Source organism: Rhinatrema bivittatum, chromosome 2 (assembly GCF_901001135.1).
Source record: "Rhinatrema bivittatum chromosome 2, aRhiBiv1.1, whole genome shotgun sequence".
In the NCBI taxonomy this organism is placed as follows: Eukaryota; Metazoa; Chordata; class Amphibia; order Gymnophiona; family Rhinatrematidae; genus Rhinatrema; species Rhinatrema bivittatum.
The window spans coordinates 641,297,610-642,451,042 of record NC_042616.1 but is presented as its reverse complement, the minus strand read 5'-3'; the positions used below and the strand labels follow the sequence as shown (position 1 = coordinate 642,451,042).

At 43.8% G+C, this 1,153,433-nt stretch overlaps 1 protein-coding gene and 1 long non-coding RNA gene across 16 annotated transcripts; one reads left to right on the top strand and one right to left on the bottom strand.

Annotated features, from left to right (window-relative positions):
• Positions 1–350,890: 350,890 nt before the first annotated feature.
• FAM110B (family with sequence similarity 110 member B) lies at positions 350,891–845,829 on the bottom strand. Of its 15 annotated transcripts, none has more exons than XM_029591320.1 (8): positions 843,872–844,095; positions 818,222–818,332; positions 703,579–703,713; positions 579,000–579,085; positions 536,879–537,070; positions 443,316–443,372; positions 437,196–437,260; positions 350,891–353,778 (listed from the first exon to the last, which is right to left on the bottom strand). In XM_029591320.1, the coding sequence occupies exon 8, from the start codon at positions 353,460–353,462 to the stop codon at positions 352,350–352,352; it is 1,113 nt and encodes a 370-aa protein (XP_029447180.1). In that variant the 5' UTR covers positions 353,463–353,778; positions 437,196–437,260; positions 443,316–443,372; positions 536,879–537,070; positions 579,000–579,085; positions 703,579–703,713; positions 818,222–818,332; positions 843,872–844,095; the 3' UTR covers positions 350,891–352,349. The 15 variants fall into 15 exon arrangements, 14 of the variants coding, with proteins under 14 accessions (XP_029447180.1, XP_029447183.1, XP_029447182.1 ...); XM_029591323.1 differs by having other exon boundaries at positions 843,975–844,082; XM_029591322.1 differs by lacking the exons at positions 818,222–818,332; positions 843,872–844,095 and adding an exon at positions 845,689–845,829.
• Positions 845,830–1,104,837: 259,008 nt separating this feature from the next.
• On the top strand, positions 1,104,838–1,141,495 carry LOC115085378. The gene is made up of 3 exons (XR_003854816.1): positions 1,104,838–1,104,972; positions 1,105,544–1,105,693; positions 1,141,365–1,141,495. It is a non-coding gene; the product is annotated as an uncharacterized LOC115085378 (long non-coding RNA).
• Positions 1,141,496–1,153,433: the final 11,938 nt, after the last annotated feature.

Below are 1,153,433 nucleotides of genomic sequence, written 5' to 3'. Positions count from 1 at the left end.
AAGTAAGAAGAATCCCAAACATAAAATGTAATTAAATACACATATGGTTTTAAAAGACTTCAGAGGGACAGCCATGTTAGTCTGGTATAGCAAAAATGACAGGAATCGAGTGGCACCTTATAGACTAACCAATTTATTAAAGCATGAGCTTTCAAGGACAGAGTTCCACTTTATCAATTGCATCATATATGGTTTCAAATATAGATTAATAAATATAGAAAGAGGCTCTAATACTGAACCCAAACCCGAGACAATTGGTCTCCCAGAAGGAGAAATTAAACTTTTGTGTATTTTAGGCAATACATAAAAGCAAGGGACCTGAAGACTATCCTCAGTCAAAAAAAACAACAGCTTCCTTATTTGTAATAAAAACTTTGTGCCAATGCTGTTAATACTAACATAGAAATTCTGGCTCTTAAAGTTGGTGTGAGATCTTCATCCAACTTAACATAAAGATCTCATTGTCTAACTGCCGATGTATATCTTGCAAGTAGTTACTCCTATCCATAATAACTATACAGCCCCCTTTGTCCGCCAGCTTGATTACAATGGAGTCATCATTGGCCAGACTCCGTAAAGCCAAGCATTCATCATGAGATAAATTCATGGACCAATGTTTTCAGAAGACTCCAAAATACCCACTTCCTTTTCAGCTAGGTGCTCAAATTTATTTTATTTATTTATTTATTTATTTATTTAGAGTTTCTTCTATACCGATAGCCGTTTGCACATCGTATCGGTTTACATACAACTAAGAACTTTTGGGCATGGCCCTTACATAGAACAATAATAATTGCATGAGAAAATGAAACAGTAAAAATATCAAAAATGTTGAAAACGAGGGACTATATAAAACTGGGTATCTTAGGCAGATACAAGTAAAATAACTCTATGTTAATACGATGAATTATATAGTACGGGGTATCATGCTAAAATACTGGATTACAATATACAAGAGACTATAATACAAGGTACAGAGAGTCATGGTTATTCCAAAGCAGCGCTAGCGGTCAGTTGCAATGAGATAAAAGAGGAAGTCTGAGCTGACATTCTGGTTACGTACAGTTCATGGGTGGTGAATTGCAAAGAGATAATAGAAAACAGTCTGAGTTGACATGCTGGTTACTTAAAAGATTATGATGAGAGGATCCAGGAGAACACAATGGGGATAATAGCAAACACGATAGAGTGAGAAAGCTACGCGAGCATAAGGGTTCCTAGGGGGAAGGAGGGTAGAAAATAGTGGGAAGAAGCGGCAAAGTGTTGAATGCGGTAAGACGTATTTAGGGGAAGAACAGAGGTCAGTGGTGGGAGAGAGAATCAGTTGCAAGCATTCATAAAATGATTGCCAGCTGTTAGGTATTCTTCGTGGAGAGGGAAGAGAGTGAGGGGTAGGCCTGAAGGAACAACCATGTTTTTAATTTTTTTTTTAATTTAGGAGTGGAGGTCTCTGTGCGTAAATCAGGAGGTAGGGAATTCTATAGGGTAGGGCCAGCAAGGGAAAAGGCTCTGTTCATAGTAGAGGTAAGTTTGACGGATTTGATTGAGGGTGTGTGGAGAGTTCCTTGGAGGGTAGGGCGAGTAGGTCTTATGGTTGTGCGAGGAAGGAGCGGAGGGTTGATCCAGTGGAGGTTTTCATTTGTAAGGCTTTTATGGATGAGGGAAAGTGCTTTGTAAAGTATTCGTGATTGTAATGGAAGCCAGTGAAGTTCGATAAGTATTGGTGTGATGTGGTCTCTTTTTTTGAAGCTTGAAAGAGTACGTGCCACGGCGTTTTGTAATATAGGAGTAATGAAGAGGCCCATCAGACAGCTTTCATGGCAGGCAGGAAGAGAGAAGGCAAAGAGGCAAAAAGGGTTTGTCCTCCCGAGCCTCTTCCTTTTATTGTACATTCATACAAAGGTAGATGATGTATCATTACATGATTGGCTACTTTCCCATAGCAACAGAAGAGTCATTACACCATTGGCTTTGGCTCAGGGGGTGTGCACGGATCATATCATTGGCTGCTGAAATCTATACCTCCTGACTTTGTCCTGCCTCTGACTAGGGAAAACCCAGCCCCTCCCCCAGGAATTCAGGGCCAACAGGTATCCTTTCCCAGGCAGAGACTTAAGCACAAGTGATGCTTTTATTCAGGCAAAGGTCAGGGAGAAGGGAAGTTAGTGTTTAAACCCTGAAATGGCTTGCTGGCAAGCGCATATTTCCCACATCTCACCCTTTCTGTTTTTGTTTAGGCAGCTCAGTAAAGCTTTAGACCCTTACTGAAATCTGTTATGTCTTGGTATGGGCTGGAAATAGGGGAAGAGGGATTATGGAGAGAAGAAAGCTATAATTCGACGTGGTGTGCCAGCTGTCGATGAGCTTCTGAATCTCCATATCACCCAGAGCTGGTGCAGGTGGTGTGCCAACTCTGCAGGGCTCGTGATTCCCTATTAGGCATCTTACAAGACATCTTTGTATCCGGGCTGAGAGCAAGGTTTCAATATGGATATGAGGGTTGGGTATGCACTGAATACAGCATCACAGGCAGATAGTTAAGATAATCACAGTAATTATAATAGAAATCACCCTTTTGAGACCAGAAATATCAGGGAGCCAGGACCATAGCCAGTCCCAAGGAGAAGTTGGTATTCTGTCTGAAAGTGGTGCATCAGCAACCATGGTTTCTATCTGCTCTGTGGTATGTGTGAGGTTTGCTTTATAAACTGATATGTACACACAGCAATGAGATCCAATTAATGCACAAACACCACCCTTTAAGGCTAAAATGGTTTCTAAGGTATAGCTGTTCTGTAATGCTACTTCTCTAATCTGAGAGACTTTTGTTGTGAGTAGTTTTAATGCATGGACTGTCTGATTAAATATGGCAGTCGTCCAGTTAGCTAGGATGTGTAAGTCTCTGTAATTCATAGCTGTTCCCATTGGGGGAAACAGGCTTCTAGCTATCTGAGTTTCTGTATACTTTTCTATGGGATTATTTATCGCCTCCATTTTGTAACAGAGCCTTGCTTTAGGTAAATTTTTGACTGCATAGTATGAGGGGAGGATGTAGCCTAAAGTGCATCTGTCTCTCCATCTTGGGGAAATGTACATATATGCTCTACGCCCACATAACATCCATATGTTTCCTAACAGATTAGTGGACATGTCATTGGTTATCATTTGGGCTATATAACTACAAAAGGTAAATCCTTCATCCCCTCTATACTTTCTGCACTTGCTTGGGTCTCCCACTGCACATCCTGAAATCTGCCAATTGCATACATATATATGGTATAACTATGCAAGTGTTCAGTGATTAATACAAAGGTTCGGTTACAATATGGATATTTCCCACCTGAATTCTCTTTCCCATCCCCTGTATCATAGTCCCAACAAAGAGCGGCAGTCTCTTGAATACAGCTACCAATGTGTAGTATGGTATTATTAACTGGAGAGTTAATGAAAACCTCTCTGTAAAGGATAATTAGTCCATACTGTAAGGTTAAATGGTACAGCATGCATCAGTCGTTCTCCGCAGGCTTGGGTTGGCATATGTGTGCAGATCTAACAGTCTGTTCGATTCAACAGGTGTGAAAAGTTCTGTGCATCGAGAATGTACATGTTGTCCTGTCAGAGTCCTTGTTCTGAAATCGCCATAGCTGGAGAAATAAGGCAAAGGAGGAGGATGCAGAACACAATTGTTAATGAGTTGGCATTCAGGCAAGAAAAAGCGGCTAATAAGTTCTCTGGAGTTTTCTCAAGGCCTTGCTGTTCTAAGAGTTGTGCAGATTGGTTGGATAGGGCCTTGATCTGTCCCCAGGTCATGTGGTGCTGCTTTTTGCAAGGAGTCCGATCTCTGTCCTTCTGAGGGCTGTGGAGGCTCAGGGAGAAGTTGGGGATCGGGTCCTGTAGACCTGGACACCTTTCCATCTTTCCACGGCTTGATACACCTGTGGAAGCAAGCAGAGAAACATATCCTCGTTCCCCATTTTAAGGGAACGGGACCGTACCAGACATTAAATATTCTATACAAAACTGATGGCTGTGGGTGACTAACCCTAGTCCCATAATGATTACTCATGGCTGTGGTCTTAAATTTGATATATTAGATGATTTAAAGTAAACAATACTTTGTTCAGAGGGAAAATCCAGGGGCAATCCCCCTTTTTTCTTTTTGTTTGGTCCAGAGCTCTTAAGCGTATGGTTGGCTCTCTCCACAATGGCTTGCCCTGTGGTGTTGTAGGGGATGCCAAATAAGTATTTAATGTTCAATTATTGACAAAATTCATGCAAAGGAATGGCTGCAGTAAGCAGAGCCATTTTTAGTTTTCAGAACGTAACCCCATTATCAAGAATTTTTTATGCAGTGATCAATTTTCATTCAGTAAAATAGCAATAAATGTAAATTAATCGTTTAAAGGAAAAGTCATTTGCAGTAAGCAGGATCAAATGACAAGTATATTAGACATCACATTAAACATATGTTACACAAGACTGACATATATTCATTCATCTTGCAAATATTCATTTACACCAAACTGACACATATTCATATTCATTCATAGTCTTCTTGGCATCAAGACAGACAACAGATAACACATAATATGAGCTAAAAATCTTATCAAAAAGTTATCAAAAACAAAATTAGATCAAGGATCAAAAATCAAAAGTGAAAAGGTGTTAGAAAAATGTTAAAATAAACTGCAAAGTGTTCATCTTCACATCTCCTCATGGCAGGAAGGCTGTAAATCTGGAAAATATTAAAAACTGGCATACAGCAAAAAATTACTAAGGTAAGGATTAAAGTGAAATTCTTACTTTTTTAACCTTGGAGAATCAATTCTATTATTCAATTTAATAAAATCAATTTGGATTTGCAAGAAAAGGCTTGGGAGGGATTGCTTTAGATGTAGCAACCTCTGTCAGTAAAAATTATAAGGTTCAGAATTCTGTATAAATTTTGTGAAAAAGAAAATAAAACTGAAATGTCCTTAATACAGAAGGTCTGTAGGCCTGAAAAATAAAAACTATTATACAACAGAATTATTAAAACAATAATATAATATAACTTGTAGAATAACATAGCGCCTCCTAGTGGAGACACCATCATTACTTTATAGATTGCAACTATTGTTCCAGGTTGCAATCAATAATACTCTGAGCTTACTTTCAATGTGGAGTATCAGAATAGAATTTCTTCTTATAATTATTAGAATAGGAAATTAAACACGCTGTTTGCTCAGCTCTGTCTGCTGCATGCTAAAGTGACTGTAACTACTATTAATCTGTCTGAGTTATAACATATATAAACTAGAGAGAGAAACTGCAGTACTAAGTCCAGTTTTTTTTTCTTTCAAAAGTTCTCCCTCCCTCCCTCCCCCATGAGTGGCTAGCAAGAGTTACAGAAAAAAGGGGGGGAGGAGCAGTGTTTCTCAAAAGAAAAGAACTGCACCCAAGCAGTTAATCCTTCAGTCAATAGGAACTTAAAGATAGCTTTGTTTAACAATTGATCACAGACAATGGCTGGCTGATTCTTTGCAGACAAACACTATTTTTTTAAAAATCTGTGCGCTGGCAATTCAAGCAATTGCTTATAAACTTAAATCTCAGAGAAATGGAGTCATTTTAAATGTGAGCCAAATAAACTTTGCAAAAGGGAAATTTTCACATGTAATTTATACAGTATATTATTCAAATCTCAGTACAGTTTTAAACATAAGGCTATGCATTCACTTTGTGGGGGAAAATACTCTCAAAGTATGCAGATTTTTTGTAACTGAATTCAAATACTAATAGAAACCATTTTTTCCAAATTTGTACTGTTTGTTAATAGAAACCATTTTTTTTTTTCATAGTGATATTTTCTTTGCTTGTAACGCAGGAGTCTAATTAAATCCTTTTTTTCATATTGATATTTTCTTTGCTTGTAACACAGGAGTGCAGCTGCCTGGCCCAAGGTCTTACACGCTGATTTCTTTGAAGACCTGGGGGCAAAGCCACTGCTCATGGCATTCCGGGCTGCACTCAACTCTATTGCTGCCACACCTAGTTCTTTGTTTCTTTCTGTAATGGGAAAGGCTTGAATCCCTTTCAATAATTCCTCCCTTGTGAGATTTCCATGTTCTAGGTGGAATCTCATGCTGACCGCTGCACATAAATTGTTACCGGGAGCAGTGGTTTGAGATAGTAATTTACCTGCACAAATTGGTGATGCAGAATTAATGACTGTCTCAGGCAATGGCAAATGAATGTTCAGGGAGTGGTTAGTGGGGGAAGGGGGTTGCAGGCAAGATGGAGGAAGGCTAGTTTTTCTGACCTCAGTGTTTTCTATTTCCTGGGGTCTTTTCTCTGAGGTGGATGCAGAGGAAGCCTCAGGAGCCATGTGATTGTGTGTCCCCAGATGTTCTATTTCATTTTCTGTCCCCCTTTGTTCATGGTTCTTTTCTGTGATGGGGAAGGCTTGAAGTCCTTCTAATAATTCTGTTTCTGTAAGGTTTTCTTTCTGCAGTTTCTGCTGAAATTCAATGCTAATCGCCCCACCCAGGCCAGGTGGTGGCTCTATTGTTCTCAAGGGTTGCTTTTCTGAAGAGATGGGGAAGGTGTGAATTGCTTGTGCTTTGGGTGTAGGTATGGGGAGCTGAGGATACAAAGAATTTGCTGTCTCTGAGGAAGACTGAGAAGATGGGGGAAGGGTATGTCTGCCTGCTTCTAAAAGCACATGGTTTGAAACTGCTGTTTTTAAACCTTTTTTTTCTGTGCGTTCGATGGCTTCTGTACATTTTTGCCAGATTAATCTTAGCTTTATGGGAGCTCTGGGAGCCGTATGAAGATAATTGCCGATTGAAATCCAATTCTGGGTATTTAGAGTTCCAGCCTCCATCGAATACCAAGGGCAACGGCAAGCTATTTCACTTATTAATTTTTCTAAGTCCCCCAGGCTGACTTGCGCTATTTTTCTTCTGGTGATGAAATAATGATTATTGATGATTTGCTGCAGCTTTCTGGCATGTAGCTGCTGCTGTACAGTCAAATCATTACCCATTCTTACGAGTGTGGGGAACAAACTTGCTAAAAATTACTTAAATATACTAAAAAGTACTTTAATATACTTACGATTAGCAGATCTGTTGAACGGTACGTACCTTTAAGCTATGACCAGCCGAAATAAGCATGGAGTTTATCATCACTGTCGCGGGTCACCAGATATAGCAGTAATGAAGAGGCCCATCAGACAGCTTTCATGGCAGGCAGGAAGAGAGAAGGCAAAGAAGCAAAAAGGGTTTGTCCTCCCGAGCCTCTTCCTTTTATTGTACATTCATACAAAGGTAGATGATGTATCATTACATGATTGGCTACTTTCCCATAGCAACAGAAGAGTCATTACACCATTGGCTTTGGCTCAGGGGGTGTGCACGGATCATATCATTGGCTGCTGAAATCTATACCTCCTGACTTTGTCCTGCCTCTGACTAGGGAAAACCCAGCCCCTCCCCCAGGAATTCAGGGCCAACAGGTATCCTTTCCCAGGCAGAGACTTAAGCACAAGTGATGCTTTTATTCAGGCAAAGGTCAGGGAGAAGGGAAGTTAGTGTTTAAACCCTGAAATGGCTTGCTGGCAAGCGCATATTTCCCACATGTAAGAGTTGTAATGGTTTGGTATACGTTGAAGGGAGGCCAAGGAGGAGAGCGTTACAGTAGTCTATTTTAGGGATGTGAATCGTTTTTTGACGATTTAAAATATCGTCCGATATATTTTAAATCGTCAAAAATCGTTAGGGCCACGATACAATACCAATTTCCCCGATTTATCGTCAAAAAATCGTAAATCGGGGGAAGGGGGAGGGCAGGAAAACCGGCACACTAAAACACCCTAAAACCCACCCCCGACCCTTTAAATTAAATCCCCCCACCCTCCCGAACCCCCCCCCCCCCCTAAATACCTTAAATTACCTGGGGGTCCAGCGGCGGTCCGGAACGGTCTCCTGCAATTGAATCGTGTTGTCTTCAGCTGGTGCCATTCTGCGCCGCCATTTTGCAAAATGGCGGCGCAAAATGGCGGCGGCCATAGACCAACACGTTCAGCCGGGTCGAACCCCGGCTGAACGACCTCCTGCAGTCGATCTCCTGCCAGCGCCATTTTCCGTACGGAAAACGATTCGCGGCAGGAAATCGCTCCCGGACCCCCGATGGACCCCCAGGGACTTTTGGCCAGCTTGGGGGGGCCTCCTGACCCCCACAAGACTTGCCAAAAGTCCAGCGGGGGTCCGGAACGACCTCCTGCAGTCGAGTCATGTTGGTGTATGGCCGCCGCCATTTTGCGCCGCCATTTTGCAAAATGGCGGCGCAGAATGGCGCCGGCTGAAGACAACACGATTCAATTGCAGGAGATCGTTCCGGACCGCCGCTGGACCCCCAGGTAATTTAAGGCATTGGGGGGGGGGGGTTCGGGAGGGTGGGGGATTTAATTTAAAGGGTCGGGGGTGGGTTTTAGGGTGGTTTAGTGTGCCGGTTTTCCTGCCCTCCCCTTCCCCCGATTTAGCTACGGACCGCCGCTGGACCCCCAGGTAATTTAAGGCATTTGGGGGGGTTCAGGAGGGTGGGGGATTTAATTTAAAGGGTCGGGGGTGGGTTTTAGGGTGTTTTAGTGTGCCAGTTTTCCTGCCCTCCCCCTTCCCCCGATTTAGCTACGGACCGCCACTGGACCCCCAGGTAATTTAAGGCATTTGGGAGGGGTTCGGGAGGGTGGGGGATTTAATTTAAAGGGTCGGGGATGGGGTTTTAGGGGGTTTTAGTGTGCCGGTTCACGATTTTAACGATTTTCACGATACTCTAAACACCAAACGGCGACGATACGATTCCCTCCCCCTCCCAGCCGAAATCGATCGTTAAGACGATCGAGGACACGATTCACATCTCTAGTCTATTTTAGAAAAAATAATAGCCTGAAGAACTGTGCGAAAATCAGAGAAGTGTAGTAAAGGTCTGAGTTTTTTAATCGTTTGTAGCTTGAAATAGCAGTCTCTTATGATAGAGTTAATAAAGGGTTTAAAAGTGAGTTGGGTTGTCAATGAGAACACCCAGGTTGCGAGTTTGTGAGGGGAAGGAAGTAGAGGAGTGAGAGAGGGGGATAGGGGGAGAAGGATGTTTGTTGGAAATGATGAGGAGTTCAGTTTTTTGGGGGTTGAGAGCAAGGTGCATGTCTGTGAGGAGTTGGTTGATGGATAAAAGGCAGGATTCCCAGTTTTGGAGGGCAGTTTGGAGGGAGTCAGAAAAGGGGAAGAGAATTTGCACGTCATCTGCGTAGATGAAGTGTTTGATACCAAGATTGGTGAGAAGAGTGGTACGGGGAAGCATGTAAATGTTAAAGAGGGTAGAGGAGAGAGAGGAGCCCTGGGGGACGCCCTGATGAAGACTGTGTTATTAGTTAGGACCGTGAAATAGTGATTTTGAAGATAGGATTGTATCCAGGAGAGTGCAGTTCCAGAAATCCCAATACTTCTGATGATGTTGATGAGGATAGAGTGATTGACAGTGTCAAATGCAGCAGAGATGTCCAACAAGGCAATCAGATAAGAGGAACCCAAATTGATTCCTTTGATTAAGGTGTCAGTAAGCAAGAGTAGTAAGGTTTCAGTACTAATATGCTTCCTGAAACCATATTGCGTTGAGGGAAGAATGTTGTATTGTTCAAGATAGAGAGAAAGGCGAGAGTTGACTAGTTTTTCAAGGATTTTAGCTAGGAGGGGTAGGTTGGAAACAGGTCTGAAATTGGAAAGAGTGGAGGGATCAAGATTAGGTTTTTTGAGGATGGGTTTAACCACTGCTTGTTTGAGAAAATTGGGGACTGTGCCTTGCTCCAAGGAGCAGTTGCAGATGTTCAACAGGGTTTTGGCAATTTCTTTGGGAATGGATAGGAGAAGTTTAGAGGGGATGGTTTCAGAGGGATGTGAGGATGGTTTCATCTTTCTTAGGATGTTCTCTATTTCCAACGAGGAAGATGAATCAAACGTGGATAGGGTAGCTGAGAAGTTGAGGATAGGAAGAATCACTTTATTGGTGTTATGAGAGAATTGTGCAGTGAGGGAGGAAACTTTATCTTTAAAGAAGTGTGCTAATTCATTGCAGCGATTCTTGGAGGTAGTTGTTAGAAGTTGCGTAGGGGAGGAGCTGGTAAGGTCAGCAATCATAGAAAAAAGGGCCTTGGGATTGTATTGTAGACCATGTATCTTTCTAGCATAGTATTCTCGTTTAGTAAGGAGGATGGTGTTTCTGTATTCGTGCATGCGTTGATAATAGGTCGTTTTGGTTGCAGGGGAGGGGTGCTTGCGCCAGTACCTTTCTGCAGCTCTAAGATGTGTTTTGAGAATTCTGAGTTCAGGTGTGAACCAGGGTTTTCTATTTAGATGGGTCGGATTGATAGTTTTAGTTGTTACGGGGCAGAGCTTGTTGGCAATGTTGCGGGTGAGGTCGACCCAGGAGGAAAAGGCGTTGTCTGGTGATGAGAGGTCAAGTTGATTAGCTATGTCAGAGCATGCTTGTGTGAGGGTGTCCAAGGTGCAGGTTTTGTGGTATTTAAAGGAAAGAGGTTGTGATTGAAGGGTAGGGGATGACTGCGGTAGTGCCAGGGTGGTTTGGATAATGGAGTGATCAGACCATGGAACTGTCAGACATGATGGGGAATTGATTATATTGATAGTGGAGTTGGTGAAGATAAGATCCAAGGTGTGACCAGCTTTATGGGTCGGGGAGTGTACGATTGGTTGAATCCCATTGCTTCAGGGAGGAAATGAAGGCTTCACAAGCAGAGGATTGTGGGAAAGTATCAACGTGTAGGTTGAAATCTCCAAGGAGAATCGTGGGTAAGTCAGGGGAGAGGGAGTTGGCGAAGAATTCAATGAGAGGGGAAGAGTCTCTCTCTAGAAGACCCAGAGGGGTGTAAATGAGACAAATTTGTAGCGATTTAGATTTGAAGAAGCCAATTTCATACTGGTTGGGGAGATAGCATTTCTGGGATGTGAGCTTGAGATCCTTTTTTACAGCCAAGAGTATTCCACCGCCTCTTTTCTTTTTGCGTGGAATTGAGAAAACGTATATGTCGATAGGGAGCTGGTTGCTGAGGGGAGTGTTATGATGTTTAAACCAAGTTTCAGTTATGGCGCAGATTTCTGGTTTGAAGTCAGTTAGAAAGTCATGTAGGAGATGTGTTTTCTTCTGAAGGGATTGGGCATTGAACAGGATTAGGGAAATAAGCGAGAGACTGATGGCTTGGGTAAGGGGGGAGATGGGAATATGAAGGAGCCTTCTTTTGAGGAGTGTGGGTTGGTGGGATATTAAGGGGGGTAGTTTTGAGTGGTATCCGCACTGAATGGATACAGGGCAGTTGAAAATGAAGGGAGGCTTTGTTGTCAGGCTTAGGGTAAGAGTAAAAGCAAAAATCTCACTGAAAGAGGTAAGAAATGGAAAGAGAGGGAGAGGGGATCAGGAGGGAGTTGTAGAAGCAGAAAGGTGCAAGGTAAGGTTTCAACGCATAAGGGATAGTGCTGGGCAATTGCAGGGGCGCATGAAGGGGCGAACAAAGGGGCAGGCCCCTTTGTCACCGTCGGCGTGCGACGCCCGGCACGCGACGCCGAGAGGATCAGGGAATTTAATATAGGCGGGGACGCCCTCGGATGACATTGGATCGGGGCTCTGTGTGAAGATTGGCTGCAGACTTCAAGATCGCCGTGGATGAGGAGGGCCCTGAAGACCGGCGGGCTGAGCAGACGAACCTCGTGGTCGGTGGTGGAGCCCATGGGGGGTAGGTGCGAATTTAAAGGCCTTACCCCGACGAGCTTCAGCGCCAACTGCGCAGGCCTTCGCTATCCTTCCCTGCCATCTTCAGAAGAGAGAGCCGCCGAGAGGATCAGGGACTTTAATCTCGGTGGGGACGCCCTTGGATGATGTCGGATCGGGGCTCTGTGTGAAGATTGGCTGCCGACTCGAAGATCGCCGCAGATGAGGAGGGCCCTGAAGACCGGCGGGCTGAGCAGACGAACCTCGTGGTCGACGGTGGAGCCCGTGGGGGATAAGTGCGAATTTAAAGGCCTTACCCCGACGGGCTTTAGCACCGACTGCGCAGTCCTTCACTATCCTTCCCTGCCATCTTCAGAACAGAGAGCCACTGAGAGGATCAGGGACTTTAATCTCACTGACTGCGCAGGCCTTCGCTATCCAAATGCCAAAAGCATATCTTTCATATCTTCACTATCAAATGCCAAAAGCAAGGAATCATCTGGTCTGGGAGGACACCATGTGGATCTCTTAATAATCACAGATGGATTAGCTTTGCCACCAGAAACAGATTTATCATGAAAAAAAAAATTTAATTGGAAAGACCTCATAAAATGAAACAAGAATATACACAAGGAAAAGGGATCAAAGCAGTAGGATAAAGGACTCAAAAGCAGAAATAGAATTGGAAGACAAGTTAATAAAGGAACTATGATTCCATATATCCATATATGAGTCCATAGATGCACAGAACTCTGAGTTTCTGGATGCTGTCCATATCCCTGTCGATTCCATATCCCTCTCTGAACCTTTATCATGCTTAAAAAAGGAGCATAAACCCAATCCTCTCCAGAGGAATAATTTGAAGATGGTAAAGAATAAAAAATGACGAGTTTTCTTTGCTTAGAGTGACGATTCCCTGACATCCAAGGATAGACATAACCTTGACAGTAAGTGTCCTCATCCCTCTTAAATCTTTTTAACTTTACTTGTTTTAGTTCATTACGAAAGATATCCGTTCTGGATTTGTAGTCTGTTCGTCTTATGTTCTTTGGTTTCTCAGGGGTGTACAAAGGGGCGTACAAAGGGGCATGCCCATTTGTTGCGCTCTTTCAGCGTGCGACGCCAGTGCGCAGGACCTCTGGGTCCTGATCCAATTTAAATCCCCCCTCTTGGCGCGCTTTTCCGACGTCTGTGATGTCATCATCAGCCAAGGGGGAGGGTCACGGGTCGGCTTCTGGGGCTAAGGGTAACAGCGCCTGTGGGGAGAGAGAAGAGAAAAAAAAACCACGGAGAGAGAGAGAGAGAATGGAGAGAGAGAACCAAGTTAGTAGGTCCTTGATCGTGCAGTTAGGCAGGGCGGCAGTCACACTTCTTCCTCCGGGTCTTGATCCGATTTAAATCCCCCCTCTTGGCGCACTTTTCCGATGTCAGTGACGTCAGCGTCAGTGTCAGTCAAGGGGGAGGGGCATGGGTCGGCTTCCAGGGCCAAGGGTAACAGTGCCTGTGGGGAGAGAGAAGAGAAAAAAAATCACGGAGAGAGAGAGCGAGAGAGAGAGAGAATGGAGAGAGAGAACCAGGTTAGTAGGGCCTTGATCGTGCAGTTAGGCAGGGTGGCAGTCGCACTTCTTCCTCCGGGTCTCGATCCGATTTAAATCCCCCCTCTTGGCATGCTTTTCCGACGTCAGTGATGTCAGCGTCAGCCAAGGGGGAGTGGCACAGGTCGGCTGCCGAGGGTAACAGTGCCTGTGGGGAGAGAGAAAAGAAAAAAAAACAGAGAGAGAGAGAGAGAGAGAACCAGGTTAGTAGGGCCTTGATCATACAGTTAGGCAGGGCGGCAGAAACAGAGAGTAGGGAAACAGATAGTAGGATTAAATGGTCAATTTTCTCAGTGGAAAAGGGTAAACAGTGGAGTGCCTCAGGGATATGTACTTGGACCAGTGCTTTTCAATGTATTTATAAATTATCTAGAAAGGAATATGACAAGTGAGTTAATCAAATTTGCAGATTATACTTCAAGGTGTGCTGCCTAATTTGTTTGTTTGGCTGATTCCTTCATATGACTTTTGTCAAGAAAGTATGTTTATAAAATTAATAAACTCTTATCTCATTATTATTAAATTTAGCTGCTTATTTTCACTAGGCAACTAAATTTAGCTGCTTAAAAAGTGGGTATCAGCAGGAGTGGGGTTAAATTGGGGGGGGGACGGGACGATAAAGTGGCAAATGCTAAAAATCAGCGCTAGTTTCCTAAATTGGCAGGTCAACCCATGCATAGGCATATCTGACTTTAAATCTAGACAGTTATCCTTGAGCATGGAGCCAGTCATCCACCTCACACTCTCACCAAATGTGAAAAAAACAAACAAACAAAAAAAACAAAACCTCTTTTAGTGGACAGGCACTCTGATCTTCCCTTGTACCAACCTGATCTTCAGTTTACAAAAGTTAACTCTGACAACTGCCTCAATGCTCCCCACTACCCAAACATACACATACAAAAGATTTCAAAGATAAGCTAGCATGAGAATACAATCTTACCACCTATCAACCTGGAGTTGCCAAATTAACATTGGACACTATGGACCTGATTTTAAAAAGCATTTATATGCTTAAAACTGGGTTTTACATATGTAAATGCATTTTACTTGTGTAAATGGGCTTTGAAAATTGTTACATTATATGCCATTGAATTGTCCCATAGGATATTCATATGTAAGTGCACTTTACATGTGTAAATGGCTTTTTTAAAAAATTGCTACAGGAGTATGTTACATTTACATGTGTAACTCCTTTGAAATTTACCTCCTAAGGAAGTAATTTTCAAAGGATTTACGTGCATAAAACTGTTTTATATACACAAATGGACTTTTGAAAATTGCTACAATATATACTACTTTTATGCTTGTAACTCCTTTGAAAATTACCTCCTGCCAACTTGGCTTTGAGAGATTTCAGAGAGAGTAGGGGTTGTGCAATTGAAATGAAAAACATTAGAAAAAAACCTTGCATTTCTTTTTATTTGAAAACAAAAAAATCTGCCAAAATTATTTTTTTGATGTTCATTTTTGGAAAGCCATGGAAAAAACCTCTTAAAAGATGCCATAATATTTTAGTTTACATCCCATCCTCAGCTTACCCTTCTCCCTACAGGCGCTAGCTTCTGCTATCCTCCCAAAAATGAACCGAAAATGAAAATGAATGTTTTTCTCCTGCACATCCCTAGAAGTCAATAATAAGAGACATCAGAATGACCTTTTACATTCAATATCTTAACAGAAATGCCCTAGCATTCACAATGTATATTTAACATGAACAAAATCTATATGCATCATGTATACATGTTACCAACTTGTAACCATGTTAATTACTTAGATAATTTTAAAAAGCCATATTTGAGACAGAGAAATGGGCATAGTAAATATCTAAAAATGTGATTGTGCAGAATATGCAATTTTATTATTTGGTTGAAGCCGAGTATGAAGCCAAGTAGTTAATGAAGTAATAAATATAGGACACTAAAATGCCAAAATGTTCTTTTATTTCAGCAAGATGACAAAGGGGACATCAGGAGACCACATCCAGATGCCAACAGGAACAGAATTACTGCAGCTCTGCTTCCTTGGTGTGGCCAGTTAACTTTAATGTCTCAGCAAAGTCAAGTTACTATAGAGAAGATGTACTGTAAGAAATTTGAGAAGCAGAGGAATAAAGTAAAAGATCATATTAATGAAAATATATAAGTAATATTTCATCTTGATAAGGTATATGCAACACAGAAGGAAACTACAGGAAAACAGAAGTTTAATACTACTCATCAGGGTTGCAGAAACTGCTAGGGATGTGAATCGTTTTAGGACGATTAAAATTATCGTCCGATAATTTTAATATCGTCTTAAACCGTTATGGAACACAATACAATAGAGATTCTAACGATTTATCGTTATAAATCGTTAGAATCGTGAGCCGGCACACTAAAACCCCCTAAAACCCACCCCCGACCCTTTAAATTAAATCCCCCACCCTCCCGAACCCCCCCCCCCAAATGACTTAAATAACCTGCGGGTCCAGCGGCGGTCCGGAACGGCAGCAGTCCGGAACGGGCTCCTGCTACTGAATCTTGTTGTCTTCAGCCGGCGCCATTTTCCAAAATGGCGCCGAAAAATGGCGGCGGCCATAGATGAACACGATTGGACGGCAGGAGGTCCTTCCGGACCCCCGCTGGACTTTTGGCAAGTCTTGTGGGGGTCAGGAGGCCCCCCCCCCAAGCTGACCAAAAGTTCCTGGAGGTCCAGCGGGGGTCAGGGAGCGATTTCCCGCCGCGAATCGTTTTCGTACGGAAAATGGCGCCGGCAGGAGATCGACTGCAGGAGGTCGTTCAGCGAGGCGCCGGAACCCTCGCTGAACGACCTCCTGCAGTCGATCTCCTGCCGGCGCCATTTTCCGTGCGAAAACGATTCGCGGCGGGAAATCGCTCCCTGACCCCCGCTGGACCTCCAGGAACTTTTGGCCAGCTTGGGGGGGGCCTCCTGACCCCCACAAGACTTGCCAAAAGTCCAGCGGGGGTCCGGAAGGACCTCCTGCCGTCCAATCGTGTTCGTCTATGGCCGCCGCCATTTTTCGGCGCCATTTTGGAAAAATGGCGCCGGCTGAAGACAACAAGATTCAGTAGCAGGAGCCCGTTCCGGACCGCTGCCGTTCCGGACCGCCACTGGACCCGAAGGTTATTTAAGTCATTTGGGGGGGGATTTAATTTAAAGGGTCGGGGGTGGGTTTTAGGGGGTTTTAATGTGCCGGTTTTGCGATTTTACGTTTTTTCGATTTTTCACGATTTTTCACGATATTTTACCCCCCCAAACGGCAACAATACGATTCCCTCCCCCTCCCAGCCGAAATCGATCGTTAAGACGATCGAGGACACGATTCACATCTCTATCAGGCAAGTCTTAGCAAGGGGAAGTTCAAACAGACTAAAGAGTGCTGAAACTTCAGACCAGCAGCTAAATGGATCCCTGGGGCAGAGTTCTAGGAAGAGGGAAAGTGTGGCAAAACAAGGATTTTATGTGCATTGTTTTCTTCTTGCTTTGCCCTAGGTCTTGTGTTTCCCCCAGAGAAAGCTTATTTCCTTTGAGCTGGCATAGAGTATATATATATATATATATGTATATTCCAGTATCCTTGGGAAGTTGTAACACTAACATCCTGCAGTGCTACTGGTCCAAAAGCTATTACTGGTGAGAAAGCCATTTGTCAGAAAGATATTGCTAATACTTTGTGCCCTGATTGGCCCTTCAGACACAGCTCAGAAAGAATGAGCTCTGAAGTTGCTAGAACTCTCTAGTCTTGGCTGGGATAATAGAAAGATTACATCTGTGTCAAGCCTCTGTTCCAACTTGTGTAGACACAGCCCTTTCCTGACCTCCCAGACAATGTTAAGATCAGTGAAATTTGTCTATTTAACATTTACTGTATAAATCCTTGTTATTTATTATACCTTTATCTTCATTAAAATTTGTTAATTGCTTAAACGCTAAGGGGCGGATTTTCAGAGCCCTGCTCGCGTAAATCCGCCCAAAACCGGGCGGATTTACGCGAGCAGGGCCCTGCGCGCCGGGAAGCCTATTTTACATAGGCCTACCGGCGTGCGCAGAGCCCCGGGACTCGCGTAAGTCCCGGGGTTTTCGGAGGGGGGCGTGTCGGGGGCGGGCTCAGTCGTCGCGGCGTTTCGGGGGCGTGTCGGCAGCGTTTTGGGGGCGGGTACGGGGGCGTGGCTACGGCCCGGGGCGGTCCGGGGGCGTGGCCGCGCCCTCCGTACCCGCCCCCAGGTCGCGGCCCGGCGCGCAGGAGGCCCGCTGGCGCGCGGGGATTTACGTCTCCCTCCGGGAGGCGTAAATCCCCCGACAAAGGTAAGGGGGGGGTTTAGACAGGGCCTGGCGGGTGGGTTAGGTAGGGGAAGGGAGGGGAAGGTGAGGGGAGGGCAAAGGAAAGTTCCCTCCGAGGCCGCTCCGATTTCGGAGCGGCCTTGGAGGGAACGGGGTAGGCAGCGCGGCTCGGTGCGCGCCGGCTATACAAAATCAATAGCCTTGCGCGCGCCGATCCAGGAATTTTAGTGGATATGCGCGGCTCCACGCGTATCTACTAAAATCAGGCGTACTTTTGCTTGAGTCTGATGCGCAAGCAAAAGTAGGCCTATTCGCGCTTTTTGAAAATCTACCCCAAAGGGGCGGATTTTCAGAGCCCTGCTCGCGTAAATCCGCCCGGTTTTGGGCGGATTTACGCGAGCAGGGCCCTGCGCGCCGGGAAGCCTATTTTACATAGGCCTACCGGCGCGCGCAGAGCCCCGGGACTCGCGTAAGTCCCGGGGTTTTCGGAGGGGGCGTGTCGGGGGGCGGGCCCGAACCACGCGGCGTTTTCGGGGCATGTCGGGAGCGTTCCGGGGGCATGGCTACGGCCCGGGGCGGCCCGGGGGCGTGGCCGCACCCTCCAGACCCGCCCCCAGGTCGCGTCCCGGCGCACAGGAGGCCCGCTGACGCGCGGGGATTTACGCCTCCCTCCGGGAGGCGTAAATCCCCCGACAAAGGTAAGGGGGGGGTTTAGACAGGGCCGGGCGGGTGGGTTAGGTAGGGGAAGGGAGGGGAAGGTGAGGGGAGGGCAAAGGAAAGTTCCCTCCGAGGCCGCTCCGATTTCGGAGCGGCCTTGGAGGGAACGGGGTAGGCTGCGCGGCTCGGTGCGCGCCGGCTATACAAAATCAATAGCCTTGCGCGCGCCGATCCAGGGATTTTAGTGGATACGCGCGGCTCCACGCGTATCTACTAAAATCAGGCGTACTTTTGCTTGAGTCTGATGCGCAAGCAAAAGTAGGCCTATTCGCGCTTTTTGAAAATCTACCCCTAAGGGGCGGATTTTCAGAGCCCTGCTCGCGTAAATCCGCCCGGTTTTGGGCGGATTTACGCGAGCAGGGCCCTGCGCGCCGGGAAGCCTATTTTACATAGGCCTACCGGCGCGCGCAGAGCCCCGGGACTCGCGTAAGTCCCGGGGTTTTCGGAGGGGGCGTGTCGGAGGGCGGGCCCGAACCGCGCGGCGTTTTCGGGGCGTGTCGGGAGCGTTCCTGGGGTGTGGCTACGGCCCGGGGCGGCCCGGGGGCGTGGCCGCGCCCTCCAGACCCGCCCCCAGGTCGCGTCCCGGCGCGCAGGAGGCCTGCTGATGCGTGGGGATTTACGCCTCCCTCTGGGAGGCGTAAATCCCCCGACAAAGGTAAGGGGGGGGTTTAGACAGGGCCGGGCGGGTGGGTTAGGTAGGGGAAGGGAGGGGAAGGTGAGGGGAGGGCAAAGGAAAGTTCCCTCCGAGGCCGCTCCGATTTCGGAGCGGCCTTGGAGGGAACGGGGTAGGCAGCGCGGCTCGGTGCGCGCCGGCTATACAAAATCAATAGCCTTGCGCGCGCCGATCCAGGGATTTTAGTGGATACGCGCGGCTCCACGCGTATCTACTAAAATCAGGCGTACTTTTGCTTGAGTCTGATGCGCAAGCAAAAGTAGGCCTATTCGCGCTTTTTGAAAATCTACCCCTAAGGGGCGGATTTTCAGAGCCCTGCTCGCGTAAATCCGCCCGGTTTTGGGCGGATTTACGCGAGCAGGGCCCTGCGCGCCGGGAAGCCTAGTTTACATAGGCCTACCGGCGCGCGCAGAGCCCCGGGACTCGCGTAAGTCCCGGGGTTTTAGGAGGGGGCGTGTCGGAGGGCGGGCCCGAACCGCGCGGCGTTTTCGGGGCGTGTCGGGAGCGTTCCTGGGGTGTGGCTACGGCCCGGGGCGGCCCGGGGGCGTGGCCGCGCCCTCCAGACCCGCCCCCAGGTCGCGTCCCGGCGCGCAGGAGGCCCGCTGACGCGTGGGGATTTACGCCTCCCTCCGGGAGGCGTAAATCCCCCGACAAAGGTAAGGGGGGGGGTTTAGACAGGGCCGGGCGGGTGGGTTAGGTAGGGGAAGGGAGGGGAAGGTGAGGGGAGGGCAAAGGAAAGTTCCCTCCCAGGCCGCTCCGATTTCGGAGCGGCCTGGGAGGGAACGGGGGTAGGCTGCGCGGCTCGGCGCGCGCCGGCTATACGAAATCGATAGCCTTGCGCGCGCCGATCCAGGATTTTAGCGGATACGCGCGGCTCCGCGCGTATCTACTAAAATCCAGCGTACTTTTGTTTGCGCCTGGAGCGCAAACAAAAGTAGGCTATTCGCGCTCGTTTTAAAATCCGCCCCTATATGCACTAAGCAATGTACATGACATACATAATTCAAAACATTCATAAACAATTAAAATAAGTGATATTTGCAAGTTAATTTTGTTTCCATTCACTGTTCCTGCTTTTTGTTAATAAATTCTTTAGCATGTTAACTTTGTCTGTCCTAGACTGATTCATGAATCCAGTATTTCCTGAATTTGGTTTGTAAATGCACTTCTAGGAACTGTGTGACCTTTGGGTTGTATGGGTCTCAGTGACCATGTGATAACTCGAGCAATAGCAGCTTGGAAACAGCCAGAGGAGAAAGAAGCAGACTCTGGTTGTTCCTTATTTACAGTGAAAACAAAGCTCTGAGCAGGTCTAAAGTTATCCAGCTGACTTAGCTGGATAGAACTGAAATTCAACTAAGTTAGTCAGATATCTTAACTCCTCCCTGGAAGGCATTTTTTTTTAATCTAGCTAGATTTTACCAGATAATGACTCATATGGCTAAAATCTAGCTGGATAAGTGGCTCAATATTCAGAGACTTGCCATTTAGGGAGATAACTTGTGAGTGATCTATTTAAATGGCTTTGAATATTGATCCCCTAAAATAATATAACTGGTTTTCAGCCCTTTACTAAAAGAGAAACTATTAGGCTCCATTATCAAATCATGGGGGAGATGGTTTCAAAATACTAGAGCTGCCAAAGTAAAAGCAGGCTTGAATTTGTTAATAAAGGAACACTTAGGGGCAGATTTTCAAAGCCCTACACGCGTAAATCCAGGAGGATTTACGCGCGTGTGGGGGGTTACGCTCGCCGGGCCTATTTTCAAAAGGCCCGGCGGCACACATAAAGCCCTGGGACGTCGTATGTCCCGGGGCTTGAAAAAACAGGCAGGGCATGGGCGGGGCATGGGCGGGGCAGGACTGAGGCCTCCAGCACAGCAGTTTTTGCTACTGTGACTTGTGCGCGGCTACGCATGTTATAAAATAGGGCTTACATTTGTGCCGCGCGTAGATTTTAAAATCTGCCCCTAAGCCTGTGTTTAGGGAGGCAAAAATCTGGGGGCAGCAGGCTGGTGAAGATTTGCTGTCTTGCAGCTGTGCTGAATCTCACTTAGCAGAGAACAGCTTCCGCTCTCTTTTCCAGCATTCCCCTCTCACACAGCATGCAGGGAACATAAGAAGAAGGGGTAAGCCCATAGTAGATGTAACAGAGCAAAGAAGAGCTACTCTGCTCCCTAATCCAGCCCCTTTCCTCCTGTCATTCAGGGACAGGAGGGAAGGGCATGTGCCTGGAGCAGACAGCACAAAGGGGATCATTTTGAAGAGGTTAGAAGGGCTAGTAGGGGGGGGGGGGGATCATTGGAGGGGGTCAGGAGACAGGCTGGGAAATGAGAGGGGATTAGCTGGAGGGGATAATGTGTCTGAGTTGTGAGACAGAGCAGAATGAGGAAGGTGAGGGAGCTCTGTGTGTATGTATATGAAAGAGAAGGGATTGGTGCCATTGTTGTGAGTTTGTTAAGTAGCAAGGGTTCTGGTATGCCAGATTGTGTGGGAGATTAGAGAGGGGATGCAAGAGGGAACAGAACTTAAACATGCAGGGATACTTGTCGCTCCCCTCCCATATCCACTGAAAGTTTGATCCATTTCTCTTGATCTTGAAATCTATTCCCCAGAACCTGGAACCTCTCTTCCTTCCTACTTCTCCCTAGGGGTGTGCATTTACTTTTTTTTTCTTACTGTTTCATTTGGGGTTTATTTCATTTCATTGTATTAGAAATTAAATAAACACAAAAGAAAACAAACAATCAAAAAAAGAAATAAAACAGCTAGTCCAGGGTCCCTTCTTCTCATGCTGAAAAACTCTAGTGCTGCAAAATGTTTACAATTCCTGCCCCCTCCAAGGGCCTCGTGTCCATCCATAGAGGTCACCAAAGTCCAAATGGGGCAGAAGTGATCCTCAGTTGTTCTTGTCCTGCTGAGTCCCTATGTCAAAATGGCGCTGGTTGGCCCTGAGACAAGCACTATTTTATTGTATGACTGTACAACATATGTTTGGCCAGCACCATTTTGAAATAAAGATCCAGAGCTGCAAAAGTAACTGGGGATCACTTATGTCCCATTCAAACTTTGGCAACAACCATGGAAAGAGTAAGAGGCCTCTGGGGAGGGGGTGGTTGAAGTTTTGAACTTATTTGTGTGCTGCAGTATTCTTTTGGCAGGTGGGGGGGGGGGGGAGGGGGTAAGGACTGGTAGCTGCAGCCTCTTACTAGGGGAAATGATACAAAATATCAACAAAATTGAATTTGCTTTTCTTACATTTCATTTTCCAAAGAAAAGGAAAGCATATCCCTATCTCTCCCTTCTCTCCAGATCCTGGAACCAATCCCCCCAGCCCCTCCTCCCTTTCTTCAAACCCAGAACTTCACTCCCATTCCCTCCATCCTAGATTCCTTATCTTCCCCCTTCCTCAATCTTCCCATCTCTCATCCTCCCAGTTCCCGGTCCTCTCTCGCTCTTCCTCCCATCCCCAGTCCACTTTCCTTCTCAGATTGCTCCCCCTATCCCTAGACCTTTCACCATCTCCTCAACCCATTTCTCTATCCATCCCTGGTTCTCTCGCCCTCTCCTCCTACATTCCCTATTCCTAAGATTTCCTCACTGTACTGATACTCGAAATCCCTTTTTCCTCATCAAATGAAAAGAAAATATATTATACAGACACAAGCAATGTTAGAAAACTTCTTTATTTTTACAACGTAAAATAAAAGATGGAAATGTTTGTCAATGTACTTCAGAAGTTTCTAATTTTTGCTATTGAATCTACCTTGAGCTGCCACAGGAAACTGTGGGATTTATTTTTAGTTATGCATTGGACTTTATATTCCACTTGTAAAAGAAAATTACCCAAGTGGTTTGCACAATAGCATACATATTGGGTGGATTTTCAAAGCTCTACATGCGTAAATCCAGTGGATTTACACGCGTAGAGGGGGTTATGTGCACCGGGCCTATTTTAAAAAGGCCCGGCGACACGCGTAAAGTCCCAGGATGCGTGTAAGTCCTGGAGCTTTACTAAAGGAGCGATTCTGGGGCAGGGCGGTCTGGGGCAGGGCGGTCTGGGGCGGGGTGGGGGCGTGGCAAGAGGCCTCCCACATAGCGGCCATTGCCACTATGTCGGAGGATTGCATGCCGCAAGGCTGCCGGCGAGTGCAACTGGCACCTGCCCAGAGGCAGGCGCAAAAGGTAAAACAAAAGTCAGGAGGGGGTTAGAGTAGGGCTAGGGGGGAAAGGTTAGGGGAAGGGGTGGGAAGGTCAGGCTAGGGGGAAGGGAATGGGGGAAGGCAACACGGCTCAGTGCGCACAAGGTGCACAATTGTGCACTCCCTTGCGCGCGCGCCGACCCCTGATTTTATAACTTGCGCTAGCAAGTTACAAAATTGTGTGTACATGTGTGCACACCAGGTAGCGCGCGTACCCTTTTAAAATCTACCCTATTATGAGCAATAATAAAAAAACCCCATAAAACTATCTGCATACAATATCATACAAAACAGAACATTTGTGACAAATAGAGCCAAACTTTTCCTATGTTAATAAGTTCATCTTGCATTTGTTCAATTATCAAAAGCCCGTGAAAATAACCAAGCCTTTATAGCCTTCCAGAATTTCAAATTGTTGGTTTCTGCTCTTATAGCATTTTTCAGGGCATTGCATAACAATCATTCGCAGTTTAATATAAACTTTTCTTCCCAGCTCAAACACATGGGTTTCAAGGTTAAAGGTGTTGTCCCAAGTTACCCCTAAATCTTTCAACGTTTTAAATTTTTGGCAGGTTGAGCCATCTATGGAAATGTAAGAAATAGGTAGTTGGTTGAACTGAACTAATTCATAGAATTTTGGTTATCTCATCTTTAATTTTAACTTACTAATAACTAATTTATGATTTTAATCAAACAAATGTGTGGCAAAGGTCACACATCTGGTTCTTGCCACTAGAAATTTGCCCTTTACCTAATCTAGAAATGTGTCACTTAACCTATACCTTTGGTTAATGTGTATATTTTCCTATTAGAGAAGAGATGGCCTTGTTTATCAGGGGTTTCTTTATGTAAATGTGTGAGAGTGGATCTCAAGGAAGAGTGAGCCCTGGTTCAATATAAAGTTGTGCCCAAAAAGGGAATGTTGATTTTGGTGATTCTGAACTAGGATTTTCAGCAGTAAAACTTGGAACAGTGGGGTTCTGTTGAGTCTGTTGGATGCCTCCAGCCCAGAAAGGCCCTGCAACTCTGAAATCTGGAATAACAGTTCTCTGCTCCTAGGCTACTCCTGGGAAAGCCAAGGAGGATTTATGGAGCACAGTTTCCTTATGAGAACTGCTAAGACCATGCTGAAATGAACTGCTGGGAGAGGATCCTATGAAAAGATGTGAGTACTGCTGCGGATTTACCTGAAGAAGTGACTAAAGCCACTAATGATTTTAAGTAATTTGATTAAGATCTGGAACTTGTAACAGAGGAAGCAGAAATGTAAAACTATATTTGTTTGTGCTCTGCTGCTTATCTCTGCTGTGTGATTCCTGTGATTCATCATTGTCGATTATTTGTAGCATTGTGCTATTTGACTGCTGGTAACCCCAGAAGACAAAATAAAATAAGAACATGCCATACTGGGTCAGACCAAGGGTCCATCAAGCCCAGCATCCTGTTTCCAACAGTGGCCAATCCAGGCTATAAATACCTGGCAAGTATCCAAAACTAAGTCTATCCCATGTTACTGTTGCTAGTAATAGCAGTGGCTATTTTCTAAGTCAACTTAATTAATAGCAGGTAATGGACTTCTCCTCCATGAACTTATCCAAACCTTTTTTAAACCCAGCTACACTAACTGCACTAACCACATTCCCTGGTAACAAATTCCATAGCTTAATTATGCATTGAGTGAAAAAGAACTTTCTCCGATTAGTTTTAAATGTGCCACATGCTAACTTCATGGAGTACCCCTTAGTCCCACTATTATCCAAAAGAGTAAATAACTGATTCACATTTACTTGTTCTAGACCTCCCATGATTTTAAACACCTCTATCATATCCCCCCTCAGCCGTCTCTTCTCCAAGCTGAACAGTCCTAACCTTTTTAGTCTTTCCTCATAGGGGAGCTGTTCTATCCCCTTTATCATTTTGGTAGCCCTTCTCTGTACCTTCTCCATCACAACTATATCTTTTCTATATCTTTTTTGAGATGCGGCGACCAGAATTGTACACAGTATTCAAGGTATAGTCTCACCATGGAGCGATACAGAGGCATTATGACATTTTCCGTTTTATTCACCATTCCCTTTTTATTAATTCCTAACATTATGTTTGCTTATTTGACTGCCGCAGCACACTGAGCCAACAATTTCAATGTATTATCCACCATGATGCCTAGATCTCTTTCCTGGGTTGTATCACCTAATATGGAACCTAACATTGTGTAACTATAGCATGGGTTATTTTTCCCTATATGCATCAGCTTGCACTTATCCACATTAAATTTCATCTGCTATTTGGATGCCCAATTTTCTAGTCTCACAAGGTCCTCCTGCAATTTATCACAATCCGCTTGTGATTTAATTACTCTGAATAATTTTGTATCATCTACAAATTTGATTACTTCACTCGTCATATTCCTTTCCAGATCATTTATAAATGTATTGAAAAACACGGGTCCCAGATTAGATCCCTGAGGCACTCCACTGCCCACCCCCCTCCACTGAGAAAATTGTCCATTTAATCCTACTCTCTGTTTCCTGTCCTTTAACCAGTCCACGCCTCTTGCACAATTTTTACCTTTGTAGCTATTCCTTTCAGTTTTTTTTCTAACTATTTTTCTCATTTTCTCAGATTCCCTTTTGAAAGTTTAGCACTAGAGCTGTGGATTTACTTACTGTCTCCCTTCTAATCATTAATTCAAATTTGATAATATTATGATCACTATTGCCAAGCGGCCCCAAATCCTGTGCTCCATTGTGAATTAGATCTAAAATTGCTCCCTCCGTCTTTGGTTCCTGAACCAATTGCTCCATAAAACTGTCATTTATTCCATCCAGGAACTTTATCTCTCCAGGATGCCCTGATGTTACATTTGCCCAGTCAATATTGAGGTAATTGAAATCTCCCACTATTACTGCACTACCAATTTGGTTAGCTTCCTCAATTTCTCTTGGCCAAGTGGATGGTAGTATCCTCCTATCACTATAGTCTTCCCTAATACACAAGGGATTCCCTAATACACAAGGGATTTCTACCTATAAAGATTCAATTGTGCATTTCTTCTCATGCAGGATTTTTATCCTGTTGGACTCTATGCCATTTCGGACATAAAACACCACCCCGCCTCCCAGTTGATCCTCTCTGTCATTGCGATATAATTTGTACCCCGGTATAGCACTGTCCCATTGGTTATCCTCTTTTCACCATGTCTCTGAGATGCCAATTAAGTCTATTTCATCATTCACTGCTATACACTCTAATTCTTCCATCTTACTTCTTAGACTTCTGGCATTAGCATACAAATATTTCAAAGTGTGTTTTTTGTTTGTATTTTCATTCTGCTTTTTAATTAATAGGGATAAATTGGAATTTTTTTTAGCTCAGGTGAGTTTTTAGTTACAGGCACTTGGACTACTTTTCTTATTATTGGAACCTCACTGTTGGATTGCCCTAATTCTAATGCATCATTAGTATCCTTTGAAGATACCTCTCTCCAAACCATGCGCTGCTGAGTGACTGTCGGCTTTCCCCTTTGTTCTAGTTTAAAAGCTGCTCTATCTCCTTTTTAAAGGTTAGCGCCAGCAGTCTGGTTCCACCCTGGTTAAGGTGGAGCCCATCCCTTCGGAAGAGACTCCCCCTTCCCCAAAAGGTTCTCCAGTTCTTTACAAAACTGAATCCCTCTTCCTTGCACCATCGTCTCATCCACGCATTGAGACTCCGGAGCTCTGCCTGCCTCTGGGGACCTGCGCATGGAACAGGGAGCATTTCAGAGAATGCTACCCTGGAGGTTCTGGATTTCAGCTTTCTATCTAAGAGCCTAAATTTGGCTTCCAGAACCTCCCTCCCATGTTTTCCTATGTCATTGGTGCCCACATGTCCCACGACAGCCGGCTCCTCCCCAGCACTATCTAAAATTCCTTTTGAGTGAGGCTGTTCACTTAATCCCAGGGTAAAGGTTCATGTGAGTCTGCCAATCACAGTGGTGTTTAAAGTTTAGAGTTTATTGTTTTTTATATACCGTCACATTACCTATAGCCTTCACAACGGTTTACAATTTAAATACAGTAAAAGAAATACAATAAAACATTCAATAATTAGTAATCAGCTAAAATTTTAAAAAGGACATCAATAGAAAAGTTTAGCTGTGTAGTGACATTTATAGCAGGGGATTCAGTCTCACTCCCTCACTCCCCTCTCCCCTCCCACACGCGATAGCTGTCCACCCTCCCTCCCCTCTACCTCTGGTCTCGCTACTTCAACCCCCCCTCCCCGCTCCACTAGATTCAAAAGACACATGGAGCCCATATGGCATTAGATCTGTTGTGTGGTGCAATGAGCAAACACACTATAAATCAACCAGTGCAACAGGTGTGTTGCAAAATAGATTACAAAAGTCCATACAGAGAAACCCAGAACAAGCAATTAAACAAGAGAAGTTCAATAATTCCAAGATGCCAAATCTTTATTGAGATGTCAGTCCCCCGATACAGAACTGTGTTTCGCTAGGGCTGCATCGGGAGGGATGAATTACATGTGGTATAATATCAATGGCATTACACTCTTGAAGTGTGAAAACAGAATTATTTAACAAGTGTCAGGTCCATAGGAAGGGTGGCAGGGTACCAGAGGCAACTGTTAAACAAATATAAAAGACAAAAAAAAAAGAAAAACATACCCCAATAAATACAACAAAAGAAATGTTTGAAGGATAATATTTGAAGGTCTATCCTTGGAAAGGAGGTGAAACCAATTAACTGAAATTAAAAACCACTTAAGTTGAAATAAAATCACTAGAGTTATAACAGTTGAAAAATGGAGCAAATTGAAACTGGAATGAACTTACTATTAGTAGAACTCCATTCTGTTATGTACTATTAAGGTTACTGAATCAGAAAACACGATGACAGTGAGAGAAATACAAACGAAATCGCTGCAGCTCCTACAAAGAGAGAAATAAAATTAAGGGGCACACTTTTATTTCTCCACTCTTACATTCCCTGGATTTTTCCCTAACACATTCATAGAACTCAGTACCTCAGTACCTCTTAGATTTTCTGTTTATTTTGTCATTTTTTATACACACACTACCAACATTTAAAAAGTTTTTTTGTGTCATTCAAAAATGTTTTTTTAGTTTTACCCGGTGCCTGCACTCTAATTCAGTCTCTGGGTTATTCCTCTAGCCTACATGGGTCCTGATGTCAGCAACTTAGCCACACCCCCTTCTTTTGCGTTCTTTTTTCTGTTGTGCTTCCTGGTTGCGAACGCTCCGCAGCCGGTCCTGCTCACCTCTCCCGTCCGTCTACCAGATCCAAGCTCACTCCCTGTGCTGCTGCAGCTAGTTCGCAGTGTCCCCGACTCCCCCGCTCACCGTCTCCGACGCCGGCCTCACAGCGAAGCTCCTGCAGGGGCTCCGCATCTTTCTGCTCCTCGGCCCCGCCCCTAGAGATAGTACCACCCACAGTGAGGAGCCCTGTGAGCCTCACCATCAGGAGGCGTGGTCTCAGCAGACGTCAGACACAGCTGTGGAATAGAATCTTTATTAGAGAGGTAGAAAGGCACAGCCCGCGGAGTGGGAGGTGCAGGAAAAGTAACAAGGTCAGAGCAGAGGGGTATACCCAGAGGGAATACCTCAGACATGGAGATCCAGTAGTGGCCCGCAAAACAGGGTACGCCGAAGAAGTCTCTCCATAGTGGTGATGCAGTAGTGGCCTGCAGCGCAGGGTACACAGAGGGATTCCTCACTCAGAGATGGTATGGTAGTGGCCCGAGGTACGGGAACACGGGTGAGGGTCCTGTAGCGATGATGCAGTAATGGCCTGCAGCGCAGGGTACACAGGAGTGGTTCCTCACTTAGAGGTGACATGGTAGTGGCCCAAGGCATGGGGTACACTGGAGAGGATCCCACAATAAGGCTGGTATAGTAGTGGTCTGTGGAGTCAAGGTACTAACAGAGTGGTAGTTCCAGGAGAGGTCTCAGGGAATGGGAACAGACAGCAGTCCAAGGCAGAAGGCCATCCGAGGAGCGGATAGCCAGAGACGAGGAAGGGCCCCCGAGGAGCGGGTACCCAGATTATCTCACGCCGAAGTGCAGAAACTGGAACAGGAAGTCCGTAAGAGTGAAGCGGATTCAGCAATGAGGGAACTCTTTGCTAACTCATCAATAGGCAGGACCAGTCAGCTTAAGTATAGCAGAGCCAAGGCGTCATCCGGAGGGGACGCCCCTGAGGTTCCCGCCATGATGTGATTAAGACTGGCCTGTGCATGCGCGCATGTGCCTAAGTGATCCCAAAGGCAAGATGGCAGTCAGCAGCACCCACGCTGTCCCGGGAATGCCAGGAAGGTTGGCAGTAGCTGGCGGAGGCCGCCACTCTCCCCAGTGATGACAAGGCAGCAAAGAAAGAGGTGAGCATTAGTGGTCTTAGCTGTCTGTGACCGACGGGCGTAACAATATCATATTGCATCTGTATTAAATTCACGGTGCAATCATAACTTGAGCATTGTATATAGTTCTGGTCACCTCATCTCAAAAAAGATAAACAGGAACTAGAAAAAGTGCAGAGAAGACAACAAAAATAATTAAAGAAATGGAGCGACTCCTTATGAAAAAGGCTAAACAGGTTAGGACTCCAGGTTGAAGAAGAAAAAACTGAGAGGAGATATGGTAGAGTTTATAAAATTATGAATGTTATGGAACAAGTTAATAGGGAATTGTCATTTACTCTTTCAAGTAGCATTAGTTCAAGTAGGGGACACTAATTAGTACTAGTATAAAACATATTTATTTATCTGTTTTATTTATTTATTTATTCTTTTATTAGTCGCCTGGTGACAAACTCTAGTCGATTACAAAAGATACGTATATAATCCAAACAATAAAATCAGAAATAAAATTACCATATATATAATAATCCAAATACATAAAACTAACAATGCCAATTAAAACAAAACTTGATAAAACAATAACTAAAAACATCAGCAAACACAAAACAATCCCCAATGAACTTAAACAACAATTAAGTAAAGGCAAGTTGGAACAGGTATGTTTTCAGCTGAGACTTGAATGTTTTGGTGCAAGTGATAAGACCCAATTCAGCAGACAATCAAAAGGCTCCAGAGACTGGGGCGGCAATTGAAAAGGCTCATTCCCATGTCTCCACAAGACACATACATATTTGAGAGATTTTCTTCAGTCATTGCACAATTAAACTATGAAATTTTCCTCCAGAGAATATAATCAAGGCTGGTAGTATAGTTGAGTTTATAACGGATTTGGACCTGTTCCTGGTGAACAGGTCCATCAATAATTATTAGCCTGTTAGATTTGGGCATTTCCACTCCTTATGGCTGAGAGTGAACAACATAAAACTTACCTTTTTTATTAGGATCTGCTGATGGACTGGCCTCTGTTGTAGGCATGATGGTGGGCTTGATGGACTATTAGTCTGAGCCAGCATGGCACCTTTTATGTCCTTAGTGTCTTATTTGAAACTTTGAACATTGACTTGTTTAAGTCTTATACAATATATACCTTTTCTAACAATATTGATAACAGATTTGGGGATTTCTGGTGTGGATATGGAATGGTAAGGAAAGGGCTGAAAAGGTCAGATTAAAGATGTGGGAAGAGAGGGTTATTGCATTGCATGTGGGAACTCGTGGACATCTACCCAAAGGGCACAAATTTCCAACTAGGCAGACTAGAAGGGCAATTTTGGTCATCTGCCATCTTTCACTATGTTACTGTGTTCCTATCCTATTTCCTGTGCACATGATATTTATATGTGATTTCCTTCATTTACAAACAGGTTAATATCTTAACATATTATTTTTAATGAATGCTAAATGACCTTAGTATGAACACTAAGGGGTGAACTTTAAAAATGTTGTTCGCGCTAAAAGACCCATGTACATGAGTATCTGAGCTGCGCACAAGCAATGCATATTTTAAAAGCCGCAAATTACACATGTATATAAGCAGGCACGAGTAAAAAAAAAAAACAAAAAACCAATGGGCGGAGCTAGGGCTTGTCGTGGTGTTCCAGGGTGAGCCAACAGTTATGTGTGTAAATCCGTATTTTAAATCCGGCGGCCATAGTGTGTGGCAGCTTTATAGCCGCATATATTTACTGGTGCTCCTGATGAGGTGTAAGTCTGTAGAAATCACTTTTTAGGCCTAACAAAACAGGATGAGGAGTCCGGATCAACTGTGGGGAGTGCATGCTGAAGAACCAGAGGGGCCTGGATGACCTTGAGATAGGCTGGGCAAACTGGTGGACTAATTGGTAAAACCGGGTATATCCTTCATGCAAGAATGTTTTAAAATCCTCTTACCTGTGTGCATTAAAACTGACAAAGTCCTAAGGAAGATGCATGAAGTATATTTATTTGAATAATGGCTTAAAATTCTGAGCAACTTATATGCGTGAGAGGTGTATTTTTAATCATGTGCGTGCAACTGTGCACATGATTTAAAATTCCATCATATGCGTGTGCCAATACGCATGTGTATGGGCCCCGAATGCTTATTTTAAAGTTACCTTCTAAGCTTTGTTGCATAGGCCTCTTAGTATCTCCTTCATTAATAGAGTTATTGAGAAAAAGTTAAATAAGGGTGATTGATATTTAAATTATTGTTCAGCTTAGCACTCACATGCAGATAATATTTATTGAGCAACTTGAGACCTAAACTAGGATTGGGTTCATTAATAAAAGCAAATTAAACCTTAAATCAGACCTTCTACTTGGCAATATGACCATCAATATAAGATGTATTACTCAGAGCAGGCCAAATGAAACAAATTAGTAAAACTAGCCTTTTCCAGTCAATAAACTCACCAGACATATGGATTGTGTCATGTGTTTGAATCAGGTCCTCAGTACTGTGTTAAATTATTTATTTACTGTCAAACATATACTTAGGTAAACTCTTATAATAATGACAAATTAATTCTGATGAAGGAAGAGGATTTGCTAACACTTTGATTATCCATGCAGCTTCACAAATCTCTAGTGTTTCCAGTCTTGAGGATATATGTGTAGCAACAATACTGATTTTATTTTTTTAGCCCTGATGTCTTCCAGTTAGCCTCCTGAGAGAGATAATATCTCTTTCCTGTCACTGTGACAAGGAAAACTGTCTAATCAAATACCCCTTTGGGTAATCACAGCACATAATAACATGAACTTTGATAGCTTTATCAGATATGCATCAGAAGGTTCATTTGCAAAAGAAGAGCAAGTAATTACTCTAATGTGAAGCTTTAAAATATTAGGTATTCTGGAATTCAGAAAATAAAATGAAAGGACAAATAATATTAGCATGCCTCAGGCTGCAATCAGACATCATAAAGTGCTCAATGCTTCATATATCATTTGTGCTTAAATGTTCTCATCAGGAATAACTAAATTTTTGTCAATGTTTTAAAAGGCTCAGTGAGAGTGAATTTTATGTTTACATTGCCAAATTGCATTATGTCAGCTGGAGGCTTCAAATTTAGGAAAATTAGTAGGTTTGAAATCCATTTAAATTCCCAAAATACAGTTATCAAACAAAAGTGCCCAAAGAACAGATACGAATCAAAGCCTGAAAACCATCTGTTACAGATTTTCTAAAGATCAGGCAAGTGCACGAGAAAGAATCTAGAAATTGACTTTTCAATATTCATGAGATACTTTACAAAATAGTTAAGCAGACATGGATAGATAGAGCAAACTGCAAAGTGAACCCTGTAGAATTTCCAGAAAGCAAGATGGCTTTTAGGAGCTTGGGCTGTGAAAAGTTGCAGTTCTAAAAGGAATTCTATGTAGATTGCAATATCTAAAGGATGAACCATAAAGATGTTGTAGTACATTCGTTTTTGAAACTTTACAGGCCTCTTCGATGCCTGTGAGATTTCAAAACTTTGCATATTACCACATGGTTTTTATTGGCCCTGTGTATGTGAGGGATGCGGGGGGGGGGGGGGGGGGAGTGTATGTGAGGGATGTTGGGGGGGGGGGGAGGGGGGAGAGGCAATTCTTCACAGCTAAAAGGAAAACAGTACATACTTGGCATTTTCAAAAGTAGATGCATTATCTTCTCCCCCACCATGACCCTTACAAATATCAGGTGCCAAGAACACAGGAACATTTAGTTCACCTACTTTATGCTAGCCAATCATCAAAGATAAATGACACGGGTAGTTTCTCTTTGAAAATTATCTGTAATGGTGGAAGGGAAAAGTAACCCTGCACTTTGCAACTATGCGGATTCTTTATTCATACCTTTCAAGGGGGCAATTTTCAGTCTATAAAGATTTCAGTTTTCTCCCAGACCAATCTAATTACCAGCACCAGGCCTGGGTTTGTCAATAGGCACACTAGGCCTGTGCCTAGGGCAGCACAAATTGAGGTCAGTCAAGGTTGGGGAGGGGGGGGGGGGGGGCGCAACAGGCTGGTTTAACATTTATTGCTTTCCAGCTTTGCTGAATTTCACTTAAGAACATAAGAACATAAGAAATTGCCATACTGGGTCAGACCAAGGGTCCATCAAACCCAGCATCCTGTTTCCAACAGAGGCCAAACCAGACCACAAGAACCTGGCAATTACCTGGCAATTACCCAAACACTAAGAAGATCCCATGCCACTTAGCCAGAGAATAGCCCTCTGCTTCCTGATCCAGACCCTCCCTTCCCAGGCAGCATGCAGGGAACAAAATGGGAGGGTGGGGAGCCTGGAGCACAAACAGCAAAGAGGGGTAATTTTGGTAAGATTAGGAGGGGCTGAAAGGGATCATTGGGGGTGAGAAGAGAAGCCGAGGGATGAGAGTGGATCAGATGACAGCAAGTGGGCAGAGTTTGTGTGTGTGTGTGTGTGTGTGTCTGTGTCTGTGTGTGTGTGAGAGAGAGAGAGAGAGAGAGAGAGAAAGAGAGAAAGCAAGAGAGAAAGAGTCAGACAAGTGATTTATGCTGGTATGTGTGTTGCCAGATTAAGAGGTTAGAGAGGACTTATAGGGGGAACAGGACCAGAGCATAGTTCGGATACCTCCCTCCTCCACTTCCCTCCAAAGACAGATTTAGGATTTTGCCACCCCTAGGCACTGTTGCTGCTGTTACGCCCCCTCTTCCACCTCCCCCCTTACCACCCAACTTCCAGGTAAGATTAGACAACAGGGAGCAGGAGGTGTAAGGCACAGTCCCACAGTTTGCTGTGGCAGCTCAGGCATAGATTATGTAGCAAAAACTGGAAAAATATGAAGCACGGTAGCAAACATTTCCATCTTTCATATTATAAAAATTAAGAAATTTTCCAACCTAGATGGGGGTGGAGTAGATGAAACTCTATTTATAAAAGAGAATGCATGGCAAGAGTAAGGAAAACTGAAAGTGGACAAGGCCATGGGGCCGGATGAGGTACATCCCAGGATCTTGATGGTGCTCAGAGATGTGCTGGTGGATCCGCTGAAAGACCTGTTCAATAGATTCCTGAAAATAGGAGTGGTGCCATATGACTGGAGAAGAGCAGTGTTGGTCTTGTTTCACAAGAGTGATAGCAGAGAGGAGGCTGGAAACTACAGGCCAGTTATCCTAACTTCGGTGGTGGGAAAATTAATGAACATAAGAACATAAGAAATTGCCATGCTGGGTCAGACCAAGGGTCCATCAAGCCCAGCATCCTGTTTCCAACAGAGGCCAAAACCAGGCCACAAGAACCTGGCAATTACCCAAACACTAAGAAGATCCCATGCTACTGATGCAATTAATAGCAGTGGCTATTCCCTAAGTAAAATTGATTAATAGCCATTAATGGACTTCTCCTCCAAGAACGTATCCAAACCTTTTTTGAACCCAGCTACACTAACTGCACTAACCACTAGGGATGTGAATCGTTTTTTCACGATTTAAAATATCGTCCGATATATTTTAAATCGTCAAAAATCGTTAGGGCCACGATACAATACCAATTCCCCCGATTTATCGTCAAAAAATCGTAAATCGGGGGAAGGGTAGGGCAGGAAAACCGGCACACTAAAACACCCTAAAACCCACCCCCGACCCTTTAAATTAAATCCCCCACCCTCCCGAACCCCCCCAAATGCCTTAAATTACCTGGGGGTCCAGCGGCGGTCCGGAACGGTCTCCTGCAATTGAATCGTGTTGTCTTCAGCCGGCGCCATTCTGCGCCGCCATTTTGCAAAATGGCGGCGCAAAATGGCGGCGGCCATAGACCAACACGATTCGACTGCAGGAGGTCGTTCCGGACCCCTGCTGGACTTTTGGCAAGTCTTGTGGGGGTCAGGAGGCCCCCCAAGCTGGCCAAAAGTCCCTGGGGGTCCAGCGGGGGTCCGGGAGCGATTTCCTGCCGCGAATCGTTTTCCGTACGGAAAATGGCGCCGGCAGGAGATCGACTGCAGGAGGTCGTTCAGCGGGGGTTCGACTGCAGGAGGTCGTTCAGTGGGGATTCCGGACCCCGGCTGAACGACCTCCTGCAGTCGATCTCCTGCCGGCGCCATTTTCCGTACGGAAAACGATTCGCGGCAGGAGATCGCTCCCGGACCCCCGCTGGACCCCCAGGGACTTTTGGCCAGCTTGGGGGGGCCTCCTGACCCCCACAAGACTTGCCAAAAGTCCAGCGGGGGTCCGGAACGACCTCCTGCAGTCGAATCGTGTTGGTCTATGGCCGCCGCCATTTTGCGCCGCCATTTTGCAAAATGGCGGCGCAGAATGGCGCCGGCTGAAGACAACACGATTCAATTGCAGGAGGCCATTCCGGACCGCCGCTGGACCCCCAGGTAATTTAAGGCATTTGGGGGGGGGTTCGGGAGGGTGGTGGATTTAATTTAAAGGGTCGGGGGTGGGTTTTAGGGGGTTTTAGTGTGCCGGTTTTCCTGCCCTCCCCCTTCCCCCGATTTAGCTACGGACCGCCGCTGGACCCCCAGGTAATTTAAGGCATTTGGGGGGGGGGGGTTCGGGAGGGGGGATTTAATTTAAAGGGTCGGGGTGGGTTTTAGGGGGTTTTAGTGTGCTGGTTCACGATTTTAACGATTTTCACGATACTCTAAACACCCAAACGGCGACGATACGATTCCCTCCCCCTCCCAGCTGAAATCGATCGTTAAGACGATCGAGGACACGATTCATATCTCTACTAACCACATCCTCTGGCAACAAATTCCAGAGCTTTATTGTGCGTTATGAAGATACTGTTGAAGGAAAGGATAGTGTATTAACTACAAATTGGTGGGTTGCTGAACCCAATGTAGCATGAATTCACTAGGGGAAGCTCCTGTCAGATAAATCTATTTGACTTTTTTTTATTGTGTGACTAGAGATTTGGATCAAGGAAGAGCTCTAAATGTGATTTACTTGGATTTCAGAAAAGCTTTTGATATGGTCCCACCCAGGTGGCTCGTGAATAAAATGAGAAGCTTGGGAGGTGCCAAGGTGGCAGAGTGGACTACAAACTGGTTGAATGACAGGAGACAGCATGTAATGGTAAATGGAACCTACTCTGAAGAGAGAATGGTGTTACATGGTGTGCCACAGGGATCTGTTTTTGGACTGGTTCACTTCAATATCTTTGTGAGCAACATTGTGGAAGGGATAGAAGTTAAAGTTTGTCTATTTGCAGATGATAGTAAGATCTGCAACAGAGTGGACATGCCTGAAGTGGTAAAAAGAATGAAAAGTGATTTAAGAAAGCTTAATGAGTGGTTGAAGACTTGGAAGCTGTGATTCAATGCCAAGAAGTTCAGAGTCATGCATCTGGGATGTGGTAATCCGAAAGAGCTATATATGATGGAGAGTGAAACACTGTTGTGCACGGACCAAGAAAGAGACCTCTGGGTAAACGTATCTGGTAATCTAAAGTCGGTGAAACAATGTGACAAAGTGATAGCTAAAGCCAGAAGAATGCTGAACTGCATAGAGAGAAGAATAACCAGCAGGAAAAAGGAGGTGATAATGCCCTTGTACAGGTGAGGCCTCACCTGGAGTACTGTATTCAGTTCTGGAGCACATTTCTCAAAAAGGATAGAGAAACGATGGAGGCGGTACAAGGAAGGGCCACCAAAATAGTATGGGATTTTATCAGAAAACTTATGAATAGAAGCTGAAAGATCTGAATATGTATACCCTATGTTATGGTTAATGGTGTTTGGGTGGATCCTTGGACACTGTGGCAGCTGACCACGCCCATGAGGGGCAGTCCCGTGAGGGACCACGGGGTCAGGCTAGACTCTGGACACACAAACACAGATTTGAATCTTTTATTAAACAGTTTGAGTGACCACCAGAGGTGGTCACTCAAACTGTTCCAGCATTCTGTGTGAGACGTGCCTAGCTGGGCACATCTCGCACAGAATGCTGGAACAGCAGATCCTCTGCAGGGCAGTGCTGTAGTGGAGAGAGACTGATAGTTATGAGCACACAATAAGAATAGCATTCAGAGTAGGGATGTGAATCGTGTCCTCGATCGTCTTAACGATCGATTTCGGCTGGGAGGGGGAGGGAATCGTATTGTTGCCGTTTGGGGGGGTAAAATATCGTGAAAAATCGTGAAAAATCGAAAAATCGAAAAATCACAAAACCGGCACATTAAAACCCCCTAAAACCCACCCCCGACCCTTTAAATTAAATCCCCCACCCTCCCGAACCCCCCCCCAAATGACTTAAATAACCTGCGGGTCCAGCGGCGGTCCGGAACGGGCTCCTGCTCCTGAATCTTGTTGTCTTCAGCCGGCGCCATTTTCCAAAATGGCGCCGAAAAATGGCGGCGGCCATAGACGAACACGATTGGACGGCAGGAGGTCCTTCCGGACCCCCGCTGGACTTTTGGCAAGTCTTGTGGGGGTCAGGAGGCCCCCCACAAGCTGGCCAAAAGTTCCTGGAGGTCCAGCGGGGGTCAGGGAGCGATTTCCCGCCGCGAATCGTTTTCGTACGGAAAATGGCGCCGGCAGGAGATCGACTGCAGGAGGTCGTTCAGCGAGGGTTCCGGCGCCTCGCTGAACAACCTCCTGGGCCTTGCCTTCTTATCCAAGGCTGCAAGGATCTTCCCTGGCCAGAATTCTTTGTTGGGTTGGCTCTTAAGGAAGATCAGGTCAGATAGCTATGGCTGGTTCTTTAACATGCTCTGTGGGAGTTTCTTATATACTCCCTTGCATTCCTTCACCCTCAGCTCAGCTTTGTCAGGTCAAGCCTCTAGCCATGCCCATGCTAATTCTGGCTCCTCCTCAAGGATGTCCCACATCCTGGTGGGCTGCCCTGACTACCTGGGGCAGTCCACAGGATTGCAAACTTGGGACAATTGCATTCTAAAATGATAGAGTACAGGAGCTTGGGGCATTGCTGGGGTCCTTCATTCTCAGTGTTGTACCCAGGAAGTCACATGGGCTGTCTTTCAAGCCTCCATACTGTTGTGTTTGGCCAGTTGTGGGTCAGTCCCACAACTGGCTGCTCTTACCTCCAGCCCTGGGTCACAGGGAGTCCAAGGGAGTTCTGAATCTGAACTGGGGGCCCAGTTCAGATTCAGAAAGGACCAATGAGGAGCAGGATTGGGAAAAGAAGTTTGAAGTAAGCAGTCTCTCCCAAAGTCTGAAAGGGGGGAAGAGTCAGACCAGTGGCAACATAATTTCTAGCTCTCTGTAGGCCAGATGAAATCTTCCTGTATGCCTTATGTAGCCCATGAGCTGTCCACCTCTGACTTACACAAATGAAAATAGATTAGACCATCAGTTCTGGTGGACTACATGATAGGCTAGAGAAAGAGCTCACAAATGTGTTGTTTGCACCTCTCACAGCTTTGGTCTTAGGGGAGGTTCCAAGACAGTGGAGGAGAGTAAATGCAGTCTCTCACACACATGCACTGAAACCTCTACATATTTACAGGTTCCTTTCATATCCTCCTTTTCCTTCTTGGTCCAGAGGGAACATTTTGGATTGTTTAAGTCTATCTATGAATGACTTGTATTACAGGCTCTCTCGTAGTTTGTTTCTTGCCTACATGTCTTTCTAAGGAGTCTGTTTACTAAAGATTGTCTCCCATTGTGTGTTTCTTGAAAAAAAGTAAATAGGCCCCCTAACATTACAATTGTTCAGAATGATAGGTAATTAATTTATTTTTATATTTTCATTTAATTTGTTCTTTTTTTAACACTCTGTGGCTCATTGTTCATTCTTTTCCTTAGTTAATTCACCGAGTAGTAATTTACCTGATGTATCACTTACTTGTATGCTAATTTATTCCCTCTCTGAAAGAAGGTTCTGTAATGGTCTCAGCTGACTTTCCAGCCCTCATCATTAATTTTCTGCACTGTGGCTCCTATTTAAATGGTTTTTAAGATACAACTTTATTAAGCTATCCAATCACATTCTTTGCTGTCTTTATTTCCAATCCATTTCTAAAGAATCCTAATACATATTTCTTCACAATTTGTTTATAACATCAACTTTATTAGATACTTTATTTTCAATTTCACTAAAACATGGAACATGACTAAATATATAGACCATGTAATCCATCTAGTCTGCCCATATACATCTCCATCTCAACTTTATAGTACCTTCTTCTCCCTCAGAAATCCTCTGTGCTTGTCTCTTGAATTCATGCACTGTTCCTGTCTCCACTGCCTCCATGGAGAGTTTTGTCCATTTTTCCACTACCCTTTCTGTAAATAAATGTTTATTTAGAATACTCCTAAGTCTGCCCCCTCTCACCCTCATCCCATGAACCCTTGTTCTAAAACCTACTTTCTTTGAAAAAGGCTCACCTCCTGTGCATTTATTTCTTGGAGATATTTAATTATATCTATCTACAGTGCCGGGAAAAATAGTGGAAACTATTCTTAAGATCAAAATCGTAGAGCATATAGAAAGATAATGGTTTAATGGAACATAGTCAACATGGATTTGCCCAAGGGAAGTCTTGCCTAACAAATCTGCTTCATTTTTTTGAAGGGGATAATAAACATGTGGATAAAGGTGAACCGGTAGATGTAGTGTATTTGGATTTTCAGAAGGCATTTGACAAAGTCCCTCATGAGAGGCTTCTAAGAAAACTAAAAAGTCATGGGATAAGAGGCGATGTCCTTTCATGGATTACAAACTGGTAAAAGACAGGAAATGGAGAGTAGGATTAAATGGCCAATTTTCTCAGTGGAAAAGGGTAAACAGTGGAGTGCCTCAGGGATCTGTACTTGGACTGGTACTTTTCAATATATATATAAATGATCTGGAAAGGAATATGACGAGTGAGGTTATGAAATTTGCGGATGATACAAAATTATTCAGAGTAGTTAAATCACAAGCGGATTGTGCTACATTACAGGAGGACCTTACAAGACTGGAAGATTGGGCATCCAAATGGCAGATGAAATTTAATGTGGACAAGTGCAAGATGTTGCATATAGGGAAAAATAATCCTTGCTATAGTTACACGATGTTAAGTTCCATATTAGGAGCTACCACCCAGGAAAAAGATCTAGGCATCATAGGGGATAATACTTTAAAATCGTCGGCTCAGTGTGCTGCAGCAGTCAAAAAAGCAAATAGAATGTTAGGAATTATTGGAAAGGAATGGTTAATAAAACGGAAAATGTCATAATGCCTCTATATTGCTCCATGGTGAGACCGCACCTTGAATACTATGTACAATTCTGGTCACCACATCTCAAAAAAGATATAGTTGCGATGAAGAAGTTACAGAGAAGAGCAACCAAAATGATAAAGGGGATGGAACAGCTGCCCTATGAGGAAAGGCTGAAGAGGTTAGGGCTGTTCAGCTTGGAGAAGAGACGGCTGAGGGGGGATATGATAAATGTCTTTAAGATCATGAGAGGTCTTGAACGAGTAGATGTGAATCGGTTATTTACACTTTTGAATAATAGAAGGACTAGGGGGCATTCCATGAAGTTAGCAAGTAGCACTTTTAAGACTAATCGGAGAAAATTCTTTTTCACTCAACGCACAATAAAGCTCTGGAATTTGTTGCCAGAGGATGTGGTCAGTGCAGTTAGTGTAGCTGGGCTCGAAAAAGGTTTGGTTAAGTTCTTGGAGAAGTCCATTATCGACTATTAATCAAGTTTACTTAGGGAATAGCCACTGCTATTAATTAGGGATGTGAATCGTTTATCTGACGATTGAAAATATTGTCCGATATTTTCAATATCGTCAGCTATCGGGGGGTCCCCGATAGCGATAGGAAACCCTACGATTAATTTAGTGGGTTTTCTTATCGTTATGGGTGGGGCGGGAAAAAAGGACACTACCTAAAAACACAACCTGACCCTTTAAAATGAGTTTGTTAGTATCCCCCCACCCTCCGGATCCCCCCAAATTTTTTTTTAAATACCTGGTGGTCCAGCGGGGGTCCCTGGAGCATTCTCCCATGCTCGGGCTGTCGGCTGCCACTAATCAAAATGCCGATGGCCCTTTGCTCTTCCCATGTGACAGGGGCTATCGGTGCCATTGTTCAGCCCCTGTCACATGGTAGGTGCACTGGATGGCCCGCGCCATTTTTAAAGATGGCGCCGGCCGTCCATTGCTCCTACCATGTGATAGGGACCAGCTAATGGCACGGATACCCTGTCACATGCTAAGGGCAAAGGGCCATCGGCACCATTTTGTTTACTGGCAGCCGACGGCCCGAGTGCAGGAGAATGCTCCCGGGACCCCCGCTGGATCACCAGGTATTTAAAAATTTTGGGGGGGGGGGTCCGGAGGGTGGGGGGATACTAACAAACTCATTTTAAAGAGTCCGCTGTATTTTTTGGTTATCGGTTCGGGCGCAGCCAATAAAAATAACCCGATCGGACTGCAAAATAAAAATTTCATGATGTGAATCCGAACCGGAATCCGAACCGATACCGGTTCCGATTCACATCTCTACTATTAATTGTATCAGTAGCATGAGATCTTCTTAGTGTTTGGGTAATTGCCAGGTTCTTGTGGCCTGGTTTGGCCTCTGTTGGAAACAGGATGCTGGGCTTGATGGACCCTTGGTCTGACCCAGCATGGCAATTTCTTATGTTCTTATATCTCTTGTTTTACTGCTTTCCTCCAGAATATACATATTTAGATCTTTAAGGCTCTCCCCTTATGTTTTACAATGAAGACCACTGACCATTTTAGTAGCAACCCTCTGGAACGACTTCTGAGGGAGTATAAGAGAGTATAAGAGAAATTAGGGAAGCTAACCAAACTGGCAGTGCAGTAATAATTAAATAATGGGAGATTTAAATTATCCCAATATTGATCGAGTAAGTGAAACATCAGGGCATGCTAGAGCGATAAAATTCCTGGATGGAATAAATGACAGTTTTATGGAGCAATTGGTTCATGAACTGATGAGAGAGGGAGCAATATTAGATCTAATTCTCAGTAAAGCACATGATTTGGTGAAAGAGGGTAATGGTGGTGGGGGACAGTATGTATATCCACAGCTCTAGCGCTAAATTTTCAAAAGGGAAATTTTGATAAAATGAGAAAAATAGAAAAAACTGAAAGGAGCAGCTACAAAGGTAAAAGGTGTGCAACAGGTATGGACATTGTTAAAAAATGCCATCCTAGAAGCATAGACCAGATATATTCCATGCATTAATAAAGGTAGAAGGAAGGCAAAATGATTACTGGCATGGTTAAAAAGTGAGGTAAAAGAGGCTATTTTAGCCAAAAGATCTTCATTCAAAAATTGGAAGAAGGATCCTTCAGAAGAAAATAGGATAAAGCATAAGCATTGGCAAGTTAAATATAAGACATTGATAAGATAAGCCAAGAGAAAATTTGAAAAGAAGTTGGCCATAGAGGCAAAAACTCACAATAAAAACTTTTTAAAACATATCTGAAGCAGAAAGCCTGCAAGGGAGTCAGTTGGACTGTTGGATGATCAAGGAGTTAAAGAGGCACTTAGAGGGAGCTGCAACAGAGAGGAGTGGGATACCATTGCCCTACCGGGAGAGACTCTTTTTTGACATCGTTACCCTTGGAACAGCTGCAGGTCTCGGCGGCTGCCCCGACCCGGAAGGAGGTCCCTCGGTCACGTGAGCAGTTCGTGTCTGCTGCTATAAAATCAAGCGGCAGACACTGGAAGTTGGGAGCTGCAACAGAGAGGAGTGGGATACCATTGCCCTACCGGGAGAGACTCTTTTTTGACATCCTTACCCTTGGAACAGCTGCAGGTCTCGGCGGCTGCCCCGACCCGGAAGGAGGTCCCTCGGTCACGTGAGCAGTTCGTGTCTGCTGCTATAAAATCAAGAGGCAGACGGCGCACGCTGCCTAAGCCGCGCGCTCCGTAAGGGGCGCGCGGCTTGGTCCGGCTTAGGCCGGCGAAGGCATACAAGGCGCCAGGAACTTTGCACTAGTGTAGTGGTTACCAGTCCTTACATCTTATTCCGACACCTGAGGATTAACAGAACTGTGAGTAGATCCCCGGCTCATTGATAAAGCTTATTTGAAACGATGCCTCACATGAAACGTAAGGGAAAGGTCAGGCAGGAGTCCTCAGTACCTGCCAGACCGAATCCCATACAAGCAATGATTACAGGTTTCTACTCACCGTCGGGAGTTATAACTCCGGAGAGGCCTATTATGGAGGTAGAAAAAGAGCAAATTTCTCCTTCATCAGGCGAAGTGACTCTTAGTCCCGGGGCACCAACAGTACTGATTCCCCCTCGGTCTACCGGCTGTGCCACTGAACCAGACTTTTCAGACATACGGAAGTCGATGTTACTGGAAAGTCCTATTGAGGAGGTACAGGGTATAAAGCCAGTGTGTGTGAGTGTGCTCGAAGGAGCAGCGGGTCCATCATCAGAGGGAGAATATATTGTCGGGGGAAATAAGAAACCCGACGGGAGAACAAAAATTGCTGGAGAACTTAATTCCTCTCCCGATAATGGGAACTTTGACAGACAAGGAACTATTGTTCAAAATGTTCTTTCCTCAACCCCTACTTATGTAGTGTCTCCTCCCAAACAGGTTTCCCTAGAAATGCTATGGCAAGCAATAACGGCTTTACAGACTAATATTACAAATTTAAATGTAAATATTAAGGAGATGCAAAATGTGATATTAAATATAAATCCATTGGTTACTAGTAACAGCTCAACATTAGTAAGAGTAGAAGAAGAATTAAATTTGGTAAAAAATGTGCAGGCTAGTATTATCAAAGGTGAAAACATCATAGCTAAAAAAGTGGAGTCTTTGGAAAATGAAGTTCGATATTTAAACCTTAGGATAATTAATTTTCCTAAGTGTAAATTAATTTCAGTAAGAGAACAATTAAAAAATTATTTTTTGAATATCCTCTCATTATCATCTGAAGAGTTACCTTCTATAGCTAAAGCTTATTTTATTGCACAGAATAGCCAAAATGGAAATATAAATCAAGATCAGCAGGAGTTAACTTTAAATGTCACAGAATTAATTGAGACATCTCTTAGTGCCCAAGTGGAGAATAGGGGTACCCTCGTGGTAAAATTTTCTCGGTCCGAGGACAGAGATAAAATTCTTAAGGTCTATATGTCAAATAGGACCTCGCTCTACTTGGGCCAGAGAATCTGGATCTATCCAGACATAGCAAGGGACACCCAAGTTAGGCGGAAAAAATTTATTACCTTAGCAAACATAGCTAAAACTTATGGGATACGAACTGTAATAAGATTTCCCTGTAAATGTCTGATGTGGGTGAGGGGGAAAAAATATATATACTATGAACCTTCTGATTTGGAAAAATTCTTAGAAGGCCAAAGGGCCCGAGGTGATGAGGAAAGCAATGTTAGCCAGCAATAACTGTTTGGTTTGGTAAATTGGCCTGACCAGTTTCTGTTATTATATGATTGTATTAATTTTTTCCTTAGAATTATGCTCATTAGCAGCTCCCCCATATTGTTTGGTAAATGGGAAGGGGAGATTTGTTTTATGTAATGCTAATTTGAACTGTTGGGAAGTAATTAGAACTATGTTAATCCCCTTTCCTTGAAAATAATTTCATTGTATGGAATTATAATAGATGTTTTGATTTTTGTTTTGTGAATTAAAATCAGAAATAAAGAATTAAAAAAAAAAAAAAAAAAAAAAAAGAGGCACTTAGAGAAGATAAGGCCATTGCAGAATGATTAAATGGTTTCTTTGCTTCAGTGTTTACTGAATAGGATGTTGGAGAGATACCTGTTCCAGAGAAGGTTTTCATGGGTGATGATTTTGATCAACTGAACCTATTCATGGTGAAACTGGAAAATGTGGTAAGCCTGATTGACAAAATGAAGTGTAGTAAATCACCTGGACCAGATGGTATACACCCCAGGGTTCTAAAAGAACTAAAAAATGAAATTTCAGAACTATTAGTAAAAATTTATAACCTATCATTAAAATCTTCCAGTGTACCTAAAGGTTGGAAGATGGCCAATGTAACCCCTATATTTATAAAGGGATCCAGGGGTGATCCGGGAAACTATAGACCGGTTAGCCTGACTTTAGTGCTGGGAAAAATCATGGAAACTGTTATAAAGAATAATATTACATAACATTTAATTAGACATGGATTGATGGGACACAGCCAACATGGATTCACCCAAGGGAAGTCTTGCCTCACAAATCTCCTACATTTTTTTGAAGGGGTGAACAAACATGTGGACAAAGGTTAACCAGTAGATGTGGTATATTTGGATTTCTAGAAGGCATTTGACAAAGTCCTGCATGAGAGACTTCTAAGAAAACTAAAAAGTCATGGGATAGGAGGAGATGTATTTTTGTGGATTGCAAGTTGGTTAAAAGAAAGGAAACAGAGAGTAGGATTAAATGTTTTCACAGTGGAAAAAGGTAAACCGTGGGGAGCCTTATGGATCTGTACTTGAACCGGGGCCTTTTAATATATTTATAAATGATCTGGAAAGGTGTACGATGAATGAGGTGATCAAATTTGTGGGCGACATAAAATTATGCAGAGCAGTTAAATCTCAAGCAGACTGTAATGAATTGCAGGAGGACCTTGTGAGACTGAAAGATTGGGTTTCCAAATGTCAGATTAAATTTAATGTGGACAAGTGCAAAGTGATGCATATAGGAAAAAATAACCCTTGCTGTAGTTACACAATGTTAGGTTCTAACTTAGGAGTTTCCACCCAGGAAAGAGATCTAGGCGTCATACTGGATAATACATTGAAATCATCGACCCAGTATGCTGTGGTGATCAAAAAAGCAGACAGAATGTTAGGAATTATTAGGAAGTGAATGGCAAATAAAACGGAGGATGTCATAATGCCTCTGTATCGTTCCTTGGTGAGACCGCACCTTGAATACTGGGGTAGATTTTATAAAAGTACGTCCGCGTGTACTTTTGTTTGTGCATCAGGCGCAAACAAAAGTACGCCGGATTTTAATAGTTATGCGCATAGCTACGCATATCCTTTAAAATCCGGGGTCGGCGCGTGCAAGTCTGCCCAAAATCGGTAGCCTGCACGCGCCGAACCGCGCAGCCTGCCTCCATTCCCTCCATGGCCCCTCTGAAATCAGTGCGGCCTCGGAGGGAACTTTCCTTCCACCCCCCCCCCGCACCTTCCCCTCCCTTCCCCTACCTAACCCACCTCCCCAGCCCTATCTAAACCCACCTACCTTTGTTTTAAAAGTTACGCCTGCCAGAGGCAGGTGTAACTTGCGCACGCCGGTTAGCTGGCTGGCACGCGATTCCCCGAACCGGGAGCTGTTTCGGGGGCCTCGGCCATGCCCCCGGGCCAGAACCACACCCGTGGCCCCGCCCCAGAATGACGCGCCGCCATGACACGCCCCCCCGACAGCCCCCCCCCCCCCAGGAAAGTCCTGGGACTTACGTGCATCACGGGGCTTGCGCGTGCCGAGCCTATTCAATATAGGCTCGGCACGCGCAGGGGGAACTTGGGGCAGGTTTTCGGAGGGAACGCGCGTATCTTACATGTGTACCCCTTTGAAAATCTGCTCCACTTTGTGCAATTCTGGTCACCACATCTCAAAAAGGATATAGCTGCATTGGAGAAAGTGCAGAGAAGGCGACCAAAATGATATGGGGCATGGAACGGCTGCCCTATGAGGAAAGGCTAAAGAAGTTGGAGCTGATTAGTTTGGAGAAGAGACTACTGAGGGGGATATGATAGAAGTCTACAAAATCATGAACGAACTTGAACAGGTTAATGTAAATTGGCAATCTACTCTCTTAGATAATAGAAGCACCCAGGGGCACTCCATGAAGTTAGCAAGTAACTTATTTAAAATAAATCAAAGAAAATTCTTTTTCACTCAGCGCATAGTTAAATTCTGGAATTCATTGCCAGGGGAAGTGGTTTCAGCAGTTAGTGTTACTGGGCTTAAAAAAGGTTTGGATAAGTTCCTAGAGGTTAAATCCATAAACTGCTATTACGGTAATTAATAAGCAATAGCAGCTTGTGATCTATCTAATGTTTGGGTACTTGCCAGGTAAATGGGATTTGGATTGGCCACTGTTAGAAACAGGATACTGGGCTTGATGGACCCTTAGTCTGACCCAATACGGCATTTCTTATGTTTTTATGTTCTTATGGAAGCACAGATAGGAGCCCACAGTGATAGAATTAAAAAAAAGAGAGAGAATTTTTGTTTTTAGGTCTTGACCACAGGTTGGCATGGGACCTTGTTATATCATGCCAAGGGGGTAGCCCCACCTGAAGCAGCCTAGTAAAATAACCAGTTAATAAGAGCCAGATAGGCCAGAAAGTTTTTTTTGTTTTTCTGTAATTTACCTTCCCCGGAAACTCATCAAGCTTGCAGATTGCATAGGTGAAAAAGCAGATGGTACATGTCCTGACAGAGCGCCAACAGAAGCTACAGAAAGCTATAAGTTTACATGAACAGATCACCCAACAGGGGATGCTAGCACAAATTGCTCAAGCCATGCAAGCTACTATAACGCAGGTGAAACCGTTACCTCACATCCTGTTTATGATGAAGGCAGGCGTGGACCCAGACATCTTCCTGAAAAACTTTAAAAGGACCGCCCGCCTGTCGGGTTATCCAGAAGTCAATTGGAACACATTCCTGGCAAATTTGCTCATGGTAAAAGCCAAGCAGCCTTTCGAGCGGCCAACCAGGATAGAAGGGTCACCTATGAAGAAGACCTGCCTGCCATCCTGGAAAGAACTGGGTATAACTCAGAAACATCGGCAGCAGTTCCAGTGGAGAACCCTACAGCCTGGTGAAAGCCCCCAAAACCTATTCAATTGCCTGAAAGATGCTGGCTGGAAGTGACTGCAGCTGTAGGCAAAGACTGGCCTTGAGGTAGCCAAGCAGGTACTTCTAGAACAGTTCCTGGATGAGCTTGAAAGGGCCATGTGGAATTGGGTCTGCCAACACCCAAGGGCTCACTTTGGAAAAAGCAATAGAAGTGGCAGATGCCTTTCACTAGGTACAATTAATGCCAGACATGGTATGTGTTATGGAAGTGGACCCTTGGACCAAGGTGAGGTTGACGCTACCCACAGGGAGTAGCCCTGCAGTTCCTCACTTTCAGCAGGTGAGGCTGGCTGGAGCAAAGGCCCAACAAGAACTTCGCCAATACCAGTCCTCATTCCCCTTAGGTTGAGCCCTCAGATGCCAGGGCCGGCCGGACTTTGGTACAAGCCTCTGTGAAGGGATGAATTTGTCACAGGAGAGATAGTTGGCCAGTAGGAAGAGAACAAAGTCAATCCAAGCAGAAGTCAGGGCAGGCAGCAGACAGCAGAGATGAGAGCAGGCCGAGGTCAGGGCAGGCTGCATTCAACAAGATGAGGAGTGAGCAGTAGTCACAAGGCAGGTGGAAGTCCATGTGGTTGAGAAGAGATCCAAAGTCAAGCCAGGAATCCAAATAAAGACAAAGCTGGGGGTCCAAGCCGAGCTCAAGCCAAGGAGTCAATCCGTGCGAAAGAAGGCAAGGTGGAACATCAGGAAGACACCAAAGTCAGAAAAGGGACCACAAGATGAGTACACAGAAACTCTGAAGAAGCAGAAAGGAACCAGGAACACAAACACAAGGCACTGGAACAGAAGCAGGATCAGGAACCAGGTGCGATGTGGCAAACCGCTACTCCGAGGAGTTTGACCTATTGCCGAGGTGTCTGAGGCAGGGCAGAGCAGGCCTTATATAGGAAGAGGCCTTTGATGTCATTCAGGGATGCCACGAAGGATTTCCCTCCGCAGAACCTTTAAAAGTGCCCAAGAGATGAGCACGCGCCTACGGATGCCCTGCTCAACTGAGCGGCATTCCTAGTGTGACACGTCGGGCCTGCATGATAGCCAGCTGTGTCTTTACCCACCCCCTGCTGTAAGTACTTCAAATACTTCCACATTTGTTAATCATTTCATAATCATTTATGCTCCCATTTTCTGCTTTAGGTAGCTCATCCAGACACAATGGTATAAGGGACTCTGAGAATATATTTAGTACAAACAAAGGAGTGCATTTACTTATGCTGACAATGAAAAGAAAAAGAATAGATAAAAAAAAGTTATGTAAAATGAGAAATCTGTGAATTGCAGATTGGAGTGCAATCCTCCTTCAAACAGCTTACTTGTTTTATTCACTTAGGGGTAGATTTTAAAAGGTTGCGCGCGGGCGTACATGTGCGAGCACATTACCCGGTGCGCGCACATGTACACCCGATTTTATAACTTGCGCGTGCCTGTGCCACGCTGCCTTTCCCCGTTCTCTTCCCCCTAGCCTAACCTTCCCACCCCTTCCCCTAACCTTTCCCCCCCAGCCCTACTCTAACCCCTCAAAAATTATCTTACCTTTTGCGCCTGCCTCCGGGCCTCTGGCCTCGCCCACATCCTGCTCCCGGACCGCCCCACTCCACCCCCTGGACCGCCCCTTTAGTAAAGCCCTGGGACTTTCATGCGTCCCGGGGCTTTACGCGCTTCGCCGGGCTTTTTTAAAATAGGCCTGGCACATGTAACCCTTTTAAAATCTGGTCCTTAATTGCTAATCCTATATTTTTTTTTTTATTAGTTCTGCCTAGATCTGCAGTGATGATAAACTCTCCTTATGTGACTCATAGATATTTAAAAGTGCATAAGAAAAGTTGCTTTCTAAAATGATTTGTTTCCAACTCATTGTTTACTCTTTATTAAACATCAATGTTATGCAAAATCCCTTATCTGTGTTTTTTTTTTTTAGGTGTAAACATATCAAAAATTTGCTCAGGTTGTATTTCAGAGCATCTAAAACTTTAAGGCTTCTGGAAACCTATGCGACTCCAACCATGAATTTTTCTATCTGGACCATTCTAGAAGCTTCTTACCACTCTTGCCTTAAAGTGTGTAATGTCTTTATTGAGTGCTGCATACTGCATAATCTGACTATCCAGCATCTTTGGCCTTTGCCAGAAGTTGCAGATTTGCAAGTGAAGACAGCTGGTGCCGAGGAGGCAAGCGAAGGAGAGAGAGCAGTTGGTACGGTTACATTCCAGAGATTCCATGTTGTGACTCAGTACTTTAGCTGATCTGTGGAAGGAAAGTATGAAGATATAAGAGAGATAATGTGGTTTTGGATGGCACGGTTGTGTATGAGAATGTGTGTGTCTCTGTATATGTTAGAATAGTACTATTCCCAAAGTATATGTATTATATGTATGCCTTGTATTCTGAGGTATTTATACATTGTAAATTTAGGTGTTTATTTCCAGCTAATTAGGGGCTCTTTGAGAATACAAAATATCAGTGTTTATTGGTGTTTTCATGGCACAGAAAATATTGCTGGGTATCTTTCCTGGGTGAACTAAATGCACCCAGATGAGGCATCATCAGTGCAGAAAAGGCACAAAAACTGTGGAGGATCCAAGGCAGGCAAGGGAAAAGGTGAGAGACCACTAGGAGAAGTCTTGTTGTTCTATTTTTTTGCATTGGGGTATTTATTGGTTAAAACCTAAATTCAGAAGCCCTAATTATGTGCAAGACCCTTGGATCCCTGTGGTAGACTGTTCAAAATTGGCAGCACAGTTCTCGAGATTCTGCGAATCTGCAGTGATTCTGTTAGCATTATGTAAACCAGCATAAAATTGAGCATTTCTTAATATGAAAAAAACCCTAAAATCTTTTATTGAAAGATTTTTAAATATAGAATATTTTCAATTTATAAAAAAATTTCTTACGAAAAAAAGAGCTAGCCACCTTATATTTATTTCAAAAAGCAAAACAAAAAGGTGTTAGCCATTCCAAATTATTCCTTAGAAAAATTATTTTGGGAATGGTATCAGATTTTTATGTTCCTCAAACTCTTAATCCACAGGCTCTTGCCCGCAATGGGCTGCAACCTGTATCATTGGTAAAGCACCCTAGATCACCTCATTTACCTTCTACCAACTACAAAAATAGTGCAAAATCTATTTTAAAAATCTTGTATTATTTATATATTTAATTAATACAGTTTTAACCTCTCTATAATTCCTTATTTTTATACATGAATCCGCCTTTAATCTAACATCCTTAAAGGCAAAGAAACTCAAAATGTGTAAAAAACATTTTACTTATCTTCTACATTTTAGCTGTTTTGTATCACTTCATGGCCCAAAAGCTCAAAGATTGAGCGACTGCAGTTAAAAAAACAACAACAACATTGCTAATGTTTCGGCGCCCCCATGTGCTTTCTTCAAGGGACCAAATCACACAATCTCTGTGTTACCCTCTGTGGGCCCTGCTCAGCTTCCAACAAAACAACTAAAAATATAGTAGATAAGTAAAATGTTTTTCTTACTTAATGAACTTCTTTGCCTTTAAGGATGTTAGGTTAAAGACAGATTCATGTATAAAAAGAAGGAATAGTAGTAGAGAGGTAAAACTGTATTAATTAGATATATAAATAATAAAATAGTTTTAAAATAGTTTTTGCAGTAGTTTTGTAGTTGGAAAAAGGTAAATGAGGTGATCTAGAGTGCTATACCAGTGATACAGGTTGCAGCCCAATGCGGGCAAAAGCCTGTGGATTAAGATTTTGAGATTAAAAAAAATGTTTCTTGACATTTGTGATCATTTTGTTCTTCTTTTCGATTTTCTTACCTCCTTTCACTTCTTTCATCCTCTACTTTTGCTTTTATGGCTATCTCTCCTTTTACTCTCTTTTGTCTGTTTCTCTTATTCTCTCTTTCATCAGTTTGAATCCCACCTGTCCCCCTTTCTCCTCCTCTCACAACCAGTTTGGCTGAAGATCTTCAGCTTAGGAAGGATCCAATTAGAGTTTTCTGAAATTACCTCCTAGGAATTCAAACATGCTCTATAGGGATCTAGATGCATTAGGCCTACATGATATTTAAATAACATGTATAGTCCACTAATCAGAATGGCTTGAACTCGGCAGGTTACAATATATACAATAAGTAAGAACAAATAGGGATGTGCCTTCATTTTAAATGAAATAGACAACGGCAACAAAATTATCTATTTTGTCTTGTTTCTGGAGCAACCCGAAATGAAAAAAAATTGGCAAAATTTCATGGAATTTCAAATTTCGTGTTAGTGAGCACTAACGAGATTTAGGGGCCAATTTTAAATGTTATGTGCATGGGGTACATTTGTGCACGCTACCCGGCTACCCCCGAACCGCCGCCCCGCCCCGGCCCACCCTCGAATCACCACCTTGCCCCAGGCCCTGTCCCCGGACCGCCCATTTTTGGAAGCCCTGGGACATACGCACGTCCCAGGATTTGCTCGCACCGCCGAGCCTATGCAAAATAGGTTTGACGCACGCAGGGGTAGGTTTTCAGGGGTTATGCACATATCTTACGCGTGTAACCCTTTGAAAATCTACCCCTTAGTGCTCTCTAATCTCATGTTAACTAAAGTTAGTGCGCATTAACAAAAAATGTTACCAATAAGTTAAAAATTGTTCCCAGTGCACGGACATGGACGTGCCAATTTTATAACATGCGCGCCTGGTGCATGCATGTTATAAAATCCGTTGGCCATGAGAACATGTGCACTGGATTTTAAATTCCGTGCACACATGTACGGGCAGCATTTGCTGGGGCGCCGAATTTTGCATTGATACGCGTGGCAAGGCAATTGGGCCTCCCCCAGTTCTCGCTCAGTCTGCTCCAATTAAGGAGCGGACTGGGAGGGAACTTCCCTATCCTTCCCCCTCTCCACCCTGACCCTTAATTCTAGCCTAATTAGCCCTTTTTTTTTGTTTTGAAACTTACCTGCTCTGATGAGCAGAAGTAAGTTACGTGTGCCGGCCAGCTGCCAGCGTGTACTTCCCTGGGACAGTGGCTAATGGCTGCTGTCCCGCCCAGACTACACACCCCAGCCCTTTTTTTAGGGCCTGGCACTTGTGCGCATATGGGCACTTACGCACGTGACTGAGCCCTTTTGAAAATGCACGCGGCGTGTGCGGGGCCGGGCCATGCATTTAAGTGCTCATTTTTACACGCGTGGCCATTTGAAAATTCAGCCTTAAGTCTACTTGGTAAATAATAGTTTATTTACTTCTTCAGGAATTTGTCCAAAACTTTTTTTTTTTTATTTATGAATTTTCAAATTACATTTGAAGAAGTACCCTAGAAAATACAAGCAGAGATAAAGGAAATAGTCAACTAACAATAACAAAGAACCTAGAATTCTAACAATTATCTCTGTATACCAAGTCCTCAATGCGTGGATCCATTCTCTCCCACTGGAATATTTTATAGATAATAAGGAAAATGTAATCTGACAAACAGGAAGCTACAAATAAATGATCGAGTTTAGCTACAGACATGTATGCGCTCATTCAGGAGCTATAGGAGAAGAACTGGATAAAGATGGCACTTTATCCTTCTGAAAATTGGAGAGCTATAAAGGAGAAAAGAAAACAGGTGGAATTCTGATATTTGATTACACATTTGCATGGATATTTTAATAGAAAAAGGGCACCCAAATGTAAAACCTGGGGCCTCAATCAAAGAAATTGTTTTCTCTTCTTTTGGGTACTCCTTGCTAAATCTGGAAAAAGTCTCTAAACAATGTCGGAAAAACATCCGTAAAATCCATTCTTTGTCTGACTTTTGCAGAAAGGAAACAATTAATGTAGATGGTTTAACTTGTTCTTTTTGAGTCATTTTCAGAATATTAGTAATATCTAATTCAGGTAATATAGGTGTAAGAACCTGAAATCCTTTTTGAGGAGCTGAATCCTTCTTGAATGGAAGAATATAGTAGATTCTAGGCACCAAAGGAAGTGCTTGTTCAGAAATTTTCAAAATCTGAGTAAGATATTTTTTCCACATGTCTCTAGGTGGAGCCAGAGGATCCTTAGGAAAATTTATAAATCTAAGATTCTTCCCCTTTATTGATTTTCTAGTTGCTCCATCTTATTAGTTAACATCTGATTTTCTTTAATAATATTTTGCTGTAAATTAGAAAAGTCTTTAAACTCTTCTTCTAAAGATGCACGAGAAATTTTATTTTCTACCACTGATTTTTCCACTGTTTTAAAATGAGAGTCCATATGACTGAGAAAAACAGCAATTGGACTCAACTGTTGGAACAAATTACCATTCAAAGTTTGAATCACGTCCCATATTATATCTAGGGAAATTATTTCAGGTCTGACCAACCCTTTCTTAGGTAGAGAAGAAATTCCCTCTCTGGCTGCTGAAAATCTGTGCTGCCAGCGGCCTTCCCATGAATGGCAGGGAATCCAGGAGGCCCTGGTGAACCACCCAGAGCACTCCTGCTCTCCAGGCTCAAGATGCGTTCTTCTTCTTCTTCACTTTATAGTGAAGTACAGAGCCGGCTGGAGAGTCGTGCCTCCACCGGATTTTCTGGGACCTCTGATCTTCTGGGGACAAAGTTGTTTGCAGCTCCTGCGGGGCAGTAGGTTCTCCTTCCTCCCGTACACCCTGCTGTGAGCCAACTACCGGAACTAAAGCTTCCCGGACCACATGAGCGTCCATTGGTCCCTGGAAAGGTAAAGCCGGGGAAACGGGTAGAGCCTCACACTCTCTGGTCCGCCGTTTCCTGGCTGAATGCGGCATAATAGAGTAGGTTAAATATAGGGCTAGTAGGAGCGACCTCGGGCGCATCTAGTCAGATCTGCCATTTTGGATCCCCCCAAAACTTTTAAAAACTTAAAAAAAACTTTTTAAAACTCAGCAACATTAATTGCCTTAACCACATTCTCTGGTAAATAATTGCAGAGCTTAACTGAGTGAAAAAGAATTTTCTCTGATTTTGTTTTGAATGTGCTACTTACTAATTCATGGAGTGTCTCCTAGACTTTGTGAAAGAATAAATAACTGATTTACATTTACCCATTCATTTCCAGTCATGATCTTAAAGACCTCTATCATATCCCCCCATAGCTGTCTCTTCTCCAAGCTGACCAGACCCAACCTCTTTAGCCTTTCCTCATATGGGAGGAGCCATGCCATCTCCTTTATCAGTTTGGTCACCCTTCTCTGTACAATGCAACTATATTTTATTTTTAGATGCGGACACCATAGAAACTATTCCACCAAAACTTTATATCTAATAGTTACTATTCTTCCAATTATTATAATCACATTGAATAACAATATATTGAACAGAATTACCATAGTCACATGGTAATCGATATTTAAATGCATGACTTTAAAATCGCAATCAGAAAAGTTATGTCACAATCCCAGTGTAAAATAGGCAGTTATTTTCCATACTTTTTCTAGAAGGGCAGAATATTGATATAGAAAAAAAGAAAATGTACCTATATCCATATTACAGGACCAGTATTTGTTGTAATTAACAATATTTGCTTTAAATAATTTATAAAATTAATTTCCATTTTCTGTCACTGCCTGTCAGCTAACAGGGGTGCCTCCTCTCTGCCTTTCTTTTGTAGCCATATGACTCAATGTGTCACATAAAACATTAATTGACTGACAATGACATTATAATAAAGTGCAAACCTATTTCACTGGATTAAAACCGTTTCTCTGGTAATCCAGGCCAGGTTTTTCACTGAATAGCCAGGAGTTTAGAAAAGCTGCTATGGAAAGCCCTGAAACAAAAAGATTGATAAGGTGAAGAATGCTACTGTAGGCCTCTTCTATTGCCTAGCATCTAGCTATGGCCAGGTACAGTGACTCCCTTACCTAGGGAGTAAGATGGGCAGTTAGAAAAGGTTTGATGCTGCTCAAATTGATAAAAATAGAGCAAAGGGAGATTTCTATACATTTTCTGCAACAGCTCTGAGACTCTTAAGTCAGAGTCTATCCTGAGAAGGACACTGAGGGAGTTTGACTAGTACTCAAACTTTCTGCCAGAACATTTAATCTTCCAGCCTGAGAGAGATTACTGAGAACTATAGCTCCTAAATATGTCAGACTGACATGAAACTACAGGGGTAGATTTTTTAAAAAAGCGCGTTCGCGTACTTTTGTTTGCGCACCAGGCGCAAACAAAAGTACGCTGGATTTTATAAGATACGCGCGTAGCCGCGCGTATCTTCTAAAATCCTGGATCGGCGCGCGCAGGCTGCCAATTTTGGGCAGCCGGTGTGCGCCGAGCTGCGCAGCCTGTCTCCGTTCCCTCCGAGGCCGCTCCGATGCTGTCTATCTTTTGCCCCAAAATATTTATTTATTTATTTGTCGAGTTTTATATACCATCATTTGGATTCATCATAAAGCCATCATAACGGTTTACAAAAATACGAAGGTTACAAGGTTAAGGGGATTAAAAGGGTTTCAAAAAAGGTTCAAACAGTTGTTAAACATAGGGGAATCATATGCTAGCTAGTTACTGTTCTGTTTTACGTTTCATTTCTTGGTTATAATCTAAAACGATTCGCGGTAGGAGATCGCTCCCGGACCCCCGCTGGACCCCAAGGGACTTTTGGCCAGCTTGGGGGGCCCTCCTGACCCCCACAAGAATTGCCAAAAGTCCAGCGGGGGTCCGGAACAACCTCCTGCAGTCGAATCGTGTTGCCGTACGGCCGGCACCAAAATGGGTCAGGAGGCCCCCCCAAGCTGGCCAAAAGTCCTGAGGGTCCAGCGGGGGTCCGGGAGCGATCTCCTACCGCGAATCGTTTTTCCGTATGGCAGGCGCCATTTTCTGTATGGAAAAACGATTCGCGTGCAGGAAGTCGTTCCCAGACCCCCGCTGGACTTTTGGCAAGTCTTGTGGGGTCAGGAGGCCCCCCCAAGCTGGCCAAAAGTCCCTGGGGGTCCAGCGGGGGTCCGGGAGCGATCTCCTACGCTCCTGACGTCGGGAGACAAAAAAACAAAATGGCGCCGGCGCTACCTTTGACCTGGACAGGTCAAAGGTAGCGCCGGCACCATTTCTACAACGCACGGAGGTCCGAGAGTAAAAGATCACACCGGGACCCTTCCTCTGGACCCCAGGTAATTTAAGGCATTTTGGGGGGGTTCGGGAGGGTGGGGGATTTATTTTAAAGGGTCGGGGTGGGTTTTAGGGTTGTTTTAGTATGCCGGTTTTCCCGCCCTCCCCCTTCCCCTCCCCCTTTCCCCGATTTACGATTTTTTGATGATAAATCGGGGGAATTGTTATTGTATCGCGGCTCTAACGATTTTTGACGATTTAAAATATATCGGACGATATTTTAAATCGTCAAAAAACGATTCACATCCCTAATGCTGACACCCTCATAGAGAACTGTTGGGAACACAGAATTCCCCATAGGTAATGAGTGTTAAAGAACCTCAACTCTAAGTAGAAAATGAAGATTTTCTTACACAATGGAATGCTATCCTTAACAAATGTAGTTTAGACCTTATGGTTCTAGATATTAAAATGGCACAACATTGTGTTGAGATTTTGAAATCTGAAATCACAACGGTGTCTTCTGCTCTTCAGACGAATATGACTGATGACTGTTTTTCAGCACAATTTCAGTCATTGCAGGAGAAACTAGACATTTTCAAATCGGATCTAAAGAAATCCAAATGGGACATATTACAGAGAGATGAAAGTGATTACCATAAAGATTCAATTTATCTCTGGATTCATTCAGCTGTGAATAAAACTATACAAAGACAGATAAAAACAACGACAATTCTTCAGGAGAGGAGGACTCCTGAAACAAAGGAAATACATTTTCTACATCTTGATTTTTAGCATAAGGCAAGCACTCGAGCAACAGGGGTCCTCATTATTATGGAATGGACAGATATCCCAGTGCACCAAATCCTTTGGATCTAACAATGTACAGAACAATGTAATCTCAAGCCAACTTGAATCTACAATAATTCATTTATCTTCCATTCCCTTTCAGTTGCACAACATACAGTATTAGCGAAGGGTTTATCATATCTACCAACACCTACATTAACAGTTTTGATATTAAAGTAAGTTTATAGCAGTTTAATTGGACCTTAAAGATTAAACCTTTTTTTTCTCCTCAACAAATTTATATGGGATATGATGATTCTATTCTGAGCAATCCTTCAACTTGGGTACCACCAGGTCCAGAAGATTCAGTTATTAAAACATTTCAACTTTGAGTTTCTGAAGATATTAAGAAGATCAGTATGACAGATTTGAGGAGTTTTTATAATTTGACCAAATACAATTTCCAGGTTCTTAGGGAACTACAGTTCTCTTTGCAGATTATTATCAAATTCACAGATAAAAGGGGAAAGATAGTGATTATGGATGGCAATACTTATAAAGCAGAAGTGGAACATCAGCCTGTCAAAACCACATATTATTGTCTTCATTCAGGAGTTCCAAATATCAGAATTACAGGAGATTATTAGTTTAGTACTACACACAGTACTAACTTCTGGATTCCTCACAGCAAAAGAGGTGGCTTTTTTGAAATTGAAGCACCCATGCATTCTGGTATTTTACATTATGCCAAAAATTCATGAAACACCCCCTCCCAAGGGAGAGGGAGGTAAATAACATGCTATCATTTAAGTGAACTGCAGCAGAACAAAAGAGGGCAATGCAATTATGTAACATGAGCCACCAGCCCAGGAAAACCAGAGTGAGATTGAAAAGGTTGCCAGATTCCTCACTGTGAAAGTGCTTAAATGATCATTGAATAGATGATTCAGAGACTAAGGTATGAGATTTGCATGTCCCAGCCCCCTTGACTATGCTGGTAACTTTCAGTGAAATATCACTTTAAAAACAAAGATAGCAAAATCCTAATTTATAAAACTTTGATTGAAAAAGACTGAGAGAGGGATTTGTGAGAGAAATGTACTGAAAAACAATTTTAGGAAGCAAACAGATTCTCACCCTGTCTAACAAGGGACATCAGAGCCCTTGGGTACCTAGTTCGCAGACAACAACATAAAAAAAAAAAAAGGCTAAGCAGGATGGAAGGGTTTGTACATATGCTCTTTTCATAGTCCTGCCTGGATCTTAGCCTTTTTGCTGAAAGGAGGTAATCTCTCCAGGATGGGTAACAGCAAATGACTGGAATTGAGGTTATCTGGGCTGAAATCACTGAAGCTGAGACTGCTAAGTGCCTAAATTACAGACAGGCCAATGCACCGTTAGCCCCCATTTGGACACACAATTTTGTTGTGCTATTATTACCCCTTGTACAGTAAGGGGTAGTAATAGTGTGTGGAAAATGCGCGGCCAGTGCCCCTGAAACTAATAGTGCTCATCACATGCGAATGCATGTTGATGAGCCTATTACGTATTCACCTGCAATACAGAAAGCAAAATGTGTGGCCAAGCTGCATATTTTGCTCTCAGGAGTTAATTTCAGATGGCACCGGGCAAGTGTTCAGAAAAGCAGAAAAATAGCGATATTAAGTCGGAGGCCCCAAATTAAAAAAAATAAAAATCTTCTTAAAAAAAAAATCTGCCTGCGGCCCGCGGGTTGGAAAACAGATGCTCAGTTTTGCCAGTGTCCGTGTTCTGAACCCGTGGCTGTCAGTGGGTTCATGAACCGACGCCGGTAAAATTAAGTGTCGGCTGTTAGACCCGCTGACAGCCGCTGCTTCAGCCAATAAGGAGGCGCTAGGGACGCGATAGTGTCCTTAGCGCCTCCTTATTAGCGCGAGCCCTAATTTAAATACTGAATCATGTGCCCAGGAGAGGTGCCTGGTGTGCGTTGGGGGAGCGGGTGCTCGCCTTGGAGCGCCGGCTCTCCCGCGCAGTTTACTGTGTGGGCCTGAGAGGGAGAAAAGCTAAAGTACAGTAGCAAATCTGTAGGTAGAGTTGGGCCCCCCATGAGGAAGGGGACCCCAGTAGCAGATCCAGAGGTGGATTTGGGTCTCACATGAGGAAAGGGACCTTAACAGCAGATTGGGAGATGACCTTGGATCCCTCAGGAGTAAAGGGACCCTGGCAGTGGATTAGGTGGATTAGGTGGTGACCCTTTGCCTTTGGACTGTTCTGTCAACAAATACAGGGTACCATAATGGAGGCCACGATGGACTCCAACTCAGCTAACTTGTATATGGGCCATTTTGAGGAGACATGGCAAGATGATCATCCCTTTCAAAACCAGTTCATTATATGAAAATGCTACATAGATGATATTTTCATCTTATGGCAAGTTTCTATATGTTCTTTGCAACAATTTGGAATTTGGCTGAACAGTTTAGATGGTAATGTGAGATTTACTATGGAGATCCTTTTTTGGATTTGTTGATCATGAAAATACATGAAGGTTTTGCTATCACATTGTTCTAAAAGTCCACCAATTGCAATAATGTTTTGGGGTATGATAACACATACCCAAGAACATTAAAAAATAGCCTCCAGGTAAGTCAGTTCTTAAAATTACGCTGTAAGGGGTAGATTTTCAAAGGGGTACTCGCGTACGATACGCGCGTACCCCCCCCCCCCGAAAACCTACCCCAAACCCCCCCTGCGCGCTGCCGAGCCTATTTTGCATAGGCTCGGCAGCGCACGCAAGCCCCGGGACGCGCGTAAGTCCCGGGGCTTGCATGGAGGGGCATGTCGGGGGCGTGTTGGGGGGGCGTGCCGCGAGTGACGCGGCGTTTCGGGGGCGGACCACGAGTGATGCGGCGTTTCGGGGGCGGGCCCGGGGGCGTGGTCGAGGCCTCCGGACCAGCCCCCGGGTAGGGTGATGGCGCGCCAGCAGCCCGCTGGTGCGCGCAGATTTACACCTGCTTTCCTCAGGCGTAAATCTGCCAACAAAGGTAGGGGGGGTTTAGATAGGGCTGCCCCTTGCACATCTAAACCCCTTGGTTTAGATGTGCACCCCCTTGCGCGCGCCGACCCTGGATTTTATAGGCTACGCGCGTATCTTATAAAATCCAGTGTACTTTTGTTCGCGCCTGGTGCACGAACAAAAGTTCGCCCGCACGTACATTTAGAAAATCTACCCCTATTTGTACATCAGAAGAGGATTTCTGGGGCTTAGAATGAGATATGGCTGGATGATTTGCAGCTAGATGTTATCCTAAAAAGATAATCAGAAAAGCCTATGTACATGCAAAATTCTGCATCAGGAATGGTTATTTCTACCAAAATTGATTAATAAGGAAGATAAATTGATGTGTTTTATCATCTTCATCCAGAATAAATGAAATATGAGCAGCCTTTTTCCAGTAGTGGCATCTGTAAAAAGTCTATTCTGAATTCAAGGAATTCCCAAGGATTGCCTATGTACTCATGGTACTAATTTCCAAGATAAATTGTTTGCGCCAAACGCCCATGCAAAGTATACTGATCCAACATTAAGGGGTCAGCATCAACCACGTCAGAACTGTACTGTGTTGTGTCTCCTTAGATACTGACACATTATTGATACGCCGGATGAATTATACCATTATACTGCTCCAAAACACTGACTGCAAAACGAGAGGGTTAGTATATATCATTTTTTGCCGCTGTTTGAATGCATACATTGGCAAAACAATACAGAGTGCGAGGATGATTGAACTCAGCCGCTGTACAGTTCCATTAGTGACTCATTGTAAGGATTTTGAAGATTTTCAATTCTCTGTGATAGAGACATTATGCCCAGGGTGGCGTGGGGGAGACTTTGCGTTGTGATTATTACAAAGAAAACAATTGTGGATTCATCATCTAAAGACATTAGTTACCATAAGTTTACATATAGATATAGATCTCTTGCTTTTTGTAATTAACCTTCATTTTTTGAAAATGTCTTTAGGCAGTTTTTTTCATAAATTTATCTGAGGGTAAGTTTGGATTTAGTGCATTATTAAGTCAGCTTTGACTGATGTTATGTCCTGCTGAGTTTCTCAAGGATCCCCGCTGTCTCCTTTACATTTTAGCATTTTTATGCAGCCATTGGGACAGCTAATTCATAATTTAGGTTTTAGAGGCTATATTTATACAGATGATCTGCAATTAGTTTGTACATTAGGAAAGGATTTATTATTATCTTTGGACAAGGTTCAAGAAAGTTTAAAGATGCTGATAGATTGGATGTTAGAAAACAAATAAGTTTTAAATGAGGGAAAGACAGAATGTTACAGAGTTAGATAGTCCTTTATGGTTGGAGGTGGGTAAGATTGCTTGTGTCAGTACACCATTTGCCTAAACCTAGGGGTGCAGTATAATGAAAAATTATCTTTTGAGGTTCAGATTTCTTTTATGGTGTGGAGGAAATTGAGACAAAGAGAATTTTATGGGTGAATTTTAAGGCATTGTGGATAATAATACAGGCCTTAGTTATGCCAATTTTTTATTATTGCAATGGAGTTTTGATGAGAGTAACAATGAAGAACATGCAACAGTTTCAGGTAATGCAGAATAAGGCAGCCAGATTGATTTTTGGCTGCCCAAGAAGTTTCAATGCTAGACCACTTCTGAATGAATTACATTGGCTTACCATTAAGGAAATTTAAGATCATGACCATGATGTATAAGGTGATCCAGGATGAGGGAGATAGTTATTTATCTAGACAATAGCAGATGTACTGTTACAATTTCTCCCGTAGCTGGAGCTATGGGAGGCCTCTCACCTTTCTCCAGAGGCCACTCCGAAGCCGGGGCCTCGCCTGATCTGGTTGCCCAGGTTTTGCTCCATGGCCTGGGAGGCCTTCGACATCCTTGGGGCCTGCCTGAGGCCTGCTTCAGTCTTTGCCTGGACTTTCTGGTTTGGGCCACGTCCTTCTCCCTAGGGGTAGGCCCGCAGCTTTTCTCTCCAGTTATAGGGCCAGCCAGGTGTGGCCCATCTGAAACAGGAAATGATGTAAAGTCAGCTGTCAAGACTAAACTTGGCGAATGCATCTAACAATCAAGTCAGGGAATACCAATTAATGATTTCATGTAGACTCCAAGGAGCCACTGAGTCCCAATAAAAAATACAAAATTGTTCCCTTTTATTAAGAAGCACTTTTATGTCACCTCCTCTGTGAGGCAAATGTAGTTGTTCCAATACAGTCTTAAGTCCCGAAAACAAGGGGAGCCGTGATTTTGGCGGTGTTAATACAACTTCTATTCTTGATTAATCTAACCTTTTTGCTCCTTTTGGTCCATCCTATGTAGCTCAAATTACATGGACACTGTATCAAATAGATGACTGGCTGAGAAAAAAAGTTTGTACTGGAGCGAAGTGTCACTTTATGGTGTGACACAGGATGTTGCCACCAAGTGCCAGAAAAAGACAAAAAACACATGTCGCAAGTGCTGTAAGGAAAATGTCCCTGTACCAAAGACTCAGCATCCACCTGATGAACTGGCCTTGGGCTCGAATTTACCACCATGTTGCGGATATTATGTCCGCATGTAAAATAAATTCTTGGAAATGCTTGGAAGGTCTCATGCAAAGCCAGTACTGACCAGTGTGTCCATAAAATACCCACAATGTCCTTTGCATAATCCAAAACCCATAGTACACACATGAATTTATGGTCAGAGGATCTAGCTTTGTAAGATAATAGCAGCAAATGATTGGCAAATAAGGCTCTTTGATAAGCTTTTTTGACCATTGAGTGAGGATAACCCTTCTGTAAAAATCGTGAATACATATCACTTGATTGTAATTTAAATTAATCTGTAGACATACAGATCCATCTTAACCAGAGAAACTGACTAATCAGAAGGATGTCTTTCAATTTCTTAGGATGATAGCTGGAATAAGTAAGAAATTGGTTGCAATCTGTACTTTTTCTAAATAATGACATTACCAATTGATCTTTGTCTTTAGTAACAGTAATATCAAAAAATGAAATAGTAGTGCAATGAAAATCAATAGTAAATTTATGATGTTTAATATTTACTTTGTAAATTGTTATTTTCTTGTTATGATTTCTTGTTTTTTAATCTATTCTTCCCTACTGCCTTTGGTTAACCCCCCGCCCAGTTCTCCTTCCCTGTTGATATGTATTTTCCAAGCCTTCTGTTAATATGTGAACCGGTATGATGTCCCCACTAATACCGGTATATAAAAGTTTCTAAATAAAATAAATAAATAAATAAATGATGTTGATATGATTATCTAGCCATTCAAAAAAAGTATGTAATTGCTTCACTTAAGATATCCAAATAAAAAAGGCATCATCTATGTAACTCCACCAAAGAAGAATAGCTCAAAACCATACTGAATGGTATAGAAATCTTTCTTCAAAAGCTGATACATATAAATTGGCTACGTCTGGAGTTACTGTAGCCCCCATAGCAACACCCTGGACTTGGAGGTAATATGTGACCTCAAACAGAAAATAATTGTAAATATTACACGTTCTCATAAAGTAACCATAAATTCAGTGGGAACTCGGTGGGGTCTAGGATGAGTATCCAAAACTTCTCTATTAAAGTCCCTGCTTCAATTTGATGAATGTTGGTATACAAAGCCTTGATATCAAGAGTGACCAGTATACAATCACTAGGAAAATCGGACAAATCATATAATAAAGACAGCATATGAGATGTATCTTGCACAAATGATGTAGATTGTTGTACAAATGGTTTCAGAAAGACATCTAAAAAATTTGCAAAGGTTCCAAAATTGAACCATAGCTTGCCATGATGGGATGGCCGGGCGGACAATCAAGTCTCTTACGGATTTTGGGAACAGTGTGGAACATAGGAATAACTAGATTTGTAACTTTCAGTGCATGGGCTTCCCTAGAAGTGAGGAAGCCACTAAGTATTCCCTGCTCGACTAGATCAGCTATATGTGCCTGTAGTCTAGCAGTAGGTTCTTCATTGAGAGGGTGCTAGTATGTGGCATCTTGTAATTGTGCTTCTTATACATACTGAGATTTACTTAATTGTGCTTCTTATACATACTGAGATTTACTTTGTAACACTATAGCCGGCCCTTTATCTGCTGGTTTTACTACTACATCAGAATTGGCAGAAAGGGATACAAGTGCTTGATGTTGGGAGACTGTCCAATCATGGTTAACCTCCTTACGGTGTTTAAAAGCTGTACTTTCCATGTGTGCCAAATCTCAACGTTTTTATAGTTTTAACATTTTTTAAGTGTAAGAAATTCCTGGTTTCCTTACCAGAAGGAGTGTAATAACTAGCTGGGGAGGTTCAGAGAGTAGGTTGGATTTTGCTCCCCTATGTTGGAGAATGAGATAGTATAGCCTTATGGGCTGATTTTAAATGGCCGGCGTGCTTAAAAAAATGGTACATTTGCCGCTGTACCAGGGAAGGGAATCCTGGCGAGCGCAAGTTGCTACTGCTCTGTTGGAGCAGGAAACAACAAAATAAGAAAAAAAAAAGGTATGCAATAGGGTTTAGGGGGCGGGGAGGAGAGGGAAAGGGGACGGGAAGTTAGGGTAGGGGTAGGGAAGTTCCCGCCCTGCCCCTCCCCACCCAGACCATGCCCCCGGCCCACCCCCTTTTCAAGCCCTGGCAATTATGCATGTATCATCACTTACGCGTGTGGCCGGACCCTTTGGAAAATGCGCGCGGCACACACAGGGCCCAGCCACACACATATGTGACGATATTTGCACGTGTGACTGATTTAAAATTCGGCTGTATGTTTTAAGGAATTGGCTTCCAGAGAGAATCCGAGACTTTACTAGAAGAGTGGTTGCTCTAATGCTTGTGATGTGGTTTTCCTGGAAGGTGATGAGAGTTAGTTATTTATAAACCGTAACCCGTATTATTTAGCTGACCTCAGACTGTTCCATTTCTTGATTTTCTGTTTTGCATGAAATATCTCACACTACTCTGTTAACAAATTCAGAACATCAAAATTGTTAGTCTTGAGCATATTTTACTTATGCTTCTATTTTGTCCTTCAGAATGAGGGTGTTTTTGGACAAAAACCACCCTAGTATAATCAATCATCCTCAAGGAGGTAGGAGAGCCTGGCTGAGATTTTAGGAGGAAAAGAAGAACTATGGAAGTTACAAGTGCCACTGTGCCCTGGTAGTAAAACCAATGGGGCAGATTTTCAAAGAGTTACGTGTGTAACCCCGAAAACCTGTCCCTGCACGCGCCGAGCCTATTTTGCATAGGCTCAGCAACGCGCGCAAGCCCTGGGAAACGTGTATGTCCTGGGGCTTGAAAAAATGGGCGGGGAGTGGGCAGGCCGGGGTCGGAACTGAGACCTTTGGCACAGCGGTTGTGCCGGGGGCTTGCGCGCAGGCACTTGGCCGGCACGCGCAAACTACGCCTGCCCCAAGGCAGGCACAACTTCGTGAACAAAGGTAAGGGGGGGGGGGTGTAGATAGGGCTGGGGGCGGGTTAGGTAGGGGAAGGGAGGGAAAAGTGGAGGGGCAGAAGGAAGGTTCCCTCCGAGGCTGCTCCGATTTCATAGCGGCCTTGGAGGGAACAGGGAAAGACATTGGGGCTCCCATAGGGCTTGGTGCGTGCAAGGTGCACAGGTGTGCATCCCCTTGCGCACGCTGACACCGGATTTTCTAACATGCGCGCGGCTGCGTGCGCATGTTATAAAATCAGGCATAGATTTGTGCGCACCACGTTGCGCGCACAAATCTACGCCCGCATGTAAGTTTTAAAATCTGGCCCATAGTCTTTTGTTGATGTTTTTTAAATTTTTGTTCTGGGTTCAAAAGACACCAGTATAACAAACCAAGAAGAAAGCAAGTATGGGAAGAATACCTCAAGGCTCCAAAAGAGGACACTAGCAAAAGTGACATGAACCCTCGATGGCATCTCAAGTGTCAAGTTGGCACCGAAAATGGCAATAGCATCCTGTCAGCACTACTTTTTGTCTTCTTGCTGCTTTGCCTTTCCCTATTCCTGAGAGGATTGATTCTGTCACTGGGATGTGAGGATTAAAATAATTTAATATTTTGCAGTTGTATTGTAATGCCCACTGACTGTGCCATTTTTATGCTGATGTGTATGTGTGGGCAACACAGAAACACTGCTGTACTGTGTGTCATGCTGCTGGTACTTGCTCTCTAACACTGACAGGCTTTACAACACAGCTGATATGAGTCAGTCTCTACCCTGTCCTCTGTGCTCCACTTATGCCCACTGCTTACAATGTCTACTGCTCAAGCAGAGACAAGATCAGTACCAGCTCTGCAAGCAACTCAACAGTCTGATCCAATCACCATAAAGCAAAAAAACCCAAAACAAAACAAAATAAAAAACAGCAATCAATACAAGTCTGATCCGAAAATACAGAGCTTAGATACAGCGCTGACTGGCACAGTGACAGACTGTAAAATGGGCAGCAGCAAAAATGTTGATTGGGATAAGTAAACCTTGTACTCAGAGAGAACTCAAATAGCAGATGCTTCTAGATAATGTCTTCAGAATTCATGAAAAGCAAAACTCTGACATGTTCAATCTTCAAGATCAGCATCACTGTACCATGTACACTGCAATAGGTCTAATTGGCAAATTGCTTTCCTGTGATACGTCATCTCTGTTGTCTCCTTGACAACACATCCATCCTACCAGGTCTCCTGACTGCCTTCTCTAAACTTTGTATCAATTTCTAACTGTACACCTGTTGTTCTCCCAATGATTTTTATGAGTCTGATTATAACGGCTTATAGAAATCACTGAATTTCAAACAGAGCTCTCTTCTCCTATGTCGCATCCCTCACCTCACCCCCCCCCACCCCCGCAACCACAGATGTAGAAACAAGCTCAAAATGTGAAGAACTTGCCCACTTCTTCCACAACAAAATAACCAACCTTCTCCTCACCCTCCCACAAGCAACCACCCCGCTACTCTGCTCCCCACAGTCCAAACACAACCCACCCCCCTCCTCCCTAAAAAATTTATTTAACACCCTGGAGCTCACATCCTCATAGGAAATCAAGACAATTCTTAGGAAATCTAAACCAGCATCCCACCCATCTGATACCATACCTACGAAATCCCTTCTCTCCATCCCCAACATCATTGCCCCTCCTCTAGCAGAGATTATTAACTGCTCCCTTTCCTCCGGCTCAGTTCCTGATCCCCTTAAACATGCAATAGTCAAACCCCTTCTCAAGAAGCCCTCTCTCGACCCAAACAATCCAGCCAACTACTGTCCTATATCCAATCTCCCATTCATCTCTAAAGTCATGGAGAAAGTTGTAAACACCCAACTTTCCGAATACCTTGATGACAACGACATTCTCCACCCATCACAGTTCAGCTTTCACAAGAACCTAAGTACTGAAACCCTCCTCCTCTCTCTTACCGATTTTCTCCTTATCGGCCTTGATCAAGGGCAAAATTTCCCCATCGCTTTCCGTGACATCTCCGCGGCTTTTGACACTATTAGCTATGATTTGCTGATCTCGCGCCTTGCCGATATCGGCATCGCAGGCACCGCTCTCCTATGGTTCAGATCCTACCTTTCCAACAGACGCTTTTCTATGAAACTAGGTACCTTTGAATCCTCCCATTTCACCCTCTCACAAGGGGTTCTCCAAGGTTCTTCCCTCTCTTCTACTCTATTTAACATTTACCTCCTCCCCCTCTGCCATCACCTGTCTGAACTCGGCCTCAAATTCTACATTTACGCAGATGATGTCCAAATCATCATCCCTATCCAGGACTCACTATCTGTGACCCTAGATTTCTGGAAAAAAATGCCTCTCCTCCATCAACACTTTTCTGGCCTCCTCTCAGCTTGCCCTCAATGCCTCTAAAACCAAACTGCTCTTCATTCATAACCAACAGTCTCTCAAGATCTCCCCCTCCAATGACCCATGTTCGCCACATTCACCTCTCAACAACCTGTACGCAACCTTGGCGTCCTAGTTGACACCCAACTGAATCTGAAAAACCATATTACCTCTGTCATAAAAGGTGGTTTTTACAAACTCATGGTCATAAAAAAACTCAAGCCCCTTCTCCACACACATGATCTTAAAACTGTCATTCAAGCTATTTTATTTTCAAAAATTGATTACTGCTTTGCCCTCTACCTTGGCCTCCCCCAATCCACCATTAGTCCACTACAGATACTCCAAAACTCAACAGCAAGGATTATTAGCAATGCTCGTAAATCTGACCATATAACCCCTATCCTGAAGGCACTACACTGGCTCCCCATTTCATACCATATACTTTTCAAAACCCATACCATCTTACACAAAGCCATTTACAATCAAAAATTTCCGTGGCTCAGCGAACCCCTTAAACTTACCCAGTCCTCCCGTCCTACTAGAACGATCCGTAAATGCACATTACAAATCCCCACACTTAAGAAAGCCCAACTTACAGACACAAGAGATCGTGCCTTCTCGATCGCTGGCCCCACTCACTGGAATGCCCTACCCCTCCATCTCCGCCTTGAGCCATGACCCCTAAAATTCCGAAAAATGCTAAAAACGTGGCTTTTTCACCAAGCCTTCCCAGACTAACTGCTCTCCTACTCTTGCCCTCCCGCTTCACACAGTTGTAACCCTCATTACTCCGACGAAATGTGTTGAATACTGTAATTTTGTACATATACTACCCCGCTCCTTTTTGTAATTACTTTTTGTTCCATTATTTATATCTCTAATGGTTTTGCACTGTTAATCCTGTTTTCTTCCCTACCTTCTCTATTTCTCATTTTGGTTTGCCCTGTTTTCCCCATCCCCTGTTCATTGTAACTTCCATTTCCATTACTTTTTGTTTTAATGTAAACCGATATGATGTGTATTTTAATGTCGGTATAGAAAAACTGTTAAATAAATAAATGAAATGAAATGAAATGAAATGAATAGGCTTCAATTAATTCATAGAGCCTCCTCAATTAATTTGGGGTCACACGAAAGAAACAAATTTGCCCCTATTTATCCCCTGCTTTATCTTTGGGGATGACTCAGACAAAATGTTTTGTACATGCTGGAACCAGGTCCGTCCTGAATTTAATTTTTGATGCCTTAGTCTCCTATGCTAAGCATCCTGTTGCGACCGTGGCCTTCGGATCCTGTTGCGATTGTGGCCTTCGAATCCTGTTGCAGGTGCAGCCCACAGCTGGAGAAGGGGGCATGGAGGCGTGGACTCTAGCTCATGGGAGAGCGTGAGCCCCTGAACCACTGCACGACTCAGGGAGGAGCCCCAAGGCACCCGTGGGATGTGAGAGCATGCAAGCATGGGTGGAGCAGGAACAAAGCAGGACTGGAACTAAGGCAAGGAACTCGGAACAGGAAGAAGGCAGGGTCAGTCCTCTGCTGGACCTACACGCACCAATGAGACCCAGCAATGCACTGGCCACTCGGAAGCCCTTCCAGATCCGCCGCTTGGGAATGATGAGCGCATGAGGCCAGACGGAGGCTGAGGGCAGGAACAAGATGAGGACTTGGAACTTGGAAGGACTCAGACGAGGGCTTGGAACTTGGAAGGACTCAGACGAGGACTTGGAACTTGGTAAGTGCAGGTGGGCACTGTCCCTCAGGGTGCCCTACACAGCCCCCCATGGGCTGGTCATGGACCACCCTGTCCACTTGGGCGCCCTACACAACCTGGGAAGGCTAGTTGCGGACCACGTGGGAGCGAGACAAACACCAGAAGCGAATCCAGCCAAACGAGGCTCCAATGACCGGAAACAGGAACCGGATCTATACGGATTTACCCTCAGGATGGCCATATGGAGGACTTGAAGAGCTGGAAGACTTGGAAGTAAGAAGACTCAGAACTTGAAAGACTCAGAACAGGACTTGGAACATCAGGAGTACAGACACATCAGGATTTCGGGAAATGGAACAGAACCTGTGGAACATTAGGACTTCAAAACATCAGGACCAAGAAACATCTGGAACATCAGGACATCTGGAACAAAGACAAGCCATCGAAGGACATCTGGAACATCAGGACATGGAACGAAGGAACTCCAACGAGGAACAAGACCAGGAACATCAAGACATAGAACGAAGAACCATCTTTGACACATGAAGACCACGGAGGACCTGGATCCAAAGAGGAGCACAGACAACTATGAAATCCAGATCCGAAGGCCCTGAGGAACTGGAAGTGAGCCCTTTTATAAGGCAAAAGCAGGAAGTGAAGTGAGACTGGCTTCCGATGGGGCCACGGGCTTATCCCGCCGCTGGCCCTTTCAATACAGTGAAGAGGTGTGCGCCGGCGCCTAGAGGGCCTAGGGGCAGGACCAAGGACAGCGGCATCCCTGCCACATGGACGAAGAAAAGCAGGACCTGGCGGCGGCACTAAGCAGCAAAGAGAGGAAAGACCGCGGCTTCCCCGCCGCCCAGGAGGAGTCCTTGATGATGGCTTCTCTTGCCGTGAAGGCAGAGGGTCCCGGCGGTGGGTCTCCTGCTGCAGATGGACAGTCACCAGCAGCAGCCCCAGGCCGCAAAGGTGAAGACTTCCGGGTGGCAGCGACTTCCCCGCCACGAGGGCGGTGGCAAGAGCGGCTCCCTGCCACGAAGAAGGCAGCGATGGTGGTTGGGCCACGAGGCGAGGTCCGGCAGCGTTGGCAATAGTGGCAGTGAGTGAAGAGGCCTGCTCGTGAGATGAGTTCTGCAAGCAGGATCGAAACACATCCCATTAGTCTATGATCTCTATGACTTCCTCTGCTGGATGCCAGACTCAATTGATTTTCTTTCTTCAGGCTTAGAGTCCATGCAGACACTCTGGCTGCCTGCATGGACTCTATGACTCGCTGATTCAGGAAATGATGATCTAATTGGCTCACAGCATGTCACATGTTTCTGAAACTCTTTGACCAGCTAAGAGGCTGCTCTCTATGGTCCTGATGTACATTACTGCTGTGTTACCTGCATGCAAAGTCAGATGGTATTAATGTCTTACTATCACAATCTAGTCCTTTGACTGCACAGAAACCTCAGCCAAAAGAAAAGATGGTAAGTGTCAGTCCATGTTCTGTCTTTAGGCACAAACTCTAACTTTGACTATACTCCTGGCTGAGTGTTGCTCTACACTTGTCCAAACTCTGAATAAAGGGAAAGCTCATGGAAGCAGAGATACAAGTTTAGAACCTTGTCATACACAGATTAGCACAGAGCAACGTTTCTGGTGTGAGATATCACAGTTCCCCTCTGGGTCCTTGCAGTGGCCCTTCTGCCCTCAAATTGCAAAGAACACTGGAGTATTCTTTTGAGATTCTTTTTACCTGGTATCTGACCAATTCTCTTGCTTCTCTTGACTGTCTGAGCTCCAGCCAGTATGTAAGCCATTTCTGGATTCCTTTACTTTAATAATCTCTGGCCACTTGATGGCTCAGCAATCTATTGATTCAAGTTCATTTGTCCTGAAATCACCACCCAGTCCTCCTCCCAACAGTGACCTCTGCACTGGATCCAAGAGCCTACTTGGATCCAGGTTTAGCCATCATAGAGTGCCATCCCCAGGGCACATGACTTCCTCTGGATGCAGAACAATAGAGTATGACATCAAAAGAGCAGGGTCTGGAACAAAAATTGCTGAAATAAATACATTATTTAATATAGGACATGCATAGCCAAATATCCCCTATGGGCCATAAGCGAACGTGGCAAACGTGAATTCTAGAGCAGTTTGGCAGACTGGAGTTGGCAGACTTGGCACCCGGAATAGGAGCAAACTAAGCAGGAACAGACATGGCAGCTAGGGCAGACTGGCCAGACCTGGAGTCAGGATCTGGCACATAATTCAGATCCAGTAGAAATTGGCCAGAACTGGAGTCACCTGCAGCATCGTCATGGGCCTAGGTTCTGGTACAGCTTCAGCGGTAACACATCTCCATGGGCATAGTGGCTGGTCCAGCCTTTGCTGGAGCATACCTACACCTTGGGCATAGGGTTTGATGGGTTCCCTCAGGAGCTCGATCTGACTCCTTGTCAGAAGATGTGCAGGTTTTGAAGCACAACTACCAGGACCTCAACAGGAACAGGTTCCTCTGCTGCAGAAGCTGGGCTGGGGCTGGCTCTGGCTTCACCTTTATGGAGAAATCGTGTTTCAGCTGGGCTGCCAGAAGTTCTAGCATCTTCTCCACAGCTCAAATTCTCTACAGACCAGCTCATCAGATACTTTCTTAGAATACTTCTCAATATTTACAGGTGCCACGTACAAAGCTACTTTTCATGTTTGCACCTGGGACTTCTCACAGAGCTCAAATGCACAGATGTTCAGAAGACAGATGGTCAGAGTGTGACATTCTGTTTTAGGTTAAGGGATTTCCTAGTGTGGATTTTAAATTATAAACTTCTCACTCAGAAAATAAATCATAAAATTAAGGTCTAGTTCTTTTTGAGCACTGACTATATTTAAATGTTCCTTTATATTCAGGGCTAGGCTAAGCCTTTTAGTCCCTAAACAACAAGAAGACAAAAAAAAAGAATCTTCAGCAACATTTATTTCTTCGGATGATTCCTGCAGTTCACCTCCATTCAAAAGGTAAACCACCCAGTTGTAAAACTTGGAAGACAGAGTAAAATTGCAAAATTGTCAGATTAGAGGACCTTTCCAAGTATAACCACACTTGCTTCCAAGAGTCCAGAAATGGATTTTATTCAGGCCACAAAAAATAGGACCTGGCTTACATATTGCAGGCTTAGATTCAATTATTTGCATTCTGGTTCAGGATTTCACAGCTTAACAGAAAAAAGAATTTCTGGTTTGAGACTTCATAGATCTCCTCTGGGTCCTTAAGTGGTTCTCCTGCTGTCTAATTGCAAAGAATACTGGAGCAGGAAAGAGTGTACCGACAACTCCCTCATTCTACCGTAAGAAGCTCGGTTCAAGGTTCTAACCCACTCCTCATTAAGGCAGTATGCCACAAGGGATTCTGAGTGAAGGGAGGTTCTCTTCACCCTACCATAAGAAACCATGCTTACCAAGCTTGAGGAGGTCCAAGGGAGCTGGTAGGCCCTCCTGGTATATCTGTATATAGAATGTGCCTGACGCAAGGTGAGCCACTATTTTATTTCTGTAAGTGTGAAGCACTGTAAATAAATACTTGCACCAGAATTGGACTAGTCAAGACTAGTGTTCCTGGGCTACTTCTGAGGCCACAGCAGGCCTGAATATGCTATACGTGGTATCAGTTTGGGGATTGATTTTTTTTTTTAATAATTTTATTTTTATTGCATTTTCAAATAAACAAAAGTATGATTTGCTCCAGAAAAAGATACTATACGATATAGATTACCAATCGCATATATTAAGCAAAATTTAAACAAAATAATAATAATAGTATCTCTATTTATAATAAGGAAAAGTGGGAGACCAAGGATTATTTAGAGCGAAATCAGAAAAAATGTTGCAAAAAGAAATGCTTTCTAGATATCCACTACATTAAATTTAAATTGCTGAGTGACCCATGGAAGACAATATCAGGAGTGTGAGTCCAAGAATGCTCATAACTGAGATGGTTCAGAAAACAAATATGTAGTATTCTGATAAGTGAGTAGACATTTGCACGGATACTGCAAGCAAAATCTAGCATCACATGATATAGCTTCTGGTTTCATTAATAAAAATTTCTTGCATCTTTCTTGAGTAATCCTTGTTAGGTCTGGATAGACCCAAATTTTCTGTCCATGAAATAGTTGTGCCTGATTCCGAAAGAAACAAATTAAAACAGAGTTTCTTTCTGATGGAAATGCAAAAGTTACTAGTCCTTCTTGTTTGTATTTCTGTTTCTTGTGAAAATTCTAAGATATCTGAGATAGTTAAAGAAACATCTTGATCTCCAGAAGTTACATGCGAAGATGAAGGAAGATAGTAAATCTTTGTTATTGCTGGAACAACTTCTTTGGGGAATTTAAGGATCTGTATAAGACAATTATTAAACAAATCCTGAGGTGGGATTAATTTCAAAAAGGGAAACTGGAAGACCCTTAAGTTCTGAATTCTCAGCAAGTTTTCAAAGTTTTCCAACTTTTTAGAATAAACAATATTCGACTGTACCAGTTTACTCTGTATTGCTTCAACTGAAGATAATTTTAAATCCATTTCTGTCACTTTAGAATCTAAAGATATTATTTCACAACTTGTGTTAAGGAAATGATAGTTTTTGAGTCCAAAGTTATTACCGATGGTCCGGTCAGAGGAGATTGTAAGATCAGAAGTACCTTGGGGTCACCTTCTCCTTCTTCCATAGGGTTCCCATTGCTCATCACAACCTCCAGAATCTGGAGAATTTCCAAGGGGCCCGTGGAGTCTCATAAACGAGTACTCTTCGAAGACGGCATCAAAATAGTGTCTCTTAGGGCAATAGATTTCCCTTCATTACTTGGATCATTTTTCCAGGATGCTGATAAGTCCGTCTGCTGAAATTCAAATGCTGTTGAAGGCAGCGCGGGAATCATTGGTGCACCGGGGCTCAAGGATATTTCTTTGGCCAAAGGAGCCAGCGTTCGCTCCCTACCCGGCTCCAAAGTGGCCCCCTCCCTCCGGTGTAGATTGTAGTGGAGGCGTGAAGAACTGCTCAATCCGTGGCTGGCGAAGATCAGGTACCAAAGAAGACATTAAGGCTTCTCTTAGCTTTGCCTTTCTTTTTGTATGTGGCATTTTGATAACTATTAGAAAAAATTATAGGGATCCCGGAGAGAGCATCTAAGCGTGTACCCTAGACGGCAGCCATCTTGGACAGTTTGGGGATTGTTTTTGCTTGTGGGAAGCACAAGTAAAAGTTCCACTGCCTCCCAGAAAAAAATAAAACTTGCAGTGTTTTTCTTTCCTGGGGCCTTTGAACTTCAGATTGTACTACAGGAGGCCAAGGGGGCTATCCCAGCCTGGACATTCATGGGTCAAGTAGTAAGTTAGCGCCGATCAGCCAGAAGGTATTTGTTGTTTACTCTTCCTCGTGTGAGATAGCTCTTTAGAAACTGGCCTCAAAGGGAGATAAAATGGAGCAAGTAATCCAGGTCCTGGCCATGGATCAGCAACAGCTGCAGAATGCTCTGCAAACACAAATAAATAAACAGCTGCAGCTGCAAGATCAATTAACACAACAAAACTGTTGCATTTGGCAACTTGCGGATCCGTCCCACAATCAACCAAACTTACCTCCATTCCCGAGTCACAGAGGGTGCCCACTGAAGCTGCAGCATGCCCACCGAATGAGGACGTGGCAGGCTGCCACACATGAGTAGGCCCAGCAAGCCATGCTACAGATGTCGTGCCAACTGAGTAGGGCATACCTATGCGCTTGCATGCCCAAATCTTCAGGATTTAAAGGGTCCATGGCAGGAAATCCACTAGGGCACTCCCTGATGGCATCACTGGGCCTCCACTATATAAGCCTGCCTGGACCTTCCTCAGATTCCTCGGCAATAGGTCGACTCTCCAGAGTAGCGGTTTGCCTCTGTGTTCCTGGTTCTTGATACTGATCCTGTGCCTTGTCTTCATGTTCCTAGTTCCACTGTGTGTCATCTGAGTTCCTGTGTCTGTTCCTGGTCCTTCCTCAGTCTGGTTTTTCCCTGAATTCTTGTCTTCATAGTCCCTCATCTGTCTTCAGCATTCAGCCTGCCCTGTTGTTCTGTCTCGCCTCACTCCCTTGAATTGGACTCCTGGCTTGTCTTCGGTTTGGACTCTTGACTTTGTCTTTGGTTGGATTCCTGGTTTAACTTTGGATTATTTCTTCAATGCTACTTGACCACTGCCTGCCCTTTGACCACTGCCTGCTCATCATCTTGTTTGAACTCTGCCTGCCCAGACCTCTGCTCAGACCATGACACTACGTGAACTCTTACCCCTGACCACAGCTTGCCCCAGTCTCTGCTGTTTGCTGCCAGCCCTGACCTCTGCTTAGATTGACTCTGTTTGACTCCTGCTGGCCTGCATATCTTTCACGATGGTTTCAGCTCTCCCCAGAGGCCCGCACCTAAGTCCTAAGTACCCGAGGGCTCAACCTAAGGGGAACAAGGGCTGGTATTGGTGACGTTCCTGATGGGCTTCTGCTCCAGTTAGTTCCACCTGCTGACTGTGGGGACCCACAGGGCTCCTCCCTGTGGGTTGCGCCAACCTCACCTCGGTCCAAAGGTCCACTTCCGCAATGAAAGAGTAGTCTTAGCTAGCTGAGGCCCTGCAATCTGCTTTGTCCAGAATACCTCAGGAACCCTCACCTTCACATATCCTGTTTAATATGATGGCAGGAGAGGATCCAGAGGTCTTTTTAAAAAACTTTGAATTGACTGCCCACCTGTCAACCTGGTTGGAGACAAGCTGGACATCTTTCTTGGTGAATTTGCTCACCGGCTTTCCAAGCAACAAATCCAGATGGGAGGGCTTCCTATGAAGATATCAAGGCAGCTATTCTACGGAGAGCTGGGTACTCCTCAGAGTATTGCCAGCAGCAGTTCCAGCAAGCAGCCCTACAGCCCAGGGAGAGCCTCAGAAACCTCTTTCACTGATTGAAAGATGCTAGTTGAAAGTGGATCCAGCCAGAGGCAAGGTTGGGACTGAAAGTAGCCCATAAGATATTCCTGGAGCAATTCCTAGATGATCTAAACTGGCCCATACAATTGTTGCATCTGACTGAAGACCAGGCTCTCCTTGGAGAGAGCCCTGGAAGTGGTGAAAGCCTTCCACCAGGCACAGCAAATGTTTGCTGACATAAGGAGCTTATGGAGGCAACCCCTAACCATTCCCTGATGTGAGACAGAAGATAGAAGACCTCAGCAATGAACGTCCGAGGAAGGTGGCATGGCCTAAATACCCACATTTCAGATGCCAATCTTGTCCACATGTTTTAACTGTAAACATAAAGGACACTTGGCAAAGAACTGTCTGTATGGCCAAAGCATGTCTATGGCTGTTAGTTTAGTGACCCAGCCAATGCCCGAAGAAGAAGTACACATACTAAAAAACAATGCTCTGACGCAGTGATGACCCACAATCTGAAAAAAAGGAGAATCTGGAGAGATGGGAACATCTCAGAAACAGGGCCTTGTAGACCCTCTCTTTTTTTGCACTTTGTGCAGAGAATGGTCATGAAGAAGACCAATGTCCACATAGGCAGCTGGCAACCTGGTAGGGTAGAAACCTGATGGCTCCACAGGAGTATTGCTTCTGTAAAATAGAAGGTCATGCAAAGCAAGCATGGTATTGACTGGATGACATAGAGTGTGAATGCAAGTTAGCAGAACAATAGGAGAAGGAGCAAAGAACAAGGATAGAGCCCTGGAATATTAATGACACATGGGAACATGCTTGGGATCACAAGTTGTCAAAACTCCAAAGCAGAAATTTTGTGGGTGTCCCGTGAGTACGATTTAAGGACTTTATAATCCAGGTGGAACTGGAAGAAGCCTCTACCCAAGCTTTGGTAGATTCTGGCTGTAGCAAAATGCTCATTTGCCAGGACTTACTAGGTTAAGGACACATTAACTATAAGAAAATGGAGACATTGTCATGTATACATGGGGATGAACAGAAGTGTTCAACTTCCCACATCCTCTTGATGACGGCCACAGGACAAACCATGTTACAGGCGGCTGTTCTCCCCGAGCTTCCATACCCAGTAGTCCTGGTTCGAGATTATCTCCAACTTTATGGAGACAACTTATGAGTGTTAGGAACAAAACAGCTGGAGGGGGGAGTCACTTGAAACAGAGCCTTGGGCATGTCTGGATGCTCAACCTGACAATGGAGAGTACTGACAACTTTCTCATTCTACCTTGAGAAGCCAGGTTCAGGCTTCTAACCCAGACTTCCTTCACCCTACCATAAGAACCCAGGCCTAGAAATCTTGAGGAGGCCCCAGGAAGCTGGTAGGACTACCTGGTATATCCATGCAGAGTATGCTTACCTGACAACTGTGCTTGACAGAACGGGAGCCACTATTTTGTTTCTGTAAGTATGAAGCACTGTAAATAAATACTTGTACCAGAACTGGATTAGTCAAGACTCATTGTGTTCCTGGGCTATTCCTGAGGCCACAGCAGGCCCAAATACACTACATGGAGTATTCCCAGGGATTCCTCTTACCTGTTCTCTGACCAGTCCCCTTCCTTTGGGGCAAAGTTGACTGAGCATGTAAACCCCTTCTGGGTTGCTTTACTTTAATAATCTCTGGCTACTTGGTGGGTCAAAGGAAAGGCTCCAGCTCCTCACCTCAATAGTCTGTTGGTTGAAGGCCAGCTTAAGTTCTTTTGCCCTATCACTATCATATCTCCCCTATTTGTCCTCCATATTTATATCCCTAAGCCTCAGCTCAACTCAGATATGAATAATTCTGGGAAAGACCCAGTCTTTGATTAACTTAGAGTAGAAAATAGCTTATTTTCTCTTGAGTAGGTCACCAGTGAGTTTCTTGCTGATGAGTATTCAGGTAATGACAATTCTAGACCAGACCCAATCACTATTTCTGTATTTAACACAATTTTTTTTAGAATAGAGCTCTGGTTCCCATCACCAGTCCAACAGGGGAAGACTAGACTCCTTTTTTTCAACACATATTTTACAGACAACCCAATGACCATATCTCAGGTAAGTCAGTTCCAGTAGTAAATCCTTCTAAATTCTTCACACCCACCTCTAATTAGACTCAAGTTTTGATAATGATTTTTTTTTCTCTGCCTTACCCATCCTAAAGATTCTTTTTAAATCAGGTTAAAGATTTTCAAAGTCATTATTAACTTACAACTGAAAAGGTTTTTTAAAACACATCCAAATTTGGCACCTTGCAATACACCTTTCAAAAATGAATAAACCCAAATCTAAGTTTCCATCCCTAGGTACATTTGATCAGTGGGTTGAAACATTTCACAAGCCAGTTCTAAAAGATATTGAAAAAAAATTAGACTCAATCTCAAATTTCTGGAATGCAACAATATTCAAGGTGGCATGGTTTTACCAGAGGTAGGTTTTGTCAGGCAAATTTGATCAATTTCATTTACTGAGTAACCAAAGAGTTGGAACAGAAGAGAGTGTTAGATGTAGTGTACTTGGATTTCAGTAAAGCTTTTGATATGATTCCACATAGGCGACTTGTAAATAAATTGAGTGTCCTTTGTGTGGGTCCTAAAGTGACTGACTGGTTTAGAAACTTCTTGAATGGGAGGCAACAAAGAGTGGTGGTTAACAGAGCTCATTCTGAGGAAAGAAACATTTTAAGTGGTGTGCCACAAGGATGGCTTCGTTTCAACATTTTAGTAAGTGATATTGTGGAAGAACTATCAGGAAAGGTTTTTCTTTTTGTGGATTATACCAAAATCTGCAACAGGGTAGACAGCCAGGAAGGTGAGAAAACATGAGGAGGGATCTAGCAAATCCTGAGGAATGGTCTAGATTCTGGCAGCTAAGACTAAATGCTAAAAAAAAAGCTGAGTATTGCATTTAGGATGCAAAAACCCAAGGGACTTGTACAAATTAGAGAGTGAAATTCTTCCGTGCGGGAAAAAAAAGAGTAGGATCTGGGGTTGATGATATCTGATGACTTTAAGGTCACAAAACAGGTGGATAAGGCAATGGCAAAAGTCAGAAAAATGCTTGGGTACATAGGGAGAAGAATGGTCATAAAAAAAAAAAAAAGAGGTAATATTGCCCCATATAAGTCCATGGTGAGACCTCATTTAGAAAACTGTGTACAGTGCTGGAGGATATAAATCAGATGGAGTTGGCCAGAAGGTGACTGCTAAAATGGTCAGTGATCTTCATTGTAATGTATATAGGGAAAGATGTAAATATCTAAACATTAGGGATGTGCAGCAGGGACGGATATGTTCGATTCAGTATTCGTATTAGTCGGGACCCAAATCCGTTACATCCATTTTTGGGGGACCCCGATTCGTTCATTAGTTACGTATGGTATTCATTTCCTATTAAAGTTAAAAAAAATCCCATCCCAACCCTTTAAATTTAATTAACTACAACCCCGCACAGGGGCTACCGGCGCCATTGGTTGGCCCCTGTCACATGGAAGGAGCACAAGATGGCGCCGGCTGTCCATTGCTCCTACCATGTGACAGGGGCCTACCAATGGCACCGGTAGCCCCTGTGACATAGTAAGGGCAGAGGCTATCGGCGCCATTTTGAATACCGGCAGCCGATGGCCCGAGTGCAGGAGATCGCTCCAGGACCCCCACTGGACCACAAGGGACTTTCAGCAAGTCTTGGGGGGGTCAGGAGGTTGGGGGGTTTATTCGTTAGTGATATGTTGCATTCATGGGGGTTCGCCATATGTTTCGGAACCCCACGAATGCAACAAATATGGACCTATACGTTGCGGATTGCTCATTCATTCAAAACAAATGCACATCCCCACTAAACATGAATACCCTAGAGGAAAGACCAAACAAGGGAGATAAGATAGAGACATTTAACCACCTCAGAGATATCAAAGCACAGGAGGTAAATCTTTTTCAATGGAAAAGAGACTCTGAACAAGGGTTCAAGGGTTGAGAGTGAAAGGGGGTTGACTGAAAAGTAATCTAAGGAAGTATTTCTTTACAGAAAGGGTGGTAGATACAGGGACCAGTCTCCCTGTGGAGGTGGTGGAGACAAGGACAGTATCTGAATTCAAGAATGCATGGGATAAGCACAAGGGATCTCAGAGAGAGGAAGGGATCGTAGAGCTGAGCTGTTGTATGGATGGGCAAACTATATTGTCTTTTTCTGCCATCATGTTTCTATGTTTCTAAATGCCATTTTGAATTTTAATATGTCTTTATGCAGTGTTTTAAGGGAATTCTCCAGTAATCTAACCATTTGCTATTAAAGCAACAGACAGAGAAGGAGCAGTAGTGATTCATAAGAACATAAGAAAATGCCATACTGGGTCAGACCAAGGGTCCATCAAGCCCAGCATCCTGCTTCCAACAGTGGCCAATCCAGGCCACAAGAACCTGGCAAGTACCCAAAAACTAAGTCTATTCCATGTTACCATTGCTAATGGCAGTGGCTATTCTCTAGGTGAACTTAATAGCAGGTAATGGACTTCTCCTCCTAGAACTTATCCAATCCTTTTTTAAACACAGCTATACTAACTGCATTAACCACATCCTCTGGCAACAAATTCCAGAGTTTAATTGTGCATTGAGTAAAAAAGAACTTTCTCCAATTAGTTTTAAATGTGCCCCACGCTAACTTCATGGAGTGCCCCCTAGTCTTTCTACTATCCGAAAGAGTAAATAACCGATTCACATCTACCCGTTCTAGACCTCTCATGATTTTAAACACCTCTATCATGTCCCCCCTCAGTCGTCTCTTCTCCAAGCTGAAAAGTCCCAACCTTTTTTAAACACAGCTATACTAACTGCATTAACCACATCCTCTGGCAACAAATTCCAGAGTTTAATTGTGCATTGAGTAAAAAAGAACTTTCTCCAATTAGTTTTAAATGTGCCCCACGCTAACTTCATGGAGTGCCCCCTAGTCTTTCTACTATCCGAAAGAGTAAATAACCGATTCACATCTACCCGTTCTAGACCTCTCATGATTTTAAACACCTCTATCATGTCCCCCCTCAGTCGTCTCTTCTCCAAGCTGAAAAGTCCCAACCTCTTTAGTCTTTCCTCATTCAGAATCATAATGATCATATCAAGGAAGATTATAGAACAAGACAATGACCCAGTATTTTATGAGACTCTGGGCTGGTCTGGGCTGGTTTTTCAAAAGGTTACGCGCACCGGGCCTATTTTCAAAAAGTGCGCGCGCAAGTTATAAAATCAGGTGTACATGTGTGCGCGCCAAGTAGCACACACACCTTTTTAAAATCTACCCCTCTTAGTTCTGATCCTACTGATATGTTATAGAAATCCATTACGGATGAACTTTTTATAGGTTGTATGCTTTATTTTTTATAATGAATTTTCTTTTCATTTTCAACACTAAAATACTTGTGATATACTATATATGCTCTCCCTAAAGTTCACAAAAATCCCCATAAACCACTTGGCAACCCTATTGCCCCTGGAAAGAAGCCTGTCTTGCAACCTCTCACCTAGTATATTGATTTTTTTCTCAAACCATTTGTCACATCTTGTACTTTTTATATGAGATTCTTTTCATTTCTTTCTACTACTCAAGCAATTTAATAACCTTCACTATAACACCATTCTTGACACATTTGATGTTGACTCTGTCTATACTAATATTCCATAGAATGATGCTCCACAAGTTTTCATTTTCTTGATCTAAAGCTTGACTGTTCACCTCCACCCACTGATTTTATTTTATGACTGCGTACAATAGCATTTAAAAAAAACCTATTTTTTGTTTGATGGCAAATTCTCTAAGCAAGTTAAAGGCACTGCAATGGGAGCCAACATGGCTACTGTTGTCAGGTTGTTCATGGTTCATTTTGAATTTCAGTGTATTTCATCCAGCAACTTTTCTGATAGCCTAGTAAAACATAACATAGTGGATGTCAGCAGGTAAGGTCAAATTGTCTCACCCGCTCTACCTGATTGGTCCTGTTTATGTTGCTGAAACTAAGGAATCATGCCAGCTTTTAACCATTTAAATCTGACTACCTACGGTATATTACTTCTTATCCAAATCAGATGTTTTTGTATTCTCTTCTCGGTCTTTGACAATTTTTTGTAGATGAGCACATTCTCATATATAAAGGTTTCCTTCCACCCATGCCATTTGCCCAACTTTTCAACTCTGTTCTAACTTCTTACCATTGCCATCTATGGGGTTAATATTTAAATCTATTTAGCTAGATAACTCATAATTATTTGGCTAAATTGCAAGTATTTGAATACTGAGACATTTTTGTGGCTAGATTTTAACTGGATAAGTCATTATCTTGCTAAAATCTAGCCGGATAAAAAAGGCATTCCAGGGGCTTACCAGCTGGAAAACTTAAAAACCTAACTGGTTATATTCTGTTATGTTTATAAGTTATCTGGCTATGAGTAGCAGATAACTTTAGGACATTTATCCCACTGAAGATCTGGGACAAGTTATCCAGTTAGCTAGCTGGATAACTTGTCCACTCACCAGACTGAATATGGACCTCCATATCTACTGTATCCCAAGCATACTTAAATTTTGTGACAGTATTAGCATTGATTAGTTGATTAAAGTACATTGATGACATTTTTGTTATCCCGAATGGTACTAATGAACACGTACAATCATTTTATCAGTGGCTTAACACATACAAAATTAACATTCTTTTCCATTACTTTTGGTTTACCATCTCTTAGATATGGAAATTTTGATTGCACATGGCCAATTAAACTGCACTAAGATGTACACTCTGTTTTTATATAATAGTTTTTGTTTAACTTCATTTAAATGAATTTGTCAGTCAATTTTTCTGACTTGGATGTATTTGCACATTCACATTAAGTCTTGGCACGTTTTATAGATTCTATGCACCTGGTTACTCAGGTAAAGTGATCAAACAAGCTTACTAAGGAATTTTAAAATTCCAATTGGGATGCTTTAATGGAGATCTATACCATCTTCATGGTGATTACCTCATTTCTTGCTTGCCATTATCTTCATACCACTGAAATCCCTGTTCCTCTATCTTCTCAGATACAAGGGCACAGTTGGAAGCTTAGGGACCATCATACACCCTATGGGACTTCTGGGATTCCTTTGATAGACAGAAAGAAGACATACTGCAGGATAGGGATGTGCATTTATTTTAAAATTAAATGAAAAATGTAACAAAAAGCTCATTTGAAAATGAAATGAAAAAAAAACCTGCTGAAATTTTTTTTAATGTACTTTAGTTTTGGAAACAAAAAACACGTAGCCTGCCAACATTTAAAATTGAACCCCCCTTCTCCCACCTGGATGCCATTTACCCCAACTGTGGGATTCCAGTACACAAAATTGGGCAGGAGCAATCCCCAGTTGCTCCTGCCCTACTGGGTCTGTTTTCAAAATGAAAGGTTGATTCAGGCCGTAATTTGTCAATTGAGCCTGAAGGAGAGTACTGTTACGACTGTCATTGCCCGACGTCTCCACTCCGCCCTCCTTACCTCTCTGGCGACTCCTCCCGAGGTTGATGGATGTTTGGCTGCTGCAGCGTCTGCCTGCCGTCCTCTCCGGCGTCCCCGGTCCAGCTTGGGCGCTGCCTCCCACCATGCTGTCCAGCTGCCTTAGGGCGCACGCGCCGCGTGGCCCTGCTTCAAATACTTTCTTTGGTGCGAACCTCAGGGGCGTCCCCCTGTGATGATGTCATGCATCCCGGATACAAAAAGCCTACACTACTGCTAGCTAATCGAGTTAGCAAGGTATCCGTACAGGAACTCATGGATGGGATTCGCTCTCCGTACCTAGCTACTCTGCCTCTCCATTATTGGACTTACTCTATTTGGGGTACCTGCTCCTCGGGGGCCTCTCTATTCTCTTTCAGGTCGCTGTCTGGAACCAGTACTCGCTCCTCAAGGGCCCATGTTCCCGGAGTCGCTGCCTGGACTTCACTTCTGCCTGGAAGATACTGCTGCCTACACCATCAGTGATTTACCATCTACTTCTCTCAGAGCTGTTCCCTGGAACCAGGTACTCGCTCCTCGAGGGCCTGCCTATACTCCAGCTCCTGTGTTTCCTACCGAGAGAAATCGCTGTGTGAGTACTCAAACAACTAGGCTCTATTCCAGAACCCTGTATATACTTCATTGTACTCACTATCTCAGTTTCTCTTCACTATAGCACAGCCATTGTGGAATCGCTGTTCCAGAGCCCTGAGGGACTACAAGCCCAGCCGGGTTTCATATCAGCTCACTACTGCCACCTCTGGTGGCTCCTCAATACTGTTAATAAAAGATCTATCTGTGTTGTGTGTCCTAAGCGAGCCTGATCTGTGGCCCCTCACGAGACTTCCCCCTGTGCGAGTATTCAGCAGCCACAGTGTCCAAGGGTCCACCCAAAACCTTACAAACAATAACAGAATGCTAACTCCATGGATCTGGCACAGCTCAATGCCTTGCAGGCCATTCCGGGCCTGGCCCTGCGCATTTCTAAACAGCAAGACGCATTGGAGAAACTCATTTCAGCGTTTCATCAGCTGCACACACAGAAGACCCAAGGCGCTAATTCCAGCAATGAAGGTCAGTTACATGAAGTAACTTGAAAGACTGCTGTACCACTGGCTGCTCCAGTTCGTTTCTCAGGAGATATTCAGAAGACCAGGGGCTTTTTAAACCAGTGCTGCATGCATTTTGCATTACAGCCATCTCAGTTCCCCTCAGCTTTTTCCAAGACTACTTACATTCTATCTTATCTTGATAGAAGGGCCTTGTCTTGGGTCTCTACACTGTGGGAATGCAAGGATCCTATTTTGCAGGACATAGATGGATTTTTGGACTTATTTAAATCCGTTTTCAATGATTCTGCTCGTGTGACCGTTGCCGGTTCTGCTCTGGTGGACCTGAAGCAAGGCAACCGACCACTAGCTGATTTTGCGATAGAGTTTAAGACTCTTGCTACAGAACTCTGCTGGGACCCCAAATGCCTGAAAACCCTCTTCTTCAGAGGCCTGGATACTCGCTTGAAAGATGAGCTGGCCGCTCATGAAACACCTGACTCGCTGGAGGAACTAGTGGCTTTGGCTACTAGGATTGATCACCGGATTCGTGATGAGGTGAAAGAGCTCCGGCCTAATAGAGGACTTAGTCAGAAGGAGGCTAGTGCTAAACCTGCACCTCGGATGGGTAATTCCTGCTGCCAGAGGAGATGAACCGATGCAACTTGGTCACGGTCATTTGACTTCCAAAGAGAGAAGACTTTGGAAGAGGCATATTCTATGCATATACTGTGGACAGACTGGTCCCGATGTCCCAACATGCCCAATTCGTCCGGGAAACAGACGGCCTAAGTCCTGCAGGAGGACTGTTCTTAGGCCTTACTATGCCCTCTCCTCCCCTCTCTCTCCCAGTCTCCTTGATCTGCGGACCGTCTAAGGTTCAAACTCTTGCCCTGGTGGATTCAGGGGCAGGAGGCAACTTTATTCTTCGACGCCTAGTGGAACATCTGAAGATTCCCCTCATCACTTTGAAGGTTCCACTACTACTATCCTCCATCCATGGAGAACCCTTACCGGATGACGTGACTTTAACTGTACCCGTAACTCTCTGCACCGGAGCTTTCCAATTTGAGTCAATTCCCTTCTTTGTAATAGAGAAGGCCATGCACCCTATCGTCCTGGGGTTACCCTGGTTGCAGCCATACCAACCCCAATTTGACTGGGCATCCTTGGAACTCTCCCGTTGGGGCTCAGGTTGTCAAGGTAAGGGCAAAGGCGATCGGCGCCTGCTTGAACTCCAGTTGGAGACCTTGTCTCCAGGCTTCCCCCACTCTTCGGGCTAGCCCTGCTCCTCAGGGTTGCCTTCCTGAACTGCCTTCCTGAACTGCCTTCCTGAACTGCCTTACCGCTTTGGACTCTCAACTCTGCGCTTCCTCGCTCCTCGGGGTAGTGCCTATGCCAATGACTGTACTCCGTGCTCCCCGCTCCTCGGGGCAATGCCTACATTCTACACCAGTGACTGTGTCTGTGCTTCCAGTGCCTACGTTCTACACCAGTGCCTACTTTCTACTTTGCACCTCCCCACTTCTCAGGGTAGTGTCTCCGTTCCAGAGGTTCTATCATGCACAGCCCTGCTCCTTGGGGTTGCTTACGTCAATACTTCAGAGATTCGACTCGGGCTTCCCCGCTCCACGGGATAGCCTACGTCATCACACCAGCCTCGCTACGCAGCCTCGCCCTCAGGACTGCCTCTGCGGCATACCTCCTGAACTTCCTGCCTCACGCTCCCCACTCCTCGGAGCCTGCCTAGTACTTCTCTCTCGGAGGTTCCTGCTCTGGCACTTGCATCTCCTGCTCAGCTTGTATACTGTGGGTTCCCTCTGAACTGTGTCATTCACCCCGTTCCTTGGTATCCCCCAAAGAATTCTCTCTACAAGCTCCTGTGATCACGTGGCTACTATGCGGGACGCTCGGTTCCTCTACACACTACTACATCTCCTGCTGCTTGCCTCCCGACGGTGAGGACCTGTGAGGCTCTTCCTCGCAGGTAGTATCAACCCTCACCTCGGGTCAAGGGTCCACGAAACCCACAAATCCTAACATTCCTGATTATCTAAGAATGTTAAAAATGGAGAATTACAAGGATCTTTTTTGTTAAATTTTTGATACATTTTCTCCACCACCACCAAGCCTTTCTCACAGCTGAATGCCAAAATAAATAAATTTATTGGATTATGTGGAAAGAAACTAGATTTTAACAAATTTTCTGGGTCCATTGATTTCCAAGTGAAATCTATTAAGCTGACTTAGAAAATAGACACTGCTATTACTAGCAACAGTAACATGGGATAGACTTAGTTTTTGGGAACTTGCCAGGTTCTTTTGGCCTGGATTGGCCACTGTTGGAAACAGGATGCTGGGCTTGATGGACCCTTGGTCTGACCCAGTAAGGCATGTTCTTATGTTCTTATTCTAGTATATATCTCAAAAGAGAAGCAACATTATACATGCACCAGTCTGGAATATTTAAACCTCCTTTTCCTTTGTCCATTTTTTAAATATTATAATTTAATCTGGATCTTTTGCCATTACATATAAATCTACTAATTATTGATTGCAATTTCAAAAAATCTGTGTGTTTAATCCATATGAGCAAAATCTCTATGACATATAATAATTTAGGTAATATCATTAATGGGTAATGGGCACATTGACCCATTAATGATAAAGGAAGATTTCTCTATTTTTGCATTTATTTTTTCTGTGTTCCATCCAGAACAAAATTTAAATAATATGCTCCTAGATTCATCAAAATGCTATAAATTTTGCATGGATAATGCCTGCAATATGAAAAAGGGATGTGGCTATAGTAACCTTGCAAAGTGCCCAGGCAGGCCTTTATCAGATTTACAAAGCCGTCAGAAAGTGTTCATAGTAGTCAACTATTTATATCACTAAAGGAGGGTCAGCTAGTAACTCAAGGTGAGGTTTTAGTGATGGTGTAGGGTTTTGGGGCCAGTTATACATGCAGAGTGAGACATACAAACAGCACGGTAGACCTCAGTGATAGGGATTGAATCGTTTTTCTGACAATTGAAAATATCGGACGATATTTTCAATCACGTCAAATATCAGGGGGGGGGTCCCCAAAAGCAATAGGAAACCCCACAAAATTTTTGTGTGGTTTTCTTATCATTGGGGGGAGGAGTCGGAAAGAAAGGGCACACTGAAAAACAACCCCCAAACCCACCCCGAGCCTTTAAATCAAATTATTTCAAATTATTTCAAATCCCCCACCCTCCCGACCCCCCAAAAACCTTTTGAAAGTACCTGGTGGTCCAGCAGGGGTCCAGGGAGTGATCTCCCGCTCTCAGGCCATCTGCTGCCACTAATCAAAATGGCGCCGATGGCCCTTTGCCCTTACCATGTGACATGGGCTATCCGTGCCATTGGCCGACCCTGTCACATGGTAGAAGCAATGGATGGCCTGCGCCATTTTTTAAAGGAGGAATTTCCCCATTTTCCAGAGAATCAGGATCAATCTCATCATCGGTGCCATTTGGATTCTTGTCGGGAACACCTGCAGGTAGCCGAGGCAAGTTCCGGAGCTAAAGCATAGGAGTAGAAGAAGGAGGAGCCACTGGCTGAGGGTCCAATAAATGAGTGAAGCAGAGGATTGTGCCTGAAGAAACGCTAGAAAGCCTTGAAAAAATTCCACCCAAGAAAAAGCAGCCAGATCCAGACCAAGCTCAGAAGAAACTGGAGCTGGTCCCACAGAACTGCCCTCACCTGCGGAGAAGCCAGTCAAGGGAGAACCAAGTCTGCCCTCTCTCCAGTCAAGACTGTGACCAACCCATCATCAGAATGAGAGGAGCCAGGCTTAGCAAAATCCAAGGAAGGCAACTCTCCCTGAGCATCTGAGCAGTGCTAACACAGCCAGGTCAGACTGAGAAGCCCTAATATGACAGGCAACACAAATAGGAAGATCCTTAGACTTCTTGTTTACCGGCACCATTGCATCACAGAAGGAAGTGAGGCAAGGCACACACACAACTTGTATTGCAAGCTAAGCGTGTGAGCAATTTAAAACTTGTGCATGTAAAAGGTGTGCCCAAAATCAAGTGCACAATGCGTGCGCAGAGCCAGCACACTGCGCTTAATGACAGCCTGTAGAGGGCAGCAGAATATGCACAGGAGCCTGTGAAAATGCTGCCATTGTCTACCATGTGGCATGCAATAAAAAAGCCTAACTTTGGGGCCTAGCCTACTGGGAGCCACTCAACCCACCAGGTTATCTAGTTCCCCAGTCCCAACGGGAGCAGGAACAAATGTTGGAATGGCGCACTGAGCACAAAGACCATAGGAAGTCCTGAAACCCACTAACTTTCTGTTTCAAAAGTAAAACGTCCCTTTTTTTTTTAAACCTTACCTGAGCTCAGCATTTACTGGCTGAGTATGGAGAAGGCCTCTGGCTGCTGGGGGAGAGGGCTCTGCTGTCACTGCCATGCTCAGCCTCCTGCACCCACTGCCTTTCAGCTGTACTAGCAGCTAAGTCCATACTGGGAAACCCAGCTACACCTCTGAGGGACCATGGAAATCACCTCAGGAATTCTCAACTGGGGGAGGGACCTTTTGATATTACCCCAGGAGAGCAGAGCTTTCTTTTCCTCAATTTAGATTTCAAATTTCTCCTTCCAAAAAACTCAAAGCAATCCCCACAGGGAGATACACACCCACCATCTGCTGGAGACAGAGAATACTGGCAGGCTGGGATCACTGCAGGACTATATATACTGTGATGTCAGCTTACTCCGTCTCCATCTACTGGCAGGGGAGCATAAACCCACTGGTCCTGAGTCCATCTGGCTACACCCTAGGAAATATATCTTTAAATCTCTAAGAGATGCAGCCCAGAAGGCAGATGCAGAAAAAGCTATTATTATTTTATCTTTTTCTATGCATTATATCACATTTTAGCATAGTATTAGTGATTGCACATACCATTTGTAAATAGAAGCAATGTAACGTAGGGGAAACTTCTAGAATGAGATTAGAAATTTGAAAAAATACTAAGAGATGCAGATATGTGATAGAGGTAAAAAATTGCACTCCTTCTCAGCCCTAACCTGACCCCCACAAGACTTGCCAAAAGTCCAGCGGGGGTCCGGGAGCGACCTCCTGCACTCGGACCGTCGGCTGCCAGTATTCAAAATGGCGCCAATAGCCTTTGCCCTTACTATGTCACAGGGGCTACCGGTGCCATTGGTCAGCCCCTGTCACATGGTAGGAGCACAAGATGGTGCCGGCCATCCAGTGCTCCTACCATGTGACAGGGTCCGGCCAATGGCACGGATACCCTGTCACATGGTAAGGGCAAAGGGCCATCGGCGCCATTTTGATTAGTGGCAGCCGATGGCTCGGGAGTAGGAGATCACTCCAGGGACCCCCACTGGACCACCAGGTACCTGTAAAAAGTTTTTTGGGGGGTCGGGAGGGTGGGGGAAGCTAAGGGATTAGTTTTAAAGGGTCAGGGTGGGTTTAGGGGTTATTTTTGTGTGCCGTTTTTCCCGCCCTCCCTCAAAATGATAATACAACCCCCATGATCAATATCGTGGGGTTTTCCTATTGTTTTGGGGGAGCCCCCGATTTCTGACGATTTTGAAAATGTCGTCCGATATTTTCAATCGTCCAAAGCCCGATTCACATCCCTAATGTGTTGTGGTGATATTAACATGAGTCCAGCTTTGGTTGCATTGAGGGCAAGGTTAAGGTTAGTGAGGAGGTTGTTAATTGCAGTGAGGGCCGTTTCCCATGTATTGATGGCTTTGGGTATGATATCTATAACGGGTATGAGGATTTGTACATCATCCGCATATATGAAGTGTAGAAGACCAAGCTCGGAGAAGAGGTGGCAGAGTGGTAGAGGTAAATGTTGAATAGCGTTGATGATAGAGAGGACCCTTGTGGAACACCTCTTGGTAGGTCAATGGCTTTAGATTCGCAGTTGCCTATTTTAACTTTATATTGTTTGTTGTGTAGGTAGGATTTGAACCATAGTAGTGGGATACCGGTAATGCCAATTTCTGTGAGTCTTTCAATTAATATGTTGTGGCTGATAGAGATGTGAATTGTGTGCTCGATCGTCTTAACGATCAGGTTCGGATGGTGGGAGGGAAAAATCGGATCGTTAGAGATTGTGAATTGGAATCGTTCCGATTCCAATTCACATTGTTAAAAATTTAGTGAGGCCTGAGCAGATAAACAAAACCCCACTGACCGCCCCCCCCCCAAAAAAAATGTTAAATTACCTGGTGGTCCAGTGGGGGGGGGGGGGGGGGGTGTCCTGGCGCGATCTCCCGCTCTCGGGCCATCGGCGCCATTTTGGCTACCACTGATAAAAAAACGCCGATGGCCCGAAAAAAAACCCACCCCGACCCTTTTCAAATTACCCCTTTGCTTCTCCCACCCTCCCGACCCCCCCAAAAACATTTTAGATGTACCTGGTGGTCTAGCGGGGGGTCCAGGAGCCATCCCTTCAATCGTGCCGGTGCCGGTGCTGGAGGTCCTTGGCCACGCCCCTAGGTGCGTGCACAGCTGACATGCAGCCTTTAAAGGGCCCAAAGTGGGAAAACCCACAGGGGCGCTCCCGATGCCGTCATGCAGACTTACTATTAAGGCAAGGCCCTGTCCTCAGGACCTTGCCTTGGCAATCGGGTCAACACCGTTGGTGTGCTAGTTTGCCTTTGTGTTCCAAGTGTTCTTCTGTTCCAGTGTTTCCTGTTCCAGCGTCTCCATGTTCCTGTGTCTTCCGTTCCCATTGGCTCCATGTGTTCCTGTATCCTTTCCAGGTAGTACCTCTTCAGACTGACCTTTGGTACTGACCACTGCCTGCCTGACCATTCTCTTGCCTGCCGCCTTGAACCGACCACTGCCTGCTTGATCATTCTCTTGCCTGCTGCCTGGAACTGACCACTGCCTGATTGACCATTCTCTTGTCTGCCACCTGGAACTGACCCTTGCTTGCCTTGACGACGCCTGGATTGATTCTGATATTGACCCCTGCTTTGGCTGACTTCTCCTGGACTGATACCCTGGCTCTGACCTTTGTGCTTCACTCGGACCCTCTCTTCTGGTCTACTATGACCATTAGACCAACCTGCTTTGTAAATCAACCGCAGCTTCCACTTGGCTAGACCCACAGGTGCTGCCTGTCTCACCTGGAGAACCTTCCTGAACTGTTGCCTCCTTGAGGTCTCCGGAGCTTCCAGTTCGGGTCTAGCCCATCCACTCTGCATCAGCTGCGCACCCTTGCTCGTGCTGGGCACACCCCTCCGCTACCTCTCCGGGAGTCCACCAGAGGCCCACCTAAGTCCAGGCAGTCCGGGTACCCAAGGGCTCAACCTGTGGAATCTCCGGACTGTTATTGGTGAAGCTCCAGCTAGCCTCTGTCTCCTTGTGTGCTCTGCCTACTGGTGGCAGGTGCTCTCTGGGTCCGACCAGAGGCCGTACCAATCCTGCACCAGGCCAGGGGTCCACCTCCAGCACAACAGTTATATAGTAAAGGACAGTTTTTTAACATCACCAATAAAACTTTATTATCTTTTCAAGAAATTTAAAAAAATTGGTTTATACTAAAAAGACAGTTTTTTGCATATATGCATGCAAAATACAATTGTTTAAGTAAAGGTAAAAATGAAATTGAAAAATTAATATTAATACAAAATTAATACAACTCCTAAATTTAATAAGATTGCGGTATGGATTATGATATTAAAGAAGGAATTGAATACATTGGCTACTTTGAATACATTTGAATACATTGGCTACTTTGTGGAGAGGAGATTTGGGAATATTGATGGAAAGAAAAGAAGGAAATTTTGCTTTCTGACAAGTCTAGATATTTATTGGTAGCTAATATGAGAGAGATTCAATTTAAAATTCCTCATAGTAGCTATATTACTAGAGAAATGGGTTTTCAAATGAAATTGTGGGATAATGATTTATGTTTAAAATGTAAAATATAAAGTGGTAATTTTTGCCATATGTTTACAGGGTATCCTAAATTACAAACTTACTGGAGTAAAATACAATGTTTATTGGAAAAAATATTAAGTACTGATATAGAATGGTCAGGTAAACTATTGTATTTACATTTTTATGAACAAACAAATACATTATTCAGTGAGAAGAAATATTTTGTGTATATCACTATTATTAGCAAAAAAATATATATCGATGTATGGAAGGAGGAAGAGACACTATTATGAGAAACATGGAGTGATTAATGTGTCAGACAGAATTTTTTGAGATTCAAAGCGATAAAATTATTCAAAAGTCTCATAAAAAATTAAAATAAAAAAAAATGTTTCCAGTTGTGGAAAGATTTGAAGTTATATATTAATTAAATATGTTTAAAGGGGAATGGTTTTAATAGAAAAACTATAATGCATAAACATTTTAGAAAAAGAATAATGTAAATGTATTTATAAAACTTGTTGAAACCTACTCTTTTGGGTTTCTTTTAGTTGTGGAGGGAATTAGTTGGGAGGCTGGGTGAAGACTAAAGATATTGTTAATGTTCATATTGTATTTTAAAATAATATTATTGTAAATTTAATTCATCAATGTATAATGTGTTTTAACTGTATATGATAAAAGGAAAACTCAATTAAAAATATTTGAAAAGAAAAAGATAGGTTAAGATTTCATCATTAGCAACAGTGTGTTGAGATCATTGATTTATTTAACTTACAACCGCTGATGCCTATTTTGCATCTTGAATCATCATTTACATGTGTGTTTGCACTAATTTTAGTGAGCACATGCTAACAACCTTTTAGACTAGTTTGGTGTGCATATAAGCATTTTCGTGCATAGCATGTAATTTAATGTGCATGATAAATTACCCTAGGGCCTGATTTTAAAAAGTGTTTACACACTTAAAATTGGGTTTTGCACATGTAAATGAACTTTACACATCTAAGTGGGCTTTTGAAAATTGCTATAATATGTGCCATTGATAGGATATTCATGTGCAAGTGCACTTTACACACGTAAATAGCTTTTTAAAATTGCTATGATAGTATGTTACATTTACATGTGTAGGCCAGTCTTTCAGGATATCCATAATGAAAATGCATGAAATATATTTGCATGCACTGCCACCACTGTATGCAGATAGATCTCATGCATATTCATTGTGGATATCCTGAAAACCTGGCCTATTTGTGGCTCTCAAGGATCACAGAAACATAGCTGAAAGACATTGATAATGTTCTCTTAAATTAAACTGATAACCCCAGTTATTATATCTTTCACTTCCCCAGACACAAACATAAATGATATAAAACTTAAACACTGCAAAGTAGAGATTATCCTCCCATATGAGGACACAATTAAATATAGGTACCATCTATGCCCACCCAGAACACTCCAAAAAGATGGCTCACTCTTAATCGAAATTTTCACAAAAGCATTTCCATCACCTGAATCCACAATAATTGTTGGAGACTTTAACTTACATGTAGACAGCAAACTTAAAAACTCCTCAAATGAAATCTTCCTAGATACGATGGATGCAATCGGCTGGTCACAATTTATAACCACCCCCACTCATAAAGCAGGACACCTCCTTGACCTAATATTCACCAATCACAAGAACTGCAAAATTAATTCATCCCACTACATAATACCCTGGTCTGACCATCAACTAATAAAAACTGGAATGTCCCTCCTCAGAACACAGAAAACAATTTCACAAATTAATCAATCATTCACATACAGGAAAAAGATAGAACCGAAAATACTTGAACAGACTATCAAAAATAAGATCACTGATCTTAAATATGACAATGCCTGCTTAGACTTTGACTCTTGGGATAAAATAATCAACGAGGTAGCCAAAACCCTATGCCCAGTCCAGGACAAAATTTCCAAAATGAACGCAACTGTTGTGTGTGCCGGCCGCAGCATGCCCGTGGCCAGGCCCTCTTACCCTCTTCTGCCTGCTCCAGCGACTGGCTCCACTTCCCTCGCGGCTGTGGGTCGCCGTCTCTGACCTCAGGCCATCCCCGACCTCGGGCCATCCCCGGCTCTCCTGTCTCCACGGCGGACTCCTGTGCTCTGCGGCGTGCCGCTCTGTGTGGTCTGTGGAGAGACGCCGCCGTCCCGTGCCATGCTCCTTGATAGGCTCGTGCGCGCGCATCTCTATTCCTTTTAAAGGGGCCATGGCGGAAATCCTTGGGCTCCGGTATATAAGGATGATGACATTCGATATATAAGGATGATGACATCCTTGGGCTCCGGTATATAAGGCCGGGCTCAGCTCCTGTTAGTCGCCTTTGCAACAGGTCTCCACGCTGGACGGGTACTTCTTGCTTCCTTGGTGATTTCCTCATGTTCCTGGTTCCTGTTCCTTTCGTGTTTCTGATCCTGGTTTCATCCCCTCCTGGTTCCTGTGCTTCGTTCTACTCAGTTATTTTTATGGACTGATCTTCTCCTGGACCCGACACTGCTTTGTCTGACTACGCCATTGATCTTTTCTTGGACCCGACCACTGCTACGCCTGACCACGCTACTGATCATCTCATAGTCCCAACCTCTGCTTTGCCTGACCACGCTACTGATCATCTCCTAGTCCAGACCTCTGCTTTGCCTGACCACATTATGGATCATCTCCTAGTCCTGACCTCTGCTTTGCCTGACCATGCTACTGATCATCTCCTGGACCTGACTTCTGCCTTGCCTTGCCACTGCTCCTTGATTGCCGCCTGCCCTGACTTCAGCCTTGCCTTGCCACTGCTCCTTGATTGCCGCCTGCCCTGACTTCAGCCTGTTCCACAATGCCTCTACAGTCTTAGTCCTGGACTTGGCCTTTCAGGCTTCAGCCTGCTTTCACTGGCACCCCCTGTCTGACTCTTGCTCCTTTTGGCGTCTGGGTCTCCGGGACTTCATCTCGTCTAGTACAGACTTTCTAATTCTACTGTTGCTGGTCCCTGGCTGACCTACTCATCATCTCTTGAAGACCTCGGACGGAGGCCCACCTAACTCCAGCTGGCCCCGACACCCAAGGGCTCAACCCGTGGGAAACTAGGGCTGGTATTGGCGAAGCTCCAGCCAGCCTCCGTCAGTCAGCCAGCTCCGCCTGCCGATGGTGGTGACCCATAGGGTCTCCCCTATGGGTAGCGTCAACCCCACCTCGGCCCAAGGGTCCACCTTCTGCATAACAGAAACACCTCTAAAATTAAGAAACCTTAGTATAATGAGGAGCTAAGACACAGCAAATAAACCCTGAGAAAATCAGAAAAGCTATGGCAGAAATGTCAATTTACAAAATCCCTAGAAAAATACAAATCTCTATTTTTGCATGTGCTGGCCGCGGCAGACCCAAGGCCCGGCCCCCTCACCTCTCTCCGGTGAATCCAGTGCCTAGTTCCTCATCTCTGGCAGTGGTGGGCCGCCAGCTCCATCTTCGAGTCACCCCCGGTGCCTCAACTTCAGCTTCAGATCTCTGTGCTCAGTGTCAGGCTCCTCCGCATGGCCCGAGGAGAGACACCGTCGTTCAGCACCGTGCCCCTCCCTAAGCGCGCATGAGCATCATTGTTCCTTATGAAGGGCCCGTGGCGGGAACTTGGCCATGGCCCCAGATGATGACATCGTTGAAGCTCCGGTATCTAAGGCCGGGTTCGGCTTCCAATGATTGCCTTTGCAACAGATCTCCACGCTGGTCATGTACTTATTGCCTCCTGGTGATTCTCCTGTGTTTCTGGTTCCTGGTCCCTGCAAGTTCCTGTTCCTGTTCTCCTTCGTCCCTGCGTTCCTGATTCCTAGCCTTCATCGAATTACCTTCTCGGACATGACCTCTGCATTGTCTGACTATACCACTGATTCACTCCAAGCCGGACCTCTGCATTGCCTGACTACGCCATTGGCTCTCTCCAAGCCCGGACCTCTGCAATGCCCGACTATACTATTGACTCTCTCCAAACCCAGACCTCTGCATTGCCTGACTATGCCATTGACTCTCTCTAAGCCCAGACCTCTGCATTGCCTGACTACGCCATTGACTCTCTCAAAGCCCGGACCTCTGCATTGCCTGACTACGCTATTGACTCTCTCCAAGCCTGGACCTCTGCATTGCTTGACTATGCCATTGACTATCTCCAAACCCGGACCTCTCAATTGCTTGACTACACCATTGACTCTCTCCAAGCCCGGACCTCTTAATTGCCTGACTACGCCATTGACTCTCTCCAAGCCTGGACCTCTGCATTGCCTGACTACACTATAGACTCTCTCCTCGCCCAGACCTCAGCCTTGCCTTGCCACCGATCCTTGGTTGCCGCCGGCCCTGACTCCAGCTTGCTCTACGATGCCTCTTCAGTCTACGTCCTGTTCTTGCTTGGGCACCCCCTGTCTGACTTTGGTTCTATTGGCGCCTGGGTCTCCAGGACTCTGCCTCTTCCAGTACAGACTTCTCCATTCTACTGTTGCTGCCTCTGGGCTGACATCTCTACCTTTCCATTGACGACGACATACGGAGGCCCACCTTAAGCCCAGCCGGCCCTGGTACCCAAAGGCTCAACCCGCAGGGAACGAGGGCTGGTATTGGTGAAGCGCCAGCCGGCCTCCGTCCTTCAGCCCACTCTGCCTGCTGATGGTGGGGACCCGTAGGATCCCTCCTACAGGTAGCGTCAACCCCACCTCAGTCCACCTCCGGTGTAACATCTATTATCAAAAATACTATTAACAAATCAATAAAGCAAAAAAAGACTATTACGCTAAACAAATTCATGATGTAATATTCAATTCCAAACTACTATTCGAAACAGTCAAAAACCTAATCAAGGACCAATCTACATCCTCACAAATAACCACAACTTTACAAAAATCCTGCAATGAATATGCCATAACACTGCTAGACAAAATCAATAGATTAAAACACAATTCTCCATCTGCTTAGCAATAAAAGAACAGGAAGAAAAACATGAACAAGCTAAATGGAATACTTTCTACACAGTATCAAAACTTGAAACTAACCAAATCATTACAAAAATTAAACCAGCCATCCACCCACTAGACCCAATTCCTGCAAGTTCTCTGAAAATAGTATGCAGAGTAATAACTCCAACAATCACAAATATGATCAACTATTTGCTATCAGTAGGATTGGTTCCAGAAAGAGCAAAACAAGCCGTCATTAAACCAATCCAAAAAAATAAATCTGGCAGAATTGATTTTTGGGACAATTATCAACCAATCCCCAACCTGCCTTTTATTGCTAAAGTCCTAGAAAAAGCAGTGCTATCATAATTAGAAAGTTACTTAGAAGACAACAATATTCTATACCCAAAACAATTCAGTTTCAGAAAAGATTGCTCAACAGAAACCGACCAAGTATTACAGGGGTTTGACAATGAGAAATCCTATATCCTGGTACTAATCGATCTTACAGCAGCCTTTGATACTGTAGACCACACTCTACTGTGCCATCAGTTGAGAAAAACTGGAATAGGTGGAAATGTCAATAACTGGTTCTCTTTCTTCCTGGCAGATTGATCATTCCAAGTAAGGTTAGTCAATCACTTATCCGACACCTTCCCAATCAACACAGCTGTTCCACAGGGATCTGCACTCTCAACTACACTATTCAACATATACATGCTACCCCTATGTTCATTACTAGTGAATCTAGGAATCAGTTGTTGTGTCAGAGGTGGATCCTTGGGCTGAGGTGGGGTTGACGCAACCCGTAGGCAGGGACCTACTGGTCCCCACCATCAGCAGGTGGAGTGGGCTGAAGCTGGAGGCCACTGGAGCTTCACCTATACCAGCCCTTGTTCCCCTTGGGTTGAGCCTTTGGATGCCGGGGCCAGCAAGATTTAGGTGGGCCTCAGTGTTAACTAAGGGTGATAGGTAGTTCAGCCCAGAGACAGCAACCGGTAGATGACATAGTCCTGTCCTGGACAGGATTCAATACGGGAACTTGGGCGCCAATAGAACAAGTGGTAGCTGGTGGCACCCAAGCAAAGGGAGGCCTAAGCCTTGTAAGTCCAAGTCCAGAGAATAGGCAAGGAGAGGTGTCACTGACAGGCAGAGATCAGAGCCGGCACAAGCAGAGGTTGTGACAAGCAGTGTTAACTTTGGACACAGGAGAATATGTAGCGAAGTTGTTCAAAGCAATGGTCAGGGCACAGAGAAGGCAGGCATAGTCAATCAAAGCAATGTTCAGGGCACGGAGAAGGCAGGCGTAGTCAATCAAAGCAATGGTCAAGGCACAGAGAAGACAGGCGTAGTCAATCAAGGCAATGGTCAGGGCACGGAGAGAAGCTGAAGAGTAGTCAGGCATAGCAGAGGTCGAATCCAAGAATCAGTCCAACCTATAGACGAACAGGAACAAGGAGAACAGGAACCGGGAATCACAGGAAACAAGAAAACCACGAAGGCACAACTCAGGGATCAGCAACGAGTACTCTGAATATGAGGAGACCTGTTGCAAAGGTGACGCTCCTGAGCGAGGCCTGAGCCTTTATACGCTGAAGAGTCTGATGTCAGCGTCCGGGTCTGCGGCCAGGTTCCCGCCGCGGGCCCTTTAAAAGAACTAGAGATGCGCGCGCGCCTAGGAGAGGGTGCAGTGTTGATGGCGGCATCTCTCCGTGGGCCACGCGGAGAGGCCCGACGAGCAGGAACATCTTGGCTGGCAGCACTGGGTAGCGAGGCAGGACCGGAGGCACTGGAGGGAACCTGAAGTCGGAGCTGGCAGCCACTCGTCGCCAGAGAAGAGGAGCCAGGCCCAGGAGTCCGTCTGAGAAGGTGAGAGGACCACGCTGCAGGGCTGCTATGGGCGGCGCACGTAACATCAGTTTCTTCCTATATGCAGAATACATACAATTCTATATAACATTCAACAAGTCATTTGAAAAATTTGCTTCGTCCCTGTTCACCTTCATGAAGGCAATACTACAAAAACTATCTCCTGAAGTTAACAATGAATACAAAAAAACTGAAATTATGTGGTTAAGGAGAAACTCCACGTTAATCAAACCACCAACCTTACACCTAAGAAATTTTAGCATTACACCCTCAGACCAAGTACGAGATCTAGGAATTCAGATCAACAAGAACCTTTCAATGAAAAAACATATAAGTAAAGTAATTAAATCAGGATATACCAAACTGAGAATACTACACTGACTGAAACCATTGCTAACAATATAAGGCTTCCACACGGTTTTACAAACACTAATATTTTCAAACAAAGATTACATCAACTCCCTATTACTAGACTTACCCGCAGGACTACTAAAACCACTACAATTACTACAAAATGCTTCAGCCAGACTTTTACTAGGGACAAGGAGATTTGACTACATCACCCCCTCGCTGATCGCAATACACAGGGTTCCTGTACAATCCAGAATTCACTATAAAGTATTATCTCTAATTTTTTATATCATCAACAACATCAATCCATGTCTAATAGGAGTGACTCTTCACCCTTACACCCCACCGAGAGCCCTAAGATCACAAAACAAAGGACTTCTAAAGGTGCCTACAATATGGAACACATACCTAACTCACAGCTAGATTCATCAAAAAGTGTTACTAACACATTGATAACAAAAAGGGGTGTGTTTATGGAAATTTTTGAATTACTGCACCACATGGTAACTTACTGCTTTCCATCAGTAGGTGTGGTAAACTTAGCACACTATGCAAAAATCCCTATTTTTCACTAAGGAGAGAGATAGTGAGAGAGAGAGAGAAAATCTATAAGGCCCTCATATTAGTCAAATATTTATATCTGAATAGGAGGGCTAACTAATAGGTCGAGGTGAGGTGTTAGTGATGGATGAGGGTTTAGGGGCCAGTTTCGCATGTACAGTGAGACGTACGAACTGCACAGTACACTTTGGTGAAGATTTGATGTCATTTGGAGTGAGGGAAGTCTCACAAAGATGAAATTTTGTACTATGTTATCTTACCCTAGCTTGATGGTACCCCAAGTCCATCAAGCTAGGGTGAGAAAACATAGTAGAAATTTCATTTTTTTTGAGACTTTCCTCACTCCAAATGGCATCAAATTTTCACCAAGGTGTACTGTGCTGTTCATACATCTCACTGTACATGCAAATCTGGCCCCTAAACCCTAAACCACCACTAACACTTCACCTCGACCTATTAGATGGTCCTCCTATAGAGATATAAATAGGTGTACACAGTAAGGCCCTCACCAGAGGCTCTCTCTCTCTCTGCTCCACTCCTCTCCTACCACCCCTCTCCCCTTCTCCCTCCCCAAGCCCAGAAATGGCCAAAATGCAATTCCAAAAATTTATCATGAATTGCATTATGGCATTTCAGGCAAATCACACAGTCTAAAACCAGGAAAAAAGGTGTAGTTATTTCTGGCATTAAAACCATGCCATAGCATGCGTTATGCTATCACACAGTGCGATATTGCCCATCATTTAACTAAATCTACCCAAACTCCCAAAAATGTGAATTTCTACCATGCATTTTGAACAATAATACATGTGTTATGGTATTAACGCATGCATTAACACATTATCACGTGTGTTAACGCCATAACGCATTTTGATAAATGATCCGGTCAGATAGGAGACAGAATATTTTACATAGCGGGCCCTAGACTATGGAAGTTTCTTCCAGAGTTGCTATGCCAGATAACAGAAAGAAAATGTTTCAAACAAGAACTAAAATCATGGCTCTTTTTAAATGCATACAAACTAATGTAAAACTCCAATATGCTAATAACATAACTGTCAGAACATTAGACTATGCTAACAGACTGAGTAATAATTATTGAGTGATGTATTGTGAATATAACATGAAGGATAATGTAATGGAAATCTTAGGTTGTAATTCTACTTCAAAGCACCCCAATTAATGTGGATGTATCGACCCAGAATACGCATTTACTGTTGAGATGAAATAGATTATGTATAAAATAGACCTAGGAAATATATTTGCTAGAAATGTACATGCTGTTATATCAACCTAGAATATGATAATTGAAAGAGAATGGGAATGTTGACCCAGCAACCGTAAGCCGATATTATAAACTGCTGTGATCTGATTTTGGAACGACGGCATATAAAACAAAATAAAATAAATAAATAGATAAATAAATAAATAAATAAATAAATAAATAGTGCATAGGCTCCAAAATCTTCTTTTTTCAATTTGTTAGCTAGAAGCATTTAGAGATTATTTTGTATAGCCTTCCCCAGCTTTGTACAAGTGAATTATCTTCAATTTCAAATGCTCAGCCAACTGCTGCCTAGAGGAGCCCATAATTGCTGAAAGTAGACTGGAGAATAATCAGAACCTGATAAGTCAGAAGGGTCAGAGAATTTGTTCAACTGTGAATTTATCTTCATCTGACTAACTGAAGGCCTAATAAATGAGTGAATCAACTTTTTGGGTCTTATTAACAACGTTTTAGAAAAGTAGTAATGAATCAACCGGAAGGGTGTCCAAACCTTTGCACATGCCATATTCACTGTTATTTTCAATCTGTCAAAATTAGCATAGCAAATAGTCATTTTGCAATAAAAATTGCAGAAAGGTGTTGTGTTTAACTTTATATTATGTAGAGGTTGAGTCAGGTTCAATTAACTTAAAGATTCATAGACACTTAATTTGACCAGGGGAACCTGAACTTTTGCATTCAACTGAATATATACTTATGGACCACTTAGATTTCCCACTAAATTATATGTCCCTTTTTACAAAATATGTTTTTATGAAGTAAGGGGTATCATCCATTTGTAAGAGCCCTTTTTTATGAGGTTGCAAGAATGGATTGTGCTGTAAAAAGAATTTTTTAGAAGGAGGTGTAGTGATGGTTCAGGGAGAGTTCAGTTTTCTTTCTCTCCTTAATCTGAACCAAGCACACAGGCAACACTGATTGCTGTGTACAGGAGGTCGGGGTCTTTACGTACTGTCCTTCTTTTTAACAGTTAAAGATGGGAAAGTAAACTCAGAAGCTTTCCATGCCTATATTTCTTTCTCTTCTCAAAAGTCCTAAAGTGGAGGACTAAGAAGGCATGAGAGTTTCTCAAGTGTGGATGATAACTATCGCTCATAATAATTTTCACAGGAAAGGAGAGAGTCATATCTGTGAATTCAAGTGAATTCTATTTTTTGGGTTGCCATAAAAGGATCTGAACCTTACATGTGATTACTTCAAAAAAACGCAATTTTTCATTCTGGCTTTTCCAGTCAATGCGTCCTGGTTCTGAAAAGGTGCTACACCATTTAGGAGAAGAGGAATCAGTACCCGCGCTGTACTCAAACTAAACAAATAGGAGAGAAGACTGTCCTGCTAAGGAACAGAGCACAGTAGTACCAATAGGGATCAGGAACCAATGGGTGTCCAAAGAGGTATAAGAGCTCCCTTAAGCCTGCTCATTAGGAAATCCTGCACCAGAGAAGCAAAGGATCCTACATAAAACCGAGAAAAGATGACATAGGGGTAAGCTGAGAGGAGATGGCCTAGGTGAAACATTAATAATATGTCTGGAAAAACATATAATATTATTATATAGATAGTTCAGAATATTATTCCTGTATTATTGAAATAAAGCTGTGGTATACCCAATACAAAAAGATATTAATCTGCCAGGGTCTGATTTGACCAATAATTTCTGCCTGATATCAAATTTGTCAGCAATAAGTAAAATCTTTGAAAAATGGATAGCTACAGAAATGGAACAATATTTAAAGGAAAAGGAATACTAGACCAATATCAATTGGGCTATAGAAAAAATTGTGGGATGAAGATGTTATTAGTATCCATGATAGATCATTTGCAGCAAGAAGTTGATAAAGGATATTCTGTTTTGTTGGTTCAATTGGATGTTGCTGTGGCCTTTGACTTAGTTGATCAAGTTTATTAGCATGATTGTAAGCTATTGGTCTTTCTACTTCAGTGTTCTCAGGGGTTGACTCATTTTTATTGTTCAAGAGTCAGCAGATTGTGATCAGGGATAATTCCTCCACAAGGAGATTTCTTTTGTTAGGGGTTTTGCAAGGGTCCCCATTAACCTCAATACTCTCTTTAGTATTTGCTTGCGGCTGATAGGGATAATGTTTAAATTTTTAAATGTAATGATGATTTACAGTTTTGTTTGAGGCATAATTCAGAAGTCACTTTGCCAGTTCAACAGTTTAATGATTGGAAGCAGTACAGAGGTGGTTGGGAAAATACAAATAGATTCTTAATGTGAAAAAACAGTAGTGTCACAAATAAGCAGACAATATTGTGACAATGATGTTTCAGAGATTGTTTAAATATTATATTATCCCAATTGTTACAGAGGCACATAATTTAGGAGTAGTTTTAGATTCTAAATTGATGATGAAGCCCCATGTGAAAATGGTTGCTAAAATGGCTTTATTTAAGCTTAAAATGGTTCAGCAGTTAAATTATTGATATCTAAATCTAATTTTCAAACAGTGACCAAGGCTCTAGTTTTAGAGCTAGGTAGAGAGTGCATCAAACTAGATCAAGAGTCCATTGTACAAATCTCATCTTTGTGTACCTTTCCTCACTCCAAATCACATCAAATCTTCACTGATGTGTTCTGTGCTGTTCGTACCTCTGACTGTGCATGTAAAACTGGCCCCCAAACCCTGGACCACCTCCAAAACCTCACCCTGAGTTACTAATTGCCCCTCCCACAGTGGTATAAAAAGTTGACTAATAGGTGTGTCTCCCCAGAGGTGCTCTCTTTTTCTAAAATGGGATTTGTGATTTTGGGGTAGATTTTAATACCTACGCATATGTGTCCATGTTACATTTTTATGTTTTGCTTAATGTATATTTTATTTTGTAGTATGCACTGATCAAGTTGCTTGAATGTTGCAGAATACAAGTGCAATAAATAAATACATTAATATGTGTGGCTTGTGACTCTTTAGATGGGAAAGCAGATTAGTAAAGATCTAAATATGTATACCTTAGAGAAAAGATGAGATAGGGGAGATATGTTAGAGGCATTTAAATATCGCAAAGGTTTTCATGCTTGTGTACGCAAATCCCGCTTCTGCTGTGTAAGTGGAGGAATTTTAAAAGACACACATGCCATCATTACCAGTTTTCCTAATTCGTTCCATGTTCACCCAAATAAGGGCAAACCCCCCCCCCCTCCCCAGTTTAATAGCTCTCCTTCCCCCATTAGCCCAACCCACTGATCTGTTTCGTTTTTTTTGTTTTACAACTTTCACACCATCCATAGCAAAAAATACCTGGCAAGGGACCCCAAGCGCTCACCTGTGCATGCATTTACGTGCAAATTTCAAGGTGAAATCCAGGAATGCCCATGCCCCCTCCAGACCATGCCCATGGCCTGCCTCTTTTTTAGAACTTTTCATTTGTGCATGTAGTGGCAAGTACACGTGCACTCAGGCGGCTTTTAAAATTCGCTCTGTGGACGCCGGCCTTGACTTGTGTGCATATCTCCTGGTTTTGGTGCATGCCATGCTTTTAAAATTCACCGTAAAGTGTGTGAGTTGCGAGGGGAGGGTTACATCTTAACATCTTGAAATATGTTTTATAGAAGAGTTGAATATTAATTAACATAAACATCTGTTACCATTCCTGTCACCACCTCCTCCTCCCCATGATATGAATCAAGGTCTTGATGAGATATATAAATGCTCTGAGAATGTTGGAAAATAGTGGCCATGGCTTCACTGTAAACATTTCAGTCCTTAATAACTGCACCAGCACCAATGTCTTGTCCTCATGTCAGGCTGCCCACCTCAAAACCAAGCTAGGCTGTCATGTTTTCACCCTCCCTGTCCCAGAGACCAAAGAGAAGATCACTTCTCAGGAGTTGTTTTGGGATCATGATATTACAGGTATTAACTTATTGATTGATGCCACCTTGTGGCTGATTGCTATATTTCTCTGTTTTTACTTTCTGTCTTTGTTGTTACTTTAACTTTGTGTCTTGGTTGCTGGGTAATACAACATAATATAGCACCTGTTCATTAACAGCTTTCAGTTGTCTTTATTGCTACATGTGAAATATGTGATTAAACAATTCCAAAGACATCTATCACTCTATTATAAACATAGTTATTTATCTTTGCCAGAAGTAAGACTGTGGACAACAATTAAAATTCTTTATTGTTTCTCACTTAAATCCCAGGTCCTATCACCTATCCCAGGAGCAGAAGGAGACATCTTTTTGCACATCCCAGCTGGAGTTTTCAAATGTTTCATTATTGCCTGCTGCTCTCAGAGGGACTGTGGACATTGCTGCTAACTCCCTATAGGTAAATGACTATATATGTAGTCAACTAAATCAAATAACCATACATACAGGAAACGTCATCAAATGAATGATCAAGACAGACAGGACCTCATATTTAAGATGACTGCATTCTTTTAAATTTCACTAATAATGGTTAAACGCTAGCAAACGTTGCTACACAAACTGTGCTGAGAAACCACATAAGTGATATGCATCCATATATTATAATCATGGGTCCTCTATGCTTCTGTTCTTCCTTGCCTTTTTGTATGAAAAATTGAAAAAAAAAACCTTTTTATTCAATTGTGTTGATAAAATGCTACATTGACCAAAGACATTTATCTGAATTGCAATCTGATAAATTTCTGCCCGCTAGAGTTTAACCGCTATTAGTAAAATTTAAAATAATGCAGCCATCTTAAATATGAGGTCCTGCCTGTCTTGATGAAGTTTCCTGTATTTATGGTTATTTGATTTAGTTGTTAATATATACCGTACAATATTCAGTTGTGATTCTAAATATATATATAGTCAGTCACAGCACCTGACGTCTGAGTGCCTGGGAAGACTGTACATGTTTATTAAGGATGTCCTGCCATTTGTTGTGTTCTATTTCAATTAATGTACACTAGACAAACACAAATAAGATTGGAAGTGAAGTAAATGTCAATCAATTTTCAAAACAGTGTGTTCATGAGGATCTAACTAAACTTAAAATAAATAAGGCGATGGGACCAAATGTGATACATCCAAGGGTACTAAGGGTAGAGATATTCTGGCAGCTCTGCTGGCTGACCGTTTCAATGCTTCTTTACAGTTTGGAGTCATTCTGGAGGACTGAAAAAAGGTGGATGTAGTTCCTATTCATAAAAGTGGAAGTAAGGATGAGCCTGGCTTTGTGGCGAGCAAACTAATGGAATTGCTGCTAAAACAGAGGATAGGGCACATTTTGGGATCAGGATCCAAAGGATTGCAAGATCTGAGGCAGCATGGTTTTACCAGAGGTAAAACTTTTCAGACAAATCTGATCAATTTCTTTGGTTGGGTGACCAGAGATTTGGACCAAGGGAGAACACTAGACATAGTGTACTTGAATTTCAGAAAAGTTATAAACTTATAAGAAGACTTATAAATAAATTTTGCATCCTTGGTATGGATCTTAGAGTAAAGGGTTAGAAACTAGTTGAGTGGGCGAGGCAAGATGGCTGCCAGATAGGACACATGGGAAGCGAGCTCCTGCAGTGGCGTTTTTCCTTTTATATTTTCTTACAGAAAATGCCCCACACAAAAAGAAAGGGGAAAATCCGGGGAGCATTGACTAGCTCCCCAGTTGTTGACCCTCTCCAGCCGCCTCGGGCATTGAGGGCTTCCTGGCGGGAGCAATCGGCACACCAGACTGGCAGGTCGCTGGAGGGAGGTTGGTAGAATGACCACATTCCCCCCTGACCCCAGACGTCACCTTGAGCCCAGGCGAGCCGATCAGGCCGGCACACCCAGCGCAGATCGAGGAGTTACCGCTTGAGTTGGCCTGAGGTGGTTCACAACGGGAGTCTCCGGAGCCGGAGCGGGTGAGTCCCGGGACGTTCAGGAATGGGACAGATGTCTCGCAAGGAGAAGGGTTCTGTGGAGAAGAACGGACCCATACTGATGATTTCATCGCAGGTAACATGCAGTGCTTGGCAACGCAAAGGGAATTGGGTGAGGCCCGAACGGCGCCTTTGGCAGTTAAAGTTAATCTTGGACAGCCCGAGGACATTACAATGGGGAAAGTCTGGTATGCTCTGAAAGCTATCGATACAGCTTTAAAATCGATTGCTCAGTTGATAACTGATATTAAAAAGCAAACTAAGGAGAATAGTACAAAGATTGGGGCATTTCAATTGAAAATACAAGAACACGAGGAAAGGTTACAAAAAATGGAGTCTCTACAACAAAACTTTGTGAAGTCAGAAATGGCAGCAGAAAAAAGAATTGAGAGATTAGAGAATAACTTAAGGATGCTGAACTTGCGTGGGATAAACTTTCCCGTGCTCAGATTGATTTCGCCAGCAGAATTATTTAAAATATATATGAAGGAAGTATTACCGGACTCCTTGAGACAAATACACAATAGAAAGGAATTCAAAAAAGCTTTAAAAACTCATCTTTTTAAGGAAGCATTTGGGAATCTAGAATTAGCTCAACAGTAGACAACTTCAGGGAAATTAGGATAGTTACATGCAGCATTTAATTACTTTAGGGTTCTTAAATTTTACTTCCTTGTGTTTTTTTTCCTTCTTTTGTTTTTATAACATAGCTGTTAGTGTTTATCTTATTCTATCTTAGCATTTTTAATTTTATTGATCAAAATGTTGATTGTATTTTTTATTCTATCTTTATGTTATTTTTTATTTCATTTTATAATTTTTTACTTTATTTTTTATCATTGTAAACCACTTTGTTCAATCTTGTATTGGTAAAACGGTATATAAATATGTTAAATAAATAAAATACCAGAATCTGCATTACCTGTTTGCACTAGAGTATATTACCTTCCTCAGTATGTTCCTGAGACAATAGGAGAAAATATACCTACTATGGATATTTCTGAAATATTTGAATTGTCATTAAACTCAGAAGTAAAGGAAAGAAAAGTCAAACAAGCTTTCCCGGACTCCAGCTAATGTCCTTCAACTTCAAGTTCTATAACACAACCAGCTCATTTAACTGTTCGTTGTAAATATTTAAAATGCTATTAACCTTTTCTTTTTCCTTCCTCTCCCAGTTTAAGCATCCCTGTTTTTTGTAACTGCTTTCTTCCGCACTACAGTTCCAGTTTGTTTTTTCTTTCTATGCACCACTGTTTTAATGTAAACCAGCATGATGTGATTTTATCATGAATGTCGGTATATAAAAACCTTCAATAAATAATTAAATAAATAAAATGTTAATAACCTTTGCGTTTATTTCAGATTGAAATTATGTCTTGAAAATGTTTTTGAGAAACAGATCAGCTTTATTTTAGGGAGCTAAATTGTGGATATATCCAGATGTAATTAAAGTAATGCAGCAACGCAGGAAGGAGTTTCTTGCAATGAAACAAAGGATAATCAATATAAGTGCCCGATATGTTTTAAAATTTCCCTGCAAATGCTGCATTAGACATCAAGGAAACAATTATGTCTTTTTCGACCCTAAGCAATTGAAAGATTTTCTGTTGGGCCATCCCCAAGAAGTTCCCGAGGCGAGATCAACCTAGAAGTAAAGGGTTGCTCACCTATCTTTATGTAGTATATGAAAATGCAGTTTTGATATTCATTCTAATATTTCTTCTTGCCTCCAAAATTCCTTTATTTAGGTGCATAATTTGGAGAATATTTCCTATTTTTTCTTTCAGATATTATATAAAATATGTATTTCAGATTATGTACTGAATTCTATTAGAAGCAATTCATATAAAATATGTGAAATCTTGAAAAAAAAAAAAAAAAGAAACTAGTTGAGTGAGAGGCTACTAGTGGTGTGCCTCAGGGACCAGTCCTTGGACCGATTATTTTCAACTTTTTTGTGAGCGGCATAATGGAAGGGCTGTCAGGAAAGATTTGGGTTTTTTTTGCCAATGATACCAAAATCTGTAACAGGGTGGACAGTTAGGAAGGAGTGGAAAACATGAGGAGGGATCTAGTGAAGCTCAAGGAATGGTTTAAGGTCTGGAAGCTAAGATTTAATGCTAAAGAAAATACAGAGTAATGCATATAGGATGCAAAAACCCAAGGGAAAAGTGCAGTATTGGAGGCAAATTTCTTTTGAGCTGCATAGGGAGAGGAATGGTCATCAGAAAAAGGGAGGTGATATTGCCGCTGTGGTTCCAGGACCCATGTCTCAAGAAAGTATGGGACAATATTCCATTTATTTTGTTGTGGTTAAGAAGGAGGGTTCCTTTCATCCCATCCTGGATCTCAAGAGGGTCAACCATCATTTGAATGTGACTCATTTTCGCATGGAAAACGTATGCTTTGTGATAATTGTGGTGCAGCTGTGGGAATTTCTGACCTCCCTGGATCTGACAGAGGCTTACTTTCATATTCCCATCCAATTAAAACACCAACGCTTTCTACGCTTTCCGGTATTGGGGTGCCTTATCAGTTTCAGACAATGCCCTTGTTGCGCTGGTGGTGGACCCTTGGCCCAAGGTGGGGTTGACGCTACCCGCAGGGCAAGCCCTACGGGTCCCCACCATCAGGAGGCAAAGCAGGCTAGGAGACGGAGGCTGACTGGAGCTTCGCCAATACCAGCCCTCGTTCCCCGCAGGTTGAGCCCTTGGGTGCCGGGGCTGGCTGGTCTTAGCCGGGCCTCCGTATGATGACTCCCAGTTGGTGGTATCAAGGGTGCGCCAGCAGAGGAATCAGAGGACCGTGGATGGTCCGGACAAGGCAGGGTTCCAAAGACCCGGACACCGACAGGAACAGAGTAGGACAGGAGGCATCCAGGTAATAATAGGCCGAAGCCTGAGAGGCCAAGTCCATAGTATTCTGAACAGAGATCAAGGCAAGTTGGAGTCAGGGCAAGGTACCAGGAAGCAGAGCAAGGGTCAGAGCCAGAAGATCAGTCCAAGCGAAGTCCGACGAAGCAGGGGTCAATACCAGAGGATCAGTCCAAGGGAACAAGTAGGAGATGAAGGAGCAAACAGGAACCAGGAGCGAAGACAGGAACAAGAACCAGGAATGATGACAGGAACAGGAACCAGGAACGATGGGCAATGAGCACACGAGCAATCATGGAGACTTATTGCCAAGGCAGGGAACAAGTTGCTGGGCTCTGCCTTATATACAGAGGCCCAGTGATGTCATCATCCGGGCCCGTAGGCTACTTTCTCGCTGCGGCCCCTTTAAGAGTGCAAGAGTCACGCACACGTGCACCTAAGCCAGGCCCCAGAGGAAGCAGGACGGCAGCCGGGCACAGGGAGGAACCGCAGAGGAGTCGGAAGCATCAGAGGAGGCTTCAGGTGCTCAAGGACGGAAGCAGCTGCCCACCGCCGTGAGCTAAGGTGAACCAGGGCTTACAGCTGGATTCCTGGGGTGAATAGGCCGGGCACAGGCCTACCGTGGCCAGGATGCAAAACAGCCCTTTGGTCTAGCCACCGCTCCCAGAACATTTTCCAAGGTCATGGTGGCTGTAGCGGTTGCCTTGTGAAGAGAAGGGATGCTGATGCACTCATATTTGGATGACTGGCTGATTCGAGCCAAGTCTCAGGAAGAGAGCCACCTGGTGACACACAAGATGATCTCCTTATTGCAGGAGCTCAGTTAGGTGGTGAACCTGAGCAAGAGCAATCTTCAGCCATCCCAGTCATTGGAGTACCTGGGGGTCTGGTTCGAAATGGGGCAGGACAGAGTTTTCCTGCTGAAAGTTCGGATTTAGAAATTGATGCCTCAAATGCATCAGTTTGTGAACACCATTCACTCGACTGTGTGGTCCTACCTATAGGCACTCGGCTTGATGGCAGCAACCCTTGAAGTGGTGCCATGGGCAAGGGTGCATTTTAGGGATGTGAATCGTTTTTTAATGATTTAAATTATCGTCCGATAATTTTAAAATCGTCATTAATCGGTAAGGGACTCGATACAATAGGAATTCCTCGATTTATCGTGAAAAATTGTTAAATCAAGTACGGGAATTATTTGGGGGGAGGGCGGGAAAACCGGCACATCAAAACAACCCCAAAACCCACCCCGACCCTTTAAAACCAATCCTTTACCCTCCCCCACCCTCCCGAACCCCCCCAAAATGTTAAATTACCTGGCGGTCCAGTGGGGGTAGGGGGGGGGTCCCGGCGCGATCTCCCGCTCTCGGGCCATCGGCGCCATTTTGGCTACCACTGATAAAAATGGCGCCGATGGCCCGATAAAAAAAAACCCACCCCAACCCTTTACAAATTACCCCTTTGCTTCTCCCACCCTCGTGACCCCCCCCAAAACATTTTACATGTAGCTGGTGGTCTAGTGGGGGGTCCAGGAGCCATCCCTTCAATCATACCCTTGGTGCCGGTGCCAGTGCTGGACTGGTTTCAAAATGGCGCCGATCGCCTTTGCCCTCACTATGTCACAAAGTGAGGGCAAAGGCGATCGACTGCCAGTAAAGGGTCGGGGTGGGTTTTGGGGCGATACTGGACTCCAGGTCCAGTATCGCCCCCTCCCATGTGGGTTCTGTTACCAGTTGACAGAACCCAAACCACACCATGAGAATTATAATCAGTGACAGCTTTCAGCAGGTCTTGGCATCCTGTAATTGGATGTATAAAAGTTGATAAAGACAGCAAGTACATACAACTACCACATGACTTGTGGCCATTTTCAGCTGAAAAAGAAATAATAGTAAATCAGAGAACACTAAAACATCTTATAAATTATTTCCACAATAGAAAGCAAAAGTGTGTGTGGGGGTGGGGGGTGAAGAGCATGGAATATTAAATGAGGAGCCAAAATAGAGCAGTGTTTCCATCTAATCTCACAGATCTCATTGGTATAACTTGAAAAGGTTAAACACAGGTCAGTCTTTCAGAATCTGAGTCAGTGTAAGGTAAAAATAGAGGATCCCAATTGACAAACCCAGTTCTCTTAAAAGCCATCTTTATCACATTGAGCAGATAACCTCATTCAGAAAATTTCCAGACCATAACATTGGCTTGAACAATAAAGTCCGTATGTGAAGTACACAAGCGACAGAGTTTGAAAAACTGACTTGCTGGAATATTCTGTTTCAATGATTGAGGATAATGACTGCATTTAATATTATTTAGCTGATTGTTTAGTATATACGACCTGTAATTGGTCTCTTGATTTATTTTTTCATTGGTTCTTGATTTCTATGTTGCTTTTTAGCACTATTTGAATTTTATGAAGTGTTGTTTTGAACTTGGATTTATGCTTTAAAGCCGTGGCACATATTTATGACCTATTCATATGGTATGATTTTTGTATGTTTTTATATTATGGATATACCTTTGTTAATATCCAAGTAACTGTTTTCTATTTTGTAGATTGTTGTCTTCCCCTTGATAGACCTTACAGGTATAGCACAGCTCAGATCAGAGGCTGTTTCCATCTTTGGCAATATTAATAATTCAACAATATAGATTTGTTAAATAAAGAGATTTGCTTTAATCTACTGAACCTTGTTTACAATATATTTTTTTATTTGAACAGTTCAGGAAACATTTTTGTGCCCTTCCCATCTTTTTCATCATCAACAAAAAAAAAACAAACCTTTCCAGATAGCCCTTCCACAATATTACTTTGAAAATGTAGAAACAAACTGGTTGAAGTATTAATCCCTGTGTCACACCACCAATATTGCCTCTCTCCTTAGACTGAATTCCATTTACCACTACCCTTTGTTGCCTCCCTTCAATGAGGATCTACTTACAACAGTGCACTCGACAATCATCTCAAGGGATTGATTACTGCAATGTCTTATTTCTAGGACTGCGAGGGAAGCTTTTGCAGAGACTTCAAATGATCCAAAATAATTCAGCTTGATTTACTGCATGTTTAAAAGTGAGAGATCATATCTCACCAACATGGAAAACTTTACATTGGCTACTACTTGCTGGGTGTATCAAGTTTAAGTATTATCCGTGATTCATGAATGCTCATTACCAGAAAATATAAAAGAGAGATTTACTCTTTAAAGACCAAATAGAGTGCTCAGATTTGCCCATGAATTATGTTTTCAGCTTCCACTGCCAAAACAGATTAATCTTCAAAACACTTAAAATAAGGCTTTTTTAGTATGCAGGTCCAATTCTTTGGAACTCTCTGCCAAATGCCATTTGAGAAATAAAAGATTAAGACGTCAATATTCAAAGCCATTTAGATGGATAACTCACAAGTTATCCATCTAAATAACAACATTTTAACTATTTGGCTACTTATCTGGCTAAAATCTAGCTGAATAAAACATAGGATTTCTGGGGCAAGACTTTATCCTTGACAAGGAATTGTTCACGTTGTCACAAATTTCTTCTGTCATTGACAGTTATTTTAAAGCCCCTTACACATGTTGAGGTACATATTCAGACACAATCCAGTTAGCAAAGTTAGCTGGCTAACTTTGCTCAATAGTGAAACCGCACTCTTGAATATAACCAGCTATCTTAAAGTTAGCTGGCTAACTATAGCCACCTAACTTTAGGGCAGCTCTTTGGCTCGACCAGATTTAGCCAACTAAGGGCCTCATTTTCCAATATCGCATTGGTATCGCATGCGATACCAAAAAGGGGTGTACCTTATGCTAATAAGCATGTGTATCGTGAAAAGCTGTTATCCCAATTTGGGCTACATTGCCAGTATATATTGTGGTTCATGATGTTTCCGGACAGGCCTGTTTCAGTATGCTGGAGAGAGAGAGAGAGAGAGAGAGAGAGAGAGAGAGAGTATTGGTCTGGAACCAACTTGGCAAGAGCCACTCCTAGGGCAGGCTCTGTCGGTCCTCAGGTTCTTGGTACCTGGTACCTCCACCTGGGGAAGAAGTTGTTATGGGTGGTATTTCCCTCCATTTACCCCAGGAAAACAAATGGGAATATGAAGAAGGCTGGCAGAATGTACAAATATATATAGGTTTATTAGACTATATATGTATATACATTTCCACATGACTATGTACATTGCTAATAGGATGTCATTTATCTACTCGTGGTTAGTAGTCTAACACCATGCAACTATACACATTTCTACAAGATAGAAAGATCATTTCATATTTGACAATTTGGGATTGTTGGCCCCCACAGTATACCACTATAAAGAATAGAAGGGGCATCTTGCTTTCCCACTTAATCAAGTACTACCCCTTTTTTTTATGCTGTCTCACCCATGTGAAAAGATGCAACTGGGCTGGTGGGCAGTGTTGGCCTGGGGGGTCCATTTTATCTAAACTGCTGCCCTCTCCTTGATGACGTTTCTGCTCCTTTGATAGGTCTGAGCCAATGCTAGAGTCCATGCCCTCCTGGGGACCTGACTCCACATCCTGGTCAATCAACTGGGGTCCACACCCTCCTGGAGGACCCAATTCTACCTCCTGGAATGCTGTTGGGGTACACACCCTCCTGGGGGACTGCTCGATATGCTGCTGGGGTCCACGCCTTCTTAGGGACTTCTCAATCTACCACTCAGTTCCATGCCCTCCTGCAGGACTGCTTAATTTGCTGCTAGTTTTCACACCCTCCTGCAGGACCACTTGATCTGCCACTGAGGTTCATGCCCTCCTGGGGGACCACTCAGTCTGCTGCTGGGGTCCAAAACCTTCTTGGGGAACCACTAAATCTGCTGCTGGGATCCCCTTACTCAAGGGGTTCGCTCCACCTCTGGATCTGCCTCTGTCCTTTGGTTCCTTTCCCTTGGTAGGAGGGTTTTTCCTGGCTTGGGTTTACAGCCTCACTTGTTTAGCATTCAGTGATTCAGGCCCCCCACAGTCTCAGCTTTTAGTGATTTTAACTCCTCTAAGCTCATAGCCAATCATTCGCTGTTACCCAGCCTGGATGGATCACCTTCTCGCAGCCAAAAGGCAAAACCCAGGCAGGACCATGGGAAGAAAATGTGTGCATGGCCATCCATCCTGCCTGGCTTTTTTTTCTGTTTTCTGAGAACTGGGTTTCCAAGGGTCTGACTCCTCTTGTTAGTCAGGATGAGAATCTGTTTGCTTCCTAGGACTGTTTTCAGTTCATTTTTCTCACAAATCCCTCTCTCATTCAAAATTCTCCAATGTAGGTGTTGTGTTTTGGTATGGATGTGAACCCTGGGCCGAGGTGAGAGATGACTCCGCACACAGGGAGGAGCCCTGTGGGCCTCACCTTCGGTAGGCGCGGTCTCAGAGGTTTAGGACACACTGTAGGGGAGACTTTATTATAGAAATAAATTAGCAGAACCCGTGGATCGGGGACTGCAGTAGATATATAGTTCTTGAGTAAGGGGTATGCTCAGGGTGAAACTCAGATGTAGTTATCCGATAGTGGCCCATGGATTAGGGCACGCCAGGCAGCCTTCATAGTAGAGAAGCAATTACTTTTGATATGTAGATCCAGTAGTGGCCTGCAGAGTGGGGAACGCCAGACAGCTTTCTCAAGATGATGCAATTACCTCAGGTATGCAGATCCGGTAGGGGCCCGCAGCGTGGGGTATGCCAAGGATGACTATACAATGCTGGTGATGCTGAGGTAGTCAGAGGTAGACAAGTTCGCAAGGTTCCTGGAGAGATGAGGCAGTAATCTGTAGCATAACTTTGGTGAGACAAATCCTGCTGAGAGGAGCACGGTAGTGGCCCGAGGCACTGGGTATACCACAGGGAATCCCAGCAAGGCTAAGTAGATTTGAAGTACAGGAAGGTACTCACGATGTGTAGCTTCCATGGAGAGTTCAGAGAAGTAGGACAAATGGAGTTCAAGGCTGGGAGGCCCTCCGAGGAGTGGATAGCCCAGGAATGCAGAATAGCTCCCAAGGAGCGGGTACTCAGAGTGTTCACACAGCAAGCCAGGAACCGAAGTCCAAGAGTAGTGGATACAGTAATTAAAAACTTCAAGGTGCGGAATTAAGCAGGAAGGAAGTCCTTGCTAACTCGTCGGTGCATAGGGCCGGACTGCTTTACAGGTAGTAAGACTACGTCATCCGGAAGGAACGCCCCGAAGTTCCCGCCATGACATGTTCATAGCTGGCCTATGCTTGAGTGTTCACCTATGTGACTCCAGAAGCAAGATGGCGGTTGACAGTGCCCACGGCATCCTGGGAATGCCAGGGAGGTCGGCGGTGACTGGCAGAGGCCGCCACTCATCCCAGATTTGATTGTGCAGTGAAAAAAGAAGTGAACAAGAGAGGTCACAGCCATCTGTGACCGACGGGCGCACAGTACCCCCCTTCTTAAGGCCCATCCCCGGGGGTTTCGGTTTCCTAGGATAGTATATGTGGACTTGCCGGATCAAGTCCTTGTCAAGGATGTTGCTTGCAGGCTCCCAACTACTCTCCTCAGGACCAAATCCTTCCCAGGATATGAGCTACTCTCAGCACCTTCTGCATTTTCTCACATCTAAAATATCTTCGACCTGGTAGGTGATGACCTCTTCAGCTGCGAGTTGTGGTTCAGGTGTCTTCCTCGAGAATTCTGATGAGAGGCTGAAGAAGGGAGATGTGGAAAGCATTGTGGATGTGCAGAGAGGCAGTTAACTGTAGGCTGTAGGTGACGGGACCAGGTGGTGAAGCACTGCGAAAGGCCCAATGTATCTAGGTACAAATTGGGCAGAAGGCAGTTTTAGACGGATGAAGCGGGTACTGAGCCATACCTTGTCTCCAGGCTGAAACTGTGGAGTGGCTCTGTGGTGAGCATCATAAAATCTTTTAGCCTTCTGTCCAGCCTTCTGAATAAGTTCCTTGGTGGGTGGGTGATAAGCGCTTGTGAAATCCAGAGAGATGTCAAATTTTCGGCATAGAGCCTTCCAAAACTTAGCTGTGAATTGGCCCCCCCTGTCGCAGAGGATACGTCTTGGTTGGCCATGGAGATGAAATACATAATGGATGAATAGTTTTGCCAGTTCTGGAGCCGAAGGTAACCTGGGAAGCGCCACAAAATGGGCCATTTTAGAAAAACGGTCAACTGTGACCCAGATGGTATTATTGCCGTTGGACACTGGCAGGTCTACTATGAGGTCCATAGCAATGTGTGTCCACGGTTCAGTTGGAGCAGGTAGCGGCTGAAGTAGTCCCCAAGGATGGCCCAGTGGTGGTTTCTGCCTAGCGCAGGTAGGACATGACTCTATGTAGACCCGAATGTCTTTTTTTACGGAGGGCCACCTTTGTAGAGTTGCTAAGGTTCGGGATTGTCCGGGATGTCCTACATGTTGAGAATCATGGCACATCAGAGTATCTTATTCCGGAGGGTCTGTAGAACCACCATCTTACCATCTGAAACCGTGTGAGTAGCAGAGAGAAGTATTCTTGTCCGCTGGGCGATACTTCAGGAGGAAGTTGAAGTGACTGAAAAATAATGACCAACGGGCCTGTCTGTGATTCAGGCGTTGTGCATGCTGCAAGTATTCAAGGTTTTTGTGGTCAGTGTAGACCATGATTTGATGTTGAGTGCCTTCGAGCCACAGACACCATTCCTCAAAAGCCAATTTGATCGCAAAAAGTTCCTTGTCTCCTATCCCATAGTTTCGTTCAGCTGGAGAAAAACACTGAGAAAAGAAGGAATACGGATATAGGGTATGATTGTCAGTGTGTTGGCTAAGGATTGTTCCTTCCATGAAGTCCGAAGCATCTACCTCAACTATGAAAGGTCGTCGGGGATCTAGGTGGCACAGAAGAGGATCTCGAAGGAATGCCTCCTTGAGTTTTTGGAAGGCAGTCACAGCTTCAGTGGACCATTGAGAAGGGTTAGTTCCTTTTAGCGTCATGGCAGTAAGAGGTGTGGTCAAGGTGGAATAGTGATGAATAAATGATCGGTAGTAGTTGCTGAATCCGAGGAATCTTCTTAGAGCTTTAAGTCCAGTAGGTTGGGGCCAGTCTTGAATACTCTTGGTCTTTTGTGGATCCATCTGGAATCCCTGGCTGGATAACACATAGCATAAAAAAAGGAATGGATTCTTGGTGAAAAGAGCATTTCTCTAATTTGGTATATAAATGGTTGTCTCTCAATCTCTGGCGAACTCTTTTGATGTCCGATTGGTGGTCCTGGAGGTTCTGGGAAAAGACCAGTATGTCGTCAAGATAGACTACTACGCAGGTGTAAAGCATGTCTCAGGTGTAAAGCATGTCTCTAAAAATTTCATACATCATGTTTTGAAACATGGCCAGGGCATTTCAAAGGCCATAAGGAATGACTAAATATTCAAAATGGCCATCATGGGTATTAAATGCTGTCTTCCATTCATCCCCTTGGTGTATTTGGACCAGATTGTATGCCCCTCTGAGGTCCAATTTCATGAATAGTTTGGTTCCTTTGAGCCTATCAAAAAGTTCGGAGATCAATGGCAGTGGGTAGCGATCCTTCATAGTGATCTCGTTCAGACCCCGGTAGTCTATACATGGGCAAAGGGAGCAGTTCTTCTTGCCCACAAAAAAGAACCCATCCAGAGCAGAGATTTAGAAGGTCGAATGAAGCCCTTCGCCAATTTCTCTTGGATATAGGAGGGCATGGCCTGGGTTTCAGAGAGAGAAAGTGGGTACACCCTTCTTCTGGGAGGCTCGGTAGATTGATGACACAGTCAAACGATCAATGAGGTGGTAGAGTGTCTACCACTGCTTTAGAGAATACATCCTGATAGGTGGAGTATTGAGGAGGTAGGCCCAGAAGTGAAGTAGTGGTGGTCATGCATGGCATAGGAATCACCACCTCGAGGCATCTCCCATGGCAAGACTCTCCCCATTGAGATAATTGAAGGGTGCTCCAGACAAATTGAGGGGAATGTAATTGGAGCCATGGTATTCCGAGCACCAGCGGATGTATTGCCTTATCTAGGACTAAAGAGGAAATAGTCTCTGTATGAAGAGATCTTGTGTGGAGATGGATAGGTTGAGTGGTAAACGAGACCTCACCAGGTAATAGTTCATCATGGATAGGAGACAAGAGCAATGGTGTGGGTGGCCGAAAGGGGGGATTCGTAGGTGCTCCACGAGATGTCTGAGTATAAAGTTCCCACCGGTACTGGAATCCACTAAGGTTAATGTGTGGAACTCAAGAGCTTTGGAATTAATAGAGACTGGAAGGGTCAGTGGAGGAGATGGAGAGGTTAGACCTAGGAGGAGTCCTCTGGCAGATCCCAGGTCTGCAAGTTTCCTGGACAGATAGGACAGGTGGGAACAGCGTGACCAGGTTGCCCACAGAACATGCAGAGACCTAGTCTTTTCCGGTGGTGCCTCTCTTTAGCAGATAAGTGACTGCTACCCAGTTTCATGGGTTCCTCTTCTTCAACAATGGATACTGGTGTAGTCTGGGTAATCGGTGGTGGACGAGAGTGAGGAACCCCTAATGGTATCTTTTTGGAAGCTTTAAGCTCCTGTGAGCACTCACGCAGATGACAATCAATACGTCCAGCTAATTCAATGAGAGAGTCCAATTGATCAGGAAGCTCACGTGCTGCTAGCTCATCTTTAATGCGAAAATTAAGGCTTCCCAAGAAAATAGTCCATAGGTAATCCTGGTTCCAATGTAGTTCCGAAGACAAGGTTTTAAACTCAATAACATAGTCAGTTAAAGATTGGATAGCTTGTTGGAGGTGTGAGAGTGCAGATCCAGTGATAGTTTTGCGAGCGGGATCATCAAAAACAGAATGGAACAGGGCAAGGAAGCTGGTCAAATCCTTGAGAATTGGATCATTATGCTCCCAAAGAGGTGATGCCCATGCCAGGGCTTTTCCATCTAAAAGAAACAGGATGCATGTAGTTTTTGATACTATGTCTGGAAAGTAGGTAGTTTGCAGAGAAAAGTGCATGCAGCACTATTTCAGAAACCCTCTACATAACAGGGGATCACCTGCAAAACATGTAGGTACAGGCAAGGGTTCAGAGTGCCATATAGGCAATGCTTATGGAGTGGCAGAGAGTTTGTCAGGTGTAGAAACAGAGTCCAGTTGAGAGCTCAACTGGTTGAAGGCATTAGCCAAAGTCTCTAGTGTCCTCTGTTGTTTGGTGAGTAGTTGGGCCAGGCCAGGGATGGCCTGGAGGGCTGAAACCTAAGCCGGGTCCATGAAGTTAGCAATCTGTTGTGTTTTGGTATGGATGTGAACCCTGGGCCGAGGTGAAAGATGACTCTGCCCACAGGGAGGAGCCCTGTGAGCCTCACTGTTGGTAGGCGTGGTCTCAGAGGTTTAGGACGCACTGTAGGGGAGACTTTATTATAGAAATAAAGGAGCAGAACCCATGGAGTGGGGACTCCAGTAGATATATAGTTCTTGAGTAAGGGGTAAGCTCAGGTTGATATCTCAGATGTAGTTGTCCGATAGTGGCCAGTGGAATAGGGCATGCCAGGCAGCCTTCATAGTAGAGAAGCAATTACCTCTGATGTGTAGATCCGGTAGTGGCCCGCAGAGCGGGGTACGCCAGACAGCTTTCTCAAGATGATACAATTACCTCAGATGTGCAGATCTGGTAGTGGCCTGCAGCGCGGGGTATGCCGAGGATGACTGTACATTGCTGGTGATGCTGAGGTAGTCAGAGGTATGGAAGCTCGGAAGGTTACTGGAGAGATGAGGCAGTAATCTGTACCATAGGTATGGTGAGACGAATCCTGCTGAGAGGAGCATGGTAGTGGCCCGAGGCACGGGGTACACCGCAGGGAATCCCAGCGAGGCTAAGTAGAGTTGAAGTACAGGAAGGTACTCATGATGCGTAGCTTCCACTGAGAGTTCAGAGAAGTAGGAGAAACAGAGTTCAAGGCTAGGAGGCCCTCTGAGGAATGGATAGTCCAGGAACACCGAAGAGCCCCCGAGGAGCGGGTACTCAGAGCATTCACACAGCAAGCCAGGAACCGAAGTCCAAGAGTAGTGGATACAGCAACGAAGATCTCCAAGGTGCGGAATTAAGCAGGAAGGAAGTCCTTGCTAACTCATCAGTGCATAGGGCCGGACTGCTTAAGTACAGGTAGTGAGACTTTGTCATCCGGAGGGGACGCCCCCGAGTTTCCTGCCATGACATGTACATAGCTTGCCTATGATCGTGCACGCACCTATGTGATTCCAGAAGCAAGATGGCGGTCGACAGCGCCCACGCCGTCCTGGGAACACCAGGGAGGTCGGCGGTGACTGGCAGAGGCCGCCACTCATCCTAGATTTGATGGTGCAGTGAAAAAAGAGGTGAGCATGAGAGGTCGCAGCCGTCTGCGACCGATGGGTGCAACAGTAGGACTTTTCCAGTCATAGTTCTATATGATTTAAAGTAATATTTCATTGTGAGGTACCAACAGTAGTCCATGGAGCTGTGATATACAAATTCCCTCCCTGAGTCTCTGATTCATCTCTTCAGTGGTCATTTAAGCACCTTCACAGTAAGGGATCTGGCAACCTTTTCAATCTCATTCTGTTTCCTGGGCTGGCAGCTCATGTTACATAGCTAGTGTCCTCTTTTTTTTTCTGCTGCATTTCACTTAAATGGTAGAATGCTCTTTACCCCTCTCTTCCTTGGGAGGGAGGGTTTCAAAAAACAAATGGGACAAATATGGTCCCATTTGTTATATTTTACCAACTCGTTTCAAATGAATGCATATCCCTATTAACAAGTGGCAGATGTAACTTCAAATGTTTCTTCTCATTCCTCCTACTTTTTGCTGGTTAAGGCATCATATAATTTACAAGCTAATTAGTGTTCTACTTCCTTATATCTTCAATTTTACTCACTCAAAGTAGGACATATCTTCCAAAATTTTCTATTTCCTGCTGTGTTGGTCTATACTAGTCAAATCATATAGACTAAAGTTAAGAACTGGAAATGAAAGGGGGATGACAGTAAAGAAAGAACAGTATTATTATTTATTTTCAGTAATGCTCTCTATTCTAGTATAGCACAATACTTGGCTTTTCTTTATACTGACTGTTTATGTAAACAGCTGTGACAATATTATGGGCAAAGAGTTTTAGCATAAAAAAGGAGACGCAAGCCAAGTCCATAGAAAATATAATATCCACCTTAGGGTGGTCCTTAGTTGTACATGATTTTGTGAACTGAAATAATTTTCAACTCCCAACCCCTAAAATTGTTCCAATATATGTAAAAGTACTCTCTGTATTTTTCATTTATTTATTTATTTATTTAAACAAGTTTATATACCGTTTTACCAGTAAAACTAACTGACCAAAGCGGTTTACAATATCAGAATAATATAAACAAATCAGAAATAATTACAATTAGATAAATTAGATAAAATTGTAAAATATTAGCTCAATCAAATAATATTAAAATGTCCTGCAAAGGCCCTGAAGTTTCAGACTTTAACAAAATTGATATTTTTTATATTAAACTGTTTTTATCTTCTTTATCATATTTATTTTGAAAGAAGTATACAATATGATTGAAAGAGAATTTAATTTGAAAGAAAAATGCTTCTGGAAGCTTATAGAAGGTTGTGAAAGGTTCTAGAATCTTCTAGAAGGTTCTACAAAACATAAGAACATAAGAACATAAGAAATTGCCATGCTGGGTCAGACCAAGGGTCCATCAAGCCCAGCATCCTGTTTCCAACAGAGGCCAAACCAGGCCACAAGAACCTGGCAATTACCCAAACATTAAGAAGATCCCATGCTACTGATGCAATTAAAAGCAGTGGCTATTCTCTAAGTAAACTTGATTAATAGGCGTTAATGGACTTCTCCTCCAAGAACTTATCCAAGCCTATCAAGAAAGTTCTGAGGCCTATATATAGATGGCGTAACTCAAAAACTCTCAGTCAGTTCAATGTAAGTCTTACAGCCAGTAAGGCAATTTTCTAAGTTTAGACACAGAACTGCAGTGTGTGTAAATCCTGGGGATTATGCATGTAGCTAGGCCTTTTGCGTGCTGGGTCAATTTTCAAATGGGCCTGGATTACGTGTAAACCCCGGAACGCGTATAAGTGCCGGGGCCTTAAAAGGGGGCAGTCCAGGGCTAGAGGTGCCCAGTACAGCGGCCATTTGCTTCTGTGCTAGCGCATGCAACTTGCTCCTGCTCCTTTGCAGGGATAGGGAAAGGTAGGATGGGAAAGGGGAAGGGAGGGGGTTGAGAAGTTCCCTCCCAGTCCACTCCTTAATTGGAGCGGACTGGGAGGGAACTGGGAAGGCCCTGATGCGTCACCATACGAATTTGCTAAATTATATCCCCCCTTGCGTGCACTGACCTGGAATTTTATAACATGGCATGCCAGTGCACGCATGTTATAAAATTGCATGTTCGTGTGTGCGCGCTGGGTAGCACGTGCACATATTTTTTGAAAATCTACTCCTAAGATTTTATGTATTTATTTATTTATTTAATATTTTTATATACCGACATTCATTGGGAACATCACATCGGTTTCCAGAGAACTAATAATGCAGCGTAACAGAGCTTTACATTAAACTTAATTTCAACTGGGGGGGAAACGAATTAAAAGTAAAAAACGTGGAAAACTATAACAGGCAAATGGAAAATCTGTGGAATGCTATGTAAAGCGAGCAGTAACAATCACAGAAATCACATATATCAGAGGTCAATAAGATGGAAAGGAAAAGAAGAGGGTGAAGGTGAGGGTGGGAATGGCCGAGGAAGTTCTCGTATTAGTGAGTTTGTGCTTTGCATTCCCTTTAAAATATATTTATTCCAAAATCAATTTAAACTGACCAAAAAGAGAACGATTCAATCATAAGAACATGCATTTTTCTTATCAGACTCTATTTACGAGCCTGGTTCCTAGCACTGCTGGCTCTGAAAGCTCTGTGTCTAGATTACAATTTTTTACTGAACTGAATCTACGTATAAGGACGTAGATCCAGAAATTAGTAGTGCTGCCGTGAAAACATTTGCAAACCATTTATGGTATCTATCACTAGAAACTGGCATTCATATTCTTTGATGATGAAGTTCCACTAAACATTAAGCAAAAAATGACTACCATAATGATGACTACAGAAGACAGCGATGCAGAAAATCAAATAAAATGATACATTGTCAGAAGTGAATACCTCAACTGTTTAAAAGAAAAAGACTTCTATGATTTTATTTCTGCAGAATCGAAGGTGTGCTTCTCAAGATTTTCAGTAAACACAAATTTTCTAAAAACTTGGCTATCTACTTGGAAAGATGATGTCAACATCCAACGTGGGTTGGAAACATTGAAAAGCATTGAAGTAGTTAACGATGTGGCTGAGAGAGGAGAGAAGCTAATCCAAGAAAATCAGTGTTGTGTCTGTCGGTCGCAGACGGCTGCGACCGCTCTGCCTTACCTCTTTTTCTCCCATTTCTCTCTCTTTGGGCATGATGGCTGCCTCTGGTGCCAAGTGTCGAGGGCCTCGGTGTTTCCAAACCAGAATGGACGTCCCCATCCGCCATGCTCACTCCTGTGGCCTCCTAGGGTGCGAGTCAACTACACGTCATGGCGAGAACCTCGGGTGCCACTCCACCGCATGATGTCAGTACCTCCGGGTATATCTAGCCTCCACCTCCGCTTCCGCTACCACTTTGAGTTAGCAAAGACTCTGCTTCGCAACTCTGACTGCTCTAAGCTGCATGCTTAGATGCTGCATTCGCTAAGGGCTTTGCTCCAGTAGAAGCTCTAGACGCCCGCTCCTCGGGGGTCTCTCACTTCCAACTTCCCTTCGGGGTTCCTCACTAACTAACACAACTACTCCTCGGGAGACTTTCTCTCTATTCTAATTTCAGAATATTGGACCATTGGGTACTCGCTCCTCGAGGGCCTATCTACTTTTAGAGGTACTTCATTCAGTGAGTACCTCTACGATCTGGCGCTCCAACTCCACCCACCAGCTGCAGATTTACCTGCACTTCGGACTCCTGCCTATCGCGAACATCTGGGTGACTATACTTCTGAGCCTGTTGAACGTACTGGCACTTCGTGGATCAGTGCCTTACCTTCCTGCTTTCACCATTTATCTACAGCAGTTCAATAAAGACTATCCATTCTGTGTCTGCTATCTGTGTCAGCCTATCGCAGTGGTTCCTCCCTGTGGGCGGAGTCATCTCATTGCGACCAAGAGTCCACAATGCCTCAAACACAACAATCAGAACATTCTGACCAAGAATGAAAAAGAAAAGCAATACATTGTGCAGATTGTTAGTAAACACAGAAAAAAGTACCCAGATGCTACCAAAATTGGCCTAATGAGGCAGTAAAATCTGGTGTCTTATTACATTTTTATTGTTATTATTTCCATTTTAGATGTTATTTTGCGAATTCTGTATTTTTCTTTTGGTTTCAATTTTTGCTCAATATCTTGGCTAATTTTTATTTCATGTAGATAACTGTATGAAGAAAATAGTAATAAATAAAATTGTCTTTTGATTATGCTTGACTATTATTTTCCCAAACACATTTGAAAATGAAATACAAAAGTTTTAAATAAGAAATATTAATTTTCAGTGAAATTTGAAACTTTAAGGCCTTTGGGGGTCACCTTAAAATAGTTCAATTGAGCTGAAATTTGGCAAGGAGCACTTTTTCATATATTGGCACAAGATTAGGAGTTGGGAGCAAATAATTTCAAAAGCTGAAAAATAAGGGCCACCCTAACCCACCCATATGTCATTTCTGTAGAGCATTTACGTAATTGGAAGTCAACACTAAACAGAAAAAAAATAATCAGATGAGTGTACTGATTCTCTGAACTTATTCATCAGTAAAAATACACTGTTTGTCATTAAGTCACTGAGTGTGCCTATTAACCCATAATGGATGCCTGGATGTGCCTATGATAAAGAAACTGTAATGAAAAGGCTGATGGACTTGCTATTCACCTTTTACATTCGTTTGCTGCAAATTACATCTCTGAAAAGATTGATAGCAGTTGATTTACCTTGAAATTTCAACACATGTCGGGATGGTTGCATATATTATTTCCATTTTGACCTTTATAATCTATGTTCTGTATTGTAGTCAGTTTGAGGTTTGACAGGCCAATGCAATAAAGTCAGCATAAAAAACATGCGTCCAATCTGGGCATATTTCTCATGCACATTCACCTCTCTTGGGCACTCGATACAATAGACAAATGAGCCACCGTGCTGAAAAGGACACATAGGGATAAATTGTGCATCCCTAGCACCTCCTCAGCATTGGGTACCCAGGAGAAGTGGCTGTTCACGGGTTAGGAAAATGGACACTCGTAAAATTGAGCATCTGTTTTCGTAATCTGACCATCGTGAAGACTTTTTTTTAGTATATATATGTTGCTGCTATCTGTGGTTCCTCTGACTTTATACCGAGATGATATTAAGTCAGAGGAACCATAGAAAAGCAGTATTTTCTGCTTTTCTATTCAGGTTTTGGGATGCCTCAAAACGTAATGCCAGCTCTGGGCTGGCGTTAAGTTTTGAGGGTTAAAATGTGCACCTCGGACACGCGGTTATTCTTTACATCGGGGATACTAGCTAATAGCCTCATCAACATAGTATTTACATGTGATGAGCGCTATTAGCTACGTGCTGGTTTGGATAACTGTTTTGGATGCATTGATCCCTTTATTGCATCAGGGGTTATGGACAAACGTTCAAAACACACTTCCAACCACATGCTAACCTGTGCCCTAGCTTGAGCACACGATATTGCATTGGCCTGTGTATGTTTTTTTGTAAGGAAACCTTAAAATTTATACTTGTAAATAGTTCACAGAATGGGAACCTAAGGAATGGAACTTCTCTGAATGACTAAGCAGTAGGATGTGCAGGCTTATTGGATCTCCTTCCACTAATGCTTCTTAGTATAAAGTCTGGAGCAGTATTAAACAATTTAGCCTTAGCATGAGAGAAGAGAAAAATGAGAATCCATTGTTTCCATGGAATTTCCTCCAAATGCAACTGTTTACTGTGGAACTGATTCTTCACAGGGTAACATAGAGCATAGATTCAAAGCATTACAATGGTCTGCTTTTCCAGTAATGACTACATCAGTATGAAACCCATCCATTATCCTCCAAGGTCTAATCACATTGCCTCTGTGGTCAAGTATCTGATGTCATTTATAATCTTCTGAATCACTGATCCTGAATTGTTATCTTTTCAGTTTTAAATTAATAATGCTTCCTTATCTGCTTCAAACATTATACATGCATAAAATGCACATGGAAACCCAATATTTTTAACTACTATGGTGGAATTGATGGACCAAACCTAATCTGAGGAGTATGCATGCAGAAAAGCTATACAGTAAAACTCTAGCCTGTATGATAAACCAGTCCCTGAAGATGTTAGTATATCTGTGCTAAAATTAATGGATAGATACATGTAAATAAAAGAATGTCAAATGCAAATGAGGCTTTAGCAAGTGCAAGTAATATTGCATGATATTATCTCCTCCATGCATTGCTTTACACACTAAAACGTAATACATACCTCAGTCCAGGGATGAATTTTTCAGCATGCACACTAAAGAGCTTAGCTACCAGTACACATTGTGACTTACAGAGAAAGCAGCTATATAAGAGATTACTCTGCAAAAGTTTACGTCGGCAATTGAGCTATAATATATTCCCACACATCTCTTTAGAAAGGATAACAGCACCAATGCATATGTTTTATAACTTCCTACACAAATTATATTTATTTACAGCAAGAAAATGTGTTTTCAAACTAAAGGTTAACACATGACAACTGGTTCAAACATTGCTGTACACTCTGCTATATACAGCATAGGAAGCGATGGTTTTACTATCTTACAACGTACTATACATTGACCTGATTGTGATAACCATTGCTTCCCTTGATATAGATCAAAAAACACTGCAGTTATTGGGAGGGGTGTTTGAGGGCATGTGCTGTAGTGTGGGGGAGGATGTCTGTGTGAGTGTGTGTGATGTGTTAGTGTGTGTAGGGTTTGGTGGTGTTTCTATCTGTGGGAGGAGGAACGTCTGTGTGTATGTGTGTGATGTGTTAGTGTGTGTATGTCTGTGTGTGGGAGGAGGTATGTGTGTGTGTGTGTGGGGGGGGGGAGGGGGCATTTATTTATTTATTTATTTATTTATTTATTTATTTATAGGCTTTTCTTTGCCAACATTCGTAAGGCACATCATGCCGGCTTACATTGAACTGAAAAGGAGGAAAATACAATGAACAGGATAACATATATAGTTAAAGCAAATGGTGTAAAATGTGAGCATGGTAAAAACATTATATGATATATATAATAACATAAAATGAACGGATAGGGAGGGTAGAAAAGGTAGAAAGAGAATAACTTTGTACAATCTATACAACTTTATCTTTATCATTGTGTACGTAAATCAGGGGTTACAAATGTGCAAAATTTCCAGGGGGAGAGGGTAAGGGGCACTGATGGAGGGGGAGGAGGGGGAATGGGTATGGGCACAAGAGGAAGGGGAGGGGTGGGATGGGCTGGCAGTAGAAAGTCTTAGAAAAGGTCAATTTAGGCGAGGTCTACGTAGTAATTGTGTCAGGGTATGCCTGCTTAAAGAGCCATGTTTGACTCCTTTTTTGAATTTGTTGAGTGACGGCTCTATTCGGAGGGAGGAGGGGAGGGAGTTCCAGAGGTAGGTACTAGCTATGGAGAAGGCCCTTTCTCTGGTGAGGGACAGATGCGCGGCCTTCAGGGAAGGAATGTGTAGGGTACCTGCATGAGCACTTCTTGTGGGGTGGTTGGAAGTGCGGAAGCGAGGCATTTCTTCCAGCCAGGTGTGATTGAATTTGTATAATGAGCAATGAAGAATGGTCAGTGTATTGTATTGTCAGCGGAGGGAGATAGGCAGCCAGTGCAGGTCTTTTAAAATTGGAGTAATGTGTTCTGTTTTGGGAGTGTTTGTTATGATTCTGGCCATGGAGTTTTGGAGGATCTGGAGTGGCTTGATTGTGGTAGCAGGAAGGCTGAGTAGAAGGGCGTTACAATAGTCCAGTTTCGAAAGCATAGTAGTCTGGACTACAGTTCGGAAATCGTTAGTGTGCAGCAGGGGTTTGAGTTTCCTGAGGACATTTAATTTGTGGAAGCCTCCCTTTATGAGGGATTTAATGTAAGATTTAAAGTTTAGTTGATGATCAATAAGGACGCCCAGGTCTCTTACATCATGTAATTTGTGTTGTGGAGCAGTTGTGTTCTGTGGTGTGTTGTGGGGAGAGCAGTCAGGATGAGTGGAAATGATGAGTAGTTCTGTTTTTGCTGTGTTTAGAGCTAAGTGTAGGTTGGATAGCATTGATGTTATTGAGGTGAGGCAAGATTCCCAGAAATGCATGGATTCATCAATAGAGATGTGCAGTCGTTTATCACGAATTAGGCAATTACAATGAAATTGACTAATTCATAGTGGTTCGGGGGCCCCGAAACCCGAAAAGGATTTTCCCCGAACTTCGGGGAAACTTCGTTTTTCGGGTTTGTGTGGGGAGAGGGGCACTTTTTTTTTTAAAATTAAAAACCACCCCAAACATTCAGATTAACTATAATACTCATGCTCATACCATGTGACGGGGGCTGACCAATGGCGCCTGTAGCCCCTGTGACATAGTATGGGCAAAGGCTATTGGCGCCATTTTGATTCCTGGCAGCCGACAACAAAATCTCTCTCGGACCCCCGCTGGACCCCCAGGGATTATTGGCAAGCCTTGGGGGGGGGGGGGGGTCAGGAGGCCCCCCCAAGCTGGCCAAAAGTCCCTGGGGGTCCAGCGGGGTCCGGGAGCGATCTCCTGCACGCGTGCCGTCGGATGCCAGGAATCAAAATGGCACCGATAGCCTTTGCCCATACTATGTCACAGGGGCTACAGGCGCCATTGGTCAGCCCCTGTCACATGGTATGAGCATGTGACAGGGGTTGACCAATGGCGCCGGTAGCCCCTGTGACATAGTAGTTCAGAGGCTATTCGGCACCATTTTGAGGAGCACGGCTTGCAGTGGCACACCGGGCACGGAGGGACAAATGGAACCCGGGACCCCGCTGGACCCCCAGGGATGTTAGTAAGTCTTGGGGAGGGATCGGGATGGTGGGGGGGGGGGGTTTGTATGTAATGTTTTTAAATGATTTTAAATGCTTGGGGTGGGTTTTTTTTTAGCTTCGTTTACCGCTTCGTTTTTTGGGCCGGTTTCGGGTTTCCTCGTTTCGTTTTTCAAAAAAACTAAACGAGAAAACCCGAATTTTACCACGAAGTATCCGAGTCAAAAAACAACCCGGTAGAAAAAAACGAAGCACATCTCTATGAATGGATTTTTGGATTGGGATAAGAATCTGCACATCGTCTGCGTAAAGGAAAAATTTGAGGCCTAAGTCAGATAGTAATTGGCAGAGTGGTAAGAGGTATATGTTGAATAGGGTTGATGATAAAGATGAACCTTGGGGGACACCTTGTGTGATTGGGATGTGTGAGGATTGGTGTCTGTCAATTTTTACTACGTATTCTCTGTGGTTAAGATAAGAGGAGAACCATGAAAGTGCAGTGTCAGCAATGCCTATTTCTGCCAGGCGGGTCATTAGGATTTGATGATTGACAGTGTCGAAAGCTGCCGAGATATCTAGGAGGGCGAGCAAGTATGAGGTTCCATGGTCCATACCTTTGAGGATAGTATCTGTCATTGATAGTAGTAGGGTTTCTGTATTGCAGGCTTTACAGAATCCAAATTGTGAGGGGTGGAGGATGTTGTAGTCTTCTAGGAAATCGGAGAGTTGTTTGTTAACGACTCTTTCCAAAATTTTTGAAATGAAAGGCAGGTTGGAAATGGGTCTATAGGTAGCTAGGTCTGAGGGGTCAAGGTTTGGTTTTTTAAGGAGGGGTCTTACTACAGCAAGTTTGAGTGGGTCTGGGATGCTACCATGTGTGATGGAGCAGTTGATGAGTTCAGCAATGAATTTTGCAATGGTGGATGGGATAGCGAGGAGAGTTTTTGAGGGAATGGTGTCTAGGATGTGGGATGCAGGTTTCATCTTCTTTAGAATAGCTTCAATTTCGGCATTTGTTATGGGGTCGAAATTTCTGAGTTTGCTCTTGTTGTCAATGCATGGTGGCGAGACAGGGGAGGGCTTGGAGTGGGGTGTAGTGTTTCCCTCCCTCTTAATCTCTCCTTCCCCCTCTTCTTCCTGCCAGCACCATTCTTTGGACTGCCATTTCTGCTGCTCTTTTATTTCAGCAGGCAGGCCGGACTTGAGCTCTAGACTGGCAGTCCATCTGTTTAGCGGCCGCTACTTCTTAATTTTGGTGTGGGAGACCGAGAATTTCCAGTAGCCCTGCTTTTTGGTCACCACGGCTTCTTTTCTTCAGTTGGCAGGACCTGAGCTCCCCATCAGCCTCTTTTGTTTTTTCTCCTCTACTGCGTCACTCTAGATGTACAAAGGGCCATGATTATACTCATGAGCAAAGAGGTGGAAGAGGATTTTAAAAAACTATAAATTGTTCTGAAGTTTTATTGTTGTATAGAACTGAGGCCAGTGGAGTATATACTATGAACTATGTCATCATGTAAAGCTGGCCTGCTGCAGGAGGGAGAAGAATCACCAGGATATGAGCTGTGGATAATACTGGAGAGAGATGTTTGCTACTCTTGTTCCTCATCCGCCTCCCCCCCCCCCCCCCATGCTTCTGGAGACAGCTGCCACTTTGATCCTGCTCCTGCTTGCCTCCAAGTTGGCCCTGCCCCTCCTGCTGATGTCATCATGGTCCAACCATAAGAGCTGGCCCACTGTATGGGATGGAAGTGGATGGGTCACCTCCCCAAAGGGGCAATACTAAAGAGGGTTGCCCTTTTGGGAGCTCCTTTGGAAATGACCAGGAGAAAGCAGGAGGGTTAGGGTATATTTTTTGCAGGGGGTGGTTTAGGTGAGAATGTCAGCTTATTAGTTTTCCCTACCCCTTGTGAGAGGGGTTAAGAGGGGATTTCTTGTTAGCTCCGCTGAGAGGCCTATGATGCTGCCAGAGCCGCCGCGGGTACAGGAGAGCGACGGGGATGGCCAGGACCAACAGCGGAAGGGAGGCCTGCGCTCATGGATGGCCGAGAGAGGTAAGCAGACCTGGCTGCGGAGCGTACGCGGCCGGGAAGCGCAACAGGTCCTCCCTATTTATTTATTTAAAAACTTATATACTACAAACTTCCATACAACACTGTGTTCAGAACAGGTTACATAAAACATACAATATACAAAAAAACAAAATCATAAAATAGTAATATATAAATATTTCATACAACATACTATTTAAAAGCCTCCTAGAAAAGCAGTGTCTTCAACCCTTTCCTAAAAACTTTAATATCTTCCTCTTTACGCAATTGTAATGGGAGTACATTCTAAATGCTAAGAACGATATAAGAAAAAACTCTAGCTCTTGTTTTCTCTAATTTAAACACTTTATGATAGGGAATAGTTAAATATTCTTGATCAATTGATCTCAAAATGCATGCTGGCATATAACTAATCAATCTATCTCAAAGAACACATTATTTGAAGACTATCACCATTAACTGAAATTGCATTCTAAACTTAATTGGCAACCAGAGCAAACTTCTCAGTGCCGGGGTAATATGATCATACTTTGATAAGCCAGTCAGAACACATGCAGCTGCATGCTATATCAATTGTAATACACGAAAAAGTTTGTCAGGCAAATAACAGATTGTTTGTTAGGCAAATACAGATTGTGCTATAGTAATCAAGATGACCAAGTACAAGTGATTTCAGAAGAGTATGGAACATATCTCTAGGGAGCAAATATTTCAAAGGCCTAAGCAATTTTAACTTATGAAATGCTACCTTTGCTAATTGCCTGACTGCATCTTGTAGGATCTCCTCTTCCTTTCTGAATCTTTGGATGCTGCTATTGGGAGTTGTATTGAGAGTGGACTGGAAAGTACAAGACTAAGGGGGTCATTTTTTAAAGCTAGCGTACGCGAAAAGGGACGTTTTCACATGCGATAGCTAAAAAGGGGCAGAGTCGGGGCGGCATCTACCCCGGAAGAGGAGGAGTTGGGGTGCACGCTGCGAAGCCAGCGTGGACAGCAAAAAGGTAAGGAGCCTTTTCGCTGCCCATTTCACGCCCAATAGCACCACCTTTTATGATGGCGCTATTGGGTGCGAAAGCCGGCAGTTATTGCACCGCAGAGGTGCGATTGCTGCCAGCTTTTGCAGGACTGCCCCCGCTTCGCCCCCCACCCGCCCCCTGCACGTACGATTCATGACGCCATGGTATTTTAGAAAATATAGGCCTAAGGGGGTTATTTTCTAAAGCTAGCGCACGCAAAAAGGGACGTTTTGCACACGAAAAGTCCCTTTTCGCATGTGATAGCTAAAAAGGGGCGGAGTCAGGCAGGTGTCTGCCCTAGAAGAGGAGGAGTCAGGGTGGACGTCGTGAAGACAGCGTGGCTGGCAAAAAAGGTAAGGAGCCTTTTCACTGCCCATTTCGCGCCCAATAGCACCACCTTTTATGATGGCACTATTGGGTGCAAAAGCAAAAGCCCGCCCCCCACTTTGCCCCCACGCCCCCCTGAACCGCGTGATTCAAGATGACGCAGTGTTTTAGAAAATATAGGCCTAAGGGCATCTTTCATGAGCTCTGGAACCTGTTCTTCCTGAGGGGGTGCTCTTTGCTCCGACATCATCATTTTCTGCATTCTGCAGCTGTTTATTTATTGTATTTATTTATCGAGTTTTATACACCGTCATTCGGTTTTGCCATCACAACAGTTTACAAAAAAATATGTTGGTTTACAAAATTAAGATGGTTTAACAAGGTTTCCAAAAACCTTACATTATTGTTAACATAGAGACATCATATACAAAATTATTTGTTGCTCAGTTTTACTCGTTTCATTTCTTTGTTATAAAATAAACTTGTATTGAGTTCCCAGTTTTCTTAGGGTTAAACCGGAGGGGGTTGGCGTTGTTTTAATCATTGGGTGAGTTGGTATGCTTTGGTGAACATCCATGTTTTTAGATCTTTTTTGAAAGGTTTTAGGTTTTCTTGTGTTCTGAGTTCGATTGGGAGGGAGTTCCAGAGTTTCGGGCTTCCAAGAGAGATTGCTCTCTTTTGCGTTGAGGTGAGTTGTTTGGAGCGAGTAGGTAGAGTCTTTAAAAGTCCTTTATTTGCTGATCTGAGGTTTCTGTTTGGAGAGTGCAATTTTATGGGGGAACTTAGCCAGTTTGTTTGTTTTTCATATATAATTTTATGGATAGTATTTTGTATTCTATCCTGAATTTTATTGGTAGCCAGTGCAGTGATATAAGAGTTGGAGTGATATGGTCATGATTTTTAGATCCAGTGAGGCTTCTTGCGGCTGCGATTTGTAGGATTTGGAGTGGACAGATGGTGTTTACAGGTAAGTTGAAAAGGAGTGAGTTACAGTAGTCTAGGTTGGAGAAAATGAGTAATTGAAGGACTGATCTGAAGTCATTGCTGTAAATGAATGATTTTAATTGACGAAGTGTTAGTAGTTTATGATATCCGTCTTTGATTTTTGTTGTGATGTGGTTTTTGAAAGAAAGTTCCTTGTCAATTATTACTCCAAGATTGCGGGCATGATTGACCAGAGATATAACCGTTTTTTGGTTCATTAGGTTTAGTGGTGGAAGTTGAGGAGAGTTGTTCTTTCTGTCTAATATGATTATTTCAGTCTTGTCAAAGTTAAGGATGAGTTTTAAGTTGGTTAGTGTTTGCTTTATTCTGCATAGGTAGGTGGCTGTTAGTTTGTATGTTTCTTCTAGCAAATTTTGTATTGGGATTAATATTTGAATGTCATCAGCATAGATGAAGTGAGTCAGATTCAGATTTACTAAAGGATTTACTAAAGGATATCATGCTAGTAGACTCCTCAGATCCGCCTGATCTGCTAGAATTTCAATATCCTCTGAGTCTGACAATCCTTCACATGATTCATATGAATCAGTACTTTCTTCAAATATCTACTCAGCAGAAATCAAGGGAGAGTACTGTGCTACCTATGGGTGCTCTGCTCCCTAGTGACTTGCTCCTCAATTGCTGATGCCATCCTCCACTGGCTCTGCTTTCTCCTTTCTCTTCACTATAGGAACAGAGATGAGAGTAGGGGTGGCAATTCGTTTTCAATGAGATAAGAATTATCATCTTTATTTCCTATTTCATTGCATTTCATGAATTAAAAAACCAATAGGAAAAACACACATTTTTGTGTGGTTTGTCCTGTTGGGTTTTTTGGTTTTTTTTTTTTGGGGGGGGGGGGAGCTGAAAAAAATGCACCTAAACAAACCCATCAAACCCACCCCAAACCTTCCCATTTACTAAAATGAGCCTCCCACCAGCAAAGCCCCCTCCCAACCCCTCTGACACTCAGGTTTCATCAAAAATCCCTGGTAGTCCAGTGGGGGCCTGGGAGCAACCTCCCACTCCTGGGCTGGTGGCTGCCATTAGTGAAAATGGCGCTGGCAGCCCTTGCTCCTACCATGTGATAGGGGCTGACGGTGCCATTAGGTAACCCCTGTCACATGGTAGGGCAAAGGGCTGGCTGATACAATTTTTATGGTCTATTTTGTTTTAGATTACCCATTCATTGCAAACTAGAATCTTCACTGAATAATAAAAATAGAAAAATAAATAATCAAGGACTTTGTGGTATCGTTTTAAAAAAATTAAAATGTGTTTATAAAAATAGGAAATTAAATATACCAGTGTAGTATATCAACAAATCAAAGTAACATTAGATTAGATACACGCTTTAAGAAAAGACAAACTGATCTTGATTATTACTTCAAGTTTCATAGTGCCTCATTATGATAAAAATTCATTAAAATCAATGTTATTAGAATGCATATTGTTTACATAATAGTTTGTGAATTTTATAGTAGTAAACACTAGATAGCTTGTTTGAAAAAAAAAAATTCTTTTCAGTGTGCCACGAACCTTGAGAAAGAATGGGAATTACTTTTGATATCCTTGTTCATTGCTCTCTATCTGTGGACTCTGTGTAACATATTCACATTTCTTAATATATTTGGTATGGCTCATGGGAAGAGTTATTACTCCTCAAGGATTTACACAAACTGACTGAGAGAAATATGCTATTTAGGACTTAGACAAGGCAGTGCCTGTTCTTTCAGTTGACTGACATTTTTCACAATAGAGCTGTCGGACCCCGCTAGAAATAATAGGACCTAATCATGGCAGGAATTAGTATACACGACAGGTGATTATTTTCTGGAAGTGTTCCAGGACCAGCTGTGCTATTCCATATTATTTGTAACCTCTTTAATTGTATCTTTTCAAAAACATTTTTTATTTTGTTTTGTGAAGCCCAGGATGGAAAAAATGTTTTAAAAAGTATAAAAGCCTTGATTGTGCTATTATTTTTCCATTCTTTGGGGTTTTTTTTTTAATTCTTAGCTTAAGACCCTGTTCCATTTTTTTGTAAGCTAGCATAATCTAAATTACTTTCATGTCTTTTATTTTATAGTTCACAGGCAATTTTTTCCATGACTTCTTGGAAACAAAAAAAGTCATAATTTTGTTAATGTTTTTTAACTAAATGTGTATTTATTTTTATAGTTCCATGGAATGAATAGCAAATAAAACAGGGCTTCCCAAACTTTTAGCCAATGTGATCTTATTTTAGCACTTGAAAATTCACGACTCCAGAGATGACCAAAATAAATTATTAATAAATAAGTTAGCCACATAACTTATCTGGCCAACTCAACTCCTCGCAATTATGCCCATTCCCTGTCCCTGACATATCCGGCTAAATACTTACTGCCTGATTCACTAAGGGGGTTATTTTCTAAAGCTAGTGCACACGAAAAGGGACTTTTCACGTGTGCTAGCTAGATCGGCGAGGAGTAACCACCAGAAGGGGAGGAGTCGGGGTGGCACCGGGGTGGACGCCGCGAAGACAGTGTGGATGGCGAAAAGGTAAGAAGCCTTTTCGCTTCCAATTTCGCGCCCAATAGCAGCACCTTTTAGGATGGCGAAAAGCCGGCAGCGATTGCACTGCGGAGGTGTAATCACTGCCGGCTATCGCAGGCCCGCCCCCTGCCTTCGCTCCCCCACCCCCCTATACTGCGCGATTCATGACGCCACGGTAGGTTTGAAAATCTAGGCCTTAGGCTTCCTCTCATTCTGTGGCTATGGGAAAATACCTTGATGAATCAGGCCCTTAGCTAGAAAAATAATTTATGTGGCTAAGTGAAGCCTGCTGACCCTAACTAAAGGTTCAGTGGCTCCACTTTGCCAGATAAGTAGGACTTATTTGGCTAAGTACCATTTTGAATATCGGGCTCAGATTTCAATTGCAAGTAATATAAGAAAAATCAGTGCATGTTCATTTACATAACACATTTGGATTCTTGTACTCTATTGGAAACAGAAGCAGATGACATTATAGTAAAAGAAGTATTTATTAACATTGGGAAATTAAGAAAATTAGCTTTCTGTAAATTATAACACAGAAAGAAGAGCAGAATTGAAGACCCTCCATTGGATCACATGAATGCTTTCACCGTTCTACAGCTGATGTCAGGTAAAACTATAATTTACAGAAAGCTATAGAGGAAAGATCCTATAAAGTAGTGGTTACTGTTCTGCCCTTTATCTCAGTTCAATTTACTTCAAGTGAATATTATTAAAAAAAAAAAAAAGAAAGGTTTTCAAAATTCCCACCTAAATTCTGGCTCGAGTATTAGCATAAATTCTCAGTTTAATCTCATGTGATTGTTGAATACTTTACACAAACTTCTCTGCAGTCCAAATGGTTACTTAAGCATTTGTTAAGTTTTGGCAAATCTGTGATTGTTTCCAGTGCTCTCATGAGTTCATGGATCTTCTCCAAAATAAGGAATAAAAATTCCCACCCTATTCTGAATAAAGTCATAGCAAAACATGTGAAAATTCTCTCCAGTTTAATTAGCCTAATACTTGTAGTGTGCAGGTACTATTCTTAAGACTGTTCATTTAGCTGGAAATAAAACAAAATCTAAATATCTAAAATATCTAAAAATATCTAAAAATCACAAAATAAATAACTATTTCTTAGTACTACTGGACAAGTAATTTTCTTAGGATAATAAATATAAATAAACTTCCAGTTGTTACAGTTTTGGCTGCAGTGCAACCGCCTCACCACCAGGGGTCCCTCTAGTGCTGGCTCTCCTGACAGGCCCAGTCCATCTCCTATGTCCACTCTATGCTCTGGGTGTGCCCTTATAACCCTGCCTGACAGTTGCCTCGGTGCTTCGGCATCGAGCTCACCTGGGCTCCCTGCTTTAGCCTTGCGCGGCCTTCGGGCCTCCTTCCTCGCTGTTCTCACCTGGCCTACGGGCCTTCTGACCTGCCCTGCTCCGCTTATGGTGTGTGGCCTACGGGCCTTCTGTATGTGTGTGGCCTACGGGCCTTCTGACCTGCCTTGCTCCGCTTATGGTGTGTGGCCTACGGGCCTTCTGTATGTGTGTGGCCTACGGGCCTTCTGACCTGCCTTGCCCCGCTTATGGTGTGTGGCCTACGGGCCTTCTGTGTGTGTGTGGCCTACGGGCCTTCTGACCTGCCCTGCTCTGCTTATGGTGTGTGGCCTACGGGCCTTCTGTATGTGTGTGGCCTACGGGCCTTCTGACCTGCCTTGCCCCGCTTATGGTGTGTGGCCTACGGGCCTTCTGTGTGTGTGTGGCCTACGGGCCTTCTGACCTGCCCTGCTCTGCTTATGGTGTGTGGCCTACGGGCCTTCTGTCTGTGTGTGTGTGGCCTACGGGCCTTCTGACCTGCCTTGCCCCGCTTATGGTGTGTGGCCTATGGGCCTTCCGTATGTGTGTGGCCTACGGGCCTTCTGACCTGCCTTGCCCCGCTTATGGTGTGTGGCTTACGGGCCTTCTGTGTGTGTGTGGCCTACGGGCCTTCTGACCTGCCTTGCCCCGCTTATGGTGTGTGGCCTACGGGCCTTCTGTGTGTGTGTGGCCTACGGGCCTTCTGACCTGCCTTGCCCCGCTCATGGTGTGTGGCCTACGGGCCTTCTGTGTGTGTGTGTGGCCTACGGGCCTTCTGACCTGCCTTGCCCTGCTTACTGTGCCCTGACCCAGCCTGGACCCAGATACTGCTTATTGCCGCCTGCCCTGACCCAGCCTGAACTTAGACTCTGCTCCTTGCCGCCTGCCCTGACCCAGCCTGAACTAGACACTGCTTATTGCTGCCTGCCCTGACCCAGCCTGGAACCAGACACTGTTTCTAAGCTTCCTGTCTCTCTCCACCTGGAGCCACCCTGCTGGGTGGTGTTCACGCCTCCTGACCGGAGCCCAAGCGTAACACCAGTTACCAGAATCTGCTTTTCAATTGTAATGAGAAGCACACTGGAAGCTGAAATCAAAGTATCATCTCATGACTATTTCCTTAAGAACATAAAATTTGCCATACTGGGTCCATCAAGTTTCCAACAGTGGCCAATCCAGGTCACAAGTACCTAGCAGGTTACCAAAAGGTTGATAGATTCCATATTGCTTATCCCAGAGATAAGCAGCCTGCGTACCAGAGGGAATATCCTATGGAGGTTCTTCAACTCTGCTCTTATTTCTCCTTTCTTCCTTATTAGACCTCTCAAAAGGAAAGGTCTTGATTTACAAAGATCAGGCACTCTCCCCAATTTCCACATGAGAGGGGGGGGATGACAAAAAAAAATCTCCTCTCAACCAAAAGAGAATACTTCACTAAAATGTCCAAAACCTTCTGGGATATCACTGTCACTGCAGCTCTTCTCTGGCTGTAGAAGGGTACTGGCAAATCTTCAGTGACCTGGCCTCTGGATCTGGAAAGAGGCCTTCACCAGGAGTATCAGGCTCCAATCTCAGTAAAACAATTCTCAACGTAGTCAAAAATCCCAACAAAGTCTCTTTCTCTAACTGGAGGAATATCCAGCCTGGTAGGGAGTACACAGGAAGGAGTATTCCCAAAAATTATACTAAGTAAAGAATGCAGGCCTCTCTAAAAAAGAAACCACTCTAACAGACGCCTCTCTCTTCAAAATGTCATCTCAAATTCCACACCTGTGCTAGCCCTCTTCCCTCGTTATAAGCAGGGTCCACCCAGTTGCCTCTAGAGGAGGAACTGTAAAATGATATTCCCTCTATCTGTTTAACATCTATAGGGACCTAGTGACATCTAGTGGCCAAACCAAAGGGGTACCATTTGTGTTTATCTGTTCCATTCTACTCATTGGGGTAGATTTTATAAAAAAGCGCATGAGCATACTTTTGTTCGTGTGCCAGGCGCAAACAAAAGTACGCCGCGAGTATCTGTTAAAATCCAGGGTCGGCGTGTGCAAGGCTTCCCAAAATCGGCAGCCTGTGCATGCCAAGACACGCAGCCTGCCTCCGCTCCCTCCGAGGCCACTCTGAATTCGGAGCGGCCTCGGAGGGAACTTTCCTTCCATCCCCCCCCGCACCTTCCCCTCTCTTCCCCTCCCTTCCCCTACCTAACCCACCCCCCCCCCCCCCCCGGCCCTATCTAAACCCCCCCCCACCTTTGTTGCACAAGTTACGCATGCTGGGCTGGCCACCGGCATGCCATGGTTCGGTCCGGGGCTGGTCCAGAGGCCGCGGCCACACCCCCGTATCGCCCCTGGTGATACGCCGGCCACGACACCCCCCTGACACCCCCCAATGATGCGCCATCACGACACACCCCCGACACCCCCCCCCCCCCCCAGGAAAGCCCTGGGACTTACCAGCATCCCGGGGCTTTGCGTGTGCTGGCAGCCTATGCAAGATAGGCTCGGCGCGTGCAGGGGGGGTTTGGGGGTAGGTTTTTGGGTGTTACGCGTGTAACCCTTTGAAAATCTACCCCATTATATCTCCCCTCAGCCATCTCCAAGCTGAAGAACTCTAACCTCTTTAGCTTTCCTCATAAGGGAATCATTCCAACCCTTTTACATTAAGCTTATGCTTCCAGCACTGCCTCTAGTCATAAGAGAAGGGGAGCTAGAGGTTGCGCTAGAAGCTCAAGCTTAATATAAACTTACACTTCCAGCACTGCCTGTGTTAGAGTAGTGTTAGAGGTGCCAGAAGCGGAGGGGAGGGTTCCTTGCTCTCAGCAATAAAAAAGAAGGTAATGGGGGAAATGGGGAGGGTCAGAGGAAAGGGAGGGGGGATCCATGACATTTCTCTTCTTTGTGGGAGGCAACAGGCTGCTGGTGAAAATGGTAAAAATAAACCAGGACAGGGAGCCTTGGCTCCAAAAAAATATTTTGGGGAGTGAGAGAAGAACGGTCTAACAGGGCCTTTATAAGAATCTGTATAGTGAGGGGCGGGAGGGATGGGATTGCCCTGGGGCTCCTATATTTTATAGGTTTTTATTCTTATGACATATCTACTTAGCTGGATATCATTTAAAGATATCTGGTTAAGGTGCAAGTTATCCAGCCACACATGGCTAGATAAATTTAGGCCTGTTTCAGACCAGGTCTAAAGTTATCCTGCTATCGTAACCAGATATATGCAATATTTGGCTAAGTTAGCCGGATAACTGAACCCCTCCCTGGAAAGCCCCTGAAATGCTTCGTTTTTATCCAGCTAAATTATTCTTTTTTGAGTTATCTGTCTAAATGGCTTTTTAATATGGACCTCAAGGTTTTTAAATTTGATACCAAGGAGTTTAATGTTAATTAGTGAATGACCAGCAGTAGAACTAAAATTAGTTAATCACTATAAATCAAGGTTAATTTTATGTTATTTTAAGTGAATCATTGACTTATTTTGAAGACTTTCCTCCTGGTGGGGGTGATAATCTATATAACAAAAAATGAGGCAGGGTTGGGTGGGAGGACTGGGACCAAACTAGTAACTAACTGCCCAGGAACCAGTTTTCTCATCTTTTCAGATTTAAGTATGTGACCTTCACAAACTCACAGTCCTCGCTCTCTTTGTACACAAAAGCAGCCACTTAATTAAAAAACCCTTGCCTTTTATTGGCTATTAGGAATGAATAAGTAATGTATCACTTACCTAGGCACTGAATACAAATTTTTAAAATAAATAAATAAATGCCATTCATCAGTTCAAATATAAATTATTCTTTCATAGGCTGAACAAGAAAAGATAATTGTACTCTTTTCCAGTAATGTCTATTTGGTGTCAATGTAGTCTAGCATATAATGCAGCACTGGCTTCTGGCTCCCCCCCTGCTGTGACACAGAAGGATATTTCCAGGGACTTCAAAAGGAAGGTAATAATCATCACAAGAGAAGTGTTAATAGCACTTCTGTTGGCTTTGAAAAAGAACATTTGCTCTCCTACCATTAGGCATTTCCTGAATTCAAGTGAAAGTGGCTGGTGCTATCTCCTTTGTAATTTAATTTACCCTGGCCAGGCAGGGAAAAGAACAAGCCACTAATTTACATTAGTTTTAGACATTTCTTGTTTGAAATCATAATGGATTATGAGCTTACTGTTATAATTAGTGAGGTTTTGGTGGACCCTTGGACACTGTGGTAGCTGACCATGCCCATGGGGGACAGTCCTGTGAGGGGCCACAGGTCAGGCTCAGCTTAGGACACACAAACACAGAGATTGATCTTTTATTAGATAATGTGGTGAAGCCACCAGAGGTGGCAGTAGTGAGCAGTTGAAGTAGACCGGCTGGGCTAGTATCCCTCAGGCACTGGAACAGCGACTCCTCCGGTAGCAGTGCTGTAGTGGAAAGAACTGAAAATAATAAGCATAAGCCCCAGTGTGGAGAACCCCAGGATAGGGAGAGCAGGTCCTCGAGGAGCGATTACCTGATCCCTGAGAGCTGAGAGGCTTGAAGGTGATGTACTCACATAGCAGTTCCACATAGGAGATGGCACCAGAGCTGGAACGGAGGCAGGCCCTCGAGGAGCGAGTGCCTGGTTCCAGGGAACAGCTCTGAGGTGAAGATGGTAATACTCACTGATGTTGAAGATTAGCGAATCCTTCCAGGCAGAAGAGAAGGTAGGAGTAGGCAGCGAGTCAGGGAACATGGGCCCTTGAGGAGCGAGTACCGGATCCTGATAGCGACCTGAAAAGCAAGTGAGGCCCCCGAGGAGCGGGTACCCCGTTAGCGTTAAGAGTCCAATGGAATTGGAGGCAGAGTAGCTGGGTATGGAGAGCGAATCCCATCCGTAAGGTATCCCTTGCTAACTCAAATATTAGCAAACAATGTAGGCTTTAAATATCTGGGCAGTGTGACGTCATCACAGGGGGACGCCCCTGAGGTTCGCGCCAAGTAGGAAATAAGAGTGAGGGCCACGCAGCGCGTGCACCCTAAGGTACAAGCGGAGCATGGCGGGAGGCAGCGCCCAAGCCGGTCCGGGGACGCCAGAGAGGACGGCAGGCAGATGCCGCGGCAGCCAAGCATCCATCCACAGCAAGAGGAGGTGCAAAGAAAGAAAGGTAGGCGGAGTGAAGCCATCGGGAAGGGACGGTTGCAACACTTACAAGGTGCATGATACTCATGATTCCTCTTCTGACTTGAAACATCTGGAATTGGGTAGAGGAAATGCTTTCAGCATTCTACAACTGATGTCAGGTAAAACTATAGGCAAGAACTTAAAAACACTTTTTCTCATGCCAATCACTACACTGCCTTATTTACATATGCTCAACATCACTTACATATCTCAACTCCATAGGAATCCAAAGAGAAACAAGGATAAATACAGGAAAACAGATTTTTTTAATTTATTGTGCCAACAGTAATATCTATAAGAAAGCACGGAACATTATACAGGTATTAGGGAAGTGTCTTATGTATGCTGGAGTAAGAAAAGAAATAATAAAGGTCTTGTGCATTTTACACACTTTAGTAGGAGTCAGAAGCAGAACACCTGCAGTGTGGATTTTCAGGAGGCTGAAAATGTGCTCAATAACTGCCTTATTATACCAGTGAGAAATAATTGTAGTACTCTTCTGATCTAACGCAGGAATGAAATTAACAGCCAGAACAAGATGCACTATCCATTTCACCTACAAAAGTACAACGGGGACATATCACTTACAATATTCATTTCATATTTCCATCATAACACTACACAGAAGGGCACATTTTCTTCTATTTTTCCCCAGCAGAACTCCATCCCAAGAGTTATGATCATACATGGGACTCTTCTTAAACATATGATTGTTATCCATGGAGTGGCAGCTTCTACCCTTAACTGAAGGCATGGGCATAATTGGCACAGAGCAGCAGCTGCTTCTCTTAACTGAAGGCAGGGGGAAACCTGCATGGGGCTGCAGCTGCTACTCTTAATTAAAGGCATGTGGGTAATCTGCATGGAGCAGCAGCTGCTACTCTTAAGACATGGGGGTAATGTCAAGGAGTGGCACAGAGCTAACCATAACTGGAGGCATGGGGATAACCTGCATAGAGCGGCAGCTGCTCCCTTTAACTAAGGGCATTGGGGTAACCTACAAGGAGAGGCAGTTGCTACCCTTAAATGAGGGCATGGGTAAACTGCACAGAGCAGCAGCTGCTACTCTTAACTGAAGGCAGGGGGTAAACCTGTATGGGGCGGACGTTGGTATACTTTACTAAAGGCATGGGGGTAATCTGCATGGATCAGCAGCTGCTCCTCTTAACTGAAGGTAGGGGGATAACCTGCATGGAGTAGCAGCTATTACTCTTAAGACATGGGGTAATGTCACGGAGTGGAAATTACTAGGGATGTGAATCGTTTTTTGACGATTTAAAATATCGTCCGATATATTTTAAATCGTCAAAAACCGTTAGGGCCATGATACAATACCAATTCCCCCGATTTATCGTCAAAAAATCGTAAATCGGGGGAAGGGGGAGGGCAGGAAAACCGGCACACTAAAACCCCCTAAAACCCACCCCGACCCTTTAAATTAAATCCCCCACCCTCCCGAACCCCCCCCCCAAATGCCTTAAATTACCCTGGGGTCCAGCGGCGGTCCGTAGCTAAATCGGGGGAAGGGGGAGGGCAGGAAAACCGGCACACTAAAACCCCCTAAAACCCACCCCCGACCCTTTAAATTAAATCCCCCACCCTCCCGAACCCCCACCAAATGCCTTAAATTACCCTGGGTAGAGCGGCGGTCCGAAACAGCCTCCTGCTATTGAATCGTGTTGTCTTCAGCCGGCGCCATTTTGCAAAATGGCCGCCGCAAAATGGCGGCGGCCATAGACCAACACGATTCGACTGCAGGAGGTTGTTGCAGACCCCCGCTGGACTTTTGGCAAGTCTTGTGGGGGTCAGGAGGCCCCCCCAAGCTGGCCAAAAGTTCCTGGCGGTCCAGCGGGGGTCTGGGAGCGATTTCCTGCGGCGAATCGTTTTCCATACGGAAAATGGCGCCAGCAGGAGATCGACTGCAGGAGGTCATTCAGCGAGTGTTCCGGATCCCCGCTGAACGACCTCCTGCAGTCGATCTCCTGCCGGCGCCATTTTCCGTACGGAAAACGATTCGCGGCAGGAAATCGCTCCCAGACCCCCGCTGGACACCCAGGAACTTTTGGCCAGCTTGGGGGGGCCTCCTGACCCCCACAAGACTTGCCAAAAGTCCAGCGGGGGTCTGGAACGACCTCCTGCAGTCGAATCGTGTTGGTCTATGGCCGCCGCCATTTTGCGGTGGCCATTTTGCAAAATGGCGCCGGCTGAAGACAACACGATTCAATAGCAGGAGGCCGTTTCGGACCGCCGCCGTTCCGGACCGCCGCTGGATCCCCAGGTAATTTAAAGCATTTGGGGGGGGTTCGGGAGGGTGGGGGATTTAATTTAAAGGGTCGGGGTGGGTTTTAGTGGGTTTTAGTGTGCCGGCTCACAATTTTAACGATTTTCACGATACTTTACCCACCCAAACGGCAACAATACGATTCCCTCTCCCTCCCAGACGAAATCGATCGTTAAGACGATCGAGGACACGATTCACATCTCTAGAAATTACTACCATAAGCAACTTGCTGGGCAGATTGGATGGACCATTTGGTCTTTATCTGCCATCATTTACTATGTTACTATGTGTATATATATGAATCCTGTTTATTAAAATAGCAATGCAGTATATATTTTTTAATATCCCTACAATCCTGAGGATTCATAGTCCTATGGATGTATGTTATGTGCTTGAATAGATGAGATGTATCTATGTGTGTAAAAGGATTTATATTCATGTATAAAATGCGTGAAGTACAAATATGAGAATGTGACATATACGGTAACTGAATGAGTGTGAGAGAAGGAGCAAAGATGTGAATGTAAATAAAACTAGATTCCAAATGAGATAGATGGGAGGCATATTATATAGGTTAAAATGGTTTTGAAAGAGAAGCACCAGGATCTCTGGCTGCAAAAGTACATGCTCAGGTGATATTCCTTTTATCAATGCTAATTCCATCTCCTTTTTAAATGATTACTAACACTGCTCAGAGAAAGCAACAGGGGGGTGGGACAATTTTTAAGGTAAATTTCTGCAGATAGCCTGAAGAGCATAACATATGCAATTACATTTGCATGGGGGTCTAAATGTCCCTTACTGGTAGGCAGCAGTCCCCATAGAGACACACTGCAATGTGCTCACAGGAGGCGTAGTAGTGTTCTAACATTCCAAAAGGAAGGTGCCTGAATGTTGAGTAGTCTTGATAAAAGTCAGAGCACAGAAGTTTCTGGGCTCCCTCTGGTGCTGGAGTCTGGGGCTCAATGTTGGAGTCCCTAAATCTTCTGAGAGTGAATAAGGAGCAGCCATGAGGGCCTCTAAGCTGACATCTTCAAAAGGTTCCTAGTGAGGGGGAACCTCTTGTGGGAGTCATCCAGTTGTGTGTTTTATGGAGACTATACTTTCAGAAGAGTATGTCTGCAGCTGAGGAGGTCCCACACCCAGGCACATGGCAGCAGAGGCTGACCAGTGTGAATTGGAATAGTAATCTCAGTGGAGAGACACTGAGGATCTCAATCTAATGCAAGGATTCTACCTCTTGTATTCAGAGGAGGAATTTCATCATCAGTATTCAGTAGGGATGTGAATCATTTTTTGACGATTTAAAATATCGTCCGATATATTTTAAATCGTTAAAAATCGTTAGAACCGCGATACAATAACAACTCTCCCAATTTATCGTCAAAAAATCGTAAATCGGGGGAAGGGGGAGGGGAAGGGGGAGGGCGGGAAAACCAGCACACTAAAACAACCCTAAAACCCACCCCGACCCTTTAAAATAAATCCCCCACCCTCCCGAACCCCCCCCCAAATGCCTTAAATTACCTGGGGTCCAGAGGAAGGGTCCCGGTGTGATCTTTTACTCTCGGACCTCCGGTGCGTTGTAGAAATAGCGCCGGCACTACCTTTGCCTTGTCATATGACAGGTCAAAGGTAGCGCCGGCGCCATTTTGTTTTTTGTCCCTCGACGTCAGGAGCGTAGGAGATCGCTCCCGGACCCCCGCTGGACCCCCAGGGACTTTTGGCCAGCTTGGGGGGGCCTCCTGACCCCCACAAGACTTGCCAAAAGTCCAGCGGGGGTCCAGAACAACCTCCTGCAGTCAAATCGTGTTGCCGGCCATACGGCAACACGATTTTGGTTTCATAAGATGGAATATAAAGGCAACAGAACATAGAATATAAGTCTTTTATTGCTCTAGTTTTCTGCCTCCTTTACATCTCTCATTATCTCTATCCTAGTTTCATCCCTACTTTTCTAATTCTCATACATTAGTCTCTTTCTCCTATCTCTTTCCAAACTTACTTGATGTATTAACATGAACATGGTGTGAAGAGCTATTTTTCATAATACATAATTTGTGGAAAACACACAGTCATATCCCAGTTCAACATAACACCACACAGAAATGTTACTACATTATATCACCAAGTCCACAATGCCAGATTCCAAGCAGATGGATGTGATTTTTTAAATTAGATTTGCAGGAAATAATTCATAACATTTTTTCATATGGATTTGCTGAGATCCAATTAAACCCAACACAGTTCCAAGCTTTTACTTTAAACTGATGTCGGTTAAGTAATGCCGAAGAACAATGGAAAAGAATAACAGATCATATAGTGGTATCATTAACAACCAAGCAACTGCAGCAAGGTAGCAGCACTGGCAAGCACACTGTTACAGGAGCAACAGTAAACAAAAAAAAAAGCTGTGACAAGTACTTCCTGTTTAGGATGCAGAAGATGATCGCCATATCATAATTTGACACATTTTACTGTCAGCTACTTTTTTGTTGTAACCTATGAATGTTAGTAACTCTAATCTATGACAATTAGATTTTTAAATGCATTTCAAGTTTAATAGATTTTTTTGATTTTTTTTAGATTTGACAGAAAATCCATGGATCTTTTATTGAGCCATTTTTTAAAAATATTTGCATAGCTCTATCCACTATTCCAAACTTGTTGATAATTGCTAGTTTGTTTGGGGTTTTTTTTTTGTTTTTTTTTTGGGGGGGGGGATTAGCTGTTGATTCATCCCCATTTAGAACTTATAAAACTCAGACAAATATTGTAAATGTAACCACACCCTGTGTTTGAAAACAAAAAGCTGCTGAGATGTCCCACATAGCTGGGAAATCCTGAGTAAACCCTCTTTACACTGAGTTTTATACCTGCCCTTGTCTCTGGTGTATAACACATTATCAGCTTCACTGCTATAACCATGAAGTTTATTATTCCTTTTCAGACTTGGGAAGCCAATCTGCTGACTTCAGCAATGTCTGGGATAGGTTGTAGGCATACACAGAGCATATGTTGATGGCATAACATCAGCACAATTTAAGGGCTAGAAACTAGGCGATTGATATTCAGCGTCACTTAGCTGGATAAGTTAAGACATATCCGACTAAATGGCTGTTTGAATATTGAGCTACTTTTAGTGGCCGCTACCTGTCTTCCTAACTATTTATCCAGCTAGTTAACAAGATACATAGTAGGTAGGATGGGGGCATTCTGAAGCATGGCTACTTATCTGGCTAACATAGCCAAATAAGTGTCGATGTTCACCTTATCCGGCTAAGCTAGCCGGATAAGTTAGACCTGCTAATGAGTAGGTCAAAAGTTAGCTAGATAATCTTATCCAGTTAACTTTCAGATAGCCGGGCATATTCATTGGTACAGTTGCGTTATTGAATATCCTGGCTAAGGGGGATATTTTCCAAATCGTGTTAAGGGCCTTTTCGCATGCGTTAAGGAGTTTTTGCATGCGAAAAATGCCTTAACGCTTGCGAAAAGCACCATAATGCATGGTGCAATGCTAATTTTTAAAAAGTGAGGAGTCAGAGGTGGGAATTTTGTAAAAAGTGGGCTGGTTTCATGAAGCCATATCGCACAGTTAGTATAGCTGTGTTTAAAAAAGGATTGGATAAGTTCTTGGAGGAGAAGTCCATTACCTGCTATTAAGTTCACTTAGAGAATAGCCACTGCCCTTAGCAATGGTAACATGGAATAGACTTAGTTTTTGGGTACTTGCCAGGTTCTTATGGCCTGGATTGGCCACTGTTGAAAACAGGATGCCTGGCTTGATGGACCCTTGGTATGACCCAGTATGGCATTTTCTTATGTTCTTATGTACCCCTTTTTCATTAAGCTGTGCAATATCCCACAATACAAATTTAGAAAGAGAAAGAGAGAGAGACTATCTTAAGGCCCGTCTAGTAGTTAGCTATTTATATCTCTATTGGAGGCCCACCTAGTAACTCGAGGTAAGGTTTAGGTAGCAGTGTAGGGGTTAGGGGCCAATTTGACATGCAGAGTGAGATGTTCGAACAGTTTGCATGTATCACTCTGCATGTCAAAGTGACCCCTAACCCCTACTCTACTACCTAAACTTCACCTTGAGTTACTAGGTGGGCATCCTATAGAGATATAAATAGCTAAGAACATAAGAACATAAGAAGTTGCCATACTGGGTCAGACCAAGGGTCCATCAAGCCCAGCATCCTGTTTCCAACAGTGCCCAATCCAGGCCATAAGAACCTAGCAAGTACCCAAAAACTAAGTCTATTCCATGTTACCATTGCTAGTAATAGCAGTGGTTATCTAAGTCAACTTAATTAAAAGCAGGTAATGGACTTCTTTCAAGAACTTATCCAATCCTTTTTTAAACACAGCTATACTAACTGCACTAACCACATCTCTGGCAACAAATTCCAGAGTTTAATTGTGCATTGAGTGAAAAAGAACTTTCTCTGATTAGTTTTAAATGTGCCACATGCTAACTTCATGGAGTGTCCCCTAGTCTTTCTTTTATCCGAAAGAGTAAAAAACCGATTCACATCTACCCGTTCTAGACCTCTCATGATTTTAAACACCTCTATCATATCCCCCCTCAGCCGTCTCTTCTCCAAGCTGAAAAGTCCTAACCTCTATAGTCTTTCCTCATAGGGGAGCTGTTCCATTCCCTTTATCATTTTGGTCACCCTTCTCTGTACCTTCTCCATTGCAATTATATCTTTTTTGATTTGCGGCGACCAGAATTGTACACAGTATTCAAGGTGCGGTCTCACCATGGAGCGATACAGAATCATTATGACATTTTCCATTTTATTCACCATTCCCTTTCTAATAATTCCCAACATTCTGTTTGCTTTTTTGACTGCCGCAGCACACTGAACTGACGATTTCAATGTGTTATGCACTATGACGTCTAGATCTCTTTCTTGGATAGTAGCACCTAATATGGAACCTAACATTGTGTAACTATAGCATGGGTTATTTTTCCCTATGTGCATCACCTTGCACTTGTCCACATTAAATTTCAATTGCCATTTTGATGCCCAGTTTTCCAGCCTCACAAGGTCTTCCTGCAATTTATCACAATCTGCTTGTGATTTAACTACTCTGAACAATTTTGTATCATCTGCAAATTTGATTACCTCACTTGTCGTATTTCTTTCCAGATCATTTATAAATATACGGGCGGATTTTAAAAGTCCTGCTTGCGTAAATCCGCCCGGATTTATGCGAGCAGGGCCATGCGCGCCGGCGTGCCTATTTTCCATAGGCCGCCGGCGCGCACAGAACCCTGGGACGCGCGTAGGTCCCGGGGTTTTTGGAAGGGGGCATGTCGGGGCGTGTCGGGGGTGGGGCCGAACGATGCGGCGTTTTGGGGGCGGGACGCGGCATTTCGGGGGTGGGGCCCGGGGGCATGGTTTCGGGCTGGGGCGTTCCGGGGGCATGGCTGTGCCCTCCGGAACCACCCCCGGGTCGGGTCTCGGTGCGCCAGCAGCCCGCTGGCGCGCGTGAATTTACGTCTCCCTCTATTAACTTCAACCCAGACAACGAGGATGACAACAAATGTGAGAAGCTAGCTACCTACTTCCACGACAAGACTGCTAATATCATGGCTCGCTTTACTAATCCCTCTCCATCAGTTTCCCTAATGACCACTAACACCATAATCACCTCAGCCACACTCTCAAACTTCAAAACAACAACAGCATCAGAAATTGAAGTGATCCTCAAGAAAATCAAACCAGCCATGCACCCGATTGATATCATGCCAACAAAAACACTACTCTCTATTCCTACAAGGATTGCCTCTCCCAGTTTGTAATCCACGAAAGGACATCGCCACCTATCCCATGACTTTTTATTTTTCCTAGAAGCCTCCCATGAGGAACTTTGTCAATTGCCTTCTGAAAATCCAAGTACACTACACCTACAGGTTCATGTTTATTAACTCCTTCAAAAAAGTGAAGAAGATTTGTGAGGCAAGATTTGCCTTGGATAAAGCCATGCTGACTTTGTTCCATTAAACCATGACTTTCTATATGTTCTGTGATTTTGATGTTTAGAATACTTTCTACTATTTTTCCTGGCACTGAATCCAGGCTAAATGGTCTGTAGTTTCCCGGATCGCCCCTGAAGCCCTTTTTTAATATGGGGGTTACATTAGCTATCCTCCAGTCTTCAGGTACAATGGATGATTTTAATGACAGATTACAAATTTTTACGAATAGGTCTGAAATTTCATTTTTTAGTTCCTTCAGAACTCTGAGGTGTATACCATCCGGTCCAGGTGATTTACTACTCTTCAGTTTGTCAATGAGGTCTACCACATCTTCTAGGTTCACCGTGATTTGGTTCAGTCCATCTGAATCATTACCCATGAAAACCTTCTCCAGTATGGGTACCTCCCCAACATCCTCTTCAGTAAACACCGAAGAAAAGAAATAATTTAATCTTTCCGCGATGGCCTTATCTTCTCTAAGTGCTAACTACTAGAATAGCTAAATATTTTTACCTGTAAGTATATTATCTATGCTTCAAACTACTGTTTGGCCTCATTTACTTGTGCTGTTGAATGTATATGCACTCCTGGCCATAAGACAAAATAGGGAAAAAGCAGACATTGAAAATGAAAACCTCTTATTTCCCTTGAAAAATTGCAATGACTTAGAAAGGTACAAAGTATTGAGAACTACAGTTATGAATGTGTAATGCCTGAAAATATAATACAAGAACTTTTACCATCTGTGCAGTCTACTTTCTCCTTAACTGAGTAACAACTGTCCTTCCTATTGCAGTATAACACTGCCACCTCAGATGACAATTTATACCTCACTTACACAGAATAATCACTACTTAACTCCCTCACATCTGACAATATGGCAGGTCTGAGAGGATACAAGCAGTGGAAAAATACAGCCTCATATGAGCCACACAAGGGCTCCATCTATCACACCTATGTTGCAAGATTTCATCCAGGTCATTCCCAACAGTCCTGATTTTATGCATGGGGCTCTGCCTTTCCAGATACCACTGCTGGCGAGACTCAGGAAACTTGGCCACTACATTAATCACCAACATAGGGGAGATGAATAATATGATAGAAAGCCCTTCTTATTTCCTACTTTTTTTGTGCTGCATGGAGGAATGTCACTTATCATAAGACATGTGGGTCTAAGCAACCATAACTTGCATTCATGACTTTGTACATTAGGATACAGAAAAGTAGGTGCTGCCACCTATTATAACTTACCCTTATTATAGGCTGCTGTTAATTGTGAGAAATGACGCCAAATGCCTTACATCTGTGCCAAGTAAACACAAACAGCTGTGGCCCCTTTAAATCACTTGGATGCTGTTGTACACTATGCAACTGCAGAGGCCATGTGTTGCTGCTTATTATCTAACTGTGGCTACAGGAAAGAGCCCTGCCGCTGCCAGACCTTCCTGTTCCTCCAGTTGGTCTTCACAGACAAATACTGGGAATGCTTGGGTATATCCATGGTGGGTCCTCCAAACAACATCCATAAGTTGCAATGTATTTCCCCATATCATTGTGTGTATGATGTTTATGGTTTTTGTACATTGCTGATGGATCCAATATGTGTTGGCAGGATAAGAGTGACGACAGTGCATTTTTTACAGCTTGCTATTACATTGACTAGGCTGAGAACTCAATGATATCTCTTTCGTGTTTTTAGACTGACCCAAACTCAGTTAACACCCCTCCTGATTAGTTGAAAAGGGAGTATATCAGCTCCCAAATATTATGGGTGTTGGGGGGGGGGGGGGTAACATAAATCAATGCTGTGTACTTGCAGGCAGGGGCTCAACTTGTCTTTTCCTTCTTTCCCACTAGGTTTTGCATCCTCTGTCTGTTGTTACCTGTTGGAGCAATTGAGGGATTCACATCCTAGGGTTCCCTAGTCTAGTGATGAACCTCTTGGTAAGTTGCTACTCCTCCCCACCAGGGCTGGTGCTTCCATTAGGTGAACTAGATAGCCACCTAGAGTGCCAACCCTCAGGAGGCATCAAACTCACCGTCAGCCCCTGGTTGCCGGTAGTGTCTGAAGGAAAGAGGGAAGACACCCCAGAGGAGGGTGCGGCCGGGGATGGAGGGGGCACAAGGTTGTAAAGTTCATCTAAGGTGCCTCAGACCCTTGCACTGGCCCTGCTCCCCACTCACATGAACCCTTGTGCCACTACAGCACATGAGCACAATGGTGAAAACAGATTTGTTCTATCTTTCTCTGTAATTATTTTGATGGTATGATTGCACTATGTTCCTATATACCAGTCACCACAGATTGTTTAGTACTTTTGGAGTCACTTGAAAATAAACAGTACACTATGTCATTTCAATTCTGGTTTTACTGTAAAAACATGTTGCAAAAAGAAAAAAAATCACAAGGCAATATATTTTAAAAGACAGGAAACAGCCTTATTTGACGGCTCTGTGGATTTTAAAATAGCTCTTAGAAAGTTTCAGTACTACAGCTCAACATAAATAACTTCCACTAGCATCTTACATGAGAGACATCCAAGAGAACTTTCTATACTCATCTGTCAAGTAACTAAATGTCATATTTCATGGCAAGGTTTTTCTTATATATTTAAAGCAACATTATTAGCAATAAACAGACAGATAATTAATGAGGCTTTTTAAATAAACCAAACTATCATAATTCCTTTATTCATGCTCATCTACATTTAATTCTGGCAGCAATACTATTTGTAGTTTTCCAATCTTTCAAAACTCTTCCTACTTAGTCACTTCAACTAGTGTGCTTTAGTTCAAATCTGTTTATTGAAATCCAGCATAAACATACAGTAACATATTCATACCATAACATAGCATTCTCTTAATCCCAAACATTACCATCATAGATAGTAATAGATTATCTATATATATAAACATTTTTAAGCCTCCCCCAATATGTCCATTATCTGTGAACTAGCTGAATGTCATACTCTTATACATCCAGCTAGTGAGAGAATTATTCTATTCCCCCCTCTTCTCCCTACTGCCACCCCTCCCTACTGCCACCCCCTCCCCTCCCAAACCCCCTTTCCCTTAACCCATACACAGATCGAGTTACTACCTATTTTAAAGAGAATTCAGAACAAGACTTCTAGCCCGATGTGAAAGAGAGTAAATATAATGTCCCCAAATTTTAAAAAAATTGAGTCTGGCATGGTACGATGAATGTGCCGCCATAGACTCCATAGACATCATGGAATGGATTGCATTGCACCATTCCCAGAAGGAAGGTTTATCCTCTCCTTGCCATACCAACAAGATTGAGCGCTTTCCTTGGGCCAAGAACTTCCTTACCAGCAAGCCATCCTCTGTTTTTTTGCAGTATGTAGTGAGTCTCATTTCAAATAAAATTGTATCATCTCGCAGTGGGATTGAACTTGTCATTAGATTATTAATGTATGTTAATATATGTTTCCAAAAGTCTTGTATACGAGGGCATCCCCGAAAACAGTGAGTTAGAGAACCCTGCCACATTGAACATTTTCAACAGGTTGTAAACGGGTTTAGATGTATTTTAAATGCTATAGTCGAAGAAATTAATGCTCTATGCAGAAATTTAAATTGCATTTCTCTAATGGAGCTGTTAGACAAAAGGCCAGGAAGGCTTTGAAAGCATGCTGGAAGTGGATTAGTGTCAATATGAAAGTCCCCTTCCTTCTTCCTGCGCTCCCATAAAGAGGTAATCCAATCTGCTGTTTATAAAGAAAGTTTTTGTCTTTCAACACAAAAGAAATCCTTTATTTTCTCTACTATTGATGTATGAAGACACATCGAGGAAACGGAATGAATGTAATGGCGAAGCTTTAAGTAAGAAAATATGTCTTGGGAGCAAATACCATATCTCGTTTGTAGGGATGTGCAGAGCAAAATTTTATGTTCATATTTTTTATGTCCGAAAGGGGGTCCCACTTGCGGCCAATATGGACATAAAAAAAATCCAATGAGTTGGGTATATGTACATATGTGCAAAAAAAAAATTTAAACCCCCTCACCCTCCTTAATCCCCCCCCCCAGACTTACCACAACTCCCTGGTGATGGAGCGAGGAGTGAGGACGTCATTTCTGCAATCCTTGGCGAGAAGCATGTGACGTCGGTGGCACGTCGAGTGACGCGGCGTCACGTGATTCCCGGCTCGTTCGCGCCGGACGGCTCGTTCGGCCCAAAAAGAACTTTTGGCCAGCTTGGGGGGGCCTCCTGACCCCCTCAAGCTGGCCAAAAGTTCTTTTTGGGCCGAACGAGCCATCCAGCGCGAACGAGCCGGGAATCACGTGACGCCGACGTCACGTGATTCCCGGCAAGTTCGCGCCGGACGGCTCGTTCGGCCCAAAAAGAACTTTTGGCCAGCTTGGGGGGGGCCTCCTGACCCCCTCAAGCTGGCCAAAAGTTCTTTTGGGCCGAATGAGCCGTCCGGCGCGAACTTGCCGGGAATCACGTGACGTCGCGTCTGAGTGACGCGGCGCCACGTGATTCCCGGCTCGTTCGCGCCGGACGGCTCGTTCGGCCCAAAAAGAACTTTTGGCCAGCTTGGGGGGGGCCTCCTGACCCCCCCCAAGCTGGCCAAAAGTTCTTTTTGGGCCGAACGAGTCGTCCGGCGCGAACGAGCCGGGAATCACGTGACGCCGGCGTCACTCGACGTGCCAACGTCACATGCTTCTCGCCAAGGATTGCAGAAATGGCGTCCTCACTCCTCGCTCCATCACCAGGGAGTTGTGGTAAGTCGGGGGGGGGATTAAGGAGGGTGAGGGGGTTTATATTTTTATTTTGGCTCAACAATCGCGATTTCCCACATATCGAACATATCTATGTTCGATATGTGGGAAATCCGATCGTTTATGTCGAATCAATTTTTTAAGTAAAAAAAAAATATGAGTTGCGTTTTACTAATGCGGTCAATCCGAATGCACACCCCTACTCGTTTGTAATATTTGGAAAGACAGAGTGTTTCCCTCCCCTGATAAAACATGCTGAAGTGTAATATCCTTTTCCAGCCAAAAAAGAAAATTTCAAGATGAGGAACCTGATTGGAAATCATCATTGCCTTGTATGGAAAACCTAGCCTCTTCACAAGGGATTGCCATTCTCAACATACGGGGTATAATAGGACGTGGTACGCTAAGTGCGTGGGAAGACTTGATGTCGAGGATTGTAAGACGAATCCCAAATCTAGAGAGACTGTGAACAGTTTATCACTATCGGTGTCTGTTAAAGTTGATCCGTCATATAACCAATCCCTGATCACCCTCAGTAAGCTTGCTAAATTATAAATTTCCATATCGGGAAGGCCCATGACCCCCTCTTTACACTTATGTTTTAACTTTGCCAGTGCTACTCTAAGCTTCTTTCCTGTCCATAGAAATTTAGATAAAAGTTTGTTCAACATCTGAACATCTTTCCTGGCTAGACGAAGAGGGAGCACTTGCAGAATGTATAGCCATTTAGGAAAGAGCACCATTTTAAAGAGGCTTATTCTTCCTCCTAGGGATAGAGGGAGGGGATGCAGTAATGTTAAATTTATCTTTGGTACCACTAAGCAGTCGCCGTATATTGAGATTAAAAATATGATCCAAATCAGTAGAAACATGTACTCCCAGATACTTGAAAGAACCCTCCACCCACTGTAATGGGAAATCCCCACCTACTTTCTCTTAAGGGAAGTAGGTATATCATTGCCTCAGATTTATCCATGTAGAGTTTAAAACTGGAGAAACTCCCATAATCCTGAATGAGCGGGAGTAAATCCATAAGGGATCTCACAGGGGTTAGCAGAAATACTAATAAATCATCTGCAAAGGCAGCATACTTAAAGGTTGATATTCCCATCTTGAGGCCTTGAATATCTGTATGGTGTTGTATGGCCCATAGCAGGGGTTTCAAAGCTAAAAGAGGAGTAGAGATAGGGGACACCCCTGACGGGTCCTTCTCATAAAATCTTCAGACAGTTCTCCATTGACTGTTATGGCTGCTATAGAATTAGTATACAGCAATCTTATCCCATTCATAAAGAGACCAAACGTACCCATTTGGTCTAGTATAATAAATAAATACTCCCATTCTACTCTATCAAATGCCTTTTCGGCGTCGAAACTAACTATCATAAACTGTTGGTTGATATATTTTCAGTGTGTGATAGCTGACAATAGACATCGTACATTTTTTTTATTGTGTATCGACCCCTAACAAATCCTGCTTGGCCTGAACCGAATTATTCTAGTAGAATCAAGGCTAGCCTATTAGCCAAGATTTTCGCTAATAATGTTTGGTCATAATTGAGCAGAGAGATTGGCCTGTAGGAAGTTACTGAGTCGGGGTCCTTCTCGGGTTTAGGCAAGACAGTGATGACTGCTTTATTCATCTTATGCAGATAAGAGCCGTTTACAATAAGGGCCATAAATATTTTACTCAATATAGATGGAATATGGTCAATCAATAGCTTGAAGAATTCAGTATTAATAGCTTTGCGGATTGTATACTGCCTATTATCTCTCCTTCTTCAATTGGGCGATTTAATCTCCGTAAGTGTGCCTCTGTGAGAGATTTCCCCAGAAAAACCCAGCAGCATTCCAATTCTACCTCGCCTGAGCTATATAGTTTAGAATAGTAATTTGCAAAAGCCTGGAGGATTACTGGCATTTTAGATGTCATTCACAAATGTTCCAAGAAACTAACTTCCATGCATTTTTACCCAGTGATATAATCCAAACAGTCTAACCAAGAAATTATAAAGAATCTGTTTTGAAGGCAATCACTCCCCCAGCTAGAGAGGTCACCTAGTCTAATAATTGGCAAAAGAAGCCTTGTTCTAATGTGTATAGTGTACAGCATTTCTTCTTCTTAACACTAAAAAACTCATAAACCCTCCCCCCTCCCTTCCCATCCTATCCCTTTAACCAAAGAGCCATCTGACTTGAGTACCTTTACTTCCCAACTGTCTGCATCCCCCCCCACCTCCGAAGAGTCTTTTTCACCAGGGCTTCCACAATGTTAGAAGCAGTAAGTCCTGTATCATATTTATGGTTAAAGTATCAAAGATTCTGTGAACCCAGAACAGATTCCTCATCCCAAAACTGAGCAGGTGCCACTCCAACTGTAGGGTCCTCTCTGAGCATGTCCAAAAGCAGAGGGAGGTCATCTGGAACATACATGGCACATCTTCTTTAACATAGTCTGAACACACAATCCCTACTAAAAAAGGTTACCCTATTAGGTGATATTCTTACAGATGAGTCCCCCGACATATGTGCAATCACTGAGACCTGGCTAAAAAGCACAGATGTCTCCATAATTAATCAACTACCAACAGACTTATACAATATTTTCTCTATTCCGAGACCTAAAAAGAAAAGAGGTGGACTTCTACTGGCTGCAAAAAAGAATATATAATTTCACCCTGCAACCCACCCCACCTCTTCACAAGATTGAGATTGGTCTCTTTAAATCAAAAGACCTACAAATTTGTGTAATCTATGCCCCCCCCCCCCCCGGCATATTGGAAAAAAATCCTTCACCTCTTACTGAATATATTACCAAATACTTTGACATCAACATACCTGCTATCATCCTAGGAGACCTAAACCTCCACTTTGACCACTCCCCACTTACTCCAGCATGTGAAGCCACACTTTCTACTCTAAATGCCCTCGGATTCAAACAAATGGTTTCGGGCCCCACACACAAGGCAGGACACAACCTGGATATTATTTTCACGAACTCTCTCTTACGCACTGACCACCTACAATGTACCCCTATACCTTGGTCAGACCACTACCGAGTCGACACAAGCTGCACATTCAACTGCTACCCCCACAACCCCCTCCCTAAGAAAAGAACCATCAATTTCAGAAAAAAATGCAAAACTGAAGACATCATTGATGCGCTTACAGAGGATCTCCATAAACTAGACCTCTTTGATGCCAACTCCGCCTGTGCCTCCTGGCATCTACTTACCAGCAACATTGCAAATCCACTCTGCCCTCTTCTAATGAAAGAGATCTGTTCCGAGAAGAAAGATAAAAAACCCTGGTACACCTCAGACCTTAGAACAATGAAACTTGAACTCCGCAAACTGGAGAAGAAATGGCGTAGAAACCGATCCAGCACAACTACTAAAATACAAATCTCTACTCCACCAGTATCGTAAATCTACAGATGATGCCAAGAAAAACTATTACACAGCAAGAATACATCAATACCAGTTCAACCCGCGTGCCCTCTTCCAATATGTCTCTAGCATAATTACCCCACCTATTAACTTCAACCCAGACAACGAGGATGACAACAAATGTGAGAAGCTAGCTACCTACTTCCACGACAAGATTGCTAATATCATGGCTCGCTTTACTAATCCCTCTCCATCAGTTTCCCTAATGACCACTAACACCATAATCACCTCAGCCACACTCTCAAACTTCAAAACAACAACAGCATCAGAAATTGAAGTGATCCTCAAGAAAATCAAACCAGCCATGCACCCGATTGATATCATGCCAACAAAAACACTACTCTCTATTCCTACAAGTATTGCCTCTCCCATTACTAACATTATCAACAAATCTATATTGTCTGGTATTTTTCCAACGCAACTCAAGCATGCAATTATAAAGCCCACACTCAAAAAATCTGACCTGGATCCCTCAGAACCTGCCAACTATCGTCCAGTATCGAATCTCCCTTTCTTGTCCAAAATCATGGAGAAAGTCATCAACAAGCAACTCACAGACTTTCTAGACGAAAATCTATTACTCTTCCCATCACAATATGGCTTCCGTAAGAACCATAGTACAGAAACCCTTCTAGTATCTCTCTCAGTCAATACTAAAAACCCTCGATACTGGTCATTCTTACATACTGGCTCTTCTTGATATTTCTTCTGCATTTGTGTCAACCACAATACCCTCCTTTCCCGCCTATCACAAATTGGCATTACAGGCACTGCCCTATGCTGGCTCCAATCTTTTCTGATGGACAGGACATACAGTGTTAAAATAGACTGCCATGTTTCGAAACCCAGAAAACTAGTACAAGGTGTTCCACAAGGATCCTCTCTTTCATCTACACTGTTCAACATATACTTATCTCCCCTCTGTCAACTTCTGGTGAAACTGGATCTCCCACATTTCATATACGCAGATGATGTACAGATCCTCATCCCAATCAACGATTCCCTATCTAATGCTCTAAAAATCTGGGATTCTGCTCTGGTGGAAATAAAAAAACTACTTAGTGAAAACTTCCTAGCAATAAACACAACCAAGACAGAGCTCCTCATCACATCACACAATAACATCTCCTCTAACCCTAATCTACATTCACCCTCGGACTCTCTCAACTTACAGCAAGTCCGCAACCTTGGCGTTATCATCGACAATCATTTCTCATTAAAGAAATTAATCACGGCTACAATCAAAAACGGATTCTTCAAGCTACATACTCTAAAAAGAATCAAACCGCTTCTACATCCACATAACTTCCGGACAGTGCTACAAGCTACAATATTGTCAAAATTGGATTACTGCAATGCCATACTACTAGGTCTCCCTACAAACACCATACAACCATTACAGATGCTACAAAACGCTGCAGCACGCTTACTTACTAATTCTCACCGCCATGAACACATTACACCAGTGCTTATGTTCCTTCACTGGCTGCCTGTAGCATCTAGGATTTTATTCAAAGTTCTCTCCCTCATTCATAAGTCGATTTATAACCAAGATATGCAGTGGTTCTCCGATCATTTTATCTTCTGCACATCAAAGAGACCAATAAGAAAAATGCACCAAGCCAAACTCGTTTCTTCTTCCCTTAAACACATCAGACACATTACTACAAGAGACCGCTCCTTCACGATTGCGGGAACAAACCTCTGGAACGAAATGCCCACAGACCTGCGTCTAGAACCCTGCCATAAGAAATTCAAGCAGAACCTCAAAACCTGGCTGTTCGAACAAGCTTACACTCAATGACCATCTCTTTTCCTGAAATGCCATTTATTGCTCATGTTTCTCTGACCCAATGCCACACGCCAATTTATTTATTCCCCGCTGCTAAATTTTACTTGATCGGGCTCTTTCCTCCCAGTTATTAGACTTGCCATTAACTATGGAATATGTTTATCATTAGTTTATTTGTTAATTGTTCTTAATTTGTTCTTAATTTATTCTTAATTGATATATTTTATATACACCTGAATTCTCACTGACTGTAAAGCTTGTTGCTGATTTATTGTTTATTGTAAACCGAGGTGATGTTATTAACGTGCCGCGGTATATAAAAAATCATGAAATAAATAAATAAATAAATAAATAAATAGTCTAAAGCTCTGTGTTCCGGGTACAGAACATAAACAGTTTTCTTTTTGAAACCTGCTCCCTTCTTAAAAGGAATTCTCTCATAACTGTCTTCCTTGTTGCCTTGTCTGGAGTACGTATCTCCTCCAGTTCGGTCCATTGATCTCTTTTTAAAGTGTGGGATGGTCTCCGGGTCTTTGGAGTAAATCTCCAATATACAGTTCCGGGGAGGTAGAAGAAATGGAAAACTTGAAAACTATAGAGAGCTAAGCCTCAGCAGCAGAGCCTGGTTGTTCTGTTTCCAAGTGAGAGAGCAGAGTCGCCGCCTCAGTTGTTGACTGACACCAGTGTATTCCATTATGTAGGTGAATCTGGAGCTTCGCTGAATAGAGCAGCGTGAATTTCACTCCCAGCTTATATAGCCAATTGCAGTAGGGGTAAAAGTCCCTCTGAAGTGATGAAAGCCGAGTGGAATAATCCTGGAACACGAGAATGGCCTTATGGTTGTACATGAGTTTCTTCCCTGCACAAGTTGCCCGCAGCACCTCTGTTTTTTTGTGCAAAATCCAAGAATTTGGCAATAATGACTCACGGTCTGTTCGTCTCTTCCCTGCGCTGGCCCAATTGATGTGCACATTCCACTCTTAAAGGGCCCCGCGTCTCTTCTAAATTTAAAGATTTAGCCAACCATGCTTCCAAAAAACTTACAAGGCTTGCTTCCGGAAGTGATTCGGGCAACCTGATGAAACAAAGATTATTTCTTCATGAACAGTTTTCTAGTTCTTCAAGCCTTTCTTCTTGTTTATTTAGATTGGCTTTTAGCTGTGGTCGTGTCTTGGTTTCCAGCTACCCATTGTTCCAGAGCCTCAAACCAGATCAAATGCCACTACACTTTCATTAACTTCAGAGATTTTCTCAATTATTTTCTGAATCTCAGGCTCCAATGCCCCTACTACTGCTGCCTTCAGCTCCACGATCATTGCTCTGGGCAGTGATGCGGCTTCCAGAGCCTGATCTGCGGTCACCATCTTGTCACCTCCCAGCCCGATCTTCTCTTTTTTTTTTCCTAACGGCATCTAGGGTGCTGCTGTGCCATTGTAGGTATCAGCAAATTTAGAGAAGGATGTGGGTTTCTTAAACAGAGATGTGACCATAATACAGGTCCACAACTTTTATTTTAAAAAGTGAGAAGACTGAGAAGTTGCAGGACCAGCAGTAGCCACAAGGTAACAGTATCATCTGTTATAATTTATTAATTTTTTTATACAAAACTTATATTCCGTACATTCCCACATTGATAGTTCACAGAGGATAACAAAAGTTCATAAAAAATTAAAACACAAAACAGTAAAACACCACATACACACAATTAAGCAAAAGCCTCACTAAAATAATAGTATACTGACACATTATGGCCAATGCTGCTGCTGTAGCCTCTCAAATTTCCCAGACAATGATGCTCACAGTGGCATTTGCCACAGGGGAGCACAGAACCAGGTGTTCCTCCTAAAAATTGGCTTTCCGCCTTTTGCCCCACACCAGGACAGGTGCAACTCCCTCACCTATCTCCCCTCTCTGTGGCCTGGCCGCAGCTGACAAATGAACAGCACTGGCAGCCTGACATTTTAACCCACTCCATAGATATAGAGTACCATTTGTTTCAAAGCGCTGATCCGTGAACCATGCAAAAGAAAGTCCCCAGTGGCAGGAGAAATAAGAAGCACAGGGCTGCTAGAATTACATTCTTTCCAGCTGGGGCCAGGCCACAAAGGAGGGAAGGAAGGAAGGTGAGCATCACCTTAGAAAGTAGGATGAACAGAACAGGACAAGTCTGAAGCTCCAAGGGGAGCTTACGAAATTAGTTAGAAAAAAAGCTAAAAGGAGTGGTTACAAAAGTTAAAAGTTTGAATGAGGCATGGACATTGTTTAATAATACCATACCGAAAGACAAAAAAATTGTATTCCACATATTTAAAAAAGTCAGTGGAAGACCACATCCAAATACAGACTCTCACGCACGTCCTACATACTATCACACACACATACTCCCTCTCATACACAGGCTCTCAGACACTCTCTCTTTCTCCCTCTCATGTACACACAGGCTGTTATTTTAACAGGTTCCTTCAAACACACACATTTCCTCTCTCTCACACAAAAACAGGCTCTTACTCCTATAGACACACAAATGTACATGCAGGCTTTCATGCTCACAAATATCTGCTCTCTTAGGCTCCTTCACACACCTACACATAGGTTCTCACTCTCACATGCCCTCTCTCACAGACTTTCTCACGCCCAGAAGCTCTTTCACAAACCAGCTCTGACTCCCACAGATACCCTCACACACCCATGCAGGTTCTCATTCTCACATGTTCTCTCTCACAGGCTCCCTCACACACATGTACTCGCTTATATGCTTCCTTACACACACACATACCCTAATCTCACATGCTTTCACACACACACACACACACACACACTCTCTCTCTCTCACATATGGACTTCCTTACAATATCTCTCACAAAGCAGTTCTCACTTCCACAGGTTCCCTCACCCACACACACATACACACTCACACTCATATGGACTTCCTTACACTGTCTCTCACAAAGCAGTTCTCACTTCCACAGGCTCCCTCACACAAACACACACAGGCTCTCACTCTTTCATTCCCTCTCTCGCCGTCTCTCAGGGCCTTCCCATGTCTTCTGGGCCTCTTTTCAGCTGCCACAGGATGGGATCTTCAGCAGCTCTACTTCAGGGAGTCTCCTTGGGATGCCACATGATGGGGTCTGCGATGGAAAATCCCTTTGGAGGGGCAATGTCACTCCCCCATGAGCAGCAAGCAGGCAGAAGGAGCAATGATGTTTAAGCCTATGCTATCTCCTGCTGCCACGGGACTTGTCTCGCAGTAGAAGCAGCTTAATCTTATATGATGTAGGCTTAAACATCACTATTCCTGCTGCCAGCACATGTAGAGAGACAAGAAAGAGGATTGCTAAGTGATGGGTCCTAATGCAGCAGATTGCACCCCATTGGATCAGCCAGGGGTTTGCCTTACACAGGCAGGGATATCTCTAGGGCAAATGGCATCCTGGGCAAAAATTGTTGATGGCACTCCCCCTCCCTCTGCCAGACATTAAATTTACCCTCCCTACTTGCATTCTCTCTCCTCTCTCTCCAAGCATCCCCATTTTTTCATTTAATGTACAATTAAATTGTGGAATTTGTTGCTGTAGGCTGTGGGGAAGGCAACTAGTATAAGTAGGTTTAAAAAGATATTGAACACTGGGGGACATAACCAAGATACAGGATGTGAAGCAGTGCATGCCCTGTGTGCTACCAGGCGTACACCTCACTGACCTGATGGATAAGCGGAAGGGGAAGTTTTGAGTCTTCAATACAGCTCTGGGATTTCATCAGAGCTCCTTTGTTGATGGGCTCAGATGCACAAAGTTAAATTTCTTGAAGTCAAAAACAGAGAGTACTTAGACTGCAGGAAAACTAAAATTATTAAAAAAGGGGGAGAACTGGAAGAAGTTGTTAGCTGGATTGGAAAATCTGGCAAAAGTAGAAAAGCAGTGGGCAAAACTAAAAGGAGATATTATAAGGGTAACTAACCTTTTTGTTAGGAAAGTAAATAAAGGAGAGAGGAAATGTTGTGATGCGGCCCGTGGCTGGAGCCACGAGCCGCCTCTTACCTCCGCGGCGGGACCACCGACGTCGCTGCCATCCCGCGGCCCAGTAAGGCCGCAGCCTGCCTTCACATGCGGTCCAGAGGCCGCCACCTTCACCGCTCCAGTGGCCAGCCTGAAGCCGCAGCTTGCCTCCTCTTCTTGCTGCCGGAAGGGCCACTCCAGAGCTCTTCTTCATGGCCTGGAGGCCACCACCGGTGTTGCCTGGTGGCTGGTGCTGCCCCCAGTCCTCCTCTTCGTGACTGGACACCGCTGACAGCATCGGGGCCTGTCCGCGGCCCTCCTCCGGCTCCTCCTACTCGGCAGCAGCAGAGATGTAGCAGGGAGGTCCTGCTCCCTGCTACAGCTCCTCCAAAGGGGCAAGGCCATGCCTCTCTCCCCTTCTTAAAGGGACAGTGAGGGTGCGGTCCCCTGGTTCCCACCTGTAAGCTCCTCCCAGGGAGTTACCTCTCAGCCCTACATAAGGATCCCTCGCTCAGGTCCACTTTGCCTAGGACATGGGTCACTCCTGCCTGACTGCTGCTCGCCCCGGATTGTCTTCTCTGCTGACTACTTCTGGTGCACCGTTCCATCCGTGGGCTCCTTTCCAGGTAGTGGGGATACCGGTCCGGCAGGACCTTCACCGAGCACCCTCGTCAGGTCGTCACACTTGTGTCTCCTGTTCCAAGAGTCTCCTATCCCAGCATCTCCTGTTCTGGTGTTTCCAGTTCCAGTGTCTTCTCCTCCAGTATTCCTGTTCTGTGTCTTCCTTGGTAGTACCCCCTGGACTGATCTCTCGGTACTAACCATTGCCTGCCTATGGACCATGTTGGATTGCTGTCTGTCCTGACCTCTGCCTGTGACCTGACTTCTCTGGACTGACCCCTGCCTTAGCTAACTATTCTGGACTGATTTCTGGCTCTTGACCCTTGCTATCCATTGGACTTTCCTTGCTAGCCTCTCGTGACCTCCAGCCTTTCTCCTCAGATAACGACTGTGCACCCTTGTGTATGGGCACTCCTCTGAATTGTCTCTTCCGAGATCCTGTGAGGCCCATCCTTGACCATCTCTTCCTGTACTCTGCTTCCTGGTAGCAGGCGCCCTCCAGGCCCGACCGGAGGGCCGTACCAACCCTGCACCAGGCCAAGGGTCCACTCCGTGCACAACAGGAAAGAGAGGCTGCAATGGTCAGTGGCATACAGTATTTGGAGCCTAGGGTGGATACTTCCTTTGGCACCCCCACCAAATATATAATTTTAAATTTTACACATACAAAAATACGTTTAGAAGTAGATTTTTAAATACCACACTAAATACAGAGCTGTCATAAACTGAATATAAGTTTATGTTCAAACTGTGTTGGAGTCTCCTGGTGGTGTCAGAGCTCAAGGTCAGCAGCCCGGACCCAGAGAGGTCTCCTTCAGCATCAGGGCAGAGGATAAGTGCAGCGATTCACAGGGATGATGAACATGAAAGTATTTTAGCAAGTTGTGATCTAGAATATTTGAAGCGGGTTCCCAAGAGTTCTTCTCAAGGCCATCCCTTCCACGAAAGGAGATACTCCATCTTCTTGCCTCTGTACAATGAAGCTAAGATCTCCTCTACTTCATAGAAGGTATTGTCCTCACTGTCAGTTGTCGGGGCTCTGGAAGCGCTCTAAAAGGGCCAGGTATTAGTTGCTGTAATAAATATATGTGAAAGACATTGTGTATGCTCAGTGTGGGTGGCAGTATTAGCTGGTAGGTCACGTGACCTATCTGGCACATTACGGGAAAGAGGCCAATGAACCATGGGGGTGAGGCACATAGAGGGCACTCTCAAGAGTATTTGACAGGTACTCAGCCATACCCTGTTGCCTGTCTTAAATTGGGGAGCGGGCCTCCTGTGTGCATCCATGGTCCTCTTGGCTTTCTCTGCGGTTCCTTTGATAAGGGTGTTTGTATGTGTCCAAAGGTTCTGGAGTTCTTGGGTGGTTAACTCGGCTGCAGCTGAGGGTACTGCCACAGGAAGAGGAGGAGGTAGTAAGGGTTGCTTCCTGTAAACTAATTGGAGTGGTGAGGATGCTGTAGCTGAACAAGACATGGGAGTTATGTGAGAACTCTGCTCATGGTAAAAGAGGAGCCCAATTATCTTGATGCTCATTAATATAAGCCTGGAGAAGGGTCTTGAGAGTATGATTTGTGTGTTCATATTATCCATTCCTTTGTGGATGGTATGCTATTGTGAAATCCAGAGTGATGTCGAACTTTTTACAAAGCGAGCACCAATATTTCACTGTCAACTGCACGCCCCAGTCAGATAAGATATGCTTGGGTAGACAGTGGAGGCAGTACACATGGAGGGTAAAAAGTTGTGCTAACTCCGGAGCAGAAGGGAGGCCTGGGAGTGGGATCAAATGAGACATTTTTGAGATGCGATCAATAAACACTCAAATTACGGTGGTGCCATCTGAGAGGGATAGGTCCATGATTAAATCAGTGGATAAGTGGGTCCAGGGTTCCCTGGGGGCTGGCAATGGCTGTAACAGTCCAACAGAGTTTTCTGCTGTGCACAGGTGGGGCAGAAATCCACATAAGGAAAAGAGGAGGAGGCCTCCTTCTTGCCGCAAAGAAGAACTGCAGACTAACCCCGCAACCAATCTCCTCCCCTCACAAACTGGAAATCAGACTATTTAAATCACCCAACCTGTAAATTTGCTTAATATATGCCCCCCCAGGGCTCCTTGACAATAATCCATCCCCACTGATCGAATACATTACTAAAAACATAGACATAAACTCACCTGCTATTATACTTGGGGACTTTAATATCCATGTGGACTCTATACCTTTATCATTCTCCTGTGATTCTCTCCTAGCTTCATTGAATGCTCTAGGCTTCAAGCAGATAATTTCTAACCTTACACATAAGGCAGGCCACACCCTGGACCTCATATTTACCAACGCCTTGATCCAAACCAACCCTCCTACATACACTCCCATCCCCTGGTCCGACCATTTCCGCATCGAAACCACTTGTTCCTGAAAAAATACGGTCAGGATTGCCTGGTAACATGCCTACCTGGTGCAAAGGTGGCGGACCTCACTCGTCACCTAGATAGGATTTTATACAGTGCTGGGGAGGAGTCGGCTGTCGTGGTACATGTGGGCACCAACGACATAGGAAAATGTGGGAGGGAGGTTCTGGAAGCCAAATTTAGGCTCTTAGGTAGAAAGCTCCGGAGTCTCAATGCGTGGATGAGACGATGGTGCAAGGAAGAGGGATTGAGTTTTGTTAGGAACTGGGGAACCTTTTGGGGAAGGGGGAGTCTCTTCTGAAGGGATGGGCTCCACCTTAACCAGGGTGGAACCAAACCAATGGGACAGTGCTATACCAGGGTACAAATTATATCGCAATGACAGAGAGGAGCACCTGGGAGGAGGTGTGGCGCTTTATGTTCGGGATGGCATAGAGTCCAACAGGATAAACATCCTGCATGAGACTAAATACAAAATTGAATCTTTATGGGTAGAAATCCCTTGTGTGTCGGGGAAGACTATAGTGATAGTATACTACCGTCCACCTGGTCAAGATGGTGAGACGGACAGTGAAATGCTAAGAGAAATTAGGGAAGCTAACCAAATTGGTAGTGCAGTAATAATGGGAGACTTCAATTACCCCAATATTGACTGGGTAAATGTATCATTGGGACACGCTAGAGAGATAACGTTCCTGGATGGAATAAATGATAGCTTTATGGAGCAACTGGTTCAGGAACCGACGAGAGAGGGAGCAATTTTAGATCTACTTCTCAGTGGAGCACAGGACTTGGTGAGAGAGGTAACGGTGGTGGGGCCGCTTGGCAATAGTGATCATAATATGATCAAATTTCATTTAATGGCTGGAAGAGGAACAGTGTGCAAATCCAAGGCTCTCGTGCTAAACTTTCAAAAGGGAAATTTTTATAAAATGAGAAAAATTGTTAGATAAAACTGAAAGGAGCAGCTACAAAAGTAAAAAATGTCCAAGAGGCGTGGTCATTGTTAAAAAATACCATTCTAGAAGCACAGTCTAGATGTATTCCACACATTAAGAAAGGTGGAAAGAAGGCAAAACGATTACCGGCATGCGTAAAAGCGGAGGTGAAAGAAGCTATTTTAGCCAAAAGATCTTCATTCAAAAACTGGAAGAAGGATCCAACAGAAGAAAATAGGATAAAGCATAAACGTTGGCAAGTTAAATGTAAGACATTGATAAGACAGGCTAAGAGAGAATTTGAAAAGAAGTTGGCTGTAGAGGCAAAAACTCACAGTAAAAACTTTTTAAAATATATCCGAAGCAGAAAGCCTGTGAGGGAGTCAGTTGGACCATTAGATGATCGAGAAGTTAAAGGGGCACTTAGAGAAGATAAGGCCATCGGGGAAAGATTAAATTATTTCTTTGCTTCAGTGTTTACTGAAGAGGATGTTGGGGAGGTACCCGTAATGGAGAAGGTTTTCATGGGTAATGATTCAGATGGACTGAATCAAATCACGGTGAACCTGGAAGATGTGGTAGGCCTGATTGACAAACTGAAGAGTAGTAAATCACCTGGACCGGATGGTATACACCCCAGAGTTCTGAAGGAACTAAAAAATGAAATTTCAGACCTATTAGTAAAAATTTGTAACCTATCATTAAAATTATCCATTGTACCTGAAGACTGGAGGATAGCAAATGTAACCCCAATATTTAAAAAGGGCTCCAGGGGCGATCCGGGAAACTACAGACCGGTTAGCCTGACTTCAGTGCCAGGAAAAATAGTGGAAAGTGTTCTAAACATCAAAATCACAGAACATATAGAAAGACATGGTTTAATGGAATAAAGTCAACATGGCTTCACCCAGGGCAAGTCTTGTCTCACAAATCTGCTTCACTTTTTTGAAGGAGTTAATAAACACGTGGATAAAGGTGAACCGGTAGATGTAGTATACTTGGATTTTCAGAAGGCATTTGACAAAGTTCCTCATGAGAGGCTTCTAGGAAAAGTAAAAAGTCATGGGATAGGTGGCGATGTCCTTTCGTGGATTGCAAACTGGCTAAAAGACAGGAAACAGAGAGTAGGATTAAATGGACAATTTTCTCAGTGGAAGAGTGTGGACAGTGGAGTGCCTCAGGGATCTGTATTGGGACCCTTACTTTTCAATATATTTATAAATGATCTGGAAAGAAATACGACGAGTGAGATAATCACATTTGCAGATGATACAAAATTGTTCAGAGTAGTTAAATCACAAGCAGATTGTGGTATTTTGCAGGAAGACTTTGTGAGACTGGAAAACTGGGCATCCAAATGGCAGATGAAATTTAATGTGGACAAGTGCAAGGTGATGCATATAGGGAAAAATAACCCATGCTATAATTACACAATGTTGGGTTCCATATTAGGTGCTACAACCCAAGAAAGAGATCTAGGCGTCATAGTGGATAACACATTGAAATCGTCAGTTCAGTGTGCTGCGGCAGTCAAAAAAGCAAACAGAATGTTGGGAATTATTAGAAAGGAAATGGTGAATAAAACGGAAAATGTCATAATGCCTCTGTATCGCTCCATGGTGAGACCGCACCTTGAATACTGTGTACAATTCTGGTCACTGCATCTCAAAAAAGATATAATTGCGATGGAGAAGGTACAGAGAAGGGCTACCAAAATGATAAGGGGAATGGAGCAGCTCCCGTATGAGGAAAGACTAAAGAGGTTAGGACTTTTCAGCTTGAAGAAGAGATGGCTGAGGGGGGATATGATACAGATGTTTAAAATTATGAGAGGTCTAGAATGGGTAGATGTGAATCGGTTATTTACTCTTTCGGATAGTAGAAAGACTAGGGGGCACTCCATGAAGTTAGCATGGGGCATATTTAAAACTAATCGGAGAAAGTTCTTTTTTACTCAATGCACAATTAAACTCTGGAATTTGTTGCCAGAGGATGTGGTTAGAGCAGTTAGTATAGCGGTGTTTAAAAAAGGATTGGATAAGTTCTTGAAGGAGAAGTCCATTTACCTGCTATTAAGTTCACTTAGAGAATAGCCACTGCCATTAGCAATGGTAACATGGAATATTTTTTGGGTACTAGCCAGGTTCTTATGGCCTGGATTGGGCACTGTTGGAAACAGGATGCTGGGCTTGATGGACCCTTGATCTGACCCAGTATGACAATTTCTTATGTTCTTATGTACTCCCTTATGAACTAAGAAAATCATTCACTTCCGCAGACCTTGCAAAATGGATGACCTCATCGCAGCCCTCTCTAACAAACTTCCCAGCAGTAGGATGAGAAGAGGTAAGACAGCAGCATGGAAGCAGCAGCAGGATGAAAAGAGATGAGACACCAGCAGGATTGTGTCTGGAGACTAGAGATGTGAATCGTGTCCTCGATCGTCTTAACGATCGATTTCGGCTGGGAGGGGGAGGGAATCGTATTGTTGCCGTTTGGGGGGGGTAAAATATCGTGAAAAATCGTGAAAAATCGTAAAAAATCGAAAAAACATAAAATCGCAAAACCGGCACATTAAAACCCCCTAAAACCCACCCCCGACCCTTTAAATTAAATCCCCCACCCTCCCGTAGGGGTGTGCATTCGGATTGACCGCATTAGTAAAACGCAACTCATATTTTTTTTTTACTTAAAAAATTGATTCGACATAAACGATCGGATTTCCCACATATCGAACATAGATATGTTCGATATGTTGGAAATCGCGATTGTTGAGCCAAAATAAAAATATAAACCCCCTCACCCTCCTTAATCCCCCTCCCCCCGACTTACCACAACTCCCTGGTGATGGAGCGAGGAGTGAGGACGCCATTTCTGCAATCCTTGGCGAGAAGCATGTGACGTCGGCGGCACGTCGAGTGACGCCGGCGTCACGTGATTCCCGGCTCGTTCGCGCCGGACGGCTCGTTCGGCCCAAAAAGAACTTTTGGCCAGCTTGGGGGGGCCTCCTGACCCCCCCAAGCTGGCCAAAGTTCCTGGAGGTCCAGCGGGGGTCAGGGAGCGATTTCCCGCCGCGAATCGTTTTCGTACGGAAAATGGCGCCGGCAGGAGATCGACTGCAGGAGGTCGTTCAGCGAGGCGCCGGAACCCTCGCTGAACGACCTCCTGCAGTCGATCTCCTGCCGGCGCCATTTTCCGTACGAAAACGATTCGCGGCGGGAAATCGCTCCCTGACCCCCGCTGGACCTCCAGGAACTTTTGGCCAGCTTGGGGGGGGGCCTCCTGACCCCCACAAGACTTGCCAAAAGTCCAGCGGGGGTCCGGAAGGACCTCCTGCCGTCCAATCGTGTTCGTCTATGGCCGCCGCCATTTTTCGGCGCCATTTTGGAAAATGGCGCTGGCCGAAGACAACAAGATTCAGTAGCAGGAGCCCGTTCCGGACCGCTGCCGTTCCGGACCGCCGCTGGACCCGCAGGTTATTTAAGTCATTTGGGGGGGGGTTCGGGAGGGTGGGGGATTTAATTTAAAGGGTCGGGGGTGGGTTTTAGGGGGTTTTAGTGTGCCGGCTCACGATTCTAACGATTTATAACGATAAATCGTTAGAATCTCTATTGTATTGTGTTCCATAACGGTTTAAGACGATATTAAAATTATCGGACGATAATTTTAATCGTCCTAAAACGATTCACATCCCTACTGGAGACTACATCGAGGAGGCAGGACTACGGACAGAGCATAGAGGAGGGCATAACAAGTAAGCAACAGAACAACACAGGCAGACATTAGGCCATCCACATCAGCAAGCCAGCACAAGAACTCTGTAGACAGTGGGCCTAGCAATCTTCTATCTAGCCGGCACAGGAACTGTGTAGACAGGATGGGCCCAACAGTCTTCTTCTATTTAGCCAGCACAGGAACACTGTACAGAAGCCATCCTGGCTTGTTTGGACAAATCACCTTTGAGTGATATTTTTAGAGTCTTTACAACTGTGTGGCTCATCACTCTTTTCCTCCATGGGGCTTTTGGGTGGCTGGGGTGGCATTTCCTTTGTGGCCTATCCCAGCTCCATCCTGAGAGTTGGGCACTGCTTCTCACTGTTGACTACTGTGATGAAGGTAATGGCATAGACTCTGGCTGAGGCAAATTCTGGACTAGTTGTAGAAGTGCTGTGGTTAAATTGTTAATGGATGTGGAGATGGAGATGGTGGTGAAGCTCTGAGTAAGTGCTGCTGTCTGCTGCTGTATGGCCTACATGTGGGCAACTTGAGCACTTCTCAAGCAGATCATCTCCTCATATATGGTGGAGTTGGAGCCAATGCCTCTCCTCTATGTGGTCTAATGTGGCCTGCATTGTAAGATTCATTGCTGGTACCGCTGGTGCTGCAGGTGGTGGGGTTGGTAGTCACTGAGGTGCATTCTCTGGCTCCAAAGCTGGCATCGCCAGGCTCATGGAATAAGCTGGCTGGCTCTCTTGTTCCTCCTGTTGGTCACATGACATGCTGGAAGCAAGTGGCAACTGGACTGCTTTCTCCCAAATCAGGAAATTTCCATCCATGAAGCTAGAGATGTTTAGGCTGGTGTTGAGGGGTATGGGTGACCCAAGGAGTTGAAGCTGCTGCTGCTATGGCTGCTGCTGCTGCTCCTCCTTTTTGTTACGATTTAGTGAATCCTTGATTGTTAACAGTCTTACCTCGGCCAAGCGGAAGTCCAAGTCCAGTCCGGGTCGAGGCAGGCAGCTAGGCAAGAGTATCCAAGTCCGGTCTGGGTCGAGACAGGCAGCTAGGCAAGAGTATCCAAGTCCGGTCCGGGTCGAGGCAGGGAGCAAGGCAAGAGTAACCAAGCCCGGTCCGGGTCGAGGCAGGCAGCTAGGCAAGAGTAACCAAGTCCGGTCCGGGTCGAGGCAGGCAGCTAGGCAAGAGTATCCAAGTCTGGTCCGGATCGAGGCAGGAAGCAAGGCAACAGAATCCCAAAAGAGCACCAGTACAAGAAGCCTGTAGCTGAGGCGAGGTTATGCTGAAGTCAGGGCTTTAAGTACTGAGGTTCTCCCGCGCAATTCGCCGGACTTCTGGAGATGACGCGCTTAAAGGGGATGGAGTCTTGGCCAGAGTCCCATAGTGGAACGCCGCTGCCGCCCGATGACGCCATGCACTGGAAACGCCGAAGAGCTGGGACCCTGCTGATCGTGAGTGGTGACAGTACCTCTCCCGCAAGGCTCTCTCCTCCAATTCCCCCGACCAGGTTTATGAGGAAATTTTTGGTGAAATCGTCGAAGCGAGATGCCTGGATATTCTCATGTGGTTCCCAGGAATTTTCCTCAGGACCAAAATTTTTCCATGCTATTAAATATTGTATTTTCCCTCTAAGTCTCCTGGAGTCCAATATTTCCTTAATCTCATATGTTGTGTCGTCCTGTATCAAAGAGGGAGTGATTTTCTTGATTCTTTTAGAAGGCCAGGACAATACTGCTGGTTTTAGTAAAGAGCTGTGAAACACATTATGGATATGAAGAGTGGGAGGCAACTGGAGTTTAAAGGCAACTTCTTTAATTTGTTTGATCACCGGAAATGGTCCCACATATTTAGGTGCAAATTTTAGGGATGGGGTATGTAACTTAAGGTTCCTAGTACTTAACCACACCAAGTCCCCTGGTTGAAGGGAGGGGCCCTTTCTCCTCTTTTTGTCGGCCTTGGTTTTCATTCTACTGGAAGTTCGTCTTAACAATTTTCGTGTCTCCTCCCAGAGTTTGGTCATAGATTGTACCATTTTATCCACAGCTGGGCAGGATGAGGGTGTGGCAATAGGAAGAGGAATCCGTGGATGTCTCCCAAAGATTAAAAAGAAAGGTGAAGTTCCACTTGCTTGGGTAACATGGTTATTATGTGATAGTTCGGCCCAGGGTAACAAGGATGCCCAGTTATCGTGTCTTTGATTCACATAGCATCGTTAGAAGGTTTTTAGAGACTGATTGGTGTGTTCTGTTAACCCGTTGGACTGAGAATGGTAGGCTGATGAAAATTCTAACTTAATCTGAAGTTTCTTGCATAAATTTCTCCAAAATTTCTCTGTAAATTGCACCCCCCTGTCTGACACAATACTAGAGGGTAAGCCATGGATACGGAAAATGTGCCGTACAAACAGTTGAGCCAATTCTGAGGCGGTGGGTAGCCAGGGGAGAGGGATAAAATGGGCCATTCTAGAAAACTGGTCAATGACCACCCAAATCACAGTATTTCCTTCTGACGGAGGAAGGTCGGTTATAAAGTCTGTGGCAATCTGTGACCAGGGTATCTTTGGAATAGGTAGTGGTTGCAGTAATCCAGCCGGTCATTGTCGCGGAATCTTATGGGCAGCACAAGTAGCACAGGAATCTACATAACTCTTCACATCAGATCTCCATTTAAGCCACCAATAAAAGTGTGAGACAAGGTATCTAGTTCTATGGATCCCCAGATGTCCTGCAAACTGGGAATCATGAGCCCATTGAAGAACTTTTTGTCAAAGTCTCTTAGGTACTACCGTTTTCCCCACCGGAAGTGTAAAGGTGGCTGCCACCATTATCCTGGCTGGATCGATTATATGGCGACATGGTTCCACAGTATCTTCAGGAATAAAACTTTGAGATAATGCATCTGCTCTAACGTTCTTCTTAGCAGCCCGAAAATATATCTTAAAGTCAAACCGACTGAAAAATAATGCCCAACGAGCTTGTCTGGGATTTAAACGTTGAGCCTGTGATAGGTAGGCGAGATTCTTGTGGTCTGTATAGATCTGAACAGTATGTTTGGCCCCCTCTAGAAGATGTCTCCATTCCTCCAGAGCTGCCTTGATCGCCAATAGTTCCCGTTCTCATATGGCATAATTCTTCTCCGCCGGTGAAAATTTTTTGGAAAAATAGGCACAGCTATGTAGTGTTCCAGAATCAGAGGGTTGTAAGAGAATAGCTCCAACACCTATGGCTGAGGCATCTACCTCTACAATGAAAGGCTTAGCTGGGTCAGGTTGTATAAGGCAAGGATTTTTGGTAAATTCTTGTTTTAGCTGCTGAAAGGCCTGAATGGCTTCCACGGGCCAGTTCTGAATTGGTGCTTTTTTCTTTGTTAAGGCAGTAAGGGGGGCTACTAATATAGAGTAATCGGAAATGAATTGTCGATAATAATTAGAAAACCCCAAAAATCTCTGTAAAGCCTTCAATCCAGTGGGTTGAGACCAGTCCAAAATGGCTTTAAGTTTCTCCGGATCCATGCGTAAGCCTTCTTGTGAAACAATATATCCCAGGAATGGTAACTCCTTCTGATGGAAGAGACATTTATCCAGTTTCACAAATAATTTGTTGTCTCGAAGACGTTGTAGAACTTGCTTGACATGAAGTTGGTGTTGTTGTAGATCTTTAGAAAAAATTAGGATGTCGTCCAGGTAAACAATGACATGGGAATATAGTAGGTCACGAAAAATGTCATTAATCATATTCTGGAAAACAGCTGGTGCATTACATAGGCTGAACGGCATGACCTGATACTCGTAGTGTCCATCATGCGTGTTAAAGGCCGTCTTCCATTCATCCTGTTCCCGGATTCGGACTAAATTATAAGCTCCACGCAGATCAAATTTCGAAAATTTTTTTGCTCCTTTTAGACGATCAAAAAGTTCTGATAATAGCGGAATCAGATATTGGTTTTTCTTTGTTATGGCATTTAGTCCTCTATAGTCGATACACGGCCGTAATGATCCATCCTTCTTTTTAACAAAAAAAATCCTGCTCCCACCGGAGAGGAGGAAGGTTTAATAAATCCTCTTGCCAGATTTTCTTGGATATATTATGTCATGGCTCTTGATTCAGGTTCAGATAGAGTATAGACTCTCCCCCTGGGAGGCTCCTTCCCCAGGATTAATTCGATTTCACAATCGTTGGAACGATGTGGTGGTAGAGTCTCGGCTTCTTGTTTGCTAAAGACATCAAGAAATTCTGCGTATTGCTTGGGTAAGGCAGCTGGGATCTTCGTGGGCTCAGATGTGATAAGGTTGGGTGGATGAACCATCGATAAACAGTTGCGTTGGCAGTAGGGGCTCCATTTCACCAGTTGCAAACTACCCCAGTCCAGGTGAGGTTGATGTTGCCTCAACCAGGATAGTCCTAAAATAATCTGATTGACGGAGGAAGGTAAGATAAATAACTGGATAGTCTCATGATGAAGGACTCCAGTAGTCATGTTGATGGGTTGGGTCCTGGCAGTAATTCTTTCTCCAATTGGTTGTCCCGAGACGGATGAGACTACCAAAGGAGTCTTGAGAGTCTTGGTGGGAATACGGAATTTGTTAACCAATTGTTCCTCGATGAAATTGCCTGCGGCTCTGGAGTCTATAAAGGCCTGACATTGAAGTGTCTCTAGTCCAAACTTTAAGGCCACCGGAAGTAGAATCTGTGGAGAGGGGGTAACAGAACCTAGGGAGGCCTCTCCTACCAAGCCTAGGCCCAAAAGTTTCCCGACTTATTCAGGCATTTGTTAGCAAGGTGTCCTGGAGCTGCACAGTATAAACATAGGTTGTTCAGTCTCCATCGTTGCCGTTCCTGAGGAGTTATATGACATCGGTCAATTTGCATGGGTTCCTCAGATGCTGCTGGATGCTCAACAGCCCGGGGGTTCGTAATAGGTTGTTGAACGGTCGGCGCCAGGCGTACTGGTCGTCGCAGCATGCCTCTCTCTCGTGAATGTTCCTGAACTCGAAGATCCAAACGAATAGCCAGATGAATCAATTCCTCCAAACTGTCGGGTATCTCACGTCCTGCCAGTTGATCTTTAATGATTTCAGAAAGTCCTTGTCGAAAAATGGCCGTGAGACTGTCCTCTCCCCAACGTAATTCTGCGGCTAAGGTACGAAACTGAACCGCATCCTCTCCCACTGAACGGGACCCTTGTCTTATTTGAAGTAATTCTGCTGCTGCAGACGTAGAACGGCCCGGTTCATCAAAGATTAGATGAAAGTCTCTTAGGAATTGCGTTAGATTGTCCAAGAGTGGATCCTCTCGCTCCCAAAAAAGGAGAGGCCCATGCCAAGGCTGGTCCTTCCAATAATGATAAAATAAATGTGACCTTGGTTCTATCCGTAGTGAAGATTGCAGGTTGGAGAGAGAAATGCATACAACACTGGTTGATAAATATGGGAGGAGGAGTTGGAGTGGCCAAATTCGAGACTGAGAACGCGTCCATTCTTGCGACTAGTCTCTCCAGTACTCCTGTGACCTGATTCAGCTCCCCCTGCTGCTGCTGGATGCGAGAAGCTAACCTGGGGATGGCCTATAGGGCTGTTAAATCCACGGGATCCATGGCCTTAGCTAACTGTTACGATTTAGTGAATTCTTGATGGTTAACAGTCTTACCTTGGCCAAGAGGAAGTCCAAGTCCGGTCCGGGATGAGGCAGGTAGCTAGGCAAGTGTATCCAAGTCCGGTCCGGGTCGAGACAGACAGCTAGGCAAGAGTATCCAAGTCCAGTCCGGGTCGAGGCAGGGAGCAAGGCAAGAGTAACCAAGTCCGGTCCGGGTCGAGGCAGGCAGCTAGGCAAGAGTATCAAAGTCCAGTCCGGGTCGAGGCAGGCAGCTAGGCAAGAGTATCCAAGTCCGGTCTGGGTTGAGGCAGGAAGCAAGGCAACAGAATCCCAAAAGAGCACCAGTACAAGAAGCCTGTAGCTGAGGCGAGGTTATGCTGAAGTCAGGGCTTTAAGTACTGAGGTTCTCCCGCGCAATTCGCCGGACTTCCGGAGATGACGCACTTAAAGGGGGTGGATTCTCGGCCCGAGTCCCGTAGTGGAACGCTGCTGCCGCCTGATGATGCCATGCGCTGGAAACGCCGAAGAGCTGGGACCCTGCTGATCGTGAGTGGTGACACTTTTCTTCACTCCACTGTGTCTGAGCAATGAGTTGAAATGGGCCATTGAGACCTGGGGCTTCACAGCTGGGACTGGGGGTTTCTTGGGCGAGAGCTGTGGAAACAAAAAAAACATAAGTATGAATGCTAAGAAGTGCACATGTATTGTTTTGCATAAGATTTGCACTTTACATCATTCAATGTGATCATTTTATGCAAAAAAGTATGGACAACTGTAGCAGACTTCACATTGACAGGTAATGTGACTTACTGGCCCCTGGTCACATAGTGTCCAAGGCCTCACCCATCCCCTCAAACATGTCCAGTCCCAGCCATTGAATCAGGCATTCCTCCATTGGAGTGAGGACAATCAGGCAAGAAGCACCTTCTTTGGTCTGCCGCATGTATTTGTTCCAGTTTAGCACCTTTCTCTTTAAATGAACCTTTATATCCTTGTAGTGGTAGGCCACCTGCTCACTGGTCCTCTTGATTCCACTATGCCAGGTTATGGCCTCTGCGATAGTATGCCATATCTGACCCTTGGAAGACCTGGAGGTGGTGCCAGCCCGGTTGCCATAAAACAGGTGGTAATGTTCCAGGATGCCGGCAATGAGCTGCTTGTTGTTCTCCATGCTGAATTTGTAGGCTTGTAGATGTGGCCAAACTCCTGCCTGGCTTCTGGAGGATCAGGCTGCCAATTTCACTTCCAGAGAGGTGTCACTATCCTCACTCTTGGACCCACTCCTCTCTCCCCTCCCTTTCTCCCCCCTCCTCCACCTGCAGCCCACTCTGCCTTGCCCTATCCTGTCATCTTCCTCCCTCTACACTCACCTCCTATACCCTTCCTCCTCCCATCTCTTCCTATTCCTTTTCTCCTCCCTATCTCTACTCCTACTCCTACTCTTCCACTCCTGTTTTCCTCATCCCTCCTCTCCTTTCTCCTCTCCTCCTCACCTCTCCTCTCTTCCCACACCTGTTGCATCGAAGGTGGATCCTCGGGCTGAGGTGGGGTTGACGCAACCCGTAGATGAGAACCTACGGGTCCCCACCGTCAGTAGGTGGAGTGGGCTGATAGACAGAGGCCACTGAAGCTTCACCTATTCCAGCCCTTTTTCTCCGCGGGTTGAGACTTTGGGTGCCGGGGCCGGCAGGACTTAGGTGGGCCTCGAGGTTGAATGGCAAGAGAGGTTGGTTTAGCCCAGAGACAGCAGGCGATGGATGGCGTAGTCCTGCTCTGGACTGGGTAAGGTACTGGAACTCGGACACCAATGGAACAGAGGCTGACTGAGGGCGCTCGAGCAAAGGTAGGCCGAAGCCTAATAAGTCCACATCCAGGGAGTAGGCTTGGAGAGGCATCAAATAACAGGCTTGGATCAGGGCCAGCGGCAATGTGAAGGTCGTGGCAAGCGATGCTGAAATCTGATCATGGAGAAGTCAATAGTGTTAGCCAATCGAAGCAATGGTTTGATCATGGAGAAGTCAACAGAGTTGGTCAATTGAAGCAATGGTCAAGGTCTGGAGATAGGCAATAGCGTAGTCAGATGTAGCAGAGGTCTGGGTCTGGAGGTAGGCTGTAGCATAGGCAGGCGTAGCAGAGGTCTGGGTCTACAGATAGGCTGTAGCGTAGTCAGGCATAGCGGAGGTCTGGGTCTGGAGATAGGCTGAAGCATAATCAGGTGTAGCAAAGTCAAAGTCCCTGCAATCAATCCAAAGCATAGGCAGGGCAGGAATGAAGAGAACAAGAACCAGGAACAATGAGAATTGGGAATGAAGAGTAGAGACGAATCTCTAGCAGCAACGAATACTCGAATAGTGAGGAGACCTGTTGCAAAGGCAAAGTTATGGAGCGCGGCATGAGCTTAAATACAATGAAGTGTTTGACATCATCATCCGGGGCCATGGCCAGGTTCCCGCTGCGGGCCCTTCATAAGGATCAGTGATGGGTGAGGCATGCATAGTGGCATCTCTCCGTGGACCACGCGGAGAGGCCCGATGAGCAATCGTATCCTGACCTGAAACACTGGGGACTATGGTGGAGCCAGAGGCACCGGGGGAGGCCCGAGGATGGAGCTGGCAGCCCACCGCCACTAGCGAGGAGGAACAAGAAGCTGGAGTCCTTGTAAGAAGGTTAGGGGGTCATGCGGCAGGTCTGCCGCGGATGACATGCGTAATAACACCTATCACAATCCATTCTCTCCTTACTACTACTCACCACAGCACTCCTCCACTCATCACCACGCCTCGCCATTCCCCACCACTCCTCCACACAATGGGACAGACAGACAAACTAGATAAAAACACAAAAACTTCCACACAAAGACAAAGACAGGAGACAAAAGTAAAGGAAAATAGATGAGAACACTGAACAGGTCAACTCACTCAGGTAATCAAATGAAAAAACTCCTACTCAACTCACCTCCTTCCACTCTCTCTCCAATGCCTGACACACCCTCAAAAAGGCAGCTGCAGGAAGCCAATATATTTATAAACAAAAAATATATGTATATCGCGTGACGCGTAAAATGACATGTGACACCTAATCAGATGCATGACATAATAGCATGACGTGATATTTACAAACACGGTGCAGTATGTCCTTAATTTCCCTAAGCACGCCCATCTTTTTATCGCAGCCCACGAACGTGCTATATTTCAGCTTTATCAACTGCAATCTGATGAATCTAGTTCTGAGTGAGTTGATGGATCCTATGTATTTCTTTGAGCATTTCACTACATGTAGATATATTCTGCATTTTTGGTATTCTGAAAAACATAAGCAAATAAGGAAAAGATATTGAGTTTTGTGTTTATGTGTGAAATGGTAACAAATTAATGATTTAGCAGTTGTTTGAATGTTTTTAGTCATTAATAATAAAGATATTATTGAAGGTCACTCGGCAAGCCTATACTTTATCCTTTTCTTTTTACCTCATATTCAGTAGGTTACATGCTCTCAAATTCTGATACTCAGTCGGGAAGAGGGATTTTCAAGTATACCCTCCCACACTGTAACATCAGGGTCCTTCCTTTATTTCCTTCGGCCATAGAACACATAAAAGTGGGTGAGGAGCTTTAGTGAGGGTGGTTTACATACAGGCGCCCGTTGTCTCATGGCACGATGGCATGGCAAACCTTACCCTAAGGCTGGCCCTGCACAGTTTGTCTGCCGGCAAATTGTCTCTTCCAGAATTTCAGAGAGAAAAGGCAGAAAAATGATAAGACTAGTGGTTTGAAATTACATCAGAAGAAAGAGAGGGATTTTTATTTTTTAAATGAGCAAACCACTGCGGATATGAAATTATCAAGGACTGTACTGGTGAAGACAGAAGATTTAACGAAAAAGAGAATAAAAGAAAGAAGGCAATTTATGTTCCTGATCAGGAAGGAGGAAAAAAAACAGGACTGGCAGGGAAAGCAGTAGATATAAAACCAGACTAATGTACCATGGAAATATTCTGAAATACAATTGCCAGTGACAAACCTGGCAAATGGCTAGAACACAGCATGGATAAATTTTTAGCATCCAGTTCATAAATGTTGTGGATGAATCTGTGAATACCAATTGATTTAATAATGTGCATTTGGCTGAGATCTGGGCTAAAAAAAAAAAAAAAAAAAAGAGAGAGAGAGAGAGAAAGAAAAATCACATTAAGAAGAGAGGGAGTTCTCGGAGCATTCTTGTAGTTATTGTTGCCATGGTAACAATTTACTTTTCTCAACATATTTAGCATGTTCTCTTTCAATCTGACTTCTAAAGATAATATTGCAAAATGGCATTGGGTTTAACAAGAACATACAGACTTCAAATAAAGAATGGCGATTATGCTCAAAAGCAGATGTAACATGTAGAAAGTTTTTGTTTATTTTTTAAAGAAACAGACAAACAACATGGGAGTACAAAACCTCATCAATTCTTTACTCTTCTCTGGCTTTGTTCTTTAAAACGCTGTTTGAACTGAATCATGCACTGAAAAGGAGATGGAAGCTTTAGGTTTCTGTGGCCTTTGTGCAGCAGAATCTCTGACACGGTTATATGAGTTCTTATGGCAACTGGTCAAATAGGTGGCATAGGGGACCACAGGTGATAAGGAAAATGATAACATGCACCTTTTCTTTAGTAAGAAACTCAATTCCAATCCTGTTAGACATTTTTCTGAAAAGAAAAAACAAGAAAAAAAATGGTAAGTCACACAGGTTCCATCTTTCAAGCTTTTATTAATAGAGGGTTACATTTTTAAAGATGCGGGCGTCGCCACGTGCATGTTATAAAATGCAATAAATGCGCGCACATGCGCGCCTGATTTTGTATCGGACCCCACTTGCGCGCACAGAGGGAGGAATTTTTTTAGCACACACTTGGTGACGCAATCGGGCCTTTGCTCCTTATCCTCATAACTAACCTTCCTCCCTTTTCCCCTCTCCCCCCTGACCCCCTAAACCCACCCTAACTATCTTATTTCTTTTTTGTTTCAGAACTTACCCGCTCGACAGAGCAGGAGTAAGTTCCGCTCGCCGGCTGGTTGCTGGTGCGCGCTTCATCAGGACAGCAGCTGCCCCGTCCCCTGCCCGCCCCACTACTCTTCACGAACCCGGCACTTCTGCACATACCAGCAGATACATGCTTGTCTGGGCCGCTATGAAAATGTGTTCGGCACGTGCGTGGCCGTGCCACAAACTTGTATCTACTGGTATTGGCAAGCACTAGGGAATTAAAAATTCCCCTGAGAGTTCGCAACAGTTCCAATTTTGGGTACTTTCCATGCTTCTTCCAAAAGGTAGCTCCTCTAACTGTTATACATTATGAACAATTCATCCATCTTCTCCTTTTCTTGCAGATTCTCTACTAGAAAACGATGATTTCAGGGGTGTTATCACCACTCCATTTTCCCCTACTATTATTCCATGGAAGATGTCCATGTTTCTTCTAGGCATTTTGCCCAAATTGCTGGTTTCATCCCTTAAAACCTTTCCCAGCCTCAAGGATTCTTTTCTCGCTCCTAACCTTTGCCAAATATTTTCTGCATTAAAATTTGCAAGATTCAAACACCTACTTACTTATTAACGTGTGTGAGATAGCCCTACCAGGAAGTTAATTAGCAAGTAATCTCCACATACTACTTCTTTCACTCTGCTTTTTCACTCTGCAGGATCACTTTAGCTCTCTAGGTTAGGGGTCCCCAAGCTCAGTTCTCAAGGGCCGCAACCCAGTCAGGTTGCAAGGATTTCCACAATGAATTTGCATGAGAACTATTTCCATGCACTGTAGGCAGATACTGTAGATCTCATGCACATCCATTGTGAAAATCCTGAAAGCCTAACTGGTTTGCAGCTCTTTGAGGACAGAGCTTGGGAACTTCTACTCTGGATCGTTCCTCAAACTCTCTTGTTACAGCACTGGTTTCTTCCACATTGTACTCATTTCAGGGGTGTTCCTGGGGTATTGCTTATGGCTTTATTAAGTCTCATTGACAACAATGCACAGATTGTAAACTGGCTGATACAGCAACCATTTCATTAACAAAGGAATGGACATTGCAATAACCTAGGTGGGGGGAAGTTGTCTGGACTCGAGGTCTATAACTGGTTAATATAATCAGGGTGAGACAATGTATACTATGTAGTCTTTGGAGGAAAACAAGGGGCCTAGTTGATAAGCCATTCAAGAGAAAGATCTTCACCATAAGGGTGAGGGCTGTTGTAAACAATACAGTTGTTCAACACATGACAGTTTAGACAGTCAGTTTTGTGTTGCAATACCCAATATTTTTTAGGATTGCTCTGTGGCAGATGAAGGAATACACAAGGGGCCATTAAACCACTGAAAGTCTTGCAAATTTAATATCATAATGTTTAAAATTGAAGAGGTTTTTAGAGTAATTAGTGCTGAAAGTGTCATTATCCACAAAGCCCAATACGATAAGTTTGGGTAACTGCCCCAAAAAGACGTTTTCCTGGTTAGTCACACAGGCACCAGCAGGTATGCTAAAGACTTTCAGCCCTACGCGTCCACTGCATACTAGGCATACATCGCAATTATATCTTTTTTGAGATGTGGCAACCAGAATTTTACACAGTATTCAAGGTGGGGTCTCACCATGGAGCGATATAGCGGCATTATGGCATTTTCTGTTTTATTCACCATTCCCTTTCTAATAATTCCCAAAATTCTGTTTGCTTTTTTGACTGCCGCAGCACACTGAACCGACAATTTCAATGTGTTATCCACTATGACGCCTAGATCTCTTTCTTGGGTTGTAGCACCTAATATGGAACCCACATTGTGTAATTATAGCATGGGTTATTTTTCCCTAAATGCATCACCTTGCACTTATCCAATTTAAATTTCATCTGCCATTTGGATGCCCAATTTTCCAGTCTCACAAGATCTTCCTGCAATTTATCACAATCTGTTTGTGATTTAACTACTCTGAACAATTTTGTATCATCTGCAAATTTGATTACCTCAGTCGTCATATTTCTTTCCAGATCATTTATAAATATATTGAAAAGTATGGGTCCCACTACAGATCCCTGAGGCACTCCACTGCCCACACCCTTCCACTGAGAAAATTATTAATTTAATCCTATTCTCTGTTTCCTGTGTTTTAGCCAGTTTGTAATCCACAAAAGGACATCACCACCTATCCCATGACTTTTTACTTTTCCTAGAAGCCTCTCATGAGGAACTTTGTCAAACGCCTTCTGAAAATCCAAGTACACTATATCTACCGGTTCACCTTTAGCCACATGTTTATTAACTCCTTCAAAAAAGTGAAGCAGATTTGTGAGGCAAGACTTGCCTTGGGTAAAGCCATGCTGACTTTGTTCCATTAAACCATGTCTTTCTATATGTTCTGTGATTTTGATGCTTTGAACACTTTCCACTATTTTTCCTGGCACTGAAGTCAGGCTAACCGGTCTGTAGTTTACCGGATTGCCCCTGGAGCCCTTTTGGGTGGCCAATGTAACCCCCAATGGGGTTACATTGGCCACCCTCCTCTTTAATGATAAGTTACAAATTAACTAATAGATTTGAAATTTAATTTTTGAGTTCCTTCATAACCCTGGGGTGCATACTATCCAGTCCAGGTGATTTGGTTTAAGTTTGTTAATCTGGCCTACTAGATTTTCCAGGTTCATTGTAATTTGGTTCAGTTCATCTGACTCATCACCCTTGAAAACCATCACCAGAGCCGATATCTTCCCAACATCCTCACTAGTAAACACAGAGGCAAAGAATTCATTTAGTCTTTCTGCAATGGCCTTACCTTCCCTAAAAGCACCTTTAACTCCTCAGTCATCTAATGGTCCAACCGACTTTCTCACAGGTTTCCTGCTTTGGATATATTTTTTAAAATGTTTTTATTATGAGTGTTACTCTATGGCCAACTTCATTTCAAATTTTCTCTTAGCTTGTCTTATCAGTTTTGTTTTACACTTAACTTGACAATGCTTAGGATTTTTTTTTTTCTTCAGATGGATCCATCTTCCTTTTTTTTAAGGATTTTTTTGGCTAAAATAGCCTCTTTCACCTCACTTTTTTACCATGCCGGTAATTGTTTGGCCTTCTGTTGCAGTCTGGGAATCTGCAGTCCAGGTGTGAACCCTTGAGCCGAACTACCCTGATATCAGAGTAGGTTGGGAGGCGGAGCCACAGGCACAGGTCTTCACCCGGGAACCAGGAACCCCCCAGGAGGAGTCCGTAGGGTCCTAGAACCTTGGGACTTAGGAGCACAGTAACAGTCTCTATAGGAAAGGCCTGGGCAAGAGTAAGCCACAAAGTCCAGCAGCAGGAAGCAGGAAGGCCCGGCGAGAGCGGGACAATCAGATAGAGTCTCTAGCCTGCTGAACAAAGCAGTCAGTGAGCAGGCCCGGGGTCTGTGGTAAGCCGCAGAGCGGAACAGACAGGTAACAGGAACAGAGTCTGTAGCGTATCGTAGACTGGACCAGCTGAAGGCAGGGCTGGAGTCAGTAGCGTGTAATAGAGCCGGACTGGGCAGTGAGTAGAATGAAGACAAACCCAAGTCAGGCTAGCAGCCAGTAGAAGCAGTCTCAGGTGCAGGCAAAAGGTCGGAGGCTGGCGGCAAGCAGGAACGGAGTCGGGCACCAGCTGAAATCAATGGCGGGCGGCAGGCAGAGCGGAATCAGGAACAAGCTGAGGTCAGTGGCAGGCGGCAGGCAGAATGGAGTCAGGAACAAGCTGAGGTCAGTGGCAGGTGGCAGGCAGAACGGAGTCAGGAACAAGCTGAGGTCAGTGGCAGGCGGCAAGCAGAAGCGGAGTCAGGAACAAGCTGAGGTAAACCGGAAAGCAGAACAGCAGAAGCGCAACTAAGAACTACTAACAGTAGTGACCCTCGTTGCAAGGCAATGAGAAGGCAAATGAACGCCGGTTAAATTTATTTTATTATTTATTTAACACTTTTTTATACCGACCTTCATAGTAATAACCATATCGGATCGGTTTACATATAACAAGGGTATAACTGAAGCAAAACATAAAGTAGATAACAATAGAGGTGAATAAGGCAAAGTTACATTTAACAAGGAGTAAAAACTTGGACGCTTGATAGATGGAAGAAGGTAAAGGCAGGAAGTAATTGTAACATAATACAGAAAGAATATGGGTTACAGCTTAAGGTGCTTTAACCTGGAAGTGCCTGAGTCCATCGTTCGAAGGATAGAAGACCATTCGTCCATGTGAGCATAATGACGACTAGTGATTGTCTGGAGGATCAGAGAAGGCTTGATGAAAGAGCCACGTCTTGAGTTTCTTCCTGAACGTAATGAGGCAGTGTTCTAATCTGAGGCTTGGGGCATGGCATGGTTAACCCAGGCGGGGCCAGATGTCCGGTGACCGTGTGTCCATAACGCGCGTCCTTGCACGCGCGCGTGGCAGCAGCGAGATGACTCAGCAATGGCGGACGCCCCGAAGGCCCAGCGGAGCCACGGGATCGGCGTTCCCCCCATCGGAGGTGAGCCCTGAGCACAGTAGATAGAGGGGAAGCGGTGGAGACCGCAACAGTACCCCCCCCCTTTACGGCCCCTCTTGAGTGGACCCGGTTTCTCTGGATGGTCCCGATGGAACTGGTGCAAGAGATCTTTGTCTAGAATATTACGGCTAGGCTCCCAGGTGTTATCTTCGTCACCACAACCTTCCCAGGCCAGTAGATACTCCCATCTGCGATTGTGAAATCGGATGTCCAGGACGTCCCGTACTTGGTATGTAGGATCATCATCAATGGTTGTGGCCGCGGGATCCGGAGGTGTACGGTGATACCGGGAGAGGACCACAGGCTTGAGCAGCGAGGCGTGAAACACGTTGTGTACTCTGAAGGAAGAGGGTAGCCGAAGCCGGTACAATACCAATCCCACTCGTTCAGCCACTCGAAACGGACCGCAGAACTTTGGTGCGAATCTTCGTGAGGGAAGGCGAAGGTGCAAATTCTTCGTACTTAGCCAGGCTCTATCCCCCGGCTGGAATGTGGGAGCTGGCCGGCGATGGTGATCGGCCGTCTGCTTAGCCCTCGCGACCGCATGGAGAAGCTGTTTTCGTGTCATGTGCCACAAAGCCTGTAGTTGCTGGGCCGTTACTTGAACAGCAGGTGAGGCACTGGGAGCCTCTAGCAGAAGCTGTGGTCGTAACGGTTTACCATATACCAGATGAAACGGAGATTTGCCTGTGGCAGCTTGGACCTGGTTGTTATATGCAAATTCGGCCCAGGGCAACAGCTCAGACCAATTGTCTTGCTTCTCATTAATGAACGCCCGGAGGTAGGCTTTTAGAGTCCTGTTCATTCTCTCGGTCTGTCCGTTGCTTTGAGGATGAAAGGCTGTGGAGAAACTAAACTTAACCCGAAAGCATTTACAGAGGGCTCTCCAGTAGCGTGCCACAAACTGTGAGCCTCTGTCTGAAACGATATCTTGAGGGAGGCCATGAAGCCTGAACACATGTTGGGCGAACAGGTGGGCCAACTCGGGTGCAGAGGGAAGCTTAGGCAGGGGAACCAGATGGACCATTTTTTAGAACCGGTCAACCGTGACCCAGACGACCGTATGTCCCTGGGATGGAGGCAGGTCGACTATGAAGTCTGTAGCTATATGGGTCCATGGTTCAGTGGGAACCGGAAGTGGGTGCAGGAGACCATATGGGGAGCCAGAGTTGGGTTTCTGGCGAGCACAGGTAGGGCAAGAAGCCACATACGAGGCGACGTCACGCTGGATGTTGGGCCACCAGTAATACCGGTTAACAAGCTCCAGGGTCCTCTCTCGTCCAGTGTGTCCTCCGACCAAGGAGTCATGGGCCCAACGTAATGCAGTCAAATGGTCCCAGCGCGAGAGCACCGTCTGATCCTGTGAGAGGATGGTCATAGCAGAGAGACGAACCTTAGCGGGGTCCAAGATGAATTGGGGTGGCTCAATGTCCTCCTCGGCACAGGAGGTGCGAGACAAGGCGTCTGCCCGGAGATTTTTTGCAGCAGGATGGTACTGTACAACAAAGTCAAAACGACTGAAGAACAAGGCCCAGCAGGCTTGGCGGGGGTTCAGTCATTGAGCCTGGGTCAGAAATTCCAAATTCTTATGATCCGTGTAAACGGTGGTGGTGGTGTGTAAGGAGCCTTCAAGCCACTGTCTCCATTCTTCAAAGGCGAGTTTTATCTCTAGCAACTCTTTATCCCCAATGGAATAATTACTTTCGGCGGCTGAGAACTTCCGGGAAAAGTACGAGCAAGGAAGGAGTTGTCCAGTATCAGAGTGCTGGCTGAGGACTGCTCCCACTGCGATGCTGGAGGCATCAACCTCCACGATGAATGGTCGTGAAGGATCCGGGTGTCGGAGACAGACATCCGAAAGGAAGGCCTCCTTGAGGTCGGAGAAGGCTGCAAGTGCAGCATCTGGCCAGTGCTTAACATCTGCTCCTTTTCGGGTCAAGGCTGTAAGGGGAGCCACACGGTGTGAGTAATGTGGAATAAAATGTCTATAAAAGTTCGCAAAGCCCAGGAAGCGCTGGAGGGCTTTGAGACCCGTGGGCTGAGGCCATTTTGTAATGGCGGCTACCTTTTCTGGGTCCATACAAAAGCCAGCCGCTGAGATAATATATCCCAGGAAAGGTAGGGATTTGGCTTCAAAAACACATTTCTCAAGCTTGGCATATAGATGATTGGCCCGGAGGGCCTGAAGAACCTGGCAAACATGGTGGCGGTGAGAGTCTATGTCTTTGGAGTATATGAGGACATCATCCAAGTAGACTATTACGTGGGAATTGAACATCTCTCGAAGCACCTCGTTCATGAGGTGCTGGAAGACGGCGGGGGGCATTACAAAGCCCAAAGGGCATCACGAGATACTCGTAATGCCCATCACGTGTGTTAAACGCAGTCTTCCACTCGTCTCCTGGGCGAATACGGACGAGGTTATAGGCCCCTCTCAGGTCCAACTTGGTAAAGATGCGAGCCCCTTGGAGACGGTCCAATAGTTCCGGGATGAGCGGCAAAGGATAGCGGTCTCGCTTGGTAATGGCGTTGAGACCACGATAGTCAATACACGGTCGTAGTGAACCATCCTTTTTGCCCACGAAAAAGAATCCTGCACCTGCCGGGGACCGGGATGGACGAATAAATCCCTTGGCTAGGTTCTCGGAGATGTACTGGGACATCGCCTTAGTCTCTGGCAGTGAGAGAGGATATACACGGCTACGAGGCGGTGTGGTACCAGGAACCAGATCAATAGGACAGTCAAATGGTCTGTGTTCCGGGAGAATCTCTGCCATCTCTTTGGAAAAGACGTCTTGAAAACTTTGGTAGGCCTCTGGCAGGAGATGCGAGGAACAGAGATGCAGAGAGTTGGGAGGACGAGGAAGACGTAAACATTGGTCAAAGCAGGCAGAACCCCGGCTAACAAGCTGGAAGTCATCCCATCTGATGACGGGGGAGTGTTGACGGAGCCACGGGAGTCCCAGCACCAATGGATGCACGGCTCGTTCCAGGATGAGTAGGGAAATCTCCTCGGAGTGAAATAGACCTGTCTGCAAAATCACTGGTCTCGTGGAGCGAGAGATAACTCCAGGCAGCAAGGTCCCTCGGATCGAAGAGATGCGTAGAGGAGGATTCCTCGGTTCTGTAGGCAGGCCCAGTTGTTTCACCAGCTCGGCCACAATAAAGTTCCCCTCAGCCCCAGAATCGATAAAGGCCCGAATCTGGATCTCCCCACCGGGGTATTTGAGGGTTACAGGCAAGGTGCAGAGAGGAGCGGATCCGGTAGCGCCTAGGTGTAGCTCCTTGGTATAACCTAGGCACGGCCGTTTCCCGGACGCTCAGTGCATGATGACAGGAAATGTCCTTTACCTCCACAATATAGGCAGAGGCCTAGAGAGCGCCGACGGCTCCTCTCTTCCGGAGTAAGTGGTGACCTGCCCAGCTGCATAGGTTCAGAAGCAGGGCTGCCAGCAGGAGAAGTCCTTTGCAGAGGAGGCCTGGAGGAGACGTGTAGGCGTGGCTGACTCCTATTAACCGACCGAGTCTCTCTGTCACGCTGTTGAAGACGGCGGTCAACCTTGCCTGCAATGTCCATCAAGTCATTCAACTCCTCAGGAATCTCTCGTCCTGCCAGTTCATCTTTAATCTGGCCAGCCAAGCCTTCAAGAAAGATCCCTTTTAGGCAATCATGCTGCCAAGCCAGTTCCATGGCCAGGGTCCGAAAGTTGATAATGTACTCCGCCACCGGACGCGTGCCCTGTCGGAGGTGCAGGAGTTCTGAAGCCGCCATGGACTGGCGTGCTGGGTCATCAAAGGCCAGGCGAAACTGAAGAAGGAATTCCTGAAGATTCTGTAGCAGTGGATCGGAGCGTTCCCACAAGGGTGAAGCCCATTCAAGCGCCTTGCCATCCAGTAAAGAAAAAATATAGGCCACTTTAGCCGCTTCAGTGGAAAACTGGGATGGTAACAGAGTGAACCGTACTTGACACTGGTTCAGAAACCCATGGCAGGACTTACTGTCCCCAGCGTACCTGCTAGGAGCTGGCAACTGTGTATTGGGAACAGCGACTGGTACAGAAGGCCCTTGGCGAGTAGAAGCTTCTAGATGGGAGACCAATTGGTCCACAGTGGCAGCGAGAGTATCAATACAATGTTGCTGCTGTTGAAGGCGCTGTGCCATTCCAGGGATAGCCTGCAGGCTGGGAGACTCCGCAGAGTCCATGGCCTTGCAAACTGTTGCAATCTGGGAATCTGCAGTCCAGGTGTGAACCCTTGAGCCGAACTACCCTGATATCAGAGTAGGTCGGGAGGCGGAGCCACAGGCACAGGTCTTCACCCGGGGACCAGGAACCCCCCAGGAGGAGCCCGTAGGGTCCTAGAACCTTGGGACTTAGGAGCACAGTAACAGTCTCTATAGGAAAGGCCTGGGCAAGAGTAAGCCACAAAGTCCAGCAGCAGGAAGCAGGAAGGCCCGGCGAGAGCGGGGCAATCAGATAGAGTCTCTAGCCTGCTGAACAAAGCAGTCAGTGAGCAGGCCCGGGTCTGTGGTAAGCCGCGGAGCGGAACAGACAGGTAACAGGAACAGAGTCTGTAGCGTATCGTAGACTGGACCAGCTGAAGGCAGGGCTGGAGTCAGTAGCGTGTAATAGAGCCGGACTGGGCAGTGAGTAGAACGAAGACAAACCCAAGTCAGGCTAGCAGCCAGTAGAAGCAGTCTCAGGTGAAGGCAAAAGGTCGGAGGCTGGCGACAAGCAGGAAAGGAGTCGGGCACCAGCTGAAGTCAATGGCGGGCGGCAGGCAGAGCGGAATCAGGAACAAGCTGAGGTCAGTGGCAGGCGGCAGGCAGAACGGAGTCAGGAACAAGCTGAGGTCAGTGGCAGGCGGCAGGCAGAGCGGAATCAGGAACAAGCTGAGGTCAGTGGCAGGCGGCAGGCAGAACGGAGTCAGGAACAAGCTGAGGTCAGTGGCAGGCGGCAGGCAGAACGGAATCAGGAACAAGCTGAGGTAAACTGGAAAGCAGAACAGCAGAAGCGCAATTAAGAACTACTAACAGTAGTGACCCTCGTTGCAAGGCAATGAGAAGGCAGATGAACGCCGGTTAAATCAGGCTTGGGGCGTGGCATGGTTAACCCAGGCGGGGCCAGACTTCCGGTGACCGTGCGTCCATAACTCGCGTCCTCACGCGCGTGCGTGGCAGCAGCAGCAAGATGACTCAGCAATGGCGGACGCCCCGAAGGCCCAGCGGAGCCGCGGGAGCGGCGTTCCCCCCATCGGAGGTGAGCCCTGAGCACAGTAGATAGAGGGGAAGCGGTGGAGACCGCAACACCTTCCTTCCACCTTTCTTAATGCATGGATTACATCTGGACTGCACTTCTAAGATTGTTTAAAAAACTATATCCACGCCTGTGTAAACGTTTAACCTTTGCAGCTACACCTTTCATTTTTTTCTATTTTCCTCATTTTGTCAAAGTTTTCCTTTTGAAAATTTAGTATTAGAGCTGTAGATTTACATAATGTCCCCCTTCCAGTTATTAGTTCAAATTTGATCATGTTATGATCACTATTGCCAAGTGGCCCCACCAACGTTACCTCTCTCACCACGTCCTGCTTTCCACTAAGAATTAGATCTAAAATACCTCCCTCTCTCATTTGTTCCTGAACCAATTGTTCCATGAAACAGTCATTTATTCTATCCAGAAACTTTACATCTCTAGTATATACTGATGTTACATTTACCCAGTCAACATCAGGGTAATTGAAATCTCCCATTATTACTGCACTGCCAAATTGGTTAGCTTCCCTGATTTCTCTTAGTAGTTTATCATCTGTCTCAAACTTTTGCCAGGTGGACGACAGTATACTCCTATCACTATACTCCTACCCAATATAAATGGGATTTCTACCCACATAGATTCTACTGTGCATTTACGGCCGGCTTTTAAATCTGCTGCACGCGTAAAAATCACCACTTGTGGGTGTGGGCGGGCCCTGCATGTGCTGCGTACATTTTAAAAGGGCCCAGCCATGTGCGTAAGTGGCGATATGCACATAAGTGCCGGGCCCTGACAAATGGGAGGGCCGGGGGTCAGTGATGGATAGTCCAGGGGGCAGAGGGAGGCGGGCTGGGGGACGGGACGGGACAGTGCCATTCATCACCATCCCGGAACCTGGCACGCTGGCTGGCTTCCAGAATGCGCAAGCTACTTCAGGTCGGGCCCTGAAGTAACGAAGAAAAAAAGGAAAAAAAATAAAAGGGGGATTTAGAGGGTGGGGAGGAGAGGGGAAGGGGAAGGGAGGTTAGGGTAGGGGGTAAGAAAGTTCCTTCCCAGTCCTCTCCTTAATTGGGGGAGCCCCGATCTCATCGCAAACTTTAACCCCCCCACCTTGCTTGCGCCACCCGCATATACGCAAGCGGATTATAAAATCCGGCATGTATGTGCACGTGGCCCACATATTGTATAACATGCATGGGCCAGCACACGCATGTTATAAAATCGGCATGTCCATGTGTGCATGCTGGGTAGCGCGCATATGGACACGTGCATGCACCTTTTAAAATCTACCCCCCCCCCCCCCACACTCTCTTTTTCTTTTCATTGATTTGTCTTTTTACTTATTGCCGTAACTTAAAATTTCTGTACAAAGATATATTTCTTGAATATTAAGAAGAAAAAAGATCATTAATGGGGCGAGTGGTGAGAGCATGAGGAGAAGTGAGTAAATTATGCAGGCCAGCTCCTTTGGCATTCTTCCTGTGTGGGGAAATTCTGACATTATTCTGGCACACAAGAGCTCATTGTTCCATTCATGGTATACGAGAGATGTGAAAGGAGTGAATTAATTTTCTTTCAACTGTCTACAGTATGAAATATCATGTCAATTGACAAAGTTAAAAAAAAAATATGAAATAAAAAAATTCACCAGTTGAATGCCCTCAAGTCAGATATTGCATTCAAACAAGAGAAAGAAAAAAGAATATGAAAAAGATAATGCTTCTTTGAATACTTTAATACAGATCATGCAACAAGTTGGGAAAACCATTAAAAATTTCTCATTTAAGAAAAAAGTAAAATCACACAAATGTTGTTCTTATGTAAAAAAATGAACAAAAGACCCACAAGTTGAGAACACAAAGGAAGTGCTATAAAGCAGTTTCTAAATAATTCATAAAGCACAAGCTCCATTCCGTGTTAAAGAAGCAGAATTCAAACTTTTCCAAAGTCTTATGACTTCAGTCTGAAGCTAAAGCTTAAGGGGTAGATTTTAAAAGGGTGCGCGTGGGCGTACATGTACGCTCGATTTTATAACTTGTGCACGCTGGTGCGCGCAAGTTATAAAATCAGGGGTCGGCGCTGCCTTCCCCCGTTCCCTTAACCCCCCACCCCACCTTCCCTTCCCTTCTCCTACCTCTCCCGGCCTTTCCCCCTACCTTTTTCTTTCTTTTGCTTCTATTTAAAAACTTACTTCAGCCCTGAGGCAAATGGCCGCTGTGCCTGGAGCCTCTGGCTCCGCCCCTGCCCCCGGACCGCCCCTTTTTACAAGCCCCGGGACTTACACACATCCCGGGGCTTTAAGCGCATCACCGGGCCTTTTGAAAATAGGCCCGGCTCATGTAACCCTTTGAAAATCTCGCCCTAAGTCTTAGAATCCTGAGGTCAAACTATTGTCTCAAGTGCAAAGCAGGCATTAGCTCCATGAACTACTACTCCCCTGATCCTGTAACGAAATTCAAAAATACAAGAAGACAGTTCAAGATTACTTGCAGGATATAGGCAGGGCTCCTGGTCTCCCATAATTCCATACTGTGGAAAGGGTCTCATAATCGGTTCCTTGCTGTGGAATTTCCCAGTCCCTTCAGAAATACTGCAAATCAGAAGGGGAGGGGCAGAGGCTGGCTGAGTGCAAAGGTGGGCAGTCCCTGGCAGCAGGAGTAAGAGGGCATCATTTCATACCATGTCTACCTTCTCCTGCTGCTCAGGTCTGACTGGTGATTTGACTCATGTGACATTATAGTATTCCATATGGTCAAACTACAAGCCTAAGCCAGAGGACATGAAGAGGCAGGTACTGCATGAAGCACCATGCTCTTCTTCCTACCAGATGGGGGAGAAGATCAGCCTAGGGTGGGGAGGGAAGGTAGATGAATGGCCCAAAAGGTGGGATGGGAGATGAAGGAGAAGATGAACACCCAGAATAGGGACAAGAAAGAAAAAGATGGGGGAAGGAAAGGGGGAGAGAGAAAGAAAGACTGGGAAAGGAAAAAGGAGGATGTGGAAAGAGTGTGGAGGAGGAAGAGATGATAGAGAGAAGAAAAGAAGAGAGGATGGCAAAGGATGGGGAAAGAGAAAAAGAATGGAGGAAAGAGAATTTGGGAATGGATGACGGAAAAGAGAGAAGACCAGAGATAAGTAGTAGAAAATGGATAAAAGAAATTCCTGAATAGTGGACCAGAAAAGGGGGAAATGGAGAAGGATTGAAACGGAAAGAGAGGGTTAGAGAAATGAAATGTTGGGTAATGAGGGTGTATGAGAGAGAAGGCTGAGAGATTTTAAGGAGAAAAAACTGTAAAAGTGATCAAATAGGATGGAAAGGGAAAAAGAGAAACAAATAGTAGTAGAGGGTTGGAGGTAGAGGCAGGCAAGATAATTGGCCACTTTATGAAGGAAAAAGACAGGCTTTAATGAGAGAAGAAGGCAGAAGAATGTGGCAAAATAAGTTAATAAAAATGAAAAAGGAGGTAAAAGCTGATGTAGAGAACCCTACTGGGTCTCTCCTAAGAAGAACATACCATTGGGGTAGGCAGAGATAAAGCATTCCAAATGGATTACAGCTTCCCCATATGGGCTGCTGTATTGTTTGGTTCTTACTGATGGTTGAACCCAGATAACAATTCCAGTTCTTACACTTCTATCTAGTTGGGCTCTGTAGCTGCATACAAGATTTACTTTCCAGCATGAGGGAAAGTTTCCTTTCAAGGTCCTCACATTGCTCTTTATTGTTCCCACAGTTAAGCATCTTGCACACAGCACTGATAATCTCAGCAGTAAGAATAATGAAGTCACTGCTCAATGAGTCATATGAGAGTTGTTTAGTGTTTTTTCCAACATTTTCTCATTTACTGAAAAGGTGCCATGATGAATTAAAATCTTTACAGCTGTGTATTTCATTTTTAAATTGGTACAAGTTCTTTTAGTAAGTTTGCAACTTCCTACAGACTTTCTTATGTTTCAAATGTTAAATCAATTGAATCAGTTATTTAAATTACTTGATATCTTTCCTCCCATTAGGATATAGAACAAGTGTGGTGCTTCCCTCCCAATGTAGATAAAGCATCATAGATTGTGCTTTAAAGTATTCATGGTGATACCTTTTCTCCTTTTTCTCATCTTCAGTCAGTATTCATGGGCCTTTGATGTGGTCCATCTCCTCTCCTCACAGGATAGCTGGAAGTCATCCTCTCCTTGGATGCTGGTGATCTCAGGTTCCTCTTGCATGAAGGGTACGTCTCCCATAATTTAGAAGAGAAACTCAAAACAGCTTAATTGAATCAAAAGGATGTGACACCCCAAAACCAAATAAGTTAAAGGGTGGCATGAAAGGGTGGAAAGAAACCCCCATCCAAAACACAAGTCTCCATGGGGCTTAAAGTTTATACTTAGAAAAATGAGAGCAAAGCTAAGGACATTCTGCCTAATCAAAAGCAAAAAGGATCCACGAAAGTAAACTGGTGATTCCTCTAGAAAAGCATTAGGACACTACCATTGCTAGCTGCTACTAGAGGGGTCGATGCAATACAGAGCGCACTGTTTAACCCGCTGTCGGACGCGGGCTAAATAGGCGCTATTCCACCCCCTGATGCAATAGGGGGATTAGAGCCTATTTAATGCGCGTCCGACGCGGAGTGAAAGAGTTAGCACTCATCACATGCAAATTCATGTGAATGAGGCTATTACTCATTCACTCCAAATGCAAAAAAAATAAATGTGGGTGTCAGATGCACATTTATCGCTCAGCTATTAACGCCATCCTGGAGCAGGCGATAATAGCTGAGGGCACTGAAAAAAGTACAGAAAAGCAGAACAAACTGCTTTTCTGTGCTTGTTTAAAAGTTAAAAAAAAAAGAAAAAATCCCCCCTCTGCCGGCCACTTTGAAGATCGATGCTGATATGCCTTTTTGGAAGTATTACCTGTTCATGGAAAGGGAAATTAGAAGCTATGCCATATAGATAATTTCAATTCCTGGCTAAAAACCTGGTATACAGAAAGTAGTTTTTGATACCTTGGAGGCTGGGGTTGTGTATGGAGCAGTAAAAGGCTATATGGTAAGGATGGCCTACATTTGTCTGTAGCAGGAAGAGGATGCCAAGTGAGACATTGAGATCATATATTATCAGATACTTAAACTAACGAATAGCGGTGGCAGAAGTTGGCCAATGAAATTGACATGTCACCCTCAAGCCATACAGTAAGTGGGAGGAGAAAATAAAATCAATTAGCTCAAAAAAGCAGAAAAGGTATCTAGGAAGTGCAACAAATCAAGGGAGAAATCAAGGGAGTTTTTGGGTACTTGCCAGGTTCTTATGGCCTGGATTGGTCACTATTGGAAACAGGATGCTGGGCTTGATGGACCCTTGGTCTGACCCAGTATGGCATGTTCTTATGTTCTAAAGCTATGACTACAAATGCTTGCAGTTTGGGCAATAAAATCCCAGACCTGCAGACCCTAATGGTGGAGATGGATTTGGACATTGTTGCTGTTATGGAGACATGGTTCATGGATTCTCATGATTGCAATATGGCGATACTAGGCTATAACTTGTTAAGGAAGGACAGAGAGGACAGAAAAGGGGAGGAGCAGCTCTTTATGTCAAAAACAATATCCAAGTAAAAATGAAACTGAAGGGTGAATAATCAAACTTTTAAAATTAATATCCAAGCAACTGAACTGCAAGGAATGTGGGGTAGAGAAGAAGCATTATGGGCCCTCCTAAAAAAAATATGATGGTGCATCCATTTTTACTGGAGTGGTTTACAGGCCTCTGACTCAAACAGAAGAATTAGACACAGATCTGGTCGAAGACATCCAAAAGGTGGGGGAGATTAAAATCTCCAACAATCCTGTTGATTGTTGGAGATTTTAATCTGCCGGACATAGACTGGAGAATCCCTTCTACGGAGTCTTCCAGAAGTACAGAGATAGTGGATGCCCTACAAGGGGCTCTGTTCAAACAAATGGTAATGGAACCCATGAGTACCCAGTAACGGGGATAATGTCTCTAATGTCCAGGTGGGTGCCCACCTCAGCACCAGTGATCATCAAAGGGTATGATGTAATATCGTAAATAGGATACAGAGAAGTCACAAGAAGACCCGAGTTTTGAATTTCAAAAATATGGACTTTAACGAAATGGGGACATACCTGGAGGTAGAACTTGAAGACTGGGAAAAAATGAAAGAGGTAGAACAACAGTGGGCCAAACTGAAAGGGCAACAAATCTAAAGTAGAAAAGTAAACAAAAGTAAGAGAAATAAGAAACCGATCTGGTTCTCAAAGGAGGTGGCTGATAAAATAAATGCAAAAAGAACAATGTTCAAGGAATTTAAAGGATCCAAAAAGAGAAACACAGGGAAGAACATCTGGTAAAACTGAGGGAGATGAAGAAAGAAATAAAGAAAGCAAAAAGTCAGGTGGAAGAAAGGATTGCCAAAGAGGTAAAGCAAAGTGGCAAAACATTTTTTCAGATTTATCAGAGAAAGGAGAAAGGTCCGAAGTAGTATAGTGAAATTGAAAGGTGACAAAGATCAATGTATGGAGAGAGATGAAGAAATGGACCAAATATTAAACAAATACTTCAATTCAATGTTCACTAAAGAAGACCCTGGAGAAGGACCGTGATTAGTTAATAAGACTGTGGATGAGGGTATAGTAGACAAATCTTCATTTACAGAAGAGAATGTATGGGAAGAGCTAGGAAAACTGAAAGTAGACAACACCATGGGGCCAGATGAGGTACATCTGAGGATACTGAGAGAGCTCATAGATGTGCTGGTGGGTTCGCTAAAGGATCTGTTCAATAGATCCCTGGAAATGGGAGTGGTATCACAATATTGGAGGTGGTCCCACTTCACAAGACTGGGAGCAGAGAGGAGGTTGGCAACTACAGGCCAGTTAGCCTCACCTCAGTGGTGATAAAATTAATGGTGACTCCGTTGAAGAAAAGGATAGTGAACTCTCTACAATCTGGTGGATTGCTCAACCTGAGGCAGGAGAAGGTCCAGTCAGACAAATCTGATTGATTTTTTTAATTGGGTGTCACTGTCTAGAGAGTTGTATCAGGGAAGAGCGTTCAATGTGATTTACTTGGATTTTAGTAAAGCTATTGATATGGTCCCACATAGAAGATTTGTGAATAAAATGAGAAGCTTGGGAGTGGGTGCCAAGGTAATAGTGTGGATTGCAAAATGGTTGACTGACAGGAGGCAGAGTGCAATGGTAAATGTAATCTACTCTGAAGAAAGAACAGTATTGCGTGGAGTGCACAGGAATCAGTTCTGTTCAATATCTTTGTGAGCGACCTAGTAGAAGAGATAGAAAGTAAAGTTTGTCTATTTGAAGATGATACTAAGATCTGCAAGAGAGTGGACACGTCTGAAGGAGTAGAAAGAATGAAAAATTATTTAAGAAAGCTTGGTCAAAGATTTGACAGCTAGGATTCACTGCTAAGAAGTGCAGATTCATGCATCTGGGGTGAGGCAATCCAAAAGAGCTTTATGTGATGGGTGGTGAAAGACTAATGTGCACAGACTAGGAGAAGGATCTTGATACGATAGTGTCTGATGATCTGAAGATGGCAAAGCAATGTGACAAGGCGATAGCTAAAACCAGAAGAATATTGAGCTGCATAGAGAAAGGAATAACAAGTATGAAAAAGAAGTGATAATGCCCTTGTAGAGGTCCTCCGTGAGGCCTCACCTAGAGTACTGCATTCAGTACGGGTGCTCGTATCTCAAAAAGGATAAAGTCAGGATAGAGGCAATCCAAAGAAGACTGACCAAAACGGGAGTTAGTGCGCACTAACCGGGAGTTAGTGCGCACTAACCATTGTTAGTGCGCACTAACAGAAAATGATACAAATTGACACTTTTCAGGTCAGTTAAGGTCAGTTTAGGAATGAATATGTATTCCTATTGGCTGGCTGCCCTCTTATTTATTGATGTTACCAAGGTTCCCACTGAGGTGATGGTTGGGGGGATGGGAAATGGAAACGGTTGGTAGCTTGACAAAAAAAGTAATGTGATCAGTCAATGTGACTAGAACTTGTGCCCTATCCTTGATACTGGGAGTGTTGTGATCTTCCTGCAAACAGTGCCCTATCCCTAATACCAGGAGTGTTGTGATCTTCCTGCACACAGTGCCCTATCCCTAATACCAGGAGTGTTGTGATCTTCCTGAACACAGTGCCCTATCCCTGATACCGGGAGTGTTGTGATCTTCCTGCACACAGTGCCCTATCCCTAATACCAGGAGTGTTGTGATCTTCCTGCACATAGTGCCCTATCCATGATACCGGGAGTGTTGTGATCTTCCTGCACACAGTGCCGTATCCCTGATACCGGGAGTGTTGTGATCTTCCTGCACACAGTGCCCTATCCCTAATACCAGGTGTGTTGTGATCTTCCTGCACACAGTGCCCTAGCCCTGATACCAGGAGTGTTGTGATCTTCCTGCACACAGTGCCCTATCCCTGATACCGGGAGTATTGTGATCTTCCTGCACACAGTGCCCTATCCCTGATACTGGGAGTGTTGTGATCTTCCTGCACACAGTGCCCTATCCCTGATACCGGGAGTATTGTGATCTTCCTGCACACAGTGCCCTATCCCTGATACTGGGAGTGTTGTGATCTTCCTGCACACAGTGCCCTAACCCTGATACCGGGAGTGTTGTGATCTTCCTGTACACAGTGCCCTAACCCTGATACCGGGGGTGTTGTGATCTTCCTGCACTGAGCAGGGATATGGCACTGCGTGCAGGAAGATCACAACACTCCCGGTATCAGGGTTAGGGCACTGTGTGCAGGAAGATCACAACACTCCCAGTATCAGGGATACGGCACTGCATGCAGGAAGATCACAGCACTCCCGGTATCAGGGATAGGGCACAAGTTCTAGTCACATTGACTGATCACATTACTTTTTTTGTCAAGTTACCAACTGTTTCCATTTCCCATCCCCCATATATTGTCAGTGGGAACCTTGGTAACATGAATAAATAAGAGGGCAGCCAATAGGAATACATATTCATTCCTAAACTGACCTGAAAAGTGTCAAAATGTATCATTTTCTGTTAGTGCGCACTAACAATCGTTAGTGCGCACTAACTCCCGGTTAGTGCGCACTAATCGGAAAAACTGATTTTTTTAGCTAAAAAATCGTGCCAAACACGATTTTCTTCTCCTGCCAGATGATTTCGATCGTTAAGACGATCGGGCACACGATTCACATCCCTAGTATTTATGAGAGGGTGTGTATCTGTATGAGAGGGAGGGTGGGAGTGTCTGTATGAGGTATATGGGGTGAGTGAGGGTGTGTGTGTGTGTGTGTGTGTGTGTGTGTGTATATAAGAAAGGATGGTAGTGGTGGTGTGTGTGTATGAGAGGGTGGTATGTGTATGTGTGTGTGTGTATGAGAGGGTGGGGGTATATGTATGTGTTTATAGGAGAAGGTGGTGGGTGTGAGTGTGTATACGAGAGGACTGGAAATCTAGTTCCCAGTATGAAGAGTGGGAGAATTTTTTTTTATCCTATCCTTGTGTGTGTGTGTGTGTGTGTGTATATATATATATATATATATATATATATATATATATATATATATATATGAGAAGGTATGTGTGGTGTATGTGTATTAGGGATGTGAATCGTGTGCGCGATCGTCTTAACGATCGGATTGGACTAGAGGGAGAAAAAATCTGATTGGTGGTGATGTGAATCGGAATCAGTTCCGATTCACATCGTTAATTTTTTTTAGTGAGGCCCGACCCTTTAAAATTGACCCCTTACCTTCCCCCACCCTCCCGAACCCCCCCAAAACGTTTTACGAGTACCTGGTGGTCCAGAGGGGGCGCGGGGACCGATCTCCCGCTCTTGGGCCATCGGCGCCATTTTGGCTGCCACTCAAAAATGGCGCCGATGGCCCGATAAAAAAAAAAACCCCACCCGACCCTTTAAAAATGACCCCTTAGCTTCCCCCACCCTCCCGAGCCCCCCAAAACATTTTAAAATTAGCTGGTGGTCTAGTGGTGGTCCCGGGAGCGATCTCCCATCTTGGGCCGTCGGCTGCCACTCATAAAGATGGCGCCGATGGCCCTGTGCCCTTACCATGTGACAGGGTATCCGTGCTATTGGCCGGCCCCTGTCACATGGTAGGAGCACTGGATGGCCGGCGCCATCTTAAAAGATGGCAGCGGCCATCTTTACGATGGCGGTGGCCATCTTTAAAGATGGCGGCACCCATCTTTACGATGGCGGCACCCATCTTTATGATGGCGGCAGACATCTTTAAAGATGGCGCCGGCCAGCCAGTGCTCCTACCATATGACAGGGGCCGGCCAATGGCATGGATACCCTGTCACATGGTAAGGGCAAAGGGCCATCGGTGCCATCTTTATGAGTGGCAGCCGACGGCCTGAGAATGCGAGATCGCTCCCGGGACCACCACTAGACCACCAGGTAATTTTAAAATGTTTTGGGGGGCTCGGGAGGGTGGGGGAAGCTAAGGGGTCATTTTTAAAGGGTCGGGGGGGGGGGGGTTATCGGGCCATCGGCGCCATTTTTGAGTGGCAGCCAAAATGGCGCCGATGGCCCGAGAGCGGGAGATCAGTCCCCACGCCCCCACTGGACCACCAGGTACTCGTAAAAAGTTTTGAGGGGGTTCGGGAGGGTGGGGGAAGTTAAGGGATTAGTTTTATAGGGTCGGGGTGGGTTTAGGGGTTGTTTTGGTGTGTTGGTTTTCCCGCCCTCCCCCGATTTATGATTTTTCACGATACATCGGGGGAATTTCTATTGTATCGCGACTCTTAATGATTTTTAATGATTTAAAAAATATCTGACAATTTTTTTAAATCGTCAAAAAACGATTCACATCCCTAATGTGTATATATGAGAGGGTGTGTTTGTGTGTATGTGTGTGTGTGTGTGTGTATATATGAAAAGGGTGTTTCTGTGTGTGTGTGTGTGTATATATGAGAAGGGTGTTTCTGTGTGTATGTATGTGTATGAGAGGGTTGATGTGTATGTATGTGTATATATGAGTGGGATTTTATGTGTATATGTGTGTGTCTATGAGGGAGAGTGTCTGTGCACATGTGTGTGTATGTGTGACAGTACCTGTATATATGTATATGAGGGAAGGTTAAAGTTTGTGCACCCTCCTCCAATCTATGACAATCTCAGGAGGACTGGAAATCTAAAGTTCCCAGTATGGAGAGTGGGAGAATTTGTTTTAATCCTATCCTTGTTAATTTTAATTATTGGATGTAATGTATCTGCTGTTTTGAAATATTTTATTAGTATTTGGGAATATTTTAAACATTTTTATGTGTTTTTAATTGGCTGAATTTTTCAGCAGATTTGACATTCTTTTATTGGTATGTTTAATGTTTTATATTTCTTGATTGTGTTTGCCTCTCCTTGTGGCTTGCTTTATGTGGGAAAAACCACACGCTGTTTAAAAACAAGAAGTATTGAACATCTTAGCAATTTAAAAAATGCACATTTTGAAGAACCCTTAAGCTCTGCATTGGTTAGAATTAAAACATCAAATTACAGACCTATGGTTTTTTGTTATAATAGATTTTTCCACACACTCATAGTGGAGATTCCTCCAAATTTTTGGTTAAAGCTGAACCAAAATGGATTTTTTGTTGAGATACTGTAATACCCTTTGGACATAACCAAAAAATAGAGTGGGGCATCCTTTTATACTTTAGGTATCTCCTTATACTTTAAGCTTTCTGATGGATAGGTGTTCCCTTTTCCAATACAGAGGGGTGATTATATTTTTTTTTATTTTTTTTGCTCTTTTGTTCTTAGTGTGTCTATGAATTTCAAGAATAGTTATAGCAGAGAGGAGGTTGGTAACTACAGACCGGTTAGCCTCACCTCGATGGTGGAAAAAATAATGGAGTCGCTGCTGAAAAAAAGAATAGTGAACTATCTACAGTCGGAAGAATTGCTGGACAGAGGCAACATGGATTCACCAGGGGAAGATCCTGTCAGACAAACCTGATTGACTTTTTTGACTGAGTGACTAGGGAATTGGATCGAGGAAGAGTGCTCAATGTCATCTACTTGGATTTCAGCAAAGCTTTTGATATGGTCCCGCACAGGAGGCTGGTGAATAAAATGAGAAGCTTAGGAGTGAGTACCAAGGTGGTGGCCTGGATTGCAAACTGGTTGACAGACAGAAGACAATGTATGATGGTAAATGGAACTTACTCTGAAGAGAGAGCGGTGTTAAGTGGAGTGCCGCAAGGATCAGTGTTGGGACCGGTCCTGTTCAATATCTATGTGAGCGACATTGCGGATGGGATAGAAGGTAAGGTTTGTCTTTTTGCGGGTGACACTAAGATCTGCAACAGAGTAGACATGCTGGAAGGAGTGGAGAGAATGAGACGGGATTTAAGGAAGCTGGAAGAGTGGTCGAAGATATGGCAGCTGAGATTTAATGCCAAGAAGTGCAGAGTCATGCATATGGGATGTAGAAATCCGAAAGAACTGTATTCGATGGGGGGTGAAGGGCTGATGTGCACGGAGCAGGAGAGAGACCTTGGGGTGATAGTGTCTAACGATCTGAAGTCGGCGAAACAATGTGACAAGGCGATAGCTAAAGCCAGAAGAATGCTGGGCTGCATAGAGAGAGGAATATCGAGTAAGAAAAGGGAAGTGATTATCCCCTTGTACAGGTCCTTGGTGAGGCCTCACTTGGAGTACTGTGCTCAGTTCTGGAGACCGTATCTCCAAAGGGACAGAGACAGGATGGAGACGGTCCAGAGAAGGGCGACCAAAAAGGTGGATGGTCTTCATTGAATGACTTATGAGGAGAGATTGAAGAATCTAAATATGTACACCCTGGAGGAAAGGAGGAGCAGAGATGATATGATACAGACTTTCAGATACTTGAAAGGTTTTAATGATCCAAAGACAACGATAAACTTTTTCCTTTGGAAAAAAATCAGCAGAACCAGGGGTCACGATTTGAAGCTCCAGAGAGGAAGACTCAGAACCAATGTCAGGAAGCATTTCTTCATGGAGAGGGTGGTGGATGCCTGGAACGCCCTTCCAAAGGAAGTGGTGAAGATCAAAACTGTGAAGGATTTCAAAGGGGCGTGGGATAAACGGTGTGGGCCAGATTTTAGTAGGCATGCGCAGGCGTAGATTTGTGCACGTAACCCGACGCGCACAAATCTATGCCCGATTTTATAACATGCGTGCACAGCTGCACGCATGTTATAAAATTTGGGGTTGGTGCGCGCAAGGGGTGCACACTTGTGCACCTTGCATGCTCCGAGCCCTAGGGGAGCCCCGATGGCTTTCCCCGTTCTCTCCGAGGCCGCTCCGAAATCAGAGCAGCCTCAGAGGGAACTTTCCTTCTGCCCCCCCACCTTCCCCTCCCTTCCCCTATCTAATCCACCCCCCAGTCCTACCAAATTCCTCCCACCTTTTTTTTTTTATTTACGCCTGCCTGATCCCCGGGCCTAGCAGCAGTGGAGATGTCTCTGGCCATGCCCCGCCCCTGAACCACCCCACCCAGCCCACACCCCGCCCATTTTTTCAAGTCCCGGGTCTTACATGTATCCCGGGGCTTCACAAGTTGCCAGGCCTATGCAAAATAGGCTCAGTGTGTGCAGGAGTGAGTTTTTGGGGTTACGCGCATAATCCTTTTAAAATTCGCCCCCTAGTGTTTTTTCAAGAAATATCTCTGCATGTTTGGAATTTTGGTTGTCATTTTCAGAAGGATATATATAGTTGAGGAAGTTCAATTATATTATATTTACTTAAGTTTTAGATATATTTATTTATTTATTTATTTATTTGTTTGTCGAGTTTTATATACCGTCGTTCGGTTTCACCATCACAAATGTTTATAAAAAATATGATGGTTTAGAAAATTAAGAAGGTTAACAAAGTTTCCAAAAGAGGTTCAAATGATTGTTAACATAGAGATATCAATTTACAAAATTGTTTGTTGATCAGTTTTTTACACGTTTCAATTCTTTGTTATAATATAAACTTGTATTGAGTTCCCAGATTTCTTAGGGTTAAACCGGAGAGGGTTAGCATTATTTTATTCATTGGGTGAGTTGATGTGCTTTGGTAAACATCCATGTTTTTAGATCTTTTTTTAAAAGATTTTAAGTTTTTTTGTGTTCTGAGTTCGATTGGGAGGGAGTTCCAGAGTTTAGGGCTTCCTAGAGAGATTGTTTTTCTTGTATAATTTTGTTTTTCTTGTATAATTTTCTTGTATGGATCTGTATGTATGATAGTATAACTGGTGATGCATATGTGGCAGAATTTTTTCTATTTTTATGTTTTATTTTTATAAATTTATACATATAAATATTGGGGTAGATTTTAAAACCCCTGCGCGCGTAAATCCTCCCGGATTTACGTGCGCAGGGCACTCGCACGCCGGCGCACCTATTTTGCATAGGCTGCTGGCGTGCGCAAAGCCCCGGGACGCGCGTAAGTCCCGGGGCTTCCTAAAAGGGGCGGGAGGGGGCATGTCTGGGGCGTGTCTGGGGCAGGGGGCGGTCTGGGGCGGGTCCGGGGGCATGGCGACGGTTTGGGGGCGAGCTGAGAGGGCAGTCCCAAGTCCCCCGGCACTGCGGCCTGTGCCGGGGATGCCGGGACGGTGCACGCAAGTTACGCCTGCTTAAAGCAGGCGTAACTTGCCCAACAAAGGTAGGGTGGGGATTTAGGTAGGGCTGGGGGGTGGGGTAGATAGGGGAAGGGAGGGGAAGGTGGGGGGACGCGGAAGGAAAGTTCTCCCGGAGGCCGCTCCGATTTCTGAGCGGCCTCGGAGGGAACGGAGGCAGGCTGCGCTTGGCGCACGCAGACTGCCGAATTTGCGCAGCCTTGCGCGCGCTGACCCCGGATTTTATAAGATACGTGCAGCTACGCGCGTATCTTATAAAATCTGGTGTACTTTTGATCGCGCCGGTGGCGCGAACAAAAGAACACACACGCGTATTTTTTGAAGATCTACCTCATTGTGTTTATAAAGTCTTTATTTTTTTTTATTGTTAACATGAATTTGATGTGTTAGAGTAAAAACACTATTTAAAATGTTTAAGTATTTTTCTTAATATTGATACTTAATTTTGTCTGAAATTAACTATATACTTGCCCTTTTGTATTTATGAGATTTCAATTACCCCAATATTGACTGGGTAAGTAAAACATCAAGACATGCTAGAGAGATGTAATAAATGACAGTTTTAAGGAGCAATTGTTTCAGGAACTGATGAGAGAGGGAACAAATTTAGATCTAATTCTCAGTGGAGCGCAGGATTTGGTGAGAGAGATAATGCTGGTGAGGTCACTTGGCAATAGTGATCATAATATGAACAAATTTGAATTAATGAATGGAAGGGAGACAATAAGTTAATCCATGGGTCTAGCACTAAACTTTCAAAAGGGAAACATTGATAAAATGATAAAATAGTTTAAAAAAATGAAAGGTGCAGCTTCAAAGGTAGACTACAAAGAGTGTGCAACAGGCATGGACATTAAGAACATAAGAACATAAGAAATTGCAATGCTGGGTCAAACCAAGGGTCCATCAAGCCCAGCATCCTGTTTCCAACAGAGGCCAAACCAGGGCACAAGAACCTGGCAAATACCCAAACACTAAGAAAAACCCATGCTACTGATGCCAGTAATAGCAGAGGCCATTTCCTAAGTCAACTTGATTAATAGTAGTTAATGGATTTCTCCTCCAATAACTTATCCAAACCTTTTTTAGACCCATCTATACAAACTGCACTAACCACATCCTCTGGCAACAAATTTCAGAGTTTAATTGTGCATTGAGTGAAAAATAATTTTTTCCGATTCGTCTTAAATGTGCTACTTGCTATCTTCTTGGAGTGCCCCCCAGTCCTTCTGTTATCTGAGTGCCCCCCAGTCCTTCTGTTATCTGAAATTGTAAATAACCGATTCACATCTACTCATTCAAGCGCTCATTATTTTAAAGACTTCTATCATTTCCCGCTCAGCCATCTCTTCTCCAAGCTGAACAGCCCTAACCTCTTCAGCCTTTCCTCCTAGGGGAGCTGTTCCATCCCCTTTATCATTTTGTTAAAACATATCATCTTAGAATCACAGTCCAGCTGTATTCCATGCATTAAAAAAGGTGGAAGGAAGGTCAAACAATTGCCAACATGGTTAAAAAGTGAGATGAAGGAGGTGATTTTAGCCAAAAGATCTTAATTCAAAATTGGAAGATGGATCCATCAGAAGAAAATAGGATAAAGCATAAGCATTAGCGAGTTAACTGTAAGAGATTGATAACACAGGCTAAAAGAGAATTTGAAAAGAAGTTGGCTACAGAGGCAAAAATTAATAATAAAAACATTTTAAAATATATCTGAAGCAGTAAACCTGAGAGGGAGTCGGTTGGACTGTTAGATAATTGAGGGGATAAAGGGGCACTTAAGGAAGATAAGGCCCATTGCGGAAAGATTAAATGAATTATTTGCTTCAGCGTTTATTGAAGAAGATGTTGGGGAGATACATGTTCTGGAGATTGTTTTCAAGGGTGAGAATTCAGGTGGACTGAATTACATCACAATGAACCTAGAAGATGTGGTAGGCCTGATTGACAAACTGAAGAGTAGTAAATCACCTGGACTGGATGGTATACACCCCAGGGCTCTGAAAGAACTAAAAAAATGAAATTTCAGAACTATTTCAATTAATTTGCAACCTAACAATAAAATCATCTGTTGTACCTAAAGACTAGAAGATGGCCAATGTAACCCCAATATTTACAAAGGGCTCCAGGGGTGATTCGGGAAACTATAGACCAGTGAGCCTGACTTCAGTGCTGGGAAAAATCGGGGAAACTGTTATAAAGAAAAAAATCACAAATCATTTAGATAGATATTGTTTAATGGGACACAGCCAGTATGGATTTACCCAAGGTAAGTCTTGCCTCAGAAATCCTATACATTTTTTTGAAGAGGTGAATAAACAAGTGGACAAAGGTGAACCAATAGATATGCTGTATTTGGATTTTCAGAAGGTATTTGACAAAGTCCCTCATAAGGGGCTTCTAAGAAAACTAAAAAGGCATAGGGTAGGAGACGATGTCCTTTTGTGGATTTCAAGCTGGTTAAAAGACAGGAAACAGAGTAGGATTAAATGGTCTGTTTTCACAGTGGAAAAAGTAAACAGTGGAGTACCTCAGGGATCTGTACTTGGACTGGTACTTTTCAATATATTTATAAATGATCTGGAAAGAAATACGACGAATGAGGTAATCTAATTTGTAAATGAAACAAAATTATTCAGAGTAGTTAAATTACAAGCGGATTGTGATAAATTGCAGGAGGACCTTGCAAGACTAGAAGAATGGGCATCCAAATGGCAGATGAAATTTAATGTGGACAAGTGCAAGGTGATGCATATAGAGAAAAATAATCTATAGGTATTTACACGATGTTAAGTTACATATTAGAAGCTACCACCCAGGAAAAAGATCTAGGCATCATAGTGGATAATACATTGAAATCATCAGCTCAGTGTGTTGCAGCAGTCAAAAAAGCAAATAGAATGTTAGGATTATTAGGAATGGAATGGTGAATAAAACGGAAAATGTAATAATCCTCTGTATCGCTCTATAGTGAGACCGCACCTTGAATACTGTATACAATTCTGTTCGCCGCATCTCAAAAAAGATATAGTTGCAATGGAGAAGGTACAGAGAAGGGCAACCAAAATGATAAAGGGGATGAAACAGCTCCGTTATAAGGAAAGGCTAAAGAGGTTAGGGCTGTTCAGTTTGGAGAAGAGATGGCTGAGGGAGATATGATAGAGGTGTTTAAAATCATGAGAATTCTAGAACAGGTAAATGTGAATTGGTTATTTCCTCTTTCAGATAATAGAAGGACTAGAGGGCACTCCATGAAGTTAGTAAGTAGCACATTTAAAACTAATCGTAGAAAATTCTTTTTCACTCAACGCACAATTAAGCTCTGGAATTTGTTGCCAGAGGATGTGGTTAGTGTAGTTAGTGTAGCTGGGTTCAAAAAAGGTTTGGATAAGTTCATAAAGGAGAAGTCCATTAACTGCTATTAATCAAGTTCTCTTAGAGAATAGTCACTGCTATTACTGGCATCAGTAGCATGGGATCTACTTAGTGTTTGGGTATTTGCCAGGTACTTGAGGCCTGGATTGGCCACTGCTGGAAACAGGATGCTGGGCTTTATGGATCCTTGGTCTGACCCAGTATGGCAATTTCTTATGTTCATATAGCAATGGGACAAAGAAAAGAAGCTGCAGTTGTGGCATCATTACAATGGCTTCCCCAGTTACTGGTGATGGGTTGGGTGCAGCAACACTATCATCGGTCACAGTGCAGGAACACAGCATAAAGCAACAACCTGTCAGAAGAATACTAATAATACAAAAAATTCTCAAACATTAACAGCACCTAAAATATATGGAAAAAGAGGTGATTAAAGGATATTGAAGTTGTTAATTAAGCAACCCCCATGTACTATTTCCCTATTTAACCTCCCTCCTTTGTGGCGTGACTACCTTCCCGCTGTCGGTGGCTGAGGTATAATAATAATAGCAGGTTTTCAGTTGTCTACAATAGGGCATCACTAGATGGGGGGGCAGCTAATAGGAATAATCTCCTTTCAATCAGACCACCTTATAGGACTAAAGGGATTTACCCACCTGAACAGTCCCTCGGAGGTAGATGGGAAAAGCAGAGTTTTTAATAAAAGCGTGAGATGGATTCACCATGTATAAATTAATTTAAAATGTATTTTTGTCAAATCAATCAAACAATAACAAATATATTCTTTTGCATAAAAGTATAAACAAAACAAGTATTTTGTTCTATATACTTAAGGAGACCTATCCTTTATCTTATTTAAAATAACATACATTTGCATGTAAGTATGACTGTCTATTTCTCTTTTCTTTATCTTTTAGGTATTTTCACTTTCAGGTATTCAAGAACCTAGCTTCTGTTCAAAGCTCCTGTCAGATAAGTATAAATTGTTTACAGAAATTCTTATTTCATACAGCAAATGGTCTCTGGTGTGTTTTTCAAAGAATTGATTCTTTGTGTTTACTTTATGTTTTTTCAGTTTCTCCGGATCAGCAAACATGAACTTCAGAGCTCTCTAGGTAAGTATATTTATTTATTTATTTATTTATTTATTTATTTATTTAATATACCGACATTCATGGCACAAATCATATCAAATCAGTTTACACGGAACATAGGGTATTAACATTTTTTTTCTTGTTTTCTCTCCTCGTCTGTTATGCATATTTCTGTCTCTTTTTCCTTTTACTCTACTGTTAATCTTTTTCCTTCTTTTCTGTCTCTTTGTTTTCCCTCGCTATGGCTGGTGTTGATGGTACCACTAATGCTGGTATGTGCACGCTCTTACCTCTGTTGTGCTGATCTCTTCTTTCCTTTGTTCTTCCTTCTCGATTCTTCTTCCTACCACCTGTCTATTAAATAAATAATTCAAAAAGAGAGCCTATCTCCCTGTGCCGATAAATCTTCTGCAGACTGTTGTATGAAATGTTTCCTTGGTATATATCCATGACAGCTTGTTGGAAACTGTTTCTCTAACTAGTTTTAAATAAAACAATAATTAATTCAGCCCTTTCTATGGAGAAAGAACAGAGGGGTGCTATGGCTATCACTGCTCTCATTCACTCTTGGATCTTCACTGTTTTTACAAATTAGCTACCTTTTGTAGCATACAGATCTGGGCAAGGTGGTTACTGTGTATCTTATCCCAGCAACCTTTTACTGGGATATACTTCACTCCTTTTTTGACAGTGAACAGGGGATCTGAGTCAGTGACAGTACGAAGCTCGGTGTTTTTGCTTGGTGTTTTACCAATCATAATCTCTCAAGCTCACTCTCTTTCTTTATTAAGCTGTCTCTAATCACCGCGTGACAGCTTCAGTATTACTTTTAACTAAACTAGCCTAAACCTTATCTTGCCCAGATACAGTGCTGTAATTTACTCATGCACACTAGGGATGTGAATCGTTTTAGGACGATTAAAATTATCGTCCGATAATTTTAATATCGTCTTAAACCGTTATGGAACACAATACAATAGAGATTCTAACGATTTATCGTTATAAATCGTTAGAATCGTGAGCCGGCACACTAAAACCCCCTAAAACCCACCCCCGACCCTTTAAATTAAATCCCCCACCCTCCCGAACCCCCCCAAATGAGTTAAATAACCTGCGGGTCCAGCGGCGGTCCGGAACGGCAGCGGTCCGGAACGGGCTCCTGCTCCTGAATCTTGTTGTCTTCAGCCGGCGCCATTTTCCAAAATGGCGCCGAAAAATGGCGGCGGCCATAGACTAACACGATTGGACGGCAGGAGGTCCTTCCGGACCCCCGCTGGACTTTTGGCAAGTCTCGTGGGGGTCAGGAGGCCCCCCACAAGCTGGCCAAAAGTTCCTGGAGGTCCAGCGGGGGTCAGGGAGCGATTTCCCGCCGCGAATCGTTTTCGTACGGAAAATGGCGCCGGCAGGAGATCGACTGCAGGAGGTTGTTCAGCGAGGCGCCGGAACCCTCGCTGAACGACCTCCTGCAGTCGATCTCCTGCCGGCGCCATTTTCCGTACGAAAACGATTCGCGGCGGGAAATCGCTCCCTGACCCCCGCTGGACCTCCAGGAACTTTTGGCCAGCTTGTGGGGGGCCTCCTGACCCCCACGAGACTTGCCAAAAGTCCAGCGGGGGTCCGGAAGGACCTCCTGCCGTCCAATCGTGTTAGTCTATGGCCGCCGCCATTTTTCGGCGCCATTTTGGAAAATGGCGCCGGCTGAAGACAACAAGATTCAGGAGCAGGAGCCCGTTCCGGACCGCTGCCGTTCCGGACCGCCGCTGGACCCGCAGGTTATTTAACTCATTTGGGGGGGGGTCGGGAGGGTGGGGGATTTAATTTAAAGGGTCGGGGGTGGGTTTTAGGGGGTTTTAATGTGCCGGTTTTGCGATTTTTAGATTTTTAGATTTTTCACGATTTTTCACGATATTTTACCCCCCCAAATGGCAACAATACGATTCCCTCCCCCTCCCAGCCGAAATCGATCGTTAAGACGATCGAGGACACGATTCACATCCCTAATGCACACCATTTGTACACTCTTTTGTTTATGCCTTTACTGTTTTTTTCCTTTAAATTAGGATGTTGTTATTTTCTGAGGTCTATGGGAGAGGGCACCGAGACAGTGCTTCCGCCCTATTCAACTGCGGCCCCTGGTCTGCGTAAATTCAAAACTGCCTCTAGCTTTTGCTGTGTTCTTCAGATGCCTGCACCGTGATGTCATCGGGTGTTGTTTTTTATTGATGCTGGACAGCAACCCCTAAGCAGGCGTCGGTCTGCATTTCCATTGGGTCTATTTTGCAGGGTGTCTGGAAATTTCTGTAATTTTTTTTTATTTAATAATGATTGATATTTTAAATCCAAATTGTGCTTTGACCTAAGGTAATAGTATTATGCTGACTGACTTACCAGTTGTTAGGGAAGCTGTAACTATGTATTCCCTAGATATGGCTCTGGAATTTTCCTGTGGCTACAGCAGTCCTTGTTTTTTATAGGCTGTCTCATTCAATCCACTGGTTTCAGGGCAGATTGGATGCTGCCACTAGTCTCCAAATGTTAATTTTATTTTTGTTATGGATGTTCAAAGATATTTTACTATTAATAAATAAATTCTCTTGTTCCAATAAAATTTATAGAGGTCATTTCCATTCATAAAATTCATTTTTATAGCTGATAGTAGTCATTTGGTTTTATTTAAAATTTTCTATTCCCATCTTCTCAACTCTTCCTGGGCTGAAGCCTTTGCGGTCCCTTAAGGAAAGGCTTGCCATACTGGGTCAGACCAAGGGTCCATCAAGCCCAGTATCCTGTTTCCAACAGTGGCCAATCCTGGCCATAAGTCCCTGGAGAGTATCCCAAAGGGTAGACATATTCCAAGCTACTTATCCCAAGAATAAGCAGTGGATTTCTGCAATTCTACCTTAATAATTGTTAATGATTTTTCCTCCAGGAACTTATCCAAACTTTTTTTTTAAACGCAGCTATACTAATATCTGTCATGTCATCTTCTGGCAATAAATTCCAGAGCTTAATTATGCATTGAGTAAAACCTCCAAACATCATTAGTGGCAGTATGCAAGATCGGGGACTTAGCCAATCGCAGAAGGAGTCAGAGCCAGTGAGCATGTTGGGACAGTAGGTCCAGCGATCAATTCGGGCCAGCCAGTATGTTGGAGGCAGGATCGTGGAGATGGGCTCAGCACTTGTAAGCAGCCTGGCGCAGGAGGAGGACACTGCCGGCAGGAACGGTGACTGCTGATAGCACCTATCGCTGCTAGCTGCCTGATTCCTCCTACGCCCCTCTCTTCTTTTGGGGTTCCCACTGGGTGGCTCCTGCCTCTCCTCATTGATCCATGCACAGCAGCGGCAATTAAGGTCCAGCATCAGCGGCGATGGCGGAAGCTTCTCTATCTCCTCTCCGGTCCCTCTTCCTTTGACAACAAGACGCAGGTGACAAAACCTGGGTGACAGAAATATGGTCCCAGAAGAACAAAAGCAGGGAAGCAGGCCCAGCCACAGGCAACATCGCAACACCATCCAGACCCTCCTCTTCTTGCAACTTGTTTTTTTTTTTCACCACAGTCCCAATCGCAAGCATGACAGGCTCTCTTTATTTTATTTTTTTTTTTTCTTTCGGCGCCTCTCTTCTTTCATTCATGGACTCCCCTCAGCAACGAACAGTAGCAGCCACTTCAACAGCAGCAACGTGAATGGGTTTTGCGATCCGACGCTGCTTTCTTTGGGGAAGTCAGTTTGTTTTGGGGGTGTTTTTTTTAGTTGCAGCAGGCTCTCTGTATTTTTTTTTCTCAGGCCCTCCCTCTGCATTGTCTTCTTAATCCTGCCTTCAGCCCAGTTCCAGGTAATTTATAAATTTATTTATTTAGGGGTATGACATGCACCTAGATGACATCATCAAAATCAAGAATATCACCAAGCTAGAAACTGAGAGACAGTTATAGATTCAGAGCTGTTGCAGCTCTCTGTACTTTGGGCCTACAAAACGTATACAAACACCCTAAAAGTAAAAGAACGGTCATAACATTAATTAAGAGTGAGTGTTATGTGTGTGAGAGTGATTCCAGTCACGGTAAGTTGAAGAGTAGGAAAGGCTTTTTAAAAATATTTAATATACGATTGCACTGCGTTTTAGAGCAACATTAAACAGGGATATTAGTACGTGTGACTGTCGAGAGTCTATACTGAATGTCCCCTTACAGAGAATGATTTGGTCCTGAGGCCATCAAATCTTAGAGCTTGCTTTTGAAGGGAAAAATTGGTACTGCATGTAGTCACGCAAGAAGCCAGGATATTTCTTGTGAGAGAGAGAGCAGCATGAAGGAGGTACGGTCACTTAAGATATTATAGTAGTGACACATAAATGACTACTAAGAGTAAAGAAAGAGAGAGAGGGAGGGAGAAAGAAAGGAAGAAAGTTTGAATATTAATGCAAACCGTTCTTTTAAAAAAAAGAGCGAGGAATATAAAAAATTATCTTTTATGTTATTATTTAGAGTTTAAACAGTAGCAATAAGTCATCGGAGACACATATACCCCAGGGAACACCACTGATATAGAATGCAGGAGACAGGAGCGATGATAGGGAGTTAGTATTTTTCATTGGTTTAATTAAAGCTTAGGTTAGTAGATTAAAGAAGAACCAGAGGAAAAGAAGAAGAAGAGGTGGAGAAAAGAACTGGCCAGCTACAAAAGAAGAAGGAAGAACGAGAGATAAGAGTATGCACACAAATAACAAGACAACGCATAGCCAGATCTCAGCTCGATTAAAGTTTAAAACAGGAAAAGACTAACAACAAGAAAACAGAAAAGAGAAGGGATAGAAAAGAATAGAGAACACAAGACACATAGGTTAAAGCTGCATACTTAACTCCTTGATGTTCTTCATCGCCGTTTTGTTTCACCATATCTAAGAGAGAGAAATAGTGACACAAAGAATCAATTCCTAGGAATTGTAAATAGAGAATTGATATTTAGTAACCATGAATTAGAGTTACAGAATAATGTATTGTAATACTTATCTAATAGAATAGTAGTGTGAAAGTGATAGTAGATGAAATCTTGATAGCTATTCTGATGAAATTTAATTTCTCAATTCTATGATTTTCTAAAAGAACAAAAGACAAAGAATAAATAATATATGTCAAAATATAAAAAGAATATGCTTGTGATCTTAATATAGAATAATATGGTGAATAGAACATATTTAATAAATTATACTATTTAAAGAATCAATCTTATTTGAGTTAAAGTGATATTATTTGAAAGAAGCATTATTTATTAAAGTATGCATTTGTTGTGGATACCATCTAATAACTTGCTGCCTGAAATGACTACACTATTAACATCAATCTCGGCCACGTCAAGCCTTCGCCACACAGGAGTATGGTTTACATTCGCCTCAATGATTTTTCATATTTATTGTTTCATTTTTTTTTTTCATCAAAGGCCATAGTGTTAACATCATGCCCCAAATGTTGATGTACGTGGAAGGCTAAAGGAAGGCAGAACTTGGAGAAGAGAGGTAGTGATTTATTCTCAGAACTGCAGGTTTTAAAGGTTAGTTGCCAAAGAAAATGTTTGCTGTAGTGCAATTGACTCTGAAGCTTTGCTCAGTTCAAAGTGAATGCCACATCCCTGTGACTGTTCAACAGTGTCAGCCTATTCTCATTATCACCCTTGATAGCATAATTAAATAGAGCAATATTCTTTTGCACATAACACATAAAGGAATTTGTCAATGTATTACTAACGCCTGGTGCAGCAGGCCTTCATGACAAAGTAAAAAAAGACAATGGAGAGCCAGATTCTGACTGGCTGCACTTCGGCTAAATTCCTGTACTTCTCAGTCATGCATTTGGGGTACAGTAATCCAAAGGAGCTGTATGTGATGGGGGAAAAGAGACTGATGTGCTCCTATCCGGAGAGAGACCTTGGAGTGGTAGTATCTGATGATCTGAAGGTAGTGAAGCAATGTGACAAGGTCAGAGGGATGCTACGCTGCATAACTGGCAGGAAAAGGGAGCTGATAATGCCCCTTACACATCTTTGGTGATCCCATTCTTTTTTGATCACCTATCTCTATCCTTTTTGAGATACAATTTCCAGAAATGAACTCATTACTCTAGGTCATAAGAATTGCCATAGGGGGTCATTTTCAAAGGAGTTACGCATGTAAATGTGACATACTATCGTAGCAATTTTCAAAAGCTGTTTACTCGAGTAAAGTGCACTTACTTGAGTAAATCCTATGGACAATTCAATGGCATATATTGTAGCAATTTTCAAAAGCCCACTTACTTGAGTAAAGTGTATTTACTCGAGCAAAAACCAGTTTTGCTCGAGTAAATGCTTTTTAAAATCTACCCCTTACTGAGTGAGACTGAGGGTCCATTAAGTCAAGTTTCCAACAGTGGCCAATCTAGGACACAGGTACGTGGTAGGATCCCAAATAGTAAATAGATCCAATGGTGCTAACACCCAGGTATAAGTAATGGCTTTCCCTAGTCTACCTGGTTAATAATGGTTTATGGACTTTTCCTTTGAGAATTTGTCCAAATTTAAGTCTCATCCTTTTTGAGATACAATCTCTTTTAAGTTTAGGAGCAGGAATCCTTTCTTTCTCACTACAACTAATCCTTGTGGTTCTGACAGTCTGGGCTGGCTCTGCAATAACACCCAGTCCCTGCATCTACCATTTTCCTGTCTGCTGCCATTCCCTCCTCTTCCTTTTCCTCACAGTGGCATGATAAAATTGGAAATGGCTACTGGGGAGTTTGATGTCATAATATACTTTATTGATACTGTACCATTCACCAGTACCTCCTCACCCCAGGGCTGCCGCTCAAGATGTCCCCAACAACCCAATTAAAAATTTCTGAGCAAATGGTCACATGACAACGGGCTCCTCTTCTCTCCAACTCAATCACCAAGAAGGTCCTCTTGTCCAAAGGTATTTCCATCACCCCTTTCACCTCAAAAAATGGCCAATAGAATACCCCCCAGACCCCCTACCTCAAAGTCCTAAAGAAGCATTTGTTTTTAGTGGGGTGGCCCTCCTCTCACCCCCCCCCCCCACTGCAATACCTCAAAATAGCAAAAGCAGTCCATCAAAAAGGCCCAGGGCTCCCCCTAGCTCCGAGCATGGTTTGTGTCATTTTCCAAAATGGTGTCAACCTGACTTTTCCCCAGTCACATGACTTGGTAAGGTCCAGGAAGTAAACCTTGGCCATGCGGCTATGGTCTGATGCATGGACCTTACTCTAGTCATATGACTGGGCCAAGGTCAGGTCAGTGCCATTTTGGAACATGGTGTCAACTGAGCCCTGAGCTATAGAGCACCCTGGGCCCTTTTGATGATCTTTCACTATTTTGAGGTAAGGAGGATGAGGTAGGAAGGCCCCCCCACCAGAAATCAAAGGTTATTTAGGTCTTGGAGGGTTCAGGGGGAAGGGGGACCACTATAGACCAAAAAGGTCTTTTTTTATTTTGGGAAAGGGATCTGGGGGATATTCTCTTACCCATTTTTTGAGGTGAAAGGGGGAATAGGGGATACCTTTGGACAAGATGGCCTACTTGGTGATTGGGTTGGGGGAGGGGTGTGACCTGACATCATGAGACAAATTGCTCAAAATTTTTATTTTTGGTTGATGAAGCTAACTCACTGGTGGCCCCTGGGAGAGGAGGAAGATCACATTTGACACCCCCCCCCCACCCCAAATATGGCTTTACTATTTTGGCCTTTTTTTGGTAGTTGGCGTGACCTTGTGAATCAAACATGGATGCATTGGGACCCACATCAGTGTGACAATGCTCCCACCTTAGATTAACATTTTTCAAAAGGAGTTGTTAAATTAATGTGGCTGACAACTTTCTAAGCTAGCCATGTTAATTTAATAACATCAGATTGCCTATGCATGAGATGCTTTGCATGGATTTGAAATATTCATGAATGCAAATCTCATTCAAAGCATCTCAATATAATAGGGGAGGGAATGTGAGTGAGGTTAAGGTAAATTTCCTGTATATTGCATGATATTGCCACAGTTGGGTGATATCAAGTGATAAACAGCATATATCACATGATATACTCTAACACGTGTTAGAGTTTTACTGTGGCTTGATGCATCTTCCAGAGAGTTAGAAGCTTGTTAATGGCACAATCTCAGGCTCTGTATATCTAGGGCTACCCTCACAGTGTGTGCAGAAATGTCTCTTTCACACATACACATGCATAGTGTATGTATGTTCACACACAAAAATAACTGTCAGAAAGAGAATAAAGTGACAAGGCTGGCAAGACTGTGCTTCTCTTCACTGCAATCTGTCTGCAGATAACCAGTGCAGTGTACTATGCAGAGTCAGTCAGACACAGCAAATCAGTGTTCACAGCTTCTGTATCGCCTATCTGCTACCTTGCCCCAATAAACAGACAGAAAGGACTGCCTCTGTCTCTCTGACACAGTGAGAACATTGTGACTGCAGAAGTGAAGATAAGAAAAAGCCTTTTATCTCTGCCAAAATTCTTCTTTATTTTTAAAGCTTTTCTTTGACTCTAAGAGACTTTCTGGCACAGCTGGCAGGACCATTAGGTGGACTACGGCGTTCTAAGTGGGCGGGGTGCCGAATCCTGATGTGAGAGTGGAAGGTTTTAAATTGAACGCAGGGAAGAGATTGTTATGCATGTGGAGGTCAAGTAGGCTGTGAGGGATTTCGGGTCGGGTCATCACACAGTTATTATGTCGCCACCTAAGGCAGCTGGACATTCTTCCACCAGCCCCGCCTTCTGAAAAGACAAACTTTCCCTGCAAAATCTAACAGAGGAAATGCAGTTTCTTTGCACATGCTCAGACATTTCAGTGGGAGGACATCAGCATCATTTGATCCAGATGACAGCTATAAGCTAGATCAAAATATGCTTCACCTTGATTAGTTCTCTAGTCTTTCTACTTGATTACTTCTCCCACCTCTGCTCTGACCCAGCTGCTACATTACACAGGCAATGGTTGGTTGCTATAGTTACCAGTCTCACTCAATGTGCCTTAGAACTGAATGGAAACATAAATGAATGAAATGAAATTTTTAGATTAAATTCATAGGCATTCCTTTGTTTTTGGGGCTCCACAAATGAAATAAAAATGGCCCCATTTGTTGAATTTTACCCATTCATTTCAAACATTCTTACTCTTTACTAGGGATACCAATTTAGTGGGGACCCCATACATAATTTAATTACAAAAAAAATCCCAATAACATAAAAATAACACATTTAGAAAACCTATTACAAAAAATGAATTGTACAAAATAAGTTTCTTCATAGAACCCACAAGAAGAAAAACAATCAAATGAAGTATAAAAATGCTCAATATGCGAAATTGCCAAAATATTTTCTTAAACTGAAGTGGTCAGCATAGTTTGAAAGTCCTGACAGACTGCTTTTCAACAAATCTGGCTGTGTCAAGGGAAAATTTCTGTAAAAGAAAATGGTTAATCAACAGAGACATCAGTAATAGTCAGGTACTGGGCTTCCCACTGACTGATTCATTCCTGGATGGCAGGCTTCCCAGGATATGTTTGAATGAATTAGATCTGCCATTTCTTGTCACTTAATAGTTTATAGTGAAGGAAATGTTCTTCTCATCTGGATCTTGAATAAGGTGCTGGCCATGTCAATTGCTTGCTTCATTTGCCCTCACCTAAATCCATTTTAAAATTTAAGATTGGAAAGAAGGAAATATAGACAAAGTCTAATCTTTAGTTCCATCTGTATGTACCTGTCTTCATCTGAATCCCAGATTTCCTGGAACCGCAGCTATAAATGTTTACAGATAACCATTAACATATGTTAGGACCCAGCACTAAAACTTATGCAAAATCTTTCTATTGTACACATCGCTAAAAAGTTTACATGTACACGAAAATGTCATTTAATGGGCTATGCACTCAATTTTTGCCATTACAAGCAAACCAAAAGAAGGATTGCCAACTGGACCCAGATTTTCAGGACAGGATATTCCAGTACTGGTTATACCCCACAGCATGCAGGGCTTTGCTTTTCTAAGGAACTGCAACAACAAAATCAGAACTACAATTCCCTGCATACACTGGTGTAAAATCAGGACTGGCTCAATCTGACCTGAAAATCTGGAGCCGATTGAAATCCTAGTGATAAGACAACCCCCTCAACATTGGAAGCAAGAAACATGTTAAGGGCAGAGCCAGATCTAGGCTGAGTCCCTAGGGCCTATTTCAGACCGTACGAAAGTGCCCGGGAGAGGGGCACCAGCCCGCTCTCCCACCGAAAGAGACAAAGTAACTGTGCCCTGCATCCCGCAGGGAGCACAGAAGAGAAGGCCTGAAGAAAAATCACACGAATGTGATGCAGCTGACAAGGAAGGTACACTCCCTGCGCAGAGGCTAGGGAGAAAGACGAGGGGACCACTGCCAGGCATGCACCTGTGCACTGATGGGAAAGAGGGAAGGAGGGAGGGGAAACCGTAACCCTGGCGGGGGGGCTGTGGGGTTGCTCCCGGTTGCCCAAGCGGGACCCCGAGGCTCGCAGCTACCTAAGGGCGGGAACGCCTCACTGCTCCCGTACACGCGCTCCTATTGAAGGGCGTGCGCTACTGCCCGAAAACAAAAGGCCTAAATGTGGACGGTGAGTACAGGCTGGGGTCCCTCCCGAACCGAGCACAGGACGTCAGCCACCGCCCAACGCCAGATGAATAATGGCACCGTGTCTGTGGCCGCAGCGTGGGCGTACTCGGCCCCCACTCTGGCCCGCACCACGCTGCGGAAGAAGGCCGAGCAGTCATCTGGGCTGCCACCGTCCAACGCCACCAGCCTGGTCCGATGAATAACAAATTTGGCGGTGGCGAGGAGGTAATTAACAAGATTGCCCCTAGCCCTCATCCGCTGGTTCCCAGGCGTGGCACATCCGTAGAGGAAGAGGTGAGGGCTAAAGTGCAGCCAGAAGTGGAGGAGGAGGGCCTTCAGCTCTGCGAGGAAGGGTGAAAGGCGAGGACACCGCAGGAAGATGTGCTCCAGCGAGTCCTCTACCCCGCAGAAACAGCACCCTCCTCCCGTACCCCTGACGCGCGCCAGCAGGCTGCCGGTTGCGACGGCCCCGTGGGCGATGCGCCAGCTCAGGTCCCCGGTGGGCTTTGGAATCAGTTCCGAATAAACTGCTTCCACCGGGGTCCACGCGCATCGCCCAACACTCTCCGCCAGGGGGTGTCCGGGCGGCCGGAGAGAGAGACCCGGTGCACACAGTGGTGCACCAGGTCTGCGAGGGCCGCCCTCGCGGCGTCCTGGAGAGGGATCCGCCGCAACTCCTGCAGCCTGCTGAGGCTGCGGGAAGGGGGACAGGGAGGTCGAGGGGGTCCCTGTTGAATGGGGGGGCCAATTAGCAGGTCCGGGAGAACAGGGGTAGGGGTGGGCAGGGGTGGGGACTCCCAGCCTGAAGGACCCCCTCGGACGGGCTGGAGGGGCCGGGGGGTAAAAAGGCCCCGTATCTCCCTGAGCAGGTGACCGGCTACGTACGGGTGCCCCATGCCCATACGCCGGGCCAGCGCTTCTGGGGACACCCAACATCGCCGGTCAGTGCTGAGGAGATCTCCGACCCGTGTGGTTCCGGACGCTATGAGCCATCGGCGCACCTGAGGGGACTCCAGGGCATTCACAACCAGAGCGGGGTTGTGAATAAGGGGCTCTGCCGGAGTATCCAAACTCAGGGGCGCCGAGGGGTCTCGTGTTCCGGAGACCACACTCCAGGCTTTGAAAATGTCCTGGTAGAAGAGTGGCAGCGCAGGGAAGTCGCGTGCGTACACTTCCCTGTTGATTATCAAGAGCTGCCAGTCGTACCGCAACCCGCCCACATGCTGGAGGAAAAAGGCCCCCAGCGGGCGCCACTGCGGAGGCGGGTCTGCGTACAGGAACCTCCGCAAGGCCTGGAGCCGCAGGGTGTGGACCTTGCATCTAATGTCCACCACCCCCTGCCCTCCCTCCCCGAGGGGGAGCCCCAGGACACCCGCGGAGACCCAGTGCTTCCCCCCGGCCCAGAAGAAGTCCAGCAACTTCCTCTGGGTCCGGGAGATGAACTCCGAGGGCGGCCTCAGGGCGGCCAGCCGGTGCCACAGCATGCTGGACACCAGCTGGTTCACCACCAAGGCCCTCCCTCGGAAGGACATGAGCTTTACGAGACCTGAGTCCCTAGGGCAGAGAAGATATGGGAGGGGACTACATCTCCCAGGTTGCTAGAGGCAGGCAGTGAACAATGAGACTCAAGGGAGGGCAGTTCTGAGTTCAGAGAGAGCAGGCACTTCAAGCTACTGAAAGAAACACCTGAAGTCTCAGGGGATGGGAGTTGGAGGGGAATGTGGAGGAAATGCAAGTAGAGCAGAAAAAGCCAAAACCAGTCTGGTGAGGAGTTTCAATCGAAGCAGGTCTTACAGCAGGGCTTCCCAAATCTGTCCTGGGGACCCCACAGCCAGTTGGGTTTTCAGGATATTCACAATGAATATGCATGATATAAATTTGCATATACTGAATCTCCATGATATGCAAATTTTTCTCATTCATATTCATTGTGGATATCCTGAAAACTCAACTGGCTGAGGGGGCCTCAGGACAGAACTGGGGAGCCCTGTGCCAGAGGAAATGGAAATGGAAGAATAAGATAATGCCTTAGAGGAGCTGTCAGACATGGAGCTACACCAACAGTACTGTATTCTAACACCTGTGTCAGCCCTGGAAACCTTCCACGGGATTTTGGTTTTTGCTTGCTGTTGTGTTTTTTTTTTTCTGTAAGCAGGGGCAGAGGGATTGCATCTTACAACACAACTGTGAAGAGAAGGAAAGAGATTCTGCCTCAACCCATAAGTCAGGGCTTCCCAAACCTATCCTGGGGACCCCTCTGCTAGCTGGGATTTCAGGATATCCACAATGAATATGCATAAGATACATTTGCATATTCTGAGTCTCCATGATATGCAAATTGAGCTCATGCATATTCATTGTGGATATCCTGAAAATCCAACTGGCTGTGGGGACCCCAGGACAGGTTGGAGAAGCCCTGTCATAAGACTTAAAAAAGAAAAAGACTCTGGGAGGCCCATATGCAGTAAGCTGGCGAGTGGACAAATTATCTAGCAAGATAGCTGGGAAACGTATTTATTTATTTTATTTACACATTTATATTCTACCTAAGCCAAACCTGTTGCTCTAGGCAGGTTACAATGTGACATAAAAATAATTAAAAACAAACTATTATTATTAATGAAGACTCTCTGTATTTGTTGTTGCTAAAGATTTTTTAAAAACAAACTACTAAAATAAAATACGCATTAACAAACTTAGGGGGGTCATTTTCCTACCGTATCACACGCGAAAAGGGACTTTTCGCGTACAATAGCTAAAAAGGGAAGAGTCGGGGCGGCGTCAGCACCAGAAGGGGAGGAGTCGGGGCGGCACCTGGACGGACGCGGCAGAGACTCTCAGACCTAGGATCCGCTGCAGGACTCTTCCTGGGTCTCACCTCTCCATCTCCTCTATTAACACTTCCAATCTCCATTATCTCGGATGCCCTTGAGTTCCATATTTTAGCCTTGGTGGACTTCGGTGCCTGAGGGAACTTTATACTCAAACAATTCGTGGAGCATCTATGAATTCCCACCATACGGACACCTACACCTCTGCTATTATCATCAATTCATGGCGAGCCATTGCCAGGCGAAGTCACCTATTCTATTCAATCCATCAGACTTCGCACTGGATCTCTACATATGAAGACCATTTCCTTCTTGGTCTTGGATAAAGCAATATACCTGGTGGTACTTGGACTACCATGGCTACAAATGCATACACCCCACTTTGACTGGAGTACCCTGCAATTGTCCCAATGGGGCGAGTCTTGCCATGGTAAATGCCTAGAGACTGTGACTCCTATGCCTTGCCTGACCACCACCGCATCTCTTCCGGGTTTACCTCTGCAGTACTCCAGTTACCAAGTCATATTTCCCAAGAAGGCAGCGGACACCCTACCACATCACAGATCTTTTGACTGTGCCATTAATTTAATGTCTAACACCGAACCCCCCAGAGAAAGGGTGTACCCACTTCCTCTGACGGAGACTAAAGCAATGTCTGATAACATTGAAGAAAACCTGGCTAAGGGTTTTATTCGGCCATCTAAATCTCCAGCTGGAGCCAGATCCTTTTTTTTGTGGGAAAGAAGAATGGAACCCTTCGCCCATGTATAGACTACCGTGACTTAAATGAGATCACCATGAAGGATCACTACCCATTGCCACTGATCTCTGAACTTTTTGATAGGCTTCAATGGGCCAAAATATTCACTAAATTAGACCACAGAGGGGCATACAACTTGGTCCCTATACGTCAAGGTGACCGCATTTAATACCAACCACGGTCATTTTGAATATTTAGTCATGCCCTTTGGCCTTTCCAATGCCCCGGCCGTTTTTCAAAACATGATGAATGAAATCTTCAGGGACATGCTTTACCGCTGTGTAGTAGTATACCTAGACGACATATTGGTCTTCTCTCAAGATCTCCAAAGCCATCAATTAGATGTCATCAACGTTCTGCAGAAACTACGAGACAACCACCTATACGCCAAATTGGAAAAATGCTCGTTCCACCAAGAGTCAGTTCCATTTTTAGGCTATGTTGTATCCAGCAAAGAATTTCAGATGGATTCACAAAAAACCAAGAGTATTTGGGACTGGCCACAACCCCCGGGCCTCAAGGCTCTGAGAAGGTTCCTTGGTTTTACTAACTACTACAAATCTTTCATCCACCACTATTCTACATTAACTGCTCCTCTTATAGCCATGACTTGAAAGGGAGCCAATCCCTCGCAATGGTCTCCAGAAGCCGTGGCCGCCTTTCGGGAACTTAAAGAGGCGTTTCTTCAAGAGCCATGTTTATGCCACCCCAATCCTCGATGACCCTTCATCGTAAAGGTGGATGCTTCCGACAATGGGGTTGGTGCTGTTCTCAGCCAACATAGTGATAACCACACCTTACATCCCTGCTCATATTTTTCTTGACGCTTCTCCCCAGCTGAGAGAAAGTATGGGATTGGAGACAAATAATTATTGGTGATTAAATTGGCATTCAAGGAAAGGTGCCCATGGCTCGAGGGTGCACAACATCAAATTACAGTTTACATTGATCACAAAAACCTTGAATACTTACGTCATGCGCAATGCCTGGTCTTTATTTTTTAATCGTTTTGACTTTCTCTTGCGATATTGTCCCACAGACAAGAATACCTGCGCTACGGAAGATGTACCTGACTCTCCGTGTCACATCATTGACCCTACAAGAGTTCTCCTCTCTGCTACCCACATAGTTCCGGCCGGGAAGAGAGTGGTTCCCCAGACACAGAAAAAAATCCTCAAATGGGCACATAACTCTCTGCTCGCAGGTCATCCGAGCCAAGCCAGAACACTTGCCACCATACAAAGATTCTACTGGTGGCCCTCCATGAAGAAAGATGTCCAGACCTACATAGAGTCCTGCCCAACATGCGCCTTACAGAAACCACCGGTGGGCCATCCCTGGGGACTCCTTCAACCACTCCCTGCACCAAGTGAACCATGGACGCACATTGCCACAGATTTCATTGTTGAATTACAGGTATCCAATGGCAACAATACCATCTGGGTCACGATGGACTGGTTTTCAAAAATGGCGCATTTCGTGGCATTACCCGGTTTACCTTCAGCTCCTGAATTAGCAAAGTTTTTTATCCGCCAAGTCTTTCGCCTTCATGGCCTGCCAAGACACATACTCTCTGATTGAGGGGTCCAGTAGGGATGTGCAGCAGGGACAGATTCGTCCCATTTGGTATTCGTATTCGTGGGGAGCCAAATCTGTTGCATCCGTTCTCGGGGGACCCCAATCCGTTCATTAGTTACTTATGTATTTGTTTCCCAAAAAAAAAACCCCATCCCAACCCTTTAAATTTAATTAACTACAACCCCCCACGCTCCTGACCCCCCCAAGACTTACCAAAAGTCCCTGGTGGTCCAGCGGGGGTCCTGGCGCGATCTCCTTCACTCGGACTGTCGGCTGCCATTATTCAAAATGGTGCCAATAGCCTTTGCCTTCACTATGTCACAGGGGCTACCGGTGCCATTGGTCGGCCCCTGTCACATGGTAGGAGCAAGCCATCTTGTGCTCCTACCATGTGACAGGGGCCGACCAATGGCACCGGTAGCCCCTGTGACATCGTAAGGGCAAAGGCTATCGGCACCATTTTGAATACCGGCAGCCGATGGTCCGATTGCAGGAGATCGCTCCAGGACCCCCGCTGGACCACCACGGACTTTTGGCAAGTCTTGGGGGATACTGGTGCCATTGGTAGGCCCCTGTCACATGGTAGGAGCACAAGATGGCACCGGCCGTCTATTGCTCCTACCATGTAACAGGGGCCGACCAATGGCACTGGTAGCCCCTGTGACATAGTGAGGGCAAAGGCTATCGGCGCCATTTTGAATACCGGCAGCCGACAGCCCGAGTGCAGGAGATCACTCCAGGACCCCCGCTGGACCACCAGGCACTTTTGGTAAGTCTTGGGGGGGGGGGTCAGGAGGGTGGGGGGTTTATTCGTTAGATATGTTGTATTCGTGGGGGTTTGCCATACGTTTCATGACCCCACGAATACAACTAATAGGGACATATACGTTGTGGATTGCCAATAAATCGAAAACAAATGCACACCCCTAGGGTCCAGTTCACAGCTAAGTTCTGGAGATCCCTATGCAAAAGTTTGATATCTGCCTGGATCTCACATTAGCTTACCATCTGAAGGCCAATGGACAGACTGAGAGGATGAACCGTATGCTAAAACAGTTTCTACAGGCATACGTTAACTCCAGACAGAGTGATTGGTCCGAATTGCATTAAATTCACACCAGTCTGCTTCAACAGGATCATCACCCTTTCGAGTTGTCTATGGACGTCAACCTCTACCTCCTCTTCCTGTGCTTTTGTCAGTATAGTCCCCTGCAGCACAGGCGTAGGCGCAAGAACTGCATTGCAGAAAGACTAAATTAATTCTTTGCTTCTGTGTTTACTAATGAGGATGTTGGGGAGATACCGGTTCCAGAAATGGTTATCAAGGGTGATGAGTCAGACAAACTAAACCAAATCACTGTGAACCTGGAAGATGTAGTAGGCCAGATTGACAAACTAAAGAGTAGCAAATCACCTGGACTGGATGGTATGAATCCTAGGGTACTAAAGGAACTCAAAAATGAAATTTCTGATCTATTAGTTAAAATTTGTAACTTATCATTAAAATCATCCATTATACCTGAAGATTGGAGGGTGGCCAATGTAAACCCAATATTTAAAAAGGGCTCCAGGGGTGATCCGGGTAACTATAGACCAGTGAGCCTGGCTTGTGCTGGGAAAAATAGTGGAAACTATTCTAAAGATTAAAATCCAAGAGCATATAGAAAGACATGGTTTAATGGAACACAATCAACATGGATTTACGCAAGGGAAGCCTTGCCTACAAATCTGCTTCATTTTTCTGAAGGGGTTAATAAACATGTGAATAAAGGTGAACCAGTAGATGTAATGTATTTGGATTTTCAAAAGGTGTTTGACAAAGTCCCTCATGAGAGACTTCTAAGAAAACTAAAAAGTCATGGGATAGGAGGCAATGTCCTTTCATGGATTACAAACTGGTTAAAGGAAACAGAGAGTAGGATTAAATGGTCAATTTTCTCAGTGGAAAAGGGTAAACAGTGGAGTGCCTCAGGGATCTTTACTTGGTCCGGTGCTTTTCAACATATATATAAATGATCTGGAAAGGAATACGATGAGTGAGGTTATCAAATTTGCACACGACACAAAATTATTCAGAGTAGTTAAATCACAAGCAGACTGTGATACATTGCAGGAGGACCTTGCAAGACTGGAAGATTGGGCATCCAAATGGCAGATGAAATTTAATGTGGACAATTGCAAGGTGTTGCACATAGGGAAAAATAATCCTTGCTGTAGTTACATGATGTTAGGTTCCATATTAGGAACTACCACCCAGGAAAAAGTTCTAGGCATCATAGTGGATATTGGATAATACTTTAAAATCATCAGCTCAGTGTGCTGCAGCAGTCAAGAAAGCAAACAGAATGTTAGGAATTATTAGGAAGGGAATGGTTAATAAAATGGAAAATGTCATAATGCCTCTATATCACTCCATGGTGAGACCGCACCGTGAATACTGTGTACAATTCTGGTCGCCATATCTCAGAAAAGATATGCTTGAGATGGAGAAGGTACAGAGAAGGACAACCACATGATAAAGGGGATGGAACAGCACCCCTATGAGGAAAGGCTGAAGAGGTTAGGGCTGTTCAGCTTGGAGAAGAGACGGCTAAGGGGGGATATGATAGTGCTGGAAACAGGATGCTGGGCTTGATGGACCCTTGGTCTGACTCAGCATGGCAAGTTCTTATGTTCTTATGAGCATCCTATATGGAACAATATCAAAAGCTTTGCTGATATCCAGATAAATTATATCGTGCTCATCCTTGGTCTAATTGACCAATCAAAAAAGTCAATCAGATTCATATGATGTGGTCTTCCTCTGGTAAAACCATGCTGCCTTGTGTCCTGCAACCCATTAGAAGATTGTAGATAATTAATTATATTTTCCTTCAGCAGTGCCTTCATTAATTTTCCCACCTCCAAGGTAAGGCTAACTGGCCTGTAGTTTCCAGACTCTTCTTTGCTCCCACTTTTGTGAAGCGGGACCACACAGCCCTTCTCCAATCTCACTGCACCCCATCCATTTACTGTCTATTCAATGTTGGCTCTATCTTACCAGCTGCTGCACGTCTTTTCTGATTGTAATGACTTCTGCCTTCTCTGCTCTTCCAGAATACTTTATCTCCAGAATGGACTCTGACCGACTACTAAACTGCGTCTCATCCTCAATCCAACTGAATATTTCCAGTAATCCAGAAGGAATACCAAGGCTTCAGTAGCTATAATTAAAATGCATTTATCCCTCTTCCTGACTGAAAGAACTGCAACCTATGCCAAGTGCTTCTCTAATCTACAGGGAGCACTGTTGCCTATGCTTCCACCTGATAACCACCTTATTTCCTTGTATCTATACAGAGATATTCTTAGTGATCAAATATGAGAGTTTTATCCTACTTCAGTTTATCTATTCTAATTTCATTCCTGCATCTGTAAAATGTAATCTCCTGATTCTACTTGCTCTCATGCCTCACTGACTACCAGTTTAACTCATTGTTAAATTTGTTTTGTTTAAATAAATGCCTTAAAATAATTAATAATAAAATAATGCTAACAAAGCTAATTACTGTCTAGCACTGTAACTAAAACTCAAGACAAAGTCCATTTACTGATATCTCTGCAGGTCTTGAACTTTTGTTTGGAATGCTGCTGAAAACAAAATCCCTCTAGGAAAGATTTGCAGAACAGAATCAACTCATTATATACATACACCAGTTTGGCTAAAAGGTCTATAAGATTTTGAATAGGGATATGAATCGTGTGCCCTATCGTCTTAACGATTGAAATAGTCTGGCAGGAGAAGAAAATCGAGTTTGGCACGATTTTTTAGTTAAAAAATCGTTTTTTCCGATTAGTGCGCATTAACGGGAGTTAGTGCGCACTAACAGAAAATGATACAATTTGACACTTTTCAGGTCAGTTAAGGTCAGTTTAGGAATGAATATGTATTCCTATTGGCTGCCCTCTTATTTAATCATGTTACCAAGGTTCCCACTGACAATATATGGGGGATGGGAAATGGAAACAGTTGGTAGCTTGACAAAAAAAGTAATGTGATCAGTCAATGTGACTAGAACTTGTGCCCTAACCCTGATACCAGGGGTGTTGTGATCTTCCTGCACACAGTGCCCTAACCCTGACACCAGGGGTGTTGTGATCTTCCTGCACACAGTGCCCTAACCCTGATACCAGGGGTGTTGTGATCTTCCTGCACACAGTGCCCTATCCCTATTAATACCAGGAGTGTTGTGATCTTCCTGCACACAGTGCCCTAACCCTGACACCAGGGGTGTTGTGATCTTCCTGCACACAGTGCCCTAACCCTGATACCAGGGGTGTTGTGATCTTCCTGCACACAGTGCCCTATCCCTATTAATACCAGGAGTGTTGTGATCTTCCTGCACACAGTGCCCTAACCCTGACACCAGGGGTGTTGTGATCTTCCTGCACACACTGCCCTATCCCTATTAATACGAGGAGTGTTGTGATCTTCCTGCACACAGTGCCCTAACCCTGATACCAGGGGTGTTGTGATCTTCCTGCACACAGTGCCCTAACCCTGACACCAGGGGTGTTGTGATCTTCCTGCACACAGTGCCCTATCCCTATTAATACCAGGAGTGTTGTGATCTTCCTGCACACAGTGCCCTAACCCTGATACCAGGGGTGTTGTTGGAACCTTGGTAACATCAATAGATAAGAGGGCAGCCAGCCAATAGGAATACATATTCATTCCTAACTGACCTTTACTGACCTGGAAAGTGTCAATAATTTGTATCATTTTCTGTTAGTGTTCCTGAGTTTCCATTTCCATTTCCCATCCCCCCAACCATCACCTCAGTGGGAACCTTGGTAACATCAATAGATAAGAGGGCAGCCAGCCAATAGGAATACATATTCATTCCTAACTGACCATTGTTTGGCTTGTCTCTCCACTCGAGTGATGAAGGAGTGTCCCACTATCCACATAGAACGCTGAAACCAGGTAATCGCTAGGAAGGAGGAAGAAGATATTGTTAATCCTTTATCATAACAGAGTCATGAGCCAGCATTGAGGAACCATCTTCATGTCTAATATATGAAGCATTCATTCTAGACCACCATCGTCCTAACCTCTGAATGGCTGATTTAAGGAGACTCACAATGGCAGTTCAGGATGCCGCTCCAATGTGAAAGGAGTGAGTCCCAAAGGACCTGCTATCCATACCTGCCACATCCAATGATTTTTTTAAAACTGCCACAAATTGGCATCTTGTAAGGGGAGAGGAGTCCTGGTGTAGCAAAAGCAAGACCAACACTTTGAGATGTATGACTAAACATTTTGTCATAACCTTCACTGGACATCTTATCAGGTCAGGCACCGATGTTAGGGTAACACTATGGACCTTCGCTGTCTGGTCTGTCTTTGATTGTCTGATGTGTAATATTAGCTTGTCCTTTGAAACTTTTACATCAATGCTGTAAACTCATTGACTCATAGTGTCCCAAAGAACACTAGGGATAAAGCAACACAGAACAAGGTAGTCTCAAAGGAATTTGTGGTAACACCATGTAGCGTATGCCATAGCTGCAGCACCAACTCATATGTGAGAGGATGACAAGTGTCATGGTGCGGGAGCATCTTTCTAGCCTGACCATGCATCATTCTCTTAATTTGAAAGACTGTGACCATTCACCTCCAGGTGTTGCCTTCATAAGGAACACTAAGACTGCTTCGTGTGAGCAGACCATGTTCAGTGATACTACTTGTTGTTTTGTGTACACAATGTAATTTATCATTGAGTCATCTAGAACCTGCTGTCCTTTCCATCCACAACTGTACAGGAAATTGGTCACTCTGCCAAAGTTCTGGATGTACATATTCCAGGTAGAGGGCACTAATGATCTTTGCAACATTTCAAGGGCCACAGGGTTCTGAAAAACCATAGCAGGGGTGGCACTGGTTGCCCTTCTATATCCGCCTTCATGGCCAGTCTCCTGAATAATGACCATTTACATCAAGAGAGAGAGAGTCAGCAATTGCATTATGTTCACCCAGGATGTGCTTCACATGTGCTACAATATTAGAATGCAGGCAGCATAGCACCATTTCCCTCAGCAGCTCAGATACCACCCAGCACTTAGCTGTTTGCTTATTTATGGGCCGATACAGTAAAAATCGTGGGAGAGCAGGCGAGCACCCCGCTCTCCTGGCACGCGCACAAGCCACTCTCCTGTGCGCGTGATTCAGTAAGTTAATTTATTTAAATAAGGGCCCACAGTAAAAAGAGGCACTAGGGACACTAGCACGTCCCTAACGCCTCTTTTTGGACAGGAGCGGCGGCTGTCAGCAAGTTTGATAGCCAACGCTCAATTTTGCCGGCATCAGTTCTCAAACCTGCTGACAGCCACGGGTTCGGAAACAGGACGTCAGCAAACTTGAGTGTCCAGTTTTCAACCCGCGAGCCACGGGCCCATTTTAAATTTTTTTTTTTTTTAACTTTTGGGACCTCCAACTTAATTTTGCCATGATATTAAGTCGGAGGGTGCACAGAAAAGCAGTTTTTATTGCTGTTCTGTGCACTTCCCCGGCGCCAGCAGAAATTAACACCTACCTTTGGGTAGGCGCTAATTTCTTAAAGTAAAATGTGCGGCTTGGCTGCACATTTTACTTACTGTATTGTGTGGGAATGACTAATAGGGCCATCAACATGCATTTGCATGTTGCGGGCGCTATTAGTCTCGGGGGGGTTGGATGCGTGTTTTCTGAAGAAAATTATTGAATTCAGAATGTTCTTAACTATGCCATTCTCCCTCCACTCCTTTGGCCAGGATGACTTTGAACCCGATACCGGTAGATGCATCTGAGTACAACTGTAAATTGTTGCTGGTTATCGGTAAGGGGAGCCACAGTGAGACACCATTAAAGTCTCTCAAGAAGGTCCTCCATACATTTAAGTCTTTCTTCAGAGGCTTAACTATGCGGATGTAGTAATAATGTTGCTTCAGGGCAGATGTAGAGTTGATCATTCTGCAGAGGAAGACCCTTCCCATTGGACTGACCCTTAATGCAAAGGCCAAACTGCCAATCAGGGACTTCTTGTGTTTTAGTATGAACTTTGAACTCTGCATGGTTACCTATATTAGGGTTTCCAGTTTGTACAATTTTTCAGCAGGCAGCCTAGACTCAATACGCACTGAATCTAACTCAATACCAAGGAAGGTAATCTCCATCATAGGGTCTTCCAACTTGTCATCTGCCAACAGGACATTGAAGTCATGTGCAAGCTGACGGAAGGTGCTAAAAAGCCTTGTGCAAACATCTGTATTTCCTTTTCCGACAAATAAAAATTTGTCCAATTTAGATTTGGCAGCTTCTACCATCATCCAATGTAAAAAGGTGCTAAATGCCTCGAAATATGAGCAAGACATCTCATTGGCAGATAATTGTAGTAGTAAGATCCCTGAAGTTTAAAGCCCAATAGCGCAAAACTATCAGGATGGACAGGCAGCAGTCGAAAGGCAAACTCTATGCCAGCTTTAGCCATTAGGGCTCCTTGCTTGGCCCTCCTGAGTTTTTTTAATGCATTTTCAAAAGAGGCATATTGTACTGAGCAGCACTCAACCGGAATATTGGCATTCACTGAGGCACCTTTAGGGAAGGTCATGTTATGTATAAGGCTATATTTCCCCAGTTCTTTCTTGAGAACTTCTGACAAAGGGGAAAGCACTAAGTTTTCAAACGGGGGCTTTGGAAAGGGTTCCGCGATGTGCCCCAGGTTAATCTTCGCCTTCAACTTTTTTTTTTATAATAAATGACCTCCACTATACAGAAGAGGCTTTACAAATGGGAGCAGGGCACCACTGTCCCAAGTGCGGAATGACAAAATGCTGGCTAAAAACCACTCAGCAGTATTTCAACAGCAGTTCTGTTTAGGTACCTTGCTAACGATGATGCCATGCGCTGCCATCTGACTGGGGTGTGAGCAATCACTGATATGTCACTTGAGGTCCTTTTGAGAACATTTATTAGCCAGATGTAGGGCTGCACATTCATTGCATAGATTCTCATAATCGACATCCTGCTGGGAATGTTGGCTCACTTAGCACTACTCCCACTCCCTCCCAAATTCTGAAAGGATCTCAAATTTGCTTTTCTGTAATATGCCCGGGCTGTCATCTTGGTTAGTCACAGTCACACGTCATGTGTACCACAAGTTACAGAACTCTTGCCCACCATCCTTTCACAAAATACCTCATCATAGTTAAGCCACACGAACCCACTTTACTCCTTGTAGGAGCCCAAGATAGAATCCAAATAACCCAACAAGTGTTGTATCAAGGAGAGGTATGCATCGGTAACCACTGAGGCCATTTGAGCAAAGGCTCGTATTCAGTTAACAATTTCCCTCTGTGGAGGTCTGCTCGCTTTAGCTTCACACTTCTTTTCCCTCCACGTTTGATCCTTTTTCTATGCCCTTCCAGCTGCTTAGATGTCAATATAGGGTTGATGCCTAATGCATCGATGGATTGATATAGAAACAGATTCCCACAACTCGTGTTTGACTTCTGAGCCTCCTGAGGGTCCCCGTGCTAAGGAGATGTTTGCTGTGGCCACCGAGGAGGATCTTGAAACACTGGACATCAAAGATGATCTATGCGAAGTAGTGTTGGATGCCAAGTACAGTGAACATCTATGAGACCTGCGCTTGCGCTTCACCCTTCCCCTATACCCTATGGGTGTGTGTTTGCTCATGTCAACTGACTCACCAGGTGTCCCTGTAGTGGCTGAAGCATGCGTCAAGTTCCCAATTGCTGACTGTCCTCTAGGTCCACTAGACTGCTCCTGGCCAGAGGAAGCGCCTCCATGTACTGTATGGCTAACTGCCACTGGGTTCACCTTCACTGCTCCTTCTTGGAGGGTAGCCCGCTTTTGTTTCCCTAAGTTCCTGTCTGCACCCCTGCTCCTGGTAATAACAATGCTCACAATCCCATGAGCCTATTCTATACCCAGAGGTATAGGCCTTCTATAAAGAGAGTGACTGACATGGTAACACATCACTTAACAAGTACAAGGTGAGTAACAGTGCTCCCTATGCGATGAATAGTCTGTATCATGGTGAGCATGTCGCCTAACTGGGAGCCTGTCTGCCCTGTAGTATCTATGTACCAACTTGCGGTCCTCCTAGTGATATCTATGAGGGAATCCCTGGACAGCCTTGTCATGCCTTGTGGATCTCTTACTCCTCCAGGATCTCCTAGACAGGGATCTAGAACCTGTATGTGATCATAAGAACATAAGAAAATGCCATACTGGGTCAGACCAAGGGTCCATCAAGCCCAGCATCCTGTTTCCAACAGTGGCCAATCCAGGCCATAAGAACCTGGCAAGTACCCAAAAATTAAGTCTATTCCATGTTACCATTGCTAATGGCAGTGGCTATTCTCTTCACCTTGGGTTAACCACAACCCTCTCAGGGGTGAGATGGGACCAGACTTGGAACTTAGGGAAACAGGCATTCTCATGTTCCACTCCCTTGCACCTCGTGCGCCCAACAGAATCCCTTGCCTCGCTACTTTATTGTACTATGCTGCATATTGTACTATGCTGTAAATATGTTCTCTGCTACTATATTGTACAATCCTGTATATTTCTATTGTTCCTTTATCACCTATTTTTCACCTATTATTTATGCAGTTCTCCCCCCTCTTAATCTACCCCCTTCCTGCTGTTGATATGTTGAAACACAGTTATAGGTAAAGCCATTTTGTTATATTTCTTGTTATCTGTAAACCGATATGATGATCCCAACGAATGTCGGTCTAGAAAAACTTTAAATAAATAAATAAACAAATAAATAAATAAATCCCCTGATACCCTATGGAATGTGACATGGAAAGACCCTGAGACAATGTACTGGGATATCACCAGAAACTATCTCTAGGTGGATGAAAAACTGAAGGAGATTGTGAATAAGTGCCAGCCCTCCCCTTCGAAGACCCAGTGATGGAGCCTGAAAAAGGGCTATGTAGTTCCCTATTCATCACCTGAGTTATTTCCCTCTCTGGGGATAAGGGACTGTCAGCAAACACCCCCGCTGGCACTAGCAGCTCCATCCCTGCTACCTCTGGCCTGACTAACCAACCCATGCAAGACACGGGTTCCATAGGACCTACCAGTAAGGGTTTGTAGGCAGGAATCACTGCCTGACACTCGCCCTTTCCCTTTCCTTTTCTGCTGCGGCCCCGAGACTACGCAGCCTGAGAACTAGTATTCATTGCTGCTAAAGGGGGTGAAGAGGTGTAACAGTTCTCACTGGATAGTGTTTGTGTGGACCCCTGCACTGCAGCTGACCCAGATGCTCTACCTCAACCCCCATCAGCTTCCAGCTCCCTGCTGGCTAAATATGCCAATTGGCTTGGGGACCATGGAGTTGGAACCCATGAGCTCCATCCTGACAGACACTGCCTGGTCAGGAACAGCTAGCATTGCTGAATCACTCCGTGTTGGGGACTGATGAGCCACAGCCAAGGGAGCTGATTTATGGGGCATTGGTCGCAAAATGGTGCCAACCACTATGACATTTTTTTTTTCTTTGAGCCCTTTCCCCTTTTCAGCTGGGCTACAGGGGAAAGTCTTGAGTTCTCTTAATAAGTACACACAAAATGCCTCTTTTCTTTTTTTTTTTTTTTTTTTGTACCAATAAATTATAGTAAACACGAATTATAGGTATCAATAAAAGGGGGCTTGGGCCACCGTACACCAATCAGGTAAGCCAAATGAAAGGAATACTATAACTTAGATTTTCTTTTAAATTAACAACCCCCCCCCCCCCCCCCCCCGCAGCACCATGCAGTAACGCTGCCCACTAACGGCCCTATTTTAAAAGCCATACGTGCACGTATACCGGGAGATATGCACATGGCCGGACCGGCTTACAAAACAAGGGGTAGACTGGGGGCGGGGTCTGCGTGGGTGAGCTGCACAACCTACTACTGCTCCGGAGAGCAGGTAAGTATAAAAACAAACAGAAAAAAAAAGTTGGGGGGGTTTTAGGGGTCAGGGCGGATAGGCGAAAAGGGAGGCTCATTAGCTAGGGGGTTTAGGAAGTTCCTTTCCAGTCTGTTCCTTGGGAGGGAACTGCACTGCACGCCTCTTAGAAAATTACTCCCCTTATGCATGGGAGTCGGCATTCGTGTGCACATGGTACGCATATATAAAATCGGGCGCCTATGTGCGCGCAGGTAGCCGATTTTATAACATGAGTTCATCGGTGCGTGCAAGTTATAAAATCGGCGCGTCCATGTGCACGCGCCGGGAATCGCCCACGCACATTTTCTAAAATTAACCTTTAATAATCCAAACTGTGCCCATAGGAAAATGGGTACAGCATGATGTGCTCACCATTGTGAGCAAAGAAACTCGTCGGGACTGCCAAAGAAAAGAAGTGGGGAGGTCACTGGAAGGACTTTAAACCTCCTGCCAGCTTCCTGCCCCCCACCCAAGTCACTACGCATCAGCCCCTGGCCAATTGGATAGGCCTGGTTCTGAGTTGCGTCTTGATGACATCATCGTGCTCTAAGCCCAGCCCAACCAGGGGATGATGCGTCATCCCCGAGCACATCTTCGCCTGCTACTGCCCTGACCTTCCCCTCACGCCGCTCGAGATCACCGCCATTCTGTTTCGCCCCTTTTTTGATCACACTGCCAGTCAGGTAAGTATAGGGACTGGTAGGCCTCCTGGCTGAAAGTCTCAGATGCCCATTATCAGCGGCACCCATGCATCCACGCTGGGAGTCACCCCTAAAGTATTAAAATGTTCATACCCTAAAGGAGAGGAGAGAGGGGGGGGGGGGGAATTAGAGAAATTCAGATATTTATTTATTTATTTTATTTAATAGTTTTTATATACCGACCTTCATAGTAAATAACCATATCGGATCGGTTTACAATTAACAAGAAAATAACTGGGGTAACAATTCAAGTACAGCAAAAAACAGTAGGTAGGAATGAGTCAAAAAAAAAAAAGTTACAATCAACAGGGTAAGAGAACTTGGAAGCTTGCAACAAGCTGGAAAGAAGATAAGGCAGGAAATAAATATGAGGTGATACCATAGATATATGAGGTGATACCACAGATATCTCAAAGATATAAATAATTTTCAGTAGAAATAAATGTATAGAATAAGAAGTCATGATATGAAATTTAAAAGGGCGTAGACTCTGGATTAACATTTAAAATGAAATGTTCACAGAATGTGTGGTAGATGTATGGAATGTCCTCCCAATGCAGGGGTAAGGAAATAGAATTAAAAAAAGAACGGAATATATACAGCGTGTCCTTGGTTTCCCAGAAGTGAAGGGAAAGTTAGAAATCAGCAGGGATCTATGTGATGCAAAAGGAAGAAAACTGAGCAGACTATGTTTCTAGGTATGTTATTGTAAAGCAACCAAAAGGAAATAAACAAGAGCCAAAGTATCCGTGCCTGGCACATAGAGAGTAGGCAAAGCCCCTCGAGGTGGAGGCAGAACACATGTAATTCAGCTGGACAGGGTCCGAGGAGCATCTAGAGATCTGTTCTAGACAAGGAAAAGTGACCAAGCAGTGGAATCAGTAATGCAGAATCAAAGTCCGTCCAAACTTCAAGTTTAAGCACGGCAAATAAATCAGGAAAACAGACAAAATAACCAAGTAGACCACGCACAGTTTCAGGAAGAAAATCCCAGAATCTCTTTGGACCAGCGATGAATTCTTACAGCTCATGAGTTTAAATATAGTGTCCAATTGAAGGCAGTTCTCCTGGGCATATATCAGAGATCCAATGCATACAAACTGATTGTGATATCACCAGAAGAGGTTTCACAAGTCCTAGGTTTGGCAATAGGAAAGGATCTAGGAGTCAAAAGTGATAATAAATTGAAAGAGTCAGCAGTATATTACAGTTTTTTGTTTTTTGTGTTTTTTTTTTTACAAAAGCTAATACTGTACTTATTTGTATTGGGAGGAGTATAATTTTTTAAGTTTCTGATCGAAATGTCATGTAAGGCATCTGAAATAATTTGCTCATTCTATGTAACAATGGTAATGGCCAATTTTTGGAGTACTGCACCAGTTTTGGGCCCCACAATTCAAGATGGATGAAAGGATGTAGGAGAAAATCCAGAGGAAATCAACAAAAATGATAAGAGGCTTAAATAATGTGACCTGTTTGGGTAGGTTAAAGGAGATTGATTGATTTAACTTTGTAAAGAGACTACATGATAGTAGCCTTAAATATATAAAGACAGTTTCTGTCAAGATGGCAATCAATTGTTCTCCATCTCCATTAAGTTAAAGGCAAGAAGCAATGAGCTTAAATTGCAGCAGGTAAGATTTAGGTTAGGCATTAGATAGAATGTTTTAACTGGACGGGTAACTGAGCACCAGAAGAAGGTGCTGATAAGAGTCATAGAATCTCAGTCATGTAAGGCTTATACGAGGGGTTTTAGAGAAACATTCGTCAAGAATGATATGGATATAGTAAATCTTGCTTAGAGGCAAAGGGTAAACTAGATGAAATCCTGAGATCTACTCAGTCTTATTTTTCTATAATTCTGTGCTCAGACTTCATCTCTGGAAAACTTTGTTCTGTTTTGTAACAAAGTGCATTTGGAGCTGCCAGCTACTGGCTGCTCCTGAAGATTACCTTCCCCCAGAGCGATTTTCAAAGACATTTACCCAGTCTCAGCTGGCACAATGAAACCATGAATCCCTGGGCTAGGTCTGTAAGTGTTGTTTTGAATTATCTTTGATCTGTTAGGAATCTATAATCTTGTTTGACTTGTAAAGAAGTTATCCTGTAACTTTTGTTTCTCCTCATAGTCAGGTCTATCCTGTAAAGTGCGGCCGCGTTTACCCCGCTCCTAAGCCGCGGTCTACTCACTTTCCGGCCACGTTATCCCTTCCTGCGATCCCGAATCCCCTTTAACCTACTCCTACCGCGTCCTAAAATCCCTGGCCAACCCCTTCCGCACGCGGCATGTATATTGCATGCAAACGAGCGAATTAGCTATTCCCTAGCATCCCGTAACCCGTGCCCCGACTATCGCTATCTTTCCCTGCCGTTTTGTCGCGCGTTTAACCTGCTAACTTACCGCCTACCCTTACCCCTGCGGTAGAGGCAGGGGTAAGGGTAGGTGTCAAGCTTTCCCCCAGCCCCCGCTCACCTGCCCCGGCCGCGATCATGGGTGCCGGTCTCCGGGGCAGCCCCAGTCCTCTCCCCTCCTCCCGAAGCAAAAAAAGCGAAAAAAACGTTGCTGCAAAAAGTAAGTCGCTTCGCCGCTTCACACTGTCAGTGTCTCTTCTTCCCTCCTCCCGGAGCAAGGCTGCTTTTCGCGCCCTGCTTCGGGAGGAGGGAAGAAGAGACACTGACAGTGTGAAGCGGCGAAGCAACTTACTTTTTGCAGGCGTCCATCGGGCCTCTCCTGCCTCCCGCTGCGCGACTTACTTTTTTTGCAGCCCTCAGGAACGGATCGTGGCTCCCCTGCCTCCCGGCGAAGACGGACGCCTGCACGGGGGAAAGCGGCCCCTGTGCCTGCAATTGGCCGCTCAAGACGTGACGTCACATGCCGCGACGCCAAACATCGTGACGTCACGTCTGAGCAGCCAATTGCAGGCACAGGGGCCGCTTTCCCCCGTGCAGGCGTCCGTCTTCGCCGGGAGGCAGGGGAGCCACGATCCGTTCCTGCTGATGGCCGGAGGGCTGCAAAAAAAGTAAGTCGCGCAGCGGGAGGCAGGAGAGGCCCGATGGACGCCTGCAAAAAGTAAGTTGCTTCGCCGCTTCACACTGTCAGTGTCTCTTCTTCCCTCCTCCCGAAGCAGGGCGCGAAAAGCAGCCTTGCTCCGGGAGGAGGGAAGAAGAGACACTGACAGTGTGAAGCGGCGAAGCGACTTACTTTTTGCAGGCGTCCATCTTCGCAAGCAGCTGGAGGCAGGAGAGGTCGTCCGATGTCCGGAGGGGGGGTGCAAAAAGTAAGTCGCTTCGCCGCTTCGTACTGCCAGTCCCTTCTCCCCTCCTCCTGGAGCAAGGCTGCTTTTCGCGCCCTGCTTCGGGAGGAGGGGAGGGGGGACTGGCAGTCCCGACTTCCTGGTATCTGTCATTTCAAATGACATTTGAAATGACAGATACCAGCGTGGCGTGAAGCGTTAGGCCCGCGCACCCAGGATACTGTATAGGCGCTCTATCCAGTAAAATGGGTTGCGCGGGCCTAACGCTTCACGGATCCTTCTTAGACGCTGTTTACATTTGCATTAAATTATAGTTCAGGATCGAGCGGTAGGTGAGCTGCACTGTGCGTGCGGCAACCGCGGGTGCGCCGGGCACTAACGCAGCTCTTCCTACCGCTCGGTACTGGATAGACCTGTAAGTTACGATGTATATTCAGCGGCACGGTTAGACCTGTTCTATGGCACATCTAGCTTAGCCGTACAACTTATGCAGCTAAGTCCAAATATCGGCAGTTAGCCACATAAGTTGTACAGCTAATTCACTTCACCCCAATCCGCCCATTGCACAACTTATGTGGGTAATCTTTAGCCATATAAGGGACTTATATCACTAAGCGGCAGCTGCTGAACGTGGGTGCATATTCAGCGGCTTCTACTTAGCCACATAAGTCCCACTTATCAGGCTAAATAGTGCTGAATGTGCTTTGAATATTGACCTCACAATTTCTAAACACCTATATCATCAAACTTACTTATAATGCTTACTAGTCTTTTTTTCAAACTCTTTTCCAGATTACCCAATATAGACGTAGCAGTATTTACAATTAAATAGATATGTTTTCTGGTCCTAGCAGAATAAAGGCAGCCATTTTTTTTACTTGAAAAAAAAAAACACTTAAGTATCTTCTACTTCAAGTCAGATTGGTCAGAAATAGGACCAGCCTTACTTTAGATGAACGTGATCTGTATTATTACAAGAATACTATTATAGCATAAAATAATTCTTTCTGGGACCCTCTCAAAACTTCAAGGCATAGTGAACTGCTAAGATTTCTTCTACTATGCCTTTAAGCAAATATCTTCAAAATGCACTCCTAGTTCACAGGATAATAGCTTTAATAAGCTTTCCTATCTTATCTTAAGCAGAAGAAGAGTTGTAAAATGGCCAGAATCTCCTGTGATAATCTCTACTGAGTGCAGTGCCACCTGTGAAGATTTAATGCCAAATAATTGAAAGCTCTCCTGCTACTGCACTCAGCTGGCAAGCTGTTCACAATTACAGCAAATATTTATGTTCTGCTTCTTAATGTCAACTTGACTATGAACTTTATGAACTAGCGTTACTCATCTTCTCAAGAACAAATATCAGCAGTCAACAAGCAGGTGCCATTTGCTGGATCAGTACTGCTAGTAGCAAAATGCTGATTGCAAAGACGTAAACAAAGTTCTCCAGGGCAGAATGTTATATAAAATCCATTATCTGGCTACTAAAATTTTCTTCAATATAATGAGATTCCAGGCTGATTATCACTGGATTTATGTAAAGATAATCACAGAGTTACTATGATTCATTTTATTGATTTAATGGCACAAGAGGTTCACAACATTAATAACATAATATAAGAAGAATATGATTCAGTTGAAGGCAATGAAAAGCAATGCAAATATACAATACATTATAAGATAGCATCAATAAGGTATCAGCCTACTGCAATCAGAGCCTGGAGTTTCTGAAGTTGCTAGGGGGAAATTTGCTGGAAGCATTGGCTTCCATTGTAGCTCTTCTATCAACACAAGAAGAATCAGCCCTGGGTTGTGGTAGGGCGGCTGCTTCTGCTATCCAAGCAACAGATCTTTAGCCAGAAGGTACAGGAGAGAAAGGGCAGATGGTAGGAAAGGGGGAGAAGGGGGAGAAGGGGGGCCCTGGAGGCAATATTATTATTATGCTGTTGGTAACCCATTTTCTGGAAAGTTCAAAGACATAAAAATGCTGCTACCATATGCATTAAGAGCACACCAAAGGCCCCACATTGCAAACGGGCAGCTGCCTTCATTATATGCAATACAAGGGAGCTAGAGAAGGTGTTTATAGAAAGAGCATCTCTGTACCTATAAGGGATGCTAAGGTAACATACAGCTGCATCTTCCTTCTCAGCTAAAGTGCCTTGTATGACTCCTCTCACCCCCATTTACATTTCCCTCAGATGTAGTTGATAGTAGAGGCTATTGTTCAATGTGAAGCCCAAATAATAATAAGTCCTGGGGAACTAAACATAAACAAAACACACAATAAATATAGGACTGAACACTGGAACATTCACACTGTGGTTAGCTTCTATCCTTTCCTAACTGGATGACATCACAACTTTTTTCTTAGTGTGCTTTCCTGGTGACGCGCTGGGCCCACACTGGATCCTCTTCCAAATCAGGGTCTATCTCCATTGGGATGGCATACCTGAGAGCTGCATTGTGCAGCATGCACCAGATTAGCACTGTTTGACCAACAGTATAAGGGTCACACAGCAAAGACCTCTCACCTCCATTTTGTTCAAACAGCAGAATTTACCTTTTAATAAGCCAAAGTTGCACTGTACCACAGAGCAAGTTGATGAGTGTTTCTCATTGTATCTCATCTCTACTGGTATCTGAGGTTCAGAAACAGGTAAGAAGCCATGGGTGACAGCCATATCCTGCATTACCTGAGCAACAGACAAAGTGCCTGTGAAATGCTGGATGCTCAACATATTATGTGCAGCTGGGCTTATAGAGAAAGAGTTAGCTCAGGGATGGTGAAATCCAGTCCTCGAGTGCCACAGACAGGCCTGGTTTTCAGGATATCCACAGTGAAGATGCATGAGATAGATTTGCATACAATGGAGGCAGTGCATGCAAATCTTTCTTATACATATTTGTTGTAGATATCCTAAAAACCTGGCACTCGAGGACTGGAGTTTGCCATTTGCCCTTAAATTACCTTAGCCTTAAGAATGAAAGTACATTACATAGTAGACTGTAGAGGTTTGACCATTGTAGTATAATGACTCCCCTTTAAAGCGATGCCATTGGGCACAATATGAATCAGATGTGAGCAAGGCAAAACAGCAAACCTTGTCGTAGAACTCTAAGTTCTAACTTTAAAACCTCTTAGAGCCAACTACTACCTGATGCATATCTAAGCACTATTTATCAGGTATCTCTCTAAAATAAAAGAATGAATACTAAGTGAATCAAATGTGCACATCTACAGTATCTGCATCTATTACTACATAGCTGCCAAATGTTTGGTTTCCTCATCTTTCTCAAAGGCTACCATTTATGGCCACAACTGGATTGCTTTGTCTCCCCTCTTACTTTTTGCAAGTGGTTTGATACTGTCATGCTAGAAGATAGACCTCTGACTGTCAAAACATGGGCAGGGCACTAAAAAAAACAACTACTGCAGACATGCAAAAGGCCTAGACCTGGAGTTTAAACACCTAGAATGTTGATGAGGGGTGACAGGGCAAGTCAAATAATGCCCTGCAACACTAACTGGTGGCAAAGAAGGTACATCTCAGGGTGCATCTTGAAAGCATTGCTACATGGGCTACTAGTGGAAGTACTGCATGAAACCCAAGGTTGTAATGAGTACAGTAGAATGCAGACATTGCATGTCTCACCATGTGAGGTACTCTTCAAAGCAAGACCTTGCATATGTTGAGTTCCTATACCTTATACCTACTTTTCCATGTGTTTCTACTTTGCCAATAATCTTCAATATTTCAACCCCAAACAGCTTTCTCAATATCCAGCTACAGATTTTAGCCATAAGATTATGGGGGCACATGTATGATATTGATCCTACAGTAAGAGGGATGATCAGTTTTATACTGATACAGCTAGTACCCCATCATGTTATTACCGGCTGTGTGCTGACTGTAAAGGCCACTGTGAGGGAGTGTACTGAAAACTCCCTCAGACCACCTTAAGTGACTGGGAACAGAAGTCTCACCCAGCCCTCCTTAAGACTGAGACCCACAGGGAATCCTGGGTGAAGGGAGGAGCCCTTCATCAGAGTGTAAGACCTCATGGTCTAGAAGGGTTAAGCGGGCTCCAGGGAACAGACGCCCACTGTATGAGAAGACCTGCTACATTTAAGGTTTCTGAGTGACATTATGTTAAGATCTTCTATATTTATTGGGACTTGACTGAAGTCAACGCAAGCTGCCGACATTGTTTTCCTTGTACCATCCCTTTTGTTATTTGTGAGAGACCTGCATGTTAAGGTGAGCTGGAGTGTTGTGTGGTGGTTTTTTTTTTTTGTTTGTTTTCACTGTAAATAAACTGCACTTACGGAACAGCCTTTGGCTGTCCACTCACCCAGCCTTCGCACAACAGGCCAAGGGGGCTAGCCCTGCCTATACAATATAAATACCTTGTCACTTTCCGAATCCCCCATCTCCACAGGGGCGGGTGGGCGCCCGTTCATCCAGGCGTTTGATCCAGGCGGCGGCGGGAGCGGCGCGCGCCCGTTTGATCCAGGCGGCGGCAGGAGCGGGCGGGTGGGCGCGCGTTTGATCCAGGCGGCGGCGGAAGCCGGCGGGCGTGCATTCATCCAGGCGGAGGAGCCGGCGGTGAAAGCGGCCTCCGGCAGCCCCCGCCGACAGTGAATGAATGCACGCCTGTGGTACACCCGTGCGATTTCGGCGCTCAAGGCAGTCACATGCTGTGACGTCAAGCGTCGTGACGTCAAGCCTTGAGCGCCGAAATCGCACGGGCGTACACAGGCGTGCATTCATTCACTGCCGGCGGGGCTGCCGGAGGCCGCTTTCACCGCCGGCTCCCTCCGCCTGGATGAATGCACGTCCGCCGGCTCCCGCCGCCGCCTGGATCAAACGCGCGCCCACCCGCCCGCTCCCGCCGCCGCCTGGATCAAACGCGCGCCCACCCGCCCGCCGGCTCCCGCCACCGCCACCTGGATCAAACGCGCGCCCACCCGCCCACCGGCTCCCGCCACCGCCTCGATGACCGCACGCCCGCCCGCCCGTGTTGAGATGGGGGATTCGTAAAGTGACAAGGTATTTATATATATATATATATATAACACTTTATTCCCTTTTGTTTTAATTTTCGCCCTGCGCCTTGCTCTATTGTGGGGGGGGGGGGGGGGGGAAACATCCACTTCCTGGTGCCTGTCATTTCAAATGTCATTTGAAATGACATTTGAAATGACAGGTACCAGCGCACCCAGGATACTGTATAGGCGCTGTATTAAGCGCCTATACAGTAAAATGGGTTGCGCGGGCCTAACCTTCGCCTAACGCTTCGCAGACGCGGCTTGCATTTGCAAGTAATTTACATAGAGTATCGAGCGGTATGTGAAGAGAACTGTGCGTGCGGGGAATGAGGGTGTGCCCGGCACTGCCGCACTCTTTCTACCGCAGCCTTAGAGTATCGACCTGACAATAAGGGGTCAAGCAGTGAGTAAGGGCCGAACTGGCCAGCAGGTATTTTGTTTGTTTTTTTCCATGCTTTCCTATTCCCAGAGAGATACATTGTTTGGAGGAGGCTCGCTAAGAAGGAAAATGGAGCAGGTGATCCAGGTCCTTGCTACAGGGCAGCAGCAATTACAAAATGACTTGCAAATACAAATTGATAAGCAACAGCTGTTACTAGATCAGGTAGTGCAGCAGCAAATGGCGGCAATGCAGAAAGCCCAAGCTGTGCAAACAGCTATAACCAGTCCACCTTCCGTGTCACTGAGACTACTTAGCATGACCCCCCAGAGAAGACCCCAATGGCTTCTTGAAAACTTTGAACACACAGCTGACCAGAGGACAGGTGGGCTACATATCTGGGGAATCTACTCACCAGGAGCAGTCAAAAATGCCTTCCAAACCGTGAACCCAGAAGAGAGGGACACCTACCAGGAAGTCAAGGCTGCCATTCTCAAGTCCTGGACTCACCCCAGAAGCTTACCAGTATTGATTTCAATGGGAAATTCTGCAGGCAGGAGAAAACCCAAGGATCCTGTTCCATAGGCATAAAGATGTTACCTGGAATTGACTGCATCCAGAATGGAAAACCAAGGTGAAGGTAGCCAAAGTGAATCTGCTCAAACAGTTCCTGGGCAACTTGGAATCACCCATGTTTCAGTGGGTTTGCTAAAACCCAAGCCTTATGGTTAAGAAGCCTCTAGAAATAGCGGATGTCTATTATCTAGCCCAGACTATACCTGAGGCCCCATGATTCAGAGAAAAGCCCCTCAACTCAAATAGAGGAAGGCGGAGTCCTAAGACTCAGAGGTCTTGACCATTAGTAGCACAGGTCCAGCCAGACTTCTCACCACATCTGCAGACCTCAGACTGACCACCATGTTTCAATTGTGGAGAAAGCAGCCATTTTGCTCGAGCCTGGCCCTGCAGGGAACAGAAGCCAATGAACATTAATACTGTGACCCCCACACTTTTGTAACTTTATAGATGTCTCCAGTCAGGGGGTTTCAACTTTTGTGATTTTGGTCAAGCTAGATGGTCTTTCAACACAAGCCTTAGTGGACTCTGGGATTGTGAATTCGCTCATTCATAGAGACTTGGAGAATCAAGTCCAAATTGACTAAACAAAGTAGTGACCCTGGCATGCATACATGGGGATTATTGATAGTATCTCATGAGCTGGGTGTGGGAGTTCTCCCTTGGCTACACTACCCTGTGATCATAGGATGGGACTGTCTAAACATCAAGTGTCTCTGGAACCATCTTACAACAGGTTCATCCAGCCACAGCCATTAAGAGATGAACTTTCCAGAACGTTTTCCCTTAGAGGGTCCTGATCTCTTTCATAAAGGCTCTAAGGCTCCTAAGTGCGGAGACAATGCTGACAGGATAAATACACCAAGTCTGCTAATCTAGAGGCAGCCAGGAAAGAGTGTTCAGAATCAGAGGAAGAACAACCACCCACCCTGAATGTCTTACCTGGCACCTTTTGAGTGGGAAAACTATGGTAACCCAGAGAGCTTTAGATGGATCTGTTACGGGAGTTAAGTGGAACCTGGGTCGACACCGCTTACCTTGAGTCTGGGAAGCACAGGAACAGAAGGTCCCCCTCTCCTGGATGAAGAAGAGTCAACCCTGAGACAGTGGTCAGTAGAATATCCAATATGACAGTCCAGGTCGGGGCCGGCGGCAAACAGAAGAATCCAATGAGTCTGTTCGGATCACGGCAGACAGCAAACAGAATAATCCGATGCAGCAGTCCAGGTCGAGGCAGGTAGTGAACAGAATAATCCAATGGGTCAGTCCGGGTCAAGGCAGGCAGCAAACAGAATAATCCAATGGGTCAGTCCGGGTCAAGGCAGGCAGCAACAGAATAATCCAATGAAGGAGTCCAGGTCAAGGCAGGCAGCGAACAGAATAATCCAATGGGTCAGTCCGGGTCAAGGCAGGCAGCAAACAGAATAATCCAATGAAGGAGTCCAGGTCGGGGCAGGTAGCAGACAGCAGCACCAAGGCAAACCAGATCCAGGAAACAGGCAGCAAACAGAAAATCCAAAGAGGCAGACCAAGGTCAGGGCAGGCAGCAGGCAGAAGAATCAAAGAGGCAGTCTGGGTCTAGAGCTGTAGCGACAGGCAGGGAAGTAACTAAACACTCACCAAGCGCACTGTGGCCGAAGCGAAGAGCTCAGCAGGGAGCTCCCTTTAAATCTCTATCTTTTCCCGCGCAAACCGAGGCTGGCCGGCGTCTGACGTCAGGGGGCGTGTCCACGGCGCACTTTAGCGCGAGATTTGCCCGCGGCGTCGGTCCTGACTACGGACGTCCTCGGGGAACGTCGAGCCCGTGCAGGAGGAAGACGCGCCGCCGGCGCCACGGGAACAGCGGGGACAGAGGCGGAACCCCGCCGACCCCAGAGGACAGCCCCGCCGGCACGGGACGCGGTAACAGGATCCAGAAGGAGGATGAATCCTTTAAGTGGGCCCAGAAGCATATGCAAAGGGTAGATGGACTCCCTGGAGCATAGCTTATAGACCCTGTTCCTCCCTATTTTGTGATGAAAGATTATTTACTTTACTGAGTAACAAAGAGAAGTGTAGAATTGGAAGTGACAGAACATCTCCTGGTTCCCAAACCCTATCATCAGAAGGTCATGCAGTTAGTACCCAGGAAAAGATACTAGTACAATTCTATTGTCTGGGCCTACATAAATAGGTCCAGCTATATTTCTGATCCTTCCCTACCTGCCAACTCACAAAATCTGCCAGAGTATAGGCGGCACCTATCATACCAATGCCTTTTGAAAGAGTGGGCATGGATCTTGTGGGACCACTAGAGAGATTGACTTAAAGAAATAAATACATTCTTGTCATACTAGGCTATGCCAACAGATATCCATAAGCAGTGCTATTATGGAATATGATGATCCCGAAAGTGGCAACTACCCTAATGGAGATTTTTTCGTGACTTAGGTTACCCAAGGAGATCCTAACAGATCATGGTACCCATTTCGTCTTCAAGGTCATGAAACAATGCTGCACCTTGCTCAAAATAAAAACTCTGCAGACCTCTGTGTATCACCTGCATACTGATGGCCTGTTCAGTGCTTCAATCAGATGCTCAAAAAATGTTGAAGAAATTAATGGATGAAGATAGCAAGAACTGGGACACATTGCTACCCTATGTGCTGTTCGCAATCCATAAAGTAACAGAGGAATCTTGGACATAGCTTGTAAGACTTGGGAAGATGAAGCAAACCTTGGGCAAAACCTCATTGACTACATGCTCCAAGTGCAGGATCATCTAAAATAGACTGGGGAGGTAGTCCACCTTTGTCTGGAAAAGGCTCAGAGCTCCCAAGCCTGAGCTTACAATCATCCCACAGTCCAATAAGTATTCCAGCTAGGGGACTGCATCCTTGTTCCCCTCCCATCTTTGAAAAGCAAGCTGTTAGCCATTGGTAAGGATCCTATGAAGCTTTGGAGAAAACAGGGCCTATGAACTACAAAATAGCTCAGTCAGATAAACAAAAAAAAAACAAATTTACCATATAAACCTCCTGAAGAAGTGGGTTGCCCAGGACTGCGGAGTGATGCAGGAAGGATAGTTTGGTCCCGTGGTTGGACCAGACGTGAAACAAACCCAGGTTCCTTTCAGAGAGTAGCTGTCCACTACACAGATATCTGGACTTAAAGCAGCTGGTAGAGAAAAACAAGGAGATCTTCTTGAACCTGTCCAATCATTATCTTGCTGTTGTGTTATCTCATCTTATCCTACTGCTGGTGTCTCATCTCATCATGCTGCTCTCTAATCTCATCCTGCTGCTGGTGTCTCATCTCATCTCCTGCTGATGCCTACATGCTGCATACTCCAGTCCTGGTCCTGCTACTTCTCATTTCCTGGCCCTACTGCTGTCTCATCTCATCTCATCCTGTTGATGCCTCCATACTGCATTCTCCAATCCTGCTCCCTGCTATGGCACCTTTCCTGCCATGGAACTTTGCAGTCCTCTTTGAGTACACACTTTGAACATGGACTGTCCAGGCCTTTTCACTTTGTTGTACTGGTATCAGATCTAACATTAGAGTTGTGCTGTAGAAATTGAGTTGTCACGTCCACTTCCTAGGTTATTTGATGTAATCATCATTTTGTCTAGGGATAAGATCATTATTCTATATATGTAGTGTTGCTATTTGTAACAATGTATGTACATGTATCCACAAAATGTGCTGGTTCTTTCATTTACTATGTCATGTGCTTTTTGATATGTTGTCCTTGCAGAATGTGATTACCAAAAGATATTTTATTTCTTTGAATGTTATGACTACAAATGTAGTTTAATAAAGTTGTCACATATTTTGAAACTTGACTTTGTTGTTGTGTCTTTTTATTGTGTGCTTTTATTCTTGAGGTTTAACTAGGTTAGAGCTCTGGGACCCACAAGACCTTGCATGCTAGAGTCCCCTTTGCCATTCCAACTAGGCATATTTCTCACATGAAAGACCATGTGGCCTAAGCCTTAAAAAAGAAAGCAAATGGTATTCTCCCAAGGAAGAGCAGCAAGAGAAGAACACAAAATGTCTTACTGTGGAGCTTCAGAAGTGGCTGGTATTGCCTTCTCCAGAGAGCATGTACCAGATGTTTCAAAACCTTTGCTTCTCCCCTGTAGCGCCCCACTGAATTTTCTAACTAATATAATTTTTGTACCATTTTGTAAGCCATTCAATTTGGAATTTAAAAGTACTTTACTCATTGCTTGTATTTATTATTTATGGCCAGAATATAGAATAGCAAAAATAGCATCAGAATGACCGTATTAAGTGTATAGCATTTCATGAGGCACGTGATGCTGGAGCAATTTTTAAGATTTAGACGTTTGTGTGCTGATCGTAATGGCCCATTGTTTCCTTGAAAGAGGATATCCATTAGCCTGTATTAAATCAGCATAATGAAGAGCATTATACAGCAATAGAGATTACCTTAGAATTCCACATTATCGTTTTTTACTTGCTGAGCTATTCGGAAGCATTGGGTCATTGAATTATATAGGCATGACTAAACGAAAGTTAAGAACACATTTAATTGAACATAAGTTGCCTTAAGAATCATAAACTGGAGGCTCCACTTGTATCACATTTTTAGATTTTCAACATATCTTTGATGACATAAGGTGGATTAGTTTGGAGACCATTCCAATGTATTGGAGAGGAGGAGACCATGTTAGCAGATTGCTTTTACAAGAACAAAAATGGAACTTTCACACGCAAGCAGTATTTCCCCCCCCCCCCCCTCCCCCAGGGTTTAAACAAAGAAATTGAGTGGTCAGCTGTCATTTAATCACTCATTGATTGTCAATTTAGATGTTTATTTAAATTAGTGGGCTCATTAATTGCTCATATGTGCATATTTAAATACCATTTAAAAGGGGAGCTGTTACTAAATATGGATGTACTTGAATCAGCAGTGCACCTAGTAAGTAGAAGCTGTTTATTTGCTAAGTATTCCCCATTCTCTTTGGATACTTAATAGTGTATGTGTTGTCTTCACCGGCATGAGTAAGAAATAGTGGAAAAATGGACCATCAGTGACTACTTAGTCATTTCCCATAAAAGATAAATAGTCCCTGAAGCAGTTCATATGAAACATGATATCATGTCGGGCTTAACTTCTACTCTGAACGGGGAAGTATCTCTTTCTTACTCTTTTTTTTATCATTTTTTATGATGTTTGGATTTGAAAAATGTAAATAATGTTCAAAAAAATGGACTCACGTCACTTATAAAATAATTATACACACAAGGACCAATGATTACAAGTGACCCTAGGCTGTGAAATTCAGCAACTGGAGGGTGGTATGAAGGTCCTTCACATATACAAGGAATTTTTCTCCTTTGCTAGGTAACAGGTCTTTGTTTTGATATTGATATATTCCAGTTGCTATATATTGGATTATATTTTGGTGATAAATCTTTTGCCACCCTACCGCAAATAAAATATGTATAGTTATTTCTCACTTTAAATCCAGCATTAGAATGCGATAGTTTATCATAAAAAATGTTAGGGCCCTCATTTGCATAATTTTCTTGATTCTGCATAATCTTTTTCTCATATTTAAATTCTAATGCACATTGCAAAAAGCATCGCGCATTAGTACTGCTTTATCATGCAATAGACCCATTTAACGCCCCATAATCCCTAACATGGCTTGATGCATCTAGGGGAAAGTTAGATGCCTACATCCAGACCCATAGCCAGACAATTTGGCACCTATGGCCAAGCAGGAAACTAAACCCTCACCCACACAACACCACAAGCTGGGAGCCTCTATTAAATGTTTGCTTTTAAATTTAAAAATTAACACTATTATTATTTATACTCTATTGTAAATACAAGTGTGACTGTGGTCCCAAAATTGTAACTCTTACATCTATATGCATGTGATCTTTAAACTCTACTAGAGCTCACCCCTAACCTCTACCCAACTGATTAGTAATCTCTATTTTGTTAAGCAATAGGGATTAAAGAGAATGTGTGCCTTTATATCATGGAGATGTCTTTCATGACCCATCATGGCTTTAAAGGGTGAGACTCATAGAAGGATGTATTCCTTTTTGGGGGATTATACTGAAGATTTTCAGTTCACAGTAATCAAAAAACTATTTTGAAGGTGTAATTTTTGAATGTGACAAAAACCTTTGCTTTTAAAGGACATTAGTAGAAATATACAAACATTTTTTAAATATAGCCATAACAAAAGTCAAAGAAGTGTTTTTTGGCAAGTAATGATTAATTGTAAGCCAAGTGCTCTTTATAGCCTTTATGAGTGAAAGTATTGACTTCAGTGAGCATGCCTGTTTTGCTTTGATTATAAGATATTTTTATTATATTAATGCAACCCGGGCATTTTCTCAGGTTACCATCAAGTCCTGGGTGTTTGGTGTCAGCCCTTTAGTTAGAGCAGGATGGTTAATGGGAGTTTCCATTCAAATTCAGACCCTCCTCCTGTGGAGTCTGGAATGGCCGTCCCATTTGTAATAGTACATAACAGCTCCCCAGCTGCAGCTCAAGAGCCAGTCCTTTCTGAGGTAGAGTGAGAGATTAGTACAGAGGTAGAGTGAGAGATTCGTTTTGTTATTTTACAGGCCCAGCCATTGGAGCCAAGCAAGTCCTGTTTGGTGGTCCTGGCCAGGTTCGGGAGGGTTTCTGCCCAGCCAGAACACAACCTGTCCGGTGGGAGTTTCCCTCTGAGTGCATTTTTTGGGGGGCTTTAACCTTTTAAGTGGTAGGAGCCTTACTGGAGCCTATTCAGCTCCTGGGAACAGGAAAAATGGAACCCTGGGTCAGAGCCTGGCAGGTTAAATAAAACATGCCCTCCATACCCTCAAGTGAGGAAGAGGGTGTCAGTGACCTGCTGGAAGGATACACTCCGGCGTTATCTTCAGTTTTTTTAGAAGATTAACTTCACCATCCAGGGGGAAGTTTTCACTGCCCGCCCTTCCTGACTAAAACCCAGAAAGTCCTGGTCCAGGGGATCCCTCTCACCAGGAATTCGAATAAAAGCTCAAAGGACTGCATAAGAACAAAGAAGGTTTGAATCATCTAACAATGAGTAAGGGCAAAGCCCAACATTCAAAAGAACCCCCATCCAGTGATTCTTCAAAGACACTGGGGAGAGCGAGAGTTTTCTCTCTCTGTGCAAAGACAGTAACTTTGTATCCTTGCCAGTTGGAGAGGGTGGGCTCTGCCCATACAAAGGACGCCCTGCCCACTTGGGGACCCTATTTTCCCATGCCCTGGAGGGTAGGATTTCCCCCGGTCTGGCACTAGACATTCCTGCAGAGATTGAGGAAGATATTGTAACCAGACATTATACTGTGCTGCTGTGGATCAAGAGTTGGGCCATTTTCCTAGTTGTCAACATTAAAGAATTATTTCAGGACACTAACACAGTGACTCCAGTCTTTGCTTGGCATCCCAGCACTCACTGCTACCTTAATTATTGTATCACCAAAGGAAGTCAGGGAGAACCAAGAGGACTCCTTTCATCCCCAATTCTATTGAACCTACATCCTGGGAAGGAAGGAAAGTAGTACAGCTACAGCCTGAGTTCCTGCCCTGAAGAGTACAAATAAGTTTATGGCCTCACCCGCAGGGGTGGATTGGCCTATTGGGGCTTCTGGCATGCCCCGGTGGGGCATGCCAGAAGCCCCAATTGGGGTGACTGCCCCGGTGGGGCAGTCACCCCAATCACGTGATAGGTGTTGGCAGCCAGAATCGCGGCGACCAATATCAGCCATGTGACATTGCTCAGTGAGCGGGAGCCTCCCCCGAGGTCCTCCACTTAGTGCTGCTTTTGTATTTTCCCCGCAGCAGCAGCCCCGGTTGCATGGGCCTATTCGCCGCACTTGTCCTGTCCCCCATGATCACCGTGGCAGCGGCAAACACTCTTGCCGCCTCCATTCTCGCCTGCCCCGCTTCTGTTTTTGCCTGCGGGAGGCAGCCAGCACCCTTCCTGCTGCTGCCTCACTGCGGGCTGAATGCCTGCCTCCCAGCTCCCACAGTTTTCCTCTGCGGCAGGCTCCTTTCATTCTCATACCACAGCAAAAATACATATAAAAAGAAAGAGCTTCAGGGCTTAAGTGGCTTAACTGACCTTGGGCCTTCCCACACCAAATGGCCAACCCCTCCCTCAAAAGCCCACTCAGATTCTCCTTTCTTGGGCCCTGTCTGGATTTTCCCTGACCATCAATGTAAGTAAAAATGTTTGTTTTACTTATTCACAGACAGAGGGGGAGAAAAGAGAACATAAGTGAGCATGATTGAATGTATGAGGTAGTGATGGTGTGTTTGTCATTATGTGTGAACGTTAGAGGGCAAGTGTCAATGACAGCATGTGTGAGTGTGCATAAGTCCGAGCAAGTTTATGAGACTTGACGGATGAGTCAGATTTTGTGTGCCAGTGAACACGTGTATATGTGACAGTATGAATGTGTCAGTGAGCATGTGTATGAGCGTGACTCAGCATGTGAGTCAGTGCAAGTGTGTCAGTGAGCATGTGTGAGTGAATGAGTCAGCATGTATGTGAAAGCATGCATAAGGCTGTGAGTGAGAGCATGTGTGTCAGTAAGCATGTGTGTTAAACCAAGCAAGCACATCAGTGAGAGAGAGAGACTGTGTGTATGCATGAGTGAGCATATGAGTGTGTGTGGCATGTGTGCTAGAGAACATCTAATTCATGACCATCTCAAGGTGACTGGAAATAAAAGTTCCCAGGTAAGGAGAACCGGGGATTGTTTTCTGTCCTTATTAGTTCTAATTATTGGATATTATTTGATGACTGCTGTTTTTGAAATATTTTATTGGTGTTAGGGAAATTTTCCAAAATTTGTATATGAGTTAAATTACTGGATGTTCTATTTATCTGCTGCTTTGAAAAATATATTTTTAGTATGAGTTCTTATTGTGATTGATGTTTTATAGTTCCTGATTTTGTTGTTTGATGTTTTATGAGGAATGATGGTATTTTCTGTTTTTCCATTGCTGCATTGTAGAGTCTGACTTATTGTGATATCCAGTTCAGTTTTTGATTTCACATGTCTGTTTATATTTTATGGTCCCTTTATTCTGTATTTGGTAGGGATGTGCAGAGCAAAATTTTATGTTCATATTTCTTATGTCCGAAAGTGGGTCCCACTTGCGGCCAATATGGACATAAAAAAAATCTAATGAGTTGGGTATATGTACATATGTCGCCCATTAAAGTCAATGGGGGAAGGATTTCCAGCCTATTTTTGGCTGCAGAATTGTGGTTTTCTTATCAATTGGCCCAGGAGAGAGTTCCCTTTCCTTTGTGCAGGGAAGTACTCCCTGGAAAGGGTCCACCCCTAGAGTTGTGTGTACCCGGTGTTTACATTGGCGTCCAGTGAATATCGTTGGCGTCTAGTGAATTCCGTTGGCGTCTAGTGAATTCAGACGGTACTTACGCACTTCAGCAGATGACAAAGGAATTGGAGGATCTCTCAGAAATAAGAATACGTGTGGGAATACAAGGTCTGGATGAACAGGCAGGCACAGCAATGGAGTTAAAACAGCAGTAGGAACACAAGGCCTGGATGAACAGGCACTTCATTCGAGGACAGAGGTCAATCCCAGCTAGGGACACAAGGCCTGCATGAACAGGCACAGGAACTAGGTTAAAACACTGGTAGCTCGCCAGCATCTTTCTGATGCATGCTAGAATATTGGCAGCGGTATGGGCATGGTCCGTCAGGTGGGTGTGCAGTAAAGCCCACCTCCACCCTCATGCTTGTTCAGGGAAGGACTCCCTGGAACGGGTCCACCCCTAGAGTTGTGTGTACCCGGTGTTTACATTGGCGTCCAGTGAATATCGTTGGCGTCTAGTGAATTCCGTTGGCGTCTAGTGAATTCAGACTGTACTTACGCACTTCAGCTGATGACAAACGAATTGGAGCCTAGGATCTCTCACAAATAAGAATACGTGTGGGAACACAAGGCCTGGATGAACAGGTACATCATTCGAGGACAGAGGTCAATTCCAGCTAGGGACACAAGGCCTGCATGAACAGGCACAGCAACCAGGTTAAAACACTTGTGGGAACACAAGGCCTGGATGAACAGGCACAGCCACTGAGTTAAAACACCTGTGGGAACACAAGGCCTGGATGAACAGGCACCGCCACTGAGTTAAAACACCTGTGGGAACACAAGGCCCGGAAGAATGGGTACAGCAACTGAGTTAAAACACCTGTGGGAACACAAGGCCGGGATGAAGAGGCGCAGCAGTCGAGCACAGAGGTCGATCCCAGCTAGGGACACAAGGCCTGGATGAAGAGGCACATCATTCGAGGACAGAGTTCAATCACAGCTAGGGACACAAGCCGCGGAGGAAAAGACACTAACCAGGATCCTCCAAGCCCTCATTTTCTCCAAATTAGACTACTGCAACTCTACATTTCTTGGACTCCCTTCCTCATACACAAAACCACTCCAAATGGTTCAAAACGCAGCAGCCCGTCTACTAACAAACACTAGGAAAAGAGACCACATTTCCCCAGTCCTAAAAGACCTCCACTGGTTACCAATTCAGTTCAGAGTCATTTACAAATCCATCACCTTGATATACAAAATCTTTCACCAACACACCATAATCGACCTACAAATTCCTCTCCGTTTATACAAATGCACAAGACCGACCAGGGAAGCCTACAGAGGATGCCTCCTTGTTCCACCCTCCAAAACCACTTATCACAGCACCTTTAGAGATTGAGCCCTTTCCACAGCAGGTCCACCGTTATGGAACTCCATCCCCCCAGATCTCAGAAATGAACCTTGCCTCCTAACCTTTCGGAAAAGACTCAAGACATGGCTTTTCAGGCAAGCCTTCCCGAACTGCACCTAACACACACCATCAATAAATTCTCAGCTCAGAAGCTGTATATATTGGACGCCATATTTGTAATGTACTCTTGTATATTTTTATATTCTACACATGTATATAATTAACCTCCTCTATCCCTCTTTATTTCTTACACTCCCAGTTCATAGCCCCAGTTAATTGTAACTGCATCTCTTCACCACGTGTATTTATGTTATAGGTTGTTTTCTTTGCACCCCTGTTTTCTGTAAAGCGACATCATGTGAACGATTTCATGAATGCCGGTATAAAAAAACCTTAAATAAATAAAATAAATAAGTAAGTACCGCAAGGGAAAGTTGAAAACAACTTTGAAGAGGGAGTTCAAGAGGGCGTGAAATTGTAAAGAGGTAAATGGGTGGGGTCCGTGCAGTCCGCCCGCAGGATTCAACCCGGCGGGTTCGGTCGGACCGGGGTTTCGGCGGATCCCCCACCCCCACCCCTTTCGCGGGGGGTGGGGGAGGGGCGGGGAACGCCTCCCGGACGGCCCCGGCCCCCGCAGGGCGCATTTCCTCTGCGGCGGTGCGCCGCGACCGGCTACGGTTCGGCTGGGAAGGCCCAGGGGGGGCAGGTGGCCCGCTGCTCCAGCGGCGCGTGTTATAGCCCCCCCTCCCAGCGTTTCCTCCTTCCCCTTTGGCAACTGTTAACTTGTCTTAACCTCATTCACTACATCTATGCAGACGATGTTCAGATTCTTATTCCCATAACAGAATCTATTAACAAACTTGGCTATTCTTACAAGCCTTCCCTGATCCTTCAAACTTTCACTAGATAAGTAAAGCTACTCAGCTTTCAATATGGAACTTCGCCCCTCCAATATTCTCCTCATTTAGCTACCCTACTTATGCACTTCAGAAAATGACAAAGGAATTGGAAGATCTCTCAGAAATAATAATACGTGTGGGAACACAAGGTCTGGATGAACAGGCAGGCACAGCAATGGACTTAAAACACCAGTAGGAACACTAGGCCTGGATGAAGAGGCACATCATTCTAGGACAGAGGTCAATCCCACCTATGGACACAAGCCGCGGAGGAAAAGAAACTAACCAGGATTCCCTCCGTAACGGCGAGTGAAGAGGGAAGAGCCCAGCGCCGAATCCCCGCTCGTCCGGCGGGCGCGGGAAATGTGGCGTACGGAAGATCGCCTCTCTGGCGCCGCTCGGGGCCCCAAGTCCTTCTCATCAAGCCTCAGCCCGTGGACGGTGTTAGGCCGGTAGTGGCCCCCGGCGCTCCGGGACCGGGTTTTCTCGTAGTCTGTTTGTTTGGGAATGCAGGCCAAAGTGGGTGGTAAACTCCATCTAAGGTTAAATACCATTTCCGGCGCGTGTTATTGCCCCCCCCCCCGGCAGCAGCTTCGCCGTTTCCCCCGCCGTTTCCTCCTTCCCCTTTGCCAACTGTTAAGTAGTCAACCTCATTCACTACATCTATGCAGACGATGTTCAGATTCTTATTCCCATAACAGAATCTATTAACAAAGCCATCGCACTTTGGAACAACAGCTTACAAGCCATCACTAATCTCCTCAACAGTCAAAGCATGAGATCTTATTAAGAAACTGACATTATCCTCAACAAATTCTTACTCCTAGCAAAACCTATACCAAGTAAGTACACAGGGGTCTGTATTTTCATACCCCATTGCTTGCTGTTTGAATACCGCTCTTGCCGTACCGACCCGCAGGGTCCACCTAGGGACACAAGCTGTGGAGGAAAAGAAACTAACCAGGATTCCCTCAGTAACGGCGAGTGAAGAGGGAAGAGCCCAGCGCCGAATCCCCGCCTGTCCGGCGGGCGCGGGAAATGTGGCATACGGAAGACCGGCTCCCCAGCGCCGCTCGGGGGCCCAAGTCCTTCTGATGGAGGATCAGCCGGCGGACGGTGTTAGGCCGGTAGTGGCCCCCCAATAAAACCACCAAAGACTGCTTCTATAAACTGCAAGTTTAAAAAAGGATAAGACCACTCTTCCACGCCAAACACTTCAGAACCATCCTCCAAGCCCTCATTTTCTACTACTGCAACTCTACATTACTTGGACTCCCTTCCTCATACACGAAACCACTCCAAATGGTTGAAAACGCAGCAGCCCGTCTACTAACAAACACTAGGAAAGGAGGCCACATTTCCCCAGTCCTAAAAGACCTCCACTGGTTACCAATTCAGTTCAGAGTCATTTACAAATCCATCACCTTGATATAAAAAATCATTCACCAACACACCATTATCGACCTACAAATTCCTCTCCGTTTATTCAAATGCACAAGACCGACCAGGGAAGCCTACAGCGGATGCAATGCCGGTATAAATAAATAAAATAAATAAATAAAATCAATAAGTACGTAAGGGAAAGTTGAAAACAACTTTCAAGAGCGAGTTCAAAAGGGCGGGAAACCGTTAAGAGTTAAACGGGTGGGGTGCGTGCAGTCCGCCTGGAGGATTGAACCCGGCGGCGGGTTCGGTGGGACCGGGGGTGGTTTCGGCGCATCCCCCACCCCTTTCGCGGGGGGGCGGGGAACGCCTCCCGGACGGCCCCGGCCCCGTCCAGGAATAAAAAAATAAAGTAAAGCAATAAAATCAATAAGTACGTAAGGGAAAGTTGAAAACAACTTTCAAGAGCGAGTTCAAAAGGGCGGGAAACCGTTAAGAGTTAAACGGGTGGGGTGCGTGCAGTCCGCCTGGAGGATTGAACCCGGCGGCGGGTTCGGTGGGACCGGGGGTGGTTTCGGCGCATCCCCCACCCCTTTCGCGGGGGGGCGGGGAATGCCTCCCGGACGGCCCCGGCCCCGTCCAGGAATAAAAAAATAAAGTAAAGCAATAAAATCAATAAGTACGTAAGGGAAAGTTGAAAACAACTTTCAAGAGCGAGTTCAAAAGGGCGGGAAACCGTTAAGAGTTAAACGGGTGGGGTGCGTGCAGTCCGCCTGGAGGATTGAACCCGGCGGCGGGTTCGGTGGGACCGGGGGTGGTTTCGGCGCATCCCCCACCCCTTTCGCGGGGGGGCAGGGAACGCCTCCCGGACGGCCCCGGCCCCGTCCAGGAATAAAAAAAATTAAGTAAATATATAAAATCAATAAGTACGTAAGGGAAAGTTGAAAACAACTTTCAAGAGCGAGTTCAAAAGGGCGGGAAACCGTTAGAGTTAAACGGGTGAGGTGCGTGCAGTCCGCGGCCCCGGCCCCGTCCAGGAATAAAAAAATAAAGTAAATATATAAAATCAATAAGTACGTAAGGGAAAGTTGAAAACAACTTTCAAGAGCGAGTTCAAAAGGGCGGGAAACCGTTAAGAGTTAAACGGGTGAGGTGCATGCAGTCCACCTGGAGGATTGAACCCGGCGGGTTCGGTGGGACCGGGGGTGGTTTCGGCGCATCCCCCACCCCTTTCGCGGGGGGGCGGGGAACGCCTCCCGGACGGCCCCGGCCCCGTCCAGGAATAAAAAAAATAAAGTAAAGCAGTAAAATCAATAAGTACGTAAGGGAAAGTTGAAAACAACTTTCAAGAGCGAGTTCAAAAGGGCGGGAAACCGTTAAGAGTTAAACGGGTGAGGTGCGTGCAGTCCGCGGCCCCGGCCCCGTCCAGGAATAAAAAATAAAGTAAATATATAAAATCAATAAGTACGTAAGGGAAAGTTGAAAACAACTTTCAAGAGCGAGTTCAAAAGGGCGGGAAACCGTTAAGAGTTAAACGGGTGAGGTGCGTGCAGTCCACCTGGAGGATTGAACCCGGCGGGTTCGGTGGGACCGGGGGTGGTTTCGGCGCATCCCCCACCCCTTTCGCGGGGGGGCGGGGAACGCCTCCCGGACGGCCCCGGCCCCGTCCAGGAATAAAAAAATAAAGTAAAGCAGTAAAATCAATAAGTACGTAAGGGAAAGTTGAAAACAACTTTCAAGAGCGAGTTCAAAAGGGCGGGAAACCGTTAAGAGGTAAACGGGTGAGGTGCGTGCAGTCCGCGGCCCCGGCCCCGTCCAGGAATAAAAAATAAAGTAAATATATAAAATCAATAAGTACGTAAGGGAAAGTTGAAAACAACTTTCAAGAGCGAGTTCAAAAGGGCGGGAAACCGTTAAGAGGTAAACGGGTGGGGTGCGTGCAGTCCGCCTGGAGGATTCAACCCGGCGGCGGGTTCGGTGGGACCGGGGGGGCTTTCGGCGCATCCCCCACCCCTTTCGCGGGGGGGCAGGGAACGCCTCCCGGACGGCCGCAGGGCGCATTTCCTCCGCGGCGGAGCGCCGCAACCGGCTCCGTGTCGGCTGGGAAGGCCCAGGGGGGGCAGGTGGCCCGCCGCTCCGGCGGCGCGTGTTATAGCCCCCCCTGGCAGCAGCTTTGCCGTTACCCCCGCCGTTTCCTCCTTCCCCTTTGCCAACTGTTAAGTAGTCTTAACCTCATTCACTACATCTATGCAGACGATGTTCAGATTCTTATTCCCATAACAGAATCTATTAAGAAAGCCATCGCACTTTGGAACAACAGCTTACAAGCCGAAGCCACCACTAATCTCCTCAACAGTCTAAACCTGGTCCTCAATGCCTCTAAAACTAAACTCCTCTTCATTTCCTACAAGCAAGAAAACCTCCCATCTCAGATCCATCACAAACACCTTCTCACCCACAACCATGTGAGAGACCTGGGAGTAATTATAGACAACCGTCTTGACCTAAAGAATATGATCCAAACCACAACTGTAAGATATAATATTATATCTTAATGGGCCTCGACAAAGGAAACTCTTTCCTATTGATCTTGTTAGACCTTTCCGCAGCGTTCGACACGGTCAACCACGCCATCCTCCTAAACCAGCTTTCGTCCATAGGAATCAGCGGCACCATCCGATCCTGGTTCAAAACGTTTCTCGATAACAGAGGTTACAAAGTTAAACTCCAAAACAAGGAATCCTCAAGATTTGACTCTGTCATAGGAGTCCCTCAAGGTTCTTGATTATCTCCGACCCTATTTAATATCTATCTTCTTCCTCTCTGCCAACTTCTTACCGACCTCAATCTAAAGTACTTCCTTTACGCAGATGATATTGAAATCATCATCCATATCAAAGACACATACTCTAAAACTCTTGACTACTGGGAAACATGCCACCAGAAAATCAAACAAGTAGTAAACAACCTACACCTCATCTTAAACTCATCCAAGACAGAAATCCTACTCATCTCTCCTGAAAACAATATCTCCAACACTACTCTTCCCACCAACCTACCTACCACACAAGTTACAGACTTAGGAGTGATAATAGACAACCGGCTAAACTTCAAGGCACATATCAACAAAACAACCAAAGACTGCTTCTATAAACTCCAGGTTCGGAAGAGGATAAGATCTCTTTTCCATGCTCAAGACTTCAGAACGATCATCCAAGCAGTCATTTTTGCGAAATTAGACTACTGCAGTTCCCTATTGCTAGGTCTGCCCTCATCCTATTCCAAACCACTACAGATGGTTCAAAATTCAGCAGCCCGATTACTAACAGGCGCAAGAAAGAGAGACCACATATCTCCCATTCTGAAAGAGTTACATTGGCTACCCGTCCACTTCCGTATCATCTATAAAGCCATATGTGTCATCTTCAAAACTATTCATCAACGCATCTTATGCACTTTAGCTGATGACAAAGGAATCGGAAAATCTCTCAGAAATAAGAATACGCGTGGGAACACAAGGTCTGGATGAACAGGCACATCATTTGAGGACAGATGTCAATCCCAGCTAGGGACACAAGCAGCGTAGGAAAAGAAACTAACCAGGATTCCCTCAGTAACGGCGAGTGAAGAGGGAAGAGCCCAGCGCCGAATCTCCGCCACTCCGGGTTCGGGGATCTGAACCCGACTCCCTTTCGATCGGCCGAGGACGACGGAGGCCATCGCCCGTCCCTTCCGAACGGCGCTCGCCTATCTGTTAGGACCGGCTGACCCATGTTGAACTGCTGTTCACATGGAACCCTTCTCCACTTCGGCCTTGAAGAAGAATGCTCAGTCTGTTTAAAAGAACAAAATTAACGGACCCACTCAAGGAATATGCTCAGTCTGTTTAAAATAAGAAAATGAACGGACCCACTCTGAAGGTCAATGCTCAGTCTGTTTAAAAGAACAAAATTAACGGACCCACTCAAGGACTATGCTCAGTCTGTTTAAAAGAACACAATTAACGGACCCACTCTGAAGGTCAATGCTCAGTCTGTTTAAAATAGCAATATCAACAGACCCACTCTGAAGGACAATGCTTAGTCTGTTTAAAATAACAAAATGGAACTGCCCAGCTAGGGACACAAGGCCTGGAGGAACAGGCACATCATTGATGGACAGAGGTCAATCCCGGCTAGGGACACAAGGCCTGGAGGGACAGGCAGGCACAGCAATGGAGTTAAAACACCAGTAGAAACACAATGGCTGGAGGTACAGGCAGGAACAGCAACGGAGTTAAAACACTTGTGGGAACACAAGGCCTGGAGGAACAGGCACATCATTGGTGGACAGAGGTCAATCCCGGCTAGGGACACAAGGCCTGGAGGGACAGGCAGGCACAGCAATGGAGTTAAAACACCAGTAGAAACACAATGGCTGGAGGTACAGGCAGGAACAGCAACGGAGTTAAAACACTTGTGGGAACACAAGGCCTGGAGGAACAGGCACATCATTGGAGGACAGAGGTCAATCCCAGCTAGGGACACAAGTCGCATAGGAAAAGAAACTGACCAGGATTCCCTCAGTAACGGCGAGTGAAGAGGGAAGAGCCCAGCGCCGATTCTCCACCACTCTGGGTTCGTGGATCTGAACCCGACTCCCTTTCGATCGGCCGAGGACGACGGAGGCCATCGCCCGTCCCTTCCGAACGGCGCTCGCCTATCTGTTAGGACCGGCTGACCCATGTTGAACTGCTGTTCACATGGAACCCTTCTCCACTTCGGCCTTGAAGAAGAAAGCTCAGTCTGTTTAAAATAAGAAAATTAACGGACCCACTCTGAAGGTCAATGCTCAGTCTGTTTAAAATAGCAATATCAACAGACCCACTCTGAAGGACAATGCTCAGTCTGTTTAAAATAACAAAATGGAACTGCCCAGCTAGGGACACAAGGCCTGGAGGTACAGGCAGGAACAGCAACGGAGTTAAAACACTTGTGGGAACACTAGGGCTGCACAGTAGATGCCGGTCAGACACAGCGATTCATGTCAAGAACATGTGCTGCAGTGCTTACTGCTTACATTATCTTGAGCATAGGAGGCAATTGGAACTGCTGCAAGGCTCCTTTCAATAGCTTTTATTCATCTTGCCATTCACAAGGAAAATCGGGAAAGCCAAGCACTGGCAGGTTTACTTTCAAAAACACTAGCATTTCCATCAAGACCGGTGAAAGCCTTGAGCGGTGAGGGCTCATGATATCCCCTGTCATTGAAAAAACACGTTCACTGGGCACACTTGTTGGTGGACATGACAGATATCCTTCAGCCACTTTGGCTAGGTGTGGCCAGACAGTGGACTTGTGTGCCCAATATGCCAGCGGATCTGTCTGCGTATTCTCTATCGGCTCTGAGAGATACCGTTTCACTGACAGCTCTGCTGCTGTCTCCTCCTGTGCTTGGGAGGGCTGAGAGTCACTCAATCCAGTTACTTTCTCTCTCGCCTGTTGCACTACTGATGTATCTTTATGGCCAACATGCCTTGGGCGTTCTGACGTTGAGGTGGAGGCACTAGTAATAGTATCTGTCACTGACACAGTCCTTCTCCTGCCAGGGATAGCAGCAGCACAACTCTGTGACGTGCCTGCTGTTTCCACCTGTGCTTCAAGCCTAATCTGTCTCCGCCTATGGTGCTCCTGTTCACGGACCTGTGCTAACAACAGCTCCTTCACAAATGACAGACAATTGGTCTGTAGGGCGATTTTACCTTTCACACGGGGATCACAGACAGAGGCGAGCATGTATGTGCTGTCCTCTGTTAAAGGCCTTAATCTGTCTTTCACCTGCTGCTGCAAAACGTCCACACACTGCAGCACCTCAGCAGTCATTCCCTCTTGCCGTTTAATGCCTTCCAAATGGTCATCCAGGAATTTCACTATAGGGATGATGTCAGCCAAGGTGGAACTTCTGGAACTCAGCTCCTCCGTGACGTCCTTGAAGGGCTGCAGGATTTTTACCAGCTGACTCATGACTAACCAATCGTGATGCCCTAGGGGATTCTGTACACCTATGTCTATTGTACCAGAAAGTTCATGAAGGGGTGTCTGCAGCTCCAATAACCTCTCCAGCATCATAAAGGTGGAATTCCACTGGGTGGGAACGTCTTGAATGAGACGCTTCTCGGGCATATCCAAAGCAGTCTGATTTTCTCGGAGAACCTGCCCCGCCCTGACACTTCTGTGGAAGTGTGCTGCTATGTTCCTGCACTTCTGTATTAACCTACGCAGGTATTCAGTCTCCTTGTCCTTGGACTCCAAGCCCAAACCTGACTTCACTACCAGATGCAGAGTGTGTGCAAAACATCGGATGTTCTTAAACCGCCCATCGCTTATTGCCTTAACCATGTTTGCACCGTTGTCTGTGACAAAAAAGCCTGCCCGCGTTTTACTGTCTCGCTGGTGTACTTTCCAGCTCGCCAGCATCTTTCTGATGCATGCTAGAATATTGGCAGCGGTATGGGCATGGTCCGTCAGGTGGGTGTTCAGTAAAGCCCACCTCCACCCTGATGCTTGTTCAGTAATAGAGCTGCTGGCTGCCCCTGCCTCTGCCATGTCCCACCAGTGTGCTGTCAGAGAGAGGTAAGAGTGTGCAGCATTCATGGCGGTCCAGATATCGCAGGTGAAATGCACTCTTCCGTCTGCCTTACCTAGCAGTGCTTGCACGCGACTGACACAGTGCTTGTACAGGCTGGGGATGACCTTTCTACTAAATGTGGTTCTGGAGGGGACTTTGTAATTTGGAAGTACGACCTTCAAGAAACGTTTGAAACCCACATTCTCAACTAACTGCAGGGGCTGGTCATCAAGGGCAATCATTTCCCCAATGCTCCTGGTTACTACTTTTGCGGCTGCCTGCCTCCTACCCCGGGATAGCGTTACCGCACTCCACCCCATTTCCTCCATGGTGCATTGTCGCTTCTCCCACATGTCAGTGGGTTTCTGGCCTGCCGCCTGACTGCTAGAAGGGTATGAGGGCGTGGGCTGACTCTGCTGCTTTCCTACCACTGCACCCTGGTTGGAAGGGGAAGGGGTCCCCTGACGGAAAATGCTACCATCCCCAGATGGTAGTAATCTTGTTGGGTGTTGCCTCTTAACATGATACTCCATGCCAAAATTTGACAGATGTCCCAGTTGCTTGCCTCTGCTAATATCCCTGGCACAGTAATTACACCAAGCATAACGCGGGTCTTCTGTCACTTTAAAATGTGCCCAGATCGCAGATTTCTTTTGTGATCCTCCTCTCTTTCCCGCCCTGGGGGTGGATGGTGGCACTGGAGTTGAGGTACTACTGGGTGTGGGTGGTGCACCCACTGCACCCGGCGAAGCAATGCCAGCGGGGGCAACAGTCACCCTCTGTCTCCCTTCTGACAGCTCTTCCTCCTCCTCGATATCAGTGGAATGTCTCCCCTGCCGCAGATTTCTGGAGGTGGAGGCTAAAACAGGACTAACTGACAATTCTACCGAAGATTGCTCAGGTATAACATCTTCCGTTTCTGATGAGAATCCCATCCAAGAAGATTCTTCTTCTGAATCAGAAGCTAACAGTGCCAGCGCTACCTTGTCACCGCAAAGTTTTGCAGGACACTTCTGTCCCCTGGCTGCTCTTGGGTGTGTAACTTTTGTCTGGCTAGACTCTGCCTCCTCTTCACTCTCCTCCAAAACTACAGTGCCAGAAACAGGTGCTGGCGATTGCAAAGTTTCATGGTCTGATTTCTTTTTTTTTGCCATGGAACTGCCATCCCCTACAAAGACGTTTGATTGCGACAGTTGCCTTTTTACCTGTACTGGTGGTGTTGCGCTGGTGTCTTTTGCGGTGCCTCCGCTGCCATTCCCACTAAGTCGCTTGCATCTCCCTTTCCCTGACATTATGGATTTAATGTCAATGAGTACTAGTGGTAACACTGCCCACTGTCCCACAATAATAATGTTCGGTCAGTTTAAAATAACTAAATTAACAGACCCACTCAAGAAGAATGCTCAGTCTGTTTAAAATAACAAAATGAACGGACCAAGTCAAGGACAATGCGGTTAAGTCTGTTTAAAAATAGCAGATTGAACAGACTCGCTGAAGGCCAATCTTCACTCTGTTTACAATGCCCACTGCCTCACTGCCTGCCTGGCAATGCACGGAATGTGTCTGTCTGTGTGTGTGCAGTGAGTGCACAGAGAACAAGCTTCCTTTTCAGTAGATATGAGGCAGGGTACTCCCAGCCCTGGAACTGCTGCCCACCCAGCACTGAACCACTCAAGGACAATGCGGTTAAGTCTGTTTAAAAATAGCAAATGTAACAGACTCGCTGAAGGGCAATGTTCACTCTGTTTACAATGCCCACTGCCTCACTGCCTGCCTGGCAATGCACGGAATGTGTCTGTCTGTGTGTGTGCAGTGAGTGCACAGAGAACAAGCTTCCTTTTCAGTAGATATGAGGCAGGGTACTCCCAGCCCTGGAACTGCTGCCCACCCAGCACTGAACCACTCAAGGACAATGCGGTTAAGTCTGTTTAAAAATAGCAAATGTAACAGACTCGCTGAAGGGCAATGTTCACTCTGTTTACAATGCCCACTGCCTCACTGCCTGCCTGGCAATGCACGGAATGTGTCTGTCTGTGTGTGTGCAGTGAGTGCACAGAGAACAAGCTTCCTTTTCAGTAGATATGAGGCAGGGTACTCCCAGCCCTGGAACTGCTGCCCACCCAGCACTGAACCACTCAAGGAGAATGCTTTTAAGTCTGTTTAAAAATAGCAAATGTAACAGACTCGCTGAAGGGCAATGTTCACTCTGTTTACAATGCCCACTGCCTCACTGCCTGCCTGGCAATGCACGGAATGTGTCTGTGTGTGTGCAGTGAGTGCACAGAGAACAAGCTTCCTTTTCAGTAGATATGAGGCAGAGTACTGCCAGTGCCAGCCCTGGCACTGCCCACCCAGCACTGAACCACTCAAGGAGAATGCTTTTAAGTCTGTTTAAAAATAGCAAATGTAACAGACTCGCTGAAGGGCAATGTTCACTCTGTTTACAATGCCCACTGCCTCACTGCCTGCCTGGCAATGCACGGAATGTGTCTGTCTGTGTGTGTGCAGTGAGTGCACAGAGAACAAGCTTCCTTTTCAGTAGATATGAGGCAGGGTACTCCCAGCCCTGGAACTGCTGCCCACCCAGCACTGAACCACTCAAGGAGAATGCTTTTAAGTCTGTTTAAAAATAGCAAATGTAACAGACTCGCTGAAGGGCAATGTTCACTCTGTTTACAATGCCCACTGCCTCACTGCCTGCCTGGCAATGCACGGAATGTGTCTGTCTGTGTGTGTGCAGTGAGTGCACAGAGAACAAGCTTCCTTTTCAGTAGATATGAGGCAGGGTACTCCCAGCCCTGGAACTGCTGCCCACCCAGCACTGAACCACTCAAGGAGAATGCGGTTAAGTCTGTTTAAAAATAGCAAATGTAACAGACTCGCTGAAGGGCAATGTTCACTCTGTTTACAATGCCCACTGCCTCACTGCCTGCCTGGCAATGCACGGAATGTGTCTGTCTGTGTGTGTGCAGTGAGTGCACAGAGAACAAGCTTCCTTTTCAGTAGATATGAGGCAGGGTACTCCCAGCCCTGGAACTGCTGCCCACCCAGCACTGAACCACTCAAGGAGAATGCTTTTAAGTCTGTTTAAAAATAGCAAATGTAACAGACTCGCTGAAGGGCAATGCTCACTCTGTTTACAATGCCCACTGCCTCACTGCCTGCCTGGCAATGCACGGAATGTGTCTGTCTGTGTGCACTGCAGTGCACATAGAACTAAAGTAGATATGAGGCAGGGTACTCCCAGCACTGGAACTGCTGCCCACCCAGCACTGAACCACTGAAGGAGAATGTGTTCACTCTGTTTACAATGCCCACTGCCTCACTGCCTGCCTGGCAATGCACGGAATGTGTCTGTGTGTGTGCAGTGAGTGCACAGAGAACAAGCTTCCTTTTCAGTAGATATGAGGCAGAGTACTGCCAGTGCCAGCCCTGGCACTGCCCACCCAGCACTGAACCACTCAAGGAGAATGCTTTTAAGTCTGTTTAAAAATAGCAAATGTAACAGACTCGCTGAAGGGCAATGTTCACTCTGTTTACAATGCCCACTGCCTCACTGCCTGCCTGGCAATGCACGGAATGTGTCTGTCTGTGTGTGTGCAGTGAGTGCACAGAGAACAAGCTTCCTTTTCAGTAGATATGAGGCAGGGTACTCCCAGCCCTGGAACTGCTGCCCACCCAGCACTGAACCACTCAAGGAGAATGCTTTTAAGTCTGTTTAAAAATAGCAAATGTAACAGACTCGCTGAAGGGCAATGTTCACTCTGTTTACAATGCCCACTGCCTCACTGCCTGCCTGGCAATGCACGGAATGTGTCTGTCTGTGTGTGTGCAGTGAGTGCACAGAGAACAAGCTTCCTTTTCAGTAGATATGAGGCAGGGTACTCCCAGCCCTGGAACTGCTGCCCACCCAGCACTGAACCACTCAAGGAGAATGCTTTTAAGTCTGTTTAAAAATAGCAAATGTAACAGACTCGCTGAAGGGCAATGTTCACTCTGTTTACAATGCCCACTGCCTCACTGCCTGCCTGGCAATGCACGGAATGTGTCTGTCTGTGTGTGTGCAGTGAGTGCACAGAAAACAAGCTTCCTTTTCAGTAGATATGAGGCAGGGTACTCCCAGCCCTGGAACTGCTGCCCACCCAGCACTGAACCACTCAAGGAGAATGCTTTTAAGTCTGTTTAAAAATAGCAAATGTAACAGACTCGCTGAAGGGCAATGTTCACTCTGTTTACAATGCCCACTGCCTCACTGCCTGCCTGGCAATGCACGGAATGTGTCTGTGTGTGTGCAGTGAGTGCACAGAGAACAAGCTTCCTTTTCAGTAGATATGAGGCAGAGTACTGCCAGTGCCAGCCCTGGCACTGCCCACCCAGCACTGAACCACTCAAGGAGAATGCTTTTAAGTCTGTTTAAAAATAGCAAATGTAACAGACTCGCTGAAGGGCAATGTTCACTCTGTTTACAATGCCCACTGCCTCACTGCCTGCCTGGCAATGCACGGAATGTGTCTGTCTGTGTGCACTGCAGTGCACATAGAACTAAAGTAGATATGAGGCAGGGTACTCCCAGCACTGGAACTGCTGCCCACCCAGCACTGAACCACTGAAGGAGAATGTGTTCACTCTGTTTACAATGCCCACTGCCTCACTGCCTGCCTGGCAATGCACGGAATGTGTCTGTGTGTGTGCAGTGAGTGCACAGAGAACAAGCTTCCTTTTCAGTAGATATGAGGCAGAGTACTGCCAGTGCCAGCCCTGGCACTGCCCACCCAGCACTGAACCACTCAAGGAGAATGCTTTTAAGTCTGTTTAAAAATAGCAAATGTAACAGACTCGCTGAAGGGCAATGTTCACTCTGTTTACAATGCCCACTGCCTCACTGCCTGCCTGGCAATGCACGGAATGTGTCTGTCTGTGTGTGTGCAGTGAGTGCACAGAGAACAAGCTTCCTTTTCAGTAGATATGAGGCAGGGTACTCCCAGCCCTGGAACTGCTGCCCACCCAGCACTGAACCACTCAAGGAGAATGCGGTTAAGTCTGTTTAAAAATAGCAAATGTAACAGACTCGCTGAAGGGCAATGTTCACTCTGTTTACAATGCCCACTGCCTCACTGCCTGCCTGGCAATGCACGGAATGTGTCTGTCTGTGTGTGTGCAGTGAGTGCACAGAGAACAAGCTTCCTTTTCAGTAGATATGAGGCAGGGTACTCCCAGCCCTGGAACTGCTGCCCACCCAGCACTGAACCACTCAAGGAGAATGCTTTTAAGTCTGTTTAAAAATAGCAAATGTAACAGACTCGCTGAAGGGCAATGTTCACTCTGTTTACAATGCCCACTGCCTCACTGCCTGCCTGGCAATGCACGGAATGTGTCTGTCTGTGTGTGTGCAGTGAGTGCACAGAGAACAAGCTTCCTTTTCAGTAGATATGAGGCAGGGTACTCCCAGCCCTGGAACTGCTGCCCACCCAGCACTGAACCACTCAAGGAGAATGCTTTTAAGTCTGTTTAAAAATAGCAAATGTAACAGACTCGCTGAAGGGCAATGTTCACTCTGTTTACAATGCCCACTGCCTCACTGCCTGCCTGGCAATGCACGGAATGTGTCTGTGTGTGTGCAGTGAGTGCACAGAGAACAAGCTTCCTTTTCAGTAGATATGAGGCAGAGTACTGCCAGTGCCAGCCCTGGCACTGCCCACCCAGCACTGAACCACTCAAGGAGAATGCTTTTAAGTCTGTTTAAAAATAGCAAATGTAACAGACTCGCTGAAGGGCAATGTTCACTCTGTTTACAATGCCCACTGCCTCACTGCCTGCCTGGCAATGCACGGAATGTGTCTGTCTGTGTGCACTGCAGTGCACATAGAACTAAAGTAGATATGAGGCAGGGTACTCCCAGCACTGGAACTGCTGCCCACCCAGCACTGAACCACTGAAGGAGAATGTGTTCACTCTGTTTACAATGCCCACTGCCTCACTGCCTGCCTGGCAATGCACGGAATGTGTCTGTGTGTGTGCAGTGAGTGCACAGAGAACAAGCTTCCTTTTCAGTAGATATGAGGCAGAGTACTGCCAGTGCCAGCCCTGGCACTGCCCACCCAGCACTGAACCACTCAAGGAGAATGCTTTTAAGTCTGTTTAAAAATAGCAAATGTAACAGACTCGCTGAAGGGCAATGTTCACTCTGTTTACAATGCCCACTGCCTCACTGCCTGCCTGGCAATGCACGGAATGTGTCTGTCTGTGTGCACTGCAGTGCACAAAGAACTAAAGTATATATGAGGCAGGGTATTCCCAGCCCTGGAACTGCTGCCCAGTGCCCACCCAGCACTGAACCACTCAAGGAGAATGCTTTTAAGTCTGTTTAAAATAGCAAATGTAACAGACTCGCTGAAGGGCAATGTTCACTCTGTTTACAATGCCCACTGCCTCACTGTCTGCCTGGCAATGCACGGAATGTGTCTGTCTGTGTGCACTGCAGTGCACATAGAACTAAAGTAGATATGAGGCAGAGTACTCCCAGCCCTGGAACTGCTGCCCAGCCAGCACTGAACCACTCAAGGAGAATGCTTTTAAGTCTGTTTAAAAATAGCAAATATGAGGCAGAGTACTGCCAGCCCTGCCTGGCACTGCCCAGGATAAAATGTACAGACTCACTCAATAAGAATGTTCTTTTTTTTTTTTCCCTAACAAAGAATCTGTTCTGTGTTGTCTATCAAATCTGGTTCTGTTCTGTGTTGTCTATCAAATCGGGTTCTGCTATCTTCTCTGCCTCAGCCTGCCTAAGCCCACCCTGCACGATCCCGATCCCACCTCCCCACTGAATCGCTGAAAATGTCCGTCAGTCCTCGTGCTGCTGCTGCTTTTATAGTGCTGCTGGCTCGTCAGGAAATCCTCAGAGAAGCACGGAATGACAGCGCGATTCGCTGCATTCAGTGCTTCTCTGAAAAGGTGAACGCAGATTCGCTGCGTTCCGGTATCCATGCCGACCTGTCCCACCCTTTCCTGTGAGTCACTGAAACTCACAGGACAGGATCAGACAGGTTGGCATGGTTACCGCAGGGGCGCCGCCATTTTCAGGTAATCCGGGGCTCCGAGCTCGAGTCGCAGGTAATGGCGGCGAGAAAGCGCGCGCATGGCGATTCGCCGTATCCGACATATCTATGTTCATTTATGTCGGAAATCTGCTCGTATACGCCCCATCTTTTTTTTAAGTAAAAAAAAAATTTGAGTTGCGTTTTCCATATGCGGTCAATCCGAATGCACATCCCTAGTATTTGGTAAGGATCTGTTTGTGTTCTGCATGTGTGGCCAAAGTGAAGATTTCTACTACTGTGTAGGGATCTATAGCAGCCTGGCTTGTTCTGTTTTCCTAATAGGTGATGTATTGATGTTTTAGGGCCTGGTGTCATATTTGAAGAGTTGCCTTTTCATAGATAGGGTTGTAACAGTTTGAGTGCTGGCAGTTTGTGCTCTTTTCCTATGGGAGGTTTACTCATGACTTTCTGAGGTCTATGCTCAAGCCCAACTGGCATTACAATAAGCTTAATACCATATGGGTTCCAACAGTCATTTTTGTTTTTGTAAGGGTTTTCTGATTGGTACTTAAATATAATACACACGTTGGTGTTTTTTTCAAAATAATTTTTTATTGCAAGGAGAACGACTTACATACTCAGGAATCTGAGGTAATACAGTAAAGTAACAATCATCTTTTAGAACAACCTCAACAGTGCTAATAGAAAACAACAAGAGATCCCTCAGCAGGCGCGCTCCTCGATCAATTTTTTATTTACATCTCCCCCCCCCCATCCACTTTCTATAGCCTTAACCTCAACCAGGCTCCAAAACAACTGCCTTGCACACCTCAGTCACATCCCAAACATACTCCAGTCCCCCACCGAACCTCCATTTTAAGACCAGGTTGGTTTGTAGCCAGTGTTAGTCAACCCAGCTTGGACATCATTAGGAAGCAGAGTATAATATGCATGCCAACATGCACAATGGGGTAGATTTTATAAAAGTACGCCCGCGCTTACTTTTGTTCACGCACCAGGCACAAACGAAAGTACGCCAGATTTTACTAGATACGCGCATAGCCGCGCGCATCCTTTAAAATCCGGGGTCGGCGTGCACAAGGCTGCCCAAAATCGTCAGCCTGCGCACGCCGAGCCGCGCAACCTGCCTCCGTTCCCTCCACACCCCGCACCTTCCCCTCCCTTCCCCTACCTAAGCCACCCCCCCAGCCCTATCTAAACCCTCCCACCTTTGTTTTAAAAGTTACGCCTGCCAAAGGCAGGCGTAACTTGCGCACGCCAGCCAGTCGGCGATTCCCCGGCCCGGGAGCTGTTTTGGAGGTCTTGGCCATGCCCCCAAAAGTGCCCCGGGCCAGAACCACACCCGCGGCCCCGCCCCCGAATGATGCGCCACCATGACACACCCCCAACACGGCCCCCCCCCAGGAAAGCCCTGGGACTTACGCACGTCCCGGGGCTTGCACGCGCTGCCGAGCTTATGCAAGATAGGCTCGGCGCATGCAGGGGGGGGTTGAGGTAGGTTTTCGGGGGTAACGTGCCTAACCCTTTGAAAATCTACCCCAATATATTTTGTCCGGTTTCCTCATTCCACTAAAAGTCCATAAATTCCATCTGTAGTAAGAAAACCATTCTGCCGGACCATTCAGTAATGGTGGGTGTTGCCACCGGGACAAACCAATTAGCCAATATACTATGACAAGCAATACACACAGGGGTAGATTTTTAAAAACGGCGCGTTCGCGTACATTTGTTCGCGCTCCAGGCGCAAACAAAAGTACGCTGGATTTTAGTAGATACGCGCGTAGCCGCGCGTATCTGCTAAAATCCAGGATCGGCACGCACAAGGCTGCCGATTTTGTGCAGCCGGCGCGCGCCGAGCCGCGCAGCCTGCCTCCGTTCCCTCCGAGGCCGCTCCGAAATCGGAGCGGCCTTGGAGGGAACTCTCTTTCGCCCTCCCCTCACCTTCCCCTCCCTTCCTCTACCTAACCCCCCCCCTACCTTTGTTCGATGATTTATGCCTCCCGGAGGGAGAAGTAAATCCCCGCGCACCAGCGGGCCGCTGGCGCGCCGAGACGCAACCCGGGGGCGGTTCCGGAGGGCGCGGCCACGCCCTCGGACCGCCCCGGGCCGAAACCATGCCCCCGGGCCCGCCCCCGAAACGCCGCGTCCCGCCCCCAAAACGCTGCGTCGATCGGCCCCACCCCCGACACGCCCCCGACAAAAAACCCCAGGACTTACGCGAGTCCCGGGGCTCTGCGCGCGCCGGCAGGCCTATGGAAAATAGGCGCGCCGGCGCGCAAGGCCCTGCTCGCATAAATCTGGGTGGATTTACGTGAGCAGGGCTTTTAAAATCCGCCCCACATTGTTTTAAGTGATGTTTTTACCTCAGAAGACTATACTTTGAATTTCAGGTAAAATGTTATTATAAATGCATAAATTGTAATTGTATTTGGGAAAGGCAAGGCTGTAGGGGTGAGAGGAATGCAAAGCTGTAAGATTTGCTTTTGGTTTTTAATAATACTGCGCCGGCCTTGGCTTTGCTGACTCCACATGGGAAAGCAAGTTTCCATCTGGAGCTGTGCAGCTGTAGATCACTGACTCTCTCCAATTTCAGCTAGGGCTTAATTTTCTTTCTTTTTTTTTTTTCTTTAAGCCCAGGCAACAGCATGGACCACTTTTCAGGATATCCACAATGAATATGCATAAGATATATTTGCATCCAATGGAGAAATGTGCATGCAAATATACCTCATGCATATTCATTGTGCATATCCTGAAAACCAGATGTTTGTGGAACTCCGGGGCTTTAGTTGCCTGATCTATGGCATTTCATCTGCCTCAGAGTTTATATGTCTTACCTCTTTCCACCCTCATTGTCATCTTTAAGGCCACATAAAAACAAGTAGCATATTATGCTGGTGTTTGGAACGTTCCTTCTACTTCAAAGATGACCTAACTTTGATTTCTAGTGAACTCTGATTTAATTGATTTGTTACATATAATGAAGTGTTGTACTACTACTACTAAGGCTTGAACGTAAATACTAGAAACTAAACCCCATAATACAAAGAGGTTTGTTTTTTTTATATGACAGAAAGTAAGCTGTTCAAACCATATGCTTTAGACGATATTCACTTGGACACCAAAGAATAGCTGTACTGTTAGAATAAAGGACATTTTTTTGATTGTAGTACAGCCAAAGTTCTAATATGCCAGAGCTCTGATAAGATTTTGAGATGTGAAACAAAGACTATTTTATTGTGTACTGTTTGCTTGCTTTATCTTTTTCTACAAACTGGAACTTTTCCCTTAAATTCTTACTCATATCATTGAGCTTCCGCTCAGTATTTAGCATAAGTATTAAAAACTATCTCATGGTCTCATTAAAGCAATAGCTTCATTAAGTGAAGTGGAGGAGTAGCCTAGTGGTTAGAGCAGTGGGCTAGGAGACCAGCGTTTGAGTCCTTGTCGCTCCTTGTGACCTTGGGCAAGTCACTTTACTCTCCATTGCCTCAGGTACAAACTTAGATTATAAGCCCTCTGGGGATAGGGAAATACCTACAGTACCTGAATGTAATCCACTTTGCAGTGCTGAAATAAAAAGTGCAAAATATAAATTAATAAAGCTTGCATTATTTAGCTATAATGAGGCATTATTTAAACATAATTGATAGCAGAATATATGAGTTAAAATAAAAAAATTATTTCAGGTTCTTGAAGATTCCTCTGTTAAAAAAAAAAAAAAACCAACAACAACAAGTAAAGCATAAAACAAAGAGATTGGGGATAGGTGCACAGACATTAATAAAAATGGGATTATTTGTAGCATGGCAATCATGAGCAAGAACTAGAAGACAGCCTTTTTCAGATTTTATTGATCACAAAATTTGATGTCAAAACACAGTCCACAACCTGATCTCTGAACAAGAGTCATCTTGTGATTTATCTATTCTTTTCCCCCTCCTCTCAGCTTCCCCTTCATACAGACTGCTACAGCACTCTTCTGAAATTCCAATTCTCTGCTGAGAACAAAGACCCTCATCTTTCCACCAGTTTCCATGGTATCTAGTAGTTCTTTCTCTGACTGAACTTCTGTGTTTGTAAGCTGCTTGGAGAAGATTCCAAGCTTAGGAGATAAGTGACTGGACACTAATAGAAGCTGGAGCACTGCTGATGGTGTTACTGCTCACCAGTTTCATGTTGGTGCTTTTTAGCCATTTTTCTGCACTCTACTATGTTGCAAACATATTATGCCATGTACTTTTATGTTTGAGAATAGGTGAAATAATAGCTCTATTAAAAGAACAAACAAGAGGAATAATTAAACTCAGTGATAACTGACGTGCTGGTACGGCAGTGGCATCACACCACCAAACTCAACTTCAAAGGAAAAAAAACAGAATGCAAATCTGCTATCTTTCACACAGCCTACAAAAGAGCTGCGGGAATGGAGAAGGACACATGGAGGACAGGGATCCACTGGTCAATGCAAATGGATCTGTGACCACCTCTGTTGATTCATATTTCCCTCTTGGCTGTGGAGGCGGAGCCAAGTAGAATGTAAATTTGAGGACACATTGGTTCAATTGTTGGAAATCAAATATAGCCACCGAGAAAAGATGACCCAACCTCGCTCTCCACCGTAAAGCTGGAGAAAGGACTTCCCCCACCACAGTTTCTGGTGCCATGCAGTTCTTTGAGTGAGTTTGTGCTGTGTGGCACTGGTGGTCTCGTGCTATTTGCTCTATTAGAAAGCCACAGCAGCTCAACTTTAATGGGCTGAGCCACTTAGTGCCAGGACCTAAGAGAAGGGTGTGGAAGGCAGCAAAGAGGTTACCGAGAGGGAGAGAAAGAAAAAAAAATATAAGCTGCAGAAATGAGAGGAAGATGAGGAAAGTTTGAAAAATATGAAGTATAAACGAGCAGATGAAGACACCAAGAAATCAAATCAGAGATGGAAATAAGGGGATGGATCCTGGGTGTAATGGGGCCAGGGGACAACAGCAAATATTTCACAAGTGGCAACAGTCACTACCTTTCACCCTTTGATAACCCTTCTGGTGGATTATATACATCCTAAGGGCAGGTACTCTTGAGAGAATGAAAAATGCACATAAATAAACGTGACACCCCCTCCTCAAGGATGGGACACATAAAATATAACATAGTAGCATGTAAATGATAGCAGAAAAATACCCATTCCCAAGTCCTCAAAGCCCACTTTCAGCCTCCAGATCCAGGATCTTCTTGGAGCTCCAGGTCCCAGTGGCTGCTCCAAGCTTCTATTCCTGACTCCTGCTTGGGGTTTCCACTCCAGTCTTAATATTCAAGCATCAGTCTCCGCATGAGGCCTTGCCAATGACCTGTACAAGGGCAATATCACCTCCTTTTTCCTGCTGGTTAAGAGAGTTGCTTGATGTCTGTTTAGAAGCCAAGCACTGTGGTCTCTGTAGAGCTCACAAAAAGAATTGAAGTGGTCAAGCAAATGGTGATGTGAACCTACATCAAAAGCACATTCTGCCAAGAAAATAGAGAAAACCTTCTCCACAGTCGTTCCATTCTGCGACCCCAGAACTGCACCACAGTTAAAAGGATTTGCTTCAATTGTATTTTCAACAACAAAACCATTATTACCAATCCTGGAGTTTAAACAGCAGTCAAGTTTATAAAGTCAAAAAAGGCATTACTTTGATCAGGGTTCACTGGTTTGTACAGTAGGCTATAGCAACATTAGCAACAACAAATACACCCACAAACTTTCTCTCACCACATCTGTACATCAAAAGGTTACCAGGACAAATTTATAATTTTCTCCCTGACTCTCTTGTTCAAAAGGACAGATTACCTCACATCCATCTCCAACGTACTCTTTAAGCATAGTCACATCCTTACTCATCCATTAGATGTAGCATAATTCGCTTTTTCACCATGGGACCACTCAGTATTTTCTTTGGAAGTCACAGGAACATTCTTCAAGACAATTGCAAGGGATCCCCGGCTTCCTCTGCTTTAGTGCCCCCAGACAACTCTCTGGGATTTTACATGGGCTGTGGAGCCCTAATTCACTTCTTCTATCCTTGTGATCCAAACTGAATTCCCTAATTGTTACTTCTTGGGGAAAAATGCTCCTCCAGCCTCAGGTCTTTTCACTTGAGGAGAGGCACTCTGATCCCATAAGTCTTCTGGTGGCTACCTCTGGATCTCATCTCACCAAACTTTGAACATCTTCTTATATAGCACTTACTCCACTCCACAAAGGGCCCAGTTTGGAGGCCATTCACACAAACTTATCTCTTTGTCAGCTCATGCAGTCATGAACAGCAGAACTACCCTTCATAGTTTCTTAAAGGGGACACATAAAAAGCCCCACAATGTACAACTTATATCCTTCCCTATGGTTAAGTGTTAAGAGATAATCACAAATCATAAGATTTCTACTAAAATTCCAAGGTTACCATGTGCCCCATCTTTTCTCCCAATCCACAATTTTTCCCAAGTATATCAGCTTGACATAAGTTGAATAGTGAGGAACAGTATCATATTTCCTAGTCCAAAGGCTGCACTCTTACAGTACAACAAAACTCTATTCTAACACCATCAAATCCATACCAAAAAGCCCAAATAGAAGTCAGTGAACTCCCTGGCATCTCTTCAGGGTCATATTTATAGTGACAAATGGCCCAGTTTGGACGCCCATCACACAAACCTGTCTGTCAGCATTAACAGCTCATGTAGTCATGAACAGCAAAATTAATCCTTAGCATCTCTCTCTCTTCTTTCTCAATGCAGATCTCTCTACTATTGCCTGAAAGACCCATGTCCCAGTTTTTCATCTCCACTCAATATATAGTCCTCACCCTATCCCCCCCCCCCCAAATAAAAAATAATTTCAAACAGTATTAACGGGATTGCATCTTGCATGATGCTGACATAGGCCACTGAGTTCCTGCCATCACTGACAAAGGTTAGAACCACTGCTGACTCTTTGCTGCTGGAAATGCAGTGACAATCCTTCCCACCACTATTAACAGTGCAGCTGACGGTAAACAAAGTCATGGAAGGAGACAGTGATAGCGGGCCAGAGTGAAGAGGAAAGGAAGGAAAATATGAAAGAGATGGGAGGAAAGACATGAGGAAGTGAGAGGGTAGAGGCAGGAGACAAATTGCAAGGAGGAGAGACTGGGAGGGAGGACTGCAGCAGGAAGGAATGAGAGACTTCCCCTTACTATTATTTCTATACCGCCTATACAATAGTGTAAGTTCTAAACGGTTTACAAAAATAATCGAAAATACAGTAACAATAAAAAATAAGAGAATAAAATAAATCGTAACATTAAGTATTAAAGAATAAAAGAATAAAATTAATCATATGTTAGGAATATATGGGCAGAGGTCACGTGATGTGATGAGCTGAGAAGACGTGTCTTCCTTAGCTCTGGTCACCGGCCACCTCTAATCTGCCTGAATCAGTGTCATCCGGATCACCATCACTTGGATTTTCCAAAAATACCATCCCGCATATGTCCATAGATAAATATATGCACAAATCGCCGCCCGCGATGGCTCTTAAAGGAGGTAGGAAAGAAAAATTAACACTGAGGCCTGTATTAGAGCGGCCTGCTATGGAGCATGGTGATCCTGGGGAAACATCCCCCTCCACAGCTATACAGGAAGCTCTCACAGAAAAAGTTACAGTGGCGGTAGCAGCTGCTCTGGATGTTAAACTGGATAATATCTCATCCCAAATATCAGGCTTACAAAACTCGATGGCAGAATTTGCACCGAGACTGGATGCCATGGAGGGCAGGGTCTCTGTCCTAGAAGATGATTCTAACACGGTTATGCGGCAGCTAGCAAGGCTGGAGATGCAAGTTAAATCTTACCGAGACAAAATTGATGACCTGGAAAACAGATCACGGCAAAACAATGTACGATTTACTGGTTTACGAGAATCTATTCCTGAAGCAAACCTAATTGATGTGCTGGAAAAATGGCTACCTGAGGCTTTGGAAATGGGGTCTCATGGCATTCCAATACAAATAGAGAGAGCCCATAGGCTGGGCAATAAAAAGCCGGAAGACTCATGACCACGAATTGTAATTGCCCACAAACAAGATGTTTTTAAAGCTTACCGCCAATAATGTGATCTTAAATATCAAGGCACTTTGGTGAGGCTTTTCCAAGATTATTCAGCGTCAGTCTCTCAGAGTCGCAAGCTCTTTTCCCCTATCTGCTCAGCCTTGGTGGCAAAACAGGTCAGATTTGCACTTCAATTTCCAGCAAAATTAAAAATATGACACGCAAACTCCATTCAGTTTTTTGAAGATCCAGAACAAGGAAAAAAAGTTTTAGAAGGATTAGCCTGAAGCACAGGAGATCCGGATGGGATACTGCCAAGCTACCACAGGTTTCAAAATTAAATAGTACTTAGAATACAAGTTTGGTTATCTACTTTTCTTCTCTTTTCCTTTCTCAAATACGTGGCAAAAGTGGCAAAAGTGTTTTAAAGGAATATATGGGCAGTAGAAAGGTAAAATAAATCATACCTGACATATTAAAATAAGAGCAGAAGGAGATTAACATAATTTAGGAACCATCAGTGATTACATGGAATTTAGATATAAACAAGTGTGTGAAAATGTTATGGTTTTGTAGGAATCAGGTTAAAAATTGAGGAACATAGGTATGTTTTTAGAGCCTTTTTGAACTCTTTAATGTGACATATGAGGGCAAAGGCTAGCGCCAGCGCCATCTTGAATACTGGCAATACGGCCCGAGTGCAGGAGGTCGCTCCCGGACCCCTGCTGGACTTTTGGCAAGTCTTGTGGGGGTCAGGAGGCCCCCCCAAGCTGGCCAAAAGTCCCTGGGCGTCCGGGAGCGATCTCCTGCACTCGTGCCGTCGGGTGCCAGGAACCAAAATGGCGCCGATAGCCTTGCCCTTACTATGTCACAGGGGCTACCGGTGCCATTGGTCAGCCCCTGTCACATGGCAGGAGCACAAGATGGCGCCGGACATCCAGTGCTCCTACCATGTGACAGGATCCGGCCAATGGCACGGATACCCTGTCACAAGGTAAGGGCAAAGGACGGCCCGGTAGCCGGAGGACGGCCCGGAGTGGGAGATCACGGGAGATCGCTCCCGGGACCCCCACTGGACCACCAGGTACCTGTAAAAAGGTTTTGGGGGGGGGGGTCGGGAGGGTGGGGGAAGCTAAGGGGTTACTTTTAAAGGGTTGGGGTGGGTTTAGGGGTTATTTTTGTGTGCCGTTTTTCCCGCCCTCCCCCAAAACGATAAGGGAAGCCCCATGATCAATATCGTGGGGTTTTCCTATTGTTTTGGGAGAGCCCCCGATTTCTGACGATTTTGAAAATATTGACGATATTTTCAATCATCTGAAGTCCGATTCACATCCTTACTCAATACACAATCAAGCTCTGGAATCCATTGCCAGAGGATGTGGTTAAGGTAGTTACTGGACTGGGTTTAAAAAAGGTTTAGATAAGCTCCTGGAGAAGTCTATAAATTGCTATTAATCAACAGAGAATAGCCACTACTTGTTGCTGGCATTAGTAGCATGGGATCTGTTAATGTTTGGGTACTTGCCAGGTACTTGTGACTTTGATTGACCGTTGTTGGAGACAGGATATAATCGTAATAAAAGAACACTCAATTTCTATCTTATCCTATGAACATACTGTTTACATTTGCATAGCATTTTAGCATTCTGTGGAGTGGTACAAATTACCAGTTGATTTTACTGGCATTTCTATTTTCACAGCAGTAAAAGCAGAAGAAAGCAAAGGGTTTAGCTCCCGAGTATGCGCTGCCTGGTTCATGTAAATGGATGCTTCCAGGCTAGAATAAAATGCAAAAATGTGAACAGATAATTTATTTCTTTTTATTGTACTTTTGAAGATTACATTCTGTAGCATAGAAAGTTTGCTCCCTAACCCCAATCTGCTTTGGGTGTTACCTCATGTCTGTATACAAGAGTGAAGACTGTCCCATTCTTTGGTGAATGGGTGGCCGGTGGGGGGAATTCTATTGTACATAGATTCATAGGAATCAATTTGGAAAGCCCATTCGTTCATGGAGCGCTGCTCTCCTGTGGCCCTATTTTCACAAGGGATTCCCTTCACCAATCACCTCCTCATTTTCTGTCTATGACAGAACTCATGAAAATAATGCTCTCATGGCTTAGTCTTAGTGCTTTCTTTTAAATTTGCTATAATAAGGTTCACAAATCTTGCTGTGTTAATGTCTCTCTGTCTCTGCCTATATGGCAGCTATGAAATCAATTTAACAAGGTATACTGGTTTACGAGCTGTTAAATTGGTTTGTGTTCTTGCTGCAGTACCACTAAGAAAGCTCTTAAGTATCCATCTCAAAACTTGCCAGGGTAGTCCTATATAAGCTGATACAGAACATCATTCAATGCAGTTTAGCATTAAGGTAGATGTGCTTTACCAATTTAACTAAAACTAGCCTTGTAAACTGCTTTAAATCCCAGTCTTTCTGTGTGGGCAAGGACTAGCATCCCATATCCATGTCTTCTTTTATAAAAGAGGTGAAAACTGACACAGTTTTGTCCTTAAAGATAAAGGAGACCATCACCTCTGTGGCCCTCAGCAATGTGAAACTGTTTCTTAGGGCTTAACCTAGACAAAATTTGCCAGATTTATGTGCAAGCAAAGTATTTTGCACAACTTGATATATATATATATTTTTTTTTAATCGTCTTTAGTGTTTAGGGTATTAGTTACTAAATGACAATAATGCTAAGGATGATTAAACAAATTGGGGATCCAGTAACCTTCTAAACTAACATTTATTCAACATGTTGTCAATACCCGTTATAATCTAATTAAACCTAATAGGCTTTGCTAAACGGTTCCAACAAACAGAATCTGATCTATTCAGGTTTGTAATTTCAGTTGAACATGGATTAAAAATCATCCAAGCAAGACAGCTGTATATGAGTTTAAGGATTAGTTCCCAAGCAAATGTTATGGCATGTTCTAAAATGTTTGTTGAAATACCAACAATTTGATTAGTCAGATCATACTATTTCTCTTCAAGCAGAAGCCTTCTTAGCAACTCTTGGGAAATCAGTTTTCATCCCTGAATATAAACAAAGACAAATATAATAACATGCAACATTTTTAAAACATTAATTTTATCATATTTTATGGATTTAATCTGTTTTACTAAGTTTTCTAACAAATTATGACATATAGGGGCGGATTTGCGTAACCCCAAAAACCTGCTCCTGCACGCGCTGAGCCTATTTTGCATAGGCTCGGCGACGCGCACAAGCCCCGGGACACGAGTATGTCCCAGGACTTGAAAAAAGGGGCGTGACGTGGGCGGTCCGGCCCGGGGACAGGGTGTGGCTAGAGGCCTCCAAAGGCCTTCTAGGCCGGGGGATTGCGCGCCGACACTCGGCTGGTGCTCGCAACCTACGCCTGCCCAAAGGCAGGCGCAACTTAAATAATAAAGGTGGGGGGGGTGATTTAGGTAGGGCTGTGGACAGATTAGATAGGGGAAGGGAGGGGAAGGTGCAGAGGGGCGAAAGAAAAGTTCCCTCCGAGGCCGCTCCGATTTCGAAGCGGCCTCGGAGGGAATAGGAAAAGCCATCGGGGCTCCCCTAGGGCTCGGCACGCGCGTGGTGCACAAGTGTGCACCCCCTTGCACGCGCCGACCCCGGATTTTATAATATGCGCGTGGCTGCGCACGCATGTTATAAAATCGGGCACAGATTTGTTCGCGACGGGTTGTGCACACAAATCTACGCCCGCGCATATGTTAGAAAATCTGGCCCATATATCTTGAAAAAAATAAGGCAATTAATACATATAAAGATTAACAGAAAAAGAAAAAATCCCTATTAACAAACACAGAGCAGTGTATCTGTCCAAAAGGATAAGGCCATAAATGATGAGATAGGAAAGGCAAGAATCCAATAGAGCAATGGGGGCAGGAAAGAAGGAAATACCAGCAGCAAACATTTTAGAAAAATTCAAACTGAAATTTATACCTCATGCAAACTAGATGTGAGAGAATCAGAAATAGAATCTGATTTGGCAAGCATTTTTGGTTCTTTCCCTTTCTTCATCTCTAGAAAGCAGTCAGTTGATCAAAGCCCCAAAAATATATAGAATATCCTGGTATTTAATCCTGCATTTACAATAATAAATTAAATTGGGCTCTAACTGCAACAGCTTTCAGTCTCAAACACAGGGGCCGATGCAATAAATTTTGCGGAACGTGGGCGCTGACCTTTCAGCGCCCGCTTTCTTAGTGCACGCATGGCGCCCGCAAGGGGGGCGCCATGCTATATGCAAATTAGGGGGTCACGCTAACAAGGAGGCACTAGGGTTGCTTGCGCGTCCTTAGAGCTTCCTTGCTAACGCGACCCCTTCGGCGGCTGCCGGTTATAAAGACCAACGCCAGTAAACTCGGTAACCGAGTTTGTCGGCATCCGTTTTCATTACTGGCAGACGGCCGGTTATGAAAACTGACGACGAGTTTACTGGCGTCGGTCTTCATAACTCGGCGGTCTGCTGAGGTATTTTTTTTGTTTGTTTGTTTTTTTACTGAAGAAGTACCGAAAAGCAGTTTTTTCTGCTCCAGGCAGGCGTTACTATCTGAGCGATAAATGTGCGTCTGAGACGCACATTTATTTTTTTGCATGCGGAGTGAATGAGTAATGGCCTCATTCACATGCATTTGCATGCGATGAGCGCTAACTCATTCACTCCGCGTCGGACGCGCGTTAAATAGGCGCTACTCCCCCTATTGCATTAGGGGGTGGATTAGCGCCTATTTAACCCGCATCCAACAGCGGGTTAAACAGTGCACTCGTGTGAGCGCACTGTATTGCATTGGCCCCTTAGGAACTTCTTTCTTCTAGCCTCAGTAACCCAAGAGTCTTTCAGTTATAACTGAAGTTTCATACACAAAAATAATGTTCCTAATTTCTACAACAAAATTTTCCATACCTAGTCCTATCAGATTCTAATATGAAAGAAATCAATAAAGACTGAATAAAAGAAACAGTAAACTCTGAGGTATTCATAACCTGACTGGTTCAGCATTATTCTTTTCCTACAGTGACAATTTTTCTAGAAAAAAATATGCATTCACTATTAGAGGAAAAATGTCCTTAAAAATTTTAAGAGACTCAAGCATACAGTTCTTGATTAACTAAGTTGGCAAAATACAATCAACCATAAAACATTAACTACTCTTAAATTTATTCATTTCGAAGAGCTTTTCATAGATTCAAGTATCTTTCCAATCAAAATATTATCTTAATAAGAGTAAATAATCCTTGAAATCTGAGGGGTAGATTTTATAAACGTGCACGCACTACCCGGCGAGCACAAATGGTCGCCCGATTTTATAACATGCGTGCGCCGATGCACACATGTTATAAAATATGGGGTCAGCGCACCAACACCCGCGGCATTCCCCCGTTCCCTTCCAGGCTGCTCCAAATTAAGATCGGCCTGGGTGAGAACTTCCCTACCCCCTAATCTAACCTTACTACCCCTTCCCCTAACCTATCCCCCCAAAAATCTTTTACTTACCACTTGCGCCTGCCTCATGGCAGGCTCAAGTTGCGCACGCTGGCACCCTGCCAGCCTGCGATCCCCCGGCACAGCGGCAAATGGCCGCTGTGCCGGGGGCCTCTAGTCCTGCCCTGACCTGCCCCCTCCCCCTTTCTCAAAGCCCTGGGACTTACACATGTCCCGGGGCTTTACACACGTGGCCAGGCCTTTTAAAATATGCCCGGCATGCGAGGGGTTCTAAAATCCGGGCCTGAGATAGCAAAAGATGTTAAGAGTAACTTTCATACACATGTATATGACTGCGCAGAGATCTATGACAGTATTTTATAACCTGCGCAAATTATAAAATATGTAGTCTACCCCACAACATATGCGTGTATATATTCTTATGTGCAAATGGATGTAATTCATTGAAAGCGAGCATGTCAATATAATGGTGTTGGTGGGCCTTTAATGCTGTGGCATGATTGGCGCTGCCTAGATGGAGAGTACACTAGGCCCACACCTACTGCTAGTGGATGCACCCTTTGGAGGGACAGGCTGGAACTTCACATATACCAGCTGCCGCTTCCGTAAGTTGAACCCTTGGGTTCTGGCAGCCAGTTGGACTTAGGGGGTCCCCAGGGTAGTCAAGAGAATGAGAGTACAAGGACAGGCAAGGATGAGGGCTGGCAGAAGACTATAGGTAGCAGACTAAGACAGGCCAGAGGTCGAGGCAGGTAGCAGAAGATGGGCCAGATGTCAGGGTAGGCAGCAGACAAGGTAAGATCAGGTCCAAAGCAGAAAGTCGGGTCCGAGTGACAATCAAAGAGTTGTCCAGGTCCAAGCAGAGGTCAGAATCCAGGAAGTCAAAGTAAGACAGAACAAGACAGTAAAATCAGTACATTTAACACAGGTCAGAAACAGAGCGATCTCTCTTGCGGGACCAAAAATCTGGAATGCAGCAGAATCATTAAATATTTAAAAGAGATCTGAAAACCTGGCTATTTTGCAAAGCCTATGATGAGAGGAACCAGATGACATAGCAAGCGTAATTTTACTTATAATTTTTGACATAATGAACAAGGTATTAGCCTATTATCGTTTTATCATTGATTTCATGAATAATGTCTTAGCCTATTATTGTTTTTTTATTGATTTTATGAGTATTATTGATTTTATGAGTATTATAGTGGATCCTTGTAAACCATTGTGATGGAACCTTCTAAGTTATGGTATATAAAATTTTATAAATAAATAAATGAAATTATAAATAAATAAAGTGTGAAATTACTCAACTATATTACCAAATGTACGCGTATAATTCTCTTACAAAATAGCAACCAATAGCAACCTGAGCACATAACTGACTGTTGGCCCCGCCCCAGAACACCCCAGACCACCCTTTTTTCATGCTTATCTGTGCATGTAAACTTTTGATATTTAGAAAATAGCGATTACATGAGTACAAGCTACTTATATATATATATATACTAATTTTATATGCATAAGTGCTTTGAAAATTCACTCCATTGTCTGTTAGACTTTTTGGACTTTAAGCATCAAGTTCCTTAAGGACAGACACAAGTTTTTAAATCAGAAAATGTAGTTTCTAAGTTAAGATGAAAGTTTATCTAATTTCCAGAATTAATTTTCATGTCTGTTGTAAGGTCACCTTAGATTTCTGCTCTGACTCTCCCAAAACTTCCCCAGGAAAAATTTGTAATACATTTCATTTTAGAGCCTAACTGCATCATTCTTCAAAATGCGTTATGACGTTAATGCAGCTGAACTACATTGGGGACAGGAGAGTCTTATTGCCATTTTCTTTCAAGTTCTTTCAGACTCCATAAAGAATGAATTGGCTGCTAGAGATCCCCCGGACTCCCTTGAGGATCTTATCCGCTTAGCCATTTGACTAGACCTTCGATTACAGGAATGTTCACGAGAGAGGATCGCTGCTCACTGTCTGCTCCAATTGGCACCATCATTTCAGCATCCCCTTATTCCTTCCATACCACAAGAGTTATCTACCTCCGTAGAGGAACCCATGCAGCTTGACCGATTCAGGATTTCTTCTGAGAAACGACAAAGACAATGACAGCAAAACGTATGCTTCTACTGCACAGGTACCTGTCATTATGCTAAGTACTGCCCTCAAAAGCCGGGAAACTCTTGGACCTAGGATTGGTGGGAGAAGCCTCCCTAGGTCGCGCAATTTCCTCTCCTCAGATTTTGGTTCCCATGACTGTGTCTAAGTGCAAAGGCCCTATTCACCTGCAGTCCTTCCTGGATACCGGAGCAGCCAGGAATTTCATTGAGGAATGATTAATCCATTACTACCAGATTCCTACGGAACCACTTGAAACCCCTCTTACCATTTCCTCAGTTTCTGGACAACCTCTACTGGCAGGATCTCGCGTATCACCGGACCGGTTACCATGACCACGGGAATCCTGCATCAAGAAGCTATCCGCTTTTATGTTTTACCATCATCAGTAAATCAAATCATCTTAGGCTTGCCATGGTTAAGATTACACCAACCTCAAATACACTGGGATTCCCTGCAGCTGGAAAAGTGGAGTTCCAAATGTCACTGCAGCTGTTTGCTCTCCTTAAAACCCCTTCCTTGCGGGAGATCACGTGATGCAGTGAAGGGATCAGATGCATCTTCCCTTCTCTGCTTCCCCCTCGCTGCTCATCTAACCCTCATCTCTTCTCATTGAGGACTTATAACATTTTTTTTTACTCCTCTTAGTACTCGGGCACCTATTGGGCTTGCTTTTGTTCTCGGCTGCAAAAAAATAAAGAAAAAGACCGAGAGAGAGGTCGCCCAGCTGACACCCCTCCCCCCCCCCCGTCCTCCGCCGAAGATGAGGACAAGGGCCCTGAATCGATGACGATGCCCGCGCTAGCGGATATAAAATCCACGATGCAAGAAATCTTACAACTGGAGCTCCTTATTATTTCAGCTAAGATCACTGAACTATCTTCATCTTTAGCAGCTTATGAGTTGTGCTTTGCTGCCACGGAGCAGCATATCTCTGACCTGCAAGATGGCCACCAGTCTATGTTACTGGACTTATCCAACATCAAGGCCTCACTCGCTAAGCATACTGAGCGGCTTGAAGACCTGGAAAATAGGTCTCGCCGTTCCAACTTACATTTTGTGGGTCTTTCAGAGACTTTAGAAGAAAGGAAATTGGTGGGATTTCTTGAGGATTGGTTGTCTCGGTCCTTAGGCCTCCATCTCACCTCTGGTCCCTTGCACATTGAACGTGCACACCGGCTGGGGCAACCACATAAGTCCAATACTCGACCACGAGTGGTCAACGCCAAAGTGCTTCATTTTTTCCCATATAGCTGCCATAATGGCTGCAGCTCAGGCCAGTAAATTGCTCACTTACGACAACCACAAGGTCTTGATTTTTCAAGACTTCTCAATGCTGTATCACAGCAACGTCATAAAATGGCGCCGATCTGCTCTCAACTCTATGCCCTCAGCGAAAAAGCGGTCCTGCTCTACCCGGTTTGCCTCCGTATAAATACCACTGCGGGGCCGCGCTGGTTTAATGATGCAGAATCGGTGCAGGCATATCTTGCTGAGAGAGAATGGGGCCAAACCTCCTTGCCAGCGCTGCTCTGAGGGAATCAGCATGCCATATTTGGTGTGCAATGTCTGGCTGGAAGCCGCCTCAAGTGAATGCGGATTACAGGTCGGCATTATTTTTCAGCTCTCCTGTTGGTGAGTTTTTTCTGTTTTATTTTCTCTTATTCTCTCCCGCTGCTGTCCATAAAGGGTCTGGCTTGCATGCGTGATTTTTGATGGACAATTCATGATCTGCGAGTCCAGTTCTTCAGCTGGGGCTTTCGCGGCCTGAATGCTCTGCGTCTAATCTTGCTCTGGTGTGTCATATGGCTGCCTGTCCCCTGGATTACCACTTTTCCATTGTTGAATGGGGAGCACGGGAGAGTGTCTTTTTTTCTTCTTTCTTTTCTTTCTCGCTAAGGGTTCAATGGTATCTCTGTGGATTCTCAGTACATCGGGGCCTTTTACAGCTAGATTCGGCTGAGTTATTGACATACTGGAATAAAGCTGGGCGGTCGCGAGCCGCATCCGCCGATCCTACTGACAGGGCCTGGGCCTGTAGAGGCGGCAATCAACATCTGCAGCTTTCCTGTTTCTCTATGATGCTGTGGATATCTTTGGTGTGCACTCTTTGTGTTCACCAGTTTTTTTTTTCTTTTTTTTCTCTACTTAGCAGTTGCATTTGCAATTTCCTCTGGACTACATTATTGTTCATGTACCAGGTTGGGGGGGGGGGGGTGGTTTGCTCTAGTGGTGATCTCCAGGAGTCCTGGTGGGCTCTGTAAGGGTTGAATTGGTAATGGATAATGGGGGAGGGGTTGGGGGGGAATAGTGGGATGGGTGGGAGGGGTGGGAGGGGAATAGTGGGATGGGTGGGAGGGGAGTGTGGGCATATCTCCTATGGCTTCTCATTGAACTACTGTGATTTGCATTGGTTATTCTATCTGAATATCTTACTCTATGCTCTGGCACTTCTGGAGTGGGGGCCTTGGCTGGGAGGGTCCCTGCTTGACAGGTGGTTCTCATTTATCCTTGTTTTGCTCCAAATTGATATTCTAGGGGATGACTAGCGGTAGATTCTGCCTGTTTTCCTGGAATGTGTGCGGTATTAACTCGCCCATGAAGAGGAAAAAAATCCTATCAGCCCTGCAGAAAAGGTCCGCCATGGTGGCTTATCTACAAGAAACACACCTCATGGATCTTGAACACCAAAAATTGCGTAAGACCTGGGTGGGTGAGGTTTACTATGCTTCCGCCACAACCCGATCTGCGGGCATTGCTATTTTGATTCATAACAGTCTCCCACTCCAGATTACAAAGAAAATTAAAGATCATATGGGTCGATACCTTATTTTGATTGCGGAAATGTATCAGCATCTGGCGGTGCTTTGTAATATTTATGCTCCCAATAACACTTGCCTGGAGTTTTTCCAGTCAATTTGCAGTAAATTGCTCCCCTATAAGGGCTGCACACTCCTTTTGGGGGGGGACGACTTTAATAGTCTCTGTGCTTCCCAATTAGACAGAACAGGGGCTACTGCCTCCCTGAAGGAGGATCCCTGGCGCACGCTGAATCCTACTGCTCGGGATTTTACCTACATTTCCTGTGCTCATGCCACTAAGTCCAGGATTGATTACTTCCCCATCAGCACTAGCATTTTTCCTAAGGTTACTATGGCAGGTATTGATGATGTGGTAATATCTGACCATACCCCAATTTGGCTTGAACTGGATTGGCTTCCGCATTTTTCTCCACATCTTTCTCCACATCGGTCCTGGCAGTATCCTTATTTTTTTATTGACGACCCTCATTTTCAGGGGTACTTAAAAGAGAAATGGGACACCTATGCCTGCACTAATCAAGCTCATATTAAGGATCCTATTTTGTTTTGGCATGCTGCCAAGGCGGTACTGCATGGGGAGATTATTGCCTATGTGGTGAGCCGCCAATCCATGCTTAATAGCCAAATACTCACTATGGGTTCTCAGCTGTCGTGTGCTAGGCAAGTGCTTACTCGGGATAACACACCTGTGAATTGGACACATTATTTTGCCATTCAGAGTGCCCTTAACACGGCCTTACATCAACATGCAAAAAAAAGTATTTTTTATTACAAATTTTGCCTATTTCAACATGGTAATAAGCTGGGCAGAATGCTAGCGATTCTTCTTCACTCTAATCAGGCACCTCTCTGCATCGCGACCTTACGTACACCTGGGGGAGGGATAGCGCGTGACACCCCTACTATTCTTTCCATATTCCGTGACTACTATGCAAAGCTTTATTCGGCGACTAGTATGGACCTGATGGATTGCGACTGATTTTGTTGTAAGAATCCGCTACCAACATTAACGGAGGAACAAGTGACTTTTTTAAACTCTCAGATCTCTGAGGCTGAAGTCCACTTAGCCATTCATCACTCCAAGCGCTGTAAAGCTCCGGGTCCCGACGGTTTCACGGCCACATTTTACAAGTGCCTAGCTGATTCTATGTGACTCCATTAACTCATACTTATAATGGCTTAATAGAGGATACAACTTTCCCAGTGCGGGGCAATATGGCACACATCATGTTACTTGTGAAGCCTGGTAAAGATCCTACATGCCCAGAATCCTACAGACCCATCTCGCTCCTTGATGTGGATCATAAATTCTTAGCTAAAATCTTAGCAGATCGGTTAGCTGGATTTATGCCTCAGCTGATTCGGGTGGATCAAGTTGGGTTTGTACGGAAATGCTATGTGCTTCGTAACATTCGGAGAGTGATGACTACTATGGCGCTCTGTCAGCAAGTGGGAGAGCCTTACCTATTAGTGAGTTTCGATGCTGAAAAGGCTTTTGATCGCATAGAGTGGGATTACCTCTTTTTTGTGTTGTGGTCCATTGGTATCACGGGGTTTTTCTATAAAGCGCTATAGCTCTTATATGATTCTCCGATGGTGGTCCTAGTGGCTAATGCATCCCAGTTGGAGCCCTTTCATATAATGCGAGGCACTCGTCAGGGCTGACCTCTCTCCCCTTTGTTGTTTCTCTTGCAGTTGGAGCCTCTTTTTCTGGCAATACAGGCGAGTAGAAGAGTGCATGGAGTGAGATATTGCTCGGACACTTTCAAATATGCCGCTTTTGCGGATGATATTCTGGTTTTTCTAACTCATCCCGGTTCCTCCCTACCAAATCTATTGCAAATCTTCACTGCTTTTGGGCGTTTTTCGGGGCTTAAATTAAATATTGAGAAATCAGAAGCGTTGGCCTATCTGGACTCGCTGTGCATCGATTGGGGCCCCTCGTTTCCTTTGAAGTGGGCGGATGGTCAATTTAAATATTTGGAGATTTATCTTTCAACGCAGCTTTACCAGATATATGATTTAAATGTGTCCCCCCTTCTCCGGTCATCGGTGATGCACTTGGCCACGTGGAAATCGCTTCCGCTATCACTGATGGGCCGGGTAAACCTCTATAAGATGATCTTACTGCCCAAGTGGATTTATCTAATTCAAAATTTGCCCTTGGTGATTAAACAGCAGGATCACTGGACTCTAGAGAAAGCGTTGAGGTCCTTTATCTGGGGGGGAGGACGGAAGGCCCACATTTTGTTCTGATTTTTGCAATTAAGATGGGGTGGGGAGGTTTGAATGTCCCCAATTTAAAATTGTATAATGTGGTGGGGAATCTCCGAGTGGCCAGAGATTGGTTGCTGGGTGAATCGGTCTATATTGATCTTGCGGCTGAGAAAACTTTCTTGGAACATTTGGATCCCTGGTATGCTTTGCAAGCCCCTGACTTGTCACGGTATTTTTCCCCATTGATCACCCAGTTGTTGTTCTCTCTCCCGAGCAGTGCGCCTGCTTTCTACCGTTACAGGGAAATGTGGATTTCCAGCCAGGTTCTCAAACAGCGGGCTTTCAGGAATGGTTCTCCAAGGGCATCATCTACTTGGGACATGTGCTAGATGCTGACGGTCACTTAGTGTCCTTTGCCTCGGTCTCTGAGCAAAATGCTTAATCAAAGCAACATATTTTTTCCTATCTGCAATTGTGGCATTACTTTAATTTTAATTTAATTTAAAAAATCTTTTCTATTCCTTCGTTAAGCGGCGCCATCACAACGGTTTACAATATGGCACAAAAACTATGTGTTAGATCCAGTGTCTGGAATTCTAAACTTTTAAACAGGTGCCGTTAATTTACTGTAACATAGTTTCACAAAAAAAAATATAATGTGGTGAGTGTTATAAGTCATGTCCAGTTTCTTTTTAATCGGTTATGATATATCGTACTCCTTTATTTTGGTTCTTTGTTGTTTGAAAAGAAAGAATAGTTTTAGGAAAAAGTAATGAGAGGCACACACTTAAAGGGATAGGTGTGTGAGTGTGAGCTAGGCTTACTACATCAAAATTTCCCTGTTTTTTCTGCTCTCAGTTCTCTTTGTGGTATGCTTGCTTAAATAGCCATGTTTTTAAACTTTTTTTAAAGGTTTTGATGTTGCTTTGTAGTCTGATTTCTAAAGGCATATTGTTCCATATTGGGGGTCCTGCTAGGGATAGGGCCCTATCCTTTACCTGTGTTAGTCTGGCCGTCTTTACTGAGGGAATAGTTAGCAGTGCTTTGTTTGCTGATCTCAAATTTCTGTGGGGGGTAGGAACACATAGGGCTGTGTTCAGCCACTCCGCTTTTTCGTCGTGTATTAATTTATGTATGGTGCATAACGTCTTTCACACATTGCCTGCAGATTCTCTCTCTCCTACATACTTTGAGACTAGGGCCATGCTTTTTGCTATTACCCAATCCCAGAGTCCCTCCCTCACTCACTATTATCACATTTAACTCCAATCTTTTATTTAAAACCAAGCCCAGCTTCTGAAACGATAAGTTCACACAATAACCAATCTGCCCTGAAGCAGTGTTTGAAGAGAAACGTTGGAGGTGGTGGTTCATCTCAAACCCTGGTTGTCATAAGCAAGTATCCAGCAACAGACAAAGAAAGAACTTCACATTCTGAGATAAGGTTTCTTGCTTTTCAATGTCAGGTTACATCACTGTTATAACATGAGGTTTTTCCCGTTGAAAAATAAAAGATGAAATGGGCTATACAAAAGTAATACTGATAGTCATCAGATAACACAGATTGGAGTTAAATGTGATATTGCAAGTGAACTGATTCATCGCAACAGCAAGTCAAAATTGAATCGTGTCTGATCATCATTCAGCATTGTTTTCTGAGAGAGTTGGTTTTTGAAAAATTAATGTCACATAAACTACTTTTCTCCTTGATTACTTTTCTAAAATCCTTTGACAGAACATTTTAAATTAAAATAAGGGGGAAAAAAAACCTGTGATTGCAACAATTGGCTGATAAACTTCTGTGTCATCAGATTTGTACCAATATTGAGGTCTTCTCTTCATCAAAATTTAATAACTTTTTATAAAAAGATAAAACAATAAAACAGCAATTGATTAATAAAGTGTATAATTTTAGCAGATTCATCGCATTTCTCTCATTAATTGATAAATTCCATCTTATAAACTAGCTAATTTTTTTTAACCTTTCATTCAAACCTGCCATTATACATTAGGACTGGAGGGTAGCCAATGTAATACCAATTTTTAAAATGGGCTCCTGGTGGTGAGCCTGAACTCAATGATAGGTAAAATGATGGATGCTATTGTTAAGAACAAATTACTGGTCATATTGATATAACTTAATAGAGAAGAGCTGTTAAAGATTCACCATGTAAAGTCATGCCTTACTAACCTACTAGAATTCTTTGAAAGTGTAAATAAATAGGTAGATATGGGTGGGCCGATGGATATAGTGTATTTGGATTTTCGAAAGACATTTGATAAAGTCCTTCATGAGAGACTCCTAAGGTTAAAAGATAGGAAAGAGAAAGTAGGACTAAATGGTCAGTTTTCCATATAGAAATAAGTAAATACTGGAGTGCCACAGTAATCTGTACTGGGACCAGTGTTTAATTTAGTAACAAAGTAAATGATGGCAGATAAAGACCAAATTGCCCATCCAGTCTGTCCAGTTGAAATTCTTCCACTCTAAGAAGATGTACATATTTATTTAATCCAAATTATATTCCACAGTTATAATTATAACCTAATTATAACCTAATTATAACCCAACGCCAGCAACCCCTCCACCATGTCTTTTTCTTGATCTTGCAATCTTTTTCCTGATACTACCCTCCATATCTGCCCCAAGCATGTCCAAAATCAGTTACAGTGATTATCTTCACCATTTCCACTAGTTGCCATATTCAACTTTGTTTCTTATGAGATCAATACTTAAGACATAGAAGGGAACCTGGTTGCTGGCTTATTACAAAGTTTTGTATTAATCCCCACAGCCTCCAAGGCTAGTGAGATGGTTGTGATAAATCTGGCCTCCTCATTCTCATTTACGTTTGTTTTAACTATGGTCCCTCTGTGTAGATTACCGCCAGAGCTTCTTGGAGGCCTGAGCTGTTTAGGGTTTTAACCGCTGCTCTGTCATCTACAACTTGTTTGTTGACCCTTATTTCTACATATTTATACTGAGACAATCTTCTAGAATTTCTTTTCAGAGGGCTGTTAGTCTTATAATATAAGCAAATAAAGCTTCCCCCCACCACCACCATCCTTCATTCTAATTCTCAGTGCTGTTTGGCATAATAGTCCAAAGGAACTTGAATCTTTTGAGTGTTATAAGCTTTTACATTTTAAGTGTCATCTGAGACAGTGTACAGTGTCTATATTGAGCTAGTGGTTTTGATAGACTTTCTGAAAAAGTGTTTTTGTTACAGGTTAATATGATTTTAGTACATGAGTCAGTTGTGTAAAAGAAAAAGCTAACCTTTATCAAATTAATTTCTTGATATTCCTTCTGACTGCTTCTTGTTGTCGTGAGCATGGATCAGTGTTTGATGTGTTTCAGTTCATTACTTATTTCTTCTTTACTAATCTCTCAGTGTTCTGGAAAAAATTAAATCCTTTGTGCAGTATGTGCCAAAGGAATTAGCGCAATAATTTAATAAAAATGTAATTTAGTTAGGTTAGTTTAATAAAAATAAAGACAAAATGGTACAGTGCACACTAACAACATTATTGTGCCTATGATGGGAATTATTCCACTTAAATGAAAAATCAGCCAGCACAATGCCTTAATAGCAGTTGAATTTTTCAAGAGGAAAGGGCAATTCTGAAGGTGAAAGCCTTCATACAGCAGAAGACCCTTTTTATAAGTCATTTTGCAATTGACCAAAATTGTGAATTGCAAGGTGATTGGCAGAGGCTGGAGAGGCAACCACAAGGAAAACTCACTGTTTCCTCCTCTCTTCCCCCCAACTGCGGACCTGCTCTTCCCTCCATTTCCCCACCTGTGACTCTATTCTGCCTCCATCCTCCAGAGGCAACCCAATGGGAGTTACGATTGCACCCTCCTTGGGAGGAGTGTGGCCAAGAATAATTGAGGATAGAAATAGGTCTTTTTCAGCAATTAGGCTCACTTGGAGGTGAATAGCATAACCATGGATGATGGTAGTTAGGGATATGTAGAGCTAAAATGTTTTTGTTTATGTTTTTTTTTTTCAAAAAAAGTCTGCTTTTTTTTTTTTAGTGTTTTTCATTTTTTTGTTTGTTTTTGGTTTCGGAAAATAGTGCAAGGTATTTGCAAATAGCATGCACTATTTAGAACTAGATTGCACTATCTGCAAATAATACATGCTATTTTCTGATATCTAAAAAAGTGGAGGGAAAAAAGGAACAACCTGAGACAGACCCCGGGGATTCTCTGGAGACTCCCTGTCCCACCTCCACCACCCCTGGAGGTGGCCATTTCCCCCAAAAAAGGTAATATTTATTTAAACAAAACCCAGTCAACAAGCTCTGCCACCATCCCCTTTGATATAAATAGCCCTCACTAGGTGCCAGCTCCCCATTCCCAACCCTCCTGAACCCCGCCAGAATTACCATCTAAGCCCTGGTAGTCTAGTAGGTGCCTGAAGTGACTCCATCCACTCCCAGACCAGGCAGCCACCATTCTTCTAGAGCAAAGGGACTGCTAGCACCAGCTAATGGCTCCAGGAGTGGAGGGTTAGTCCTGGCCCTCACTAGACCACCAAGGTGGAGATGGTAAGTCTGGGGGAGTCAAGAGGGTGAGCTAGGGTGGGCAATGGGGGTTTGGCAGCTTCAGGAGGGCTATTTTGTAACAAAGGGAAGGGGTTGGGTGTTATGCATGGGGCCTGTAACTGGGGGTTCTAATAAATATTACCTTTTCGGGGAAAGAACTGACACCAGGGGTGGGAGAGGGGAGACGGGGGGGGGGGGGGGCCCTGGGTTACCATGTTTGCTGGGGGTAACAGGGTGCACTATCTGCAAATAGTGCACACTCTTTGTAAATAGTGTGCAGAAAAAAAAATAGAAAATAGAACACAAAATTTCCTGTTATGTTTCTATTGTTTAGTTTTAAAAACATGCATCGACATAGACAATGTCGCTGACATTGTCTTTATTGTTCCAAATGACTGCACATCCCTAGTGGTAATTTATTTTTATTTAAAAAGATTTATAATCTTCACTGGTCTAGTGTTCAAAGCGGGAAATAATATTGCATTCATAAAAATCAAGACATAAAAATGAATGAACGGAGGCAGGCTGCTCGGCTCGGCACACGCAGGTTGCACAATTGGGCAACCCCCCTGCGCGCGCCAACCCTGGATTTTATAACATGCGCACGGTAGCGCGCGCATGTTATAAAATTGGGCGTAGATTTGTTCGCGACGGGTTGCGCAAACAATTCTACGCCCGTGCGCATGTTATAAAATCTGGCCCTAAGGAAAATTAAGAGAGATACCCATGCCAGAAATGATATTCAAAGGTGAGGATTCAGGGGAAAGAAAGCAAACCTCAGTAAGCCTCGAAGATGTACCAGGGCAAATTGACAAACTAAAGAGTAGCAAATCACCTGGACCAGGTGATATATATCCCAGTGCTGAAAGAACTGAGACATGAATTTGAGGACCTGCTATTGGAAATTTGTAAACTATCATTAACATCATCTATGGTAATTAGACTGGAGGGTTGCCAACTCCAATTTTTAAAAATGGGGTCAAGGGGTGATCCAGTGAGACTGATGTTCATGCCAGGCAAATTGGTAGATACTAACAAAGAAATAAATTACTGAACATATAGATAAGCATAGTTTAATGGGGCAAAGCCAACATGGATTTATCCAAGGGAAGTCTCCCCTACCAATTTATCTGAGAGTCTAAATAAACATATGGATAAACCCGATGATATAGCACATCTGGATTTCCAGAAGGTATTTGACAAAGTCCCTCATGAGAGACTTCTTAGGAGATTAAAATGTCATGGGATAGGAGGCAACTGGTTAAAAGATAGACAATAGAGAGCAGGGCTAAATGGTACATTTTCCCTATGGAGAAAGCTGAATAGTGGAGTGTCCCAGGAATCTGTTCTGGGACCTTTGCTTTTTAATATATTTATAAATTACCTGGAAATGGGAACAACAAGTGAGGTGATCAAATTTGCCAATGACACAAAATTATTCAAAGTCATTAAATCATAAGAGGATTGTAAGAAATTGCAAGAGGACCTTGCAAAAATGGGAGACTGGGCATGCAAATGGAAAATGAAATTTAATGTGGACAAGTGCAAAGTGATGGATTTAGGGAAGAGTAACCCAAATTATAGCTACAAAATGCAAGGTTCCATGTTAGGAGTCATCATTCAAGAAAAGGTTCTAGGCATCATTGTTGATAATACATTGAAATCTTCTACTCAGTGTGCAACAATAGCCAATAAAGCAAACAGAATGCTAGGAATTATTAGGAAAGCAATGGTGAATAAAATAGAGGATATCATAATGACTCTGTATCACTCCAAGGTGTGACCTCATCTTTAGTATTGTGTGCAGTTCTCGTCACCATTTCTCAAAAAGGATATAGCAGAATTAGAAAAGGTACAGAGAAGAGCAACAAAATGATAAAGGGGATGTTATGATTCTCCTATAAGGAAAGGCTAAAGAGATTACGACTCTTCAGCTTGGAAAAGAGATGGCTGAGGGGAGATATGATAGAGGTCTATAAAATAACGAGTGGAATGGAGCGAGTAAACATTAATCAGTTGTTTGCACTTTTTTTACTCAACGCCTAATTAAGTTCTGAAATGCGTAGCCGAACGATGTGGTGAAAACTATTAGCATAACTGCATTTAAAAACAGTATGGACATGTTCCTGGAGGAAAAGTCCATAAACCATTATTAAAGTGGAGTTGCAGATATCCACTGCTTATTCTTGGGATAAGTAGCTAAGAATCTGTCTACCCCTTGGGATCTTGCCAGGTACTTGTGACCTGAATTAGCCACTTTTGGAAACAGGATACTGGGCTTGATGGACCCTTGCTCTGACCCAGTATGGCAAGTCTTATGCTCTTATGAATTCTTAAAAGTGTCCAAGGAGGTGGTGCCTAGTGAAAGCATATTACCTTCCCTATCAAAAGTATTCTTCTGATGTAGATGTCTGGGAGCTCACTGTTGATTTGAATCTCACTCAGTTTCTGAAGTGTTCTACTCAGAAGGCATGGAGAGGTCTACTTTGCTTGTGTTTTTGCCAAAGAGTCCGACAAGAAATAGACTTATAAGAACATAAGAAATTGCCATGCTGGGGCAGACCAAGGGTCCATCAAGCCCAGCATCCTGTTTCCAATAGAGGCCAAACCAGGCTACAAGTATCTGGCAAGTACCCAAAAACTAACTATATGCCTCACTACTGATGCCAGTAGAGGCAGAGGCCATTCCATAAGTCAACTTGAATAATAACAGTTAATGAACTTCTCCAAGAACTTATGCAAACCTTTTTTAAACACAGCTAAATTAACTGCACTAACCACATCCTCTGGCAACAAATTCCAGAGCTTAAATGTGCACTGAGTGAAAAAGAATTTTCTCAGATTAGTTTTAAATGTGCTACTTGCTAATTTCATGGAGTGTTCCCTAGTCCTATTATCCGAAAGTGTAAATAACTGATTCACATCTACTTATTCAAGACCTCTCATGATTTTAAAGACCTCTATCATATCCCCCCACATCCGTCTCTTCTGCAAGCTGAACAGCCCTAATCTCGTCAGACTTTCCACATAGATGAGCTGTTCTATCCCCTTTTTCATTTTGGTCACCCTTCTCTGTACCTTCTCAATCACAACTATATCTTTTTTGAGATGCGATGACCAGAATTGTACACAGTATTCAAGGTGCGGTCTCACCATGGAGCAATACAGAGGCATTATGACATTTTCCATTTTGTTAACCATTCCCTTCCTAATAATTCCTAACATTCTGTCTGCTTTCATGATTGCTGCAGCACACTGAGCCAATGATTTCAAAGTTAATAAACATGTGGATAAAGGTGATCCAGTAGATGTAGTATACTTGGATTTTCAGAAGGCATTTGACAAAGTTCCTCATGAGAGGCTTCTAGGAAAAGTAAAAAGTCATGGGATAGGTGGTGATGTCCTTTCGTGGATTGCAAACTGGCTGAAAGACAGAAAACAGAGTAGGATTAAATGGACAATTTTCTCAGTGGAAAGGAGTGGGCAGTGGAGTGCCTCAGGGATCTGTATTGCGACCCTTACTTTTCAATATATTTATAAATGATCTGGAAAGAAATACGACGAGTGAGATAATCAAATTTGCGGATGATCTGCTTAGGGAATTAGAAATTCCCTAAGCAGCTAAAATACATAAAATTCTAATCCGTATTGTTATTATGTTCTGATCTATTTGTTGTATGCTTCTCCATTGTTATTATTATGTGCTCAGTTATCTATCTCCTCTACTCCATTTCCAGCTACCTATGCTTCCAAGTTTTAGCCTCCTTGTTGATTGTAACTTTGCTCCTTCTGTTAAATGATTATTGATTATTTATTTACTGTTAAGTTCCTCCCTGTTTTATGTAAACCGATTTGATATGGCTATTACCATGAAGGTCGGTATAGAAAAATGTTAAATAAATAAATAAAATAAATGATGCAAAATTATTCAGAGTAGTTAAATCACAAGCAGACTGTGATATATAACAGGAGGACCTTGCAAGACTGGAAGATTGGGCATCCAAATAGCAGATGAAATTTAATGTGGACAAGTGAAAGGTGTTGCATATAGGGAAAAATAACCCTTGCTGTAGTTACACAATGTTAGGTTCCATATTAGGAGCTACCACCCAGGAAAAGGATCTAGGCATCATAGTGGACAATACTTTAAAATCTTCGGCTCAATATGCTGCAGCAGTCAAAAAAGCAAATAGAATGTTAGGCATTATTAGGCAGGGAATGGTTAATAGAACGGCAAATGTCATAATGTCTCTATATCGCTATATCGCTCCATGGTGAGACCTTGAATACTGTGTACAATTCTGGTCGCCGCATCTCAAAAAAGATATAGTTGCGATGGAGAAGGTACAGAGAAGGGCAACCAAAATGATAAAGGGGATGGAACAGCTCCCCTATGAGGAAAGGCTGAAGAGATTAGGGCTGTTCAGCTTTGAGAAGAGATGGCTGAGGGGGGATATGATAGAGGTCTTTAAGATCATGAGAGGTCTTGAACGAGTAGATGTGACTCGGTTATTTACACTTTCGAATAATAGAAGGACTAGGGGGCATTCCATGAAGTTAGCAAGTAGCACATTTAAGAGTAATTGGAGAAAATTCTTTTTCACTCAACGCACAATAAAGCTCTGGAATTTGTTGCCAGAGGATGTGGTTAGTGCAGTTAGGGGTAGATTTTAAGAAAGTGCGCCTTCGCGTACTTTTGTTGGCGCACCAGGCGCAAACAAAAGTACGCTTGATTTTAGTAGATATGCGCGTAGCCGCGTGTATCAGCTAAAATCCAGGATCGGCGCGCGCGCAAGGCTGCCGATGTCGTGTAGCCGGCGCGCGCTGAGCCGCGTAGCCTACCACCATTCCCTCCAAGGCTGCTCCGAAATCGGATTGGCCTCGGAGGGAACTCGCTTTCGCCCTCTCCTCACCTTCCCCTCCCTTCCTCTATCTAACCCACCCCCCCGGCCCTATCTAGACCCCCCCTACCTTTGTCGGGGGATTTACGCCTCCCGGAGGGAGAAGTAAATCCCCGCGCGCCAACGGGCCACTAGCGCGCCGAGACGCAACCTGGGGGCGGTTCCGGAGGGCGCGGCCTCGCCCCCGGACCGCCCCGGGCCAAAACCACGCCCCCAAACCCTCCCCCGAAACATCACGTCCCGCCCCCAAAACGCCGCGCCGATCCGACACGCCCCCCGACACACCCCCCTCGAAAAACCCCAGGACACGCGAGTCCCGGGGCTCTGCGCGCGCCGGTAGGCCTATGGAACATAGGCGCACCGGCGCGCAAGGCCCTGCTCGCGTAAATCCGGGCGGATTTACGCGAGCAGGGCTTTTAAAATCCGCCCCTTAGTGTAGCTGGGTTCAAAAAAGGTTTGGATAAGTTCTTGGATGAGAAGTCCATTAATGGCTATTAATCAAGTTTACTTAGGGAATAGCCACTGCTATTAATTGCATCAGTAGCATGGGATCTTCTTAGTGTTTGGGAAATTGCCAGGTTCTTGTGGCCTGGTTTGTTGGAAACAGAATGATGGGCTTAGATGCCAGTGACTCCTTTCTCCCCTCTCCCCTTCTCTTCCGCTGGATGACCTTAAGTCATCTGTCCTTTGGGTGCACCTTGGTCTGACCCAGCATGGCAATTTCTTATGTTTTTATGAATGAGTTCCGAACAACTTTTAATGTTCTTAATATTTGCTGTTGGCCCCATCAAGAGTTGCAATAATCAAGGCTTGTCAACACTAGAGCTTGAATGACACTCCTGAAGTCACACGGGATCAATAAAGGCTTCAGACTACATAACATATGCAATTTATAAAATATTTTCACAACAATCTTGACTTGAGACAGCAATGATACATTGAACTCCAGTATCACACCTAGATTTCTCATCTGAGATGCTTTCATCTCAGTGCCTTCAAAGTTAAAGGTTGAACGAGAGTCATCCAATGAAAGCCTATTGGGTTTTACAATGTTTAAGGTCAGACTATTATGGTTTAGTCACTGTTTTACAGCAGATAAATGGATACCAAACTGAAAGTTGATGATCACGTGGATATAACTATAGCAAAGAATTGTATGTCCCTGGAGTGAAACCAATATCATTCCCTGAACCCAGAGCTTACATACAGACATCGTGTATATATTAAAGAGTTTTGGTGAGAGATCTGAGCCTTGGGGAATGCCAGTATCAGACTTTCACTTTGATAAAGATGAAGAATCAATTCTCATCTAGTGAGTGTAGCTTGATAAATAGGATGTGAACCATTTCAAAACAAACCCTGAGATTTCAAAGAAATAGGTGAGTCAGTAGAATCTGTTTTTGGTGTCAAAGGCTGCTGTAACATCAAGTAATACTAGTACATAACTCAAACCATTATCAAAGCCTCTCCTGAACATGTCCATATTGGACAATAATAATGTGTCTGAAAAAATAATTTACAGAAACTAAATTGGTTTTGGTCAAGCATTGTTGCTCCGGGAGGTGGACCCTTGACCTAGTGCAGGATTGGTAGGCTCCCTGGTCGGACCCAGAGAGCACCTCCCACCAGGAAGCGGAGCACAAGAGGAGACAGAGGCTAGCTGGAGCTTCACCACTAGCAACCCGGGGTTCCCTCGGGTTGAGCCCTTGGTTACCCAGGCTGCCTGGTCTTAGGTGGGCCTCGCAGGATCTCCTTGAGAGCAAGGTCAGAGGTGTGCCCAACAGGATCAAGGGTGCGCAGTCTATGTTCAGGCCAGAAGTCCGAGGTGCCTGAGAAGGCCAAAAGAGAGTCTCTGAATGTATGGCAAGGATCAAGGCCAGAGTCAAGGTATTATGGTCAGACAATGCAAGGATCAATGCCAGTGATCAGTCTGTGGATAGTCAGCCAAAGCAGGGGTGAAATACCAGAAGTCAGTCCGTGGGTAGTCAGCCAAAGCAGAGATCAGGTTCCAGGAAGCAGTCAGACATGGTCGAGTTCAGGTAAAGGTCAGTTCCAGGCAGCATGCAAACGTGGTCGATAATCAGGCAGAGGTCGGTTCCAGGCAGCGAGTAGACGCGGTCGTAGAAACAGGCAGAAGGTCAGAGGCAGGCAGCGATCAACGTAGTCAAGAACAGGCCAAGGTCAGTACCGAGAAGACAGTCCGAGAGGTACTACCTGGGGAGACGAGGAGACAGAAGGATGCTGGAATAGAAGGATGCTGGAACAGAACTGGAATGAGACTGGAACAAGGCTGGAACGAGACTGGAACACAGACTGGAAACACAGAGGCAAACTAGAAATCACAATGTGATCGACCCGATTGCCATGGCAAGGAAGTGAAGGCAGGAACTTCCTTTTATGCTGAGACTAATCAGGGCACGCCGCGGAGCTGGGATCCGCCCCGGCCCTTTAAGGGGCCGGGCGGTCCACGTGCGCACCTAGGGGCAGAGCCAATGCTATGAAGGATGCCGAGCCCTGCCGTGAGGCCTGGCTGGAAGAGGAAGGCCCGGCGACCGCCGCCACAGGACGCCGAGGCCTGGCTGGATTCGCTGCCGCTGCTGGGGAAGCCAACTGGGACCAGCGGAGGTCTTAGAGAGGTGAGCAGGCCCGGGTGCGGGCCGAGCGCAGATGGGACATGCAACAAGTATGAGTTTCTCCTCAATGATATTAGTTAGCTGTTTAAGTATGGTGCTTTCAATGAGTTTGGTCAGAAACAGCAGTGAAGAAATAGGATGATATCTATTGAAACTCTATGAATAGAGAGGGGGTTTTTTTCTTTCTTCTTTTTTTTTTTTTTTTAAAAACACTGAACTAGCACCTATTTCAGGCTCATTGACATAACACCTTCTACAAGAGACAAATTAATAGCAAACATGATCTTACCAATCTCTTTACCTAGGGCTTTCAGCAACGCAATGGCACATGGAAGGAGTCATAGCAGCTATGATGTTGCAGGCCTCTTCCTAAGTCAGCAGATCAAAATGCTTCCATTTAGGGACATCAGACCAAGAGGCTGGGAGCATTACACTAACTTCCTGAAGGTATTTATTACAGATCTGTACTACTCTATCTGAGAAGAAGTTGGCAAAATCATCAAATTGTGACGGGACAAATAAAGTCTTGGTATTAGAAAGTGATGAAGTAGAGAAATTAATTAAATGCTTCACAGTCTGAAAACGCATGTGAGGAATGTTCCTAGCCATTTGTATCCTGACCAAAAAATAAGCTTTTTTTGCCTTATTCACCTCAGATCTAGAATTCATCAATGTGCAGTTGTAGATTGCAAGGTTTTCAGTTGAATGAGATTTTTATCAGTGGTACTCAGCTGTGCGCAAGAAACATTTTCCTTCTTTTATCTTGAAAGTAAACCAAGGAGCATAATGTGAACACCTCTGGTGAATTTGTTTGATTGGGAATAGTTTGTCCACTGTCGCATTCAATAAATGCAGCCAGTCTTCTACAACGGTGGTGTTCAATTTCAACAAGGGTAGACTACTGAGCTGCTAAAGACTCCCACAGCTCACAGTAGGGAAAACTGCAAGTTGGCCGTCTTCTGCAGCCTGTGTAGAGGAGAGAGACCACTGCTAATCCATGCAGGTCAAGCACATCCAGCAGAACAAGAAGAGCAAAGCAGTGCTGTCAGCAGCACTGATGAGTGCTAATGTCACTATGCAGTAAGAAGCACACAGGAAGCTGGTTTCCAACAACACTTTTACTAATATGCTATGAAATAATGAAAATGATCTTTACAGCTGTCTTGTTCATTTGAGAATGTTACAGGTGTGATTATTGATAACTTTGTGACCTCTTAGAGTTTTATTAAACATTAAGATAATAAAGCCAATTTTCTCTTCTTCCCCATAGTTTTGGGCAAGTTTTAGAGCTTCCCTCCCTTGGAGTTAATAGACTTGTTTAGTCCAATTTAAACAGTGTCTAAATGCAAATTCACATATCTTATACCTCTCGTAGTTTTCGTTCAAATGCTCCCTTTCACTATCAGATTGTTACTCTTTTCCCAAGATCTTCAGTAGATGCCAGTGAGCCCTTGACTCCTTTCTCCCCTCTCCCCTTCTCTTCCGCTGGATGGCCTTAAGTCATCTGTCCTTTGGGTGCAGATATTTCTTGGTTCTTAGTCAGTTAAGGGATCTGTTCCTTTTTATATCAAGGCAAAAGGCTGAGCGTCTAGTTAATGGGAAACCCAGTAAAAAGTAAAATAAAAGTATTTTTTAAAGGAAAAAAAAGGAAAAATGCATGAGCCCAGGAGGGTGTAAAAACTCACAGCTAGGCAATGGAAAATACTCTTAAAAATGGTTCTTGAAAAATAAAGGAGGGCTCTTTGACTGTACATTCTTCCCAGGTCTCATGTTTGAGAACCTACAGAGGCCCTTATCCCTTAAAACAATCAAAACAGGGGACAGCCCGAAGCATGCGGCCCCTGCAAGGGAAACTGAAATCTTCCACAAAGTAAATTGGTGTTCAGAGCACATCACAGAGGAGCTCACCATTTCACTTCTCCTAAATGGGAGAGCCACAGACTCACACTACAACTCTGTCCTTCCCCTATAACCACCTTACTAATGGCAGAGATCCAACAGGACCTCTACAATGACAGATCTTCCCATAGACAAAATCCCCTCCACACTACCCTTTAACAACATCTGCCTGATGATTCCAGATGTACATTTTTCTAGATAGAAGATACTACAGGCATCATGAAACAAAAACCCTATTCAGATAATGGGAGGTCAACTTCCAGCTGCATATGACTAGCACAGTTCAAATGTGGAAGAGCGTGCATAAGAGGACTCAGTTACATTCCAGTCAAGTTTTGATCAACTGAAAACACATTTATAAAATTGATTAGAAGGGTTATTGGTGGTGGTTTGGGGAAACAGCGGGGCTGCTGTTTGTCTGACTTACTATTCTTTCCACTTCATAAGAACATAAAACAAGCACATAAAGGTCCATTGAGCCCAGCATCTTGTCTGACAGTAGCCTGTTCGGGTCACAATTACCCAGTAGATCCCAAAAAGTAGATTTATTTCGTTGCTCACTCCCAGGGATAAGCAATGGCTTTCTCAAGTCTACTTAGCTAATAATTAATTAACTTTTCCTCCAGGAACTTGTCCAAACTTCTTTTAAACCCAGTTATGATAATCGCCTTGACCATATCCTCTCGCAACCACATTGTGACTGTGCGCTGAGTAAAAAAATACATCCTACAATTTGTTTTAAGTCTGCTAGGTGTTAGGTTTGTGGCGTGTCTCCTTGATTTAGTATTATTTACAAGGGTAAAAAACCATACCCTATTTACCTGTTTCACCCCAATCATGATTTATATACTTTTATCATATCCCCTTTCAATTAAATGTTCTCCAAGCTGAGGAGCCCTAGTCTGTTTAGCTGTTTCATCTCCCTTATTTTTGTCACCCTTCTCTGTTAATTTTCTAGTTCTGCCATATCTTTGATGAGATGGGGGAACCAGAACTGTACACAATAATCAAGGTGCTGTTGCACCATAGATTGATGCAGAGACATGATCTTTTCTATTTCACTCTCCATTCCTTTCCAAATAATTCCCAACATCCTGTTTGCTTATTTGACTGCTCCTGTACACTGAACTGAGGATTTCAACATATCATCCCGCAATGACTTCAAGATCCTTTTCCTGGGCGGTGACTCCCAATATGGAATCTAGCATTATATACCTGTACCTGGGATTTTTTTTCCCCCCTTTTGTATCACTTTATAATTGTTCACATTAAATTTTATCTGCCATTTAGATGCCCAGTCTCCTAGTCTTGCAAGGTCCTTCTGCAGTTCCTTACAATTTGCCACAGTTTTAACAAGTTTGAATAAGTCAGTAAATCTGATCACCTCGCTTGTTGCTCCCTTTTCCAGATCATTTATGAATATGTTAAACAGCACAGGCTTAGCATAGAGCTCAGACAAAATCTGTTCCGGCTAATGAGCAAAAGATAGGTCCAGGACGCAAAACCAGATCTCCCACATGGCAATGGAGAGTGCTCCAACTTAACTTTCAGGATGGTCCACATTTTTCTTTTCAGGATAGTGGTGGTGGTGGTGGGGGGGGGGGGGGGGGGGGAAGGGGGAGGGGGAAGAGAATAACAGAATTCAGAATTATAAAGATTTCTAAGACATGAACACTTGAATACATTTGTCAGACAGGCTTAAATCATATGTCTCTTTTCAAGCTAAAACCTGGAACAAGTACTTACAACATTTCTTCCAGTAATTTATTATAAACTCATTATTTGCTTCAACCGTCTTGAAAAAATGGTATCTAATTATTTTTCACAGTGCTTTGAGGCGCTTGTCAGACCCATCAATCAAATTGCTCCTCTCTTATTCTGAGATAGATGGACACACAGATATACACACACATATATATGTAACCAGGATCCTGGCTGGGTGGGAGTATGGAGGGGGGGAGCATTCCCTCTTACTGAGATTTTATAACAGGAATTTATGCTCCAAGGTGTCCACTCTAGGGAGTATGTCAGTGAGACGAATCAAACATCAAATAGCTTGTATTTTAAATTCCTCTTCAAAAGGAATGAAAATCACAATGGGTTGTAACATTTGAAATAAAGCTCAATAATTTTATTTAAGTCTTCTATGCCTGCCTTTGTTGAGCATTTTATCATCTTCATCTGTATGAATTAATAAGGAGCCACACGGCTAAGAGGCACCCAAAAGGAGATGTATTCTCTTTATCCTCAGAAGCTACTTCACAGTCACTGATTAAAAAGGATAGTTACCCACCCTTGGAAGAGGTATTTGCAGGTTCCTGTCAGTGGAAGAGCTGACCTTCATATATTCTTTACCAGATGAATTCTTTCTGAAGAAAACTGTCTTTCAGGCTTCCCTAGGGCAACAAAACTTGTTCAGGAGAAGACCTCTGTATTAGGCAGTGAGTCTATAGCAGCTCTCACCTACACCAGTGCCAAGTGGGCTCCCTTTGGAGTACCGTATTACATAGAAACATAAACCCAGAGACATAGAAATGATGGCAGAAAAGGACCGATGGACCATCCAGTCTGCCCAGCAAGATTCCCAAGGCAGTATCTGCCGCACCATGCAGGTTACCCCCATGATTCAGTCAGTTGTGCTTGATGTGTTTTCCTTATGGACTTGGCAGTAGAAGCAGTCCTCTTTAGTTTTCTTAATGTCTAAGCATCAGTATCCCAGACTGCAAAAAGTCATGGCTCGTGTTGGTTGCCCCTGAATCCAAATTTCTCTTTCCTTTCAGCCCCTACCCCCCCCCCCCCTCAAAGCAGAGCGCAATGTTGGATTTGCATTAAAAGTATCAAGGTTTATTTGGTTAAGGCTTGCACTAGTGATTTTGTTAATTGCACTAGTGGTTAAGCAAGTTACTCCCATGCACGCTTTCTTCGTTTCCTTTCGGACTTGGCCATAGAAGCAGTCCTGTGCTTTTTTTTCCCCCTTATGTCCGTGAAACAGTATCTCATGGGATACATGGAAGTCAGGGCCCTCGGTTTCGTCTGAATCAAATTCCTCTTATCCCCCTGCCATTTAAGCAGGGAACAATGTTGCAGTTACATTAAAAGCATCAAAGCATATTGGTTAAGGAGATTATGGTGAGCATAAGTGAAGGTTCAGAGGGATGGTTTTTTCCCCTTTTAACCAGCAAAAAGAAAAACAAAAGTAAAAAAGAGTCCCACTGCAGCTTCATTTCTACTCAGAATGGATAGCAAAGAATTACAAATTAAGATGCTTGAAGCGAGGTAAACTGTAAAACATGATTCAAGATGCTTCAAGCATCTTAATTTGCAATGGCTTATTGTTAAGTGGTGGCAATCAAGGAGCACTGGTAATGTGTGTGTGGTGGGATGGCGTGGGAACAGGGTTTGGTGCTGATAATGTTTTCCTGCCCCTGGTTATGGCAGTAAATTCTGCTATAATAATAAACTGCCCTTATAACATATTTGTGAGTTCCCAACCCATTTCTCATAGAAGGGTCAGTTTATAAAAAACCAAGTTTTCAAACCTTTGTTGGGTGTGTTATCCATTTACACTATCTTATTGCCACGGTGTATACCTTTTTGTCTTGTTTTCCTGTTTCTTCATCTATTCTTTTGCCTTGTTGACCTTTCTCTTCATTTTTGTCTCCTTCGCCAGAGCTTTTTTTTTCAACTTTAACCCTGGGGGTGGCCCTTTATTTCTCATAATGAGAAGATCATCCTTGTTCTTACATACGTACAAACCTTCTTTCATACATATGCACACTCACCTACAGATTATTTAAACGTACAAACACACAGAGCATTCCCACTGATCTGCTTTCAAAGAATCTCTCTCACCAATTAAAAGCATTCTTTCACAGATATGAATCGCAGCTGAGTTAATTGCACTAGTGATTAATGTCACTTTCCTCCCATCTTTCATTTTATCACCCCCCACTCCTTGCTAATGATTAATTTTCCTCTCTGTTGCTTTTAATGATTTATTCCTCTCAATGCAGTTCATTTTTCCTCACCCCAAATGACCAGTTTTTCTTTCTTCCAGTACAGAAACATAGCAGACGTTAGTACATAGGGGTCATTTGGTTTGCCCACTTGTAATTGCCCATTCTGTTGCCACAGACCCTACTTGGTTTCTGCTCTCTTTTCCTTACTTGCCCTGCCACTAAGGTTGTTTTGTGTCTGTACCATGCATCCTTGAACTCTGCCATTTTTCTTACTTACAGCCTCTTCTGAAAGTCAGTTCCAGGTGTCCATCACCCTCTCAGTGAAAAAGTATTTTCTCACATTCCTTCTTGAGCCTCCCTCCCATCCCCCATCTTCCTGTTGACCCGTTGTCCTTGTTCTTCCCATTTTATAGAAAACACTACCTTCTAATACCTTATTGAAACCTACTAAATATTTAAAAGTTCTCACTGCTTTTCTTTTTCTCTCTCTGTTACTTTCTTAATTAATTTATTTGTAATCCCCTTTCTGTAGTTTAGAGCCACAATGTAGGGGCCACACAGTCCCCAGAACTACGGTAATCTGTGTCCCGAATCTCTCACTCTTCTTCTTATCTCATGCACAGTTAGCCAAACAGGGAGCTGGGGTTGAACCAGCGGGGAGGAGGACAAGCCTCTGGGGGCCTATGTGCAATCTGGGTGGGTATCGGTTCCCTGTCTCTCAGCTACAATCAGTCTCTCAATAGTACTCACTTCTGACGATCCCCAATAGTGGTGACCTCCGAATGGCAGAGAAGTTCAAGCAAGAGACTTGGAGGTGTGTTCAACAAAAACATTTACTGTAACTTATAAAAGAGGATCCAAGCCAAAATGACAAAAATTATAAGCAGGAAAAAAAAAGAACAACTCCTCCAAGTGCTACAACCTCTTTCTCTATTTTTCAGTTTCTGAGTCACTGTCCCTTTCCCAGTCATGAGAATGTAGGAAAAATCTCTCCTCCAAAATTATGTAAGGGGGGTGGTGATGGAAACAAACCCCTCCTATCCAAATTAAAGAAAAATCATCTCCCAAACACATTTCTCAAACTTGGCAACCACAGTCCCCACTCTTCACTGGATGCAGGGCAAAGGATTACCTGGGCAACTGGTTGACTCCACACTAAATGATGGCAGAGCACAGAAGAGCAATCCTTCTGTGCTCTGTGACGTTGCCCTACTGTCTAGTTGTGACAGCAACTAGACAGCAGGGCAACCTTCTGTCCCTTTGTTATAGGCTGAATAGCCTGAATTTGTGAATCCACAATAATTGCTTCTCTAGTTCCTAAAAGAGCAAACTACATCCAACCAAGCCTTGAGCATGCTCATTCAAGAATATATAGGTGAGCTGAACCAATCCCAACATTCTGGATGGGGAAAAATCATAGGGCTGGTCTCAAAAATTAAAAACTCTCCCTCTATAAACAGGGAAAAGACAAAACATTTAGTAAAGGAGCAAAGAATTCCTTACATTTTTATTTAATTAAACTTGATTTCTCACCCTACATAGGCAGTGCCATGACCACTGACTTCCACTCTCCTCTCTCTCCTCATCGACAAATGACAACTGCAAGGATTACACCAGCATAAATTTACAAAGGCTGCAGCTTTTAAGAACTGTGCAATATACATACAGACATTGGGCCTGAGCCATGTTAACAATGAAACGTAAGTAACCCCCTAACAGAGTACATAAAATATTGAGAGGCTCTGACACTATTTAACTACTAAGTGTGGGTCTCTCAGGTTCTTAGGGTTCAGTAATTTGGGTCATGGTGACGGCAATGTGCACCTGAGCTAGAGGCAGGGGAGTAAGTTGTTCCTCTTAGGCTGAACGGGGAGACCCCCTTCTTCCATCTCCCCTCCATGACCTCTGGCCCTCTGTCTCTCTTTTACCTTTGTTGCTGGTAGCTAAGGTATCCCCCCACAAAACCAAAATCCACACCAAGGTATAATTCAAACAAAGAAACCTTTTTTTCTGGGGTTACTAGCCAGCAACTATTTACGAAGAGGGTATTACAAGGTAACTGAATTATTCGGGGCTCACAGGATTCACAGCAGAGAAAAAGTTAACAAAATCAACAGAACAATAATCTTCAGGGTAGAGTACCATTTTCAGCAACCCTCCAAGCTTTCCAATATTCCGCATTTGCTCCTTCCAACTACTACCAGCAGGATTGGAGGAGTTGCCTTCTGGTTAGAACAATGTGCTGTGAGAACCAGGAAAACCAAGGTTCAAATCCTGCTGCTGCTCCTTGTGACCTTGGGCAAGCCACTTCCCTCTCCATTATCTCAGGTTCAAATTTAGGGAGGTCATTTACTATGCCATGATGTTTTATTGCTGAGGGCATTTTTGTAATATTTGGCCCCTTCGTAGTAAAACATTGAGACAGCTTCCCCATGATATATTTTCTCGCAGAAAAATTCCACGAGAAAACATTATTGCAAGGAAAGGGGTATAAACACATGGAGACCAGGGCTCCCATTGTCTTAAAGGGCCATGTGGCCCAGGAAAAAATACATTCCCAATGTGCCAAAATCCCCCCCAAGCTCTGAGTACTCTAGTGTAGAGATGTGCTTCAGATAAAAATTTCATGTCTGGCTTCGTTTTGGGCCCCCCCCCCCCCCAGCGGGAATTTTGTTTTTCCCACGGTTCGGTTTTTTTTTTGTTTTTTTTCGGGGGCCCAAATTTTTGGGTTAGTGTGCACTATCGGGAGTTAGCGCGCACTAACTCAAAACCCATTCCGAACCATTCCGAATTAGGCAATTTCGCTGACATTGCCTAATTCTGGAAAAACGATTGCACATCCCTATCTAGTGCCATCTGCAGAGGCAGTCTAGCAGGGAAAAAAAGCTAAAAAAAAAAAAAAAAGATCTAATAGTCCCCTTCAACATATTCCCTGCTAGTCTAGAGGAAACACCCCCCCCCCCCCCCCAAATGCCAGACTCCCCTTTACCATAAACCTTTTTCCTGATGGTCCAGTGTGGGCATGGAGAACCTTCTAGATCTGGGCCTGATGGTGGCTATTTTTCAAAATGACCCCACCTGGCCTTTAATCCTATCATGATAGGAGCAAAGGTAAGGTGGTACTATTTTATTTATTTATTTACTTACTTATTTTGATAAACTCTCAAGCCTCTCCCGACTCCCCAGCAGTCTCACGCTCAGCTTGAGACTGCTGGGGACTTGGGGGTGTGCGGGTATAGGAGGGGAGAGGAGGTTGAGGGAGCAAGACTGCTGGAGATTTGGGAGGGTGAAGGAGGGGAGAGGGAATTGACGAATCATCACTTGTCCCTGCAATAAGATATATGTGGGTCAAACTACTAGACCACTTAAAATTCGTATTGGAGAACACAAAAACTGCATTTAAAACAAAAGACAAAATGCACCTTTGGTCACGCATTGCATTGCAGCCAACCATAAACTGGAAGATTTACATTGGTTTGCAATTGATCATATTAGATCGGATCAAGAGGAGGTGACAGAGAAAAGTGGCTATATTGACGAGAACAACAATAGATTTTTAAATTAAATAGTGAAGAACCTTATGGTCTTAATATTAAAATTGAGTGGAATAGCTTATTTCATTAGGCATTCTATAATATTGAAAATGATAAGATCATAAGAGAAATGCGCATTAATGCTGTCATAAAATTTAAATGCCGGTAGGTGGTTTACCACTGGCTACGTTCAAGCTGGCAATTTCATAAACTTAGAGATCTTTAAAGTCCACGTCATCATGACGTTTAACGTTGTTACGTGATATCTTATTGGTTACATTTTTAGTAAGTTTGTGGTTTAAATCTAGCCCAACTTCTGATATCTTATTGGTTACATTTTTAGTAAGTTTGTGCTTTAAACCAAGCCCGACTTCTGAAACGAAAAGTTCACACAATAACCGTGAGTACTACCGATTATAATATACTGAGCTTATGAAAATTTTCATATTACTAAGCCTATTTTTGAATTGTTTTTATACTGCAGAGCCCGCCCTAAAGCAGCGTTCTAAGCGAAACATTGACAACATTGGCGGCGGTGGTTCACATCAAACTCTGGGGTGAATTTATCAAAATGCGGTAAATACTGCATGCAATAGCAAAAGGAGCGTGTTTTATGGTAATATAGCATTTATCGCTAATTACCTGTGCGAAGAGCTAAGTTAGTGCAAATTGCGATACCATTTTCAGATTCTGTGATGTGCCAGACCTGTTGTATTTCCTTCATTCAACCACCAGGGGACCATTGTTGAGAGAGAGAGAGACAGACAGACAGACAGACAGGCCATGATATCATGGCCCATAGGTAGGTATTTGTATCCCTATGGTAGGCCCACCTAGTAACTCGAGGTGGGGTTTAGGTAAGAGTGTAGGGGGTTAGGGGCCACTTTGACATTCTACGTGACACCTACGAACAGAACAGTGGTCAACCTAGCTTGATGGACTCTCTACCTGGGTAACATCAAGCTAGGTTGAAAGAACCTTGGACAAATCTCATCTTGGAGTGAGTTTCCTCACTCCGAAGGCCAGCAAATCTTCACAAGAGACCACTGTTCTGTTCGTAGGTGTCACGTAGAATGTCAAAGTGGCCCCTAACCTCCTACACTCTTACCTAAACCCCACCTCGAGTTACTAGGTGGGCCTACCTTAGGGATACAAATACCTACCTATGGGCCATGATATTATGGCCAGTCTCTCTCTCTCTCTCTCTCCCCCTCCCCCCTCCCCCCTCAGGCTCTGGACCCATCAATTCACCTGAAATAGGACTTACAGGAGACATCACAAATGGCGATGAAACCTTAACGCACAGTCACAGTAGCTATCGCACAGCCTAACGCAATCCAAAGAGGTGTAGTTAAAATCAGCATTATGGCTGTGCAATAGCTCTTCGCAGACAGGCTAACCCAGCCCTAACTCCTCTTATTTTCTGAATTTGCATTGCACCATACGATATGGTGCAATCACATGCTTTAACGGGGCTTTACGCATGCGAAAACGCCTTATCGCATTTTGAAAAATGACCCCCTCTGGTTATTATAAGCAAGTATCTGGCAAGAGAGAAAAAAGAAACTCCATGCTTTGAGATAAATCTTTTTGCTTTTCTATGCCGGGACATACCACTGTTATGATTCATGACGTTTTCCCGTTAAACAAAATAAGATGAAATGGGCTACTTCTAAGCAATACTGGTAATTACCAGGTAACATAGATTGGAGTCAAATGTGACATCATTTGTGAATTGATTCAGAACAGCAAGTCAGAACACAGCTCCTACAGAGAGTTTATGTCATAAGCAAGTCAGACAATTTCTTCATCACATTTTCTGAAATACTTTTTGACGGAATTTTTTAAAGTAAAAAATAAGGGATAAAAACCAGTGATTGCAACTATTGACTGATAGATTTCTGTATCATCAAATTGGTGCCAATGCTGAGGTCTTGCCTTCAACAAAATTTAATAACTTTTTATAAAAAAGATAAAATGATATAAAAAGTATTTTTGATTAATAAAGTGTATACTTTTTTAGTAAACATCTCACATAACTCTTCCTTGAATTCATACAATTTGTCAACTAGCAAATACTTTTTTCTAAACATTTGGAAACTAGTTGTTCCCCGATTTTTTGGATAGATGAAAGTGAGGTAAACCTCGAACAATTTTGAGAAAAGTAGCAAAACTAAAACAAAAGGACTGCAGGGGATATATCTGATGGTATTAAGGGAACTTAAAGTTCTAGCAGCTTTGCTGTCTGATCTTTCCAATGCTTCTTTAGAGTCAGGAGTGGTTCCAAAAGACGAGACAGGCAAAGGTGGTTTTTCTTCATCAAAGTGGAAGTAAGAAGTCTGGGAACTGTAAGTCTGTTAGTCTGACTTTGAAGTTGAGTAAATTAATGGACTCTCTGCCACATGGGTGCCGCGACAGGGCCTGCTCACCTGGCGTTACCTTCCACAAGCACAGGCTTGCCTGCACCCACGAACCCCAGGCGTCCCCGTCGCTCACCGCAGCCTCCCTCGGCATCTCCGTCCCTGCAGGCCTCACAGTGGACCTCCCGTCGAGGATCCGCGTCCTTGGCCGGCTCGGCCCCACCCCTAGGTGTGTGCATGGCCGACCTCTCCACTCTTAAAGGGAGCAGCGTGGGAAAACCCCCGGGAGGTGCAGGCTGATGACATCACTAAGGCTCCATATATATGGCAGGGCTCAAACCACTGATCCCTGCCTTGGCAATTGGGTCTTCCCTGCCAAGGACTCGGGGCACTACTCCCCTGAAGTGCTTGCCCTGGACTTCGCCTCGACTGACGATCCCCGGAGTACCGTTCCACCTGTTGGCTCCTTCCACAGTGGTTGGAGTCCCGGTCCGGCAGGATCACCACTGAGCACCACGTCGGGTCAACACCGCTGGTATGATAGTTTGCCTCTGTTCCAAGTGTCTCCTGTTCCAGTGTCTCCAGTTCCTGTGTCCTTCCCAGGTAGTACCTATCTGGAATGACTTCTTGGTACTGACCTCTGCCAGCCTAACCATTCTTTTGCCTGCCGCCTGGAACCAACCACTGCCTGCCTGACCATTCTCTTGCCTGCCACCTGGAACCGACCACTGCCAGTCTGACCATCCTCTTGCCTGCTGCCTGGAACTGAACACTGCCTGCCTGACCACTCTACTGTCTGCCACCTGGAACCTACCCTCGCTTGTTACGACTACACACGGACTGATTCTGGTATTGACCCCTGCTTTGGCTGACCTCTCTTGGAATGATACTCTGGCTCTGACCTTTGCGTTTCACTCAGATACTCTCTTCTGGTCCCCGGTGACCATTGGATCAACGTACTTGGATAACAACCACGGCCTCCACGTGGCTAGACCTGCAGGCGCTGCCTGTCTCATCCGGAGGATCTCTCTGAATTGTTGCCTTCCCGAGGTCTCCGGAGCTTCTGGTTCAGGTCTAGCTCACCCACTCTGCATCAGCCACTCAACCTTGCTCGTGGTGGGCACACCTCTCTGATACCTCTCCGGGAGACCACCGGAGGCACACCTAAGTCCAGACGGTCCAGTTACCCAAGGGCTCAACCTGCGGAAACCCCGGGCTGTTATTGGTGAAGCTCCAGCTAGCCTCTGTTTCCTTGTGTGCTCTGCCTCCTGGTGGCAGGCGCTCTCTGGGTCTGACCAGAGGGCCGTACCAATCCTGTACCAGGCCAAGGGTCCACCTTCAGCGCAACAAACAGAGGATAGTGCAGTTTCTGGAATCTAGTGGATTGCAGATCTGAAGCATCATGGTTTTACAAGAGGTAGGTTTTGTCTAATGAATCTAATTTCTTTCTTTGACTAGGTGATGTTATGTTTTGCTGCTCATGAGTACACCCCACAAACCACAGCATTCACCTAGCCCCGCCAACTGGCTATGCGGTAGGATACCGCTGCCTAGCTGCTTTCCAGCAGGCCGCCGCCACTCCTGCCTCCTCCTGATGTGCTCTTAGGTGCATGCGCACCAGACTCAGCCTCATTTAAAGGGCCTGTGGTGGAAAAATGTCCGTGGCGTCCATTGATGACATCAGCCCCACAGCCCTATAAAGAGCCTTCCAGGACAACCAATCCCTGCCTCAGCAATGGATCACCTGCATCTTGTACCTGCCTCGACCCCCAGTCCTGTTGTCTCCATCCTACACAGTGTCTTCTTCCATGACTGCCCTTGGATTGATTACCGGATTCAACCCTAGCCTGAACTCTGATCATTCTTGTCAGCCACTTGTCTCTGACCTCAGCCTGGACCTTGACCAGTCTCGACTGCTACCTGCATCTGACCGTAGTCCTGACTGGGACCTATGCCATGATTAGACTCTAGCCTAAGACCTGCAGGCCTCCACCCACAGGGAAAGGGCAGGTATAGGTGAAGCTCCATACCATTCTCCAACCAGCCTAGTCTCACCAGCTGTTGGGGAGCACCTAGAGAGCCTTCCCTGTAGGTTGAGCCAATCTCTTCACAGCAAAAAGGGTCCATGAACCTTACAGATTGCTGAGTCTATAGATCCAGCTGTCGAGTCCTCATTCTAGGTCATCCAGGCCTGGCCCAATGAGTCCAGGATCAACATGTCATGCTGAACCAGGTCACTGTGGCCTTGGAAAAACTTGCACACTGCATGGACACCCTGTCACCTGCTCCAGCACCTCTGTCAGTGGTCCCACCTTCTTCTAATGCTACTACTATATCCAGACTGGTACCCCAGTTCCCGGTGTCACCTTGCTACATGGGTGATCCCAAGAAGTGCCAAAGTTTCATCAATCGGTGCCATATGAACTTTGATTTACAGTCCAGTCTGTTTCCGATGGATCATTCCAAATTTCTCTATATCTTATCTCTGCTTGGTGGCATGGATTTAGCCTGGGCTTCTCCCATATGGGACTGAGAGGACCCCCTGCTCCAAAGTCTTCCGGACTTCCCTCAACAATTCAAGCTAGTTTTCAAGGAACTTAGACGGACCTCCTCCCTGGCTGTGGATTCACCAGAGGACATGCACCCTAGTTGACTATGCTATCGAGTTCCGCATGCTGGCCTCAGAACTAGATTGGGGAGAGGGCCTCATGGCCATATTTATGCAAAGGCTGTCAGGAAGAATTAAGGATGAGCAAGCAGATCAAGATCTCCCCACCTCTCTGGATGCATTGATTTCTTTGGCTGGTTATATTGATCACTGCTTCCAGGAAAGGGCTATGGAGAACAAACCCACTCAGTGACTAACCTCCTTGGCACCACACTTCCAACGGCCCTCAACTCCAACACCCACTTCAGATATTCAAACGGCAGAGGAATCCATGCAACTTAGCTGAAGTAAACTCTCTCTAGAGGAGAAACTTCGCAGGAGAGAGATGGGCTTCTGCTTATATTGTACAGGCTGGGGGCACATGGGGTCTAACTTTCCAGAGAAGCAGAGAAACTTGCATGTCTAGGGTTGAATAGGGAGGGAACACTAGGTCATACATCTTTCTCCCCTCAACTACTCATTCCTGTCAGGATCTTTACATTAAAAAACCCAGTTCCACACAGAGGCCTTTCTCAATTCCAGAGGCAGAAAGACTTTTATAGATCAAGCCCTTGTTCACAAATACCAGATACCTACCATTCTTCTGAAGCAACCCATGACTATTTCCTCCATTGATGTGGACCCCCTTACCAACCAGCTAATAGAGATGACCATTCCCATATCTCCCCAAAAAAATCTCCACTAAAGGTGAGATCAAAATCCAATGAATAATCCCCAAAATTCCCCACCCTCCAATAATACTTTATTTATTTATTTTCTTTTTTTGCTTTGTTTATTTTTAAACAAAATAATTTTTTATTTTTAAACAAAAAAATGTTTTATGTGGAATGAGGTAAGTTTCATACTTATTGTATTGCATGCCTCCACGGCCTTGCTACAATGGTTAAATTGTAATCATAAACTTACCTCCCTCCCATTCTCAATTTGAAATTTTATTAAATATTTTTTTTACAAAGCCCTGGGACATACACGCATTCCAGGGCTTGCATGCGTCACCGGACCTATGCAAAATAGGCTTGGTGCGCATCAGGCATTTAAAATCTGCCCCTATGTCATTTGTCTGCCAGATTGGAGCTGCACTGCCTTCTACTAATGGACTGGTGGGTGGGGAAAAGGACATCAATATGGGCTGCTACTTTTTTGTTGGCCAGTTTGGGGTGGACAAACCAGAGATTTCTGTTTTGACAGATGGCAGGGTTAGGTGAGCCACAGTGGCACATTCACCTGTCAGATGGCTCAAGTCTGGAATAGTCTTCTCATTTTGATGGCAAGTAGGGAATGGGGAAGGTTGCACATCTGTTTGCTGGTCAAAAGTGAGTCTTGCAGCAGCTGTTTTATTTCTTGTGATAGGGTGGTGGCAGGCCACAGTAGTTGCTTCTTGTGTAGCAGGCTCAGTTTTCATACGCTACACACTGACATCATCCACTGTACAGATGTACTTTGTCAGGCAGTGCTCTGAGAAGCATGGCAGATTTATTTTCCCTTTAGTTTCTCCAAAAACTTAATACATGCTCTGAAAATGAAAATTTTGTTTCTTTGGAGACCGTTTTCTTTTTTAAACAGATAAGTCAATGATGTCTAATACAAGTGAAAATTGACTATTATATCGTTCACACAAAACCAGAATGTTCAACATTAATATAGAGAAATAGCTAACATTTGAATATTTGGTGGTGTTGAAGGTATGTGTGTTGAAATCCAAGGCCTGTTTTCTTCTCGGGACTGGGGGACAATTCCCATCCAGTCAGGACTGCTCTCTCCTCAGACTTGGGAAAAGGATCCCCCAGCTGTGAGGCCCAAGGATCCCTGAGATCATGTCAACTGTGACATCTTTTCCAAAGTCATGTGATCTCACTGCCTATGCCATAGCAGCTGTAAAAGCTGGATACAGAACTGTTTTTCCTTTTTCTATTGAAAATATTATAGTTTTGCAAAAGAAAATATTTTACTGACACAACTACAATGTTTCCTGCTTCTGGCGACATGAACTTCCTCCCTAGGGCAACAGGAAGTGCCCGAAGATCACAGATTTAGACAATGAGCAAGTTCCTCATTGATATATAGACAATTAGAATCATGCAAAAACATTGCAGAAGTTAAATTTCACCCATGCTCAATCTCTGCTTCCAGGACCTGGACAGGGAATTCGTAGTCCTGTGCAGATGTTTCTCCTGGAGAGAACTCTGGGCCCATACTATATCCTGCCTCCTGTCAGGTTCCAGGGATGGGACACCTGATCCCACACTCAATGACTCTCGGCCCCCAAGGGGAATTTCTAGGACCAGTGCTTACACCATGATAGAGAATCCTATCACTTGAGCAATGGCTATTTTTATAATGGCTGCTGTAACAGCCATCAACATTTTTTTTTTCGTGTTTAGACACTACTATTTTTAATAAAATCTTTGGCTTTTACTCTTTCCAAAAACAATGCAACTATATGTAGAGCCAGTGGGGAAATGCTCTAACTGAGCATCCACAGTTCTAGAATATACGCTATGTTTTTCTACTAAGCAGCAATTTTTAAAGAATTTATGTTGGTACATAGTACTTTCTACCAGTGGACTTTACTTTCCCTTTGAAATTTGGTGCAAATGTGTACTTTCACTTTGAAAACTGCCATAGCTATTTGACTTTTACACTTGCTTTTTTCATGGATAGAAATTTTGGAAAAGAATGCATGCAGAATTGAACACACAATCTGTGTGAACTATTTTCTGATCCCACCCAAAACATGTACCTGGGAATAGCTCCCCCAGGTGTGGCTAACTTGTGTACTTTTAGCCAGATTGAAGGACAATTTTCAGTCAATTTATCTGAGTAAATTGCTACTATATTGCTATTGTAAATTGTAGTAAAAGACTTTGAAAACTATTCTCTTAAGTTGTAGAAATAAAGGCCAGCAAGCATGATGAAAGTGATACTGTTCACTAGGATAACTCACTACATTTATAACTAATGTGCACATTGGTCTTCTAGAAACTTTGCATCAAGAATCCATGGTTGTTGGATTACATATCTGACAGCAGTTACATACCAAGGTGCACAAGCACCTGTGCATACATGATATGACTTAAAAAAATTGGGAAACACTGTCTTAAGCCCAAGGCACACCTACATTAACAAAAGGTTGTGTGGCACACAGAGCAGGCAGTGGTGACATGGAGAGGACTCATATGGCTAAAAGAAGATTTAAGGACAGGAGCAGTTCTATAATAAGGCAGGGTGAGGCGGCCGCTTCAGGCAGCAAGATTTAGAGGTGGCAAAATTGCCAGCTGAAACCTTCCTGCCACAGCCGCCTCTCCCTTCAATCAAGCAAACTTTTAGTCCTGGGGGAATTCTGCGCTACTGCAGCGCACAGAATTCCCTCCTGTGCAGAAATTCCAGTTTCTGCGCAAAACCACCATGCCGCGAGCAGACCCCATCCCAATCGCGGTGAAGATGAAGGAGGTCCCGGCGTGCCATGATGCGATGAAGAGAAAGGAGATCATGGTATGCTGTGCGGCGGCGAAGAGCAAAGAGCATCCAGCGTGCTGCATCGCGGCAAAGAGGAAGGAGTTCCTGGTGTGTGTTGCGGCAAAGAGAAAGGATGCCCTGGCGTGCCATATCGCGTCAAAGAGCAAGGAGACCCCAGCATGCTATGTCGCTGTGAAGACAGAGGTGCAAGTCCCAGCATGCCACGAGTGGCACAGGCCCCGGTGATTCTGTGTGTTCAATCTTGCAGGGGTCCAATGGCTCTCTCCATACCTTCATGTTACCAGATTCCATGCATGCAGAAATAGGACACCCCAGAGGCTGAGAGCATTACCTGGCCACTGGATATCTGCTTGAACCCGGGGGTAAACTTGTCTGCCCCGACAGTGAATTTTACATCGCCAGCTGGAACGCCCAACATTGAGGGGCGTGACCTGGAGGCGTGACCCAGAAGTGGCTCTACTTAACCGGCCTGCCCTGGACTTTGAGCTGAGGCTGAGAGGAGGGGATAGCGAGCTTTACCTGGCCACTGGATATCTGCTTGAACCCGGAGTTAAGCTTGTCTGCTCCGACGGTGAATTTTCCATCGCCAGCTAGAATGCCAGACATTGAGGGGGTGTGACCTGGAGGCATGACTCGGAAGTGGCTCTACTTAACCAGCCTGTTTGCGGTGCTCAGCAGACACCGGCGCACCGCTAAAGCCACGCGCGCTTAAGGGGCATACAGCTATGCCAGGCTTTGCCTGGATTCAGCCTGATTTGCCTGGTAATTTATTTCCTGGATTATTTCCCATTTGCAGTTCAAGCTTTCTTGATCCCGCCCCAGGTAGGACTTAATTCTTCAATTTCCCATTACCTCTCAAGCCTCCAAAAAGTGAAATCTCATAGTAAATTTAGTACATATTAGCCTTCTCATATTACCTTATATCTTGGTGTTTGTTTTTACCTTTTGAGAATATGCCACACACCAAAAGAAAGGCCAAGATAAGGCCTTCAATTGATGGGGCTACAGCTGAACCAGGACAAAGGACAGTATCAGAATGGCTAGATTCACCCCATTTATCCCCTATTGGGCAGACCGCTGTAGGAGAAGTATTGGAGCAGAATCCTTCTCCTCTGGTCGAGGAAACAAACATCATTGAGCCTAAGGGGCACCGGCAACACCCCCACTACCTGACATAGAAGGGGTTTCCCTTCTTGAAAGGCCAGAAAAAGAACAAGAAGCTTTGAGAACTCTGGAGTTGTCTGATTTACATAAGCAAAATATTAAGGTTTTGAAATAATTGGAGCAAGAGACCCAAGGAGCATTACAGTTGAACCTATTGGAAACTTCTTGTGTTACTCTTAAGGAGACAAGTACCCTGAAGATAGATAAACATGCTAAGGAAAAACAGCAAGATATTGAAACAATAACTAAACCCACTGAATCTGTGATGACTAAACTGGTTAATGTCACTTCAGAAAATGTATGGAACTATTTAAATTAGATATGTCAATAATTAATTTAACTGAAGTGGTAATGAAAACTAATAACTCCTCTGTAGAAAATACTGTAAAATTAGAAAAGCATCAAAAAGAAATGTGCGAGTTTGACAAACGTATTACACAAATAGAAAAAATTCATAATCATCAAGTCAATAAAGAAGGGGAATTTAATAGAAAATTGGAAAACCTAGAAAACTCAGTGAGATCACTGCATTTAAGGGTCACTAATTTTCCAATTATAAAGAAAATGGACCCCTTGCAATTATTTAAAAACTAATCATCACAGGTATTAAAAATTCCAGATAAGTGTCTACCTGTTATAGTCAGAGCCTTCTATTTGGGAATTAGAAAAAAACAGTTATTAATGGAGGACAAGGAGAAGGAAATTATAGAACAAAAATCACTTATAGATAGCTTAATAAATATCTCCGACCTTTTGCAAAAATCTCAAGAAGATCTAGAAGTAAGGGGGACATTACTAATTCAGTTTGCTTTTATTACTGACAAAGATAACATTATGAAGTACATTTTTCGTAATCGATTAAAGACATTCTATGGTCAAAGAGTTTGGATTTTTCCGGATCTGGTAAAATCTACCCAATTGAGTAGAAATAAATTTTTGATTATGAGGAAGGAAGTATTAGATAGGGGAGGGTACTATATGCTCAAATACCCTTGTAGATGTGTCATTAAAATAGATGGAAAAAGCTATATATTCACAGACCCAGATAGTCTTAAAAGTCTTCTAGTAGGTAAAGCACTGGCTTAGAAGTAGAAAAAGGGTTTATAAAATGTACTATTTCCTGTAGAATAATTCATTATTTGATTAAATTGCTCATGATAGTGAGATTTCACATTGTTTTACTCTATGTTCTATAAAAGTAACTGATCTATTTAAAATTGTTATAATACCAGTATATTTCCTGTAATCAATGTTAAGTAATATGGATCAGTTAATCTGGCATTACAATACAAGAGTTACTTGTAATATTTTTGAAAAATGCAATAAATAAAGAATAATAAAAAAAAGAAATAGGACACCCACTCCTAGAGCAAGAGGCACCACTGCAAACATTTTGCACCATTTTTGTCACCAAGTGCTGGGCATGTTTGTCAGTGGCATCTCTAGAAAGAAGAACTTTCTAAATAAAGTGGTCGTTTACCTGTAACAGGTGTTCTATTTTATTTATTTATTTAACACTTTTCTATACCGACCTTCATAGTAAAAAACCATATCGGATCGGTTTACATCGAACAGGGTAGAAAACTGGAGTGACAACTAGAATAAGACAACTAGAATGTTCTACTAGGACAGCAGGATGTTAGTCCTCACATGTGGGTGACATCATCCGATGGAGCATGGCACATAAAACTTTTGTCCACGCGAGTTCCCCCTTCACTCCCGTAACAGCAAAAAATACGAACGAGAAAAATAACACAACAAACCGAAGGTGAACCCAACATCGTGGGGAGGTGGGCGGGATTCATGAGGAATAACGTCACCTTGTGATCGTGGGGGGAGGTGAACAAGTCCATGATCAGCTTGCCCCAGTGACGGAACAAGTCAGCTGCCACCGCAGGGTTCAGGGACCACTCGAGTGGCTGGAAGGACCGGCCGAGGCGGTCCCCCAGTGTGTTCAGGTGACCCGGGCAGGTAGATGGCCCATAGGTACATCCCTCTTGAAAGGGCCCAATCCCAGACCTGGATCGCCTTTGTACTGGCAGAAGAGGAAGGAGCCCGTGCCGCCCTGCTTGTTGATGTACATTGCCAGCTGGTTGTCCATTCTGATGAGGACAGTCTGTCCTGGAAGGCCCACAAGGCATAATGGATCGCCCGAAGCTCCAGGAAGTTTATCTGGCAGCAGGCTTTGGCCACAGTCCAGAGACCCTGGGTATGCAGGCTGTCTGTGTGGGCTCCCCACCCCTGAGGTGAGGCATCAATGGTGATGGTCACCTGGGGCGATGCAGGCTGAAATGGGAGTCCGGTTTCCAAATTGGGAAGGGCTTCCCACCAGATCAGACAGAGGCGGAGACGGTCCGTGACCGTAACCAGCGCCTCCAGATCCTGGGATGCCTGCCACCACTGAGACCGCAAGGTCCACTGAAGGTGCCTCATGCGGAGACGGGCCAAGGGGGTCACACGGACTGAGGCCGCCATGTGGCCTAGCAGGTGGAGCAGTAGACTGGCCGGCACCCTCTTTCTGTTGCGAACTAGAGCGGCCAGTGGGGAGAGGGCGACTGCCCGGTGCTTGGGCAGGAAAGCCTTTGCTTGTGCTGTGTCCAATCTGGCGCCGATAAAGTCTAGCCATGGAGATGGACAGAGATGCGACTTGAGGAAGTTGATGACAAAGCCCAACGTCTGCAAGTTCTGAACTGTCAGGGCCAGTACATTCAAGGCCCTGGAGTGGGAGTCGCTCCGGATCAGCCAGTCGTCCAGGTATGGATAGACTTGGACCGAGTGATGCCTGAGGTAGTCAGCCACCACCGCCAAGCATTTGGAGAAGACGTGTGAGGCTGATGCCAGCCCAAAGGGCAGCACTTTGTACTGAAAATATGCTATCCCCACCAGAAAGTGGAGGTACTTCCTGTGGTTGGGGACAATTGCAATATGGGTGTAAGCCTCCTTTAAGTCGAGATCCCGCTCCTCCTCTTCGGAGGAGCGGGATCAGGTGCCCAGAGAGACCATTTTGAATTTTTCTCTTACACAAGAATCCTATTTAACGCCCTGAGGTTGAGAATGTGGTGTAAGCCGCCATTCCTCTTCAGAATGAGGAAATACCTTAAGTAGAAGCTGTGGCCCCGCTGCTTGCGGGGAACCGGTTCCACCATGCCCACTGCTAGAAGGGCAGAAATTTCCAACAGAAGGACAACCTGATGGGCAGGCAAACCCCACGATGGACATGGATGAGTGGTCTCTGGGAGCTTGCTGAAGTTCAGGCGGTAACCCTGGTGACAATGGAGAGGACCCAACAGTCAAAAGTGATCGCCTCCCAACGGCAGGCAAAGAAGCCTGCCACTGACCAGGGGATGGACCGCTAGGGGAACCGGCATTTCGCTCGTGTCCCTTCGCTGACAGTCAAAAGTCTGTAGAAGGGACCTGCTTTGGGGATGATTGGGTCCTCGGAACCCGCTGCTGCCGGCCGCGACCTCTGGGACTGGTCCGAGGTGGGCAGGCATGGGTGGCTGGAGGATAGTATTTCTTCGGCTGGTAAAAAGGTTTGCGAAAGTCCGGCCTGGACGACTTCCTGGTGAAGGAAGGGCCTTCGGAGGCACTGGCAGAGGGTTGCTGAGGAGTATCATGCTGATCTTTCAGCTGCACCATGACCTCTTTTACTTTATCTCCAAACAGGTTCTCGCCTGTTACAGGGGAGATCCACAATCTGTCTTGAACCTCTGGCCGGAGTCCTGAGGCTCAGAGCCAAGCCAACCGCCTGGCGCCGACGCCCCTGGCAGCCAGGCAGGCTGCGGTCTCGAATACGTCGTAGGTAGACTTCACCTCATGTCTACCTGCCTCAAGGACCAGCGTGGCATTGGCTGCAAGAGATTCCTGCTGTTGCTAGGGAAGGCTCTCTGCAAAGTCTTGGACCTGTTTCCACAGATTGCAGTTGTACTGGGTCATGTAGAGCTGGTAGGCTGCAATGCAAGCCACCAGCATAGCCCCCTGGAACATTTTCCTTCCTATGCCATCGATTTCCCTGTGTTTGCGCCCCAGAGGGGCAGAAGCGTGTGTTTGGGAGCGTCATCAAACAGAAGGCTATTCTTAAGCATGGACTCCACAACTGCTGACTGGTGGGGGAGGTGCCACCATTCAAAGCCCTCAGCCTGTTGCACCAGATAGGTAGCATCGGCCTTCCTGTTAACCGGGGATACCGACACCGGGTGTCACCCCATACGGAGGAGGAACTCCTTAAAGATGTCATGGACCAGCACTGCCATGATTTCCTTGGAAGCATCGATGAACTGGAGGACCTCCAGCATCTTGTGATGAGTATCCTCCTCCAACAGGAGCTGGAAGGGGATGGCCTCTGCCATTGCACTTACAAAGCTGGCAAATGACAGAGGCCAATGCCATTCCTCTGGCGGGGAAGGCTCCGAGAGGGGGTTGTCGGAGAACTCAGAGGATGAATCCGAAGAGTCATTGCCCCACAGGTCATAAGGACCCTCCTCCTCGTGGAGGCCTGGACGCCTAAGACGGGGGCCGGGAGGGGCAGTAGGGCTGGGCCCCAAGGGCACCGGAGGCCGCAGGAGCACCAACAGCATCAATGGAACTCCCGGCATCGAGAGGGGCATCGGCCGCAGTACGCCGGGGAGAACAAGTGGCGACCCAGGGAATCGCAGGCAAGGGTGCCTGGTCCCCGAGGTCTCATCATCCTCGGAGGATCCAGGAAATGGGATCGCTCCAGTGGAGGGCATCAGTGGCCGAGGAGGCATCAAAGACCTCTCAGGCACTGCTTGTGTCGGTAGGATGCCAAGAAGAATGTCCAGATGCTCCAGCAGGGATGCAAGCATCAATGGCTTGGGCACCGGTATGGGGGCCGGTGGTGCTGGTAGCTCGATGCTCTGTAGCGCTTTGAGCACTGCCGACTGAACCCTGCAGTTCAGCTCCTTCTGAAAGTCCTGCGTGGTTAGGACTGATGGAGGGGAACAAGACATCGCCGGCACATCCTGGGAAGGATCACAAGGTGGCACAGCATCCTGTACTGTTGCCAGTGGGGAATGCCTTGGGATACTGGGGGCACTAGAGGATGGGGCTTCCAGTGGCTAGTGCCACTTTGATGGCGGCTGCTGCTCCGGAACTGGAACCGTGGTGAGTCAGTGAACGGTGTCTAGAATGAGGACCCCGAGGTTAACAGGAGGGGAGAGACAACCGAGGATCGATCTCTCTCTCCATGATCCTCAGGGGCACTGGATAGTGGGACTGCCAGGGGAAGAGATGGAAACGGTTCCCTGTGGTCCTTGGGCATTGAGGATACCGAAGCCGAAGTAGAGAGTTTAGGAGACCCAAAGAGATTCTCCATTTTATCCAGGCATGCTTGATGCCCTTTGGGGGTCATTTGGTCACACAAACGACACCCTAAGACATCGTGTGAGGCCCCCAAGCAGAGGATACATACCTTATGTGGATCCGTGATGGACATGGTCTGCAGGCACTGGAGGCATCGTTGTAAACCTAACGACGCCATCGAAAAAGAAGGCTGGCGCGCAGTCAATGACAGACGAGCACCACGGTGCAGAAGTTGGGAATTGACTACAAAGAAAAAAGGCAAAACAAGGGTACCTACCGAACGGAGGAACCGAACGCGAAGGGAGACCCAATACAGAAAACCCCCCGAAAAAGTTGAAAAACAATTTCAAGGAGTTGGAGCTTCACCACCGCGAGGCTATTGCATTGCGGAAGAGACTGAAGGGGGATCTCATGTGAATGCGTGGATAGCAGCAGGCTGGGCATGCTCAGTCTGCCAGTCAAAGCTTTCCTGGCATGGAAAAGTTTTGTCAAAGTTTCTAGAAACTTTCCATAGGATGATGTCACCCACATGTGAGGACTACCATCCTGCTTGCTCTAGGAGAACAAAGAAACCCCTGGCCAGTTTCAGCCATCTAAGAAAACTACCACCAAAATTATTAAATGCACTACTCAATAAAAATTGTTCTGTATAGGTGTGGGACAGAATCCCAATACAAAATCTGCACTTCAAGTTCTATAATACCCTGCATTCACAGAAACTCCCCCAACAAAGGGTGCAGAGCAGAACAAGGGTGCTTCCCCTTACCACTAACCATAAAAAAAATAATCCAATTCTGGTATCACCTCATTAACAGCAACACAAACTCCCTCCATTACCAGAAACATTGTATAATACAAAATCCTGCAAAAAATGTACTTGGGACCTATAGGAAGCCTGCCATTCAATAACACCCTAATTGCCAGTCCTCAAAACAGTAACAATCCTACCTATGAAAAGGCAATACTGCAAATATTACAGCAATATACCTCTTGTTAGGGAAACTGAACAAGTCCAGCTACTGTAGGTCCCCTATATAGAAATTACTTGATAGCAGAATACCTCACCCTATGTCACACATGCAAAAAAGAGATGGTCCAAGGAAGCAAAGAGGTAGGCGATCTATGATACCGTCAGGTGAGTACAAAAAGAATAGATGCCTTAATCTTTTTCAATACTTTATTGATGCAGAGACGTTTCAAATCAATTGCCCGACTCAGGCCGAGTTTCGCAGCTTGTAGCCGCTGCCTCAGGGGCTCAAAACTTCAAATCACTGATACTGTATAATCCACTCTGATTAAACAATATGCCATCGATGAATAAACAACTTGAAATCAAAAGGTCCAGATCAGATATCTGTGGCACACCGCAGTCTCTGCTTCTAGAAGCAGAGACTGCGGTGTGCCACAGATATCTGATCTGGACCTTTTGATTTCAAGTTGTTTATTCATCGATGGCATATTGTTTAATCAGAGTGGATTATACAGTATCAATGATTTGAAGTTTTGAGCCCCTGAGGCAGCGGCTACAAGCTGCGAAACTCGGCCTGAGTCGGGCAATTGATTTGAAACGTCTCTGCATCAATAAAGTATTGAAAAAGATTAAGGCATCTATTCTTTTTGTACACACATGCAAAAAAGACAGACCCTTGCCAAATACAAAATAAAGAGATCATAAAGTATAAACACAAATGCGCAGACAAAACTGAACTAGAAACTGCAGTGCAACAATCGATAAACAAAAACATTGCATGCCTTATAAAACATCAAACAATAGGCTGGTGAGAAATTGTATGTGTGCATCCAATGCAAAGAGCTCCTGTCTCTCAGAATGAGTCCAATCCCTGGAGGAGAGTGTCAGACCTGGAGGAGCTGAGGCAGACAGAGAGGTATATAGATGAGATCTTCAGGGACATAGTAGCCAAGTCCCAACTCCAGTCTGGTATCCCTGGTGCTGCCTTGGAGGAGGAAGTTCTCATGATCTGACAGCATTAACCTGGTGCAGCAGGAAATGATCCTGTAGCAAGGACCTGTTTTCAGATGATGCATTTCCATCTCGCACAGATGATGTCTCTCCCAGGGCTTCTGCCAAGGAGGGAAGGATTAAGTCAGCCATCATAGTTGGTGATTCAATTATTGGGAATGTAGACAGCTGGTGGGCTTGAGGATTTCCTGGTAACATGCCTACCTGGTGCGAAGGTGGTGGACCTCACGTGTCACCTAGATAGGATTTTAGACAGTGCTGGGGAGGAGCCGGCTGTCGTGGTAAATGTGGGCACCAACGACATAGAAACATGTGGGAGGGAGGTTCTGGAAGCCAAATTTCGGTTCTCAGGTAGAAAGCTGAAATTTGGAACCTCCAGAGTAGCATTCTCTGAAATGCTCCCTGTTTCATGCGCAGGTCCCCAGAGGCAAGCAGAGCTCTGGGGTCTCAATGCGTGGATGAGACGATGGTGCAAGGAAGAGGGATTCAGTTTTGTAAGAAAATGAGGAACATTTTGGGGAAGCGGGGGGTCTTTTCCGAAGGATGGGCTCCACCTTAACCAGGGTGGAACCAGGCTGCTGGTGCTAAGGAGATAGAACAGCTTTTAAAGTAGAACAAAGGAGAAAGCTGACAGTCGCTGAGCAGCGCATGGTTCGGAGGGAGGTATCTTCAAAGGATACTAATGAAGCATTAGCGTTAGAGCGTCCCAACAGACAGGTTCCACTTATAATAAAAGTAGTCCAAGTGCCTGTAATTAAAAACTCACCTGAGCTAAAAGATTACAATTTATCCCTGTCAACTGAAAACCAGAATGTAAATACAAACAAAAAACATACTTTGAACTGTTTGCATGCTAATGCAAGAAATTTAAGAAGTAAGATGAGAGAATTTGAGTGTATAGCAGTGAATGACAGACTTAATTGGCATCTCAGATACATGGTGGAAAGAGGAATCCAAATGGGATAGTGCTGTACTGGGGTACAAATATCACAATGACAGAGAGGAAATCTTGGTGGCAGGGTGGCGCTTCATGCCCGGGATGGCATACAGTTCAACAGGATAAAGATCCTGCACGAGACTACATGTACACTCAAATCTTTATGGGTAGAAATCCCTTGTGTGTTGGTGAAGAGAATAGTGAAAGGGGTATACTACTGTCCCACCTGGCCAAAATGTATGCATCTGAGGGTACTGAAGGAACTAAAAAAAAACAAAACATTTGTGTAACCTATTATCTATGTTACTGTTATACATGTTCCTGGTATCAAACAAAAGGAAACGCTTGGCTTCCTGTACCACTAAGTTGTATGTAAACTGATGTTATATGTAAAATCGAACACCGGTATATAAAAACAAACAAATACATAAATAAAAATGAAATTTCTGATCTATTAGTTAAAATTTGTAACCTATCATTAAAATCATCCATTGTACCTGAAGACTGGAGGGTGGCCAATGTAACCCCAATATTTAAAAAGGGCTTCAGGGACAATCTGGAAAACTATAGATCAGTGAGCCTGACTTCAGTGCTGGGAAAAGTAGTGGAAATTATTCTAAAGATCAAAATCATAGGGCTTATAAAAGACATGGTTTAATGGAGCACAGTCAACATGGATTTACCCAAGGTAAGTCTTTCCTAACAAATCTGCTTCATTTTTTTGAAGGGGTTAATAAACATGTGGATAAAGGTGAACCAGTAGATGTAGTGTATTTGGATTTTCAGAAGGAGTTTGACAAAGTCCCTCCTGAGAGGCTTCTCAGAAAACTAAAAAGTCATGGGATAGGAGGCGATGTCCTTTCATGGATTAGAAACTGGCTAAAAGACAGGAAACAGAGAGTAGGATTACATGGTCAATTTTCTCAGTGGGTAAACAGTGGAGTGCCACAGGCATCTGAATTTGGACCAGTGCTTTTCAAAATATTTATAAATGATCTGGAAAGGAATACGACAAATGAGGTTATCAAATTTGCAGATGATACAAAATTGTTCAGACTAGTTAAATCACAAGCGGATTGTGATACATTGCAGGAGGACCTTGTGAGACTGGAAGATTGGGCATCCAAAAGGCAGATGAAATTTAATGTGGACAAGTGCAAGGTGTTGCATATAGGGAAAAATAACCCTTGCTATAGTTACATGACGTTAGGTTCCATATTAGGAACTACCACCCAGGAAAAATATCTAGGCATCATAGTGGATAATACTTTGAAATCGTCGACTCAGTGTGCTGCAGCAGTCAAAAAAGCAAACAGAATGTTAAGAATTATTAGGAAGGGAATGGTTAATAAAACGGAAAATGTCATAATGCCTCTGTATCGCTCCATGGTGAGACTGCAGCTTGAATACTGTGTACAATTCTGGTCGCAACATCTCAAAGAAGATACAGTTGCGATGGAGAAGGTACAGAGAAGGGCAACAAAAATAAAGGGGATGGAACAGCTCCCTTATGAGGAAATGCTGAAGAAGTTAGGGCTGTTCAGCTTGCAGAAGAGAAGGCTGAGGGGGGATATGATAGAGATCTTTAAAGTCATGAGAGGTCTTGATCGAGTAGATGTGAATCAGTTATTTAAACTTTCGGAGAATAGAAGGACTAGGGGGCACTCCATGAAGTTAGCAAGTAGCACATTTAAGTCTAATCCGAGAAAATTCTTTTTCACTCAACGCAGAATTAAGGTCTGGAATTTGTTGCCAGAGGATGTGGTTAGTTAGTACAGTTAGTGTAGCTGGGTTCAAAAAAGGTTTGGCTAAGTTCTTGGAGAAGTCCATTAACTGCTATTAATCAAGATGACTTATGGAATGACCTCTGCTATTACTGGCATCAGTAGCATGGGATCTTTTTGGTATTTGGGTACTTGCCAGGTTCTTGTGGCCTGGTTTGGCCTCTGTTGGAAACAGGATGCTGAGCTTTCATGGACCCTTGGTCTGACCCAGCATGTCAATTTCTTATGTTCTTAAGAAATGCTAGGAGAAATTAGGGAAACTAACCAAACTGGTAGTGCAGTAATAATGGGAGATTTCAATTATACCAATATTGACTGGGTAAGTGAAACATCAGGGCATGTTAGAGAGATAAAGTTCCTGGATGGAATAAAAGACAGTTTTATGGAGCAATTGGTTCAGGAACCGATGAGAGAGGGAGAAATTTTAGATCTAATTCTCAGTGGAGTCCAGTATTTGGTGAGAGAGGTAACGGTGGTGGGGCCGCTTGGCAACAGTGATCATAATATGATCAAATTTGAATTAATGACTGGAAGGGGGACAGTAAGTAAATCCATGGCTCTAATGCTAAACTTTCAAAAGGGAAACTTTGATAAAATGAGAAAAAGAGAGAAAAAAACCAAAAGGTGCAACTACAAAGGTAAAAACTGTGCAACAGGCGTGGACATTTTTAAAAAATACCATCCTAGAAGCACAGATTGTTGCACTTCCCGACCGCGCTGGTGCCGTGACCGGGCCTGCTCACCTGGAGCACCCATCTACCAGCTCCTCTCTCAATCCTAGTGTTGCTCGTCCGCGGCGTTCATGAGCATCCCCAGGTCCATCGGGGCTTTCCACCTCGCAGTGCTCCTCACACTGGGTCTCAGCATCCTTCTCGGTGTTGGCCCCGCCCCCTAGCACGCGCGGAGCTCTCCTGACTTTAAAGGGCCAAGTGCCTGATTCTGACGTCACCTGAGCCCTATATAAGTAGCAGGGCTCAGCCACTAGCTCATTGCCTTGGCAATCGGGTTGTACACTCCAGTGTCTCTAGTTTGCCTATTTTAGTGTCTCCTGTTCCTTCGTCTCTCCATTCCTGGTAGTACCCTTCGGACTGAACTCACGGTACTGACCTTTGCTTGCTCCTAACCTCGTCTGATTGCTGCCTGGAACCCTCTGCTGGTCTACCGACCACATCTGACCACTGCCTGGAACTTGACCTTTGCCTGACCTGACTACTCCCGGACTGACTACAGGTGCTGACCTCTGCTTTGGCTGACCATTCTGGACTGATACTCTGGCCTTGATCCTCGCTATCCACTCGGACACTATTCTGGCCTTCTGTGACCTCTGGACATTCTTGCTTGGACATCGACCGCGCACCCTTGTTTGTGGTGGATCCTGTGCTTCCTTTCTAGAAGACCCTGCGATGGCCAACTAAGACCAGGCGGCCCGGGTACCCAAGGGCTCAATCTGTGGAAACCTCAGGTTGCTATTGGCGAAGCTCCAGCTAGCCTGTCTCCTCCTGTGCTCTGCCTCCTGGTGGCAGGCACTCTTTGGGACTGACCAGAGAGCCGTACCAATCCTGGACCAGGCCAAGGGTCCACCTCCAGCGCAACACAGATCAGATGTATTCCATATATTATGAAAGGTGGAAGGAATGCAAAACGAGTACCGGCATGGTTAAAAGGTGAAGTGAAAGAGGCTATTTTAGCCAAAAGATTTTCATTCAAAAATTGGAAGGATCCATCAGAAGAAAATAGGATAAAGCATATGAATTGGCAAGTTAAATGTAAGACACAAGACAGCCTAAGAAAAAATTTGAAAAGAAGTTTGCCATAGAGGCAAAAACTCACAATATAAACTTTTAAAAATATATCTGAAGCAGAAATCCTGCAAGGAAGTTGGTTGGACCACTGTATGATCAAGGGGTTAAAGGGGCACTTAGAGAAGATAAGGCCATTGCAGAAAGATTAAACAATTTCTTTGCTTCAGTGTTTACTGAAGAGGATGTTGGAGAGATATCCGTTCTGGAGAAGGTTTTCATGGGTGATGATTCAGATCAATTGAACCAAATCACGGTGAAGCTGGATGATGTGGTAGGTCTGACTGACAAACTGAAACCTTGACCAGATGGTATACACCCAGGTTCTGAAAGAACTAAAAAAAGACATTTCAGAACTATTACTAAAAATGTGTAACCTATCATTAAAATCATCCAATGTACCCAAATATTGGAAGATGGCCATTGTAACCCCTATATTTAAAAGGGATCCAGGGGTGATATGGGAAACTATAGATTGGTAAGCCTGACTTTAGTACCAGGAAAAATCATGGAAACTATTACAAAGAATAAAATCACAAAACATTTAGATAGACATGGTTTGATGGGACATAGTCAACATGGATTTACCCAAGGGAAGTCTTGCCTCACAAATCTCCTACATTTTTTGAAGGTGTGAAAAAACATGTGGACAAAGCTGAACCAGTAGATGTGGTGTATTTGGATTTTACAAAGACGTTCAACAAAGTCTTGCATGAGAGGCTTCTAAGAAAATTAAAAATCATAGGATAGGAAGCGATGTCCTTTTGGGGATTGCAGGTTGGTTAAAAGATAGGAAACAGAGAGTAGGATTAAATGGTCAGTTTTCAAAGTTGAAAAAGTTAAACAGTGGAGTGCCTCAGGGATCTGTAGTTGGACTGGTGCTTTTTAATATATATTTATAAATGATCTGGAAAGGGGTACAATGAGTGAGGTGATCAAATTTGCAGATGACACAAAATTATGCAGCGTAGTTAGATCTCAAGCGGATTGTGATGAATTGCAGGAAGACCTTGCGAGACTGGAAGATTGGGCTTCCAAATGGCAGATTAAATTTACCATGGACAAATGCAAAGTGAATTATATAGGGAAAAATAACCCTTGATGTATTTACACAATGTTAGATTCTATCTTAAGAGTTACCACCCAGGAAAGAGATCTAGGCATCATAGTGGATAATACATTGAAATCGTCGGCCCAGTGTGTTGTGGCGATCAAAAAAAGCAAACCATGTTAGGAATTATTAGGAAGGGAATGGAAAATAAAATGGAGGATGTCATAATGCCTCTGTATTGCTCCATGGTGAGACCGCACCTTGAATTGTGTGTGCATTTCTGGTCACCGCATCTCAAAGAGGATACAGCTGCACTGGAGAAAGTGCAGAGAAGGGCGACCAAAATGATAAGGGGCATGGAACGACTGCCCTATGAGGAACGGCTAAAGAAATTAGGGTTGTTCAGTTTGGAGAAGAGACAACTGAGGGGGGAGGGGATATAATAGAAATCTACAAAATCATGAAAGGACTTGAACAAGTTAATGAAAATCGGTTATTTACTCTCTCAGATAACAGAAGGACCAGTGGGCACTCCATGACGTTAGCAAGTAAAAGAAATAGAAGAAAGATCTTTTTCACTCAGTGCATAGTTAAGCTCTGGAATTCATAGCCAGAGGATGTGATTATAGCAGTTAGTGTAGCTGGGTTCAGAAAAGGTTTGGCTAAGTTCCTAGAGGATAAATCCATAAACAGCTATTACAGTAATTAATAAGCAATAGTAGTTTGTGATCTATCTAATGTTTGTGTACTTGCTAGGTACTTGTGACTTGGATTGGCCACTGTTGGAAACAGGATACTGGACTTGATGGACCCTTGATCTGACACAGTATGGCATTTCTTATGTTCTTATGCTTTTGCTATCCCTACCCTAATTTTGCTTTTCCTTTTTAAGGAATAAGGGAGCTCTTTAGAGGAGAGATACATTTCACTAGCAATACTTAGTACAGACACAGTAAGACTAATAATCCCCAGAATGTAGGACCAGAATGGCACCTTGAGAGAGCAGTGTTGCTTACGTGTAACAGTGTTCCCCGAGGACAGCAGGATATCAGTTCTCACATGTGGGTGACATCAACCAAGGGAGCACAGCCTGTAATTTTTCATGTCGAAGTTCCTTGTGAGGGCCCTTTCAATCTTATTTCTTAGTATTACAAGGAGACGCCAAGGAGAGGTGAGCAGATTTTGTGAGGACTGACATCCTGCTGTGCTGAGCTGTGTCGCTCCTAGAAATTACAACATGGCTGACTGGAACCAGCAAGTTAAAAGCTAACTTTCATACTGGCACTTATAAAGATCTAGCCTGTTTTATCCAGCTGACATCTTCGTGAGTAAAATAACTCTGTAAAACGACAAATAAGATAGTCACTCTATTGCTCTAAAGAATCGAAACACTGAAACAGTGTCAGCAGTGTCAGCTCTCCTTTAAGAACAAGAGGAGTTTTAAGTTAAGTTCTCATACTTTCTATTCTTCTTAAAAATTGCATATAGAAAAATTCTTCAAAAAACATATTTGTTCGACTAATCATTATAACTTAAGATGAGGTCTGGAAAAGACCACTGTTTCTATTAAGTAGACAATACCATCTTTCATATGATGGTCATATATGTTTGTTTCACAATGATGGGTCTATGAAGTACTGGCGAATTTTGAATTCCACTATTGTTTGCTTGACTACTTACTCTTTGGTTTCATTTCCACTAAGATGGAATTCTGACACCACCTTAGACAGGAACATAAGGTAGTTCTGTGCACTTATCCTATCATGATGAAATTTGATATAAGGTAGATAAATTAATAGAGCCCGAGGCACACTGACCATTCAAGCTGATGTAAATGCCACCAAAAATACAAACTTCCAGGACAAGTACTTTAATTCACAGGAGCGCAGTAGCTCAAAGGGAATTTTTATCCCTTGGGACAGAACCACACTGAGGTCCAAAGATATGGCTGGAGGCCTGATGGGAGAATTCAAATGAAGTAGGCCCTGCACAAATTGGGCAACTAAAGATTATACAGATATGGATCTACAGAATCTACTTCATGGTGGTGATAGACACCAATTGCACTGAGGTAACTCTTACTGAGCTGGTCTTGAGACCTTACTCAGACACATGTAGAAGGCAATCAAATAGTTTCTGTGTGGAGCAGAAGAAAGGATCTAGGGCCTTTTACTCACACCACAAGGTAAACATCCTCCATTTAAGTCCACAGGTTTTCCCAGTGGAATCCTTTTCTGAAGCTAAAAGAACTCGACACACATTCTGACAGATCAAGTGGTTGCAAAGTCAACTTCTTAATATCTAGGCAATGAGAGCCAGGGACCTGCATTGAGCTGGTACAACCTGCCTTGATCCTGAGTGATGAGATCTTGAGGAAACCCACAGCCTGATTGGTTCCCTGATGGCCATCTCTCTGAGGAGTGGGAACCAAATCTGTTCTGGCCAAAAAAAGTTTATAAGTATCTTGGTCCCCCTGTCTTCTTTCAGCTCTAACTAACTAGCAATATGGGAGGATACGCATACAGGAGACCCTGTCCCCAGTTAAGTGAAAAGACATCTGAGACTAGTTTGCCCAATATCCATTCCTGGAACAGAAGAGTGAAACACTCACAGAATATCTGGTTTGCTACCCTTCAGTCCAGGAACTATTCATATGGTTCCAGGATCCAACTCAACCTATCCACCAGGACATTCTCCACACCTGCCAGATATGTGGACCTGATAACCATCCCTTGAGAGATGGCCCAGTCCCACAATTGGGCCATCTCTGAAAACTTTAGTGCCAGGAAGTTCATCTGATGTTTTTCCTGAGCAGACCAGAGATTTTGGATGTAAATCCTCTCTACATGAGGCCCCCAACCTAGGTTGGACACATCCATGGTGAGAACAATTTCCATAGAAGAAATTTGAAATTATATACCCTTGGGTTTAAAAAAGGTTTAGACTATTTCCTGGAGAAGAAGTCCATAAACTATTAACCGAATATGTTCTTTGTTCCTCCTCAAATATAGCTAATGCCAACACAGACTGAGAGGCAGAAGGGGTGGCCACATTTTCCTAGGAACTGAGAGGTGTAAATACGGCTGACACCGGGAGACTGGTGAGTTTCCTGGGCCATTGATGAGTATAAGTGCTCCTCTCCATGGACCATATGGACAATTCTCAGCTACTGCTAGACTGTCCCCACTCTGCATAGATGGATTCAGATATTGATGCTTCTTTGCCTTTGGAACTCCTTGATGCTGGTTTTGAAGAGGTGGAACCCAACACTGCTTTTGAGCAGGAAGAAACAGGTGATGGCTGGTTTCTCTGGTCCCTACTGATGCTTGACATCAAAGGAGTTGGCTACCCTCTCTATGCTAGTGCATCACTATTATCTGGCACAACTCCCAAGGCCTTCAATGTAGACATCTATGATGCTAAGGGATTCATCTTCCAGTGCTCGACATGCTTGTTCATCAATTCCAGCCAGGACTGTCATCCTGAAGGGGCCCCTGCATGGAGGCATGGTACAGTGGCATGCTGCGCATGACCAGTATAGCACAGTTAAAGTTCAAGAAACTTTGACATAAACGTTCTGGGCTGGGCTTCATCAGATGATATCACCCATGTATGAGGACTAGAGAAAACCTGCTATTTGGAATCCGTTTTAAAATAAAATTATTTTCTTCCATTTTAGGGGTGTGAAATAATATCTTTAAATGTTCTAGCATCATGATTGTTTTTTTAAAGTGCCCTGATATGAACAATTTTGTAAATATCCTATGAATAAAATATGGTTTCTTCTTTTTCATGTAAGAAACTTGTGCTCTGCAGGTGTTTACATGCTTATTGAGATGATCAGCCTGCGCAAACATATACCACCATAATATATGTCAACAGAAAAGGACCATTTGGTACACTTTACCAACTCAGTTGGAACTGCCCACTCAGCTTTAGCTAAGTATATCTCCCAGCAGTTGAGTCATACAAGTTTGACTGACTACAATATTCTTTCTCTGGTCATCACACTTACTTACTTACTTACTTACTTACTTACTTATTTATTTTTCTTTTACTATACCGATGCTCAAGACTAGGTCTTATCGTACCGGTTTACAATGTAACTGAGGGGAAACTAATTAACATCAAGGTAGAAAGTAAAGTTACATTAAACAGGGAGCGTAAAACCTGGGCAATGGAAGACAGTACAGAATTTAAACTAAGAAACAATTAGAGAGAGATAAATATATAATCAACAAAAACTATAAGATACATAAACATAGATTTATCCTAGGCAGTTATTAGCATGGTATGTCCAGTGGGAGAAGGAAAGGGTGAGGTTGGGTGGGGGGGGGGGGGGGGGAAGGGGAGAGGGAAAAGAGGGGGGTAGGGATTGGGGAGGGGTGGGAGAGTGAGAGTCAGTGATGGTTGAGGAGGATGGTTGTCCTTTATCATCACCCACTCCACCAAGGATATCTCCCAGCTCTATCTTTTTTTAACTGAACAGTATAGCCAAGTCAACCTGCTGTTCTTGCTTGGCAATCTCCTCCTCCCCTCTGCCCTGCTTATATCTATGATTATATCTATCTCTTCCTGGGAGCTCAATATATTACCCCCCTCTCTGCTGCTCCAAGGCCAGTAGACCCAGTGCTGTGGGCTAACAGATCCACTAGTTAAACAAGGAATTGGAGGTAGGGTAGATATCCCAGAAGTCTACTGGACAAACCAGGAGTCATGAGCTGTCTATCATATAAAGTCTTTTGTGGAAAGAGAGGTTCAAGGCCTATTTTTAACAGAGATGCCCGATGCAAGAAAAGGAACTTATAGCCTTAGCTCCATATTTCCTGTAAGCCTTTAAAATTTTCATGCCATTCAACTAAAAAGTCCTTATGACCCATGTCCAGATATCATTAAAGTCAGCCCAGCGGCTCTCAAGATAGCTGTTTCTTATCTAGATTCTTCAGAGGTCTCATTTCTTGCAAATTCACTCAAATGGGATTCATTGAGGAAGGGGCAATTCTGTAAACCAGCTGATCTAGTTCTGTCGTCATGGTTTCACAGTTTTAATTCAAAGCCTCTAATTTATTTTTTGTGTACATACTTTGTCAGTCTGTCGAATAAATTGTAAGTGTTAATGAGTGAAGACCGTACATTCTATGCCTCTGTATAGTGCTGCGTAATCTGATATGTGTTTTACAAACATATGACTAATAATGAATTTGCTCCCATGCATCTCTTATGGGGAAATTGGCAACTTTGCCTGCCTCCTACGTTGCCCTCCCAAACCTAAACCACTTCCCAAATTTGAAACATACAAAAGTTAGATGTCCCTGCCAAGGGCCTACCAGCATACAATATTTGGTTCAACTAGATCTAGCCATTTAGAAATAGAAAGGGAGTTGGAGGACACAGACATACTTGACCAACTGATAAGCTTCTGTTCATTATGGAACTAACGCTACAAAATGTGTGTGCTGACATACACCCTATTGGTTATTTTGCTTCACTTATTGAATAGAATCCAATTTGTCTAGAAAAAAAATTGTAAGACCAATCACATGCTTCATTAGCAGGTATATTTCAAATATTACTTTTAAAACTAAACATATAGATGCCGTTAAAAATTCAGAAAAAATATTGCACACCTTCATACAAAATACCTCTAGATTTCAAAAATCATTTTGAGTTTAAAAATGTACATATGTGGCATTTGTAGGCAATTTTAAACACTTTGAGAGGTACAGTACATTATGCACAAAGAAAGTGTGAAAGCAGGTGGACTCAGGTTATTGTAGAAATCCTGTTAAAAGTGCTCAAGCTTCACAGTAAAACAATGTTGCTGTGGTAATAATTAAAGTGATACTTGCAGAAAAAATATTTAGTTATGTTTGCATTAGTTTATTGCTTATTGCAAGTTAACCTAGAAGATGTGGTAGGCCTGATTGACAAACTGAAGAGTAGTAAATCACCTGGACCGGATGGTATACACCCCAGAGTTCTGAAGGAACTAAAAAATGAAATTTCAGACCTATTAGTAAAAATTTGTAACTTATCATTAAAATCATCCATTGTACCTAAAGACTGGAGGATAGCAAATGTAACCCCAATATTTAAAAAGGGCTCCAGGGGCGATCCGGGAAACTACAGACCGGTTAGCCTGACTTCAGTGCCAGGAAAAATAGTGGAAAGTGTTCTAAACATCAAAATCACAGAACATATAGAAAGATATGGTTTAATGGAACAAAGTCAGCATGGCTTTACCCAGGGCAAGTCTTGCCTCACAAATCTGCTTCACTTTTTTGAAGGAGTTAATAAACATGTGGATAAAGGTGAACCGGTAGATATAGTATACTTGGATTTTCAGAAGGCGTTTGACAAAGTTCCTCATGAGAGGCTTCTAGGAAAAGTAAAAAGTCATGGGATAGGTGGCGATGTCCTTTCGTGGATTGCAAACTGGCTAAAAGACAGGAAACAGAGAGTAGGATTAAATGGGCAATTTTCTCAGTGGAAGGGAGTGGACAATGGAGTGCCTCAGGGATCTGTATTGGGACCCTTACTGTTCAATATATTTATAAATGATCTGGAAAGAAATACGACGAGTGAGATAATCAAATTTGCAGATGACACAAAATTGTTCAGAGTAGTTAAATCACAAGCAGATTGTGATAAATTGCAGGAAGACCTTGTGAGACTGAAAAATTGGGCATCCAAATGGCAGATGAAATTTAATGTGGATAAGTGCAAGGTGATGCATATAGGGAAAAATAACTCATGCTATAATTACACGATGTTGGGTTCCATATTAGGTGCTACAACCCAAGAAAGAGATCTAGGTGTCATAGTGGATAACACATTGAAATCGTCGGTTCAGTGTGCTGCGGCAGTCAAAAAAGCATACAGAATGTTGGGAATTATTAGAAAAGGAATGATGAATAAAACGGAAAATGTCATAATGCCTCTGTATCGCTCCATGGTGAGACCGCACCTTGAATACTGTGTACAATTCTGGTCGCCGCATCTCAAAAAAGATATAATTGCGATGGAGAAGGTACAGAGAAGGGCTACCAAAATGATAAGGGGAATGGAACAACTCCCCTATGAGGAAAGACTAAAGAGGTTAGGACTTTTCAGCTTGGAGAAGAGACGACTGAGGGGGGATATGATAGAGGTGTTTAAAATCATGAGAGGTCTAGAACGGGTAGATGTGAATCGGTTATTTACTCTTTCGGATAGTAGAAAGACTAGGGGACACTCCATGAAGTTAGCATGGGGCACATTTAAAACTAATCAGAGAAAGTTCTTTTTTACTCAACGCACAATTAAACTCTGGAATTTGTAGCCAGAGAATGTGGTTTGTGCAGTTAGTATAGCTGTGTTTAAAAAAGGATTGGATAAGTTCTTGGAGGAGAAGTCCATAACCTGCTATTAAGTTCACTTAGAGAATAGCCACTGCCATTAGCAATGGTTACATGGAATAGACTTAGTTTTTGGGTACTTGCCAGGTTCTTATGGCCTGGATTGGCCACTGTTGGAAACAGGATGCTGGGCTTGATGGACCCTTGGTCTGACCCAGTATGGCATTTTCTTATGTTCTTATGCTTTAAATCCCCTCTTGTTCATTCTTTTCAAAATTATTACAAGAAACAAAAGGGAAACATTTAATGTCTGCATCAAGAGCTATTTATTTAGCATAACACTCTTCTTATAATAACAACTGAAGTATGTACAAATCCTTACAGCATTTACACAATAAAAAAAAAGTTTCCTATCAGCTGATGACGGATAAGGTAGTTTTCGAATGCACTTCGAAGCATGAATACAACATTTAATGATGTTGGCCATTGTCTTTTCTTCTCTCTGCTACCAAACCACTATAATGAAATGACTGTTAATGACTCAGTGGGAAGACACATTTTGTGGTGACAAAAAACCCCAAAAAACAAATAAGTATATGGGGGAGCTGAGGTGCAGCATTAACTGCCAGGAAAGAAAAGTAACAACACTGTCATATGTTTCTTCATTTTTGCTAGGGCAGGAGCAAACTTTAACAGGCAGAGGTGCTGACATATGCAAGACAATGCAACCACAATTTTTCAGATATAAAAATTCAGCTACTCTGGGTACTTACTTCAGAATAAGACATTTTTATACTGATATGGCTGTGTATTTCCAATTTTGTTAATGAAACGCTCAGCATGCTTACAGAAAGACAGCATGGAGTTCTAGTCATGATGTGCTTGACTATTAAAGGCATTCAATATCAGCTATAGGATCTAACCATTTCTGTCAAAAGTTTAAGACTATGAATCTTAAAACAAAAGCGAACACTTTTTTCTGGTTTATTTTCATCCTTTCCAGTTTGATCAGCGTTGCATAATAATTTTACACAGAATTAAACATAAGGTTGCAGGGTCAGAAAAAGAAATGCAAATCCAGTGGACACTTTCCAATAAAGATTTCCCCATATTAAAAAAAGAGGAAATGGACATTACCTGAACAGTGTCTGAAGTTTGCAGTAAAAATGTGTAAATTTCAGACTGAAAATAACTTATTCTCAACTATTAACCAGAAGTGGTACTTTTTATTCTAAGTAGGTTGTGGAATTCTCTCAGTTTTCTTACAGAAAAAAAACATCTTGTAAATCACTTTAGACTAATTTTCAAAAGTACATAACCTCCATGTCTAATGTTTCTTTTTCAGTTCCTATTCTTTATTTTAAATTTGAAAACATTCCTAGAACACTAGTAGGTTAACACATTCTGTAACAGACAGAAAAAACATGATATAATAGCACGACAACCTAAATTTAAATTTTAAAGAAGTTATCTAACCCTTTTTCATGTAAACAAGTTTAATATTAAATGAAGCCCTAATTTGATTCTGGTCTTAAACTTTTGGCAGATTATGTATATGCTGGGCTAGGCTTTGCAGTTATTGTTCAAGTGGAAGCCAAGTCAGTTCACATGTTGACAGGCATGCAACTTGAAAACACTGCACAACAAGCAACACAAAGCAATTTGAGAAGTTTACAAGACTTCAAGTAGACTTCACAACCCTTCACAACTGAATATTCACAAACAATGATACAGCATCTTCTTAACTTATTTTTGGGTTGTCCTTCTTACACATGGGATACTTTCTGTGACTCTCTAGCTTGCTTGATGCTATACAACCACTTGATGATTCTGGCATTTCTTTCAATTGCAGAGATGCCATATGGCACGCGATCATTGGCACTGTCATCATTCCTAAGGTCACTGTTGCTATCCTGAGACTGTTCGCAGTCTGAACTAATCATACTTGCACTGCGAAAGTTGAGGGATACAATATCAGAGTTAGCCCTTGCAAAATTTTCCATTCCAAGATTTTCTAGCTCTTCAGCATCCAGCCCACAGTAGTTAAAGAATCGCTCAACATCTGCATCAACACGAAAATATCTGTCACTTAAGTCTGATTTTGATCGCTGAAGAGATGGTCTTCGAGTGACTCCACAACCAGGCTCCAATGTGTCATTCTCTGGTGATTTCAGAGCAGTTATGGCAGACAACTTGGGTTTTGGAGGCAGAGGTGGAGCTGAACTACTACATGGTATTGCTTTTAAGGATTTCCCACTAGTTACTTTCCTAATGTCTGATGAGCTGTGGGAAACATGTAAAAAGGACTCACTTGAATTTTCAAGCAGCCTTCTGCTAATGTTTGAGTTGCTTTCTTGAGGGCTACCATGGCCCTGAGTGGGGTAAACCTTTAAAGATTCTGCAAAAGAATGGCGGTTAAGTTCTGCAGAGTCAGATCTGTGTGGAGGCCAGTTTCGTGAACCATGTTTGTGACCCGACCCTGAGCTGGAGCCTTCAGAACTGTTAATGATGTTTTTGAGAATTTCTAGCTTTAAGTTCTCTCTTTGCACACTGCTCTCAGTCTTTGCATTGTTATTAAACATTTTCATTGTGGGGCTTCCCAACGCTCGCTTGGTTGCAGGGCACACTGGTGGTTTTGCAAGCACTGCAGGCTTCACAGGCTCTTGTTTGGCATTGATGACCTCTTGACTCTTGACATATTTTGCCTTATCAGCTTCTAGCCTCTCCACTGCACTAAGTCTCTTGGGATTAGGTTCTGCCTGCCTGCGGAAATAATCCGGTCCTTTGTTCAAGATGCGAAGAGGAACAGCAGATGTGAATGTGACTGCAGGACTGACAGGTTTCCCCATGCTACCTGTCTGTAGTGTTTCTGTAGGCATGTTTGGTGGTCTTTCCCCCGCAGCCGTTTTGGATTCTCTTCTTGAATCTCTTAAACGTACCGTGTAGAAACATATACATCAAGCACAATAAATAGATAAATCTCGGAATATGGGCGTTAGCAGCAGCTTCTCATCTCACAGCTCATTAAATACCACTGTGTTTCTTTTCTTTTCCTTGTTTTTAAAGACAGTCTTTGTACAAAATAAAGGCCACCAGACACAAGTTTGTGTTAATCTGCTTTGTTGATTCTTTTTTTTCCTACTAAAAGATGTGGGAGTCTTGTCGTTTTCTTTGTTTTCAACTATAGGCAATGATCTGAAACAAAAATTAATCAATCAAAGGTTAGCATCAGCATGTGACCTCAGAGCTATAGCAAAACAAGAATACTGTATCCTTAGAGTTAATAACTGAAGAGCATGTGCTGAAGTTTTGCAAAAACAGAGAACACAAACGTATCTCAATGTACTTAAGACAGCAGCAATCAAAACTGCATCATAGTTTGCATTTACACTATCTATGTTTCTGTACATATAATATACACTGTAACTATTTTTTTCCTTAGGCACATACGTATGTATATGAACAGTTAATTTACTGCCAAAATTTCATGTCATGAAAAAAATTAAACAAAAAAATTGAATGATACTGTATTTCTCTGAACTTACAAATTTCCTGAACATCCTTGTACTTTCTCTAAACTAGTTTAATAGTTTGTTAGAAAAATATATTCTTTCTTTTTTGAGTGATTGGGGGAGAGGGCAATAAAAAATGCTGGTGTTAAATTGACAAGCAGGTTTGTCTAAGAACACAAAGGTATGCAATAAAAAAGTTCTGGATCTTCTTCATGCCTTATCTAATAAATAGAAGGATGGTTAAAAAAAACTCAGCTTAATTGTAAACCATTATTTTTGATTAAGAAAACCATCATAGATATAGAGATCATCAAATACACAAATGGACACACACACTAGGTATTTATTTTATTTATTTAACAGCTTTTAATATACCGGTGTTCGTGCGGGCACATCACGCCGGTTTACAATAAACTTGAGAAAGGAGGAAAATTACAAAAACAGGGAGCGGGTGAGGGAGCAGGTGAGAAAAGGGGCGGGAGTGGGGGGGATAGAAAGAGGAGGAAGGGATAGCAGCTAAGAAAGTAGAGTAAACCGTAATTGAGGTGGAGGTATTTACAGGAGGAGGTATTTACAGCAGGAGGGCTGCAAAGTGGGATAATTCGAGAAACTAAAGAAACTTATTTACATTGTACATTCTATACCTTGTACCTTATTTACAGCAGAAAGAAGCTACAATTAACTTATGTCAAGCCAAATCAGGTGGTATGTTAGAGAGAAATCCATGGGAAAGTACAGGAAAATGCGGTGGGGGGGGGGAGGCAGGGGGATTGTCTACGGGGGGATGGTTTCGGGGTAGGCCTGTCTGAAGAGCCAGGTCTTGATGCCTTTTTTGAAAGTGGGCAGGGAGGGTTCAAGATGGAGGTGTGTGGGGAGGGAGTTCCAGAGGGCAGGGCCTGCGATGGTGAAGGCTCTTTCCCTGGTGGTGGAGAGATGTGCTGTCTTAAGGGGGGGTGTGTGTAGGGTGCCTGCTAGGGTGGATCTTGTGGGGCGATGGGAAATGTGAAAGTGGGGCATTTTCTTAAGCCAGGCGGAGTTGCTTTTGTAGAGAATGTTGTGAAGTATGGTTAGGGTTTTGTATTGGGAGCGGAAGTGGATGGGTAGCCAATGCAGATCTACAAGAATGGGAGTAATATGCTCTCTTTTGCGTGTATTAGTTAGGATTCTTGCCATGGCGTTCTGTAAAGTTTGTAGCGGTTTGATGGTGGAGTAAGGAAGGCCTAGCAACAGGGCGTTGCAGTAGTCCACTTTGGAAAATATGGTGGACTGTAGGACTAAACGGAAGTCAGGAGTATGGAGTAGTGGCCTGAGATTTTTAAGTATCTGGAGTTTGTAGAATCCTGCTTTAAGCAGGGATTTGATGTGTGGCTTGAAGTTGAGGTGTTGGTCGAGTGTGACTCCCAGGTCTCTTACAGAGGGGGGTAGGGCGTGGGTGAGGGTGGAGAGGGTTGCCGTGGCGGAGGAGGCGTGTTCAGGTTGCTTGGATATGAAGAGTAATTCGGTTTTGGTTGCATTAAGTGCAAGGTGTAGGTTGGCTAATAGGGAGTTGATGGTGGCTAGGCAGGATTCCCAGAAGAGGATGGTTTCATTGAGCATTTTTTGAATGGGGATGAGAATTTGCACATCGTCAGCATATAAAAAGAAGTCCAGGCCTAGGTTTGAGAGTAATTTGCAGAGGGGTAGGAGGTAGATATTGAAAAGGGTGGAGGAAAGGGAGGAGCCCTGGGGAACGCCTTGCATGAGAGGAACGTGAGCGGATTCAAAGTTATCAAGTTTTATAAGGTATTCTCTGTTTGCAAGGTAAGAAGCAAACCAGTCTAGTGCTGTGTCGGCAATGCCTATCTCTGCCAAGCGGGTGAGAAGGATCTTATGATTGACAGTGTCAAAGGCTGCCGATATATCCAGTAAGGCAAGTAAAAAGGATTTACCTTGGTCAAGACCGATAAGTATGGTGTCAGTTATAGCTAGAAGGAGATTTTCAGTGTTGCGGCCTTTCCGGAAACCAAATTGTGAAGGGTGTAGGAGGTTGTGTTCCTCGAGGTAGTTGGTGAGCTGGGTATTGACTGCCTTTTCGAGGACTTTTGCAATGAAAGGAAGGTTGGAGATGGGCCGGTAGCTTGCAGGATCGGAGGGATCAAGGGAGGTTTTTTTTAGGAGTGGCTTCACAACGGCATGTTTGAGGGGATCTGGGACTCTGCCGAAAGTGAGGGAGCAATAAATGATATCAGCTAGGGGTTTGGCGATGGTGGTGGGAATGGAGAGGAGGGTTTTGGAGGGGATTGCGTCTGCAAAGTGTGTGGCTGGTTTCATCTTTTTGAGGATGGTCTCAATTTCAAGGGTGGAAGTGAGGTCGAAGGATTTGATGCTGGTGCTATTGTGAATAGGGGGGGGGGGGGGGGGGTTGTGGGGTTGTGGGGGAAGCGTAGGAGGATACTGGATATTTTATGTTGGAAGTATTTAGCAAGCTCCTCGCATTTTTCCTTGGAGTGTTCTTCGAGGGTGGTAGGGTGGGGGGTCTTAGTGAGATCTGTGACATAAGAAAAGAGGGCGTTGGCGTTGAATTGCAGGTCGTGAATTTTTGATGCATGGAAGTCCCTTTTGGCGTTGATGGTGGCTTTCCGGTAGCTGTACAGTGATTGTTTATACACTGCTTTGTACTGGGGGGAGGGTAGGCGGCGCCACAGGCGTTCTTTTGACCTGAGGTCCTGCTTTAATTTTTGTAGTTCGTTAGTGTACCAAGGTTTTTTTTTTTTCTGTAGGAGGGGGATTTCTTTGTGTGTCAAGGGGCAGAGATCATTGGCTATTGTTTTGGTGATATGATTCCAGGAGTGAAGGGCTGCGTCTGGATCTGACAGGTCAATGTTTTTTATTGCTTTGTCTAATGCTGTGGTCATGCTTTCTGATGAGCAGGGTTTCCGGAAGGAGATGGTTTTATTTTTTTGGGTTCGTGGTATCATGCCGGGGGAATTTAGACAGATTTGGGCATTGATGTCTATAGAGTTTTATAGTTTTTTTTCATTGCACACATCTGTCCTTCAGTCAATAACATTTGATACATCATGCATACCAGGTAACACATACAATATTGTTCATCTAAAGTTGTCAATTTTATTATACCATGTTTGAAAGCCAACTGAAGTCCAGCTCCTAGGCTGTTATGCCGTCATCATACTGACATGGGGCCCTTACGCTATGGCATTATGGACCTTTATTTTCCCATCCCTCATAAGTATAATTGTGTGCAAATGTTTGAGCAGTCCTGATCAAACTATATGTTTCAATGCATCTCTAAGTGAACAGAAGTTGACACAAACTCTATATGATACAATGTAAGCTCTGCCAGTGTCAGCCTGATTGCCGTTGTTCTGATAGACAATATAACTTTAGCGATTTTGATTGTTGTGGCATGAACCTTTCCAGTATAAGCTTTAAATTTGTTTTGGATTTGAACTTTATATCCTTAAAGTTCACATTTGATTGAGTGTATTCTTGATTTGTGGGGTCCCTCCCGATGCATTCTTCATGAAACATGGCCCGTGTCAGGGGACGGACAACCTTGAAATAAGCAAATGTTGCTTACCTGTAACAGGTGTTCTCACAGGACAGCAGGATGTTAGTCCTCACATATGGGTGACATCACAGGATGGAGCCCAATCACGGAACACTTTTGTCAAAGTTTCTAGAACTTTGACTGGCACCTACTGGGCATGCCCAACATGGCACTAACCCTGCAGCCAGCAGGTGCCCCCCTTCAGTCTTGTTTAAAAGCTACAGGAAGTGCCGAAAAATAAAATAAGAAACATAACGAACCCAACACCGCGGGGCGGCGGGCGGGTTTCGTGAGGACACCTGTTACAGGTAAGCAACATTTGCTTTCTCACAGGACAAGCAGGATGGTAGTCCTCACATATGGGTGAGTACTGAGCTGAGGAAGTCCGAGTGTGCACCAAATGTACCCAGGTGTGCAAGGCACTAGGACTGGGGTGAATTTTGGCTGAGGGCATCCTGAACCCTACCGGGCAAGTGGAAGGGTGTTGGTACGTCAAGTTGTGAATAGGTTGCGCAGGACAGATTAGCGGAAAATGGAATCTTGTCTTCTGGATTTGTCCAAGCAATAGTGGGCTGTAAAGGTATGGAAAGAACTCCAGGTGGCAGCCCTGCAAATGTCAGGAAGCGGCACCGATCGTAGGTGTGCTACTGAAGTCGCCATGGCCCTCACAGAGTGTGCTTTAACAAGGTCTTAAAGCGGAATGCCTGCTTGCTGATAGCAAAAGGATATGCAATCCGGATATGCAAAAGAATATGCAAAAGGATATGCAAAAGGATATGCAATCCTCCGCAGGAGGAGAGAGTCTGCTTACCCACAGGCTGCCCCAATTTGGTGGAATGGAAAGAGACAAACAATTGAGTGCTTTTCCTGTGGGCAGCTGTAAGGTCTAGGGCAGGGGTCAGGAACCTTTTTGGCTGAGAGAGCCATAAACGCCACATATTTTAAAAAGTAATTCCATGAGAGCCATACAATATGCTTAAAACTAAATACATGTAAATGTGTGCATTTTATGTAAGATCACACTTTTAAAGTACAATAAGTCACTGAAAATATTACACCAGGCCTTAAGACACCAATACATCTCCTATTAGGAAAACGGACCAAGTCAGGCTGCTATAGAGTCCTACACAGAAACTACACGCCAGCAGAAAACCTCACCTGAATCACGTGCTGTCCCTCACCTAACATAGAATAAAGAGACCAAAACGCATAACAAGAAGCATGCAGAAAAAACTGAATTGGAAACTGCAACAAGCCAGAGTCTCTGTATGCAGTGTAACATAGGAAAAAAGAAACATCACCCATCCTTATAAAACAAATCAAGAAATATAAAATCATCAGCAGTAAAACTGTACTAACAAAAAGAACATATTTCGAAACAGCTGATGAGTGGAATATCCAATAATTAAAAACTCATATAAAATATTTCCAGGTACCAATAAAATATTTTAAAATAGCAGACACAAAGACCCAGTAATGAAAAATAATAAGGATACAAAAATTTTTTGCTCTGCATACCTGGGAACGTTTGATATCCAGGTGTCCTGAGATTGTTCTGAATTAGCAGGAGGTGGGGTGGTTTGCTTAGAACTTTCTCCTCTCTCAGTCACATACCAGCGCTCTCTCTCACACTGGCTCTCAATGACACACCTATACACACATGCTCTCAGTACTCACATATACACATGTTTTTTCTCTCTCACTTATATAGGCTCTTAATTACACATTTACACACATGCTGTCTATCTTTTCACGCTTACACACACACACAGGCTTTCAATCACATAAATACATGCTGTCTTTTTCTCTCACACACAGACTCTCATTCACATGCTTACAAACATGCCCTCTCTTTCTCTCATTTACACACAGGCTCTCAATCACATACTCACATGCTCCATCACCTAAACCAGCTCTCAATCACACACAGACACACATGATCTCTCTCTCTCATTTAAACACAGGCTCTCAATCACATATTCACATGCTCCATCACCTAAACCAGCTCTCAATCACACACAGACACACATGATCTCTCTCTTACTTATACACACAGGCTCTTAATCATACATACACATGATTTCTCTCACACACAAAGGATCTCAATCATACACACATACTCTTTCACACAAACAGGTTTTCAATCACAAACTTACACATACAGGTTCCCAATGGTAAACTTACATTCATGCTCTCTCTCACAGGCAGGCTCTCAGTCACAGACATACTATCTTTCACATATACAGGCTCTCAATCATTCACATACATGCAATCTCACACACACACACACGGCCCCTCACCCCCCCCCCCCCACGGCCTGGAAGAGGAAGTGGAGAGTATCGGGTACGTGCGCGGCAAGAAGAGGCCACGCTAGTGCGCTCGGCATCGGCCCGAAGAAAAGAAGACTGCAGCGCGGCTCGGAGGAAAATGAAGAGGTTCAACCGCGGCCGATGGGACTCCGCCTCCGTGAGGGCTGAAAATGAAGGAGGTTAGCGTTGGGAGGAGGCTGCTGCTGCCGCGAGTTCCCGGGGTGGGGGTGAGAGAGAGTGAATGAGCTCGTTCACTCTCTCTCACGCACGCACCCGATACTCTCCACTTCCTCTTCCGGGCCGCGGGAAGGGGGGGGGGCGGGAAGAAGAGAGCACGCCGGTGCCGCTGACTCCAGCTGTCCTGCCGCGTTTCGCCCGGGCTGACAGCATTTTAAGCCTGGGCAGAGGAGGACCGGGGAGCAGCTGGGTCAGCGGGGGACAGGAAAGTGTGGTGACACTTGTCCGCGAGCCAGATGCAGCCCTCAAAAGAGCCATATCTGGCTCGCGAGCCATGGGTTCCCGACCCCTGGTCTAAGGAGAACGCTAGAGCACAGTTGCAATCAAGGGTATGCAAAGCCTGCTCTCCTGGATTGGAAAGGGGCCTGGGAAAAAAGGTAGGTAGCATAATGGATTGATTGAGATGAAACTCCGATACTACCTTAGGCAAGAACTTTGGGTGAGTGCAGAGTACTGCCCGGTCTTGCAGAAGTTTAGTGTAAGGCGGATAGGTAACTAAGGCCTGTAACTCACTAACTCTGTGAGCAGAAGTGATTGCCAAAAAGAAAATCACTTTCCCTGTGAAATAGCGAAGTTCACAGGAGTGGAGAGGCTCGAAAGGTGGTTTCATGAGCCTTCCTAAAACAAGGTTAAGGTCCCAAGAAGGGGCCGGAGGACGCAGTGGAGGCTTGAGGTGAAGCAAGCCCTTCAGAAAACGTGTTACAAGGGGTTGTACTGATATAGGAACATCCCCAACACCTTTATGGAAGGCGGCCACCGCACTAACATGCATTCTGATGGAGGACGTTTTTAGACCTGACTCCAACAAGTGCCAGAGATAGTCCAGAAACTTCGTGATTGGACAGGTAAAGGGGTCAAGGGATTGAGAAGAGCAACATGACTGAAACCTGTTCCATTTGTAAGAATAAGATTTTCTCGTGGAAGGCTTCCGTGAAGCAATCAGAACATGGGAAATGGATTCAGAAAGGTTAAGTGGCTGAAGGATTAACCTTTCAACATCCATGCCGTCAGGGACAAGGCTTGCAGATTTTGGTGGCACAGGCACCCGTCATTTTGCATAATCAGAAGCGGGCCCTTTCCCAAGGGAATGTGACTGCGAATGGAGAGATCCTGAAGTATTGGAAACCACACTTGGCGAGGGCTGTGAGGTGCTATCAGGATCATGGTTCCCTTGTCCTGACGTAACGTCACGAGAGTCTTCGAGAGAAGTGGAAGTGGAGGGAGTGCATATAGGAGACCTGTCGCCCATGAGAGGGAGAATGCATCTCTTGGTTGTGAGTGTTGGCTGCGAGTGAGAGAGCAAAAGTTCTCTACTTTGCGGTTTTGACATGTCGCGAAGAGATCTATGTGAGGGTAACCCCATTGTTGGAAGATCGAGTTTGCCACTGAGGGTTGAAAGACCACTCGTGCGGTTGAAAGGCGTGACTTAGCTTGTCTGCTAACACATTGTCCACTCCCGGCAAGTAGGTGGCCCTGAGATACATCGAGTGGGAGAGGGCCTCCACCCATATCTGCACAGCTTCCTGACACAGAAGGTAGGAGCCAATCCCTCCCTGTTTGTTGATGTACCACATGGCCACCTGGTTGGCCGTCTGGATCAGGATGACTTGATTGGAGAGGTGATCCTGAAATACACTGAGAACATATCTGATTGCTCGCAGCTCCAGAGAATTTATTTGGTGTTTGGCTTCCTCTGTAGACCAAGATCCTTGTGTCTGCAGATCGGCCATGTGGGCTCCCCAGCCGAAGTTGGAAGCATCGGTGGTGAGAGTTATTTGAGGGTCTGGAGCCTGGAAGGGCAAGCCCTGGAGGAGATTGACCTGATTTTTCCACCAGGCGAGAGACTGATGGAGTGAATCGGTGACGTGGACAATGGTCGACAGGGGCTGAATGCATTGAGTCCATCGTGACCTTAAAGTCCACTGCATGACTCTCATGGCCAAGCGGGCCATTGGGGTGACCTGAACTGAGTACGCCATGTGTCCCAGGAGAATGAGAAAGTAGTGTGCAGTTGTGGAGTGCTGAGACTATAGCTGGTGTGCAAGAGACACGAGAGTGAGAGCTCGCTGTCGAGGCAGAAAAGCCTTTGCCTGCAAGGTGTCCAAGTCTGTCCCAATGAACAATAAGGTTTGAGATGGGACTAAGTAGGATTTGTCATTGTTGACGAGAAATGCAAGTGAAATTAGAGTGTGTAAAGTAAGATGTAGGGGCGACAGAGCAGCTTGCTGAGTGGGAGCCCTGATTAAGCAATCATCTAGATAGGGGTAGACGTGAACACGTTGAGTCCTGAGGAAGGCTGCAACCACGACGAGGCATTTTGTGAAGACTCGTGGTGCAGAAGCGAGGCCGAATGGAAGCACTCGGTACTGATAGCGCTTGGGGCCTACTAGAAACCTCAGGTATTTGCGATGAGATGGAATTATCGCGAAATGAGTGTATGCATCCTGGAGGTCTAGAGAGCAGAACCAGTCTCCTCTTTGTAGAAGAGGAAGAAGAGAGCCCAAGGTTACCATTTTGAACTTCTCTCGCTGGATTGGACGAATGCCTCCCGATTTTTTGGGGATTAGAAAGTACTGGGAATAGAACCCTAGGCCATGCTGACAGTAGGGTACTGGTTCTATTGCCTTGGACTGGAGGAGGAGGGAGACCTCCTGTTCCAGAAGGATGGAGTGATCGGATTTTCTCCACGTCGGTAGAGGTGGGGAATCCGGTGGAATGGAGAGAAAGTTCAGACAATAACCTTGAGCAATTATCGCTAGGACCCACTGGTCTGAGGTGATTGAGTGCCACCTGTTGTTGAAATGGCACAATCAACCTCCCACTGGTATGTGGGGCAATAGAAGCTGGCTGCTGCTCTCTATGCAGGAGTCAAAAACCGGAAGCAGGGCCTGGCTGAGGGGCTGCTTGTGGTTTTTGTTTCCGTGTCTGACGAGACTGGGCTTTTGAAACGGTCTCGTAGAACGGGTTCTAGTTGGTGGCGGTAGGACTTCTTTGGGTGGAAGAATGACTTCTTAGAGTCCTTCCGAAAGGGCTGTTTTGAGGAGTATTCAGAAGGCATGAGAGAGAGCTGTCGCAGGGTTTCATGATGGTCCTTTAGTTCCGCCACTGTCCGTTGAATCTGCTCACCAAACAGATTGTCTGCTACACAGGGGAGGTCAGACAATCTGTCCTGAACTTTAGGGCGAAGGTCAGAGGACTTGACCCAGGCCTATCGTCTTGCCGAGATAGCAGCTGCAGATACCCTGGTAGCAGTGTCAAAGATATCGTAAGATGATCTGATCTCACGTTTGCCTGCCTCAAACCCCTTGTTTGCTAGGGTTTGGAGTTGCTCTTGAAATTTCTGAGGCAGGAGTCTGTTAAGTCTTGTATCTGCTTAAATGAGACTATTATATTAAGTCATATAGAGCTGATGAGGCAATTCTGGAGATGAGCATTGATCCCTGGAAGACACGGCGACCAATGGCATCTAGAAATTTCTGTTCTTTGACTGGGGGAAAGGAAGTGTGAGGTTTTGATCTCCTTGCTCTTTTCTGGGCAGATTCGACAACCACAGATTGGTGATCCAATTGAGATTTGTGAAAGCCTGAAGGTGACTGAACGAGATAGGTGGTGTCAGCTTTCCTGTGGACTGGAGCAACAGAGCCAGGATGTTCCCAGTTCTTTTTGAGGAGATCTGGAAGAACCTGGTGGATAGGGATGGAGGTTATTTCCTTGGGAGTATCCAGGAATTGTAAAAGCTTCATCATTTGATGCCTGTCATCTTGTTCAGTCTGTAATTGGAAGGGAACCAATTCAGACATCTCCTTCACAAAATTTATGAAGGAAAGGTTCTCTGGAGGAGAACGCTTTCTGCTTTCTGTAGGTGAAGGTGGTGAAGGCAAATCATCGGTGTCTGGTGAATAATCATCAGTCCAGGTGTCGTAGGGATTAGCACCTGCTCCTCTAGGGACTAGAGGAGGACAGGGCGGTGGGCTCCCTGAAGGTCCTGGTCGAGGCTCCGAAGGACTCGAAGGAATAACTGGAGGCACCGATAAGGGCATCGAAGGCACTTGTGCAGGCATCGAGGGCATCGATGGATGGCTCGGTGGTGCCGACTGACGCGTGGATCGGTTGCACCGACGGACGTATTGGCATCGACAGCTGAGGCATCGGCAGAACCCCCGATGGAGGGATGTGGAACAGTGTTTCTCCTCCCGATGACAAAGGAAGCGGGGAGGGCACCAGAGCCATCGGTGACCCGGAGTCCATCGATGGAAAAGCGGCCATAAGTGCTTCCATCCTCGAGAGCAGTGCTGCCAACGCTGCTGGAATCAGGTCAGTAGTCTGTTCCGCAATCGGTACCGGTGCTGGAGGAACCTGGAGTCGATGACCTCCTGAACCATCCGGTCCAGTTCTTCTCGGAGACCTGGAGCAAGCAGCCCCGGCTCCGGAACAGAAGAAGGAGACAGAGGTATAGCCGGAGGGACCACCGCTAAAGGCGGAGTCGCAGATCCCGATACCCTGTCGGGTGAGGGTTGCCTTGGTGACCCGGTCGCCGAAAAGGTCGGTGCCTTTTCTGGATGGGGCTTCTTCAACGGCGGCTCGGACGATGCCGAGGTCGATGATTTCGCTCGCTCGATGGTCCAAGACATTTGATGCCGGTGGCGATATTTATCTCTATGATCCCCTTGGTCCTGAGGGGGAGTAGAGGGTGTCAAAGGCCAAGAAGTCGTCGATGCTGGACGGTCACTGGCCAGAGGTCGATGCTGGCACGAAGTTGACGATGCCAGTTCTGAAGACGTTGTCGGGGTTTGAGCACGGAAGAGAAGTTCAATCTTCTCCATTCTAGCCTTGCGACCTTTTGGTGTCGCAAGGGCACATTTGGTGCAGGTTAGGACATCGTGCTCACATCCGAGACACATTACACAGACTTTGTGAGGGTCTGTGATGGACATGGTGCGATTACAGTCTGGGCACCGGCGGAACCCCGACGCCATGGCCATGAAAATATTGAGCCGCGGTACGGTTGACGGCAGGTAGGTCGCGAGGGCCAAACTCGACGGTAGTGGACGGAAAACGGGTAAAAAAACTTACTGGAGTACCGCGGCTTGAAAAAGTTGAAGGGGGGACCCCTGTGGGGTAAATTAAATTTTAGTAATTCCGTGAGGAAAATTCCTGTCAGGAATCTCTGCAGAGATCCTTAACCGCGTGACTACTGCTGCACGGAAAAAAAAAAGACTGAAGGGGGACCCCTGCTGGCTGCAGGGTTAGTGCCATGCTGGGCATGCCCAGTAGGTGCCAGTCAAAGTTCTAGAAAGTTTGACAAAAGTGTCCCGTGATTGGGCTCCATCCTGTGATGTCACCCATATGTGAGGACTACCATCCTGCTTTGTCCTGTGAGAATAAGCTTTTGGCCTTTGCTGACACATCAGAACCTCTCCTCCTTTAAACTCCTTTAAACTCTTTTTGTTGCCAGAGGAAACTCTGGAATTTGTTGCCAGAGGATGTGGTTAGTGCAGTTAGTATAGCTGTGTTTAAAAAAAGATTGGATAAGTTCTTAGAGGAGATGTCCATTACCTGCTATTAAGTTCACTTAGAGAATAGCCACTGCCATTAGCAATGGTAACATGGAATAGACTTAGTTTTTGGGTACTTGCCAGGTTCTTATGGCCTGGATTGGCCACTATTGGAAACAGGATGCTGGGCTTGATGGACCCTTGGTCTGACCCAGTATGGCATTTTCTTATTTTCTTACAATATGATAGTTACTTGTAAACTTTATGGACATTGTTTCACATTGATTGACAAAGTTAAACAACATATTTCTGCAATACTTAATGCAAAATTACTATTTGATGATTTTAACCGACTGAAAATAATAAAAAAGTGCATTCAGCATGTGCACAAGTTTGGACATCCTTCCAGCTGATTGCTTACTACTTTTTTGAAAAAAAGTTAACAAAGCCCAAAACATTAATTATCTCAATTGGCCTTCTGACTTTGATTATTGTCTACTTCGAACAACCATAAGCTGTATGAGCATTTGAAAATGAAGATAATTTTCTCTTACAAAGCTGTCAGCTTGCGATTTCACTGTAAGAAACATTCTTAAGAAATGGAACTGGACAGGGGCTTGCGCCTGCCGCTGAGCCTATGCAAGATAGGCTCGGCGCGCGCAGGGGCAGCTTTTCGGGGGTTAAGCGCGTAACCCTTTGAAAATCTGTCCCTAGGTGTTTTGGCTTCTTCACCAACAAGCCCTAAAAAATTCTTCCTCTCCAGCACTTTCTGTTCCAGACTGCCTTAGCAGCACAAACCAGATTTGGAATGCAGTCCATCAAGCTGACTTCCTGTCGTTAGTTATTAGTGAATGATCCAAGACTTTTAATTAGGTCACTTGTAAAGTTATTCATACTAACTCTGAGTTGCCCTGAGTTAATACAGAAACACTTAATTAGATCAATACTCACTACTTTGGTCTAATATGTATACAGTGCTTTCTGTATTTACTAACAACTTTATAAACTGTATAACCATCAGATTCACAGTAAACTAAAGTATAGATTACAGGCTTTGATAATCTAGAAATGTTTTCACTTAGAGTACCTACTGTCTGAAATTTGAAAATAAGGTATGAACCTTCAAAGTATGTAAATATTAATTTTTGGGCTCTCGTGATATTATACAATATCGCATAATGTGTACAAGCAGTATACTACTAGTTATATATACATGAAAGGACATAGGTTGATAGGTGCTGCAAGCAATGTCTCATATAATATGAGAGATACCATCTTGTACTGGTTAGTTAAGAGGACAACAGGGCATATAAAGGTATAAGATTCTCACGGTCCCTTGAAGATTGTATCAATACCTAGTATACTATCACAGACCTTTACAGCACAAATTTATTGAGCACCTATGATTTTCACATTTGTAAATACTTTAACAAGGTTCCTTAAGTGTCTTTCCGTTGCTCCTATAATTGAAAAAAATAAAATAATAAAACACGCGGGTATGCAGCTGTTGAAGCTGGTATTAGATTGTTGTTTATCATGATCTTAGAACTGCTTGACTTGCAGCATCAGTCCATCTCTTATGTTTCCTCTAATAATATTTCTTTCAAAAGCAGAAGGAACAGCAAAGGCATGGGAAAAGGTATATACTTTAACAAGCCATGACATAATATTGCTCGACTTCAAAATAGCTCTTTACTTGGCATGTTCCAGAATTCCAAAATATTTTAAAAACTTGGGAGAAGCCACATAAAATAAACTCTCTCTCCCCCCGCTCCAATACATGCATACTTTCATTTGCAATGTTAAATACAATTATGAAAAATACCCTAACTACAAGAAACTCTAGTAGAATAAAACTGTCTATAGTTATTCCCCTGCATAAAAGCTTACTAAATAATTCCTATGTTATCTAACTAAATTATACAATTCTGGCTATACTGAACTGATTTATCATTGGTATATAATATTAGTAAGTAGTACTCTTCGTTTAAAGGAAATTAACTTTTACAAATATTTATAACTCGCCACGTCTGAGGACTACCATCCTGCTTGTCCTTGGTGAACTGAGGCAAGTGGTACTAACTGTGAGTAATTGAAGTACACTCTGAAGGTAAAGGCAGTCTACTAATGTGTATGAATTAAAGTGGCAAATAAAGATAAAGTGTTTTAAGAAAGGCCGGAGTCAGGGAATCACTGCTCTTTCCCACAATCCTTAAAATCATTCTTTTTGTCAAAAATAGCTTCTGTGGTAAAATGACAACTGGGGAGGGGGGAGTGGAAATTTAAATACACACCTGGTTATTAAATTGCATTCAAGGAATGCCATAGGGAAGGCTCAAGGATGCATTCTATGAAAAGGATTAGAAAATTATGTGGCAACTCTGGCATATCTGCAGCAATATGATTGCAATTATACATTTCTTAATATGCACAGTCTCACTTTCTATAGCAAATAATTTAAAAGTGGAAGGATTTAATAATTTTCCAATCTTTGTTGTATGTCTAGTTATTTTCGTTTGTTCCTTTTATTTTTTTCATACCTTCCTTTCTGTCTTGTCTCTTTCTCTCTCTCTTTGACCTAGCACTTCCCTTTCAAAGGTGCCACTTTTCTCCTCTTTTTTCTATCTGACTCAAATCTTTTGGACTTCCCTTTCATTCACTCCCTTTCCTGCTTCCTTCCCATTCATAGGTGCCAGGTGGTGACAATGATGGCAGAGGTAGCTGTGCATGGGTAGGGCAAGATGCAGTGGCTAAATTAGTGTCAAGGTTGTTTTTTGTGATTATGTAGCAAGGTCTAGATCTGCAACCTTTTCCTTGGCTGAGGAACTGCGAAAAAATGGAGGCCCTAGAAGTAAGTTAATGCTAACTTTCACCAACTATATAAGTATTCCTATGCAGCAAGAGATAGATATGACCATTACAAATTCTACCAGAAACCTACAAGAGACTACTCAAACTTTGCTTGCATGAGATACTGGTGCTACTATACAGGCAGTGTTTCTCCCGCCAGCAGTCCCGTTTCAGGCAGGCCCCATAATGGTAGGGAACGCTACTGGGAGGAAATGCACCAAATCCCCAACCATGGAAAGGGAAACAAATGTTATTTCTAAGCTACTTCCTCCAGTTTTAGATGTACAGTACAATATTTTTTCTCTATGCACCCTCCCAGCATTTCAGGATCATAGACCGAGAGACTCTTACAGCAGGAATGCATGATTCACATTCCAAACCCCAAAGAGAAGCCTTAAGTAGTCCAAGAAATTATGGGGGCAATTCTGAATAGCCCACATTATTTGCACAAAGGGCATTTTTAGCCCATGTACACTGCAGTCAGTTTTTAAATTATAAATATGCTTGGTTTCCTCTGACAATTAACAGCCATAAAGTAGACATGCTAAAAATGTCCCCAGATTTTGCACTTGTACAGGTGCTTGAGAAAGGGTAACATTTTTAAAATGTCAAGTCCATGTGCTGCTTTACTCTCCCTTGCCCTGAGATTGCCTCTTTTAACTCAGCTAATATCAGGCGGGCTGTGAAAGTTTCTCTGCGTACATTTAGGTAGGCAGAGGAGTGAAATTTTCAGCCAAGCTTTTTGTCCCCAGGCAAATGACTTTGAAAACTGTCCAGCATGAAGAGGGAACCCCTTCAAATATGAAAAATATTACAGGCTTCATTTAAAAAAATGTTGGACATGAAGGAGTTCCCCTGGAGGCAGACATGCTCTGCCCATACTTGGATTGTAGTGGAAGCTATACAAGAAAAAGAAAGCAGTTGCTTACCTGTAACAGGTGTTCTCACAGGACAGCAGGATGTTAGTCCTCACATATGGGTGACATCATCAGGATGGAGCCCAATCACGGAACGCTTTTGTCAAAGTTTCTAGAACTTTGACTGGCACCTACTGGGCATGCCCAGCAATGCACTGACCCTGCATCCAGCAGAGGTCCCCCTTCAGTCTCGGCTTATAGTAAAAAGTACATGTGAAAAATAAAATAAGAAAACGTAAGCAAACCCAACTCCGCGGGGTGACGGGTGGGTTTCATGAAGACTAACATTCTGCTGTCCTGTGAGAACACCTGTTACAGGTAAGCAACTCTGCTTTCTCACAGGACAAGCAGGATGGTAGTCCTCACATATGAGTGAGTACCGAGCCGAGGATGCCTGAGCAATGCACCAAATGCACCCAAAGACGTGCAACAGGCACAACAACAGGGGTGGAAATTTGGTTAGGAGGGCATCCTGAACGGGTCGGTAGAAGGATGTTGGGAAGTAAAACTGAAAACAGGTTGCGTAGAATAGACTGGCCAAAGATGGAATCCTGTCTGCCAGCCTTATTTAAGCAATAATGGGCTGCAAAGGTATGGAGAGAACTCCAGGTAGCAGCCTTACAAATATCAGCAAGCGGCACCAAACAGAAGTGTGCTACTGATGTCGCCATGGCCCTGACAGAGTGTGCTTTTACACGGTCTTGTAGCAGAATGCCTGCTTGCTGGTAGCAAAAAGAAATGCAGTCCGCTAACCAGGAGGAGAGGGTCTGATTTCCCACAGGATTTCCCAATTTGATGGTATCGAAACAAACAATTGAGTGGATTTCCTGTGGGCCGACGTGCGGTCCAGATAGAAGGCTAGAGCATGTTTGCAGTTCAAGGAATGCAGAGCCTGTTCTCCTGGATTTGAATGGGGCCTGGGAAAAAAGGTAGGTAGGATAATACATTTGTTAATATGTAATTCCGACACTACCTTCGGTAAAAATTTAGGGTGAGTGCGGAGCATTATCCTGTCATGCAGAATTTTAGGGTAAGTAACTAAAGCCTGCAATTCACTAACTCTGCGAACGGATGTGATAGCAAGAAGGAAAACTACTTTCCATGTGAGAACTGAGATCTTAGGAGTGGAGAGGCTCAAATGGAGGTTTCATGAGCCGCCCCAAAACCACGTTTAGGTCCTAAGCAGGGGCCAGAGGGCGCAGTGGAATTTTTAAGTGGAGCAAACCTCTGATAAAGTATGTTACTAAGGATTGTGTCAAGATAGGAACATCCCCCACACCATTATGAAACGCTGCTACTGCGCTGACATGCACCCTGATGGAGGAAGTTTTCAGGCCTGACTCAGACAGGTGCCAGAGATAGTCCAGAAACTTCGCTGTGGAACAAGCGAAGGGGTCTAAGGACATAGAAGTGCACCATACTGTAAACCTCTTCCATTTGGAACGATAAGACCTTCTCGTGGAAGGCTTTCGTGAAGCTAACAGGACTCGGGACACCTACTCTGAAAGGTTAAGAAGTTGGAGTATTAACCTTTCAACATACAGGCAGTCAGAGATGGGGCCTGGAGGTTGGGGTGCGCAGGCATCCGTTGTTCTGAGTTATCAGAAGCGGATCGTTCCCCAGAGGAATGTGGTGGCATACTGATAAGTCCTGGAGGATTGGAAACCACACCTGGCGTGGCCAGTGAGGGGCTAACAGAATCATTACACCCTTGTCCTTCCATAACTTCACGAGAGTCTTCGATATGAGTGGAAGTGGAGGGTATGCATAGAAGAGACCAATGGCCCATGAGAGGGCGAAAGCATCTCTCGGTTGCGAGTGGTGACTGCGGGTGAGGGAGCAGAAGTTTTCTACTTTGCGGTTGTGGACTGACGCACAGAGGTCTATGTGAGGGTAACCCCAATGTTGAAATATTGTGTCCGCTACCGTGGGGTTGAGAGACCACTTGTGTGGAAGAAATGTGTGGCTCAACTTGTCCGCCAACATGTTGTCCACGCCCGGCAAGTAGGTGGCGGTGAGGTACATCGAGTGGGAAAGGGCCCACGCCCACATCTGTGCAGCTTCCTGACACAGGAGGTAGGAGCCCGTTCCCCCTTGTTTGTTGATGTACCACATTGCCACCTGATTGTCGGTTTGAATCAGGATGGCCTTGTTTGAAAGGCAATCCTGAAAAAGTTTGAGGGCATATCTGATCACCTGAAGCTCCAGGAAATTTATCTGGTGTTTGGCTTCCTCTGGAGACCAGGTTCCCCGAGTCTGCAGGTCGCCAACATGAGCACCCCACCCTAGGATGGAGGCGTCTGTTGTCAAGGTAATTTGAGGCTCTATAGCCTGAAATGGACGGCCTTGAGTTAGATTAGAGTGTTGCATCCACCAAGCCAGTGATAGTTTGATCTATATGGCAACGTGAACAATGCTGGACATTGTGCTAGAGAGGCCAGGGTGAAAGCCCGATCCCGAGGGAGGAAGGCTTTCGCCTGTATAGTGTCTAGGTCAGCCCCTATAAAAGATAGGGTTTGGGATGGAACTATCTTGGATTTGGGATAGTTGATTAGAAACCCTAGAGAGATCAGGGTATGAAGAGTGAGACGCAAGGACGCCAATGCGGCTTGCTGAGTTGAGGGCCTTATCAACCAATCGTCGAGATAAGGGTAGACATGGACACCCTGACTCCTGAGGAAGGCTGTGACTACCTCAAGGCACTTGGTGAATACTCGTGGAGCAGACGCCAGGCCGAATGGCAGTACACGGTACTGGAAGTGATGAGGGCCTACCAGGAATCGCAGGAATTTGCAATGAGATGGAATAATTGAGATGTGTGTGTATGCGTCCTGGAGATCTAGAGAGCATAGCCAATCTCTTTTTTGAAGAAGAGGAAGTAGAGAACCCAAGTTCACCATCTTGAACTTCTCTCTTTGCAGATACTTGTTTAGGGCGCGAAGGTCCAGAATTGGACGAACGCCACTTGACTTTTTTGGGATGAGGAAATACCGGGAGTAGAACCCCTGCCCCTTTTGGGAGAGGGGCACTGGTTCTATTGCCCGGGACTGGAGGAGGGTTGATACCTCCTGTTCCAGAAGGAGAGAGTGGTCAGACAATCCCCACTTCAGCCGAGGTAGGGAGTCTGCCGGTACAGTCAGGAAGTTGAGGTGGTAACCCTGAGTGACTACCGCAAGTATCCACTGATCGGTGGTGACTGTGTGCCATATGATGGTGAAGTGGTACAATCGACCGCTGACCGGTACAGATGGAAGAGGAGGTTGGCAGATGCTCCCCAGGGATGAGTCAAAACCCTGATGCTGGTCCTGGCCGAGGAGCAGGTTGGGTCTTCTGAGGTCGGGACTGCCTGGACTGACCTTTTTGATAAGGCTTGGAAGGAGGACCTCGGGAAGCCGGAGGATAATACCTTCTTGGTTTGTAGACTGGTCGTTTAGAATCTCGCCTGAAAGTCCTCTTGGAAGTGGACGAGAAATAAGCAGGCACTGAAGAAAGCTGATGCAGTGTTTCATGGTGGTTCTTTAGCTGCGCCACAGTCTCTTGGATTTTGTCTCCGAAGAGATTATCCCCAGCACAAGGCAGATCCGCCAACCTGTCCTGTACTTCTGGTCTGAGGTCGGAGGACTTCAACCAAGCCCACCTTCTAGCACTAATCCCCGCTGCAGACACCCTAGAGGCAGTGTCAAATATGTCATACGCAGAGCAGACCTCATGCTTGCCCACATCCAGGCCTTTCTGAGCTAGAGTATTAAGCTTATCCTGGAATTGGTCAGGTAAATATTCAGAGAAATCCTGTATCTTCTTAAAAAGGTTCCTATTATACTAGGTCATGTATAACTGGTAGGAAGCAATGCGAGAAATAAGCATTGAGCTATGAAAGACCCGTCTGCTGAAAGCATCTAAGGATTTCTGTTCCTTTCCTGGAGGTATGGAGGAATGAGATTTGGAACGTCATGCCTTCTTCTGGGTTGATTCCACAACCACAGAGTGATGATCCAGTTGTGATCTTTGAAACCCAGGAGCTGACTGCACAAGATAAGTGGCATCTGTCTTACGGTTGACAGGTGGTACTGAACCTGGATGCTCCCAATTTCTTTTTCGCAAATCAATGAGGATTTCATGAATAGGAATTGACATGATTTCCTTAGGAGCATCAAGAAACTGGAGTACTTCCAGCATCTTGTGCCTTGAATCTTCTGTCTGAAGCTGAAATGGAATTGTTTCAGACATTTCTTTAATGAAGTTAATAAAGGACAGATCCTCTGGAGGAGAACGCCTTCTCTCTTCAGGAGGGGAGGGCTCTGAAGGTAGATCATTGGTATCCTGGGAAGAATCATCAGTCCAAGGATCATAAGGTTGATCACCAGCTCCCTGAGGATCTTCAGAGGGGAAAAATGGAGATATTCCCGGCCAAGCCTAGATGGCACCGATGGCGGAACAGACGGCATCGATGGTGACACCAATGGAACCGGCAACATCGATGGATGAGTCGGTAGCAAGATCCCAGACGGCGGTATGGGTATCTGTGTTTCTTCGTCTTCTGATAACCAGGTATCAGCATCGAATGAAGAGGAAATACCGGTGTTCTGGGTTCCAATGGTGGAAGGGCACTGAGCAACGAATCCAGCTTACCCAGTAGCGGTGCGAGCGCCATGGGAATCAGATCGTTGACTGGCTCGGGCACCGGTATCGATGAAGGCTGGAAGCCCTGCAGTGCTTTACCGATGGCCTCTTGGATCATCTGATCCAATTCCTTGCGGAAGCCTGGGGCGTGGAACCCCGGCACCGGAGTAGGAGGCAGTACTGGCATAGCTGGAGGGTCCACCGGTGAAAGTGAAATTGTGGCTTCCTGCACCGATGAAGGTGGGGAACGCCTCGGTGACCCGGTTGCTGAGGATGGGGCCTTCTCCGGATGGGATTTCTTTGTTGGTGGCTCTGTCGACGCCGATGCCAAGGGCTTGCCTGGTTCGGCGGACTGAGCCTTCCGATGCCGGTGTCGACGCTTTTCACGATGTTCACCTCGGTCCTTCTCCTGAGGCGAGGAGGAAGAAGTCGACACCTTAGGAGTAGTCGAAGCCGGTCGAGCAGCACTGGTGTCTCATTGCTGGCGAGAGGTTGATGGCGCCGGCTCAGACGAAGTTGAAGCGGTTGATGAAGTCAGGAGTTTTGAATGAAAAAGAAACTCCATCTTCTCTAAACTGGCTTTACGACCCTTCGGTGTCATTTGGGCACATTTGGTACAAGTTAGGGTATCATGGTCGGATCCCAAGCACAATACACAAACTCTATGCGGGTCTGTGATGGACATTGTCCGAGGACAATCAGGGCACCAACGAAAACTCGACACCATGGCTTTGACAAAAATTTAGGTGCGGTTGATGGCCAGTAGGCCCCGAAGGGAAAACTTGATGGGAATTGACTGCAAACAAGGGTAAAACCTTACCTTTTGACCGTGGAGTACAGATATCGATTGGGGGACCCCTATGGGGTAGAATTTTTTGAAAATTTTTAAAGAAGTTCCGTGAGGAAAATTCCTGTCAGGAATCTCAAGAGAGCTCCTTAACCCACGTGGCTACTACTGCGCAGAAAAAAAGAGACTGAAGGGGGACCCGTGCTGGATGCAGGGTCAGTGCATTGCTGGGCATGCCCAGTAGGTGCCAGTCAAAGTTCTAGAAACTAGAACACAAAAGTGTTCCGTGATTGGGCTCCATCCTGATGAAGGATTCCACAAACTACGAATTCTAAAACACCTCAAACCACTCCTGAACCAACCGGAATTCAGAACTGTCCTCCAATCACTTATTTTTACAACCATCGATTATTGCAACTCTCTCCTGATAGGCCTACCCAAATCAACAACCAGACCTCTCCAAATACTACAGAATGCCACCGCCAGAATCCTCACCGGCCACAAGAAATCTGACCACATCACCCCGGTCCTAAAAAGCCTGCATTGGCTACCGGTAGAAAAAAGAATCGAATACAAAATACTAACCATATTACATGATGCAATACACAACAATGAAAACTCATGCCTAAACACCATTATACAACACACTACTAAACGCAACACTAGATCAACAAACAAAGCACATCTGGACATCCCATCAGTCGCAATAGAAACTCACAACCGTAAGAAAAAGAGCAATCTCAATAGCCGGGCCTCACCTCTGGAACACCCTACCGGAAAACCCAAGACCACAGAACAAATAAATATTCAGAAAACTAATCAAAACCTGGCTTTTCAGACAAGCCTACAAAGAAGGTATAGGCTAAGCGATCACTTTGCCATCCCCAAGATATCCCCAAGAAATCCATGCACCGCTAATTACTTTATTACACACTAACCCCTCCCAAACGTTTACCTAGCATCATACCCAATTGAAACTGTTATTAGCAGCATAGTTCATACTTTATTTTGTTCCAGTTATTGTTGCATCCTGTTGTACACAGTAGCTCTTATTTTGACTATTTCTAACCCCCCACAGTTACTTTATAATCTTCAACCCATTCATATAAACCTATGTTCTCTTAATGTTAGCTTGAAAGCAGGCATCTGCCACCTCTCAAAGTTACGAATGTAATCCAATGATTCTATGTACAATGTTGTTATAACTGTAAACCAGAGTGAAGGCCTTGGCTAAACTTCAGTATATAAAAACATACAAATAAATACAAATAAATGTCACCCATATGTGAGGACTACCATCCTGCTTGTCCTGTGAGAAAAAGCAGCATTCTGATTTGGAAATTATTTCTACAACATATCAATTATTTTATTTCTTTATCTATTATGCAGACTTTGTTCCTGGTTTGTAACTTGTTGCACAATGTTTTCTTTAACAACAGCAAGGATTACAAAAAGGGAACTATGATTATATTAGCTGTATCAAGACTCCCTTTAAAACTTGCTTCTATAATATTGTCGTTGAATTCCACAATGTATGAGCCAATGCACTGTCTTCTACATGCCTGAAAGTCATTGCAACGGTAGAAAAAAAATGTTTTATAAACTTAGGGGCGGATGTTAAAAGGCCTGCGCGCATAAATCCCGGGGTTTACGCCTTGCGCACACCGTGCAAATTTTCAAAGGAGCCCGGCCATGCACATAAATCCCAGAACACGCACAAGTGCCGGGCCTCTTCAAAGGGGGGGGGGGGGGGGCGGGGGTCGGAGGCAGGCCGGGACAGCAGCCGGCCAGTGCAAATTACTTCTGCTCCCAAGGAGCAGCAAGTAATAAAATTTAAATCAGGCAAGATAGGCTAGCTGTAGGGGGAGGGGAGGATAGGGGAAGGGGAAGGGGAAGGAAAGTTAGGCAGGGAGTTAGGGAAGTTCCCTCTCCGTCTGCTCCTTAATTGGAGCGGACTGGGAGGGAACTGGGGAAGGACAGATTGTGTCGCTGAGTGGAAATTGCAAAAGTTCACCCCTCTTTGTGTGCGATGCACGCACAGATTATAAAATCCGGTGCGCATGGCCACCCGATTTTGTGCGCGCATGTTATAAAATCGGTATGTCCATGTGCATATGTTATAAAATCTACCCCTTAGGTGTTAGTGAAAAGTTTTAGAAGCCAGATAAAAATAAATTTTAAAAATTTTCTTTTTGGTTATTTTGCAGATATTCGGAAGTTTCTTTTTTCTTCTCTTCTCCCTTCATCATTTTCAATTCTACCCAACCTCTGGGTCAGGTAGAGAGGCAGCTCTTTCTTCACACAATGTGCAGGGCCTGCTTTCTTCAGTGCTTGTGGGCAGAAGCTGTTCTGGGCTGCTTAAGTTTGGAATCCTACTCTCTAAGCCGTGGTAGCAGGCAGTTGCCCCAGACTGCAGCAGCAGCAGATTCTATGTATTGGCACTCACTTTTTCACCACTTGCAAAGCTATAAAATGCTGCTTGAATTTCGCAAGCCTGTAAAGTTGGATTCTCGAGGGTTGGCTAGCGATAAATGAATTTGGGAGATATTAAGAGGGCATAATGAGCTACTTAATGAGTATCACTATTAGAAAATAATTAAGAAACAGGAGTGTTAGACACTGTGACACAAGGATAATGACACTGAAACTGTAAAGAGCAAGGAAAATGATACTGTTCACCCAACCAAATATAAATAGGCTTAATCCTGCCAGTTGTGGTCCCCTGCAGAGAGCTGCAGGTTACTATTTCCTCTAGCTGTGATAAGCTATGTTTGACAAACTCCTTTTGCTAAGCATCGTTTTCTATAATCTCAGGCAAATCAGCAGGAAGGTTCATTTGAGGAATTCACTATGTCTTATTTGATACTAATATCAAGCAATGGTGAATGATTATTTCCCAGTACAGCAAGTTTGTAGCTTGTTCATTATTTTCTTATTCATTACCAAATAATATTTCCTTAAGGAAAACAAAGAGTTTTAAAATGTAACCGATATAATAATGATTCTAAATCTTGATTTTCTTTTCACTCTGCTCTGCTACAACATATACTGCTGAAATCAGGTATTTAAAAGACATTTCTTAGGAATTACAAAAGGAAAATTATTATTATTTTTTTATTTAAAGTTTTATTATGGTCAGAAATAACAAAGATAACCTGTACGTACCAGTACAGCGAACCATCATATGAATAAAACAAATTGTGAACCGTAATTTTACAATTATAAAATCTCTTCACCCTCTCATCCCCTCCCTCCCTTCATCATCCGCCGCCAGTGTATATAATTACTTAAGTCCATCGCGTGTCCATACTTAGAGGTCATATATACCAGACTTAACTAGGATAACCCAATGTCTCTGGGATTGAATTGATTATAGATAAAAGCACAATATATAAATGAACCTCAACTTCATTCAGAAATTTCAATCAGTATTATTTTTTACTATCCATTGCTCATACGGTAGCCAAGATTTATGAAATTTCTCTAGCATGTCATGGCGCGTGGCTGTCAGTTTATTAAGATAATAAACATTAGCTATTTTCAAAAGACTTCTGCGAAATGTGGACATGCTTCTTGTTTGCAAATTATTTTTTTGTTGAAACAAAGGGGAAGAAATGATGGGAGTAATACAGCAGTCTACAGAAAAGCCTTTTGGAAGTTTTGGTGTTGCCCCATCAGTCTCTCACTCTTTTACCAGAGGTTAGAAATGGTTCAACTCAGGGTGGAATTAGTCAAAACTAAAGATGTCTCTTACCATATCCAGAGCCTGCCACCTCTGCCCCTACTTCCCCTACAAACTGGCTAAAAAACAGGAAACAGAGAATACGATTATTGAACAATTTTCTCAGTGGAAGGGAGTGGGCAGTGTAGTGCCTAAGTATTGGGACCCTTACTTTTCAATATATTTATAAATGATCTGGAAAGAAATACGACGAGTGAGGTAATCAAATTTGCAGATGATACAAAATTGTTCAGAGTAACTAAATCACAAGCAGATTATGATAAATTGCAGGAAGACCTTGTGAGACTGGAAAATTGGGCATCGAAATGGCAGATGAAATTTAATGTTGATAAGTGCAAGGTGATGCATATAGGGAAAAATAACCCATGCTATAGTTACACAATGTTAGGTTCCATATTAGGTGCTACCACCCAAGAAAGAGATCTAGGTGTCATAGTGGATAACACATTGAAATAGCAAATGCTGCTTACCTGTAACAGGTGTTCTCACAAGATAGCAGGATGTTAGTCCTCACATAGGGGTGACATCACAGGATGGAGCCCAATCACGGAAAACTTTTGTCAAAGTTTCTAGAACTTTGACTGGCACCTACTGGGCATGCTCAGCATGGCACTAACCTTGCAGCCAGCAGGGGTCCCCCTTCAGTCTTGTTTAAAAGCTACAGGAAGTGCCGGAAAATAAAATAAGAAACGTAACAAACCTAACATCGTGGGGTAGCGGGCGGGTTTCGTGAGGACTAAAATCCTGCTGTCCTGTGAGAACACCTGTTACAGGTAAGCAATATTTGCTTTCTCACAGGACAAGCAGGATGGTAGTCCTCACATATGGGTGAGTACCGAGCTGAGGATGACCTAGTGTGCACCAAATGTACCCAGGTGTGCAAAGCCCTGGGACTGGGGTGAATTTTGGCCGAGGGCATCCTGAACCCTACCGGGCAGGAGGAAGGGTGTTGGTACATCAAGTTGTGAATAGGTTGCGCAGGACAGATTGGCCGAAAATGGAATCTTGTCTTCTGGCTTTGTCCAAGCAATAGTGGACTGTAAAGGTATGGAGAGAACTCCAGGTGGCAGCCCTGCAAATGTCAGGAAGCGGCACCCATCGTAGGTGTGCTACTGAAGTCGCCATGGCCCTCAGAGTGTGCTTTAACAAGGTCCTGAAGCGGAATGCCTACTTGCTGATAGCAAAAGGATATGCAGTCCGCTAACCAGGAGGAGAGAATCTGCTTACGCACAGGCTGCCCCAATTTGGTGGAATGGAAAGAGACAAACAATTGAGTGCTTTTCCTGTGGGCAGCTGTACAGTCTAGGTAGAATGCTAGAGCACGTTTGCAATCAAGGGTATGCAGAGCCTGCTCTCCTGGATTGGAATGGGGCCTGGGAAAAAAGGTAGGTAGGATAAGGGATTGATTGAGATGAAACTCCGATACTACCTTAGGCAAGAACTTTGGGTGAGTGCAGAGTACTGCCCAGTCTTGCAGAAGTTTAGTGTAAGGCGGATAGGTAACTAAGGCCTGTAACTCACTAACTCTGCGAGCAGAAGTGATTGCCAAAAAGAAAATCACTTTCCATGTGAAATAGCGAAGTTCACAGGAGTGGAGAGGCTCGAAAGGTGGTTCATGAGCCTTCCTAAAACGAGGTTGAGCCCCAAGAAGGGGACGGAGGATGCAGTGGAGGCTTGAGGTGAAGCAAGCTCTTCAGAAAACATGTTACAAGGGGTTGTACTGATATAGGAACATACCCAACACCTTTATAGAAGGCGGCCACCGCACTAGCATGCATTCTGATGGAGGAAGTTTTTAGATCTGACTCCGACAACTGCCAGAGATAGTCCAGAAACTTCGTGATTGGACAGGTAAAGGAGTCAAGGGATTGAGAAGAGCAACATGACTGAAACCTGTTCCATTTGTAAGAATAAGATTTTCTCGTGGAAGGCTTCCGTGAAGCAATCAGAACATGGGAAATGGATTCAGAAAGGTTAAGTGGCTGAAGGATTAACCTTTCAACATCCAAGCCGTCAGGGTCAAGGCTTGCAGATTGGAGTGGCACAGGCACCCGTCGTTTTGAGTGATTAGAAGCGGGTCCTTTCCCAAAGGAATGTGACTGCGAATGGAGAGATCCTGAAGTACTGGAAACCACACTTGGCGAGGCCAGTGAGGTGCTTTCAGGATCATGGTTCCCTTGTCCTGACGTAACGTCACGAGAGTCTTTGAGAGAAGGAAGTGGAGGGAATGCATATAGAAGACTGGTTGCCCATGATAGGGAGAACGCATCTCTTGGCTGAAAGTGTTGGCTGCGAGTGAGCGAGCAGAAGTTGTCTACTTTGCGATTTTGAGGTGACTCAAAGAGGTCTATTTGAGGATAACCCCATTGGTGGAAGACTGAGTTTGCTACTGAGGGGTTGAAAGATCACTGGGGTGGTTGAAAGGTGCGACTCAGCTTGTCTGCCAACACATTGTCCACTCCAGGCAAGTAGATGTAGGGACGACAGAGCAGCTTGCTGAATGGGAGTCCTGATTAACCAATCGTCTAGATACGGGTAGACGTGAACATCTTGAGTCCTGAGGAAGGCTGCAACTATGATGAGGCATTTTGTGAAGACTCGTGGTGCAGACGCGAGGCCGAATGGGAGCACTCGGTACTGATAGTGCTTAGGGCCTACTAGAAACCTCAGGTATTTGCAATGAGATGGAATTATCGCGATATGAGTGTATGCGTCCTGGAGGTCTAAAGAGCAGAGGCAGTCTCCTCTTTGTAGAAGAGGAAGAAGAGAGCCCAAGGTTACCATTTTGAACTTCTCTAGCTGGAGGTACTTGTTGAGGGCACGTAGATCCAGAATTGGACGAACGCCTCCCGATTTTTGGGGGATTAGAAAGTACCAGGAATAGAACCCTAGGCCATGCTGAGAGTAGGGTACTGGTTCTATTTCCTTGGACTGGAGGAGGAGGGAGACCTCCTGTTCCAGAAGGATGGAGTGATCGGATGTTCTCCACGTTGGTAGAGGTGGGGAGTCCGGTGGAATGGAGAGAAAGTTCAGACGATAACCTTGAGCAATTATTGCTAGGACCCACTGGTCTGAGGTGATTGAGTGCCACCTGTTGTTGAAATGGCACAATCGACCTCCCACTGGTATGTGGGGCAATGGAAGCTGGCTGCTGCTCTCTATGCAGGAGTCAAAAACCGGAAGCAGGGCCTGGCTGAGGAGCTGCTTGCGGTTTTTGTTTTTGTGTCTGATGAGACTGGGCTTTTTGAAATGGTCTCATAGAATGGGTTCTATTTGGTGGTGGGGTAGGAATTCTTCGGACGGAAGAATGACTTCTTAGAGTCCTTCTGAAAGGGCTGTTTTGAAGAGTACTCAGAAGGCATGAGAGAGAGCTGTCTCAGGGTCTCATGATGGTCCTTGAGTTCCGCCACCGTCCGTTGAATCTGCTCGCCAAACAGATTGTCTCCTACAAAGGGCAGGTCGGACAATGTGTCCTGACCTTCAGGGCGAAGGTTGGAAGACTTGAGCCAGGCCCATCGTCTTGCCGAGATAGCAGCTGCAGATACCCTGGTAGCAGTGTCAAAGATATCGTAAGATGATCTGATCTCATGCTTGCCTGCCTCAAATCCCTTGTTTACTAGGGCTTGGAGTTGCTCTTGAAATTGCTGAGGCAGGAGTTAAGTCTTGTATCTGCTTAAATAAGACCCTATTATATTGGGTCATATAGCGCTGATAAGAGGCAATTCTGGAGATGAGCATTGATCCCTGGAAGACACGGCGACCAATGGCATCTAGAAATTTCTGTTCCTTGCCTGGGGGAAAGGACGTGTGAGGTTTTGATCTCCTTGCTCTTTTCTGGGCAGATTCGACAACCACAGATTGGTGATCCAATTGAGGTTTGCGAAAGCCTGAACAAGATAGGTGGTGTCAGCTTTCTTGTGGACTGAAGCAACAGAGCCAGGATGTTCCCAGTTCTTTTTGAGGAGATCCAGAAGAACCTGGTGGATAGGGGTGGAGGTTATTTCCTTGGGAGCATCCAGGAATTGTAAAAGCTTCATCATTTGATGCCTGTCATCTTGTTCAGTCTGTAATTGGAAGGGAACCAATTCAGACATCTCCTTCACAAAATTTATGAAGGAAAGGTCCTCTGGAGAATGCTTTCTGCTTTCAGTAGGTGAAGGTGGTGAAGGCAAATCATCGGTGTCTGGTGAAGAATCATCAGTCCAGGCCATAAGCGCTTCCATCCTCGAGAGCAGCGATGCCAACGCTGCTGGAATCGAATCAGTGGTCGGTTCTGCAATCGGTACCGGTGTCGGAGGAACCTGGAGTCGATGCATCGCCTTATCGATGGTCTCCTGAATCGTCCAGTCCAGTTCTTCTCGGAGACCTGGAGCAAGCAGCCCTGGCTCAGGAACAGAAGAAGGAGGCAGAGGCATAGCCGGAGGGACCACCGTTAAAGGCGGAGTCGCGGCTCCCGATACCCTGTCGGGTGAGGGTTCCCTCGGTGACCCGGTCGCCGAAAAGGTCGGTGCCTTTTCTGGACGGGGCTTCTTCGACGGCGGCTTGGACAATGGCGAGGTCGATGATTTCACTCCCTCGATGGTCTGAGACTTTCGATGCCGGTGGCGATGTTTATCTCTATGATCCCCTCCGTCCTGAGGGGGAGTAGAGGGTGTCAAAGGCCAAGGAGTTGTCGATGCTGGACGGTCACCGGCCAGAGGTCGATGCTGGCACGAAGTTGACGGTGCCGGTTCTGAAGACGTTGATGCAATAGACGGCGTCGGGGTTTGAACATGGAAGAGATGTTCAATCTTCTCCATTCTAGCCTTGCGACCTTTTGGTGTCGCAAGGGCACATTTGGTGCAGGTTAGGACATCGTGCTCACATCCGAGACACATTACACAGACTTTGTGAGGGTCTGTGATGGACATGGTGCGATTACAGTCTGGGCACCGGTGGAACCCCGAGGCCATGGCGAGGAAAAAATTGAGCCGCGGTACGGTCGACGGCTAGTAGGCCACGAGGGCCAAACTCGACGGTAATAGACGGAAAACGGTTGAAGGAGGGACCCCTGTGGGGTAAATTAAATTTTAGTAATTCCATGAGGAAAATTCCTGTTGAAGGAGGGACCCCTGTGGGGTAAATTCCTATTGAAGGAGGGACCCCTGTGGGGTAAATTAAATTTTAGTAATTCCGTGAGGAAAATTCCTGTCAGGAATCTCTACAGAGCTCCTTAACCGCATGGCTACTGCTGCGCGGAAGAAGAATGAAGGGGGACCCCTGCTGGCTGCAGGGTTAGTGCCATGCTGGGCATGCCCAGTAGGTGCCAGTTAAAGTTCTAGAAATTTTGACAAAAGTGTTCCGTGATTGGGCTCCATCCTGTGATGTCACCCATATATGAGGACTACCATCCTCTTGTCCTTTGAGAACGTCGGTTCAGTGTGCTGCGGCAGTCAAAAAAGCAAACAGAACATTGGGAATTATTAGAAAGGGAATGGTGAATAAAACGGAAAATGTCATAATGCCTCTGTATCGCTCCATGGTGAGACCGCACCTTGAATATTGTGTACAATTCTGGTTGCCGCATTTCAAAAAGATATAATTGCGATGGAGAAGGTACAGAGAAGGGCGACCAAAATGATTAGGGGAATGTAACAGCTCCCCTATGAGGAAAGACTAAAGAGGTTAGGACTTTCAGCTTGGAGAAGAGATGGCTGAGGGGGGACATGATAGAGGTGTTTAAAACCATGAGAGGTCTAGTACAGGTAGATGTGAATCGGTTATTTACTCTTTCAGATAATAGAAAGACTAGGGGGCACTCCATGAAGTTAGCATGTGGCACATTTAAAACTAATTGGAGAAAGTTCTTTTTCACTCAGTGCACAATTAAACTCTAGAATTTGTTGCCAAAGGATGTGGTTAGTGCAGTTAGTATAGCTGTGTTTAAAAAAGGATTGGATAAGTTCTTGGAGGTGAAGTCCATTACCTGCTATTAATTGACTTAGAAAATAGCCACTGCTATTACTAGCAACAGTAAGATGGAAGAGACTTAGTTTTTGGGTACTTGCCAGGTTCTTATGGCCTGGATTGGCCACTGTTGGAAACAGGAGGCTGGGCTTGATTGACCCTTGGCCTGACCCAGTATGGAAAATATTCTTAGAAAACAGTTTATAAATAATGAGTAGATAGATTATCAGGCAGGATAAAGGTTAATAGTCAGAGACAAAATCCCCCTTATGATACCACTATGTAACTCCTCCATTGAAAAAAAAAAAAAAAAAGAGAGTCATACAGAGGCATTTAAAGTGGAGGTGAGGTGAACTGAAGCTATATGTTCACTGTAAAGGAAATATGAAGTGGAGAGGACAATATTCCTCAAAGACATGGTATCTCCTTCTGGTTAAATATTATCACCAGATGAGGTGGTTTGGGAGGAGCAGTGGAAAAAGACAAAAAGTTTAAATGATTGGCAGAATAAAAGTATATTCTTATAATTACTAGAGAAGAAAGAAGGAAAAGTAAGAATCATATCCTATCTCACATCAAGACATATGACCTAGCTAGAGACTAAGTCAGTGTAATACAAAAGTTAAAGAAATTAGGGAGAATCTTAGTTACCTGTCAAGGACAATGACATTTTTGGAGGTATTAGTTCTGTATAGCAAGGGCTAAATTTAGGCTCTATCACACCAGGAATATCAATGCATTACTGAAAAATTAGTGGAGGGTTTTGGATTTCTTGGGAACAAAGGTTCTATTGAAAGAGATAATAGAACTTTATTATAGTAATAACCTGTATCTGTCTAAGAAGAAAAATAAGATCCCAGATCATACATTGACATGAGTTGAAACTATGAGGGTCTGTGTACAATGTGCTCCTCCCATCAGCAGAGATTCTCAGTGGGCTACACTATCTGTTTAGTTCTCCAAGTCTTATGGCTTGGAGGTCCTGCTGGTGGTCATGTTTTCTCTGCACTGCCACAACTTAAAAGCTAGCCTCACAGTGAGCACCCTGCCTCACCTTGGAGTCTTTCCTTGTTGTAGTCTCTGTTCATGTCTTAGCCTTAGCCTTAATCTCAGCTTGAAGCCCTTCTTTGTTTGGTCTCTGTTTGTGTCTTAGTCTTAGCTTGGAGTGTCTCCCTGTTATGGCCTTTGTTAGTCTAGCCTTGGTCTTATATTATTTGTTCTTAGCCTTAGTCTTGTGCAACTGGCCCAAGTCTCTGACTTTCTTAGTCCTTGTTTCTGTCCTAGTAGTCTGACCTTCTGTTCTTGTCTAAAGCTTTGCCTATTTGGTCTTATTGTGGCTTTCTGTTTTTTGCTCTGTTAGTCTTATCTGTCTTGTTTAGTGGGCACCCTTTAGTTCCTGTCTTAGCTTCAAGTTCTGCCCTGTCTGCTGTGTGGGTGCCTTTTAGTTCTTGAGCATGTGCACCTTCTGCTAAGTCTTACTGACCACTAGAACCTGAAAGCTCAACCCGAGGGGGAGGTGGCTAGTCAGTCAGAAGATCCCAGTATCAGGCCAGTCCAGTCCAGCAAAAGCCTGCTATTTCTGAGTCTAGCCCTGCTCCTACTGTGGGGGTCAGTAAACACTGCCAGAATAGCTGTAATAGAAACTAGATGAGGGGTTAGCCAGTCACCCTAAAATGGAGTTGTGCAGCTGAATTAAATACAGAAGTTGAACAACATGTGATGGCCCTTGCAAGCCTGAAATGAATACCAGGTTGCACCTGCAAAGATATCTGCTGTGGCTGAATACACTGAACATTCCTTTGTAACTGGCGGGTACAGTCAGACAGAGCCTTGCCAAGTTCTGTGGCCTTGACAACTTTGTTTTAATTGAGAGGATCATTTCAGATAATCACGCGTCTTCCAGCATGTCATCATCCACCTGAAATCTGCAGTAACTCGACAGCTAGGACAGACATTTTCTGAAACCCACCAATCCTATGCCTGAGGGTTTGTGGTAATGTCCAATCAAATTTCTATTTCTTCATCCTATGCTTTTGCATGAAGGTCAGATACTCAAGAAGGTCTTAAAAATAAATTGAAGACAAAGGATTGAAGTTTCGAGCTTGAGCTTCCTGCTCATTTCTGCTCTACTCGCTCTTTCCCTTTTCTTGCTTGCTACTTGCATGTGCCTTAGGAGGCTAAATTAATGTAATATTATCTTACAAGTCTTAATGGTAGAGGCATAGTTAGATAATATTATTGTTATAGGGACATGACTCAGTTATTCCCATGACTGGGTTAGGGGCCACACCAGGCTAGAATTTGTTCAGGAAGGAAAGGGCACACAAAAAGAATAGCAGCATATTTAGGGTCTTTCATTTTCAGTTTTAAAAGATTTTCACCCCTAAATTCTTGGAGTTTTCCCAAACATGAAAATTAGTTTAAACCAATATTCACCCTAATTTTAGGCTAATTAAAAAGCTGCTCCAGAACTGAAGATTCATCGTTTTAAAGACCTTCAGCCACTGCTGGAAGCCAGTGTGGGAAAAAGCACATCCTCTGTTTCAAGTCCCATCTTGCACCAGTGAAAGCGCTTATCCTCCAGTGCCACCCATGCTGTGTTTCAAGTCCTGCCTCCTCACCCCTCCAAGCAGCCAAAGTGCCTGCTGTCTCTGGTACTGTGAATGCATTTGAAACGGGCCCTGACCACCAGAAGCACTTCCTGGCAGGCTCCCTGGCCTTGTACAAAATCAGAAGAGCAGTGTTGCAGAGTTGGGGGGGGGGCGGTGGAGGAGAAGAGAGGAAATTCTCTGTGGGGTGGGATGAGAGAGGGGGGCATAGTAGGCAGGGGATGGGGGTTGAGATGGTGATGCTACTGAGAGGGTGGGCGGGTGGGCTAATCTGTTAATGCTATTTTATTGTCCTGGCTTCTGTCCACCAAATTAAACTCTGATATTTACCCAGAAAAATGAGTCATTTGTTTCAACTGATTTTCTCCAGTTTTTGTCTTTATTCCTGATAAATTCCCAGGAAAAATAAATAACAATAAAAAATGAAAATAAGCCTATTATATAAAGAAATTAAGCGACTTAAATGCAGCGAACTCAGAGAAGGGACCTGGCACTTTCAATTATCACAGAAAGGTGAGAAGGCTCATCCATGTATACTACAGACCTCCATCACAGACAGAAGAGTACATTTAGACAAAGAAATACAAAAGAACGTGCTGCTGGTGGGACATTTTAATTAGTCAGATATTGACTGGAGCATCAGAAATCTTTCCCATACCTGCCGGCCTGCAGGACAGAGCAACATGAGCTGGACAAAGCTACATTGCCTCCAGTCAATGTCTACAGACTGAAAAAGAGCAGGCAGGCGAACTTTCTATTCTCTCATCAAAGGAGAGAGGTGCAGGGGGTGATTGAGCTATCTCCCCTCCGGCCTGTCCACAGAGAGACAAGGAAAGAATTCTTCTTCCACACCTGCCTACTTATCACAGAAAAGAAAGGCCAGAAAGGAGGAAAGCCACTGCCATCAAATAAGAGAGGACCCAGAGAGAAGGAAAGCCACTTGCCCCCACCACCTCAGAAAGAGAGAGAGGAGAGAGGAAAGCAGTGATTTGCTCTTATCTTATTTTTGTGGCAAAAGAACCAGACAGAATGGTAGCTGGATTCACAATGGCGTATCTATGAGAATATATTCCTTGTGCCCACTGCTACTTTATTTTTTTTCAGCATGATAGCTCGGCCTTCTCAATACATCGCAAGGTGGGGGGTACAATACAATATTCACATAATACATTGTTTAAAATACAGACAATTTAAAAACAGCCAAGTAAAAACACAAAACAAAGTTTAAAAGCACTAACTGCATGAAGTCTTTACTAATTAAATCTCATCTCCTAACTCATCAAATTCCTGCACTAATAATCATGCCTCCAGGTTTTTCCAGAACTGCAGGTAGCATGATTCCAAATGAATGTCAGATGGCAAACTATTCCACAGACCTGGGAAAAGCATCCAAATGCTCACTACCTAGTACATGACACCCTTGCAGAGTTAAAGAGGGAACAGCTAATAAACCTTGCAGACAGGACCTGCTCGCAGCCACAGTTGAGGAAGGCTCTGGTGGGCTGCGAGTGGAGATCATCACCATTGCGGCTGTGAGTGGAGCCTATCCTACTCACAGCTGAAGACAAGGGAGGTGTGGGTGGACCGCGATCGGGTCGCGGCCGAGGAGTAGCATTGACGTGGCCTGTGAGTGTTAGGCACAGGAGGCTGTGTGTAAGATTTGGAGCCTTTGTATCTGAGTAAGGGTGTGTGTGATTAAGGGATTTTGTGAGGATGTATATTTGAGTGTGAGAGGGAGCTCTTGTGATGAGGTCTATGTGAGTGAGAGAGAGCCTATGTGCAGGGGTGAATGAGTGTGCAAGAGAGAGAAGGAACCTGTGTGAGTGCGTGTTTGCCAGAGCGAAATGGAGCCTATGTAAGGGGGGAGGGGTGGTGTGAAATAGAGAAAGGGAGACTTTGGGAGGGGTTGTGTGTGCACGCAAGAAAGAGGGAGCCTGTGTGAGGATGTGTGAGTGAAGGACAGAGGGAACCTGTGTGAGCAGGGTGTGTGCGCAAGAGAGAAAGCCTATATGAAGGGGGTGTGTGTGTGAGATGGACAGAGGGAAATTGTTTGAGGGTGTGTGTGTGTGTGAAAGAGGGAAGGCATGGGGTATGTGTGTGTATGTGTGAGAGAGAGAATATGTGACAGAGTCTGTGTGAAAGACTATATGAGAGTGTGGTCAAATTCTAGGAGTGGCGGGCTATAGGGTGGAGATAGTGGAAGGAATTGAGTCTGGAGGGGCAGGGGAGAGATCGTGGAGAGTGGAGAAGTTAGAGCCTGAGAGGGCAGAGTGAAAGGGATCTAGCCAGGGGGAAGGGAGAGAGGGTAGAAGGAAATTGCCTAGGAGAATTCTGCTCAAAATATTTTAAACTCTGCATCTTTGAATAATATTTTTCTGTATTACATTTTAAGCTAATTACTCAAAGACTGTGCTGCATATTGTCAGGCCGATACAATACAGTGCGCTCTGACGGAGCGCACTGTTAACCTGCCCTTGGATGTGTGTTTTCCCTTACCCCTTAATTAATGAGGGGAGGAAAATGAGCGTCCAACCCGCGGGCACCTAATAGTGCCCTCAACATGCAAATGCATGTTGATGGCCCTATTAGGTATGCCCGCGGGATACAGTAAGTAAAATGTGCAGCCAAGCCGCTCATTTTACTTTCAGAAATTAGCGCCTACCCAAAGGTAGGCGCTAATTTCTCCAGGTACTGGGAAAGTGCACAGAAAAGCAGTAAAAACTGTTTTTCTGTGTACCCTCTTGACTTAATATCATGGCGATATTAAGTCGGAGGTCCCGAAGAGTAAAAAAAGTAAAAAAAAAAATAATTTAAAATGGGCCGGCGGCTGTCGGGCCGAAAACCGGACGCTCAATTTTGCCGGCGTCTGGTTTCCGAGCCCGTGGCTGTCAGCGGGCTCGAGAACAGACGCCGGCAAAATTGAGCGTCGGCTGTCAAACCCGTTGACAGCCGCCGCTCCGGGCTAAAAGGAAGCGCTATGGACACGCTAATGTCCCTAGCGCCTCCTTTTTCCCGTTTCTACCACACCACCTAATTTGAATACTGAATCGCGTGCACCGGCGAGTGGCCGGTCCGCTCTCCCACGGACTTTACTGAATCGGCCTGTGTGTTATTTTGACCAATACAAAGAGGGTCATTTTCCAAAGCGATCGCACGTGATCACTAAATGGGGGTGGAGTCGGGGCGGGGTCAAGATCGGAACAGGAGGAGTCGGGGCGGACCCCGCGAAGACATTGCGGACAGAGAAAAGGTAAGAACCCTTTTCGCTGCCAATTTCGTGCCCAATAGCACCACCGTTTATGATGGTGCTATTGGGTGCAAAAGCCAGCAGGCCCGCCCCTGCTTTGCCCCCCCACCCCTGTACCGCGCAACAAAGAGCCCGGCAGTATTAGAGAATCCAGGCTAAAGTTTGCAGAATTTTGCAGAATTTTACAATTTTGTGCGCAGAATTCCTCCAGAAGTAAATGTGGTAAAGGTTGAGAACAACAATTTAAACCAGTCTGGCATGTCTCTGTAAAACATCAAACATGCTAACCAATCAAAAACAAACTGTTGAAATCTGAATTCCCTAATAAATTAAACACAACATTTGAAATTAGGTTCAGTACTTTCAGTGTTATGACAACTGAATGAGAGACAATAACAATGTAATATTTTAAAATCATAATTATAACAGTTAGAACCATAATATTTTATGAGAGTGATAGATGACCCAAATCCTAATCACAAACCAACAAACATACCTAGTTATTTCAATGTTTTATTAATTAAGTTAATGCATCTTAGGTACTGTAACAAAATTCTCCCTTGATACGAATGATGGTCTATTTGGATGGTTAAAGTTTCTCTCATTATAAACAAATGCGAGATTAATTCTCCATTCAAATTATAGAACTTTCTATTGCTCATCACACTGTCAGAGCAGTAGGTTTCTTTTTTTTAGAGCTCAGAACATGGTCACGGTGCCTTATTATTTTTATTTTGAGAAAACCTGGTTTGCAAGTACTTGCTATAACAACCAGTCTTACTGGTGTGGTGTGGATCTTCTAGAGCAGGGGGGTGACCAAACTTTTTGAGCTGCAGCTTCCTTTCCGTTCATGCAATTGAAAAGAAAAAGAAGTAGAGACAGATATTCAGACACTCAGGGGGTCATTTTCCCAAAGCGGTTGCACGCGAAAAGTCTCTTTTCGTGTGCGATCACTAAATGGGGGCGGAGTCGGGGCAGCGTCAAGACCGGAACAGGAGTCGTCGGGGGCGGCACCGGGGCGGACGCCGCGAAGACATCGGGGACAGCGAAAAGGTAAGAACCCTTTTCGCTGTCAATTTCACGCCCAATAGCACCACCTTTTATGATGGCGCTATTGAGTGCGAAAGCCAGCAGCGGATCGCATTGTAGAGGTGCGATCGCTGCCGGTTTTTGCCGTACCGCGCGATTCAAAGAGCCCGGAGGTATTAGAGAATCTAGGCCTCAGACAGAACATAAGACAGAGGCACAGATCATACACACAGACCATAGCACACCAGGCAAACAGGCCACACACCATAATAAGGGCTGTAAATTAAAAACAAAAACAACCAAAAAATACATTTAGGTGCCAGCTTACATTTTTTTTTAGGAGTGGAGAAAAACTTATTTCACCTTGCTGCACTTTTCTTTTTTTTTTACCCTTTTTGCTAATTTTTCATTTTTTTCTCTATTTTTGTATTTTTCTTAGTTTGTTCATCCTTTTATTTTCTCATGATTTGATTACATTTTTTTTTTATTTACACTTTCTTCTTACTTCCTCGCCTTCCTATTCTTTTGCCTCTTTGCCCATTCCCCTCCCCTACCTCACCACTTCTTTTCCTCTGGGTGGACAAGAGCTGTGATCTCTCTCCTTAGGTAGGGACCCGGCAGCAGCAGCAGCAGCAACTCCTCCCGGGCTGAAGCCTGAGGTTGATAGCTCTTCCTGGGTTGTGGAACACTGCCGTGGATCCTCCCATGCACAGGTCTTCCCCGGGCCGGCCACAGCAGAAACAGCTCCTCTTCCCAGCTCATCGGAAAAGATGCATGGCTAAGCTGAGGCATGCTTTCAATTATGTCACTACGTTTCTGACAGCTCCATCTCTCCTGAGCCTGCAGTACACCTCCCATGGCACAGACACTCAACAGCACTGCCATTTTTTTCTTCACCGATTGGGAGCCAATATGCCCTACTTCAAGACTGTTTACGCCCCCCCAGTCTGCTCACCCCTGTTCTAGAGAGATGAAAGATCATGCCATCCACTTAGGCCTCAGGATTAAGAGCGACTCAGATTAGTCACTGGGGGGGGGAAGGGAGGCTGATTTTCTAAGCATTTTTTTTTGCCCATAGAGACAGAATGGGAGAAAAATCTTAGTAAACAGACCCTGTATTAGTTAATGGGTTCTTCTTCTAATCTTACGTCAGGCTACAGGTGCAGAGAATGTGCTACAGCTAAATAAATCGTAATTCTCTTTCGTGGCTGAGACGGCTGCAACAATCACATTTATCAAAATTTACTCTGGGCTTACTTACTACCCCACCTTCATTCTTTAGTCCACCTGCTGTTGTGGATAAAGAAGAAAGCCTGGCAATTATGCATTTAGCTGAATGCTATATTAAATGAACCCTGCAACACACACATCAAATCAAAAGAACATCTGCCACACCTGTGTCACTGATTGTTTCTTCTTCACTTGGGGTGAAGCCACAATTAATACACAATAAAGTGAAAACCATAAAGTTTTGCAGAACAGGGAGGTGAATGAAGGGGAAGGGAGGATATTAACATACCAAAAGGAAATCTTAGCTTTTTTTATAATGAAAAATACAAATATTGTTTCAAGATGCCAATTTTTAATCCAGACAACATGAAAACAGGGGAGGAGTGGAATCTTTATTGCCAAAGTGTACTAGTTGTGCATCTGATGTTTAAGGCCCCACTCTTTTAGAAAAGTTTACAACAGTGGTGCCCAAATTCAGTGTCTCAGAACACCCGGAAGATCTGATTCAGAGTGGAATCAAAATATTCAAATGAATGTGCTTCTTAGATCAATGGTATACAAATATATCTCATAAATATCCATTGCGGACATTCAGAACTAGCGAGAGTTCTTGAAGTCCAAGTCTGGAAAGCACTGGACTAAGTTTAAAAAGAAACCATCTGGTACCCTCTTACCGGCTGAAAACCACTGCATAGATAGAACAGGCAGGGCCCTGGTCAGAAGGGCATCTCGAGACTAAATATCTAGTCTCAGGCAGCTTCACATCTGAACTAGCTTAATCATATTTGAAGTGCAAATTGGATGAATTCTTTATCGTTATACTGTACTGTAATTCAATTGTTTTGCTTACTGTAATTGTGTTATACATTCATTCAGACATCAGTCCCCCATAATGCTGACATGTATTTCTCCCATATACAGTTTATACTATAAGGCTGAAAAGGAGACAGTATTGTGCACAAGGAGGGCAATTTTCAAAAGGATTTCAGTGGATTTAGTGCTTTACCTACAGAAATGGCCCTATAAAAAATATTGCATAAAATTATGCACAGATACACTATGAGGGTAATTTTATACTCAGAGACTATAGTTTGCATTTTCAAAGTAGACTTAGGCATGCAAGTCAGCTTTGAGAAGAATGGCTGTGAAAATTAGAACAGATAAATATATCATCAATTTTCAGGGCTTAATTTGTAGACAAAAAGGAAGTGGGAGGAATTGTGGAGCAGGAGAGTGGGGGATGGGCCTAGCGAGGGTGTGACCTGTGTCAGGGAGGGGGGGCCAGGACCAGGGCTGGGTGTGAATTCTCTCACTCTGCTAACTACCACACCCTCTCACACACTTTCAAGTACATTTTAAAAGCCCTGCACACGTGAATTACGGGGGTTACATGCCGAAGTGCTGGGCCTTTGAAAAGGGGCTGGCGAGGGGGCAGGCCGGGACAGTGCCATTCAATGCTGCCCCGGGGAAGCGCACACTGGCAGCTGGCAGGCGCGCGGAGATTGCTTCTACTCCAGAGGAGCAGTAAATAATTGAACAAAAAAAACACAAGTAGCTAGGGTTGGGGAGGAGAGGAGAGGGGAAAGGGTAGGAAGGGGTATAGGGAAGTTCCCTACCAATCCACTCCTTAATTGGAGTGGACTGGGAGGGAACTGGGGAAGCCCTTCTCCCGTCGCCTGGCCTTTTAAAATTTCTCCCCCAAGCGCGCGAGGTCACCCACTCGCACATGCGCACGGGGATGTTAAAATTCACCACACGTGAACACAGATATTATATTTTATAACATGCGCGCATTATAAAATAGCCGCGTCCATGTGCGTGCGAAGGTCTTAAAATCGACCCCATGCTGTATATGCAAAAACACTGTTCACCCTCATGCCAGTGAGCCTTCATCTCCATCCTCCAGCAGTGCTCAACCCTCAGCCATTCTTCGCCCATCAATGCTAAGTAAACACTGGTGAGTGAAGGACAACTGTAGGTTGAACACTGTTGAGGGCTGCAGATGAAAGGTCACTAAGGTGAGGAGGAGGCAGCCTATTTACCCTTCTCCTCCTCTCTGCCCTGGTGATTCTGGTTCTCCATCCCAATCTCTCCCCCATGATTCCTCCTGATCTCTCTCCAGTGCTCCCAGGCCTTACCCCAGTCTATGTTGGTTCTTAAGTTCTCCTAACTGCCCCCCAGTGGTCAGTACTTCCCCTTCATGGAAAGTTATCCTCACACTCCTCTTTGAGCCAGAATCAGCTGGCTAACCTCTGCCTTAGGGGTGGAGGCATACTCGCATGCACCACCTACTCTCCTCTGCCTCAGACAGGGTAGGGGAGGGTCTGGAATTCAAAAGTGAATTCTGTTCTTTGCCTTCTCAAGGGAGAAAATAAAGGAGTAGCACTATTTGCTCTCTTTACTCTTTCCCTACGCCATAAAACCCTCTTATTCTATCCTTCCCTTCCTTCTTTCCCTGCCCCCTCCAATCACCTCATGCACAGCCTGCCCCCCCATTCTTATCTCACTTACATCATTCAACAGTCGCTTCAAAATCCTCATTCATACCCCACAACTTTGAATCCCTCAGAGTGAAGTATTTCCTCACAGAACTCCATCAATCCCCTCACTCACCCTTTTTAGCTTCTCCCTCATCCCCTCACTCACTTGCCCTCCCCTTCCTCCAATATCCTCACTCACTCTTACCCCTCCTCTTGCCCTTCCCCCACTCTCACTCTGCTTTCCTCTGATCCCTTCACTCACTCTTTCATCCACTCCTTTCCCCTATCATTGCCACTCACTCTCTTGTTCCTTCCCCCTCTCCTAGTGTGTTCACCAGCAGTGGTTCCCGGGAAGCTATAGCATAGTAAGCAGCAACTTGGAACAGGAAGATAACACACCCAGTAGCAGCAGAAAAATTAAGGCTGGCAAGCAAGCATTCACCTCACTTCTCTTTGACCTTGGCTATCATCTCTCAAAGCCTCCTCAGTTGTGCCTGGAAATTACACAAACATCGAGGGCAGGTGGCTGTCCCCTCTGAGTAAGCAGCTCCAACACACTTTCCTTTTCTACTCTACTCATTTCTGCAGGAACCAGAACTGATTTACATCACCTGCTCTACTCTTGATTCCTTGGGTCCCAGAAAAAAAAAAAAAAAGCTGGCAGAATGCCATTCTGGGTTGCTCTACCAGAAAATAAGCCCTGGATAACAGACACTAAAAACAGGTTGTATTAGAACATTGGAAACTTGAGATCTCTAATACCAATCACTTAGACCAGGGTTGAAGCTTTCATGACTGGCACTATTGCTCATAAGTTTCAGACTGGTGCTAATTCAAACCTTTTTTGTATCTCTTCTTTGCTCTGCAGTTTCTGCTTCAGTAACACCCATTCCTCTCCTGTTCCCTGTAGAAGAGGAGGAGATGGGCTGAATTAGGGAACAAAATGGCTGTTCTCGGCTTTGTCCGCACCTGCTCACCCCTTTCTCTCCTCTTCCTTGCAGGCTGCCTGAAGGGGAGGGGTTGCAGCAGAACACCACTGGAACTTTTCCTCTTGTCTGACAAGAACTGCTGGAAGTGTGCTCCAGGCTGTTCGCCTACAAATTAAGCCCAGTTGATTTTCAGAAGTACATGCATAAAAGAACATGCACACATTTACACCTGCACTAGAAATTCAACACTTAGAGCTTAATTTTCAAAACTATCGGTGATACAGCATTTGCGTGCTCAAGCGGACACATGAAGATTTATGCTAACATTTTATAAACTATGAGGCAGAAGCTGCACAATCTAAAAAAAATACTGTGTAGTCCTGAACCGAAAGTACATGTTTATGTTTTCATATGCATGAATACTTCTGTGGAACCTGATCAGAAATACGATGCTGTGCACTGCTAAGGGTTAAATCTAGTAGACAAGAAAATGGTCAAAAAATATAAGAAATTGATTAAGGATGACTAGGGGCTTCATGCAGGTGTCACTCTGAGATGTTCCTGGCTTTTCTATGAACATTAGAATAGTCAGAGCCATGAAGATGCCTCTGACATCATGGGTGAGGGATGGAAAGCACCCCCCAGGAGTTCTTAAAAGAGTACCTTGGCCAATGGTCAAGGGCCCCTCCTACTCGTCGCCTCTGATGTAGCCTGTGGGCTGATGACCTTCCTGCTCCGCACATGCATGGCGGGTAAAATCCCAGCAATTGGGGCCCCGCTGTGGGCTCTGCTCTACTTAGAAAACAGGGCTGACCTTAGGTGATGCAGTCAGCGCTTCCGAGTATCTTGCTTCGATAGGCCCATACATCTGGAAAGTAGGGATGTGCATTCGGATTGACCGCATATGGAAAACGCAACTCAATATTTTTTTTTAACTTAAAAAAAAGATGGGGCGTATACGAGCAGATTTCCGACATAAATGAACATAGATATGTCGGATACGGCGAATCGCCATGCGCGCGCTTTCTCGCCGCCATTACCTGCGACTCGAGCTCGGAGCCCCGGATTACCTGAAAATGGCGGCGCCCCTGCGGTAACCATGCCAACCTGTCTGACCCTGTCCTGTGAGTCTCAGTGACTCACAGGAAAGGGTGGGACAGGTCGGCATGGATACCGGAATGCAGCGAATCTGCGTTCACCTTTTCAGAGAAGCACTGAATGCAGCGAATCGCGCTGTCATTCCGTGCTTCTCTGAGGATTTCCTGACGAGCCAGCAGCACTATAAAAGCAGCAGCAGCACGAGGACTGACGGACATTGTCAGCGATTCAGTGGGGAGGTGGGATCGGGATCGGGATCGTGCAGGGTGGGCTTAGGCAGGCTGAGGCAGAGAAGATAGCAGAACCCGATTTGATAGACAACACAGAACAGAACCAGATTTGATAGACAACACAGAACAGATTCTTTGTTAGGGAAAAAAAAAAAAGAACATTCTTATTGAGTGAGTCTGTACATTTTATCCTGGGCAGTGCCAGGCAGGGCTGGCAGTACTCTGCCTCATATTTGCTATTTTTAAACAGACTTAAAAGCATTCTCCTTGAGTGGTTCAGTGCTGGCTGGGCAGCAGTTCCAGGGCTGGGAGTACTCTGCCTCATATCTACTTTAGTTCTATGTGCACTGCAGTGCACACAGACAGACACATTCCGTGCATTACCAGGCAGACAGTGAGGCAGTGGGCATTGTAAACAGAGTGAACATTGCCCTTCAGCGAGTCTGTTACATTTGCTATTTTTAAACAGACTTAAAAGCATTCTCCTTGAGTGGTTCAGTGCTGGGTGGGCACTGGGCAGCAGTTCCAGGGCTGGGAATACCCTGCCTCATATATACTTTAGTTCTATGTGCACTGCAGTGCACACAGACAGACACATTCCGTGCATTGCCAGGCAGACAGTGAGGCAGTGGGCATTGTAAACAGAGTGAACATTGCCCTTCAGCGAGTCTGTTACATTTGCTATTTTTAAACAGACTTAAAAGCATTCTCCTTGAGTGGTTCAGTGCTGGGTGGGCACTGGGCAGCAGTTCCAGGGCTGGGAATACCCTGCCTCATATATACTTTAGTTCTATGTGCACTGCAGTGCACACAGACAGACACATTCCGTGCATTGCCAGGCAGACAGTGAGGCAGTGGGCATTGTAAACAGAGTGAACATTGCCCTTCAGCGAGTCTGTTACATTTGCTATTTTTAAACAGACTTAAAAGCATTCTCCTTGAGTGGTTCAGTGCTGGGTGGGCACTGGGCAGCAGTTCCAGGGCTGGGAGTACCCTGCCTCATATCTACTTTAGTTCTATGTGCACTGCAGTGCACACAGACAGACACATTCCGTGCATTGCCAGGCAGGCAGTGAGGCAGTGGGCATTGTAAACAGAGTGAACATTGCCCTTCAGCGAGTCTGTTACATTTGCTATTTTTAAACAGACTTAAAAGCATTCTCCTTGAGTGGTTCAGTGCTGGGTGGGCAGCAGTTCCAGGGCTGGGAGTACTCTGCCTCATATCTACTTTAGTTCTATGTGCACTGCAGTGCACACAGACAGACACATTCCGTGCATTGCCAGGCAGGCAGTGAGGCAGTGGGCATTGTAAACAGAGTGAAGATTGCCCTTAAGCGAGTCTGTTCAATTTGTTATTTTTAAACAGACTTAACCGCATTGTCCTTGAGTGGTTCAGTGCTGGGTGGGCAGCAGTTCCAGGGCTGGGAGTACCCTGCCTCATATCTACTGAAAAGGAAGCTTGTTCTCTGTGCACTCACTGCACACACACAGACAGACACATTCCGTGCATTGCCAGGCAGGCAGTGGGCATAAACAGAGTGAAGATTGGCCTTAAGCGAGTCTGTTCAATTTGTTATTTTTAAACAGACTTAATCGCATTGTCCTTGAGTGGTTCAGTGCTGGGTGGGCAGCAGTTCCAGGGCTGGGAGTACCCTGCCTCATATCTACTGAAAAGGAAGCTTGTTCTCTGTGCACTCACTGCACACACACAGACAGACACATTCCGTGCATTGCCAGGCAGGCAGTGGGCATAAACAGAGTGAAGATTGGCCTTAAGCGAGTCTGTTCAATTTGTTATTTTTAAACAGACTTAACCGCATTGTCCTTGAGTGGTTCAGTGCTGGGTGGGCAGCATTTCCAGGGCTGGGAGTACCCTGCCTCATATCTACTGAAAAGGAAGCTTGTTCTCTGTGCACTCACTGCACACACACAGACAGACACATTCCGTGCATTGCCAGGCAGGCAGTGAGGCAGTGGGCATTGTAAACAGAGTGAACATTGCCCTTCAGCGAGTCTGTTACATTTGCTATTTTTAAACAGACTTAAAAGCATTCTCCTTGAGTGGTTCAGTGCTGGGTGGGCAGTGCCAGGGCTGGCACTGGCAGTTCTCTGCCTCATATCTACTGAAAAGGAAGCTTGTTCTCTGTGCACTCACTGCACACACACAGACAGACACATTCCGTGCATTGCCAGGCAGGCAGTGAGGCAGTGGGCATTGTAAACAGAGTGAACATTGCCCTTCAGCGAGTCTGTTACATTTGCTATTTTTAAACAGACTTAAAAGCATTCTCCTTGAGTGGTTCAGTGCTGGGTGGGCAGTGCCAGGGCTGGCACTGGCAGTACTCTGCCTCATATCTACTGAAAAGGAAGCTTGTTCTCTGTGCACTCACTGCACACACACAGACAGACACATTCCGTGCATTGCCAGGCAGGCAGTGAGGCAGTGGGCATTGTAAACAGAGTGAAGATTGCCCTTAAGCGAGTCTGTTCAATTTGTTATTTTTAAACAGACTTAACCGCATTGTCCTTGAGTGGTTCAGTGCTGGGTGGGCAGCAGTTCCAGGGCTGGGAGTACCCTGCCTCATATCTACTGAAAAGGAAGCTTGTTCTCTGTGCACTCACTGCACACACACAGACAGACACATTCCGTGCATTGCCAGGCAGGCAGTGGGCATAAACAGAGTGAAGATTGGCCTTAAGCGAGTCTGTTCAATTTGTTATTTTTAAACAGACTTAACCGCATTGTCCTTGAGTGGTTCAGTGCTGGGTGGGCAGCAGTTCCAGGGCTGGGAGTACCCTGCCTCATATCTACTGAAAAGGAAGCTTGTTCTCTGTGCACTCACTGCACACACACAGACAGACACATTCCGTGCATTGCCAGGCAGGCAGTGGGCATAAACAGAGTGAAGATTGGCCTTAAGTGAGTCTGTTCAATTTGTTATTTGTAAACAGACTTAACCGCATTGTCCTTGAGTGGTTCAGTGCTGGGTGGGCAGCAGTTCCAGGGCTGGGAGTACCCTGCCTCATATCTACTGAAAAGGAAGCTTGTTCTCTGTGCACTCACTGCACACACACAGACAGACACATTCCGTGCATTGCCAGGCAGGCAGTGAGGCAGTGGGCATTGTAAACAGAGTGAACATTGCCCTTCAGCGAGTCTGTTACATTTGCTATTTTTAAACAGACTTAAAAGCATTCTCCTTGAGTGGTTCAGTGCTGGGTGGGCAGTGCCAGGGCTGGCACTGGCAGTTCTCTGCCTCATATCTACTGAAAAGGAAGCTTGTTCTCTGTGCACTCACTGCACACACACAGACAGACACATTCCGTGCATTGCCAGGCAGGCAGTGAGGCAGTGGGCATTGTAAACAGAGTGAACATTGCCCTTCAGCGAGTCTGTTACATTTGCTATTTTTAAACAGACTTAAAAGCATTCTCCTTGAGTGGTTCAGTGCTGGGTGGGCAGTGCCAGGGCTGGCACTGGCAGTACTCTGCCTCATATCTACTGAAAAGGAAGCTTGTTCTCTGTGCACTCACTGCACACACACAGACAGACACATTCCGTGCATTGCCAGGCAGGCAGTGAGGCAGTGGGCATTGTAAACAGAGTGAAGATTGCCCTTAAGCGAGTCTGTTCAATTTGTTATTTTTAAACAGACTTAACCGCATTGTCCTTGAGTGGTTCAGTGCTGGGTGGGCAGCAGTTCCAGGGCTGGGAGTACCCTGCCTCATATCTACTGAAAAGGAAGCTTGTTCTCTGTGCACTCACTGCACACACACAGACAGACACATTCCGTGCATTGCCAGGCAGGCAGTGGGCATAAACAGAGTGAAGATTGGCCTTAAGCGAGTCCGTTCATTTTGTTATTTTAAACAGACTGAGCATTCTTCTTGAGTGGGTCTGTTAATTTTGTTATTTTAAACTGACCGAACATTATTATTGTGGGACAGTGGGCAGTGTTACCACTAGTACTCATTGACATTAAATCCATAATGTCAGGGAAAGGGAGATGCAAGCGACTTAGTGGGAATGGCAGCGGAGGCACCGCAAAAGACACCAGCGCAACACCACCAGTACAGGTAAAAAGGCAACTGTCGCAATCAAACGTCTTTGTAGGGGATGGCAGTTCCATGGCAAAAAAAAAAGAAATCAGACCATGAAACTTTGCAATCGCCAGCACGTGTTTCTGGCACTGTAGTTTTGGAGGAGAGTGAAGAGGAGGCAGAGTCTAGCCAGACAAAAGTTACACACCCAAGAGCAGCCAGGGGACAGAAGTGTCCTGCAAAACATCGCGGTGACAAGGTAGCGCTGGCACTGTTAGCTTCTGATTCAGAAGAAGAATCTTCTTGGATGGGATTCTCATCAGAAACGGAAGATGTAATACCTGAGCAATCTTCGGTAGAATTGTCAGTTAGTCCTGTTTTAGCCTCCACCTCCAGAAATCTGCGGCAGGGGAGACATTCCACTGATATCGAGGAGGAGGAAGAGCTGTCAGAAGGGAGACAGAGGGTGACTGTTGCCCCCGCTGGCATTGCTTCGCCGGGTGCAGTGGGTGCACCACCCACACCCAGTAGTACCTCAACTCCAGTGCCACCATCCACCCCCAGGGCGGGAAAGAGAGGAGGATCACAAAAGAAATCTGCGATCTGGGCACATTTTAAAGTGACAGAAGACCCGCGTTATGCTCGGTGTAATTACTGTGCCAGGGATATTAGCAGAGGCAAGCAACTGGGACATCTGTCAAATTTTGGCATGGAGTATCATATTAAGAGGCAACACCCAACAAGATTACTGCCATCTGGGGATGGTAGCATTTTCCGTCAGGGGACCCCTTCCCCTTCCAACCAGGGTGCAGTGGTAGGAAAGCAGCAGAGTCAGCCCACGCCCTCATACCCTTCTAGCAGTCAGGCGGCAGGCCAGAAACCCACTGACATGTGGGAGAAGCGACAATGCACCATGGAGGAAATGGGGTGGAGTGCGGTAACGCTATCCCGGGGTAGGAGGCAGGCAGCCGCAAAAGTAGTAACCAGGAGCATTGGGGAAATGATTGCCCTTGATGACCAGCCCCTGCAGTTAGTTGAGAATGTGGGTTTCAAACGTTTCTTGAAGGTCGTACTTCCAAATTACAAAGTCCCCTCCAGAACCACATTTAGTAGAAAGGTCATCCCCAGCCTGTACAAGCACTGTGTCAGTCGCGTGCAAGCACTGCTAGGTAAGGCAGACGGAAGAGTGCATTTCACCTGCGATATCTGGACCGCCATGAATGCTGCACACTCTTACCTCTCTCTGACAGCACACTGGTGGGACATGGCAGAGGCAGGGGCAGCCAGCAGCTCTATTACTGAACAAGCATCAGGGTGGAGGTGGGCTTTACTGAACACTGAAGAATAGGCCGAGCAGACAACCAAGAATTCCCAGATGCCTCTGCTGTACTATGGCTTGTCAAAGGTGAATGAACTTTGAGTGCTTTTCTGAGCATGACTTGCAGAAAATCCCTGAGACAGATTTGCTGGCAACAACAGGAAAAGGCCTATTTAATGGCACCATTTACTTCACAATACAGAGATACTGTCCAGGCTGCAGGCTTTTGTCTTGCAGATGCATATTTCAACTAACAGAAACTAGTTGAAAAAGAAGATCCTGTGAGGTGACAGTTTTGAATGAATCCTGGTGCCTTGAAGTGGAATTCAAGTCTAGCTTCTATTCAAGACCCAGACTGCGATTTGTTTACACAACAAAAGAAGACAAGAAGACAAGAAGAACAAAGCCAGCAAAGTCATGACTGATAAAGGAACTTTTTTATGGTGGGAGGAGGAACAGGGTTAGAAGAATTCTTAGTTGAGGGAGGTCCTCACAAGCATTTCCTACACAGGATAGATTGTCATGACAACAGCATCATGTGTTTGTGGGCGGTTACACCTTTCTGGAAGTTTCGGCAATACTGTATGTTTTAATTATAAAAGAAGGCTCTCTTCCTGTGTTGGAGGAGATGCTAGTTATTACAGATAGAGGGCATATTGCATCTCACAGGAACATTTGACTTTTAAGAAGCCAAATAAACTAAATTTGAACACCTCTTGTTGATTTGAAATGTTCTTGTTGCCCTAAGCGTTGAGTCCAAAAAATTAGACAACACCCACCTGACGGACCATTCCCATACCGCTGCCAATATTCTAGCATGCATCAGAAAGATGCTGGCGAGCTGGAAAGTACACCAGCGAGACAGTAAAACGCGGGCAGGCTTTTTTGTCACAGACAACGGTGCAAACATGGTTAAGGCAATAAGCGATGGGCGGTTTAAGAACATCCGATGTTTTGCACACACTCTGCATCTGGTAGTGAAGTCAGGTTTGGGCTTGGAGTCCAAGGACAAGGAGACTGAATACCTGCGTCGGTTAATACACAAGTGCAGGAACATAGCAGCACACTTCCACAGAAGTGTCAGGGCGGGGCAGGTTCTCCGAGAAAAGCAGACTGATTTGGATATGCCTCAGAAGCGTCTCATTCAAGACGTTGCCACCCGGTGGAATTCAACCTTTATGATGCTGGAGAGGTTACTGGAGCTGCAGACACCCCTTCATGAACTTTCTGGTACAATAGACATAGGTGTGCAGAATCCCCTAGGGCATCACGATTGGTTAGTCATGAGTCAGCTGGTAAAAATCCTGCAGCCCTTCAAGGACGTCACGGAGGAGCTGAGTTCCAGAAGTTCCACCTTGGCTGACATCATCCCTATAGTGAAATTCCTGGATGACCATTTGGAAGGCATTAAACGGCAAGAGGGAATGACTGCTGAGGTGCTGCAGTGTGTGGACGTTTTGCAGCAGCAGGTGAAAGACAGATTAAGGCCTTTAACAGAGGACAGCACATACATGCTCGCCTCTGTCTGTGATCCCCGTGTGAAAGGTAAACTCGCCCTACAGACCAATTGTCTGTCATTTGTGAAGGAGCTGTTGTTAGCACAGGTCCGTGAACAGGAGCACCATAGGCGGAGACAGATTAGGCTTGAAGCACAGGTGGAAACAGCAGGCACGTCACAGAGTTGTGCTGCTGCTAGCCCTGGCAGGAGAAGGACTGTGTCAGTGACAGATACTATTATTAGTGCGTCCACCTCAACGTCAGAACGCCCAAGGCATGTTGGCCATAAAGATACATCAGTTGTGCAACGGGCGAGAGAGAAAGTAACTGGATTGAGTGACTCTCAGCCCTCCCAAGCACAGGAGGAGACAGCAGCAGAGCTGTCAGTGACACGGTATCTCTCAGAGCCGATAGAGAACACGCAGACAGATCCGCTGGCATATTGGGCACACAAGTCCACTGTCTGGCCACACCTAGCCAAAGTGGCTGAAGGATATCTGTCATGTCCACCAACCAGTGTGCCCAGTGAACGTGTTTTTTCAATGACAGGGGATATCATGAGCCCTCACCGCTCAAGGCTGTCACCGGTCTTGATGGAAATGCTAGTGTTTTTGAAAGTAAACCTGCCATTGCTTGGCTTTCCCGATTTTCCTTGTGAATGGCAAGATGAATAAAAGCTATTGAAAGGAGCCTTGCAGCAGTTCCAATTGCCTCCTATGCTCAAGATAATGTAAGCACTGCAGCACATGTTCTTGACATGAATCGCTGTGCCTGACCGGCATCTACTGTGCAGCCCTTGTGTTCCCACAAGTGTTTTAACTCCGTTGCTGTTCCTGCCTGTACCTCCAGGCATTGTGTTCCTACTGGTGTTTTAACTCCATTGCTGTGCTTGCCTGTCCCTCCAGGCCTTGTGTCCCTAGCCGGGATTGACCTCTGTCCTCCAATGATGTGCCTGTTCCTCCAGGCCTTGTGTCCCTAGCTGGGCAGTTCCGTTTTGTTATTTTAAACAGACTGAGCATTGACCTTCAGAGTGGGTCCGTTAATTTTGTTCTTTTAAACAGACTGAGCATAGTCCTTGAGTGGGTCCATTAATTTTGTTCTTTTAAACAGACTGAGCATGGTCCTTCAGAGTGGGTCCGTTCATTTTCTTATTTTAAACAGACTGAGCATTCTTCTTCAAGGCCGAAGTGGAGAAGGGTTCCATGTGAACAGCAGTTCAACATGGGTCAGTCGGTCCTAAGAGATAGGCGAGAGCCGTTCCGAAGGGACGGGCGAAGGCCTCCGTCGCCCTGGGCCAATCGAAAGGGAGTCGGGTTCAGATCCCCGAACCCGGAGTGGAGGAGATTCGGCGCTGGGCTCTTCACTCTTCACTCGCCGTTACTGAAGGAATCCTGGTTAGTTTCTTTTCCTACGCGGCTTGTGTCCCTAGCTGGGATTGACCTCTGTCCTCCAATGATGTGCCTGTTCATCCAGACCTTGTGTTCCCACGCGTATTCTTATTTCTGAGATATTTTCCGATTCCTTTGTCATCAGCTAAAGTGCATAAGATGCGTTGATGAATAGTTTTGAAGATGACACATCTGGCTTTATAGATGATACGGAAGTGGACGGGTAGCCAATGTAACTCTTTCAGAATGGGAGATATGTGGTCTCTCTTTCTTGCGCCTGTTAGTAATCGGGCTGCTGAATTTTGAACCATCTGTAGTGGTTTGGAATAGGATGAGGGCAGACCTAGCAATAGGGAACTGCAGTAGTCTAATTTCGCAAAAATGACTGCTTCGATGATCGTTCTGAAGTCTTGAGCATGGAAAAGAGGTCTTATCCTCTTCCGAACCTGGAGTTTATACAAGCAGCCTTTGGTTGTTTTGTTGATATGTGCCTTGAAGTTTAGCCGGTTGTCTATTATCACTCCTAACTCTCTAACTTGTGTGGTAGGTAGGTTGGTGGGAAGAGTAGTGTTGGAGATATTGTTTTCAGGAGAGATGAGTAGGATTTCTGTCTTGGATGAGTTTAAGATGAGGTGTAGGTTGTTTACTACTTGTTTGATTTTCTGGTGGCATGTTTCCCAGTACTCAAGAGTTTTACAGTATGTGTCTTTGATAGGGATGATGATTTCAATATCATCTGCGTAAAGGAAGTACTTTAGATTGAGGTCGGTAAGAAGTTGGCAGAGAGGAAGAAGATAGATATTAAATAGGGCCGGAGACAATGAAGAACCTTGAGGGACTCCTATGACAGAGTCAAATCTTGAGGATTCCTTGTTTTGGAGTTTAACTTTGTAACCTCTGTAATTGAGAAACGTTTTGAACCAGGATAGGACGGTGCCGCTGATTCCTATGGACGAAAGCTGGTTTAGGAGGATGGCGTGGTTGACCGTGTCGAACGCTGCGGAAAGGTCTAACAAGATCAATAGGAAAGAGTTTCCTTTGTTGAGGCCCATTAAGATATAATATTATATCTTATAGTTGTGGTTTGGATCATATTCTTTAGGTGAAGACGGTTGTCTATAATTACTCCCATGTCTCTCACATGGTTGTGGGTGAGAAGTTGTTTGTGATGGATCTGAGATGGGAGGTTTTCTTGCTTGTAGGAAATGAAGAGGAGTTTAGTTTTAGAGGCATTGAGGACCAGGTTTACACTGTTGAGGAGATTAGTGGTGGCTTGTAAGCTGTTGTTCCAAAGTGCGATGGCTTTGTTAATAGATTCTGTTATGGGAATAAGAATCTGAACATCGTCTGCATAGATGTAGTGAATGAAGTTAAGACTACTTAACAGTTGGCAAAGGGGAAGGAGGAAACGGCGGGGGAAACGGCAAAGCTGCTGCCAGGGGGGGCTATAACACGCGCCGCCGGAGCGGCGGGCCACCTGCCCCCCCTGGGCCTTCCTAGCCGACACGGAGCCGGTTGCGGCGCTCCGCCGCGGAGGAAATGCGCCCTGCGGCCGTCCGGGAGGCGTTCCCCGCCCCCCCGCGACAGGGGTGGGGGATCCGCCGAAACCCCGGTCCCACCGAACCCGCCGGGTTCAATCCTCCAGGCGGACTGCACGCACCCCACCCGTTTAACTCTTAACGGTTTCCCGCCCTTTTGAACTCGCTCTTGAAAGTTGTTTTCAATTTTCCCTTACGTACTTATTGATTTTATTGCTTTACTTTATTTTTTTTATTCCTGGACGGGGCCGGGGCCGTCCGGGAGGCGTTCCCCGCCCCCCCGAGAAAGGGGTGGAGGATCCGCCGAAACCCCGGTCCCACCGAACCCGCCGGGTTCAATCCTCCAGGCGGACTGCACGCACCTCACCCGTTTAACTCTTAACGGTTTCCCGCCCTTTTGAACTCGCTCTTGAAAGTTGTTTTCAACTTTCCCTTACGTACTTATTGATTTTATTGATTTACTTTATTTTTTTTATTCCTGGACGGGGCCGGGGCCGCGGACTGCACGCACCCCACCCGTTTAACTCTTAACGGTTTCCCGCCCTTTTGAACTCGTTCTTGAAAGTTGTTTTCAACTTTCCCTTACGTACTTATTGATTTTATTGATTTACTTTATTTTTTTATTCCTGGACGGGGCCGGGGCCGTCCGGGAGGCGTTCCCCGCCCCCCCCCGAGAAAGGGGTGGGGGATCCGCCGAAACCCCGGTCCCACCGAACCCGCCGGGTTCAATCCTCCAGGCGGACTGCACGCACCCCACCCGTTTAACTCTTAACGGTTTCCCGCCCTTTTGAACTCGCTCTTGAAAGTTGTTTTCAACTTTCCCTTACGTACTTATTGATTTTATTGCTTTACTTTATTTTTTTTATTCCTGGACGGGGCCGGGGCCGTCCGGGAGGCGTTCCCCGCCCCCCCGAGAAAGGGGTGGGGGATCCGCCGAAACCCCGGTCCCACCGAACCCGCCGGGTTCAATCCTCCAGGCGGACTGCACGCACCTCACCCGTTTAACTCTTAACGGTTTCCCGCCCTTTTGAACTCGCTCTTGAAAGTTGTTTTCAACTTTCCCTTACGTACTTATTGATTTTATTGATTTACTTAATTTTTTTATTCCTGGACGGGGCCGTCCGGGAGGCGTTCCCCGCCCCCCCGAGAAAGGGTGGGGGATCCGCCGAAACCCCGGTCCCACCGAACCCGCCGGGTTCAATCCTCCAGGCGGACTGCATGCACCTCACCCGTTTAACTCTTAACGGTTTCCCGCCCTTTTGAACTCGCTCTTGAAAGTTGTTTTCAACTTTCCCTTATGTACTTATTGATTTTATTGATTTACTTTATTTTTTTTATTCCTGGACGGGGCCGGGGCCGCGGACTGCAAGCACCCCACCCGTTTAACTCTTAACGGTTTCCCGCCCTTTTGAACTCGCTCTTGAAAGTTGTTTTCAACTTTCCCTTACGTACTTATTGATTTTATTGATTTTCTTTATTTTTTTATTCCTGGACGGGGCCGGGGCCGTCCGGGAGGCGTTCCCCGCCCCCCCGCGAAAGGGGTGGGGGATCCGCCGAAACCCCGGTCCCACCGAACCCGCCGGGTTCAATCCTCCAGGCTGACTGCACTCACCTCACCCGTTTAACTCTTAACGGTTTCCCGCCCTTTTGAACTCGCTCTTGAAAGTTGTTTTCAACTTTCCCTTACGTACTTATTGATTTTATTGATTTACTTTATTTTTTTATTCCTGGACGGGGCCGGGGCCGTCCGGGAGGCGTTCCCCGCCCCCCCCGAGAAAGGGGTGGGGGATCCGCCGAAACCCCGGTCCCACCGAACCCGCCGGGTTCAATCCTCCAGGCGGACTGCACGCACCCCACCCGTTTAACTCTTAACGGTTTCCCGCCCTTTTGAACTAACTCGCTCTTGAAAGTTGTTTTCAACTTTCCCTTACGTACTTATTGATTTTATTTACTTACTTTATTTTTTTATTCCTGGACGGGGCCGGGGCCGTCCGGGAGGCGTTCCCCGCCCCCCCGAGAAAGGGGTGGGGATCCGCCGAAACCCGGTCCCACCGAACCCGCCGGGTTTCAATCCTCCAGGCGGACTGCACGCACCTCACCGTTTAACTCTTAACGGTTTCCCGCCCTTTTGAACTCGCTCTTGAAAGTTGTTTTCAACTTTCCCTTACGTACTTATTGATTTTATTGATTTACTTTATTTTTTTTATTCCTGGACGGGGCCGGGGCCGTCTGGGAGGCGTTCCCCGCCCCCCCGCGAAAGGGGTGGGGGATCCGCCGAAACCCCGGTCCCACCGAACCCGCCGGGTTCAATCCTCCAGGCGGACTGCACGCACCTCACCCGTTTAACTCTTAACGGTTTCCCGCCCTTTTGAACTCGCTCTTGAAAGTTGTTTTCAACTTTCCCTTACGTACTTATTGATTTTATTGATTTACTTTATTTTTTTTATTCCTGGACGGGGCCGGGGCCGTCCGGGAGGCGTTCCCCGCCCCCCCCGCGAAAGGGGTGGGGGATTCGCCGAAACCCCGGTCCCACCGAACCCGCCGGGTTGAATCCTCCAGGCGGACTGCACGCACCCCACCCGTTTAACTCTTAACGGTTTCCCGCCCTTTTGAACTCGCTCTTGAAAGTTTTTTTCCACTTTCCCTTACGTACTTATTGATTTTATTTATTTATACCGGCATTGCATCCTCTGTAGGCTTCCCTGGTGGGTCTTGTGCATTTGAATAAACGAAGAGGAATTTGTAGGTCGATTATGGTGTGTTGGTGAATGATTTCTTATATCAAGGTGATGGATTTGTAAATGACTCTGAACTGAATTGGTAACCAGTGGAGGTCTTTTAGGACTGGGGAAATGTGGTCTCTTTTCCTAGTGTTTGTTAGTAGACGGGCTGCTGCGTTTTGAACCATTTGGAGTGGTTTTGTGTATGAGGAAGGGAGTCCAAGAAATGTAGAGTTGCAGTAGTCTAATTTGGAGAAAATGAGGGCTTGGAGGATCCTGGTTAGTGTCTTTTCCTCCGCGGCTTGTGTCCCTAGCTGTGATTGAACTCTGTCCTCGAATGATGTGCCTCTTCATCCAGGCCTTGTGTCCCTAGCTGGGATCGACCTCTGTGCTCGACTGCTGCGCCTCTTCATCCCGGCCTTGTGTTCCCACAAGTGTTTTAACTCCGTTGCTGTGCCCGTTCCTGCAGGCCTTGTGTTCCTCTGGGGATAGGGAAATACATACAGTAACTGAGTGTAAGCAAGTATGATTTGCATTGAATACAAGAATGTCAGTATATAAAAATGACAAATAAATATAAAAATAAATGAAGTGCTATAAACTTTTTTAAAAAAGAATATAAATCCATTAAAAAAAAATTGTACTATCCGAGTATCAGTGTTCATCCATGTTCCTACTGGTGTTTTAACTCCATTGCTGTGCCTGCCTGTTCATCCAGGCCTTGTGTTCCCACAGGTGTTTTAACTCAGTGGCGGTGCCTGTTCATCCAGGCCTTGTGTTCCTCTGGGGATAGGGAAATACCTACAGTACCTGAGTGTAATCAAGTATGACGTGCTAGAAACATTTTCGAATAAGAATATAAATACATTAAAAAAACACATAATTACTATCCGAGTATCCGTGTTCATCCAGGCCTTGTGTTCCCACAGGTGTTTTAACTCAGTTGCTGTGCCCATTCTTCCGGGCCTTGTGTTCCCACAGGTGTTTTAACTCAGTGGCGGTGCCTGTTCATCCAGGCCTTGTGTTCCCACAGGTGTTTTAACTCAGTGGCTGTGCCTGTTCATCCAGGCCTTGTGTTCCCACAAGTGTTTTAACCTGGTTGCTGTGCCTGTTCATGCAGGCCTTGTGTCCCTAGCTGGAATTGACCTCTGTCCTCGAATGATGTACCTGTTCATCCAGGCCTTGTGTTCCCACACGTATTCTTATTTGTGAGAGATCCTAGGCTCCAATTCGTTTGTCATCAGCTGAAGTGCGTAAGTACAGTCTGAATTCACTAGACGCCAACGGAATTCACTAGACGCCAATGATATTCACTGGACGCCAATGTAAACACCGGGTACACACAACTCTAGGGGTGGACCCGTTCCAGGGAGTCCTTCCCTGAACAAGCATGAGGGTGGAGGTGGGCTTTACTGCACACCCACCTGACGGACCATGCCCATACCGCTGCCAATATTCTAGCATGCATCAGAAAGATGCTGGCGAGCTACCAGTGTTTTAACCTAGTTCCTGTGCCTGTTCATGCAGGCCTTGTGTCCCTAGCTGGGATTGACCTCTGTCCTCGAATGAAGTGCCTGTTCATCCAGGCCTTGTGTTCCTACTGCTGTTTTAACTCCATTGCTGTGCCTGCCTGTTCATCCAGACCTTGTGTTCCCACACGTATTCTTATTTCTGAGAGATCCTCCAATTCCTTTGTCATCTGCTGAAGTGCGTAAGTACCGTCTGAATTCACTAGACGCCAACGGAATTCACTAGACGCCAACGATATTCACTGGACGCCAATGTAAACACCGGGTACACACAACTCTAGGGGTGGACCCTTTCCAGGGAGTACTTCCCTGCACAAAGGAAAGGGAACTCTCTCCTGGGCCAATTGATAAGAAAACCACAATTCTGCAGCCAAAAATAGGCTGGAAATCCTTCCCCCATTGACTTTAATGGGCGACATATGTACATATACCCAACTCATTGGATTTTTTTTATGTCCATATTGGCCGCAAGTGGGACCCCCTTTCGGACATAAGAAATATGAACATAAAATTTTGCTCTGCACATCCCTACTGGAAAGTCCCTATAACCATGTGCTCTTTATGATCCACCATTATACTATTTTTCTATAGAAACCATGTACTAAGTACTAGGCCTCAGACAACTTTTGTTGCCTTCACATTTACATGTGTCTATGCTACTGCAGCAATATAGCCTTACTATGACTCCTGAGTATGGTGGTTCTCGTCTTACCCTCAAGCTGGGGAAAATCTCAGAGTGCCTTTCAAATTGCTATGGCCCTCAATACTTGGGATCTGTACTTGGACCAGTGCTTTTTAATATATTTATAAATGATCTGGAAAGGGGTACGACGAGTGAGATGACCAAATTTGCGGATGACACAAAATTATGCAGAGCAGTTAATTCTCAAGTGGATTGTGATAAATTGCAGGAGGACCTTGCAAAACTGGAAGATTGGGTTTCCAAATGGCAGATGAAATTTAATGTGGACAAGTGCAAAGTGATGCATATAGGAAAAAATAACCCTTGCTGTAGTTACACAATGTTAGGTTCTCTCTTAGGAGTTACCATACAGGAAAGAAATCTAGGCGTCATAGTGGATAATACATTGAAACCATCGGCTCAGTGTGCTGTGGCAATCAAAAAAGCAAACAATGTTATTAGGAAGGGAATGGCAAATGATGGATGTCATAATGCCTCTATATCGCTCCATAGTGAGACCGCATCTTGAATACTGTGTGCAATTCTGGTCGCCACATTTCAAAAAAAAAAAAAATATAGTTGCACTGCAGAAAGTGCAAAGAAGGGTGATCAAAATGATAAGGGGCATGGAACAGCTGCCCTATGAGGAAAGGCTAAGAAAGTTAGGGCTGTTCAGTTTGGAGAAGAGATGACTGAGGGGGGATAAGATAGAGGTCTAAAAATCATGAAAGGACTTGAACAGGTTGATGTAAATCGGTTATTTACTCTCTCAGATAGAAGGGCTAGAGGGAACTCCATGAAGTTAGCAAGTCGCTCATTTAAAACAAATCAAAGAAAATTTTTTTCACTCAGTATATAGTTAAGCTCTGGAATTCATTACCAGAGTATGTGGTTACGGCAGTTATTGTAACTTGGTTCAAAAAAGATTTGGATAAGTTCTTAGAGGAAAAATCCATAAACTGCAATTAATTAATAAGCAATAGTAGCTTGAGATTTATTTAATGTTTGGTTACTTGCCAGGTACTAGTGACTTGGATTGGCCACTATTGAGAACAGCTGTTCCATGCCCCTTATTTTGATCACCCTTCTTTGCACTTTCTGCAGTGCAACTATATCTTTTTTGAAATGTGGCGACCAGAATTGCACACAGTATTCAAGATGCGGTCTCACTATGGAGCAATATAGAGGCATTATGACATCCATCATTTTATTTGCCATTCCCTTCCTAATAATTCCTAACATTGTTTGCTTTTTTGATTGCCACAGCACACTGGGCTTGATGGACCCTTGGTCTGACCCAGTATGGCGATGCTGGAGTAATAACGTTGCTGTTTGAGCTAATCCTGCTACACTTTACCTACTTTGCTAATGAATTGCTTTGTCAAACTGCTGGACTTTGCTTCCTGTATTCTGCTCAGGTTGGTTCTGCTTACATTTTCGATGCTCGTCCATGATGGCTATGCACGCCTAGTGACGTCGACAAAGGCCTTTATAATTAACCTGCGGCGACGCCAGAGGTGCCGCATGCATGAAGGAATGCAACAAAGGAGCATGCTCCTTTGTGCGCTCCTTCGTGGGCAGCTGAGTGTTGTAGAGTTACTATCAACATATGTCATTTTTGATCAATATGTATTCAGAGACCCCAACTGTGATGGTATCAAGTGGGTATTTTTGGTACAGTTGTTCATAATATTTGTTAATTTGAGGAACACTCTGTTTGAGGCAGGCCCCAGAGGTATAGTGGGGATGCCTATTTTAAATACATTAAATAGGACAGAATATATTGTAGGCATGGATACTTTAATTCCAGTAGTTATTGGTAGGGGCCGTTATGATCAATTATTGACCGCCCCTAAGGCGGTTCAGGTTCTATTAGGGAAAGATGTTTTAAAAATGTGCAAGTTGTAGATGATTATAGTCTGTTGAGTTTTAAAGGGAATTCTGCTACATTAACTTTGTTGTTAGTGAATGGGCAGGCGATGCAGAAGAAAATACCAGTACTTTTAGGCTTATTAACAGATAGTTCTCCAGATATTTTTTGCATGACAGAGTCCGATTATAGAGTCCATCAAGCTAGGGTGAAAGAACATAATAAAAATGTCATTTTGTGAGACTTTCCTCACTCCAAATGATGTCAAATCTTCACTCAGGTGCACCGTGCTGTTTGTACATCTCACTCCACATGCAAAACTGGCCCCTAAACTCCACATCACCACCAAAACCTCACCTCAACCCATTAGATGGCCCTCCTATACAGATATAAATACTTCACAAATATGCGGGCCTTGTAGATAGTCTCACACTCACACTCTCTCTCCCTCTTAGCGCAAGATGTGAAAAATCGGAATTAGCGCAGGGTGCGCTAAGTTTACCGTGCCATGCAATACTACCAATGAAAAGTGGTAAGTTACTGTGCAGTGTGGTAATTCTAAAATTTTCCTAAAAATGCCCCCTCCCCTTTTTTTTTTTTTTAAACATGGGCAGTATCAATGTGTTAACACATTTTGATGAATCTAGGGGTATTTATTTATTTAGCGAACCACGTGAATTTAAACGGGGAGGTGGGCTATTGGTGATTTTAAAAGAATCACTGCAGATTTCTATAGCAGATATTGATATACCAGTACCTCCAGAAATGTTCTTTCATTCTTCATCTCAGAACTGGAGCTTTTGCTTAAATTATGCACCTCCAGGTTATCTGGATAAAAATTTAGATGTTTTGATGAATAGCTGGAAAATTGGGCATCTAAATGGCAGATGAAATTTAATGTGGACAAGTGCAAGGTGATGCATATAGGGAAAAATAACCCATGCTATAGTTACACAATGTTAGGTTCCATATTAGGTGCTACTACCCAAGAAAGAGATCTATGCGTCATAGTGGATAACACATTGAAATCGTCGGTTCAGTGTGCTGTGGCAGTCAAAAAAGCAAACAGAATGTTGGGAGTTATTAGAAAGGGAATGGTGAATAAAACGGAGAATGTCATAATGCCTCTGTTTCACTCCATGGTGAGACCGCACCTTGAATACTGTGTACAATTTTGGTCACCGCATCTCAAAAAAGATATAATTGCGATGGAGACGGTACAGAGAAGGGCTACCAAAATGATAAGGGGAATGGAACAGCTCCCCTATGAGGAAAGACTAAAGAGGTTAGGACTTTTCAGCTTGGAGAAGAGAAGGCTGAGGGGGGATATGATAGAGATGTTTAAAATCATGAGAGGTCTAGAACGGGTAGATGTGAATCGGTTATTTACTCTTTTTGATAATAGAAAGACTAGGGGGCACTCCTTGAAGTTAGCATGGGGCACATTTAAAACTAATCAGAGAAAGTTCTTTTTCACTCAACGCACAATTAAACTCTGGAATTTGTTGCCAGAGGATGTGGTTAGTGCAGTTAGTATAGCTGTGTTTAAAAAAGGATTGGATAAGTTCTTGGACGAGAAGTCCATTACCTGCTATTAATTAAGATGACTTAGATAATAACCACTGCTATTACTAGCAATGGTATAGACTTAGTTTTTGGGTACTTGCCAGGTTCTTATGGCCTGGATTGGCCACTGTTGTAAACAGGATGCTGGGCTTGATGGACCCTTGGTCTGACCCAGTATGGCATGTTCTTATGACTCTAAAGGCCGACGTAAAGAATACAATATTGCTTGGGAACTTTAACCTTTGGAAGGGCTGTAATCCTTTACCCATATGCTAGATGCCTTACAGGCATTGGGATGGATGCAATTGGTAAACTCAACGCATAAACAGTTGGCATAAACAGTTTGTGCCAAAACACTGGTCTGGCTCTTTATGTGAAAATATTAGTGAAGTTCCATGTTCGGATCACTATCTGATTCAATGTAAGTTGACTTACTTTACGTTACTATTAGATAGATTGTTTACAAGATTTACTATTGCTAGAACAGCACCAATAGATTTAGATTTATTAAAGGAAAATGGGGTACTAATTCTTTCAGACCCAGTTATTGAAGAGGCTAAAAGTTTATTGGATCATTGGAAAACATCTTTACAAACTTCATTGGATAAGTGGGCTCCAATCCAGACTAGGGTAGTTAAGAGGCAATGATGCGCTCTTTGGTATTTTCCTACTTTGAGAAGTTTAAAGCTGGAATTGTGTACAGCAGAACAAAAGTAGTGGAAGAACAAATCGGAAGAAGCAATGTATATACTGTAACAAATTGAATAATTATAGAGTAAATATAAACCAGAATAAATGTAAATGGTAATTTTGATCGTATCACCGCTGCAGCTTCAAGACAGCAAGACTTATTTGGCATTGTATGGACAATATCAAGGGTCCTGATCCAAAATCCAATAGTCCAACTGAAGGAATCATGTAATTGACATAGTTAAGTTAATGGAGGATTTGTCATTGACAGACTCAGAACCTCCACAAGACGCTTTGGTAACCTGGACTGAATTTGATTTGTTGGCACAATCGGAAGTGTCTGATTGTGCCTCCAAATTGTGCTACTATGGAAACAAAAAAGGAACTTCTGTAAATTAAACTCTTGCTCATCTACTATTATAAAATATCTGGTTTTGGAAGTTACTCCAAAACCAAACTGATAAATGCTTCACTGACAGAGGGCCATGTTCCTACTGAACTGAAAAGAGCTACAGTATATCCTAAAGTTAAAAATACCAGTGCAGATCTGGGTGAATTGTCAAATTATTGCCCAGTCTCTCTTCTTCCTCTGTTATCCAAATTATTGGAGAAAATATTTAAACAGCTACAGAATTATCTGACAGATAACCTTTTGGAGAACTCTCAATTTGGATTCCATCCAAAACATACCAAAACCCTATTGTTGGACTCTTGACTCCATTCAACTGGGTTTCGATACAGGAAAAGATTATTTGTTGGTCTTACTAGATTTATCTAGTGTATTTGATACTTTAGATCATAAAATTCTTTTGAGACTAAAAAATTTAGGAATAGGGGCTCTAGTATATTCATGGTTTAAATCATTTTTGGAAAAATCGGTCATTCCGGGTTGTACAGGGGAATCCAGAGTCTCATTTACACTCACGCTCTACAGGAGTACCTCAAGGTTCATCCCTGTCTCCAATTTTATTTAATGTGTACTTAATCCCACTCTGTTTATTACTTTCTAACCGGGTCATTCATCAAACTGCGATGTGCCAGTATCACGGCAGTACAATGCAAATTAGGGGAAGGGGAAGAGTGTGGGTAGGGTTTGGGTGGAGTTATGTCCCAGCAGCGCTGCAGGCAATAATGTTTTCTACATCACCAGCAGCACCGCGGGAAATAACTACACCTTTTCCCATGGCGCTATGGGTGCGGAACTGTGCGGCCTGGCCACAACTGTGGCAGGTGAAAACGCACCACTGCAATGTGGTCAACTGCACAATTTCATCCCCACCCCTTTTTTCCGCACGGTTCATTATTCTGCTATATTTATGAATATTTATGAATCTAGGCCTAAGTTACAAATTTCTTTTAAACTGCATGCAGATGACTTTCAATTTTTTTTCACAATTACTAAGTCAGTGCAGTCAGCACTAAAAGGCATTACTAGACTATCTAAGTCAAATTAAAAATTGGTTAACTGGAATAAATTAAAATTGAATATTAAGAAAACAGAGGTCATTGTGCTATCTGGACTATTCCTTCCCTACTATTCAATTTCACGGGACTCCTATTTTGATCAAAGATCAAGTCAGAAATGTAGGTGTTTTTATAGATTCATCATTAACCCTTCATTCGCATTTTAAGGTGTTGGTTCAAACATGTTATAAATTGTGTCTTTTACGTAACTTAAATTTATTAAATACTTCAGATTTTCAATTGGTAACACAATCGCTAATTTTATTTTTTAGACTATTGTAATTTTTTGTTTTTAGGCTTGCCAAAATCTCGGTTAAAAACTCTTCAACTAATCATGAATTCTAATGCTCGTCCACTATTAGGTGTGAAGAAAAATAAACATATTATCCTGCCCTAGTCTCTTTACACTGGCTCCCTATAAAGTGGCAGATAATGTTTAAAATATTAGTTCCAAGGTTTAAGGCTCAGCAGGGCTTGGTGCCTACATGTATCTCGACAGCAGGTCAGGTGTATCAGGCCGGGCATATACTTTGTTTGTAGAGCAAAAATCTCAGAGAAATTCCTATAAGTGTAGCACACTTGACAGAATCTAGAAATTGGCTATTTAAGGTGGCAGGGCCTTCTCTAAGGAATGATTTAACTGAGGATATTAGGGAGGAACAGGATCTAATGCGCTTTAGAAAAAAGTTGAAAACACATTTTTATATATTAGCTTTTGGAAACAAGTTGTTTTTTTAAAGGGGTTTTTTGTCTACATTAATGTGACATGAACTATGATTATTGTTTTTAGTATTGTATAAATGTAAGTATATTTAAAGGTTATGTATGTATTTTATGCAATTCACCAAGGGGTAGATTTTTTAAAAAAGCGCGTTCGCGTACTTTTGTTTGCGCACCAGGCGCAAACAAAAGTACGCTGGATTTTATAAGATACGCGCGTAGCCGCGCGTATCTTCTAAAATCCTGGATCAGCGCGCGCAAGGTTGCCGATTTTGGGCAGCCGGCGCGCGCCAAGCCGCGCAGCCTGTCACCGTTCCCCTCTGAGGCCGCTCCGAAATCGGAGTGGCCTCGGAGGGAACTTTCTTTCGCCCTCCCCTCACCTTCCCCTCCCTAACCCACCCCCCCGGCCCTATCTAAACCCCCCCCTACCTTTATCCACGGATTTACGCCTCCCGGAGGGAGACGTAAATCCACGCGCGCCAGCGGGCTGCTGGCGCGCCGAGACTCGACCCGGGGGCAGTTCCGGAGGGCACGGCCATGCCCCCGAAACACCCCGGTCCCGCCCCCGAAACGCCACGTCATCGGGTCCCGCCCCCTCAACACGCCCCCTTCCAAAAACCCCGGGACCTGCGCGCGCCGGCGGCCTATGGAAAATAGGCCTGCCAGCGCGCAAGGTCCTGCTCGCGTAAATCTGCCCGGATTTACGCGAGCAGGGCTTTTAAAATCCGCCCGCAAGAGTTTTAGATTGGTGGAATATAAATGCTTTTAAATAAATACGTAAAATATGTTATGTTCTTATGTGCCAATGCAAAAAACCCCCACGCTTACTTTCTCTGGCTATTTTATAAATATAACTGTGTATATTTTAGGCACGTAAAAAATAACAAGCATGCATAATAACCCCAATTGATATGTGGAGGCAGGTATTTTATAAAGCATCAGGTAAATTTTAAAAGGCGCGCGCAAGCGCCCATAAACACATGTATTGGGCATGTGAGCAAAAATATACTTAATTTTATATTGTGCGTGCAAGTACACACGTATCATTTAAAATATCCCTGCTGAGCGTACGTGTGAAGCCTTTACACTCTGTTGGAGAGAAAATCTGACACTATGAAATTCGCACTGTAAGAGGGGCACTTTCAACTCAGGGTGGGTTTTGGCAGGGAGCGGTGGTGTTACAAGGGTCTACAGATCCTTGAGCTCTAGACAGACCAATGTAACACCGCCCTCCCTATCAAAACCCACCCTGTTAAAGTGCCCCTCTTACACAGTGAGAGATATATAGAGTGTCAGATTGTCTAATAGTCTCTCTCTCTTCCCCCGCCTCGTGTTCAGGATTCCTCTGGCCCAACATCTCCAGACTTGCACCTCATCAGGACCGGTAGTAAAGTTACACGTGTGTTGCCGTGTTCAGCATTGCTAAATTTGGGGGTTATGTGCAGAAATCTTGGCTCCACCCTGGAACGCCCATGCCCCGCCCCTTTTCTGCCTCCTTATTCTTGACACGTGTTTAGCTATATATGCATGTACTTCCCAGCTTCTTAAAATTCGCATTGCTTGCGCACAGCCCTCATAAGCGTGAATGAGGCCGTTTTTGGGTGAGCACCACTTTTAAAATCTACCTGTGTGTGTATATACTGTTTTGAAAATATTTACTTGCCTGTTTAACTGAAATCACCACTTTGCTGATACTTCCACCCGTTTACAGGGTCCATCTACACCCTCAGCACTTCACCCTGAACCCCCACCAGTTCACTAAGTCCTCCCACCCAAAAACTTCAGCTAACAAACAAGTCCAATTTCACTTGCGTCAGTCAATTAGCAGATGTAATAATGTACGAACAGGTCGATAATGTATATGCATATATTTCTTATAGAACAACAGCTACTGTGCGTAATTGTGAACCATGCCATGAAATGCCCTTAGCCCACCCCTGTTTTCTATTGGTAAAATGTATGTACAAAATGGAAAATACATGCATAATATCAAAGTTTATAAAATAGCATATCCATAAGTACATGCTACTTATGCATAAAACCCCTTTGAAAATTTACTCTTATGAGCACATTAATGATTTCCCTGCCTCAACACAATCCCCCTGGAATACCTATTTTTTTGGGTTCATAAAAATGTGTAAAACCCCCAGGCAATTTTCAAAAGCAATTCTGCATATGTAAATCCTTTTATTTTATATTCTGCTTTTTTATACACTTCAAAGCAGATTACATTCAGATACCGTAAGGAATCCGCAGAGGACTTTTACTTTTATGCGCATAGGGAGAAGTTGTTCTTGGGGGAGGAAGAGGTGTTGAAACTTATGCGCATACATTTTGATTTTAAAAAGTGTGCACAAATTCTCTTGGCAAAAGTATGTTATAAATAGCAATTGCAATTGTGTGCATGAGTTATGCCCGTAAGTCTTCTCTGAAATTTAGAGTAATTTATGCGAACATTTTCCGGCTAACTTATGTACAATGTTACAAAATTATCTCCAAAGTATGAAAGGGAAGGAGCGACACTTTTTCATATGGTCGGGCAATGTGATGGTACTAGAACTTACTGGGAAAATATAGTACTGATAATCAGGTGCTTAAAAGATCACATCTTCCATCCCTTCCATCCCTCCATAAACTATTCACTTGGCTGTATGGCATGATCAGCTCTGGTATGGTAGCATGATCAGCTCTGGTATGGTAGCATTGTGATTATTGCACTTTCCAAGAGAAGAATTATACAGAATGGGAAGTATGTCTCCTATTCCTACAAAGGAAGAACAGGTATCAGATGTAACAGCCCTGCTCCCCATGGCAAAAGCAGTATATTTTGTTCGATGGTGTAGCAGTAAATTTGATAAGCTCTGGAAGACAGGGATTGCATATTTTAATACTAAGTCTTGTTTATGTATAGAAAGCTGTGATGTGTTGTAACAATTACACTGCAATTTAGGATGATGTTGACACTTCCCATAAACTTGTAATGATATGAGGCTGGCATCTCTTTTTGGTTTTGTTACATTATTTTTCTTGATGTGTTTATTCACAAAATCTCAATAGAGTCCTATTTAAAAAAGAAAAGCAAGTATTTCAATGCAAACCAAAGAGACACAATAAAAAACTGACTGAAAAAAGCAGGGCTTTTTATGACATCACACGGTACTATGAAATAAAATGCTAAACAGTGATTCTGATAAAATAATTGTAACATACAATTTCTTGATGAAAAGAGCCAAGTCTCAAGTTTCAGTTCCACATGTCAAACTTGAAGGAAGATCAGGTAATGTGAGGAATCCCATGGCATACTGACATTTTAAAGGACGCTAAAAGTTTTGTAAAATGATAAAAAAGCATGTATGATCCTGCTCTGACTTGTTCTATATGCCATTGTTTTTAATTCAGACGGTTGATATAAAATATAAAAACTGTGTAATTTGAACTCTCAAAAGATGATAATACCAGAGAAAACCAGTCATCAAAAGCACAATCAGGCTTTTTCACATGCTATATTCTAGATTAAAGCTAATAAAAATCCAACTGCCTTATTCAATATTGTCAAATCACTGACTTCTCCGAGGAGTCCTGAGTTATCCGAAATTGATAATCATACTTGTGATAAAATAGCTTTATTTTTTCAATCCAAAATTAAAAATATCATATCTGAATTTAAGAATTTACCTTATCCTACATATTCAGATCATACTCCAATTTACAATTGGAATTTTTTTGATAAGATTTCTATCGATACAGTTCAAAAGATAATAAGTAAGCAAAAACCATCTAATTCTCCCTTAAATCATTGCTCTGGTGTTTTCTTTAAAGGCTTAGCAGAACATTGTCCTGACATAATTTGTTCAAACATAAATCAATCTTTAGAATCTGGAAACTGTCCATATCAACTGAAACAAGCCTCTATTACTCCAAAAGAAAAAAGCACCTTCATTTCTAGATCTCTCTAATCTCAGACCCATTGCTACTCTGACTTCTTTGTCTAAAACAATGGAGTCATTTGTCCTATATCAGCTGAAAGAATATTTGTATGAGCATGATATATTACACCCAGATCAACATGGATTTAGAAAGGCCTATTCAACAGAAACACTCTTACTCTCCTCTTTTGACACGTATATTAGAGGATTTGATTCAAACACAGATTTCTTGTTAATATTACTAGATATTTCTGCAGTGTTCGATACACCAGACCATAAGATTCTTTTGTCTAGACTTCAAACAATTGGCTTACAAAATACTGTTTTAAACTGGTTTAGTAGTTACCTCACTAACCGAAGCTATCGAGTAAATCTTAAAGGTAAATCTTCTCAAATTTATACCCAAACCACTGGAGTCCCGCAAGGGTCTTCTTTGACTCCAGTATTATTCAATATTTACCTCCTACCATTGTGTCAAATACTATCCACATTAGATGTCCAATTTAAGATTTATGCGGACGATATACAACTTTTTGTTCTGTATAAATCATCATGGGCTGATACCATCTCATTATGTAAAATTTATGTAAGAACAATCGAGCAATGGCTATGTCATAGTAGACTTAAACTTAACACCAAAAAAACAGAGCTATTACTGTTAAGTGTGATTGATAATCCCACAAATTGTCCGCCATCAACAATCACATTAGGAAATGAAGTAATTGAAATCAAAAGTATAGCCCGAAATCTAGGAATACAACTGGATACTAATCTATCTCTAACACACCATGTCTCTCACTTAGTAAAAAACTCAATCTTTAAACTTCATACTTTAAAAAGATTAAAACCCTTGTTATTCAAATCTGATTTCCAATCAGTTCTCCAATCTCTTATTTTCTCGGGCTTAGATTACTGTAACAGTTTGTTTTTAGGCTTGCCTGATTCCACTTTAAAACCTCTGCAGCAGATTCAAAATGCTGCAGCTCGCCTACTGACAGGATGTCCAATGAGCATCATATTTCTCCTATTCTTTTCAATTTACACTGGCTCCCAATTAAATTCCGTGTGAAATATAAAGTATTATCATTAATTCATTCATTAATTCATGATTCCGATTCAACTTGGTTATGTACCACATTACGACTCTACAAACCAACCAGAAATTTAAGATCTGCTAGTAAGAATTTACTTGATGTACCCACAATCAGGCTCGCAAGATTAAATATAACCAGAGAGAGAGCGCGTTTTCTGTGGCGGGCCCCTTACTTTGGAATTCGCTCCCCAATGCTCTAAGACAAATTACTAATGATAAAGAATTAAAAAAAAATCGGTAAAAACATACCTATTCAAAGTAGCTTTTGCAGAACATGAAGAAATGAAATCAGTTTGAGATCTCATATATTGTTTTTGTGACTATCCAGCGATTCATATTGCTATAAACTAGTACGCAGTGATTCATATTGCTATAAACCATATGATAAAATTTTGGGAAACCTAGCTTTATTTTATTTTAAAATTCTGACTTTACTCTGTTTTTGTAAAACGTAATATAGTTAATTATTTAATTTAAGAACATATTAGTTAGAATTAGGGCTTAAAGTATACATTGTATTTTTTTCCTTAACTTTACTTTCTTTCATTTACTTTTTGTATTTTTATTTTATTTTATTTAATTAGATGTTTTTATTTTTATTTTATTTTATCTGACGTTATTCTAATATCTATAAACTGTTTTGGTCAAATTATTTGTGAAAGGCGGTATAGAAATCTTTTAAAATAAATAAATAAATAAGACACAAGGAAGGGTTAACCAAAGTAGTACCCAGGCATGGTCCTAGAGACCCTCCATCAAGTCTGGTATTCAGCATATCCATGAGGAACATTCATGAGATATATCATAATGTATCAGATCCATGAATCTAGTTACCTGGCATATTTTGGTTACTCTGAAAGACAGGGACTACTGTATTACCAGCAAACAGGTCACCAGAAAAAGGCTTAGCTACTTCTAGCTTTGCTATACTATATGCATGTACATGTAAGTTCAGATTTCCCTTATAGACAGACTTTCTTAAGTTAAAGAAACAAGGTTGTCCCAATAGCCTAGCAGCAGTACCATGTGAGACCTGAGACAATTCAATTGCATTTATAAACCCTGGGAGGAAATATGTCTCAGTCACTACAAAACAACAATTTTTATGGGTGGTATTCAGGGCACATGAGGATTGGGTTCCAAAGGGATGCACAGTTTGTGGGGTCTCTTACTAAGTATTCTTGCTGCAGTTGCTTGGTTATGCAAGGAGAAGCCTCTATGACTGTGAATAAAGACTCATGATACTGTGGCCCTAGTTTGTGTAAGTTTTGTTTGACCTGGGAGCCCAAAGAGACATAAGGAAGCTTTTGGGCAAAACAATTATCAAATACTTCCCCTCATTCTTAACCTTCACCAACATTCTATCCATTCTTATCGGCAATGAGGTAAAATCAGGACTGATTTAGCTTACTTCTGAAAACCTGGAGTTATCTGCACCAATTTTTAAAGCATACTTACATGCTTAAATCTGTTTTGAAAATAATCCTGGCAAAACTAAGTGCATAATTATACCTACCATATGGTGTGTGTAATTTTGTTAAAAGAAAAGTATGTTTGCATATGGTAAATGGTGTTCTCTTTAAACAGCAGGATGAATTAGCCATGGCATATGGGTGACATCATCCGACAGCACCAAATGAACTCTTCTCTCTAGCTCAGTAGAGCTATTACACTCTGAGCATGTGCAGGAGTTCCAGCATGAGCACTGCCTATTGAGTCTCCTCAGTTTGTTTGTTTAAGTAGCTGACTCTCCAGGGAGGCAGGTAGTATGATAGCTAATTCATCCTGTCTATGGAGAACACAGTTTATGGTAAGAAGACATACTTTTCTCCATCAATAAGCAGGGATAAATTAGGGCTGCACAGGCAGAGAACTTACTGAAAAGGCAACTCAGCTCCTCTGTGGAGAGTAGACTACTCAGAGAATAGGATATGCATAATTGCTTGCCCAGAGTTACTTCAACTTTAGAGAGATTGTCTAGACAGTGGTGAAATGTGAAGCTATGCACCAATGACCAAATTGCAGCCTTGCAGATGTCATCGATAGAAACAGCTCTCAGATAAGCACCTGAAACAGCCATGGCCCTGATGGAGTCTGTCATTATCTGAAGTCAAGCTAGTATATAACTGTGTACTATGCAGTCTGCAAGCTAGTTGGGAATGATACATTTGGCAACTGCTACCGCCAGTCTATTGGGATCATAGGATACAAACAGCTGAGAAGCTTGATGATGGGGCTATATTTTCCTTAGGTAGTAGGCCAATACCCTCTTGCAGTTCAAAGTGTGAAGAGCTTTTTCCCACCTATGTGCATGAGGCCTCAGAAAGAACACAGGCAAGACAATTAACTGGTTGATGTGAAAGAACGAAAACACTCTGGAAATAAATTTTGGAAGGTGAGAAGCACTATTCTATTTTGGAAAAACTGAAGATAAGGAGAATAAAAAACTAATGCCTGAAGATCACTAACCCGCCTGGCCGATGTGAAGGCTATAAGGAACACAACTTTCCAAGTCAGGAATTTAAAAAAAGCTAACTCCAGGGGTTCAAATGGAGATTTCATGAGTTACATTAGGACAACATTGAGGTCCCATGGAATGATGGGCTTCAAAACTGATGGCTTAGTGTGCAACATGAACTTGGAGACCAAAAGGATGAATGGAAACAGGTCTGTTGTAAATGTGCATATGACATGCAGCAATAGCACTTAGATGGACTCTTAGAGTAGTCCTGGGGGAATTCTGCACTACTGCGGAGTGCAGAATTTGCATAGAATTTCTCCCCTACTCAGAATTGCCAATTCTGTGCAGAAAATAGTAGAGAAGACCCCGGCATGCCGTGAATGGAGCGCATGCCATTCACAGCAAAGATGAAGGTCCCCGTGTGCTTTTCGCAGCGAAGATGAAGGCCCCGCATGCCGCGAGACGCATGCCATTCATGGCAAAGATGAAGGCCCTGGTGAGAGTGAATGTGTGAAGAGAAGTATGTGTGTGTGAAAGGAGGGGAAGAGGGTGTGGAGGAGGAAAGGGGAGGGCGAGAGAAAGAGAGCAGGGGGGAGGGGGTTGTGAGAGAGAGCAGGGGGTTGGGGTGCTTGAGTGTGGGTGCTAGAGAGAGGAAGCCTATATGAGGAAGGAGTGTATATGTGTGTGAGAGGTTGGGAGCTGGTGAGTATGAAAAAGGGATCGTGTGTATAAAAGAGATTGTGTGTATGTGAGGGTGCTAGCCTGTATGAAGGATTGTGTATGTGGGAGAGAGAGCCCGTGTGATGGGGTGCGTGAGAGAGAGACACAATTACCTGTGTGAGGGTGTATGCATGAGAAAGGGAGTTTTGTGTGGGTGTGTATGCAAGAGAGAGGGACCCTGTATGAGTGGATGTGTGTGTGCAAGAGATTAAGGGAGCCTGTATGAGGGTGTAAGTGCACTAGAGGGAGCATGGGTGTGAGAGAGGGAGGGACAGAGGAAGCCTGTGTGAGGGGCAGTACTGAGAATGGGGTCAAACTCTGGGAGTGGCGATAGAGTGGAAGGGTTTGAGCCTAGAGGTGGAGAGGAAAGATACTGGCAGGTGGAGGAGTTGGGGCCTGAGAGGGCAAAGTGGCCAGGGGAGTAGGGAGAGCGAGTGGAAGGGACACTCACAGTGAATTTCTAGGGAAATTCTGCTCAACATATTTAAAATTCTGCATCTTTAAGTAATAACTTTTTTCTATATTAATTTAAAATGTAATTACTTAAAGTCTGTCATGTAAATTGTGTTATTTTGACCAATATAAAGTTTGCAGAATTTTGCAGAATTTTACATTTTTGTGCACAGAAATTTAAATTTTTTGGCACAGAGGTAGTGAAACCTGATGGTAAGCACAACAAGTATTTGAGTAAGTGTTTAGGGTCACGTGAAAATGGATCTAGGGAATTAGATTTGCACCATAAGAAGAAACACTTCCACTTAACATGCATATGCTCTTTTGGTACAAGGTTTTCTGGCTGAAATCAGCACATCTTCTATTTCTCTGGAGTGCTCAATATCCAAGTGATTAGACTGATGTGAACATGACGCTCCATTTTGATCCATGTGCCTTGAGTGCCCAGAGATCCTGCGTGCATGCCCCAACTTTCATTGGATTTGTTGGTGCTCACAGATACTTGTTATGGTAAAGGCCATTACAGGAATTCACTCTCCAGGATCCCTGGGGTTGTCTATCAATAGAGGGATGACTTCATTGCTTCGGTTATGGACGTAGATGTTGTGATATGTTGAGCCAGCTGATTCCACTGGAGATGAAGGCCCCACTGCAGAGGGGCACCACATGCACTGTTGCAGTCATGTGGCCCAGCATCACTAGGATAAAGAGGGCTGGTGCTTGCAACAAGTCATTGGCCAAGATCAACAACCGGAGAACCCAATTGGCAGTTAGGAATGCTTTCTCTTCCACTGAGTCTATCCACATGCCGATGAACTGGATCCGCTGAGTAAGGATGAGACTGGACTTGGGGTAATTAATGAGGAATGCAAGATACTGGAATAGGTGGCTCATCCTGTTCAGGGCTTCTTGAGACAAAACTATTACCAGCCGATTGTCCAGGAATATTTATTTATTTATTTATTATTTTTATATACCGAAGTTCTTGTGAGAATTACAAATCACTCCGGTTTACATAAAAATGATGAACTGCCCAACAGAGAAAGGGGGCTTTACATAGAACCATAGAACAGATGGAACAATATAACCGGATGTCAATTTAACATAGTAATAAATAAATATAATATATACAATTTAACTATTTAACGTAGAAGTAATGACATGTTAAAGCTACAATATAGATACAATAATAATAATATGATGAATTTTTGGAATAGAATAGAAAAACACAAACTCCCTGATGCTGTAGAAATGCTGCTGCTACCACCAGGCACTTCATGAAGATTCTTGACACCGTAGAGATGCTAAACAGAAGAACTTTGTAATGATATTGGGACTTGTCTACCACAAAACGGAGGTACTGCCAGTGATGTGCATGGATCAGGATGTGCGTGTAAGTTTCTCTCAGGTCCAGGGTGCACATCCATCCAGTCTTACCATTAAGGGATGGTGTGAAAAGCGTTCATCTTGAACATCTCTCGCAGAATACATTCGTTCAGTTTCTGTGAGTACAGGATTGGCCTCACGACTTCCTGGGTATAAGGAAATATTGGAGTAGAACCTCTGGCCACATTTCTGTAGTGAAACTGTTTCTATCACTTGTCAGTAAATTGACGACTCCATCTCCATGTATTTATTTATAATTTTTTTTATATACGGCCGCTCAGAGATATCACGTCGGTGTACAGTGAACAGGAACTTACGCCGGAGCGTTATACATTTAACAAGGGTTGGTATATAAGTATTTGAACATAAAACAAGTGGAAGCAATTAAAAACAGAACAATCATTTAGGTGTAACTTAACTGAACTGAGTTAAACAGAACTGGAGTATATAGGGATTCTAGGAAATTAGGTAAGAGGTTAGGGAAGGGTAAAGAGGAAATGGAATTCTAAATTAGAGGTGGTAAGGGGGGAGAGATAGCACTTAGATTGCAATTAAGAGCAGTTATATAGAAGGATATTGAGAGTAGAAGCAGATATAAGGGGAAATCAGAGATGGTGCATAAAATGGGGTGTTGGGTAGATAAGGCAGGGCATATAAAGGAGAAGAAAGACATATGTATTTCAAGTATAGGCATGTGTGAATAACCATGTCTTGAGTTTTTGCTTGAATGTTTTGGAAGATAGCTTAAGGCGTAGTTTGGAGGGCATAGTATTCCATAACAAGGGGCCAGCAAAGGAAAACGCTCGTGCTTTAGTGGATGTATAGCTGAGGGGCTTGAAACGAATCCAGAAGGAAGACTGGACGTTGCAAACAGCACAGGGTACAGGAGATATGCAAGTGATAACCATCTTCCACAATCCCAAGGACTCAGAGGTCCTTGGTGATGTCCCTCCATCTGGTCAGGAAAAACTGGATCCTGCCTCATACAAGGGGATCTGCATCCTGAGGTTTGGCACAGTCAAAAACTAGGGCCCGGTTTCTGCTGGGCCTACTGTAGTTGTTTTGGCTGCTGGCATTCCCTTCGGCAGCCCCTCACCAGTAGTTGCTAAGGAGGCAGCATGGGAGGATTCCTGTATTTTTAAAAACCTGGAATGGGTGGTGCTGATAGAGAAAGCTCTTATAGGAGAAGAAATGTCTAGAAGATGCTAGCTGGTCCATTGCCCCCAATATAGATCGGATGGCAGTCTGGTGATCCTTAATTTGAAAAGAAAAATGCCACCAAAATGTAATAAACCAAGTTATAAAGCTACAGGCAAGAGATCAGTATGAATTTCAACAGAATAACCCTCCCAATTGAGGGATCCCAGAGTTCTGGCTTGTGCCAATACAGCCTCCTAATAGGAAAGTCATGAAAGCAGGCCATGTCCCTTGGAACATTTTTTCTATGGATTCCCAAAGAATAATTGCATGATCAATTACCTCAATATCCTCGGTAGAAGAATGCACAGCTTTATTCTGCTCAATTTATGGCTACAGTCAGTACAGGCAAGGGATTCAGAGACTCCCCTAAAACTAATATTGTTCCTGCGTGTTCTGTTTTCAAGGTGTCCTCAGATCTTTCAGAGAAATTAGAGTTGACCTGTGCAAAATCCTGAATGGATTTATGTAGCTTGTGTCAGTGTGTCAGCATGCTCTTCCATTACTTTCAATTCCACTTCTTCCACCCTTCTGCCAAAATCCAAAATGCTACACCCTCAATCGACTACAATTTCTAAAATCTCTTTTTACCACTTTAAAATCTTTCCAGAGCACCTGAGACAATATTTTCAGTCCAGCGTGGGAATTGCTTACTGCCGCTCCCGAGTCAGTCTCCCCACTTGCTACCACACTGTGCACTTCAACTAATTCTAAACTGCCAGAAGTGCTACTGACCACCATGTTTGGAGGCTCTGCAGAGCTATTAGTCCCACCAGGAAATGCAAACAGTGACAGACCTTGCACCTTTGAGGTAATGTTTACTTATTTATTTTAAAATGTTATAGTCCACATCTTCCAATATACATTCAGTACAAAGTACATTAAATGAACACAAACAATTTTTTTGTCACAAAGTTGAGGGGTGCAAGTTCTTCAGCATAAGGATGTCTGGAAAGAAATAGCAGTACACTTAAAACCATAAAAACATACACAAACTATAATTATTCGAGAACCTCATATACCTCAGTTAAAAAAAACAAAAACAGTGCCTTCACCTGTTTCCTGAAAACGTTAATATCCCTCTCTCCGCGCAAAACTGAAAGTAAGGAGTTCCAAGGAATTGACACACAAGAAAAAGCATAAGTGCAATTTGAAGTTTGAAAGCCCACCTTGATGGTATATCCAGCAAATTCATACTGGAAGATTGAAGCTCATGTTGCAGAATATATATCTGTAAGTTTCTTGCTCACAGTATAGCAGCTTGTGAACAAGTACCAGTACCTTAAACTTTATCCTTATTCTAACTGGAAGCCAATAGAGACCACATATCACCAGGGTTATATGGTCTCTACGACTAACACGAGACATTAAGGCATGCTGCAAATGCTGTATCAATTATAAAGCCCTTAGATGCTCTGAGATACTCTGAAGTCCCATATATAGGCTGCTGCAATAATCTAACTGGCCACTAAGCATAGCTTGGAGAACAGTTCTAAACAAATCTGTGGGCAAAATCTGCTTCCGCAGCTTTAATAATTTAATCTTAAAAGCTTACTGCATGCTTAATCTGTGCTTTCAAAGTTTATTTATCTATTTAAAATCATTTATTTACCGCACATTACAAAGATCATGTAAGGTCACAAGATAAACCACAAAAATCCAGCATTTAAAGCACAGCTAAGATTTATTATACAGCAACACCGATAGCATTCAAACAATTGAAAAAGATTAGTAAGGGACCTTCATAACACTTGATCTGGTGGAAGTACTCTCACCTTTCTGAAGGGTCATGTATAATCATCGGTCCACTCTCTTTTCAAAATTCAAATTTAGATATTTTTGTTATGCAAATAAACGAGCGGTACTTTCCTTAATGTATGTTGCTTATGTCCAGTTTCATTAGAGAACCCATATCCAAGTTTAGTAGAACCGGCATAACATTAAATTTTGAGGCATGCCAGCTCTGCATCATGCTATTTCTCTCTTACTTAGCACAAGCATGACATTGTGGCATCGGTGAACCCCTGATGCAGAGCTGCCTTAAGAACATAAGAACATGCCATACTGGGTCAGACCAAGGGTCCATCAAGCCCAGCATCCTGTTTCCAACAGTGGCAAATCCAGGCTATAAGTACCAGGCAAGTACCCAAAAACTTATATCCCATGCTACTGATGCTAGTACTAGCAGTGGCTATTTTCTAAGTCAACTTCATTAATAGCAGTTAATGGACTTATTCTCCAAGAACTTATCCAAATCTTTTTTAAACCCAGCTACTAGGGATGTGAATCGTTTTCCATATCGTCTTAACGATAGAAATCGTGTGGCAGGGCAAGAAAATCGTCTTAGGCACGATTTTTTAGTTAAAAAATCGTTAAAAATCGTTTTTTCCGATTAGTGCGCACTAACTGGGAGTTAGTGCGCACTAACTGAAAATGATACAATTTGACACTTTTCAGGTCAGTTAAGGTCAGTTTAGGAATGAATATGTATTCCTATTGGCTGCCCTCTTATTTATTCATGTTACCAAGTTTCCTACTGACAGTATATGGGGGATGGGAAATGGAAACAGTTGGTAGCTTGACAAAACAAGTAATGTGATCAGTCAATGTGACTAGAACTTGTGCCCTAACCCTGATACCAGGGGTATTGTGATCTTCCTGCACACAGTGCCCTATCCCTATTAATACCAGGAGTGTTGTGATCTTCCTGCACACAGTGCCCTATCCCTAATACCAGGGGCGTTGTGATCTTCCTGCACACAGTGCCCTATTCCTGATACTGGGGGTGTTGTGATCTTCCTGCACACAGTGCCCTATTCCTGATACCGGGGGTGTTGTGATCTTCTTGCACACATCCCAATATCAGGGATAGGGCACTGCATGCAGGAAGATCACAACACTCCTGGTATTAATAGGGATAGGGCACTGCATGCAGGAAGATCACAACACTCCTGGTATTAATAGGGATAGGGCACTGCATGCAGGAAGATCACAACACCCCTGGTATCAGGGATAGGGCACTGTGTGCAGGAAGATCACAATACCCCGGAGGAGTGAGGGTCAGGCAGCTCCCCCCTGTCTGTGAAGCCAGCCTCTCACTAGTAATGCAGGGAGGGAGCTGTCTCAGACTTCACCATCCTCCCCCCCCCCCCTTACCCACACACCATTCACTAGCTGGGACATGGGGGAAGTCAGGAGTGAGGGTCAGGCAGCTCCCCCCTGTCTGTGAAGCCAGCCTCTCACTAGTAATGCAGGGAGGGAGCTGTCTCAGACTTCACCATCCTCCCCCCCCCCCCTCACCCACACACCATTCACTAGCTGGGACATGGGGGAAGTCAGGAGTGAGGGTCAGGCAGCTCCCCCCTGTCTGTGAAGCCAGCCTCTCACTAGTAATGCAGGGAGGGAGCTGTCTCAGACTTCACCATCCTCCCCCCCCCCCTCACCCACACACCATTCACTAGCTGGGACATGGGGGAAGTCAGGAGTGAGGGACAGGCAGCTCCCACCTGTCTGTGAAGCCAGCCTCTCACTAGTAATGCAGGGAGGGAGCTGTCTCAGACTTCACCATCCTCCCCCCCCCCCCTCACCCACACACCATTCACTAGCTGGGACATGGGGGAAGTCAGGAGTGAGGGTCAGGCAGCTCCCCCCTGTCTGTGAAGCCAGCCTCTCACTAGTAATGCAGGGAGGGAGCTGTCTCAGACTTCACCATCCTCCCCCCCCCCCTCACCCACACACCATTCACTAGCTGGGACATGGGGGAAGTCAGGAGTGAGGGTCAGGCAGCTCCCCCCTGTCTGCGAAGCCAGCCTCTGACTAGTAATGCAGGGAGGGAGCTGTCTCAGACTTCACCATCCTCCCCCCCCCCCTCACCCACACACCATTCACTAGCTGGACATGGGGGAAGTCAGGAGTGAGGGTCAGGCAGCTCCCCCCTGTCTGTGAAGCCAGCCTCTCACTAGTAATGCAGGGAGGGAGCTGTCTCAGACTTCACCATCCTCCCCCCCCCCCCCCTCACCCACACACCATTCACTAGCTGGGACATGGGGGAAGTCAGGAGTGAGGGTCAGGCAGCTCCCCCCTGTCTGTGAAGCCAGCCTCTCACTAGTAATGCAGGGAGGGAGCTGTCTCAGACTTCACCATCCTCCCCCCCCCCTCACCCACACACCATTCACTAGCTGGGACATGGGGGAAGTCAGGAGTGAGGGTCAGGCAGCTCCCCCCTGTCTGTGAAGCCAGCCTCTCACTAGTAATGCAGGGAGGGAGCTGTCTCAGACTTCACCATCCTCCCCCCCCCCCTCACCCACACACCATTCACTAGCTGGGACATGGGGGAAGTCAGGAGTGAGGGTCAGGCAGCTCCCCCCTGTCTGTGAAGCCAGCCTCTCACTAGTAATGCAGGGAGGGAGCTGTCTCAGACTGGTATCAGGGTTAGGGCACTGTGTGCAGGAAGATCACAACACTCCTGGTATTAATAGGGATAGGGCACTGTAAGAGATGACTGTAGTAGATTGAATAAAGATCTGATGTTTCTGCTCTCCTCACACCAAACAAAAACAACACACAAGCAGAGAAGCCCTTCTTACAAAGCTGAGCTAGTGAGTTAAGTAGGAGGAAAAGTAAACATACTGGTGCCAGTGTGGCTACTTAAAAAATACACTTACCAACAATCAATTACATATATTTGAACTGTGTACAGTTCCAGCCAGGACCACCTTTCTAAAATGCACAGTGATTGGCAAATTCAACATGCACTAGCATTTCAGGTGCCTGCTAACAAAAATAATAAACAAACAAGTTCTAGTCACGTGAGTGCTGATCATTACATTACTTTTTTTGTCAAGCTTCCAACTGTTTCCATTTCACATCCCCCCAACCATATTGGTAACATCAATAGATAAGAGCACAGCCAGCCAATAGGAATACATACATACATATTCATTCCTAAGTGACCTTTACTGACCTGGGAAGTGTGAACACTTTGTTTCATTTTCTGTTGGTGTTCGTTAGTTTCCAGTTCCATTTCCCATCCCCCCAACCATCACCTCAGTGGTAACCTTGGTAACATCAATAGATAAGAGGGCAGCCAGCCAATAGGAACACATATTCATTCCTAACTGACCTTCAGTGACCTGGAAAGTGTTTATTTGTATCATTTTCAGTTAGTGCGCACTAAATCGAGTTAGTGCGCACTAACGGGGAGTTAGTGCGCACTAACTCGAGTTAGTGCGCACTAACACGATTTAACGATTTTTAACGATAAATCGTTAGAATTTCTATTGTATCGTGTTCTATAACGATTTAAGACGATATAAACATTATCGGACGATAATTTTAATCGTTGAAAAACGATTCACATCCCTACCAGCTACACTAACTGCACTAACCACATCCCCTGGCAACAAATCCCAGAGTTTAATTGTGCATTGAGTGAAAAATAACTTTCTCCGATTAGTTTTAAATGTGCCACATGCTAGCTTCATGGAGTGCCTCCTAGTCCTTCTATTATCTGAAAGAGTAGATAACTGATTCACATTTACCTGTTCTAGATCTCTCATGATTTTAACATTTCCATCATTTCCCCCTCAGCCGTCTCCTTCTCCAAGCTGAACAGTCCTAACCTCTTTAGTCTTTCCTCATAGGGGAGCTGTTCCATCCTCTTTATCATTTTGGTTGCCCTTTTCTGTCCCTTCTCCATCGCAACTATATCTTTTTTGAGATGCGGCGACCAGAATTGTACACAGTATTCAAGGTGCGGTCTCACCATGGAGCGATACAGAGGCATTATGACATTTTCCGTTTTATTCACCATTCCCTTTCTAATAATTCCCAACACTGTGTTTGCTTTTTTGACTGCGGCAGCACACTGAACAGACAATTTCAATGTGTTATCCACTATGACGCCTAGATCTCTTTCTTGGGTGGTAGCTCCTAATATGTAACCTAACATTGTGTAACTATAGCATGGGTTATTTTTCCCTATATACATTACTTTGCACTTATCCACATTAAATTTCATCTGCCATTTGGATGCCCAATTTCCAGTCTCACAAGGTCTTCTTGCAATTTATCACAATCCGCTTGTGATTTAACTACTCTGAATAATTTTGTATCATTTGCAAATTTGATTACCTCACTTGTCTTATTCCTTTCCAGATCATTTATAAATATATTGAAAAGCACGGGTCCCAGTACAGATGCCTGAGGCCCTCCACTGAGAAAATTATCCATTTAATCCTACTCTCTGTTCCTGTCTTTTAGCCAGTTTGTAATCCATGAAAGGACATCGCCACCTATCACATGACTTTTTACTTTTCCTAGAAGCCTCTCATGAGGACTTTGTCAAATGCCTTCTGAAAATCCAAATACACTACATCTACCGGTTCACCTTTATCTACATGTTTATTAACCCCTTCAAAAAAGTGAAGCAGATTTGTGAGGCAAGACTTGTCTTGGGTAAAGCCATGCTGACTGTGTTCCATTAAACCATGCCTCAAAACATAATGTTGGGTCAGGTTTCTATTAAAATTGGATATGGGAGCTCTAATGAAGCTGGACATAAGCAATGCACATTAAGGAAAATGCACTCATTTATTTGCATAACAAAAATATCTAAATTTGAATTTAAAAAAGTGTGAACCAATGATTATTCATGACCCGTCAGAAAGAGAGTATCTCCACTGGAGTGGGTGTTATGAAGGTCCCTTACTAATCTTTTTCAATTATCTGAATGCCATTGGTGTTTGTATAAGAAATATTAACTGTCCTTTGAATGCTGGATTTTTGTGGTTTACCTTTATGCATTCTGCAATTTGACTGCTGTATTTTTGTGTGGTTCACAAAATAGAACATACATAGTTACATAAAATACCGACATAGAACCTGAATAAAGTAATGCTGCTCTCATGGAGATTCTCTCTTAGAAAGATAAGTTACTTAATTTAATTGAGGATTTGAAGGCTTGCTTAAACAGTCATGTTTTTAGATCTCTCAAATTATTCATGTCCATCATATTCCTTAGCTGTTCAGGCATAGATTTCCAGACTGCAGAACTGGCTACTGAAATTGCTCGATTTCTCACCTCTCCTGGGTGAGCCCGATGTATTGTGTATACTGTTAGTAGCCCTTTATTAGCCGATCTTAATGCTCGTTGTGATGTATGTACATAAAGTGCTGCCCCTAACTGAAATGTGTTTGTATTCATAATTATCTTACACAGAAGTACAAGTACTTTATATTGTATTCATAACTGTATTGGCAGGCAATGAAGTGTGGATGACACTGGAATAGTATGATCATATCTTGAAATCCCAGTAAGAAAACATGCAGCTGAGATTGGAAGTCATTGTAGTGACCTGAGGGTACTTCCACAAAGACCTAATAACCAATAAATTGCAGTAATCTATACCTGAGAAAATTTAAGAGTGATTTTAGGAGTTTCAGAATATGCAATCTGTGATAACCAGTTTTGATGACGTTCTTAACATGTGCTTTCATAGTCAATTGGCCATCCCAGATTACCTCTAAGTCACATACCTTCATGGAGTTAGCAATTTTTTGTCACAAAGTTGAGGGGTGGGAGTTCTTCTGCATAAGGATGTCTGGAAAGAAAAATTATTTCAGTTTTTGAAACTGTCAATATGATATGGTTATGAAACAGCCATTTCTTTATTGCCAATAAATACATTTCCAATTGCTTGTATGTTCTGAACAGAGAACACGATATTGTGAGAAAAAATTGAGTATTGTCTGCGTATATGTGAAAGTTGAACCCTAGCCCTCCCAAAAATTTGAATGGTGGAGATATATACATGTTAAGAAGCATCACAAAAGGTGTTGACTCCTGTGGTTAATCTGGAATCCAATATAATAATCAAACTGTGATCCTTCATATTTTAAAGCTAGTAAACAGTCAGAAAAAGACATATGTACCCACAAAACAGTGGTTTTAGCCACAAAGTACTAATACATAAAGCTCCATATCTTCCATTACTATTTATCACTGGAATGTTATAAAACATGTCACTGAACACTAAAAAATATAAAAATGCAGACCCCCCAAAACATAATTAACAATAAATCTAATGCTAACGAACACATTCAAAAAAGGATAATCCTACTATTCGCAACCTCTTGGCCACTTTCCACAAGGTTCAGTTAAGGGGCGGGCCCTTTGGCAACTACCCACCTAGGCGGCGGCGGCCTGCCTGGACAACTGTCTCTTTATAAGGGCTTATGGGTCACAGGGCAATGACATCACGTGATTTGGGTTGACATGAGCTCAACTGCAATCAGTGGCGGATCAGGATCTCCTAAGCAACAAATAAAATGTGGTGTACTTTTCATTTTAGCAGCAGCGAAAGCCTAGATGATGCAACAGGCTCAGTCTTAGGTGGCCTAGATGGCCACCTCCTTATAAGGGCTTCTGAGTTGCAGGGCAATGTCACATGACTCGAGCTCAACTGCAATCCACAATGGATCAGGATCTCCAAGGCAACAAATAAAGTGTGTCATGCTTTTTATTTGAGCAGCAGCAAGGGAAAACCCAGGGGAGGCAATAGGCTCAGTCTTTAGTGGTCTAGAAAACCGCCTCCTTATAAAGGCTTCCAGGTCACAAAGCAATGACATCATATGACTCAAGTGGACACGGGCTCAACTGTAATTGGTGGAGATCAGAATTTCCAAAGCAAGAAATAAAGTGTCGCATGCTTTTTATTCTAGTGGCAGTGAGGGACAGTCCAGATGAGACAAATCGGGAGGAAGCATATGATCCCAGAATTGAGGGGATTTATCACATTCTCATTGGAAGCTCCTCTCCCTAGGCAGCCATTTTACTCAGTGAAATCACTTCCCCCTCCAGCTCTGTAATTTGTTCTACAGCCTGCTGTGTCCACTGGGATAGTGTTGAGGGAGAAGTATCTTCCTAGAAGACTAAAACTGGTTCATTCTCTTGGTGTACCCTCCATGGGGTTTTAGAAGGATAGTTACACAGGTGCTTTCATGGAGGTCAAGGTTATGATGGAACATATGGGACCTGAAGTGTCCAGCATGGCATCAGGATATCTAATGGAATACTTTGGAGGTCTGGCTAGCCTGGAATCTAGAAACAGCAGAGAGGGAGATATCGATATTTAGAAGGTGCTTCCCTGTTCTGCATCTGGGTCAGCCACCCCCTCAAGTTTGCAAGAAGGTGATGCTGCTATGGAAGAGTTCCAAACATGCTTAGATTTCACGATGTACTGCACAGCTTGCACAGTGTACTGTGCTGAATGTGCGATGTACTGTGCTGGGGAAGCCATGTACTGCGCAGAGAACTGCATGGACAGACGTGGCGTCATCAACTGCATGTATTGCTGCACAGATGGCACAAGAGGCTTCAGCAGTGTGTGGGTTGCTTCTTCTGAGTCATGTGGGAAGATCATGCGGGTTGCTCCAATAGTGCCACATGCGCCTTATGCACAGAGTGCACAGCATGTTCCTTGTGCGCCAATGCCAGCTTAGAGGATTTATTTATTTAAAATTGTTTATATTCTGCATATAACAGAATGCCTGTGCTAGGCGCTTTACAATATAAACCATAATAGCAAATATTATATATATATATATCAAATAAATATCTCTGCATCAACAATTAAAACACCACAAACAGAATCAAGAAAATGCCAACAAAGTAGTGTGCTTATAGCTTTTTCCTAAAAGATTTATAATCATTAATCTCCCAGAGTTCAGCAGGTAAAGATTTCCACAAAATAAGGCCTTTGACTGAGAATGTCATCGTGCGAGATGTCTGTAGCTGCATTGATTATAAAGTAGGAACTGAAAGCAAGCCTTTGTTCGCCGAACGAAAAGCACACAGAGGGACATATCGCATCAACTTATTCGCCAAGTAAACAGGACCATCTGCTTGAAGGGCTTTAAACATTAAGGTCTCCAGTTTAAATTGGATTCTATAAGTGATGGGCTGCCAATGAAGTAGCTCGACCACGGGAGAAATGTACTTTCTAGTGGGACATGATTTAATTAGCCGTAATTGAAGGGACCAGAGAATTGCAGAAGTGGTTAATATATATGCCTTGACCACAGTTCTACAGTCTGCAACAGACAAAAGGTACTTCAAGGGGCTAAGGGCTGAGTTTGAAATAAGCAGATTTTATAACAGCTCGAAATTGGAGCTTAAGACTAAAAGTGAGATCAATAAAAAATTGCAGATTATGAATGATATTGCTGAATGTAACAGGAACACCTTCCACTATGATTTTTGGCAAATCAGATAAACGAGGTTACCTAGATATCTGCAAAGCTTCAGTTTTTGTAAGATTTAAAGTTAATCAATTTTGCTTGAACCAGTTCTTAATAGCTGAAATAGAACTTTCTCTAGACTCAGTGACAGAGGATGTTGAAGCAGAAAAAAGAAAAATTAGCTGGATGTCATCAGCATTGCACTGCTTCCTTTGTATGCAAATCCATTTCAAGTATATTAATTGTGGATTTCCTGAAAACCTGACTGGCTAGGAGTGTCCTGAGGACAGGGTTGAGAAGCATTGTTCTATGTGTACAAAAGGTGCATACGGTGTGTACATGCATAATTTTATGCATACATCAGTAGTGGAATTTTCTAAAGGGCTATTTCTGGAGGTAAAGTATACTTTACCCACCGAAGATCCTTTGAAACTTACCCTCTAAATGAGCTTTAAATGGTAATGATTTTCAATGGAATAACTGGGCAATCTGGTGGGCCAATTAACCTTTTTCTGCTATGTTGTCTTTATAATTAATGTAATGTTATTTGAGAAGGAGTGTTACTTTTTTTAGTTCTGAGATGTGATCTGTCACTTTCCCTAATGAGAGCAGGGGATGGAGTAAGTCTGTATTATGAATGTTTTAAGTTTTATGGTATTTGTTATACTATATTGTACTTTGTTGTTTTTAAATTATGTAAACCATTTTGGATCCCCCTTTTTGGAGAAAAAGGTAGTATGTAAATAAGCAATAGAAATGCTCCTGAACCAAGACTGATGTGCCAAGTAAAAAGGCTCTGTGTTAATTCCCTTGACCCAAGCAGTCCAATGTAAAACAAATTAAAAAATATGGCACATTTTAGTAAATTTTAACAACTAATTAAACAGAAGATTTTGGTTTTCAACTGTGTCTTGTATTTAAATTGTGATGTACTATGTTACTATGTGTTAATTTTACTCTATTTGCCTAGTCTGGCCTGGAGCTGACTTGACTGTACTGTGAACAGGGTTTATCAGTTCCTACTAGGTCCAGTGATATTTGTGAGGAAAGAGGAGGAGGAAGCAAATTCCTAGAGAGAAAATATCACCAGCATGACAGCCTCAAGTCATGTCTGCTTTTACAGGCCACCTATAAAGCTCATCCTTTCCAGGGCTCTTCTGTAGCCTACCAAGTCATCACTGTTCATAGTCTAGTCCTTATGGCTGAAATGGACTGGAGGCAGCTTAGCAGGTTGATCAGGTTAAGGGTCTCCCCTGCCTGTTACATGTGCATGCCATACATACCACCAAAGGTGCATTTTTCCTATTTCTTTATCATCTATGGAAGGTTATTACTGAATCTATCTCACTTGTCACAAAACACCCAGCAATTGGATCAAGGCAATTTCAGAATATATTTAGAAAATCATCTCCAAAGCTTTGAATGGGTATTTTGCTAATCTGCTTTTGTACAGTTTTGGAACAAGATAGATTATGTCTTTTGTATAACTAATACAAACAGCAGTGGCAGAGTGTACAGTACAGCTAAAAATACACAGTGAAAGAAATAAGCATGGCCTCCAATCTCACCGACTATTTGAAAGTAATACTCAGCCTTTGTTAGGAGAGTCCTGCAAGTTGAACTTTTTTCATAGCACTGTTTTTCTTTATTGATTATTCATTTTTTTAAATCACTGATACACCAACCAATATATAAGCAAACTCCTAAGACCATGCTTAAATTCTACAACTGTTTGACCCCTCGCTCTACCTACTAGTTTCTAAATAATATACAACTCAGAATAAATTAATTTTATACACATGTACAAAAATCTAAGAAAGTGTTTGATGCTTTTACATACCAATAGAAGACAACTGGGTTAATCATTGCTCCCCTTTGACAGCAATGACCTGAAATTTGTTGCTATCAAATGTTAGATAAGGGACCATAGGGGCAAGAAGATGCTTTGCAGGTCTATCATTACACAATTACGGGTGGATTTTAAATGCCCTGCTCGCGTAAATCCAGCCGGATTTACGCGAGCAGGGCCCTTGCGCGCCTATTTTGCATAGGCTGCCGGCGCGCGCAGAGCCCCGGGACGCGCGTAAATCCCGGGGCTTTTTTAAGGGGGCGTGTCGGGGGGCGTCGCCAAATGACGCGGCGTTTCGAGGGCGTGATGTGGAGTTTGGGGGGCGGGACCGGGGACGTGGTTTCGGCCCGGGGGTGTTCTGGGGGCGTGACCGCGCCCTCTGGAACAGCCCCCGGGTTGGGTCTTGGCGCACCAGCAGCCTGCTGGCGTGCGCGGATTTACGTCTGCCTCCGGCAGGCGTAAATCCATGGATAAAGGTGGGGGGGGGGGTTAGATAGGGCCGGGGGGGTGGGTTAGGTAGGGGAAGGGAGGGGAAGGTGAAAGAAAGTTCCCTCCGAGACCGCTCCGATTTCGGAGCGGCCTCAGAGGGAACGGAGGCAGGCTGCGCGGCTTGCGCAGGCTGCCCAAAATCGGCAGCCTTGCGCGCGCCGATCCTTGATTTTATAGGCTACGCGCGTATCTTATAAAATCCAGCGTACTTTTGTTTGCGCCTGGTGCGCCAACAAAAGTACGCGATCGTGCTATTTTTTAAAATATACCCCTTAGTCTCTGACCCCCCCCCCCCCACACACACATACACAAGTCCTCTAGATTTCAACTGTATGCATAACTCCTCATGCAATACAGCAATAGGATATACACCTCCTGGGCTTCACCTAGGCAGTTCCTTTACAACAGAAATGGTTGAAAAAATTCATATTCAGTTTCAGATCAAGGGATAGAACCCTAACAAACCAAGCAGCTTCATTGATTTCGTTCTCTGCCTACCCAGCTCCTTGCTCAGATTGTGAACTCTTTCCCCAACCAATTCCTGGTTGATACACCGATGAACCCTGTAAATAGTTACCCAGTTTCCATGTTATCTTATTTTCCTGTACGCATAGTTATTGTTCTATGTAATGGCACTGCCAAAAAAGTTTTAAGTTATCTGTAAACCAATACGATGTGCAAACGGCTGTCGGTATATAAAAAAATTCTAAATAAATAAATATACTCTACCACTTATTACATACAGCACTGATTACTAGTGGTAACGTGGTGGTTTTCATCTAAGGTACAGATTTTGCTGTGGTACAGCTGTGCATCTTTGCAGTAGATGTAGCAGATATGGGGAGATGTCAATACGCTTGCTGAGGGATAGCAGAACTCTATGTGAGTGAGTGGAAAGACATAAGGATAGTATCTCATGAGGCAGGATGTGAAGGTGTGAACAGATATCAGGTCAACAAAGATAAAGTGAACAGCATCTAAAAGGCTACAACATTATAAATGGTCTGTTGATCTAGCAGAACAGTGCTTAACTACTAAAGTTGGAAATTAAGGGCAGAAAGTTAACAGCTCCATTTTACCTGTCCAGAAACAGTATTTACTTGTGTCCGTCTACTGGAATCAGGATGTTTCATGCCCTGCAATTTAAGCAGAATTGAGAAATATGGAATTTAAGATCAAAGTTCCATCACTCTCTGAGTCATTCAAAATTCTTCTGCTAAAATCAGGCCTTGACTTTGTAATAAAACTGTAATTGAGCTATAACAAGTATAACAAGTATTTTCTATACACTTTTTCCCTGATAATAAGTCTCTAGGCAAATATTCTATATTCTTAGTCTTACTTACATACACAGCCATTATTGTTTGGCATGAATTTCCAATACTGATGCACTGAAAATGTGTACTACCAATATTAACTCCCCCCCCAAAAAAAAAAAAATGCTAAATATGAATCTACAAATGTACAAGGTAGTACTCAACTTTCTCACCCAATAAGTTTCCAGTTCTAAAAATCAAAATGATTCAAGATGGCTACTAGTTCTTAGGTTATGTTTTGTTTTTCTCTATAATGGGGAGAAGAAACTGAAAAACAAGAACATAGTCTTCTAAAGATTTATCTTTACTTTGTGCCCGACAGAAAATTTTATAGTAAAAGACCTATTGCTAATGGCATTGTTTTCTGCTTCAAAGCACAGGCAGCATATTGCCGGCATACGGCATGTTTCCAGGGACTATCTGATCCTGGCCCTGAGAGAAAATGTGTATACTGGTCCTCTTTCTAATTGTTTTGTGGCTGCTGGTTTTGGGCAAAGTTTCACTCAAAACAGGATTAGCCTTTTTTTTGAGTATATTTCTCAAGAGGTATGCTTTGTTTCTTCCGTGGCTAAACTGGGAACTATTTAAAGGAGTCTGTGCCATAAAAATGGTTTGCTATACTGATACTTGGGTTTGATTTATGCCATATTCTCCTGGTTGAAAACACATTAGAGATACTGTGGAGAAATGAACCTGCGATAACTGGAAAACAAATTATATTCAACGTGATATTAAAAAATTGGCAGAAAAAGTCCAATAGTAGAAATTTAATTAGAGCTTTTATAAACTAAAAATCTGGGGATAGCGGCAATTCTAATTCCCTTCTTTAAATATAATGTAGTTTTGAAGAGCAAAGATCAGAAATTTGAGAGTGATTAATTTTCCAAGGTAGCTATGATTTTCCCCATTAAATTATTTTATTGTTATTTAAAGGAAGTATTGGGAATAAGTAAGGAATTGCTGCTCTCTCTAATCAAAGCTTTTTACCTACTCTGTATTGTGTAAAAACAATGACAAAAAAAATGTCAATATGTGAAATCACCTAGGAAATGAACTCCTGCACAGGATAAAAACTGAAATTTAATGGCATCAGAGGAAATCTTTCAATTTTCAAAGCCATGTGATCAGTGGAATTTGTATTACAAACAGATCGGGTTTCAGTATTTGAAAAAAATATATATTTTCTATCTAAGGATAAGCAATTTCTTGGTCAGCATGTTAAAATTTTCCTGGTGTTTCTCTTGAGAAGCATAGCCCCTGTGGAACAAGTCCATTAATTTATGCAAGGTTGTCTTGGATATAATTATAATTTCAGCATTCTCATGTCTTTCTGTAGAAAGAAACCGACACCCATCGTGTGTTACAATAGGCCTAATATACATGAACAAATTATCAATACAGCATCATAAAAAATACATCAAATACAGTACGTCATAAATAATTTAAAAACATTAATATAAAATCCCTACCATCATCTGACCCTCGGCCCACTCTCACTGGAACAGACTGCATTAGAAGATTAACACAACATATAAACTATACTAGTCCCAAAACCTCACACAATAATTAACCCATCCCATCCTTCAATAAGGGGGTCACCAAAGTGTCTCTTCCTTGAGATAGATGGGCTGAAGCAATATAGTGCGCTCAGCCTAGCGCACAGGTAGGTAAACTTGCGGACAGACGCACGTTTTGGACGTGCTAGACTAATGCTCGACGCAAAAAGGAAATTAGTGCATCCACACAAACGCGTAGCTAATAGTGCTCTTCACATGTAAATGTTATGTAGATAAGGCTATTATATATTAACCCCCGATGCAGAAAAAGATCATGTTGCCCAACGCACACTTTTTAACGTGGCAAATTTAATATCAGCCTTGGAGCTGGCGTTAAGTCATAGCGCAAGTCATGGGCACATGAAAAAAACAAACAAAAAATACTGCTCTCTCTGATTCCTCCTACTTAGTATCATTGCAACTCTACTGCTTGCGGCGATGAAAATTAAAGGAAAATGTAACGGACTGATAACCATAAAAAAATTTCCCGGGTCCGCAATGCACACTCACAATATTCATGCTCAAGGGCGATGCTGTTGTGCGTGTATATTGTGCATATATATAAATCAACCGTGAGGTGAGAAAACTGATGCTTGTACTGAGCACTCATTTTCCTGAAGCAGGCACATCCACAGCTCCTGAGCGTCCGATGCTTTTGAGCGCTAGGGAAGCACAATTTCTCCCTAGCGCGTCCATTTTACTGTGGCAGCTCATTATAATATAGCATCGGGTGCCCAGGAGAGGTGGTTGTGCACATCATGAAAATGGACACTCAATACAACGCTCCTTTTACCAGGCATATTATTGCATCAGCCCCAGTATAGACACTGAATAAGGTCAGAGTATGAATACGGGGATCGAATGTTTTTAAAAATCATTTACTTAAATGTAAATTGATTATAAGTACTGAAACTCCTTCTCATGAGAAGCACAGAATACCTCTAAGCATCTCACTGCTCTGTCATAAAGCAATGGGTTCACTTACTAACTTTCAAGTGGCAGACTATAAATAAGTCTGCCACCGCTGAAGGACATGAGCACCGAGGATGCCCTAAATACAGAACCAACCCTTTAAGCAAACTACAAAACAAAATTCAGGAACTGTCCCCTCAGGACCCCTCTTTTCCCTTACATTTTCAAGGAAATTGGAAACAACTTTATGTCCAAAATCTGACCTTTATGTTTTTCCTCCTTTGTTTAGTGAATGTTTGACTCTAATACCATTACTCATTAAAGATGTGCAAAGTAATGTACTAGAAGAATGTTAATTGAATCAATGGTAGTACCTCAGACTCCCACATAGTAGATATATATCTATATATTTATATATATCTCGCACACACACACACTAGCATAAACCCAATGAAAGTCCCCCGAGGCCCCTCTTCCCTGCCTTCCTCCCAAGTCCACCCAAACACTCTTTTCTGCCCTTCTTAGCCCAACCTTGGCACTTCCTTTCCATCTCCTCAGCCTGACCCCAGCACGCTCTGATCCCCTTCCTAGTCTGAGCCCAGCACTCACTTCTTCCATGCTCAGCCTAGCCCCAGCCCACATTTCCCCCTCCTCTAACCCAGCCCGGTCTGACTCTCCACTCCCTAGCCCACTCCCCAGCATACCCCCAACTTCTGCATAATCTGATCCTCGGCTCGACCCCAGCACAATCATCTGTTCTGCCCAGCCTCAGCACACACTGACCTTGCTCTGCCCAGTCCCAGCACATCCCCAGCTTGAACCACCATTAACTGCAGTCTTATGCCTCTGCCCCTACCTTCATGGCCCAGGAGACACAAAGACTGGCAGCAAAAAGCAGAGGCAGAAACATAAAGAGAAGCAGCGGCCGGAGCATTGCTGTCTGCCTCTCGCTGCCACAGCAATCATACAACCAGAAGGAGCAGAGGGAGCTAGCTGAAGGGCTGGAGAGAAAAGGAGCCTGTGCTCATGCTATTACTGCAGCTAGGTAGGGTGATGAGTGGCAGGTGGGGTGCACATCCACATTAGTGCACCCCACCTGCCACCAGATATACTGAGAAGTAGCTGAGGTGGGTAAGTAACTGTGGGGAGCACATGAGCTCTGATGTGCACCCCACCAAGCTCTGATAGGTTATATGTAAGCGTTTTTTTTTTTTAAATATGTAACTATATATATGTAAATGAAATGGTACAGAAAGTTTGCTAACATTCATAAGCAGCAGGATGAATCAATCATAACATGTGGGTGATGTCATCTGACTGCACTGGCATTGTCCCAGCTCTCAGAGCTTAGAAAAAGTCTTGAACATATGCAGGATTTTCCGTGCAGGCACTCTGCCTTGTCAGCTCCGCAGTTTCTTCCGAAGCTTAAGCTTCAGCAAGGTGGTTGATTCTCCAGAGAGACGGGTAGGTATTAAGAATGTCTGATTCAGCCTGTTGTCTTTGGAGAATTCTGTTTACAGATAGGCAAACTTTCTTTTCCTTTGACAAGCAGGCATGAATCAGCCATAACACTTGCGAAGTCCCAAGCTGAAGGTTGCATTGCAGAGCAATCAATTAAAAAACAACCTGACTGCTTGTCCAAAGTTAGTCACCTTTTGACATGCTGACCAGACAGTAGGAGGAGGTGAAGGTGTTAATACACGACTAAGCAGCAGCTTTGCATAAGTCCTCAATGGTAGTGGCCCTGAGATGAGCCACCATGGCTGTCACTTCATGAACCAAGATAGGGTCTGTAATCTGTAAACCAGCCAGCACACAAGAGTGTGCTACACAGTGTGCTGGTCAATTATACAGTTTGTTTGACAACTGCCTTTCCCAATATATTGGAATCAAAAAATACAAACAAATGAGAAACTTGACCGATGGTTTTAGGTAATACGCCAAGTCTGTCTTACGGTCCAAGAAATGAAGAGGCCCATTCAACTCTGTGATCTTGGTAAAATTGAAGAACATATAGTGACTTAGTTAATGTGGAAAGTAGACACTATTTTCAGAAGAAATTTAGAGTGAGTTCACAAAATAGCTAAGATTTAAAGCTAAAAAATGCTGTTATATATTTAGGGGTAGATTTTAAAAAAGTGCGCCTTCGCGTACTTTTGTTGGCGCACCAGGCGCAAACAAAAGTACACTGGATTTTAGTAGATACACGCGTAGCCGCGCGTATCTGCTAAAATCCTGGATCGGCGCGCGCAAGGCTGCCGATTTTGGGCAGCCGGCGCACGCCGAGCCGCGCAGCCTGTCTCCGTTCCCTCCGAGGCCGCTCCGAAATCGGAGCGGCCTCGGAGGGAACTCCCTTTCGCCCTCCCCTCACCTTCCCCTCCCTTCCTCTACCTAACCCACCCCCCCGGCCCTATCTAAACCCCCCCTACCTTTATCCCTGGATTTACGCCTCCCAGAGGGAGACGTAAATCCACGCACGCCAGCGGGCTGCTGGTGCGCGGAGACGCGATCCGGGGGCGGTTCCAGAGTGCACGGCCACGCCCCTGGACCGCCCTGGCCTGAAACCACGCCCCCGGGCCCGCCCCCGAAACGCCGCATCCTGCCCCCAAAACGCTGCGCCGATCGGCCCCGCCCCCGACACACCCCCGACACGCCCCCTCGAAAAACCCCGGGACTTACGCGAGTCCCGGGGCTCTGCGCGCGCCGGCAGGCCTATGGAAAATAGGCGCGCTGGCGCGCAAGGCCCTGCTCGCGTAAATCCGGGCGGATTTACGCGAGCAGGGCTTTTAAAATCCTCCCCTTAGGTTGCAAAATACCAAGGGAGAGGTATTGTAAAGGGTTCAAAATTCTAGGCCCGAAAAAAAGAGGGATATGGGGGTGATCGTACTTAATGATCTTAAAGGTAGTCAAACAGCTGGATAAGGTGATGGCAATTCGTTCAGGAACCAATGAGAGAGGGAACTATTTTAGATCGAATTCTTAGTGGAGCACAGGATGTGGTGAGAGAGGAAACAATGGTGGGACCGCTTGGCAATAGTGTTCATAACATGATCAAATTTGAATTGATGACTGGAAGGGGGACTAAGTAAATCCACAGCTCTAGAATTATACTTTCAAAAGAGAAACTTTGATAAAATGAGAAAAATAGTGTGAAAAAACTGAAAGGTACAGCTACAAAGGTTAAAAGTATACAACAGGCATAGGCATTGTTAAGAGATACCATCATAGAAGTACAGACCAGATGAATTCCATGCATTAAGGTGGAAGGAAGGCCAAACGATTGCCGGTATGGTTAAAAGGTGAGGTGAAAGAGGCTATTTTACCAAAAGATCTTCCTTCAAAAACTGGAAGAATGATCCACCTGAAGAAAATAGGAAAAAGCATAAGCATTGCCAAATTAGCACTGTCGTAGAGGAAAAAATTCATATTAAAACATTTTAAAATATATCTGAAGCAGGAAGCCTGCGAGGGAGTCGCTTGGACTGTTAGATGTTTGAGGCATCTGAGTAAGATAAGGTCATTGCGGAAAAACTAAATGAATTCTTTGCTTCGGTGTTTACTGATGAGGATGTTGGGGAGATACCCGTTCCACAGATGGTTTTCAAGGGTGACGATTCAGATGAATTAATCCAAATCACAGTGAATCTGTAAGAAGTAGTAGTCCAGACTGACAAAATGTAGCAAATCACCTGAACTGGATGGTATACATTCCAGGGGTCTGAAAGAACTCAAAAATGAAATTTCAGACCTATTACAAATAATTTGTAACCTATCATTAAAATTATCCATTATACTTGAAGACTGGAAAGTGGCCATTGTAACCACGATATATAAAAAGGGCTCCAGAGATGATCCGGGAAACTAGAGACCGGTAAGCCTTAGTTCAATGCCAGGAAAAAAACGTGGAAACTACGGCAAAGAATAAAATCACAAAACATAGAGACAGACATGATTTAATGGGTCATAACCAGCATGGATTTACCCAAGGGAAGTTTCTTCACAAACCTGCTACATTTATTTAAAGGGATGAATAAGATTGTAGATAAAGGTGAACCGGTAAATGTGGTATATTTGGAGTTTCAGAAGGCATGTGACAAAGTCCCTCATAAGAGGCTTCTACAAAAACTAAAAAGTCATGAATAAGAGGAGATGTCCTTTTGTGGATTACAAACTGGTTAAAAGACAGGAAACAGAGTAGAGTTAAATGGTCAGTTTTCACTGTGGAAAAAAGGTGCATCAGGGATTTGTACTTGGACCAGTGCTTTTTAATATATTTATAAATGATATGGAAAGAGATATGTCGAGGAAGGTGATCAAATTTGCAGATGACACAAAATTATTCAAGGTAGTTAAATTATAAGCAGATTGTGATAAATTGCAGGAGAACCTTGCAAAATTGGAAGATTGGGCGTTCATATAGCAGATGAAATATAATGTGGAGAAGTGCAAAGTGATGCAATAGGGAAACATAACATGCTACAGCATGGGCTATGTTCCATTTTAGGAATTACCACCCAAGAAAAAGATCTGGGCGTCAGTTGATATTACATTGACATCATCAGCTCAGTGTGCTGGGGTAGTCAAAAAAGCAAACAATGTTAGGAATTATTAGCAAAAGAATGACAAATAAAACAGAGGATAATGCATCTCTATTGCCTTGAATACTGTGTGCAATTCTGGTCAATATCTCATCTCATCTCAAGCCATTGTTCAGTTAATACAAAATCAGTACAAACCTCCTTTTTGTCTTGGACTTAACACAGTTTAGTATGTTTTCCTGTGTCCTTCAGTACATTACTTCATTCACTTAGGTGACATATAAATAAATTGAGCGTCCTTGGTATGGGACCTAAAGTGACTGGGGTAGATATTGGTTGATTTGGAGGCGACAAAGAGTAATAGCAAATGGAGTTCACTCTGAGGAGAGTATTATTGGTATGCTGCTGGGATTTGCCCTTGGACTGGTTCTTTTCATCATTTTTGTGAGCGATATTATGGAGAGATTCTTGGAAAGGTTGTCTTTTTTGCCAATGTTACCAAAATCTACAACATGGTAGACAGCCAGGAAGGTATGGAAAACACGAGGGAGGGTATGATACTAGATCTAGTGCTCACAAATGGGAATAATGTCTCTAATATCCACATAGGTGCCCACCTGATCACCAATGATCAGTGGTTTGATATCACAAATAAGATACAGAGAAGTCACACGAAGACCCAAGTTTTGAATTTCAAAAATATGGACTTTAACAAAATGTGGATGTTCTTGTAAAAAGAACTAGAATACTGGGAGAAAATGGGACAGGTAGAACAGTGGGACAAATTAAAAGGAGATATTACAAAGGCAACAAATCTATGTGTTAGAACTGTGTGGGATGGCAAAGCGGTAGGGTCAGCTGGAGTTTAAAAAATCTTCAGTATCCCCAGCATCTCAGCCCATGGATCTGGCACCTTCTGTGTTTCGATGTTAAGTTGGGCACCAACCTTTTCCACAAACTTAGAATAGGATAGATCCTCTGGAGGTGAGGACAGTTCAGGGTGCTCCTCTGGCAGATCAGACAGGTACCCCGTCGAGGAACCCAGCGAAGTAGGTGGTGAAAATTGAGGTGAGATGTCTGGTTTTGGTGAGAGCTGGGGGGCCGGGCTGCTAGGCCGAGGTTCCGGCCATTGTCTCCCTGCTGTGGAGAAAGCGACTTTCTCTGAGGCGAGGCATCACGTGGGGTAGGGCTAGACAGGCTGTCCCCTTGATCCTCGGAGGTGAAGAACTGTGACAGAATTCGATAAAATTTGTGATACTGCCTGTGAGGCTTTGGCAGGAAGCTGTTCTCCCCTGGATGGAATTCCCTGGGGGCAAGGCTGCCAATAAGATGTCAGTCAGGACCACTAGGTCGAAACTTCGACTGCTCCATCTTGAAAGACTTCCTATTTCTTTTCTGGAGGGGTTCCTGCAGCTGTGGCGAAGATCTTTTTCTCTTGGATACAGAGGACAGATCTGAATAGATCCATCCCGAGGACTCCGAGAAGCCAGTGGACATTTGCTCAGATGTAGGCTCTACATCTGAAATCTTCCGGGGTAAAGACCACCTGGGGGTCCGCAGCCTGACAAGACTTCCTGGAAAGCTTCCAGGTCAAGGAACTCAAGTCTGGGCATTCCTGGTGTAACTTCAACGCTTTTTGCGTCGTGGACTTCGACGCCACCTGCCCCTGTGTTGGCACTTGCATTGAGGGGTCGTCCGCTTTGAGCTGGACTACGTGAGGTGATGGTGGTCGGGCTGCTTCGGCTTCGACGCCAGCATCGCCGGTGCATCTTATGTGCGGTGCTTCGGTTTGTGCGTTGAGTGGGCTGGAAGCGGTGCCTCGATGCTGGATGCCCTGGGTTTTCTTGTGGGTTCTGGTTGCACATCTCCCGATGCTCTCCGCGGTTGCAAGGCGTGGGGGCGCAGAGGCATCATAGGGGATTGACCCCCCTGGCCTGGCCGCTTGTATGGCGGTCCAAAGGAGGAGGCCCTCTTAGATTTTTCAGGCTGATCTGAGGGCGGCATAGGCGAAGAATGGGCCGATAGACACTCCAAAGAGGGGGCATAGGACCCCGAACCCTCCTCTCTCAGCCAGGCTATCTTGGCAGCAGATTGGCGCTGGGCCCAGACAGACATCCGGCCGCAGTCCCTGCAGGAGGCCTGATTGTGCTCTGGGTCCAGGCATAAATAACAATTATGTCCATCTGTGATGGACATAATTTTTCTCCACTGGCAAAACTTGAATCCAGGTGGTCTGGGAGGCATTTTGAAGTCCCAGTAGCGAGTATAGTTGCTCAGAAAAAAATTCTTTGGGGCCAATGTAATACAGTGCGCTCAGCCGAGCACCCTGTATAACCCACAGCTGGATGCAGGTTGTATAGGCGTTACCTAATCCCCTTATGCAATAAGGGGATTAGCGCCTCCACAACACACATCCAACACTGAGTGAAACTAATAGCTCTCATCACATGCAAATTCTCTCCGAATCAAAAAAAAAAAAAAAAAAGAGCGTCTAAGACGCACATTTTTGCACTTAGTAATCAACGCCTGCTCGGAGCAGGTGTTAATTGCTGAGCACTCCTAAAAGTAGTACAGAAAAGCAGAAAAAACTGATTTTCTGTACATCTTCCTACTTAATATCATTGCGATATTAAGTAGGAGGAACAAATCTTTAAAAAAAAAAAATTTAAAAAAAGCGCCGGCGCAAGTGACCCTAGCGCCTCCTTGATAACATGACCCCTAATTTAAATATTCCATGGCGTCCCCAGGAAGGGCACCTGGGGGCGTCTTAGGAAAGCGGGTGCTGACTGTTCAGTGCCCGCTTTCAGCGCACAAATATTGCATTTGCCCCTTTGCAAGGAGAAAAAAGCTCCGCGTGCAGCCTGAGAAAAATAGACTGAGGAGAAAGATGGAGCCGCGTGGGAAAGGACGCGCAGCCACACACAGAGGAAAGCTCTGTCACCTTTGAGAAGCTCGGCCTCGGCCGCCCCAGACAGCATGGCTAATTCATCCTGCTTATCTGCAGGACAAAACCATAATAAAAAGAACACATTATTTCAAAACATCTGATGAATGGTATTCCCAATAATTAAAAATTTATATAAAAAAATGTATAAACATCAATAAAATATTTCAAAACAGCAGACAAAAAGACCCAATAATTAAAAATAAAGATAAAAAAAATGCTTTGCTCTCCATACCTGGCAACATTGGAATTGCAGGTGCCCTGAGATTGTTTTGAATTAGCAGGAGTGTGTGTGTGTGTGTGTGTCGGGGGGGGGGGTTTGCTAGCAATTTTCTCCTCACTTACACAGACTCTCAAACACACACAAACACACTCTCTCTCTCACTTATACACACAGGCTCTCAATCACATACACACATGCTCTCTCTCACTTACACATTCAGGTTTCTCAATCACAGACTTACATACATGATGTCTCTCTCTCATACACAAAGGATTACACACACACATACACACACACATGCTCTCTTTCACACAAACAGGTTCTCAATCACACACACACACACATGTGCTCCCCTCTCTCTCATATACCCAGGCTCTCAATTACACATTTACACATACAGGCTCTCAATCACACATGTACATGCTGTCTCTCGCATATACACACACTCAGGGTCTCAAACACACATGCTCACTCGCTCACTCTCTCCCCCCCCCAACCAAAGAGCAACTAGCAGCAGCACAGCCTCCTCTTCTAATAACTCTTGCGGCCTCGAGTAAGGAGTCCCATCAGCCGTGAGGGCTGATGTTGCTCCAGGCTGCACTGCTCTTCTCCTTTGGGCTGATGCTGCACGTGCTTGGACCTTAGCATGGTCTCTTCTTTCCCCACGCGAATCCGCTGCACACCACTTCCTCTTCCGGGCCATGGGGAGGGAAGAAGAGAGCCTGCTGCTAGTGCCACTGACTCAAGCTCTCCTGCCGTGTTCCATCAGCTTTTCAAACCCGGGCAGAGGAAGAGTTCGCAATTCGCGAGGGACCGGGAAGTGTGGTGACACACTTGCATGTGCTTGGCAACACACTAGTGGAAAACCGCTGGTATAACACTGTTGAACATAGCCTGTTATCTTAAAGTTAGCCAGCTAAAAGTGTACATTCTGTCTTTTTGCTGCTGGGAAAAGAAGCATTTCTGTGAGCGGGAGGAGGTTGGCAAGAGTGAATATGCATGTAAATACCTTTTTTTCCTTGTCTTCTTTTGACAGGTCCTTAACACTAGTTTAAAAAACCCCCAAAGAAAACATACACACATACAAACCAAATTTACAATGAAATTAAATTACAATCAGTCATAACTCTTATAGAGGCAGATGTAAGTTTATTTTACTTTTGTTTAGCTTGACTTCTAATTTCAGATTGAACAGACACAAATATGCAGCCTGTAAACGAGACCCTGTCCTTCCCTTACAGCCATTCTAAATATCTCAGACTGAACAATACGGAACTAATAATAAAACTGAGCAACATCAGCAACTGAGGAAGTAACAAAAAAAGGGATAAATGGCACTAAGCTTCCTGGTTTATGCTATTTTAAATATTTTCTTTTTGCTAGATTAGCAAATACAGAAAATGCTGAAAAAAAAAAAGAAAAGAAAATCTGCAAAGACAGTTTCACAGCCCAATGATTGTATATCACTTGCAGACAAAGCAGCTTGAATTTAGACCAGAAAGCATATGATTTATGCAATCCTACATACTTTAAATAAAAAGCGATGCTCCTGAAGTGAAAACATTTTGTCTTTTCTATTGTTCTTTTCTAATCTGTGTCGGTGATACAGTGTTGGCTACTTTTTTTTATATCTGTGGTTATTGTGTCACAAGCATGTGGGGCGGGATTTAGTTTTTTTAGCATAACTTCGATTTCCAATTCTGATACTTCATAGAATGTTGACCATTGTTTAATTTCTCTTTTTTTCATTTTAATTTCTTGTTTCGTTGTATTTGGGATTTTAGTTTTTCGGTTCTTAATTTTGTCATTAAAAAATGTTGCAATTTCGTTGCATCTATTTTCTGGAAGGTTTTGTGGAGATTCGGATTTGTCATTAGTGAGGTTTTTTAAAAAAAGTAGCCAACACTGTATCACTGACACTGGCAAAGATAGTTAATCTATCCTTAGAGGAAGTATCCATGCCAGATGCACTGAAAGGAGCAATCGTAAAACCTATTTTAAAGAAGAAAAACAGCGACCCACTTAACCTGAGCAACTACAGACCTGTATCAAACCTACCCTTAATTGCAAAATTAATAGAAAAAACTATACAAAAGCAACTAGCGGAACACCTAGATAACAATAACATCCTATATCCCTCACAACATGGATTTCGAAAACATTATAGCACAGAGACACTCCTACTGGCGCTGACAGACAACATCATGAGGGGATTAGATAACGGTAAATATTACATTCTAGTGATGCTAGACCTCTCAGCAGCTTTCAATACTGTAAATCACAACATACTTTTAAATAGACTAGAAGAAATAGGATTAGGCAACAAAACAATCAGCTGGTTTAGATCATATCTAAGCAACAGATATTTTCAAACTTCAAATCAAAGATTCTGTGTCAGAAAAAATAGACCTTCAAACAGGAGTACCACAGGGATCCGCCCTGTCTGCTACACTTTTCAACATATACCTGCTGCCATTATGCCACCTGCTAGCCGGCCTGGGAATCACTCACTACATATACGCAGACGATATTCAATTTATATTACCCATTGACGATACAATTGAGAAAACATTAAACATAGCGAATATGTATCTAGACATTATCAAACAACTATTAAATCAAATGAAGCTAGTAATTAATATAGAGAAGACAGAATTCCTTCATTTAGAAAGAAAAAAAAACATGGAGATCTCACACAACCCAATCACACTAAATAACAAACAAACAAATAATACTTGCAGAGAAAGTACGGAATCTAGGAGTAATAATCGACACAGAACTAAGCTTAAAACAACATATTTATTTATTTATTTAGAATTTTTATATACCGACATTCTTACATTAAAATGCAAATCATACCGGTTTACATAAAACAGAAAAAGCAGGAAAAAATATTTCCATAGTCAAATACAGAGAACATTTATAATAAAATTGTTAACAAAGGCATAAGGTAGGAACTTGAAAAAAGGTTACTTAACAGAAAACATAAAAGAAAAAATAGTAAATGAAGCGCAAAGAGTTGACGTCGGGGGAGGGGCATGGTCACACATCGCAGTCACCCATTTCCCCTCACCTCCTGATGATAGTTCCGTTTCTTTTTTATTATTTAAGATGGTGTTCACTTCTTGCGGGGGCCCAGGATGGAGGGTGGCCTCCCCGCTCGCTGGCGCCTGATGGTGAGGCGCTTTTCAACTGCCGCCGGAGCTTACAGTGACGTCGGGGGAGGGGCATGGTCACTCAGCGCAGTCACCCATTTCCCCTCACCTCCTGATGATAGTTCCGTTTCTTTTTTATTATTTAAGATGGTGTTCACTTCTTGCGGGGGCCCAGGATGGAGGGTGGCCTCCCCGCTCGCTGGATATATATCCATAAAAGTAAAGGAAGGATACGCCAAACTCATGGTCCTCAGAAAACTTAAACCACCTCTAACAACCGCCAACTTTCGATCAGTACTACAAGCGCTAATATTTGCAAGTACTGATTATTGCAATACCCTTCTACTAGGTTTACCATACACCTCCATAAGACCACTACAAATATTGCAGAACATGGCTGCAAGAGTATTAACTGGAAAAAGGAAAAGAGACCACATTACGGAAACACTGGCTGAGTTGCACTGGCTTCCCATTGAACAAAGAATACAGTACAAAACGCTATGCACCATACACAAATTAATACTCAACGCAAACGCAGACTGGCTTAACACAGCCCTTCGCGTACACATCCCCAACAGAAATCTAAGATCAGCCAACAAAGCACTTCTAACTATTCCATCAGTCAAAACAGCAAGACTAACCCAGGTAAGAGAAAGGGCGTTATCCTTAGCGGGACCCATACTATGGAACTCCATGCCCTTGGAATTAAGACTACAAAGAGAAAACAAAACATTTAGAAAAAAATCTAAAAACTTGGCTATTTAAACAAGCCTTTCAAAAAGAGACGGGAGAATAGAATCCAGGGAAATGCAAGGTTCAAACCAGGGAAGTGCAAGATACAAAACACCCACACAAACAGGAATCACTAAGGATATATGTTTTTAATAGAATTCATCACTAAAGGATAAGTTACATTTATAGAATGAGTCCTAGACTCAAAACTGCTATAGAATTGACCTGGACATGATAGTGTTCACACTCATTTAACAACTAACATTGATTAAAAACTGTTACTGAACCTTATGGCACCTGTGTATACTGATAGATTTTAATAGCATTACTTTTTGTGCCTTACTGTAAACCGTTGTGACAGTACAGAAAAAGATTTAAATAAATAAATAAATAAATCATTAGACATTCTCAGGCAGGTTGTTTTTGTTTCTGATAAACATTTTGTTTTCACATAGCACTGGAAGACACCAGTTTCTGTGCTGACCTTTTCATCTACTATAAGTCAAGCTTTCTGCTTGTGCCAATATTGTCAGAGTCTGTGGTTTCCTGTAGCAGATTTTTCAAGATTTTGTGGCATAAATTTAGCAAATTCTGTGGCATCTTTTTCAAAATTCTGTAGGAATTGTGGTAAATTTGCATTATTTTGCATAAAGTTTCATACCTCTGACCATATGAAACCTTTTTTTTTGTATTGTAAACCATATTTTTAAATATTGAAACTATATACAAATAAAAATGTAGCAAGTACAAAAATCAACAATTTATCAAGTTAAGACATATAAGTTACAAACTTTTAATGTAAAATATCACTTTAGTTTTGAATTGAAATAGTGCAATCATCCTTTTTACATTAAGTCCTTGTTGGTCTTTCAAAGTATATGAGCTTCTGTATGCTAAAATTGCTCTCAATAGTTTGTCCTGCTGTTAATTACTCAGAAAAATACGCGCACATATATTAGATCTTAAAACTTGGCTTTTTACTGAGGCATATACAGCGTGAGCTTACTATGCTATTCCATATTATATTTTTACTATTTTAGCATGTTTCCGATTATTTTCTAATGAATATTTTATTTTCTTTAACCGTTTTACTTTTTAGTATTTTACTTTATTAGGCTTGATTACCAGGTTTTATTGTAATCATTAATATTTACAATACTATCATCTCCTGAATGTTGTTATTGTTAATATCATGGTATTTTTTTTTATTATAAATTTTTAGACCACACCATTGTTTTACTTTTATTATTTTAATCCCAACAGTCTTAGTTTTATGAGTTGAATGATATGAAAGCAACTATCTTTGTATCAGCATTGTGCCTGTTTTTATTATGTTGTGAACAGTAACGATGGCTTGCCTTAGTGATGGTATATAAAATCTAAAAAATAAATAAATAAGAGATGTGCATTCGTTTTTGCTGAATGACAATTTTCAACGAAATTGTCTAATTCGGCATGGCTCGGGGGCAATGAAATTTTGGAAAAATTTGTATTTCGGGTTAGTGTGCACTAGTACTAAAATGTTAGCGCGCACTAACCTGAAAATCGGGGGCCGACCGAAAAAAAAACCCCCTTAACCGCGGGAAAAACAAAGTTTCCCGTGGTTCACCGAAAACGAAGCCCGAAACAAATTTTTAAAACTATGCACATCTCTAACATATATTGCACACACGGTAATAGATACAAAAAGGAACTGAATTAGCATGAATTGAAACTTGTCAGCAGTAGTGTCAGTCAACACGGCTTCTATGAATTGAAATGAATGCCCTCTCTGCCAGCTGTGGTATATCAGCATTTGCAGACTTCCAAAACCTATCCAGGTCTTTGTAAACGGGGTATGATTGGCCACATATATAGGTTCAGGATGAAATAGAAGGTATAAAGATGAAATTCTTCTACAGGTATATAACACCATCCAAGAATTGTATCAAAATAATCTTTGGTTTGAGGATATAAGTGATCTTTGAGGGATCAAACATTCTGACTTTCTCTGTCCACTCCAACTTCACTCCCCTCTCCACCCTTCTCTTCAGGACAGGAGGAAGGGGGTGGGGTGAACAACAGAAGAAGGGTCCCTGAAGGCTGCCTGTGAGGGAAGGGGAAGGCTGAAGGCAAGCAGGTTCCCTGCAGCTTCCTTCAAAGGATTGATTTAAGAGGTGTTAAAACCTTAAGGAATGCTTATTCTGTGGCTGATTATAAAATATGCAGCAACAAGCTAATTATGCGGTTTCACCCCTGATCCCACAATTGGGAGGATAAGGTCACTGATCATTGCCAGTGTGTACAGCTGCAGAGGCAGAAGCAGCAGCAAGAATCTGACTGGTTTCAAAAAGAAAACAGTCTTAACTGCCTAAAAGCACTGAAAACATTTTATAGCGTGATAAACTGAGTAAATTGTGATTGACCTTGCTGACTTTTGGCATTACTGATCTATTTTACTGTTGCATCTCATTTAACCAAGACAGAAATTTTAATTGTCACTACAATCCTAAGAATGTATTCATCTCTCTCAGGTAGGGGAAAAATGTACCATACTTCCAAACAATGTAACATATGCATGTAGATCTCTGTATATCAGCCGCTCTTACAAGAAAAACATACAAAATTAATCATCAAAAACAAGGAGAAGAAATGGAAAACATTTGTGTTTCAAGGTCTTAACAAATGGCTCCAAGAGAGATTTTGAATATGAGTAGTCTCATTTTACATAGCTAAAAGAAGACCAGAGGTCCACCGAGTCCAATCTGCTAATTAAGAACATAAGATACTGTATGCTATGTTATTTCAGATCAAAGGTTTTTTGAGCCCAGCATTCTGTCTTCAACAATGGCCAATTCAGAGGAAGAGATTGATAAAATCTGTAGATTCTGTTTAGATACAGGAATTTATCTGGCAATTTTTGGGTGTCAGGAGAAAGGCGTTTAGTATATATTTTGAGTTTTTGACTCAATTAGAAAGTGAGGGGGACGGAATAGTTATCGGGATGTTTAGTAATCTAGATTTGGAATGATTTACTAGGACATCGCTAGTCTTGCCCAATAAGAGTAGGGATTGAGGCCAAGCTGAGTGAAGATACTTATTTTATTAATTAGTATATTTGTATTATTGAATGTTTTTAAATTTTGTATAATTTGTACATTTATGCATTGCATTTTATGTAATGTGAGGTCAATATTCAGTACTAGTTAGCCAGATTAGTAAGCATTTATTAGGCTAAGAGGTGGTCGCTGAATATCTGGCCGCATTTAGCGAATGCCACTTATCCGACTAAGTACTGTTTCGAGAAGGAGTTACTTAGCCAGATAAGTAGCGATATTTGCAGGTCTAAAGTTAATCAGATAAGACTTATCCCACTGAATATCCTGTAGGAGTTAGCCGGATATGTTTTATTATCTACCCCTGTATTTTTACTCTGTTGTAAATCCCTTAGGTGATTCCTTGGGTTTGAGCAGACGGTATATAAACATTAATATAATGTAATGTGCAAGTGCCCAGCTGATCCCAAAAAGTAAATCCATTCTTTGTTGCTCACTCCCAGAGATAAGCAGAGACTTTCTCAACTCTACCTGGTTAATAATTTGTAAGGACTTTTCTTCCTGGAACTTGTCTAAACCCCTTTAAAATCCAACTATGTTAGATGAATTGACCACATCCTCCAGGAACAAGTTCCACAGCTTGCTTTTACATTGAGGAAAAAAGAAAACCCCAACAATCTTCAATTTGTTTTAAATCAGTATTTCCCAACCTTTACAAACACAAACATTAACAAAATGTGTGGCACATCAGCCTCTGCAGAGCAAGCAATACAAACATAGAGGACGCGTATGGCCAAAAATAAAAGCTAGGGAAACACTAAATGCCACACTAGTCTCTCTTTCAAATTTTAAAACAGAGGTCAGTAGAGACACAAATGAACCTGTCACAATGGACCAACTCCTCTGCCTGCAAGAGAAAAGAGAAGTCAAGTGTGGTACGGGCAGCTCGCTCGGTTAGTTACTCTGGCCGTCAGGTTACCACTAATGCTGCTCCCAATATGCAGAATCAGGCTGATGCGATATAGTGCGCGCAGCCGAGCGCATGGCTTTACATGTGCTTGAATGTGCATTTTGGATGCATGTCCAAAACCCCTTCTTATGCAATAAGAGGATTAGCGTGTCCGAACTAGCGCACAGTTAATAGTGCTCATCACATGTAAATTCATGTTGATGAGGCTATTACCCACCTATGCAAAAAATAAAAAATAATTAAAAAAAATGCCCGACGAGCATATTTTTACTCTAAAAAATTAACACCTACCCTGGAGCCCCTAAAGTTAACATAAAAGCAGAAAATACTGCTTTTCTGTAGTTCCTCCGACTTAATATTGTGGCAATATTGCTGGAGAAACCAAAAAAAGAAGTGAAAATTTTTTTTTTTAAATGTTGCTGGCGGTCAGGTTAGGAAAGCAGACGCTCGTAAAACTGAGCATCCGTTTTCCTAACCCACACTAACAACCACCTCTCCTGGGCGCCTGATGCTGAGGAAGCACAAAGGACGCAAAAATTTTCACCTAGCACCTTCTTTTTACCATGGCAGCTCATTTAAATATTAAATCAGGTGCCCGGGGGAGGTGGATTGGCATGTCAGGAGAGTGGGCACTCAATCATGAGTGTCTGTTTTATATGCACTGATATTGCATTGAGTCACATCCAGTGCTCAATGGGTGTTCTCTCTCAGCCTGTGGATAAGACGGAGGCTGGAAGGAATCAAGTGAGGGGGTTAACGACAAGATGCTGTGTGAAATGTGTACACTGCACAAAGCAGGCTCTAGTTATCTGTGGCCTGTATGCTGCCCATTAATTGCCATACCTCCAGGGCTCATGCTGTAGCTAGGACGAAGAGGCAAGCATAATTATGCATGTTCTCAGAAAGAAGCTACTATGGGGCTGATGCAATACTGTGTGCTAGCCGCTGCTTACAGCTTGGAAACTATGTTAAACATCAAAACTGTGTTATGTAAATTATCTAAGATATACTATCTATGTTAACAACCACAATAACCTTTGGAAACTTTGTTAAACATCAAAACTTTGTAAACCATTGTGATGGCGAAACCGAACGACGGTATATAAAACTCGATAAATAAATAACGTGTGTTCATAACCCCCGATCCAATATGGGGATTTGTGTGTCCAAAACGCATGACCAAATGACTGCGTAGCCAGCAATACTCATCACATTTAAATTTATGTAGATGAGGCTATTAGCTAATCCCCGCGATCCAATAAATTTTCCGAGTGGTCATTATGCCCTTGCAAAGTGGCAAATTTTATGCCAGCATATGCCACGTTCAAGGGTGCATTGAAAAAAAAAACTTAAAAAAAAAAAAAGAATACCACTTTCTGCGATTCCTCCTAATAGTATCTTGGAGATACTAAGCAGAAAGAACCAAATAAAGCAGTATTTCGTTTAAAAGAAGTTTTTGAAAAAAAAATTTCTGGATGCCCAATACACACACAAGATACACGGTCCAGGCTGTGTATCCCATGCGTGTATATGCCGGTAGGGGAAGAAAACAGAAGCTCGTAGATTGTCCTTTTTCCCAACCCACTTGACAGCCACAATGCCGAAGAGGCACTAGGGACACACATTTTTCCCTAGTGCCTCCTTTTTAGCACGACCCCTCATATAAATATTGGAAATCACGCCCAGGAGAGGTAGTTGGGTGCTTGTTAGGAACATGGGTGCTCAACACTGAGCGCCCGTTTTCTGCCCACAATTGTTGCATCAGCTCCTATATGTTTTAAGAGCCAATGCTGGTGCCTTTTGTTGATCCATGAGCATAGGAGAGGTAGCTGCCAAGTGGGTTGGGAAAACAGACAATCTACGAGCGGATGTTTTCTTCTGCTACTGGCAAATACACGCATAGGATACACAGCCTGGACCGTGTATCTTGTGTGTGTATTGGGCATCCAGAAATTTTTTTTCAAAAACTTCTTTTAAACGAAATACTGCTTTATTTAGTTCCTCCTGCTTAGTATCTCCAAGATACTATTAGGAGGAATCGCAGAAAGTGTTTTTTTTCTTTTTTTTTTTCAATGCGTAGTAGGTGACTTTTTCATGGCATACCCAAACATTTTGAGATTGAGCCACCAGAACTGCACATAATACTCAAAATTCAATTGCACCATAGATTAATACAGAGGCATTACAATATTCATAGTTTTATCCTCCATTCCTTTCTGAATAATTCCTAACATTCTATTGCTTTTTTTTTTTTTTTTAACTATTGCTGCAAACTGAGCTGAGGATTTCAACGTATTGTCCAAAATGACTCCAAGACCCTTTTCCTGGGCAACCCCCAGCATTGTCTACCTATAGTTAGGATTTTTTCCTATGTGTATCACTTTGCACTTGTTCACATTAAATTTCATCTGCCATTTAGATACCCAGTTATCCAGTCTGGCAAGTTCCTTCTGCAGTTCCTCACAGTCAATGTGTATTTTAACAACTTCTGATAATTTTGAGTCATCTGCTAATTTTACCACCTCGCTCATAGCTCCCTTTTCCAGATCATTTATGTAAATGTTTAAACAGCACCATTCCCAATACAGATCCCTGAGATACTGGCACCTTTGTCTATTGGGAAAACTGACCCATTGTTTCTTAACTTTTATAAGACTACCAACCCACAATATTTATTTATTTAACATTTTTATATACCGAAATTCATGTAGAAAATTACACATCACTTCGGTTTACAGTATAACAAACTAGCAGGTAAGATTGCTTTTACATACAACAGGTATAATATAACTTGAAGCCAAGTAACAGGGTCAAAGAACAATAAATTTATAGGCTTTTAACGAGGGGCCTTAGAATAGGCTGTCTAAATATCTGAGTGGGATTTGGATAAATTAAGGGTAAAAGGTAAACATGGAGTCCAATTAGTTTAGACATCTGTCTGGTTAGAGTGCTAGCCTGAGTTCTAGACTATTGGTGTGAAAGTCATGACCTAGGACGATCCTCTGTATGAAAGAAAAGCTTGGTCGAACAGCCACGTTTTCAGTCTCTTTTTGAAGGTAGTATGGCATTGTTCTAGGCGGAGTTCTGGTGGAAGAGAGTTCCCATTGCGTAGGGCCCGATGTGGATAGAGCTCTTTTACTTAATGAAGATTTAATAGGAGGGGCAATGAGGGTATTTCTATATGCCGACCTCACCGGTCTGGAGGGTAGATGTAGCTGAAATGGGATATTGATCTCCAGTGGACTAATATTGTGGATGGTTTTGTGTATGATCGTTAGTACTTTGTAGGTTATTCTAAATTTAATTGGGAGCCAGTGCAGATTCATTAGGATGGGAGTAATATGCTCTCTTTTGCTGGCCTTTGTCAATATCCTGGCTGAGGCATTTTGCAACATCTGTAAGGGTTTAATGGTGATTGCTGGAAGGCCTAGGAGCAGGGAATTACAATAGTCGATTTTTGAAAAGATAATCGCTTGTAGTACTGCACGGTAGTCTTGAAAGTGAAGGAGTGGTCTCAGTCGTTTTAGAACTTGTAATTTAAAATAGCCTTCCTTTGCGGTGTTATTGACAAATCTTTTTAGGTTCAACTGGTTGTCCAATAAGACTCCGAGGTTTCTGACGAAGGAAGAGAGATGGTTGACTTCTGGAGAGCGTGTTGGCGACTGTGTGATTGCCATCTTGTGAGACCAGGAGTAGCTCCGTTTTATTGGTATTAAGGATTAAGTTGAGGCTTGTGAGGAGGTGGTTGATATCTTGAAGGTAGTTGTTCCAGAAGCCTATGGTTTTTTGTAGTGTTTTCTTTACTGGAATAAGTACTTGCACATCATCTGCATATATGTAATGGGTTAGATTTAGTTTGGCGAGGAGATGGCAAAGTGGTAAGAGATAAATATTGAAGAGGGTAGGGGATAAAGATGATCCCTGAGGAACTCCCAGAGAGGAACAGACGGGGTGAGATTCTTTATTATTGATCTTGACTTTGTAAAATCTGTTTTGGAGGAAAGACTTGAACCATCTGTGCACGGTGCCTTTGATGCCGATGTCAGTTAGCCAATCCAAGAGTATTGAGTGGTTCACTGTGTTGAATGCGGCTGATAAATCGAGGAGAATGAGAAGACAGGGTTGTTTTTTATCAAGATTCAGAAGTAAGGTGTTGGTAAGAGAGATTAAGAGTGTTTCGGTGCTTCGGGCTTTACGGAAGCCGAACTGCGAGTGGGCTAAGATATTGTTGTCGTCTAAATAGTCCGAGAGTTGCTTGTTGACTATTTTTTCTAAGATTTTAGAAATGAGCGGGAGGTTAGCTATGGGGCGGAAGTTGGCTGGGTCGTCTGGGGACAGGTTGGGTTTTTTTAGAAGTGGTTTCAGAATTGCAAGTTTCAGGGGGTCTGGAACTATGCCTTGCGATAATGAACAATTGATGATCTCTGCAATTGGTTTGGCAACAGTTTTTGGAATGGAGATGAGTAAGTTGGATGGGATTTAATCCGTGGGGTGAGATGACTGTTTTAGCTTCTTTAGTAATGATTCAATCTCGATGGAGGAAGTCAACTCAAAGTTTTCCAAGCTTGTGCTCTGTTGGATGTCTACTGAGTATGGGAGTGTGGGAGATTGCCTCTTCTCTAATTTTTTAATTTTCTGAGGAGTCTCATGAAAGACTGTCAAATGCCTTCAGAAAATCAAGATAAACTATATCGACCAGCTTGCCCTTATCTACATGTTCATTTACAACTTTAAAAAATTCTAATAGTCTGTTACAGCAACACTTCATCAGTGTCACCTAGAACTCATGAAAAAAACTCTTGGAATGAATAAGTCCAGGCCACTGGCATTTTTCCTGAATTTACGTTGGTTCTTCCCCATTAAGCTATATCTACCTGTTCTTAAGAATAACTTCTCTTATTTTGCCTGGCACCGATGTTAGGCTCACTGGTCCATGATTTCCCAGATCACCCTTAGTAGTAATTCAGAACATTGTTAACCAATACCGCTCTCCCACTATCAAAAGTCTTACAGCACAGTGAAATAAAATGTCTTGACCCCCAAATAGGCTATCAGTATGTTTCTAAATTGGTTGGGTTTTAAGTATAAATTATAAAATCACTCTTAAGTAAACCAAAGCCACAAAAACCAATGTAATTCAAAACAGTAACTCAATGTGACCTTTTTCTCCATGCAATGGGTCTGGACCTACTTTAAGAGAACAGTTTTGGTATGCAAGAACTTGATATCCACAAAGTATTTTAAAAGTAGGTTCTATTTTTGTTGTTGTTTAAACTGGAAAAAATTGATGGGAAAACTACTATCATTGGTTTAACTGAAAAACACTGCCATTTTGCTAAAATGGATACTCCCTTACAATCACACTTTTCATGTTTCTCAGCAACCGTTGCCCAAGTGCCTTTGCCCTGATTGTCCTCTTCCTGCTAGAGCAGTATGCAGTCATTGTTCATGAGCTCATTTTATACCCATACTCCAAAACTGTTCTTGCAAGACAGCACATAATAGCACTAGAGTACAGCCGGGAACTGTACAGACGCAAATGCACTGAGAGCCACATGGTCAATGACAAACAGCAGCAGCTAGAGTGCTGGGGTTTCTTGGCTGTATGTAAAAATTTCTACAACTACAGAAATCAGACAAAGTTTTGATTCAACCCCATCCTTAACATACATATACCCCGAAACAAAAAAAAAAGACAAAAACAAATAAAAAAATACCCCTACTGGTCAAAGAGACTTGACCAAAACAACCAAAACTCCACTACAGAACTCAGAGAAACCATACTAGAAAGCCAACTGCTTCCAAGAAATATTTGAAAAACTCTTGTTTCCATTTCTTCACGTTTTCAGATGTTTGTAGCATTCAGGCAGATTTAGTGCATCTGATGGCAACTAGAAACTTCTGGGCCTCCTCCTATTTATAATTTTATTTTGGGGGTATATCTGTACAGCGGATATAATTACACAATTTATAACACCAGAAAACTAAGATTAAATGGTATAAAACACGTGGAAGCACTGAGAGGAGAGGATCACCTTGCTGGTGGCTGAAAGGAATCAGTAAGTTTTTGCTTGGGAAATATTTTTTTAAATATTGGAGAGAAATAAACTATTGGGGTATATTTTTTCCTGTGTTTGTGCTTTTAAAAGTCAGTAAGACAGCTAAATAAGCACAAGTTAGTGTGTTTACTTCCCAACCCTCCCACCCACCCCTAGCTCATCCTTTAAAATTATAGGCAGAACATAAGAACATAAGAAAATACCATACTGGGTCAGACCAAGGGTCCATCAAGCCCAGCATCCTGTTTCCAACAGTGGCCAATCCAGGCCACAAGAACCTGGCAAGTACCCAAAAACTAAGTCTATTCCATGTAACCATTGCTAATGGCAGTGGCTATTCTCTAAGTGAACTTAATAGCAGGTAATGGACTTCTCCTCCAAGAACTTATCCAATCCTTTATTAAACACAGCTATACTAACTGCACGAACCACATTCTCTGGCAACAAATATCCAGAGTTTAATTGTGCGTTGAGTAAAAAAGAACTTTCTCCGATTAGTTTTAAATGTGCCCCATGCTAACTTAATGGAGTGCCCCCTAGTCTTTCTACAATCCGAAAGAGTAAATAACCGATTCACATCTACCCGTTCTAGACCTCTCATGATTTTAAACACCTCTATCATATCCCCCCTCAGTCGTCTCTTCTCCAAGCTGAAAAGTCCTAACCTCTTTAGTCTTTCCTCATAGGGGAGTTGTTCCATTCCCTTTATCATTTTGGTAGCCCTTCTCTGTACCTTCTCCATCGCAATTATATCTTTTTTGAGATGCGGCGACCAGAATTGTACACAGTATTCAAGGTGCGGTCTCACCATGGAGCGATACAGAGGCATTATGACATTTTCCGTTTTATTCATCATTCCTTTTCTAATAATTCCCAACATTCTGTTTGCTTTTTTGACTGCCGCAGCACACTGCACCGACGATTTCAATGTGTTATCCACTATGACACCTAGATCTCTTTCTTGGGTTGTAGCACCTAATATGGAACCTAGCAGGAGTCACTATATGGAACCTAGCAGGAGTCACCTAATATGGAACCTAGCAGGAGTCACTATATGGAACCTAGCAGGAGTCACCTAATATGGAACCTAGCAGGAGTCACTTTCACACTAAAGAAAAAAATGTCAGCCTTTTCACTTCACGAATTCCCCATACCTTATTGACAGTTTGATCATTCCCCTGTAGGCCACCACTAGACAAAGTGAATACACTTATACATTTAAAGGACCCTAGTTAAACACATTCCTACTCCCATAGCAACCTAAAACTTAACTAGGAACTGAACAAATTTAAGATGAAGGCAGCAGTCCAGCAGCAAGAGGGGGGCCTCCCAGTCTTTTGCATCAAGTGTCATATGTATGATTTTTTTAACCACCGGTGAGACGCTGTATGTGTGCATCTGATACAAAGAGCTCCTGTCTCTCAGAGATCGAGTCCGATCTCTGGAGGCTAGAGTGGCAGACCTGGAGCTACTGAGGCAGACAGGGACATATTAGCCGTCCCAACTTTAGCCTGGCAGCCCTGGTGCTGCCTTGGAGGAAGAAGGTCTCATGATCGGAGAGCATCAACCTGGTGCAGCAGGAAATGATCCTGTAGGAAGGACCTGCTCTCCAGGAGGTGCATTAGTCCTCTTGCACAGAAGATGAATCTCCCAGGGCCACTGCCCAGGAGGAAATGGTTAGGTTGGCCAATGGTGATTCGATTATTAGAATGTAGACAGCTGGGTGGCTGGTGGGTGTGAGGATCGCCTGGTAACATGCCTACCAGGTGAGAAGGTGGTGTCTCTGAGATAGGATTTTAGATGGTGCTGGGGAGGAGCCGGCTGTCATGGCACATGTGGGTGCCAAAGACATAGAAAAATGTAAGGCAGGTTCTGGAAGCCAAATTTAGGCTCTTAGGTAGAAAGCTGAAATCCAGAACCTCCAGGGTAGCATTCTCTGAAATGCTCCCTGTTCCACGCGCAGGTCCCCAGAGGCAGGCAGAGCTCCAGAGTCTTAATGCGTGAATGAGAGTATGGTGCAATGAAGAGGGATTCAGTTTTGTAAAGAACTGGGGAACCTTTTGGGGAAGGGGGAGTCTTTTCCAAAGGGATGGGCTCCATCTTAACCAGGGAGGAACCAGTCTACTGGAACTAACCTTTAAAAAGGAGACAGAACAATTTTTAAATTAGAACAAAGGGTAAAGCCAACAGTCGCTCAGCAGCGCACGGTTCAGAGGGAGATATCTTCAAAGGATACTAATCACGCATTAGATTTAGGGCATCCCAACAGTGAGGTTCCAATAATAAGAAAAGTAGTCCAAGGGCTTGTAATTAAAAACTCACCTGAGCTAAAAGATTCCAATTAATCCCTATCAATTAAATGAAAATACAAATAAAAAACACATGTTGAAATGTTTGTATGCTAATGCCAGAAGTCTACGAATTAAGATGGGAGAACTAGAATGTATAGCAGTGAATGATGACATAGACTTAATTGGCATCTCAGAGTCATGGTGGAAGGAGGATAACCAATGGGACAGTGCTATACTGGGGTATAAATTATATCACAAGGACAGAGAGGAGCATTTGGGAGGCGGGCTGGCGCTTTATGTCCAGGATGGCATAGAGTCCAACAGGATAAAGATCCTGCATGAGACTAAATTCACAATTGAATTTTTATGGGTAGAAATCACTTGTGTGTTGGGGAAGAGTATAGTGATAGGAGTATACTACCGTCCATCTGGCCAAGATGGTGAGATGGACAGTGAAATGCTAAGAGAAATTAGGGAAGCTAACCAAATTGGTAGTGAATAATGGGAGATTTCAATTACCCCAATATTGACTGGGTAAATGTATCATCGGTACATGCTTGTGATATAAAGTTCCTGGATGGAATAAATGATGTTTTTATGGAGCAATTGGTTCAGGAACTGACGAGAGATGGAGCAATTTTAGATCTAATTCTCAGTGGAGCACAGGATTTGGTGAGAGAAGTAACGTTGGTGAGCCCGCTTGGCAATAGTGATCATAATATGATCAAATTTGAAGTAATGACTGGAAGGGGGACAGTAAGCAAATCCACGGCTCTAGTGCTAAACTTTCAAAAGGGAAACTTTGATAAAATGAGAAAAATAGAAAAAAACTGAATGGAGCAGCTACAAAGGTAAAAAGTGTGCAAGAGACGTGGACTTTGTTAAAAAAAAAAACCAAAACAAAACACCATCCTAGAAGAACAGCCCAGATGTATTCCACACATTAAGAAAGGTGGAAAGCAGGCAAAACGATTACCGGCATGGTTAAAAGGTGAGGAGAAAGAAGCTATTTTAGCCAAAAGATCTTCATTCAAAAATTGGAAGAAGGATCCAACAGAAGAAAATAGGATAAAGCAAAAGTGTTGGCAAGTTAAATTTATTCTCAATTTGATGCCTCCACGGCTTTCTTAGACAGCCTTCCTTGTTGCTTTATCAACCCAAGTTAAATGTAAGACATTGATAAGACAAGCTAAGAGAGAATTTGAAAAAAAGTTGGCCATAGAGGCAAAAACTCACATTAAAAACTTTTCAAAATATATCCGAAGCAGAAAGCCTGCGAGGTAGTTAATTGGACAATTAGATGATTGAGGGGTTAAAGGGGCACTTAGAGAAGTAAGGCCATCGCAGAAATAGTAAACAATTTCTTTGCTTCGGTGTTTACTAAAGAGGATGTTGGGGAGATACCCATTCTGGAGAAGGTTTTCATGGTTAATGATTCAGATGGACTGAACCAAATCACGATAAACCTAGAAGATGTGGTAGGCCTGACTGACACACTGAAGAGTAGTAAGTCACCTGGACCGGATGGTATACACCCCAGGGTTCTGAAGGAATTAAAAAAGGAAATTTCAGATATATTAGTTAAAATTTGTAAACTGTCATTAAAATCATCCATTGTACCTGACTGGAGAGTGGCTAATGTAACCCCAACATTTAAAAAGGGCTCCAGGGGCGATCCGGGAAACTACAGACCAGGTAGCCTGACTTCAGTGCTAAGACTAAAGCGGTTAGGACTGTTCAGCTTGGAGAAGAGATGGCTGAAGGGGGATATGATAGAGGTGATTAAAATCATGAGAAGTCTAGAATGGGTAAATGTGAATTGTTTATTTATTCTTTCGGATAATAGAAGGACTAGGGGGCACTCCATGAAGTTAGCATGTGGCACATTTAAAACTAATCGGAGAAAGTTCTTTTTCACTCAATGCACAAATAAACTCTGGTTTGTTGCCATGGGGATGTGGTTAGTGCAGCTGGGTTTAAAAATGGTTTGGATAAATTCTTGGGGGAGAAGTCCATTACCTGCTATTAATCAAGTTGACTTGGAAAATAGCCGCTGCCATTACTAGCATGGGATATACTTAGTTTTTGGATACTTGCCAGGTACTTGCAGCCTGGATTGGCCACTGTTGGAAACAGAATGCTGGGCTTGACCCAGTATGGCATGTTCTTATAGGCATATTGACAAGAAAAAAAACTTGCAGCAAACCAACATCACATTGGCTTCAGTTAGAAGCACTTCAAGCTGAATATTTTAGATTGCTCTACATTTTGCTTTATTATATGCATAACCCTGCTTGTAGGTATGCCTATTTAATTATCAGTTGACTAATGTGTACAAATGGGGGATTGCCACATCTACATGATATTCACCTGATTTAATAAGTTTTTTATCTTTTTAATTCTGGAAGTTTTCCTAAAAACATTTCATTAAATAGCATAAGACTTACTTGCCTGAGAAATGAGACCACATAACTCATCAATTAAATGATTATGACAGGATCATACATCACAGGAACTGAAACAAAACTCCACAGACCTCAGACATTTTCCTTTTGTGTATATCTGAAGAGATATGGGGTGTTGCCTGTCCCCTATGACCTCATTTTCTCGTTTAAACGTGTTTAAAAGCTAGACGTAGCTCTTTTGAAATTTATGAAAGCATTAATTACATTTAGTTTTAGTGCACTGTTCATAACATGCTCATTAAAATCTTGGAAGCAGTGTTCCATTTATTGCTTTTCTCTTCATTAATTGCCTAATGTATTTATTTTCATCAAGGAAGAGTTCTGCATAACTTTTATAAAAAGTTTGAAGCCATACACAGTTTGATCTAAATATTGTCTTTCGATTTTGTGGTATGAAAGACACATTTAACTACTATTGAGAGTTTAGCTACTAAATAAAATGTCATTTAAATTAATAAAAAAAATCAGAACACATTGCTGTCTTATTTAAAAAGTCTGGTAATAGGCAATAAAATAAGAAAATGCATAAATACAATTACCACTGTACTAAATTTGAAGTCTACAATTGATTTTGTCATTTTACAGTACCCTACTGAACTTACTAAAACAGACCAAGACATAATAAACATTTACCAGTAATTGATAAAACTGGATCTGAAGAGAAATACAACGTGTCAATTAAATTACAGAGTAAGCATACATAGCTGATACACTCAAGCTAAAGCTCAGAAGAGGGGTTCTATAGTTCAGCCTTCTAAAAGTGGTGCCAAATGAAATCAAACATATTTAACTTTGAAGTTAAGAACATAAAAACATAAGAATATGCCATACTGGGTCAGACCAAGGGTCCATCAAGCCCAGCATCCTGTTTCCAACAGTGGCCAATCCAGGCCATAAGAACCTGGCAAATGCCCCAAAACTAAGACTATTCCATGTTACCATTGCTAATGGCAGTGGCTATTCTCTAGGTGAACTTGATAGCAGGTAATGGACTTCTCCTCCAAGAACTTATCCAATCCTGTTTTAAACACAGCTATACTAACTGCACTAACCACATCCTCTGGCAACAAATTCCAGAGTTTAATTGTGCGTTGAGTAAAAAAGAACTTTCTCCGATTAGTTTTAAATGTGCCCCATGCTAACTTCATGGAGTGCCCCCTAGTCTTTCTATTATCTGAAAGAGTAAATAACCGATTCATATCTACCCGTTCTAGACCTCTCATGATTTTAAACACCTCTATCATATCCCCCCTCAGTCGTCTCTTCTCCAAGCTGAAAAGTCCTAACCTCTTTAGTCTTTCCTCATAGGGGAGCTGTTCCATTCCCTTATTTTGGTAGCCCTTCTCTGTACCTTCTCCATCGCAATTATATCTTTTTTGAGATGTGGCGACCAGAATTGTACACAGTATTCAAGTTGCGGTCTCACCATGGAGCGATACAGAAAGTATTATGACATTTTCCGTTTTGTTCACCATTCCCTTTCTAATAATTCCCAACATTCTGTTTGCTTTTTTGACTGCCGCAGCACACTGAACTGACAATTTCAATGTGTTATCCACTATGACGCCTAGATCTCTTTCTTGGGTTGTAGCACCTAATATGGAACCCAACATTGTGTAATTATAGCATGGGTTATTTTTCCCTATATGCATCACCTTGCACTTATCCACATTAAATTTCATCTGCCATTTGGATGCCCAATTTTCCAGTCTCACAAGGTCTTCCTGCAATTTATCACAATCTACTTGTGATTTAACTACTCTGAACAATTTTGTGTCATCTGCAAATTTTTTTATCTCACTCGTCGTATTTCTTTCCAGATCATTTATAAATATATTAAAAAGTAAGGGTCCCAATACAGATCCCTGAGGCACTCCACTGACCACTCCCTTCCACAGAGAAAATTGTCCATTTAATCCTGAGAGATTCCTGTCTTTTAGCCAGTTTGCAATCCATGAAAGGACATCGCCACCTATCCCATGACTTTTTACTTTTCTCAGAAGCCTCTCATGAGGAACTTTGTCAAACGCCTTCTGAAAATCCAAGTATACTACCATCTACTGGTTCACCTTTATCCACATTTTTTATTAACTCCTTCAAAAAAGTGAAGCAGATTTGTGAGGCAAGACTTGCCTTGGGTAAAGCCATGCTGACTTTGTTCCATTAAACCATGTCTTTCTATATGTTCTGTGATTTTGATGTTTAGAACACTTTCCATTATTTTTCCTGGCATTGAAGTCAGGCTAACTGGTCTGTTGTTTCCCGGATCGCCCCTGGAGCCCTTTTTAAATATTGGGGTTACATTTGCTATCGTCTAGTCTTCAGGTACCATGGATGATTTTAATGATAGGTTACAAAATAAAATGAAGACATCTGAATACGATGCTTTGTGACTTGCCTTGCAGCTGACATGGCTCAGCAAGCAACAGGTTGTTTCCATTTTTTAAAGTATTTTGGGTGTATACAGTAAAGAGTTTAAGATTTAAAATTTGGCACATGAAGAGCCAGGAATACTGTAGTCTCGTATCTGTAAACAGAATCGATAGTTTTATTAAGCAGAGTTGCTTACCTGTAACAGGTGTTCTCACAGGACAGCAGGATGTTAGTCCTCACACAAGGGATGACATATCAGGATGGAGCCCAATCACGGAACACTTTTGTCAAAGTTTCTAGAATTTTGTCTGGCACCTACTGGGCATGCCCAGCATGGCATTAACCCTGCATCCAGCAGGGTCTCCCCTTCAGTCTCGTGTATAGCAAGAAGTACGCACGAAAAAAAAAAATCGTGAACGAACCCAACTCCGCGGGGTGGCGGGCGGGTTTCGTGAGGACTAACATCCTGCTGTCCTGCGAGAACACCTGTTATTGGTAAGCAACTGCTTTTTCACAGGATAAGCAGTATGGTAGTCCTCACATACGGGTGAATAGCGAGCTGAGGATGCCCGAGCAATGCACCAAATGCACCCAAAGACATGCAACAGGCACAAAAACAGGGGTGGATTTGGGTAGGAGGGCATCCTGAAAATCCCTAACGGGTTGCTGGAAGGATGTTGGGAAATTAAGCTGAGAATAAGTTGCGAATAACAGACTGCCCAAAGATGGAATCTTGCCTGCCAGCCTTATCTAAGCAATAATGTGCTGCGAAGATATGGAGAGAACTCCAGGTAGCAGTCTTACAGATGTCAGTAAGCGGCACCGAATGGAGGTGTGCCACTGAGGTCACCATGGCCCTGATAGAATGTGTTTTTACACGGTCTTGTACTGGAATGCCTGCTTGCTGGTAGCAAAAGGAGATATAGCCGCCAGACAGGAAAAGAGGGTCTGTTTGCCCACTGGAGTACCCAATTTGTTGCTATCAAAAGATACAAAAAGTTGAGTGGACTTCCTGTGGGCTGACGTGCGCTCTAGATAGAAGGCTAGGGCACATTTACAGTCCAAGGAATGTAGAGCCTGTTCTCCTGGGTGTGAATGGGCCTGGGAAAGAAAGTAGGTAAGATGATGAATTGATTAAGATGAAATTCTGATACTACTTTTGGTAAAAACTTAGGGTGGGTGCGGAGCACTATCCTGTCATGTAGAATTTTAGTGTAAGGCGGGTAGGTAACTAATGCCTGCAACTCACTAACTCTGCGAGCGGATGTTATAACGAGAAGAAAAATTACTTTCCACGTGAGATAGCAGAGATCACAGGAGTGGAGAGGCTCAAATGGAGGTTTCATGAGCCATCCTAAAACCACGTTAAGGTCCCAAGTGGGAGCCGGAGGGCGCAGTGGAGGTTTGAGGTGGAGTAAACCTCTCATGAAGCGTGTTACTAAGGGTTGTGTCAAAATAGAGACATATCCCACGCTGTTGTGGAAAGCGGCTACTGCACTGTCATGCACCCTTATAGAGGAAGTTTTCAGGCCTGACTCTGACAGGTGCCAGAGATAGTCCAGAAACTTCGCAGCAGAACAAGTGAAGGGGTCTATGGACATGGATGTGCACCAGACTGCAAACCTCTTCCATTTAGAACGATACGATTGTCTCATGTAAGGCTTTTGTGAAGCTACCAGGACTCAGGATACCGACTCCGAAAGGTTAAGGAGTTGGAGTACTAACCTTTCAACATCTAGGCCATCAGGGACAGGGCCTGGAGATTGGGGTGGCGTAGGCACCCGCCATTCTGAGTTATCAGTAGCGGATCTGCCCCCAAAGGGATGCGCCGGCGTACTGATAGGTCCTGGAGGATTGGGAACCAGACAAGCGAGGGGCTATTAGAATCATTAAGCCCTTGTCCCTCCGTAACTTCATGAGAGTCTTTGATATGAGTGGAAGTGGAGGGTACGCGTAGAGGAGACCGCTGGACCACGAAAGGGCAAAATAGTTCCTCGGCTGTGAATGGTGGCTGCGAGTGAGAGAGCAGAAGTTCTCTTCTTTACGGTTGTGGATGGACGCAAAGAGGTCTATGTGTGGATAACCCCAACGTTGGAAGATTGAGTTCGCCACTGTGGTGTTGAGAGACCATTTGTGTGGATGAAAGGTCCGATTCAACTTGTCCGCCAGAACATTGTCCACGCCTGCCAAATAGGTCGCTCTGAGGTACATCGAGTGGGAAAGAGCCCATGCCCATATTTGCACAGCTTCCTGACACAGAAGATAGGAGCCTGTTCCCCCTTGCTTGTTGATGTACCACATCACCTTCTGGTTGTTGGTCTGGATGAGGATGGTTTTGCTGGAGAGGCAATCCTGAAAAACCTGGAGGGCATATCTGATCACCTGAAGTTCCAGGAAATTTATCTGAAATTTATATTCCTCTGGAGACCAGGTTCCCTGAGTCTGCTGGTCGTCGACATGAGCACCTAGGTTGGAGGCGTCCATCGTCAAGGTTACTTGAGGTTCTGGACCCTGAAAGGGAAGGCCTTGCCTGAGCATCTACCAGACGAGTGATAGGCGGAGCTGTTTGGGAACGTGGACAATGCTGGACATTGGATGATAAGCTTGAGCCCACTGGGACATTAGGGTCCACTGCGTTACTCTCATTGAGAGACAGGCCATCAGAGTGACATGTACCGAGGATGCCATGTGACCCAGCAAAGTGAGGAACTGACGAGCCGTTGTGTAACTCCGAACCTGGAGGTGCTGTGCCAGGTTCGTGAGAGTGTGAGCGTGATCCTGAGGGAGGAAGGCTTTTGCCAGTATGGTATCCAAGTGCGCCCCTATGAAGGACAGGGTTTGAGACGGAACTAGCTTCGATTTGGGATAGTTGATCAGAAACCCGAGAGATAGAAGTGTACGGAGGGTTAGACGTACAGAGGCTAATGGGTCCTTTTGCGTCGGAGCCCTTATCAACTAATCGTCTAGATAAGGGTAGACATGGACCCCTTGACCCCTGAGGTAGGCTGCGACCACTATGAGGCATTTGAAGACTCGAGGTGCAGACGCTAGGCCGAATGGTAGGACACGATATTGGAAGTGTCGGGGTCCAACTAAGAAGAGCAGGAATTTGCGATGAGACGGAGTGATCGAGATGTGTGCGTACATGTCTTGAAGGTCTAGAGAGCAAAGCCAATCTTCTCCATGTAGAAGAGGAAATAAAGAGCCCAAGGTTACCATCCTGAACTTTTCCCTTTGTAGATACCTGTTTAAGGCACATAGGTCCAGGATTGGACGAATGCCCCCTGACGTTTTTGGAATGAGGAAATAACGGGAATAGAACCCTTGTCCCTGTTGGGAGGGGGGCACTGGTTCTATTGCCCGTGAGTTGAGGAGGATTAATACCTCCTCTTCTAGAGGGTCGGAATGGGCGGATGATCCCCTCATTGGCTGAGGCAGGGAAGTCCGCTGGTACAGTCAGAAAGTTGAGATGGTAACCTTAAGTCACTATGGAGAGTACCCATTGATCTGTGGCGATTGTGTGCCAGATGTTGGTGAAATGGCACAACCAACTGCCGACGGGAAGAGAAGGCAGAGGTGGTTGGCACATGCTCTCCAGTGAGGAGTCAAAATCCTGAAGCTGGGCCCGGCTGAGGAGCCGGTTGGATCTTCTGAGGCCGGGATTGTCTGGACTGACCCTTTTGGTAGGGCCTGGAGGGGCGACCTCGAGTAGCAGGAGAATATCATCTCTATGGCTTGAAGGATGGCTGCTTAGAGTCCCTTCTGAATGTTCTCTTGGAGGTGGATGAGAAATCAGAAGGCACTAACGAAAGCTGGTGTAGCGTCTTGTGGTGGTCCTTAAGCTGTGCTACGGTCTCCTGGATTTTGTCCCCGAAGAGATTATCTCCAGCATAGGTCAGGTCAGCCAACCATTTCTGTACCTCTGGTCTTAGGTCGAAGGACTTTAGTCAGGCCCACCTCCGTGCATTAATCCCCGCTGCAGACACTCTAGAAGCAGTATCAAAAATATCATATGCAGTGCGGACCTCATGTTTGCCAGCATCCAGACCCTTCTGGACCAGGCCACTGAGTTGATCCTGAAAGTGGTCGGGTAGGGTTTCAGAGAAATCCTGGATCTTCTTAAAAAGGTCCCTGTTATACTGGGTCATGTATAACTGGTAGGAAGCAATGCGAGAGATAAGCATTGAGCCATGAATAACACGTCGGCCAAATGCATCCAGGAACCTTTGCTCCTTCCCTGGAGGCATGGAAGAAGAATGAGGTTTAGAACACCGTGCCTTCTTCTGGGCTGACTCTACTACCACCGAATGATGGGCAAGCTGCATCTTCTGAAATCCAGGGGCTGCTTGCACCAAGTAGGTGGCATCTGTTTTCCGGTTCACTGGTGGTACAGAGCCTGGATGTTCCCAATTTCTCTTCAGTAGGTCAAGGACGACGTCATGAACAGGAATGGACATGATTTCCTTGGGCACATCTACAAATTGGAGCCCTCCCACCATTTTTTGCCTGGAGTCTTCTTCTGTCTGGAGCTGGAATGGTATAGCCTCAGACATTTCCTTAATAAAATTTATAAAGGATAGGTCCTCTGGAGGAGAACGTCTTCTCTCCTCAGGGGGAGATGGTTCTGAAGACATCTCATCAGAATCCTGAGAAGAATCATCTGTCCAAAGTTGGTCTCCAGTTCCCATGGGATCCTCAAAGGGAAGAAGCGGTGCTATTCCAGTGGGATCAGGCCTAGGCACCGGTGGCACCGGAGGACGCACAGATGGCATCTGTGGTGACACAAATTGAGGACGATTTGGCATCGGCACTGATGGAACCCGTGACATCAGTGGGCGAATCGGTGGCAGGACTCCCAACGGGCCGGGGATAGGCTCCGGCCTCGGTGCTTCTTCTTCCTCCGATGACAAAGGAATGGGAGTGGATGGAGTGGGACATACTGGAGTATTCGGTTTCACCAGTGGAAAGGCACCAATCAATTTGTCCAGCCTGCCCAGCAGTGGCACGAGCACCGTGGGTATAGGGTCGGTGTCTGGAGCCAGAATCGGTACCGGTGTTGGAGGTTGGAAGCCTTGTAGCACCTTTGATGGCCTCTTGGATCATCCGATCCAATTCCTCGCGGAAGCCTGGAGCGTGCAACCCCAGCTCCAGAGTAGGAGGCAGCGCTGGCGTAGCCAGAGGGTCCACCGGTGAAAGTGGAGTCGTGGCTCCCAGCACCACTGAAAGTGGGGAACGTCTCAGTGACCCAGACGTAGAAGAGGATGGGGGCTTCTCTGGACAGGATTTCTTGTTGGGAGTCTCTATAGACACCGATGCCAAGAGCTTGCCTGGATCTGTGGATTGAGCCTTACGATGGCGGTGCCGACGCTTCTCTCGATGTTCCCCTCGGTCCTTCTCCGGAGCAGAGGATGAAGAAGTAGACGCTTTTGGAGCAGTCGGCGTCGGGTGGGCAGCACTGGTATCCCGCTGCTGATGAGAGATCGATAGCACCGGTTCAGATGAAGTCAAAGCGCTTGACTGAGTCGGTGGCTTCGCCTGAAAGAGAAACTTCACCTTTTCTAGGAGGGTCTTCCGGCCCTTCTGTGTCATTTGGGCACATTTGGTGCAAGTTAAGACGTCATGATCCACCCCCAGACAAAACACACAAACCTTTTGCGGGTCTGTGATGGACATTGTCCGAGGACAATCGGGGCACCGACGAAAACCCAACGCCATTGTTTCGACAAAAATTTAGCCGCGGTGTGGTCGATGGCTGGTAGGCCCCAAAGGGAAAACTCAATGGGAATCTACAGCAATTGAGGGTAAAGCCTTAACTTATGACCGCGGACTACGGAATCAAAAGGGGGACCCCAGAAGGGGTAACATTTTTTTTGAAAGACGTTCCGTGAGGAAAATTCCTGTCAGGAATCTCTAAGAGCTCCTTAACCCCTGTGGCTACTGCTGCGTGGAAAAAAAGAGACTGCTGCACGTCTTTGGGTGCATTTGGTGCATTGCTCGGGCATCCTCAGCTCGCTATTCACCCATGTGTGAGGACTACCATCCTGCTTGTCCTGTGAGAAAGCAAATGTTGCTTACCTGTAACATGTGTTCTCACAGGACAGCAGGATGTTAGTCTTCACAAAACCCGTCCGCCACCCCGAGGAGTTGGGTTCGTTCATGATTTATTTTATTTTTCGTACGTACTTCTTGCTATACACGAGACTGAAGGGGAGACCCCTGCTGGATGCAGGGTTAGTGCCATGCTGGGCATGGCCAGTAGATGCCAGTCAAAGTTCTAGAAACTTTGACAAAAGTGTTTCATGATTGGGCTCCATCCTGATGAGGACTGTGAGGACTACCTTCCTGCTTGTCCTGTGATAATGTGTGCATTTTGTTTTTTTCTATTATTTCTTTATTGAATTTTCCAAATAATAATACAAAGCAAACTTAAGCATCTTTGTACAAAAATACAAGTGATCTTATCCAGGTAAGATATTACAAAAAGAAATTACCATAACAGTAAATTAAGATCTCTTTATAATGGTTCCACAATCATAATTTACCAAGGGGTTTCAAAAACTAAAAAAGGAAAATGAGGAGAATATAGTTTTACAACATTCCAAAAAAAAAAAGAAATTATTGGTTAAACCTACTCCATTATTAAATTGAATTTGTATATGCATAAAGGGTTCAAATATTACATTAACAGGGGTCTTTATGACTTTCCAGAAAAGTACTCAATTGTTCAGAATTAAAGAAAATGAAAGTATTATTTCCTTTTTTAACCACGCATCGGCAAGGATACTACAGTGTAAATGTTGCACCAATTTCCAAAACTTTTTGTTTCAAATTTAGGAAAGCCTTACTGCGACCCTGTGTAATTTTTGCAAAATCGTGGTAGATCCTAACTTGGCCACCATAAAAAGACATTTTATAGTTTTGGAAATAATGGCGCATTACCAGGTTTAAATCTTGAAAAGATGTAAACGTCAAAAAGAAGAGTATCTTTCTCAAGAACTTCTTCCGCTGATGTTTCTAAAAAAGCTGACAAATTATCCAATTCTAAAGAATTAGAAGAAATTTGCATTAAACCTTGTTTTTTCTGAAATGGAAGGAAAGCAAATGTTGCTTACCTGTAACAGGTGTTCTCACAGGACAGCAGGATATTAGTCCTCACATATGGGTGACATCATAGGATGGAGCCCAATCACGGAACACTTTTGTCAAAGTTTCTAGAACTTTGACTGGCACCTACTGGGCATGCCCAGCATGGCACTAAACCTGCAGCTAGCAGAGGTCCCCCTTCAGTCTTGTTTAAAGCTATAGGAAGTGCCAAAAAAAAATAAGAAAACGTAACGAACCCAACACCGCGGGGTGGTGGGCGGGTTTCGTGAGGACTAACATCCTGCTGGCCTGTGAGAACACCTTTTACGGTAAGCCACATTTGCTTTCTCACAGGACAAGCAGGATTGTAGTCCTCACATATGGGTGAGTACCGAGCTGAGGATGTCCGAGAAATGGACCAAATGTACCCAAAGACGTGCAAGAGGCACAACAATTGGGGTGGAATTTGGTAGAGGACATCCTGAACCCTAACGGGCAGGCAGAAGGTACATCAAGTTGCAAAAAAGTTGTGCAAGACAGACTGGCTGAAGATGGAATCTTGTCTTCCAGCCTTGTCTAAACAATAATGGGCTGTAAAGGTATGGAAAGAACTCCAGGTAGCAGCCCTACAAATATCAGGAAGCGGCACAGAGCGTAGGTGTGCTACTGAAGTTGCCATGGCCCTGACAGAGTGTGCCTTAACACGGTCTTGAAGTGGAATGCCTGCTTGCTGATAGCAGAAGGATAAGCAGTCCGCTAATCAGGAGGAGAGAGAGTCTGCTTACCCACAGGCTGCCCCAATTTGATGGAATGGAAAGAAAAACAATTGAGTGCTTTTCTGTGGGTAGCTGTATGGTCTAGATAGAATGCTAGAGCCCGTTTACAGTCAAGGGAATGTAGAGCCTGTTCTCCTGGATTAGAATGGGGCCTGGGAAAGAAGATGGGTAGTATAATGGATTGATTAATGTGAAACTCCGATACTACCTTAGGCAAATACTTAGGGTGAGTGCGGAGTACTACCCGGTCGTGCAGAAGTTTAGTGTAAGGCGGATAGGTAACTAGGGCCTGTAACTCACTAACTCTGCGGCGGATGTGATTGCCAGAAGAAAAATCACTTTCCATGTAAGCGAAGATCGCAGAATTGGAGAGGCTCGAATGGAGGTTTCATGAGCCGACACAAAATCAGGTTAAGGTCCCAAGAAGGGGCCCGGAGGGCGCAGTGGAGGTTTGAGGTGGAGCAAGCCCTTCAAAAAGCGTGTCACAAGGGGTTGTACTGAATGGGTACATCCCCAACACTTTTATGGAAGGCGGCTACCGCACTGATGCATCTTGATGGAAGAAGTTTTCAGGTCTGACTCTGATAAGTGCTAGAGATAGTCTAGAAACTTCATGGTGGAATAGGTAAAAGAATCAAATGACAGTGAGGAACACCATGACTTAAACCTGTTCCATTTGTAAAAATAAGATTTTCTCGTGGAAGTCTTCCATGAAGCAATCAGGACACGGGAAACCGGCTTTGAAAGCTTGAGTGGCTGAAGAATTAGCCTTTCAACATCCAGGCAGCCAGGGTCAAATCGTGAAGATTAGGATGGCATAGGCACCAGTCGTTCTGGGTGATCAGAAGCGGGTCCTTCCCCAGGGGAATGTGCCTGCGAATGGAGAGGTCCTGAAGAATCAGAAACCTCACTTGTCCTGACGTAACGTCACGAGAGTCTTCGAGAGAAGTGGAAGTGGAGGGAATGCATATAGGAGTCCGGCCCATGAGAGGGAGAACACATCTCTTGGTTGTGAGTGTTGGCTGCGAGTAAGAGAGCAAACGTTCTCTACTTTGCGGTTTTGAGGTGATGTAAAGAGGTCTATGTGAGGATAACCCCAACATTGGAATACTGAGTTCGCTACTGTGGGGTTGAGAGACCACTCGTGTGGTTGAAAGGTGCGACTCAGCTTGTCTGCCAACACATTGTTCACTCCCAGCAAGTAGGTGGCCCTGACGTACATCGAGTGGGAGAGGGCCTCCGCCCATATCTGCGCCACTTCCTGACACAGTAGTCAGGAACCCGTTCCTCCCTGCTTGTTGATGTACCACATGGCCACCTGGTTGTCTGTCTGGATCAGGATGACCTGGTTGGGCAGGCGATCTCGAAACACCCTGAGAGCATATCTGATTGCTCGTAGCTCCAGGAAATTTGTTTGGTGTTTGGCTTCCTCTGGAGACCAAGCTCCTTGGGTTTGCAAATTGGCAACATGCGCTCCCCAACCGAGGTTGGAAGCATCGGTGGTAAGAGCTATTTGAGGATCTGGAGCCTGGAAGGTTAGGCCTTGGAGGAGATTGGTCTGATTTTTCCACCAAGCTAGAGACTGACGAAGTGGGTCGGTGATGTGGACAATGGTTGATAGTGGTTGAACGGATTGAATTCATTGTGACCTTAAAGTCCACTTCATGACTCTCATGGCCAAGCGGGCCATTGGGGTAACATGTACTGAGGACTCCATGTGTCCCAGCAGGATGAGGAAATGGCATGCAGTTGAGCGGTGTTAAGACTGTAGCTGGTGTGCGAGAGCAATGAGAATGAGAGCTCACTGTCGAGGCAGAAATGCCTTTGCTTGAAAGGTGTCCAAGTCTGCCCCTATGTACGACAACGTTTGAGATGGGACTAAGCAGGATTTCGCGTAATTGACGAGAAATCCTAGCAAAATCAGAGTGTGTAAGGTAGGATATTGGGACGACACAGCAGCTTGCTGAGTGGGAGCCCTGATCAACCAATCGTCGAGATAGGGGTAGATATGAACACTTTGGGTCCTGAGGAAGGCTGCTACTACTACAAGACACTTGGTGAAAATTTGTGGTGCAGACGCTGGGCCTACCAGGAATCTCAGAAATCTCCGATGAGACAGAGTAATGGCTATGTGGGTGTATGCGTCCTGGAGGTCTAGAGAGCAAAGCCAGTCTCCTCTTTGCAGAAGAGGAAGGAGGGAACCCAAGGTTACCATTTTGAACTTTTCTCATTGGAGATACTTGTTGAGGACACGCAGGTCCAGAATTGGATGAATGCCGCCTGACTTTTTGGGAATTAGAAAGTACCAGGAATAGAATCTGAGGCCCTGTTGGGAGTAGGGCACTGGTTCAATTGCTCTGGATTGAAGGAAGAGGGAGACTTCTTGGTCCAGTACTTGTGAATGGTCAGATATTCCTCACGTTAGCCGAGGTGGGGAATCCAGTGGGATGGAGAGAAAGTTCAGGTGATAACCTTGAGAGATTATGGCTAGGACCCACTGGTCCGAGGTGATAGTGAGCCATATGTTGTTGAAATGACACAATCAACCTCCCACTGGTACATGTGGTAGTGGAAGCTGGCTGCTGCTCTCTATGCAGGAGTCAAAAAACGGAAGCAGGGCCCGGCTGAGGAACTGCTTGTGGTTTTTGCTTACGAGGTTGTCGGGACTGGGCCTTTTGGAAAGGTCTCGTAGGGCGACCTTTAGACAGTGGTAGATAGGACTTCTTTGGATGGTAGAACGACATTTTGGAGTCCTTCCTAAATGGTTGTTTGGTCGAATATTCAGAAGGCATCAGAGAGAGTTGGCGAAGGGTCTCATGATGCTCCATGAGTTGCGCCACCGTTTGTTGGATCTGTTTACCAAACAGATTGTCTCCGATGCAAGGCAGATCGGACAATCTGTCCTGGACTTCAGGGCGCAAGTCCAAAGACAAGCCAGGCCCATCTTCTTGCCAAAATAGCAGCTGCAGAAACCCTGGAAGCAGTGTCGAAGATGTTGTAAGAGGACCTTATTTCATGTTTCCCCGCTTCAAAACCTTTGTGAACCAGGGTTTGTTACTGTTCCTGGAATTGCTGAGGCAGAGACTCTGCAAAGTCCTGTATTTGTTTGAATAGAACCCTATTGTACTGGGTCATATAAAGCTGGTAAGAGGCGATCCGAGAGAAAAGCATTGATCCCTGGAAGACACGTCGACCAATGGCATCCAGGAATTTCTGCTCCTTGCCTGGAGGGAAGGAAGAATGGGGCTTTGAATGTCCTGCCTTCTTTTGGGCAGTTTCCACCACCACTGATTGGTGATCTAGTTGAGGTTTTTGGAATCCTGGAGCTGACTGGACCAAGTATGTGGTATCTGCTTTCCGGTTGACTGGTGCTACCGAACCAGAGTGTTCCCAATTCTCCTTGAGAAGATCCAAAAGAACTTGATGGATAGGGATGGAGGTGATTTCTTTGAAAGCATCCAGAAATTGTAACAGCTCCATCATCTGATGTCTATCGTCTTGCTCAGTCTGTAATTGGAAGGGAACCAACTCAGACATTTCCTTCACAAAACTGATGAAGGATAAGTCCTCTGGAGGAGAACGCTTCCTGCTTTCAGGAGAGGTTGGTGATGGTAAATCATCGGTATCTGGGTATCCAGGTGTCATAGGAATCAGCACCTGTCCCTCTAGGAAACTGAGAGGGCCGGGAGGAAGGTATTCCCGAAGATCCCGGTCTGGGCTCTGAAGGCATCAAGAAAGCTACTGGAGGCACCGATGAAAGCATCGAGGGCACCGATGCAGGCATCAAGGGCATCGAAGGACGGATTGGCGGGGCCGATGGCCGCACCAGTATTGATATTTGAGGCATTGGTAGGACTCCTGATGGAGGAAGACGGAACGGTGTTTCTCCTCACGATGACAGAGCAAGTGGAGAAGGCAATGGAGCCATCGGTGACCCGGGATCCATCGGTAGAAAAGTGGCTATAAGCGCTTCCATCCTCGAAAGCAGCGGTGCTAGCACTGCTGGAATGGGATCGTGATCGGTTCCGCAATCGGCACCGGGGTCGGCATTGGAGGAACCTGGAATCTTTGCATTGCCTTGTCGATGGCCTCCTGAACCATCCGGTCCAGCTCTTCACGGAGATCTGAAGCAATCAGCCCCGGTTCCGGAAGGGGAGAAGGAGACAGAGGCATAGCAGAGGGACCATCGTTAAAGGCAGAGTCGCGGCTCCCAATACCCATCCGAGTGAGGGTTGCCTTGGTGACCCAGTCTCAGAAAGGGTCGCTGCTTTTTCTGGACGGGGTTTCTTCGATGGCAGCTTGGACGATGGCGAGGTCGATAATTTTCCTTCATCGATGGTCGGGGGCTTTCGGTGTCGTTGCTTCTCTCTATGATCTCCTCAGTCCTGAGGGGGAGCAGAGGTAGTCGATGGCCAGGAAGTCGTCTATGCCGGACGATCACCGGCCGGTGCCTGATGCTGGTGCGATGTGGATGGTGCCAGTTCGGACTACATTGAAGCAATAGACAGCGTCGGCATCTGAGAACGAAAGATAAGTTCCATCTTCTCCATTCTGGCTTTGCGACTCTTTGGTAAGGCACATTTGGTGCAAGTCAGGACATCATGCTCACATTACACAGACTTTATGGGGGTCTGTTATGGACATGGTGCGAGCGCAGTCAGGGTACCGACAAAACACAGATGCCATGGCCTTTGAAAAAATTGAGCCACGGTGCAGTCGACGGCCAGTAGGCCGCGAAGGCCAAACTCGACGGGAATCAACCGGAATCGGGTAAAAAACTTACCGGAGTACGCGGAAGTAAAAATTCAAGAGGGGGACCCCTGTGGGGTATGAAAGTTTGAAGTAATTCCGTGAGGAAAATTCCTGTCAGGAATCTCTAAGAGCTCCTTAACCCATGTGGCTACTGCTGTGCGGAAAAAAGAAGACTGAAGGGGGACACCTGCTGGCTGCAGGTTTAGTGCCATGCTGGGCATGCCCAGTAGGTGCCAGTCAAAGTTCTAGAAATTTTGATAAAAGTGTTCATGATTGGGCTCCATCCTGTTATGACACCCATATGTGAGGACTACCAACCTGCTTGTCCTGTGAGATTGAAGTTTTTACTAACCACGGAATTTTTTCCTCTGGTATTTTTATGTTTTCCATAAAATATTTCCTCACTATAGTAAAAACAGATAAACCCAAAACTTTGGGGAAATTTATTACTCGTAAATTTAATCTATGAGAATAATTATCAAAAGATTCTATTCTCCTAGTAGTATATATATGGTCTCGAATCATCGAGGCATTTCTTTTCTGCAATTTTTGTAGCTCCTCCTTGGCGCAAACCGGAAGTGACGTCACTGGCAATCAGATTTGGGAACCAGGGTCTCTGAATGAGTGGTAGAATTCAGGAAGCAGGGTGATATATTTCCAGATCAGGACCTCTCTGCTCCAACAGTAGGTCCCCGTGCATTATGTTTTATGATTTGATGTTATATGTATTAAAATCGGCCTTGAACAATATCTTAGCTAAGGAGGAATATACATGTTTTAAATAAAATAAATCAAGGTATGTGGAATTTTCCCTTGAGCTGACACAGTAAACTGTAAGGAATTAAAACATTCTCTACAATAAGTCAGCAAGCACTGTGTAGTTATGAGCTAGAGCAGGGGTCAGGAACCTTTTTGGCTGAGAGAGCCATAAACGCCACATATTTTAAAATGTAATTCCATGAGAGCCATACAATATGTTTAAAACTAAATACAAGTATATGTGTGCATTTTATGTAAGATCACACTTTTAAAGTACAATAAGTCTCTGAAAATATTACACCAGGCCTTAAGACACCAATACATCTCCTATTAGGAAAACGGACCAAGTCAGGCTGCTATAGAGTCCTACACAGAAACTACACGCCAGCAGAAAACCTCACCTGAATCACGTGCTGTCCCTCACCTAACATAGAATAAAGAGACCAAAACGCATAACAAGAAGCATGCAGACAAAAACTGAATTGGAAACTGCAACAAGCCAGAGTCTCTGTATGCAGTGTAACAAAGGAAAAAAGAAACATCACACATCCTTATAAAACAAATCAAGAAATATAAAATCATCAGCAGTAAAACTGTACTAACAAAAAGAACATATTTCGAAACAGCTGATGAGTGGAATATCCAATAATTAAAAACTCATATAAAACATTTCCAGATACCAACAAAATATTTCAAAATAGCAGACACAAAGATCCAGTAATGAAAAATAATAAGGATACAAAAATTTTTTTGCTCTGCATACCTGGGAACGTTTGATATCCAGGTGTCCTGAGATTGTTCTGAATTAGCAGGAGGTGGGGTGGTTTGCTTGGAACTTTCTCCTCTCTCAGTCACATACCAGCGCTCTCTCTCACACTGGCTCTCAATGACACACCTATACACACATGCTCTCAGTCACTCACATATACAAATGTTTTTTCTCTCTCACTTATATAGGCTCTTAATTACACATTTACACACATGCTGTCTATCTTTTCACGCTTACACACACACAGGCTTTCAATCACATAAATACATGCTGTCTTTTTCTCTCACACACAGACTCTCATTCACATGCTTACAAACATGTCCTCTCTTTCTCTCATTTACACACAGGCTCTCAATCACATACTCACATGCTCCCTCACCTAAATCAGCTCTCAATCACACACATACACACATGGTCTCTCTCTCTCATTTAAACACAGGCTCTCAATCACATACTCACATGCTCCCTCACCTAAATCAGCTCTCAATCACACAGACACACATGGTCTCTCTCTCTCATTTAAACACAGGCTCTCAATCACATACTCACATGCTCCATCACCTAAACCAGCTGTCAATCAAACACAGACACACATGATCTCTCTCTTACTTATACACACAGGCTCTTAATCATACATACACATGATCTCTCTCACACACAAAGGATCTCAATCATACACACATACTCTTTCAAACAAACAGGTTTTCAATTACAAACTTACACATACAGGTTCCCAATGGTAAACTTACATTCATGCTCTCTCTCTCACAGGCAGGATCTCAATCACAGACATACTCTCTTTCACATATACAGGCTCTCAATCATTCACATACATGCAATCTCTCACTCACACACACAGGATCTCAAACACACATGCTTGCTCGCTCATTCATTCACTCTCTCTCTCCCCCTTCCCTCCGCCCCCGGGAACTCGCGGCAGCAGCAGCCACCTCCCAACGCTAACCTCCTTCATTTTCAGCCCTCGCGGAGGCGAAGGCGGAGTCCCATCGGCCGCGGTTGAAGATTTTCATTTTCCTCCGAGCCGCGCTGCAGTCTTCTTCCCGTCGGACACTAGCGTGCCTGCGCGGGTCTTCCCGCACAGGCACCCGATGCTCTCCACTTCCTCTTCCGGGCCGCGGGAAGAAGAGAGCACCGGCGTGCTCTCTTCTTCCCGCGGCCCGGAAGAGGAAGTGGAGAGCATCGGGTGCCTGCGCGGGAAGACCCGCACAGGCACCCGATGACTCCAGCGCTGGCACCCGGCTGACACCCGATGACTCCCGCGCAGGCACCCGGATGACTCCAGTCGGCGTGCTCTCTTCTCCTCCCCCCCGCGGCCCGGAAGAGGAAGTGGTGAGCATCGGGTGCCTGCGCGGAAGAAGAGACCATGCTAGTGTGGTCTCTTCTTCCCGCGCAGGCACCCGATGCTCTCCACTTCCTCTTCCGGGCCGCGGGGGGGGGGGGGGGGGAGAAGAGAGCACGCCGGTGCCGCTGACTCCAGCTGTCCTGCCGCGTTCCGCCCGGGCTGACAGCATTTTAAGCCCGGGCGGCGGAGGACCGGGGAGCAGCTGGGTCAGCGGGGAACCGCGAAGTATGGCGACACTTGTCTGCGAGCCAGATGCAGCCCTCAAAGAGCCATATCTGGTTCGCGAGCCATGGGTTCCCGACCCCTGAGCTAGAGGGATAATTCAATTTCAATGGACAATTAGATACTTAGGTTTTAAAACAGATTCTATACCAGATAAAATGATTAAGTGAATACAGGACAGTAATTATTAGAGGACACACTAAGAACATAATTTTAGTTATCCTCATGAACAACGTTTTCTTAAGTCTATCACTATTAGGTTAGAAAATACAGAATATAAAGAAGCAAACAAAAGTGACCTCTTGTTAGGAGGGTGCTCCTTTGCTGAAATTTCAATAAACATGTAATAGATGCTAGGTCTTTAATGACGTCTTTGTTCAATAATGTGGAGCTAATGTTCTTGAAAGCCTGAAGGGTTTCATGACTAGTAAAGAGCATGTTTCCATGGTAACAAACCACATTAACAAACAGACCATTTTACACATTTGCAGCAGCAACTTAAGTAATCTGGTAATTAGTTAAACAAAAAGAGGAAAAAATTATGAATATATATATATGCATGCACACACATAACACACAAGTGTATGTCTCTTTAATACTCACTGAATTTTTAAAATTCATACTGAAAATTGTTTCCAAGTTTGGGCAACTGTTTGTGAGGAGCTATCTGAAGACCAAAGAACTCTGCAGAACTTCAGTCAACTGAGTTCTAGAAAAAACATTGTATTCTTATTGCCAACAAGGATTTGTTTCTTTAATTTATTTTTTTTGTAACAGGTGGTTTAATCCTCCTGCTTTGGCACTGGCAATCTTATCATTCTTTGAGGACAAGCAGAATATGTAGACTTAAACAAGGGAGAAAGTCTCTTTGGAGATAAAGTCAAGAAAACGGCGGCTCACATTGAAGACCATTGTTTGAAACTTCAGATGCTCTTTGCAGCCATTTCTGATCCATCCTCCTCAAGTGGGGTGCTGAAAAGACACTTCTATCTTCCAGAGAGGTGTTATCATCCACCCCCCCTTGTTCCTGACAACAAACAAGGCCTCAACAGTGGAGGCTTTCTAAGTCACAGGCAGCTCCCCAATCAAATCCAGGCAAAAGGCAGGGATTTTATTTCAAGTAGTTTCTGATTCCAAAGAAAACAGGACAACTCCATCCCATCCTAGACTGGAGGACCTTGAACAAATTCATTGTAAAAGAAAAGTTTAACATGATTTTTCTGGGTAACTTAATTCCCTATGGTCAAAAAGAAAACTGTTTTCTTAATTGAAAAGATGTTTACACCCACATAGGGTTACAACCAAACCACAGAAAGTATCTCAGATTTGTAATAGGAAACCACCATCTCCATTACTGCATACTACCCCTCGGCCTAGAGTCAGCACCAAGGGTGTTCACCAAATATCTAGCAGTAGTGGCAGCTCAACTTTGCAAACTAGGGGGTACACACTACCCTATCTGGGTGATTGGCTGGTCAGAAGCATGTCTCAGAAAGGTGCAAAAAAATCAAAGAGCAAAACTATCAGAGTGTTGGCGTTGCTAGGATTTGTTATAAATTATTCCAAACCAAGCTGAGCCTCTCCTCTCAAATAGAATTCATAAAAGCTATATTAGACATGACTCAGGCAAAAGCCTTTCTTCCACTAAAAAGGATCACCCTCCGGTTGAGTGAAAGAAAAAGAAAAGAACAAGTAGACATCAGCATGAGACATGTTGAGAATGTTAGGCCTTATGGCATCAACAAAATATGTAAAACCCTTGGCAAGTTTCCAAATGACAAGACCAACAGACCCCTACAATCCCATTGGCTACAAATCACCCAGGTTCTAAGTGACAGTGTCCAAAACATCCAGCAACTCAAGGACTTGTCCTAGTGGCTGGTCCAATCAAATACCCTTCCAAATTTCTTCAACCTAAACTGTCCTAATGACAGATGCATCCAACCTGAGTCAAAGCTCATGAGAGGGCCTCCACACCAAGGGTCTATGGTTTGCTCAGAAAAGCTTCACCAAATAAATTTAGTGCTAAGAGGGATCCTAAACACTAAAGACTTTCAGAGATTAGTTGGCCAACAAAATTGTCCTAGTCCAGACAAACAAGTAACCATGTTCCACCTGAACCAGCAGGGAAGAAAAGGTTTGTCAGGAAGCTGTTAGAATGTGGAACTGGGCCATTTTGCAATGGATGACCCTTAGAGTCACATATCTGCCAGGCAAGAAGAATATCTTGACAGACAGACGATACCTAGAAAAATACAAGTGGTCATTGGACACAGGAGTTGCAAACTGGATACTTCATGGGGTACCCTAGAGTAGATCTATTTGCATCTCCTCTGAGCAAAAAGATTACCATTTTTGTTTGAGGGGAAGATACAAAGACAAACTACTTCAAATACTTTCTCACCGGATTGGGGAAAGGTCTTTTCTATGTGTATTCTCCAATTCATTTACCGGCAAAAACTCTCCTAAAACTCAGAAGAGACTGAGAAACTATTATATTCATACTGAAATCCCACAAATGGCAGAGAGGGCTTTGGTTTTTACTCCTTCTGAAGTTATTCATCAGGGAACTAACCTGGCTGGGAAATTTCCTCATATTCATCACACAGAACCAGGGAACATTAGTCCACCCAAACATCAGATCCCTAGTCCTCACAGTCTGGATGCTGAGTGGGTAATATTTGATTTACTGGATCTGCCTGATGTCTCTCATGTTCTTCTGCCTCTCATGTTCCTCTGGAAAGTATCTACTAGGAAGTTTCATGGAGTTTTGCTTTTTAGTGTGAAAGAAAAGCCTTAGATTCTTTCTGCTGCTCCATACAAAAACTGCTTGAATACCTTTTACCTCTCTCAGAATCTGATCTCAAAATTAATTCTGTTAGGGTTCACCACACTGCAACTGGTGCTTATTACCCTTGTGTAGAAGGTAAATCCATCTTTGTAAGTCTTTAATTATCAGCTTCATGTAGGATTGTTCCTACTGAAGCTTCCCATCAAGTTTCCCACTATGTTTTGGGACCTCAGCATAGTATTGATCAAGCTGACAAATGTTCCCTTTGAGCCACTGAACTCCTGTAACCTATATGCCTAACCTGAAGGTCATATTTTTTTGTGGAATTCACTTTGGCATGTAGAGTCCCGTGAGCTCCAGGACCTAGTGACATTCAATTTACAGCACATTTTTCAATAATAGGGTGGGTATCTGTGCATGCAGCCCAGGTTCCTGCCTAAGACAGTATCAGATTTCCTTCTTAACATGTCAGTTATCCTTCAGCCATTCATCCCCAGGCCACATGTCCACAAAGGTGAACCAGCTTGCTACTTGAAGCTCTTAAAAAATTAATCTAGTTTTTGTTTCATCATGACCCAAACAGACCTGTGACTGCCAAAGCTAAATGCACAGTCTAATTGGACAGCAGATTGCATCTTCTTCTGTTATACCCAGGCATGCTTGACTCTGGAAGGACATGTCAAGACTCACTGGACCATGACAGCATTGGGGGGTCCACTTGAGATCAGCCTCCATGCAGCGATCTCCATACATTCTGGAAGGGGTACAATAAGTAAATCTGCAGCTCTAACACTAAACTTTCAAAAGGGAAACTTTGATAAAATGAGGAAAATAGTTAGAAAAAAACTGAAAGGTGCAGCTGGAAAGGTTAAAAGTGTTCAACAGGCATGGACATTGTTTAAAAATACAATCTTAGAGGCGCAGTCCATATGTATTCCACACATTAAGAAAGGTGGAAGGAAGACAAAACGATTACCGTCATGGTTAAAAGGTGAGGTGAAAGAGGCTATTTTAGCCAAAAAAACATCCTTCAAAAATTGGAAGAAGGATCCATCTGAAGAAAATAGGATAAAACATAAGCATTGTCAAGTTAAGTGTAAAACATTGATAAGACAGGTGAAGAGAGAATTTGAATTGAAGTTGGCCATAGAGGTAAAATAATAAAAACTTTTTAAAATATATCCAAAGCAAGAAACCTGTGAGGGAGTCGGTTGGACCATTAGATGACAGAGGAGTTAAAGGGGCTCTTAGGGAAGATAAGGCCATTGCAGAAAGACTAAATAAATTCTTTGCTTCCGTGTTTACTAATGAGGATGTTGGGGAGATACCAGTTCCGGAGATGGTTTTCAGGGGTGATGAGTCAGATGAACTGAACGAAATCACTGTGAATCTGGAAGATGTAGTAGGCCAGATCGACAAACTAAAGAGTAGCAAATCACCTGGACCGGATGGTAAGCATCCTAGGGTACTGAAGGAACTCAAAAATGAAATTTCTGATCTATTAGTTAAAATTTGTAACCTATCATTAAAATCATCCACTGTACCTAAAGACTGGAGGGTGGCCAATGTAACCCCAATATTTAAAAAAGGCTCCAGGGGCGATCCGGGTAACTATAGACCAGTGAGCCTGATTTCAGTGCCGGGAAAAATAGTGGAAACTATTCTCAAGATCAAAATCGTAGAGCATATAGAAAGCCATGGTTTAATGGAACACAGTCAACATGGATTTACCCAAGGGAAGTCTTGCCTAACAAATCTGCTTCATTTTTTTGAAGGGGTTAATAAGCATGTGGATAAAGGTGAACCGGTAGATATAGTATATTTGAATTTTCAGAAGGCGTTTGACAAAGTCCCTCATGAGAGGCTTCTAAGAAAATTAAAAAGTCATGGGATAGGAGGCGATGTCCTTTCGTGGATTACAAACTGGTTAAAAGACAGGAAACAGAGAGTTAGGATTAAATGGTCAATTTTCTCAGTGGAAAAGGGTAAACAGTGGAGTTCATCAGGGATCTGTACTTGGACTGGTGCTTTTCAATATATATATAAATGATCTGGAAAGGAATACGATGAGTGAGGTTATCAAATTTGCAGATGATACAAAATTATTGAGTAGATAAATCACAAGCGGATTGTGATACATTACAGGAAGACCTTGCAAGACTGGAAGATTGGGCATCCAAATGGCAGATGAAATTTAATGTGGACAAGTGCAAGGTGTTACATATAGGGAAAAATAACCCTTGCTGTAGTTACATGATGTTAGGTTCCATATTAGGAGCTACCACCCAGGAAAAAGATCTAGGCATCATAGTGGATAATACTTTAAAATCGTTGGCTCAGTGTGCTGCAGCAGTCAAAAAAGCAAACAATGTTAGGAATTATTAGGAAGGGAATGGTTAATAAAACCTCTATATCGCTCCATGGTGAGACCGCACCTAGAATACTGTGTACAATTCTGGTCGCTGCATCTCAAAAAAGATATAGTTGCGATGGAGAAGGTACAAAGAAGGGCAACCAAAATGATAAAGGGGATGGAACAGCTCCCCTATGAGGAAAGGCTGAAGAGGTTAGAGCTGTTCAGCTTGGAGAAGAGACAGCTGAGGGGGGATATGATAGAGGTCTTTAAGACCATGAGAGGTCTTGAACGAGTAGATGTGAATCGGTTATTTACACTTTCAAATAATAGAAGGACTAGGGGGCATTCCATGAAGTTAACAAGTAGCACATTTAAGACTAATCGGAGACAATTCTTTTTCACTCAACGCACAATAAAGCTCTGGAATTTGTTGCCAGAGGATGTGGTTAGTGCAGTTAGTGTAGCTGGGTTCAAAAAAGGTTTGGATAAGTTCTTGGAGGAGAAGTCCATTAACGGCTTTTAATCAAATTTATTTAGGGAATAGCCACCGCTATTAATTGCATCAGTGGCACGGGATCTTCTTAGTGTTTGGGTAATTGCCAGGTTCTTGTGGCATGGTTTGGCCTCTGTTGGAAACAGGATGCTGGGCTTGATGGACCCTTGGTCTGACCCAGCATGGCAATTTCTTATGTTCTTATCTCATTACTGTTTGGATAGGGACTTCAGACGCAACAGTGTTTGGTCAGTTTGTCCTGAAAGATCTATCTGAATTTTAGAATCCAACTCCATCTTCCCTAAGGGCCAATTTTATTATTTATAGGTTTTCCCTTTAAAAAAAAAAAAAAATTAAAATCATGTAAACACATAAAAATGGCCTGCTGCAAACAAAACATTTTTGCCAGTAGACACTGCTATTGTTTTTCTCCTTTTAGTTCAGAGCAACGCATAGCTACGAAGTCACCACCTGTGAGAAATATATACCCTGCTTGCTCTAAACCCAGGAAGCTTCTAACTATGTACCTAGGTTTGCTAAAATATATATTAAAAGCTCTTCAAGTTACCCAGAATTCAGCTGCCAGAATTCTGTCAGGTAGATCAAAATAGGACCATATTTCACCTGTCTTGTCTTTACACTGGCTCCCATATAATTCAATTTAAAGTTCTCATGATGATGATAAAGCCAGGAGTGGTGATGCTCTGGCTGATATTAATGCACAGCTCAAGATATAGCAACCCACTAGAGCTCTAAGATAGGCAGGACAATTTTATTAGAGATACCAAGCTTTTGGGTAATTAATATGGCTGACTGCAGAGAAAAAATATTTTCAGTGATAGATCCAACATGTCAGCATTAATATGCAAAGAGATCAATATTAAGACATTCCAGAAAAGCCCCAAAACTCACTAATTTCGGGAGGCATTTAACTTGCAGTTTTTTATGTGCTGAAAATGTATGCATGTTTTATGTAAATTAGTTATTTTATGTTTTTGTTTACTTATTTCTAATTTTAAAATTGTTTATGAATGTGCTGGAATGTAAACCGCTTTGACCCTTGGATAAGACAGTATATACTTTTTAAAAATAAATAAAACAAAATACTGAACTGAGGGGGGGGGGGGGGGGGGGCAGTGCAACGGCATGACACAAGATGGTCCACACATACTCAGTAAACCATAGAAAAAGCTTTGAAAGTTATGCGATCAATGCAGCAACCCAGGTTCCGTCAGATGACTTCACCCACTTGTGAAAAATGATATTCGGCGAACACCTGTTACGATTAAACAAATTCTTTGTATTCCTTTATATTGTTCTGTCTTTCTATAAGGACTGAAAGGCCAAAAAGGTAATATCTTCAACTCAACTCATGTTTGAAAAGCAATGGCTAATTCATCTCATCCCCACAAGGAGACCAGAGCAAATCCCTGGATCCATAGTAGTTAATCAGAATTAAGTAAGAAATATAAACATAATAAAAAGTTTATTCCTTATGTTCCACTGGAGTATAAAAAAAGAAAGTTAATATTTATTAAGACAATAAAGAAAGGCGGCTTAGTAATAAATTCAAATGAGAAAGCAGTAGAACCATGAAACCGAATAATATAAAATACCAGTTTACCAATTTTACATGTATTTTTTGCATGAAACTTGAAAGGAAGTTCATATTACATAGAGACACAAAAGAAAGTCGTAACAGAAATAGAAAAGTAATCTCATCTACTCTCAGTAATTATACATTATGCACTATATATTCATGCCCATGAATAAGAAGGAAGCAAGTTTATCAATCATCTAAAAATAAAAATAAAATCAGCAAAAAAAAAAAAAAAAAAGAATCTTGACTATTTGAATGCCAACCTTAACCATAACATACAAATTGAATACCTGTGTGGTAACTTGGGCGGACATGGCTTGGGAAACTGTTTTTAAGATATAGAAGGCAGACTCTGGCTGTTTCCTTATGTGCAATTTTATTTACAATGAAAAGCAAAACAGAAAAAAACTATGCAGCTCACCTTGCAGTTCTGGCAGAACTCAAACATTAAACATAGCAGGTCTTTGCATATACTGGACTCCTGCCTATTCCCCAAGGCCTCCTTAACCCTTCTGGGCCTTGACTCCTTATAGTATGGCGAGAGGGACCTCTCAACCCAAAATCCCTTACGGGGCTGATCCTGAAGCAGGACCAGGCTAGATAGTGGTGGCCGGTCCCTTAAGGTGGTTTGAGGGAGTTTCCTGTACACTCTCTCACAACCTGTTTGATAAAACAAAAAATAATTATCCCATCTTATCCAGAAGTGGTAGAGACAAAGCCATCAAGGAAAGAAAACACTTACTAGGAAGACTGCTCTCAAATAGTTTTCTATTTGTTGGGGATGGGGAAGAACACAGCAAACACTGAGATACTGATAATTGAAATGGAAATTTTAACCTAATTTTGGCCCCTATGACCATTGCTCTCTCTTTCCTTAATCCCAAATATTTCTTACTGTCACTATCATAGTTCTTATAACATACATCTATACATGATATCTCCATTTCTGCGGCTTATTTATATTCTTATATCCATATATTTAGATGTTTAATGTGATACATGCTCCAATATTTGTTCTTCCTATTATTCACATTCTCATATTTGTTTTCTCTCACATTCATACATTTGCCTTCCCTGATGTTCATTTTCCCATATTTATTAGTGGTTCACGCTCTTATATTCACTTCCTCTCACGCTCCTATGCTCTCCTTCCTTGATGTCCACGATCTCATTACCATTTTCCCTACAAAGGACCCTTGTTTCACCCGCTCAGGCTTCGTCAGGGGAAACAGCTATCTGATAATTTCATCAACAGGACCACTTTCTCATTACTTCCATACTTATGGGACTTGTAATTTTGTGATTACCCTCATCTTTTCTTGCTGATCATCCGTTTTCTTAAAATGCATATCACAAAAACAGCATAATCTTACATGCACCACCAAAATCGCTTACAAACACCACACTACTGATGTATCCAAATTATCACCATTCAAAAGGCTCCAACACTATTAGTATTGGGCTATCCTGGCTTCCTTATATTGGTAATTTAAGTAATTTAGATATTGTTTACAACAGTGATTTGTCTCAGTCCACAGCATGCGCCAGAGCTTCCCCTACATCAGGGGTCTCTAGTTTATGACCCACAAGCCACATTCGACCCTCAGACATTTTTACTGGCTTGTAACTGAATTGGCCCACGGAGCAAAGTTTACTTTTTTTTTTTTTTTTTACACCATATGCAGAATGCAGAGGGAAGGAGGTGGGCTCCCCAACTCCATCAGGAAAAAAAAAGGAAGATTTGCACAGTGGCACAAGGAATTTGCAGTGCTGACGGAGACCCTAACCTTTGCCAGTAGAAAAGGCACTTGCATCTCCCCCCCTGGCTCACTGGCATTTCTGTCCCCGACAGACAGAACTTCTCCCAGGGGTCCTGTAACGGCTCGGAGTAACTCCATGGCTTGGTGACTCGCAGCCTGATGATGTTGGCGTGAAGGCTTCCTTGGCAGGGAATGCAGATAGAGGTATTGAGGCTGCCTTGACCGGTTTTGGACATCTCTGGAGGCCTGGGAGAGTCAGTGTCTCAAGAGTGGTGGAAGGATTGTTGATGAGGAGATCCCCCCCGTTCTGAGAAGACTGTCTCTAGCTCTTTGAATCTTGCTCTTCAGCCTTTTTCCCTGGTAAGACTAGACCAGATTACATTGGAGTCAATATGGAAGGCAACTGCATGTTTGGAAATCTTTATTAGGGCACAATTGAACCTGCTGGTTTCTAAATGTGTAGATGTTGAAAATCGCATTCAGTCTTTGGAATCCTCTAATGAATTTAGTCCAACATGTTTCTACTCTTACAGGATACTGATTGCGGTAAACCAATTTAGGAGACTCTTATGAAAGAATATATGTTTTTGTATTCTAAAATGGAGAACCTTGAAAATACTGTAAGGAATAAGAACTTGCGGTTTATACTTCCTTTTATAGCACCTAAACAAATGTTTAAACAATATTTGTTGGAAATACCTAAGGTGCTGGAACAAGCTATTCCTCCAGTTTCCAAGGCTTATTATTTATCCTTTTTTTTTTTTTTTTTTTTTTACAGGAAAGCAAATACTTTCCCCATGGTTCAATTTGGACATTTCTACTTTTAGAGACCTCTGATAGTTAATCAACAAAACCAGCTACTTTATTTGTTACTTTAGTCCTTGAGCTGGACAGAGATGGGATCTTGAGGATGTATTTCAGATATCACACTGAATCCTTTCTGCATTTTAAAGTTTAGGATTTTCCAGATGTGGTAAGACAGACTCAGAAAAAGAGGAAACAATTTCTCCTATTAATACCTAGAATGTTGCAGCTGGGTGCATTATTTTTTTTCTAAAGCTTCCCTGCAAATGCTATGTTAAGTATAACGGTGTATCCCCTATATTTTCTTTCAACCTTCCCAACTGACCAATTCTCTTAGTAATAAATCTGTACAAGGATGGTATCAAGTTGGAATTAATTCATATATATACTTAACTTTTTAAATATTTTCCTTTTTTTCTTTATTCTGTTCCACTAAAGTTTCCTGCAAGTTTAACTTGTTTTGTACATTTTTAGACATAAATAAAAAAAAAATATATCATCTTAGTGCCCACAGAGGGTGGGGTTGAACAGTCTCCCATAGATCAGAGCACTGGTGGGGGTTGGGGGAATGTCAGAGTGCCACAGCAACAACCCTTGGATGTGGCACCAGTGCATTACCCTAAAGCAAACATGAGTAGAATTTGCTGCTTTCAAAATCTGATGCCTAGGCAGTTCCTTATACTTCCTATGCATAAATCCAGGCCATATTTTTTATACAAACTGCCTTTACTGAAATAGTATAAGCAACTTCCAATCCAGCCAAAAATCACCATGCCAAAAAAACATTGTTCATAAATGCAGGTTGCATTCTTGGCAAGTCTGAGATAACACCCTACTTTACTGTGCTGGAAATAAAATTCTAAAAATGTTTTCCAGACTACAGCTGTAATTAAACAAAAATAAGTCATATTTTAGATTTAAATCATAATAATATACCTGCTAGAAACTTGATTGAAATGTGCTACAATACATCTGCCAAAATCTACAAGAAAGCACAGGTATATGATGAACAAATTTCACACATAAATGGTCCCATAACCTTGAATCAATTTTTCTTAAAAGCATGGCATGACAACCAAGGATCCTTCTCTCACCAGTTTACAGCAGGATGAACACAGACTGAAGAACATAATACCATCAGCTGCAGAAGGAACACTAAGGGGCGGATTTTCAGAGCCCTGCTCGCCTAAATCCGCCCAAAACCGGGCGGATTTAGGCGAGCAGGGCCCTGCGCGCCGGTAGGCCTATGTTCAATAGGCCTACCGGCGCGCGCAGAGCCCCGGGACTCGCGTAAGTCCCGGGGTTCTCCAAGGGGGGAGTGTCGGGGGGCGGGCCCGGTCGTCGCGACGTTTCGGGGGCGTGTCGGCAGCGTTTTGGGGGCGGGTACGGGGGCGTGGCTACGGCCCGGGGTGGTCAGGGGCGTGGCCACGCCCTCCGTACCCGCCCCCAGGTTGCGGCCCGGCGCGCAAGGATTTACTTCTCCCTCCGGGAGGCGTAAATCCCCGGAGAAAGGTAAGGGGGGGTGTAGACAGGGCCGGGCGGGTGGGTTAGATAGAGGAAGGGAGGGGAAGATGAGGGGAGGGCGTTAGAGGATTCCCTCCAAGGCCGCTCCGATTTCGGAGCGGCCTTGGAGGGAACGGGGGTAGGCAGCGCGGCTTGGCGCGCGCCGGCTATACAGAATTCATAGCCTTGCGCGCGCCGATCCAGGATTTTAGTGGATACACGCGGCTCCGCGCGTATCTACTAAAATCCAGCGTACTTTTGCTGGCGCCTGATGCGCCAGCAAAAGTACACCTATTCGTGTTTTTTGAAAATCTACCCCTAAATGAGCCTCTTATATCATACTTACAAATACTGTACCTTGGGCTCTTTATCAAAACAGACCTATCATACAATCAAAACACTGGAGAAGCTGTGAGATGAGACATACATATTTACTTGTGGCAGCCTTGCCCCGAGTACAAGGTTCCTGGCTAGAATATAAAGGGGCGGATTTTCAGAGCCCTGCTCGCCTAAATCCGCCCAAAACTGGGCGGATTTAGGCGAGCAGGGCCCTGCGCGCCGGTGAGCCTATTTTACATAGGCCTACCGGCGCGCGCAGAGCCCCGGGACTCGCGTAAGTCCCGGGGTTCTCCGAGGGGGGCGTGTCGGGGGCGTGTCGGGGGGCGGGCCCGGTCGTGGCGGCGTTTCGGGGGTGTGTCGGCAGCGTTTTGGGGGCGGGTACGGGGGCATGGCTATGGCCCGGGGCGGTCTGGGGGCGTGGCCGCGCCCTCCGTACCCACCCCCAGGTCGCGGCCCAGCGCGCAGGAGGCCCGCTGGCGTGCGGGGATTTACTTCTCCCTCCGGGAGGCGTAAATCCCCGGAGAAAGGTAAGGGGGGGGGTGTAAACAGGGCCGGGCGGGTGGGTTAGATAGAAGAAGGGAGGGGAAGATGAGGGGAGGGTGTTAGAGGATTCCCTCCAAGGCCGCTCCGATTTCGGAGCGGCCTTGGAGGGAACGGGGGTAGGCAGCGCGGCTTGGCGCGCGCCGGCTATACAGAATTCATAGCCTTGCGCGCGCCGATCCAGGATTTTAGTGGATACGCGCGGCTCCGCACGTATCTACTAAAATCCAGCGTACTTTTGCTGGCGCCTGATGCGCCAGCAAAAGTACGCCTATTCGCGTTTTTTGAAAATCTACTCCAAAGTTGGGAGTTCAAAACCTTTCATTGACACACATTAGAGCCTAGAGTTCTTTTATGGAAGTGGAGGGGTGTGACTTTTGGCTTGCATCAGTAATTTAAAAAAAAGACAAAACCTAAACATTTATTACAGACAATTGCTTCTTCCTAGAAATCAGAGCAGTAGTATAATTGGGAAACAGGGTTAAGATCTGCCACCACAGATCGATAATTGTTTCACTCAAATCCAAAATGGATAAATATTAAGGAGTGAGTATTTTAAGCATGGAGTGGTTTTTTTTTCTATCTTCTATTAGTGGTTAGAGCAGCGGGCTGCAAACCAGAGCAGCCAGGGTTCAAATCCCATTGCTGCTCCTGAGCAAGTCTCTTCACCCTCTCTGCCTCAGGTACAAAACTCAGATTGTGAACCCTCTGGGGACAGGGAAATACCAACAATACCTGAATGTAATCAGCTTTGAAGTACCTGAAAAAGTATTTATTTATTTTTATATTCCGCTTTTTGCACTTTTTTCAGCGCTTCAAAGTGGATTACATTCAAGTACTATAGGTATTTCCCTATCCCCAGGGGGCTTACAATCTAACCCCCTCATTTATCAAAATGGTTAAGGTGTTTTTGCATGCTTTAAGGGCTTATCGCATGCGATAACACCATATCGTATGGTGCGATGTAAATCTGAAAAAGAGGAGGAGTTAGGTGTGGGAGTGGGCTAGGTTTACTGTTCTGCAAAGCCCTATCATATGGCTTTAAGTACAACATTTTCAGGAGCGTTAAGCCATGTGATAGCTTGCATTATGGCTATATCACCTGTTGCAATGTTTTTTGTGAATGCCTGTTTTGGTAGTTTGAAGCTCCAAGAGCATCCACCTAGCTATCAGAGACCTTGGGGAGGGGGAAGGGGGAGAGAGAAAGAGACTAGCCATAATGCCCTGACCCTAGATAGGTATTTATATCTCTATGGGAGGCCCACCTAGTAACTCGAGGTGAGATTTAGGTATTAGTGTAGGGGGTTAGCGGCCACTTTGACATTCAATGTGAGACGTACGAACAGAACAGTGCTCTCTTGTGACTATTTGATGACCCTTGGAGTGAGGAAACTCACCCAAAGATGAGATTTGTGCAATGTTCTCTCAACCTAGCCTGATGGACTCCCTACCTGGGTAACATCAAGCTTGGTTGATGGACTCCCTACCTGGGTAACATCAAGCTAGGTTGAGAGAACAGTTATTTATTTATTTAATACTTTTTTATACCCACCTTCATGAATACATTCATATCAAATCGGTTTACATAGAACAAGGGGGTTAACTGAATAAACTATTTAACAAAGAAGCAAAAGTTACATCAAACAAGGAAATATAAACTTGGGGGCTAGGGTAGCCAGAAGCAAAGGACAGTGGAACTAAATAAATGAGAAATATAGAGACCGCCGAATTTGGCGTGGCGTCTGGTCGAGAAGCAGAGTCTGAATACGTGGTATATTGACGGTTTTAGGGAGTTAGGGGAAGGCTTGATGGAAAAGCCAAGTCTTAAGTTTTTTTCGAAAGGTTAGAGGGAAGGGTTCAAGTCTGAGGTGTGTGGGCAAGTTATTCCATATGGCAGGATCCGCTGTAGAAAATGCTCTTTCTTTGGTAGTTGATAGACACGTGGCTTTAGTTGGTGGGACTTGAAGGGTTCCTTTATACGCTTCTCTGATGGGTCTAGAGGAGGAGTATAGTTTGAGTGGGATTTGCAAATCAAGTTGAAGCTGCTTGTGGATGGTTTTGTGTATTGTGGTGAGGGACTTGTGCAAGATTCTGTATTTTTTTTTTTAATTTATACTTTATTGAGATTTTAAACAAGTTACAATTGTAAAAAATCAAAAAGAAAACATTTTTCATGTATAGTAAACATAAGACAATCCTATTAGGAAAACAAATACATCAAAAATCTTAGTCCACATTATGGGAGGAACATTACAAATCATTTTTAGGAAAATATGCAATTCAATGCAAAACATAGGAGATAAACATTATTTATTTGCAGCTTTTTCTACCTCAGCCCTTATTTTGTAGGAAAGATTCCAAATAAGTTGGGTCCTGGAAAATAAATTTGTTTCTTTGCAGTACAACCAAACATTTACACGGAAATTTAAAAAAAAAAAGTTGCCCCTAAGGACAAAACCCTTTGTTTTAACATTAGGAATTGTTTTCTTCTTAATTGCGTACTACGTGAAATGTCCGGAAAAACCTGTATCTTCTGGCCACAAAACAAATAATCTTTATTCTTAAAATATTTCTGTAAGATTAGGTTTTTATCACTTTCCCGACAAAAAGTAACAAATAGAATTGCTCTTTTGGGAATATCATCAATAGATGATTCTAAAAATGCTGTTAAATTAGGGGAGTCTTGTTGGACCTGGTCCATACCCTCTTCACCTTCCTGTAATCTCAAACTAGTATTAGAAATATAATATAATTTTGAAATATTTTTATCATCTATATTAGTAATTGCCAAAATTTCTGCAAAATATTTTTTTAATAATTCTTGGGCTGATATAAGTCTGGTTACTGGAAAATTTAAGAATCGTAAATTCTTCATCCTAATTGTGTTTTCCAAATTTTCTATCTGTCTCTGAGTTGACAAACTATCCTTAATGAATGAATTATTAACCATTTGTAAAGAGTTTATTTGTGATGCCATGTTCTTACTAGTTTCCTCTAATTTATCTAATCGAGCATTATGTTTTTCTACAACATTCTTAATCTCACAACAGGTTTTATTATTTTGGGCAATTGACAGTCATAGTTTTCTGCAACTCATTAATAGCTCGCCAAACGTCTCCCAATGTAACGTTTTGGGGATCAACGTGTTCAGTGATTACTACCTGTAATCCCGAATCTCCTATTGTCCCAATTACCTCTGTTTCCCAAATAACAGGGGGGATTTCAGGGCCCATATTTGGTGTTTCCTCCATTTCAGGCAAATTTTGATGGGAGAGGTCTGGTTCTTCAGGCGTTTGCTGAGGTGGCTGCAATTGGCTAGGGCTCTCAGAAGTTCCTGATGAAAATGAAATGTCATGAATCGAACTTCGGGCAGATTGACTTACCCTTCTGATAATATTGGAGTCCATAGGTCCTCTAGTCTCAAGCGGTGCTGGGGAAGATATCCATACCTTGGTTTTCCGTTTTCTACCCATACAGGTTAGAAAAATTAAACAGAGGAAAAAAATGTAAAAGGGGCGTGCCCCTTTGGCACACGGCTTCGGCTGCGCGCCGCCCTACACCGAATTTATTCACCAGTCCGTCTCAGAGTGATTACGTCACAAGGGGGGCGTGTCCAGCAACGCCGATCCGATGGCACAGGCTCCCAGCTGGTAAAACAGGAGCTATCAGCGTTCCCTTCCGCCTTTCCTCTCCTTCGAGAGGTCTCTCCTGGTAAGAGTCCTCCCAAGATTCTGTATTTTATTGGCAGCCAGTGTAGGTTCCGGAGGATAGGAGTGATGTGTGCTCCCCAGTTGGAGTTGGTTAAGATTCTCGCTGCTGCGTTCTGGAGCATCTGTAGAGGTTTGGTAGATGAGATGGGGAGCACAAGGAGGAGAGTGTTGCAGTAGTCTTGGAGAAGAGCGTTGATTGAAGGACAGTCCTAAAATCCTGGAAATGGAGGAGGGGTTTGAGCCTTTTCAGAACTTGTAGTTTATAAAAGCAATCTTTAATCCTTGCACAAATCTTAACTTTGGGTGAGTTTCCTCACTCCGAGGGTCATAAAATGGTCACATGAGAGCACTGTTCTGTTCATACGTCAAAGTGGCCCCTAACCCCCTACACTAATACCTAAACCTCACCTCGAGTTACTAGGTGGGCCTCCCATAGAGATATAAATACCTATCTAAGGTCAGGGCATTATGGCTAGTCTCTCTCTCTCACACATGGTCTCCCCAGTGGTTGTATGTAGGAAATACCACATTCTGGACATCTCAAAGTGTGAAAACATTATCGCAATTTGCGGTAACTTAGCTCTTCGCATAAGTATTAGCGCAAATTGTGATAAACTCCCTATTACCATAAAACACACCCCTTTTTCTATCGCATGCGATATTTACCACATTTTGATAAATCCAGGCCTAAGCTTGTACCTGAGGCAATGGAGGGTAAAGTGACTTGCCCAAGGTCAGAAGGAGCAACAACAGGACTCAAACCCTGGTCTCCTGGTTTGTAGCCCACTGCTCTAACCACTAGGCTACTCCTCCACTCTCTAAAAGTAGAAAAAGAAGAATATAAATCAAATATACACATTTATATATCTATATAAATAAATAGTTTCTTTTTGGTATTGCTGTGGTTAGATTACTCTGCTATATGTTTCTTAAAGGCATTCTTGAGAAGGAAATGAAAGTATACAGAGTTGGAATTATTGAGAGACAAATTCACTAAGGAAAAAAAAACAGAGAGAAAATATATATACGAGTTCATTCCAACTTGATACCATCCTATTAGCCCACAATATTAAAAAAGGGGGAAATCTTTAATTTTCTTTTGCTCCTAATTTCTTAAACAAAAGGTGTAAAAAAATAAAAATAAATAAAAGCACACAATTAGGTTATATTACATAGACTGCATTATATCTTCACTTGGAAAGAACTCAAAACCAGCCTCAATTATACAGCTGTGACCATTTGACTAGGAGAAGTATTTCTATTATAAATGTTCTAAGTTGCTTTGAATCAATGAATATATAACACGTTGACATTTAATCAGGCATTTGCAAGGGCAACATAAGAACAATTCAGCACCTAAGGCAAAACCTTTTGGAGCATCCCCAAAAATTGCCTTCTGATCTGAATTGCCAGAGAAACATCGAGAAACATCCACATTTTATCCCACAAAAACAAACTGTATAATGGATGATGTAGTTAAAAATCTTAAATTCAGCCACCTTGTTTAACTGGTTCAGCCAGTGTTCAGCCACTATCTGGCTGAGCAAGTTAGCTCTATCAGTTTATCTGGTTAAATATAGGACAGCCAAATAGCTATCCTAGACTTATCCGGCTAAGTTGGATAAGATTGAAAATCTTCATGGCTAATTCAGCTAAGTAGTTCTGCCCATCACTTATCCAGCTAATTATTTAGCCAAATAAACAGTCTGCTACTGTGCCAAATAGCTAAGCGGCATTGAAAATTGACCTGAGACTTTTAAAATTAGTGAATTAATGAACTTGATAAAATTAATCTATTGCTCTACCCAGCAAATTTGTTGGTATGGGAGTCTAAACCCACTTGTGGAACTTTTGCTGCAGATCTAAGCTATAGTATATGTTGTTTTAACTATGCCATTAAACAACTAATCATACTAACCTTAACAAAGGCAGAGGATTACTACTGTTAACCAATAAGCCTTGATGCTTTTGATGCAACTGAAACATCGTTCTCTGCTTTGAAGGTGGGGTGGGAGGAAAAGGAATTTAGATTTAGATACAACTTACATGAGCCATGACTTTTTTTTTTTTTTACACACTCTGGGGTACTGATGTGCAGAGACATTAAGGAAAAAACACAGGGACTGCTTCTACGAATCTACGGCCAAGTCCATAAGCAAAGCACGTCAAGCAGCACTGTCTGATATGTGAGGATAATCTGTAGGGCGCTTGGCAGATACCACCATGGGAAGCTTGCTGAGCAGACTGAATGGGCTATTGGTCCTTTTCTGCTGTCACTTCTATGTTTCTATGTTTCATAGTGCTTCTTCACATTCTAAATAAAGAGTTATAAAAGAAAAATTTCAGAATTGAAGACTACCAGTGAGAAACTGAGCTACACTTATGGTTTGGTTTTTGTGAGTCACAGGATCTTTATTTTGGGTTTATCCTATTTATAATGTTGGATGAAATACCGTAAGTGCAAGCTGAGTGTCTACAACCGCATCTTAACCTGAAAGCAAAAGATATTACAATAAAAAGTTTACATTTCTTAATGCAAAAAAATAAAAACAGAATTCTGGAAGGAGCAGCATAATTTCTAGGAAAGAAGAAATTAAGAATCTGGATATCACATTACAGGATCAAGCTAGACTGCCAGCAATGGTATAACACTAATAGAAAAATACATTAAAGGTGATTTATCAAAATACCATATAATGGAATAAATGGTCACCTATTTAATGACATTAACAACATAATTTCTACATGTGTCATTCATTTACTGCTGGAGGGGTGACACCTCCAACAGTGCCTAGGGGTGACAAAAAACCTACATCCCCCTCCCTGCCCTGCAGTTCCCATAGGCAGTCACATAGTTTTCAGTAGTATTGCCCACTGAAACCAGGTTTCCTGTCCCTTGAAATTTCAAACATATGTTATTGTATGAAACTTGTTATCCTTGGGCATGTTATTCATTTCTGAGAACTGGGATTAGTTGATGGAGTTCTGCTACTAATTCTCAGGATATATCCAGAAAACTGTATGACAATGATCCTTTCATGGCAAGTCCACCTTCAAAATGTTTTCTTTCACAGACCAAAAATCTCTCTGGTGTGTTAAAAAGTAATATAGATGATGACAGCAGAAAAAGGGCAACTCCTCCTTCCAGTCTGGCCAGTTATTGCTGTCCACCCTGTGTATTTTTTTTTTGCTATTGATGTAAATGTAATTTGTTTTGTAACTGATGTATGACTACCCTGGTTTTATTGAATTGTTAACTGCTTTGATTTTTCTTTAGAAAGGCAGTCTATCAAAAATGATTAAACTAAACTAATATCCCAGCTGCCGGCACAGAATGTAATCGCAGATAAGATATTTCATTCCTTATGCAAAACATTTTCCCTCGGTTCTCCCACCTTCTTGATAAGATGAACATGGAAGATCTCCCACTTAGTTCATGCCCAGCACCCTCACTTCCCATATCCAACCACAAAGTCTTGCCACAATCTAAATAGCTACAAATACTATGTTTAGACCAATTACTTTCAGTCTGGTGAGTGCTGATGGGTTTTTAAATTTCCCACACATCTGTTAAAAATAACCACAAAAATTCAGATGGTCCATCCAGCCAGCATTTATCTATTTTAACAACATGCAAAAAATAAAATATTGCTATTTGTATTCAAGAAATAACCCTGATGGGCAAGGATTTAGTTTGCAGTTAATGCCTGTCTGGAGGAGATGATGACCCAAGAGAAAGTCAAAAGCTTTTCACCCAGACATTACGTACCTGCCTTCCCACTGGTGATTACTGTTTTTATAAAAGGTAAAATTTATTTTAGGGTTTTTCATTTAAGGATCCTAAGTTGATTAATGTCCTTGTTACATCTATTGTATCTGGTTTGGAATATTATTGCATATTCTATTATTAATTAAAGCATAGATCTAATTTGAAATGCAGAAAATATATTTTCAGCTGTGTCAAGGATCTAAAATAATTTTGTTTCAGTGTACAAAATTAGAAGCAGTTATCCAGGCCACTAGTGAAAACTATGTGCTATCAACTGCCTCTTCTGCTCAAGTTGGAGTTGTTTGCTTTTAAAAATCTTTAAAGGCTACTGGTCCTCCTATATAATGAAATAACTAACCCTGGAATACAAGAGACTCTCAGTCTAACAAGGGCATGTCTGTACTTTCACTTTTTTGCCATGGTCTCCACCTTGCTGTGCGTCACCAGAATTGAGGGAGAGAAGAAAACAGGATTTTAGAAAAAAGTTAAGCAAAAGAGTGGAGCTCAAGAGCTGCACATGCTCCCATCAGGACTGCATGTTGACAGACCAAGGAGAACAATGGATAAGCAGAGGGTTGCCTGGTGAAGAAAGGCTCCCTGCCACACTAAAGGTTTCTGAAAGTCTGACCTGAACCATTATACAAGCTTTGCTCAGATATCAATCCAGGTCGGAGCATTTACCGGCCAACTGCATCACAGCAATCCCTCCTAGAGTCTGGTAATATTGGTTTATGATTCTGACAAACAATAGAAAGGATGGTCATTTGTCTCATCAGCTGGCGGTATAGCACAGTGGTCAGAGCACAGAATTTTAACAATCTCTTCTCGCTTTCCAGTTCTGCTAAAGAGTCACAATTTAAATTACTACATACAGCATAGGGCAGCCCCCACTTAGGGATGTGCTTGCAACTTCTCAGCTAGATTTGAAAAATGTGACGCAAAAAAGGAATTTTGACCATGATTCCTGAAAATATTCTTCCTTAGCAGAGTTTTGGAATCAAGTACAAACATTCCTTAATTAAAGAAATGTATCCAGTGCTCCAGGATTTTGTGCCTTTTGTATCAACACCCCTTATCTTTTTCATGAAAAAAAAAAAAAGAAAACCTGAAAGAAAATGTATATAATTGGCATTTTGGGTAGCCAAAAAGTGCATACTTCTGAAATGGCTTGATAAAAAATTTCCCTTACCAGAAATGTGGAAACTTAAAATGCTATAAATAACAAAATTTGTTAAAGTATTCACTTATAGTGAAGGGGGGAGAGAAGCAAACTTGCTTATCTGTAAACAGAGTTCTATGGAGACAGAAGGATGAATCAGACATACTTTGTGGATAAAAATCTGACAGCACTGACAGACCCAGTTTTCAGAGATCAATAAAAGTCTTACTGAGCATGTGTGGGAGATCTCATGTGCACATGCTGCCTCACGAATCGCCCCAGTCTCCTCTAGAGCTTTAGCAAAACATTCAACTCTCCAAAGAGCAAGGTGGGTATGAAGTATGGATAATTAATCTTGTTGTCTACAAAGCACCCTATGTACAGTTAAGCTAACTTGCATTCTCCAACAACAAGCAGGCATGAATTAGCCGTAACACATGGGGTGTCCCAAGCTGAGAGTTGCATTGCAGAGCTATTACTTAAAACACAATTTGCTACAAGGTGGAGAGAACAGACTGCACAGAACCGACTGTCCAAAGTCACTGTCTCTAAGGGACATGAAGGTGTGAACTGATGACCATGTAGCAATTTGCAGATGTCTTCAATGGAAGTGCCCCTGAGATGAGCCACAGCTCTCTCTTAATGAACCTAGACAGAACATGTGATCTATAAGCCAGCCAACACCAAACAATGCATTATACAGTCAGTAAACCAATTAGGCAAAGTTTGTTTGGCAAATGCCCTTTCCATCTTATTGGTATCAAATCACACAATCAGTTGAGGAGACTGATAGCAAAGTTGAGTCATCTTTAGGTATTACACCAGGGCTTTCTTCAGTCCAAGGAGTGAAGGGTCTGTTATTCTTTGTGTGCAAGAGGTCTTGGAAAGAAAGTTGGCAGTGCAATAAATTGGAGGATTTTGAAAGTAGACACTACTTTCTGAAGGAATTTAAGGTGAGTATGCAGAGCCACCCTGTTGTGAAAACACTGCAGATACTACTTGACATTTTTATAGCACTACATGACACACACAGGTATGATGAGTAGGAAATCAGAGCCTGCAATTGCTTACACTTCAAGCCGAAGTGACGACTATAGGTGAGAAAGTTTGAGCCCACCAACTCGAAAGGGAGGTATTATGAGCTGAGCAAGGACTCACTGAGGTCCAAAGGCACTGAAGGCTCACTGACACAGCAATTTTATGAACTTTGATACTAAAGGATGGAGCGAGATTGGCATTCCTTCCACTTTCTGGTGATACACTGCATTGGGGGTGAGATTAACTGAAGAGATGCTGAGGCCTAAGGACAAGAAGAAAATATATTGAAGCAAGTCCCTTGAACCACAGTAGACAAGATTCATCTTGTTGGTCTTGTACTGTGTTGAAAACCTCTTCCACTTGAAACCACATAATATTCTGGTTGAAGGCTTCTAGCTGAAATCAGCACATCCTCCATCGCTTTAGGAAGGAGTAGACTACTTTGCATTTAACATTCATGCCAAGAGGGGTCAGCAATGGCAGAGCCTGCTGTCCTCCTGTGTGATAAATGGCAGAAACATCTCCAATGGAATCAGAGACTGAACTGATAGATGGACAGGATAAGGCTACCACACTTGCCATGGTTAACCTAGTTCCATGAGGATTATCCTAGCCTTATCTTGAAGGATCTTCTGGACAGTCTTGGCAATGAGAGGAACTGGCAGGTATGCACAAATTAGATAAACGCTTCAGTCTAGCACAAAAGCATTGGGAGCTGATCAGTAGCTGCTCATATGCAAGGAGATGAACTTCTCCACCTTTCTGCTGTCCTCTGAGATGAACAGGTCAATCTTTGACATTTCCCAACAACTGAACAACTCATCCATAACTCCTGCAGTTGCAGCACTCTGCTAAGATGGTCCACCAACGTATTCTGAATTCCTGGAATGTAGATTGCCTGATGATGGGTGTTGTGATGGCAAGCCCACAACCAGATTTAGAGGTCATATGAGCCCATGCCTCCTTCTTTGTTTATATTGAACAAGGTCACCTGGTTTTTCATCTGGATTCTCTTGCCTGGCAGCAGGTGAGAAAAAGCCCTCAGAGTATAAAAGATGGCTCATAGCTCTAGAAGACTGATTTGAAGATGTCTTTTCACCAGAGACTAAAACCCTTTGGTCCACATAGCACTGGTGTGAGCTCCACACTCCATATTAGAAGCATTGATTGATAGGGTCACTTGATGCACTGCAACCTGCAAAGAAAGGTCCACTATTATATCCTCTAGGGATATTTGAATCTTGGGTATTAGAGATTAGGTTGGATAACGGCTGATAGAGCTGATCCAACTCACCCTAAAGGGCCCAGTGAAGACCCCACATGCCCAGGTGAGTCAGAAGAACCACATGCATTGCCTCAGCCAGGTGACCTAGAAGAACAAGGGCTGACCTTGCTGACATCTGGGATTCAGCAGGTCGATCAAAACTGGTTCCTTCAACATAAAGAGATCCCTTTTTCTGAAATAAGTCTATCCAAGTGCTTATGAACTGTATCCTTTGGGATGGGACCATGTTGGACTTGGAGAAATTGACCAGGAATCTCAGGGACTGGAGAAGACATACAGTTGCATGAAGGGACTTGAGCAGTCCTACCAGGGATGGGATCATCGTCCACCAATCATCCACATAGGGGAACACATGGATTACCTGTCGATAAAGCTGTGCAGCTATAATTGCAAGACATTTAGTGAACACTCTTGGAGCGACCGAGAGGACAAATGGAAGCACTTTGCACTGGTAGTGCATGTTATTCACCACAAAACTGAGGATTCTTTGATTGGCAGGGTGAATGGGGATGTGCACTTAAGTACGCATTCAATCCCTCAACTAAATGAAGGAGAGGATAGAGGGAATTCCTCTTGAACCTCTCTCAGATCAACAATCTGTCCAGCTTTCATACATTCAGAATAGGCCTCAATTCCCCTTAATTCTTGGGAATTTGAATACACCAGGAATAGAACCCCTGACCATAATCCTGAGGCAAAATAAGTCTGAATGCCTTCTGCTGAAGAATAGAGGCTACTTCCAACTGCAGTTGAGCAGACTGAGCTCAAAATTGAAAACTGATCTGTGTTGGGATAGAAGGGGGTAACAGATGTGATGTGCAAATGAATGTCGGTATCTAAAAGCATTAAATAAATAAATACATAAAATAAGTGCAAGTAGCAGCTAACTCCACAATTTTCAATAACCATCTGTCCTTGGTGATACGGATCCATTCTGGAAGGAAGAACTGGACCCTTCCCTCCACTGGGGAAGATAGGGTCTCATGGCTGTAAAAACTGGTCCCTGACAGACTGCTGCTGCTGGACCTTTGGCTAATTCCTCTCCATCTGCCAACCTCTAACAGGCAGCTGTCATGGCAGTGTAGGTGGAGTGCGAGGACACTGTAAAACACAGAAGGGGCATCTCTGGAAAAATTAAGTACTGACATCTGGGAGGGGGCATCTGATCTCCTACCGCTGCTCCTTAATCAAAGCCACTGTCTTCTGCACTATGTTCTTGAATACTTTTTTTTTTTTTTTTTTTTTACTGTGCAGGGCACATCTGCCAGGCAGTTGTCCATGCCTTTGTGGAGGCCACTTGCCCTCAAGCACACTAGCTTCCTGGTACTGAGACACAGTCAAGGTCCTGATTTTAATGTTGAAAGTCTTGTAGGCAGAGCACATGAGATACTTCTCACACTCTTCTGCATCTTCCAAGTTCAATTTATTACTTGATTAATCGCATTTCTTAAAATCTAATCAAACTGATGTACATAATAGGAACAAAAGTTGTACTCAAAATATGTGAACATTATATTAAAAAAATGTTAACAGCTAAAACAAAATGAAACTGATAAAATGAAAAAAATAAAACACAAGCATAAAAGACAGATACAAGTACAATAAAAACAAAAATGAACATGCCAAAACAAACATACAATAGTAAACAAGTATTTTATGTGCATGACCAAACCTAATAAAATAGATTTAAAAAGGAGAACTAAAGACCATTGGTCATTCGGAATGATTGTGGTTAAACAAAATCTGAAAAAGTCCTAGAAAAAAAAGAAAAGTTTTCAGAGCCTTCCTAAATTCTAAGAAGTTTTTTTTCACAATGCAACTGTAATGGTAGAGTGTTCCAGAAACTAAGGTACCTGCCAAGAAAAGCAGATCTCCTATGTACTTTCTAGCCTTATTTGTTTTGGAGAAACAGAAGCTCATGCTGTGATGAATGAAGAGTGATTGAAGGACAGTGAGGAACTATCAAGTGTGCTAAGGAGGAGTTCCAAAACAAAAAGCATGACAAACATTTGCAATGCCCTGGCTCTGATGACTCTGTTAAAGGCTTCAGCTTTTGGGCACAAACATGGAGGTACTGAAACATGAACAACTGGTTCACAGTATATGAGAGCTAAGCATGGAATCCTGGAAAACTTCCTTTCCAAACGTATCACATGCCTTTGGGATCATTTCCAGGAGGGGCATGGCATGATCCCATGTGCACTTAGCTCTCTTCAATGCAGACTCCACTACAATGGAGTGGTGCTGGATTGTCCCAAACACAAGAGAAGTTTGTACTCTATAATTCAAATCAATCTTTTGGGCTACAAGAAGACATGATATTGAGGCCTGCCACATTCTCATTTACAGATCCTCGAGGCTATGGATTAGGATGGATGCGGAGTCCACCAGACATTGAAGAAACTGCAACTAGCCGAAAACATCTGCTGTCAAGTGCTGGTTCTTCCTCACATTGATGGACAATGTCTTATCTAACTTTTCCAGAAAGCAAGAGTAGCTGAAGTATTTCAGAGGAGAGGTTAGTTGAGTCAAGTCAGGTGGAGGATCTGAAGAAATAAGCATGGAATCCTCCTCGTGACCACAGACGGACACTTAACCAGGACCCTGATGATAAGTAAGGAGATCTTGGAGGCCACTGCTATTTCGAGGGAAAAATGACTAGTAGAAACTCAGAATGAGCCGAATACCCTTCTGATCCAGAAAGGGACTGCCCTTGGGGAAGTGAATCCACCATCTCAGGGTTCTATTCTAGTAGATCACAAGTATAGGAATGATCCTCTTGTGGATTCTGTGGGGCTCCAAAGTGAGGGAAACTGCCTTCATTCTGGAAAGAAGAGACTCCAACTTACTTCTATTGTTCTCATGGTTTAAGGTGGAAAAGAAATTATTCACTAACTGACAGCTGGGTTACCACTGGTTGAAGAACTCCCATAGAGGCTTGTTCTCATGGATGGCTGTTGATGCTGGCTATGCCAAAAATGAACTCTGAGCTGCAGTAGTGCAAGTGTTGAAGCAGTAAAAACAAACTCATTTCATATTGATTGTGTCCAAGAATTGTGCTGATTGGCACTGGAATTGACTGTTAGTGCTGGCAGGGCCGCATTTTGAGTCAAAGCTCTGCCTTACATAGAAGGTGGTTGCAAGTCTTCGTGTGCTAAAGAGCTCTGCTCCAATAAGATTGACAGCACCTAGTTTCCTGTGCCAAGGCAGCTGACAAGTTTCCAGAATGAGAGCTCAGCTCTGAGTCAGATGAAGCCCTGGTTGGCATCAGCTTTGGATAGAAAAGATTGCTCGGCGCCATGGGGCTCTTCCGTGCCATGTATGATGGCACCTGCACTGAGGAGGCTATCGCCCATCTCAGAAATGAGGACGGGCCTACACCAGCACTACATTCTTCTTTAGCACCAAGGAAGATGACTTCGGAGGGGATACCTCATGTCACTTAAGAGCTCTTCTCATACAGTGCCATAGTCATCCATACCATACTCAACCCCCCGAGCTGAGGTAGATCTGGGAGCTAGCACCATGAGAGGAGAGCCTACCCTGACTTGCAAAAAGAGAAGGAGAGGAATCCTGCCTAGACTTCTTATGGCGCCAAAAATCCAATGATGCCTCATTCCAGAAAAAGGAGCAGCTCAGCTACCCGACCCTGTACTGAGGCTTTGGGCTTTTACCCAACAGCATCTTCTGCAGGTCTTACATCTTTCAGTTGTAGTACTGCTGTGCCCTTGGGGACATCTGACAACAACAACATGATCTGGACCCAGGCAGTCTAGCACCCACAAACGCAGGCCTGAAAACCACTGACCGCAGTCATTTTGGCCTTGAAATTTTCCATTTGTACTTTTTTTTTTTTTTAATAACTGAAAAGTTCTGTTGAGGGGCTGCCGAGGCAGCGGCAAAAGAAAAAAAAATACAAGGCAGAAAACTAGGCCAACTAACAAGGCCAAAACTAAATTGTAGAGGGATACTGGGATTAAGTCCGGGTTGGATAAAAAAAAAGCCTGAGAGGCTCACGAGGCAGCATATGCACGCACAGAACTCTGGCATATGCTCAGTAAGACTTTTACTAAGGTCAGAGAGCTAAGTCTGTGTTGATACCATCAAAAGACATCACCCATGTGTTATGGTTGATTCATTCTTGTTTAATCGATGGAGAAACAGTGCTACATTTTTAAAAACATGGATGATATCTTCATGGGTCACAAGTTCCTTGTACAATCTTGGAATTCCATGGCAAGATTTTATTTATTTTATTTAAAATCTTTTCTATACCGTCGTTAAGTTAAATACCATCGCAACGGTTTATATGAAGGCACATAATTTAATGTAGGTGGTTGCGTACTATAGTACATTTTAATAGGTGCCACAAAAGGTTCGGTTACAATATATCGTTAAACTGTAAGGATCACACAGAGGGTAGCTGCTGTTTTCTATGTTTTATTTCTCTTGTTACACAGGTCATATGTTAGAAACCTTTTCATTTTTCGTGCACAACTATGTAGTAGATGTGCATATCAACCATATATCAACCAAATACTGTGACAATGTCTGTAAGCAATACTTAGTGTCATGAAATATTAATTGTACTGTCACCACAATCCTGCACAACATTAAGAAAAAAGAGAACAGAGTAGTACATCTGGAAGCCTCTGCTGAATTTCCTTCTCCACTAGTCATGTTATAGAGCACTATGTAAGCTGATGCAGGAGCATAGAGTGACTGCTGAAGCTGCTGGTGTACCAGAAAATGTTCTGCTTCTATGTGATTTAAAAACAAATTAAGTGCATGCTAAGTATTTAAATAACAGGCATCTTGAACTTCTAGTTTTGCAGGGTCTGTACAACCATGTCATTGTGAAAAAATATAACACTGGGGTGAGATAGTGGTAGGGAAAAGGCTATCATGCCAACCCTTCACCCTAGAGTAACAGTGTTGACCTTTTTGGCAACGATTCCAACACAAAAAAAAGCAATCAAGATGCTGATTGCTCCCTTGCTTCATGACACAACAAGTGGCCTGCACAGACCCCCACCAGCCATACCGTTCCCCCCCCACCAGCCCTACCATTCCCCCAACACAAGTCGGCTTTCCAGAGCTCCTGGAAGACTACCCAATTCAACCCACTCCCCAAGGTCTACCTACTCCCCATACCCCACAGACAGAAGGAGAGATGTTTATCTACTACTGTGTGGCTCAATACTATCAATATAAGAAGAAAAGATCTTTTATTTATTTTTATTTTATTTATTTAAGGGTTTTTTATACCGGCATTCATGAAAGCGTTCACATCATGTCGGTTTACATGAAAACAGGGGAGTGAAGAATACAACCAATAACATAAATAAACGTGATGAAGAGATGCAGTTACAATTAACAGGGGCTAATAAACTGGGAGGAGGAAGTAAAGAGAAAAGATAAGGTTAATTATAAACAATAGTACAGTATATATACACAGTCCGAAATATACAGCTGCTGAGAGGAGTCTTTAATGGTGTGGCATATTAAGTGGAGCTCGGGAACGCTTGCCTAAACAGCCATGTCTTGAGTCTTTTCCTAAAGGTTAGGAGGCATGGCTCGTTTCTGAGATCTGGTGGGATGTCGTTCCATAACTGTGGGCCTGCTATGGAGAAGGCTCGGTGTCTTAAGGTACTGTGATTAGTGGTTTTAGTAGGTGGAATAAGGAGGCATCCTTTGTAGGCTTCTCTGGTCGGTCTTGTGGATATGTGTGGACGAATAGGAATTTGTAAGTCAATTGTGGTATGTTGGTGAATGATTTTGTATATTAAGGTGATGGATTTATAAATTATTCTGAAGTGAATTGGTAACCAATGGAGATCTTTTAGGACTGGGGAGATATGGTCTCTCTTCCTGGTGTTAGTTAGAAGTCTCGCTGCTGCGTTTTGGACCATTTGGAGCGGTTTGGTGTAGGAGGAGGGGAGGCCAAGTAAGGTAGAGTTACAATAGTCCAATTTAGAGAATATGAGAGCTTGGAGGATGGTTCTGAAGTCTTTAGTGTGGAAGAGGGGTCTTATCCTTTTTAAGACTTGCAGCTTGTAGAAGCAGTCTTTGGTTGTTTTGTTGATGTGGGCTTTGAAGTTTAGTTTATTGTCGATTAGCACACCTAGATCCCTTACTTGAGTGGTTTGTAGGTTGGTTGGAAGACAAGTTGAAGGATTGTTGTTCTCAGGAGAAATGAGTAATAGTTCTGTTTTAGTGGAGTTAAGTACCAAATTTAGGCTGTTAAGGAGGCTTTTTATTTCTTGATGACAGGACTCCCAGAATTCGAGTGTTTTTGAGTATGATTCTTTGAAGGGGATCAGTATTTGTATGTCGTCTGCGTATAGAAAGTGTTTTAAGTTGAGGTTGGTGAGGAGTTGACAAAGAGGAAGGAGGTAAATATTAAAGAGCGTAGGGGATAAGGAGGAGCCTTGAGGGACTCCAATGGTTGAGTCGAAACGTGATGATTCTTTGTTCTGGATTTTAACTTTATAGCCTCTGTTGGTGAGAAACGATTTGAACCAGGCGAGTGCCAATCCAGATATTCCTATCGCTGCTAATTGGTTTAAGAGGATAGGGTGATTAACGGTATCAAAGGCTGCTGAAAGATCCAGGAGGACCAATAGAAAGGATTGGCCTTTGTCAATGCCAAGAATAAGGAGGTCTGTGAGGGAGGTGATGAGGGATTCTGTACCTAGATTCTTGCGGAACCCATATTGCGAAGCGGATAGGAGTTTGTTATCTTCAATGTAGTCCGACAGTTGGGAGTTCACCAGCCTTTCCATAATCTTAGCTATGAAAGGAAGATTGGCTATTGGGCGGTAATTGTTAGGGTCATTTGGTTCCAAGTTGGGTTTTTTTAAGAGTGGTTTGAGTGAGGCTTGTTTGAGGTCTTCAGGAAAGGAGCCTTGAGAGAGTGAGCAGTTGATGATGTCTGCCAGTGTTTCAGATATGGTGTCTAGGATTGAGAGGAGAAGTTTGGTAGGAATATGGTCCGTTGGGTGCGAGGATGGTTTCATTCTTCTAAGGATAGTTTGGATTTCGGCAGCGGAGGTAGGTTCGAAGATTTCGAGGTGAGTGTTTTTGGTGTGAGGCAGTAGAGACGATGGTAGTGGGGCGATTTTAGAAGGAAGTTGAGTAAGAAGATTCATGATTTTATTTTGAAAAAATAGTGCGAGTTCTTCAGCTTGAGCTTGAGCTTGGTTACTAGGGCACTCTGGTGAGGGTACTTGGGTGAGGGTGGAAACAAAGTTGAAGAGGGCTTTAGCGTCAAAGACCAAGTTGTGGATTTTGGAAGCATAAAAGTCTCTTTTTGATTTGTGGGTGGAGGCCTTGTACTGTTGAAGCGAGAATTTGTAGGCAGAGGGTGTGTTGGGATTTGGGGTTTTTCGCCAGTTGGATTCCTTTTGTCTTAAATTTTGTTTGAGCCTTCTGAGATCGTTAGTGAACCATGGCTGTTTTTTGGAGGCGTTTGGGTGGGATTTTTTTGTTGTTAGAGGGCAGAGCTTGTTGGCTATGTTTTCTGTGATTGTATTCCAGGAGCGTAGAGCAGTGTTAGGATCCGAGAGGACTATATCGGAGAGGTGAATAGTCAAGTGCTTGGTAAGGTCATCAGAGTGGCAAGATTTCCTGTAGGGAAAGGAAGGTGAGGGAGTATTAGGGGCACTAGATTTTTCCAGCTGGAATGATGTAGAGATCAAGGAGTGATCCGACCAAGGTACCTTCAAATTTTTCGGCGGCGAGGGTGATTTTATGCCTTTGTTAATAAAGATTAGGTCCAGGGTATGACCTGCTTTATGTGTAGGACTGTTGACCGTTTGGGTGAAGCCCATCGCTGAGAGGGCTAGGAGCAGTGTTTGGCAGCTTGGGGAGGGAGAAAGGTTGTCTATGTGTAGATTGAAATCTCCTAATATTACTGCAGGGGTGTCCAGGTTGATGAGTGTAGTGGTTATTTCGATGATGGGTGAGACATCAGATTCTAAGAGGCTCGGGGGGGGCATAGATGAGAAGGATTTGAATTTGGTGTGATGTGAAGAAGCCAATTTCCAGCTTGGTATCGGAGTGGACCGGATGGTGTGAGAATCTGAGGTCTTTTTTAGTTGCAAGGAGGATTCCTCCTCCCCTCTTTTTCAGTCTGGGAAGGGAGAATATGTCATAAGTTTGCGTCGGTAGTTGATTTATAATTGCAGTATCTGAGGGTTTCAGCCATGTTTCAGTTATTGCGCAGATGTCTGGTTTAGTGTCGTTTAGGTAGTCGTTGAGGATTAGAGATTTTTTTTGTTAAGGATTGCGCATTGAATAGTGATAAGGTAAATAGAGTAAGTCCTAAGAGCTGGGTTATCGGAGTAATTAGGATTGGTGTGAGTGATTTTAGGTTACGATGGTATGTTTGTCTGGATGATAGTCTTTTCTGAGAGAGAGAGTGATGTAGGATTGGGATTGGGAAAGTAGGAAGCATATTGGAAGCTTGATTTGTATTAAATGTTGGCATCATCAGCGTGGATGCTGGAGTTGTCAGAGAAGTTTGTTTTGTCTGAGTCAGGCGTTGTTGAGTGGATGCTGAGTCCTGATAGGTTGTCTGTGTGTGGAGTTGTCTGAGAAGCAGTCTGAGACGGGCGTTGTTGAGTGGGTGCTGAGTCCTGATAGGTTGTCTGCGTGTGGAGTTGTTTGAGAAGCAGTCTGAGTCAGGCGATGTAGGGCAAATGCTGATGTCCCGGAAAGTTGTCTGGGTTTGTGGTTGTCAGTTGTAGAGTGGGTATATTTCTAAGGTGTAAGAGGGGGCGAACCACGTGGCCTGTCGGGGTTTGGGTGAGTGTAAACGGATTCTGGAGAGGGTCTTACCCTGGTATGCCTAGCGATGGCTGCAGGCTCTTTCTCTCCGGCGGGTCGTCCTTCTGGGTTATCGTCGCGTGAGAGGCCAGAGGTCAGTCAGATATAAAGGATATTAGGTCGTTTCACTTGTAAATGAGTAGGCCCTGGGCCTCGGGGCACTTCAAGGGGTGCGCTAGGGGGCAGACCCCTTAGGTCGTGCTCCTTCGGGCACGCGACGCCGCCGTGATGATTTTAGATTTAAAGGGCTTCTAGCTGGCCTCTGATAGGCCTATTGCCGTTCCGGGGGCGTGGCTGCACTCACCGCGAGGCGTCGGGGTTTTTCTGTCCCTGCCCTCTCCTCTTCCTTATTTGGGCTGTTTAATGCTTAGTTTCGTGTTGCCGCTGGTGCCTCCTCTGCACGGCTCACCGATAAGGGTAAGCGGGCTCTTGCCCCGAATGGGCTGCACCGGCCGCGCGAGCCCCAGCAGAGGAGGAGGGAGAGCGGATCGATGTCGGGCGCAGGAGGGCGCAAAGAGGGACGCCGCCGGGATGATTTTAGATTTAAAGGGCTTCTAGCTGGCCTCTGATAGGCCTACTGCCGTTCCGGGGGCGCGGCTGCACTCACCGCGTGGCGTCGGGGTTTTTTCTTATATATTTTTTTCTTATATATTTTCTAGAACTCGCAGAACACTCCAAATAACTGGCATTATTTTTGAGTTACCTATGCTCTGTCTTCTTCTTCTTCCCCCAGTTTTTTCACCCCCGTTTTATTGTAACTTTTTACTTCTTTACTATGTTAATGTTTTAAGGTTATTATACCCCAGTTTTCTGTAAACCGGCATGATATGACACTGTCATGAATGCCGGTATAAAAAAAGCATCAAATAAATAATTAAATATCAAAATCATGCCATCTCCGCATCACCTCACATTTTGTCCACATGCAGGTAAAAATATGAAGCAGGGAAACAATCACTCAGATAGAGAGATACACCATACTGAGAACAAGAGAAAGTGGTAGACAGAGCACATCATACACAGAGACACAGACCACAGTACACCAAACACATTCCATACCAGACAAACCCAAATCCAGAGAGAGAGATGCATTATACCCAGAAGACACAATAGAAAGGGCTGGAAAATTTTTCAAAAGCATTTAGGTGCCAGCCAAAAGTTTTTAGAAGCTGAGAAAACCTCCATCCTACCCAACCTTTTTTAAAAATGTTTTCACTATTTATTTTATTTTAAAATCTATTTTCCTCAACTCCTTACACTTAACATTCAGAATGGATTAAGAGTTAAAACACAGCAACACAATTCATCAAACACATTTATACTTAAGATAAATAAGCTGTTAAAACCTATCAATATAAATAATATATTTATACAATAAAGCATTATATATATATAAAAAAAACCCAACAAATATAACTAATACCTTTAACCAAAAGCCACCTTGAACAGCATTCCACAGGGTTGATGATACATATGAAAATGCTGTCTTACGTGTTAAGTGATGCTTATAGTCTTCAGTAGCAGGCACTTGCAGTTATTTCTTTCTCTTGGAATGCAATAAATGTGCAAGTTTATAGCAATGAATCCTTTTTTTTTTTTTTTGGAGTTAACAAGAGTATTCAGCATAAAGCAGAGTTGCTTAATTGTTAACAGGTGCTCTCCGAGACAGATGTCCGTCCTCACACATGGGTGACATCGGATGGAGCCCAGCCTGAAACTTTGATCTCAAAGACTCTAGAGCTTTTGAACAACATGCTCTACTCAGCATGTGCAGCTCCTTCCAGAGCCCCTCAGTCCATGATATAGTTAATACATGGAGAAACCAACTCCCAGGGGAAGCAGGTACGTTTGTGAGGACTAGCATCCTGCTGTCCTTGGAGAACACCTGTTACAGGTAAGGAACTCTGCATTCTCCGAAGACAAGCAGAATAGCAGTCCTCACACGAGTGATTCTCAAGCTATCGGCTGCTCACTCAGTACAAAGCAGGAAACCCACAGTGCTGAAAGCACTACCTTTCTCCCATTTGCCAATGAGGCAGCCAACCCAAAAATGGGTTTAGGCAGGATAAAAGTTGGATTCTACAAAAGAAAACCATAGAACAGACCCAGATGCATTGCAGAGGTGGCAAAGGCAGAGGCGTGATGTGAAATCCAGCGAGAAGCATACTTTGCCTCACAAAACCATTACAGAGAAGGATTTGGATCAGTGAACCTTGGCAAGCAATGCAGATCTAGATCCTCCTGAGCTGAAAGGGTCCCCCATACAGTGGGATATATAGCGAGTGTCAGATTGGCCCCTTAGAAGAGGCACGCTCTCTCTCTCTCCCCCTCCAGCCAGTCACTTGTGAGTATGTGCGTAAGGCTCCAAAACATACGCGCAGTAGGGATATTTTAAATGGTACACATGTACTTACATGCACAATATAAAAATGAGCGTAATTTTGTTTGCATGCTCAATACATGCATTTATGGACGCATGCGCACACTTTTTAAAATGTATTTGTAAGTCAATTTGATTAATAGCAGTTTATAGTCTTCTCCTATAGGAACTTGTCCAAACCTTTTCTTTAACCCCAGCTACTTTAACTGCCTTAAGCACATCCTCTGGCAATGAATTCCAGAGCATAATTGTGCATTGAGTGAAAGAGTTCTCTCTGATTTGTTTTAAATGTGCTACTTCATGGCATGCCCCCTAGTCCTTGTATTATCTGAAAGAATAAATAACTAATTTACATTGACCCGTTCTAGTCCTCTAATGATTTTATAGACTTCTATCATATACATTTACATTTATTAGAATTTGTGAATTGCCTAACACAAATGGCCTAGGCGATGTACAGAATAGCATACATAGTAATAAGCAAATAAAAGCATATAGACAAACTATTGAACAAAATTTGGCTCAATTCACTAAGGGGCGGATTTTAAGAGCCCTGCTCGCCTAAATCCGCCCAAAACCGGGCGGATTTAGGCAAGCAGGGCCCTGTGCGCCGGGAAGCCTATTTTACATAGGCCTACCGGCGCGCGCAGAGCCCCGGGACTCGCGTAAGTCCCGGGGTTCTCCGAGGGGGGCGTGTCGGGGGCGGGCCCGGTCGTCGCGGCGTTTCGGGGGCGTGTCGGCCGCGCCCTCCGTACCCGCCCCCAGGTCGCGGCCCGGCGCACAGGAGGCCCGCTGGCGCGCGGGAATTTACGCCTCCCTCCGGGAGGCGTAAATCCCCCAACAAAGGTAAGGGGGGGATGTAGACAGGGCCGGGCGGGTGGGTTAGGTAGAGGAAGGTGAGGGGAGGGCGTTAGAGGATTCCCTCCGAGGCCGCTCCGATTTCGGAGCGGCCTCGGAGGGAACGGGGGTAGGCTGCGCGGCTCGGCGCGCGCCGGCTATACAAAATCCATAGCCTTGCGCACGCCGATCCAGGTTTTTAGCGGATATGCGCGGCTCCGCGCGTATCTACTAAAATCCAGCGTACTTTTGTTTGCGCCTGGAGCGCAAGCAAAAGTAGGCTATTCGCGCTCCTTTTAAAATCCGCCCCATAAAGTAAATACAATTAAAGACAAAATAAAAGGAACACATCACAGCATAAAATAAAAGATAATAAAAATAGAGCATCTAAAAATAGGCTAAATTAAAAAGAAAAGTTTTAATTTGTTTTCTAAAACTCTTTATAGAATCACATATTCTAATATCAGTGGGGAACGAATTCCAAGAGTTGGTCCAGAAACTGAGAAAGTGCATTCATGAGTAGTGTGTAGGCATGCAACTCTAGGAGAGGGAATCTCCAAGCGTCCTCTTTGAGAGGAGCACAAAGATCTTGTTGGTTGATAAAATTTTAAAATCGCATTAGCCCAAAGAAATGATTGGTCATTTAAAAGCTTAAAAATTAACATGCTTGCTTTATATTTGACCCTGTCCTGTATAGATAACCAGTGAAGCTCAATCGCCCTCAGCTGTCTCTTCTCCAAAGTGAATAGCCCTAATTTCTTTAGTCTTTCCTCATAGGGGAGTCATTCCATCCCCTTTATCATTTCGGTTGCCCTTCTCTGTACCTTCTCCAAAGTGGTCAGACAGGTACTCTTATGCTCCAATGTGGTCTGACAAGTACTCTGTTCGTCGTACTTCATGCTACTGTAGCTTAAATTTTAGGAGAAAAACTGATTTTTTTTTTTTTTGTGGAGTTTAGAATTTGATCTACACTCTGCTTTGTGCAGAGATTCAATGTGCTGCAGCAGTCAAAAAAGCAAACAATGTTGGGAATTATTAGAAAGGGAATGGTGAATAAAACGGAAAATGTCATAATGCCTCTGTATCACTCCATGGTGAGACCGCACCTTGAATACTATGTACAATTTTGGTCGCCGCATCTAAAAAAAGATATAATTGTGATGGAGAAGGTACAGAGAAGGGCTACCAAAATGATAAGGGGAATGGAACAGCTCCCCTATGAGGAAAGACTAAAGAGGTTAGGACTTTTCAGTTTGGAGAAGAGACGGCTGAGGGGGGATATGATAGAGATGTTTAAAAGTATGAGAGGTCTAGAACGGGTAAATGTGAATCGGTTATTTACTCTTTCGGATAGTAGAAAGACTAGGGGGCACTCCATGAAGTTAGCATGGGGCACATTTAAAACTAATCGGAGAAAGTTCTTTTTCACTCAACGTACAATTAAACTCTGGAATTTGTTGCCAGAGGATGTGGTTAGTGCAGTTAGTATATCTGTGTTTGAAAAAGGATTGGATAAGTTCTTGGAGGAGAAGTCCATTACCTGCTATTAAGTTCACTTAGAGAATAGCCACTGCCATTAGCAATGGTAACATGGAATAGTTTTTGATTACTTGCCAGGTTCTTATGGCCTGGATTGGCCACTGTTGGAAACAGGATGCTAGGCTTGATGGACCCTTGGTCTGACCCAGTATGGCATTTTCTTATGTTCTTATAAATGATTCTGCTCTGATACAGAGTGATTCACTTAGCTGGTACAAACAAGGAAATTTATTTCATTGTGATGCACACTTATCAAGCATGCATCCTTTCCGTCAGACAGTAAGAGAAACAAGTTAGCTATAAGGGGAAAAGAAAACCTAAAACAGAACAGTTTTTTTTCCAGTCTCTTGGCCCTGCATCAACTGTTAAATGCTGTAACTGCAACTCTAGAAAAACAAGAATGTTTTATATCATCCTTCCTTCACTAGCAGTCAGAGGAATATTTCAGACCCATTCTCCTCTACAGGATCAGATAATTCTAATCAGAGCACAACAGCACACACTCTATTTGTGTGAATATGTCACTGAATTTCTGTGGCTCTGAAAACAGTGATATAAATTCAGATATGAAGGGGAAGGATACTGAAAGAGGAAGAACAACAATTTTTGTTTTGCCCATCTGAAGTTGTCAGAGAACCTATCCTAATCCATAGAAATTTCTACCATCATGCAATAATGGTAACTCACCTTACTGCAGTACTTAAGAAAGCTGTACTTTGGAAGAAAGCTATCTGAGATAGAGAGCATATAAGTAAAAATATTTTAAACTACTTAGCTTCAGTAGTAACCTCCATGGAATACCTAAAGATGCAGATCATTAAACCTCAATCTAAATCTCTCCCATAATGCATAAAATGCAAAAAAGTACAGCAGCCTTACCCTTAGGCACTAGAATTATCTGAAATGCAAAGCAGCCAGCCAGCCCACAACTTTGTTGGTTCTTGGGAGAAATGGTGGGAGGGGAAGATAACAGATATTAAACTCATTTTATAGCTGTCCAACTTTATTAAGCAATGGTAAGTCAGGCAAAATCAGGAACATTTCAATCTCTGTGTACAACAGATGCTGAGGATAGAAAAGGCAAGGGAAAACAGAATGTGCATACAGAAGATACATGGGCGAAACATGGCAGGAGGGAGGAATATATTTTTATTTTACATATTTTTCCCTCTAAGACCTCCTACTGAAAAACCATCTGTTCCCTGCTGAACTGGCAATTCTAAGAGCAGTACTGTCTCCAAATAAGAAACAGGATGTGCTGCTTATGAAAGTGCCAGTTAAGCAGTGGGTGAAGGTGTGGACCGAAAGGCCAAATTTACTAAACTAAATAAGTCTTGGACAATACCCCCCCCCCCACACACACACACACACACACCTCACAAACCCCTATAATCTAGCTTTGTTTTCATGTTATATGTCTACCACTGTATTACTTCCGTTTATTATGAAAGTTTGTCCAACACTCATAATTATGAATGTTTTATCTGTAAAACATTAGGAACTAGCAATTCTCACATGGAATAACGGCATATAAAGCATTTAAATAAATAAATAAAGCATGGACTTGGTTGCGGGGTGGGCATCAACAAAGAATTCAGATGCAGTAACTAGGAGATGCTACTGTATCTCCAAGAGCTCAAGCCTGTGCAAGATTTATCCATTATTATGTTGGTCGCATGGAAAGGAAAAGCACTTATAGTACCTGTGCCATTAATTGGCTTAAGGCTCCCCCAACCTAGACAGAAATATCCAATCACATTAGGGGGCCAATGTAATGAGCCGCACATATCTACTAAATGCTTTAATTCCCGTTTTAGCAGGCAGGATTTGGAGGGCTCCTATTTTAATGGGAAGGAGGAGATTCCAGAAGTGGGAGTTCCACTGGGCCCGATTTAATTTTTCAAGGTGAGAGGGAGGCGGCTGGGAGAAGGAGGGTCTACCTTGTCCTGCCCGGCTCTCCTCCTTTTTAAGGTGCGAGGAAGGGGGTTCGGCATCAAGCTAAGAGAAAATTTGAGAATTTGAAAAGGAGTTGGCCGTAGAGGCAAAAACTCACAGTAAAACCTTTTTAAAATATATCCGAAGCAGAAAGCCTGTGAGGGAGTCAGTTGGACCGTTAGATGATCGAGGGGTTAAAGGGGCACTTAGAGAAGATAAGGCCATCATGGAAAGATTAAATGATGTCTTTGCTTCAGTGTTTACTAAAGAGGATGTTGGGGAGGTACCCGTACTGGAGAAGCTTTTCATGGGTAATTATTCAGATGGACTGAACCAAATCATGGTGAACCTAGAAGATGTGGTAGGCCTGATTGACAAACTGAAGAGTAGTAAATCACCTGGACCGGATGGTATACACCCCAGAGTTCTGAAGGAACTAAAAAATGAAATTTCAGACCTATTAGTAAAAATTTGTAACCTATCATTAACATCATCCATTGTACCTGAAGACTGGAGGATAGCTAATGTAACCCCAATATTTAAAAAGGGCTCCAGGGGCGATCCGGGAAACTACAGACCGGTTAGCCTGACTTCAGTGCCAGGAAAAATAGTGGAAAGTGTTCTAAACATCAAAATCACAGAACATATAGAAAGACATGGTTTAATGGAACAAAGTCAGCATGGCTTTACCCAGGGCAAGTCTTGCCTCACAAATCTGCTTCACTTTTTTGAAGGAGTCAATAAACATGTGGATAAAGGTGAACCGGTAGATGATATGTACTTAGATTTTCAGAAGGCGTTTGACAAAGTTCCTCATGAGAGGCTTCTAGGAAAAGTAAAAAGTCATGGGATAGGTGGCGATGTCCTTTTGTGGATTACAAACTGGCTAAAAGACAGGAATCCTACTCTCTTAGGATTAAATGGACAATTTTCTCAGTGGAAGGAAGTGGGCAGTGGAGTGCCTCAGGGATCTGTATTGGGACCCTTACTTTTCAATATATTTATAAATGATCTGGAAAGAAATACGACGAGTGAGGCAATCAAATTTGCAGATGATACAAAATTGTTCAGAGTAGTTAAATCACAAGCAGACTGTGATAAATTGCAGGAAGAACTTGTGAGATGGGAAAATTGGGCACTGAAATGGCAGATGAAATTTAATGTGGATAAGTGCAAGGTGATGCATATAGGGAAAAATAACCCATACTATAGTTACACAATGTTAGGTTCCATATTAGGTGCTACCACCCAAGAAAGAGATCTAGGCGTCATAGTGGATAACACATTGAAATCGTCGGTGCAGTGTGCTGCGGCAGTCAAAAAAGCAAACAGAATGTTAGGAATTATTAGAAAGGGAATGGTGAATAAAACAGAAAATGACATAATGCCTCTGTATTGCTCCATGGTGAGACCGCACCTTGAATACTGTGTACAATTCTGGTCACCACATCTCAAAAAAGATATAATTGTGATGGAGAAGGTACAGAGAAGGGCGACCAAAATGATAAGGGGAATGGAATAGCTACCCTATGAGGAAAGACTAAAGAGGTTCGGACTTTTCAGCTTGGAGAAGAGTTGATTGAGGGGGGATATGATAGAGGTGTTTAAAATCATGAGAGGTCTAGAACGGGTAAATGTGAATCGGTTATTTAGTCTTTCAGATAATAGAAAGACTAGGGGGCACTCCTTGAAGTTAGCATGGGGCACATTTAAAACTAATCAGAGAAAGTTCTTTTTCACTCAACGCACAATTAAACTCTGGAATTTGTTGCCAGAGGATGTGGTTAGTGCAGTTAGTGTAGCTATGTTTAAAAAAGGATTGGATAAGTTCTTGGAGAAGAAGTCCATTACCTGCTATTAATTAAGTTGACTTTGAAAATAGCCACTGCTATTACTAGCAACAGTAACATGGAATAGACTTAGTTTTTGGATACTTGCCAGGTTCTTATGGCCTGGATTGGCCACTGTTGGAAACAGGATGCTGGGCTTGATGGACACTTGGTCTGACTCAGTATGGCATGTTCTTATGTTCTTATTCTGGTAAGGGAGAGAGGACTTGCCAAGCCAACGCACTCGAACTAGCCTCACTGGGTCAAGCAGGTGGGAGGAAGCTCCATGCAAGAGGTTGGGGAATTAGTTTGTTTCCTTTTTTTTTTTTTTTTTTTTTTTTAGCATGGATTGGCATTCAAATGGACCATGAGTCAAAAAAACCTCATTTTTCAGTTTAGTGTGCTATTTTATTCCTGGTTTATTTGTATGTTAATAACTTTCTGTATGTTGCGGGAACCACTTTTTCTTTAACACGACTGTTAAATAAAATCCATGGTAAAATTTAACTCTGATTTTAGTACAGGTTTTATTACATCAGTCTTCAGAACCATTAAGCAAACATTTGTACCTGAACTAGCCAATCAAATTGGTTCATTCAAGTGTTACTGGTACATTACACTCTAGAAGACCAGATATTTCTGTCTTGCTTAAGGGATAGGAACCACCATTCTTCACTGCTTCCATTAAAAAAATGTCACATTCCTAAGCTATAATTTCTAAATATTAGTAATTATTTTATTCATAAGGATTTTCAGAATAGATTTTATTTATTCATGTGAAAAATACAATGGAATTTTTTTTTCTGTCAATTCCTGTTCTAGTAACTCACACAGCAGTTTAACCTTATATTCTGGACACTCGTGTGTGAAACTGAATCCAGCAGCTTCAAATCAGAAATGATACCATAACACTTCTAAGTCTTATCTCATGGAGTAATCCTACTGGTCTTGGGTGGGGAAGGACCACAGTGGCCCCCTTGGAGTGCTGTTTCTTGGCTCTGAAGTCTGAGAGGACCACATGGAGGAAGACAACTAAAATAAATATTAAGATAATTTTTACCTCAAATGCTTCGTATGCCCTTTAAATCCTTGCAGTGCAGTTGTTTTAAGGGCCTCCAGAATTACTATTGCTCCCTATTTAGTTAATCTAGTTAACCTTTCCCTGACTGAGGATCAATGGCCCGTGACATTGAAACAAGCCTCTGTGAGGCTTCTGCCGAAAAAAAAACAGGCTTAGACCTATCTGCTTAGCTAAACAGACTGATTTCCTTGGTATGCTTTGTTGCCAAAATCCTGGAAGCTAATGTATTGTGACAAATTATTGACTTTTTGGAGGATCATTAAATATTATACCTCTTTCAGTTCGGGTTTTGGATATCTTTTAAGCACAGAGTTGCTGCTCATTTCCACCGCTGACTTTTTCTAGAGAGGGCTGGATGGCGGGAAGAACTATGCCCTTGTGCTACTTGATATATCATCAGCCTTCGATACAGTAGTAGATCATAAGATTCTTTTATGCAGGTTGAAAGAAGTAGGCATTTTGAATACAGTTCTTAAATGGTTCCAGTCCTTTCTGTGGGGGCAACAGCAGCAGGTAATGGTTGAGGACTCTTGCTCTAGATGGCATCCAGTGCAAATGAGAATCCCGCAAGGATTCTCATTTGCACTGGATGCCATCAGCTCTACTTTTCAACCTCTATTTTGTATTTTTTCAAGTTGTCTCTCCAGTGTGGGCTGAAACCTTTGTTGCAGGCTGCTCACTTGTGCAGGCAATTCTTCTACCTATGTTAGACTACAGCAGTGTATTATATCTTGGACAACCGACATCATCAATTAAAGTACTGCAGTTGTTACAAAATACCTCAGCATGTTTAATCTCTGTTTGCAGCATGAGAAAGCACATTACACCAGTTATGTAGGACCTCCACTGGTGACCTGTGCAGTGGAGAGTTAATTACAAAGTGGCCACCTTAGTCCACAAATTGCTTGCTCTTGATTCCTTTCTTGATCTACAACCCCACAAGAGCTTTACACTCCTCTCAAAGGGATCTTCTGGACATCCCCTCGATGAGATATGCATGTTTATCTGAGAGTTGTCAATGTTCATTCTCTGTGGCTGCTCCAACATGGTGGAACTCTTGCTCAGGCTTGTGCATATATAAGAACTCAAATTCAGACTCTGGTGAAGGTACTGATGGCATGTAGTTGTTGTAAGACTATCCTGCAGCTATTGTTATGCCTATTTTGTTTCTTTTGTGTTATTTTAATATTTTATTATGTATGTATTTTTGTATGCCACTTAGGGCCTCGGTGTAGGTGGATTATAAATGCCACAAATAAATAAATAAATAAAAATAAAACATTACCGTACTAACCTCAGTGACATAGCAGTGGCACTGTTTTGAGCCCCAGACAGATTATGGGTGCTCCTATTGATGAAGAAAGGAAGTCCTGTGTGTAGGTGCTTGTGGCTGCCATCTTGGTAAATGAACTGTGCTGCATGGATCATGCAGTTGCCATGTTTTAGTCAGGTTTTGCAAACTATAAAACTTAAGAGCTCAAAGACCATGAATTTTTGATATGTCAGTCTCATTTTGTACTACATGTTAAATCCCAGGTACATCAGAGTCCTGATTATTCTATATAATAAAAGCCAGTCAAGCTCCCTCCTATAAAAGGAGTCTGATGCCAAAGTCTCACAGACATCAGCTTTTGAACTGATTGCCAAGCAAATAGTGAACCACACTGCTAGCTAGCAACTCAAAGCCATAATTTTGTTTCTCTTCGAGCTGCTGAAAGTTATTATTTACACACATAAACAAACAAACAGGAGGATTTAGACTGGGAAGCTGCAGAGGCTAAGAATAAGGCTGGGAGGTGGGTTGTGGCTGCTGAGCAAGAGAATTGAGGAGAATGCTGGGGGAGGGGCACTGAGATGGATGTTTGCGTCTAGTGGGGCATCGAGGGAAGGGCAGAGAGGATCATCGAGTGAGAGAAAGGAGAAAGGACTGAAGAGTGGTTGGGGTAGAGGGAGAAAGAGGACTGAGGATTGAGAGGGGTGAGGGAAAAAAGACTGAGGATTGAGTACAAACACACACAACACAGACATGCATGTAAAGAATACCTCTAGAAATTTTAGGTACTCAATGAAGTACATCTTTCCAGTCTTAAGAGGAAATAGACTGCATGGTAACTACATTATCAGGCCAATACAATAAGAATTGCAGGAGAGTGGGCGCTCCGTGTTGAGTGCCTGCTCTCCGACGCGCGCCCAGCCACCTCTCCTGGGTGTGCGATTCTTTATTTAAATGAGGGGTCGCGCTAATAAGGAGGCGCTAGGAACAATAGCGTGTCCCTAGCGCCGCCTTTTTAGCGAAGAGGTGGCTGTCAGCGGGTCCCGACAACCGACACTGTTTTACTGGCATCTCTTTCTGGACCCGCTGACAGCCACAGGTAAGGAAAACGGACGCCGGTAAAATTGAGCGACCGTTTTTCTAACCCGCTGACCAGTGGCAGATTTTTTTTTTTTTATTTTTGGTTCCTCTGACTTAATATCGCTAGGATAGGCTCCTGCTGAATATTAAGTTGGAGGGTGTACAGAATAGCAGTTTTTTCTGCTTTTCTGTACACGTTTCTGGGTTGTTGGCCGCACATTTTACTTTCAGTATCCCGGGCGACTAATAGCCTCATTAACATGCATTTGCATGTGATGAGCAGTATTAGGTTGTTGGTTGTTTTTTTTTTTTGGGGGGGGGGGTTGGCCGCGCATTTTCGACGTGCTAAACTCCTTATAGTATAAGGGTAATAGGCGTGCGTCAAAAACGCCTCGCCAGTTGGGTGCTAAACGGTGCACTCAGCTGAGCGCGCCGTTCTGTATCGGCCTGTATAAATTTTATAGTTCTCAAATCCTGCCATTCATGAAAGGCATTCTATTAGTGCCATTATATTTCCCTTGTATAAATCTGTTTCAACAGTACAAATGTAACTGAATTACTATAAATCTGCTCCTAATTTTGTCTAGTACACATTTTGCCAGGTAAATTGGTATACATACTAAACTCAGGGTTAATTTTAAGAATTTATAAATTATCCACCGCAATAATATTATATGTACCAGAAATTATTATAATTTGCATTTCATAGAACCCTTAATCCGTAACGGATCCTATGTATTTCACAGTTATGATACTTCAGAAACACACATACAACAACCATGTTAAGTGTGGAATTTTTGTTATTGAAGTTGATCTTTGTCTGCATGGCAACATCCAAATTAGAGAAGGGAGTAAGAAATATATTATTATTACACAATTTCAAACGAAAATGCTAAGACAAAGGAAGATAAGTTTAATTGCTCAAACTATGCAGAGTGAGTGGAACTGAAGCCACAAGTACAGAAGGCCCTGCTGACAGAGTTCACCGATCTAACCATGCTCTCAATGGTCTAAACCAGGAGTGAACAAACTGGGGGGGGGGGGGGGGGGGCGCTTGAACAGACCTGAAGGGGGGCACACTGGCTGACCAATCGGGGAAGAAACAAATGGCTACTTTGTCAAGTCTCGGTGTCATGGAGGCACTGCAAACTCAGGAGGGAGCTGCCAAAATACAGTGATGATATTGTAAGCATGTCAAGGCTTAGCCATGCATCTCTTTCAGTGGGCTGGGGAAGAGTTTCTTCTGCTGTGGCAGGCCAGGACAGGGAGCCACTTACTCTGCAGTAGAACTGGACAATGGGTTTTAGCCACTGCACTGTTCTACAACCCAGGAAAACCTGCCATTCTCAGGCTTCAAGACGGGAGAGGTTCCCCTACCCAATGAGAAAAAAGTGGCGAAGTAGAGGAGGGGAATTCATAAAGAGGCCAGAGAGAATGAGGAGGTGGAGGGGAGGGAGGAGGTGGGAAGGGAGAATAAAAGCAAAAAGTTAAAAAAAAAAAAAAGTTAAGCAAATCAAAACATGAGAAAAAAAGATGAGCAAAGTAAGAATATAAAAATAGAGGGAAAAAAGGAAAATTAGTGAAACAGGAAAAAAAAAAGTTGTACAGGATGGGATGGAGTTTTTTCTCTACATGTAAAACATTTTGCCTGGCACCTAAGTTTTTTGAAAATGTTTCCAGCCATTACCATTGTGTTGTGTGGCGTGTGTGCCCCTATGTTTGTCTGGTATGCTTTGGTCTTTGTGTGATCTATGTCACTGTGGGGTGGTCTGTCTGCCTGTATTTCTCACTGTGTCTCGTTATTGTGTCTCTGCCTGTGTTTATATGTGTCTGGGTATGTTGTGCCTGTATCTCTGTCTGGGTGTTGGGTTCTCTCTCTCTCTGTGAGATGTCTTTGTCTTTCTGTGTCTGTGTGTCAGTTTCACTCTCTTTCAGTCAGACGTTTGGGTGTCTGGGTATGAGCTATCTGTTTCTCTCTGTGTCTGGCTGGGTGTGGGGTGTCTGTCTCTCTGTGGGACGTCTTTCTCTCTACATCCGTGTGAGTTTATATATGAGCTTACTCCTTTCAGCAACTTGAAGAGAAACAAAATGGAGGCTTTGAGTCGAGTAGCAATGTGGCTGCCTGGTGAATATCTTTCAAGTATGTGTGTGTGTTTTTTATATAAAATATATCTACCTACCTATATAGTAACTCATCTTGGGGGGCCCTCAACTAATTGCATGAATGGAGGGTGCTCAAAATGTTTGCTCACCCCTGGTTTAAACCATAGTCTCATATTTACTATCTTATAAAAAATTAGTTCTACTATGAAAATGTTTTCAGAGAGCAAAATGACATCATATAGTTTTATGGCTCATTATGGTAAATAAAAATCTAAAAAGAAATACGGATATTAAACATATCAGAGATTTCTCTTACAGGCTAATTCTCCTTTGGCTATTTTCTCACCAATCTGGACCATGTAGTTAAAGTGGCACCTGCTGTCTGGCAGACCAACATCAATTTTCTTAAGAAGAGTTCCCATGATGCCTCCTCCTTCCTAGAATCCCTTCTGATGTGCCTCATCCCTTAGTTTGAGTGCTTCACCGCAATACTGTTCGCATGAAAATGCTGATAAAGAAAAAAAAATTAAGGCAAGTTAGAATATGAGCATAAAGTCACATTACATTTATACCAAGATCACATCATCTTATATACCTTAATCAGGGCAGTTTTGACCTGGTCCAGAGTGGGAAGAGACTTAAGAGAGAATTAGTAGGTAAAAAAAATTCCTTTTTTGTTATGTCTCTGCCAGTTTGTACTACTAAGAAACTACTTTACATGGTTAAATAGTAGATTAAAAAGGGCTTGAAGAACTCTTCTTCTAAATGCTGCATCCATTGATGCTCAACTGTCCACATGATGATAATGAACAGTAAACATTATATGTAACAACTTCCAAGTGGAAGCCTTACAAATCTCTGCCACAAATACATCCACTCACTCTGTCGCTGATGTTGTCATAAATGTTGTGTGAGCTCTCACAAAGATGAGGGTCAGAAAGCCCCACCGTGTAAAACTTGAAGATACAATTTTTTATCCATCTGGCAATAAATATCTTAAAAGGCAGCTGAGGCTGCTTGCTTGACCCAAGCAAAAGAAATTGCCTCTCTTTCACTGTGACCTCTCCAAATAAAATTTTAAACAGTCAAGGTAAATGGACATTTAGATTCCAAAACAGACAATAACACCACCTGGTTCCACTCAATGAATTCATCTTAAAAATGAAAATTTCTTACATTATCACTAAAAAATTGAAAGCAAAAAAAATGGAAGACAGAGCCTGCAGTTTACTGAATTCTCACTGACCAGACTGGCACAAAGAAAACATTTTTTCTTGTGAAGAATTGAGAGGAACCTGAGGCCAGTGGTTCAAAAGGTGACTTCATTAGTGCTTTCAAAAACAGAATCAATCTTCAACTTGATAACAGATTTCTAAGATGAAGATTAGAAAAAACTTAGCTGTTCTCAAAATGTACCTGGGCATGAAGATAATTCTCATCCTTTGGCCAATGCATTGCTAGTATAACAGAATATCTCCCCAAATCTCTTACATTTTGGGAGAACTGCCTTCACTCTTTCAACCACCTCCTTACCAACCTATGCGCTATAATTTTAATTTTAACGAAGTTTTTGTTTAAGTTTATATTATTGGCTATATCAAGTGTAACTAGATCAGCAATGCAGTACGTCATTCTACATTTTTAATTACTGATTTCTCACCTCGACCTTCTACACTTTTCCTCTTCTTTCAGGTAACCAAGTTCTCACGACCCTGTTCAATGTAATTTAACCTTCTTTCTAATATTATAATACCCGTTCTATGTGAACTGATATGATATGCTCCATGAATGTCGGTATAAAAAAAGAGTTAAATAAATAAATAAGTTGTTTCTACTTGTACCCTTTATGTGACTACTTTTAGGATTTTAACAAGACCATCAAACAAAAATTCTAAAAATGAATTTTCAAGAAGCTTCAGTGGAAGAAATGCTCTTCTTTAAATTACAAATAGCAGTTTTATTTATTTATTTATTTAACACTTTTTATATACCGGCATTCGTAGGACACATCATGTCGGTTCACAAGTAACTGAGAAAGGAAATTACAATGAACGAGGATAGAGGGCTAACTGGAAAATAATTGGATAATATACGATACTGGATAAAATACGAAAGTACAAGTACTGGATAAAATACGAAAGTACAAGGAGAGAGAGTCAACGAGCAGAAATACAACTTTGTTGAACGAAATGGAATTTGATTATCCATGTTAAGTTTAGATATGCATAAAAATGTTAAGGAGGCGTGTGCACTTATGGTATAAAGGAGACATGTGCACTAATGTACAATTAAATGCAGGGGGCAGGGGGAGAAGGGAAGGGAGGGAGCGAGGGGGGGAAAGGAGAGGGGGGTGGAGGGAACAAGGGTACGTTACGGCAATGGTACTTTCAAAGAAAGGTTGCTAAGGGGTGAAAGGGAGGGGTAGAGGGGGGGCTGCGGGGCGCTGGGGACGGGTGTGGGGGAGGGAGCAGGGGGGGGAACAGGGATGGTATGGGGGAGGTCAAGGAGAAGGCGTGTAGGCTGAGTGGGAGCTGAAATGGTTCAATGAAGGACAATGACTAGGATTGGGAGCAAGACTTGCTAGACTTTAGCAAGCCATCACCACCCTTTCTTTACAGAAAGTATCTCAACCTTCGGACACTCAAAGATTGTAATCCTAGGTTTGGATGAAGGGCCAGTCCTTTGTTTACCATATTTTTATTGACAGCAAGTTTGTAAATCTCAGAGACATGTCCATGGAAATCATGGCCTTCTTGGCCAGAAAGGTGTTAGTTAATATGATCACTTTGGACTAATGCACTTTTATCCTACCACTTTTCTCATCATAGATCTTGAAAAAAAAAGAGCTGCAAAGACTGCATTCGTAGGCTCTGTCCATGTTTCTTTGAGTACACTAAAACATCTGGAAACCCTTCTACTGAAGCAAGACACCATGAGATTAATCTTGTAGTGCCTCATCATATAAACAAGAAGACTTCCTGGTCAATTCTTACCCTCCTATGTTCAGCCAGTCCATTTGTGAATTTATCGGCTCTGTTGCAGGAACTGCTAATAACAAGATTTCTCTCCACCCAAGATAAAACCTTAGCAGCCTCTATCCTATCTTGCGACTCCATGGATTAGCTAGTTTTCGGAGCAGTATTATTACAAAATTGTCTGATGCAACCATCCGTTCGCATGATTTTTAACTGGTAGGTTGCTAAATTATTCTTTATTGCTTTCTTTTGCAGATTATTCATATACAGCTTTCTGTCTTCCTGAGATGAACATACTTGAGCTAAAGGGCCCAACATAGTGACCCCAATTCAAGCAAAATTTAATTTGTGAGCATGAATAAAGCAAGTTTGCTTACCTGTAAAAAGGGTTTATTTATGCTTGTTTTTATACTTTACTCCATTGCCACTGAATGGTGAGGTAGCTGAAATACCTTGAACCCAGAAGACTGTTGAACTCTGTATTTAAGGACCAATTTCCTGGCTACAGGCAGGCAGGAGGTTGGGTTCACCCACATTTTCATGGTAAATCATGCAGGATTTGGTATATCGGGATAGCTGCTGGTTCAGAAGGCATTTCTAATTTCCTAAATACTCTTAAAACTTTGGCGGATATTGATTCCAATAGCCTTACCCAGCTTATCTGGAAATTTAGAGTATGAGAGGTCTTCTGGTGGAGATAACTGGTTCAGCAGGCCAGGTAAGTGGTCCGAGGAAATCCCCATAGACAATTCCTCTGAACCGAGAGGTGGAGGGACACTAACCATGATCCCCAATGAAGATTATGGCAATTTGGGCGGGATCCTTGGTCACCCCAAGAATATTCCTGGGGCATTCTTCAGATGGCGGTGTTACATGCTCCATCCTTGTAAGGAACTGGGGAAACTTTTGGGGAAAGGAGAGACTTTTCCGAAAGGATGGGCTCCACCTTAACCAGAGTGGAACCAAGCTGCTGGCACTAACTTCCAAAAAGGAGATAGATCAGCTTTTAAACTGGAACAAGGGAGAAAGCCGACAGCAGTGCATGGTTCGGAGAAATGCATCCTTGAAGGATACTAATGAAACAGGAGAATTAGGGCATCCCAACAGAGATGTTCCATTAAAAGCAAACATAGTCCATGTGCCTATATGTAAAAAATCACCAAAGCTAATGATTTCCAAATTATCCCTAACCACTGAAAAGCAGGTTGTTCATACAAACAAAAACATACTTTGAAATGTCTGTATGCCAATGCCAGAAGTCTAAGAAGTAAGATGGGAGAGTTAAAGTGTATAGCAGCAAATGAATAGATTGACATAATTGGCATCACAGAGACTTGGTGGAAGGAGGATAACCAATGGGACAGTGCTATATCAGGATACAAATTATATCGCAATAATAGGGAGGATCAACTTGGTGGGGGTGTGGTACATTATGTCCAGGAGGGTATATAGCCAACAGGATAAAGATCATACAAGAGACTAAGGGGTAGATTTTAAAAAAGAGCGCAATCGCGTATTTTTGTTCGCGCAGCAGGCGCAAACAAAAGTACGCTGGATTTTATAAGATACGCGCATAGTCGCGCGTATCTTATAAAATCCTGGATCAGCGCGCGCAAGGCTGCCGATTTTGGGCAGCCTGCGTGCGCCGCGCAGCCTGCCTCCGTTCCCTCCGAGGCCGCTCCGAAATCGGAGCGGCCTCGGAGGGAACTTTCTTTCGCCCTCCCCTCACCTTCCCCTACCTAACCCACCTCCCCGGCCCTATCTAAACCCCCCCCCCTTTACCTTTGTCCCTCGATTTACGCCTGCTAGAAGCAGACGTAAATCTACACACGCCAGCGGACTGCTGGCACGCCGTATTCCGACCCAGGGACTGGTCTGGAGGCCTTGACCACGCCCCCGGGCCGGCACCACGCCCCCAGTCCTACCCCCGAAATGCCGCGCCCGCCCCCGAAATGCCCCCGACACGCCCCCTTAAAAAAAACCCTGGGACTTACGCGCGTCCCGGGGCTCTGCGTGCGCCGGCGACCTATGCAAAATAGGCGCGCTGGCGCGCGAGGGTCCTGCTCGCGTAAATCGGCCCAGATTTACGCGAGCAGGGCATTTAAAATCCGCCCGTAAATGCTCAGTAGAATCTATATGGGTAGAAATCCAATGTGCGTTGGATAAGAGTATAGTGATAGGAGTCTACTACCGTCCACCTGGACAAAATGGTCAGACAGATGATGAAATACTAAGAGAAATCAGGGAAGCTAACCAATTTGGCAGTGCAATATAATGGGAGATTTCAATTACCCCAATATTGACTGGGTAAATGTAACATCAGGACTTGCTAGAGACAAAGTTCCTGGATGTAATAAATGACTGCTTCATGGAGCAATTGGTTCAGGAACCAACAAGAGAGGGTGGGGCCACTTGGCAACAGTGATCATAACATGATCAAATTTAAGCTAATAACTGGAAAGGGGAAATTAGTAAATCTGCAGCTCTAACACTAAACTTTCAAAAGGGAAACTTTGATGAAATGAGGAAAATAGAAAAAAACTGAAAGGCGCAGCTGCAAAGGTTAAAAGTGTTCAACTGGCATGGACATTGTTTAAAAATACAATCTTAGAGGCACAGTCCATATGTATACCATATATTAAGAAAGGTGGAAGGAAGGCAAAACGATTACCGTCATGGTTAAAAGGTGAGGCTATTTTAGCCAAAAAAAATCCTTCAAAAATTGGAAGAAGGATCCATTTGAAGAAAATAGGATAAAATATAAGCATTGCCAAGTTAAATGTAAAACATTGATAAGACAGGCGAAGAGAGAATTTGAAATGAAGTTGGCAATAGAGGCAAAAACTCATAATAAAAACTTTTTAAAATATATCCGAAGCAAGAAACTTGTGAGGGAGTTGGTTGGACCATTAGATGACCGAGGGGTTAAAGGGTCTCTTAGGGAAGATAAGGCCATTGCAGAAAGACTAAATGAATTCTTTGCTTCCGTGTTTACTAATGAGGATGCTGGGAAAATACCAGTTCCGGAGATGGTTTTCAGGGGTGATGAGTCAGACGAACTGAACAAAATCACTGTGAACCTGGAAGATGTAGTAGGCCAGATTGACAAACTAAAGAGTAGCAAATCACATGGACCTGATGGTATGCAAGAACTCAAAAATGAAATTTCTGATCTATTAGTTAAAATTTGTAACCTATCATTAAAATCATCCATTGTATCCGAAGACTGGAGGGTGGCCAATGTAACCCCAATATTTAAAAAAGGCTCCAGGGGAAATCCGGGTAATTAAAAACCAGTGAGCCTTACTTCAGTGCCGGGAAAAATAGTGGAAACTATTCTCAAGATCAAAATTGTAGAGCATATAGAAAGACATGGTTTAATGGAACACAGTCAACATGGATTTACCAAAGGGAATTCTTGCCTAACAAATCTGCTTCATTTTTTTGAAGGAGTTAATAAACATGTGCATAAAGGTGAACCGGTGATGTATTGTATTTGGATTTTCAGAAGGCGTTTGACAAAGTCCCTCATGAGAGGCTTCTAAGAAAAATAAAAAGTCATGGGATAGGAAGAGATGTCCTTTCGTGGATTACAAACGGGTTAAAAGACAGGAAACAGAGGGTAGGACTAAATGGTCAATTTTCTCAGTGGAAAAGGGTAAACAGTGGAGTGCCTCAGGGATCTGTACTTGGACCAGTGCTTTTCAATATATATATAAATGATCTGGAAAGGAATACGATGAGTGAGGTTATCAAATTTGTGGATGATACAAAATTATTCAGAGTAGTTAAATCACAAGCAGATTGTGATACATTACAGGAGGTCCTTGCAATATTGGAAGATTGGGCATCCAAATGGCAGATGAAATTTAATTTGGACAAGTGCAAGGTGTTGTATGTAGGGAAAAATAACCCTTGCTGTAGTTACACGATGTTAGGTTCCATATTAGGAGCTACCACCCACGAAAAAGATCTAGGCATCATAGTGGATAATACTTTAAAATCGTCGGCTCAGTGTGCTGCAGCAATCAAAAAAGCAAGTTGAACAAATTACTTTATATGTAACTGCATAAATGTGGATTTTTCTCTGGTTTTTATTTTTTTTTTGTTTCTTATTGTCTTAAACATATTTCATGACAAAGGGATGTTTTGTATGTTATGTTTAAAATTAATAAAGATTAAATAATAAAAAAAAGCAAACAGAAAGCAAAATTGCTTACCTTGTAATAGGTGTTATCCCAGGACAGCCGGATGTAGTCCTCACATATGGGTTACGTCACTGATGGAGCCCTATTGCGGGAAAACTTTCTGTCAAAGTTTCTAGAAACTTTTGACTGGCCCTGTGAGGCCACTGAGCATGCCCAGCATGCTATGATATTCTCTGCCACGGGGGTCTCTCTTGAGTCTCATATGTAGCAATAAGCTTTAGCAAAAAATAAAATAATAAAACGTATCGGACCCAACTCCGCGGGGTGGCGGGTGGGTTTCGTGAGGACTACATCCTGCTGTCCTGGGATAACACCTATTACAAGGCAAGCAATTTTGCTTTATCCCAGGACAAGCAGGATGCTAGTCCTCACATATGAGTGAATAGCAAGTTAGAGGCTGAATCATTTTGTAGTGAAGCAACACTGAAGTACTGTTGATGAAAATGAGGCAGCCGAAGATCACAGCAGGTTGATGTAGAAGAAGTTGGGATTAAACTGGAAATAAGTTCTTTAAGACAGATTGTCCGTAGGCTGAATCTTGTCATCCTTGCTTGTCCAGACAGTAATGAGCTGCAAAGGTGTGAAGAGAACTCCATGTTGCTGCTCTACAATTGTCAAGAATTGGCACTGAACGATAGTGTGCCACTGAGGTTGACATTGCTCTTACTGAATGCGCCTTTACTCGCCCTTGGAGAGGAAGGCCTGCTTTTTCATAGCAAAACTGTATGCAATCTGCTAACCAGTTGGATAGAGTATGTTTACCCACTGCTTTACCCGGTTTGTTTAGATCATAAGATACAAAGAGCTGAGTGGATTTTCTGTGGGCTGCAGTGCGGTCTAAGTAAAAAGCTAGTGCACGTTTACAGTCCAAGGTATGTAAGGCCTGTTCCCCTTCGTGGGAATGAGACCTTGGAAAGAATGTGGGCAAAACTATGGATTGGTTCAAGTGGAATTCCGTAACTACTTTGGGAAGGAATTTTGGATGTGTACGGAGAACCACTCTGTCATGTAAGAACTTTGTGTAAGGTGAGTATGTGACAAGTGCTTGCAACTCACTAACCGTTCTACCTGATGTAATGGCTATGAGGAAGATAGTCTTCCATGTGAGAAATTTAAAATCACAGGAATTCATGAGTTCGAATGGAGCACGCATGAGTCTTGTTAAGACCAGATTCAGGTCCCATTCTGTGACTGGTGGCCAAATTGGTGGTTTAAGTTGAGTTAAACCTCTCATAAATCTACTGACAAGAGGATGTATGGATAATGGTGCATCTCCCATCTTGTTATGGTAAGCTGAAATGGCACTTAAATGTACTCTAACAGATGAAGTCTGTAGACCAGAGACTGAGAGATGACATAAGTAGTCTAGTAGGGAAGTTGTGGGGCAGGAGAAAGGATCAATACTCTTTTGCCTGCACCATAAAGTAAACCTTTTCCATTTCGAAGAATAATTCTTCCGTGTTGAGGGTTTACGTGAAGCTAAAAGCACTTGAGATACATTGGATGAAAGACTGAGTGGTTGTAAGATCAAGCTTTCAACATCCATGCTGTCAGGGATAGGGATTGAAGGTTGAGATGGCGCAACCAACCCTGATCCTGAGTTATGAGATTGGGAGCTACTCCCAGACGAACTGGATGCCTGACTGAGAGGTCTAGAAGTGTGGGAAACCATACTTGTCGAGGCCAATAAGGGGCTATGAGAATCATGGTTCCCCTGTCCTGTTGTAGCTTCACTAGAGTTTTGGTTATGAGTGGTATCGGAGGATTCGCGTATAGAAGGCCTGAGTTCCAAGGGCAAGCAAAGGCGTCCTTGGCTGGCTGGTTCTTTTGTTTGTGTAGAGAACAGAATTTGTCCACTTTGTGATTCAGGTGAGATGCAAAGAGGTCTATTGTTGGTTGCCCCCAACGTTGAAAGATCCTGGTCACTACTGAGGGATCCAGGGACCACTCGTGTGGTTGGAACTGATGACTGAGGCGATCCGCCACTACATTGTGAATACCTGCCAGATAAGTGGCCCGGAGGAACATTGAGTAGTTCAGGGCCCAGCCCCAAATCTGTGCAGCTTCTTGACAAAGGAGATACGAGCCCATACCTCTCTGTTTATTGATGTACCACATGGCAACTGTATTGTCCATTTGGATGAGAACAGTCTTGTGTGAAAGGCAGTCTTTGAATGCATGCAGCGCATAAAGTATAGCTCGAAGTTCCAGGAAATTGATTTGAAATGTTGCTTCAAGCTTTGTCCAAGTACCTTGGGTTTGGAGATTGTTTATGTGGGCTCCCCAACCCAAGGTGGATGCATCTGTAGTTAGTTATCTGTGGGACTGGTTGTTGGAAGGGTAGGCCCTTGCGCAAATTGTCCTTGTTCACCCACCAAAGTAGAGAAGAACGTAATTGGTGGGTTACTTGAATTAGAGAATTCAGTGGTTGAATGGCTTGGATCCATTGTGATCTTAAAGTCAATTGAGTTACCCTCATGGCGAGCCGTACCATAGGAGTGACATGAACTGTGGAGGCCATGTGGCCTAGAGAGGTTAGAAACTGATGAGCTGTTGCTTGTTTCTGTGAGTGAATCGAGTTTGCCAGTAGGGAAAGTGTTTCTGCTCGATCCTCTGGTAGAAAGGCCTTTGAGAGGATGGTGTTCAATTCTGCTCCTTTGAATTGAAGCAGGTGAGATGGAGTAAGATGGGGCTTTTGATAACTGACGAGAAAGCCCAAGGAGTGAAGTAGAATAATTGTTCGACTGAGAGAAGCCAGAGCTCCTTGTTGAAATTGACTTCTGATGAGCCAGTCGTCTAGGTAGGGAAAGACATGGACACTTTCCTTGTGCAAGTGTGCTGCTAGTACTGCCAGACATTTGGTGAATACTCTGGGAGCAGAGGCAAGTCTGAATGGTAGCACTCTGTACTGGAAATGTTGATGACCCACCATGAAGCACAGATACTTGCGATGAGGAGGGAATATTGGAATGTGAGTGTAAGCGTCTTGAAGATCTAGAGAACAAAGCCAATCTCCTGTTTGAAGAAGTGGAAGCATGGTGCCTAGAGAAACCATCCTGAACTTTTCTTTTTTCAGAAATTTATTGAGATTTCTGAGGTCTAGGATGGGAAGTAGGCCTCCAGTTTTCTTTGGAATGAGGAAGTAACGGGAATAGAATCCTGTGCCCTGCTGAGCCCGGGGTACTGGCTCTACAGCCCTGGCTCTCAGAAGGGTGGATAATTCTATTTGCAACTGAATTATGTGATTTTCGCTGAGAGAGAGGTCTCGGAGGAGAATCTGTTGGAATTGAGAGGAAATTGAGTTTGTAACCTCGAGAGACTGTGGAAAGTATCCATTGGTCTGTTATAAGAACATAAGAAAATGCCATACTGGGTCAGACCAAGGTCCATCAAGCCCAGCATCCTGTTTCCAACAGTGGCCAATCCAGGCCATAAGAACCTGGCAAGTACCCAAAAACTAAGTCTATTCCATGTTACCATTGCTAATGGCAGTGGCTATTCTCTAAGTGAATTTAATAGCAGGTAATGGACTTCTCCTCCAAGAACTTATCCAATCCTTTTTTAAACATAGCTATACTAACTGAACTAACCACAACCTCTGGCAACAAATTCCAGAGTTTAATTGTGCGTTGAGTAAAAAAGAACTTTCTCCGATTAGTTTTAAATGTGCCCAATGCTAACGTCATGGAGTGCCCCCTAGTCTTTCTACTATCCGCAAGAGTAAATAACTGATTTACATCTACCCGTTCTAGACCTCTCATAATTTTAAACATCTCTATCATATCCCCCCTCAGCCGTCTCTTCCAATGGTTGTAAAAGTAGGATATTCGGTCTCCTACTGGTAGATCTGCTCGAGGGTTGAGGAGATGGATTTGTTCCCTAGCTGTGGCCTCAAAACCCCGCAGTTGGTCCAGTCTGAGGTGGGGGCTGAGGCTGAGCAGTCCTTGCTTGCCTGGACTGAGAACGTTGTTGCGGCCTAGTAGACCTACTCCTCGATGCTGGAGGGTAGTAACGTCTCTGTTGGTAGAATGGACGCCTGGGTTCACGTCGTGTAGGACGACGAGATGGTTGTGTAGCAGGTTCCTGTGGAACTAGGGACAGTTGGCGCAGGGTTTCTGAATGCTCTTTCAGTTGTGCTACAGCGTCTTGGACCTTTGAACCGAATAGGTTGTCTCCAACACATGGCAAATCGACCAGTTTATCTTAGACTTCAGGTCTAAGGTCAGAGGCCTTAAGCCATGCCCAACGCCTTGCAGAAATCCCAGAAGCTGCTGTCCTGGAAGCTGTTTCGAAACTATCATTAGCAGCTCTGACTTCATGTTTCCCAGCTTCAAGTCCTTTATGGATGATTGCCTGGGCTGCTTCCTGACATTGTTGTGGTAAAGATGTTGTCAAGTCCTGCATCTGTTTCCACAGATTCCTCCGATACTGAGTCATGTAGAGTTGGTAGGAGGAAATTCTGGTATTCAGGATAGCTCCTCGATATACTTTCTTACCCAGGGAGTCTAAAAATCTATCATCTTTTCCTTGAGGGGGGGGGCAATGAATGTGGACATATTCTCTTTGATTTCTTTTGAGCAGATCCCACCACTACTGAGTGATGAGGAAGCTGGGATTTTTGATATCCAGGAACAGACTGTACTAGATACGTAGTGTCCATTCGTTTATTCACAGCAGGTACAGAACATAAGAACATAAGAAGATGCCATACTGAGTCAGACCAAGGATCCATCAAGCCCAGCATCCTGTTTCCAACAGTGGCCAATCCAGGCCATTAGAACCTGGCAAGTACCCAGAGTCGATGTTGTAGACCTAGGAGGACCTGATGAATAGGTATGGCCAATACCTGCTTTGGAGGGTCCACAAATTGGAGTACACCTCCAATGTCTGCTGTCTGGTATCCTCTTCTGCAACCAATGTGAAGGGTATGGTATCTGCCATATCCTGAATGAAGTTGGTAAAGGATAAATCCTCTGGTGGAGACTTTTTTCTTTGATCTGGAGGTGAGGGCTCCGACATAAAATCTTCAGATGATGTATCTGTGTGGGTATCATCCCAAGTGTCATTTGGATCACCCGGATATGGAGATAGTGGGGAGGATCTTGGTGAATGATGGAGCCCCGAAGGTCCTGGTTGCGGATCATCAGAGGGTATTTCTGCAGAAGTGTCCTCTGACGGTTTTGGTGGAAGGGCATTGACTACTTTCTCCAATTTCTTCATGAGAAGTTGGAAAAGTGCCATTTCCGGTCATTCTGGGTCCCTTGGCGTCACCAGCTTCATAGGGGTTGGCATCGATGGGTGTCCCAGTGGAGGTTTCAAAAATTTTGACGGTATCGGCGTCGACAGAACCGTCGGTATCGGTGCGAAGATTGGTGTCGATGCAGGGACTGTTTTCGATGTGGGCACCGGTTTCGGTGTAGGCACCGGCATCGGTGATGTCACCGGCATCGGTAGGGTTACCAGCATCGGTGATGAAGGCACCGGAGTAAACTGTTGCTCCTGAAGTGCCTGAAGAACCACTTGTCTGATAAAATCAGACAATTCTGGCATTACAACTGGTGAGGGCAGAGCAGTTATAAGCGGTGGCGGAGGCTGTGCTGGTATATCCTCCACAGAGCCCTGTGGAGGTTCAGCAATTGGCATCTCTTGTTGAACAGGCCCAGGCGTTGAAGGAACGGGTGTTTCCTGAGTACGTGGCCGCTTTGCGCTCCATTCCCCTTGGGGGAGAGGTGATTCCGATGGGTGTCTGTGTCGATGACGATGCTTTGATCAGTGTTCGCCGACTGATTTTACCAATGCTATCGACGACGTCTGCGCTGGATGGTCTCCCGATCCTTCCGGACAGCGTTTTTTTGAGAAGTACATGCTTGGAGACTCCGGCTGGAGATGATTTCGTCGAAGTCGAGGGAGATGGCATAAGTTGCAGATGGAATAGATGCTCCATCTTCTCCTGGCGGGCCTTTCTCCCTTTCACCATCATCTCTGCACACTTAGGACAGGAAGTGACGTCGTGTTTCTCCCCCAAACACATCACACACTCGAGGTGTGGGTCCATAATTGACATCATACGGTTACAAACGGGACATTTTTTAAACCCTGTAGCCATTTTGTATAGACAGCCGATGACAAAAGTGAAAAGTTGAGAGAAAAAAATCAGTTTTACTCAGAGAGTAAACGAGACACAGATTTTACTCACCAGCCGGTGGAAAACCGAGAGAGATCCCGTATGGGAGAATATTCTGAGAAAAAATATGACTTTTTAGTCACACAAATTTGTGAGGGAACTCACAAAGGCTCCTAATCCGCGATGCTTACAGCAGCGTGGAAAAACGAAGACTGAATATCATGGCATGCTGGGCATGCTCAGTGGCCTCACAGGGCCAGTCAAATGTTTCTAGAAACTTTGACAGAAAGTTTTCCTGCAATAGGGCTCCGTCAGTGACGTCACCCATATGTGAGGACTAGCATTCTGCTTGTCCTGGGATAATGTTAGGAATTATTAGGAAGGGAATGGTTAATAAAACGGAAAATGTCATAATGCCTCTATATGGCTCCATGGTGAGACCGCACCTTGAATACGGTGTACAATTCTGGTTGCCGCATCTCAAAAAAGATATAGTTGCAATGGAGAAGGCACAGAGAAGGGCAACCAAAATGATAAAGGTGATGGAACAGCTCCCCTATGAGGGAAGGCTGAAGACGTTAGGGCTGTTCAGCTTCGAGAAGAGACGGCTGAGGGGGGATATGATAGAGGTCTTTAAGATCATGAGAGGTCTTGAATGAGTAGATGTGAATCGGTTATTTACACTTTCGAATAATAGAAGGACTAGGGGGCATTCCATGAAGTTAGCAAGTAGCACATTTAAGACGAATCCGAGAAAATTCTTTTTCACTCAACACACAATAAATGTTGAGATTACTTACCTGATAATCTCCTTTTCCTTAGTGTATGCAGATGGACTCAAAACAAGTGGGTATAGTGTGCTTGTGCTAGCAGTTGGAGACAGATCTGACGTCAGCACGGGTACATATACCCCCACAGAAAGTGCAGCAAATCAGTAATCTTCCTTGCAAAAACTTTATGGATATATGTGTACTGACCGATCGATTAAATGAACAGGATTACCCATACCAATTGATGGTAGCTGGAGACCGCCAGTGTTCTCAACTGGAAGGCGTCGACACCCGGCAGGGTGGATGCCCTACATAAGCAAAACATGGCTTACCGTGAGACGGCGAATCCCCATGTATACCGGCAGCCGGGCGGGATGCAGAGTCCATCTGCATACACCAAGGAAAAGGAGATTATCAGGTAAGTAATCTCAACATTTCCTAGCGTGTAGCAGATGGACTCAAAACAAGTGGGATGTACAAAAGCTACTCCCGGACTGGGCGGGAGGCTGCCCGAGGACCGTGTAGGATTGCCCTCGCAAATGCTGTGTCCTCCCTGGCCTGGACGTCCAGACGATAGAATCTGGAGAAGGTATGGAGGGAGGACCACGTCGCCACTTTACATATCTCTGCCGGCAACAGCATCTTAGTTTCTGCCCAAGAGGCCGATTGCGCTCTGGTAGAATGAGCTTTGACCTGTAGAGGAGGCGGTTTTCCTGCCTCTACATAGGCTGCCTTGATAAATTCTTTAATCCAGCGGGTGATGGTTGGCCGTGAGGCCGCTTCCCCTTGCTTCTGCCCGCTGTGAAGGACGAACAGGTGGTCCGTCTTTCGTACTGCTTCAGACATTTCCAGGTATCTGGACAATAGTCTGCCGATGTCGAGATGGCGTGACATTCGACCTTCTTCCGACTTCTTCAAACCTTCCGTGGTAGGCAAGGATATGGTTTGGTTGAGGTGAAAGTGGGAGACCACTTTGGATTAAAAGGATGGAACTGTGCGAAGATGAATAGCTTCTGGAGTGATTCTGAGAAATGGATCACGGCAGGACAGTGCCTGTAGCTCTGAGATGCGGCGTGCTGAACATACAGCCAGCAAGAACACCATCTTCAAGGTCAATAAACGGAGAGACAGGCCTCGAAGGGGCCTGAAGGCTGATCCCGCTAGAAATTCCAGTACTATATTCAGGTTCCACAAGGGCACTGGCCACTTCAGTGGCGGGCGAATGTGTTTGACTCCTTTCAGGAAATGTGAAACGTCTGGGTGTTTGGCAATGGTAGTGCCGTCACTCCTGGGACCGTAGCAAGACAGCGCTGCTACCTGAACCTTGATGGAGCTGAGGGACAGACCCTTCTGAAGTCCATCTTGTAGGAAGTCCAAAATGATAGGAATCTTTGCGGTATGCGAATTGGTGCTGTGAGAGTCGCACCAGGCTTCAAAAACTCTCCAGACCCTGATATATGTTAGTGATGTGGAGAACTTACGTGCTCGGAGGAGTGTATCTATTACCGGCTCAGAGTATCCTCTTTTCTTCAGTCTAGCCCTCTCAATGGCCAGACCGTAAGAGAGAATTGAGCTGGATCCTCGTGGAGAATGGGGCCTTGCCGTAGCAGGTCCCGGTATGGAGGCAGAGGTAGAGGATTCCCTGCCAGTAGTCTTCTCATGTCTGCGTACCAGGGTCTTCTTGGCCAGTCCGGGGCTACTAGAAGAACTAGACCTCTGTGTCGCTGAATCCTGTGTACAATGGCGCCCAGCAGGGGCCATGGAGGAAAGGTGTATAGCAGGATCCCCTGAGGCCACGACTGTACCAAGGCATCGATCTCCTGAGCTCGAGGATCCCGCCTGCGGCTGAAATATCTGGGAACTTGAGCGTTGGACCTGTCTGCTAATAGGTCCATGGCTGGTGTCCCCCAGTGATCCACAATTATCTGAAAGGCTGTGGGAGACAGCTGCCATTCTCCCGGGTTTAGGCTTTCTCTGCTGAGGAAGTCTGCCGTAGTGTTGTCCTTCCCGGCGATGTGGATGGCGGAGATGTCCTGAAGATTTGCTTCTGCCCAAATCATCAGGGGAGTTATTTCTAGGGACACTTGTTGGCTTCTGGTTCCGCCCTGTCGGTTGATGTATGCCACCGTGGTGGCGTTGTCTGACATCACTCTGACCGCTCTGTTGCGAAGTCTGTGGGCAAATCGCAGGCACGCTAGCCTGACTGCCCGTGCCTCTAGTCGGTTGATATTCCACCTTGACTCTTCTCTGGTCCACCGCCCTTGGGCGGTGAGTTCCTCGCAGTGTGCTCCCCATCCGTTCAGGCTGGCATCTGTGGTGAGCAGAATCCAGGTTGGGGAGGACATTCTTGACCCCTGGCTCATGTGGCCGGGCTGTAACCACCAGTGTAGTTGATTCCGCACTCTGGCTGGAAGAGGTAGGTGTATGGTGTAGTTCTGTGATCGTGAGCTCCATCGAGATAGAAGGGCGCGTTGCAATGGTCTCATATGAGCCCGCGCCCATGGCACCACCTCCAGAGTGGATGCCATGAGGCCGAGAACTTGTAGATAATCCCGAGCTTTGGGCCGGCTGGCGCTCAGCAGGACCTGCAGATGATTCCGGAGTTTTGACTTTCTCTTGGAGGTCAGTCTGACCTTGTCTTCTTGGGTGTCGAATTGGACTCCTAGGTATTCCAGTGACTGGGACGGCTGTAGGGAGCTCTTGTTTATGTTGACTACCCATCCTAGGCTTTCCAGAAGAGCTATAACTCTGTTGGTTGCCTGGTGGCTCTCCTCCGGTGACTTTGCCCTGATCAGCCAATCGTCCAGGTAGGAATGGATGAGGATTCCTTCCTTCCTGAGTGCCGCCGCCACTACTACTATGACCTTGGTAAAGATCCGCGGCGCAGTGGCTAACCCGAAGGGTAAAGCACGGAACTGGAAGTGCTGATTCAGGACTTGGAAGCGTAAATAGCGGTGGTGATCCCGATGAATTGGGATATGCAGATAAGCTTCCGACAGATCTAGGGAGGTGAGAAATTCCCCTGGCTGTACTGAATTCTTGACAGACCGCAGAGTTTCCATGCGAAAGCTGGGGACCCATAGGTGTCGATTGACTGACTTGAGGTCCAGGATGGGCCTGAAAGTGCCCTCCTTCTTGGGTACTATGAAATAAATGGAATAATGCCCAGAATTTATCTCTCCTGCAGGTACTGGGATTATGGCTTTTAGTGCCAGGAGCCTCTGTAAGGTCACTTCTAGTGCCGCTTTCTTGAGAGGTGAACAAGGAGATTCCACAAACTTGTCCGGCGGAAGCCGAAGAAAATCCAGGTAATATCCTTCTCGGATGATGGCGAGGACCCACTGGTCCGAAGTGATCTCGACCCACCTGCGGTAGAAGAGGGTTAGCCTGCCCCTTATGGCTGCTACCCCCGGATGGGTCGGCTGATTGTCATTGTGGGTTGCGGCTGGGACCAGAACCAGAGCCGGTTCTCTTCTTGTTGTGCTTAGCCTGAAAGGGCTGATTCCTGGCCTGAGAACGAGGTGCTTGATAGCGAGTCCTATAAGGGTTGAAGCGCTGCGAGTTTCTACCTCTAGATAGTCTAGAAAAAGAACACTGGCTTCTCCTCGACCAGTCTTCTGGTAGACGGGGTAATGGAGAGGCACCCCATTTAGTCGCCCAGCTCTCGAGATCGCTGCCGAATAGTAGGGAACCCTTAAAGGGCATTCTTGTGAGGCGTGTCTTGGAAGAAGAGTCGGCAGCCCAATTGCATAGCCAAAGCTGTCTTCTGGTTGCCAGTGAGGAGGACACTCCCTTGGCTGCCGTACGGACGAGGTCGGAGGCTGCGTCAGTGAGAAATGCGAGAGCTGATTCCATGTCTTCTCCCGGGGTGTTGTTTCTCGCTTGTGATAAACAGGAACGCGTCACCACGGTGCAGCAAGTCGTGATTCGTAGGGACATGGCTGCTACCTGAAAGGCTTGTTTCAGGATGGTGTCCATGCATCAGTCATGGGTATCCTTAAGGGCCGCTCCCCCCTCCACCAGAATGGTCGTGTGCTTCACGATTGCATTAACTATGGCGTCTACCTTGGGGCACGCCAGCAGTTTCTTGGACGCCGGATCCAGAGGGTACATGCCTGTCAAGGCCCGACCCCCTTTGAATGAGGCCTCCGGTGCCTTCCATTCCAAATCGATTAGCTGCTGTGCAGCTTGTAGGAGGGGAAAATTGTGAGCCGTTTGGCGCAGGCCCTCTAACAGGGGGTTCATCTTGGGGTCCCCTGGCGTGTCCTGGCCCGGAATGGCCAGTTCTGATAGGCATTGTGAGACCAGGCCTGGAAGATCCTCTTTCTGAAAGAAGCGTCTCATGGTCTGATATGGTTCTATCTCCGAGGGAAGTTCACCCTCCTCGGGGGGCTCCTCATGTTCCTCGGAATAATCCGAATACCCATAACCGGGGCTGTCGGGTGGCGAGTAGCCGCGCCTAGGTCTCGAGGGTCCAGGGGCCGGGTCAACCGGGCCCATTCGAGGAGCAGACTGCATCTGGACAAAGGCGTGAATCCCCTTGAATAATTCCACCCAGGAAAGCGAAGCCGGATCTGGCCGTAGGGGCACCAGGTCTCTCGGGGTCCCTGGCTGCTCGCTGCGGCCTGCTAAGTCCGGAGTGTTCCCTGAGGAACCGTTGGGCTGGGACCGGTCCTGTGCAGGAACTCCCATGGCCTCCTCACATTGGGCACATAGTGAGTCTGCCTCCTCGCTCTGTGTGGCTCTGAGGTTGCATGCTGAGCAGAGGCTTAGAGCTTTCATGCCTGATTCTGTAGATGCCGGCTCTGCGGACGCCTGGGCTCTCTTGTGCTCCATTCGCCTGAAATTCAGTATCGCCCAAGGATGTGCGCATCCTTGGTACCCCTGGTGGATGATGGATAAAAACCACTGGACCACCTTTTCACAAAAAACTGCAGCCTGCCCTTGACCGGAGGGTCTATCATCCTGGGTATGGGCAATTCGCTTACGCTCCCTATGGCCCAGTAGAAACCCCGTCCCCGAAGTTGACTGAGGAGCTGGCTGGGGCTTGGGAGCTCTATGCTGCCTGGGTTGGCCATGGGAGCATTGATAGTGTTGACGGGTTCAAGGAGGCGGAGGCAGTATTTCCTTTGGCAAAAAAGACTTCATGGGCCCTGGATGAGAAGGACGGGACTGGAATGCTGGCAGAGAATTGCTGAAGGGTTTCATGATGGTCACAGAGTTGGGCCACAGCATCCTTCATCCTATCTCCGAAGAGATTCTCTCCAGTGCACTACACATCTGCAAGTCATTCCTATACCTCTGGTCTGAGATCAGAGGTCCACAGCTCTGCCAATTCCTGTTGCAGATACCCTCAATGATGTTTCAAAAACATTGTAGGTCGCAAGGACCTCATGTTTTCCATGCTCCAAAACCTTATGCACCAGCAACATAAAGGTGTCTTGTTGCTGTTGAGGTAGCTGCTCAGCCACCTCCTGCACCCACTTCCAGATGTCCTGCAAGTATTGGTTCATGTAGAGCTGGTAAGCAGAGATGAGGGCAATAAGCATAGTGCCTTGGAACACCTTCCTCCAAAGAGCGTCCAACGCCCTGTGGGCCTTCCTCAGGGGTACTGATGAGTGGGTCTGAGAGTGCTTGGACATCTTGAGGGCAAATCTGGCAGCCATTTGGACGAAGTAATTCCCGTCTGCCTTCTTATTCATAGGAGGCACTGTGAGGGGGTGTTCACAAAATGCTGAAGAACCTCAAGCATTTTGTGCCTGGCATCTTCTTCAGTCAAAAGCTGAAATGGGATTGCCTCTATCACCCTGACAAACCTTGCAAGGGTTAAGTCCTCAGGTGGAGACCTCCTTCACTTCTCTGGAGATGAAGGGTCTGATGGGAGACCATCCAAATCCTCAGAAGAGGAATCTGTCTGATCATCCCCCCAGGGGTCATAAGGACCCTCATTCATTGTATACCACAGGGGATGGGGGCCTAGGTGCTTGGCCAACGTCCAGAGGTACAGGCACCGATGGACACGGACTAAAGGCCTCAGCGGAACTTCCTACTTGGAGGAACTAGCAAATACCACCACTATTGGTAGGGGGAAGCCTCGGTGCCCTGCTGGGTGCTGCCCCGGGAACTGATGACAGTTGGGTCGGTAAGGCACCAATAAGCACATTGAGCTTCTCCGGAAGCTCAATGTGCACCAGCTCCGGTGCTCCGCTAGCTGGACTCTATGCTCCAGCTCTTCCTCAAACATTGCCAATGCCAACAGACTGGGAAGGAGAGGAGGGGTGGGCAGCTCTTTCTAGGATCCATGAGCGGGATTGTCAACTGGCACCAGGACCAGTGGAGACCATCATGGCAACTGCTGCGGACCCCAGGCATTGATGGAGATTAAGTGCTCCTTGCCACGAGGACGTTTCAGGGGCATCACGGCAAAAAACGGTGCGTCCCTGTGCTCGGCATTATGCATCGATGGGACCGGTGACAATGCTTCTTGATCTTCCCACGATACTTGGCCCAGTCTTTCCCTGGTGCCGAGGTCGGGGACGATGAACCCGACGTCGATGAACAACAGTTGGTCTCTGGCGCCCCATCCACTGGCAATCTTGATGGAACCTACAGTCCCCATCGTTGATGGTGTGGTGTCCATCGTTGGGGCTACGAGGTCCTCTGATGCCGCCGATACCTTGAACTTTTTCTACCTGAAGAGGATGTCCATCTTGTAGAGTCGAAGCAGAAGTCTCTTAGGGGTCATCTGGGCGCACAAGTGGCAGCCCCGGATGTTATGCAATGCCCTCAAGCAGAGGATGCAAACATCATGAGGATCGTTTATCGACATGCTCCTCTGGCACTGGGGGCATCTGCGTAAACCAGACGTGGCCATGACAGGCAAAACCAACGGGGAAAAACACAGAATAATGGTGGCGGGCATCGATGAAAGACAGGCACCAAGGCACTTCCACGATGAGGGGAACAGACCACGAAAAGAAACTTACCCAAACGCTGAAAACCCTGACTGGGGCCACTATGAAGAGGCACTGAGAGGGGACCAGCAACGGACTAAAGAAAAATGATCGCAAAAAATGCAAAATCAATGTTTTCCACAAGGCAAATACGTTTTTGGAGCTCAAACTGCGAGGCTCACAGCTCCGCGGGAAAAAAAAAAAAAGAATGAAGAGGAGTCCCGCTTGGACGCATAGTATAGGGCATTCTGGGCATGCTCAGCGTGCCTAGTTAAAGTTTCCAGAAACTTTGACATAAGTTTTCCGCATTGGGCTCCATCTGATGATGTTACTCATGTGTGAGGGCTATCATCCTACTCATCCTTGGAGAAATAAGAAAAATGAATAAGAAAGAAAGGGTACACTTCCATGAGGAAGCTTGGACAAAAAATTATAAGGGTTTCACGGGGCAGTGCATGTGTGAAATTCTATGCATGCACAGTTGTAAAAACTGAGCTAGAGAAAAGGGTCCGTACGGTGCTGTTGGATGATATCACCCAAGTCTCATGGCTAATTCAGGCCTGCTTGTTGCCAGAGAATGCCTTGGCTGTGTGCTGCTGGTCTGCTGACTTCCTTCCTGTGTTGACAGTTGAAAGTAAGATGAGAGAGAAAGAGGTAAAATGTGATGGAGAATTGGGGAGGGAAAAAGAATGAACAAAGGTTGAGAAAGAATGGAAGGAAAGAACCAATATAGGCAGAGACAGGGAAGTGAGGCAAAGGATCATCATGGACAGAGATGTGTGCAGGGGAAGACATGAGCACCATGCAGAAAGATGGCATGTGGTAGTTGAAGACAGAAGCATCAAGGTAAGGTGGGGTAACGGGAAAGAAGATCACCACGGGAAAAGATGAGTTAGGAGAGAAGTACCATAAACACTGAAAAGAGAAGAATGTGATGGAAGGTGGGATTTCACTTTGCATCTTCTTGGTGCAGAGATGTAGTTCAAGTAATGCAAAATGAATTTCTATACTTAATATTTATAGTATATATCTAATATCTGTAATTCAAGAATCATGTTTGTTGCATAATTTGGTTGTCCTGAAATCCAGACTTGCTAGTAGAACTAGAGTTCACCATCTCTGCCTAGCTTCTTTAGGCAGAAATGGTGAACTCTAGCGCTACTAGCAGGTCTGGATTTCAGGACAGCCAAATTATGCAAATAAACATGATACTTGAATTACAGATATTAGATATATCCCATAAAATAAGATTTCTTGCTGATATCTAGGATTTTCTAATATTTTCCCGAGTTATCTTAGAGAAAAAGTCAACCAACCATGTTTTAGCCATTGGTCACTCACATGCTATCAACTATGCTTACATTACTACAGAATCAAGGAACATACTAGCTAAGAATCTAACTGCCAGTATTAGAGCTATGGGAAACTATGTTTGCCTGTTTTTTCCTTACCTTCCAGTCTTCTCTTTTCAGCTGCTGACCCCATTTAACAAAAGCTCTAACATATGCTCAGGACACCCCAAACTGAAATATGGCTCCATTAATCTTAAAATTCCTTTACAAAGTAGTTTCTATGATTCTGTCTATGCTATCCTGTCAAGAATACTTCTCCTTCTATGGAAATAGTAGTGCACTTTGATAGCTCTGATACAGTACCCCTGGTCTATCTTCTTTTGATAGCCCTATCAACTCATAAAAGTACTTTGAAATGTTTTTCTTGAAGTTCAGGTGAGCCCATTGGTTCTGTATAATCTCTCTTAACCTAGGATGAACAGGAAAACACATCTTAGGTTTGGAAGGCTTCCCCAGAATGTATCTGCCCTCTTGTTAAATCTCGGGCTCCATTGCCTCTAAGATCAAGACTGATGTTGCCTACCTGGTTAAATGTTATATCTTTGATTCTGCAAATAACTAAGGCCTTCCTGCTTTCGATCAGAGGACAGTTCTCTTGAGCATCCTGAACTCCTTCTCTGGTTGCAAGGACTCTGGAAACGAAGGGCTGAGAGGCCCAGACTTTGTTTTGTGGGAGAAGGAGTCTTTGGAACTGTTTTGTTTTTTTAAATAGCGCTACTTGATGTATAGTGCTACATATGTCAAATAGTGCTATAGAAGTGATAATTACTAGTAGTAGTAGTAGTAGTAGTAGTTAATGTGGAATTTGTCTTTAAATAATCTTTCAACTAGTTCACATCAAAGAGATCCAAGGTCTTCATCTTTATTATGCCATCACTCCCTCAGGGGTCTTATCCACTTTTGCCCTGTGGTTCAAAGGGTCTCTCACCGCTCTCTAGATCTAAACCTTCTCAGAGCAGGTATAGTGATTCAATATAAATAGGATACATGCTTTTCCCACAATCTAACAAGGACATCTCCCTCCCCTTTTTAGCACTCTGATTTCTTCTAAATGAGGGAACAAAAAGCTTTCTTAACAAAATCAAATATTGACTGTTACTCCTGCAGTTGGTATAGATCTCTTGCAACTGGATACCTACTAATTTTTGTTCCATAATTCTTTCCCTCAGGAGATCAACCCAGGATGATCTAGCTGGATACTATTTCAGATTCTGAGCCTCCTGATATCCCCTTCTCTTTTGAGCTCCAATGTATCTATTTACTTATATAAACATATATAGATTGCCTTTCTCAGCAATGCTGTACGAGGCGGATTATATAATTAAATATCAAACATCTAAATGATAAAATGACCATCATAGCAAAAAAAAAAAAAAAAATTGGTAAAAACAACATAAAAGAACATCAACCTAACAAATTCTACTCAACTATGAAGAGAAAATGCCTTAGCGATTAAGTGAGCCTTCAATTTTTTTCTGAATACCTTCATTTCAGATTCTTGTTGAAGGACAAGTGGCAAACTATTCCACAGTATGAAGCCTACAAACGAAAATACTCACTTTGAGCGGGTAACCTGCATCTAATATTCATTAATATAGGGGAAACTCAACAATGGCTTATCGGCTGACTGTATGACTCTAGCAGACACATAAAAAGCTAAGTTTTTTTTCAGGTAATCAGGGCCATCTTCCCTCAAGGCTTTAAACACTAGCTTTATGACCTTACATTTAGAGCAAGCAGCCATCGGAAGTCAGTTTAATGCAATTAAACTCAGTGTGATATGCTCCTGTCTTTCAAGCCATGTGATTAGGTGTGTAGCGGCTTTCTGCATTGTTTATAAAACCTTCAAATATTTTTAGGCCAGCCAAAATAAATGGCATTACAATAGTCTAAAACCATATAATCATTGCCTTAAAACTGTCTTCTTTTTCAAAAAGACTTGCCATCTGATCGCCGCAACTCTTGGGACAGACCTCAGCTGCCCATGTGAACCACCAACCCACTCACATAAGAATGCATTCCTGCAACATAAGGATTCTGCTTTTGTGTGTCGGAAGATCAATGAGAAGACTAAGGAAGGAGTAGTAACTGAAAGGATCCTGGGAGGAAGGAGGCATCATGGGAACCTAAGAAGACTGGCATTAGTCTGCCAAGAAAGCAGATGGTGCTGTCCACTACATGAACAATACCACCTGCTGTACATGTGGTGCTATACATGTAGTGACAAAGACATTACAGAACAGTACCTTATTCCAATGAAAATATTAAAATGATTACCTAAATATGGCTCCATTCATATTGTGAAATCAGGGTGGAAGAGTATTTTTAGCTAGACTAATCAAAGGAAAAACTGAAATAACCTATTGATAAGGACTCATACAATCTCTAGATAATGTTTTTGTTGGTCCAACAGAAGATAGTATAACTTCAATGAATACAGAAGAGACAATTAATTTTAATACCCAGAAAAAATATATATGCCTCCTAGTTCTCAGGTTAAACAGGTACTTTATGCTAAAATGCTTTTATTTAATTAAAGATCTCTAAATTAGCAGAGCTTATTCTTCAGGTTCTTCTACAGCTGACAAGAACAAAAACAAAAATCCATGTAGGAAAGAAGGGCAGGGCCATGGCTATGATAGATGGTAGTTCCAGGAACAGTTCAGCATGTTTCTTCTTAAGGCCAGATTTGTTTTATTATTGTTTAATAGGTTTTTCTATCCTGGCCAATCAGTTTGGTTTATCGTTTATCCACAGTGTATATAGCATGAGATATATTTGCTAACAATACAGGCAGCGTATGCAAACCTATTTCAAGCACATTCAGTATTCATATTCTGAAAATCAGAATGGCTGGACAAATTCCAAAGATTGGGCTGAGAACCAGTGAATTAAGGGATGGCCAGAATAAGTACTTCTTGAATACTATTAATACACTAAACATAGAAACATAGAAATGACGGCAGAAGAAGACCAAACGGCCCATCCAGTCTGCCCAGCAAGCACATTTCCAACCACCCCTCCAAAAAAATTAACCAAACACAAAAGAATCATGTCATGTTGAAATGCTTAACACTGAGGAACAGATGATCAAAAGTTTGCTCTCATGCAAAGCGTAACCTAGTTCTACAACTGTATTTTTCCTGTTAAGCATACTCTGGTATTTCCATTCATAAAATGTTGATAAATCTGTACCAGAACTAAATTACATCACCACAGAAAAATAAAAGGAGATATGACATTTTAATCCAAATATGAGTAAAGATGCTGTGAACAAGTAAAGGCACACAGAAAGCAAATTTAAAACCATATAAGACTTATAAATTTCTTCTGGACAACCAAATCAGCATCTAGTGATCTAAATCCATACATTACAGGAAAATCAATTTATGATAAGAAACTTTTTCTGGGATTACAAGTTTTTCCTTAAGCATTTCAAAGCTCAATAAATACAGTAAAATACAGAACATCACAAATAGAGATCTGTTTGTACAGCCCAACCTCTTTCCACAAGTTCTGCCTTCTTGGTTAAATCTAACAGCAGAGCAGCGTGATTCTAACCACCTATTGCTCTTCAGTGTTATGAAAACAAGGCATGAAAGCACCCAACACAAAAATGCATCTCTATCCTGAGTAGAAAATAACTTTTTTTGTAAAAGCATGAAAATGTTTACTAGGAATTAATTATGGTGAGATAAGTGCACAAACCTAAGATCTAAGGTTTAAAATCCAAGTCTCCAGATATGAAAGATGATTGCTCATATTGCCTATACAGTCTTTATGAAAAGGTCAGGAACTACTTCTCCCCCTAGCTCGAAATCTGATGAGTCACAGAGAACTTTTATGACTCTTTCAAGTTACAACGCAGGTGGTCAATTCTTTTTAAGAGAATGATGCCATTGAAATTTGGGAAGCATGACACAGGAGGGCACCAACTCTGTAATGAGGGCGAGTTGAGAGATAGGTCTTATTTTGCTTGTCACGACCAAGACAACAAGCCTGCTTTGTCATCAAATTCTCTTGGCTTAGCACAGAAATCTCACAATATCTTTAGCTGAGCAGTGGTTAAAGTTTTCAAGGCAAATCACTACAACTCATTTCTCATAATCTTCTAAGTAGAGGATAGGGGAAGTAGCTCATAGAATAAAAAGTACTATATTTACAAAAATTGCAGGGTTTCAGTAGAGGCTGATCACAGTGCACTGATGGAGAAAACAGCAACTTTTCGAAAACAGCTAAATGACTCATCAGTTGATTCAACTGCTAAAATATTCTATAACTTTAACACAGTAATCAATAGCTGGCTTTTCCCAGGTTTATGTTTTAATTCAGTGCTCTCTTTACATTTCTCTTCTCCTGTGCCTCCCAAACTGTTCATGTGACAATGCTCTGAGTAAAAAGCCTCATTCACTTGAGAATATGATGGCAAGGGAAGCTCTTCGGAAGAAAGTTAACAGCCAAAAAAACACATTGAATGTGAAAGAAGTATGGCTGAGCAATCGTATGAGGTTAAATTTTCAAATGCACTCCTAACCTCAAAGTTAAACTTGTACTTTTAAGTCCACACAAAATAAAGCAATTTTCAAACCAGGTACATTCTGAAGCTGTTACTGAAATCATTTTTTATGCAGTTAAATATACACATGTAGGTTTAGGAGACACAAAACGGATGAAAATTTAGGAATATTAGCAGCACTGTGTTTACACGCACAGCATCGAAAATATTAAGGTAATATGTACATCTAATATTTACCCCTATAATGCCTCTTTTTCCAACAGTCAACTTTGTACATATTATGAAAGTACGTGCATACTTTCTGGCAGCTGAAAATCCACTTACCCACATACGACTGACTTATATGTTCACTATTTTTTCCCCATGTAAAATGCAAATAAATATTTGACAAGTTGGTCCTTCAGGATTTAATTACAGAAATAAAGAAGCTAAGCACTGCAATGCTGAATTTTCGCAGTCCAAATCTGGTTCTTCATTCATTTCCCTTTGTTGCACATTTTATTCATGTCAGGGCAATAAGAAGATTCCAAGATCCAAAGATAATTTTGTTTTTGAATATTTCTGAAGCAATCCTTTTGTATTGTGTGGACCCTAAACAAATCTCGCAAAGGAAATTGATAAATCCATTAATTTTCACATGCTCCCTTTTCATTCATGCATTTTTTTTTACTATTTTAAACTTCCAGTGTAAACAGTAGTACAAGTATTCAAAATGAGAGTTTTCAGATTATGAAAAAATAATTATAACATGTTATCTTATATACTACTCTAAAAGACAGAAATCATCACATGACTGGACTGGACTACAGGTTAGAGCAGTAGGCTGAGATCTAGGGAAGTCAGGGTTTAATATCCGCTTCTCCCATGGATACGCCTTGTGACCTTGGCCAAGTCAATTCACCTTCCTCGGCCTCAAGTACAAGCTTAGATCATAAGCCCTCCTTATGTCAGGGATCAGCCTACCTATTGTTCATGAATTGCAAATTACCTTGAGCATGGGTTTGGGAAAGGTAAGTAATCAAATCTAAATCCCAATCTTATGGGATATGTTTCCACTTTTATTTTTTTGATACTATACCACATACCTCAGCTGCTTCCATCAGAGCTTCCAGTATGACCAAGGAAAGCCATTGTTTTTATAGATTATCTCCATGGCAGATTAGTTAACATTTCTTGTATGGAACAGCATCTTCACTGATAAAACTTCAGAAAATCAGTTGCTTGCCTTAAAAGACAGCATGATACTCCTATTGCACTTTTAAAACAGCATACTCCTAGCAACAGCGGTTTCCAGCCCAAGCACAACAGCGAGAACACCATCAACCAAAAACAAATCCAATCTATGTCTGGACTGAATTTGGATCATTGTACAAAGCCAAAATTCAGCTATTCCAATCAGGAAGAGATTCCAGTTCTTCCTGGAAAGATCATACAAGATGACCAGACAGCACCTTGTTCTCCCAATGGTGGAATCTGGATACCATTTGCATTTCTCTCAGCTGCAATTATTCTCTTATCATTCATCTTTCAATCCACCTCATTTCACACAATTCAATCTACAGTTGGAATCACTTCTCCAGCAATGAGCGATAGAAACTGTCCCTGCACATCATCATGTGCACAGATTTAATTCCTGATACGTCGGTCTCCCTAAGAAATATGTGAGACTGATACCCATCATGGAGTTAAGGAACATGAAAAAAATCTGCTTCTGAAGGAATTCAGAATGAATTCCCTTAACACGCAGAACAGAAAATAAGGTGTGATTTTAACAAAGGAGGCTTATGTGCATATTCTCACCCATCCCTTCAACTCATATTACCTTCACTTTGTAGTGGACTCTTTACATTTTCAATCTAAAGTGCTCATTTTTGCTCCAATACTAACACTGAGAGTCTTCACCAAATCCCTCATTAAAATAGTAGCACTCCTGCAAAACGAGATCATCCAAGGGTTTTCATGAATAGACGATTGACGGTTAATGGTCAACTCTCAAACGCCAGCAAATGGGGTGGGGTGCCCAAACAGGGCCCCTTTCGGAATTGAAGTTCTTCATCTCTTAGGTGTACATACTCTAGATTCCACCTTCTGGACTTAAGAATGATCGGATAGGCCCTAAAAACTTTCACATAACAAGTAACTATGTTCTGCGTGAACAAAATGGGAAATACACACACAGGCATGACTCTTTGCCTATGACAGATATGAACATAGGACTGAAATTATAATATTCTAGCTCTCCTGCAAGTAGTGAAACCTTCAGATATCTCCAACATGTTGGCACTGATTCACCTCAGAAGAAATCAGAAAGCTGGAGAAGTTTTCACTCTGTTCTTCCCAGCGAACACCAGTTCGCTCAGAACATTTTCTTCTGATCTGGAACGCAGATCTCATATACACTTTTCCTTCAATTCTGCTAACACTCAACACATTTCATGGATTGCTTGAGATTGGGTCAATCTAATCCTAATAGCTCCAAAATGGCCCAGACAGGTTTAATCCGCATATCTAATGCATATCAGAGCCATCCTTATTCTCTCAAGGAGAAGGAAGCCTATTTTATCTGAATCTTCCATCCCTTAACTTGGTAGCTTGGATGTGCAGCACTCAATCAGCAGATTCACTCTGCTTAAACAAGTTGGAGACTTTCTACTGTCTACTAGAAAGCCGTCAACTGGAGTAGCCTATGGTTTTTTTCACATGGTGTTATGACAATACCTTGGAGCTGTTCACATGAAAACTCAAAGAGTTACTAAACTTCTTACTCACCATTTCTGCTTCAAGTCTTGCTACCTCATCTATAGGAGTGCATATTAGTGTTATGTCAACTCACCATACCCAAAGTGAGTTTAAGCCAATCGTTCTACTTATCCCTTAGTATACAAGTTCATAAGAGATTTACGATATACTAAGCTTCCAGCTCTAAATCACCTGTACCGTGGCACCTAGATGTGCTTCTACCACAACTTATGAAGCCACCATTTGAAGCATGGGAATTGGCTTCGCTTAAGTGTGTCTAATTTGTAAAGTTATGTTCCTTCTACTACTATTTAACACTTCTATAGCCAGAAGTCTCAGAGAACTTTAAGCTTTGGTTCATTATCCTTCTTATATTCAATTCTTCCAAAACAGGGTCATCTTCCACACACAATCTAAGTTTCTATCAGGAGTAGTATCAGTTTTTTCTATTAAACACGTTGTGTTACTTACACTCTTCCTAAGACCCCATGCTCATGAAGCTGAAAAAGCCCTTCATGCTCTGAAATTTAGAAGAACACTAGTTTAATACAAAAGCAAAACTGAACCTCAAAGTCAGGTTTCTTAGCTCTTTATAGCCTCCAAACATGACAATCTAGACATAGCAGTGGCCAAACATACATTGTCCAGCTGGCTACAGAGTACACTGCATGCTACTACACTCTAGCAGACTATGGTGACTTCAGTAGCTCACTTAAGCTAACTCTGTATGAAGGAGATCTGCAGGGCTATGATGTAGCGTTCTGGCCACACATTCACATCACATTATTGCTTGGATAGGGACTCCCGATGTTATCAAGGAGCACCTAGTAAGAGCCTGGGCAGTTATAGCAGCTCTTTTATGGGGCAGTATCACTTGAAGATGTAGCATCTGCAAAGCTGTGATATGGTCATCAGTCCATATCTATGTGTCCAATTACTATCTGGACAAACTCTTATACAGTGACAGTAGGTAATGACAAGTAGTCTTGCATAGCCTGTTCATCTAGTAGTCCATGCTTCATAGTTGGGTTCAGATTGTTTATTTAGTAAACATTCCTTTGCAGTCCTCAGGCTTGGGTCTCCCCATATATATGACTAATTCAGCCTGCTTATCAACAGAAACAGCAAGTTTACTTACCATAAATGTTTTCCATGGATAGCAGGATGAATTAGTCATGCAATACCATTTACCTCCCTCGAGAATTGACTATCTAAGTGGATTAAAATCTGTTATCAACTGAGGAAGCTCATGAGACAATGCCCACACAGGAAGTCCAATACATGATCAATAGAGCTAAAAGCTCTACTAGCTTAGACGGGTGACTGTTTGGTGCCGCCAGATGATGTTACCCACATGTAATGTAATGGCTAATTCATCCTATCTATGGAAAACACTGTTTACAGTAAGCAAACTTGCTTTTTTACCCACAAAAACCATGCTCACAACCCTGTGTAAACATGTACATATAGATTAGCTCTCCTCCATGCAAAGCCCATGTCAATCAAGGCATTAGCTATTATTCCCCCCAATGCAGAGAAGTAGGCTTTACATATGTTTTCTTAACACTACATATTTAATTCCTGGTCAGAGGTGGAGTAAAGTTTCAAGAGCCAGTGTTAAAACCTGTAGTTCATGGTTTGAGGTTCCTGAGTATGCTCTACTGCGAATGTACAGCATGCCATACTGCCACATGTCCATGTAGGGACTCCTTCAGTCTAAAAGTTAGTTTAAACTTGGAGAAACTAACTCCAACGGGAGGTGGGCAGGTTTTGTGAGGACTTCTTGCTTTCCTCAGAAAATACCTACTCCAGGTAAGCGAATCTGCTTTCTCCAAGAACAAGCAGGATAAGAGTCCTCACACATGGGGAATTTCTAGATACAGACTGCCCTAAATGAAAAAGGGGAAAACTCAAAACAACACCAAAAGGCAAAAACTATTTTTGGTAGCAAAAAGCCAGTTTTGTATATTATATCTTTTAATAGGGGCAGCCTGGAAACAAAGTAACAGGCTCTAGGAGGCAGGGAATTATCTCCCTCACCTCAAACAGACCCCTCAGTACAAGCTGGTCAAACCTACTGTTGCATCGGGAGTCCCTGTCCAAGCAATAATGTGATATGAATGTGTGGCCAGAACTCTACATCATAGCCCTGCAGATCTCCTTCATTCAGAGTTAGCTTAAGTCACCATGGCTCTGACATTAAATCTTGACATGGCCCACCAGATTCAGGCCTGCATGGGCATAACACAAGCAGATGAAGTCTGCTAGCCAATTTGAAAATGTATGCTTGACAACAGAAATCTCAGGTTTGTTACTGTCAAACAAAAAAGCAGGGTGGACCTTCTAAGGCTTTAGTCCACTCCAAATGAAAGGCTAATGCTCTCTTGCAGTCTAAACTGTGAAGTGCTCAATCACCTTTTTTGGACATGTGGCCTAAGAAAAATTGCTGGAAGGCTGACTAATTAAGGTGAAAGTCCAGTACTACCTTAGGCAGGAACTTAGGATGTATGTGCAGAACCATCCTATTCTGACAAACGTCATATCAACTTGCAGAATCGTTGACTATCATCAAAGCCAAGTACTTTAGCTCTTAAAGCCTACAGGCTCAAAGGCAGCTTCCATCCTCTGAGTCAATACCATATTGAGGTCCCATAGCACTGCAAGAGATTTGATGATGGGCATCAAGTGATGCAAGCCCACATGAATTGGATAAGTAAAAGCTGTACAGAGATGGGTATACTTTTTACAAAGTGGTGGCAAACACTAAGGTGAACTCTGAATTGGTCTTAAAAACTGACTCTGAAAGATGTAGAAGGTAATCAAGCAGTTTTTGGCTGGAGCAGGACAAAGGATATAGGACTTCTCTCTCAGACCTAAAGGTAAATCTCCTGTACTTTGACCCATTGAACTTCCTCGTGAAGTCCTTCCTGCAAGTCAGAAGAATATGAGAAAGATCCTCACAAAGATTCAGGGGTTGTAGACCTACCCTTTCAACATCTAGGTTGTGAAGGCCGAGGATCCAATGCTGGGATGGCACAATAGTCCCTGATCTTACGTGATGAATTAGGGAATTCCCCAGACTGACTGGATCACTCATGGACATGTCCTGCAGGAATGTGTACCAATTCTGTCTTAGATAAAAGGGGGCTATGAGAATCATAGTTCCCTGGTCTCTGAGTTTCAACAAGATCTTCACAAAGAGGAATTGGAGGATACAAACACAGCAGGCCCTAGCCCCGATCCAAGGCAAAGGCATCCAAAGCCGGTATGCCTTGAGTCCCCTTTCTGAAGCAGAAGATTGGGACCTTTCATTTCAGAGGAGACAAAACAGCTCTACAGGAACGTGTCCTACTCGCGGAATATGTGGTTTGCCATCCTGCTTGTCCTTGGAGCAATACATTTAATCAAAAATTGTAAAATAATATATTTTTATTGGACTAGAAGAATACATTTCTTTACTAGCTTTCAAGAATTATACTCCCTTCATCCAGTCAAACATAATGAGCAATAGTAAGTGAACGGAGGAACTAACAATAACCTCAGTTTACAAAGTTCCTGTTTATTCTATGTTGATTTTTTGAAAAAGTATTTCTCTTGAAGGCTGGTAAAGAAATGCATTCTTAGTCCAATAAAAAGATAACATCTTATATTTTTGTTATCTTTATTTTGATACCTGTATGACAAATTATTATATCCCTATTTTGATTTATGTTTACCTTGTACAACATATACACAATCGGTGCCATACAAAAAAATTAATAACTGCCTGTATTCCATAGATGCCTTATATTTCAGACAATAGAAAACAAAGAATGACTCCATCTCTTTTCTCTGTTGGTTGGGGAAGTGCACCATTCTCTAACTATGAGCTGGCATAACATCCATAAGGTGGTCTCCAATGACCTAGAGCAAGGTTCAAGTTATTAAAACCATGCCAAGCCTAAATAATGATAAAATGTCAAGAGTAAAGTACTGCAAAATATTTTATTTATGCATGTTTCTGGACAGTCTCTCCAAAAGGTTTATGTTTCCCAAAAAAACTATACCTAAGATTCATCAGTACTGTGTACATTGGATCCCTTCTTTCTTCTCAGACAGAGACATTTAAATATCTCAAACAGTATAAATAATGCAGAGAAAAAATCCTTTTTCAGAGGAAAGAATGCTCTACAACAAGAAGTCAGGGTAAACTCAGGAGAAATATCAGACAATATTTCTTCATGGAAAGTGTAGGTGTATGAAATGGTCTCTCAGGGTAGATAGTAGAGACAGCAGATTTGCTTACCTGTAACAGGTGTTCTCACAGGACAGTAGGGTGTTAGTTCTCACATATGGGTGACATCATCAAGATAGAGCCCTCACGGAACACTTTGTCAAAGTTTCTAGAACTTTGACTTGGCACACTGAGCATGCCCAGCATGCCATCCAACCCTGCATCAGTCTTGTTTATAGTAAAAGTAGGAGCGAAAAAATAAAATAAGAAATCGTAAGCGAACCCAACTCCGTGGGGTGGCGGGCGTTTTCGTGAGGACTAACATCCTGCTGTCCTGTGAGAACACCTGTTGTAGGTAAGCAACTCTGCTTTCTCACAGGACAAGCAGGATGGTAGTCCTCACATATGGGTGAGTACCGAGCTGAGGATGTCCGAACATGCACCAAATGTACCCAACGGCGTGCAACAGGCACAACAACTGGGGTGGAGTTTGGTAGAGGGCATCCTGAACCCCACTGGGCAGGCGGGTGTTGGTACATCACATTGGAAATAGGTTACGCAGGACAGATTGGCCGAAGATGGAATCCTGTCTTCCGGCTTTGTCCAAACAATAGTGGGCTGCGAAAGTGTGGAGAGAACTCCAGGTGGCAGCCCTGCAAATATCAGGAAGCGGCACCGATCGTAGGTGTGCTACTGAAGTCGCCATGGCCCTCACAGAGTGTGCTTTAACACGGTCTTGAAAAGGAATGCCTGCTTGCTGGTAGCAAAAAGATATGCAGTCCACCAACCAGGAGGAGAAAGTCTGCTTACCCACAGGTTGCCCTAATTTGTTGGGATGGAAAGAGACGAATAACTGAGTGCTCTTCCTGTGAGCAACTGTATGGTCTAGATAGAACGCTAAAGCCCGTTTACAGTCAAGGGTATGCAGAGCCCCTTGGTTGGAGTGGGGCCTGGGAAAGAAGATAAGTAGTATGATGGATTGATTAATGTGAAACTCCGAAACTACCTCAGGCAAAAACTTAGGGTGAGTGCGGAGTACCGCCCGGTCCTGCAGGAGTTTAGTGTAAGGCGGATAGGTAACTAGGGCCTGTAACTCACTAACCCTGCGAGCTGAAGTGATAGCCAAAAGGAAAATCACTTTCCATGTAAGATATTTTAGGTCACAGGAGTGAAGAGGTTCGAATGGTGGTTCCATGAGCCGCCCGAGAACCAGATTAAGGTCCCAAGAAGGGGCCGGAGGATATAAAGGTGGCTTGATATGGAGCAAGCCTTTAAGAAAACGTGTTACGAGGGGTTGTACCGATATAGGGACATCCCCGACACCTTTATGGAAGGCGGCTACTGCATTGACATGCATTCTGATGGAAGAGGTCTTTAGACCTGATTCCGATAAGTGCCAGAGATAGTCCAAAAACCTTGGGATTGGACAGGAAAAGGGATCAAGGGATTGCGAAGAACACCTTGATGTATACCTTTTCCATTTATAGGAATAAGACTTTCTTGTGGAAGGCTTCCGTGAAGCAATCAGGACACGAGAAACGGAATCTGAAAGGTTAAGTGGTCGAAAGATTAACCTTTCAACATCCATGCCGTCAGGGACAAGGCCTGAAGATTGGAATGGCTTAGACATCCGTCGTTCTGAGTGATCAGAAGCGGGTGCGTTCCCAAGGGAATGTGCCTGCGGATGGAGAGATCCTGGAGTATGGGAAACCACACTTGGCATGGCCAGTGAGGTGCTATCAGGATCATGGTTCCCTTGTCCTGACGGAGTTTCACGAAAGTCTTCGAGAGAAGAGGAAGTGGAGGGAATGTATAAAGCAGACCAGCTGCCCAAGAGAGGGAGAATGCATCTCTGGGCTGAGAGAGCTCGCTGCGAATGAGGGAGAAGTAATTGTCCACCTTGCGGTTCTGAGGGGACGCAAAGAGGTCTATTTGGGGATGACCCCATTGCTGGAAGAGAGAGGTCGCTACGGAGGGATTGAGAGACAACTCGTGCGGTTGGAAGACACGACTCAGTTTGTCTGCCAAGACATTGTGCACTCCCGGCAAATAGGTGGCCCTGAGGTACATCGAGTGGGAGAGCGCTTCCGCCCAAATCTGTGCAGCTTCCTGGCACAGAAGGAAGGAGCCTGTGCCTCCCTGCTTGTTGATGTACCACATGGCCACCTGGTTGTCCGTCTGAATCAGGATGACGTGATTTGATAGGCAATCCTGAAAGGTTCTGAGAGCATATCGCATCGCTCGAAGCTCCAGGAAATTTATCTGGTGTTTGGCTTCCTCTGGAGACCAAAATCCTTGTGTCTGCAGATCATTCACATGAGCTCCCCAGCCGAGGTTGGAAGCGTCAGTGGTGAGAATGAGTTGAGGATCTGGCAGGTGAAAAGGCAGTCCCTGGAGGAGATTGTTCTGATCTTTCCACCAGGTGAGAGACAGACGGAGTGCGTCGGTGATGTGGACAATGGTTGACAGAGGCTGAGTCGCTTGAATCCATTGTGACCTCAGAGTCCAATGCATGACTCTCATGGCCAGGCGGGCCATTGGTGTGAGATGAACTGAGGACGCCATGTGTCCGAGAAGGACAAGGAATTGTTGAGCTGTTGCTGTATACTGAGACTACAACTGATGAGTGAGGGACACGAGGGTTTGCACTCGTTGTTGAGGTAGAAAGGCTTTTGCCTGTAAGGTGTCCAAGTCTGCCCCAATAAACGATACGGTTTGAGATGGGACTAAACAGGATTTCTCGTAATTGACGAGAAATCCTAGAGAAATTAGAGTGTGTAGGGTCAAATCCAGGGACGATCGAGCAGCTTGCTGGGTTGGGGCCCTGATTAACCAGTCGTCTAGATAGGGGTAGACGTGCACACCTTCTTTCCTGAGAAAGGCTGCGACAACCACGAAACATTTGGTAAAGACTCGTGGTGCCGATGCTAGTCCGAATGGAAGCACTCGGTATTGATAGTGCTTTGGGCCTACTAAAAACCTGAGATACTAGTGATGAGCTGGAGCTATCGCAATGTGGGTATACGTGTCCTGGAGGTCCAAAGAGCAGAGCCAGTCTCTTCTTTGTAGAAGAGGTAGAAGCGAGCCCAAGGTTACCATCTTGAACTTTTCCTGCTGGAGGCTCTTGTTGAGGGCACGTAGGTCCAGAATTGGACAAAGCCCCCCGGATTTTTCGGGAATCAAAAAGTACCGGGAATAGAACCCTAGGCCTTGTTGGGAAAGAGGGACGGGTTCTATTGCTCTTAACTGGAGAAGAAGGGAAACCTCCTGCTCCAGAGGGACAGAGTGGTCGGTTACTCTCCACGCTTGTAGAGGTGGTGATTCCGGTGGAAGAGTAAGAAAGTTCAGGTGGTAACCCTGAGCAATGATTGCTAGCACCCATTGGTCGGTTGTGATTGATTGCCACATGCCGTGAAAGTGGCACAATTGACCTCCAACTGGTATGGCTGGCAGAGGGATCAGGCTGCTGCTCTCCAAGGGAACATCAAAAAGCTGAAGCAGGCCCCGGCTGGGGAGCTGCTTGTGGCTTTTGCTTCTGGGGCTGAGATTTCTGATAAGGCCTCGTAACTCGGGACCTTGTTGGTGGAGGATAGTACTTCCTTGGGCGGAAGAATGACTTCTTAGAGTCCTTCTTGAAGGGCTGTCTAGAAGAGAAGTCAGAAGGTATCGATGAGAGCTGTTTGAGGGCCTCATGATGGTCCTTTAATTCAGCCACTATTTGCTGAATCTGTTCATCGAACAGATTATCTCCTATACAGGGCAGGTCAGAGAGCCTGTCTTGTACTTCTGGGCGAAGGTCAGAAGACTTGAGCCAGGCCCAGCGTCTTGCCGAAATGGCAGTTGCAGACACTCTAGTGGAGGTGTCGAAGATATCGTAAGCTGTTCTTATCTCATGCTTTCCTGCCTCAAACCCCTTGTTGACAAGGGTTTGAAGATGTTCTTGAAATTGGTCAGGCAGGGTTTCAGAGAAGTCCTGTATTTGCTTGAAAATGACCCTGTTGTATTGGGTCATATACAGCTGGTAAGAAGCAATCCTGGAGATAAGCATGGCCCCTTGGAACACTCGACAACCAATATTGTCGAGGAACTTGTGTTCCTTGACAGGAGGGGTAGATGAGTGTGGTTTCGTCCTTTTTGCTTTCTTTTGAGCAGATTCCACCACAACTGAGTGGTGGTCAAGCTGAGATTTTTGAAAGCCAGGGGCTGACTGTACCAAATAAGTAGTGTCAGCCTTTCTGTGTACTGGGGCAATGGATCCAGGGTTTTCCCAGTTCTTTTTGAGGTCAAGAAGAACTTGATGAATGGGAATAGAAGTGATCACTTTAGGGGCATCCAGGAATTGGAGAAGCTCCATCATCTGGTGCCTATCATCTTGCTCCTTCTGAAGCTGGAAAGGGACCAATTCTGACATTTCCTTCACAAAATTAATGAAAGAGAGGTCCTCTGGAGGAGAACGCTTTCTACTTTCAGTAGGAGAGGGAGGTGAAGGTAAGTCATCGGTGTCTGTGGAAGTATCATCACCCCAGGTATCATAAGGATCATAAGGGGCACTTAGAGAAGATAAGGCCATCGCAGAAAGATTAAATGATTTCTTTGCTTCGGTGTTTACTGAAGAGGATGTTGGGGAGGTACCCGTAATGGAGAAGGTTTACATGGGTAATGATTCAGATGGACTGAATCAAATCACGGTGAACCTAGAAGATGTGGTAGGCCTGATTGACAAACTGAAGAGTAGTAAATCACCTGGACCAGATGGTATACACCCCAGAGTTCTGAAGGAACTAAAAAATGAAATTTCAGACCTATTAGTAAAAATTTGTAACCTATCATTAAAATCATCCATTGGACCTGAAGACTGGAGGATAGCAAATATTTAAAAAGGGCTCCGGGGGGGGGGGGGGGGGGGGGTCCGTGAAACTACAGACCGGTTAGCCTGACTTCAGTGCCAGGAAAAATAGTGGAAAGTGTTCTAAATATCAAAATCACAGAACATATAGAAAGACATGGTTTAATGGAACAAAGTCAGCATGGCTTTACCCAGGGCAAGTCTTGCCTCAAAAATCTGCTTCACTTTTTTGAAGGAGTTAATAAACATGTGGATAAAGGTGAACCGGTAGATATAGTATACTTGGATTTTCAGAAGGCGTTTGACAAAGTTCCTCATGAGAGGCTTCTAGGAAAAGTAAAAAGTCATGGGATAGGTGGCGATGTCCTTTCGTGGATTGCAAACTGGCTAAAAGACAGGAATCTCTCAGGATTAAATGGACAATTTTCTCAGTGGAAGGGAGTGGGCAGTGGAGTGCCTCAGGGATCTGTATTGGGACCCTTACTTTTCAATATATTTATAAATGATCTGGAAAGAAATACGACGAGTGAGATAATCAAATTTGCAGATGACACAAAATTGTTCAGAGTAGTTAAATCACAAGCAGATTGTGATAAATTGCAGGAAGACCTTGTGAGACTGGAAAATTGGGCATCCAAATGGCAGATGAAATTTAATGTGGATAAGTGCAAGGTGATGCATATAGGGAAAAATAACCCATGCTATAATTACACAATGTTGGGTTCCATATTAGATGCTACAGCCCAAGAAAGAGATTTAGGTGTCATAGTGGATAACACATTGAAATTGTCGGTTCAGTGTGCTGAGGCAGTCAAAAAAGCAAACAGAATGTTGGGAATTATTAGAAAGGGAATGGTGAATAAAACGGAAAATGTCATAATGCCTCTGTATCGCTCCATGGTGAGACCGCACCTTGAATACTGTGTACAATTCTGGTCGCCGCATCTCAAAAAAGATATAATTGCGATGGAGAAGGTACAGAGAAGGGCTACCAAAATGATAAGGGGAATGGAACAGCTCCCCTATGAGGAAAGACTAAAGAGGTTAGGACTTTTCAGCTTGGAGAAGAGACGACTGAGGGGGGATATGATAGAGATGTTTAAAATCATGAGAGGTCTAGAACGGGTAGATGTGAATCGGTTATTTACTCTTTCGGATAGTAAAACGTCTAGGGGGCACTCCATGAAGTTAGCATGGGGCACATTTAAAACTAATCGGAGAAAGTTCTTTTTTACTCAGCGCACAATTAAACTCTGGAATTTGTTGCCAGAAGATGTGGTTAGTGCAGTTAGTATAGCTGTGTTTAAAAAAGGATTGGATAAGTTCTTGGAGGAGAAGTCCATTACCTGCTATTAAGTTCACTTAGAGAATAGCCACTGCCATTAGCAATGGTAACATGGAATAGACTTAGTTTTTGGGTATTTGCCAGGTTCTTATGGCCTGGATTGGCCACTGTTGGAAACAGGATGCTGGGCTTGATGGACCCTTGGTCTGACCCAGTATGGCATTATGTTCTTATGAAGGGCCCGGCTGAGGATCCGAGAAAATCGAAGGAATCACCGGGGGCACCGTGGACGCCCTGGGGGGCATCGGTGCCGGCATCGATGGCGCCAATGTGCGTATCGCTCCCGATGAATGAATCTGTGGCAAGGGACGACATGGCATCGATGGCTGAGGCAATTCCCCCGAAGGAGGAATGCGAAACGGTGTTTCTCCTCCCGATGAAGCTGTCATCGGGGAGCGCACTGGGGCCATCGGAGACCCAGGAATTACAGGTGGAAGGGCAGTCATAAGCGCCTCCATCCGGGATAGCAGCGGTGCCAGCGCTGCTGGAATCGGGTCGGTGATCGGTTCCACTCTCGGTGCCAGTGTCTGTGCCGAAGGGACCTGGAGTCGTTGCATCGCCTTGTCGATGGCCTCCTGGACCAGCCGGTCCAGTTCTTCCCGGAGACCTGGGGCATTCAGCTCCGGCTCTGTGACGGAAGAGGGAGGCTGAGGCACAGTCTGAGGGACCACCTTTACAGGTGGAATTGCTACTCCCAAACCTCGATCGGGTGAGGGTGGCCTCGATGTCCCGGTCGCAGGAATGGTTGGTGCCGTTCCTGGACGGGGCTTCTTCGATGGTGGCTCGGATGGTGGCGAGGTCGATTATTTCGCTCCCTCGACAGTCCGAGACTTGCGATGCCGATGGCGATGTCTCTCCCTTCGATCCCCTCGATCTTGAGGGGGAGAAACGGGAATCGATGGCCGTGAAGATGTTGATGGCGGGTGGTCACCGGACGGTTGTCGATGGTGGTGCGACTTCGACGGTGCTGGTCCCGATGACGTCGATGCGATGGATGGCGTCGGGGTGTGAGCACGGAAAAGGAGTCCCATCTTCTCCATTCTGGCTTTGCGACCTTTTTGGTGTCATGAGGGCACATTTGGTGCGTCAGGACATCATGGTCACGGCCTAAACACGTTACACAGACTCTATAAGGGTCTGTGATAGACACGGTGTGAGTACAGTCCGGGCACAGACGAAAACCCGATGCCATGGCCATAGAAAAAATCGAGCCGCGGTACGGTCGACGGCCAGTAGGCCACGAGGGCCAAACTCGACTGTAATCGACGAAAAACGGTGAAAAACTTACCGGAGTACCGCAGCCTGAGAAAAGTTAGAGGAGGGACCCCTGTGGGGCAAAATAACTTTAAATAAGTCCGTGAGGAAAATTCCTGTCAGGAATGTGTTCAGAGCTCCTAAACCGCGAGGCTACTGCTGCGTGGAAAAAAGAAGACTGAAGGGGGACCCCTGCTGGCTGCAGGGTTGGTGCTGTTCTGGGCATGCCCAGTAGGGGCCAGTCAAAGTTCTGGAAACTTTGACAGAAGTTTTCCGTGATTGGGCTCCATCCTGATGATGTCACCCATATGTGAGGACTATCAACCTGCTTGTCCTGTGAGAAAAATACTTTCAAGAGCCCAAAAATTGCCTAAGGAAAATCAGAAAGGAAAGCTGAAGAAATGCAAGCTCTAAAAACTGAGCATGAAACAAAAGGAAGGAAAACAGAGGAAGTCTGGTGAGATGCTTGTACTTGAATGGCGGCCAAAATCAGAACTGAATGACCATTGATTTGGTGTTGCCTCAGACACCATGCTCAAAAGCTTTTTCTAGAAAGCTCTGGACAATCCTTCAATAAGTGCAAGTAGGGTCACATGACCCATGTGTGCCTCCAATGAGAAACTACATAATCTAACATTTTAAACAGCAAATAAATCCAAGAGACACGCAATAAGCTTAAAAAATACCAACAATGGAGACACTAACTGTTAAGATTACTGCAATACCGAAAGCATTCTCAAACTCAGTCATTCACTTCACCTTCTAGTCCTCCTATTCACATAGTCTCAACTACTCAGTAGTTGTTCTTGAATTACTTAGAGGAACTAGAAACAAGAGTGTAAATTATTTTAACAATTACAGATTCATTATTCTCCACCAGTACCTCCATTACAGTAAATATATTATTCAATAACTGAAAAATGTCCTGTAAATATATAGGCAGAAATAATAGCAAAGTTATGGATAATATGAATTAGAGATTTTATTATAGCAGTTTAGGGTATACATGCAATCTTAAAATGTCAGAAGACAACAAATATTAAAGTCAAGAATTTCTGCATCCATATTTTATTGCTTATCAACACAAAATTTCATATGTAGTTTTTTTTCTGAAATTATAATTCAACTATTACAGTACTTACAAGAGAAAAAGCAGGCATCACTACTTGTGGTAGCAGATGTTCTTAAATTTCTTTATCCTTTTGAAAATGTTCAAGGCATAAAAGACCTGGAAGACAAAATGTTTCCATCATTTTACATTTGACCACAGGAGTTTTCAATAAGAATATGTTCCTTAGTCTATATGATCTTGGAATGGAACATCACAGGAAATATTTAGTATATTTAGAGAAACTTTATTATGAGAAAGCCTTATTACATTACTAAAACAAAAGAAAACTATCTGAAGGGAATTCATCCTAAATGGAATGCTTCATCTTTAATATCAAAAATCTAATTTTATTTTAAGGATATTAACATTGGATACCATGTTTCTACTATGAAAGTTAAAGTGACCAGTAATAACATTTTCAGTGAGAAACGAATATAAAAATTCACTTCGTTGAATTTCAAGTTTGACAATATTATCAAAATAAAAAATACTGTATTAAATGCATCCCCCCCTTTTATGTTTTAAAGTTATAACGTTCCTTGTAAAGTTTTTACGCTGCATTTTCTGTTTTATGTAAACCGATATGATGTTCCACAACGAATGTCGGTCTAGAAAAACCATAAATAAACAAATAAAATAAAATGTATATTGGAAATAATTTTTTAAAATCAAAAGCTAAAAAGCAGAATTGGTTATAATTCCGGGTCCAGCTGTACAAAGCTGGACCTACTTGCTTATTGGGGAGGACAGTTCATTCAGAGGACCAGGAGAACAGATCTAATTTACCAAGATCCTAGTAAAGTCAATGGGATATAGGCCATCAATAAAAGAAAGACATTAAAAGAAAGGCAAACAAGGAAGAGACATCTAACAATGTCAAAGTATTTAATGACTTGATCAAATAGCAATAGGTACCTTTAAAAACATAGGGGAAGATTTTCAAAGGGTTACATGCGTAACCCTTTGAAACCTATCCCTGCGCACGCCGAGCCTATTTTGCATAGGCTCGGCGGTGCGCACAAGCCCTGGCACGCGCGTATGTCCGGGAGTGGGGCCGGGGGGGGGGGTGGTCCGGGGGCGGTCCCAAGTCTTCCAGCACAGCAGCCGTGCCGGGGGATGGCGCGCCGGCAGCTGGCCGGCACGCGCAAGATACGCCTGCCTTAGGCAGGCGTAAAAAATGAAATAAGGTGGGGGGGGGGGGGATTTAGGTAGGGCTGGAGGGGGCGGTTAGATAGGGGAAGGGAGGGGAAGGTGGGGGGAGCGAAGTAAAAGTTCCCTTGAAGGCCGCTCCGATTTCGGAGCGGCCTTAGAGGGAACAGGGAAAGCCATCCGGACTCCCCTCGGGCTCAGTGCGCGCAAGGTGCACAAGTGTGCATCCTCTTGCGTGCGCCGACCCTGGATTTTATAACATGCACGCGGAAGTGCGCACATTTTATAAAATCGGGTATACATTTGTGCGCGCCGGATAGCATGCACAATGTATCTCTCGCGCGTAAGATTAAAAATCTTCCCCATAATACCCAGCTGTTAAAATGGTGAATTTCTGTCTCTATCCCAACCATCTTAATATTTTACAATTTGATTATTCAAGATCGTATAGTGAGTATTGTAATATTCAATTAGCCAAAGATTCCAAAAACAAGTTCTGAAAAGAAAGATAATGGGTCAATTTGAACAATTTTAGGGCAACATGAGATTGCACATCAGTTTTAATCTTTACAAAATACTTAAAAAGATTTATTTTGATTTTAACAATCACATTTTTGAAAGTAAACTTTCACCCAAGGCAGTGGGCACTGGTATAAGCTATCAATACATCTTTTATAAATTGTGCAAATTAAACTAAATAGTAGCAGTGGAACAGTTAGATCGACAGATTACATATGATGGTAGTATACAAAATCTCATGGAATTACTCGCAAATCCTCCCCACCCCACCAGGAGGAGGAGTCCAGCACCGGTGGCAAGGACAGCACCGCCTACTGCCCGCCCACATTGCTCCCAGGAGCAGCACTAATCCACTGCGGCGATGCCGAAGACAATGGAGAAAGGGCTGCCTTTAAAACTTCCTTGCAGTGCTCTCCTCTCCACCCTGACTGCAGGAGGGATTTCCCTGCCGCTGTCTCAACGGTGGTGATCTCCCCAGGAGCAGAGCTCCCCTCCCCCCACCCCACCAGAGGGAGGAGTCCAGCACCGCCGACAGCCTACCCATATCGCTCCCAGCAGCAGCACTAATCCACTGTGGCAACGCTGAAGGGCGCGCGCACGAAGGAGTGCAGCACCCCTTCGTGAGCACCCGAGTCGCACCTGAATTAAGACTGAACATAAAATAAACCAAAGTTATTTTATTAACACTACAACCCTCCTCCTCCTCTGACAAATACCCTTATCTTCAACCATCTTAGAAACACTTCTACACTCAGTAAGTATATCTTCTTCAAAAAACACCAAACATTTTAAACTGTCAGCTCCTCTATCTATTGATATCATCAGCAGTGGTCACCTTCTATTACAAAACTGACCACTTCACCCTACTTTCTTCACCTATAATTTCAATTTCACATTAAAGACATTTTGCTTAACATCATTCTAACCATCAATATGTTCAACAAAAACAAAAAAACAATTAAAAATCTTACAAGATTATCAACCATCCATTCCTTCCAACACACAAGAATTACCAATATCTTAATTCAGGATTCCTGCTCACCCTTCACATTGTCTCACTTGTCTCATTCTTCCTGCCTGCTAATCACTCGGACTGTGCCTGCATTTGAGTTCCTGCATTGCTCCCCTGGTCTGTGCTCCATCGCCAGCTTCGGAGCCTCTGCCTCGGCAGTACCCTGTCCATGCCCTCCCTTTGTGATATCATCTGGGGGTGACGGCCGAACTTAAACGGGCCCTGGATGCCGGAGGCACCCGCGCCAGTGGGGAGTGAGCACGAAGGAGCACGAACAAAGGAGCATGCTCCTTTGTGCACACCCTCAGATGCCCTTGTTCCATCTTTCTTTGTGGCTTTTATTGCTGTACTTTACTATGCAGATTCCCACAATCACTGGATATGGCCATTATGGCTATCTTGTCAGCCACCATTTTACTCCAAGACCGAGGGCAAACTTGATTTCCATTCCCCTCTTTCCCTCCGTCCCCTTCCCGCCTGTAGATCAAACCCATGTCCCTTTCTATATCTCTAATCAACATTAGGTCTTTGTCCAAAAAAGTCAACTTTTATATACTTGCTCAATCTAATTTGGACTGCATATGCATCACTGAATCTTGTACATCTGATAGAGCCACCTCCCTGCTCAACCTCTGCTGTCCCAATAACTACTCTTATTTCCACAGCCCGCATCCCTATGGCAAAGGTGGTGGTCTGGTAATCTTTTTCAAACGTTTACTATCTTTCTCCTTTTCTCATCTTAGCTTGCCTATGAACTACTTCATTTATCCTCTGACAGGAAAGACATCTGCCTATTATATTGTCCCCTGGGTCTTTTATCTCACAATCTCTCTCCACTTATCAAATATTTCGCTCTGTCCTTACCACGCCCAGAGAAAACCATCATCCTTGGCGACTTCAATTTACACATTGATCAATATCCTCCATCCAATACCACGACAAACTTTATCAATGCAATAAACACCCTTGACTTACAACAAAACATCTCTGTCCCAACTCACTCTGCTGGACACACTTTAGACATTAATTAGCAATCCATCGATTATTCTCCCTGCTTCGAATATATCCATTACCCTGGTAACTTGGTCAGATCACTACCTCATTCATTGCAAATTAAACTGTAACACTTCTACTACTGACAGATCTGCCTCTTCAAATTGTAATACATTTACTTGCATAAAAAGAAAACCTATTGATCTGCAACTCTTTAAAGATACCTTGCTGCCACTAACTCTTAACCTTCCAACACTGAAAACATGGTGAACACATGGAACAAGGCTTTCTCAATTACATCTGGCAACCCTGTCTCTGTCTCCAAACTCTTCTATTCTAGATCTTCACATGCCCCTTGGTTTTCCCCAAACGCTGCTCATGTTAAAAAGAAATCTTCGCAGACTGGAAACCAAGTGGAGAAGTAATAAATCCACAAATAATCTGTCTTCTTATTTTAATGAACTATCTTATTACCGCTCCTCAGTTAATGCAGCTAAAAAAGCTTTACTCCAAGCATATCTTCTAGGCTAATAACAGTCCCAAAATTCTCTTCAATACCGTTAAAAAGTTAACCAATTTAATTCAAAATGTCAATATCCAAAACCCCTTCCGAACCTCAACTTAAATGATTTATTCAAAAACTTCTTCCAAAACAAAACTGATACAATTACTAAAACATTTCCTAACATCTTACCTTCATTCCAAGACCCCATGCCATCTCAATATTGGGAATCTTTCGAAATGGTTGCCAGCACTGAAATAATTAAAATCATTTCTAAAATGAATCCTCCCATCCACCCTCTCTCCCCTTGCTCTACTACCCTTCTCAAAACCATTAAAGAAGAAATTTCACTTCCTATTGCTAGCATAGTTAATTCCTCTCTAACCACTGGTTCTTTCCCTAGCTCTCTGAAACAAGCTGTGATTTCTCCAATTCCTAATCTACCACACCCAAATTTAGTAATTTCCATCTGATCTCTTCACTCCCATTCCTTGCCAAAATCATTGAATCCACGGTTTTAAAACAATACCTAGATTAATATTCTCTGTTAGACCAATATCAATTTGGATTTAGACCTCATCATAGCACTGAAACTCTTCTCCTTTCATTCACTCACATTCTACACCACGGATTTGACTTGGGAACTTCTTACATATACATTTTCTTAGATCTCTCAGCCGTGTTTGACACCATCCATCATGACATACTTCTCTCCCACCTCACCAATATTGGATTAACTGGTACTGTACTTCAATGGTTCAAATAATTTCTCCTTAGTAGAACTCAAGTTGTCATAGTCAACAATACCCCCTCATCCTGGTTTCCGTTAAAAACTGGTGTCCCACAAGAATCAGCACTCTCAGTGATCTTATTCAATATATCTCTCTCCTCTATGTAAACGTCTATCCACTGTGTGTTTCCTACCATCTCTAGGCAGATGACATACAACATTTCTTTCTTACACACCATGACTGGTCCTCCACGGAACAATTGCTTATTATGTGTTTATACACATCAAAACCTGGTTAGTTCACCAAAAACTTATCCTAAATCTTTCCAAAACAGAAATCATGATCTTAGGATATCCTTCATTTACCCATATTCCCACTTACATTGCTGTTGACAACATCAATATCAATATTACCAACAAAGCTCGTAATCTTGGTGTATATTTTGACCCTCAAATCAATATGCAATCTTACATCCAAACAGTAGTCAAATCCTCTTTCTGCAAGATCCGCCTTCTAAAGCACATTAAACTCTTGCTTGAATATGACGCCTTTTGCACCGTCCTTCAATCTCTTGTCATAACTGGTCTTGATTACTATAATCCCCTCTATATCGGTCTCCAATTTCATACTTACATCCATTGCAGTTGGTTCACAACTCTGATGCCTGTCTATTATCTGGTTCTAAATTCTCCGTCACATCACTCCTGCATTACACAATCTTCATTGGTTACCCATCATCTGATGTATTCACTACAAACTACTCACCATTATTCACAACTTAATCCATAACAAAAATTGCTGGTTACCTTCCACTTTGCATTTATGTATTCCCGCTTGTGTCTTATGATCCCAGAACCAAATGCTCCTACAGATACCCTCTTCAAAATCCACTAGATTAGCAACCACATGTGAACGATCTTTTTCCATAGCAGGCCCCATCATTTAGTATTCCCTCCCTGCACAGATCCGTCTTTTAGCCGACCCCAAGGAATTCAAAATGGCACTAAAAACTCACCTATTTAAATGTGCCTTCCCAGAATAACATTTCTTTCAACTCACTCTTCACCTGACCTTCCTTTATGTCCTCTCCTCATTCTCCACTTCTTTTCTCAGTTTCACTTTTCATTCTGCTTCATCCCTTTTAAAGATTAATTTGTATTTATTTTCTTTTGCCATTTTAACTATGCTTGTTTTATATTATGCTATTATGTTTGTTTTATTTTTAACTTTAAGTATGTTTTATTGTAAACCGTCCCGAACTTTGGAGGATGCGGTATATAAGTACTTTTAAATAAATAAATAAATGCTCAATCCATCTAAAAAAAAAAAATCCCACTAATCAGTGGTGTTATTAATGACCTACAACCATCCATATTCTGTATTACTGAAATATGGCTAAATGACAAAGACAGTGCACTCCTAAACCAACTCTCTCATCCAAACTACCACCTATTCCATGTTCCTAGAAAAAGGAGAAAAGGTGGTGGATTACTCAATCTATAAAACAAAAAACTCAATTTATCCATAAAGGAAATTGATATTGACCCGGTATATGAAGTGGCCTTATTAAAATCAAAACAAATCAACATCGAATTAGTATACTGCCCTCCAGGTCTTCTCCTTAAAGACTGTTCACCTCTAATCAAATTCTTCACTAAAGAATTTCATAATCCTGAAAATACAATCATCCTAGGAGACTAACCTTCATGCAAATGAATCTCCATGATCTTCCCCTTGTGACATTTTCCTTGAAACAATGGAAGCCTTAGGATGGACCCACCACGTCCATGGAGCCACTCACAAAGCTGGAAATACACTCAACCTAATTTTCGCTAACCCAAACAACTGCAACATAAAAACTGAATGTTCTACAATTCCCTGGTCTGACCATCATCTAATCACAGCTGAACTTATATTCAAGAATCAACTATTGAACATTCCTGAAAATTCTACCACTTACATGTTTAGAAGGAAAAGGAAAATTAGTTCTTATCTGTTAATTTTCATTCCTGTAGTACCACGGATCACTCCAGACTGTGGGGTTGAGCCTCCTTTCCAGCAGGTGGAGACAGACTAAAACTGAAAGGATATCCTATATGAGGACAGAGCCTATCCTGTAACCCTGCAGTATAACCATTATCAAAGCAGAAAACAACAAAACCAGAATAGGATCAAGCAAGTAACCAGAAAGCTCAATGGAGCAGATGTAGAACAATGTAAGAGATATGGTATGACTAACCGCTCTTGCATATACTTGGTGGTGAGCAACCAAGGCTTCTGGTGTATTTGCTCAGTATTCATGCACAAAAAAGATGTGTGGAAATCTACGAATCTGCAAAAGAAACAAGCTTCTAGAGGACAGAAAAAAGACAAACAGGGAAGGGCGTCTGGACTGATCCGTGGTACTACAGGAACGAAAATTAACAGGTAAGAACTAATTTTCCTTTCCCTGTACGTACCCGGATCAGTCCAGACTGTGGGATGTACCAAAGCTTCCCTAAACCGGGTGGGACCGAGACAGTCCCGCTCGAAGCACTTGTAGCCCAAAAGAACCAAGAAGCGGAGCTTGCATATCCAGGCGGTAGTGTCGAGCAAAAGTATGCAAGGACGTCCAAGTGGCGACACTGCAAATCTCCTGTGGAGAGACCGATTGACTGTCCGCACAGGAAGTAGCTTGAGAACGCAGTGAATGAGCCGTGAGGCCCTCGGGAACCGCCCGACCTTGACAAAGATAGGCCGAGGAGATCGCTTCCATCAACCACCGTGCTATAGTGGTCTTAGAAGCTGGCTTACCCCGATTGGGTCCACTCCAGAGGACAAAGGATGGACAGAGACCCAAAAGCCATTGGTAACTGGGAGACAGAGAAGTAGAACCCGTATGGCATCAAGTTTACGGAGATCGTCCCCAGTCGCAGGGGAAAACGCAGGGAGTTCTGCCGACTGGTTGACATGGAGGTTAGTAGAACCTTCACTAAGAAGGAAAGGCTAGTCACGAAGGATACCCCGGAATCGGAAAATCGCAAAAACGGTTCCCGACAGGACAGCGCTTGGATCTCCGAGATCCGACGAGCAGAAGAGATAGAGACCAAAAGACAGTCTTAAGCGTAAGAGCGTTCAAGGTGGCACGACGGAGAGGTTTGAACAGAGCCGCACAGAGGGCCCGAAAAACCAGATTAAAACTCCCCGACGGGCAAGCGGCCGAGAAGGTGGATGTAGATGCTTGACACTCTTCAAGCACCAAATCACATCCGGGTGGCCTGCTCAGTAATGACCTGTTACCCGACCCAGGAGAGAGCAGAGAGGGGAACCTGTATACGCAGTGAACAAAAGGAAAGACCCTTGGAGAGACCTTCTTGGAGAAGAGAAGACTAACGAGATCGGGACGGAATGCGCTGAGATACCCGACTCTGCACAAACAGATTCAAACACGTTCCAGATACGCACGTACGCCAGGGAAGTCTACTGTTTCCAGGCCCGCAGCAAGGTGGAGATGACCTCCTTCTAATAGCCCTTGCGCCTTAGGCGTCGCCGTGCAAAAGCCAGGCTGCTAGACAGGAGCGATCGGCCTGGTCGAAAGATACAGGTCCTTGACGAAGGAGCCGAGGAAGATGGCGTAGTCGTAGAAGTCCGTCCGTCGCTAGGATGAGAAAATCCGTGAAGCATGGCCTGCGCAGCCACTCTGGTGCTACCAGAACCACGAGACCCCGGTGGAGTTCTATTCTTCTGGGAATTTTCCCGACCAGGGGCCACGAGGGGAACACATATAGAAGGATGTCCGCCGGCCAAGGGAGAGCCAGAGCATCTACGCCCTCCAAGCCGTGTTCCCTCCAGCGGCAGAAGAACCAATTTTCAGGTGTGGGGGGGGGGGGGGAATCACCTGTCGAAGATGAGATTCATGGCTGCGTCAGAGAGTTCCCACTCCCCGGGATCGAGCAACTGACGACTGAGAAAATCGGCCTGAACATTCCCCTTGCCCAAGATGTGGGAGGCCGCTGGGCACTGTAGATGTCGCTCTGCCCAGGCGAAGAGACAGCTGGTTTCCAGGGCCACCAGTGGACTACGGGCGCCTCCTTGGCGATTGATGTAAGCCACGGTGGTGGAGTTGTCAGACAAGACCCGTATCGCCTTGCCACGGATGAGGGGGAGAAACTCCAGAAGAGCTAGGAACACCGCCCGAGCCTCCAACCGAATGATGTGCCAGCGAGACTGAGCTGCTGGCCAGATCCCCTGGGCGTACTGGGAGAGGCAGACCACACCCCAGCCCGAGAGACTGGCGTCCGTGGTTACTTTCGTCCACTGAGGGACTTGGAGAGGCATTCCGTGTGGCAAATGAGAAACGGAAAGCCACAACTGCAAGTCGGCAACGGTAGAGACCAAAAACGGGAGGACTGTGTGAAACTGTTCCGCCACTGGCAGCCAACGGGACAGCAAAGCTTTCTGAAACGGTCGCATATGAGCAAAAGCCCAAGGGACTAGGTCGATGGTAGAAGCCAAGGAGCCCAAGACCAGAAAACCCATCCTGGGGGGCCACGGGGCTGAAATCGGGGGGTAGCTGCTAAAACATCGCCCCCCCCCCATCCCCAGGGAGCTCCGAAAACGGAGCCGATAAAAAATCCAAAACGGTCGCCGTTCCTGGGTTTTCCCGACCCGGGAATGGCCTGGCCAAGCTCTGGGGAGTCTATCCCCGGGCTAAATTTGCCTGCCCTGCCGAGGAGGGAGCTCCCCCACCCGGCAGGGAGGCAGAGGAGAGGCCCCCTCGCAAAAAACGCAAATGGGGCTGGCTGAGAAGAGGCAGGCAGGTTGCCTGTCGCGGCAAAGAGAGAGCCGCCCTGAAGAAAAAAAGCTGCAGAGAAAAAGTTTGATTGACAGCTTGGAGGCCCGGAGTGAAGCAGGAGGGAAACCTGCTGCCTGTATGGCTGCAGGTTCAAGCCCAGGTGGGGAACAAAGATAAAGAATAGTGGCCTGCTGCTGTAGGTAAGTAATAAAAGTACTGGAAATACTTTTAAATTTAAACCTGTTTCTGTGCCTCTGGGTTTTTTTTGTTTTTTTTTAAATAGACTGAGCACAGCAGCGTAAATTTAAGACCCTTCGGCAGCCGGGGGGGGGGGGGGGGGACGAGCACTGGACTACCAGACTCGGTCCACACACCTGGAAGCGGTAACGGACACAGGCTATGCACTGCACAAGGGGCAAAGCCCCCCTGAGTCCAGCAAGAGACAGGAGACGGAGCCGTCTCCTGAAGAAAAATTCTACAACTTCCTGACTAACCTTTTAATTTTATTTTAACAAGAAGAAAAAAACCACAAAATCCCTAAGGAATAAGTACTTGCTTGATCCTAGAAGGAAGGAAGGAAGAAAAAGAAGGCTGACTAGCCTAGATCAGGAGACCGAAGGGAGACGTGCTGCACCTGCTGGAGACAGACAAATACTGAAGGGTTACATGATAGGCTCTGTCCTCATATAGGATATCCTTTCAGTTTTAGTCTGTCTCCACCTGCTGGAAAGGAGGCTCAACCCGACAGTCTGGACTGATCTGGGTACGTACAGGGAAATAAATATTGATACACAAACTAAACCTTTAGAATCCAAAATTTGTGACTTAAAACTTGCAAACTGTACCGAAGCATTCAACTCATGGGATACAACCCTTATGGAAATAGCAGACAAACTCAGCCCAATTCAATCCAGATGCTTTAACAAACATAACAATCTCAAAACAAAAATGATTAACCCTTGGTATAATGAAACTCTGAAAGAATAAAAAAAAAACAACACACCTAAGCAACTTGAAAAACAATGGCGAAAAAATTCCTCTGAAGAATCCCTAAAAAGATACAAAACTCATTTCTCTCAATATAGAAACCTTACAAATAAATCTAAAAAAGATTACTAAGCAAAACTAATTCATGGAGTAATCTTCAACTCAAAACTCCTTTTCAATACAATAAAGAATTTGATCAAAGAACCTTCATTCATGTCATCAATCATTCAACCCTTCTTTCTCTAAAAATTCTTGTAACGAATATGCAACTGCCCTATCTCAAAAAATTATGAAACAAACAATTCCCAATCAACATCTCTTCCTTCAATTATGATGTCTTCGATCCCAAAGATAAATGGTCAGACTTCAACAGTCTCAAAACTAGAAATAAGCAAAATCATATCAAAACTTAAACCAGCCACTCATCCCCTTGACTTGAATCCAGCATCTTCATTAAAACAAGTATTCCAAACAATAACCCCCCCAATTACAACTATGATCAACCTCAGCCTCTCAGAAGGCTTTTTGCCTCATAAGCTAAAACAAGCTGTAATTAAACCAATTTTAAAAAACAAATCTGGAAAACCAAATGATTGGATTAACTATCGCCCTATCTCTAGCTTAACCTTCCATGCAAAAATCCTCGAAAAGGCTGCTCTCTCTCAACTGGAATCTCACCTTGATGACAATAAAATCCTTTATCCTAACCAATTCAGCTTCAGAAAGAATCACTCTACAGACACTCTTCTTAAATCAATACGCAGATAGAACTAACAAATCTTACTGTCTAATTCTGATTGACTTAACCGCTGCCTTCAATACAGTATTTATTTAGTTATTTAAGGTTTTTCTATATCGACATTTGTTGTTGGACATCATATCGGTTTATAGGCAACAAGGATTCAGCAAAAAAGCTTTACAGTGTAACCAAATTAACAGCTTTTACAGAGTAACTATAACAGTTTAACAGAAACAGCTAAACGGATTATATTTGTTTAGAGCAGAGGTAGTAGGTTTATAAAGTGACAAATAGGGATTGCTAAATAATACAGTAATGTACATAAATATCTAAATTTGACTATTATAATTAATGTCACTATCTATAGTCTCTCTCTACAGTTCATAAGTATCCAAATTTTTTATAATTAAAGTCATAATATAATTGGGTGAGGGGGATAAACTTGGGTAAGGTGAGGTTTAGTATTCTCCGTGAGGGGAGCTACTGTGTGGTGATGTGTTGAGGTAAGTAAGGGGGTGTAGGTTATTGGGGTCAAGGAGTTGGAATGGCATAGGATGCAGTGAGGTAGGATGCAGTGTAGTGTCCTTGAGATCATGAGTACGCTTGTGTGAAGAGCCAGGTTTTTAGCTTTTGTTTAAATTTGTTCAGGCAGTGTTCTAGACGTATGTCAGCAGGCATAGAATTCCAGAGTGTGGGGCTGGCAATGGATAGGGCGCGTTCCCTGGTAGTATTGTAGCGGATGCTTCTGGGTATGTGAGTGTTTAAGGTTGCTAGGTAGCGTGAACAGGTGGGTCTGTTTGTGTTGCGGAAGGTGAATGGGCTATGGGGCCAGTTCATATCTGGGTTGTGTAAGGATTTGTGTATTATTGTTAGGGTTTTGTAATGTATGCACTGTAGGATAGGTAACCAGTGGAGTTCTTTGAGAATTGGGGTTATGAGTTCGTTCCTACGTGTGTTGGTGAGGATGCGTGCAACTGCGTTCTGCAGCAATTGGAGGGGGGAGATGGTGTTATTTGGAAGGCCAAGGAGTAGTGAGTTGCAGTAGTCTATTTTTGAGAATATTGTAGACTGTAGTATTGTTCGGAAATCATTGAAATGTAAGAGAGGTTTCAGTTTTTTTAGGGTTTGCAGCTTGAAGTAGCATTCCTTTAGGGTGTTAATGAATTTTTTGTGGTTCAGTTGATCGTCTATGATGACTCCTAGGTTTCTTGCGTGTTGAGATGTAAGAATTGAATTTAGGGGAGTGCTGTGTTGATTAGGGATGAGATGGTTGTGTGGAGGATTTATTATTAAGGTTTCTGTTTTTGAGGTGTTGAGTGCAAGGTTGAGACCTGAAAGGAAGTTGCTGATGGCTGCAAGTGAGGTTTCCTATGTTTTGATGGTGTTGGGTAGTGAGTCAGTGACTGGGATGACTATTTGTACATCATCTGTGTAAATAAACACAGATCTGAGAGGAGGGCTGCAGAGGGGCAGGAGGTAAATGTTGAACAGGGTTGAGGATAGAGAGGAGCCTTGTGGGACTCCTTGTAGAAGGTTGAAAGCCTTGGATTCTTGATTACCTATTCTGACTTTATATTGCCTGGTTTTTAGGTAAGAGGTGAACCAGCGAAGGGGGGTTCCTGTGATACCGATTTCAGATAGCCGATCGAGTAGTACGTTGTGATTTACGGTGTCAAATGCTGCTGATATGTCTAAAAGTGTGAGTATGAATGAGTGGCCTTTATCTAATCCTTTGATTATGTGGTCGGATAGTGATAAGAGGAGGGTTTCAGTGTTGAAGAATTTTCGGAAACCATATTGGGAATTAGATAGGATATTGTTGCTTTCTTTTTTTTTTTTTTTTTTTAATTTATGCTTTATTAATTTTTTAATTTCAATTACAAGTAAATATTTCAATGCGTTCTTCATATTCCAGAAAAGAAATAACAATATTAATTTAAAAGAAAAAATGCTTCACTTTTCAGCAAAAGAAAATACAATATCCTGGTCAAGAACACATACTGATACTTGAGGTTAACCAATAACCTTATTATTCTTAACCAACACTCCTAGATTCATTTAGGTACAAGATGGTCTATCTAAATAGCTACGTAACTGTGTTGGCTCAGAGAAAATATATTTAGCATTCCCATAATATATAAAGCAACGGCAAGGGAACCGTAACACAAAACGTGCCCCCCTTCCCACCACCTCGCCCCTCATTTCCAGAAATTTTCTACATTTCAACTGAGACAATCTAGCAATGTCTGGGAAGATCTGAATACACTGTCCAAAGAATTTTAATTTTTGAAACCTGAAATAGTGCTTTAATATACCATCTCTGTCCATTCTTGAGGAAAACTGGACCAATAACGTTGCTCTCAAATTTATCTCCATTTCAAAGGATTTTTCCAAAAAATCCATTAAGTCTAGCGTTTCTTCTTCTCCTTTTTCTTGGTTGATGTTGTTATTCCCAGTAGGATTTCTCTGTACTAAATAGTAAGTAGATATTATAGCTGGGATCTTTTCTATCGGGTACTTCAAAATATTTATGAAATAACTTTTCAATAAGTCTACAGGAGACTGCAATTTAGTTTTTGGGAAGTTAAGAAATCTTAAATTCGCTCTTTTAACTTGATTTTCAAAAAATTCTATTTTATTTTCCACCATTTTTTCAGATTTTATAAGGTTTAATTGCACCTCTTCGATTTTCTTAACTTTCCCTTCCAAAGTAACCATTTTTTCTTCCACCGAAACCAGCGATTCCTCTACTTTCTGTGTCTTTAACATTGCTTCTTGCACTGTTGAAGTTAAGGAAATTATAGATTTCTGCATAGTAATTAAAATGTTTTTAATCTCCTCCAACGAGGGAGCCAAAACTGAGGTGGTTAGTGGGGTTAGATTGTCCAACTTGTTTCCTACCTCCAGGAGTCCTTCGCCATTTTTCTGATGTTCCGGTCGATGTTGTGCCGGCTCCGAGTGGTTCCTGGAACCCGCCAAATACAGGTTCTCCGAGGGTATTCTCTCCACCCCTCTCTGGTTACCACTCGGCATTAAGGAAACCTGCCCGGGTGCCTCTGCACTCACTGAGCGTTTCCTCGGGGGCTCCGGCAATGTTGGATATCCCGGGCTCAACGAGATCTCCAAGGTCAGGGGGCTCAACAGCTGCTCTCTGTCTGCCCCAGCGACCATTACTTCCGGGTTTGGTATCGGCGTCCTCGTGAAGGCTTCATCAATCCTCGGTTGAAGAGAGTGCTCTGGAGTAGAGGTAATTTCACGAACGTGAGCTTTCCTCTTAGAATGAGGCATTGTATTTCAAAAAAAAAAAAAAAGAAATTTATTTGTAGAGTTCACTCGTTTAGAAATCTCCTTCTCCCAGGAGCGATGCCCTCACGACCTCACAGCTCAGCAGCCATCTTGGTCTCCGGTTTGTTGTTTTGCTAGGATATTGTTGCTTTCTAGGTATTCCGTAAGCTGGAGGTTAACTATTTTTTCCATCACTTTTGAAATGAAAGGTAGGTTCATTTCAAACCATAATCTTCTATGCCACCAACTGAAAAACATAGGAATTGAAGGCAATTTTAGAAAACCATTCTAAAATGGTTCTCCTCCTTTCTTACTGACAGATCCTTCCAAGTAAAACTTAATAATCACCTTTCTGACACTTTCCAATGCACTACTGGTGTTCCACATTTTCAGCATTCCTCATTTTCTCACATTGTGTTCCACCTTTCTCACCATGTTTCTCACTGGTGTTCCACATTTCTCAGCATTCCTCACTTTCAGCAACTTTAATATCTATTTACTTCCCCTTTGCAAATTAACTAACTTTGGACTGAATTTCTTTCTATATGCAGATGACCTGCAATTCCTCGTCCCTTATACAAACTCTTTTGAGAAAACAACCTCACCTATTTCTGAGTATATGGCCACCATTAAAGAAAACCTCTCTCAATTGAAATTTCCAATGAACCCCAAAAAAATCTAAACTAATCTGGCTAAGCAAAAGCCCATCTAAAACTATTCCACCCAACATTGATCTTGGAAACTACCTTCTATCCCCCGCAACTCAAGTAAGAGATCTCGGCGTATAAATCAATGAAAATGTATCCATGAAACCTTACATAAGCAAATTAATTAAATTTGGTTTCTCTAAACTTCAAATACTAAGCCGCCTAACACCCCTACTGACATTATCAGACTTTAAAACTGTACTGCAATCACTTATATTCTCTAACCTGGACTACTACAACTCCCTATTCCTAGGACTTCCAGCCAATCACTTCTCCAACTTCTTCAAAATGCAGCGGCTCACTTGGAAAAAAAAATGTGATCACATCACCCCGACTCTCCAGAATAATATACAGTCTTAACAATAATTCACAATTTGGATACTAACAATGAACTACTCCTCGTACTCCTGCAAGTTCCCTTCGATCCCTCGACAAAGGATTACTCGAAATTCCAACTATAAAAAACTACCACCTAAAACATACAATTACTGGCCCCACTCTCAAACTCATTACCAGAAAATCTTTGTACATCTACTGACACCAAAACATTCAAGCAAGAACTGAAAACATAGCTTTTCAACAACACCTTCTCTATTTCTCTTTAATATAGCTCCCCCTTAATCCTTCAATACATCCCCTATTGTTATCCAGTTTATATGGCTTTTTTAATCTTTATTTCTATTCTTTTGTTTGTTATACATTATACACCATTGTGATCTAGTGATTCTCACTTAGAATGACTGTATATAAAAACCAAAATAAATAAGTATATCAGAAATCGTACAACTGAGTAAATAACAGATAATTGGCAGATTATATAAGATGACGTTACACATAAGTATGGTGATGTTAATACAAATGAACAGTACATTAGATCTTAGCTATTTGAAAACTGATGAAATCACCATTACTGTATTACTATCTTAATTTAACAGAAATAGAAAGGAATTGGATAATGAAGTAAATCAGTTTAAAGTATCTGATCACCCAATGAATTAGTTTAGATTTTAGGTAAATCAGAATGTGGCAGTTCACACCCACTTTAAATCCAATTTTATAATAAGAACAAGTTGTAGTGTTTTAGACCTTTTGTTATTTAATGTACAAAATTGCCCCTTGCATTAGGCTTTAATAGGTGTTAAAAACAATAATGGTGCACATTTTCAGGTTCTTTCTTAATATTTCCCACTCAATTAGGATCAAAGTACTAAGTTTATTAAAAATAAAATTAAAAAACCGTACCACAAAATACCAGCCTCCCCCCATCCCAAAAAAAAGCCAAGAATTAACTATTAATTATATTATTATTTGAGCATAAAAAAAAACTAGCACCAAACTCTTATATCAGCTCCAATGATTAGTTCCATGAGGACGATGAGATTTTACAATGGAACAACAGAAAAAAAAGAGAAAATCAACTACAGAAGAACTCGAAGCACACAAGTAAAGGGTAGACATAGGAACTAATATTATGTAAGCATCTGTCTGCAATTTGAGAGAAGAAGAGAGACATATGTTGGATAGAGAGCACAACATCACTTTTACTTGCTTTTAAATGATTTGCAATTTCCTTTACAGATATTAATAATGTTACTGATGAATCCTCTCTCTTTCTAAGGATACTTCGAGTGCACATCGCACAGAATAAACACTTCAGTAACACTTAAAATCTCAGCGACTATTTCCATGGTATACTAATTAATGTCAGAAGCTGTCAAGGAGACTAACCTGTCCTCCGTAAATCTGGCATCATTTCATTTTATTTTATGAAATTTATAAACCGCTTTCCTGATTTAAGACAAATCGCTCAAAGTTGTGTATAATCATAAATACACTAAATGTAAGAATTCATGTAAAGGTATAACCATGAGAGGCATGACATTTACGTAAAGCAAAACTAGTATGAAAATTAGAAGAACGAACCAGAGAACTGTCTCTAGGATGGTAAATAAAGAAGAAATTGACTATAAGATAGTAAATGCAGAGAAAGGCAATGGACATGGAAAATGCCAACTAACTGAAATGTTGTGTTTCTGGTAAGCTTTAACATTTTGTAAAGTTTAAAGATAATCTATATCATGTACAATAAGATATAGGTTAATCATATAGGTCACAATTCTACATGAGGTGGGAAGAAAGTAGAATTGGGGATCTTGCTAAAGATGGTAATACTAATACTCTAATATACTAGGAAGATGATGGTGAACAGAAGTCGGTCAAAAGTCACAATCATTTAACCTGCATTCCAAAATCCACAACCATGGGAAAATGAAACAAAATATGCCATTTCCGAAAGCATGAATCTTTACTATATGTTATCAATGTCCAAGCTCTTCTGGCAATCTTACTTTACATTGAGAGTCAATCCTGGAACACACTTAGGTTTAGTTACATCTGTTCCGATACTGCAGGGCTCCTCTACATGACCCCACATATAAACTGATGTAAAACAGAAGACTTCTTTTGTCTTTGGCACTACAGCATACTCCGTATTTGACAACAATTTACAAGCCAGGAACTTTATGGAAAATGCTTGACTGGTAATATCATCATGCTACTTTAATTACCTGTGTAGTTAGGACAAGTCTGAAACAAAATATTAGGACAAACTAAAGAAAATATACATAAAAATGAGACCAGAAGAGGATCCAATAGAGATCAGAAACAGTCAAGTTAATATTTTGAAGAATTTAGCTAGCACTGCGGTTTCACTGCTGCTCTTGGCAGCATTTTGCATGCCACAGCATAGCATGAGGGGGGAGTGTTTCTGAATTTCACCAAAACTGCTGAGAGACTGCAGTTCCCCTATATATTGGATATCCAATTAAAGGGAGAGCTTTCCATAGTGTATCTGCAGGCTTAAATAAAGATCATAACTGATAAAATTACTTGAGCATTTATATTTAGCATAATGCTTAGGGAATTCTGATTCTCACCTGGCATGCTTTCAAGATCTGTTAGCAGCAAAGTGAAACATCTTGGTTTAATATAGTGTAATCCTATTTATAGCTAAAAATACATCCCAAGTTTAGAGAATTCTAATTGCACCTCTTATAGAGAAAGTTCCACAGTAGCTGCATTTAACTCTGGGGCTTAAGCAGTTCCACTTTTAAAAGCACTCTGTGAATGAACAAAACATGAATTAACTGTCCTTTTTTATGCAACACTGCGTAGATTTATAACTCCTACTAGGAACCTGTCACAAATTAATCTATGTAAGCTGCATCAGAATGATTTTACTAACTGCTTTTCAATCTGTGCTGCAGTAATATTCATTCCAATTTAACTGGAAAGAAAAAAAAAGAAACTGATCTCTTCATACTTGCAGCCTTTCTAGTTTGGATTAGTGCCGATTTTGTTTGAAAATCATAATGCTGCAATGAGTAAATCAGGCCAACACTTTGACATGCAATAGGATGCATATGCTGTAAATGAGCAAAGCATAGTTGACTTCAGTGCCAGGAAAAATAGTGGAAAGTATTCTAAAAATCAAAATCACAGAACATATAGAAAGACATGGTTTAATGGAACAAAGTCAGCATGGCTTTACCCAAGTCTTGCCTCACAAATCTGCTTCACTTTTTTTTGAAGGAGTTAATAAACATGTGGATAAAGGTGAACCGGTAGATGTAGTGTACTTGGATTTTCAGAAGGCATTTGACAAAGTTCCTCATAAGAGGCTTCTAGGAAAAATAAAAAGTCATGGGATAGGTAGCGATGTCCTTTCGTGGATTGCAAACTGGCTAAAAGACAGGAAACAGAGAGTAGGATTAAATGGGCAATTTTCTCAGTGGAAGGGAGTGGGCAGTGGAGTGCCTCAGGGATCTGTATTGGGACCCTTACTGTTCAATATATTTATAAATGATCTGGAAAGAAATACGTCGAGTGAAATAATCAAATTTGCAGATGATACAAAATCGTTCAGAGTAGTTAAATCACAAGCAGATTGTGATAAATTGCAGAAAGACCTTGTGAGGCTGGAAAATTGGGCATCAAAATGGCAGATGAAATTTAATGTAGACAAGTGCAAGGTGATGCATATAGGGAAAAATAACCCATGCTATAGTTACACAATGTTAGGTTCCATATTAGGTGCTACTACCCAAGAAAGAGATCTAGGTATCACAGTGGATAACACATTGAAATCGTCAGTTCAGTGTGCTGCAGCAGTCAAAAAAGCATGTTGGGAATTATTAGAAAGGGAATGGTGAATAAAACGGAAAATGTCATAATGCCTCTGTCTCGCTCCATGGTGAGACCGCACCTTGAATACTGTGTACAATTCTGGTCGCCGCATCTCAAAAAAGATATAATTGTGATGGAGAAGGTACAGAGAAGGGCGACCAAAATGATAAAGGGAATGGAACAGCTCCCCTATGAGGAAAGACTAAAGAGGTTAGGACTTTTCAGCTTGGAGAAGAGACAGCTGAGGGGGGATATGATAGAGATGTTTAAAATCATGAAAGGTCTAGAATGGGTAGATGTGAATCGGTTATTTACTCTTTCGGATAATAGAAAGACTAGGGGGCACGCCATGAAGTTAGCGTGTGGCACATTTAAAACTAATCGGAGAAAGTTCTTTTTCACTCAATGCACAATTAAACTCTGGAATTTGTTGCCAGAAGATGTGGTCAGTGCAGTTAGTATTGCTGTGTTTAAAAAAGGATTGGATAAGTTCTTGGAAGAGAAGTCCATTAGCTGCTATTAATTAAGTTGACTTAGAAATTAGCCACTGCTATTACTAGCAATGGTAACATGGAATAGACTTAGTTTTTGGGTACTTGCCAGGTTCTTATGGCCTGGATTGGCCACTGTTGGAAACAGGATGCTGGGCTTGATGGACCCTTGGTCTGACCCAGTATGGCATGTTCTTATGATTGAGACTATTGTGTTTTTCCTGATATGCCATTTTCTTTTTAAATTTATACAGGAGGCAAGGAGTTAGGACAGGCAGGTCTAGTTTGGTACAGTAGGTGTGTCCTGAGAATCACATTAAGGGGAAATGGTAGTGTGACTGAGGTGGCAGTCTAACAAATAAGCACCACTCATCCATCCTGTAGCTACATTCTGCAAAATTTACATAATCTTTTTTTTTTCATTGGCACAAAATAGGAAAACGTTCTGTTGAATAAGGCACAGTGTGTAAAATAAAATCCTCAAAACTCTTTTCTAAGTACAACCCCCCCCGAAACTAATAGCGCCCGCAACATGCAAATGCATGCTAATGGCCCTGTTAGTTATTCCCGCGCGATTCAGTAAGTAAAATGTGCAGCCAAGCCACACAATTTACTTTCAGAAATTAGTGCCTACCCAAAGGTAGGCGCTAATTTCTGCCGGCACCAGGAAAGTGTATAGAAAAGCAGTAAAAACTGCTTTTCTGTACACCCTCCGACTTAATATCATGGCAATATTAAGTCGGAGGTCCCAAAAGTTAAAAATAATTAAAAATAAAAAAATTTAAAAATCGGCCCACGGCTTAAAAACCGGACGCTCAATTTTGCTGTCATCCGGTTTCCGAACCTGTGGCTGTCAGCTGGCAAAATTGAGCGTCAGCTGTTAAACTCGCCTAAAGCCGCCGCTGTCAAAAAAAGAGGCGCTAGGGACGTGCTAGTGTCCCTATGCCTCTTTTACTGCAGGCTCTCATTTGCATGCGGGCCGATACTAAACCGCGTGCACAGGAGAGTGGCCTGTGCACGCGCCGGGAGAGTGGGCGCTCGCCCGCTCTCCCGCGACTTTTACTGTATTGGCCCGATTGTATATTCAGTGGCGCAACGGCACCACTGAATATACTCAGCAATCTTAAAGTTAGCCAAAAACATTTAACTGGCTAACTACAGGACAGCTTTATGGGCAAAGCACAGTTAGCTGGATAGTCTAGCTGGATATCTTATTATCCAGCTAGAATTTAGCTGGATAAGTGACCACATTTTCATTTAGCTGGACCTCTATGAGCCTAAATTTCAAACCTATACACGGTACTGGATTTTCATGCATAAGTGGATGTGCGGAGATTTATCCTTTTTTGTAAACTGTGCAGCAGGTACACAGTTTTTAAAATACAGCATAGTTCTGCACTGAAAGGACGCGCGTATGTTTCAAATGTTTCCAATGTAATGAAAATGCTTACTCTCTCTACCTATTTTATAAACATATGTATATATTTTATGCACCAAAATAAATATAACATGCATGCATAAAAGCCCTGATTTAAACACGGAGGCAGGTATTTTATAAAGTATGCAAGTGTACCGTTTTGAAAATTCTTGTGCGCGTACTTGAAATAACCAATTTGCCAAAACCTCTGCCAGTTCACCTAGACCCTCGGCATTTCACCCTGAACTTCCCCCTAGTTCACCCCAAAACAGCTGACAATAGAAAGCCAGATTTCACTTGCGCTAATCAATGAGCAGGTGTAAAATTACAAACAAGTTGGCTAATCAACATTCGTAAATCTTTTATAATATAGTAACGTCTGCGCATACTTCCTGACCTGGCCCCAGAGCGTCACTAGACGGCCCTGTTTGCACTGGCAAAATGTATATACAAAACTGAAAATATGTGTGTGCTTTCAATGTTTATAAAATAGTATGTGCGCGAATAGAAGTTACTTGTACACATATATGCTATTTTTATGCGCAAAACCACTTTGAAAATTTACTGATAATAGTCTCATAGGAAGTTGTTCTTTAGTAATGAGTATCAAGCTATAAGAGGAACATCAAATTTTTATAACCCCAACCATATTGGCCAATTTGTGTGAAACACCTGTATAGCAAGCACCCTGGCCTTCACTGCAGGATAATATCTTGAGTGTGTTCTCTCTTACTTCCTGCTCACGGCAAAGATCTTCAGTGACAAATGGCCTGAGTCTGCAGGACAAACATTTTTAAAACAGCAACAATGGCTTAACTATGAGAAGATATGTAAAACAGGCACCAAATCATTTTCAAGGCAGAAATAATATGACACAAAACCTTTTTTTTTTGCTATTAACTACATCATTATGAACAGTGGCATGAATCTGTATATAGGTTTACACAAAAAACCCCAAAGAAATATCACACAATATTAAATACACATTGGAGCCTCCTAGGTGCCAGATGTTCTAGCTTCCAAGAGGTGAACAGAGGCTGAATAAGAAAGGTTTTCCATATATCTACTGATAATATGAGATACCTGGTGACTACTTGGTGGTGTTCAAAATACTCCAAAAGTTATTCACAAGAGCACAAATAAAAGTACTTAGAGCAAGCAGGAGAGGCAGACTCCATACCATAAGACTCCTTTCCATATCCATTTCAGGCATCTTGTGACGGGCGTCTTCCTCTGCCAGAAGCTGGAAGGGGACTGACTCAGCCATGGCCTGCGCAAAGCCCACAAAGGTCAAATCCTCTTGCGAGGATCTACGCCTCTCGTCTGGAGGAGATGGATCCGAAAGGATGACTCCATAGCTCTGCAAGGAAGACTCAGAGGTTCATCCCCCCCTGGGATCATATGGGGCTTCCTCTTCCCTGAAGTCCCCTGGGGCTTCCCGAGGAGGGTCCCTGCTGAGACCCCCAGCCTCGGAACCAAAGGTACTGATGGCACCTCATAAAACTGGGGGCATCAATGGCCTCGAAGGTCCCCGATGGACCAGGAACCAGACCAGGCAAGAGTGTGTGTGGCATCGGCACCGATGGTGCCCCTGGACAGGAGGCATTGTCTTCCTCCGAGGAACCCATAATGGGGATGACTGGATGGAGGAGGACTCAGACTGCTATGGCATTGAGAGACTCCTGGGTGCCAGTGGAAGCTGCGTGGGCAAGATGCCCAAGAGGACGATGAGTAGCTCCAGCTGCGGTGCTAGCATCACAGGGGAAGGCTTGGACACTGGAGGTACCGGTGGAGCCGGCGATTCGATGCCCTGAAGGGCTCAGAGCACCGCCTGTTGCACCCTGCTGTCCAGTTCCTCCAGGAAGTCCGCCGAGGTGAAGACAGAGGGAGGAGAGCAGGACAAGGCATCACCGGAGTCTCCCTGGAACCTCGGCGAGGCTCGGTACCCAGAATCGATGTCGGTGGGGAACGCCTAGGACTCCCGGGTACATTGGAGGTCGATGCCTCCTCTCCATGATTTCGCTTTGGGGGCAGCACGGTGGACCCCAGTGCTGCCCCGAGCACAGCACCGTGTGATGGTGATGATCAATGCCGATGCTTTCGAGGTTTCCACACAGTGCTCGGCCCGGTCTTTCCCTAATGGAGATGATCCTGAGGTCCTGGAGCGCGACTACGCTGAAGAAGGCCTATCTTCAGCCCCGTGCTCATGTGAGGGCACCGGAAGGGGAGTGGGCACTGAGTGAAGCAGCTCCATCGGTTCCCGACAGTCCTTGGGAGTAAAAGTGCTTGAAGCTGGAGTTGAAGGGCCACATTTTTTAGACCCGAAGAGTTTTCCCATTTTATCAAGCCAAGCCCCATGACCCTTGGGGGTCATTTGCTCGAAAAAACGACACCCCCGGACATCATGCGATGCCCCTGGCAAAGGATGCAGACATCAAGCCAATCCGTGATAGGCACGGTCCATGGGCACTGGGGGCATCGGTGAAAACCTGATGACCCCATGAAAAAGAGCCGGTGAGCAGTATATGACCAGCAGATACTGAGAACAGCACAGACGGGAATCGACTGCATAGAAGATACAAAAAACTTACCACGCTGCCCTGAAGCACTGACGAGGGGAAGGGGGACCCAGCACTGAAATGTACCAAGAGAAGTACAGAGAAAAGACAACAGCAGAGCTCCAAAAACCTGCAAGGCAAACAGCTCCGCGGAAAAGAAGAAACTGAAGGGGGACCCCGCGTGGACGCGTGGATAGTGGCATGCTGGGCATGCTCAGTGTGCCTAGTCAAAGTTCTAGAAACTTTTCTGTGCCAGGCTCCATCTGATGATATTACCCATACGTGAGGACTACTATTCTGCTTCTCCTAGGAGAAAAATGTATATTTTATTTTGCTTTTCTCCCACGGCAAATCACGAAAGCCAGCGCAGCTCATTCCTCACTACTACCTTTTACTCTATTCAAATCCACTGGAATATGATCAGAAAAAAAGTCTAAAGAAAAGGTTTGATAAAGGCCCCATTTAGAGCAGTTTCTGGCTGCCTTTAAAGACCCAGTTCTATGATGGCCACAGCATTTGCCTGTCCCTACCTACTGCACAAGCATCGCAACACATTTGACAAACATTTCCCCCTTTCCATAATCACTCTCATAACTGACCTCGCACACACATCTACTCACACCCATCATTCATACAACTAGGAAAAACCACCAGGGACACCAAATGGCAACAAAAAAGAAGTTTTATTGTTACCTAGAAAAATGGTAATTGTTCTAAACATTTTCCTCTTCCAGGGGGCACAGCGGTGGGGGAAAAGGCAGGAGGGTGGCCAGGTTTCCCATGTCTTTGTATAGGGTGTGACTGGCAGTCCTGTCCTCCACTAGCTACCAGGGCACACTTTCCCCCTCCATCTCTGCATCTGGTTATCAAGGAGGCAAGGTGCACCATTCCAACCTCTAGTCCAGTATGACAACTGTCTCACCAGGGACATTCATTAATGGCCTGAGTCCAACAAATGTAAAGCATAGTGTGACAGAGTATACTACCATCACTAGAGAACAGCAGCACAAAACCTGGAAGCAAGGGGCAGACAGGAGAGCATTAAACAGCTGGCCTCAGCAGGGTTGGGAGTGGTACAATGTTCCTTGCAGGACCGGGGTAGACGTTATCACAGGTCCAGAGAAAGCCTTGTTGCAGAGCAGGATCAATTAATAAGCAACACCAAAGCAGGGGCGCCCTGGAGGGGTGGAGTCTGCAGAGTGAGGTGTACCCCACTCTCACTGGGGTGATTAATTAGCAAGAGGTGCACCAAGCAGGGGGGAGAGCGGAAGTGAGAGACGTAGGACTGCTGAACAGGGAATGAAGATACTTCGAGAAATGCTAGTAATCCAGAAGAGTCTAGATTCAAGTGCGTTTAAAATCTGTGAAAGGAAGGGGAGAGGTGCACAGAAAGAAAGTGAGCTAGTGGCTTCTGAAGCTTGCACATGAGCCAGAGCTGTGGGAAAAGGAGAGGTACAGAAGGGAATTAGGCTCTGCTATAAATATGGTCTGTGCTTAAAGAAGGGTTGCAAGGGAAAGCACAGAGAAGGAAACTGAACCAAACTTTTGGTCGATGCAATAATGTGTAAAATTCAGCACATGGTTTCTTAATGCTAAGGTTATGCTATGCATCAGGTTATGCTATGGTTATGCTATGCATCAGGAGTTAAAAAAGGGTGCACCCAAACTTGATTTAAAATATGTGCTCAGCATAGGCTGAATACACATTTTAAACTCAGAGAAGCAGAAGTCTCTCAGATGTAATTTCTGCACATAACTCATGTTTTGTGTACATAGACTTATGTGCAACAAAATGCTTTCAACGTAGAAACAAATTTTGTGTGCATAAATCATATTTATGCAGGTTTTCTGTGCATAAATCCCAGTTACAGGTCCCGGTGTCTGAACTTCAGCATCTGCCCATAGACTGATAAGTGCTGGAAATTTTATAACTCCTTTGACCAGGAGTAAAGTTTCTAGTGCTAAGAAAACTCGAGTTAAGCCAGCACAGCTCTCTGCAGTAGGAGGTAATCATTAATGTCTTCATTTGCATGGGATTTTCATGTGAGGACACCAAGCAGGATGCACAGTTTACACATACATTTTTTGTGCACAAAACCCCTTGCTGCATCTGGAGTAATATTTGCACACAAAAAAATGTGTGCATAATTGAGGGCAAAACCGCACACTCTGCTGAGCACACTTCATTGCATCGGCTGGTCTTATTGAGACCTGTGAAGTAACCAGCATCAAGGGTAAAGCCTAGAGGGAGATGGACCTTGCTGTGCTTATTGACTAGACGCAGAGACACGTTATGAAAGAAATTGCAGAGGATGGTCTGAACTACAGCGGTCTGGCTATTCATGAGCAGGCAGACACCGAAGGAAAGCAAGTCCATATTCCCAGACCAAAGCAAACACCCTTTTCAGTGTGCTGTAGTTCCATTAAATCAAACACTGCATGAGCTTCAGGAGAAAGGTCAGTGCTGCTCCAGAAGGGTCTGGAGAACAAGACCCTAGGGGTGCAACACATAGTAATATTGAAATGAGAAAACTCACTCTCAGTCTAACAGCATACAATGGGAACATCAATAATGTGTGCATATCTTATCCTTCTCACATAAAGAGAGTGGGCAACACATGCCAGCAGAGTGCAAAAGGGATTTTTCTAGAGTCAGCAGCAGGAAGGTGGACAGTAGCTGGGGATCAGAGCTGAGGTGTGAGCTGCCATTCTGCCCCTCAGCCAGAACATGCTTGCAAGGGCATGAGAGTCCTGCATGTTTATCCTATGTTCAGCAGGGTAGTGCACTGCCAGTATTCCAAGGACTCCAGTCCTTTTGTGCCTAAGCAGAGCTGACAGACATCCTATGCTCTTTGGTGATTCTAAACAGCATTTAGAGAAGGGGCAAAAAGAGAAAGAATGGCGACAGCCTTTGGCCTCCAGATGTTTCAAGTCTGTACACAGCTTGGTTACCTCCATTAACATGGAGAAGACAGGACAATGGTCACTCCTTTCTTTCCCCCCTCCCCCTTTTTTCCCTTGAAAAAATACACACAAACACCAAAGTGGGATACAAACGGCCACAGTTTATTATGCATTCACAAATAACCCGAGCCTAAACCATATCACATCCTCCCCCATCAACAAATGTTTTTCATCAGCCACTAGTAGGTCACCACGTCCCAATGACATACTGTTGACACACCTCCCCCACTTTACCTCACAATCACTGCCGTTACCAGTTCCCTTGTCATGTCCCAGAAAAGAAACCCTACAGCTCGCACAGCAACCCACACTGTGGGTGCCTGACATGTGTAGCAGCCCTCCCCCCAGCTATACATGCCCTGCCATGACCCCCACATGACAAAGACCAAAAGTTAACAATGACCAAACCTTAGGCTCAGGTTACCCCACCCTGCGACAAACAATACAGCATCAACAATAAATAAACCCCAAACCCCTCAATTACATATCAATATCAAACAAGGGAGGGAGGATGGTGGAAAAATCACCCCGCTGCACTGACAGTCGAGAGACCTCTCAAGAAGCTCCCTCAACAATCCCAGGCAAAGCAAAAAAAAAAAAAGTGGCAAGCAAAAGTCTACACCCCCTACCTCCCCTTAACTCCTATCAGCCCTTCCACCAATCCTGACTCTTTGCTTCTTTCAAAAAAAAAAAAAAAATCTACTCCTCCCCCCCACCTGCTCCACCCACCTCCCTGAAGAAAAACACAAAATCATTGGGGAATTACCGCCCGCCACCACGTTAACTGCAGCATGGTGGACCCTGCCCCCCTGCCTTATATGAGTAAGGATATGCATCCCTGTTTAGAGGAGTGATAGCAATTGGTATGCAGGGTTTCCTAGTCTAAAAGGCATTATAACAGCCAATATGCATGATGGCTGTGGTGTAGGAGGTGGCAGATGATGAAGACAGAAGCTGCACTATTCTGTTCTCATATTTCTATCCCTCCTTTCTTTGTTGATCTCCCTAGTCAGAATAACATAGAAACACAGTAATGACAGCAGAAAAGGACCAGCCTGCCCAGCAAGTGTCCTATGGTAATATCTGTTGCGCCGTGCAGGTTACTCCCGTTTTTCTCTTAAGGGTAGCAAGGAACGGGTCTTTAATAGGGTTTTGAGTATAATATTTGATGTATTTTATTCCTTTTTATGATGTTAACCACTTTGGTATTTGCATTAATGATGTAAACTACACTGGCCCCTTTTTAGGAAAGGGTGGTAGTTAAGTATAAATGTAAATAAGAGAGATCCAAACCAGTTTACAATATCATATCATACAATAGCAATAAATACAATATAGCATAATACAAAAGCAATAAATATAATAAAATCATAATGTAATACAAAAATATAATTAAAAACAATCTTCAATCATCTCCTCTCCACTCCAGCAACTCACTCATAACCCAGCCTTGACTAGGGATGTAGGATAAGCAATACAATGATGAACCCTTCTGTGTGACAGACGAGGCTCCAGTGGCCAGTTTCCCTAGCCTTTCTGACTTGTGTGGAAGGAGGCAAAACATTATGAGGGCATTACTGTGACAATCAATTTTGGGGTGCCCCAAGATGAGCAGCTTATCATCTGGAGGGGCATATCTTGTCTGATGATGATAAATATAGAAAAACTGGTCATTTTCCGCCTATGCTAACCAGTTTCCCCTCGGGCTGAGCCCTCAAGGATTGGTGGCCGGTAGCCCCTGTTACAATCAAGGAACTAGAAGCCTGGAACACAGTGGGAAGCTAGAGCACACCAGGAAACCAGGAAAATGAAAGAGATTAAGCAGGAATGCTGAAGACAGAAATTGGAGCTGAAACTCTCTGGATTCAGGCAACAAGAATAAAGCCAGAGTATGAGGACCAGGAAGAAGGGCCTTTGGCACCTGAGGAAAAACTAGAGCATAAATACATGTCTAGGCAGGAAACAAGATAGCCGCTGGGGGGAAGTGAGAGGCACTGATCTGGCAGGAATGACTAGATAGTCCAAATAGCTGGAGGTGAAGTCAGCAACAATTGTGAAGTCCTCACAATTACAGCAATGTAGGGGTACAGTATAGGAGAGTATGTGCAAGGGAAAGTGGCTAGTGTCCTGTGAATGATATCACTTCATGGAGAGACAGCTATAGGTGAAAAATATAGATTCTGCAGATGGGAACAAATGGTTTTGTGTTCAGGTGGAAACATGCTGACCTTGCATACCAGTAACTCCTCATGCACTGAAACTTTCTAAGGAATTGGCAATTTGTTTTCTTGTGTGTAGGTGTTTTCTCGACCAAGTCCTACAAAGCTGAGGTGAATAAGTGTATCAGAGTATGAAAACAAGATGGTATGATGCTAGAAGTGTACCTGCTATTTGGGATCCCGCCAAGTACTTGTAACCTGGATTGGCCACTGTTGGAAACAGGATACTGGGCTTGATGGCCCCTTGGTCTGATCCAGTATGACAGTTCTTCAGTTTTTAAGGAATTTTGTTTCTTGCACTTAGATTGCACTGACATCAGAGCCCAAGCATGTGTGATGTGGTTTTTCTGACATTGCTCACTCAATTTTGCATGTCTGATAAGGGATAATGGCACAACCAAAATCTTATTAAAAGCCTATTTTCACTCTATTTGTCCACTCACAGAGGCTTTGCTGCTGCTTTGAATAGCATATATCAGAGCAATTCCTGGAGTGCCATACACAGGTCTGTTTTTCAGGACATCCACACTGAATATGCATTATACATATCTGCATACAATGGAGGCAGTTCAGGCAAATGTACCTCATGCATATTCATTGTAGCTGACCTGAAAACCAGACATGTTTGTGGCATTCCAGGACCAGAATTGCTTATCCCTGGCATATAGATTTTTAGCTATCAACCTGCCCAAATAATTATTTGCTTCAGCATGAGTGAATTGATTCCATTATGCTTTGCTTTTGTAGCATACCATCAGAAATTAAACATAAAACTGTATTATCAACTCACTGTTACAACATTTTGCATTAAAAGTCCCTCATTACTTATTAAATCTGCTATATAGAAAATAGTTTGCTTAGTGCTATTTGCTTAGTGCTGATATAAGCAACAGCCATGTTACACAACACATTTTCATTAAGTGGCAGAATGTAACAAAATCTAAGTTCATGCTATCCAATGCACACAACATGAGGGTGTATGTATGTATATCAAATATGCCAAAATCATATATAAATTAAGCACTAATGCACTGACCTAAATTCTCAATAAAAACATCTTTTATTTAGATATATATCAATATTCTTACAAAGAAAAATCACAAAATAACTAAAACCATACAACTTTGTGCAAGCCTCCTTTTCAATTCAAGTATGAATGAGGAAGGTTGAGTTTGGATGAAATTCAGTACAGATATTAACGACAAGATAATTTAGACCCAACGGAGTATATTGGATATTAAATGTATGTGTTTGAGAAATATGCATACAGGATCGGCTCTTTTTCCAGCCAAGTAGCTTTCCCCCTGAAGAAATAGTCTTTAGCGAAACAGAGGCCTGTGTCAGGGAGAGGGAAAACTGTTACATACCTCGGAAATCTCAAGAGGACAAACCTCCATAAACATTCAAGAGTTCAATCTGAGATACTTTAAGGACTTTTGATCAGCACATGTCATTTTAGATTTGCTTTTTCATACATTAAATAATTTGATCATTGATATATGCTGTTGTATTTTTTTTTAGTTTTTTTTGTGATTTTATCTATTTAAGGATATTGATATGTATCTAATCAAAGCTATTTTTTCTTGAGAATTTAGGCCAGTGCATTAGTGCCTAATTTATATATCATTTTGGCATCTGAATGATTGTATAAGCACTTGAACTATTTTTTGTAAGCTATCATCGTGTTTATATATATATATATATATATATATATATATATATATATATATATATATATATATAATTATTATGATTTATCCATGTCACTGTAATGTGCATGTCTGGAAATTGTAGGTACCTTGAGGGAAAGAGGAAGCAAGAATTCAAATCTCTTTTTGCAATACTACCAAAGCATGAACTTTCAATCCCAGTTGAAAATCTTCTTGGATATGGGAGGAACTGGCCCAGCTGAGAAGAGGACCAATTAGCTAGAAGATCCAAACCCCCCCCCCCCCCCAAAAAAAAAACAACAAAAAAAACCCCCCAGAAAAAACCCATGATACATCTAGTTCTAAGAGAAATGTCAACATGAGCACCTTAATTCCTAAACTGTGAGCTAAGGAAGAAATAGAGGTACCTACATGTGATCACTAGTTTCCATGCCAGGAAAGTCAGAAAAACATCATCATGCATTAGGAAAGCACCACCATGCTGTCTGAGGAAACATGGAGATACCACAAGAAAGTAGGAAGTAGGTTCTATTGCCTAGTGAGGGGGTGCTGCAGATAAACAAGGTGATGTTACTTAGAGGCTAGGAAGGATGATGCTGTTGCCCATAAATGGGAGATGATGGTGTGGCTGTCTACAAGAAGTATCATTTGACAGAGGGAATGTACGTAGACATATTTGATGTTACTTTGAGAAGTTGTGCTCTTGACTGCTTAAAAACAAAATGGTAGATGTTGGGTCGTGAATATGAGCATGTTGGTATACATGTAGATGGATTTATGCAACTGCAAGCATGAGGGGGAAAAGAGTTGGATTGTTTAGATTCAAAGAATATACATGTTAGTTGAGGTGGTTGTTGCCTGAACAGAATCTCCGGATCTTGCTTTAGGGAGAGGATAAACATAACTGGAAAGGATGCAATCTGCTATTGCTAGAACTACAACAAAATTGCAGGATGTTTTCTTGAAAACTGAGGTAGTAATTTTTTTCCAATTTCACATGAATTTCTTCATTGGAAAGCTGTAATGTTCCCACACTGCCTGCTCATAGCTGGGGTTTCCCTCTGGTTGATGAACCCTCACCTCAAGTTTTGTGCCCAATTCTGGAGGTCATGCCTGTGAAAGAATATAGACAAAGTAAGGCAGTACAGAGAAGGGCTACCAAAAAGGTGCAGGATATGTACCAAAAGTACCATGAGATAAGACTTAAGGACCTAAATATGTACACCTCAAAGAGGAGAGACAAAAGGGGGGAGGGGGGAGATATGACAAAGACATTCAAATACTTCAAAACTACAAACAATGCACAAGAAGCAAATCTTTTAGAGTGGCAAGAATGCTTTAAACAAGAAATCATAGTATGAGGCTTCAAGGGTGTAGAAGCGGATCATCATCAGAAAACATTTCTTCACAGAAAGGATCGTAGATGAATGGAACATAGAAACATGAAAGCCAAAAAAGACCATTATGGCCTATCTAGTTTGTCCACACCAACTGGAGTGTCCCTGCAGTGAAGGTGGTGGAGCAAAAACAATAACAGAATTCAAGAAAGTATGCGATAAGCATAGTGGATTCCTACTGGCGAAGATTAAAGGGAAAACCAGATATCATCTAGGGACATGGCACAGTAACAGGAAGAAAATCTGGAAGGTTAGATGGTCCTTATCTGTCATATTCTGTTTCTACATCTCCCCAGTTATCTATTTAATTTCAGTGAGAGGCTTAAAAAGGAAACAAAAAAATTGCTGAAAAAATACAAGAAAATGCAGAAAAACCTTAAAAATGTAAAATGTGTACATCTCTTGTACCTCCAATTTTCTACTGGCCTTTAACTACTGCCTGGATACGATGTGCTAGTTATGTGTATGTGGGTGTTAGGTGCATGTTTATGTGTCTGCTGTCTGGGTTGCACGCTGCTCACTGGTTTTGTCAGTCTGTGCTTATGCTGTCTGGGTGTATGTTCTCCTGGCTGTGGCGTACATCCTGCTGTTAACTATGTGTGTGGGTTTGTTTGCACATGTTCCTTCTGTTGCACTAAGCGATGTGTGTGTAGGTGTGAGCATGCATTGCTGATGTCTCTTATCTGTATATATACACATAGCCACAGCTAAATCCTAGGCAGAAAAGAAGTGTGCAGCATTGATGCTTTGTACAAGGGTAGGAGTGTGTGTTTACAGATTCTTAGAGGTGCTGTAAAGTCTGTGTCGGTGTGTGAATGCTAACAGGCTGTGTATGTTTATCTATTTATAACCAAACACTGTTGTCGGGGCAGAGTGCAGTTGTGCATACTGCTTCGTGGTGAGAGATGTCAGTAGTGGGTGGGGTATTTTGTCTCACTTTCTTTAGACAGACTCTCAGACTTGTTCTGCTAATCAGAAAAGATGCAAGGAGCACTGTTGATCTCACTAAAAACTGATACAACGGGAGCTTCCTACCTATCTCTTCTTAATAAATGCTTAAACAGATTGAAACAGCATAGGTGAATACTTTCTTCAAAGAAAAAAAAATGCTTCATAAATATATGTCCATGCACTTTTCTTCTTATTAGCTGAAACAAGCTGCCTAACCTCAGACGCATGGTGGCAAGACGCCAGCAGCTTAACTGGTAACTACACACAAATTTACATGTGTTTTATGGTTATAATATGACGACAAATAAAAGGGCATTTACTCAGTTTTTAAATTCACAGCAGTCTACCATTATTTTCATATAAAGGACAGTTAATATTTATGTTGGGGATAGGCTGAGGAGGAAAAGGTCCTCTGCTGCTCAGTTGTTTTCAATACTTGATTATGGCTCTTTAAAAACAATTACTAATATGAATTTATTCTCTAAACTTTTTCCTTAGATTTAATTAGTCTCACAAGTAAAATAAAGCAATGTTAAAAATACGTCCATCAAAATTTAGAGACAGAATGATGATTCTCTGCTGAAGACCAACTCCGTCAACACACTATGTCATTCCAAAGCTAAAAGATACCACAAACAAGGCCTGGGGCCAAAATCTGACCTTTGGGAATAATATATATTGGTGCAGGGAAAGATGTGCTGCAGCATTAAAGTTACCAAAAAAATATATATATTTTAATGGGAAATACAGAAAAACAAAACAAAACAAAAAAGCCCCCAAACACCTTTGAAGAAGCAGTTATTCCATATTCCTTAAGCTTTCCACAAAAACATTATCAGGATGGTGTGCATCCTAATCTAATTGAAGTACAAATCACAAAATATCACTCTAAGTGCTGGCTGTTTAGGAGAGTTTCATCCTTACTACAAGGAGACCCAAGCTCGCTGTCGTGATATTGACATGTAAATATCTAAATAAATGCAAGGCTAGCATCTATCATAACAAAAGGAAACCAATAGGAATATCAACATGCAGAGGATCAGGAATCCACAAAGCAAGCAAATAAATGCATAGTTCCTCCTCCAAGTCCCTATCCGCAATACAATGTTTTGGGTTTTGTTTTTTTTTTTTTTTTTGCAATCTTGATGGCAAACTCACTGAAGTATAAATAATATTAATGAAAACAAGATCAAATTAAACAGCTGACATGATCAACAGTATTCATTTCATGCATGATTGTGCTTTATGGGAGAGATAAAGACCTGAAAGTAATTACCAGGAACAGAAACTCCTCCTGTGACCTCCACTTGCAGCTAGCAGTCCGTAGGTCCCTGTTGTTTTCTAACAAAAGACCCCAGTGACTCTCTCGGTGGGCTTGCTTTATTTTATGTTGCAAAGATGAGCACCTCCACCTCCGCTGCATGAACACAGTACCTCTGTCTCTAATGCAGCATAAAGATTACTGTGGAAACCTATCAAACTGGCGAGCAGCAACAGCAGCAACCAATGAGCACAAGGCACAGGCAGAATCCAGCACATGCTCTCTGAGGCTCCAATACTGTCACTGCTGTTAGCGACCTTCTAATCTAATTATAGCCCTTTGCTAGCACACTAGTATTGAAGTAGAGCCTAGGAGACAATTAAATTTTCATAAATAAAACCCTGTAGATGACGTGACAATCAAGATTTCAGCTTACATTTGCATATCACTCATCATGTGATTTGTAGAGTATTTGCTACTTTAAAAATGAAAAATTGTTACCCTAAAAACTCTAAAAAGACTAAGTGATGGATAGTAGTATTTCCAACCCTGATTATGCATTTCCCAAAGCATTCAAAACAGAGTTTGATTTCTTTTTATCAATTTAGAAGACTCATGCAAAGGCAATCACCAATAATGATGTATATTATTTCCTCCAAATATACATTAAAACAAACTATGCAACAATTTCAACTGACAAATATTTCAAGAATCAATTTAAGAATTTAATCTAAAAAAAAAGGGTACAGATTATATATTTACATGTTTAATCCTAATGTTCAGAATTCCAGATGCAATAAAGAATACTTTATGTAACACATGTTTTTTTACCTTGATAGTTTATTATCTCCATTTATCTTATTACAATCTGCCCAAAGTGCTATGTAAACAGTTCTTGAAAGGGATAGGGAAAGGAAGTGGCCCTATGGGCTATCTTAGAAAGAGGCAATGGTACTTCCATATACACCAGGGTAGTCTATAAACCTTCAAATCAGATGGAGGAATTGGACAGAGATCTTGCCAAAGACATACCAAAGGTGGAAATGAAGGGGTAGATATTGATGGTTGGTGAATTTAAACTTCTGGATGTGGATTAGAGTATCCTGTCTGCAAAAAATAGAAAGGTCATGGATGTACTTCAGGGGCTTTGCTCAAGCAAATGGTGATAGAAGTCACAAGCGAGCGGATGGATGGATAATACTCAAAAACTGAGTGTCTCTAATGCCCAGGTAGGTGGCCTCAAGAGTATCAACAGTCATCAGATGGCATGATTTGTTGTAAATATCCAAAGCAGAGAGAAGTCAACAGAAAGCTCAAAGTCCTGGTTTTAAAAAATGTTTGTAAAATAGGGAATAGCTGGCAGACTGGAAGAACATAGGTGAAGTGGCAAAATAGTGGACTAGACTAAAAGAAGCTATAATAATGGCAACAAATCTTTTGTAAGAAAAATAAATACAAGAAAGAAAAAGATATGAACAATAGAGAACAATGGTATCTGAAGGGATTCTTTTAGCCTTTGAGCAGGATCTTATTTTGTTTTTATCTGTTTTACTTTGATTTTACATGATATATTTTTGTCCTTCTTAACCTTGTAGTAAGTTTTTAGTTTTATAATTTATAGTTATGCCCTTTTATATTTTTAAACTTACTGTTATATTTATAGTTATAAGAAATTGTATTTCTGTTTTTTATCTTATTATTTGAAACTGTGAACCGTAGAGATGGACTTTGTCCATACAACGGTATATAAAACTGTCTAAATAAATAAATAAAATAAAATAAAATAAATAAATAAAGAAGTGGCTGAAAAAAGATCAGCATTCAAAAAGTACAAAGGATCTCAAAAAGATGAACATATGGAAAAATATCTGGTAAAGCTGACACAAGGAAAGAAATCAGAAAGAGAAAAGCATGAGGTAAAGCAAAGTGACAACATATTTTTCAGGTACGTTAGAGAAAGGAGGAAGGCCAGAGATGGAATAACATGACTGAAAGGAGACAAGGAACAATGTCTGGAGAGAACAAGGCAAAAGCAGAATGCTAAAAAAATACTTCTGTTTTATTAATATATTTATTTGATTTATATTCTGTTTTTCTAGGCACTTCAAAACAGATTACATTTTGGTACTGAATGCATTTCCCCATCCCCAATGGGCTCACGATTTAAGATGACCTTGGAGGAGGACTGCTTCCAGTTTACATATGGGAGTTACAGCGTTATTGCAAGTGTTAGGGCCCTAACACCCGTGATAAGGCCTTAACACAATTTGATAAACGAACCTGTTAACTTTACAATTCCCATCACTCCCTCGGCAATCCCCTGGATTTATCCTAAGCTTTTTTTTTTTTAATTCAGATACCGTTTTTGTTTTCACCACATCCACTGGGAGGCCGTTCCATATACCATACGGGAGTATACCATATGTACTCTTGTAAATACCACACTGTTTGCAGAAGACAAGGTTTGTGTGGAACTAGCAAAATTGAAAGTGGACAAAGTAATGGGGCTGAATGAGATACATCTTAGAATACTAAGGGAGCACAGAAAGCTTCTGGCAGGTGCACTGAAGGATATGTTCATTAAATCCATGGAAAGGGAGTGTTTCTGCAAGATTGGAGAAGGATGTCTATGATACTGCTTTTAAAAAGTGGTAACAGAGAGGAGGCTTGTCAGCCTTACCTTTGTGGAGGGAAATTAATGGAGAGACTGGTGAAAGAAAGGATAGAAACATACAAACTTGATGGCAGAAAAAAAGACTGTATGGCCTATCAAGTCAGCCCATCCACCCAAATAATTTAGACTTAGGTTTATCATTTTGCTATAAATTTTGCAAGAATAGCACCTGTGATAAAAAAAAAAAAAAAAAAACGGGTGTGGTTAGGTTAATTTTTGAGATAACGCATCACGTGCTATTTTACCGTATCACATGGGGGAGGGGGGAGGGAGAGAGAGAGAGGGGCTCTCATTTAAGTAAACTATTTATACCACTATAGGAGGGGCTGCTAGAAACTCGGGTTGAGGTTTTGGTGGTGGCCTAGGTTTCGGGGGGCACTGTTACATGCTCAGTCAGAGGTACAAACAGCACATTACACATCAGTGAAGATTTGCTGTGATTTGGAGTGATGAAAAGTACACAAAAATGAGATTGGTACAATGTACTCTCAACCTAGCTTGATAGCAGCTAGGTAAAGCATGCATCAAACTAGGTCAAGAAGACGTGTACCGAATGATGCTTGAGGTACACAGCCACCACCACTAAGCATTTGGTAAAGACGCAAGGGGCTGAGGCCAACCCAAAAGGGAGCACATTGTACTGGTAGTGATCCTTCCCCATCACGAAGTGGAGGTATTTTCTGTGACTTTGGAAGATAGCTATGTGAGCATAAGCCTCCTTGAAATCGAGGTAGCACAGCCAATCTCCTCTTTTGAGGAAGGGGGATCAGTGCCCAGAGAAACCATCTTGAACTTTTCTTTTAAGAGAAATTTGTTCAATGCCCAGAGGTCGATAATGGGGTAAAAGCCTCCATTTCTCTTCGGTATGAGGAAATATCTCAAATAGAGGCCCCTGGAGATATAGTATGCAGCGTGTGAGCCCGAGAAGCGGGGGGATAATATTTCTGCTGCCTGTAAAAGGGCTTCCTGGAGCTTGGCCTGGAAGACTTTCTGACAGAGGAAGGTGCATCTGAAGGGCTAGCAGAGAGCTGTTGGAGGGTTTTTGGTGGTGGTCCTTCTACTGAGCCACTACATCCCGGACCTTATCACCAAAGAGGTTGTCACCTGTGTATGGGAGGTCAGTCAGCTTCTCCTGCACCTCTGGGCAAAGGTCAGAAGCCCGAAGCCAGGCCATTCTACGAGTGCCGATGCCCACAGCGGCTACTTGAGCCGTAATTTCAAACACATTGTAGGTGGACCTCACAATATTTGCCAGCCTCTAAACCTTGCAGGCAATAGCTGAGAGCAACTGCTGTTGCAGTAAGCCCTCTGTGAGGTCTTGGACCTGTTTCCAAAGGTTCCGGTTATATTGGGTCATATACAACTGGAAGGCAGCAATATGGACGATGAGCATAGTGACCAGAAAGACCATTCTGCACAGAGCATCGAGCTCCCTATGTTCCCACCCCGGAGGGCCAGAGGCATGGAGATGAGAATGCTTGGCCTTCTTAAGGGCAGATTCCACTACCACTGACTGGTGGGGGAAATGCCACCTTTCAAATCTCAAGGTCTGCTGTATCAGATAGGTGGCATCTGCCTTCCTATTGACTGGAGATATGGGAATCGGGTGTTTCCACATCCAAAGGAGAAGGTCCTTAAAAATGTCATGAATGAGAACCACCACGATTTCCTTGGGAGCTTCGACAAACTGGAGTACTTCCAGCATCTGTCATCGCATATCCTCCTCCGTAAGAAATTGGAATGGGATGGCCTCGGCCATGGCCCTGACGAACCCCACAAAGGAAAGATCCTTAGGGGGGACTGATGCCTTTCCTCTGCTGTGGAAGGCTCAGAGAGGGGGGTCATCCGAGAATTTGGATAAAGACTCCGAGGAATCGTGTCCCCCCCCATGGGTCATAAGGGCCTTCCTTACTAATGCCATTGGGGGAATGGCATGGGCGAGGCTTGTGGAGGATCCTAGCTCTGGGCCCCGATGAATTCAGAGAGATCGAGGACACTTTGGGAATCAATGGTTCCCCCAGCAACGGGGGGGACTAAGGGCCACGGGAGGCCAGATGGCCCGGGCAAAGCCTCGGGGAACCAAGACCTCGGGAATGCAGCACCGGTTGTGTTTTACTTCTTGGAGGATCCAATGATAGGGATCACTCCCGAAGGTCCCTTGGGCACAAGTTGCGTCAGGAGAGCGACTAGAAGGACGTCCAGACGCTCGAGCAGAGGCACCAGAACAGATGGCAGAGACTCCGGCATGGGGACCGGTGGCGGGGGCAGCTTGATGCTCCATAGAGCTTTGAGCACTGCAGTCTGCACCCTGCAGTCCAAATCCTCCTGAAAGTCCGGTGAGGCCAGGACTGATGGAGAGGGAAGAGGCGTCACTGGCTCTTCCTCGCTTATCCGAACAGGCACAGTGCCTGGCACCAATATCGGTGGGGAATGCTGGAGGATGGGCCCTCCAAGGCACAGGTGGTATGGCAGCTGCTGGTACCGCACCGAAACTCCATGCAGACCGGTGTCGATGCTTGCAGGATCTCTGACAGTGCTCGGCCCGGTTCTTTCCCAGTGCTGAGGAAGCAGAGGATCCTGATGTCCTGAAAACCGGTGAGATCATGGAGGACCGATCACCATTCCCTTGATCTTATGAAGATGCAGGAGAAGTAGCAGCGAGAGGGAGTGTATTGAGGGGCTCCCCTCAAACCCCCAGAGTCGATGACTCCAAAGCAGATGTGGATGGAGTGGACTTTTTAGAACCGAAAAGTTTCTCCATTTTGTCAAGGTGTGCATGCGCGTGACGGCCTTTGGGGGTCATCTGGTCCACAGCTAACACCCTCGGATGTCGTGCGAAGCCCCCAGGGAGAAGATACAAATGTCATGCGGATCCATGATGGACAAGGTCCACGGGCACAGACGAAAGCCGGATGACGCCATAAAAATACCTGAATTGAGGTCGATGACCAGTGGCCACTGGGAAATGGGATACTAGGAATCGACCGCGAGAAGCAGAAAAAAAAAGGGGTTTGCACCTACCGCACTGAGGAGGCACCGACTGCAAACAGGAACATGACAACGGGACGAGAAGAATACTCGAAGTTTACAAGAAAAAACAAGAAAGAAGTGGAGCTCCACTAACTGTGAGACAAACTGCACCGCAGAAAAAAGAGAGAATGATGGGGGACCTTGCATGGACGCATGGATAGTGGCATACTGAGCATGCTCAGTGTGCTGGTCAAAGCTTCGAGAAACTCTGACAAAAGTTTTCCATACTGGGCTCCATCGGATGATGTCACCCACATGTGAGGACTACCATCCTGCTTGTCCTAGGAGAATCTTATTTACTTTTTCAATTATCCATAATTCTGGTACACAGGGGGAAAACATATACTAACGTAAGTATATAATGGTAGAAAAAGTTCAAATTGGTCCATCTACTCTGTCCAATTGCAATGCTTCCACCTTGGGTAGATTAATATGTAAATTCCAATACTCAACACCAGCTCCCCATCGTAATGAAATGAAACAAATTTGGTCTTGTTTTTATTTAGCCTATTGGAGTGCAATTGCTCCTTATACTAACTGCAGCAGTACTTTGCTTCACTTTATGCACATTTTTTTTATTTCAACCAAAATTTACTAAAAAAAAAAAAAAAAATACTAATAATATTCCCAATTTACCCCTTAGAGTTCATATAATAAATGGAAACATTAAGGAACATTACTTGTTTTGTAAATGGGTAAATGTTAAAGCATATTTATAATTGTTTACCATAAAGACTTCAATAGAAGATAACCAACAGGTCCTGTTCTGTATGAGTTGGAACTAATGAAGGCCTACCCCTGGTTGCAGGCAATTTTGACAGAACAATTACATTTCTTTTTAAATCTAAACCTTGTTTGAATTTTTGTTTATATTTTATATTTATATTTTTATGAAGTAGCATATAGTATACTTGGATTTTCAGAAGGCGTTTGACAAAGTTCCTCATGAGAGGCTTCTAGGAAAAGTAAAAAGTCATGGGATAGGTGGCGATGTCCTTTCGTGGATTGCAAACTGGCTAAAAGACAGGAAACAGAGAGTAGAATTAAATGGGCAATTTTCTCAGTGGAAGGGAGTGGACAGTGGAGTGCCTCAGGGATCTGTATTGGGACCCTTACTTTTCAATATATTTATAAATGATCTGGAAAGAAATACGACGAGTGAGATAATCAAATTTGCAGATGACACAAAATTGTTCAATCACAAGCAGATTGTGATAAATTGCAGGAAGACCTTGTGAGACTGGAAAATTGGGCATCCAAATGGCAGATGAAATTTAATGTGGATAAGTGCAAGGTGATGCATATAGGGAAAAATAACCCATGCTATAATTACACAATGTTGGGTTCCATATTAGGTGCTACAACCCAAGAAAGAGATCTAGGTGTCATAGTGGATAACACATTGAAATCGTCGGTACAGTGTGCTGCGGCAGTCAAAAAAGCAAACAGAATGTTGGGAATTATTAGAAAGGGAATGGTGAATAAAACGGAAAATGTCATAATGCCTCTGTATCGCTCAATAGTGAGACCGCACCTTGAATACTGTGTACAATTCTGGTCGCCGCATCTCAAAAAAGATATAATTGCGATGGAGAAGGTACAGAGAAGGGCTACCAAAATGATAAGGGGAATGGAACAACTCCCCTATGAGGAAAGACTAAAGAGGTTAGGACTTTTCAGCTTGGAGAAGACTGAGGGGGGATAGGATAGAGGTGTTTAAAATCATGAGCGGTCTAGAACGGGTAGATGTGAATCGGTTATTTACTCTTTCGGATAGTAGAAAGACTAGGGAGCACTCCATGAAGTTAGCATGGGGCACATTTAAAACTAATCGGAGAAAGTTCTTTTTTACTCAACGCACAATTAAACTCTGGAATTTGTTGCCAGAGGATGTGGTTAGTGCAGTTAGTATAGCTGTGTTTAAAAAAGGATTGGATAAGTTCTTGGAGGAGAAGTCCATTACCTGCTATTAAGTTCACTTAGAGAATAGCCACTGCCATTACCAATGGTAACATGGAATAGACTTAGTTTTTGGGTACTTCCTAGGTTCTTATGGCCTGGATTGGCCACTGTTGGAAACAGAATGCTGGGCTTGATGGACCCTTGGTCTGACCCAGTATGGCATTTTCTTATGTTCTTATGTTCTCATACAATCACCAAACTCTTGGCAGTCAACTTTTTATTATTATTTAAAATGTATTTATTTGGGGGCCAGCAACCTCCTCCAAACATTTTTGGTGTCCAGATCAATTGGAACTGCCCCTTACATGGGATACAATATCATAAGAATCCATACACAGCTACTCTGGATTCTGCTCTGCACCCCTCCTTTCCCTTTTCAACTTCCACTCTCATCTAGTCCCATCACTGCAGCAATCATTTGTTCAGTGGCACGAACTACTGTTACTTTCAGAGGGTGGGCATAAGTGCATGCTTAGTCAGTCGGCAGATGTTACTATTGTGCAATGGCTGCAACTCCCTCTCCACTATGGGGCTGTGAATGCTGTCTCCACAGCATTGCCAGTCCTTGCCGACATAAGAAGCAGAGGTCAGGCTTACAGATTTACTTAGCCTTTTGTTAAGGCAGTCCCTCCTCTGGTTACTATTGATAATAAATTGTTTCCACTGCAGCAAGAAGCAAAGATTCTGGGGATGACTAGATTTTGTTTTCTCCATTAGACAACATAAACAGCAATTGTGAGACCTTTTTCTTTTAAACTTTGAATATGTAATCTGTGTCCTTACCTTAAGGTTGATCTAGCTCCTGATTCATGCCACAGTTACCTAATGAATGGATTATTATAATTCTCTTTTTGTTGGTCTCTCAAAAAACAGATTTGCTTACCTGAAACAGGCATTCTCTGAGGACAGCATGATGGTAGTCCTCACACATGGGTGATTCCCAAGCTATAAGCTGTCCAAGCAGGACAAAGCGGGAAACCACACAGTGCTGAAAGCACCACCTCTCTTCCCTTTTGCTTGTGAGGCAGCCGACCCACAAAGGGGTCTAGGCAGGAAAAGAATTGGGTTCTACAAAGAGAAACCCATAGAAATGACTGAGACACAAAACTCCATACATAGCAGGGGAGCCTAAAGCAGAGGAGTGATGCGAGTGCCAGCAGGAAACATACTCATCACAGAAAACAATACAAGCAGGGTTTCAGTTGGTCCAGAACCTCCTGAATACAGGAAAATGTAAACAGGAGGACTCTTCGACGAAGACTGCATAATTTCCTTCATTGTTACAAGACAACCGAAAAACCAACTGAGGCTCAAGAGTTCCCAGAAAGAAACTGCGATCCACTGGCATCCTAAGGACAGAATACATCTGCAGAAGTGTGCCCATGTTTGGCTGACTGGCACAATGGGCAGAATAACCCAAGCAATGCTTGGAAGAATAATTAGCAACAATGGCAGGGTATGTGACAGATCCCTGAATGGGATTGCTAGCCCAAATCCCCAAGCAGGGAGAAAAGTTAGGCCGAAGCTCATCCACACTGAACTCTTTCAAGGGCAGGGCGATCCATCCTGTCTACAGGACAGTTCAGGTATTAATACCTCAGCCATGATCAGGGGCAGATTGCAAGAAAATATCAGCCCAGGGGATTTTTTTCAAATCCGGCCCACGTGGTATCTGTCTGTCTCTCTTGTTCGTTTTCCCTGCAGGATGTGTTTCAACAGTTCCCAAAAGCACACCAAAAATCACCCTTCAGAGGCACATTATGTGACCTGGAGCCTGGCAGAATTGAGCCAAAAAATCTGCAATGTAAATTCCAAATTTTTCCTAAATAACTAAGTAATAGAATACACCCTAGACCAGGGGTAAGCGAACAGAGTTGAGGGCCCTCTTCCATCCATGCAATCGGTTGCCAAGTCTGGTTACATCTCTCATAATTATATTTTGGATTCCTGGTTTAGTATTAAAGTTTCGTTAACCAATCAACTCTTGAACCAGTTGTCAAGTAATGTGACAACAACATTGACAGCCAGTGCCTGACACACTCAGTGTCTTCTCAGACACAAACACCCATACACACTTTTTCAGATACCACTTTCTGTGTGTGTCTCTCTCTCTGACCGAAGACTCCCACACATATACTCTCGCTCTCAGTGTATGAGTGTGTCATAGAGAAAGAGTGTGTATAGGTGTCTTTCTGTGTTAAGGAGAAAGACACCCACATGCACACAAACACTCTCTCTGACACACATTCTGTCATTCTGCTGCTGCTCATATGCTCACAGTGAGTGCCCCCCCCCCCCCCGTCCCTTCTTGGGGTGGGGGAGGGAATGGGTGGTTCCACAGCTAGTTAACCCTTTCAGAAGGAAAGACCAGCTTACAGAAGCCTCTCCAACACTGCACAGGTACTTCCTCTTGGCTCACCCCACCCCTTTTTGTGACTGGAGCTTGCCTCCACTTCTCTGTGCTCCTGCCACCATTTCAGAGCATTACCATTAACTGAATGCTATAGAATCTGCTGCTTTTATGATTCCCAAGGCTCTGCATTGCCTACCTACTTCCAGGAGAGGTAGGCAATGCAGAGGATCTGTCACATACCCTGCCATGGAATAGGTAGCCAATGCAGAGGAATGGGGAGACCCATTCCTCCAGAGTTTAAAAAGAAAAATGAAGCCCCGGCTGAGACTGGAGAAAGCCACAGGCTCCAAAGCAGTACAACTCCAGAATCCTGCTTCTCCACGTGGATCCAGTTCAGCCAGGGTTGGTGCAAGGGTTATTAGGCATCATAGATAAACCTTACAGCCTGCCCCTTCTTCCCCACACACAATTAATTATGCATTTATAACTGTTTTTACATTAAAAAGGATATTCAGTCTTATGAGGTAAAAATATCACTTACAGGATTGTACATTATATTTAAATGCACTGCTGTGCTGCTAACCAGAATACCCTTCAAAATAAAAAATAAAGAGACCCTTTGATCCCATATTGCATTAAGCCTATTGTAACATGATACGTGTTGGCTCGGCTCTCAGAAAGCCTTGGGTAACCTGAATTACAATTAAAATACAGTAAAACTCCAATACCAAAACAGCAATAATAGCTATCATTCAAACAGGGACAACCTTACCAATGAGAAGGCAATGCTTCAAATATTACACCAGGATCTAACAAACCAATTTGGAAACCTGAACAAGGTAAGCTACTATAGGCCCCTACACAAGCTACATGCTAGCAGAATACCTCACCTCTGTCACACATGCAGACTACAGATTGACACTCACTAAATACAGAATAGAAACCATAAAGTATAAATAGAAATGTGCAGACAAAAACTGAATTAGAAACTGCAGCAAGCTAGATCCTGTATATAGTGCAACAATGGAAAGAGAAACATTACCATTCTTCATAAAATATCAAATCAAAAAATATAAGTCAGCAATAGTAAAGCCAAACTAATAAAAAGAATATTTCAAAACAGCTGAACATCCAATAATTAAACTCATATAAAACTTTAAAAAATTTCCCAAAAACCAATAGAATATTTTTAAAATAATAATAAAATAATAAAAACCAATAAGAATTTTAAAAAATTCCCGCTTTCTTTACTTTCCAGTCACCCTGAGATTGTTCTTGATTAGTGGGGGTGAGGAAGCGCACAAACTTTCTCTTCCCTCACACACATGCTGGCATACACACACACACACACACACACAAACTCCCTCGGCACCTGCTGACACATTCATTCACACACACACACATCTATTAACACATACATACACACACGCTCCCTCATATCCACTGACACATATATACATACGTCAGTCACACCCACTGGCTCAAATAGACACACACGTGCTCAATCACACCCGCTGACATACATATACTGCCTTGCACCCAGTGACATGTGTACACATGCATGCTCCCTCGCAAACTCCCACTCTCTCTATTTACCTCTGAATATATATTAAAAAAAACATAAATTTACTTATACTGGTGGGCAGGAGGGATCTAGGCAGGGATACTAGCTAATGGCCTTGCTGTGGGAAGCGATAGGTAGAAAGGCCCGATGCAGCAGGGTGGGGTTATTTTTTGCCTCGGCCCCAACATAAGGGGGGCCCATCAGCAGAAATGAGTGAGAGGCCATCAGTCAGAGCCTGAGGCCTTCAGCTGTGGTGAGGCAGCAGCGGATATCTGCTGGCTACCTCACAAGACAAAGAGAGCGATGGGGTGGAGTGAGGGAAGGCCTCAGAATGTTTTCTGCCACCTTGGTGATAGGGGAGAGGCAGGGAGTGATCCCACAGAGCTCAGCAACGTCGCGGGAAAGAAAAACAAAAATGCAGGCCTATAGAACCATGCTGCAGGCCTATAGAACCATGCTGCAGTCGTATCACGGCTGCAGCCGTAGGAAAAAAACAAAAAAAACCAAAAATAGAAATGAGCAGTGAGCCTCAGTTGAGGCTCCCGCTCTGCGAAAACAGCTGCTGCGGGCCAGGTTTAATTGCAGTGGCTCCGCGTGCATGGGGCCGCTGCAGTCAACACTAGCATCTTGTGACTGGCCTAACCGGCCCACCGGGGCATGTCCGAAGCCCTGATAGGCCAATCTGCCTCGGCTATGATTACATATACATCTCCCAAGGAAGCAAGCAGTCCAGTAAATGGAACACTCATTGCATGAACCAGGACTCCCCTGTCCGCAGACAGGGTAATCCATAAAATGGGAAGTATAACTTGCAAGCTGCTGCAACCAAAGAGCAGCACCTCTGTTGCAGGGTACCTTGTCCCCCAGCAACTTCAGCCATGCATATGGTGATAGGTTGAAAGGCATACTTGCCAATTAGATGGACTAGAACCCTCCTCACTGAGGTAGGGTCCTGCAAGGCGAGAATGACTGGCAATAGTGATCCTTATCAAAAAATGCCCATTGAGCTCAGCAGGTATCAAAGGTGAGTCTTGGATGGGAGAAATCCCTAATCTTCACTGGGGAGCTACACTGGAATGGTTCCCTCGTGAAACAGACCTGCTGAGCCTTAGGATGATCTAAGGAGAGTACTACTGCTTGACCGGCTCTCAGAGCCCGTAAAGAACCGAGAGCGACCTCCAGTCAGAAGCAATGACATCCCTTCTCCGGGAAACAGAGAACGAGGGACATTCCTTGTAGAGGTGGTCAACTAGGCATCCAGAGAGGAACCCATTAGGGTTGCCCTAGAACCCAGTCAAATCTCCCCTTCCTGGACAGGAAAGCATTGGGAATTGGGTCCTCCTGATCCCAAAAAACCTTTTAACTCTCCAGTTGAGTTACAATTACTGATTGCTGAGGTTCAGAAGCAACCAATCTGAAACTGGCAGCTACCCTCAGATAGGGTAGGCCACACGGTAATCAACGGAGGGACCCCCCAGAAAAAACAGTCTGATGACCGTTGCTGCTGTCCCCGATCCTTGCCTACACAAGGAGAGGCATCAATTAAAGAATCAAGGCTCCAGTTTGGCGGTAACCTGCAAGGGGCTTCCAAACAAAGGGGATTTGTGACCCGGGAGAGGTCAAAAGACATATTCCTCTTCTGAGGATGAAGACCACTCCCAACAATACCCTCCCCTGGTGTCTACTCCCCTAAGGGTTTGATAAGGAATGCAGTCCTAGGTTAGTCCTGTGGCTGCGGCACACAACCTATTGTGCTTGCCATGAGGCAACACATACATACCCATACATAGTAGAAGGCAACCAGAAGAATAAAGCCCTACACTGTAAAAGCATGCTAACTAGTACTCATACAGTGTTATCCCATCCAACGGATGGTGGCCCACCGACGAACCCACTCACCGTGCTTGTGGGTAGAATCCCATGGCAAAGTCATTGGCTGCACGCTGCCAAAAAGCAATCACAGAGTATGTGATGACGCCTTCCTTGCCAGTGCTATCCAGAATTTTGTGGTGTAGAACTGACAAGGAGGCCGATACCTTGAAGCAATGATGGCAGAACCCATCCAGGTACACAGCCATTTTATTACATATGTATGCGTGTTATAAAATAATCTGGCTGCGCGCACGTGCGCCAAATTTTAAGTGGATGTGCACGTGTGCACAAATCCCATTTCTACAGTGTAAATCGGGGGATTTTAAAATGGGTACGCGCCAATGCCCTTCTGTACAGAAAGGGAGAATGCCACCTGCCATTGCCCAAGGTGTTTGGGGCAGATGCGTTACCATTCCCGACTGTGCATGCTGTGTTCCACTGTCACACTAAATCCCAGTGGAGTGAATAGGAGCAATGTGATGACGGCATCCCCAGTACCACTGGAGCTCTGGTGGTGGGTGGCGTCCTAGGGTGTTGCCCCCTCCAGTACCTGATAACGCTCTAAGAGGATGGACACAGCCCTTGAAATTGTGTCAGGAATGGCTCACCGCAGTTTCCCCTCATGGGATGGAAGCAGTAAAGTCCCATGGCAATCGACAGTGTCCATGGTGCTCTGCGGTCATGACCTGTGGCATCGAACCGCATCCACTGCTGCTCACCATGGTGAAGGTGACCTTAGGGCAATAGCGCTCTCGCGCTCACCAATGATGGATCACATCAAGGGCACCAAACTATGCTGCACCCAGGGCTTCGAAGGCGCTTGACTGTGTCTTGATCAGTTAGACAGTAAATAGCTCCATCCCCAAGGCCACAGGCGCTCGTGGACATCCACGTCCCAGCGACACTGAGAGACCCAGTGCCCGAAGGCATCGATGGGCCGGTGGCAACCAAGTATGCCAGGGGCACCTGCAGGCAGAGACTCTGCAGCCCCATGTTTCAATTGGTGCCCAAAGGAACAATGACTGCCAGTGCTACTGACGGATCCCCTCGGCTCACCTATTAATCCGAGCATGTTGATACTGTGAGCTCGATGGCGTCTCTCGCCAGCGGCTATGGCTAAAGATAGCCTCACTAACGCTCATTAGCACTGATGGTGCACAAATCCAGATGGTGCCTCCGAAGTCCCCCAATCCCAGCGGCTCAGGCCCCCGAGACAGTCATAGGCCAGTGATGGGACAGCAGGATGGCCCTCGGTGCCCTGTCAGGACACCACAAGGAGACTAGAGGGCACCGGACCACTGTGTCTGGATGCCTCAGTGTCCTGGGGTGCCTTGAGTGGATGGCAACTTTGTCGCTCAATTCCTGTTAATGAGAGCTTCAGTGGCACTTGAGAGCTTGCAAGAGCCCGGGCGTTGATGGCCTCAAGGACAACCTGGGCACTCAATGGTGATCCCAGTGCCTCGTTAATGGTGCTCAACCTCATTGAGAGCAGCAACGAACGGCATCAGTGACCAACATGCCCGATGGCCTCCATGGCATCGAAGGCATCAATGATATCAAGACAACTACACATCACAATGGCATCAGGGCCACACACTGTGACAGTATCGAGGCCATGCACCATAATGGTATTGTGAGTGGCCACAGCATCAAGGTCATGCACCTCGATGGCATCAAGGGCCTCAATTGTGGCTCTGTTGGTATCGAGGGGGACCATGGCTCTCAATGGCAGTCCTGATCCCCTACACTAGAGGTTGGTGCCGCTATTCTGCCACAGAGGCCCAAGGCGCTCATGACTTCAGTGCACACAAGGGATTTCTACCCATAAAGATTCAATTTTGCATTTAGTCTCATGCAGGATGTTTATCCTGTTGGACTCTATGCCAGACATAAAGCGCCACACCGCCTCCCGGGTGCTCCTCTCTGTCATTGCGATATAATTTCTTAAATGTGTGGGCAGTTATGCAGCATAGCTGCATAATTGCCCACACATTTATTTATTCTACCTGCTTATATTTATTCTACCTGCTTTTGCTTTTATCTTCCTTCCAGCTTGTTTTAAGCTCCCAAGTTTCCATTCCTTGTTGATTGTAACTTTGACTTATTCCTTTTCCTTTGTTATCCATTGTTTACCAGAATTGTTACATCTGTTTACCCTTGTTAAAATGTAAACCAATCTGATATGGTTATCTACTATGAAGGTCGGCATAAAAAACTGTTAAATAAATAAAATAAATAAATTTGTATCCTGGTATACCACTGTCGCATTGGTTGTCCTCCTTCCACCATGTCTCTGAGATGCCAATTAAGTCTATGTCATCATTCACTGCTTTACATTCTAATTCTCCCATTTTACTACTTAGACTTCTGGCATTAGCATACAAAGATTTCAAAAGTTTGCTATTTTTGTTTGTATTTTCATTCTGCTTTTTAATTGATAGGGATAAGTAGAATTTTTTAGCTCAGGTGCGTTTTTAGTTACAGGCACTTGGACTACTTTTCTTATTATTGGAACCTCTCTGTCGGGATGCCCTAATTCTAATGCATCATTAGTATCCTTTGAAGATACCTCTCTCCGAACCATGCACTGCTGAGCGACTGTCGGCTTTCCCCTTTGTTCTAGTTTAAAAGCTGCTCTATCTCCTTTTTAAAGGTTAGCGCCAGCAGTCTGGTTCCACCCTGGTTAAGGTGGAGCCCATCCCTTCGGAAGAGACTCCCCCTTCCCCAAAAGGTTCCCCAGTTCCTAACAAAACTGAATCCCTATTCCTTGCACCATCGTCTCATCCACGCATTGAGACTCCGGAGCTCTGCCTGCCTCTGATGACCTACGCGTGGAACAGGAACCATTTCAGAGAATGCTACCCTGGATGTTCTGGATTTAAGCTTTCTACCTAAGAGCCTAAATTTGGCTTCCAGAACCTCCCTCCCACATTTTCCTATGTCGTTGGTGCCCACATGTACCACGACAGCCGGCTCCTCCCCAGCACTGTCTAAAATCCTATCTAGGTGACACGTGAGGTCCGCCACCTTCACACCAGGTAGGCATGTTACCAGGCGATCCTCACGCCCACCTGCCACCCAGCTTTCTACATTCATAATAATCGAATCACCAACTATGACGGCTGACCTAACCCTTCCCTCCTGGGCAGTAGGCCTTGGGGAGATATCCTCGGTGCGAAAGGACAATGCATCACCTTGAGAGCAGGTCCTTGCTAAAGGATCCTTTCCTGCTTCACCCGGTTGATGCTCTCCAATCATGAGACCTTCTTCCTCCAAGGCAGCACCAGGGCTGCCAGTTTGAAGTTGGGACTTGGCTACTATGTCCCTGAAGGTCTCATCTATATACCTCTGTCTGCCTCAGCTGCTCCAGGTCTGGCACTCTAGCCTCCAGAGATCGGACTCGTTCTCTGAGAGCCAGGAGCTCTTTGCATCGCATGCACATGTACAACGTCTCACTGGCGTGTAAAAAATCATACATGTGACACTCGATGTAAAAGACTGGGAAGCCCCCCTCTTGCTGCTGAGCTGCTGCCTTCATCTCAATTTTGTTCAGTTCCTAGTTAAGTTTTAGGTTGCTATGGGAGTAGGAATGTGTCTAATTAACATCCTTTAAATGTATTAGTGAATTCACTATATGTCTGGTAGTGGCCTACCGGGGTCTGATCAAACTCTCAATAAAGTTTTTGCTGTTTGTTTTTCTGAAAGTGGCACCTGCCTATAAAGGATGAGCTAGGGGTGGGTGGGCGAGGGTTGGGAAATACAAACAGTCCAACTTCAGTTATTTATTTATTTAACACTTTTTTATACCGACCTTCATAGTAATAACCATATCGGATCGGTTTACATTTAACAAGGGTATAACTGAAGCGTAACTAAAGTAAATTAAACAAAAGAGGTGAATAAGTCAAAGTTACATTCAACAAGGGGTAAGAACTTGGAAGCTAACGTAGCTGGAAGAAAGGTCAGCCAGAGTGACTCACTTGATTAACAAATGTTGGTACCTATTCAAACCAAATCACACTACCTCAACACGTTTCCAAGGTGAGTAGCTGAACTGAACTTTTCAACCTTTTTACTTAGGTATACACTGCTCCTAGCTTATTTCTAGCTTCTGGCTACTTTTTTTTTTTTTTTTTGGGGGGGGGTGTTTTTTTGTTTTTTTTTTTTAAATACAAACACTCAATTCTGCTTACTAGCTGCCTTATAGACTTTTAAAAATAAACACACTACCTCCTGTTTACTAGCTGCCTTATTGACTGATTATTTAAAAATACAAACTGTCTGTTTATTCACTGCCTTACTGACTATTAAAAGCACAAACACACTACATAATATTCCCAAATAGTTAACTTTGCCCCAATACTTTTAAAAAAGACAATGTCCCAAGCAAAAAAAAAACAACTTACTGATTCCTTTCAGCCACCAGCAAAGTGATCCTCTCCTCTCAGTGCTCCCACTGGAATGAATCATCACCCATGAAAACCTTCTCCAGAATGGGTATCTCTCCAATATCCTCTTCAGTAAACATTGGAGCAAAGAAATTTAATCTTTCCACTATGGCCTTATCTTCTCTAAGTGCCCCTTTAACCCCTTGATATTACAACGGTCCAACTGACTCCACAGGTTTTCTGCTTCAGATATATTTTAAAAAGTTTTTATTGTAAGTTTTTGCATCTATGGCCAACTTCATTTCAAACTCTCTCTTAGCCTGTCGTCAATGTCTTACATTTAACTACCATAAGGGAAAGGAAAGAAAAACAGCTGCAGTTCTAGAAAAAAAATCACTTACAAAAACTGCGAGGAGAGAGCAAAGCTGAATACTGTGAAACACACGGCTCTTACGACCACATGTCTTCGCAGAAAAAAAAAGAGAGACCGAGGGACTCTGCCTAGGGGGCAGGGTGATCACTACAGCTGCACATGCTCAGCAGAAGTTTGAAAGTTCTAGAATCTTTGAGATCAAAGTTCTGGTCGGGGGCTTCATCTGATGACGACTCCTATGTGTGAGGACTAACATCCTGCTTGTCCTCGGATAACAGCAATTGTATAAATTACAATGTATTCAGAACATTCCAGCACATCTCTTAATGGGCTTGAACTTACAAGACCATGTTTCTGCAACCCTCAAAGATTGTCATTGGCTCCCTGTCTCTTTACAAATTAATTTTAAAATTCTTTAGTTTTTAAAGTTGTTAATGGGATGTTTCCCAAGTATCTAAAAGATTGTTTATATCATTACGAGACAGAATCCTTACATGTCTCACAGAGTGTTGTTGAAAATACCTACCCTTATATGATTAGGAATATTGAGAAATATAAAAGGGCTTTTCTGTATATCGGACCTTAATTATGGAATTCTATGCTTGATGATCTTCCAAGGGTCAATGATTATCATTTTGGAAACTTTGTAAAACTAGTTTTGAGATATAAGTTTTCTCAGCTATTCAGAATTTTCTTCAAACTGGTAAACATAATACTGATTTGTTGATGTCACCTTTTTCTGATTATAACTATTTAAAGAATTTGGCATTAACTCATTTTAGTTGTTAGGTTTTATTTTTGTTGTATGTGATCTAATCCTGGATTATACTTGTCTGCTTTACTTATCTACGTTTGCATTTTATTGTTTTTATTACTGCTATTTTTATCTATTATGTAAATTAATACATGTTCTGTATACTGCACTGAGCCTTGCTGGATTGGTGGTTAATAAGTTTGAATATATAAATTAAATAAACTCAGATCTCCGGATGGCAGCACACAGCATTGCTACTGTGTCAGAGGCTTGGCCTCTGTCTCATAATCTCTCTCTCTGGCATGTCTATTATGTTGTAGATTTTTTCCATAAACATAGTTTCCCTTCTAGCCCTTCTAGAATATCTCCAAATTAAATGAAAGATTAGGAAGGAATGAGACAAAATGAAGTAGAAGGGGCAGAGATGAGAGGAAGGAGGTTTTGTTTTTTTATAACTAAAAATTAATAATGGAGGTAGCAGAAGAGATAATTTATTGGTAAATGGTGTCAACCTTGGCTTTTAAAACATACAGATTCTGAATAGTGAAGATGAGAGAGGGAAAGGAGGAGAGTAGAAGGATTTTGAGGAAATTATCATCCAATCATGTGACCCATTGGAATTAAGGCAATAATATAAATGTTGCAATCAAATTACAGTTATTGCATATTTACAGTTCACAAGGAAGCAATATGAACAAGAATAATTTGATTGCAGAGTTATGCTGTTATTACCGTACTTCAAACTACCTAAATTATTATAACCCAAGAAGAAAGCAGTGCTCCTTTAAATTGCAAAACAAGCTTGTTATTGGCACCATGCATAGAGACTGCAAAGTCAAAATCTTTATAAATGGCAGCCTGAAAATTTTCATGTGTCAGATATACCAAGTTCTAAATGAGACACACTGTAATACAATACAGGGGTTATTTCAGTTTCATATGCCTTTCAACAACATACAATGGAACAAAAATCCTCTTACATGCAGCAAATAACCTGTAATGTCAAACATCATTGGCAGGTCAGGGTATTTTAATAGACAAGTCATTTTTTGGTGAGCCTTTACATCTGTTCTGCAATTTGAGAACACATGTCAACACTTACCCTTCAAACATAATCCAGACATGTTGCATGGCCGCACAGAAGCAGCAGATTCTTAGTTTACTCGCTGCAACATGTATTTATGTCTTCCTCACATTTGCAAGACAGATTTGCAGGATATACTTTCTTTTCTTATGGTAATTTGGCTATAACCAGGTTTCACAATCAAGCTAGGAGTCCAACTAACCTCTGATTTGAGACATCCACCCTTTAATTTGCAAAAAACTCATCGTCCACCAATTTCCTCTCAGTGACCTAGAATTTTATTTATTTAGACTATTTATTACACGCACCCTCCTATATTTGGGGTGGGTTACAAAGTTACATAAATAATAAAAAGTCAAGATTCATAGGTAAAAGTTAAGATGACAGGGAGATACCCAACAAAAGTCACATATACCATAAAGCAAAAACAGTACATATACAAAACCAACAAACAAAAATATCAGCTGCGCTAGATGTGTTTTCCTGTTCTTGCCAATTCAGGTGTTAAACGCTTTGTTATAGAAATGTGTTTTAGAGCCTTTGTAAAAGCCCGGGCTTCTTTAATACTGCGAAGTTGTGCTGGTAAAGCACTCCACATTGTAGGTGCTGTGATGGAGAAGACGCTCTCTCGTCTCCATCAAATATGCCTCACGCATGGAAGGAATGTCAACTAGATTCTGATGATCAAGGGCCCATGCAGGTGCATAAATTCTAAGAGCGGCATTAATCCATGGTATTTTGTTTGTAAGCAAAATATAAACAAGAACAGCTATTTTATACTGGATTCGCCAGCATACTGGTAGCCAATGTAGTGCCGAAAGTACCAGCCATATGCTCATAACGATTGCTGTTACATAGAGCACGTTCTGTATAATCTGCAGAGGGCACAATGTATTATCAGGAACACCAAAGTACAGAGACTAGTAATAATCACAGATTGGAGAACCATGCAAAAATAAGCATGCTCCAACATTGGTTTGAGATGGCGCATCCTTAATTTAGCAAAAGAAGATTTAATCACACACTTAATGTGCAAATTTATGGAAAGTAATGAGTCTAACAGAACCCCTAAATTTTAAGCAGACAGATATGATTATATTGTGACCATCAAGAGAGTAACTTGAAGAAATATTCATCCTGGGAAATCTACTAAGAAGTACCAGGATCTCTGTTTTATCAATACTGAGTGATAAATTATTATAATGTAACCAGCTTCTGATGGCTGATAAGCATGTGGCAGTAAAGTAAAACGTGGCCTGCCAAGATGATTTAAGTGGGGAAAAAAAAACCCCTGCATATCATCTGCGTAGATTTTATAAGATATGTTCAAATGATATACAGATGCCCATCACCTCTACTTCCCCCTTTACCCCTAGTCTTGAAATTATATCTCAATTATTTTTATCAAAGTAAATCTTTTGAGAGAAAATAATAGGCACTAGATACCTGTCGCTGGAAAGGATCACAATAAACAGCATACTTTTAACTTACAAAAAAAAGTCTAAACTTTCAATTCGGAGATAGTAAAAACCATCTCATTTGAAGGTGCACTTCCTTTTTCTTTCCAGCAAAAAAAAAATCCTCTCTTGTTCTTTTGCACTTTTATAAATGCTTGTTCACTAAAAGGGTGGCAATTTATTGCACGCAATCCCACAGATGTCCACGAAAAACACTCCTGCATGGAGGTGCACGTATATTTCCACAGAAATTAGCAACTTAAGGGCCGCACTTCAGATCTTGCAGGCTTTGAGGGATACCTTTTTTTTTTTTTTTTTTAAAGACACACTCGACTACACTATCCCAATGGTTATTGTCAACTGGTGTGGGACAGAAAGTTGGAGGGGAAAAAAATCATAACTTTACAGATTGCAAAGCAAAGGCACAAATATTTTCTTTGATTTTATTCTTATTTACCTGTAATTTTATCATTTGTTAAATTCTTGTCTTGAGCACCTTGGTGAAAAGAGGAGTGGCAAATATAAGATATTGATTTCTGGGTGTAAAGCAGGATATAAACATACAAAAAGGCTGAAGTATACAAACAGGCAACTTATCATTGCCTTCACCTTGTGTTCTCCAGTGGTAGTGTAGTGGAAAGAAGTCATATTCACTGCAATTTTCATAACAGCCACAAACGTCTTGACTGTCTTGCATTCCTCGCTGCTTTTATTTCAAGATCTCCTTTTTTCTTGTTGTAATACATTTTATATTTATATCCTAATATATTTATTACATTTGTTAAATGTACACCTTTTTATATTTTTTAAATTCATCTATCCTCAATCCATATTTGTTCATTTACACTCATACTTTAAATGCACCAGTACAATGCTTTCATGGGTTTCTGATAAAGGACTAGATCAATAGTGGCCCAATTTACCTAAATTCTAAACTGTAGGCACGACTAAGAAAAAGAAGCTTTAGAAAAAAATTAGAATGTAAATATAGAGATCTTATTGATTGTACCTGTCTAAAAGAAAGACTCGCTAATGGAAAAAAAGAATCAACACAATCAATACTACGAAGATATGCGGCTTTTATTCCAAAAAGTGTTAACAGATAAAAAGTAAAATAAATTTGGACAGAAACGGATAGATTTTCAAAAAGTCGCACGGGTTAAAAATGGGGGTTACACGCATGGCCAGGCCTTATGCACGCTGCGTGCATCTTCATTGGGGTTCAGCCATGGGTGTAACCCCTGTTACGCGCCGAAGTGCAGGGCCCAGATAAGGGGGCGGGGCTGAAGGCAGCCAGTAGAACAGCCGTTTGCAGCTGTACCAGGGAACGGAAGCCGGCATGCACACGTTGCTACTGCTCCGTTGGATCTGTAAGCAACAAAACAAAAAAATATAAAGGTAGGAGAAAGGGTTTAGGGGGTGGGAAGGAGAGGAGAGGAGAAGGGGAAGGGAGATTAGTGTAGGGAACTGGGGAAGCGTCGCCACGCGAAAATTTCTTAATTCTACCACCCTTGCGCACGTCATACACACGAGTGCTTGTATTATAAAATCTGTCGCGCATGGCCCGCTGATTTTATAACATGCACGCGAATGTATTAACATCTACCCCAAAATAAATAAGTTTCAAATAAGACCAAATGAGGAAGCAGAAGAGTCAATAAGGTGACACTATGAAGAATCTTGGAATAATGAACACTTTTTGTCATACCAATATGACACAGAATGGAGAGCGGGTATTATTAGCAAAACTGACTCTCTGCATAATACTCCTTATTCAACCAGATGAATTCAGATTACACACATCTAAAGGAGCTATGCGGTCTCAAAACCTCAGATATATTTTTATACAATTGTCATAAGAACATAATTGGATCCATGCTGGGTCAGATCAAATGTCCATCAAGCCCAGCATTCAACAGTGGTAAATCCATATGACTAGTAAGGAGATCTCAAAGAGTGGATCCATTCCTTGGGTCTTCCTCCCAAGTACAAGCAGTGGCTTTCCCAAGTCTACCTAGCTAATAATTGTTTATGGACTTTTCCTCTAGAAACTTGTCCAAACATCTATTAAACCCAACTATGCTAGATGCCATGACCATATCCTCTACCAACAAATTGCACAGCTTGATTATGCATTGAATGAAAAACTTCTCTCTCATTTGATTGAAATATTCTGCCTATTTGTTTCATGGAATGTCCCATAGTCTTAGCAGTATTTGAAAGGGGAAATAACCATTCCCTATTTACTTGTTACAGCCCAGTCATGATTTTATAAACCTCTACTGTATCTCCTAACCTGCTCAGCTTTTCTTCATAATGAAGCCATTCCATCCCTTTTATCATTTTGATCCAAAACAATAAGTATCAAAACCTGCAAATATACCAACACCTTTTAGAACAAATAAGTTAGTCCTGCTGCTCAAGACCTTCAGATAGAAATAAAACACTATAGCAATGAAGTAAAAAAAAAAAATTATCCACAGTTGCTCTATATCAGCAATTCTCAACCGGTGTGTCGCGTGCTACCAGTCTCCCACTGCTCTTCCCTCCTCTTCCTACACCGAGTAAGAGACAGACAATCTTCCACTGCTGCCGTTGCCGCCCAGGCTATCAGCACCTTCAAGCCTGGATGGGAACAGCAGCAGTGTTAGTGGAGGCTGGCAACTGCAGCTGGCCTTTTCTTCTTCCCGCACGGGCCCCCCTGGCCCGGAACAGGAAGTGATGTGCAGTGGGGTGTGCGGGAAGAAAAAAAAGAGTCATACCACATGGAAAAATAACGGCGGCAGCATCTGCCCCAAGCAGTAGTGTGGGCCCGGAGCAAAATCAGAAGCAGCCAGCAAAGGAGACAGCAGAATTAGCCTCCTGTGGCCGATGGGATTCTTCTTTCTTGGCCTGCAGAGGATGGAGGAGGAGGCTGCTGCAGCTACCATTTGTGCTCGGGGGGGGGGGGGGGCAGGAAATGAGAGAGACAGCCAGCCAGCCTGTCTGTGAGAGAATTTATGTGTGATTGAGAGTGTGCATGTGTAACTGACTGAGAGCCTGTGTGTAAGTGAGAGCATTTGATTCAGATCATCTATGTAAAGTGTGTGTGAGAGAGAGCATGAGTGTGATTGAGAAAAACTGGTCAGAGAGGTGATGTGTGTATATAGGAGAGACAATGGAAGTGACTGGTCAGGGAGATGACTGGAGTGTGTTTGTGTATGTATGAGAGAAAGTGATTATGGGAATGAGAAGCATGTCCATATGGCAAGAGCTAGCATAGGAGTGAGAAGCCTGTATGTGTAAGATAGAACAGGGAAGTGGGAAGTGAGTGAGTGAGTGTGAGTGAGTGAGTGAGTGAGTGTGTGCGAGAGAGACAGAGATACTTCTCGAGGCCCTAAGGAAGAGGACCATGAGTACAGAGCTTCAGCCACTACTGCTTTTGGTGTGTGTTACTGGCCTGCATAGAAGAGGAGTAGGAGAGCTGCTGGAAGGTGTTAGTAAAGGTAGCTTTTTAAGTTTATTTTTCTTGATTAACTGCCATTTTAATTAATGAATATTATGTGATGTGACTGCTTTTTGAAATATTTTATTGGTGTTTGGAGAATTTTAACTAATTTTTATGAGCTTTTAATTGTTGGATATTATTCTGTTAATAGTTGTGAAACATTTATTCTGCTTATTAGTATAGTTATACAATTATTTGTGTTGGGATCTATAGCTGCTTGGCTAATTCTGTTTTCCTAATAGGAGGTGTATTGTTGTTTAGGGCCTGATTTAATATTTGTAGTGTTGCCTTTTTATAGGTGGGTTGTTACTGTTTGCGTGCATTCCATAATACAGGTGTTACTGTGTGCAGATTAGTTTATATTAGGTCAGTTCTGTGTATGTGACCGAGGTGAGGTATTTTACTAGCATATAAGCGTTTGTATCAATCTTATTTGTTGTACTTTCTCAAGAGGACATGCATTGTTGATAAACTGCTGTCTTTTCATAAGTAGGGCTATTGAGCCTGGTAGTAGGAATTTGTGTTGCTGTTACTGAGATGACACTAGAACCAGAATATCTTTTTTGTAAGGTGAGTTTTACAGGGAATGTCACAATTCTGCTTTACATCCATAATTGTGGGTCAGGGGGGTTCCGGTGGATGCAAACTGTACTTTTACATTTAGCACAATGATGGTCATGTGTTCACTGTGTCACACATGTGAGAACCATCTGTCAGGTGTGTCCCGACAGAAAAAAGGTTGAGAACCACTGCTCTATATGCTTGATTGAAACTTTGAACGCTGACTTCTAACCCTCAGCCACAAGCTAGCAGAGCTAAAGTGCTGTATTTCAGAGACCATTTCCAGGAGCAAGTCATAGAAACTTGTATAATAGATGATAGCATAAAAAGACCAAATGACCCAGCTAATCTACCCAGTTATTCCTGTCTGGACTGTAAGGCTATATCCCAGCTGCCAACCATAGAAACTTGACCACTTATAGGATATTCCTTATCCAAGGCAGTTTTTCTTTTAATCACTGGTGCTTTACCGGCATGGTTAAAAGGTAAGGTGAAAGAGGCTATTTTAGCCAAAACACATCCTTCAAAATTGGAAGAAGGATCCATCTGAAGAAAATAGGAAAAAGCATAAGTATTGTAAAGTTAAGTATAAAACATTGATAAGGCAGGCTAAGAGAAAATTTGAAATGAAGTTGGCCATAGAGGCAAAAACTTATAATAAAAACATTTTTAAATATATCCAAAGCAAGAAACCTGTGAGGGAATTGGTTGGACCATTAGATGGACAAGGGGATTAAAGAGGCTCTTAGGAAAGATAAGCCACTGCAGAAAGACTAAATGAATTCTTTGCTTCAGTGTTTACTAATGAGGATGTTGGGGAGATACCAGTTCCGGAGATGGATTTCAAGGGTGAGGAGTCAGATGAACTGAACCAAATCACTGAGAACTTGGAAGATATAGTAGGCCAGTTGAAAAACTAAAGAGTAGCAAATCCTAAAGGAACTAGCAAATCCTAAAGGAACTAAAAAATGAAATTTCAGATCTATTAGTTAAAATGTTACCTATCATTAAAATCATCCATTGTACCTGAAGACTGAGGGTGGCCAGTGTAACCCCAATATTTAAAAAGGGCTCCAGGAAACTATAGACCAATGAACCTGACTTCAGTACCGGGAGAAATAGTGGAAACCATTCTAAAGATCAAAATCACAGAGCATATAGAAAAACATGGTTTAATGGAACACAGTCAGCATGAATTTACCCAAGGAAAATCTTGCCTCACAAATCTAATTCGTTTTTTTGAAGGGGTTAATAAACATGTGGATAAAGGTGAACCAGTAGATATAGTGAATTTTGATTTTCAGAAGGCATTTGACAAAGTCCCTCATGAGAGGCTTCTAAGAAAACTAAAAAGTCATAGGATAAGAGGCAATGTCCTTTTGTGGACTACAAAGTGGTTAAAAGACAGGAAACAGAGAGTAGGATTAAATGGTCAATTTTCTCAGTGGAAAATGGTAAACAGTGGAGTGCCTCAGGGATCTGTACTTGGATTTGTGCTTTTCAATATATTTATAAATGATCTGGAAAGGAACACGACGAATGAGGTAATCAGATTTGCAGATGATACAAAATTATTCAGAGTAGTTAAATCAAAAGCGGACTGTGATAAATTGCAGGAGGACCTTGTGAGACTGGAAGATTGGGCATCCAAATGGCAGATGAAATTTAATGCGGACAAATGCAAGGTTATGCATATAGGGAAAAATAACCCATGCTATAGTTACATAATGTTAAGTTCCATATTAGGAGCTACCACCCAGGAAAAAATTTTAGGCCTCATGGTAGATGATACATTGAAATCGTCAGCTCAGTGTGCTGCAGCAATCAAAAAAGCAAACAGAATGTTAGGAATTATTAGGAAGGGAATTGTTAATAAAATGGAAAATGTCATAATGCATCTGTTATCAGTCCATGGTGAGACCTCACCTTGAGTACTGTGTAGAATTCTGGTCACCGCATCTCAAAAAAGCTATAGTTGCAGTGGAGAAGATACAGAGAAGGGTGACCAAAATGTATTTATTTTATTTATTTATTTAAGGTTTTTATATACCGGCATTCATAAAATGATCACATCATGCTGGTTTACAAATAAACAGGGGTGCAATAAATACATCAAAAACAGAAATAACGTGTCGAAGAAAGCAGTTACAATTAACAAGGACTATTGAACTGGGATCAGAGGAAATAAAGATAGTTTAACAGAGACTAAATTATATACAAGGAGAAGAGTTACAGCTGCTGTGTTGGATATGTTGATGGCGAGGTGCATTAATTTAAGTCCAGGAAAGCTTGCATAAACAGCCAAGTCTTGAGTCTTTTTCTAAAGGTTAGGAGGCAAGGCTCCTGTCTGAGATCGGGAGGGATGGAGTTCCATAACAGTGGGCCAGCTGTGGAGAGGGCTCGATCTCTTAAGGTAATGTGACTAGTGGTTTTAGTAGGGGGTACATGGAGGGATCCTCTGTATGCGTCTCTGGTAGGTCTTGTGGAGTTGTGTAAGCGGAGAGGAAATTGTAGGTCAATTGTGGTGTGTTGATGGATGATTTTGTATACCAAGGATATGGATTTGTAGATGATTCTGAAGTGAATTGGTAACCAATGAAGGTCTTTTAGAATTGGGGAAATATGGTCTCTTTTCCTGGTGTTTGTTAGTAAATGGGCTGCTGTGTTTTGTACCATTTGGAGCGGTTTGGTATAGGAGGAAGGGAGACCAAGTAGGATAGCGTTACAGTAATCTAACTTTGAGAAAATAATTGCTTGGAGGATCGTTCTGAAATCTTGAGCGTGGAAGAGAGGTCTTATCCTTTTTAAAACTTGGAGTTTGTGGAAGCAGTCTGGTCATTCTGTTGATGGAGGCTTTGAAGTTCAGCCTGTTGTCAATTATTACTCCTAAACCTCTCACTTGTGTGGTTGGTGGGTTGGTTGGATGAGAAGCGGTGAGATTGCTGTTCTCTGGAGATATGAGTAGTATTTCGGTCTTGGAGGAGTTTAGTACTAGATTTAGGCTATTGAGGAGACGTTTGATTTCTTGGTGGCAGGATTCCCAGTAGTCGAGGATTTTCGAGTATGAGCCTTTGATGGGGATCAGGAACTGGATATCGTCTGCGTAGATAAAGTGTTTTAGGTTGAGGTTGGTGAGGAGTTGGCAAAGTGGTAGAAGGTAGATGTTAAAGAGTGTCGGGGATAGAGAGGAGCCTTGTGGGACTCCTACAGATGAGTCATGGCGTGAAGATTCTTTGTTCTGGATTTTGACCTTGTAACCTCTGTTGCTGAGAAACGATTTGAACCAAGATAGAGCAGAGCCGGAAACTCCTATGGCAGCTAACTGGTTGATGAGGAAGGAGTGGTTGACGGTATCGAAGGCTGCTGAAAGGTCCAGAAGGACCAGCAGAAAAGATTGACCTTTGTCAAGACCCAGGATGAGGAAGTCTGTTAGGGAAGTAAGGAGGGATTCCGTGCCTAGATTTTTACGGAATCCATATTGCGAGGCGGATAGAAGTTTATTATCTTCAATGTAGTCCGATAGTTGGGAGTTCACAAGCCTTTCCATAATCTTAGCAATGAAGGGGAGATTGGCTATTGGGCGGAAGTTGTTAGGATCTTTTGGGTCCAAATTTGGTTTTTTTAGGAGTGGTTTGAGTGACGCCAGTTTGAGGTCATCTGGGTAGGAACTGTGGGAGAGAGAACAGTTAATAATGTCCGCCAGTGTTTTGGAGATAGAGTCTGGGATTGTGAGAAGAAGTTTGGTGGGGATATGGTCCGCCGGGTGAGAGGAGGGTTTCATTCTTCTTAGAACAACTTGAATCTCAGAGGAGGAAATGGGTTTGAAAGCTTCGAGGTGAATATTTTTGATGGGAGGCTGAAGAGCCGATGGTAGGGGGGGTGATCTTGGAGGGTAGTTGGATAAGAAGACTGATGATTTTGTTTTGGAAAAACGATGTGAGTTCTTCAGCTCGCATCATTTGATAAATAATGATAAAATGATAAGATGATAAAAGGGATGATAAAAGGTTTGATAAAAGGTTTGATAAAATGATAAAAGGGATGGAAAAGCTCCCTTATGAGGAAAAGCTAAAGAGGTCAGGGCTGTTCAGGTTGGAGAAGAGATGACTGAGTGGGGATATGATAGAGGTCTTTAAAATCATGAGAAATCTAGAACGGGTAAATGTGAATTGGTTATTTACTCTTTTGGATAAAAGAAGGACTAGGGGGTACTCCATGAAGTTAGCAAGTAGTACATTTAAAACTAATTGGAGAAAATTCTTTTTCACTCAATGTACAATTAAACTCTGGAATTTGTTGCCAGAGTATGTGGTTAGTGCAGTTAGTGTAGCTAGGTTCAAAAAAGGTTTGGATAAGTTCTTGGAGGAGAAGTCCATTAACTTCGATTAATCACGTTGACTTAGCGAATAGCCGCTACTATTACTGGCAGCGGTAGCATGCGATTTACTTAGTATTTGGGTACTTGTAGCTTGGATTGGCCACTGTTGGAAACAGGATGCCGGGCTTGATGGACCCTTGGTCTGACCTAGTACGGCTATTCCTTATGTTCTTATCTTGGGAATATATAAGATCATATATTCATTCAACATCTTGCTCACACCCTCTCCCTACCACCACCATCATACGTAAATATAAATATGGTACAATTAGATCTTACCTGCTAATTAGCTTTCCCTGTTTCCTGACAGACCAGTGAATCTGTGGGATTCTCCCACCCACTAGCAGGTGGGGGCAGAGTATGAAAGCTTCCTTTCTGACGTCACAGCCATAAAAGCTGGCCTAGCAGAAGGGAAGCCAGTAGTATTTTGCCAAAGCATGGCCAGTTTCTTGTTACTTTATATCCCTCTTTTTCTTTCCCCCTCCCCTTTTTTTTTTTTTTTGTAATTTAAGGAGTTATTAGCTAGTCACCCAGCCTGTTCCTCCTTCCTCCTTCCCCAGGGTGTATGTTCTCTCTGGTATTTTAGAATGTTAGTTCCCTACTTCTTGCAGTACGGAAATCCAGAAAACACAACGGAAGAATTACCTGCCTTCACAATCCACTGTGCACTCTTGCTCTCTATATTCTAAGTTACTTGTCTGAGTCTGTACTCCACTCTTTTTGTTTTTCTTCTTTCTTTTGAGTGAGATCTAGAATAGTCCGTCAGGACTCGAGGAAAGCTAATTAGTACATAAGTTCTAACTGTACTTTCTTCTTCATCCTGCCAGACTATGGAACCTGTAGAATATACCTAATCTGTACTCATTCTGGGTGGGATCCAGCGCTGCCTCTACAACCCCTGTGCTAAATTGTGTCTCCTATAATGTTTTGAGAAAGTGTTAATATATGCTCATGTGGCCGTCCTGCAAATATCACTGGGCGTAACTGCTCTGTATTCTGACCAAGATTTTGCTTGTGCTCTCTTCTAGAATGCGCCCTCAGCTCTTCCACAGCAGGCTTGCTTTTCATCATGTAGGCTGCTGCTATCATCTCTCTAATCTATCGGACAATCGAAACCTTGGACACTGCCTATCTTTTTATTTCAGCAGACTTCTGCGAAAATCTAGGAATCTCGAGACTCTTCATTGCCTTCCTAAACCCCAGTAACGAGATGGCCTGATTGAGATGAAATTCTGATACTATTTTGGGTACAAATGTTGGTACCGGTCTGATTGTCACCTTTTCTTTAGAAAAAGATAGGTACAGATCCCTGCAAGGCAGTACTTGCAACTCTCAGATCCTTATTGCTGAACAAATAGCCACCAGTGTTAGATCTTTTAGGGAAACTTCCCTAAAGGGCTCAAATGGCGCTTTGCCTAGTGCTTTTAATACCAAATTCCGTTCCCATGGCACTTTGACATTTTGAGGTGGTCTCAACTGCTTTGCTCCTCTGAGAAAGCACATGACCTCTGGGTTAGCAGCCACAGAGATTCCTCTGCATGGTCTCTGAAGCATACAATTGCTGCTACTTGCACCCTCAATGTATTAACCACTAGCCCTTTGACTAGCTCTTCCTGTAAAAATTGCAGGATTGATGCAATCTCCGACTTCAGAGACTACTTTTTACCTTTCAATCTGATTTCGAAAATCCTCCAAATGCAACTATATGTGAATGAGGTGGATCCCTTCCTGGCCCTTAGCAGCATAGAGATTACTTGATTGAATCTTCTGTTAAATCTTATCCTCTCAGTCAGGATGTAAGACAGAATTTGCCGAATTCACCATAATTATCAGCCCATGTTTGAGGAGTGGTATTATTTCTCTGTACCTGATTGGTTCTGCCATCTTGAATCTTACCAGATCTGTATACCAGGGTTGCCTTGACCAGTCTAGTGCTACTAGTACCATCCGCCCTAGATGTTGAGAGATCTTCCTGATCACCTTGCCTATCATCGGCCAGGGAGGAAATATGTACACCATCTGATCTGTTGGCCAGGGTTGGGACCCTGAACTAGTAATGCTGGCCAGCTATTTCGAATCGCAAGTAGCACTGGAAATCCTTACTGATGGGTATGTGAAAATACGCCTCTGACAGATCTAGGGCTGCAAGAAACTGCCCTCTCCTCTTTTGCTAGTGACTCCATGTGAAATTGGGACATCACCAATGCATTGTATACCTGTTTTAGGTCCAGTACTGGCAAAAGCTTTCCACTTTCTTTGGCACAAGAAAATAAATGGAGTACACTCCTGTGTGCTCCTGACAGGCTGGTACCAGTATAATGGCCTGTAACTAGACTAACCTGTCCAGAGTCTGCCCGACAGTCTCTCTTCTGCTTGCCTTGAATGGAGATAAAGTAATCTTTTATTGGGAATTTTAAATCTGGGTGGTATGCTCTGCCTATGATATCCAAGACCCATTGGTCCTCCATCACCTTGGCCCAATCCTGATAAAAGTTCTATAATGTGCCCCCTACCTGAGGAGCTATGGAGAGGGTCTGCTCCCCGTCACTATGCGTCTTTGTCACTGAGAAGTTCTCGGGAATTTCCTTCTTTTATAAATCGACTATTCCCCCAAAAGAGCTGTGATCTACCCAGGATCCTAATTAGGTGGGAAATTTGACCTCTACTACCCTTCTGTCTATACTCCCTGGGTCACTGTCTCCATTAGCTCATCCCCCTAGCAACTCCTCTGGGTCTCTCTCTCCTGGCAACTTTTGGGGCTTCATTCCTCCAATCTTTGACCATTTTTCTCTAGCTCTTCTCCACACAATTTCTTCTCTTTATTGGGTAGATTTCCTAGCCTGGTCTTGGATGCCAAGTGCACTGCCTAGTTTTTCACCCATAAGAGCCAACTTGCCATGACCTCTGTTGCTGCCAACTTAGCTGAAACTTTTATGAGGTCATACATAGTATCTGCTACAAAAACTGCTGCAGATTCTACTAGGCTCAAGTCCTCACTATTCCCAGAAGTTCCTGCCTCCTCCGAACCCTGCGCCTCCTGCTGAGACCAGATTAGAAGGGCCCTGGCAACATACCCTTTCATCCCTGGAGCAGCAAGGATGAACGCTTGAAACCCTTTTTCAGAAACCTCTACTTTCTTGTCTTGGGGTCTTTAAGGGCTGCTCCTCCTTGCACTGATATTGTAGTTTTCTTTGCTACTGCCAAGATAGCCGTGTCTACTTTGGGCAGATTCCTGATGTTCTATGAGAAACAGCCTTTGTAGTTCTATGGCTTCTAAGCCTAGACTCTGGAATCTCCTACTCCACTGTGAGCATATCCTGGTTTGCCGAATGAATGGGAAAAGCATTACATGGATTTTTATCCCCGTAAGAATGAGACTACCTTTATTCTGGCCTTGGCCAATTCCTCCTTCAGACTAAAGACCTGCAAGACTTTCTCCTCCTGAAAAGAGCCTTCTTCCTCTTTAACTTCCCCTAGGGCCTCCATATCAGTTCTTCAATCCTTCCAGGCTGACTGTGGCTTGGGCTTCTCTCCCAGGGCTGATGCCTTGTGGTGCTTCTCTTTCATTTGGCAATAGGCCTGTTGCATGGCTAAAATAAAGTCAGAGGAGAATTCTGACTCCTCCTCTTCTGCAGATCCCGGCCACTGGTGCTGCTTATCTGGGGCTGCCCCGCCAAACGATGCTAGGGAGGAATTTCTAGACCACCCCGATGCCGACTCCAGTAGTGCTGGAAATGACCTGCTCCATGGACCGCACGTGCTTATTTCCACCGGCCCCACCCACTTCATCTGTCAAGTCCTGCTTCTCACCATCACAATTACGGCAAAAGAACCTGGCGACGCTAGACACCTGCTGGGCCTCGCACCTAGCGCACTTCCTCCCCTTGTCCATACCTGGGACAAGCTGCGGATGCTTCGGGCCGGACTGCTTCTCTACTTTCTTTTCTTTTTCCTGGATGAGAACACTTGTGGTTTGAGTGTTCTCATCCAGGAAACCTTGAGACGATACCACCTGGTTGCCTTGGGGAGGGAAGATCAGACCTATGGAGGCTGTCGTCCCGAGGGGCTCCCCACCCTGGTCCTGGCTCTAAGGTAAAGGGACCTTAGGGAAGACTGTTGCCCTAGGGCCACACCTCAAACTGCTGGACCAGTGATGCCTGTCCTCCTCACCATCTGCTGGAGGCAGAGACTACAGACTTCCCCTCTGTTGGGCCAGCCTTTATGGTAGTGACATCAGAAAGGAAGCTTTTGAATTCTGTCCCTATCTGCTGGTGGAAGAGAGAATCCCACGGGTTCAATGGTCTGGCAGGACGAAGAGGAAATAAATGTTTAACAAAACCGTTCTGCAATGATCTGAAAACAGCTACCAATACCAGAGAGACTGTTGCCTGAACATACAGCCTCCTAAGTCCCCATGGACTTAACTGGACTGTTCAGCTGCCATCAACTTGTTGGCACCAATTTGGTTGGCTTCTGGGTAGTTGCTATTACCAACAAAACTACCTGAGGACCCATAGTATTGCCTGGTCATGCTTGCTTTCTTTCAGTACCAATCAGCCTCTCTTATCTGCTCAAGTCTACTTACGATGTAATACCACAGACCTTAGCCAATCTCTATTTTTCCCCTCTCCTCTATCCACCAGCACTACTGCCATCTCCTTCACTTTTTAACGATCACAATGAAATGCCGCCTGAACATAAATAAAAGGGACATCACTCTGCCCGTGGAGCCAAAGAAATAAAACAGACGTCCTGGAAAGGGCCTCACAAAAAAGATTTGTTTGGAAAGAAATGCTGTGCATCATTACCTGCTGAGTTAAACAAGACCTTTTCTGCATCTGCCTCTATAGTCACAAAAAACCCCCCCAAAATCAGACATATATTCTGGCCAAATCCCCATCAGAAAGAAAAACTTATAAAGCAGGGAGGCATAAAATAAATCCCTTTACTTAGGCATACTAAACCTAATAAGCCTACTAAATGATTTCAAGGATTGCATACAAGTACCCATGAGAGGGTTTAGTATTCTCCCTGAAAAGCATAATTTATACACCAGGCCAAGTAAAATATTCATTTAAGTAATTGGTTAGGTTCAGCCTCTCAAAGCTACAGCTTGGAAATGCATGTAAACTATTGGAAAATGAAGCCTGACTCGTCTGTCCAATCAAGCAACACAATGCAGTAATACATCATGTTGCCATTTCATGAACAGCATACATAAGACAAGATTTTTACAGATGGTTTATTGATGAAGTTAGACCGCAGAGCTTCCAATATGCTTCTAGGTTCATAGCTCATTTTCACTAGGCTAACTCTAGTGGGCTACACTATTTGAGTAAGTTTATCATATATATATTAAACCAAATATATGGTTTCCCTTCCTAACTATGGCATAAACTGCTGACACGTAAATATTTACAGCCATCTTCTTTCCAGAAAGAACTTTTACATTCAGCTATCAGGCTGCACTAAAGTTAAATAAAGATCAGCAGAGTGATTCAGCAGAAGAAAATTATGTGCCACAAATCTTTCCTCTGTACCCAAAAAATTAACATTTTCCAAGACTAAACACAATTAAAACTTTACCTGAAGAGTGCATATATATCTTTACAAAGTAGCCTAGTGGTTAGAGAGGTGGGCTACAAACCAGGAAACCAGGGTTTGAGTCCCACTATTGCTCCTTGTGACCTTGGCCAAGTCACTTTACTCCCCATTGATTCAGGTACAAACTTACAGGCCGATACAGTACAGTGCGCTCCGGCGGCGTGCACTGTTAACCCGCGATTGGACGCGCATTTTCGACACGCTAGCTTTACCCCTTATTCAGTAAGGGGTAATAGCACGTCGAAAATGCGCGTCCAACCCCCCCCCTCCCCTCCCGAACCTAATAGTGCCCGCAACATGCAAATGCAATTTGATGGCCCTATTAGGTATTCCCACGCAATACAGTAAGTAAAATGTGCAGCCAAGCCGCACATTTTACTTTAAGAAATTAGTGCCTACCCAAAGGTAGGCGTTAATTTCTGCTGGCACCGGGGAAGTGCACAGAAAAGCAGTTTTTACTGCTTTTCTGTGCACCCTCCGACTTAATATCATGGCGATATTAAGTCGGAGGCCCCAAAAGTTAAAAAAAGTAAAAAATAACTAAAAAAAATTTTTAAATGGGCCCGCGGCTTGAAAACCGGACGCTCAATTTTGCCGGCGTCCGGTTTCCGAACCCGTGGCTGTCAGCGGGCTTGAGAACCCACGCCGGCAAAATTGAGCGCTGGCTGTCAAACTCGCTGACAGCCGCCACTCCTGTCCAAAAAGAGGTGCTAGGGACGTGCTAGTGTCCCTAGCACCTCTTTTTGCCGCAGACCCTAATTTAAATAAATTAATTTACTGTATCACGTGCACAGGAGAGTGGCCTGTGCGCGCACCGGGAGAGCTCTCCCGTGATTTTTACTGTATCGGCCCGTTAGATTGTAAGTCCTCTGTGAATAGGGAAATAACTACAGTACCTGAATGTAATCTGCTTTGAAGTGCTGAAAAAGTAGAAAATAAAAAAATCTAAATAAATAAATTTAAAGCACACAGATTAAAAGTACTATTTTACAAAAGAAATTCATAAGCGGAGAAGACAGTTTTAAACTGACACAAGACCTAAGTACTGTAGTGTACTGAACACAAAAAAAAGAATGGAACTTTTCCAATGCTATAGAGGTAAGCCGCACCATTCCAGGATTGTAAATATGAGTAGCTGCTGTGGATAGGCAGACTGGATAGAACTTGTTTTCTGTCATCATGTTTCTAAGTTTCAAGTGATCAGACAGGTACTGCCCTAGACTATACACCTTAAATGCAAGGCACATGATCCTAAACTGTTTCAAAGAAAAGGGCTAACATACATAGTAAAGTACCAGAAAAAGGTCCATCCAATCTGCCCAGCAAGCTTCTTGTTGTAGTAACTGGCTCTCCGTGCAGTTATCCCCAAGCTTTATGATAACCCATAAACAATTACTGCTAGCAACATTTTTACTGGGTGATGAGTCTTCTTGAAAACGTAGATAGTGCTACTTGATGTACTTTGCTTATGGATGGCCGTAGAAGCAATCCTGTGCTTTTTCCCTTATGTCTGTGTATCAGTACCCCATACTGTAAAAGTGAGGGCCTGTGATGGTTGTCATCTGAATCTAATGCTCCTTCCCTCCCTCCCCCTGCCGAGGCAGAGAGTAATGTTGCAATTGCGACAAGGCATCAAGGCTTATCGGTTAAGAGTAGTCATCCCCATGCCTTCTGTTAAGAGTAGTAATTGCCTCTCCGTGCAAGTTGCCCCATGCTTATCAGTACCCCAGACCGTAAAAGTTGGGGCCCTCAGTTGTCTGAATCCAGTTCCCCTTCCAGCCCCTACTGTCAAAGCAGAGAGCAATGTTGCAGGACTGAAATGATCCTGATAACTATACCTTGAGACTATGTGGGCTGCCATATCTGTGCATTTCCTGAATAGGTAACGCAACAAATAGCACTAAAACCTACAACACAGCTTTTACAGCATAAATCTGAGAAAATAAATGCCATGCTGGGTCAGATCAAGATCCATCAAGTTCAGCATCTTGTCTCCGACAGCAGCCAGTCCGGGACACAAGTACCAAAAGATCCCAAAGTGTCAAGAGATATATATATATATATATATCTTATTGCTCTCTGTGATCTTCCCAAGACTTTTTATGTACTCCTTCACTAAAGAATTTTAGGCTGGCTATGACCCATCACTTGAATTTACTTTTGTCATGCTAAGTTTTTGGAATGTGATTCAACGTTTAAGCTAGGCGGGGCTAGGTGCCTTGCCTAGCTTAAACGTTATATTTATGCCTTTGTTTAATTTATTCAAATATTCTGTCCTTTACCTCTGGCTACTCTAGCCACACCAAGTTCTACCTCCTTGTTATATGTAACTTTCGCTTCTTGTTAAACGGTTGATCAATGTTATCCCCTTGTTATATGTAAACCGATTTGATGTGAATTTTTTCATGCAGGTCGGTATAGAAAAGTGTAAAATAAATAAATAAATGAATGAATGAATGAATGAATGAATGAATAAATAAAGAGAGGTCCAAATGGAGCTTGTCTTGTAGACATCTGGCTAAATCATGTTTTTTGAGTGGGCTTTTACAGTCTAAATTTAGCCAATTATTCTCCGTTTTGGTTTAGTCAGGTTTTCCTAGCAGGTCAGATTTTTAGCTATTTATCCTGGCTCCAATTTTTTAATTTTTCTTTTAATCTGTTATGCTTTTATGCTTTGCTTTTTAAATTTCAGTTGTATTAACTTATAAGTTCTGTTTTGTTGCTTATGATGATGCTTTGTTTATTGCTAGATTGCTTTACCTAATGAGCAGTGTTTACCAATCAATGTACTATGGCACAAGTCTGATATGCTTTCAGACTTGATCAAGTGTGCCACAGAGAAGTCATCACTTCTTGATGCTCAGATCCAGACCAGCACCTCTCAGCACCTTGAGTCACCAGCGGTGGCTCTTACATGTATAGGAGCCCCTTTCTGAGAACACATGTACTCATGGCATGGCTCCTCTTCCTAGTTACAACTTGAACTTCAGTATGTGGTAATTAACAGGCAGCATGCAGGGCATGAATAGCTGGGCCTCACTTTGTGCAGCACACACATTGCACATGGCACCTCATCTTCCCCTTAACTAAGCCTCCTTTGAGTCCTTCCAACCTCTGTCTTTCCCCAGGCTTGTGAGTTGGAGAAAATGTGCACTGAGCATGGCATGTGACTCGCTCTGAGTGGTAGGAAGATATCTGGTAGTCAAGGTAATTAACCAAACCAGCTGCCTGCACCACACTGACTTTCTCCCTTCTCCTGCACTTATATACAGAGAGAACTGGTCCATTGAGATGGGTTCATGTGCATATCCACGTGCCATCGATTTTTGTTTGAGTCCTCTCCATGTCTACATTGCCTGCTCCATGGAGGCTGGTGTGCCACATAACAGTTTTGTTAATGTAGATGTGCTTTGGGCTTGAGAAGGGTGAGAAACACTAGCCTAGAGTACTGCAGAAAGGCAGCTAAAAGTCTAACTGAATAAACAAACTCCTGACGTGCCCCCCCCCCCAATCTCACACATTTAGTCACCTGTGCTGATTTCAAATAGAAAGAGCAGGACCACAAATACTGCAATACAAGTTAAAAAAAAAAAACAGAAATTGCGAAAAGTTTCCATCCATAAAATGGAAGACTTAACTGCTCTGCTCCCTGCAATTAGATAGCAAGGATGTGAGCTGGTACTAGGGAAACTGCAGGAGCTGCTTGGCAAGAAGGAGAGACGGGACCTGAGAAAGCAGTAGGAGTGGAGTATAGTAGTTTAATGTTCAGAGCAATGGGCCCTGAATCAGGGAAGCCAGGGCTCAGGTCGCACTCAGGGATTGCTCCAGGCTAATTATCTCTCCCTCTAGAACAAATAAAATAAATGCGGGAGAAAGCTGCAAGATGTAGGTAGGGAAGCATATTACAGCATGACAGATCGCATGGAGATTTTCTGTCCGCCGTGAGAAACTCTCTCCCTCAAGCTGTTCTGAACTGTGCTGCTGTCTTGAGATAGAGAAAAATAAAAATATTTCTGAATTCACCACCCACTCCAGTGTGAGGTTTTCTATGGCATGCTGATCTGAGCAATGACAACAGTGAGTCCTTGACAACAGTCTTATAAAAGGAACAGAAAGCAGCGTGGTAAATATAGGGTATATATATATATATATATATATATATATATATATATATATATATATATATTTATTTGACTGAGACAAGTAACGGAGGCAACATGTTTCTCTGTTTACAGGAGCAAATGGATGTATGGAAAATGTGACAATGTCTGGTTTTTTTTGTCCTTACCAAACAGGATTACAAACTGATCCGCTAGGTCAAGCGAAAAAGTAAAAGGCAGTCAAGAATGGAGGACTCCCGATTCTTTCCCTTGTACCCTTCACCTCATTTACAACACTGAATTTCTTGGAACTTGAATTAAAACTTATAATTTTAGCTTGGCATTACTACCATGTTTTTTTAAGCCTATCCCAATTTATCTCAGTTATTTATGGTTTTGTTTGAGAAGACACCCATATCATCCTATAAAAAATGAATAATAAATAAGGTGCAAAGCTAAAGGTAGAACAAGCTAAGGATATGGAGATAAGATGTTTATCAGGCACTGGGATATACTTAATGGAAAAGAAAATCAGCTTACAGCAGAAGAAAGAAAAATGAAATCCTAAACACACTGGAATGCAAAGAGAGAAACCATGGACATGAGAAGATGTTTGATTTGTTCAGAAGTGCAGAGAAGAATACAAGATTTAGATCAGAGAAGAACTGGGGGAACATTAATGAAGAGAAGAGCTAAAAAAGCACTGAGGAGCCAGATCACATACTGTATAAACCTACAGGTGAGAGAACCAGGAACAAAGCTAAGGAGAAACATGGGAGTAGCAAGGAATCTGGAAGAGGTATCTGAAGAACCTGAACAGCATCAAAATGACTGTTGCAATAGTCAGAAGAGAAAAGAAAGGAACATGGAAGAAGAGCAAGAGAGACAGGGGCAGGGAGAAAAGAAGGAACAAATCTTGCAGATTCTGGGGAACTAATTACATTTCATTTATTATTTACACACCGCACATAGCATACTCATATAGCAGTTATATGTATAACTGAAGGGAAAGCAATGGGCCACTTGTTACCCCTAATTGAATCCAATGAAGCAAGGAATAGACAGAAAGGCTGAAGAAATAGGGGTGGAGTCAATTTAAAAAACTTGGGCACCACTCAAAAGTTTTATGAGAGGAAAAAAATAAGAACATTTCTCTTCCTTTTTTTTTTCCATTTTGCTTAATTATTTTGTCTATTTTTTTTAATGCTTGCTTTTTGCCATTCTTTGCTCTCTCTTTCCCTTGCCCCCTTCAGCCTCTCTCCCCTCAACTCCTTCCTCCAATTCCTTTTTCTGCCCTCCTCTTCTATGCGGCCTGGCACTTAGGGGTGGCCCCTCCTGGATCCAGCCAGACAAAGCAATTCCTCTCAGACCCAGGTCAGCAGCAGGATCAAATATTAGACAACTAAGATTTTACCACTCCTTGCAAGAGAAAATAAGAAATCTGACCAGAAATGTAAGTATAAAGCCTCAGATTTAGAGGGGCTGCACACTACAAAATGCAATGACATGTAAGAAGGGAGAGCTGATACGTAATATGAGAGTTGAGCAGAAAGGGGAGAATGACAGAGATTAATCTGCAAAGATGTGGTAAGTACACCTGAAGATATGTAAGAGGACCAAAGGATATAGTGAAAAGAACAGAAACCCCAGAACACTTTTTAAAAAATTTGTATTTATTAGATTTCAACCCACACGTTCTCATTGCGTTTTGCTGCTGCCAATGGTTGGGCATGGGACCAAACCCCTGCATTATAAGAAGAGGTCCACCGGAGAGGTGTAATGGAGAAGAAAATGCCTGCAAGGGATTGAAGCTTGTGGGGAAGACACAATCTGTGTGCAGGGCTTAATCTGCAGACAAAAAGGAAGTGGAACTGTGGAGCAGAGGGGAGGAATGGCAAAGAGGAGGACCATGGCCAGGTGTGACCTGTGGAAGGGGACAGGGTCAGGACCGTGTGAACTCCCGTTCTCCCAAACACATATCTGAACACATTCTTCACGCTTTTCCTTCTCCTTTCTCCAGTAATCCTCCATCCCAAGCCCCCTCCAGTGCTCAGTCCCCAGCTGTTCTTTGCCTACCACGACTGATTTATACACTCTCTGCTCCACCTACTCAGGTCCCAGTGATAAGGTGGATGAACACTGTTCTAGATCATTCCACCGGAAGTTAAGCCCTGGGTAAGATATACAGAAAGGAGTTGAAATAGTAGAAATTTGAAACTTGTGAGCAGAAGCATAGTTGGCAGAGTTGAAGATTTCACAATTTGCATTACTGCTCTCAACTCCTTTTTGTGCCTGTTCTTTGTGTTGCAGTGTCTGCCTCGGAATCACACCCTCACCTCATGATCCTTGATGAACAAGAGGGGAAAAGCGGAATTAGGGAGCAGAGTGGCTGCTCTCGGCTCCAGGTTCATCCACCCTTTTCCCTGCTGGCTGCCTGGAGGGGAAAGGCTGGAGTAGATCACCCCTGCTGTTAGCCTGCTCTTGGTCGTGCATTTTCTCTTACCCCTTATTCAGTAAGGGGAGGAAAACGTGCGTCCAACCCACGGCACCTAATAGGGCAATCAACATGCATTTGCATGTTGAGAGCGCTATTAGGTATGCGCGCGGGATACAGAAAGTAAAATGTGCAGCCAAGCCGCACATTTTACTTTCAGAAATTAGCGCCGACCCAAAGGTAGGCGCTAATTTCTTCCGGCACCGGGAAAGTGCACAGAAAAGCAGTAAAAACTGCTTTTCCGTGCACCCTCCGACTTAATATCATGGCGATATTAAGTCGGAGGTCCTGAAGAGTAAAAAAAAAGTTAAAAAAAAAAAAGTGAATTCGGCCCGCGGCTGTCGGGCCGAAAACCGGACGCTCAGTTTTGCTGGTGTCCGGTTTCCGAGCCCGTGGCTGTCAGCGGGCTCGAGAACCGACGCCGGCAAAATTGAGCGTCGGCTGTCAAACCCGCTGACAAGCCGCCGCTCCGGGCTAAAAGGAGGCGCTAGGGACACGCTAGTGTCCCTAGCGCCTCCTTTTCCCCGTTTCTACCGCACCACCTAATTTGAATACTGAATCGTGTGCACCGGCAAGGGGCTGGTGCGTGCGCCGGGAGACCGAGCGTTCGTCTGCTCTCCCGCGGACTTTACTGAATTGGCCTGACAGAGAGAAAGGACAAGAAAAGAAAAGGAAAAATTGAATTTAGAAATTACTGTAGTCCGGTCAAAGTGCTAGACAGAAGGACTCCTCCATAAAGTTTTATTCCAAGACAATTGCCATCAAACGGACTCCTTGGGCAAAACCATTTTTCCCTATTTTATACATGGACAGGACTGAGATGAATTACTTTCCTTCATCCTTCAACTTTAGGGGTTAGACTATTTCTATCACCATGCAAGCGCAGAATTTAGGAATCACTGATTCCTATCCTATGGTTCAGCAACACATTAACTCTAATTAAATCTTCCTATTTTAAAATGCATAAGGTCCAGTCTGTGAGGCCATTCTTTTCTCCTTGTGATTTTCAGACTATCGCCCAAGCACTATTTATTTATTTAAAATTATTTATATACCACCATTACACTGTTTGGTGGTCAAAGCAGTTTACATAGTCAAATAACATACATAATTAAAAGTATAAAATTACGCTAAAACAAAAGCAACAGTAAAATACAATGAGCTCAGACTATTGACAAACTTTTGTCTTCACTTGGTTATTGCAATTCTTTATATCTAGGCTTACCTTCGTTACTTAAATCATTGCAACTGGTCCAGAACTCGGTAGCCTGGCTTGTGACCACAGCTCTTTAGTTCTAGTCAAATTACACTGGCTCCCGGTTGCTAGTCATATTCAGATCAAGGTACTGTGCTTGTTTTTAAATCACTTTAGAACCATACACCACACTGCCTAGTGTTTTCAGTTCTGAAATAGCAACCCGCACGGTCATTGCATTCCGCCTCGCAAAATCTTTTAAAAATCCCATTTCTTAAGTTAATAAAACTCTCTACATCACGGAATACGATGTTTACTGTAGCTTCTCCCATTATGTGGAATAAACTACCTGGCAAAATTAAGATGGAGACTGAATGACTTCGATTCAAACGATTATCAAAAATACATCTGTTCTCCCTTGCTTATAACTCAGTCACTCTGCCCTCCAACTTACTCAAGTTCTACTTAAACTTATTTTGTGTGATTGTATTGTTTTACTTACACATTTATTACTGCTGTCCCTGTTTGTCCTTTGTACAAACGTCCCCTGGTTGTTTTGTCTATTCTGCGGCTCTGATTATGAGTGTAATGATGTAATCTGTTTATAATTGTAGATCAGTGGAATACAAGATTTTTTTAAATAAATAAGTAAATACACAAATAAATGTGGACTTGTCACCAAAAATATTCCATCTTTGCAAGTAATTTCCTGCATCCTCCCTTGTATTATTAGAAACAATCTGTGATAACACATGCTATGGGATGTCTCTCTCTGTGCAAGCGTTACTGAGCACAGGTTTGGCTTGTCAGAACTGCTCTCTTGCAGTCCACATCAAACATATGCAGCGATATTGCTATACATAAAGAAGCAAGACAAGACATTGTCAGCAAACGTTTAAAAAAAAAAAATTACTGCATATGCAAAGCTAACAGTACTTGCTAGTCATTTAAAAGTTGGTCTCTAAATACAAATTTGTTTGTTACATCAATTAAAGATTAAAATTTGAATACAAATATAAGAAAATTATTTTTTTTAATTGCATCCTTTAGAAAAAGATTTTCTACATTCAACCTTTGCTACCTTTTCCCATCTTTTCTCTTCTCTGTCTATGCCTGCTTTTCTTCTTGCCCTTTTCCTCCGATTACAATTGCTTTGCTTCTTTATACCATTCAGTGGTTTCCTAAATGTCATTTCACTTTTTTTTTTTTCATTTGAGCAAGAAGAATACTCATTTAAATTAAAAACACTATGCCAAAAAGATTTCTAAATATTGTAATATACAGAGCAGATAACACTCTTCAGTGCTGTGAGATAAGTACACCACACTATGTCATAATATGTATTAGAAGGCTAAATTATGTTTACCTAATTATTCTCTTTTCTTGAGTCTTGCTAAACCAGTCAATACTTATGGGATTTCCCTTCTCTACAGCTGCCAGAAACAGGACACATCTCTACTTTTTTTCCCTTCATGACGTCACAACCACCTATAAGGTAAGGTATGGTTCTAGGCCAGTGGTTCCCAATCCTGTCCTGGGGACCCCTACAGCCAGTCGGGTTTTCAGGATATCCACAATGAATATGCATGAGAGAAAGTTTGCATGTTATGGAGGCTGTCCACAGGCTGCAGAGTCCCCAGGACAGGGTTGGGAACCACTGCTCTAGGCAGTTGCCAGTAGCCTTCTGCCAAAGCTGGAAAGGCACAATTACCCAGATTTAATTGAAGTTAACAAAAAGGTATTGAATACTTGCATCACGGAGAGAGAGATCCCTTGATTAACTCTCCAGACCACTGTTTCTTTACAAAATCTTACGTCTTTGTAGGTCATCCCTAGCTTTCTTTCTTTCTGCCATCTCATATCTAAATGCGCATTGATTAGTTATAAATACACCCACATTTTTCTTGGGATGAGTTATCTCCCTTGACTTTTTTTTTTTTAAAGGAAGAAATGGAGTCTGGAATTCTGTCTTCCCCCAGGGGATAGGTAAGAAATAGGAAGAATACCAAGATGGCTTGTGGCTCCTCCTTTGTTATAAACTGGCAGCCTCGCAATCCTGGGTGGTCTGGCAGGACTCAAGGAAAGAAAATTATAAGGGGAACATCTTATCCTCCTGCTAGACCAGTCAATATTTGTGAAAAGTACCAAAGCTACTACTCCCTTGAGAGGGGGAAAGAGTGTGCTGCCTCAAGAATGCCCGTCCTGAAGGCTCCATTTGACTTAAGCAGTGTAATCCAGTTCATAATGCTTGGTGAAGGAATGCAGGGAGGACCAGGTGGCTTCCCTACAGATATCTTCTGGGGGCACCTTTGATACCTCTGCCCATGATGTTGCCTGAGCCCTGGAGGAATGTGCCCAGAGGCCAGGCAGTACCCTCTTTCCCTCTAAGGATGTATGTCAAGGGTATTGCTTCCTTGATCTCCCTAGCTGTTATTGGTTTAGAGGCTGCTTCTTCCTTATGCAGGGCACCCATGTAAGACGAGCAACCTGTTTTCCAACGATATTATAACTTAAAGATATCTCAATAGCATGCACTAGATGTCCAGAAGGTGTAACTCTGGGTTCTCTTTATGCGCTTTGCTGTTCCTAAAGGCCAGTAGGGAGATCATCTTATTTAGATGGAATGAGGATAATACCTTAAGCAGAAACAAAGGGTTCCAGTTGGAATGTGACTGAGTCCAACATAAGGAGCAGGTAGCAGTTCCTGCAGGAAAGGGCTTATAATTCCGAAAATCATGTGGCTAAACAAACAGCTACCAGAAAAGCTGGGCTATAGCTGGGTGCCCACTGCTATAGCTGCTGGGGTTCTGTGATTGCAATGATCCTTGAGGGAGGATCCAGATCCACTCCGTCTGACAGATTGATGGGCTGTGTCCACCAAATCAGGCTGTCCATCACTGAAGGTTGTAAGGGCAGATGGAAATCATAGTTCTTTGAGACCAGTGACCACCTGGATAAAAGAGCATGTATGCTCCGGCTCATGGAACCAAGTCTAGTGTGGCTGCCATCAACCCTAAAACATGTAGGTAGTCCTAGACTTTGGGAACTGTCCACTTCTGGAAGCTTTGTGCTTATGAGATTAATTTCCCCATTTTCTTCAGGGAGGGGGGAAGGTATGCTCAGCCTTCTCTTGTATTGAAAAATGTCTGTGGAAATTCCAGGGACTGGGTAGGTCAAAGATTATTCTTTGCATAATTTAGTACCCATCCTAGTTATTCCATCAGGTAGATAACGGTCACTGAGGCTTGTTAGCTCTCCCATAGGGACTTGGTCTTGATAAGTCAATTGTCCAGATAGGGGTGGACCAATATCCCTTGCTTGGGCAACACTGTTGCCACCACCATCACCTTGGTGAAGGTCCTCCTGGCAGTGGCAATACCAAAGGGAAGGGCTTGGTGCTTTCAAAGTATGTAGAAGCGAAGCAGCTTTTGATAAATTCCCATATTGGGATATGAAAATATACCTCTGCTAGGTCAAGAGATGTCAGAAAATTATCTTTTCTTCCAGACATTATCTCAGAGCATAGACCCTCCGGCATTTGTTGACTCCTTTGAGATCCAACACTGGCTGGAAGTAACTGTTCTTTTTGGTTACCACAGAATAAATGGACTGTGCCCTTTTTCCTTGTTCTGCCATGGGTACTAGTATGATGGCATACAGACCCTGCAGCTTGGTTAAGGTGGCCTCTACTGCCTCCCTTTTGCTCGGACACAAGCATGGGGAGAGAAAAGCCTGTGGAACAGGTGCAATCATATCTGGGGCATATCCTCTCTTAATAGTGTCCAGTACCAACTAGTATGAGGTGATGAGAGTTCACTCCATGTAAAATTGCCACAAGCATCTTCCCTACAGCGGTCATCATGGAAAAGATCGACTGTGTGTCATTGAGGTGGGTGACTGGGGCTTGCAACTGCAGTGGAGTCACCCCTGGGTTTTCTAGCACCTCAAAAAGGCTGGGATTTTGCCCTCCCAGACTGCTGAGAAACATACCTGCCAGATTTAACTCTATGGTATTCTCTGAAGTGTTGACATCTTGGACCCCAGATACCTACTCATGACTTATCTTCCAGGATTCTCTGAGGTTTGGACTCCCCCCCTAGGTCTTTTACTAGTTTTTATAACTCTTCTCCAAACAAAAGACAACTTTTAAAAAGCAATTAACACAGGTGGGCTTTGGAAACTGCATCTGCCAACCAGTTACAGAAATATAACAGCCTCCTTGCTGCTACCCCCTAGGCCAGGGGTCGGGAACCTTTTTGACTGAGAGAGCCATGAACGCCACATATTTTAAAATGTAATTCCGTGAGAGCCATACAAGACCTCCAAAATTAATTTACTACAATCCCCCACCCTCCTGACCCCCCCCCCCCCGAGACCTGCCAAAAGTCCCTGGTGGTCCAGCGGGGGTCCAGGGCACAGGGCTGTCGACGCCATTTTGACTACTGGCAGCTGAAAGCCCAAGTCCAGGAGATCGCTCCCGGACCGCTCCTGGACCCCCGCTGGACCTCCAGGGACTTTTGGCAGGTCTTGGGTGGGGGGGGGGGGGGTCAGGAGGGTGGAGGGTTGTAGTAAATTAATTTTGGAAGTCTTGGGGGGGTGTCAGGAGGGTGGGGGGTTTTGTTAAGATTTTTACTTTTTTATTAAAGATTTATCTGCGAGCCAGATGCAGCCATCAAAAGAGCCACATCTGGCTCACGAGCCATAGGTTCCCTACCCCTGCCCTAGGCTATAGCTTGGGAGGCTATCCTGATGAGGTCATATAGGATATATGCACGAAAGGTCACTCTGGATTCTATCCTCAGAGTCTGGTAGTTGCTGTGTCAGCATAGGACTGCCCATTCTATGTAGTCCCTGCAAATAGATGCCTGTAAAGCCATTACATTAGTCGAGAAAGCCTTTTTCGAGATCAATTTGATCTTCCTGTACTGGGGGTCTCTTGATGCTGTCCCACCTTTGACTGAGATGGTCATTTTTGCGAGTGATCACTGCCACTAAGGCATCAACTCTGGGGACCCTAAAAGGATATTTTTCACTTTCATTGGTAGGGGGTATATCTCTCCCAAAAGTCTGCTCCCTTTTAATCCCCATAGGGGAGGCTTCTCATTCTGTCAGCACCAGCCCTTTTAAGGCTGGGAAGGTTATTGAAGAATTACAGATCCCTTGGATCATGTCCCCTTCCAGCTGACTATCTTCTTTAGAGGCTGAAATCTTATGTACTGCTGATATATTAAAGATTAAAGTGGGCAATTCCTCCCTACAAAAAAGATGCACCAGTGAGGCCTCCTCTTCCTCCTGGGTACATTCTCTTTCCTCCTGGGTGTCTGTATGGATCGACAGACTACTGTCCTACAGAGAAGCCCTCCCTAAAATCCTAGGTGGGGGTTTTGGCCAAACATCCTGAATTCCCAGGGGCTGCCCTAGCCCTTTTTTTGTGAGGGCTCCCAGCAAAGCTAGATTGGGGTCCATATCTGGCCTTTGCATGGCACAAAATAAGAACATGTCATACTGGGTCAGACCAAGGGTCCATCAAGCCCAGCATCCTGTTTCCAACAGTGGCCAATCCAGGCCATAAGAACCTGGCAAGTACCCTTGATGCATGAAGAGCACAAATTCAGCCCAGGAGCATGCTGTGACCTTCTGATTTCATGTTAACCAGCTCTTCCTCCTCCTCCACTCCACCTACGAATAAACTAAGAAGGTTATCCTGGTCAAGAGATGTAGCTGGTACTGCCACCTCTGGCAGCTTTGGAGAGTGAAAATTCTGTAGGAATAGATTGGTCTAGTAAGAGGATAAGGAAAACACAACTAACATCTAAAACATTTTTAAATACTGTACTGCAAATAATCTCCACATATTTTGCAGCCTTTATGTTGCCTCAATTAGAAAACTTTTATATTACAATTTAAAAGCTAGGCTACGACCAAGTAAGCTTTGGCCTACAATATTTTAGTCTCCACTCAGTGGGTGTTAAGTACATATTGCCCTTGCAGTCTATGCTTGAAAGATATGTAACCATGTCAGTTCAATTTTCCTGAGAACAAAATCTGCTAAAAAAACCCCAAAAAACCCCATCCCTCAAAAAAAAAAAAATCCATAAATGCTAAAGTCTGACAACTGGAAGTACTGCATTTTCAGATCTGAAATACAAGTCACTGACATGGTGAAGAGAGGATAACTCTTGGACTAATTTAAAACAGTCACAACTGTTTTAAATTAGTCCAATGAAAAGGTATCACCTACAACTTGTGTGCTGACCCTTAATTCTGAAATAAAATATAAATCAAGATCATATTTTAAGGCCTACTCTGGTATTCGTGAATTGGATATTTCTATTGTACATTCAGAAAATATTCAGACCCCTTCACTTTTTCCACATTTTGTTATGTTACAGCCTTATTCTAAAATGGATAATAAGCATTTTTCCCCTCCTCAATCTATACACAATACCTCATAATGCCAAAGCGAAATCAATTATTTAATCAATTAATTAGCAGCATTAAAAAGGTACAAAGAGTGACCAAAATGGTAAAGGGGATGGAACAATTCTTCTATGAGGAAAGGCTTAAGAGGTTATAATTTTCAGCTTGGAGAATAAATAGTTGAGGGGAGATATGACAGAGGTCTATAAAATGTGTGGCGTGGAATAAGTAAACATGAATTGGTTGCTTACTCTTTCAAAAAGTACAAAGACTAGGGGACACACAAAGTTACTAGGTAATACATTTAAGACAAATAGGAGAAAAATATTTTTTTGTTAAACAAATAATTAAACTTTGAAATTTGTTACCGGAGGATGTGGTAAAAGCTGTTAGTATAGCTGGGTTTAAAAAAGGTTTGGACAAGTTTCTGGAAGAAAAGTCCATAAACCATTATTAAGGTGAACTTAAGGATATCTACTGCTTATCCCTGGGATAAGCAGCATGAACTCTATCAAACTTTTAGGGATCCTGCCAGATACTTATGACCTAGGTGGGCCAATGGAGCAAGCCCCTAATCCAATAGTACCTTTGCCCTTACCAAGAGAAGGGAATCTCTACCAGTATCCCCCTAGGCAGGAGGAGAGAATTGAGGAAGAGGAAGCAGGACTGACAGAGTGGGTCTAAGCTGCTTCCCTAGAAAGAGGGCTACAGCCTCTATGCCACCCAAAGGATATGCAAGGAAAGAAAGAGAGAAATACAAGTGTGTAATCGCTGCATACTCCTGTTCTAGCAGGACTCAAGAAAAGGACATTAACAGGTCTTACTAAAATTGTCCTTCCATATTCTGCTAGATCAGTCCAGACAAGTAGGACTTTCCCAAGCTTAAACTAGCACAATAAGAGGAAGATAGAGCTGCTCTGAGAATGTCTGCCCCAAATGCAGCAACTATCTGGGCTTGTATGTCCAGTAAGCAAGAACAACCAGGTGGCTGCTTTATAGATATTCCCTGGAGCCACTGCAAAGAATTCTGCCCACGATGATGCCTGGCCCCTTGTGGAAGAAATACAAAGTCCTCTGGCATCTACTGGCCCTTCAGCAACTATGTCAATCAGTTGCCTCTTTGATTCATCTGGCTAGCGTAGTCTTGGAAGCTGTTTTGCTCCTATGGAGACTGCTAAACAGTTTGTCACCTTCAGACATCTAAGAAGTATGTGTCTGACATCTAAAATATGGAGCCTACTCTCTTTACCATGACATTTGCTTCAACCAAAAGGCTGGCAGTGAAATGCTGTTTCAAATGAAAGGGCTAAAGGATAGAACCGACCAAAATTAACCTGGTGTTCAGCAGTAGGGGATGTGTGCAAGACACGGCTCGTAATTCCAAAATATGTCTGGCGGAGCACTGGCCACCAGAAAAACAGTCTTCAATGAAAAATTCTTTACAGACGCATGTTTCATAGGTTCAAAGGGCGAACCCACCAGTATATGGAGGAAAAATTAAGGTTCCACTGAAGAACCAAGAACCATAATGCAGAGTGGTTATGCTTGATCCCCTCTGAGGAAGAATGCTGCATCTGACCTGACTCCTGTAGCAGGAAATGGCTGCAAACTGCACCTTTAGAGAATTAATGCTAGCCCATTTTTCTAGGCCTCTCTGAAAGAAGGCTAAGATGGTCACAATGACTGCTGTATAGGGTGAAACTAGACCTTCTCACAAAAGTTCTCAAGGAGGTGCCATACCCGAACATATGCCAAGGAAGTTAAGTTCTTACAGGTCCTTAGCATCATTGTAATAAGAAACGTAGTACTCTTTCCTGCACAAGTAAGCCATCTCAAGGGCCAGGCCATGAGACAAAATGGAGAGGAGTCCTCCATTGGAACTGGGCCCTGCAATAAAAGGCTGTATCTGTTGGGTAGCCAAAGAGGGGGCCAAACTAATAGTCTTACCAGGTCCACATACCAAGATCTTCTTAGCCAATCTGGAGATACTAGTATCCATCCGGTCTCCTCTTTGATACACTCCCACGTCTTAATTATTATGGTTTTCAACTAAAATGGTTTTAATACATCCTTTTTGATACATTCCCACGTCCTAATTATTATGGACTTTAACTAAAATGTCTCATCTCGAGCAATTTCATTATCTCATGTATTTCTCCTGTATGTATAATTTTTACCTACAATGTTTCCTCACAATCTTCACCTTTATCCTCAACATCTATATATCCTGCATCCCTCAAGTTACTGTGTTGTAAAGTTTTGTTATTCTTTTTACTATTCATTTATCAAATAACCCTCTCTCAAACATTATGTAAGTCACCATGTTACAATGTAAGTTACCTAGCTACCAAGTAAGTTACCTAGTTACCATGTATGTGGCCATGTTACAATGTAAGTTACCTAGTTTCAATGTATAATAAGCAGCTTCCTGCCTTATTGGTTTCTTGTTCCTTGTGAACCGATGTGATATCTCGATCGAATGTCGGTATATAAAAACAGTTAAATAAAGAAAGAAAGAAAGAAACATAGAAACATAGAAGTGACGGGAGAAGAAGACCATACGGCCCCATCCAGTCTGTCCAGCAAGCTTTCACAGTTATTTTTCTCATTCTTATCTGTTACTCTGACCGCTGAGGTCAGGGAACTTATTGGTAACTTTTTGGTTCTAATTTTCCTTCCACCCCTTCCATTGATGTAGAGAGCAGTGCTGGAGCTGCATAAAAGTGAAGTATCAAGCCTAATTGGTTAGGGGTAGTAACCGCCACAATAAGCAAGCTACTCCCACGCTTATTTGTTTACCCAGCCTGTGCAATTTACTCCTTGTTGGTTGTCTTAATATAAATCCTCTTTTCTTCATTTCCCCCCCTGCCGTTGAAGCAGTGAGCTGCGCTGTATATGTATTCAAAGTGAAGTATTGGTTCAGGGTAGTAACCGCCGCAACAAGCAAGCTACTCCCACAATTATTTGTTTTCCCAGACTATGCAATCCAATCCTAGTTGGTAGTTGTCTGAATATAAATCCTCTTATCTTCATTCCCCCCTGCTGTTGAAGCAGTGAGCTGCGCTGTATATGTATTCAAAGTGAAGTATCAGGTTTAATTGGTTAGGGGTAGTAACCGCTGCAACAAGCAAGCTACTCCCACGCTTATTTGTGAATGTAAATCCTTTGTCCCACATTTCCTCTTGCCGTTGAAGCATAGAGCAATGTTGGAGTCGCATTAACGTGTGTATGTTTATTGAATAAGGGTATTAATCACCAGGAAATAGCCGTCATTCCCGCAAGCCACCCCCATGCCTCTTCTCTTCATTCACATCCTCGAGACTTTATCACTGTATCACTGTGGATGAGTGGTTATCTATCCTTTTCATGGGCCTGCTTTTATGAGGGGCCAACACTGGGAGTCATAAAGAAGCCTGTCCTTTGGCCATGGCAGAATCAAGGCATCTATTCCGATGACTGAAAACCTGTTGACCCTAGAGAATTCCTGTAGGTTTCCATCAGGCCCATAAAGGGATTTGGAGTTTCCCTTTATGGGCCTGATGGACCAAAGAAGAAGCCTCATAGTCCATAAACAAGCTAGAAACTAGTTCTATCAGGCTAGTCAGTAATGTTCCTTCGGTTAGTGAAGGGAAAGTTAGTTTGGGTGCTGTCAGAATGTCACTGTAGTCACATGTGTGAAAAAGCAAGGGGAACCCAGGCTGGTCAGAAGACAAATCTGTTATTCTAGTGGGCCGAGCAGAATCTGGCTAAGGTTACTACAGTCCAGGAGGGAAACCTCAAATTATTCCTTTCAACAAATTCAAGGGCATCACCCAGCACTTAGGCTGTCCCTTACCGGGAGCAGCATGAGTAGATACATTTTATAATTTTGAAATCTGAAGGACCAACTGGAGGGGACAGGTGTGAGCCCTGGCCAATGGAACTAAATCCAAGATAGCAGCCATAAGCCCTGAAAGGTGGAGATAGTCCCATACTTTGAAGTTCTTTGAGACTGAAATGTGCCACTGTTTTGTCAACCCTGGTTTTGGATATGAAAGACACTTTCTCTTTTCATATCAAATTGGGATCCCCACAACTCTAAAAACTGGGAGAGACTTGGCTACAAACAAAGGCCAGTGGGAGGGGGACAAAGAGAGAGAGAGAAAGGGAGAGGAATTGCTAGAGGTACATAAGGGAAGCACCCCTGCCCCCAAGCACTTGAACAGGCTGAAATGCTTGGAAGCTGCCTACAAGGGGCAATCAATCCCACTAAGGAACCAGGTATCTCTGCGGCTTACCCCACCAGGTTAAAACCAGAAGACTCTGGGAGGCAAAATGTACAACAGGGGAAATCAGCCCAAAAAAGGGCTACTGACCAGGCTAAAGCATGGGCCAAGGACTCTGCGAGCCTGGAATCTTGCTGCACTAATCCACACGTCCACCATCTACTGGAGAAAGACTACTAGTAATGCCTGCTGCACCTCCCTTTATCCAGTGATGATGTCAGAGGAAATAGGCATGTCCTCTATCTCTGTCATTTGGGGGACTTAGTAAAACCCACTTGTCTGGATTGTTCTAGCAGGATAAGGAAAGAGACCATAAAATATAAATAGAAATATGCAGACTAGGTATATAGTGCAACAATGGAAAAAAAGAAACATTACCTTTCCTTATAAAACATCAAACAATAAAATCAAGAAACACAAATCATGAACTGTAGTAAAACCATACTAATAAAAATAATAAATAGTTGCTGAATAGAATATCCAATAATTAAAAAATCACAAACATTTTCCAAACATCAATAAATTATTTCAAAACCACAGATATACCAAATGCCACCATATAATTAAACTAATAAGAATTTAAAAATCCCCTGCTCTTCATACCTAGGAACATTTTATTTTCACATACCCGTCATAGCATGGGGAGAGGAAGGGGGGTTGTTGCTCTCAAACTTTCTCCTCTCTCTCTCATATACACACATGCTCTCTCACTTTTTCTCCTCTCTGGAAGCAAAAGTGACATCAGCAGCCGCCTCATTCAGCCCCCACAGCCAACTGGACTCTTCCTCATTCTTCAGATCATAAGGGCTGATGCTGCTCTGCCTTTTGCTCCCGAAAGCCCAGAGCTAATGCTCCTCCTGTTCCTTCAGGCCACATAAGCTGCACTGCTCCTCTTCCTATTCCCGACCACAACTTTGCCAATGCTACTTCTTCCAGCTCCGGGCTGCACTGCTCCCCTCCTCCTGACCTATGCTCCAGTGTTGCAAAGCAGTCCATTTAGCTCTTCATCCTGCTTCTGACGGCAGTGGCATTGCATCTCCTTCACGCCCACATAGGCCCATGCTACACCGCACCAGTTCTTCCTCCAGGCCATGCGGGTGGGAAGGAGGAGAGGCCATCATGGAGGGCCTCCAGGAGTGTGGTGCTCTAGGCAGTTACCTAGTACTTCCACCTGCCTGTTTCTCACCACACCAGCAAGGTTAAATTCTTTCTTTAATTTCCTCCCCTTTCAGATCCTAGTTATTTTTCCTTGTTTTTTGTAACTTCCTCACATCCTAAATATTGTTACAATGTTTTTATTTGTTAAGTTTCTTATTATATTTGATGTCGAATTGGGAAATGTTTCTACCATGTTACTCTCTGCAGTTATTCACATTGTTAATTGTAAACCGGGTTGATGTGATTCATATCATGAAACTCGGTATAATAAAAATAATAAATAAATAAATAAATAAATAAATAAATCAAGACCTGTTGCTTTCTGCCACATGGTTTGATGAGAATACTGTCACTCTAGCACTATGAAGCATCCCTTCAGTGCCTCCCAATTTCGTTAATTGTTGGCCAGGTTACTACTGCTAATATGACCTAGCATCTCCTGACTGAATATGCAGTCCAATACAATGAGCACGGGGCTAAAAGGCCCTGAGCCTTGCGATCCAGTCTTAACCCAGCTCTTAAAGGAGTCAATCTAAGTTGCAAATAAAAAAACCCCCAAAACAATTCAATGGTGATAGCATTAAATCAAATTTAACTCTAACAATACCTGGGGGTTTTTTTTAACTAAAAGAACATTTCTACTCCTATTTCACTCTTGGTTTAAATACCAGTCGTCCAGCAAACAAATCATAATTACTTATCATAGAACAAGAGGAAGGGACCAGGAATACATAAACATGCAAATTCAGACACCTAATACTCATAAGAAAGAATAACAGCACACAGAAGGCAGACCAGCCTCTACTTAATATTCTAACAGTAAAAAGGAGACTGAGCTATGGAGCTGACATTATTCCCTGGCTCACTGTAAATAAAGTATCATCAGAACATCAAGATTTCTAAATCGAACATACTAAATATATGACTTACCCTATCGCTTCATCTGCCGTTAGCAAATCTTCTCTGTGTGTGCTTCAGAACATAGTGTGCAAGAGGAATTTTATGCACTATAAAATATGCTTCCAACAGAAATTCACTCCTTTTCTCTTGTTCAGTTCCCTAAGTAACATTACAAAGCACAATGTTTCTCCCTAAAGACCATAAGCATATTGGACACAAAATTAAATATATATTTTTGCCACAATAAGCTGTTCTTACTTGAAGATCTGTGAGAAAACTTCCACATATATCAGTGGTCTGCTAGTTTTGTTTTAAACACCTAACAGCCATGGACTTCATTTGTGTCTACCAGAACAAAGCAAGAACTGGAAATTAAACCCAAATCTCAACAGTCCAGTGATTCTCTAACTGGATTTCCCAAGACAGGCACGGAATGGATATGGAGGAGGTAGAAGATGTTTGAGCTGTGTAATGGGGTAGGGGGGATAAACACAAACTATTACCGAGAAGAAAGTGGGGGAGGGAACAATCTAAACACTTTGAGAAACATGACATTAGGCCAGACTGAGAATAACATTTCAACACAATCTGACAAGTTAAAAACAGTGACTGGAGCTTTGAATTAAACAGGTTTTACAGATTGCTCATCAATCTGGGCTGAAAACTACAATACAACAAAATTCTCTATACTTCAGGCAACCAAAGCTACAAATGATGCTTTCAGAAATAGGGAAGTTTACATAATAGCTTCAGTAATCACCTAAACAGTAAAAACAGAACATCAGTAGCAGAATTTGACTTTTACCCAAACTACTGCATGAACAGAAGGGGCCACTGCTAACATTAAAGGAATGCTTATGTAAAAAATTATTTTCTCACTTATTGAGGTATTTGGTAAATCTTTAATCCTGTTAGCCTATAAAGCAAGTTTGCTTATCATAAACGGGGTTCTCCTTAGACAGCAGAATGACTTAGCCATGACAAGTGGGTGATGTCATCAGACGGCGATGAATGAGCCCTTCTATCCTACCTCATACAGCTTTTGCTCTACTGAGCATTTGAGGGAGTTCTCGTGTGGGCGGTGCCTTGTGAGCCTCTCGGTTGATTGTAGAGCTTAGCTCTACAATCTTAGTTGACTCTTCAGGAAGGTGGGCATGAATTAAGCATGGCAAATACATCCTGCTGTCTATAAAGAACCTTGTTTATGGTAAGCAAACTTGCTTTCTCCATTCCCAAGCAGGGCTGAATTAGCCATGACACATGGGGAGTCCCAAGCTGAGAGATGCAGTGGAGTACTTACTGAAAAAGCAATCTAAACACACCATCAACCCCCTTCGTGGAGAGCGAACTACTGGGTGAACAAGCTGCACAAAATTTCTTGTCCAAATTTCTTGTATTTAAGGCTTTTTTATACCGATAACCATTTGCACATCGTATCGGTTTACATGGAACAGTAAGATAAGAACATTTACATGGAACGGTGTGTAACATAGATAAGATAGATACATATGGTTAACATAGGTGTAAAACTATGGAAGGAAGTAATAAAATATTAATACTAGTTATAACGAGAGTGGTGTATAATTTCACAGGGGAAATTTACTGTCACTTCTTGATAAGTTGTCCAGACAGTAATGGTACGTGAAGGTGTGAATTTAAGACAAAGTTGCAGTTTTGCAAATGTCTTTAATAGGTACAAAAGAAGTGCCATAATGGGTCAGACCAAAGGTCCATAAGTCCAACAGTGGCTAATTCAGGTAACAAGTACCTGGCAAGTAGATAGATTCAGTGAGATCAGTAGCTATCGTGTGAGGTGAGGATCTCGGCAAAAATGAAGGGATATCTCCAGTGGTGGCTAGGCCCAGGCAACAGGATCTTCCATGCTGCTTATCCTAGAGATGCAAATAATGGTTTATGGACTTTTCCTTCAGGAACTTGTCCAAAAAGTTTTTTAAGCACAGCTACACTAATAGCTTTCCCTACATCCTCTAGCAATGAATTCCAGAGCTTAATTATGCATAGAGTAAAAAATATTTTTTTTCTTATTAGTTTTAAATGTATCAACTAGAAACTGTGTTTTCTTTAGTCTTTGTAATGTTTTTGAACTCTTTCAAAGAGTGAACAACCGATTAATGTTTACTCATTCCACTCCATTTATTATTTTATAGACCTCTATCATATCTCCTCAACTGTCTCTTCTCCAAGCTGAAGAGACTTAACCTCTTTCCTCATAGGGGAATTGTTCCATCCTCTTTATTATTTTGGTTGCCTTTCTCTGTACTTTTCTAATTCTGCTATATCTTTTATGAGATGTGGTGACCAGTACATGAGCCACTATGGAAGCCATGGCCTTCACCTGATGATCCTTGAGAGTCTGAGATCTGGAGGCCAGCCAGAGCATAGCAGTATGCAATAGGGATGTGAATCGTTTTTTGACGATTTAAAATATCGTCCGATATATTTTAAATCATCAAAAATCGTTAGAGCCGCGATACAATAACAATTCCCCCGATTTATCATCAAAAAATCGTAAATCGGGGGAAGGGGGAGGGGAAGGGGGTGGGGAAGGGGGAGGGCGGGAAAACCGGCACACTAAAACAACCCTAAAACCCACCCCGACCCTTTAAAATAAATCCCCCACCCTCCCGAACCCCCCCAAAATGCCTTAAATTACCTGGGGTCCAGAGGAAGGGTCCGGGTGTGATCTTTTACTCTCGGACCTCCAGTGCTTGTAGAAATGGCGCCGGCACTACCTTTGGTTTTTCCGTACGGAAAACGATTCGCGGCAGGAGATCGCTCCCAGACCCCCGCTGGACCCCCAGGGACCTTTGGCCAGCTTGGGGGGGCCTCCTGACCCCCACAAGACTTGCCAAAAGTCCAGCGGGGGTCCGGAACGACCTCCTGCAGTCGAATCGTGTTGTCTACGGCCGGCGCCATTTTGCGCAAAATGGCCATTTTAAACTGTAAACTGCCCTGGAGGAAAGCTTCCTGGCAGAAATCATGATTTCCTCAACTTCCTTGGATGATGACAGTGATAAGATTACAGAGTACTCAACATCTATGTCATCATGTTGAGAGAGAAAAGGTTTGGTTGGCATAGATGACCCACCTCCTAAGTTACGAAAGCTGGGTACGATTTTAGAACGACAAGAGAACTTATTAACATTATTATGTTAATATTATTAACATAATAATTGGATGAGGTATGAGAACCAGTCCTGTCTGGGCCAAGAAGGAACAATAAGGATCAAGCTCAATCGATACCTGAGTGCTTTGATCTGTCCTGGTCATTAGCAGAAGAGGCAGAAAAGCATACAGTAGACTGGCATCCCATTTGAATAGAAAGGATTGGGGAGCAGACCTGAACTTGTTTCAAAGAATGCAGCACAATTTTTCTACTTGGCTGTTTTCTTCTGATTTAAACAAATCGATTGATGGGTGATTCCAGAGGCTGAATTGCTTGATGAAAGATCTTCAGAGAGACAGCCTGGTGTAGCAAAAATGACACGAGATGGGTAGCATCTTATAGACTAACCAATTTATTGAGGCATGAGCTTTCGAAGACAGAGTCCACTTCATCAGATGAAGAAGGTACAACATATGGGGATGGGGAAATACAGAACAAAGAGAAGGCACTGAATAGGCAGGCAGGATGAGCAAACAAGAGTGTTTCCACTTCATGCATCTAATGAAGTGGACTCTGTCCTCGAAAGCTCATGCCTCAATAAATAGTAGGCCTATACAGTAAAGCGCGGCCGCTATTACCCCGTTTCTAACCCGCTTTGTACCCGCAATTTGGCCGCGTAAGTACAACCCGCGACTCACTATCCCTTTTAACCCATCCTTACCGCTTCTTTAAATCAACGGGTAACCCTTTCCGCCTGCGGCATGTATATGATATGTAAACGCTCCGATTAGCTATTCCCTCCCATACAGTAAAGTGCGCCCCGACTATCGCTTTTTTAACCTGCAGTTTAGCCGCATCTTTAACCTGCTAAATTACTGCCTACCCTTACCCCTGCGTTAGAGGGTAGGCGGTAAAGTTTGCCCGTGAAATTTCACGGGCAAACTTTCCCCCAGCCCCCGCTCACCTGCCCTGGCCGCGTCCATGGGTGCCGGTCTCCCGTACGGGCCCGCGCTGACAGGGACAGGGACACTGACTCACAAATGTCCCTTCACTTTCTCTTTCAGCATGCCTTCTTCCGCTTTGGCTCATGTTGTCCCTTCATTTTCTCTTTCAGCATTCCTTCTCCCGCTTGAGCAGCCCGGGGCGGATCGGGCACTCTCCGCGAGGCAGCTTCCAGCAGCCCCTGCCGGCGAAGATGATTGAACGCACGCTCAAGGTCCTGGCTCAATTTGGCCCTGGCTCAATTTGGGTGCTCAAGGCACCTTCGCTGGATTGAGCGCCCAAATGGGACATACAGGCGGTGCGAGCTCATCATGCCAAAAAAATTGCACTGGCAGGCAACTGGAAGATTGCCAGAGCGGCGGAGCCAGGGCCGGGGGGGTGTGCGCGGGAGGGAGCGGCGGCTCCCCTACCTTTCCTGCATGCGGGGCAACTCCGGCTCACCTGCTTCCCTCCGTTCTGCCACTCACTGCCTCCCCAGCGCCATCTTGCAGCTTGTGACATCACCCCTGACCCTTGAGCGCCCAAACGCCGGTGAAGGTGCATGAACGCACGTCCAATTTGGGCACTCAAGCAGAGAAGGCGCATGAGTGAATGCCATGACCTTGAAGGTCCAGCCGGGTGCTCAGGTCACAGTGTGCGCTCATGCGCCTTCGCTGCTTGAGCGCCCATATTGGACGTGCGTTCATGCACCTTCGCCGGCGTTTGGGCGCTCAAGGGTCAGGGGTGACGTCACAAGCTGCAAGATGGCGCTGGGGAAGCAGTGAGCGGTGGAACGGAGGGAGGCAGGCAGGCGAGCCGGAGCTGCCCCGCATGCAGGAAAGGTAGGGGAGCCGCCGCTCCCTCCCGCGCACTCCCCCCCCCCCCCCCGGCCCTGGCTCCGCCGCTCTGGCAATCTTCCAGTTGCCTGCCAGTGCAATTTTTTTGGCATGATGAGCTCGCACCGCCTGTATGTCCCATTTGGGCGCTCAATCCAGCGAAGGTGCCTTGAGCACCCAAATTGAGCCAGGGCCAAATTGAGCCAGGGCCTTGAGCGTGCGTTCAATCATCTTCGCCGGCGGGGGCTGCTGGAAGCTGCCTCGCGGAGAGTGCCCGATCCGCCCCGGGCTGCTCAAGCGGGAGAAGGAATGCTGAAAGAGAAAATGAAGGGACAACATGAGCCAAAGCGGAAGAAGGCATGCTGAAAGAGAAAGTGAAGGGACATTTGTGAGTCAGTGTCCCTGTCCCTGTCAGCGCGGGCCCGTACGGGAGACCGGCACCCATGGACGCGGCCAGGGCAGGTGAGCGGGGGCTGGGGGAAAGTTTGCCCGTGAAATTTCATGGGCAAACTTTACCGCCTACCCTCTAACGCAGGGGTAAGGGGAGGCGGTAATTTAGCAGGTTAAAGATGCGGCTAAACTGCAGGTTAAAAAAGCGATAGTCGGGGCGCACGTTACTGGCGAAGGTGCATGAACGCACGTCCAATATGGGCGCTCAAGCAGCGAAGGCGCATGAGCGCACACTGTGACCTGAGCACCCGGCTGGACCTCCAAGGTCATGGCATTCACTCATGCGCCTTCTCTGCTTGAGCACCCAAATTGGACGTGCGTTCATGCACCTTCACCGGCGTTTGGGCGCTCAAGGGTCAGGGGTGACGTCACAAGCTGCAAGATGGCGCTGGGGAAGCAGTGAGCGGTGGAACGGAGGGAGGCAGGCAGGCGAGCCGGAGCTGCCCCGCATGCAGGAAAGGTAGGGGAGCCGCCGCCCCCTCCCGCGCATACTCCCCCCCCGCCCTGGCCCCGCCGCTCTGGCAATCTTCCAGTTGCCTGCCGGTGCAATTTTTTTGGCATGATGAGCTTGCACCGCCTGTACGTCCCATTTTGGCGCTCAAGCCAGCGAAGATGCCTTGAGCACCCAAACTGGACGTGCGTTTATGCACATTTGCCAGCGGGTGTGCTGGAAGCCACTTTCGCCACCGGCTGCCCCCGGGAGGCAGGGGAGCCGCGGTGAGTGCCTCAGGAGGAGGGGAGAGAGGACTAGGGCTGCTGGAAGCATGCAGTAAGTTTAGTTACAATTTCTATTTTCTTAATAACATGTCGAGTCGATTTTCGCCCTGCGCCTTGCTTCGGGAGGGGGGGAGAGAGGACTGGCAATCCCCAATGCCCGAGCGTAGGAGAACCATCCACTTCCTGGTACCTGTCATTTCAAATGTCATTTGAAATGACAGGTACCAGCGCACCCATTTTACTGTATAGGCGCTGTATAGCGCTCTATACAGTAAAATGGATTGCGCTTCATGGACGCTTCTTGGACGCGCTTTGGACGTGGCTTGAATTTGCATGCCATTTAAATACTGTATCGAGCGGTATGTGATCCAAACTGTGCGCATGGCAAACGAGGGTGCGCCCGGCACTACCGCACTCTTTCTACCGCGTCCTTACTGTATCGGCCTGTAGGTTAGTTATAAGGCCACCCACCTCGTGTCATTTTTGCTTGATGAAAGACTTTGCTGAAGTGATCTGCCAACATATTAGAAATCCTAGGAAGCTAGATTGCTTGCAAAAAGGCTTTATGGCTGCAAGTCAACTCTCAAATCTTCAGGGATTCCATGACTCTGTTCCCCTTGCTTCTTGACTTAGAACACTGCTACATGGATTGTTGGTTTGGATCAGAATTTTCTTTCCTTGAAGGTGATGAGAAAATACTCTTAATGCATGTCTGATTGCTTGCAACTCCAGAAGACTGCTCTGAAACAGATTTTCTGCTAGCAACCAGTCCAGGGCAGACCTGTGTGTACTTCCCATCCCCTGGTGGATGCATCTGTTGCCAGCATTACATGAGGTAAAAATTGAAGGGAAGATCCTGTTGCTTAGGCCTAGCCACCACTGGAGACCCCCTTTATTTCCACAGAGATCATTGGCACAATAAGATTGAAGCTACTTATCTCACTGAGTATGAAGGTCCCATTGAAAGAGGGTTATGGGGACCACATGTAACACCTCCACCAGATGACCCAGGAAAAACTCCTCCTCCCTGGCCAGAATCTGATTCCACTGAAGCACAGCCTGGATCCAGGTTTGAAGATAGAACACTTGTTTTAATGGAAGGAATGCTCTCTCCTCCAAGAGTCTATCCATGCCCCTATCAACTTGATTCTCTGGATATGTAAAAGGCTCAATTTGGCGAAGATGACTCTGAATTCCATTGAGTCCAATACCCCGTTACTTGCTGAAGCCCAGTCACTATCCATTCATCTAGGTAGGGAAAGACATAAATCCCTTGACAATAAAGGTGCACTGCTACACATTTCATGTAGACCCTCAGGGCCACTGAAAATTCAAAAGGGAGAACCTTGTATTGCTAGTGAGAGTAATCCACTACAAAACAGAGATATTGCCAATCGGAGTGATGTATGAATATGTGGGCATATGCATCTTTCAGATCCAGGGCCAATCTCCTGCTTGAATGAAAGGGAGAATGGTGTGTAAGGAAATAATTTTGAATTTCTCCTATAAAAGGCTCTTGTTCAGACTTCACAAATCCAGGATGGATCTCAGTCTCTCCCCCCCCCCAGATTTCCAGAGGATAAGGAAATAGTGGGAATAGAACTCCAGGCCATAGTGGTTGGGAGGGACAGGTTCAATCATCTGCTGGCTGAGAAGCAACTCAAGATTGAGCTGGATCAAGTGAAACAGATCCAGATTGCAGGCCAAACAAAGTGCAGCACTGGGGGAAGAAAAGTGCAAACTGTAACCAGACTCTACAATTTTGAGGACCCAATGGTCCTTGAGGAGAGGTTTGTCCTGGTGGAGCTGAAGCTTGAAATTTGAGGCTGCTCCAAAATTAGGCCCAGGTTTAGACTGTGTCCTTTGACCAGGACTTGAAGAGACATCCTCCTCCAATACCAGTATAATTTTACCTTCCTGAGTCACTTCCAATGGACTCTAGCAGGGACCCCTCTCATGTGTCATCTGGGCTGGCGGATCCCTGGAGATCAGAGGCACCAATAAGCAAACTGGATCTGATGTCTCCAGGTGATGCCCTTGCTTAAAGAGGCAAGATGGAGACAAAATCCTTGAAATGGTGAGAGGTAAGTGTAATAAATCATCTTCTGGGCCTCGGACTGATCATTAGCACCTACAATGCATCAAGTGCGTTCACAATGCCAGGGAACAGCATTGAGGATCTCATGAGGGTTATGCTTGCGGAGCTAACAGCTGCATTGGTTGAATGGAGGCCCAATTCATCAATGGCACTAAGAGCTTCAAATGGTGCTGGGCCCAAATGCGGCTCTGGGTTTCAATGCATTGACAGGACTGAGCCCGACCTCAGCTTCAGCAGAGCTAACTACACCACCAGTTCCAACACCTGGCACTTTTACTTATATGTCGACAAGCTCACAGACCCTGTTTGCAGTGCTTCTGTTATTTGCTCAATCCCTGCAGAGTACCTTGCCCAAGAAGCACCTGCTCAACTTAGTGCAGAGGAAACCCAAGGAGACCCTACTCCAAGAGAAAGAACAGCTACAACTCTTATCTGACCTGTGAAGTTGCCTAACTTTTCAGGTCCTATTCCTCTGAGAACTCAGTGACATCCAGCTGCAATCGTAGCAGTTAGTTGCATCATGGTCCCTGCCCCAGACAAATGCTGTGGCCATTTATTATAGACATCTTACAGCCATAGATGCAGTCTCTGAAGCTGCGGGGTGCAATCTTCTTGCCAGATACAATGTTCTTTTTACCACTTTAACTTTTTTTTTTTGAGGGGGTGGTAGTATTGAAAATTACTGTTGAGAGGCTACCAAGGTAATGAGGCAACTCAATAGAATTTTTAGATCAAAAACCAAGAAGTGCTACTTTTAGTTGGAGAGAGAGAATATACACATCCAAGCAGGAGCTCAGACAAAAAATAACTGAGGGGGATCATGAGGCAACTCCTGCACATGCTCAGTACAGCCTATGAGCTAAGAGAAAAGGGTTTGTTTGGCATCGTCGAAAGATGTCACCCACATGACATGGCTAATTCAGCCCTGCTTAGGAGACGGAGAAATACTGAAGAGCTGAGCTACTGCACAGGTATATGTAGGCTGACGTCAGCTTTGAAATCTGACTCCGTCTCTCATCTGCTATGAGGAGTACACTATACCCATTGGTCCTGAGTCCATCTGCTACACGCTAGGAAAATTTGGTTTTGTCAATGTTTTTGGTTAATTCCCTTTGTGTCAGGAGCTGTTTAATTATATCCAAATACATTGCAAGTTTAAGAGTGTTCTCAATGGTGTCTGTTATTGGTAAAATTATTTGGATATCATCTGCATACAGATAATAATTCCCAGCCCTGCTAAAAGATGGCATAAAGGCAGCATATATATGTTAAAAAGCGTGGCTGATAGGGCAGAGCCCTGAGAGACTCCTATTTTTTTAACGCACTTTTTTCTGAAGTCGTATTATTAATTTGCACCTGATAAAATTGATTCTTCAAGTAAGATTTAAACCATTGGGGGGTAGTTTCACTAAGTCCTATTTCATCTAGCCTTTGATATAAAATATCATGGTTCACTGTATCAAATGCAGCCGAGAGGTCGAGTAAAATTAGTAAGTAATGTTGTCCATTATCAAAGCCTCTCTGTATCAGTTAATGATAATAATAATGTTTCCATACTGAAATGCTTTCGGAAACCGTGTTGTGATGGATATATGATATTATTAGCTTCCAGATGATCTGTTAATCATGTTTGAACTGTTTTTCAATTAATTTGGTCAGGAAAGCTAAGTTAGAGACTGGCCTGTAATTATTTAGCACTGTCGAATCCAAACTTTTCTTTTTTTCAATTGGTTATATTATGGCCCCTTTTAAAATATCAGGAAATGATCCTTCCTTTAAAGACAGATTTATGATATTGGCTATACGGGGTGCAACAATATGAGCTAAAGGTTTAAGTGCTAATGTGGGTATAGCATCAATAAGATGGATTTGCGAGGTTTATATTTTTTATCAAGCCTGTCTCAGGGATAGAGATTTTGTTGAAATGAGTCCATTTAGTTAATTCTCTGGAGCACATCTTAATCTTTTGTTTTTCTTTATTTTTATTTTCTTTTATTTTTTATCCTTAAAAAAACCTTGCTATTTCATTACAGCAATTTTCTGGGAGGTCATGAGGTGTGTGGGCATAGTCTTTAGGATAGCCAAACTATGCAAATTAACTTTTTTAGACTAAATATATGCAAATATACCTGGGGAATATTCACTGTGAATATCCTAAAAAACAGACCTGTCTGAGGGCCTTAAGAACTGGAGCTGAAAACACTCGTGCTAGACAGCACTATCGAGTATAGCTTCAAAATAACTCACTTCGAGACAGCCCAAAGGCAATGCTGCTCTCTGCCATGCAGAAGGCCCCTGGTTCAATCCCTGAATCGTGTCTTCCACGCTCTGGTTTGACTGGGGATGCTGTGGATATTTGTTTTTACACAGTGTTGGAATGTTCAAATATATACTACACTTTGAAAAAAACACCAGGTATACAAAGTGAGAGACAATGTGTTAGCGCAGTTATTACAACGAGAAGCATCAGACAGAGCCTTCTGCCAATATTCTATAAAGTAATGTGGATTTAGTAAACAAAAGGTATATAACTAGAGTATATTTAACATGGCTGCAGTTTAACAACTACTCTACTCTGGTGAACACAGTACGACTACATCCATTCTGGCAAGCATACTATAAAAAGTAAATTAATCACAAAAGCTATGAACAAATATAAATTATACAGATAGAATGTGCAGAATCATCATGACCATGAGTCATGGATTAGCCAAAGTCAATCATGTTTTGGCATTTATTGGCCTAACCTTCCCCTGAGAGAATGCTAAATGCAAAAGTAGGTGATCAAGGACTCCGTTCAGCTCATTACAGATTTTCAGATAATAGGTTTCAGAAGAATAATCTCTCTCATTGAACAAGATAGAAATATCTATCAAATTTTTTTTGTATCACTTTGATGTTGAAATTGAGAAATGTTTCCACTAGCAAAAAAATAAAAATGACTAGTATACCCTGAAATCCTGATAAAGCACTCCATATAGGAAAGCTCCAGTAATCTGGGCTTTTAACATTTCTGCATCTAAACTTTCTGATCCTCCCATAAAATTATTTATGGCATTTCTCTGGGCTAACCTATTAGATATTCAACATGCAGCACGTAACATATGACTTACATGGTTGGAAAGCCACAAATAAATTCAAATTATGTAAATTGTGTTGGTTCCTGAGATATTTTGACTTCAAAGGAAGCTTAATGTAATATGAAGCTATTTCAAAATTGAAATGTGAAGCAGTGTCCAGCAGCAATTTCCCAATACCCCAAAGCTGTCAAAGAGCTGAAAACATTTAAAGAAAATATGGAGAAAAAAATTAAAAGGAGAGAGTTTTGTCTTTCTGCCAAGCAAGTAGGCTTTCTACAATGGCTGATGAAATTTGTATGATGATCGTGTTGAATGATTGCCGTTTTGACCACAAGAATTGTTCTGCTATTGAATGCAGACATATGGATGGGTTGCGATAAGACTAAAACAAGGTCTGAACTGTACAGTCAGTTATTACTGCACAGTCATATGATCTCATCTAACTAGTCAAAATGCTCCTATTTTCCTATCAGTAAAATGTGACAACCAGCATCATGGCTACACTGGCATCACTGGAGTTACAAGAGATCATAAAAAACCACTGGATTTTCTACAATTTTCTGATATTATATATTATACTACTGTTTCATCTTAAAGCACGTGTCCATATCAGTATAAATAAGCCAGTGCCAGCAAAAGGAAATAGTTTCTCTACCGATGATCCATGATGCACACCAGATAATGAAGTTTCTTTTGTTGAAAGTGAACATGATTTCAAACTGTATACCGATTTTATTGCATGCAATTAAATACATTTTCATTCTTCCCAGAACAAAATGGTAAAGAAAGAAATGTGCTGCTTCTTGTAATTTTAGCGATTCCCTTGACTTTTATTACAAATATGAAACTTTACAAAAATGTTATATATATATATATATATATATATACATACACACACATATTATTCATTTATATAATTTTAACCTGTGTTCTAAAAGAGTAAAGTGATGCTGACCTGCTCAGCTGCAGGCTATACAGTATTTATAGTGCTATACCCTGTATAAAAATGTAAAAATAATTTAAGATAACACTCCTTGCCGGGGGGGGGGGGGGGGTTTATTTTATTTTTTTAACTCTACTGAATCTTTCCAGATGTGGCCAAATCAATGCAGAAATGTATAAGCAATTTTTTTTTTTTAAACCGAGAGTTACTCAGAGGCACTGTTTTGGCTAAATTTCCCCATAAAATGTGTTATAAAATATATATATTTTTTTTTAAATAAAATAAAATCTTTCTATTAGATATATATTCTATGAACCCCAACTGCTAGTGGCCTTTCTGCGTGATAAGCACTTACAGCAGTTTTTCCCAACCTATGTGCCATGGCTGCAGAGTCCATTCTAAAACTCCAGTGGAGCTCATCCTGCTGCCACCACTGAAAACTTCTGCTTCTTTGGTTGGTGATGATGCAGTAGACCTCATCCCGCTGCCGCCACCAAAGACATCTGTTTCCAATGGCAGGGAAGGGGGTGGTGGCAGCACTGAAGACAGTTGTTTCTGGTGGGGGGGGGGGGGCTGGCTCTGAGGACTGCTTCTTCCAGGTGTAGGGGTGGCAACATAGTGGACCTCATCCCACTGCCGCGCTGAAGACTTCTGCCCCTCATTTGTGCCATCCACAGCATTCTTGCTGAAGAGTGCTGTTGCCGCTGAAGGCCACTGCTCCTAGCCCATCCAAAGAGAAGAGGAGGAGCAAATGCAAAACTTGCAGGCCTATGCAGCTGATTAGCTCACAATCTTGCAATGGCCACACTGACCTGAAAATTGTGAAAATGCTCATGGCTCTTGTGGCAATACTGCTACTCTTCCAGCCTGCTCAGAGGTCAGAGCCTGCTGCAGCACTGAGAGCACTGGTAATTTATTTCTTCAAGAAAAGAGCAACAGGATGCTTGGTAGCAATTGGAAGAGGCCACGAATAGGGCAACACAAGGCTGACAACCTTCAAAATGAGAGAGAGGGAGCAGTGTGCTGCACAAAAGTGAACATTAAATGGAAATGGGGTAAGTAAGGAAACTGTTTTTAGTCCCTGCAACTTATGACATGAAATCCTTCCTGACACTCCCTCCTTCCCTCACCACTAAACCTAGTCTATGGAGCTCCCCTGTGGCTCTCAATTCCATTGCCCCATCATACCCTTCCCTTGTTCCATCAATGGATGAATGGAATGGAGCAACAGAATGGAGGTCCACAGGGGAGTGTATGAGGGATAGACAAAGGTGATGGAATGGGGAGGAATGGGAGAAAGCATGAGGGAGTGATGGAGAGGAGGGGAAAGCGCAGTTGCTTACCTGTAACAGGTGTTCTCCTAGGACAACAGGATGTTCGTCCTCACACATGGGTGACATCATCAGATGGAGCCTGAGCCCGGCACAGAAAACTTCTGTTAAAGTTTCTAGAAACTTTGGCTGGCAAACTGAGCATGCCTAGCATGCCACTATCTCTGCATCTACGCAGAGTCTCTCTTCAATCGTGTAAGCAAATACAATAAAAGAACAAACCAACCAGGAGAACCCAACTCCGCAGGGAGGAGGGCGGATTTCATGAGGACTAACATCCTGCTGACCTAGGAGAACACCTATTACAGGCAAGCAACTGTGCTTTCTCCTAGGACAAGCAGGATGGTAGTCCTCACACATGGGTCAATCCCTAGCTACAGGCTGGACCCGAACAAAAGTGACCAACAGACACCAAATCAGGTGCCAACGGGCACAACAGAGGTGCTGTTGGTAACAGCGGGGACAGCCTGAATTAAAAGCAGGGGCCTACGGTGGAAGAGTAGGGTTCACTGCTGAAAGAGGTTCCTCAAGATAGATTGGCCATATCTGCTATCCCATCAGCCATTCCTGTCCAGATAATAGTGCGCAGCAAAGGTATGGAGAGAAATCCACATCGCAGCCCTACAGATCTCTTCCATTTGAACTGCACGCAGGTGGGCCACAGATGCTGCCACGGCCCTTATAGAGTGCGCTGTGGTGTGGCCCTCCAAACGCAGTCCCACCTGGTCATAGCAGAGATAGTCCACTAACCAAGTGCAGAGTCTGCTTAGTAACAGCCCTGCCCAGCCGGTTGGGGTCAAATGAAATAAACAGCTGGGTGGACAGTCTGTGGCCTGCCGTACGGTCCAGATAGAAGGCCAGGGCCCTCTTACAATCCAGCGTGTGCAGCACCCTCTCTCCTGGGCTGGTACGAGGTGGGGGAAAGAAGGTAGGGAGGACAACAGACTGGTTAAGATGGAATGTAACCACCTTTGGTAAGAACATAGGGTGCGTGCGCAGAACCACCCTGTCATGGTAGAACATCGTGTAGGGTGGATAAGTCAATAAGACGTGCAACTCACTGACCCTGCAAGCTGACATAACCACTATCAAGACGACAACCTTCCATGTCAAATGCTTGTACACAAGCACAGTGGCTCAAATGGCAGCTTCATCAGCTGGGCCATTACCATGTTCAGGTCCCATAAAATCACAGGAGGCCGTAGTTAAAGCAGCCCCCACATGAACTGCCCCATGATAGACTGCACTGAGATAGGCAAACCATCCACCTCCTGATGGTACGCACCAATGGCACTGAAGTGCACCTGCATGGAGTTGGTCTTAAGTCCAGCCTCCAAGAGGTGCAGAAGATAGTCCAGGAGTTGTTGGACAGGGCAAGAGAAAGGATCGAGACCCTTCTGCTCACACCATATGGTAAATCTCCTCCACTTCAAGGAATAAGACTTCCTGGTGGACAGCTTCCTAGAAGCCAAAAGGACCCGGACCACACCCTCCTTAAGGTCCAGGGGTTGCAGGATCAACCTTTGAACATCCATGTCATGAGAGACAGAGCACAGAGGTTGGGATGGTGCTGCCTGCCCTGATCCTATGAAAGAAGATCTGGAGTCATCCCCAGACAGATCGGGTCCCACCTGTACAGTTTCCGCAGAAGCGGGAACCATATCTGACGTGGCCATTGCAGGGCAACAAGAATCATGGACCCCCAGTCCTGGCGAAGTTTCAGAAGAGTCTTCTCTAATGGAAGAGGTGGATAGGCATACAGGAGGTCCGTCCCCCAATGGACATCAAAGTAGTCTGTGGGTGGCATGCAGTCCGACCTGGATAGAAAGCAGTACTGGGGCAAGTAAAAAGATCCATGTCTAGAGTCCCTCTGAGACGGAAGAGTCGATTTGCTACCTCCTGTTTCAGGAGGTAGCAAATCGACTGGCGACTCAGCCAGTCCGCCAGGGTGATCTCTGCACCCACCAAGTACACAGCCTAGAGAAACATCTCCTGTGCCAGCGCCCAGCTCCAGATTTGCACCGCTTCCTGACAAAGGAGGAAGGACCTGGTACCTGCCTGTTTGTTGATATACCACTTTGTTCTCCATTCAAACAAGAGCCAGCAGGTGTTAGCCTGGCATATGTTGAGGCCATATGGCCACAACCTTCCATGTCACTCCCTTGGCATGTTTACACATGTGCAAAGCCCAATGGACCCTGAGGTTGCAGTCGTGCCAGGCCACTCAGAGCCTCCAGGATTGCATCTGAGTGACCTCATCTCTCTGGGACTCATTGTCTTGGTGATGGGTACTTTCAAATCTGGAACGGGGTTTCTCTTTTCAAAGTCTCCCTACCCAAATTGTCCTAAACATGGATGCATCCACCCAGGGATGGGGAGCTCACGTAGATGGCCTCAGCATCCAGGTCTCTGGTCCGCTTTGGAACGCTCTTGTCACATCAACTTCCTGGAGCTTCAGGCAATCAGGTATGCACTATGGGCTTTCAGAGATCGGCTGTCCAACAAAGTAGTCCTGATCCAAAGCTACAACCAGGTAGCCATGTGGTATGTCAACAAGCAGGGAGGCATGGGATCATAACTTCTCTGTCAGGAAGCAGGCCAGATCTGGTCGTGGGAGCTATCCCATGGGATGGTACTCAGGGCCATGTATCTGGCTGGGATGGAGAACAGGTTGAGTGAAGCCTTCAGACCCCACAAGTGGTCCCTGGACCAAGGGGGTAGTGAATCAGATATTAACCCTCTGGGGGATCCCAGATGTAGATATGTTTGCGACCCCTGCAACAGGAAGGTGCCTCGGTTCTGCTCCCTGTACAGGTCAGACGGCAAACCAGCCTTGGTCGCCCATGCCCGTCATTGGGGCAAGGGTCTTCTGTATGTGTATCCTCCGAATCCCTCAGTGGCAAAGAATCTTTTGAAGCTGACATTTAAACTGTTGTATGAGAAAAAAAAATTTAAGCGGAAAATTTGCATTGCAGCTTGACAAGTCAACAGACATCAGTGGTCATGCTCAACTCTTGGCTAATCTCAGGTTCACTGATGGAGACTATATAAAAGAAAATTTTTAATTTTGCAAACAAATGCCAGGTAAAACAACCGGAGAAGAAATTTTCAGGGTGACAATGGAGTATCATGAAAGAGGAGAACTGTACTAGAAAAACTGCCTGAGTGTTTGCAGAGACAGGGCTGGTTCAATGATGAGGAAGTTAAAAGTATTTGTAAGCATGGTCTAGGAACAAAAAGCCTTATGTGCTGGTGCTTCCCGGTGCAGGAAACAGTGGCTCACTTGTGGCTAAAACATTATCTGGAGACCTCTCTGTAGTGTTGGATGGAGCAATAAAGATTGTGAACTTCTTAAAACAATGGCTTTTGGAAAATTGCCTTTTCTCCCTGTTGTGTGAGAAGATGGAAGGAAAACATCAGAATTTGCTACTGTACACGGAGGTACACTGGCCTTCCTGTGGAAAGGTTTTGTCTGCTTGAACGAATTGATAGGAATTAAAAGTCTTCTTTACTTCTGAGGAATCACCCACACAGATCTGTTTACTGATATAGAATGTTCTGAAACGCTTGCTTATCTCGCTATTTTACACCACCTCAATGATCTGAACAAGAAAATGTAAGGAAGAAATGAAAATCTCTCCAGCACTGATAAGCTCCACAGATCTAAGCTAGCTCTCTGGCATAAAAATGTGACAAAAGGCACAATAGAAATGTTCTTTCGGCAAGCTCAGCAGATGCATCCACTAGCAATATTTTGGACAATGTCAATTCTCAGCACTTGGAAAGCTTGAAGAGAAATTTAGTTTTTATTTCTCATCAGTTAAAATAAGATTTTGACTGGATCCATGTTTCTTGGAGCTCCATCTGCAATGGCAAATGCTAAGAATACTTCAATATTGGCTCAAGAGCAACTTACAGAATTAAGGATGGATCGTAGTTTTAAAATTAAATTTGGTGACATTTCATTGGACATGTTCTGATTAATTATTGCAAATGAATATCCAGTAGTCTCAGATACTACAATCTCAAATTTATTTTCAACAAATTATCTGAGTTGGGTTTTTCATGTATGGCATACATAAAAACAAATACAGAGAACATCTGAGATCAGTTGAACAAGAACTCGGAGTCTCACTATCATCAATTACTGCCAAGATAAAGCGAATGTGTGCTTCAAAGCAAGTTCAGATTTCACATTAAAACTTAATTTCATTCTTCAAATGCTCTCTGTTATTCCATGCTATATTCTGTTTAAATGTATTACTTGGATGTTTAAGCAAACAAATATAAAGTAAAAAATAAAGTATTTTTGGTTATTAATATTCATAATGTGCTGACACCAATGAGGTGTGTGTTGTGTGGAGGAGGAAAAACAGCAGGTGCGGCGAGGAGCATCAGCGGGAGGGGAGGCGCGGGTCTGGTGTGCCACAAATGTTTTGTGTGCCTTGGACTAAAAAAAGGTTGGGAAACACTGACTTACATTATCCTCCAAATACCTCTACTTCTATCTCCACTATTGCTAGTTAAGCCTCACTGTAGTCCTGATGTTGGTGATGTAACAAGTTTCTGGCTAATTTTTGTTTGATATTTAGCAATTCTTGGAATTGCATTCTTTTCCCTTGTAATTGTAAACCGGATGCATTGATAGATAGAAAATGGATTTGTTGAAATTGTATTCCAGGTGTCTGTCTGTATTATACTTTTCTTTCAATGCTCTTGTAATCAAAATTGTTTTTCTTGGAAATATATTTTGAAATAAAAAAAGAGCCAAGTCAATTATGCTGATCTGATCAGCTGCAGGCTAGACAGCATATACAGTTTTATACACTGTATAGAAGTAGAAACAATTTTAAGATAATACTCGTTTTTCACCTTTGCTGAACCTATCCAAAATCACACAGAACACTGCACTTTGGAAGAGCACACAAAAGGCATGTAAGCATCAACAGAGCAAGTGAACATCTCTGAAGGAATAAAGCAAGTTTGCTTACTGTAAATGGGATTCCCTGCAGAAAGCATCAATTAGCCATGACATCAGACGGCACCAAAAGGGGTCTGTTCTTCTAGCTCATACATCTTATGCTCTACTGAGCATGCACAGGAGCCCCCATGTTGGTGCTGCCTTTTGAACCCCTCAGTTGATTGTAGGACTTAGCTTTAGCTTGGTAGTCGATTCTCTAGGGAGGTAGGCAAGAATTAAGCATGGCTAATTCATCCTGCTGTCTCTTGCTTTCTCCCTAGACAAACAAGACTGAATTAGCCAGGACATGTGGGGAGTTTCAAGCTGAGGGTTGCAGTGGAGCAATTACAGAAAAAGCAACCTGGACCCTACCATGGAGATTGTACTGGCTGCAGGAAACTGCTGGCCCAAAGTTACTGTCACTCCTTAATAGATTGTCCAGACAGTAATGGGACGTGAAGTTGTTAACTAACCTCCAAGTTGCAGCTTTGCACATGTTTTCAATAGGTATGGCTCGTATATGAGCCACTGAGATAGCCACATCTCCCAAGCCTTGATAAGAGTCTGTGATCTGGTGGCCAGCCAGATTATTGCAATGTGCAACTCAGACGGCTAGCCAACTTGTCAACTACTATGCCCAGTCTATTAGGAACATAACAGACAAAAAGCTGTGAAAGTTAATTATGTGATTGAGTTCTCTTGAGATAATAAGCCAAGGCCCTCTTGCAGTCCAATGAATGCAAGGTCTTCTCTCCTCATGTGTATGCAGCCTTGGAAAGAACATAAGCTAACTCAATGGCTTGATTCAGATGAAAAGCCAAAACCATTTTTGGCAGAAACCAGAGGTGAGTGCAGAGCACCATTCTGTTATGGTGAGTAATGCACTAATGCCTGAAGCTCACTGATCTTCCAGCTGACAACTAGGATGATTATTTTTCATGTGAGGAACTTCAAGGAAATCAACTAACGGTTTGTAAGGAAGCTTCCTGAGTAATGCCAATAATCACATTGAGATCCCATGCCACTGGTAGCTTGGCTAACAGAGGTCTCGTATGCCATAAGCCTTTCATAAATTTTGACACTAAAGGATAAATGGAAATCGGTTTGCTATCCGCTTGAACATAAGCCATTATGGCACAGAGATGTATTTTGACCAATGAAATACTAAGAACTGAGTGGGAATGCTGAAACATATCCTTTGACTTGAAAGCAAAAGGATCTAGGGGGTTCTCATGACACCAAGAAGAAAAATGCTTTAATTTAAATTTGTAAGCCTTTCTAGCTGAAGGTTTCCGGGCAGAAAACAAAATGTCCTCAACTTCCTTGGGTAATGACAATGAAGCGATTAACATGTGCTCAATATCCATGTCATCAAGCTGAGAGAGGAAAGGTTCAGATGGTTCCTCTTGAATTAAAGCTGGATCAGATCCCAGAGGGATTAGAAGGTTGATTGATATCCAGATAAGAAACGAGAATCACACTTGACATTTGTCTGAGCTATGATGAAGAAATGAAGTTCAAGAATGCTTGAACCTTTAGCACTTTCTGCACTGTTCTGGCTAGTAGTGGAAGTGGCAGAAAGGCAGAAAGCAGATCTGCAATCCATTTGAGCAGAAAAGCATACGGAGCAGGTCTGAACATGCTTTGAAGAATGGAGCAGATTCTTTCCCCTTTCTTGTTGGCCTCCAAAACAAAAAACCGAACATGAGCAACCCCAAAGATCGTATAACCTGTCTACCACTGCTTGAGGCAGAGACCACTCATAAAGATGAAACCCACTGCTGAGGCAATCTGCCAATATGTTGGATATCCAGGGAAGATAGGAAAGCCATGTGGCTGCGCTCCCAAACCCTTAGGGATTCCTGGCAAAAGATCCCTGAACCTATGCCTCTTTGCTTGTGGACACAGAACTTTGCTACTTGATTGTTGGTTTGGACTGGAATTTTTTTTTTTTCCTTGAGGGAGATGTGAAAAAGCTCTCAAAGCATGTCTGATTATTCAAAGCTCCAGAAGATTTATCTGAAACAGCCATTATGTTGACAACCAGGTTCCTCAGGGTTGGAAAGGAAATATGTGCATACCCCATCCCTGGTGGATGCATCTATTGCCAGTGTTACTTGATGGGGTAAAAGTAAAAAAGGAGCCCCCAACTCTAAGGATGCTCCGGTCTAGCCACCACTAGAGGGACCCCTTCATTCTCACTGTAACCCACATTGGGGACAAGAGCCTCTCTTTCACCAACCTTTAACTTGATTGTCACCTTTGAAAATAAAAGATAAGTGCAGATGGGGAAAATGCTGATCATGAAATCTGTGGACATTCTAGACACTATAGTAGACCGAAAATTATCTGCAGAAAAAGAATGATTTGCTAAAGCCTCAGTTGAAAAAAAAAAGAAATAGGATATTGCTTGCACTATTCTTCTTTCCAAAGTCAGGCATGCAAAAAGTGAGAGTGTTAGAAGATGGATTTTCACCTTTTATACATGTACAGTTACTAATATATACATATACATATATACACATATATACACATATACATTATTAGTTTATAAAAATTTTAACCTGTGTTCTAAAAGAGTAAAGTCAATTATGCTGACCTGCTCAGCTGCAGGCTATATATAGTATTTATAGTGCTATACCCTGCATAAAAATGGAAAAAAAAATTTAAGATAACACTCCGTGTCGGGGGTTTTTTTTTTTTTTTTTTTAAACTCTACTGAATCTTTCCAGATGTGGCCAAATCAATGCAGAAATGCTTAAGCAATTTTTTTTTTTTTGAACCGAGAGTTACTCAGATAGAGGCACTGTTTTGGCTAAATGTTCCCTCAAAATGTGTTATAAATATATATATATATTTTTTTAAATAAACTTGTTCTATTAGATATATATTCTATGAACCCCAACTGCTAGTGGCCTTTCTGCGTGATAAGCACTTACAGCAGTTTTTCCCAACCTATGTGCCATGGCTGCAGAGTCCATTCTAAAACTCCAGTGGAGCTCATCCTGCTGCCACCACTGAAAACTTCTGCTTCTTTGGTTGGTGATGATGCAGTAGACCTCATTCCACTGCCGCGTTGAAGACTTCTGCCCCTCGTTTGTGCCGTCCACAGCATTCTTGCTGAAGAGTGCTGTTGCCGCTGAAGGCCACTGCTCCTAGCCCATCCAAAGAGAAGAGGAGGAGCAAGTGCAAAACTTGCAGGCCTATCCAGCTTATTAGATCACAAACTTGCAATGGCCACACTGACCTGAGAATTGTGAAAATGCTCATGGCTCTTGTGGCAATACTGCTGCTCTTCCAGCCTGCTCAAGAGGTCAGAGCCTGCTGCAGCACTGAGAGCACTGGTAATCTATTTCTTCAAGAAAAGAGCAACAGGATGCTTGGTAGCAAGTTCTAGAGAACAAAAAACATGGCCACCTGCACCTTGGCATCCAAATACATTTATGGGAGAAGAGTTTATATCACTTCAGTTCACTGAAAGCTGATATCCTTTTTGTAAGAAATACTGCAACACTTTGAAGAGATGATATGAGAAGTGAGTCCTGACAGCACCAGCCTCAGCCAACACATCCCACTGATAAAACAGCGCAACAAAGACGACAGCCAAAGGAAATTACCCAACATCAAGGTCCAGGGGTGTTTTTATTTTCCTTGTCAATAGCCACTTTTCTGCCTTAAGTCAGGACTTGTGGATCTCGAATATTACACTCAGAACACTATATATGGTGATAATGCTGATGCAGGTGTAAGCTTTTGAGTTGCTGATAAAGCAAATGTTGCTTACCTGTAACAGGTGTTCTCACAGGACAGCAGGATGTTAGTCTTCACATATGGATGACATCACAGGATGGAGCCCAATCACGTAACACTTTTGTCAAAGTTTCCAGAACTTTGACTGGCCCCTACTGGGTATGCCCAGCATGGCACTAACCCTGCAGCCAGCAGTTGTCCCCCTTCAGTCTTGTTTAAAAGCTACAGGCAGTGCCGAAAAAAAAAACTAAGAAAACGTTACGAACCCAAATTCGCGGGGCGGCGGGCGGGTTTCATGAGGAGTAACATCCTGCTGTCCTGCGAGAACAACTGTTACAGGTAAGCAACATTTGCTTTCTCACAGGACAAGCAGGATGGGTGAGTACTGAGCTGAGGATGTCCAAGAAATGCACCAAATGTACCCAGGTGTGCAAAGCACTAGGACTGGGATAAACATTTGGTCGAGGGCATCCTGAACCCTAATGGGCAGGCGGAAGGGTGTTGGTACATCATGTTGTACGCAGGTTGTAAAGGACAGACTGGCCGAAGATGGAATCTTGTCTTCAGCTTTGTCCAAGCAATAGTGGGCTGCAAAGATGTGGAGAGATCTCCAAGTGGCAGCCCTACAAATGTCAGGAAGCGGCACCGATTGTAAGTGTGCTATTGAAGTCGCTATGGCCCTCACAGAGTGTGCTTTAACACGGTCTTGAAATGAAATGCCTGCTTGCCGATAGCAAAAGGATATGCAGTCCGCCAACCAGGAGAGAGAGTCTGCTTACCCACAGGCTTCCCTAACTTGTTAGGATGGAGAGCACCCGTCGTTTTGAGTGATCAGAAGTGGGTCTTTTCCCAAGGGAATGTGCCTGCGAATGGAGAGATCCTGAAGTATTGGAAACCACACTTGGCGTGGCCAGTGAGGTACTATCAGGATCATATCCTGACGTAACTTCACAAGAGTCTTCAAGAGAAGAGGAAGTGGAGGGAATGCATAAAGTAGACTGGTTGCCTACGAGAGGGAGAATGCGTCTCTGGGTTGAGAGTGTTTGCTGCAAATGAGAGCAGAAGTTCTCTACTTTGTGGTTTTGAGGAGACGCAAAGAGATCTATTTGAGGATACCCCCATTGTTGGAAGATGGAGTTCACTACTGAGGGGTTGAGAGACCACTCGTGCGGTTGAAAGATGAGACTCAGTTTGTCTGCCAACACATTGTCCACTCCTGGCAACCAGGTGGCCCTGAGGTACATCGAGTGGGAGAGAGCTTCCGCCCATATCTGTGCAGCTTCCTGACAGATAAGGAAGGAGCCCGTGCCTCCCTGTTTGTTGATGTACCACATGGCCACCTGGTTGTCCGTCTGGATCAGGATAACTTGATTTGAGAGGCAATCCTGAAATGCCCTGAGAGCATATCTGATTGCTCGAAGCTCCAGGAAATTTATTTGGTGTTTGGCTTCCTCTGGAGACCAAGATCCCTGTGTCTGCAGATTGGCCACATGGGCTCCCCAGCCGAGGTTGGAAACAGCGGTGGTGAGAGTTAATTGAGGGTCCGGAGCCTGAAAGGGCAAGCCTTGGAGGAGATTGTTCAGACTTCTCCACCAGGCAAGAGACTGACGGAGTGAGTCGGTTATGTGAACAATGATCGACAGGGGCTGAATACTTTGAGTCCATTGTGACCGTAGAGTCCACTGCATGACTCTCATGACCATACGAGCCATTGGTGTGACTTGCACTGATGACGCCATGTGTCCCAGGAGGATGAGAAAGTGGCGTGCAGTCGCGGAGTGCTGAGACTGCAGCTGGTGCGCAAGAGACTCGAGAGCGAGAGCTCGCTGTCGAAGTAGAAAAGCCTTTGCCTGCAAGGTGTCCAAGTTTGCCCCAATGAACGACAAGGTTTGAGATGGGACTAAAGAGGATTTTTCGTAATTGACGAGAAATCCTAATGAAATTAGAGTGTGTAAGGTTAGACTGAGGGACGACAGAGCAGCTTGCTGAGTGGGAGCCCTGATTAACCAATCGTCTAGATAGGGGTAGACGTGAACAACCTGAGTCCTTAGGAAGGCTGCAACCACTACGAGGCATTTCGTGGAGCAGACGCTAGGCCGAATAGAAGCACTCGGTACTGGAAGTGCTGGGGGCCTACTAGAAGCCTCAGGTATTTGCGATGAGATGGAGTTATCGCAATATGAGTGTATGCGTCCTGGAGGTCGAGAGAGCAGAGCCAGTCTCCTCTTTGTAGAAGAGGAAGAAGCGAGCCTAAGGTTACCATCTTGAACTTCTCTCGCTGGAGCTACTTGTTGAGGGCCCGTAAGTCCAGAAGAGGACGAACGCCTCCCAATTTTTTGGGGATTAGGAAGTACAGGGAATAGAATCCTAGGCCGTGCTGAGAGTAGGGTACGGGTTCTATTGCCTTGGACTGGAGAAGGAGGGAGACCTCCTGATCCAGAAGGATGGAGTGATCGGATGTTCTCAATGTCAGTAGAGGTGGGGAGTCTGGTGGCACGGAGAGAAAGTTCAGATGGTAACCTTGAGCAATTATCGCCAGTACCCATTGGTCTGAGGTGATTGAGTGCCATATGTTGTTGAAGTGGCACAATCAACCTCCCACTGGTATGTGAGGCAATGGAAGCTGGCTGTTGCTCTCTAGGTAGAAGTCAAAAACCTGAAGCAGGACCTAGCTGAGGAGCTGCTTGCGGTTTTTGTTTCAGTGTCTGTCAAAACTGGGCTTTTTGAAAAGGTCTCGTGGAACGGGATCTGGCTGGTGGCGGGTATGACTTCTTCGGGCGGAAGAATGACTTTTTAGAGTCCTTTCGGAAGGGCTGTTTTGAAGAGTAGTCAGAAGGTATCAGAGAGAGCTGTCTGAGAGTCCTTAAGTTCCGCCACAGTCTGTTGAATCTGTTCTCCAAACAGATTATCTCCTACACAGGGTAGGTCAGATAACCTGTCTTGTACCTCAGGGCAAAGGTCAGAAGACTTGAGCCAGGCCCATCTCCTTGCCGAAATAGCTGCTGCAGATACTCTAGTAGCAGTATCAAAGATATCATAGGATGATCTGATCTCATGCTTGCCTGCCTCAAACCCTTTGTTTACTAGGATTTGGAGTTGCTCTTGAAATTGCTGAGACTGGGAGTCTTAAATCTGCTTAAAAATGACCCTATTATATTGGGTCATATAGAGCTGATAAGTGGCAATTTGGGAGATGAGCATTGAGCCATGAAAGACACGGCGACCAATGGCATCTAGAAACTTCTGTTCCTTGCCAAGAGGAAAAGAAGTGTGAGGCTTTGATCTTTTTGTTCTTTTCTGTGCGGATTCTACCACTACAGATTGGTGATCCAACTGAAGTTTTTGAAAACCTGGAGCTGACTGCACCAAATAGGTAGTGTCAGCTTTTCTGTGGACTGGAGCAATGGAGCCGGGAAGTTCCCAGTTCTTCTTCAGGAGATCCAGAAGAACCTGGTGGATAGGGATGGAGGTTATTTCCTTGGGAGCATCCAGGAATTGAAGCAACTCCATCATCTGATGTCTATCATTCTGTTCAGTCTGTAATTGGAAGGGAACCAATTCAGACATTTCCTTCACAAAATTTATAAAGGAAAGGTCCTCTGGAGGAGAATGCTTTATACTTTCAGTGGGTGAAGGTGGTGAAGGCAAATCATCAGTGTATGGGGAGGAATCATGAGTCCAGGTATCAGAGGTGCCCCTGCCCCTCTAGGAGCTAGAGGGGGATGGGGAGATGGGATACCCGAGGGTCCTGGTCTAGGTTCTGAAGGAATCGAAGGAATAATTGGAGGCACCGATAAAGGCATCGAAGGCACCGGCGCAGGCATCGAGAGTATCGATGGATGGCTCGGTGGCGCCGACGGGCGTATCGGCACAGATGGTTGGATTGGTAGCGAGGGACGTATCAGCATTGATGGCTGAGGCAGAACTCCCGATGGAGGGATGCGAATGGTGTTTCTCCTCCCGATGACAAAGTAAGCGGGGAGGGCACCGGAGCCATCGGTGACCTGGGGTCCATCGGTGGAAAAGCGGCAATGAGCGCTTCCATCCTGAACAGCAGCGGTGCCAACGCCACCGGAATTGGGTCGGTGGTCGGTTCCACAATCGGTACCGGTGTCTGAGGAACCTGGAGTCGTTGCATCCATCCGGTCCAGTTCTTCTCAGAGACCTGGACCAAGCAGCCCTGGCTCCGGAACAGAAGGAGGCAGAGGCATAGCCGGAGGGACCACCGTTAAAGGCAGAGTCGCAGCTCCCGATACTCTGTATTTATTTATTTATTTATTTATTTATTTTGTATACCGACATTCGATCGAGATATCACATCGGTTTCCAGATATGGTGAGGGTTGCCTCGGTGACCCGGTCGCCGAAAAGGTCGGTGCCTTTTCTGGATGGGGTTTCTTCGACGGCGGCTCAGACGATGGCAAGGTCGATGATTTCACTCCCTCGATGGTCCGAGACTTTCAATGTCAATGTTTGTCTCTACGATCCCCTCAGTCCTGAGGGGGAGTAGAGGGTGTCGAAGGCCGAGATGTCATTGATGCCGGACGGTCACCGGGCGGTGGTTGATGCTGGCATGAAGTTGATGGAGCCGGTTCTAACGACGTCGACGCAATGGACGAAGTTGGGGTTTGAGCACGGAAGAGAAGTTCCATCTTCTCCATTCTGGCCTTGCGACCTTTTGGTGTCATTAGGGCACATTTGGTGCAGGTCAAGACATCATGCTCTCGTCCAAGATACATTACACAGACTTTATGGGGGTCTGCGATGGACATGGTGGATTACAGTCCGGGCACCGACGGAACCCCGATGCCATGGAAAAAAATTGAGCCGCGGTACGGTCGACGGCCAGTAGGCCGCGAGAGCCAAACTAGACGGTAATCGACGAAAAACGGGTAAAAACTTACCAGAGTACCGCAGCTTTAAAAAGTTAAAGGAGGGACCCCTGTGGGGCAAATTAACTTTGAGTAATTCCGTGAGGAAAATTCCTGTCAGGAATCTCTGCAGAGCTCCTTAACCGCGAGGCTACTGCTGCGCAGAAAAAAGAAGACTGAAGGGGGACCCCTGCTGGCTGCAGGGTTAGTGCCATGCTGGGCATGCCCAGTAGGGGCCAGTCAAAGTTCTGGAAACTTTGACAAAAGTGTTCCATGATTGGGCTCCATCCTGTGATGTCACCCATATGTGTGGATTACCATCCTGCTTGTCCTGTGAGAAAAACAAAAGCTTATACCTGCATCAGCATTATTTATTTTATTTATTTATTTGTTGAGTTTTATATGCCGTCATTCGGTAGAGCCATCATAACGATTTACAAAAATATACATTTTTTCTTAGCAGTTGTGTAACCGAAAAAACAATGTGAACGTTATATATTATCACTATATATCATGTTCTGAGTGTAATATTTGAGATCCACAAGTCCTGACTTAGGGCAGGAAAATAAAACCCTGGACCTTGATGTTGGGTAATTTCCTTTGGCTGCCGTCTTTGTTGCGCTGTTTTATCAGTGGGATGTGTTGGCAAATATGAGGAAGATATTGATTATGACACTGCTTAAAATATTTTTTATGTTGAAGATACTTTTTCTGTTGCGGATATGGCTGTATTGTCAACCTCTAGATTCTTAACAAGAATAGGTTATTCTTCTTCTAGTATTGTACATAATCTGCCTTGCTTAGAGTGATGGGCATTGACTGCAATTTTCTATTTGTTTTAGAGTGATTTATCAAAGATTTTACCATAAACCCTAAATGGAAGAAAATCCTTGATAAAGCAGGCCTATTTTGTGTTAATCAATTAATATATCTGTAACAGACTATTTCCCAGCACTGCTGGCTAGCCCATCCTACCCAAAAAGTACAAGAGCTATTTATCAACTTTTTAATTTAGTTTCCTATAGGGAAACAGGACTTGTAAGAGCAGCAGTTGTCTCTCCCCCCCCCCCCTGTTTAGTTCACATGTTTCATGTGCTCTTCACACTCAAAACGCTTAAGCTCCCTTTTTCTTTTCTATAGAGAAACAGGCCAGTTCTGTTAACATAGATTTCCGGTTAGTAGAATACTATTCAAAAAGAAATAAAATGAAACCCAAACAATATGCAAATAACATTAACATGACTGAGCATCCACATTAGACACCAAAGAAAGAAGAAGAAACAGCATGGGCTATAACACAGGAAACTTTAAGAAAAAGAAACAAGCTTTACAGAATAAACAGGACATCTCCTTATTTATCACAGTGTTAAAGTATCTCACAAGGTGCTTTGCAGGATTGTCTCAATAAGAATGCACACCAATAGGGGACATTTTCGTTTACACAGTCTGTTCAATTTCTCGCTAGAGCAAATAAAACTAGAGTGTCTACATGTGGAATTAGTTGCCCTGGAGGCTGCCTCATACTAGAACACTACCTAATCTGTGTCTAAAACATATGGCAAATAAAACTTAAAATTTCAAACACATATCTACAATCCACTAGAACCACCACCAAAGGGACCCTCCATGTTCCCTCCCTAAAGAAGGCGCTCCTTACATCTACCAGGGAACAAGCCCTTTCAATAGCCGGACCCACACTCTGGAATACACTACCTACGACCCTCCGGCTTAAGCCAAGCGCTACTAAATTCAGAACTAATTTGAAGACCTGGCTCTTCAAACAAGCCTACCCACAATATGTTCCTGCCCTCTTTCTCCAACATCTCATCCAAACCCTTGTATAAAGACATTTAGCATTGTATATCTTTCTGTTACATTGTTACACTATCATATTGTTATTGTTTCATTGTTGCCATGTTCCTTTTTGCAATTGTTATGCCTTTACCTTCAGCAGCCTTTTCTGCTTGCCTTTTCAGTTCCTTTTTGCACCTTGGTTCCTTTCATCCCATCCCCGTAACCTGTTATTTGTAAACCTTCAACCTTTAGTTCTAAGGTAAACCGATATGATGTTGCTACTAATATCGGTATAAAAAAAGCTTTAAATAAACAAATGCATAAATAAATAAAATGTCTGCAAATTAAAGCACTTATTATGCATCCAAAAGAACTGTCTATGTTCAAAGTACCTCTTCCCAACACAACATACATAGAATAGAAAATTTCAGCAGGTACGAACCATTTGGCCTATGTAGTTTGTCTGCCTGCCTGGTTAACCTTGCCTTCACTACACTAGCTAAGGTTATGTCCTAACTGTCAAATGTAGAACCTTACTGCCAGCAGGAGATCATTCCTTATTCTTTCATGCCCTTATTTTTATTCATGCCAAAATCAGCCTGCTGCCCATGCTAGGTAACCTGCCATCTACCACCCATTATACAAAATAGTATTCCAAACTCCTATTGTTTCTCCATGTTGGTTGACTCTGCCACCTTTCCCTGGAAAGTTCAAAGCAGCTGCATCACCACTGTACACAAGACTGTTGTTGCTCCCCATTTTGGCCCTCTATCATACTGGGTTCAAGAAAATATTAAGTTCACATACCTAATCCAACACTCAGAGCTCCACAGGTCTTTTACCATACATCTCACTCACCCCTGCTCATAGGAACATTAGATATGCTATGCTGAGAAGAATAAAGGTCCATCAAGCCCAGCATGCTGTCTCTGACAGTGGCCAATCCAGATCCCAAAACCTAGATCAATTTCTTGTTGTTCACATCCAGGAACAAGTGGTGACTTTCTAAAATCTACCTGACTAGCCATGTTTTGTGTACTTTTTCTCTAGGAACTTGTCCAAACCCATTTTAAACTCAGCTATGTCCTCCAGCAACTAATTCCACAGCTGGATTGTGCATTCAATTATTCCATTCTGTTATAAATTTGCTACCTGTTATTTTCCTTTAGTCTTAGTGTTATTTGAAAGGGTTGAAATAACTATCCCCAATTTATCAGTTCCACCAGACACAATTTTATAAACTTTTATCATATCCCTTCTCAGTTCCTCTCCTCCAAGCTGAAGAGCACTAGCCTGTTTAACCTTTTTCATAAGAGAGCCATTCCATCTCCTTTATCATTTTTGTTGCCTTTCCCTGAACATTTTCTAGTTTTGATTTACCTTTATTGAGATGGGGCAACCAGAACTGCACACAGTATTCAAGGTAAGGACACACCATAGATCTGTACAGGGACATATGATATTCTCAGTTTTGTTTTCCATTCCTTTAAAAATTATTTCTAACATTTATTTGCTTTTTTTTTTTTTTTTTTAAACTGCCATCACACATTGAGCTGAGGATTTCAATATATTGCCCACAGTGACTCCAAGATCCATTTCCAGGGTGGTAACTCCTAATATAGAAGCCAGCATTGTGTTCCTATAGTTAGGATTTGTTTTTCCCCATATGATTCACTTTGCACTCATTCATATTAAAATTTTATCTACCATTTTACATGCCTAGTCCCAAGTCTTGCAAGGTCTTTCTGCAGTTCCTCACATTCTGCTCATATTTTAACAACTTTGAATCATTTTGTATCACTTGCAAAATTTGATAATGCCACTTGTTGCGACCTTTTCCAGATCATTTATGATTATGTTAAACAGCACTGGTTCCAGTTTAGATTCCTGGGGCACTCCACAGTTTACCTTTCACCACTGGGAAAACTGAATATTTAGTCACTCTGTTTCCTGTCTTTTGATCCATTACCAATCTACAATTGGATATTGCCTCCTCTCCTATAACTTTTGAATTTTCTGAGGAGTCTCTCATAAGGGACTGTCAAATGCCTTCTTAAAATCCAGACACACAATATCAGTCAGTTTAGCTTTATCCGTATGTTTATTAACAACTTCCAAAAAACCAGGCACTAGGTAAGGAAAGGTTTCCCTTGCTAAATTTATGTTAGCTCTTCTCCATTAGGTCATGTTTATCCATATGGCCAGTAATTTTGTTTTCAAGGAGTAACTTCTACCATTTTGACCAGCATCGATATCAGACTAACCAGTCTATAGTTTCACGAATCACCCCAGAACAGTTTTTAAAAATGACATTATACTGGCCACCCTCCAGTCCTCAAGTATTGTGGCTGTTTTTAATTCTAGATTACAAATTACTAGTAACGGTTCGTCAATTTCACATTTTAGTTTTTTTCAGAACTCTGGAGTGAATTCAATCCGATCCAGATGATTTAGTTTGTCAATTTGCTCTATTTCATCTTCCATTTTTAAACTGATTTATTTCAGAGGAACTTAAAAACTATCAAAGAATGTTTCTAGTGTGAGTATCTCTCCAAAATCCTCCTCAAAGACCAAAGCGAAAAATTCATTTTTTTTTTCCTGCTATGACCTTGCTATCCATGAGCATCCCTTTTTTCCTCTTGGTCATCTAGTAATCCAATTGAAACTCAGGCTTCTTGCTTTGAATGACTTGCTCCAATGGCAAGTTTCTTTTCAAATTCTCTCTTGGCTGTCTTATCCATGTGTTACATCTATCTTGCCAGTGCTTATGTTCTTTCCTAGTCTCCTCATTGGAATCTACTTTCCATTTTCTGAAAGATGACCTTTCTTTAACTGCCTCTCTCAATCATCATTTAACTATGCTGGCAGTCATTTGATTTTGGTATATATTTTATCTGGGCTTCTAGTATGGTATTTTTTAAACAATGTCCATGCCTTAAAGGAAACTTCTAACATTTATAACCACTCTTATTTTTTTCTAATTACCACATTTTATCATAATCTCCCCTTTTTAAAGTTAAATAACTATGCAGCAGTTGTACTTAATGTCCTCCCTCTAAATCTGACTACACTAAGACCATTATTGCTAAGTTGCCCCACCACAGTTACTCCTCACATAAGATCCTGCATTCCAGTGAGGACCAGATCTAAAATAGCTCCCCCTCTCGTTGATTCAGGATTCCATGAAGCAGTCATTTATGGCACTGATGATAGAAACTGCTTGGATTCAATTATAAACAAGCTGTGTATCAAATTTAAAAAATAATCATCATCCAGGAACCTGACCTCCCTAGCATGGTCTGACGAAACATTTAGCAAATCAATACTGGAGTAATTCAAATCACCCATTATTGCATTTTCTATTTTATTTGCCTTTCTAATTTCTTAGAATTTCACTGTTTAATTCTCAAACACACAGAAACATGAGGGCAGAAGACGACCAAATGGCCTACTTAGTCTGTCCATCTCTACAATCACTTCTATTCCTTCAGAGATTCCCTGTGCTTGTCCCATGCATTCTTCATCCTGTGCAGCCAGACAGTAGCATATAGACACTGCTGTACTCTTCCCCGTCAAACATGGAATTTCTATCCATAAAAAATTCCATAGTGCATTTTGTTCCCTGCAGGAATTATCCTCCTTAAAATCCTTAATTATCCTTAAAATAGTGCCATCCCCTACATCAGTTTCATCTACCCTGTCATGTTGATAATTTGAACCCTGATATCAGTGTCCCATTGGTTATCCTCCTTCCATCAGATCTCTGAGATGCCTATTATGCCTATAGCTTTGTTAAGTGCCATACCTTCTACCTCTCCAACCTTAGTAACATAATAAATGATGGCACATAAATACCAGAATGGCCCATCCGGTCTGCCTAGCAAGGTATTTAGGATTGTAACTTTCACTCCCTAAATGTTGCCCCCAATCATTCGATTTAGGGTTGCAATTGCTGCTTCATGCATGTTACCTCCTTGCCTTCTGTTTAGGGTTGTAACTTCTGCTTATGTAGTTTACACCAATGCCGAAAAGGTATCAACGGATAACCCAATAATTCATTTTCCTCCTCTTGCTACTAAGGATCCTTTGTGTTCATGCCACTCCCTTTTGGATTCCATCACCTTTTTGTATTTACCACCTCTTCCAGAAGGACTTACTACCCTTTTTCATGAAAATAGTATTTTCCAATGTTGCTCCCAAGTCCACTCCCTTGGAGCTTCTTATCATTACTCCTAGTTCTATTACTTTCTTTCCAATGGAAAAGGTTTCATGAGCATTTTTAAAACTTTTCATGTACTTTAAAGTCTGCATCATAGCCATGGAATATGTTACCAAATGCAGTGCAGTCAGAAGTAAACTATCAGAAATTCTGGAAGCATGTTAAAGCTTTCTTACTCCCTAGTGCTTGCGTAGGTGGAGTTGTGGGGGTAAAAGGTTCAGCAGTGAAGAGGATGATTGTGTTTTTGTTTTTTATGGATGTTTTTATTGTAAACTGCACTGATAGATTTGGCTTATGGAGTGATATATACATTTTTAAATAAATATATATCCCTGTTGCTCTTCTCCTCTAGGGTATTTAGATCCTCAATTTTCATGTCTCTTTTGGTGCAGACCCTGTACAATTTTTGGTCTCTCTCTGGACTGCTTCCACCTTATCATTATCCTTTTTGAGACACAGCCTCTAGATTTGGACTCACCAATGATCTGTAGATAGACATTATCACCAGTTTTTTCTGGCTGGTTATGCCCCTCTCTCTCTCTGCAGCCCAGCATCCCCTCTGACTTTAGTCACCAACTTGTCACACTATATTGCTACTTTGAGATCGAACACTACCACCCTGAGGTCTCTCTTCTGGAATATGCAGAAGAGAGACCTCTTTCATCCCCCATCAAATACAGCTCCTTTGTATTTCTGCATCCAAATGCATGACTCTGAACTTTTTGGCACTGAATTGTAACTGCCATGAATTTGATCCACTCCAAGTACACTGGCATTTCAAGTTATGCTAAGCACAGTTAAGCTTATCCACACCACTAAGATGCAGAGAAGGGGATGGAAAATAGCAGAGGATGAGGGAACGCTACTCACAGTTTGAAAAGATTATCCCTCTCGACAAAATTATTCTGCGTAGAGCCAAATGTGGCACAGATAGTACCCCATCACAGAAAATACAGTACAGCAGGGTTGGGACCAAGGTTGTTCTGGATAATGGAAGTTCCCCATCTATTAAAAATAGAAATAGAAACAATTACTGTACAATTTATCTTTTTTCTGAGCACTGAACAATAACAATGGGTCAAAAGTTCTTGTGCAGTGCCTAAAAATGGGAAGCTGCTTGTAGAGTGTTTAAAAACCAAGGACTAGAGCCCTTTGTGAGGACGTAATAGCTGCCTGGAGTTCAGTTAGAGCAGCAGATGTGACCAATACATCTTTAAAGTGATAACTGAAGAGTCAAGCTGGTCCCCAACTGAAGGGCAGGTGTTTCAGTATAGTGCTGCACACATTCAGAACTGGAAGACTCTGCCATTGCTGGTATGGAAGCCTTCCTAAGCAGCAGCAGCAGCCGCCACCACTTTCTTGCCTTTATGTGTCTTTAACTCATACACTGGCATTTGACCAACACTATACTCTTGCATTTGTGCGCACCAGCGGCTTTACAAGATGTCAAGACAGACAGTTACAACATAAGAACATAAATTACTATACTGGGTCAGACCAAGGGTCCATCAAGCCCAGCATCCTGTTTCCAACAGTGGCCAATCCAGGTTACAAGTACCTGGCAAGTACCCAAGAACTAAATATATCCCACGCTACTGTTGCTAGTAATAACAGTGGCTATTTTCTAAGACAACATGATTAATAGCAGGTAATGGACTTCTCCTCCAAGAACTTATCCAAATCTTTTTAAACCCAGTAACACGAACTGCACTAACCCCATCCCCTGGCAACAAATTCCAGGGGATGTGGTTATTATCCGAAAGAGTAAATAACCGATTCACATTTACCTGTTCTAGACCTCTCATGATTTTAAAGACCTCTATCATATCCCCCCTCAGCCGTCTCTTCTCCAAGCTGAACAGCCCTAACCTCTTTAGTCTTTCCTCATAGGGGAGCTGTTCCATCCCCTTTATCATTTTGGTTGCCCTTCTCTGTACCTTCTCCATTACAACTTTATCTTTCTTGAGATGCTGTGATCAGAAGTGTACACAGTATTCAAGGTGCGGTCTCACCATAGAGCAATATAGAGGCATTATGACATCCTCCATTTTATTCACTAGCCCCTTCCTAATAATTTCTAACATTCTGTTTGCTTTTTTGACTGCCACAACAGTTAGGTTATTTTCAGAGACGAACCAAGCAAAATCTTCCACATACTTCTCTGCATCCCAATGTTCACTGTGAGAAAGCACTGGAAACTTGTCCTTTTTCATTAACATAGGCCCTGACACAGGTATCCTTTCCACATCATAATCCCATGCTGTTTTTTGTGTTTAGCCATTCCTGTTGCAGTTACTTTCAGATTAAAAAACTTTAGAATCTTATTTATATATGACTTTAAATAATATATTTGTATTTCATCAACATCATATTCTCCACGCCTTTTGCTTTTCAATATTATTGGATAGCTGACTCACTCAGACTTGACTTTTCATTTCTTGATTTTTCATGTTGTTGCATAGAAGACTCACCGCAAAGCTTGCATCAAATTCTGTGCCCCTTTCTTCTGCGCTCTCCACTGCCAAAAATTCTGTATATAGGAAAGGGGCAATACTGCTCATCTGCCATGGACACATCTGCTAATTAACAGTTTATAAGCAAGGCAAGATGAAATAGAGATGCTGGGTTATGACGTCTATGCAACACCAAATTCCAGGTAATAGATATTTTTCTAGATAATTGAACACTGGCCCAAAGAACATGTTCTGTACTATATTTTCTTTTTAAATGTTGTTGAATTTTAGTGTCATTTAATCTAAAGTGAATGTGCAAAACAAACAACTTAACTGAAAAATATAAAATTAAAGCCTGGTCAAAGCTAAAGTCGTCCAGAAAAATCTTCCTTTGTTCTTCAAAATAAATATGAAAAAAAGCATTTGACTCTGTATTTCCACAAAGATAATGGAAAACTAAACCTTGACATGTCATGTGTCAGCATAAGAAAGATTTGTGTCAAGGCCCAGAAAACACTGCAACAAACTGATAAAATCCAGATCCTGCTCTAAAACAATTCAGCTACGTCTCTCTCTCTCTCTCTCGAGGGAGAGAGAGAGAGAGAGCGAGAGAGCACGAGCATTTAATATTCCACCTTTTTCTAAAGACAGGCCCAAGGTGGATTACATAAAGAAACAAAGCATCGAGTATAGAAGCAAGGGATACAGATATGAGGTAAAATGCAAATAAATAAATATGAAGTGGGGTACACAATAGGCAGGAATAAGTAAGTGGGAGCACTGAATATAAATTGGATATATATATATATATATACACACACACACACACACACACACACACACAACAACAACAAAATACACTCCCAATGGAGTGGTATATAAGTACATATCAAGTTTTCACAAAGAATCCTCTTTTTATTGTCATTTAGAAAAATATCAAAGAACATTCATGTTATATTTATCATTTATACAATACATAATGTTTATCCAATCATTTTTTACTACAATTATTAAAAAGTATCCCACTCATACACACTCATATATACTTATTACATTCATAAAACCAATCCCAATACATCACCAGATTCAATCTACCTACACTTGGTTATTCAATTTGACTTTACATTGGAATCTGTTTTACATCTGTCTCATTAGATCAAACAATTCATTCCTCAGTTCTTCCCTTTATATCAATCCTTACATCCTGAAACCACTCTTTTTTCTATCAATCCCTTGATCTTTCCACCAATCCCTACAGGGCCCTTGTTTCACCTCACGGCTTCATCAGGGGAATTTGAAAGTACTTATTAACAAAGATTCTCAACATCATACTGTCTACCACAAATAAAGGGCATTCATTTATACATTTCTTCCGAGCCAATGTCCTTGCAAGGTTCTCACTCTCACACTGTTCTTGCAATATCCCACTGTGTTTGTAAATACACCATTGGTCTTTCTTAAAACTTCCAAAAACTTTACTTCATTGGAATCCAATTTCTTTTTCTACATGCAAAATTTAGAAAAAACATTATTATAATTAAAAATTTCTGAAATTCATATTCCTCCCCTCTTCTACAAAATATGTCCCCTCGCAAAAAAGATCTTAAATACCTGCATCAATAATCACAATCCACTGTCTTCAAACCTCACACCAATCTTCACGAAGGGAATAATTTACTTCTTCAATGCTGCTAAATTTTGATGTCAAATTATCTAAGATTAGAAGTGATTCCATCTGATTTGATGTCAACAAGAATATGTATCTGGTCACAAATTTGCTAAGTTGTTAGGGGCTCTAGAGTTATCGCACGTCTCAAGTATGCTCTTCTTGCTTGTAAGGGTCAAATGGCCTTATTTCAGATGTTGAATAGGTTCAACCTACTGACGACTTTTCTTGATGTTGTTACCTTTCTTTATTCTAAATCTAAGGTTACAGTGTTAGTAAATGGGGAGTTCTTGGAGGAATTCTGTCTGACAAGGGGCAAGAGACAGGGCTGCCCTTTGTCCCTGTTGCTATTTTGTTATCTATGGAATCTTTGTTACTTAAGATCTTGTCAAATAATAAAGTGGAAGGCATTCAAATGGATGGACATTATTTTAAAATATCAGCATTTGTGAATTATGTTCCGGTTTTACTAATGAATCTTAAAATCTTTCTCAAATGTTAAAAATTTTTAAGGAATATGGATCTTTCGGGTTTTAAGTTAAATTGCGAGAAATCTGAAGTTATCCCTCTACCCAGAAGGATGACTGTGGTCAAGGATTTCCTTTAAAATGGCAGGTAAGAGATATCATTTTCTTGGGCATTAGGGTACCTGAAGATCCCAGGAGTATATCTACTGTAGTTCTAATATTTCACCGCTTTAGATTTCTCTAGAATATGTCTATAATAATGGCAGTCTCTCTCATTATCACAGGCTGGGTGGATAAACCTTTTAAAGATGATTTTTATTTCCTAAATGTCAGTATGTTCTTCAGTTGCTCCCCATGTTGCTCTTGAAAAAAAGATATTAGTTGCCTGGACAGTTTACGACTATGTTTCTTATGGAGGCAAGCTAAACTGAGATTACCATTCTGTTGGCTTAAGAATGGTTAGAAGCAGGGTGGATATGGTTTGCCCAATTTAAATCTTTATATAATTGGACCTGTTTACTTTGGATTTTAAGGGATTGTTTGTATGTTTGCTCATTATATATATAGCTATGTCATATGAAATTGAATTTTCGAGTCCCATCCATCCCTGTTACATATTGCTGACAAGCTGCCTGGCAAAATTTGAACCAGTCTTTTAATTACATCTTTACAGAGTCTGGAAATTTGTCCCAAAAATACTTGGGCATGCTTTTGCTCTAACTCCTTTTCTTCAAATAAAAGGAAATCTGGACTTTTCTCCAGCATGTAGACAGATTCTGTTGTGTCCGTTGATCTTCGACGGCTTCGCCCCGCTTGTTGCACCCCTATCTCAGCTCCTCTCGCTTACTTGGGCAAGATGGCTACCGCAGCGTCATCAAGCAGACTTCTCTAGAAGCCCCGGAACGGCTATGGTGCAGCCGTACACCATTGCTCCTCCCAGGTACCTGCTAGGGTGCGCGCGCGCAACCCACGTCTAAGTACGCCCAGTGGTGCAAACCTAGAGGGCGTTCCCTCATCTGACATCACGCCAATCCAGGTATATCTACTTCTCAAGATTGCTGGCTCATTGAGTTGGCAAAGGCTCGAATAGACTCGAACTGTTCCTGTCTGCGCTACTCTGCCACTTCCCTGATGTCTGCAGGAAAGCTCTCCTTCTGCCCTTCGGGTTTTGCTACTAACTTGGGTACCCGCTCCTCGGGAGCCCTCTGTTCTATTTTCGGGTGCCATTCACGGAACAGGTACTCGCTTGAGGGCCTCCTCTCCCTGCCTCAGTGCCTTTACCTACGACAAATATCTAGTGGAATCGCATCCATAACAGCTAACACCGAGTGAGTATTCTAATATCTCATCTGTCTCATCCACAGTAACCCTTGCTGCGGAACCTCCTGATGTCACCAAGGAGAGAAGGGCTCCCTCTGCCGAGGTCCCTGAGACTACAACTCACGACTGCCACCTGGTGACTATCTTCAAGCTGTATAATAAGAGAGTTCAATTCCGGAGTTTTGTGTATAGAGTCTAGCCCAGTGCTGTGGCTCCTCACGACGCTCTTCCCCGTGGGCGTGGTCATCTCCACAGTACCCAAGGATCCACTAAAGCACACGTAATAACAGATTCATTTTCTGCTTGGGATCGAAAAGGCCTAAATCAAGTAGCACAGTTATTACAGGGAGATGGTCGTATACTTATTCAGGAATTTAAAAAAGCAAGTTTGCTTACCGTAAATGGTGTTTTCTGTGGATAGCAGGGTGAATTAGCCATGACAACTGGGGGATGTCCCTCCAGTCCTCTAGGTGGCGAAGCTCCAAAGAGCACACAGAGTTGAACTCTGTGTGCCTGCCTTGCATATCACCATGTGGTTCCCAGCTTGCCTCAGTCTGTTATCCAAACTTGCAGTTTCACTGTCCAGAGACTGTCCCGGGGAGGTGAGTGGGTTGGCATGGCTAATTCACCCTGCTATCCACGGAAAACACCGTTTACGGTAAGCAAACTTGCTTTTTTCCCTGCAGATAAGCAGGTTGAATTAGACATGACAACTAGGGAGCCCCAAGCTAGGCGGTTGAGCACCCCTTGGCAGTGGAGGTAGTCTGTGCTTCGATCCAGGTCCGATGGGGTGTGCTCAACCTAGCCCCCCCTTGTGAACAGTCTCGTTGTACCCTCCTGTAAGACAGCTTGTCCCACCGCCACATCCGTGGCTGCTTGCTAGTTAAGGCAGTAGTGTAGCGATAATCACATGGCGGCTTTGCAGATGTCTTGAATGGGCATGTCGCTTAGGTGTGCCATCGATGCTGCCATTGCCCTGACCTGGTAAGCCTCTGGCACAACAGCTAATGTTTCCACTCTCCTACTGTAACAAAACTCAATGCATTGAGAAATCCAAGATGACAACATTTTTTTGTAACAAGGCACCCTGGGGCATTCAGGTTGAAAGAGACTAACAATTGTGAGGCTCTGGGGCTGGATTGTGCCCGACCCTTGTAGTATGCTAGGATGCGTTTACAGTCCAGCGAATGGAGTCGTTTCTCCGGCTCCAACTGAAGTGGTTTCAGGAAGAAGGTTGACAACGTGATCGTTTGATTAAGGTGAAAGGCCGACACCACTTTAGGAAGAAATGATGGGTGGGACCCTCAGCGTCACTTTGTCATGATAGAACTCCAGGTATGGTGAATAATGGACCAAAGCCTGGATTTTACTAACTCTCCTTCCTGAAGTGAGCGCCACTAGGAAAAGGACCTTCCATGAGAGGTATCTGATGTGGCTGATAATCATGGGTTCAAAGGATGGCAGCGTCAACTGCTCCAGGACCAGATTTAGATCCCATGGCACTAGCGGCTTCTTTACTGGTGGGCGTTGTTGGAGAACGTCTTTCATAAATCTGGACACCAGTGGGTGGCACGACACTGGAGCACCATCCTGCGGAAGGTGGTACGCTGCGATGGAACTTACATGCACTCTAACCGATGCTGTCGTCAGTCCCGCTTGATACAAGGAGTGGAGATAGTGGAGCAGATGTTCTGGGGGGAATGAGAAAGGATCCACTCCCTGCTTTGTGCACCACTTCGAGTACCTGGCCCAATTAGCTTGGTAGTTCATCCTAGTAGAGGGTTTCCTGGATGAGACTAACACATCCTGAATTGGCCCCGGCAGGACCAAGTATATAGGACTGTTCTCTCTACCTCCATGACTGTGCTGCCTTGGCTCTGTCCAGGACAATTAACTGGGATTCCGTCTTCCTCTCAGTTACAGCCACTGCTGCTCAGTTCCACCGATTGTGGAGGTTGCCTACATGGGTCATCCTCCCCCACTTCGTATTGACAGCTCTTACCTACCCTTGCGATCGGGATAGGGCCCTGGCCCGCAGTCCAAAGACTTTCTTGGCATGGGCGTAAACACTCTGTGCTGAAAACCATGCTCCTTGGGCTTGGAGTAGTGGAATAGCCCACTGGTGTGTTGGTTGTAGACTCTCTACTCCAAGGAAGTACCATCTTCCCCTGGCCTCTCGAAGGAGGGGCAGCATGGGGATCAGCATCTTCGGCTCCACCAGGAGGCCTGCTGATGGAAATTGGTGTTCTGATAGGCCCTTTTGTGGATCTTCTCTGCTTGGGTCATTAACTCCCCCTCATGTTGGTAAACCTGGGGAATTGCCTTTGACTTTAGTGTGAATAATAAGGTTCCTATGGCTCCTAAAACCCTTGCTGGGGTTTGCAGCCACCCAGATTCTCTGGGGTCCGCTGTGCCTCGGGTTTTGCTGTCGGGCACGGTTCTGGGGCTGTTGCAGTTACCTGGATGGCCGATATTGATGCAGGTGAAAGGGAGGATAAGGCCTGCCGCCACGGATTTGGCCCTGCATCTTCTGAGGAGTCTGGTAGAATTTCCTTCCCGAGTTGTCAGCGACTGTACTGCTACACTGTTCCTTCAGCTGCGTCAGTCTCTTGCAGCTTGTCCCCAAACAAATTATCTGGGTAACAGGGCAGGTCACCTAGTGTCCCATAAATGTCCTCCCTGATGGCACTCGCCCATAGCCAGACTATGCGTCTGGCCATGATAGCTCCCGCAAATATCCTCACCAAGGTGTCAAAGGCTTCATAAACTGTTCAGAGCAGGTGACGTAATCCCTCTTCGCATCTCATGTAGCTGGGATGGAGGGCTGCCATCCGGGTCAGCGGTCATCACCACAGGTTTTAACATTTGCAGGCACTCGTACAAACACTGTGTTATATAAAACTGATGTTGCTGGATCTCTGCATTCAGAATCGCAGCTTGAAAGATACGGCCTGACGAAGCTATCCAGGTACTGATTATCCTTCCCTGGGGGAGTGTTCACATGTAACCGGGGCCTCCTGGCTCTGTTCATGGCAGACTCCACAATGGAGATGTGAGGTAATTGCACCATACAACAGAAAGGGGAGTTGTGAATTCTGAATTTGAGGTCTGTCTTGAGAGAGGCCGATGCTCCTGAAAACGGAAGCTGCCATGCTCTGGTCATCAGCTCATCCAGGACCGTGTAGGATGGTAGCGCAGTCAGCTCTGCTGGTGCCTCGAAAATGTTAAGAATTCCCAGGACCTCTGCTCTCAGGTCTGGTACCTTCCTGGTCTCCACCTTTTCCACAAACTTGGAGTATGACAAGTCCTCCAGTGGGGAAATGGATTGAGATTGCTCCTCTGGGGGGGTCCGAAGGATAACCCGAAGAGTTTGGCGTGGAGATCGGGGAGTCATATGGAGATGGCTCCTGCAGCTGGTCTAAGGGAAGGGATACACCCATTGGGTCCACGTCCTCTCTGCTTGGTGGTGGTGCTTTGCGTGGGGCACTCGCCTCTTGCCCATGGCCTTGCTCCAGTGATGACAGGAAGAGCGTCAACACCTGAGATATCTGAGAGATCGCCTGGGCAGCCAGGGACCCATGTTCGCCCAAGGCACGTTTCCTTAGCCCTTTCTGGGGAGTACTGCCGCCAGCAATATGTCCGAATCCGATCCCCTCGGGCGTACTGGTTCTCGGTCTCCCTGGGAGCGCCACTTGTTTCTCTTCTCCAGAGGGTCCTGCAGCTGTGATCCCTCTCATCTCAGTCTTGACGTCCCTGACAGGTCCGAGAAGATTTTGGAGGACTGAGAGGATCTTGACGAGCCCTGAGCTGACACCAGCTCCACATCAGACAGCCCTTCCCATTCTGGGACTGGGGCTTCATGTCTGGGCCACGGCTGGGCTGTGGGTGATGAGTCCATTTCTGCTGCATGTGAAACCCGGTGGTCCACCGGCCTCCCAGATCTCAGAGACTCCGCAAGGTGTCGGCAGGGAGACTTTTCCACTGACTCTCTTCGACTTTCCATCATGGTGGGTGCGCTTCGATCCTCATGCATCGCCCGGTGCTTTTCTTCGCATTGATGCATCGGGACTTTGCGTCCATGCTTCGACATGTCGGGTGCATCAAGTCGGTGAGTCTGTGTACCGGGTGCGTCGAGCTGATGCGCCAGGTGTGTCGGCCACAACTTGACTGGCCTTGTGAAGCCGCTTTTCCCCCGGTGCTCCCGGTGTCAAGGCAGCTAGAATGCACTTCCACGGGGCCCTTTCATCCCCTGAGGAACCGACTGAGCAGGCCCTCTTCTCCTTACCTCTCAGGGGCTCCCTGCTGGGCCCTGGAGAAGACTGGGTGGTTCCTTGAGCAGACTGTGCAATCTGAGGTTCTGCCACTGCTGCTTCCTTCAGCCTCTGGATCTTTGCTGCCCTCTGCCTCTGTGCTCTTGGGGACATGCGGCCATAGTACCTGCAGTTGGCCTGGCCCTAGGCAGACATAGCAGAGGGTATGTCCATCCATCTTTGACATAATTTTGCCACAGTGGCAAGCTTTGAAGCCAGAGGGTCTTAGCATCTTCACTGCTTGTCTGAATCCCATGAGGAGTTAACCAGAAGGTTCCAAACAATGTCGCACGGAGAGATACAGAGCTTCATGTGCTACTTGCACAGCAGAAGAACAAGACTGAGGCAAGCTGGGAACCACATGGTGATATGCACAGCAGGCACACAGAGGTCCGCCACGTAGAGGACTGGAAGGACGTCCCCCAGTTGTCATGGCTAATTCAACCTGCTTATCTGCAGGAAAAACAAAGTTTACCCTAGAGAATGGAGATTTTCTTTCCTTTATTTCCAAATACAACATTGCATACAGATGCTATGTAGGAAGGGTCTAACATTTGTATCTTAGATGGATGATTTTTTCCAGAATGAAGAGGTGGACCGGTTTTCAGTTTCTCAGCTGACGAAGGCGATGGCTGAGTGCAGTGGTATTGTTTATGATAACTTAAGGAAGTGCGGAATAATATTAATGTGATGGCAACTGCTGATCATCTCGGGTTCTAATTTTAACCAATATGTTAAGAGAAGCTCAATATAAGTTTTTGCACCAAGCCTACACTTCACAGGATAGAGACTTTGAAGCAAAACTTACCGACATAAATAGGTATCAAATGTAGAGTGGAAAAAGGGTCTTTCATTCATTCTGGTTTTGTTTTCGGGTTCAGTCTTACTGGTTGAGAATATTGAGCTATCTCAGTGCCCTACCTGGCCAGCAGATTCAACCCAGGATTGATGTTATATTGTTTGATGATTTATCTGATCTACACCTGAGGTGGAGAGGAGCAGCTGCACTTATTCAGAAGGCCTTCTTAATAGGCAAAAAAGTAATTTTAATAGTTTGGAGGAGTCAGGAATTTTCTTCCTTCTAGCAATGGCACAGTATGATGTACAGCATGATTCAGGTGGAAAGTTTAGCTTGTGGCACTTCTTTTCGTGGTAAACAGCAATTTCTTACTATTGGGGATTTATATTGTCAGAAACTCCTACTTAGAATCTGCAGTGATGCTCTTAATTAAATGTAATATGCTAGGTGAAGTTGGTCCCTGACATTCCTTCTCTTTTTGTTTTATAGCTTTCATGTTACCTGAGTTATCAGTATGTCCATTGATTTGTTATAAATTGAGAATCCATCAATTGCATTTTATTTTCAGGCATGAGGGGAGGGGGATAAGGGTGGGTGATTCATGCAGCAGAGTGTGTGTGTGTGGTGGTGGGGGGGGGGGGGGGGGGAGTTGGAATGTATTCACATTTTATTGGATTAATTATTTTGAAACATGGGACCTGGCGTGCATAAGGAACAAATGTGCCAGGGTGCTGTATCTTTCTTTACTGAATTGTAATAAAATAGTTTACATAAATTGGATATATATATTTAAGTAGCAAGTTAAATCACGGTGTGAGAGATATTAAGAATTAGTTTGACAAAGGTAGCCCAGAAGTGAGTAAACCTTAAGAACATAAGAAAATGCTATTCTGGGGGCAAGACCAAGTTTCATCAACCTCAGCATCCTGTCTCCTATAGTGGCCAGTCTGAGTCACTACCTGGCAGATAGATGCAAAAAGCTAGACCTATTCCTATTTACTCCCAGGGATGGAAAATGGTATTCCCAAGTCTACTGGGCAAATAAATGTTTTATAGACTTTTTCTCCAGGAACTTGTCTAAACCTATTTTAAACCTGGTTGAGCTATTCATTTGACCATCCTCAGGCAACTGATTCCACAGCTCAATTGCATGTCAGGTGAAAATGTACTTTCTATGATTGTTTTAAAACTTCTGGTTATTTTAGTATTATTTGAAAGGGTACATAACAGGGTTTGGGTTTTTTTTATTTACATGTTTCACCCCACTCATGATTTTATAAATTTCTCTCATGTCCCCTCTCAGCCGCCTCTTTTCCAACTGAAGGGACCTAATCTGTTAGCTTTTCCTCACAGAAGAATCGTTAGATTCCCCACCATCATATGTTGCCCTTCTCTGCACTTTTTCTAGTTCCTCTATATTTTTTTGAGATGGAGTGACCAAAACTACACACAATACTCAAAGTGTGGTCGCACTATTAATCTATACAGAGGCAACATGGAATTTTCTGTTTAATTTTTCATTCCTTTCCAAATAATTCCTAATATTCTAATTGCTGCTGCTGCACGCTTTACAGAGAATTTCAAAGTATAACCCACAAGGACTCCAAGATCTTTTTCCTGAGTAATGATTCCTAATACGGAACTCAGCATTATGTACCTGTAGTTGGGATTATTTTTCCTTATATGCATTACTTCGCACTTTCTACATTAAATTTCATCTACAGTCAGATGTCCACTCTCCTCATCTTGCAAGGTCCTTCTGTAGTTCCTTACAATTTTGTGCTAACTGAAAATGTGATCATCTCACTTTGTCCCTTTTCCAGATCATTTCTAAATGTGTTAAACAGCATACATCCCAATAAAGATTCCATGGCATTCTACTAATTACTCTTCTCCATTTGGAAAACTGGCATGGTTTGCGGGCACTGGGGGCACCGAAAACATGATGCCATCAAAAAAAAAGAGGCCGGGGCATGGTCGATGGCCAATGGGCACCACGGTGCAAGAGTTGGGAATCAACTGCAAAGAACGACAAATGACCAAAAACAAGGGTACCTACCGAAACGGAGGGATACCGATCGCGAAGGGGGAACCCAATGCAGAAAAAACACCCGAAAATGTTTATCACAATTTCAAGCACCGCGAGACCAGTGCAGCGTGGAAAGGAAGAGACTGAAGGGGACCTCATGTGGATGCACGAATAACAGCAGGCTGGGCACGCTCAGTCTCCCAGTCAACATTTCTAGAAACTTTGACAAATGTTTTCTGTACCGGGCTCCATCGGATGTCACCCACATGTGAGGACTACCATCCTGCTTGTCCTAGAAGAAAGAGGCTAAGACATTTATAAACAATAAGGTAAATATCACAGAGGGTACTTAGTTCCTAACACTCTCTAATTTTATTATAGATAAATCACAAATAGAGAGATCACATATAAAGTAATGTGTAAACGTTTATTGGATTCACAACAAACTTCCCTACCTAGACATAATAAAAGCTAAACTAGCGCATTCACTCCATACTCACATCCATTTAAAAAAACATGTATGTTGCACAAACAATATTACATAACTTATTCAATGAAATACATCCATATAATTTATTTGATTAAATACATCCATATGTTTAACAAAAAGTTAATATCAGGTGTGTAAACTCCCACTGAATTAATTAACAAGTATTTTTAAATCCCTAAATCCTTTATCCATATCCTTCTTGTCCAACAAAAGATATCTTCGTTTCGCCTATTCACTTAGGCTTCCTCAGGGACTAATAATTCTCACAATTGATAATTGATCCAGAAAGACTTCATATATATTTCCCATTCACCAAGATCTTTTTACTAAATTAATGAGTTCTCATTGTCCTCATGCTGTAAATATAAAGTAAACATATTTATTCAACATAATTTACATACCTCTAAGCAGTTATTCCACACTTCCTCAAACCATTTCCTTACCTTATACCAATATCCAATATCTCATTAAAGGTATCTTTGAAACTCAAGGGAAATCCACTTCAAACTGCACACCGTTCCAATAAAATATCTAACCGATGACCCTCATCTACAACAATGTTCATCACACTATATATTATCTAATTACTTTCTATGCTCCCTCCACCATATTTGAAAGTCAAAAACTTTTCTCACAACTTACATCAATCCAACACTAATCAGCAACCTCCGATACCACCACATCAGATAAACCATTGAAATCCCAAACATATTTTAAACGGAGGTTAGAATAATTCAATCAACCATTTCGCTGGGTCAAACGGATCTTCACATGTTGTGCTTCACAATTTCTAAAAAGAATTGATACAAACAGTATTGAAAAAGATATTTTAATCGAAAACCTTACCTTTCTTCATCACACTCCCTACTACCACGGACGCCAAATAAGCGTTATACTCACACGTAATCCGACGCAACGTCGTACGTCAGGCGGCAGATGTCATCTTGAGACCCACCAAACTTTATATATACTCTCCAATCTATCCATACAATCCCCAATTTTTTCATACTTAAAGCGCCATCTATCAAAAGAATGCATGCCATTCTATCGGGCCATTCAGACCAAATGGAATAGTGGTCCACCAATTGTAAATAAATTGCTGCTCCACCTTTCTAAGAGCACCAGATAAGTCCCCTCCAAATCTCAATTTTAACTGTTTAATGACAACAAAATAAATGTCATTGAGTGAATGATTCAAACTTACCCAATGGTCTACCAGGGGGGCGTGCTCCCAGCGCGATTTAATTCGACTACGATGCTCAATAATTCTCAATCTGATCGAGCGTGCTGTTTGGCCTACATAAATTAAATTACACGGGCACACTATAGCGTACACAACGCCACTTGAATTACAAGTAAATTTACCAGGAATTTTATACTGCTGTTTCAAATGAGGATGTTGAAAATATTGGCAGTTCATTGCCAACGAACACACTGAACATGATCCACATGCAACCTCACCAAAATCCAAATCATTATTTATGTCTTTAGGCTCACTCTTATTGTCCAACTGTTCACGTAAAGATTGACGCTTTTTAATAGCAAAAATGGGGTTCTCCTTAAAGCATGGATTTGAGGTCATAATGTGCCAATGTTTCAAAATAACTTTCTTGACATCCATCAACTTTGTAGAGTAAGGGATAGAGCAAATCTCCTTAGTTTGAGTTAGTAAAAGGTTATCTCTATTTGAATAGAGTGCACGTTTGTACGCCCGCTTAACTGTACCCTTACTGTACCCCCTCTCTATAAATCTTTCAGATAGTTGCCGAGCCTGAACTTTAAATTCCATAATAGAACTGCATAGGCGCCTGTATCATAGAAATTGTCCTATTGGAATGTTGTCCTTTAGTGACTTAGGGTGAAAACTACAATAGTGTAGTAAAGTATTCCGGTCAGTTGTTTTCCTATACACACTAGTGACCACTCTATTTTCATGGATAGAGACCTTCATATCCAGAAATACCGTTGATTGTTTATTACAAACTACGGTTTTTTTTAAATGGATGTGAGTATGGAGTGAATGCGCTAGTTTAGCTTTTATTATGTCTAGGTAGGGAAGTTTGTTGTGAATTCAATAAACGTTTACACATTACTTTATATGTGATCTCTCTATTTGTGATTTATCTATAAGACATTTATAAAAGCATAGTCCATGTAAGTGTATTCAGGGTCCACATGACCCTGAATATCATGTGGATCCTGAATACAGGGTCTACAAGCACTGCAGACGTATATAAATAATCAAATATATTTTGTGCTGAGTTATGAATTTAATTTATTTTTCTCTCTTATGAGGATTTAGATCTAATCATGTTTTGAGTATAAATTGTGAAAAAAAGACTGTTCCAGGGGTTCATAAACTTTCTCTGCAAGCACTGCAGACTTAGCCATAACATTCACACCAGGTTTCGCGGGCCAGAACAGAGATTTTCAAGTCCAGAGAAGGCACTGGGTAGGCCTCTTCATTTTTCCCTGAGAGGACCTTGGAATGTGTTCCTGAAGTCCTCTCTTTAGGTCTACTTATTGGAACTCTGTAACCAGGGTTTTTAGGTCTTGATTATCAATGTCTCCCTTCCCTGGTCCCAGGAGCCCCTTGGGTTGGAAACCCCTCAAATATCCATTGGGCCACACGGGAATCCCTGGCCTCAATAAACCCTTCCAGTCAGCATGTTTTCATCTTCAGAATAAGCACCTGATGCCATGTCAGCTGATGGACTGGGTAGGATTCAGAGAAGCTGTTGATTCATGTTGATTGTGACAATGGCTTAAGTGCTTCTCTTGTGAGGTTTCAGACAGTGCTTGCAGAGCTCATGTAGTTGGCCCATCAAAATCTTTGGATGGAATCTGGCTTCATACCAGAGCTCCCAGAACTTGCATTGATAGCTATTCCCAGTGAGAGAGAGTGGACCCTGAATGGCAGCCTTCACCCAGGCATAATCACAGTGCTGGCAGTGGTGGTAGTACTGCTCCTGTCAAGAAGGGAGCGAGGTACAAGACCCACTGGTCCTTAGATCACTATGCTGTGGTGGAAGCCCTCTCTAACATCAGCTAATAGGCCTCCGATGATTACATTTTACTCAGCTTATTTTCTGATAGGGGTGGAAACACCAATTCTCCCTTTGAGGCAATGGCATTATAATTTTTATTGTTGCTTATGCAGCTATGCTGTGAATTTCTTTTGGTCTTCATCCTGCTCCCTTTACCAAGCTGGGGCCTTTTGCAACTGCTGCTCCTGGACTAGGGCCTGCTGATGCGCCACAAACAGTTCTTTTATCTACCCTCCTGCTCCATTTTGAGAGCAGTTTCTAAGGTTTAACTTTTCCCAAAAGAAAAAAAAATTCTTTCTGTAAGCTTGCTTTTGAGAGGCATCAGATTCCACTTCTGAGCATTATATGTAAGAACATGAGACTGGGATTGAGTGTAGGACAGTCAAACTCTGCCACATGAACATAGTTCATAAGGATTTTACTTGCACCATACAGTCTCTGGTTCTTCAGCCCTGTTTGGCAAATAAAAAAAAAAAATCCTTAACAAAATATAGCTACTCTTCAACAAAAACACAAAAACAAAACAAATGCTTTTTGCAGTCTCTGTGCAGCAAATATATAAACCAATCACTTTCGCAGGAAGTCTGAGCATTAACAGAATCTCTTGCTCTAGGTGTACAATTCTGGAGATCGCACCTTTAAAAGGATATAAACAGGATGGAGTTGGTCCAGAGGGTGGCTATGTGGTCTTCATTCCAAAGTATATGGAGATAGACAAAGATCTAACCATGTGTACCCTAGAAGAAAGGCAAGATAGGGGAGATATGATAGAGACATTCAAATATCTCAAAGGTTTCTATGCACAGGAGGCGAGCCTTTTTCAATCGAAAAGGAGGCTCTAGAATGAGAGGTTATTAGATGAAGTTGAAAGGGAGTAAACTCAGAAGTAATCATAGGAAATATTTCTTTACAGAGAGGGTGGCAGATATGTAGAACTGGTAGAGACCAAAAACTACCTGAATTCAAAACAGCATGGGATAAATGCAGGAGGATCACTTAGGAAGTGATGAGAATTCTAATGCTAAATTGACTGGATGGATGGGCAGACTGGTTGGGCCATACAGTCTTTTTCTGCCATCATGTTTCTCTCCAAACAGCCAAACTGATATCTTCACCTCTTTCTAAATTTCAGGCTTTCCTAATTAGAGTAAGTCTGTACTTGGAAGACCATCCTCTAACAACCTGATTATCTTTTGAGAAGCAGGAGAGATATAAACCTTGGGAAGAACTGCATCCACTTCATGAGTGTGTAACTGGGTATCCTTGATCCCAATACAGAATGTAAACTTCATGAACCAGGTACTATCTATTTCATTATATATAGTGCTGAGAAAGTTTATGAGCCCCTGGAACAGGTTTTTTTTCACAATTTATACTCAAAACATGATTAGATCTAAATACTCATATGAGAGAAAAATAAATTAAATTCATAACTCAGCACAAAATATATTTTGACTATTTATTCAACAAAAAGATTCAACAATAATTATCCTTGTGAGGAAAAGTATGCAATCCCTGTTTAGTAACTGGTGGCACCTCCCTGAGTAGCAGTAACTTTAACTAAACTTTTTCTTTAACTTCTGATCAATCTCTCACATCACCTTTGAGCAATTTTAGACCATTTTTCCATACAGAACTGTTTCAGCTCTGACATTTGAGGGTTTCCTTGTATGAACTGTTCATTTCAGGACTGATCACATTCTAGTAGGGTTTAGATCACGATTTTGACTTGGCCATCCCAAAACCACAAAATCTTATCTTTTTTAGTCATTCTGTAGTAGATTTATAGGAATGTTTAGGGTCCCTGTCTTGCTGCCTGACCCATTACTCCTGGGGAATTCTGTGCAAAAAAATTTAAAATTCTGCACACAAAAATTTAAAATTCTGCATGCTTTATATTGGTCAAAATAACACAATATATACATGATAGTCTTTAAGTAATTAATACAGAAAAAAGTTATTACTTAAAGATCCAAAGTTTTAAATATTTTGAGCAGAATTTTCCTAAACACTGTAAGAGTATTTTTCAATCTCTCACCTTACTCCCCTGGCTAGTCTCCTTTCACTTTGTAATCTCAGGCCCCAATTCCTCCACTTGTCGCTCTCTCTCCCCTCCCACTCTAGGCTCAATCCCTTCCACTCTATCTCCACTCCCAGAGTTTGACCCCTTTCTCAGTACTGCCCCTCACACATGCTCCCTCGGTCCCTCTCTCTCACACACATACCACACAGGCTCCCTCTCTCTAGTGTACATAAACACCCCCTCCCTCATAGGCTCCCTCTCTCTCTCTCTCACAATCACACATCCCCTCAATACAGGCTCCCCTCTCTCATGCACGCACACACACCCTCATAAAGTCTCCCCCTCTCTCTCGCATCCACACACCCCTCCCCTCATACAGGCTCCATCTCTCTCTTGCACAACCCCCCCCCAATCCCTGCACACTGGCTCCCTCTATCACTCACCCCCCTACATATAGGCTCCCTCTCTCACACACACATCCCTTCACACTGGCTGTCCTTCTTACACATACACACACCCTCACGCAGGCTCCCTCTCTCACGCCCATAAGCACCCTCATAAGCTCTCTCTCACCCCCAGGCTTGCAGTCTTACACACACACACTCACTGGGGCCTGCTCCATCTTCGCCACAAGCAGGACAGCCTTCACTCACGGCCTGCTCCTTTTTCGCCATGAGCAGGATTGCCTCTACTCATAGCACGCCAGGGCATGCTTCATTTTTTCCATGAATGGGACAGCCTCTGCTCATAGCGAAGATGAAGAAGGCCCAGACGTGCCGCAAGCAGAGGCCATCCTACTCATGGCACACCTGGGCCTGCCAAATTCTGTGCAGTTGCACAAGAGGGGAATTCTGCGCTCCGCAGTAGCGCAAAATTCCCACAGGACTAACCCATTTTTGACCCAGCTTCAGCTCACGGATGGCCTAATGTTCTCCACTAGAATTTTCTGATAAAGGAAAACTCATGGTTCCATCAATAATGGCAAGCTGTCCAGGCCTCAATATAGCAAGAGCCAACATCATGAAACTTTCACTAACGTGCTAGTCTGATAGGATGAAGTTCTTATTTTTGATGGCAGTGTTTGGTTTTCCCCAAACATGTTGGTATTGTGATTTAGAAGTTCAATTTTTCACTCATTTGTCCAGTGAATATTTTTGTAAAAGTCTTATAGGTCATGCAGATGCTCTTTGATAAACATCAGGTGGACAGCAATATTCTTTTTAACAAGTAGTGTTTTTTGTCCTAGCTATCCTCCCATTAACACCATCCCCATTCAGTTTTTCATGATGATTTATGAACTTTCATATCAGTCACAGTGAGAGACGCCTACAGATCTTTGGATGTTAGTCTGGGATTCTCTGTGGGTACAGTCACTGTAGTCTTCAACTTTTTCAGACAGAGAGATAAAGCCCCAAATATTTAGAGATGATCTTGTAATCCTGTCCAGACAGATGAGCATCAACTACTCTTTTTCATAAATCCTCTGAAATGTATTTTGGATCATGGCATGATGAGTTCCTACTAACTTTTATGGTGAATACCACACTCAAAACCTTTTAGACCTATAAATAGGATAGGATGGTCAAACTCAATCATGCAGCTTTACTCTGCAGGGTGGTTTACTTGTTGCCCAATTATTTAAGCACCTGAGTCCATTTAGTCAATCAACTATGCTAAGGAAACTATTTATTTAAAAATGTTTGTATACCGCCTATACAAACTGTGTTTAATCAAAACGGTTTACATAAAGCATTTCCAAAAATTAAAAAAAATAATTTCATTAAAAAACCAAATGAAATCAAAACTACAAAAATAATTATAAAATGCAAAATATATTATCAAAAGAAAATTATTAACTATTACATAAATAAAATAAAATTTCATAAACATAGGATGAGGTGCCCTGTAAATACATGTAGGAATTGAGTTATTGAACAAACTTAAAAGAAAACTAAAATTAATTATTTGGTATTTATGGATTTAAAAGCAGTTTGAAATAGATAAGTTTTTAAAGATTTTTTGAATTGGGTCAGATTAGGTATGGATCTTAGGGAATCTGGTAGTGTGTTCCATAGAATTGGTCCGGTAACTGAAAATGCTCTTTTTCTGGTAATCTCTAATCGGGCTTGTCGGGTTGATGGAATAGAGTAAATTTTTATTCACTGATCTAAGGTGTCTGGCGGGTTTATATATACGGAGAAATGAACATAGGGTAGTGGAACTAGGATTATTGATAAGAGTATGTATAATGGTTAGGATTTTGTATTGTATTCTGTATTTGACTGGTAGCCAGTGTAGTGATTGGAGTATTGGAGTAATGTGATTTTTGATTGAAGAATTAGTTAAGATACGAGCAGCTGTATTTTGAATTACTTGAAGTGACTGAAGTGTGTTGTCTGGGAGACCTGTATATAAAGAATTGCAGTAATCGAGCCCTGAGAAGACAACAGATTGAAGAACAGTCCGGAAATCTTGAAAAAATAGTAAAGGACGTAAATGTTTCAAAAGTTGTAGTTTAAAGAAAGAGTTTTTTTGTAACTAGTGAAATGTGTTGTTTTAGTGATAGATCAGAATTAATGGTTGTGCCTAAATTTTTTGCTGCTTTAGAGATGGGAATAGAAACACCGTTAAATAGCAATTGAGATGGAGGACCTATGGAAGAATCTGTAATTGAAGTCAGATGAACTATTTCTGTTTTTATTGGATTTAGCTTCAACCGGTTATGTGACAGCCAAGTATCTATTGTTGTCAGATATAGGGATACCAAAGATAGAGTGTGAGACCATGAGTTGCTGTAGGGTACCATGAACTGCAAATCATCTGCGTAAATTTTGAACTGTAAGTTTAAAGAAGCTAGAATACGGCAAAGGGGAAGTAGATAAATATTAAAAAGAATAGGAGATAAAGAAGAACCCTGAGGAACACCCGAAACAATGATGTATGGATCTGAGGAATGATTTCCTATATTAACTTGTTGAATACGGTCAGATATGAATGAGGAAAACCACTGGGGCTTCACCTACTATTTCATACACACTGATTCTGAATTAGTCTTATTGTTCCTACTTTGTTCATTATTGTGTCTCAAGAAACATGGACTTTTTTTTTTTTTGCAATAAAAGGGTATAAAATAAACAAGTCTGCTTTCAATTAAATGAGTATATCATGGTAAGAAGTTGACGTTAAACTTTCTCAGTACTGTATATCTGTACAGCACTTCATATATGGTACCTTGCAGCATTCTATTAATGGGTAACAGTTGTAGAGGCAGGTATGGGGGCTGTGGAGAGAGGGGCAGAATAAGAATTATGCAGAGAGGAGACAGAGAAAAAAATAGCATAGAGGGGAAAATAATGTTGCAGAGGAAGGACTGGAGAAGACAAGAAGATTGTAGAGGGACAAAAAGAGAAGACATGAGAGGAAGGAAAAGGAGAGCCAAATAAAGAGGGATTGTGAAGAAATGAAGATATGAAACAGGCTTGGTTTGATGAAAGTAAGATAAATGAGGACAAGATAACAGGTAACAGTAAAACAAGGGCAGAGACAGAAGTTTCAAGCAAAAAAAAAAAAATGAATGCCGCACAAAACTGTCATGTAGTGATGTAGTAAAATATTCTCTGGCAAATTTACTTTTTCTACAGATTGCAGTACTTCTAAAGAGTTGATTTTGCAAACTGATCCTGGAGGTTGCTTTGGTCAATTATTTTCTCAATGGCTGATTAAGTACAGTAAACACGTCTGGCCTACATACTGCTGAAGTTAGCTGAATTATGCTGAAATAAGTAAGCAGGCTAGGCTGAATAGGCATTCTTGAGAATTCAGGAAGGGAGGGGGGGTAGGGGAGAATTTGTTAGCAATAAAGCACAAAGTAAAAGCCCATATCATAGCATCTTGCAGCTTTTTTTGATAGGTGAGAGGGTATGGAATTTTTGCAGTTTTTGGTATGGAATTTTGCATTTGCATGCATTCGGCCCTTAACACCACCTTCAAGCCTTATGATTTCTTAGGGAAAATACACAAAAAAAAATCTACTTCAGCAGCCATGTATCATCTCCTTGGTTACTATTCAAAAGTAAATAAACTGTTTCCCCAGGTGTGGTACAGAAACTATACATGTTCTTTTATTTCAAAGTGCTGTATCAAACTATAGAAAACTTTAGCCAGCGATGTGATAAGAGCTACATAGTTAACATTTGTAAAGCCAGCAATTTCATAGTGAAGTTATATGAAGAGAGATCTAAATACTTCATATTTCTCAGGCTCATTCCAACTGGATTTTTTTTTTTTTTTTTTTTTTAACATTTAAATCATGGGGACCTGGAAATAAAAACAATATTTCTACTGGGAAAAGGGCACCAAACATTAATCATGAGAACCGCCACGGTACAACAAAGACTGTATTCATCTTTGGGAGGAACGGACACATCACGTAATATAACAAATGTTTCTGATGAATTATTCAGATCACTGATGGCTACAGCAAAAATAAAAGTTGCAATGGAAACAAGATCAAATACTAATCCTTCACTATAACCTCTGATCACTTCTTTACTCCATCTGTTTCTAGTAAACACTTGTTTTCTGGAAACTATACTCCAGACCACACACTGAATTGTCAATGGCCTATCTCAACTTTATGAATGAGACATGAAACAAAAGCACCAAGACTCAATCTCTAACAGAATGGAATAATCAAAAATAGGAGCAATGGAAGCACTAGGAGGCCATCTAAAGTGCCTCAGTTCTGGGGGCGGTGGAATGATGCCATCTTCTTCCCACCCAGGGCAGCACCAGCCAAGAAGAGGAAGCGGGAGGAAGGAGATGCCACTGCTCCCACCAGCAGCAAGAAGATTAGTTGCACGTCGGAAAGAAACAGTATCACCAGCAATGGCAGTCTGGAGGAGAAGAAGGTTGCAGTGTTGGTCCAAGGAGCAATTCAACCAGTGCCACAGAAAGAAGCAGGGGGTCAGAGTAAGGTCAGCCCCCAAATCCATAGCCTGAAAGAGCAGTGTGGCGGTCCTTTGGAGAAGCAGATTGTAACACTGGCCCAACAAGCGGCGTGGCCAGCACTACGGAAAGTACCTGGAAGTCAGCATAGGCCATCATTCTCTGTCCCACCCCATCCATGATGGAGTCATCTCCTAGGCCATGAGCTGTAAGAGGAGGCTTGCTACTTCTCTGGGTTGCGCTTTCAAGTTCTGGAAGGAGAGTGCATGAGAGTACATGCAAGTGAGTGTGCATATGTGTCTGTGTGCGCCCATATATATGCATGAGGGACCATATGTGTGAGTACATGAGTGCACCTGTGTCAGCATGTGTGAGAGCATAAATGTGAGAATGTGTGTTAATCTATTACAGAAAGAGAAGAAAGTTTGTGTGCAATAACCTCTCTCTGCAAATCCATGACAATCTCAGGCCATCTGGAAATCAAAAGTTCCCAGGTATGAAGAGCAAGGAATTTTTTTTTAAATAATATTTGTTTTAATCATTTCATGCTATTTGATGTGTAATATTTTAGTGGTGTTTGGAAAAGTTTTATATGAGTTTTTAAATTACAGGATGTTAACATAACCATCAGCTGTTTTGAAATATTCTTTTTAATAATATGATTTTACTGTTATTGATTTTTTTTTGATTGATTTTATTTGATGTTTTATGTAGAATGGTAATGTTTCTGTTTTTCTGTTGTTGCAGTGCTTATAGAATCTGGGTTGCTGCGGTTTCCAGTTTGCATTTGGCGAGGGTCTGACTGTGTTCTGCATGTGTTACCGAAGTAAGTTATTCTACTAGTGTCTAGTTTCTGTGTAGAGATCTATAGCAGCCTGGCTTCTTCAGTTTTCCTCATAGGAGGTAGACTTGGGGAAGCTAATGTTTATACTGATTAAGAGCAGGAAGAATTGGACCTATTCTTTAGGATCCTTCCAGAAACTTGTGACCTGGATTGACCACTGTCAAAGATAGGATTCTAGGCTTGATGGTCTAACCAAATAAAGCATTTTTTATGTTTTTATGTATTGGTGTTTTGGGCCTGGTGCAATATTTGTAGTGTTGCCTTTTCATAGTTAGGGTTGTTGCTCTTTGAGTGTTGGCAGTCAGTGTTTTGTTTCTGTCTCACTGAGACATGGTTAAAGGATTATGATTTTTCAACTTTAAATCTATGTTCACCAAATTTTTCATATGCATATCAATCTCGAAAAGGTCATAGGGGTGATTTAGCTAAGATTGACCTTTCTATGCCACCCCCTTAAGTGATTCTTTGTTTGAAGTCTAACTTGTTGATTTGTCTTACCTACTGTTCTCCTGGTCTGCTAGCCCATAATTCCTCTCCATTTATAGAATTATTTATGAATGCTAATCTCGACTTTACCAAAACTGTTATCTTAATCTTTATATTGAGGCTTCCTTTTTGACTCATGTCACAGATACTTTCTTAGATACATTATCTGCAAGTGGATGGCAACAGATCATCTCTTTTCTCACTCACAGAACTAGACACTCCCTTGAACTGGTATTTACAAACAATTCTGCATTCTCTATTCCTATTGCAAATGTCTGCTAAAGAAGTCAAATGGAGTGACCATTTCCTAATATTATTCTCACTAACCTCTTCATCAAAAATTTCCATCCTCAAAATCTCAAACTACAACCATGAAATGAAGTTTCATAAATCCAGATGAGCTCCGCACTGAATTCATACCAATGCTAGAATACAAGGAGAAAACACCCCCCAAGGGAGGCAGGAGAGCTTCATGAGGACTAACATCCTGTCTTAGGAGAATACCTGTTACAGGTAAGCAACTCTGCTTTCTACTAGGACAAGCAGGATGATACTCCTCACACATGGGTAAATACCAAGCTACAGGCTGTCCAAGCAGGACAAAGCGGTAAACCGCCCAGTGCTGGAGCACTACCTCGTCCTTTGCGTGCGAGGTAGCCAACCCACCAGGCTGGAGAAGGGATGCCTGAAGCAGGGGAGTGATACGAGTGCAAACAGAAGCAACTGCCCTACACAGAAGATGGTACAAGCAGGGTTTCTGACAAAAACAGTGGATCTAGATCTTCCTGGATACAGGAAGGACCCAGAGATGTAAACAAGAGACACTATGACAAAAACCGCACAGTTTCTTTCGGTGTGAAAAAACAACTGAAAAACAAACTGGGGTCCAACAGCTCTCCAGGAGAGACTGTTGACCACAGACAGCCAAAGATCTAGAGAAGAGTGCCCAGGTATGGCTAGTGGGCAGTTTGGGCAGAAGAAACCCACGCCATGCTTGAAAGAACAAGCAGCAAACCATGGCAAGGCCCAGGACAGCCATTGCATGCTGAAGCATCAGATGTAGCTGAATGCGGACAGCGTCAAGGGTTTCAGGGCATGAGAGACAATCCCCGAAATCGACCTATAGCCCAAAAACTCCAAGCAGGGATGTGAGATAAGCCTGAAGCTCACTCAAGAGCACCTGTCAGAACAGGTTCATTCATCTATCCTGTCACAAGATCACGAGGGGAGCAGGAAGGCCCTTTGGGCAACCAAGAGAATGAGAAAAAACTAAGGCAGTATTGGCCAGAGAATGGCAAAATATGTGGAAAAACATGAAGTATCCTTCCCTGCAGGTATAGCAAATGTTGCTTACCTGATGTAACAGGTGTTCTCACAGGACAGCAGGATGTTAGTCCTCACAAATGGGTGACATCGAGGATGGAGCCCAACCACGGAAAACTTCTGTCAAAGTTTCAGGAACTTTGACTGGCCCCTACTGGGCATGCCCAGCACGGCACTAACCCTGCAGCCAGCAGGGGTCTCCCTTCAGTCTTGTTTTTATAGCTACAGGCAGTGCCAAAAAATAAATAAACGAACCCAACACCGCGGGGAGGCGGGCGGGTTTCGTGAGGACTAACATCCTGCTGTCCTGTGAGAACACCTGTTACATCAGGTAAGCAACATTTGCTTTCTCACAGGACAAGCAGGATGGTTGTCCTCACAAATGGGTGAGTACCGAGCTGAGGATGTCCTAACGTGCACCAAATGTACCCAACGGCGTGCAACAGGCAAAACAACTGGGGTGGAATTTGGGAGAGGGCATCCGCACCCTACCGAGAAGGTGGAAGGGTATTGGTACATCATGTTGGAAAAAGGTTACGCAAGACAGATTGGCCGAAGATGGAATCTTGTCTTCCAGCTTTGTCCAAACAATAGTGGGCTGCAAATGTATGGAAGGAACTCCAGGTTGCAGCCTTGCAAATGTCAGGAAGCGGCACCGATCGAAGGTGTGCTACTGAAGTCGCCATGGCCCTCACAGAGTGTGCTTTGACACGGTCTTGGAAAGGAATGCCAGCTTGCTCATAGCAAAAGGAAATGCAGTCCGCCAACCAGGAGGAAAGAGCCTGCTTACCCACAGGTTGTCCCAACTTGTTAGGATGGAAAGAGACAAATAATTGAGTGCTCTTCCTGTGAGAAACTGTACGGTCTAGATAAAAAGCTAGAGCTCGTTTACAGTCTAATGTATGCAGAGTCTGTTCCCCTGAGTTGGAGTGGGGCCTGGGAAAGAAGATAGGTAGTATGATGGATTGATTGATATGAAACTCCGAAGCTACCTTAGGTAAAAATTTGGGGTGAGTGCAGAGTACCGCCCGTTCCTGCAGGAGTTTAGTGTAAGGCGGATAGGTAACTAGGGCCTGTAATTCACTAACCCTGCGAGCTGAAGTGATAGCTAAAAGGAATAGCACTTTCCATGTGAGATATTTTAGATCACAGGAGTGCAGAGGTTCGAAAGGTGGTTTCATTAGAAGACCAACAACCAGATTAAGGTCCCAAGATGGGGCCGGAGAACGTAAAGGTGGCTTCAAATGGAGCAAACCTTTAAGAAAGCGTGTTACCAGGGGTTGTACTGAAATAGGGACACCCCCGATACCTTTATGGAAGGCGGTTACCGCACTGACATGCATTCTTATAGAAGAGGTTTTAAGTCCTGATTCTGATAGATGCCACAAATAGTCCAAGAATTTAGAGATTGGACAGGAAAGGGGATCAAGGGACTGAGAAGTGCACCATGATGTGTACCTTTTCCATTTGTATGAGTAAGATTTCCTTGTTGAAGGCTTTCGTGAAGCTATCAGGACACGAGAAACCGATTCCGAAAGGTGAAATGGCTGAAGGACTAACCTTTCAACATCCATGCCGTCAGGGACAAGGCCTGGAGGTTGGGATGGAGGAGGCATCCGTTGTTTTGAGTGAGCAGATGCGGGTCCTTTCCCAGAGGAATGTGCCTGCGGATGGAGAGATCCTGGAGTATGGGAAACCACACTTGGCGTGGCCAGTGCGATGCTATCAGGATCATGGTTCCTCCGTCCTGGCGTAGCTTCACGAGAGTCCTCGACAGAAGAGGAAGTGGAGGGAATGCATAGAGCAGACCTGTTGTCCACTTGAGGGAGAATGCATCCCTGGGCCGAGAGTGTTGGCTCTGAATGAGAGAGCAGTAATTGTCTACTTTGTGGTTCTGAGGGGACGCAAAGAGGTCTATGTGGGGATAACCCCACTTGTGAAACAGAGAGGTCGCTACCAGAGGATTGAGTGACCACTCATGTGGTTGGAAGACTCGGCTGAGCTGGTCTGCCAAGACATTGTCTAGTCCCGGCAAGTAGATGGCCTTGAGGTACATGGAGCGGGAGAGGGCTTCCGCCCAAATCTGCGCAGCTTCCTGACACAGAAGGAAGGAACCTGTGCCTCCCTGCTTGTTTATGTACCACATGGCCACCTGGTTGTCTGTCTGAATTAAGATTGCGTGGTTTGATAGGCAATCATGAAAAGTCCTGAGAGCATAGCGAATTGCTCGCAGCTCCAGGAAATTTATCTGGTGTTTGGCTTCCTCTGGTGACCAGAATCCTTGAGTTTGTAGAGTGTTTACATGGGCTCCCCAACCGATGTTGGAAGTGTCGGTGGTGAGGATTATCTGGGGATCTGGTGGAAGAAAGGGCAAGCCTTGTAGGAGGTTGAATTGATTTGTCCACCAGACAAGAGACAGCCGGAGTGCATTTGTGATTGTAACAAGGGAGGTCAGAGGCTGAAGAGCCTGAGTCCATTGTTGTCTTAAGAGTCCATTGTGTGACTCTCATGGCGAGACGAGCCATGGGAGTTACATGGACTGAGGAGGCCATATGTCCCAGGAGAACGAGGAATTGGCGAGCAGTGGCTGTGCGTTGAGACTGCAGCTGGAGAGCTAGGGACACAAGAGCTATTGCTCTTTGATGAGGAAGGTAGGCCTTTGCTTGTAAGGTGTCCAAGTCTGCCCCAATGAAGGATAAGGTTTGAGATGGGACTAAGTAGGATTTCTCGTAATTGACTAGAAACCCTAGAGAAAGTAAGGTTTGAATTGTTAGGGTCAGGGAGGACCGAGCCAGCTGCTGGGTTGGAGCCCTGACTAACCAATCGTCCAGGTAGGGGTAGACTTGGACACCTTCCTGTCTGAGGAATGCTGCTACCACCATGAGACATTTGGTAAAGACTCGTGGTGCAGATGCCAGGCCGAAAGGTAGTACTTTGTATTGGTAGTGGTTTCGGCCTACCAGAAAGCGCAGGTATTTGCGATGAGATTGTGTGATCGCAATGTGAGTATATGCGTCTTTTAGGTCTAGAGAGCATAGCCAATCCCCTCTTTGTAGGAGAGGGAGCAGCGAGCCCAGGGTTACCATCTTGAACTTCTCCTTGTAAAGGTACTTGTTGAGGGCCCGTAGGTCTAGGATTGGACGAAGTCCCCCTGACTTTTTTGGGATCAGGAAGTACCTGGAGTAGAACCCTAGCCCTTGTTGTAAGGGAGGAACGGGTTCTATAGCGTTTGAAAGTAGGAGAAGAGAAACTTCTTGCTCTAAAAGAGCAGAGTGATCGGTATGTCTCCACGCAGGCAGAGGTGGGGAGTCGGGAGGGAGAGACTGGAAATTGAGGTGGTAACCCTGTGCAATGATTGCTATCACCCATTGATCTGTGGTGATGTGTTGCCACCTTCCTAGGAAGTGGCACAGCCGTCCTCCTACTGGTATAGTTGGAAGAGGGGTTTGGTAAATGCTCTCTAGGTGAAAGTCAAAAATCTGCAGCAGGGCCAGGTGGTGGAGCTGCTGTTAGCTTTTGTTTGTGTGTCTGGCGAGGTTGAGTCTTACGATAAGACCTTGCAGGCCTAGACTTGGTTGAAGGGGGATAATACTTCCGTGGACGGAAGAAAGACTTTTTGGAGTCCTTCCTAAATGTTTGTTTAGAAGGCAAGTCAGGAGGAATAGATGAGAGCTGTTTAAGTGTCTCATGATGATCCTTTAATTCAGCAACAATTTGTTGAATTTGTTCGCCAAACAAATTATCCCCTAGGCAGGGTAAATCAGATAGCCTGTCCTGAACTTCTAGTCGCAGGTCAGATGACTTAAGCCAAGCCCAGTGTCTGGCTGAGATGGCTGTGGCTGAAATTCTAGTGGAAGCATCGAAGATGTCATAAGCTGTTCTTACTTCGTGCTTCCCAGCTTCAAATCCTTTATTTAGGAGGGATTGAAGCTGTGGCTGGAATTGTTCAGGCAAGGCATCCGTGTATTCCTGCATCTGTTTCAGGAGGACTCTATTATATTGAGTCATATAAAGCTGATAAGAAGCTATTCTGGAAATCAGCATAGCTCCTTGATACACCTTCCTACCTATACTATCTAGGAATTTGTTTTCCTTAGTAGGAGGCATGGAAGAGTGTGGCTTCAGTCGTTTAGCTTTCTTTTGAGCTGATTCTACGACTACGGAATGATGGTCTAATTGAGGTTTTTGAAAACCAGGAGCTGACTGTACAAGATATGTAGAGTCAGCTTTTTTGTTGACCGGGGAAACAGTGCCAGGAGATTCCCAATTCTTTTTAAGGAGGTCTAGAAAAACCTGATGAATGGGAATAGAAGTGATGATTTTAGGGGCATCCAGGAATTGGAGCAATTCCATCATCTGGTGCCTGTCATCTTGTTCAGATTGGAGTTGGAAAGGAACCAATTCTGACATTTCCTTCACAAAATTTATGAAAGAGAGGTCCTCAGGGGGAGAACGCTTTCTACTCTCTGCAGGAGAGGGTGGTGAAGGCAAATCATCGGTGTCAGTAGAGGTATCATCACCCCAAGTGTCATAAGGATCTTGGTGATGACTTGTAGGACCTCGAGGGGGTTGAACCCCTGAGGGCCCAGGTTGAGGCTCCGAAATATTAGTTGGAGTCACAGAGAACATCGAGAAAATCCTCAATGGAATAGGTGTTGGTATCGGTGCCGGTGTAGGCACCAAAGGAACCGGTGTCGGCCTCGATGGAATCGGTGCCGGCATCGGAAACCTCAGTGGAGCAGAGGTGCGTATCGCCCCCGAAGACAAGATCGGTGGCGAGGGACGACTTGGCACCGATGGAACTATCCCCGAAGGGGGAATCCGATACGGTGTTTCTCCACCTGATGAAAAACCTGTCGGTGACAGCGGTCTTGCCGGTGTCGGTGAGACAGGTATCACCGGTGGAAGGGCTGTCATGAGCGCTTCCATCCAGTTTAGCAACGGAGCCAGTGCTGCTGCAATCGGCTTGGTGATCGGTTCCACACTCGGTGCCGGTGTCGGTGCCGGAGGAGGTTGGAATCGTTGCATTGCCTTGTCGATGGCCTCCTGGACCAGCTGGTCCAGTTCTGCCCGGAGACCAGGGGTAACAAGACCCGGCTCAACGGGAGAGGGAGGCTGAGGCTGAGCCGGAGGGACCACCGTCACCGGTGGAGTCGCGGCTCCCAAACCCCGAGGGGGTGAGGGTTGCCTCGGTGCCTGCGAAACAGGAGTGGACGGTGCCACCTCTGATCGAGGCTTTTTTGGCGGTGGCTCGGTCGGTGCTGAGGTCGATGAGGTCGATTCCTCGACAGGCCGAGACTTATGACGTCGATGGCGATGTTTCTCCTTTCGATCCCCTCGAGCATCAGGGGAAGGAACGGGAGTCGATGGCCGTGAAGTCACCGAAGGCGGGCGGTCACCGAAGGGCTGTCGATGATGATGAGTCCTCGTCGGTGCCAGTTCCGATGACGTCGATGCAATCGATGGCGTTGGTGTACGAACGTGGAAGAGGAGCCCCATCTTCTCCATTCTGGCTTTGCGACCCTTTGGTGTCATAAGAGCACATTTGGTGCAAGTCAGAACATCATGCTCGCTCCCTAAACATAAGACACAGACTCTATGGGGGTCTGTGATTGACATAGTTCGGGTACAGTCTGGACACCGACGAAACCCTGACGCCATGGCGAAAAGCCAAAAATCTAGCCGCGGGACTGTCGACTGACAACAGGCCTCGAGGGCCAAATTTGACGGAAGTCGACCAAACAACTTGCCGAAGTTCCGCAGACCAAAAATTTGTGGGGCAAATTTTCTTCAAAACCAAGAGTTTGAAATTCCTGTCAGGAACGTGGTTAAGAGCTCTTTTACCGCGTGGCTACTGCTGCGCGGAAAAAAGAAGACTGAAGGGAGACCCCTGCTGGCTGCAGGGTTAGTGCCGTGCTGGGCATGCCCAGTAGGGGCCAGTCAAAGTTCCTGAAACTTTGACAGAAGTTTTCCGTGGTTGGGCTCCATCCTCGATGTCACCCATTTGTGAGGACAACCATCCTGCTTGTCCTGTGAGAAATATTGATATACCACAGGCACCTTAGCTTTACCTCCCTTCCCTTCGACAATCCAATCAGAAGTTGGGAGGAGTCACAAACACAAGGAGGCAGACTAGAGGACTGCTGGGGGAAGCACAAGTCGCCTGGTTGTCTATCAACCCTAAGCGACCCTAATGCTGAAACTAACAGGGAGTAACCCACTGAGATGGAGTACTCAGCCTTCTTGAGACAGCAGACATAAGAACATAAGAAATTGCCATGCTGGGTCAGACCAAGGGTCAATCAAGCCCAACATCCTGTTTCCAACAGAGGCAAAACCAGGCCACAAGAACCTGGCAAGTACCCATATACCAAGAAGACCCCATGCTACTGATGCAATTAATAGCAGAGGCCATTCCCTAATAGCAGTTAATGGACTTCTCCTCCAAGAACATATCCAAACCTATTTTAAACCCATCTACACTAACTGCACTAACAGAGGGGAGAAGCTTCCCCTCCTAAGGGAGCACGTGGCCCAGAAATGGACAACGCTGCATGACCCAGGACTCCTCTGTCTGCAGATGGAGTGATCCTGATAAAGAGAAAAAACAGCTTGCCCGCTACTGCAAGCAAAGGATGGTACCTCTGTCGTGGGGTACTCGGCCTCCAACTCCCTCAGTCATGGACATGGCAATAGGGTGAAAGGCACAATCGCCCAGCTGATGGACTGAAACTCTCCTCCCAGAGGAGGGTTCCACAGGTAAGACTGACTGACAATAGCGATCCTTAAGGAGGATGCTCACCAACTCCAGCAGATTCCAAAGTGATTCCTGAACAGAGGGAAACAATGGGATCGGGGCCTAGCAACCCCCAAAGAAGAGTTGAGGCACAACGACCGATTGTTGAAGCGCAGACACAACCAACCCACCACAGGCAGACAGCCTTGGATAGGGGAAGTCGCCACTGCAATCAAAGGGGCCCCAGCTGAAGACAGTCCAACGACCACCAATGCCGCTCCCCAGCCCTGTTCTCCAAGGAGACGCGCTGATTCAGAGTCTCGGGGCTCTGGTTCAGAGAAAAAACATTTATCAGGGACAGAGCCCCGGGGACTGTTCCACAAGAATATGAGTGAGAGTGAAGTCATCTGCTTCTGCTGAGAAAGGACATGGGAGTCACTCCCACGATGTCCACCCACCTTAGAATCCGACCAGGATGACAGCCCTGTGGTTGCGGAACACAACATGTTGTGACCGCCCGAAGGGAACAATCTCCACACATACACACACATACACCCCAACGCCCAGGCAAAAGAGGGCAATTGCGAAAGCGTGTTGGGCGGACTCATGACATGGTAACCCATCCATGGATGGTGGCACACCCATGATCCTGAGCGCCGAGCTTATGGGAGAAATCCCACGCTCCAGCAAGGACAGAGAACCACATGCCTGAGTTGGTGGCTACACACCACCCCAAAACCAAGCACAGAATGTGTAATGATACCTCCCCCGTCAGTGCTCCTCAGCACTATACGGTACAGACTGACACGGAGGCTGAGACCATGCCGAAAGATGGCAGAGCTCTACTGTGGATGAGGACTGCATGGCCAGGGAGAATGCGTTCTGGCAACAACTGAGGCCCTTGGAACAGATGCCTAATCTGTCCCAACCGCGCAAGCATGCCACAATAACTCCAGTGGAGTGGAGTGGACAGTGTGATGACGGCGCCCCCAGCACCACTAGTGCTCTGGGTATGGCATGGTGGAGGGTGGCGATCTATGGCATTGCCCCCTTCAGTACCAGAGAATGCACCGGGAGGCAGGCCATTAAAACTGCAGCAGAACCTGCTCACCTGCGAGACCCACAGGGAATAATTGCAGCAAAGTCCCTGGTAGCGCAGGTACTTATGCAGTGATCTATAAGCAGTTTACCTGTAAACAGGTCAGTCCTGGCGCCACAGGTGCCCACAGACTTCGATCACCCGGAGGCCCCAACACCCAAAGGTATGGACCAAAGAAGCCATGGGTGTCTGCAGGGAGAGGCCCTGCAGTAAAACCGATAAGTCATCAATATCAAAAGGAACCTACGACCATGAGTGCTGACAGCAATTTCCCTCGGCTCACCGATTCATCCAGTGGTGTTGATGCTGTGAACATGATGGCCTCACAATCATTATTGGCTGAGAGCCTCGCTTACACACATTAATATTGCTGGTGTGTGCATTTTGGCGGGCCCCCAATACTGGGATCATTGGATGAAGGGGCAGTTCTGCACTTCCCAGTGTTCTGTAATGGATACCAACATGGACCTCTGAGGGCACTGGGCCACAGTGTACAGATGCACCAGTGAATCAGGGTGCCTTGAGTAGATGGTGAACCCTGCGCTCGATCCGTAAGAGGCCAAGAAAGCCTGCCCCCCCCAAGGGCAGCAGGGCCATGTGGGGGCTTCAGAGAGACCCAGCGGTCAATGTGCACAGTAGTGACAAGGGCGCTCAATGACGAATCCAGTGCCTGGTCAATGGGGTTTGACGTAATCAAGGCGCTAATAAGAGGCATCAGTGGTCCGAAGGCCTCTCTGGTGGCCCCACACCTTGATGGCTTCGAGGGCGTCTATGGTATAGAGGCAGCACCGCATCGCAATGGTATTGAGGTCATGTTGCCACAGAGGTCGTGCACCTCAATGATATAGTGAGTTGACAGCATTGAGGGCTTGCCACCGCTTCAACCTCGCCAGCCCCTAGGGTGGCCATGCATACACCTTGATGGATCAAGGGTGTCAATGACATCGAGGGCTCTGGGGGCATCAAGAGCACAGCTGCATCGATGATACCGTGGTCACCACAGCACTGAGTGCAGCAAGGGTACCAAGGCAACGAGAGCCATGAGGACACCAAGGCATCGAGTGCACTAAGGGCACGGACAGTGGCAAGTGCCCAAGGGCACCATGCCGAGGGGTTGATTGCCCCGAAGGCACCGTGACCTTCAGTGCATCAAAGGCACAGTAACATCGAATGCCTCAAAGGCACAGTGGCATCGAGTGCTCAGAGGACACTGAGGCATTGAATGCACTGAGGGCACCGAGGGCACCGTGCCAAGGGGTCAAGTGCCCTGAAGGCACAGTGACCTCAAGTGCCTCAAAGGCAGCGAGGCATTGAGTGCATTAAGGGTACCATGGCATCGAATGCACAGAGGGTACCATGGCATCGAATGCACAGAGGGAACCAAGGCATCGAGTGCACCGTGGCAAGTGCGCCAAGGGCACCATGCTGAGGAGTCGAGTGCAATGAAGGCACCATGCCATCGAGTGCATCGAAGGCACAGTGACATCAAGTGCATCAAAAGAGCACCGTGACATTGAGCGTGCCGCATCAAGGCACAGAGGGCACTGCGGTACTGAGGGCATCAAGGCCTTGATGCCCAAACTGGTGCAACGAGACTCCGGTTCCACTGATGCCGATAGCACAGAAGGCCACCGTGGCATTGCGAGTCATCATGCACCCCGACGCAACAAGGGTGACCCTGGTCCGCAATGGCGTCAAGGGGACCATGGTACCTGAAAATGAGCTCTTTCCCCAATGTGGTCTCGACATTGATGCGTTGGACGAAAAGTGCAGTAGCAATAACACCAGTGCGGCAGCAAGCTGCTAGCCCAGGCTCTGCTCACCCTCTCTCCCAGGGAGATTGCATTGCCAAGACTGGCAAGCAAGAGGGGAGACAATGTCACCCAGGGCTCCTGCCCGTGGAGACTAGTTCCTCAAGACGTGGGGAGGATGAGCTCTCCTCCCCAGAGGAATGGCATGGTCCTCAATCCTTCCACTGTCTGAATTCACTGATGCCGAGTGATCGGTGAACCACCTTGAAACTCCAGCCTGGGTAGAACTCAGGCAAGTGCCCAGGCTCAGCAGCTTACATAGATTACCAACGGACTGCATACTCCAGTCCTGTCAGCGCTGTAGAAAAAAAAGAAAACAGATGGAGCAAAGAGAGGACACAAGTACAAAAACCTGCAGGAGCAGGTTGTTTTGGGGTTTTTTTTGGTTTTTTTTTTTGTTTTTTTTTAACAGACAGGCTGCACAGGGGAGAACCCACCATGTGGCCAGCAGATAGCTGGAAAAGGAAGGAAGGAAGGAAAGAAAGAAAAGCTGCAGCTCTAGAAAAAAATAACTTACAAAACTGTAAGAAGAGATCAAAGCTGAATATCATGAAAAGCATTTTCTAATTAAAAAAAAAATAAAGCACGAGCTCCACAACGCGAGATGACAGCTCCACGGAAAAGAAGAGACTGAGGGGCTCTGCCTAGGGGGCAGGGTGATGACTACAACTGCACATGATCACTAGGGCATACTGCAAGCTCTAGAATCTTTGAGATCAAAGTTCCATGCCGGGCTCCATCTGATGATTTCACCCCTGTGTAAGGACTATCATCCTAGCTTGTCCTAGGAGAAAAGTGATTACTATCAGGAAAACATTTCAAAATTCCTCTAACATAGTAATTGATGATTTACTCTCAGAAGGAATGAGGTGAAAACATTGACAGTGTCTGAGAGTCTGCCGTTATTCACATTATTAAAGCAGAGTTGCTTACCTGTAATAGGTGTTCTCCAAGGACAGCAAAATGTTAGTCCTCACACATGGGTGGACATCGGATGGAGCCCGGCATGGGAAACTTTGACTGTCACATTGTGCATGCCCAGCATGCCTCTAACCAGGCATCCACGAGGGGTCCCTCTTCAGTCTTATAACAGAGTTCGCGAAAAATAAAACAAACCGAAAGAAAACCAACTCTGCGGGAATCTAAGATGGCATATTAGCAACACCACTCTGAGCATTTCGGATTTCTTGTCGAGACTTTACCTGCTTGTTCTAGTGATTATGCCGCATTCGGGTCGCAAGAGACAAGCCAGGGGGAGGCAAACTGTAGAGGCCCTCCTTGTGAGTCCGATAGCCGGCCCGAGAGATGCCCATGTGGTGCATGGCATTGTCTATCTGGGAGTGCCGTCGCTGGAGAAGGATCAGGAAGGCGTTGAAACAACAGACCCTCTCCTTGACTCGATGACATCTTATCACCGGTAGAGAGAACACCACTAGGGAACCCCGCAGGAAAGAGAACATCTGATTAGGAGATTCTTCAGGCGCATACTGATGAGTTCAATGGCCTGGGAAGAGCCGGAAGGGGAACAGCAACAGAGGCTGCGGTGGAAGCCAAAGCTGTCGGCATCTCTGGAAGGAATACAGCGGGAGGAACGATACAGTCTTCGGAGGAACAAAGAATGGATAAATTGGAGTCCTTTAAACTTGAAATAAAAAGCATCCAGATGGTAAGACCTCAAGTTTTTTCCTTAGAAACAATTTGGGAGACGTTAGTTATTTTGAATGAGAATATTGCCTCACAGTTAAAACCTATGGTTAAGAAAATGGCCGATATGGAAACTCAAGTGAGAAATCTACAGGAGGAAAATATAAAAGAAGAATGCATTTTGGATGCTGCTAGTCGAGATATTGGAAACTTAAATGAACATCAAGCTTTAATAAAAGAGAATCAATTTCTCAATAAAAAAATGGAGAATCTTGAGAATCTTATTAGAGGAAAAAAATCTTAGACTGATAAATTTCCCTAAAGTACCACTAGTCTCAGCAATAGAGGTAATAAAGTTTACTCAAACTCTTCCACCATTAACAAAGATTTACTATATACCATTGATGAAAATAAAATCTACTGAGGGACAAGATTTCCAAGTATTATCTCCACCAAACTTCTCTGAAATTCTTGAATCATCTGATACAACAGAAGCCCAACCTGCAACCCTGGTTATATCTCTTACTTGAGTCAGAGACTGGGTTATGAAAAGGTACTTTAGAAATCATAAAGAGTTATTCTTGAAGATGAGTGTACAAATATTTCCAGATGTAGCCAAAGAAACCCAAAAAAGAAGGAAACAATTCCTGATTATGAGACCCAAATTGCTACAAATGGGAGCTACTTTATGTTAAAAATTTCCTTGCAAATGTTATATAAGCCATCGTGATGCTAAGTATATTTTCTATGATCCATCATAGGTGACAACTTTTCAAAATGATTTTGTTAGGTAGAGTGGACCCTTGTGCAGTGATGTGACAGAGACAGCCAGACAGCACGTCCATCTGGCCCACAGTACAGCAGGTAGACACCTTTACCAAGAGTCTCCCCCTACAAGTTAAGCCCTTGGGTTCTGATGGCAGGCAGGTGGATCCCTGCATTCGTTAAAGTAGCAAAGGTCCGAGTTCCAGCAAGGATCGGGGCAGGCAGCAAGCATGGGATTCCAATAGATGGGCCAATGATCAGGGCAGGCGGCAGACAACATAATCCAGCTGGCAGGCCAAGGGTCGAGGCTGGCAGCAAACAGCGTACATCAGGTCCAAGGCAAGAGGTCTGGTCCAGGGGCAATCCAGGGAAGGTCCGGGTCCAAGCCAAGGTCAGAATTAAGGTTAGTAATCAAGCAGAGGACAAACAGAACAGACAAGATCAAAGGAAGAACAGTCACAAGACAAGCAAGGTAGGGTACGGGCAAGAAAAAGAAACGGGGCAAGGGTAAGACACAACCACAGTAGGGAATGAGACAAGACCAACAAGGAACACGGCATGAACAAAACACAATTAGCAACATACACTGAGGAGTGGTTCACTGTTGCGAGGCATCTGAAGGGCATCCGAGGCAGCCTTAAATGGAGGAAGTTTGGCTGACTTCATCCAAGGGTGTCACGGGAATTTCCCACCATGGTCCCTTTAAGGATCAGCATGCACATATATAGGAGGGCTGCAGGAAGGGCCAGGATTGTGATGGTGTCGATGGGATGGGCTATTCTTGGTGGCGTCAGCTGTCAGCAGCATCCCTGCCACATGAAGAAGCCAACAGGGCCAAGGGTGTGTGTGAGACGGCTCACAGGGCCGCCCTGTGACAGATTTGTTGTGCAGAACTCAAACTCTCTCCCTCTCTCTAACCTGCCACAAAAGAAAAAAAAAAGGTATGGTAAGCCATGAGCATGGCTAGTCAATTTGAGTTTAAACGTACAAAGTGGATTGGGCAGCAAACAGAAAAAAAAGACTCAAAAGGCCAAACGAAGGTTGAGGTAAATACTGAAAGCCTCACTCAGTCTCACTTACCCCCTCCCCCCACCCCATTCTCACTACAATCTCCCACCACAAACAGTTCTCACTAGTCTTTCTCTCTCACCTCCACAGCCTAGTATACCTCAACCCTTTTTTATTTCACGGTGAACCAAAAACATTTTAGATGAGCCTGAACATTCCTGCCACCCCCGCATCCCCCCAAACATACACACACACACACATACTGGCAAGAGGAAAGCAGTACTTATTTTACCAATGTGTGCCTCATTCTGCCGGTTTCAATCTGAAGTCTGAACATGTGGAGCCAGCAGGTTTGAGAGATTACAGGGCCACTCAAGTTCAGATGTCAGACTGAAGCTGGCAGTGGAGGCACATGTAGGCAAGAAAGTGCTGTTCTCCTGCCAGTGGGACGGAAAGAGGGAGGGTAAGTTTACCAGATTTCTAGTGGGTGAATCTGGAATACTTGCCCCCTTGTAGTGCTAGTACCGAGCAAGCAGTTCATTTTGGTGTAAGGGCTGGAGGCGGGGGTGAGGGGGTTGGTGGATTGTTCCCATGGAAAAGTAGTCATCTACTCACAAAATATACCTAAAAGCACATTCGTTAAGTTTTATTACCACAAACTATGTTTGGGTCTAATACAAAAGCCACAGGTTTGGCAGCTTTGCTTCTCCATACAAGATAATTAATTATACACCAGAAAATGTCAAATTAGCCAAGAAAATTCAACTATTCCCAACATGTAAATTCAATGTGGGAAACTCATCCAGTTTAGAGATTTTGAACTGGTTCCCAGGATATTTTATACTGATGAGTTATTAATATTCTCTATCAGGCAATAAAAGTTTCCAACCTTTGGTGTCTCTGGCTTGCTTTTCTGGCTCAGCATGCTTTTTCTCATTCTCTGGTCTTTTTTTTTTAATTTTATTTTCCTCCTTTATCTTTCCATCAGAGTGGAATTTTCAACTTTCTCTTCCTTCAGTTTTTTTGCTCTTTTACCTTGATTCTCAACTTTCTTCTGTTCAGGTCTTCTTCCTGTTCTTCTTCCCAATTTCTCCTACTTTCGTTTCCATTCCTCATCCCCTTTCTGCTCAATTACCTCCCAGGATTTCTTAACCCCACAACCCCCAAAAAAATACAGAATCATCTATCTTCCCCACCACAGATCCCTTCTTCTTCTTCATGCACCCAATACCTAGTCCTCTTGACAACTCCATCCACTCCCCCAGCAGGTTCGGCTCACTTATCTATTCACTGCTCCTCTCCCTCCTCCTCAGACTAGGCTCCCCCTCAAGCCTACCAATGGCAGGCTATGCTAGAGCCGTTCCATTTGCGATTCCCCTCACCCACAGGCTTTCATCAACTCTCTGCCCTGCTCCTCTTCCCTCTGAGTCCAAGCACATCTCCACTATCTGGGGTCATTTCCATGTCCCTACCCCCCCGCATTACTATTCCAAGCAATCATGGATTCCAGGCCAGCCCTGTAGATTTCATGTGAGCCACAACACCACCTGGGTGACCCGAGTCCCAGCAACAAGGCTGCAGCTGCACATGATTCTACTCGTCCTCAGTCTAGAATCCCCAGAGCTTACAGGCTAAGCAAGAATGCCAGACGTGCACCAGCAGCCATGGAAATGGAAGCACATATTCATATTGCAACTCTGCATGTCAACCTGGCTACCTGATACATTTCCAATGGCTCAGCAATGAGCAGCCAGCTCAGGCAGCGACGTCAGAAGTGTTGTTCTGAAAGCAAGGAGATGAGCCAAGATTCAAAAGTAAAGTTGGGAGGGAATCTGTTGAGCCAAGCTAGGAAATACATATTTTTTGCATTTCCCCTCCCCCCTAAACTCCACTCCTTTCTCTCTGGTTACCTCTTCCTTTTGCTGCCATCACACTACTTCTTTGGGCCTGGAGCCTGAAGCTTCTGCCAGGCCTGCCACTGTGGCCTCCTGCAGAACATAACAGGGAAAACATTTTTATTTTGGAGAATAAAAGAAAGGCATTTCCCCCATTTTCTCTCTCAGTTCAAACCCCAACCATGGCCCTTCCCCTATATCAGAGCTGCTAAGGGAGAGGTTTTCAGTGCATGCAGTTTCATGGCATCACAACCTCCTTCCACTCCCTCCTGTTCTACCAGCACAATACCATGGTTTACCTAAGTGACTACATGGTTGGAGGACAGATACCAGCCTGCTTCTCCAACCCCAGTACCAGAAATCCTCCCCCCCCCCCCCCCCAATCCCACCACTAGCACAGAAATCTTCAACAAAGTTAAAAGAAAATCTTCTGACCTCTGTCTAGAGTTTAATTTTTCTCCTCCATCTCAGCTTCCTTTTGATCTTCTCACGTTTCTCTCTGCCGCATTCCTTCTAACATTTATTTTCCCATCTTCCTCTCATTTCTTTAACATTTGTATTTCTTTCCGCAGCCTTCTCTCCACAGTTTACCGTCCCTCATCTACTAGTTTCATCCTTCCTGCCACTTTCCTGGCCTTCTCCTCAGCACCTTCATGCCTTTTCCATCACCTATGATCCCCTCTCCTCTCATAAAGCTTCTCTCAGTTCACTTTCGTTCTCTCAGCACATCCCCCAGTCTATATCCCATCTCTCAGCTACTCTCTCCTAAGGCTTCTCTTCCAGTCCTTCCAGCAACTCTCCCAACTTGACTGCCAATATGACATGCGCAGCAACAATAGAAACATAATTTTGAATATTTCAAAGACTAGATAACAAGTAATACCATTTCCTCATACACAACAGGACTATGAGCAATAATAGCAGCATACTTGTCACCATCAATATTGCTGTCCACATTCTCAACACAAAAACCAGTACCAATGAAATCAAAGTGAAGTTTTCTGAATTGCCCCAGAGTAACCAGTAAAGACAACATAGGTGGCATTAATGAATGCACATATTTCTGAATTATCTTAAGGAGTTCCCATCTCTACAAAAGGCAATTTACAAAATACCAGCAGACTCTTTTGACAGCCTGCAAATTGAAACAAATGTATTCATCATTCCCAGGGAAAAATAATGCAATGCTTCTTTTATTATTAAAGGATTACTATTAGAAAATGTTATGTGATAGGGAAGTAGACATATAGCATACTCATAGGCAGAAGCAGCAATATCTGTGCATATACCCAGTTTCTGAAGAAATGCTTTCAAAAAAATCTATTTGTTTACACTTGGGGAACAAAAACATCTTAAATCTCGGATAGTGGGGTCCTTACATTTTTTTTTATCTTTTCCAAAAAGATGGAAAAGTACTATGACTCAGGACACCCCTACAAGTATACTGATAAATATGACAAATAGGAGGAGTGTGGAGACCCTTGTGGGAAAAGGGCTATCTAAGTTACTGGAAGTCTGTCTTCTGATCTGAGAGGTAAGGGAACAGTTGGTTGTGTATACATGTGCTGTTTGAGCCCAAATTTTGTTCTGGATCCAGACTGAAATTGGAATCAGCTAACAAAGACAGACACTCTGTGCTACTGGCAAAGCTAACAGATTTGGAAAAAGATCTAGGTATCATAGTGGGATAATACTTTAAAATAGTCGGCTCAGTGTGCTGCAGCAGTCAAAAAAGCAACAGAATGTTAGGAATTGTAAGGAAGGGAATGGTTAATAAAACGGAAAATGTCATAATGCCTCTATATGCTCTATGGTGAGACTGCACCTTGAATTCTGTGTACAATTCTGGTCGCCACATCTCAAAAAAGATATAGTTGCGATAGAGAAGGTACAGAGAAGGGCAACCAAAATGATAAAGGAAGTACATTAAAAGCTCCGGAAGGTGGAATTGATATAATGGAAAGTCCAGGGGTCTCCACTTTTTTTTTTAAGAGGACTCCATGGACAATATAAATACCAGGGCAACTTTGCTAATTTCTTTTTCCTTAAGACAAGAAAAAGACCTGTTCTTCTCAAAGTATTTCCAATATAAAGATCAGAACTTTTGTGGACAGAAGATACAGGTCTTTCCTGATGTCTCTCGTGCTACTCAAGCACGACGGAAGCAGTTCTTGTCATTTAAACAATCTGTTATAGAGATTGGGGCTAGTTTTTATTTAAAATTCCCCTGTAAGTGCCAGATAATGTATCAGAATAATAAGTTTGTATTTACTGATCCAATACACTTAGAGCGATTTTTAAGGGATAAGACATTGATAAATGTGTAATGGTGTATAGCATAGGTTGTAATATAGAAATGTTTCAGCTTATCAGATTCGCAACTCACTCCCCACTTGATGTGGGCTAGATAACCTTCAATATGAGTTATGAAATTGTATGGAAATAGTTATATTCTTTGGAATTCTTGATTATATCATTTTGTTATAAATGTTATACTCAATAAAAAATAAAAAATATATATATAGTCGGCTCAGTGTGCTGCAGCAGTCAAAATGCAAATAGAATGTTAGGAATTGTAAGGGAATGGTTAATAAAATGGAAAATGTCATAATGCTCTATATGCTCTATGGTGAGACTGCACCTTGAATTCTGTGTACAATTGTGGTCGCCGCATCTCAAAAAAGATATAGTTGCGATAGAGACTGTACAGAGAAGGGCAACCAAAATGATAAAGGGGATGGAACAGCTCCTCTATGAGGAAAGGCTGAAGAGATTAGGGCTGTTCAGCTTGGAGAAGAGATGGCTGAGGGGGGATATGATAGAGGTCTTTAAGATCATGAGAGGTCTTGAACGAGTAGATGTGAATCGGTTATTTACTCTTTCGAATAATGGAAGGACTAGGGGGCATTCCATGAAGTTAGCAAGTAGCACATTTAAGACTAATCGGAGAAAATTCTTTCACTCAAAGCACAATTAAGCTCTGGCATTTGTTGCCAGAGGATGTGGTTAGTGCAGTTAGTGTAGCTGGGTTCAAAAAAGGTTTGGATAAGTTCTTGGAGGAGAAGCCCATTAAGTGCAATTAATCAAGGAATAGACACTGCTATTAATTCCATCAGTAGCATGGAATCTTCTTAGTATTTGGGTAATTGCCAGGTTCTTGTGGCCTGGTTTGGCCTCTGTTGGAAACAGAATGGACCCTTGGTCTGACAGCATGGCAATTTCTTATGTTCTTATATGCATAGACCAGGAAAGAGACATTGGGGTGATAGTGTCTTTTTATTTGAAAGCAGCAAAGCAAGGTGGTGGCTAAGGCCAAAAGAATGCTGGGCTGCATTGAAAGAGGCAAAACCAGCAAGAAAAAGGAGGTGATACTGCCCCTGTACAAGTCATTGGTGAGGTCTCTTCTGGAGTACTGTGTTCGATTCTGGAGATTGTATCATAACAGGGGCAGAGACAGGATTGAACAATCCAAAGAAGTGGTATGGATCTGCATTAAAAGCCATATGAGATGAGACTGAAAGATCTAAATATGTATACCCTGGAGAAGAGAATGAAATGGGGGATATGATACAAAGATTTAAATATTTGAAGGGAATGGGAATCAAGCCTTTTCCAATGGAAAGAAAGCTGTAGAACTAGGGGTCAAAATATGAAGCTCCAAGGGGGTAGACTCAGGAACAATGTCAGGAAATATTTCTTCACGGAAAGGGTGGTGGATGCATGGAATGCCTGCCCGGAAGAGGTAGTTAAGATGAGAACTGTAATGGAATTCAAAAAAGCTTGGGATAAACACAGATCATCCCTAGTGGCTAAAGATGAAAATGAAGACAAGGGGTTAAAGGGTAACCTGCATGGAGCAGCACTTATTACCCTTAACAGAATAAAAATGTAAAAACAATAACATTTTTAAAAAAGAATAAATAAAAGCTTGATGGGCCCTTTTCTGGCTTCATTTTCTGTTACTATGTTAACAAACTTTGTTGAAAGATTCTAAAGACCGGAACAGAGAACAAACTACTACCATGTAAGTAAAATCCACTTATGAAATGGAACTGAATCTATAAACATATCTGGGATGAAAGTAAAAAAAAATCTAGAATTTTGCAAGGCTGGTTTGTCTGTAGTCAGTTACTAGATAGTTAACTACTTGGATTGGACACCATTGGAGGGCACTTTTTCAGCCCTGTCAGCTATGTCTATGAATTAGAATTAAGTGCCCGAGCTGAAAATTAAAACTGGTTCCCATTTTGTGCTGGCTTCAAGTTGGACATTTTCTGAATGGCATTTGGATTGGACACTAATTTATTATGAATTGATTATCTCCTTCAAAATAAAGAAAGCACAAGGGGAACTGATAGCAATTGTATTGAAATCAAGTTATTTGCTGCTGTTTATTCTGTACTGTTCCCACACCAGATGTCCAACAGAGCATATATTTATGTGAACCAGTCTATGAAAAAATGCAGCTATACTGGGATCTAACCATTTTAATAAGATTTAACGTTCTGAGTATAACATGGCTAAAATCATTGAATCTTCATTTAAGGCATTAGGAAGTCTGTGGACAAATTAAACATCTCTAGAAGCTGGACACAAACTTTTCCTTCCACGTTTCCAGTTTAATAGATTTTGAGTGGAATAGGTTGACACTGTCATGCATTCTCTTCTTGCCTATTATCTTTGAAAAGTTGTACGTATCGGACAGTTTTCACTGATCTCTAGTGAGGATAACTGTTCTCTTTCCATACTTTATATCACAGGCTGAAATGTAGTCATTGTTTTTCGTTGCACAACACATTTGTATGTATTTTTTTTTAAGCATACAGAAGCTTGAATTCCACCTGATTACAAATCCCTGCTTCAGCTAATGCTGCAGAAGATCATCCCATTTCACAAACTGTAGTTTTCTGCACACACTAGCAGTTTCTGACACATGAAGCACATACTGATTTTATTGTGGATACATCAAATGTATCTGTAAGTGTTTTATTATGCTAAGACTCAAAAGATGCTTAGTTAGATTTGGTTGCACCCTAGGCCTTTCCCCTATGTTTGGTGTTTCCTGCTGCTATCGCTGATCATTGTATCAGCAACAGTACTATAGGTGCATGCCTCCCTAATTGTTGGCCCTTGCTCACCATACTAGATCAGGGAAAAATAGAAATCAAAGATAATCCTGAAAGATGATGCATTTCAAACTTTATTAATCAAATTTATTACACCCCAGGTCACCTGGCTCAAACGTTTCCTAGATCTTCTTCAGGTGCTGTTAACATTTGGAAAAGGGAGGTTAATATATAGCGTGCTCAAACATTTTAATTGTGGACTTCTACCACTAGATTTTCTGGACTCTCTCTTGCAGAGGCTTCTGAAGTTGGCTTCTTGTTGAATATTCATGATCTGTAATTTTCTAAATTATATCTATAATTTTATCTATGAGAACATAAAAATTGCATGGAGCCCAGCACCCCGTCTCTGACAGTGGCCAGGTCGCAAGAACTCGGCAGATCTGATAAAGCAGATCTAATTGATGTTACTTACTCTCAAGGATGTTAATAGCTTTCTTCAGACTACCTGACTAATATGTTATGGACTTTTGTTTCAGGACCTTGTCCAAACCTCTTTTAAACCCCACTATGTTAGTCGCTTTGACCATGTCCTCCATCAAAAGATTCCTCAGCTTGTTAATGCGCAGAGTGAAAAAGTACTGTTATGTTTTGAATCTGCAGGTTGTTAGTTTCATGGCATGTTCCTTTATTATGTTTAGCATTATTTGAAAGGATAAATAACCATCCTTTATTTACCCATTCAACCCCACTCATGACTTCATAAACTTCAGTCATGCCCCTGCTCAGCCACCTCTTTTTCAAGCTAAAGAGCCCTAGCCTGAGTAGCTTCTGATTATATGAGAGATGTTCCATTCCCTTTATCATTTTTTGTCACCCACCTTTGCACCTTTTCTAGTTCTGCCATGTTTTTCTTGAGCTGGTGCAACCAAACTGCACACACTACTCACCATGGCTCAGTTTCAGAGACAATATATTTTCCCGTTTTATTCTCCATTACTTTTTAAGATCGTTCCTAACATTCTATTTGCCTTTTTGAATGCTGCCACACACTGAGTTGAGAATTTCAATATATTGTCCACAAGGACTCCATTGTCCTTTTCCTGGGAAGTGACTCCCAAAACAGAACCCAGCATCGTGCACCTGAGGTTGGGATTATTTTTCCTTGTGTGTGTCACGCTGCACTTTTCCACATTAAATTCAATTTGCCATTCAATTGCCCAGTCTCCTAGTCTTACAAGTTCCTTCTGCAGATTCTCACAATACTCTGCTTTTTTAAACACATTTAAATAATTTTGTCTTTCCTGCAAATCTGATATGATTCATTTCTCTAACTCTTGGCAAGCAAAACTGTATTTCTTCCAAATAGAATAGGGGTGGCTAACTCCAGTCCTCGACAGCCACAAACAAGCCAGGTTTTCAGGATATCCACAATGAATATGCAAGACATATATTTGCATACAATGGAGGCAGTGCATGCAAATCTATCTCATGCATATTCATTATGGATAACCTGAAATCCTGGCCTGTTTGTGGCTCTTGAGGACCAGAGCTCGCCACCCCTGAAACAGAAGAAATGCTCAGCTTCTTTGTACTAACACTGTTTTGATAACTTACAAAAATGTGTGCTGCCAAGAAAATTTACATGCTGGGAAATAAAAAGGAAAATCAGGGCTCGAGTGAGTGCACATTTGAGAATTGTAGATCACAGACTGGTCTGTTGACTTTATGATAATTTTGACTGTAGAAAATTTAAAATCATTTTTATTTTACTGACCTCAATTTGTCATTGATATTGGTTAACACAGGTACAATATTCTGATTGTTAGCAGATGCAGCCTATAAGGAAAGTATGAATTATCTGATGTGCTATTTGCTCTATTGGCAGAAGAGCGCCAGCACACAGCACCATTCTCAAAATGAGCATGATAGCACTAAGAACTCTATTTCACAACTAACGTAAGTAGTAAACCACAGAGACTGTGAATTACCACCTGTGATTAGTACCTTACAGGTACACATGGTCAGGACCTACATCACTAATCAATCGATTGTCTTTTATGATATATTGTAACCGAATCTATTTGGCACCTGTTAGAATGTTCTAGTGTACGCATTCACCTACTTTATGTGCCTACCTGTAAACCGTTGCGATGGTATATAACTTAGCGACAATATAGAAAAGATTTTAAATACAATATCAAATAATTTTATTTAAAAAATGTATTTGTTATATCAGTACTTTATGGTACCCTTTCACTAATACTATGACATTGGTATATCAAGTATAAAAATGATTTATTTATTTATTTATTTATGATTTTTATATACCGACATTCTTACATTAAAATGCAAATCATACCGGTTTACATAAAACAGAAAAAGCATTTAACAAGGAAATATAAAAAAAAAAAGAAAAATGACCATCTTGAGCGATGGCACATTAATTATGAGCACACTAGCCTTCCTCAGTGAAATTTCTGTGTACAACTATTTTGACTACTGCTGCTGTTTTTTCTTCTTCTGCTGCTGCTGCTACATACATAATGCTATCAACTCCCTAATGATTTCCAAAAGAAAAAAAATTGTCTGAATTTGAATCGGAGTCAATTTTAGTACCAGCACAGTGATAATTTATGTATGAGGTCAACTTCCTACCATATTCCCTAGACCTATTCCTCTAGTTTACTTATTTTCCCTTAAAATAACTGATGTTTACTGACTTTTTTCATTGTTGTTGTTGTCTTTTCTGACACTTTCCTGCCTATTTCACTCTCCCCCATTCCATTCTCAGCACAAAGAGCTACACAACCAGATATTTTACGCCAAGGACTCCTCTGAAATAGTGGAGGACACTGCATATGCCATGCTCAATAGGCTGGGAGGTAAATCACAGCAAGGATCTGTCTGTGAACCACAAATGACAATTCACTCCCTTCAGATCATTTCTAGAACTGCAAACCTTAATATCCCTTTTGATCCAGAGGTTTGAATTTAAAAATAAATGCATCCATCTCTTTAAAATAGTTACTCCAATCTACAGAAAACACCTCTTCAAAATGGGATTATGGGACAGGGAAAAGGGTTTGGACAGATCTTTTTCTCAGACTCAAGTTTATCATTAACATTCTCTGTATTCCGATCTCACTGACAGCCCAAATTGTGAATGCTGGCTAGTGTTGCTATATGCAACCTGAAGTTGTTGGCAGACAGACAATTCCTTTCGAGACACATGAATGTTGTTAACATGAGGAAATGTTTTGCAGCTGCTTGGAAAAGGAACTTTTTTTTCAATTCTAAATCTAATATACATTCCATGCAGTGTTCTGTAATTCTGGAAGCCTTTTCTATGGTATTATTTGTTAATCCTGGTAAAATACAAAAATAAAATATTTTCTCAAATGTTTTCTTCAGGTCATACACACACCCAAGCTAAAAGCCTTTTATTGCCTAAAATTAAAAAAAAAACCAAAAAAACATTCTCGCCTCAAATTATATATGGATATTTTAATACATTTGTTTTCAAAAATTTTATTTATTGAAGAATTCATAAATACATCCAATATGTATATAAGAAATACCACATTCATATAAGAAATACAAAAAATGAACTATAATAACCCTGAAAATTTAGTATAAAGGCCATAAAGAACGGGAGGAGGGGGTGCGGAAGGGGAAGATGAAACCAGCAAGGTCAGGTAGATGAGAGAGAGAGAGAGAGAGAGAATCTACCTGACCATGCTGGTTTCATCTTCCCCTTCCGCACCCCCTCCTCCCATACTTTATGGCCTTTATACTAAATTTTATTAATGATATGCCACATCAAAATCAGATCTCTCCATTAAGAAATAAATAACTGAAGTTTTCGCAGAGAAAATAAAGATGCTCTGGATCAGAAAAAATATATTTATCCTTGTTATAGTTTATTCACATTTGCATGGAAATTTAAGAAAAAAAGCAGCCCTGTGGGACAACACTTTTGAGCCAAAAAGATTCTCTGTGTATGAGTAGACATTCACAAATCAGGAAAGTGAAGTTGCTTATGGACAGTAGGATGTCAGCCCTCAACGTTTGTGACATCATCAGGAGGAGCCTGGCACAGAACTTTTATTTCAAAGTTTCTAGAAGCTTTGACTATGCCCTACTGAACATATACAGCCCTAGTCACCTCCCTGCCTCCCAGGGAGTGCCCCTCAAACCATGATAAAGCTAGACTTGGAGAAACCAACTCCAAGGGTAGGCGGGAGGGTTTTAAAAAGATTGACATCTTGCTGTCTATCTGAGAACTAATGTTACAGAAAAGCAACTTCACTTTCTCTGAAGACAAGCAGGATGTGAGGCTCCCAAGCTACAGGCTCTCTCAAGCAAAAGGGAAAAACTAGGTAGTGTCAAAGGCAATACTGTTTTGGGTGGAGTTAAGTCAATCTAACATTGTCATTGTTTCCTTTTTTAGACCATCTGAATCAAGCTAATGGACCCTAGAGGGAATGGAGTTGGGTTCTACACCTCGAAGAGACTTCATAGGACAGACTATTTACAATTTTGTTTCATGTCGGGAACCCCTACCAAAACAGGGATGTGGTGTGAATGTGTGGAGAAAATCCCACTTCTCAGCTTTGCTTCCATCACAGTTAGGGCTCAAGCACTCTAAGCCCTGACATGTCCCACCAGATTCAGATCCTCCTGGGCATGAGAAAGGGATCAAATCACTAACCAAGAGAAATAGAACTTTTGACTATGATCATTCCAGGTTTATTGGTGTCAAGAAGAAACCCTGAGTAGACTATCTGGGCCTTTAAGACCACTCCAGATGAAAGGCTACGGATCTCTTGTACCTGAAGAGTAATGAATATTGCCTTTATACTTATGCACTATGTTAGCCAATGACTATAAACATGATTAAAAACAACTTACTGGGAAAAAAATTAAAACAAGGTGGGAAAGGCACTAGGGTCTGATACTGATAGATCCCACCTGCCGAAGTGACCACTGACAAATCCTTTTGACCTTCAGGTCATATTATACTGACAAAAGTTCAAAAACGCTTCTAGCCACTGGGCAAGCACCATGCTGACATCTCATGACACAGTGGAAGGCTAAGCGGCAAATTTCAGCTAAAGCCCACCCTATATAAAGTATACAACTAAGGCCATATGGAAACAAACTTACCTTCTACATGGTGACATAAGCACCAATTTCACCAAAGTGAAATGTAAATACATCAGATATCCAATGGACATGGAGAAATGCAGAAGACACAGATTTTGTGTGAAACTGGGGAAAGAGTACCAAGATACATCCCTAAAGCCATACGACAAGACCTTTTCTTTCCAGACCATGGGATTCCTTCCTGAAATCTCTTTTCGATGCCAGAGGACTAGGAGAAATAGTTCCAGATAGAACCTGGGGCTGCAGTATCAGCCTTCCGGTATCTGGGTTAAGACAGCATTAACCCAATGCTGGGCTACAACTTCATAGGATACATATAAAATGTTTTCCAACGGAGCTACAATGAAACTAGTTGCATAAATTCTTGAGTTTACACAGGATCTTTTAAATTGAGTAACTTGAAGAGAAACATATCACAAACCCAGACTCTAGACTAGAGTAAGAATATACCGTAGCAGTTCAGTAATCCCACTGTTAAAGGAAGGAGGTACCCACAGGTGTAATGCACCTGTGAAATATCTGACCAGGGACCCCTGAGAGTTCCAGACCACCAGGACAGACTCCTCGTCCACTTAGCATAGGGCTTCAAGCCCTATTTTTGAAAATGGCATTCTTCAACACGACAGCCTCCTGTTAATATGTGGTAGAATTAATGTCTGACCAGGAACAATGTGTGGGCCAAAGAACACTCAAAGACTAACACACACTAATTGTCCTTTGTTGAAGGAGGACAATGAAATAAGCAACCCTGAAAATCTGGGTGCTGTGCCCCTTATGCAAGCTCCCCAAATCAAAGGTTGGATGCATCCATAATCAGGGCAAAATTGTACTAGACAAATCTGGAATGAATCAGCCACCAAATAGTATGTCCCTAGTGATCAAGTGCTACAGATGTTGCCCAAGATGGTTGGAACCACCATCATTTTAGAGGTCACGAACGATGCAACCGAAAAGAACCACGTACCTTCGATCTTACAAGGGCTAACCTGAACGTTTCTAAACAGATGTCAGGTGATATGCTTATGCTCTCTATAGCATGCCTTCAGTATATAAATCATCTTAACTACAAGAATGATCTTTCCTGTTCCTAGAAAGTAGATTTCTAGAAGAGGAAATCCACTTCCAACATTGTGCGTTGCTTTTGGACTTGCAGCAGTCTTGCAATGATGGGCATGAATATCTGCTAGAACTAACGGTGCAAGTTTCTCCTGTTCAGATGGGTAAGTGCTCAAAAGCACAACTCCAAGTGCTGTCACAGGAGTAAGGAACGCCTGGATGTTGGCGCCAGGTTTCCCTATATCTTTTCCTGCATCCAGCCTAGGACGCTGTCTCAAAAGGATGGACAGAATACCTGATAGGGGTGGTTTGGAGAGAAAACAGCTACTCAGAAGTAACCTCCCCAAGACAAGGGAGTGCAGGACTTTCCATTCTCTGAAAAGGTAATCAGGTGCTGAAGAAAAACATCTCAAGCATTGCCTTAAATAGGAATTGTATAACACTCTCACATCCAGGATGGGATTGAGCCATACATGCAACCAGTCTCCATTCCCATACCCATGATGTAAGTTGGTCAGACCCCCCATGGGCCACTGATAGGGAAGAATGGGATATTCCTTGACACCAAAAAGCTGCAAAAGCATTTCTTGTAGAGCTATTTGAAGGCATATCAAGTAGGGTTACTCTATTCATGAGAACCTGAGTATCTTGGATACTCTGGTTTTTAGCTAAACTCTCATTCTCCCCTTGACCAGGAGGTATTGCAGCAGTGATACTGGGATCTAGATATTAATCCTCTGATCCAGTTAAAACCTTGAGCCATGTCCCAGCTGGGCTACGGTATAGTTCTTATGCCCTCTTTCACTCTATTGTGAGAGTGAAGAACAAGCTGTTGACAGATGGAAAGATCAAAAGAAGACTTCCTGCCCTAACTATAGAGCCTTATCTATGAGCCTTCAGATCATAGGTAAGGCACTATAGTGGTAGGTTTATAGTGGCAGTAGAGTGGGCACTTGGGGAACTTAATACTAAGCCAACACTGCCTCCAAAGGAGTTCACTAGTATCTGGTACTACAAAGTTAGTGGTCTAACAGACCCTATGGGTTCACTCATCAGCTTCATACCTGGAGACATGGAAGAAGCAGCTCTGACAATGCTTTTGCTGACCATAGGCTTTGCCATCCTTGAGCATAGACCCCAATAATACGGCTTTCACCTCAGAGAACTCAGGACAGAATAACTCCCAACAGTACCACAGGTGCCATGGTGCCCAATGCTGATGCGCTGGCACCATGATGTTGACCCTGCCCTAGCACAGCTGTACCCTATGTTGACACCCATGCTGATTTAGTTGTCAGCACCCAACCTCAACGGTGCCCAACAAAGACTCCACTGGGACCCGGCATAGATTCCAGTTGGTGCATTGGTAGCTATCTATGCACTGGCATCCAATGTCTTCAGAGCATGGAACCATTAATGTATTCCATGCTCAAGATTTCCAGCTCCTCCTTGAAAACTGCCCTTTTTCAGGACAGGCTAATAGGCAGGCAGGAACAAAAGACATCATCTAGGGTACCAGAGGTGATAATTAATTTGCGTCCATGAAAACTAGCGCAATTCGCCCAATGGGAATGCTCGGGAAATTCCTGGTTGTTCCCAGAATAACCCCTCTCAGTTTTGCAGATAATACAAAATTATGCAGAGTAGTGATAAATTGCAGAAGGACCTTGTGAGGCTGGGCTTTTAAATGGCAGATAAAATGTAATCTGGTCAAGTGCAAGGTGAATAAATCCGTGCACTACCTCTGTTCATGAATACTCAATATACATACACTCCAGAGGTACTCAGCAAATTATAATGCTGCAAAACATTTTTTATTATGTATGAACAATTCCACACTTTAATTAGGCTCAACTAATCTAATACATAAGACCCGCTATGTGTATAGTGATCTCCCTAACATTAAAACTATATACTCCATGCATTACCCTCCATTCATACTCTACTCATCCATACTCCCCTTATCACTCGTCACCCCTAAAAATAACCAACATGATCATATACTTAACACGATTATACATAAGTTAACTTCTTGTAATGTGTAGTCACCCTACCTCTGCACATTTTTCAATTGGTAACAACAGTGAACAAATCAATTGCTTCAACATATAAGTTTGATAACTCCAACGAAGATCTTGTTTCACCCGTCCACGCGGGCTTCTTCAGGGACTAACAATTCACAATGACGCAACTATACTATCATGTCGGTGTCCTTTATATGACTATCTTCCAGTAAAATGTTGTATATCTTCCCTTATTTGCATCTTCATGATCAGAATAAATCTTCTTTACATTGCTTTAATACTTGAAGCATCACCACACATAGTACTGGGTTCTATAAATCACATAAAAATCAATTATCAAATTATGTACTCACTCTAACAAACACAAACACCACCATAAAATTCAATCGTACCAGTTATTTCAGCAAAACCTTGTCGCAGTTTGGCGTCTCCACAATGTTTCTACTATACTTATTCAATGCCGCTGTGCTCATATCTTATCCTTTAAATGTGAAACTTCAAACATTGTCTTCAATCGATGAGGTTTGTGGCATGGATGTTATCCTTCAAACTGTTGTAATCTTACATACCTACAACAAACACACGATTTCTCTCTGTTAACTAGTTGAATTCTATATCCCAACCAATATCATGGCGATATTCAATACACTAACTCTCCTCTTCATAAATTCTATACCCTGGCTAACATGACCGTGAAATTCACAACATATCGTTTAAATACTCTTTCACCATTCAAAAAAAATTAAAAAACTTACCAAGTATGTTATATCATACGGCCAAAGCCAAAATCCTGCGCCACTCATATTCACTGCTCTGCAACAAGCCTTCTAATAACGTACACAAGTTACTCTCCCGGTCTCCATGCCAGACGTCGATTTAAATCGCTCCCAACCAATGACAATACCCCTTCCCGTAATTAGCAACTACACCATTTATCCAAAGGTCTTTAATCAAGGGAATCCCAAGCGTACACGTCGTCCATCCGGGGATTTTCAATAGAGGGTATCCCAAGCATACCCGTCATACATCCGGGACTTACTAGCCATTGACTTCCCCCATCTTAACAAGCACTACGTCATTGCCTAAAAAAGGATACCTTGTCAAACACGCCGTGTGTGCGGTTTTCCTTCTATATCATTAGATTTAGTTACCAACCACACTCTGAGGGTGTGCGCCTCCCTATATTCTATATTTAAACCGGATAGTCTGACAATAAGATCACAACATTCATGTTGACTATTATAGCGTCTAAAGCACATACTTATAGACTCAAGGATAGGCTACCACCACTAGAACACAAACAACACGGGGTTCACTTCATATATACAAACATTAACAGGGCTATACGGTATCGTTATAGTCCATATTTAAACCCAAATCTTTGAATGAAATGATAGAATGGGAAGCATTCTATGGTTGAGGATTGGCATTGAATAGTGTTGATGTTGGGCTGATCGGTGGGGGGCGGTTATACGGTTAGGAGTATATAGATGTGGGTTTAAATATGGACTATAACGATACCGTATAGTCCTGTTAATGTTTGTATATATGAAGTGAACCCCGTGTTGTTTGTGTTCTAGTGGTGGTAGCCTATCCTTGAGTCAATAAGTATGTGCTTTAGACGCTATAATAGTCAACATGAATGTTGTGATCTTATTGTCAGACTATCCGGTTTAAATATAGAATATAGGGAGGCGCACACCCTCAGAGTGTGGTTGGTAACTAAATCTAATGATATAGAAGGAAAAACGCACACACGGCGTGTTTGACAAGGTATCCTTTTTTAGGCAATGACGTAGTGCTTGTTAAGATGGGGGAAGTCAATGGCTAGTAGGTCCCGGATGTATGACGGGTATGCTTGGGATACCCTCTATTGAAAATCCCCGGATGTACGACGTGTACGCTTGGGATTCCCTTGATTAAAGTCCTTTGGATATATGGCGTAGTTGCTAATTACGGGAAGGGGTATTGTCATTGGTTGGGAGCGATTTAAATCGACGTCTGGCATGGAGACCAGGAGAGTAACTTGTGTACATTATTAGAAGGCTTGTTGCAGAGCGGTGAATATGAGTGGCACAGGATTTTGGCTTTGGCCGAATGATATAACATACTTGGTAAGTTTTTGAATTTTTTTTGAATGGTGAAAGAGTATTTAAACGATATGTTGTGAATTTCACGGTGATTTTGGCCAGGGTATAGAATTTATGTAGAGGAGAGTTCGTGTATTGAATATCGCCGTGATATTGGTTGGGATATAGAATTAAACTAGTTAACAGAGGGAAATCATGTGTTTGTTGTAGGTATGTAAGATTACAACAGTTTGAAGGATAACATCCATGCCACAAACCTCATCGATTGAAGACGATGTTTGAAGTTTCACATTTAAAGGATAAGATATGAGCGCAGCGGCGTTGAATAAGTATAGTAGAAACATTGTGAAGACGCCAAACTGCGGCAAGGTTTTGCTGAAATAACTGGTACGATTGAATTTTATGGTGATGTTTGTGTTTGTTAGAGTGAGTACATAATTTGATAATTGATTTTTATGTGATTTATAGAACCCAGTACTATATGTGGTGATGCTTCAAGTATTAAAGCAATGTAAAGAAGATTTATTCTGATCATGCAAATAAGGGAAGATATACAACATTTTACTGGAAGATAGTCATATAAAGGACACAGACATGATAGTATAGTTGCGTCATTGTGAATTGTTAGTCCCTGAAGAAGCCCGCGTGGACGGATGAAACGAGATCTTCGTTGGAGTTATCAAACTTATATGTTGAAGCAATTGATTTGTTCACTGTTGTTACCAATTGAAAAATGTACAGAGGTAGGGTGACTACACATTACAAGAAGTTAACTTATGTATAATCGTGTTAAGTATACGATCATGTTGGTTATTTTTAGGGGTGACGAGTGATAAGGGGAGTATGGATGAGTAGAGTATGAATGGAGGGTAATGCATGGAGTATATAGTTTTAATGTTAGGGAGATCACTATACACATAGCGGGTCTTATGTATTAGATTAGTTGAGCCAAATTAAAGTGTGGAATTGTACATACATAATAAAAAATGTTTTGCAGCATTATAATTTGCTGAGTCCCTCTGGAGTGTATGTATATCAAGTGCAAGGTGATGCATAAAGGGAAAAATAACCCTTGCTGTAGCTGTACAATGTTAGGTTCCATCTTAGGAGTTACTCCCCAGGAAAGAGATCTAGGCATCATAGTGGATAACACACTGAAATTGTTGGCTCAGTATGCCGTGGCAGTCTGAAAAGTAAATAAAATGTTAGGAATTATTAGAAAGGGCATGGCAAATAAAACGAATGTCATAATGCCTCTGTATAGTTCGATGGTGAAACTGCTCCTTGAATACTGTGTGCAAATCTAGTTGCCGCATCTTAAAAAAGATACAGTTGCACTGGAAAAAGTGTAGTAAAGGGTGATCGAAATGATAAGGAGCATGGAATAGCTCCCCTATGAGGAAAGTCTCAAGAGATTAGGACTGTTCAGCTTGGAGAAGAGACAGTTGAGCTGGAATATGATAAAGGTCTACAAAATCATGAAAGAACTTGAACAGATTAATATAAATCAGTTATTTACAATCTCAAATAATAGAAGGACTAGGGACACTCCATAAAGTTGGCAAGTAGCTCATTTAAAAAAAAATCGGAGAAAATTATTTTTCACTCAACACATAGTTAAGCTCTGGAATTCACTGCCAGAGGATGTGGTTACAGCAGTTACTGTACCTGGGTTTAAAAAAGGTTTGGATAAGTTCCTAGAGAAGTCCATAAACTGCTATTAATCAGTAAGGAATAGTAGCTTGGGATCTATTTAATGTTTGGGTACTTGCCAGGTACTTGTGACTTGGATTGGCCACTGTTGGACACAGATGCTGGGCTTAATGGACTCTTAGTCTGACCCAGTATTGCATATTTTATGTTATGTTCTCTCCTTCCTCAAGCATCAAGCCAGGTCAATGCACTAGTGATGCCCTCTTGGATCCCTTGATGTGAATGCCTCTGCCAGTGCATATTGGAGGAACAGTCTCCTGAAGTTCCTACCTGGCACAACTAGCTAATAATGGCAGAAGCCTCACAGGGGGAGCCAACAGACATACCATGACCTAAAACCAGGCAAGTCCCCAATCTGGGTTGAGGCCTAGCCCAACCATGCAAGGACACTGAAAACTACAGGCCCCTTGAGGCATTAGACTAAAAGGAAAAAACATAACACGAAGACTGGTGGGGGGAGTGAAAAAAAACCCTTGACCAGGCCATTGCGCCAAGCGGTCATCAAAAATAAAGATTAAAAACAATAAAATTCCAAAACAGACAAAACCTATCTAAAAGTACTAGAGGAAGAAAATATAGACCTGCAGAGTCCTAGAAGAAAAACAGCTCCTGCAGTTCCAGAAATGCTCATTCTAGTAGCTGTGAGGAAGAAAGAAGAAGTACAACTTGCAAGATGAGACTGAGAGGCCTGCCTGGGAGATGACTAGGGCTGTACATGCCCAGTAGGGCATGCTCAAAGCATCTAGAAACTTTACTAAATATACAACCTGGGCCCTTCTTGATGCACAGGAACTTTTTTTCTTTAAATATAAACTTTATAGAAAAGTGACATTTGCTCAGGAGAAATCTGCAAAACTTCAGTAAAATATTTAGCCACCTCATATGGCAATATAGGCTTCACACTAGAAAAATTCAAAATTCTCAAGTTCTTATATCTGGAATTGTTCTCCAACAATTCAAATTTTTTCCAAAAAAAAATATTGACCGTTGCTATATTAGAAGCATGCAACTTATAGATATCAGAGAAGTCAAAGTAGTTATCTAAGAACAGTGATATTCCAAAGCAGACTCATAGAATTCAAATTTCTCAGAAGCATCTGAAGTGAATTACAATGCTGTGTAATATATCCCGCAAAAATCCCCTCAATGAGCTAAAGTTGATGTCCAGACATACCAATTTGAAAAGTCAAGCTGCACTTTCCTTCAGTACAGTTAGAGAATGAACAGGAAACAATTCCAAACATTTCTCTCAAACTTTGACTATGACTTTCATTTTCCTGGTCTCATCTTCATCCTCACCTACTGAACGTATAATTACCAATTCAGACAGCTTTTCACGAGGCTTCCCCTCAGCCAATTCCCTGGTAATCAGTCCTCCATCTGCTCCAGACAACGCCTTTCTGTCCAAAGTGTGGGGCGACCACCTCTCCAAGGTAAAAGAAATCTCCCAGCAGAGGACACCATCAAACCAGCTCCTGTCATCTCTCCTAGAAATAAGCCCAGTAGGATCTGCTGAGGAGGAAACTCACATATCCAAAGGTCCCATCGTGGTAGTCGGAGTCCCAATATAGTGGGTCTTGGGTCTCCCTTTACTTTTCTTAGACTTCATCGGAAAAAAAGCATAGTATAATCAAGACTCAAAGTTTACTCCTCCTTGTCTATACAGATCTACACCATCATGTCCACCCTCCTTTCTTCCACAATACACATTTCATATTTTCTTATAGCAACCTAAGGAGACCAAAGGCCTGATTTGAAAAAGTTTTTTTCCTATTCTGTTTCTATGGAAAAATGCATAAGCCAAGCCCCAAAGTCTGAAAGTTATTCTCATGCTCCCCAGTGCATAAAGTATGGGTTCAATACAAATTATATACATTTCAAATATGCAGTCTCATATGAGGGATTTATTCACTGGAAACTACAAATCAACCAGATTGCCCAATTTGTACTTTGGCAGTGAATAAAAGCCAAGATGTACTGAAGCATGCCAACTGTGTAGACAGTTTGAAGCTGGCTCCAAGTTCAATCAATTTACTTTTCATCAATCTAAATTCATTTCCAGGTCTATCGCTTCCACAATAGGTAACTCTCAAAGTCTATCATATAAAAAAGAAGATTATGGACCTGATTAAATCAGTGTATTTCCAGAGACATAAAATGGGAACAAACACTGGTTAAATCATAGAAACAAAGAATGTGTTAGCAAATAAAGACCTTAAGGCAAATCTATCCTCCCCAGTATACTTCCTGGTACGACATTATAGACGCCAGTTGATTCTGATCTTTCTCATCACATCTTAGCAACAAAAAGATCCTCTGTGCTTTTCCCATGCTTTCTTAAATTTCTTTGTTTGCTTTCACCACCTTACCTGTAAGGGCATTCCATACATCTACCACCCTTTCTATTAAGAAATACTTTTGCATATTACGAGTCTAACTCCTTGGAGCCTCATACCATGACCTCTTCTTCTAGAACATTCATCACATTGAAAAAAGTAATTTTTTTGCATTGTTTTGCTTTTTTTTTCATGTCATTCATACTTCTGAAGGATTTAAATGTCTATCATATTCCCCTTCTTACCCATCCTCTAGAACAAACATATTCAGGACTTTAAATATCTTCCCTTTTGGCTTTTAATGCATGATCTGTACCATTATAGTTGGCATTCTCTGGATAACCTCTACACACTGGGGCGGATTTTCAGAGCCCTGCTCGCCTAAATCCGCCCAAAACTGGGCGGATTTAGGCGAGCAGGGCCCTGCGCGCCGGTGAGCCTATTTTACATAGGCCTACCGGCGCGCGCAGAGCCCCGGGACTCGCGTAAGTCCCGGGGCTTCTCCGAGGGGGGCGTGTTGGGGGCGTGTCGGGGGGCGGGCCCGGTCGTCGCGGCGTTTAGGGGGCGTGTCGGCAGCATTTTGGGGGCGGGTACGGGGGCGTGGCCACACCCTCCGTACCCGCCCCCAGGTCGCGTCCCGGCGCGCAACAGGCCCGCTGGCGCGCGGGGATTTACTTCTCCCTCCGGGAGGCGTAAATCCCCGGAGAAGGTAAGGGGGGGTGTAGACAGGGCCGGGCGGGTGGGTTAGGTAGAGGAAGGGGGGGGGACGGTGAGGGGAGGGCGTTAGAGGATTCCCTCCAAGGCCGCTCCGATTTCGGAGTGGCCTTGGAGGGAACGGGGGTAGGCTGCGCGGCTCGGCGCGCGCCGGCTATACAGAATTCATAGCCTTGCGCGCGCCGATCCAGGATTTTAGTGGATACGCGCGGCTCCGCGCGTATCTACTAAAATCCAGCGTACTTTTGCTGGCGCCTGATGCGCCAGCAAAAGTACGCCTATTCGCGTTTTTTGAAAATCTACCCCACTATATGGACTCCAAAACTAAACACAACACTCTATATGAGCTCTGACTAACAACCTATACAAATATCACCTCCTTTTTATCTATTGGTTAAGCTTTGCTCTATAGAAACATAAAAATGACAGCAAAAAAGGACCAAATGGTCCATCCAGTCTTCCAAGCAAGCTTCTCTAAGGTAGTTATTGCCACTCTGTGCTGTTATCCCCTAGCCTTAACAATTGCAGCTAGCAATTTTACTGGGTGAGAGAACATATACATTTTCCATTCTGGGTCACGTTGAGGGTCCATCAAGCCCAGTATCCTGTTTCCAACAGTTGTAAATCCAGGTCACAAGTACCTGGCAAGATCCCAAACAGTAAATGACATGCTGCTATTGTGCAGCATGGGATCTATTTACTGCTTGGGATCTTGCCAGGTCACAAGAAAAACAGTGGCCACAGCCAGAGGAATGCTATCATGCAGGTATATCACCCCAAGGTTTCTTGTTTTGCTTGGCACTTATCAATACCTTATTCCTCCCCACCCACCGGGATACTACTCCCTTGGATTTAGGGGGTGCAACCTAATTAGAAATGTTCCAGGTGTACTGAATGTCTACATTCAGTGAGCATGTGTATATCTATATATACAGTAATAAATGAAGTGCAAACGAAGTAAGAGTCCACGCAGTAATTCCAGTATAATGTAGAAAATGCTTTTACTTGGTGGTAACAACTCCACAAAATAAACAGTGACTTACAGATTTCTTAGAGGTCTCTGACACAGAACCCATGTTTTGCCGCTAGGCTGCGTCGGGAGGGACAGAGCAGAAAATTTTTAAATCTGAAAATACAAAACATCAAATAGTGTGGTACACAAAAATGATGGGTCATTATAAATGATTATACTGTATAATATCCAAAAGTGCCATTAATATAAAGCAGTCAGATGTTAAAGCAATTTGTCGCGAAAGAAGTGCCGACCAGAAGGACCGGATAAACTTTAAACACAAGCAATAAATCTGTATTACAACAACTGCTGACATTTTTACTCCTTTTATGTATAGGGGCTGTTATTTTGAGTGTATGTTCAATTAGATGAGGGGGTCCTTATTCTTTTCTATTTTAAGTGTAATAAATCTTGCTGTGCATTTTTTCCATCAGTAATTTTGGGGTGTCCAGTTTATCCATTTGTTCCCCTGAGAAAACCAGTTTTAGCGAAACAAGAGCCTTGTCGGGATATTATAACAGCATATATGAGGAACACCTTCATTACAATGGGATTTTGTAACTTATTCAAGAGGAACACCTTGGTTTAGGTCATTAGTATTGATATGTTGCAATTGTATAGAATGCCAACAAACTTACAAGGTATTTCCCTTTTTGTAAATGTTTGGATTATATATTGAATGAATGTTATATTGTGGGATATAAATGTGTTGTTGATTGTGATTTATATTATGTTATGTATATCATTACAATTGTAATGTATTAGGGTTAAGCAGATCTTCCTATTTGATATATAAACATGGTGCTTGATATATATTCATGATTTAAAAATCTTTTTTTGTAATCATTTTTTCTCTTATTTTTTTTGGTTTGTAGTGAAAGTGCTTTTGTCCCCACTCTGTTTAGATTGTTTTTATCTCATTGTATAAATTAAGCACTGCTTAGTGATACATATTGCCTGATTTTTTTTATTTTGATGCTACAGAGAGACTGTAGTATTTTGAAGTTTATTCACCCAGCAGCAAGTAGGCCATACCTTACCATACAAATATGGGATGAGAAAAGGAGAAAGCACAAGAAGAACAGATACAAGTAAAGAGAGTAAACTACTGATCCTAGAATTTTGTGTTGTATTATTTGTCTTTGCCTCACAATATTTATGAAACACTGCTTCTCACATTGGCTTAAGACTTGGCATGCACACAAATTTTATACTCTTTTATACTTTTCATACTATAAAAAACAGGGCCTCCAGTGGGGAACAGTACAGCATTAACAATTAACCGATTTCCACATAACAGTTGGTTGTTTCCTAGGGTGCTTTCATTATTTAGTGATAGATAGGCCATGAAAGGCAAATAATTTAATTTCTACTTTATAATGGCTTCAATGTAACTGAATTTCACTTGCAAAGTGTAACAGATTTGGGTCCCAGTTAAGTCAAATGTGCAAAGATGTAAAAGCATCAAATTTCAAAAAAAATGGCCTGTACATCATAGCTATATCTGGCAGGATGCCTAATGCCAGGGCTGAGCAAAGAAGATGCTGCTAAAGTCAGATGCTTCATCCGGCAAGCTGCTGCTGCTCCGGGCCTGAGAATCTGCTGTCACTTCTGGTGGGGCATAGGTTGATGCACTGTGGCCTGGAATGTCCTGCACATTAGGCTGCATACCAGTGTGCTGGAGGAGGGGGGATGGAAGTGTAGCTGGGAGAGGTGGGTATAGTGTCAGGTAGGAGGAAAATGGGAGGAGACAGCAAAGTGAAAATGGAAACAAAAAAAGGGAAAGAAAATGAGTAAAAGACAGAAGCTGTAGAAAAGCTAAAAAAAAAAAAAAAAAAAAAGCAAAAACATTTTTTATAGTAGTTGTTCACAGAGAAACCAGAGCCAGTGGAGGGAGGGAGGGTGGAGCAACTGTTATTAATTCCCAAAACACCTATGCAACCACAGCCACAGGTGCTGGTTGCACACCGATGGGGCCACAGAAGAATTTGTCATCTCTTTGGGGCTGGAATCACTCCTGGCTAGCTCTCTCACAGTCTCTCATTTCCCCAGGGTTGGAATTATTTGTTGGTTGGGGAGAAAAGGAATTCCCTCTCACAGCCCCAAGTGCTAGGGGTGACTTTTGGTGACTTTCCATTTCCCTGGAGAGGGGTACTTTTACCTCCTTGTGGGTGCCAATAAATACACTGGAACCAGGGATAGTGCCCAAAAGAAGATACTTTACAGAGATAAAACAGGTGAAGCATGGAACATTTAAATCAGTTCTCGGCACCACAGGAGTTCTAATAATTAGTCTTTTCCTCTATCTGTGAATGGGTCTCTTGAACATGGACAAGAGGAGCACTCACTCTCCACAGCTTGGCTAAGCAAGGTTCCCCAAGTGGGCAGAAAAATCACTTCCAAAACTGGCAAAGAACAGGCAAACATGCTAATGCACAGTCTCTGCAAAATCCAATGTCTCCACAGGGGTGAAGACTCCAGATGAGTGTCTTCCAAGATCTTGAGTGTTTCTTACTCATAGCTAATTGATATTTCTTCTCTTTCTCTCTCAATCGAATCCTTGTTGGGAGGGATCCTCTCTGGAACATGCAACTCTCAATGCCCTCTTGTAGGGCAGGAAGAGGTGTAGCAGAAGTCTTCCTCCCTGTTCTCCAACCAAAAAGCTTTTTTCTCAAAAAATGAAGTTAACATTTTCATTGAGGGTACACAGAGGTCTTCCTTAGCCTGGGCACCCCAGAATGGGGATTCCCGTGCCCTGGATCCAGGAAATACCTGGGGGTCTCACAAGGCTCCTACCACGAAAATACAAAATTCCAAAAATAAGCCAGAGTAGAAGCCCAGCCAGCCAATTAGTGGACTGGTAGGAATCCTCTCCTGACCTTGCTTAGGATCCCCATGGAAGATTTGCCTGGATCCTCCAAATAGGGCTAAAAATTCAATGAAACATAAGCTCCTTACTGCCACCTAACTCTTCCAAAAACTAAAAGCACTTGTCTCCAGACTTTCAGTAGAGAGCTGCTTAAATAACCTCAAAGGGATGACCATCCCAGCACCCTCAAAGTGAGGGGCTGTTCTGAACTGTGCTTTCCTTTTATGTTAATCTGCCTGTCCCTAACTAAAAAGAGTTCACTAAGGGCCATAATGATAATGAGCTCGGAGGGGTAATTACACCTATATCAGTAAATCTATTCAATTTGCATCTAGTAACTCCAAGTACGTAATTATGTTTCACTGTGGCTAGCCTAACAGTAAGCTGTCCTCACATATTTCCTCTGACACCTCACCCAATGTTCAACAAAAAAACTGCCAACCTGGATTCTCAGTTTTCCCATCTACCTAGATCAAGTGACCTCTATATCAACTCTAAAGACCCATTATGGTCCACTTTTGAGGAAATTTGTGGAGACGATACTGCCAGCATAGTTAAAAGTATGAGTGCCACTACTTGTTCCATCTATCCCTTAGCACTTCCATCATGAGAGCTTTAGAAGATGACATTTGTGAGACGCTGTCCAAATTAGTTAAATTGTCCCTATCGGCTGGAACACTGTCATCTTTGCTCAAGCAAGCATCCATTCGACTTCTTAAGAAGCCTCTGGATGACTTCACAACTTATAGGCCAATCTCATTTACACTATTTCCAGTAAAGGTGAAAGAGTGCACTGTCCTGCAATCCCAGTATTTCCTGGAGGACAGTTGTGTGTTAGTTTTTGCAAAATGTATAGCAGAGAGCTGCTTTTGAGATTAAATTTAGATGCTATTCATCATGGGCTCGACGGGGTTAAGTTTCTTACTTGTCTTTTTACATTTTTCCTTTATGTTTGACACCTTGGACCAAAAAATCTTATGTATCTGTCTCGTGCAAACTGCATTCGTGGGGTAGCATTAAATTGCTTTTATTCTTATTTGTCAAATAGGACGCAACAAGTAAAATGTGGCTCTGTGACCTCTAACACTGGAGAACTGCAGGATTCATCTCTCTCTGTGATCTTCTAACATTTAAGATCTCCCTATAAATTGCTTTCTGGTCTGGGCTTAAACTACTATGTATATACTGATGACATTCAATTTTTTCTTCCCATGCCATACTGATATGCAGATAACCCTTAGCTTATTGCCAGTTTACTTATCTTCAATAAAAAACTGGTTACCCCACAACAGACTTTCCCTAAATCTAAATAAAACAAATGTCACAGTCTGAGCAGCAGGAGTCAAGGAGCAACCCTGCAGAAGTAGCACAGGGCTGCAGGGCAGTACTATAGATGATTTCTGCTAAACCAACCCCCTCCCCCACAGGTTGAACCCTTGGGTTCTGGGGGCCAGTAGGACTTGTCTTCTTGAAAACATTATGGCTGGGAGCTGGATACAGGCACCGGCTGGGGAATGGTTCCATGCAGGGACTGGAGGCTGGGCTGGTGTTCGGGACAGGCAGGAGCTGGATGTTGGCAGGGCTGGAAGCAAGGCTGGTACTGAAGGTGGCAGAAGCTAATACTAGGCACCAACTGGGAGCAAGAACTAGGCACTGACTGGGAGCAGGAACTAAGCACTGATTTGGAACAGGAATAAGGCATCAACTAGTTGCTGGGACTAGTTACTGGCATGGCTGGAAAAAAGGCTGGAGTTGAGGGCAAGACAACGATAGGACTAGACAAGGACAGGACAAGAACCAGTCAAGGTCAGGACTAGAAAAAAGACAGGACTAGACAAGCAACAGGAAACAAGAAAGTGCAAACAGGGCACACAGTTGGCTAGGTGCAGCTAGAGGGCCTGACGGCCACACAGTAGGGCAGAAAAGCCCAAGAGCAAGCCCAGAGCAAGGCAGGAGGCCAGGATAGGCAGCAAGGCAAGGCAGGATGAAAGGGCAGGGCACAATTACTGTTTTTTTTAGTTGCAAAAAATCAATAAAATAAGACACAGACTATGCTGTCTTAAACAGCCACTATAAACAAAATTATATATGAATGGGGTGGAAGGTTTCATATAATTTTAGCATTACTACCCAGTATTTATTTAGTCTCTTTTTAATCAACCACCCAACCTCCATCCATTTTTTATTTCTGAGCATGGTAATCAAATTTGTTGTACATAAATAATTTTGTGAAAAGAACATAAGAACGTAAGAAATTGCCATGCTGGGTCAGACCAAGGGTCCTTCAAGCCCAGCATCCTGTTTCCAACAGAGGCCAAACCAGGTCACAAGAACCTGGCAAGTACCCAAACAGCAGTGGTTATTAGCTAAGTAAATGATTAATAGCAGTTAATGGACTTCTCTTGCAAGAACTTATCCAAACCTTTTTTCAACACAGCTAAACTAAACTGCAGTAACCACATCCTCTGGCAACAAATTCCAAAGCTTAATTGTGCGTTGAGTGAAAAAGAATTTTCTCTGTTTAGTCTCAAATGTGCTACTTGCTAATTTCATGGAATGCTCCCTGGTCCTTCTATTATCTGAAAGTGTAAATAACCAATTCACATCTACTCGTTCAAGACCTCGCATGATCTTAAAGACCTCTATCATATCCCCCCTCAGCCGTCTCTTCTTCAAGCTGAACAGCCCCAATCTCTTCAGCCTTTCCTCACAGGGGAGCTGTTCCATTCCCTTTATCATTTTGGGTGCCCTTCTCTGTACTTGCTCCATCACAACTATATCTTTTTTGAGATGTGGAGACCAGAATCGTACACAGTATTCAAAGTGCGGTCTCATCATGGAGCAATGCAGAGGCATTATGACATTTTCCATTTTATTAACCATTCCCTTCCTAATAATTCCTAACATTCTGTTTGCTTTTTGACTGCTGCAGCACACAAAAACAACAGACCCTAGGAAGGAATGGAGTTAGGTTCTACATCTCAAAAAATTCTGCAAGTCAGAACGGCCATGCCTACTGTTACTTTGGCCATTCATGTCCAATAAGTAATCAGATGTAAACATGTGGAGGAAACCCCACATCACAGGATTGCAGATCTCCTCCATGGGGGTTGATCGAAGGTGAGCCACCGACACTGCTGTGGCTCAAACAGACTCAGCCTTGACATGGCCCACCAGATTCAAGCCTGCCTGGGCAAAACTGAAAGAGATGCCAAGCAGACAGTATGTAGCAGATTGCAACAGCTATCCTCAGTTTGTTGGTATCAAAAGAAACAAAAAATTGGAGTGGACTTTTTATGGGTTTCAGTTCACCCAGACAGAAGACCAAGGCTCTCTTCAAGTCCAAACTGCACAACCCTCCTTCACCTTGGTGGACATATGGCATGCGAAAGAATGTTAGAAGGATGATTGACTGGTTAGGAAGGAATCCCAACACCATCTTAGGCAAAGATTTTGGATGGTTGCATAAGACCACCCTATCATGATAAAATTTGGTAAAAGGTGGATAATGTATTCACTGACTCTCGCTGAAGTGATCGTCACCAAAAATATGACAATCCTGGTCAAGTATTTCAGGATGCAGCAGCGCAGTGGCTCAAAGGGCACTTTCATCAACTGGGACAGAACCACATTGAGGTCGCAAGATACAGTTGGGGCCTGATGCGAGAAGTCAGATGAAGCAGGCCCCATATAGAGCAGACAACTAAAGGTTATACAGAAATGGGTTTATCTTTTACATAATTATTTATTTTCATTTATATTTCTCTTTTCAGGCACTTCAAAGTGGATTACATTCAGGTACTCTAAGTATTTCCTTGTCCCAGTGGTAGGTGCTAGTTGCAATATGGTGAATTCTTACTGAGTTGATCTTAAGGCCAGACTCAGACAAATATAAGGTAATCAAGCAGTTTTTGTGTGAAGAAGGAGAAAGGATTTTAGGGTCTTATACATACACCACAAAGCAGACCTCCTCCGCTTAAATCCATAGGATTTTCTGCTGGAATCCTTTCATTTAACTAAAAGAACTTGAGATACATCCTCAAAAAGATCAAAGAGTTGCAGGGTCAACCACTCAACATTCAAGCAGTGAAAGCCAGGGTCCTCACATTGGGATGGTACAACCTAACCTGATCCTGAGTGATGAGTTCTGGGGAAGACCACAGTCTGATCAGCTCCCTGATGGACACCTCCCTGAGGAAATCGGATCAGATACAGTCAGAAGAAGCTATTATAGTTCCCACATCTTCTTAAAGTCTTCATAACTAGCGGAATCGGAGAACACGCATACAGCTCTCCATACCTGGGAACTTCTGATTTCTAGACATCCTGAGATTGTCATAAATTAGTTGGGGTGAGGGAGGGTGCACACAAACTTTCTCCTCTCTCACATACACTTGCTCTCTCTCTCCCCCCCACACACATTCACACACTCTCCCCCACACGCAATCACACACACTTCCTCTCCCCCACACGCAATCACACACGCTCCCTCTCCCCCACCCACACGCAATCACATACGCGCTCTCTCCCCCGCCCACACACAATCACATGCACTCTCCCCCGCCCAGACGCAATCACATACCCTCTCCCCCCACATGCAATCCCATACGCTCTCTCCCCCCACATGCAATCCCATACGCTCTCTCCCCCCACATGCAATCCCATACGCTCTCTCCTCCCACGCAACCACATACGCTCTCCACCCCCCCCAAACATGCAATCACATATGCTCTCCCCCCCCAACATGCAATCACACACACAGGCTCTCACTCATCCACATACAGGCTCATGGATCTCTTCAAAGCTGCCAATGAAATGGGGTCTGCTGGCGGCTGCAGGGTCCTCGGTCTTTCTTCTGCTGCTGCAGGCATGGTCTTCCAGGCTTTGTAATCTTCAGCTGCCAGCAGGAAGAGATCTCCTGATGGCCATCAGGTCTTCTTGCTCTCTTCCACCGTGGGATAGGCTCTACGGTGGCCTCCCACATCGTGGAGTATGCAGCAGCAGGAGCTAAGTTTAACCAAACATCATCTCCTGCTGCCGTGGGGCCGGTCTTGCGATAGGAGTTGAGAGACTGGCTCCATGGCAACAAGAGATGACATTTGGTTAAATGCAACTCCTGCTACTGGCACGGTGGGGGGGGGGGGGCTGTATGCCTATACAACTCGGGATTGTGTGCACACATATTGGTGGCGGCGGCCGATAATCTGCTATTCAGTGCCACTGTTGCCATGCCAGTAAAAAATGGCATGTCATAGGTTGCTGACCCCTGATGTAGTACATAATATTGAATCTGTGTTCTAATTTTTACTGAGTCCTTTTATTATTAGGTTTATGTTTGTTTTATGTCATATTTTTGGTATATTTTTAATTGTTCAGAAATATATATGTATTTTTAATTTATAACCTGCTTTGATTTTCTGTGAAAGACAGTATAAGAGCAATAAACTAAATAATAGTATGACTTGATTGTCCGTTTGAACTAGTATGGCCTTGTGGGCCAACTGATCTCTGAAAGCCTTTAAAGCATAGGATCACCCTTAGCTCTAGAAAGTTTATCTGCTAAAACTTCTTCTGAAGAGTCCAAAGAACTTGGGTGCAGAGTCCCTCTATTTAAACATTTATAGTCTGCACTCATATGAAATCTCTCAAGGGGGTCACAATACAACATACATAAAGTACAAAAATGAAAAGGGTCTGAACAAAGACTAGACAAATAAAAAACAAATATTATAAAACCTGCACAGTTGATCACTTGTATCATTAAGAGCTAATTCACTGAAAGCCTGCACAAATAGGTAAATTTTAAATGCCTTTTTAAGTAGTTTGGTGCACTGCATTCCCAAGGCATGGCGCTGCAACTAAAAAGGCCCATTTTCTAATACCACCAAAAAACACAAACCTAAAGAGGGAATTTCTAAAAGGTCTTTATTGGTAAACCTTAGAGGATTAACAGGTTGATAAATTGGTATAAGAACGTGCCATACTGGGTTAGACCAAGGGTCCATCAAGTCCAGCATCCTGTTTCCAACAGTGGCCAATCCAGGCCATAAGAACCTGGCAACTACCCAAAAACTAAGTCTATTCCAAGTTACTGTTGCTAGTAATAGCAGTGGCTATTTTCTAAGTCAACTTAATTAATTGCAGGTAATGGACTTCTCCTCCAAGAACTTATCCAATTCTTTTTTAAACACAGCTATACTAACTGAACTAACCACGTCCTCTGGCAACAAATTCCAGAATGTAATTGTGCATTGAGTGAAGAAGAAGTTTCTCCGATTAGTTTTAAATGTGCCACATGCTAACTTCATGGAGTGCCCCCTAGTCTTTCTATTATATGAAAGACTAAATAACCGATTCACATCTACCCGTTCTAGACCTCTCATGATTTTAAACACCATCATATCCCCCCTCAATCATCTCTTCTTCAAGCTGAAAAGTCCTAACCTCTTTAGTCTTTCCTCATAGGGGAGCTGTTCCATTCCCCTTATCATTTTGGTCGCCCTTCTCTGTACTTTCTCCATCGCAACTATATCTTTTTTGAGATGTGGCGACCAGAATTGTACACAGTATTCAAGGTGGGGTCTCACCATGGAGCAATAGAGGCATTATGACATTTTCTGTTTTATTCACCAGTTTTATTCACCAGTACAGCATTAAACCAAAGAACAAATTTATTCTGAAGAAGTCTATGAATTAAAGTTAATACTTTGTATTTAATGAGCCACTGGACTGCAACCAGTGCAGGGATAGCAGAACAGGTATAATTGGGCACGCATCCCTGCACCAGTCAGCAAGCAAGTGGCAGCATTCTACCCAATCTGCATTCACTTGGATTGTATTAATTGAGAGCCCAAGTTATAAGGCATTACAATAATCAATGCCTGTTAATACAAGAGACTTAAGACAGTACGAATATCTTGTACATTTAAGAGTAGTCGAAGCCACCTCAACAAGCATAATTTAAAAAATGTTCCAAAAATATTCTGAATTTCTGATTTCATAGATAGATTGCTATCAATAACAACAACCAGGTTTCTAGCATACTGTCAGACTGGAATAGTGTGACCATTGAAAGTAAACACCAAGGGAGCATCAGATGAATAATCACTAAGAGTAGTAAGAAGAATGAGTTCCATCGTCATCATTTAAGAGTAATTTTTTTATGGGAAAGCCATCTCTTAAAGAGTTCACGCAGAGGGTAATGAGACCTCATGTATAAGACCAAAATGACATAAATGGGGTAGGTCCTGTAGTTTTCACCAAGGCATGCCAACACTTGAGAGATATATAGTGAATAATGTTGCTGATAGGACTGGCCCTACATGAGCTTCCCAGCCTAGGCTGAATGTATCACTGTAAGAACAGTTTGGCTTGGAGAATTTTGGAAGGGAATGCCCCTGACCAGATTGGAATTGTCCTAGGACAGGGAGCCATTTAGCAGTTGTGTGACATAGATGTTGTCCTGCAGGTCCTGAGAGGCCTACAGCCACTGTGAACGGAGGGTGAACTGTGCTCTCCTCCTGTGCTATGGGAGTGACATGTACAGTTGATGCCATGAGGCCCACATGTCTCATGCTGACATCTGCTGATTCATCTGGTTCTCTTCTACTGCAGACATCAGGGTTAAAACCCCTTGTTTCAGAGAGAGGGTTTTTGCCTAAGTCATGTCTAGCAGAGCTCTGATAAACTCCAACTGAGGTGATGAACTCAGATGAGTCTTGGGGTAGTTGATAATGAACCCTAGTAACTCCAACACCCAGAGAGGGATGTACATCAATTCTGCTACTTCTGCCTGAAATATTATTTATTTTATTATTTAACAGTTTTTTATACCGACCTTCATAGTAAATTACCATATCGGATCGGTTTACAGTTTAACAAAGGGAAAAACAACAAGAGTAACAAATTCACGTAAATGAAAGATAACAATAAGTAGGAATAAGTCAAAAATTACAATCATACAAATATGATCTTAACCAACCAGTTATCCAGAAAGGGATATACTTGCCCCTTCCACCATGGCAAAATATTTGGTAAAGACATGTGGGGCTGGCACTAGGCCAAACAGAATACTGGAGATGATGGCCTCCCATGAAAAATCTGAGATATTTCCAGTGACCAGATAATATCTCTTTGTAGATGTAAGCATCCTTTAGATTGAGAGAACATAGCCAGTCCCCTTTTTGCTGAAAGTGCATTAAGGAACCCAGGGAAACCATCTTGAACTTTTCTCTTTTGTTAAATTTGTTCAAGACCTTTACGTATAGGATAAAATGGAATTCCTCTATTTTCTTCAGAATCAGGACGTACTTGAGTAGAATCCCACCCTCTTTCCTCTTTAGAAAGAACAGGCCTATAAGAAGAAGGAGAACTCCTTTTGCAGAAATTTCCAATGTGGTGAGTGATGCCTACTGGGCTCTGACAGTTGATTTGGAGGGAGACCCAGTAGATTTAATCTGTGCTCTCTTCTGATGATGCTGAGGACCCACGCATCTGAAGTTACACTGGGCCACTGGTTTATGTGAAACTGAAGTCTGCTTCTGGCGGGAAGATCCTCCCAGCATGGGTACTGGCATGTTGGCTATGCTCTCCACAATCCATCAAAACTCCATCCCAGATGTTGAGATACTGTCTGGGGCTTAGGGCCCATGCTGTTGCCAAGAATGGGCACATGGGGCCTGCTTTGGAAGGGTCTGAGGGGGAAGAAAGTGCCTCATCTGCCCAACACTCAAGTACCTTCTAGATCCGGAATATCAGTGGAGAGCTGCAGGAGCATTGCTCAGTGCTCTCAGATCTGTACGATCACTTTCTTCACCCTATCTCCGAAGAGATTCTCTCCTGTACATGGCTCATTGGCGAGTCTTTCCTATACTTCTGAAATCTGAGGCCCGTAGCTAGGTTAAGTCTGTGGGCGCTAATCCCCATGGGAGACTTTCGATGCAGTCTCGAAAACATTGAAGGTTGAGCGGACCATGTGTTTTACGCCCTCTAAGCCTTTGTCCACCAGTGACTGGAAGGTGTCTTGGTAAGAGGCTATGCGAGCTCTTCCTCCCAAGAGTGTCCAGGATTCTGGACACCTTCCCCAGGGGCACCGAGGAAGGAGTCCTAGTCCTCTTGGCATTCTTGAGAGAAGATTCAACCACCAAAGGTTAGCATAGCAGCTTTCCCTTCTCGAAACTGGGAGCCGTCTGGATGAACTAAATCTCATCTGCCTTTTTGAGAGTCAAGGATTCTCCTGCATCCTTGTCTGAACCTCCTGAAGGATTTCATGGACTGGAACTACCACAACCTCCTTAGGGGGATCCATATAACTGAAGGATGTCCAGCATTTTGTTTCTGGTCTCATACTCAGTTCGCAACATAAATGAAATAGATGCCACCATTCTCCTGACAAAACCTGTGAAGAAGAGATCTTCAGGAGGGGTCTTCTTTCTCTCTAGTGGAGGAGAGGGACTGGGGACACCAGTCAACTACTCTTCTTCAGAGAGGGTCATGGATGTATATCCATACCCCATGAGAATTCAGTCTGATTCCCTCTGGCCTGCTGGAAGCAAGGATCCCTAAGGCACCTGACACTCAGCCAAGGTCCCATGGGAGGTGCTCTTGGCTATTTGGGCCTGGATCCTGAGCAGTCTCAACAGCCCAGGGAAACTTACTCCACAGTAGTAACAAGGCAGCGAGCATCGACCCTGATCTCTTTCCAGGAATTGGCATTGGTCCCAGCACTGGCACTGAAGCCAAGGCCTCACTGCTGGACAGCTGAAGGGAACTGAGCAGCAGCTGGAAGATAGTCTGTGCTTGTCTGAGGGGCCTTCACATGGAGCAGGGAATTGTCAGGTTCAAAAAATAAGATGTGGGTTGTTATATTTGTCACAACCTAAACTGTTAATCCAAGATCAATGGATCAGAAGTTTGGGCATATCTCAGATGGGGCCTTTCAATCTATTGGAAATATGGGTGTAAAACCTTCCTTTTGAAAGGCACATTAGCTGAGATTAAATGAACATTGACATTGCTGTGCATGCTTGTGTAGCAGCTAGACTAAAATACTCCAATATTTAGTTCACAGATTGTTGACTATAGTTACAGACATTACAACAGATGTAAAATAAGGAAGTAACAGTGATAAATGAGTTCTTTTTGTTCCTGAAATCCCTTAACATTAAAATAAAGTTATCACAACTCAGCTCAAGAGATTTTAAATATTCCAATTAAATGCAGGTGGAATGGAAGCTATATCTTCACTTATTTCTATCAGATTAAACAGAAATAGGTGCAGAAAGAGATAAAGACAATTCAGAAAAAGGCTGAAACAAACACACTGTATCATTTAAAACCAGAATGGATCCTTCTTCCTGTTCTGATCCGCTGACCATTTGAAAATCGAAGTTATGGGCACATTTTCAACCTCTCATCAATTCTTGCCATCTTTTGTATCCAGAGCTGTAGGTTGTAGTATAGTGTATGATTCAAACCTCTGCCATTCCTGTCTACACTGTCTGTAAAATTCTTCTCTACAGAGGTCAAGGGCCCATTCCTCTCACATTTGATTTATTCATCCAAAACACTTACAAAAATAAATACTAAAAATGGCTCTTAGATCTGCTGCATTAAAAAAAAATCAATAAGAAAAATAGTGAAATTGTGTCTTAAAAATAAAATGTAAGACAATGCAAATAGAAAAGTCTAAAGAATAGCTGTAATGCAAATGTATGCGCGAGCATGTTATAAAGTCGAATGGCCACGCATATGTGCAGGGTGCGCTCAGGGGGGGCCGAATTTTCGAATATTACGTGCGGCGATGCAATTGGGCCTCCCCCAGTTCCCTCCCAGTCTGCTCCAATTAAGGAGCGGGCTGGGAGGGAACTTCCTTACCCCCCTGCCTAACCTTCCTTCCCTTTTCCCTCTCCACCCCTAACCCCTACCTAGCTACCCAAAAATTTTATATTTTTCTACTTACTGCTCCACCCGAGCAGAAGTAGTTTCCGCGCGTTGGCAGCTGGCGGCATATGCTTCCCTGGGATAGAGGCTAATAGCTGTTGTCTCAGCCAACCTCCGTCCTGTCCCTCCCTGCCCAGACTCCACTCCTGGCCCGCCCCTTTTTTAAGGCCCCATAGTGGGGTTTATGCACGTGGCCGCACAGCGCACACAAGGCCCAGCCACATACAGAAACCCCACTTTTTTCACGCACAGGCCTTAGAAAATCCACCCTTTAACTATTTGTACTTACTGTGAAACAAAAGAATTTCAAATAATTAATTACATCTAGGTTTCAAAAGAATCCTACTCACATGAGAGATCTTGTAGAGGGAAACATTTTACAAACTGCTATTCCAAAACAAGATCACAATGGTCTACAAAAGCAACATTCATATTATAGGATAACACATCGAAAACATGTTAACTAGAGGGCTAGGAAAGTCATTTGTGATACATAATTCCTATTTCAATAGTCATCTATTAGTCAAATAGTTGTCATAATGCACTTTACATCACTCAATACTTGTCGATCATTCTTCTATTTACAATGCTTATAATCTTGTAGTTTTCTACATATTGATATTTTATGTTAGATCACATGCATTTTTGAAGAGCCAGGTTTTCAGCTCACGTTTGAAGCTCTGTCTGTAATCAAACACAGCGTTTCTGGAAGAGAATTCCACAACCTAGGGCCTGCTATGGAAAACATTTGGTCTCTTATTTGCGTTAGATGAGTACTTCGCGTAGTTGGCACAGTTAATAGTCCTTTCTTTTGCAATCTTAGTCTTCATGTGGTGTGTATGGATGGAGATTCACGCCTATTAAACAGGGGTTTCTGTTGATGATGTTAAAAATTAGCACTAGTACTTTATAAAGAATTCTGGATTGTATTGGCAGCCAGTGCAGAGCTATTAGTGAGGGGGTGATGTGGTCAAATTTCCTTGATCCTAATAAAAGTCTTGCTGAGGTATTTTGTAGTAACTGTAGTGGTTTTAAAAGACCTGATGATAGGCATAGTAATAGGCAGTTGCAGTAATCAATGCTTGAGAATATTAGTGTTTGTAAAACAGTGCGGAAGTCCTGGAATGTTAGAAGAGGTTTCAGCTGTTGTAAAATTCACAGCTTAGAGTATTCTGTTTTAATTTATTTGTTTCTAGTCATGAAAAGTCCCTCCAGTGTCATATGCATTACATTTAGAATTTTGTGAAACCTGCTTGAAGGGAAAGACTCCCAACTGAGTGTGAACAGAGATGAAAAATATTAAATGGTTACTTACAAACATAGGCCCACATGCAGTCTTCATAAGTGCAGCAAACTGAGAGGTCCAAAAGAAAAGGCGAATATGACAACAGATAAAGATATCCAGGTGTGGCTCAAACTGCCCATTTGCCTTTCAATGCTGCAGACTACTTCATCTCTAGCTGTACTTTCATTTTTGCTCAACTAAGGATCCTCTGCTTATCTCATGCTTTTTGGGAGAACATGTCCACTATTAGGTGAATTTTCAAAGGAGTTATGCTTGTAAATGTAACATACATCATAAGAATTTTCAAAATCCATTTACAAACGCAAAGTACACTTAATTATTAACATCCTATGGACAACTCAATGACATTGTAGCAATTTTCAAAAGCCCACTTATTTACACGTATTTACACGTGTATAACCCAGTTTTACACCTGTAAATTCTTTTGAAAATCAGACCCTAAGTATGTAAATATCGTTTAAAAAAATTAGTTTAAACCTCTGAAATTTGAACAGTTAACTATTTAAAAGCTTAGTCATTTAATGATTAACACATTCCTCTCTTTTGCCAGATATACTAACTTGCCTGCATGCTCCCTAGGCTGGCCAATAGCATCCTAGCCTGCCACAACATGAAGGCAGACATGGGAGCCACTCAGCCACCCAGGAAATAAGATGTTGCAGGACTTGCTCTTTCAGCTGCCACCCGACAGCCAACATTAAACAGTTAATGAACTAACTGATAAGACATTTTCTGGTTAACATCTGGTTACTCATGACCAGCACCATCATCCAGTCAGGGTAAAACTTTTCTGTATTATGAAGACTTTCAACATATCTCACAAAACTTGGCAAGAACTCTTTCCAGCTGCAGGATTCTTTATGAGGATATTTTCACCTGGCTTCGTATTTGATATTTATACAACTAGAAGTCGATACTGAAAAGGATTTCAATTTCCTGCCCCATGAACTGGCAACATTTTACCTGGCTGATATTGAGCGCTACCCAGCTACTAAAATGGACAACAGTCTTCACCATAAAGTACATGGGGACAGACAATGATTGACGCTTATCTCCCCTTTCCTCCCTTGGAGGAAAGGGGAGATAAGACAAGCATTTAAATACTTCCAAGGAATAAATATACATGAGGTAGAGCCACTTTAAACAGAAAGGTGGGTATGGAATGAAAGGTCATGGGATGAGGATGAATCACAGGTTGTAGCGTGGTTGACGCAGCCTAGCAGGCAAACTTAGTAGGCCCACACTCGCTCTTACTAGGACTGATTCTAGGGCTTCACCAGTATCAGCCATGTTCCCCGCAGGTTGAGCTCTTTGGTTTCAGGGCCAGGCAAGGCTTAGGCAAGAATCCTGTAAGGAGTGATCAGATGAAGTCGAGTAGCAGGCAGAGGATAGGGCAGGTGGCGAGCAAATGGTGTTTAGGTCCAGGCCTAGGATGGGGCAAGTGGAGATGCAATATCAAGATCCAGGCTGAGGTCGGGGCAGGCAGCAAAACAGGAGAGTCATCAGGGTCTAAAGCCAGGGTCAAAACCAGGAATAAGTCAGATAGGCAGATTAGTCGAGGACAAAGACACTGAGGGAACCAAGGCACAGCAGGGACTAGCAGGACAAGGCAGGGTAAGGAGGCACGACAAGGCAAAGAAAGGCATAGCTAACATTACTGCAACACAGCAGGATTTGTTGCTGAAGTGCCAGCTGGGAACAGATCTAGGGTTTCAATATCTAGCCGGCACCAACATCACAGCACAACGCAGTCTAGGGGATGCACTGGGGACAGGCACCATGGAAGTGTCCTTGCCCATGGTGTCGGAAGTTGAATTTGGCCAGACATGGGGCCGACCCACATCCGGTCAAATGCTACAGTGAAAGGAAGTATATTCAGGAGTAATCTAAGGACTATTTCTTTAAAGAAAGGGTGGTGGACACAAGGATAGTACTGGAATTCAACAGAGCAAGAAACAAGCACAAAGGATGTTTGAGGGAGAGAAAGGGAATATAAAGCTAAAGCAGAAGATGTGAATGGGAAGACTGTATGAGCCATACGGTCTTTATCTGCACTCATGTTCTATGTAAGCCAGGAATCAGTCAGTGAAAGAGGAGGAGGAGGAGAGCATTCAACAGCTGAACAATAGATGACAACTACCCAAAGGAATGGGGACCTAGGAGAGCAAACAAAAACAGTGGGGTCGATGCAATACTGTGTGCAGCTGCTAGTACACAGTTTAACACGCGATTGGGATGCGCGTTTTGGACACGCGTCCATAACCCCCCATAGAATATGGGGATCAGCGTGTCCAAAACACACGTCCAAATCACCGCATAGCTAATAGTGGTCATCACATGTAAATTCCATGTAGATGAGGCTATTAGCTAATCCCTGTGATGCAAAAAATTTGCCGCGCGGCCAATGCGCCCATTGCAACACAGCAAATTTTATGCTAGCTCAAGCATAAAAGATGTGCAGCACTCAAGGGCGTATTGGAAAAAAAAAAAAAGAAAAATCCTATGATTCCTCCTAATAGTATTGTCACAATACTAAGTAGGAGGAACCAAAATAGGAAGATTTAGGTTAAAAAAAAAAAAAAAGGTTTTTTGAAAAAAAAAATTCTGGACACCCAATACACACATACAAGATAAACAGTCCAGGCTTTGTATCTTGTGCATGTATTTACCAGTAGCGGGAAAAAACGGATGCTCTTAGATTGAGCATCTGTTTTCCCAACCTGTACTGACAGGCACCTCTCCTGTGTGACCAATGCCAAGGAAACACGAGGGACGCACAATTTTCCCTAGTGCCTCCTTTTTAGCGTGACCCCTAATTTAAATAATGCATCGCGCGCCCAGGAGAAGTGGCTGGGCGCGCATTAGGAAGATGGGTACTCAAAACTGAGTGCCCGTTTTCTACACACAAACACTGCTTCGGCCCCAGTGTGAATCTCAAAGAAAGAAAAGAAGCAGAATTGAGATTAAAATGGAGATTAAAAGGTCAACAACCACCACTGCAGCCAACAGAACAAGGTGCATGAGAAAGAAAAGACAGCAACCATGAGATAGAGAAACAACTGAGGCAGAGTCCTCAGAGGAAAGCCATGTCTGTCAAAGAAGATGGAAGGAATGATCAATAAAGACTTCATGAATGTAAGTTTATTAGAAATTGAGCAGAGATATATTTATTTATTTATTTTTTTGCTTTTATATACAGACATTCTTGTATAGAATACAAATCATACCGGTTTACAGTGAACATAACATCGAATGGGAGCATTACATTGAACAAGCTAGTGAACTTAACATCGCCTAAGAACTTAACATCTAAAAAGAACATGAGAAAGAGAGATGAGAAAGTAGAAGAATATACTCTGGGTTTATTTTCTGATTTTTTGCCTTTGAACTTTAATCCCACCCATCCCATTTCTTATTTTTTCTTAGACAAAACATTTGGTAATGATGGAAAGTCAATTATCCCAAGTGAATCAACAATTATTAGACATTTCTTTATAGAACCCTTTCCTTTTTCCTACGACTTCATTTCTCTTACTCTTCATGATGTTTACCCTTCCTTGTCTTATTCCTCAATACAATTGCCTCCGAACTTGGAATTCACTGCCCCCTTACTTGACATTATATACGTTTCTTTCCACTGTCTGTCTACAGCTCTTGAACTTTAACACTTTCTTGCCCTCATCCAGTCATCACCACTCTTCTCTGAGATTACTCTCACTGTCATCTTACCTCTTCTCTTCCATGTATTTTCTCCTCCTCCTTCGCTCTGATGGCCTTACAAAGCAACATATTATACATGTACATCTACTCACCACCCCTCCAACCTTAGCTTTACTCCCTTTCTCTATTCAATTTCTCAAGAGAAAGGACTGAACTATAGCAGGCTGCTGAAACTAAACTGTATTCAAACAGGCAGCAGCTGCTCAATATAATGGCTGTCCCCCAGCACAACAGCACCCACACTAATTGGGCAATTGAACCAATATTGTTCAGATTACAGCTGGACACCTGCCTCAAATCAAGAGCAGAAAATAAGAAAACAAACCCACAGTTTACACCCTCTCTGTCTCTCAGTATTTGCTAAATTACTGAACAGTTCTACTACAAGATCAGTAACTGACAGAACCAGATACTGTATGAATGATATGATTCTCAGAGCAAGTGCCAAATCCAACTGTTATTAGCAATGACAATAGTTTAAATCAATCTGAATCATAATGCTCGATATTTATAACACCCTATAAGCCACTTAATTTAAATCCTTTCAAGCTAATATAATCATTTAATAATACTAGGAAACTGTTATAAAAGCATGCCACCAATGGCCATAGCCTGTCCTATAAAGTAGCTTTCTGGATTATATGACTTGTTCACAGTATCAATCACAAAACCATGAACTGCCATAAAAGAAATTACATTAATTTTAGCCCATGAACTCAAAATTTGCTTTCAAAATGTACCAAGTACAAGTTAAAAGGCCACCTGTGATTTTCTCCAACGGCACTGAAAACTAATACTTTTTGCTTAAAGCAGCAGTAATTGAGCCAACTTACTTTCCCATGCACCTGGTATACATTTGATACATTTTGGCCACGATCCCCAGTATTATATTTTATGGATAAAGTCATGCAATTTTATACAAGCTTCACAAATTTAAATATCACAAGGGTGCAGTATGGGATAAGCACCTTTACCAGAATGTGTGCTTATCTCAAAGCCGGCATAAAATTTTGTTGATATTTCTGAATAATGCCCTCAGTGTGGGGCTTGATGTGTCAAATGATGTACTAAAGGAGTCGATGTAGTCAATTTCGGCAGTACAAGAGATCCGTGCTTTGACGGTGCCAGGTGCTTGGAAGTCTTTGAAGACTTCAATTGCATCAAGCAGTCTGGTTTCAAGTGCATCGATTGAGTCCGTGCTGAGCGGGATCACAAAGACACATGCATTAACTGTATTGGAGTTGTTTGCATTGAAGGCATAGAGGTGCTGTAAGCTTATATGTCAACCATCGATGGGTCATGATTCGATGGCACCGATGCAGAGTGCTTGGAAGACTTATGCTTCCTCAGTGCAGGTTGCTCTGATGCCACTTCTTCTTCGATGCAAGATGGTTAGTACCTCTTGAACCCAAGAACATAAGAACGTAAGATATTTATTTTATTTATTTATTTAAATTCTTTTATATACCGCACAATAAGACATTTACATGTCCGTCTATTCCATACTGGGTCAGACCAAGGGTCCAATCAAGCCAAGTATCCTGTCTCCAACAGTGGTCAATCCAAGTCACAAGTACTCGGATATTAAATAGATCCCATGCTACTAATGCCAGCAAAAGGCAGTGGCTCTTCCCCATTGATCAATAGCAATTTATGGACTTCTCCTCCAGGAACTTATCCAAACCTTTTTTAAATTCAGCAACCCTAACTACCTTAACCACATCCTCTGGCAACAAATTCCAGAGCTTAACTGTGCATTATGTGAAAAAGAATTTTCTCCAATTTGTTTTAAATGTGCTTCTTGCTAATTTTTTGGAGTGCCCTCTAGTCTTTGTATTATCCGAAAAAGCAAATAACAGTTTTCAAATTTACCCATTCACATCTTTTCATGATTTTGTAGACCTCTACCATATCCCCCCTCAGCTGTCTTTTCTCTAAGCTAACAGCCCTAACCTCTTTAGCCTTTCCTCATAGGAAAATCGTTCCATGCCCTTTATCATTTTGGTCTCCCTTGTCTGTACTTTCTCCAGTATAACTATATCTTTTTTGAAATAGGCAACCAGAATTGCACACAATATTCAAGGTGTGGTCTAAACAGGCTTCAGCTTATTTACCAGCCAGGGAGTTTTCAAGGAGCTCCTGCTCAACTCATGTCCTCTCTCAAGGTAATACTGCATTGCGGGAAGAAAGACTACTAAGAGATTTATGCAGTTCCTCCATTTTACAGGCTCTGGTGCTTTGAGTGTATGGGGACATCTTCCCACAAGTGTAACAGTTTGCTTGGTCGTGGTCAGGACCAAGTCAATATTAGGATAATTTGTGCAATTAACTTATCATAAATGCAATTTTTAAAACCTCTCACTATGAGTTTTTTCTGGCTGGACATCTTGAAGAGGCAAGTTTCCTTTCATATAAATTATTTTTTTGTAGCACTGAAAGGTTAAATTATGCTTACCTCATAACTTGCTTCCCTTGAGTCCTTCTAGACCAGTTATTACATATGGGATTTCCTTCTCTCACAGCTGACGAAGACCGAGGATACACCTCTTATGACATCACTCTGGGCTTATAAGGAAGGTGTGGTTAAGGGAGAATCCCAGTAGCCTACTGCCAAAAACTAGTGTGACCATAAGAAATCCCTCCACTGCCCAATTAAGAACCTCTACCACAGAGCTCCCCAAATTTGTCCTGGGGACTCCACAGCCAATCGAGTTTTTAGGATATCCATAATGAATATGCACGAGGTAAATTTGCATATTCTGAGTCTCCACTGTATGCAAATTTAGGATATCCTGAAAACCCGACTGGCTGTGGAGGACCATAGGACAGGTTTGGGAAGCCCTGTTCTCCTATGTCCAGAGCTGCAACACAAGGAAAGCAGAGAGAAACAGAGAGCGCTACCTCCCTTGGTGATCTCAGTCCCAATATACTCCATTACCCTTATCTTCCTGGGTGGTAAGTGAACTAGTCTAGCAGGATTCAAGGAAAGCAAATTATCAGGCAAGCATATTTTAACCTTATCTTCCTGCTAGACCAGTTAGGTATAAAGTGACAAAAGCTTCCTCTTGCTGGGGAGGGAGGAAGACAGCGTTGCCTTCAGCACCCCCTACAAAGGCCAAGTCTGTCCTGGCCTGCACATCAAAACTGTAGTATTTTGTGAAGATGTGTAGCAACAACCATGTGGCAGCCCTACAGAATTCATCTAGATAGCTTGAGGATACTTCAGCCCAAGACGTTGCTTGTCCTTTCGCGTGAGCTCTAAGACCTGCCGGAACATGTTTGCCCGTGAGCATGTATGCTAAGCTTATAGTCTCCTTGATCCACCTAATCAGAGTTGTCTGCCGAACAGAAATAGCTTGTCCAATCTCCTAAAGGCATTTGTCTCCTCTAGGTACCTCAATGCATACAGCGAACATCTTTTCTCTCTCTACCCTTAAAATCTGGCAGAGAAACAGATTTGTTAAAATTAAAGGCTGATACCACCTTAGGAAGAAAGGAGGATACTGGCTGAAACATCACAGTGTCCGCAAAAATCAGCAAATTGCTACTAGGAAGACGGTCCTCAAAGAGAGATCCTTCACCAAGGCCTGTCTTAATGATCAAGGCCCTTAGGACCAAGTTAAGGGCCCACATGGTGGGTAAACTCATTTTACCCCTTTCAGCAACTGTACAACTAGGTGAGCTGCCACCTGGGCCACTTGTACCTTCAGAGAGTTAGCAGCTAGCAGTTCTCCAAGCCCAATTAAAGAAAGTCTAAAATATGCAATATACCCAACTTTCATGCGGAGGAGCCCTGTTTATTGCAAAACTCCTCAAATGACTGCCAGAATCGAATATGCGCCACTAATGTTGATGACTTTCTTGCCTTTAACATGGCTGCAATTACGGCCAAGGAATAGCCCCTGCTATGAAAAGGTGTCCTTTCAAGGGTCAAGCTGTAAGGAAGAACGGTTCTGATTCTCCATTAGGATTGTACCTTACCAGAGAAGTCTCTGCCCTTTGAGCAGGAAGTCCTTTAGCAGTTTAACTAGATCTGCATACCAAGCCCTCCTTGGCCATTCTGAGGCTACAAAAGTATAACTACCACAGACGAATGGCCCTCTATCCTCTTTATGGTCCCGCACATCAGAGGCTAAGATGGGAAGACAGTATGCTGCCCTGAGGCCACAGGTACAGGAAAGCATCTATGTTGTTGGAGTCTGGCTCTTCTCTTCAACTGAAGAATACCTTGACCTTGGCATTCACCCTTGTAGCCATTGAGTCTGCAGCTGAAAGCCCCCAGCAATACTCTATTCAACTGGAAGGTCTCTGGACTCAGCTCCCACTCTTCTGGGTCCAGCTTCTTCCTGCTCAGGAAGTCAACCTAACTATTGTCCTTTTTTACTATATGCGCTGCCTAGAGAAGGAGTGGGTTCTCTTCTGCCCATCTGCACAGCCAGTCTGCATCCTGCACTAGCACCTGACTGTGGGTACCTCATTGATTACCAATGCCATTGCAGTGGTATTTTTCATTACCCTGACTGCTCTCTCTTTAAGCAATGGGAGGACGTATTGGAGTACTAACTAGATAGCCCTTATTTCCAGCTTATTTACTAACCACAGTGCCTCTAATCTGTAATCACTGCCCTTGTGCCACCTGGCCTTGGCAGTCAGACCCCCTAACCTAGCATCCGTGGTAACTATGAGCCACTTGGAAGGCTGCATAGCTATCCTTCATGGCATACTGGCCAGCTGTATCCACCAGTCCAGGCTCCTCTTTTTTACCTCTGGAGGCAATTGAAGTTGGAATTAGTAGTCCTGAGAAGGTGGTGACCAGCAGGACAGGAGAGACTGCTGAAGTGGTCTCATATGGGCCCTGGCCCATGGAATCAATCCACTGCCATTAGCATAAGGCTGAGCAACTGAAAGTAGTCTCATACCCTGGGTGTGTCTTGCCTCTGGAAAGGTGTGCACCCCTTGGACCAGTCTGGCCAGCCTTTTGGGAAACAATGTGACCTTTCCTTCTTTGGTACTGAACTGAGGTCTGTGATGAGGTACAAGGTATGTCTAGGGAGAAAACCCCAGACCGGATCACTTCAGGGAGAGCCTGGGGCAGAGCCAGATAGCAGAGGCTACAGGGGAATCAGGGGAAGACTACATTTCCCAGGTTCTTTGAGCCAAGGGTAAGCCAATGGGAGAGAGGCTTGACTGTACACCTGAGAATGGCACCCTGGCACACCTGAACCCATGATGACGGAGGAGGAAGTCACTGGGGATACATTGGATTTCAAGGGGGAGCTCAACTCAGAGAAGGAGGGAGTCATGGAAGTGGAGGTCCCTGCAGTGGAAACTACTAGCACCGACATGAAAACAGATTAAGTGGGATTAACTCTACGTTTTATTTGATTCTTTTGCCTGGCTTGTATTTCCTTTTTAAGGACTGGGAAGACCATGGCCTACAGCACAACAGTGGGGAGAAGGAATGTCTTGTGCTGCTGCCTAGCAGGGCAATTTAGTGGCTGGAAGGCTAAGCGTATTTGTCTCCCCCTATAAACTGAGGGGCTCTAGAACTTGTGTAGTTTTTTAAATTTTTGAACTTTTAAGGTGTGTCAGATACAAACTAGTTTTTGTTCTTACACTGCTGTGGGACGGAGCTCGCGTGGACCATTAAAGCAGTTGCTTAAGGTGTGTGAGCACACCTGAGGATACTTCGGAGCTAGAGAACCTTAATGTGGTGTGTGGAGTCCTGCAGGGTGAAACTGCCTGGGGAAATCTGACCTGCGGACAGCTGCGCTGAGGATTCTCCCGGACTGGTGCCATGGGACAGGTCCCAAAAATTCCAGAGCCTGAGTTGGCTCCAGGTCACTCTTTGTGAGATTTAGTACCCATCCTAGCTTCTGTAAGAACTGGACCACTTCTTGCAATGATCTGCAGTTCTCCTGTTCCAGTCTAGGTATGGGTGTACCTTAATTTTGCTTGTGCTGAGCTGCCACATCTATCACCAAGACCTCTATAAAGATCTTGGGTGAGGTGGCAGTACCTGGAACTGAAAGTGCTGCTTCAAGACATAGAGCTTTAGCAGACTTTAATGACTGATTCAAATGGGAATATGAAAGTATGCTTCTGCTAGCTCCAGAGAAGCCAAGTACTCCCGCGTCTTACAGAGGACATTACTTACATCTTAAGTTGAAAATTTATTTATTTTTTATTTTTCTATACCGAAGTTCCTGTACAAGTACAAATCACACCGGTTTACAATATAAGCAAAAAAATTTGCTAAGGAGCGTTACATAGAACAGTGAAGGGAGTTGAATATGGAATGTATTATAACTTGAACATAAAGAACATGTAACATATCAAAGCGTATAACTTAACATATCGTAACAGGTCTTAACCAGAACTAACATGTATTATAACTCAACATATCGAAATATATTGTGATACAGGTATCTTAGGAGAGCGTTTAGGACAAATAACTGAGACAAAATAACCAGTCCTGATATGTCATAACATAACATGGTAAATTAGAGGATCGCATGGGAAGGATGAATTAGAGACCTAATATGAGCGAAAAGACTGACTGTGTCGATTGACTGGGGTGTCAGAGATGGGAGTTAAGATATTGAAATGATTGGAAATAAGAGTCTGAGATGGCAGGAGTCTAGAGTTTGGTAGGAAGGAATTAAGAGTCAGGGAAGGCTAGGCTGAACAGCCATGTTTTAAGTCTTTTTTTGAAAGAAGATGGGCAATGCTCTTGCCTGAGGTCTGGAGGTAGTGCATTCCATTGGGACACATGTAGGCACCTGTTAACTTCCTTTAGGTCTAGAACTGGTCAAAAGGATCCATCCTTTTCTAGCACCACGGAACATATGGAATAGGTGACTTGTCCCCTCTCCTATGGAGGGACAATGGTCTAAAGGAGCTGTAACTTCTACAGCCTCTCTTTTGAATAGAGATGTACAGAGGGGCACCATAAATATGCTTAGCATCCACTTTGCATATGTGGAGGCAAAAGATATCCAGGATCCATTGGTTTGATATCATCCAGGTCCAATCCACATAATATCCCAAAAAGCAGCTGTATATGTATGTACAGTTGCAGGGGGACTCTCTGTGTCTCATTGCTGAGAATGCACTGAGCATGAAGCTGCAGAGAGGCTTCACTTTTAGGCCTTCTGGCCTCTCATAAAAGGGTGTTGGACCATCTGGTTGCCGTGAAATATTTACCTGCTCAAAACCCCCGGAAGTCTCAAACAATGACACCTTGGGCCTCTATCCCCTACTCTGTGCCTGTCTTTGGGCAGCCTCTGAGGCTCAATATTTCTTAGGTCCTTTGTGAGCTTATCTAGCTCCTCCTCAAATAGAAGTTCCCTTCTGAAGGGCAACTTACCAGAGCAATTTTTGGACACTGCACTGATTGCCCAATTCTGGAGCCTAAGAACCTCCTGGCTGCCAATTCAGAGGCCACTGCCCAGGAGGTTGTCCTCACCAGATCATACAGGGTGTCTGCCAGATAAGCCACTCTGATTCTATTCTTACCATCCCCTCAGAGTCCGTTGGCTGCTAATTCCAGTGTACCACTGCCCAGGCCACATAAGTGCCACAAATAGCAGCCAGGAAGGAATGGTTGTTTTACAGGTGATGGCTGAAATCAGGGAATCCACACCTTGGGAATTCTTAAGAGTGCCTCCCCATCTTCTATGGGTAGAGAACAGACCCGGCTCAGAAGTCTTCCACCCTTTAAGCTCCTCTAAGGGATATCCCATTCCACCTGCACCATGGCTCTTAATGCCAAGTGCAAAGGGAAAGTTTTAAATGGCTTGGAGAACCCTGTAATATAAAAGCGCCTTCCATCTGATTGTTCTCTAGAGTCCAATAACTTAAGGAGGAACAACACATTAATTAAAAGTGCTGTTTACTCATCCCTGTGGAACAGCCATACCATTGGAGATTCATTATTCTCCGAGGAGCATGCCCCCCTCTTCTAGAAAATCCAAGAGTTTAAACTAGTCAAAATCTATATCGATCCAGAATCCATGAACATCTGAGCTGAAGAGCCCATCCCGGAGCCTTTTATGGGAAGGAAACCTCTCATGAGGGACTCCCAAGAGAGACCAGGCTGGGGGAAAAGGGGGCCTAAGCCAGGCCTCTGAATATCCAGATTTTGTGGCAAACAAATTCTGGTGGCATTTCACTAATGGACTTCCCAACAAAATCGTCCTAACAAGATCCTTCTGCAATTCCCCTGTTTCTCTATTGAGGCGGCTCCAAGCTAAAAATCCCAAGGCCAGAACCTGCGGAGTCTGAAGGCCCTCTTTATCAGACATATCCCCAGCTTCAGCCGTGGTCCTCAACAAGTCCCCACCTGCTCCTGCTCTTCCTGGATGGGAAAGGCTGGTGCCCCCTGCAGGTACTGTGGCTCACTATAGCATACCAGGGTATAAGGAGACTGCCACTGTGGACACCTTGTTTGTGCCAAAAGCACTTTGTTCTCTCCTGGTCTTTTGGTTCCTTTGTTTAATAAGGAATTAATTAAAAGTAAAAAAAAAAAAAATGCTGTGTAAAATGGAATATAAATGGTGCAAGGAACCAAATTTAATTAATTGAGACTTGTTTCTTACTGCTCGTAAGTCCTGTAGGCAGCTTTTTAATTATTTTAAAAAAGATTTTTATACTAAACTTTTTAACAACTCTTAATAGACAAAAAGATTTATTCTATCAGATTAATAATTTAATAAATAAAACTAAGTCAAACTAAATTTTAATAGGCAGTAACTGGTAATGATTATGCTCATTTTTGCCAATCTAAAGACACCACTCTATTGAAGCAAATTGGTAATGTTTCTGCTGTCTTCCAGGAGATATATTGACAGTTACATGGAATTCTTTTGATTTACCTTCTAATACGGAGATTAAGAAATTATTTTATTAAGTAAGAAATTTACGTTGTTAGACTGATCCTTGTCCTATAAGTGTTTTATTGGGAGATAAATCAAAATTTTTGAATGTTGTAACGGATACAGTTCATTGCTGTATGAAACATGGTGCTTTTCCAGATGCAGTTAGAACAGAGTTCAGTAGCTAAAAATATCTGTTTCAGTTATAATCCTATTTCAAATTTACATACTATGTGTAAAATTCTGGGGGAAAAAAAAACACACTGTCCTGCATCAATTAGTGAACTATTTAGAAGATAATCATGTTTTGAGCCCACATCAGTCTGGTTTTAGGAGTAATCATAGTACTAAAATATAGACATGTGCAAAGCCTGAACCAAAAGGTTTTCAGCCCGCCGCAGGAAATTTTGTATTTCCCGCGGTTCGGCCTTAGTGCGTGCTAACTCCCGTTAGCGCGCACTATCCTGAAAACCGAATTTTCCCGAAATTTCAGGAAAATTTGGTTCGGTTTTCGGGTTCCCCGAACCAAGTACGAATTAGGCAATAAACTATGGCTAGTCTCTGTATTAGACTATTTGCTATCTAAGGCCTGGATTTTCTATGGTCGTGCGAAACTGGCGGCGATAAGGGTCCTTACCTATCGCTGCCAGTAATGTCTCCCCAGAGTCAGCCCCGGTGCCGTCCCGACTCCTCCTCTTGTGGGGCCGACACTACCCCGACTCAGCCCCCATTTAGTAATCGCTTTTGAAAATGATCCCCCAAGGTAGAATCATGTAAGGCAGTTATTGGTATTTTCCTGGCTATAAGTGCTGTGATTATAGTGAACCATATGAGGTTTCTAACTAGATTACATGATATTGGACTAAGAGATGGCATGTACAAATGGTTTGAATCTTATCTGTCATCCTGCTAATTTCAGGTACAAATTGACCAACAATGGTAAAATTTAGTTGTTGGGATCCCGCAAAGATCGGTGCTTTCAGCAACCCTTTTTAATCTTTATATCAGTTCTTGGCAGCTGTTTTGGATGTTAGCATTCCATTTTATAAAATATATGCAAATGACATCCAGCTTTTTTTCACTGTACAAGCAAATTTTCAAATTACGACACAAATTAATGATTGTTTGCGGGAATTAAAAGCTAGACTAGCTAAAACTAAGCCTATTTGGCTATCAAACTTCTGCACCTATTACAGACCTAATATTAGGTATTGATGGGGTTTCTATCCCATTTGTGAAACTGATTCGAAATTTAGGTTTCTATTTTGATTCCAACTTTTCTGGTTTATTGCATATTTAGAAAGTAACACTGAATGTTTAAGTCACTTTTATTGTAACATCTACATTTTATCAGTAGCTGATTTTAGAATTATAATACAGACTTTTCCATTAACACTGACAGATTATAGTAATTCTTTATCAATTGGTCTACCAAAAGTTCATTTAAAAGTGCTTCAACTGTTTGATTCTACCAGTCCATTTTGGAGAACATATTACTCCTATTTTAATTAAATTACATTGACTACCAATCCAACAGAGAATAACATTTAAAATTTTGGTTCAGATTTTTAAAGCCATTTTTGGTTCAGGTCCATTTTATTTGTCAGAAATATTGTCAAGATATTCTCCGATTAGAAATTTAATGTCACAGCATGCTATTTTATTTTTTTTCCCCAAAAACACATCAATTTATTTTGCCTTGACTCTAAAGGTTTTTGGTTAATTATTTATTAGGTTTGTGGAAAACTGAATGCTATATGTTTTTTACGTAAACCAAATAGTACTACTGTATTTGATTTATGCGATATATAAACATTTTAAAAAATAAAAATAAAAAGATAGACCTGTATATGTCTGTCACGACTGCTAGAGACCGACACTGGGACTAGATCATAACTACTCCTCCCTTATAAGCCCAGCATGATGTCATAAAAGAGGTGTAACAACTGGTCTAGCAGGAAGATAAGGAAAGTGCTGCTGTGGGTGCTGCAGGAGCACTGAGGCAACTGTGAAAAAATATATAGTAAGTGAAGAAAAAGATGAAAAATTAGAGAACTGAGAAAAAAAAAACATACGGAGAGAGTGAATACATACTTGTGATGTGCTGTGACAAAAAATGACTGGGGAAGCTCATGAGGCAATGCCCATGCGGGAATTTCTGCACATGCTCAGTGAAACTTAAAGCTCTACCAGCTAGGAGAGACAAGTCCATTTGATGCTGCTAGATGACATCACCCCTAATGTCATGGCTAATTCAGCCTGCTTATCTACAGAAAATGTAGATTTCAATTTAACCAAACATAACCAAGTCTGCTCTCAAAATCCTAAAGGATGGTGGTTACTTCACACTTATTTTCAAATATAATCATTTCCTTTTCCATAACAATTTAAAGGGAAACAGATGCAGACCTCTGATCTATCTAGTCTGCCCATTCTTCCTTCCCAATGAAAACCTTATCTTACGTTATTTCAGAGACTACTCCCATATCCAGAGACTCAGATGATAACCCATAGAAAAAAATAAATAATTTGCCTCTTGTGCATTACTTGTGCCCGTTTGTTTCTTGATACATTACTTACATTTCTGAGGGAAGATATCCTTGATTGCTGCATTGTTTCTAAAATATCATCAATCCAATTACCTTTCAGTAGCAATGTTTTCAAAATTTCTGCAACTCCTTCTGAATAAAATAAAGAGTCTCATGTTTTGTTCAAGAAAATTCATGTAGTGTTACTAAATGCTAGCTCCCAGCATTTATTTGAAATATCAAGAACATCAACAATGAATGTGTTTATAAATACACTTGCACGTCAAGCTAGTAGATTTATGAGCTCTGATTTTGCAGGGCAGCAAAAATCTCTTTGAAGCTTGACGGTCATTTGGCCAGATACTAATGTATCTGTTTTTATAGTCCCCACTGGCCATCAAGCCACAGGACTTCTAGCATATTATCATCGATGGCACTTAGGTGGCAATCACAGCTAAAAATAGTAAACACGTCAATTTTCACAGTTGACATTTGAATTTTTATTTATTACGAATTATTGTATTTTTCTCCAACTGCATTTTTATTTTATTTTTATTTATTTTACTTTAATTATTTCTAAACATTTAAGGATTACGAAACAGTGGTTTTATTTTAGTTATAATTTTTATCATTATTGTAAACCGTTTTGGTCAAATTGCTTTGTTAAAACGGTATATAAAATTCTTTAATAAATAGTTTCTTGCAATACTGCATTCTTATATGTATTCTTTAATAAACCAATGGTAAAAGCCACTGCTACAGGTAAAACAGTGCTTTCCTCTTGGAAATGGGCTTTCAAAAAAATAGTCCTCCCAATGTCTGGGTGACATTATATGTGTAAGTTTACCGACTTTGCAAAGAGGCACTCCAGGGACCCGGACTAAGGCAGGGGGTTCTCCGTTATATATTTGCAGTTGAACGTTCGAACATACATGTAACATTTACCCCCCAAAAATTGCCTATACAAACTAGTAGGTGCACATGTATGTGGGTAGGTTTCCTGGGAACATTTTCAATGGAAATGGAAATGCAAATACGTACTTTCCCTCTGAACGTTAGCGCAAAGTCCATGAGTTAAAGATACCCACAAAATTTTCAATGTGGACAGTTCCAGAATTACCTCCCTAAGGGGGTCATTTTCCAAAGCGACTGCACGCGAAAAGGGACTTTTCGCGTGCGATCACTAAATGGGGGCAGAGTCGGGGCAGCGTCAAGACCAGAACAGGAGTCGGGGCGGCACCGGATCGGACGCCGTGAAGACATCATAGACAGCGAAAAGGTAAGAACCCTTTTCACTGCCAATTTCGCACCAAATAGCACCACCTTTTATGATGGCGCTATTGGTTGCGAAAGCCGGCAGCAATCGCACCGCAGAAGTGCGATTGCTGCCGGCTTTCGCAGGCCCGCTCCCGCTTCCCCCCGTACCGCGCGATTCAAAGAGCCCGGCAGTATTAGTGAATCTAGGCCTAAATCTTCAGTGACAGAGTCATTACTAAATGCACAAAAAAAAAACTCATTACAAACATGACAAATATTTTCCAAAGGGAAAGCAACATTACACACCATGATAGAACCTTAACTAATAAAGGGGACAAAAAATGTTCTTCAGCAGTGCAAAACCACAAAAAAAAAAAAAAGACTGCCACGTACTATATGGTTTAATGCTATATCTTCCATGACTTCTATGGTACAGTTATGGCAACATTTTTGAACTGCAAGTGATCCATTTCTCAATTAACCTTGAAATTATCAAACTTAAACAATGTTTTGAAGTACTTCTTCGTAAATACTACATCTAAATACAGAGACTGATCAAAAAAAAAATTGAGATATTTTCATTAGTCCTTTACAAAAATTTGAGTGTGGGATGATGTCCCCAGCTGCTCTCTTGCTACTGCAATACAAAGAACTGTGTTTGGGGGCCGGTTACATCCAAAACCTCCTGAAGCTGGTAACCAAGACGGTAACCAAGACTATAACCAAGTGTGCGAGCCCCGGAACAACTAGCCTGCCCCCAGGAAATAGGATATTCCCTCAAGCAATGTTATTTCCTGGAAGGTGAAGATTAAAAGGAAGGCCCGCTGAAAAGAACAAGATTTATTGTGAGAAGGGAGCAGACGGGGCTAAGAACTATGTTTAGGGGACAAGTAGCTTCTGAAACCCTCTGAAGCTGCAAACTAGGACCTCGGCAGTTATGGGAGCCCTGGAACAGCTAGCCCACCCCAGGAAGTAGAGCATTTCCTGGAAGAGCATCATTTCCTGAAAGGTGAGGGCTATAAATGATGCCTACCAAAGGCGCTGCATCACCGAAAGGGCAAGCCAAAGTGATTTGCCTGTTTGAGCCTCGAGGGCACTCTCTTTTTGCCTGAGTTGGTTAGAAAGTGGTTTGAGTTTACTGAATTGATGCTTATATGCAGTGACGTGTTGAGGAAGGAAAGTGGGAGATCAAGGAGAAACAGCTACTAGCTTAGTTCAGCGATGATGGATGTTTTCATACATGTTCAGTAACATCTACAGCGTTCCCCAGTGCGCAGGCATTACAAACTTTGCATTGGGAACCTACAGATGCTTATAGGGAAGTACTGTTGTGCACTTTAATTTTAAATACTTTGCTGAACTTTTTTTTTGGACTTAGCACTAACATACATGAACAGAAAAATATGGGACCAATGATTTGAAACAAACAGCATTTGATAATAACGTCATATGGCAAAATTTCCGAGGTCCCTAAAAATTATAAAATTAATAACTTTTTTTTTTGCCTTAGTTCAGTTAACTTTATTTGAATATCAAAGTAGATATTTTTTGGCTGATTATTCTAGTTTTTTTTAGTTCTGATTTATTTAAAGAAATGTATTATCCACCCTTCCTATGTTCAGAGCGAGGTGAGAGAGATTGTTTTGGTTTTTGACACTTGCAGATGAGACATTACTCCTGTCCTCTCAGTATTAAAAATTTGGTTTGCCATGCCAATATGAATTGTGACTTATTTATAGGAAGAAGGGGGGAGTCTAATTAATCAAAACTTTTATTAAAGACACAGAATGGAAGAAACCCTTTAATAAATGATGTCCTTTTTATAGACTGAATAAACAGAGAGAACCCCACTGTAAAGATAAACTGAAATCTAAATGGCTCTAAGCAAGTCAATACTTTTTGATTGCTTTAAAGGTAAGGATGGGATAATCCACAGGGTTTACCAAATCCACTTGCCCATTTGCCTGGTACTGAGTGAATTCTTTCTGAGGTAAGGTGGTGGCATCTTTGGCCTCAATTGGAGGTCCAGCAGGACACAGGAAGGAATGAGGGATGGGTGCACTCCCTAGGGAAGAAATGCACTTGCTATGTACTCCTTTTTAAGACCCCTCTCTCCCACTGATAATTATTGGGTGGAGGGAGGAAAAGTAGTAATACACAGTGAGTGTATTTATCCCTCATGATTAAGGCATAAAATAATTTCAAACCCTTGATATCCCAATTATTTTAAAATGTGTTTCATATCTAAATATCATATTTATATAGTTAAAGATATAAAGATATCTATGCTCAGCAGTCTTTATGAAATGGTCTCTCTAAAAGTTGGATAACCTTTATACATGACTATATTTTTCACTGAGGAAATTCTAATCTACAGTCCTTATCTCAATCACAATGCTGGATCAAAAAAATCAAAAATCTCAAATCACTACATTCCTGGATCAGAAATCCCATACTGGAAATTGAAAAAAACTGAATTGGCCCTCCTCTAAAGACAAGGGAAGTAGGGAAGAACAAACTCATTAATGAAGTTAAGGAAAGTTTTACACTTAATTCGGAGAAATATTGGAAGTTTCCCTTGCAGCAGAGGAAAACAGATCAAAGTGAAAATAAAGTCAGTAAGTCATAGTCTGAACTTGCTGATAATTGGAACTTCGGGAGATAACAAATACAGGAACTGGTCATGCTGATATAAAGACGAAGATTTGAATAAGTATATTGATAGTGGGAAGGTAAGGGATACAGCAGATTGGATTTGGGTTTGATTTAGTTGCTTTTCCAAACCCAAGCTCAAGGCAAATTGTACTACAGGGACAGTAGGCATTCCACTTCCCCAGTGGAATTACAATCTAAATTTATTCCCATGGCAATGGAGGGTGACAATTTCCCCAAGATCACATGGAACACCAGTGGGAGAAGCAGGATTTGAAACCCAGATTCCTTGGCTCTCAGCTTGTTGTTCTAACCGGGAGACTACTACTGAATACATATACTGAACATGAAATGCGAGTGGAAAATGATAATTTAGAATCATATAAGGGCTTTTGAATAGAAGAGGCAAACAGATTTGAGAACAAAGCAGAGTTGCTTACCTGTAACAGGTGTTCTCCTAGGACAGCAGGATGTTACTCCTCACATATGGATGACATCATTGGATGGAGCCCGGCACAGAAAACTTATGTCAACGTTTCAAGAAAAGTTGACTGACAAACTGAGCGCGCCCAGCATGCCACTATCCACGCGATCAATTGGGATCCCTCTTCAACCTCGTAATATAGAATTACAAAAACATAAAACAAACATGGGAAACAACTCCGCGGGGTGGCGGGCAGGTTTCGTAAGGAGTTAGTCCTTATGAAACCTGCCCGCCACCTTACGAAATCCTGCTATCCTAGGAGAATACCTGTTATAGGTAAGCAACTCTGCTTTCTCCTAGGACAAGCAGGATGGTAGTCCTCGCGGATGGATGAATCCCTAAGCTACATGCTACTCCCGAACAACGAGACCAAACGGGTACAACACTAGTGCTGTTGGTAACAGAGGGAGATAGCCTGAACCTGAACAATGAGCCTTAGGCAGAATTGGGTTCTACAGCTGAAAGAGATTCCAAAGGACGAACTGGCCAAAACTGCTATCGCATCAGCTATCCCTGTCCACACAGTAGTGAGTGGCAAAGGTATGGAGAGAACTTCACATTGCAGCTTTGCAGATCTCATCAATGGGGACCGCTCTCAAGTGGGCTACTGAAGTAGCCATGGGTCTGACAGAATGAGCTTTGACATGGCCCCCAAGCTGCAGTCCCGCCTTAGTATAGCAGAAGGAGAGGCTGTCTGCGAGCCAGTTGGACATGGTCTGTTTAGCAAACGCAACTCCAAAGCTATTCCTGTCAAAAGAGACAAAGAATTGCATAGACTGGGCCTGCTGTGCACTCCAAGTAGGCGGCTAAGGCTCTCTTGCAATCCAGACTATGCAGAGCCAGTTCACCCTGGTGCGAATGAGGCTTGGAAAAAAAGGTGAGCAGGACGATGGACTGGTTAAGATGGAAATCAGTCACCACCTTAGGCAGGAACTTAGAATGTGTGCCAAAAACTACCCTGTCATGGAAGAACTTTGTGTAGGGTGGATACCTCACTAAGGCCTGAAGCTCACTGTCTCTGATCGCTAACATGACCGTGATCAAAAGCAAGACCTCCCAGGTCAGGTAGTTGAGGTCATAAGAATGCAGCAGCTCAAAAGGAGCTTTCATGAGCTAAGCCAACACCACACTGAGGCCCCAAGACACAGCAGGAGGCCACAGGAGAGGCTTCAACTGAAGCAGACCATGCATAAAGTGTCCCACAATGGGCTGTACAGAAATACGCAAACAATCCACACCCTGGTGGTAGGCACTGATAGCACTCAGGTGTACCCTAACGGAGTTGGTCTTTAAGCCAACTTCCAAAAGCTGCAGGAGGTAATCAAGCAGTTTCGATGTGGAGCAGGAGAACTGATTTAAGCCGTAATGCTCACACTACACAGAAAACGTCTTCCACTTCCAGCCATAAGACTTCCTGGAAGCCACCAGGACTCAAGACACATCATTGAAGAGATCGAAGGGCTGCAGAATTAACCTCTCAACATCCAGGCCATCAGGGACAAAGCCCACAAGTTGGGATGGCGCAGCCTGCTATGATCCTGTGTAATGAGATCTGGGGAAGTCCTCAGGCTGATCAGTTCCCGGAGGGAAAGATCCCACAGGAGCGGGAACCAGATCTGCCTTAGCCAATGAGGAGCTATGAGGATCATAGTCCCTCTACCCTGACAATGCTTCAGGAGAGTCTTCGTCTCCAGGGGAAACGGAGGATATACGTACAGAAGGCCCTTGCCCCAATGGCGGGCAAAAGCATCTGAGGCTGGTGGATCAGGGAGCAGAACTGATCCACTTTCCTGTTGCTGGGGGATGCAAACAAATCCACATCCGGGGTCCCCCAGAAGCAGAAGAGCCAATCCACCACTTCCTGTTTCAGGGACCAACTCAGCCTGTCCACCACCACATTCTCCATCCCGGCCAGGTACATGGCTCAGAGCGCCATACCCTGGGACAGAGCCCAAGTCCAGATCTGAACTGCTTCTTGGCACAAGAGGATCGACCTCCTGCCTCCATATTTTTTGATGTACCACATTGCCACTTGGTTGTCGGTCAGGATCAAAACCACTTTGTTGATTGGCCGATCCCTGAACACCCAGAGCATGTACCGGATTGCACAGAGCTCCAGGAAGTTGATCTGACACTGAGCTTCCTTGGCAGACCACCAGCTCTGGGTGCAGAGCCCCAACCACATGGGCCCAGGTTGGATGCATCTGTGGTGAGCATAATCTGGGCAGGGGAATTCTGAAATGGCAAACCCTGACCCAAACTGATAAGACTCCTACTGGAGTCCCAGAGAAGCAGAGTAATGCGGACGTGGAGGTCCTGGGTGGCCTGCCGCCACTGGGACCGCAAGGTACATTGAGCTCTGCACATATGCAAGTGAGCTAAGGGAGTAACATGGATGGTCGCGGCCATGTGTCCCAAGAGTTGCATAATGCGGTAAGCCAAAATCTGCTGGCTCTGGTGGACACTCCCCGCAATGGATACCAATGTGAGCGCCCGATCGCAGGGAAGATAGCTCAGGCCTGAGCCATGTTCAACAGGGTGCCAATGAAGTTCAACTAAGGCGACAGGTCGAGGTGGGAGTTCTAGCTGATAATAAACCCCAAGGACTCTAACACCTGAATCGTCAAGTGCAGAGACCGTACTACTCCCTTCTGGGTAGGGCTCTTGACAAGCCAATTGTTCATGTAGGGGGAACATCCGCACTCCCAACCTGCGAAGGTATGCACCTACTATGGCCAGACACTTAGTGAAGACACATAAAGCAGAGGCCAGCCCAAACGGCAACACCCTGTACTGAAAGTGTCACTCTGAGTTTGGAAGATCTCGATGTGGGTGTAAGCAACTTTTAAGTTGAGGAAGCAAAGCCAATCTCCTCTTTGTAGGAGGGAAATCAGAGTGCCCAGCGAGATCTTCAACTTTTCTCTTTTTAGAAACTTGTTCAATGCTCTCAAACCGAGAATAGGACGGAGTCCCCCTGTTCTCTTTGTAATCAGGAAATATCAGGAGTAGAACACCCACCCCCATTGCTTTAGCAGAATGGGCTTGATAGCCCTGGCTTGCCATTACAAGGGCGGCAAGCTCCACTAAAAGTATTTCCTGATGCGAGGACTGACGCCCAAGAGGGGCACAGGGGAAAGTTCGGAGGGACAACCAGGAAGTTCAGTCACTACCCTCGACGAACAATGGACAGAACCCACTGGTCCGAGGTAACACTGGGCCAATGGTCCAGGAAGAACCATAATTGACCAAAGGGCCGTGCAACAAGGGTACAGGCAGTTGGTTACGCTACCTCACAGCCAGTCAAAACTCCATAGAGGGCCTTGTCTGGGAGCCCACTGCTGTCTACGGCAGGCCCTAGAGCTCACTCACTGAGACCAGGTGAGAGAAGCAGGAGGGTATTTCCTCTGGTGGTAGAAGGACCTCCTTGGGCCATGATGCGAGGGCTTCCTGAATGAGGACAGCAGGTCCAACATACTGGCCAAGAGATGCTGCAGGGTCTCATGATGATTCTTTAACTGAGCCACAGCATCCCTCACCTTGTCACCAAAGAGTTTTTTGCCAGTACACAGTAGGTGTGCAAGCTTCTCCTGCACCTCAGGGCGGAGCTCAGAGGTTTGAAGAGGCCATCCAGTGGGCACCAATTCCCATGGCTGCCACCCTAGCCACTGTCTCAAAAACATCATAGGTGGAGTGCACCTCATGCTTGTCACATTCAAGACTCTGCTGAAAAAGCATTCTGCTGCTGAGGCAGGTCCTGGATCTGCTTCCAGAGGTTTTGAGAATATTGTGTCATATAAAACTGGTAGGAGGCGATTCAGGCAATCAGCAAGGTGCCTTGAGACCCCTTCCTATCCAGCACATCCAGTGCCCTGTGTTCCCATCCTGGAGGGGCGGAGGCAGGGGTGTGAGATTGCTTGGCCTTCTTAAGGGCAGACTCTATCATAAACGACTGGTGTGGGAGTTAATGCTTCTCAAACCCCGTAGCATGCTGGACCAAGTACACTGCATCGGCCTTCCTGTTCACCAGAGTCACGGATATGGGGTGTTCCCACATTCTAAAATCCTTGAAGATCTCATGGATGGGAACATCTACCACCTCCTTCGGGGCATCCATAAACTGGAGAACATCCGGCTTCTTGTGTCTGGCATCCTCCTCCGTAAGAAGTTGGAATGGGATGGCTTTGGCCATGGCCCGCACGAAACCAGCAGAGGTTAAGTCCTCAGACGGGGACCAGCAATGCTCCTTTGGAGTAGCAGGTCCAAGAGGAGGTCAAAAGAGTCATCAGAAGAGGACTCTGAGGAATCATCCCCTATGGGTCGTAAGGGGTGTCATCATCACTAAGATCGCCCAGAGACGCCCATGCGGGGCCTTTCCAGGCCCAGCAGTTTGGGCACCAAGGGCACTGATGGCAGAGGACCTTGAAAGACCCAGAACCGAACCAGGGAATACTGGCCGTTGAACCGAGGGTCTCGACGGCACCTCCAGCCTCAAAGGCCCTTCAACCTCGGAGAACCCCACAATGGGGATGGCATCGGGCGGAGGAGGCACCAATGGGGTATCGATAGCACCCTGGAAACCAGCATCGGCTGCATAAGGAGAACAGAGAAGAACGTTGTGATGCTCCAGCAGAGGTGCCAACATAGCAGGCGCGGGCTCCGGCACTGGTGGAGGCACCAGTGGCTCGATACCCTATAGGGCTCGAACAACTGCCAATTGCACCCTGCTTTCCAGCTCCTCCTCGAAGGCTGACAACGACAGGACAGCATGAGGTTTAGCCAGATGTCCCTCGGAGCCCTGAGAGAAATCGGCACCCAGCACCGGAATTGGTGGGGAAAGCGGATCCCGGCAATGATGGAGAGCGATATGTCTTCTCTGTGGGGTTGTTTCGGAGACATCACAGCAGAAGCCGGTGCCAACTTGAGACCGGCACCGTGCAAGGACGGAGACTGGTGGCGATGTTTTCGGGGATTCCCACAGTGCACAGCCCGGTCTTTCCCCAGCGTCAAGGAAGGAGACGATCCAGAAGTCCTCAATCTCTGCCACCCCTCTCCACCGGAGGCCCCAGTGGAGGGGTGGACACTGAGGGATCAGTGTCCACTGGTTATCTCCAGCCCTTCTGCGTTGTGCCCCCAACACTGGGGTTGAGGATTCAGACTTTCTGGAGCCGAACAACTTCTCCATCTTGGTCAGGTGGGTACACTGGCCCTTGGGGGTCATCTGGTTGCAAAAATGACATCCCAGAACTTCGTGTGATGCCCCAAGGCAGAGGATACACACATCGTGCGGATCCGTGAGGGCCAGAGTCTGAGGGCACCGACAAAAACCAGATGACACCATGACAAAAGCAGCCAGCGAGTGGTCGATGACCAGCTGACGCTGAAGGACACCACTGCCTGCACAGAAGGCAAAACTTACCACGCCGCAGACTAAACTAAACCCAGGAAGAATGGAGAGGGACCCGGCGCAGAAAAAAGTTTTCCAAAAGAAAAAAAACACGAGATCCACAACTGCAGAAAAGAAGAGACCGAAGTGGAACCCTGCTTGGGAGTGTTGATAGTGGCATGCTGGGCATGCTCAGTATGTCAGTCAAAGTTTCTAGAAACTTTGATATAAGTTTTCTACGCCAGGCTCCATCCGATGTCAACCATGTGTTAGGACTACAATCCTGCTTTTCCTAGGAGAAAAAGGAAGCAATTGCTTTGTTGAAGCGCCATTGCTCGTGTTTCAAAGTTAAGAAACGCTTTGGAGATATTTTGCAAAAGGAAACAAAGGAAAAGCATGGCAGTAATAAGCTAAAAACAACTTCCTGATTAATGTGGTAAAAATCACTGGTCTAAAATAACCAGAGTAAAAAGATAAACATCTGTCTTTATGTACATTATAAATCATGTTTTTCTATATTAATTGTCATCACAGCTCTTATTCTTGAGCTGAACTTTCAGGTTATTCAGTAAAACCTCAAGTGTCTTATATTGCTCCATGTACTCCAGGGGTTACGAATAAATAATTCTTGATATGATAGCCTCTCTTTTTCTTTCTGTGATAAAGCAACACATTAGCATTAGTGACTGAAAATTAGCAAAATTCTCCATTTGCAGATTTACAGCACTTTTACACAAACATTTATCCTTTTGGAGAAACGTGTTTTTAGTTTTGTTTTGATTTTCTTAAACAAACATTGTTTACTTAAAATCTTCAAGGTTTATTCTGCCTTCTCATCAGGCAATTAATTGTGGGTTTGAGTTTTGTGGGAAAAGAACAAAACATTTCTATGAGTTCCAATACACTGGAAAGAAAAGCCACTTTCTCTTTAAGAGTAAATGTTTTCTCAGAACAATGCATAACAATATGATCTGCAGTAAACGTTTTGTGGAAATAGTGTAACATAATCCTTGAAACTGTGTTTGAACATATGGATGCCATCTACGAAAGAGAACCTAGTCATAACTGTTCAAGCATTAAGGATTACTCATCAAACACCACTTCTACTGCTTTTGCTGGCTTGAAGATGAAAAATCGAATCTGTTGTCACTTGGTAAATGCAACAATTCTGTTAAGTTAATAAAAGACAAACATCAAAGTACCAGAATAGACTGCCATTTAATCTTATGGAAGTCAGAAAGTTATCTTCAGAATTAAAGGAGTCTACTTGCTCGTATATATAAGCACTTGCAAGTATCCACGCATATATAGAGATATAAAAAAAAAATACCCCATCAGGATTTCCTGGCATATTCTGCAAATACTGTATTCACAGGAAACTAAAAACATCAAAATTATCAGGTGGGGGAAGGGAGAATCATGGACACACACACAGAGTACTCTCATAACCTGCCTTCCCTTCAAAAACTAGGCTTTAAAAAACACTGTCCAACGCCAAGAACTGAAAGAAATATTGCTTCTGAAGTCCATTATTCAATCCTTCCTAAAAGCCATATTTGTCCTCAATAAGGTAAAAATGATATACACTTACTTTACGCAGGGAAAGAAACTGATAATACCATTGTTATATACTGTATGTGAACAACTGCCCTTTTAATAACCAACAACTAGCACGATGGTATCATGTTCAGGGAAAAATGTATCAACTCCAAATATCAATTTGCTATATAACATACTTATTGCATTTCTAAGGTATTTTGTATGAACACAATATATCCACTCCCCTTAATACCTCTACCTAAAATAGAACATATTGTTTACCCAATAGTCAATTCAGTAGATCATATACAGTAATCTTCACACATAGAAACTCTACCATAAATCAGAGAAGGAAAAAAAAAAAAAACCCCACTTTAAAAAGCATCACTAAGCAGATGATATCTGGTGTCTCTAGACAAAAGGCCTTGCTCAAGTAGCCTCAACAGGGAAATCACCTTTGAAAAAGGAGGTGGTAACTGGAGCATATCTCCCTCCATACCCCCCATCCTCCCCAAGTAAGTCAAAGGGACTAGCGATTTGAGGAATAATTGCATTGAGACCACTGAGGCCTGGTACTTTGATGGTGCTGATCCACACACCAAGACTCGCAGGATCGAGAGAGGAAACAGTCAGTGTCTAGGCTTGATGCACTGGTGCTTCATGCATCAACTGCAATGCTGGTGCTGAGCACACTGCTTCTTCAGCACAAATGGCACTGCCTGATCCAAGAAGTGGAGTTTTCTTTGTACTCGGCCCAGAGCCTCACAATGCATGTGAAGGGCTTGCCCAGTACTGTGAATGCCACTTTCGCTTCTTACTCGACCCACACAAGGTGAAGGGGCCCCAGGCATGGAGGTCTACTAAAGTAGCATCTGCTCAGCTCGGCACCCAGAGAGCTAGAAGAGACTCCACATTGGGAGGAGGAACGGCTGCAACTCTTCAGAGACTTACACAATTCCTCCATCTTCCAGGCTCTAGACTTCTGAAAACATGGAAAACTTAAGATACCCAGAGATATCACTAAACAAAAATAAAAGAAAGCGTACACATCCGTGCTAATGCTCAGATGAAAAAAATAAAGCGTCATGAGGCAATGTCCGAACAGAAACATAAGACTTACCAACGGGATCACACTAAGAGTCCATCAAGCCCAGTATCCTGTTTCCAACAGTGGCCAAACCAGGTCACAAGTACCTGGCAAGATCCCAGGAAGTAGAAAGTTTCCATGCTGCTTATTCTAGGGATAAGAAGTGGATTTCCTCCAGAAACTTGTCCAAACAGTTTTTAAATGCAGCTTTCACCACATCCCTTGGCAACCAATTCCAAGCTTAATTATGCGTTGAATAATAAAAAAAAATCTTTTATTAGTTTTAAATGTATTACCTAGTAACTTCATTGTATGCCCCTAGTCTTTGTACTTTTTGAAAGAGTGAAATGATTGTTTATTTGTTCCATTCCACTCATTTTATAAACTTCTATCAAATCTCATTTACTGGAGCAGACTAGGAGGGATCTGGGTAAAGGCCCTATCTCATCGCGGTATGCATGTAATAAAATCTCCCCCCTCTTGAGTGTGCGAGTCGGCACTCACGCGCATATGCGCGCACGGATATAAAATCAGGTTTGCAAATGCACGCAGGTAGCGGATTTTATAACATGCGCGCATCAATGCATGCATATTATACAATCGGTGTACCCACGTGCACATATAAAAATTCACTTTTAAGTGCATCACTTTGCACTTGTGCACATTAAATTTAATTTTCTATTTGCATGCCCTGCCTCCCAGTTTTGCAAGGTCCTCCTGCAATTTCTCACAATTCTACTTAGAAGGATACTAATGAAACGGCAGAGTTAGGACAACCCAACAGAGAGGTTTCAATAAAAGCAAACGTAGTCCATGTGCCTATAAGTAAAGAATTACCTGAGCTAGAGTATTCCAAATTATCCCTTTCAACTGAAAAGCAGTTTATTAATACAAACAAAAAACACATGTTGGAATGTCTATATGCCAATTCCAGAAGTCTAAGAATTAAGATGAGAGAGTGCTATCTCAGGGTAAAAATTATATCGCAATGATATGGAGGATCAACTTGGTGGGGGTTTGGCACTTTATGTCCAGGAGGGTATAGAGTCTAACAGTATAAAGATCATACAAGAGACTAAATGCTCTGTAGAATCTATATGGGTAGAAATCCCATGTGTGTTGGGTAAGAGTATATCGATAGGAGTATACTACCATCCACCTGGCCAAAATGATCAGACAGATGATGAAATGCTAAGAGAAACCAGAGAAGCTAACCAATTTGGCAGTGTATAATAAGATTTCAATTACCCCAATACTGACTGGATAAATGTAACTTCAGGACAAGCTAGAGACATAAAATTCCTGGATGGAATAAACAACTGCTTCATGGAGCAATTGGTTCAGGAACCACCAAGAGGGAGCTATTTTAGATTTAATTCTTAGTGGAATGCAGGATTTGGTGAGAGGTTAACAGTGGTGGGGCTACTTGGCAATAGTGATCATAACATGATCAAATTTGAACTAATGTCTGGATGGGGGCAATATGGAAATCTACAGCTCTAACACTAAATTTTCAAAGAGAAACTTTGATAAAATGAGGAAAACAGAAAAACACTGAACAGTGCAGTTGCAAAGGTTAAAGTGCAAAACAAGCTTGAACATTGTTTAAAACTACAAATCTTACAAGTGCAGTGTAGATGTATTCCACACATTAAGAAAGGTGGAAGGCAAAATGATTACTGGCATGGTTAAAAGGTGATGTGAAAGAGGTGTTTTTAGACAAAAAAAAAATCCTTCAAAAATTGGAAGAAGGATCCACCTGAAGAAAATAGGAAAAAGTATAAGAATTGTCAAGTTAAGTGTAAAACATAGATAAGACAGACTAAGAGAGAATTTGAAATGAAGTTGGCAGTAGAGGCAAAAACTCATACTAAAAACATTTTAAAATATATCCGAAGCAGAAAGACTGCACAGACATTGATTGGTCCCTTAGATTATCAAGGGGAACTTAGGAAAGATAAGGTCATAACAGAAAGACTAATTGAATTCTTTGCTTCGGTGTTTACTGAAGAGGATGTTTGGAAGATACCGGATCCAGAGACTATTTTCAAGAATGAAACCGTCATCACACCCATTTGATCAAATCCCTACCAAAATGCTTCTTCTTATCCCGGACACAATAGCAAAAACCCTAGCAGATATTATAAACTGCTCCTTATCACATGGCATCTACCCAGATGACCTAAAAACTGCCTCAATCAAGCCACTGCTAAAAAAACCAAATCTAAATGCATGTGATCCCAACAACTTCCGCCCTATTTCCAACCTACCATTTATAGCTAAAATCATGGAAAAACTGGTAAACACCCAACTATCCAACTACCTAGAGGACCACAGTATTCTGTCCCCAAACCAATATGGTTTTCGCAAAACCGCAAGCACCGAAACGCTACTAATTTCACTCATGGACTACCTACTCTCTGGTATTGATAAAGGCCAAGCATATTTACTAATCCTCCTTGACTTCTCGGCGGCCTTTGACACAGTCAACCACGCCCTTCTTCTAAAACAGCTGGCAAACATTGGTTTAACAGGTGCCACACTAAACTGGTTCAAAACATTTCTAGAAAACAGAGGATACAGAGTCAAATTGTAAACCGGGTTGATGTGATTCCTATCATGAAACTCGGTATAATAAAAATAACAAATAAATAAATAAATAAATAATAAAGAATCCCAATACCACCCTTCTAATAGAGGAGTGCCACAAGGATCATCACTTTCACCCACCCTTTTCAGTGTCTACCTGCTACCACTCTGCCAACTTCTTACAAAATTAAGCCTGAAACATTTCCTTTTTGCAGACGACGTACAGATCGTAATCCCTATAAAAGAATCAATCTCAAAAACAATGGAATACTGGGACAGTTGCCTATTAGAAATTAAACTTCTCCTCAACAGTCTAAACCTTGTACTCAATGCTTCGAAAACAGAATTCCTGCTCATATCACCGGAAAACAATAACACACTTCCTAAACCACCCACACTCCTTCAAGCAACCCACGTAAGAGACTTAGGAGCCATCCTAGACAATCGTCTCAACCTCAAAACATTCATTAACCAAACCACCAAAGATTGCTTCTACAAATTACATATCCTGAAAAGAATAAAACCGCTGTTTCACACTCAGGACTTCAGAACAATCTTGCAAGCAATAATCTTTTCCAAACTAGATTATTGCAACTCATTACTATTAGGCCTCCCAGCTTCTTACACCAAACCTTTACAAATGGTTCAGAACTCTGCAGCCAGAGTCCTTACAAATTCCAGGAAAATTGACCACATTCACCTATTCTCAAAAACCTCCATTGGCTTCCGATCCACTATAGAATCATGTACAAAACCATTAACATCATTTACAAAACTATCAACCAACACACGCAACTCGACCTACAAATACCACTTAAAAAATTCACCTCAGCCAGGCCTATCAGGGAACACTACAAAGAGTCACTCCAAATTCCAAAGGCCAAAACCTACCAACATAAATCCTTGAGTCTCAGAGCCTTCTCATCAGCAGGTCCAGCTCTCTGGAACTCGATCCCACCTGATTTGAGACAAGAGCCATGCTCTTTAACATTTAGGAAAAGACTAAAAACTTGGCTTTTCAAAAAAGCATTTCCAAGCCTTGAATAAAACCTCCTCTCACTAGCACTAACTCGTATGCAATAATGGAATGTAAACACGAATCAACCAACCTCAAACCCTCTCTCACTAATTCCTGCTGAATATTTATCATACTATTACCATTCACAACTGTGTCATATTTATTCATTTGATTACCTATGTACCGTTTCATAGTCTTATTTTTTCACTTGCTATTCTAATGTATCAATAGGCTGAAATGTAAATATTGTGCTGTTCAATTTCTCCCCTTCCATCCCAAGTTGATTTTCCTTGTTTTTTGTAACTTTCCCTCTCCCTTTTTCTGATTCACTGTATTTAAAGTTCAAAGTTCTTATTGAAAATATTGTTTTTTACGTTACGTTATGCTTTACACTCCTTGTTATTTGTAAACCGGGTTGATGTGATGCCTATCATGAAACTCGGTATAACAAAAACAATAAATAAATAAATAAAAATAAAGGGTGATGATGCAGATGAACTGAACCAAATCACACTGAACCTGAAAGATTTAGTAGGCCAGACTAACAAACTGAAGAGTTGTAAATCACCTGGACCAGATGGGTATGCACCCCAGGGTTCTGAAGGAACTAAAAAATGAAATTTCATATCTGTTAGTTAAAATTTGTATCCTAAAATTAAAATCATCCATTATACTTGAAGACTAGAGGATGTCCAATGTAACCCCAATATTTAACAATGACTCCAGGGGCGATTCAGGAAACTGTAGACCAGTGAGCCTAACTTCAGTGATAGGAAAAATAGTGGAAACTATTCTAAAGACCAAAATCACAGACCATATAGAAAGACATGACTTAACAGAACATAGTCAACATGGATTTACCCAAGGGAAGTCATGCCTCACAAATCTGCTTCATTTTATTTGAAGGGGTTAATAAACATGTGGATAAAGGTGAACCGGAAGATGTAGTGTATATGTTTTTTCACAAGGCATTTGACAAAGTCCCTCATGTGAGGCTTCTAAGAAAACTAAAACATCATAGGATAGGAGGCAATGTCCTTTTGGGAAAACAAACTGGTCAAAAGACAGGAAATAGAGAGCAGGATTAAATAGTCAATCTTCTCAGTGGAAAAGGGTAAACAGTGGAGTACCTCGGGGGATCTATACTTGGATCAGTGCTTCTCAATATATTTATAAATGATCTGGAAAGGAATACTACGAGTGAGGTAATCAAATTTGCAGACAATACAAAATTATTCAGTCGTTAAATCACAAGTGGATTGTGATAAACTGAGGGAGGACCTTGCGAGATTGGAAGATTGGGCATCCAAATGGCAGATGAAATTTAATGTGGACAAGTGCAAGGTGATGTATATAGGGAAAAATAATCCATGCTGTAGTTACACAGTTTTAGGTTCCATTTTAGGAACTACCACCCAGGATAAAGATCTAGGCTTCATAGTGCATAATACACTGAAATAGCTCAGTGTGCTGTGGCAGTCAATAAAGCCAATTGATTGTTAGGAATAATTAGGAATGGAATGGTGAATAAAACGGAAAATGCCATAATGACTCTAGATCACTCCATGGTGAGACTGCACCGTGAGTACTGTGTACAGTTCTGGTCGCCGCATTTCAAAAAAGATATATTTTATTTATCAAATTTTCTATACCGTCGTTCAGACAAGCCATCACAACGGTACAGAGAAGGGCAACCAAAATGATAAAAAGGATGGAATAGCTCCCCTATCAGGAAAGACTAAAGCAGTTAGGGCTGTTCAGCTTGGAGAAGAGACAGCTGAGGGGGGTTATGATAGAAGTCTTTCAAATCATGAGAGGTCTAGAACAGGTAAATGTAAATCGGTTATTTACTCTTTCGGATGACTGACTAAAGGGCTCTCCATAAAGCTAGCAAGTAGAACATTTAAAACCAATGAGAGAAAATTATTCTTCACTCAACGCACAATTAAGCTCTGGTATTTGTTGCCAGAGGATGTGGTAGCTGGGTTCAAAAAAGGTTTGGATAAGTTCTTGGAGGAGAAGTCCATTAACTGTATTAATCAAGTTTACTTAGGGAATAGCCACTGCTACTAATTGCATCAGTAGCATGGGATCTTCTTAGTGTTTAGGTACTTGCCAGGTTCTTGTGACCTGATCTGGCCTCTGTTGGAAACAGGATGCTGGGCTTGATGGACCCTTGATCTGACCCAGCCTAGCAATTTCTTATGTTCTTATATCATAGTCTGTAAGGAATAAACTCTGGAGACATGAAAAATAATACCAGAGCAATCTACAGACTGAACAATAGAGTAGAGCATAAACAGCAATCAGATCTACTGGTCATCCCACCGAAGAGGGAGTATACCTTGGAGATCTGGAAACTTTTTGAGGTAAAAATGTGTCCCTTCTCAACTATGGAGTCTAGAAATTGTTTGGCTGTAGCCGCTCTATCAAACATTTTCCAAACACCATTGTGCTCCAGCCGAAGCCCTGCAGGGTATTGCATATTAATCTAATGAGCTGGTTAAAGAGTACTGCACAAATGGGAGCAAATTCTTTCCTCCATTGAGAAACCGCGGTGGAATAGTCTTGGAAAATTAAAATCTTGTTGCCTTCATATAGTAACACTGATTTCTTCCAATAGGCTAGCAAAATTGCTACTTTTCAGGCCAAATTAAGTACCGTGCAACGACCATGCAGGTCTTATTGGACCCTGAAACACGGGCCCCCAGGCGATGTGCACATTCCACAAAACGGCGCCCAGCGAGAGTTTCTAGGCCCAGTTTCTTCAACAACCATCCTAATTAAGAGGTAGATCTTAAAAAGTACGCCGGATTTTATAAGATATGCACGTAGCCGTGCATATCTTATAAAATCCAGGGTCGGCGCACGCAAGGCTGCACAAAATCGATAGCCTGCGTGCGCCGAGCCGCACAGCCTGCCTCCGTTCCCTGCGAGGCCGCTCTGAAATCGGAGCGGCCTCAGAGGGAACTTTCCTTCCACGTCCCCCCACCTTCCCCTCCCCTATCTAACCCACCCCCCCGCCCTGCCTAAATCCTCCCCTATCTTTGTTATGCAAGTTACGCCTGCTTGAGGCAGGCATAACTTGTGCGCGCCGCCTCGGCATCCCCCAGCACAGGCCGCAGTGCCGGGGGACTCGGGACAGTCCTCCCGGCCCACCCCCGAACCGTTGCCACGCCCCCAGACCCACCCCGGACTGCCCCCTGACCCCAAACATGCCCCCGGGCACACCCCTGGCCTGCCGACATGCCCCCGGACACACCTCCTCCCACCCCTTTTACGAAGCCCCGGGACTTACGCTCGTCCCGGGGCTTTGCGCACGCTGGCTGTCTATGGAAAATAGGTGCACCGGCGCACAAGTGCCCTGCTCGCGTAAATCCGGCAGGATTTACAAGCGCAGGGCTTTTAAAATCTACCCCAAAGAATGTAATTCGTGATCTGAAAGGGATTTGGGGAACCTCACAAAGTGAAGATTATTTCTTCTGGACCTGTTCTCCAGTTCGTCCACCTTTGCTTCCATCGCAGAAATATGCTATTGCATTTCACTGTTTCAGCTGAAGGGCTTGAGCCTGGTACTCCACTGCAGCAACCCTCTGTTGCAATTCTTCAACCTGGGTCTCAATTGTAGCAAAAGTTTCATTTCCAGACTGTACTTGCTGGGACAGCTCTAGAAAATGGCCATCCAACACCCACATTACTGCCTGCGTCACTTCTTCTACCAAAGTAGTGTTAGTGGAACTCGGGCGTGGACTCTGAGAACCATCCGCCATTTTGGTTTCCAGCAACTTACCCAGAGGTTTCTTCTCACGCTGTGGTTTAGGCACCATCTCATTGCAGTCCCGCTGCAAAAATAGACTATATACTTCTGGGAAGCCACAAGTGTCGAGTAAAGCCTCCACAAACGGTGAAAATTGGTGCAGCGAGTGCGATTTGTGGATGGGGTACCGGGAGCGAGCAGAGCACATGGCCTACTCACGCATCGGATCACCTGGTCTCCAGAAAGTTCTAACTTTATGGCAAACGTGGTTTCAGTGTTATGGCTTAGCATATCCTTTAACTGTTGCAGTTCACTGAGGATCAGTTCTTGAGCAGACGACATTTTTTCAGCAGGCGGCTTCTCAAGGGAAGTTGGATCATGTTTAGTCCTGGAGGCAAAAGCAAATGTAGCATCTATTTTACCAGTTTTAGAGCTGGTTTGCGATCTTGAAAGGGTAGTAAGGAAAGAAGGGCAGCAGCAGATTACAAAACAGCAAGGAGTTCTGAAGAGCTGAGGAACTAAGCAGCCATCTTCCTAGGTGCTCACCAGCGCCGCCCCCCCGCCCAATTCTATGCTATCCTAAAATAAAGCACCACCTCTCCCAACAGGTTGATCCATCCTATCATTGCAATATAATTTGTAGCCTGGTATAGCAGTGTCCCAATGGTTTTTCTCCTTCAACAAGGTCTCTGAGATGTCAATTATGTCTCTCTCTTCATTCAGTGCTTTACATTCTAACTATCCCATCTTACCTTTTAGACTTCTGGTATTAGCATACAGACATTTCAAAGTAATTTTTTGGTTGGTATTAATCTGCTTATCACTTGACAGGGATATTTTGGAATATTAACTCAAGTTGTTATTTACTTTTAGGCACATGGGCTACTATTGCTTTTATTGGAACCTCTCTATCGAGATGCCCTAACTCTACTATTTCAGTACCCTTTGAAGATACCTCCCTCCGAACCATGCACCGCTGAGCATCTGACAGCTTTACCTCATGTTCTAGATTAAAAGCTGCTTTTTTTTTTTTATGGTTAATGCCAGCAGCCGGGATCCACTCTGGTTAAAGTGGAGTTCATCTCTTCAGAATAGGATTCCTCCTCCCCAAAATGTTGCCCAGTTCCTAAGAAAACTAAATCATCATATTTAAATGCTAAAATTTATTTCTTATAAGCAAACAAATCAACATAACTAGAATCTATTAAGCCAAGGAAAGACACTGTGAAGCTACTGCTGTTCTTCTTGACACAGCTCAGGACGCCTGAAGGGTAAAGCCACTGGCAGAGGGACTTAATGGCGTATAGTAGTAGCCTAGCAGTTAAAGATCTAGGCATCATAGTGGATACTACTTTAAAATAGTCAGCTCAGTGTGCTGCAGCTGTCAAAAAAGCAAATAGAATGTTAGGAATTATTAGGAAGGGAATGGTTAATAGAACGGAAAATGTCATAATGCCTCTATATCGCTCCATGGTGAGACCACACCTTGAATGCTGTGTACAATTCTGGTCGCCGCATCTCAAAAAAGATGTAGTTGCGATGGAGAGGGTACAGAGAAGGGCAACCAAAATGATAAAGGGGATGGAACAGCTTCCATATGAGGAAAGGCTGAAGAGATTAGGGCTGTTCAGCTTGGAGAAGAGACGGCTGAGGGGGGATATGATAGAGGTCTTTAAGATCATGAGAGGTCTTGAACGAGTAGATGTGACTCGGTTCTTTTCACTTTCGAATAATAGAAGGACTAGGGGGCATTCCATGAAGTTAGCAAGTAGCACATTTAAGACTAATCGGAGAAAATTATTTTTCACTCAACGCACAATAAAGCTCTGGAATTTGTTGCCAGAGGATGTGGTTAGTGCAGTTAGTATAGCTGGGTTCAAAAAAGGTTTGGATAAGTTCTTGGAGGAGAAGTCCATTAATGGCTATTAATCAATTTTACTTAGGGAATAGCCACTGCTATTAATTGCATCAGTAGCATGGGATCTTCTTAGTGTTTGGGTAATTGCCAGGTGGCCTGGTTTTGGCCTCTGTTGGAAACAGGATGCTGGGCTTGATGGACCCTTGGTCTGACCCAGCATGGCAATTTCTTATGTTCTTAAAGTAATTGGCTAAGAACCAAGAAAAATCCCAAAGAAAGGCTGGTTATTCTGAAGATGCCAATGACAATTCAAAAATAGAAAATCTTCACAAGCATATATAATTTAAATTGATTCTAAATTATAATTGAGTGAAGACATCAGTGCTATCTCGAGTTATATTTTCAACCTTCGAGGCAAGGTGTTGATAGTATGACCCATTATGTTTGGTGATTGGAAATAATGTAAGCAGAAGGAATATTTTCAGTAAAACCTTGTTTATTAAAATAGGATCGCAACTGTGTCACAACCTTAGTCTTGTATGTAGTGATGAGTCAAAGGATGTCAGAGCTCATTCATATGTTGCCAGACAGTGGCTTTTTTCAATAAAACATCAACAGTTTAGGTATGAGTTCTATGCAGTGTACATAAGGCGAAGAGTTACAATGACCGCCTTTAACAACAAAAACAATATGGGGTAGATCTTAAAAAAGTACGTGCGCGCAAACAAAAGTACGCCGGATTTTATAAGATACGCACGTAGCCGCGCGTATCTTATAAAATCCGTGGCCTGCGCGCCCCGAGCCGCACAGCCTGCCTCCGTCCCATCCGCGTCCCCTCACCTTCCCCTATCTAACCCACCCCCCAGCCCTAACTAAATCTCCCCCCTACCTTTGTTGTGCAAGTTACGCCTGCTCAAATCAGGCATAACTTGCGCGCGCTGCCTCGCCATCCCCCAGCACAGGCCACAGTGCCGGGGGACTCGGAACCGCCCTCCTGGCCCGCCCCGAACCATCGCCATGCCCCCAGGCCCGCCTCGGACCACCCCCTGGACCCCAGACACACTCCCTCCCACCCCTTTTACGAAGCCCCGGGACTTGCGCGCGCTGGTGGCCTATGCAAAATAGGCGCGCGGGCGCACGAGTGCCCTGCACGCGTAAATCAGGCAGGATTTACGCACGCGGGCCTTTTAAAATCTACCCCAATATATACTAAGAGGGATAAAAAAATTCTATAATAAGAATGGATAAAATGACAATGTTAGTGATCTGTGATCTGATCAATTGAGAACACATTTTTTTTTTAATACCATGGTTCAGACGATTCAAAATCGATTGGTAACTTCTGATTGGTGGAAAGGACACAAATTAAGAGCGATTGCGCAGGCGTTCATTCAGCAAAATTTGATAGCGAAGGTCCGCTGGAGAAAAACCACATGAATGCATGAAATTTTTATAGAGGTAACAAAGAAATTTATATAAAATGTTTGTTTTACGTTGAAACTAGAATTTAACTGACTGCTCTTTATTTGTATAGTTTTGAGCCTTGACACAGCCTGTCGGCGAAACATTAGCTAATGTTTGCTCCGTTTTGAATAAGCTTCCATGGCTTCAATATGAACAACTTTTCTCTGCAATTATCCATCCTGCCCCTGCTAAAGAAGAAACGTGGGACATAGACAATTGTCTGCCTATGAAGGAGATGGCTGTGCACAATATTCAAGATCAAGATAAGTGAATTTTTTAATGTAATTAGAGAAATTATAATATATTCCTCCAGAGCCTTTATTCAATCATTTGACAAGACTGTATACAACATCATGAATTGAGAACAGAAGGCATTGAAAAGATTAATTCTTTTGGAGGCTTCAATTGCATTAGCACGAGTTCCATTTCCCTCATGAATCCCATGTGAAGTGTATGAATCGGTGAAAGTCTTAAAATACAAGAAATATTTAAAAGATTTTAAAAAAAATTTTCAAAAAATATCTATAAAAAATTGGAATAAAGTTTTTTCTGGACAATGAAATGAAATAGGGGGTTGGAGGGTTTTTTTAAGACCTATGATTGGAACAACCTCATTGAGTTCTTGTTAGAAACTGATACAGAGGCTCTGAGGTCTTTTTCCTCCTTTTTTTAAACATTCTTAAATTTAGAATCAATTGAAATTATAAGAACCAAGAAAGCCAAGATTTAAATCCCGTTCCAACTGACCATACTTGTAAAATTAAGAAAGTCTTTACACCCTCCATGCCTTAGGTCGGGGTGAGCAAACTGAGGGGGGGGGGGGGAGGAGGGCCCCCAGGTAGGATCAAAGTGGGGGGCCCAATCAAGGAAGAAAGAAATGGCTACACTGTCGAGTCTCAGTACTATGGAGACACTGTAAGTTCATCGGGTATGGGGCTGATAGAATGTACTGACATTTTAGCATGTCATGGCTTAACCACCTGTCTCTTTCAGTGGGCCAGGGAGAGGAGCTGCTTCTGCTGTGGCAGGCCCAGTGGAAAGCTGCTTATTCCACTGTAGGAGGAGCCAATGCGTTGTTCCACAACCCAGGAAGAGCTGTCAGCCTGGGAGTTCCTACTGCTGCCAGGTCTCTCCTGCCTGAGGGAAAAGAAATTGTGAAGTAGGGAAGGGGAATGAGTAAAGAAGCCAGAGCAAATAAGGAGTTGGAAGAAAGGAGGTAGGAAGGAAGGTTGAAGGCAAAAAGTATAAAACAGTAAAATAAGCAAATCAAAACATGAGAAAATAAAAAAGATGGGCAAACTAAGAAAAATATTTAAAAAAAAAAAAGAGAAAAACATAGGAAAACTGTGAAAACAAAACAAAAAAAGAAAAGCAAAAGAAAAAAATTGGGCAGGATGAGATGGAGTATTATTTAGCTCCTAAAAGATTTTGGCTAGAACCTAAAGGGTAGATTTTAAAAGCCCTGTGTACGGCACGCCTATTTTGCATAGGCTGCCAACGCGCGCAAAGCCCCGGGACGCCCGTAAGTCCCGGGGCTTTGCTGGGGGGGGGGGGGGGGGGGGGGGGGGGGGGGGCGTGTCAGCGTTCCGTGGGAGGGGCCGGAGGTGTGACAGCATTCCAGGAGCGGGGCCGAGTGCAACGGCATAAGTCAACAAAATAAGGTAGGGGAGGGCAGGGAAAGGTGGGGGGGGGGGGGGGGACGGACAAAAAAAAAAAAGTTCCCTCCGAGGCCTCTCCGATTTCGGAGAGGCCTCGGAGGGAATGGAGGCAGGCTGCGCGGCTCGGCGCGTACAGGTTGCCGATTTTGCACAGCCTTGCGCACGCCGACTCTGGATTTTAAAGGCTACACGCATATCTTTTAAAATCCAGTGTACTTTTGTTTGCACCAGTTGCATGAACAAAAGTACGCGCGCGTGTACTTTTTAAAAATCTGCCCCTAAGCTTTTTGAAAAATTTTCCAGCTCTTACCATTGTCATGTGTGGCTTCGTGTCTGGTTGTGGCGTGGAGTGTGTGTGTGTGTGTGTGTGTGTGTCTGTCTCTCTCTCTCTCTGAATCTGTCTGTGGTGTTTTGTCTATGTGCAGTATATCTATGTCTCTGTGCCTGCCTGGGTATTCGATAACTATGTCTGTCTGGGTGACTGCTTTGCTCTCTGATGGTCTGGGTGAGGGCATGTGAACTTACTCCGTTCAGCAACTTAGAAAGGAATGGGTGCTTTGAGCCACTGGTTGGCAGAGAGAGTGAGTGTTATTTTACATACAGCGTACTCACCTTTGATTTGGGCTTTACCACTATAGTTTTACCTGTATATATTTTGTGGGGGGTTTTTCTATTGTTTCATTTTCAATACAACAAGAAATAAATGCACATCTCTACTAAGAACTCTGGGACAGGAAAATACATACTGTACCCAATTTGTATATCACCTAGGGCTTGAATTTGGAAAGGCTGTTAATCAATCCAAAATCCAATTATAAAGCGAATATATTTTTAGAGCAAAAAAAAAAAAAAAGGGAAAATCCATAGTTCTACAATCGAGCAAAAACTATTACTCTAGGTCAAATCTTACATTACATAGCTCTAAATCATTCAAGTTATTTAAAACCACATTTACTGTTTAATTGCTCGAATAAAATGTTAACAAATTGGTTAAAAAAAATGAAAGCTGGTTTTACATACTGTACATGTCCAGATCTGTGGTGCAAAATAAACTCCCTTGCACTGTTTATTACCTTCTTTTCCTTAAACAGTTTTCCTGTTCAAAATCAGAAGTAAATAAGTCTAGGCCTCAAGGACCATAAACATATCTGGTTTCCAGGATAACCAAAAAAAATGCAAAATTATGCACGCTTTTATTAAAATTAAAGCAACTGGATGCAAATTACTTCATCTGGAGCAGTCTGATTACAACCTTTTGAGTGGCATTTCTTGAACCTCACGGGATCTTAAATTTCTTGAATAAAATGAAATAAAACAATTACATCAAAAGAAAAATAGAAACTGTTTCTGTCAAACACCAAGGGACCTACTGTACAAGAAACAGTTGATTTAATAAAGTCTCGATGACCAGGAACTCTATGCTGAAAAGTCAATGTCAGAAAACTTTTCCCCATACCTCAATTTACTGAGATTTCTTCCAGCTGAAGCACAGTACATTTGCACGCTCTTTCCCTTCCCCCTTAAAGAATATTGATATGCCATGAAAGTCCAATACTTTCTGAAATTGGGGTTTTCAGGAGCATGATGTGACGGGAGTCAGTTTCATGTCATTTTAATACTGTCAACACAGAACACCAGCAACCAGAAGACAGAAATATATTTAGGAAGCCTTGCGCGAGCCAAAATATGTCCTTTTTATAAATTGGCAATATTTCTGGTTTGTATTTGGTTCTGTACTTTTAGAAAAAACATTCTCTCTCTTTCTTGCTTGCCATATTGCCTGTGGTAGATTTTTTTATTACTTTAATCTCCCTCTCTTTTTTTCTTGGGCTCATAGTGGTGAGGAGGGAATTTGCTTTTTGAGGACTTTTATTGCACTTTTTTGCTTCCCTCCACCCAGACTCTCCATCCTTCTACCCAGTCTAATTGCTCAATCTGAGCTGGCTGCCATGGCAGTGGGTTTTTCTGGGTCACTAGGGGTTAAGAACATAAGAACATAAGAAATTGCCATGCTGGGTCAGACCAAGGGTCCATCAAGCCCAGCATCCTGTTTCCAACAGAGGCCAAAACCAGGCCACAAGAACCTGGCAATTACCCAAACACTAAGAAGATCCCATGCTACTAATGCAATTAATAGCAGTGGCTATGCCCTAAGTAAAATTGATTAATAGCCATTAATGGACTTCTCCTCCAAGAACTTATCCAAACCTTTTTTGAACCCAGCTACACTAACTGCACTAACCACATCCTCTGGCAACAAATTCCAGAGCTTCACTGTGCGTTGAGTGAAAAAGAATTTTCTCCGATTAGTCTTAAATGTGCTACTTGCTAACTTCATGGAATGCCCCCTAGTCCTTCTATTATTCGAAAGTGAAAATAACCGAGTCACATCTACTCATTCAAGACCTCTCATGATCTTAAAGACCTCTATCATATCCCCCCTCAGCCGTCTCTTCTTCAAGCTGAACAGCCCCAATCTCTTCAGCCTATCCTCATAGGGAAGCTGTTCCATCCCCTTTATCATTTTGGTTGCCCTTCTCTGTACCTTCTCCATCGCAACTATATCTTTTTTGAGATGTGGCGACCAGAATTGTACACAGTATTCAAGGTGTGGTCTCACCATGGAGCGATATAGAGGCATTATGACATTTTCCGTTCTATTAACCATTGCCTTCCTAATAATTCCTAACATTCTATTTCCTTTTTTGACTGCTGCAGCACACTGAGCTGACGATTTTAAAGTATTATCCACTATGATGCCTAGATCTTTTTCCTGGGTGGTAGCTCCTAATATGAAACCTAACATCGTGTAACTACAGCAACGGTTATTTTTCCCTATATGCAACACCTTGCACTTGTCCACATTAAATTTCATCTGCCATTTGGCTGCCCAATCCAAGTCTTGCAAGGTCCTCCTGCAATGTATCACAGTCTGCTTGTGATTTAACTACTCTAAATAATTTTGTATCATCTGCAAATTTGATAACCTCACTCGTCGTATTCCTTTCCACATCATTTATATATATATTGAAAAGCACCGGTCCAAGTACAGATCCCTGAGGCACTCCACTGTTTACCCTTTTCCACTGAGAAAATTAACCATTTAATCCTACTCTGTTTCCTGTCTTTTAACCAGCTTGTAATCCACAAAAGGACATCGCCTCCTATCCCATGACTTTTTAGTTTATGTAGATGCCTCTCATGAGGGACTTTGTCAAACGCCTTCTGAAAATCCAAATACACTACATCTACATCACGGGTTGCGGCAGCAGGTACCAGGAATCTAGTTTTAGTCACCAGAGGCACCAGACACCTCAGATCTTTCTACACCATCTGACACTTATAATCTGATCGCTAGACAAGCAGGCACTTGAAGTCACCAGGTCAAGATTGCAGCTGGATGAGTAGTCTAGTGGCTAGAGGAGCGAGCCGCGAACCCTGGGAGCCAGGATTCAAATCCCTCTGCTGGCTCCTTGTGATCTTGAGCAAGTCACTTTTGCCCATGCATTGCCTCAAATACAAAACTCAAGAGGTGAATTTTAAAAGCCCGGTTGCCCCCGATATATCGAGAGATCATGAGCCGCGCACCTCCCAATATGCAAATATCTCACATGAATTCAAAAAAGGGGTATGGTTTGGGCATTCCGGGGCAGGGCCAAGCGAGGTGCGCGCCCAGGTCCAGCCCCAGAAACTTTATTTCTGCTATGGAGGAGATGAAACTTAAAAAAAAAAATTTAAAAACCATTTCTGAGGGGTAACTGGGGGGGAATGAAGGCTATTAAACCAGGGTGTTTGGAGGACCTAGCTCTACAGTGGAAATATAGGTGGATCCGAACCATCAAAATTTGGACATAAACATATTAAAAACTACATCCCAGGTCTTGGATCAAAATTGCTAATGGTTCTAAATACAAATTAAATAAACTGATGGATGAACTGGTAAAAAAGCTGGTCACTGCGTGGAAGCGCGACGGTTATAGAATTCCCCGACTTGCGCGGCTCCTACCCAGCTGTGCTCGCCTAGTTACAAAATAGGGCACACAAACGCACGTCCCGGCTATTTTATAACATATCTGTTATAAAACAGCCGCGTCCCTAGGCATGCGCCCATGCGTACGTGTCAATCTGCACCCACACGCCCCTGTGAAAATTACCCTCTTAAGACCGTAAGCCCTCTGGGGGATAAGGAAATACTTAAAGTACCTGAAAAGCAGAATATAAATCAAATAAATAGATACAGCTCCCTTTCACATTTTTTTCATGAAACTCTTACCCAGCTGCATCCTGTGTAGTGGGAAAGCAGTGCAATCTTCCTTAGATAGTTAATATTCTTTTGGCTTACCAGGAACACTTGAAGTGTGGGTTCAGAATGCAAACTTCAAAACAAATGATTACAGTTTCAGTAATGCTGAAGAGCTCCTCCACCTCTTACACAGGCAGAGTGTCCTGGTTAATTAACATACCCCTAACTTTTTTCATTTTTGCTTGTATATTGATTTCTTGTTATTCTCCCCTCTGATGTGGGGACATATATACATGAGTATGCAGTTATTTGGATTAAGAATGTAATATTTTCCTTTGGTTGTGATGCCTATGCTTTTCTCTATTTTTCTGTATGATTTATGGAAACTTAAAAATGATTGAATTATTAAAAAAAAATTTATCATCTTTGCGGGCCATATTTTGTAACAACTCATGTTATTTCAAGCAAGTCACCAACAGACCTCTATACAGAGCACTGCAATAATCTGGTCACATAAAAACAAAAGAATGAACCAGAGTTAATAAATCTAGAAAGGTTTAAATTGGCAAATAAATCATACATAAAAACAGTGATTTGAGTCAAAGCAGTAAGCTGACTAGCCATAGAAAGATTAGTGTCAAGCTTCATTCCTAACATTGTAATTACTTCCCTCAGGGGAATATCAATGTCTAGATTCAGATTTTATAGGGTTCACTATAAATATTCGATATTTGGTCAAGGTAGTGATTGAATTTTAGCTCCTCTGAGGAATCTGAATTAAGATACACCAAAACTTGGACATAAACAAATTTTTATGGTTCAAAATTGCTAATGGTTCTAAATACAAATTAAATAAAATTGTAGATAAGTCCAAGCCCTATGGACTCCGCATGATACTGTTCTGGGCTCTCATTCCTGGCTTACTTGAAAGGGGAAGTCTGCAAAAAAATAACAACAAACTAAGACAAAGTCATCTCATCCAATCCTAAATCTACAAGCTGTTGAATAATTAATTGGTGAGCCATTGTTGCAAAGACTGCATTCATGTCAATCAGGACAAGGAGTCATTCTTCATTTCTATTAGAGATTATTCTAACTTCATTAGTTAATATTGCCAGTGCAGTCTCTGTACTATAGTCCTGACTGACTTGTATACAGAACATTTATCTTGTTTTGAAAAAAGAAAAAAAAAATCACGTAACTACCACTACCTTCTCAATCAATTTCAGAACAAAGTGTACATTTGATTCTGAAGGGTAGCAATTAGGTCCAGCAAATTTTTTTTACAAGAGGATATATTCTAGTTGATTTCAAAGGAGATAATATATCCCTGAAACAAGTTAGTATTCAGCATAGGGGGTCAGATATTTTCCAAAGCCCAACGCCTGCATTTTTTACAAATTCTGATGGTATGGGATCCAGGGACAAAGAATTAGGACCCATTGAGAACAACATTTTTCTGACTCCTATTTCTGAGATAGTGTTAAAAAATTAAAATGTACTACTCTGTGAGAGACTGACTGAAATAAAATCAGTATTCCGCTCCACCTCTTGCATATTCATGAAGAGTGGAGATGAAGAGATTTCATGCCGAATTGTAACAATTTTATTATCAAAAAAGGTGGCAAAAGATTATGCTGTAAAGGGTAAAGTATCAGCAGATGACACTTTAGTTTTTGAGGAAAACTGAGAGATTAGCTTAAAAAGCTGTCTAGGGCAATTATCAGCTACAATTAGTTTAGACAAAAATTCCTTTTTAGCCTGTTTGAATTCAATTCGGTACAAATCAATATGCATTTTACAAAGCAGTTTATTCTCAGACTTGTTTGTGTGCTATCTTCTCGCAAAGTGCTGTAGTTGTCTATTCCAGAGTGTTAATCTCGGATGAAACCAGGCTTGACTCCTACCTGGTTAGACAAGGCATTGTTTGAACAGAGCTGCCTTGTCAAGAGCAGATCTCAAAACCAAATTCCACATAGAACCTACACATCAGGGGAGCAAAGTTCTCAGGAAAGTGGTATAACTCTGCTGCTAAAAAAAAAATCTAAATTTTATTATTCTTATATGTAAAGAGAGAGGAAGAGAGAATAAGATCTACTTTATTCTTCAAAGCAAAAAAGGCAGTAAATAATAACCAGATCATGAAGAAGAAATGTAGTCATGCCTGTCAATCCCTTTTCCTCGAGTCTTGCTAGTCCAGTCAAGTGGATTTTACTTCACCTCCCCTTATGAGGAGAACATTTTTTTTCTGGCTTTATAACTAGCACATTACTGTAATCGGGGATCACAATCCAATAAAAACACGCTCCAAGAAAATGCCCAAATTAAGAGGGCTAATATTACCATCTTATATCATGATTACTTCTGGTGAAATAGCTAATTCTTGAGCTCTCATTTTGGAACTGTATATAATGAAATGCTGCATTCAACCACTAATACTTAAGGTGGGTTTCACCATGAACTAAAGAATTCTTGAATCTCAACACGGAGTCCACTTTGCGACATGTGATGATATGAGATAGCCACTCACACAAGCTCTCCCTTGTTCCCCTCCGCCCCAACCAAGTTCCTTCGTTTCTCAGTCGGGTTCAGAGACTTACACAATTTCCTTCTTATTCATGAATCAGATTTGTGTTCCAACCTGCAACCCAGCTGCAATTTTTTGAACACAAATCTGAACTACGGATCCACCCATATTTCCAGATTCGTTTTTACTTTTTTCTTCTAGATTTTGGATTAATGCAGCGATGGGATTTAGGATTTTGCTGCCCTTAGACACAGTCACCCCCTCTCTTCTCCATTAAGTTCAGAGAATAGGGAGAAGATCTAAAGCACAGCCCCCCCACAGTTTTCTGTGAGACAGTTCATGGGTAGATTCTGTAGTTCATTGGCAAACATTTCCATCTTTTATAACATAAAAATAAATTTGTTTTCCAACCTTGCTTGTGTCTGTATAATTTATTTTATGTTTATTAGCTGAGGGAAAAAGAGCTCACAGAAGAAATCTCAGGGATTGGAAGAAGAGAGGAAGAAGGAAAAGAAATGGGATGAGAAGGTGAGAGGGCCAGGGATGGGGCAAGATGATGAACAGAGAGAGAGAGAGAGAAAAGGAAGGAGGACAGGAAGCAGGATCTGGGTGGGAGGAAGTTCCAGAATCCTGGGATGAAGGAAGTTTCCAGAGTGGGGGATAGAATCTGAGCTCAAGAGAGGGGGAGGGATGCATACTTACTCAGCTCCTGTCCTCCTCCCATTTGCATCTCATCCCCTCTTTCAATTCTAATCCAATCTGTCATATATACACACACATGGTACCAATGCTCTCTCTCTCAAATACACACTGAAACACTGCCCTCTTGTTACCGCCTCTTTCTCACAGTCATCCCTCCCTAGCTGATCCCTAGTCAACCCCTCCTTGCCAAAATGATCTCCTTTTGCTATGTCTCCTCCAGGCTCACCCCCCACCCCCTTCTTGTTTGTGAATGGCAGGAGGAGAGGAGCTGCATGAGAGGACAGAGTGGCTCTTCCTTGCTCTGCTATGTTCTGCTACAGCCTCACCCTTTCTGCTACTGTCCCCTGAACATTGCCTGGGAAGAGGGGCTGCAGCAAGAAGCAGAGGGCTGTTCTCTGCTGAGAGATTCAAATCAGTTGTGAGGCAGCAAATATTCAGCTGGCCAGCTGCCCCCCCCCCCAAAAAAAAAAATAATAATAATAATTTGCTACCCTAGGCACAAGCCTAATATACTTATTTGCAAATCCAGGCACAATTAAAGGACCAATTTACTAAGCTTTTCTTTTCCTATAGTCCCAGAATGGAAAACAAATCTTAGGAAATCCGGTCATCTGTGTTTAGAGTAGAAAAATGAGTAGAGCAGTAAACATGTAAGATACTCAAAGCCTTACTGAATAATTTACAATGAATAGGGGGCTTTCTTGATGCTATCATTTTTTTTCTTTTAATAATTAGTACTAGCAAAAAAAAAAAAAATACCCACTTTACAAGTTCTAAAAAAAAAAAAAAACAAGAAAGTTCCAGATCCAAATTATTCATCGATTTGACCCTGAGATGTGGAAGAGGAATCAGGGGGCAACTTTGTTATTTCTTTTTCGATTACAGAACAATTGTTGGTTATTCAAGTTAGTCTGCCTGCAGTGTCATGCCTCAAAATGTGCCAGAGGCATTTCATAACAATCGAGGGAAAGCAGTTCCTGCCATAGCTGAGTACTATATTATTAGATAAATGAATTCAATTGATCAAATACATTCTCAATGAAGTTGAATGACGCTTTTTTTTTTTTTTAATTAAAATGTTTAATGGTCCATGGCTTTCTGAACACCAAAGAACCTCCCAAGTTTTTTCTGATTATCCCTTGACACACAGAAAGAACAGAAAACTGTAAAGGAAAGTGAATTCTCTTAAGAACGGTGTTTTAAAACTCTCACAGCGGCTTCATTTTTAGGACTTGCAAGACATCCCCTAAGCTTCTACCCAACAAGTGCTAAAATCCAAAGGAATCACAAGAAGCCATTCTGTCATGTCCCTTCCTTCCAAACAAACGTTACTATAACCAAAGAAACTGTACTTCGCAATCCTTTGTTCACTCTGCTCAACTCCACAGAAGGTGAGCTGGATTAGCTGAAGGTTCAAAATTTACACCAGCAAAAGGATCCATAGACTGGCGATTCAAGAACAAGTTATTTGTTTTCACTTCGCCAGGGATCAACCTTTACCACTGAAGGAAATAAAAGTCTCTGCTTTCACTGTCGGATATAGTAACAGATTCTGAGCCAAAAACAGTTGCCTGACGTCAAGAGGAGGTTTAAATTGCATTTCTCATGGACTCTCGCTTGGCTGCATGGTGCAGTACTTAAATTAAATTCAGATGAAAATGCAATGAAGAAATTATTAAAATCAAACTATTTCCTGAGACAGCAAATATATACACGGTACCTCAATGCAAAGGAAAAGTTTAAAACAACGTACTCAACAGGGTTTGGAGAAATAATCACATATTTTATTTAAAGCAGCATACACCCTTCTTCCACCAAATGTACACTGCACTCAAAGACTAAGACGAGACATCAAACAAGGGTAATACAGATGTCCACGTTTATCCTTCTTCCTCAACGGGGATTAGAAAATTCCTCCAGGATTTACAGGCTAACGATAAAATGCACGTGCCATATACTCCTGTGCTATCCCTCTCCCCCCCCCCCCCCCCCAATAATTTGTTTTGAAGGGCATGTTAAGTGTATTTCTTCCCTAGCAAATGCACCTGCACTCCAATACAGTCCTCTCAGCTTCTCCAGATGCCTTTTTTCAGCCCTTTCGCTCTCCTCTCTCACCCCAACTTGAGGCCTTTCACCTCTTCTCATTCCAGCACTAGTCCTCTCACTCCTTCTCTACTTCTCCAGCCCTATTGGACCCCTGCCTCCTTCTGATGGTCCAGTTGCTGCCTTCCAGATACCAACTGGTATGCTGCTTACACCCAGGGATAGGCAGTAGCTTCCTTCAAGTGTACCAGGTTAATAACAGTTTAAGAACTTTTCCTCCAAGAACTTGTTCAAACCTCTTTTTTAAACCCAGCTACATTAACTGATTTTACCCATCCTCCAACAATCATGCAATAGGCAAAAACATATTTTATTCAATTTGTTTTAAATGTGCTACTTAGAAACTTCATGGAGTGTCTCCTAGACTTTTTATTCTTTGAAAGAGAAAAGAACTGGATTTGAATTTGCACATTCTACTCCATTCATAATTTTAGAGACCTCTATATCTCCCCTCAGCCATCTCCTCTCCAAGCTGAAGAGCCTTAATCTCATTAGCCTTTCTTCATAGGGGAACTGTTCATATCATTTTGGTTGCCTTTCTTTGAAACTTTTCCAGTTCCACTATAAATTTTTTGAGATGTAGCAACCAAACTTGCATCCTTCATGAGTACCAGCCAATCCAGAGCTTACAATGAAACTCCCTTCCTCAGATAATCCGCCTGCAACCACCATTTCAGATAGATGCTGATCTCCACCGGTGACTGAAGCCGTATTGAGTAGTCCCGAGACTGTGAACTCCACCATGCAAGTAGTGTGCGCTGAAGAGGACACATATGCACCTTGCCCATAGAACCACCTCTAGGGTGGCCGCCATCAAAAGTACCTGCTGGTAAGACCATACTGACAGGCAAACTGCTTCTATCAATAGTCACACCTGAGCTATCAGCTTCTGAATGCATATCTCCAGCAAAAAAATCCCTTTCTTACTTTGTGTTGAAATGAACACAGATACTCTAGCATATGAGATGGCTGTAAATTGCTCTTCACCAACTTCAAAACACAACAGCTCCTCAGCAAGGAGACAACCTTGCCTGAGGTTTGAAGTCTCTTTTCCAGGCTTTTGGCACAAATTAGCCACTCGTCTAGGATTGGGTAGACCAGAATGCCATTCTTTTTCAACACTGCCGCTACCACCACCATGACCTCGGAGAAGGTTCTGGGTGTGGTGGCCAAATCGAAAGGTAGCGCTTGAAACTAATAAATGTCACCCCAAAACAGCAAACCACAGAAACTGTTGATTCTCTAATCGAATAGGAATATGTAGATACGCCTCTGACAAATCCAGAGACATAAACTGTTTCTTGAGCACAACAAAATAAATGGAATAACTATTTTCTTACAACTTGGAAATTGGAATCACGGCCCACAAGTTGAGGAGACTTGAAAAGTAGTCTCCACTGCCTGCCTCTCTTGCGGGGAGTTAGAAGGAGTCTCCACGAAGATGTCCCGAGGAACACTGAGAAACTCCAGAACATAACCATCCCTTAACACCTCCAGAACCCACTGGTGTGACGTAATCCTGACCCATCTCTGCTAAGAGATAGACATACCTCCTATCTTCTGCTCCAGGTGATGGGTCAGTACACCTTCATTGAGGGATATATATATATATATATATAGATATATATATACACACACACACACAAAATTACAGTATATATAATTGCATATACAGTATATATACAAAATTGCAAAAACACACACATACACTCTGTTGAACGAACTTAATATGAACGCTCAAAATCTGGACATCCAACTACATGGTCCAGATGGATGCTCAACCTGGACGTGCAGGCTCAAACCGACGTCAGGTACTGCTTTCACAGGAGACTTGCAAAGAAGAAAGCGCAAACGACGCAGCCTACCACGCGGTGTCCCAGCGAAGCCTGAGTTCGGGAACCAGCCGAAAGGGTCACTCAACCCACCATGACGTCCCCCCCCACAGAGACAGGAACACATGTCAGATTGGCACACGGAGGCTAGGATACCAGAAACAGAAGAGGGGAGAGGAATCCCTAAATCTCTCTTCTTACTCTTTTTTTTTTTTTTTACTCTTTACCTTAGCTCAGCCTGTCCCGGCCGAGGACAGAGTCAGTCTCTGACTGTTGGGGGGGGGGAAAGAGGGCTAATGCCTTCACCATCGCTCTCAGCTTCCTACACCCGCTAGCCTCTCAGCTGACTCTCTCCTGGCAGTTAAGTCCACACTGTAAAATCAACTACCAGACCAGGACATTCATCAACTGAGGGAGGGATCACCAGATCTCTCAGGAGAACTAGACTGAGGAAGGGACCACAAGGTATCACCTCGGGAGAAGTGATCACTTTTTTTTTTTTTTTTAAACAAGCAATCCCCAGTAGGGAGATGCACGTCCACCATGTGGATTTGGAGAAAATTGGCGGGCTGATGTCAGAGCAGGGATATATACACCATGAAGTCAGTTTTGCTCCATCTCCATTAGCTGGTAGAGGTGCATAACCCACTATCTGAATGCTAAGAAAAAAAAATTCACAAGTTGTTTGTTTTTTTAATGTACTGTTTAACTCAGAACTGCCTCTATGGTCCTAAACTCAAGGCTGACACTGTCAACTTATCACTGACTTATTGATTTGACTTTAGATCCAGGGGTAACCAGTAATATTAAGATGCAAAAAACAGTAAACCACATTTGTTTGTTTTCTTTGGAAAAAGTATGACTAACTTCAAACATACATTTTGGCAAAGATGAGTCTGCAGAGGCACTTCTTATACATGGATTCTGAACAGAACCCAAGGAGCTACAATTTTATAATGAGGAAATGTAACCACCCCAAAGGGCTTTATTTATTTATTTTCCACTTTTGCATGCAGTTGAAAACAAGAAACACTTCTATAACTGAATATTTCACTGTCTGACTCACTGTTTACTGTCTATTTTGGCATTGCATAAGCCGTGGACATAATAGTTCCTCCCCATAATTTACACTGCAAACCTCAATTGATTACATGGTCACAACATAAACACACCGCAACAGAGCAGACAAATTACCTCTCATAATGCGTAACGTATCTTAGATATTGTAGTATTTGATTTAATGCTACTACTGGATTTTTTTTTTTAAATTGTAACTTGCTTTGGGATATTTTACATGTATTTAATTCCATTTGATATTCTGCCTTTTCCTAGGGAAGGCACAAGACACATTACAAAGAAAGATGTGAAGTGCAGTGCATGTTTCTGTGAGTTGGGAGAGGGGGACATACAGACATAAAACTGTATGGGTAGCAATGCAGGGGTGTACCTTGCTTTCATAGTATGAAGGGAAGCAGACAATAAAAAAAAATTTGGCATTAAAGTGATGAAACATCCCTTGTGCCTCATCCCAAATAATTGAAAACTATGAAAATTTATTTTTTCCTTCCCTTTTCTCCCTATTGCCCCACATCCCCAGGATAATTTTTCAGGTGACTCTAGAACCCATCTCCACCTCGGACTGTACAGCAAAAATCCTCCTTTCATCTGGGGTACCAAATCTATCCCCTCTATGAATGTTGTTGCACTCTGCTTGCCCCAGTGGATGGGAGACAGTACACAGGACCCAAGCAGTCGAGTGGAAACGTAAATATTTACAGTACCAGAATTTTCACAGTTTGTGCAAATTTACAACTTACAGAAGACAATATACAAAAAAATAAGCTATGAATTGGTAGACATATCTAAAAATAAAGATCTCATTGAGCTGACCCAAGAGCTCAGAGGCATTCCTGGGTGCTGGCATGCTAGAGGTCAGGAGTCTGTTCTTCAGACTAGCCAAGTCTGGGATGCTACAGATCGGATTGGTTGAGAAGAGTAATGAGGGAGGATGCTACAGTTTGTGGCTCTTTACAGAAGGATGGACTAAATTAAGTGGCTAAAACTTTGGGGAGGGGAAGGAAGGCAGATAAAAGATAACAGAAAATGAAGGCTCATAGCACCACAGCAGCAGGCTCTGACTGGAAGGAAGAAAAGAAAATACATCCACTTTGCATCAGCTTCAACATTAGATGAATTTCTAGGTTTCATTTAAATAATAAATTGGACCAACAGACATGCAAAGATATTTGACCGTTCAGACTTCAAAGCATCAAATATCTTGAAAAAGTAATAGGGTTGAGCTTTTGTATCCTAAAAATCTCCTACCGTTAATTTTTTAAAAATCTTTTATCTACTCAACCCTTATGATAAAGGGTACGTTATCTGTTGATGTTAGTACTGACAGACCAGTACCTCAATCAGGCACGAATATTCAGTCGCTTCTCAACTTAGTTTATCTGCAACATTTCTGAAAGAAAAATAAGAATTTGAGCAACTACAACGCTAGCTTCAGTAAGAAGTGTGAATCTCTTTTTTATGTCCCTTAAATTTTCATCATTCGGAGGTCCAGCAACACAGCTTTTGTTGAAAGTCACAAGATCAATGCAATGCTGCAGCAGATGTACACCAGCTTTTAAATATGGAAGAAACTGCTTTAATGAGGCCTTGCTGCCTGATGCCCAAATGCACTAAAACATAGGGCACCAATGACACTGGAAGAATGGCGCCTCACCGAGAAACACTAACTGCACAGATTACAAAACCATAGAGCTATCCTTACTGGTTTGTGCACAGTTCCTTTATTTTCTCAGATACAGATGTTTCTTTCAATGTCAAAATAAAAAAATTCAGGAACCACAAAATATATACATATATATAAATAAATAAATAAAAATAAAACTACCAAGAAGGATGTCAATTCAGTGATTAACCAAATGTTAGCTAGGAAGACTGGGGAGGAACAGATATAGACATAAAAGAAAAACATCCAGCGCCTCAAGGTTGTTGTTTTTTCCCCATTTCTACTATATCAAAGTGGATATTCAGCATTATCAAAGCATTCATTTTATTTTTATTCCAAATTTCTAAACCTTTTGAGAGAGACAGTTACTTGGCAAAGCAGCTTGATTGTCATTTGGAGAATTTGGGACCTGGAAGTGCTCCACCCAAAGCCTTTCCCTACCTCATCTCCAAAATAGTGTTTTTCTTTTTTCTCTGCAGTGCAAGTCTACAGGGGTCAGCTTGGCCCCTTCTTTATCAGGGGAAAAAAAAAAATGCCTGGTCAGCTTTCTGTTTCCCCCCAACCCCAGAGCTGAATAAAGTTCAACTCTAAATAACTACCAGCACAGTAGCACAACAAAATTGCAAAAAAAAAAAAAAAAAAAAAGCCATGGCCAGTGCCACCAGCAAACAAGGCTCTCCCTGGCCCACAATATTGCAGTAGCAAGTTATATGCTCTTGATTTGAAGCATGAATTCCTGCTACTCACTGTGAAAATAAAGAAGACAACCCTTATTAGAATTAGGGTACAGAACCACCACTTATATTATTTTCTTCTTTTTCCGATGAAAGGCTGGCAAGGCCAGAGTCTCCCTCCTTTCTCTCATCTGTCATACCCTCTCAGTCCACTCAAAGTGGCACAATAAATAAGAGAAGAGGGACGTGGGGGACTGAGGATCCAACTAGCCATACGTCTCCGTTCCTTATTAATTAAGCATAAAAATCTGAGTTGGGGGGAGAAAAAAAACCAAACAAACCAGGACATGGCTGGTACTACTCCACCACATTAAATCAGGGCTGTCATCATGCCTGTATCGCATTGCAATTTAGCCACAACTGGGAAGCATTCAGACGCTGAAGTTATGCCTTAATAAAAACGTTTCTCAGTGGTGTACTGGACTGACAGGACAGCCCACCTTAAACATAAAGGGGCAGATTTTAAAAGCCCTGGGCGCATAAATCCAGCCGGACTTGCGCGCCTATGTTGCATAGTCCGCCGGCGCGCGCAAAGCCCCAGGTCACGCGTATGTCCCGGGGCTTTGCTTGGGGGGGGGGGGCGCGGCATTCGGGGGCGTGGCCGAGGCCTCCGAACCAGCCCCTGGGCCGGGGAATGGCGCGCCGGCAGCTGGCCAGCAGGCGTAACTTTCTGAACAAAGGTAGGGGTGGGGATAGGTTAAGTAGGGGAAGGGAAGGGAAGGTGGGGGGGGGGGGGCCGGAAAAAAAAGTTACCTCTGAGGCCTCTCCGATTTCAGAACGGCCTCGGAGGGAACGGAGGCAGGCTGCTTGGCTCGGCGTGTGCAGGTTGCACAATTGTGCATCCTCCCTGCGCGCACCAACCCTGGATTTTATAACATGCGCGCGGCAGCGCCCACGTGTTATAAAATCGGGCGTAGATTTGTTCGCGCCGGGTTGCGCGAAGAAATCTACGCCCGCGCCTAACTTTAAAAATCTACCCCAAAGGAAATCTAATGAACCAGCTGTGCGGTTCTTTCAGCTATAACCAAGCTTTCACCGCCACTTGAACACCATACCTGGCACTTGTAAAGCAATGGAGATTACCCATAACCCATGCACAGAGAGCAATTTCATGAAAAGCTTTGTGAAGTGATACAGCGGAAATCAGTCATGGCGTACAAACATTATGCTCGCTTTGATCCCGTTGCTAGTATTTTAACATACTCTGCACCAACATTATCATACCCATGCTTACACAGCATAGCTCCTCAAATAAGCTGTCAAAATGAGGTGTGTACTCACACATATGTATACATATTGGGGTAGATTTTCAAAGGGTTACGGGCGTAACCCCGGAACACCCCCCCCCCCTGCACACGCCGAGCCTATCTTGCATAGGCTGCCGGCGCGCGCAAGTCCCGGAGCTTTCCTGGGAGGCGTGTCGTGGCTTGTCGCGGCTGGTGCATCATCGGTGGCGTGTCAGGGGGGGGGGGGGTCACTTCCGACGCGTCATAGGGGAAACTCCGGGGGCATGGGGAGAGGGTTTAGATAAGGCGGGGGGTGGAGGGAACGAAGGCAGGCTGTGCGGCTCGGCACGCGCAGGCTGCCGATTTTGGGGCAGCCTTGCATGTGCCGACCCCGGATTTTAAACGGCTACGCACGTATCTATTTTTTATTTTATATCTTTTCTATACCGTCATTAAGGTGGGTACCGTCACAACGGTTTACAGTAAGGCACAAAAATGTTATTAAAATTTATCAGTTTACACAGGTGCCATTAGGTTCGGTAACATAAGTTTTTAATCAAAGCTAGATGTTAAATGAGTGTGATCACTATTCTGTCCAGGTCAAATCTATAGCAGTTTGAGTTCAGGACTCATTCTATAAATGAAATAAATAAATAAATAAATAAATAAATAAATTAAAAAAAACCCGAACACCCTTATTGATTCCTGTTTGTGTGGGTGTTTTGTCTCTTGCACTTCCCTGGTTTGAACCTTGCAAGTCCTATTGAAATCTGGCGTACTTTTATAAAATCTGCCCCATTAAGCGGAAAAGCTTATTTTAGAAAACAGATGCCAATATGGGGAGGGAAAGGGAAGATTCACAGCATTTTTTATGTTTTCTTTTTTCGTTGGATTCTTCCATTCTAGGCTTTCAGGCTCCAGACCTCCTTCTACAGCCTCAATGACAGTGCCTCTGGCCAGGCCAAGAGCCTTACAGTGGACCTTTCACACAGCCTGAGCCCTGACTCCAGAAGCAATTCTGCCAGTTGAGTCTAGTGGTAAATGCTGAGCCTCAGGATCCAAAGTTTAGGCATTCGGGCAACCTGGCATCCTTGTCTTTTTTTCCCCCAGCCTTGTAACTACTCAATAGAACAACCTCAAACATAAACTTGTTTTAGATACTTGTAAAACATTGCCAGCAATCACTACTGTACTAAAAATACACTGTCCCAGGAATTAATAAAAGTATCTCTTAGATCTAGGACTGGAAATCCTTGTCATGCAGTCCACAAACTGTACAATATTTTATCAAAAGTTTGCACACAGGAGTACATTTTACGAAGCAGTTTTGTATAAATAAAAAGCCACCTATTTTGCCACTGTATAATTCACCATTTTGCTTCCAAACCACATCCCAGTTGATGTTTTAAACAAGTGTTTCTGCATTTTTTAACATAAAAAGTATACATTTAATTACTCAGCTTTCTTTTTGCAAATATGAGTGCATGTAAAACAAGTAGGTATCCAGATGCATTATGATCTTCAAAGTTGCACCTAGTACTAGTTCCGTCACTTCAGTTCAATTGTGGCACAATCTTTCTGCTTTTCCCATCTGCGTCATGAACACTGATGTTTACTTGCTCTCAAGGCCTATCATTGTTTGAGGCCTTGACAGCAAGGCCTTCTTCATGTCTAAAGGCCACCACTAGTGCTTTCAATCCCTGTGATGACATTTTGCGTGAAGTACACTGTGAAGAACTCCATTGGAATTGCCAGGAATATCAAAAGCAAAACATTTTGATAAAGATGTTTCCTAATGTTACTATCTTTTTGGGGTTTGTTTTTTTTTTTTTGGGGGGGGGGGTTATTGATCGAGGTGAGGGGTTCATTTATTTCATCTGAGGCTAGGACTTGCACCATACTTTATGCTGATGGATCCACTGGACAAGTACTCTCAATATTGCTTCACATAAAGAGATGGTCATAGGTCTGTCCTGCAGTTCCACCATAAACACGAAGGGATGTCTTCTTCCCTGACAGCAGCAGGTGTCAAAATGTAGAGTCATGTCCCTTTTGGACACTAGTGGTTCCTAATTGCAGAGGAAGAGGAAGGTATTGTGCCTACTGGGCTCCTGTCCTGTTCCCCCTTGTATTTCCATCCCATCTCCTGCCTCAGACTCAATATGTCTTTTTTACCCACATACACACCCATCCAACACCAATCCCTTCATACACACACTATCCCCTCATTCCCATCTCTCTCAACACCAACACTCCTTCCCAGCCAACCTCCTGTAATCCCCCTAGCTCTCCTCCTTCATTCCCACTAACTCTCCAAAATTATTTCCCTTTTCTATGTCTGCTCCAGGCTCATCCCCTCCTCTAACGTTTCTGAATGACAGGGAGAGCGGCTGCACTAGGAAACAAACAGAATGGCTCTTCCTTCCTGCGCTATGTCTGCTCCAGCCTCAGCACCTGGTCCTGCTCAGGAGGGGAAGGACTGCTCTGCTGAGTGAGATTCAAATCAGCAGGGAGGCAAAACATCTTCAGCTTGTCTGCTACCCACCCCCCCCAACCCCCCGATTTTTGATCTTATGCTCCAGCCTAGAGTTGCCCACTGGCAAATCCAAGTCTGTTCCCCAGGGTCCAAGCACATCATCTCTGCAATATGTGCACACCCCTTCAGACAGAAGTGACTATAGCTTAATCACCGGTTTCATACTACACAATACTGTGGCCAAATCATGGGGCACTGTTGAAGAGTGTGCATTTACATTAAATTCCAAATGAGCATAAAATTAGTAACAGTACCTTTGCAAGTAAGCAACATTACCAGCATCACATGTCTCCACAATAAGCAATGATTTTGTTTTCAATTTTTTATTGCAAATAAAGTACAATTGTCTACAGGAACTCAGCTAACATTTTTTGGGTTTGTTTTTTTTATATATATACACCAAGTCACAGATAAGAAGAAAATTGTATTAATTGTATATTGCCCACCCCATACACACACACTCTTCCCCCACCAACCATGCAATTCCTTTACATAATCCCTCCCTACAATCCCCCTTCCTTCTTAAATGGTCCCAGAATAAAATATGAACAAGTTAATCTCCAAGCATTCTAACAGTCTTCACCATCAAACACTTTCATTATCATAGGCAAGCATAAGAACAGTCAAATAAGAACATTCAAACTATATACGCATACAAGAAACTATTACATGTTAAATGTTTAATAATCTGCTCTCTGTCATACATTAAACTGCACACCATTACAAAAGTGATGTAAACTATGCAGCACTTATACAGACACAGCAGGAGGAAATGAACATACAGATGTTGAACACAGATGCACAAGTCTGGGAGAAGAGAGAGAGACACGGTAGAGCTCTGGCGCTGTCACTGGAGTTCTCAGGAGAGGGTAATCGCAGCCGAAAGGAAAATAGAACTTTTGGTTACAGCCAGCAGCTTGGGCTGGTTAATGAAGTAAGAAAAACACAGGCTACATGATGTAAGATTACCTTCCAAGGCCCATGAGGCAGCTCTTGTATCAACCTCATGTGATGGGTGGGCTCTATTTAAGAAAAAATAAAACACACAAGATGTGTCAAAAAAAAAAAAAATGTCCTTATTCATTGTTATATTTTCTAATGTGCCACAAACAAAAACTTTCACAAGTTGTAGAAAATGTTAGATAACCAAAAAAAACTAAAACCTACATGAATATAATAAAACAGAAATGTCAGTATACCTGTAGATATTAAGAATCCAGCAGTCAGTCTTGGAATTCCATTGTAGTCTTTATCATTTTATGCTTGATGAACCATTGTTTTATCCTAAATTTAACAACTTTTTCCTTCTTCAGGAGATAAAGTGGGACTCTCACTCTTTTAATATGAATTCATTTGAAAAATATATCTCTCTAATAATAAATATAAATCATGACTGATGGTAGGTGTTAGATCAGAGAGAGAGAGAAAGGCTGGATCTTTAAGTGCACAGTATTTGGAAAGATTAAGCACACACACAGGCCAGTTCCAGTTCTTTCCTCCTCCTAGCCTCTTCCCCATTCAATAAACATAAACACTGATACAAAGAACCACAAACACAGCCTGGAGCAGAAGAGGTTTGCTCTTTGGGGAGCACCTTATGGAGCACTTGGGAAGGGCTGGCAGCATTGGAGGGAGAGGGAGATTTATCCATCTGGGTGTATAGAGAAAATTTTACTCCTTTAGGTCCTCTATACTAGAGGGTTATATTTGTTCGAGGTGATAAAAGCTTTACGAGGGTTGATAATTTTGTAGTGGAGATGAATTTATTGAGATTTTGTGGATGATGTCTTGAAAAATGTTGTTACTTATGATGCTACACTACATTTATATTACTTGAATTCTTTTGTATTTTTTTGTTATGCAACTGTTGTTCGCCGAGTGGGGGATATGCATTTAATTTATGTTTTACATTGTATTTTTATATGCTTTAGTCATGTTTATATATTATGCTGATTATAACTATATTGTATTTTTTAAAATGTGCTCCAAACCGCTTTGAGTCACACTTTTTGTCAATAACGTGGTCTATAAATATAAAATGAAATGAAAATTATGATGGGGCAGGGAGAAAGAAATACCATACATAGGTTTTAGAAAATCTGTGCAGAGCTTCATCTCATCTAAGATAACTGCTGTGAGTGTGTAACAACCTAAAAGTTCCCTTGCGTTCAACAAGGTCTCCTCAGAAAATCAGAAGCATTTTCCTACTGAAATGACTGGAGCTGCATAACAGCAACAGTCACGCAAGCTGGAGTTAGTCCAAGGAGAATCATCATACAGGACTCCTCCAAGCATGGACATAATTAATGCACCAACTTGAAAACGATGTACCATCCAAATTGAGTACTTCAGGTCCTGACTGACAAAGAACCACTAGTGCATCACGACTGTGATTAGTGTATTGCTTAGGAGATTCCCACCCCCTGCTTAGCCAGCCGTGGAGCAACCATCCATACCTGGAAGAATGTCTTGTGTACATTGTTACTTTTGCTTCCTTCTTCTAACCCTGCCCCTACCATTACCTATCTCCCTGAAGTTCACAATCCAAAACTTGGGCTGCCTGTAAAAGAGAGTTACCTGTTACAAGGCCGCCTAGACCCTCCCTGCTCCCCCTATCCATAGGGTTCAGACCTTTCCAAACTGCCTTCTCCTCCCCTCTGGTGGGGGAAAGGCACTTATCTCCTCCTATCGGTTGCATACCACTATCAAAATGGCACCATCTCAACATTGCATCACACTTTATCCTAAATGCCAGCGATATGGAGAGGTATGTGGGACTCAAGAGAAGCCTTGCAGGTCAGATGGGCTTCTGGGAAGCCTTGCCATGTTGAGGAAGGAGTGGGTGTTGAGGTCCAAGCAGCTTATAGATTAAGATCTGTGTGGCATTTTTGTTTTATCGGGTGATGGGGGGCAGTTCCCAAAAACAAACGTGTTGACACTGTGATGCAGTCACACATTTGCCTTTTTTTTACTGTTTCCCCTCTCCCTCTCTAGTCCCTTCACCCCAACAGGTGTCATTAAGTTTCTCACAACTTTGTGCCAGTGAGAAAGTTAACATACTTCTTTGTGCATATGGGATATATGAGTTTAGAAGCTCATTATCTCTCTCATTTCAATAATTAGCATACATTATAAGGCACATGGCAGAAGCAAAATGTATTGGTGCATCATCATCTTTAGCAGATGTCCATGCCTTGGAGTGATGAAGGTGATGCTTTATTCTTTGGAAGATGGCAAAGTAAATAGAATATCATCTCAACCGGTCCGATATGGTTATTTACTATGAAGGTCGGTATATAAAACTGTTAAATAAATAAATTATATAGATGCACCAATTAGATTGAAAGAAAAGACATCAAAGTGAAAAATACTTCTTTAACTTTTTCACTGGTGTCGTCTGATCAAAAATATCTTTATACTGCATAGTTTTAAACTTCTCTTTTAGGACCTTCATACCATCTTGCGACTACACAATTACACTGAGGTATTCTTACCACTATAGGGGGAGTCATATTTAATCATTGGTCTACAAGGATATCGTAATTTTTTGAAATATTTTCTTATGCTAATAAAATGTGTTACTTTCTGTTAAAAATGTAGTTATCTTCGGCAGGATACAATATCCTTGCAGACCAATGATTATGCATGACCCCCTATAGCATTAGAAATACCTCAATGTAATAGAGTAACCACAGGGTGGTATGAAGGTCCTATAAGAGAAGTTTTAAAATGTGCAATGTAAAGGTATTTTTGATCAGAAGATGCCAGTGAAATAGTTAAAGAATAATTTTTCACCTTGATATCTTTTGATTTAATGAAAACAGAATCCCAGCATCCTATGTTTTTATTGAGCAATTATATAAATTGTCTTTGCCAAATATCTATTTTGTGGCAATTCCTATTTGCCCCCATTAAGACAAAAGAAATTCATGTAAGAGAGACCTTTAGCAGCTCTCCTCTGATCAGGTTTTTCTGATCATTATTTTCTCCAGTTTGTTTTATAGAAAAACAACATTTTCTCCATTTTTATTTTTAGAACAAAGCCCATCATTTTAACCTGTGAAGATAGCTGTTATTGAAATTTTTCTTACCCAATTACTATATAATATACTAATTCATTTTGCATGAAATTCTGTTTTGTAGACTTATTTTGCCACAACATTTTTGGTAGCCCTCCTATGGACTGCCTCTACACTCTCTGTATCTTTTTTAGATATAGTGTCTCCAGAATCAGACAGAACTCCCCAGATGAGGCCTCACCAATTATTTGTTCAGAGTCATTATCACCAACTATGATTTATATAAGAAGCATTATCACTTCTATTTTCTTCAGCTTATACCTCCCCTTATGTATCCTTCCAATGCTTTGGCATCCACCATCATTACCAAACTGTTCTGCACCCTAGAGATCATCAGCTATAACCACTGCCAAAAACCTCTCTTCTTAGATTCACAAATAGTTTTGCAAGGTACAAGTAAGGCAACAAAATGAATGAGCTCTCATTCAAAATGAAAGGACAATCATTCTACTGAAAAAGTAATGCTCCTTCCTAGCAAATGTCCTGGTGCAAAGTAGAATCTTTATCGGTTTGCAATATTTACTGGCCAACAAAACAAATAACAAAAAGATGATGTAGTATATGAACTTTGAAGCCCCCGGAGATGTGAAGACATCTGAAAGGAGCGCTGAGGATCTGGAAAGCTCATGTACCACAGCATCTCTTTGTCGGTCTAGCTCCAGAGCCCCGCCATACAAAGCAATACAAACCAGAGTCTGAACGTACGAACTATGGGAGAACAAAACCACTAACTAGTGTTACTGCACAAGTCATGAACGAATATAACTACAGAAAACGACCATGGAAGAGCAAGTTTTCCCAAAACCACCTAAGTATTAATCCACTTACTTAAAAAAAAATGTAAACAGGCGGACGCAGAGGAAAAGAATAAGCTCTGCTCGAAACCCCGAGCAGCAAAAAAATAAAATTGCAACCGCAGCTTCCTGAGATCTCCAAACACATCAAATGATCAAATACGAGCGAAACCACAGCGCTAGATGTCACCTCTTGCTTAACAAGGTGGTACCGCGAGGCAAGAATTAAACAACCGGAGGGGGTGGGGGAAGGGAGATGGGGGGTTAAAAAAAAACCTGAGCAGAAAAAAAGAAGTTCAGGGACTCTTCCCAGCCTTACCGCACTTTCCTCATGCCAGGCAACAAAAGGCTTCAGTTTTTCCTTCTGCTCATTAAAGCATGAGGTGTGCGAGCCCCAACGCCAGTCCCATTGGGTGTCTTACTTAACGGCGGCTTGCAGCTCCCGGCTCCGTTCTGCTTCCTCCCGGCTCAGCCCACTCCGGGCCGCTTACTCACACGCAGACACACAGCGGGTGCCGCGGAGCACGCGCGAGCCCGGAGGGAGGCGGGGCGGAGAGTGCGCGCGCCAGGCAAGCCGGAAGTGACGCGCTCCTCCCTTCCCAACCGGCTGCTGAAAGGGACAAGAGCGCGACCTGCTCGCGATTTGAAAAAGTCGAGTGTGCGCTTTTTAGGGAGCTGGAAGAAAGCGGTGCTAAGTTTTAGCTTACAATAAAATATAACAGTTCCCAACAAAAGCATTAAAATAAAAAGTCAAACTCTGAATCTGTGGCACTTCTTTTTCTCTATTGAAGATTTCAGAAGATAACTTTCTCAGTAGTGCATATTGCTGGTTGAAAATGAACAATAAAAGCCAGTCCTATCACGCTCCTTTCTCCCATTTTAGAGGTTGCCGACTTTAGACTAATTGTTTATCGTGTTATATAATTGCTACTTAACCTGTACGGCTTTCTATGCGTGTTTGGTTCGGCAAACCATAGAATTACAGGACTGTTATTATGTGACTACCTTGGCTAGACAGATGTCAGAAGCACCATTGTTGACCATTGTTAACAAATATATGCTGTATATTTGTTAATCCTGTCATATGTGCCATAATTATATAACTGTTTTGTATATGTAACCCTTTTTTGGATTTTATGGGAGTCCAAGAGCACACAAACAAGTTTCTCTTTGTGCTATCTCCTTTTGCCAAGTCCCAAGGAATGTATTCTTTCTATGGGGGAAAGGCTTAACCTTTTGGACCCAGGAGGTGAACGGGATCCTCCCTGAGATGTGTTATATCTTCTTTGGAGATGTTAGAAACAGGTAGGACACGATGTGGGTGTTCAAAAGAAACTTTTCTTTGATTTGTAGAAATTAAATAAATGTTCAGTCAATAGGTTATTTGTCTTCCTTCACATTTGTGTTCAATCTAGGTCATGCACAGGAAACTCTCCTTCACTCTGTGCAGGTGTCCTTAGTATTACTCTGGGAGCAGCTCACCCCATTTTCTTGTCTGCAGGGCAAAGGTCCCAGCCAGGAAGGGAAACCTATTGAGGGGAGTCCCCTAAATCTAAAAAAAAAAAGTATCGTACCTGCAGTCCAACTTCCTAGCAATTTAGAGAGCAAGGGGTAAAGCAATACATAAAGTAAAGCAAGCCAACAAGATCAGTGCTCGAGCTACCAAGCCTGCTACTGCCAGCCATGTGCTCTAACCACCTATGCATTCACCATGTGCAGACCCCTTCAATGGCGTTTCTTAAAAGGCTACAAGTGAATGATAACCAGCCCTGCACTCGCTGCCCTTTCAATAAATACAGCAACCAGTAATGCAGAGCAAGCATTGTGCTGAAAGCCAGCCATGCGTTCATAAAATATATATATAATAACAGGTAAAGTGTGGCCATGTGCCCATGGCGGTTCACTAAATATATATTAGTTAAAATATATATAACCAGCCATGTGCTAAGGCATTTCCTTAAATAACATAACATTCCAGGCAGAAAGCAGCCATGCATTCAAAGCCTTTTCATTAAATAAAGTACTGGTAATGCAGAGCCAGCTCAATGCAAAAGGAGGGGGAGACATTAGCAGCACAAAATTACCATTAATATTCTCAACATTTTGCCTATAAGCCACAAAATCTTTGTACTTTACCCAATGATGTAATCAAAGAAATCGTTCCTGCTCCTTTAGCTGATCTGCTCCTCTTACAGCACAGCCGTGCTGGAGGCAAAGTGAAAGTAAAAGCAAAACTGTTGTAGCACAGCCCTGCTGAGGTCAGCCTGTTGCTCTCGATTCCAGGCTGCAAATGTGCTCCCCCCACCCCGCACTACCTCTAAGTACCTGAGCTCCCTTCTTTGTCTCATTGGCTCCTGCTCCGTTTTGCACTGGGCCCACTAATCCTATTGTCCGCCCTTTCCCCACCTAGCCCCGCACACCCTTGGGCTGTGCCCCCCACCCCCTCCCCTTGTCTACAGCACGGCTGCCCAGTTATACGGCCCTTGCCTCAAGAGGCAGAGCCTCCTTTAAAGCATGAGGTGTGCGAGCCGCAACGCCAGTCCCATTGGGTGTCTTACTTAACGGCGGCTTGCAGCTCCCGGCTCCGTTCCGCTTCCTCCCGGCTCAGCCCACTCCGGGCCGCTTACTCACACGCAGACACACAGCGGGTGCCGCGGAGCACGCACGAGCCCGGAGGGAGGCGGGGCGGAGAGTGCGCGCGCCAGGCAAGCCGGAAGTGACGTGCTCCTCCCTTCCCAACCGGCTGCTGAAAGGGACAAGAGCGCGACCTGCTCGCGATTTGAAAAAGTCGAGTGTTGCGATCCCGGGACGGCCCCGGGATCGGCACTCACCCCGCCGCGGTCCCGGTTCCGTTTCCCGTTCCTCGGGACTGCAGGGACCCCCGCCGCAGCGTCCCCGGCGCGTAGTCACCTCTCCCGGGCCTGCAGGGCCCTCAGGCACCGTGCTTCAGCCTCCTTCGCTCTGCCGGCGTTCCCCGCGGCTGGCTCCGCCCCCCTAGGCGCGCGCGCGCGTTCCTGCCCTGCTCTTAAAGGGCCCAGCGCGGGAAAAGCCAGTTCCTCCCTGGGGATGACGTCAGACGCTGCAGGGCTATTTAAGCCCTGCAGTCCAGAAGCACTTTGCCTTGCAACGAGGTTCCCAGGTTTTCCTGTATCCAGTTGCTGCGTTCCTGCTTCCTTGTCTTCTACTTGGCTCCTGACCCCGGATTGGCTTGCGTTTACTCTTGGCTTTGACACCGGACTGGCTTACGGTAATTCTCTGGCTTCTGACCCCGGACCGGCTTACGTTGATTCTCTGGCTTCTGACCCCGGACCGGCTTACGTTGATTCTCTGGCTTCTGACCTTGGACTGGCTTACGGTGATCCATTGGTTCCCGACTCTGGACTGGTGAGCAACGACTCTTCGGCACTCAACTTTGGACTTCTTCTGACCAGGCCCCCGCGGGCCCTCCTAAGTCCCAGCGGCCGGGTTCCTACGGGCTCCTCCTGGGGGGACTCCGGCTTCCAGGGTGAATCTCCTAAGTCCCAGCGGCCGAACTCCTACGAGCTCCTCTCGGGGGAGGATCGGCTTCCAGGGCGAAGATCTTCTCACCACAGTGCCAGCGCCACCATCTCCTGCTTCCTCGCCAAAGCCCTTGGTCGCATAGGGCTCCCAGGGTTCCACCTCCGGCCAGCCACCAGCTTGTCCTTGCCGCCTCCCGGCCGGGGCCACTGCTACAACCATCTTCAGCAATCCATCCTCTGGCTCCGACCGGCCCAAGGGTCCACGAATCCAACAGATTGCAAGGCCATGGACTCCGCGGACCTTGCCGGCCTCAAGGCTATTCCAGGCCTAGCACAGAAGCTGCAGCAACAACAGTCCTGTCTTGATACCCTGATGTCGACCGTTCAACACCTGGCGGATCGTGTGGAAGGGGCCTCCGCTGCTCGTCCCTCCGCATCCTTGTCTCAGGTCCACGTGGGTTCCCCTGTCCCGATACAGATGCCATCCCCGCCAGGGTACTCTGGAGATCCGAAGGCGTGTCGGGGATTCCTCAACCAGTGCTACATCCGCTTTGACCTTCTGCCTGCGCAGTTCTCTACAGACCGGGTCAAGACGACCTACATTATTTCTCTCCTGGACGGGAAACCTCTGGCTTGGGCTTCGTCCCTTTGGGAGCGTCAAGACTCCCGACTAAATAACCTGGTACAGTTCGTTAAGGCCTTCCGGAGGATTTTCGATGAACCATCCCGTGCTTCTACCGCTGCCTCGGAACTCCTCCAGTTGAGACAAGGTAATCGCCCCCTAGACGAATACGCGATGGAGTTCCAGACCCTTGCCACCGAATTGGCCTGGGGAGAGGACAGTCTGCATGGGATATTCTTGGAGGGTCTTTCCCCACGGCTCCAGGATGAACTCGCCGCACGGGACCTTCCAGATGACCTCCAAGAGCTCATAGAACTGGCCGGACGAGTGGACCGACGCATCCAGCGCCGCTTCCGAGAGCGAAGGTCCGTCCAGGGGCCGGTCACTCGTCGAACCACGCCACCTCGGGTCCGAGCTTCGCCTCCAGTGGCGCCTGCCCTTCCGCCTGAAGAACCCATGCAATTGGGCCGGGGTCCCCTCTCGGCCGAGGAACGGAGGCGTAGACGTTCACAGGGCTTATGTCTCTATTGTGGTGGTAAGGGGCACTTCCTGGCTCGCTGTACTGAGCGTCCGGGAAACGGCCGAACCTAGAGTCTAGTGGGGAGCTGACTCTAGGCAGTACCTCTCCGAACTCCCCATGTACTGTTCCATCGAGACTCTGTCTCCCAGGAGGGGGATTCGATACCTTGGCACTGATCGACTCCGGGTCCGGGGGATATTTCATCCTCCGAGATCTGGTACAACAACTGCAGCTTGAAGTCGTGCCTCAAGAACCACCCTTATGGGTATCGTCCATCCAAGGGATCCCTCCCCCAGGGACCATTACCACTCGTATACAACTACTCCAGCTTCAGGTTGGACTGCTTCATAAAGAGGAGATCTCTTTTCTCATCCTGGAGAAATCCATTCACCCACTTGTTTTGGGACTCCCCTGGCTCCGGAAACATTCCCCAGTAATCGACTGGGGCTCACTTCAGATCACGTCTTGGGGACCGGACTGCGTCCATCGCTGCCTTCCTGCTCGCCCACTTCAGACACTTCCGCTTCTGGCAGCTCCGCTGGCGGTACCACCCCAGTACCAGGCCTTCCGAGATGTCTTCTCTAAAGAGAGGGCAGAATTACTACCTGAGCATCGCCCCTTTGATTGTGCAATTGACTTGCTACCTGACACCACGCCTCCTCGAGGTAGAGTTTATCCTCTGTCTCTGCCGGAAACCCAGGCCATGTCGGCCTACATCAAGGAGAATCTAGACCGGGGCTTTATAAGACCATCCAAGTCTCCGGCTGGAGCCGGCTTCTTCTTTGTGGCCAAAAAGGATGGGTCTCTTCGGCCCTGTATTGATTACCGGGGCCTGAACCAGATTACCCGACGAGATCGCTATCCTTTGCTTCTGATTTCGGAGCTTCTGGATCGCCTACAAGGAGCTCACGTCTTTTCCAAGCTGGACCTTAGAGGGGCGTACAACCTCGTGCGAATCCGACCGGGCGACGAGTGGAAGACCGCCTTTAACACCAGGGACGGTCATTATGAGTACCTCGTCATGCCTTTCGGTCTCTGCAACGCTCCAGCGGTATTCCAAAACTTGATGAATGAGGTCCTCCGCGATCTTCTGTACACCTCAGTCATCGTCTACCTCGACGACGTATTAATCTATTCCCGGAACCTTGAGGAACATCGGCAACATGTGCGCCAGGTTTTGCTTAAGCTGAGAGAGAACCGATTATATGCTAAGCTGGAGAAATGCCAGTTTGAGGAGAAGTCGTTGCCCTTCCTGGGTTACATCGTCTCCTCCACCGGCTTTCGTATGGACCCCGATAAGGTCGCCGCTATTCGGAACTGGCCGCAACCTGTGGGAGTAAAGGCGCTCCATCGGTTCCTAGGGTTCGCTAACTTTTACCGCCACTTTATCCCGTGGTACTCCGCCTTAGTGGCGCCATTAACGGCGCTCACACGCAAGGGAGCTGATGCACGAAATTGGCCGTCAACTGCCGTACAGGCCTTCCAGGATCTCAAAGAGGCTTTCCTTCAGGACACCTGCCTCCGACACCCGGACCCCTTGCGCCCATTCATCGTGGAGGTGGATGCTTCCAGTATAGCCGTGGGGGCCGTCCTGTCTCAGGTCTCTAAGGACGGCAAACTTCGGCCATGCTCCTACTTCTCTCGGAAGTTTTCCCCTGCCGAGAAGAACTACGGCATCGGGGATAAGGAGCTATTGGCCATTAAGCTGGCCTTTGAAGCATGGCGTCAGTGGTTAGAGGGGGCCCAACATCCCATTGTGGTTTACACACACCACAAGAACTTAGAATACTTGTCCCATGCGCAAAGGCTCAACCCCAGACAGGCACGCTGGTCCCTCTTTTTTAGCCGGTTCGACTTCACCCTTCGGTACCGACCGGCGGCCAAGAATGCCAGGGCAGATGCCCTCTCACGCACGACGGAGATTGAGGACGTCGCCAAAACCCCGCAATATATTTTGGATCCAGCTAAAGTCCAACTGGCAGCCACCGAACTCGCCCCTGCAGGGAGGATGATAGTTCCGGTCCGTGCAAGAAGGAAGGTCCTAGCATGGGCACACGACTCCCTGACGGCTGGTCATCCCGGGGTCGCCCGAACTCTTCAATTGCTGACGGAGTTCTATTGGTGGCCACGGGTAAAGGAGGACGTTCGGCTATACGTACAATCCTGTCCTACATGTGCGCAGCAGAAACCCCCGCCTGGTCACCCCTGGGGGCTTCTCCAGCCACTTCCTGTACCTTCGGAGCCTTGGACCCACATCTCCACGGACTTCATCGTAGAGCTACCCCCGTCTCAAGGGAAGACGGTGGTTTGGGTCACTATTGACCGCTTCTCGAAGATGGCCCATTTTGTACCACTCGCCAAGTTGCCTACGGCCCCTGAGTTGGCTGAACTATTCATCCAGCATATCTTCCGGCTGCATGGGTTGCCTCAACATATTGCCTCGGACTGAGGGCCTCAGTTCACGGCAAAATACTGGTGGGCGCTCTGCAGGAAATTTGGGGTTCAGCTCGATCTAACCACGGCATTTCACCCCCAGGGCAACGGCCAGGTTGAACGCACGAATCGTACGCTGAAGACGTTCCTCCGTGCTTTTGTAGGTGAGCAGCAGGACAACTGGGTCACTCTCCTTCCCTGGGCCGAGTTCTCCTACAATCGCCATCGTCACTCCGCCACCCTGCAGTCCCCATTCCAGTTGGTCTACGGGAAGGTTCCCAAACCTCCTCTACCATTGCCTGTACCAGTCTCCTCGCCAGCGGCGCAACTGACGGCTAATCTAATACACAACCTTTGGCAAGCCACTCAAGAGAAACTTCACCGTACCGCCGCCCGGTTCAAGGCTTACGCGGATAAGTCTCGGCGGCCCGCCCCAGTGTTTCTGCCTGGATCTAAGGTATGGCTGAGTACCAAGAACATCCACCTTCGGACTCCCTCTATGAGGCTAGCACCTTGCTACATCGGACCCTTCCGGGTAGCCGAACGTGTTGGCGCGGTGTCCTAATGCTTACGTCTTCCATCTACCCTTCGGATACACGACGTCTTCCATGTTTCTCTCCTCAAGCCGGTGGTCCTCTCTCGCTTTCGACCTCTGCCTCCGGAGCCTTCCGAGGTCGCTTCTGATCCTGGGACCACGTACACGGTTAAGGAGGTGTTAGATGTTCGGTTCCGTCGTCATCGCTGGGAATATCTTCTCTCCTGGGAAGGATACGGTCCTGAGGAGAACTCATGGGAACCCTCCGCCCACATTCTGGATAAGGATCTCCTTCGCCAATTTCATGTGGCACATCCGGATAAGCCGCGACCCCCCGGGAGGGGGCGTAGGAGGGGGGGTACTGTTGCGATCCCGGGACGGCCCCGGGATCGGCACTCACCCCGCCGCGGTCCCGGTTCCGTTTCCCGTTCCTCGGGGCTGCAGGGACCCACGCCGCAGCATCCCCGGCGCGTAGTCACCTCTCCCGGGCCTGCAGGGCCCTCAGGCACCGCGCTTCAGCCTCCTTCGCTCTGCCGGCGTTCCCCGCGGCTGGCTCCGCCCCCCTAGGTGCGCACACGCGTTCCTGCCCTGCTCTTAAAGGGCCCAGCGTGGGAAAAGCCAGTTCCTCCCTGGGGATGATGTCAGACGCTGCAGGGCTATTTAAGCCCTGCAGTCCAGAAGCACTTTGCCTTGCAACGAGGTTCCCAGGTTTTCCTGTATCCAGTTGCTGCGTTCCTGCTTCCTTGTCTTCTACTTGGCTCCTGACCCCGGATTGGCTTGCGTTTACTCTTGGCTTTGACCCCGGACTGGCTTACGGTAATTCTCTGGCTTCTGACCCCGGACCGGCTTATGTTGATTCTCTGGCTTCTGACCCCGGACCGGCTTACGTTGATTCTCTGGCTTCTGACCTTGGACTGGCTTACGGTGATCCATTGGTTCCCGACTCTGGACTGGCGAGCAACGACTCTTCGGCACTCAACTTTGGACTTCTTCTGACCAGGCCCCCGCGGGCCCTCCTAAGTCCCAGCGGCCGGGTTCCTACGGGCTCCTCCTGGGGGGACTCCGGCTTCCAGGGTGAATCTCCTAAGTCCCAGCGGCCGAACTCCTACGAGCTCCTCTCGGGGGAGGATCGGCTTCCAGGGTGAAGATCTTCTCACCACAGTGCCAGCGCCACCATCTCCTGCTTCCTCGCCAAAGCCCTTGGTCGCATAGGGCTCCCAGGGTTCCACCTCCGGCCAGCCACCAGCTTGTCCTTGCCACCTCCCGGCCGGGGCCACTGCTGCAACCATCTTCAGCAATCCATCCTCTGGCTCCGACCGGCCCAAGGGTCCACGAATCCAACATCGAGTGCGCGCTTTTTAGGGAGCTGGAAGAAAGCGGTGCTAAGTTTTAGCTTACAATAAAATATAACAGTTCCCAACAAAAGCATTAAAATAAAAAGTCAAACTCTGAATCTGTGGCACTTCTTTTTCTCTATTGAAGATTTCAGAAGATAACTTTCTCAGTAGTGCATATTGCTGGTTGAAAATGAACAATAAAAGCCAGTCCTATCACGCTCCTTTCTCCCATTTTAGAGGTTGTCGACTTTAGACTAATTGTTTATCGTGTTATATAATTGCTACTTAACCTGTACGGCTTTCTATGCGTGTTTGGTTCGGCAAACCATAGAATTACAGGACTGTTATTATGTGACTACCTTGGCTAGACAGATGTCAGAAGCACCATTGTTGACCATTGTTAACAAATATATGCTGTATATTTGTTAATCCTGTCATATGTGCCATAATTATATAACTGTTTTGTATATGTAACCCTTTTTTGGATTTTATGGGAGTCCAAGAGCACACAAACAAGTTTCTCTTTGTGCTATCTCCTTTTGCCAAGTCCCAAGGAATGTATTCTTTCTATGGGGGAAAGGCTTAACCTTTTGGACCCAGGAGGTGAACGGGGATCCTCCCTGAGATGTGTTATATCTTCTTTAGAGATGTTAGAAACAGGTAGGACACGATGTGGGTGTTCAAAAGAAACTTTTCTTTGATTTGTAGAAATTAAATAAATGTTCAGTCAATAGGTTATTTGTCTTCCTTCACATTTGTGTTCAATCTAGGTCATGCACAGGAAACTCTCCTTCACTCTGTGCAGGTGTCCTTAGTATTACTCTGGGAGCAGCTCACCCCATTTTCTTGTCTGCAGGGCAAAGGTCCCAGCCAGGAAGGGAAACCTATTGAGGGGAGTCCCCTAAATCTAAAAAAAAAAAAGTATCGTACCTGCAGTCCAACAGCGTCCCAGATGTTCCCAGTTTATGTCCTGTGATCCCCGGGGTGGAGTCCAGTGGGGTCTCCAATTTGATCTTGAAACTCTTCTCCACTGGACTCTGTAGTTTGACCTGCCTTTTCTGGGCAAGGACTGAACCATTACAGGCATCCTCAGGGGAAGGTGCTGCAAGGAATGCTCTGTCCCTCCATGCTGCTACCTACCAGGCAGGGAGTTGGTGCCAGCTAGTGGGGGACCAAGGGTTCCCCACATGTGAATGTGTTCTGTACTACATTATACATATAATTTATACCTACTTACTCAATTGCCCCCCTTGCTGCAGGAAGGAAATATAAACAAGGAAGCACATGGCAGCACAGAAAAAAAGCAGGTGGAGTAAAATAAATAAACAGTTAAACTAGGAGATAGCTCAGTCTGCCAAAATTTAGCCAGAAGCAGGGAAGGATACCAGCTCTACACACATACTGATTGGTGAGAGAGGCAGAAAGGCAGCCAGAGTATGGGGTGCAACAGCTCTGTTAGTGATTTCCACAACAGCAGCCCTAATAGGCAAGTTGTGAGTGCTTAATGTGTGCAGAGTAAAGAAAAGATTTGCTAGAAACAACATCCAAGTGGTATAGAGAGCTTTCCAGTCTCTGGCAAAGCAGATTAGTCACATGGCAGGCTATTGCCTTTTCAGAAGTGTTACCTGTTCATGGAAAGGGGAGAGAGAAGCTAAGCCATACAGATAACTTCAATGCATGGCTTAAATCTTGGGGTTAGGAACAAAGTTTTGGATATATTGGTGGCTGGGGCCATGTATGGAACAGTAAAAGGCTCTATGTCATAGATGGCTTATGTCTGTCTGTGGCAGATATAAGGATCTTAAGAGAAAAATGCAAATCCTATGCTATAAAGCATTTAAACTAGATGGGGGTGGCAGAAGGATATTGGAATGTCACCCCCCAAATCTAAAAGAAATGGGTGAAGTGGATAACAAAAGTCGGCTGAATAAGGCACTAAAAGAAGTCCAAGAAGAGCAGTAGCCTGAAGGAGAGAAGCTGGAAAGCTATAAGCACAAATGCTTGTAGTCTGGGCAATAAAATCCCAGACCTGCAGACCCTAATGGTGGAGGCAGACTTGGACATTATTGCTGTTATGGAGACATGGTTCACAGATTCTCATGATTGCAATATAGCGATATCAGGCTATAACTCATTAAGGAAGGACAGAGAGGTCAGAAAAAGGGGAGGAGCAGCTCTTTACATCAAAAACAATATCCAAGCAACAGAACTGCAAGGAATGTGGGGTAGAGAAGAAGTATTATGGGCTATCCTAAAAAAAAGATGATGGTACATCCATTTTTACTGGAGTGGTTTACAGGCCTCTGACTCAAATGGAAGAACTAGACAGAGATCTGGTTGAGGATATCCAAAAGGTGGGAAAGAAGTGAGAAGTGTTGATTGTTGGAGATTTTAATCTGCAGGACATAGACTGGAGAATCTCTTCTGTGGAATCTAACAGAAGTAGAGAGATAGTGGATGCCCTGCAAGGGGGCTCTGTTCAAACAAATGGTAATGGAACCCACGAGGGAGGGAGTTATACTCGATTCAGTGCTCACTAACTGAGATAATGTCTCTAATATCCAGGTGGGTGCCCACCTCAGCACCAGTGATCATCAAACGGTATGGTTTGATATTGCAAATAGGAATCGGCGAAGTCACATGAAGACCCAAGTTTGAAGTTCAAAAATATGGACTTTGTTGAAATGGGGAAGTACCTGGAGGTTGAACTTGAAGACTGGGAGAAAATGAGAGAGGTGGAGCAACAGTGAATCAAACTAAAAGGATCAATTACAAAGGCAACAAATCTATATTGGGCCTATTCTGAAAAGTACACTCAGCCATGCGCACTGTTTAACACGCTTTTGGCTGCATGTTTCCAATGCAAGTCTATTACCCCTTATACTGCAAGGAGTTTAGCGCCCTGAAAACGTATGGCCAAACCCCATGAAAACTAATAGTGCTCATCACATGTTGATGAGGCTATTAATTAGTCACTCTGGATTCTGAAAGTAAAATGTGCGGCCAATCCGCACATTTTATGCTCATAAATTAACATCTGCTCAAGGGCAGGTGTTAATTTATGAGCAGCCTGAAAAAGTGTACAGAAAAACAGAAAATACTGCTTTTCTGTACGCCCTCCGACTTAATATCCTAGCGATATAGTTGGAGGAACAAAAAATTAAAAAAAAATGTGCCAGCCCATCCAGTTAAGAGAACAGACGCTCAATTTTACCGGCGTCCGTTTTGCTACCCGATCGCTGTCAGCGGGTTTGGAAAATCGAAGCTCATTAAATTGACTGTCTTTCCTGAACCCGCTGACAGAGCCACCTCTCCTGGGCCAAGGAGGCGCTAGGGGTACATAATCGTCCCTAGTGCCTCCCTTTAGTGTGACCCCTCATTTAAATATAGAATCGTGCACCCAGGAGAGGTGGCTGGGCGCACATTGGGAGAGCGGGTGCTCAACAAGGAGCGCCCGTTCTCCCACAATCCTTCCTGAATCGGCCTGTGGGTTAGAAAAGTAAACAAAAGCAAGAGAAATAAGAAACCTATCTGGTTCTCAAAGGAGGTGGCTGATAAAATAAAAGCAAAAAGAACAGTGTTCAAGAAATATAAAGGATCCTAAAAAAAGGAACACAAGGAAGAATATCTAGTAAAACTGAGGGAGACAAAGAAAGTAATCGAGAAAGCAAAAAGTCAAGCAGAAGAAAAGATTGCCAAAGAGGTTAAGAGAGGTGACAAAACATTTTTCAGTTCCAGCTTCCAGAGGCCCCGCACCCTTTGCAGTAGAAGAGGACCAGAAGAATCATCTGCATACTGCTCCCAGCATCCCCTGGGAGAGGAGTCCAGAGATCACTGTGAGCGATCCAGGGACTGAATTCCCAGGGATTGAATTCCGCAGCCCCAGCTTCCAGAGTCCCTGCCCCCTTTGCAGTAGAAGAGGACTGGAAGCTTGCACCGTTTCTCAGACCCTTCAATAATCTGAGTGAAGATCAATTTAATGGTGGTTAAAAAGGATTGGTAAGTATAGCTTTGGAAAATCTTTGTACTTATAAAAGTTTGGAGAAAGGTGATATAGTGGAATATATTCTTTCGAGTTTGTGTGTGTCTGAGATAATAAGCAAGCCAGTGATAGTTAATTCTAGTGCTGTCTTTCCCACCCACTCAACTCTTGATTTCTAGGCAAGAGACACTTTCTCATTAAAAATCAATCAAGATCATATCTAAATCATACTATTGATAGTTTAATCATCCCTTTGTAGGACACTAGCTGATTAATTGGTAAATTCACTTGTAAATAATTCCAACTCCCTTAGTATCCTAAACTTAACTAGGAACTCAATAAAATTAAGAAGAAGGTAGCAGTCCAGCAGCAAGAGGGGGGCTTTCCAGTCTTTTTCATTGAGTGTCACATGTATGATTTTTTACCCGCCGGTGAGAGAATGTATGTGTGCGCTCAATGCAAAGAGCTCCTGGCTCTCAGGGAACGAGTTCGATCTCTGGAGGCTAGAGTAGCAGACTTGGAGGAGCTGAGGCAGACAGAGAGGTACATTGATGAGACCTTCAGGGACATAGTAGCAAAGTCCCAAAGACAACAGTTTGTAAAAACAAGTGTCATCCAATTGGCGATTAATTTCCTGTTCATAAGTTGATCGGTCTTGCAATACAATTTTTCCACCTTTATCAGCGGATTTTATGATCAAATTTCTGGCTGCACACAATTCCTGGAGAGCTATCTCCTAGTTTAACTGTTTATTTATTTTACTCCCCCTGCCTAGGGCTAGGACCACCTGCTTTTTTTCTGTGCTGCCATGTGCTTCCTTGTTTATATTTCCTTCCTGCAGCAAGGGGGGCAATTGAGTAAGTAGGTATAAATTATGGGGTAGATTTTCAGAGCCCTGCTCGCCTAAATCCGCCCAAAACCGGGCGGATTTAGGCGAGCAGGGCCCTGCGCGCCGGGAAGCCTATTTTACATAGGCCTCCCGGCGCGCGCAGAGCCCCGGGACTCGCGTAAGTCCCGGGGTTCTCGGAGGGGGGCGTGTCGGGGGCGGGCCCGGTCGTCGCGGCGTTCCGGGGGCGTGTCGGCAGCGTTTTGGGGGCGGGTACGGGGCGTGGCTACGGCCCGGTGGCGTGGCCACGCCCTCCGTACCCGCCCCCAGGTCGCGGCCCGGCGCGCAGCAGGCCCGCTGGCGCGCGGGGATTTACGTCTCCCTCCGGGAGGCGTAAATCCCCCGACAAAGGTAAGGGGGGGGTGTAGACAGGGCCGGGCGGGTGGGTTAGGTAGGGGAAGGGAGGGGAAGGTGAGGGGAGGGCAAAGGAAAGTTCCCTCCAAGGCCGCTCCGATTTCGGAGCGGCCTTGGAGGGAACGGGGGAGGCAGCGCGGCTCGATGCGCGCAGGCTATACAAAATCGATAGCCTTGCGCGCGCCGATCCAGGATTTTAGTGGATACGCGCGGCTCCGCGCGTATCTACTAAAATCCAGCGTACTTTTGCTTGAGTCTGATGCGCAAGCAAAAGTAGGCTGATCGCGCTTCTTTTAAAATCTACCCCTATATGTATAATGTAGTACAGAACACATTCACATGTGGGGAACCCTTGGTCCCCCACTAGCTGGCACCAACTCCCTGCCTGGTAGGTAGCAGCATGGAGGGACAGAGCATTCCTTGCAGCACCTTCCCCTGAGGATGCCTGTAATGGTTCAGTCCTTGCCCAGAAAAGGCAGGTCAAACTACAAAGTCCAGTAGAGAAGAGTTTCAAGATCAAATTGGAGACCCCACTGGACTCCACCCCGGGGATCACAGGACATAAACTGGGAACATCTGGGACGCTGTTGGACTGCAGGTACGATACCTTTTTTTTTAGATTTAGGGGACTCCCCTCAATAGGTTTCCCTTCCTGGCGGGGACCTTTGCCCTGCAGACAAGAAAATGGGGTGAGCTGCTCCCAGAGTAATACTAAGGACACCTGCACAGAGTGAAGGAGAGTTTCCTGTGCATGACCTAGATTGAATACAAGACCCTACAAAATCTTTACAAAAAACCATTTCTGAGATTGTCACTCATGGTTCAAAAATGGGCTTTTTAACTCCTCAAGAGGCAAAATTTTTGATAAAATCTCACCCACGAGTTCCAGTCTTTTACACCCTCCCTAAGATACATAAAGATTTACAGCATCTGCCTGGATGACCAATTGTATCTGGTTGTGGATCTTTATTAGAACCCTTATCTCGATTTATCGATCATTTTTTTGGCACCATTTATTCCACAAATGACTTCTTACATTAGAGACTCCTCTGATATGGTTACCTTTTTTGGAAAAACTAAAAATTGACACTACAGATGTAAAATTAGTCACCCTTGACATAGAAGCGTTGTACACTTCTATTCCCCAGGATGAGACAATAGAGATTGCGAGTTTGTTCTTTGAAAAGCGTCCACGTCCTCATCGTATTCCAAGTGCCTTTTTGACAGGTCTATTACAGATAGCACTAAAAGAAAATTTCTTTGCCTTTAATTGCAGATTTTATCAGCAAATCCGAGGCACTGCCATGAGTGCAACCATGGCCCCGGACCAGGCTAATTTATACATGGATCATTTTGAAGAACAGTTCTTGACAGATCATCCTTTCCATAATCAGACCATCATATGGAAACGATATGTGGATGACGTGTTTGTCCTCTGGAAAGGGGATATTGAAAGTTTTGCAATTTTTCTTGATTGGCTCAATACACGCAATTCCTATTTAAAGTTTTCTGCTAATATCCAGTGTACCCCTATTGCTTTTTTGGAAATCAAGATTACTATGAAAGAATCTGGTTTCATAACTTCCATTTTTCGCAAATCAGTGTGTTCAAATATTTTTTTACATTTTGAAAGTGCCCATTCACGGACATTTAAATCCAATTTGCCTGTCAGCCAATTTATTCGTCTTAGACGTTTGTGCACCACTCTTGCTGATTTTGAAATATAAGCAAAAAATCTATCTGCACAGTTTCTGCAAAGAGGATATCCGCGTTCTTGTGTTAGGAAGGCATATTTATGAGCAAAATTTGCCCATTGGGAATGGCTTTTTCATTCTTGCTCTGATGAAGATTCTTCAATATATACATGTATACTTCCAATTTCTGCTGAAGCTCACACCATTCGCCAGTCTATTCTCAAAAATTGGCATGTTTTACAGCTGCAAGAGATTTTTATCTCCCCAACACGAATCACTTTTTCCAGAGCCCCGAATTTGAAAAATCTATTAATGCGTTCTGACTTTTTCACTTTCCTTGATACTGATAATCTTTTAACTGGATTTCATCACCCATGTCATAATTGTACTGTTTGTATATCTTCTATGACAATATCTAACAAACTTGTGTTACCTTCGGGTTATACAATTTTTTTGAAATATGTGACTTCTTGTTTGTCCACAATGGTTGTTTACCTTATTCGCTGTCCTTGCGATTTGAAGTGGGTCCTGAAGACACGTATGATCGAACATCGGTCTAACATTAAGGGGTAGTTTTTAAAAGAAGCGCGATCAGCCTACTTTTGCTTGCGCATCAGACTCAAGCAAAAGTACGCTGGATTTTAGTAGATACGCGCGGAGCCGCGCATATCCACTAAAATCCTGGATCGGCGCGCGCAAGGCTATCGATTTTGTATAGCCTGCGCGCGCCGAGCCGCGCTGCCTCCCCCCGTTCCCTCCAAGGCCGCTCCGAAATCGGAGCGGCCTCGGAGGGAACTTTCCTTTGCCCTCCCCTCACCTTACCCTCCCTTCCCCTACCTAACCCACCCACCCGGCCCTGTCTACAACCCCCCCTTACCTTTGTCGGGGGATTTACGCCTCCCGGAGGGAGACGTAAATCCCCGCGCGCCAGCGGGCCTGCTGCACGCCGGGCCGCGACCTGGGGGCGGGTACGGAGGGCGCGGCCACGCCCCCGGACCGCCCCGGGCCGTAGCCACGCCCCCGTACCCGCCCCCAAAACGCTGCCGACACGCCCCCGAAACGCCGCGACGACCGGGCCCGCCCCCCGACACGCCCCCCTCCGAAAACCCCGGGACGTACGCGAGTCCCGGGGTCTGCGCGCGCCGGTAGGCCTATGTAAAATAGGCTTACCGGCGTGCAGGGCCCTGCTCGCGTAAATCCGCCCGGTTTTGGGCGGATTTACGCGAGCAGGGCTCTGAAAATCCGCCCCTAAGAATTTATGCGTTGATAAACCCCTGGTGACACATTGTGCTGCATTTGCTCCTTGTTTTGAAGATTTATCTTTTTGTGCCATTGATCACATACCAGAGCACTGGCGCGGTGGTGATCGTGAACAATAGCTTTTACGATCTGAACAAAGATGGATTTACCGACTTGATACTGTGAGCCCCAAAGGGCTAAATACTGAGCTTGATTTGCGTGTCTTTCTCTGATACAATCTGACACACTGTTTTCTCATTTTGAAGGTAAATAAATCATTGAAGATTTGCATTTTAGTGACATCATTGTGTGACATCACACCATGAGTATATAACGAGACGTTTCATGTCAGCCTCGTTTCCTCTCTCCTGAGAAGATGACTACAGAGACCTCGAGTCCATCTTGAAATCAGTAGCCTTCGGTGTTCAGATAAGTAATCTTTTTGATCCTCCGAATTATAACAAATTTACTGAATGCACTATTCTTGGTCTTGCAGGCAAAGACTCTTGCAATAATATTCTCATATGCCCCTGAAGAACAATTTATTGTGAAACACCGGCCGTGTTGGGCTGTGTTTATTATTTTATAAAAGAGACTGCCATTTATATATACCTCTCATGGATGAAAGTTGAGTACTTTTTAAGAAAATTGAAAAAATACATAACAACAATTTTTTTCTGGGGGACTGAGAGGAAAAGTTTTACCTACATTTCTTTGCTGGAGGAAGCCGGGGTTAAGAGAGATTTCGGTGCCCCGACGGTTTTCCTTACATCTGTGACTGATTACAACACGGAGGGCGGGACCCTGGAAGTAGTCCAATAAGAACAACCCACTTGTGGCTTCCTTTCGGGACTGAGAGGAAAAGTTTTACCTACATTTCTTTGCTGGAGGAACACTAGGGGTAAGAGAGATTTCGGTGCCCCGACGGTTTTCCTTACATCTGTGACTGATTACAACGTGGAGGGCGGGACCCCGGAAGTGGTCCAATAAGAACAACCCACTTGCGGCTTCCTTTCGGGACTGAGAGGAAAAGTTTTACTTACATTTCTTTGCTGGAGGAACCCGGGGGTAAGAGAGATTTTGGTGCCCTGACGATTTTCCTTACATCTGTGACTGATTACAACGCGGAGGGCAGGACCCCGGAAGTGGTCCAATAAGAACAACCCACTTGCAGCGCGCAGCCGATGCTGGCGCAACGCCAAAACCGCGCGCGCCCAAGGGGCATGTGCCTTGTTTGGCTTTGCCTGGCTTCGCATGGATTCGAATTGATTTGATGGAATTTATAGAATTTTCTGATTGACTTAATCTCCAGTTGGGGGAACAAGACATTAAGACGGATAACTCGGCTAAGATAAGTGTTTATTAACTTTTCCTACTTGTTTGTGTTGAATAGCATGCCTCACTCAGCCCGGAAAAGAAGGGCGAGAGAAAAGTATGCTATGGAAAACTGTTTAGCCAGTCCGGTGTTGGGCCCTATGGATGCCCACATCAGAAGGGGAACCCAAAGACCTGGTGAACTTTCACTTGAAGGTTTGCAGGAAAGGACGACAAACCTTCATGATTTTGAGATCACACTGTCCCCAGATAGTAGATCCCCCCTGAGAATCCTGCTATCATAAGAACTGATCCGATTAAAGACATCGTATCACCACTGGAGAAAAGTGGTGAGTTGGAAGATGCAGCTGGAACAACTTCGGACTTGAGACTAGAATAATCTAGCCTCATTAGCAGATCTGGGGGGAAGGTTATCGAGGGATTAATGTTAACTCAGGACTTTGATAAAATAGGGAGAAAAATGGAAACCATCCCATTAGAAAGACCTTCCATTTCTTCCCTGGAAGCCATCTGGGAAACGTGTTAAATAAAAATGTATCTCTACAATTGAAGGTCCAATAAAGCAAATCGGAAGGCGGTCCCACGTAGCCAAGGCAAAAAAACAAGGGGACAACCTTATGCCGTGGAAAGATTTATTAATATTTGTTTTACAGAGCCCGACTCCGGCCGAGTTTCGCCGATTAAGGCTGCATCAGGGGATGACTTCTGATGTCAAACGAAACTACATAGATAAATTCTTTTGTCAAGTTTCAATCTTAATCCTGTATATAATTATTTCCACTCCGCCGTCTGGCAGATATCATGCTCAAAATTATGTAGAAATTTTGCAATATCTCAACGCAGTAATACGAGAACCTGTCTTACTGCTACTACTATGGTGATTTCTTTTTTGTTAACCACTGATAAAGAGTGGGTTCAGAAGTTATTCTTTAGGAACATAAAAGAGAAATTTTGCCAATTAGCAGTAAGAATGTTCTCGGATGTAACTAAGGAAACTCAAAAAAGAAGAAAATAATTTCTAAATTTAAGAACGGAGGTATTGCAATTCGGTGCTTCCTATAAACTAAAGTTTCCTTGTAAATGTTGTATAGTATATCAGAAAAATACTGTTTTTTTCAACCTCAACATTTGAAAAAAATTGTATTAGAAAAACAAAGTGAATTAGCCCTGGGAAACATAAAACCTCAGTAGAATAACCAGTGCTCTATGCATAGATAGAGGTTAACCTAGTTAAACGTCTGAATTTTCTTTCTTTTCTTTTTATATTTTTGAATGCCTTAAAATTTTCACGCTCTTATATCCCCCATTATTGTGGACTTAGAATACATGGTGTATAGGAGTTTTCTGTTATTTGATATTATTTGACATTATTGATATATCAGTCCAGCCTTTGCCCATCCCCTTAGCCCCCCCCTCTCCCACCCTTCCTGTAACCTTCCTCCCCACTCCCCTCCCCTGTATTATTGCTCTATTGTTCTATTGTTTTATTTATTTATCTGTTTTACTGTTTTATTGTTATATTGTAATTTTCCTTCTTTGAGTTTTTTGTAAACCGGCATGATGTGTTTCACGAATGTCGGTAAATAAAAGTTAATAAATAAATAAATAAATAAATATTGTGATTCATCATGTCTCATAATCAAGTATTATATGCTTGTTAAATGTAAAATGTGATAAATAAAAAAAAATGTTTTTCTGAAATTTAATAAAGAAAATAATGATGGTGAATGATTGAGAAGACTGGTTGTGTTTTTCGTTCCAAACTACAATGACAGGCTTGCTGACACCGTCATTTAGGCTTGTGGTAAAAAGCCATTTTTTGGCCCCCTTTTTTTGCTAAAGATTTTAATTACCCCAATATTGACTGGGTAAATGTAACATCAGGACTTGCTACAGACATAAAGTTCTTGGATGTAATAAATGACTGCTTCATGGAGCAATTGGTTCAGGAACCAACAAGAGAGGGAGCTATTTTAGATTTAATTCTTAGTGGATCGCAGGATTTGGTGAGAGAAGTAACGCTGGTGGGGCCACTTGGCAATAGTGATCATAACATGATCAAATTGAAACTAATAACTGGAAGGGGGACAATAAATAAATCTATAGCTCTAACACTAAATTTTCAAAAGGGAAACTTTGATAAAATGAGGAAAATAGAAAAAAAAAACTGAAAAGTGTTGAACAGGCATGGACATTGTTTAAAAATACAATCCTAGACGCGCAGTCGGTTGCGATTCCTCCCACGGCCGGAGCCACGACAGGCCTCTTACCTCTGCCTGCCCGATGCCATGATCAGCTTGCGGCCCGGATGCTGCCGCCAACGTTCTCCCATGGCCCGGAGGCCGCCATAATGCCAGCGCGGCAGGAGCCACGCCGGGGTTCTTCGCAGCAGGAGCTGCTCATGGCCTACTCTTCAGCAGCAGGAGCCACCCTTCAGCTTCCTCTGTGGCAGCAGGGAGCCGCCAAAGCCCTTTGGCCTGGTCACAGCCTGGAGGCCGCTCTGAAGCTCCACCTTCGCAGCAGAAGTCGCCTTTGACCTCCTTCCACGGCTGGACGCCCCCGCTCACCTCGAGGCCTGCTTCCTGCATTCAGCGTCAGCGTCTTCAGCAGGGCAGCTGTCCAGGGTCCTGCACCACTTCCTCTTCCAGCTTCTTAGGCGGGGAGCCATGCCTCTCTACTTGCTTTAAAGGGCCTGTAGGGAGTGGTCCCTATGGCCCCACCTGCAAGCTCCTCCCTGGGGAATTAGTTTCAGCCAGCAACTAACAAGAACATTGAATTTTATGGTCTGGGAAATCAAATAAGCATGGGGGTAACTTGCTGTTACTACCCTTAATCAATAAGCCTTATACTTGTGATGCAACTCCAACATTGCTCTCTGCTTCAACGGCAAGAGATAATTGGGAATTGGACTCAGATAGCAACCAACAAAGGCCCTAACTTTGACAGTTTGGGAAACTAAGTTTGGGGGTAACTTGTATGGCACGGCAGATGCCACCCCCTGATGCTACTATTATGGAGGAGACCTGTATTCTATGTTTCTATGTTTCTCTGTTTCTGATGTTACCATAAACTCTGTTTCTGATGTTACCATAAACTTGCTGAGCAGATTGGATGGACCATTTGGTCCTTTTCTGCCGTCATTTCTATGTTTCCATGTTTCTATATTTATTTTTAATTTTTTAAATTTTTTTATTTATTGAATTTTTCATATATATATCAAGAATCCATTTGAATCAGCAAACATAGAGAGAATTTAAACAAATTGTAATAATTCTGAAGTACAGTCTAAAGCAATAGTAATAATTCTGAAATACAATCTAAAGCAATAAAATAAACATAAGCATATCTTATTCCTAGTCCTCAATAAAGGGAAAACCTAAACTCAACCTCAGGAAAAATAACAAATTTAAAGTAATGCTAGCTCAGAGGGGTTGCATATTTGGATGATTCATATCTGGACATTGAGAGGACAGCTAATAGATATTGTAGAGGAACCCAAGGTAGAACATAAGAACATAACATAAGAAATTCCCATGCTGGGTCAGACCAAGGGTCCATCAAGTCCAGCATCCTGTTTCCAACAGAGGCCAAACCAGGCCACAAGAACCTGGCAAGTAGCCAAACACCAAGAAGATCCCATGCTACTGATGCAATTAATAGCAGTGGCTATTAACTAAGTAAACTTGATTAATAGCAGTTAATGGACTTCTCATGCAAGAACTTATCCAAACCTTTTTTGAGCCCAGCTACACTAACTGCACTAACCACATCCTCTGGCAACAAATTCAAGAGCTTAATTGTGTGCTGAGTGAAAAAGAATTTTCTCCGATTAGTCTTAAATGTGCTCCTTGCTAATTTCATGGAATGCCCCCTGGTCCTTCTATTATCTGAAAGTGTAAATAACCGATTCACATCTACTCATTCAAGACCTCTCATGATCTTAAAGACCGCTATCATATCCCTCCTCAGCCGTCTCTTCTCCAAGCTGAACAGCCCCAACTTCTTCAGCCTTTCCTCGTAGGGGATCTGTTCCATTCCCGTTATCATTTTGGTTGCCTTTCTCTGGACTTTCTCCATCGCAAGTATATCTTTTTTGAGATGTGGCGACCATAATTGTAAACAGTATTCAAGGTGCGATCTCACCATGGAGCGATACAGAGGCATTATCACATGTTCCGTTTTATTAACCATTCCCTTCCTAATAATTCCTAACATTCTGTTTGCTTTTTTGACTGCTGCAGCACACTGAGCCGACGATTTCAAGGTATTATCCACTATGATGCCTAGATCTTTTTCCTGGGGGTAGCTCCTAATATGGAACCTAACATCGTGTAACTACATCAAGGGTTATTTTTCCCTATATGCAACACCTTGCACTTGTCCACATTAAATTTCATCTGCCATTTGGATGCCCAATCTTCTAGTCTTGCAAGGTCCTCCTGTAATGTATCACAATACTCTGAATAATTTTGTTTCATCTGCAAATTTGATAACCTCACTCATCGTATTCCTTTCCAGATCATTTATATATATATTGAAAAGAACGGGTCCAAGTACAGATCCCTGAGGCACTCCACTGTTTACCCTTTTCCACTGAGAAAATTGACCATTTAACCCTCCTCTCTGTTTCCTGTCTTTTAACCAGTTTGTAATCCACAAAAGGACATCGCCTGCTATTTTTTAGTTTTCTTAGAAGCCTCTCCTGAGGGACTTTGTCAAACGCCTTCTGAAAATCGAAATACACTACATCTATTGGTTCACCTTTATCCACATGTTTATTAACCCACTCAAAAAAATGAAGCAGATTTGTTAGGCAAGACTTCCCATGAGTAAATCCATGTTGACTGTGTTCCATTAAACCATGTCTTTCTATATGCTCTACGATTTTGATCTTTGAATAGTTTCCACTATTTCCTGGCACTGAAGTCAGGCTCACTGGTCTATAGTTTCCTGGACCTTTCACTCAGAAATGAAGAAAGTTGAGAAGGCTGAAAAAGGACATGAGGCATTCTGATATTTTATGAGGCATTTACAAGGAAATTTAAGAATAAATGTGGCACCCCTACGGGTAGGCCACTAGATGTCCCTAGTTCCCCATAGTTAGGAGCATGAATGGGCAGCTTCTCCCCTGTGAGGCAGCTGAAGAGATGGACCTGGCTATAAGAGGGTCAAGGGGAGTTTTGCAGGAGGAATCATGAAGACAGTTCTCTGGGAGAGGAGCCCTAGAGTGAAGGGTCTTTTCCCACTGGAGAGGCCTACACACTTTATCATAATTCTTTTGGAAGAATCAAATTGGTGTACATCCTGCCTGGTTAGGAGCTGCCTGTAGGGAAGGAAAGATGCCCCAGAGTTTGGACTGAGTCTTGTTATGCTCAGGCTTGTGAACCCTTGGGCCGACGAGAGAATGGTATACCTTAGGAAGTGGATCCATAGGTCATCTCGCATCAGGTGGCGAGGCAGGACAGAAGAGATGACCAGCTGACCCTCGGCGCTGGAGACTGAGGCGACTGTGGAGGCAGATGAAGAGTTGTGACGTCGAGGAGAGGAGCTGTGTCTTCGCCACTGGAAGCCCACGGACCCCCCAGGAGGCGCCCGTAGGGACCCGGACCGCTGGGACCGCTGGAGACGGTGGTCCAGAAGAAGTCCAAGGTCAAGTGCCAGATGGTCGTAGCTTAACAGTCCGAGGGCAAACGTCAAGGGATCGCCGCTTGCCAGTCCGAAGTCACACACCAGGGATCGCCGCTTGCCAGTCCGAAGTCACACACCAGGAATCACCGCTTGCCAGTCCGAAGTCACACACCAGGAATCACCGCTTGCCAATCCAAAGTCAGGAACCAGGAACACCAAGACGAGACAGGAACCAGGAACAAGGATCCGAAGTACAATAACTCACCGAAGCAAGCAGACCTGACGACGAAGGATGTTGCCAAGTCAAGGAATGAGCAGAGGAAGCCTCCTTTTATACTTCCTCTGCTCTGGTTCATTGGAAGCAGCTGTAGGTAATTAAAGGGCTTAGGTCCCTTTAATTCTAGCGAGGAGGCGCAGCCTCGCGCCTAAGATGACAGCGGCCATCTTGGATTCCTGGCCCACGGGGGAAGCCACCCAACCTGCGAGGAGGGAGCAGGGACGAATTCCAAGCCCGGGGACCCCCACGGATGCCCGCGCCGGCGCGTGGAGGCCCATAGTCCTCAGCATTCGCGCTCCACCTGACACTGCCGCAGCGGCCCGCCAGCCCAGTCAGGTAGGAGGATGAGGTTGCGGACGGCCACGACCGCGGAATACAACAGTACCCCCCTCTTTAGGGCGCCTCCCCGGAGGCCTGGGTTTAGATGGATGGTCTTTATGAAATTGCTCAAGCAAGCCCTGGTCTAAGATGTTGGCCAACGGTTCCCAGGTGTTTTCTTCGGGGCCGAACCCCTCCCACGCTAACAGGTACTCCCATCTCTTCCTATGCTTTCTCACGTCCATGACCTCTCGGACTTGATAGGTGATGTTATCTTTGGAGGCAATGGGTTGGGGAGTCGGAGGCGTACTGGAAGGCCACGATAGCACCAGAGGCTTCAAGAGGGAAATATGGAACGTGTTGTATATCTTGAGTGAAGGCGGAAGATGAAGTTGATATGATATGGCACCAACCTGTCGAATGATGGGAAACGGCCCAATAAACCGCGGGGCCAGTCGCGCTGATGGCAGCTTCAGGCGGATGAACTGTGTGCTCAGCCATACCCTTTGGCCCGGCCTGAGAGGCGGGTATGGTCTTCTTCGTTGATCGCCATACCTTTTTGCCGCCTGACTGGCTTTGATCAGCGCGCGTCATGTGGAGATCCACAGGCGGTGTAACTCGTCTGCAGAGAGTTGGGCTACCAAGGACGTAACTGAAATGGGAACTGGCAGCGGCAGGCGTGGTGCTTCCCATAAACTATCTGAAATGGCAAGGATCGGTAGCCATGGAAAGATGAGAATTGAGTGCAAATTCTGCCCATGGTAGCAGACTTGCCCTGTCATCCTGTTTCTCATTGTCATAAATATGGAGGAACTGCTTTAAGTTTTGGTTCGTTCTCTCCGCAAGACCATTGGCCTGTGGGTGGTAAGCAGACATATAGGGGCGGATTGTCAGAGCCCTGCTCGCGTAAATCCGCCCAAAACCGGGCGGATTTACGCGAGCAGGGCCCTGCACGCCGGTAAGCCTATTTTACATAGGCCTACCGGTGCGCGCAGAGCCCCGGGACTCGCGTAAGTCCCGGGGTTTTCGGAGGGGGCGTGTCGGGGGGCGGTCCCGGTCGTCGCGGCGTTTTCGGGGCGTGTCGGCAGCGTTTTGGGGGCGGGTACGGGGGCGTGGCTACGGCCCGGGGCGGTCCGGGGGCGTGGCCGCGCCCTCCGTACCTGCCCCCAGGTCACGGCCCGGCGCGCAGGAGGCCCGCTGGCGCGCGGGGATTTACGCCTCCCTCCGGGAGGCGTAAATCCCCCAACAAATGTAAGGGGGGGGGGTATAGACAGGGCCGGGCAGGTGGGTTAGGTAGAGGAAGGGAGGGGAAGGTGAGGGGAGGGTGTTAGAGGATTCCCTCCGAGGCCGCTCCGATTTCGGAGCGGCCTCGGAGGGAACGGGGGTAGGCTGTGCGGCTCGGCGCGCGCCGGCTATACAAAATCCATAGCCTTGCGCGCGCCGATCCAGGTTTTTTAGTAGATACGTGCGGCTCCGCGCATATCTACTAAAATCCAGCGTACTTTTGTTTGCGCCTGAGCGCAAACAAAAGTAGGCCTATTCACGCTCCTTTTAAAATCTGCCCCATAGTCTAAGGTAACGTCGAACTTCTGGCAGAGGGCCCTCCAAAACCTGGCAGTAAATTGAGGGCCTCGATCCGAAAGGATACCTTTTGGTAGGCCATGAAGTCTGAAGATGTGCTGGACGAACAGCTGGGCCAGCTGTGGTGCGGACGGCAACCTTGGGAGTGGCATGAAGTGTGCCATTTCACTAAACGGGTCGACGACCACCCATATGACAGTGTTGCCATTGGATATCGGCAGGTCGATCACGAAGTCTGTTGCCAGATGGGTCCATGGTTCAGAGGGGGCTGGTAAGGGCTGAAGCAAGCCTGGGGTCGCCCCTGGAATCCTCATGTGACAAGCACACGACTGGCAGGATTCAACGTAAGCCTGGACATCTTTGTTGACCTTAGGCCACCAATAGTATCGGCGCAGGGTTTGTAAAGTCCGAGATTGTCCTGGATGCGGCGGAACCAGGGTCTTCCCGGGAGGGATGGTCGTTGTAGCAGACAGTAGGATGCGTGATGGTTCGATGATGAACTGCAGTTCATCAGCATCCTCTGTAGACTCAAATACATGTGATAGGGCATCGGCCTTGATATTCTTCCCGGCCGGTCGATAACGGAGAATAAAATTGAATTGGGTGAAGAATAGGGCCCAACGGGCCTGTCGCGGGTTGAGTCGTTGTACCTGATGCAGGTACTCTAGGTTTTTATGGTCCGTGTAGACCGTAAACTGGTGTTGTGCCCCATCTAGCCAAGAGCACCACTCTTCCAAGGCTACCTCTTCCAAGGCTACAAGCAGATTGTGATAAACTGCAGGAAGACCTTGTGAGACTGGAAAATTGGGCATCAAAATTGCAGATGAAATTTAATGTGGATAAGTGCAAGGTGATGCATATAGGGAAAAATAACCCATGCTATAGTTACACAATGTTAGGTTCCATATTAGAAAGAGATCTAGGCGTCATAGTGGGTAACACATTGAAATCGTCGGTTCAGTGTGCTGCGGCAGTCAAAAAAGCAAACAGAATGTTGGGAATTATTAGAAAGGGAATGGTGAATAAAACGGAAAATGTCATAATGCCTCTGTATCACTCCATGGTGAGACCGCACCTTGAATACTGTGTACAGTTCTGGTCACCGCATCTCAAAAAATATATAATTGTGATGGAGAAGGTACAGAGAAGGGCGACCAAAATAATAAGGGGAATGGAACAGCTCCCCTATGAGGAAAGACTAAAGAGGTTAGGACTTTTCAGCTTGGAGAAGAGACGGCTGAGGGGGGATATGATAGAGGTGTTTAAAATCATGAGAGATCTAGAACGGGTAGATGTGAATCGGTTATTTACTCTTTCGGATAATAGAAAGACTAGGTAGCACTCCATGAAGTTAGCATGTGGCACATTTAAAACTAATCGGCGAAAGTTCTTTTTTACTCAACGCACAATTAAACTCTGGAATTTGTTGCCAGAGGATGCAGTTAGTGCAGTTAGTATAGCTGTGTTTAAAAAAGGATTGGATAAGTTCTTGGAAGAGAAGTCCATTACCTGCTATTAATTAAGTTGACAGAAAATAGCCACTGCTTTTACTAGCAACATGGAATAGACTTAGTTTTTGGGTACTTGCCAGGTTCTTATGGCCTGGATTGGCCACTGTTGGAAACAGGATGCTGGGCTTGATGGACCCTTGGTCTGACCCAGTATGGCATGTTCTTATGTTCTTATGTTCTTACCTTTATAGCTAAGAACTCCTTGTCGCCTATGGCGTAGTTCCTCTCTGCTGGAGAGAATTGGCGGGAAAGGAAGGCACACGGGCGTAAGTTATGACTTTCGGAAGTCTGGCTCAGAACGGCCCCTACACCTTCTATGGACGCGTCCACTTCGATGACAAATGGCCGCTGCAGATCCAGTTGCCGAAGGCACAGTTGTTGCAGGAACGCCTCCTGAGGCGACGAAAGGCGGCCTCCGCTCCCGGAGGCCACTTTTTGGGGTCCGTGCCTTTCCAGATCAGGGCTGTCATCGGGCAACAATGGACGCATAGAGAAGGATAAAAGATCGGTAGTAGTTTGCTAAACCCAAAAACCTTTGGAGTGCCTTTAGTCCGGATGGCTGTGGCCATTCCCGAATGGCTTTTAGCTTCTGGGGGTCATACGGAATCCCTCACTGGAGACTATATACCCCAGGAAGGGAAGGGACTCCTGCTCAAAAAGACACTTTACAAGTTTCGCATACAATCTATGTTCTCGGAGGCGTTGCAATACTCGGATGGCGTTGCAATACTTGGACGACAGTGAGTGATCAGAGAGTCTGCGAATATCAAAATGTCGTCCAGGTATACGACCACGCACTGATACAAGAGATCACAGAGTAGCTCATTCATGGTGTTCTTGAACACCGCTGGAGCATTACAGAGCCCGAACGGCATCACTAAATACTCATAGTGGCCATTTCGGGTGTTGAAGGCCATCTTCCATTCATCACCCTCCATGATACGGATCAGGTTGTAAGCCCCTCGGAGACCCAACTTGGAGAAGATCCTCGCACCTTGTAGCCGACCGAAGAGCTTGGAGATGAGTGGCAAGGGGTAATGGTCCTTGACTGTTATAGCATTCAGGCCCCGATGCAAGGGCGAAGGCTTCGGTCCTTCTTTCCGATGAAGAAGAACCCAGCCCCTGCTGGGGACGTTGACTTTCAAATGAAGCCTCTCTCCAAGTTCTCCTTGATGTATTCCGTCATGGCCTGTGTCTCTGCAGGCAAGAGGGCATAGGTGCGCCCCCGAGGAGGCTCAGTGCCAGGGAGGAGGTTGTGGCGCAATCGAGCGATCGATGAGGCGGAAGTATCTTGTCTTTCTGTTTTGAGAAAACATCCGCGTATGAGGCATAGGAGGCCGGCAGGCCTGGAAGACTGGTGGAGGCGATGGAGCATGAGACTGGATTCACTGATTGGAGGCAATTGCCGGGACAATTTGGCCCCCAGTGGGACAGCTGCAAGTTCTTCCAGTCAAACTGGGGACCGTGTTCCTGGTACCAGGGAAGGCCCAAGACAACAGGATGTATAGAATGCTCCAGGACATGAAAGGCCATCTGTTCGCGATGAAGGATTCCAACCCTCAACTGGATGGATTCTGTGATGTGAGTCACACGACCCGGGAGGGGTTTCCCTTGGATCGATGAGATGACCAGTGGAGCGGGAACACGGACCAGTGGAATCTTCAAGTGCTCCACCAAGCTCTGCATAATAAAATTGCCACCGGTGCCAGAGTCTACCAGGGCTAACATGTGGAACTCACCCGCCGCTAACGTTAGCACCACTGGTAGCGTTAGTGGAGGTGCTGGTGAAGTTAGGCCCAGGAAGAGACCTCCTTCAGGTCCTAGGCCCGGGAGTTTCCCGGTCGTGCTGGGCATGCAGCTATTTGATGGCCCGCTGCGCCGCAATAAAAACAGAGGCCTTCCTTCATTCGCCGGTGGCGCTCGCGAGTGGAAAGTCTCCCACGACCCAATTCCATGGGCTCATCGGGCGAAGGTCGGGAGGTTCCCAATCTAACCTTGGGAGAAGGCGAGCATCGAGGGCACCTGGAAGGAGTTGTGGCTTTAGGTGACAGCTGGGCCTCTTGACGGCGCTCTTGGTGGTGCCGATCTATGCGCCCTGCCAGATCGATAAGAGCGTTGAAGGACCTAGGTATTTCCTGGCCCGCAAGCTCGTCCTTGATTCTGGGACTCAGCCCCTGAAGAAAGATGGTGCACAGACAATCGGAGCCCCAGCCGAGCTCCAAAGAAAGGGTCCGGAAATCTACGGCGAATTCAGCCAAAGTCCTTGAACCTTGGCGTAACTGAAGCAGCTTCGGCCCAGCGGAAACTTCTTGAGTAGGATCACCGAAGTTCATCCGGAATAACTCCCAGAAGTCTCTTAAGTTCCTTAGGACGGGGTCATCCCATTCCCACAGGGAAGAAGCCCATTCTAGGACCTTCCCTTCGAGGAGAGCAAGAATAAAGGTGGTCTTGGTAATGTCGTCGGGAAAGAGGGTTGCCTGCAGGCGGAAGTGCATATTGCAATGGTTAATTAAACCCCTGCAGGCCTGAGGTTTCCCAGAAAAACATGGCGGTGTAGACAGGCGGATTACAGAACGGCCCCCAGAAGCCACAGGCGGAGAACGGCAGCGTAGGGTTCTTTACCCCAGCGCCTCGAAGCATTGGTTCATGCCCTCCACTGCGGAAACAAGGGCATCCGTGGTCTTTTGCTGGTCCATCAGGCGCTGGGCCATTCCCGGAATGGCCTGGCGGACAGATGCCTTCGCCGGGTCCATGGACTTGGCAATCTGTTATGCTCAGGCTTGTGAACCCTTGGGTCGACGAGAGGATGGAATACATTAGGAAGTGGATCCGTAGGTTCTTCCATCGGGTGGCGAGGCAGGACAGAAGAGATGACCAGCTGACCCTCGGCACTGGAGACTGAGGCGACTGTGGAGGCAGACGGAGTCGTGACATCAAGGAGAGGAGCTGTGTCTTCGCCACTGGAAGCCCACGGTCCCCCCAGGAGGAGCTCCTAGGGACCCGGACCACTGGGACTTAGGTGAACCTTTGAGAGGTCAAGGAGATGAGAGTTCAGAGCAAGGGCTAACTGGAGCTTCACCCCTGGAAGCCCGCAGTCCCCCCGGGAGGAGCCCGTAGGGACCTGGGCCACTGGGACATAGGTGGGCCCTTGGAGACAGTGGTCCAGAAGAAGTCCAAGGTCAAGTGCCAGAGGGTCGTCGCTTACCAATCCGAGGGCATACGCCAAGGGATCGCCGCTTGCCAGTCCTAAGTCACACACCAGGAATCACCGCTTGCCAATCCGAAGTCAGGAACCAGGAACACCAAGACGAGACAGGAACCAGGAACAAGGATCCGAAGTACAAGAACTCACCGAAGCAAGCAGACCTGATGACGTAGGACGTTGCCAAGTCAAGGAATGAGCAGAGGAAGCCTCCTTTTATACTTCCTCTGCTCTGGTTCATTGGAAGCAGCTGTAGGTAATTAAAGGGCTTAGGTCCCTTAATTTCTAGTGAGGAGGTGTGGCCTCGCGCCTAAAATGGTGGCAGCCATCTTGGATTCCCGGCTCGCGGGGGAAGCCACCCGATGCCGCGAGGAGGGAGCAGGGACGGCTCCCAAGCCCAGGGACCCCTGCGGATGCCCAAGCCGGCGCGCAGAGGCCCACAGTCCTCAGCATTCTCGCTCCACCCGACGCTGCTGTGGCAGCCTGCCAGCCTAGTCAGATAGGGGGACGCGGTTGCGGACGGCAAGTCTGAAATACTTCAGCCTGTGCTTTGAGGAAGGTTACCCCGGGTTCAGCAGCCAGGTCACCAATTCCTGGCTGCAGGAACAAAGAAGGAGAAATCCCCAACTACAAATCAAGGGAGCATTTTGGAAGACCATTCCCAGGTGGTAGGCAACCCTAGGGGGTAGACAGGAGCGAGGCAAGGCCCCTGAGGAGCGGATACCTTAGGCGTCCCTGTTGGTAGCATATTATCCCAAAGGGTGTAAAGGAGCGAGGCAAGGCCCCTGAGGAGCAGGTACCTAAGCCATCCTGGAGCGAGAGTACACAGAGCAGAAGCGTCTGGTAAAGTAGAGAGATCAGCATGGAGGATTCCTTGCTAACTCGTATAAGGAATCGTGAATGGAGTTTAAATATCAGAACTTGTGACGTCATGTGGTGGGGATGCCCCCGGGGTTCCCGCCATGACGCACGTAAAGGACGGGGCTGCGCACGCCCTAGGTGACTCCGGGAGAAAGATGGCAAATGCAATCGCCCATGCCGGACTGGGGACGCCGGAGGGGTCGGCGTGGAGAAGCGGAGGCAGCCATCTTCCCAAAAGGAACCGAGTCAGACAGGAAAAAGGTGAGCAATAGAGGGCACAGCCATCTGCGACCAACGGGCACAACAATAGAAAGAACTCACTCCTGGGGACAGTGGCAAGGAAAAAAAGCCCCAAGAGACAATAAATTCCTTTGTGTAGCCTCTGAAGAGATGCCCTTCAGGAGAAAAGGATTACATAAAGAATGCACCCAAATGTAATATCCTAGGCCTCAATTTAATAAATTTATTTCTTCTCTTCTGAGGTTATCTAGCAAGATCCAGGAAAACTCAAAATTAATTTTAGGAAAGGTGACGAAAAAACAGCTTCAGAACTCAGTTTCGATCTGACTCCAGGAGAAATGTAGCAATAAGAATTGCAGGACTAACCAAATCACTCTGAGATGTCTCAAGAACTACAGTAAGATTTAGATTAGGAGGTTTAATTGATGACAACATCTGCATATCCTTTCCATTCTGTAAATCTTTTTTATAAGATGGTAAATAATAAACCCTTGAAACCAGGGGTAAAGTTTGCTCAGAAATTTTTAAAATATTCATCATGTATTTCTTCCACATCATTTTAGGGGACACGAGAGAATCTTTTGGAAAATTAATAAAGTGAAGACTTTTCCCCCTTATTTGATTTTCCCTTTGCTCTAATGGATTAGAACAGTGGTTTTCAACCTTTTCTCCATCATGACACACGATGCTCATGTGCGTGACACATTGCACAGTACATTTAACAGCTATACTAAAAAAACCCAAAAACCTAGATATTATTTTATTGTTGAAAATGATGCAGAAGAATGATAACATTCTTTAATTTCAATAACTGCTTATAAAATATCATTATTAAATGTTATTTTTTTTCACAAAAATTGTAATCTTTGGTTGCTGCATCAGTGAGAAATCTGGGACTGATATGCATATGCAGCACACAGTTTTTCGATACAGACAAACTCATATGCATTTCACTGTTAACCTCAGAAAGTTCTCACCTATTCTGGAGTTGATACAGAGCAGAGTTAGGAAATTTCCCCTTTCAACTCAACATACAAAAAATATATTCAAATTCTGATATCCTCTCAGTAATAGTACTTCAAAATCCTTTGCCTGCCAGCCACTTTGTGAAATAACATGAAAACCTGCTAAAAAGACTTTTAGAAATTACGTAGCATACCAGCCATACCATAAGAGTACTAACACCCAGGACTTGAAAGGCAACAACCTGACCTATGTAGAAGCAAGCCTGCAAATATGGAACACAGTACACTATTGGAAAAACAAAGAAAGCCAGTCTGCTCTAGATTGCTACACAGAATCTATATCCTAGTTAGCAGAATCCCCCAACTCTGTCAAACCTGCAGAATGCAGACTGACTCTTATCTAATACAGAATAAAAGTCCATAAATTATAAACTTGCATGCAGATTAAAACTGAAACTCCAAGAAGCAGGGGAGTGAGAGGTACAGTGGGATGGAGGGACAGGATACAGCATGCCTGCAACATTTCTGGCTTGGATTGGTGGTGGCAGTGATTGCCAGGGTTGAGGAAAAAGCAGCAACAGGTAGCGGTGATGAGGAATTTTAAGTACCAGCTCCTTACTCTGTCCTATCCTTAAGCAGCAAGCACATTTGGCTGTTCTAGAAAGCATAGGCTTGCTATGCAAAATTTTTGGTGACACACCTTCCACCCTTTGGTGACACACTGGTGTGTCCCGACACACTGGTTGAGAACCATTGGATTCGAAAGATATTGATTTTCTTTTAATAAAGCTTGCTGAAGAGCAGAGGAACTTTCCAAATTTACTTTAAAAGTCTTAGTAGTTTTTTTTTATAGTTTTATTTTCACTTTCCAGCATTTTCACACAGACATCCAAAATATTTATACGGTTCACCACTAGATTCATTTGTAGGGAATTATTGTTATTAAAAGATTTAATGGCCTTTCATATCGTTTCCAAAGTAAGTGTGCTAGGTCTTACCAATTTGCAAGATTGTAGCAACAATAATTCTTCCGATTGTGTGGAGGCTCCTCCATGCTGCCATTGAACCTCTCCTCCAGAAGATCTCTCTGCATCGCCAAGAATATTATACAGCTCTGGTGTGGCTCCTGCTAGGCCTGCAGCCTCAGAATGGGGCTCAGTGCTGTGAACCTCATCATACAGCACTGTATCTCAACCCAGCTCCAGCCCAATCAGCTCAGCAGGATTCACAGGAGCTTGCTGTTCCTCCAGGGACAGAGATGTCAAAGAATCAGAGAAGGATTCGAGCCCATCTTGCTCTCGAAGGCCCTCTAGCAATCTAGCTCCCGGAACATTGATCCCCCGCTGCACATGGGCGTCAATTGGCCTAACTATGGAGCTCATGAGAAGGGCAGCTGAGGCATCCTTCCCTGTGGCCCTCCATTTGCATCCAGAATGCGGCATAATTTTCCAAGGTAAACAAGAAAAAGTAAGACAGCCTCAGATGTACACCGCAAGTTCAGCCATCTTGGATCTCCCAAGATTTGCTTTATTTATTTGATCTGTGCCTGTCTCATAAAATAAGCAGCCTACGTAAATGGGTATTTGAGCCATTCAGTTATGGATAAGAACTGAAACAGGAAATAGAGAGTAGGATTAAATGGTCAATTTTCTCAGTGGAAAAGGGTAAACAGTGGAGTGCCTCAGGGATCTGTATTTGGACCGGTGGTTTTCAAAATATATATTAATGATCTGGAAAGGAATACGACGAGTGAGGTTATCAAATTTGCGGATGATACTAAATTATTCAGAGTAGTTAAATCACAAGCAGATTGTAAGACTGGAAGATTGGGCATCCAAATGACAGATGAAATTTAATGTGGACAAGTGCAAGGTGTTGCATATTGGGAAAAATAACCCTTGCTGTAGTTACACGATGTTAGGTTCCATATTAGGAACTACCACCCAGGAAAAAGATCTAGGCATCATAGTGGATAATACTTTAAAATCGTCGGCTCAGTGTGCTGCAGCAGTTAAAAAAGCAAATAGAATGTTAGGAATTATTAGGAAGGGAATGGATAATAAAACAGAAAATATCATAATACCTTCCATAATACCTTCCATAATACCTTCCATAATACTTCAAATATTCAGCCATTAATCATGCCATTTTTACATAGCATTTAATTTATTTGTATACCGTTCAACCGTTTATTCTTTCCTATCTCTTCCTTCTTATCCAAGTTCTGCTACCCTTGTTATTTGTAACTGCTCCTTCGATCACCACAGTTCTAGTTGATGTATTTAATGCACTCCCGTTTCATGTAAACCAGCAAGATATGTGCTCATGATTGCCGGTATATAAAAACCTTAAATAAATAAATAAAATAAATATATCGCTCCATGGTGAGACTGCACCTTGAATACCGTGTACAATTCTGGTCAACGCATCTCAAAAAAGATATAGTTGCGATGGAGAAGGTACAGAGAAGGGCAACCAAAATGATAAAGGGAATGGAACAGCTCCCCTATGAGGAAAGGCTAAAGAGGTTAGTGCTGTTTAGCTTGGAGAAGAGACGGCTGAGGGGGGATATGATAGAGGTCTTTAAGATCATGAGAGGTCTTGAATGAGTAGATGTGAACCGGTTATTTACACTTTCGAATAATAGAAGGACTAGGGGGCATTCACTGAAGTTAGCAAGTAGCACATTTAAGACTAATCAGAGAAAATTCTTTTTCACTCAATGCACAATAAAGCTCTGGAATTTGTTGCCAGAAGATGTGGTTAGTGGAGTTAGTGTAGCTGGGTCCAAAAAAGTTTTGGATAAGTTCTTGGAGGAGAAGTCCATTAACGGCTATTAATCAAGTTTACTTAGGGAATAGCCACTGCTATTAATTGCATCAGTAGCATGGGATCTTTTTAGTGTTTGGGTAATTGCCAGGTTCTTGTGGCCTGGTTTGGCCTCTGTTGGAAACAGGAGCTGGGCTTGATGGAAATGTAGGAGGCAATTTCAGAGAAAAACTGCTTTTGGGATTCCCCAACAGAGAAGAAAATGTTGAGGAATTTGGCAGTACCTTAAATCCTGTTTCTTGTTACTCCTTCCTAAGGAGTCCCAGGGTTACCTTTAATTTTAGGACATTTAATATTCAAACTTTTTTCTACTATTTGTAAGCCCCTTTGAGTCCAATATTCCTTTTTGCAGGGAGGGGGGAGAGTATTTCCAAGGCCCTGAGCTTTGTTCAATCAACCAGTTGTTCAGACTCTACTTCTTATTTTATTTTTAGTTCCCATGTTGGTACCTAGATGGTACCTCCAAACTCCTTTCTTCACTATCAGGAATAGCATAGTGGTCAATACTGGATGGGTGCCACTGATCTTCTCTGCAGTCCACTTCCCTTCCCAAGAATGAATGGAGATTCATTCCTTTGCAGGATTTCTAAAAGTCCACTGGATCTCTCTGGTTAAGAGACTCCAAACTCCTTAAGATATTTTTTTCCCTGAGTCCCTGGATCCTGGGGACTCAAATGGAAAAAAAAGAGAGTTTAAAAAAAAAAAGAAGGAAGGATGGATAAACTTCCTTTACCCCAACTCAAAAGAGGAAAAATGACTGCTCTCAAAATGGGAAAAAGTCACCCATTCCTCCTGTTCGTTCCCAGGTTTCATCCCTAGAAACTCGCAGTTCCTTTCCCCAGGAAAATAACAAAAGTAGGAGTAGGCATAGAGACATCCTACTTCCTGTACGGGCCAACTGAAAATTCAAAATGAGGGATCTAGGATTTATAATCTTGGAATTCCACTATTGGAGAGCCATACCCAAAAATCTACTACTTCTATTCCCCCCTACTAAAATGGGACAGTCCTTTTGGAATAGGCTCAGTAGGATTCTCTACATATAGGAAAAGTGAGTTCTCTGTGTTTGATAGAAATCACAGTGAAATTGTATTCATGCTGCATTTTTTAAATGTAAGCAGACCTGTGAGAAATTTGTGTAGTCCTGAGTGATAAGATATTGTTTTGGGAGCACTAGACTGTGAAATTGAACAGAGATTATACTGCCTTACGTGAAAGAGAAACATGTTGCTCTGAAGCCATCTGTAAGAAGACTGTTGTAAAATTGAGCTACAGTTGGCAAAAATGCAATTCTACATTTTGCACATTGGCTGAGAGATTATGCTAAACTGAATACTGGAAGGTGTGCCTTTGAGGATAATCTACATTTACTGGGAAAATTAAAAAAATAAATATGGAGAAACACTTCAATTGTTTTTCTTTTCTTAGCTAGAATCCAGTTTCCATGAATGTATCTGGTCCACATTGAAGTCCCACTCTCTCTCTAGATTTCAGAAAACAGACGTGAAAGTGTAGACATGTTTCTTTTATTGTTGTGTTTGAGAATAGAGAAACAGGTTACTCCAGTGGTCTCCAGTAGTGAGAGCCAAGAGGCCAGAGAATGGCTATGGGGAGAGTCACAGATCAGTCATATCCGGTCCAATGCATCTGAGAGGATTACTATATCTACCTGCAAGAGACTACTTGGAAATCCATAAGCTAACAAAGAAGCACTCTGCATTACATTTTTGAGAACTAAACTATTCAATCTCAAATCTAGAGCTCTGGTATTTATAAGGGGCATTAAGAGACTAGCACCCACTACCTATGAGGAGAATCCTTTGTTTTCAACTGAAAGACATAAAGAAAAGACAAGTGTTACGATTCCTCCTGTAGCTGTGCCTCAGGAGGCCTCTCACCTTTCTCTGGAGGCTGCTCCGAAGCCGGGGCCTTGCCTGAACTGGCTTTCCGGGTTTTGCTTCATGGCCTGGGAGGCTTTCGATGTCATTGGGACCTGCCTGAGGCCTACTCCAATCTCAGCTTGGACTTTCTGGTTTGGGCCTCACCCTTCTCCCTAAGGGGTCGGCCCGCAACTTCTCTCTATACTTATAGGGCCAGCCAGGTGTGGCCCATCGGAACTCCTCCCAGGGAATTGCCTGCTTTCTGGCCTATAAAAAGGCTTCACTTTCAGTTCTGCCTTGCATCGAAGTTTCCTGCTCCTGGAAGTCTTGCCTTCCAGCGCTCCGTCAGGTCCATTTTCTTCTTTGGAGCTCCATGTCCTGTGTTATCTGTTCCCAATGTTCATGTTCCAGTTCCAGTTCCAGTTCCAGTTCTGTTCCTGATGTCCATGATCCTGTCCTGATGCCCGCTACCCTTGGTTCCTCATTGCCATCCTTCTTCATGTCCGCAGCTCAAGCCTCCGGAGGGACCCTCCTGCCTGAAGCCAAGTCCCGTCTTGGTCCTGTATCCTTGCCTGAAGCCAAGTCCCATCTTGGTCCTGTATCCTTGCCTGAAGCCAAGTTCCATCTTGGTCCTGTGTCTTGAACTCTGTCTTGCCCTTGGATACTTGAGCTTGCTCCGTCCATGCCTAAGACTCTGACTGAACCTGTGCCATTCCCGCATGGTCCGCAACCAGCCTAGGATGGGCAGTGTAGGGCGCACCTTGGTACAGGCTTCTACAGTATCTTTGCCATGTTCCAGCTTCAGCTATTCCACACTCATCTGGGCCCTGCTTCACACTCTAGCGTGGTCCGTGACCAGCCCATTGGGTCCGCCCGTTATGGTGGGCTGTGTAGGGCATGCTGCGAGGCAGCCTCAACCCAGTACTTCGCTTGCTTCTGAATCCTTTCCTGAATTCCTTGAATACCTTGAACCTTGCCTCATTTGAGTCCTTGTCTTCAGTGCCTTGTTCCTGTGTCTTTGTTTCCAGTGCCTTGTCCTGAGCCTTCGTCTGCTCTCGTCCAGAGTCCGACCTGTTGCTTCTTACCATTCCAGCAGCAGGTCTGAAAGGGCCGGGAACAGTCGGCGGACTGTTCATTACCAACATCATGATTGCTGGTTCCAGAAGCATGCAGGTCCGGCAGAGGGTTGGACTGTCAGCTTCCACCCATGCTGGGACGTGCTTCGCCTACCCTCGGTGCTTCTTGGATTCGTCTGGGACTGTGCCGAGGCCCAAGGGCACAAAATCCCCTCGAGTGGGACCGCTCCCTAAACGCTCCCATAACAACAAGTTTATGGACACAAATCAGAACTTATGGACAGTAAATTCTCCAAAGTTTTGAAAAAATTATGTGGGTGATACTTATCTGATACTGTGCACCATATTCTGAAGTTCCTGAACGATAGAAAGAATAGAATAAATAAATGTGTAAAGATACATATATCTGCTTTTCAAAATGTTTTGAAAATGTATTACTTACCTGCTGTTAGGTTAGAGTCTGAACTGTTACCTGTAAAAAATTATTGAGAGCATTGCTGTAAAGTGGTATTAATAAAGAAAAAACCCATTTACTTGTTATTTGTTTCAAGTTCAGTTTACTTTCTCTTAATCCATGTCATTCTTTCAATATTCGGCAGAGTGAAATAAAATTGTATTTATTTTAGAGTCTGGTTCTTGAGACATATATTCACACACAAGATCCTCCTTTCTAAAATGAAGAACATTTTTACTTATATGCCCTAGCCCCCCCTCCATCTGCAGGAGAGGCTTTGGCAGGGTAGAATTATCCACCTTTTATGTTACCCTACAGAGGGGTGAGATTGCCAGGAAAGCTTGTAGGGCCTTTTCTCAATTGTGTCCAGGTCATCTCAGGTTCACAGGAGAACAACTACATCACTATTAACATTTTACTCCTTGCAATCGTGACAGGTGGGGAGCTCCTGTGTTGCCCTGGGGTGATAGGGTCACAATATGATATGTATATATCACACTGCGTTATATGTACAGCATCATCTCTGTCACCCTATTAAATATGCCTCCCTCATCCCATTCTTTACCTATATACCTGGTTACCCTTGCTCTAAGTAAAATATCCATATAATAAAGAAACAGATTGTGGTAGGCAACTTCAGTCCTCAAGTGCAGTAAGCCAGTTAGGTTTTCAAGATATCCACATTGAATATTCATGAGATGCATTTGCATGCATTGATTTCACTGCATATCTATGCATCTCATTGTGAATAATCTGAAAACCCACTCAGTTTGCAACACTCGAGGACTGTAGCTTATTGCCTATGAACTAGATGGTTAAATTTCTTGAGAAACTGTGAGAATAGAAGAGAATTCCTAACAGTGTGAAGAGTTTCTGATCCTAGAGAATGGTATGGTTTTGCTCAGCTTTTACAGTTCAGGTCTTAGCTTTTACAGTTCAGGTCTTCTGGTTTCCAGCCCAGACGTAGCCTTTATTTTGCCTTCCCTGGATACTGGAGAACCTCGATCTTACTCCTAGGTGCATTGCCTAGCTCCTCCTCATAGAAACCTGGGAAGAAGAATTTATATCCATCCATCTTGGATTTCCTCATCTCAAGAGACTGCCTCCGCATTCATGAGTACTCCCTGATAGGGTTTGAACATATTCTAGATGACTAGGGTTGACTTACTAAAGGAGGGTTTTGTTTTTCTCTGCTCTTTTGCTGCTAAAAATACATTTTTGTTATCCTTGCTCTTTGCTTTGTTTTCTCTACTATGGAACCAGTGACTTATTTGTTGATTTTGTAAAGAGCTGATGCCTCAGAAAATGTAAGTGAACTTTTGGAGCCACCAGACCATGGTCTGGACTGGATTATTTGATCTCAAGTTTAGGGTTTGCTTTCTCCTTGAAGACTGATATTGTCTTTCCATTTGAGGGGCACTTAGTTAAATAAGAGCATCAGATATGCCATGCTAAATCAAAACAAAGGTCCATCAAGCCCAACATCCTGTCTCAAATAGGCGCTGATTCAAGTCACAAGAACCCAGCAGAACCCAAAGAAAAGATTTATTCCTTATTGCTGACTTCCAAGGATCAACAGTGGCTTTCCCAAATCTACCTGGCTAATAATAGTTTATGGACTTTCCTCCAGGAATTTGTCCATATTTAAACCCAGCTATTATGAGAAATTGTAGGAGGACCTTGCAAGACTTGTCATCCAAATGGTAGATGAAATTTAATGTGGACAAGTGCAAAGTGATGCACTTAGGGAAAAAATAATCCAAACTGTAGTTACACGATGTTAGGTTCCATACTGGGAGTCACCACCCCGGAAAAGGATCTGGACATCGTCATGGATAATATGTTGAAATCCTTGGCTCTTTGTTCAGCAGCAGTCAAAACACAAACAGAATGTTAAGAATTATTAAGACAGGAATAGAGAATACAATGGTGGTTATAATACCTTTATATCACTCCACGGTGCAACTGCATCTAGAGTACAATGTGCAATTCTGGTTGCTGTTTCTCAACAAAGGTACAGAGAAGGGCAACCATAATGATAATGGGAATGGAACCGCTCCCTTATAAGTAAATAGTAAAGAGATTAGGGCTCTACAGCTTGGAAAAGAGATACAGTAGCTGAGGGGGGATATGATAGAGGTCTATAAAATCATGAATGGAATGGAATGGCTTGGGTAAACATGAATTGGTTATTTACTCATTCAAAAAATACAAAGCTAGGGCACCACTACCTGGTGCTCAGATCCAGGCCAGCACCTGGGCTCTGCTCTCAGCACCTTGCAGCAACAAGAGACAAGAGTGACTCAAGACTTGTAGGAACATTTGTAATCATGCATGCCTTTTCTTCCTAGCTACAGCATGGTAATAACGGGCGGTATGCAGGGCACAGATAACTGGGACTCGCTTTGTTCAGAACACACATTATACACACCACTTCCTCATCTTGTTTGAGTCCTCTGCCTTATCCCCAGGCTGAGTGAAATGGGGAGAGTGTGCACTGAGTACTGAGTACACTGAGTGTGCACTCACTTTGAGCACTGGCATCTGCATGCTGCAGCTAAGATAATTAAGTGAACCGCTCTGGCCAGATCTGGTATCTGTTGAGCGTTATATAAGAAATGAGAAATAAAAAAATAAATAAACCAGCTGCCTGCCCCACACTGACTTCTCTTGTACTTGTATGTAGAGGGATCTGGTCTATTCTGATAGGTTCATGTTCATCTTAGTTTAAAATTCAGAAGAGACTTCAGCACTTTCCTAACTCTTCTTTTGTCTATATGAGGCCATTCCACGTCTGCATTGCTTGCTCTGTGAAAGTTGGTGTGTCACAAAATATTTTTGTTGATGTACATTTGACATGGGTATGAAAAGACTGGGAAAAACTGGACTAGGGGACACTCCATGAAGTTACTAAGTAGTACATTTAAAATAAATCAGGGAAAATATGCAGGGCCGCTACGTGAAAGTCCCTGCATATGGGAGGGCGTCTGGACTCGTCATTATCGCCTTGACGTACAGGCGCCAGTCTTTGGTTCCTTTGGTCGGCAGGTGCTTCGTGCGGGACTGTCTCGGTCTCACCTTTTGTAGGGAAGTTTTGGTACATCCCATGGTCTGGACTGATCCAGGTACATACAAGGAAAGGAAAATTAGTTCTTACCTGTTAATTTTCGTTCCTGTAGTACCATGGATCAGTCCAGACGCTCTCCCGTGTTCTGTCCGCTCGAACTCTTTCCTGTTTTGTCCTTCTTATAGGAGTAATTTGTGTCTCTGCATGGCTCTTTTGGATTCTCATTACAGGCACCGGAAGCATCTTTCACGATGATCTGGGGTAGTCATGCAAAGCGCTTAGTTACACAGTTCATTCAATTGTTCTATTGTTTGTTTGTTTACACAAAGTTAATAGTTATTCTGTTACTTGCTTGACCTTATGCCTTTTACTGCTTTGACTATGGTTATACTGAAGGGCTGCAGGATGCCCTTTCAGTTTTGGTCTGTCTCCATCTGCTGGACAGGAGGCTCAACCCATAGTCTGGACAGATCCGTGGTACTACAGGAACAAAAATTAACAGGTAAGAACTAATTTTCTAATCTCCAGGAAAGAAATACCCCCAGATTTTGCAGAGCTAACATTACAGGATCTTCAAATAAAATGCTCTAATCAAATTTGCAATTTAGAATTCAAGTTTTATTCCAATGTAACAGCCTGATTCACTAAGGGGTAGATTTTTAAAAAATACGTGCGCGTGTCCATGTGTGCTCGCTATCCGGCACTCACACATGGACATGTGATTTTATAACATTAGCACGCCGGTGCACACATGTTATAAAATCGGGGGTGGTGCACGCAAGGGGGGGGCACAGTTTAGCTAAATTCATGCGGCAATGCATCGTTGGCCTTCCCCAGTTACCTCCCAGTCTACTTCAATTAAGGAGCAGACTGGGAGGGAACTTCCCTACCACCTAGCTTAACCTCCCTTCCCCTTCCCATCTCCTCCCCAACCCCTAAATGTTTCCTACCTTTGGGTGTTTGTTTTGTTTTTGAAGTTGCTGTTCCTCCAGAGCAGAAGCAACTTGCGTGTGCTGGCTGACTGCCGGCGTACGCTCCCCTGGCATAGCGGCAAATGACAGCTGTACTGGTGCTTCCAGCCCCACCCCTCCCTGACCCCCCCCGACTGCCCCTCTCCACCACCGGACTGCCCCCTTTTCAGGACCCAGCACTTACTCACTTACCGGGGTTTACGCGCGTGGCCAGCCTTCAAAGCCCTCACCCTAATACACAAATCCCTTCATAACAACAACATGCACTGGTTCAAAGAACACTTCTCCTTTCACAACAGTAGTAGACCCACCAGAAAACAATATCTAGCCACACTACACACCCCCTCACCTAAGCTTACTAAACTCCGCACCACTAACGAAAGAGCCCTCTCCCTAGCAGGACTGTTACTTTGGAATAAACTACCCACTTCCCTCCGCCAAGAAACCTGCCCAAAAATATTCAGGCAAAACCTGAAGACTTGGTTCTTTAGATACTCATACACCTAACATTCACATATTCACTAGCCCCCCCCCCCTCCCTAACTCCTAACCTCCCTCCTCCCTTCTCCCCCCCACCCCTATTTCCTTCCCACCCCCTAACCACCCCTTTCCACCTTGCCTAACAATTAGCTTTCTACTATGCTTCCCGGAAAGCAAATTTATCAAGACAGCTTTCTGTAAATAAGAACATTTTTACTCACAAATGTGTATATATTCCCTGACAACCATTGTATATACAAATTTATACCTCCTACAAATGTTGATATCAGTCATATCTAGCAGAATCTCCCTGCCTCTCTTTTGAATAACCACTATCATGCATCCCACTTAGTTAATTATTACTTGTATAATCTTCCATATTATTCGTATGTTATTGTTTTTGTTATTATTGTTATTTCTACTGTTCCTATTATAATCATGTGACAAATGTAAAGCCTGTTGCTAAGTTCTGTTCCCTGTAAACTGATGAGATGTTCCCAACGTTCGTCGGTATATAAAAGATATTAAATAAATAAATAAATAAATAAATAAATAAAATGGGTCCGGCGCACGTAAAGCCCAGCCACTTGCATAAACCCCGGGATTTTCAGGTGCCAGGGTTCTAAAATCCAGCCATAAGACTTTTCTCCCATTCTGTGTCTAAGGAAAAATACCTTGAAGAATCAGGCCCTAAGTTATAAACCTTTGATAAGATCAGTCCTATCCAATGGATACTTTCAATGGAAACAATTGCAACATTTTTGACCATTCTTAGAAAAAAATTATTTTCACACCATAGTGCAGGCTTTTATATTGATAACAATAGAAATGCAATTCCTTATATGCAGAGCTTCCAAAATCTCATATTCATTTCTTGCAAATCCTACAGAACTGTGTGGCGAGATTAATCACTAACTTGCTGTAATGTGAGCACATCACTCCAACTCTACAGGGATTACACTGGCTTCCTGTAACTCAACGAATAAAATTTAAAATAATAATGCTAGCTTTAAAAGCACAGGAGGAGAATACCCCTGAATACCTAGCCGACATCCTTAAAAGATACGTTCCTACTCGACTTTTGCGGTCAATGTCATAAAATCTATTGAGTACCTCAAGTATTAAGGCGACATTTCTTCAGGAGACGCATAATCTGGACTTTTCAATTATCGGCCCCAAGTTGTGGAATTCACTATCGGAATATTCAAAGCAATTATCTGATATGAGGACCTTTTGAAAAATACTAAAAGCTCAGTTGTTTGTTGAAGCATTTAGTGTAAGTGAGGAATAATTGATACAACTATTTTAATTATGATGTTTTAGAAACTCGTTTACAGCAGTGTTACTATGAGGGCAAGAAATATTGTACATGACAGCTTTTAGTATACTGAGAGATATTTTATTAAGATTTTGTTATGTTTTATACTATTTTATTATAATATAAATTGTTTTCTTGTTTTTACTTGTTTTTCTGTAATCCACCTAGCATGAACTCATTATAAGTGGAATATAAATGTTTTAAATAAAATATTAGAATTCATTGAAGGTGTCAATAAGCATGAAGATAAAGGTGAGCCAATATACATAGTGTTTTGGGATTTTCAGAAGGTATTTATTTAACAAAGTCCCTCGAGAGATGTCTCAGAAAACTAAAAGGAAGGCAATATCTTATTGTGGATTTGTAAGTTATTGCAAGATAGAAAATAAAGAGTAGCACTAAATGGTCAGTTTCCTAATGGAGAAAGGTACTACTACTACCATTTATCATTTATAACAGATACATATGTCACACCTTTACAGGTTGGCTTCTAGATGTCAACTAGTCCCTATAGTTAACAACTAGCTAGAAGGAATACCATTTTACAGCTCCTCCTCTTGAGGCAGCTGAGTGAGTGGACCCTGCTTATAACTAGGGACTAGGAATGGATTCAGGAGGAATTGAGTAAAGAGTTTGAAGAGAGAAGAATCCTAGTGGAGTAGGTCCCTTTTTCTGGTGAGGCCTACAGCCTCACCCAGTATAATCTTGCACCCCCCTGGCAGGTAGGATACTAATAAAGAACATAAGAACATAAGAACATAAGGAAAAGTAAGAGACTTTATAAGTATTTAGACTGTGTTAAAGATCATTTTGTCTAGGTTACAGCCCAGAGCTCTAGGAAAAGTTTACTCCCTGGATCCAGAGGCCAGGTCACTAAGTACTCTTCAGGAGCTAAGGAGGGGTTGCTGGGACAGTGGGATCAGAAGATATTTGAATTGTCAGTAGAATATCCTATTTAAGGAGAGAGGAGATTGATGATCACCCTTTTCTCATTTGGAATGATTTAATGCCTTCCCTTCTGTGAGGCTCAGTGTTGCGAGCAGGCTCAAGGCCTGATCAATGGATGAGCATGAGCCCTTGGGCCATGACACAACCTCAGGGCGAGGCTGCAAGGTATGCACCGTGGGTAGGCAAGAGTGTCCGGGCACAGGCTAGACTGAAGTATAGAAGCACTTGGGGACTTGAAACACTCGGAGACTTGAAACACTCAAGCCTCCCCTGAACCTGCCGCACAGAAGTGAGAGCCAGCAATGCAATTCTGGTCTCTGGGGTAGCCCTCCAGCCACTTCAAAGCCCTTTTGGACCTGTCACTTGGGAACAGCGAGTGTGTCAGGACAGATGGAAGTCAAGGATGGAAGATGACTCTGAATGTGGACAAGGCTCTGAAGACTTGAACAAGGAACATTGCTTGGAATTCAGGAGACTCAGGCTTTGGACAAAGACTGGACATCAAAAACAAGGCAAAGACTCCAGGACTTGGGCAAAGGCTTGACAACAGATACAGGACAAGACTCAAGATGTTACGTGCATGATGAAGCCTGGGGAGAGCCGTATGCTGCTGTGTGCCCTACACAACCCAGAGGGCTGGTCACAGACCATGACAATAATGGGGTAGGCTCAGGACTAGGATTCAGGAGCAAGGCAGACATTGGAACAAGGACTCCGAAGACCAGGGATGGGACTCAGACTCAGGCTGATCTTGGGACTTAGGCCAAGCAGTTAAAAACAAGGAAGGGCTTCTGGAGACTTAAGCAAGCAGTGAAGATCCCAAAGATTTGAGACAGAGCATAGGCTAAGAATCAGTACGGAGACTTGAACTTGAACTGAAGATAAAGTGTTTTGACTTGTGGTGTGTGGGCCCTTGGGCTGCGGAGAGAGATGGTACCACCCACAGGGAGGAGCCCTGTGAGGCCCACCGCTGGGCCTCACAGGGCCCAGCGGTGGGCCTCTATAATAAAGCGGTGCCTCTTTATTATAGAGGCCCAGCGGTGGGCCTCTATAATAAAGTCTCTGTGGAACAGAGACTTTATTATAGAGGTAGAAAGGCGCAAACCGGGCAGTGGGGAATGCAGGAGAAAGTAAACAGAACCAAGCAGAGGGGTATACCCAGGAGGGGGATACCTCAGATGTGGAAATCCGGTAGTGGCCCACGAAGCGGGGTACACCGATGAAGTCTCTCTGTAGTGGTGATGCAGTAGTGGCCTGCAGTGCAGGGTACACTGAGGATCCATAGATGTAGCAGTAGTGGCCTGCAGCGAGGGTACACCGAGGGTCCTATAGAAGTTGTGGTAGTGGCCTGTAGTGCAGGGTACACCGGAGCAGTCCCACAATGAGGTAAGCGGTGGAGGTACACACAGATTAGTGGCTCCAGCAGAGGTCCTGGAGATAGGAACAGCCAGCGGACTAAGCAGAAGGCCCTCCGAGGAGCGGATAGCCAGAGACAAGGAAGGGCCCCCAAGGAGCGGATACCTAGAGCGTCTCTTCAAGGTTTAGAAGCTGGAACAGGAAGTCTGTAAGATGAGCGGAATTCAGCAATGAGGGAACTCCTTGCTAACTCGTCAGTAGGCAGGGCTGATCAGCTTAAGTACAGCAGGGTAAACACGTCATTCGGAGGGGACGCCCCCGAAGTTCCCGCCATGATGTGTTTAGGACTGACCTGTGTGCGCGCGCTCGTGCCTATGTGATCCCAAAGGCAAGATGGCAGTCTGAATCGCTCAAGCTGTCCCAGGAACGCCAGGAAGGTTGGCTGTAGTTGGCGGAAGCCGCCATTCTCCCCATAGGTGACAAGGCAGCAAAGAAAGAGGTGAGCATCTGTGGTCACAGCCATCTGCGACTGATGGGCATAACACAAAGACTTGGACTAGAGCTCAAGACGAAGACTGGAACTTGACTGAAGACTCGGGTACATCGAAGACAGGAAGCAACGAGAGTCCAGGCTGAAGACATGGAGCAGAAACATGGACATGGTCATCCAATGAAGAAAAGGAAGAACTTTAAGGACAGGTGGTCTGGGTCTGGGACTGGCTCCCAGCAGGAGCAAGGGAGACTCCTTGTGAAGCCCCTGCTGAAGTGCAAGGAGAGACTTTTTCTAGGGCTAATGATGATGACCTCATCAAGTGGGGCCGCAGGCTTTTCTCGCCACTTGCCCTTCAAATATCCAGAAGGGGCACAGTTGCGCGCCTAGGAAGGTGTCATGCAGAGTGACATGTCGGTGGCATTCGAGTCACAAGGAGCAGGTCATCAGGCAGCACCAGCAGCAACCATGCCATGGAGAAGGCAGAAGAGGAAGCGCACAGCCATATGAGTATAGGCAGTGCCTCCAGACCATGCCAGCGGCAACAAGAAGGCCAAGCTGGTGCCGGGAGAGAGAGGTGAGAGAGCTGCTAAAGTGGAAATCACAACACTCAGAAGAAGGAAAAACCACAAATAAGAGACCGAAAAGCATCACTGAACACCCAGGCGCAAGTTGGGTGACTGTGTGAAGGCTACTGGATTCAGGTAGGACTCTGAAAATCTGAAGAGAATCTGTTACAGTCTGGGACCTTTCAGAAGTAGGGGGCAACTAAGTTCTCATGCAAAGGAAGCTAGGAATTCCATAGGAATCCGACGTTTCACACTTACAGAGAGAGAGAAAGAGAGAGAGAGCGAGGACACTCAATTGTACAGCCATTTAGCTCACCTGGATGTTGATTATGTTCTAATAAAAATAAGTTAACTTTACTTTTTGAACACCCAACCTTGTGTCCTGCAATTTTGTCCCATTCAGCATTAGAAATTTCACTATCCAACTGCACACGAAAAAGAAGTCACCGCATCGCCTGAGCCACAAGCAAATACTTATCCGCATAGAAAGAACTCACCCCTGGGGTAATACAAATGGAGGGGACCCATGGCAAAGGAAGATAGCCCTGAGAATCCTAAACTTTTTTTGTGTGTCCTTGGAGGAGATACCCCTCAGAAGAAAAGGGTTTCACATATAAGTGTAGAGATCCTGTTAGATCTCTACCAGTAGCCACATGAATATTCCATTGTTGTGGGAGAAGAACAGAGTTGTAGTGTGAGTGATTAGCAGTATGCTTCTAGCTATCCCCTGTTTTGATTGTATTGAAGGAAAAAGCCTCTGGGGTTCTCAGAAGTGAGACCTGGGAAGAATGTGGAGTCAGAGAGCCTTTCTTTATTTTGAAGACCCATTTTTTTTATAACACTTATTTTGTCTGAGCTAAGAGTTTTCCACCCTCCTGCACTCATGTTTTTCCCTCTTTTTTTTTTTTTTTTGCAAAATGATTTTCATTTTGTTTTTTTCTGGGTTCCCAATAACTAGGGGCTCAGTCTTTTGTTTTGACTTCCAAAAGGGAGAGGTTTCCTTCACTGTGAAGAATTTTGGGATCATTTGGATCCTGATGAGAAAGGACTTACAGCCATCCAGAGGACAGAAGGAGAGAAGAGAAGGAGTTTGAATGAATCCCTACAAGGGCGCACAAACAGTTTTTGAAGAACTTGGGAGAAGAGGAGTACAAAAAGTATCTATCTGATACTATGAGGATAAAATAAAATGTGAAAGAAAACTACTGGAGAGGTAAGAGATACCTGTGAGTGACTGGACATTTATCTTAACAAATTTATTGGAGGGAAACTTACAGCTGCTCCTTACTATGGGAAAGGAGAGAAAAGATACATTTCAATAATTTGGATAATTGGATTTTATATCTACTAATTTTAAAATGTCATAAATATATTAAGAAACTTGATTATAATATCAGCTGTAAAGATCATTTCATCATTTCACATCAGTTCAGTAAAAGTATTATTGGAGACTAATTCAGCATTCAATGTGTGTTTCCTAATACATAGACATGTCAGCTCTCATCACTGCTGTATACAAGAAATTTATTCTGGGAAATAAATACATGCAAGGCTTAGAGCCTAGAAGATTTGTCTTCACCCTGCTCAGGGAATCCTGACTACTCAGATCCTACAACAGCATGGAAAGATGTAGAATAAAATCTATGGGGCAGATTTTTATTCTTACGTGCGCAGGATACATTTGTGCACGCTACCTGGCGCGCATAAATGTACACCCAATTTTATAACATGCGAGCGCTGCCGTGCACACGTTATAAAATCCAGGGTCAGTGCGCGCAAGGGAGTGCACATTTGTGCACCTTGCACGTGCCGAGCCCTAGGGGAGGCTCGATGGCTTTCCCCGTTCCCTCCAAGGTCGCTCCAAAATCGGAGCAGCCTTGGAGAGAACTTTTATTCGGCTCTCCCTCCCTTCCCCTCCCTTCCCCTATCTAACACTCCCCCCAGCCCTACCTAAATCCCCCCCAACCTTTTGTTGTCAAAGTTACGGTCTGGGGTTACGTTACGCTTGAGGCAGGCGTAACGTGCGCGTGCCAGCTGGCTGCTGGTGTGCGCCATCCCCCGGCACAGCTGCTGTGCTGGAGGACTCGGACCACCCCCGGACCATCCTCGGACCGCCGCTCAGAGGATGCAAGCGCCATCAACAGAGATAGAAAAAGAAGGAAGAGGGGAAGTGGGTTTGGCTAAAGAGTGCAGTGCCACAGGTATCTGTACTGGGATGATACTTTAAAATCATCAGTGGTGGCAGTCAACAAAACAAATAAACTGTAAATAGCATAATACCTCTGTATTGAATATTATGGGCAGTGGTGATCGCCCCATCTCAAGAAAGATATAGTGGCAGTAGACAAGGGGGGAAATTATGGTCCTCAAGGGCCACAAACCAGTTGGGTTTTCAGGATATTCCTTATGAATATGCATGAGAAAGATTTGAATGCACTTTGCCTCAGTGTTACGCAAATCTATTTCAGGCATATTCATTAGGGATATCCTGAAAACCCGACTGAATTTCAGCCATTGAGGACCGGATTTGCCCATCCCTGCACTAGCCAATGTACAAAGAAGGGCAACAAAATGATAAAAGGGATGGATTGGCCCCCTTTATGAAGAAAGGTAAATAGGTTAGGGCTTTTTAGCTCGGAGGAGAGATGATAGAAAGGATATGATAGAGATTGATCAAATAATGAGAGGGGTGAAACGGGTAAATAAGGAACTGTTATTTGCCCTTTCAAAAAGGACTAGAGACATTCCATAAAGTTAGCAGAGAGCAGATTTAAACAAATTGGAGAAAGTGTTTTTCAATCAACACATAATTAAACTGAGGAATTTGATGTTGGAGGATGAGATCAAAACATCTAGCATAGGGATTTGGACAAGCTTCCTGAAGAAAATTCTAGAAACAATTATTAGCCAAGTGTACTCAGGGAAGTCAACTGCTTATTCCTGGGAGTGAGTAACAAGGAGTTCAATCTACTCTTTGGGATCTGCCAGGTACTTCCTAATGACCCAGTTTGGCCACAGTGAGAACTGGATGCTGGGTTCAATTCACCTTTGGTCTGACCCTGCATGGCACATCTTATATTTTTAAAATGATCATCTTTAATAGCTAATACATCTCATCATCACTCTTGATGAATCTGATCTCACATTATCTTTCTTTTCATATATTTTAGTGTTCTTGAAATTCCATATTTAAATTGGAACCAATAGATGCACTGAGCAACATATTATGCAGATGTTTGCACTTTGGTGCTTTTATGAGAAAATGATTAAATCCTTGTCTCCTTTTTTAATTGCGGCTGTGCTGTACACAGAGATGCTTGTCGGATGAGTCCTCATGTTTCACTATTTTAAGCTTTGTTTATTTGCCACTGTTTTGTCTTGTAAGAAAAAAAATTGTTTTCTGATCCTTAAACGACACTAAGGCTGCCAGAATTTATTTATTGGTTTGTGTGCTGGATCCTAGTGGGATTTTCTGGTAATTTGCTCTTTTGCCTTCTTATGAATATATCTACAGAGGCTCACTGTTAGCCTAGATAATATCCCACGAGGCAGGTTGGTGCTATCAGAAGATTTTACTGTGTTATCACAAAACAGCAATATAGTTCAAAGTAGCTCCTGCAAGGTGCATTTCTCACAAAGGATAGAAAAGCTCCTCATTTTTATTAACATCCTTCTGCCCTCTTTGCTCATTCTTACACCTTTCACTTTTTCACTTCCCAAGTGTCTTGCAATAGCTCATAGATGTCAGATTATATCTAGCCTAACCCAACACAACAGTATTGAGTGGTTGCACAATTTAAGGTTCTGGTGGGTGCGGCAGGGGAAGGGGGTGAGGCTGGGTATGGGAATGGGAATGGGAGCTGGGGCTCGGGGCCCTAATTTTTTTTTTGCTCTTGGGGGAGGATGGGCTGGGAGGGGGGTATGCTATTATTGGTCTTTGGGGGGGGGGGGGGGGGGGGGTTGGGGGATCCAGGGGACAAGGACATTTATCTCTATTAATGGTCTTTGGGGATATGAGGGGCCAAGACACAGGGACACTAATCTTTATTAATGGTCTTTGAGTGAAGAGGGAGGGCAGGGGGACCGGGATATTAATCTTTATTAATAGTCTTTGGGTGGAAGGGGCTGGGACACTAATCCTTTTTAATGGTCAATGGAGGGGTAAGGGAGGGTCAAGACCGTCACCATGCGGGATCTTTTTTCTAAATTTTAATTTGGGGAGAGTCAGGGTCACCTTGAGTGGTGGCCCTAGGTTGAGACAGGGTCAGTACTGACCCCCGCTCAATTTTTCCATTTTGGCAGCACTTTTTTTTTTCGGGCCAGAAGCCCTTTAAGGCGGCAGGCCATAGTGATCCCATGAGGTTGGGGCTGTCATTGTGTTAAAGGGCCACTAGGCGCATTTTTTTGCCCAGTGGTGTTTGGCTGCAAGATAAAAGAATGCATCATAGAGCCGCAAAGTTATTTCAGGAGGGGAGCCCCACTATCGCAATGACACTTGTCAGATAAGTAGCAATATTCAGCTTTATCCAGTTAAATTAACTAGATATGTTAGAATTGGCCCATAACAGGTCTAAAGTTAGTCGGAAAAGCTTCTACGGCTAACTTTAATACTTATCCAGGTATATTCAGTGGCATTGCTGTGTTGCTGAATATCCTGTGTACGTTAACTAGATAAGTCTTAACCGATAACTTACTTAGCCGGATATATTTTAATACTTCATAAATTTATAAATATATTTTGCAGTCTGTAAGAATAAGATAAGACACTCAGTACTTCTAAGCAACAAGTGAGCATTTGAACAAGACCGCAAGCAGGGACACTGAAGGTAGAGATATGTTATATTCCACATGCTAGCTAATTTTACTTCCAGGACAGTTGAGGAAAAGGAGGTATTTTGGCAGGTCTTTATCATTTCTTTCAACAGATTCCAGAAGCTACCAGCAACTGAAGGATGGCTGGGCATCATTGAATAGCCAAAGCTGTCACTGTTGTTACCAGTTCTACAGCTTTCCAGACAGATATCCTGCTCCATAGTGAGGAATCTGTTCAGTGTGAAAGATGTCTGCAGATCGACTCCCTCAGGAAAGAGATAGCAGAACTGAGTCTGAGAAGCATCTGGGAAAATTAGGACTAAATTGATAAAATGCTTATCAAGGCATCTTAGATGGAGAACTCAAGCAGAGTGGAAGGTAAAACTTGTCCACGAGATGACAGCTGGACCCATATTAATACGGCTACTAGATCCTACACAATGGCCCCCATTTCCCAAGAACTGAAGAACAGGTATGCAGCCCTGGAAGTGGAAGAGAAGATGTCATCCCATGATGAGGCAGACTCAAGACATGCAAATCCCAAAGCTGTGGGCATAGCAAAAACTGCACCTAGGAGGCAGAGGGTAGTGGTTATTGGTGACTCATTTCAGGGGGGCATAAACACATCCATCTGATTACCAGAAAGAAATGCTTTCCTGGGAAGTGTGCTGTCTGCCAGGTACCAAAATCCAAGAAAGGAGAGATTGCCAAAAATCCTCAATCTAGCTGTCCACTATCCAATGCTGCTCATCCATGTTGGCACAAATGATACTGCTAGGTTTCACACAGATTGTATCAAAAATGACTTCATGGCTCTGGGAGAGAGAGTAAAGCAGATAGGTACAAAGGTGGTATTTTCCTCAATCCTCCCATTTAAAGATAAAAGCCCAGGTAGGGAAGCTTGCATTCTGGTGATAAATGAATGGCTTCCTGGATCATGGGATGATATTTCAAGGATTTCTGAGTAGAGATGGGATCCATTTATTGATGAAGGGGTGCAGTGTCTTTCAACACAGAATGGTAAACCTACTGAGGAGGGTTTTATACTGGAATCATTTGGGATTCTTGAACAAAAGCCTAAGGTAAGTAAAACATTAAACACTCATATAATAATGGGAAATATGGGAAAAAAGGCAATATTTGGAAAGCTATGTACACTAATGATCATAGTATTGGAAATAAAGACCCAGATCTAGTGGCAGTCAAGGAAGAAGCTGATTTAGATATAGTAGCTGTCATGGAGATCTGGTTGTTGTGATTTGTGGGTATGTGGGCCCTTGGCCCGAGGTGCAAATTATTACTAACTGTGGGAAGGACCTCCACACGTCTTCATCACCAGGAGGTGAGGTCAGAGACAGTGGAGAACTCTGGGTGAGGCAATGGAGAGGTCCCGCGGCACCAGGAGAGGACCCCCGTGGAGAGTAGACTAGAGACTATACCTGGGCAGAGACCCCAAGGGAAGGAATGCCAGATGAACCGCAGAGCGGGGGGCGTGAGGCTTGGCCAATCAGGAGGTACTCCAGAGGGCAACCCCAAAGGGAGGAGCTGCACAGCATAGTATGATGATGTAACACCTTAGGCAAGCCCACAGGACAGAGAAGCCCGAGTTGAGCCTCTAGTGATGACATAGCACCGCACTGAGGACCGGGGAAGTATTGGAAGTCTCAATATAGTATGTAGGTGGAACCCCAAGGAGCGGGGAATCGCGCGAGTCCCAGGGAAGCCGGAGAGCACTACCTCAAGGAGCAGGGAAGCTCTGGCAGTCACTGTGATATGTAAGCGTGGTCCCGAGGAGCGGGAGATGCGCACAGTCTTTTCAGGCTGCGGGCTCAACCCTGAGGAGCGGGGAAGTCCCTCTGTAGAACTCATGGATAGATGAGGTGTCCCAGAGGTAGTCCCGAGGAACAGGAGGTCTTGCAGGTAGAACCCAGGAGACGCAGAGCCAGCCCAAGGAGCGGGGTAGGCAAGGAAAGCGAGTCCCCAATGTGTGCACTGGCCCCCAAGGAGTGGGTACCAGACAGGGTCCAAGTCCAAGGCACAAAGTGTAGTCTCAGGAACATGTAGGCAGTAGTCGAAGATGAACGGAACTTGTTGCCAAGTCAGCTAGCTGAGTGCGAAGGTGGAGTTTAAATACACCGGTCTGATGATGTCATCAACCAGAGACACCCCTGAGGTTCCCGCCGAGGAGGCTTCAAAGGAGGGCCTGGTGGTGCGTGGCGGCGTCCAGGCCCCCATAAGGAGTCCTGGGGAACTCAGCGATGAAAGCTGGCCCGAGCCGCGAGCAGTCCCGGGGAGGGCAGGAGAGCCATGCAGGAAGTAAGTACACGTGGTTGCAGCCATCTGTGACCGATGGGCATAACAGTGGTACATGGAAAACCATGACTGAGATATAATTATACCTGTCTATTCAGGAAGGACTGTGTAGGAAGGAAGAGAGGAGGTGTGGCATTATATATAAAAAACAATATTAAAGCAACAGCATTGCTGGGCTTATGAGGTAAGGAGGAGACACTGTAGGTTAATCTGGAAAGAGGGAATGGAGCATCCATTTATATTAGTGTAATGTACAGACCTTTATCACAGACAGAGGAGCTGAACAGCAATTTAATGGAGGATATTCACAGGATTGCTGTGAAAGGGGAGGTGCTGCTGCTAGGAGATTTCAGTCTTCCAGATGTTGATTGGGACATCCCAAATGCAATATCTTCTAGAAGCAGGGAGATCCTGGATTATCTACAAGGAGAACTGTCAACTGGTAACTGAACTCATACAGGAGGGGCGATACTGGACCTGGTGCTTACCAATGGGGACAGTATTTCTGATGTTGCAAGTGGATGATGATTTGGGATCCAGTGACCACCGGATGGTGTAGTTTAATATTAGGATGCAAGAGATGAAGGTTCATTTTAAAGCTAGGGTCCTAGACTTCAGGAAAACTGACTTTCTTAAAATGAGGGACTACTTCACGGAGTTGTTAGCTGGATAAAGAAATCTAGGGGAAGTAAAAGATCAGTGGAAAAACTAAAAGGAGATATAAGGGCAACTAATACTGTTGTTAGAAAGTGAATAAAAGGAAGAGGAAAAAGAGGTCTTTATAATATTCTAAAGAAGTAGCTGAAAAGGTAAGGGAGAAAAGTTTAGAGTTCATAAACTACAAGAGATTACTGAAAGAGGAAGTCAAGCAACAATATCTAGAAAAATTAAGAGAAGCTAGGAAAGTAATCAGGAATACAAAAATTCAAATAGAAGAAAAAAATACAAATATGGTAAAACAGGGAGGACAAGACTTATTTTTTTAGATTTGTTAGCGATAGAAAGAAGTGCAAAAGTGGCATTGTGAAACAAAGGTGATGGGGAGGAATATGTAGAGGCTGATGAGGAAAAAGCAAAATTGCTTAACAAATATTTTTTATCAGGACCACATAAAACGAACACAAATAAGATTGGAAGTGAGGTAAACATCAAGTGATTTTCAGAACAGAGTGTTCATGAGGAGCTAACTAAAATGGATAAGGTGATGGGGCCAGATGGGATACATCCAAGTGTACTAAGAGAATTTAGAGATGTCCTGGCAACTCTGTTGGATAATCTTTTCAATGCTTCCTTAGAGTCTGGAGTAGTCCTGGAGGACTGGAAAAGAGCGGATGTGGTTCCTATTCATAAAAGTGGAAGTAAGCTGGGGACTGGGAACTACAGGCCAGTTAGTTTGTCCCCTATGATGAACAAACTAATGGTATCACTTTTAAAACAGAGGATAGTGCAATTTTTGGAATCCAATGGATTGCAAGAGCTGAGGCAGTATGGTTTTACAGAATTAAATCTTGTCAGACAAAACTGATCAATTTGTTTGATTGGGTGACCAGAGAGTTGGATCAAGGTAGAATGCTAGGTGTAGTGAACTTGGATTTCAGCAAGGCCTTTGACCATGGTTCTGCACAGAAGGCTTGCAGTATAAAAACATTGTGTGCCCTTGGTATGGATCCTAGAGTGATTGACTGGGTTAGAAACTGGCTGAGTGGGAGGTGACCCAGGGTAGTGGCAAATTGAGTTTTCTCTGAGGAGGGTATTGTTACTAAGTGGTGCGCTTCAGGGATTGGTCCTTGGACCAGTTCTTTTCAACATTTTTGTGAGCAACATAATAGAAGGATTCTCAGGAAAGGTTTGTTATTTTGCGATAATACCAAAATCTGTAACAGGGTAGACAACCAGTAAAGTGTGGAAAACATGAGGAGGGATCTAGCAAAGCTCAAGGAATGGTCTGAGACAGGGGTTCCTTGACAGCTTCCTCAAGTACCTTCCCTTCCCCCCTTCCTTATTGCCTTCCTCCTTTGTCCCCTTCCCTGGCCCTCCCCCTCAAGGCTCCTTCCTGAATGCTTCCCCGCCTGTGCGCCTTCCTGCCCTTGCTCCATGGCCCTTTTCTGAGTCCTGCACACCCTCTCCCATGAATCCCTTTTCACATGCTTTCTCTCCTTCCTTCCCTTCCTTTCCTCTTCCTCTTTCAGCCCCTTCCCTGGTCCTCTCCCTCCCTTCTTCTCCTCATGGTCCCAACTCAAGTTCTCTATATTTATTTGGATTAATTACCCACTTTTTTGAAACATTCACTCAAGGTGGGGTACAATATATTCGAATGGTAACATACAGTCTGAAGGAGACAACACTTTTAATGTGAAGGAGACTTCAGTAAAGGCTAAACGTGATATCTATCAACTAAGTAAAATGTAAAGCAGGATTAAACTTGAAATAAGTCAACAACAGGACTAAGAAAACACATTTTTAAACATTTTTATTTATTTATTTGTGTATTTTGTGTAAGTAAGAGGGCCCTTCACACCAGTTTACAAATATAACAACTTCTTACAATGAATGAATGATATAACAATTAAAACATATACATTGTGTTAACATTTAACTTTGCTATCAGTAACATGGTGATATTTTGCTTTATTAATGGTGGGATGGTCATATTTAACTTTACTAACTGGCAGGGTTACTGTTAAGTAATGGTAATATTTATTTGTCCGAATTTTTGGTGCAGAGGTTTCTTATCTTGACGTGTAAGGTTGTTGAGGCTTTTGTTAAGCGATGCCTTCTTTGTAAGTTTGTTGAAATAGCCATGTTTTAAGTTGTTTTTTGAATAATTTCATGTCATTTTGTAACCTTAAGTTTTCAGGTAAAGAGTTCCATAGGCGAGGTCCGGCTATTGAAGCTACTCTTTCTCTAATACTAGTGAGGCTAGTAGTTGTTACTGATGGGATGGCGAGCAGGGCCTTATTAGTTGATCTGGTGTTGCATTGTGGGATATGTTTTTGGAATATAGTATTTAGACATTCTTTTTCACTGTTATTTATGTTTTTGTGTATTATGGAAAGTAATTTGTATTCTGTGCGTTTCTCTATAGGCAGCCAATGTAGTTCCTTTAGTACTGGGGTGATGTGTTCCATTCGTTTGTGACTAGTGAGTATTCTCGCTGTGATGTTCTGTAGTAGCTGAAGAGGGCGTGTGGTTGATTTGGATAGTCCTATTACAGGGGTCAGGAACCTTTTTGGCTGAGAGAGCCATAAACGCCACATATTTTAAAATGTAATTCCATGAGAGCCATACAATATGTTTAAAACTAAATACAAGTAAATGTGTGCATTTTATGTAAGATCACACTTTTAAAGTACAATAAGTCTCTGAAAATATTACACCAGGCCTTAAGACACCAATACATCTCCTATTAGGAAAACGGACCAAGTCAGGCTGCTATAGAGTCCTACACAGAAACTACACGCCAGCAGAAAACCTCACCTGAATCACGTGCTGTCCCTCACCTAACATAGAATAAAGAGACCAAAACGCATAACAAGAAGCATGCAGAAAAAACTGAATTGGAAACTGCAACAAGCCAGAGTCTCTGTATGCAGTGTAACAAAGGAAAAAAGAAACATCACCCATCCTTATAAAACAAATCAAGAAATATAAAATCATCAGCAGTAAAACTGTACTAACAAAAAGAACATATTTTGAAACAGCTGATGAGTGGAATATCCAATAATTAAAAACTCATATAAAACATTTCCAGATACCAACAAAATATTTCAAAATAGCAGACACAAAGACCCAGTAATGAAAAATAATAAGGATACAAAAATGTTTTTGCTCTGCATACCTGGGAACGTTTGATATCCAGGTGTCCTGAGATTGTTCTGAATTAGCAGGAGGTGGGGTGGTTTGCTTGGAACTTTCTCCTCTCTCAGTCACATACCAGCGCTCTCTCTCACACTGGCTCTCAATGACACACCTATACACACATGCTCTCAGTACTCACATATACACATGTTTTTTCTCTCTCACTTATATAGGCTCTTAATTACACATTTACACACATGCTGTCTATCTTTTCACGCTTACACACACACAGAGGCTTTCAATCACATAAATACATGCTGTCTTTTTCTCTCACACACAGACTCTCATTCACATGCTTACAAACATGTCCTCTCTTTCTCTCATTTACACACAGGCTCTCAATCACATACTCACATGCTCCATCACCTAAACCAGCTCTCAATCACACACATGCTCTCTCTTACTTACACACACATGCTCTCTCTTACTTATACACACTTATACACTTATACACACAGGCTCTTAATCATACATACACATGATTTCTCTCACACACAAAGGATCTCAATCATACACACATACTCTTTCACACAAACAGGTTTTCAATCACAAACTTACACATACAGGTTCCCAATGGTAAACTTACATCCATGCTCTCTCTCTCTCACAGGCAGGCTCTCAATCACAGACATACTCTCTTTCACATATACAGGCTCTCAATCACAGACATATTCTCTTTCACATGTACAGGCTCTCAATCATTCACATACATGCAATCACTCACTCACACACACACACACACACACACACAGGCCCCCCCCTCCCCCCGCGGCCCGGAAGAGGAAGTGGAGAGTATCGGGTGCGTGCGCGGCAAGAAGAGGCCACGCTAGTGCGCTCGGCATCGGCCGAAGAAAAGAAGACTGCAGCGCGGCTCGGAGGAAAATGAAGAGCTTCAACCGCGGCCGATGGGACACCGCCTCCGCGAGGGCTGAAAATGAAGGAGGTTAGCATTGGGAGGAGGCTGCTGCTGCCGCGAGTTCCCGGGGTGGGGGAGAGAGAGAGTGAATGAGCGAGCAAGCATGTGTGTTTGCTCACTCATTCACTCTCTCTCTCCCCCACCCCCACCCCGGGAACTCACGGCAGCAGCAGCCTTCTCCCAACGCTAACCTCTTCATTTTCAACCCTCGCGGAGGCGGAGTCCCATCGGCCGTGGTTGAAGCTCTTCATTTTACTCTGAGCCGCTCTGCAGTCTTCTTTTCTTCGGGCCGATGCTGAGCGCACTAGCGTGGCCTCTTCTTGCCGCGCACGCACCCGATACTCTCCACTTCCTCTTCCGGGCCGCGGGGGGGGGGGGGGAGAAGAGAGCACGCCGGTGCCGCCTACTCCAGCTGTCCTGCCGCATTCCGCCTGGGCTGACAACATTTTAAGCCCGGGCGGAGGAGGACCGGGGAGCAGCTGGGTCAGCGGGAAAGTGTGGCGACACTTGTCTGCGAGCCAGATGCAGCCCTCAAAAGAGCCATATCTGGCTTGCGAGCCATGGGTTCCCGACCCCTGTCCTATTAGTAGTGAGTTATAGTAGTCAAAGGTTGTGAATATTAGGGATTGAAGAATTGTTCTGAATTCAGGTTGGTTTAGGAGTGGTTTTAGTCTCTTCTTGTAGAATCCTTCTTTGGTTTTCATGGCTATGTGTTTTTTGAAGCTCAGTTCAGGGTCGAGCCAAATCCCCAGGTCTTTTACATTTTCACTTAGATTGATCGTGGTGTTGTCTATTTGTATTGAGTTCTTGGGTTGGTTAAGTTGATTTTTTCTTTCAAGCAGTATACATTCGGTCATGTCCATGTTAAGGCATAAATTCATTTGATTTAGAGTATTTTTTATTGTGGTGAGATATCCAAGTAAAATCAACAGAGGGACTAATTAGATAAGAATACAAACAATTCAGCACAATAGGTTGTTTTAGCATTTTCAAGGCTATAAAAACAAACATCTCAGTAAAACAATAGATTGCAGCTGCATGTTTAAGGCATTTAGGATGCAAAAACCCAAGGGAAAGGTACAGTATTGTAGGTGAAATTCTTCTAAGCCGTAAAGGAAGAGAGGGATCTGGGGGTAATTGTATCTAATGATGGCCAAACAGGTGGATAAAGCAATGGTAAAAGCCAGAAAAATGCTTGGCTGTATAGGGAGAGGAATGGTCAGCAGACAAACAGGCCGATACAGTAAAGCGCGGCCACGGTTACCCTGTTTCTAACCCGCTTTCTACCCACAATTTGGTCGCATAAGTCTAACCCATGATTCACTATCCGTTTTACCAATCTTTACCGCTTCTTTAAATCGACGCGTATCCCTTTCCGCCCGTGGCATGACTATGATATGTAAACGATTGGATTAGCTATTCCCTCCCATACAGTAACGTGCGGCCCGATTATCGCCTTTTTAACTAATTGTTTTGCCGCGTCTTTAACCCGCTAATTTACCGCCTACCCTGACCCTGGCGATAGAGGGATGTGACAGCAATAGGCAGGCTCCGGTCAAATAAGTGGGTGGGTTGGAGCAAGCGAGTAACATGGTGTGGCCTGGTTCTCCTACGCTCGGGCATCGGGGATTGCCAGTCCTCTCCTCCCCCCTCCTGAAGCAAGGCGCAGGGCGAAAATCGACTCGACATGTTATTAAAGCAAATAGAAATTGTAACAAAAGTAAACTTACTGCATGCTTCCGGCAGCCCCAGTCCTCTCTCCCCTCCTCCTGAGGCACCCACCGCGGCTCCCCTGCCTTCCGGGGGCAGCCGGTGGCAAAAGCGGCTTCCAGCAGCCCCGCCGGCGAAGGTGCATGAACGCACGTCCAATTTCGACGCTCAAGCAGCGAAGGCGCATGAGCGCACGCCGTGACCCGAGCTCCCGGATGGACGCCCGAGGTCATGGCGTGTGCGCATGCGCCTTCGCTGCTTGAGAGCCCAAATTGGACATGCGTTCATGCACCTTCACCGGCGGGGCTGCTGGAAGCCGCTTTCGCTGCCGGCTGCCCCCAGGAGGCAGGGCAGCTGCAGTGGGCACCTCGGGAGGAGGGGAGATGCATGAACGCATGTCCAATTTGGGCGCTCAAGCATTCAAATGACATTTGAAATGACAGGTACCAGCGCACCCAGGATACTGTATAGGCGCTGTATAGCGCTCTATACAGTAAAATGGATTGCGCTTCATGGACGCTTCATGGACCCACTTTGGACGCGGCTTGCATTTGCATGCCATTTAAATACTGTATTGAGCGGTATGTGATCCAAACTGTGCGTGCGGCAAACGAGCGGGCGCCCGGCACTGCCGCACTTTTTCTTACGCGCCCTTACTGTATCGGCCTGTAAGGGAGGTGATATTGCCCCTATACAGGTCCCTGGTGAGACCTCACTTGGAATACTGTGTACAATTATGGAAACAGCATCTTCAAAAGGATATAAACAGAATGGAGTCGGTCCAGAGGGAGGCTACTAAAATGGTCAGTGGTTTTCATTCTAAAGCATATGGGGATGCACTTAAAGATCTAAACATGTGAACCCTAGAGGAAAAGTGAGTTAGGGGAGATATGATAGAGACATTCAAATATCTCAAAGGTTTCTATTCACAGGTGAGCCACTTTCAACATAAAAGAGGTTCCTGAATGAGGGGTCATGTGATACGGTTGAAAGGGGGTAGATTCAGCAGTAATCTTAGGGAATCTTTCTTTACAGAGAGTGTGGTGTATACATGGAACAGCCTCCCAGTGGAAACAGTGGAGAGAAAAGCAGTATCTGAATTCAAGAAAGCATGGGATAAATAAAAGGGATCTCTATGGGTGTTGGGAATTATATTGCTAAATTAATTGGAAGGATGGGCGGACTAGATGGGCCATACAGACTTTTTCTGTCATCATGCTTCTATGTTTCTATATATTGAAGCTTGATTTTAATAATGTCTTGGTGCTGAAATTCTTCCTGAATCCAAATTGAAACTGATCAACAATAGCATTCTCTTCAATGAAATCTGTAAGCTGGTTCAGGACAGCAGATTTAATTATCTTTGCTAGAAATGGCAAGAATGATATCGGGTAGTAATTTGCCAATATTGAGGATATCAACATTAGATTTCTTCAAGATAGGTTGCACAGAGGCCTGCTTTAAAGAACCCAACAGTGCCCTAGTAGATAAGGAAAGATTAGTGATAGCATCAATAGGCTTATAGATATCCTCCCTGATTAATTTCAACAGAGCTGCTGAGCAGGGATGGATGAGGGCATCTTGGCAAGCGTATGAGTGATGGTATCATTGGAAATTGAGTCAAAGAAATTCCAGACTAATTGATCAGGAACAGAATCACTAGATGGAAGTACAGGGCTGGTGTGAAGCTTTCACAAATATTAACAATTTTAGTTACAAAATAAGTTGCGAACAGATTACTGTGTGCAATAGTAGTGACATAGCTAGGTCCATGACTGACCATAGAACTAGTGGTTAAAAATTTGACTGTAAGAAATAACTCCACCAAATTATTTTTGACAGAACAGATCTTGCTTGAAAAATACTTCTGCTTGGTCTCATTAACTTGCTTCCGATATACAATCAATGGCATAAGATAATCATTTTTTGTAAATCCTGCTTACATATGTTTGGGGAAGAGGTATACCAAAGAACAGTCCTGGAATGTCTTATTCTTAAAGGAGCAACTTATTCTGATATTGCCAGAATAGTTGAATGTCATGATTCAACTGCTTAATAAATATTTCCTGCAGGGAGAACAGCCAAGCAGGGTAACAAAAGGTTCTTATGAAGGTCAACATCTATATGACAGCGCTTAATAATATGTTGGTTTGATTGTTGATGAAGCTTGAGAATACAAGAATGAGAAATTAGATGATAGTCAGACCATGGTATTTCAGATGTTTGTCTCAGGAGATGTTTGCTTTAAGAAACCAGGACATATAAAAATTAAGTCTAGCATATGAACATGCCTATGGTTACAGCAATATACAAATTGGATGGACATTGTTGATAGAATAACCTCGCTTCCAGGGGGCAAGGGGTTTTGATCCACATGTAGACCGAAATCTCCAAGCACTATTGTTGCTTCAAGAGCTAAGCTTAAAGCAAATAATACTTCAATCAAAGGAGAAAACAAATGGCCAAATGGACAACACACTAGACAAAAATTTGCAATGGTAGATGTGATCACCAGAATCTCATAAGGCAGAATCATAACAGTCATTACCTGAGATGATTTTATGTTTAATTACCACTATCAGACCACCACTATGCTTGTTTGGTCTAGGTTGTGAAACGAAAGTGTAGTCAAGTTTATTAAAACTGAATCATTTTTAAATGGCCATGTCTCAGTCAAACAAAGACAGTCAATGGATTTAGAGAGAAGTTGGTCATAAATAACAGGAATTTTCTTTTTTATTGCTGTACATTTGCAAGCATAGAGGGTCATTTATCAAATTGCATTAGGGCCTTATTGCACGCATTAGGGCCCTATCACGTGCGATAAGGCCCTAACGTATGCGATAAATACTGCATCGCAAAATGCGTATGCAAATTCAAAATTAGTAGTCAAGTGGGAGGAGTTTGAGCAAGGTTAATGGAAATGAGGATCTACTAGCACGGAGTGCGATATAATATCGCACACTATCGCGGGATCTAATGGGGGAAATAACTACACCTATTTTTTTGCGGTAGGGTGAAAAAAGTATTTATTGCAGCTGATATCGCAGATTGTGGTATTATTGCAGCAACTTTTGCGTATTATAAAAAGTCTAATTGAATGGGACACACCTACCAGGCCTTCCTGGCCCAATAAAAACACCTGTTCTTACCTGATCTATTTTCCTAAAGCTATAATGTGTTACAATCGTGATAGTGGATGCAATGATCGTAGAGGTACTCACAGGAATGATGGCGTCTTCCTGATGGTGGAAAGTTGGGACCGAAGGTCCGTGGTGCAGGATATAATGGCAGGTAGGCCCTCGAGGAGTGAGTACCTGATGGTCCGATATCCTGAAATGTAGAAGAGAAAGAAAGACCCCCGAGGAGCAGTTGTCTTAGTTAGAGAGGAACCCAAAGGGTAGTTGGAAGCGAGAGACCCCCGAGGAGAGGGTATCTAGAGCTTTTACAGGAGCGAGGCCCTTGGAGTGAAAGCAGCATCTAAGTGTGCAGCTTAGAGCGGTCAGAGTAGCTAAAACAGAAGTCCTTGCTAACTCAAGGTGGTAGCGGCAGTGGAGGCTAGATATACCCGGAGGTACAGATGTCATGTGGTGGGGCCGCCCCCGAGGTTCCCGCCATGATGTGTATTTCAGCGTAGGAGATGTGCGCGCTCGCGCCCTAGGAGGCCACGGGAGTAAGCATGTCGGATGGGGACGCCCATGCTGGTTTGGAAATGCCAAGACCCTTGGCACTTGGCACCGGAGGCAGCCATCTTGCCCAAAGAAAATGAAAGAGGAGAAAAAGAGGTAAGGCAGAGTGGTCGCAGCCGTCAGCGACCGATGGGCGCAACAGCTGACACCGCTGTAGTACTTGGTGACTGTTGGAACTGAGTGTCAGCTGCTGTGTGACAACTAGGAAGGAGGAGTGAGAGATTAATGTCTTGTTGAGAATATCCATAGTTGAAGAGCTGAGGGCCTAGAGGACTGCTGCTGCTGTTTGGGACCAGGCAGACTTCCACAGACTGACTGCCATCTTGTAGTGGGCTGCCTTTGTGATCTGGATACTTTTGGTAAGGACCTTACACATATTATTCAGATCCCCAAGCAATGCCACTACAGGGGTGCTAGCCAGTCTGTCGAAGTCTGCCTGGCCCCAAGCAGCAGCAGCCCTCTAGGCCTCTGTTGTTGGCCTGTGGACATTCTTGACATGACAATACTCCCTCACCCTTCCTCCCTAGTTGTCACACAGCAGCTGATACTCAGTTCCAACTATCAGCAAGTAGATGTCATATTTAGTTTAGTGGGAAAGGTATAAATGGCTGGGTACAGTTAGCCTTTGAGTCATGACACAAATGGGGTGGGGGGGGGGGGGCGAAGATTATCTTGTGTGATGATAACTCTAGCTTCCTCTTCACACCACACAAGCTCTATATGTATACAAAATACTATGCTGGGCAGTTAGCTATTGTCCATCTCATAGACAGGCTCATGTAAGCAGGAATTAGCTAAGAGTATGCAGTATGAAGAAGGCAACAAGAGGCAATACTAAAGATCCCCAATAATAAACTTCTTCTTTAGCTCTTGCTATCTTCCTTAGGAACATACACTGAGCATTCAGTTGTATGACCTAGCCCATATGGGCTTGCCTGCTAGATAAGTGGCTAGTTGGAATGTTCAAGGGCATTCTAGCATGCAAGGTCATGTGGAGGACCAACCTGGTACCTAGTGAACTGTTAACACAAAAACCACAAAAAAGGAGCCAACCAGGAAGTGTGTTTTTCAAACCAGTGACCACTTTATTAGCAAAGACATGTAGTCTACTGTTTGAAATAAAAAAGTCTTAGGTAATCACATTCTGCAAGGACAAGATAGTAAATAACACAAAACATTGTATATTACATGAAAAGCACATTCTATGTAGACCTGTACATAGTGGGGCGGATTTTCAGACTCCGCAAATAGGCCTACTTTTGTTTGCGCTCCAGGCGCAAACAAAAGTACGCTGGATTTTAGTAGATACGCGCGGAGCCGCGCGTATCTGCTAAAAACCTGGATCGGCGCGCGCAAGGCTATCGATTTTGTATAGCCGGCGCACGCCGAGCCGCGCAGCCGGCTCGGCGCAAGGCCGCTCCGAAATCGGAGCGGCCTCGGAGGGAACTTCCTTTTGCCCTCCCCTCACCTTCCCCTCCCTTCCCCCTACCTAACCCACCCACCCGGCCCTGTCTAAGCCCCCACCTTACCTTTGTCGGGGATTTACGCCTCCCGGAGGGAGGCGTAAATCCCCGCGCGTCAGCGGGCCTCCTGCGTGCCGGGACGTGACCTGGGGGCGGGTCCGGAGGGCGCGGCCACGCCCCCGGGCCGCCCCGGGCAATAGCCACGCCCCCGGGTTCGCCCCCGGAACGCTCCCGACACGCCCCGAAAACGCCGCGCGGTTCGGGCCCGCCCCCCGACACGCCCCCTCCGAAAACCCCGGGACTTACGCGAGTCCCGGGGCTCTGCGCGCGCCGGTAGGCCTATGTAAAATAGGCTTACCAGCGCGCAGGGCCCTGCTCGCCTAAATCCGCCTGGTTTTGGGCGGATTTAGGCGAGCAGGGCTCTGAAAATCCGCCCCATATTGTTTGAAATGGAAACATTACATATACAGGCTTAGCATCTTATCCTTTTGGCACAATCATGATTATAACAAAGAAGATAGAAAGTGGTAGTGGCACCCCCAATAGCTACAATAGAGTTCTAATGCTGGACTGATAGCAGCCTTGCTGTTATGCTCAGGCTTGTGGACCCTTGGGCCGACGGGAGGATAGTATACCTTGGAGGAGATCCGTAGGTTCTCCCGTCGGGTGGCGAGGCAGGAACAGAAGATGTGACCAGCTGACCCTCGGCACTATAGACAGGTGAGACTGTGAAGGCGGACGAAGAGTCGTGACGTCAAGGAACGGAGGTGTGTCTTCGCCACTGAAAGTCCGCGGTCCCCCCAGTAGGAGCCCGTAGGGACTCGGACCTCTGGGACTTAGGTGGACCTTTGAGAGGTCAGGTAACAGACGTATGATGCAAGGGCTGTCTGGAGCTTCACCCCTGGAAGCCCGCGGTCCCCCCGGGAGGAGCCTGTAGGGCCACTGGGACTTAGGTGGGCCCTTGGAGACATTGGTCAGGAAGAGGTCCAAGGTCAAGTGCCAGAAGGCCGTCGCTTACCAGTCCCAGGTCACACACCGAGGGATCACCACTTGCCAGTCCGAAGTCACACACCAGAGAATCACCGCTTGCCAATCCAAAGTCAATACCAGGAATCACCGCTAGCCAATCCGAAGTCAGGAACCAGGAATACCAAGACGAAACTGGAACAAGGAATCAAGATGCTGGAACTCACCGAAGCAAACAGACTCAAACAACGCTCACAGGAGACATTGCCAAGTCAAGGAATGGTCAGAGGAAGTCTCCTTATATACTTCCTCTGGCCCTGTGGATAGGAATCAGCTGAGAGCAATTAAAGGGACGAGGTCAGTTTAATTCTAGTGAAGAAGCGCGGCCTCGCACCTAAGATGGCGGCGGCCATCTTGGATCCGGGCCACGGGGGAGAGCAGCAGGCGACCGCGAGGGAAGAGCAGGGACGGCTCCGAACCCGGTGGCTCGCTCGGGGGCCTGCGCCGACGCACGGGGGTGCCGAGCCCGGAGCAGGGCAGTCAGAGCTGACGCTGCCGGCGGCCTGGTCAGGAAACGAGGTAGGGGACCGTGCCCGCGGGCGGCCATGGGCGCGGAACACAACAGTACCCCCCTCTTTAGGGTGCCTTCCCGGAGGTCTGGGTTTAGACGGATGGTCTCTGTGAAATTGCTCAAGCAAGCCCCGGTCCAGGATGTTGGCCAAAGGTTCCCAGGTGTTTTCCTCGGGGCCAAACCCCTCCCACGCTAGCAGGTGCTACCATTTCTTCCCATGCTTTCTTATGTCCAACACCTCGTGAACTTGAAAGGTGAGGTCATCCTCAGAAGCAATAGGTTGGGGAGTCGGAGGCGTGTTGGAGGGCATGTCAACACCAAGGGCTTTAAGAGGGACACATGGAACGTGTTGTGTATCTTGAGGGAAGGCGGCAGACGAAGCTGATACGAAACAGCACCAACCTGACGGATGATAGGGAAAGGTCCAATAAAACGCGGGGCCAGTCGCGCTGATGGCAGCTTCAGGTGGATGAACTGAGTACTTAGCCATACCTTTTGGCCTGGCCGGAATGGAGGGTAAGGCCTTCTTCGCTGATCTGTGTACTTTTTAGCAGCTTGACTGGCTTGGACCGATGCACGTCGTGTGGAGGTCCACAAGTGGTGTAACTCGTCTGCCGAACATTGAGCTACTGGGGATGTAACTGTGATGGGAACTGGCAGCGGCGGGCATGGCTGCTTCCCATACACTATCTGAAATGGCGAGGATCTGGTAGCCATGGAGAGGTGAGAATTAAGTGCAAACTCCGCCCAGGGTAGCAGGCTGGACCAATCATCCTGTTTTTCATTGATGTAGAGTCGGTGGAATTGTTTTAGCATCTGGTTTGTCCTCTCCGCCAGACCATTAGACTTGGGATGGTATGCCGACATATAGTCTAAGGTAACGTCAAACTTTTGGCAGAGGGCCCTCCAAAACCTGGCAGTAAATTGAGGCCCCCTATCTGAAAGGATGCTTCTAGGAAGGCCATGCAGCCGAAAGATATGCTGCACGAACAGTTGGGCCAGCTGGGGAGCAGATGGCAGCCCCGGGAGGGGCACAAAATGTGCCATTTTACTAAACCAGTCAACGACCACCCATATGACGGTGTTGCCACTAGATAGTGGAGGGTCGACCACGAAGTCGGTGGCCAGGCGAGTCCAAGGTTCTGTGGGCGCTGGTAAAGGCTGGAGTAAGCCCGGGGTCACACCATGGATCCTCTTGTGGTGAGCACATGACTGGCAGTACTCCATGTAAGCCCGGACATCCTGGTTGACTTTAGGCCACCAATAGTATCGGCGCAGGTTTTGTAAGGTCCGGGATTGTTGCCCCTGGAGGCCTGGACGGTGTGTGGCTGAGTAGGCTGGCCTCCTTGAGCCCCAGACGGAGACGGCAGCGCAGGGTTCATGGGCTCTAATGCCTCAAGGCGTTGGGTCAGACCCTGTACCACAGAGACCAGGGCATCGAGGGTCTGTTGCTGGTCCTTCAGGCGCCGGGCCATTCCAGGAATGGCCTGGCGGGCAGATACCTCTGCCGGGTCCATGGACTTGGCAATCTGTTATGCTCAGGCTTGTGGACCCTTGGGCCGACGGGAGGATAGTATACCTTGGAGGAGATCCGTAGGTTCTCCCGTTGGGTGGCGAGGCAGGAACAGAAGATGTGACCAGCTGACCCTCGGCACTGTAGACAGGTGCGACTGTGAAGGCGGATGAAGAGTCATGACGTCAAGGAACGGAGGTGTGTCTTCGCCACTGGAAGTCCGCGGTCCCCCTGGGAGGAGCCCGTAGGGACCCGGGCCACTGGAACTTAGGTGGGCCCTTGGAGACGATGGTCAGGAAGAGGTCCAAGGTCAAGTGCCAGAGGGTCGTCGCTTACCAGTCCGAGGTCACACACCGAGGGATCACCACTTGCCAGTCCGAAGTCACACACCAGAGGATCACCGCTTGCCAATCTGAAGTCAGGAACCAGGAATACCAAGATGAAACTGGAACAAGGAATCAAGACGCTGGAACTCACCGAAGCAGGCAGACTCAAACAACACTCACAGGAGACGTTGCCAAGTCAAGGAACGGTCAGAGAAAGTCTCCTTTTATACTTCCTCTGGTCCTGTGGATAGGAATCAGCTGAGAGCAATTAAATGGACGAGGTCCCTTTAATTCTAGTGAAGAGGCGCGGCCTCGCGCCTAAGATGGCGGTGGCCATCTTGGATCCGGGCCGCGGGGGACAGCAGCAGGTGACCGCGAGGGAGGAGCAGGGATGGCTCCAAACCCGGCGGCTCGCTTGGGGGCCTGCACCAACGTGCGGGGGTGCCGAGCCCGGAGCAGGGCAGTCAGAGCTGACGCTGCCGGCAGTCTGGTCAGGAAACGAGGTAGGGGACCGTGCCCTCGGGCGGCTGCGGGCGCGGAACACAACACTTGCTATGTGATAGCTAGGAAAAGGCCCCAGACGGTCCATGTTGAAAGTGTGCACTCAAGGGGACAGTCTAAGGGCCAAGGCAGCAGAGTTCAAGTGAAGGCCCCAGGCAGTCCATATTGAAAGAGTGCACTCAAGGGGACAGCCTAAGGGCCAAGGCAGCAGAGTTGAAGTGAAGGTCCCAGACAGTCCATATTGAAAGAGTGCACTCAAGGGGACAACCTAAGGGCCAAGGCAGCAGAGTTTAGAATTAATTCAGCAGGACCAGGAATAGAGAGCACAGCAAGGAGGCAGGAGTCCCAGGTGAAGACCCAGCAGCATGGAGGCAGGAGCCCCAGTTGAAGACCCAGCAGTATGGAGGCAGCAGCAGCAGTAGGAATTGAGATGAGATACCAGCATCCAGAGCAGGAGATGAGACACGATGAGAAGAGGCAACAGTTGCATGGTCACTGGAGGCCACTTGAAGGATGATGGAATATGGGCAGAGCATGGAGGAGGGCTATATACTTAGGCTGCTGGACAACAAAACTTCACAGTTGAATAGGAACTTTGTAGTGAGGATGGGCCCAGCAGGCTTCTTCCATCTAGATGGCCAAGCTTGTCCTATAAATGTGGTTCTTTGGCCTTACAGGCCAAGTGGTTATTTTTCATGGCCCCTTGCCATGTTGTGGCTTGCCAGTTGGGGGGGGCAAGGATTTGGGGAGCCTATCCCTCGGGCATCTCACATCACCTGGACTGCTGCGTAGTGTGTCGTCCAATGATGCTGGGGATGACTCAGATGCTGGCTCCAGCATCCTTTGTAGGATCTGAGTGAGCACATTGGTGATGCTGTTCATTCCTGCCATCAGTGTCATCACATTGCATGTTTGGGCTGTCGTGTGCTATTGCAGGATCCTGTTTTGCCTGTTTATAGCCCTCCTGAGACACACTAGCTCTGCCGATGTCTCTGCTGTTCCCCATGGCTCCTTTGCAACTCGTGCAGCTGCTCATTCATGGACTCTTCTAGTGGCGGGGATGTTAGGTGCTGGTGCTAGTACCGGTGATGGTGTTGTGATTTGTGGCTGCAAAATAAGCATGAGTGGGCTTGTGGCCTCTACCTGCCAAGGTTGTGGTGGTTCTGGCTGGTGCTGTGGTGTGCTGGCTCAATGTTCTGCCGATCTTGGAGGCCCCTACTCTAGGCTCTGCTCCTCTATGAATCCTGATAGTTTGAGGAAGACATTTAGTTGGCTGGGTGAAATCAGGGGTTGCAGCATCGCAAATAGCTCCTCCTCCTCCTCACTGACCTGCATCTGGGCATCCATGAGGAAAGGCATGTCAAAAGCTGGTGGTGGCTGGATGGCCCCTGAGGCATTGCGGCTAGTCCCTAGGGTGTCATGGCTGGTCCCTGGGGCTTCGTGGCCGGGAATGGCAGCTTCATGGGTGAGAGCTGTGGAAACAAAACATAAGACATGAGTACCAATGACAGCATGTATCCTTTTTCCTTTTGGCATCAGAGGTGCACTTTGCTTCTTTGCATTGTAAGCATCTTATGCCAAACGATGTGTACACTCGTTGCTGCCTAGCCAGGTGAAGTGAATTTACTGGCTGCGGCTCGCATGGTATCCAGTCACTCATCCATGCCCTCAAATATGTCTGGTGCCAGACATTGGATGAATTGATTCTCCATGTGGGTGAGGACAATGGGACAAGGGGTTACTCCTCTGGTCCACCGTCGGTACTTGTTTTGGACCACCACCTTGACTTTCAGCTGGGCCTTGATATCCCTGTCGGTGACCTGCTCCCTGCTTCTTGGCATTCCGCTGCAGCTGGTGTTGACTTGGGCTAGATTTCGCCAGATCTGGCCCTTGGCTCCCTTGGGTTTCTTGGCTGCCTGATTGCCAAACAGCATGGCATAATTTTGCAGGATCCCTCCAATCACCATTTCGTTCTCCATGACGCTGAACTTTATAGCCCTGAGATGAGGGCTGCCTGGCTTCCAGAAGGGGTTGCCACTTCCTCTTCAGAAGTGTCCTCCCTTTCTTCACTCTCTGTTCCGCTTCCCTCTTACCTCCCTTTCTCCCCCTTCTTGCACCTGCCCTGCCAATTCCATTCCCCTCTGCCTTCTCTTTCTATCCCTAGCCTGGTCTACTCCTCTCTCCATATTTGACTGGCTATCCCCTTCCCCCACCCACTTCCTCCTATCCCTTGGATCCTGCCTCTCTCTACTCCTGTCCCTGTCCCTACTCCTACTCCTCCTGCCCCTAGCACTCCTGGCCTCATCTTCCCCCATCCTCTGATCACATCCTCTGATCCCTCCTCTCTCCTCCTGTCCTCTCTCTCCACGCCTTTCATGCTCCAGCCTCTCTACTATCTTCATACACCACCTCCTTACTCCTCAATGCCTCCACAAACATCCTCCTCACTCCTCCACAGAAAATGACAAACTTAACAAAACAACACCAACGTTCACACATACAATTAGCCAAAAGACAAGGGGTTAAGGTAAACAAAAGGAAAAACAGTAAATAACAAGACAACACACTCAGAAATCACTATATCAACTCTCTCCTAATACTACCACCACAACTAACCTCCTCTCCTCTCCTCGACCACCCTCAAAGAGCCAGCTGCCGGAAGGCCGTATAGATAACCTAAGAAAATAACGCATCACGCAATGACACAATGCCGTGTACATTGTTACATTTCCATGTGCACTGACGCAACGCCACGTGTGATATTTAGTGATGCACTGCCTCCGGCTGCACATTACCCTAAATAGGCCCCTTTTTTTTTATCATGGGTGCTATTTTCACTGTATTTATAGAAAAATGACGAATCTAGGCCATAATTAGCAAAGTAAATACAGTAAGTAAAGCAGAAGAATGCCTCATACTTACAGAATGTAGACAAAAGGCTCTGCTTCTCTGATTACTGTTAGATTGGCCAAATCAGTATAACACCCATGCCCTGGTTTAATTCAGTTTTAGTAAGATGTACAATAGCTATAATGTGTATAAATAAACATGTGGATAAAGGTGAGCAGGTTGATATAGTGTATATGGATTTCCAGAAAGCAATTGACAAAGTCCCTCATGAGAGAATTAGGAAATTAGAACGTCATGGGATAGGGGGCAGAGTCCTATTATGGACTGCGAACTGATTAAAAGATAGAAAACACTGAGTAAGGCTGAATGGTAAATTTTCCCAATGGGATAAGGTGAATAGTGGAGTGCCCCAGGGATCTGTTCTAGGACCTATGCTTTTTATTTTTATTTTGTTAAATTTTGTATTTATGCATTTTCAAATAATACAAGAAATAATAATAGAATACAGGTATTATGTAATCCAGACAATAATTTGAATTATTAATGTAATTTAACTCCATATCTGTAACATGAGGAAATGTGAGGGGAGTTAATACAGAATAAGCGGAATAAAGGAATATGGATCACTAGGATCCAAATATATCATTAAATCATGAGGCTACATCTGGTTACATTCTAATTCTCCTAGCCCGATGCTATGGTCACTGGGGGATGAGAGTCCAGAAACACCCGGAGTTGGGACACTGCAAGAAAAACATATTTATGATTAGAATACACAATCTCACATTTTCAAGGATATTTAAGTAAATATCTGGCCCCTATGGCTTCTACCTCTGCTTTTAGTGCAAGAAATGTTTTCCTTCTCTCTTGTGTTGTTCTAGCCAAATCTGGATAAATCCAGATTTTCTCTCCATGGAAAACTTCCAAACGGTGTCGAAGAAATAAACGCTAAACTGCTTCCCGGTCTGATGGGAACACAAATGAGACCTAAAGAGTTGACCTTAAAGGAATTGCAGTTTCCAATCTTGTCTCCAAAATTTCCATCAAATTTAAAGCTTCCACCTCTGGCTTGTTTTCTATAGGAGTAACCAAGGGAGATCTTGAAGGAAGGTAATACGCTTTGGAAAGCACAGGCAAAGCTTGCTGAGGCATTTTGAGAATCTGAATCAAATATTCCTTGAACATATCTTTTGGTGGTATCCTTTTCATCTGAGGAAAATTTATAACCCGAAGGTTTAAATATTTTAAGGAATTCTCAATAAATTCCAATCTTTTATCATTTATTGTCTCTGATCTTACAAATTTTTGTTGCATTTCTTCTATCTTTACTGTCCGAGCTTCTAAGTTTTCCAAGCAGTTCTTCTTTGTAGAAATTACACTTTCAAATGTTGTCAGTCGCTGTTGTGACTCCAAGGTAATTTGGGTCAGATTAACAATCACTTTTTCAAGTGATTTAATCGCAATCCAGAGAGAACTTAAAGTTATCTCAGATGGATTTAAAGGTAAATTTAACCTCTCCAGTGTTCTGGGTTCTCCCACTACCCCCACAGCTGGAATTCCTCCTCCCGGCTCATCCAAGATCACAGCAGCTGTTCCACCAGAGTACCCTGATGGCCTAAGAGTCGTAGGCCCCTTCTGAGCAGAGTAGCTAATGCTATCCAATTTCTCTCCAAAAACTGTGAAAGACGTACCTTTGATTCTAGTTTCCACAGGAATCAGACGCTGGGGTGGGGAGGGAGTGTTAGGAGCACCGGGACTCAATGATATCACCTTGGCCAACAGTGCCGACTCCCGCTCTGAGTAGGCTTTTGCAGTGGCCCGTTCCTCCGGCATCATCACGGATGTGGAAGGATAGAAGGAAGAGATCCGTGGCTGTGATGTCGGCAGCAAGGGAGAAGATGTTGATATCTCCCTTATTTTAGCTTTCTGCTTTGTATGTGGCATAATCCACTATAAGAAATATGAATGACAAAATTGCAGATCGAGATGGAGAGCTCCTTCTAAGCGTCTGCCTCAGTTGGCGGCCATCTTAACTCCTCGGCCAGGACCTATGCTTTTTAATATATTTATAAATGACGTGGACATGGGAACAAGAAATGAGGTGATCAAATTTGCCGATGATACTAAATTATTCAAAGTTGTCAAATCACAAGAAGATTGTGAGAAATTGCAAGATAATATTGCAAAACCGGGAGACTGGGCATGCAAATGGCAAATGAAATCTAATGTAGATGTGCAATGTGATGCACTTATGGAAGAGTAACCCAAATTATAGCTACAAAATGCAAGGTTCCACATTAGGAGTCACCACTCAGGAAAAGGATCTAGGTGACATCTGCTCGGTGAACAGCAGCAGCCAAGAAAGCAAATAGAATGCTAGGGATTATTAGGAAAGGAAAGGAGAATAAAACAGTGAATATCATAATACCTCTGTATCGCCCCATGGTGTGAACTCATCTTGAGAATTGTGTTCAGTTCTGGTCACCACATCTCAAGAAAGATATAGTAGAATTAGAAAAGGTAAAGATAAGGATGACTAAGATGATAAAGGGGATGGAACAATTCCCCTATGAAGAAAGGCTAAAGAGGTTACGGCTCTTCAATTTGGAGAAAAGACAGCTGAGGGAAGATATGATAGTGGTCTATAAAATGAGTGGAAATGAACAAGTAAACTTTAACCAGTTGTTTACTCTTTCAAAAAGTACAAAGACCAGGGTCACACAATGAAGCTACTGGGTAACAAATTTAAAGCTAATAAGAGAAAATATTTTTTTTACTCAATGCATAATTAAGCTCTGGAATTCTTTGCCAGAGGATGTGGTGAAAGCTATTAGTATAGCTGCATTTAAAAAAGGTTTGGACAAGTTCCTGGAGGAAAATTCCATTAACAATTATTAAGGTAGAGTTGCAGATATCCACTGCTTATTCTTGGGATAAGCAGCTTGGAATCTTTCTACCCCTTGGGATCCTGCCAGGTACTTGTCGCCTGCCTTGGTCACTGTTGGAAACAGGATACTGGGCTTGATGGACCTTGGTCTGACTCAGTATGGCAAGTCTTATGTTATTATGTGCTTAAGTCATTAAAAGAAGTGAAAAAACAATTTCTTAATGTGGCACTTGGAGCATACAAAGGAGTGCATTAAGAGGGGAGATCTTTTGTTGTTATACACACACTGGTCACAAGCTTTGTGCTTGTGACCAGTGTGTGTATAACCCTCCAGCATGCAGAACCTCTGGCATCACCGTGATTTTGAAATAGCCCTGTACTGATATCATTACAATGGGTGGGACCAAGCTATTCTGGTTACAGGAAGAGAGAGCCGCTAATGCCCAGAGATACTATAGGACCAGGAGGCAGGTCAAATAGTCCCCAGCGCTAGATTGAAAGCTGAGCACACACGTAATCAGTGCAAGCAGGTAAGCAAATGGTGAGCCTTACTCTAGTGTTGCTGCAGTTCTAAAATGGTCCCATGCTGATGATGTCATAAGGGATGGGGTCAAGCTATTCCAGCTGCAAAAGGGAGAGCCACCAATGCTCAGAGAGACAGGAGGACTGGGAGACAGCTCAAACAGACTCCAGTGCTAGATAGAAAGCTGAGCACAGGCAAGCATATGGTAAACCTTAATCTGGCATCACTGTGGTTCTGAAATGGACCCACCCTGATGATGTCACAAGAGGTGGGGTCAAGCTGGTCTGGCTACAGGACGTTTACAGGAAGTTTACAGGAAGGGAGAGCCACAAATGCCTAGGGATACTGGAGGCCTGGGAAGCAGGTCAAAGAGTCTCCAGCACTAGATGGAAAGCTAAGCGCACAAATAATCAATACAGGCAGTATTGAAGAGAGCAATATCCTTCATCCATACCAATATAGCTGCAGGAAATATCACAGTACAGAATCCATCCTTGTTAGCCTTAACAATCAGTATCCACCTGAATGCTAAGAAAAGTGGCAACTCACTCCTAGTCCTTTAGACCTTTCTGTCGCCTTTGAAACTGTCAATCTCCAGCTCCCGATACTGCATTTAGGGTATTGAAAGCTTTTTAGCATGATGGGGATGCTAAAAACTTGTTTTTGTTTTGTTTTTCAGCCAGTTAACTAGCTATATGTTGAATATAACTGGTTAAGACTAAAGTTATCCATGTACATATACCCAAATAACTTTGGATCTGAGGGTGGATAGATTTACTCAGCTAAACTTGGCCTTATAGCAATGATATTCAGCACTACCTGGCTAAGTGTAACACCTCTTTTTATATTCAGATAACTGTTCTCTGGATAATGGCTTTGCTGGCTAAAACTTATCTGGACAGCGGAGAGACATATTTAAATCCTTACATTTGTCCGGAAATGAAAAAAATTAAACAAAACAATTTTTTTTCCATGCACATTCCTATGAGGTTCATAATAGAAGAACCCTAGTTATCTAAAAATGCTTGCATTATTGCTGCTTAGAATTCATTTTTTCTCTGGATAAAAGGGGCATTTCAGTGTTGTCTGGCATATTAAACAAAATAATAAATTCTCCTAAAGGATGCAGTGGTCTTAGACTATATCAGAGTGACTGCTATAACAAAGTGTAAAGTTTGCCGTTCACAAGTTCAGAGTGCGACCGGCAGCACTCAGCCCTAGAGGCCTGCAGCCTTCAGAACAGCCTGGAAGCTGCCATTCTCCTCTTCAGTGGCAGGAACGCTGCATGCTGCTCTTTCCATTGGGCCTCCTCCAGTGTGCATACGCACAGTGCGCTGCCCCTTTAAAGGCCCTGCTGTGGGAACCAAGATTGCCGGTACTCCTGGATGACATTATGCGACTGGGTATATAAGCCACAGCCGCTCATCCCAACATGGCTTCAGTAATAGGTCTTTCTGCTCACTAACAGTGCGTGTTTGCTCCTGCCTTGATTTCTGATCCTGCCTTGGTTCCTGATTCTGCCTTGGTCAGCCTGCCTTGCATTGCCTTGCCCAGCCTATCCTGCCTTCCTCAGCCTGTCTTGTTTTGCCTCCTTTTCTGCCTTGTTCAGCCTGTTTTGCCTTGCCCAGCCTATGTTCCTTGCTCAGCTTGCCTTGTTCACCCCAGCCTACTCTATTTTCTTCTCAGTCCTCCTGCCTCTGTGCCTCTGACCTCTGCCTTGGACTTAGATCTCTCTCTTGTGTGCCATCTGCCACTGACCTCTGCCTTGAATCCGGATCTCTCTTGCTTTCCGCCTGCCTCTGACCTCAGCTACGAACACTATCTATGCCCTGCTTGCTGCCTGCTTCGACCTCTGGCTAACTCCTGATTCTTGTCTCATCACAGCCTGCTCAGACCTTGGTGCTGTCCCAGTCTCTCTTTCTATATACTCCCTGTGAAACCCTCGCCTAAGTCCTGCTGGCATTTGGAAGCCAAAGGTTCAATCCATGGGGTACAGAGCTGATATAGGTGAAACTCTAGTCTGGTTCCTGCCCAGGGTGCGCTCAGCAGCTGCCGGCGTGGGCCTAGTAGGTTCATCTACTAAGCTGCATCAACCACGCCAAATCACACGTCCACTATGATGCATTTGCAGCATACCAAGACTAAACAGTGCTACTAATGGAGCTACTCACAGGAAACAGTTTATCACAAACACTAAGAAATGGAGAGAGTCTGATCAGTTAAGATTATTGTCTATTGTTAGGCATAGGGATCTTTTGTTTTCATTAATTTTCTATTTATTATCATTTTCATAAACATTTCTACAAATGTGAGAACAATTTGTTGCAATCTCCTCCCTCACCTCCAAACCAATAGGAAACTGCATTAATCAAAATCATCACAAAATATCTCACAGACATTTTAACAATTTGAAAATTAAACTGACAGCTCACAGTTAGTAGAAGGAAACTAAAGATTAAAAAAAAAAAAAAAAAAAAAGTTTTGTATATCATATCAAACATCTAGAAATAAACCAAATGGCAGTGAAAACAGAGATAAAACTAATAAATGTAGCCACCGTTACTCAGGGGCTAAAGAAGCTGTTCTCCAGTGTGTTTCAGTGCCTCTATTTTCTCCCTTCCAATATAAAGCATATCATATTTCTACAAATCTGAGAATAAATTATAAATGGTGGATAACAAACAAAAAGTAGGTAGATATTAAAGCAAAATAATTTCCATAGCAACACCTAGACATTGACAAATCTTTTCAGAATGAAGCTACGAGAATCACATAAAGAGCCATTTCAAACAACCTGCATAAGCTAAAGTCTGCGGGTACTCTTTACCCATAGCCTTAAGCCCGAGGTTTTCAAAGCAGATTTATATATATATTAATCCACTCTGAACATCTGCGAGGAAGCATGGAACCAGTTATGACATGCATGCACAAAGTTACACTTCCTTGGGGGCAGGTGTAAATTTGTGCATCTATATTTATGCAAATACATTTGAAAATCAAAAGGGCATTTACGCACATAAAACTGGTATTGATGCATGTAAAGTTTTTGAAAATTACGTCTATTTGCATTGGTAAAAATTATTTTAAAATAGGCTGTCTGAAAACTGCCCACCCTGTACGGGGATAAAACTATGCGCATAGTTCCATAATGCGCTTACTTTTATCTGCATTTTAGTGGAAATGTTTTCGGAATGAGGTTAGGGCAGGGGAGAAAACAACACATGGTTCTGGATTTTAAAAACTAACAGGGTCATTTATCAAATTGCGTTATGGTGTTTTCGCTTGTGAAAAACGCCTTAACGCATGCAATAAGCACTATAATGCAAGGTGTAATGCAAATGTTTAAAAGGGGAGGAGTCAGGGGCGGGATTTCTGCAAATGTGGGCTGGCTTGGCGAAGCCATAACACACGATATAGCAAAAAATAACTACACCTTTTTCAATTGTGTTAAGCTGTGCGATCTCGCAAACTCTATTTTGGGCATTTTTAGGTTGGAGAAGGGAGAGAGAGAGAGAGAGAGAGAGAGAGAGAGAAAGAGAGAGCCTCTTGGGGTAGCACCATAGAAGCAGCTATTTATGCTACTATAGGAGGCCCACCTAGTAACTCGAGGTGAGGTTTAGGTAGTAGTGTACAAACATTGTACAAATCTCATTATTTATTTATTTATTTATTTATTTATTTATTTATTTAAGAGCTTTTATATACCGATGTTCATGTACTGGTACATATCACGTCAGTTTACATAGAACCAAAGTTGGAAATTACATCGAACAAGAAAATTAGAAAATTAGAAAAATTAGAAAATTACATCGAACAGGAAAATTAGGAAACAAGAAATTACATTGAGTAAGAGGGTGCAAATAACAGCGCTAACTTCATGAGAACTTACAAATAAAGCTGAGGAAGACTTAAAATTTAAAATATCACAAATAACAAAAATAACAGTCAACAAAAATTAAAATTATGAAATTATTATAAATAACAAATAGCGGACAACAAACTCGGAGTTACGACCGACTTAATAAGCATGAGTGCAAATTAAACTACAGCTAACAGGAAATTTATGTATATGGCATCAGACATCTGGTGTAATGGGGTAAGAAATTCGTGAATCAATCCCAAAAGGAGAAACCTTTAAGTGAAGGCTTTTATTATTGTGTGAGTTTCTTCACTCTGAAGGACATCAAATCGTCACAAGAGTGCACTGTCCTGTTCGTATGCCTCACTCTGCATGTAAAAGTGGCCCTAACCCCTACCCTATACCTAAACCTCACCTCAAATTACTAGGTGGGCCTCCTAAAGTAGTATAAATAGCTAACTACTAGAAGGGCCTTGGAGATAGTCTCTCTCTCTCTCTCTCCTTGTGAAATGAGCACTTTGCAGGAAGGAAAATGTAGGTAATACCTATGTGAAGTAGTAAAATAACACACATTGCAATAAATATTACCATAAAACACACCCCTTTTCCTATCATATGTGATATTTACTGCAGATTGATAAATCTAGCCCTATTTGTGCTATTTTGGTTGGAAAAACTATCTTCCTAAAAAGCAGGTACAAAGGTCTGGAGTTAATTATTCCTTGGGCAATTTCTAAAGTAAACGTGTATGTGCACTTTTCCTTTGAAAATGGATGGTAAAAAATACCTATGGACCTTGCAGCAATATGGGCATTTTGAAGATTGCCCTCAGAGAAAATTCATATTGTCTGTTCTCATAGAAACATAGAAACATACATAGAAACATAGAAACATAGAAATGACTGCAAAAGAAGACCAAACGGTCCATCCAGTCTGCCCAGCAAGTTTTGCACTTTTTTTTTTCTCATACTTATGTTACTCTTGACTCTTAGTAACCTTTTGGTTCTATTTTCCTTCCACCCCCACCATTAATGAGAGAGCAGTGTTGGAACTGCATCTAAGTGAAATATCTAGCCCAATTAGTTAGGGTAGCAACCACCGCAATAAGAAAGCCACACCCACGCCCACCCAGACTAAATAATTCAGTCCTTTTTGGTTGTTGTCTGAATATAGATCCACCTTTCTTCATTCCCCCTGCCATTGAAGCAGAGAGTTAGGCTGGATATGCATTGAAAGTAAAGTAGCAGACTTTCACTCCTGCCGTTGAAGCAGAGAGCTATGCTGGATATGCGTGAAGTATCAGTCTTTCTCACCTGCCTTTGAAGCAGAGAGCTATGCTGGATATGCATTGAAAGTGAGGTATCAGATTTTCTCCCCTGTCATTGAAGCAGAGAGCAGAGATCTCATAAAAGATCTGATGAGAACTCTAAAAAAGGAACATCTGAATTTTCATTATTGTTATCATTACTCCTTAAGGAGTCTAGCCCAAATTCTCTGATCTTCATCAATTTATTACCTAACAAAGTTTATCCATGCCCTCATTAACTCCTACTTAGACTAATGCAACTTGCTTCTCACAGAATTCCCAGTAAGCCATTTCTCTCCACTACAGTCTATTCAAAATTCAGCTGTGTGACTTATCCTTTGCCAAAGTTGCTACACCCATATAACCTTTCTATTCAAGTCACTACATTGGCTCCCATCCATTTCCGCATACAATTAAGAACATAAGAACATAAGAAATTGCAATGCTGGGTCAGATCAAGGGTCCATCAAGCCCAGCATCCTATTTCCAGCAGAGGCCAAACCAGGTCACAAGAACCTGGCAAGTACCCAAACACCAAGAAGATCCCGTGCTACTGATGCAATTAATAGCAGTGGCTATTAGCTAAGTAAACTTGATTAAAAACAATTAATGGACTTCTCCTGCAAGAACTTATCCAAACCTTTTTTGAACCCAGCTACACTAACTGCACTAACCACTTCCTCTGGCAACAAATTCCAGAGCTTAATTGTGGGTTGAGTGAAAAATAATTTTCTCCGATTAGTCTTAAATGTGCTACTTGCTAATTTCATGGAATGCCCCCTGCTCCTTCTATTATCTGAAAGTGTAAATAACCGATTCACATCTACTCGTTCAAGACCTCTCATGATCTTAAAGACCTCTATCATATCCCCCTCAGCCATCTCTTTTCTAAGCTGAACAGCCCTAACTTCTTCAGCCTTTCCTCATAGGGGAGATGTTCCATTCCCTTTATCATTTTGGTTGCCATTCTATGTACTTTCTCCATTGCAACTATATCTTTTTTGAGATGCGGTGACCAGAATTGTACACAGTATTCAAGGTGCGGTCTCACCATGGAGCAATACAGAGGCATTATGACATTTTCCGTTTTATTAACCATTCCCTTCCTAATAATTCCTAACATTTTGTTTGCTTTTTAGACTGCTGCAGCACACTGAGCCGACGATTTCAAAGTATTATCCACTATGATGCCTGGATTTTTTTCCTGGGTGGTAGCTCCTAATATGGAACCTAACATTGTGTAACTACAGCAAGGGTTATTTTTCCCTATATGCAACACCTTGCACTTGTCCACATTAAATTTCATCTGCCATTTGAATACCCAATATTCCAGTCTTGCAAGGTCCTCCTGTAATGTATCATAATCCTCTTGTGATTTAACTACTCTGAATAATTTTATATCATCTGCAAATTTGATAACCTCACTCGTCGTATTCCTTTCCAGATTATTTATAAATGTATTGAAAAGCACCGGTCCTGAAGCACTTTTCCACTATGAAAATTGTTTACCTTTTCCACTGAGAAAATTGACCATTTAATCCTACTCTTTATTTCCTGTTTTTTAACCAGTTTGTAATCCACAAAAGGACATCACCTCCTTTCCCATGACTTTTTAATTTTCTTTGAAGCCTCTCATGAGGGACTTTGTCAAACGCCTTCTAAAAATCCAAATACACTACATTTACTAGTTCACCTTTATCCTCATGTTTATTAACCCCTTCCAAAAAATGAAGCAGATTTGTTAGGCAAGACTGCCCATGAGAAAATCCATGTTGCCTGTGTTCCATTAACCCTTGTCTTTCTATATGCTCTATGATTTTGATCTTTAGAATAGTTTCCACTATTTTTCCTGGCACTGAAGTCAGGCTCATTGGTCTAAAGTTTCCTGGATCACCATTGGAGCCCTTTTTAAATATTGGGGTTACATTGACAACTCTCCAGTCTTCAGGTATAATAGATGATTTTAATGATAGGTTACAGATTTTAACTAATAGATCAGAAATTTCATTTTTGCGTTCCTTCAGTATCCTAGGATGTATACCATCCAGTCCAGGTGATTTGCTACTTTTTAGTTTGTCAATCTGGCCTACTACATCTTCCAGGTTCACAGTGATTTCGTTCAATTTGTCTGACTCAACAGCCTTGAAAACCATCCCCGGAACTGGTATCTCCCCAACATCCTCATTAGTAAATATAGAAGCTAAGAATTAATTTAGTCTTTCTGCAATGGCCTTATCTTCCCTAAGTGCCCCTTTAACCCCTCTGTCATCTAACGGTCCAACTGGGTCCCTCACAGGTTTCTTGCTTCGTATATATTTTTAAAAGTTTTTATTATGAGTTTTTGCCTCTACTGCCAACTTCAGTTCAAATTCTCTCTTTGCCTGTCTTATCAATGTTTTATACTTAACTTGACAATGCTTAGGCTTTATCCTATTTTCTTCAGATGGATCCTTTTTCCAATTTTTGAAGGATGATTTTTTTTGGCTAAAATAGCCTCTTTCACCTCACCTTTTAACCATGCCGGTAATCGTTTTGCCTTCCTTTCACCTTTATTAATGCATGGACTACACCTGGACTGCGCATCTAGGATTGTATTTTTAAACAATGTCCATGCCTTTTCAACACTTTTAACCTTTGCAGCTGCACCTTTCAGTTCTTTTCTATTTTCCTCATTTTATCAAAGTTTCTCTTTTGAAAATTTAGTGTTAGAGCTTTAGATTTACTTATTGTCCTCCTTCCAGTTATTAGTTTAGATTTGATCATGTTATGATAACTATTACCAAGTGGCCCCACCACCATTACCTCTGTCACCAAATCCTGTGTTCCACTAAGAATTAAATCTAAAATAGCTCCCTTTCTTGTTGGTTCCTGAACCAATTGCTCCATGAAGCAGTTGTTTATTATATCCAGGAACATTATGTCTCTAGCAAGTCCTGATGTTACATTTACCCAGTCAATATTGAGGTAATTGAAATCTCCCATTATTAGTGCACTGCCAAATTGGTTAGCTTCCCTGATTTCTCTTAGCATTTCATCATCTGTCTGACCATTTTATCCAGATGGACAGTAGTATACTCCTATCATATTCTCTTACCCCACACACAAGGGATTTCTACCCATATAGAGTCTACTGAGCATTTAGTCTCTTGTATGATCCAGTTGGACTCTATACCATCCCGGACATAAAGTGCCACACCCCCACCAAGTTGATCCTCCCTATCATTGTGATATAATTTGTACCCTGATATTGCACTGTCCCATTGGTTATCCTCCTTCCAGCAGGTCTCTGTGATGCCAATTATGTCAATCTCATCATTTACTGCTATACACTCTAACTCTCCCATCTTACTTCTTAGACTTCTGGCATTGGCAGAAAGAGAGCCAGCAGCTTGGTTCCACTCTGGTTAAGGTGGAGCCCATCCTTTGGGAAAAGTCTCCTCTTTCCCCAAAAGTTTCCCCAGTTCCTTACAAAACTGAATCCCTCTTTCCTGCACCATCATCTCATCCACGCATTAAAACTCTGGATCTCTGCCTGCCTCTGGGGACCAGCACGTGGAACAGGAAGCATTACAGAGAATGCCACCCTAGAGGTTCTGGATTTCAGCTTTCTGCCTAAAATCCTAAATTTGGCTTCCAGAACCTCTCTCCCACATTTTCCTATGTCGTTGGTGCCCACATGTACCATGACAGCCGGCTCCTCCCCAGCACTATCTATAATCCTATCTAGGTGACGCGTGAGGTCTGCCACCTTCGCACCAGGCAGGCAAGTTACCAGGCAGTCCTCATGTCCACCAGCCACCCTGCTATCTACATTTCTAATAATTGAATCTCCAACTATGATGGCCGGCCTAACTCTTCCCTCCTGGGCAGTAGCCCTGGGAGACTTGTTTTCAGTGCGAGGACACTACCTCTCCTCTCTTATCTCTCCTTTCTCCTCTCCTTGTCAACATCGCTCATTAGGCAAATCACTTCTATCTTTGCCCTTCTCTTTGACTCCCAATTCCCAACTCTGTGCTGTCTGACTGCACTGCACAAGTGCATCGAGTGCAAGTGCATCAATCTAGGTAGATAGATCATTTTACAAATCTACTCTTCTTTTACCTTTGAAGCTTCCAAACCACATTAAATCTTCATTGATGGTAACTGTGCTGTTTGTACGTATGACCAGGGTCAGATTGCCCTATCGGGAGATCGGGCATCCCCCGGAGGGCCAGTCACTCTAGTCACGTGGTCTGCCAAGCGCGGCTGTGACAGAGCCGTGCTCGGCAGACTATGTGATATCTCCTGGGCCGGCCTGGGTGGTGAATCTCCGGGCCGGTTGTCTGCGGGAATCCGCCCCTGCGTATGACCCCACCCCACAAAGCTTACCCTGACTTACTAGTGCGCCCCTTACGTGGTATAAATAGTTAATTTTGTTGTGAGTCTCTATAGAGTTTCCTCTCTCTCTCTCTCACCAGCAGCCCAAAACACAATAAAAGCCTGTTTGGGGACTTCTCAGATTGCAATGTGAAAATATCACAGGTGTGATAAAGGTTCCAGGAAAATTACCCTAACCACACCCCTTTTTTAATCACAGGCACTATTTCTGCTATATTTATAGCAGTTTGATGAATCTAGGCCTTAGATAAAAAATTGCCAAATTAGCTTTGATCAAGTGACATTCTTGTGTGAGGGAAGCAAACGTCTTCTGAGTAACCCCAAGAAACATTCAGGAAAAAATGAATTCCTTGACCCTCACAGAATAATAAATGCTGTTTCTTGATCATGATTAAATCTTTTTCTGGTCCAGTCAAAAGAAAATGACCACTAATGTATTTCTGGGCTTCCATTTATCTTGTAAATGACCAGGAATACAATCATTGGCATTTTTATCTTCTACTTAGGATGCAAAAAAAGGTGCTTCTCTCACTTGCATATCCATTTGTCTAATCCAGCAACATTTATCCATTCTCATATGCTGAGAAAAATTGCAGTCCAATATCTTATTTCACAAGGTAGCAATTTTCTCATCAGTGCCAACTGGGCTCCTCTCCTCTGCTTTTTCAAAAAGACCAATTATCCTAATATATTTGTTTCAAAGCATATTAATTAGGATTTCATTTTGCTTCTGGAGAACAATGCAGTCAGAAATTAAATTTGTGATTTCTTATCTATTAGACTCAGAGGGCAATTTTTGAAAATCATTTGTTCAGGTAAATAGTAATTTACCTAGGTAACTTGACTGTCTGAAAATTGTCCTCAGTCCAGCTAAAAGAATACACACAGTTCCAGAGAATATCTACTTTTAGTCATATTGAAGGTGATGTTCCTAGAGGTGTGTTTTGGACTTGATTGGAAAATAACACACAGGGAGGCTAACTTTCAAATAAATGCAAACAAGCCAATATACACATGCATGTAGGCTTGTGCACATGTGCACTCATATTTTATAATCTGCATGCAAATGAATGTTCAGAATATAAAATATACATATCTTTTTTAGAAAAGATGTGCGAATGCATGCTCCATGTGCAACTGTTCATGTGTATATTTGTGCATATATATCCGCTCATAACACAAATATGGGCTGGCATTATTTTGTAACATGTGCGAACTTCCAGCAGTTCCTCAGGCTGGGCTCAATTCAAGATGGGCCCCACCCCCGGCAAGCTAGCCCAACTTCACCACCAGGGACATAGCACAGCTGGTGTGCCTGGTAGTGAGAAACAAGGAGCTCCTGTTCCCCATCAATGGAGTCAGGAGAAAATGCCAATGCACATGGTGGGCATAGAGGGGGCTCTAGGTGGAGTTTAACAGAGATGCATCTATCCCCATGGGGTATGTTCATTATGGGAAGTATGAATGTGAGTGGGATTAGGATTTTGGGGGTATTAGGTGTGGGGTGGGAATGTTATGGGTGGGTTAGGGGGCAATTGAGGGGGCAATAAGAATGTAGAGATGTGCATTTGTCATGGATCGGGAGAACCAATAAACAAAGGGAATTTTTCCAATAATTCGTAAAATTTCAATTTTTGTGTTAGTGCACACTAATGGGAGTTAATGCGCACTAACATGTAGTTAGTGCGTACTAAGTCCCATTAGTGTGCATTACCTAAGTTACAGGCTTAGTGCATCCTAACGGGGCTTAGGGCGCACTAATTACATGTTAGTGTGCATTAACTCCCATTAGGGCGCACTACCTAGTTTTCTAATTCCGGAGTTAGTGCGCCTTAATAGGACTTAGGGTGCACTAACTGGTTGTTAGCACGCACTAACTAAATGTTACAGAAGTGGGGCGCTAGGAGAGCGATCCCATCTTGAGGGGATTGTGTGCCCTTGGGCCTCGGCACGACCCCAGAGAACTCCAAGACAGCACCGAGGGTAGGTGAGGCGTGTCCCAGCATGGGTGGAGATGGACAGTCTGACCCTCTGCCGGACCTGCATGCTTCTGGAGGAAACACAATGGGGTTGGCTATTGAACAGTCCTCCGACCGTTCCCAGCCCTTTCGGACCTGCCACAAGGAATGCCAAGAAGCAACAGGTTGGACTACGGACGAGGGCAGATGAAGGCTCTGGAACATAGAGACTCTAGACATAGATGAGGAACTTGGAGGTACAGACGAAGACTCACTTGAGTGCGCAGACGAAGACTCATGCAAGGACTTTGGATGAAGGTTCAGAAGCAAGGTACTGCAGGCAAAGGTATTCAGAAGCAGGATCAAGTACTGGGTTGAGACTGTGATGCAGCGTGCCCTACACAGCCACTACCCATGAGCTGGTCGCGGACCATGCTTGAATGCGAAGCAGGCTCCAGACGAGGTATGGAATGGGTGAAACCGGAACATGGCGAAGATTCAGTAGAAGCCTGTACCAAGGCGCGCCCTACACAGCCCATCCTAGGCTGGTCACGGACCACGCTGGAATGGCACAAGTTCAGACAGAGTCTTAGGCATGAATGGACGCAGTGCAAGGAACTCCGAAGACCGGGATGGAAGCAAGGATTCAAAGACAACTCAGGACTGAAGCAGAAGTCTTCCGGAGGCTAGTACTGCGCAGGTGAAGATGGCCTTGTACCATGAGCGCCCTACACAGCCTCTACCCATGGGCTGGTCATGGACCACACCATGGCACGCCAGGAAAGGAGGCGATGAGGAACTTGGGGTACAGGACATTAGGAACAAGCAAGGAACATCAGGACGGGATCACTTTAGAAGGAAACAGTCAATGGGAATGCAGAACCATACCTCTAGCTAACGAACTGCCCCCCAATTGACACTTTTTAACTTATTGGTAACATTTCTGTTAGTGCGTACTAACCAGTTTTCTAATTTCGGAGTTAGTGTGCCCTACAGAGCTTAGAGCACACTAACTCTATGTTAGTGCGCACTAACTGGTTGGGTTGTCTAATTCCGGAGTTAGTGCACCCTAAGAGGACTTAGGGTGTACTAACTGGTTGTTAGTACACACTTTCTAAACCAGTTAGTGCACCCTAAGACCTATTAGGGAGCACTAACTCCAGAATTGAAAAACTAGGTAGTGCGCACTAACATAGAGTTAGTGCGCTCTAAGCCCTGTAGGGTGCACTAACTCTGAAATTAGAAAACCTGTTAGTGCACACTAACACTGAAACAATAGAAACACGAAGAAAAAAAAGAACCACAGGAAAACTGATATTTCCCGCGGGGGACCCGAACCAAAGCACAATCCGATAAAATAAAACAAAGCACATGCCTAATAAGGAGCAATTGGGGTGGGATGTTAGGGGTGGATTGGGAGACAATAGGGGCAAATGGGGGTGGTGGTCTTAGGGGTTATTTAGGGGGAATAGTGGGGCAATTGGGATGGTATAGAGTTGTGAGGCAGTATGCAAAGGAGCCAATGTGGCCTCCTGGTAGAGCAAGAGGCAGCCATATATGAATCTGTTATAGGTTTATATACTGTAATGGCATGATCAATGCATATGTGTTACTAAATTATTATACAGAATAAGTAAAATAATAGGGTAGGATAACAAGTGATGACGTTAGCCAAAAGTCATATATATAGCAAAGGTCCAAGTAAGAGAAAGAACATCCTCAGGACATGTTACAGATTTTATTTCTGGACTCTACAACAGAGAACACCACTGACCTTCTTCCAGGAGAGAGAGAATTGTGTTGCATTTTGGTATGGATGTGAACCCTGGCCCGAGATGAGAGATGACTCCGCCTACAGGGAGGAGCTCTGTGGGTCTCACCATTGGTAGGCAGGTCTCAGAAGCTTAGAACATTGCTGTAAGAGAGACTTTATTATAGAGGAGAAATTGCAGAACCCGTGAAGCGGGGAACTGCAGATAAAGAATAGTTCTTGAGCAGAACCCATGGAGCGGGGACTGCAGTTGAGATACAGTTCTTGAGCCAGGGGTATGCCTAGGGAGATATCTCAGATGTAAATATCCTGTAGTGGCCCGTGGAGCAGGGTATGCCAGGCAGCCTTCTCAGTAATGAAACAATTACCTCAGGTGTGCAGATCTGGTAGTGGCTCGCAGCATGGGGTATGCCGAGGATGACTGTACAATGATGGTGATGCTGAGGTAGTCAGAGGTATGGAAGCTCAGAAGGTTCCTGAAGAAGTTGAGGCAGTTGAGGTAAAGCGAATCCTGCTGAGGAAGACATGGTAGTGGTCCGAGGCACGGGGTACACCGCAGGGAATCCCAGCAAGGCTTGGTAGAGTAGAAGTATGAAAACAGTACTCACGAGACGTGGTTCCAAGGGAAGTCCTGAGAAGTAGAACAAATAGGAGTTCAAAGGCAGGAAGGCCCTCTGAGGAGCGGATAGCCTAGGAATGCGGAAGAGCCCCCGAGGAGCGGGTACTCAGAGTGTTCACACAGCAAGCCAAGAACTGGAACCTGTAGTCCAAGTGAAGTGGATTCAGCAACGAGGAAATTCCTTGCTAACTCGTCAGTGCATAGGACCAGTCTGTTTAAGTACAGGTAGTGAGACTACGTCATCTGGAGGGGATGCCCCCGAGGTTCTCGCCATGGGATAGCTGGCCCATGTGCACGCGCGCCTATGTGACTCCAGAAGCAAGATGGCGGTCGGCAGCACCCATGCCATCCCGGGAAAGCTAGGGAGGTCAGCAGTGACTGGTGGAGGCCGCCATTCATCCTAGATTTGATGGTGCAGTGAAAAAAGAGGTTAGCATGAGAGGTTGCAGTCGTCTGCGACTGATGAGCGCAACAGTACCCCCCTTCTTAGGGCCCCTCCCCGCGGGTTTTGGTTTCCTAGGATGGGAAACGTGGAATTGTTGGATCAACTCCTTGTTGAGAATGTTGCTTGCAGGCTACCAACTATTTTCCTTGGGATCAAATCCTTCCCAGGATATGAGGTACTCCCAGTGCCTTCCGTGCTTTCTCACATCCAATATATCCTCAACCTGATAGGTGATGTCCTCTTCAGCTGTAAGAAGTTGTGGTTCAGGTGTCTTCTTCGAGAATTCCGATAATATGAGAGGCTTGAGAAGAGAGATGTGGAAGGCATTGTGGATGCCTTCCACAATGCCTTCCACATCAGGTAATTATAGGCTGTAGGTGACGGGACCCAGGCGGCGAAGCACTGCGAAAGGTCAAATGTATCTAGGCGCAAATTGGGCAGAAGGCTGTTTTAGGTGGTTGAAGTGGGTACTGAGCCATACTTTGTCTCCAAGTTGAAACTGTGGAGCGGCTAGGTGGTGAGTGTCGTAGAACCTTTTGGCCTTCAGTCCAGCCTTCTGAAGAAGTTCCTTGGTGTGCTGCCAGAATTGATGCAGTTCTTGTGCCAATACCTGGGCTGCTGGAGATGGTACTGACAATGGAACCGGTAGAGGAGGTAAAGGTTGTCATCCATAGATAAGTTGAAAAGGAGATGACCCTGTAGACACTGATGGATGAGAATTCAATGCAAATTCAGCCCATGGGAGCAACTCGGACCAATCGTTTTGCCTGGAATTAACATAGGCTCGGAGAAATTGTTTTAGTGTGTGATTTGTTCTTTCAGTTTGTCTGTTTCCCTGGGGGTGGTAAGCACTTGTGAAATCCAGAGAGATGTCAAATTTTCTGCATAGAGCCTTCCAAAACTTAGCTGTAAATTGGACCCCTCTGTTGGAGAGGATATGTCTTGGCAGGCCATGGAGACAGAAGACATGACGGATGAATAGTTTCGCAATTCTGGAGCCAAAGGTAACCAGGGTAGTGCCACAAAATGGGCCATTTTAGAAAAATGGTCAACTGTGACCCAGATGGTGTTATTGCCATCGGACACTGGTAGGTCAACTATGTGTCCAATATGGCAATATGTGTCCATGGTTCAGTTGAAGCAGGTAATGGCTGAAGAGGCCCCCAAGTACAACCTGGTGGTGGTTTCTGTCTAGCGCAGGTAGGACATGACTCCACGTAGGCCCAAACGTCTTTTTTCATGGAGGGCCACCAGTAATACCTTTGTAGAATAGCTAAGGTTCGAGATTGTCCGGGATGACCTGCGAGTAGAGAATCGTGGGCCCATCGGAGTATCTTCTTCTAGAGGGTCTGTGGAACCACCGTTTTCCCAGCTGGAACTGTATGAGTGGCAGAAAGAACTACCCTATTAGGGTCGATGATATGATGCGGAGTGTCAGGAACATCTTCCGTAGAAAAGGAATGGGATAAGGCATCCGCGCGAGTGCTCTTGTTCGCTGGACGGTACTTCAGAAGGAAGTCGAAGTGGTTGAAAAATAATGACCAACAAGCCTGTCTGTGATTCGGGTGCTGTGCGTGATGCAAATATTCAAGGTTTTTGTGGTCAGTGTAAACCGTGATTTGGCGTTGAGTGCCTTCGAGCCACGGGCACCATTCCTCAAAGACCAATCTAATCGCTAAGAGTTCTTTATCTCCTATCCCATAGTTTTGTTTGGCTGGGGAAAAACTCTGAGAAAAGAAGGAACAAGGATATAGGGTGTGGTTTTCAGTATGTTGGCTAAGGACTGTTCCTACCCCAATGTCCAAAGCATCTACCTCAACGATAAAAGGTCATCGGGGATCCGGGTGGCATAGAAGAGGCTCTTGAAGGAATGCCTCCTTGAGTTTTTGGAAGGCGATCACGGCTTCTGGGGACCATTGAGAAGGATTAGCTTTTTTTCACGTCATGGCAGTAAAAGGTGCGGTCAAGGTGGAATAGTGATGAATAAATGATCTGTAGTAGTTGGTGAATCCGAGAAATCTCCTCAGAGCTTTAAGTCCAGTAGATTGGAGCAAGTCTCGAATACTTTTGGTCTTTTGCGGATCCATCTGAAACCCCTGGCTGGATACCACATAGCCTAAAAAAGGAAAGGATTCTTGGTGAAAAGAGCATTTCTCTAATTTGGCATATATGTGGTTGTTTCTCAATCTCTGGAGAACGCTCTTGATTTATTTATTTATTTATTTATAGATTTTTCTATACCGGGGTACGTAAATAACATCACCTCGGTTTACATTCAAACAGTAATTCAGCATTGCGCTTTACAATATAACAAGGAAACTAAACGAAAAACAATACAGTATATAACTTTATATTAATAGAATATCAGCAATATATGAGAGATTGTGGCAGTTAGGAAGAGTAGTTGAGGAATCAGATCATTGATAGTAGGCTTGATGTTCACTTGATGGTTCTGGAGGTTCCAGGAAAAAAACAGTATGTCATCAAGATAGACTATTATGCAGGTGTAAAGCATGTCCCTGAAAATTTCATTCATCATGTTTTGAAACATGGCCGGGGTGTTGCAAAGGCCAAGGACATGATTAAATATTCAAAATGGCCATTGCGGGTATTAAATGCTGTTTTCCAGATTGTATTCGTACCAGACTGTATGCTCCTCTAAGGTCCAATTTCATGAATATTTTGTCTCCTTGGAGCCTATCAAAATGTTCGGAGATCAATGGCAGTGGGTAGCGATCCTTCATAGTGATCTCGTTCAGGCCCCGGTAGCATATACATGGGCGAAGGGAGCCATCCTTCTTGCTCACAAAAAAGAACCCAGCCCCAGCAGGAGACTTAGGTTGAATGAAGCCCTTTGCCAAGTTCTCTTGGATATAGGAGGACATAGCCTGGGTTTCTAAGAGAGAAAGTGGGTACACCCTTCCTGTGGGAGGCTTGGTATCAGGTAGTAGACTGATGGCACAGTCTAAAGATCGGTGAGGTGGTAGAGTGTCTGTCGCTGCTTTAGAGAATATGTCTTGATAGGCAGAGTATTGTGGAGATAGGCCTAGAAGAGATGTGGTAGTAGTCATGCATGGCATAGAAGTCACCACCTCGAGACATCTCCCATGGCAAGACTTCTCCCGCTCTCGGGCCACGGCTGCGTTAATAGAAATGGCGCCGGTGGCCCTTTGCCCTTACCATATGACAGGGCAAAGGTAGCGCCGGCACCATTTTGAATATTGGCAATACGGCCCGAGTGCAGGAGCTCGCTCCCGGACCCCCGCTGGACTTTTGGCAAGTCTTGTGGGGGTCAGGAGGCCCCCCAATCTGGCCAAAAGTCCCTGGGGTTCCAGCGGGGGTCCGGGAGCGATCTCCTGCACTCGTGATGTTGGGTGACAGGAACCAAAATGGCACCGGCGCTACCTTTGCCCTGTCATATGGTAAGGGCAAAGGGCCACCGGTGCCATTTCTATTAACGCAGCCGTGGACCGAGAGCGGGAGATCGCGCCGGGACCCCCCCACCCCACTGGACCCCAGGTAATTTAAAACATTTTGGGGGGCTTCCGGAGGGTGGGGGATTTGTTTTAAAGGGTCGGGGTGGGTTATAGGGTTGTTTTGGTGTGCCGGTTTTCCCGCTGATTTACGATTTGATGATTTTTTAACAAAAAAACCCATGACGATCAGATTTCCCTCCCCCCCAGCCAAAATCGATCGTTAAGACGATCGATCACACGATTCACATCCCTAGTTATTTTCTAAATCAACTTAATTAATAGCAGGTAATGGACTTCTCCTCCAAGAACTTATCTAATCCTTTTTTAAACACAGCTACACTAACTGCACTAACCACATCCTCTGGCAACAAATTCCAGAGTTTAATTGTGCATTGAGTGAAAAAGAACTTTCTCTGATTAGTTTTAAATATGCCACATGCTAACTTCATGGAGTGCCCCAGTTGAGATACAGTTCTTGAGCCAGGGGTATGCCCAGGGAGATATCTCAGATGTAAATATCCTGTAGTGTACCACGGAGCAGGGTATGCCAGGCAGTCTTCTTAGTAGTGAAGCAATTACCTCAGGTGTGCAGATCTGGTAGTGGCCTGCAGCACGGGGTATGCCGAGGATGACTGTACAATGATGGTGATGCTGAGGTAGTCAGAGGTACGGAAGCTCAGACGTTCCTGAAGAAGATGAGGCAGTAATCTGCAATGCAGGATATGGTAAAGCGAATCCTGCTGAGGAGGATGTGGTAGTAGCCCAAGGCACGGGGTACACCGCAGGGAATCCCAGCAAGGCTTGGTAGAGTAGAAGTACGAAGTTGGTACTCACGAGACATGGTTCCAAGGGAAGTCCTGAAAAGTAGAACAAACAGGAGTTCAAAGACAGAAAGACTCTCCGAGGAGTGGATAGCCTAGGAATGCGGAAGAGTCCCCGAGGAGCGGGTACTCAGAGCATTCACACAGCAAGCCAGGAACTGGAACCGGTAGTGCAAGTGAAGTGGATTCAGCAATGAGGAAACTCCTTGCTAACTAGTCAGTGCATAGGGCCGATCTGTTTAAGTACAGGTGAGACTATGTCATCTAGAGGGAATGCCCCTGAGGTTCCCGCCATGACGTGTACTTAGCTGGTCCATGTGTGCGCGCGCCTATGTGAATCCAGAAGCAAGATGGTGGTCGGCAGTGCCAACGCCATCCCAGGAACGCCAGGGAGGTCGGCGGTGACTGGTGGAGCCCGCTACTCATCCTAGATTTGATGGTGCAGCGAAGGTTCTTATGGCCTGGATTGGCCACTGTTGGAAACAGGATGCTGGGCTTGATGGACCCTTGGTCTGACCCAGTATGGCATTTTCTTATGTTCTTATGTTCTTATGAAGAGAGGTGAGCATGAGAGGTCGCAGCCATCTGTGGGAATGGAGGGAAGGAAAATTGGAAGCACAAGGGGAAAGAAAAAGGAGGGAGAAAGGGGAAGTGGTATGAAAAAGAAGAATGAGCAGGAAAAAAAGGAACAAGGAAAAAGGGAGGGAGGTTATGGGGAAAGATGGAAAAGTTAAGGAAAGGAGGGGCTGAGGAAGGGAAGGGGAAAAAAGGGGAGGATAGGTGGCGATGTCCTTTAGTGGATTGCAAACTGGCTAAAATACAGGAAACAGAGAGTAGGATTAAATGGACAATTTTCTCAGTGGAAGGGAGTGGGCAGTGGAGTGCCTCAGGGATCTCTATTGGGACCCTTACTTTTCAATATATTTATAAATGATCTTGAAAGAAATACGAGTGAGATAATCAAATTTGCAGATGATACAAAATTGTTCAGAGTAGTTAAATCACAAGCAGATTGTGATAAATTGCAGGAAGACCTTCTGAGACTGGAAAATTGGGCATCAAAATGGCAGATGAAATTTAATGTGGATAAGTGCAAGGTGAATCATATAGGGAAAAATAACCCATACTATAGTTACACAATGTTAGGTACCAACCAAGAAAGAGATCTAGGCGTCATAGTGGATAACACATTGAAATCGTTGGTTCAGTGTGCTGCGTCAGTCAAAAAAGTGAACAGAATGTTGGAAATTATTAGAAAAGGAATGGTGAATAAAACAGAAAATGTCATAATGCCTCTGTATCGTTCCATGTTGAGACCGCACCTTGAAAATACTTGAATACTGTGTACTTGAATACTGTGTACAATTCTGGTCGCCGAATCTCAAAAAAGATATAATTGCAATGGAGAATGTACAGAGAAGGGCTACCAAAATGATAAGGGGAATGGAACAGCTTCCCTATGAGGAAAGACTAAAGAGGTTAGGACTTTTCAGCTTGGAGAAGAGACGGCTGAGGGGGGATATGAAAGAGGTATTTAAAATCATGACAGGTCTAGAACGGGTAGATGTGAATTGCTTATATACTCTTTCGGATAATAGAAAGACTAGGGGGCACTCCATGAAGTTAGCATGTGGCACATTTAAAACTAATCGGAGAAAGTTCTTTTTTACTCAATGCACAATTAAACTCTGGAATTTGTTGCCAGAGGATGTGGTTAGTGGCTGTGTTTAAAAAAGGATTGGATAAGTTCTTGGAGGAGAAGTCCATTACCTGCTATTAAGTTCACTTAGAGAATAGCCACTGCCATTAGCAATGGTAACATGGAATAGACTTAGTTTTTGGGTACTTGCCAGGTTCTTATGGCCTGGATTAGCCACTGTTGGAAACAGGATGCTGGGCTTGATGGACCCTTGGTCTGACCCAGTATGGCATGTTCTTATGTTCTTAAGATAGTATTCCAACTCTGGCACCAATAGTTGCAATGCCAAACAATTGGTGCGTTCATAATTCCCTCTAGATACAACTTTTGGTTTTAGTAATCTTGTTCTCATTTTCTTCTTGTTTTCCCAATATATAGAGGGTTACATGGACATAGGATAGGTAAATAATATTGCATGAATTATAATTCAAAAAAATCACGTAGGGTATTATTTATTTTATGTATGCGGGTGAATAAAAGTAGTGGTCTATATCATTTGAGAACAAATAGTGCAATCATTGTGGGTTTACAACTATGGAAACACATATCATCATACTTCACCATGTTGATAGGGTGGTATCTCACCAAGGGCTTGATTCATCAAGGCATTTTCCCATAGACAAAGAATGAAAGAAATGCCTAAGTGAATCAGGCCCCAAAGTTGGTATGACAAGATATTTTTGATCTTTTTTGGTATTATTCACACCATCATTTTTACCTTCATTTTTATCTCATTTATTTTTATTGTTATTATTATTTTTACTTTTCAGCAATCTGTCCTTATGATTTTTATAATGTTATCCTAATGGATTGTCTTCACTTCTCCTCTCTGCTTTATTGTTTATTTGTTTATTTATTTATGGAATCTGTTTTATGATTTTTCAATTATGATTATCATTTTAATTTCACTTTTTTATTATTTTTATTTGTTTTAAACATTTATCTTACTAACATAGAAACATAGAATGACGGCAGAAGAAGACCAAACGGCCCATCCAGTCTGCCCAGCAAGCTTCGCATTTTTTTTTTCTCTCTCATACTTATCTGTTTCTCTTGGCTCTTAGTAACCTTTTGGTTCTATTTCCCTTCCACCCCCACCATTAATGTAGAGAGCAGTGTTGGAACTGCATCTAAGTGAAATATCTAGCTTAATTAGTTAGGGGTAGTAACCGCCGCAATAAGCAAGCTACACCCATGCTTATTTGTTTACCCAGACTATTTAATTCAGTCCTTATTGTTACGGCTATGGCTGCTGTGCAACCGCCTCACCACCAGGGGTCCCTCTAGAGCTGGATCTCCTGACAGGCCCAGTCCATCTCCTTTCTCCTCTCTATGTTCTGGGCTGTCCCTTATAACCCTGCCTGACAGTTCCCTCAGTGCTTCGGCATCGAGCTCGCCTGGGCTCCCTGCTCTAGCCTTCCTTGCTTGCTGTGCATTTGGTCCCTGGACCTTCCCTTGCCTTGCGCGGCCTTCGGGCCTTATGCCTTGCCTTGCGCGGCCTTCGGGCCTTATTCCTTGCCTTGCCTTGCCTTGCGCGGCCTTTGGGCCTTATTCCTTATTCCTTGCCTTGCCTTGCTTTGCGCGGCCTTCGGGCCTTATTCCTTGCCTTGCCTTGCCTTGCCTTGCGCGGCCTTCAGGCCTTATTCCTTGCCTTGCCTTGCCTTGCGCAGCCTTCGGGCCTTATTCCTTGCCTTGTCTTGCCTTGCCTTGTGTGGCCTACAGGCCTTCTGTGTGTGTGTGGCCTACGGGCCTTCTGACCTGCCTTGCCCTGCTTACGGTGTGTGGCCTACGGGCCTTCTGTGTGTGTGTGGCCTATGGGCCTTCTGACCTGCCTTGCCCTGCTTACGGTGTGTGGCCTACGGGCCTTCTGTGTGTGTGTGGCCTACGGGCCTTCTGACCTGCCTTTTCCTGCTTACGGTGTGTGGCCTACGGGCCTTCTGTGTGTGTGTGGCCTACGGGCCTTCTCTGCCTTGCCTTGCTTACGGTGTGTGGCCTACGGGCCTTCTGTGTGTGTGTGTGGCCTACGGGCCTTCTCTGCCTTGCCCTGCTTACGGTGTGTGGCCTATGGGCCTTCTGTGTGTGTGTGGCCTACGGGCCTTCTGACCTGCCTTGCCCTGCTTACGGTGTGTGGCCTACGGGCCTTCTGTGTGTGTGTGTGGCCTACCGGCCTTCTCTGCCTTGCCTTGCTTACGGTGTGTGGCCTACGGGCCTTCTGTGTGTGTGTGTGGCCTACGGGCCTTCTGACCTGCCTTGCCCTGACCCAGCCTGAACCCAGACACTGCTACTTGCTGCCTGCCCTGACCCAGCCTAGACCCAGACACTGCTACTTGCCGCCTGCCCTGACCCAGCCTGAACCCAGACACTGCTACTTGCTGCCTGCCCTGACCCAGCCTGGAACCAGACACTGTTTCTAGCTTCCTGTCTCTCTCCACCTGGAGCCACCCTGCTGGGTGGTGTTCACGACTCCTGACCGGAGCCCAAGCGTAACAGTATGCCGAAGCCACCAAATTTCCAGGGGAAGAGATAGGTCTGTGTGCTAACCGGTGAGTCAACTTTTTCACTATTACAAGATGCCTCCTTCTTCAAAGTTTTATACCTGCAATTCCTGTCAGACCTTGAATTACCCAAGCTATCAGAACTGCCTAGCCTGTCAACTTGCTGGTCAGGAACACTGGACATGCAGTAACTGCAATAAGAGAAATGTCTCTGTCTACCAAGAGTGTTTAAACTGTTCTACTCCAAAGCCAGGATGGTGGAAATGTTCATGTATTCCCAGCCTATTACCACCAGGCAAACCGTGCCCCTGTTGTTCAGCTACAGGACCAGCTGCTTCATTAGGGAGAACAGTCAGCTCTACTACCGTGCGTTCAGCTTCTGGCCCAGTTAACAACATTATTTCATGTAACAGTTTATGGATTAAGCATTCTAGCACTTCATCTCTGGACACTTTGGAAAAAACTTGCTCTGAAAATCTCAGAACTCACCGGGTTAAGAAGTAGTCGATAACTTCCACGCTAGAGCACCAGAAACAGAAGCAGAGGGAAGTAATTAACTCTAGCAGGGCTCTGCTTCCCACAGCTGCCAAGTGGACACTAACGAGCACCTTCCCTAGACGTCCTAGAACTGCCTGTGCCTTCTCTAAACTGTTCCTCCAGAAACAAAATCAGGAGCGTCAGACTTTGGCTCGAGGTATCAAGCCCACGGCAGTACAATCTGTGTCTTCCATGCACACTACTTCTAACCTTGCTACTCTGCCATCTGAACCTGCTGCACAACCCCAAGAAGAGTCTGGGTCTGCTGTTTCGCCCCAAGAGGGGTCCGAGTCTCCTGCACTACCCCGAGAAGAGCCTGAGTCTGCTGAACCAGTCCTGCTGTCATCTCCGGAGGGGTCCGCACCAGTCCTGCTGACAGACATTTTGACTCAGCCATCTGAGCCTGCTGATCCGGTCCTGCTGCCGCCCCTGGAGGGGCTCGAACCGGTCCTGCTGCCACCCCTGGAGGGGTCCGAACCGGTCCTACTGACAGACTTTCTGACTCAGCCATCTGAGCCTGCTGATCCGGTCCTGCTGCTGCCCCTGGAGGGGCTCGAACCGGTCCTGCTGCCACCCCTGGAGGGGTCCGAACCGGTCCTACTGACAGACTTTCTGACTCAGCCATCTGAGCCTGCTGAACCGGCCCTGCTGCCGTCCTCGGAGGGGTCCGCACCGGTCCTGCTGACAGACTTTCTGACTCAGCCATCTGAGCCTGCTTATCCGGACCTGCTGCCGCCCCTGGAGGGGCTCGAACCGGTCCTGCTGCCGCCCCTGGAGGGGCTCGAACCAGTCCTGCTGCCGCCCCTGGAGGGGTCCGAACCGGTCCTACTGACAGACTTTCTGACTCAGCCATCTGAGCCTGCTGAGTCGGTCCTGCTGCAGTCCTCGGAGGGGTCCGAGCTGGTCCTGCTGCCGCCCCCGGAAGGGCTCGAGCCGGTCCTGCTGCCGTCCCTGGAGGGGTCCGAACCGGGCCTGCTGCCGTCCCCAGAGGGGTCCAAACCAGTCCTATTGACAGACTTCCTGACTCAGCCATCTGAGTCTGCTGAACCGGCCCTGCTGCCACCCCTGGAGGGGTCCATACCGGCCCTGCTGCCGCCCCCGGAGGGGTCCGAACCGGGCCTGCCAATTGACTTTGTTACTCAACTATCTGAGCCTGCTGTACCGGTCCAGCTGCCGCCCCTGGAGGGGTCCATACCGGTCCAGCTGCCTCCCCGAGAGGAGTCCGTACCGGTCCTGCTGCTGCCCCTGGAGGGGTCCATACCGGCCCTGCTGCTGCCCCTGGAGGGGTCCGAACCGGGCCCGCCAACTGACTTTGTTACTCAACTATCTGAGCCTGCTGTACCGGCCCAGCTGCCGCCTCTGGAGGGGTCCGTACCAGCCCAGCTGCCGCCGCTGGAGGGGTCCGTACCGGCCCAGCTGCCGCCCCGGGAAGGGTCCGTACCGGTCTTGCTGCCGCCCCTGGAGGGGTCCGTACCAGTCCTGCTGCCGCCCCCGGAGGGGTCCGAACTGGGCCTGCCAACTGACTTTGTTACTCAACTATCTGAGCCTGCTGTACTGGTCCAGCTGCCGCCCTTGGAGGGGTCTGTACCGGTCCTGATGCCGACCTTGGAAGGGTCCGGACCGGCCCTACTGTCGCTTCAAGAAGGGTTACGGACTATTTCTCTGCCCCAGGTGGGGTTTGTGTTCCCCTTGTCACCCCAGGAGGGGTTATGGAAATCTGCACCGCCTCTGCTACCCCAGGAGGGGTCTAACCCTGCCGCCTTGTCCCAGGAGGGGTTATGGACTATTTTGCTGCACCAGGTTGGGGTTGTGTCTGCCTTATCACCCCAGGTGGGGTTATGGACTGCCTTACTGCCTCGGAAAGGAGTTGAACCTGCCGCATCACCCCCGGAGTGGTCTCACGTTATTATTGATTACCTCCTGCACAGATGGGATCCAGGAGGAGGGGGAGGCCTTGAGGGGGGGGGGTACTGTTACGGCTATGGCTGCTGTGCAACCGCCTCACCACCAAGGGTCCCTCTAGAGCTGGATCTCCTGACAGGCCCAGTCCATCTCCCTTCTCCTCTCTATGTTCTGGGCTGTCCCTTATAACCCTGCCTGACAGTTCCCTCAGTGCTTCGGCATCGAGCTCGCCTGGGCTCCCTGCTCTAGCCTTCCTTGCTTGCTGTGCATTTGGTCCCTGGACCTTCCCTTGCCTTGCGCGGCCTTCGGGCCTTATTCCTTTCCTTGCCTTGCCTTGCCTTGCCTTGCGCGGCCTTCGGGCCTTATTCCTTGCCTTGCCTTGCGCGGCCTTCGGGCCTTATTCCTTATTCCTTGCCTTGCCTTGCGCGGCCTTCGGGCCTTATTCCTTGCCTTGCCTTGCCTTGCGCGGCCTTCGGGCCTTATTCCTTTCCTTGCCTTGCCTTGCCTTGCGCGGCCTTCGGGCCTTATTCCTTGCCTTGTCTTGCCTTGCCTTGTGTGGCCTACAGGCCTTCTGTGTGTGTGTGGCCTATGGGCCTTCTGACCTGCCTTGCCCTGCTTACGGTGTGTGGCCTACGGGCCTTCTGTGTGTGTGTGGCCTATGGGCCTTCTGACCTGCCTTGCCCTGCTTATGGTGTGTGGCCTACGGGCCTTCTGTGTGTGTGTGGCCTACGGGCCTTCTGACCTGCCTTTTCCTGCTTACGGTGTGTGGCCTACGGGCCTTCTGTGTGTGTGTGGCCTACGGGCCTTCTCTGCCTTGCCTTGCTTACGGTGTGTGGCCTACGGGCCTTCTGTGTGTGTGTGTGGCCTACGGGCCTTCTCTGCCTTGCCCTGCTTACGGTGTGTGGCCTACGGGCCTTCTGTGTGTGTGTGTGGCCTACGGGCCTTCTGACCTGCCTTGCCCTGACCCAGCCTGAACCCAGACACTGCTACTTGCCGCCTGCCCTGACCCAGCCTGAACCCAGACACTGCTACTTGCTGCCTGCCCTGACCCAGCCTGGAACCAGACACTGTTTCTAGCTTCCTGTCTCTCTCCACCTGGAGCCACCCTGCTGGGTAGTGTTCACGACTCCTGACCGGAGCCCAAGCGTAACACTTATTGATTGTTGTCTGTATATAGATCCACTTTTCTTCATTCCCCCTGCTGTTGAAGCAGAGAGTTATGCTGGATATGCATTGAAAGTGAAGTAACAGACTTTCTCCCCTGCCGTTGAAGCAGAGAGCTATGCTGGATATGCGTGAAGTAGCGGTCTTTCTGCCTTGCCATTGATGCAGAGAGCTATGCTGGATATGCGTGAAGTAGCGGTCTTTCTCCCCTGCCATTGAAGCAGAGAGCTATGCTGGATATGCGTGAAGTAACGGTCTTTCTCCCCTGCCGTTGAAGCAGAGAGCTATGCTGGATATGCGTGAAGTAGCGGTTTTTCTCCCCTGCCGTTGAAGCAGAGAGCTATGCTGGATATGCATGAAGTAGCGGTTTTTCTCTCCTGCCGATGAAGCAGAGAACTATGCTGGATATGCATGAAGTATCAGGCTTATTTGATTTGGGGTAGTAACTGCCATAACAAGCAAGCTACTCCCGCTTTTTTGTGAATGCAAATCCTTTTTTCCACATTTCCTCTTGCCGTTGAAGCTTAGAGCAATGTTGGGCTCTTAGAGCAATGTTGGAGTCGCATTTACCGTTGTATGTTTATTGAATAAGGGTATTATCTCCAGGTAGTAGCTGTCATTCCTGCGAGCCACCCACTCTTCATTCATGTCCTCTAGACTTTATGGATCCACAGTGTTTATCCCATACCCCTTGAACTATGGGTTGGATTTTCTATTGTCGCACAGCTTTGTGAATCCTGCAGTAACAAGGGGCAGGGGGGCGATGCGGGGGGTGGGCCTGCGAAAGCCGGCAGCGATCGCACCACCGCGGTGTTATCGCTGCTGGCTTTCGCACCCAATAGCGCCACCGTGAAAGGTGGTGCTATTGGGTGCGCTACTGGTGGCGATAACGGGTCTTACCTTATCACCGCCAGCGAAGGTACTGCCGCGTCCGCCCTGACGCTGCCCTGACTCCTCCTTTTCCGGTCCCGACTCAGCCCCTATCAAGTCCCTTTTTGCGTGCGATACGGATAGAAAATTACCCCCTATATGTTTTATTGGAGTATGTTTATCAATATGATATATATTTTAATAAAGATTTTTTCATATGATTATAGGCATGAGAAGATTTTTGATACTGTCATCCCTGATGCAGACTTGTGTGGTGAAATATGGCCATGTCTGGTGATTAAAAATTTTGTGATATTGTTATGATTCCTCTGATAAATTCCTCTCACCTTTTTCTCCTTTTCCCAGTTTTTAACATCCCTGTTTTATTGTAACTTCAGAGTTTCTCTTCACTTGTTACAGTTCAATGTTATTTTCATTTTACATCCCTTGTTAAATGTAAACCAGCATGATGTGAACTTTTCTCATGAATGCCGGTATATAAAAACACTAAATAAATAAAAAAATAAAATAAATGATTGGCTCATGAATTATTAAATGTATTGAAAAGTCTTGTGTGTATTCCTTTTTTTTCATTTCTATTCTTTATTCTTTGTTTCTTATTTATGTTATCTGAAAAACCTTTTCATTAGGCAATGGTATCCCTCCTATTTACTCAGCTTTGGCTTTGTCTGTTTATATACCACTGCCTCTTTTTAAGGCTGTGATACTGGACCTGACTTACAAAGGATAGTATTTCTGATAGCTTAGTGGATGATCATCTGGCATCCAATGATCACTGGAAGATGTAATTCAGTATTAGAATACATGTGCTGAAGATCCATTCAAAGTTGAGTTGTAGACTTCAGGAAAATTAACTTTGTAAAAATTAGGGATTTCTTCAAGGAGTTGTTAGCTGGAAGGGAAAATCTAGGGGGAAAATAGAGTAGTGGGCAAAACTAAATGAAGATACTGTAAGGGCAACCAACCTTTTTGGTAAAAAAGTAAATTAAGGTAAGAGGAAAAGCAGAATATAAATCAAGTAACTAAATAAATAAATAAATAAATAAATAAAAAGTGATACTTGTTTCAGAAAATTTTCTTTACTTCTGTTACCCAAATTATGAAATTCTGCTGATGTTTTCGAAACCGATTTACAAGCTTTTGATTTATGCTTGCTACATAGTAGAAATGTGACATTATCAATCCTCTTGATGTCTGTTTTACAGTAAAACTGGTGTTGTGTGTACTGCATATGCAGTCTCGTCTCTTCTGATTTTTGTATCACCTCTTCTGGTTTTTACTCTTGCAGTCCCAAAGCTTAGACCCATCACAACCACAACAGCCTTGAGGCATGGATTTTCCAAAGGGGGAGGGGAAAAATAGGTCGCAGTCCAGATGTATTCCATGCTATTAAGAAAGGTGGAAAGAAGGCCAAACGATTGCTGGCATGCATAAAAAGTGTGGTGAAAGAGGCTATTTTAGCCAAAAGATCTTCATTCAAAAACTGGAAGAAGGATCCATCAGAAGAAAATAAGATAAAGCATAAGCATAGGCAAATTAAATGTAAGACATTGGTAAGACAAACTAAGGGGGTCATTTTCTGTCCCTTTTCACGTGCGATAGCTAGATAGGGGTGGAGTCGGGCGGAGTCAGCACCAGAAGGGGAGGAGTTGGGGCGGTGTTGGAGTGCACGCAGCGGAAACTTTGCTGGCGGCGAAAAGGTAAGACCCGTTATTGCCACCAGAATCGTGCCCAATAGCACCACCTTTCATGGTGGCGTTATTGGGTGTGAAAGCTGGCAGCGATAACATCGCAGTGGTGCTATCACTGCTGGCTATCGCAGGCCCGCCCCCCACTTCGCCCCCCCACCCCCGTTACCATGGGATTCAATGAGCTCTGCGATCTTAGAAAATCAAGCCCTAAGAGAGAATTTGAAAAGAAGTTGCCTGTATATGAAGCAGAAAGCCTGCAAGGGAGACCGTTGGACAGTTAGATGATAGAGGGGCTAAAGGAGCACTTAAGGAAGATAAGGCCATCGCGGAAAGACTAAACAAATTATTTGCTTCTGTGTTTACTGAAGAGGATTTTGGGGAGATAGCTGTTCCGGAGACAGTTTTCAAGGGTGACAAGTGAATTGAACCAAATCACAGTGAGCCTGGAAGATGTAGTAGGCAAGATTGACAAACGGAAGAGAAGTAAATTATCTGGATGGTATACACCCCAGGGCTCTGAAAGAACTAAAAAATAAAATGTCAGACCTATTACAATTAATTTGTAACTATCATTAAAATCATCAATTGTACCTGAAGACTGGAAGGTGACCAATGTAACCCCGATACTTAAAAAGGGCTCCAGGGGCAATCTGGGAAACTATGGACCACTAGCCTGACTTCAGTGCCAGGAAAAATCGTGGAAACTGTTATAAAGAATAAAATCACAGAACATTTAGATAGACATGGTTTAATGGGACATAGCCAGCATGGATTTATCCAAGGGAAGTCTTGCCTGACAAATCTACTTTTATTTACCCCTTCAAAAAAATATGTGGACAAAGGTGAACCATTAGATGTGGTGTATTTGGATTTTCAGAAGGCATTCGACAAAGTCCCTCATGAGAGGCGTCTAAGAAAACTAAAAAGTCAGGGGATAGGAAGCAATGTTCTTTTGTGGATTATAAACTGGTTAAAAGACAGGAAATAAAAGTTTGGTCATATTGCGGTTCTGCTGGCATGTAGAACCATATTGACTGTATGGATCGAACCTATTACACAACCTTCAAAGGGGGCTTGGTGTCACCAACTGGCATCCACAATGCAGCTGGAATGACTGGCTACTCTCTCGTCCGCACATTCGTTTGATTCACAATATTGTGACTACTGGGCCAGTTGCTTTGCTCTCTTACCCCGGGATCTGCAGACTCACCTGCTGGCCACTGGCTATTCTACTAAATGGCAATAACTGCTTCATATCATCTTGATCAGAATTTTCCGTCTCCGGACTATAACTGCTCCTCTGAATCAGCTCTGGCAGACCAGGCTACAGTTTACTAATTCTAGCATAGTATCTCTCTGGACCTATGACGTAGTCACTTTAATGTGTAGGCCTTTGACAAGGGTGGGGGGGGTGGGGGGGTCGCGGGAAGTGTGAATGTCTGGTGAGTGTGGAATGAAAGATGTGTAGACTACGGCACCTTAGTACGGGCACCGTAATATAAAAAAATTTGAAAAAATGGTCACATGCTTGTTACGATACCTATATGCAGGTGTTACTTCTGCTCGGTGTATTTTCTATAACACATTTGTGCTTGTTTGAACTCTTGTTTGGCTGTACCGGCATGTTGCTGTTAATAAAAATGATTTTGAAAAAAAAAAAAAGACAGGAAATAGAGAGTAGGATTAAATGGTCTGTTTTCACAGTGGAAAAAGTTAAACCAGGAGTGTCTCAGGGAACTGTACTTGGACCAGTGATTTTTAATATATTCATAAATTATTTGGAAAGGAGTACAATGAGTGAGGTGATCAAATTTACGATGACTCAAAATAATACAGAGTAGTTAAATCTCAAGTGGATTTTGATAAACGCAGGAGGATCTTGTGAGGCTGGAAGATTGGGTGTTCAAATGGCAGATGAAATTTAATGTGGACAAGTTCAAGGTGATGCATATAGGGAAAAATAACCTTTGCTATAGTTACACGATGTTAGGTTCCATATTAGGAGTTACCACACAGTAAAGAGATCTAGGTATCATAGTGGATAATACTTTGAAATCGTCGGCTCAGTGTGCTGTGACTGTCAAAAAAGCAAACAATATTAGGAATTATTAGGAAGGGAATGGTGAATAAAACGGTGAATGGCATAATACCTCTGTATTGTTCCATGGTAAGACCGCACCTTGAATACTGTGGGCTGTTCTGGTTGCTGCATCTCAAAAAGATCTAGTTGCAATGGAGAAAGAACAAAGAAGGGTAAAGGGGATAGAGAAAAGGATAAAGAGGTTAGGGCTGTTTAGCTTGGAGAAGAGATAGCTGAGAGGGGATATGACAGAGGTCTACAAAATCATGAAAGGACTTGAACAAGTTAATGTAAATTGGTTATTTACTCTCTCAGATAATAGAAGGACTAGGGGCATGCCATGAAGTTAGCAAGTAGCTCATTTAAAGAAATCAGAGAAAATTCTTTTTCACTCAATGCATAATTAAGCTCTGGAACTCATTGCCAGACGATGTGGTTATGGCAGTTATTGTAAATGAGTTTAAAAAAGGTTTGGATAAGTTCCTAGAAGAGAAATCCATAAACAAATATTAATCAATAAGGAATAGTAGCTTGGGATCTATTTAATGTTTGGCTTCTTGCCAGGTATTTGTAACTTGGATTGGCCACTGTTGGAAACAGAATCCTGGGCTTGATGGACCCTTGGTCTGACTCAATATGGCTTGTATTATGTTGTTATTGTTGCGCTGCGGTGGAAGGGAGCGCTAGGGGGCGCTCCCCATAGCAGGACGAGGGATGTGTGCCCTTGCGGCGAGACAAAGCCTTGTCTGGGAATGGGGCTTGGAAGTCCAGAGACAAGACGTGGAGCTTGGAATTAAGACAAGACGTGGAGCTTGAAACACAGTGGCCCTACACAGCCTGTAGGCTGGTCACGGACCACACTATCCTCTGTGTGCCCTACACAGCCAGAAGGCTGGTTGTAGACCACGAGAGGAGCAGGCAAGCTCTGGACGTGGACACAGGTCAGGACAAGTTACCCCTTGGATCCTCCGGAGTCGGAACAGGATTCAGTCTTTAAAACAGGAACTTGGAACCGGAAGCTCGGATCATGGGAACACCCAAGGAGGAGCTTACAGAGGACCACACCTGCGCTGTCCCTTTAAGAAGGGAAAGAAGATGTGGCTGCACCCTTAGGAGGAAGGGGCAAGACCATGGAGAGCGGCCCTACTGCCGCTGCAGCCAAGGAGCAGGAGAAGGGCTGCAGGCAGGCCCCGAGGTGGGAGGCGGCATCATGCCACTGAGGAGGCGGGTCGATGGTGGCATCCACGCCGCAGGCCTGCAAGGAAATGGTGTGGGCGGCAGCTCCATGCTGTGAAGAGGACGCTGAAGTCCGTGGCTCCTGCCGCGGTGAAGAGAAGCAACATAGGCGGACTGGGAGTGGCTCCAGGCCACGGGAAGGCCCCGGCTTCTGGGGCTTCCGGGCTGCAAAGGTAAGAGGCGGCTCGTGGCTCCAGCCACGGGCCGCATCGCAACAGTTATGGCCCAAGAGATATGGGGTGAACCTCTTCCATGAGTATCACTTTCAGCCAGTGTAATATGGATGGAGGCAAATGCCTAATTACCAGATGGCACACTCTGGGTTGGTGTTTCAACTTAAAGTTACTACTGCAGATTTTCAATAGTAATCATTTGGCACCATTCACAGTTGTTCTTTGATACATGGCAGAGGCATTTGTGCAAGAACCTAACTTTTTCTAATGGAAAGTAAACTAGAGAACTAGTAATCATGTCATGAAACTTCAATAGGGGAGACTCAGGGACAAAGTCAAAGAATATTTCTTCATGAAAAGGGTAGTGGATGCATGGAGCCCCCTCCCAACAGAGATGGTGAAGACAAAAAATGGTAATGGAATTCAAAAGGGCATGGAATAAACACAGAAGATCCCGAGTGGCTTAGACATGAAGAAATAGGGTAATCTGGGTTAACCTTAGTTGTGATAAGTACCACAAGGAGACAATAATTCACCTGTATATAATACTAAAAAGCAAAAAGTTGGTATAAACCTGTATAATAAAATTAACATGCCAAACATAAAATATGTTAGAGAAAGGCATTAAATGTGAAGCTTCACCATAATATAACGGAGTGAAGACCTCCATCCCATGTTATCATATGCCACCTGAAAACATATGATGGTATGGGGTGGAGGTCTTCACTCAATTATATTATGGTGAAGCTCTACATTTGATGGCTTTCTCTAACATTATATTTTGTGTTTGGCGCACTAGTGTTATAATACAGTTTTATATCTACTTTTTGTTTTTTTGGTGTTAACTTTAGGTTTAACATTTCTGCATGAGGGTAACCTGCATGGACCAACAGTTATTACACTTAACAGAAGGCATAGGGGTAATCTGCATGGAGCAGGAGGTATGACCCTAAACACCTTGCTAGGCAGACTAGATGGACCATTTGAGTCTTTATCTACAATGATTTAGTATGGCATATCCGTTTGTCAGCACAGTTTCTCTAGATTCTCTTTACCTATGCAGATGTTCTTCAGTATTTGGGGTCCTGAAATTATCTCACCCTCCAGGGTAGAGAAAGTGAAAATCCCAGGTAGGCCAGGGTATCCTAGATGTGAGCAAAAATCCCTTCCTGATGAATGCCTGAGGTCCAAAGATTCTCCACAGCTCCCAATATTTCTCTTTTGTCTTAGGGTGAAGACTCCAGTGGGGGTCTCCAATAGAAAATACTCTACTACTTTTCCTCTCTGAATGGCAACGTAAGATCTTCTCAGGAGAAACACTTCCAGTTCTCTTCTTTGTCCACTTCTGGGCAGGAAGGGTGATGGCAAAACTTCCTCCTGAACCAAATAGAAAAATCTTTACAAAAATGGGGCTCCCTTGCAGCGAGTCACCACTATCCATCCATTGGATGTAATATAGAATCGGCAGGTCTTTTCTACCCTTCTTCTTCCCAAGGCAGTAACTTTCCCTCCCTGAGCCAGCAGTAGGAATTCACAAGTAAATGTGAAAAATGAATTAAAAAAAATCTCAACTCCAAACTTGAGGCAACCCTACTAGGCAGGTTATGTACTGGAAAGGGATTTGCTTCCATTCTATTCTGAGTCCCATGTCAGTGAGGCCTAGCACTAGGAATTAGGGATGTGTATTTGTTTGAAACTTTTAAAAAATGAAATGGATGTAAAATTAGCAAAATTTTGTTGGGTTACTTATGTTTCATTTTAAAAATAAAAAAATAAAAAAACCCAAAACAAAACAAAAAAACACTGCAACCGGGAGACTTCCCCAGGACCAACAAACTGGATAATTCAATTTCCAACTCCCGCTGTCCCTCTTACCCTTCCACATTTTCTTGTACAGCCATATGTTTGTACTGTGGTACAAGAAAATGGTGCTGGCCAGCCCTGATAATGTGTCATTTTATATCCCAATATGGCACCGGTCTCAGGGTCAGTCACCACCATTGAAATTTGGAAGATCTAGAGGCAGGAGATGAGTGGGCATCCCTCCTGCCCCTCTGAAACAGTGGACCCTTCCTGGACCCAAGACTTCTTTTGGGGTAGGTAAGGGGATACACAGGGGTCATGGAAGGCCCTGTTTCATATTTTTTATTTTGTTTCTGGGGTGTTTTATTTTTAATGTTTAATTTGTTTCTGTAAGGGACAGAAACAAAATAAACATTAAATAAAATGATAATCATGAGAAACCCTTCCCTAAACAAAAGAAATAAAATGAAACAAAATTTTGGAAGCTGCACATCCCTCCCAGTAATAGGGAAATACACAGAAATGGAAAAGCTTCTACTCTTCCAAATTCTAACTCAAAATGCCACACTAATCTCTGAGCTTGCCTTCACGTCACAGGCAGGAGCCTACCACTGCAGACATCACATAGGGGAAGTGGTATGCTCCCTTCCTACACTCTCTATCCAACTTTTTAACTAGAGCCATCAAGTGGAGGCCCCAAGGGGGTCCATAGTCAGTCACTTTCATTAAATTCAAGTTACAAAGGTTAAAAATAAATAGAATAAATAAATAGATTTTATACTTGGGACATTCTGACAAAATGCAAATAATGCTATAGTTACACAATGTTAGGTTCCATATTAGGAGCTACCATCCAGGAAAGAGATCTGGGCGACATAGTGGAATACACATTGAAATCATTGTTTCAGTGTGCTGTGGCAGTCAAAAAAGCAAACAGAATGTTGGGAATTATTAGAAAGGGAATGGTGAATAAAACGGAAAATGTCATAATGCCTCTGTATCGCTCCATGGTGAGACTGCACCTTGAATACTGTGTACAATTCTGGTCGCCGCATCTCAAAAAAGATATAGTTGCAATGGAGAAGGTACAGAGAAGGGCGACCAAAATGATAAAGGGAATGGAACAGCTCCCCTATGAGGAAAGACTAAAGAGGTTAGGACTTTTCAGCTTGGAGAAGAGACAGCTGAGGGGGGATATGATAGAGAAGTTTAAAATCATGAGAGGTCTAGAATGGGTTAATGTGAAACAGTTATTTACTCTTTTGGATAATAGAAAGACTAGGGGGCACTCCATGAAGTTAGCATGTGGCACATTTAAAACCAATCAGAGAAAGTTCCTTTTCACTCAACGCACAATTTATTTATTTTTTTATATATCAACATTTGATCTCAATCAAGATATCACACCGGTTTACATTCAGGTACTGTAGGTATTTCTCTATCCCCAGAGGGCTTACAATCTAAGTTTTTGTACCTGAAGCAATGGAGGGTAAAGTGACTTGCCCAAGGTCACAAGGAGCAACAGCAGGACTCGAACCCTGGTCTCCTGGTTCATAGGCCACTGCTCTAACCACTAGGCTATTCCTCCTCCCTGACAATTAAACTGTGGAATTTGTTGCCAGAGGATGTGGTTAGTGCAGTTGGTGTAGCTGTGTTTAAAAAGGATTGGATAAGTTCTTGGAGGAGAAGTCTATTACCTGCTATTAATTAAATTGACTTAGAAAATAGCCACTGCTAGTCTGCTACTACTAGCAACAGTAGCATGAACTAGACTTAGGGGCGGATTTTAAAAGCCCTGCTCGCGTAAATCCGCCTGGATTTACGCGAGCAGGGCCTTATGCGCCGGCGCGCCTATTTTCCATAGGCCTGCCAGTGCGCGCAGAGCCCCGGGACTCGCGTAAGTCCCGGGGTTTTTTGTCAGGGGCGTGTCGGGGGCGGGGCCGATTGACGCGGCGTTTTGGGAGCGGGACGCGGCATTTCGGGGGCGGGCCCGGGGGCGTGGTTTCGGCCCGGGGCGGTCCGGGGGCGTGGCCGTGCCCTCCGGAACCACCCCCGGGTTGCGTCTCTGCGCGCCAGCGGCTCGCTGGTGCGCGTGGATTTACTTCTCCCTCTGGGAGGCGTAAATCCGTGGACAAAGGTAGGGGGGGTTTAGATAGGGCTGGGGGGGTGGGTTAGGTAGAGGAAGGGAGGGGAAGGTGAGGGGAGGGCGAAAGAGAGTTCCCTCCGAGGCCGCTCCGATTTTGGAGCGGCCTCGGAGGGAAAGGAGGCAGGCTGCGCGGCTCGGCGCGCGCCGGCTGCCCAAAATTGGCAGCCTTGCGCGCGCCGATCCTGTATTTTAGAAGATACGCGTGGCTACGCGCGTATCTACTAAAATCCAGCGTACTTTTGTTTGTGACTGGTGCGCCAACAAAAGTACGCGAACGCGCATTTTTTAAAAATCTACCCCTTAGTGTTTGGGTACTTGCCACTTGCCAGGTTCTTATGGCCTGGGTTGGCCACTGTTGGAAACAGGATGCTGGGCTTGATGGACCCTTGGTCTGACCCAGTATGGCATGTTCTTATGTTCTTATGATTGAAGTTCAATAGGATACATTGCAAAGCTCTGCCATTTGTCTTTCTTGCTTCATTCTTAGCTTCTGGCAAATGCACTTTTATTCTCTTGGGTTCATGTAAATAGGATTGCAGCTTTCAGAAACATTGAAAATGACTAGCACATATTTCATTCAGCAGCTAGACTTTTGTGAAGTTTTAGAAGAATATATGATAAGGTAATACTGTGAATACTAAAGAATTGTTAGTACAATTCCCTTGTGTCAATGTCATTTTTAAAATTTAGTATCCACCTTAAGCAGTCATTGTGTTCTGTGTAATCTAGTAATATAGAAGACAATGACTAAACATGTATATTTCTGGATCTCACTTAGGCAGTGCTTTCATTCTATGCACTGTCTATAAATCTCAGTCAAATTTCAATGTGTTTGTTATCTTCTGTGCATTTTAAGTTCCTGTATATAAAGTATATGTTACAGGGCCTCCTGGAATAACCAACTCTTTTGTGAGAAACTGGACCCAAGAGATGCTTCTCATATTTCTTATTTTCCACTAGTGTGTGTGTGTTTCAAATGACCAGAGCACATTAATCTTGTTTCTCTTCTAAGGAGTTTTGGCTCACATCTTAGATTATTTACATTAAAATAAAAAAACTTTCACACCTGTTTTGAGAATATATATATATATATAGCAGCATCTCATTACATTTTCAGTTCTGTGAAAATTCATATTAATCAACATCACGGTACGTCAGCTTAGGTCCACCATATTTATCTATTTGGATTTGTCAACCATCCTTCCTAACAGCTCGATGCAGCATTACAAAAACATATAACATAATATACAGAGCAATAACAACAGACAATTAACAATAAACAAATAAAATGTAAACCCTCATATATAATATGATTTCCTGATTAGCTTCGGGGGGGTGGGCACACTTGATACCAGGGCTCTGTTCAGACACAGCTCTGCAAATCTGGCATGGATTCTGTAAAAGGGTCTAGGGGGGAGGATTAACCTCCAAGATCCAGAGCGTTTAGATGTCATGAACTAAAGAGACTCGACAGAAAGTATAGTGCTCAAAAATTTAAAAGTTTCCCCTGAAACTGTTGGAAATCAGGAAAGCTGTAATTTACAGTCTTAGTGGGTTTTGTTCCTATAACAGGTATTGGAATCTTCAAGGAAGTTACAGATCCTTGTTGGGGTTGCCTCGGTCCTGTTCTTTTGAGGTTTAAGGCTCTTTTGGATGGATAGTGGACTCTTCCTCCACAGAGTCTTGTTGTACATGAACCTGTAAATGCTTGTATCACTCCTGCACACATCTCTTCTCCCTTCCTGGACTCCTTTAGACTCCTGGGTAACTTGAGTCAGAGCACTGGATTGGTTGCTCACTCCTTTTCTCTGTTCGGCCTTCCTCACTGTACTTCCTCTCTAGACAAGCCCCCTAACACTCACTTCATTGCCGTGGAGATCTTGGTTCACTTTGAACTCAGATCAAGCAAGGGCTTCTTTCCCCATAGGAAGACAGGCCCAGAGTGAGAGGTTTCCTCTCTTAAAAAAGGGATACTCTCCGCCTCACTGATGAAAACAGGAGCAGTCACAGTTAAGCATCAGAAGCCCCACAGCGAATGGTCTGTGTGGCCCTATTCACCTATTAAAGCACTCTGAAGGAAAGGCACAGAAGGTGGGCTTTCTCCCTATTCCAAACTCTTCTGGAGAGATGAGATATTGGACTTCTTTCTCTCTCTCTGCTTCAAAACCCTATATCCAGAAAATTCTTGTGTTTCACTCTCCTAGACTGCACCACCCTGGCTACTCCTACAGGAGAGTGCCATAGCAAATTGTATAGTCCGCTCATTAATCTACCAATCTCAATATATCCCACACTGGGTGGATCATAGGCCCACTGAAGGGACTATATGTCCCTTTACACATGTAACCTAAGGGCTAGTGTCCTAATACAGGACCCCAAAGTCAGCACCTGAAATATAGGTTTAGCTGGTAAAGTCCTCTCCTGCTCTTCTTATATATTCTGAAAGTCCAGAATTCCCTGTCAGTTGTGGGGGAGAGGAGAGGGAAATTACTTTCTAGGCCCTGAGCATAGTTCAGTAGTCAAATCCAATATTAAAGTCTCTGGCATACAGAGCTGACAATCATTTTGGAAGCAATTGGTGGTTTCCAACTTAATGTTTACGGATTAAAGATGGAAAGTTTATGAAAAATATTTAATACATTTGTGACTTTCGGCTTCTAGGTACTGTATTTGTTGCATTTCATGAGGCAAAAAAAAAATTAAAGGCAAACCCCCCACTAAATTTTGTGTTTTCTTTTTTTCTTTTTGCTCCAAAAGATCGCTGTATTTAATAATAATTAAAATAAGTATCCACAACCTACTCCCAACCCTTCTCCTTGATTAATCGATTCAACCCCAACCATCGTAACCCGGTGCAGCCCCTGTTCACATGGTAGTGATAAAGGGCAGCCGGCACCATTTTGACCAATGGCAGCCGCCGGTCTGGGAGCAGGAGCAGGTTCCCAGGCCCCCTCTAGACCAGTAAGGATAGTTTGGTGAGTCCAGGGGTTTTCGGGAGGGTGGCCTAGGGTGGTTGGAATTGAATAGATTAATCAAGAGGAAGAGTTATGGGCATGTCTTTTTAAAAAAAATGAAATATGAAAAAAAATACCCTAAAACAATGTGGAGGTAGACCTGAAATGGCTCTGGAACAATCCACAAAACGGAATGACATTTTTTTTGGAGTACCACCAGTAATTTCAATAGATATTTCTTTTTTTTTTTTTAATCTTTTTATTAGATCAACAGAGAAACATCAACAGGCAGCAATATGTTACAAACTATGATTTCAAACAACGAACCATGATCACTGTCCATGATAGCCCTCCAGATCCATTTTTGTCTTACACAACAAAAACTCAGAAAGCAAACAAGTTCCGATATACACTCACAAAATTCATTCATTCTCATACACACACACCCATAATCACATTCAACCCTGACCGATCCCACAGTTAAGGTCTCAGCTGCCCCTTCAGGTCTCCTTATGCAAGCTTACGAAGCACTTTGGTCCCACAAACTGAAATATCCTTTCATCCACTTTAGTTGTTTGGAAGATAGGGGTTCCTTTTTCCGAAGAAGTTCCATTTGCATTATTTGACTCAGCAAGGCCATCCATTCTCTCATGTGAGGTATAGTGTCCACATTCCAGTAAGACAAGATTTGGTATTTTGCCAATGTTGTTCCAGTTCTACTCTGCTTGTTCCGATTTGCTTCCGTGGTGTAAGACTACTGGGTACCCGCTCCTCGGGGGGCCCCCCTCATCTCTTGGCTATCCGCTCCTCGGAGGGCCTTTCACCCAGTTTCCAGCCTGCCTTCTCCTAAGGCTTTCTACGAGACTTCTGCTTGCTTCCTGTCGCTGTGAGTACCACTTCTGGATCTGTGCCTTGATTGCTACGTGGGAATCCCCGCCGGTGTATCCCGCTCTGTGGACCATTGCCGTGAAGACTCCCTTACGGGTTCCCCCCTGCGCTGCAGACCTGTGCCGTGTATCATCTGAGGAACCCTCGCCAGTGCACCCTACTCTGCGGATCACTACCATGTTCTTCCACCAAGGAACCTCCCTGCATTCTCCACTACTGATTCAGTGTGATACAATGACTGTATTTCTCGGCACCCCCGCTCCTCGGGTATTGCCGCTTCCTCCTTTGACTCTTGTCTCAAGCAAGACTGATGTCAGCAGTTGCTGCCGTTCCGTGGCTCACCTCCAGGGGTCACCCTCCATGTCTCCAGCTCTACGGCTGCTGTATCTCCATCCCACAGCCGAGGCTCTGCCTCCCGATGGTGAGGCCCCGCAGGGCTCCTTCCCCTGGGTGATTCCATCTCTCACCTCGGCCAAAGGGTTCACTCACTTACTTATCCTAACACCAAGGTTAACTTAATTGTGAGAAGTTCTTGGTCTCCTATGGTATAATTCCTTTCTGTAGATGAAAACTTCTTAGAGAAATATGCACAGGTAACTGGTGTCTGGTTGCAGAAAGACTGCCCCTACCCCTAATGAGGAGGCATCTACCTTGACGATGAACAGTCAGGTAGGATCCAAGAGCTGCAAACAAGGGTCCTTGGTGAATCCTTCAATTGCTGAACAGCCCGGATTGCCTCTTGAGTCCACTTGTGGGCATCTGCATCCTTTCTGGTTAAGCTGTAAGAGGAACCGCCAGTGAAAAGTATCTATGGATGAACTGGCGGTAATAGTTAGAGAATCCCAAAAGCCACTGTAATGCCTTAATGCCCACCAGCTGTGACCTGTTGGAGATGAGGACCCTTGAGCTGAGACGAGTTTGATGCTACCACCAGGAGTGGGCCACTTTTGGTCCTCATCGTTAGGAGAATGTCAGGATGGGCAGCAAACAAACGGAGTCGGGAGGCTAGGCAGAAGGTCAGGGCAGGCAGAGATCAAGCAGAGTCGAGATACCAGGCAAGACTCAAGGCAGATGGAGGTCAAGTGGAGTCAGGCAGGCATGGATCAGAACCAGAAGATCAATTCATGGAGACGAGGAGCAAGGCAGGGACTGGAGACAAGGAACAGGAATGCTGGAACCAGGAATCAGGAACAGGAAGCAAGGCAGGAATGCTGGAACAAGCCAGGGATAAGGAACGCAGACAACTCGCACTCACGAATGAGCAGGACCCATTGCTGAGGTGAAGTGCTGGTAGCAGGGCAGGGTATATATACCCACCCTGCCTAACGTCATCTTTGTGGGCCATGGGGGACTTTCCCGACCTGGCCCTTTAAATTTTCAGCAGAGGTGCGGAACTCAGCGTTGGTGGCATGGTGGAGGCACCACAAGAGCAAGCCACTACTGTGAGAGGTGGCGACAGGGGGTAGCAGGAATGGGTCACTTCACGTGGCTGGGGATCCTAACAGGACCATTCCAGGAATGGGTCACCTCACGTGGCTGGGGATCCTAACAGGACCATTCCAGGATGGCCTTGAGTTTTTCCAAATCCATACCTAGACCTGCTCGAGAGATTATATATCCAAGAAAGGGCAATTCCTCTTTGTGGAAGGCACACTTCTCTAGTGTGGCAGGACCTGTTGCATGTGATCCTGATGCTGGTCCAGTGTCTTAGAAAAAATGAGAATAAGATCCAAGTACACCACCATGTGTAAATATAAAAGGTCCAGAATTATTTCGTTTACCATAGCTTGAAATACTGCAGAGGTATTACATAGCCCAAATGGCATGACTAAATACTCATAATGGCTATCTCATGTAGTGAAGGCATCTTGGATGCGAACCAAGTTGTAAGGCCCCCGCAAAATCCAACTTTGTAAAAATCCAAGCTCCTTTGAACCAATCAAAGAGCTCCATGATAAGTGGCAGTGGGTATCTATTTTTTTTTAAATGGCGTTAGTTGTAATGGCGATAGTCTATACAAGGCATTCCTTTCTTCCCACAAAGAAGAACCTAGCTCCCGCTGGGGAAGAAAATGGTCTGATAAAGCCTCTGGCCAAGTTGTCTTGAATATAATGGGTCATGACCTCCATCTCTGGGGCTGACAGCGAGTACACCCTTCCACGAGAAGGCATCTTCTCAGGCATCAGTTCAATGGAACAGTCAAAATCTCAATGCAGAGGCATGGTATCCATTCGCTCTGTGCAACCGTCGCTGCCCAACGTCTCCACTCCGCCCTCCTTACTTCTTTGGCGACTCCTCCTGCGGTTGACGGATGTTTGACTGCTGCGGCGTCTTCCTGCTGTCCTCTCCAGCGTCCCCGGACCGGCTTGGGCGTTGCCTCCCTCCATGCTGTTCAGCTGCCTAAGGGCGCGCGCGCCGCGTGGCCCTGCTTCACAAGTACCTTCAGTGGCATGAACCTCAGGGGCGTCCCCTGAGGTTCATGCCCCTCAGGAAAAGGTTGGAACTCCTTCGGATGGGATTTGCTCTCCGAACCTAGCTACTCTGCCTCCGCTTGGACTACTCTATTTGCGGTACCCACTCCTCAGGGGCCTCTCTCTCTTTTCTCTTTTAGGTCGCTGTCTGGAACCGGTACTCGCTCCTCGAGGGCCCATGTTCCTGGACTTGCTACCTAGACTTCACTTCTGCCTGGAAGACACCGCTGCCTATACCATCTGTGAGTTACCATCTATCTCTCTCAGAGCTGTTCCCTGGAACCAGGTACTCGCTCCTCGAGGGCCTGCCTTTACTTCAGCTCCTGTGCTCCATACTGAGAGACTGCTGCGTGAGTACATTACCAACGAGGTTCTAATCCTGAACTCTGCATTCACTGCTGCTACTCACAATATCAGTTTCTCTCTACTACAGCACAGCCATTGTGGGATCGCTGTTCCAAAGCCTGAGGGACTACAAGCCCAGCCGGGCTATATTCCAGCTCACTACCACCACCTCTGGTGGTTCACCATTACTGTCTAATAAAAGATCTGATTGTGTGTGTGTGTCCTAAGCTGAGCCTGACCTGGGACCCCTCACGGGACCTTCCCCCATGGGCATGGTCATCTGCCACAGTCCAGGGGTCCACCCAAAATCCTCACAAACAATAACACGCTCTTTGCTGAAGAAATCAGCAAAATCTGCATAAGAGGTGGGTAACCTGGGCAGAGTCGGGATGGTAAGCTGAAGTTTAAGTGCTGGGGCTCTCACTTAGGCCAAACAGTGTTCATGGCACATAGGTCTCTATTTAGTCAGTTGTAGGGTGCCCCAGTCAATGTGGGGGCAGTGCAGGACCAACCATTCCAAGCCCAGAATTACCTGATTGGCAGGACATAAAGGCAAATTTGTTCCTGATGTAGGAGGCCATGTTCATGGTCAAAGGTGCTATGATTCAGGTAATCCTCTGCAGAAGTGGCTCCCCCAAGACAGAGGAGATCATAAGAGCAGATCATAAGGACTTGGCGGGGATCTGATATTCCCACACTCAAGTTTCTTCTATGAAGCTCCCGCAACGAGAGCATCTTTGCATGCTGCAAGTCTCTCAAGGACTCCTGGTCTAGAACACCTTGTTGTTGCTGGACCCAATTTGCCAACCCAAGACTGTGGCCGCAGAGCGTAACACCTGGAGGAAAGGAGGAGCAGAGGTGATATGATACAGACTTTCAGATACTTGAAAGGTTTTAATGATCCAAAGACAACGACAAACCTTTTCTGTTGCAAAAAAATCAGCAGAACCAGGGGTCACGATTTAAAACTCCAGGGAGGAAGACTCAGAATGAATGTCAGGAAGTATTTCTTCATGGAGAGGGTGGTGGATGTCTGGAACGCCCTTCCGGAGGAAGTGGTGAAGACCAAAACTGTGAAGGATTTCAAAGAGGCATGGGATAAACACTGTAGATCCATAAAGTAAAGAGGCATGATGCAGCTTGCGGGAATGATGGTACCACCTAGAGATTAATATCCTAATTAAATAAACATACACACGGTTAATGCAACTCCAACATTGCTCTATGCTTCAACGGCAAGAGGAAATGGAAAAAAAAAAGGATTTGCATCCACAAAAAAGCAGGGGAGTAGTTAGCTTGATAAGGCGGTTACTACCCCAAACCAAATTAGCCTGATACATCACTTTCAATGATATTCAGCATAGTTCTCTGCTTCAAAGGCAGGGGAATTGATGTAAAGATGATTTATATTCGGACAACAACCAACAAGGACTGAGTTGCACAGGCTAGATATACATGCGTGGGAGTAGCTTGCTATGACAGCGGTTACTACCCCTAAACAATTAGCTAGATACTTCACTTAGATGCAGCTCTAGCACTGCTAACTAGGGGTGTGCATTCGGATTGACCGCATTAGTAAAACGCAACTCATATTTTTTTTTTACTTAAAAAATTGATTCGACATAAACGATCGGATTTCCCACATATCGAACATAGATATGTTCGATATGTGGGAAATCGCGATTGTTGAGCCAAAATAAAAATATAAACCCCCTCACCCTCCTTAATCCCCCCCCCCCCGACTTACCACAACTCCCTGGTGATGGAGCGAGGAGTGAGGACGCCATTTCTGCAATCCTTGGCGAGAAGCATGTGACGTCGGTGGCACGTCGAGTGACGCCGGCGTCACGTGATTCCCGGCTCGTTCGCGCCGGACGGCTCGTTCGGCCCAAAAAGAACTTTTGGCCAGCTTGGGGGGGCCTCCTGACCCCCTCAAGCTGGCCAAAAGTTCTTTTTGGGCCGAACGAGCCGTCCGGCGCGAACGAGCCGGGAATCACGTGGCGCCGCGTCACTCAGACGCGACGTCACGTGATTCCCGGCAAGTTCGCGCCGGACGGCTCGTTCGGCGCGAACAAGCCGGGAATCACGTGACGCCGACGTCACGTGATTCCCGGCAAGTTCGCACCGGACGGCTCGTTCGGCCCAAAAAGAACTTTTGGCCAGCTTGAGGGGGTCAGGAGGCCCCCCCAAGCTGGCCAAAAGTTCTTTTTGGGCCGAACGAGCCGTCCGGCGCGAACTTGCCGGGAATCACGTGACGTCGTGTCTGAGTGACGCGGCGCCACGTGATTCCCGGCTCGTTCGCGCCGGACGGCTCGTTCGGCCCAAAAAGAACTTTTGGCCAGCTTGGGGGGGTCAGGAGGCCCCCCCAAGCTGGCCAAAAGTTCTTTTTGGGCCGAACGAGCCGTCCGGCGCGAACGAGCCGGGAATCACGTGACGCCGCGTCACTCGACGTGCCACCGACGTCACATGCTTCTCGCCAAGGATTGCAGAAATGACGTCCTCACTCCTCGCTCGATCACCAGGGAGTTGTGGTAAGTCTGGGGGGGGGATTAAGGAGGGTGAGGGGGTTTAATTTTTTTTTTTGCACATATGTACATATACCCAACTCATTGGATTTTTTTTATGTCCATATTGGCCGCAAGTGGGACCCCCTTTCGGACATAAAAAATATGAACATAAAATTTTGCTCTGCACATCCCTACTGCTAACTACATCGATGATGGGGGTGAAAGGGAAATAGATCGATGGCAGGGATGAAAGGGAAATAGAACAAAAAGTCACTTACAAGGGACAAGAGAAACATACGTATGGGAAAAAAAAAGTGAAAGCTTGCTGGGCAGACTGGATGGACCGTTTGGTCTTCTTCTGCCATCATTTCTATGTTTCTATGTTTCTATGAATGGTGCCATGTTTTGGAGGGAGCCAGACACCCGGTGACTATCTATACTGATCATAAAAATTTGGCATTATTCATTTAGCCAGCTAACTTCTGAGTTAGCTGGCTAAATGTTTTTGAATACGGACCTCGTGTTTATTATCACTTACACCTGATTATTAGCAGGTGTTCAAATATGTGAGTAAGTTGAAAATGTACTCAGGTTCTTTTAAAATAGCAACTTTTGCTTGGAACCTTTGGCCCCACCCAGGAATGCCCTTAGACTGCCCCTTTTTTACATGCATATTTTGGACTTTTATAAAAGAATACACGAATAGCAGCTAGTTCTGTATGTACATACTAGTTTTTACGTATGTAATGTTTTGAAAATTCACCTTTAAGTGGGGATCATACCTTTCATGTAGTTACACTCTGTGGCTGGCAGCTGGAATATATCCTTAGCAGTGTGGACCCAATAACTGAGCACACTGGATGGGCCCATGGGTCTTTTTCTGCAATCATGTTCTATATTACTATGTCACTATGTGTGTGTCATTCTTTTGTTGTGTGTGTCTGTGTTATTGTGCGAGTATGTGTGTATGTGTGTATATGTTTGTGGTTTTAGGTAGGATTACAGAACTTATAGGAGGCAGGTAGAGGATGCAGAATACTAACAAATGCTTCCTTCCAATAGCTCCCTTCCTCTTCCAGCAGCTTGGCCCAGGGCAAGACTGAAGCAGTATCCCAATTTGTTCAGTTACCACAATACATTCAGTTATAAATTTAAACTTTAGAAAGCAAGCAAGGAAGAGTGGGCTGCATACACAGATATATATACACACACACACACACACACACACACACACATACAGGAGAATAGTGATAAATCTGTGTGTGGAATTGCATGTGCGAATGTATATGTGGATATGGAGGTAGGGAATGGGTGTTTATATTGATGTCTGTGGCTGAGTAAGTGTAGAGTTGTGTGTAGGAGTTGGGTATATGGAAAAGTGGTATGAGTTTGTGTGTATATAGGCATGTGGTAGGACGTGGGTGGGGGTATATGTTTGATGGGGTATAAAGGATATGAATAGGGTTTATGCAGATGTGTGGGAGGCTGAAACACATCTGAGTGTATAGGCAAAAATGGCTTTAGATGTACAGTACATTGTCAAGAAGTTTTGCTGATATAACCTAATGCCTGATATTATTGGGTGGTGCAGTTTTGGACAGCAGAGGTAACTATGGGGTATTTGTATGTTGGGGGAGGGAATGTGTGCATTGTAGGTATCTGGTATGGGTGTGTAGGCATACATGACTGCGTGTTTTGAGAGGGGTACTGATTTGTGTGTGTGCGATTGTAGCATTGTTCTCAGATGCTTCAGGTTTTTTTTTCTGTTCACCTGTCTTGCTCTGAGTCAAACTGCTAGGGCAGGTAGGATGGGATGTTTTTGGAATGGAGTGATCACCATTGTCCTGCAGGTACAACAAACTGCTTCCCATAGTAAAGCAATGGGATGTATTTGGGAGGGTTAATTCTTCATAAATAAATACTGCCTTAATATTTCTGCTTTTAAAATTTATTAGAGGGATTTCCATTTTATTTTTAGGACAAAAGATTTGGATTTACCCGGATCTGTTTAGGTCAACGCAGACCAGAAGGAAAAGTTTCTTGAACCTTAGATCTGAGGTAGAAGCAATTGCTGCTAAAATGATTGTAAAGTTTCCTTGTGGATGTGAGATCTTTTTTTCAAACCACAAATATGTTTTTTATGAAGTATCTCAGCTCCAGAAGTTCTTGAACTCCCACACCCCAGTTAGTACAGATTAGCGGTTAGAAGCTTGTACTCAGTTAAGACTCAGTGTACTCTCCTTTCCTTTGGATAAACAGTTTAGTTTATATCTGATGGACCGCTTGATTTCTGCCATAAATAGCTTGTGGATTTCCTACAATAAGAACAGGCAATTTATTTCTGGGTAGTGGTTATTACAGAATTATGTAATTGCTTTAAATGCCTGTATTCAAATGTATAATGTAATGTTATAATATTCTAAAAGCTGAATAAAAATAAAATAAAAAATAAAACTGCTAGGGCAGGTAGGATGGGATGTTTTTGGAATGGAGTGATCACCATTATCCTACAGGTACAACAAACTGCTTCCCATAATAAAGCAATGGGATGTATTTGGGAGGGTTAATTCTTCGCAAATACTGCCTTAATATTTCTGGTTTTGAAATTTATTAGAGGGATTTCCATTTTCTTCCAGAGAGCCAAATTTAGTAACTTTCTGTCCCTTCTTTGAAGAAATATTTTGCCTCCAGATGGATGAACAGACAGATACCGATCCTTTTTACATTATTCTCTCCAACATTCTATATGTTGGAAAGCATAAAACAGACATTTTTAACTGAAAATGATATTCAGACATATAATTCACTTTGGTTATAGCCATCAATGTAATGAGTACTTGACACATTTAACAAACAATAGAGCAAAGTCATTACAGCAAAATGTAATATTGGGCTATAACCTTGTCAGAAAATAATTTGCCTGTTTAATGTTTTCAATCTCTCCAATCATTATTAACTCATTTTGATATAACACATTAGGTTTACAAAGTGTAGAACATCAGCAGTGGTGAGGCAATACAGATACAGCATGAATATTAAGAATATCTAAATATCATAGGAAAGGTCAGGTTGGCTGCATGTTGAGACACAGAAGCACCAAGATGCAGCCTACATGAATGAGAGATGATGAAGCTCTAAACCCTTAGAGACCAATATTCTAAAATCTAGGAAACAGATAACCTGTTCAGTTAAAGTTAGCTGGAAAGAATATAACCAAAAGAATATAGCCAGTTAGCGGCAAAATGCAGGATTTAAAAAAAGAGATGGGGGGTGGAGGCTGGCCTTAACACAGACCCCCTCTTTCCTCTCATCTAAGCTCCAACTGCTTGGCCCTACTGGGTTGAGACTGCAGCCTTCTCACCAAAAACCCCTCCATCTCTAGGGATGTGAATTGGGTGCCCGATCGTTCCCGCTTTCGGGATCGTCTGGCCGCAAGAAAAAAATCGTTTTCCCACGTTTCCCCGTTTTTTTTTTTTTAGTGAAAAATCATTTTTCGGGTTAGTGCACGCTAACTCATGTTAGCAAAAATAAATAACCAAAAGTAACAAAAATAACCGTTTTTTTGTTAGCGTGCGCTAACTCCCGTTAGCGCGCACTAACCCAAAAAACAATTTTTACGAAAAATCGGGGTTAAAATTGATCGTTTCTTTCTTTTAACCGATTTCTAATGAATTTAAAAATATCCTACGATATTTCAATTCATTATAAAAACAATTCACATCCCTATCCATCTCATAACTTAAAAAAAATGTAAGAGCCCCAGGGCTAGTTATGGCCACTTTCCTTTGCCTCTCGTACTCCTGAATCCCATCTAGTTTGTTAAAAATCATACTCTCTCGGTCTCTTCTCCTCTCCTCCACAACCCCAACCCTTAACTTCCCACCCTTCTGGTGCCTTAATTCAGTTTAGCTTTAGTCCAGATTGTAGTAACAGCTTACTGTGATCCAGACCCAGTGCTTCTGCTATCGCTAGGCAGCTAGGCTTCCAGGTATGTCGTATGTTAGCCAAATAACTTATTCAGCTAACTCCAAATATTGTTATTCAGCTAACTCAACCACGCTCCACGGAATGCTCCCAATATGCCCCTTTCTTAATTGGCTAAATCTTAGCCGGATAATTTATCAGACTACGTTTTAGCCAGTTAAGCAAGGGGAATATTCAAAATTAGCAATTTAGAATGGATATCTTGAGTTATCTTTCTAAATGACTTTGAAAATTGATCTTTTAGAGTAGTTCTGCCTAAGCCACAAGTAATAGAAGAAATACAAGGGTTATTCTGGTAAAGGGGAAGCTGCCAAAATGGGAATTGTTAACAATAAGAGTTGAGAAAATGGAAAGATGATGAGGTGAAAGGCTGAAGTGCAGTGAGGTGAACTTCATAGGATTCAGCTGTGTGCAAACGTTTAGGCACCTTTGGTCAAATTGTATGTTTTAATGAGTCTAAGTGAACAGAAGCTGACAAAACCTAGTCATGCTACAAAGTTAAACATATCCTATAAAAAGTCCAATCTCTGGGAAAGGGCCTATTGTGAAAACAACAAATGATCTTATCCCTTTCAGAAATACTTATGAAATAAACTAGCCTACTTGATGAATGTGGGCTATCATATCCATAAATGAAGAAATGTAACTCACTGTCTGAATCCATTAAGTTCTATAATCATTGGTCCTATAACTCAGTAAACCCTTTTGTGTTTCTCAGAAAAGTGAGCGTCCCCAAATAAATGCACAGATCCACATAGAGTCCACACTCAATACTTAGCTGCAACAAATTGAAAGTCCAGGCCAATCTGGCATGGAGCTGTGTTTCTTTAAGCACTGCATTGGGAATTATTTCACACACACAACTGGCACAGCACACAACTCCTAGCAATTTCAGCTGTGTACGGTGAGTTACAATTCTGCATTTCTGGATATGACAGTCCACATTCATTAAGTAGTGCTTCAAACTTTCACCTCTTTATCTTTCCATTTTCTCTTCTCTTGTTGCCAACAGTTCCCATTCATTTAGTGGGCTACTTAAACACAACATTTTCTGTAAATTTTAATACATAATTGCTATTTGAAGTATTTAACGATTCAAAATAAGAAAGGAAACAGTGAATATAGTGCATGCAAAAGTTTGTGCACTCTGTCAGTCAGCACTTTGTAACACCTCCTTTGGCAGAAATAATAGCTTCCAAACGTTTCCCATAGCCAGTTAAAAGTCTTTCTGTTTTTGCTTGGGGAAAGCTTTCCTACCCTTCTTTGCACAGTTCTTCTAGTTCAGAAATATTCTCAGGTTTCCTTGCTTGCACTGCATATTTGAGATCTCCCTACAGATTTTCAATAATATTTACGTCTGGGAACTATTAGGGACATTCCAAAACCTTCACCTTTCTTTCCTGTAAGTACTTCATGGTTGATTTTGAGGTTGTTGTCTAGCTAAATAGCCAATCTCTTTTCAGTTTCAGTTTCTTCACTGACTGGGGGACATTAGCTTCTAAGTTAATATTTAGTTGAATCCATTCTTTCTTCCACTTGCACAGTATTTTCATATGCCACTGCCTACCACACAACTGCAAAGCATAATAGATCCTCCCTGATTGGCAAGTGTTCTTTTCTTCAAATGCTTTACCCTTTTTTCTCTCAATGCATCTTGTGGAGTTTCAGTTTTAGTCTCATCAGTCTAAAGTACTTTGTTCCAAAATGATTCAGGCCCTTTGTTTTGCATACTTTAGATGATGACTTTTATGATGAGTTTGTAAAAAAGGTTTCCTTCTTACAACTGTCCCATGGAGATCATCATTGTGTAAATAATACTGTCCTGTGTGAATCTACGGACAACTACCCCAGTGTTAGCTGAACTTTTCAGCAGGTCATCTGAGTGATCTGTGGGTTCATTTTTGCAGATCTGACCACTTTTGGGGCAGTTCTATGAGAACTGGCCTTCCAGATCTTGCCCTGACTTCATCAGTTCCATGTAACTTTCATGTCTTTACAATGTTTATGACACTTGAAATTGCTAGCTGAAGGTGTTTACGAGAACATTTTTATAGCCTTCCCCTGCTTTACAAGTCTGACTTGTCTTCGTTTTCAAATACTCAGACAGCTGTTAGAGGTGCTCATGGTTGTTGAAAGTAGATAGAACAACAGAGTATTTGTTATTTATCTTCACCTTACTAATTGAAGGCCTAATGAGTCAATCAACATTTTGGAACCTAACAACATTTGTTTTAAAGTAGTAATGAATCTTCTGAAAGGGTGTCCAAACTTTTGCACATGCCATATTCACTATTTTTTTTTCAATATGTTAAAATCAAGCAAATAGTAATATTACATTGAACATTGCAGAAAGATGTTTTTCACTTTGTATCAAGTGGAGGTTGTGTCAGCTTCTGTTCACTTAGCGATTCATTGAAACATATCATTTGACCAGGAGTGCCTAAACCTTTGCACACAACTTTAAATTGTGTTTAGTAAAGAAAGTAAATGGTAGAATCTGCATACAGAGGGATGATCAGTGTTCCAAAGTTGGGCATCAAGAAGGAATAGCTAAAAAGAAGACAACAATGAAATCAAATAAGAGCATAAGAAGTTGTCATATATAGGGTGTTGCGTTCGTGCCTCTTCTCGCCACTCGTTTCACCCTCTCTACCTTGGGAACTACTCCCTTCAGCTCTGATGGACAGATGCAGCCGTGGCTTCTCCCTGCCTCTTGGTCCTGGTGTCCCCGGGTTGGCTTGATGCTACGGATCCGCCATGTTCCCGATGACGTAAGGGTGCACACACTCCAGACTTTGCACCAGCAAGGGAGCGAACCTCGAGGGCGTCCCCCTTAGTGATGTCATCCATTTTCACTTTAAAAGGTCTTTGCTAACCTCTAGCGAGTTAGCAAGGAACTCCAACAGGACTTGCTTCGGCAGTCCAGGATACTTGCAACAACGATCCGAGTCAGCGAGGGGAATCCTTCTCCACTGCTCGGCCTTTTCAAACTTACCAGGAGTACCCACTCCATGGGGGCTCCACTCTCTCTTCTTGATTTCAGATTGCCAAGACAGGATCCGGTACTCGCTCCTTGAGGTCCTACGTCCCTGAATACTCATTGCCTGGAAGCCATCGCGGACTTGAACACAGTGAGTTCTATTGTACATAGGAATCGGTATTCGCTCCATGAGGGCCTACATTCCTATAGCTCCAAGACGTTATCGCAGGTACGGAGATCAAAAGTTATATTGGCAAGATTGCAGATAGGAACCGGTACTCGTTCCACGAGGGCCCATGTTCCTAGAATCTTTTACAGACTCTCTTCTACTCTAGAAACCATTTCATATACAGCTATTGTGAGTTCTTATTACAGACTGTTCATAGGAATCAGTGCTCGCCTATGGCTCCTGTTCCTGAATGTACTGAAGACTCTCTGTGGCATAGAGACCATTGAGGACATCTACTCTTGTGAGTGTACCATCTTGAATCTAGTATACCCTGTCTACTCACTACTTCTAGTCTCTCTCTACAGCTCAGCAACCCAGAGATTATATTCCAGTATCAGAAGGACTTCAGCCTTGCCGAACGCATTGACTCACTACTGTCACCACTGGTGGTCCAGCTTCCAGTCTAATAAAGAACTATTTGTGTTATTTCATATTCTAGCCTAGCTGGTGGTTCCTCTCAGGATCTCCTCCTAGGGGTGCTGTCATCTGCCAGCGGCCCAGGGATTCACTATTTCCTCCAAGTGGTCATTCCTTACACCACTGTCACTCTGTGGGAGCCAACCATTACAGACTACTAACCTAGCTTACGGAAGTATTATATATAGAGCTAACTCCTCTTTCTATGGGACTTGTCAGCAGCCTATATATAACAGATTGGTACTCAGTAGCGGAGGATTGATAGATTGCTATCTCAGTAGCGAAGTACAATATATCTATTGCTAGCTACTCTCCTCGGAGGAATATCATTGAACAGATTGCCAACTCCTTTTCCTTGGGGAGTTGATCCATATCAGATTGCTACCTCCTTCCCTTACGGGAGCATCCAACAGCAGTTCATTAACAGATTACTAACTCTGACCTCCTGGCGGGATAAGCACTACAGATAGCTAACTCCTCCCCTCTGGAGGAGCAGATCATGACAGATTGCTAACTCTGCTCTCCTGGCGAAGCAGAGCAATAACAGATTGCTAACGCCAGTGAATCTGGCTAAAATATATGGAACACATTTAACTCCAGTGAATCTGGCTAAAAAAATATGGAACACATTTAACTCCAGTGAATTTTGCTTTTAAGAAAGAATTGGAGAAGTCTAAAATTGAATCTAGCTTTCAAGAAGGAATTGGAGAAGCCTAAACTTCATTGAACACTGCTTTCAACAAAAGAACTGGAGAAGTAGTACTTCTGGGGATTCAGCTCAAGGTATTGGATGTTTGTAGCTCATGGACCCGGCTCACCTTTCTGCCTTGCAGGCTATACCGGGCCTGGCTCAACGTCTTTCAGAACAGCAAGAAACCCTGGAGAAACTTACATAAGAACATAAGAAAATGCTATACTGGGTCAGACCAAGGATCCATCAAGCCCAGCATCCTGTTTCCAACAGTGGCCAATCCAGGCCATAAGAACCTGGCAAGTACCCAAGTACTTACTGCAGCCTTTCACCAGCTTCATACACAGAAGGCACAAAGCACAGCTTTTATACAAGAAAATCAGTTACCAGAGATAACTTTAAAATCAGCTGTTCCACTGGCGGCGCCTGTTCGATTCTCCGGAGAACAGAAGACTTGAAGCTTCCTGAACCAGTGCAGATTATACTTCACTCTGCAACCTTCATTGTTTCCCACAAGTCTCCCCAAGATCAGCTACATTCTGTCTTAGTTGGATGGGAGAGCCTTGTCGTGGGCTTCTACTTTGTGGGAACACAAGGACCCTATCTTGCAGGACATAAAAGGATTTATGGACTTGTTTAAATCCGTCTTTGATGAACCTGCTCGTATGTCTGTTGCTGGATTTGCTTTGGTGGACTTAAAGCAAGGCAACAGATCCTTGGCGGAATTTGCCATTGAATTTAAAACTCTAGCAGCAGAATTGCGCTGGGATCCCATATGTCTGAAGACACTCTTTTGCAGAGGCTTGGACACTCGCATAAAGGATGAGCTGGCTGCTCGTCAGACACCTGACTCGCTGGAAGAATTGATATCCTTAGCCGCTCAGATTGACTGGCAGCTCTGAGACAAGGTGAAGGAACTCCGGCCTAAGGTGTTACCTGGGTTAAAACCAACCAGTGCTCCTGCAGTAACAAGGGGAACAGCACCTCCTGCTGTGGAGAAGAAGGAACCGAAGGAATCTGGTCGTGGTCACTTGACGTCTAAAGAGAGAAGATATAGAAGGAAGAATGGCCTGTGCATGTACTGTGGTCAGCCAGGCCATGATGTTCCTGTTTGCCCTAGTTGTCCAGGAAACGGACAAACCTGAGACCCGCGGGAAGACTGTTTTTGGACTATACAACAATATCTCCTCCACTCTCTTGTCCAGTCTCAATGAACCCTGAACCAGTGATGGTTCGAACCTCTGCCCTGATGGACGCAGGGGCAAGAGACAACTACCATCTCAGATATTTTGTGGAAGATCTGAGGAGTCCATGTGGTAAATCTGAAGATCCAATTTTGTATCAGACTCTGAAGTGGGCCTTGGATGATTCTTTTCACCACCACTTCTTTTGAGGATCATATCAACATCACCAGCAGTTTTTCTAAATGCTGCTGGTAGTCATAACGGTTGCTATGCATGCCATAACTAGGTGGTGCTCTTCATCTACTATGTCTTCTTGGATTACAAAATTGAGAATATTACTACATTCTACCTACTTGGAAGTCGTGCTGAAGGACTACAGCATTGTTGATTCCAAAGTAAAAGTCATCTCTTCCTCTCCTTTTTATGCTGGTCCACTTGGAGGTCATGCTGGAGGTTTACAGCACTGCTGATTCTGAAGAAAGAAGACATCCCTAGCTACCAGTATTGCGATTGGCCTATTCGGAAGTCGTGCTGGGGTCACAGCACTGTTTGATTCCAAAGAAGACGTTATCTCTATTCATCAACTTTACTTAAGGACTACTCGGAAGTCGTGCCATACCTCTGGCACTGGTTGATTCCGAAGAAAGAAGAAGATGTCTCTACTCATCAACTTCGTTGGATCATTCGGAAGTCATGCTGGGGGTTTACAGCACTGTTTGATTCCGAGGATGAAGATTTATCCATCCATCAGCCTGTTCATTTTGCTGGTATTATCAACATCTCTCTTCCAGGATCCTGCGGAAGAGCTACATCAGAAGTGGATATTGGACCATTTCTACATCACCACTTCCACTGAAACCTCAGTGATGTCCATGGCAGCCCTCTCATTGCTGCTGATGTCATTATTCATTCTACTAGATTCTTCAAATCTACATCTATCTGTGTTATACGAACTTGAACTCATGACGTTGAGAACTTGGATGTTTGAACAGAAACTGAACTTTGTTTGCCTGAAAAGGCTTCGACGCCAAAAAATCTTTGGGATCCTTAGACCTAATGGATAAGAGATGTTCATCAATTCCACCTCGCATATCTCTGGTACTTAACCTGGTACTCGAAGAGGAGTTCCAACTTTGAAGGGGGGTACTGTTGCATTCGTGCCTCTTCTCAACCCTCGTTCCACCCTCTCTACCTTGGAAGCGGCTCCCTTCAGCTCTGATGGACAGATGCAGCCGCGGCTTCTCCCTGCCTCTTAGTCCCAGTGTCCCCGGGCTGGCTTGACGCCACGGATCCACCATGTTCCCAATGACGTAAAGGCGCGCACGCTCTAGACTTTGCACCCGCAAGGGCGCAAACCTCGGGGGCGTCCCCCATAGTGATGTCATCCATTTTCACTTTAAAAGATCTTTGTTTGCTAACCTCAAACGAGTTAGCAAGGAACTCCAACAGGACTTACTTCAGCAGTCCACGATACTTGCAACAGCGATCCAAGTCAGCGATCCGAGTCAAACTTACCAGGAGTAACCGCTCCACGGGGGCTCTACTCTCTCTTCTTGATTTCAGATTGCCAAGACGGGATCCGGTACTCGCTCCTCGAGGGCCTACGTCCCTGAATACTCAGAAGACTCCTCATTGCCTGGAAGCGATCGCGGACATGAACACAGTGAGTTCTATTGTACATAGGAATCGGTACTTGCTCCACGAGGGCCTACATTCCTATAGCTCTGAAGACTCCCTTCCGTCTAAGACGGAAGGGAGTCTTCCGTCTTAGACGGAAATCATGTGTATGTATGATTAAGAGCCTATGTGTGTAAGTAAGAGAGAGATCATGTGTGTCTGTGTGTGATTGAGAGCTGGTTTAGGTGATGGAGCATGTGAGTATGTGATTGAGAGCCTGTGTGTAAATGAAAGAAAGAGAGGACATGTTTGTAAGCATGTGAATGAGAGTCTGTGTGTGAGAGAAAAAGACAGCATGTATTTATGTGATTGAAAGCCTGTGTGTGTGTGAAGCGTGAAAAGATAGACAGCATGTGTGTAAATGTGTAATTAAGAGCCTATATAAGTGAGAGAGAAAAAAACATGTGTATATGTGAGTACTGAGAGCATGTGTGTATAGGTGTGTCATTGAGAGCCAGTGTGAGAGAGAGCGCTGGTATGTGACTGAGAGAGGAGAAAGTTCCAAGCCTCCTGCTAATTCAGAACAATCTCAGGACACCTGGATATCAAACGTTCCCAGGTATGCAGAGCAAAAAACATTTTGTATCCTTATTATTTTTCATTACTGGGTCTTTGTGTCTGCTATTTTGAAATATTTTGTTGGTATCTGGAAATGTTTTATATGAGTTTTTAATTATTGGATATTCCACTCAGCTGTTTCAAAATATGTTCTTTTTGTTAGTACAGTTTTACTGCTGATGATTTTATATTTCTTGATTTGTTTTATAAGGATGGGTGATGTTTCTTTTTTCCTTTGTTACACTGCATACTCTGGCTTGTTGCAGTTTCCAGTTCAGTTTTTCCTGCATGCTTCTAGTTATGCATTTTGGTCTCTTTATTCCTTGTTAGGTGAGGGTCAGCGCATGTGATTTAGTTAGGTTTTCTGCTGGCGTGTAGTTTCTGTGTAGGACTCTATAGCAGCCTGACTTGGTCCGTTTTCCTAATAGGAGATGTATTGGTGTCTTAAGGCCTGGTGTAATATTTTCAGAGACTTATTGTACTTTAAAAGTGTGATCTTACATAAAATGCACACATTTACTTGTATTTAGTTTTAAACATATTGTATGGCTCTCATGGAATTACATTTTAAAATATGTGGCGTTTATGGCTCTCTCAGCCAAAAAGGTTCCTGCCCTCTGGTCTAAGACATTATCGCAAGTACGGAGATTGAGAGTTATATTGGCAAGATTGCAGATAGGAACCGGTGCTCGCTCCACGAGGGCCCATGTTCCTAGAATCTTTTACAGACTCTCTTCTACTCTAGAAGCCATTTCATAATTCATATAAGCTATTGTGAGTTCTTATTACAGACTATTCATAGGAATCAGTGCTCACCTATGGCTCATGTTCCTGAATGTACTGAAGACTCTCTGTGGCATAGAGCCAATTGCAGACATCTACTCTTGTGAGTGTACCATCTTGTATCTAGTATACCCTGTCTACTCACTACGTCTAGTCTCTCTCTACAGCTCAGCAACCCAGAGATTATATTCCAGTATCAGAAGGACTTCAGCCTTGCCGAACATATCGACTCAGTACTGCCACCACTGGTGGTCCAGCTTCCGGTCTAATAAAGAACTATTTGTGTTATTTCATTCTAGCCTAGCTGGTGGTTCCTCTCAGGATCTCCTCCTGGGGGTGCTATCATCTGCCATCGACCCAGGGATTCACCATCGGCCCAGGGATTCACTATTATCTCCAAGTGCTAATTTCTTACACTACTGTCACTCGGTGGGAGCCAACCACTACAACTACCCGCTTATGGAAGTATTATATATAGAGCTAACTCCTCTTTCTATGGGACTTGTCAGCAGCCTATATATAACAGATTGCTACTCCGTAATGGAGGCATAATAGATTGCTATCTCAGTAGCAAAGTACAATATATCTATTGCTAGCTCCTCTCCTCGGAGGAATATCTTTGAACAGATTGCCAACTCCTTTTCCTTGGGGAGTTGATTCATATCAGATTGCTACCTCCTTCCCTTACAGGAGCATCCAACAGCAGTTCATTAACAGATTACTAGCTCTGCCCTCCTGGCGGGATAAGCACTACAGATAGCTAACTCCTCTCCTCTGGAGGAGCAGATCATGACAGATTGCTAACTCCGCCCTCCTGGTAGATCAGAGCAATAACATAGGGAGGGTCCCTCTAGCCCAGTATCCTGTCTCCAATGATGGCCAATCCAGGACATATGTACCTGGCAAGTAGACAAACATTAAATAGATCCCATTCTGCTAATGCTGGTAATAAGAGTGGCTATTCCCTAAGTCAATATAATTAATAGCAGTTTATAGACTTCTCCTCTAGGAAGTTGTCCAAATCTATTTTAAATCTAGCTAAGCTAACTGCCTTAACCACATCCTCTGGCAATGAATTCCAGAGCTTAATTGTGCATTGAATAAAAAAGAATTGTCTCCATTTTTTTAAATGTGCTACTTGCTAACTTCATGGAGTGCCTCCTAGCCCTTTATTAGCTGAAAGAGTAAATAACTAATTCATATTTACCCATTCTAGCCCTCTCATGATTTTTAGGACCTCTATCATATCCCTCCTCAGCCGTCTTTTCCCCAAGCTGAACAGTCCTAACCTCTTTAACCTTTTCTCATTTGGGAGCTGTTCCATCCCTTTTATCATTTTGTTCACCCTTCTCTGAATTTTTTCCAGTGCAGCTATATCTTTTTTGAGATGCAGCAACCAGAATTGTACACAGTACTCAAGGTACGATCTCATGCAGAGATACAGAGGTACTATGACATTCTCCATTTTATTCACTGTTCCTTTCCTAATAATCCCTAACTTTATATTTGCTTTTTTGATTGCAGCAGCTCACTGAGCTGATGATTTCAATGTATTGAATGTATAGATCAGACTGAAGGGAGGTTTCTACATTCCACAGAGAACCTCTGTGGAATGTAGAAAGAGGAGGGATAACTAAAGAGGAACAGTGTAATGGAGTGTATTGAAGCTGAAGGCTATGGGAGAATAAATATTAAATAGGAAAATATGTCCTTGTCTTCTCTTCCTTAATCTACCTAGCTGCTCAGATTAAGGGTCCTATGAACATTTAAATAAAAATAAGGATAAGATGGATTTTGGAAGTGTTAAGAAAGAAATGGAAAGAATAGATCTGAGTGGAGAAAGAGGTACTGTCTAAGGTGATTCTGAGACAGTGGGCAGAGTGACTGGGAGGACAGTGTTGATGTCTGCTGTGAATAAGACAGAAGAAAAAGGGAAGGGAAAGACATACAAAGTGAACGAAACAAAGGTTCAGTTACAAGGCACAGCTTTGGTTAAATATGGGCTGCCAAAACAGTGTCTACTTGTATTGAACTGAAATTCTTGGGCTTTTAACATGTTTTTCTTGCAGTGGACAGAGAGTAACTTTTTTGCTTATTCTGTGCCCTTTGCAACCCCAGAGAATATTGTGGTGGCTTAATACATTTGTTTTTCTAATTAGGACAACTCAGATGTCTCAGTTTTGGCACAAAACCAAGATTTTCTGCTTGCATTACAATATTTGACTATGTAAGAGGCACCCAATTGAATCTTGTGTTTTCAGATTTTCTGTGTTTTTTTGAAACTTGCAAGCTGGAATTAGTCTGTGTTACTATGTTTGAAGATAATGGAGTATATAATTGAAACATGTTGCTTTAGAATCAAAGCATGTTTTTCATGTGTTTTCTAGTGGATGCAAGGTCCACAGGGGCTTTCAACATGCACACTTTGTGGCTGCTCATTTTCAAAGGGAAACAATGCATGTGGTCACTGGTTTCCCTTTTTAAAACTGACTATAATGTGTGGGCTAAAAGTGTCCACTTATGTTGCAAAAAGAAGATATTCATGATGTTCCCTTTTATTTTCAGGATAATTGAAAATGATGCAGAAAGAATCAACAGAAATAATAACCACTAATGTGAGTTGCTAATTAAGTATTAACCTCTTTTCATAGTTTCTGAAAGATGGAATATTAATCAATTAAATAAATAAATATATTTGATCTATACATTTTGTCAAGGTCACCCCCCTGGGCCTTGCACAACTCACTGACAGTTCTCTGAAGCATACCACTAGGAGACAAGCCCTTGCTGTAAAATAGCTTCATTTCAGATATTAAGGTTCACTTCACACAAGTTTCAATTCCATCTTTGAGATACCAGTATCACCCCAGTAAGGTACTTGGCACTTCACTGAGGGCTAGCTCAATTACTCCACTGATAAGCTACTTTCCCCAACAGTAATTTGTTGCAGATTTGTAATCCCTGTCCCACTAGTATGTGGCATTTGCTTCTGGGTCCAGGTATGCCTTCTCTCCTGGCTCTCCATCTGGTTCTCCTTCTCCCCCTGTGTCCCTCTGACTGCAGGCAGAGCTAAAAACTATATTGATTACCCTGCAGTCTGTAAATTGGTCTCAGCTCTTTCTCCCAGTCAGCACCATATGTTTCCCCGGTTGCTGGCTGGATCATGTCTAATTATCTATCCAGGATCTCAGAACTACATTTCCCAGCAGCCTTATCCTTCCTGTTCTATCTAGCTTTACAATCCCTAACCAATTCTTTTTCAGTTTTCTTTCCTCTTTTGGAACAGTGTTCCCTCTGGACCTGCCATCAGACCTCCCTCTGTCTACTGGAGTTTCTAGTTGTCCTGTCATTCCAAGCAGTTTCAGTGTTTGTAAAGCCCTGGCTTCATCACAGAGTGTAAATCCATTGTGGTGTAATTTGTACGTCTCACAGCATCTAAGAAGATACATTTATTTATTTAATTATTTAATTATTTATTTATTGGCTTTTATTTACCGACATTACCCACGAATGAGGTCATGAGATATGAAGCTGGAGTGGGGACTCTGGTAAAATGTAAAAAATTGCTTCTTTACAGAAGGTGAATGCATGGGACAGCTTCTTAATAAAGGTGGTAGGGATACATTGTTAACAGAATTCAAGAGAACAGGGGACAACACAGAAGATCCTTAGTGAAAAGAATATGGATTATTTGTAGAATTATTTTTTATTATACCAACATGTATTTATTTTATAGATTTAATTTATTCCTTTTTCATGGGTAGCTCAAAGTATGTTACATTCAGATACAGTAGGTATTTTTCCAGTCCCTAGAAGGCTTACACTCTAACTTTGTACCTTAGGTAATGGAGGAGGACGTAAATTGCGCAAGACCACAAGGAACATTAGTGGGATTTGAACACTGGTTTGTTTGGGTTTTAGCCCACTGCGCTAGCCACTATGCTATTCCTTCATTCTACAGCACATTAAAAACAATCCAGATGTAGTTTTCATACATTTTTTTGATTACATTCCTTCTTTAAATACGACAAACTGGGGAGGATGTAAATGTAAAGCTAGAGATCAGATAGGATGTGTGGTATTGCAGAATGGGTAAATGAGATGGATTTTGACATTATCTATAGCCATGTCAGTAGTGGAGGAATAGCCTAGAGGTCAGTGTAAATCAGGAAAGCCACAGTCTGCGGTTGCCTGGGAACTTGGGTTAGGCAAGTCACTTCATCCTCCAAGTGTAAATATTGATGCCAATATTCAGTTGGCTGTTTAGTGAAACAAGTTATTTGGCTAATGTTAGCTGGATAACTTGTGTTGTATGTGGCAGATCCTCCAAGTCTGGCCACCAGCTGTCACTGTCCTTGTAGCATTACACTCTAGTAAGGAGCCATCCATACCCCTCAGTCCCTCCCTCCTGGAGAATCTGGATTGGATGACTGAACACTATTTAATTGAGCCATTTTAAAACACATGGAGTTCAGTTTGAGAAACTCCCAGCTTCACCCAGAAGGAGTTTCTTTAGGAGTGGTATTTCACCATGCACTCCCTGCCAGAGGGTCCTTCTTCTAATTTCAGAAAGTTAGATTTCTCAGTCTGATACCCTTTAGGGGCAAAAGGACACTCACCAGGGGCCAAAGACATGTGAGTCTACTCTAAACTCTAGGTGGCCAAGCTCCAGTGATGCAACCTGCTGTAAGAGACAGTGAAGGCAGAAGATGTAGCCAGTTTAACCTTTAAAGTATTTTTAGGACTTAAGCTGAGTGAGAAGGTTTATGGATCCCCTTCCTCATTGGGATTTCAGAGCTGAGAATTTGCCTGATGCCACAGACTTTTTCCCAGGCTGGTCCTGTCTGAGTTATTACAGCCTCTTACCTCAAGGGAAGCACAAAAAGACTATACACACAATGGGAACCTTTCTGCATCATTTGACCCACAAGCAAAAGCTTACATCCATAAAATGAATTGCCCCTAGGGATTGAGAGTCAAGTGTGGGATGGAATTGCTAGCCGGAGCTGCCCCTGGAGAAATAATTTAGTTATGTTCCCTAAGGAGCAAAAATCCTTCAAAAAAGGGGTTACATGTATATTCAAAGAGTTAAACGTCTTGCTACTTGCCTGGCCACAGAGAAGATTGTAGAGTGTATAATGGTTAGATGATGAAAGAGGAGAGGTTCCAGAAAGTGTGGGGTCATCTAATGGTCAGGGGGAGTGTATGGTGACACTTTGACTGAAAGACTGGTAAGAGAAAGGAGGAGGGGGGAGGAGGTTCCCTCAGATTCAACAAGCCAAGAGAAGGCAGCAGCTGGGACCCTCTCCCAGAGAACAAAGGAATAGAGGAGAGAGTTGGCAGAGAAACTCCAATAGTGTCTCAGGGAGTCCATGTGAAGTAACTGGAATTTGGATCTCAGAGTAAAAGGTACCTGAGGAAAAAGGAACTGTGAAGGGATCAGTTGGACCAGAAAATCTGTGCCTGGTTGGATCCTGGAAACAGGGTTGAAAGCCTCTCGTTTCCTCCTGCAACAAGGGGAAGTAAGTAGCTTGAAGCCATCTAAGAGAAAAGTGGGTACATTGAGATTTATTGTGTTTGGACAGTGTGGCCTAGTATATACTGAAGAGTTGTGTATATAGACTGTAATATAATTTGTTGAGGCTTTCTGGAAGACCGAGCACAAAGTCTTACTGGATTTTCTGTGAAGTTGCAGTTTATTTTTTCCTACATTAACCAAAGATACTTCTAATAAACTATCTTTTCATTCGGAGCACATTTGTTTATATGGACAGTAGCTTTTAGGAAGTGCATGTGTGTGGGTCCTGCACCCAGTTTGACCTTGAAGTTTATCTGTCCCTAGCCCACGACCCAGCTGAGATTAGTTCCCTCACTTTGGGTGAGCTACCCCAGGTTCCCCAAAGCAGAGAAAGTAACTCCTAATGGCAAGGGGTTTACAAATGGCACTCAACATTCAGGACCCTAGTCCTTCACTGATTTTTGTACATTTGGAAGAAAACTGCATAGATTTTTATATAGAAGTGGCTGAAAGGTGCCTTTTGATTCTTACCAGGAATTTCCAATATGGCCACGGTTTCTGCTGACATGCTGAGGAAGACACAAAACAAGAGAGTATGCGCACCCTGTGGATGCAGGCTACCACAGAGAATGTGGGATATTGTTCTTTATGTGACAAGGAGCAACAAATGGCAGTATGGCAGGAGGCATGAGAAATTGCCATACTGGGTCAGACCAAGGGTCCATCAAGCCCAGCATCCTGTCTCCAACAATGGTCAATCCAGGCTACAAGTACCTGGCAAGTCCCCAAACACTAAGTAGATCTTATGCTACTGATGCCAGTAATAGCAGTGAAGAGAATTCACTTTTACAAAGCACTCTACACAATTTCAGAAATATTGTTAAAAAATAGAAGTTGAGGTCAGGGAAAAAATAGAAGTTGAGGTCATTGAAAGATCTGGAGGACCAAGAAAAATCTCTGATAAAACTGCCCACAAACTGGTCAGATCTGCAAAACATAACCCACAGATCATATCAAACAGCCCACTGAAAAGTTTAGCTGCCACTTGAGTAAATGTCCACAGTATCGCATTGATTATATATGAATAATCTGCATGTGAGAGTTGTCAGAAAAGTTTCTAAGATCTCATCATAAATGTCATCTTCTAAACAAGAAGAAGAGCAGAGTGAACCCATGAACATAGTGACAGCCATCTTGGAGGAGCAGCGTGACAAGGTGGTGGTGTATTTTGATCCAGAGGAAAAGTTTCAGTGAAACAATTGCGCAGCCAGCCATCACCATGGCCTATTGCCTGAAGGATCAAACTTGGCTCAATATGAAATGCAGAGACACCATCAGAGGAACAGAGTACCAGGCTTGTCACCAGCTGCAAGAGCCACTCCTGATCTGCGTGAGGTGAGCTTTTTTTTCAGGAGGCAATTTATGTGTACCAGGCTGGCCTCGCCGGAGCAACAGGTAGAACAACAAATCAGACAGCGTTTGAAGAGGAAGCCAATACAATGCTGGATGGTGACAGAGCCGTGAGACTCCCCAAATTGCCAGAGTTGAGGACATCTTTGGTGAGATTAGTCAAAACACGGAGCATCAGCAGCAGAGAGATGCATCATATTGGAGTGAGTACTGAGGCCTTGTCCATTGCAACTGTGGAACATCCTGGGGACACTCTGGGGGAAGAAGGGAGCAAGGCAGGAAGCCCATGTGAGAGTATGGATGTGATATCATCAATGGAGCCAGCAGGTACCACTAGTGAGGGCTGTGGAGAGGAGGCGGATGCAATGGGACAGGATACAGATAAGGAAGAGGTGGATTTGTCCAAGATCCCAGCTCCAGCTGAACTGCACATCACACTTTGGAGCTGCCTAGGGAAAAACCTAACAGCCTTGTCAAGAGATGAATGGTTTGTGAGCCATCTGGTCTACAAGTTATGGAATTGTTCCTATCCTTATGTTCCAATTCCTGCCATGGCTTTCATCCAGCTGTGGCGTGAAGAGTGGGTACAACAGGAAATTTAACACAGAACCGGCATTCAAAAACATGCCCCGAGAGTACCCATTGGTAAGATTATCTATAAATAAGCAGTATGATGAGTGGCAAGTGGAACTCAGTATTAGAAAGCACGGTCTTCATCGTGGATCCAGATGGGCATGCTAGAAAGTATTCTAAAACCATGGGGCAGATTTTCAAAGAGTTAGATGTGTAAATCCAGGAGGGTGGTTACGTGCACCGGGCCTATTTTCAAAAGGCCCGGTGGCGCGCATAAAGCCCTGGGACACGTGTAAGTCCCGGGGCTTGAAAAAATGGGTGGTCCGGGGGTGGGCCAGAGGCCTCTGCACGGCCGCTGGGCTGGGGAATCGTGCGCAGGCAGTCGGCCGGTGCGCGCAAGTTATGCCTGCCTCTGGCATAACTTGCCAGAGGCAGGCACGGATTTTTTTCGGGCTGGGGGCAGGACAGGTAGGGGAAGGTGGGGGAGAGAATGGGAAAAGCCAGCTGGTCTCATGCAAGGTGCACTAGTGTGCACCCCCTTGCACGCGCCCCCTGATTTTATAACATGAGCGCACATGTTATAAAATCGGGCATACATTTGTGCGCGCACAAATGTACGCCGCGCGCTTACCTTTTAAAATCTACCCCAAAATCTTTCCAAATTCCAGACCCTGCCTGGTACTCCCCTTGAACTGTTCACGTACCTTAACAGAAAAACAGAGTTCCAGTTAAAGTTTTGCAAAATTAAAGGATTGTTACTTGTTTGAAGTTGGAAAAATGGAAGACTACATTCTTGGACATTTCTTTGTCTGGTCCTACGTTTGTCTTTTTTGTCTGTGTTTTGTTTCAGGGTTGAAAGCCTCCTGTTTCCTCCTGCAACAAGGGGAAGTAAGTAGCTTGAAGCTATCCAAGAGATAAAGTGAGTATATTGAGATCTATTGTGTTTAACATGGCTAGTACATGCTGAAGAGTGGTGTTTATAGACTGTAATGTAATATGTTTGAAGCTTTCTGGAAGATTGAGCACAAAGTTCTACTGGACTTTCTGTGATGTTGCAATTTATACTTTTCCTACATTAACTGAAGATACTTCTAATAAATTATCTTTTCATTTGGAGCACAATTTTTTTATGTGGACAGTAGCTTTTTGGAAGTACATGTGTGCGTGACCTGTACCCAGTTTGGCCTTGCAGTTTATCTGTCCCCAGCCCGTGACCCAACTGAGATTGGTTACCTCACCTTGGGTGAAGTACCCCAGACTTCCCAATGCAGAGAAGGCGACAACTAATAGACAGGGGGGTTACACTTGTTTAAAGTTATCTGACTACATGCATCCGGCTAGCTTTGAAGCCTAACCGGCTATATTTGAATATATCCAGGAGTCAGTTGGTCCGTTGGATGACCGAGGGGTTAAAGGGGCTCTTAGGGAAGATAAGGCCATTGCAGAAAGACTAAATTAATTCTTTGCTTCCGTGTTTACTAATGAGGATGTTGGAGAGATACAAGATACAGAGATGGTTTTCAGGGGTGATGAGTCAGACAAACTGAACGAAATCACTGTGAACCTGGAAGATGTAGTAGGCCAGATTGACAAACTAAATAGTAGCAAATCACCTGGACCGAATGGTATGCATCCTAGGCTACTGAAGGAACTAAAAAATGAAATTTATGATCTATTAGTTAAAATTTGGAACCTATCATTAAAATCATCCATTGTACCTGAAGACTCGAGGGTGGCCAATGTAACCCCAATATTTAAAAGAGGCTCCAGGGGCGATCCAGGTAACTATAGACCAGTAAGCCTGACTTCAGTGCCGGGAAAAATAGTGGAAACTATTCTAAAGATCAAAATCGTAGAGCATTTAGAAAGACATGGTTTAATGGAACACAGTCAACATGCATTTACCCAAGGGAAGTCTTGCCTAACAAATCTGCTTCATTTTTTTGAAGGGGTTAATTTTATTTATTTATTTATTTAAAATCTTTTCTATACCGTCGCTAAGATATATACCATCGCAACTGTTTACATATAGGCACATAAAATAAGGTAAGTGAATGTGTACTATAGTACATTCTAACAGGTGCCAAAAGGTTTGGTTACAATATTTCATAAAAGGAGCACAATAGTTGGGTAGTATGTTTTGTCCAGGTGTACCATCGGTACTGTACATTGGTAATATTTATGTTTGTTATGAGCTTTAATAAAGTAATGTCATGTATGTTGTGAGATTATTGCTATGTGCTTGTTTTTTGCATGTTCCTGTATATTCTCCGGTCTCTTTAGAAAAGGCTTGTTTAAAGAGACATGTTTTTAAGTTTTTCTTAAAGGTTTTGAGATAGCTTTGTAGTCTGATCTCAGGAAGCATTATGTTCCATAATATGGGGCCTGCTAATGATAAAGCCCTTTCTCTTACTTGTGATACTTTTGCTGTCCTTACTGAGGGAATGGTTAGAAGTGCTTTATTTGCTGAACGAAAGTTTCTTTGTGGGACGTGTACTCGTAATGCTGTGTTTAGCCAGTCTGCTTCTTTCTCATGTATTAGTTTATGTATGATGCATAATACTTTGTATTTAATCCTGTATTCAATGGGTAGGCAGTGTAATTTTGCCAAGGTTTCAGTTATAATGTCCCTTTTTCTTTTTCCGATCAGTATTCTAGCTGCTGTGTTTGTAATATTTGAAGTGGTTTTAATGTTGAATTCGGGAGTCCTAGTAAAAGTGCATTGCAGTAATCAGTGCTTGAAAAAACTAGTGCCTGGAGCACTATTCTGAAGTAAGATGGTGTTAGTAGTGGTTTTAGTCTTCTGAGTATCGTGAATTTTGTGTAGCCTTCTTTTACTTTTAGCAAAATGTGTTGTTTTAGATTGATTTCTGAGTCCATTATTACTCCTAGATTACGTACTTTTTTAGCTAGATCAATTTTCTGGTTGTTTTTGAGTGTTATTGGATTTTGGATGATTATGATATTCTTTCTCTCTAAGTGTAGAAATTCTGTTTTTTCAATGTTAATCACTAGTTCCTTTTGGTTTAGAAGTTGTTTTATATTGTTTAGATACATGTTAGCTAGATTAAGCATTTTTTCTATTGGAAGAATTAGTTAATAAACATGTGGATAAAGGTGAACTAGTAGATGTAGTGTATTTGGATTTTCAGAAAGCATTTGACAAAGTCCCTCATGAGAGGCTTCTAAGAAAACTAAAAAGTCATGGGATAGAAGGCGATGTCCTTTCGTGGATTACAAACTGGTTAAAAGACAGGAAACAGAGAGTAGGATTAAATGATCAATTTTTTCAGTGGAAAATGGTAAACAGTGGAGTGCCTCAGGGATCTGAACTTGGACCTGTGCTTTTCAATATATATATAAATGATCTGGAAAGGAATACGACGAGTGAGGTTATCAAATTTGCGGATGATAAAAAAATTATTCAGAGTAGTTAAATCACAAGTGGATTGTGATACATTACAGGAGGACCTTGCAAGACTAGAAGATTGGGCATCCAGATGGCAGATGAAATTTAATGTGGACAAGTGCAAGGTGTTGCATATAGGGAAAAATTACCCTTGCTAGAGTTACATAATGTTAGGTTCCATATTACGAACTACCACCCAGGAAAAAGATCTAAGTATCATAGTGGATAATACTTTAAAATTGTCAGCTCAGTGTGCTGCAGCAGTCAAAAAAAGCAAACAGAATATTAGGAATTATTAGGAAGGGAATGGTTAATAAAACGGAAAATGTCATAATGTCTCTGTATCGCTCCATGGTGAGAATACTGTGTACAATTCTGGTCGCCGCATCTCAAAATAGATATAGTTGTGATGGAGAAGGTACAGAGAAGGGCAACCAAAATGATAAAGGGGATGGAACAGCTCCCCTCTGAGGAAAAGCTGAAGAGGTTAGGGCTGTTCAGCTTGGAGAAGAAGCAAAAACAGGAGGATGCCAAAGAGCGTCTTTTTCAAACTTTAATCAAGGAGACGTAAAGGATCAAATAAAATTGCCCGACTCTGGCCGAGTTTCGCCACCTGTGGTGGCTGCCTCAGGGGCTACAAACAAACATATAAAGTGTTTAATAACATAAGAACATAAATAATTAAAACTTGTAAAAATCAAATCATCAGAAAACATAAAAACCAATACATAGAAACATAAATATGTAATGACAATGGAACAAGTAAAAATAAAAATTAAATAAAATAAGACAATGAAAACAACAACTAAAATAACAGCATCAGAAGGAGGTACCTTGATAATCAAAGAACAATGTTCAGGTGATGGTCCGGATAAAATCAACAATGTACATTCATCTATATAAAATAAATACAGGTCAGCTATATGTTAAAAAGCATATATCAGTATCTATTAAAATGTGGATCACCCCTTCTTTCTAACAGTATATTTGTGTGTATATTTTAAATGGATAAAACAATTTTTGGGTGCTCAACTTCTATCAGAATGTCGATATTTGTTTAAAAGGAGCTTAATTGAAAAAGTATGATACAAATTAAAACACTATAATTACCAAAAAATGAACACGAAGAAATTAAACAAAAAATGTGATGGTATCTATATTGCAATCACATATATTGAGAAATGTTACTCAAGTGCATCAAATTAGCAAAATTGTCAATATATATTTCCAATTTACCCAAAAATATTTTTTATAAAAATACGAATGATCCCATTGGAATTCTTGGAAAAGAAAACTGACCCCACTATTAATCAAAACAGCAAACGTGTACAGAGTGAAAGAATAAGAGAAAAAGAGAAAAAAGGATGAAAAAACAATGAAAAAAATAACATTATTTGTTTAGAGTATAGGAGGAAGATGGCTTTGCTTGATGCAGGTAAATCATTCAGAGAACAGAAATTGAGAGAACACAGATGAATGAATGCTAAAATTTAAATCACCAAACCCCGTGTAAAAAAATGCACGCATACAATGGCCAATTAATTAGTAAGACACATCGTTCGGCAGTGCCTAATTAAATATAAGGTGTATCGAAATACCAAGATAATCTAACTCTTTCAAACAAGATCAATTGAGAAAAATTATTATATACAAAAAGATCTGAGAGACGTGTAAAATACTCAGTGCTAACAATGATAGTTAAGTGGGCTACGTATCAATAAGCCGCCGAGTATGTTCAGTGAAGATTCTGAGTTCATGGTTGGCTGGGAGGCCATTTTGAACAAATGTTCATTGGATCTTATGATTCTGATAATTAAAACATCACAGAAGAGAGAGGAGAAATTAAAAAATGAACTTGACACACAATTAGAATTTCTTAAAAAGAATGATATTTGTTTTGACATTATACATGGAGATTATAAGAAGAATTTAGAATCTTTCACAAAAGAGCTCAAATCATATAAGTTTGATAAGTTTCAAAGAGATGAGCACGATTACAAGAATAATAACATTTATCCATGGCATTATTCCAAAAATTTGGGATATAGGAAGAAAGATAATTTTAGACCTAAACAGACTGAAATTTCTAATAATAGTGATAGGAATGATAAAAGAATCCAAGAGAGCCCCAAGATCAATAGGAACGCCAAACGCATACGTAGCAATAACGATAATGAGATAGATTCCTCGGCTTCTTTATTTATAGATGCCCCTGTTGAAAAACCAACACTAGATAGACCTATGTCAAAATTGAATGAATTAGGCAAATTATGGAAAAAAGACTCGGTGAGAGAAGAGGTCACTGATCCAAAACCATCTACTTCTTTTTTCAGAGGGAGGGGGGACTGGAGAGGAAGAGGGAGAGGGAGAGGAGGAAGGAGGGGCAGTTACAACTACAACAACAATTACAACAACAATTACAACAACAATTACAACCGCTATTAGAGATTACTACACCCAATCCAGAACGTAACAATAGGGTCATAAATATTTCATCCAAAACATTAGACGTCCATCAGATTAGTGCACTGAATAAGGGTCTTTCCTTTGTTCCCACACCATACTACGATGCTTTCCGTACCAGAACTGAACTTTTCAAATTTATTAGAAAATTAAAAATAACAGAATTTTTCTCGAAAGTAGAGAACAGTCCTAGTGTTGATCAATCTATCGTTAAGAAACATAGTAAGTGGATACCGCCTGGAGTGGTCAACCCAATTATTCACACCTTCGAGACACTTGTTTTAAAAGATATACAACAATTAGAAGACAAAGGCACAAAGAATAGACATTTTAATATGACCAAAGAAGAAAATGTAGCTATCAAGAGGTTGAAAGCAGATTCAGAGATAGTTATCAAAGGAGCAGACAAAGGAGGATGCATCGTGATTATGGATTTAGAGAAATATACAGCTGAAGTCAACAGACAGCTGTCCGACACCTCTTTTTATTCAAAACTAGAAAAGGATCCGACAGATAAGATAAAAAAAGAAATTGATAATTTGTTATCAATTGCAGGGAACAGAGGTTTTCTAACCAAGAAAGAATTAGAGTTCCTGAGGGTCGACCACCCTAGGATGCCCACCATATACATATTGCCGAAAATTCACAAATCCTTGACTGATCCACCTGGAAGACCCATCATGTTGGCTATAGGGTCACTTCTGGAACCCCTATCCACATTTATAGATGCCTTTCTTAAACCTCATCGCATTTTATTACAATTTTAGAAAACATAACAGTTCCTGGAGAAGATTTAATTTTAGTGACAATGGATATAGAATCCCTATACACAAATGTCCCACAATCAGATGCTTTAGATATCATTCAAAGGGTAATATTTGAGAGAAAGATACACAAGCGTATTCCAAATGAATTTTTCAAGTTCAATAGGAATATTTATCAGCAGATTAAGGGAGTTGCGATGGGGTCCACAATGGCCCCATCTGTTGCAAACTTATATGTTGCCACGTTCGAACAGATGTTTTTAAGGGATCATGATTTTATTGATAATATTGTTTTATGGAAAAGATATATTGATGATATTTTTATGTTGTGGAAAGGAAATAGTGAATCACTTTTACGTTTTTATACATGGTTGAATACTCTTGATTCTAATCTGAATTTTACCATTAGCCATGATAAAGAAAGTATATCATTTTTAGACATTCAAGTGACCTTGCATGATGGGATACTAAGTACAGACATTTTCAGAAAAGCAACCGATACAAATAAACTGTTGCATTTTAATAGCTGCCACAATAGATCCTTGCTACAGAACCTCCTGTACTCTCAATTTTTGAGATTACGTAGACTGTGTGCTGAAGACACTACATTTGAAAAAAGAGCATTAGAAATGGCAACAAGATTTAGTGACAGAAACTATCCAAAAGAATTTATTCAGAAAGGTTATCTGAAGGCATGTAACCAAAATCGTTCTGAACTTTTGAAGAAAAAGGAGAAAAAAATCTATATCAAGCATCGTCTGTCCGATTACTTATACTACTATGTCCCACAAAATCATTACAATTTTAAAAAAACATTGGCCAATAATACAGGTTTTAAGTGCTTTTAAAGATAAGGACATATTGATTGCAAATAAAAGAGATAAGAACCTGAAGGATATGCTAGCTCCGTCCACCTTACCAGTGAAACGTAACAAAGATATCAGATCACCTGGCCATCGCCCCTGTGGGATGTGCTCAGTGTGCAAAGTTAATATGAAAACATCTGTTTTGGTAATACCAGGGAAAGAAAAAAATTTTAGACTCACTTCGTTCACGAATTGTAAAAGCAAGGGAGTTATATACGCTGTGTTTTGCCCATGCAATTTGATCTATATAGGGAAAACTGTGAGAGAACGTAACAAAAGAATTATTGAGCACAGAAGCAACATTAATCGATCAGTACCTGCTAAACCTCTAGTAGAGCATTCCATTCTCAAAAAACACAAATTTGAAGACTATAGGTTTTGTGTGGTACAACAACCTTTACCTAATCAGAGAGGAGGTGACTTTGATTTATTATTGTTACAACTTGAACAAAAATACATTTTTGATTTTAAGACTGTGACACCTGATGGCCTGAACAATGAAACATATGTGTCTGTTTTTTTATAATTATTTATAAGTTTTAATTTTTTACAACATTTTTTTAGTTTCGATGGTCAGCTATATTTTAAGTTTATCATTATGATCAGTATCTGTTTTACAGCCCCGTATCTTGTTGTTTATTTAAAATAAATTTTTAAGGTGTTTTTTAAGGGACCCCTTCATTAATGTCCGATTATCTCTTTTTTAATACTTTGTTTTTTCATTTTTTATCCCATCGTTATTATATCTGTTTATATGTTTTGACCGCAGTCTGGACACTTCAAGATTGGCATTACTTAAAAGTTCATTGGCATTAGGTAACTGTTTCATGAAATTATATTAGGTTGTCTACCTCACCCCTATGCTCATTGTGATATTTATTACAGCTTCCATAAGCATGAATTATTGAACACAAAAATCTTTCTAAGACAGTTTTTCTTATGCATATGAGTTCAATAAGGACTTCTTTTTATCTTAAATGCAGCACCTCCTCAAAAAAAAATGTTCAGCTTTGCAACAGGTCACCCCGCTCCGCACAGATATCTGCTTCCTAACCCTACCCTTATGTTAATTAACACTATTTTAGTGCCAATTTATTCCAATTGCGTCCTTGCTGGCGTCCATATCCTGTATATCTCACTGAGAGGAAAGGTACATTGTTGGTGTGGACATGATATGAAATGTTTAATAACCCTTCACTTTCATTGTCAGCACAGTTATTATCTTGATTGCCTAAATCTTTCTTTCACATTTTCACTTCGGTTCATGTGATACACTTGGGCACTTACTTTTTGATAATATTGTTCCCACAAGGGGTAAATGAGAGTCAAAGAAATATTCACAATTACGGTTTCCTATGGACATTTTTTACATTTTTCACACATTATTTGTAATAAGAGTGGTCTATTCATTTTTTGTGCCTTGTCGTCAAGCCCATTGCTCTCACTCATTTTTTCCAATAAATGTTTTTGCTAACATTCTCTTTTCGCAAACAACCTTAATTAAGATACCTTTTGATGTTATCAACACTACTCCTTTATTCACATCGGTAAGTTTTTCAACAAGAAACCCCTCCTTGTACTGACGTCTGCCTCCTAACCACACCCCTATGCTAATTAACACGATTTCCGTGCCAAATTCATTTTAAATGGCGTCCTTGCCGGCGTCTATTTTTGCTTTATCGTATTGAGAGGAGACGCACACTGTTGGTGCAGACACGCCATGTAAGTTTGTTACCACCTCACATTCAGTGTCGGTATAATTATCTATTCTTGGTCACTTGGGTTGCCTAAGAATCTAAAATCTGTCTTTTACATTCACACCTTTGGTATACTTAAGCACTTACGTTTCAAAATATCGCTTGCATAAGGGTTAGTTGCAAATCAAATATGCATTCACAATTATGACTCTCCATGGGCTTTTTTGTTTGAAGAGTAGTCAATCCCATTGTTTCCGTGCCGTTTCATCGTATACAGTAGTTCCCCTGTTTCTAGTCATTTTTCATTCTTATTTTTTATTTTATATTTTTTATTTTCATTTTTTATTTCTGATGTATTTGATTATATTTTCTTCATATGAAGGTCGTTCCGATTTACGTTGCAATTAGTGAGCCATGTTTCATGTCAGGTCCACATCCCCACCCCTATGGTAATAAAGATAATTTTAACATTCCATGTATTTTAACACAGCAACCTTTTTGGCATTTTTTTGTAACTCATAGGTAAAAGAATTACCATGTAGGTTAACACTTGCTATATGAGTCTTGTTTGACACTGGATGTATATCAGTTTTATAAGTGCGAACCATTGAGTAGACACCTATAGAGTGAAGTCTATTAGAGTCTATTATAGCCTTATGTATATATATCTGTATGTTATTTATTTCTGAGACTAAATATTACCTATTTCTATGCTAGCCATTACTCTGGCTTTTCCTCCTCCCAGTTCAAGTACCCCTGTTTATTGTAACTTTTCACTCTCTCCCTCTCTCCTAGCCTATTGTTCACGAAGTTATTAATTTTAATGTTATTGCACCACTGTTTATTGTAAACCGATACGATATGATTGGTATCATGAGTGTCGGTATAAAAAAGCCCTAAATAAATAAATAAATAAATAAATAAATAAGTCTGTAGCATAAATCAAAAGTTTTTCTCAAAATTGTTTTGCACACATGTGATTGTTAGTAAGTTATCGTTCAATGTAGACAACACCACTTTTTCATTAATATCGCTACATTTTTCTCTATCTAACCTCTTCTTGCATGTACGTCAGTGCTCTTACTCCCCCTTTATGTTAATGTATATTAAATTGGCGCCAAAACTGATTTCAAAATGGTGTCGCTGTCAGCGTTTATATTATTTATATTTCCTTTAGAGGAGACGAACACTGTTGGTGAATACACGTACATGTAAATTTGTTTTCACTTAACTATCATTGGGCCTCATTTTCAAAGCACTTTACCTCGTGCGATAAATTCGCGAATCGCGTTAACAGCTGTTAACGCGATTTAGTCATTTGGTATTCAGGGGGTGGAGTTGGGGCGGAGCATATGTAAAGCGGGAACCTGTGTATCGTGTGCGGCGAAACAACCGCAGTGTTAGCGCGGTTGCTATCGCGGATTTTAACTACAACTTTGCGTTATGGACTGCGCTACGGGCCAGAAAAGGATTATCGCCATCCACGGTAGTTCCGGACGGCCTGTTGCAGGCTCAGAGAGAGAGAGAGAGAGAGAGAGAGAGAGAGAGAGAGAGAGAGAGAGAGAGAGAGAGAGAGAGAGAGAGAGAGAGAGAGAGAGAGAGAGAGAGACTGCCTTACTATAGTGCCTATGCCCTACATAGGTATTTGAATCCCTATGGGAGGGCTACCTACTAACTCGGGGTGGGGATTAGGTATGAGCGTCGGGGGTTGGGGGCCACTTTTGCATTCCACATGAGACCTACGGACAGAACAGTGGTCTCTAGTGCAGATTTGCTGGCCGTCGGAGTGAGGACGCTCACTCCAAGCGGAGATTTGGCCAACATTCTCTCCACCTAGCATGTTGTTGCCCAGGTAGAGTGTCCATCAAGCTAGGTAGAGAGAACGTTGCCCAAACCACTTCTTGGTGTGAGCGTCCTCACTCCGATGGCCAGCAAATCTGCACAAGAGACCACTGTTCTGTCCGTAGGTCTCATGTGGAATGCAAAAGTGGCCCCCAACCCCCGACGCTCATACCTAATCCCCACCCCGAGTTAGTAGGTAGCCCTACCATAGGGATTCAAATACCTATGTAGGGCATAGGCACTATAGTAAGGCAGTCTCTCTCTCTCTCTCTCTCTCTCTCTCTCTCTCTCCTCTCTCTCTCTCTCTCTCTCTCTCTCTCTCTCTCTCTCTCTCTCTCTCTCTCTCTCTCTCTCTCTCTCTCTCTCTCTCTCTCTCTCTCTCTCGGCAAATATCGTGCACCGTGATAAAACACTGAAAGAATCATCATGCAGTGGGAAAACTTCGCGTGTGGTGTGGTGCATTGGAAAATAAGGCCCATTGTTAGCACTGAGTATTTTACACGTCTCTCAGATCTTTTTGTATATAATAATTTTTCTCAATTGATCTTGTTTGAAAGAGTTAGATTATCTTGGTATTTCGATACACCTTATATTTAATTAGGCACTGCCGAACGATGTGTCTTACTAATTAATTGGCCATTGTATGCGTGCATTTTTTTACACGGGGTTTGGTGATTTAAATTTTAGCATTCATTCATCTGTGTTCTCTCAATTTCTGTTCTCTGAATGATTTACCTGCATCAAGCAAAGCCATCTTCCTCCTATACTCTAAACAAATAATGTTATTTTTTTCATTGTTTTTTCATCCTTTTTTCTCTTTTTCTCTTATTCTTTCACTCTGTACACGTTTGCTGTTTTGATTAATAGTGGGGTCAGTTTTCTTTTCCAAGAATTCCAATGGGATCATTCGTATTTTTATAAAAAATATTTTTGGGTAAATTGGAAATATATATTGACAATTTTGCTAATTTGATGCACTTGAGTAACATTTCTCAATATATGTGATTGCAATATAGATACCATCACATTTTTTGTTTAATTTCTTTGTGTTCATTTTTTGGTAATTATAGTGTTTTAATTTGTATCATACTTTTTCAATTAAGCTCCTTTTAAACAAATATCGACATTCTGATAGATGTTGAGCACCCAAAAATTGTTTTATCCATTTAAAATATACACACAAATATACTGTTAGAAAGAAGGGGTGATCCACATTTTAATAGATACTGATATATGCTTTTTAACATATAGCTGACCTGTATTTATTTTATATAGATGAATGTACATTGTTGATTTTATCCGGACCATCACCTGAACATTGTTCTTTGATTATCAAGGTACCTCCTTCTGATGCTGTTATTTTAGTTGTTGTTTTCATTGTCTCATTTTATTTAATTTTTATTTTTACTTGTTCCATTGTCATTACATATTTATGTTTCTATGTATTGGTTTTTATGTTTTCTGATGATTTGATTTTTACAAGTTTTAATTATTTATGTTATTATGTTATTAAACACTTTATATGTTTGTTTGTAGCCCCTGAGGCAGCCACCACAGGTGGCGAAACTCGGCCAGAGTCGGGCAATTTTATTTGATCCTTTACGTCTCCTTGATTAAAGTTTGAAAAAGACGCTCTTTGGCATCCTCCTGTTTTTGCTTCACTACGGTATCACTGGATCGCCTACCCTGCTGTTTTTTGGGTCCAGCTTGGAGAAGAGACAGCTGAGGGGGGATATGATAGAGGTCTTTAAGATCATGAGAGGTCTTGAATGAGTAGATGTGAATCGGTTATTTACACTTATTTATTTATTTATTTATTTATTTAAAGGCTTTTATATACCGGAGTTCATGCACTAGTGCATACCACTTCGGTTTACACAGAACAAGGAACAGAAAATTACATCAAACAGATTGAACTTTCGAATAATAGAAGGACTAGGGGGCATCCCATGAAGTTAGCAAGTAGCACATTTAAGACTAATTGGAGAAAATTCTTTTTCATTCAATGCACAATAAAGCTCTGGAATTTGTTGCCAGATGATGTGGTTAGTGCAGTTAGTGTAGCTGGGTTCAAAAAAGGTTTGGATAAGGTCTTGGAGGAGAAGTCCATTAACGGCTATTAATCAAGTTTACTTAGGGAATAGCCACTGCTCTTAATTGCATCAGTAGCATTGGATCTTCCTAGTGTTTGGGTAATTGCCAGGTTCTTGTGGCCTGGTTTGGCCTCTTTTGGAAACAGGATGCTGGGCTTGATGGAACCTTGGTCTGACCCAGCATGGTAATTTCTTATGTTCTTATGTTCTTAAAGTTAGCTGGCCTTCTATGGCCAGAAAACCTGCTACTTATCCTGATATCTTTAAAAGATATCCGGGTAAGTAGCACTGTATCAGTAAAAAAAGATGGAAAAAAAAAATCAAAGGGTCCGTGACTCCCATCCACTTGTAAATTGCACTATCTAGTCCAGCGCTCCTCAAATACTAATTACTGGGCCGACTCTCCTCCCCCCACCATTGAGCATAATTTTTATTTCCAGTGCTGCCTTTCAGATGCAGCATTGGAGCCTCCAGGAGCAGGCAAATGTGACCCTTGCTCATGGCTGGAATGATTTATTTGTCACTGGGGGGGGGGGGGGGGGAGGGCAGGGTGGGATGGGATGGGGGGGGGGAGGGTTAACACATACAGGTCGATCCAGTAAGGCCGCGGTAGAAACAGTGCGGCAGTGTCAGGCGCACCCTTCCTCCCCGCACCCACAGTTCTCTTCACTAACTCCCCGATACTCTACTCTAATCGCATGCAAATGCATGCCGCGGCTTTAAAGCGGTAGGGAAGGGTTATGGCCGCGTAACCCATTTTACTGTATAGGCGCTTAATACAGCGCCTATACAGTAACCAGGGTGCGACGGTACCTGTCATTTCAAATGTCATTTCAAATGGCATTTGGAATGACAGGAACCAGGAAGTGTAAAAAAACACGAAAAGTCTTTGTTGCTTCGTCGCTGTGTCTCTCCTCCCGGAGCAGGGCGCGAAAGCAGCCTTGCTCCGGGAGGAGGTGAGGCACAGCGGCGAAGACAGACGGGAGAGGAGAAAAAGCAGAGCCGAGCAAAGCGAAAGCGTGCAGCAAGCCGGCGAAATAGACCTGCGAGCAGAGGCAATAGCAGCGGTTCGGTAAGCCTGGCACCCTCCTTGATGTAGTATGTCCCGGATGCCCCCCCCTCCCCAGCGCGCCCGCCACTACCCCTTTCATCAGCTGCATCCACTGCGACCCGGCAGTCCCATGAGGCCTACAAAAAAAAAAAATCCCCGGCTCCCGCGCCCCCGCACTGGCCCGCCGACTCTTATGCTGGTAAAGTTTTACCATTCTTTGCCAATGGCAAATTTCAGTCACGATCATTTACCAATTGTGAGTCCAGAGGCGTCATTTACGGGTTATGGTGCCCATGCCCCTGTCTATACATTGGCAAAACAAAACGTTGTCTGAAGATTCGCATGATTGAGCACAGGAGTGCCATCACACGCAGCAAGATTGAAGCGCCGGTAGTACAACACTGCCTCGCTAACACTCATCATTTGATGATTTACGATTTGCCGTGATAGAAAAACCTCTACCTAAGAACCGTGGAGGTGACTTTGACGGTTATTTACTTCAAAGAGAACAAAAGTGGATTTATTTCTTTAACACGGTGGATCCATATGGATTGAACAAAGACATCGACTGGTCAGTGTTTTAAAAGCTTTGGCACTTTTTAGAGAACAGCACTGTGGGAATTGGAGTTCAGTCGTGTTGGGCTATACGTTCCGGATTTCCGGTGGTTAGTATAAGTGGGATGTGCTTAAATATAGAGTGAGGGCGTTAGCAAAGAACATCTGAGACGCTGACGTGCCATTTTTTGTATCCCAATAAAGAGACCTTTAAACTCGGTCCGGGTAAGTGGAATATTTAGTTTTGTATTCTTTACTATTAGGACAATAGGGTGCATTATGTTTCATTTTAGGATATGGCTGTGAGGTCTGCTTTGAGTATATTTTTAAACTTGTGTTTACTTTTTAACTTTTAGGGTACACAGAATATATTGGCCTGAATTGAAAATTTATATCTCCCCTGAAGAAGACTGATACTTCAGTTGAAACGTGATTCATGTCGGGTTGGTTAAAATTTAACAGCAAAGCCCGGAGTGGCTGGTCTGAAAAATACTGACGGCTAAGTATTCTATTTTTGGATTTGACATTTAGAAGAACGTTCTGTTCTAATTAAAAATCACTAATAAAAAATTCTTTTGATAAGATAGTTAAGGAAATGGTTTAAATAAAGGTAGTTGGTGGGTGGACAAATGATGGTAAATGATTACAAAAACCAAGCTCTGTGAGCTGATAACAGCCTGCGACCCATTGCGCGGTGAGAGGCTGCAGATTACACCATTTGAGCATAAACATCGTATGATATTGTCATTTGTCTAGTTAGTCACTTTGAGCAAAACAGTTTATGTAAAACGATTGTGTGTTAAGATGTACTGAGTGAGCTTATTCTCCTCTCTCCTTTGTTACGTGTTAACTCAAAAGTTATCCATCTAAATAGGTTTTGAATATGGACCTTTTAAATTCCAAGCCTTCAAAGAACAGAGAAATGCTTGAATATAATTTGCTTTGAAGTGACTCACCAGTTACAAAAGGTGGAATTCACATTAAATTTTCTCTCTTTCTATGAGGGAAGTAAATATTCAGTCTTTCAGAATTCATAGTTAAGCTGATTGGTTAATGCTGCTTGTCAATCAGTTTATGGCATACCTGATTGGTTATTACTACCGGTACTAGACACACTGTTCCTGCAAAATCAGTGACACAATTAATTAGGGAAAAAAGTAACTCTTAAGCTTATAGTTTCTTTTTTTGAGAGCAGGTTTATATATTCGGTGACCCCCTTGTTTATTGGATACCATTTTTGTGTAGTTTTATTTGGTGTCTATCAGATTGTTTTTTAACACTTGATTTTAATGAGTAGGAGATCAATATTCAAAGCCCTTTCCAAGGACCTTTGCTTTGATGATTGGTTCTAAAAGTATCCCATCGAGTTTGCACAGTACAGGCAATTTTGATTATTCTTCCCTATATAATGTTGAACTGTTTTAGCTGTAGTTCAAAAGATTCTATTACTTTAAACCTGAATGATATAAAAATGCATTGCAAATTATTTTACTTTTAACTAGCCAGAATGAATTTTGCAATATATCATTTCCTTTCAGAGATGACCTTCAGGAATCATCCTTCCTATTGTACTACCATGCATGAAAAAGCCGAAGACGATTATACTATACAAACAATTGCTATCAGGTTCTTGATGTGCATCACTGCATGGATATCAGATTTATAGGACTTCTGCTAAAAAAATGGATGCATAGCAAAATATTTTATGCTCAGTTTTCAAGCCTGAATTCTTAATAGCTTTGGAAAACCTATCACATAAATTCAAGCCTAGCTGTTTCCAGTTACAGGCTGGATAATTTTAGAATTGTATGTGATATGACATCCGTCTCTTACTACTTTTCTAAGATATAAAATTTCCCCAAAACACCAATAGATATGTCGCTAAGAACATAAATACTAAATTTTATGAGTCTATACTTTTTTTTTTTTTTAAATAAATTTGATACTGTTAGGAAAAAGTCTAGAATACATTTTTCTATATCTTTTTAGTTGTTTTTTTTTTCTGGAGATATTTTCCCTTCCTGAAGTTGATGGACCAGGAATTGTGCAATGGCCTTCACAGTCACAGTGGAGGTACATAAAGAGACATCAATCGGTCTCCAGGATCAAACTAATTTATCCCTGGCTCTTCCACCTCTGGAAGTAGGGACCTCATTAGGCAGATATACCCTAGGCCGCATGTTCCCTAAACCTTCATATGCCTATCTAGAATGCCTTGGCAATTTATGCCATTGGACTGTAAATATTGAACTTTGAGTGAAAATAAATAAACTATGCCTGCCTGTCGTGCTTCATCTTTGGGAAAGGGACAGACATCAAGTCCCTATCCTGAAGAAATTACTTGGAGGAATACTATCTCATATTTGTCTTTTTCAGTATCTTAGTGGAGACATTGCTGTTGAATCAGAGGTGAAAATATACAGGTAAAAGTCATCCTGGAAGGAGTGACAAAAATGAAAGGGAATTTGGAAGTTGAGCTTCAGTGCTCAAATGTATAAGATTATGCAATTGGGACACTGCAATCCATTATTCACATAACTACATAAGAAATTATGGATCAGATCATGGGTCTATAGAGCCCACCCTCCTGTCTCAGACAGTGGCCGATCCGGGTCTCTCGAAAATATCCATTTGATCTTAATGAGGAAGCCCTTTTCTTGTTGCTTACTCCAAGAAGTAAGAGTTGACAATTTCCCAAGTCTATTGGGCTAATAATTGTTAAAGGACCTTTCCTCCATAAACTTGTCTAAACCAGTTTTAAACTTTGATAAACCATCAACCTTGACCACCTTTTACAACACAAAATTCTACAGCTTGTGTGTTGAATGAAAAAATATTTTGTTAAATTTGTTTTAAATCTGCTACTGAATAGTTTCATGGAATTTATTTATTTATTTATTGATCGAGTTTTATATACCATCGTTTGGTTTCACCTTCACAACGGTTTCGATGTTTAACAGAGTGTTCAAAGAATCATAAGCTTAACATAGTTATCTCAGTCCTTATAAACATAATTTGGTTGTTAAATTGTACAAGTTACATTATGTGCTTTGGATTGGTTAGTAGGGATGTGAAGACCAAAAGTTTATGTTCATAAGTCCATAAGTCGAAAGGGGGGGTCAATTTCGGTCAATATGGACATATGGAGAATTCCATAAGTTGAGTCTATGTCCATACGTGCAAATAAAAATTTAAACCCCTCACCCTCCTTAATCCCCCCCCCCAAGACTTACCAAAACTCCCTGGTGGTCCAGCGGGGAGTCAGGACGCCATTTCTGAACTCCTTTGAGAGGAGCACGTGACGTCGGCGTCAAGTCGGAGTGACGCGGCGTCACGTGATTCCCCGCGCGTTCGCTCCGGGACCCTCGTTGCACCCAAAAAAAACTTTTGGCCAGCTTGGGGGGGTCAGGAGGCCCCCCCAAGCTGGCCAAAAGTTCCGTTTGTGTCCAACGAGGGGTCCGGGAGTGGAACCAGCTTGGGGGGGTCAGGAGCACGTGACGGCCACGTCACGAGTGACGCCAGCGTTACGTCAGAACCGCGGTGGACCACATGACGGCCGCGTCACTTGTGACGCGGCCGTCACGTGCTCCTGACCCCCCCAAGCTGGTTCCACTCCCGGACCTTTTCCCACAAACGGAACTTTTGGCCAGCTTGGGGGGGCCTCCTGACCCCCCCAAGCTGGCCAAAAGTTTCTTTTGGGTGCAACGAGGGTCCCGGAGCGAACGCACGGGGAATCACGTGACGCCGCGTCACTCCGACTTGACGCCGACGTCACGTGCTCCTTGCAAAGGAATAGAGGAATGGCTTCCTGACTCCCCGCTGGACCACCAGGGAATTTTGGTAAGTCTTGGGGGGGGATTAAGGAGGGTGAGGGGTTTAAATTTTTATTTAGGGAACTGGTGTACGTATGGACATAGACTCAACTTATGGAATTCTCCATATGTCCATATTGACCGAAATTGACCCCCCTTTTCGACTTATGGACTTATGAACATAAACTTTTTGTCTGCACATCCTTATAGTTTAATGATAAGAGTAATGATTCTGTGTTTAGTTGTTTCCTGAAGCCAAATTGCATGGGAAGAAGGATGTCGTTCTTTTCCAGGTGGTCACTTAGTTGAGCGTGGACAATTATTTCAATAATTTTGGCAATGAATGATATGGTTTGATATGGGTCAGTAGTTTAATGGGTTTTCTGGATCAAGGTTGGTCTTTTTCAGTATGGGTTTGATGATTGTTAATTTTAGGCAATCACAGTAGTTTCCTTCTGTGAGGGATAGGTTCACGATGTCGGTTAATGTTTTGGTTATTGATGGTTTGATGGCTTTGATCATCTGTATAGGTATGCTATCGATAGGGTGTTTAGCTGGGTTCATTTTTTTGATGATATTTTGGATTTCCAGTGATGATGCTGAATCAAAGTTGGGCCAGCTTGGTGTTTGTTTGATTTGTATTTTTGGGTCTTGTGTGCTCATGTTGAGGTTGTTGTTTATGAGGTTTTTGATTTTTTCGTTAAAGAAGTCTACAAAGTCTTTGCTTGAGAGCTGTGAGGTTGATGATGTCTGGTCATTGGAGGATTTTCTTAGGCCACGTACGATATTGAAGAGCATTCTTGAGTTGTCCCCTAGTCCTAGTAATTTTTAAAAGGATAAATAACTGTCCCATTTTGAACACTGGCATCAATCTCTATTATACAAAAAAGTCAATATTTTCTTTTTGAGCAAGTTTGTAGATAGAGGCAAATTTATTGATCACTAATCTGGCATTCAGAAGGAGTAACGTTAGTTTAATACCCTCTATTCTATCTGGTCATTCAACAAAAATAGCCATCTGGCAAAGGCAGAGTCAGAAATATATAATCCTGCTGCTGTACTGAAATCTTGACTTATCTAAGAGGATATTTCTCAAAAGCTCCCAACAATCTTGATAAAAGCTCCCTTCTGCTCAAGGTTATATTTATTGAGATATTAAAAAGTTGACAAAAAATTATAAAAATTAAAAATTTTACAGCACACAGTCACAAAGGATCAAAAGTTGGAATAAACCAGAAATCTACCACATGAGTCTTCAGGGGAACTGGTCAAATGTCCATCAAAAGAAAAATAATTCCAGTATAACCTTGAAAAGGTCCATAGTAAAGTGTAAGCTTGCTGGTACAAAAATCATGATTAAGCCTCTTGAAGGGCCACTCTCAAAGGCTAAACTGCTTTGATTTGCCTCTTCAGTGGTGACCTATCACCTGTGTCTGGTCATTCTTAAAACCGAGCAGCCCAGCAATGATTTCATCAGAGAATATGGGCATTGGGGTACCCCTACTTGCTGTTGCTGTCCTCTGGCAGCTGCTATGCAAGTACATAATAAGGTTGGAGGGATTCTGATTTTGCTGGTTGGTGTCTCACATCCAGTAATTAGACATTCTGAGGGTAATTTTTAAACAACATGCACGTAAGTTCACTTTGAAAATACTCAAGTAATTAGTCGAGTGTACACATGTCACGATCCTGGCTGGTAGACAGCCTTCCCACCAGCATTGGTCCTCACAAAGCCACTCTCTCTCCTATGCTAGCCGCCTCCTTGATTCTCCCATGACTCAGCAAGTTCAGCCCTATTTAGCCTTGCCTCTCCTAAAACTTGGTGCCTCTTCATAGAGTCACCTTAGCTCCTTGCATTGGATCACATTGCTTTACCTTGCTACTGTGTGGCCTTCTTGCTATACCTTACCTTGTGGCCTCTTTGGCCTTCCTGCCTTGTCCTGTGGCCTGCTTGGCCTTGCCTTGTGGCATCTCTGGCCTTATTGCCTTATCATATGGCCTTCTTAGACTTTTTGCCTTGCCTTGGGGGCTTCCTTAAACTTCTAGCCCTGTCCTCTGGCCTCCTCAGCCTTCTAGCCTTATCCTGTGGCCTCCCTGGCCTTCTTCCCTTGTCCTGTGGCCTCCTTGCCATCTTGCCCTATCTTGTAGCCTTCACGCCTTCTTGTATCTCTTGGCCCTACTCTGCAGCCTATTTATGCCCCTTAGTTCATGCTTCCTTATTTTGTCTTATTATTCTTTGCTGTATTTTAGTTCCTTGTTACCTGTGTTTTAATGTTCCTTGCCTTGTTACTGTGTCCTGTCTTATCCTGTCCTAGTCTTCTCCTGTCTGGTCCTCCCTGTTGCCCTGCTCCCTGTGGGCCTTCTGGCATAGACTCTGTCTCCAGCCCAGGCCTTGCCTCCAGTTCCAGCCCTCACCTTCATCTCCTATCTGTTGCCAGATCCTGCCTGTCTCCAGTTCCAGCTTTGTGCATGTCTGTTATCATGCTCTTTGCTAGGAAAGTCCTGTCGGCCAGCAGAATCTATGGGTTCAATCCAACATATGAAAATGCCATACTGGGTCAGACCAAGGGTCCATCAAGCCCAGCATCCTGTTTCCAACAGTGGCCAATCCAGGCCATAAGAACCTGGCAAGTACCCAAAAACTAAGTCTATTCCATGTTACCATTGCTAATGGCAGTGGCTATTCTCTAAGTGAATTTAATAGCAGGTAATGGATTTCTCCTCCAAGAACTTATCCAATCCTTTTTTAAACACAGCTATAACTGCACTAACCACATCCTCTGGCAACAAATTCCAGAGTTTAGTTGTGCATTGAGAAAAAAGAACTTTCTCCGATTAGTTTTAAATGTGTCCCATGCTAACTTCATGGAGTGCCCCCTAGTCTTTCTATTATCCGAAAGAGTAAATAACCGATTCACATCTACCCATTCATAATTTTAAACATCTCTATCATATCCCCCACCAGCCATCTCTTCTCCAAGCTGAAAAGTCCTAACCTCTTTAGTCTTTCCTCATAGGGGAGCTGTTCCATTCCCCTTATCATTTTGGTAGCTCTTCTCTGTACCTTCTCCATCGCAATTATATCTTTTTTGAGATGTGGCGACCAGAATTGTACACAGTATTCAAGGTGTGGTCTCACCATGGAGCAATACAGAGGCATTATGACATTTTCCATTTTATTCACCATTCCCTTTCTAATAATTCCCAACATTCTGTTTGCTTTTTTGACTGCCGCAGCACACTGAACCGACGATTTCAATGTGTTATCCACTATGATGCCTAGATCTCTTTCTTGGGTTGTAGCACCTAATATGGAACCCAACATTGTGTAATGATAGCATGGGTTATTTTTCCCTATATGCATCACCTTGCATGTATCCACATTAAATTTCATCTGCCATTTGGATGCCCAATTTTCCAGTCTCACAAGGTCTTCCTGCAATTTATCACAATCTGCTTGTGATTTAACTACTCTGAACAATTTTGTGTCATCTGCAAATTTGATTATCTCACTCGTCGTATTTCTTTCCAGATCATTTATAAATATATTGATAAGTAAGGGTCCCAATACAGATCCCTGAGGCACTCCACTGTCCACTCCCTTCCACTGAGAAAATTGTCCATTTAATCCTACTCTCTGTTTCCTGTCTTTTAGCCAGTTTGAAATCCACGAAAGGACATCACCACCTATCCCATGACTTTTTACTTTTCCTGGAAGCCTCTCATGAGGAACTTTGTCAAACATCTTCTGAAAATCCAAGTATACTACATCTACCGGTTCACCTTTATCCACATGTTTATTAAGTCCTTCAAAAAAGTGAAGCAGATTTGTGAGGCAAGACTTGCCCTGGGTAAAGCCATGCTGACTTTGTTCCATTAAACCATGTCTTTCTATATGTTCTGTGATTTTGATGTTTAGAACACTTTCCACTATTTTTCCTGGCACTGAAGTCAGGCTAAGTGGTCTGTAGTTTCCCAGATTGCCCATGGAGCCCTTTTTAAATATTGGGGTTACATTTGCTATCCTCCAGTCTTCAGGTACAATGGATGATTTTAATGATAGGTTACAAATTTTTACTAATAGGTCTGAAATTTCATTTTTTTAGTTCCTTCAGAACTCTGGGGTGTATACCATCTGGTCCAGGTGATTTACTACTCTTCAGTTTGTCAATCAGGCCTACCACATCTTCTAGGTTCACAGTGATTTGATTCAGTCCATCTGAATCATTACCCATAAAAACCTTCTCCATTATGGGTACCTCCCCAACATCCTCTTCAGTAAACACCGAAGCAAAGAAATCACTTAATCTTTCTGCGATGGCCTTATCTTCTCTAAGTGCCCCTTTAACCCCTCGATCATCTAACGGTCCAACTGACTCCCTCACAGGCTTTCTGCTTCTGATATATTTAAAAACGTTTTTACTGTGAGTTTTTGCCTCTACAGCCAACTTCTTTTCAAATTCTCTCTTAGCCTGTCTTATCAATGTCTTACATTTAACTTGCCAACATTTATGCTTTATCCTATTTTCTTCTGTTGGATCCTTCTTCCAATTTTTGAATGAAGATCTTTTGGCTAAAATAGCTTCTTTCACCTCCCCTTTTAACCATGCCGGTAACCATTTTGCCTTCTTTCCACCTTTCTTAATGTGTGGAATACATCTAGACTGTGCTTCTAGAATGGTATTTTTTAACAATGACCACGCCTCTTGGACATTTTTTACTTTTGTAGCTGCTCCTTTCAGTTTTTTTCTAACAATTTTTCTCATTTTATCAAAATTTCCCTTTTGAAAGTTTAGCACAAGAGCCTTGGATTTGCATACTGTTCCTCTTCCAGTCATTAAATCAAATTTGATCACATTATGATCACTATTGCCAAGCGGCCCCACCACCAAGTCCTGTGCTCCACTGAGAATTAGATCTAAAATTGCTCCCTCTCTCGTTGGTTCCTGAACCAATTGCTCCATAAAGCTATCATTTATTCCATCCAGGATCGTTATCTCTCTAGCGTGTCCCGATGATACATTTACCCAGTCAATATTGGGGTAATTGAAGTCTCCCATTATTACTGCACTACCAATTTGGTTAGCTTCCCTAATTTCTCTTAGCATTTCACTGTCCATCTCACCATCTTGACCAGGTGGATGGTAGTATACCCCTATCACTATAGTCTTCCCTGACACACAAGGGATTTCTACCCATAAAGATTCAATTTTGTATTTAGTCTCATGCAGGATGTTTACCCTGTTTGACTCTATGCCATCCCGGACATAAAGCACCACACCTCCTCCCAAGTGCTCCTCTCTGTCATTGCGATATAATTTGTACCCCGGTATAGCACTGTCCCATTGGTTATCCTCTTTCCACCATGTCTCTGAGATGCCAATTAAATCTATGTCATCATTAACTGCTATACATTCTAATTCTCCCATCTTACTTCTTAGACTTCTGGCATTAGCATACAAACATTTCAAAGTTTGTTTTTTGTTTGTATTTTCATTCTGCTTTTTAATTGATAGTGATAAGTTTGAATTTTTTAGTTCAGGTGAGTTTTTAGTTACAGGCACTTGGACTGCTTTTCTAATTATTGGAACCTCACTGTTGAGATGCCCTAATTCTAATGCATCAATAGTATCCTTTAAAGATACCTCTCTCCGAACCATGCGCTGCTGAGCGACTGTTGGCTTTCCCCTTTGTTCTAGTTTAAAAGCTGCTCTATCTCCTTTTTAAAGGTTAGCGCCAGCAGTCTGGTTCCACCCTGGTTAAGGTGGAGCCCATCCCTTCGTAAGAGACTCCCCCTTCCCCAAAAGGTTCCCCAGTTCCTAACAAAACTGAATCCCTCTTCCTTGCACCATCATCTCATCCACGCATTGAGACTCTGGAACTCTGCCTGCCTCTGGTGACCTGCGCGTGGAACAGGGAGCATTTTAGAGAATGCTTCCCTGGAGGTTCTGGATTTAAGCTTTCTACCTTAGAGCCTAAATTTGGCTTCCAGAACCTCCCTCCCACATTTTCCTATGTCGTTGGTGCCCACATGTACCACGACAGCCGGCTCCTCTCCAGCACTGTCTAAAATCCTATCTAAGTGACGCATGAGGTCCGCCACCTTCGCACCAGGTAGGCATGTTACCAGGCGATCCTCATGCCCACCAGCCACCCAGCTGTAATGGAACTCAAAGGCAGCATTAACCCATCCCATCGATGGTTGACTCAAACACTGAAGAGAGAAGTGCAGGTTTTGGAGGAGGAAAATGAACAGTTCCCTATCTCTTCTTCCTCATATGACCAGACAGATGAGAGAAGTAAGAAATGTCCAGCGAAAGAGAGGGACTTATAAAAATCTTCAAAGGAAGCTGCAGCAGAATGGTGAAAACTCAGCAAAGCCACGTGCCCCTTTTGGCATGTGTGGCTTTGGAGGCGGCTGTGCGCTGCAGTAGGTCCAGAGAAAAAGACCCCTCCTGGCATCCCAGGTGGATGACATCAAGATGCCCAGGGCTGGCCAGGGACTGGAACTGCGTCAGGGCAGGGATGGAATGAGATTCCTCTGCAGCTCAGGGCTCCTCTGGTGGACAAAACGTCTGCTTCCTCCTTTCTGCAATCCCGATCTGCACCACTGCAGGCCTGGAGGAAAAGACTAGGGAATAGTGTGAATCGTTTTTGAACGATTAAAATTATCGTCAGATAATTTTAAAATCGTCCAAAATTGTTAGATACGCGATACAATACAAATGCCCCTGATTTATCGTCAGGGGCATTTGTATTGTATCGTTAAATAGGGCGCGGGAAAACCGGCACACCAAAAAAACCCTAAAACCCACCCGAGCCTTTAAAACAAATCCCCCACCTCCCGAACCCCCCCCCCCAAAATGTTTTAAATTACCTAGGGTCCAGTGGGGGGGTTCCGACGCGATCTCCTCCCGCTCTCTGGCCACCACTGCGTTGAGAAATGGCGCTGGTGGCCCTTTGACCTTATCATGTAACAGGGGAAAGGTAGCGCTGGCGCCATTTTGAAGATTGGCAATAAGGCCCGCGTGCAGGAGGTCGCTCCTGGACCCCCGCTGGACTTTTGGCAAGTCTTGTGGGGGGTCAGGAGGCCCCCCCAAGCTGGCCAAAAGTCCCTGGGGGTCCAGCGGGGGTCAGGGGGCGATCTCCTGCACACGTGACGTCGGGAGCCAGGAAACAAAATGGCGCCTGCGCTACCTTTGCCCTGTCACATGATAAGGGCAAAGGGCCACCGGCACCATTTCTCAATGCAGTGGTGGCCAGAGAGCGGGAGGAGATCGCGTCAGGACCCTCCCCACTGGACCCCAGGTAATTTAAAACATTTTGGGGGGGGGTTCGGGAGGGTGGGGGATTTGTTTTAAAGGTTCGGGTGGGTTTTAGGGTTTTTTTGGTGTGCCGGTTTTCCCGCCCTCCCCCGATTTACGATTTTTAACGATTTTTAGAAAAAAAAAAACTCGAACAGATTTCCAAAATCGATCGTTAAGACGATCGAATACATGATTCACACCTCTAGAAAAGGCCCCTCCTGGCATCCTGGGTGGATGATGTCAAGATGCTCAGGGCTGGCCAGGGACTGGAATCGCGTCGGGGCAGGGATGGAATGAGATTCTTCTGCAGCTCAGGGCTCCTCTGGTGGAGAAAGCGTCTGCTTTCTCCTTTCTGCAATCCCAATATGCGCCACTGCAGGCCTGGAGGAAAAGGCCCCTCCTGGCATCCTGGGTGGATGATGTCAAGATGCCCAGGGCTGGCCAGGGACTGGGACCGCGTCGGGGCAGGGATGGAATGAGATTCCTCTGCAGCTCAGGGCTCCTCTGGTGGACAAAGCATCTGCTTTCTCCTTTCTGCAATCCCGATCTGCACCACTGCAGGCCTGGAGACAAAGGCCCCTCCTGGCATCCTGGTATCGAGGCAATGAAGACACATCAGGCAGGATTCATGGCAGGCAGGAAAAGGGAAGGACCACTCCCGTGGGTCCCCTTTTTATTGTGCATACATTCAATAGCATACAATGTGTCATCACATCATTGGCTCCTCTCCCCATAGCATACAGACGTGTCACTACACTATTGGCTTGGCTCAGGGGGTGTGTATGGATCATTTCATTGGCTGCTGAATCCTATACCTCCTGTCTTTATCCTGCATCTGACTACGGGGCAACTAGCTCTTCTTTCAGGCAATCAGGGTTAATTATAAGCTAGAGAAATACGTGACAGTCAGGTATCCTCTCCTTAGGCAGAGAAGTTTAAGCACAAGTGTTGCTTCATTCAGCGCAAAGGTCAGGGAGAAGGGAAGTTAGTGTTAAACCCTGACATGGCCTGCTGGCAGAGCTCATAATTCCCCACACCTGGGTAGATGATATCAGGATCCCCAGGGCTGGCCAGGGACTGGGACTGCGTCGGGGCAGGGATGGAATGAGACTTATCGGCAGCTCAGGGCACCTCCGGTGTATAAAACGTCCACTCCCTCCTCTCGGCAGTCCCCACATTTTTTTTTAATTTAGGAGGCGATTAGGATGTGTTAAATGGACAGCCCAACAGGGCATATTTCAAACTTGGTGGGGGAAGGCATAGAATCAGGCCATAGGACATTTACTTGATGGACCCTTGGTCTGACCCAGTATGGCATTTTCTTATGTTCTTATGTTCTTACTATGTCTTCTTTTTTGGGGGGTGAAAATGCTACTTATCCAGTTAAGTAGGACGTTATCCAGCTACACAAGGCTGGATTACTTAAAAATCTAATTGGCTATATTCAAACATAGCCAGTTAAGTTTTTTAATTATCTGGCTATACCTAGTCGGATAACTATTCGGTGGTACATTTATCCCACTGAATACATGGGACAAGTTATCCAGCTAACTTTAGCTGGATTATTTGTCCACTAAATGGATGTGAGGGAGTGTACAGGAAACTCCCTCGAACCACCTTAAGGAACTGGCCACATCTATCTAGTCCAGTCATCCTTAAGGATCATCCCTACAAGGGATTCTAGGTAAAGAGAGGTCCCCTTCACCATCCCCTATGATTTTTTGGCACCTCAGTGGCTGAGGTGCGAAAATGAAAATGAGGTTTCAGATGTTATTAGAGGAAACACCTTATAAAGGAAAAAAGGAGGGGAGGGTGGAAAGGGAATTCTCCTTCCAATTGAGTCTCCCTTAATGGAAAAATGGGTCCAAAACTTACCCAGTACATCCTTCTGGGGTAGAGCGGGAAGGCAGAACCCAAATTATAAATGCAAAATTTAAATGTAACCAGAAGGAAATCTTTAGAGCATTCAAGATACTTCAAAACTGATTAATTTTCTTTTCAAGCAAGAATTATCAATGTTTTCTCTACCATAAATAATATCTTAACAAAACAGGGTAACAGATGTTCATGTTAACTAATAAGAATGCTTTTTTTATTTTTCTTAGCTCCAGGAACAGAACCGGTTCAGATAATTATCAGATAAGTCCTTTATTAGTCCTCTACTTTAAACAGTGGCTATTAAAGATGGAATTTTAAATCAATAGTTGTTTAAAGAATTTGATTCTTTATGTACACTCTTTTTTCAGATGTTGTTACTGGAACCAGTTGATGAATGATTCTTTGAAAATATTACTAGGAGACTTCTTTATTTGTGTCTCTCTTTCTCCTGTTATCTCCTTTTACTTTTTCTGTCACTATTTGATTTTGTTTCTTTAATCTCCTTCTTTCTTTCTCTCTCTCTCTGTAATATTCACTGTTGCATTTTCTGTTTTTTTAATATCCTTTCGTTTTCTTTAAAACTCTGAAGGTATAAATGGCTGTTGGTCTAGCTAGACTTTCCTATGGCCAAAGCATCAGTGTACACTTATCTGTGTCCTTATTTGAGTAATTTGAGTGTGACGTGCTAATGTTAGGATGCACTGATTCTTTGTCCTCTAACCAAGTCTGGGGTTCAGTGATAGAGGGCGCTGTTTGTGTTTGTTGCTTGATTAGCCGAGAAGCATTGGTAGATGCTATCTCAGGAACTCTTTTTATCAAAATGTGCCGATCTTCTACTATGCTGTACTTTAAATAAATGAAAAACAGGATTCCTGACTTCACTAACACAAAGTCTCTGGTCAGAGAAACTAAAGTGTTTACTAAGTGTTGTCTCACCAGCTTGGTGTCACTTAATACTAGCTATGGCTTCAAAAAATAATTGATAAGTAAGTATCCCTATTTTATATTAAGACACTCAATTCAAGGTTGTCCCTAGAGTCTTAAAGTTGTAACCTATACAGATAATGCAAGTACAGGTTTGGACTGTGATGAGACCTTTATGTCCTGCCACTGCAAGTTATCCTGCACTTTTTCCTTCTGCAGACATACAAATGTTTTATACTGAAGCTATAAAAAAGACAGGGATTACTATTTTTTCTCTCTCTCTGGGTTTTCTGTTTCTGTGCACTGTTGTGGTATAAACAAATTGCTTTCACATAAATCCTCCTTTCCTGAATTTAAAATATGAGGTTTACTTATTTTTACAATTTTTAGTACATATCTCAGCTTTAAGATTAAGATGCTTATTTAAAGAAGAGGTGGACTCTTCTTTTGCCTTCTCATACAGCACATTTATTTTATCTTGGGTTTTACTGGATTTAATGATAATATCACAGAACAATATTCATTCCAGTAAGTTAAATGGCATTTTATCCCCAAATAATGATTAAGAGTTAAGTTATCACTTTAATTGATAGGTAAGAGATTATTTTTTTCAAAAGTGATACCTCTCACACTTCCAGAATTCTTTAGCCTTTCACACTTTTTCTAATAAATGCCAAGAAAATATTCCACGGCCTTGGCTAAAATGTATGTTTATCTGATCTTATCATTTCTCTTATCTGGCAAACATCTTCAAATTTGCTTTTAACCACTATAAGTTTCACACACACATCCCATTCAATCTTAAATGTGCTTATACCTTCCCTCAGTGTCCTTTTTCCAGTAAAATTGGCACTAAAACAGATGTGAAAAAGTAGCTGTTTTGAGCTCCTTCTCTGAGTGTGCCCCAAGGTCTCTCTGCATATCCTGCTCCTCTCTCAAAATGGTGGGGCTGTTTTTGCAAAGATGAAAGTAACATCTCAGAAACTCTGCTCCTCCCTCACAGCCCAGGGAGGGGGGAAAGTACTCTCCTAGCTGCCTGCGCATATGCCCCATGCAGTAACATACTCAGTGAGAGAAATGGGAAAAAAAAAAAAAAAACATGCCACATCCCAGCAATGCTTTCTTATAGCCCCATGACTCAGATGAGTAAAAAAAAAAAAATCTTTACCCCTTATTTTCATGTTTTAACCTCTGTTTACAATGCTATAAAAGTCAGGGTCAAGAAGAGCTGGGGGACCCAGGGAACAGGCAGCAAGCCAGAGTACTGCCAGATGACTTGTTTGATGTTTTGGGAACTATAAGTTAAGGTCTGCAAAGATAAGCAGCCTTTTGTGTTATATGTTTCTCTTATTGTAAATAAAGTTTTTATGAAGAAACAGCCAGAGTCTGCCTCCTTCTGTCCTCCTGGTTGTTTCCCCAAGCGGTGGCCATCCCCAGTTACTACAACAGACTACTGAATATGGTTTTTAATTTGTGGGACTCCTTTTCTGCATGCAGCTGCCATGTGGCTGGGACTTTGTTATGTGTGACGCTCTGCAAGAATCCAATTCAGTTATGTGGATATTTGAATCTCAATGACTTGAAATCAACATTCTTTTATGCTCACAAGATTGGACACTATCAGCAGTGCTTTCAGGGTTTTTTTTTTATTATTCACTACTGTTCAAGGCTTTGGCAAGTTCCACAGGTTGATAGCATAATACAGTGTGCAACCTAATTCAGGACAATGCGGTCTCATGGTGTTTTATGAGGACTTTTTTATGACTTGTTTTTTCCTGCCCACACATTTTTATTTTTAATTTTTCAATTTTTATATGCGCTAGTGGTAGCGCTACACAGATGGATGATCCCTGGGGGCAGCTGCTAACCAATCTTTAATAAATGTCTCTCATTTTCTCCTACTAATTCACTAGATCTATTTTAATTTGAGGTGTTTTTGCAGCAGTTTATGTGGACCCAATGAATAAAGTTGTGTTTTTCAACCTCTTTGACTCCATATGATAACAGATCAGTAGTTTCAAACTCTTCACGGTGTGTTCCTCTAGGGCCCGTGGACCCTTTGATCCATACTTTTTTTGAGCTTGTTAGAAGTGATCTGTCTGCAATGAACATATACAACAAGCAACCTGTTTTCAATATGACATGTGGGGAATGTGTGGGTTTACAGTCCTTGGATTTGGATTCTGACATTATCAAACCTATCGATAAAGGTGGAGTGGTGGCCATGGACCATATAGAATATGTTGCTGAAATTAGTAGCTAATGAGAATTGTTATGTGCCGCCCTTTGATCAACACCCTACTCCTGAATTGAAATCTAGGATCAATGAAGTGCTCACACATGGCTTCACAAAGGGATAGATCACCTTGATAAAGATTTCTTTTTTAAAGGTACGGCATCTCATTTTCTTGCAATGTATGTCTTGCCTAAGATTCATAAAACCTTAATGAAACCAACTGGACATTACTATTATTTCCACTCGGGGTTTACTTCTGGAGCATTTATCTATATTATTTATTGATCCGTTTTTGGGAGCATTTGTTTCATGTTTCTCATATTATATTTGCGACTTTTCTGACATAATTTCCCTGATGCTGGGCATCACTATGGTTACCATTGACATCACTTCTGTATATACTATCATATCACAATTGTGTTGCTATAAGCAGGTAATTCATATTTTAATAAATAACTAAATATTAAAAGTATTCGATGCCATGGAAGTATCTTTGTTCAAACAAATGGTATTGAAACCCACGAGAGAAGGAACTATTCTCGACTTAGTGCTCAATAATGGAGAAATCGTCTCTGATGTCAAGGTAGGCGCCCACCTCAGCACCAGTGATCATCAAATGGTATGGTTTAATATCACTAAAAGAATAGGGAAAAGAACCACAAAGACCCGAGTTTTACAGTTCAAAAACACAGACTTTGAGGAAATGGGGAAGTACCTAGAGGAAGAACTAAATGGATGGGAAAATGAGAGAGATGTGGATCAACAGTGGACCAATCTAAAAGGAGCAATCGCCAAGGCAACTGCTCTATATGTTAGAAATGTAAAGAAAAGCAAAAGAAAAATGAAACCTATCTGGTTCTCAAAGGAGGTGGCTGACAAAATTAAAGCTAAAAGAACTGCATACAAGAAATACAAAAGATCCCAAAGGAAGGAGCACAAAGAAGAATATCTGATTCAACTGAGGGAGACAAAGAAATTAATCAAGTTGGCAAAAAGTCAAGCAGAAGAGAGGATTGCCAAGGACATAAAATATGGTGACAAAACATTTTTCAGATACATCAGCGAAAAGAGAAAAGTCCAAAGTGGTATAGTGAAATTGAAAGGTGGAAATGATCAATGTGTGGAGGGAGAGGAAGAAATGGCAGAAATATTAAACGAATACTTCAGCTCTGTGTTCACTAAAGAAGACCCTGGAGAAGGACCATCTCTACACAACAAGAAACTGGAGGGAAGCGGAACAGAGGAAAATCCATTTACAGTAGATAATGTATGGGAAGAGCTAAAGAATCTGAAAGTGGACAAAGCCATGGGGCCTGATGGGATTCATCCAAGGATACTGAGGGAGCTCAGAGATGTGCTGGCGGGACCGCTGTGCGACCTGTTCAATAGATCCCTAGAAACGGGAGTGGTGCCGAGTGATTGGAGAAGAGCGGTGGTGGTCCCTCTTCACAAGAGTGGGAACAGAGAGGAGGCTGGTAACTACAGAACAGTTAGCCTCACTTCAGTGGTGGGAAAAGTAATGGAGTCACTGTTAAAAGAGAGAATAGTGAACTATCTACAGTCCGGAGAATTGATGGACCAGAGGCAGCATGGATTCACCAGAGGAAGATCCTGTCAGACAAATCTGATTGACTTTTTTGACTGGGTAACCAAGGAATTGGATAGAGGAAGAGCACTCGATATCATATACTTGGATTTCAGCAAAGCTTTTGATACGGTTCCGCACAGGAGACTGGTGAATAAAACGAGAAGCTTGGGAGTGAGTGCCGAAGTGGTGACCTGGATTGCAAATTGGTTGACGGACAGAAGACAACGTGTGATGGTAAATGGAACCTTCTCTGAAGAGAGAGCGGTTTTAAGTGGTGTACCGCAAGGATCGGTGTTGGGACCGGTCCTGTTCAATATCTTTGTGAGCGACATTGCGGACGGGATAGAAGGTAAGGTTTGTCTTTTTGCGGATGACACTAAGATCTGCAACAGAGTGGACACGCCGGAAGGAGTGGAGAGAATGAGACAGGATCTAAGGAAACTGGAAGAGTGGTCGAAGATATGGCAGCTGAGATTCAATGCCAAGAAGTGCAAAGTCATGCATATGGGGAGTGGAAATCCGAATGAACTGTATTCGATGGGGGGGGGGGGGGGGGGAAAGGCTGATGTGCACGGAGCAGGAGAGGGACCTTGGGGTGATGGTGTCAAATGATCTGAAGTCGGCGAAACAATGCGACAAGGCGATAGCTAAAGCCAGAAGAATGCTGGGCTGCATAGAGAGAGGAATATCGAGTAAGAAAAGGGAAGTGATTATTCCCTTGTACAGGTCCTTGGTGAGGCCTCACCTGGAGTACTGTGTTCAGTTCTGGAGACCGTACCTTCAAAAAGACAAAGACAAGATGGAGGCGGTACAGAGAAGGGCGACCAGGAAGGTGGAGGATCTTCATCGGATGACGTACGAGGAGAGATTGAAGAATCTAAATATGTACACCCTGGAGGAAAGGAGGAGCAGAGGTGATATGATACAGACTTTCAGATACTTGAAAGGTGTTAATGATCAAAAGACAACGACAAACCTTTTCCGAAGGAAAAAAATCAGCAGAACCAGGGGTCACGATTTGAAGCTCCAGGGAGGAAGATTCAGAACCAATGTCAGGAAGTATTTCTTCACGGAGAGGGTGGTGGATGCCTGGAATGCCCTTCCGGAGGATGTGGTGAAGACCAGAACTGTGAAGGACTTCAAAGGGGCGTGGGATAAACACTGTGGATCCATAAAGTCAAGAGGCTGCCAATGAAGAGTGGGTGACTCGCCAGAATGATGGCTACTGCCTGGAGTCAATACCCTTATTAAATAAACATACACAGGCTTACGGTGACTCCAACATCGCTCTAAGCTTCAACAGCAAGAGGAAATGTGGAAAAAAGGATTCACACTCACAAAGAGGGGAGTAGCTGGCTTGTTACGGCGGTTACTACCCCAAATCAAATAAGCCTGATACTTCACTTTCAATGCATATACAGCAAAGTTCTCTGATTCAACGGCAGGGGAGAAGAAAAACTGATACTTCACACATCCAGCAGAGCTCTCTGCTTCAACGGCAGGGGAGAAGAAAAGAGGGTTCGCACTCACAAAGCGGGGAGTAGCTGGCTTGTTACGGCGGTTACTACCCCAAACCAAATGTGCCTGATACTTCACTTTCGATGCACATCCAGCATGGCTCTCTGCTTCAACGGCATGGGAGAAGACTTATACGTCACACACATCCAGCATAGCTCCCTGCTTCAACGGCAGGGGAGAAGAAAAACAACCAATAAGGGCTAATAACATAGTCTGGGTAAAACAAATAAGCATGGGTGCAGCTTGCTTATTGCGGCGGCTACTACCCCTAACGAATCAAGCTAGATATTTCACTTGGATGCAGCTCCATCACTGCTCTCTACATTAAAGGTGGGGGTGGAAGGGAAATAGAACCAAGAGCTAAGAGAAACAGATAAGTATGAGAGAAAATATGTGTGAAGCTTGCTGGGCAGACTAGATGGGCCATTTGGTCTTCTTCTGCCGTCATTTCTATGTTTCTATGTTTCTATATTCATCAGACTTTGGATTTTAGATCTGATTCACTTTGAGTGCCTACAAGTGTTTTGTGCTAATTAGTGGAGTTAATTTATTTATTTATTTATTTATTTATTTATTTAAAGGCTTTTATTTACCGATGTTCATGTACTGGTACATATCACGTCGGTTTACATAGAACCAAAGTTGGAAATTACATCGAACAAGAGGTTACAAATAACAGGGCTAACTTCGTAAGAACTTATAGATAAAGCTGAGAATGACTTAAAATTATTACAAAAAACAAATAGCAAATAACAATCAAGTTTGCTTTAAGAGAAAACTTTTTGACAACTAGTTTTACCAACAAATTAAAGGAATGATGATGGGCACCACTGTGGAACACAGTGTGACCAATCTGTACATTTCAAACAGAAATGGCTGTCAACATGCCCATTTAGTGCACAAATTAAATTATGGAGATATTTCTATTGTGGACTGGGAATGTCGAACAGCTGGCTTTTTTTATGCTGTGGTTAAATGAGTGAGATGCCAATTACTTATGTCACCAGTAGCCAAACAATTTCTTTTTTAGACATCACCATTGCTATCACCTCCACGGGGTGTTTCAATGTTCCATTTTTCAGAAACCCATTGACCAAAATACTCTTATGCAGTATTACAGTTGTCACCCTATGAAAATATGTTACAGCATGCCAATTAGTCAATTTTTTTCCACTTGATCTGTTTATGTATAGATGTTATGTATAGATGAATTTAAAACAAACCAAGGGTTGTTAGAAGAAAACATTTTTTTGAGTGAGAATATCCCTCCAAAATTTTTCAATAAGCTTACAAAAGAGCAAGGTGAGTCAGTCAGGATCTTTTATTGCAAACAGGAACCAGACCAGCAGATTCACGTACAATGTGTGTTTAACCATATTCACTCTGGGCCAGATTTTTAAAGGAGTGCGCGCGGGGTACATTTGTGCATGCACAAATGTACACCCGATTTTAAAACATGCGCGCGCTGCTACACGCATGTTATAAAATCCAGGGTCGGCGCATGCAAGGAGGTGCACACTTGTGTACCTTGCGCGCACCAAGCCCAAGAGGAGTCCCGATGGCTTTCCCCGTTCCCTCCAAGGCCGTTCTGAAATCGCACGTAACCGAAATCACGCGTAACCCCCGAAAACCTACTCCTGCGCGCGCCGAGCCTATTTTGCATAGGCTCGGTGGTGCGTGTAAGCCCTGGGATGCGTGTATGTCCCGGGGCTTCAAAAAAGGGGTGGTCCAGGGGCAGGGCCATGGGCGTGGTGGCGGTTTGGGGGTGAGCCCGAGTCCTCCGGCACAGCGTCCTCCTGCCTCTGGCAGGCATAACTCCATCAAATAAGGTAGGGCCAGGGGGTGGATTAGATAGGGGAAGGGAGGGAAAGGTGGGGGGATCAAAAAAATGGTTCCCTCCAAGACCGCTCCGATTTCGGAGCGGTCTTGGAGGGAACGGGGAAAGCCATCGGGGCTCCCCTTGGGCTCAGCGCGTGCAAGGTGCACAAGTGTGCACCCCCTTGCGCATGTCGACCCTGGATTTTATAACATGCGCGCGGCAGCGCTCGCATGTTATAAAATCGGGTGTACATTTGTGCGCGCTGGGTAGTACGCACACATGTACCCCGCGCGTGCTCCTTTAAAAATCTGGCTCTTAATTCATAAGAGCATTAGGAGGTATTGGAATATATTGTAGTTACATGTGTTGTTTCAAACTTTGTCTTTGCGCTTAAAAGGGCTCCCAATATTCACAATAATTTGGTCAAATCTTTTTTTATCTCCATCTGACATGCAAGAGACACTTATTAAAAGTCATTTAGCCTATGGCGAATGTTTCACGTGTCAATTTTCATTTCATGGGGATGTGATCAACTTTAGCAAAAACCTTTTTTCTATTAAACTACAGTGATTGTTTTTTACATGGGGTAAAATACACTATTTAATATGCAAGACCAAAAGTTCTCCTTGGGTGCATATTCATGAACATCTGAGCTGTTTATGCTTACAATGAGCTGAAGCACCTTTGGTGAACCATTGGATATCTGCAGGACATTTACCAATGGATATAACTTTTGCGGTATTAGAGAATCCTTTCAGAAGCATTTGTGGAGGCAATTTTGATTTCCAGTTACTTCAGCAAGAGCAGAAACTGATTTTTCAATTCAACACTGTGTTCCCTGGAGGACTGAATAAGGAGAGCGATTGGACTGTTTTTCACTGATTTCCTTTGTGTTTTATCTATTTCCTTCTGGATTTAGAGTTCACTTAGTTTAGCTTCAGTGATGCCATTTAGATCAGTGGTTCTCAACCTTTTTTTCTGTCAGGATACACATGCATGACACACTGAACACATGACAGTCACAAGGCTAAATGTCAATGTGCACTTTGCATCCACAGGAAACCCCCCCCCCCCCCCCTGCTCCTCAGCAATGGGTATAAAGCAGAACTAGAACATTCCCCTTACAACATACAAAAAAGATATTCTGGTGTTATCTTAATAAGAGCAACACAAACTCCCTCTACTACCTGGTACAATAGCTCTACTTATAAAAAGGACAGTACTAGTTTACCACTAATGCATGTCCTATTGAGAAAACAACAAATACATACCCAGAACTGACCTTCACCAAGTACAGAAAGACTACAAATTACAAACATGGAGACAGAAACTGGAATGAAACCCAAAAAAGCCACTCTGCATGCAGTATAAAACTGGAGAAATAGAAACAGAAATATAGCACCTAATATAGTCCCAGGATCTGCAATAATGCACACAAACTAATCCTCACCTTTACACTTGCATTATGGCATGCACTCAAATGGTAACAACCCCACCTATAAAAAGGCAACACTACAAATATTAAACCAGGCCCTAAACACTAATACACCTCCTATTAGGAAAACAGAGCAAGCCATAGTTCCCCACACAGAAATAACTGTAAAACTATACTAATAAATGTTTCAAAATAGCTGATAAATAGAATAACATATAACAAAAACACAATAATTATTAAAAATTCTCCAAACAACAATAACATATTTCAAAACAGCAGACACATCACATAATACCAATAATTAAGATGGCAGTCAATCAAGAAAAATGAACTTAAAAAGTCACATTTACTTACCCTTTCCAGCAGCTCTCCTACTCCTTTCCCTTGCAGGCCAGTAGCACACACCAAAAGCAGCAGTAGCTGTTGAACGTGTCTTCATGGTCCTCTTCCTTAAGGACCACAACCAGTCTCTCTCAGACACACACACACACACGCACACCAGTCAGACCCTCAGGACCAGTTTCTGTCTCTCACACACCAATCATATCTCTGACCAGACTCTCTCTCTCTCACACACACACATGCACACATCCCTGGTCAGTCTCTCTGACACATAAACATGTCACCTCTCTGACCAGTCTCTCTCAATCACACAATGCTCTCTCTCTCTCACTTACACACAGACTCTTAATCATCACAGACATGCTCTCTCTATCTCACACTCAAGCTCTCAAACACACACATGCTTTCTCACTCTTTCACACAGGCTCTCAGTCACACACATGTTCTATCTCACTTACATACAAACTCTCAATCATCACACACATGCTCTCTCTATCTCACTCTCAAATACCCACATGCTTTCTCTTACACATAAGCGTTCAATCACACACATGCGTTCTCTTTCTCTCACTTAAACATTGGTTGGCTGTCTGTCTTTCACTCCCACTCCTTCTCTCCCCTGGAGTACAAATGGTAGCTGCAGCAGCTGCCTCCAAGCCCCACAGCCCAAGAAAGAAGAATCCCATTGAATGTGGGGTTAACTCTGCTGTCTCCCTTGCTGATTGCTGGCTGCTTCTAAGTTTGCTCCAGGCCTGTACTGCTGCTTGGGGCTGATGCTGATGCTGCTGCTGCTACTGCCGCTGCTTTTCAATGCAGCATGGCCTTTTCTTTCCACGTGTCCGCTATACATCACTTCCTCTTCTGGGCCAAGAAGAAAAGGCCATGCTGCAGTTGCCGGCTTCAACGAATGCTGCTGTACCCATCCAGCCGGGTTTGAATGTTCTTTTTTTTTTTTTAATTATATATTTATTGATTATTTATCATATACATGAATAAACAACAAAAAGTATATTTTGAACATTAAAAAGGAAATATAACAACAGGAATAAATCTTAATAGGATTTACCATTAATGTAACAGAATTCTAGCCCACATCTAGGGGAATAAGATAGGTAATAAAAAAGAAAATGAAATATCAACCATTGCCGCTGTAAATTACATACAATGACTACTATACCCTGCTAAGTAACTAACCCTGCTAAGTAGTAACCACAGAAGATTTATCATTCAAAAAAGTCTCCAAATGAACTGGATCAAGGAACACATATGATTTCCCTTGGTAAGTTACTAAACACTTGGATGAAAACTTAAGGAAAAAAGTAGCACCAAGGGAAATTGTACACTGCTTATAAGAAAGAAATAATTTTTTATGAAGCTGTGTTTCACAGGAGACCTCTGGGTAGACAAAAACCTTTTGACAACAAAATTCTATAGATTTAAATTTAAAATATTGTTTAAAAATTAAATCCTTTTCTATATCTGTTACAAAAGTAACCAACAAGGTAGCTCTTTTAGATATAATATCCTGAGAGACCTGGAAAAATTCTGATACATCAAGACTATTATTTGAAACTAAATTATCAAAGCCCTCCTCAGGACCCTGTATACACTTAAAGTCAAGAAGGTAATAACATTTAGATAGCTTAATTTCTTTATCCTGAGCAATTTATAAAACTTCACTTGTATATTTCCCTAAACAACTCTATAGTTGACAATAATCTTGTTTTCAGGAAATTCACAAACCTTTTTATTTCTTATAGCATTATCTAGTTGTTCAATTCTATTATGTAGAAGTAAGCTATCTTTGATATTTGATACAAAAACAGATAGTTTATTATTAGTAGTTTGGTTAATGATTGCCATTTGCCCCCTGTCACAGCTACTTTGTGTTCCAAGTCCAAAAGCTTTTTTGAAGCTTTTGTAGAATAATCGCATAATTGAGTGACTGGTTGGGATAAAGCAGCCTCCATTCGTGAGACTACTCTCCAAATGTCTCTAAGAGTTACATTCTCTGGTTCTTCCAGATCATCTGGTAGATGTAACTTAGTCTCTAAAGACTGAATAACTGGTTTAGGAATCAGGACCATTAAGCCAAGATCTAAATTTTCCAAATGCTGATGAACATTAGTCAAGATAGCCAAATCTAGACCCTGAGCAATTGGGGTACTAGTAGAGGTTGATACAAGACAGTCAACGTGAGGAGGTTGTTGGATCTCCAAATCTATTAAACCTATATTAGGAGAGGTCCAGATAACATCAAACCCCCAGGTGATTCCAAATAAGGTACAGGGGGAGAAGTCCTACCACCCATACTTAAAGAAAGCTCACCTGAAATTCCAGTTTCTTCCATTTCACCATTCTCCCTAAAAATAGCTGTTCTTGTGAAGTGATGGTCTAAAGGTCCAGTATGGGTGGGGTTATTTGCGGAGTTAAAAATTCTTTCCCTTTCTCTTTTTCCACATTCTGATGAAGGGAGAAATTCGTCAGAAGGGGTGCGCCCCTTTGGAGCATGGCTTTGGCATACAGCTTAAGTCCTGATGAGTACAGGACCCCAGATGACCATCTCCGTGCCTGTTGGAATTGCTGCTCAGTTGCAGTATTGGGAGGGATTGCCTTCTGATACCGCAGTTGAGCCTCTGGCCATTCCAACAGGCACAGAGGTGGTCATCCGGGGTCCTGTGCTCAACAGGACTTAAGCAGTGTGCCTGCAACCCGTCTCCGGAAATTGCCTTCTGATACCACAGCTGAGCCTCAGGCCATTCCAACAGGTTTGAATGTTCTGATAGCAGTGGAAGAATGTCTGCCTCTCGTTTGGTGGAAGAAGCGGAGAGACTCAGTAGCATGTGACACACCTGCTAGTGCTTGGTGACACACTGGTTGAGAATTGCAGATTTAGATCATCAATTCTTATTGGCCAAGGGACTTTTAAAAATGACAGTCACTTTGGCCTTTATCCACCATTTTGAGGTTCTTATCCATTTGAAGTTCAATGAGTAAATTGTGTGTGCATAACACTGTAAGTCTGATTTTAAATACAAGATGCTGATTTTTTTGTCATTTCATGCAGCTACTTACATGAACCCTGAAGCAGGCAAAACACTGTTAGTATTTAGCAACTGTGACACCTGTCTTTGACATCTTGAACAATGAACAGTTAAAGCATGATAATGGCTCAAATATAAACTATTTGGCTTTAGATTGCTTTCTGAAGATATTAATTAAGGGTTATGGTTTTTTTTTCAGATGTACACCAGGAATGTTTATCATTGTTTGTGAACTAACATTTAAAGAATGTTTTAAAATTTGCATTAAAAAGTAAAATTCTTTTTGAGACACATACTAGTACATGATTATAAAACAAATACTTGGTTAGGGAAATATGTTTGGCCAAGTTATAATTTCAGTCTCTATATATGGACCTAATCAAGGACAATCCTAGTTTACAAGGACTATCAAGACGTTCTAAGGAAGTTTGACACTACTAGACTCTATATTGGAGGTGATTGGAACCTTTGCCCAGATTTGAATATGGATAGATCACACACAGGGAGGTCCAGTCAGACTCTAAAGGGGGGTTTTGTGGAATTACTTAATATCTTCAGCCTTAAGAATGTTTGGCGAATAAGGTACTCCTCTTGTAGAGATTTATCTTTTTTCTCTCACAGGCATGGGTCATTTAATAGGATTGATTCTTTTCTGTGTGATCCTGTTCTGGCTTCTCACATAACTAATACTGACATCTTGTCCTGTACTACAAATCAGCATGCAATTTCTATATCTTTTGTTTCTCATTTTCTTCCATGGTCTTTTAGGCCATGTTTTCCTATTGGGCAAAAGTGAATTTAGGGAAGTGGTCAAAGTCGTCATTACTAACTTTAAGGCTCATAAATAAATAAGCCAGCTTAGATTTAGTTCCTACTTTGAGATGTGAGACACTAAAGGCTGTTGTCAGAGGAAAGATAATTTAATATGCTAGCTATTTGAACAAACAGAGATAAAATCAGACAATCTGATTTAGAGACTCAAACCAAAGCTTTAGAGGCAACACACAAATCAGATGAAACGCCAGGCACACTTAAGAGATTGCATCTAGCAAGAGAAGAATTGCAAGGACTGTAAGACTCAACCATTGAAAAAAAACATATGGTTTACGAAACAGACGTCTTATGAACATGACGACAAGGTGGGACCATTGTTGGCTAAAGCAGTCAAAGACTGGATAAGCAGCTCTACAGTACAATATAGAGATGAGAGGGAGGATGTTAAATACTTGCCATCTGATATCAATCATCTTTTTGCATTTCATTTTGCAAGGCTATATGAGGTTTTGCTGGAGATCATAGAGGAAGAGCTAGACTCCTTTCTAGAGCCAATGGGGTTGCCCAGGGTACCTCTGGATGATAATGAGGGTCTTGTCATTCCTATTACTATGGAGGAGGTGGGCTGCACAGTCAAATCATTGGCTTCCGGATGGAGCCTAGGGCCAGATGGGTTCTCACTGGATTTATACAAAGTCTTTTTTAGAATGACTAGTCCTGCTTTTTGTGTAAGTTGTTTAATTTACCTAGGGTACTTGGAGCCAGAATAAGCAATCTTACTGAGGTTCTGATTATATTAATTCATAAAAAATCCAAAACTCTGGAATGCTACTGTTATATCCCTGATTAACAATATCCCTGATTAACAATGACATAAAAATTCTAGCTAAGATTTTACAAATGTCAATAAAAGATTTGATTCTTAAATTGATCCATTCCGATCAAACAAGGTTTCTCAAGATGTGACACTCTACTAATAATACTAGATGATTAATTAGTATCATTTATTTAGCTAAAAAGAAAGGAGTTTCTGGAGCTGTCCTGTCTATGGACACTGATAAGAAAATGCCACACTGGGTCAGACCAAGGGTCCATCAAGCCCAGCATCCTGTTTCCAACAGTGGCCAATCCAGGCCATAAGAACCTGGCAAGTACCCAAAAACTAAGGACCAGATTTTCTAAACTACCGCGGCTTCCTGAATCCCAGCGCTAACGGGGGTGGGGGGGCGGGCCTGTGAAAGCCAGCAGCGATCATATCTCTGCGATCTGATCGCTGCTGGATTTCGCACCCAATAGCGCAGTCAGCGGTTTCCACGGCGTCCACCCCGACGCCGCCCCGATTCCTCCTCTTCTGGTGCTAATGCCGACTCCACCGCCCCGACTCCGCCCGATCTAGGTATCACGATATCAATAGAAAATGACCCCCTAAGTCTGTTCCATGTTACTGTTGCTAGTAATAGCAGTGGCTATTTTCTAAGTCAACTTAATTAATAGCAGGTAATGGACTTCTCCTCCAAGAACTTATCCAATCCTTTTTTAAACACAGCTACACTAACTGCACTAACCACATCCTCTGGCAACAAATTCAGAGTTTAACTGTGCATTGAGTAAAAAAGAACTTTCTCTGATTAGTTTTAAATGTGCCACATGCTAACTTCATGGCGTGCCCCCTAGTTTTTCTATTATCCGAAAGAGTAAATAACCGATTCACATTTACCCATTCTAGACCTCTCATGATTTTAAACATCTGTAACATATCCCCCCTCAGCCGTCTCTTCTCCATGCTTAAAAGTCCTAACCTCTTCAGTCTTTCCTCAAAGGGAGCTGTTCCATTCCCTTTATCATTTTGATCGCTCTTCTCTGTACCTTCTCCATCGCAACTATATCTTTTTTGAGATGCAGCGACCAGAATTGTACACAGTATTTGAGGTGTGGTCTCACCATGGAGTGATATAGAGGCATGACATTTTCCGTTTTATTCACCATTCCCTTTCTAATAATTCCCAACATTCTGTTTGCTTTTTTGACTGTAGCAGCACACTGAACCAATGATTTCAATGTGTTAACCACTATGATGGCTAGATCTTTCTTGGGTGGTAGCTCCTAATATGGAACATAATATTGTGTAACTGTATCATGGGTTATTTTTCCCTATGTGCATCATCTTGCACTTATCCACATTAAATTTCATCTGCCATTTTGATGCCTAATTTTCCAATCTCACAAGGTCTTCTTGCAATATCACAATGCTTGTGATTTAACTGAACAATTTTGTATCATCTGCAAATTTGATTACCTCACTCGTCGTATTTCTTTCCAGATCTTTTATAAATATATTGAAAAGTACGGGTCCCAATACAGATCCCTGAGGCACTCCACTGCCCACTCCCTTCCACTGAGAACATTTTCCATATTATCCAACTCTGTGTTTCCTGTCTTTTAGTCAATTTGTAGTCCACGAAAGGACATCGCCACCTATCCCTTGACTTTTTACTTTCCTAGAAGCCTTTCAATCTTGGTGGTCTGCCCTTCTATAGAAAGGTTGATATATTCTTGAATGTGTGATGTTGGGGCACCACAGAGGAGATGCATAATTGGATATATAAGCCTAAGTGAAATGGCACATTACATACAAGATCCTATCAATTGTACATATCCTCATTAATAATACACCATTACTTGGATAAATTCTACTTTACACATCTATGTTTTCGAAATCTCAGATCAACAAATCAGTCACTCCTCGATGTTCCCTCTGCTGGACACACCAGATTATCATGAAAGAGCTTTCTCAATTGCAGGCCCCATTCTCTGGAATTCACTTCCCTTAACCATTAGATCAATGACCAATAGTAAAAATTTCAAGAAGGTCTTGAAAACTTTTTTATTTAAGCAGACCTTTCAGGACCAAGTCTAGCCTTAAACCTCTAATCTGGCAGTGCTTAGAGTACCTTGATTGTTTTAATCTATCTCTATTCTGGATTTCGTATGTTCTTTTATGTTTTTATATAATCCGCCCTGAATGTTGGAGGGTGCGGGTAAGAAGTTATTTTAAATAAATAAGATTCTTTGTTTTTTATTTTTGTTTGTTTTTGATTTTGTTATTAAATTTTCCACCAGTAGCTTTGTAATTTTATTTTGAACGTTTTCTTCCCTTTCCTTTTTTCCACTGTTTGGGGGGTTTATATATGCAAAGTTTTATATATTGTTTATTGTTCTGCGAAAGGGGGAGGTAAGGCAAAAATATATTACGTAGCTGCTTCTTTTTAGTAAAGAAGGAAGCAACACTTGATGCTTAACTTGAACTTTTTTTTTTCCTCTCATATCAGGTAACAATCCATAGGGATATTCCTCACAGACATTTGGGTCAATAGGGGGAAAACAATGAAAAAGGAGTTATATGTTGCAGCTGCTTCTGTGAAAACAATTACTAATTAGAAAAAGGGGACACAGAATTGTGGCACATTCATTAACCTGTATAAGATGCACTCTTATACTCTCTTATCCTGTAGAAATAGTTCTGATTATGAAAACTTACATGTAGATAATTGCACCTGATTCCCAAGTCACTCTCTGCAAGGATTTCAATACATTTCCAGAATAAATGAATGGCAAATTGTACATTCTTGCTTCACAATTTGGAAATATTGTTGTTCTCCATTCTTTAGCTTAGCAATCTATTTTGTATTTCTGAAATATATAATCGGTCAAGCATTCCCTTAACTTACTTAGTCTTCCACAGCTCCCATAGACTGTTTTCATACTGTTGACGTCCAGAACCTATGCTCATGTTTTTACTCATCAATAAGAAATTTCCCCCTCCTCCCCCCCTCCACAAACAACCTTCCTTCCCCCTCCCCCCCCCATTAGCAAACCTCCCTCCCCATGCGCTAGTTTCGCTCTAATAGTGCATACTGCTACTGTTCCTAGTTATGTTATGTTATATTATCCAAGTTGTTCACTCCCTTGTTCATTGTAAGACATATGTTGTCATTGTTTTCTACTTGTTATAATGTAAACCGGAGTGATAAGTAATTCTGTTACCTGAACTTCGGTATAAAAAAAGTTATAAATAAATAAATAAATAGATTATTCTATTAATGTTACATATTATCTTCATTTTCACATGGCTATGCATATATTATGACAAATTGTCTTGTACATCATTGGCTTCCTTGTATAAGATCAAAATAAATCTTGACATCCAGGCGTCAAGGGGGTGGGGGAGGGGGGAATAGGTGAGGTACACCTGCATTTAACTTTTCCAGATACATACAAAATATAATAAAGCAGGGTGTGAATTGCCAGTGGGAGATGCTGAGCAGCAAGGACTTGAGACCAGAACTCAGCCTGGCATGGAAAGATACCCAAATAACTGCAGATGGACAACTCAGGAGAAAACCTTTTGCTAAACAGGCCATGAATGAGCAAAGAGGACCCGACATGGCATTGAGCCAATGAAAACCTGCCCATGAACTCTACAGGCTCAGTCAAACAAAAGACAGCAGAAAATATTCATGACCAATTATTAAAAGATAGGCCAGTGCAAGCAAAAGCGAGAAGGAAGAAAAAGAAAGAGAAACAAGGTTCAAAACCACACAAAACAATACTCAGGCACCACAAAAGACAATAAACATTACCTCCCACTCCCCCCCCCCCCCCAAGCAAATCCTTTTGGCTAAAGCAAATTTACAAATGACTTTCGTATTATACAATTCAGAGACAGAGAGAGAAAATTTTGACTGCCAAAGAACAACTACAGTTAGTTTCAAGAGAAAGAAAGAGAGCTCAGCTGATGGGAAAAAAATTAGTTCACAGATAAGAGACACTGGGAACAGGAAAGATGATTTGGAAGTGAATCTGGAATGTTTGATGTCACGGATGTGAACCCTTAGGGGTAGATTTTCAAAAAACGCGAATAGGCGTACTTTTGCTGGCGCATCAGGCGCCAGCAAAAGTACGCTGGATTTTAGTAGATACGCGCGGAGCCGCGCGTATCCACTAAAATCCTGGATCGGCGCGCGCAAGGCTATGAATTCTGTATAGCCGGCGCGCGCCGAGCCGCGCAGCCTACCCCCGTTCCCTCCAAGGCCGCTCCGAAATCGGAGCGGCCTTGGAGGGAATCCTCTAACGCCCTCCCCTCACCTTCCCCTCCCTTCCTCTACCTAACCCACCCGCCCGGCCCTGTCTACACCCCCCCCTTACCTTTCTCCGGGGATTTACGCCTCCCGGAGGGAGAAGTAAATCCCCGCGCGCCAGCGGGCCTGTTGCGCGCCGGGACGCGACCTGGGGGCGGGTACGGGGGCGCAGCCACGCCCCCGGACCGCCCCGGGCCATAGCCACGCCCCCGTACCCGCCCCCAAAATGCTGCTGACACGCCCCCTAAACGCCACGACGACTGGGCCCGCCCCCGACACGCCCCCCCTCGGAGAACCCCGGGACTTACGCGAGTCCCGGGGCTCTGCGCGCGCCGGTAGGCCTATGTAAAATAGGCCTACCGGCGCGCAGGGCCCTGCTCGCCTAAATCCGCCCGGTTTTGGGCGGATTTAGGCGAGCAGGGCTCTGAAAATCCGCCCCTTAGGCTGTGGTGTGATTGATGCAGCCTAGTAGGTGAACCCAATAGGCTCACACTGATAGCTGGCAGACATGCCCTTGCCAGGACAGGAGCTGATGCTTCACCTGTAACAACCCAGTTCCCCACGGGTTGCGTCTTTGGGTTCCAAGCGCTGGCAGGGCTTAGGTGACTGTCCCTCAAGGTGAGGTCAGAGAAAGTCCAAGTATGGATAGTGGTCAGGGCAGGCAGCGAGCAGAGAATATCCGGGTCTAGTCCAAGGGTCAAGGCAGACAGCAAAGAGACGGTGTCTGGATCTAGGCAAGGGTCAAGGCAAGCAGCAAACCAAAGAAAAGTCAGTATCTAAAGCAGTGGTCAGAACGGGGAAATCAGACTTAGATAGACAAGACACCGAGAGACAAGACGGGCAAGACTGACAAGTCAAGGAAGGCAATGAGAAGAACTGGGGCAAGAGGAAGGAAGAGAAAGGCACGAGAACAGGACAAGGGCACAACTAGGCAAGGCAGAACAACAGGAACACAGGAAGGGGCTGGAACAAACAACAAGGCACAGGAACAGCAAGACAAGGTATGGGAGAAGCAACATGCACTACAAGGCTGGAGGCAATGGTAGAATGGCTGGGGTTTAAATATGCAGCCACGCTGATGCATCAAAGGATGCCTCAGGAGACTTTCTGCTATGCCCGTCGGTCGCAGACAGCTGCGACCGCTGTTGGTCACTTCCTGCCTCATGGCTCTGACTCCACTAGGAAGACACGCGGCCTCAGCCAGCTATCGCTGGCCTGTCCACCCCTGTTCAGGCCAGCGCTTCCTTGGTCGGCGTGGATGCTGACAACCGTCATATTGCCCTCAGAGCTCCTTAAGTGTGCGCGTGTGCTTCTGGGCCAGTCTTATCCACGTCATGGCGAGAACCTTGGGGGCATCCCCCCCGGATGACATCATTCATCGTGGACTCTTAAGCCAGCTGGCCCTATCTGCCTACGATTTGGCAACGAGTTCCCTCATTTCTGAATCCGCTTCGCTCACTATGGACTTCCGTTCCAGCTCCTGCTTCCTCGGCATGAGACGTCCCAGGTACCCGCTCCTCAGGGGCCCCTTCCTCATCTCTGGCTATCCGCTCCTCGGAGGGCCTTGCGCCTAGGACCGCTGCCTGCCCCGCTCCCTGGGGCTTTCTCTGGAACTAGCACTACTTTCACTGTGAGTACTTCGCTTGCAGACCATTACTGCATTCTCTCTACTGAGGAACCCTCATCGGTGTACCCCACGCTGCGGACTACTACTGTATCATCTCCACTGAGGAACCCTCATCGGTGTACCCCACTCTGCGGACCACTACCATATCATCCCTACTAAGGAACCCTCACCAGTGTACCACACTCTGCGGACCACTACCGAATACTCATTATTAAACTCAATGCACTGATAGTGGTTTACCTCTTGCGTGAACCATGAACACAGTTCCAGAGCTACCACATTCATGAAGGTGATGTAATAAAAGCCTTCACAGTCCTCCCCTATTTAATTTCCTTGCTTTTCGCCCAAGTTATACAAACCCTATTCTCTATACTTGCTTCACCCATTTTATGTTTTCCAGGTTATTTCTTCCCTGTTCTTTGTTTTATCCAGGTTATTATTCCCTGTTCATTGTAAAACAAGACTTTGTCTATGTTATTTTGCTGGTTGTAATGTAAACCGAAGTGATAATTAATCTTGTTAATTGAACCTCGGTATATAAAAGTTATAAATAAACAAATAAATAAAATACTGTATCATCCCTTCTGAGGAACCCTCATTGCGGATCACTACCGTATCATCTCTACAGAGGGATCCTTCCTCCTGGGTATACCCCACTCCACAGACCCTGTGGCACCTCTGTGTCTGTGTAACTTTCTTGCCTGCACTCCCCGCTCCACGGGCAGTGCCTCTCTCTCTCAAGTACCTGCTGCCCTGCTCACCTAGCAGCTGAGACCATGCCTCCCAATGGTGAGGCTCATGGGGCTCCTCCCCATGGGTGATACCATCTCTCACCTCAGCCCAGGGCCCACAAACTCACAAATCCTAACAGATTGCCAGTTCCATGCACCCAGCACAGGTCTCGGCGCTCCAGGCCATCCCTGGCCTGGCCCAGTGAATTACAGAACAGCAAAAAATTCTGGAGACTTTGGCTAGCGCCATAAATTAATTGAATAATCAGCTGGACTCTGCCTCGATGCCTACCAAGCCCAACCCAGCTTCACATGTGTCACCATTCCGGCCTACTGTGCCCTTGCTGGCATCTCCTCATTTCACAGGTGACCCCTTGTTGTGTAGGGGCTTTTTGAACCAGTGCAACATGCACTTTTTTTACAGGCTGCATATTTTCCTGATGTAGTTTCCAAGAATACATACATGCTGTCCCTCCTGGATGGGAAAGCGTTAGCCTGGGCGTCACCCCTTTGGGAGTGAATGGATTTGATCCTTCATGACCTGCAGGGTTTCCTCACCCTATTTTGCTCTGTATTCGACGACCCATGTCGAAAGTCCGTCTCCGTCTCTACACTCCTTCATCTGCAACAAGGCTCCAGGTCGCTGACTGATTATGTCATCAAGTTTAGGATACTCTCATCTGAATTGCACTGGGACTTGGGCTGCCTGCATGCTATATTCCTCAAAGGTCTGAGTCCGCGCATCAAGGACGAATTAGCAGCACGAGAATTCCCTGAGGCCTTGGATTCTTTTATAGACCTCGCTGGTCACATTGACCAGTTTTCGTGAGCATTCGCACGAGACCAGAGGATCCAAGAGGATGGCTTCAGGTGCTCCACGCATTCGCACAACCTCATCCACAGACTGCTACACACAGCACCGAGGAAGAAGAACCAATGCAAATGGGACGTAGCCCTTTATCCTCAAAGGAAAAGTGTTGTCATCAGAGACCTGGCCTTTGCATGTATTGTGGTGAAATGTTTTATGTGGTATCCTCCTGTCCACTCTGTCTGGGAAACTCCCAGGCCTAGATTCTGCCGGAGGACTTCTCCTAGGCATGACCTCACCCTCTCGTCTGCTAACTCTGCCTGTCTCAATTAACACGGATGCTCTGGAATTTCACACTCTGGTATTGGTGGTCTCCAGGAAGGTGGAAATTTTATCCTAAGACAACTCGTGGAACACCTGCAAATCCACACCAACACCATTACTGCACTCCTCCATTCATGGCGAACCGTTACCAGGCAAAGTTAACTAATCCACGTTCCCCATCTGACTCCACACTGGATCTCTGCACATGGAGACCATCTCCTTTCTGGTGTTGGACAAGGCTATACGCCCTGTTGTCCTCAGACTACCGTGGTTAAAACTTCACACTCCACAATTTGATTGGGGTACTCTACAATTGTCCCAATGGGACAACTCCTGCCATAAAAAATGCTTGGAGGTCGTATCTCTGATACCTTGCCTAGCTACTACGATGTCCCTTCCAGGCCTCTCACCACAGTACTCCTCATTTGCAGATGTGTTTTCAAAGAAAGTTGCAGACACCCTACCTCCTCACTGCTCATTTGATTGTGCTTTAAACTTATTGCCTGAGCCTCCCCGAGGAAAGGTCTACCCACTTTCACTAACAGAGACAAAAGCCATGTCTGAATATATACAAGACAATTTGGCAAAGGGCTTCAATTCAGCCTTCCAAATCTCCCGCTGGAGCAGGATTCTTTTTTGTGGGGAAAAAGGACAGCTCTCTTCGGCCGTGCATAGATTACCGCAGCTTAAATGAGATTATCCAGAAGGACTGTTACCCTTTGCCATTAATCTCTGAACTGTTTGACAGGCTCCAGGGGGCCAAGATATTTACCAAATTGGACCTTAGGGGAGCTTACAATTTGGTCAGGATATGCCAGGGCAATGAATGGAAAACTGTACACCATTTTGAATATCTGGTAATGCCGTTTGGCTTCTACAACACATCAGCGGTATTTCAGAATATGATGAACGAGATCTTCAGAGACATGCTTTACATTTGCATCGTGGTCTACCTGGATGACATCCTGGTATTCTCTCAAGACCTCCAGAGCCATCACAAGGACATTGCCAACATCCTGCAATGCCTAAGGGACAACCAGCTGTACGCCAAGATGGAGAAGTGTTCTTTTGACCAGGAGACAGTCCCTTTTCTCGGCTATGTGGTCTCAAGTCAGGGTTTCCAGATGGATCCACAGAAGACCAAAAGTATTCATGACTGGCCTCAACCGATGGGCCTTAAAGCGCTCCGAAGTTTCCTTGGGTTCACAAACTACTACAGATCATTCATCCATCATTGTTCAACACTGACCGATCCATTCACGGCTATGACTCATAAGGGAGCCAACCCCTCTCAATGGTCGCCCGAGGCCGTGACCACTTTCTAGGAGCTCAAGGAGGCGTTCCTAAGTGAGCCATGCTTGCATCACCCCGATCCCTGACGACCCTTCATCGTCAAAATTGATGCTTTGGATGTTGGTGTTGGAGCAGTACTCAGCCAACATTCAGCCAATCTCACCTTGCACCTGTGCTCTTTTTTCCCCCGCCATTTCTCCCCGGCTGAGCGTAATTATGGAATTGGGGACAAGGAATTACTAGCGATTAAACTAGCCTTCAGAGAGTGGCGTCCCTGGCTCAAGGGAGCACAGCACCAGATCACGGTATATACTGACCACAAGAACCTCGAGTACCCTCACCATGCTCAGCGCCTGAATCACAGACAGTCCCGCTGGTTTCTTTTTTTTACTCGGTTCAATTTTTTACTCCGATATAGGCCAGCTGATAAAAACACTCGAGCCGATGCCCTCTCTCGTTCTTTCACCACAGAAGATGTTCCAGATATTCCACGGCACATCATTGATCCAACTAAAGTTCTCCTGTCCACCACACTCACAGTGCCATCTGGGGAGACGGTGGTTCCCTGACCACTTCGAAGGAAAATCCTCCGCTGGGCGCATGATTACTTGCTGGCAGGTCACCCCGGACAAGCTAGAACTCTTTCCACTCTCCGGAAATTCTATTGATGGCCAACCATGAAGAAAGATGCTCAAGCGTATGTGGAATCATGCCCCACTTGCGCCCGTCAGAAGCCACCGATGGACTGTCCTTGGGGTCTCTCCTGCACCTAGTGAGCCATGGACACACATTGCCACAGATTTCACTGTGGATTTTTCTTTTTCTGGTGGCAACAACACCATTTGGGTTACAGTGGACCGATTTTCGAAGATGGCTCACTTTGTGGCGTTACCTGGCCTTCCTTCAGCCCCAGAGTTGGCCAGATTGTTCATTCAATCCCAAACAATGGAAGCTCCCTCCTCTCAATAATCACAACAAAACTGTATCATATGAGAGGGACAAATCTTATTAAACCCAATCCGTACTAAATATATTCAAAAATCTTGTTACCCACAATTTATTTAATATAAGGAAGACAGTATCAGAATGACTGTGCTTATGGTGTAATCCACTGTCTCTCGCCCACAAAGTATTGTGCCCCTACCTGATCTGTGGCATCAGGGCCACCGTGGCAAGGTTGGGGAGGGCACTGGAATCCGATTCGGTTCACCCCCACTCCTCGGCACAGCCTCCCGCGGTGGCTACCGGCAGGGGAGGTGCCCAGGCTTCCCCTCGCGGCGTCTGGCCGCTCTGCTTCACTCCCGGGACCCAAGATGGCTGCCCTTCCCTTAGGCATGAGGCCACGCCCCCTTACAGGATTTAAAGGGGCCTCGTCCTTCCGATTTACTTCACCTGTGCCTAATGGGTCAGGCACAGGGAAGTATAAAAGCTGACTTCCTCCATTCACTCATCAACTTGGCAACTTCGTTGTTCAAGTCTGCTTGCTTCAGTGAGTCCTCTGGTTCCTCGAGTTCCTGATTCCTGGTTCCTGCTTCTTCTCGGTGATTCTTCGATGTGTGACTTCAGACTGGCTAGCGGTGATCCTTCGGTGTGTGACTTCGGACTGGCGAGCGCGATCCTCTGGTACTCGACCTCGGACTTCTTCCGGACCACCCGTCTTCAAGGACCCACCTAAGTCCCAGTGGCCCGGGTCCCTACAGGCTCCTCCCGGGGGGACCACGGGCTTCCAGTGGCGAAGATCCAGTTGGCCCTTGCACCGACCTTACGCCTCCTCGACCTCTCAAAGGTCCACTTAAGTTCCAGCGGCCCAGGTCCCTTCGGGCTCCTCCCAGGGGGACTGCGGGCTTCCAGTGGCGAAGATCCAGTTGGCTCTGCTCCAACACCACGCCTCTTCATCCTCGCAACCACCATCTCAGCCTTCAACACCGAGGGGCCAGCCAGCCATCTCCTAAGGTGATTCATCCTCCCGTCGGTCCAAGGGTTCACAATCCTGATCATAACACAAAGAGCCTAGCTTCTGAATGCATCCTTTGCCAGAGTTGTCAGACTTAGGCTATGCAATTCTATTACACTCTTTCCCATTCAATATTTTCCTGACCTTCATTATCTCCTTTACAAGTTTGTCTACCTCATGTGGCTGAAACTTAGGCTTCCTAAGCAGAGGTACCCTTCTTCCAGACATGGGGAAGTTAGCAAGATTGACTCTGAGCCCTGTGATTATAGAACCACATTTGTTCTTTAAAGCAAAGTAAATACATGTATAAAAGGACAGGATTTACACACATAAAATTTATACTTGAAATTAAAAAAAAAACAATTTTTTGCATAGAACCTGTACACCCATAAATTCACTGCATATACACATGTTCATTGCATTTAATGCAGATAAAACCAGGACTGGCTTGGCCTGTCCCTGATGATCTGGAACCATCTGGTGACCCTGGGTATAAATACTGGGTATAAGGAAAGCAAGGAATCTTTGGATGAATAACTAATTATCAGGGATGTGCATTCATTTGAAATAACATAGACAATACCAGCAATATTATCTATGTCATTTCAAGTCCTTTTTTAATCAAAATGTTAGAAAAAGCCCCAAGAAATTTTGAGTTTTATTTTCTAATATTATTTGGGTGTACTATTTGCAAACAGTGTACTCAGGTTCCCTCAACAAACCTCATAGCCTGGGAGTTTCTGGATACTCCTAACCCACCCATCTCTGCCACCCTGGAGGTGGACAAAAATTATATATTGGGAAAATCTCTCATTCACATGGCCTGCTCCCAAACACCAATCCCTCTCTTTTGTTTAAAAAATACCCCCCCCCCCCCTTGACTGCCAGGACCCCCAAAGCCCACCCTCCTAACCCCTCCTTCCCCTCCCCCTCCCCAGACTTACCAAACATTTCACTGCTGGGTCTAGTGAGCACCCAAGAGCAACCACTCTGCTCCTGGATCTGGTGGCTGCTTTGTTCCAAAATGGCACTGGCATTAGTTAGTGAGGAAGATAGAGGCAGGCAAAGCCTATCTGTTTTCTCTATACATTAATTGTGGGAAATGAATGATGTCATGCTTTTTGAATTAATAGTAGGTTGAACTTCGCAGGATGGGCCAAAACTAAATCTATATTCAGACTGTTCTCTCTTTTTAGCAGAGTTCTATTTTACATCAGACAGCTTTATGTAAGTTTCCTGTGTGTTGGCAGCTGTGGGTGGTTTGGGATTTTGTGTTCTGATCAAGACATGGTGATGGTGTAACATCTTTGTATTTATAGTGTTTTAAATGCTGTACATAAGTTCACATAAGTTCACTGCTTGAGCAGTCTCATGGGAGAAGCGGTATATAAATGATTTAAAATAAATAAATAGCTTCTAGAGGCTTGTGATCTGAATGAACTGTAACTGCTTGGCCAAGTACCATTTCTTTATGCTGTTCAGCTCTTTATCTGTGCATAGGTTTGCTTTGCAGATGTTAAGGCTTTTGATGCGCATGTTATGGATTTATCCTCCTGGACCAAGAGGTCCATCTTTTGATACATCTTTTTGTATAGTCCCAGTTTTTGTTGATTCAAAGAAAATTATTTATTTAAAACATTTTTATATTCCACCTCCTCCAAAATAATGTTTGGGGTGGATCACACTATGTACATACATAATAATAAACGCACACACATAAAATATAACATAGACAAAACAAACTTCATAAAAAAATTATAAAAACAAAAATTGAATTAGCACCAAAAACATGTGATTACAAAAGCTACTGAAATGCCTGTATATAATAAAGCACTTTAATCTTTTTCATCTCTAAGCTCAACTGGCAGAGCTTTCCATACTATTGATATATGAAAAGGTTCCTGCACAAGACTTCTGGATCTTATATTCTTGTGAAACTGGAATAGCCAGCAGATTCATATTGCAAAGGGATGTCTTATCTTTATTGCATCCGAGGTTCAGGTCCCTATTACCATAAATGGTCTTTGTACAGCAACTTTTTCAGAGCACTATTATGCTTGCCTCTTCTGGGATGTTTTGTGTTAGGTACTTCACCATACCTAGAAAATTTTGTGGACTCTTTGTGGGGGTAGGGGAGGGATGGTTGCATGCACTCTTTCCACCTCTCCCTTTTGTAGGCCTCTTTCTCTCCTCCCCCTTGCACTCCTCTCTTCTCCTTCTTTCCTCATCTCATTCAGCCCTTCCCCTCCCTCCTTTTCTCCTATCATTCAGTCCTCCTCTCCTCTTCCTTCCCACTCTGGTACTCCTTTCTCACCTTGCCCTTCCCCTTTCTTCCTTCCTCCCAACCCAACCCTTTCATCTCATCCTCTGTTTCTCCACTACCTCTTCAAAGTGGCCCCACTTCCTGCAGCTCCGGGCAAGCATCATTATCTGCACACATATGCAGATGCACCATGATATTCTCCTGGAGCCCAAACATTTTTATAATATATAGAGTTACCTTCTCTCCAGGGGCCCTTTCCTTTCTTTGAACCCACTCAGTGCTTAAAATAATCTTTAGTGACCTTTGAAGGCAGCGATTGGTGACAGAAGAACCTGAGCACAATTTTTGCAATGTGGCAGCTCTTTTCTACTGTCATGTTGACGAGAGCGGCACGGAAAGAAACAGGCAGACAGCAGCCAAGAGACTCTAAGATGGTCGACTTAAGTGAAGGAGATGATGCAGTAGAATCTCAGAAAAAAATTACTGCATAAATGGAACAAACCCCCTCCGACTTAGTGGCTACAATAAATGCAGCTTTAGAAGAGAGACTCACTAAACTTTCTGCCCAAATTAATGGAATAAGTGTGCAATTTGCTAGATTTAAACAAAGTCTTTCGGAAGCTGAACAGGGAATATGGGGGTTTAGAAGACTGAGTTGTCATTATGGAAACTACCATCACTGATCTTCAGCACACTAATGATTTGCTAAAGGATAAAGTTGAGGATCTGGAGAACTGCTGATATTAGAATAACTTAAGGTTAGTTGGCATTCCAGAATCAATACCAGAGTAAGTTGACTGAAGTCTTGGAAAAATAGCTGCCACAGGCCCTTGAATTAGGAACAAGTAATGGGCCATTGCAAATGGAAAGGGCACATGGACTGGGCTCCCAAAATCAAAACTGAGGAAAACCTTGAGTAGTAATCTTTCGAATATTAAATTTTGTTCACAAAGCGGAAATACTTCGGGAATACAGGAGCTTGCAATCTCTACAGTTTGAAGGGCAAAAAATATTGCTTTTTCAAGATTACTTGTTGCGGTCCTGGCTGCGAGCACCGCGGCCAGGCCCTTACCTCTTGATTTCCGGACGTGCTCCCGCCTCCGGAGTCCTGGCTTGTGGCCTGTTTGGCGGCGTCCCCACTGGGGCAGCACCGCTGTGAAGGTTCCAATGGATGTCCTGTTCTTAGGCGCGCGCGCGCGCCACTTGGACGCCTTTGTAGCCCTTTTCCCGCCAATACAGACTACGTGCAATTCCTGACGTCAGACGCCGCATCCTTGATAAGCCGGTCGTGGCCATCCAGCCCTTGCCTTGCAATGGGTTAGCATTCTGGTTTCCTGTTGCGTTGCGCCCCGGAGTGACTCGCTTGGCTATGTCCTGCTACAGTACCTGCTTGGTTCCTTCCTGCTTGCTACAGTACCTGCTTGGTTCCTTCCTTCCTGCTACAGTTCCTGCCTAGTTCCAGTACCCGAGCCTGCTACAGTTCCCACCTGGTTCCAGTACCCGAGTCTTGCTACAGTTCCTGCCTGGTTCCAGTACCCGAGCCTGCTACAGTTCCTGCCTGGTTCCAGAACCAGTACCCAGTTACAGTATCACTACTGTCCTAGTCTGGTTCCAGTTACCTGTCCTGATCCACAACCCGCCTAAGTCCCAGCGGCCGGGCCCCTACGGGCTCCTCCAGGGGGGGCTTCGGCTTCCAAGGGTGAAGCCACCTAAGTCCCAGCAGTTGGGCTCCTACGGGCTCCTCCCGGGGGAGCACCAGCTTCCAAGGTGAAGAGCATCTACGTCCTGCCTGAACATCTGCCTCCCGGCCCGCTGTTCATCAGAGACATTGTCCATCTCTTCCTAGTCTCCAGCAGGTCGGCCCAAGGGTCCACTAAACTGAGACTCCCACAACAGATTGCAAGGCCATGGATTCGGCGGATGCGCCTGTTCCCTTGGACCTGCCAGGGTTGGCCCAGCAGCTGCAATATCAGAAACAATACCTTGAGGTCCTCACTGGTTCGGTAGGGGAGTTATCAGCCCGACTGGATGCCCGGGCCTCTTCTGCCCCAGAACCAGCACCCGAGGGCCAAGATTCGTCGGTGACTCAGCTGCCAGCACCCTCCCGCAACGCTGGTGATTTAAGGACCTGCCGCGGCTTCCTGAACCAATGTTTTGTACGGTTCTCCCTGTTGCCTCGGCAGTTTCCCTCAGATGCGGTGAAAGTGGCATACATCCTGTCCTTGCTCGATGGGAAAGCCTTGATATGGGCTTCTCCCCTTTGGGAAAACAATGATTCTTCACTAACGGATTTACAATTGTTCATCACGAACTTTCGCCAGGCCTTTGATGAACCTGCCTGAGTAGCCACGGCTACGTCTGATCTGCTGCAACTTCGTCAGGGGACTCACTCCTAGGCAGACTATGCAATGGAGTTTCGGACTTTAGCCCAGGAAGTAGGTTGGCAGGATGGTAGTCTTAAGGCCATCTTCCTGGAAGGCCTTTCCGGTCGCATTAAAGATGAAATTGCGGCTCGAGATTTGCCGGAAGACCTCCATGCCTTGATCGAGATAGCTGCTCGCATTGACCGCCGCCTACAACAATGGGCCAAGGAGCAGCGCTCTTCTCGTCATAGTTCAGCTCATGGGCCGAAACCTGCGCCCTCTCCTAAGAGCTCTCGCCCAGACGTCCCCACCAGCGAACCCATGCAGCTGGGATGGGCCCCACTTTCTCTTGAAGAAAGACAATGTCGCCGTTCGTTGAAGTTGTGTTTATATTGTGGCCAGAAGGGCCACTTCTTGGCACGCTGCCAGGAGCGTGCGGAAAACGCCAATGTCTAGGAGGTCGGGAGGAGCTCCTCCTAGGCTGTGCTACAGCTCCTCAATGCACTGTTCCTGTTACTCTGGAATACTCCAGTGGTTCCTTTGAGACGATGGCATTCCTGGACTCTGGAGCCGGAGGAAATTTCATCCTGCACGACTCAGTCTCCCAGTTGCAAATCCCTATGCATAGACGGGAGGTCCCGTTACGAATTACCTCAATCCAGGGGACGCTCCTTCCTGGTCCTGTCCAGCTGTGCACGGCACCCATTACGGTCCGCACCGGAGCGATCCATTCGGAGGAGATAGCCTTCCTAGTATTGGATAAGGCTGTCCACCGTGTGGTGCTAGGGTTGCCATGGTTACAGAAACACTCGTCCACGATTCAGTGGGATACGCTACAGATTGTTAAATGGAGTCCCTTCTGCCTAGCTAATTGTATGAAGGTGCCTAGGACCCCCTCACTTCTGTTGATGCACTCGGCTGTGGGTCCCCCTGCACCTTATGAGGACTTCACCGATGTATTCTCCAAGACCAAGGCGGAGATCCTTCCGCAGCATCATCCGTTTGACTGTGCTATTGACTTGCTACCTGGTACCATGCCCCCTTGAGGAAGGGTTTATCCCTTATCCATACCTGAGGCCCGGGCCATGTCCGAGTACGTTGCAGAGAATTTGGCCAAGGGGTTTATCCGCCTGTCCAAGTCGCCTGCAGGGGCGGGCTTCTATTTTGTCAGCAGGAAAGACGGCTCACTGAGGCAGTGTATAGACTATTGAGGCCTAAATTCGATTACCAAGCAAGACCGCTACCCATTCCCATTAATCCCAGAGCTCCTTGATTGGCTTCAAGGAGCGAAGATTTTCACAAAGTTGGACTTACCAGGAGAATCCGTCCCAGAGATGAGTGGAAAACCGCGTTTAATACCCGAGACGGGCATTACGAATACCTCGTGATGCCTTTTGGCTTATGTAATGCCCTGGCGGTGTTCCAGCACCTGATGAATGAGGTGTTGCGGGACCTTCTGAAAACCTGTGTAATTGTTTACCTCGATGACGTGTTAGTCTACTCCCAGGACCTGCCGTCACATCGTCAACATGTCCGCCAAGTGCTCCAGATACTTGGGGAGCATGGCCTATACGCGAAACTGTAAAACTGCAGTTTTGAGAAGACCTCCCTGCTGTTCCTAGGCTACATAGTCTCTGCAGCAGGCTTTCTAATGGATTCTGAGAAAGTGGCAGCTATTAAGAATTGGCCCCAGCCCAGGGGTCTCAAAGCATTGCAACGCTTCCTTGGCTTTTCTAATTTCTACCGTCACTTTATCCCCAACTACTCCCGTATTGTGGCTCCGTTAACTGCCCTCACCCGAAAAGGGGCTAACGCAGTGGATTGGCCTCCCTCTGCCTGCCAAGCTTTTGAGGCCCTCAAGGAAGCCTTCTTACTAGATACCTGCCTTCATCATCCAGATCCCAGCCGGCCCTTCGTGGTGGAGGTTGATGCCTCCAATGTGGCCGTGGGGGCCGTACTGAGCCAGTACTCTGATTCTGGACAGCTGTTACCCTGTTCATATTTCTCAAAGAAATTCTCCCCGGCTGAGAGCAACTACTGTGTAGGTGACAAAGAGTTGCTAGCTGTGAAACTTGCCCTGGAAGAATGGAGACAGTGGTTGGAGGGAGCCAACCACCCGGTCACGATTTACACCGATCACAAAAATCTAGCATTCTTGAAGCAAGCCCAACGCCTGAATCCAATACAAGCCCGATGGTCGCTGTTTTTTGATCGGTTTGACTTTACCTTACGCTACCGACCTGGCTCTAAGAATGTTCTAGCTGAAGCGCTCTCACGCTCTTCTGAGGTCGAAGAGACCCCTGATACACCTCAGTATATCTTGGACCCTGAAAAAGTCAGCCTCGCTACAACCTTGGTGTCCTCCCAAGGGAAGACCGTCGTTCCACGTCGCTCCAGGAGAGCAGTCCTCACTTGAGCCCATGACTCCCTCACTGGGGGCCATGCTAGTTGGAAAGGGACGTTAGATTTGTTAAACCGTTTCTACTGGTGGCCAACGGTAAGACAAGATGTCCAAGCTTTTGTGGGCTCATGCCCTACTTGTGCGGTCCAAAAACTGTTCCTTGGGAAGCCTAGGGGGTTGTTGCAACCATTGCCATCCCGGTGGAGCCTTGGACAAATATCTCCACTGATTTCGTCGTGGATCTTCCTGTCTCAGGAGGTAATTCGGTCATCTGGGTAACTGTGGACCGATTTTCCAAGATGGCACACTTCGTTCCCTTGCCAAAACTTCCTTCTGCCTCTGACCTAGCTGGTTTGTTCGCTCAGCACATCTTTAGACTTCACGGCCTTCCGCAGAATATCATTTCCGATCGAGGACCACAGTTTACAGCCCGCTATTGGAAAGCCCTATGTAAGCGCTTTAATGTGCAACTTAGTCTTTCGTCTGCATTCCATCCTCAGAGCCATGGGCAAACGGAACGAACCAATTGAACCCTGAAGGCATTTCTCCGTGCCTTTGTGAACGAACAACAAGATATTTGGGCCAAGCTACTCCCTGGGGCGGAGTTCTCGTATAATAATCAGACGCATGCTGCTATGGGAAGCTCCCCGTTCCTCATTGTTTATGGGAAGCAATTTCGTCCGCCCCTACCTTCGCCTGAACCTAGTGCACTCCTGGAAGTGCAAGTCTCAGCTCGCCAGCTCCATACTTTGTGGAAATCTACCCAGGAAAAGATCCATAAAGCCGCCCTGTCCGCCAAGAAGTGGACGGATAGGCATCGTCAACCAGCATCTATCTTCCTTCCACAAGACCGTGTCTGACTTAGCACCAGAAATCTACAGATACGATTTCCCTCTCGAAGACTAGCCCCAAAATTCTGTGGGCCTTTCCAAATCGCCGAACGAGTGGGAATGGTCTCATACCGTCCACGCCTATCCTCCTCCATCCGCATACATGATGTGTTCCACGTGTCATTGTTGAAGCCTCTTGTGTTGTTCAGATACCACTCCAGGGCTCCTGAACCCTCGGACCCTTCAGTACCAGACGAGGTTACGTATCAAGTACGTGAAGTTTTGGATGTCCGGTTCCATCAACGCCGATGGGAATACTTGCTGGCCTGGGAGGGTTGCGGACCTGAGGACAACTCTTGGGAGCCGGCCTGTAATATCCTCAACAAGGACTTATTACGGCAGTTTCATTTGGACCACCCCAGTAAACCCAGACCGGCTAAGAGGGGGCGTAAGAGGGGAGGTACTGTTGCAGTCCTGGCCGCGAGCACCGCGGCCAGGCCCTTACCTTGTGATTCCCGGACCTGATCCCGCCTCCGGAGTCCTGGCTTGCGGCCTGTTTGGCGGCGTCCCTGCTGTGGCAGCGCCGCCATGAAGGTTCTGGTGGACGCCCTGTTCCTAGGCGTGCGCGCGCCACTTGGGCGCCTTTGTAGTCCGTTTCCCGCCAGTACAGACTCCGCCCAATTCCTGATGTCAGACACCGCAGCCTTGATAAGCCGGCCGCGGTCATCCAGCCCTTGCCTTGCAACGGGTTAGCATTCTGGTTTCCTGTTGTGTTGTGCCCCGGAGTGACCTGCTTGGCTACATCGCTCCATTCCTGCTACAGTACCTGCTTGGTTCCTGCCTGCTTGATACAATACCTGCTTGGTTCCTGCCTGCCTGCTATAGTTCCTGTCTGGTTCCAGTACCCGAGCCTGCTACAGTTCCTGCCTGGTTCCAGTACCCGAGTCTTGCTACAGTTCCTGCCTGGTTCCAGAACCCATACCCAGTTACAGTATCACTACTGTCCTCGTCTGGTTTCAGTTACCTGTCCTGATCCACAACCCACCTAAGTCCCAGTGCTGGGCCCCTATGGGCTTCTCCCGGGGGGCTTCGGCTTCCAAGAGTGAAGCCACCTAAGTCCCAGCGGTTGGGCTCCTACGGGCACCTCCCAGGGGAGCACCAGCTTCCAGGGTGAAGAGCATCTACGTCCCGCCTGAACATAATCCTCCCGGCCCGCTGTTCATCAGAGACATTGTCCATCTCTTCCTAGTCTCCAGCAGGTCGGCCCAAGGGTCCACTAAACTGAGACTCCCACAACATTACTCACAGAAGAAAGGAGATCTTTTGTTGCCTTATGTACTCAATTGATTAAGAAGAAACTCCGAATGACTCTTTTATTCCCTGCTAAATTAAGAGCTCTCCATCAAGGCAAGATTTTGTATTTTGATACAGCAGCAGATACAGCTTTAGTTCTTCAAGATATACGGTAGGTAGTGCCTGAACTTTTTGAAATCATATTCAGTTCACACAGACTCTGAGGATATGGCTGAAAATATAACTCCTATTGCTGCATCAAATAGAGAAATCAGTTGCTTACTTATGGGCCATACATGACTTTTCATTGTTCCTTTGTTCTAAATAATTTTTCTTCTCTCCTATATGCAGGACATTCTTTTTATCTCTTTTTATTCATTTTTTTTTTTTTTAACAATGGGAACTGTTTCTTCTTGGATGGGGAGGGGCGTCCTTAGGCATGAGCCATGAAAATGCATAACATTTGGCTTTCCAGAATGTTGTCATCATGTTTCTTTTTTCCTTTGGTTAATATACTATTCTATTTGCCAAAAGAGCAAATTTTGATGGGGGAGGGCTGGGAGGGAAGTAGGGAAGGATAGGGAGATCTATTTAATTTCTTTTGTCAAAGAGTAACAATACATCACTTGTTCTAGAATTCTTGAAATTTCTTATAGAAGGAGAAGATCTAAGCTGGGAGCTCTCGGATTAATAATATATAACAATTTTTTCTTTTATAATCAGAGGACCTCTTTTTTCTATGGATAAAAATCTTAAATGTTTGCAGGAAATGTTTGTGGCATAGGTAATATTGTGAAACGTTATAAATTATTAAAAAATATGCAATGCTTTCATACTATATTGTTCTAGTGCAGGAGACCCACTTAACAGGCATCGAAAATGCTAAATTATGAAAACAATGGTTGGGAAATTTGTACTATGCCTCTATTGCTGCTCAAAGAGCATAAATCCCTACATTTCTAAATTATTAAAGTAATTAAGGATACTGAAGGTAAATATGTGTTTGCTGAGGAGCACTTATTTGGACATCACATACGGTTGGAGAGTATTTATGATTAGAGATGTGAATCGGAACCGGTATTGGTTCGGATTCCGGTTCTGATTCACATCGTGAAATATCTTGCAGTCCGATCTAGTTTTTTTTTATTGGCTGCGCCTGAGCCGATAACCAAAAAATACAGCCGACTCTTTAAAATGAGCTTGTTAGTATCCTCCCACCCTCTGGACCCCCCCAAAAATTTTTTAAATACCTGGTGGTCCAGCGGGGGTCCCGGGAGCATTCTCCTGTGCTCAGGCTGTTGGCTGCCAGTAAACAAAATGGCGCCGATGGCCCTTTGCCCTTAGCATGTGACAGGGTATCCGTGCCATTGGCCAGTCCCTGTCACATGGTAGGAGCAATGGATGGCCGGCGCCATCTTTAAAAATGGCACGGGCCATCCAGTGCACCTACCATTTGACAGGTGGTATCTTTTTGACTGAGTGAGTGAAACCGTTCTGTGATTGGTTGAGATGGATCTCGCGAGAGGTTCCGCTTTCGCGCCTTTCTTCTTCTTTAAATGGCTGTCACTTTTGAGGGCATTTGCGCTCCTCTAACTGATGTTGAAGGTATGCGTGTTCTATTATGATACATCAAAGTAGCCAATGTGTTCCACTATTGATATGTATGTACATTTCATTGCAGATTGTATTTATATGCTTGGTTCCTCCCGATGCAGCCACAGCGAAACACGGGACCGTGTCGGGGGACTTTGACAAGTTACTGTTATCAATTGTGGAGTTGCCAGTTGAACACTCTTAAATGCTGAACAATTTGAAATAAAATAAGAAATTGGAATTTCTGGTGGAATTGAGATTTGTCCAGCACCATGTTTCCTTAGTACTTGCGGATGTGCAAGGTTTTGCTTCTTTGGATTTTCAGATTTCAATTACCCCAATATTGACTAGGTGAGTGAAACATCAGGGAATGCTAGAGAGATAAAAGTTCCTGGACTGAATAAATGACAGTTTTATGGAGCAATTGGTTCAGGAACCAAAGAGAGAGGGAGCAATTTTAGATCAAATTGTTATGATCGTGGACCCTTGGGCCGGTCAGAACAGGGGATGGAGCGCTGTGGAGGGCCACAGCAAACGTCCCGACCGGGAGGCGGCTCGACGGACTTGAGGAAGGCTTGGATACTGGGACAAGATGGAGCCCTATGCTACCAAGGACTCGGCAATCGGACGGAGGACGGACAACGTTGGGCCCTGTAGACTGAGGAACCTTCACCCTGGAGACCGGTACTCCCCCGAGAGGAGCTCATAGGAGTCCGGCCGCTGGGACTTTTGGAGATTCACCCTGGAAGCCGGAGCCCCCCCAGGAGGAGCCCATAGGGGCCTGGCCGCTGGGACTTAGGAGAATCTTCGGGGCCGGCGAACACAGGAACCAAGGAACAACGAAGGTCCGAGACGGAGTCCAAGAACAAAGCCAAGTCGAAAAGCCAGGAGAAGAGACAAGAGGCAGGTCAGAAAAGCCAGGAGAAGAGACAAGAGGCGGGTCAGAAAAGCCAGGAGAAGAGACAAGAGCCGGGTCAGAGCCAGAAGTCAGATGTAGTAGCCGGAACCAAGGGGAGAGACGAAAAGCAGAGTCGTGGACGGAAACAGGTCAGAACCAGAAGTCAGATGACGAAGCCAGAGCCAAGGGAGAAGACAAAGAACGAGTCAGGAGTCAAGCCGGGTCGTAGGTGAAGAGCAAGCCAGGAACGCAGCAACTAGAAGTCAGGGAACCTGATGAACCTCGTTGCAAGGCAAGGGAAGGCTCCAGCTGCAGGGCTTAAATAGCCCTGCAGCGTCTCACGTCATCTGCAGTGCTCTCCCGCACTGGCCCCTTTAAATCTGGAACTACAACCCAAGAAAGAAATCTAGGCGTCATAGTGGATAACACATTGAAATCGTCGGTTCAGTGTGCTGCAGCAGTCAAAAAAGCAAACATAATGTTGGGAATTATTAGAAAGGGAATGGTGAATAAAACGGAAAATATCATAATACCTCTGTATCGCTACATGGTGAGACTGCACCTTGAATACTGTGTACAATTCTGGTCACCGCATCTCAAAAAAGATATAATTGCGATGGAGAAGGTACAGAGAAGGGCTACCAAAATGATAAGGGGAATGGAACAACTCCCCTATGAGGAAAGACTAAAGAGGTTAGGACTTTTCAGCTTGGAGCAGAGACAGCTGAGGGGGGATATGATAGAGATGTTTAAAATCATGAGAGGTCTAGAACGGGTAGATATGAATCGGTTATTTACTCTTTCGGATAATAGAAAGACTAGGGGGCACTCCATGAAGTTAGCATGGGGCACATTTAAAACTAATCGGAGAAAGTTCTTTTTTACTCAACGCACAATTAAACTCTGGAATTTGTTGCCAGAGGATGTAGTTAGTGCACTTAGTATAGCTGTGTTTAAAAAAGGATTGGATAAGTTCTTGGAGGAAAAGTCCATTACCTGCTATTAAGTTCACTTAGGGGCGGATTTTAAAAGGCGTGCGAATAGCCTACTTTTATTTGCGCTCCAGGCGCAAACAAAAGTACGCTGGATTTTAGTAGATACGCGCGGAGCCGCGCGTATCTGCTAAAAACCTGGATCGGCGCGCGCAAGGCTATCGATTTTGTATAGCCGGCGCGCGCCGAGCCGCGCAGCCTACCCCCGTTCCCTCCAAGGCCGCTCCGAAATCGGAGCGGCCTTGGAGGGAATCCTCTAATGCCCTCCCCTCACCTTCCCCTCCCTTCCTCTACCTAACCCACCCCCCCGGCCCTGTCTACACCCCCCCCTTACCTTTCTCCGGGGATTTACGCCTCCCGGAGGGAGAAGTAAATCCCCGCGCGCGAGCGGGCCTCCTGCGTGCCGGGCCGCGACCTGGGGGCGGGTACGGAGGGCGTGGCCACGCCCCCGTACCCGCCCCCAAAACGCTGCCGACACGCCCCCGAAACGCCACGACGACCGGGCCCGCCCCCGACACGCCCCCCTCGGAGAACCCCGGGACTTACGCGAGTCCCGGGGCTCTGCGCGCGCCGGGAGGCCTATGTAAAATAGGCTTCCCGGCGCGCAGGGCCCTGCTCGCGTAAATCCGCCCGGTTTTGGGTGGATTTACGCGAGTAGGGCTCTGAAAATCCGCCCCTTAGAGAATAGCCACTGCCATTAGCAACGGTAACATGGAATAGACTTAGTTTTTGGGTACTTGCCAGGTTCTTATGGCCTGGATTGGCCACTGTTGGAAACAGGATGCTGGGCTTGATGGACCCTTGGTCTGACCCAGTATGGCATGTTCTTATGTTCTTAAGCTCTTTCAAATGTTTCTCATATGCCTCAAAGGTAGGCCTAAATTCAAAATTACAGAATTGGGAAACTGAGTGAGTCAAGTTTTTATCCAATTTAGCTGTCATCTTCTAAACATCCGCAAATATCACATTAAAGGACTTTGGCCTATCACCCCTTCAACAAAACAAAGAGGGAGAACTGATGGCAACAGAGCCCCAGCAGATGAGGAAGAAATCACAACAGGTTCCACAATTACATCTGGAGAAGCTGTAGCCCCAACATCCTCCCTTCTCAAAGCTACTACTAAAGGGAACTTACCCCGGCATGGTCTGACTTCATATGCAACTTCCCTCCAAGAGGTGGCAAACCTGTTGGATTGGGCAGTGTTGGCTATTGCTAGGACTTAAGGAGACCCCCAAAATGGAAGACTCACCACCATAGTCACTAGAAAGCAGATTACACAGTCGCTGAATATGGTTATCCATAGACACCCTGAACTACATCAGATGCTGGAGACAAAGTAAACATCTGCCTTTTCTTTTCCTCCACATCCGAGTGTAGGGGCACATCCCATTGGTGCATGACTCAGCTGCACACCACGGCGCCCAGAATTAAATAAGTCAGGCAGGCTCAGATTGATGATGTTACTCCTCAGTTCTGTGGGAGGGGGAGGAGGTTACCTGGAGATTTTCTGTCAGCTGAGTCAGGGTAAGTCAGTGCTTCACCAAGGATGGAACATACAGCAAGGCCCTCAGAACTCTCTTAAACTCTATCTTAAACCCTATCTCACTTTCTATGTACTTTTTTCCCACTTCTAATTCCTGCTTTCTCTCTATTGCAGCAGGCTCTCAGAATTGCACAAAGAGAAAGAAAATTACCATCATGGTAAAATGCACGTTTTGTATGCTATTTTGCAGCTGAATGTTTTTATGTTATGTGATATTTTGTTGAATGATAAGCATAATAGATTATATGTTTCAGGGTAATGTATAACCTGATTACATGTAAATAATGAGTAAGCTGTCATGCATAGCAATTGTTTGCTGATTGTAGAGGCATCCGGCAGAGATAATGCTTGGATACATTATTTTGAAAGAGAAATTTGCTGAGAATGTAATTGGTAGGTCAGAGATAAAAATATAGGGGTTAATTCATCCATAGAGGTAGGGCTTGCAATAGGCAAGTAGTGGTCAAATATTGGGGTTTCCTGAATATCTACTGTCATAAAAGGAGATATCTGCCCATTCACTGTACTATTCTGAAACTCTCAAATTTATTCAGAAGGGGCTTGACATGCAGAGACCACCTGTTCTCACCATTATGAGGCTTTGCTTTGCTTCTGGCCCTGTCTAATAAGGATTATTCACCCACATAGATATACAGATTTATTTATCTTCCCCAGGACTCTAACTAGAATAGATTTATTCCAGCTCAGAGAAAGAGGAGTCAGCACAACCTGCCATTCTTTCTGCACAGCACTCATTAATTCCTATAGAAATAAATGCACTGTATCTTTTGTTTTTCTTCCATAGAAAATTATAGGATCCAGCTCAATGCATCCTTTTTTCTTTTTCTCTAGCCAATTCGTCAGCAATGGAATTGGAAAAATTCTTATTTAAAGAGCTCTTTCTTACCTCTTTTAAAGAGACAGTACTGTGCCACAGAACCTATGTCAGTATTAGTCTAAGAAATTAACAGCATCCTGTATAAAAGGGGTATTTAATTATTTATTAAAATATATGTTATTCTGCTCCTTTAAAGATAAAACAAACAATATATAAAAACAAACAATCATTTGCTAAATATTTAAAAAAAAAGGGTTCATTTTTCAAAAAGCGATGGGCCGTTATCACATGTGTTAGGGCAGGGGTCGGGAACCTTTTTGGCTGAGAGAGCCATGAATAATTTAAAATGTAATTCTGTGAGAGCCATACTAACTACAACCCCCCTCCATCCTGACCCCCCAAGACCTGCCAAATTAATTTACTACAACCCCCCCACCCTCCTGACCCACCCCAAGACCTGCCAAAAGTCCCTGGTGGTCCAGCAGGGGTCCGGGAGCGATCTCCTGGACGTGGGCTGTCGGCTGCCAGTAGTCAAAATGGCGCCGACGGCCCTTTGCCCTCACTATGTCACTGGGGTCGACCAATGGCGGCGGTAGCCCCTGTGACATAGTAAGGGCAAGGGGCCATCAACGCCATTTTGAATTAATAGCAGGTAATGGACTTCTCCTCCAAGAACTTATCCAATCCTTTTTTAAACACAGCTATACTAATTGCACTAACCACATTCTCTGGCAACAAATTCCAGAGTTTAATTGTGCATTGAGTAAAAAAGAACTTTCTCCGATTAGTTTTAAATGTGCCACATGCTAACTTCATGGAGTGCCCTAGTCCTTTTATTATCCGAAAGAGTAAATAACCAATTCACATCTACCTGTTCTAGACCTCTCATGATTTTAAACACCTCTATCATATCCCCCCTCAGCCGTCTCTTCTCCAAGTTGAAAAGTCCTAACCTCTTTAGTCTTTCTTCAAAGGGGAGCTGTTCCATTCCCCTTATCATTTTGGTAGCCCTTCTCTGTACCTTCTCCATCGCAATTATATCTTTTTTGAGATGCGGTGACCAGAATTGTACACAGTATTCAAGGTGTGGTCTCACCATGGAGTGATACTGAGGCATTATGACATTTTCCGTTTTATTCACCATTTCCTTTCTAATAATTCCCAACATTCTGTTTGCTTTTTTGACTGCCGCAGCACACTGAACTGACGATGACTGAACCGATGATTTCAATGTATTATCCACTATGACATCTAGATCTCTTTCTTGGGTTGTAGAACCTACTATGGAACCTAACATTGTGTAAATATAGCATGAGTTATTTTTCCCTATATGCATCACCTTTCACTTATCCACATTAAATTTCAACTGCCATTTTCATACCCAATTTTCCAGTCTCACAAGGTCTTCCTGCAATTTATCACAATATGCTTGTGATTTAACTACTCTGAACAATTTTGTATCATCTGCAAATTAATTATCTCACTCATCGTATTTCTTTCCAGATCATTTATAAATATATTGAAAATTAAGGGTCCCAATATAAATCCCTGAGGCACTCCACTCTCCACTCCCTTCCACTGAGAAAATTGTCCATTTAATCCTACTCTCTGTTTCCTGTCTTTTAACCAGTTTGCAATCCACGAAAGGACATTGCCAGCTATCCCATGATTTTTTACTTTTCCCAGAAGCCTCTCAAGAGGAACTTTGTCAAACGTATTCTGAAAATCCAAGTATACTACATCTACCGGTTCACCTTTATCCAGATGTTTATTAACTCCTTCAAAAAAGTGAAGCAGATTTGTGAGGCAAGACTTGCCTTGGGTAAAGCCATGCTGACTTTGTTCCATTAAACCATATCTTTCTATATGTTCTGTGAATTTGATGTTTAGAACACTTTCCACTATTTTTCCTGGCACTGACGTCAGGCTAACCAGTCTGTATTTTCCTGGATCGCCCCTGGATCCCTTTTTAAATATTGGGGTTACATTAGCTATCCTCCAGTCTTCAGAGACAATGGATGATTTTAATGATAGGTTACAAATTTTTACTAATAGGTCTGAAATTTCATTTTTTTTGCTTCCTTCAGAACTCTGGGGTGTATACCATCCGGTCCAGGTGATTTACTACTCTTCAGTTTGTCAATCAGGTCTACCAAATCTTCTAGGTTCACCGTGATTTGATTCAGTCCATCTGAATCATTACCCATGAAAACCTTCTCCATTTCGGGTATTTCCCCAACATTCTCTTCAGTAAACACCCCTTTAACCCCTCGATCATCTAACGGTCTAACTGACTCCCTCACAGGCTTTCTGCTTCGGATATATTTTAAAAAGTTTTTACTGTGAGTTTTTGCCTCTATGGCCAACTTCTTTTCAAATTCTCTCTCAGCCTGTCTTACCAATGCCTTACATTTAACTTGCCAATGTTTATGCATTATCCTACTTTCTTCTGTTGGATCCATCTTCCAATTTTTGAATGAAGAGCTTTTGGCTAAAATAGATTCTTTCACCTTCCCTTTTAACCATGCCGGTAATCGTTTTGCCTTCTTTCCACCTTTCTTAATGTGTGGAATACATCTGGACTGTGCTTCTAGAATGGTATTTTTTAACAATGACCACGCCTCTTGCACACTTTTTACTTTTGTAGCTGCTCCTTTCAGTTTTTTTCTAACAATTTTTCTCATTTTATCAAAGTTTCCCATTTGAAAGTTTAGCATGAGACCTGTGGATTTGCATACTGTTCCTCTACCAGTCATTAATTCAAATTTGATCATATTATGATCACTATTGCCAAGCGGCCCCACCACCGTTACCTCTCTCACCAAATCCTGTGCTCCACTGAGAATTAGATCTAAAATTGCTCCCTCTCTCATCGGTTCCTGAACCAATTGCTCCATAAAGCTATCATTTATTCCATCCAGAAACGTTATCTCTCTAGCATGTCCCGATGATACATTTACCCAGTTAATATTGGGGTAATTGATTTAAAGAGTCTATCCGTTAATATCGTTTTTAGAATGAAGGACTTTTTTAAAGAAAATATAAAAATTATACAAAAAAAAATATTTTTGAAGCATTAAAGTATGATGAAGGTGAATGATTAGAAGACCGGTTGGTGTCTTGTTTAAAGTCACACAACATCAGGCTTGCTGACACCTTCTTAGGCTAATAATATTTCAATATTGCTTTGGGTTCCACATTTTTGTGTGTATATTTGTTATTTGAAGTCTCCCATTATTACCGCATTACCAATTTGGTTAGCTTCCCTAATTTCTCTTAGCATTTCACTGTCCGTCTCACCATCTTGACCAGGTGAACGGTAGTATACACCTATCACTATAGTCTTCCCCGACACACAAGGGATTTCTACCCATAAAGATTCAATTTTGCATTTAGTCTCATGCAGGATGTTTATCTTGTTGGACTCTATGCCATCCCGGACATAAAGCGCCACACCGCCTCCCGGGTGCTCCTCTCTGTCATTGTGATATAATTTGTACCCCGGTATAGCACTGTCCCATTGGTTGTCCTCCTTCCACCATGTCTCTGAGATGCCAATTAAGTCTATGTCATCATTCACTGCTATACATTCTAATTCTCCCATCTTACTTCTTAGACTTCTGGCATTAGCATACAAACATTTCAAAGTTTGTTTTTTGTTTGTATTTTCATTCTGCTTTTTAATTGATAGGGATAAGTTTGAATTTTTTAGCTCAGGTGAGTTTTTAGTTACTGGCACTTGGACTACTTTTCTTATTATTGGAACCTCACTGTTGGGATGCCCTAATTCTAACGCATCATTAGTATCCTTTGAAGATACCTCTTTCTGAACCATGTGCTACAGAGCGATTATCGGCTTTCCCCTTTGTTCTAGTTTAAAAGCCTTTTTAAAGGTTAGCACCAGCAGTCTGGTTCCACCCTGGTTAAGGTGGAGCCCATCCCTTCAGATGAGACTCTCCCTTCCCTAAAAGGTTCCCCAGTTCCTAATAAAACTGAATCACTCTTCCTTGCACCATCGTCTCATCCATGCATTGAGACTCTGGAGCTCTGCCTGCCTCTGGTGACCTGCGCGTGGAACAGGGAACAATTCAGAGAATGCTACCCTGGACGTTCTGGATTTAAGTTTTCTACCTAAGAGCCTAAATTTGGCTTCCAGAACCTCCCTCCCACATTTTCCTATGTCGTTGGTGCCCATATGTACTACGACAGCTGGCTCCTCCCCAGCACTGTCTAAAATCCTATCTTCTCTCTCTCTCTCACACACACACACACCAGTCACAACCTCAAGACCAGTTTCTGTCTCTCACACACCAATCATCTCCCTAACCAGTCTCTCTCTCTCACACATAAGCACACACATACCAGTCATCTCCCTGATCAGTCTCACACATACACATGTCACCTCTCTGGCCAGTCTCTCTCAATCACACAATGCTCTCGCTCCCTCTTATACACACAGGATTTCGATCACACACATGTTCTCTCTATTTCACTTACACACAAGTTCTCAATCACACACATGTTCTATCTCACTTACAAACAGGCTCAATCACAGACATGCCCTCTCTCTCACAGCCACAAGCCAGCGAAAAACATGCTCCATCTCTCTCTCGCACACACACATTGACTCACACAAGCATCCTCCCTGACTCACATATACACCATACACATACAGAAGCACCCCCCTGCCTCACACACAGAAGCACCATTCCTTTCTCACACACACACACAGAAGCACTATTCCTTTCTCACTCACACACACACACACACACAAGCACCATTCCTTTCTCACATACCCACACACACACACACACACACACACAGAAGCACTATTCCTTTCTTACATACACACACACACACATACAGAAGCACCCTTCTGATCTCAAATACATCACACAAAAGCCCCCAGCTGAACAGCTGGTCTCCGGCAGTGGTTAGAGCACCGGTGTTCACTTCTTTAGCTCCCGCTGGCCTCGATTTTAATTTCTTCGGCCCCCGCCGGCTTGGTCTCTGGCAGGGACTGGTTGGGTGGCGCCTATCTTCTTTTCTTCAGCCCCCGCCGGCTTGGTCTCTGGCGGGGGCTGGTGCGCGGCACCCATCTTCTTTTATGCCGGCCTCGATTTTCATTTTTTTGGCCCCTGCCGGCTTTGGCTCCAGCGGGGGCTGGCTGGGAGGTGCCCATCTTTTCTTCGGCCCACTGCTGGCTTGGTCTCCGGCAGGGGCTGGCTGCGCAGCACCTATCTTCTTTTACGCCGGTCTCAATTTTCATTTTTTCAGCCCCCGCCGGCTTGGTCTCCGGCGGAGGCTGGCTGGGAGGCGCCCATCTTCTTTTCTTCAGCCCCCACCGGCTTGGTCTCTGGCGGGGGCTGGCTGCGCGGCACCCATCTTCTTTTCTGCCGGCCTCAGTTTTCATTTTTTTGGCCCCCGCTGGCTCGGTCTCCGGTGGGAGCTGGCTGGGAGACACTCATCTTCTTTTCTTCGGCCCCCTCCAGCTTGGTCTCCAGTGGGAGCTGGCTGTGCGGCACTCATCTTCTTTTCTTCGGCCCCGCCGGCCTCGATTTTTATTTTTTTGGCCCCCGCCAGCTTGGACTCCGGCGGGGCTGGCAGCACAGTGCCCATCTTCTTTTCTTCGGCTTCGCTGGCCTCAATCTTCATTTCTTCGGCCTCTGCCGGCTTGGTCTCTGGGGGCAGCTGGCAGCCACACAACATGCATGACCCGACAATACATACCGGTTGAGAATCGCTGGCCTAGGTGACAGGTCCTCCTGCAGCTACCACCTGTGTCAGTTCTTTCCTATTTCCAGGGGGGGGGGGGGTACTATTGCTTCAATCTGGGCCTGCAAGGCTGCAATCACTACCTCCCTTGATGGAGGTCAGGCAGCAGGGCTGAGGAAGATACTGCAGGTTGCAAGAGACCATTAGCTATGTGGTGGAGACCACATGACCACCGGGGGAAGCCCAATCCCCAGATAAGCCAATCTGCCCCTGACCACTGCACACTTTGCCAAGCACATATCCTAGCTGTAAGCCATAGAGCATGACCACTTGTAAGATTTCACTTTATTGAAGACTGTTTCTGAATTCTTCCTTCACCTCCTAGATAATTAAGCATAAAGATCCCTTTTTTAGTTCCAATTCAGCAATCATCTTCTCCCATGTACATCCACAAGGTTCCACAAAAATCCAACAGCTACTAAAACGAGCACAGCTATTACCTGAACATCCAGCCTCTCATGTCCATGTGACCATTTTGCCACCACCAGCTCACTTCATTGGTCAGCACATATCTGTGCAGTCATTGCCATCCTGTGGCAGATTCATCTAGTCTGGGGAAGATTTCTGTTTTTTAGATTCCTGACCATCTTAACTCTTCCTGAGCTATAACACCAGACTCCAGGTTACTCTCTTGATCCAAGCATTAGATCATGAGGATCTATGAAGTAACTATTGGATATTCTCTGGCTTGGCCTCTCAGACTAGTGTACAGAAACATAGAAACATAGAAATGATGGCAGAAGAAGACAAAACGGCCCATCCAGTCTGCCCAGCAAGTTTTGCACTTTTTTTTTCCTCATTCTTATCTGTTACTCTTGGCTCTTAGTAACCTTTTGATTCTATTTCCCTTCCACCCCCACCATTAATGTAGAGAGCAGTGTTGGAACTGCCTCTAAGTGAAATATCTAGCTTAATTAGTTAGGGGTAGTAACCACCACAATAAGCAAGCTATACCCATGCTTATTTGTTTACCCAGACTAAATAATTCAGATCTTGTTAGTTGTTGTCTGTATATAGATCTACTTTTCTTAATTCCCCCTGCCATTGAAGCAGAGAGTTATTCTGGATGTGCATTGAAAGTGAAGTATCTGACTTTCTCCCCTGCCATTGAAGCAGAGAGCTATGCTAGATATGTGTGAAGTATCAGTCTTCTCCCCTGCCGTTGAAGCAGAGAGCTATGCTGGATATGCATTGAAAGTGAAGTACCAGGCTTTTTTGGTTTGGGGTAGTAACCGCCATGACAAGCAAGCTACTCCCCGCTTTTTTTGTGAATGCAAATCTTTTTCCACGTTTCCTCTTGCCGTTGAAGCTTAGAGCAATGTTGGAGTCGCATTAACCATGTGTATGTTTATTGTTTATTGAATAAGGATATTATCTCCAGGCGGTAGCCGTCATTCCCGTGAGCCACCTACTCTTCATTCACGTCCCCTAGACTTTATGGATCCACAGTGTTTATCCCACGCCCTTTTGAAGTCCTTCACAGATCTGGTCTTCACCACTTCTTCCGGAAGGGCATTCCAGGCATCCACCACCCTTTCCGTGAAGAAATACTTCCTGACATTGGTTCTGAGTCTTCCTCCCTGGAGCTTCAAATTGTGACCTCTGGTTCTGCTGATTTTTTTCTGACGGAAAAGGTTTGTCATTGTCTTTGGATCATTAAAACCTTTCAAGTATCTGAAAGTCTGTATCATGTCACCTCTGCTCCTCCTTTCCTCCAGGGTGTACATATTTAGATTCTTCAATCTCTCCTCATAAGTCATTCGATGAAGACCATTCACCCTTTTGGTCACAAACCTTTTATATGTACTTCTTCACAGAATGTTTATTTTCTAACTAGAATTCCAAATAAATGATACAACCAGTAAATCTATAACTAGTATCTAAATCTTTCACCAGATATTTGTAGGCCCCTTATTCCAAGGGTCTGTATAGCATCACAGTCTCTGTTATGGTCCAGGGTCACCTTGCTTTAATTTATAACTTCATTTTTTTGTTTTTCGTTTTATAATAAAATCTACCAAAAGTCTCAATGTACTAAAAGTCTCAATGTACTCTTATTAATTTTTCAAAACATGCACATTATCCACAGATATAACAGGAGCTCCAATACTCATCCGTTAGTTGGTCACCCGACATGATCATGTTTCGGACAAAAAATGTCCTGCTTCAGGGGCTGCCCTTTAACATTTCTCCGAGAATCGTCCCGTATTTGCTCCTCCCATTCGAGCCTTCTTTTCTTCTGTTTCAATTGATGTAAGAATAAACTGGTGCGAAACGAGCCATATTTCCTTCTATGTTGACTAATACAACTTGTGCCTTCTTGTATTCCTGGCTTACATGTCCGTCTTTAATTCACAACAGCCCTAGAGCTGTGTGTCCTCCTCTAGGGCTGTTGTGAATTAGAATACAGTGGTTCTTGTGGGGAAGAGGTTGTGATTATTTTCTAACTAGAACACTGCATACTTTATGTTGAGCAGGGAAAGGATTCCTATTTACTCTTCCTTTGTGTAGCAGTATCCAGTGATTTAAATATTAACCTGAAAGATTTATACTCTTTCTCATGTTTAAGGAAGTGAACTTCATTTGTGGTTTTGTAGAAAAGGTTTAGAATTTAATTTTACTACAAACTGATTCTTGAACGCTAAGATTTCTATGACATCTACAAATAAAACTGGAACTGCCCTTCATGTTAAAGAAAGTTGTCTATTTAAAAGACTGCAATTCACTTGGCTAGGAATATACAATTAGCATTAAGCAGTATCGACTGTTTTTAGTATCTGTGGCCCATGTCAACACACCAGTAGGATGGGCTATCATTGGTTTCTCAAGAAAACAAGAAGAGTCCCTGGGTAAGACTGATCATACTACTCACAATTCTATGGATACATTTGCATTGCATTTTTGGTGTCAGAGCATAAACATTTTTATTTTCTTAAAAAATTGGGATGGGGAAGGGGTGCTAGAGAGAGAGGCTAGCAACAAGTATTGTAGAATTGAAATGATTCTGTTGACTGATCCAATCTGCCTATCAACAAGACCATCAGCAGGGGCAAGAAAGATGGGTGCTCACCTGGGGAACAGCTGCTGTCATTACCATGGCAGAAATAAAAGCAAGGACTTGTGTAGGGATGTGTAGGACCAAAACATTTATTTTGGTTTGTTTATTCGGTTCATTGGGACTCATATTTGTTTCATTAGTTTCAATATGAAAACATTTTTTCGTTTATTCGTGTCATTAGTTTTATTTATTTATTTATTTTCCATTAAAATATATGGGAGAAGTATTACAATCCTTTATAAGCTCTAGAATAGTGATTTTTTTTAATCAATTCTCATCAAACATGAGAAGAAATCATCAGAAAGGGGAAAGAACTGCAAGGTATTTAACAGGGATGTGCATTCGTTTGCGACGAAATAGGAAATAGAGACGATATTTCTTATTTCGTTGCATTTCGGGAACGCACCGAAATGATAAGAAAACCCACGAAATTTCATGTGGTTTTCTTATCGTATTTCAGGAGGGGAGAAAGGGCACATATAAAAAAAGAAAACCCTCTCCAACCCTTCAAATTTAATTAAATGCAACCCCCCACCCTCCCAACCCCTGAAGACTTGCCCGACCCCCCCCCCCCCCCCAAGACTTACTGAAAGTCCCTGGTGGTCCAGCGGGGTCCCGGAAGCAATCTCCCCCTCTCAGGCCGTTGGCTGCCACTAATCAAAATGGTGCCAATGGCCATTTGCCCTTACCATGTGACAGGGGCTATCAATGCCATTGGTCGGCCCCTATCACATGGTAGGAGCAATAGATGGCCCGCACCATTTTTGAAGATACCACCGGCCGTCCATTGCTCCTACCATGTGGCAGAGGCCAGCCAATGGCATTGATAGCCCCTGTCACATGGTAAGAGCAAAGGGCCATCGGCGCCATTTTGATTACTGGCAGCCGACGGCCCGAGAGCGGGAGATTGCTCTTGGGACCCCTGCTGGACCACCAGGGACTTTTGGTAAGTCTTGGGGGGTCAGGAAGGTGGGAGGGGTTGCAATTAATTAAATTTGAAGGGTTTTTTTTTACAACCCTCCCCCCATCTGCCCCCCTGAGTTTCAGGCTTTGTATCGGGGGGCAGACAAAATAAAATCATCCCAAACCGCTGGAAAATGAAATTTCCCATGGTGGGCCGATAATGAATGCCGAACCTAAAGGTTCAGCGGAATCACATCTCTAGTATTTAGAGTGTGGCAAAGTGGCATCAAATGTGGCATAAATAGTAGTGTAAGGCTCTGCAAAGGGGTTCCAGGCTTACAGGATTGGTAGGCGATCTCTAGCAACATGAATGAAGCAAAGAAGCAGTAAGTGGAGGAAGAACACCCCAAGGTTTAAAAAGAGGATGCCTGCCCAGCAATAGTGTTATGAAAAGTTGATGGCATCATGAGGAGCAAAGTGTCAGCAAAAGTGGCATCTTGACCCTAAGGCACCTTGAAGGGGAATAAAATCTGCACATGGCAGCAAGGCCAAGTTGCACAAGGATCCGAAGGTGTAGGATGAAGGGCATAGCATAAAGGAGGCGTGGCATAAGGAGGCGTGGCATGGAAGATGCCAGTCATTCATTTGGAGCATAAAGACAACTGGACAGTGGGATGTTTATTCCTTTCAAAGTAATGGTTACACCTGGATGATCACCAGTCCAGTAGGATATGTTTGAGTCAAGGAGTAAGCCACACATGGCATATGTAGGTAGTATGTAGATACCTAAGTGCTCAGTACGAGTAGGTGACTCGCCAGAATGATGGCTACTGCCTGGAGACAATACCCTTATTCAATAAACATACACATGGTTACTGTGTCTCCAACATCACTCTAAGCTTCAACAGCAAGAGGAAATGTGGAAAAAAGGATTTGCACTCACAAAGACGGGAGTAGCTGGCTTGTTACGGCGGTTACTACCCCAAACCAAATAACCAAATTACTACCTCCACCTTCCTCTATTCCTGATGCCTTTCAACTAGCTTGATCACTCCATTCTTATACTTCACTTTCAATGCATATCCAGCATAGTTCTCTGCTTCAACGGCAGGGGAGAAGAAAAAAGGGTTCGCACTCACAGAGCGGGGAGTGGCTGGCTTGTTGCGGCGGTTGCTACCCCAAGCCAAATGTACCTGATGCTTCACTCTCGACGCATATCCAGCGTGGCTCTCTGCTTCAACGGCATGGGAGAAAGACTGATACATCACGAATTTCCAGCATAGCTCTCTGCTTCAATGGCAGGGGAAAAGAAAAACTGATACTTCACGCATATCCAGCATAACTTCAATGGCAGGGGAGAAGAAAAAAGGATTCACACTCACAAAGCGGGGAGTAGCTGGCTTGTTACGGCGGTTGCTACCCCGGGCCAAGTGTGCCTGATACTTCACTTTTGATGCATGTCCAGCATGGCTCTCTGCTTCAGCGGCAGGGGAGAAGAAAAAAACTGATACTTCACGCATATCCAGCATAGCTCCCTGCTTCAACGGCAGGGGAGAAGATAAACAACCAATAAGGGCTGTATAACATAATCTGGGTAAAAGCGGGTAGGCATGGGTGTGGCTTGCTTGTTGCGGCGGTTACTACCCCTATTACCTCTAACTAATCAGGCTAGATATTTCACTTGGATGCAGCTCCATCACCGCTCTCTACATTGATGGTGGGGGTGGAAGGGAAATAGAACCAAGAGCTAGGAGAAGCAGATAAGTATGAGAGAAAAAATGAGTGAAGCTTGCTGGGCAGACTAGATGGGCCATTTGGTCTTCTTCTGCCGTCATTTCTATGTTTCTATGTTTCTATGTTACAGTGGAACTGCAAGTGAATCATGAAATTAGTGATGGTTCATGTAGCAGTGCCGCAAGTGTGCAAAAGAATGGATAGCCATGGCAAGAGCAAGAGATGGCAAGAAGGTGAGTACCATAGATGAAGAATGATATTAAAATCCTGAGGAGTGTTTCATTAAGTTTGCAAAGCAATGTATGGCTAGGGCATGACGAAAAGTGGGCAGATACTTTAGGGGAAGCGTATTTGGCAAGAACCTTGAACACAGATGGAGAATTAGGAAGAACTCTCAGGTACCAAGACCAGCATGGAATGGCAGTGGCAGCAGTGGTGCTGGTATATCTTAGACCTTGAATGGTAGAAGCAGAGCAATATTGTGAGAAGGGATCTGTATAATACCCCAGAAGTCATTTGCCACGTCTTGCACATGCACAGAGCAGCGGAGTGAGTGAGCACCATAATGTGGCAAGAATGGCTTGGAGCAGCAGCAGCAGCAGAAATGGTATTGGTTAATAATTTTAATAAACTGGAATTGTAGGAGCAGAGCCACACAGTGAGGACTGTAGCTGTTACATCCCCAAAGCTGTGTTGTTGTCAGTTTTAGGTTCATGTAGAATTTGAGAAATACCTTTGCAGTTATGAAATATTGCATTCATAAGCCTTCTTATGACTGACTAATCATGATGCCCTAGGGGAGCCTGCCAACCTATCTACATTTTCATAGACAGATCATGTAGGGGTATCTGCTACTCCATTAGCCTTTGCAGCTTTAAGGAACTGTGTATGCAAGAGTTCCTCTTGTCATGGCAGCTGAGCAAGTCTTGGCAGGAGCCAGACTATAACTGAGTCTATACAAAAACCAGCTTGGCTTCAGCTGTAACCAGGCAAGGACAAGGCATATGGCTTGAAACAAGCCTGAGGCTGAAGTAGAGCTGAAGACTGCAGTGGAATATCATAGTTTGGGCAATAAAATCCCAGATCTGCAAGCCCTAATGGTGGAGGCGGACTTGGACATTGTTGCTGTCACGGAGACGTGGTTCACGGGATCTCACGATTGGGATACGGCAATACCGGGCTAATACTTGTTAAGGAAGGACAGAGAGGATAGGCAAGGGGGAAGAATGGCTCTTTATATCAGAAACAATATCCAAGCATCTGAGCTGCAAGGAAGATGGGGCAATGAAGAAGCACTATGGGCCAACCTAAAAAAAGATGGGACATCCATTTTTATTGGAGTGATTTACAGGCCTCCAAACCAAAAGGAAGAGCTTGACAGAGATCTGGTTGAAGTCTTTCTAAGATACACCACTGCCTAGCTACTGTACCTATTCTCCATTCCTGGTGGAGTTGGTCATGGCAACTTGGACCAGCCCAAAACAAATTCAGTCCAAATGAAGCAGCTTCCTGCATGCATGAAGAGCCTAATGGAAGCAGTTCAATGATTGCAGGCTCAGCTTCATGCCTTTCAGCTGAAGATGGAATACCTCCAGGGTCCTACTGTCAGTTAAAGTAAGCAACCAAACCAGGCCTGCCAACTTCAAAACCCTGATTTCACTTCTGAAAAGGTTTGGTGGTAATAGGGGCAAGTTGAGAGGGTTCTTGCATCAATGTAAGTTATGGTTTCACCTATCCCCACACTCATACCCGTTGGATTTGCTTAAAGTGGGTTTTATGATTTGCCAACTCACAAAAAAAGACCCTGTTGTAGGTAACATCATTTCAGGAGCAAGATGATCCAATTTTGAACAAAAGAGACTCATTTGTGGCTGCCTTTCCCAGGCTTTTGATGACCCAGATTACGTTCAGTTGGAAAAAAGTAAAATCTTGGGGCTCTATCAGGGCCATTGCTGAGTAACTGAGAATGTCATAGAGTTTTACTAGTTAGGGAATGATCTGGACTGGAATAATCTGGCCCTGCATGCTCACTTCCACTATGATTTAGTGGCCTATATTGGGTTGAATTGGCTTATCTAGAACGGCCAACCAGCTTAGAAGCTTTGCTCATTTTATGCACAAGAACTGAGAGATACTTGAGAGAATGAAAGAGTTATAAGGTATAAGAGGGCAGGTAGGCCCCACTAACAGACTGCTTACCTCAGAAAAGCACACATTGGTTGATGGCATAAAATGCCATCTCTCTGAGGAAGAAAAAGAGTAGCATCTTCAAGATGGTTTGATTCTATATTGTGAGCTCTCAGGACATTTCCCAAATTCCTGCTACTACAGACCTCAGAATCAGATTTGTACCCAGCAGGAAAACATAGACTCCTGGCCCCAGTAGAGGGAATGGGTCGGGAGGTAGCTATCTCTCTGAGTATCAATACTGCCCTGGGGACATGTCTCACTTATGTTACTATTCAAGTCAAACTGTCCTGGGGAGATAATGGAATCCACATTCTAGCCATGACTGGAGCATCTACTTGTTTCCTGGATCTTACGTTTGCTAAGCAACACCAGATCCCATACAACAGAAGGGATTAAGCGTTATGGTAGAGGCCATTGATGATTTTCCCTTATCTTTGGGGCCAGTAACCACTGTGTCTGAACCTTTGTGTTAACCATGATAATTCATCATCAGGAGAATCTTCATTTTGACCTCATCAGAGCACCACAATTCCCAGTCATTCTAGGCCTTCTGTGGCTGGAATGAAATGAATCACATATCAAATGGAAGATATGGCAGGTGATGATATCCACCCACCACATAAGATTTAACACTCTTCAATGTTAGCTGTGAGAGACCATCAAATATTCTGCAAAATGTATTACTGTGGGAATATCCACAAACTGAAACTTGTGGGAACAAATATCATCAGCAGTTTCAAATGCCACAACTTTTACATTTTTCTTTATGAAGATAAAAATATTTTTTAACAAACTGCACTTACCTGAACATTCAACCTGACGATGAACAGCATTTCTAGATCTGCTTATTTGCATAAAGTGCTCTTCTATATGCCTGTTTACCACATGTTCTCTTGCATTTCTCCGACTAATCAAACATTGTATCAATCCAATAGATTGTTTTTTTACTCAGCCATTATTGAACAGACGTCTATAACATAGGAATTAGTGTGTGTGAACTCTATATATGATTACTTTCTGTTGTATTTTATTGTATAATAATCCAAAGATTAGCCAGAAAATGCTATGAATATAGACCACTTAGTAAAAAAGGTCCTCAGAGCTAATGAATGTTTACCTCAACTGAGGCATGTTCTAAGGTCACAGCAAAGATCATATGGTAGATGTTCTTTCATGCTCAAAGGCAACACAATTGTTAAACTAACAGAAAAGATTATTTCTGTAGTATTTCATTGCACATAAAATGTCTGGCAATTTGTTCCTTTATGTCTTCTGGATTACACAGATATGAACTTCTTGAGATTAAAGGAGTTCAGACTTTGACAATAAGAAGTAGCCATTTCTATCAAGAATGCACAGTGGAGTAGGCTCTGGTGCTTCAAAACATTTTAATTGCTAACTCTGAGCTGGTAAGATGAATTATCCTGAGTCAAACTGCAACTGTAGATGATTTCTGCTACTGAAGATAAATGCAGTTTAGTGCCAAATGGTACTTAACATTATGACCTTTGTCATGCGAGACTGGAGAGGAATGAAAGAAAAAGTAGTTCACTGATATCTAAAAACTATAGTGCAATAACAGTGACCTCTATCAAAAAAAGTGTTCCGTTCTGTAAAATTGTCTGTGTGACTGACAGTTTTATGACTGAATGCATTGTAATAAACCAAAATTCAATATTCGTGTTTTCCTGTATCCATTTCTATGGAATATGTTGAAAGATGATGTTCTTCATGTCTTGAAACATAAAAGATAGCAATTCAAACTGCAATTTGCAGTTTGCCAAATAGAATTTGACAGCAATGCCGTATCAATATTTTATAGAAGATGAATAATGCGTCCATTATATTCATTTTGTCTGGAGATTAGAAACATGGCAGTACCCCAAACATGATATGTTCCTTGATGAAATTCTTCAAGAAATTATCAGTTCCTCATATCTATTACCTTATATTTCTTGTTTTAATAGGCCCAGTTCCATTCATGTTAAGTGTGATGTTTGTATTTGAAGGTAGAGTATTTAGCAGATGTCTCCACTCAACAACTCTTTGTTAGCATTGACAGTGGTTTGCATTTTGATTTTGTTTGGGACTAATGAGTTTTGACAATATAACCTGTAAGAAAAAATATGATTTTTGAGATGGTATAAATGCAAATCTATGGCTGTCCCCTTATCAGTTGACCACACAAGCATGTGAAAGGTCTGTTTTATCAAGGTGCCTTGTTTTATTCATGTGTGTAAGATGGAGCTATTTTCTCCTGATTCCTATTATAAAATGCATTATTTATGAATATTTAAGAGATAAATTATATGACAAATGATTATAAAGCAAAGTATAGACATTACCAAGAAAGGAGACTCTTATTAGGAAATGCTGCTGAAGGCCTGCACAAAGATATTACTAAAACTCACTCAGACAGTGAATTTCTATCTTTTTGAAGGTCACCTTCTTTTCCAATTGAAGTGTGTCAGTGTAAGGCCTAATTTGGAAAAGGCTAATCTTGGTTCCTCTGACCTTTCCAACTTTCATCCCATATCATCATTACCTTTTCTTACAAAGGGGATAGAAGGCACAGTGCTAAAACAGCTAAATTAATTCTTGAACAAAACTTGATCATTTTTTGTGCTGGTTTCAGCAAAGAGATCTTACTGATCATCTCTGGCATTGACAAATTTTGGAGGGGGTTCAATGCTAGTCAGAGGTTTTGTCTGGTCTTTCTGGATATTTCTTCGTGCTTTGACACTTTGAACCATGATGTTTTGCTGTTTTGATTTGAGGCACTGGGAATCCATCACAACATATTATTTTAATTCTGATCCTACCTACAATGACATGCTCAATGTGTCTCTGAAGCTGGTAATCACTTTTCTTGGTACCCTCTAAAAACAGGTGTGCAGAGTTTTACACTTTCAGCCTTGCTTTTCAATATATTAATGTGCTTCTTTTTGCAGGATGTTAGCAGATCTTTATTTGGTCTAATATTAATGAGGCTTTACACATTCCATCTCTACTATAATTATCATAGTGCAATGACTTTTGGTCAATAAGCTAGGACTGAATGTGAAGAAAACTTACAGCTTGTACTTAGTTCATTTTCCAAATGATGATATTCCCCATCATGTCATATCAACAATTTCCAGTTACCAATTGTTTGATCTGCTAGGAATTTGGGAGTTACGGTTGATATGACTTTGTTTCTACATCCACACATTTAAAGAATGTTTCAGAGTGCATTTTTTTAAGATTGAAATTCTGTGTAATTTGCAGCCATTATTACAGCCCGATCACTTTTGTTCAGTAATCCAGGCATTAGTAATCAATGATCTGTACTCCTGCAATACAGTGTATTTAGGCCTTCCAATATCATTCTATGAGCCCTTCAGGTAACCCAGAATGCGGTAGTCCAACTGATTGCACATATTCACATTGGGAACATAAAAACCGTGGCTTCTAATCATTTGGCTTGTAAAGTTTAAAGTTTTACTGTTGGTCTTTATGGCATTGTATGGTGAACTGTCTCCTTGTATTATCTTGGCCTTAAAGATCTACATTCCCATTTGACAACTTTGTTCACAAGGGCAGAATTTATTGGAGGTCCCTTCATTTTGAAATCTTAGACTTTGTGAAACCATAAAGTGAGTTTTCACAGTTGCGGGCCCAATATGATGGAATTCCTTGTCAGAGGGTTTGTGGGCTGAGGCTTATATAAAAACCTTTAGAAAAAAAGCTAAAAGGCCTCCTGTTTGGGCAGGTTTATGTAGACTGATGTGTTAGTTTCTTCAAGCAATAATGTATTATCTAGTACTGTGAATATTATACTTTATTGTTTTCTTGTTTAATGTAATTTATATAGATATGTATGTGTTTTGTAACCCACCTATGTTAATAGGTGGGATAGAAATATTTTAACTAACTAAATAAATGAACTATTACCAAACTTATAGAGTTAAGAAATATGAATATTAATAAGTGACACCAGATGCAAGTGCTGATATTGAGAAACCATGATCTAACTCATAACTCATGATCCTGGTATAAGATTGAAATTAAATATTATAAAAATTAACTCTTTATTGATATACAACTGCAAGAGTCAACCAGGGGCAGCTGAATACCTTTTTGGCTGAGTAGAGGCAACCAAATTCCACCCCAGTTCTTCCTCCAACTCCACCCAAGTTCCACCCATGTTCTCACTGACAAGTTTTTTACTTTACATTTGCAGATAATGTCATTCTGTCTTACATACATTATTTGTATAAATCATAGAGTATAATTATTCATTTCCAGATCAATTAAATGCTTGATGCTAGAAAAACAGACATGGTGGTAAAGGAGAAAATGACAAAATCAGAATAAGTGCTAAACAGAGAAAGAAGGAAATATTTTAGCATTATCTTATTTTACATTAAAGTGCATTAGTTGATTATAGACTAAAGAACCTTCTCTCCAATTTACACTTTTTCAAATTGATGTTTCCAACAATTCTCTTGTTACATACATGCTCACATTCTCTTTCGCTCTCTCTCTCTCTCTCTCACACACACACACACACTCACACACACACACACACACACACAAACACACACACACACTCTTCTCCCCCTCATAAGTTGTGGCAGCCTTCACCTTCATCACATGCAGTCGATGGAACTACTTCTCATTCCTCTCAGGGCATGAGTCAATGCTGCTTCTGTTCCTTTCTTCTGATCACATGGGCCAACATAGCTCAGGATCCTTTCCTCTCACTCATCCACCCCCTTCCCTCACTCACTCAGTCTCTCGTTTCCTTCTCTCATCTTTCATCCTCTTCCCTTTTATTCTCTCCCCTATTACCTACTTCTTCTCTGTTTCCTTCTCTCCCCTCCCCTCTCACCCCTTCCCTCTCCCAACTCCTCCTCTATTTTCTTCCCTCACCTGTCAGTCCTTTCCCTCTTGCCTACTCCTCCTTCCCCTGGTTGACTTTCACTTTCTTCCCTCTCACCCACTCATCTTCCCTTTCCCTCCCTCTCACCTAATCCTCCTCCCTTTCCTTCCATCCCATCTCACCTTCCCTCTCATACCCCACCCCATTTCCTTTCATCTCACTCTCTCCTTCCTCTCCTTGCCCTCTCACTCATCCCCCTTCCTTTTCCCTCACACACTTCTCCCTTTCCTTCCCTCACTCTTTCTCCCTTTCATCCCCTCTCACTCATGCCCTTTCCCTTTCCCTCACTCTCTCCTCTTCCTTTCCCTCCCCCTCACTTATTCCTTCCCCTCACTCACAATACCCTCCCTTCCATTTACTCAGCTCAGTTCCCCTTTCCTCCCCTCCTTCTTAGGGAAGAGAAGCAAGGGGTGACAACTCACACCCTTTATCTTCCCTTCTCTTTAGCTGCCTGTCTCAGTCCAGTGTTATTTACATGTTACACAGTCTTTTCTATTTTGATATTTTAATTCACGGGACTCTCAGGGGGTACTCTGGCCAAAGAATGGACCAGCTCAGGCAGCCATTGAACATGGCAAAGCTGAAGAGGAAGATAAAGAAGAGGACAGTGGTGATGAGGAAGGACATTGGTGAGCCTCAATTACAGAAGCAACATACCCTTGTGGCCCAGCCCACATCTGCCCCACAGGCCCCTTCAGCTGCTCTCACTGACAGTCATGCACAGCAGCTCCTGGAGGCCATACCCACCCCGAGTGTGGCTGTGAATTCCCTGGAGATGCAGCTGAATAAGCAGATAGAATTCTCAGATGGCCTCATAGGGAAGTTACAGACCTCTAGTAGCACATGGAGCTGCTGAAATGGAGCATAGACCACACAAGCCCATTGTGCAGTAAGTGTGGGCTACAGTGCCTGCAATACAACTGCAGCATGGACTATGGGCCAGCTCCAGAAGTCCAAGATTTTTGGGGAACTTTGGGAGAAGAGTTTGTTTTTGGATTTCTCTTCATGAGATTATGTTTTGTTATATATAAATAAATATATATATTGTTCTTTGCACTTGTGTGGTTTGATATTTCTTTATTGTTAATATTTCAGGTAAGATTACAATCAAAGCTATCATCTTTCTGTACATTTCATACCTCATGAGTCTAATGTCCTCTTGTAATTAAATGCATCACACAGGAAGGATTACAGTGTCTTTGCTTAAAGCTACTTTTTTTTATCTATATTATCAACAGCACTTACCAGGCCATCTGAAAAATCTACTTTAATAGGCATTCAGTATCAAGCCTCACCAGTGAATATAAGCATTCAGATAATCCATATAATTGCATAGAGAATCCTCCTTGAATGATGGTCTGTTCATCTCCTGTCATGTGAATCCTTTTCTGTTCATGGAGTCAAAACACCCAAAAGATCACAAAAGCAGACAACAGAGCATGGAAGGCATGCCTATGCTATGCAGAAAGGACCAAGATGTTAGGATGTTCTCCACACTCATTGCAAGTAGAGACACAAGTACAACATGTGAGTAATGATCTGTCACAGGTCTTATTGTGTTGCCTGAGAAGTAAAACAGAATCCATTCATAACCTGTATAAGCTGGAATTGCACTTCTAACAGAACATGAAGCCTTGTTGGAACCTAAATAGCTAAGACATCTCTTGACAAGCTCCATATACAGCTAATCAAATCATTTCTATATTAACTGAATGCATGATAAACGGCTAAACATGTATCAGTATGAACATACATGTCTGGTTTTTATCTGTAAGCGGATAGGTATCTAATATACATGGTTAATTTAGGTACCTGCATAGCTGAATAGTAGTGTAGTTCTTTATCTCATATTCATTTCTTAACTGGCTATAAGTGGCTAATTGAGTCAAATATACAAGCCCAATGGCTCATTACCCAGACATATTTATATTTGGCATTTTACATACCTAATCTCTTTTTCTGTGTTCTCCATGATGTCATCTCATGGTGGGAATCAGAGGAAGGGCAATTTCAGTGCAGGAGAAACAAGGATAGTGGTCTACCTTGTACAGCCAAAGCACTGCAATAGAAAAACTCAAAGCCTGGAGGGACATTGTGCATGAGGTCAACAAAGTGCATAACAGTAATGGGGAGGTGGAGGATCTAAAAAAGAAAGACAGTCAAGACAGTAAGGTGCTAACAGGCATCCTACCTCTTCCACCACTTAGCAGAAAGGGTGCCATTAATAACTCTTGAAGTGATGGTCCTGCAATCATTGAACCCTGAACACTGCTAGGACTGCAAGATTAGCAAGCAACTGGGTCATTTATCAAAATGCGGTAAGGTTGAGAGTTGGTTGAGAGAACATTGCACAAATCTCATCTTTGAGTGAGTTTTCTCACTCCGAAGGTCATCAAATCTTCACAACAGAGCACTGTTATGTTCATACGTCTCACTTTGAATGTCAAAGTGGCCCCTAACCCCTACACTAATACCTAAACCTCACCTCGCGTTACTAGGTGGGCCTCCCATAGAGATATAAATACCTATCTAGGGTGAAAGCACTACAGCTAGGTTCTCTCTCTCTCTCTCTCAGTAAACATGGTCCCCCCAGTGGTTGTATGTAGGAAATACCACATCTGGCACTTATCTCAAAGTGTGAAAAAGTTATCACAATTTGCAGTAACTTAGCTCTTCACATAGGTATTAGTGCAAATTGTGATAAACTGCCTACTAACATAAAACACACCCCTTTTACTATCGCAGGCGATATTTAGTGCATTTTGATAAATCCAGGCCTGTTTGTTATTTATTACATGCTACTAGCCTCTATCGACACACATCTGACTGTCTTTTTCCAGTTTTGAGTAAGTCAAGGGCAACTAGCTTTTCCTGTCTGACCGTGCTTTTCTTTTCTTTTTTTTTTCTGGGAACCTTCCATTAATGTCAGGTAACCGAGCTGGTGAAATCACTTTAAAATTTAGTCTTCAGGCAGGAACTAAGATTTTAGTATGCTTTCACTGGGGGGACCATGTTTACTGAGAGAGAGAGAGAGAGAGAACCTAGCTGTAGTACTCTCACCCTAGATAGCATATATAGAACCTAAATTTCACACATGTGAAAATGACTGAAAGATAGTCTTAAAGGTGTAAAACCAAACACAAAACACAGGACGCCAAAATTGGGGTGCAATCAATTACCACGTTGTAAGTGATACCGTTCTATCGGGTCCCAAGTGTAATTGTGAATGAAGGTTTGTTAAAACTGAAAGCAGAGACAGAATCATGCAGAACAGTAGGCCAATAGTGTGGCCCATTATGGAAACATAACATAGACAGATCTTGTGAAAGTCTCCCTGATTGCCATATTATAAATTTATCTCTGGCCTCATCCTGCCTGTCTTGCAGACAGTTACCCCCACCTCCTCCACCACTGAGGGAACTAGAAGTATCTATCAAGTCCCTCCACCACCAACCGGCAGGGCTCGGGCCTCAATAGCCTGAAGTCACTCTTCCCATCCCAGTAGGTCCTCCTCCCGATTTTTCCCAGGGAGGTAGTGATGCCAAGACTCAGACTGACCAAACCTTACTAGTAGAGGAAAGCACAGATCCCCCTCATCCTCTCCCACTATCATCTATTGTCCTGCCAGTGACTTCTGAGCCAAGATCATTTCCTGGAGTACCCACTGCAGGCTATGAGCCTGTGTCTCAGTGCCTTTTAGGGAAGGGCATGAAGATGATGGTGGAGGAAATGAGAGGGATGTGAGACGACCTCAGTAGTCTGCTCGGTATGGTGGATGGCTTCTTAAAGAGTCACCAGCACCTCACAGTGGCCGAACAACTTATTGCAATGAGGATCCTCCATGCTGACCAGACTCCTACATCTGCAGCCCTTGGCCTCCCTCCTTCCCTGGACCTTTTTTTGTTTGTATAAATAGTTTGCACTACTTTGCCTCACCCCTTTCCCTTTTTTATAGTATAGTACATAGTTTTTACAATATTTCATATTTTTTATTTTTCTATAAAATGTTTCAGTGATTATATTGCACCAAAGGAAAGCTTTCTCCCCTGATATATTCTTAACAAATAAAGAACCAAGTAGGTGTGTATATTGAAGTTATATGATGACCTTCATATATTGCATCATCGTATATGTGCTATGAAAAAGCACAAGATTTTAATTCTGCCGTGGTGTATAATCATAGGTCATATTTTTAATTTTTTGAAAAATGTCCGAGCAGTCAAAGTGCTCAAATAAAGTATATTTCATAAAAAATATTATAGCATTATATTTAGCCAATCAGTAATTTCAAAGTACTTGTCCTGGTATCAAAAGTTGAACGGTGAATGAAAAATAGCACTTAACTGGCAAAACATAGTTAAATCCACAAGTAAAGGAGAGTCTACTCCATATAAAAAAACTGGTGTCTGACACGGTCCATGTTTCGGTAAATCTTCTTCATGGGATAGGATGGTTTCTTGAAATAGAAAACATAAATAATGATAAATTACATCAATTATCAAGCAGTAAAAACTAGTGATATGTAGCAGGGACGGATACATTCGATTCGGTATTTGTATTCGTCAGGACACAAATCTGTTACATCCGTTTTCGGGGGACCCCGATTTGTCCATTAGTTACATATAGTATTCATTTCCCATTAAAGTTAAAAAAAACCCCCATCCCAACCCTTTAAATTTAATTAACTACAACCCTCCACCCTCCTGCCCCTGTGACATAGTAAGGGCAAAGGCTATCGGTGCCATTTTGAATACTGGCAGCCGATGGCCCAAGTGCAGATCACTCCAGGACCCCCCACTGGACCACCAGGGACTTTTGGCAAGTCTTGGGGGGGTCGGCCCTGTCACATTGTAGGAGCAATGGATGGCCGGCACCCTGGTGGTTCAGTGGGGGTCCTGAAGCATTCTCCTGTACTCGGGCTGTCGGCTGCCAATATTCAAAATGGCACTGATAGCCTTTGCCCTTACTATGTCACAGGGGCTACCGGTGCCATTGGTCAACCCCTGTCACATGGTAGGAGCAATGGATGACTGGTGCCATCTTCTGCTCCTACCATGTGACAGGGGGCCGACCAATGGCACTAGTAGCCCCTGTGACATAGTAAGGGCAAAGGCTATCGGTGCCATTTTGAATACTGGCAGCCGATGGCCCGAGTGCAGATCACTCCAGGACCCCCACTGGACCACCAAGGACTTTTGGCAAGTCTTGGGGGGGTCGGCCCTGTCACATTGTAGGAGCAATGGATGGCCGGCACCCTGGTGGTTCAGTGGGGGTCCTGAAGCATTCTCCTGTACTCGGGCTGTCGGCTGCCAATATTCAAAATGGCACTGATAGCCTTTGCCCTTACTATGTCACAAGGGCTACTGGTGCCATTGGTCAGCCCCTGTCACATGGTAGGAGCAATGGATGACTGGTGCCATCTTCTGCTCCTACCATGTGACAGGGGGCCGACCAATGGCACTGGTAGCCCCTGTGACATAGTAAGGGCAAAGGCTATCGGTGCCATTTTGAATACTGGCAGCCGATGGCCCGAGTGCAGATCACTCCAGGACCCCCACTGGACCACCAAGGACTTTTGGCAAGTCTTGGGGGGGGTCGGCCCTGTCACATTGTAGGAGCAATGGATGGCCGGCACCCTGGTGGTTCAGTGGGGGTCCTGAAGCATTCTCCTGTACTCGGGCTGTCGGCTGCCAATATTCAAAATGGCACTGATAGCCTTTGCCCTTACTATGTCACAGGGGCTACTGGTGCCATTGGTCAGCCCCTGTCACATGGTAGGAGCAATGGATGACTGGTGCCATCTTCTGCTCCTACCATGTGACAGGGGGCCGACCAATGGCACTGGTAGCCCCTGTGACATAGTAAGGGCAAAGGCTATCGGTGCCATTTTGAATACTGGCAGCCGATGGCCCGAGTGCAGATCACTCCAGGACCCCCACTGGACCACCAGGGACTTTTGGCAAGTCTTGGGGGAGTCGGCCCTGTCACATTGTAGGAGCAATGGATGGCCGGCACCATCTTGTGCTCCTACCATGTGACAGGGGCCGACCAATGGCACTGGTAGCCCCTGTGACATAGTAAGGACAAAGGCTATTGGTGCCATTTTGAATACTGGCAGCCGACGGCCTGAGTGCAAGAGATCGCTCCAGGACCCCCGCTGGACCATCAGGGACTTTTGGCAAATCTTGAGGAGGTCAGGAGGGTGGGGTTTTATTCGTTAGTGATACACATTCGTGGGGGTTCGCCATATGTTTTGGAACCCCACGAATGCAACGAATAGGGACCTATACGTTGCGGATTGGGAATTCGTTCAAAACGAATGCAGATCCCTAGTAAAAACAGTGATATTGGAAGAACAAACATACCACAGTGTTATTATTTAGGAGAGTTGTGGGTGGATCCTTGGACCAGTGGCAGATGACCATGCCACTGGGGGAAGATCCAGAGAGGGACCACCGGTCAGGCTCAGAGTTAGGAGACAGACACACACTAGTTCTTTTATTAGACAGTATACTGAACCACCACAGGTGGCAGTAGTGAGCTGGAATGCCCGGCTGGGCTGTAGTCCCTCAGATACTGGAACAGCGATCCCTGGAGGCTGAGCTGTAGAGAAACTAAAATATAGTGAGTAGGCAGGGTATGCAGGGTTCATGGACAGAACCTGATGGTAACACTCACACAATGTCTCATAGAAGCCCAGGCGCTGGAATGAAGTAGGCCCTCGAGGAGCGAGTACCTGGTTCCAGGGAAAGCTCTGAGAGAGCGAAGGTAACTCACAGATGTAGTAGGCAGCGATGTCTTCCAGGCAGAAGTGAATTCTGAAGACGTCCGGGAACGAGGGCCCTCGAGGAGCGAGTACTGGTTCCAGACTGCAATCTACAAACATACACATGGTTAATGCGACTCCAACACACAGTTAATGCGACTCCAACATTGCTCTAAGCTTCAACGGCAAGAGGAAATGTGGGAAAAAGGATTTGCATTCACAAAAAAGCGGGTCTAGTTTGCTTGTTATGGCAGTTACTACCCCAAACCAATGCATATCCAGCATAGCTCTCTGCTTCAACGGCAGGGGAGAAAGACCGATACTTCACGCATATCCAGCATAGCTCTCTGCTTCAATGGCAGGGGAGAAAGACCAATACTTCATGCATATCCAGCATAGCTCTCTGCTTCAACGGCAGGGGGAATGAAGAAAAGTGGATGTATATACAGACAACAACCAACAAGGACTGAATTATATAGTCTGGGTAAACAAATAAGCATGGGTGTAGCTTGCTTATTGTGGCAGTTACTACCCCTAACTAATTAAGCTAGATATTTCACTTAGTTGCAGTTCCAACACTGCTCTCTACATTAATGGTGGGGGTGGAAGGGAAATAGAACCAAAAGGTTAGTAAGATCCAAGAGAAACAGATAAGTACGAGAAGAAAAAAAGTGCGAAGCTTGCTGGGCAGACTGGATGGGCCGTTTGGTCTTCTTCTGCCGTAATGTCTATGTTTCTATGTAAGAGAGAGAGAGTGAGGCCCCGAGGAGCGGGTACCCCTGGTAAGTCCGAGGAGGCAGAGTAGCTTGAAAAGTCATAGCGAGTCCATAGTCATTCCTTGCTAACTCGACTTGTTAGCAATTCAGAGACCTTTAAATATCTGAAGCGGATGACATCATCTCAGGGGGGACGCCCCTGAGGTTCACGCCACTTCTGGTACTTGAGGTGGGGCTGCGCCGCTCGCGCCCCCCTAGGCATCAGGTCAACATGGTGGATTGCAGCATCGGGCCGGTCTGGGGACGCCAGACGAGGATGACAGAGAGATGCCGTGGCAGCCAGCCTTCCATCAACCCTGGAGGGAGTCGCCAATGCGGTAAGGTGGGCAGAGTGGAGAAGTCGGGCTTCAACGGTCGCAACAGTACCCCCTTTAAAGGGCGATCTCCTCTTCGGGTACCAGGTTTAGGTTTTGAAGGATTGCGAGATGGAACTGACGAAGCATCTTTTTGTCCAGGATATTGGTCCGAAGCTCCCAAGAGATCACTTCGGGGCCGAAACCTTCCCACTTTAGAAGATATTCAAAAGTCTTGCCTCTTTTACGAACATCCAGAATCTCTATGACTTTGAGTTCCAATTCGTCTTCTGTATTATGATAAGTGAGTCGAGATATAGAGGATACTTCCCCAGGAGTTGTATCATCTTCGTCATGAGATACTGAAGAACATTCACTGGTTAGTGTAATGTCTTTGTTTTGAGATATTGAAGAACATTCACTGGGTATCGTATCTTCTATCCTTCCCCCAAAGCAAATGTCCGCACCAGCTGGCATCTCTGATGGTTGAGCAAAGTCCTTCTGGAGATCCTCTTCCATATTTTCTGATGTTGCTTTATTCTCAAAAGCTGAGAGAAAGTACACCTGTCCTTTCGGAGGCTCAGCTTTAGACTTCTATCGTATGGCACAGTCATAGGGCTCCTGTGGAGGAAGAATATCAACTACTTCTTTGGAGAAAATATCCCTGAAGGGGGTGTACTGGAGCGGCAGTCCCGGTACTGCTGGAGTCGCAGGCATGCCAATAATAGGCGATATCTCCTTAAGGCATTTCCTATGACATTCTGGGCCCCATTGGGAGAGATCCAGAGATGCCCAGTCAAATTGGGGTTTGTGTACTTGCAACTAGGGTAACCCCAGGACGATAGAGTGCACAGCCTTTTCCAGTACAAAGAAGGAGAGCGAATCCATATGAAGAGCTCCGGTGCGGAGAGTAACTGATTCGGTTTGGCAAGTCACATCTCCCGGTAAGGGCTCTCCATGAATGGAGGATAATCGTAGTGGGTTTTTCAACTTGATGAGGGGGATCCTCAAATATTCCACTAGACGTCTGAGAATGAAGTTGGCTCCTTCCCCCGAATCCACCAGGGCAGGAGTCTGAACCGTGGCTGGTCCGTAGGTCAAGGAGACTGGGAGAGAGAGCGTAAGAGAGGGTGCAGTAAGGGCTAAGAATAGTCCTCTTGTAGGGCTTTGGCCCATCCGTGCTTTCCGAGAGGAGCATGTAGAGACATTGAGGCCGGGCTGACCACAGTATTTATTTATTTATTTATTTGACAGCTTTTTTATACCGACATTAAAATACACATCATATTGGTTTATATCATAACAAAAGGCTGAAATTACATTGAACGGGGAGGGGGGAAACATGAGAACAATAAACAAAAGAATAGGGGCTCTGAGGAAGAGCCAGAAATCAAGCGAGGAAAAAAGGTGGGGGGGGGGGGGAGGAGAGGATTATGAACTTATTTACAAAAATTGAAAATGATAATACATAACAACATATTTACAAAAATTGAGGGTGGATATGAGAATGGACATATTTACAGCGAAGAAGGGGGGTGGGGGTGAAAAGTGGGAGGGGGGTAGGCTAGTCAGGAAAGGCCTGGTGGAAAAGCCATGTTTTGAGCATTTTTCTGAACTTCATGGGGCATGGCTCAAGGCGGAGGTGGGCAGGTAGGGCGTTCCATTGGGTTGGACCGGCGATAGATAGGGCACGGTCCCTGGTTGCGGAGAGGCGGGCATTCTTGAGGGGGGGGGGGGGACTTGAAGGGTGCAGGCGAGATTTGCTCTAGTAGGGCGTGCCGATTGGGAGAGTCGGAGTGGTTCACTGAGCCATGAGGAGTCACTCTTGTAAATAGATTTGTGAACGATGGTGAGGGTTTTGAACAGGATACGGAATGAGATGGGGATGTTACGTTCATGGACCCTTGGGCTGGTTGGAACAGAAGATGGAGTGATGTGGCAGTTCACAGCGAAGTCCCAACCAGGAGGCGGTTCGGAAGCTTGATGCTGGCTGACGCCCTGGTCTACGATGAAGTCCTTTGCGACCAAGGACAAAACCCTTACTGGACGGATGGACAGTGTTGGACCGAAGAGGAAGAAGACTCTTCGCCCTGGAGACCGGTACTCCTCCGGGAGGAGCCCTTAGGAGCCCAGCCGCTGGGACTTTAGGAGATTCACCCTGGAAGCCGAAGTCCCCCCAGGAGGGGCCCGTAGGGACACGGCCGCTGGGACTTAGGCGACTTCCTGTTGATGCGGGTGATCCGGATGCAGGCGCTTCCTGCAGGTCATGAGTCCGGATGGCTGGCGCCTCCAGCAGGTCGTAGGAAATCCAGAAGTCAGTCCAGGAGTCGGAGTCCAAGGATGGTCCGTAGCCAGTCCAGGGGTCGGTATCCAGAGGGCGGTCCGCAGCCAGTCCAGGGTCGGAGCCAGAGAATGATCCAAAGCCAATCCAGAGGTCAGAGCCAGAAGAAAGATCCGAAGCCAGTCCAGGGGTCAGAGCCAGAAGAATCAACAGCGGAGGGAAGGCAGAAGCAGGACAAAGATAACCAAGACCACAGCAGCACAAACCAACTCCAGGAACCTTGTTGCAAGGCACTGGAGTGAAGTAGATGCAGGGTACATATACCCTGAAGGCATCTGACGTCATCCACAGGTGCAGCAAGGATTTTCCCGTGCTGGCCCCTTTAAGGGGAGCTCCTTCCCGCGCGCGCGTGTTAGGAGGCGGGGCCAGCCGCGTCGAGCCGTCGGCGTCTCTCCCGAGGAGGGAGAGACATGCTGGAGGGCCTGGAGGCCTGAAGACATCCCGAAACGGCCCGGGCCGGCCCCGAGGTAGGTGGAGGGACCGGGGCACGCAACAGGGGAGCCAGTGCAGGTCCTTAAGGACAGGGGTTATGTGGTCTGTTCTGCATGTGTTGCTGAGGAGTCTCGCCATAGCATTTTGGAGTATTTGGAGGGGTTTGATGGTGGAGTGAGGGAGTCCAAGGTATAGGGAGTTGCAGTAGTCCAGCTTGGATGAGAGGGTGGCTTGGACAACTGTTTTAAGATCATGAGTGTGAAGTAGTGGCTTGAGCTTTTTGATGATGTTAAGTTTGTAAAAACCTCCTTTTAGGACGGAGCTGATGTGAGTTTTTAGGTTCAGGAGGGGGTCGATTAGGACACCAAGGTTTCGGACAGTGGGCTGTGCAGTTAAGGAGAGGGTCTTAGCGTCCTTTGGGGGTAGGAGCTTAAAGGTTTGATGGTTGTGGGCGAGGAGGAGCTCGGTTTTGGAGGCGTTGAGGGCAAGCTGTAAGGAGGAGAGTTAATGGATGTAAGGCATTCCTCCCAGTAGCTTAGGGTAGCGGAGATAGTTTCATGGAGGGGTATGATGATCTGGACATCATCAGCATAGATGTAGAATTTGAGACCGAGGTCTGAGAGAAGATGACAGAGCAGAAGGAGGTAGATGTTAAAGAGGGTGGAAGAGAGAGAGGAGCCTTGGGGTACTCCTTGAGCGAGAGAGAAATGAGAGGACTCAGAGCTGCTTAGTTTCATGGAGAAGCGTCTGTTGGTGAGGTAGGATTTGAACCAGAGGAGGGCAGTGTTGGAGATACCAATGTTTGCGAGACTGGAGATGAGGAGATTGTGGCTTATCGTGTCAAAGGCAGCTGAGATGTCTAGAAAAGCTATGAGAAAGTTGTGTCCCTGGTCAAGGCCAATGAGGAGGAAGTCTGTGAGGGAAAGCAGGAGGGCCTCAGTACTCAGGTTCTTGTAGAAGCCAAACTGGGAGGAATGGAGGATGCAGTTGTCTTCTAGGTATTCCATTAGTTGGGCGTTTACTACTTTCTCCATGATTTTAGCGATGAAAGGAAGATTAGATATAGGACGGTAGTTGGAGGGGTCTTTGGGGTCTAATGAAGGCTTCTTGATAAGGGGTTTGACTACTGCGTACTCTTCAGTACATGCAAAGGCCGCGCTTCTTCCGAAATCTTCTCTCCTTGGAAGTTAAGCGGCTATGACCAAGTTGCATAGGTTCATCTGTATCAGCAGCAGGGATTACTGAAACCATCCGAAGTGTGGAGACAGCACTGGCCTATTTCAACCCAGGTAACACCCTAGGCCAGAGTTCCTTCACCTTGTCCAGGAGTCATAGATCAATCAGGGTGGCCAAGGCTACTAATTCGTCCAGCGAGTCAGGTGTTTCACGAGCAGCCAACTCGTCCTTTAAAAGGGTATCCAGGCCTCTGCAAAAGAGAGTCTTGAGGCATCTGGGATCCCAGCGAAGTTCTGCCACAAGAGTTTTGAACTCTATGGTGAATTCAGCCAATGATCTGTTGCCTTGCTTCAAATCCACTAAAGCAGAACCGGTGACAGAGGTTCGAGCAGGGTCATTGAAAACAGATTTAAACAAGTCCATAAATCCTTCTATGTCCTGCAAAATGGGGTCTTTACGTTCCCACAAGGTATATGCCCAAGACAAGGCCCCACCATCCAGGTATGAAAGGATGTAGGTAGTCTTGGAGAGAGCTGTAGGAAATAGAGACGGCTGTAAGGCAAAGTGCATGCAGCACTGGTTCAAAAAGCCCCGGGTCTTCTGGATTTCTCCAGAAAAGCGGATTGGAGCCGCCAGTGGTACAGCATTCTTCAAAGTTACCTCTGGTAACTGACCTTCTTGGTTGCAGGCTGTGCCTTGAACCTTCTGTGTGTATAGCTGATGAAATGCTGCAGTAAGTTTCTCCAAGGCGTCTTGTTGCTCTGCAATGTGCTGGGCCAGGCCCGGTATGGCCTGCAAGGCATTGAGTTGTGCAGCATCCATGGAGTTAGCAATCTGTTATTATTTAGGAGAGCTGTGGGTGGATCCTTGGACCGGTAGCAGATGACCATGCCCCCGGGGGAAGATCCCGAGAGGGACCACCAGTTAGGCTCAGAGTTAGTTATTTTATTAGACAGTATACTGAACCACCACAGGTGGCAGTAGTGAGCTGGAATGTCTGGCTGGGCTGCAGTCCCTCAGATACTAGAACAGCAATCCCTGGAGGCTGAGCTGTAGAGAAACTAAAATATAGTGAGTAGGTAGGGTATGCAGGGTTCATGGACAGAACCTGATGGTAACACTCACACAATGTCTCATAGAAGCCCAGGAGCTGGAATGAAGTAGGCCCTCGAAGAGTGAGTACCTGGTTCCAGGAAAAGCTCTGAGAGGGCGATGGTAACTCACAGATGTAGTAGGCAGCGATGACTTCCAGGCAGAAGTGAATTCTGAAGAAGTCCGGGAACGATGGCCCTCGAGGAGCAAGTACCGGTTCCAGATTGCAATCTACAAAGTAAGAGAGAGAGAGCGAGGCCCCTGAGGAGCGGATATCCCTGGTAAGTCCGAGGAGGCAGAGTAGCTTGGAAAGTCATAGCGAGTCTGAGGTCATTCCTTGCTAACTCGACTTGTTAGCAATGTAGAGACCTTTAAATATCTGAAGTGGATGACGTCATCTTTATGAGTGGCAGCCGATGGCCCGAGAATGGGAGATCGCTCCCGGGACCACCACTAGATCACCAGGTAATTTTAAAATGTTTTGGGGAGCTCGGGAGGGTGGGGGAAGCTAAGGGGTCGTTTTTAAAGGGTCGGGTGGTTTTTTTTTTTATCGGGCCATCGGCGCCATTTTTGAGTGGCAGCCAAAATGGCGCCGGCCTGAGAGCGGGTGATCGGTCCCCGCGCCCCCACTGGACCACCAGGTAATCGTAAAAAGTTTTTTGGGGGGGGTTTCAGGAGGGTGGGGGAAGGTAAGGGGTTAATTTTAAAGGGTCGGGACTCACTAAAAAAAAAATAACGACGTGAATCGGAACCAATTCCGATTCACATCACCCCAGATTAGATTTTTTCCCCCCTCTAGCCAAACCCGATCGTTAAGACGATCGGGCACACGATTCACATCTCTACTATTTAGTTTAAATATCCACCTTTGCTCTTTTAAATTAAGAAGGAATTGTAGATCTCCCCCCCCTACTATTAGAATGAACTTTAACAATAACCCTCCACCTTAGACCTACAAAATGATGGTTCATTTGTAAACAGTGAGCCACTGTGGGTGCCTGCATCTTGGCGGTAGACAAACAGCTTTGGTGTTCAGTTAAGCGAGTACATATAGGACGCTTCGTGCATCCAATATAATACTTATCACATGGACAGATGATGATATATATAACATTAGTGGTGGTACAGTAGGAATTGAAATTGATGGTATAAGAGATGATTATATTTACATTGGATGTGTTTTTTATTTTTTACTATATACAATGGTTATTTTTCTACAATAGTAAAGTCCCTTAAAGAATATTCTATTGCCATGTTGTTTCTCATGCTGGTTTCTCTTATCTGCCTTTACATCTGCATATGTCTTTGGTTTATCTATGCTTACCTTGCACCTCTAAAACTGCTACCTGTAAAGGAGCCTGCAAAAATACAGGTATTTATCTACTGATATTTTAATTTTTTAATTTGATTTATTTTCCACCTTTCAGGTACCACTTACCTCACGAAAAAGCACCAGACTTGAGTATAGACAAGTCACGTTTGTAATATGTTACATATCCCCTTAAATTAAATCACAGCCTAGGGAAAAGTTGCCATTTTGCAATCATTACACTTCACAATAGATTTGAGGTATGATATAGAGAAATTGGCAGGAGCTGCATTCTTCTGAAGCAGGCTGCAGCTTAAAGGTCTATTGAGTAACCTATATGTTCTATACACTTCCACTGTAACTTGCAAGATTTCCTATTTTGCAAGTACTACAGAGATGATAGGCCAGTAGGCTTTAAACTGGTGTCTGATTAATAAACTACATCTAGCCTACCCATCTCCATGTTGACACAGACTATCCTTACAGTTAAGGCTCAGCTTTTTTGCTGATGGCTCCTTGCTTCCATCTGCACATACCTTCAAAGATGAAACCTAACTTATAGTTATCAGACAATTACCTTTCAAAGGACATCTGTCTGCTGGAAGTCTGCTCAGCTTCAGCTCTATAAGAAACCAGGATGTTATGCTTTTTTAGGACTCTTAGACCAATGCTCCCAACCGAGAGCAATCAGTCGTTATATGGTGATCAAATCACTCTCTTCCACCAATTGTAAATGCATGGACTACAATAATGATCAGGTTTCAGGGAATCATCAGAGCTTGCCTGGCACCTGAAAGTTGGTCTGAAGTGTAGTTGGCAGCAGTTTTTCCCATTCATACGGATTAAAGAGGACAAAGGGTTGGGAGGGTAGAATAACAGAAAGAGTTTGAGAAGAAAATCTGGGCTAGATGTATAGTGGGACACAGGACACATCTAAATGACTTGCCAAGGCATACTGCCAAATATAAGGTCCATTTGCAGATGGAGAGACATATTGGTTCACAAGGAATAAGAAAAATACAACTTATCCTTATCCTTGAAGGAAGTTTTTTTTAAAAAGCAATTTTATTAATTTCAAGAACAGCAAGCAGCATGTCAAATAAATATCATTAAACTATCAATCTCTCAAATTAGGCTACCAGATCCTCACCATATATTTAAACACTAAATCAACATTGATGAGGAATTTCAAAATCTTTAAAATTTTTTAAACAATTTTTATAATAAGGGAATTAGTATCAGATTTAACGTGCTTGCATGTATACAGTCGTTTGGCTCTTGCCTGCAATGGGCTGCAACCAACTTTGTGTGTATTGGCACTTGATTTTACTTCATTTACTATTTCCCAATATTAGTATTTGCTTTTTTTTTAAAAAACTTTTAAAAGTGCATGTGATTCAACTTTTCTTAATTTCTTGTCATGATTTCCCCAACAACACAGTTTTCTTCTTGCTGTAGCTCAACCGGCACCTCAGTGTTCCCACACTCAGTCAAACATCATCTATTTTGTTCTTTTTTCTATTTCATTCTTTTTTCTTTTCTTATAGTGCTGCCCTCCGTGTTGCTGGCGTTAAAGAACACCCAACATTGCAATGTTTCGGAGGCTATTATCGCCTTCAGGGGATTCAGCCTATCAAAAAGAACACATTAACCTTCTTCATACTAAATTTCATTTAAAATCCTAATGTTAAATTTTTAATCTAGCCACATAAACTTTGGGATTTACTTATTTTTGCGGCTGCTCCCGGCTCAACACTGCAGCACACCTTCAACAAATGGCGCTTCTCGCTCAAACCTCAACTAGCGGAAGTGCCTCTATTTAAACAACCCACTTCCTCTGACTCAGCACCAATCAGTATCTCCCTTACATATACACCGACCAATCAACTTCCTTGTTGAGGCCTTCTGGGTGCACCATTTGTAATTTAAAGATCCACCTTTGCTCTTTTTGTAGCAACCTGAGATTTAGGTTGCCTCCTCACTCGTCTTTCTTAAGGACCTCTAACACTGTACATTTCAGATTTTCGAACACATGGCCCTTCTCTACTCAGTGTTGTACAAGTGGAGCCTCCATTTTCACACATTTCAAAGCACTTTTGTTTTCGATTGGGCGAGTTTTCAATTTCCTCATGGTTTTTCCAACATATAATAACTCACACGGACACCAAATCATGTATACAAGAGTGTCAGAGATACAAGAGGTTCTTACTATGAGGGCATAAAACTTCAGCTTAGCTATTGGTATATTAATGTTAGAATGAGCATTAGCGCACATCGAGCAAGAGTTACATGGGTGATGACTCACCTCCTCATTTATCTCAAACTGTGGTGATTTAAAAAAGGAATGCACCATTTTATCCTTAATATTATTGCCTATCCTGAAAGCCATCAATGGATGTGCCAATGTTTCTTAATGCTTGCCACCACATCTTGTATACCCGCAGAGTATGGTAAAACACAAGTTAACTTGTCAGTCTTAACTTTTTGCTGTGGAGTAAGTAACAAATCCCTGTTGTTCCATCTTGCCCGCTTTAAAGCTCACCGCACCACTTTAGCTGGATAACCCCTTTGAAGAAACCTCTCACTCATTTCTTTTGACCACTCTTTAAATTCTTCTGTGGTTGAGCAAAGCCTTCTCAACCTTAGGAACTGTCCAAAAGGTATTCAGTTGATTAATTTTTGAGGATGATAACTGGAATAACTTAATAAGGTATTCTTATCTGTGGGTTTTTTATAAATTGTAAATTGTAAAAAAGAACTGTTCTGTCTCGATGGAAATCTGAATGTCCAGAAACAATACCATCCTTTCCCCAAAGGTATATGTGAATTGTAGTGATGGATCAAAAGTATTTAACCAGCCTATAAATTGATCAAACAATTCCTGACCTCCAGTCCAAATTATAATAATGTCATCTATGAAACGACGCCAAATTAACACATGTTGTTTATACGGAGAAACACTCAACCATTGCTTTTCAAACCACCTCATGTTATATAGCGGGTTTTAGTGTGCACTTGGGCCTCAGCCCGACCCCAGACGGATCCAGGACCGAACCGAGGGTTGGCGATGTGTCCCCGCATGGCAGAACATGGTCTTACCCTCTGCTGAGCCTGCAAGCTCCCAGAGCCAACAACAGGATGATGTTGGTAGGGGAACGGTCCTCCAACCGTTCCAAGCCCTTTCGGACCTGCCGCTTGGATCGGCATGGAGCGGCAGGCTGGCCTGAGGTTGAGGGCAGATGGAGGCCTTGACACGAAGACATGACACCAAGGTTGAAGTGACAGCATCACAGACGAGGGTTGATACGAAGACATGACACCAAGGCTGATGCAACGGCATCAGAGTCAAGACGAGGAACTTGAAGAAGTCCAGATGAGACAAGAAGCTGGGAAGGTAGACAATGGCACTGTCTCTCAGGGTGCCCTACTCAGCCCATCTTCACGGGCGGACCCAATGGGCTGGTCGCGGGCCACTCTGTCCCACTACGTGCCCTACACAGCCCGAGGAGGCTGGTCACGGACCATGCGGAGAGCGGGACAAGCACAGGAGAGAATCCAGCCGAGGTGGGGCTTCAACGATGGAGCCGATGGAGCTCCACAAAAGCTGGCAGGACAGGACGGCTCAGGAGCACAGGACATCAGTCCACTGCCGGCATCTCCTAAGATGGGGCAGCATCACCTGGAGATCCACGGCCGGCAGAACAAAAGGCTCCAGAGCACATAAGCAGAATACCAAGGAGGGCTGGAACACCAGGAAGTGGGACGTCAGAAGACGAGACACCAGGACATCTGGACGGGGACCTCAGGCAATGAAGACATGACGAGAAGCAGACGAGATGAGGAGCTCCATGAAGAACATCAAAGGACCTGTCAGAGCGCTGGCAGGCAGGATCCTCCAGGACTGAAGACACTTTGATCAAGGCAGCGAGGAAATGCAGGAATAGCCCTTTTATAGGGCTAGCACAGGAAACAGTCACTAGGTGGGGCCCAGGGCATATCCGGCCGTGGGCCCTTTAAATCCAGAAGAGAGGCGCAGTGCGCGCCTAGAGGAAGAAAGCAGGAACTGTGCAGGACCGTGGACAGCGGTTCTGTACCGACATCAGCGACGCAGACGCAGGGCTGGGCCTGGAGACAGGCCCCGATGACGGCAGCGACTCCAGCCGCTGCAGGAGGCCTTGAGGGTGGCTCCAGCCACCAATCCAGATTTGGGCTTGCGGCCTCCTGCCAAGAGGATCACCAGGACATCAGCGGCGGCTCCGTGCCGCGAAGATGGCAGGAAGTCCGCGGCTCCGGCCGCGCGGGAAGGCCCAACTTCGGCAGCGTCCAGCCGCGTCGGGTACAACAGCAAGCAGCAAAAAGTAAGGTGCCTGCTCACGGGGACACCCGCAGGCAGTGTTCTTAACACCCCACATATAAGCTGGCTATGCTAGGGGCCATGGTGGCCCCCATTGCCGTGCCTCCGACCTGTGGGTAAAATTCCCCATCGAATAAGAAAAAATTTTGTTTCAAAGCCAACGTGGCTAACGTTATTATAAACTGGACTGGAGTACGTTGTCTAACTCCCCGTTCTGTCAGAATGTCACTTAATACCCTCAACACAGCATCTTGAGGTATATTAGTATACAATGATACTATATTGATGGTAGCCAAAGCAACTCCTTTCAATGGTATATTTAAGTCTTCTAATGTTTTATTTAAATCTCCTGAATCCCTTATATATGAAGGGAGATCAGGGACTAACGGTCTCAAAAAGACATCTACATACTGGGACAACGGTTCAAGCAAAGACCATCGAGCTGATATGATTGGACATCCAGGTGGTTTAGTGAGACTCTTATGGACTTTGGGCAGATGATAAAATACCAGGACTTTGGGATGGTCAACTTTCAAAAAGCGATACTCCCTAGATGTGACCCAATCCTTTAGTAATGCCTCCTCTAATAATAGGTCAATTTGATTTTTTAACGCCGGTGTTGGATCTCCCTCTAGTTTTTTGTAAAACTTAACATCAGCCAGTAGTCTCAATGCTTCACTTTTATATTCTGCCCTGTCCATCACTACTACCGCACCCCCCTTGTCGGCTGCTTTCACGACCAAATTGGGATCTCTTCTTAGATCTTGTAAAGCTTTATTTTCTTGCTGTGACAGATTATACTTGCCCTTTGGATATCTTATCTGTACTCTATCTATATCATCTTATACCAATTTTGAGAATGTATGAATCACCGGATCCACATTGCCTGGCGGACACCACGTCGATCTGGGGGTTACTAATGATTCCTCCATAACACCTCCTACGGGTTGATTTTCAAAAAATAATTTTAATCGTAGAGTTCTCAGGAATTGTTGGAAAGATTTACATTCCTCAAAGTGATCAAAATGGAGGCTCCACTCATAGAGTTCTCAGGAATTGTTGGAAAGATTTACATACCTCAAAGTGATCAAAATGGAGGCTCCACTCATAGAGTTCTCAGGAATTGTTGGAAAGATTTACATACCTCAAAGTGATCAAAATGAAGGCTCCACTTGTACAACACTGTGTAGAGAAGGGCCATGTGTTCGAAAATCTGAAATGTACAGTGTTAGAGGTCCTTAAGAAAGACGAGGGAGGAGGCAACCTAAATCTCAGGTTGCTACAAAAAGAGCAAAGGTGGATCTTTAAATTACAAATGGTGCACCCAGAAGGCCTCAACAAGGAAGTTGATTGGTCGGTGTATGTGTAAGGGTGAAACTGATTGGTGCTGAGTCAGAGTAAGTGGTTGTTTAAATAGAGGCACATCCTCTAGTTGAAGTTTGAGTGAGAAGCACCATTTGTTGAAGGTGTGCTGCAGGGTTGAGCTGGGAGCAGCTGCAAAAATAAGTACTCCCAAAGCTTATGTGGCTAGATTAAAAATTTAACATTAGGATTTTAAATGAAATTTAGTATGAAGAAGGTTAATAGGGATGTGAATCGTTTTCCATATCGTCTTAACGATAGAAATCGTGTGGCAGGGCAAGAAAATCGTCTTAGGCACGATTTTTTAGTTAAAAAATCGTTAAAAATCGTTTTTTCCGATTAGTGCGCACTAACTCGAGTTAGTGCGCACTAATGGGAGTTAGTGCGCACTAACTGGGAGTTAGTGTGCACTAACTGAAAATGATACAATTTGACACTTTTCAGGTCAGTTAAGGTCAGTTTAGGAATGAATATGTATTCCTATTGGCTGCCCTCTTATTTATTCATGTTACCAAGTTTCCTACTGACAGTATATGGGGGATGGGAAATGGAAACAGTTGGTAGCTTGACAAAACAAGTAATGTGATCAGTCAATGTGACTAGAACTTGTGCCCTAACCCTGATACCAGGGGTATTGTGATCTTCCTGCACACAGTGCCCTATCCCTATTAATAGCAGGAGTGTTGTGATCTTCCTGCACACAGTGCCCTATCCCTAATACCAGGGGTGTTGTGATCTTCCTGCACACAGTGCCCTATTCCTGATACTGGGGGTGTTGTGATCTTCCTGCACACAGTGCCCTATTCCTGATATCGGGGGTGTTGTGATCTTCTTGCACACATCCCGATATCAGGGATAGGGCACTGCATGCAGGAAGATCACAACACTCCTGGTATTAATAGGGATAGGGCACTGCATGCAGGAAGATCACAACACTCCTGGTATTAATAGGGATAGGGCACTGCATGCAGGAAGATCACAACACCCCTGGTATCAGGGATAGGGCACTGTGTGCAGGAAGATCACAATACCCCGGAGGAGTGAGGGTCAGGCAGCTCCCCCCTGTCTGCGAAGCCAGCCTCTCACTAGTAATGCAGGGAGGGAGCTGTCTCAGACTTCACCATCCTCCCCCCCCCCTCACCCACACACCATTCACTAGCTGGGACATGGGGGAAGTCAGGAGTGAGGGTCAGGCAGCTCCCCCCTGTCTGTGAAGCCAGCCTCTCACTAGTAATGCAGGGAGGGAGCTGTCTCAGACTTCACCATCCTCCCCCCCCCCCCTCACCCACACACCATTCACTAGCTGGGACATGGGGGAAGTCAGGAGTGAGGGTCAGGCAGCTCCCCCCTGTCTGTGAAGCCAGCCTCTCACTAGTAATGCAGGGAGGGAGCTGTCTCAGACTTCACCATCCTCCCCCCCCCCCTCACCCACACACCATTCACTAGCTGGGACATGGGGGAAGTCAGGAGTGAGGGTCAGGCAGCTCCCCCCTGTCTGTGAAGCCAGCCTCTCACTAGTAATGCAGGGAGGGAGCTGTCTCAGACTTCACCATCCTCCCCCCCCCCCCTCACCCACACATCATTCACTAGCTGGGACATGGGGGAAGTCAGGAGTGAGGGTCAGGCAGCTCCCCCCTGTCTGTGAAGCCAACCTCTCACTAGTAATGCAGGGAGGGAGCTGTCTCAGACTGGTATCAGGGTTAGGGCACTGTGTGCAGGAAGATCACAACACTCCTGGTATTAATAGGGATAGGGCACTGTAAGAGATGACTGTAGTAGATTGAATAAAGATCTGATGTTTCTGCTCTCCTCACACCAAACAAAAACAACACACAAGCAGAGAAGCCCTTCTTACAAAGCTGAGCTAGTGAGTTAAGTAGGAGGAAAAGTAAACATACTGGTGCCAGTGTGGCTACTTAAAAAATACACTTACCAACAATCAATTACATATATTTGAACTGTGTACAGTTACAGCCAGGACCACCTTTCTAAAATGCACAGTGATTGGCAAATTCAACATGCACTAGCATTTCAGGTGCCTGCTAACAAAAATAATAAACAAACAAGTTCTAGTCACATGAGTGCTGATCATTACATTACTTTTTTTGTCAAGCTTCCAACTGTTTCAATTTCACATCCCCCCAACCATATTGGTAACATCAATAGATAAGAGCACAGCCAGCCAATAGGAATACATACATACATATTCATTCCTAAGTGACCTTTACTGACCTGGGAAGTGTGAACACTTTGTTTCATTTTCTGTTGGTGTTCGTTAGTTTCCAGTTCCATTTCCCATCCCCCCAACCATCACCTCAGTGGTAACCTTGGTAACATCAATAGATAAGAGGGCAGCCAGCCAATAGGAACACATATTCATTCCTAACTGACCTTCAGTGACCTGGAAAGTGTTTATTTGTATCATTTTCAGTTAGTGCGCACTAAATCGAGTTAGTGCGCACTAACGGGGAGTTAGTGCGCACTAACTCGAGTTAGTGCGCACTAACACGATTTAACGATTTTTAACGATAAATCGTTAGAATTTCTATTGTATCGTGTTCTATAACGATTTAAGACGATATAAACATTATCGGACGATAATTTTAATCGTTGAAAAACGATTCACATCCCTAAAGGTTAATGTGTTCTTTTTGATAGGCTGAATCCCCTGAAGGTGATAATAGCCGCCGAGACATTGCAATGTTGGGAGTTCTTTTTTTTTTATTAACAATTTTTATTGATATTTTCAATGACACGTTACAAGCTTCCTGAGAGGGTGTGGCACTTCACCCTTCCCAGGCCAACCACAATATAACATTTAATAGATTGATCCCCGACCCCCTCCCCCCCCAAGTTCCTCCCTCCCTTCCTTCAACCCTTAACAAGAAGTCTCTCGTGTATTCCAAAGAACAGATACAGAACATCAGAAACTATCAAATCAAGTCAGTAAGAAATCACCACAAAGCTGGAAAAGTCCAGAACTATACACAATCGTTGAGAATCCGGCTTCTAGCTGGATGTGGACGAGTTTGTAAGTAAGGGTCCCATACACTCAAGAATCTCCTTCTAGATGCTGGTGAGTGGCAAATTGACAATTGTTCCATGTGCATCATAGCATGAAAAAGATTTTGCCAGGTCCAGAAGGAAGGTTTATCTGTACTACGCCATCCCATTAATATCACCTTCTTCCCCACCACACTAGTCTTTTGTAGCAGTAAGTGGGTGCCAGGATCTCGTATTCTTAAAGGTGGTATGCACCCGAATAGGAGCCATAAGGGCGCCACCGGGATGGAAATATGCAAAATTGTCGCTAAATAATAAGACATCTTTGTCCAGAAAGATTTAATGGCCGGGCAGGCCCAAAAAGCATGCGCCAATGTACTCTGTTCTGTATGGCATCGAGCACAAGCGCCCGATGGAGCAATCTGTTGCCTCTGGGCCATCTGGGGTGACACATACGCCCTTCCTAAGAATTTATATTGTAACTCTCAGTAGTAAATATTATGCGAAATCCTGGTAATTCGGCCATAACAAACTTGGATTATTGAGGCGGTGACCACAAACTCCCCGTCCCTATTCCAACGATCTGCGAGTGTAGTAAAAATTTCAATGACCTGCAACCTGCGCAATTTTTTGTAATACTGTGACAAGGAAGGGGTCTGGGTACCCGATAAATCCAACAAGCTTGCCAGATTTTGGAAAGCCGGTAGTCGCAGAAACGCGGCTGGTATGGTTTTAATATAGTGTATAATTTGCAAATAGGAAAATTCCGAAACCACGCTCCTCCCATATTGTTTGCGCAGTTCCGAGAAAGAAAACAGGTTCCCCTGGTCGCTAAATAAATGTCCCAGATGTGTGAAGCCTGCCTCCCTCCACCGCTGAAACACCCGAGAAGTAGAACCCGGAGAAAAATCCGTGTTGCCCATCACCGGTAGCAAATATGCACTCACTCGAGGCATTTGAAGTGATTTTGTCAAGGTTACCCAGGCTTGTCTTATCGGTTGCACTATCTTAGATTGTGTCAGAAAGGGGGAAAGCTTCGCTGATTCAACCTGAAGCACATAACATGCGTTTTGCGGGTGAAGAAAGGCACTTTTGGCAACAAAACTGGTATGAGATGAGGTTCCCAGCAACCAGTCTCGAATAATGCGCAGGTTGCATGCTAATTCATATAGAGCTAAGTGTGGCACCCCCAATCCCCCCAAACCCCACCTTTGTTGCATCCAGGACATCGGAAGCCGCGCCCTGCCGCCCTGCCACAAAAACTGTCGTAGGAAGCGATCTAATTGAAATACATCCCTCTGCTGCAGATGAATAGGTAGGGTTTGCAAAAGATACAGCCACTTAGGAAGAATAACCATTTTATACAGATTTATATGACCACACAATGAAAGGGGAAGATTTTGCCACGCCTTGAGCCTATCCTGTGTAATTCGGATCAAACGCGGAACATTAGCTTGGTAAACCAGAGATGGATCAATGGGAATATGGACTCCCAAATAACGAAACATGCCCGAGGCCCATTGAAGCGGAAAAGAATCTCGCCAGCGTTCTCACAAAGCCTCCGGAAAAGCCAGGGCAGAGGACTTATGTACATTAAGCCGGAATCCCGAAAAGGCTCCAAAAGAGCCGAACACACCAAGCAAGGTTTGCAATGATGATACCGGCTCAGTTAAAAAAACTAAAAGATCATCAGCGAATGCAGCGCATTTGAAAATCTCCGTATTAAAATGCACCCCACGGATATTGCGAGCCTGCTGCATTGCTATCAATAGCGGCTCTAATTGCAGAAGAAAAAGAAGAGGGGATAGTGGGCAACCCTGTCGGGTGCCCCTCAAGATGGGGAATATCTCTGACCGATCTCTATTGGCCACTATTGCTGCTTGTGGTTCACTATATAGTAACTGGACTGCCTGATAAAAAAAAACCCTCGAACCCCATATGCCTTAAGATGTAAAATAAGTAATGCCATTCAACTCTGTCGAATGCCTTCTCGGCATCAAAACTAATAACCAGATGGGGAGCCTTCATATGCCGACACATCTCCATAGCAACTAGAACACGACAAATATTGAAAAGAGCATATCTTTTCCTGACAAAACCCACCTGGTGTGGTCCCACCAAGGAAGGAAGCAGGATAGCCAGGCGATCTGCCAGTAACTTGGCCAATAGTTTTTGGTCAAAATTTAATAAAGAAATAGGTCTGTATGACTCTGGCATCAAGGGATCCTTCCCCACTTTGGGAATAAGAGTGATGTGGGCCAGATTCATCTGGGCAGGGAATGTCCCCTGCTGAATGAGAGTGGAAAACAAAGAGGTCAAAGGCCCCGCCACTCTATCAACCAGACACTTGTAAAATTCTGCCGAAAAACCATCTGGTCCCGGGGCCTTCAACTTCCTGGACCTATGTATAGCCAAGCGAATTTCTGCCTCGGAGATAGATGAATTCAAGGCCTGCTTGTGTTCCTCGGTGAGTTTGGGGATAGAAAGGGATTCGCAAAACCGTGAGCAGGCCTCCTCCGACCAGCTTTCGGCCTGGTAGAAGCGCTGATAATACTCTCTGAAAAGGCGCAATATAGATCGCGTATGAGTCTCCACTTGTCCGTTTGTGTCCTTTAGTCCCGCGACAAACCTAGTCACCCTAGATGATCGAATCAAATGGGTCATCAATTTACCTGCCTTATTACTATGTTGGTAAAGCTGGTGTTGATAGTATAATATACTCTTCTTAGCTCTCTGATGCAGCACCGTATTTAATGTACACTGCACAGAAAAATATTCATCCCTATTTGGCTGTGTATTAGATTGAAGAAGACGAGCCCTCGCTCTGCGTAGCTGGTTTGTTAAATGTAATAGGGATGTGAATCGTGTCCTCGATCGTCTTAACAATCGATTTCGGCTGGGAGGGGGAGGGAATCGTATTGTTGCCGTTTGGGGGGGTAAAATATCGTGAAAAATCGTTAAAAATCGTAAAATCGAAAAATCGAAAAACCGGCACATTAAAACCCCCTAAAACCCACCCCCGACCCTTTAAATTAAATCCCCCACCCTCCCGAACCCCATCCCTCGCCGGAACATCGTTAAAAATCGAAAAATCGAAAAATCGAAAAACCGGCACACTAAAACCCCCTAAAACCCACCCCCGACCCTTTAAATTAAATCCCCCACCCTCCCGAACCCCCCCCCCCAAATAACTTAAATAACCTGCGGGTCCAGCGGCGGTCCGGAACGGGCTCCTGCTCCTGAATCTTGTCGTCTTCAGCCGGCGCCATTTTCCAAAATGGCGCCGAAAAATGGCGGCGGCCATAGACGAAAAAGATTGGATGGCAGGAGGTCCTTCCGGACCCCCGCTGGACTTTTGGCAAGTCTCGTGGGGGTCAGGAGGCCCCCCACAAGCTGGCCAAAAGTTCCTGGAGGTCCAGCGGGGGTCAGGGAGCGATTTCCCGCCGCGAATCGTTTTCGTACGGAAAATGGCGCCGGCAGGAGATCGACTGCAGGAGGTCGTTCAGCGAGGCGCCGGAACCCTCGCTGAACGACCTCCTGCAGTCGATCTCCTGCCGGCGCCATTTTCCGTACGAAAACGATTCGCGGCGGGAAATCGCTCCCTGACCCCCGCTGGACCTCCAGGAACTTTTGGCCAGCTTGTGGGGGGCCTCCTGACCCCCACGAGACTTGCCAAAAGTCCAGCGGGGGTCCGGAAGGACCTCCTGCCGTCCAATCTTTTTCGTCTATGGCCGCCGCCATTTTTCGGCGCCATTTTGGAAAATGGCGCCGGCTGAAGACGACAAGATTCAGGAGCAGGAGCCCGTTCCGGACCGCTGCCGTTCCGGACCGCCGCTGGACCCGCAGGTTATTTAAGTTATTTGGGGGGGGGTTCGGGAGGGTGGGGGATTTAATTTAAAGGGTCGGGGGTGGGTTTTAGGGGGTTTTAGTGTGCCGGCTCACGATTCTAACGATTTATAACGATAAATCGTTAGAATCTGTATTGTATTGTGTTCCATAACGGTTTAAGACGATATTAAAATTATCGGACGATAATTTTAATCGTCCTAAAACGATTCACATCCCTAAAATGTAATACTCGTTGATTTAGAGTTTTTCGACGATGTGAGGTGTAGGAAATGATATCCCCCCGAATGACTGCCTTGGTGGTATACCAAAAAAGAACAGGTTGTTCGCTGTGTGTTTGGTTCAAGGCCGCATAGTCAGCCCATTTCTCATCTAAAAACTTATGAAAAAGTCTATCCTCAGCCAGGTAATATGGATACCTCCAGCTCCGAGCCTCCTGGTGGCCAGCCACCGACAGTAGGTCCACCCAAACAGGGGCATGATCGGAGATCAAAATATCTTCAATACCCGCTTCCTGAACCCTGGAGAAGGCATGCGCACTAGTGAGAATAAAATCTATGCGTGAGTAAGTGGCATGTGCCCTAGAAATATAGGTAAAGGTTTTTTCCCCAGGGTGTAAAGTCCGCCACGTGTCCACCAAATGGAGGGTATTTTCCAGATAAGCCGGCCCTTTGCCCATACCACGTTCCCCTCGACGATTTTGGGAGGCATCTAGTTTCGGGTCCGAATAGTATTGAAATCCCCCCCACTATAATAGTGTCTGCCAGAAAAGGAAGAAGGTGCTGGTAAAGAACTTGAAAAAACTGTGGATTATAAGTATTGGGGGCATAGAGATTACATAATATCAGCGGTTGATGGCCCAGTTCCCCTATCAAGATGATATAGCGGCCCTCAGGGTCCTTAATCCCTCTCTGAACCTGGAACGGTAAGTTTTTATTTACCAAAATCGCCACCCCCGCAGAGCGTGTAGTGGCTGAGGCAAAATACACATTGCCCACCCATGCCTTATATAATTTAGCATGTTCTATATCTGAAAGATGTGTCTCTTGCAAAAATCCAATGTCAGTGGCCTGACGCTTTAATGCTTGTAATACCTTTGACCGTTTAATGGGGGTGTGTATACCACATACATTCCAGGATACTTTGCGGGTGTGTGCACTAGAATTTTAACATAAAAAAAGAATATTGCAGCTTGTACGTCCTTGTGGACCAGGCAGAAGCCCTCCCAGCTGGGGTCTCCGCCCGCGCCATCTGCAGCCATATGGCGATAGCAAACAGAAACAGAATAACATATGTACAGGGAATACACCGAGTTACAAAACCCAAAATAACTTGTACCCTCCCACCCCTTCCCTCCCTCTCCCCCCTTCCCCTCCCCCCAGCCCCTCCCAGCCCCTGTTAACCCCTCCAGCCCATACCCAAAATACCATGGAGAATTCCCCGGTGTCTGTAAACCAAACTCAACCCCACCTCCTTCCACCCCACCCCGCTCCCCAACCCCATCCTTCCATCAGTCATAACATAACTATAAGGAATCAGACATAGGAATAATGTCCGTAGAGCAGTACAGGGTGTATGAGAATGCAATATACGTATATACCGTCAAACACTGCACCCTCATTAAAGCACTGGCAGCGCGGCAAGGATCTAAATTTAGTGTTAAATCCGGCAAGGGGCCCTGGACACGATGTGAGAGGTTACCGTTCGGATCCTTAAAACTGTCCATTACCCCGTTCCAGCAGTCCACGTCCCCGATTTTACAAACCCACGCTGTCTGAAGCAAACCGGTCCGGGGCAGCCATCCCGAGGTGGTGAGCTGACAGCTGAATCCGTAAAGCTTCCTACTTCCCCGTGCCCGGTAACCGGTGTCCCCGACCACACAAAGGCACATGGGATAAGTGAGGAGAGGCATCGCCACTGCAACCCTGCTGGGCACAAACAAAATGGTAGCAGGTAAGGGCACCCCAAAACTCCCGGGTATCCGGGAGTGGTGAAAAAAAAAAAAGAAAAAAAACCCTGCAGATCTTTGCCAAGCAAAAACCGAGCCCCTACAGGAACCGCAATGTTAATCCTCCGGTGCAGATATGAGGAAAAGGCTCATTGTTACCTCAGTTTGCCTAGTATGTGAATCCAATAGTCCTGGACTGCAGCCTGCCAGTCAATAGTGCTGCTCAATCATCTCCCTTGTACGCGTCGGTCTCGCATGCAACCGCGGATTCGTTTATAATTATAGATGTAATTAGACCTCGTTAAGACTATATCCTTAATAGGAAATCTGACCCCCCTTCTGCCCTCCGTTTCTGAAATTGTCCACATAAATCATTTATCCCGCATAGCTTGTTCTTGTACAAACACCCGAGCTTCTTCCGCGGACTCCAGCCATTTAATGCCTGCACTGGTGTGGTCACCACTCTCAGGCGAGCAGGATATATTAAGGTCGTGCGCAAACCCATAGAAATAAGTTGCGAGCAATGGGGTGCCATGAGGCTCCGCTGCGCTGAAACTCCGGTCGAGAAGTCCTGGAACAGCAAAATCCTTTGATTCTCATAGGTAAGTGCGTGCCCCGCACGAACTGATCGTAATATATCAACTTTATGAGCATAGTTTAATATTTTAGCAATAACTACTCTGGAGCGTGTGACACCATCTCTTTTAGGGCCTAACCGGTGGGCCCTTTCAATGCGTAGCGGGCCATTAGTTGTCGGGAAGTTGTTCCTGCAGCCGTTTCCAGGACCTTAGAGAGATCGCTATCTTTGATGGTCTCTGGAAGTCCGATGAATCTTAAATTTTATCTACGCGATCGGTTTTCCAGGTCCTCGACCCGCGCCGTCTGTTGCGCCAGGGAGGCCTGCAAAACCGCTATGTCCTTCTGTGCTCCCTGGAGGCCATCTTGTACCGCCGATACCCGTTCCTCGACCTCAGAGACTTTTTTCTCATAACTGCTCAGAGTATTGGTAAGCTCTACCAGTTTTTCAGCAATTAGCTTCAGTTCGGGCCCCAAAGCCTCTGTCACTGCCTCCTTGATATTCGCCAAATCAACAGTTGGGGCCGCGGTTCCAGCCATCTCCCCAGCCGCAGGAGATGGCGGATCCTGGATGCGGTTCTTTTCTTTGTCCTTCTCCTTCCGAATCAACCGGGAAGCCATAGCAATCACAAAATCACCGAAAGAAGGCAAAGGCAGGTGAATCTAATAGAAAAGAGTTTGTCTACCCAAAAATCATTGGAAGGATGGGGTTGGATTGCAGCAATGGAAATCTACATCCACCTGCTCCGCTGCCTCACCGGAAGTCCTGGGAGTTCTTTAACGCCAGCAACGCAGAGGGCAGCACTATAAGAAAAGAAAAAGAATGAAATAGAAAAAAAGAACAAAAGAGATGATGTTTGACTGAGTGTGGGAACACTGAGGTGCCGGTTGAGCTACAGCAAGAAGAACACCGTGATGTTGGGGAAATCATGACAAGAAGTTAAGATAAGTTGAATCACATGCACTTTTAAAAGTTTTTTTAAAAAAAGCAAGCACTAATATTGGGAAATAGTAAATGAAGTAAAATCAAGTGCCAATACACACGAAGTTGATTGCAGCCCATTGCAGGCAAGAGCCAAACGGCTGTATACATGCGAGCATGTTAAAATCTGATACTAATTCCCTTATTATAAAAATTGTTTAAAAACTTTTAAAGATTTTGAACATTGAAATAAATATCATTGACAGTCTAGGCCAGTGATAGCGAACTCCAGTCCTCGAGTGCCACAAACAGGCCAGGTTTTCAGGATATCCACAATGAATACGCATGAGAGAGATTTGCATATAATGGAGGCGGTATATGTAGATCTCTCTCATGCGTATTCATTGTGGATATCCTGAAACCCTGGCCTGTTTGTGGCACTCGATGACTGGAGTTCGCCATCACTGGCCTAGGCTGATGGTCTCCCGACATGAACCATGTTTGGAAAGGCCTGTGTTGGAAGGGACCTGGAAACTAGAACAGCAAAAACATATAAGTGACTCATAGCAGGATAAGCAAGTAAGGCATCAGCATAACCCTCACTCATGCTGGTTACCGTGGCTGTGCTAGTATATAATCTAGTCATGTTAGATTGACTGAAAAGAGCATGGAGCTTTTCTTCTGCTCTTGTTTCATGGACCCATTCATTTTAATGGGCACCTTTCATATGTGATACCTTCCTTTATGTGTTTTATTTCAATAACTTTAAAACACCCATTTTTAATTTTAAACAGCACTGGGGACTTTCCAAAGACTCCTCAATGTACTTGCCTCAAATCACTTTTTAAATGTTCTTGCAGCAATGTTTACACTGCATCATAACCCAGGGCTGTCCCTACATGGCCTAGAAAATCCTACAGGCAGTTAAATAGGGCCATCTGAAGCCCAGGGTCTTTAAAACAAAGAAACTTGCCAGGTTCTTGTGCCCTGGTTTGGCCTCTGATGGAAACAGGATGCTGGGCTTGATGACCCTTGGTCTGACCCAGCATGGCAATTTCTTATGTACTATACTTATGTACTTATGTTCTAAAGAGATTCCGTGGACTACATTTCCCAGGTTCCCTGTTACTAAGTGGAAAATGTGGGATTCTGGGAAATTGTGGGATTCTGGGAGGGGAGAGGCTAGCAGCAGGCAGGGCCAGCCCTCTGATTTATGGAGAAACAGGTGAGATAAATTGGAGACCTTTACAGTTGCAGGAGGGGGAGGCAGGATCAGCAGTTCCTTGAAGTCATGGAGAAAGAAGAGGTTGCAGAAAATGAGGGAGTAGGGTCAGCTTTGGGCATGGAAATTGATTGAAGGTGAGCTCTGGGAATCAACAGGACTGCAAGTTTGGAATTTAAAAGACTGATAGTCTGGCAGCACTGCTGTAATTAAAGGAACTGCTACTGTGGGAGGAGGGGGTGGAGTAAACCAAGCAGTGTTGGCTTGTTGTGTGATTTCTGCTGCATGTTTGGAATTTAAAAGACTGTCAGCTTGAAAGCCCTGCTATAATTAAAGGAACTGCTACTGTGGGGGAAGGATGGTGAAAGAGGGCAGTGCTTAATTACTTCTCTGCTAAGCACTGTCAGGCCAATGCATTCATCTGGGCGTAAAGAAACTGTGCGTTGGTTTTCAGCGCACATTTTTAATGCCCAGATTAATTTTTTTAACTCCTGATACAATAAGCTAAAGCTATGCTAATGCATTCTATTGTATAATGTACATTTGGCTGAAAACACATTTTAACTCGGGAAGGTGGGGGGAGGAATCCCTGACTAGTTGCTGCTACTTACCTGCTAAGTACAGATTTATCCAGTTACCTGGCTACAGCGAACAAGACTGTATGTCCATCTACCTAATTTAGTTTTACGATTCCAATATCTCCCTCAGAAATCCACTGTGTTTATCCCAAGCTGGGAGGCTGCTCCATGCATCCACTACCCTCTCTGTAAAGAAATATTTCTTAAGATTTACACCTGCGTGTACCCTAAAATCCATCACTTGAATGCTGCTTCATGAGGAGGAAGAAGAGTTCATGCCGTAAGATTCATTATGCATTACTTATGGATAATATTTTCTTTGAATTGTATAAGTATTAATGATTTGAATTTGTACTATGTTGTATTTGGTAATTTGTATTTATGAAATTGTATTTTGTAAACTGCTCCAAGATTAGATTAGATTGGAGTCTGCTGAAGATACCAGAGAGAATATGTTTTCCCCTACTGATGACTCTGCTGTTACAGGAATGTACCTCACACAGTGAAGATATGGCTCCCATGAGGCCCATTAGAATTGGGATCTAGGTAGGCTCCACAGGAAAAATATTTCCTCAATGTGTTTGCTTTGACTTAACCTGATTGGACACAGCCAACACGATGACAGAGGAAACAATATCAGAGAAGCTGCTTATTCTCTTGCTTGCCTTCTTGTTTCAATCCTCTCATTTTTTAGTTTATAACCCCAAAATACCTCTTGAACAATATGATGCTTAACGATAGGAGCTTCATCAGAGGCTCAATCCAGGGCTTTGGTGACTTGTATTTCTACACAATCTCTGTAGAAGAAACCCTTGCCATTTGAATTGACCTAATGCTGCTGCTGCTTGTATTCATGCTTCAGCAAAGTCCTTCTCTATGCATGTGATGATTTGATATCTAGCAGCAATCGTAACATAACCAAACCTATTTTTTGTTTGATGCTGAGGAAGGTAATTAGGCTTAAAATAAGATATTGAAAAAGAACATTTTGCTTCAGTTTTTGGTTGAGTGCTAGTTGGGAAAACCAATATCCAAGGCAGAACCTTTTGTGCATGGACAGGAAAAGGACTCATCTTGCCATCTGTGATAAATCAAGTCCATTGGATAGTTAAACTAAAATTGAAGGTGTAAGTATATGAAAGTTTGCAACTTGTGCATTAAAATTAATGCTAAAACATTTGTTTTCATACATGTGTTAAGTACTGTTTTAATGATGGATTAAAATTTTTTCCTTTACCCACTAAAATGTAGAATCCAAGATGCATGCTAAAAAAATAGATGGGTCAGTATTGGAAAGAGGTAATTTTCAAAGGAGTTATGGTCATAAAAGCAGCAGATATCATAGCAATTTTCAAAAGCCCATTTACGCATGTAAAGTGCGTTTACATGTATAAAACCTTTTGATAATTCAGCCCTATGGAGCAATGTTTCTCCTCCTTTTTTCTATTAGGACCACCTGAGAGATGACGCTCACATGCGTGACCCACTGACCACATGATCATCATGGGACTAAATATAACCATATAGTCTTCATCCTTAGGAATCTCCTGCTTCCTAACCATGAGTGCAGAGCAGAACTAAGACATTTCCCTGTACAACTCACCATACAAAAAAGATATTCTGATTCTGGTGTCATCTCAATAACAGCAACACAAACTCCTTCTACCAGGTGCATTGTAAAACAATACAAAACCATTGAAAAAAACAAGCAAACCCCACTCTGTACATGTTTATCAAACCTGCCATTCCAAAGCAGCGTTAACTCCAAGAAATGAAACAGCAATAGCCCTACCCATGAAAAGGCAGCAGTTCACCACCAGTGCAAAATAATATAGAGAAAATACAACAAATAAGACTGATACAAATTCCTACATGCTAGTAAAGTACCTCATCTCTGTCACACACAGACAGACCTACTTTCTCCTAATATAGAATAAAATGCCACAAATAACAACAAAACTGGAATGGAAACACCAAGACTATCTGCATGCAGTGCAAAACTGGAGAACTAGAAACAGAAATATATTTCCTCCTACACTAAGCAAAGTTCAAAGGTAGAAGAAAAGTATATTCTCAAAACTGACATCATATGACTCTTGTATCTCATCACTCCTCTCTATGCCCCATCACCCCTCACTTCTCCCAACTGCTTAATCATCCTTCACACACTCATATCCCTGTCAAACACTTCCGACACTCCCACCCCTGCATCCTCTTCCGTGTCTCCTCTCTCCTTTGCTCAACTCTCCCTGCCCTTCCCTCTCCCCTTCCCTACCCAGCATACCTCTCTTTTCTACCCCTTCCTGCTCAGCATCCATTGACCTCCCTTCTCCCCCAACCCAGCAGGCCCCACATCTCCATCTCTCTCTCCACTTCCATCTCTTCTCCCTGCCCAGCAGCCCCCAGCCCCTCCTTCCTCTACCTGTCCCTACCCAGAAACCCCTATCTCCCAAGGCCTTACTGCCCAGCTCGTCCCCCTCTTCCTGGCTCCCAGCCAGCATAAAAGTCTTCAGTCCAATTCAGAGTCTCCCTCCCATTTTACCAGCAGCAGATGAGAGGAAGAAGAGGTGGCAGCAGCAGTGGATCTATAGAGCATGCACCTCTCTTCCTCATGCTCCTGCTTTCATGTCCAGGCCCCATGAGGTAAATAGAGCATCAAAAACCTCACTGCCAGGTCAGGCAGAGGAAGATAAAATTGGTATCCTGCAGGGCCCATATGAACAAGAGTTGGTGATATCTCGCTCTGATCTGGGTGAAAGAGAAGGGAATAACCTCTCACTGGGCCAGGAAGAGGCGAAGGAAGCAAGAGCAGCTTCCTCTCATGCCCAATAAAGGAGAAATCAGCTGACTCCCATCCAGACTGATGAGGAAACAGCAGCCTTCTGCTTGGTCTGTGACACACCTTCCGTGACCTCGCGAAACACTGGTGTGTCCCGAGTCCCGACGCACCTGTTGACAACCGCTGCTATGGAGTGTTCAAAGGAGTTGCCCATGCAAAAGTAGCAATTTTCAAAAGCCTATTTACACACACAAAACCTTTTGAAAATTGCCTCTGAAGGGTTTTGTTCAGGTAACTTTCAAGTTATAGCACGAAGACGTTCACTCTATGGGAGGAAGTAGCAGCTTCTTCTCCCAAGGCTTTGAGGCATTGGGAGGGATGTTACTTCTACTTTTTGCAGTTCAGCAAAGGGGGAATCGTTCCCTAGGGCCCCAACATTTTAATATTAAAAAACCTGCCAGGAGGGTGGGGGGAATATTGCACTACAGCCTCAACATTTTAATATTAAAATATTGCAGGGAAGGTTAGTGAATCAGCAGCTGCAGGCCTGACATTTTCTTTTTAACTTGGGGGTTGAGAGACAGAGGGCTACAAGTAGTCAATTTTTTTTTTTTAATTTTAAATATTGAGTAAACTGAAGTATGATAACTTTCCCTGGCAAACTTTAGCTGAGTATATTCAGCTCGTGACTTGTTCAGCTCAATACTCAGCTGAACTAAACTTTACCTGCAAAACCTTGTCGCTCACCAGCATACTCAATATGGACCTCATAGTGTCTATACGCTATGTCCACCTGAGTACTAGATAACATGTGGCTGCTACAAAATAGCACATATGTGCCAAATTGATCATTCTCAGTTCTCTTTTGCTCTTAGCTCCATCTCCTTGCTTCATACTTTGTATGAACCATGCTAGCTGTGCACATGGCTCTGATTGTCAGTTCTCAGCGGAAAAGTGGGAGAGCCACTAAACGCCAGGAAAAAAAGACTAAAGGATAGCAGAGGAGGAAAACCATCCATCTTTGTGGCTTGTGTTACATCTTGTACAGAATGTATAAACTTTTGTTAACCAGGCAGGATTAGGGAAAGTTACTAGTTATCCCTGGGTGTGAGCAGCATGAACTCTATCTACTATTCGGGATTCTGTCAGGTATTTGTGACCTGGATTGTCCACTGTTGGAAATAGGATACTAGGCTTGATGAACCCTTGATCCGATCTAGTATGTTCTTATATTTTTACTTTTCTTCTTCCATGTCTGTGGATGAAAGGGTGAATGAGAATGATGTGCATTTCGGTCTTCTCTGACAAGACAGAGAGAAAGAGGGCATGGTGGCGAGAGAAGTTAGCAAGAAAGGTGTTGGGTTAGAGGCATAGTGTGGACTCTTAGTCGCTGTGGAGATGACTCCTCCCACGGGGAGGGGCCTCTGGGGAACCACAGCGATAGGCTAGACTCAGAAAGCAAACACTGGAGATGGAAAGCTTTATTGTACTGCTGTAGATAGATGGTAATAATGCAGGAAGAGATGGCACTGAAGTCCAGCAAGGTGCCAATACGTTCAGACAGCCTCAGATGGAAAGTCTCACCCAGATTTTCAAGGTTGGTAGTGTTCTATAGAGCGGGATAAGTCGAACCTGGTGGGTGGAAATGGAGAGCTGGATCATAGAGATACTCACTGAAGAGTAGTGCAGGAATCCTCCTGGTAGTTGGTGAAGGTGGGACCAGCGGTCCGTGATGCAAGATACTTTTGAGCTGGATAGGCCCTCGAGGAGCGAGTACCGGAAGCACAGATGATCCTGTAAAAGAAGAAAGACCCCGAGGATCGGTTGTCTTAGTTAGAAGTAGCAAAACCCCGAAGGGTAGTTGAAAGCGAGAGGCTCCCGAGGAGTGGGTGCCCAGCTTCTTCAGGAGCAAAATACCCCAGAGGGTAGCTAGGAGTCTAAGCGTGCAGCTTAGAAGCGGTCAGAGTAGCTAAACCGAAGTCCTTGCTAACTCATTCGTAGTGAGCAGAGCGGAGGCTTAAATACCGGAGGTATTGACGTCATGTGGTGGGGACACCTCCGAAGTTCCTGCCATGACGTGTAGATAAGCATAAGCAGCGTGCACGTGCACACCCCAGGAGGCCACGGGAAGGAGCATGGTGGATGGGGATGCCCATGCTGAGTTGGAGTCGCCGAGGGTTTCGGCACTCAGCACCGGAGGCAGCCATACCCATGGAGGTGGAGAAAGACAGAAAAGAGGAGAGGCACAGCGGTTGCAGCCGTCTGCAACCGACGGACACAACAAAAGGTGGAGACTGCTTGTGGAAATGGGTAGGTGTGAAAGGAGCATAAAAGGTGTAAGTGTAGAAAGGTCTAGTGAGGAGGCATGGCATTGTAGGTGGAGGCAACAGAAAGATGGTTCAAGGCAAAGGGAGGAATAGTGGTAGGACTGAGGCAGAGCAGTCAGTAAAGGGATGCAAGAAGGAGCCACATAGTTAAAAGAAGACACCAGGACAGCATAGCACAGAGAGCAAGGGATGAGAGAAGGGGAAGGGAAGAGATGTCAAAATGGCAAGGACTTCTGAAAGCACATGCCTATTAAGTCTATCAAAGGACTTAGAGGATGAGAAAATGGAAGAGGAGGAGGAGAAAAGCACAGAGGAGCTCATGGAAGAATCAGAAACAAAGACTACATCAAATATGATGGAAGTATGCATACAAGCATGCCAATGGATGTTTCAGTTCACTCAGGATGAAAATCATGTTGATGCTGGAAATGTCTAGTGTGCTACAGGGAAAGGTCTCCACAAGAACAGTCCTGGCACTAAAGGGGAGCATTTGGAAAAGAATAGCATCAATTGTCAGTAGCCTGGGGGATGGGGGTCACTTCCCAGATATTAAACACATTACACATTGTTTTCAGGAAGGTGAAACTGGTAAGTAAGATGGCAGCCGGACCCAGATTACTATGGCTACTAGCCCCTACACCATGGCTCTTATTTCCCTTGAACTGAAGAACTGGTATGCATCCCTGGAAGTGAGGAGCAGATATCATCCCATGATGGGGAGGAGCCAAGACATGCAAACTGTAAAGGTGTGGGCACAGCAACCACTTCACCTAGGAGGCAGAGGGTAGTGGTTGTTGGTGACTTGCTTCTAAGGGGCACAGAGGCATCCATCTGCTGACCAGACATGTTGTCCCAGGAAGTGTGTGGTCTGCTAAGTACCAAAATCCAAAATATTATGGATTGATTGCTAAAATTTCTCACATCTACTGACCACTATTCAATGTTGCTCATCCATGTTGTCATGAATGATACTGCTAGGTACCATATAGAGTGTATCAAAAGTAATTTCATGGCTTTGGGAGAAAGGGTAGAGCAGATAGGTGTACAGATGGTATTCTCTTCAAGCTTCCCCCAGGCAGAGAAGCTTGCATTCTGGAGATAAATGAATGGCTGTGTAGATGGTGTTACATGAGCATTTTGGCTTCCTGGATCATGGGATGATATTTCAAGGATTGCTGAGTAGAAATGGGATCCACTTGTCAAAGAAGGGATGCAACATCTTTCAACACAGAATGTGACTCAGTTATTTACTCTTTCTGATAACAGAAGGGCTAGGGGGCACTCCAGGAAGTTAGCATGTAGCACATTTAAAACTAATCAGAGAAAGTTCTTTTTCACTCAATGCACAATTAAACTCTGCAATTTGTTGCCAGGGGATGTGGTTAGTGCAGTTAGTGTAGCTGGGTTTAAAAAAGGTTTGGATAAGTTCTTGAAGTCCATTACCTGCTATTAATCAAGTTGAATTAGAAAATAGCCACTGCTATTACTAGCATCAGCAGGATGGGATAGACTTAGGTTTTGGTTACTTGCCAGTATTTGCATTCAGACAACCACCAAAAGGACTGAACTTCACAATCTGGGTAAACAAATAAGCGTGGGGGTAGCTTGCTTAACCCTAAACCAATTAAGCCTGACACATCACTTTGAATACATATACAGCACTGCTCTTTGCTTCAACAATAGGAGGAAATGTGGAAAACAGGTTTTACATTCAGACAACATCCAACAAGGCATTGATCTGTGCAGTCTGGGTAACCAAGCATCGGGGTAACTTGCTTGATGTGGCAGTTACTACCCTTAACCATTAAGCCTTATGCTCATCTTTGATGCAGCTCCAACATTATTTTCTGCATCAGTGACAGGGGATGGCAGGAAATTTGAATCAAACAGTTACCAACAAGGGCCCTGAACTTGGTGGTTGATGAAACGGATAAGAATGGGAAAATACGTGTGGGAGCTTGCTGGGCAGACTGGATGGCCCGATTTGCCTTTTTCTGCCATCATTTCTATGTTTCTGTTTCTATTCTTATAGCCTGGATTGGCCAGTGTTGGAAACAGGATGCTGGGCTTGATGGACCCTTGGTCTGACCCAGTATGGCATGTTCTTATGGCAAATCTACTGAAGAGGGTTTTAAACTAGAATCATTGGGAATGGGTGAACAAAACCCATTCCCAATGATTCTAGTTTAAATGGGAAATATGGAGAAAAAGGCAATATTTGGACAGCTATGTGCACTAATGATCATAGTATGGGGAATAAAGTCCAGATCTAGAGACAGTCATGGAAGAAACTGATTTAGATATAGTAGCTATCATGGAGACCTGGTACATGGAAAACCATGACTGAGATATATTTATACCTGTCTATTCAGGAAGGACCAGGTAGGAAGAAAATGAGGAGGTGTGGTATTATTTATAAAGAACAATATTAAAGCAACAGCATTGCTGGGCTTATGAGATAAAGAGGAGGCACTGTGGATTAATCTGGAAAGAGGGAATTTTCCTTTCTATAGTTCGCTGTAAACCGATATGATGTCCCCACTAATATCAGTATAAAAGTCTCTTTAAATAAATAAATCTATTTATATTAGTATAATATACAGACCTCCATCACAGACAGATGAGATGGATAGAGATTTAATGGAGGATTTTTACAGGATATTCTCAGGATTACTGTGAAAGGGGAGGTGCCGCTACTAGGAGATTTCAATCTTCCAGATGTTGATTAGGACATCCCAAATGTTCTAGAAGCAGGGAGATCCTGGTATCTGAACTCACACAGGAGTGGGCGATACTGGACCTGGGGCTTATCAATGGGGACAGTATTTCTGATGTTGTAAGTGGGTGATCATCTGGGATCCAGTGATCACCAAATGGTGTGGCTCAGATTTGAAAGCAAGACATGAAGCTTCATTCTAAGGCAAGAGTCCTAGACCAGCAAAACTAACCTTTTTAAAATGAGGGAGAACCTCAGAGTTAACTGGATGGTAAAATCTTGGGGAATTCGAAGGGCAGTGGGCAAAACTAAAAGGAGATATCATAAGGATAACTACTATTTTCCTTAGGAAAACAAATAAAGAGATGAGGAAAAAGAGGATGTTGTGGTTTTCTAAAGAAGTAGCTGAAATGGTAAGGGAGAAAAGGTTAGAGTTCATAAACTACAAGAGATTGCAGAAAGAGGAAGACAGGTGACAATATCTGGGAAAAATTAAGAGAAGCTGGGAACGTAGTCAGGAATGCAAAAATTAAAATAGAAGAATAAATAGCAAATACATTAAAATGGGAGGACAAGATGTTTTAGATATGTTACTGACAAAAGGAAATATAAAAGTCATTGTAAGACTCAAAGGTGAAGGGGAAGAATATGTAGAGGCTGATGAGGAAAAAGCAAAATTGCTTAACAAATATTTTGTTTGGTCTTTACTATAGGAGGGCATGGAGCAGACCTACATAAAATGAACACAAATACAATTGGCAGTGAGGTAAATCTCAGTCAAATTTTGGATTAATGTGTTTGTGAGGAGCTAACTAAACTTAAAGTAGATAAGGTGATGGGGCTGGATAGGATACATCTGAGGGTACTGAGAGATGTCCTGGCAGCTCCGCTGGCTGACCTTTTCAATGCTTCTTTAGAGTCTGGAGTAGTCCCGGAGGACTGGAAAGGGCGAATGTGGTTCCTATTCATAAAAGTGGAAGTAAGATACAGGCTGGGACCTCTGCAGTGAGCAAACTAATGGAATCACTGCTAAAACAGAGGATAATGCAATTTTTGGAAGATATGAGGCAGCATGGTTTAACCAGAGGTAAATCATGTCAGATGAATTGGATAAATTTCTTTCCTTGGATGACTAGGGAGTTGGATCAAGGAACTCATACAGTATTAGGTCTATTGTGATGTGGGTTGAGTGTGGGTTTGACCCTCTGAAAGCCCAAATAAACTTCCTATTCACCTCAGTCACACATGCAGAACATAAATAGACCCTCACCAAATACAGAATAGAGCAACCATAAAGTAGAAATACAAATGCGCAGACAAAAACTGAACTGCCAGACACTCTATGCAGTGTAACAATGAAAAAACAGAACCATCACCATTCCTCAAACATTAAACAATAAAATCAAGAAATAAAATAAATACATAATATTAAAAACATACTTATAATATTTAAAAAAAATTGATGACTAAAAGATCAAATAATTAAAAACCCATATACAAGTTTTTTTCAACATTCGAAAAACCAATAAAATATTTCAAAACCTCAGACACAGCAAATAACACCTAAAAAATAAAACTAAAAAGGATTTTAAAAATTCATGCTCGCCGTACCTGGGAGTTTTGGATTTCTAGTCACATACACATATGGAGCCCAGGCACAGGCAAGTCCTACACACACACACACAAACCCATCCTGGGCAGCCTCCCATTCATACACACACACACACACACACACACACACATTCACACCCACCCATCCCAGGTAACCTCCCATTCACATGCCCACACCCATCCTGGGCAGCCTCCCATTCACATGCCCATGCACGCCCACCCATCCTAGGCAGCCTCTCATTCACACACACATACAATCATTCATCTGCTACTGCTGCTGCCTGCCTGTACATTTTACTTTGAGAAGAGCAGCCCTTCTGCAGCTCCTCTTCCTCTGCTGTCACCATGGTTTCAACACTCATGGTGCAAGCACTTCCTGTATTATTTCTTGCAAGAATAGAGAAGATTGTAGCACCGTGAGTGTTCAATATTGCAGGCCAGCACCAGAGGAGGAGCTGCAGAAGAGCTTCCTCTGCTGAAACCTCCTCTTCTTCTTCTGCCGGTGGAATGGGTGTCCACGGGTGGCACTATGGATCTCCTTCCACTGCCAGTGGGATTGGATTCCACCGGCGGCACCACGGGCCTCCTCTTCTGCCGCTGGTGGGATCAGGTCTACCGGCAGCACCACAAGCCTCTTCTGCCGCTACTGGTGGGATCAGGTCCACCGACGGAACCCCAGCCCTGCTTTTTCTTCCATTGCCCATGCGACTGGGTCCACCGGCAGCAGCACAGGCTTCTCCCTGCTACCGACCCTGCCACACCAGGTGTGCTGCCCTGTGCAATTGCATGATTTGCACACCCGGTGGCGCCTGGCCTATATAAATGTTCACACACATGCTCACTGGCTTAATTGCTCTCTCTTATTCTCACATACAGGCCCACTGGCTTAAATAGTCCTCTTGCACAAACATACTCGTTGATTCACTCGATCTCTCTCGCTCACAAACATGCTCTGGTAACCACAACAAGCCCGACTGATTTATGCAGTGCAACAAAGGAAAAACAGAAACATAATCGCTCCTCACAAAACATCAAGCAATAAAATCAAGAGGTATAAGACATCAGTCATAATATTAAAACCATGAAAATAATGAATATATCAAAACAGCTGACAAACATAGGGGGCCCAATATTCAAAGCGTGTTCAGTGCTACTTAGCCACATAAGTACGACTTATGTGGTTAAGTAGCGGCTGCTGAATATGTGCTTATATTTAGTGGCTGCTGCTTAGCCACATACATTTGGGTAAAAAATAGGTAGAGGCATAAGTTGTGGGCAGAGTGACTTAGCCACATAACATATGCAACTAAGTAGCAATATTTATTCTTAGCCACATAAGTTTACCAGCTATCCCCTAGATTCACTATTGTGGGGTGTGGTAAACTTTTTGCAACCTGTCATATTTCCTATTTTTCAGCTTGCACTGAATGAGAGAGAGAGATATTATCTATGAGGCTTTTATAGTAGTCCAGTATTTATATGCCTATAGGAGGCCAAGCTAATAGCTTGAGGTAAGGTGTTGGTGGTGGTTTAGGGGCCAGTTTTAAACGCAGACTAAGACGTATGAACAGCATAGTACACCTCGGTGAAGATTTGATGTCATTTGGAGTGAGGAAAGTTTCACAAACGAGAAATTTCTACTATGTTCTCTCCGAGGTGTACTATGCTGTTCGTATACGTTCCTGGTGAGACCTCATTTGGAATAAAGTGTACAATTCTAGAGCCCACATTTTCAAAAGGATATAAACAGGATGGAGTCTGTCCAGAGGGAGGCTACTAAAATTGTCAGTGATCTTCGTTGTAAAGCATATGGGGCTAGTCTTAAAGGTCTAAACATGTATACCCTGGAGGAAAGGTGAGATAGGGGAGATATGCTAGGGACATTCAAATATCTCAAAGGTTTCCATGCACAGGAGGCTAGCCTCTTTCAACGGAAAGGAGACTCTAGAATGAGGGGATCATGTGATGAATTTGAAAGGGGGTGGACTCAGGAGTAATGTAAGGAAATATTTCTTTACAGAGAGGGTGGCGGATGCATGGAACAGTCTTCCAAAGGTCCAAAGGAGGTGGTGGAGACAAAAACAGTATCTGAATTCGAAAAAGCATGGGATAAACACAGGGGATCTCTAAGGAAGTGATGCTAAATTAATTGGATGGATGAGCAGACTAGATGGACCATATGGTCTTTCAATGTTTCTATTCAAAGGAGTATTGCCTTTTAATTAAAAGCAGGTTGCCTCTGCTGTTTCTATCCTCTTTCTGTTCAAGGGCCTTTCTGATTTCATCCTCCATATTTGTCTTCATCTTCTGCTGCTTCTCTCTCTCTCTCTCTCTCTCTCTCTCTCTCTCTCTCTCTCTCTCTCTCTCTATCTACCAGGGCTTTTCTGGTCTCCTCTTTCCCTTCTACTCCCTCTATCTCTGGCTCAGTTTCCTCTGTCTCCCTCATCTCTAGACTCCTTTTCCACTCTCACACTCCTCCTTCTCCCTTACCCTTCATTTCACGCCACTGACTTTTCTTACTCCAGCATCTCAAAACCCATAATACATTCTATTTGCTAAGCCCTTGAAGTAGCATGTAAGCTAAAAATATAACACCTGTTTAATACCTGAAGGTGTTAAACTTTCAGCCTTACCAAGTACGTGCTAAATACTAGTGTTGGAGAAGAGTGCATAGTGCATTTCTGCTAAAGCCTAATTTGCACCTATTGTTGCTTCATTTACATGCCAGCATGTGTAAGATATTCTGGGACTGGTTTAGCATGCATGCTAGGGCCTGAGTGCATAGCACACTATTCTGAATGCATGCTAATTGGTCTTAGCATGCATGCTATGCTTTAATGCATAGGCCCCTTTATGTAATCAGTTCTACCATTACCACTTTCGGTTTACTTCACAATGCCTTATTGATTGTGGTAATCTGGCTCTGTTTAAGTACAACTCAGAGTTATTTGAGGTTGACAAGGCCTTGTCAAACACTTTATTTAGTTCTATATCACCAGTATAATAGGCAAACTTCTTCTTTAAGTTTCCTTGTGTTTGATTAAATGATGGGGAACTTGCTTTATATTTTTTGACTCTAACCCAACTTTTATTTTTTGTAAGATAAGAACAAGTCTGGGAGCATGCATTTTCCCAGCAGTCCTGATGATTCTTCCCTGATGAATATGAAGGGGATTTCATAATTAACATACAATAAATCAGGCTTCAATAAATTTCTCTAGGTTCTAGGAGCCAGACTTAAGAATGCCCGGAATTTTAATCGTGTTTGTTTATTTAGTTCTTTATGCACATTTATAAATCACCCATTCACAATGGGCTTGATTTTTAAAATACATTTACAGGTGTAAAAACTGTGTTTTACTTCAGTAAATGCACTTTACTTGAGTAAGTGGGTTTTTGAAAATTGCTACAATATATTCCATTGAATTGTTCATAGAATTTGCTTGGGTACATGCACATTGAATGCATAAATGGCTTTTGAAAAATGCTATGTTAGTAGTTATATTTACATGTGTAAATCCTTTTGAAAATTCACCTGAATGTGCATTAGGCAATGTACAGCAAACTAGTTGCTACGATAGCAATTAAAACACTAAAAAATGTAACAGACAAATGAAAAAGATGCAGAACAATAAAATCTGCAGTAAATACAACCCCAGAATGAAACTTGCAATAATTTACTTCACAAAGAAAATCTTGCTTATATACATATAGTACATAAAACCCACTTTTCTTCAGCTAGTGTCAGACGAATGACACCTCCACAGCCCTTTTGGCTATTTTTCCTTTTTGTACCATTTGGTTGCATGGGCTGCTTACGCTGCATCCTCTGTGTAGGCTTTGATGCCGCTAGCCACATACTCTTGTTTTTGCTATGTAAACCTAGGCACCATGGTGACCTGGTGCTTGGGGGTTTGTTGAATTTTGATAATGAATTTATGCATTACACCATATGTTTGTTTTTTGTGCTGCTCTTTCTTTAATCTGTGTTTTGAGAGAGTTTCATTTTATGATTTGAGCTGGATCTTTCTTATTACTGAGTACTTGGTGAGATTTCAAATTTTAATCATAGCAAGTATTGTGGTTTTGACATGATTTCTTTTCATTCTTTTTCTTTGTCTATGATGAATATCTTTTCTATTTCAACTTAGTGTTGAATGTAGGGAACAATTTTTAAAGTCTTTTTTAGGGGCAAATAAATATTTCTGAATGTGAATTGACTTTCTGAAAATTTCCTCCCTAGCAATGGCAATTTAGAGGAGGCATTCCCAGGGTCGTACTTTGGGCAATGTCAGAAAATAATGCACATAGATTGTATTTTCAAGTCTGCATGCATTCTTTTCTATGGAAAAGTAACCTGCATAAAAAGGAGGTGCAAAAGTTGTAGGTAGTTGCAGCAAGTTTCAAAGTGAAAGCATGCACATATGCAAAATTACCACAAAGCCGACAGTGTGAAAATTGCCCCCTTAATGTCAGACAAGTCACAAAAATACAATTTAAAAAAAATTACTTAGAATATCATGCACATTGCACAGTAATGTAGCAGGATGCCATTACAAACAAAATAACACTATTCTGTTTATAATATAGTATCACACATTTTAAGAATTCAGACTATTCAACAGATGTTTGCCATCAACATGGAACTGATGCTTCCTTTAGTAAACAGGTTTCCATGGGAAATAGGATTGAAAACCCCAGGTATGTTTCTATGTTTGTATAAAACTTTGGGCTTGTACAACTTGATGAGAATGTTGACAGCGCAGAGTATATTTTGCCCTGCTGACACATGGCTCATCATGTGGATGCTGCATAAAATGAGGTCTGTTCAGAGAAGCAAGTAAAACTCATTTGAGAACTAATTTGGGAAACCCCCAGTATCAGTGAAGAACAAAGTGAGAGTGCTCAAACAATACACATGAAAGGCACATAGCATTTATCTACCGATAAGTCCTGAAACACAGCTCTGAATAGAGGATGAGTGATTAAAGATTGGCTGACTTAGCAGACACCATGCATAGGAAAGGTTTAGTAAACTTCCTTGCCCTCTGTAATTCATTGATTTCCTTTAGGCCCCAGAGATCTGCTGACTAGCAAAATCTGTATGTATGCAGCAACTGCTTGGTATTTTATTGCAAATCATATATTTCCTATCTGCATTTGTTTCTTAGGAAAAAAACATAGGAGATAGATTGTATTGAGTATTTTTTTATTGTGTGTATTCCAACCCTATTGTAAAATTGAAGAAATACCCCATTAAAACATTGATTTTAGCACTCGGGAAAAGTTTTGCCCTGCGAAGTTTAATCATTCTCCTTTATTTTCTGAAACTTGCTAGTCTATGGTTGTCTTACTGGGTAATTAATGAAAAAATAAATACAAAATTACAATTTTTTTCCCTAAAAGAAGACTAAAACATCCACCTGATAAGTAAATCATTGTAAAAGAAAAATGAATGCAATATGCTGAATAAATGCATTCCTGATTTGTTTGTCTCTTGTCAAGTTAGTTCAGTTTACTGATCAGTCTGTTTTAGCTGTTCTCGGATTCTGCAGAAGCAACGTGGCTGAGGAAAACAGAGCTGTGTTTCTTTTTCACAAGATAACAACATGGTAAATGATGGAAAATAAAGACCAATTAGCCCATTCAGTCAAACCAATTTAGATTCTCATCTTCACGGAGCGGAAGGATGGAGGGCTGCCATATAAAAAAAAAACAAAACAAAACAGGGGTGGGTAAGAGTATGTAACATTACCGGTGAGGTCATAGGCTATAGGTATTGCCAATTATTAGGCTTGTTCAATATCTGTTGATTGTTAATGTGGCTCGCGGAAATGGGGGCTACTACCTGGAGATAATACCCTTGTTCAGTGTACATACACACGGTTGATGAGACTCCATCATTGCTCTGGGCTTCAACGGCAAGAGGTAATGTGGAAGAAAAAAAAAATTTGTATTCACAGGGAAGCGAGGTGTAGCTGGGCCGATACTTTACTTTCAATGCATGTCCAGCGTAGCTCTCTGCTTCGATGGCAGGGGAGAGAGTCTGATACTTCTCTTTCAACGCGCTCTCTGCTTCAACGGCAGGGGAAATGGGGAAGGGAGGATCTATATGTGGATTGCATGGTCTGGGTGGACAGGGGTGGGGGTGTGGCCCGGTTACTACCCCTAATTGAGCTGGATATTCACTTGGATGCAGTTCCGGCGCTGCTCTCTGCATTGATGGTGGGGTGGAGGGGAAATAGAACTAGAGGGTACTGAAAGCCAGGCGTAACAAGTATGGGAGAGAGAGAGAGAGAAAAAAGAAAGAGGAGTGCATAGCTTGCTGGGCAGACTGGACGGGCCGTTTGGTCTTCTTCTGCAGTCATTTCTATGTTTCTATGTTTCTAAGTTCTGAATCATACTAGACAGTAGGGGTGTGCATTCGGATTGACCGCATTAGTGAAACGCAACTCATTTTTTTTTTTTACTTAAAAAATTGATTCGACATAAACGATCGGATTTCCCACATATCGAACATAGATATGTTCGATATGTGGGAAATCGCGATTGTTGAGCCAAAATAAAAATATAAACCCCCTCACCCTCCTTAATCCCCCCCCCCCCCCCGACTTACCACACCTCCCTGGTGATGGAGCGGAGTGAGGACGCCATTTCTGCAATCCTTGGCGAGAAGCATGTGACGTCGGCGGCACGTCGAGTGACGCCGGCGTCACGTGATTCCCGGCTCGTTCGCGCCGGACGGCTCGTTTGGCCCAAAAAGAACTTTTGGCCAGCTTGGGGGGGCCTCCCCAAGCTGGCCAAAAGTTCTTTTTGGGCCGAACGAGCCGTCCGGCGTGAACTCGCCGGGAATCACGTGACGCCGCGTCACTCAACGTGCCACCGACGTCACATGCTTCTCGCCAAGGATTGCAGAAATGACGTCCTCACTCCTCGCTCGATCACCAGGGAGTTGTGGTAAGTCTGGGGGGGGGATTAAGGAGGGTGAGGGGGTTTAAATTTTTTTTTTGCACATATGTACATATACCCAACTCATTGGATTTTTTTTATGTCCATATTGGCCGCAAGTGGGACCCCCTTTCGGACATAAAAAATATGAACATAAAATTTTGCTCTGCACATCCCTACTAGACAGATAAGCACACTAAGTCCTATAACCAAAGCAAAATCGGGAACCCCCCCCCCCCCCCCAACCCTTCCTCTACCACCAGCTATGCAAATCAACAAATCAGGGTCTGGTTTATGGAATGCTTACTATTGGTGACTATACAGTAGGTTTAGATATAGGATTAAATACAAATAAACACAGTGCTATAGTAAGACTGTGTGTAGGGGTGTGTGTGTGTGTGTGTCTTCCCCTAATAACTTTTGTATTTTGTATCTTATATACAGAAAAATTGCAGTGCATGTCAAGTGGTCTAAGATAATCCTGACAGGGGAATTTTTTTTTTTTTATCCATACATACACGCAAATCTGTCTGTTTGATTGAATTTGACATTTGATAAATTCAGCAAACATTAAGGTCACAAAAGGAAGACATGTATAATGTCAAGACCTTTTCTATTTTGCTAAACACTGTAAATTAAATCTCATTCATGCAGATTTTGTAAATTAAAAATAACAATGAAAAGCCTCTTAAAATATAATCTACATTGAGGATGGCTCGGGCCATTGAATATACATAATAGTACATTGGAAAGCAATAATAGGGCTATGATTTCTATACAGGGTTCATTGCTGCCAATTAAGTTCAAGCTACCAGGGACACTTTCAATCTGTTCTGTTTTGAAGTCTCATCTCCAAATATATTAGGAAGTGTAATCCTATTTTTTTTTTTAAATTTATAAAATCAGGACTACAAATCTCAGTAATTTAAGAGATGGAGATTAGAAAACGACTGACATTTTTTTCTGGTGCCTTGAAGTTGATTGCCATCTTTCTAAATAATGACATTGATGTATGAATTTTCTTTGGAACCAAAGGTGAAAATTATACCTCTATTGATTAAGGTTTTCACCAGCCGATTTAACTATGTATGTGTCCAGGTTCTCCTCTTGTGCTTTCCTGCTACGATTTAAGTGTGCATTGTTGCTGTAACAGAAAAACATGGAGCTGCTGGATGGAAAAAAAAAAGCACCAGGTGGTTATCTTTAGAATACTGATCACAACATTGCACACATCTTGTTCGTCTATTATTCTGATGTCAAGTAAATACAATTTGGAAATTCCAACAATGGGTGATAAATGTATTGATGTAGCCCCTAAGGAAAATGACCTGCCTTACACAATAGATCTTTTGACTTAAGCTTCATTATCTTTGTTTTCTTCTTATGAAATGTTTTATAGGTTTTTTTTTTCATTGTCCAACCAACAAAATGAGTCCTCACTCCCATAATGATTTTATACTAAACCTCAGCCTGAATCAGGTGCATAAAATAAACATCTTTTGACTGTAAGAACCTATAAACTCAGAAAAAATATTTTAGTATAAACTATGCAAAAAGAATACAAATATTGCAGGGTATTCACTATTCAGTTAACAGTTATGATACTGCTGGCTACCTGACCAAAGCACTTACCAAGGTCAACGCTTGACTGTCTAATTAAGAAGACAGGGTGGGGGGTTACAGCGTGCACCAGAACCTGAGCATTAAAACTGGAAAGAGATTTTCAGGAGGGGTGGGTGGGGGTGAAGAGCAACTGGACAGTCCAAAATTGACTGCCTGAACATCTCATACTTATCACCCTAATGAACAGCTTCAACTGAACCATTATGGTGGATGACCAAAGTGCATGAAAAGCATTCAAGGGAATAGCATGAGGGAAAGGCTTAATTTTCTCTCAATAAAGCAGGCCAAATTCAATGTTTCCCAACTTAAAAAAGAGAAGGGAAAGGAAAGTGATAGGTTTTCTTTTTTTAAGACATGAATACAGCCAGAAAGTGCTAAGTGGGTCAAAAAAATGTGTATAGTTATTTGTTTCCCTTCCAGTTCTGAGAAGATTTTAATGATAATTGCCACACATTTTGAGGTCAACTGGAAAGTAACTGTGGCTAATACCTGTTTGGGAGTATCTGCAATGGCAGTATCTTCCCTAAGAGCTGGGCTCTTAGGGAAGATACTGCCATTGCAGAAAGACTAAATGAATTCTTTGCTTCCGTGTTTACTAATGAGGATGTTGGGGAGATACCAGTTCCGGAGATGGTTTTCAGGGGTGATGAGTCAGATGAACTGAACGAAATCACTGTCAACCTGGAAGATGTAGTAGGTCAGATTGACAAACTAAAGAGTAGCAAGTCACCTGGACCAGATGGTATGCATCCTAGGGTACTAAAGGAACTCACAAATGAAATTTCTGACCTATTAGTTAAAATTTGTAACCTATCATTAAAATCATCCATTGTACCTGAAGACTGGAGGGTGGCCAATGTAACCCCAATATTTTAAAAAGGCTCTTGGGGCGATCCGGGTAACTATAGACCAGTGAGCCTAACTTCAGTGCCGGGAAAAATAGTGGAAACTATCCTCAAGATCAAAATTGTAGAGCATATAGAAAGACATGATTTAATGGAACACAGTCAACACGGATTTACCCAAGGGAAGTCTTGCCTAACAAACCTGCTTCATATTTTTGAAGAGGTTAATAAACATGTGGATAAAGGTGAACCGGTAGATGTAGTGTATTTGGATTTTCAGAAGGCGTTTGACAAAGTCCCTCATGAGAGGCTTCTGTGAAAACTAAAAAGTCATGGGATAGGAGGCGATGTCCTTTCGTGGATTACAAACTGGTTAAAAGACAGGAAACAGAGAGTAGGACTAAATGGTCAATTTTCTCAGTGGAAAAGGGTAAACAGTGGAGTGCCTCAGGGATCTGTACTTGGACCGGTGCTTTTCAATATATATATAAATGATCTGGAAAGGAATACGACGAGTGACGTTATCAAATTTACGGATGATACAAAATTATTCAGAGTAGTTAAATCACAAGCAGACTGTGATACATTACAGGAGGACCTTGCAAGTCTGGAAGACTGGGCATCCAAATGGCAGATGAAATTTAATGTGGACAAGTGCAAGGTTTTGCATATAGGGAAAAATAACCCTTGCTGTAGTTACACGATGTTAGGTTCCATACTAGGAGCTACCACCCAAGAAAGAGATCTAGGCGTCATAGTAGATAATACATTGAAATCGTCGGCTCAGTGTGCTGCAGCAGTCAAAAAAGCAAATAGAATGTTAGGAATTATTAGGAAGGGAATGGTTAATAAAACGGAAAATGTTATAATGCCTCTGTATCGCTCCATGGTGAGACCACACCTTGAATACTGTGTACAATTCTGGTCGCTGTATCTCAAAAAAGATATAGTTGCAATGGAGAAGGTACAGAGAAGGGCAACCAAAATGATAAAGGGGATGGAACAGCTCCCCTATGAGGAAAGGCTGAAGAGGTTAGGGCTTTTCAGCTTGGAGAAAAGACGGCTGAGGGGGATATGATAGAGGTCTTTAAGATCATGAGAGGTCTTGAACGAGTAGATGTGAATCGGTTATTTACACTTTCGAATAATAGAAGGACTAGGGGGCATTCCATGAAGTTAGCAAGTAGCACATTTAAGATTAGTCGCAGAAAATTCTTTTTCACTCAACGCATAATAAAGCTCTGGAATTTGTTGCCAGAGGATGTGGTTAGTGCAGTTAGTGTAGCTGGGTTCAAAAAAGGTTTGGATAAGTTCTTGGAAGAGAAGTCCATTAACTGCTATTAATCAAGTTTACTTAGGGAATAGCCACTGCTATTAATTGCATCAGTAGCATGGGATCTTCTAGGTGTTTGGGTAATTGCCAGGTTCTTGTGGCCTGGTTTGGCCTCTGTTGGAAACAGGATGCTGGGCTTGATGGACCCTTGGTCTGATCCAGCATGGCAATTTCTTATGTTCTTATGAGTAGCACTAATGTTCTATGAGCTCTTAATCATTCTGGAACCTTTTTTTATTTTTATTTTTGCTAGGAGCTATCTGCCTTTAAACCCTGTTTTTAAGCCTAGAGACTCCTGACATATAAGCATGTGGGAGACGTCTAGGGGTTGTGACACAAGAAAATTAAAATAGCCGTGCGGCCAGTCTAGGCCACAGGTACCTGGCAGATCCCTTAAAGCAGTCTAATTTCTCTTGCTCACTCTCAGGGATAGCAATAGCTATCTTTAATTTATCTGGCTAATAATGAGTTATAGACTCTTCCTTCAGGAACTTGTCCAAATCTTTTTAAACCCTGCTGTTCTAGTCTCCTTGATTACATCCTCTGGAAACATATTCCACAGCTTGATAATGCACCGAGTGAAAAAGAACTTTATAATCTGCTGATTGTTAATTTCATGGAGGGTCTCCTTGTTTTAGTATTATTTGCAAGGGTAAATAGCCGTCCTTTATGTACCCATTCTATCCCATAGAAGATTTTATTCTTCTATCCTGTCCCCTTAAAACATCTCTTTTCCAAGCTGAAGAGCTTTAGCCTACTTAGCCTCTCATCTTAGGAAAGATGTTCCACCCCCTTTATCATTTTTGATGCCCTCCTTTGCATCTTTTCTAGTTTTGTTCTCTTGAGATGAGGCAACAAGAACTGCACATAATACTCAAAGTGCAGTTGCACTATGGCACGATACAGAGACAATATGATATTTAGCGTTTTATTTTCTATTCCTTTCAGATCATTCCTAACATTCTGTTTGCTTCTTTGACATATTTTTGCTGTGATGAATAATGCAGCAGGTAATCAAAGAGTCGGAACCCATTTTGCTGTACTCCTGATTTTCCAGTATGGAGAGTTTCAGTCTAATTTCCTGTTCCCGTGTTTGCGGCATGCTGCAACAATCACTAGGAGACTTATTCATGCCATCATCTGAGAGGTTTTCCTGTTTTGTTTTATTTTTTTCTGAGAACTTTCACTAGATACTCTATATAAAGAACCGAGTGAAGAGGTGAATTGAGTTGAGGAGAAAAAAAAAAGATTGTGCTTGTGCTCAGGGTGATTGGGACTTCAGCCCTTGAAATCCCTTAACTGTTGCTGAGAGTTTGGTTTTCCTCATTGGTATATTTTCCTCTACAGATAAGTTTGAGAAAGACATCTTGCAGCTGCTATTGCTTATTTACAATTGGATGTATTGACTTTACTGTGAATTACATGTAGACTTTGTAAATAGTTATATTCCTATAAATAAAAACAGATATACTTGGAATTACTAACATTGTTCTCAGTCTGAATTGTTCTCCTGGGACTGGACCTCTGGGTCCATAAAAATGTCCGGTGGTTTCCCCCTACATGTAGGTCTAAGTCTGTGCCAAAAAAAGGAGCCATTCCACCCCAGAGGGTCTAGTCAGTCCTCACTGAAGGTTATGCCTCAGCTGGTCCACTACACTGTTAGTTCAGCCATGACTAACCAAGAACTCAGTAACCCAGGCAGGGATTAGAACTTACCTACCCAACTAAGGGTCAAATATGCTATCCTGAATTTGAATAATGACTTACTGGGAGCCTGAACTGTGGTGAATAGAGTATGAGTGTATAATTTGTGCACAATGTGGGATTTTAACCTGGCTTTTGTCCTTGAAACAGAATTTATTATCTGCTCCATTAAAATATGTATAAGATACATTATTCCTTTTCAGACGTGTTTCAGGGCTTTGCCAGTGACTAAATATTTATCCATTATACTTTTTCTAGCAATGGGCAGCAATAGGAGAGCATTTTGATAGTCGGAATTCTTGCTACATTTTGGTGGGAAAGTCTTCAGTGGAGTATAAAAGCCCTTGGAGCATGCTCGGTGATTTATTGGGTTAGGAGCTGAGGAGAAGGAGGGCAACTGGAGAGTAGAGAGCTGGAGATTTCCCCAGGATCTCAAGCATTCAAAGAATAGTAACATAGCAATGACAACAGAAAAAGACCAAATGGTCCATCCAATCTGCCCAGTAAGCTTCTTTTAAACTTAAACTCAGAAATTCCCTATACTTTATCCAAAGTTTGATCATTCCCTTGTTGGTTACCACCAGATATATAGTAAATACACTGATATATTTAAAGGACCCTAATTGTACGGAATCCTACACCCATAGCAACCTAAAACTTAACTAGGAACTGAACAAATTTTAAGATGAAGGCAGCAGTCCAGCAGCAAGAGGGGGACACCCAGTCTTTTGCATTGAGTGTCACATGTATGATTTTTTTTACCCGCCAGTGAGAAGTTGTACATGCGCATGCGATGCAAAGAGCTTCTGTCTCTCAGAGAATGAGTTTGATCTCTAGAGGCTAGAGTGGCAGACCTGGAGGAGCTGAGACAGACAGAGAGGTATATAGATGAGAGCTTCAGGGACATAGTAGCTGTTGCGTCCGTCGGTCTCAGATGGCTTTGACCCTTGTGCCTCACCTTTTTCTCTGCTCTCCCTGCTAGCCTTGGGAAGCTGGCCACTGCCACGTCTGCAAGCCGCTCTCTCCGGCGTCCCCGGAACAGCTATGGCGTTGCCTTCCGCTATGTTCCTCCCAAGGGCCTCCTAGGGTGCGCGCGCACGTGCTACCACGTCTTTATTCCAGCTATGGCATGAACCTCAGGGGCATCCCCCTCGAGTGATGTCACAATATCCAGGTATTTAGCCTTCACTTGTTTGCTAGCTCGTTGAGTTAGCAAGGATTGGATTCATCCGATCTACGCTGCTCTGCCACTTCTGTGCTGCCGCTGGAAGCTCTCTCTCTCTGCCCTTTGGGGTAACTCTAACCTGAGTACCCGCTCCTCAGGGGCCCTTCCTTTTCTTTCAGGTGACTTACTGTGATCAGGTACTCGCTCCTCAAGGATCTGCTCTCCCTGCCTTGGTGCCTGGAACCATCTACTTGTGCCTGGTGGAAACCTTCAACATTACAGCTACCATCTAGTGGGTAATCTAATTCTCAGTCTGTCTCATCTACAGCTTTGCCATGCTGGGGAACCTACACCGGAACCTCCCTATATCACCTTGGTGAGACGGGTCCCCTCTACTTCAGGACCTGCTCACTACTGCCACCTCTGGTGTCTTACATCTACTGTATAATAAAAGACAATTCAGTGTTTGTGTGTCCTGAGTCTAGCCAAGTTCTGTGGCTCCCCACGGGGCTCTTCCCCGTGGGCGTGGTCATCATCCACAGTACCCAAGAATCCATTCAAACACCTCAAAACCATAACAGATTGCTAACTCCATGGATTCAACTCGGCTCACCGCATTGCAGGCCATTCCAGGCTTGGCCCAGCAAATCTCTGAACAACAGAATGCACTGGAGAGTTTGACTGCTGCATTTAATCAGCTGCACGCACAGATAAATTCATCAACCACCACTGGTAAAGAAGTTACACCACCTGAAGTGACAGTCAAGATAATTGTACCTCTATCTGCTCCAACACGCTTCTCAGGGGAAGTGTCAAGATGTAGAGGGTTTATCAACCAATGTTGCATGCACTTTTCTCTGCAACCTGATCATTTCCCTACAGCATATGCCAAGACCACCTACATCTTGTCTTATATGGATGGAAGAGCTTGGGCCTCTTCACTGTGGAAGCGCGAAGATCCTATCCTACATGACCTTGCAGGGTTCCTTGAACTGTTCAGATCAGTTTTTGATGACCCTGCCTGGCACACCATTGCAGGATCTTCATTGGTTGAATTGAAGCAAGGTAATAAACCTTTATCAGACTCCGCCATTGAATTCAAGACACTGACGTCTGAATTACATTGGGACCCTAAATGCCTGACAACCTTCTTTTTCGAAGGACTGAATTCTCATTTGAAAGACAAGCTGGCAGCTCATGAGATGCCTGAGACCTTGGCTGAACTCATGAAGTTGGCAACCAGGATTGATCGCCGGCTTCATGACAAGGTACAAGATGCCAAGCCGCCCAATAGAGTCCTTCAGGGTGAGACTCGAATTAAGTCTACTCCCAGGCCTGTTCCCTCAGGTCCAGTTGCTGGCGAAGAAGAACCAATGCAATTAGGCCACAGTCACCTGACGTCAAAAGAGAGAAGAACATGGAAGAGGTTGGGACTATGCATGTATTGTGGACAAGTTGGCCACACTGTACAAACATGCCCTATATGTCCGGGAAACTGGCAGACCTGTCCTGTGGGAGGACTCTTCTTAGGTTTAACTGCACCCTCTTCTCCACTCTCTCTTCCTGTATCCTTAATCTGCGGACCTTTAGAACACCAGACTCTTGCCCTAGTGGATTCAGGGGCAGGAGGCAACTTTATTTTGAAACAATTACTGGAGCACTTGCAGACGACTCCACTACTCCTATCTTCAATTCATGCGGAGCCTTTACCAGGCATAGTAACCCAGCTCACCGAACCAGTGAGTTTACGGACCGGTGATCTTCTCCTTCTTTGTACTAGAGAAGGCCATGCACCCTATAGTACTGGGGCTACCGTGCCTGCAACAGCATATGCCTCAATTCAATTGGGCCACTCTGAAGCTTTCACGTTGAGGTCCAGAATGCCAGGATAAATGTCTGATGGAGGTCTCTCCTATACCCTGCATGCCAACTACCCCATTGATGCCTGGGTTGCCGCCTCAGTATGCATCTTTTCAAGATGTGTTTTCCAAAGAAGCTGCAGACATACTTCCTCCACACAGATCCTACAACTGCGCCATCAATTTGAAGCCTAACACTGAACCACCCAAAGGAAGAGTTTACCCTCTCTCTATGGTAGAAAACAAGGCTATGTCTGAATACATACAGGAAAATCTTCAGAAAGGTTTCATATGACCCGCCAAGTCTCCTGCCGGCGCAGGCTTCTTCTTTGTGGGGAAGAAGGATGGAACATTGCGTCCATGCATTGACTACAGAGGTCTAAATGAGATCTCATCTTGGAGCTATTTGACAGACTACAGGGAGCCAAGATATTCTCCAAGCTTGATCTCAAGGGAGCCTACAACCTAGTTCGCATTCACTCTGGCAATGAATGGAAGACAGCCTTCAATACCCAGGATGGGAACTTTAAGTATCTAGTGATGTCCTTCGGCCTGTGCAATGCCCCGGCTGTCTTCCAAAACATGATGAATGACATCCTGCATGATCTACTCTATAAATGTGTCATTGTGTACTTGGATGACATCTTGATCTTTTCCCAAGACATGAATACTCATCTGGAAGATGTCAAAAGGGTGTTGCAGAGACTCCGCGAGAGCTGCTTATATGCCAAGTTGTCAAAATGTGAGTTCCACAAGGAATCAGTGGCTTTCTCAGGGTACATTGTTTCCAATCAAGGCTTTCAGATGGACCCACAAAAGCTGAAGAGCATTCAGAAATGGACACAACCCACAGGTCTCAAAGCTCTTAGACATTTTCTGGGATTTACTAACTATTACAGAACTTTCATCAAGAAATGCTGTTACTGCAGCATCCACCTGAGGTGTCTTAAAGAATTTCTCCCTTTCTTGCAGAGGATACAGGCCTTCCATGATTTTGAAATTCTTTAGAGCCAGCTCCGGAATGTCCCACTCTGCTGCCATCATATCTTGAATGGCCAAGTGCAGCACAAATGCTTTGGCTGGCTTCTTAATCCCTGTACGAATTGGGTTATCCTTGGGTCTATCCTCTTTTAGCTGCCTCTCCTCCAACTGCAACTCCTTAAGAGACTTTAGAAATGAGAGCACTCATTTCTTGCTGTCTGAATAGCCTAATCGCTGAGTCATCTGTCTGCAAATGCTGTTCACTGTCTTCCAGCTCCTCCTCGTCCAATTTCCCAGTGGAAAAGATTTCTTCCCTTAAAGGGATGGGTTCATGGCACTGAGGAGACATTCCTCCTTCTGGTTCCTATTGTGTTCTTTTCCTGCAGGGCCTTTGTCTCATGACCCTGGGGCCTGGGGCAGATGACTCTGCTACTCTTTAATTCCAAATAAGAATTGTGTATCTTCTTTATGAAGTATGCTGAAACTTTTGAGCTCCTGGAACCTTCCCACTCCGGTGACCTTTGCTCTTCCTGCCTTGGTTCCCATATCGAGGACGGCCTATGCAGGTCTGATACCCCCAGAAGCCTTTGTGCGGCAGTAGTGAGAGGGGCTGGGACCCGGGACTATGACGAGAATGCTTCCCTTCCTCTTGGGGACTTCGCTGCTTCTTTTCCCTGTTGCAGGTTTTGAAAAAAGAACCTGAATACTAGGTGTGTGCCGCACCGCCCGCACTTCCTCCCCTTCTCCAAACCTGGTCTCCGGGGAGGGAAAATCTGGGCCAAATCCTCCGTCATGGCTACTCCACGTGCTGGAAAATCCCAAGGCCAACACTTGGATTGCCCTGGGGGCAGGGAAGAGCAGACACTGCCGGCTGTCCCTAAATACGAACCCCGACTTGGCCCTGGCCTTTCAGGGAGGAACACTACCTACTTTCTGGATGGTTAGACTCCTAGGCTGTGTCTTCTCTCTTTTTTTTTTTTTCTTTCGTCAGATCTTCTGCCTACCCTTTGCTGGAGGCAAAGGACTACTGAAGCCTCCGACGACAGGACCACATTCTATAGAGAGGCATCTTGAAGGCAAAAAGATTGGTCCCCTGCCTCCCTCTGTTGGTAGGAGGAAATCCCCATTGGTCTGGACTGGTCTTGCAGGATGTGAAGGAACTGGGTTTAGCAGTTTGCCCCAGATTCCGTGTGGTTTTTGTCCAGTATACTGGATTTCCTGAAGCTGTCATGTATGCTGCTGATTAGCAAAAGCTAAGAAATGCCACTTTGAAAAGATGTGGGAGAGTATGTTACTGCTGATTTTAAGGGCTTGAGGCACAGTGAGAACACGAGAGTAAACTCTGTGATAAGCAAGGCCTGTGAGGATCCTGCAGCAAGGGTTAGAAAATTCTACAGAACAGTTCTGTAGATTCTGCAGCACATTACATAAATGTGCATATGCTTTACTTTCCTCAGTATGCTCAAAATATCCAGTTTTACTTAATATTTAAAAAAATATTATTTAAAGCCAACCTGTTAGCCCATGACATTTAATTCTTGTTTAGTTTACATCAACTGGGAAAAAACAGTTTATACAAACTATGAATGCAAGTTAAAAGACAAGAAACAGAGAATAGGATTAAATGGTCAATTTTCTCAGTGGAAAAGGGTAAACAGCAGAGTGCCTCAGGGATCTGTACTTGGACCGGTGCTGTTCAATATATGTATAAATGATCTGGAAAGGAATACGACGAGTGAGGTTATCAAATTTGCGGATGATACAAAATTATTCAGAGTAGTTACATCACAAGCAGATTGTGATACATTACAGGAGGTCCTTGCAAGACTGGAAGATTGGGCATCCAGATGGCAGATGAAATTTAATGTGGACAAGTGCAAGGTGTTGCATATAGGGAAAATAACCCTTGCTGTAGTTACACGATGTTAGGTTCCATTTTAGGAGCTACCACCCAGGAAAAAGATCTAGGCATCATAGTGGATAATACTTTAAAATCGTCAGCTCAGTGTGCTGCAGCAGTCAATAAAGCAAACAGAATGCTAGGAATTATTAGGAAGGGAATGGTTAATAAAACGGAAAATGTCATAATGCCTCTATATCGCTCCATGGTGAGACCGCACCTGGAATACTGTGTACAATTCTGGTCGCCGCATCTCAAAAAAGATATAGTTGCGATGGAGAAGGTACAGAGAAGGGCAACCAAAATGACAAAGGGGATGGAACAGCTCCCCTATGAGGAAAGGCTGAAGAGGTTAGGGCTGTTCAGCTTGGAGAAGAGACGGCTGAGGGGGGATATGATAGAGGTGTTTAAAATCATGAGAGGTCTTGAACGAGTAGATGTGAATCGGTTATTTACACTTTCGAATAATGGAAGGACTAGGGGGCATTCCATGAAATTAGCAAGTAGCACATTTAAGACTAATCGGAGAAAATTCTTTTTCACTCAATGCACAATAAAGCTCTGGAATTTGTTGCCAGAGGATGTGGTTAGTGCAGTTAGTGTAGCTGGGTTAAAAAAAGGTTTGGATAAGTTCTTGGTGAAGTCCATTAACGGCTATTAATTAAATTTTACTTAGGGAATAACCACTGCTATTAATTGCATCAGTGGCATGGGATCTTCTTAGTGTTTGGGTAATTGCCAGGTTCTTGTGGCCTGGTTTGGCCTCTGTTGGAAACAGGATGCTGGGCTTGATGGACCCTTGGTCTGACCCAGCATGGCAATTTCTTATGTTCTTAACTACTCCTCACTAACTGTCCCGCTGACAGCTATGACCAAGAAAGGTGCCAACGTTGCCAATTGGTCTATGGAGGCAGTAACAGCATTCCAGAAATTGAAAGATGCCTTTTCAAGCAAGCCATGCCTCCGACACCCGGATCCGAAGTGGCCCTTCACCATAGAGGTTGATGCCTCTGATGTTGGCATAGGGGCTGTGTTAAGCCAATCCAGTGACTCCAAGACTTTATACCCATGCTCTTTTTTTTCTCCCATCACTTCTCGCCAGCGGAGAAGAACTACGGCATAGGGGATAAAGAATTACTGGCAATAAAGATGGCGTTTGAAGGGTGGGCCACCCTGGCTTGAAGGTGCACAACATCAGATCACAGTATTCACGGGTCACAAGAATCTGGAGTACCTCTGCCACGCTCAATGCCTAAACCATAGGCAGGCGAGATGGTCCCTGTTCTTTAACAGGTTTGACTGTGCTGAAATACCGCCCTGGAGATAGGGCATCTGCTCTGACGTTCTTATCTTGCTCATTCCTTTCTGAGGACACAACATATCATTGACCCGACTAGAGTTATCTTGTCAGCTACTCACCCTGTACCTGCGGGTAAGACCATTGTACCCAAGAATCAAAGGAAAAAGCTACTAGCATGGGCTCACGACTCTAAACTGGCTGGACACCCTGGTCAATGCAGAACCCTGGAAAAATTACTGAAGTACTACTGGTGGCCCACCATGAAGGAAGACACATTCTCCTACGTTGTTTCTTGTTCCAATTGTGCCAGACAGAAACCGCCGCCTGGACATCCTTGGGGCCTTCTCCAACCACTGCCAGTGCCAGATGAGCCCTGGACTCACATTGCTACAGACTTTGTGGTAGATTTATAACTTTTGGGATGAAATAACACCATCTGGGTAACAGTGGATCATTTCTTGAAGATGGCTCACTTCATGGACCTTCCTGGCTTGCCCTCAGCCATAGAGCTTGCAAAACTTTTCATAGCTCACATCTTTCGCCTACATGGTATGCCTAAGTACATCGTCTCTGACAGAGGAACTCAATTCACAGCCAAGTTCTGGAAGACATTGTGCAAGAAGTTTGATATCTCTCTGGACTTCACCTCATCATACCATCCGCAGTCAACGGGCAAACGGAGAGAATGAATAAGACCCTCAAACAGTTCATTCGTGCCTATGCTGGCACACATCAAAATGATTGGACTGAGCTGTTACCCTGGGCTGAATTCGCCATCAACTCTCATCCAGGAACATCCACTGGATCAACACCATTTGAAGTGGTCTATGGACGACTACCATCACCTCCTTTACCACTTCCACTTTCAGTGTCATCTCCAGAAGCTCAATCTATTGCCAAAAATATTCAACAACTTTGGACTAAAACTAAATAGATGCTTCATAAAGCAGGACAAAGAGCAAAGAAAAGCTATGATATTCATCACATCAAGGCTCAAGAATTCCAGCCTGGTGACAAAGTCTGGCTGTCTACAAAACATCTAAGACTCAAGCTACCTTCAGCTTGTTTTGCTCCTCACTTCAGCGGACCTTTCCTCATAGGGGAGCTGTTCCATCCCCTTTATCATTTTGGTTGCCCTTTTCTGTACCTTCTCCATCGCAACTATATTTTTTTTGAGATGTGGCGACCAGAATTGTACACAGTATTCAAGGTGTGGTCTCACCATGGAGCGATATAGAGGCATTATGACATTTTCCGTTCTATTAACCATTCCCTTCCTAATAATTCCTAACATTCTATTTGCTTTTTTGACTGCTGCAGCACACTGAGCTGACGATTTTAAAGTATTATCCACTATGATGCCTAGATCTTTTTCCTGGGTGGTAGCTCCTAATATGGAACCTAACATCGTGTAACTACAGCAACGGTTATTTTTCCCTATATGCAACACCTTGCACTTGTCCACATTAAATTTCATCTGCCATTTCGATGCCCAATCTTCCAGTCTTGCAAGGACCTCCTGTAATGTATCACAATCTGCTTGTGATTTAACTACTCTGAATAATTTTGTATCATCTGCAAATTTGATAACCTCACTCGTCGTATTCCTTTCCAGATCATTTATACATATATTGAACAGCACCGGTCCAAGTACAGATCCCTGAGGCACTCTGCTGTTTACCCTTTTCCACTGAGAAAATTGACCATTTAATCCTATTCTCTGTTTCCTGTCTTTTAACTTGCATTCATAGTTTGTATAAACTGTTTTTTTCCAGTTGATGTAAACTAAACAAGAATTAAATGTCATGGGCTAACAGGTTGGCTTTAAATAATATTTTTTTAAATATTAAGTAAAACTGGATATCTTGAGCATACTGAGGAAAGTAAAGCATATGCACATTTATGTAATGTGCTGCAGAATCTACAGAACTGTTCTGTAGAATTTTCTAACCCTTGCTGCAGGATCCTCACAGGCCTTGCTTATCACAGAGTTTACTCTCGTGTTCTCACTGTGCCTCAAGCCCTTAAAATCAGCAGTAACATACTCTCCCACATCTTTTCAAAGTGGCATTTCTTAGCTTTTGCTAATCAGCAGCATACACGACAGCTTCAGGAAATCCAGTATACTGGACAAAAACCACACGGAATCTGGGGCAAACTGCTAAACCCAGTTCCTTCACATCCTGCAAGACCAGTCCAGACCAATGGGGATTTCCTCCTACCAACAGAGGGAGGCAGGGGACCAATCTTTTTGCCTTCAAGATGCCTCTCTATAGAATGTGGTCCTGTCGTCTGAGGCTTCAGTAGTCCTTTGCCTCCAGCAAAGGGTAGGCAGAAGATCTGACGAAAGAAAAAAAAAAAAAGAGAGAAGACACAGCCTAGGAGTCTAACCATCCAGAAAGTCTTGCAAGGTCCTCCTGCAATGTATCATAGTCTGCTTGTGATTTAACTACTCTGAATAATTTTGTATCATCTGCAAATTTGATAACCTCACTCGTCGTATTCCTTTCCAGATCATTTATATATATATTGAAAAGCACCGGTCCAAGTACAGATCCCTGAGGCACTCCACTGTTTACCCTTTTCCACTGAGAAAACTGACCATTTAATCCTACTCTCTGTTTCCTGTCTTTTAACCAGCTTGTAATCCATGAAAGGACATCGCCTCCTATCCCATGACCTTTTAGTTTTCATAGAAGCCTCTCATGAGGGACTTTGTCAAACGCCTTCTGAAAATCCAAATACACTACATCTACTGGTTCACCTTTATCCACATGTTTATTAACCCCTTCAAAAAAATGAAGCAGATTTGTTAGGCAAGACTTCCCTTGGGTAAATCCATGTTGGCTATGTTCTATTAAATCATGTCTTTCTATAAGCTTTACAATTTTGTTCTTGAGAATAGTTTCCACTATTTTTCCTGGCACTGAAGTCAGGCTCACTGGTCTATAGTTACCTGGATCGCCCATGGAGCCTTTTTTAAATATTGGGGTTACATTGGCCACCCTCCAGTCTTCAGGTACAATGGATGATTTTAATGATAGGTTACAAATTTTAACTAATAGATCAGAAATTTAATTTTTGAGTTCCTTCAGAACCCTAGGATGCATACCATCCGGTCCAGGTGATTTGCTACTCTTTAGTTTGTCAATCTGGCCTACTACATCTTCCAGGTTCACAGTGATTTAGATCAGTTCGTCTGACTCGTCACCCCTGAAAACCATCTCCGGAACTGGTATCTCCCCAACATCCGCATTAGTAAACATGGAGGCAAAGAATTCATTTAGTCTTTCTGCAATGGCCTTATCTTCCCTAAGAGCCCCTTTAACCCTTCTGTCATCTAATAGTCCAACCGACTCCCTCACAGGTTTCTTGCTTTGGATATATTTTAAAAAGTTTTTATTATGAGTTTTTGCCTCTATGGCCAATTTCATTTCAAATTCTCTCTTCGCCTGGGCTTGAACAAGTTATTGTAAATCGGTTATTTACTCTCTCAGATAATAGAAGGACAAGGGGGCATTCTATGAAGTTAGCAGGTAACTCATTTAAAACAAATTGAAGAAAATTCTTTTTCACTCAGTGTATAGTTAAACTCTGGAATTCATTGCCAAAGGATGTGGCTTCAGCAGTTAGTGTTACTGAGTTTAAAAAAGGTTTGGATAAGTTCCTAGAGGTTAAATCCTTAACCTGCTGTTATGGAAATTAATAAGCAGTAGTAACTTGATGTATGGGTACTTGCCAGGTACATGTGATTTGGCCACTTTTGGAAATAGAATCCTGGGCTTGATGGACCCTTAGTCTGACCCAGTATGGCAATTTCTTATGTTATGTTCTTATAGTGACTAAATGTCAAGGATATTTTTCTGGGAATTTGCCTGTGACTAATAGAGGTAACTTTATGGGGAAGTGCATATCCTCCTATAAATATATTTTGCTGGGAATTTCATTCCTTCCCTCAGGAGCTCACCCATCCTGCCGTGCATCCTACCTACCCCAGAGGGTTTTGTCCTTATTTAGATAGCCTCCCAGGGGAGAAGTTGGGCACTTCATTAGTCAGGATTTATTGAAGTAATTTAAGTGGGTAATTTTTACAAGTCAAACTAATTAAATACAAAGAAATCTCCCTAAATCACTTGGCTTAAAAAAAGTGACTATTATGAAGAGTAAAGTCCAGCAGCAAGATGGGACTATCCAGTCTTTTACATCATGTGCAACATGTATGACTATCTCCCAGTTGGGGAGAAGTCATATGTGTGCAACAGACTTTCTGACACTTAACAAATGAGTAGAATCCCTGGAGGCCAGAGATGCAGATCTAGCAGACCTTAGGGAGATAGAAAGGAATAGCAATGAGGTCTACAGGAATATTTTAGAACAGTCACACCTCTCCTCTGGTAGTCCTAGTGCAGCCACTGAAGACCAAGGTCATGTTGTAGGAAAGCATCAGTCTAGCACTACAGAAAATGAAACAGTAGCAAGGATTAGCTATGCAAGTGATGCATTCTTGTGCCAATGATTAACCTCCTGTAGGAGTTGGGCAAGGTTAAGATTGCAGTGATCATTTGGTGATTTTTTTTTTTATCATGAACATCGATACCTGGGTGGCTGGTAGTTATGAAGCTTGCATGATGACTTGTGTATCTGGTACGTGGGTAACAGATCTATAGAACCTTTTTGTTTTCAGTTTTTATTTTTTTTTCCTGGGAATTTCAATATTATAAAAATCAGTGGAAAAGATTTTGTTATATAGCAAACAGGAGAGGAATCAGTGGAAAAGATTTTGTTATATAGCAAACAGGAGAGGAATCAGTGGAAATCATTTTTTCACTGGCTTTTTTTTTTTTTTTGTTATAGCATTGAAATTCTCAAGAAAAATAAAATAAAAGCTGAAAACAAAGGTCTCTCCAGATCTATCATGACACCTAGATAGAATTCTATACAATGCTGGGCAGAAAAATATTGTTATGGTACATGTTGGGCACCAATGACATAAGCAAGAACAACAGAGAGGCCCTGGAAAACAAATTTAGGCTCTAAAGAAGGAAACTGAAACCCAAAACATCAAGGGTAGCATTCTCTGACAAGCTGCCTTTTCCATGTGCAGGGCCACAAGGACAGACAGTGCTCTGGAGTCTGAAAGTGTGAATGAAACACTGGTGCAGGGAACGTTCTGGGAAAAGGGGAGTCTCTTCTGTCATGATAGCCTCCACCTTAATCATGATGGAACCAGGCTGCTGACATGAAAATCAAATGAAATAGTGCAGCTTTTAAACTGAATTGTGAGGGGAAAGTCAATAGTCAATCAAGAGGGCATGATGCAGAATTTTTGTGCTTACAGGTGTTACGAATCCATTCGAAATAATAGGTTTCCCTGAATTGGAGGATGAGAGGCATTTAAATAAAGTACCAGCTTTCAGAACCTATTCTGGGTTGCCTGAAGAAAAAATTACAGAGGGAGGAAAGGGTATAATCACCAAAACAGGGACATGCTGAAGTGGAGGCAGTGCATGCAAATATATTTCATGCATATTTATTCTGGATATCCTGAAAACCAGGCCTGTTTGTGGTGTTTGAGGACCGGAGTTGCCTACCTTTGGACTAGGGGTTATTCCCAAACTGACTTGAGAAACACTGGTCTTTGGTAGCTGTACCTCCTGCATAGCCAATTTTATTATTCAGGCTTCTTGTAGGGTATAAAATATCTCTTTACCAATACGAGAAGCCTGAATAATAATAAAGGTGAACTAAGTATAAGGTGAATAATAAAACTGGTGAGTTGGAGTGTAAGGTGATGAGTGAGAATATATACATAATAGATACCACAAAAATGTGGTTGAAAGACAACCAATGGGATACAGCAATAGGATACAAGACATACATATGTGATGAGGGGACTGACTCGGGGATGGGGTTGTCATCTATGTCAGGAGTGGCACACAATCAAGTAAGGTTATAAAGGTTACAGGCCAAAGGCTTGAATCTCCATGGACAGAAATTTCAAAAGAGAATAGGAGAAGTTTAATAGTTGGAATATACTACCATCCTCCAGATAGATAGTGGAAATAGATGAGGAAATGCATTCTGAAATCAAGCAAGCCAGCAGGAGAGAGAAATAATAATAAAGGGGTCTGTTGGGTGTTACTAACAACTCTGGGGCTACTGTTAGAGACAGAATGCTGGGCTAAATGGACCCTTATTCCAACCCAGTTTTGCCATTCTTATATAGTTAAAAATATGTAGGCAATTTCAACATGTACACTTTATACAAATTTCCAAAGAGAAACTACCATTTGACATCTGAACTACGTTTATAACGCCCACATTAACTATGTTAACAATAGCATGAACCTTTTGAACACAATGTTAAACACCGAAACTTTGTAAACCTTGAAACTTTGTAAACCGTTGTGATGGCAATAACTGAACAACGGTATATAAAACTCAATAAATAAATAAATAAATGCCAAGATCATTTCTTTTTGAAAATTAACATAAAATAGGCACAATAAAAACTCATGTATTTTACAACCGAGAGCTGTAACATAACCTGTATTTTTGAAAATGCCATATACATGTGCTATTTTCCTGTTCTGACCTAACCCCTGCGAATGGATCCATAGAATTCAGTTAAAAAGTACTTGTGCTAGAGAAACCTGCTTTAACTTTTGGCTGGGCTGAGGAGGGTGATTTTAGCTTGTTTTAATGAAACTAGAACACTCTGACAATTGCTCTCCCAATGTGCTGCCTCCTTTCTCGCTTTGCACTTCCTGGGGACTGTTGTGTCTGTGATGCTTGCTTTTTTTAGAATGGCTGCTTTTCGTTTTCGGTGTCACCATGATATGCTCCTTTTCTTGTGCCAGTGTCAGCTGGATAGAAAAGAGAATATTCTGGAGAAGGAGTTCTCCTGCCTCCCGAGGGAATGCCACCAGAGACCTGACCGTTCACCTGCAGACGACCCCTTCCATCAAATTGCAACAACAAATAAAGTGAAATTCACTTTTTTGTATAAATCTTTTTTCTGTGTTTTTTTTTTCTGATGGTTTTAGTGATGTGTGAAAATAATTGATAGGTATGAATGCAGTAATATAGTTGTTGTGTACAGTGTAGGTACATATAGAGGAAGTTTTCAAAAGGTCTTACATACTTAAAACTGGGTTTTGCATAGGTAAATGCACTTTATGCATATAAGTGGACTTTTGAAAATTGCTACAATATATACCATTGAAGTGTCAGTGGGTTTTACGTGCATAAATGAAATTTAAAAATGTAATTATTAAAAGCTGCATGGGGAAAAATTTGTAGTTGTGTGTAAAATAGCATATATGCGAGCGTATACTATTTTAGAAACCTCAACATACACACGTAAATCAGAGTCCACAAGTAAATTTGTGCGTGTAAAAAAGGAACAGGCCAGGGGCATTCCTGGATGGGGCCAACATTTACGCAAGTATCTATTTTATAAGCAATTTACGTGTGCAAGTTTGGCAGTTTACTCTCGTACAGTATATTTTACTCCTGTTCAATATCTGGATAAGTGATCGTAAACATCTTAAATGTAGATTACTGACTGGCTGGGGGTCTGGGTAAAATGGGGGGATTTAAGGCTGAAGAGCCAGGAGGGTCTGGATGACCTACAGATGGAGTGGGAGACTAATTGGTACAACTGGTAACTTCAGTGCCGTGTTCATGTTAGAAAATCTGCCGACTTACGCATGTAAAAGCCGATTTAATAGGTTTAAAATATGCATATTAAATCTTCCCGGTTATCACTTTAAAATTAGATGTAAAAATACATGGGAATGCAAGTTGTAGAAACTTATCTGCCTAAATTTCGATTTAACTGGCTAAGTAGCAGCATATCCAGACAAGTATCAGTTTATCTGGCTAAGTAGCAGCAAAGACACTATTTAGTAGGGGTGTGCATTCGGATTGACCGCATTAGTAAAACGCAACTCATTTTTTTTTTTTACTTAAAAAATTGATTCGACATAAACGATCGGATTTCCCACATATCGAACATAGATATGTTCGATATGTGGGAAATCGCGATTGTTGAGCCAAAATAAAAATATTTATTTATTTATTTATTTATTGTTTTTGTTATACCGAGTTTCATGACAGGCATCACATCAACCCGGTTTACAATTAACAAAGTGTGTAAAACATAACATAACGTAAAACAATGTTCTCAAAAAGAACCTTGAACTTTAAATATCGTGAATCAGATATAGGAATTGAGAAAGTTACAATAAATCAGGGAAATCAACTTGGAGCTGGAAAAGGGGAGAGATTGCACAGAGCAATATTAACATTTCAGTCTATTAATGTAATAGAGTAGCATAGTGAATAAATAAGAATATGTGAGAAACTGTGGCAATACCTCACTATGGAACGGAACATAAATAACCAAATGCATAAATACGACAGTGTTATGATAAAAGTTCAGCAGGTATTGATGATTGTCAATTTAAGGTTGATTGAATTGTATTTGGTCCAGTTATTGGATAAGAGTTTGTGCTATTTAATGGAGGAATTATTCAAGGCTTGGAAATGCTTTTTTGAAAAGCCAAGTTTTTAGTCTTTTCCTAAATGTTAGAGAGCATGGCTCCTGTCTCAAATCTGGTGGGATAGAGTTCCAGAGAGTTGGACCTGCTGAAGAGAAGGCTCTGAGACTCAATGATTTATGTTGGTAGGTTTTGGCCTTTGGTATTTGGAGTGACTCTTTGTAGCATTCCCTGATGGGTCTGGCGGAAGTGTATTTTTTAAGAGGTATTTGTAGGTCGAGGTGCGTGTTTTGGTTGATAGTTTTGTATATGATGTTAATGGTTTTATACATGATTCTATAGTGGATCGGTAGCCAATGGAGGTTTTTGAGGATAGGTGAAATGTGGTCCATTTTCCTGGAGTTTGTGAGGACTCTGGCTGCAGAGTTCTGGACCATTTGTAGAGGTTTGGTATAGGAAGCTGGGAGGCCTAGTAGTAATGAGTTGCAATAATCTAATTTGGAAAAGATTATTGCTTGCAAAATTGTTCTAAAGTCTTGGGCGTGAAAAAGTGGTTTAATTCTTTTCAGGATATGTAATTTGTAGAAGCAGTCCTTGGTGGTTTGGTTAATGAAATGTTTGAGGTTGAGTCGATTGTCCAGGATCTCGTTTTGGCCAGCTTGGGGGGGCCTCCTGACCCCCCCAAGCTGGCCAAAAGTTCTTTTTGGGCCGAACGAGCCGTCCGGCGCGAACGAGCCGGGAATCACGTGACGCCGCGTCACTCGACGTGCCACCGACGTCACATGCTTCTCGCCAAGGATTGCAGAAATGACGTCCTCACTCCTCGCTCGATCACCAGGGAGTTGTGGTAAGTCTGGGGGGGGGATTAAGGAGGGTGAGGGGGTTTAAATTTTTTTTTTGCACATATGTACATATACCCAACTCATTGGATTTTTTTTATGTCCATATTGGCCGCAAGTGGGACCCCCTTTCGGACATAAAAAATATGAACATAAAATTTTGCTCTGCACATCCCTACTATTTAGCTGGATAAGTCTTAAAACTGCTACTTATCTGGCTAAGTCAGAAAGTCAGATACAAATAAAGAGTGCTGCTTATCTGGCTATGAGATTTGGCCAGATAAGTCGCATTTTTAAGACTTATCTGGCCAAGTAACAGCTTTGCCACTTTTCCTGAGTGGTGACTCCTAATGTGCAAGCTTGCATTATGTAGCTATAATTTGGGTTACTCTTCTCTTACAGGTAGATTTTAAAACAGCCCCATACATGCGCATGTGGGCCATGTGCAAGCTTTAAGAAGCCAAGAAGAACGCGCATACATACCTGCGCACGTGTCAAAAGATGAGGCAGAAAAGGGGCAGGGCAGGGGTGTTCCAGGGAGGGGCCAAGACTTACATGCATAACCCCTGAATTTTGCAAGGCTGAACATGGCAGCGCACACCATGTTACCTGCATAACTTTACTATTGGAACTCATGAGGTGCAAGTCTGGAAACTTTCAGTTGTGGATGGGGGGGCGGGGGGGGGGCGGGAAAGAGAGAGAAAAGAGAGACAATCTGGCACTCTATATATCTCCCATGTAAGAGAGGTACTTTCAACTCAGGATGGGTTGGGTTGTTTTTTTTTTTGTGGGGGGGGGGGGAGGGTGGACGGTATTACATTGTTCTGCCTAGGGTCTGTAGACCCTTGTCACACCATAGCTTGGGATCTATTTATTTAATGTGTGGGTATTTGCCAGGTATTTGTGACTTGTATTGGCCACTGTTAGATACAGGATACTGGGCTTGATGGACCCCATGGTCTGACCCAGTATGGCATAACTTATGTTCTTATGGATCCCATGACTTTTTAAATTTTCTAAGAAGTCTCTGATGAGAGATTTTTGTCAGATGCTTTCTGGAAATCCAGATACACTATATCAACTGGTTCACCTTTATCCATGTTTGTTTATGTCCTCAAAAAATTGTAGCAAATTTGTGAGGCAAGACTTCCCTTCGCTCAATCCATGTTGGCTTTGTCCCATTAAACTATGCCTATTTATATGTTCAGCAATGTTATTCTTTATGATATTTTCTACCATTTTGCCTGGCAAAGACATCAGGCTCACTGGTCTGTAATTACCTGGATCACCTTGATCCCTTTTTAAAAATTGGCGCTACATTGGCAAACCTCCAATCTTCAGGTACTATAGATAATTGTGAAGGAGTGAGCCTTCACCACCAGAATTGCAGCCCACTAGAATGAAGGAGGAGAAGCTGTCAATCCAAGGTAGTAACAGACATCACAGGTTGCAAGGGATTGCAAGGCGGAGGAAAAAGTAGTGTCTCTGCAGAGAGGGAGTCAATTCACTGGATAGGCCCTCCCCAACCAAGTGAGACGCCTTGGAATGTCCAGAGGCAGAAAAGGGGCCGGTTCCCCTGGGAGAAATCAGGGCAAGAGCCAGAAGGATCCGCCCAGGGAGGGAGGAGCTAATAAGGGGCCCTGAGAGATGAAGAGGAGGAGATGGTATTCATTCCTGCAGGAGAGAGCCAGGAGGAGGAAGGAATAAACTTACCCCTCAGAAAGGGAAGTCAGCAATGAGGACATGGAAACTGAGTGACCCAAGAGATTTATAAGCTGGAGGAGTAAGGAAACTGCAAGCAGGTACAGCACACTTTCAGAAGGGAAAGATATTTGTGGGAGGTTGTGGCAGGGCTGACCCCCATCCAAAGCATTCGTTAGGGATCATCAAGCCCTACCACAGGTGGGAGGTATTTAAAGCTGCTCAGCTTGTTTTTGTATGTTGGCAGCCTTGCAAAGCTATGCTGCTGAGCTACAATTCAAAAAGAGAAAAAATAACCTGTTTCTTTCCCTAGAAAAAGGATTGTAGCTAACCACAAAGGGTTTTTTGTGTGTGTGTTTGTGGCCTTGCAAAACTGTGCTGAGCAGTGCTATAATTCAAAAGGAAAAAACCAAAACAAACTGTTTTTTTCCACAGGAAAAGACTGTGATTAACCACAAGGGGTTTTTTTTTTGTGTGTGTTTAAACATGCTCAGCTTGTTTTTGTGTGTTTGTGGCCTTGTAAAATAGCTCTGAGCAGCACTATAATTCAGAGAGAAAAACTGTTTCTTTCCCTTAAAGACTGTGACTAACCACAAGGTTTTTTTTTTTGTCTGTGTGTTTGTTGTTTGGCAAACCTGTCGACTGAGCAATACTATAACCCAAAGAAAGAACAGTGCCTTTCAAGTCTTGGGGAGGAAGGCCTACCAGGAGGCAGGCCCTGAAAGAGGAAAGAAAGACTTGCCCATTTACTGGAAGAGAGAAGTCTGGACAACTGCTCTGAGGAAGAGGATTTGGACACTCCCTGTCTTTCCTGGGCAGCCTCTGCACCAAGAAGTTTCATTTATTTATTTATTTTTGTTTGTTCGGCCTCGTGGAGAGGCACATGGACTGGTATACACCTTTCCCTTCAAGTTTTGTCAAAGAAAGTCCGGGAGTTCTGCAGCGGGGATCAAGAGGTGGAAGTTCCAGCTGTGTTCCATTGAACTGGAGGTGTCGGATGACCGTGGACCTTCACAATAATGTTATTGATAGTTTACAAATTTCCAATAGCAGATCCACAATTTTGTTTCTTAGTTCTTTCAGCCCTCTGGGATGTATATCATCTGGTCCAGGTGATTTGCTACTCTTTAGTTTGTCAGTTTGCCCTGGTATATCTTCTGGATTCACTGTGATTTGTTTATCACTTTTTGAATATCATTTCTGGCATGGGTATATCTTACATCTTCCTCAGTGAACACTGAAGCAAAGAATTCATTTAGGAATGACAAAGCCATAGCAGAGAGACTAAGTGCTCCTTTTACCCCTTTATAATCTAATGGTCCAACTGACTCCCTCGCAAGCTTTTTACCACAAATGTACCTGAAAAAGTTTTGTTACGAGATTTTGCTTCCATGGCAAGCTTCTTTTCAAATTCTCTCTTTGCTTTCTTATCAATGCTTTGCATCTGACTTGCCAGTGCTTATGGTTTTCTTCATTTGGATCCCTTTTCCACTTTTTGAAAGATGTTCTTAATCCTTAATCTATCATTCTTCACTACTACTGTTACTGCTGCCTTCTAATGTGCTATAATCATACCACTCATTAAAAAACCCTCACTGGTCCTGCCAACTATCGTCCCTTCTCCGTTCTCCCTTTTGTTTCCAAACTATTTGAATGTGCTGTTTACCTCCACTGTCTTGATTTTCTTACAGCTCAAGCCATTCCTGATGCACTACAGTCTGGTTTTCACCCTCTATATTCAACAGCTCTTGCCAAAGTTTCCAATGACCTGCTTATCTAAAGCCAAAGGTCTTTACTCTGTCCTTGATATTCTGTCCTTGCTTGGATTTCAGGACTCTGTTCTGTCTTGGTTCTCTTCTTACCTCTTCCATTTCACTTTTAGCATTTCCTCTGGTGGTTCCTCCTCTTCTGCCATTCCACTATCAATTGGGTGTGCCTCAGTGTTCTGTCTTGGGCCCTCTTCTCTTCTCACTATATACTTGGTGCTCTGATTTCCTCTCATGGCTTTCAATACCATTTTCATGTTGATTTCTCTCAAATCTATCTTTCTACACTGGAAATTTCACCAGAAATTCCGTCCCGCTCTCAGCCTGCTTGTCTGACATTGCTGCCTGGATGTTCTGTTGCCACCTTAAATTCAACATGATCAAGATGGAACTCTTTATCTTTACCCCAAGCCCACCTCCCCTCTTTCTCCTTTCTCTATTTATGTGGATAACACAGTCATCAACCTGGTCCCATCACCCCATAACCTTGGTGTCCTCTTCGACTCCTCTCTCTCCTCTACGCATATCCAAAACTCTGCTAAAATGTGACGTTTCTTTCTTTATACCATTGTCAAAATCCATCCTTTCCTTTCTGAACACACTACCAGAAAACTCTTATCCACTCTCTTATCTCCTCTCACAGACTATTTCAACTTGCTCCTCGCTGGACTCCCAGCAAGCTATCTCACTCCACTGCAATATGTCCTAAATTCAGCAGCATGACTTATCATTCGCCAAAATCTCTATGCTCACTAATATCTCTTCTGAAGTCACTGTATTCAGTTCAAGCTCCTTTCTCACCTACAAATGCCTTCACTCTGCAGCACCTCACTACCTCTCCTCTCTTATCACTCTGTATACTCCTCCTTGTATACTCTGCTCATCAGACAAGTCACTCCTATCTGTGCCTTTCTCCTCTACTGCTAATTTCCGACTTTGTGCTTTCCACCTGCCTGCGCCATATGCTTGGAATAGTCTTCCTGAACTGATCGTCATACTCCACCTTTTTGAAACCACTTTTAATTCTTATACCTGATTATCTGCTTTTAGTCTTGTTAACTAGCTTACTTTTCTTTTTAATCATTATCTTGCTTTATGAAATACCCCAAGTCTCTTGTCCTGCATGTTTTTATTATTAGATTGTAAGCTCTATAAAGCAGAAACGGTGTTTTTGTATGTCTGCACAGGGCAGCATGTCGTATAATGGTATAGAAATGTTACATAGAAGTAGTAGTATATGGAGTAGGTTATATTTAAGCACCTAACTCCTTTGAAAATTACTCCATAGTGTATTTACATGACATAGGTTATGCAGATGAGGTGTGAGTGAAAGGAAAGGATATATGTAGTGAGAGTGATAGGCTGGACTGTAATAGGTAGGGTATTAAAGAATAAAGATCCTGGAGCAACCAATGATTTTAAAAAATGTTTATTATGGTATCAGTATTCAACTGTGAGTTTTAGAAGCAGCCTAGAATACAGTTCCTCAACACATCATGTTAGATGCTTTTTCTGGAAGCTTTCAAATGAAACATGTAGCAGAATGTATTAGAGCACTTGTTGGCTGTTGCCAGCCAGAGTGTGGACCCTAGGCCGAGGCAAGGTAGAACTACCAGCGAGGGTGACCCGCAGGTCCTCGCCGTTGGTAGATGGAATCAAAGGTGCAGGAACCAGAAAAGACCCTCACCTGGTTGGATGGAGTCCAGGCACAATCCGAGGTTGAAGGCAGGTGGCAGGCAGGCAGAAGTCCAAAAGGCAATCCAAGTCGATGACAGGCGGCAGGCAGGCAATCCAAGTCGGAGGCACAACAGGGAATAGAGAAAGCACCGAGGCAGCTACTCACTGAGGAGACCTGTTGCAAGGCAAAGAAGGCTGCCGGGACCCAGGGTTAAAAGGAGATTGCCTCCAATGTCATTTCCCGGGGCAGGGACACTTCCTGGTCTCGGGGCCCCTTTAAGAGACAGGGCGATCGCCTGGAGGCCCGCCTGCATCCATCAGCGTTGGAGGCCCGATTGGGGAAGGCATCCTGGGCAACCCTCTGAGGAATTGTGGCAGAAAAACCGGAAGCACCGGTAAGTGGGGCTGGTTGCATGGCCGCATGGCTGTGCCGTGCAACAGTAACCCCCCCCTCTTTTAAGCCCTCTCCCAGGAGGTTTGGGTTTCCGGGGGTGAGCCATGTGAAACTGGCATAAGAAGTTCCTATCTAGTATGTTGGAGGTGGATTTCCACGTATTTTCTTCGGGGCCAAAGCCCCGCCATGATATGAGGTACTCCCAGTGGTTCCGGCAATGACGGATAACCAGAATCTCTTGAACTTCGAAAATCTGATCATCCTCTGTTGAAATCTTGGAGGGTTCAGGTAATTTGCAAGAGGGCCAGGAAAGAATGAGAGGTTTCAGCAAGGAGACGTGAAAGACGTCATATATCTTGAGAGAAGATGGTAGCCACAGCTGGTAGGAGACTGACCCCATGCGCTGCACAATGGGAAAAGGACCAATATAGTGAGGTGCGAACTTCATAGATGGGACCCTAAGGTGGATGTTGAGTGTACTTAACCATACCTTTTCCCCGGGGTGAAATCGGGGCGCCGGTCGTCTATGGCAGTTAGCTGTCTTCTTGGCCCATAGGCCGGCTTTACAAATCAATTCTTCAGTCTGACAACAAAGATTGTGCATATTGGCAGCTGTCAACTGAGCGGCAGGGGAGGGTATGGAGAGCAGTAAGGGAAGGGGGGGGGGGCAAGGGTTGTCTCCCATATACTACCTGGAAGAGAGAGGTGCCACTAGAGGAACTGATGTGGGAATTATGCAAGAATTCCGCCCAGGGAAGCAGGTCAGCCCAATTGTCCTGACGAGTATTGGTAAATGTCCTTAAGAAGGTTTTAAGGGTATGGTTGAGTCTCTCCACTTGCCCGTTGGCCTGGGGATGGTAGGCACTGGTGAGACCCAGATGGATATTGAATTTCTGGCAAAAAGATTGCCAATATTTAGCTGTAAATTGTGCACCTCTGTCAGAGATGATACGATGGGAAGGCCGTGTAGACGGAAGACGTGGGAGGTAAACAGACATGCCAGTTCTGGTGCAGATGGGAGGCCTGGGAGGGCCACAAAATGAGACATCTTAGAAAATCAATCCATGACTACCCAGATGATGGTACAGCCATGGGACGTAGGGAGATCCACAATAAAATCAGTAGATAAATGTGTCCAGGGCTGTTTGGGAGCAGTCAAGGGTTGCAGACGTCCCCACGCTTGTCCTATGGGTGGCTTGTGCTGGGCTCAGGTGGGACAGGATTCCACATAGGATTTAACATCACATGTCATGGATGGCCACCAGTAATATCATTCAAGTAGATCCAGCATGCGGCGTTGTCCTGAATGTCCTGCCACGAGAAAATTGTGGGTCCACTCCAAGACTTTTTGATGATGTCTAGTGGGGACCACTCTCTTTCCAGAGGGTATGAGTAAAGTCACAGCTAGGAGAATCCGGGCTGGATCTATGATGTATGCTGGTGGGTCGGGGGTCTCATCGGCTTCAAAAGAGTGAGAGAGGGCATCTGCCCTGGCATTCTTTTTGGCCGGGTGGTAACATAATTCAAAATCAAAGCGGGCAAAAAAAAGTGACCAGCAGGCCTGACGAGGATTAAGACATTGTGCCTGATACAGGTATTCAAGGTTCTTTTTTTTTTTTTTTTTAAAGTAGTTTGAGAGACTTTTGTTTCACATGTATTCAAGGTTCTTATGATCTGTGAAGATTGAGATTCGGTGACGTGCCCCCTCCAACGAGTGCCACCACTCCTCCAAGGCTAGTTTGATGGCAAGAAGCTCCTTATCCCCTATGCCATAGTTATGCTTGGCAGAAGTGAACTTGCGTGAAAACAATGAACAAGGTCGTAGGGTCCCGGAGTTCGCCATTTGTCTTAGCGCTGCTCCCACTCCCAGAGAGGAAGCGCCTACGTTCAGAATGAATGGGCGTTCTGGATCAGGGTGCCAGAGACATGGTTCTTGCAAGAAGGCTTGCTTAAGCCTAGCGAAGGCTAAGCATGCCTCAGGTGGCCAGTTTCTGGCGTCAGACCTCTTCTGGGTGAGTGCAGTTACAGGAGCCACTAGTTGGGGGAAAATGAGGGATAAAGTGGCAATAAAAGTTCACAAATCCTAAGAAGTTTTGGAGACCCTGGAGGGTAAAGGGTTGGACCCAATCCTGGATGCAGCGTACCTTTTCATGGTCCATGCGGAAGCCTTGGCAGGACACAATGTAGCCCAGAAATTGCAGACTCTCTTGCTCGAATGCACATTTTTCAAACTTGGCGTAAAGTCGATAGGTTCACAGGCATTGCAACACTGTTCGTACCTGTTCTCGGTGACTCTGAATGACACGGTGAAAAAATAAGGATGTCATCAAGATAAATGAGCACTGAGTCATATTGGAGGTCCTCGAAAAATCTCATTCAAAATATGCTGCAACTCTGCGGGAGCCAAAGGGCATGACGAGGTACTCTTAGTGGCCGCCCAGAGTATTAAAGGTTGTCTTCCATTCGTCCCCCGGTCGGATACGGACAAGGTTGTACGCTCCACGCAGGTCTACCTTTGAAAAAGTTTTGGCAGACTTGAGGTGACCTAGAAGTTCCATGATGAGTGGCAGGAGGTATCTATCCTTCTTTGTAATAGCATTGAGGTCACGATAATCAATGCATGGCCTTAAGGAGCCATCTTTTTTGGTAACAAAGAAAAAACCTACACCAGCCAGTGAAGAGGATGGTCGGATGAATCCTTTCTTGATATTTTCCTGGATGTATTGAGACATGGCCATGGTTTCTGCTGGGGAGAGGGAATACACCCTCCCTCTGGGAGGAAGTGTGCCTGGTAGGAGGTTGATAGCGCAATCAAAACTTCAGTGCTCAGGTAGGATCTCTGCTTTACTTTTGGAAAAGACATCTGCAAAATCCTGATACTGTGGTGAAAGACCCAATGGGGTAGTAACTAGGGAAATGGCTCTCAGAGGATGCAAGCAGGTTTCAAAGCATTGAGAACCTCGGCTGCAAGCTGGAGTGTTTTCCAGTCGAGCATGGTGGAATGTTGTTGGAGCCAGGGTAACCCCAAAACCATGAGGTGTATCGCCCTGTCAAGGATATAAAAGGAGATCTGCTCCTCATGCAGGAGTCCAGTGCGAAAGTGTAAAGTCTTGGTCGTGAATCCGATATGCCCTGGCAGGGGCTCTGCTTAGATAGAGGAAATATATAGTGGTCGGTCTCGAGTGCAGATGGGTAGCTGCAGTTCTTCCACAAGGGCTCTGGTAATAAAGTTCCCCCCAGCCCCAGAGTCCATTATTGCCAGTGAGGGCACTCCCCTCGGTCCTTTATAATGGTTACCGGGAAAGTCAGTTGTGGGGAGGCATGGGTGTAGCCTAGAAGTGTTTCCCCTCCGGTGACTAGGCTGGTTCGTTTCCCGACTTCTGGGGGCATGTGTTCACAACATGACCTCTACCGGCACAGAAAAAACACAGCCCCAGACAGCGCCGTCGAAGTCTCTCTTCGGTCGAGATGTGGGTCTTCCAAGCTGCATGGGTTCATTGGCTTGACCCAAAGAAGATGCCTCTGTACTGGTAGGGAGAAGAGGACAAGAGAAAGTAGGTGCCAAAGGTAGAAATCTGCATGGAGGATGCAACTCCCAAGTGCGTTGCTGAAAGCACCTATCAATTTTCCCTGCGAGGTCAATGAGAGCGAACCAGATGCACTGGTAAGTGGGCCAGTCGCGCGACAGCACTCTTTTCTGTTTTGCTTTTGAGACTTCTGGCTGCATGTTGGTACAGCATAAAGGGATTTTTAAAATCATTTGGATGCAACTGGAAATTTATTGTTTGATGCTTCATGCTTAAATTCTGACAGTGTAATTTGTTATCTCTCTCTGTTGCAAAGTTTAACGCTGCTGCTTCCATCTTTTTCTAATTATTATCTGGGGTCTGCCAAATCAGTTTTTATAAAGCAGCACTTTATCCTTAAATGAATCCTTAAACGTTACAAAAATTAGCTGTTGAAATAAGACTCCTTGGGATCTCTGTCCTAACATTTCTGTCAGTTCCCATATGAACTGAATATGAAAGTGTAAAAGGACAGAAGGTGG

Coding starts and splice junctions, on each gene's coding strand:
- FAM110B (XM_029591322.1), bottom strand. CDS start 353,462: ATGCCTACAGAAACACTACAGACAGGTAGCATGGGGAAACCTGTCAGT.